Genomic DNA, 1,153,433 nt, shown 5'->3' on the forward strand with positions numbered 1-1,153,433 from the left:
TGATTCTGCCTCCTTCTGGAGTCCTGCCTGGTATAGGGCCTAGGGTCTAGGGTATGAGCATCTAGGGTATGAGACCGGCAAGGATGCCAAGGTAGGATGGCAAGGAGACACCTGACCTTGCTTAAGTCTGGCACACTCCAGAGACAACTCCCTGGTCCCTGAACAAGGAGCAGTATTAGAAACTGCTACCCTGGGGCACCTGGATGGTTCTATTGATTATGCATCTGCCTTTGGCTCAGGTCGTGATCCTGGGGTCCTGGGATCAAGTCCCGCATGGGGCTCGCTGCTCAGCAGGGAGTCTGCTCCTCCCTCTGCCTGCAGCTCTCCCTGCTTGTGCTTTTGTTCTCTCTCTCTGACAAACAATAATATCTTTTAAAAGACAAAAAAAAAAAAAAGAAAGAAAGAAAGAAAGAAAGAAACTGGTAGCTCATCTGGAGTGCTTAGGACTCTTTACAATCACAGGGAGTACAAAAGCCATAAAAATGACCCAAATTGAATTAATTACCTGACCCTGCTTTGTGACCTGTTTTGCTACTCAAGTGCCAAGGAGCAGGTGCACGCCTGCTCGAGTCCTTTCTAAAGCTTACTTTTAGCTCTGCCGTAGAAGTGGCAGTTGGAACAATGTGATCAGACTTTTTCTATGGGCAGCGGAGGTTTTGTCATTGGAGTTTCATTTACATTATTATATGTTATTATCCTGTGCGTTGTGATAGCTACTCTGAGCTTTTTGAAAGAGATCGTGTTGTGTGCAAAGGGTCTGGTTGTTAGAATGAGATCGGCCTAGCTTTCTATGAGGCTGTATGATTTGTACAATAGTGGAAGTGATACCAAACCCTTCAGGTTGTTTTGCCTAAAGCTGTCGGTAGGCAGTCAAAATGTTACTTCCCTTTCTCTTTATTGACATAGGCCCCTTCGTGCTGCACAGGAGTCATAAGAAAAGTCATAGGCTGTGACCAGATTCCCCTGAGGACTGACGGTGGACATTGTCTGGAGGGTGGGGTAATTGTGCTTCACGGGACTCGGAGAGTAAGAGTGTGCTCTCTCCTCCCAGGCACCAACCCGTCCTAATACCATGATACTTGCTTAGTTACAAAGCTGCCCCTTATTTTTCTTATCTGTAAAGTGGGGATAATAGTATTTATTTCATGGCATTACTGCAATGACTGAAAAAAAGTCAATACGTATAAAGAGCTTAGAACAGTACCCAGCTTACTAGGTGATCAATAACTATTAGCCCTGATTCTTATTTCTTATTATAATAGACTGGCTAGTTGGCAGTGAGAGACATGTCACATTCTGTCTCTGCCTGCGCACACTTGGCACATTGCTTGGCATCTGGTGGAGAGACAGTAAACGGATGTGGAAAGCATAATCTCTTGTTTGGAGATTTCCAGAAGAACTTGTTGAGAGTTGTTATATGAACAAGAGGGTATTTGATACAGCTATATGGATTCCTGTTTATTCTAGGGAGCCCCATCTTTTGCTGGTTCCTAGATATTTGAATACTCAGGGACCAGAACCTACAATAAGGCACAGTGGTGGATACTGTAGAATGAAGCCAATGAATACAGCTCCCTGAAAACTTGCTCTCTGAACATTCTCGTAGCATTTTCCAGACCAGTATTTTGTTCAGAGTTCCAATTCATTTTGACTATTTCAGTCCTTCTCTTTCTATACATAAGTAGATGGGAGTATCAATTGAGTAACTACCAAAACAGTATGCATCATAAATCCCAGTTGCGGTTCTGAGTTACAGGAGACTGCACAACTCCAGGACTGTATAGAAGCGATTTTAACTCAAGTTTCTGGGTGCAAGGTTGTCTTAGGGTACAGTGAGAACCTTCATAACCTCTGCTCTCTTGACTTACAGAAATGAGAAAGGCAAAGGCTATTTCCAGTCTTTAGAAATATATTCTGCCTACTAACAAATCTTTGCTTATGACAAGGGACAGTAGTTCTCGTTCAGGAGCCAGATGAAGATTAAGGTTCCGTAAAGTGATCTTATTTCTGTCATACACACAGTGGCCTTGTGGGGTATATGAGGCAGGCATTAACTGTATTTCACTGATAATAAAATGGAGGTCTTTGGGAAGCAAATGACTTGCCCGCGGAGGCACAGCAATTTTGAAAGAGCTTGAAAACCCAGGTTTCTGAATTCTGCAACCTCTGCTCCCCAACCCAAGATTTTTTCCAGCCCTCTACAAACATTTACCTTGCTGTGGCAACACATGATTTTTCGAAGAGGCAGATAGATTCCTTGTCCATCTGCTCCATAATGAGTTATGACCTCAGTTGTATAAATGAAAAATTAAAAAAAAAAAAAACTCTCAGGAACCTACACAAAATGAAATTGTATTCTATCCATAAATGTTGAGCACTCTGTACTTGGAAGGTGCTGTGCTAGACCTTAGCAGATATCAAGGTTGCCCTTAGTAAGTTTCCAGTCATCAGGAGAGAATGTTAAACCATATGAACCTTGCAAGAGGCCGAGAATATTTAGTTCTGTTATTGTCTTTTACTCTCGATTCTGTGCATTTGGAGGAAATTGTGGTAGCTCATGAATTGAACTTTAATGTATTGTACAATGTATTTCAGAGAATTTATGAAGAATTTATGAAAACCTATAATAATTAGATGGACAAAACACTGTTCTAAGGAAATACTTCATTATAGAAGCATTTACTGTAATGATATTTAATATAATGTGAAGCAAATCTCAACAGTCCTTTTACTTTTACCTACATATTTTACTTAAGAAAATTATATATAGCTCTAAAAATATTCATTTGGTCACTGCAAAAGGAGACTAGAAGGTATTTTAAAAAGTGATAATACCCAAATCCATATGAAAATAAAGTATACAGGGAAAAGAAAACTATATACGCATTAAGTTTTAAATCTAGGATATTCTCACTGGTTTCCAAAGAGGATTATCATTGCTGATAGGAGAAACACTGACCAATTGATTTCTGAGAAAGGACAAGCCATCACCTGTGGAACAGGATACACAAACTGTGACAACTTTGGGACTGTCTTCCCTGCTGACTGCTTTTTCAGTCTTCACATCTGTGTAATGAAAGAAAGAATCCATTTATCACTACGGACCAGGTAATATGTTGGGTGCCTTGCATATATGAATATTGGGTATACTGAATGTTTTCATACATGTACTCTCCCAATTTCATTTCCTCAGCAACCTATGAGTTTATCTGGGTAAGCATTATTGTCCCATTTTAGAGAGAAGCAAGTTGAGGTTCTAAGAATTTTAATTCTTCAAAGTCACAGAGCTTGTAAATGGAAAAGACAGAACCTATGTTTTCATTTTTTTTTTTTTGACAGTTACATTTTGAACTGAAAGCAGGCACTGTTTAAATAATTTGGGTCCCTTCATATCACTCATTGATGAATATAGATGTTTATAGCAATATGTGCAGAAACCTCTACAAGAAAATATGTTGATGTAGTAATACTTGGGAGCAATTGTTTAGGATCTAAATGTAGGGACTAGAAAAAAATAATAGCCGGTAAGGAGAAATGAAAGGGGTTGGATTTCCTGATCTGGTATTGGATGGGTAGAGAAATAATAAGAGAGAAAAGAGCCTCATTCCTCTCTGGGACTTCAGTCTTGAGACTCAGCCTTCTTCCAGCCATTCCCTGGTCAACAAGCAAAGAAACAAACACCTGGCTATCAAGAGGGCACAAAGGAGCCCATAGGCTTCCTGAAAGAAAATGGATGGTGTTTTGGTGGATGGTAATGAGGGCAGAGCAGCCAAGGGAGCTTTTGTGGAGAAGAGCTAGGAAAGCCTCCTGAGACACGTTCATCAGACTCCTAGCATACCAGATCTTTAGCAGCTTTTTGTCCCCATGGTCTGGCCCCCATCCAAGGTGGGGAGTCTACTCTGAGGTGCTTTACCCTGCCAGAGCAGCAGTGATGTGGCGGGTCTCCTGTTCGTTCTCTTGCAGGGGCTGAGAGCAGTGAGGGTCTGTCATCACAGTGATGTGGGAGCAGATAGCGAGCAGGAAAAGAAGAAAGAACAGTCTGGAGAAGTTTTCTCACTTGCTACCTATATTTTTGAGTCAGGAAAAGGAATTCGGAGACAGTGATCCTTTAGAGACGTTGTCATACTGTTGATCTGCATCTTGCCTCTATTCCTACACAAGATATTCTGGAAAACTACTTGTAGTGATCATTTATTTATTCACTAATTAAATTGCTGGCCACAAGATGGGCTTGCATGCAATCAGAACTCTTAGCTGTGTGCTGCAGAAATAATTCAAACCAAAGTAGCCTCTGTAAAAAATGGGACTTGCTGGCTTATATACCTGAAAACTAGAGGAGTGCTTCCAGCTTCAGACCTGGTTGTATCCAGGGGCTCACACAATGTCAGTTCTCTTTCCCCTACTCTCTTTTTCTCCGTGTCTTGATGCTTCATTCCTCTTTACATGGATCTCATTCTGAAGAAGTTTATTCTTTCTAATTGATGGGAAAGATGGCTGTTTGATGCTCTAAGTCTTCTAGCCCACAATTAGGAGAGAAGTTGGTTAAGCAGGGAATAGTTGAGAAGGTGTCTTGATAGTCAAGACTGCAAAGCCCCAGAGAGGACCCTGTTTGAACAGCTTCATGTCACACTCAATTCCAAATTTGTTTGTGTGGTTTGTCAGTGCTGGGTCACATGCCCACCCCCAGGAAGACCTGCTGGCTCAACAGCAGCGTTTGTCTGATGGAGCAGGGACTATGTGATTTGAGGAACTATGTACGTGAAATCAGAGAGATACTCTAATAATCCTATTGTGTACTTGCAATACTGATTCCCTTCTAGGTCGAGTTGACTCTGGAGTTGCTTTGTGACATAAATTGCCATTTCCTTTGCTTATCTTTCAAATTGGACCATTTTCTCTCTAAAGTATGGTTTAAGTGTAAATCGTGTGGGATTGAGACTGCAGAGGTCTTTGTGCAGAGGGTAAGCCTCTGCCCTTGATGGAAGCAGTCCCTGGCTGTCTTTCCAAAGAACAGAGTAACACCAAGAGTTCATTTTGCAGACCAGAGTTCTAGGCCAGGGAAAAGGGAAAAGGGAAATCGCTGTCCCCATAGAACTTAAAAAGTAGTGACTGACTATTTAATCAAGTAAGAATGTAAATATAGGACTTAAAATGTGCCAAGCTCTATTTTAAACACTTGATGTGTGTTAATTTATTGAACCCTCACCACAACCCTATGAAAGAAGTCCTGTTTTTATTTCTGTCTCATAATGAGAGAAAGGAAAGCATTAAGAAGTTAAGAAACTTGCCCAAGATCATATGTTTTGTCCAAGAATTGTGACTTGAACCCAGGTGTTTTTGTCTTGAGAGTTGATACTTTGAACTGATAGACTCTGAAATCTACAGAGCCAGGAAAGGTAGAAAGGAAGGTGGTAAGTCTTGGACTACCTACAGCTCCTTAGCACCCAGCAAAGTGGTTTTCAAATTCTTTTTTTTTCAGAAATCCATGTTTCACGGGCGTGATGAACCTCTTGTTTGAGTTTCATTTTTCAAATACAATGCAGTTTCCTCAAAAATGTTCTGAAAATAGGGAGACTTAAAATTGATACATCAAATTTTAGTACTTTAGAAACCTTCAGAGTATTAGCCAGTCTGGCAGATTACCTTGACATTGCCTAGACCTGGGAATGAAATAATTAAACTTCTTGTAACCATAAATTATTGAGCTTGTCTCTTTGCATGGTCTTTTAAAAACATTTGGTCTGTGTATATCTGAATGTATTAGTGTATGTTCACAATACTTAATTCAAAACAAAGCAAGGCTTAGGCATATTCACATTTGTTTGATATCTAATAGTCATTTATAACAGTTTCTCTTAGTAAAAATCAAGTAAGGGTCTCCCTGACACACATAAAACTTGGAAGTCAATGTCTACCTCCTCCCACTTTTTGGAATGCCACAAGAAAAAACAAAATAGGAGTATTAAGGGAGCAAGGTAGAAATTCCTGATGATAATATGGATATTATCCATAGAGGAGGACAGGGTTTGTACCATATACCACATAGAAAATAGCTTGGAATCCCTCCTCAATCTTTGACTTTTCAAATATCTCTTTTGACCCGACCCTGCTATGTATGAAGTATGGGGGGAGGCAGGGGAAATGAGTAGCATCTGTCCCAGCACCTTGGCATTGGTGTCTTTGCTTCTTGGATTCTCCTTGAATTTCTTTGGATTTCCTTAGAAAATCTTGCCATTCTTGCTGTAGAGAACAATTCAGTTACTGCTTATTGGCTTCCCCTAAATGGTCACATCCATCCTTGTGTTTACCAAAGAGCCTTTCAGTTAATAAGGCCCACCTTCCCTAGAAAGCTATATGGGCTTATAAAAAATGAATTAGATTTTTTTTCTCTTATATATCTTTCGATCTTAATTTATAACCAGTTCTTTTCTTATACCATAGAAATCCTTGGTTATGACTATGCCTTAAACTTTTAATTATGATTCTCTTTCCCAGAAAGAGAACTTTTCATAACATAACTTAAGAAAAATGTGAAAAATTCAAAACAAGACCTTTAGAAATAAGCACCGAATTCCATGAAAATACTGCACATACATTCTAATTATATAAAAAAGCATGCAAAGGAACACAAGTCAGGCTTCAAGTTTCTTTTAGGTAAGGAAAGGATCTAGACCCCATTTGTGTCTACTGTGGAAGACTGCCATTCTTCCATGGTCCACTAACGCCTCTCCGTATCAGAATCCTGCGGAACACACACACACCAACATGTGTAAAGTGAGACAGGGGACATCTGCGCCTGGGAGCCATCTGAATTTCCAATCCTTAGTTAATGCTGATGACATTTCTTTATGCTGAGTATTCTAATATTTCATTAGTATTTCACTGTATTACTAAAGAATACAATATTAAAACAATTTTAAATTACTTATCTCTATACATACTTGAAGATACTTTATTCAACTATATAGAGTGGTAAGCAGCAAAATAAATAAGTAGTTCCCAGATGGACCAGTTAAGAAAAGGAGATGAGGTCAGACCAACAGAATATTTTGTAATACTGGTTTGTGACCACTTCTTTGTAATGATCGTAGAAATGCAAGGCTAGAATTGTTTTTAATAACATTACCCCAGTAAATATTGATAATGCTTTTTATTGTAGGTATCCAACTATATAGCTATGGTTATTTTTTAAAAACCCATTGTATCCTAAACCCTGGAGCTAAAATATCTTTCAGTTATTATCATTAACTTAAAATGTTTAATAATGGCAGCTTTCCTTCTGAGGATCTTTGAAAATGGCCTTATTTTTCAGGTTCATCTCCTGATTTCGATTTGATTTTCCCTTTAATGTTAATCTTTTTCTCTCCAGTGTGCATGTGTGTGTATATGTGTGCATGCATATAGAAATCATAGATATTGAAATTTTTTTTCAGGTAAGTGAATTTGACAGTTTCAACAGGAGCACTTTAAAGATATCTTTGGGTTCAAGATACTGGGGTAAAAAGAGTACTGCAGAGTTAGCTTTAAGATGATTCCACAGAGATGTCTGGAATGGAAAAATGCTTCCAAGGAACTTAAAAAAAAAAAAACTTGTTTGTTACATTCTAATGGCATATATATTCTTCCCCTTTTTTTCCTCCCTGAACTATGATTACAATGAAAGGCACCTTAGGTTGTTTATTAGGATACTAAAAATCAGAGACTGGAAAACTTACCCTGAGTACCTTCTAGTGTTCTGCAACTTCTATTAAAAACCGTACTGAAAAATCCTATTCCTGGAATTTCTCCATTTTATATGCAGAGGTTACTTTGCTCATTCTGATTTATTCAACATTTTATGTATAGACTCACTCCTGCTTTAAATAAGGACCACAGCTTCTGTGCCAAGTAGTTCTAGGTCCTTTATTTATTATTTTTTTAAGATTTTATTTATTTATTTGACAGAGATCACAAGCAGGCAGAGAGGCAGGCAGAGAGAAGGGGGAAAGCAGGCTCCCCACTGAGCAGAGAGCCTGATATGGGGCTTGATCCCACGACCCTGGGACCATGACATGAGACGAAGGCAGAGGCTTTAACCCACTGAGACACCCAGGCGCCCCAGTTCTAGGCCCTTTAGATAGATGAATAAAACACAGTCCCAACCTCTGAGGATATGTGAGTCTGATGGGGAAGCTCACAGTGTAAGTGTTTACCGGAATAGCCAGTTCAGTGGCTGGTTTGGAAAGGAATTTAAAAATGGCAGGCATGATTGGGGAGCCATATCAGGCTCCCTGCTCAGCAGGGAGACTGCTTCTTCCTCTCTAGCTCCCCCATGCCTGTGTTCCCTCTCTCGCTCTCTCTCTTATAGATAAATAAAATCTTAAAAATAAAAATGGCATAATATCAGCAGGCAGTATTGAAAATGACCACCAGGATGTGCCTTGCTAAGCTTTAATTGGAGGAATTTTTCAGATTAAAAAAAAAAATAACATAAACAGTTTATTTGTGATTTGGATTAAAATCTGGGACATCTGTGTAGACCCAGCCAGTCAGATAATTACTAATTCCTGATCCTGTCCCAGTTTGCTCCATATTAGAGCCAAGGACAGCTTGTAGGCTGATCAGAGAGAGACCTTTGTGGAAGGTTTGTGCTAAGACGCCCGTGCTGCATTGCACTTCAAAGTTGGGTCAGAGTGTTCAATAAATTGATTTTTCTGTCCCTTCTATTTCTTGTTCTAGAACTCTGCCATAACCGGATACATGCAGCTTCCATTCTGTAGTGGGGAAACCGGTATCTTGAGTAACAGTGGCAGGCTTTTGAAGTTGCACGAAGGGACTGTGTTGATTTCCTCTTTGTTCAGTGTAGAGGGTAGGATGCATCTGGCTCATCCAATTTAGACACTTAAAAGTCAGATCCCGGTTCTACCTTTCAAAATCATAGGGGCTGCTTTTTATTCTCTGAACCTAGGCGCCCTCGGTGAAATCAGTGGGGTTGGCAGGAAATAACTGAAGAGGTGAGCTCAGCTTGTTTTTTGCAAGACATTTTTCTGAGGCCCGGGCAAGAGGAAAGCAGCTCCCTTGGGAGTTATTTTACAGATAGAAAGAAACATTTTGAGGGCCTTCATGGAACGATTGGGGATTTATTAGAAGATAGGGCCTGTTAAATACGCTTGTAAAAATGAGGAGAAAACTGACTTAACTGTTTCTTTCTTTCAGTTTTAATTGATCTCTAGAATTTGAACATGAATAATTGAAGACAGAGTTTCCATTTTTTCCCCCCTTCTTATAGAAGGGAGATTATTTTGGCGAGTGGAGGGTGCAAAATGGTGATACACAACTTTCCTTAATCTTTCAATTTCAGAAAATGGCAGTATGTTAGAGGCTTACACTGGTGAACTGCAAGCTCAAAAACTGTTTGATTAATGCTGTTTTTCTAAAATTTGAGACTGGTTACAGCCAGAGTGATTAGAATAGAATAATAAAATAGAATTCTATAAATAAATTATATAAATAAAATAATAAAATAGAATTTGAGACTGGTTACAGCTAGAAAAGAAATCTAGCTTCATGCCAGTCAATATATTGGGCAAGGTGATACTATGTATAAAGTTCAAGAACCCTTAAGTGAGCCACAGGCTGTTGCTCTTTCTTCTATACAAATGTAATAATTATCCAGCCAGTGTTGTGTAACTATTTTTAGACAGTGCAAAGTCCGGTAAATTCTATCGTGTGTTGGTAGTTCACTAAAGAGCAAGATGATTTCTGTTCATCTTTTTAGAAATTCTCCAGTGAAATCAGTGGTTATTTTATGTATGTTCCAGTTTCATATTTATGATGTCAAACTGAACCACAGGCGTACAGTTGATGTAGAGAACTATTAACTCTTTCATATATGATCACTTTCAGAAGATTTACTGTGTAGTCATGGAATCATGGCCCCTTCTAGTCTATAACTGGTCTTGAATTCCTAAAAACAAGGGATCTTGAGTTTTTATATGTTTCAGGCTCCACAAAACTTGAAACCACTTAGGACCAGTGGAGCCTAGTGGTTTTCCAAATCCTTGACCAGCAGCATCAGTGTCACCAAGGACCTTGTTAGAAATAAATACGTTCTTGGGCTCCACCTCTGAATTATGGAATCAGAAACTCTAAGGGGGGAAAAATGGCAATCTGAGTTTTAACAACGCTCCAGCTGATTCTGGTACAATCTAGTGCTAGAAAATGGTGGGGAAATGAAACTTGGCCGGATGTCTCAGTGCTCCTGCAAGACACCCTGGGCTCCTTGGACATGGAAATTGATGTAATACACTGATAGGGAGTGTTTGCTTCTGCTGCCTGTAGAAATATTTCACTCTTCACATTCCATGAAATTTAGACCTACAGGCATTTTTTAGATTAAATTGCTCTGATTGCAATAGCTCTCTTATCTCTCCAAAGGCTGAATGGTGACAGGCTGAACCAGGTCCCTGAGGTTCTGGGGAGCCCTAGGGTTCTTGGGAGACAGAAGGGCTAACTCCCTCTGTGTTTTTATTTCAAGAGGGGTGAAGCCTAGGCCTTGGAGACATCTTTAGGTCCCCAGAGCTGAGGCTCTTGGGAGTATATGGCACCTAGAGAGATTTTACTGACATATCAAAGGACGGGAGTAAGTTACTTAAGCTCCTTTTGTTTTCAAGGAGAACCATTCTGCCTCCTTCCCCTTTATATGCAGAGAAAAAAGGTGTTTTGTTTTGTTTGTTTATTTTCTCTCAACCCTCACCTGTGGAGTGTGTGGCTACCCATGTAGGGAAAATGACCTGGCTCTCAACAAATTCTGCTCTAGGCATGAGGGCTTGGGGGAAGTAGCAGGGGCACACTTAGTTATATTGACTGTGAGAAATTTTAGTAAGAAATTGGTCTGTTATCCAGAGCACATGATAAAATTAATAAAGATGAATGTTAACGTAACAGTCATGCATGATTTACTTAAGAGTGTTTACAGATTTCTTTATCTTATGAACCCTATTTTATGATTTAAAATTGTTTTTCCCCTGTTATTTCTAAATAAGTTTCATTGTGTTTTGAAGTAATAGTAAGTAGCAGTTGCTGGTTCTAGCATAGAACTTGGACCTTTTAGAAAAGATAACCTGACATATAACTTATAAACAAGGACGCATAAAATTCACAAATGGGACCAGAAATAAAAATAAAAAATGTATCTCCTGACATACTCAGTGATGTTTCTGACTGGTGTGGGCAGGCAGGTCCGAGGACCCAGGAGGTCCTGCAGAACCAGCAGGAGGGTCCTCAACTTCATGCAGCACAGAGATCGAACTCGAGCCAGTAGGAGGTCAAAGCAGCGTTTATTGAAGTGTAGAGGGAGCAGATACAGAGTGTCTGGGAGACCTGGAAAGGAAAAAAGGCAAGAGTCTCGTCTTTGCCTGGGGTCTGCGGTTTGTATTGGCCATTGCAGGCTGGTGCTCCTGTCTTCTCAGGCATCCAGTCACTGGTCAGAACAAGGACAGGGTCCAAGTGTCCTTTGTAAGTCCTTCAGTCCCTGAAGGCAAGGATCTTGGTGTCGAGATATCTAGCGCCGGTCATCTGGAATAGGTACATGACAGTTCTGTCTGGTTCATTCTTTAGAAATCATCTTTTGAGCTGGAAGAATCCAAAAATATCATTGCGTCGTTGTCCTTTGTGAGGAGGATATACATTAAGGCACGTATGAAGTGGCAGTGCAGGTCCTAGAAAGAACCAGAGTAGGAAGAGAAGCAAAGGGGGTGAGGAGCCCAAACACAGCTTTTTCTTTCATGGGGTCCCTTTGGTTTCCCTGTCTCCTGGCTATACTCAGCAGTGCTTCTCACTATATACTAGATGCACAATGTTCCCTGAGTAAGCTAAAGCATCTTATGTATTATCTTCTCATTGCTTCCAGAATTGTTTAGAAGTATCGCCCTTTTCGCACAATGTATTTATGGAGTTTGTTGCCCCCTCATTTGCTGCTATTGTTTTACAATGCTATATTGCTTTATATACTTTACTCTTGGGAGTGCAAAAAAAGAAATGACTCTGGCCTGATGCCAGGTCGGTGGGTTGCTCTGTTTTCCCCCGGGATTCAGAGCCCTTAATTCTGGTGTCTTTCACTTCAGGCCTTGGAACAGGGATAATCTCCCCGACTCAAGATTCTCACTTTAATCATATTTTCACATTCATTTTTGCCAGGTAACACATTCACATGTTTAAGGGATTAGGATGTAGATTTTTTTAGGGTTGGAGGAGGCATTATTCTGTTTACCATAGAGGTATTGGGGATATTGGATTCTGTTCTCCAAGTTCTAGGCAAAATCAATAGGGCTTTTGCAAAGGTTTTGCTGTTGACTTAAAATTTACTAAAGATAGTACATTAACTTGACCTTTTGCCTCTACTTTGATGTAAAGAGAAAAAGAAGCCTGAAGTGCCCCCTGGCTCTGTCCGATCTCACACATGTTTCAGAGCCAATATAGTCACAAAGGGTATTTTCTGTTCCCAGGAACAAACAGTATTTTCACAGACAATTCTATCTAAATTCATACTCAGAAAAAGGAGAATATCAGGTATATACCTTGCATGACTGGACAGAACGTACCTGAAATCTCAGTCTGAAACATCTATAGTTGGCCATTTGACTGGTTTAAATTCCCTTCAAATATTGAGTGAGGACTTCCTTGCCTATGCATACCTCAAAATGCTCAAATGATTGATCCCTCCCAGGAAAAAGGCAGGGCCAGTCCTTGAAAGAGAGTCAGTTCTACCTCTTGAATTTGAGGAGGGTTTAAGATCCTTCCCTCATACCCCATGGCAGTTTCCTGCTATTAAAAATTGAAGATGAAGTCTCTACCCCTTGTGGTAGGGAAACCCTGCTGCTGGCAGCTCTCACATAACAGGTAGGCTTTATTACAAGTACTTTTCTAGGATGCAGCCCCTTTCTGTACTCAGTCACTCCAGGATTTCCATAATCACACAAACAAGTCTAGAAATGAGGGGATTTTATAGAAGATATAATTCAATATCATAATTTTATAAAAGAAGAAATTGAGACATAAGGAAATTAAATAACTTGCCAAGGATCCTGAGTAGTAACTACAGAGTTAGTGCTAGAATCCGTTTGTTAGACTCTCCTTATAATCTCATTTTCAAGATATGAGCTGTATCGTTAGAAAATTTTTGTGAATTCTATATATTCAAAAAGTGTTTCTACCTATTTGATTTTTTCTGGGTTGGGGCTAGTAAATGAGACATCTTTCTAATAGGTGCTTTGGTCTAACAGTGACAAAACCAGCAGGAAGTAGGAGTGGTGAGGGTCCCTACCTATTTATACCTTTAAGATATTTCTAACCACACCTTCTTCTGGAGGCCTGTTCTAGAATTTCTGATTTCACATGTCAACATTGATTAAGCTTTGTGAGCCTCAAAAAAATCTCTGTTTTAACCCACTGAGCCATCCAAGTGCCCCCCAAAATCTCTTTTATAAAAACAGGGATAATATTTCTCAAGGTTTCGTAAGAATTGATAAAAGGGAATACATTTGAAACCAAAGAGGAGTTTAGTAAATTGGAATTCTCTAAGCCTTCTATAAAAGGTGGTAAAGACTTGAACACAGAACTAGATAAGCATGATTTTACAGTTGTCTTAAATCTTCTTTTTTTTTTTTAAAGATTTTTATTTATTTATTTGGCAGACAGAGATCACAAGTAGGCAGAGAGGCAGGCAGAGAAAGAGAGGAGGAAGCAGTCTCCCTGCTGAGCAGAGAGCCTGATGAAGGGCTTGATCCCAGGACCTTGAGACCATGACCTGTGCCAAAGGCAGAGGCTTAACCCACTGAGCCACCAGGGGTCCCTACAGTTGTCTTAAATAGCATATTGTGAATCTGCATAACACACAGAGGGAAAAACACAAAAGAAAACAAAAATTGAATAAAAGTGATACATGATTGAAAAAGGATGGTTAAAAAGAAAAAAAAGTTTGAATGGGGTCACCTGGGTGGCTCAATTGGTTAAACATCTGCTTCCAGCTTGGGTCATGATCCTGGGGTTCTGGGATCAAGCCCTGCTTCCTTGGGCTCCTTACTTGGCAGGGAGCCTGCTTTTCCCTCTGCCCCTCCCCCTGCTCTTGCTCTGTCTGTCTCTCTCTCTCTCAAATAAATAAAATCTTAAAAAAAATGATTGAGTGAAAATTAGACTGTTTAGGACCCATTTTTGTGTCCTTACATGGACCTGAAGCCCCTTAGGTGGTTTCTCATATTTTAAAATAATTTCCGTTCTCAGTACATCAGTAATCTCATCTAGCAGGGACCCTAGCAAGGACCCAAGATCCCCAAGTAGTTGAGGTGTAAAAACAAGATATAAAAGAAAAATGGAGTTACATGCAGCCCAAATCCCATGCTGTAGCACACCTAGGAAATATTATTCCCTTAGCTGTGGAGATTAGAAAGCAAACAAAGGCAGGCTTCTAAACCAAGTGGGTATAAATTTTTTATGATGCAAGAACTCTACATGAAATCAGAGATAAAGCCAGTGGAAGAAGGAGCCACTCATTTTTCTCTATTCTAATTATCTTCGTTTCAGTGGATTAGAAAGTGGTAAATGTAGAAGTCAAGTTGGAGATGGTCCTGAGCTCCATCGCCTGCCAAGTTAAGTCTGATAAATGGCAAGTGTGTATAATTAATACTGTCATTTTTCCCCAGACCAAAGGGCGACTGCCGTAACTATAGATTGTAATTGTCATCGTTGTCACATAAAATGTGCTATTATTAAGTTCAGGCTGAATTTTATTGCTGGGAATGCTCATAAATTGAGCGGTCAGTCATTTAAATTACCAAGTAGAGAGCTTTGTGGCTTGCTCTGAAACTACTTTCTAAGACAATGTATTTGACTTTGGACCTCCAAAAACTAATTGCATTTTTTGAACAGACGTGAGACAGGCTGTAACCTATAAGTGAGGATATTCTGACAGACATGCCATGTATGCTTACGAGTGTTCATAAGAATCCTACGTTTTTATTTCCAGTATTTGTGGTTGTAGGGAAAGAGAGGGATGAGCAAGTGATGTGAAATGACATATGAGCGGGAGAGATCATTTTGAAAACATACTTAGTGCTTTCTAGCAGGATGCCTACTTTCCAGAAAGTGATGTTGATTAAAAAAAGAGAGCGCAGAGTGAAAATTATGATGGATTTGTTGTTAGCATCTTAGTAGATGATTGTGGGAAGGAAATTCAAGTGGTGTAGCGAGAGAAGTGTTAAAAAATTACTATGATTAATAGGATGTTTGAGGATTCCGTTTATTATTAGTTCAGTGTGTGTGTGTGTGTGTGTGTGCGCACATTTAAGAACATCATAATTAAAACAACATGTATTAAACATATGTTTGCCTCAAATACCATGGCAGGCACTCTGATACGAAAAGCACTGATGAGATGCATGATCTACTCTTTGTGTGTTAAATTCTATTTACATTTCTGCATTTTTCACATGAATATAATACAGTTTTAAACTTAAAAAGAAAACCCAACAACACGGAAATAAAATGAAAAACACCCATACCCCCATCATATTAGTTCCACTACTATTGCTAAGTTTATGCATTTCTTCTACGTAAGAATGAACTGTTGAAGTTGCTTAAGTTACTCCCATGTTCCGTGTTTTTTGTTCTGTACATCTTTTCTCTAACTTTCCATGATCACATGGTGTTCTGTAGATTTGCTTGTAGCTGTCTGGTTCACTCTTGGAATTTAATTCTTCCATATCATCTCCCAGATGATTTCATCTATGTTAGCTGACTTTCTACCATACTGTGCTTCACAGAATTATCACATTCATACTGATTAGTGCTATAGTGACTAATTTTGCTTATTCAGTTGCTCATTTATTTTCTATTTTCTACTAAAATACAAGTTTCATGACTGCAGAGACTTGACTGTCTTCCTTAATACTCTCTCCCGAGCCCTTAAAATAGAGCCTGACATGTCAGTAAATACATCTCAAATGAATAATGAAACACTTACTATATCAATCTTTCTTTGCTGGACATAATTCATGTCCACTTTGGTGTTACTATAGTTTATGCATTGAAGGGTGTTTTTGTGAATATAACTGTTTTCAAATTTTAGAAATAAAACATTAGAAATGCTAAGAAAATAATTCCAAATGTTAGAGAATAGGTCAAAGAGTCTGAAGGTATTCATGTTTTATGCATTCAGCTTTTTTTTTTTTTAGAAGGCTTGACCAAATGCCAACAGCCTTGTGTTCCTGTATACTTTTTCTCATAGTTTCACCTACGCTGTGTTATAATTTTATTTTTTCAAGATTAATTTATGTATTTTAGAAAGAGCAGATGATGCGACACCTGGGTGGCTCAGTGGATGAAGCCTCTGCCTTCTGCTCAGGTCATGATCCCAGGGTCCTGGGATCCAGCCCCGCATCGGGCTCTCTGCTCATCGGAGAGCTTCTCCCTCTCTCTCTGCCTGTCTCTCTGCCTACTTGTGATCTCTCAGTCAAATAAATAAATAAATAAAAATCTTAAAAAAAAAAAAAAAGAAAGAAAGAAAGAAAGAGCAGATGAGCAGGAGAGGGAGAGAATCTCCAGCAGATTCCACCCTGAGCATTGATCTCATGAACTAAGAACGCAACCTGAGCTGAAACCAAGAGTCAGACACTGAGCTGATTGAGCCACCCAGATGCCCCATGTGTGTTTCAATTTCAGAAAAATTCTGATGAAACAAATGGGCAAGAATGATACATCCCTGCTTGTTTATTTTCCTTTTCTTTGGTTTTTGCACATTTGTACTTTAATTTTTTTTTTTTTTTTAGTATTATTGGTAAGTAGTATTTTTTCTTTTGTAAATTTGTATTCATTGTTCATTATGGTTTATCATGTATCTTAATCAGTGTAGCTCTTGTGTACTTTAACCCTTTGAGCTAACAGGCTTTGTTGTATTCAGAGAAACCGTTTAGAAAGGGGGCATGCTATGAGCTTAACTCTTGCATCAAAATGAGGTATCATCCTTTAATACCCCTGCATGACCTCAGGAGGGAGATTACAATTCTGACTCCCAGTACTGAGCACCTACTTACATCCAACATTCCGGTCACTACTACATATCACTTAATTCTCACAAGTCTGCGGAGCTGGTAGTTTATTCCTACTTAAAGATGTGAGACTACAGCTCAACGAGATCAAATAATTGCTCAAGATAACACAGTTCCTAGGTGTTGAACTTGTAGATGTCTAGCAGGGTAGAGTGACTCAAATGTCCCTGAGAAGGATACTAGAAATGGAACAGTCTGGAAACATGGATATCTGACCTTAATATGTATATTTTTCAATGTACTTGAATTGTCCCATGTTTCATACACATCAACGAATACATTAACCTCTTCATTTAATGTGCAAGTGCTAAATTCATCATAATGTGGTTTAAATTGCTAACTAAAATAGCTATATTTTGCTTTTTATGTAAAATACTAAAAAATGGTTTCAAGATCTACAAAAATATTCTCTGATTCCATCGTTTGGACAAATCTAGACTGTGCACTATTTATTTCCACTCCAGTTTACACGGTATTTAATACGTGATGTGAAAATTGTTGTTGCTAGGACATACTGACAATTAAGATCTTCACTGTAGAACCTCCAGTGAGGGTTACTTAATTTCTCACATTTTGTTTGTGACTAAAATCATTTAGAGAATATCTGATACCCTATGTTTATATTGGTGCGTGGGATTGTCTGAACATCTCTGACATCTCTGGCCTGGGTATTATCAGCATTATTATGGCAAACAGTTACTAACCAAAGACTCACATCGTGTAATCTTTATTTTTTAAGAGCACTTGCAAAGAAGGGATGTTGGAAGGAACAAAGTGAGGAAAAAACTTCTTTTAAAAATGATTGATCTGATGCCACCAGACAAAAAAATGTTTCCAGTAAGACAGACTGCCTGAGAGTTGCTCTAGATATCTTTGTGTTGATAAAGAGACATAATAGTATTTTATGTTTTATTGACTGTGGGAGAAGCAGAGGGGAGACTCTCAAAATAGCTGAACTGAAAATCTCTCCCTATGTCCTGTGTCCCTCCCTGTACTCCTGTGTATGTGTGGACAGGTGGTGGGTATCTGGGCAGAAACTTCCAGAGTTAAAGAAGATAATAACTTTCTCACATCCCATAGGTATCTCTCTTTTTATAATCCAAGTTAATAAATTTTTTATCATGATCCAAAAAAGTATGAGGAAAGAAAACCTGAAAGGCATCCATTGGCTAAAACTTACAGAGAAACCTTTTTTTGGAGCAGAGATTTTTGCTGTGTTTCTGAGATACAGGGCATTGGTACTTGTATTTTGATAAACTTTGAAAGTTCCCTTTAACCTCCTGCCTTTTTCTTTGGTACCTAAACTCCATACTTTCTTCTAATTTGTATATGTAGTTGATTTTATACCTGTGGATTGTATGACTTGACATAGGAATAGATTGTTTTTACACACATGACTCTCTATTCTTGAAATTAAGTGTGCTGGCATGCGATGCTGAGATGAGCCTTCTTAACCAGGCATTCATCTGGGCCTCAGATGATGGGGGTTTTGGTACCATTGTAGACCATTGTATCTCAGATAAAGAATTTACTCTCTCTGGGTCTCTGTTCTCTATCTGTGAAGAAAGTATGTTAAACTAGGTGTTCTTAAAGTTCTCACCGAATCCTCAGTTTCTGTGACACCATCACTTCTGTTTGAGGGGTGTATGTAGGAACTGGACTGAGCGTTCCCTAGAGTCCATCTCCTGTTTGCATAATGCCTTTGACCTTTTTTTTTTTTTAAGATTTTATTTATTTGACAGACAGAGATCACAAGTAGGCAGATAGGCAGAGAGGCAGGCAGAGAGAGGAGGAAGCAGGCTCTCTGCTGAGCAGAAAGCCTGTTGTGGGGCTCAATCCCAGGATCCTGGGATCATGACCTGAGCCAAAGGCAGAGGCTTTAAAAATTAACCCTCTGAGCCACCCAGTCGCCCCTGCCTTTGACCTTTTACAGAAGTTGTGCCTACCTTAGCTCAAGGCATCAGTACCACAATGCTGTAAGTAAAGCGGGAGATAGTATAGTCCCTAGGAAAAAGGTGCGGAAACTGAGATTTAGATCTGCGATGTGACCAGTCCAGGGCCCTTCAATGAATTCCCGCCGGAGCTGGATATCTGGAGGTACTCTAATAAAGGTTGGTTAAGTTATAATCTGTTGGTGTATCAGAATGCCTCCTAGCCTTTCACTGAATTTACTTCTGCCTGAGGCAAAACAAGTAAAAAATTAAAAAAAAAAAAATTCTCCGTAGTGTGGTTTGCATCCAGAACTCACTAACTAGCACTTGCTAAGTCCACCTAAAGAAAATAGCTATCAGTCAGGGATGATAAAGCAATAAGAACCAGACAGCGTCTTTGTCAACAGGATCTGCCTACATTCAGGTGATTGGTCTGTGATTGGGCCCACGGTTTCAGGCACAGGAGTCTGGGAGAAGTCCTCATGGCTCATGGCCAGCCCCTACAGTTCTTCTCTGTTAAGGCATATTGTTCCTTAGTTAACATGAATGAGTTGGAAGTACGTAACTCACCGTGGGTAGCATTTCTAAGGAATCTTTTACTGAAAAGAAAATTAAAATGAGGTAAATAAGGAAAATTACTAAGAAGTTTTCTTCAGGTCTGTACAGCTGACCTAGAATATATTCTTAGAGGTAGGGCCAGGACAATGAAAGAGCTCTGGTGGCTTTTGGTGAATAACACCAGAATATAACATCTCCTGGTGAATAGGGCATTTACCAGGCAATGAGTTATTAATATTGAAAGTGTAGCTTTAGTCCGTAGTTTTTGAAAACATGTTGATAGACCACCTTGAAAATGTTATTTTGCTTTCTTGAAACAAAACCAAATCCTGAATATAAACTAAGGCATTTGTCAGACCTGGATCATGTCAGAAAAAAAAAAAAAACAATGCTTCAAATAGTGGTTTGGTTTATCTGCTGTGCTGTGTGGGCCTGCCCGACAGGAGTTTATTTATATTTATGGTTCTCTTTGCCATGGTGCCCATATCCTTTTATTTAATGTTTTTGTTTGGGTTGTAAAGCTCTATGCAGAACTAAAATATTAGTATTAATTAGTGATATAGATTTCTCTTTCCTAGAGAGGATCATATAATCTCTTGAGTAAAAGAGATAATGTTATAGTGATGAGTACTTAGTATAAACTGGATGTTTTGGCTTAGGATCTCTACGTATTGAGACAAGAAGAGGATAATCTCAATTATAAAAATACTGATATATCCAAAATAATTTTGAAATTTGAGGGAGTTAAAACATTCCATGTATAATAGTTTCTCAGTGTATATAAATAAAATTTTACAAACCAACTCTTTTTTCCAGATTATTCTAAAAAAATCAGAAAAAATATTTATATTATTATTATTATTATTTTAAAAGTTTTTTAAAAAATTATTATTATTATTATTTTTAAAGTATTGAACCTGAGTTCTAAAGCTGTCTATTTGTCCTTGGGCAAATTTCATTCCACCCTGTGCTATCAAAGCACTTTGTCTGTAATTAGGAAACCAAAAACCAATAAAGTAAAGCCTATGGTATATTTGAAGAACTCAGAAGAAAAATGAAATAGAAATTAGATACCTTTTACAGGCATGAAAATAAGAGCTTTATTATGCCTGTAAGAAATTTAATGATCCAACTTTTTAATGCTCCCTTTTTTAACTTTGTAATAATGGTTAGAAATACGAGTTCAAGAGCAGCAGACACAAGTGTGGGGCATGATCAGGATGAGTAGAAGCCTAACTGGGACATCCTGAATCTTTATCTAAACATGCACAGCAGATCCATATATTCTGTCTGCCTTGATTAGGGAGAAGGAAATCAATCAGGTCAGCTAGGCAGTTCTGTGAAGTCATGGATTAGTCATATTGTTCTTACTGGACTGAATGGATTGGCTGATAAGTTTATTCAGTCAGCCAGCCAGATTTTTTGAGCATCAGTTCTCTGTCAAGCAATGTACTATGAACACGAAGATCAAAGAGACAGACTTTGCCTTTAAGGATTTTATAGATTATAGTTGGTTCAACTATACTCCAAGGTATTGACTTAAATGCCATCTAAATTGAACCTGATGTAGACAGATGTTTGGTTAATTTAGCAGGGTGAGATGAGGAACAGTGAGAATGTGTCTACAAGATGAGACACTTTGGGTCAAAACAAAGGTAATTCAGGAGAAAGCTTAACAGAAGGTTTTGGGATTTAGAGAATTTTTGGCCCATTTATCATTGCCATTCTTTAGTCTCAACTCAGATGACAGTCAGTCAGGACGGAGAATAAACTGTCTTGCTAATCTTTTTACATTTGCTAGTCGAAACTAACTGGCTCCCTTTCTGCCTGTTATCACCCAGAGACTCTTCCTTTCCTTTGTCTTTGATTAGACCAGAGCAGAAAGTCAGGTGAGTACATAAGATTGGTCATAGGTTAAGTAATATGACTGGGGAAAGGGAATAAGGAACCATTACTTCCTATGTTAACACAAGGTGCTTAATGAAGATATCACATAATATGCCAGAATGTCAATAATAACACTAAATCTGATCATGGCTAATTATAGTCAAAGATAAGTGAATGAAGCCCCCACAGGAGATAGAACAGTGATTTGAAGTTAGGCCTTGAGTTTAGCCTTTTGTACTTTAAACCATAGTATGGAAAGGAGATTTTTATGGTTTCTTTCTTTCTTTCTTTTTTTTTTTTTTTTTTTAATATTTTTCTTGGTAGGCCCCAGTTCGTGCTGGATAGGAATGTGAAGAAGACATTTGTATATTTTTGATAATTCTGCACTGGGAGGCATTAGTATTCACTATGGTTATCATTTAAAAACCATTCATCTTAAATGTCCGTGTCTAATGAGAGAGCAGAGACCATGCTGAAATACTCTGTGCTAAGAAATCCAGCTCTTCGAGAGGTATCAGATCACCCTGGCTTTTGGTCTTTGGATGGTGGCATTAGGGATTTGCAGAGACAGTACTTGAATCAAAAAACCAACTACTGAGTTGTGATAGCACAGGTGAGATGAACAGCACAGTGCTCTGGGAGGGTGAGGGATTTCTTCATATTGTTCGAAGGGGAGTAAAGGTTTTCTCTTGCCTCTAAAAGAAGAGGAGATGCTGAGATTCAATTTGAAAATTCTGCCTAGGTCCAAAGTTTCTTTTCAAATGCATGCCATATCTGATCTGTTAAGACTTTACTGCATTATTTTCTTCTATAAAATTAATTAGAATCTTTTATATACTCTTACATTCAAGCCTCTCAATCACACCTATATTCAGTATTATATTAGCTTAGCTACCTAGATACTAGAATGATCTAAATATTGATGTAAATGAATCAGTGATAGCCAAATGGTGGTCTAGCAATCGTGCGTTCTACTACTCTTATGTCACCCTTTCTGTCCAGATCCCAGTGTGGGTGACATCATGGAATCAAAGTAATCATGGGCTTTTTATTTAGTTACGCTGGTTTCATTATGTTTATTCACTGGTTTCACGGTTGCCAGCAGATTCTGCTTATATCGTCTTGCCTGCAATTTAATGGATAGATCTCCGAAAGGCAATGGGCAAGTTGTGCATTCAGCAAGCCCCAGGAAGCATAGCTTGAGTCTCAGTGAGGTAGGCAGGCTTAGTCTCTCAGAGCCCTTTTTTTAAAAAGACATTCTGGATTCATTGAAGGAAAGAGCTAGTAAGTGACAAATTGATACAAGTCATTGTGATACCTGATGATCTTACCATTGTATCTCAACCTGAGTATCTAAGGGAAAGAGGCTGATGGAGGTAGGAAGAGAAGAGGATGATTTTGAGAAGAGGTGGTTAATGAATTAAGGGTTCAGCTAGAGTGTAAGTGGCTTCAGAGGATACAGAACCAAAGGATGATAAGGGATTCCATTTTGCTTAATTTCTTCTTACAGAAGCATTAAGATATTGAAGCAGAAACCTCAAAAATTATAGTAGTAACGATTAAATACTTGCTAAGTAGCTTTTGCATTCAAAGTTCACTTAGGCATCTGTGTTGTGTCAGAAGCTTTGAAACGTGATAGTTAAAGGTGAGGGTCCATAAACTATAGTCTCTTGGCCAAATCTGGCCATTGCTTGTTTTTCTACTAGCTGGGGGCTAAGAAGGGTGGGATTTTTGCCTTTTTTTTTTTTTTTTTTAGTATATGTGCTGCCAAAGCGAGCATAGTTTTTTGCTATTTTTTTAATGGTTAAAAAAATTCAGAGGAATATTCAGTGACTTGTGCAAGTTACATAAAATTCAACTTTCACTGTCCATAAATGAAGTTTTATCCGAATACATCCACAGCCATTTTTCAAAACATTTTCTTAATGGCTGCTTTTTCTTTTCTTATCTTTTCTTTTCTTTTCTTTTCTTTTCTTTTCTTTTCTTTTCTTTTCTTTTCTTAGGACTTACTCATTTCAGAGAGAGTGGGGGGAGGGAAGGAGAGGGGAAGCAGAATCCCTGCTGAGCATGGAGCTCCAAAGCACAGGGCACCATCTCCCTGCATGGAGATCATGACCTGAGCCAAAACCAAGCATCAGACACCAAACACTGAGCCACCCAGGCAACTATTTACTGACTGCTTTTCTGCTACTGGGGTGGAGTTGAGTAGTTGAAACAGTGCATGATCTGCAGAGCCTAGCATATTTACTCTCTGGCCCTTGATACAAAAATTTCTGAGCCCTGCTCCAAGATAAATCCCAATTCTTCTGTTGCTTAATGTGGGATTCAGTGATCTCCCAAGCTAAGATTTATTGAGGACTCTTGTGTGTTAGAGCCTTTTTCACAAAACTTTTCTGTTCTCATTTGGCCCTCACAGCACTTCCATGAGCTAGCTGTCATTTTTAAATGCATACTTTAAAAGAAGAAACTTACAGAGAAATACTAAAAGATAGCCTCTAAACCACAAAGCTATTAAGTAATCAAATTGAGACTTGAACCCTGGCAATCCGACTTCAAAAACTGTGCTATACACTTTGTAATTTTCAGTTTCTCAGCTGTAAAATAAGGGTAGTAATACCCTTTTAAATAGAGTTATTATTAGGATTGAATTTGTTAGAATATATAAAGTTCTTATCATAAAGGTACCTAATACATTAGTGTGAGCCTCAATTCTTTCTACGCTGGACCCAGAGATTTTGGAAGGGAGGCTAAAAATAAACTTTATGGAAAGTAGCCCCAGGTTATTTGAATGCATGTGGTCAGGGTGGCACTTTGAGAAATTCTGGGTCATTGAGGTTGTGGAGAGAGAAAAGAGAGAAGATTCTGTCCCTTTATGAAGATCTAACTTGTATGCATCAAGACATAACCTTGGATTTGGCGTTTGTTTTAATGGTTATGAACAAGTCCCATAGATATTCAGAGGAGGGAAAGCTTATTATAGGAATCAGTTAAAATTATGAAATAAGAAATAGGAAAGGCCACAAAAAGATCATAAAGAAAGAGCAGAGAGAACTGGTTAAAGTCTAAGCTGCCCCAAATGAATGAATAAACCAGTGTGGTAACAACTTGAGGAAGAGGCGTTGGCAAGACACTTTGGAAAATGCAGGTTGTGTGGGTGTAGGTTAGGAGGAGACATGGAAACGCTGCCCAGAAAGGAGCCATGATTCCTGCTCTCAAGCGGTTTATAGTGGGTGTGGAGAAGCAACGAGGGGAGCAGTGGTTCGACTACACTCTTGAAAATTCAGTAGCAAAAATATGATCAACTTAGGTAATCACTAAGGAAGAGGCACCAACCCACTCTGTTTGAGAGAAAAAGGTTGGTTTCAATGAAGAGTCTAAATTTTTGGTGGGAAGACAAAAGTCTCATAAAGACCCTGAGAGGCAAAATAATAAGACTAACTAAGCAATCTTAATGGAGAAAAGTTCATGAGAACGTCAAAGAACAGTATCACTTTTCTACCAAAATGTGATATAGGGGCACCTGGGTGGCTCAGTGGGCTAAAGCCTCTGCCTTCAGCTCAGGTCATGGTCTCAGGGTCCTGGGATCGAGCCCCGCATCGGGCTCTCTGCTCAGTGGGGAGCCTGCTTCCCCCTCTCTCTCTGCCTGCCTCTCTGCCTACTTGTGATCTGTCAAATAAATAAATAAAATATTTAAAAAAATGTGATCTAAAGGCAGAGGCTTTAGGCCCAAGTACCTATGAAGAAACAGTTTTGATCTTAATGTGTATGTTAGTTAGGAGGGATCTTTTCAAACTCTGTCTCTCTGAGATCATCAAGGCTGGGTAGTTCATACCTGCCTTAGTCACTGGTTTTAGGGGATTTGGTAGTATAGGGTGGCAAGAGCCATAAAAGGTATACTGTCCATGCATATTGTTCAAAACCTTACTGTGGTGGTTCTCAAGGAGGATTCGTTCAAAATCAAATGTGAATTTCTTAAAGTTAAACTGACTTTCAGTGCAACTTTTGTAGTATAAATATCCTTTATCTTTGGCTTAATTTCTGAAGACTGGCCTCCTCCAAATATCTCCCTCCTTCCTCCCTGCCCCTTCCTCTTTCCTTCTGTTTTATAAATATTTCAAATACAGAATACAGCACCACTACCTTGTTCAGTCAACTCTCAACATTTTGCCACATTTGCAATCTTAGAGTCTGGACTTTAAATAACATTTTAAAGGTATGGTAGAGCTCAAAGCCCCCTTCATATGTCTCTCTAATTCTGTCCCCTTTGCTCTTCATCAGAATTAATCACTATTCTGTTGTACAACTTTGTTACTTTTCATTCCCCAAAAGTTTCTTTATGTTAAGTAGCTATAAAAATAGTACTAACCATGTATTTTTAAATTTCTAGTATTAGTACACATAAAATTTCAAATACATCTTTAGTTAAAACTGTGTTTTAGAGGTTATTCGTATTGAATTATACAAGACTAGTTTGTTAATTTTAGCTGCTCTGGAATATTCCAGTGTGACTATGTCACAAATTACTAATCCATTTTCCTGACGAAGGACATTGACTTTGTTTTCAGTTGTTAGCTATGACAGATCATATTGCAATGGGTATTCTTAAATGTGTCTCCTTGTGCACCTGTTTTCAGGGATATTGGTGTCAGCAACGGGTGGCAATTTCAGTGCCTCTCATCCTTGTTTGAGCCTCACCCTTAGAGATTCTTACTCATTCCTTCTGGGGCAGGTATTAGGTACTAGTACTAAAGCTAAAACAAACAAAAAGCACCTAAGGCAATTATAGTGTAGAGTAATAACTGAAAATCCATTTCTAAGCCAAGAGTGGTTGCTGGGTCATAGAATATGCATCTTTTCAAATTTGTTGTATTTATTGACAATTGGTTTTCCCTTTAACAATGTATATGCATTCCACTTAAGCTACATCCTCACTAAAGCTTGAATTTGTCTCTATTTTTGTCAAGGTGTGAATCTAATTTGCTGAAATGGTATACCATGTGGTTTTTAATTTTGTGTTTCCTAGATTACTAGTGAGATGAGTTTTATTATACACTTAAGTTTCTACTACTGCAAACTTTCCATTTATTTGTTTTGCTCATTTTTCAATTAGATTTTTAATCTTATTACTTCTTTAAGGGAGTTTTTAATATCATCTAAATATTGTTTTTATCCATTATACATGTTACTGATATTTTCCTCAAGTATATGACTTTTTTCACTTTGTTTATGGCCAATTTTCTCATACTAAAATATTTTATTTTGATGTAGTTAACTTTATTTATGATTTTCATTATGGCTTGTGTTATCTTTGACTTAGAAATTCCTCCCTTATACTGAGATGATAAAATATATTCTCTTTTATTTCTTCTAAAAGCTTAAAATTTTAGCTCTTTAGGTTTGGATTGTTAATCCACATGAATTTATATTTGTATATGTTATAAGAACATGATAGTAGCTAGAGTTTAAATGTGGAACAGACAGTAGCAAAGTAGGCTGCCTTCAGTGTACTTGTGGTATACAGACTATTGGAGGAGAAGCAGATTGCAAAGCAAGTGGTGCTGCATGGGGTCAGTTAGCAAGGTTTAGGATACGTCTTAATTTGCTTGGGCTGCCATAACCAAATACAACAGACTGGGTGGCTTGATCATCAAAAATTTATTTTTCCATACGTCTGCAGGCTGAAAGTCCCAAGATCCAGGTGTCAGCTGGTTTGGATTCTTCTGAGGCCTCTCTCTTGGCCTCTTTTCATCCTGTGTCCTCACGTGGTCCCACCTCCATAAGCACACTCTTAGTGTCTCTGTGCATCCATATTTCTTCTTCTTATAAGAATACTGGTCAAATTGGATTAGGGCCTACCCAAGAGCCCCATTTTAACTTTATTAGCTCTTTAAAGGCCATACCCCCCAAATCCAAGAGCATTCTGAGGTACTAGGGATTGGGCTTCAACAGAGAAACTGGGGCAGTGGGGAGGAAGACACATTTCAGCCCTTAACAGGATAGACTGAGTTTGCTTTATCTGTGTGATTATCTCTTGGGAAGCAGTCATGGTAGCTCTAGCCACTCAGAGAGTGGAAGCAGAAGCTACCAGGTTTCTGAAGGATGACTTCTGGAACTGACACAGTCCCATTTCTGCTTCATTCCACTGGTTAGTGTAAGTCACTGGGCCAGCACAAATTCTACCAGAAAGCGAAGAGAGTCCACCTCTAAGAACAGTGAGAATTCTCTGGCCTGAGTGTAGACAGTTATATCTAGAGACTGGCCACAGTCTCTAGATATAACTCTAGACCACAGAGTGTGGTCACAGAGGGAAGAAGAAAACAGTGAAAGAACTCAATCTCAGGTTCCAAGGAAGGACAGGGATCTGAGAAGCAAGCAACTCGAAGTTGTAAACATGGCAGAATGATCAAGCAGGGTATGGAACACAGGCAAGCCTCTGGATTTGGCAGTCAGGAAGGATTTGGGGAACTATGAGATTTTTGGGACACAGAAGGTCAGGAATTTGCATTTAAGGGCTTAAATGTAATAGAAACAGAAAGAGTAAAACAATGGGCAAAGAGCTTTAACTGCCTACCATTAAGTAAATTAAAGGGAAGAAGAGAGGAAATAGAAGATAAAAGGAGACAGGTTACTTTGGATAGTGTGGACATGAAAACAGAAGACCAGGAAATCAGAGATAGCTCCATCTCAGGGGGCACAAAAAAACCTGCTGCGAGACCCAAGATCTGCCTTTCCTTCAGTTGATATCTGCTTAGACCTCTTTCCTATGATGGTGTGACTATCCTATGAGACACAGGCTGGCCCTATTTTGGAAGATATTGAGGGGCAATTTATCCACTGATGATTTCTTTGACTAAACAGCAGATAACCTGGAGAGCTTATGTTCTAGTGGTATCTTTTGGTTGGATTGATTGCTTTCCGATGGGGAGCTCACCTCCCCAAGTCTGCCAGGAGAGTCTGTGGTAGGGATCAGTAACTCAGTGTTCATGGGTCAAATAGGAACAGCTGCCTATTACTATAAATAAAGTTTTATTGGAACGTAGCCACATTTGTTGGTTTATGTATTGTCTGTGGCTTTCCTGCTGTATTGGAAGAGTTGACTCATTGAGACAGAGACTGTATGACCCATAGCACCTGAAACTTATTATCTGGCCCTTTTCAGAAAAAGTTTCCCGAGCCCTGATCTATAATACTGAGAACTTTTGCCAAAACTTTGTCATAAAGCAGGCAGCTAATGCAGCCTGAGGTGATGGATTAGGAAAAAACTCAGCAATTGCCAAACCACTGATGAAGGCTGTGAGGATGATGTAGGGGAAGGGGTGTTACTCGGAAAAGTCAGTGTAAGTGACAGTCCCCAACTCGGTTGCCACATTCATCAAACAAAATACAGGTACCCAGTAATAGTTGAATATTAGCTTTAAAAAATGAATTTTAAGTATAAGGATGTTTCAGGCAATATATGAGACATATTTATACTAACAAAGGCTGGCTGTTTTATCTGATACGAAATGTTAACTGGGTGTCCTGTATATTTTCTGGACACCCTAGTGTCACTCGTCTCAAGGTTAAAAGAGTAGTGCTGAAGAGTGAGTTCTGAACACAGACTGCCTAAGTTGAAATACTGGCTACATTTCTCCCTGGCTGAGTGACTCATGGTAGCACACTTAGACCTTTGTGCCTCAGTTTCCTCCTCTGTAATGTGAAAGTAATAATAGTTTTCACCACAAAGGATTAAGTGAGCTCACAGATTCCAAGCATTCAGAATAGTGCCCGTCACAACATTGGTCTTCTGTGTGTGTTTACTCATATTAATCATGCGGTGAAATAAATCCAAATGAGAGAAGAACTTTGAATCTCCCTGGATACAAATGCTGTGAAGAAATGGGGAAAGTGAGGGCGTGCTCGGGGAAGCAGGTATGGAAGCAGGAAGAGGTGGACTTGGTGGCATCTTTTGAGAAGAAATCAGCATGGACTGCAGCATCTCCTTGAAAGGTGCGCTTCCAAAAGCCGTGCAGCTGGTCTGAAACGCAGAGTCCCTTGTTCTTGAAGTGTCCTGGGATCCTAGATTGCCATTCCCACTTCACATCACTAAGCAGAAGTCATACAGTTGTTGCATAACAAGACATTGGGTAGAAGACTTTTTCTTAGTCAACAAAATCTTAGGCAGCATTCCTTTCTCTTGTTGGAATGGTCCCAACTATTTACCACAAGAGACTATTTAAATTCCTTGAAGCAGATTGTGTTCTAAAAAAGCAAAAAGACTCATGGTTTATCTTGATTCAAATCATATTGGCTAATGAGTTTTTATGATTTCAAAAATTAGCTTCTATTTTATACTTACCACTGATTTGCCATAATGCCTTTAAATCTGGGGCATGATGGGATAACTTAGAAAGTGACAGTGATGTGGAAACTGAAGTCTACAGGTACACCTGCCCCAAAGAGTGAAACTCAGAGTTTCACTCTTTGGGGCAAAGAGTGGCGAGATTTTTATATTGGTCTCGTACCAAAGAGTGGTGAGATTTTTATATTGGTTAGCTGTGATAGATGAAAGCAGGTTTTAAAACGTTGGGCTTACCTTGTCAGGATGCACAACTGTTCTAAATGAAAAAGTGTTTTTATTTATTTATTTATTTATTTATTGAAAAGTTTTTAAGTACAGCTCTCTTTCTGTGTACATTCTCTTGTAAGGCAAGGATTGTATTTAAAACCATTATTAAAAGTTACTTGTTTCCTTATTTACTAGTTCTCTCCCTTTAACCCCCATTCATCTTTCCAATAATATGTTATTCCCATAAATAGAGCTCACTGTACAATGTCATCTGTACCCATGCTATTTCAGTGTTCGTCTGAAATAGTGCTATCTTGTGACCAGGTGCTGGGAATGGAGTCACCAGCTTTTGCTTGGTATGGATTTCTTGTACTTACGACAATATAAGGCTTTTATTTGTGCTCTGAGAATAACAAATGAATTTATGGAAATACTGGGTGGTTGAGCAGTAGGTGCTCTGAATGAATGGTCCAACAACAACGCAGCACGCTCTAAATTACAAAGCATTTTAGAAATGATGATGAGGGAAAATATTTCACAGCTATTTTCAGGATTCGTTAAGGATTTTAAGTGATTCGGAGTTTAGATTTATGTGTAACTGAGTCAATACTGATAAATCATCAGTCTGTCCGCCATCCATCCATCCATCCATCCATCCATCCATCCATATTAGGTAGAGAAATGCTAGGGGAGGAATAAAGTAAATGAATAAATATGAAAAATATTGTAGGGAATGCAGAATTGTGCAAAGATGTAATATGTCTCTAAGCCAACACAATTCGGTTTGATACATGATCCTTTTATTTTACAGTTTTAAAATGCATCTCACAGCCAAAACCATTCTTTACTTCTCTCCTTGGGGAAATATGCAAAGACATGCAGTTCCACAGAGGTCTGCCCCACTGGAAGGTTTTTATTTCAATGCTATCAACTTCTATTCTCTCCAATCATTTTTCTTTTATTCTCAGTATCCATTGTTTCCAGTAATTCACTTGAACGATCTGAGCACTGCTGAGAGCAGCTGGGAGAAATCTCTCTGCCTGCCTACTTTGTTGAGAATGGCTTTTTGTGAGGGAGGTTCTTTCTGAGTCTATAGACAATTAATAAATAAATAGACTGAAATTAAATTATCATTATCTCACACAATCACACTGATAAGAAAATACAGTTTTATTTTTTTGCTGTACAGAGAGGGCTTTAAATTGTATCTGCCATCCTTGATCCCCAGGACTGTGTGAGATAATGGTGTTTACTCCTTTTCAATGTTGGGGAGCCAAGGAGCCATTGGGCCAAGCACTCATCTCTCCACATACCCAGCCCACCTTCTTCTCAGCCAGTTATCCTGTGGTGACCTTATTTTCAATCTCTTTGTCACTGGTTTTCCTGCATAAAATAACATGGTAAATATAACATGTGTGTGTAAGTTCATAGGGAGAAAACCTCTGCCAAGCTGTACGGGTCATTGGGTTTACTAAGCAGTCACACCGAAATCTGTTAATGACATCTCTCTAATTGCTCCTGTCACCATCAGGATAATTAGTATTATAATCCTCATCATTATCACCGATGGTCATATTTTATTACTTCTAAAGGTCTAACTATATGGTATCATGGCTATAGATTAACCTAATCCACTTACCCTAAATAAATAGAAAATAAAAAATATAAATTAATACAGGTGACCCAATCAGTATGATTGTTCATAAATAGACAACCTGATGCCCTGTTATTCTCTTGCTCTTGGAATACTGTTCATTTGCTTGCAGCTGAACAATGTCTAAATAATTGTGAAACTCAGTGGTAGCATCTTTTTTCTTTTGTTAACATCAACTTTTTGTGTAAATGGTTTTAGAATAAACTATGGGCCTCTGGATTCTTGAAGTTGGGAGGGATTCTCTGTTTATGCCGTCTATCACTTAATAGTTTGTGAGGGTGGCCTTGTTTCATAGAAGTTGTCAGTGTATCTGCTAGTATAGGTTTTTTTTTTTTTTAAGATTTTATTTATTTATTTGACAGAGAGAGATCACAAGTAGGCAGAGAGAGAAGGAGAAACAGACTCCCTGCTGATCAGAGAGCCTGATGTGGGGCTTGATCCCAGGACCCTGAGACCATGACCTGAGCTGAAGGCAGAGGCTTAACTCACTGAACCACCCAGGTGCCCCTAGTCTAGAATTATTTTATCTGTTCACCTATTAAGAGATCACTTGCTTGGGCTTAAATCTTTCACTTCACTCAGGTCTTCCTTTTCAACATATAAGAAGTCAATTTTTGACATGCAAGTTTTTAAAACTGATTTCCAAAGAGTTTGATTTTCATCAGTGCAAATGGAGTAAAAGGACATGATCAGGTCAGTGTGATTTAATGGAATCAAACTGTTTTAAAAAAAGATTTTATTTATTTGTTAGAGAGAGTGAGCAAGAGAGAGCATGAGCCGGGGAAGGGGCAGAAGGAGAGGGAGAAGCAGGCTCCTCACTGAGCAGGGAACCTGACTCAACTTGGGGCTTGACCCAAGGATGCCAGGATCATGACCTGAGCAGAAGGCAGAGGCTCACCAACTGAGCCACCCAGGCACCCCAGAAATCAAACATTTAGTAAATATTACAATAGATATATTAAATTAATATTTCCTCTCTGGTAGGTATTAAGTTATTTATATGTACTGAGTCATTTAATCTTTTAACAACTCTGTTTCATTATTTTCCCTATTTTACAGAAGAGGTTGTGTGGACATGGAGCCTAAGGCACAAAGATAAAAAGTAGTAAAGCCAAAAGTTGAACACTGCTTGTCTTGTTACCAAGTTTGTGCTCATACACATTAAACACCCATTTCTACCCTTCCCTCCTTAAAAATCTGCTCAAATGCAACGTGATATTGCCTCATTGTGGGAAGAAATTTACATTTGTATCTAATAACTTTAGCATTGAAAATTATGGGATTTGCACGAGGGAGATGACATAAAGGGTAATATTAACAGAAGAGAACTCGCTACTTCCCCTTTACTTTATAGAGTCTGTCTTAAAGAGAATTGGAGAAGAAAGCAAGTAAGCCAGGGCTTTCTTTGTGGAAGAAAAAATGATAAATATAGAACAAGTGTTGGGAAGTGGACAGGAATCTCCAGATGCTGCTGAGGTATGGGAGAGGGGAAAAAGTTTTCTACTTTTAAAAAAATGTATTAATGTGATCTTATGTTTAGTATTTTCTTGAGCATAATCTCAAGAAAAGATTTAACTAATTCAACTGACTTTTAATTATTTTTAGGAAAGAGACCGAGGTTTCTTGGGATCTAATTGACCCTAAAGTTATGAAAACAGGGTCTAACTAATGTGTTTACACATCTTTTGCAATATTATTATAACTGCTATTAATAATCAGAGCCACTTTGTTTTTATCTAAAATTTAGCTCAAATTTAGAGTGCCTTACTTCTGTCTTCAAAGAAACTCCTCTTTTTCTGTCACTCCATTTCACCAAAGCCCTTGTTCAGACTGTGGTATATCCAATAACTGCCTTAGTCAGTTGCATCCATAATTACTGATATCAGAGTAAAAAACGTGGTATAATAATAGCTGTCTTTTTCACTTTTTAGAATGTTTTTTGTGTTTTTGTTTTGTTTTGTAACTAAAATGTCCCATGCTGCAGGATAACTTTTTTCAACACTAATTCATTTGTGCAACAAGTTCTCTCTCTCTTTTTTTTTTTTAAGATTTTATTTATTTATTTGACAGAGAGAGATGACAAGCAGGCAGAGAGGCAGGCAGAGAGAGAGGAGGAAGAAGGCTCCCTGCTGAGCAGAGAGCCTGATGCGGGGCTCGATCCCAAGACCCTGATATCATGACCTGAGCTGAAGGCAGCGGCTTAACCCACTGAGCCACCCAGGCGCCCCAACTATCTGCAACGTTCTCTTAGAAACACCGTCTATAGGTGTCTGCTTTAGAGAGTGTATAACATGGAGCTCAGAGGGGTGACCCTAGTGTGTCACAGAAATAACACTATACTGATTTTTTTCATAAAACCAGCACTTTCAATAACCTCTTTTACACAGTTGTCCTTGGGGAGTGTATGACATGCCAGGCTAACTTAAAAAAATATTAACAATTATTTCAACAACTCTGCAAGGTTGCTGTGATTATTACCATCGTATTGAACAAATTGAGACACAAGGAGGTCAAATATCTCACACAAAGCAAATCCTACTTCCACTCCTGGAAATATGCACCTTTCCCCCTCCCACTAAAAATAACTAGAAACCCTAGACATTATGTATCGAACAATGTAAGAAGACTCGGAAAGGTACAGAGAAGAAGGCAGAATACGCAGCTTTGAAATTCAAAGACTGCCGTGTTGGTGAGTGTCCTCGGTTTTTTGTTGGCTGCTACGTCTCAGATAGGAGGGAAGATGTAGGTAACTGGTAAATGCCAACAACCACAGACATAAATGGCCCAAATAAAAACCCGTGTTTTCAAGTCAGAGACCAAGAAAGGGGCAGCCTGTAAATCCGAAAAATTTTTGGCAGTAGCCACTCTGCTACCATCAGACCCCACAGGGAAAACTAAATGAAGCAAACAGAAAACATGGCCATCCATAAAGCAAAGGCCAAGTTGAGAAGCCTAGACTTCAACCCTTGCCCAGCTGTAATGGGGTTCTTCCACCTCCCCACCAAAGTTGTTTCACTATGCTGAGTAGTGAAACAGACTTTAATCCCCATATGGCAAGAATGAGACAGCCTTCCCTCTTTCCATTGGGATGGTGTGACAGAAGGCCCAATGGACAGCCAGGACTTGTACCACCACAGCAGTAACAAGGCCATTACCTACCTCTGGGCTGTTAGTGAAGGCCATGGGGGAGCAGTGATGAGACATTTCTACCTGTTACAGCTGAGGAGGTTGGTGGACACCTTGTGTGGAGCTGGAATTTTCACGTCCACCCAGTAGTAGTGAGGAATCCTCCCCCAGAGTGTCAACAGAGGCCAAATGGGAAATCCAGGCTTCTACTCTACTGGTCAGTAATGAAATGGTACCCCATGTATCCTACCATGATTTCAATAAAGTTGCATCTTCAAAATTTTTTGACTTTGAAATTTAGGAGTTTCAGTATGTTGTGTACCATACACCTTAAGCAGTGCTCTCTAAATCAGGGTAGGGTCACCCTGGACTGTGTATAAAATGATTTATTGGGATGTCAAATTAAAATTTAAGAACTTCTATTAATATTTGGCTATCACATTCTTTCAAATGTCTGTTTATATTGAAATAACATTGTTTATAATGGTACATGTATGTCATTAGTATATAAAAACATATTCTGGGGATGAATGCTCAGTTGTTTTTTTGTTTTTGTTTTTTACTGTTTAGATACATCATGTTTAGAGACAAGTATTTTAGACAATTAAGATTTAAAACCTTTATAACCTGAGATTGAGCCCTATAAAAATGGGTTGGTATGTTGGGACATGTACTCCGAAGAGTGACCAAAAGGAAGATTTGGAAGGTTCAGGAGATAAATATGATTTTGTGCTTGGTTATTTTGACTAGATACAGGGACATACCTAGGTAATCACATATTTTCTCCTACTTAATGCCATAGTTCCAACAATGACTTAAAAGTGTAATTATTTTAAGCCCTCAGGTAGAGAAGAACAATGCAGGCACGTCGCGAGCTTGCCTGTCTGCGGTAAAGTCAGGTGGGCTGAGGTGATGCGGAGCAGGACACGGACAGAGTTTGCTGTAGCCTTGAAACCTGACATCTAAAAGGATAGGATCTAGGCTCTAACAGTGCTTCTGAAACTCTGGCAGTTTGATTGATTCAATCAATATATAATGTCTCTAAGCCTCAAGGGTCTCACACTTGAATGAAATTTAATCAGTGATATTAACTCGTCTAAAGCAGAAATGGTTTTGATGGAGAAAAGTGGAAAGCCTGGAAAATTGAGATTCACAAAGTGAGGGTCTGCCTGATTTTTTAGTGAGTACTGCTCCATTAAGGAAGACCCTGGATTGGGGAGATAAAAACACACTTGTTAATTCAGCTTTTTTAGAAACTCAGTGACTCAGTGTATGAATGACTACCACTACCACCATTCTGCTGCTTTGGATCTTTCATTTCACACTTCCATTTCATACTTACTGCTGGAAAAATGTGGATTCTTAAAAATCTTGCTAGTAACCACTCAAAGTGGTTGATTGCTACTGTGTGTCAGACACCGTCCTTGAGCTTTATATGTATTTGCTTATTTAATTTTTATAATAGCACTCTGGAGCGGAAGCTGTTCTTGGTTCCACTGGTGAGGTGAAGGAACTTGATTCCATAGAGACTAAGAAACGTGCTCAGTGCCAAATTGTTAGTAAGTGGCAAAGCTGGGATTCATACTGGGGCACTCACAGCTCAAAGTCTGACTTCTTAATCATTCTGGCTGAATCTGGAATAAGAGAAGCTTTGGAAAGGAACGTTGGTACTTAATCGCTGGAATAATGTGACTGATGTTTTAAATTAATGAATGGTCTTTGAGGTATTGTGATCAGAAGTACATAGATCTGTCTTGTGTAAAGTCCATTAGCAGGAGTTTATCATGGAGAATGCATTCTCTAGTTTACTAAAGACTTCTGGTTTTTGGACTTGAAAGCCTGGAGGTTGACTCTGAACTTTAGAGATTATAAGGGGATTACCATTACAACCCCCTCCTGAATAAAATCACCACCAGGGTCATCCCATCAGCAATCCAGCCTCTGCTCTAGGAAGCTTCATTAGAAATGCTGATCCAAGTATGTCCTATAAATGTGGTTTCTGTAGCAGGTAATTGGGGACTTTTTAAAGACTTCATTGCATTTTTCTTTTACGTGAACTCGTATTTCTCCTCATTCATTCTGAGTTCTGCCCCAATCTTATATATGGTCTCTGAGAAATCAAGGTTATCTCTTAAATTGATCAAGTTACTCATAGAGTAATGTTGTAAAGAACAATTATAGGGGTTTTGCTATGTTTTGTCCATTTGTAGCACTCAAACATATTTTGAAAAGTCAAGTTGATTGGTAAACTCCCAGTTGTATTGGGCCAGTTCTTCTTTCTGGAAAAGTACTCCTGAGAGTTGGCTTGTGTCAATTCTTACAGGCAGGAACATCTGTTAAACTATTTTCTTCTTGTCATTTACAAAAATAGCTTTTGAGTTGTTGTTATGGTAGTTTTAAAAGTAGCATATTTTCTTCTTATTCTCTTCTTTCTCCAAAACCTGTCTCAGGTGATCCTGGCACCATGGGCTACGGCAGTATCATGGTGTTTATTTTTTGTTTGTTTGTTTGTTTTTAATACCTCTTCAGCTTTCTTCTGGCTGGGATGATCATGTGGAGGTCTGGAACCATCCATAGGCACATCGGTTTAAATAACTAATCAGGGCTGAAAGCTCACCTCCATCTCGTACTCTAATTGTCTCCTATTTTCCACTTACCTAGAAAGTTCTCATGTTGAACATAGCTCAGTCCAACAAGCTTTTCCTTGATACTTTCTATCGTCTGCATATTTTTAATCATTTCTTTCCTGGCAATACTGCTAGTTGATATTTGCCTTCCCAGACTGCCTTACCAATCAGACCAAGGAAGTTGATCTCCTGTTTCTGACCACTTCCACTAATTGCTTTTGGGTACCAGAGTGACTGCTTTTCTGTCTGTTGTATTATTAAAGAATTAATTTCCCACTGGCTTCTTGTACCCAATACAGTTAATGCAGTGGGATTTTTTTTTTTTTAAGAGGGGAGGGTAAAAAAAAATGATAATAAATAAATCTTTCTAATTCTAAAAAAAAAGGCAACAAGATTAAAGGAAGAGGAAATCAATTGATATCAGAAATTCTGCTGCTTTCCAAATATTTCTATCTTGTACTCACTTTGGCAGCACATGTGTTAAAATTGGAATGGTACAGAGATTGGCATGGCCCCTGCAAGAGGACGAAACATAGATTTGTGAAGCCTTCTGCATGTTTTTCTCTTCCCTACAGCATATGGTGAAAGGCCATTCTACCAAGGAGAATAGAGATAATTAAGTAAATAATACTTTGTTTAGTTTTCTAGTTGATTTTTATTGATGGATAATTTTAAGACCTAATATGTTGATTGCAAGTATATCTTGGCTCTGGAAGTATTGACCATTTCTTCATTGATACTATGAAGAAATAAAATATAATCATAGGGACTAAAACATTTGCATAGAGAAAAGAGGGGCTCAAATTAGTGGTAGAACCTTCGTTGAAATAAATGGCAAGCCTCAATGTTAGAAGGTTAGGTTGACATTAATTTATGAAGTTGCTATTTGTTCCTTTTATTGGGTGGTGATCTTACATAAAAATGCAGAAATAAAGTTAGAGCACCCTGGTCATATGGGCTCACCTTCTCCAGAATCTAGAGGCAATTTTAGGATAATAAAAGCTTTATCCTCACACTCTGAGTGGGTGGGAGAGGATGGGTAGAATGACTTTATTTTTCTAGAAATGAGTAAATTAAAATGGAAACACTCTGTGGTTTCCTGAAGTCTGAATACCACTGTAAGAAATTGCTCTTCTTTAAAATATAATTCTCATTATTAAAAATTGCCATAATTTAAAAGCCCAAATGGAGTAAAAATACTATTTTTGGTCAGAGAAAATTTATTAAAGTATATATGATGGCAAATTGGTAGGAGATGAGTTTATAGGAATTGAGTAAATTAAAGGTAAGGTTGCTTAAGGATTCCCTGCATTGGTACTTCAGCTCTGGGATTCAGTGAAAAAAACAAGTCTTCAAAGTTCGGTCCGTTCCTTATACCTGTTGACTTTCCAGAGACTTCTATGGTGGTATTAAGCCCAGATCTACCTTCTCAGAGCAGCAATCTCATCCAGAAAATAAGTCTCTCCCAGTCTTTCTCGTAAGAGCAAATGTCCTTATTTTAAAGGTAGCTTTAAGGGCTACTGGTCCCATTGGAAATTTTCTGATACATTATGTGGAGACTATTTCATGGGGATCTATGTTTTCTTATGAGGAACAGAATGATAACACAAATGATTCACTATCTAATGCTGAAACGTCAGACATCTGTAGCAGATTGATGAAGGGAAGACTTAGGGATATGAGAGCTTTGGGGTATTTTAAATCAAACAAATAAATAACCTCTTTGGACTTACTATGCATGCTTCCTAGACTGTGATCAGCTGAAAGTGTTACTGGTTCTAGAAAGCGATACTATGCTGAATCATATTCAGAACTGTGGCAAATTATGACATTATTAATTCCAAGTGAATCTTGCTTCATGTTATCCACGTCCCTGTATAGCCCTCTTCTGCATTCACTCTGGGTTTGATCACGTGACTTGATTGGGCCAGTGGTTCATCAGCAGATACAAACACAGGTAGGAGCTTGTACTTGCACATTGTGGTTTCTCTCTTGAAGCCCAGGATATCCAAGATAGCCTGCTTTATAAGCCAGGTAGAGGAAAACCAAGGCACTCGGATCAACAGCACCAGCCAACCGCCAGCATGTGGCCCAATGAAGTCAACCAGCCTTCTGCTGACTTGCCAGCTGATTGAATCTGCATAAATGAGTCTAGTAAGCACAGCATGAAGCCAAGACGACCCTCTCTGATTGAGTTTTGCCTAAACTGCCAGTCCAAACAACTGTAAACAGATAACTGGTTCTCGTTTTAATCTAGTAAATTATGGAGTGGGTTTGTTTCTCAGCTCTCGATAACCAGTTGGCATCTGCTAGAAAGTGCATTTGTGGGTTACCCCAAACTGGGTGACTTCTTATAATTATACACAGAACCATGCTGGGTAAACTACATTCTCTGAGAATCAGTTGGCAAATAAAAAATAGGAATAATGTTAGTATCCTTCTGTTTATATATTTTTAAATTTACAGAGGTCATTTAGTTTGTTCCTTTTCCAGTTACAGAGACAGATACTTGTGGGATTAAATGACTTGCTCAAAGTTGCAGAAATTACCAGGAGGCAGAAACTGAATTAGCTTTCTTTTATATAAGTAATAAATATTTTAATCTTAAATGATATGGGATAAAAGGAGAGTAATTTGCATTAAAAAGAGCAAAAACATAAAGTATCCAGGATTAAACTTGACAAACTTGACAACAAAGGACAACACTAATAACAGGCTTTATTGGAGGATATAAGAGAAGACTGGAAAAAGTAGACAGGCCTGCCAGTTTTCTAGAAAGATGTGATATTATTCAGATGCCACTTATGTCCAAACCCGTACACTGAATTTCATCCAGCACTCTGCTTTCTTCTTGTTGTGCTAGAGCCTGAAAGCTGATGAGGCAGCTCATCTGAAAGAAAAATGAATGAAAATGGCCCAGAACAGCGGTTAGAAAACAGAACAAGAAATTTATGAAAAAGATAAAAAACATTGGAAAAATAAACTGTGAAGCTATTGTAATTGAAATAGTATGGTCCTGACATCTTCACTCTTAGATAACATTGTTGCTTTCTAGTCCATTGAGGACAAATAGAAGCAATTAGAAAAGAATTTCCATATATTCTTTTTACTACATTTGTCACCTTTTCTACATCTGGATCTAGATGCTTTGTCTCTTCTGCTGTCACCATGGATAAACAGTTCTTGTTTATACCCAATACCAACCTCTTTATTTGATAGTTCATCCTATCTCCCTTTGCCTGTTATATTTTACTTTGCCAGTGATCTCTTGCAGCCATTTTTTCCTGCTTCACTGGATTATCTACCAGTATATAATAGTGCTGTTATTTTTCATGGTTTAAAAAAAAGGGGGGGGGGAGTCTCCCTTGACCTTCTTCTCCTCCAGTTTCTACTCTGTTTTTCTTTCAGCAAAACTTACCTCTTAAAGAAATGCCTGTAATTACTCATTTCACTTTTCTTCTCTTTCTCTAGAAATTGTCGCAGTCTCTGTATGTATCACTTGATCAAAATCACTCTTGTCAAACACAGGAAGGACTTCTCTGTTGGGAAAGATGATGTTCGATTATAGAGCTTCTGTTTACTCAGTGTACCAGCAGTCTTTAACACAGGTGATCACTCCTACCTTGTTGAAACACTTCATCTGAATTTTAGGACACCATGTCATTTTTCTAACCTGCATCCAGCCAGTCTCATAGCTTTAAATAATATTTATGTGTTTGTGAATTTTGGAGCATATTTCCAGCCCAGGTACCTCATCCAAGCTTGGAATTCACCCATCCATCCATCCGTTCAGTATACTTCATTGGATGTTTAATAGACATCTGAACGTAACAGCTCAGACCTAAGACTCCTGAATTTTGATACCCCAAACCTACTGCTCTTATAGCCCCTTGTATCTAAACAAATGTTGCTTAGATCCAGTGTTATGATGACCTCTCCATTGCCTTTATTCCTCATAGTGGCAAATACTGTTAAGTTGAGTTGGCAGATGCTTATAAAAGCTCTTCCATCACTATCATCCTCATTCAAATCATCCTTGTTTCTCTCCTGGATTATCATAGTAAGCTCTTGCTTGTCTTTCTTCTTAAGCCTTCCATGCAGGCAAACTATACCCCTACTAAATTAAAATATCCACACTAAAGGGGTCGTCTTGTATCAGTATGGCTTAAGTCCTTTTTCTTCAGGAAGTAACAGCAGATGTGGGTTCAGATGCACATTCCACTATCTACACTATGACTCAGTACATCATGGACATTTTGGGCCATTGCTCTTTTTTTATGAAAGATGCATGTTATTTGCTTTCTCTACCCTTTAATCTCCTCAAAATGTCTACTGAGATTTTGAGGAGATTAAACAAATACAAACACACATCTGTGTATGTGAAATTTATGAAGTGCTGCCCAAATAGAACATGATAATAATAAGTAGATAGCGTAATCATTGTGGCAACTGGATACATGAGTGTACAGTGTCTAATATTTCCTCAAGTGTCATAGAATACTAATAATTTCAGGTTAATAGAAATCATAACATAATAACCACATAGAATCTACTGCTCAAAATGAATGGAGGGTGGGAAGAGGAGTATAGCCCAGCCACTGGAGATGGATTTGTAAAGATTTATTGAGCCCAGGGAACAATCTGCAGTCTAGTAAATTGGCATTTGAGGGGTGTCACAAATAATAATGTGCTACACTTGACAATGCACAGGTGTCCAAAGGCTATTATAATCTAAGCATTGCTCTAAAATTGTATGAAAGTAATAGCATGGCTACTATGAGAAGGGTACTCCGAAAAGAGCTTTTTAAAAAACCCATTTAGTACAATCACGGCTGCCTTTCATCCAATAAAAACCACAGCTCAAGAAAAAAACTCGAGAAATTAAATTCTCTGCTCCCAGTTCAGCCACTACTCCTTTAAGTAATAACCACAGGATAAAATAATTATATATCAGAAAGGTGTCTGAAACTTACGGCTTGTTAGATTCAACGCATGTAACAAGGAATTGATGAAACCTGACAGAGGATCTAGAAGATACAGGCCCCCCCACCACCCCTGCCACCCCCCACCCCCACAATCAGGCTATTTTTAGAATGAATTAAATGAATGCTTTCCAGGAAGAATGTTGGTGTGAAATATTTTGGGGAATATTCTTTAGGTCTGTAGCAAAAGTGTGGGGCATTTGATGCATTCCCTGCTGTCAGCTGAGTCCTTGTGTCTGTTCTAGAGTGAAATTTCCATTATGTTCAACCGATTAATTGTTTAGCTGAAACTTCCCACAAGCACAGGTTCAGTTCTGAATACAAAGGAAATAGGAAAGCTGCTTTTTCTGTGCTACAGTCTTAAATCCAGCAGCATAATTTCTATCTTATGAAAAAGATGGAAGTTTAAAAATGTTACTCAGATACCAGGCTAGATCATTTCCTTTCAGGGCAGAAGTTAAGGGAGCCAGCGTACATTAAAGATTATTATAAAAGGGCATCGTAATTATAATTGTCATTCCTATAAACCATTTTAGTCTTTTTCTTTTCCAGTTTCCCTATCTGCTAGGAATTATGTTGGGCATTAGAGCCACAAGGATGAGCAGGAAAGATACGGTGCTTGATCTATTAGTTTTGTATAATGTTCAGATATATGGCCTCTTCATTTCTCACATCTGTAGACTCTGTTTCCCTCTACCACTTCTTTGGGATCCTCTCCTTTCTTCACACGTACTTTTGAGGTCATGCTCCATTTGAATTCTATTTCAAGCTCACTCTTTTTAATGTGGGAATTTAGTCTAGAGGGGATTTGCCGGCTGTCAGTTTTGAAAGCTCTCAGCATCCTGATGGCTCCAACCCCTGTAGACATTTCATTGAACCCCATGCAGTTACTCCTTAATAAGAGTTTGGTCCTCTCCCCAGCTGGTCCTTTCCTTGGAGTATCTGATGGCTGTTTGAGGTCTTCTCGCTCCCACCTCACTCCCCTCTGCCTCCTCCTACATTTCTGCCGATACCACACAGGTCTTCCAGGTGTCTTGGTTTGTCCATTCCTGCTCATATTTGGGGTCACAGGGTTACAGATGTATTTTCACCTCTTCTTCTTGTTGATATTTTCTGTGGGTTTTGGTTTTCTATTCTAGTTGCTTTTCCTATTTATGGAGGACACAGGGAGATTCAAAAACTCTGCCTCCGTTGCCCTCTTCCCAGAATTCAGAACATGTATTTTTGAACTTGTCTGGACAAGTAGAGAATCTCTGGGGATGGAATAAAGCTAAGATTTACACACATGCCAGAAGTTATAACAGCACAGCTGGTCTGCACACAGGACTGGAAACTGTGAATCAGGCAGTTGTTTATCAATATCAGAATGTTTTTATTCTTGGAAAGCTTTCTCTCAGGCTGTTAAATCTATACTCACTAGCATTCTATGAATATGTATACATACATATAGACTGCAGACAAAAAAAAATGCACACATAATATTTTGGAACTGGGAACCAGAAAGGGCTGCTACATGACCACCTGTGTCTAATTAAATATTTGTGGTAATTCAGTGTAATTAAAAATTAAACAACCATTTGGTACAGAGTAATACATCATATCTCCTCCATCAGTTGTGTGCTTCAATATGCTCTGTGTTGATTGTTTTAACTTGGATTTGGTGGTAATAGCTCTACTGTTGTTCTAGTTTGTTGAATTTTACATTTAATATCCCCCTGCTTGCATCTCTTTCCTCCACCCTTCACCCAATTAATTCTTCCTTATTGTGAGATCTTCACTTGAATGTCTTTTCCTTGAAATGCCTTTCCTGACCACGCCACACCTCAACCCCAGTTAAAATCTGTCTCTCCTTCTGTTCCTTGTGGTAATAATGGGTTCTTCCATAGCATCTCGTGAATATTGATGCTTGAATAAACAGCAGGACAGTCTCCTTACGACTTGCATGCTCTTTCTTTAATTGTGTCATTTTGAAGAATAGTCAGAACCTTTTCTAAAGAAGGTTTGAAGAGTATGTAACAGAGCGCCCCTCACTTCTTTGATGTCTGATGCTCTTGCTATTTGACTTCATTGAGGAGCTTGTCGTTGGATTAAGGATCATGGTCCCTAGCTTTTCTTTCTTTCTTTCTTTTTTAAAAAAGATTTTATTTATTTATTTGTCATAGAGAGAGCACAAGTAGGCAGAGTGGCAGGCAGAGGCAAAGAGAGAAGCAGGCTCCCCACTGGACAAGGAGCATGATGCGGGACTCTATCCCAGGACCCTGGGATCATGACCTGAGCTGAAGGAAGCGGCCCAACTGACTGAGCCACCCAGGCACCCTGGTCCCTAGCTTTTCTTGTGAAGGCTCAGCCAGAACAATGTCATGGAGTTTTTGTTGTTGTTTTATCATTATTTTGTCGGCACAGCTGCTCTCCTACTCTACTAAGAACTACTCCCTCCAAATAGTCATCTACTCTAGGCTTAGCATTGGACAACTAAACCAGGTTGGCCCATTCAGGATTCCCTTGCAGGGTTACAAAACCAGGATTAAGGATAGCTGCTCTTTTCAGCAGAGTATGTATAAACTCCAGAGATGCAGTGATCCATGTCCTCCCATGGGGACTTGTCATAAGGAAAAGTGGCATTCTTTGAGCTAGGATGATGAAGCCGTCTGGCAGAGATGGGAGAGGGGGTGTTGTGTTGGCATTTTGTGGCCCCAGCTAGAGTTTATCCTTGAGGCCTCACTGTATCTATACCTTTGGGTTCTATAAGAAATTTTCTGTGTTCTCTCTCTGTTTTTCTTTTTAAAAAAATGTTCGTGTTCTAAAATCACCTTTTCTTTCAGTTCAGTCTGGGTCTTTGCTAGTTGTCATCTGCAGAGACCTAAGAAAAATACTAATTCTTAACTATTAAATGAGCACAGGACACAACATGTAAGAGTTATACATACAGGTAGCTTTCAGTGGAGGTAACCAGCAGTGGCGGTGACAAGAGATGGTTCATTCTCCATACAGCACACGATTCTGTTAAATAGGGCACGCAGAACTATGCAGAATTCATTGTTCACTTGGCAGTGAATATCGGAAGTGGACTTGAGATTCATCTAAACTATTTAACCATGGCTTCAGCATCTTCCAGATGTATCATCCTTTTTTTTTTTTTTTTTTGCATCATCCTTCTTAAATAGAGCTCAGTCATCTTCGTCAGTAACAGCTCCAGAGCTATGTGAAGCTGTGACATATTCATATAACTTGACTGTCTGCAGCCCATCTTTCAATAGTTAATGCTGCTCTTTGACTTCCTCCTGGCCCATCAGGGCACCACTAAGGGACGGGGCTAGGAGGAAAACACTGGGTCTAAATATCAAAACGTTATCTCTGCCTCTGGCAAAGAAACCATCTAAGGCAAGAGATAAACCTAACCATCTGCATCTTCAAGGAGCTCTTTTGCTCTTGCTGCTATCACAGAAACTCCGTGTGGTTGCTTTCTCAAGCCCAAGCCACTGACAGCATGTTAGAGCCTAGCTATGTTAATGACTCTGTGATCCAGCATCCCCACAGGTGGCTTGTCACACCCCATGCCCTGAACCAGGCTGCATCTGAGTCCAAGACAGGAAAAGGTATTAAATCGTAGCTTATGGAACTAAGGAATAACTTCCCTTAGTGGCCAGCTTTAGGTGGAATGAGAGTGACAGACAAACAGAAAGCTCAGGGCCTTGGGACGTAGTAGCTGCTCAGCTAAGTCAGCCAGACTGACAGTATGGTAACTGATGTTCCTCTCTGACTACCAGAAATACTGAGACACGTGCCGAATGAACAGAAGATTTTCAGTGCAACTTGCACCTTTCTGCTGATGCGGAACAAATCACTGCTTCCAAGGACTGATCCGCTTCTTTTTGTTTGAATTGTTTGGTGTAATATAAGTGATATCTTCTTTTCCTCTTTTTGCATGTTCTTGGTGTTATGACATCAATAAAGTGGGGTGCCTGGGTGGCTCAGTGGGTTAAGCGTCTGTCTTCAGCTCAGGTCATGATCCCAGGGTCCAGGGATCAAGTCCTGCATCAGGCTCCCTGCTGAGCAGGGAGCTTGCTTCTCCGACTTCCTCTTCCTCTGCCTGCCGTTCCCTTTGCTTTGTGCTCTCTCTTTCTGTCTCTGTCAAATAAATAAATAAAATCTTTAAAAAAATAAATAAAATACAATAAGGAAAATAAGGAAGATGTTTAGGTTTACAAGAACATTGATAAGCTAAAAAAAATTGATAAGCGAATTACAAATAACTAATACTTGAACAAGGAACATGCCAAATTAATCTGCATCAGAACATTTGAAATAAGTTACTTTGGAAGAAAATTCCAAATTAACCTTTTCTAATAATTCCTGATATTTCATGTATTTGTTTGTATGTGCATATGTATGAACAGTCAAATATCTTTATACTGTTATGTTACTTTTACTATTCATTTTCATATTGTATATTTTATGCCTTCCTTGTGATGTTTAGAGTCAGTAAGCATGAAATCTACATGGTTAAAACTGGAACTGCTCTGAGTTTTCAAGTGTTGTCCCTAATTGCTATTACCATGGCTAATGACACCGTAGAAATTACGATGATCATACAAAAAAAGAGAAAATTAGATATTTTAAGCAGAATAGTGAAGATTAAAACAGGACTAACAAGCCTCATGTGGAAAGCCTATGTTTAAGAAATATCCCATTTTCTTGGAATGAGATTTCCCTTCCTCTTCCTTCCCTTGTTTGTGACTCTCTGTACTCGCTCAGTGCTTCTATATTATGGCATTCAGATTGCTAGAGCTTAGGGAAACTTTGTCATAATGAAATGTCATTCCTTTCTGAAAGTCTTGCACATTTAAATCTGTGGAAGTAATGAAGCTGATATCATCAAAATATCCCCAACTCCTTAAAATTAAATGTTTTTATTGATTTCTGCAAATCTATGCCAAAGTCAGCATTTTATCATAATTTCGTATGGATTTTTTTTCTATCCATGGAAATCTATTAACTCCAAGTCTGAGCTTTGGCTTTTTTATTCTTTTTTTTTACTTTGCTGAAATTTATATTTTAACATTGGGTTTCTTGCCAGGCACTAATTTTAAGCCCTTTTGAATACTTTGTTCCTCTTTTTAACTTAGGTGCCAATTGTTAGGGCCAGATGAGAATTACCATGGCATGTGCAGAATTAGAAAATACTTTTTGGAGTCCCTGTTCAGTTAGGAGGCCGAGGTCAGTGGGTCACTGTACTGTATTGGATACACTGGGCAGTTATGCATGCAATCTGTTTGACCAGCTCTAGCAGCTGAGAACCAAAGGTTTAGGTTTAGGAGAGAGTAACTCTCCCGAGCTTCTGTTTGTCCATGTAGAAAATGTGGACAATGAAGAGCCTGGGGAAACCCATCACTCAAAGAATGGAAGGGGAAAATAGAGTGATTTCTGGAAAGGAGCTCCATAAACTGTTGAAAACTAAACAAAAGTCAGAGGCTGTCAACTTTCCTGAGACTCTGGTCAGTGTTTTTATTTCTTCAACATCCTTAGGTAGGACAGGGTTGGGGTCATCCTGGGGTGTTCTCAAGCTCCACATGAGAAATTTTGTCTCAGGTTTCCCAGGAAAGTGGGAGTGGTATACATGGTTTGCTGAATGCCTTTTGGGCACCCAAGGGGGAAAAAAAAAAAAAAAGCTTATACAAGGGTGAGCCTTAGATACAACAAATCCTTTGTGTTGTTTCTGTTTTAATAACTAATGAATTTTGGAGTTATCGAGGTTATATAAAGATAATTTTTTGATTAAAGATAAAAGAAAATGGCATTTCTTAAGGAAAAGGGGAAATAAGGAAAAGTCCTATATTTTCTCTTTTATCATTCAAGTCTCTGAATTTCATATAGAAATTCTGGAATTGAAACAGACATGTGAATACCACAGCACTTAAAGATATGCAAGTGAAATTGTCGTATTTAAGAATGGCCACCTACACTGCCCATGCATATGTGGGATTTCACTATTCATATTTATGCATTAAGTATGTTGATGAGACACTGCTAATCCTATGGAGTCTGCATATGAAATGTGGAAGAAAAGGAGAAAATCTGATGTTATCCTAGAGATGTTATTTGATTAGCGAGATTATTGACATAAAATTCTTTTTTAATTGTTTATAATGGCAATTTCCCCTCTACATTTCTAAATTATTTTACTTGTGTTTTTTTCCTTTGAACCCACTTGCTTTTTGATGACCTTCAAATTTTTGGGACCATCGTCAAATGAGAGGATTAACTTTTGAAGGTAAAGAGTGAAGACGGTCATGAAAATAGACTCTCTAATTATAAGGTTGATATGGCAGTCTTATATAGAATTTATTAACTAATAATTCAGTTCCAAGTGCTGCCTTTATCTCATTGCCTCTTTTAGGGCACTGAAGGAAAGAGCTGTGGCAGGGGCCATAAGTCAGGTGTGGCTTCTCGTGGCCATTCTGCTACATACTATATGATGCTCATGTTTGAATCTGTTCCCCTCTTTCAAGAACAGCATCTTTCTGTTTGACATCTTCAGGTCACAGGGCACAATTCACCGTAAGAAATAACCTAGACCAGAATGCCTGGGTGGCTCAATTGGTTAAGCGTCTGCCTTTGGCTTGGGTCATGATCCCAGAGTCCTGGGATCGAGTCCCACATCGGACTCCTTGCTCAGTGGGGAGCCTGCTTCTCCCTCTGCCTCTGTATCCCCTGCTTGTATTCTCTTTCTCTCTCTGACAAATAAATGAAATATAAAAAATAAAAATAAAAAAGGATTAGCCCAGACCTACTGCAGAGAGCACCTTATTTTACTTATTTTGCCTCAGGAGTTCACTTCTAAATCTTGCTGGTATTCAAAGTACTAGTAGAGGATTCAGTATCAGAAAATGTTTTCCTGCCCAATTTGACTTTGAATCAGACTGTTGGTATTTACTTGGAAATCTTTCTTGGTGCCAGCAGTTTCTAATCTATAAGAAAGGATGGTGATAAACTCAGCCTCATAAACTCTGATATTTAAATTTAGTTCGATATAAACTCTGCATGTGATTATTAGACATGTCTAAACTAACCTATACAAAGCAGAACTTGCAGACAGTGCTAAAAAAATAAAAAGTGGTTTCCTCAGAGCCCAGGACAACAAGGCAGAGGCTTTGGCTTTATAAACCCTACTAGAAAAGACAAGCCTATTAAATCACAGAATTCACAGATTTTTCTGCAGAGTATAGACTTCCTTCTGTAGAGGATGTACTGACTATTATAGGAAATGCATTGAGACACCGGAAGAGTTTAAAATGGAAGATTGCATGAATGCTTTTGTGTTTGTGTGATGTGACCATCTGGTAAAGGAAGCATATAGAATAATACAGACTTGTATGTAAATTTGGTAGACTCTGAGTCTCCTTGCTATCCAAAAGTTCACTTCTACTTCCATGTTAAGTGCAGGTTAATTATAAATATGATCTTAAAGTGACTTCTAAATGATCCATTCTTAAGCTCAACACTTTGAATATATTTTTGTGCACGGAATGTCTTTTATCTATGGAAATTGGGTTTTGTTATTTCTCATTCATCAGCGATCACATTTCAGTCTTAGCCTGGTTTCTCCTGCACATTTATGGTAGATGGGGGTTACTGCTTTCCATTTGTTTTTGTTTTTGTTTATTTTTTCCCATTCTGGGCATGAGAGCACAGTCCCATTAGTAAGCATTGATGACATATCAACACTTCTTTTTTTTTTTTTTAAAGATTTTATTTATTTATGACAGAGAGAAAGCGAGAGAGGGAGCACAAGCATAGGGGAGCTGGGGAGGAAGAAGCAGACTTCACACTGAGCAGGGAGCCCCATATAGGGCTCCATCCCAGGACCCAGGGATCATAACCTGAGCCGAAGGCAGACGCTTAACCCTCTGAGTCACCCAGGTGCCCCGACATATTCACATTTCTACCTAGCTCCAATGAGAGGAGTATCAGAGTCCATAACATAAACTTCAGATTTTCTGTGTTTCTAAATCATCTTTGGTAGCACACCCAAGAGACATTTCCATAGAATTAGATATTTCTAGCTTCTTAGGTAGCATTTTTACTTTTTTTGTTTTTTGTTTTTTTTTCCTTGACCATCATTTTGGGAGACAGGAAAATGCCCCCAACCACCAAAACCAAAACCTGCTTTTGCCTCCTAACTACTCAGGTAAACCATAAGAAACCATAATCTAAGGCTGTCCTGAAAGTCAGTTTCTAAACTTAGCTCAAGAGAGAGTCCGTGTTTATGACCCAAGTGCAGCCATTGAATGAATCGACGTGTGTGTGCTGCAGAACTAGGCAGAAATAAGTCTTCCATAGCCGGTAGAGCGGACGCAGTAATAGCCTTCCGGGTAAAGATTGAAACTCTCTTCGTTCATTCTCCTGCTGCCCCACCCCATCTGAAAGAGTTACCTGACTGCCTGTGTTTTATGGGACTACCTATACATTACATATACTTTTGTAAGAAAAAATCACTGCTCAAAGTATTCAAGAAAATCTGGTGCCTGGTTTACATTCTGGATGCCTAATGCCCACGGAAGTTTGCCTTTTCGTATACCGCTTTTCAGGACTGTTTACATGGATACATAATTTTTAAGGAACACATACTTGCTTTTACACAACTTGACGTTTTGCTTTTTATTTTCAGCTTCACCTTACGTTCTACACATTTTCTTGATTGCTATCTGCATTCATACTATTTTTATGGAAGCGTAATTGACCATTTTATTCATATGTACATAAGTCATCTCTGGCTGATAGAACCCTCGGACTGAATCCAGTTTCCTGTATTATAGGTGGTGCTGCAGTGAAGATACATGCCTGCATAGGATTCTTGCGGTATCTTAGTTTTTATGTAGTAACAGGATCACATCCTGTTACTCTACATGTTGTTGGGCTTCTCCGGGGTTCTGGCTATTTATCCCTGTATTATAAACCCCTCTCCTTTCAGTGACTTAAGGCTACAACAGTTTTTGTTGTGCGTTTGGAATTGGCAGGCAGAAATTTGGATAGGATACTCTAGAGATAGAATGACATTTAGGACCTCTACTAGAAAGACTGAAATGGCTGGGTGGGGGGTGTTGGGGGGGTGGGTAATTGAATGACTGGAGCCTGGAATCATCTGGAGGTTTCTTTACTGCCATACTTCTAGCCTGGGGCAACTCAAAGACTGGGCTCCACTAGGACTGGTTACCAGAATGCTTACCCACAGGTTCTCCACGTGACTCGGACTTCTCACAGTATGGTATCTGGGTTTGGAAAGAGAGCATCCTTCAAGGGCACAACTGGCACACAGACCAAGATGATGCATGGGGAACTCAGTCATGGAGGGCTTTGTTGAGGGCAGGCTCCTTCAGACCTAATGTTAGATGTTACTAAAGTTCCTTCAGTTGCTTTCTCCTGGCTATAAGTGAGTTGGTAGAGTCAACTGAGATTCAAAGACATTAGACTCTCTCTCTTAATGGGGGACTGGTAAGATGCCCATTACAGGACAGATGGGATAGAAGATATTTTTGCAGCTGTCTGGGCCCCGCATGAGTTGCGATGGTATTATTTCTGGGGGGACAAGATTTTAAGTGTGTATGTTGTGTGGTTGAACTGTGGAATGGAAGCTTCATTTGGGTCAGAGGGTTTCTACAAACCACTTTCCCAACCCAGAGAGAGACCTGGCTTTCATATCTGCTTAGTAAACCACTAACAATGTGGATTCCTTTAGCCTTCGCCACTCAAACCTCAGAAACAACTTTTAGCAGAGCCATAGTGTTTCTGACTTGGAGCCTGATCTCTTCTCAATGTTCAGTTCTTTTTTTCCAATTATAAAAGTAAACATGCCCTGAGACATATGCTTATCATCTCGTCTTTCAACCTGAAAGCTGATGGCTAGGATTATGCAAAGTACCTGATTTCATTGATTAAGTAAGTAATCCATTTAGTTTTTCCTTGCATGAATGCACTGATACATATATTTATTCCTCTAACAAATGCTTATTGAGTAGTTTTTTGCTAAGTTAAGTCCATTGTGAATAAAGGTATGATCCCCACTCTCCCGGAGCTTAATGGATTTTAGGGCAGAGTAAGAAGATGTATTAAAAATGCATATCATAGTACACACACAATAGCATATTGTGATAAGTGCAGCAAAAGATAAGTGATGAGAGTGATGTGTGAAGAATAAGGAACTGAACTGATAAAGAGGTAGAAGTAAAGTGTTTGAGATGCGACACAGCATCTGGAAAGGAAATTTATCATGGAAAAATGGAAGGCAGGCAGTTTCATCTAGCTAGTATAGATGAAAACAAAGCAAAAGCTGAGTGAGGCGAGTGATGGTCTGGTCCTGCGGGTCGGTTGAACAGTCTGAATTCTGTTCTCAGCATAAAGTAAAATTACTAAATGGTTTAAAGGAGAGCTGACATAATTAAAAAAAAATTTTTATTGAAGTGTATTTCTATTCAAGTGAAGACATGCAGTGTTATGTTAGTTTCAGGTATGGAAACTAGTGACTGGACAACTCTGTTGCTTTTTGCTTGCGACGTGGATAGCTAGCATCTGAGAGGTGATGCTTTTTCTTTAAGGAGGTAGAGACTACTATGAGGAAGGTCAGAAGGATTCCTTAGAGATCAGTAAGGTACCAAGTCAACAATGCTGTTGTGAGGTGATCCTGGTTGGTTAGAGGAGGTAGAGAGAATTGGAAAGCTTTCAGGTATATCTTGATGTTTAAGAATATTGGTGATAAATGAGGTGTAGGGGATATGGATAAATCGCTCAGCTTGGCTCCTTTGGTGTAGCTGTCTATCCTAAATGGTAGGCAAAGCCATAGAATAATTCATCACACTCTCCTCCACACCAGTCAAGTGGCAGGTGGCAGGTAGTGACTGGAGGAGGCAGCTCTGTAGTATAGAAAGGAAGATCCCTTGTGGGCTAAAGTTAAAAAATTCTGCCAAATTCTTACATGCTCCCCAAAGCCCTAAGGCTGTTATGGCTGGAGGGAATAAAGTGTCGGTGAGTAGCAGAAGATGAGGTCAGAGAGATAACAGGGAACCAGATTGTGTCAGACTTCATAAGTCAAAATAAAGACTTAGAATTTCAGTAGGAGTAAGGTGGGAAGCCATGAAAAGTTTATATATGGAAAACAGGTATGATCTCATGATGTTTTAATATAATTAGTCTGTGTTGAAGTGAAATTGCAAAAGAGCAGCATCAGACTAAGGGAGACAGATGAGGAGGTAAATGCAATAATTCATGGAAGCAGAGGATCGTAGCTTGTACCAAGACGTTGGTCCTGGAGGTGGAAAGCGGTGGAGAAATTCTAGAAAATCTTCATAAGCTCTTTGCTTCAAAAATAAAGGCAAATAAACAGTTTGGTTTCCATAACTCCTTGCACTCTTCCAGAAAGCATAAGTTAAAAATGGCATTCTACATTTTACTGAAACAGCTTACCTGGCAGAAGAAGAATTGTCATACTTTGTGTTAATGTATCAAAGGATGATGTTATCACATCCATTTTGAGTATGAAAGTTAATTTCTTCATGAAAGCACTAAAAACAAGAAGCTGCAAATATTCCTTACTTGTGCTTTTTTTCTTTTGCATTACAAATTTCCCATATATGTCTGTTTCAAAGTAGGATGCGTGGATTATTGGAGATAAGACATCATTTGCACTGTCCTTCTTCAGGGCTTAACAAAGAACTTACAGTGTTCTTAGCTGAGATGCTCAGAAGTTCTCTGTGCAGTGTATATATCTTCTTGGATTCTGATTCAAACACATGAACTTAAAAGAGAAGAAAAGCTGATAGAGAAATATAAGGACCTCATGAATATTTGATCATTTTATGGTCATAATTTTAGGTATGATTAATGATATCATAGTTATATTTTCAAAATGTCCTTATCTTTTAGAGGTATATACTGAAAAAGCGACTAATGAAACTATAGAATGTCTAAGATTTGTTTGAAAACAAGCATTTATGTGGATGTGTGTGGCTATGTGTTGGAAGATGAAATGGATGGGGATATACAAAAAACAAGACTGGCCATGAGTTTCTAATTGGAAATACTGCAAAATGTATTTGTAAGGCTTTATTACACTATGTGGTCTACTTTGGGTATTTTGCATATTAAAAAGTTTTTAAAATGAGCTGTTAAATTTATAAAACAAGTGATGTGATAACGAAATCGCATGAGATTGATTAGCTGCCCAGGAGCATCTTGTAGGGTGATAATAATCAAAGATTATCAGTTCAGTCCAAGATACAGCCCATAGGTTGAGAAATTCCATTTTCTAAGGCATCCGGAATTAGTGGATCGTGCGTGACTGGTTCATATTAATCAAGTTAAGAGCGTTAATTTAAAATTGAAGCTACTTTTTTCTAGTGTTCAAAAGTCTTGGGCATTTTACTACATATCCCCATTGCACATATCAGAATAGAGGGGTGTAGATGTTCAAGGACCTAGAGGAAAAAGAGTTGCACTATTTTGAAGGGTATGTTATGCATATCATGGTGAGGCCTGGTGAGCCCTCTCTGATCTTCAGTTAAGGACAACTAACTCTCAGGGATCAGAGGCCAGTATTGTTTCTCCAAATCACTTGGTCTGTGCTTGACATACATATATTGTCAAATTCTATGTTTTTCTATCCCATGCTTTTAGGTCCTTTTGATCATATTCGACGGTAAAGTTATTTAAGTATTTTAGACAGATAATCTAATTTACTCACTGACTGCTGATCAGGAAGCACTCTAGCCATGTTTCCATGTCCATGGGTTTTTTCCTACAGATCTCATTCATGGATAGTTATTCCTAATATCATCCTGAGGTAGTTACCATGACATTTGGTCATACTTAGCTGTTGTCACAGAAGATGGATATCCAATATATAGGTACCCTTTCCTGTTTACAGATTTCATAGATGTGGGCTAGACATCTTTGAAAGACCATCTGTCTACCACACTAATCCTAGTCCACAGCCTTGCATTTGCATCTAAAATAACTACCCTTGAATTAAGTATGTGGTTACTTTATTGAATTTATAAAATCTCTATATCTTTATGAAAAACATGCTTCCCGAAGGAAATAGTCAACATTGTTAGGTTTGTAAGTCTGGGTCTGTGGCTCTAAACTTCAAGAATGTTAAGGTTATACTATTATTGTTTTCAAGGATACACATGATTTGCTATATACATTTTACTATAAAATTTACTGTATATATAATTTTAGTGTATAATTGGAAGGAAATTTTATACCAACTCTATTTGATATAGAAGTGTTCTAGATACAGTCATAACTTTCATATTCATCTCCAGTTCCCCTTTCTATTTCACTTTTATTATAAACTCAGTCTATGACCAAGCATATTACTATCAACCACCTCACATAGAATATTTAAGAAATGATACCAAGTCTACCTAGCATATGGTGTGTGTGTATCATCATTATATATGAGTTTGGGGGGGTGGCAAAGTAATACAATGTCTTTATAAAATTAAAGAAATAATAATTTAGAAATAGAACAAACTCTAATTCCAAACCTAGTGATAACCATTATTAAAATTGTGGATGAATTTTTCTGGCTTTCTTTTTTCCTATGAATACATGTTTATATGTAAATATAGTTACATATTTTTGAACAAGGGTGACATTTTTATTTATTGAGATGAAATTCATATGTAAAATTAACCATTGAAGATGAGCAATGTCAGTGACATTTAGTATACTCTCAGTGTTGTACAAAATCCACTTCTATCTAGTTCCAAAACCTTGGCATTTCCATCATTCCAAAATAAAGCCCTATATGCATTAAGCACATTCTCCCCAATTCCCTCTCCCCACCCCCGCCTCCTAGCTATCAGTAATATGCTTTCCATCTCAATGAGTTTGTGTATTTAGATAATTTATATCAAAAGAATAACATAATACCTAACTTGTGTGTGTTTTCTTTCACTTAGCATGTTTTCAAAGTTCCTTCACTATATAGCATATATTGTTATTTCATTCCCTTTTACAAGGCTGAATAATATTCTATTTCATGTTCATCCATTAGTTGATTGATGGACATTTTGTCTGTTGCTCCTTTTTTGGCTATTGTGAATAGTGCTATTATGAATATATGTACATACATGTCTTTGTTTAACACCTGCTTTCAGTTCTTTTTGGGTATATAAATTGGAGTAGAATATTTGGAGCATATGGTACTTCTGTGTTTAATTTTTTGTTAAGTAAAAGTGAGTTATTCATACATATAGTTGTGTAGTATGCTTTATCAACTTAATAAATGCTAAATGTCTTTTAATAACATTCTGTGCTTACTTCAAAATAAAATTCCTCAGTTTTGGCCACACGTGCTATGTAGTTTTTATCATGATTATAGTAAGGGAAAATATTGTTCTTTTTATAAGCCTGTGTTTCAGAGTATACCATATAGAACTTAATTGAAATCTGTCATAGAAAAAGAATCTTTAGAACAAGCCTTCAAAGAAATACAACTGTTACCTATTTGTTTAGATAAAAGAACTATTGAATTCCATTTAATGAATTTTTCAATTTTCATGTACTAAATTAATGAATATCAAGTATTTTTTGATAGCTACATCGTTTTCTTTTAATTCTTCAAAAATGGGTCAAAGGTTATAACATTATATAAAAATCTTAACAATTTACAGCAATGTAGATAGAACTGGAGGGGATTATGCCGAGTGAAATAAGTCAGTCAGAAAAAGACAATTATCATATGGTTTCACTCATAAGTAGAATATAAGAAACAGCACAGAAGATCATAGGGGAAGGGAGGGAAAACTGAATGGGAAGAAATCAGAGAGGGAGACAAACCATAAGAAACTATTAACTATAGGAAACAAACTGAGGGTCCCTGGAAGGGAGGTGGGGGGGTGGAGTAACTGGGTGATGACACGAAGGAAGGCACCTGATGTGATGAGCACTGGGTGTTATATGCAATTGATGAATTACTGAACTCTGCATCAGAAACTAATAATATGCTATATGTTGGCTAATTCAATTTAAATTAAAAAAAAATACATTAGTCAGTCAGATGAAAAGTCAGTTGAAAAAACTCAAGCTTGTGCCCATAATTAATGTATTCAGGCAGCACTATAAATCACCTCAAAGAGCGAGAGCACCATGTATATTTGTGTATGTGAAAGTACCTGTAAAATTCTTACTCATTTAAACCATCCAAACATTTATTGTCAGCTCTGTGCCACATATTTCTTTAGGCAGATGCGGTTCATCAGTGTTCAAGAGGCAAACATGGTCTCCCTCGGAGACTCTTTAACATGTTTACATTTTCCATTCTTTATATAAATATAATTATGAATATTGATATATGCTAAGGATATGGAGTTGGACTTTTCTTAGAAAACAATTCCCTTGACTAAAGCAAAAATTCCACCTAACTACAAATGCGTTACCTAAGAATCATTCAACATTTTGCTTCATTTGAGCCATCAGTAGTAAATCTGAATAATTTATAGAAATGACAGTTGTTATCATGAGTCCTATTTTTTGTCCATTATTTCTCGAAACCTTTAGTCTTTCTCTCCCTATTTCAAAGAATGGTTGTCTGTTCAAGTCAGTTTCACTCTTTTTTCAATATTCCTGGACTGCTTTTTTCTGCCTCCCTTGCAGTTAGGTTTGGCCAAGTGAATGAGGAAGTGGAATGTTGGCAAATGTGCTATGTACCAATTCAAGCCATGGCACTTGTAAATCTCCAATGAGAGATCTTCCTTGCTGTCTCCTGTCATGCTGGCTTGATGCAAATGAGCCCAGAAACTTGGAAGCCATGTTGAATATGGTGAAATCAAAATCTGGAAGGAGCATGAGGGCTGATTTTCCACTTGGAGGAGAGCCACTTGCTTAATAAGGATATCCATGTTAGACTTTTTAAGACATTCTTTGCATTACAGCAGCTAGAGGTACCTTCACTATTATACTTCCCTCCATAAATAACAAAGGAAAGCAAAAATGTCAATGCATTAGGAAGAGTTGTTTCATAGTTTAGAACTGAATATAAAAATGGGGTTGGTTTCTCTAAAAGTCTCTTCTTTTTTTTTAAATACATATATAAGTAGGGAGCAACCTTGCTTAACTCATTCCCTCAGAATGAAAGTTTAAAGAGAAAGAGGCAGAGGAATTTATGAATTTACTTTTTAAATTTTACTTTTTTTTTTCCCCAAGTCTTAGAATTTAACTGAAGTCAATCTAAAGGAAGAGAATGAGGACACAATGAGCAGAAAGTGAGACAAGTAAATTTTCTACTATATTTTCCCTAACTGTGCAAAACTCAGTCAAAAATACCTAGAGAAATACAATACGTGTAATCAGTATGAGCAAGAATTAGACTATGATTTGAACCCAGTGGCAAGCAGATATAACCAAGTTTTAACATAGTAATTTTAAAAAAAGAATGAAATGATGAGTTTTTAATTTTTTTTTTTTAAATTTTAGTGTCAGAGATGGTGTGAGTCAGCAGAAGTTTAAAAATTAAGTAGCAAAATAAATGAGTAATAGATCATATTGAGGGAGAAAAGCCCTAAAATTTAATTTTGGAGTTTTGGATTTTGCTAAGTAGTAATTGATAAAAATAAGTAACAGTGTAATTTATAAACAACAACAAAAATATACAGGACTTTCTTTATTATTGTTCTGATTCTTGGATAGATGGGCATTGTATCTATTACTGGAAATGTCTGAAAATGCACCATAAGAGTAAAGGTAGACAAGTACAAAGATTTTCCAGATGGGAGTAAATTCGATTTCAGAAGCTGGGAACTAGAGAGGTTGAGGTTGATTTATGCTAACACTTCAGAATGAATTATTAAGCAAATGGCTTGAGTGTTCTTAGAAAAGAAAATACTAACCATTAGCTAACATCTTCAGTAAGTTCAAGTCTTGCCAAATTAACCTGCTATTCTTTTTTAAAGGGTAATTAGGCTGACAGTTGAGGAAATTGACGGAGTCTTTATACATCTTAATGTAAGCCAGGCATCTCACAAAGATTGCTTATACACAGGAAAGAATCAAAGGCTGTATAATATCACCCTTAAGTGAAATTCTGGCCAATTTAATAAGTGGATGTGGAAGCAACTATTGCAAAGCTAACTAAAGTTGTGTGTGTGTGTGTGTGTGTGTGTGTGTATATTATACACACACATACATACCCACATACCAGCTTCAGCAGTAAGAAAATACATGACTCAAAAGTTAGCCATGATGCCTACGTATCTTATCTAACTGGAAAATCATGGACTAAAATATGTAAAAGATTGTACCACATATTGTAGAGATAGCAAACAATCCCACCCAATAATCTAATAACAATGATGTAAAATTAACTCTGCTTTAAAATGAGAAAGGAAGAATGATAGCAAGTGAAAATCCAGATGATACCTTGGGACAAGAGAGATAATGCCTAGTCACCAGTGTTCATTTTGAGCATTTCATAATTTCCAAATATCTACATGTGAATTGATCTGATAATCTACTGCTGTGTGACAAATCACCTCAAACTGAATGGCATAAAACAGCAGTCATTTTATTATGCTCATGGAGTCTGTGTCAGGAATTTGGACAGGGTCTATATTTGTTTCGTAAGGCTGCTATAACAAGTCATCACAAACATGGCCACTTAAAAGAGCTGAAAGTTATTCTCTTGTAGTCTGGAGGTCAGAGGTCTAACACAGAGGATTGTGTGGAGTGATGGTCTCTCAGAAGACTCGAGAAGAGAATGAATCTGTCCTTTAATTTCCAAATGGAAAGTCTAGAGATGAAAAGCAGAGTAATTGAATTGAAAATTTCACTAGATGAAATCAACAGCAAATGTGAGTTGGCAGACGAAAGAATCTATAACCTTGAAGATAGATCAATAGAAATGATCTAAACTGAAGAACAGAGAGAAAAAGACAAAAGGAAAATGAACAGAGCCTTAGATGTTCAGAAGGCATGTGGTTAAACCTAATCTTCATCTTATGTTAATGAGAGTTCCTGAAAAAGAGGAGAAAGTGAAAGGAAGAGAAACGAAGAAATAATGGCCCCAGAGTTCCCAAGTTTAATGAAAGTCATTAAATTAAAAGATGTTAAATTAACCCCAGGCAGAATAAATGCTAACATAAAATTGTAATAGCTTCTGGACATCAACTCATTCCTTCCTCTATAAAGGCTAGAGAGGTGCTGTGGAACATGACCTCATGAGTTTGACCTGTGTGTACCCAGTCTCAATGTACCACAATTTTTTTTTAAATATTTTTATTTATTTATTTGACAGACAGAGATCACAAGCAGGCAGAGAGGCAGGCAGAGAGAGAGAGAGGAAGGGAAGCAGGCTCCCTGGTGAGCAGAGAGCCCGATGCGGGACTCGATCCCAGGACCCTGGGATCATGACCTGAGCTGAAGGCAGAGGCTTTAACCCACTGAGCCACCCAGGTACCCCTCAATGTACCACAATTTTTAAAATTCTTTTATTTAAACCTCAGACCATGATGATAGTTTGTGTTTTCACTTGCAGTAAAATTATTACTTGCCCAAAATGAGTAAAGGGGAGCAGGAGGTACAGGCCTTCAGTTATGGAATGAATAAGCTACAAGGATGAAAGGTACAGTGTAGGGAATTTGTTCAATAACATTGTCATAGTCTTACATGTTATCAGATGGTGGCTACGCCTACAGCATAGGGCACAGTGCTGAATCACTGTGTTAAAACTGAAATTAACGTAACAGTGTGTGTCAACTATACTTCGCTGAAAAAAAGTGAATGTACAAGAGAGCAATAGTACTTACCCATTAATTCTATTTCTTTTCTTATTTATCTAGTGGCAAACTCTTTCTGTAAGGGGCCGGAGAGTAAATATTTTCAGCTTTGTAGGCTATATGGTCAGTCTCTGTTGTAACTACTTGATCATTTGCATGTGTAAACCACCACCGCCACCAACATGTAACCTGATGGACATGGTTTGTTTCAATTCAGCATTGATAAAAATAGAAAGTGGGCTAGATTTGGCATGCAGGCAGGCTGTAGTTTGCTGAACCCTCTCTGTGATAATAAAAGCTGTGCTCATTGGGTGGGAAGAAAAGTAGGAAATTTGAGCCCTGAAATGACATGCCCTTATCAGAAAAAAAGATTGGGAGGCACATAATTTTGAAAATGCTTATGTTACGTTTTTATACCTTTAGGAAAAGCATACTTTCCTCTTTAAAAGAAACATGATCAAATGTGAGAAACACCTAAAGGAAGATCTCTACTGGTGAATTACAAAATAACTTTTTTTTTTCAGCAATTTGTCTCAGTAATTTGGAGAAAGTTAGGAAAACCATCTTTCAAAATGGCGGAAGACACAAAAATAGTAAAGATACCTAATATTCTTGAGAGAACAATAATTCACAACAGTGAAGCTTTTAGAATGATCTCTTAAAAACAATTTAACATGATGAGGTATTTGTATAATATAACATTAAGTGAAAACAATAGGATAAAAAAAGTATAGTAGAATCTCAATTGTGTACAAAATGTATGGGAAAAAACACCAAATTATGAACACTCTAATATTATATCTGGTAATAACATTTAATCTTTGAGAATTTACTATTTGTCTTCCCTTTATTAAGCAATTTATAAAGTTCTCTCATTTAATGCTCATGACTAACATACAGAGGTTTATATCTTTCTCAAAATGAGAAAGCTTAGACAAATAAATGACTTGCTCAGTGTCCATATGTAGTAATTTATGAATCTGGATTCAAATTCAGTTTTTGTTCTGACTATAAAGGCAGTGCTTTAATTTGTTGGGCTTAAAAAGTGGAACTTTGGGGGCGCCTAGGTGGCTCAGTGGGTTAAAGCCTCTGCCTTCGGCTCAGGTCATGATCCCAGGGTCCTGGGATCAAGCCCCGCACTGGGCTCTCTGCTCGCTGCGGAGCTTGCTTCCTCCTCTCTCTCTTTCTGTCTGCCTCTTTGCCTACTTGTGATCTCTCTCTGTCAATAAATAAATAAATAAATAAATAAATAAATAAATAAGTAGAACTTTGGCAGGCTTTACTTTTATTCTGTGTATATTTTTGTATCTTTTATGTTACCTGCTTTCAAAGTGTATGATTTTAATAATAAAAATGTATAAGAAAATAAAGATAGGAATTGTTAATAATAGCAAATTGACATTACAGTCACTAATGTATTAAGATTACTGAATGTATATTCTCAAAAGAAATTCAGTAATACAGATCTGGATGGAATAATGTAGCTTAATAGGTAGTAATGTGAATTTGGTTGACAGAGTTCAGGGAAAGCATTTACTTTCAACGGTCACACAGGCATGGGCTATGTCAGCTTAAGTACAGCATCTATTACCTGGAACAGCCCACAGTAGTTCCTTACTAGTTTATGGTGAGATAAGGAAAGAAATTGAGAGAAAGCAATTGAGTAATTTTATATGAGATCAATATATTAATAAAAAACTGAGCTTTTAGTCTGTATCTTTTTTCACTCCTCTCCCCAAACTTTTTAAAGGAAATTTTGGTCCTTGATAAAGAGAGGGATAAAAGCCTAGTGTTTTTCACTAGAGCCAGTATGAGAATTACTGACCTGGGAGGTACTGTGTGGTACTGGATCTGCATGTCTTTGGTCCTTACTCATAACTGGGGTTCTGATACTTTCAGAGAGGAGAAATTAGGGTAATGGAGGACCTGGAAAGGACATGGCTCGGTAAGTGGTAGAATATGGAGAAGTAGCAACAGGTGGTCAACAAGTAGCAACAGGTGGTCTGATTTTTTTGCAATTTGAAGAGTTACCATAGGAAAAAAAGAACGAGTGCTTATGATGTGTAGAGAGAACTAGAACCAAAAAGTAGACGTTAGTAGAAGAAAGATTTTAGCTCAAATCAGGAAGACTAATTCTTAGAATAGTGGAAAAACAAGTGTATCCTCCTATAAGATAAAAATATTCTGCAACATTAGAGCTATTCAAATAATTTCAGGGGATAATTTGAAAGATCTTTTGTTTAGTAGTGATTCTTAAAAGTTCTTGGCCGCTTCCGAGAGCCCATGTCTCTCAAAATAGGATAAATAATCTGGTTTGGTAGTTTTTTACTGGCTTATGCTGACCGTGACTCTCACTGGGGTCTGAAACCGATAATGCTGCTGTTGTGTAACTCCACGACCGTACTAATTAATTGGGTCATTCTTTCTTTTGTGACATGTTTAGGTCCCTTTAGATGTAGCATTTGGGCTGCCCTCTTTAAAAAAAAATCCCTTATCCTGAAATGTTATTGTATAATCTCCATACATTTTATTCCTAAGTCTTGACTTTTGTTCAACAATATGCTTTTGGCCTTGAGCTAACCAGATATTTTCCTCCACATTGTATTTCTTACTTTTGCATGTGTATTCTAAAAGAACAAGCCAGTCTTGAAATAGACTCAGGAACGAACCGTGAATTTGACAGCCCTAGGTATAACTAAGATAAAATGAAATATTATTTTATATCCTGAAATAGCCTCCTCTCTTCTAAACTCTCGTAGGAACTTCTTTTCCTCACTGCATTCTATTTATCATTCTTCTGCCTTAAATACATGCCACAGCTTAGTCTTCTCTCTTCTCGGTCTCTCCTGAAATCAAAAGGCTTGTAACAATTTTCTTTTCACGTAAGAGGTGGAAAGCTCCCCTTGAATGGTAAATGCTGCTTCTCCTGCAATTTTTATTATTTTGGTACTCGTTGTGACCCTAAATAAGCAGGGAGTGTTTACTGAGCCATCACTACCTCGAGGCTTTGTGCTAAGCATAGCAATTGTATTTCACTATTTACCCTTAGTCATGATTTGGCTTTGCCTCTAACATGGATAAACCAGGTGATTAACTAGAATTTACTAAAATGAAATTTATTTTTGGTTTCTGTGTGCCAAAATAGGGAGTTTGATTATTTTGACTTGCCCTTGGAGAACCATGCATATATATCTTATAGCTGTAATGTCCTATAAGGCGGGGATTATGTTATATTGTTGTATTTTCTTAAAAGATTAAAAATCCCATACACAAGGATGACTCAGTAAACATGTATTTTATGACTTACTAATTTTAGCCTGACATACAGATGGGTTGTATAAGATTATCCAAGCCTACTGGAGAGTTGCACTTGATGGAGAAACCATACCTGCATGGGTAACTTATAAAATGGAGCAAGAACTACGGAGCCTCAGTGACCTTTTTATTTTTTTTTTTTTTTAAAGATTATTTATTTATTTGAGAGAGAGAGAGAGAGAGAGAGATCACAAGTAGGCAGAGAGGCAGGAAGAGGCGGAGGGGAAAGCAGGCTCCCTGATAAGCAGAGAACCCGATGCTGGACTCGATCCCAGGACCCTGAGATCATGACTTGAGCCGAAGGCAGCGGCTTAACCCACTGAGCCACCCAGGCACCCCTCTCAGTGACCATTTCTAAGAGTGGACCATTCATAAACAAACTGTTTGTAAGACTAGGGATGTTTGTAAAGCAATCCTGAAGCTGAGGTGGAAATTGGACTCTGCAATCGGTCTTCTCTTGTCTTACTGCCAGTGCCAAATTTAGAGCACAAGATTGAGACTCTCACCTGCCTGGGTTTCTGTTCCTTTTATGCTGCTTAATTTAAGGTACCACAGGCAAGTCATGTAATTTACCTGTTTCTCAGTTGCCTCACTGATAAAATGGAAGCAGTAATACCTCCTTTCAGAATTGTGGTGAGGATTAAATGAGGTAATCTGGGAGAATCAGAAACAGTATCTAGCACCAAGCAGGCATTCAGTAAATAACACCCCTCCCCCATTTTTTTCCTTCTTTCATAGCTGATTCTGGAATATTTATTTGACTCTGGCTCATTGTTCACCTATGATGATATTCCTGCTTATATAAGTCCTAACATTTATGTTTTATTTTTGACCATATTCTAACTTCTGGAATTCATCTCCACATCTCCACTTCTTGTCTTAGCTCTTTGTGGTGGTGGTGGTGGTGATGGCATTTGGTTTTGGGCATTCAGCTTCATAGCTGTCCATTTCTCACCACTTCATCTCACACAGTCCTCTCAAGAATGGAGAAAAAATACACACTAACACAAACATAATAACACAAAAGAGATCTGACTTTTCTTTAGAGAAAGATCTTTTATTCAATTGAGTATCTGATAAAGGCTGTTTTCTCTGTGTATAAATAATATTTTAATAAACCTTATGCTAGCTTCATAAAAGTTTCGTTACTTTTTCTTTTTTGCAAGACTGTTTTAGCTGATCCAAAAATGATACTAAATGAATATGTTGTAATATCTTTCTATTTATGCTGCTTTATCTCAATATTTTTCTGTTACAGAAGAGTGATAATGACTCAGTCAGGTAAAATTGCCTGTATGGGAACCTTGGATTTAATATAATCATTATAATCATTGTAACCTGAAGTTATGGTTTTGTAGACTTGAACTCTGCTTTAGATAAATACTGTCTTTTATAAATGAATAATTGTGTAACATATTCAGTAACATATCAAATTAAGGAACCTGAATGCTAAATAGGTTTTCTTTAAGAAAAAGAGGATTTACAAAGTGCTATAAAAATTGATTAGATAAGCCTATAAATCATTCTAGGTTTTCATAGATTTCATGCATATCCAAAGGTTATCTGGATTGAGATATTGCAATTTCTGTTAGTTATTAGTTTGTTTATTCTTATCACAAGGAGAGCCTTAAATATCAAGAATATTAAGCCTTTAAATGTAATATGCGTTTAAAACCTGAGAATAAAAAAGTATGGGGAGTAAATTATCAGTGATATACTTCTATACCTCAAACACTCATATAAGAGACCATGGTAAATGAAATATATATCTGTATTTCTAAAGTAAGAAAGTAAGAAATATTTATCAAAGAGCATCATAATAGAAAAATTTTATTTTTAAGAATTTACCCTATTTATAAGTTCAACCTTATTGAAGAACTTATAGGATAAAATTAATATTTTGTAAGGACTTGGACCTTTCTAAATGAGTTTAGCCCTTCATCACTTTGCTTAAGTATTCACAATTCACACAATACTGTTAAATTTTATATTTAGGCAAGTGATTTATCAGTAGTATAATCAATCTGTCTCTGAAAGAATCCTGTGATTATTCAAAAATAACAATTATCAGGAGATAAAAATACCAGACTAAATTACTCAGGTCTCAGGTGGTAATTTGAGCTGGACTTAGCTGAACACTTGTGCTATTAGCTAGGCTCCATTACACGTCTATAACTGTCTGGGATATGTTGGTCTAAGAGAGCCTTAATTCCATGGCCGAGTCCTTTAGGCTAATCCAGACTTGTTTACATGGAGACACATTTGCAGAGCAGCAGTATACTAACATTTTTCAAATCTCTGTCTGTATCATGTTGTATTCCATTATATATTATTCCATCCCATTGGCCAGAGCAAATCATATGACCAAGCACTTTAGTCAGTATGATAAGTTATCAACCAAAAGTGAGTACACTTGGAGGGGTGTGAATGAGTTTGGGACTGTAACTGTAATAATGTACTGTAACGAGGGCTAATGAGGCCATGCACTGTAAATAATCTTTTCACAATATAATAAAACACAAAATATAAACATACTTTTTTCAACTTGAATTTCATTTCAACTTGAATTTGCTTGATGCCACAAATATTTGGTTGTTTGGTAACTTACCCCTTAGTGATAAGCATTTCCTAATGACACATACATCTCCACATTGTTTGTATGTAGGAAACTCGAATCTCCTTCTTTTCTTCCTTCTATCCCTCTTCACTGAGCCCTCAAAAAATTAAGTCATGTCTAATGTATTTTTTCTGACATAAAATGAACTTCACACAGCAATACACCAAACTAAACAAAAAATTAAAACCTTCAAACTGTTACAAAAATTTGGGTAAGGTATTTCCAGGAAAAGTTTACAATATAACATACATTTTTGCATACCCACATTTCAAAAAAAAATTTTTTATTAGTTTTAGTGGGGGAGTTTAGTGATCAATCAGTTGCATACAACACCCAGTGCTCATTAATTCAAGTGCCCTCCTTATTGCCCATTACCCAGTTACCCCATTCCCCTACCCAAGAGTCTTTTATGGTTTGTCTCCCTCTCTGATTTTATCTTATTTTTCCCCTCCCTTCTCATATGTTCATCTATTTTGTTTCTTAAATTCCACATACTAGTGAAATCATATGATATTTGTCTGTCTTTGCCTAATTTTGCTTATCATGAATGGAACTCTCTAGTTCCATTCACATCACCGCAAATGACAAGATTTCATTCTTTTTGATGGTTGAGTAGTATTTCATTGTGTATATGAACCACATCTTCTTTATCCATTCATCTGTCGATGCACATCTGAGCTCTTTCCACAGAACTCATTGTGGCCATTGTGGACATTGCTGCTATAAATATTGGGGGGCATGTGCCCCTTCAAATCACTGTATTCGTATCCTTTTATAAATACCTAATATGAACCAGCAATTCACTACCAGGTATGGAGGTTCTCAAAATTAAGATTTCTAACATGAAATTAAGATGTGTACCAAACAAATTCCAGAATTTGGTGATTTTAGGTAAATGCTCATGTATGGTAACTGTGGAGTGATAACTCCTTATTAATGTTGGGGGTTTGGTGAGGAAGTAGAGTTCATTAAGTACCTTGCTATCCTTTATATTAATCGAACATTTTACTACCTTCTACCAGCACATTCCTTCTCTCATACTTGCAAAGCAGCTTCTCGGTATCTTCTTCACTTTCAGATCTTTACAAATAATTTTTATTTTTCCTGACCTGAAGATTTGGGAAAGTCTGTGAGTGAGGAGAGAACAAGAATTATAATTCAAGGGGATAATGTGGTCTCTCAAGATTTTTAGATTAAACTGAGTGTGTTTGTAGGCAAAAGAAATGAATCAGGAGATGAGTGAGGCTTTGTAAGAAAAAAGGGTGTAAATATGGGATGTGTTCCCAGGGAGCATAGAAATTATTCTTAAAAATAGGACAGGCTTCTTCCTCTATTGGAGAAAAAGAAGGTAATACAAGTGTAGACTGAAGAACAAGACTTTACAAGAGAGCCAAGCGTGATGTAAAAGATGTGTTACATTGGAAGGAAAGACATTTTCCTTCCTCATGCATCTTAGTAAGATCAGAGGTAGGATCACTTACTTAGATTGAAAGTCCAGTTTATTTCAGCTTACCTCACATTATTTGAGCTTCTCCTAGGTGACAAGAATCCTAATAGGGACCTGTGATCCAAAGAGAACAATGCACAATCCTTGTTGTGAAGGACGTTACAATCTAAGTGGAAAATGGTCACATAAACCCAGTCTAATGTTCATAGGGGCTCTCAGAGAAGATAATAACTAAACTTGTTGGGTTTTTAAAAAGATTTATTTATTTGAGAGGGAGGAGCAGGGTTAGAAGGAGAGAGAGGAAGAAGGAATACTCGAGCAGGGAATGGGCAGAGGGAGAGGGACAGAGAGAATCTCCAGCAGACTCCCACTGAGCGAGGACCCTGAGGTCAGCCTTGATCCCATAACCCTGAGATCATGATCTGAGTCCAAATCAAGAATCAGAGGCTTAACCCACTGAGCCACTCAAGTGCCCTAAGCTTGGTTTTAAAGGATGTCTAGATGTTGACTGTGAGAAAGTAGAGAAAAAATTCCAAGTGAAGAAGAGTAGTTGCCAAATCAGCCAAAATGGACAGATAAATGTTCATCATTGATAGAAATGTTTCTGTTGTTTTTCACCTATTATCCCATCGATGAACATGAAAAATGTTCACATCCCACTTCCGGAGATACTGAATGGCCTCCCACCAATGAAGAGTCAATTTTCCAGCATAAAACCTGGTGTTTCTTATTGGTTAGACTCTGCCTGAGCAGATTGAACTGACAATAGGAATAATGTGATGTCTTTTCATCAGCAGTTCTGCAGGAGGTGAATGCTGAGGGGACTAGAGTACTGGAATATAAATAGAGAGGGGGTAAAACTAAGGCTAGGAAGACCTCCTACTTTTGACTCAGAGGAGTGATAGATGACTAGAAATGGCTCTGAGGCAGTAAACCAAGGTGCTTAAAATTTTCTACCAATTGAATTCTAATATACCTCTAATAAAATACCCATTGATGAGAATAAATGAACACATAGGAACTGCATTATTTGTTACACATGTTTCAGAAAACTGTTTATACCAATATTCTTTTTATCTGCGCATAAGGAAAGCCCAACCAACACAGTTCACTTGTACTGAATTGATTTTTGGCTGTCAGACAAACAAAACCTCAGATTTCCAAGTTCCTGTTAATTAAATGATTTTAGAAGCTATTTGGGTAATCAATTTAGGCTTCTCTAAAAGCTCTCCTTTTCATGACAATCTCAGTAGGGGAATACTGTCCTTAAGCCAGTTTCAGTTAAACACATCTATGCATAATACCATAAAGTCATTCAAAAAGTTATTCAAATATTCCATAGTTTTATATTTTTACATTTAAAACCCATTCTTTATGCCTCTGGGTATATTTTACAGGAGTGAACATCTGGACTAAATGGTTCATGGAGCTTACCTGTCACACCTATTTGAGACCCCAAAGGTTATACAACATTGAAACTGGCAACCTGGTTAGGTTGAGAAATTTTCTTTTGATGGTTTTAATATTAATTTCTTTCACTCTCCTGCTTGAAAAACTATTTTTTTAGGATCTATATTGAGTGGAATCATCAAGTCACATTTGAATTTTGATAATCTGTCTTAATTTTCACCTACCCAATATTGCTTTCCTGTCTGGAAGTAATAGAAAATGCCGTTAGGAACTTGAACTTGGAAATCAGACAAACCTGGATTTCAGTTGTGTGAATTTAGGCAAATTTTAAATAATACTTTAAGCCTGGTTTGTTTTCTTCCCTTCCTCTCTCCCTCCCTTCCTTCTTTCCTTTGTTTTTTCCTTTTGTCTTTTTATATATGTCTATCCATCCATTTACTTATCTATCCTTATTTATAAAATTGATATACTAGTACCTACTTGGAGGCTTGCCATCATGATTTATGAGATCAGGCACAAAAAGTGGTTTTTTTTTTTTTTTTTTTTTTGGTTTTGTTTGTTTGTTTTGTCTTGGGAAGAATAGACTTTCCATGAATGCTAGCTATGACCATTATGCTAATAATGCTAGCTAATGACCGTTAATAAAATAATGCTGAACTTTCTTCCTCTCTTAGTCTTGAAGGTATCATGCTCTCTTGATCCCCACTTCCTTGTGCATGGTTGCTTCTTATTTCTATTTATATTAGAATCCCTTACTTCAGACCAAGCCCAAAGCCCACCTGTTCCATGAGGCTTTGTCCCACCAATGCAGAGCACACAAGTTTCTGAACATAGATGTCAATTTTGTATATACTCTTTGGTCTTAACTGGACTCATGGTTCTCTATTGTTTGTTGATTTGCCCTCATAGATACTCTTTTACTGAAGAAATTTTAAATCCTTAGACCATAAATTACATTAACAAAAGACAACACACAAAAATCCTAGATACCAAAATCGCCCTCCCCCACAAGATACTTCCAGAATGTATTTCAAGCTTTCAGACATTGACTGACTAAATATTTGAATGGCTGTCTTAGAATATTAGAAGTGACTCTCAAGTCAAAACAGTACTGAATATGCCTGAAATGCAACATATATATTTTTTCCTTTGAGGTTTTGTCAGTTAAACCTTTTATTGGTGTAGAAAGATCGGCTTTACATCACAGGGTAAAAGCAACTTTAACTTCCCCAAGTTGGGTGCCGCATTTTTGGGGAAAGATTTTATTTACTTGAGAGAGGGAGAGAGAGAGAGAATGAATGAGAGCACATGCAGGAGGAGGGGGAGAAGCTCTCAGGGAGCCCGATGTGGGGCTCGATCCCAGGACCCCAGGATGATGATCTGAGCTGAGCACAGACACTTAACTGACTGAGTCACCCAGGCGCTCATGGGTGCTGCATTTTAATGTGGGGCCTCCTACTAACTTAACTGTGGCAATATGGCTGATAATAAAGAGGGGCAGCGGCTGGTTTTCTTTCGCTGGCTGGCTTCAGACCTCCTTTTATTACCTTCCGTTGCCTGGTAACAGCTAAGGTTGCGCTAAGGCCAGATGATGCCATCAAGGCTCTTCCCTATGCTATAATTTTGAGTGTTGATTCATTAACCATATTTCTTTGATGTTCACATTAAAGACCCATATTAGTGGAAAATGGGAAAAGAGTGATTTGGCTAATGGAACAGCCACACATTATTTGAATAATACAGAGTAAGTTTGTTTAAAAAATGTGCTGAGTAAACTTCTTTGATAATTTGAAGAAAAATAATTTGGTGGTGACTTCCTATAATTTAAAAAGAAGTGGAAGTGATTTCTCTATAGGTGGCTTCTTTCAAATTGCAGGTTTAAAGGTGTCTGATCACAGTAAGGAACTAATTGCCTGGTCTTAACTAGGCTCACTGCTGTAAAAGATCTTGGAAACATTTCTTCTCCTGGTGTTTGTATCACCTTGAGCTTCATTTTAATGATGTCTTGCTCTTTTTGTATTGAACCTCATTTCAACAGGAAATGTGAGCTATTTTCACTTTTATTTTAAAGGAAAGTTGTATATAAAAAGTTTGAATTGGCAGAAAAGAGTTTCTCATTTGTTCTAAAAATTCTGCTCAGAGAGGTAGATTTGTTTTGTTAATTTTTTAACACTTAATAATACTTTGTGACAGCCACTATTTGTAATAGCTCTGTGATATTTTCCTTTTTTATCTCAGAAATATAATTACCAATGCCGTTGGAGTATTATTATATAACTGTATTGATGGAGAACCATGAGAATCTCAAATTTATGTAATTTAAATTCTAAAATTAAGTTTGAGGCGTTCCGTATAGTTTTAGAACTAATTCTTCCACCCACCCAAAATTTAAATTTAGAATGAAAAAAAGCAGCTGGCTTCTAATTCAATCCAACACCCCCTACTGTATGTTTGTTATGTTCATATGACTAAGCAAGGTATTTTAGTTCTTGCAAATATGACAAAAACATAGTCTTTGTTTTCAGGTGACTGATGATTTATGGAGGAGATGATAGTCTTACAAGTGAATATAAAGCCATGTAGAATGTAGTTACAAACAGAAACACGTGCAGATGTAGACCTATGTACCAGGTGTCTCTCCAGGAAGCAAAGAGGTTTAAACTGGTCTAGAACAGTGATTCTCAGACTTCTGCACTGGACCAACCAGCAGCACTGGTATTATTTGAGAACTTTTTAGAAATGCAAATTCTTGGGACTCATTCCAGACTACAAACTAAAAAAGTCAGGAGTGGAGTCTGACTGACTGTTTCCACAAGCCTTCTGGGTGAGTCTAATGCATGATAAAATTTGAGAACCAGTGTTGTGGAGCAGAGTTGTGCAGTATGGTGGCCACTAGCCACATGTTGCTACATAGTTTAAATTTAAATTAAATAAAATGTGGATTTCAATTCCTCAGTTGTAATTAGGCTCATTTCAAGTGCTCTGTAAGCATACGGAGCCAGCAACCAACATATTGGACAGAACAGATACAGAATATTTCTATCATTGTGGAAAATTTTATTGAACAGTATTGCTCTAGAACATGGAGACCTCATGGGAGATTATTGAGAAATGGAATAAAGTAAATTTAGCTCAGATTGTAGAGATTTTAAAATGTACCAGTGAGGAATTTGAGCCATATCCTGTTATCAAGAGAGAATGATGAATTCTTATTTTTTTGAAAAAAGGACGTAAGAAGCTAGGGGTGCCTGGGTGGCTCAGTTGGTTAAGTGTCTGCCTTCAGCTCCGGACATGATCCCCAGGTCCTGGGATCAAGCCCCACATTGGGGGGGAGGGGGGGCGTTTCCCTCTACCTCTTTCTCTACCGCTCCCCCTGCTTGTACTCTCTTGTTCACTTGCTGTCAAATAATTAAATAAAATCCTTAAAAAAAAAAAAAAAGAAAGAAAGAAAGAAAAGAAAAGAAAGAAAAGAGTACTTTGGTTACAGAGCATCACTCCTGCAGTCAGGTTCCTGATGCTTCCTCCTGAGGGAAAATGGAGGAAAGCAAACACCAGGTAGACTTGTACTGAGACTGTAATAGTGGGAAGGGAAAGGAGAAACTGTGTTGATAAAACATTGAGAAGATGGACTCAGTAGGAACTGATTATCTTTGAGTAGGAGTTTCTCAAAGAAATAGAGAACTTGAACAAGATTGGATTTTGAGTGAATAATTGGGATAAGGTGAATGATGAATGCCGTTACCAATGACCAGGAAATAGGAACAGCATTAGTTTATCAGATTATGTAAAAAAAAGATCATGGGTTTGCCATGAAATTGTTTTAATCCCACAGTTTTTATATTCATCCAGAAATGCTCTTCATTACTCTTTTTTTTTTTTTTAAAGATTTTATTTATTTATTTGAGAGAGAGACAGTGAGAGAGAGCATGAGCGAGGAGAAGGTCAGAGGGAGAAGCAGGCTCCCCAAGGAGCCAGGAGCCCGATGCGGGACTCGATCCCAGGACTCTGGGATCATGACCTGAGCTGAAGGCAGTTGTCCAACCAACTGAGCCACCCAGGCGTCCTACTTCATTACTCTTTTTTAAGAGGTTTATTTATTTTACAGAGAGCCCGAGCACACGAGAAGGGGTGGAGGGAGGGGCAGATGGAGGGGGAAGGGAGAGTCTTGAGCAGACTCCACACTCAATGCACAGCTGGATGAGCTGCATATGGGCTCCATGTCCTGCCGCTGAGGTCAGGATCTGACCTGAAACCAAGAGTCCAACACTTAACCAACTGCCCCACCCAGGTTCTCCCTTTTCATTACTCTTATAGCAGTTTCATCCTTTACTTTTCTTTGCTATCTCCTGATTTTTTTGGATAAGCACTTTTTTTTTTTTTAAGATTTTATTTATTTATCAGAGAGAGAGTGGGGGGGAGAGAGCAAGCACAGGCAGACAGAATGGCAGGCAGAGGCAGAGGGAGAAGCAGGCTCCCTGCCGAACAAGGAGCCTGATGTGGGACTCGATCCCAGGACACTGGGATCATGACCTGAGCCGAAGGCAGCTGCTTAACCAACTGAGCCACCCAGGCATCCCTGGATAAGCACTTTTAATGATGAAAATAAACATTTTGCCGTAGATTATTCTGAATGTTTTTCAAAAATGAAGGGGATGGAAAAAATTTTATATATCGATGCATTTGCTATATTATGTGAGAATGATTTCCCCTCCTTTTTTTTTTGTGGGGAGGGGGCTAGAAAATACTTCTGCTGAGGGAAAGAGTTGCAAGGAAAAAAAAAAAAAAACAACAAAACAAAACAGGTTATAATGTATTCTAGGAAAGTTCTAGGTTCCTGAACATTATGGTTGGATTCTGTAGCAAATTGAAGTGATTTTTAATTTTGTGTGAAATGAAATATTTATTTTCAGAAATAAAGTGCTTAGAGTGTCAAGTATTGTTCTAATTTTTTATTATCTTACAAATTTCATAGTAGTATACACCTTTATGCACACTTAACTCCCTGTGGATTAATTTTATTTTTATTTTGAAGATTTAAAAAAATGATGTTAGCTCCCTTCGCGTCAGAACATTTTGTTCATTTTAGACCAGTTCTTACAGAGCTAAATTAATTGGTATGATTTAAGGCATCCTAGTAGGGTAGAAAAGAATCATTCTGTTAGGTGTCTAGCATCATGTGTTCTTACATCTAGAATTTTAGGATGGTAAGTACAAAGTAAAATCTCATGGGCTAAAATTTCCTCATTTATGAAATGAAGGGCTTGAGGTGGATTGTCTTGCTTTTTCTGGCTTTAAATGGGGGCAAAGCATAAAAACATGATTTCTGGCAAATTGTTTATTAGCTGTTATTTATCAAAGAGCATGCCTCTTGGGTGACAACAAGGTACAGGGCAGGCAAACTGCTGAGAAGTCAAGGAAAATAATATTTGGGACAAATAATAAAGTTGATTGTGTCAGACTGGACAGTAGCAGTTAAAGACTTAACTCCAAGGACTCTGAGACCTGGGGTAATATTTTAAATAGGGGGTTCTCTTATGTAAATGTGATTCTAGTTGGTAATGGGTGGTATGATGGAAAATAAAGAGAAAAGTTACTTGGATATTGTTGGCAGGAAGTGGAATGAGAGAGTCTTTTGTAAAGATGAACCCTATTCATCAGACTTGCACTGGGTCTGCCTCTAGCTTCTGTTTATCCTGTTAAATGCATATAACTCTGAATCCGTATGATGTAGAAGTGATTGGGCAGATACATTCATTTGTGTATGTATCTGATGGGGTGGAAGAGCATTTGGTAGGACATTAGGAGGTCTTGCTCGTATACTCGCTCTTCTAAGTAATACCATTAGTGGCTTGTAGGAGTGCTTATTTTGACACCTAGTTCTATGCAACTACCTTCTCCATAGACTTGACACTTAAGGCATACCCACACATCAGGGAGAGCAATGTAAGCAGCAGGTGGCTAAATTGCTCTAATTTCCAGCCAGCCTACCTAGTTTACAAGTTCATGGAAATTGGCAGCTCCCCAGATCAAAACTTTTTCTGGTAACAAGTAGCCCTAGATGGTCCACATGGATTTGTGAGCAATTAAAATGTTGACATAGACTGTTTCCAAACTAGAAGAAACAGTAAGTTATGTGGAGTAGGAAGCAGTGATTGACCATTCAGATCAGCTTAATGCCTTTTATATAACACTGGATTTTTTTTTTTAATCTCATAATCTAGTCCTTCATCTGCAGCACTAACAACTTATTAAATTTCTCTCCAGGCCTTTCCAAATGGGGCTTGCTAATTGTAGTTTCTAAGCCTCTTAATTAACATTAACTGCATTTATGTAGAGTAATTTTGTGTTGACCCTAAGAAGGACATCTGTTATTAGGGAACCAGAGGAAGAGACAGGAGCGGTAAAATCTATACTGGAACCTGGTCACACACCACCTGTGTTTTTGCTTTTCCCACTCCTATGGCTCTAGATTGTACAGTGAAAATGCATTTGGTCTTGCCCTCTGTATTTCATTGACCAGAAATTTCTCAGTGATTAGCAGTTGTGCATTTTATTACTTCAGGAAAGAACTAGAAGTAGTTTTTCAAAATAATTTACAAGATTTTCCATAAAAAGGAGTTTGATAATTCTTAAAAAATAATAACTATACTGATGTATTTTCCTTAATCTTTATTCTAGTTTTAATCTAACACAAATCCTAATCCTCACTTCTTCCAGCAGCTTAATCTCTAGGCTGTATTTTTTTCCCCCTGCAGACAGAGTAGTTTGGATTTGGTGATCTCTGAGTCCCTACAAGCTCTGAGTATAAGTCTGAAATTTAAGGATGATAATAGAATTTTTCCAAGTTTCTCGAGATTAAAGTCATGAAAAGTGTCTACTGCACTGCTTTCTAAAATGTCCCTTAGATTCACTGAAGTGCATAGACCATCGCAATAGTCTGACACTGAATGCTGTTTATCTTCTGATATTCATCAAATGGTTGCCTCTCACTCTTCCATGAAATGATTTTGCAGGCATGCAGTCCTTGAAGCAAGTGGCATTTTTCTAATTTTAACTCAGGTCAGTCATTTGGGCAAGTATTGATGAACAAGCATTTGTTGAAACCATGTCTCAAGTAATGTCAATCTGGATTGAACATGTGCCATGCCTAAGAGATTTCTTCATTAACCTGCTGACACTGCCAATGAGAGTTCAATGTTGTTTCAAGAAAGAGTCCCAGGGGCACGTGCCCTTTGCTATTTTTACCATCTACTCTGGCAGTCCATGAATATCATGTCTTTGATTTTTCTTAGGAAAGCTAAATAATTTATGAAGACCATTTCAATACATGATTTTTCAATTCTTTACAATGCTGATGACTCTGTAACATTGAATTGCTGAACTATAGATGTATTGAGATAAAGGAATATGGAGGTCACCATATAGGACTCAATGAGCTGTTTCTATGATTTTAGTTGGTTACTTATTTATTCACTTACTGACTTTAGAAAGGTCTGTTTTGAAGCCACTTATCTAAAAAGCATTGCCTGAAAATCCTGTCCTGAGACCCTCTCCTAGGGACTAGATAATGTTCATCGTATCCTTTGTTTTTTATTGGCATATAATTGACATGCAATATCCTATTTCCAGTGAACATTGTAATGATTTGATATTTTTCTACATTACAGAATGAGCTCCATGATGTCTAGTTACCAAGTGTTGCTCTACAAAGTTATCCAGTATTTTCTACCATATTGCCTATGCTGTACATGACATTTCCACCACTTATTTTCTAACTGGAAGTTTGTGCCTCCTCATCCCCTTCATCTATTTCACCTGCCTTCCAACCCCTCCTCCCTCTGGTAACCAATAGTTTGTTTCTTGTGTCTGTTTCGTTTTTGTTTTGTTTGTTCATTTGTTTCATTATTTTGATTCCTTATATAAGCCACATCATGTGGCATTTGTTTTTATCTGTCTGACTTATTTCACTTAGCATAACATCTTCTAGGTCCGTCCATGTTCTCATAAATGGTGGGATTATGTTCTTTTTATGGCTGAGTACTATTCCACTAAATTTATCTTTACTACATCTTCTTCTTTTTTTTTTTTTTAAAGATTTTATTTATTTATTTGACAGAGAGAGATCACAAGTAGATGGAGAGAGAGGCAGGCAGAGAGAGAGAGAGGGAAGCAGGCTCCCTGCTGAGCAGAGAGCCCGATATGGGACTTGATCCCAGGACCCTGAGATCGTGACCTGAGCCGAAGGCAGCGGCTTAACCCACTGAGCCACCCAGGCGCCCTACTACATCTTCTTTATCCATTCCTTTATCTCTGGATACTTGGCTTGCTTCCCTAACTAGGGTATTGTAAATAATGCTGCAATGAACATGGGGTGCCTGTATCTCTTCAAGTTGGTGTTTTCATTTTCTTCAGATAAATACCCAAAGGGGAATTGCTAGATCAGACAATAAATTTATTTTTAATTTTTGAGGCGCCCCCATACTGCTTTCCATAGTGGATGCACCCATTTGCAATCTTGCAACATTGTGCAGTGATTCCTTTTTTCCCCCACATCCTTGCAAACATTTATTCCTTTTTGTCTTTCTGATATTAGCCAATCTGACAGGTGTGAGGTAATATCTCATTGTGGTTTTGATATGTATTTTCCTGATGGTTAGTAATGCTGAGCATCTTTTCATGTTCATCTTATCATGACCATCTGTTGGTCATTTGTAAGTCATCGTCTTGCCATTTTTGAAAACACTCCAACTGCTGCTGTGGCTTTCGCTCCAGAAAACCTAGTATGTGCCCATTTCGTTTTCTGTCAAATCTGCTTGAGTTAATCTAAAAAGAAACTGTAATAAAAAATCATATATTCCTCTAAAAAATAAAAGTGCTTCTCAGATTAATTCAATAGTATCTTTAAAAAGTGAATAATTAAAATACAAAAAAAATGCACGAAGTACACTGATCCTAAAGGCACAGCTTGATGATTACTGTATATATACTACCCAGATCAAGAGTGAGAATATTTTCAAACTCTGTAGGTTTTCCTGGTATCCCTTCCCAGTGTGATCTTCTTTCCTCCCCTATTGAGGTAACAACTGTTGTGATTTTTATCATTGTGACTGATTTTGCAAGAATTTTTTATTCAGATGCAGAGACATAAGATAGAAGCTATTTCTGGCTCACAGTAGGATATGGGGGCAGATAAGAGCCAGGAAGAAATTATGAGTACAAAAGTAATCCCAGAGTGCCATGCATTTGTAAGGGTAGTCATCCATCTCAGATTTTAAAGTATTTGCTTTTTATAAATATGTATATCCTTATAACAGACCCTCACAACCCTTCTGTACTATGAATACCATAATCTCCATTTTACAAATGAGACAACCTGTGGTCATAGAGGTTAACTAACATGCCTGTATTTGTTTTCTGTTGCAGTATAACAAACTAACACAAACTGAGCAGCTTAAAGTGACACAAATGTATTATCTTGCAATTTCTATGGGTCAGGATCTCAGGCTAGGAGGTGTACAACAGTGGGCAGGAGTCTTTGGGGTGCTGTGTCTACCGCAATGTCAGGAGTGGCACACAGGTGATGAGAAAGAAACTAAACCTGGCTCCAGGTCCTACCTACCTTTACACCATACACTCTCTGTGAATTCAGAGTGAAGTGATATTTAAGGAAAAGAAAAAAAAAAAAAGCTCTTCTGGCCAGCTAAATCTATCATTTATTGAATTCTTATGTTTCATGACCAGGTTTAAAGATATTGGCAATCTTATGAGTTAAAATTTCTGTCTCACTTTAAAGATATGGAAGCAGATGCTTGGAGAATTTAATTAACTTGCTTAAAGTCACACAGCTTGTCCATGAAGAAGGCAGGATTCTAACCTAGTTCTTTCTCACTCCATATGCTCTGCTCTTACTGACTATATGACATGCCTGACAGTAATATTTGAGCTAGCCTTTAAGGATATGTAGGTTTTCAGCAGAGATATAATTGGAAATTATCAGCAAGAATCAGAAAGAACAGTAAAAATAGGTGAAGAGTTGGGAAGTGTCAGATATGTTGTTTGGGATTTGATATTTTTTTTTTTTTTATATGTGTAAGCTATTTGTTTTTTTTGTTTTTTTGTTTTTTTTTTAACTTTTTTTTTTTTTTTTCCAGCATAACAGTATTCATTATTTTTGCACCACACCCCGTGCTCCATGCAATCCGTGTCCTCTGTAATACCCACCACCTGGTACCCCAACCTCCCACCCCCCGTCCCTTCAAAACCCTCAGATTGTTTTTCAGAGTCCACAGTCTCTCATGACTTAGAGTGGAGAAGGGAGTTGGGGGAAATTGGAAGGGGAGGGAGGGATTTGATATTTCTGATAGGAGACCTGGACCCTACCAACCAAATTTTCACTTCCCTTACAAGAGCATTTGATTGGCTCATGCTCTATTTTGATACCAATGACATTTATGAATACTGTCAATGTCCCTGTAGAAATATGTGGTATTGCATTTAAGGAGTGTTCATTTCCTATGCAGGATGTTTTTCTTCAGGACTTTTAGGAGAGATTTCTTTCTAGTTTTCAGATGAAGAAAGTTGAGCTCACTGAACTGAGATACAGTTGGTTTTCCTTAGAAACAGTTGACTTGCTTAGAAATCTTGGTGTGGTATTGATGGCCCCTCCTAATATGTATGACCTTTATGATCAGTGTGCTTTCCTTTTTGGTTTTACTCTTTTAATGTATTTCATCTCTGTAAGCTCCCTTAAATTCTTCTTGAAATGAGTCAAGGTATAGATAAACAAGTGTTTGAATACAATTTAGGTAAGCGGTGTATAGGCACCACTTCTGAATTTGCAGGTAGGCAGAATTCCTGATGCTCAGCTATCAGTCCTCCTAAGCGGAAGTGAACTGGGTGCCCTGGAAAGCTAAGTCATTAGCTGGGCCTTTATGCTATCATCAATAGATCCCAATGGCAGGCCCAGACGTTGCGTTACAAAGATTATGATTCGGACCTCCTGATAAAGATTCCACTCTGGTGTCTCTTTCCTTTAACTTAGACAGTAATTGGATTCACAGGATGTAAAATGGGAGTTGTAAGAAATTAAAGTCCTTCTACAATTACCTCAAAAGCTATGTCAGCTCAATTTAGATAAAAGTATGCTGGCATAGCCTCACAGAAAGTGGTACATCAGCAAAGTGGCGATTGTTACAAATAAAAGCTCACACCTCTCTCACATTTTCAGAAATGTAAACTGTATTAGAAAAATGTTGTGGTACAACTCTGTTGCAAATAGGCGGTAGGAACTTGGTGTCATGCTAAGCTATTTGAAAGAGTGCAGAGCAAAAGCTAAACACAAAAAACAACCCTCGTGAGTAATCATCAGCAAACAAGGTGAGCTGAAAAGTGTAGCCCTCCCACCAAAAAATATTGAAGGAAACTAGAAGGAGGTAGGTTACAAAGTGGTTAAAGGATCAAATAATATGAAAGCATGGAAAAGATGGGAATTACACAGTACGAGAGTTGAGAAGAGGTTAATGTCCTAGAGAGCTTTGAGGACAGAAGCACAATGAGAGGTGAATGGGAGTGACACACAAATCATACGGGTAAGGGAAAAGCAAACAAAATAGTCCAGAAGACACTAGGAGAGAGGTAGCATTCATACATTCCTTTGACAGAAATCATAGAACGAACACTGATGCAGCAGGAAATGGGGTTGGAACAATAGCAATGTCACCTGTTGTTAATGTTCTTTCTTGTGAAATCAAGGGGAAAATAAGAGGCTCTTCTATAAGGAATTCATAGAAATTCTAATGCACTAGATTTCATTGAACTCTTGGGACCTTAGATAGCAAGACACTCGGGGACACCCATGTTCATGTAATCACCATCATGAGGCTAATGAGTCCAGATGTAATAGACATTCAGTTCAGGCTTGAGTGACTTCACTGTGCCTGTGGTTAGAAATTGCCATAAATGTCATGGTTAAAAGAGCAGAAATTTATTTTCTCAACAGTTCTGGAGGCCCAAACTCCAGTTTTCCTGAGCCAAAATCAAGGTGTTGGCTAGGCCACAGTCTGTCTTAAGGCTCTAGGGGAAAATCTGTTTCTTGTGTCTTCCAGCTTCTGGTGGCTGCCAGCATTCCTTGGCTCATAGATGAAAAAAAAACCTTCAAATTTCCAAGCCAACACCTTCTAATCCCTGTTTGCTTCTTCGTCACTTTGCCTTTCCTTTGTGTGCATACAATCTCTCTCGTCTCTTTGTCTTTCTCTCTCTCTCGAGCATACATGTGATGAGAATTTAGGGCCCACCTGTATGGTCCATGATAAATCTCCCCATATCAAGATCCTTGACTTAATCACATTTACAAAGTCCTTTTATCCAAATAAGGTACATTCACATGTTCAAAAAGAGTAGGAAATGGTATCACTGGAAACCATTATTTAGCCTATGACAGTGCCGACTTCAAACATAAGGTGGTATCTTGGCATAAAATTAGGACTTTGATGGAAATTTGCTTATTCTGAGCTTTTCTAGGCCTTGGTTTTATTCATCCATCACCTGAATACGGTGTGACTTGCATCACTATCATTGTGAAAAGCAAATGAGGTCATGTTTGTAGATGTGTTGCCTAAGTGATAAGGCACTATTAAAATATAAAGCAGTGTAAATATTTTACTCTCAGTCTATTATAGTCTAATAAAATATTAGTAATATTTTACTGGATTAATAACTGTGATAACATAAGATAGGATTTGAGGGAATCTCAGAAGACTTATAGGATCAAAAACAATCTCCTCTTTTGTCCTCTGTTGTCTTCCTTTTTAAATGGGAATGATAATAGCACCTACATCCTGGGATTGTTTTCAGGATTTAATGAAATTAGCTGATGTGTATAAAATACTCAGAAAGTTAGGCATATAGTACAATTGATAATAATGATAATTTAAAAGCCCCCCCCACCAAAGCCTCTAGGTAACTGGTCTGGAATTTGGGAAAAAGGATGACCATGGAGATGCAACGGAGACTCTGGAAGACATGAGATTGTAAAAAAAAAATATTCTGATATGATATACCCCTCATGTAGTAAATACTGTTTTGAGCTAATCCCTGTCTTTAAAACTTTTTTTTTGTATTATTATTTAAAATGAGCACATCCTGTTTTTAACATTCAATATTTGTGTTAGTTACTTGCATAAAGAGAGAGAGAAGTGCCTTAAGTAGAACTCAGAGAATACCACTTGCGTTCTGTGCTGTCTATAAAACAGGCCATTGAGGAATTAGGAGGAATTAGGATGGAGAAAGTGTGAGGATTTTTGACCCTCATGTATCATGCATGAGCCTATGAATTCCTACATATAGTAGAAAAAAGTCACATGAAACAAATACATGTAAAAAAAATCGTTAGAGGACTATCAAATGAATGCTATAAAAAAGCATTATGGGAGTCCACATTTTGGTAGATGGGGCCAGGAAAGTTTTCATAAAATAGATGATATGGAACTGCATCTAGAAAGGAGAGCAGGAGCATACTTCTAAGGCAAAAGCAAAAGAACATGCTTCAGGCTTACTAGGCAAAATGTGGGGGCATGAAAGAACATGGTAGGTTCAGGGCACTATGACTAACTGCTAAAACGAAAGTTCCATGGGGCACCTGGGTGGCTCAGTGGGTTAAGCCTCTGCCTTCTGCTTGGGTCATGGTCTCAGGGTCCTGGGATCAAGCTGTGCATCGGGCTTTCTGCTCTGCAGGGAGCCTGCTTCTTCCTCTCTCTCTCTCTCTGCTTGCCTCTCTGCCCACTTGTGATCTCTCTCTGTCAAATAAATAAAATCTTTAAACAAACAAACAAACAAATGAAAGTTCCATGAGTATCTGTAGTATTCTAGAAAATGACTTCGAAAAGAGTGAGCTGTCAAGGAGCTTGCAATTCTAATGAGTTTGCCCCTTTTCATGAGCAGCATGGAGTAAGTTTATATAAAAAAAAAAAATTAGGAAATTCCAGTTTAGAAAGTATAGCCTGGCATTTGAATACACAGCTCAAGATGGTCTATGGAAGACATGATATTTTGTATTATATTTCTCTTTATTTTCTACTAAATGTGTTAGTGAATGTACCAAGAGTTCAGGCATTCTTTAATAGCTAGAAAATAGATGCCCCATTCATATACATGGTATTACCAAGCTTATTGTCAGTAAATGCTATGGTTGATATTTAAGGTTTTCCCCATCCCACCTTCTTCAGAACCCCAGTAACATCTTTTAATTCAAAGTGAACTGTGAGCAAAAAGATGGATTTTGAAGCAGTGGCAGGGAGTTGGGGAGATGGATTCCAGGCTTCAGACTAAGTGCTAGAAGCTTCAAGAATCCCAAGGATGTCATACACTTTGATTGGCATCTGACTCACACCAGTAAATTTCTCTGAAATTGTAGTTGTCTTTGCTTAAAACTCTATTCCATTTCCTGTGGCATTCACATTGGATCTTCAACTTTCAAAAAATACATATAAGCTTAATTTAAAAAAATTTAATGTATATTTTATTTCTTTTATAGTTTGTTTTTATTTTACCTGGGCCTAATAAAACTGAGATGTGACTTCAGTTAATGGTTATCAGTATTAAATAAGTTAGAATGAGTTATAGTCCACCCCGGAGTTCAACATTGTGGAAACATCTGAGCACTCAAAAAACTTTGAATAAGAAGGTTTTGAATTAAATATTACACTACATATTTCATTAAATTGTGAGAGTGCCATTTAGCATAAAACAATACTAGAATGTTCCAAATAGAAAATTAAAGGTTTTGGAAATTAAAAGAAGGATAATTAGAAGGATGCGTTCCATGTAAAATCTAGCATGTAGTGGTGGTAGATTAACTATTGATGATAGATGAATTTCATGATTAGAAGATGAGCTTGAGTGGGGCATGGGTGACTCAGCAGGTTAAGCATTGGACTCTTGATTTCAGCTCAGGTCATGATCTCAGGGTTGTGAGATCGAGTCCCATGTGGGGCTCCATGCTTAAGATTCTCTTTCCCTCTACCCGTTGCCCCACCCTGCTCCTGCTGTCTCTCAGAAAAAGAGATGAGCTTGAGAGAGGTTCATAAAATATAGAATAATTGAGTATGAAATTATAAGGGAGCATTAGGACAATAACTTTAAAAAATCTTGGATATTATTTATTTCTAGAAACTTCTTTTTCACATATACTCTGGAAACAGGGTGTGTCGAACAGTCTATGCTATATGATAATTCCTGCTGCCTGATTTGTTTTATGTTATAAAATCTGTGAAATTAAGTTAAATCTTACTGTGTATGGCATAGATGTGCTGAAAATGGGAAACAGCAGTTGCAGAAATGTTAAAAGCAGTTTCAAAGTGGAGGAGTGAGGAGGAGCAACAATAAAAACTGATGAGAAAACCACCTAAGAAAACGTGAGAATTAAAATTCGGGGCACCTGGGTGGCTAGTGGGTTAAGCCTCGGCCTTCAGCTCAGGTCATGATCTCAGGGTCTTGGGATCGAGCCCCGAGTGGGGCTCTTTGCTTGGCGGGGAGCCTGCTTCCCCCTCTCTCTCTGTCTGCTTTTCTGCCTACTTGTGATCTGTCTCTCTCTCTCTTTCTCTCTCTCTGTCAAAAAAATAAATAAAATCTTTAAAAAAAAATTCAAGGGACTCTGAAAAGTAGGAAGGATAAAAGAAAATAGACCCACAATTGGATGTATTTTGGTAAACTCTGTTAATTTCCATGATGAAGAGAAAATCATGCAAGCATAAAAGGAGAAAACAAAATACACCTCTACACAATACAAAAGCAAGAGTCACATTTTCATCAGACATCTCATCCCTCCTCTTCCCATCTGCCAGTGCTGGGAGCCATTAAAAAACACAACTCTGTACTTATATCTTGCCAAAATCTTCCTATAGGCTCTCTTTTTCTGTTTATCTTAAACTGCATCCTTTCTTTTCCTCATGTGATGTCTCATCAAATGATTGGAAGGAATACTGGACTGAAAATTAGAAGATTTGGATTCTGGTTTTTGCTCTGTTCTCACCAAACTTCCCCATTTTCATTTATATTTTGTCATTTGGGACTTCAGTATCCTTGCACTGTCAACGAGTTTGAACTAGTTAATTTGTAACAACTGTGCTACCTGTAACATTTTTCTTTCTTTTTGATAGTGAGGCAGCCCAAACATGTTTTACAATTGCTATAGAGTTTGAGGAGTAACTTTGTAATTTGGAACCAGGAACCAGAATGCCATGGAAATACAAGGTTGTTTTTTTTTTTTTTTTTCTTTCCTCCAATGACATTGTTGTTTTGTTCAAAAGTGTATTCTAGTAACCTTTTTTAAAAATTATTTTTTTAATTTATTTTCAGCATAACAGTATTCATTGTTTTTGTACCGCACCCAGTGCTCCAAGCAATCTGTGCACTCTCTAATACCCACCACCTGGTTCCCCCAACTTCCCACCCCCCCACCACTGCAAACCCCTCAGATTGTTTTTCAGAGTCCATAGTCTCTCATGGTTCACCTCCCCTTCCAATTTCCCCCCACTCCCTTCTCCTAACTCTCCATGTCCTCCATGTTATTTGTTATGCTCCACAAATAAGTGAAACCATATGATAATTGACTCTCTCTGCTTATTTCACTCAGCATAATCTCTTCCAGTCCTGTCCATGTTGCAGAGTGGCAGGCAGAGCGTCAGGCAGAAGGAGAGGGAGAAGCAGGCTCTATGATGAGCAGTGAGTCCAGCCCCGGGATTGATCCCAGGATACTGGGATCAAGACCCAAGCCAAAGGCAGACACTAAACTGACTACTCACCCAGGTGCCCCTCCCAGTAACCTTCTAATACTTTCTAGACCGGCCATAAGATACAGAAGCACTTATCATGCTTACCCAGAGTTTTGGCATTATTGCCATAATTTTAACTTGAATAGGAATTTCCTGAAAGTAATTACCATCGGCAGTTTTAACACCCATGACTGCTAGACCAATTAATGAGGAATTTTCTGATTAGTAATATTCTAAGTCAACAGAAAAAATGTTGAATAATTTAAAAGAAAAACTGAGAAATCAAAAATATCTTAAGCAAAGTAATTTTTATATATTAGGTGAAAATATTTGTGGTCTGCCTAATCAGAATGTTTTAGTACAGTGTTCACTATTCCTCAGTGAAATCAGGAATTTGATAACAACCAATGTGTTCATGAAGAAGTTCCTTTCTTTTTTTTTTTTAAGATTTTTTTCTATTTATATATTTTTTATTTTTTTTAATTTATTTTTTATTTATTTTCAGCATAACAGTATTCATTATTTTTTTTAAAGATTTTATGTATTTATTTGACAGAGAGAAATCACAAGTAGATGGAGAGGCAGGCAGAGAGAGAGAGAGGGAAGCAGGCTCCCTGCTGAGCAGAGAGCCCGATGCGGGACTCGATCCCAGGACCCTGAGACCATGACCTGAGCCGAAGGCAGTGGCTCAACCCACTGAGCCACCCAGGCGCCCCAGTATTCATTATTTTTGCACCACATCCAGTGCTCTGTGCAATCTGTGCCCTCTATAATACCCACCACTTGCTACCCCAACCTTCCACGCCCCCGGCACTTCAAACTCCTCAGATTGTTTTTCAGAGTCCATAGTCTCTCATGGTTCACCTCCCCTTCCAATTTCCCCCAATTCCCTTCTCCTCTCTAACACCCTTTGTCCTCCATGATATTTGTTATGCTCCACAGATAAGTGAAACCATATGATAATTGACTCTCTCTCTGCTTGACTTATTTCACTCAGCATAATCTCTTCCAGTCCCGTCCATGTTGCTACAAAAGTTGGGTATTTGTCCTTTCTGATGGAGACATAATACTCCATAGTGTATGTGGACCACATCTTGCTTATCCATTCGTCCATTGAAGGGCATCTTGGTTTTTTCCACAGTTTGGCGACTGTGGCCATTGCTGCTATAAACACTGGGGTACAGATGGCCCTTCTTTTGACTACATCTGTATCTTCGGGGTAAATACCCAGTAGTGCAATTGCAGGGTCATAGGGAAGCTCTATTTTTAATTTCTTGAGGAATCTCCACACTGTTCTCCAAAGAGGCTGCACCAACTTGCATTCCCACCAACAGTGTAAGAGGGTTCCCCTTTCTCCATATCCCCTCCAACACATGTTATTTCCTGTCTTGCTAATTTTGGCTATTCTAACTGGTGTAAGGTGGTATCTCAATGTGGTTTTAATTTGAATCTCCCTGATGGCTAGTGATGATGAACATTTTTTCATGTGTCTGATAGCCATTTGTATGTCTTTATTGGAGAAGTGTCTGTTCATATCTTCTGCCCATTTTTTGATATGCTTGTCTGTTTTGTGTGTGTTGAGTTTGAGGAGTTCTTTATAGATCCTGGATATCAACCTTTTGTCTGTAGTGTCATTTGCAAATATCTTCTCCCATTCCGTGGGTTGCCTCTGTTTTCTTGACTGTTTCCTTTGCTGTGCAGAAGCTTTTGATTTTGATGAAGTCCCAAAAGTTTATTTTTGCTTTTGTTTCCTTTGCCTTTGGAGACATATCTTGAAAGAAGTTGCTGTGGCTGATAAGAAGAGATTACTGCCTATGTTCTCCTCTAGGATTCTGATGGATTCCTGTCTCACGTTGAGGTCTTTTATCCATTTTGAGTTTATCTTTGTGTATGGTGTAAGAGAATGGTCAAGTTTCATTCTTCTACATATAGCTGTCCAGTTTTTCCAGCACCATTTATTGAAGAGACTGTCTTTTCTCCACTGTATATCTTTTCCTGTTTTGTCGAAGATTATTTGCCCACAGAGTTGAGGGTCCATACCTGGGCTCTCTACTCTGTTCCACTGGTCTGTTTGTCTGTTTTTATGCCAGTACCATGCTGTCTTGGTGATCACAGCTTTATAGTAAAGCTTGAAATCATGTAGCGTGATGCCCCCAGTTTTATTTTTGTTTTTCAACATTTCCTTAGCAATTCGGGGTCTCTTCTGATTCCATACAAATTTTTGGATTATTTGCTCCAGCTCGTTGAAGAATACTGGTGGAATTTTGATCTGAATGGCATTAAAAATATAGATTGCTCTAGGCAGTATAGACATTTTAACAATGTTTATTCTTCCGATCCAAGAGCATGGAATGGTCTCCATCTTTTTGAGTCTTCTTCAATTTCTTTCATGAGTTTTTTTTTTAAGATTTTATTTATTTATTTGATAGAGATCACAAGTAGGCAGAGAGAGAGAGAGGAAGGGAGGCATGTTCCCTGCTGAGCAGAGAGTCCGATGGAGAGCTTGATCCCAGGACCCTCGGATCATGACCTGAGCCAAAGGCAGAGGCTTTAACCCACTGAGCCACCCAGGAGCCCCTAGAAGTTCCTTTCTTAACTTGGTCTCTTTTCAAAGAATAATAGACTTAGCTGCTTTACAGAGCTTCAATGCTCCCTTCAAGATGAGTATGTTTAACAATGGACCAGTGTCAACATTGTGGATATAGTGATCTAGTTTGGCATAGAACGATCTTTCCTCAGTGACTAAATGCTGGAATAAAGGCTTTGATCATTAGATTTATAGATTATTTCAGAGTAGGCTAGGGGAAGAGGGCCTGATTCCAAAGTTATCTCCATTTATAAATGGGAGAGATCATCAGAACCAGGATTGAAGTTCATTAAGGTTACATGCACCCCAGACATATACAATTGCTGAGCTTGTGGTTAAGTGTGATGTTTTAGCCTGTGCAATGTACATTTCACAGACTAGTAGACACAACTGTAAAGGGCAATTTAGTCATCATAGTATGCCTCACTCTGATGCTATGGGAGGCAGTGTGGGGAAAGGACTTTGTTGTAGAATCATTGATTTTGAGGACTTTAAATGACCTCAGAATTCACTTTGGCCAATACCTCATGTACTTTTTACTGTTAGCCCAAAGGAAAATAAAAAGTGAGAATTTGTCATCTATAAAAATCAATCTGGAATTTTAATCCTCCCCAAATGGTTCTGGATGCACAAAGTACAAAGCAAGAATATATAACAGATAGCCGAATTGTATCCATACCCACATGCTGTAACTCAATAAATTCTTTATCTTTCAGATTGATAGAAACAAAATCACTGCTTTCATTCAGAGTGGTATTTATTAATGTTTAGCCATTTTAATTGTAGAAGAAAATAAAAAGCATGACATTATATATGTGTTACATATCATAGTGTCCTATTAAATTGTAGAAGATTATTAATTTATACCCCTATATCCTCAAAACAGTTTTCTTATTAAATATTTTTAATAATGTTTGTGTATTTGAAATGCAGTTTTGATGATAAATCCATAAAAAATTAAAAGAGATTCTTATATGACTTGCTTACTGATTTTCAGAGCTCTGCAAAAGTTAATAATATAATACTCTGAATTTGTGAAATAAAGCATGTAATAAGAATGTCACTGAGCCGCACTTACACATTTTAAGCAGTCATTAAAGTGACTTAATATGATGGTGATATACAGTAGGGAAAAAGAAAAATACAATTCTTAAAATCAGGCCATCTACCAAGAGTAATAGCTTTCATAAGAGGAATTTGAACACAGACAGACAAAATATAGATGCATATTAAAAACAACAATGCTGTAGAGCTCAGGAAAAGACCTACTAAACTAATAAAATATGATAATAGAACTCAGTTGGATTAGTAATGATGTTATAAGATGAGAGTTGCTGGTATCTTAATGTGATAGACCATATTGCATTGAGACCAGTATAAACCTTAAGTGCAATTATGCATTACTCCAAATGATAATGGAATAGCAGGGCTATTGGCTTATTTGGGGGGACAGTGCACCTCTTCTCAGTTTCCTGAAGCCATTGTTAAAGTTGCATTTCTATAGATAATTTTCAAACATCCTATAACTGTAGAAATAATAAAACAAACCATCTCTTCTGCTTTTGAGCTCCATACTCCAAGTTTTCATAGCAAATAAGTGTAGGTGATTTCCAAGTTACACCTCTGTTTCCATTCCCAGCTTTGGGATTTGTGTATGGCACATAATGAAGCTCTATTACTATTAAAGTAATGAATGATCTAGGTCCTCAAACATTGATCGGTGCTACATAAAGTAGCAGCATTGTTTTGGGATTTAACTGCTCAGTTTTAGTATTTCACTACTTCATAATATTGTCATTCAGGCCTCAGGGATTTCACAGCCTACTGGGAAAGTCAGGCTTAGAAAGAGATTATAACAATATGGTGTGATAATTAAAGTTTGTACGGAGTACTCAGCCAGTTTGGGATGTGCAACTCTTGCATTGGCAGGTTGAAAAAGACTTTCCAGGGAGATTCTTCTCGAATGTCTGTGTCTTAAATGAAAAGAAGCTTGATGAGTTCCTGGAGATTTAGTTTTATTGGGTATTAGAGTTAAATCATTGCCTACCTCTTAACTATTTATTCAAACTTAGATCCATTCATTTGTCCCCCAAATATTTTGTTACTATTTATGTATAGGTGCTTGAGATAGATAAATGAAACAACTCCCCCAGAAACTAGATATTAAAAAATACTAACCATGTTTCCTATGAAATATCTAAAGCAGAGGCTGGGGCATAAGTTAATGCTATAAGACATTATACGCTTATGCACAAGTTCCCATTGGGGAGTTAACTCAGTCTAGTTGTGGGGAAAGTGGTACAGAGTGGCTAAAGAGGATCGGCAGACGAGATAACAGCTAAAATGGAACTGAAAGGATGAACAGGACTCAGCTAACAAGATGGACCATGGAGAAAAAGCAAGGGATGTTTTATGCGAAGGGGCTCCTTAAAAAAACATATAAAGGTAGGAGAGGTTTCTGTGTTCACTTAGCTGCAGCGTGCTAATAATATATTTGGATAGCAAGTTGGGTTTTCTTTCTTTCTTTCTTTCTTCTTAAGATTTTATTTATTTATTTGACACAGAGGGAGAGATCACAAGTAGGCAGAGAGGCAGGCAGAAGGAAGCAGGCTCCCTACTGAGCAGAGAGTCCTGATGCAGGGCTCGATCTAGGACCCTGGGATCATGACCTGAGTGGAAGGCAGAGGTTTAACCCACTGAGCCACCTTGGTGCCTGCAAGTTGGGTTTCTATGTTCTTGGGCTACATTTATTCTGAAAGTAGCTAGCCAGCGAGGATTTTAAGTAGATCAGATTTTCAGGTTAAAGACACACTGAAAGAAGAGTGCAGAATCCACTGGAGAATAAGTAAGTAGGAAGTTAGAAGACGTGGTATTTTAAGAAATTCAGGGTGTCTCAACCAAGATGGTAGCAGGGGGGATGCAGACGTGATTCCATATATTAGGGCTACTAAGGAGAAAAAAAAAAAAAACTAGTATTTTTCTTGTTTCTATTCTTATTTCATGAAAGATTTAAGGGAGCTTATAGGGATATATAAAACACAACAGAAAAGCATATTAGCTCATAAGATTATACTACCATAAAGGGAATTAATGATTCATCAATTAGCAGTTGGGCTGAGGAAGAGGGATGAAGAAAGGATGACAGTGCCTTGGTTTTTTGCTTGGAAAATAGACAAACGCAATTCTTCTTTACTGAAATAAGTAGTAACATGGGAAAATTAGCCTACCTTGGGAAAACACAAGTTCGTTTTTGTATATGTTGAATTTGAGGTATGGTTGAATCATCCAGAGGAGAATGTTATAATGATAGTTGGATATTTTTGCTGAAAACTTAGAGGAGGATGGTTTGAGTGACATTAACAGAGACATGGTATAGTACCAAATACGTGCTTCAAAACCTCCAAATAAAAACTATCCCAAAGCTTAAGTAGTCTAGAACAGATACTTATTTTTTGCTCCTGGGCCTATAGATTAGATGTTGCTCTCCTGGAGTAAGCTAACACTCATCTTTGGGCTATACCATCTCAGTACTACTTCATATGTCTCCCTATCCTGGGACTAGACCTTCCGCAAGGGATGTTTCTTTCATGATGGATGGCAAAGATGCAAAAAGAGTTAGCAAAAGCCCATGATGTGTCTTGAGGCCTCAGTGTGCTATACACCTAGCAAATTACCTTAGGCCCACACTCCATGGAGCGAAACAAATCTCATGGCCCAGCCAGTCATCAGAAGGGCCAGAAAGTATATTCTCCCCAGAAGACACTATGAAAAAGATAGGGAGCATTCTGAACAAAAATGCAGTCTCCCAAATATAGTGTCTGGATTTATAGCGTTGGATGACTTCACTCAGTGAGAGGGGTAAGGGTAGAGGAGATGATGATAGCACACTCAAAAACACCAGTGTTTAAGGAATAAACCCAAGAATGAAAATAAAGGATGGAATAAAATTAGGGAAATAGTCTCTGAAGTCAAAGAAGGGAAACTTCAGTGAATAGGATGAAGAAGACATTGTCTCATCCTATGCAGCGTTCAAATCAGGACTAAAAGTGACTTGTGTTTAGTCATTTGGAGTTAATTAAGAAGATCAGTTTCTGGATAACAGAGGCAAATACAAATTGTAATAAATCAAGAAGTGGAAGGGAAATGAAGAGGGGTTCACTATAAACTACCCCTTCAAAAAATTTTTCAGCAAAGGAAAAGGGGGGGGGCCTGAAATGGATAGACTACCTATGTTGAGAAAGTGATACTCCTCTAAAACTGCTTACAACGTTAGACCAGCGTTGTAAGCAGTTGGAAACGTTGGAAAATAATTTATTTGAAAATGGTAATAAATCAAAAACTCTACCCTTTGATGACAATATCTTGAAATCCACTTAAGGTAGTTAACTATATATAAATGAATGGATTTATTGTGATTACTAAAAAATTTAGACTCAGAAGTTTTATACCTGTGTACTAGGTATTACATTATTAAGATGCAGGTGTAAAAATATAAATAAAACCTGATTCTGATGTCAAGGAAATTCATAGATGAAATATCCATGTGTCTGGAGTTACGGTTACAAAACCTGTGTGTGTGGCCATCAATTCACCTGAGAAATTCAGCTATTTATAAAAGGCTTAAAAATCATGTGATTTACTCCAAATACTCATTTTCCAGATTTATTCCAAGGAATGAAAATTTGATTGAATGGACCAATTTTGAACATTTCTATTGCTATAAATTTATTACTTCACATCTAATGTTTGTGGCTTTAAAATGTAGAAATGTCAACAAAGATTGCTGCTCTCTTTGGTTGAAACCATCAAGAAATCAGGGAAATGTGTGGAAAAAGTGAAAGAAAAAGAAAACTTTGTATTTTAAATCAGGTCTGAAAGGATGAGTTCAAAGTTAATTATGCATATATATGCATATGCATAAAAGCCAAGGCATTTGAAACCATTGCTTAGCTAGAAAGACTAACAGGTGATGGCATTTATAAAAACTACTGTTTTTAAATCGCTCAAACTCCCATTTATTGCTCCTCAGAAGCATCTAAACGGCTCTAGATCTTTGATACCAGTGTTGCCTACAATCACCCAATCATCAGATTCTTAGAGTGATAGGTAGTTGTAGCTTACGTTGCTCACTTTCTAACAATCTCTCTTTTTTACTAATGAGCTTCAGACCATCAGCAGAGCTTGTCCTGATTTTTTTTTTTTTTTAGTGTAGTTGACATACAATGTTACTTTGGTTTCAGATGTCCAAAATAGCAATTCAGCATCTCTATACTTTATGCTATGCTCTCCACAAATGTAGCTGTCATCTCTACTCTACAAGCCTATTATAATATCATTAACTATATGCCCCATCATGTGCCTTTTATTCCCATGACTTATTCATTCCATAACGGGAAGCCTGTATCTCTCACTGCCCTTCACCCATTTTGCCCACCTCCCCAATCTCCTCCCCTCTGTCAATCATCAAGTTTGTTTTCTTTATTTATCAGTCTTCTGGTTGGTTTTATTTTTTTTAGATTCCAAATATAAATGAAATCATATGGTATTGGTCTTTTTCTGTCTGATTTATTTCACTTGGCATAATACTCTCTAGGTCCATCTATGTTGTTGCAAATGGCAAGATCTCATTCCTTTTTATGGCTGAGTAATAATGCTCTGTGTGTGTGTGTACTTTATTCATCCATCTTTGATGGACATTTTAGGTTGGTCCATATGTTGGCTATTGTATTTAATGCAGCAGTAAACATAGGGGTGCATACAGCTTTTTGAATTAGTGGTTTTGTTTTCTTTAGGTACCAGTGGTGGAATTACTGAATTGTATGGTATTTCTTTTTTTTAAATATTTTGAGGACCTCCATATTGTTTTCTGCAGTGGCTGTACCAGTTTACAATCCAGTGAAGGAGGATTCCTTTTTCTCCATGTCTTTGCCAACACTTGTCATTTCCTTTCGAGTCTACTCTTTCTGACAGGTGTAAGGAGTTATCTCATTGTGGGTTTGATTTTCATTTCCCTGATGATGAGAAGACAAAGAAAAATGTGAATTAATCCAATTTCATCAATATTGAGAACTTAACATTTGGCCTTTCAAAAAGTGTTAAGGAAATAAAAGGACCAGTCAGACTGGGTGAAAATTGTGTGTGTGTGTGTGTGTGTGTGTGTGTGTGTGTGTGTGTGTGCTGACAAAAAGCTTGCATTCATACATATTATTTTTTAATATATGAAGAATTCTAACTAAAATAAAGACAACCCAATGGAAAATTTTGAGTAAAATCCTCATAAAAAATAATACTGGCAAATATGCATGTTAAAAGATATTCAGCATTATTATGAGGCATTTCAAAATAAAACAGTAAGATATCACCACACATCTACTTGAATGGCTAAAGTAAAAGATTGAGATAATGCCAGGCAACAGGAACTATCATATATGAGCTGGCAGGAGAGTAAAGTTTCTAACCATTTTTAGAATCGATTTGGTATTTTCTTGTACAACTTTGTGTGGTGACAAGTACACTTACCATGTGAGCATTTTGTACTGTATAATGAATATCAGATCATTGTATTGTTGAACCTGAAACAGATAAAGTATTGCATGCCAACTATACTTCAATTAAAAACAAACAAAGTTTTAAAAAAGTTAAATGTAGTCATGTTAAAAAAAAAAAAAAAAAAAAAAGCTCCAAACTAGAAAAAACCCAAAAGAAAATATATGAATTGATAGACACCTTTGGTATATTCACACAAGGTAAAACTACTCAGAATAAAAAGGAATGCTCTATGTATTAATATAGACAAACGTTACAATATGATACTAAGCAAAAGCATCCACATAAAGAGAGTACATATTAGGCATTTATAGAGTTTTAAAACAAGGAAACCAATCTACAGTTAAAGAAATCAGTTTTTTGTTTGAGAATATAAATAGAAAATATTTTTAAAGGGAAATTAGAACACTATTTGGGCAACAGAAACCTTCCATATCGCATGGTGCAACACTTAAATTGTATCGTTCAAATGGGTACATTTTATGTAAATAATGCTTCAGTACAGCTGAAATGAACATAAACAGAGTCAAAAGGCAAACCACAGCAAGGAAAATTTGTATTGTGTGTCTCAGGCCAAAGCTTAATTGTTTATAGGATAAAGACAATTACTAAAAAATTTAAATCCTTAAAAACCATAGAAAAATAGGCAGAGAATAGACATAAGAAAGATAATATATAAAGAGAAGGTGAATACACTGTTAATGAAAATGTAAATGACAAAGAGGAAACGTTTTTACCTAATTATTTATTGGACATCAAAATGTTTTATTATACTATTGGTAAAATTTAGGGAAATATCTTTTTATATATATTTTTTTTGTTGGTTGGCACTTTGACAAATTTGATCAAAAGAGCCATAATCTTGGAGTTGAACATTGTACATCTAGGACTATTATTACTAATGTAATGTAATTATTACTACGAATTAATTATTACAAAAACTAAACTCACATATGTCTGAGTTGATTTACATACAGGAATATTTGGTGTGGTGTTGTCTGTAATCTCATAGTAAGGGAAATAATGATGCCCACCGTCCATAGCAGACAAAATAAATTAGGGAAATTCAAGCTGTGGACGACTACAGAGCTATTACAAAGAACAAAACAACTCCTTATGGACTTATAAGAAGGAGCGGAGCTTCCAGGCCCTGATATAAACAGTTAAGGGGCAGAACTATACATGTACACATGTGCACAAATGCACACTTAACTCTGTGTGCTATTGGATAGTTTGTTCAGATAGAAAAGCTAAATGGTGCTTTTATTTTGGCACTCTTTGCTCAGATCGTAACGACAAAGTTGACTTTCTGAGTGTCTCCAGATTGAGGGAAAGTCCAGTTTTCTAGGAGAATTTATGCTTGGAATCTTAACTAATTTTTAACATTCAATAATTGAATGGTTTACCTGGAATCAAACCAGTTTGCCCTTCAGATACTCATGCTTATGAGAACAGGACAGAAATACTGTATCATTAGTCATCATACACCAGCATTATACAGTTCTCATTGAGTCTTTTGGTTAATTGAGAGGCCAGTCTTTGCCATGTCAAATCCCTGCTGCTACTTGCAGTGTCTTTCAATTAATAAGGGTTTTTGGTAGTTTAATATGGTAGCCCAATCAAATGATGTCTCTTGCGCAAGCCAAACCTTGTAATTTACCTGTAAAAAGAGCTTCTGATTGTGCCAAAGGAGGAAATGTACTGTTAAATTTTGACTGTATAGAATATTACCCTAACTCTAGGAACTGGTTTTTCTTCAGTGATTTGCTGATAGTATGAATGTGCAAAATTTTAGTGTATCCTGTTTGAAGTGTTTGTATTAAGAATAAAGGAAGGGGAAGTCCCATCAGGGAAAAAATAAAAATAGATTTGAGAGATTTAACACAACACAGGGCTATTTTTTTTACTTAATTTATTTCTGACTCCAAATAGTAGATACAAATTTCATAAATTACACAGAAAAGTGTTAAAACTGACAAAAGTCCACGTCCTCATTCTTGCTGTAAGATTTAAGTATGCCGAAGTATATTTTGCTAAGTGTACATTAAAGTGAGAAAAATTTTTCTATTGTAGGTCACTCAATATATCATGGTAGTGTAACAAAAGGGAAAGGCAAATTAATTTAGTTAGAATTCCTGCAAAGAAACCAGAGGTGATATTTTATTTATCTGAATTTTATAACAAAAAGAAACTAAAGTGTTACTCTAAAAAGTACAATCAATATTTAATATTCTCATTGACCTTTCACAATACAGTTCCTTAAGGTGGTTATAGACATAGTAAGAAAGAAAATACAAATTTGGCATTAATGTGAGAGAGGGACTCCAATGGCAGAGACAGACTCAGACAAATTAAGAAGTCAGGGAACAAAACTGTGGAAGCACATTCCCAGAATTAAAGAGAATGAATGGAGAGAGGGTGGATAAATGAGGGGAAGGGAAGGCAGAGAGATAATTATTAGATAGACTCCAGAGGTTCCAAAGTGTTAGGTAAATTACTCTTGTCAACTATTTCCCTGAGGCTGTGACTTCAGGGTGTCATTAATTCTTACTTCTTATCATTACTCCTGTTAAACACTCTGAGATTCCATTTGCTCTTTAGCTCAAGGAGTTCCCCTGGTGAAATGTTTTTTAATGACCTCTGGGTGTGACCACATCAATTCCAGCATAATGATGCCGGGCAGACCTCCAGACTAGAAACTCATGTACCTGCTCTCATTTTGCAGGTTTCTCTTTCACTTACTGAAATTTATGTTTGTTTGCTTTCTTTCTTCCTTCCTTTCTTTCTTTCTTTTTTTCTTTCTTTTGCATTATAAATGGAATACTGCATAAAAAGGACAGTATGGATTATAAAAGGGAAAAAACTAATCTTCTATTGCCCAGGATCTTTGAAACACAATGAACAAATATTTTCCTATCATAGATTCGATTATATTTTTGGCTTAAAACCACTTTCTATTGGCACGTGGCTGGCGTAGTCTGTTAAGCGTCTGACTCTTGGTTTACGCTCAGGTCATGCTCTCAGAGTCCTGAGATCCAGCCCTACTTTGGGCTCTGGGTGCTCCGTGTGGAAGTCTGCTTGAGATTCTCTCTCTCTTTGCACTTCCCGCTCATGCACATTCTCTCTCAAATAAATCAATCAATCTGGGTAAAACCACTTTCTGGGGAAAGCATTTGAGCCAAAAAACCAAAGCTATGTCTATTAAAGGGTGGGTGTAACATTGCCTTATTATGTGTTAAATTTCAAAATCACTTTCTATTATTCTTTATATAAACACTGTATATTAAGGTATAGTTAAAAATGAAGGACTCTATAATTGGAGGATTGTGACATTTGGCAATGAGTGAGAATGAAATGCTTATATTTCATATATGTATTGTCTAAGTGTTTCTTAATTAAAAATTACATTTTTGGAAAATGCCTTACTTGTACTAAATAGATTTCAAAATAATATTGTTGTCTAGACTCTCGACCAGACTTACACATTAACGTACTCCACCTCTGCCATTAAGCTTCCAAAAACCTAAAGGAAATTCCCTTTAAACATTTATTTGAGGGGTGCCTGGGTAGCTCAGTGGCTAAATGTTTATTTGATGTGAACTTTATGAAAGCTAGAGGATTTCTTTAGGTATCTTAAGTCCAGTCTGCCACTAGTTAGTGTAGTTTAATTTTACAGCTTGTATTTAGAAGTCTTTTTTGTTAAAAAAAAAAAAATAAAATAGACTGAACCATTTGAAAATGTAATTTCTGACTAAGAACATGTTTAGAAAATGGTAGCATCATATGGTTTAGTTGTCTATAAAGTTATATTTTCTGTTACATTCAGACATTCTCAAAGACAGTATTTATTCTTAATTAAAATTTTAATAAATGACAATATGATTTTGTAGAATAATAAATTTATTTATATTATTTACATTGCATCCAACTACCTGTGAACAACTTACCATCTGGTTTTGAATTAATTGATTTTGAAAAATTGTTTAAGGACAGAATTTAAAATTTGGAGACAGGCAAATTTTGTAACTGAGGAGAAGTGTTTGATTCTTGATTTTTTTTTTCTTTCCCACTCTTTCCCTTTCTTGATATATTCTTTGGTTTATTCAGCAAGTAAAATATTCCCAAACCAAATCACTAAACCTCATAAAATGCACAGAGTCATTTCAGGCTTCTCTCTGTTGGGTATCTTCCTTTATTTATACCATTAGTATTTACATAGGCAGGCAGTCCTATTGCTTCAAGAAAACATAAATTCAAAAGAATTATGATTTACAGAAAACTATGGCTTCTTAAATTGTGCCAATGCTTGAGGGAACTTAAGATTTTCTAATATATTATTAAAACCAAAGCAAATCAAGACAACTCGTTCACCAAATGTCTCTGTTAAAATGCTGCTTAACATGTTGGCCATAGAGTTTGGATACATGAATCAAATGCTAATCAGATTGCTTCTGAAGACAGCCGTTAAGAATCATCCTGATCTCTAGGATATAGCAGGTACCAATGAGTTTCAGTGAGAGGAACAAAGGGAACAAATTATTCTGGTCAGTTTCCATTAATTTTAATCCCTAGCACCATTCTCTCTTTCGTTTGAAATGTTAACTGTATATGAATTATCAACAAATCTACCTTAAATAATAGCATTTAGTCCTCTTTACAATATGTGCCCATTCTTTAACAACATGTTTCCACAATTAAAAAGATGATAAAAATAAGTGAAATGGTATGTTAAGTGAAGATTTTTAACATAATCTGAATTGACTATACCAACAGAGGTCAGATCTTGCTGGAAAGAAAACGTATTCATTTCTTTTTGATTGTGACCCAAAATAGTCATGCTGCGTGATTGTGGGATACAGTTTGATGCTGTAAGCCTTGAGTTTCTTCCTCATTCAGACATCAGCCCTTTCTTCACAAAACATTCTAACCATGACTTTGGGAAGATGGTGATAGGGAAAAAGAAGAAATTCTTTTTTTTTTTTTTAACATGGACAATGGAAGTTATTTAATTCATTAGAAGACACCATGACTGTGTGTGCATGAACATTTATGGTGTATTCAAATAAACTTTCAAAAAAAATGAGCTTTCATGAGATAAATGGCAGCCTCATATCTATAATGCTGTTACCCAGTGTCATTTTGTACAGTTGCTACTTTGTTCTGAAGAATCACAGGTAGTCTTAGTGTCATCCAGTCTAAGTAGGTTCTATTTCTTCTGTCAGTGTCAGTCAGCTGCTAGTGGGTAGTGGTTGTGTTGAGCAGGATCCTCAAAACCAGGCTAGCTTCTCTGTATTCCATGTGGTAATTACTTAGAAATATATGATAGATGTGTGAGAGTGGTGGAACTCTTCCCATCTTATTTGGTATTTCTGATCCAGTACAGTGTTTTATTTTATCTCTGAGGAACCATGCTGGGAAAGATGGTTGGCATTTATTGACACACTACTCTATTCCAGATCAGGTGCTCTGCTAATGAGCATGTTGTAGCTATTCATTTATTCCTGATAGGAACATTATGGTGGCATCATCTTCAGTTGACAGAGGAGATGATGGAGTCTTACAGAGATTAAGTTGCATGCTTAGGACATAGAGGTAAAGTCAAGACTTAAGTTCAATAAGGATAATTCCAGATCTCCTATCCTGAATTATTTCAATCTTCTTTCATTACTTATCTCAGGTCAGCAGTATCAGAATTAGAACCCTATTTCTGTATTAGAATCTACTGGGTTTTTTCCCCTACTAATTAATTTTTTTTTAGTGAACACAAATAATTGGTTGATAAAATATAGAGCAGGTCTTTGGAAAAATTAGAGCCAGGGATTTTCCCTGTTGAAAGGGACTTCAGCTGTTACCTACCCCAACCATTGTTTTTATGGTCAAGCCTTCCCTCCCCTATCATTAATAAAAAACTAGCCAATGACTGAACCACTGTACTAACTCAAAACCTGTTCAAAGAAACAATATTTTATATATGTATACATTATTTATTTTGAATTAAAGTCATTTGCCTTATTCTGCCAATAATTCTTAAGGATGCATAAATATATTCAGAAATGCTATTACATATATACATATATACATAAATATATTCAGAAATGCTATTCAGTGGAAAGAGTTTTACTCAGGGTATTGGTTAAGTAATTTCTAGTCCTGATTTTAATGCCTATCAAATTGGAATTTGTTAAGTAGATTACACACTTAACCTAGGATTCTAATTTCTAAAAGATATTTGATCTCTTTAACAACTATTTCAATATGTTCAATTCAGCAAATATTATTGGGGATCTTATGTATAATGGGTATCATAGAGATGTGATACCACCTGAATAAACCAGAATCCTTGTTGGTGTAGGACACAAACATGTAAATATAGACAACCATAAACCATGTTGATAAAGTTTTATTATATGAGAAAGATCTTTATTATTAGGGGACATGAAGTAAAAACAAAACCTTAAATATGTTTCTGAGCCTCAAGTAAGAATAAATGTTTATGTGCTTCACAGATAAAACTACACAAAGACAACTAAAACATTACAGTAATTATCATTACTCTGTATATACGTCTTAGTCTCTTAGCCCCCAGAAAATAGCAGAAATTCACGTTGTCTTGAGAATGAGATTATTTTAAAAACATGGAGGTGATTGCAGTAGGAGTCAAAATTAACATAATCACCTTTAAGAAATAGTCTGAAATGATTGTGCCTTATAAAATGATGGTGCTTTGGAGAGTGCAGGAGTCGGCCACCACTCTAGACTGGAGAATTCACAGTTTTCAGGAAGCAGGATCTTTACTAAAATGATACAATACCATAAAGTTGTCCCTGATATGAAATAACACAAACAAAAAGCCAATTGTGAATGCAAAAATATCATACAAATTTCATTAGTCCTTGAAAACATATTTAAGTGCAAAGTAGGAACCCACTGTAATACTTTAATCTCATTGGCCGCAAGTAATCTCTAAGATCAGAAGTCATATTTACTATTAGAGCATGAGGACAGTCTCATATCAATGTACTTCATTTTGTTTTCTTGAACCCAAAATGTTGATGTTTAAATGGAACTAATGCATGCTGACCTGCTTTTCCTCAGCTGTAATTCCTCTTTCAATCAGTACCTATTTACTGATCTATTTACATATCTATCCAGTGTTTCCATAATCTGGAATTAAAATGGACAGATCAGAATACTTACTATAAAGTATTAGATTTGTATTCATCAATTTGTGTTCACTTAACTGATTGTGACAAAAAAAGGTATGGCAACGTATCTGTCTCTGATTAGGAAACGTTGGCCATTAAGTTACATATATGTTCTTTAATGTACATATTACTCATTGAGTCAACCGTTCAACAAATATTTTTTGAGCACTGGCTTGGTGAACAGTCTTTGTAAGGTGTTAGGGACACAACAGTGAGGAAGAAAACTGACATGGCCTCTGTCTTTACAGATCTTAACTCCATGGGAGAGACCAAATAAAGAAGAAAATTATAAGTTGTGATTTAGAGGAAAAGAATAGGAGAGAAAATAGCAGGGATCTGCTTTAAATGGGGGGGCTCATAGAAGGTTTTTATGAAAATTGGTATTCATTGTGAGATCTGTTGAATAGAAAAGAGCTCACAGGGTGTGAAAGAGAAGGTTAAAATGGAGTTAGTCAACGGAGGTTGTATAATGGGCAGAGACATTTGCAAAATTACTAAGACAAGAACAAAGAATATTGACTCTGAGTAATTGCAAGATGGTTAGCATGCTGGAAAGCAGGGAAAGGAGCCAGGGAGAATGCAGTCGTGGCCAGACCCAGTTTACATAGGGTGCTGTTAACCCTGGTCAGGAGCTGGGATTTTTGTTGCCACAAAACATGTGAAAATCTAGAGGTCTGCACACAAATTGAATTTATTAAGTTATTTGTGTGCCCTATATTGTACTTAAAATACTCACACTCTTCTTTTTTTCATTTACTCATTGAGTCTTTTCTTGATTCTCCCATTCTTTTTCTGAATGCCAAACTTGAAATATCAAGAATCAAAAAGTTGTAAGATAGGTCTCTCCTCCTTCCATAAGGCCATAATCAAATAGGGATGGGCAGATTTTATACTATAAAATGTGTTAATAAAATTGAAAATTCAATAATATTTCATTAAAGTGTTTAGACCATCAGGGATGGAATCTGGAGTCAGCAACCTTTTAGAAAAGATGTTCACCCTTGACCTCTTGAAGTCCCTAGTAGATAATATGCCAAGTCAGGCATTCTAATCAATGGGCCTAGAACTGGTGAGTTTGTTCAGGGAATGCATCTGGCATGTATCATGCAAGAGAAGGAGATGTGGCTCAAAAAACAGATTGGAAACAAATTATTAACCTGTTTTAATACCGGTATCAGTGTTTTTAGTAGTAATCTATTAGGCCGAAGATTTTTCAGGTGGAAACATGACCTAATAAGGGGGTGGATTTTAGGATGAATGCTCTTGCCTTTATCTCAGGCCACCATTTAGCTCCTAGAGTTTATCTGCTTTTCCCTTTATGTGCATATCGTGATTTTATGGCACTCAGACTTTATCATGGATATCTTCCCCATAAGATCCCTAAACAGTCACAAACCTAAATTCATTATGGACACTTGACACATGATAATTGGTTTTTGTGTTAGTTTCCTGTGACTTCAGTAACAAGTGACCATAAACTCAGCATAAAAAAACACAAATTATATTCTTAGAGTTCTAAATTTAGAAATCTAAATTTAAAAGAGGTTGGCAGAACTGCATTCTTTCTGGAAGCTTCAGGAAAAAAAAAAAAAGATTTGTTTACCAGCTTCTATCAGACATTTGCATATATTTGCTCATGGTTCCTTCTGTTTCCAGAGCTCATCATTCTAACCTCTGGTTCCATGGTCACATCTCCTTTTTCTGAGTTGAACCTCTTTTTTGTTATTCTGTTAGTCACCGTACAGTAAATCTTGAACCTCTTTTGATGACTTTCGCCCATCTGAATAACACAGGTTAGTCTCTCCATCTCAAAATGGTTAACTTAATAACATCTGCAGTCACTTTTAACCTGGAAAGTAGCATATTCTCAGGGTCCAGGAATAAGGCTGTAGATATCTTGGGGGGCATAATTCAGCCTTCCATAGTTCTGCAAATGTCATTGTCAAATTGTGAGTTCTGAACTCTTGGGCCCCCAATACTTGGTTGAACATTTTTATCTTCTCAACAGAGGAGCAGGATGGCAGAGCTTCAGAGGTGCTGAGTAGGAGACAAAAAGCTGCATGATTTTGCTTTACTTTTCTACCTAGTTGCATTTTACTAAAGTGACATTGTCCCATTGAAGGGAATAAGGGGGCCTTTGAAATACTGCCATGTACAGGATCCTGTGATGCTGAGATCCAGAAGAGCTTTCATTCCCATCCTTCTTCCTCAGAAGGGAGTCTGTCACTCTGCTGGAAGCCTCTTTGAAGCAGCCACAGCTTTGGCATTGCTGAGTAGAGGGACTTCTCAGAAAGAAACTAAAAACAAAACAAAACAAAAAAACCACTGCTCTTTTTCATTTCCTGTCAACAGAAGAGTTCAAGTTTAAAAGAATGCTCTTTCCTTGGTTTTTCATATGTCTATTGATAGGACAGCAGCAGGCTGTGACCAGGAGTTGATAGTAGATTCATGAAGCTAATGAGAATGGAATTAGGGTACTAGCTATGTCTCATTTATGCAATTACGAGTAATAAAACAGAGGTAATGACCCCATGCCTTTTAGTAAGATGTTATTCTTGAGGACACCAAGAAGCTTTTGAAAGCATGAAGCCTCTAATCCTTACATTTTAACCGGCAAGAATGTTAAAAAAAAAAAAAAAAAAATATATATATATATATATATATATATATAGAGAGAGAGAGAGAGAGAGAGAGAGAGAGACTGCATCTGTACAAGTGGCCACATCAACCAGCCTGAAGGAAGATTTTTTTCCTCTTCATATTTTTTATAAGTTCAAATCATTTAGCACCATGTCTGAAACACATGTGAAACAAAGGAGTCATTGAGCAGGTTTAAGTGCAGTTATCAAGTCGCTGTGACTGAGGTATGAGGCCTTATGTGCCTGGACAAAGCAGTTGCTTTATTTGGAATAAATGAAGACTTGCTGAGTTTTGGAAGAGTTAAGGTCCAGAATCTAAGTACTTGAGTAAATAGCAAGTATTTAGGAACAGGAAAGTGCCTTAGACTTCGGGGCATAGACATGACCTTTCTAATTCTGTATTAAAGATAGATGGTTCTGAAAAAAAAATTTATAGGTGATTCTGGGCTTAATAGTTAATGATTGAGAAAGGGCCAGTTCTAAGTATGGTTTATTACGAGGCTAGTAAATTGATTTCCAAGTCTAGAGTCCTCTCGACCCATTGCTTTTCCTAAATTTTAAATTTCACTACCAACTTGTGAAAATTTGATCCATTGTCCACAATTCCGGGGACTATTATTATTAAAGAAGTGTCTGTTGATTTAAACCTGGTCCTGTCATAACCCGTGTCTTCCAGATCAAGTCAGGAGTTTCAGATTTTCAATTTCTGTGGCAAACCAAATGTATGTCCCTCATTCTCAGAATTGAATCATATATTTCCTCAAGTTAGGAAGTCTAATACTCTATTAGTAAAAGTGTTTTCTTTTTTAAAAACTTTTAACTTAGGGCAGTATGTTTGGAAATCAGAATTTTTTTTTTCCAGGAAAATAGTAAGTAATGATTAAGGTGATTGATAAGCTTTTTGAACTCACACCACGTGGCTTAGCTTGTAAGTCTTCTAAGTTCCTTTGAGGTTTTTAACGAGAGAAGAGATGAGGTATGAAGAGGTTCTAGTTTCTGGTGAAAGTGAAAATGGAGAAGGCACTGGAATGTGGAGGGTTTACAAGTCAACAGGGACCTAGAAATAATCTTCCATTCAGTATGACTTGTATTTCTCTAGGTAATAAGCTCTGAGAGTCCAACATAGGCTGTGATAATGGGTTTGCTCACCTTTGCTGGATGTTTTGTAGACTAAGGGGATGCTGTTGAACAACCTTAGTTCATTTTTCTCTTTTCCTTATGAACTGCTTATATTAAGGTAATGGGACTTAGGCATTCTACACTTTCCTAGAAGTATGTTTTATCACATTCTTTATATTCTTCTGGAGGGCATTTTGGAAAAATACGTCAAAAGGCTTAAAAAAGCACATAATTTTTAAAGTAGCAGTTCCTCCTCTAAGAATTTTCTCAAAAACAACAACAACAAAAAATCACAGACAAATGCAAAGATTTAGGATCAAAGATGTTCTGGGATACCTGGGTGGCTGAGTCAGTTAAGCATCTGCGATCGGCTCATGTCATGATCCCAGAGTCCTGGGATCAAGTCCTACACTGGGCTTCTTGCTCAGGAGGGAGCCTGCTTCTCCTTCTGCCTTCAGCTCCCCCGCCCCAACAAATAGATAAATACAACCAAAAAAACAAAAAGACATTCTTTGTTGTTCTCATAAAAATAATGGAAAAATTAGAAGCAACATATATGTTTACCCTATGAATTAAATACAGTGTACTTTTCTGGATCTAATCAGATAAAACACACAGCAGGTTAAATGGGGTAATTTGATATAAGGAAATATAAGGAGTAATTAAACTCTGATAAAGAGTAAATATTATATGTATATTATATATATGTAAATATAACTATATAATTACATATAAATATATACAACCGTATAACTAAATCACACACACACACATATGTATACAGAGATACAGAGACCAAGAAAAAGAGGGACACAAAGAAGAGGAGATGAAGAGATTGATTCAGATCTCATGGAAGAAGTGATAGTCCAGCTCACTGGATAGCAGACACAGGCTGGAAGTGATCTGTGATCACTGGACAAGCAAGAGGCAACCTGCTAAAATGCAGGCATGGAGTAGGAATTCAGTAACTAATGGTGGACGTGTACAGAGGGGTGGGAACACTTTGAGCTACAGGAGAGCTATTCAATAATAGTGGAGGCTCAGTGAGAATCTTGTGGGTCATAGGCAAGCTGTGTAAGGGACCGCAAAGAGAAAAACAACTCCCTGGGATTCCTCCAGGGAGGGAGGAACTTCTCAGGGAACTACAGAGGGAATCAGGGTACTCATGAGGGTGAAAGGACTTGAGGGCAACAGTTTTCTGGGTCAGGTGAGGCATAGAAAGTGTCTCCAGGCTATGGCTGTAAGATTGCCAAAAGCTCTCATTTTGGGAGCCAGTTGCTAATAGCAGAACTCTGTGTAATATCCTTTCAGCCACTTTTCTGACACGCCCACCCTGTGTTGCAGCTAGAAAATTCTGGAGAGCTCCTTCCTCTGCAGTTGTCTCCAGCATTCTCTGAGAGAGGTTAATATTGTGCTCACATTAAAGGAGATATATTTAAAGAAATTGCATCTGTTATCCAGACCATATATTGAAGGGTGAATTTAGAGGTCAGAATAACTATAACATACACATGATGGTGAAGCATAAGATGGTATTATGAAAACTACAACATTGCCATACATATAGTATATATATTATGTTGGAAGAAAGAGGTTTGCTTAAAATCCAGGATAAAAATTTTGATTTGCTAAAGCTGGGGATTCTTGTGGAATAGAAATCACTCTGTGTTCAGGTTTACCAGACCCTCCTTGAGTCACCCTAAGAAAAATGGAGTTTTCTCATGGTACTGCCGTGAATACTAATGTACTTTGTCTTTCATCCAGGAATCTCTTGTCTTCTGTGAGCAACTGTAAAGGTGTGACTTAAAGATGTTAAGTTGAAAGTAACTTCTTGTTCTTGACTCACATTAATTAGCTAACTAACTAAATGTACAAGAATATTTTCTAGAACCTGTCAGTACTATTAAAAGACAAAATAGAATAATAGCATGGAATAACTAGGGTACTGCCAGAGTGAAGTGGGTAAACAAAGGTGCTTTGAGGAGCTAACTCAGAGTTGAAACATGCATAGTGAGAAAGAAAATGCCACAGTAAAATTTCAGTAAGAAGAATTATGTGACAGGAAGAGCAAATGCAAAGCCCCTGAGTGGGCATCAGTGTTGGTCTGTTTGAAGGACAATTAGAAAGCTGATGTGCATGAGGGAGTGACAGGCATGGAGGTCAAAACCCTGAATATCTTGGAAGGTTTAGGCATTGGTAGAATGATCTGATTAAGGTTTTAAAAGGTGACTCTGACTGCTATAAACAAGTAGGAACAGAAGGATTAAGGGGTGTTCAGGAAGCTGTTAGGAGAAGACCAACATATGAAGAGTTTGGTGATTATGGCTTCGATCTTATGACAAAGAAAATAAAAGTCCAGTACAAAAAAAAATTATCAGCAGCATTTAAACATAACAGGTAGTGACTTCATGACATAAGGTCTGAAAAGTAATGGCCAAGGAGAAACAAAGATGTTGTCATGACTCTGCAGTGTTGGAAGGTGCTTAACTCCATACACAGAAATCAGAAATACTTTGGTGAAAGATGATGAATCAGCAAATCCTGTGAAGTCTTAGTGTGTTCATCCAGCATAGCAAATAGATATGAAATGTCCTGGAGAGCCTATGTATTTGTAGAAAATCTCAACAGGGATTGTTATATTTAGGATAAGACAAAGAAGGTATGTTACAACTGATAGCACAGAAATACAAAAAATCATAAGAGACTATTATGAACAGTATATGCCAAAGCACAGGATAGCCTAGAAGAAGTGGATAATACCCTGGAAGCCTATACCCTTTGCAAAGACTGTACCAGGAACAAACAGAAAATCTGATCAGACCAATAAGAGGATTGAATCAAATAAAAAATCTCCCAACAAAGAGAAGCCTAAAACCAGATGGCTTCCCTGGTAAACTTTATGAAACATTTAAGGAATAATTAACACCAATCCTTCTGAAACTCTTCCAAAACATCAAAGAAATGGGAACATCCCCAAACTCATTTTCTTGGGCAGGCAGTACTCTGATACCAAAGCCAAATAAGGACACCAGAAAATAATGCTACAATGCAATATACCTGATGAGTATAGATATGATATCCTCAATAAAATATAAGCAGATTGAATTCAGTATCATGGTAAAAGTCATACATCATGATCAAGAATTCATTCTTGCAATGGAAGGATGGTTTAACATAGCCAACCAATAAATGTGATACATTCAATTAATAGAATGAAAGATAAAAATCATATGATCTTTTTTCATGATTTTAATGGTTTTTTATGATCATCATAATAGAGAAAGAAATAGCATTTGACCAAATTCAGTATTCATTCATGATTAAAAACTCTCCAGAAATTACATATAATAGGGACATACTTCAGCTTAATAAAGTTCATAAGAGACAAGTCCAAAGTTACCATCAGACTTAATAGTGAATTACTATTTTTTAAAGATTTTATTTATTTGACACAGAGAGAGAAAGAGAGAGACGTTGAGAGAGGGAATACAAGAAGGGGGAATGGGAGAGAGAGAAACAGTCTTCCCACTGAGCAGGGAGCCTGATGCAGGGCTCCTTTCCAGGACTCCTGGATCATGACCTGAGCTGAAGGCAGATGCTCAACAACTGAGCCACCCAGATGCCCCAATAGTGAATTATTAAAAGCCTTTCTTTTAAGATCAGGAACAAGGTAAGAATGGCCACACTAACTACTTCTATTCAGTACAGTAGTACAAGTCCTAGCCAGAGCATTCAGGCAAGAAAATGAAACAAAAAGGCATCACATTTTCAGAGGAAGAAGTAAAATGGTCTCTGTTTATGGATGACATGATTGTATATACATAGAGAATCCAGAATAAAATAGGACAAAATTTAGCCAACAATGTTATAGAGCTGTACACTGAGACCTATAAAACATTGGTGAATGAAATTAATGATACAGATTAATGTAAAGATACCCTGTGTTTTTGTATTGGAAAAATCAATATTGTCAAAATGTCCATACTATCCAAAGCCCCCTACAGATGTATTGCAAACCTTATTAAGAATCTAATATTTTTTTAAAGATTTTATTCATTTATTTGACAGAGAGGTCACAAGCAGGCAGAGAGGCAGACAGAGAGAGGGGAAACAGGCTCCCTGCTGAGCAGAGAGCCCAGTGTGGGGCTCAATCCCAGGACCCTGGCATCATAACCTGAGCCAAGGGCAGAGGCTTAACGCACTGAGCCACCCAGGCACCCTAAGATTCTAATAATATTCTTCATAGATATTTTAAAAATCCTAAAATTCATATGGAACCACAAAAGTCTCTGAGTAGACACAGCAGTCTTGAGCAAGAAGACTGAAACTGGGACTATCACACCTCCTGATTTAAAGCTATAGTAATTTAAACAGAATGGTACTGGCATAAAAATAGACATGCAAACCAATGGACTAGAATATATGCCCGGAAATAAATTACATATATGTATTTAATTTTCAACAAAGTCTCCAAGAAAACGTACTGGGGAAAAGAATGTCTTAATAAATGATGTTGGGAAAACTGGATAGCCACATACAGAAGAATAAAATCTGACCTGTATCTTATAGTATAAACAAAAATCAACTCAAAATAGATGAAAAACTTGAATCTAAGACCTGAAACCCTAATCACATAGAATAAACAAAAGGAAGATCTCCTTGATATTGGCCTTGGCAGGGTGGTTTTGTTTTTTTGTTTTTGTTTTTTTGGTTAAATAATATGACACCAAAAGCAAAAGTGAAATTAAATAGGTGACTATGGACTCTGAAAAACAATCTGAGGGGTTTGAAGTGGTGGGGGGGTGGGAGGTTGGGGTACCAGGTGGTGGGTATTATAGAGGGCATGGATTGCATGGAGCACTGGGTGTGGTGAAAAAATATTGAATACTGTTTTTCTGAAAATAAATAAATTGAAAAAATTAAAAAACATAAATAGGTGGGGCTACAGCAATCTGAATGATTTCTGCACAGCAAAGGAAACAATCAACAAAATGAAAAAGGAACCTATTCAGGAGAAAATATTTGTAAAGCATTTATCTGCTAAGGGGTTAATTTCTAAAATATATAAGGAACTCTTCCAAATCAACAGTAAAAGTAACCCAAGTAAATAATTGGCAAATGTCCTGAATAGATACTTTTTTTTCAAAGAAGACATAGAAATGACCAACAAACACATGACAAGTGCTCAACATCACTTTCATCAGGGAAATGCAAACCAAAAACACCATAAGATATTATGTCACATTTGTTAAGATGACTGTCATCAAAAAGTAAAAAGATAAAAGAAAAAGTCTTGGTGAGAATGTGGAGAAAGGAAATTCTTTTGCACCATTGGCTGGAATTTAAATTGGTGCAGTCATTATGGAAAACAATATGAAAGCTCTTCAAAAAATTAAAAATAGAACTACTGTATGACCTAACAGTCCTACTTCTGGGTATATATCTGAAGGTAATAAAATTAATATCTCAAAGATAGATCTGCACTTCCTTGTTCAGTACAGCATTTTTCACAGTAGCCAAGACATGGAAACAACCTGAGTATCCATCAACAGATGAATGGATTAAAAAAGTAGAATTATCTATCTATTCACACATACAAACACAATGGAATATTGTTCAGCCTTAAAAAGGAATGAAATTCTGCCATTTGTGACAATATGAGTGAACCTGGAGGGCATTATATTAAATGTAATAAGGCAGACACAAATAATAATACCGTGTAATCTGACTTTTATGGGAAATGTAGGAAAAAAGCTCCAACTCAGTGTAACATAGAAGAGAATGGTAATTATGAGAGGCTAGGAGGTAGGGGGAAAAAGGAGGTACTGATGAAAGGGCACAAATGTTCAGTTATAAAATGAATAATTTTAGAAAACCTAATGTCTAGCAAGTGACTACAGTTAATAATAATATACCATATCTTGAAATTTCTTTAGAGGACCACAGGGGAAGGGAGGGAAAACTGAATGGGAAGAAATCAGAGAGGGAGACAAACCATGAGAGACTCTGGACTAGTAGAACTAAACGGAGGGAGGTGGGGGGATCGGGTAATCAGGTGATGGGTGTTAAGGAGGGCACCTGTCGTGATGAGCACTGGGTGTTATATGCAACTAAGGAATCATTGAACACTACATCAAAAACTGATGATATACTACATGTTGGCTAATTGAACATAAAAAAAGTACATCTCAGTTTTTTTTAGCACACACACACACACACAAAGGTAACTCTGTGAGGTGATAAATATATTAATAAGCTTGATTATGGTAATCATTCAACAGTGTATGCATTCGTCAAAACATCTCAAATGTATTTTTGTTTGTCACTCATACCTCAATAAGCCTGCACGTGGGGGTGGGTATGGGGGAAGAGTGAGGCATTAACTGTAGAGTTGTCTTTATATAGCTTACTACTCTCCTACAATCTGTACTTTGACAGTGACTTAAACTTCAGTTTTAGATACTGAATTTCTGCTTAAAATATGGAGAATTAGACATTTCTAATAGCTCTTGCCATTTTGTTTCAATTCCTAAATAGAATTTCATACATGGATGCAAGGCAAGAACTTTAGGTTGTGTAGTCCTCTGGGGGCAATGCCTTTCAGTTGTGCATTTTCTTTGCTTTGTTTGCTGTAGCTCTAGGGGCTGTAGTCAAATATTTAGGCATGTATGTAGGACAGTAAGGTGACTCTCCCATCTGAAGGATTCACCTCTGTGCTATAAAAGCATTTTAATTTATGGTTGTTCTCTGTATTTCATCGCAAATGTTTTTACTGCAGAGTTAATCACCTTGACTTATGAAGAAGGTATGGCCAAAAGAGTAAGACTTTATCATTTAAACTTTTCATAGTCATTGTAATATAGCATTGTCCTTATTTGGAAGAAAAAAGCAAAATAACAAGGTTTTTTGAATACAGTTTTGGATGGCGGAGAGGAAATAAAATTTTACACTTAATTTGACCTTTTCAACTTGTTTAACAATGATATTTTCAAAAGTTTCAAAAGATCCACCATCATGTTTAGTTTTTATATGATCTATCCATCTAAATATCTGGTACCCTTTGATTTATAAACTTTAGAGAAGATCATAAATCAGCAAAGGGTCAAATCACAAGGGTTGTAGAAGGAGAAGAACAAATCCAGAATATATTCATGAATACCACCCCCTGAAAAAAGTTAGAAACAAGTTTGTAATTTACAGCTGCCCTGAGGCAGCAATAACTAATACACTGAAAATTTACCCATTTTATGCATCTATTTTGCTTGTTTTACTACTTTGCTTTTCATAAAAAACACATTTATTTCAGCAACTGTCACTTCTTCTGGCATTTATGTGATCTCTGAGCTATGTGTGAAAATACACATATTTCTACATTACTATTTTTATTGGAAAATTATTTCTTTTACAGATTTATATCAATGTTTTTTTGTTCCATGGTAGAATTATTTTCATTGTTCTTTTTTTTCCTATCAGTCACCCCAGAAAATCAGTCTTAAAGCTTATTTAGTTTAACATCTGCTTTAAATTCTTTTTCAATTGCTGCTTGAATGACATTTTATCATTAACTATAAAGAGAAACAAGAGGAAATGTTAAGAACACAAATCATACCAAAAATTATTCAATAAGCATAACACTGTAAATATTTAAATGGACACTAGCCTCATAAATACGCCATGCGATTCACAGCTGTAACCTAATGAGTTCTCATATTGTTCCTGGGAGTCAGTGGAGTAGTGTGAACAGTGATTACTTTCAGATATATGATGATGGTATAAACTTGAGTAGGGTAAACAGAAGCACAGAAGCAGGTGGCCTCTGTACTTCCCAAAAGAATGGCCATGAAGAAGCCAAGGCTTGGATTTCATAATTTATTGAATAAAACTTTAGACATTAAAGAGAGAAATGGAGTGGATATTTACTACTTTCTCTGCTTAGCATTAATTCTGATGTCTTCTGGTAGAAGCGCCCACATTTGTATTTATTTTCGGATCATGTATTTCAAATGTGCCTGTCTGTATCCTACGTTTCAGAGATGGTGCCGTGATGCAGGGCTAGTCCTCTAGAAGCTTACTTCCTATTAGATACAATAACTGATTTGCTAATTTACAAGTAATCTCTCTCTTCACTGTTGTCTTCCATAGCCCTCTTGGTCTTTGTCGGTGGCATATTCCCTGAGTATGTCAATTGAAATTGAAATTCAATTTTCAGCAATTTAAAATTGCTGAAATCGGAAGGAGTCACCGAAAGGGATCTAGTTTTAGGGTAAAGGAGGGAATATAGCTACCCATCCTAGGCTGTCATGCTTTGTTTGCCCTTTCTGAGGTCCAGACTGAAGACATTAAGCTGAGTTCTTAACTGGGGAGCAGGGTAGTATGGTGACGAGTTGGCAGTAACACCAAGACCTGTTATTAACAAAAACAATTTCCACACTAATCTGTAGATAAAGGAATTGTGATTCCACAAAGCCTCTGGGATGGAACAAATACAAGTTGCTCTAAGTTTCCATAAACCTTGTAGGGAGTTGTATTGATAAGAAATTTGCATATAAAAAGCTGTGATTTTTTTCATACACTATAGCAATTTCTGCAAAGCAGTCCTCCATCCTTAACCTACATCAAAGTCAAGGAATTAGTAATTGGTAAATCTGATATCTACAATGGGTTATTGGATGCCAGAAATTGGGTTTTTAGCAAATCTTCAGATTATGTCACTAAGGCTGGGAAGCTCTTATTCATATACAATTTGCCACATGCAAAGAAAAATGATCCAAAATCTTGAGACTGAATTTAAATACAACTGTGGTCTGATACTGTATTGTCTGTCTTTTGGAAGTAAGTGAATATATTTTTAGTTACAAGTGGAAACTTTGCAAAAGTTTGAGAAATATATGCTTGTTAGGCTCATGCATTTTTAAAGTGAAGTTTTTGTTTCAGAGTAGTTTCATATTTACGGAAAAGTTGTGAAGGTAATAGAGTTCTGATACACTCCGTGACCAACTTCCCGTTAGTATCTTGCATTAGGGTAACACATTTATCCCAATCGGTAAAACAATATTTGTTCATTATTATACGCTAAAGTCAATACTTTATTAATATTTTCAAAGTTTTTACCTAGCTATGTTCCCCTATGATCTATCTAGGATATCACATTACGTTTAGTTGTAATGTTTCCTAAGGTTCCTTGGTTTTGACAGTTTCTCAGATTTTCCTTGTTTTGATGACCTTTATAGTTTTGATGAATATTGGCCAGATATTTTGTAGAATCTCTCTCAATTGGGATTTCTCTGATGTGTTTCTCATGAGTAGATTCGGGCTATGGGTTTTTGGGAGGAAGACCATGGAGATTATCATTCTGATCACATCAAGGATATACACTGTCAACATTATTAATAACTGTTGATGTGTTGAACTTATTACCAAGACTGAAGTAGGGTTTGTTGGGTTTGTCCTCTGTAAACTTACTCTTTTTTCCCCTTTGGGGAAATTCTTGAAGAAATTCACTCTTTAGAAGAAATTCATTATTACTCAGCACAAACTTAAGTACAAGAGTTATGCTCCACCTCGTTGAGAGTAGATTATCTACATAAATTCCGTAGAACTCTTCTGCAAGAGGGATTTATCTATTCTGTTAATTTACTCAATCATATGTCTGTATCAGTATGAACACATTAAGTATTACTTTTTAATTTCAGTTACAATTCAGTTTTACTTTTGTTTGTTTGTTTGTTTTCAAACTGTTCCAGCTTTGGCAATTGAGAGCTCTTTAAATTGACCCCTGTGTCCCTTGACATAGCTTCATCATTGCAGGGTTTTTTCAAGAGTACTTCTTCAATTTCTGGCATTATAAGATGCTACACACTCATAAGTTCCCTGCCCCAACCTCCAAATGAGCCATTTTTCAAAGGAGACTTAGGTCTTTGTATTAGAGAATGGTATTAGAAACAAAGGTCTGAGTACTATGTATGTTTGTTGCTACTGGGGTGCTTCAGTTGTCATACTAAAAAAAAATCATAGCCAAGACCCATATCAAGGTTTATTCCCATGTTTTCTTATAGGAGTTTCACGGTTTCAGGTCTTAATCCTTTAATTTTTATGTGTGAAGTAAGATAGGAGATCAGTTTCATTTTTTACATGTGAATATCCAGTTATCCCAGCACCACTGACAGAAGAGACTATCTTTTCTCAATTGAATATTCTTGTCTCCCTTTTCAAATATTAGTTGACTCATATGTGCTTGGGCTTATTTCTGGGCTCTTAATTCCGTTTCATTTGTTTATTTGTCTGTTTATGTGCTAGTACTATACTGTTTTGATGACTATAACTTGATAGCATATGTTTAAAATTGGCAAATGTGATGCTTCCTGCTTTGTTCATTTGCAAGGCTGCTGCTTCTATTCAGGGTCTTTTGAAGTTCCGTATAAATTTTAGGAGTTTTTTCTACTTCTGTAAAAAATGCCATTGGAATCTTGGTAGGGATTGCATTTAATCTATGGATTGCTTTTGGTAGTATTGACATTTTAATAGTATTTTTCCAACTCATGAACATCAATTCAGAGTCTTTTGTGGTTCTATAGAAATTTTAGGACTGTTCTAGTTCTGTGAAAAATGCGGTTGGTATTTTGATAGGGACTGCATTAAATCTATAGATTGCTTTGAATATTATGGACATTGTAACAATATTTGTTCTTCCAATCCATGAACAAGGAATATTTTTCTGTCTCTTTGGGTCATCATATGTTTCTTTAATTAGTATTTTATAGCTTTCAGAGTACAGGTCTTTCCTCATTGTAGTTAGGTTTATAGCTGGGTAGCTTACTGCTTTTGGTACAGTTGTAAACAGGGTGATTTTTTTAATTGCACTTTTTGCTGCTTCGTTATTGTATAGGAATGCAACAGATTTTGGTACATTGACTTTGTATCCTGTGACTTTAGTGAATTTATTATTAGTTCTAGTAGTTCTTTAGGGGGAGTTTAATAGGGTTTTCTGTACAGAGTATCATATCATCTGTGAATAGTGACAGTTTTACTTTTTCTTTACCAATTTAGATGCCTTTTATTTCTTTGTGTTGTCTGATTGCTTCTAATACAATAAAAGTGATGAGAATAGACATCCTTATGTTGTTCCTGATCATAAGGGTAAAGCTGTGTTTTTCACCATTTGGTATGATGTTGGCTAGGGTAATTTCTTATAAGGCCTGTATTATGTTGAGGTATGGTTCCTCTAGACCTACTTTGTGTTGAGGGTTTTTTTTTTTTATCATGAATGAACATTGTATTTTGTCAAATGATTTTTCTGCATCTTTTGAAATAGTCATGTTTTTTTTTAATTTTTTATTTTTTATAAACATATATTTTTATCCCCAGGGGTACAGGTCTGTGAATCACCAGGTTTACACACTTCACAGCACTCACCAAAGCACATACCCTCCCCAATGTCCATAATCCCACCCCCTTCTCCCAAACCCCCTCCCCCCCAGCAACCCTCAGTTTGTTTTGTGAGATTAAGAGTCACTTATGGTTTGTCTCCCTCCCAATCCCATCTTGTTTCATTGATTCTTCTCCTACCCACTTAAGCCCCCATGTTGCATCACCACTTCCTCATATCAGGGAGATCATATGATAGTTGTCTTTCTCTGCTTGACTTATTTCGCTAAGCATGATACGCTCTAGTTCCATCCATGTTGTCGCAAATGGCAAGATTTCATTTCTTTTGATAGCTGCATAGTATTCCATTGTGTATACATACCACATCTTCTTGATCCATTCATCTGTTGATGGACATGTAGGTTCTTTCCATAGTTTGGCTGTTGTGGACATTGCTGCTATAAACATTCGGGTGCACGTGCCCCTTTGGATCACTACGTTTGTATCTTTAGGGTAAATACCCAATAGTATTTAGGGCAATTGCTGGGTCATAGGGCAGTTCTATTTTCAACATTTTGAGGAACCTCCATGCTGTTTTCCAGAGTGGCTGCACCAGCTTGCATTCCCACCAACAGTGTAGGAGGGTTCCCCTTTCTCCGCATCCTCGCCAGCATCTGTCATTTCTTGACTTGTTGATTTTAGCCATTCTGACTGGTGTGAGGTGATATCTCATTGTGGTTTTGATTTGTATTTCCCTGATGCCGAGTGATATGGAGCACTTTTTCATGTGTCTGTTGGCCATCTGGATGTCTTCTTTGCAGAAATGTCTGTTCATGTCCTCTGCCCATTTCTTGATTGGATTATTTATTCTTTGGGTGTTGAGTTTGCTAAGTTCTTTATAGATTCTGGACACTAGTCCTTTATCTGATATGTCGTTTGCAAATATCTTCTCCCATTCTGTCAGTTGTCTCTTGATTTTGTTAACTGTTTCCTTTGCTGTGCAAAAGCTTTTGATCTTGATGAAATCCCAATAGTTCATTTTTGCCCTTGCTTCCCTTGCCTTTGGCGTTGTTCCTAGGAAGATGTTGCTGCGGCTGAGGTCGAAGAGGTTGCTGCCTGTGTTCTCCTCAAGGATTTTGATGGATTCCTTTCGCACATTGAGGTCCTTCATCCATTTTGAGTCTATTTTTGTGTGTGGTGTAAGGAAATGGTCCAATTTCATTTTTCTGCATGTGGCTGTCCAATTTTCCCAGCACCATTTATTGAAGAGGCTGTCTTTTTTCCATTGGACATTCTTTCCTGCTTTGTCGAAGATTAGTTGACTGTAGAGTTGAGGGTCTATTTCTGGGCTCTCTATTCTGTTCCATTGATCTATGTGTCTGTTTTTGTGCCAGTACCATGCTGTCTTGATGATGACAGCTTTGTAATAGAGCTTGAAGTCCAGAATTGTGATGCCACCAACGTTGACTTTCTTTTTCAATATCCCTTTGGCTATTCGAGGTCTTTTCTGGTTCCATATAAATTTTAGAATTATTTGTTCCATTTCTTTGAAAAAGATGGATGGTATTTTGATAGGAATTGCATTAAATATGTACATTGCTTTAGGTAGCATAGACATTTTCACAATATTTATTCTTCCAATCCAGGAGCATGGAACATTTTTCCATTTCTTTGTGTCTTCCTCAATTTCTTTCATGAGTACTTTATAGTTTTCTGAGTATAGATTCTGTGCCTCTTTAGTTAGGTTTATTCCTAGGTATCTTATGGTTTTGGGTGCAATTGTAAATGGGATTGACTCCTTAATTTCTCTTTCTTCTGTCTTGCTGTTGGTGTAGAGAAATGCAACTGATTTCTGTGCATTGATTTTATATCCTGACACTTTACTGAATTCCTGTATAAGTTCTAGCAGTTTTGGAGTGGAGTCTTTTGGGTCTTCCACATATAGTATCATATCATCTGCGAAGAGTGATAATTTGACTTCTTCTTTGCCGATTTGGATGCCTTTAATTTCCTTTTGTTGTCTTGATTGCTGAGACTAGGACCTCTAGTACTATGTTGAATAGCAGTGGTGATAATGGACATCCCTGCCGTGTTCCTGACCTTAGCGGAAAAGCTTTCAGTTTTTCTCCATTGAGAATGATATTTGCGGTGGGTTTTTCATAGATGGCTTTGATGATATTGAGGTATGTGCCCTCTATCCCTACACTTTGAAGAGTTTTGATCAGGAAGGGATGCTGTACTTTGTCAAATGCTTTTTCAGCATCTATTGAGAGTATCATATGGTTCTTGTTCTTTCTTTTATTGATGTGTTATATCACACTGACTGATTTGCGGATGTTGAACCAACCTTGCAGCCCTGGAATAAATCCCACTTGGTCATGGTGAATAATCCTTTTAATGTACTGTTGAATCCTATTGGCTAGTATTTTGTTGAGTATTTTCACATCTGTGTTCATCAAGGATATTGGTCTATAGCTCTCTCAACTACTCTTGCATCTAGGGAATGAATCTCAGTTGATTGTTGTGTAGGCTTTTTTAAAATGTATTGTTGGATTTGGTTTGCTAATACTTTGTTGAGAAATTTTGCTTCCATATTCATCAGATATATTGGCCTGTATTTCCCCTTTTCTGTGGGGCTTTCTCTGGTTTTGGCATCAGGGTGATTACTGGCTACATAGCATGAATTTGGAAGCTTTCTTCTCTCTTCTAATTTTGGAATGGTTTGAGAAGAATAGTTATTAACCCTTCTTTAACATTTGGCGAAGCCGTCTGGTACAGGACTTTTGTTGAGAGTTTTTTGATTACTGATTCATTTCATTGCTGGTAATTAGTCTGTCCAGATTTTATATTTCTCCCTGTTTTAGTTTCACAATCTCTAATAATTATTCCTATTTTTCTGGTGTTCTTTTTTCTCTTTATATTAGTAAGTTTATTTGGTTTTTCTCTCCTTTTTTTTGTGGGGGTGTCTGGCTAAAAGTTTATTAATTTTGTTGATTTTTTCAAAGAACCAGCTGTTGGTTTCAGTGATCTTTTCTATTGTTTTTCCTTAATTTCTTTTTTTTTAAATTTTATTTTATTTTTTTGGTGTTCCAAGATTTGTTTATGTACCACACCCAGTGCTCCATTCTATATGTGCCCTCCTTAATACCCACCACCATGCTCACCTAAGCCCCATTCCCCTCCCCTCCAAAACCCTGTTTGTTTCTCAGAGTCTACAGTCTCTGAGAAGGGACTCAGAGGGGGTTTCTCTCCCCCTCTGATTTTCCCCAATTCACTTTTCCTTTCCTTCTCCTAATGTCCTCCATGTTATTCCTTATGCTCCATAAGTAAGTGAAACCATTGACTTTCTCTGCTTGACTTTCTTCACTCAGCATAATCTCCTCCAGTCCCATCCAGGTAGATGCAAAAGTTGGGTATTCATCCTTTCTTTAGTTTCTGTATCATTTATATTTGCTCTAATCTTTATTATTTCTTCCTTTTGCAGAGTTTTGTTCTTTTTCTATCTCCTTTAGGTATTAGATTTTGTTTGTTTTTTTTGTTTTGTTACTGAGTTTTCTCTTGCTTTTTGCTATGAACTTCCCTCTTAGAACTGCTTTGCTTCATGGGAAAGATTTTGGACCATTTGTTTCATTGTCCTTTCTCTTTATTTTTTCTTTGATTTCTTGGTTGACCTATTCATTATTTAGTAGTATGTTATTTATTTAGTAGTTTCAAGTCCCTTTTATTGTATGAAAACTGCAGAGCTTTTTTAAAAAATATTTATTTGACAGAGAGATCACAAGTAGGCAGAGAGGCAGGCAGAGAGAGAGGGAGAAGTAGGCTCCCCACTGAGCAGAGAGCCTGATGTAGGGATCAATTCTAGGACCCTGAGGTCATGACCTGAGCCGAAGGCAGAGGCTTTAACACACTGGGCCACTCAGGTACCCCTATTTTCAAATTTTTGAGGAAACTTCATGCTGTTTACCAGAGTGGCTGCACCAGCTTGCATTCCCGACAACAGTGTAGGAGGGTTCCCCTTTCTCTGCAAGTCATTTCCTGACTTATTAATTTTAGCCATTCTGACTGGTATAAGGTGGTATTTCACTGTAGTTTTGACTTGTATTTCCCTGCTGCTGTGTGATGTGGAGCACTTTTTCCTGTGTCTATTGGCTATTTGGATGTCTTCTTTGCCAAAATCTTTGTTCATGTCTTCTGCTCGTTTCTTGATTGGATTATTTGTTCTTTGGGTGTTGAGTTTGATAAGTTCTTTATAGACTTTGGATACTAGCCCTCTATCTGATAATGTCATTGGCAAATATCTTCTCCCATTCCATCAGCTGTCTTTGTGTCTCTTGGCCATTTGGATGCTTTCTTTGCAGAAATGTCTGTTTGTATCTTCTGTCCATTTCATGGATTATTTGTTCTTTGGGTGTTGAGTTTGATAAGTTCTTTATAGATTTTGGGTACTAGCCCTTTATCTGATATGTTATCTGTGAATATCTTCTCCCATTCTGTCAGTTGTCTTTTGGTTTTGTTGACTATTTCCTTTGCTGTGCAAAAGCTTTTGAACTTGATCAAGTCCCAAGAGTTCATTTTTCTCTTGTTCCCCTTGCCTTCGCCAATCATTCTAGGAAGAAGTTGCTGCAGCTGAGGTTGAAGACGTTGCTGCCTGTGTTCTCCTCAAGAATTTTGAGGGATTCCTGTCACACTAAGGTCTTTCATCCATTTTGAGTCTTTTTGTGTGTGGTGTAAGGAAATCGACCAGTTTCATTCTTCTGCATGTGGCTGTCCAATTTTCCCAAAACCATTCGTTGAAGAGACTGTCTTTTTTCCATTGGACATTCTTTCCTGCTTTGTCAAAGATTAGTTGACAGTAGAGTTGAGGGTCTAATTCTGGGCTCTCCATTCTGTTCCACTGATCTACATTTCTGTTTTTGTGCCAGTACTATACAGTCTTGATGATTAGAGCTTTGTAATAGAGCTTGAAGTCTGAAATTCTGATGTCACCAACTTTGGTTTTCTTTTTCGACATTTGTCTGGATACTCAGGGTCTTTTTGGTTCCATATAAATTTTATTTGTTCCATTTCTTTGAAAAAATAGATGGTATTTTGATAGAGATTGCATTAAATGTATAAATTGCTTTAGGTAGCATAGACATTTTCACAATATTTATTCTTCCAGTCCATGAGCATGGAATGTTTTTCTGTTTCGTTATGTCGTCCTCAGTTTTCTTTCATGAGTACTTTATAGTTTTCTGAGTACCGATTCTTTGCTTATTTGATTAGGTTTATTCCTAGGTATCTTGTGCTTTGGGGTGCAATTGTAAATGGAATCAACTCCTTAATTTCTCTTTCTTCTGTCTTGCTGTTCATGTATAGAAATGCAATGGATTTCTGTGCATTGATTTCATAACCTGACCTTTACTAAATTCCTGTATAAGTTCTAGCAGTGTGGAGTAGAGTCTTTTGGGTTTTCCACATAAAGTATCATATCCTCTGCAAACAGTGAGAGTTTGACTTTGTCTTTGCCAATTCGGGTGCCTTTTATTTCTTTTTGTAGTCTGATTGCTGAGGCTAGGACTTCTAGTACTATGTTGAGTAGCAGTGGGGATAGTAGACAGCCCTTCTGTGTTCCTGACCTTAGAGGAAAATCTCTCAGTTTTTCCTCAATGAGAATGATATTCTCTGTGGGTTTTTCATAGATAGCTTTGATGATACTGAGGTATGTACCCTTTATGCCTACACTGTAAAGAGTACTGATCAAGAAAAGATGCTGTAGGAGTTCCTCAGTGTCTCAGTGGTTTAAGCCTCTGCCTTTGGCTCAGATCATGATCTCACGGTCCTGGGATCAAACCCCACATCAGGCTCTCTGGTCAGTGGAGAGCTTGCTTCCCCTCTCTCTCTCTGCCTGCCTCTCTGCCTACTTGTAATCTCTGTCAAATCAATAAATAAAATCTTAAAAAAAAGAAGGGGTGCTTTACTTTATCCAGTGCTTTTTCAGCATCTATTGAGAGTATCATATGGTTCTTGTTCTTTTATTAATGTATCACATTGACTGATTTGCGGATGTTGAACCAACCTTGGAGTCCTGGGATAAATCCCACTTAGATGTGGTGAATAATCCTTTTAATGTGCTGTTCGGTCCTCCTGGCTAGTATTTTGGGGAGAATTTTTGCATCTGTATTCATCAAGAATATTGGTCTGCAATTCTCCTTTTTGATGGAGCCTTTGTCTGGTTTTGGGATCCAGGTAATGCTGGCCTCATAAAATGAGTTTGGAAGTTTTCCTTCCATTTCTATTTTTTGGCACAGTTTCATGAGAATAAGTATTAATTCTTCTTTAAATGTGTGGTAGAATTCCCCTGGGAAGCCATCTGGCCCTGGGCTCTTGTTTGTTGGGAGATTTTTGATGACTGCTTCAATCTCCTTACTGGTTGTGGGTCTGTTCAGGTTTTCTCTTCCTGGTTCAGTTTTGGTAATTTATATGTCTCTAGGAATGCATCCATTTCTTCCAGATCGTCAAATTTGCTGGTGTATAGTTGCTCATAACATGTTCTTATTATTGTATTTCTTTGGTGTTGGCTGTGATCTCTCCTCTTTCATTCATGATTTTATTTATTTGGGTCCTTTCTCTTTTCTTTTTGATAAGTTTGGCCAGGGGTTTATCAATCTTATTAGTTCTTTCAAGGAACCAGCTCCTAGTTTTGTTGATTTGTTTTACTGTTGTCTTGGTTTCTATTTCATTGATTTCTGCTCTGATCTTTATTATTTCTCTTTTCCTGCTGGGTTTAAGCTTTCTTTGCTGTTCTTTCTCCAGGTCTGTTAGATGTAGGGTTAGGTTGTGTACTTGAGAAAGGCTCATATGGCTCTATATACTTTCCTCTCAGGACCACCTTTGCTATGTCCCAAAGATTTTGAACAGTTGTGTTTTCATTTTCATTTGTTTCCATGAATTTTTAAAATTCTTCTTTAATTTCCTGGTTGACCCATTCATTCTTTAGTAGGATGTTCTTTAGCTTTCGTGTATTTGAGTTCTTTCCAACTTTCCTCTTGTGATTGAGTTCTAGTTTTAGAGCATTGTGGTCTGAAAATATGCAGGGAATGATCCCAGTCTTTTGGTACCAGTTGAGACCTGATTTGTGACACAGGATGTGATCTATTCTAGAGCATTTTCCATGTGCCCTAGAGAAGAATGTGTATTCTCTATATATCTGTATATATCTGAATATATTCTGTATATATCTGTGATGTCCATCTGGTCCAGCTTGTCATTTAAAGACTTTATTTCCTTGATCTTTTGCTTAGATGATATGTCCATTTCAGTAAAGGAGTGTTAAAGTCCCCTACTATTATTATATTATTGTCAATGTGTTTCTTTGATTTTGTTATTAATTGGTTTATATAATTTTCTACTCCCATGATAGGGGCATAGAGATTTAAAATTGTTAGATCTCTTGTTGGGCAGACCGTTTAAGTATGATACAGTGTCCTTCCTCATCTCATTAAGTTTTTACCTTAAAATCTAATTGATCTGATATAAGAATTGCCACCCCAGCTTTCTTTTGATGTCTATTAGCATGGTACATTGTTTTCCACCCCCTCACTTTAAATCGGGAGGTGTCTTTGGGTCTAAAATGAGTTTCTTTTAGAGAGCATATTGAATGATCTTTTTTTTTAATGCATTCTGATACCCTATGTCTTTTGATTCGGGCATTTAGCCCATTTACATTCAGGGTAACTATTGAAAGATATGAATTTAGTGCCATTGTATCACCTGTAAGGTGACTGTTACTGTATATTATCTCTGTTCCTTTCAGGTCTGTTACTTTTAGGCTCCTTCTTTGCTTAGACGACCCCTTTCAATATTTCCTGTAGGTCTGGTTTGGTGTTTGCAAATTCTTTTAATTTTACTTTGTTCTGGAAGCTTTTTATCTTTTCTTCTATTTTCTGTGACAGCCTAGCTGGATATAGTATTCTTGGCTTCATATTTTTCTTGTTTAGTGCTGTGAATAGGTCATGACATTCCTTTCTGGCCTTCCAGGTGTCTGTGGATAGGTCTGTTGCCAATCTAACATTTTTACCATTATATATTACAGACCTCTTGTTCTGAACTGCTTTCAGGAGTTTCTCTTTGTCACTGAGACTTGTAAGTTTTAGTATTAGATGATGGGATATGGACCTATTTTTATTGATTTGGGGATGGTTTTCTGTGCCTCCTGGATTTTGATGCTTGTTCCCTTTGTCAAATTAGGAAAATGGTCTGCTGTTTGCTCCAATATACCTTCTGCCCCTCTCTTTTTCTTATTCTGGGATCCCAATTATTCTAATACTGTTTCATGTTATGATATCACTTATCTCTAGAATTCTCCCCTTGTGGTCCAGTAGTTGTCTCTCTTTTGCTCAGCTTCTTTATTCTCTATCTTTTGGTGTTCTATATCACAAATTTTTCTTGTGCCTCATTTATCCTAGCAGCAAGAGCCTCCATTTTTTATTCCACATCATTAATAGATTTTTAAATTTCAGCTTGGTTAGATTTTAGTTCTTTTATTTCTTTAGAAGGGGATTCTCTGATATATTCCATGCTTTTTTTTTTAGCCCAGCTAGCACCTTGATAATTGTCATTCTGAACTCTAGTTTTGATATATTACCAATGTCCATATTGATTAGATCCCTAGCCATCAGTACTGCTTCTTGTTCTTTTTTCTGTGGTGAGTTTTTCTGCCTTGTCACTTTATCCAGGTAAGAATAGGTGAATGAGATAACAAAATACTCAAAGGGTAGCAACAACCCCAGAAAAATATACACTAGCCAAATCAGAAGAGACCTGAAACCTGGGGGAGAAGGAAGGGAGGAAAAAAAGAAGAAAGAAAGAAACAAACAAACAAACAAATTATATGTATATATTAAACTGTTGAATAGAACAGAGCCACACATTCGATTTTGGGTGTATTTTGGTCCATTAGAAGAAACTACATTTCAAAGTTTTAAAGAACAAAAACATATATATGCAAAAATAAGGGTAAACATGATGAAGGGATGGAATATGACTGTAAAGATGAAAATTTAAAAAGATTCTGAAAATAATTGATAAGTTGTTTGAGAAAAAAATAAAAAGAAAGAATGTGATCAAGCTGCAGACTAAAACAAAACTATGTGCTAGATTTAGGGTATATTTTGATCTATTGGAGGAAATTGTATCTCAAAATTTTAAGGGGAAAAAAAAAAAACCCTGTATGTATACAAGAATTAAGTTTAAATACAATGAAAGGATAAAATGTGACTATAACAATGAAAATTTAAACAGATTTTTATTTTATTTTTATTATTTCTTAAAGATTTCAGTTATTTATTTGACAGAGATCACAAGTAGTCAGGCAGGCAGAGAGAAGGGGAAGCCAATTTCCTGCTGATCATAGAGTCTGATGCGGGGCTCAATCCCAGGATGCTGAGATTATGACCTGAGCTGAAGGTAGAGGCTTAACCCACTGAGCCGCCCAGGTGGTTCCTGGTTTGTAGGGCGATTGCTAGGTTGTAGGTCAGTTCTATTTTTCACTCTTTGAGGAACCTGGCATGTTTTTCAGAGTGGCCGCACCAGTTTGCATTCCCACCAACAGTGCAAGAGGGTTCCCATTTCTCTGCATCCTCACCAATGTCTGTTGTTTCCTGACTTGTTAATTTTAGCCATTCTGACTGGCGTGAGGTGGTATCTCATCATAGTTTTGTGTTTCCCTGATGATAAGTGATGTTGAGCATATTTTCATGTGTCTGTTAGCTATCTGAATGTCTTCTTAGGAAAAGCGTCTATTCATATCTTCTTCTCGTTTATGAACAGGATTGGTTTTTGGGTGTTGAGTTTGATAAGTTCTTGATAGATTTGGGGTACTAACCTTTATCTCATGTGTCATTTGGAAATATCTTCTCCCATTCTGTAGGTGGCCTTTTGGTTTTGTGGATTGTTTCCTTTGCTGTGCAAAAGCATTTTATCCTGATGAAGTCCCAATAGTTAATTTTTGCTTTTGTTTTCCTTGCCTCCAGAGACTTGTCGAGTAAAAAGCTGATGAAGTCAGTTTCCAAAAAGATAATACCTGTAGTTTCCTGTCTTATACTTAGGTATTTCATCCATTTTGAAATTATTTTTTGAATAATATAAGAAAATTGTGCAGTTCATTCTTCTGCATGTTGCTGTCCAGTTTTCCCAACACTGTTTATTGAGGAAACTTTTTCTTTTAATGAGATATTCTTTCCTGCTTTATTAAAGCTTAGTTGACCACATAGTGTTGGGTCCATTTCTGGGTTCTTTATTCTGTTCTGTTGATCTATGCATCTACTTTTGTGCTAATACCATACTGTCTTAAGGATTACTGCTTTGTACTACAGCTTGAAGTCTGGAATTTTGATGCCTCCTGCTTTGATTTTCTTTTTCAACATCTCCTTGGCTACTTGGAATCTTTATTGATTCTATACAAATTTTTTGTTTGTTCTAGGTATAAAAAATCCTGGTGTTATTTATTTTTTTTTAAGATTTTATTTATTTGACAGAGCGATCACAAGTAGGCAGAGAGGCAGGCAGAGAGAAAGGAGGAAGCGAGCTCCCCGCGGAGCAGAGAGCCCGATGCAGGGCTTGATCCCAGGACCCCGGGATCATGACCCAAGCCGAAAGCAGAGGCTTTAACCCACTGAGCCACCCAGGCGCCCCAATCCTGGTGTTATTTTGATAGGTATTACATTGAATGTGTATGTTGCTTTGTGTAGCATAGACATTTTAAAAATATTTGTTCTTCCAATCCATGGGCATGGAATGTTTTTCCATTTCTTTCTGTCTTCCTCTGTTTCTTTCATAAGTGTTCTCTAGTTTTCAGTATAGGGATCTTTTTCCTCCTTGGTTAAATTTATTCCTAGGTATCTTATTGTTTTGGTACAATGGGAAATGTGATCAATTCCTTGATGTCTCTTTCTGCTGCTTTATTATTGGTGTATAGAAGTGCAACAGATGTCTGTATGTTGTCCTTTTTTTATCCTCCAACTTTATAGAATTCCTGTATCATTAATAACAATTAGATTAGCTAGTCTTTGGGTTTTATTTATAGAGTATCATGTCATCTTTGAAGAGTAAATTTTTTACTTATTCCTTGTTGATTAAAATGCCTTTTAGGGGCACCTGGGTGGCTCAGTGGGTTAAAGCCTCTGCCTTCACCTCAGGTCATGATCCCAGAGTCCTGGGATTGAGCCCCATATGGGGCTCTCTGCTCAGCAGGGAGCCTGCTTCCTCCTCTCTCTCTCTTTCTGCCTGCCTCTCTGCCTAATCCCTGTCAAATAAATAAATAAATAAATAAAATCTTCTAAAAAAAAAAAAAATAAAATGCCTTTTATTTCTGTTTTCTGGTTGCCGAGGCTAGGACTTCTAATACTGTGTTGAACAACAGGGGTGAGCGTTGACATCACTGTTGTGTTCTTGACCTTAGGCGAAGAGCTCTTCCCCATTGAGAATATTAGTGGTGAGTCTTTGATCGATGACCTTTAGGATGTTGACTTATGTTCATTCTATCCCATTTTCTTTAGGGTTTTTATCAAGAAAGGATGCTGTATTATGTTAAATGCTCTTTCTGCATCTAATGGCAAGGTCATATGGTTCCTATCCTTTCTTTCATTAATATGGTGTATCACATGATTTGTTGATATAGAACCATACCTGCAGCTCAGGAACAAATCCCTCTTGGTCATGGTGAATAATCATTTTAATGTACTGTAGGATTAGATTAGCTAGTATCTTGTTGACAAGTTTTGCTTCTTTATCAGGGATATTGACTTATAGTTATTCTTTTTAGTGGAGTCTTTGTCTGGTTTAGGGATCTAGGTAATGCTGACCTCATAAAATGAATTTGGAAGTTTTAATTCCTTTTCTATTTTTTGAAGAGTTTCAGAAAAAATAGGTAGTAATTTTTCTTTGAATGCTTGGTAGAATTCCCTTGGGAAGTCACTGGCCTTGGACTCTTATTTGTTGGGAAATTCTTGATTACTGATTCAATGTCCTTGCTAGTTATAAGCCTATTCAGATTTTTCTATTTCTTCTGGTTTCGGTTTTGGTAGTTTAAATGTTTCCAGGAATTTATCCATTGGACTTGAATGCTTGTTTCCTTTCACAGATTAGGGAAACTCTCAGGTATAATTTGTTCAATAAACCTTTTTCCCCCTTTCCCCACTCTTCTTTTACTGGGACTCCTATGATATAGATATTCTTGTGCTTTATGGAGTCACTGGCTTTCTATATTCATTATTTAAGAGTTTTCCATCCCTTTTCTTTTCAGCTTATCTTCCATAATTCTATTTTCTATATCATGTAATTGTTCCTCTGCTTCTTCCATCCTCATTGTGATTCTATCCAGTTGTTTTGCATCTCAGTTATAGCACTTTTTATTTCAGCCTACTAGTTTTTAGGTCTTTTATATCTGCAGCAAAGGTTTCTCTGGTATCATCTATGTTTTTTTCAAGCCCAGCTACTATTTTTAAGACTGTTGGTTTACATTCTTGTTCATATACATTGCTTATATCTGTTTTAAGGAAGTGTCTGGCTGTGATTTCTTGATCTTTCTTTTGGGGAGAATTCATCCATCTTGTCATTCTAAGTTTCTATATTTTGCATTCTATGAAGACTTATTTTGTTTGCTGCTCCTGAGAGTAATGCTGTATTAAAAAGGCATCATACACTCTCCAGGGCCTGGCACCTCATAAAATGTTTCTTATGTATCCTGCATGCTCTACTGATATGTTTTTACTGCTATTTCCCACATGTCCATCATCTGCAGAGTCCTTCCTTGCTTACAGTAGGAAGTTTGGGGCCTTTTACTAGATGAGCTTTGATTTGTTAAGAGAAGTCTGATAAAAGAATAAACAAAACAATACCTGGTCCAAAATATGATTAAAGGGAACAAACAAAAAACTGTTAGCCTGATTCCGGTGAAAAAAAGAAAAAAAGGGAGGGGGAGCATGGTCCTGTTTCTACCAGGACTAAAGTTGATTCTATGATCAGTAGTCTTGGTACAAATAGGGGGCCTGTGTTGGTTCTCTGAAGGAGAGGCTGGCTGTGTGGGTTTATAGTCTTTCCCTAGTAAAGATACCCCTGTAGGGCATATCTTTCCAGCTTCCACTGGAAGTGCTGTGTTTTTCCCTCAAGTCTGACTATGCTCATGGGTAAGATAGTGGCGATTGGGGAGGAGGAAGATGGCTTCACATTCCTGCTCTCATCCTGGGGAAGGAGAACTCCCAGGTGCCACTGCTCAGGAAGTCCTCACAGAAAAGCCAACCATCTGTCCTCCTTCGGTTCAAGCTTCCATCTGATCTCTGTGCCTGGGCCATTTGCACATCCAGTGCCATAGTTCTGTGTTTTAAATCCCAGTTGCATGTCAGAGATAAAACTCCAAATCTTAAAAAGCCCAGCAAGGTGGGGATCTGTTCTCCTCCCCTGGAGGAGAGCCTCATAGTGTTGCTGGGCCTGGTGCTACTTAATAAAGCATGTTATTTAACTAACTTCATATATTTTTCATGTAATTTTTTTTGTACTTCCCAGGTTTTTTTCTTGTGGTGGATTTCTAGTTTCATAGCATTATGGTCAAGAATGATGGATTGTATGATTTCAGCTTTTTTGAATATGTTGAGCCTTGTTTTGTGGTCTCATATGTTCTATGTACACTTGAAAAGTATGTGTATTCTACTGTCTTAGGGTGGAATGTTCTGTATTTTCTGTTAAATCCATCTTGTCCAGTGTGTCATTCAAAGCCACTGTTTCCTTGTTGACTTTGTTTCAATGATCTGTCCCTCCAGCAGGGGCTTAAAATCCCCTGCTGTTATTGTGTCAGTCATCTCCTTTATGTTTGTTGTTAACTATTTCATTTATTTGGGTGTCCCCATTCGGTGCATAAATATTTACAATTGTATCTTGTTGGATTGTTCCCTTAACGATTATATCATGTCCTTCTTTACTTCAAGTTACAGTCTTTATTTTAAAGTGTACCTTGTGTGATAGAGGTTTGCTACCCCAATTTTCTTTTGACATCCATGTGCATGATAAATGTTTCATCATCCATTTACTTTAAACCTGCTGGTGCCTTTCAGTCTGAAATGAGTCTCTCATAGGCAGCATATAGATGGATCTGGGTTTTTTATCCACTCTGTCACCCTGTGTGTTTTGATTGGAACATTTAGTCCATGTACATTCAAAGTAATTATTGATAAGAATTTGCTATTTTGTTACTTGTGGTTTTTGCTCTTTCATGGTTTATTGACTTTCTTTAGTGATATAGATTCCCTGCTCTTTCTTCTTTGCATATCTATTAGTGGTTTTTTATTTGCGGTTACCATTAGGTTTGTATATAACATCTGCATATAGCAGTCTATGTTAAGTTGATGGTCACTTAAGTCTGAACCCATTTTTTTTTTACTCCTCTTCCCCCACATTTTAGAATGTAAAATATAATAGCCTGTTATCTTTTACTTTGTGAATCCTTTGACTAATTTTTACTGAAATACTTAGTTTTACTTCTTTTCTTTTATACTTTTCATACTCTCACTTAGAGTCTTTTTCTCTCCACTGAAAGAATACACTTTAATATTTCTTGTGGGACTGGTTTAGTTGTCATGAACGCTTTTAGTTTTTGTCTCAGAAATTCTTTATCTATCCTATTCTGAATGATAACCTTGCTGAATAGAGTATTCTTGGCTATAGGTTTTTCCCTTTCGGCCCTTTAAACATATCATGACATTTTCTGCTGAAAGCCTTATGGGGTTTCCCTTGTTTATAACTGCCTTCTTTTTCTGGTTTTGAGTTGTCTTCTCTATCTCTACTTCTTGCCATTTTAATTACTTATGTTTTGGTGTGGCCTTCCTTGGGTTGAATTTTTTTTAGAATCACTGCCTCTTGGATCTGGAAGTCTTCAGCTATTATTTCTTCAGATTTTCTTCCCCCTTTATAGCTCTTCTCCTAAGATCCTTATGATATGAATTCTGGTGTCACTCAGTTTCCTAAGACTACTGCCGTGTTGCGGATAGTGTTTGGCCCCCTGCAGGGGCCGAGTGCCTTTCCACAAGAGTGTGCAGTAGTCCACTCGCAAAATGTGACCTGATCATATTGCCACCAGAACTAAGGTCCTGCAAAATGCACAGGTCAGGGGATGCACTGTTGGGTGAACCTAACTTTTTTTGTTCATGTAAATCATCTCATGGACCACCTATTCTTATAGGAGTGGGAGAGACAGTGTTTATTCTCTCAGTGCTTTTACATATAGTGTTGTTAAGAGATAAATTATTTTCTTTTTTATGATTATAAAATGGAATAAAATGCAGCACTGTAGAACAAGCCTTCCCCGGAGTGCGTTTTGGTGAAGTGTGTAAGGTTTGCCATCACCTACTACTTGTGATACTGGTTTTGGTTTTAGCCATTCACAGTGATTTCTTGAGGGTTGATTTTACATTCTGGAGTAGTTCAAAGCATCCCATCATGATGGGATCACTCCTTTCTAGAGGCATTTCCATTCAGATCATCCTGTCTTGTCCTTTTTTATTTTCCTCTCTAAATTCCTAAAACATAAATTCTTCAACTTACCTTTATCCCTTCATGTATTCAAAATCATCTCTTTGCACTGCAGAATCTAAGCTAGCAATTTCTGGATAAAGAATAACTTTTGACTGCTCTGATAAAATGCCATAGACCAGAGGTCTTATAAACAGAACTTAATTCTCAAGTTCTGGAAGCTTGAATTCTGAGATCTGGTTGTCAGCATGCTGTGAGGGTTCTTTGTATCTGCAGAGTGCCAGGTTCTCCTTGTGGTCTCACATGGCAGAAAGAGATGGAGCTACTAGCTCTCTGACCTTTTCTACTAAGGTCACCTACAACTAGCATCACCATGAGAATTAGATTTCAACATAATGAATTTTAGAGAACATTCAATCCATAACAAACACCTGGGAACATTCTCAGTAGGAGCTAATTGATCTTTTCCCTCAGTTACTCCCACACCCCAAAGTCTACACAGTGAAACAGTGCTTTAGCAGAGTGCTTACCAAATATATAAAAGACTTAGGATTTGAAAGTCTGATTAGAATTTGAAAATGTTATTTCTTGTAAAATAACTTTTGCTTTTATTGAAGAGCTAAAAAGAATACATCATTATCAAAAACCTTATTAATAGAAGAAAATATTTCCCTAGTCTTCTATTCTGACCCCCATCACCTCCAACCTAGACTCAAAGTTTAAGCAAGTCTAAAACCTTCTTTCAGGAAGAATGAATTTCTATGTTTACCTGCAGCAGACTGAAGAAAATACTGGTATGCTAGGCACTGCTGCCTTTGGACTCCCAGACCCCAAAACATACAAATTCAGTGATCTTCTCTTTTTATGATATTGTTTCCCCCAAGCAGTTAAGTTAGCTCGTGCTTTAAACTTACTCTCACTTGTGACATGCACTGTGCTGCTTTGGCATCTTCTGATAAGAGGAGTACAACTGACAGGAGCACACCACGTGCCCCTTTCAGAGGATGCTGGTAGACTTTTTCCTCTTGCTAAACAAGTCCTCTTCTGTCTTTGAAGAAAGAAGGTGGTTCTCTCTGCCTGTTGAGCAAGTTCAATATAAAATCTTGTAGGGAGAATTTCACAGCATGCAAGCAGAAACAGTCTTATTGCCTCTATTTTCAGAATCTCTTCAAATTACAATAATATGCCCAAGAAGTGTACGAGAGAAGAAGCTTTTTGAGGTAAAACCAAGCTTTACCTTTTAAGCCCAAAATATAAGTAAATAAATCACTTTGCTCTTAAGAGTTTATTTTCCAATTTTAAATTCCACACTTCAGGAAATGTTACATTCTTGTCAGAACAGAGAAAGATCTATATAAAAGAAGTCTTCTCCATAAATATGTGATTCTTACAGAGTAAAAATTCCTAATTTACCACTTGCGTATCATTTCCCCCAAAATATTTTCAAGGGCTCCTGAGTGGCTGAGTAATACATCTGACTCTTGATCTCAGGGTCATGAGTTCAAGCCCTGCATTGGCCTTGAGCCTACTTAAAAAAAATTTTTTTTATTCATCATTCAGTTTCCATGTCTCATAATCCTCTATGAAGTTTTTCTTCATATTTTTGAGGGAAATCAAAACATTTTTATTTTGATTGACATGACTGAGGATTATTATAGTCTAAGTGAAGGTATACTGCTCCATATTGCTTTTCAAGGTGTGACTTATTTTTAGTTACATGTTTTAATAGTCATAATGAGAGGTAAGTCTAATAATTAAAGTTAGAGAAATCTGTATAGAAAATTCAAAAATAGGCAACATTGTAGACAACTACCTTTGGATATTTGGGAGTTGATACATTCATTAATAAATCAACCTATTTTGCACATCATCTGTTCCTAGAGGTCTTAGAGTATTATTAAAAATGTTTACATTTATATAATGATGAATCCAGGTACAGGAAAATTAGGTACTAATGGACCAGGCTATGAACTATTACCAAGTAGATATCCAGTTCTTCCTTCCTGTCAGTAGAGTCTATAAAACTTTGCTAGAGTGGGAAGGCTCTTGAGAATGAGGGTAAAAGCCAGTATGTAGAGCCCCAGCTAGGACTTAAAAAAGAAATTATTTAAGAGTAAATCCTTGGGACGCCTGGGTGGCTCAGTTGGTTGGACAACTGCCTTCGGCTCAGGTCATGATCTCGGAGTCCCGGGATCGAGTCCCGCATCGGGCTCCCAGCTCCACGGGGAGTCTGCTTCTCTCTCTGCCCTTCTCCTCGCTCATGCTCTCTCTCCCTGTCTCTCTCTCAAATAAATAAATAAAATCTAAAAAAAAAAAAAAGAGTAAATCCTTTATGTATGGGATAGATGAAACCAAATTTCTGATTAAGTACTTGCCCTTGCTTTTCTGAATAAAAAAAGGCATATTACAAATATAAAAAGATCATTCATAGCTTAGCAGAAATGTGAAAATAGATACAATTTCTACATTTTAAAGAAAAAATTTTTTTATAAATGGGATATTAGAATTATATCATACATAAACATTTTTAAATATTGCTTGACATATTAATCTTTATTAATCTTTTTAACATAGTACCCCTTTTAACCACTTACCCAGAGTTAAGTCACTGACATCATCACATCTCTAGCAAGTAGCTAAAACTCTGAAATAAGATGGGAAAAATCTTTCTAGCTATAATAGTCATCATACAGCTTGTCTGATAAAACCAATAAAAAATTAACTGACACAATCCCATGAACAAAAAGCCATATTCATTTGAGAGAGAGAGGCAGAGCAAAGCAGGGGGAGAAGGAGAAGCAGCCTCCCTGCCGAGCTGGGAACTGGACGATGGGACTTGATCCTAGAACCTGAGCCGAAGGCATTTAACAATCTGAGCCACTGAGGCACCCAACAAGGCATAGATGGAGGAGGCCTAATAACATAGAACCAGAGATGCAGTCCGTCCACATTTTAAAATAACAAGATGACACATGTTGTGATGTGTACTGGTTGTTATATGCAACTAATGAATCGTTGAACTCCAAATCAAAAACTTATGATGTACTATATTCTGGCTGAGCATAAGTATTGGTACTGACATGGAAAAAAAAAAAAGTAACAAGATTGTCTATTTCATTTCCTAGCTCACTGCCAAGGGGAAACCACCACTAAGAGGGTAGTGGCACCAGTAGGGGCACATACAATGATAAAAGGAGAGTCAGAAACCTGACCAAATGCTATTAAGAGAGAAGGAAAACTCGTTTGTCCCTGGGCTAAATGGTCTCAGGTTACCTTAAACAGCCTAGCAAGTCCCAGTTACCCCAACAACATCACGGAATGATGCTCAAGAGGAATATGCATACTAGTAAGATCTTTTTTCATAATAATACTTTTTAAAGGTTAATCTATTTTTAAAAAAACACATTATTTTGACAACACCCACCTTTTTTGCATATAAAAAGCTTGTAAATTTATTATATTTCATTCCTCTGGGATCTTATTTCAAATGGCCTACATGAGCAAAAATTAAAGTCTAAAATTACCAAGTGTCTTAACAATAGAGTATTATGCAAACTTATAAACCTGCTGGTGATAGTACTGAAAACAAGAATTAACTAGTAAACTTGAACATGTGTATTTGTAGCAATACAACTTCACATAGAGAAAAAAAATCACTCAAATGTACCAGGATTTATTAAAAAAAAGTTCTAAGGAGCATTATTATAACTGAAAGAAACTGGAGGAAAAACAACTGACCATTACAAATAGTGGTTAATAAATTATGGTACATATACTCAAGTATATAGCTTAAAGCAGGGAAAATAAACCATAGCTATATGTGGAAAACATGTATATATCATAAATAACATTGAATAAAAATTAAGCTTTTAGAAAACTAACTGTAATATGATTCTATGTACTTAGTAATATGGTGGATTAGTTTGTGGCAAAATATATAGTTGAAACATACTCTGTGAAGAGAGACCTAATTTCACTATATAGAGTTTGCTCAAAATATCATCTCCAATGTGGGTTACAGGTTATTTGTTTTTATTTGAAAATGTTTTGTTTCACAATAGAGTAAGTAAGAGTAATAGTAAGAGTAAGTAAGTAATGAGAATTACTTTTGTTCCACTCACAGTTGATAATTAGATGTTGGCTTCTATATTTTATATAGTTTATATTTATATAGCTAATAAATATATAAATTAATGTAATTTGGATGTGCTCACCAGTTTCATAGAGTAGTAGGAAGTTAAGCAAATGTTCTTAGCAATTACTTTACATATAGTAAGCTCAATTTTTACAAGCTATAACTTATATTCTAATATTATACAGTTCCTAATACTAATCAGACTCATAGACCTGAGGTGCATGGACTAGTAAGTAGCATTAGATATAAAAAGGGTTATTGGAGAATAAGGCAAGTTTTATCTATATTTATTTTTAAAAATTAAACCGTATATCTAATATAAAAGATTTTACAAACAGTAGTGCTGTCTCTTGATCCATAGATCAGATTGTTCAATGCCAAATGTAGCTCCTGAGCTGGTTTAAGGAAAAAGGAGGTTTATTATTATGCAGAAGGGCAGTTTTCTTTGCCATTCATTTTTTTATTATGTTAGTCATCATACAGTACATCATTAGTTTTTGATGTAATGTTCCATATTTCATTGTTTGTGTATAACACCCAGTGCTTCATGCAATCCATGCCCTCCTTAACTCCCATCACTAGGCTTACCCATCCCCTCACCCCCCCTCCCTTCTAAAATCCTCAGTTTGTTTCCCAGAGTCCAGGCTCTCATGGTTCATCTCCCACTCCAGCTCCCCCCCTTCAATTTTCCCTTCCTTCTCCAATGTCCTCTATGCTATTCATTACCATTTCTATCATCTAGTTTCATTAATTTATGGATTGTATTACAAACTGAATTTACCCTCACATTATTAGAGTCATATGTATATTGTGCAATATGTAATATTGACACTAGTGAATAAAACCTTGAGAGAAATGGTGACTCATTTAGCCCTACAACAGTCTGTCTTGTCTCTCTGTGAGATTGAAAGTTAAAAAATTTAAAAATATCAAGAAGTCTGTGTAAAATTACAAAGTTACAAAAAAAATTCTTTGGGTAGTCAGTGATTAATGAAGAACCTTGTTCTTCATTACAGCGCTGAGCTCATGACAATATGAAGTCGTCATGATTAGTGAAATTTTAAAAATCACCAGTGATGTAAGATGGAATTTGACAATTCATGACACTTGGGATTGCTGAAATTACGTCGCCACAAGAGATACACTTTAGGGTTCTTTCAGTAAACCTGATAATAAATGTTTAGCAAACTATTTACAAGTTTCTTAGGGAAAGGTAAAGTGCCGGATACCATTGTAGAAATATTCATTTTTCTAATTGAGTAAAAGTTCCTTAAAATAGATATTAAACACTTGGTTACCTAACTAGTTGTTAGAAAATGAAACATTTCTGAAATGTAAAGAAATAAATGTATTAACAAATGTACAAAACAATGTATTTTTTCAACCAACATATAGCAAAACTCCCAGACTGAGTAGCATGTTTTAATACAGATAGACTTTTTTGCCTCGTAAATTAAGGATGCTAAAATACCAGAAAAAATATTGCCAGTAACCATTTCATTTCAAAATCTATTTTTAGGTACAAATTTGCTAATGTCATCATCAGTGTTGGAACTGTCTTATCTGGGCTATAATGGTTTTTTTTAATATAAATTTCCAGCTGTAACTATATACCTGAAATGCATTCCTTACATCATTCAGAGAAACATTTCAGAAGCAAATACATGGAAGCACAAAGCGAACAAAATACTGCAGGATATGGCTAGTTTTACAAAAACAAGGCTTTGATAGTAAAATCTTTACAACACTCTGTAATGATTTGGGAAATAGCTTAGAAACCTTTGTTATCTTAAAAGAACTGGCAGAATTAAAGATAAGTTCAACATTTTCTTTTCCTGAAACCAGGTATTCTAAATGAGCTGACATTTTCTGTGATGTTGTAGTTGTCAGTAATGTGCTGCCTAGTAGATTTTCCCTTTAAATTTAGAACAGTTTAGTCAAGCAGAGAAAGACAATTATTATATGGTTTCATTTATCTGTGGAACATAAGCAATAGCACAGAGGACCATAGGGGAAGGGAGGGAAAACTGAAGGGGGAAAAATCAGAGAGGGAGTCAAACCACTGGAGACTCTGGACTCCAGGAAACAAACTGAGGGCTTTAGAGGGGATATGGGTCAGGGGATGGGGTGAGGAGGGCACATATGGTGTTGAGCACTGGGTGTTAAACACAACTAATGAATCAGTGAACACTCCATCAAAAACTACTGAACATAATAGAAAGAAACTTTAAAAAGAAAAATAAATTTAGAACAATTTATCCCTATTTAGTAGAACTTTTGGATAGGAAATTTATGTAGTTCAAAATGCAAATATATAACATATTATAGAGTAAATACTTTCTCTTATACTTCAACTAGACATTTTCTTACATAGTCTTCCAGACATTGATTATATAAATAAGCACTTTCATCTCCCCGTTTTATACAAAATGTAGTCTAGTCTTAGAGCTCCTTCCATATTACTATGTATACTACAACTTTACATGGATTCACCGTGATTAATTTATAATCCTCTACCAGAGAATATTTGTGGTAGGCTTTGTCAGTGTTCACCAATATCCATTTCCTATCCCTTGATACCACATTTCTCTAATCCTATGAAGAAAAGCTTGACCCCATGTCTCATTTTGGCCAATGAAATATGAGTGACAAAGATGTGCCCATTATGGAGACACTTTGAGAGTGAATGCTTTGCCATATTCTCTCCTCCCCCTCTCTTCCTTAATCAGAAAATGAAACCAGCATAATTACAGATGTTTTCTCCTTTTTTCAACCTGGAGTCTAGAAGGAGCACAATAGCTAGGGCCCCCATGGAATACCTGATGTGAATGATAAAATACACTTACCCATGAAGAAAATATTTTCATTTGTTAGCATTTCCTTGATAATCATGATTGATATGATACCAGAATTTGTGTGCTACCATAACATAGAATCTATGGGTCATTGGTGTCTTGGTTATAAAGTGAGTAGAAAGAAAGGTGCTAAATCTGGAAGGATAGAGGTCTACGTTTATGCTTTGGAGAAACTGATAAAACTGTCACCTTGAATACCTTGGGAAAATCAGGAATTTCTTATTTAATGGTTTGGTGAAAATGTTGGAAAACACAATACTAGTGTTGATAAAACCTGAAAAGAAATTACACGAAGAGATAAGCCCATAGTAGAAATTGCCAGTTTGAAAGGAGAAATGAAAAGTGTGAGAGGCAATCCTGAAAGTTAGAACTTGAGGCTTGCAAAGGAGACCGTCTCTTAACTTTTCCCGTTGGAAATTAAAAGACAGAGTCTCTGAAATCAGTCTTGTTGAGAAGATTGTGTAAAACAGATGAGCCATATAACAATTGCTAAAATACCTGAATAGGTTAAGTGGCAGGCAGTACATTCTATTCATTGCACAGATGATTTCTGTGAAAAAAGATTAAGAGTATGACTTTCTTCAAGTCTCAGCAGTTGAAAGTATCTGCAATTAAATATATGTAGAGAGAGGCATGTCTTGAGAGAAATTGTGAGTGTGGTTGTTTGTATATAATATTGACTGAAATTAAATGAGAGGCCCATAAATTATTTGGAAGAGTTACGCTATCAAGAGCAACACTAGGGCACCTGGGTGGCTCAGTGGGTTAAGCTGCTGCCTTCGGCTCAGGTCATGATCTCAGGGTCCTGGGATCGAGTCCCGCATTGGGCTCTCTGCTCAGCAGGGAGCCTGCTTCCTCCTCTCTCTCTCTGCCTGCCTCTCTGCCTACTTGTGATCTCTCTCTGTCAAATAAATAAATAAAATCTTTAAAAAAAAAAAAAAAGAGCAACACTAGGCTGGACTAAAATAGACTACTGTGCTTCCAGCTCTCTGTGGGTAGCAAACGGGCTGAGAAAGATTTTTCACCATTTAGAAAGTAATATTGTCACATATTTTCTTCAGTTGTAGTATAGGAAGATAATGGATAAAAAATTGGTTTGAGGAGCACCTGGGTGGCTCAGTGGGTTAAGCCTCTGCCTTCGGCTTGGGTCATGATCTCAGGGTCCTGGGATGGGCTCTTTGCTCAGCAGGGAGCCTGCTTCCCCCCCCCCCCCCCCGCTACCTGCTACCCTGCCTACTTGTGATCTCTCTCTCTGTGTTAAATAAATAAATAAAATTTCTAAAAAAAAAATTAGTTTGAAGCAAATGGATTCTAGGATCATGAGCAACAGTGGACTGGGATTACTGTTAGGAGGACAAATCAGAGACCTACCAAAAATTATCATCCCCCCCCCGCAACCAGGAAAGAAGCCCATTTCTGTTTATGGCTAATAGGAGTTTGCATTGCTAAATATGATCAATGAGTATATGTTTTCCCATCTGAATGGAAGTGTTCGTAGCAGGTATGTTTTCCTCGTTTGACTGCTCTGAATCTGAGTGATCTGGCAGAGAGTGTCTGCAGGTGATGAATTCCTAGAAAGAGAGGAAATGGGTGGAAGGGTTGCTTAATTTTTCTTGGGAGAAGGTGAGTATGTAAGCAAGAGAGGGAGGAAGCCTAAAACTTGCTGATCTGAAAGGAAGCCTGTGGTAAATCCTATTACAGATCATTAATGTTTAATTCTTTGGGAGAGAATTATGTTGAGATTTCTTCTCTCATTAGGAGAGTAAATTAAGGAATTAATTTGCTTCTCTTTCTTAATATCCAACCCATAATTTCAATCACATTCTCCTTTTTGCTCAGGAACAGGAAATGTTTATAGTTGTTGTATAGTATTTATTCCTGTGAACTTGCATTGAAATTATTTGTGAATATGTCTCTTTCCCTTCAGCAAGGATAGAATGAGATTCTGGACAGTGGTTATAGCTTCTTATTCCTCTTGGTCTGTCCAGTATGTGTGCACAAATTAAATACTTGTGGAACTTAATTTTAATAATCCAGATACCTATTCATCAGTGTTTAATTTTAAAAAGAAACTTATGTGTTTCTCAGGAATTAAGAGAACATTTTATAAACAAATATAAAAATCCAGGTGTGAAAAGGGTGAAGAAAATGTAATACATGTTAAGTGAAACTCACCTAAATTGAATCTTTTTGAATAGTATTAGTTACCTATTGTAAATGGATTTTGCTTATACATTGCTATAAACCATATGACCTAAGCTATATAGACTTGACTAAGAGGATGCAATAAGTATTTTAAAATTCTAGGTAGATGTACCTCAGTATATGAGTGATCTATACAAACTGTATACTTTCTGTGGTAATGAAAGAAAGAAAAGAACCTACTGGAATATACAGGAATGAATACGAATTTGCTTTTAAAGGGCTTAGCCCAGAAAAACTGTTAAGGCAGCTAGCTTCTTGGTGACTGACTATTACTTCACAAGTCAGAAGACTTTTGTAGATGCCAGAATTAGAGTTTGGAACAAACTTCTGCCTTTCTCCAGAACTTCTCAGCCTCTACACACAGACTCCCTTCCTTAATTAAGGAGTATATATAAAGAGCTCCAGCTCTTCCAGCCTGTGAGTATAGAGCATATCTTACTGCCAGAGATATGTTGTCCAGTATTTCTAATATGACATCCACTTTGCCCCTGACATTCAAACCTTTACAGCCTCTGCCCGGCACTGTAGTTGTCTGCCGTGCCTGAAGCCTCACATAGAACTCCAGCCTTATTGTTTGCAGCTCTGACATTTTAACAACCATCTAAGGACCTGGTTTCCAAGGTGATGAATCATTTCTTACACTTTCTAATACTAATGAATACCTTATAGTGATAAGCTTTTCACCCAAGACCTGTTTGTCTCTGTCACCTCCTTTCTAGGCTCTCTTGCCTATGAAATACATTCTGCTTTGGACCTCCACTCCCAACTTGAACAATTCCAAAAAGACACTGTCTCTTTGCCACTAAGCTTTGTTTAGCGTGATTCTCCCTTCCCATCCCTTTTCTTAAAGAGCTAATCTTATGAGTGTATCTGTTTCTGCAGCTTTCCCTTTTATATTATCTGCCTGTCTCACCCCGAGTTGAGAGGATCTCAGTCTAAGTTTCTGATCCAATTTTGGTCTTAGTTTCTACAGAATATTGTGGGTTTTATTTGCCACCATTCTCCTGTCTACAAGTTGACATAATTAGTCTCTGGATTCCTCTTAGACCAGTGACCCAGTGTTTCAGTTTGTGTATAATCATATTACCTTTTGCAGGCCTCTGTATAGCAGAGGGAGACATGTTTATGAGTTTCCATTCCTATTTCTGTAGCAGAGGTGAGCTTATCTATTATTCTCTGACATGGTTCATGTCTTATTAATTTGTAGCTACCTTCTTTTCTTCTCATCCCTTCTCCACACAGGCAGGGACAAGGTAGCAAGGTAGCTGGCATAAAGGAAGTATCACGATGATGAAGAGAGCAGACTATGTTTTATCATTGAACCCCCATTCAGAAACTAGCTTTGTTCCCTTAAGTATATGATCTGCCCTCTCAATCTCAGCTTCCTTATCTGTAAAATGGAAATAATACTATCTTTTGTTGTGGGAATTTTAAAGCAAAGTGAAGAACCTTTTAGAATATTCGGCATATATGAAAGGCTTAGTGTTTGTTAAAGAAGTAGCTGAGCTCAAGTAAGAAATCATTAGGTGGAAAATTGTTTCAAATGAAGTCTTTGTCTAGGGAATATAAACAGAGTAAGATCATGTGTGCCCATAAAATCCAGGAAGATGTCACGTACATGAGGTTGAGAGGTGGTATCAGAAAAACATTATTTGTTTTTGTTAGGAAGATATTAGAAGCACAACTAAAAATACCTATAGGAGAAAGGTTATGTAGTATAAAACATGGGAAAGTTGGTCATTAAATATAGGAATGATGTCAGCATCAAAGTGGTTTAAGACGTGGTGCCTTTTAATCCCCCATTTTTAACAAAGAATTGGACATTTATTCATGAGCAGAAGTACTTCTGTGGGAGTTGTAGGAGCCAGCACCATATGCTGAGGGACTTGAGAGGTGTCTTGCTCACCTGCACAGCCAGTGACAGACAGATAGATCAGTATGAACTGTGGAACCGGCAGAGCAGCCCACTTGCTCCAAACCCCTCTTGTTGGGGGAAAAGACCTGAGAGTCAACGTGGGCCGATAACCACAGACAAGAAAGAAATTCCAGCTTTTCTGAAGGGAGATTTCAGCACACCATTAGTGTGGATGCGTGCACACACACATTACAAATTTAGATGCAAAAGAGGTGATACACAGAACTTCACTAGGGCTACCCCCTACCCCAACCACTTGCAAAGGCAATATTACATAATGCTGAAGTGTCAAGTGGCAGCAGGGGTAAAGGAGAGCAGGAGTGAATTTCTGGCTACCTCAGTGACGCGGGACACAGCTGGAAAAAAGAAAGTACTGAGTTGGGACCTCCAGGTCAGGCTGAAGGGAAAGGTCAGGAAGAATGCAGATAAGAATAACAAAGACATTTTCTGCAGAACAGACTCTGCGGGAAGGCTACACCTAGCCTTTGAGAGTACCCTACATGGTGATAGCCCTACTCTATCTGCAGGCACCTCCTAACACCCATACCTCTGAAACTCCGTAGCTACCTTTTCTATGCTCCTGAGTGTATGGGTGTTTAGAAGCTGCAGTAGACAGAGAATACCCTAAGGAAACAGGCCAGGCTCTGTATGCAAGGGAGAAGCCAAAAGTTTGGCCCAAAATGCCACCTCTGGAAAACAAAAGGTTTATAGTAGTTTCTATGTAGTTGTGAGTTGTAGAACTAGAGTTCTCATCAAAGTTGAAGAGTTCTTCCTAAAAAATTAAAACTAATGAAAGCCTAAGAATGCCCCAAGAAGGAACAATAAAAGTCTTATAGGCGTATTCATACAAAAGCAGAGAAAACCCAAAAATAACACCACCACCAAAGACAGAATACCCCATTTGAAGGCAATGAACAAAGAGGTGGCTTCTACTTTAAATGCAAAAGCAATGATACAATGTTGAATAGCAGTGGTGATAATGGACATCCCTGCCGTGTTCCTGACCTTAGCGGAAAAGCTTTCAGTTTTTCTTCATTGAGAATGATATTTGCGGTGGGTTTTTCATAGATGGCTTTGATGATATTGAGGTAGGTGCCCTCTATCCCTACACTTTGAAGAGTTTTGATCAGGAAGGGATGCTGTACTTTGTCAAATGCTTTTTCAGCATCTATTGAGAGTATCATATGGTTCTTGTTCTTTCTTTTATTGATGTGTTGTATCACATTGACTGATTTGCGGATGTTGAACCAACCTTGCAGCCCTGGAATAAATCCCACTTGGTCGTGGTGAATAATCCTTTTAATGTACTGTTGAATCCTATTGGCTAGTATTTTGTTGAGTATTTTCGCATCTGTGTTCATCAAGAATATTGGTCTATAGCTCTCTTTTTTGGTGGGATCCTTGTCTGGTTTTGGGATCAAGGTGATGCTGGCCTCATAAAATGAGTTTGGAAGTTTTCCTTCCATTTCTATTTTTTGGAACAGTTTCAGGAGAATAGGAATTAGTTCTTCTTTAAATGTTTGGTAGAATTCCCCCGGGAAGCCGTCTGGCCCTGGGCTTTTGTTTGTTTGGAGATTTTTAATGACTGTTTCAATCTCCTTACTGGTTATGGGTCTGTTCAGGCTTTCTATTTCTTCCTGGTTCAGTTGTGGTAGTTTATATGTTTCTAGGAATGCATCCATTTCTTCCAGATTGTCAAATTTATTGGCGTAGAGTTGCTCATAGTATGTTCTTATAATAGTTTGTATTTCTTTGGTGTTAGTTGTGATCTCTCCTCTTTCATTCATGATTTTATTTATTTGGGTCCTTTCTCTTTTCTTTTTGATAAGTCAGGCCAGGGGTTTATCAATTTTATTAATTCTTTCAAAGAACCAGCTCCTAGTTTCGTTGATTTGTTCTATTGTTTTTTTGGTTTCTATTTCATTGATTTCTGCTGTGATCTTTATGATTTCTCTTCTCCTGCTGGGCTTAGGGTTTCTTTCTTGTTCTTTCTCCAGCTCCTTTAGCTGTAGGGTTAGGTTGTGTACCTGAGACCTTTCTTGTTTCTTGAGAAAGGCTTGAACCGCTATATATTTTCCTCTCAGGACTGCCTTTGTTGTGTCCCACAGATTTTGAACCGTTGTATTTTCATTATCATTTGTTTCCATGATTTTTTTCAATTCTTCTTTAATTTCCCGGTTGACCCATTCATTCTTTAGAAGGATGCTGTTTAGTCTCCATGTATTTGGGTTCTTTCCAAACTTCCTAATGTGGTTGAGTTCTAGCTTTAGAGCATTGTGGTCTGAAAATATGCAGGGAATGATCCCAATCTTTTGATACCGGTTGAGTCCTGATTTAGGACCGAGGATGTGATCTATTCTGGAGAATGTTCCATGTGCACTAGAGAAGAATGTATATTCTGTTGCTTTGGGATGAAATATTCTGAATATATCTGTGATGTCCATCTGGTCCAGTGTGTCGTTTAAGGCCTTTATTTCCTTGCTGATCTTTTGCTTGGATGATCTGTCCATTTCAGTGAGGGGAGTGTTAAAGTCCCCTACTATTATTGTATTATTGTTGATGTGTTTCTTTGATTTTGTTATTAATTGGTTTATATAGTTGGCTGCTCCCACGTTGGGGGCATAGATATTTAAAATTGTTAAATCTTCTTGTTGGACAGACCCTTTGAGTATGATATAGTGTCCTTCCTCATCTCTTATTATAGTCTTTGGCTTAAAATCTAATTGATCTGATATAAGGATTGCCACTCCTGCTTTCTTCTGATGTCCATTAGCATGGTAAATTCTTTTCCATCCCCTCACTTTAAATCTGGAGGTGTCTCGGGCTTAAAATGTGTTTCTTGGAGGCAACATATAGATGGGTTTTGTTTTTTTATCCATTCTGATACCCTGTGTCTTTTGACAGGGGCATTTAGCCCATTAACATTCAGGGTAACTATTGAGAGATATGAATTTAGTGCCATTGTATTGCCTGTAAGGTGACTGTTACTGTATATGGTCTCTGTTCCTTTCTGATCTACCACTTGTAGGCTCTCTCTTTGCTTAGAGGACCCCTTTCAATATTTCCTGTAGAGCTGGTTTGGTGTTTGCAAATTCTTTCAGTTTTTGTTTGTCCTGGAAGCTTTTAATCTCTCCTTCTATTTTCAATGATAGCCTAGCTGGATATAGTATTCTTGGCTGCATGTTTTTCTCGTTTAGTGCTCTGAAAATATCATGCCAGCTCTTTCTGGCCTGCCAGGTCTCTGTGGATAAGTCAGCTGCCAATCTAATATTTTTACCATTGTATGTTACAGACTTCTTTTCCCGGGCTGCTTTCAGGATGTCCATTATCACCACTGCTATTCAACATAGTACTAGAGGTCCTAGCCTCAGCAATCAGACAACAAAAGGAAATTAAAGGCATCCAAATCGGCAAAGAAGAAGTCAAATTATCACTCTTCGCAGATGATATGATACTATATGTGGAAAACCCAAAAGACTCCACTCCAAAACTGCTAGAACTTATACAGGAATTCAGTAAAGTGTCAGGATATAAAATCAATGCACAGAAATCAGTTGCATTTCTCTACATCAACAGCAAGACAGAAGAAAGAGAAATTAAGGAGTCAATCCCATTTACAATTGCACCCAAAACCATAAGATACCTAGGAATAAACCTAACCAAAGAGACACAGAATCTATACTCAGAAAACTATAAAGTACTCATGAAAGAAATTGAGGAAGACACAAAGAAATGGAAAAATGTTCCATGCTCCTGGATTGGAAGAATAAATATTGTGAAAATGTCTATGCTACCTAAAGCAATCTACACATTTAATGCAATTCCTATCAAAGTACCATCCATCTTTTTCAAAGAAATGGAACAAATAATTCTAAAATTTATATGGAACCAGAAAAGACCTCGAATAGCCAAAGGGATATTGAAAAAGAAAGCCAACGTTGGTGGCATCACAATTCCGGATTTCAAGCTCTATTACATAGCTGTCGTCATCAAGACAGCATGGTACTGGCACAAAAACAGACACATAGATCAATGGAACAGAATAGAGAGCCCAGAAATAGACCCTCAACTCTACAGTCAACTAATCTTCGACAAAGCAGGAAAGAATGTCCAATGGAAAAAAGACAGCCTCTTCAATAAATGGTGCTGGGAAAATTGGACAGCCACATGCAGAAAAATGAAATTGGACCATTTCCTTACACCACACACGAAAATAGACTCAAAATGGATGAAGGACCTCAATGTGCGAAAGGAATCCATCAAAATCCTTGAGGAGAACACAGGCAGCAACCTCTTCGACCTCTGCCGCAGCAACATCTTCCTAGGAACAACGCCAAAGGCAAGGGAAGCAAGGGCAAAAATGAACTATTGGGATTTCATCAAGATCAAAAGCTTTTGCACAGCAAAGGAAACAGTTAACAAAATCAAGAGACAACTGACAGAATGGGAGAAGATATTTGCAAACGACATATCAGATAAAGGACTAGTGTCCAGAATCTATAAAGAACTTAGCAAACTCAACACCCAAAGAACAAATAATCCAATCAAGAAATGGGCAGAGGACATGAACAGACATTTCTGCAAAGAAGACATCCAGATGGCCAACAGACACATGAAAACGTGCTCCATATCACTCGGCATCAGGGAAATACAAATCAAAACCACAATGAGATATCACCTCACACCAGTCAGAATGGCTAAAATCAACAAGTCAGGAAATGACAGATGCTGGCGAGGATGCGGAGAAAGGGGAACCCTCCTACACTGTTGGTGGGAATGCAAGCTGGTGCAGCCACTCTGGAAAACAGCATGGAGGTTCCTCAAAATGTTGAAAATAGAACTGCCCTATGACCCAGCAATTGCACTATTGGGTATTTACCCTAAGGATACAAACGTAGTGATCCAAAGGGGCACATGCACCCGAATGTTTATAGCAGCAATGTCCACAATAGCCAACCTATGGAAAGAACCTAGATGTCCATCAACAGATGAATGGATCAAGAAGATGTGGTATATATACACAATGGAATACTATGCAGCCATCAAAAGAAATGAAATCTTGCCATTTGCGACAACATGGATGGAACTAGAGCGTATCATGCTTAGCGAAATAAGTCAAGCAGAGAAAGACAACTATCATATGATCTCCCTGATATGAGGAAGTGGTGATGCAACATGGGGGCTTAAGTGGGTAGGAGAAGAATCAATGAAACAAGATGGGATTGGGAGGGAGACAAACCATAAGTGACTCTTAATCTCACAAAACAAACTGAGGGTTGCTGGGGGGAGGGTTTTTGGGAGAAGGGGGTGGGATTATGGACATTGGGGAGGGTATGTGCTTTGGTGAGTGCTGTGAAGTGTGTAAACCTGGTGATTCACAGACCTGTACCCCTGGGGATAAAAATATATGTTTATAAAAAATAAAAAATTATAAAAAAAATAAAAATAAAAATAAAAGAAAAAAAAAAGCAATGATACAAGTCTACAAGGAACACAGAAAAGAAACAAACAGGAAAATATGTTATCAGCAAAAGATAGTAATAGTTCTCCAATAACCAAGTTCAAAGGCATGGGATGTTACAATCTAGTTAAGAACTCAGAACAAATAAAATCCCAAGACCAGATAACTTGACAGATAAGGTATACCATACATTTAAATCCCTCTCTAAAAAAAAAGAAAAAGAAAGAGAAGAAGGATAGCTTCCCAACAAACAAAATCCCAAGACCAGATAACTTGACAGATAAGGTATACCAAACATTTAAATCCCTCTCTAAAAAAAAAGAAAAAGAAAGAGAAGAAGGATAGCTTCCAAATTCGTTGTATGAGACCAACATTACTCTGATATCAAAACCAAATAAAGACACTATACAAATAGTGAACTACAGTGAACTACAATAATCTGATGAACATAGATGCAAAAATCTACCCCATATATTAGCAAACCACATAGAATACATTTAAAAAGATCATTCACCATAATCAAGTGGGATTTATTTCAGGGATGCAAATGTAGTTTAACATTTGTACACCAATCAATGTGATACAACACATTAATAAAAGATTAAAAAAAAATCTCAGATGAAGAAAAAGCATTTGCCAAAATTCAACATCTGCTTATGAAAACTCTCAAGTAACTGGTGTTACACGGAACGTATCTCCACATAATCAAGGCTAGATATAAAAATACCACAGCTAGCACCATGCTAAATGGAAAAAACCTGAAAGATTTTCCTCTTTGCTCAGGAAAGAGAAGGATGTCCACTCTTAGTACTCTTAGTCAACATAGTACTGAAAGTTCTAGCTTCAGCAATCAGACAAGAATAAGAAATTAAGGGATCCAAGGAAGAAGTTTACCTGTCACTACCAGTATGATATGATGCTAGGTATATAGAAAATCCTAAAGACTTCACAAAAAAACTATTAGAAGTTATAAATGGATTCAGTAAACTTGCAGGATACATTAATACAAAGAAATCTGAATTTCTGTACAGTAATAACAAAGTAACTGGAAGAGGAATTAAGAAAACAATTCCATTTATAATTGCAACAACAACAACAACAGAACACCAAGGGATTATTTAACCAAGGAGGCAAGAGACCTATTCTCTGAAAACTCTAAGACACTGTGGAAAAAAAAAAAAAATTGAAGACAACAATATGGAAAGATAAATGATGTTCATGGATTGCAAGAATTAGTACTGTTGAAATGTCCATTTTATCCAAAGCAATCGACAGTTTCAATGCAATCCCTATCAAAATACCAACAACATTTTTCACAAAACTAGGACAATAATACTAAAATTTGTATGCAACTGCAAAGACCCCCAAGTACCCAAGGCAATCTTGATAGAAAATAACAAAACTGAAGATACACAAACCTAGATTTCAGAATATATAGTACAAGGTTATAATAATCAAAATAGTGTGGTACTGCCATAAAAATAGATCCATAGGGGTGCCTGGGTGGCTCAGTGGGTTAAAGCCTCTGCCTTCAGCTCAGGTCCTGATCCCAGGGTCCTGGGATCGAGCCCCGCATCAGGCTCTCTGTTCAGTGGGAAGCCTGCTTCCTCCTCTCTCTCTACTTGTGATTTCTGTCTGTCAAATAAATAAAATATTAAAAAAAAAATAGATCCATAGATGAATGAGACATGTTGGAGAGTCCAGAAATAGAACCATACCTATATGGTTAATGAATCTATGACAAAGGCGATGAGAATATGTAATGGGGAAAAGTTTTTCACTTCAATAAATACTGCTGGGAAAACTGGACAGCAAGATGCAAAATAATAAAATTAGTTCAATTTCTTATACTATATACAAACATAAACTAGAATTGGATTAAAGACCCAAATGTGAGATCTGAAACCATAAAGCTCTTGGAAGAAAATATAGGCAATAATCTCTTTGACATCAGTCATAGCAACATATTTATGAATTTGTCTCTTTAGACAAAAGCAACAATAAACAAATGAAACTTCATCAAAGTAAAAAGCTTTTGTAAAGCAAAGGAAACCAATGAAACTAAAAGGCAACCTAGTGAATGGGAAAAAATATTGCAAATGAAGTTTCTGGTAAGTTAATATTGAAATATAGAAACAATGTATACAACTCAACACCAAAAAAATCCTATTAAAAATGGGCAGAAGACCTGAATAGTTATTTTTCCAAATAAGTCATACAGATGGCCAATAGAAAAGATGGTCAAGAACACTAACGTTCAGTGAAATGCAAATCAAAATCACAGAGATATCATCTCACATCAATCAGAATGGCTAGTGTCAAAAAGACAAGAAGTAAGTGCTCACAAGGATGTGGAGGAAAAGGAACCTTTATGTACTATCAGTGAAAATCAGTATGGAGGTTCCTCAAAAACTTAGAAATACCATACAATTCAATAACTTCATTACTGGTTATTTACCCAAAGAAAATGAGAACACTAATTCAAAAACTATTTCCCCCACTGAGAATGCTATGAGCTGTGGGTTTTCCATAGACGACCTTTATAATGTTGAGATGTGCTTCCTAGAGACCCACTTTGTGGAGTATTTTTGTCATAAGTAGATGTTGTACTTTGTCAAATACTTTTCCTGCATCTATGTAGAGGATCACAGGGGTCTTATCCTTTCTTTTATTAATGTGGTATAGCATGTTAATTTGTGAATATTGAGCATCAAAATAAAGAGCTGCACAGATAAGGAAACACTCAACAAGCTAAAAAACAACCTATGGAATGGGAGAAGATATTTGGAAATGACATATTTCATAAGGGTTATTATACAGATTATTTAAAGAATTTATAAAAGTCAACAACCAAAAAATGAATAATCCAATTAAAATAGGCAGAAGATATGAATAGACATTTTTCCAAAGAAGACAAATGAATGGCCAACAGACACATGAAAAGATGCTCACTATTACTCATCATCAGGGAAATGCAAACTACAATGAGATCGCACCTCACACTAGCCAGAATGGCTAAAATTAACAACACAAGAAATGACAGGTGACAGGTGTTAACAAGAAAACAAGAATGTAGAGAAATGGGAGCACTCTTGCACTGTTGGGAGAATGCAAACTGGTGTATCACTGTGGAAAAGAATATGGAGGTTCCTCAAAAAGTTAAAGAGAACCACCCTATAATCCAGCAATTTCTGGTAGGTATTTACCCCCCAAAATACAAAAACAGTAATTCAAAGGGATACATCAACCTCAGTGTTTATAGCAGCATTATCTACAGTAGTCAAATTATGGAAACAGCCCAACTGTCCATTGAGCGATGAACAGATAAGGAAGATGTGGGGTGTGTGTGTGTGTGTGTGTGTGTGTGTGTGTGTGTGTGTTGGAATATTACTCAGCCATAAAAAAGAATAAAATCTTGCCTTTGCAACACTATGGATGGAGCTAGAGAATATCATTCTATGTGAAATAAGTCAGTCAGAGGAAGACAAATACTGTATGTCACTCATGTGGAATTTAAGAAAAAAATTAACAAAAGGTAGAAAAAGAGAGAGAGAGAGATAAACCAAGAAACAGACTCCTAACTACAGAGAACAAACTGGTAGTTACCAGAGGGGAGGTGGGTGCAGGGATGGGTTAAATACGTGATGGGTATTCAGGAGTTCACTTGTGATGAGCATTGGTTGTTGTAGGTAAGTGTTAAATCACTGTATTAGTATACCTGAAACCAATATTATACTGTGTGTTAAGTAACTGAAATTTTTTAATTTTTATTTTTTTTCACTAACTGGAATTTAAATAACTTACAAAACAATATATAATACACAACAAAAGAAAAAATATCCCCATTTAAAAAAAAAGATGTGCACTCCTGCATTTACTGCAAATGTGCACTCCTGCATTTACTGCATTATTTACAATAGCCAAGATACAGTAACAACCCAAGTGTCCATTGATAGATGTACAAAGAATATGTGATACACATAAACAAAACCAATTGATTTTTTCAGCTTTAATGCAAACTGTATTAATAATATTAAATTTAAGAAGACCTATTCATTCCAATTAAAATGAAGTTTTTCCGACTAGAAAAAAGCAAGTCCCAATTATGTGTTTAAATGTGAAGTAAATTTGAATTGAAAGACACAGCATGAAAGTAATAATATGAAAAATAATACGTCATGTAAAATTAAGCATAAGAAAGCTTGATTTAGTACATTAATGCCAACAAAGCTGACTTCAAGAAACAGTGTAACTGGAGATCTATATACAGACATTTTATTTCAAAGTACATAAAACAAGATCCTATTTTTTTAATAATTTTTCACTTCTCTGCTAAAATTCCTAATTTTTTCAACTATTAAAAACTATTGATTTTTACTCAATAATGAGAAGGATGAGATTTTGCCATTTGTAGTATCATGGATGGACCTAGAGAGTATTTTGCTAAGTGAGAAAAATCAAAGATAAAAACCATATGATTCCACTTATATATGGAATCTAAAAATCAACCAACTAAACAACCAACTGACTCGAATACAGAGAACTGATAGTTGCCAGAGGAGAGGCAGAGTAGGGATGAATAAATATTGATGAATCCTGGAGCTTGAGATCTAAATAAACAATAAAAAAATTTAAAGAGGTGTTCAGTAGAGTAGAGCAAATGGAAGAAATAAGTTAAAAGATGGCAATATTGAAATAAGCCAGTTAGAGGAGGAAAAAAAAATGAGGAAGAGTGAAGAAAGTCTATGTGAACTAGGAGATCCATCAAAAGAACACATATAAAAATGATCAAGATTCCAGAAGAAGAGAGGGAGACGCATAATATTTGTAAAGTAAAAAAAATCAGAGAAAGCCCCATATAAGAAGAGAGAATTGGACATACAAGTTCTAAACGCTACTAGAACACCCTATTATCTCAATACAAAAAAGGTCTTCTTCAAGACACATTATAAAGAAACTGCCAAAAATCAAATATAGAGAATTCTAAAAGCATCCAGGAAGGAGTGTCACCTGCAAAGGAAACCCTACTAGGCTATCAGAAGATTTCTCAGGAGAAACCCTTCATCCCCGTAGAGAATGCGGTATCATGTTCAGTGTATTGAAAGAAAAAAGAATTGTATCCAAGAGTATCTGCCCAGCAAGTTAGCCTCCAGATTTGAAAGAGAAATAAGAATTTTCCTAGACAAACAAAAGCTGAGGGAGTTCATCACCACTATACCTACTTTGCAAGAAATACTGAAAGGATTTCTTCAAGCTCAAATAAAAGATGCTAATCAGGGCCATAAAAGCAGGAAAGGATAAATATACCAGTATACAGCACACTGGTAAAAGTAAATACATTTGGACTAGGAAACTAATTTTGTAATAGCATGGTGTGTTATCTACTTAACTATAGTATAAAGGTGAAAGAAAAAGAATATTACACATAATAATAGCTACTATAATTTGTTAATGGACAAATAATAGAATAATGAAACAGTTATTTAATCAGATTAGAAGTGTGAAAGGTGGGAAGAAAGGGGTGAAACTTTTGTACATAATGCAAGTTAAGCTGCTATCAGGTTAAAATGGGCTATTTTATCCAAGATATATATTATGTAAGCTTCATGGTAACCATACAACAAGAACCTAGAGTAGCAGAATAAAATACAAAGGTGACACAGAGCCCAATGCCACAGAAAAACACCAGCTTACAAAGATATGCAGAAACATGGCAGGGGGGAAGCAATGGCAAAATTAATTTTAAAAACTAGTAAGAATAAGATAGCATTAGTAAGCACTTACCAATGGTAACAGCAGATATAATGGACTTAAATCACCAAAAGACACCGAGCGGCTGGATGGATAACAAAACAAGACTCAAATATATGTAGTATACAAGAAACACACTAAAGCTTCAAGGATACACAGAGGGTCAAAGTGAAGGGATGGAAAAAGATTTTTACGCAAATAGAAAAATAAAGTAGGGATAGGTATAAGGATATCAGATAAAGAGACTAAGCTGAAAGTAACGAGAAAAAGGTCATTTTATAATTATAGAGGGGTCAATTTATCAAGAAAATAATAACAATAGTGAATATTTGTGTACCCAACATTAGAGCATTCAAATTTATTAAGAAAATTCTAATAGAGCTGAAGGGAAAAGGGGACTTCAGTAGTCCACCCAGTAACAGACCATCCAGACAGAAAATCAACAAGGAAATGTTGAACCTGAACCCATATAATACACCAAATGAACCTCACAACAATACATTTCAACAAGGAAATGTTGAACCTGAACCCATATAATACACCAAATGAACCTCACAGATAATTATAGAATACTCTGTTCAACAGTAGCAGCATACACATCCTTCTCAAGTGCACATGGAACATTTTCTAGGACAGACCATATGATAAGACACAAAACAATTCTTAGCAAAGTTGAGTAGACTGAAATAATACCAATATCTTTTCTGACCACAGTGGTATGAAAATAGAAATTACTAACAAGAGAAAAACCAGAAAATCTGCAATCATGAAAAAATGGGAGAACAGTTCTGACCTAATAATGGGTCAAAGAAAAAAATAAAAAGGAATTCAAAAAATACATTAAGATAAATAAAAATGGGAACAAACCATACCAAAAATCTATGGACTGCTACAAAAGCAGTTCTGAGAGGGAAGTTTATAGTAATAAACACATGTATTTTTAAAAACAAATATTTCAAATAACTTCAATTTACCCCTCAAAGAACTGGAAAAGAGAAGAAGAAACTAAGCTTTAAGTTATCAGAAGGAAGGATATAATGAAGATCAGAGCAATAATAAATGAAATTGAGATCAGAAAAAAATAGAAAAATCAATAAACAGCTGGTTTAAAAAAAAATAAATTTGACAAACCTTTAGCTACATTAACAAAAAAAAAAAAAAAAGAAGAAGAAGAAGACAAATAAAACCAGAAATGAGAGAAGGCATTACAACATACAGCAGAGAAATACAAAGGTTCGTAAGAAACTACTATGAACAGTTATGTGATAACAAATTGGATAACCTAGAAGAAATGGATAAATTCCTAAAACCAAAGACCAAATTGGGGAGAAAGAAAATCTGAGTAGACCAGTATGAGCAAAAAGAGTGGATCAGTAATCAAAGACCTCCCAATACAGTAACCTTAGGACCAGATGGCTTCACTGACAAATTCCAACAAATATTTAAACAAGAATTGACACCAGTCCTTTTCACTCTTACATTTCCGAGCTCATTTTACAAGGCAAAATTAACCTGTTACCAAGCTAGATATAAGGATGCATTTCTTAAACTAAAGACCAATATCTCTAATGCAAAACATAGATGCAAAAATTCCCAACAAAATATTAGCAAACCAAATTCAACAGCACATTAAAAGGATGATTCACCAAAATCAAGTAGAATTAATCCCTGGGTTACAAAGATGTCTCAACATATGCAGATCACCACATTAATAGAGAGTAAAAAAATCTTATGATTATCTCAATAGATGTAAAAAATACAATATCGTTTCATAATAAAAATTCTCACCAGCTTCTGTATAAAGGGAATGTACCTCAACATAATACAGGCTATATTGAACAAACCAATACCTAGCATTGTATTCAATGGTGAAATATTGAAAGATTTTCCTCTAAGACAAAGAACAAGACAAGGATACCCACTCTCACTGTGCTTATTCACTCCAGTATTAGTAGTCTTAGCTGTAGTATTTAGGCAAGATGGGGGGTGGGGTGGGGGGGAGAGTATCCAAAGCAGAATAAAAGAACTTGAATGGTCTTTATTTATAGACACTATGATCTTACATAAGGAATATCCTAAAGATTCATCCAACAAATTGCTAGAATTAATCAACAAATTCAGTAAAGTTGCAACTATATGAAGTCAATATACAGAAAATCGGATGCATTTCATCCACAAGCAACAAAGCTTTTGAAAAATAAACGGTCTTATTCACAACAGTATCAACAATAATAATAAACTCAACCAAGTAAAAACCTGTACAATAAACACTTTGATGAAGAAACACACTTATGAAATATATGAATACACAAAGATATCCCCTGTTCATAGATTGGAAGAATTTTGTTAAAATGAAAACAATAAAAAAATAAATAAATAAAATGTCCATATTACACAAAACTATGTATAGATTCAATGAAATCCCTGCCATTCCAATGGGATTCTTTACCAAATTAGAAGTATGTATGGAAACACAGAAAATCCTGAAGCAGTGTTGAGAACTAAGAACATAGCTATACGCATCACACTTCTTGATATTAAACTAACACTAAAAAGCTATAATAACCAAACATGCATAAAATGACACATAGACCAAACAGAATTGTGATCTCAGAAAAAAACAATGACAACAACAGCCCTCCCTGCACATTTATGATCCACTAATATATGGCAAAGGAGCCAAGAATACTCAATGGGGAAATGATGGTCTCTTCAACAAATGGTGCTAGAAAAACTGGATAATCACAAGCAGAAAAATGAAAATGGACCTCTGTTTTACACAACTCACAAAAATAAACTCAAAATGTATAACAGACTTTAACATAAGATCTGATACCATAAAAGTGCTAGAAGAGTTCATAGAGAAGATGCTCCCTGATTTTGGTCTTGACAACAAATTTTTAGATACAGCACCAAAAGCACAAGTAACAAAAACAAAAATCAACAAATACGCTTATATCAAACTAAAAGCTTCTATACGGAAAAAAAAAACAGAAAATATCCAAAATATATAAAGAATTCATAAAATTCAATAGAAAAAAATGGGCAGAGGAGCTAAATACAACTTTTTTTTTTTCCAAAGAATACATGGAAATAGCAACAGGTATCTAAAAAGATGTTTGACATCATGAATCATCACAGAAGTAAAATCAAAACCAATATGAGATATCAACTCTCACATGCTAGAATGACTTTAATCAGGAAGAGAGATGTGTTGGCAAGGCTGTGGAGAAGAGGGGATCCCTTGCTCACTGTTGATGGCAATGTAAATTCATTCAACTACTCTGGAAAACAATATGGAATATCCTCAAAAAATTGAGAAATAGATCTTCCATATGATCTTTTAATTCCACTTCTGGTTATATAGACAGAAGAAATGAAAACAGGTTACTGAAGAAATACATGCACTCCTGTGTTTATTGTAGCATTATTTGTAGTAGCCAGTATATGGAAACAACCTAAGTGTCCATCAAAGGATGACCAGATAAAGATGTCATCATTCTCACTCCCTCCCTCCATCACACACACATACAGACACACACATTGGATTATTATTCAACCATGAGAAAGAAGAAGATCCTGCCATTTGTGACAACATGGATGAACCTTGAGCACGTTATGCTAAGTGAGATAAGTCAGACAGATGGACCAATACTGTATGGTATCACCTATATGTGGAATTTTTAAGAAGCCAGACTCATAAAAACAGTAGAAGTGTGTTACCAGGTGCAGGAGCGCAGGGGAACTAGAAAGACACACTCTTTAAAGTACAAATCTACAATGTAGATAAATAAGTCCTCAAGCTCTAATGCACAGCACAGTGATTATAGACAATAACACTATGTTACAAGCTTGAAAGTTGTTAAGAGACCAAATACTAATTTTTCCCACAAGAAATTTCTGTGTTATATAAAACTAGGATGGTAATCCTATTACAATATATAAATGTATCAGATCTACATGTTCTATACCTTAAATTTATATCATCATGTCAATTGTGTTACAGTTTACAAAATACAAAGGAAAACACCAGAAAAAAAACAACCAGTTATACAAACAATGTATACTAGACCAGCCTCCTTAATAAAACTTTGTGTTGATGAAAATGTCGTTGGCCTGCATTGGTAGCCACCAAGAAGAAATGAGTGTTTGAATTATGGCTAGTGGCACTAGAACAAAAATTTTTATTTTAGATTTTAATTATCTAGAAAAAGGTAGCGAGTAATAATAGAGAGTTGAGCTGTCTCGTTTCTAAAAGCGGATAGCTGTCACATTTAAAAATAGTGCAGAATCTTTTTTTTTTTAATTTAAAAAATTAATTTATTTTCAGCATGACAGTATTCATTATTTTTTCACCACACCCAGTGCTCTATGCAATCCATGCCCTCTATAATACCCACCACCTGGTACCCCAACCTCCCACCCCCCCACCACTTCAAACCCCTCAGATTGTTTTTCAGAGTCCATAGTCTCTCATGATTCACCTCCCCTTCCAATTTCCCCCAACTCCCTTCTCCTCTCTAACTCCCCATGTCCTCCATGCTATTTGTTATGCTCCACAAATAAGTGAAACCATATGATAATTGACTCTCTCTGCTTGACTTATTTCACTCAGCATAATCTCTTCCAGTCCCATTTGTGTTGCTACAAAAGTTGGGTATTCATCCTTTCTGATGGAGGCATAATACTCCATAGTGTATATGGACCACATTTTCCTTATCCATTCATCTGTTGAAGGGCATCTTGGTTCTTTCCACAGTTTGGCGACCGTGGCCATTGCTGCTATAAACATTGGGGTACAGATGGCCGTTCTTTTCACTACATCTGTATCTTTGGGGTAAATACCCAGTAGTGCAATGGCAGGGTCATAAAGAAGTTCTATTTTTAATTTCTTGAGGAATCTCCACACTGTTCTCCAAAGAGGCTGCACCAACTTGCATTCCCACCAACAGTGTAAGAGGGTTCCCCTTTCTCCATATCCCCTTCAACACATGTTGTTTCCTGTCTTGCTAATTTTGGCCATTCTAACTGGTGTAAGGTGGTATCTCAATGTGGTTTTAATTTGAATCTCCCTGAGGGCTAGTGATGATGAACATTTTTTCATGTGTCTGATAGCCATTTGTATGTCTTCATTGGGGAAGTGTCTGTTCATATCTTCTGCCCATTTTTTGATATGCTTGTCTGTTTTGTGTGTGTTGAGTTTGAAGAGTTCTTTATAGATCCTGGATATCAACCTTTTGTCTGTACTGTCATTTGCAAATATCTTCTCCCATTCCGTGGGTTGCCTCTTTGTTTTCTTGACTGTTTCCTTTGCTGTGCAGAAGCTTTTGATTTTGATGAAGTCCCAAAAGTTTATTTTCGCTTTTGTTTCCTTTGTCTTTGGAGACATATCTTGAAAGAAGTTGCTGTGGCTGATATCGAAGAGATTACTGCCTATGTTCTCCTCTAGGATTCTGATGGATTCCTGTCTCACATTGAGGTCTTTTATCCATTTTGAGTTTATCTTTGTGTATGGTGTAAGAGAATGGTCAAGTTTCATTCTTCTACATATAGCTGTCCAGTTTTTCCAGCACCATTTATTGAAGAGACTGTCTTTTTTCCACTCTATATTTTTTCCTGTTTTGTCGAAGATTAATTGACCATAGAGTTGAGGGTCCATATCTGGGCTCTCTACTCTGTTCCACTGGTCTATGTGTCTGTTTTTATGCCACCATGCTGTCTTGGTGATCACAGCTTTGTAGTAAAGCTTGAAATCAGGTAATGTGATGCCCCCACAGTTTTATTTTTGTTTTTCAACATTTCCTTAGTGATTCGGGGTCTCTTCTGATTCCATACAAATTTTTGGATTATTTGCTCCAGCTCTTTGAAGAATACCAGTGGAATTTTGATCGGAATGGCATTAAAGGAATATATTGCTCTAGGCAGTATAGACATTTTAACGATGTTTATTCTTCCGATCCAAGAGCATGGAATGGTCTTCCATCTTTTTGTGTCTTCTTCAATTTCTTTCATGAGTGTTCTGTAGTTCCTTGAGTACAGATCCTTTACCTCTTTGGTTAGGTTTATTCCCAGGTATCTTATGGTTCTTGGTGCTATAGTAAATGGAATTGATTCTCTAAATTCCCTTTCTGTATTTTCAGTGTTAGTGTATAAGAAAGCCACTGATTTCTGCAGAATCTTTTAATATAAAATCTGGGGTAAAAGACAACATGGTTTCTGAAGTAGAAACCGGACTTGGGGAATTTTTAAATTTTTTTTATTACAATCAATATATATGATGAGACCTTAATTTATATTTTGCTCTTTCTGACAAGTGCTGAAATGCTTTCACATCCAAAGACCAAACCTTTTTTAATTATCATTCAATTAGGGTAACTTTTTAATAATAATTCAGAGATTAATGATGTTTGAATATTTTTACTTTTTTAGGTGGTATTTCTTTTCACTTTTTTAGGCCTCTGTATTTACGTCCTGTTGACATGTATAGGGTGTTTACTGTCAGAAGATTTAAAAAAATTAAATCTATGCCCTCCCCCATTAGCACTTATAAATTCTATCCTGTCTATAAACACTGAATTCCTTACTGCCTAGTGTAAGTAAATAATATCCACAGAGTAAGATGTTCTCATCTTGTGTTTCAATCATCTACCCTCAAGTCCATTCCTCTTCTGATTCCTCCTCTACTACTTTCTTTCTTCCATGCCTTTGGGAATTTATCAAGCCTTTTACTTAAGTAATTAATACTTATATTCTTTTAATTTGTAGATGCCAGTAGAAAACAAAGTTACTCTGAGAGAAAATAATATTTGCAGATTCATCTGTTAGTACAGAATTATTTTTTGCATTCTTTTTTGTAAAGATTTTTTAAATTTATTTGACAGACAGAGATCACAAGTAGGCAGGGAGGCAGGCTCCCCGCCGAGTGGAGAGCCCGATGCAGGGCTCGATCCCAGGACCATGGGACCATGACCTGAACCAAAGGCAGAGGCTTTAACCCACTGAGCCACCCAGGTGCCCCTATTTTTTTTTTTTTTACATTCCTAAGCACATTAATGTAATAAAGGAGTTCTCGATCTCCATTTTCTGTACTCAGAATTTATAAACTATTGATGTACTAACAGCAAAGTTTTAACTTGTCAAAATTTCAAGTTAACAAAGTACTTCAGTTCTCTGTTGACACTGTAGCACAGAAACTTTCCACTTGTCATTGAAAATTTAATTTGATTTCTCACAAGAGCATTCTGTTGATATTTAGATTGTATCAACAGGATTAAAAATGTTAGATCTATAATGCATATATGGTTTATGACATTTCTCTAATTCATTTATTTTTCCATTAAATCATTTTTTTCTCTAGGCTATTATTTTTGTCAAAGGATCATGTTCTTTTTACTTTTCAAGCATTTATAAACTTTTTATATCTCATGCTTCAGAATGTTAGACTTTATTTTTACTTTGCAACTCTCTATAAGTTTTAGTTCTGAGAGCAACAAAAAAACCTAACCAGATGAAAGAAAAACTTGCAGCTACAATGAAGTATAAGTTTCAGATTTGCAGTAAGTCTGTCTTTTTAATATCAAGATCATGTACCAAATTTTCAGTGAGTTTATCATGAATATAAAAAATATCCCTTTGGCTCTTGGTTAAAAAAAATATCAAACTGTATGCATCCCTGTGTCTTTTCAATTTTTTAAAAAACAGCAGGTGATTTTCTTAAAGTTTGTATTATGTCTGTAGACCTGCCTACATTTCCGTAAAAATCTAAATATCTAACCCAGAAAGGCACAGATTGAGGCAGGCATAGATTTATTCAGCTGTATTACACAATCCCTTCTATTCAGTCAGATATAATGTTTTAAAAGAAGTATTTTAGTAAAACACACTATCAGATAACATTTTTTTCTAAAGATTTTATTTATTTGACAGAGATCACAAGTAGGCAGAGAAGCAGGCAGAGAGAGGAGGAAGCAGGCTCCCTGCTGTGCAGAAAGCCCGATGCGGGGCTCCATCCCAGGACCCTGGGATCATGACCTGAGCCAAAGGCAGAAGCTTTAACCCACTGAGCCACCAAGGCACCCCACAGATAACATTTTTAAACATTATTTCCTTAATATTGAAGTTATTTGTTGTGTCAGGTTCATTCATTTCACAGTACACACGTATGACTATTGAGATATCCATCCTTTCTTCTCTATAAACTCACAAACACTTGGATAATAGTATATCCCAGGAATGTCTTTCTGGGAAGTTGTCATCCTCATCTAATTATACAGAAATTCATCCATGAGGTTCCAACTTAGTGAAATAAATGAGAACCTATGGAATCACAGGTGTTTGGTTCTCCATGAATGAATTATAACTACATTGTGAATTAACTGTACAAAGCAACTTTTATACCACACTCAAGCCTAGGTTTAAAGCTTATATGAGAACTGTATCATATAGTTCTATGTTTTCCTCTACAGGAATTATCTTCCCTGGAAAAGTAGTATTGGAAGAAATTGTGGGGGAAAGCTCTCATAGAAAAACAATTTTATGTTGAAATGTAACAACTATACAAAATTTCCACGAAACAGCAGTATACATTTGTAAGTGACTCAAGATTTTTGTTCTGCTAGAGGGTAATACTAAAATAATTTCATTTAGACCCAAAAGAAATCAGTTATAGAAAAAATGGCAATGCAACAACCCAGCTTCTCCATCTCCCCACAAAGATCAGTGACTGGACAGCTATCTGTGAACAAAAAGTAGCTCTAAAACACTTTGAAAGCACATGTAGGAAAATTTTTTTTTTTTAAGATTTTATTCACTTGACAGATAGAGATCACAAGTAGGCAGAGAGGCAGGCAGAGAGAGGAGGAAGCAGGCTCCCTGCTGAGCAGACAGCTGGGTGTGGAGCTCGATCCCAGGACCCTGGGATTATGACCTGAGCCAAAGGCAGAGGCTTTAACCCACTGAGCCACCCAGGTGCCCCACATGTAGGAGATTTTAACCGCAGCATGAAAGAACAACAACAAAACCGAGAATAATAACACAAGAAGCAAAGGAAAACTTCATTTGAGCTGCATCATCACATTTCCCAAGTTGGCATTGTTCTCTGCCAAGAAGGACTTTCCCCGATAGAAAGAGTTCTCACCAGGAAAGGAAGAGTGGGGTGACCAACCAGCCTCTTCAGACATTATACAAAGATTCTGCTTTGGTTTTGTACCACTCAGACTGGCAAGGCTGATAAATATAAAGCAGATTAGGAACAAACAAGAAAAACAGACTATTATTGGCAGATAAGGGTAATGTTGATGGTTCACAGAGTTCTGCTCTGTAGGTAAAGTCAGCAGCTTCAGCCACTGACAAAGTCACCAGCCAATACAGCCAACTGTGGACCCCCCTCAGATCTTGCCCTTTAGTGTTCCTTAGGTGTTCAGTCCTTCCTTGACCTTCCCACTGTGCATCTGCATATTCTTAGCCGACCCTCATCACCAACCTCCATTGCAGTATGCATGCCCAGAGGGACAATGTTCAGACATAGGAGAACACATGGACAGCTTGGGCCCTCACAACTGCTTGCAGGCCCAGATCAGGTCCTTCCTTCTGTCACTGGCTGATAACACCATGACAATATACAGTTAGCCCCTCCCTCCATCTATGACCTATATACTCCCCAGTCTGACTCCTGTCCATGGCCTTCACTGCACTGTGCCACTCAGGGTTAGTCACAGTCATAGGAGAGTGCAGTGACAGGGCCCCCACAGATGCCAGTGAATCCATAATTGGTCCCAGACTTGCCCTGACCTCCATCACTATGGTTGTGTTTGTAACTGGCCTCTGCCACTACAAAGGTGCAAACAGCTGGCCTTCTCAGCTAAGGTGTGAAAACCACTGGCTCTGGCCACCATTGCTCCCTGTCCTGGTTCCTAGCTACTGGACTTGAGGGTACCACTTAAGACCAAACAGCCCTTGAAACCATTGTGGACTCTCCACAGTGATTGACAAGTACAACATAATTGTCAATATTGTGGACCCCAGTGGCTTGAGTTGAAGAGCCATAACACACCCCTTGAAATGACATGCTCCATAACTAGACCCAGGGTCACAACAAGATATAATATACCCCTGTCTTCAGGGGAAAGACTTCCATTACCAAAATAAATCCATAAATCTGGAAGAGGCTTCAGTTTTCTTCAAATGTACAGACATCTACACAGGGATACAGGGACCACAAAAAAATCAAGGAAACATTTCCCAAAGGAATACAATAAACTGCTAGTAACTGATTCCAAATAAATGGAAATCAAAAAAATTTCAAGTAATTGCTATACAGATGCTAAACCTATTATAAAAGAACACAACATAAAAAACACAAACATAAAACAGAAGGTCAATGAAAAGAAAGGAAACAGAAAAAAAAAATTTTACAGCTGAAGAATACAATGACTGAACTGAAGAATTCAATAGAGCACTTAATAGCAGTCTAAGCCAGCTAAGGAGAAGAATCATCAAAAGAAGTATTACATGCATTATTGGAATCCCAGAAAGAGAATAGAGAAGGATAGAAGTCTTATTTAAAAAAAGACTGGCTGAGAACTTCTCAAACCTGGAGAGATTTTTAGACATCTAACTTCATGAAGTTAATAAGCCACCTTAAGTTTGAATCCAAAACCTTCTCAAAGACACACAATTAAAAAAACTGTCTGAAACTAAAGACAGAACATTTTAAAAATAGCAAGAGGAAAAAAAAATCCTCAAGGAAGGGAACCCCAAAGAGGTTATCAGCAGATTTTTCAGCAGAGGCCTGGGGGAAAAAAAAAAAAAAAAAAAACGACATTATATATTTGAAGAACTAAAGAAATTGCACCCAAAAATATTTCACCGATGTTGTCCTTCAGAACTAAAAAAAATAGATAAAGACTTTCCCTAATAAACAAAAGCTAAGGGAATCCATCACCGCTAACCTGCCTTAAAATAAATGTTAAAAGAATTTCTTTAAACTGACACAGAGTATCACTAGTTAGTACCATGCAAATATATTAAAATATGCTACACTGGTAAAGGTAATAATACAGTCAGATTCAGAATACTTTAACTGTAATATGGTGATGTGCTAACTACTTAATTCTTTTATAAAAGCTAAAAAGCAAAGGTATTAAAAATAGATATATCTTAATTCGTTAATGGGTACATAGTAAAAACTATGTAAATGGTAACATCAAAAACAAAGTAAAAGGGCAGAGTTTTTGTTTGCAATAAAAACTAAATTATCTGCAAAAAATAGACATTTATATGATTATATGTAATATGTAAGGTTTTTTTTTTTTCTGCAAACCTCTTGGGAACTACAAAAAAATCTACAATACATAAACCAAAGATAAATTTTCCATCCACTATGGAAAATCATATTATAAAGAAAGGCAGGGTGCCTGGGTGGCTCAGTGGGTTAAGCCGCTGCCTTCGGCTCAGGTCGTGATCTCAGGGTCCTGGGATCGAGTCCCGCATCGGGCTCTCTGCTCAGCAGGGAGCCTGCTTCCTCCTCTCTCTCTGCCTGCCTCTCTGCCTACTTGTGATTTCTCTCTGTCAAATAAAATAAATAAAATCTTTAAAAAAAAAAAAAAAAAAGAAGAAAGGCAGCAGAGGACCAAGGGCAAGGAAGAACCACAAGACACCCAGGAATAATTAAAGAGATCCCTTCAGTAAATCTTCAAAAATACTCTAAATGTAAATGGATTGGAGATTTCAATCCATTTCAATCCAGGTACAGAGGGGCTGGATAGTTTTTAAAAAAAAAAAAAAAAAAAACACCCAACTATATGCTAGCTACAGGACTCACTTCAGCTTCAGGACATTTATAGGTTAAAAGTGAAGGAAGGGAATAAGGTAGTACATAAAAGTGGAAACTAAAACAAAGTGGGAGTAGTTAAACGTTTATCAGACAAATAGACTTTAAGTCAAAAACAGTGACAAGAGAAAAGAGAAGGTCATTATATAAAGGAGCCAATTCATGAAGAATATATAAAAATTACATATAAGTGCCCAAAATTGGGAGTACCTAAATTTATTAAGCAAATGCTAACAGATCTGAAGGGAGTAATAGCAATACAATAATAATAAGGGACTTCAATAACACACTTTCAGCAATGGATAGATCACACAGACAATCAACAAAGTAGCTCTGAACTTGAACTATGTATTGTTCCAAATGGACCTAATGGAAAATTGTAGAATATTCCATCCAGTAGTAGCAGCATACGTATTATCCTCAAGTGCACACCAGGCATTCTATAGGCTAGGTCACATGATAGGTCACAAAATACGTTGGCAAATTTTTAGACAGAAATAATACCAAATATTTTTTCTGACCACAATGATAGGAAACTAGAAGCCAATAACAGTAGGAAAGCTGGATAATTTACAAGTGTGTGGAGACCGAAGAACATACTCCTAAATAATCAATGGCTCAAAAAGAAGACCAAAAGGAAAATCAAGAAATACCTTTAGTCAAATGAAAATGGAAGCATAGCATAGCAACACTTATGGGATAGTGCAAAAGAGTAAGTTCTAATAAGGGAGTGTATAAACCCTTACATTAAGAAACCAGAAAGATCTCAAATAGACAACCTCTCTTTACACCTCAGTGAACTGGAAAATAAAGAACAAACTAAGCCCAAACTTAGTAGAAGGAAGGAAATAGAATTCAGAGCAGAAATAAATTAAATAGAGTCCAGGGGAAAAAAAAAAAAAGGATTGATAAAACTAAGACCTGGTGTTTTAGAAAAAAAAAAAGAAATCAACAAAAGTAACAAAACTTTAGCTAGAGTAAGAAAAAAGAGAGGCCTCAAAATCAGAATGCAAGAGGAGACATTACAACTGATAATACTGAAATACAGAGGATCATGAGATAGATTGTTATGAACATATATATACCAACAAAGTGGATAACCTAGAAGAAAAGGATATTCCTAGAAACAATCTACTAAGACTGAATCATAAAGACAGAAAATCTGAATCTGAATAAATCTGAATAGATCAATTACTATTAAGATTGATTCAGTAATCAAAAACCACGCCACACAGATTATTTCATTGATAGATTCTACCCAACTTTTGAGAAATAATCTATCCAGCCCTTTTCAAAATTTTCTAAAAACTGGAAGAACAAGAGACATTCCCAAAATTATTTCACATGGCTAGCATTACAATGATACCAATACCAGATAAAGATCCTATAAAGGAAAATAATTACAGATGTATTACTGATGAGTATCAATGAAAAATTTCAATAAAATATTAGCAAATCTAATTCAGTAGTCCATTAAATATAATTTACCACCAAGTGGGATTTGTGCCTAGGATACAAGGATAATTCAACACACACAAATCAATACATGGTAACAGCACATTAATGGAAGAGAGCTAAAAATCCTATGACCATACCAATAAAAAAGCATTTGATAAAATACATCCTTCCATGATAAAAACACCCAATAAATTGGTTATATAAAAAGTATACCTCATAAAAATAAAGACCATAGATGATAAGCCCACAACAAACATGATATTCAATGGCAAAAGATTAAAAATTTTTCCTCTAAGATCAGAAAAGTAACAAGAATGCCTACTCTTGCCACTGCTACTCAACATAGCACTGAAAGTCCTAGACAGGGCCATCAGGTAAGAAATAAAAGATATTTAAATAGGAAAATAAGAGTAAAATTGTCTTTGTTTTTAAATTATATGACCTCTATAAAGAAAATTCTAAATATGCCACCAAAAAACTGTTGGAACTAATCCATAAATTTAGCCAAGTTGTAGGATATAAAATTAATACACAGAAATCAGTTGTATTTCTGTACACTAACAGTACAACAACTGAAAAAGAAAATCATTCATTCACTATAGAATCAAACATCAATAAGATACCTAGGAATAAATGTAACCAAGAAAGTGAACTGTACAGTGAAAATGACAAGACACTGATGAAAGAAATTGAAGAATATACAAATAAAAAGATATCCTTTATTCATAATTTGGAAGAATTCATATTGTTAAAATGTTCATACAACACAAAGCTATCCATCTATGGACTCAATGCAGTCTTTATCAAGATTCCAGTGGCATTTTTTCACAGAACTAAAAAAAATCCTTGTATTTGTATGGAGCTAGAAATGACCCCTCCCTAATAGTCAAAGCAATGCTGAGAAAGACCATCCCCACCACCAAAGACACCATGCTTTCTGAATCCCAAATATGCCACAAAGCCATCATAATTAAAATAGTATAGTATTGACATTAATTAGATAATTTAATGAAACAAAATTAGAAGCCTGGGGGCTTGGGGCACCTGGGTGGCTCAGTTGGTTAAGCAGCTGCCTTCGGCTCAGGTCATGATCCCAGAGTCCTCGGATTGAGTCCCGCATCAGGCTTCTTGCTTGGCAGGGAGTCTGCTTCTTTTGCTGCCTCTGCCCGCCTCTCTGCCTTCTTGTGTGTACTCTCTCTCTCTCTCTGGCAAATAAATACAATCTTTTAAAAAAAAAAAAATTAGAAGCCCAGAAATAAACCCTCACATATAATGTCAGCTAATACTTGACAAGGCAGCCAAGAACCCTTGATGAGGAAAGGGTGGTCTTTTCAACAAATGGTATTGGGAAAACTGGCTAACCACATCCAAAGAATGAAATTGGATCTCTGTCTTACCGAGCTTGTAAGAATGAATTCAAAATAATTAAAGACTTAAATTTAAGTCCTTAAACTAGAAAACTTCTAGAAGAAAATATAGGGAAAATGTTCCTTGACATTGGTCTCAGTAGCAATTACCTGAATATGACACCAAAAGCACAAGCACCAAAGGCAAAATAAATGAGACTACATCAAACTAAAAAGCTTTTGAACAGCAAGAGAAACAGTCCACAAAATAGAAAGGTAACTTGTGGAATTGAACAATATATTGACAAATCATGTATTTGATAAGAGGTTAATATCCAAAATATAAAGAACTCATACACTTTAATAGCAAAGAAATCTAGTAATGTGTTTAAAAATGGGCAGAGGAGGGGCGCCTGGGTGGCTCAGTGGGTTAAGCCGCTGCCTTCGGCTCAGGTCATGATCTCAGTGTCCTGGGATCGAGTCTTGCATTGGGCTCTCCGCTCGGCAGGGAGCCTGCTTCCCTCTCTCTCTCTCTGCCTGCCTGTCTACTTGTGATTTCTCTCTGTCAAATAAATAAAGAAAATCTTTAAAAAAAAAATGGGCAGAGAAACTAAACATTTTTCTTAAGATAATATACAATGGCCAACAGCTACATGAAAAGATGCTTAATGTCACTAATCATCAGGGAAATCTAATCAAAACCACCATGTGGTATCACTTCAAATTGTTAGAATGACTTACCAAAGGGACTAGAAATAATAAGTGTTGGTGAGGGTATGAAGAAAAGGGAACCCTTTTGCATTGATGGTGAATGAAAATTGGTAGAGTCTCTTTGGAAGACAGGACGGAGTTCCTCAAAAAAAATAAAACAAGAACTACCATAGGGTCTAATGGTTTCCCTTTCCGGTATATACATGAAGGAAACAAAATTTGTATCTCAAAGAAATCTCCACACTCCCATGTTCATTGCAGTTTTATTTACAATAACCAAGATATGAAAATCTGTTTCTGTCAATGTATAAATACATAAATAAGAAGTGATATATTCATGTACGTACACACATACACAGTGGAATATTTTTCAGTCATGAGGAAGAAGGAAATTTTGCTGCTTGTGGCAAAATGGATGGACTTTGAGTCCAGAGAGAAAGCCAGAGAAAAAAAGATAAATACTGCATGGTATCACTTACATGTTGATTCTTTAAAAAGCCAAACTTAACAGAAAAAAAGATTAGAATGATGGTTGCCAGGGACTGAGGTCAGTCAAAGGATATAAATATCCAGCTCTAAGATGAATAGCTTCCGGGGAACTAATGTTTAGCACAATAATTACAGTTAATAATACTGTATTATATACTTGAATATTGCTAAGAAAATATGGTCTTACACATGAAAAGATTCTCACCATCACTCATGATCAGGAAAATGCTAATGCAAACCACAATGAGGTATCACCTCACACAAGTCAGAATGGCTAAAATTAACAACATAAGAAACAACAGATGTTGGTAAAGATGTAGAAAAAGGGGAACACTCCTATACAGAATGGAGAGTCCTCACAAAGTTAAAAAGAGAACTTCCCTATAATCCAGCATTTGCTCTACTAAGTAAGGACACAAAAATACTAATGTTGAAGGGATACATGCACCCCAGTGTTTATAGTAGCATTATCAACAATTGCCCACTTATGGAAAGAGCCTCAATGTCCATCAAATTATGAATGGATAAAGAAGATGTGGTATATAATACAATGGAATATCAGTCATAAGAAAAATGGCATCTTGTCTTTTGTAATGAAATGGGTAGAACTAGAGAGTATTACGCTAAGTGAAAAAGGCAGAGAAAAACATACCATATGAATTCACTCATAGGTGTAATTTAAGATCACAAAATAAGTGATTGTAGGGGGAAATATATAGGAAAAGGAAAGACTCTAAATATGGAGAACAAACATGGTTACCAGAGGGAGGCAGATGGGGGGATGTGTTAAACAGGTGATGGGGATTAAGGAGTGCAGTTATTATGAGGATCACCTGTTTTATGAACTGTGGAATGACTATATTGTACACATGAAACTAATATACACTGTATGTTAAATAAATGATTTACATAAAAACATTTTTTAAAGTTTTAAATGGATGAAATAATTTTATTTTATTTTTATTTTTATTTTTTTTAAGATTTTATTTATTTGACAGAGAGAAATCACAAGTAGACGGAGAGGCAGGCAGAGAGAGAGAGAGGGAAGCAGGCTCCCTGCTGAGCAGAGAGCTCGATGCAGGACTCAACCAAGGACCCTGAGATCATGACCCGAGCTGAAGGCAGCGGCCCAACCCACTGAGCCACCCAGGCGCCCCGGATGAAATAATTTTAAATGGAAAAAAAAGTATGATCTTAAATGTCCTCACTACAAAAAAAAAGTTTTTTTTTACAGAAAGAATTGTTGACTTTATGATGGAATGGGAGTCTTAGTTAATGCTATGCTGGTTTTACAATATAGACATGTATTACATCAACACTTTGTACACCTTAAACTTACAAAATATTTTGTGTTATTTTTATTAAGAAAGCTGGGGAAGACCAGCTTTGTCTACATCTGGAGAAGACCAGCTTTCTCTACATGTGGAGAAGACCGAAGGGGATGGGAAGACAAAAGGAAAGCAAAAGAAAACAGAAAGCATAATTTCTTAATGAGATCTACTACTCTCAGCTATTACATATCAGCATCTTTCCAAAGTAATTTTACATTTACAGAAAAGGCTGTGAAATTGTGTATAATTTTCAACTACATTACCAATCTGTTAATATTTTTCCCTATGTTTTATTTATCTTTCCACGTATAATTAAATGTTTTTCTCTGAACCACTGGAGAATAAGTTGCAGATAGGACATTTCATAACTCTAGTAAGTAATTATATACTTCATAGTAAAAAAATGTTATTCTATTTCATAACCATTATGCCATGATCAAAATCAGGAGATTATCATTGATAAGATAATACCATCTAAACTACAGACCTTATTGATATTAAACCAAACTATCCCAGTAACATCTAAATAGAGCAAAAAAATAAAAGTTATTGTGGTACAGGTCTATGATTCACTTATTGCCATGCCCCTTTAGACTTGTTTAATACAGAACAGTTCCTCAGGTTTTGTTTGTTTCATTTTTGGGGTGTGTGTGTGTGTGTGGTGTTTGTTTTTTGTTTGTGTGTTTTTGGTCTTTCACATCTGACAGCTTTGAAAAGGCAGTTAATTATTTTGGTAGGATGTCCAGTAACAGGATTTGTTTACTATTACTTATGATCAAAATGAGATGATTCATATTTGGCAAAATTGTCACAGAAGTAGTGTTGTGTCCTTTTCAGGGCATCTTGTCAAAAGGCACATATCTTGTCATAATCCTATTTATGACAACTTTAATCACATGGTTGAGGTGGTGTTTGCCAGCTGTTTCTATTTTTGCTTTTGTAATTTATAAACATTTCTCAGGGAGATATTTTCAGAATGTATCTGGTTCCTCATCAAACTTTTGCTGTTAGTTTTAGCATTAATTTAGGATCATTTTCTGAATAAATTAGTGTGTTGACTGCCAAAATGTGATTTTCTAACTGCATCATTTCTTCTACATTTATGAGTTATTATTCCACTGGAGGGAGCAAAAGAGGGAGGGAGAAGGAAAGAGAATTACACATACTAAATGGAATTCGAAATTTGTCTAGATACTTTTTAATTTTTGTTAGGATAAATAGTAAAAAACTGTATTCCAAATGTGCTTGTGTTCAAAGTTCTACTTTTAGTTAGGATGTAGAATGTTGTAAAAAATCCCACACCACTAAATGTAAAATCAGTAACCTATACAGTCAAATACTTTTAAAGCTCTTTAGTAAGCTGCTAATACAAAATGGTAAGCTGAACTAAATTTCAAAGAAAAGACTTCATGAGGAAAGAGAGAAAGCATATAAATGGTGTCTCTATTAAAAAGAAGGAAGAAGTAACATCTATAAAAGCAAGCAGGGGGAAAAAAGTAAAAGTTTAATAAATTCTTAAATGTCAACCGTGAGCCGGCCTGACAATTGAAAATCACTGGGAGTTCCAGACACAATAGGAGTTAGCACCTATTTGACAGTTTTTTAGAAGGCCTCACAAGGAAAATTAGGGAAAAGAGAATGAAGTGGCATGCCTAGTGACACAGACATGCACCTAGTGCTTGGGTGATGTTGAGTGATATGCCAACTTATTTGGTACCCTGAATCTTTCTCTCATATGAGGTAGGTGGAGAAAGTTATTGTAGAGGGAGTAACAACAAACCCTCCTTTCTTCTCTTTCCTCTTCCTCTCACTTGGGGATACATATAAGCAAACTTTTCACTGTGTAAAGGTCAGGAAACTTGTACCTAGGATTTTCTGATGATACAATGCAGAGTTCTGCTACCCCTGAAGAAAGAGCAGGAAACTCTTATCCCCAAATTCATCAAAGGGGAAAGCTAAGGAATGCTGAGCAAATCACTCCTAGGGCTCAGGTGCACAAGATATGAGGAAGCATATAGACGGTACAGGAGATTTTAGATTCTCACAGTGAAAATTTTCATGAGCCAAGTACTAAGCAATGGTAATCTACATCTGGAGAAGACCCACAAGGTTGTAGACTCTCTGTAGAGCATCAGAAAGATGGCAGGACAGGAAGATCCTGAGCCCACCTCATCCTATGGACACACCAAGCTAACAGCCACATTTGTACAACTAACACTGTAAACAACCTGAAGACCGCCAGAACAGACCTTCAGTAGTTAATCATAAAGAGGAAGCCACATTAAAAAGGTTAGGAAAGGCAGATACCTAGTTGGGAACAAACCCCTTGTGAGACTAATCACAAACGGGACACCACAAACATGGAGCAGCCAGAGGATCACTGCACTGGGATGACCACTCACTCCCCACATTAGATTTTGAAAACCAGTGGGGCTTAAATTCATGAGCTTTTAAAATCAGTGAAATTAACTCTGGGTACTTTAAAAGTCAGCAGGCTTAGTACCAGGGAAGCTGGAGGGCAATAGGAAACTGAGTTCTCACTCTTAAAGAGGCAGCATAATAACTCAACTGAGACACAGCATAGAAGCAGCAGTTTGAAAGGCACTTGAGTTCTATGTGAAGGAGAGTTATTTACTAATCTAATGAATTGCTTCAGAGGGGCAGGGAATTCAGAAGACTTCACCAAGAACAAAAGTAGTAACAGGCAACATTTTTTTTTTTTTTTAAATTCCCCTCAGCCTAGGTAGTGGGAGACTTGAGCGAACCAGCAGGAACACTCTCCACCTAGTGCTAGTACTGAGTGCCCTGTCCCCATGTTCCCCTTTGGATCTAACTCATCCAACCTGCCTGCCTCAGCATGTATCCTCCAAAGCAGCTCCTGCCTTGATACACCCTGCAAGCAGTCCAGGCTGAGACTAATACCACTCCAAAATCACCCCTGCCCAGAGGAGAGGGGAAGATAACCACACCCACGAGTGCACCAGCAGTCTCAGCAGCCTGGTTTCTTAGCTGGCCATTCAGGGAGAGTACTCTGCCATTCAGTCAGCCTGCAGCCCTCAATGCCTGGCTGAATACAGATACTTGGGCTGATTATCAACCCTATCCACTGATTAAAGTATCTGAGGGAGATTTAGAGGGAAAGTATACAGCCATTGAAGCAGATGCTCCTATAGCAGACAGACTGAGTGCACACAGCCAGCAGACTGCTCATACTGCCTACCGACAAGCCCCTAGAAGCCACAGGCCCCTTAATAGTGCAAGAACCAAACTCTGCCCAGTGCAACCACAATAGGTAAACTGCAGTGTACTGGACTGAAAACAAATGCAATTTAGTCACTAGAGTAGGCAGCCCACACAGGAGACTCTTGGGAGTACCTGGTTCTGGAGACTGGAAAGCACTACACTACAGGGCACCAGAGAAACCTTTTCTTCATAAGGCTACTAATTTTAGACCAGGGGCTGTAGGTAACTTTTAATACACAGAAACATACAGAGAGTTAGACAAAATGATTAGACAGAGGAGTATGTCCCAAATAAAAAAACCAAGACAAAATCACAGCAGAAGACCTAAATGAAACAGAGATCAACAATATGCTAGATAAAAAACTCAAAGTAGTGTTCATGAAGATACTCATTGAACTTAAGAGTGGATGATCTCACTGAGACCCTCAACAAACTGATAAAAAATATAAGAGAGGATGCAGAACTGAACTCAATAAGTGAAATAAAAAATACACTTGCGGGAATCAACAGCAGATTAGAGAATGCAGAAGAACACCAGTAACCTGGAAGATGGGGTAATGGTAAGCAACTAAGCTGAACAGAAAAAAGAATAAAAAATAGGAAGAGGTTAAGGTAACTCAGTGATATCATCAATCATAACATTTGCATTACAGAATTCCTTAAAAAAAGAAAAGTGAGAGAAGGGGGCAGAAAACTTATTTGAAATACTAATACTGAAATCTTTCCTAATTTGGGGAATGAAATCGACATACAGATTTAGGCCTCACAGAGAGCCCCAAACAAGATTAACCCATGGAGGGTCACACCAAGACCAAGAGTAGTGGTGGTTGGGAAGATGGATGAAACAGATGAAAGGGATTAAGAGGTACAAACTTCCTGTTATAAATTAAATGTCACAGAGATGAAAAATAAAGTATAGGAAATAAGTCAATAAGACTATAATAATGTTTGGTGACAGGTGGTAACTACACTTATCATGGTAAGCTTTGAGCAATATGTAGAATTATGGAATCATTAGGTTATACACCTGAAACTCATATAATGCTGTAGGTTAACTGTATTTCAGTAGAAGAAAAGGAGAGTATTAAGACTGTCTTTGGATCAAATATGCTGAGTCCATTGAAAGCTTGAGTTGTGAGCAGGAACAGAAAGGCAAAGCATTCCTATATCACAAAACTCAAACTAATCACAAAGTAGAAACTCTTGGAGAAATTTGAAGTGCATTATTCTAAAGGAAACTATAACAAAAGAAAACCTAAATCCAGACCAAGCAGTGACTAAATTAATTCAACCCTCCATACAAATAGCCTAAAGAAGAAGAGGTGGGCCTATTTTTGTATGTGAAAATTATTTAAATCAGCCTCTACTTTTAATTACAATTTCTAGATTTTATTCAAAAATTTGAGGCATAAAATGCAAGGGAGGGAAAAAAGGACCCATTATGAAGAGATAAACCAATCCATAAAGCCATACCCAGAAATTATCCAATGTTTAGTTAATTAGTTAGCAATAGAGAAGGGGGAAGAGGCAGAGAGAGGGGGAGAGAGAGAGAGAGAATAAAAGAGAGAACCTTAAGCAGACTCCACTCTCAATGTGGAGCCTAATGTGTTGCTCAATCTCAGAACCCTCAAAAAATGACCTGAGTCAAAGTCAAGAGTTGGTGGCTTAATTGACTGAGACATCGGACACCCCCCAAAACATCAGTAACTTTTAAGAACATGTGATTAAAATATTAAAGGTGCAGTAGTAAAAAACAAGGGACAACATGCATAAATAGATCAGAGAAATAAAAATGTTACGAAAACATATGGAACTTATAAAAAGGTTATTAAAGTGAAATATTCAACTTACAGGTTTTTAAGTAAAAATTAACATGTTTCAGTGACCTTGAAGACAGTTTAATTTTCCAAATTGAAAAGCACAAAGGAAAAAAAAAAAGACAACTAGATAGAGTATTCAAAACCAGTGGAATACTATTGATATTAGAAAGTAAAGAGAATAAGAAAAGGACAGATGGAATTTGATTTTAAGAATAAGATTTAAGAATAAGATTTTAAGAACTAAGAGCCCAACAGTTTTCAAAATCAATGAAAGATATTAAGTCAACAATAAAAGACTCAATAATAAAATCCAGAAAGGATAAACATAAAAGCAGTCATACCTAGGCATGTAACAAAATCTTGAATGTATACTGTGAACCAAAAACAAAGATAAGAATATAAACAGAAATTTTGTGAGACATAATGCCAGCCAGAAGACAATGGCATGACATCTTTAAATAAATAAATAAATAAATAAATAAATAAATAAATAAATATTGAGTTAATCCAGTATTATATACTAAGAGAAAATATCTTTCAAAAGTGAGAAGAAATTATAGTTTCAGATTAACAACTTCTGAGACAATTGTCCGGTTACCTGAATTATATATTGACGAAAGTTCTCCAGGAAGGAGCATTAGGACACCAGATAGAAATTGAATACACACACATACACACACACAAACCCACATGAGGTGGAGAAATAGACATGAATATACATGAAATATAATGCTTCCTATAATTAGATGGTATAAAAGGTGGTTGATTAAACAAAAATAGTAACAATGCACTATAGTGTTGTTTTACTTTGTCTTTTTTAGGTCAGAACAAATGCTTTCTCAGTTATCACTCTGGTGTTTCTCTTTACAGTAGTCTATAACAAATGTTATTAAATTATGATAAGGGACCAGTATGCAAATTTAATTTGCAAAATTAAAATGGAACAAGAGAAGTCCCCAAATAGCTAGAGGAATGTTGAAAAAGAAAACCAAAGTTGATGGCATCACAACTCCAGACTTCAAGCTACATTACAAAGTTGTAATCATCAAGATTGTATGGTATTGGCACAAAAACAGATACATAGATCAGTGGAACAGAATAGAGAGAGCCCAGAAATAGACCTTCAACTCTATGGTCAACTAATCTTTGGCAAAGCAGGAAGGAATTTCCAATGGAAAAAAGATAGTCTCTTCAACAAATGGTGTTGGGAAACTTGGACAGCCACATGCAGAAGAAGGAAACTGGTCCATTTCCTTACACCACATATGAAAATAGACTCAAAATGGATAAAAGACCTCAATGTGAGAAAGGAATCCATCAAAATCCTTGAGGAGAACACAGGCATCAACCTCTTCAACCTCAGCCTTCAGCAACTTCTTCCTAGAAACACTGCCAAAGGCAAGGGAAGCAAGAACAAAATGAACTCTTGGGACTTGATCAAGATAAAAACCTTCTCCACAGCAAAGGGAACAGTCAACAAAACCAAAAGACAACTGACAGAATGGGAGAAGATAATTTGCAAATGACATATCAGACAAAGGACTAGTATCCAAAATCTATAAAGAACTTATCAAACTCAACACCCAAAGAACAAATAATCCAATCAAGAAATGGGCAGAAGACATGAACAAACATTTTGGCAAAGAAGGCATCCAAATGGCCAACAGACACATGAAAAAGTGCTCCACGTCACTCGGCATCAAGGAAATGCAAATCAAAATCACAATGAGATACCACCTCACACAAGTCAGAATGGCTAACACACATATGTTGGCAAGGATGTGAAGAAACGGTAAACTATTGGTGGGAATGCAAGCTGGTGCAGCCACTCTGGAAAACAGCATAAAGGTTCCTCAAAAAGTTGAAAATAGAGCTACTGTATGACCCTGCAACCACACTACTGAGTATTTACTCTAAAGATACAAATGTAGTGATCTGAAGGGGCACAGGCACCCAAATGTTTATAGCAGCAATGTCCACAATAGCCAAACTATGGAAAGAACCTAGATGTCCATCAACAGATGAATGGATAAAGAAAATGTGAGATATATCTATATCTGTATCTATCTATATCTGTACACACACACACACGTACACACACACACACACACACACACACACAATGGAATACTATGCAGCCATCAAAAGAAATGAACTCTTATAAAACTCAACACCCAAATAGTCAAAAACCAAATAATCCAATTAAAAAATAGGCAGAAAACATGAACAGACATTTATCTAAAGAAGACATACAGATTGCCAAAAGACACATGAAAAGATGTTTAACATCACTCATCATCAGGGAAATTCAAATCAAAACCACAACAAGGTATCACCTCACATCTGTCAGATTGGCTAAAACCAGAAACTCAGAGTGCCTGTGTGGCTCAGGTATGATTACTATGGTCTAGTAATTGAACAAGTGAGTATTTACCCAAAGAATATGAAAACAGTATTCCAGCCAAATTATGGAAGTAGCTCAAGTATTTATTGTAGATGAATGGATAAAGAATATGTGGTGGTGGTGGTGATGGTGGTGGTGGGTATGTACGTGTATCTATCTCCCTAGCTATCCATCTATATACACACCCAATGGAATATTATTCAACCATAAAAAAGAATGGAATCTTGCCATTTGTAACAACATGGATAGATCTGGACTGCATGATGCTAAGCAAAACAAGCCAGTAAGAGAAAGACAAAAACAACATGATTTCACTTGTATGTGTAATTTTAGAAACAAATGAACAAACCAATTTTAAAAAAAGAAAGACTTTTAACTATAGAGAACAAACAGATGGCTACCAAAAGGTAGGTGGGTTGGGGGATGGGTAAAATAGGTGAAGGGTATTAAGAGTACACTTACCTTTGTGAGCACTGAGTAGTACATGGAATTGTTGAATCACTATATTGTACATCCAAAACTAATAAAATACTGTATGTTAACTACACTGGAATTAAAATTGAAAAAAAAAATCAAGAGAGATTGAGACTCTTCTAAGCTACACTAAGTTGGAGAAGTAGAATTCACACTCAGTTTCTACCTCTCTGACTTTGGTCTGAATGACAGAATTGCAGTTGAGAATCTCCCCCTTCCCAAATGCCTTTTATTCATGAATCTCTGTGATTTCCTAATATCTGATATTTTATTCTGTTCCTTCTTGGATTTTTTTTTCCCTTTAGTTGCCTAGGGCAACTAGGCAACTAGCTCCAACTATGATGGGGGATATTCAGTGTATTGTACAAGCAAGTCTTCAGAGTGAGGGAATGGAAATAACTAAGCCCAGATAGTTCTTCATCTTTTGCCCAGACAGTGCTTCTGAGCTATTTTATAAAGTCCAATTCTACACTTTTATAAGGGTACATGAGATTATGAGAATGCACTGAAATAATTATCAGGAATGCCAAACACGAATAGAAAACATTAGCAGTTTTTAGACTAAAGGCAAGGATTATGAATCTCTGCTTGATGGGAAATTAAAAGAAATAATAGTTAAATATTGATGCAGTAAATATTTGTATATCATATCAATATGTTAACATATTTCTATGATTTCATGTCACTTAAATGTTTTCTTATAAAACCTTTGAAAAGTGTTTTACAACAAACTATGAAATAGTAGTAGTATTAAGAACTCTACCTGAATTTCTAACTTTCTATTAATACTTCATATTAAAACATCCCTATCTGAAACTTTAACAGTTCATTAATCCAGGAGAAGACTGATTCATTGGGGGCTGCAGAAGCATCTATGGCCTTTTCAAAGCTCCAAATCCTTTAAACCTCTTTCTCCTTCATATTAGAAACATGAACAGGAAAACACAAATCTTACAGCCAGATTTTTGAAGGGTATTTTTTTCTCTCACAATTTGGGTAACATATTTCTTTTAACAGTCTTTACAATAAGCAAATGCTTGTGGAAAAGTCAAGTGTTAAAGAAGCCATGCAAATTAACCGTCTGGAGAGAACAAAATTGTCTTGCCTAATATTGAGCTCAACAGATTTATAGGCTTATAAAATATCCTCATCTTTTAGCCTTTGCAATATTTTGGGATATATGACCAATTGTTATGATTCATCAAATATAAATTAACCTCCAGAGATGGGGGAAATAGTTGACAAAGCCTTCCTGTTTCCATCTAAGTATCAAGACAGTTATTTTGGAAATCATGACTAAAATAATAGGCAATGACTAAAAATATATTTGAGAAAAATATTTTATTTATACTCAGTGAATTTTTTCCAGAAATGCCTAAAACCTACTATCATGCTTCCATTTGGTTGTGTGAACACACATATCTAAGAGCTCTGCTGATAGTAATTGTGAGGAAATTGGACAGGATATAAACAAATGAGTATTGTGACTTGATGGGAAGAAAGCTCATGTATACCAAGAGGCCAAAGAGATCCTAACCATTTAAGGAGGAATCATGGCATTCTTCCTCTCATGATTTGTTGGAGACCTATCTGTGTACTTGTTTGAGAATGTTACTCCAAAAGCTAAAAAGGGAACGGAAGGGTAAAGGGAATAAATTGAAACCCCATTTATTTGTTCACAAACACTTGTGATGTTTATTCTGATATTCATGACCTTGCATGTTCTGACTCTAATGTTCCAATTTGGGTAGCTACAGTTTCTGTTCATTTATCTTTTATTCGAGTCCTGACACCCAGCACTGGTCCATACCATTGATCATATGCTTTCTCCCTAGGTGCCTCTGCTCACAGGTTGACCTTTTCCTTGTGTATCCCCTCTGGCCAGCAACCAATCTATATCCAATATTTATTTATTTAGTTTATTTCATTTCAAAATTTTATTTAAATTCTAGTTAATATATAGTTAAAAACTGGTTTCAGGAGTAGAGTTTAGTGATTCATCACTTACATATTATACCCAGAGGTCATCACAAGTGCCCTGCTTAATACCCATCACCCATTTAGCCCATACCCCACCCAGCTCCCCTTCAGCAACCCTCAGTTTGTTCTCTATAATTGAGTCTCTTCTGGTTTGCTTCCCTCCTTTTTTTTCCCCTTCTATGTTCATCTGTTTTGTTCTTTAAATTCCACGTATGAGTGAAATCATATAGTATTTGTCGTTCTTTGACTGATTTATTTCGCTTAGCATAATATACTCCAGCTCCATCCATGATGAGATTTCATTCTATATTAAAATTAAATGGGACACCTCGGTGATTCAGTAGTTTAAGTATCTGCCTTCAGTTCAGGTCATGATCCCAGGGTCCTAGGATCAAATTGCACATCAGGCTCCTCGCTGAGCAAGGAGCCTTCTCCCTCTGCCTGCTTCTCCCCCTGCTTGTGGTTTCTCTCTCTCTCTCTCTGGCAGATAAACAATATCTCAAAATAAATTTAAAATGTATTGAAGTATGGTTTACAAATAAGAAAATATACCTGAAGTGTACATACAGTTCTGGGTTTTGGCCAATTATCCCTGTATTTGAAATATAGAAGATATTTGCTAAATTTTACACATAATTCTTACTATGAAACCTACTTTAATCCCACACCTCTTCACCCACAACCTGAACCCAGGATAAAAACTAATCTGCTTTCTGACATTATGAATCTGTTTTACCTTTTCTGGAGTTCCTCATAAATGAATTTTTCTTGTATATGCTGTTTTGTATCTGATGTCTAGTGTTTAGCATCATGTTTTTTTGAGATTGATCCTTGTGGCTACATGTATGAGTTTTGCATTTCTATTTATTCTACTACTCCATTCCTATTATTTATCCCATTATTTAAATATCACCAAAAATTATTTACCCCTGTATTAGTGGACATTTGGTTGTTTCCACTTTTTGAATATTCTGAATTAGAATTTTATGAGTATCATGTACATGTTCTTATGTGCATATATGCCTTTTATTTCTCTTCAGTAAATGCCTGGGAGTAGCATTGATGAGTCATAGGGTAAGTGTATCTTTAGGCTATTGAGAAATTGCAAAAATTGTTTCCCCAAGTGGCTGTACCACTTAAACTCCTATTAGAAATGTATAAGATTTTCATATCAGGGAGATCATATGAAGTGGTGATGCAACATGGGGGCTTAAGAGGGTAGGAGAAGAATAAATGAAACAAGATGGGACTAGGAGGGAGACAAACCAGAAGTGACTCTTAATCTCACAAAACAAACTGAGGGTTGCTGGGGGTAGAGGGGTTGGGAGAAGGGGGGTGGGATTATGGACACTGGGGAGGGTGTGTGCTTTGGTGAGTGCTGTGAAGTGTGTACACCGGGCCATTCACAGACCTGTACCCCTGGGGATAAAAATATATTATATGTTTATAAAAAATTAAAAATTAAAAAATTTAAAAAAAAAAGAAATGTATAAGATTTTCAATTACTACGCATATTCAGCTGTTGATATAATCAGTCTTTCTTATTTTAACCAAGCTAAGGGATGCCTACTAATACAACATTGTGGCTTTCAGTGTGCCTCTTCCTGTTGACTAATAATGCCAAACATTTTTTTCATGTGTTTTTAAAAGCAATTTATGTAACATTATCTTGAGTAAAGTTTCAGTTCAAATCACTTACACATTTTTCCAGAATTGTTTTTATTTTGACTTTGTTTCTTCTTTTGCATTCCTTGGAATTGGGTCATTTAGGAATAAAGACCATTTTCTGCTTCTTTCTACCTACAAGCCATGTATATTTTCTCTTGTATTATTTCACTGACTAGGGCTTCCAAAACAATATTGAGTAGAAGTACTGAGAGTAGCTAGACTTGGCTTTCCCTTGATCTTGGGTGAAAACATTTGGTGTTTCAACATTAAGCATAATAATAGCTAGTTTGCCACAAATTATTGTTTTGTGCTTGATGTTTATCATCACCAAGCTGTTTTATTTTGGTAAAATATTTTCTGCATATGTTGCAATAATTTTAAGGTTTTTAAAATTGTATTGATGCTTTGAGTTATACTAGTTGTACTGTTAAACTAACCTTGAATTCCTGGAATTGCTCATTTGTCAAAAATCTTTGAGCTGTACACTTGGTCATGTGTTATTTTTTTCATATATTGCTAGATTCAATTTGCTAAAATTTTGCTAAGAATTTTATTTTTATGTTCATAAAGGATATTGAACTGTGTTTTAAAGCTTGTTTTTCTAGCTTTATTAAAATATAATTGATATAACATTGTAAGATATTTAGAATATACATATGATTAATTGATATACATGGTAAGAGAATCTCCCCAGGCAATTAACACATCCATCACTCTCTCTCTCTCTCTCTCTATATATATATATATATATATTTTTTAAATCATGTCTGTTGGATTTTGTTATATGGTAACATTAGCTTCATAAAATTAGTTCTCCTATTTTTTGGTGAGCGTGCACAAGATAACTATTTCTTCTTTATTTTGTAGCATTAAACATTGGCTTCACATAGGTCTGGACTTTTCTTTGTTCAACGTGTCAAACTAAAAATTTAACTAACTTAATAGATAAAAACACTGCTACTAATTACTATAGTTATTATATAAATTAAATTAATTATTAATTATATAAATTAATAATATAATTTATATAATAATATTAATATAAATAATAATTATATAATATTAATTATATAAATTATTATAGTTATTATATAAATTATAGTTACTATAATTTCTAAGTGTTGGCAGTTTGGACCTTTTCCATTTTACTTACACTGTTGAATTTACTCATAGTAATTTATTCCTAATGATCTCTTATTATGCCTATAACATGCTAGGGTTCGTAGGATGTCTTTTTCTGAACTCTGGGTGTTTTTCAATTTTCCTGATATTTCAAAAAATATTACTTCAAATAATATTATATCAAATTTCAAACTCATTTTCCTTTAACTTTTATTTTACTAATGTCTGCTCATTTAAAAATTATTAACCCTTTCTACTAACTCGAGTTTGGTTTTTTTTAATCATTTTAAGGTTCAGATCATTTTTAGATTATTATCTTAAGAGTTTATTTTCCATATAATGTTACAAGTATTCTTCTAGGCATTAATTAAAATACATTCTTCAAAGTTGAATAGGTTATGTTTTAACTGGCATTTAGTTCAATATAGGTTCTCATTTTGTTTGTAATTTCTCTTTTGATCCATGGGCTATATGAAACAGTGAAAACAAAATAAATGTTGTTTGGAACTCTGAGTAATAAATGGGAGAGAAAATAAAGGAAGGTTGTCTTAAATTAGCCTACTTACAGCCTCATTGATAGGAAACCGCATTAAAAACTCCTGATTAAAGTCAGTAATTTTACTCAGTGTAAGTTTTACATATGTTTGTATCAGGATTTTCACTAGGTATTAGTATAGTAAGATAAGTAAAACAGAATTGCTCTTCTCAAAGTAGCTTTAGTAGGGTAAAAATGTCAAATATATGGGGCAGTTGCTATATGTGGAAATAGTTTTAATTTTTAACTTTCTTTTTTAACTTTCTAGTAATGATACTAATAAAAGTTTAATAGTACATCTTATTTAGCCCTCTATATCTAAATATCATTTCTTTCAACATGAAGTTAATATAAAATTAAGGAGATTTCTTCTTGTCACCAAGTCTTCAAATAGTTGAGAAGTATTTGATATTTCCAGCATATAATAATTCAGACTAGTCATATCTCAAGTGCTCAATAGCCACAAAAGGCTGGTAGCTACTGTACTGAACCTTAGTATGCTTGAAATATACAGACAGTTCTAATTTAGTTTGTACAGAAATGTATTGCCATTGGACAAATTCTGTGTCAAAGAAAAGAAGTAACTGGTCCATGATCTTTCAGCAAATAAGAGATGTGATTTGAACCAAAAACTTTTAACTCCACATCTTGTGTTATTTTTAAAACCCTCAGTACGTCTGCAGTTTCTGGTTTCCTTGCCTCCTGCAAACTCCTCATATTTATAAACCAAGACATCATATAATCAAAACTGATGTGCCTTAGAGCTTCCGGGCAGAGGGTTGCAGTGAAGAGCTCAGCTCACTGATGTGAATACAGGGTAAGGACAGGAAATTAATGACGCTTCTCTTCATATGGCTAGGGAATCAAGTCCTCATTGTTTTTATTTTCTTTGTACCTCAAAGAAGCATAAAAGTACATTGCAAAGGTATAACAGTGTTTTCTGGCTGTCCTAATGCTGAATCTGTTTTACTGCATGGGATTTTTAAGAATAATTGGGAAAATTCTGTTTGGACAAGCAGTTAATAAACTGGATTGTACTTGGTTAAAATCATTGAGGTGGGCTTTCCTATACACAATTGGATAAAAAGTTTTCTTCTTAACCAAGAAGCTCAGAACAATTGATAGATTTAAGGGTTTAAGGGCCTTAGACCTCAAGATGTCACTAGTATGATCTAGACTTATTTTTAAGTCACTAGATCTAGGTCATATTTTCGGGATAAACTTTATGGCCCATGAAAGAAGTTTTTACATATTGTAGATGTCTCATCTGCAAAATTCTATCCTAAAAATAAACTCACTTGTGAAATAAATTTAGACACATTAATTCAGCCATTGATAAATAAATTTAGACACATTAATTCAGCCATTGATATACCCAGTTGACTCTTGAACATGGTTGGAACCATGTAGATCCGGGTATGCAGATTTTTTTCAATAAATACAGTACAGTACTATGAAAAATACTTTCTCTTCCTTACAATTTTTCTAACATTTTATTCTCTCTAGCTTATTTTATTATAATAATATAATATATAATACATATAACACAAAATGTGTTACTCGATTGTTTCTGTTATTGGTAAGGCTACTTGGGCAACAGCAGCTATTAGTAGGTAAGTTTTTCAGAACTCAAAAATTATATGCAGATGGGGAGGGGGTCACTGCCCCTAACCTCCATCATTGTTCAATAGTTAAGTGTATACATATTTATTAAGCATGACTGACTCGAATGCTGGAATTGCTTAATGAAATTACAAGAGTTCTGATTTCTAACACTGCCTCTGGCTAAATGCCTGATTTTGACAAATCTCTTAACTTCTCAGGGCTGTCTTCAGTTACTACAGCCTGAAAACTATGAGCCTCTGGCTCATATTCCATTGAGCACTTTAGGAACAGACAAAAATGTTTCCACTATAGTCTGATTAGATGCATAGGTACAAATAATTGATTCCGCAAAAAACTCCAATGAGAGGTTAGTTTCTGAGATTTCTGTTTACTAGCCGTCAGATCTTGCCATACACCTAAACTATATGATTTTGGCACTTTTTAAAATCTTTATTGAAAAATATTTTAAAACAGCTAAATAAATGGACGGAAAATCCATATTCTTGATATATATACATATACATATATATATCTACACACACACAGCTTTATATACCTAGATTTACATAGTGTATATATATATTTGTATACACATGCACATGCACACACATATATGTTAATTTATATAAATATTATATATATTTTAATTTCTTTGAATTATAGTTTCAGTGAAATTCCAATACCTGCAAAAAGTTTTTTTGCTGCCTTTACTTTTTATAATATAATTATTTGTAGAACATTTTTTTCTAAGAATTCTGCTCGCATAATAAATTTGTTTTGAACTGGCCAATGTTGTGAGATTTGACTGCTAGATTTTACTTCAGGTCAGAATAAGAATTTTGGAGGAAAAAAGCTATATGAAAGCTGTCCAGTAGCCCTGCTTCCCAAAGTACGAGGTAAGGCAGCTGACTAGGAACATCAATTCATAGAACTACAATATATTGAAGTTAGTTTAATTCACTGCTGCTATGCTGTTTCTAAGCCAGTTTAAATTTGCTAAGAAAACCAAGTTGTGTGTTGGAGGGGATAGGTTTAAGGACTAGTCATTTATAGTCCATTTTGAGAGCTAAAGAACTTTGCTAAACTTTAAGAATGAACTTCAGCATATAAAATCCTTCATCAAAAACTGGTTCAAAATAAAGCAAACATATTGAAAATGGAGTCTTAAGAAAAGTACTGATAGATAATCCACATAGAAAACAGACATGATTTTACAAGTATTAAACAAAGCAGTATATAACCAGGTTCAGAGTGCTATTGTTTGAGGCAATGAAATAGTTACCTGTGCTTGGAAAAATATAGGTGAAATGAAGTGTAGAATGTGCTTTGTATGAAGTCATACCTAAGAAGAATAATTAAGATGTGAACATTGAAATGGAGACGAATAAGGAAGGCAAATCTTATCAGAGCTGCTGATTACAGATACAGGTCATGAAACTGCAAAATAGCTTTTATAGGTAGCACCAAAGGCAATTTCACATGGCAGTATTCATTCAGATACAACCAGAATCATGCAAGCTTTTATTTCTATTGCAAAGATCATCCCTCTGCTAGTACAAAAGTATGCTTGGAAATGACTGGATTTGCTAATATGATAAGTTGCCAGTCCCTTCACAAGTGAAGCACCTGTTCTTTTGGGGGAGGTTGGGAGCTTCTGTGAAGGAGTGATGGTGGTAACCATGGGAATCTCGTGGGTGGAGGATATGGTGACCAAGGGCTAAGTTTATTTGCCATTGATAGGAACCAGGGGAGACAAAGCTGCTTAATTAAAGCCGTCCGTCATAGTCATGTCTCACAATCAATATTCTTTCCTTTCTACCCACCTCACTGACTTTAAAAAAAAAGAAAAAAAACCTCCCTCCAACCCCCTCCAAAAGAACATAAAACACACAAAAAAACATTTTCTCTGTATTAGTCATTACTCTTTTCTTAGACAACAGTGGACAAACTAGATAGTATTTTCTCTCATAGAGCTTGTGTTTGAAACAGGGCAGGTATTATACTTAAAAATAGGTAAAATGCTCGCCAGAATCTGTCTTTTCCTGACTTGTTGATTTTAGCCATTCTGACTGGTGTGAGGTGATATCTCATTGTGGTTTTGATTTGTATTTCCCTGATGCCGAGTGATATGGAGCACTTTTTCATGTGTCTGTTGGCCATCTGGATGTCTTCTTTGCAGAAATGTCTGTTCATGTCCTCTGCCCATTTCTTGATTGGATTATTTGTTCTTTGGGTGTTGAGTTTGCTAAGTTCTTTATAGATTCTGGACACTAGTCTTTTATCTGATATGTCGTTTGCAAATATCTTCTCCCATTCTGTCAGTTCTCTTTTGATTTTGTTAACTGTTTCCTTTGCTGTGCAAAAGCTTTTGATCTTGATGAAATCCCAATAGTTCATTTTTGCCCTTGCTTCCCTTGCCTTTGGCGATGTCCCTAGGAAGATGTTGCTATGGCTGAGGTCGAAGAGGTTGCTGCCTGTGTTCTCCTCAAGGATTTTGATGGATTCCTTTTTCACATTAAGGTCCTTCATCCATTTTGAGTCTATTTTCGTGTGTGGTGTAAGGAAATGGTCCAATTTCATTTTTCTGCATGTGGCTGTCCAATTTTACCAACACCATTTATTGAAGAGACTGTCTTTTTTCCATTGGACATTCTTTCCTGCTTTGTCGAAGATTAGTTGACCATAGAGTTGAGGGTCTATTTCTGGGCTCTCTATTCTGTTCCATTGATCTATGTGTCTGTTTTTGTGCCAGTACCATGCTGTCTTGATGATGACAGCTTTGTAATAGAACTTGAAGTCCAGAATTGTGATGCCACCAACTTTGGCTTTCTTTTTCAATATCCCTTTGGCTATTTGAGGTCTTTTCTGGTTCCATATAAATTTTAGAATTATTTGTTCCATTTTCTTGAAAAAGATGGATGGTACTTTGATAGGAATTGCATTAAATGTGTAGATTGCTTTAGGTAGCATAGACATTTTCACAATATTTATTCTTCCAATCCAGGAGCATGGAATATTTTTCCATTTCTTTGTGTCTTCCTCAATTTCTTTCATGAGTACTTTATAGTTTTCTGAGTATAGATTCTGTGCCTCTTTGGTTAGGTTTATTCCTAGGTATCTTATGGTTTGGGGTGCAATTGTAAATGGGATTGACTCCTTAATTTCTCTTTCTTCTGTCTTGTTGTTGGTGTAGAGAAATGCAACTGATTTCTGTGCATTGATTCTATATCCTGACACTTTACTGAATTCCTGTACAAGTTCTAGCAGTTTTGGAGTCTTTTGGGTTTTCCAAATATAGTATCATATCATCTGCGAAGAGTGATAATTTGACTTCTTCTTTGCTGATTTGGATGCCTTTAATTTCCTTTTGTTGTCTGATTGCTGAGGCTAGGACTTCTATTACTATGTTGAATAGCAGTGGTGATAATGGACATCCCTGCCGTGTTCCTGACCTTAGCGGAAAAGCTTTCAGTTTTTCTCCATTGAGAATGATATTTGCGGTGGGTTTTTCATAGATGGCTTTGATGATATTGAGGTATGTGCCCTCTATCCCTACACTTTGAAGAGTTTTGATCAGGAAGGGATGCTGTACTTTGTCAAATGCTTTTTCAGCATCTATTGAGAGTATCATATGGTTGCGGAGAAAGGGGAATCCTCCTACACTGTTGGTGGGAATGCAAGCTGGTGCAACCACTCTGGAAAACAGCATGGAGGTTCCTCAAAATGTTGAAAATAGAACTGCCCTATGACCCAGCAATTGCACTATTGGGTATTTACCCTAAAGATGCAAACGTAGTGATCCAAAGGGGCACGTGCACCCGAATGTTTATAGCAGCAATGTCCACAATAGCCAACCTATGGAAAGAACCTAGATGTCCATCAACAGATGAATGGATCAAGAAGATGTGGTATATATACACAATGGAATACTATGCAGCCATCAAAAGAAATGAAATCTTGCCATTTGCGACAACATGGATGAAACTAGAGCATATCATGCTTAGCGAAATAAGTCAAGCAGAGAAAGACAACTATCATATGATCTCCCTGATATGAGGAAGTGGTGATGCAACATGGGGGCTTAAGTGGGTAGGAGAAGAATCAATGAAACAAGATGGGATTGGGAGGGAGACAAACCATAAGTGACTCTTAATCTCACAAAACAAACTGAGGGTTGCTGGGGGGAGGGGGGTTGGGGGAAGGGGGGTGGGGTTATGGACATTGGGGAGGGTATGTGCTTTGGTGAGTGCTGTGAAGTGTGTAAACCTGGCGATTCACAGACCTGTACCCCTGGGGATAAAAATATATATTTATGAAAAATTAAAAATTAAAAAAAAAATAGGTAAAATGTAGACATACATAAATTAGTAATAAGTAAATTTCTAAAAGAGGCAAGGAAAAGCATGGTAGAGAGCTACTCCCCAAACAGTCATCAAGGAAGGAGTCTCTCTCTAGTAGGGTAATATTTGACACCTGAATGAAGTGGGGAGCAAGACACCATGTCTGGGGGAAGAAAGCAGAGGTAGACAGAACTTGCACATATGACTCTGTTTATACTGTTTTTCGATTAGCTTTGCCAGGAATGTTCTTGTATCTTCTCTGCCTACCAGTATCATATCTTTTAAAGCTGAGGTTGAATATTATTTCTTCTTTGGAATTTTTCTTAATTTCAACCAATCAATAGTAGTTGTCACTTGCCAGGCTAATGCAGCCTTTTGCCCATCCATATGGTAGAATATTTGTTTAATCACCAAATAATAAAGTATGTGCTAAAGACTGGGAATGTGAAGAATAGTAGTTTTTGCCTTCCCGAAGCCATTGAAATCACACTCCCCTCAATAAACTTAAGCTGAATTTTAATTTGCTATGATCCTGTCCTCTTTTTTGAAATTGTAAGCACCTTGAAGAAAGAGACTAGATATAATTCATGACACTATTGCCATATAATTGTAGCATTTCATGTGTTGCAAAATAGCATGTAGTCTTAAAATATTGACAGACATTAACAGAGAATAACACTAATATTCATCTAGTAGTATCAAGAAGTTGCTGTCAGGGGGGAGGTTGGTGCTCAGTGGCTCAGTTGATTAAACATCTGCCTCTTGATTTCAGCTCAGGTCATGATCTCATGGTCAAGCGATTGAGCCTGGCATCATGCTCCATGCTGGGTGTGGAGCCTACTTAAGATTCTATCTTTCCGTCTCCCTGGCTCCCCTCCCCCAAGCCCCAGTGAAGTGCATGCTCTTTTTAAACAACAACAACAACAACAACAACAAAAAGGGTGCATGTCAGGATATAGTTTTAGCTGTGGCTCTAATTGGAAGGTTGTTCTTCCTGCTTACGGAAAGAAAAATAAAGTTTTCTCCTTTATAGTGAGAATATAAACTACATTTGTACAGCTGAGATTCTATATAAAAGACATAGGGCTTAGCATGTAGGAAGCATTTTGAAGAGAATATTGAGGGGATCAAAGCTGCTATGGAAATCAGTTGAAAAAATCTGTTCTTAAAGTCAGCTTTGAACAACTGCAAAAGTGTAGACCAAGAATACAATCAGAAAGAGCCAAATCCAGTGCAGAGGACTGCAGAAAAAGCTTTAAAAGAAAAGATCAGTGGCAAGATTGCCATTTTTTTCTATGCAGACTTCATTCACTGCACAACAGGGGGCAATGTTAACACACAACTCTCTGTGAATGGGGCATTCTGGAGTTGTGTAATTAGACAGTTACTACTCTTCTTGCCCCGGCACAACCCCAAAGCTTCAAAATCCAGAACAGAACGTGACTGGTTCTTTTGTCACCTAGACTAAAAATTTTCCCCATTGCTTTTGACAGAACATGCTGTAATTAGCATTAGAATTAAAAGATTTGGGGGCTCAGAAAGGGTAAAAAAATGCAGCAAGTTGCTATTTCAATAAGGATTCTTTCTGTCTAATGAGCTGCATATTATAGGCATTCAGTACAGATTGTCAAGTTATGATACTTCAACTTACTATTTTTTGACTTTACAATGGTGCAAAAGTGATACACATTCAAGGAGGCTGGTTAGGTCTTTTGGGAACTGTGGCAGAGGAGGAGACCCTAGGCTCACCTTCCTCCCATGGATACAATAAGAGAACACCATATCAGGGTAAGTAACCTATAAAGTGACCTAGTGACTGGCAGAATAAACTCCATAATGAAATGTACAGGAGGCCATAACAAAGAGGGTACAAAGGGCAGAGACATGGTCAGTAGGTAAATGGACTCCTAGGACCGTCCATGGAGGGGGTGGGATGCCACTGAGGCAGAAAGGGGAGAGAGACTTCCACACTACGGCACTTGTAAGAAGAGCATGAATTTTCCTAACATTCAGCTGTGAAACCCCTTAAAAGGGCTGAATTTCCTGAGTTTTTACAACCAGCAGGACCTCAAACCAGGAATTTTTTTAAAAAATCAGTAGACTCTGATTCCTATGAGAGTCAGGAAGGCAATAGGAAAATAAGGCTCTGCCCTTAAAGAGAGAGCACAAGAAACAGCCTGTGGAGATGCAGAATAGAAGCAGCAGTTGGAAAGGTGCCTGTAGCTTATGGGAGAGAGTTATTTAATAATTTCAGAGGCTGTTTCAGAAGGACAAAAATCTCTGGGGAATTCCTCCAGGAACAAAGTAAACAGCAGGTGCCATTTCCCACCCCCAATTCCTCAGAGTAAACACACAACCACCTGAGGGACTCATTACTTAACTGTCACCCTGCCCCACATACCCCGCACTTTGCTTCCCTGGATCCACCCTCTCTGATACCTTCTTGGCTGATCTCAAGGGGTTCTACAGGCCTTGCAGTGTACAAGCAGCCCCTAAAATGGCCAACACCACTCCCAAGCGACTCTTGCCCTAGGAAGAGGGAAAGATAATCGCTTACACCAGTCTGACTGTGGCCCCAGCAGGGGGCTGGAGACAGAAAACTGGTCTCACTGCAGACTATAGCTACCAATGAAAGCTTATTAGGTGATAACACAGAGAAAACACCCTGCGGTTTGATTCTGCTGCCTCTCTGGCAAACATGAGGTCTGACTCAACTTAAGCTCAAGGAAGCCTCAGACTGGCCCACTAACACCACAGGGACCAAGCAGTGCCGATAAGGGCAAGAGAGCAATTGCAGTCAACAGAAGGAAAAAGTGACTCATCACAGTAGCAGGGCACATACAACACACATAGGAAACACCCCAGAAGTGCCAGGTTCTGGTGAATGGGACATTACACAGCAGGGCATGACAGGACCTCTTCTTCATAAGGCCATTATTTTCCAGTCCAGAAGACATAGCTGTCTTTCCTCACACACAGAAACAGACACAAAGATTTACACAAAATAAGGAGACCAAGGAATATGTTCCAAATGAATGAAAAGGAGAAAATCACAGCAAGGGACCTAAGCCAAATGGATGTAAGTAATATGCCTGATAGAGAATTTAAAGTAATGATCATAAAGATACTTGTTGGACTTGAAAAAAAGAGTGGAGGCATCAGTGAGATCTGTAACAATGAGTTTAAAAAGAACAAAAAAATGAAATTAAAAATATATTAGATATTATAAGTAGTAAACTACATGAAACAGGAAAATGGATCAGTGACTTGGAGGACAGAGTAATGGAAAGTAATGAAGCTGAGCAGGTGAGAGAGAAAAATATGCAAAATGAAAAGAGACGAGGAAAACTCAGTGATACCACTCAGTGTAATAACATTCACATTTTAGGGACCCCTATAGGGAAGAAGAGAAAGAAAAGAGGATAGAAGATTTATTTGAAGAAACAATAGTTGGAAACCTCCCTAATCTGAGGAAGAAAACAGAAATATAGATCCAGGAAGCATAGGGATCCCCCAGCAAGATCATGTCCATGTCCTCAAGGAGGGCCACACTGAAAAACATGGTAATTAAGATGGCAAAAAGTAGTGATGAAGAGATAATTTTAAAGGAAACAAGAGAAGGGGTGCCTGGGAGGCTCTGTCTTTTAAGCATCTAACTCTTGACTTTGGCTCAGGTAATGATCTCAGGGTAATAGCATCAAGCCCTGGTCAGACTCTGTATGTGCTGGGTGTGCAACCTACCTAAGATTCTCTCCCCCTCTCACTGTGCCCCTCACTCTACCTCATGCTCTCTCCTCTCTCTATTAAAAAGACAGAGAGAGAGAAAGAGAGACAAGAGAAAAGAAAACAGTTTCATACAGGAGAAAACCCATAAGACTGTCAGCAGATTTTTCAGTGAAAACTTAGCAGGCCAGAAGGGAGTGGCTTGATATATTCAAAGGTTCAAAGTGCTGAAAGGAGAAAATTTGCAACCAAGAATATTCTATCCAGAAAGGCTATCATTCAGAATAGAAGGAGAGATGTAGAATTTCCCAGACATGCAAAAGTTATAGGAAGACATGACCACTAAACCAGTTCTACAAGAAATGTGAAATGGTACTGTTATAGTAGAAAGGAAAGACCATAAGAAAGATTAAGAAAAGTAGGAATCACAAAGGCAGTGAAAATAAATAAATCTTAAAAAAAAATCAGTCAAGGGACTCACAAAATAAAAGCAAGTAAGGTAGGATACCATATACCCAAAATGGAGAAGAAAAGAATGGGTTCAAACTCAAGTGACCACCAACTTAATATTGACTGCTATATAAAGTTATATATACATGACATGTTATACGCAATCAAAACCAGCAATCAAAAACCAGTAACAGGCAAAAAATAGAGAGAAAGGGATCCAACTATATCACTAAAGAAAAGCCAGCAAACCAAGAGAGAAAGAGAATAAAAGAAGAAATGAATGAAGAAAGATTATAAAAACAACCATAAAACAGGTAATAAAATGGCAATAAATATATACCCATAAATAGTTACTTTGAATATAAATGGACTAAACACTCCAATAAAAAGACATAGGGTGATGGAATGGATTTTTAAAAAGACCAATTTATATGCTACCTACAAGAGATTCGTTTCAGAGCTAAAGATACATGCAGACTGACAGTGATGGGATGGGAGTGGGCACCTGGGTGCCTCAGTCTGTTAGGCATCTGCCTTTGACTCAGGTCATGATCTCAGGGTCCTGGGATAGAACCCCACTTAAAGCTCCCTGCTCAGCTCAGCTCAGCTCCCTCTTCTTCTCCCCCCAACTCATTCCCTCTCCCTCTTTAATTCTTTATCTCAGATAAATAAATTCTTAACAACAAAAAAAAAAAGAAGTGAGGGGATGGAGAAATATGTGTGTGGGGGAGGAAGCTGGGATGGCAATATTTATACTGGCCAAAATAGACTTTGAACTAAGTTTAATAAGAGACAAAAAAAGAACACTATATAATCAGTAAGGAGACAATCTAACAAAAAGATATAGTAATTGTAAATATTTATGCATCCGATATGGGAGCACCCAAATACTTAGAGCAGTTAAAACAAACTAAAGGAAATAATCAATAGTAATACAATAGTCCTAGGAAACTCTAATGCTCAATTTACATTATAGATAGACCATCCACACACCAAATCAACAAGGAAGTAGTAGCTTTTTTTTTTTTTTAAAGATTTTATTTATTTATTTGACACAGAGAGATTACAAGTAGGCAGAGAGGCAGGCAGAGAGAGAGAGGAGGAAGCAGACTCCCTGCTGAGCAGAGAGCCCGATGCGGGACTCGATCCCAGGACCCTGAGATCATGACCCGAGCCGAAGGCAGCGGCCCAACCCACTGGAAGTAGTAGCTTTGAAGGACACACTGGAATAGATGGACTTAAGACATATATTCAAAACATTCCATTTAGAACAGCAAAAAAACCCATTCTTCTCAAGTGTACATAAAACATTCTCCAGAATACATCACATTAGGCCACAAAAGAAATATCAACAAATTCAGCAAGATCAAAGTCATTTCATGCATCTTTCCTGATGACAACACTATAAAACTAGTAATCAACCACAAGAAAAAATCTGGAAAGACCACAAATACATGGAGGTTAAATAGCATGCTACTAAATAATGAATGGGTCAATGAAAAAATTACAAGAAATGAAAAATACGTGGAGATAAGTGAAAATGAAAACAACACAGTCCAAAATCTTTGGGGTGCAGCAAAAGCTATTCTAAGAAGTTGATAGCAAGATAGGCGTAACTCAAGAAGCAAAAAGATCAAATAACCTAACCTTATACCAAAAGGATCTAGGAAAAAAAAGCAGCAGCAAAACCCCAAAACAGTAGAAGGAAGGAAATAATAAAGATTATAACAGAAATACATGAACTAGAACCTAAAACAAATAAGAGAACAGATCATTGAAACCAGGAGCTACTTCTTTGAGAAGATCAACAAGATTGTTAAGCCTTAAGCCAGAATCATCAAAAGATAGAGGACTCAAATAAGCAGAATCACAAATGAAAGAGATTAAGCAACACCAGAGAAACAGAAAGGATTGTAAGAGATTATGACAAATTATATAGCAACAAATTGGACAACCTAGAAAAAAATAAATGCCCAGAAACACGTGAAGCAGGAAAAAAATAGAAAATTTGAACACACTGATTACCAGCAATGATATTGAATCAGTAATCAAAAAACTCCCAACAAACACATGACTAGGACCAGATGGTTTCACAAGTGAATTTTACCAAACATTTAAAGAGGAGTAAATGCCTATTCTTCTAAAACTTTTCCAGCAGGTAGAAGAGGAAGGAACACTTCCAAATGCATCATATGAGGCATCATATCAGCATTACCCTGATAACAAAACCAGATAAAGACACTTAAAAAAACAAAACAAAACACAAAAGCCTTACAGGTCAGTATCTCTGATGGACATAGATTAAAAAAATCCTCAACAAAATACTAGCAAACTGAATCCAACAATATATTAGAGCAATTATTCACCACAGTCAAGTGGGATTTATTCATAGGATGCAAGGGTGGTTCAGTATTCACCAATCAATCAGTGTGCTACATCACATCAATAACAGAAAGGATAAAGACCATTTGAGCATTTCAATAGATACAGAAAAACCATTTGACAAAGTACAACATTCATGATAAAAGCCCTCAACAAAGGAGGTTTAGAGAGAATATAGTTCAATATAATAAAGATCCTATTTGAAAAATCCACAGCTAACATCATACTCAGTGGGGAAATCCCCCTAACATCACAAAGAAGACTAGGATGTCTACTCTCACCACTTTTATTCAACAGAGCACTGGAAGTTCTAGCCACACCAATCGGACAACAGAAAGGAATAAAAGACATCCAGATTGGTAAGGAAGGAGTAAAACTTTCACTATGTGCAGATAACCTGATACTATGCACATAAAACCATAAAGACCCCAAAAATCTGCTGGAACTGATAAATGAATTCTGTAAGATTACAGGATACAAAATCATTATGCAGAAATCCACTGCATTTCTATACACTAATAATGAAGCAACAGAAAGAGAAATTAAGAAAGCAGTCCCATTTATAATTTCACCCAAAAGAATAAAATAAATAGGAATAAACTGAACCAAGGAGTTAAAAGACCCACACTGAAAACTAAAACATTGACAAAAGAAATTGAAGAAGACACAAATGGAAATACAGTCCACATTCAAGGATTGGAACTACAAATGTTCTTAGAATGTCTATACTACCTAAAGCAATCTACACATTAATGCAGTCCCTATTGGAGTAACAACAGCATTTTTCACAGAATTAGAACAATCCTAAAATTTTTATAGAACCCCAAAGACACCAAATAGCAAAAACTGTCTTGGAAAACAAAAACAAAGCTGGAAACATTGGAATTCTGTACCTCAAGTTGTATAACAAAGCTGAAGTAATCAAAACAATATGATACTAGCACAGAAGTATACACATAGATCAATGGAATAGCATAGAAAGCCCACAGACAAACCCATGATTATGTGATCAATTCATCTTCAATAAAAGAGGCATGGATGGGAAACAATAGCAGTCACTTCAACTAATGGTGTGGGGAAACTGGACAGTTACATGCAAAAGAATGAAACTGGACCATTTTCTTACACTATATAAAAAATAATCTCAAAATGGATTAAAGACCTAAATGTGAGATGTAAAACCATGAAAATTCTAGAAAAGAGCACTGGCAGTAATTTTCCTGACATCAGCTATGGCAACATTTTTCTAGATATGTCTCCATGGGCAAGGGCAATAAAAGCAAAAATAAACTATTGGGACTTCATCAAAATAAAAAGCTTCTGCACAGTGAGGGAAACAATAAAACTATAGAATGGGAGGAAAAGTTTGCAAATGACATATCCAATAAAGGGTTAATAAACAAAATAAATGAAGAACCACTGGACCTCAACACCCCAAAACCAAATAATCCAATTAAAAAAGGGCAGAAGACATGAACATTCAAAAGAAGACATCCAGATTCCTAACAGATCCATGAAAAGATGTGAAACATCACTCACCATCAGGGAAATGCAAATCAAAACTTCGATGAGATGTCACTTTACACATGTCAGTATGGCAAAAACAACAACAACAACAACAACAAAAACCACAAGAATTAACAACAAAACAACAACAACAACAAAAACCACAAGAATTAACAACAAAACAACAACAACAACAAAAACCACAAGAAATAACAAGTGTTGGTGAGCATGTCGAGAAAAAGGAATACTCCTGCACTGTTGGGAATCCAAGCTGGTACAGCCATTGTGGAAGACAATATGGAGCTTCCTCCAAAAGTTAAAAATAAACTACCCTACAACCCAGTAGTCACACTACTGGGTATTTACCCTCAAAATACAAAGACACTAATTCAAAGGGTACATGCACCTCTTTGTTTATTGCAGCATTATTTATAATAGCCAAATGATGGAAGCAGCCCAAGTGTCCATCAATAGATGAATGAATAAAGATGGGTACACACACACACACACACACACACACACAAATATTATTTGCCACAACATGGATGGAACTAGAGAGCATAATGTTAAGTAAAAAAAAGTCCGAGAAGCCAAATACTATATGATTTCACTCTTACATGGATTTTAAGAAACAAAACAAATGAACTAAGGAAAAAAGAGATAAAGCAAGAACCAGACTGTTAACTATAGAGAACAAACTGATGGCTGGTTACCTGTGGTGTCTGGAGGGATGGCTGAAATGGGTGATGGGGATTAAAGCGTATGAGCACTGAATAACACACAGAATTGTTGAATCACTATATATTGTACACCTGAAATGAATATAACACCGTATGTTAACTCTACTGGTGTCAAAATAAAAAACATACAAGTGATACATGTTCAGTAAAAGTGGTCTTACAAATTTTGAGATTTGCTCTTTTCCTGAGCTACCCATATGCAGTACCATACTCTTGTGATGCTGGGCGGCAGCAGGTGAGCCCCAGTTCCTCATCAGCCACACGATCACAAGGGTAATCAACAGATATATTTACAACCATTCTGTACACATACAGCCATTCTGATTGTCAGTTTCTGTGTTCAATGAATTACATGAGCTATTCAATCATTTATTATAAAATAGGCTTTATATTAGATGAGTTTGCCCAACTGTAGGATAGAGTAAGTGTTCTGAACACACTTAAAGTAGTCTAAGAGTATTAAATGCTTTTTTTGACTCTTGATATTTTCAACTTACAGTGGGTTTATCAGGATATAACCCGGTAAAATCTATATTTGAAAATCATTGAGCTTCATAATAGTTATGGCTAGCATGTGGCCCCTGAAAATCAGCCTGTGTGCTGTGATATGCTCTAAGCTTCCTGCTGTTCAGGGCCTGATTTGCTTTTTTCTCTAGTCCCATCAAATGTGGCCATTTTCCTTTGCTGCACTCAGGTCTCATAAGCTGGTACTTGGTTCTTGCCTTCAAAAAATGCCTTTAAGTGAAGTAGAGTTTTAGAGCAGTATCCCAGGAGGGCAGACCGCCTTACTGCTGTTCAATCTCTTTGTCTTCATGACCCACTTTCCTGGGCTAGATTCTGTTCTCTTAATTGTTGAGTCCCTGAACCCTGCAGTGTTTCTTACTAGGCCTTTGAGATTAACGTATTCTTGCTAGTTCTGTCAGGCTACCCAACATTATTGACTTCTGGTATTTTAAGTATCTACTGTCACACTGAAGTTGTAATTCTTCTTGGGTAGTGGATCCTCAACTCAAAACTACCACCAACCTCCAGACGCAAAGACGGCCTTTCCCCCTTCTTCAGTTGCCTTTTCCTAACAGTGACTCTCCTGTTAACCACTGCTGCCTGATGAGTACATCAGCTGTTGTCCATGGCCTGGCACAGACAGGGCAATTGTACTATCAAATTGTTAAACATCCTGGTGCCATCAGGATTGACTCAGAATTGATTCTGAATGAGGCTGCTATAGAGTTCAAAAACAATAGCTTTGTATCTTGGAAAAGATGAATAACCAGTAAAGTTATAGAATTTTGGAAGTAAGTATAATCTAATCAGCTCTCTTCTATAATCAATCATAGTTGAAAAGATGTGTTTATGATGCAATTTCAGTAAAGAAAACCTTAATTTTTATTTAAATAAGAAAAAACAATGTTTTTCACTGTGAAAAAAATAAAGTCCTATGATTATATAGACATTGTGGGGTTTTTTGTTTTTTTTTTTTTTTTTTCTGTGTAGAACTAGACATGCTTGTCTGTGTACAGAGCCAAGCAAAATTGTTAGAGCCAAAGGCTGTTTTGGGGCTTCCACATGTATTATTTAGTCTGTGTAACTAACCTCGTAGGTAGACATGATTATCAGCCCAGTTGCAGAAATGAAGAAACAATTTCAAAGAGAAGTGTGAAACAATTTCACACTCACATGTGCAGAACTGCCAAACAGCAGAGAGATTTGAACTCAGGCTACATTATATGGTCTTATTTGCTCATTGTATTGTCATTCTCATGCTAGTAAATACAGGAAAAGGCCAAGAAAGATATGCTCCAAAGCACTGTGCACGTTACTAGAAAGTGGATTGGGAAGTAGAGGAAATATGGGAAGGACTTTACTTTTACTATATCTAATTCTATGTTATTTTCACTGATAATTTACTTAAAGAAAGATGTAAGAAAAGTCTTAAATTAGGAAGGTCCTTCCTTTATCTTCTTTAATAAAAAGCTTTATTTATGTATATATTTAACATATATTTAGTTATGCCACAGCATAATTCTTAAGTTATTTTACTTGAAATATTTCTGGTTTCTTTCCTACTTTTCTTATTAGACATTACTGTGAAATTTTACGTATTCAGCTTTTGAGTAACTTTGAACATGATACATCCAAATCATTAATTATATAAATTTATTTTTGTACATATTTGTATATCTACGTGACCACATATGGGACTTTCATACTTTGTATGATGAATGAACATTGAAGATGAATGATTGCATGCAGAAAACTGAAGTACATACACTGCTTTTATATACTGTGTCAGAAATTAATACAGTTGATACGAGGCTAAAAATGTATTTTTATCACAAAAACAGAAAATACTCACCTTCAATGAGATCCTCAAGGATTTAACTTATTAATGAAGTAGGCAATTAAAAAAAAACAGAATATGATTAAAAAATGTACATAGTGTCTAGAAATACCTTGTTGAAGATGATACCTAAAACATGAGGTGTAATTAAGGATATAACATACCTGAACTCTCTGAAAACAAAACAAACATTATTATGTGCAAATATTTCATCTGATGAGAGCCCAAAATTCCAGGAATGCAACAGATAGGTGAATTACCTCTATGAGTCCTTTAAAATAGAGCAAAGAGGGGGCTTACATTCCATATAATTATTATATTCTTTTGGTTGCAAATAATAGAAACTAAGCTTGAGAGGAAAGAAGAATTTCTTAGTAGAACAGGAGGTGATAATCCCCACTCATAATGCCAGGGAAGAAGGCTTTTGAGCAGGCTACTTAAAGTGTGGTCCATAGCCTAGGACACCCTGCTATGAGCTGAGCCTCACAGTACACCTTCTAAGGAGAAGCAGAGAGCTTTGACTTCTTGAAGAGTTGCTAGTAAGCCTCTGTGAGGTGGTAGTGAGGATTTAAATGGAATATCATATGCCAAGGGCTGGGCCCAGCTCTAGCTTGTAGAGAGCAGCCTATCCCTGCTATTATTATCCAAAGCAGGAATGACCAGTTAGAACCCAGGACTGGGATTTCTAGTGAAATTATGGAGCTCAGCTTTCTCTAAAGATGCTCATTCTAAAGATACAGCAGCTGCAGATGTGCACTGAGGGCCATCCACTTGCTTCTGTCTTAATTTTTTTTTAATTTATTTATTTGAGAGAGAGAGAGAGAGAGAATGAGAGAGGGAGAGAATGAGTGGAGAAAGGTCAGTAGGAGAAGAAGACTCCCCGCCGAGCAGGGAGCCGGATGTGGGACTGGATCCTGGGACTCCAGGATTATGACCTGAGCCGAAGGTAGTCGCCCAACCAATTGAGCCACCCAGGTGCCCCTTCTATCTTAATTCTTATCGACAATGATTTGGTTTTGATAGAGTGGATCCTGGATATCTGACAATCACAAAGATATAGAAAAGTTACACATGCACTGCAAAGACTTTCTCCGCATGTTATCTGAGAATTGTAGCAAAACTGATGCCATCATTATTTTAGTGTCTTTTTATAAAAAATATATTATCCTGGGGGAGGAGTCAAGATGGCGGAGAAGTAGCAGGCTGAGATTGCTTCAGCTAGCCGGAGATCAGCTAGATAGCTTATCTAAAGATTGCAAACACCTGAAAATCCATCGGCAGATCGAAGAGAAGAAGAACAGCAATTCTGGAAACAGAAAAACAACCACTTTCTGAAAGGTAGGACCGGCGGAGAAGTGAATCCAAAGCGACGGGAAGATAGAACCCGGGGGGAGGGGCCGGCTCCCGGCAAGCGGCGGAGCAACCGCGCACAAAATCAGGACTTTTAAAAGTCTGTTCCGCTGAGGGACATCGCTCCAGAGGCTAAACCGGGGCGAAGCCCACGCGGGTTCAGCGTGGCCTCAGGTCCCGCAGGGTCACAGAAGGATCGGGGGTGTCTGAGTGTCGCAGAGCTTGCGGGTATTGGAACGGGAAAGCCGGCTACAGAGACAGAGCCGACAGTAAGCTCACAGCTCGGTGTTACCTTGAACCGGTCGCAGGCTCGGTGAGCTCGGAGCGTGGCTGGAGGTCAGGCAGACGGGAGTAACTGGGCGCTGTTCTCTGAGGGCGCACTGAGGAGTGGGGCCCTGGGCTCTTGGCTCCTCCGGGCCGGAGACCAGGAGGCCGCCATTTGTATTCCCGTTCTCCGGAACTCTACGGAAAACGCTTAGGGAACAAAAGCTCCTGAAAACAAACCCGAGCGGATTACTCACCCCGGCCCCGGGTAAGGGCGGTGTAATTCCGCCTGGGGCAAAGACACTTGAGAATCACTACAACAGGCCCCTCCCCCAGAAGATCAACAAGAAATCCAGCCGAGACCAAGTTCGCCTACCAAGGAGTGCGGTTTCAATACCAAGGAGAGCAGCAGAATTCCAGAGGAGGAGAAAGCCAAGCACGGAACTCATGGCTTTTTCCCTGTGATTTTTTTTTTAGTCTTGCAGTTAATTTAATTTTTTTTTCTTTTTCATTTTTTTTTTTTTTTTCTCTCGCCTTCGGGTAAATTTTTTTTTTTTTAACTGTTACCTTTTTCTTTTTTTAACGATTTTTTACTAGTTTATCTAACATATATATTTTTCCTTTTTTACATTTTTCTTAGGTGTTTTCTTTTTTTTTAATTCTTTTCTTTTCTTTTTTTTTTTTCTCTTTTTCTTTTTTCTTTTTTTTTTTTTCTTTCTTCCTTTTTGAACCTCTTTTTATCCCCTTTCTCCCCCCTCACGATTTTGGATCTCTTCTAATTTGGTTAAAGCATATTTTCCTAGGGTTGTTGCCACCCTTTTAGTATTTTACTTGCCCCTTCATATACTCTTATCTGGACAAAATGACAAGACGGAAAAATTCAACACAAAAAAAAAGAACAAGAGGCAGTACCAAAGGCTAGGGACCTAATCAATACAGACATTGGTAATATGTCAGATCTAGAGTTCAGAATGACAATTCTCAAGGTTCTAGCCGGGCTCGAAAAAGGCATGGAAGATATTAGAGAAACCCTCTCGAGAGATATAGAAGCCCTTTCTGGAGAAATAAAAGAACTAAAATCTAACCAAGTTGAAATCAAAAAAGCTATTAATGAGGTGCAATCAAAAATGGAGGCTCTCACTGCTAGGATAAATGAGGCAGAAGAAAGAATTAGTGATATAGAAGACCAAATGACAGAGAATAAAGAAGCTGAGCAAAAGAGGGACAAACAGCTACTGGACCACGAGGGGAGAATTCGAGAGATAAGTGACACCATAAGATGAAACAACATTAGAATAATTGGGATTCCAGAAGAAGAAGGAAGAGAGAGGGGAGCAGAAGGTATACTGGAGAGAATTATTGGGGAGAATTTCCCCAATATGGCAAAGGGAACGAGCATCAAAATTCAGGAGGTTCAGAGAACGCCCCTCAAAATCAATAAGAATAGGCCCACACCCCGTCACCTAATAGTAAAATTTACAAGTCTCAGTGACAAAGAGAAAATCCTGAAAGCAGCCAGGGAAAAGAAGTCTGTAACATACAATGGTAAAAATATTAGATTGGCAGCTGACTTATCCACAGAGACCTGGCAGGCCAGAAAGAGCTGGCATGATATTTTCAGAGCACTAAACGAGAAAAACATGCAGCCAAGAATAATATATCCAGCTAGGCCATCATTGAAAATAGAAGGAGAGATTAAAAGCTTCCAGGACAAACAACAACTGAAAGAATTTTCAAACACCAAACCAGCTCTACAGGAAATATTGAAAGGGGTCCTCTAAGCAAAGAGAGAGCCTACAAGTGGTAGATCAGAAAGGAACAGAGACCATATACAGTAACAGTCACCTTACAGGCAATACAATGGCACTAAATTCATATCTCTCAATAGTTACCCTGAATGTTAATGGGCTAAATGCCCCTGTCAAAAGACACAGGGTATCAGAATGGATAAAAAAACAAAACCCATCTATATGTTGCCTCCAAGAAACTCATTTTAAGCCCGAAGACACCTCCAGATTTAAAGTGAGGGGGTGGAAAGGAATTTACCATGCTAATGGACATCAGAAGAAAGCAGGAGTGGCAATCCTTATATCAGATCAATTAGATTTTAAGCCAAAGACTAGAATAAGAGATGAGGAAGGACACTATATCATACTCAAAGGGTCTGTCCAACAAGAAGATTTAACAATTTTAAATATCTACGCCCCCAACGTGGGAGCAGCCAACTATATAAACCAATTAATAACAAAATCAAAGAAACACATCAACAATAATACAATAATAGTAGGGGACTTTAACACTCCCCTCACTGAAATGGACAGATCATCCAAGCAAAAGATCAGCAAGGAAATAAAGGCCTTAAACGACACACTGGACCAGATGGACATCACAGATATATTCAGAATATTTCATCCCAAAGCAACAGAATACACATTCTTCTCTAGTGCACATGGAACATTCTCCAGAATAGATCACATCCTTGGTCCTAAATCAGGACTCAACCGGTATCAAAAGATTGGGGTCATTCCCTGCATATTTTCAGACCACAATGCTCTAAAGCTAGAACTCAACCACAAAAGGAAGTTTGGAAAGAACCCAAATACATGGAGACTAAACAGCATCCTTCTAAAGAATGAATGGGTCAACCGGGAAATTAAAGAAGAATTGAAAAAAATCATGGAAACAAATGATAATGAAAATACAACGGTTCAAAATCTGTGGGACACAACAAAGGCAGTCCTGAGAGGAAAGTATATAGCGGTACAAACCTTTCTCAAGAAACAAGAAAGGTCTCAGGTACACAACCTAACCCGACACCTAAAGGAGCTGGAAAAAGAACAAGAAAGAAACCCTAAGCCCAGCAGAAGAGAAATCATAAAGATCAGAGCAGAAATCAATGAAATAGAAACCAAAAAACAATAGAACAAATCAACGAAACTAGGAGCTGGTTCTTTGAAAGAATTAATAAAATTGATAAACCCCTGGCCCGACTTATCAAAAAGAAAAGAGAAAGGACCCAAATAAATAAAATCATGAATGAAAGAGGAGAGATCACAACTAACACCAAAGAAATACAAACTATTATAAGAACATACTATGAGCAACTCTACGCCAATAAATTTGACAATCTGGAAGAAATGGATGCATTCCTAAAAACATATAAACTACCACAACTGAACCAGGAAGAAATAGAAAGCCTGAACAGACCCATAACCAGTAAGGAGATTGAAACAGTCATTAAAAATCTCCAAACAAACAAAAGCCCAGGGCCAGACGGCTTCCCGGGGGAATTCTACCAAACATTTAAAGAAGAACTGATTCCTATTCTCCTGAAACTGTGCCAAAAAATAGAAATGGAAGGAAAACTTCCAAACTCATTTTATGAGGCCAGCATCACCTTGATCCCAAAACCAGACAAGGATCCCACCAAAAAAGAGAGCTATAGACCGATATCCTTGATGAACACAGATGCGAAAATACTCAACAAAATACTAGCCAATAGGATTCAACAGTACATTAAAAGGATTATTCACCACGACCAAGTGGGATTTATTCCACGGCTACAAGGTTGGTTCAACATCCGCAAATCAGTCAATGTGATACAACACATCAATAAAAGAAAGAACAAGAACCATATGATACTCTCAATAGATGCTGAAAAAGCATTTGACAAAGTACAGCATCCCTTCCTGATCAAAACTCTTCAAAGTGTAGGGATAGAGGGTACATACCTCAATATCATCAAAGCCATCTATGAAAAACCCACCGCAAATATCATTCTCAATGAAGAAAAACTGAAAGCTTTTCCGCTAAGGTCAGGAACACGGCAGGGATGTCCATTATCACCACTGCTATTCAACATAGTACTAGAGGTCCTAGCCTCAGCAATCAGACAACAAAAGGAAATTAAAGGCATCCAAATTGGCAAAGAAGAAGTCAAATTATCACTCTTCGCAGATGATATGATACTATATGTGGAAAACCCAAAAGACTCCACTCCAAAACTGCTAGAACTTATACAGGAATTCAGTAAAGTGTCAGGATATAAAATCAATGCACAGAAATCAGTTGCATTTCTCTACACCAACAGCAAGACAGAAGAAAGAGAAATTAAGGAGTCAATCCCATTTACAATTGCACCCAAAACCATAAGATACCTAGGAATAAACCTAACCAAAGAGGCACAGAATCTATACTCAGAAAACTATAAAGTACTCATGAAAGAAATTGAGGAAGACACAAAGAAATGGAAAAATGTTCCATGCTCCTGGATTGGAAGAATAAATATTGTGAAAATGTCTATGCTACCTAAAGCAATCTACACATTTAATGCAATTCCTATCAAAGTACCATCCATCTTTTTCAAAGAAATGGAACAAATAATGCTAAAATTTATATGGAACCAGAAAAGACCTCGAATAGCCAAAGGGATATTGAAAAAGAAAGCCAACGTTGGTGGCATCACAATTCCGGATTTCAAGCTCTATTACATAGCTGTCGTCATCAAGACAGCATGGTACTGGCACAAAAACAGACACACAGATCAATGGAACAGAATAGAGAGCCCAGAAATAGACCCTCAACTCTATGGTCAACTAATCTTCGACAAAGCAGGAAAGAATGTCCAATGGAAAAAAGACAGCCTCTTCAATAAATGGTGCTGGGAAAATTGGACAGCCACATGCAGAAAAATGAAATTGGACCATTTCCTTACACCACACACAAAAATAGACTCAAAATGGATGAAGGACCTCAATGTGCAAAAGGAATCCATCAAAATCCTTGAGGAGAACACAGGCAGCAACCTCTTTGACCTCTGCCGCAGCAACATCTTCCTAGGAACAACGCAAAAGGCAAGGGAAGCAAGGGCAAAAATGAACTATTGGGATTTCATCAAGATCAAAAGCTTTTGCACAGCAAAGGAAACAGTTAACAAAATCAAAAGACAACTGACAGAATGGGAGAAGATATTTGCAAATGACATATCAGATAAAGGACTAGTGTCCAGAATCTATAAAGAACTTAGCAAACTCAACACCCAAAGAACAAATAATCCAATCAAGAAATGGGCAGAGGACATGAACAGACATTTCTGCAAAGAAGACATCCAGATGGCCAACAGACACATGAAAAAGTGCTCCATATCACTCGGCATCAGGGAAATACAAATCAAAACCACAATGAGATATCACCTCAAACCAGTCAGAATGGCTAAAATCAACAAGTCAAGAAATGACAGATGCTGGCGAGGATGCAGAGAAAGGGGAACCCTCCTACACTGTTGGTGGGAATGCAAGCTGGTGCAGCCACTCTGGAAAACAGCATGGAGGTTCCTCAAAATGTTGAAAATAGAACTGCCCTATGACCCAGCAATTGCACTATTGGGTATTTACCCTAAAGATACAAACGTAGTGATCCAAAGGGGCACATGCACCCGAATGTTTATAGCAGCAATGTCCACAATAGCCAAACTATGGAAAGAACCTAGATATCCATCAACAGATGAATGGATCAAGAAGATGTGGTATATATACAGAATGGAATACTATGCAGCCATCAAAAGAAATGAAATCTTGCCATTTGCGACAATGTGGATGGAACTAGAGCGTATCATGCTTAGCGAAATAAATCAATCGGAGAAAGATAACTATCATATGATCTCCCTGATATGAGGTAGTGGAGATGCAATATGGGCGGTTAAGGGGTAGGAGAAGAATAAATGAAACAAGATGGGATTGGGAGGGAGACAAACCATAAGTGACTCTTAATCTCACAAAACAAACTGAGGGTTGCTGGGGGGAGGGGGTTTGGGAGAAGGGGGTGGGATTATGGACATTGGGGAGGGTATGTGCTTTGGTGAGTGCTGTGAAGTGTGTAAACCTGGTGATTCACAGACCTGTACCCCTGGGGATAAAAATATATGTTTATAAAAAATAAAAAATTAATTTAAAAAAAATAAATTATCCTATGTAGCCACAATATAACTGTGCAAAGCAAGCAGTTAGCATTGGTAAATTGCTGCCAATTAAGCATCAAAAGTTACTCAGGTTAAAAAAAAAAAAAAAAGTTACTCAGGTTTCATTATCCAGTAATACCCTTCATAGAAGAAGAATCAAATCCAGAGTCATGTAATGCATCTAAATAGTATTTGTCTTCAGTTTCTTTCTGTACTGAACAGTCTCTCAGTCTTCCCTTGGCTTTTATGATTTTGATACTCTTGAAGATTACTGACCGGTTATTTTGTATTATTTTCTTCTGCTTGGAATTGGCTCACATTCCGCTAGAAGTACATGAGATAGAGGGGTTTTCTTACTGTATCTTTTAAAGAGACAAATTATTTCCATTTATCTTTTTATTGATGATGTTAACTTTGACCACTTGATTAAGATGGTGTCTTTCAGGCTTTTTCACTGTCAAGTTACTCTTTTTCTCCTTGGAATTAATTAGCATTTAGTGAGGAGCTGTTTTGAAACTATATAAATAACCCCATTTCTCATTAAACTTTCTATTTTTCCACTTATTTATAACATCATAGACATAGAAATTCTTATTCAGTGGGCTATAATTAATTTTAATACTTAACTTATTGATATTATTTTGATTACAAATTGTTCCATAGGTGACTTGTGGGAGATACCTCAGGGTAGCCCCTGTATCCTTTTGACACATCCCAATGATTTTTGGAGCACTTCTTTACTTTATAGCCCAAGATGTTCTGTTCGTCTTTTCTTTCCCTTACCACAGTAATGTTCCTTTCTATGAAGAAGTGCTATGTGCATTAATTCCTTTTGAGGTGAGAAAAATGGATTTTTCCTAATAAAATTGTGGAATGAACTTCTAGATGGATTTTAAAACTGAGGTGATATACCCATATAATTTTTCAAAGACAAATCTAAACAAGATTGACTACAATTAAATTTAGATTAATTCTAAAGTCCTTCTCAGGCACCCCTTTTGGTAAAGTTTTTTTTTTTTTTTCACCTTTGTCATCACCAAAACTTTTGGTGTCTGAGGGCTCTTGACCAATAGTAGCTACTATTTTAGATTTCAGGACCTTAGGGGAAACTGTTGGTCTAAGAGCCATAGATTAATACATAGATAAAATTAGGACCCACATGGGGCACCTGGGTGGCTCAGTGGGTTAAGCCGCTGCCTTCGGCTCAGGTCATGATCTCAGGGTCCTGGGATCGAGTCCCGCATCGGGCTTTCTGCTCAGCAGGGGGCCTGCTTCCCTTCCTCTCTCTCTGCCTGCCTCTCTGCCTACTTCTGACCTCTCTCTGTCAAATAAATAAATAAAATATTTAAAAAAAAAATTAGGACCCACAGAAGTGAGAAGATGGAGCACAGACCTATTTAGTCATTGCCCTATTGTTTGATACAAACAAAAGAAACCAGTTTTCTGTTGAGTCTTTAAATATGACCTTGAGGCAGAATTGAAGGCAATTGAAGGCAAGGTTGAAAAGTAGTATTTATTTTCCTTTCTTGTGAGTTGCTGCAAAATCAATAAATGGCATTGAGTAAAAATTCTCAGTTTAAAAAAGAATCTCAGCCTGAATTATGAATAGAGAAATGGTTATTGACTGGCTATCTAAAAATAGTGTTATCAAATCCCACCCACCCCACAAAATAAATGTCTCTTGGGTGTTAAGCAGCTGACTCTGATGTATAATAAGTTTGCTAGGTAGAACTATTATTTTATAAGCTATCCTATAATCAGATATATTTTATATAAAAATTTTGCAGTCTGGGGGTGCCTGGGTGGCATGTCAGTTAAGCATCTGATTCTTGATTTCAGCTCAGGTCATGGTCTAAGGGTCAGGAGATCAAGCCCTATATCAGGCTCCACAATGAGAGTGGAACCTGCATGAGAGTCTCTCTCTCCCTCTGCACTCTACCTCTCTCCCTACAAAAAAAAAAAAAAAAAATCTGCAGTCTTACTAATAGATAACATATAAAGGTTTCTGTAGCTAAAATATATACTCATGTATTCCATATTCTCCCTGAGCAACCTGGTGAGACAGATGTTATTTATCTCATATCCCAGATGTGGAAGTGAATCTCTAAGAGTTTAAGAGAATTGGCCATGATTACTACTGTTGGTAAAGCAGCATCTTCTACTTCCAATTTTTACTTCTCCTATATATACCTCCCTCTATACATTGCTTCCCAACTTTAACCTTTTCCCAGTCTACACCTGTTTTAAGATTTTTTTTTTCAGATAAGTATTAGGTTTACAACAAGATTGAAAGAGTACATAGATTACCCATATACTCCTTGCTGCTACCCATACATACATAGCCTCCTACATTATTAGAACACTCTGAAGAATTTTTTTTTTTTTTAACCAAGGGCACACCTACGTTGATAACAATAAAGTCACCCACAGTCCATAGCTTACCTCAGGATTCATTCTTGGTGTTGTACATTTAATAGGTTTGGCCTACCGCTCATCTTTTAAATTTTCTCCATAGTTTTGTTTTTTTCCAGAACCTCATACAACTGGAATCAAAGTAAAGTTGACCCTTGCTAGAGTTAGGGTCATTGACCTCCCATGCAGCTGAAAATCCATGTATAATATTTTAACTCCCCCCAAACATTACTAATAGAATACTGTTGATGAGAAGCCTTAGTTGAACACAAACCATTGTTTAACACATATTCGGCATGTTATATTATTATGTATTGTATTTTATAATAAGGCTAAAGAAAATATTCTGAAAATCTTAGGAGTCTATAAACAGTACTGTATTTGTTGAAAGAAATCCATGTGTAAGTGGACCCACAGAGTTCAATCCTGTGTTTTTCAAGAGTTAACTATACAGAGTGACTATAGAGTCACTTACTTTCTCAAATAAATAAAATTTTTTAAAAACAAGAGTCAACTATACATAGCCTTCTTAGATTTTCTTTCATTTAGTAATGTGCACTTAAAATTATTCTATGTATTTTCATGGCTTGTTAGATTTTTTTTTTTTTTTTTTTTTGTAGCACTGAATGATATTCCATTGGATATACCACAGTATATTCATCCTTTCATCCACTGAAGGACATTTTGTTTGCTTCCAGATTTTGTCAGGGATGAATTAAGCTGCTATTTTGGGTGCAGGTTTGGACACAAGTTTTCACTCCTTTGGTTAAGTACCAAGGAGTACAATGGTTGGATCATAAGGTAAAACAGGTTTACTTTTTCAAGAAACTCCCGAATGGCTTCCGAAGTGTCTGTGCCATTTTGCATTCTCACCAGCAATAAATGAGAATTTCTATTGTTTCACATCCTCGCCATCATTTGGTATTGTCAGTGTTCTGGATTTTAGCCATTCTAATAGATATATAATCACTTCTTAAGAAATAATTTTAGCTTGTTAGTAGGGTTCTTGACCAAATTTGGCAAGTTGACCAGATTTGGCAAGTCAGCTAAAAGTTATCATCCAAGTAATGTTAAAGCATTAAGAGGATTTTTAAAAAGAAAGTTTGTGACCTTTTCCCCCAAATAGGTAGAATCAATAGGTCCATGATCGTTTCATATGCAGTATCTCACGAGACTTTGTAATCCTAAGAAGTGGAAATCTCTGCTCTGTGAGCTTTTACTATGAAAGAGGGGTAAAAGCTGTAATATAGAGGACAAAAATGGAAAATTAAAAATATGATGATTTCTAGCAAGAGTCACTGTGGCAGACAAGATTCTACAGTTAGAGAATGCAGCTGAGATTTGGCTGATCATGAAATCAGATGTTGATAATTTGTTTATTCTAAGTATTGTTTTAGCCTCTGATATGTCAAGTGCAATTCCATTGGTTTTAAGAAAGCACTTTAACAGTTGAAAGTCAAGTACTAATGGAGAACCTAAAAGTCATATTTTGGTTTAGAATTTTTAACTAATTGGACAAATAATTTAAAATATCCATATCAACCAGTGAGTTAAAATGTCACATAGAACCTCTTTCATCACATTAGGCCTAACACAGGAGGGGAACAAGACTTTACAGCCTTTATTTAATTAAGTGTTATCTTCACAGCATTCCCAAATGCTCAGGAAGCTAAAAGATACGTTTCGACATTCACTCTTTCTCCAAATTGTCTTTTCTACAGAAGCAAGAAAAATGAAAGACATGTTTCTTAACTACCACATGCTGCTCAGAGCAGCACAGTTTGTGAATTTTTAAGTAAAAATGGAAATTGTTTTTATTTCTCTGATTTTTATTTCCAAGTCGTATGCCCCAAACCTGTGTGCCTTCTGATCAAAAGTGACAGCTAGAAGTAGCAACTTGTTTAAGAATGACATACTGTGTTACACTCAGCACATCTCCAGTTTAGGAAATTAAAGAACAAAAACTATGCAGACAGAGGTGGGTGGACTGCCAATTATCTTTTCTCTTTTTCTCTACATCCAAGTCTAAATAAAAGTAAACCTACATGCTGTGACAGCAAACATGATTCAAAATAAATAAATGAATGGGGTTAGGAACCCCTATATGCATTCCTTTTGCCCCTTTCTTGAGTATTCTATCTCACTCTTTCTAAATTCTCCCCCACCAAAAATAAAGAAAAAAAAGCCACAAACAAGATTGGAGAAAGTTGAAAAAAACTCTCAAAGGATTATCTGATTTGTGTTTTCATCTGTAAAAACCAAATTGCCTTTGAACTTAATTTCTTTACACAGAGCTACAGAGGCATCATTTAAGTAACTTGAAATTACATCAAATACTGCTGACATGCTCAGTTTACAGATTAGTTTGATTACATTTGATTTCCCAGTGTATACTGAAATACATCATCCCCTCATTCTTATGAGAAAGAAAGGGGATTCATCATTCCCTATTTTTTTTTTTGTATTTTAAATTATTTTTTAGGGGGATATTATGTTTCTTCATAAATAAATGCATGCAAGGGCGCCTGGATGGCTCAGTGGGTTAAAGCCTCTGCTGCTGGCTCAGGTCATGATCCCAGGGTCCTGGGATCGAGCCCCACATCAGGCTCCCTGCTCAGCAGGGAACCTGCTTACCTTCTTCTCTGCCTGCCTTTCTGCCTACATGTCTGTCTCTGCCTACTTGTCTACTGTCTGTCAAATAAATAAAATCTTTAAAATAAATAAATACAGAAAAAGAAATCCTTTATTTTTATCTTGGAACATTAGAATAATACAATTTTGTCTGGTGCATTTAACAGAGTGTCTAACACTGGATTCTCCTGAAAAAAGTCTCTGAATTATACATTTGAATAAGGTGGTGTTTGGAGGGAGGTAATCCCAAAAAGCCAAATTGATAGATGAGGAGAGTAAAATGCAGAAGGAAACGCGAATAAAAGGCTGTGTTAAATAGTTGGCCATCACTATGGCAACTAGTACTCTCTCATAGTTGCTCCCGGGAGGTCTTGTAGATCTCAAAACGGTCTACCCAGCTGAGGAAAACCAAACATATTTAACCATGAATTTTGTATCACTGGGTTGGCCCTGGAAGTGTTAAATACCCTGGACTTCCTGGGAACATCAGCTTGAGTGCTGATCAAGATGCTGTAGAATTCTATACACAGGGTGTCAAACATAGGATCACAGCATCAAACAAGAAGTATTCAAGATGTTCTGGGGTAAGGATCTGCTTACCAGCCTACGCAATAAATCCTTTATTGATGTTTGTCAGAAGTTCCACCTGCCATTTGATATACTGTAGAAAAAGCTAGAATCATCAGATGTTAGGCCACGTGGACTGAGTGACAGGGAAACTTTCATCATAGTTTGGATCTGGAAGTAATTATAAAATAGCTTCTTCCTCAGGACCCACTTAAACTAGAACTTTTCTGAGTCACCCATTAATAAGGATTCTGCAAACTACAGCCTGTAGGCCAAATCTAGTCTACTACATTTTTTAAAAAATCAAATTATATTACAACACAAATATACCTATTTGTATGTTGTCTATGACTGTTTTTTGTTTTTTGTTATTTTTTTGGTCCCAAAAGCAGACTTGTATAGTTCCAACAGAAACCATTTTGTCTGAAAATTCTGAAATATTTACTATCTTACTCTTTATAGAAAATGTTTGTTAACTTTTAGAATAAACTGAAAAGAGGAAGAATGTTCCTAAGTGTAGGATGTAGTGTTTCCAAAATTGGGGGGCTAAAATCAAATAAAGGGTCTCGTTAGGAAAGGTATGTGATACCAGATGCAACAGTTTGTCTTTTATCTTAAGGGAGCTATCTTGCTATGCCAGAGACACTGAAAGCCTTTAGCAATGTGGAAGCTGCCAGAATAAAGTTCACATTACTATTTTTATTAAATCCTTGACTTGACCTCAGTATATTCTTAAATGCAGACCTAAGAGAGTTTCCTTGCAAGATGGCATAGAGGCTACCTGAATCTTGAAATTCATGGAGCTGACTGATGGCGGACTTGATCACGACACTCCTCTACTCAGTGTTTCCATAATAACAAATCAAGCCAACTCCTAATAACACCTCTCCCATATTGTTGAAGGACTATAGCTACCACAACATTCCTTTGCATTACTTCACAGTCCACCATGGGTGGGAATCTTGGTAACTGTGATGCTCTTGCATGCCAGGGGATCTCACCATCCCAGTTATCAAGAACCATGTCACATTGCTGTGTAACCTGTGAGTGAGAGATCCAACTCTATAATCCCAACCTAAAGGTCTTATTATTAGGGCCAAGATGGGGGTGGGGTGGGCATAAACTGAATTATTCTAAGCTTGCATTCTCTGAAACCAGAACTGGAGACAAAATTATATGCGTATAATTAACTTCAAAGTATGATCCCAAGGAGGAGTGATCAACCAGGATACTGAAGCAGAGCATGGGGTAAAACAAATACAAAAGAGATATCATTAACCTGGCCACCGCTATGAAAATGGTGCTTAATTACATAGTCCAATGGGACCTTTTCCAGCTCCTTTTGAAATGTTTCTGGGGCATTACATTTTTAATATGTATCAGTCATAAGGCATCTTATAACTACAATCTCAGAGCAGAACATGTAAAGTTCATAACATGGGTCCAACCCAGAGAGACATTAAGTTGCAGCAGTGTGAATAAATAAGTAACCCCAACAATGGCTTGATGAAGAAAGGAAACAGATGTGCCTAATGGAAGATGTCTAATCCATTAGGTATGAATTTTGAATTTGTCTGTTTTGTTTTGATAAACATGGCTGAAACCAATACAACAGCTACACATTACATATCTTTAAAGTTCTAGCCAATCACCTTCTAGTATAGAGAAGTGATAACAATGCTATTACAAATAAACTGTAAAATATACAAAAAGTGAGCACAAGGAGTGGATTTAAAGAAGAGTCAAAATTACAGGAAGCAATGGAATGCTTTGTCCTTTGTAATTGGGCAAAGAGACTGAATACACATTTTTCTAAAGACACCGAATGGTCAACAGGTACACAAAAGTGCTCAACATCTGTAAGCATAAGGGAAATGCAAATTGAAAGCACAATGAGATATCACCTCATCCTTGTTAGAATGATAATCATCAAAAAGACAGGTAATGAATGTTGGCAAGGATGTGGAGAAAAAGGAACAGTCATGCCCTGTTGGATGGGAATGTAAATTGATACAGCTATGGAAACAAGTAGGGAGGTTACTCAAAAAATTAAAAATGTAAGTATCATATGATCCAGCAATTCCACTTTTAGGTATATTGCTAAAGAAATGTAAACAGGATCTCAATGAGATACCTACACTACTATGTATATTGTAGCATTATTCACAGTAAACAAGATATGAAAAAAAGTCCATCAACACATGAATGGATAAAGATGTGAGGTGGCACCTTATCAAGAGATCAATATAGATTATTCTTGACTTCAGTCCCCTTTACAACTAGACAAGTTAGCAACTAACTATAAGCAAGACACCAAAGTAAAAATTCTTGGCTCAGAGGGGTAAGGAAGCACCCCCATGGACCACAGAGACCAAGAAAGACCAAAATAAAGGGTAAGAGGACTGGCTATATTCTGGCCATGTTGCCCCTCCCCCAGGCTGACACCGTGCCACACCAAGAGGGCTCCCCTGGGTCCATGGTCTCCCAAGTGGGAAAAAGAGTTCAAGGTGGATATACAGGTCCCCCAGAGTTGTGGGTCACTTTCTGTGAGGCCCACTAGAGTCTTGCCTCACAGGGAAAGAGTAGGTAATCTGTGGGCTTGACTACTAGAGATCAGGTTTTGATGGAGAAGGGGGTGGAATTAGCTGTGACCAGAACTCAAATCTTGAATTGTGACAGAATGAATTTCTACTTTCAGAGGCACCCAAAGAAAAATCCCTAACAATGACTTTATGCCCCTCTGTAGAGCTAAGATGGTGAGCCCACTGAACAGGGAAATTGGTGTACAGCTTCTGCGGACCTTGGAGCCTGTTCCACCACTGCACCCAGGCAAGGAAGTTAATTACTAGCCCTGTCTGTTGCTGAGTGTCACCTGAACCCCACTTGACAAGGAAACCTGTGGCCACAGCACCTGGAAAGCTATATGGCCCAGAACTTGAACTGATAGACTGGCCAGTAGCACTGCCCTTTTGCAGAACCAAGCCAGACATCTTCTCTGACTGGGGAGCTTGGTGCACAATTCTGCCTGACTTGGGATCCTGAAGAATGAGCTTTGCCAGACTTCAGGAAGATATCTGTAGTGCCACGAAGTTATGGGAACAGCCTCCCCAAGCCCCACCTGACCAGAAAACCTAACAAGATCACCTGGATAGTTGTGTGGTCCATCCTTCTTCTCCAGAAGAGAACAAAGAAGCCAGCCCGCAGCTCTGCCAGTCTGTAGAACAAAGGCCAGTGGCTCTTTGACCAGAGAATACAGGGCAGAGTTCTGCATGATTTAGGTCCCCAAACAACAAGCCAGGTCAGTCTTAGGGTTCATCTTCTATCCTGTCTGGACAGTGAAGTTAATTCACAAGGCTGCCTTCTGTTGAGTATAGTACTCAGTCCCACCAGAGTAAGGAGCCTGACCTGACAATCCAGGCAACTTCAGATACCATTCTCAGGAAGCCATCCTCAGGCACAGAACCAAGCCAGCAGTAGTAGCCAATGGTTACCATTTAGTGGTACCATGCTCTGTGACCTCAGAGCTTCAGCAGTAGCCTCAACCAAATATAGACCCTGAAAGCAAGCTACACCTGACCAAGGTTGCTACCAGCTTATCCATCCAGAACCCCAAGCTGAGCTGACTGGTAAGATTCTGCAAAAGAAAACCTGTGAAGTATGGAAAAGCAGACCATTTACTCAAATGTTCAGATACTGATAAAAGGAATCAAATGAATCAAGGAACACGAAGAATCAGCTAAACATGATACCAGCAAAATTATTACAGCTTGCTGCAATAATTGGCCCTAAGGAAATGGACATCTATGAACTGTCTCACAGAAATCAAAATAATTCTCATAAAAAAGTTGAGTGAACTACAAGAACACAGACCAGGAGAGAATGGGATGATATATTAATAATAATGGGGGGGGGATCCTGTTAACCGAGAATATTATTCTTGGCAAAGCTAACTAACCTTCAGAAATGAAGAAGAGATACTTAAACAAACAAAAGCTGAGGGAGTTCATCACCACTAGACTTACCTTACCTGAAATGCTAAATGCAGTTCTTTGAGCATACATAATGTTCATTAACATCATAAAAACATAAGAAGTTATAAAACTTACATGTAATAGTAAATATATAATCAAAGTCAGAGTCTCTAGTTTTGTAATGGTGGTATGTGGTTCAATACAACTTTAAGTTAAAAAACAAATGTATTAGGGGCACCTGGGTGGCTCAGTAGGTTAAGCCTCTGCCTTCACCTCAGGTCATGATCCTGGGATCCGGGGATCGAGCCCCACATCAGGCTCCCTGCTCCACGGGGAGCCTGCTTCTCCCTTTCCCACTCCCCCTGCTTGTGTTCCCTCTCTCCCAGTCTCTGTCTCTGTCAAATAAATAAATAAATAAAATCTTTAAAAAAAACAAATGTATTAAAAATAACCATAACTATAATAATTTCTTAGTGGATATACAATATAAAAATAGGTAACAAGTGTTGCTGAGGATGTAGAGAAAAATAAAACCCTCATGCACTGTTGGTGGGAATGTAAATTGGTACAGCCATTATGGAAAACAGCATGGACATTCCTCACAAAACTAAAAATAGAAATAGATTTGATCTATTGGATAGATTGGATCTAAATATGATCCAATAATTCCACTACTGAGTAGATCTACCCAAATAAATTAAAAGACAAATGCTAAAACATATGCACCCCTATGTTTATTGCAGCACTGTTTACAAAAGCTAAAATATCTAAGCAACCTAAGTATCCATTACTAGACAAATGAGTAAGGAAAATGGGTAGTATATACAATGGAATATTACACAGCCATAAAAAGGAATGCATTTGCACCCACTTGAGACAATATGGATTGACATAGAATGTATGATGCTAAGTGAAATAAGTCATACTGAGAATGACAAATACCTTATTTTACTCGTAAGAGTAATAAAAAAAATAAAGCAGAATCATACTGATGAGTACAAACTGATATGCCAGAGAGGAGGCGTGGGTGGCTGCAAAAAATGTGGGAAGGAGAAAGGGAGATACAGGCTTCCAGTTATGGAATGATTAAGTGATTGGTATAAAAGTCACAGCATAAGGAATACAGTCAATGATATTCTAATAGTGATGTCATGGGACAGATTGTAGCTACACCTGTGGTGAACATAGCATAATGTATAAACTTGTCAAATCACTAAGTTGTACACCTGAAATTAATGTAATATTGTGTCTATTATACTAAAAAAATTAGGTAAATGGTAACATCAATAACTTAACAGGTGTGTGAAAGAAGAGAAGTAAAAGTGCGAAGTTTAGGAATGCTATTCAAGTTAAGTTGTTAACATCTAAAACAGAGTGTAATAAATATATTTCATGTAAGCCTCATGGTAACTACAAAAGAAAAATCTGTACTAGTTATGTGAAACATTATGATGAAGGAGTCAGAGCAAATTTCTACAAAACGCCATTAAATTGGGACGCCTGGGTGGCTCAGTTGGTTAAGCGACTGCCTTTGGTTCAGGTCATGATCCCAGCGTCCTGGGATCGAGTCCCACATCGGGCTCCTTGCTCAGCAGGGAGCCTGCTTTTCCCTCTGCCTCTGCCTGCCATTCTGTCTGCCTGCGCCTGCTCTCTCTCCCTCTCTCTGTCTGACAAATAAATAAAATCTTTAAAAAAAAAAAAAAGCCATTAAATTCACAAAAGAAGACAGCAAGATCCAAAGGAACATGCATCTACAAAACAGGGGGGAAAATGATAATAGTTAGCTGTTTCCTATCAATGACTTTAAACATAAATATATTCTGTAAAGACAGTGTGGCTGAATGGATTAAAAAATATTTCTAACAATACGTTGCCTATCAAAGACTTACTAGAACTTTAAAGACACATAGTAACAAGCAAGTGATACCCAAAAGAAATTTGGTGTAGCTATAATACATCAGACAAAGCATACTTTAACCTAAAAATTATCAAAAGAGACAAAGATGGTCATTATTAAGGGATTAATCCATCAAGAAAATGTAACAAATGTACATTTTTATGTACACAACATTGGATAACATACATGTATACAGCAAAAACTAACAACAAAAAGGAGAAAGATACAGCAAAGCAATAAGAGTTGGAGACTTCTTTTTTTTTAATTTTTAAAATATGACTTATTTACCTTAGAGAGAGAAAAAGCACACAAATGGGGGTGTGACAAAGGGAAAGGATGAGAGAGAGAGAGAGAGAGAGAGAATGAGAATCTTCAAGTAGACTCCCTCCTGAGTGAAGAGCCCAACTGGGGGGTTGATCCCAGGACCCCAAGATCATGTCCTGAGTTGAAATCAAGAGTAAGTGGCTTAACTGACTGAGCCACCCAAGTGCTCCAAGAACTGGGGAATTATAAACCTCATTTTTGACAATGGGTAGATTATCCAGTCAGAGAATTAATAACAAAAGAGTAGATGTGAACACCACTCAGGTCAAAAGGACCCAATTGACATATACAAAACATTTCACACAACAGCAGAGTTCATATAATTCTCAAGTGTACACATAACATTTTTAAGGCCAGATCATATGCTATCCCACAAAACAAGTATTAGCAGATTTCAAAAGACTGAAATCATACCAAGTAGGTTTTCTGACTATAATAGGAAACAAGAAATCAGTATCAGGAGGAAAGCTGAAAAATTCACAAGCACATGGAAGTTAAACAACATACCTCTGAATAACCACTGGGTCAAAAAAGAAATAAAAGGGGACATAAAGTTTCTTGAAACAAAAATGGAAACACAATATATCAAGTTAATGGTATGCAGTGAAAACAGCTCTAATAGTGGAGTTTATAGATATAAATGCTTACATCAAAAAATAGACCTTAAATAAATGACCTAACTTTATACCTAAAGGAAGTGGATAAAGAAGAGCAAATGAAGCCCATAGTTAGCAGAAAGAAGAAAGTAATAAAAACCAGAACAGGAATAAATGAAATAGGGTATAGGAAAATAATAAAAACATCAATGAAAACAAAGAACTGGTTGTTTGAAAAGATAAAGCTGACAAACCTTAGGTAGATTCACCAAGGGGGAAAAAAAAGACACAAAGTTAATAAATGAAAGAGGAAACATTACAACCAATACCACAGAAAGAGGATCATAAAAAACTATTGCAAACCACTATATGCCAACAAACTGAATAACCTAGAAGAAAGGGACAACAACCTACCAAGACTGAATCAAGAAGAAACAGAACATTTCAACAGGCCAATAAGTATCCCAACAAAGTAAATCCCTGGCTATAAATTTTCACTGGTCAATTCTACCAGACATTTGAAGAACTAACACCAATCCTTCTCAACCTTTCCTGAAAAATTCAATAAGAGAGAATACTTCCAAATCCATTTCACTGGGCCAGCATTATCCCAATACCAAAAATGTAAGAGGGCACTGCAAGAAAACCATAGGCCAATAACCTGATAAATACAAATGCAGAAATTCCCAAAAGAATAATAACAAACCAAATTCAGCAGAACATTGAAAGTATCGTACACCACGATCAAGTAGGGTTCATTCCTTGGATATAAGAATGGTTCAATATAGAGGCTCCTTGGTGGCTTAGTTTGTTGAGCACCTGCCTCGGCTCATGTCATGATCCCAGGGTCCTGGGATGGAGCTCTGTGTCAGGTTCTCTGTTCAGTGGGTCTGCTTCTCCCTTTCCCTGTACCCTTCTCACACACATTCATACTCACACACACTCTCTTTCTCTCAAAAAAAGAAAAAAAAAAAGATTCAACATAGGCAAATAAATCTGATAACCTATCTATCTCATATCCTACCATCTATCACCCAATCTATCTATCCAATACCTAATATATGTGATATATCATTTGGCAAAAAAAATCATGATCATCTCAAGAAATGCAGACAAACTATTAAATAAAATTCAAGATCCATTTAGGATAAAAACTTACAACAAATTAGGTATGTAGGAATGTACTTCAATATAACAAGGGCTTTTATTCTCACAAAAAAAAAAGTGAAGTGATAGATGTCTATGTATGAATTACCTAGAAAGTAGGAATCCCTATATAATGTATTAAAAAATTAAGAGGTATTAATGGAAAGTTTCAATTGGTGTAATTTTCCCTTAGGGTAAGCTCCAGTTGTTGTGGAGTTGCAGTATACAAAATTCTGAGAGGAAACTCACCACCTTTCAGGTTAGAAGACCATAAGAAAGCAGTTTGAGAAAATAAGATTGTTGAAAAGTGAAGAAAGAAGACAGAGCCAGAAAACTCCAAATGTAAAACCTACAATTACAAAACTTTTAGATGAAAATTTGATGGGATAAAATCTTTTTGATGTTGGTTTATACAAGGTTTCTTAACTACAACACTAAAAGTATGAACTTTAAAAGAAAAAAATAACATTTGACTTTACCAAAATAGAACTTTTGTTCTTTGAGTGATGGTGCTAAGAATAAAAACACAAGCTACAGACTGGGAGAAAATATTTAATTATATATCTGATGAAGGACTTGCATATAGAAAATATGAAGTCCCCCAAATTTAAGGACAATAGCTAATGGGGAAAAAAAGTCACAAGGATGTGAATATTCACCAAAGAATCTATATGAATGGCAAAAGTGAAATGATGTTCAACATTAGATATAAGAGATATTAAAACTATGATGATGCTTCATTATACACCAAATAGGATGCCTAGCATTTTTAAAAATGTCCTCTCCAACTATTTTCAGGAATGTGGTGAAGCTGGAACCCATATACAGTGTTGGTGGGAATGTTAAAATGAAACAGCTCTTGGGGTGCCTGGGTGGCTCAGTGGGTTAAGCCTCTGCTTTTGGCTCAGGTCATGATCCCAGGGTCCTGGGATCGAGTCCCACATTGGGCTCTCTGCTCTGCGGGGAGCCTGTTTCCTTCTCCCCCTCTGCCTGCCTCTCTGCTTACTTGTGATCTCTGCCTACTTGTGATCTCTCTCTCTCTGTGTCAAATAAATAAATAAAATCTTAAAAAAAAAAAAAAAAGCTCTTTGGAAAACAATTCTGCCATGTTTAAATATGTACCTAGCTTAGCACTTGCCATTCCAGTCCTAGGTACTTCCCAAGTGAAATTTTTAAAAAATCCGTACAAATTGTGCATGAATATTTACAGATTTGTAATAGACAAAATTGGAAAATATGTGAATGGATGAATAAGTTGTGGTATAGTCACATGATAAAATAGTAGTGGAAAGCAGTGGAAAAATGAACTATTAATACCAGCAACTGTATGGATGAATCTCAAAAGAATTAAGCTGAGTGAAAGTCCAGACAAAAGAGTACACATTGCATTAGTCTTCTGTAAAATTCTAGGAAGTGGAAATGAATGTTTATTAGCAAACAGAAGATCAGCAGTTGCCTTGAGATAACGGGGTAGAATGGAGAGATGCAGGAGGTAGGGCTTGCAAATGGACGTGAGGAAACTTTGCAGGGGTGTGTATATTTCTTAGTAGTGGAGATGATTTCAGAGTGTGTACAAATGTAAAACTTAGACAAAATTATTAATGTTTTACACGTTTAGTTTGTTCTATTTCTATATATTTCAATAAATATACTTAAAATGTCACAGGATATAAAAAGAAAAGCTGGAAAAATGCTATTTATGCAAACTTGAACTTCAAAATATTATTTCTAGTTTTCTTACTTTAAGAATCCTGTATGGAGGCTGGAAAGATAGCAGACTAGGTGGACCTAAACTCGCCTCATCCTGTGGATACAACTAGGTATCACTAACATCAATGTAAAGAGCCCCTCCTCCCCCCTAAAAAAGACCCAAAGACTGGCAGAACAAACTCCACTACTAAAGGTAGAGAAGATCACAATGAAGAAGTTAGGGAGGCCAAAGACTCAGTTTAAGAGCAAAACAGGCAGTGGTTTTCATGGTGGGGAGGGAACTGGGGACACAGAGAAGGGTGGAAAACAGATGAGCACACTGGGGAGCCTGCGTGGGGAAGACAAATTCTCCTAACACTGACCTTGAAAATAAGAGGGGCTGATCTCATTAGTTCTTACAACCAGCAAGACTTAAACCCTGGAATTTTAAATATCAGCCAGCTTGGCTCTGGGAGACCCTAGTGAGTGTCAGGAAGCTGAGTCATTACCCTTAAAGAGACAACAAGACAAGGCAAACAGAGATAGTGTGTGGAGGCAGGAGTTTGAAAAAAGCTTTGTGGGCAGATGGGAGGAAGAGTTATTTATTCATCTCAGAGCATGGCCTAGAGAGACAGAGATCAGGAGGAAACTTCTAAGAACAAAGGAGTTGGCAAATGCCATTTCCCTCCTCTGCTCCCCAGCATAAACACAGCATTACCTGTGCTGACAAGCATGGTGTGGACACTTGCTGCCTAACTTGCTTAGACCAAGCCCCCTCTCCTTAGGCTGCTTTGGTGGATCTGCCCTTCCCAGTCACATTTGCCTCAGTTCCAGGGCTGCAGGTCTCCTACCCCAGAAAACTGGTGCAAATCTCACTAGCACAACATCTCTGACCTGCACCATTTGCAGGGCCTCAGTTCCAGTGGTACTGGCGGCGGTCATATTTCACAAACAGGTCAGCACATACCTTGGTAAAATGTGCCATACTTAACCAAGGACCAAAGACTTCCTACAACAAGTCAAGAGAGCCTCTGTACAGAACTGGGCTGAGGAAAAAGAAGTCAGGACTCAACATCAGAGCACATGCAACATACATAGGAGACACTCCATGAAGCACTAGGTTCCTGGGAAACAAAGGACCCTGCACTGCAGGGCCCTACAGGCTTTCTTCTTCATAAGGCCATTACTTCAAGAGCAAGAGATGTAGCTGACTTTCCTAACACAGAGAAACAGACACAGAGAGTTAAACAAAATGAGGAGACAGAGAAATATATCCCAAATGAAGGAACATAGCAAGAGCCTTATGCAAAACAGATATAAGTAGTATGCTTAAAACACAGGGAGAGGAGTAAAGAATTAGTTCAAACTTAAGTGACCATCAACTTCGTACAGACTGCTTTTGGGGAATATGTTATATAGAAATCTAATGGTAACCACAAATCAAAAACCACTAATAGATATGCAAAAAATAAGGAGAAAGGAATCTATATCACTAAAGATAGCCAGCAAACCCTGAAAGTGAGCAGGAAATGATCAGAGAAAAACTACAAAAAGCCATAAAACAAGTAACAAAATAGCAACAATACTTATCAACAATTACTTTGAATATAAATGAAACAAATGTTCCAATCAAAAGACAAAGGGTGAGAGAGTGGATAAGAAAACAAGATCCAGGGGCACCTGGGTGGCTCAGTCAGTTAAGTGGCTGCCTTTGGCTCAGGTCCTGATCAGGGTCCTGCTTCTCCCTCTCCCTGCCACTCTGCCTACTTGTGCTATCTCTCTGTCAAATAAGTAAATAAAGTCTTAAACAAACAAACTAACAAACAAAACCAAAAAAAAATACAAAAAAAGAAGATCCATCTATATGCTGACTGTAAGAGACTCATTTCAGAACTAAATACATCTGCAGATTGAAAGTGAGGGGATGGGGAAACATTTATCATGCAAATGCATGTCAAAAGAAAGCTGAGGTAGCAATACCTTTGTTGGAGAAAATAGACTTTAAAACAAAGACTGTAGGGGCACCTAGGTGGCTCAGTTGGTTAAGCATCTACCTTTGGCTCCAGTCATGATCCCAGGGTCCTGGGATCAAGCCCTGCATGGGGCACTGAAACAAGAGACAAAGAAGGATTCTATATAATAATAAAGGGGGCAAAAAGAACAAAAAAAATGACAATTGTAAATATTTATGCACTCAACATAAGAGCCCCCAAATACATAAAATAGTTAATAACAAGCACAAAGGATCTAATTAATACAATTATAATATAATTATAGTTGGGGATTTTAACAGTGCAGTTACATCAATGGGCAGATCATTGAAATAGGAAATCAACAAAATCAGTGGCTTTGAATGACACACTGGATCACATGGATCTAACAGATATATTCAGAACATTCTACCCTAAAACAGCAGGAAACAGATTCTTTCCAAGTGCGTATGGAATATTTTCCAGAATAGGGCATATGTTAGACCACAAAACTAGTCTCAAAAAATTTGAAAAGATCAAAGTCGTGCCAGGAATATTATCTGACCACAAGGCTATGAAACCAGAAATCAATCACAAGAAGAAATCTGGAAAGAGTACAAATACACAGAGATTAAATGACATGCCACTAAACAATGGATGAGCCAACCAAGAAATCAAAGACAAAATCAAGAATAATGTGGAAAAAAATCAAAATGAAAGCAGAATGTTTCAGAATCTTTGGGATGCAGTAAAAGTGGTTCTAAGAAAGAAGTTCATAGCAATATAAGCCTATTGCAAGAAGCAAGGAAAATCTCACACAACCTAAGCTTACACCTGAAGGAGCTAGAAAAAGAATAGGCTGAAACCAAAACCAGCAGAAGGATGTAAACAGTAAAGATTAGAGCAGAAATAAATTGTATAGTCAATAGACTAGATCAATGAAACCAGGAGCTTGTTCTTTAAGAGCAGCAAAATTGTTAAACTTCTAGGAAGACACATGAAGAAAGATAAGACTAAAATTTTAAAAATCACAAATGAAAGAAGAGAAATACCACCACCACCATGTAAATACAAATAATTGTAGTATTATGAAAAATGATGTGCCAACAAATGGGATAACCTAGAAGAAATCAACAAATTCCTAGAAACATATAACCTCCCAAAACTGAAAAAGGAAGAAATAGACAATTTGAACACAGTGATTACCAGCAATGAAGTTGAATCAGTAATCAAAAACTCTCAGCAAACGAAGTCTAGGACCAGATGGCTTCACAGGTGAATTTTATCAAAAATTTAAAAAAGAGTTAATACCTATTCTTCCCAAACTACTCCAAAAAATAGAAGGGACACTTCCATATTCATTCTATGAGGGCAGCATTACCTGATTCCAAAACCAGAAAAAGACACCATAAAAAAAGAGAACTACTACAAATTCTGATGAACACAGATGCAAAAATCTTCTACAAAATATTAGTAAACTGAATGCAACAATATATTAAAAAAACTTTCCCCACAATCATGTGGGATTTATTCCCAGGATGCAAGGGTGATTCAGTATTCACACATCAAGCAACATGATATATCACATCAATCAGAGAAAGTATAAAAACCATACGAGCATTTCAATAGATGCAGAAAAAGCATCTGACAAAGTATAACTTCGATTATATCCATTCATGGTGAAAGCCTTCAATAAAGTAGGCTTAGAGGGAACTTACCTGAATGTAATAAAGACCCTATACAAAAAACCACAGCTAACATCATACTCAATGGGGAAAAACTGAGAGCTTTCCCCCTGACATCGCCCACACAAAAAAAACCCAAGGATGTCCACTCTCACCACTGTTACTTAACAGAATACTATAAGTTCTAGCCACAGCAATCAGACAACAAAAAAGAATAAAAGACATCCAGGTTGGTAAGGAAGGAATAAAACAGTCTCTATGTGCAGATGACATGATACTATGTATAGAAAGACTGCACCCAAAAACTGCTAGAACTGTTGAGTGAATTTAATACGGTCACAAGATACAAAATCATGGTAGAGAAATCTGTGGCATTGTAATGAATCAACCGAAAGAGAAATTAAGAAAACAATCCCATTTACAATTGCACCAAAACAAAAACAAAAACAAAATCTCTAGGAATAAACCCACAATTATATGTCAATCTTTGACAAAGTAGAGAAAAATAGATAATGGAAAAAGTCTCTTTAACAAATGGTGTGGGGGAAAAGTGGGCAGCCATGCACAAAAGAATGAAACCAAACCACTTTCCTACACCATACATAAAAATAAACTCAAAATGGATCAAAGACCTAACTGTAAGAATAAATTTCTCACATTTTTTGTGTGAAAACTCACAAAAATCCCAAACACACAAAAATCCCAGAAAAAACTACAGCAAGGGAAATAAAAACAAATTATCTATTGGATCTACACCAAAATAAGAAGGTTCTACATAGTAAAGGTAACAATCAACAAAACTAACAGGCAACCTATGAAATGGTAGAAGATTATCAAGAATTTACACAGCTCACCACCCCAAAATCAAATAATTCAATTAAAAAATAGGTAGAAAACATAATATATTTCTCCAAATAAGAAATCAAGATAGCCAACAGACCCATAAAGAGATGCTCAGGGTCACTCATCATCAAGGAAATGCAAATCAACATGAAAGTGAGATACCACCTCACACCTGTCAGAATCACTAAATTCAAAAACACAAGAAACAACAAGTGTTGGGACGCCTTGGTGGCTCAGTTGCTCTGCCTTCAGACCTAGGTCCTGATCCCAGAGTCCCAGGATCAAGTCCCACATCAGGCTCCTTGCTCAGCAGGGAGCCTACTTCCTCCTTTTCTGCTGCTCCCATCCTTAGTGAGCTCACTCTTAAATAAATAAATAAATAAATAAATAAAATCTTAAAAAAAAAAAAAAAAGAAGCAACAGTTGTTGGTGGGGATATGGAGAAAAAGGCATTCTCTTGTACTGTTGGTGGGAATGCAAAGTGGTACAGACACTGTGGAAAACAGTACAGAAGTTCCTCCAAAAATTAAAAATCGAACTGCCCTATGATCCAGTAATCACGCTACTAGGCATTTGCCCAAAGAATACAAAAACACTAATTCAAAGGGATAATTGCACCCCTATGTTTACTGCAGCATTATTTACAATAGACAAATTATGGAATTAGCCCAAGTGTCTATGGATAAATGAATGGATAAAGAAGATGTGGTACATACATACAATGGAATTTTACTTGGCCCTAAAAACAAATGAAATCTTGCCATTTGCATCAACATGGATGAAACTAGAGAGTATAATGCTAAGTGAAATAAGTCACTCAGAGAAAGACAAATATCATACCATCTCACTTATATGTGGTGTTTAAGAAACAAAACAAAGGAACAAAGAAAAAAAAGAGAGAGACTAACAAAGAAACAGACTGAACTACAGACAACAAACTGATGGTTCCCAGAGGGGAGGTAAGTGGGGATGGGTCGAATAGGTGAAGCAGATTATCATGATGAGTACAGAATAATGTATGGAATTGTTGAATCACTGTATGTTTCACCTGAAACTACTAGAACACTGAATGTTAAGTATACTGGAATTAAAATAAAAATCTTAATAAAAAAATCCAGTATATAAGACAATTTAAGAATAAAGAGTAAGAATAAAAACAAAATACGGTTTTGTAGCAACCAAAGGGCCATTCTTCCATTTTGGTAAGAGTATACGGAATTCTGTGTGGGTAATGGACTCTTCTCCATTATTGCAGTCCCACAGTCTCCCTTCCTTAGAGGGGAGGCATATAACCCAAACAAAGTAAGTGGATTCCTCAATTCTCTAGGTATTAAATATTAAGGAAATGTAAGAGGATGAAAACCATTAGAATTCATTAATCTTGGCAGTAGAGTCTTGAAAAACGAAGCAAAAACAAAAACAAAAACAAAAAATAATGAAACAAAACCAAAGTACAGATAAATTTCTGTAACTAGAACTCTGAAACTTTTCTCTTTCCTTTTGTTTCTGGTTCTATAGCTTTTTTTTTTTTTTTTTTTTTTTTTTTTTTTTTTTTTAATTCTGTGAGTTAGTTGCTAGTGTAATAGATTATTTTTATGGTAATTTACCCAAAGAAATTTTTGAAAAACAACAGAAAAACAACAAAAATTGTTAAAAGGAAAAAATGGGAGGAATGTGTTAATTTTAGTGTCTCCCATTCAATATGATTGAAACACCTCTTTGTTTCCCTTAGTATTTTGAAAAGTAAAACAAAACATTTCTAAGGGAAATAATGAAGACTGGTGTGGCGGAAAGGAAAAGAGCTTTCAGCCTTCCTTAAGTAAGTTAAGAGTTGGGTCAAGGGCATTTAAAAATTCTTCCAGAGGAGGAGTAAGGCTAATTCTATTACTACTTTTTTATTTTTCATTTGTATTTTTTGGTGATAATGACAGAAGTCAAGAGACTTCATGTCTGTTGACCAATTATTGCTCACTTTGGAGTACTTGCTTTGCTAGGCTCACCAGAAAAAAAAAGCTAGAGATTTATATGAAATCCATGACCTTTCCTTGGTGGTCTCCTTCATAATCATCTTCCCTCATTTATACCCTGTATGTTTATTTTTGTACAGAAATTTCATGTTCCCCTTAGTTATCAGTACACCTCTTACTTGTGTAACCTCTTCTGTCTCCGATCTTTGATAGCTATGTGTAACTTTGTGACCCCTAAGTCTGTTTCTTCCTCAGGTATCTCTCAGAGCTCCATTCTTGTTATGCCACCTGCTTGTTACACATCTTGCTTTAGGGGCACCATGATTATAACTCAACTTATCATCTATCCCTATCACGCAGCCTAGCATCTACTCCTAATATCATGCTTACTGAATCCACCAAGCTATTCAACCCTGTTTTTTCATACTGCAACCCAAATAATCACCGAGCATTATAAACACTCTTAATTTATATTTCTATTTCCTGTGGTGATTCACTATTGTATGCACAGTTTATTACCTATAAGATAATGACTCTTCAGTGAATATCTCCTGAATGTATTAATGAATGTTCCAGATGACTATTTCCTCTAGCTTACTTTCAACAACCTATCAACTTTCTTTCTGCCTGTTTCTAGTCTTATTCTATTATTTTAGATATTCCATATTTTTTCCAGAGTGATTTTATGAAAACAAAGTTGATCACTCCTTTTTACAAGGCTTGCCAATTCCCTGCCCATTCCTGGCAGAATGCTTAGTTGTTCCTAGATGAACATTATTTCCTTTCATGTCTTATCATCTTGAGACTTCTCCATTATGCCATCTGTACTTACTGAATCTAAGATTCTTAAATGATCCTGATTTTTTTTGTCTTAAAAAAATCACTGAATATGATATTTCTCTGCTGAAACAATTGTATTTCCTAGAAAACCTTTATCATAATTCACGTACCAGATTAAGTTTCTTTCTTTCCCATTCAGCCTTCTTAGATTTCATTATTTTAGTGAGGTCTCCTCACTAAACTTTTGTTCTATAGCCTTCTCTATTTCCTTGTGCTTAAATTAAATATCATTTCTATTTAAGAGCGAGTTCCATGAGGACAGGGGCTGTGCCCATCTTATTCACAGGTATATATATGCACCTAACAAAACATCCAGGGCATGGTAGACATTGTTTCAAGATTTTATTTTAGAGAGCAATAGAAAAAGCGTGAACAGGGAGGGGGAGAGGGAGAAAAAATCTGAAGCAGACTCCACACAGGGCCGATCCCATGACCTGAGCCAAAATGAAGAGTGGTACACTTAACTGGCCACCCACGTGCCTATATAATAAATATTTTTGTCTTTGTTTTATTAAATAGAAGAAATTATCCAAAATTATTTTAAATGTCTCTGTGTTGACAAAATTGAAAATTTAAATCATTTAAGATCTTTTACATTCTTCAATTTCATATGGTCAAAGTTGTAATTAGATAGGTTCCTGATTTTAATGGTGAAGGTTTATTTAGAAATTTGGGGACAAAGAAAATTACAAGAACCGTGAAAGCAATGTATTTATTTTGTCAGATACATTTCATCGTGCCTAGGGATATGATAAGTGTTAAATAGGAACACAATGGCATAAACTAATGGATATAGTAATACTCATTCCAGTAGCAACATGAATAGACTTTTAGTCCCAATAAACTGTTATTCTTAATATTTTCCCAGAGATACTTAGGTCAAGTGCAAAAAGATCTTAGTGAAAGTGATCCCAGAGGAAAGGGCTAAAAACTCAATTTCAGTTAACAAAGTAGTCAATAACTCAAAATCTTTTGATCGTTGAAACCCTCCAAATGAATTATCAAAGTTCTAAATATAGGTTTTAAGTGCATTTGGTGATTGGTTTTAAAAACCTGAAAAGTAGCACAATTTTAGATACCACCATCTTAGAAAAAATTTGCAACCCTCTTTTCAATAAACAAAAATGTTCAGTTTTATCTGTACAATATAGGCAAATGAACCTCTTCCCTATTGTATCACTGTGAGTTTTTTTAAAAGATCTATAATATAAATAATCACACCTAGAAGGATTTTTTCAGCATTAACATAAAATGAATTATTTCCATTTTTTTTAAGTAGTCTTATTCTGGGGAACAATATTGAGCTCACTTTGTACAATTCTGACCTGACAAAAATAATCCAAAACCATAATAAGTAAAATACATAATAAGTAAAAATCCTTGTTAGTTTTATTAGAGTTACAAATGTGGAAAAGATTCATAGTCATTCTAATTGAATTTTTATTGCTTTGAGCTATTTGACCTCATCTCCAGTGGACTTCTTCTCTATTATACCTCAACCATCCACTATTGTTTGTCCCCTTTATGTTGACATCAAAAATAACAGAACAACTTTAAAATTCCCATTCTAAGCCCTTACCTTATTTTTTTTCCCTCCTCTTCCTCCTCTCTTCCAGCTGGATTAATTCACTACTTTTTTTTCATGACTTAGCTTCCAAATTAACTGCCAAGTCCAGATTCTACATTTCATTATTAAAATCCTCTACTTGCAAAAATCCTTATCTCTTGATGTCTTCCCTTCTTTTGTTCACCTGCTTAAACAGTGAATCTAAATAATCTAACAATTTTCTTACATTACACCTGCAACCAGGAAGCGGAAATTTGCTATAGATCATTATACAATCATGTTAAATGGACTTTCAGTTCATAACCACAAGTCTCAAATTGGCACTCAACACTATCCAGACAATTCTATTTCCATAATAAGTGAGAATTCCCATTCCCATGGACAACCACTTTGTATTTTTTCTCTCCTCAAATCCATCATATCTTCTAGCGATTCTCAGATAGTGATCTCACCTGATGTTTATTTACCAAGACAGAAACAGAGAGGAATGACTTAATCTTTCTGTAAACAAACCTATACTTATTTAATTTGGTAGGTTTCTCTATTCCCTGTTTCTCCTCCTGACATTGTGAAGATGGGTCTGTAGTGTCTATGGTCCTACTAAAGGCCAATTCTGTACTTGTGACCTGGATCCTACCCTTTCCCTTTTTTTTTTTTTTTTAAGATTTTATTTATTTGACAGAGACCACAAGTTTGCAGAGAGGCAGACAGGAGAGAGAGGGGGAAGCAGGCTCCCCGTGAGCAGAGAGCCCGATGTGGGGCTCAATCCCAGGACCCTGGGATCATGACCTGAGCCAAAGGCAGAGGCCTAACCCACTGAGCCACCCAGGTGCCCCTACCCTTTCCCTTCTTAAGTATTTCAGTCTTCCTTTCTCTTTTCTTTTTCTCTCACATCAACAATTTCTTCTGCTTACTAAATAATTACACCACTGTGTTCTGGTAGTTCTACTTTTTAAGAGAGAGAGAATGCGGGAGAGCACAAGGGGTGGTTGGTGGTGAAATGGGGAGAGGCACAGAGGAAGTGGGAGAAAATCTTGGGCAGACTTCGCACCAAGCGTGGAGCCCCATGCAGGACTCCGTCTGAGGACTTGGAGATCACAACCTGATTCAAAATCCAGAGTCAGATTTGTCACTGACTGAGCCACCCAGGTTTCCCTGGTATTTCTAATCCTGAAGAAAGAAATGTATTTTCATTTAAAAACCCTCTTACGCTACAGTACAGCATTTGCCTCTTTTCTTTAACCTTTCACAGAATAAGGTAAAAGTAGCGATAGGTGCTATTTACCTACCCCCATTTTCCATTTTCTTTCAAATCCTTTTCTATCAAGCTTTTCTCTTCTCTGCTTTGCTGAATTGCTCTCATTAAATTCACTAGTGATCTCCATGCTTCTCAGCAGAACTGAATGCAACTGACAACTACCTCATTCCTGCTTTGATTTATTTTTTTGTGAAACTACACTTTTTTTTACTTTTTCCTTACTTTTTTGGATCATTTTCTTCTTCTACCCAATCTTCGAAAACCGAAGCTCTATCCTATTATTTCTCTTAAGAAGTCTTCCTGTAGAATCTCACCCAATTGCCTTGCTTAAAACGCCAGGAACTGGGCAGTGAGTGCCAAACGTATGTCCTCCTACCTAGCTTTTCTCCTAAGCTTCAAATTCATAAACTCAACTGTTAATGACTAATAGGCATTTCAAATTAAACATGTCTAAAAATGTAAGCTTGTGATATGTGCCTCCCTTCCCGTATGTGATTTTCCATCAATCTTCCCTATCCTAGTTAATAGTCTTTTTCAGTTCCTCAAACCAAAAGATTCCTGCAGTCAGTCTTAGTATCTTTTTTTAATCTTACCACCACTTCCCTACACACAGACACAGACACAGACACACACACACACACAGACACACACACACACAGAAATACACACAAATATACACACCGGTATGAAATCATGTCAGATCTACCTCTAACATCCACACCAAATTTGACTACTTCTTTACAGCCATCACGGTGGACTAAGACACCCATCATTACTCACTGGGCTCTAGCACTGGGATCTTAACTGAGTTTCCCACTTAAGTAAATAAACTTTGTTGGATAAAATTTAGTCATCGATAGCAACCAAATTAATCTTTTACAATGAAGGTAAGAATTAGATAATTGCTGCCCTTGCTGAAAACCTTTGGCACTTAAAAAATCCAGATTATTACTGTGGTTTACTCACGCCTTTGCTTGAAGACTTCACCCCTGCCAAGCTCTGCCACTTGCTCCTTTAACAACCACCTCCTCATTGCTTTAGGTATGCTGGTGTCTAATCAGTCCCTCTAAAGCCAATGTTCTTGCGCAGCATCAGACCTTTGCATTTGTTCTTCCTTCTGCCTAGAATACACTTTCTTTAGTTTGCTCCTTCTTGTCATTCGTGTCCCAGACTAACAAACATAAACAATGTGCCTTCTCTTGTCTTATTTTACTGCCTGGCTTTAGTTTCTTCATAGTGCTTTCTAAAATCTAAAAGCATCTTTTTGTGTATTTGTTCATTTGACATCTTTCTCCCTTCTTCCCCACCACTTCCTCCAAGATATAAACATCCCAAGAGCAAGGATCTTGCCTATTTTCTAATCCTATTTTGAGTTCTAACAACAGTAATAAAATTAGTTGGACTGTAGGAATTAGTACAAAATATGCAAAACTATGGAAAAAAGGGTTCTTATTAGGATGTTCATTTCAATAACCAAGTAATCATATTTTTGAAGCATTTCAAAATTTAATTTTGAGCTACCAGAGGTAACCATTTCAAAGAGATATTTTGTTGTTGGGATGTTCTGCTTACTCCTAAGTGTAATATTATTATTAGAAAGTATGGCACTTATGTAAAAATATCTTTGAGAAATTTTATACACATGGGTACTTGCATTTATATTATGTAACTATTCTTGATAGAATAGTTCCAAAAAAATCTTACTTGTAATTATTAAAAATATTACAGGTATTTCTCCCTTTATGATACATTTCCATAATATTTCAAGTAATTTCCTTTGCTACCACTCATGAATAAAAGTGAAAGGCTTAAAAACAGACTTTTGAGATTAGTACAAACAACTTAATGTTCGACTTCTGTTATCAAGCCATACCCAGTCGAAGGAAAAATGTAGAGGGGGAAAAAAGGGAAATTTTGCTTTGCTACTTTTGTTGAAGTATCTTGAGACATGCACAGACATGCTTGTTCAAGTCAAGTTTAAGGGAGGGAATCAAGAGCTGCCAATCATGCAACATAATGAAATGTAAATTTTTGAAATTTCTTAATGGCAAAGTTCCACAAATTAAGTCACAGTGACACTTAGAGATTCAAGATAACATCTAATATCCATACTATATGGCAGTAAGCAATTAATTTTAAAATAGTTTTCATTCCTTTTTAGCATACATTATACATACTCATGGATGTCCCCTTTTAAAATCCTACATGTCATGTCATCCATCTCTAGCATTTGAAAGTGCTCAACTCCTTATAGGGACTATAGGAATTATCAAGAGGATACAAAATTCCAACCTATGAGAAATATTTTTCTACAAATGGGATAAGGCATATTTGAGATACAAAGTTTTTAATTTTCTGAGCTTCAAAATTTGATATATGAAGTACTTTTTTTTAAAGACAGTAAATACACATTTAAAGATGTGTTTTTTGGTAACTTGCTCGATTTCTATTCTTTAGAACAATGAAGATAAAAATATTATTGCCATCCAAAGAGATGTGAACAAGTAGCATAGCCAATAAATCTTAGAAAGTTAGACTATTTCAAGAAAGTACTTCATTTTGTAAAAGACACTTGGACAGCTTCCTCACCAATATTTGTCTAACAATGCATGCAACTCTTCCTCTGCCAAGCCCTAGATTATACCTGTCATCTGGTTCCTTTGTTTATTAAATTATTTTTTTTCTATATTATTCATTTTAAACTAGGCACTGATATAGGCACTGGGGATAAACACACATAAATGAAAAATACTGTTCTACTGGAGAAGTAGTTTAAAATCTAGTAGTTTAAGATCTGGTAGAGAGTCACAAATGTACCAAACATTGCATGATAATACTATCATGTACATGCATATAGTATGTAGGTTATACAGCATATACATATATGTATGCACATGTACAAATTTGTACATGTATGCACACACATATGTATGTGTATGTGCATATGCATATTTACATGTGTACATATGTATAAATGTATACATGTGTATATACATATATGTGAATATATGTACACACACACGTGTGTGTGTGGATATATATATATATATAGTAGGAGCACAAGATAGGATCTCCTAATATACTCAGAGTAATCTGGGTAGTGTCCCAGAACTTGCTCACACCTGTACAGCCCAGCCCACATCCCTGAAAAGGAGTTTTTTCTGCTCCAGTGTGGGCCTCTTAGAAAGGACTGAAGATGGCTTAAAGCAAAAAAGCAAAAACTGGGTAGCAAGGACTTGCAGGAAAACTTAGGAACAAAACAGCAAGGACTAGAGATCAAAGCAAGTTGAGATTTCTATCATCATACCAGTAGGCAGCAATTATATAGTATGTATTAGTTTAAAGAGTAGAGTCAGAATGGTGGTCAATTGACTACAGATGAAGCGGTAGAAGGTGATGGGTTTAGGGCATAGTCTCAGCAGCCAGAGAGCTACCGTACTGGCTGGCAATTTGCTGCTTGATCCCATCTGCCTTGTATCTTTCATCCGTCTGACAACTAGCTCTGAAACAATGTGGTTAGGTTTGCTTTTGATCACTTCAAACAACTGGGGAATGATTGTGTAGAAAGAATCAAACGTCTTCCAAGCAAAAGTTCTAACAGCTGCAGTTGTACAGAAGTGAAATTTAAAATCAAAGGTGGTACATGCCACAATAATCAAGTTCCAGAGATGCTGACATTGATCCTTGTTCACTGTTAGATCCTATGAAATTCCCTGACCTTAGCCAGACTCTCTGTATTCTGCCATCTACCTTGTACAAAGATCCACTCTGTCTCATTTTGCTGTGCTATATTCTAGATGATGCTCAGAACCTGAAACTCATCTGAATGTGGTTATTGGTTCGTGCCTTCAAAAGAGTTTATCTCCCTTCTCTGTATCCCAGAGAAAGAGGACTCCTACCACTGAAATAACCCTGGTCTATGCCTGTTCTGCTTTCTACCCATTCCTCTATCTATCTGGAACCAGTTATTAGTGTTTCCTTGGACTCCCACTCTGACAATTTTACATTTTTTTTCTAATCCTGGATTTTTGCAATGAGTAAAAATGTCTAATGTCATATAAGGATTTCCGTTAAACCAGCTGCTTGATTTTACATATAGGTAAAATACCCTACACCAATACACACCAATATATAAACAAATGTGCCTACATACATGATCAAACATAAGGCTACCTACCCTTGCGCAGGCCATAGTATTAATTTTTCTTTTATTCTTCTGTAAAATAAGGCCTATATTGCTTACTCTGTACCAAGTACTACTTTTAACAATTCATGTATATTAACTCACAGAATTCCTCTAATAACCTTATTGAGTTAGCTAATGTTATTATTTCTATTTAATACACAGCGGGGGGAAAAAACCCTCAAATCTCTGGTAGGTTAAGTGACTTTGTCAAGATTCCAAAGCTGCTAGGTAAGGGAACTAGGATTCACATCCGCAGTCTGGCTCCGTGTTCAAAATTTTAAGAGAGATTCCATCAGATAGGAGTTTTAGAAAATCCTAATGAAAGCCCTAAAAATGGTCTGGTTTTGGGAGAGAGGGATTATGATATGGAAGGGAAGAATGAAAGTAGAGATAACAGTGAGACTACTTAAATCAAGGCAAAATTTTGAACTTAGGCAGTGTCATTAGAGGGGAGAGAAGCACTGAGATGAAATCAATAGGACACAATGACTGACTAGTAATATGGTCTTGACTTGTCCTGACATTCTTGATGGCACAAGAATAATAATACAAAAAAAAATCAAATGACTGACAAAATTTCTATCACATCAAGGAATAATACTTCACTTGGCTTCAAGAATTATTAAAAATTCCATCTCTCATGTCCTCTAAGAATAGGTTGATACCTCTTCCCCCAGGGCTTCATTTCTCCTGGTCTGATTAAACCCTTCAAAGATCACATCTAAAATAGTTTTTGCATTCCAGCTTTATGTTGAACTGATCTAAAATGAAACACATGAACAGTAAATGACATGGCATTTTGCAGTTGTCACTATTAATACATAGTAGATGCTATTTGAATACAAGGATTTAAATTTAATAAATATGTCATTTTCAAACATGTTTGCTCATTTGATCTTTTAGATTCTTATGATTTTAAAGGAAGAGAAGGTGTATTATAGGTTCTATTTCTTTATGTAGGATTATGACAAGATAATAAATTAGTCATGATTATCATGATTATGTATTCTATTATATGACATCATTCTTGTCACATTTCTGTAGTTAGGCATTTTGAAAAGAATTTTCTCTCAGTATCCATATATGACAACATTTATATGTTACTAGTAGTTAAAGAGTATCAGGGAAATACTTGATTATTGTTAAACCAGAAATATTCAAATATGTTGAAAAAATGAGGAAAGTATTCCTAGCTCACAACAATCACAGCACTATTATTATTTCTATTAAACTGTTTAATCTATGCATATTTTAGTTCTTAAAACTATATATGTCAATAGGTCTCACTGATTTTCAATGGTATGGAGCATAGATTCTCTTTTTACAATCCTCCTACCATTTTAAGATGCAAATTCTTTTTAAAATATATTTTGTCAAAATATTGCAGCAAAGCAGAATGTCATAAATTTAATAATTAAGCAGTAAAAGATGTTTTCCATTTTTCAATGCATTGTATGCAAATTTGTCATATTGCATATTTTTAAAAACAAATAAAACTTAATCATGAAAATAATGTAATAGGACCACAAAATAAGTATTACCAAAACCTGTGTTCCTGGTGGTATCACTTAATACTTTAGGACCTTAGGTAAGTTGCTTAAGCTTTCTATGCTTTAGTTTGATTACATTCAAAATGGAGATAGTACTGCCTGCTTCATGGGTTTATTTTAAGTGAGCTTCAATATGTAAATCACTTAAAATAGTTCTTGGGAGGGGGCGCCTGGGTGGCTCAGTGGATTAAGCCGCTGCCTTCGGCTCGGGTCATGATCTCAGGGTCCTGGGATCGAGTTCCACATCGGGCTCTCTGCTCAGTGGGGAGCCTGCTTCCCTCTATCTCCCTCTCTGCCTGCCTCTCCCTCTGCTTGTGATCTCTGTCAAATAAATAAATAAAATCTTTTAAAAAAAAATAGTTCTTGGGACATAATGGATATTAAAGAATAGTTAGCTACTGTTTGTATATTCTGGGGATAAATCTCATCTTGTAAATTGGTTTGCTAAATAAAAATGAACTGCGAGTGATATAAAAATATTTCCTTAAAATTTTATTTTAAGAACTAATTACACAAATACATATTCATGTACTTCATAGTTTCATGAGAAATCACTGTGTTGCTAAATCAAAAGGACTTTTCAGCTTTTTGGGACAGGATCCTAAAGAGGACACATAGAAAAAAATGCTCTGGGGTAAAGCGTAGTAATCAAGTATAAAAACAGTAATTTATCCAGGAAAATTTAAGATACTACAAAGTGTACTAAAAAATAAAAAGTGTGAGTAAACTGAGTAATATCTCTTTCTAACATGGGGAGTCGAGTAGGGAGGTAGATGTAAGGAAATGTGTGAAAGCAAAGCAAGGCAGAAGAAGGGAAATCAGTCATTTCCAGAACTTTCTCAGCCAAGATCAAACAGAGAATACTAGAAACAAAGTAACTCAGTTTAGAATAAAGAAGAGAAAAATATTTGTAATTTCCTTTCTGTTTCAAAAAGTGTAGATTCTTGTTTTTAATAGAGACCCTCTGTGACCAAGTCAGTTATGGACCAGTTATGAATCTAGAACCACTTCCTGAATGGGGAAGACAAATCTCTGAGAACGCATCAACCATAAAAATTACCTAAAAAGGATTCTAGGTGTGCCTGGGTGGCTCAGTGGGTTAGGCCTCTGCCTTAGGCTCAGGTCATGGTCTCAGGGTCATGGGATCAAGCTTTCTGCTCAGCAGGGAGCCTGCTTCCTCCTCTCTGCCTGCCTCTCTGCCTACTAGTGATCTCTCTGTCAAATAACAAATAAAAATCTTTAAAAAAAATAAAAAGGAGACATAGCAGCAATGGCCAGTTGCCAAACTGTGGAAAGAACCATGATGCCCTTCAACGGACGAATGGATAAGGAAGATGTGGTCCATATACACTATGGAGTATTATGCCTCCATCAGAAAGGATGAATCCCCAACTTTTGTAGCAACATGGGCGGGACTGGAAGAGATTATGCTGAGTGAAATAAGTCAAGCAGAGAGAGTCAGTTATCATATGGTTTCACTTATTTGTGGAGCATAACAAATAGCATGGAGGACATGGGGAGATGGAGAGGAGAAGGGAGTTGGGGGAAATTGGAAGGGGAGGTGAGCCATGAGAGACTATGGACCCTGAAAAACAACCTGAGGGTTTTGAAGGGGCGGGGGGGTGGGAAGTTGGGGGAACCAGGTGGTGGGTATTGGGGAGGGCACATATTGCATGGAGCACTGGGTGTGGTGCAAAAACAATGAATACTGTTGTGCTGAAAAGAAAGAAAAAAAATGTAAAAAATAAATAAAAAAATAAAAAGGATTCTAATAGGCAGAGTTCTTAAATTAGAATTTCATATAATTGATAAAATTCCTTTTGAAAGAAAAATAACATTTTGCAAGATCCATACATGTTCATTTTTAACTGTATAGGAATACTAGGAAGTATATATTTATTAGTAAACTTATACCACTTCTACTATCCATGAACAACTGAACTTTATGCAGACATCACTATGCATTTATGAAGATAAAATAGAGAAATATAGTTGACTATAGACTGGTAACAATTGATATATAGATAAAGGGAATATCTGAACTCTTGTTAAAAATATACAATATTTAAATTTTAAATTTAGTTCAAGTGCAGTTATATAACATAATGAGTCAACATTTATACACATTACAAAATGATCACAAGTGTGAATAGTGTGTCACAATACACAGTTTGTATGATACTCTGTTCCCTAAACTGTACTTTTCATTTCCATGACTTTTAACTGGAAGTTTATACCTCTTCATTTCTTTTTATTTTACATCATCACCCCTGGCAACCATCAGTTTATTTTCTGTATTTATGAATCTGTTCCTACTGTTTATTTTTAAATTCCAAATATAGGTGAAATCATATGACATTTGTCTTTCTCAGCCTTTTTCCACTTAATATAATACCTTCTAGATCCACATCCATGTTACCACATATATCAAGATCTCATTAGTTTTCATGACTGACTAATTTGCCATTATATATGTACATACCACATCTTTATCCACTTATGTTTAGGTAGTTTCCTTATCTTGGCTATTCAAAAGTTCTGCAGTAAACATAACAGGTGCCTATATCTTTTCAAATTAATATTTGCATGTTTTTCAGGTCAGATGGATTATTGGATAGGATATTCCCATTTTTAATTTTTTGAGAAACTTTCAAACTGTTTTCCATAGTGGCTGCACCAATTTCCATTCCCATGAACAGTGTGTTTAAGTGTTTCCTTTTCTCCACATCCTTGCCCACACTTGTTATTTCTTGTCTTTTTGATTCTAACTATACTGGAAGGTATAAAGTAATATCTCACTGTGGTTCTGATTTGCATTTTCCTAATGATTAACGATGTTGTGCATCTTTTCATGTATCTCTTGGCCACTATGGTCTTCTTTGGAAAAATATCTATTCAGGCCCGCTGTCCATTTTTTAATCAGATATTGTTGGTGTTGAGTTGTGTAGATTCTTTATACATTTTAGACATTAACCCCTTACTGGATATATTGTTTTCAAATATCTTTTCCCAGTTGGTCAGTTATCATTTTGTTTCGTTTATTGTTTCCTTTGCTGTGCAAAAGCTTGCTAGCTTGATGTAGTCCCACCTGTATTTGCTTTTGTTTCCGTTGTATGAAGACACACCAATCCACAAAAATATTGCTAAGATTCATGCCTAAAAGTTTACTGCCCAGGTTTTCTTTTAGGACTTTTATGATTTAGGTTTTTAATCCATTTTGAGTTTACTTTTGTAAATATCTTAAGAAAGTGGTCTATTCTTATGTGTGTTGCTGTCCATTTTTCCTGTCACCACTGACTGAAGAGACCATCTTTTCCCTATTGTATATTCTTTCCTCCTTTGTTGTAGGTTAATTGATCATATAAGCATGGATTTATTTCTGGAGCTATATTCTGTTCTGTTGATCTATCTGTCATGCCAATACCATACTGTTTTGAAGACTATAGCTTTGTAATATATCTTGAAATCTGGGATTATGATACCTCTAGCTTTTTTTTTTTTTTTTTTTTTTTCCTCAAAATTGCTTTGGCTGTTCATGAGCTTTTAAAATTCCACAGGAATTTTAGTATTGTTATAGTTGTTTGAAAAATGCTGTTGGTACTTTGACAGGGCTTGCATTTAATCTGTAGATTGCTTTGCATAATATAGGCATTTTAGTAATACTCTTGCAACCCATGAGCATGGTAGGTCTTTCCATTTGTTTCATCTTCAATTTCTTTTACCAATGTTGGAATTTTCTAAGTATAGGTCTTTTACCTTCTTGGTTAAGTTTATTCCTAGGTATTTTCTTCTTTTTAGTACAAGTATAAATGGAATTGTTTCCTCAATTTCTCTTTCTTTTAACTATTAGTGTGTAAAACTGCCAAACATTTCTGTATATCAAGTTTGTATCTTGCAACTTTACTGATTTTTCCTAATAGCTTTTTAATGGAGTCTTCATAAGTATTTATATATAGTATTATCTCATCTGCAAATAGTGAGTTTTTATTTTTTTATTTATTTTTTATTTTTTTAGATAGTATTTGAGGGGCGCCTGGGTGGCTCAGTGGGTTAAGCCACTGCCTTCGGCTCAGGTCATGATCTCAGGGTCCTGGGATCAAGTCCCGCATTGGGCTCTCTGCTCAGCAGGGAGCCTGCTTCCCTCTCTCTCTCTCTCTCTCTGCCTCTCCATCTACTTGTGATCTCTCTCTGTCAAATAAATAAATAAAATCTTAAAAAAAAAAAAAGATAGTATTTGAGATAGAATGTGAGAGAGAGAGAGCATGAGCAGGGTGGCAGGGCAGAGGGAGAGGGAGAAGCAGATTCCACACTGAGCAGAGAGCCCGATGTGGGGCTCAATCCCAAGACTCTGAAGTCATGATCTAAGGCAAAGGCAGTGGTTTAACCAACTGAGCCACCAAGACATCTCATGAGTTTTACTTCTTACCAGTTGGTAAGAAGTCCCCCACAGTCTGATGGCTGCAGTTAGTACTTACAGTACTACATTAATTAAAAGTGACAGGAATGGGCATTCTTGTCTTTTTCCGAAATTTAGAGAAAAAGCTTACAGCTCTTCACCATTGAGTATGATGTTATCTGTGGGTTTGTCATATATGGCTTTATTATATAGAAGTATGTTCCCGCTATACTCACTTTATTGAATTTTATATCATCAACAGATGTTGAATTGTCAATTTTTTTTCTGCATATACTTCAATGATTTTTAAACTTCATTTTGCTAACCTTTTATGTCATCCTGGTTGATTTGCGTACATTAGACCATCCTTGTATCCTTGGAATGAATCCCTTTTGAACATTCAAATGGTGTTTGACAGGGGAATGACCATTTTAGTGTATTCCTAAATTTGGTTAGCTAATGTTTTGTTAAGGATTTTTGCAACTATGTTTATCAAAGATATTGGCCTCCTTTTTTTATAGTAGTTTTTTTTGTTGTGGGTGTGATTTTGATATCAAGGTAATGCTACCCTTAAAGAATGAATTTCAAAGAATGACTTCTTCAGTTTTTTGGAATAGTTTGAGAAAAATATGTACTAACTTTTAAAAAATGTTTGGTAGAATTGGTAGAATTCGGTAGAATTTGGTAGAATTCACCCATGAAGCCATCTGGACTTACATTTATTGGGAATGTTTTGATCACCAATTTAATTTCATTACTACTAATCAGGCTGTTCAGATTTTCTATTTCTTTCTGATTTGGCCTTGGAAGTTTGTTTCTAGGAAATTACCCATTTCTTCTAGGTTGTCCAATTTGTTAGCATATAATTTTTTGTAATTATTTCTTAAAATACTTTATTTCTGTGAAGCTGATTGTAACCTTTCTTTCATTTCTGTTTTGAGGATTCTCAATCCTGAGGAGTCTGATGCAAGTCTTACTAATTTTGTTTCTTTTCAGAGAACAAGCTCTTGGTATTACTGATCTTTTCTGTTTTGTTAGTCTTTATTTTATTTATTTCTGCTCTTATATTTATAATTTCCTTTTTTCTACTAACTTTGGGGTTGGTTTGTTCTTCCTTTTTTAGTTCCTCTAAACATAAGGTTAGGTTGCTCAGGATTTTTCATGTTTCTTAATGTAGACTTGTATTGCTATAAAATTCCTTCTTAAAACTGCTTTTGCTGCACCCCCCGAATTTTAGACTGTTGTTTTTTTCATTTTAATACTTCTCTAGGTATTTTATTTTGTCTTTGATTTCATTAACTCACTGGATGTTTAGTAGTATGTTATTTAGCCTCCACCTGTTTGTTGTTTTTTTTCCCCTTTTTCTTGTAGTTGATTTCTAATATCATACCATTGTGGTTAGAAAAGACGCTTCAGTGATTTCAATCTTCTGAAGTTTATTGAGGCTTATTTTATGGCCTAATATGTGATCTATCCTAGAGAATTCTCCAAGTACCTTTGAAAAAATGTGTATTCTGTTGGTTTTGGGCAGAAGGTTTTATATATATAACTTTATCTGGTCTGAAGTATCATTCAAAGCCACTATTTCCTTATTGATTTTCTGTCTGATCTGTCTATTCATGTAAGTTGGGTGTTAAAGTCCCCTACAATCAAATTGTATTACTGTCAATCTCTCCCTTTATCTGTGGTAATATTTATGTATTTAGTCACTCCTCTGTTGCATGCATAGACATTTACACTTGTTATACACACTTATTTGAACAATCTCTATCACCATGCATGCCCGTTTGTCTTGTTAGATCACACAAAATAGGTTTTAAAACAAGCACCAAGCATTGCTACCCTACCAAGCTTTCTGTTTCCATTTTAATGGTATATGTTCTATTCCTTCACTTTTAGTCTGTATTTGTCTTCAGGTATGTAGTGTGTCTCTTATAAGAAACATATAAATAGGTTTTGTTTTTTTTTTTAATCTTTTCAGTCACCCTCTGTCTTTTGGATTGGAGCACTTAGTTTATTTACATTTAAAGAAGTAATTGATAAGTATGAATAATGCCATTTTGTCAATTATTTTTCTGGCTGTTTTTGTAGTTCTTCTCTGTTCCTTTCTGTTTCTCTTATTCTCTTACCCCTCTAAACTGATGACTTTTAGTGTTCTGCTTAGATTCCCTGGATTTTTTTTGGGGGGGGGGTCTATTACAGGTTTTTGGTTGATGGTTACCATGAGGTCCATAGAGAACAGCCTATGTTTATTGAGGATATATTTATCCTATTTTCAGTTGGTCACCTAAGTTTGAACATATTTCAAGGAACCTCATATCGCTCCAATTTTCCATGTGTGTTAGGTCTTATTTGTGTATCCTTTAATTTTTGTAGATATAACTGAGTTTGCTAATTTTGTCTTTTTATCTTCATATGCCAGCTTTAAGTAATTGCTTTACCACCTTTACTCTTTGTTTTTACCAGTGATAGTTTCTTCCATGTTTTTTTAAAGATTTTATTTATTTATTTATTAGCGAGACAGAGAGAGAGGTAATGAGAGGGAGAGTACAAGGAGGGAGGAGAGGGAGAAGCAGACTCAGGCCCCAACCCCCGACTCTGAGACCATGACCCAAGCTGAAGGCAGATGCTAACTGGTTGACCCACCCAGGCACCCTTCTTTCATAATTTTCTTACTGAGTTCCTTAGGTAAGCCCCACTAATTCTCAAAGGCAGATGTTTCGGGTGCTCATCTTCCCAATGAATATCCCCAGGACAGATGGTGCCCAGTGTGGGGCTTGATTCTCTCCCTCCTCAGGGAAGACCTCTGTACCTGTGAGATCCCTCATACAGGTGGATTGCCATACCCTGTTCCCAACTAGGTCTCTGCCTCTCCTATCATTCTCCATGTGGCTCTTCCCTTCTATCTTTAGCTGTGGTAGAGCTGTTCTGCAAGTTTTTAGGTCATTTTCAGAGGGAGTTATGCTATTTATTTAGTTGCAGCCTTGATGTGTCTGTGGGAGGATGTTATCTCAGGATTGTTCTACTCTGCCATATTCCCAAGCTCCCAGAATGACTCATTTTTCAATGTCTCCAAAATTAAGTACAGAAAATTTTGAAATATTGTAGTATTATTTTTAAACCTTCAGCTTTTAGAGAATTGACGGACTTCTTGCTATGAACTATGAAGAAATAAATAGTAAACACATGTTCTTAGACACTCCTCTATACCACCTCCCTCCAGGAATAAATAATTTTAGTGTAGTTTTTAAAATAACATTTGCAGTTTTTTATAGGTTCATATTATTCCATAATTTAATTGATTTAATGCTCAATAGATTTCTCTCAAAATGTAGTTCATAATTGCTACTACATTCCTTGGGTCCTTTCATGTTTGTGAATGCCTAATTATGTAGATACTTTAATACTTTTGATTGTATAATTTTAGTGGACATTGTTCAGTTATTTTTGGACATCATATGCTTATATAGAAAAGTCTGAGGTCAACTTTTTTTTTTTCCTTGTGAATAATGTCTGGGAGCCTCAAAAATTGTTTATCTTGAAACTGAAATAGTTAGTATACCAGTATTTTGATCAGAAATAACATCCAGTAATGTCAACCTATATTTAAAAATCCTAACTATCAATGGAGCATGTAAATATACTTTTCAGAGTCTAAGTTATTGGTCATACTTTCTTGAGCCCATCATGGGTTGTTCTGAATTTACTCAAGCAAATAAGTAATTTTTAAAGAACAAGATCCTCCAAGGAGAGACAGGGCAAATCCATTCTTTCACCCATGGCACAAAATGGGTGTAAGATATAAATTGTATACAGCAATTAAGGAATCAGTTGAATTTTAAGACAATCTTCTAGGCCACACATGGGCATTTATTAAATGTCAAGTTTGAAACACCTGAAGAACCCAGACAAAACGTCCTTCACATTGGATTGCAAGCTCTTCTTTAGTGGCCTCTATCAGGTACTGCTAAAACCTGGGAGAAGAGCAGGAGGTCAAAAAGTCATAGCAATGCAGGAGCAGTCATTAAGGGTGGCAAAGACAGACTCCAAGTTGTTCTTTTTTCCTAGACTTTCGTTTCAAAGCAAAATAACAAAAGAACTCTCACTCCACTGGAAAGCAGAACTTTTCACCATCAGAACGCAGGTAAAAATATTCATTATTCACAGAGACCTATGAAAGATCCTTTTGCAGAAAAGGTATGAAACCAGCCGTACCTTTGGAAGTTATATATACTCTACTGGAGTAGAGAGAGCAAACTCCTGTCCAAGAGTAAGCATAGATACAAAGCGCAGTTCCAGTTACAGCAGGAGACAGACCAAAAGTGTTTAAAATGTTTTCCCCCTGGAGTCCAGGTTCTTTGTTTCTCTGAGAGTCAGAAGGTAGAGTAAGATAATAGGAAGTAACTTGTTTAAAACAAGAATCTAGGAGTAAGAAACATCCCCAGTCTTCCCCTGGAGGAGAAGGAGTGTAGAGATCCTTATCTGTTGTCCCAAGTTTGAAGGATCTCCGAAAGCTCAAACACCATTATGCATGTTGAAACAAAATCCTCCAGCACCCCAAGCACACCCTCAGAACAAAGAAAGAGGCAGCATACCACTGAAGCAATTGGAATCACAATAAGTAATAATAGTTAAGCCAAACTCACCTGACTAGTTGGACTCAAATCTTATTCCAGATGCCTGACGGAAGAGCTGTGCCCATTGATGTGCAGAAATTATTTTCTTCACCCTTTTCTGTTCATTACAGAGTATCTGGCATTCCATTAGGAGTGGAGTCACATAATATAAGCAACAAAACTTAGCCCATTGCCAATAAATAAACAATCTCCAGGATCAAAATAAAAGTGGTCCACATGGTGAAGCTATTCATCTAGGATTTTGGAATAACTATCAATGTTAAAGGATTTCATGGAAAAATTGGAAAACATTAATGAACAGAGATGCAGTTTCAGCGAAGAGATTGAAACCATCGAAAAAAGGCAAATGAAAGTGCTTTAAATAAAGACATGGGATGATGAATGGCAAATTCCTTCAAAAGGATGAGAAGAATGAACAAAGTTAACAATCAGGAAACTTGAATTAAAGTAAAAGTGATCCAAAGTGAAACAAAGGAAAAGAGTGAAAATAAAGTGAGTATCCATGAGACATTATTCAAACCATTTAAATCTACCATATGTATAATTAGAAGAAGACAGAAGAATATACAACATTAGACTTCTCATCAGAAAGGATGCACAACAGGCATTAGGCACGAAAGAAAAGATAAAAACATCTGCTTTCATCCTAGAATTCTATTCTAGCAAAAATATCTTTAAGAATAAAAAGAATTGGTTAGATAAAGACAAAAACATAAAAACAAACACCTTTGAAAACGTGTTGTCAAAACTGTGGTACAAGATAAGTTAAAAGACATTTTTCCTTCACAAAGAGTAGGATCCTGGATTAAAAACTTGAATCTACACAATGAGAAAAGGAGTCCTCAGTAAAGATAAAAAGAAAGCAAATATAGAATATTATTTTCCCCCTACTTTTACTTACTTGAAAACATAATGGGCCATCTAAAACAAAAAGTATACTGTCTTCTGGAACTAGAGGGTATCATGCTTAGCGAAATAAGTCAAGCCGGAGAAAGACAACTATCATATGATCTCCCTGATATGAGGAAGTGGAGATGCAACATGGGAGGTTAAGGAAGTAGGAGAAGAATAAATGAAACAAGATGGGATCAGGAGGGAGACAAACCATAAGAGACTCTTAATCTCACAAAACAAACTGAGGGTTGCTGGGGGGAGGTGGGTAGAGAGAGGGGGGTGGGGTTATGGACATTGGGGAGGGAATGTGCTATGGTGAGTGCTGTGAAGTGTGTAAACCTGGAGATTCACAGACCTGTACCCCTGGGGATAAAAATTTATTATATGTTTATAAAAAAATTTTAAAAATTATACTGTCTTCTTGTACTTAAATGCAAAATTCAAATTTATGGCAGACATGGCATGAACAAGGACATGGAAGAGGTGAAGTATATTGTTCCAAGGCTTCAACACTAGGTGAAATGACGCAGTATTGTTTAAAAGTTGACTATGATATATGAATGTTTTAGGTTTGTGTTGATGATAGCATTAAAACTTAAAAAGATAAAACTAAAATCAATAGTGGAAATAACAGAATCATGATAATCATCGTTTTTCAAAACAAGACATAAAAGGAAAAAAAGGCAGATAAGACACCTAAAAACTAGCAAAATAAATATAAATTTGATTAAAAATCTGTAGTTTTAAACAAATTGTCCAATTAAATTAAAAAAAAAACAAAAAAATCCACTGTTTAAAATAAATCTACTTAATATATATGTAAAAATAGAGATGTTAAAATTGATGGGAAAGATTTTTTTAAGTTTTTATTTATTTATTTATTTGACAGAGAGAGAGAGGCACACACAGGCACGGGGAGCAGCACACAAAGGGAGAGGGAGCTACCCACTGAGCGGAGCCTGAAGCAGAGTTTGATCCAAAGACCCTGGGATCATGAACTGAGCCTAAGGAAGATGCTTAATTAACTGAGCCACCCAGGTGACCTTAAGAAAGATATTTAATATAAACAGTAATTAGAGAAAAGATGGGTTGGCTTTGTCCATATCAAACAATGCAGAAACTTCCAAACAAAATATACTATCAGAGATAAGGAGGGGAATTTCATAATGAAAAAGAGAAATCATTAGTAGAATTTAATTTTATTCTCTTTGTATAACTATGTATATTCACAGTTCCCTCAAACTTATGAAGAAACTCGTAGAAATGGAAAAGAAATTGTTTTACAATCACAGGTACAGACCCTAATCCCCTGCCGGAGACAGGAATACATGAAGAATATCATCAGTCAAAATGAGTTAATTGAACATTTCAAAGAGCAACAGAACACATATTCGAGCACTCATGAAACTCTCACCAGGTGACCATATTTTGCACCTTAAAATAAATAAATAGATTTAAAACACTGTAAGCAAAAAGCAAATTAACTAGTATAAGTAATAAACAGGTATCTTATCTGAGACATTCCCCAGACACTTGAATATTAGAAGCACCCTTCTAAATAAAGTTGGGTCAAAGAGAAAGTCACAAGAGACATTAGTTAACATTTGCAATAAATAAAAATAACAATTTTTTTTAATGTGTGCAATGGAGCTATAGCACCTACAGTTTATACATCATACGCTTAAATTAGAAAACCAGAAAAATCTCAAAGTAAATCCAATCCTGCACTTTAGTTAGAGGAATATTAAAGTCAAATGAAAATTAAATTTGGACCTAACATGAATATAAATGCAGCTATAAAAATAGACAAGTATAAGCCAAAGACATTGATAAGTGTCTTGTATACAAAAAAATAACTCCCATAATTTTCCAAAGAACATAAACCTCCAATTAAAACAAAAAAATTATAAAAGGACAAAGACTTGCGCAGACATGTGGCAAAAACATGGACAGCAAATAGGCTTATTGAATACCAAAGTACTCAGGATCTAAGTCATTACATACATGAAAAACAAAACCATAATGAGGTTATTACCACACATCTATTAGAATGGCTCTAAAACAAAAACAAAAACACACAAACAAACAAAAAACCTTGTCAATTCCAATTTCTGGTGAGGATGAGGTACAGTTAGGGCTCTCAGACATAGTTGTGAGGATGCAAAAAGACCACCTTAGAAAATATTTTTGCAGCATCATATGAAATGAAAGACGTACTAGTGTGTGATCCAGCAATCCCACTTGTAGGAATGTCCTGTTTCTCCAAGAGAAAATTTTTCCAAGAGAAATGAAGTGAGACTTGCAAACAAAAGCCTTTTGGTCAGTGTTTTTAGCAGCTTCATAATTGCCAAGAACAGGAGAGAATCCAAATTCTTACCAACTGATGAATGGAGAAACAAATTGCGGTATGGCTAAATAGTGACAGAACATTTTGCCAATGAAACAAAGTAACTACTAATACATGCGGTAACATTGATGAAGCTCCATGACATTATGTTAAATGAAAAAAAGGATATTCAAAAGTCTATGTACTTGGGGCACATGCACCCAAATGTTTATGGCAGCAATATCCACAACAGCCAAACTATGGAAAGAGCCTAGATGTCCATCAACAGAGGAATGGATAAAGAAGATGTGGTGTGCGTATACACACACACACACACACACACACACACACACACACACAATGGAATACCATGCAGCCATTGAAAAGCTGAAATCTTGCCATTTGCAATGACATGGATGGAACTAGAGGGTATTATGCTAAGTGAAGTAAGTCAGAGGAAGACAAATAGCATATGATCTCACTGATAGGAGGAATTTGAGAAACAAAACAGAGGGGAAGGGAGGGAAAAAGGAAACAAGACGAAACCAGAGAGGGAGAAAAACTATGAGAGACTCTTAATCTCAGGAAACAAACTGAGTGTGGCTGGAGGGGATGGGGTGGGAGAGATGGGGTGGCTGGGTGACAGACACTGGGCAGGTTATGTGCTACGGTAAGTGCTGTGAATTGTTTAAGACTGATGAATCACAGAACTGTACCCATGAAACAAATAATACATTAGATGTTAAAAAAATAAAGTGAGGTCAAATATACTAACCCACATAACTATGAAAAACTTACTCAATAGACCAGCTTTGTTTACAGTTCTTGTTGTCTTTAGACCGGATATACATAGCTGATCCTTGAATAAATGGGTTTGAACTATATGGATCCACTTTTTTTTTTTTTTTAAAGATTTTATTTAGTTGACAGAGATCTCAAGTAGGCAGAGAGGCAGGCAGAGAGAGAGAGAGGAGGAAGCAGGCTCCCCACTGAGCAGAGAGCCCGATGCGGGACTCGATCCTAGGACCCTGGGATCATGACCTAAGCCGAAGGCAGAGGCTTTAACCCACTGAGCGACCCAGGAGCCCCTGTATGGGTCCACTTATATGTGGATTTTTTTTTTCAATAAATATAGTATAGTGCTGTTAAAAAAAAAAAAAAAGTCTATGTACTTGAAGATTTCATTTACCTAACACTCTGTAAAAGGCAAAACTATAGATGCAGAATTCTTATCAGTGGTTGCCAGGGAATGTGAGTGGATGAAGGGAGTGACCACTGGCTGGAACTCAGGTACCTTTTGATGTAATGGAAATATTATTTTCATTATGGTGGTGGTTATGCAAAGTATTTGTCAACACTCAAAATTGTACACTTACAGGTCAGTTTTACTATGTAAATTATTAAAAAATAAGAGAACATGGGGAGAATGTAGATGGTAGATACACAGGTTTTATGGCACATTTTTTTACTTTGTTCTATGCTCAGAAGCTTTCATATAAAATAGTGAAAACCAAAGTTTTTCCCCCAAAAGAAAAATCCTTATGATGAGACCAGGAGAAAAAAAAAATGTTAAAAGGCAAAAGAATTAAAAATGACTTAGCATGAACAAGTTACAAAGTCTGTCATTTTCCACTTCAGGGTCACAGGAGCAATTAACAGACTCCAAATAAGATGCCATATTATGAAGCTTAGTATATTCATAAAAATTCCTATTTTTATTTCCTTTCAAGTTTATATACTATATTTTACTTATATGATCCCTTTTGATTGAAATAATTGTAAATAGCATTATGTTCCAGACCTGGAAAGTGATGTACAGAGCAATTCAGCAACACATATAAAACCAAGGCTTGTAGCTCCAAATCTTAATGACTTTTTCTTTTTTATATCTTTCTATATTGAAAAATATTCAGAAAGGTACACATAGTGAAACCAAGTATGTCCTCACAGAAATGCACAGATAAATGCACAGTTCAATGGATATTCACAAACACCCATGTAGCAGAACAGAGATCAAATAAAAGAACATCCCTGGCATACGAATGGTATTCAGCTTGTTAAGGGGCATCATTTTAGGAAATGAAGGTTTCGTAGAATTTTAATTCTGTAGTGCTGTTGTCAATATAAATATCCTTCCTTTTAAGTGTTCTTTAAATAGTCAACTATTTTACTATATTTCAACTTATTCCTTATAAATATTTGTTTGCATATAGGCTTTTAGGAACATAGATATAGGCAGAGCAACAGGAAAACAGGATACTATCCCAAATAGTATCTGTTAGTAGTCACCACTCACAAAATTACTAAGAGAGTATATTTAAAAAGTTATATTGATTGCTTTAACCATAAGCATGGTTAAAACACATTGACTACAGGATTCACTTCACTGGTCAAACACAATTTTTAAGATATTTATCAAGCATGACCAAGATGAGCTTAATGTACCTTTCATCTTGACTAGACTTTAGACAGCTGTCTTCCTTACTATGGAAAGCAGCCCAGAAATAAACTCATTCATGTAAGTTCAACTAATAGTTGCCAGAGGACCAAGAGTATTCAGTGGGGTTAAGACAGCAACTTCAATGTTTTGTGAAAACTGGACAGCCACATGTGAAAGAATGAAAGTAGACGTCTCTCTCATACCATCAACAAAAATTAACTCAAAATTAATCAAAGACTTAAACAGGAGACCTGAATCTATACAACTTCTAAAAGAAAAGAGGGGAAAACAAAACAAAACAAAACAAACTTTCTGACCTGTCTTGGCAATGATTTTGTTGTTGTTGTTGTTAGATAGGACACCTAAAACACAAGCTACAACATCCAAATTAAACAAGTGGGAGTGTACCAAACTAAAAAGCTTCTTCATAGCAAAAGAAATGATCAGCAAAATGAAAAAGCAACCTACAAAATGGGAGAAAATACTTGCAAACTGCATATTTGATAAGGTGTTAATATTTAAGATATAGAAAGAACTCCTACAACTCAATAGCCAAAAAAATTGATAAAAAATAAAGAAAACACAAAACCCACAAATTACCCAATTTAAAAAAGTGCAAAAGACCTGGATAGACAGTTCTCTGAATATACTCAAATGGCCAACAGGTACATAAAGGGACTCAACATCACTCCTCAGGGAAAGGCAAATTAAAACCATAAGGGGTGCTCTCCTCACACCTATTACAATGTCTAACATCAGAGAGATAAGAAGTAACAAATGCTAGTGAAGATGTGGAGTAAAGGGAACCATTCTGTAATATTGGTGGGAAGGTCAATTGGTGCAGCCACTCTTCTGGGTATATATCCGAAGGGAACAACAACAACAAAAATCACTATTTAAAAAGATATCTGCACCCCAGTGTTCACTGCCACATTTAAAATATCCAAGACCTGGAAACTACCCAAGTGTCCATCAATTGATGACAAGAAAATGTGATACAAACACACGCACGTGCACGCACACACACACACAGGAGAGTATTATTCAGCCTAAAGAAAGAAGTAACTCCTGCCATTTGTGACAAAACAAATGGACTTTGAGGGCATAATGGTAAGTGAAGGAAGTCAGATTGAGAGACATAGGAGAAACCAGGTCTTCTATGTGGAATCTAAAAAACAAAACCCAAGCTCCTAGATGCAGAGAATAAATTGGTGGCTAACACAGGTAGGGGAGGGGGATTGAGGCAATCAGTGAAATGGGTAAAGGTGATAAAAAGATACAAACTTGGAGTTAGAAGTAAGTTCTAGGGATCTCATATACAACATAGGACTATAGTTAACAAATTATATTTCAAAGTTGATGATAGTAGATCTTAAATGTTCTTATCCCAAGGAAAGAAAAATTATAGGAGGTGATAAATGTTGATTAAATTTGTAACCATTTCACAATATAGACATCTATCCAATCATTTTGTCATGAACTTTAAACTTACACATTATATATGTCAATTATATCTCAATAAAACTGGAAAAAATCTAAAAAGACCGGGAAACTATCTCTTGGAAACCTATTCATCGAAGACAGAGCCCCTGTATCCCAGTGTCTGTGGGAAGGTGGAGACCCAACTTTGATAACTTCCAATTAGCTAATGCAGGTGTCAGTCACCATGTCACCAACCCTGCTCCTCCCACCTGCTCCACTACTTTCCCCCTAGCTCACCCCAGGGTTCAAAAACACTCTAGCTTTTTGTTGCAGGGGAGTTGAGTTTTCTCTCTTCCTGCTACTTCAACAGTCTTGAGGAAAGTTTTTCTTGCCTGTTTAATTCCCTCTGGTGCAATTTTTCTTTGCTAAGCATCTCCTGTATTCTAGGTGATAAGCCATAACCTCAGACTTTGGATCTACTCTACTAGATAACTAAGCAAATAACGACTGTGCTAAGTGCTAAATATTCCCTCTTACAAATGTCCTGTAAAAAGCAGCTAAGACATGGTGTCCCTTCTACCCCCCATCCCCAGAGTATGAAAGGCTTTAAAGAAGTTACAGATTAGAAAACAAAGCTGAACCATGAAGGACTGAGGAAAAAAAGCTTGCCTCGTATACATCCTGGGAAGAGAATTCTAAGCAGACAATATACCATGAATGGCAACATGGGCACAGGGGTCATGCTGTTTGGGGGAGGAAGAGGTCAAGAGTTGCTATAATGTAGTGTTCCCATGTTGCTTGAACGAAAGAACGAGATTGGGGTAGGTTGTAGGCTGACCACGTTCAATCTATGAGAATTCTAAGTAATCCTGAGGAGTTAGGACTGTAGGAATTGCAAAGAGTAGAACTAGCTTAAAAGTGAGGACACAGAGGTATCTTCTCTGGTGTAAACACTATCACTCCAGCTGATGTCAAGCTGCCAATGGTTTAATAACCAGATTTCGGAATTCCTGAGTATGTGACAGTTGTGTTCTCATGAGCCAGTGCCCTTTGCGTTGGAATACCACTGGTGTCAGGGCAAGAGAATGACCTTTGTCCAGGTGGAACAGACAAGGATAGGAGCTCAAACATTACCCACAGGAGGGGGTCTCATCAGGGGCATTACAGAAGTAAAGCCAACAGTCCATGTGAAAGCTATTATTCATATTATAAACAGCCTTTTTTCTTAAGGGTCCTTTAAACAGTCAACTATTTAAAGGTCAAATAATGTGTGTCAGGGGTCAGGTAATGCACCCATGGCCACCAACTTCTGTCATCAGCAAAGCTTGGATTTAAACCCAGTTAAGCTTGATTCCAAAATCCCACATGTAGTATTAGGAGCTTAACACACATTCATTTGGAAAATGAGCCTAATACTGTTACTCTAACAATTAACATGATATATATCCAAAGTACATAAAACAACACCTGATACATGAAAACATGTAGGAAAGGACAGTTAGCATTATCAATATATTAATTACCATTACCCTTGTTTTGCCTCGTGTTCAGTTGCTTGTGTTAGGAGATAGAGGTAGCAGTAAGTCAGGAGATGTTAATACAGAAAGCAATTTTCTGTGCTTAAGAAGTTTACAAGCTGGGAAGAATAGTACACTTAAAATACTGTGGATTTTGAATTTTCTTTCATAATCCTTTCTCCTCCGAGTATAAGCTAAATCTTCTAAAACAAATCTATGTGAATTGGAACATCAGCTTCTTTTCTAGCATCACAGTGTGGGATAAGCTTGACTGGTTATGATAAGCTCACCAAACATTCCCTCAGGTTAACAGCTAAGATAATGGCCCTGTAAACAAACATCATTTTTTTCCATTGTCCTGCTAAAATCAGAAGTAGAACTGTAGTTTTGAATTATGCAGGTACTGATTCATAATCCTCAAATAACTCAAAATTCTTGTTTCCCATGGACTATCTCCCCAAGGGGAAAGACACCCAGGTCCAGCCCAGCTTTGACCACTGGCAATTATACAAGCTGCTGTCCATGTCACACACCATTGAGTTTGGCACCCGGGCAAAGAGTTAGCTGCACCTCAGGTGAGATAAACCTTTTAATCTACATACAAAGTAAGAATCTCTTTGGCCACAGCTTTATAACCTCTGGTGCTTTGGACCCACAAATAAATCACTCAGAAGATAGAAAATTTGGCAGAAAAATTTGGACTCGAAAATAGCCTGCAAATTATTTAATTTTAGAAATTCAATAACTGCTATCAAATGCACATGATGAAGATAAATGTATCTCCTTCAAGTTTCACAGTTTGGCACACCAGAGAATACCTGAGAGGCAAGGTCACCAGAGCTGGGACTGTGTTCACACTTTAGAATTTAAGTCCTTGATAAATAAAATATCTTCACTCAAAACCGAAACATCCATTTATGAACAAGAATCTGCAAATAAAGTATTGCTTCTGACCGAACAATTCCTAACAATCCTCAATGCAAATCAATGCCCAAGAACACACGTCACATTACTTATTGCTGGAAAATTGCCATGTTACATAATTGCATTCTCTGACATTCAGTGTTTTTGTTTAATGTTTATGATGCTTTATTGCCCTAAGTTTTAGCCTTGACATATACACTCTTACTGTGAAAACAGAGAGCTGTTATTTTGTTCTGACCAAAAATAAACGTACTACAGCTTTTGTAATAAAAATTAAAACTGTGTTTTGCATGTAAACATAAAAGGGATGTACAACCAAAGCGTGATGTCCCCCCCCCCCAAAAATTATTTAAATTCTGCCAAGAGGACAAGTTGAATTTCTTTTCTCAGCAATGCCTCAAGTGGAAAACAAATATTTGCCCTATCTCTGCAGTGAACTTAGATTCTGCTTGTTTAAGAGGAAAGGGGGTTCACATTATGCAAAGATTTTATACGGCATCTGTTTGAAATCTTTTTCCCCTTAACCACCTCAAATTGAAATTTTCGTTCAAATCAGTGGAGGTGAACTGCCAGGCCTTCTCACACACACTGAGGCAAGACTCTTTAATCTACTTTCTCAATCTTTTATGCCTCCCTCGTCCCGTGGAGTGGATTCTGAGGAAGAGGTTTTTTAAAATATGCATGTTCACAAAAATTTTGAGGTAGAGTCTGGCCAACAGATCAGGAAAACAACTGCCATTGAAATAATAATAAAATATTACTCACGGTTCCCCAAAGGTGGAGGCAGGATGCAGGACAGGAAGCCACACGTGTGGAAAGGGAGGTCTCTCAGCTGGTGGAGGGAAGGAGAGGAACTGTGGGTAGGGGTATTTATTGTGGTTTCCTCAGGTAGGAACAGGTGAGGCAGGGCAAGCAGATTTGGTATAGGCTAGTTTAAATAATTTCAGTGGGTTTTGGGGCAGAGGGGCTATCCCTGGTTGTCAGGTGCCTAGCTTTGGGGTTCAGTAGGGAGGTATGTAATGGCCTGGAGTATAAAAGCCCAAGTGGTTGGACACAGAACTCTGGATTGGTTGGTTTTATTTGAAAAATTCATCCATCCTCAGTAGGCCGACTCCTCCCTTGAGACGGGCGGGGCAGAGCAGGGCGGGGCGGGGTGGGGGCGGGACAGCAGGAGGACAAGGCAAAGTGATCGAAGCATATGATCCCATTTTCCAGAATGAGGCAAATCTAGCACATGCGTGCAAGGCAGCTCTTAAATGAGTACGTGTAGGAAAGCTACAAACAGGATACATACCAAGGGATGACTTCCTCTCCTACAAATGAAGCCTGGAACATGCCTAGTGCGGGCTGTTGGTAGACCAATCTGTTCCCTTGGCAAGGCTTGTTGAGCCGACACCACTGGGAGGATCAGCTGCTGAGGGCTCCCAGCTTTTTCCTCTGGAGATCTGCTCTCAGCCCGTGGTGCTCTGACTTGACTGTGTATCAGAATCACCTGAAGAGCTTGTTAAAAACTGGATCACTTGCCCCGCCCCCACACCCGAGTTTCTGATTCAGCAGTTCTGGGCTAAGGTCCAAGAAGCTGTCCTTTGTAACAAGTTTCCTGGTGATGCCCATGTGATGGTCTGGGAACCGTACCTGCCCAGAGAACTGCTCTAGACTGGCAGGAGTTCCCTCCCCCAGGGATGATACCTTTCCAGTCAAGGACGGATTGACAGCGGGTATATCTCAAATCAAGATCATTCTGTGCTGTGGTCCATTCGTCAGATCTCCACAAGACAACAGGCTGTGGAGGCTGACTCCACATTTCCCCCAAGCTTCTTGCCCTCCCCAGAGCTGCCTCCCTCAGTCCCTTGGGTCTCTCCTTAGTAAACCACGGACACAATACAGACCACCCAGTTTTTATCTTGAGGAAACCCAACTTAAAACAGACTTTTACTCTGGGCGCCTGGGTGGCTCAGTGGTTTAAGCCTCTGCCTTTGGCTCAGGTCATGATCTCGGGGTCCTGGGATTGAGCCCCACATTGGGCTCTCTGCTCAGCGGGGGGCCTGCTCCCCCCCCCCCCCCCCCCCGCCTGCCTGTCTGCCTACTTGTGATTTCTCTGTCTATCAAATAAATAAATAAAAATCTTAAAAAAAAAAAGACTTTTACTCAAAATATCTCTACTACCAAAACTTTGCAAATTATTTTAGCATTTTAAAGTTCATCTTCAGTATTCTTATTGATCCTTAAGCAGTGGTTTTTGAGGGTGGTTGATAGTAGTCAAAATAAACAGTGGAAAAATTGAAGGTCATTAGGGATATTTATTTGGAGAGTGGGAGGCAAAAGGGGAGATTAGTTAGCTATTCTTCTCAAGAGCATCCAGGGTCTACTTACTGATGGCATTTTTCTTATAAGGCAAGTTAAAAAGAAATGATTCTAACTTCTGGCACTTCACGCTATAAGGTATTGCCTGAAAATGAATTTACATTTTGGGAGGGGATGAATCCATGCATTGAGTATTGTGGGCAATATTTTGATATCTAAACTAACTCCCCACAGCTGATTTGTTTCAATTAATGAAATGTAATTAAATTATATGCATGAATGAATAAATGAATTAATATGCATTTAATAATCTAAATATATCAGATATCAAGCTAGCCACTTTTTCATATACTATTTATTTCATCCTTATGATTAAGGACTCTAAGCAAGTTTTCAGAAAACAAAGAAATTGGGTGTATTTTTAAAAGATAAAGTAGAGAAAGAGCACAAACCTATTTACTGTTGCTATTTTCCTGTCAATAATATAATACTGTTAATACTGTTAAGTGATTTTAATGAACTAATATATGATTAGTCTCATAATTAATGTTATGAATACATGAATAATTAATGTCATGCCTACCAATGATTTTGGCAGAACAGTGCAAAATATGGGACTACCTCTCCCTCACCCTATTTCAAGTTTTTTTTTTTTTAAGATTTTATTTATTTATTTATTTGACAGAGAGAGATCACAGTAGACAGAGAGGCAGGCAGAGAGAGAGAGAGAGAGGGAAGCAGGCTCTATTTCAAGTTTTTGAACAGAATTTATCACATTTAACTCCAACCCCAGAGGGAAAAGGGACAAGTATTTTTGATGTGCACTTTCCTATCAGAAGCCAGAACATGTGATAGATGAGGTGGAAGAAGAGTATGAAAAAATCTGAATCGATGCTTCTTAAATTACTACTAAGAACAATCCATGTAAGGAATTTATGCAACCCATGCTCCCAGGCTATGGTTTAAGAAAAATAGTTTTGGTCTCATCAGACCGTTTTAAGATGCAGGATATTGTAGTGGAATTCTTCCAATATCATGTGTTCAAATTCAGGTTTTTGTACTATTTCTGTTTGATCTAAACCAAGTTATAATTGGCCTGGGTCTCAACTTCTTTATCTCTAAATGGGTGATAATGATGCCCATCTTGGTCATATGTTGTGAAGACAAAGTAATATATGTAAATTTCTATATACCATAGCCAAAATATTACAAGTTCATAGCAAATATTCCTTTTCCCCACTTTTAATTCTATCTATATCTCCTTCTTTTAATCAGCACCTATTAAGTGCTCCAGTCAAGCTAAACTACTACCATATATAAATGTCTCCTGTATTATCTAGCCCTCCTACCTCTTTACCCCTCATGCCCTTGACCTTAATTGATTTTCTATTTTTTTCCAGCCTTTATGAACTAGCTTCCTTGATTCTCTAATGCACTGTGGTTTATTCCTCCTGTGAATATCCAAGGATACATCTCTCACGATATTTGGCCCATTTTGCCATGTATTATTCTTGTACACACATTATTTCTTAGATGTTATTGACTGCAGAGGCGCCTGGGCGGCTCAGGTCATGATGCCAGGGTCCTGGGATCGAGCCCCACATTGGGCTTTTTGCTTAGCTGGAACACTGCGTCTCTCTCTCGCACTCCCCCTGCTTGTGCACTCTCCCCCTGCCCCCCATGTGTCAAATAAATAAATAAATAAAATCAATCTTTAAAGGAAAAAAAATGTTATTGAGTGCAGTGTTTCATTTTACCTATAGTAGGTGCCCTTGGTATTTGTCTCAGTTGAAATTATGACATGAAATAACATGGTAACTGTACTAGTGGGTGTCTGTTTCTTTGCCTTCCACACTATATCATAAGCTCTTGGAAAGGCCTCTGCATTGCCTTTTTATATTTTTCACTCTGTTTTCTATTTTTCTCCATATTCCTCTATATAGTCTATTTCTCTGTATTTCACCTCAGCGCTGTGCTTTCATTGGTACCCCCACTTTTGCAACGATGTGGAAGTTCCATTGTGGAAGCATATATATACAAGTCCATGTTTTGTTGTGCCAAATTCAGTGGAAGTTTTAATACATTTAATAACTTAATGGCTAAAATCAGTGGCCAGTAACCTGAAAGAGAGCCATTTGACAGCAAACCTTCGGAAATGATGGGAGAGCTCTTATTGCATTCAGTGTTTTCTATGAGACAATCGTAGTTTTATGGGGCCATAAGCTATTAGATCCCAAGTGACCTGGACTCTCCAAGAAGCAAGGTGGAGATAAAGGTAGGTCATTGGGGTCAGAGCTCCTAGGCCCCCTTCTCTTAGCTGATGCCTGTCCTATCTTCCTCCTGATTTTCTTCAACCTTTGAAGCTATCCTTGCTGCCTTCTGCGTAGTGGATCTGAGTCTACTTCCCAGTGTTTCTCATTATTACATGTTATCCTCATTTGGCCCTCCTGATTGCTTTATGTTTTCTTCCAGAGTGAGATTGGTGTGATTTTGACCCCATATTGATGCCTAATGCCAGACTGTTTTCCATTTTTCTTTTTTAGTACTGATCATAGTCTCACTGCTCAATCCTTCTTAGCATTACAACCAAAAGTGATTTTTTTTTTCCTATAAAAATAACACTGTAAAACTGTGGACATAGAAGATTTCCCTTACTTTGCCAGACATAACAGAACTTGTGCTGACTTATTTGGGTCCTTGTCATCATGTTGCCACTTCAGATTATTAATTTTGTGTGTGATGTTGGGAAAGAGAAGTGTGCTTTTCTATAGCATCTTAGGGAATAGGGACTCTATAGATTCCTCCTCAGGTCCTCACAGCTTATAATTTTAGAAACTGATTCATAGGAAAAATCTGAATCTGAATCTGCTGTGTAGAAGCCATGAAGAAACATCTGGAAGAAATGTTTGAAGACGTGCAAACTGCAGCTATGTGTTTTAGGAATTACCCATAAAGAAGGCATGGGCAAAGTTGTCTCCAACAAGTAGGGTTTCCAAAACTATAATTATGGCACCTTTAATAACACTTAGAAGTAAGTGGTCAACATGTGTGGAGAAATAATAGAACCCACCTTTGGCAGAAACAAAGTCTGGAAGCAGAAACTATGTTTGTTTGATTTTTTTTTTGGAGAAATATGAAACATCAAGTTTTTCAATACAAATGTGGACTACAAAAGATTGTGTATTATACTTCTGGGGAATATGCTGAAGACAAATCTTCACAAGGGTAAGTGGAGAGGTGAGGGAAGCCAACTGTTTCAAGCAAAAGAACATCAGTCCACTCAGAGAGAATATGTTAGTAGGTTATGTTAACTTGAGGTATAAGAAGGCCAAGACCAAGACCATGCCCATGGCGGGTGGGGGAGGGGGAGGGGCGTACAAAACACCAGAGAAGGAAAGAGGGAATGAGCAGAAGGAGATGATGCTGTCCTGTTCAGTGCTTACTTGCATAACCTTTTCATAAACTAAATCTGGGCATGGAAGAAAACATCACCAAATCAAACAAAAACCCTCTTATATACCCTCAGACTCCAACTTCAACAAAGTGACCCATTTCTAATTTCGGGCATTGTATAAGCATGACTCCAAGAGTTTCGGATGGTTGTACTTGCATTGTCCTGCTGAGCTTTCTCTTTGTAGACAGATCGTCTGAGTCTCATTTGAACCTATAGCTCTTCTAATAAACAAGAACATTCCACTCTCTGAAATGCAAATCACCTTCATGATCACTGGGGAAACACAAACTACAAGCTATTTTTCTATATCATCTCATTAGCAAGAACTCATTTTCCCTTTAGATATAAATATGATGTTTGGGCAAAAAATAAAGGATTCTGTGGGATACATATTTTTAAGTTATATTTGCATTACAGTTATTTTTAAATTTAATTCCATTTTCAAAGGAAAATAAGGCAACCTGGTTCTTCATTGAAATATGTTTTAACTTGAAGAGTTTATGTGTCTTATAGACAAGGCTTGAATAATACATGAAAACTTGACTTCACCTTTTGTTTTAAAACTTGAAATCAAGATGCATTTTACTTTCATCTCAAGCATTAGCAGAGGAGGCGAGAAACGCCATTTTCTTAACTCTAAAATCCAACTGCATGGCCAATCAAGGTTGATTGATTGAAGATGTCTAAAGAGTGGCAGCCGATATCCTCAGTCTGCTGACCTTGCGTTTCAGAAGACAGATTGAAACAGGCTGTCTCTTTCTAAATTCAAATGGATTGGGGGGAAAAAAATCTTTGTGCCTTGATCCATTATGGGGTTTGTGCTTAATTGATCTTTGACTCATTACTGCAGCTGAACAACCTAGCGACACTGACATGAATACCTGTTTACAAAATGTTAAGTCAGAATAATAGTTCCTCTTCATCTTTAAAACAGAATAACAACTTAATAAGGTGATTAAAACAACCTATACAAAAATTATAAAACAGTTCCGATCAAGCAATACTCTATTTGATTACCACCATTTAAAAATTATCAGTAACAGTGATAGGCTGCATACATTGGGTACACTCCATATCCATACACCTGGCATATTTGCTGATGACTTTTTCCATATTTAACCTCGATATTATTTTCAATATTTAATATCAGTTTGCTAGACTACAAAAACAATTCCTGCATAGCTATTGTACAATGACTATATGCACTGTAACAACTCAATACTCTTTGGTAAAATAATGAGTTGTTTGCTCCTCCAAGTTACACAAGAACTTTGGATGGCTGTATAATTTGAAATAAACTTTGGTGTCAATTTTTACTATAAAAAGCAATTCTTGAGGCACCTGGTTGGCTCAGCCCATTAAGTGTCTGCTTTAGGCTTGGGTCATAATCCCAGGGTCCTGGGATGGAGCCTTGCATTAGGCTCCCTGCTCAGCGGGGTGGGGGCCTGCTTCTCCCTCTCTCTCTGCTGCCCCCCCTACTTGTGCTCTCTCTCTGTAAAATAAACAAATTCTTAAAAAAAATAAAAAGCAATTCTTAATTGCTAGCCGTCTTTCATGGCCACAATTTTCCTTTATTTATAGCAATTTGAAAGTATTCTATTGCTTTCTATCAAATTATTATTCATTGTGAAACTTACAAGAATATTTAAAATTCATTTGCTTGATGGATTGAGGAAATGAATTATCATTGGATGGATTTGTAACCTGAATGTAATATATTCATCATCAAATTATAGATTTGGGGGGCACCTGGGTGGCTCAGTGGGTTAAAGCCTCTGCCTTCGGCCCAGGTCATGATCCCGGGGTCCTGGGATTGAGCCCCACATCTGGCTCTCTGATCAGCAGGGAGTCTGCTTCCCTTCCTCTCTCTGCCTGCCTCTCTGCCTACTTGTGACCTCTGTCTGTCAAATAAATAAAGAAAATCTTTAAAAAAAAAATTATAGATTTGGCATGTAATAAGAAACATGTAAATAATACACAATGTGACTTCAGAGTATACTCCTTTTCAAATATCACATGTAGGGATCTACATGTGATATTTGAAAATGAATGATATCATTCATTTCCTATTATTTTATGTTAAGAAAATAGAATTCCCTTATTAGATCCTCAAGAATTGCCAGGAAAGAGTATTCAAATTCTTAATGTATTTAATGATGTGTGTGTGTGTGTGACAGAGAGGAGTTATATTAATTTCTCCATGTGTGTGCTCTGTTGTATAGTCATCAGAATAAATTTCATTAAATCTAAAACAGCATCAATTAATTGCAAGGTGCATTATTCTATTTATTGATACTAAAGATCAGATCAGCCAATTAAACTGTGACACAGTATGGAGCTGCCATCAATTATAAAATGTGTTTGATTTCAGAGATGTAAAATGTTCCCAAGAAAGTGCATTTTAGACTAGATGAACTACGGTAACTTCGTCCTGCCCATAACCCAGCTGTGTTCTTCCCCAGTAATTCCTGTGACTGACAAGAATATGAATAAGAAACACTATCCTAGTGCTCCTCCTACTTTATTTTGTCTCTCTCTGTCTCCTCTGGTATGTCATCTTCTTCATGGTCCTCATGGTTGGAGTTCTCCAAAGTTCAGGCCTCGGGCCTCTCTTCTACTGTCTTTCATTCCATAAGTGATCTTACCTAATCCCTTCCCCTTAAATATCACCTGTGTGGCAGAAGGATCAATCTTTCATTGTGAGATCATTCCCAGCATCTCTCTGACCAACTGCCAGTGTGATCCTTCCACCGGAGACCTAAAAGACAGCTCATAATTCTGAAGCTGACACAGAATTCCTGGCTGCCGCTCCTTCCAGTTCTCCTAATCTCAGAAAATGGCACCAGCCATCCAGCAGTTTAGACCAACAATTTAGGAGCCTTTCACAAGGCAATAACAAACCCGTTATTCGCTCCTCTCAGGTCTCGTTTCAAAATTGGTTCAGAATTGGTCAGCTTCCGGTCACCTCTGCCACTCTCACTTGAGCCCTAAGTACCCTCAGCTCTCTCAAACTCCCCATGGGTCTTTTTCTGCCTCTATGCTTTCCCTTTCTCCAGTGTGGCCAAAGGGATATTTCTGCAAAATCAGTGTAATGTTATACTTCTGCTCAAATCCCTTCATTAGCTCCCAAACTTAGAAAAGTCCAGACATTTCTCATCTATGGCATATAAAGCCCAACATTATCTGGCCCGTTGGGACCTATTAGTATCATTTTCAAACACTTTTATGTGCACAAACACACGCAGACGCACACACACTCACCAGGGTTCCACTAGACTGTAGGATTCCCAATTCTGTGACTGCTGCTGGAACTTGGTTTTATATTATTTGCCCCTTGATAGCCAGTGCTTGAGACACTGACATATCATAGAGGCTAAATAAATACTGAGGACTGAATGAAAAAAAAAAAAAAAAAGAATGAGGCAACAGGTGAATACAATAGGAAAAGGCTTAGTGAACACTGATTCATTGGCTCCCCTTCCCTGGGGTCTGGTGGGGTACAGTGTGCATGCCTATCCGACACTGAGTGTGCTGGGAGTGCTGGAGGTACAGACTTATGAAAGCCAAGGCTCTTGACTTTTGCCAGGGAATAGAGACATTTGGGTTAGAGAACTGACTTGAGGCTGTTGGTGTTTCTAGGTCAGCGCTCTTAACGTCTTAGTATCATGGTCAGTTCCAATAGTTGCTCTTAAAAGTCCCTAACTAAATTAAAAATACGCTATTCCAAATCTCAGGCAGTCCTCGGATGATCGTTCCCCGTGTTTGTCAGGCTGGCAAGTTAATGATCTGCCACCTATCAGCCACCAAGGCGGGGAAGATGTCTACGAGACATTCAACTAGATTGCTGTCCGGACTGCTGAACCCAAGGCTAGGAATTTGATGTCAAAGCTGCTCACCGCTGTCTGGCTATCAGCCTTGTGAGCTGCAAAATAACTATTGTGAAATTCATCACAGAATGCTCTGTCCGAAACTTAACACTAAGGCAGTCCATGAAATCTGTCTCTGTGGGCCAGAGGGTCATCTGTCACTTTGAAAGAAGCTTGTGTGAGCTCTGGGGCTCTGAAGGGGTTTCTCTAATATGAAATATTTATGTGAGAATGGGGATTGCGTGTGACTTTGGGGCCGTGGAGCAAATGATGGTACTCTTTCTGCTGAAAGTCAGAATGTCCTGGCAGTAGATAAAGCAGTCTGCGGTTCTGAATCTGTTCATATGATTTTCTGGCTTCACAGCTCGCACCCGATGCTGTTGACTTCTCCTGCATAGTTGCGAGCTTAGTAGCTTCTAACATTAAGGGCAACCACCAGCAACTCATGGAATTAAAGAGATGCCAATTATGAAGACTTTCTGTAATGAAAATTACCATCTTCATCCCTTGGTAGAAATTATGTCTCTTAATGGTTCGGCGATAATAAGTTATCCTTACGCTGGTAACTGTAATACACTCTAAAACCATTTACTTTAGGTGGGGTGTGAGGACCCTGAAGGTCTGGAGAGACGGGGAACTCGTGACCCTATCTAAAGGTCTCAGGATACTCCTCAAAGAAAGAGAAAACAAAAGGCATCTCGAGAATTTCATGGGTTATTACAAGGAAAACCAAATGGTAAATATTTGTGGAATAATCAGTCTGACAGAAATGACATAGCAAGTCAGAAAAAGTAATTGGAGAAGGAATTGTGTATCAGAAACACTTTCTCTTGTGAAACTCTGGCATTATAAGAGCTAATTCCAAAAGTTGTTGTGAGAACTGAAAAGGAAAAAAAAAAACATATAAATGCACCTGGTAAACTGTGAATGGCAAAACAATATTTCAAAGTATCTTTTTTTTGTTACTTGTGTTCAGTGGGAATGAACCTCAGTAATTGTCACAGCCTCCAGAGAAATGCTGAACTTCAGCTTAAGAAGGAAGCAGCTAGGGGCGCCTGGGTGGCTCAGTGGGTTAAAGCCTCTGCTTTCGGCTCAGGTCATGATCCCAGGGTCCTGGGATCGAGCCCCACATCGGGCTCAGCAGGAGCCTGCTTCTTCCTCTCTCTCTGCCTGCCTCTCTGCCTACTTGTGATCTCTGTCAAATAAATAAATAAAATCTTTAAAAAAAAAAAAAAAGGAAGCAGCTAATTGGACAGACTCAGGTTTAGAGCATCAAACTCAGTTTACGTCTGTTATCTACATCTCTCAGTTTCTCGCTCTCTTTTCCTGACAAATACATACATATATACACATTTTTCTCTGTTCTCTTCTGGAAAAGTAGTAAGAGATAATTGGTATGTGGTGTGAAGAAGGAATTTTACTTTGGGTGAGTCTACATGATAAGATTTAACAATTTAGTCTTAGAATGCATTTAGAAGAATATTTAAACTCTGCAGGTAAATGTTTCTAGGAAACATTGAGAGCCTGTAGCAATACTCTCCAGCTATCTTCCTAGCATGGGGCATATAAAAAGTGACAATATGTGTATCATCCACAGTTGTAAAGAATGGGGTTTCTCACAGCTGGAGGCAACTGGTTAGGTGATTAAGGGCCCCTAAACTCTGCCAGGCAGCCTAAAAGCTGAGGAGATCAAAATCCTGGAACACACTGTTTAGAGACCTCTGACTTTGGATCTACAAAGCATTAGATGCCGGCAGTATCACTTACGACCTTGGGAAAGTCACCTAATCTCTCTCAACCTGTATTGCCACATTTGTGAGACTTGAATGATAATCTCTTCCCCGGGGTACTCTACGTGAGGTTCAAATGACATGGTGTGTGTGAAAGATGAAAAAGCAAAGCAATGTATAAATTTTTGATATTAATACCAAAGATAATTTGAGTTCTTCACTTATTTATCAAGGTTTGGATGCAACTGAGCAACTGGGCACTGTAACTATACTTAAAAATAAAGAAGTTCTAGAATGGAAAGTGGTTAAAGCATATTGGGTAGGGTAGAAATGGAAGAAAAGGAACATGATTTTATTCACACAATTGGTTGCTGAAGTTGTCACCACTGAAATGAGGTGGAATTTTCTTTTGAAAATGAAAGAACAATATTTTCCCATATTTCTAAAACATGAATATTTTGCTTTTATTTACTACCTTATATTTAAATATTTAATTCTCTGTCAATTCAGAATATGCTAAGTTGAAATGTTGGGTCAGTGTCTGAACCCTCTTCTTTTTCCAAGAGGACAATTGCCAGATCTTTAAAAAAAAAAAAATGTAAACTTATTTTGTATTTCATACACTAAAAATCCCTCAATTAATTTTCCCGGTCAGTGACAGCACTGAAAGCTTGACTCTGGGAGTCAGTAGGTAGATTTGTTGAATAGAGGACCTATTATTTACATTCTATCCCCAATTTTTCTTACAATACCAGCAAAAATAATAAAGGGAGGAGGGAGAAAAAAGGGGAAAAATCTGTTTGACTTTCTCTCAAGCTGGCCCACCTGAGAACTCTAGCAGTGGATGGCCTCATGGTTAAGATTGATGAGCGCCATCTCCCTTGGCTGAAGATCAAGTCTTGTCTCATTTGTAATTTTCTCAGTATCCTTGGCTAAGGAAGAAGCATCCCGAGGTTGAACACACCTGCTTCCCCCTAGTCCCGGTGACAGCAACCTCTAACCAGGCAGACACTCTTGCCTGATGAGAAGAGAAAGCAAAATATACAGCAAAAACTAAAAGCCACACAGTGCAACAGTGGAGAGAGCTGAAGGGAGAGGACATGGTATTATTATTTCATTGCTAACTTCACAGTGACTCATATTTGGATAAATCAAATATGCACTGGCATTAAAATGTAGAAAGCCTTTTTGGAGGAAGCAGAGAACATTTTTACTAATAAAAGCAACGATAAATTAATCATGTCATCAACATGAAACTTTAAGTAAGTGTTTTATCATGTTCAGACTTGGTGTACTATTTTGAATTTGTAACAATGGGAAAAATAGCCATACAACCCATATCCCCAATATATGATACGGCATCACTCTTAGGTTCTATAATATAAGGTGTATCATTCTTTCATGTAACACAATTAGAATAGTGTATGTCTATTCACACGAAATAATCATAAGGAAGAAAACTATGGATTACAGAAAATGGACTAGGAAATGTTACAAGGACAGGATAGGAAACACATGTGTTGTCAATTACTCAGTCAGAGACCAGTGCAATTTTGTTTCTTTGGCAAACTCTCAGACCTTCTTTTTCAGGTTGCTCTTGCATCTCCCTTCCAAGTCACTACAGCATAAATCAAATTTTGTCATTTATACTTCTAACAAGTAGAGAGAAGATGAAGTTCTTGTTTGATAGAGAGGATGTCTTAGCACCTTGCTAAAGATGAGCACATCTATTTCCTCATGTGTGGGTATAAGTCCAAAGCAATACATCGTCCCTAGAGGTGTTATTTTACCAGTTGACATAATTACTGGGAAGGGTTATTTCTTGGTGACTTTATTAATTTCACATGATTCAAACTTTTTTTTTTAACGCCATATCTGTCTTCAAGATCTATGCACTGATGAAAACACCTATGATGATATAAACTAGAAAGACATTTCCAATGACTCTTCTTAATCTTCTTAGATCATTTCTTCTGAACTTCTGTTTCTTTCCTAATTCCACCATAAAACATACTTTTCAGAAGGATCCTAGAGGAAGTAGTTAGGAGAAGAGAAGATGAGGAGGAATGGGGAACAGGAAGGAGGAAAAACCAGGCACCCAGAATCAAAACAGTACAAACCAGCTTTCTCTGTCCCCTCGGGATTTTTGCTTAGGCAAGTACATTCAGAAAAAATGACTGTGATTATTTATTTAGCTTAACAAAATAGGTATTCACTCTGAGGAAACTGGTGACCCAAACTGATGGGAACCACACAGTTACCTGCCTTTGTGAGCAGCTGCATTGTCCAAAGATATGGCATAGAGGAAGATAAGCAAACCCAGGCTCCCTGAAGAGTCTAATCACATAACTGACTTAGAAGCAAGTTCAAAGCTGCCAGGGAAACAATTTGAAAAGCCTGCCAGTGAGTCAGATCCTGCTGCTAGCAAAAGGTCTTTCAAAGGCTGGCATCTGGGTCCTGTGATTGCCGTTCAGAAAGGGCGCGTGGGACCTCATGCTTAGTCTCGGGCGATCATGTGCTCTGGCCATTACTGGACTATTTGGACTGTGAAGACTGTTGTCTGGATTCACAATGAAAACCTATCTTGAGGTTTCACTTCTGAATAAGATTCTTTCACGCTGTCCTTTTAATTTACTTACCATTTTGCATCGACTTTAGCATATGTTTGCTCTGTGCTATGAATTAAGTAAAGTCTCTTCTTCACAAAACAGGGGTCAAGTTAAAAACCCAGGTTTTTGCACACATTTACGTCATAAATCTCATAAAAAATGAGCTTCACCTCCTCTCTTTTTAAACTACTATTTTGAGACAGTTCTTTCATTATGAAAAATCCTCACATTTGTTTTAGTCAGAAATTTCTTTTACTCATCTCCACATAGCAACTACTATCATGTAGCTATTACAGACATTTTTAGTCATGAAAAAGCCTGTTGCATCTCCTGTTCCCCTCCTGCCGTAATACTCCAATCCCTATCCTGTGTTGCTTTGGTCTCCCCTGAAGACAGTTACGTCAGTAACAGAAATACTCATGTCCGTGTTTGGTGGGTGGGTGGGGGGGCAATGTATTCTAATCTCTTTTAGGCTTGACTAAGGAGGGTACCCAAACTGCGGTCCTGTGGAAGTAGCTTGCAGACAACCCCATTCACTCCCTCGCTTTTCCCTGGTTCCCTACCACCATCCCCTTCCTTCAGCTCACTTCTAATGACTTGTCATACGACATCCTCCCCAACCCTACATAGTCCATTAGAATGACAATTCTATCCACTTGTCATTCCTTCACAGAAGGTGCTACAGTTCTCCTTCAATGCATGTACCATTAACTACCCAAAATTTCAATGGTCTTCTTCCTATGTCTCAGTTTTGTTCTTGGCTACAGACCAGCCTGTCTTTCCAAATATCAGTCCGTAGTTTTAACCACTAAACCAGTCCTGAGATGAGCTACTTCTTTATGAGTCTCACTACCTTGAGCTTCCAGCAATAATCTTCATGTAAGTACACACAGTTCAATAGAAATCTAACACATAATTGAAAAAACCCCACCTGAACACTGATACTTTCCTGAAGTCCATTCCTTTTTTAATTGAGAGAATAATTATTATGCACAAAACTGTAGAGAACTTCTGAACTGTAGAGAATTTTGAAAGTTTGACTGATTTCTAAGATATTTACCAACCAATGTTCAAAGTTCTAGAATTATAGCCACGGGACATGTATTATAGCTGTAGGCATTTGTTTATCCTTGAAAATTGTTTGTAATGTTAACTAAAGTTTCAACTCCAATTTTAAAGGGTTGTAGATGTGGTTTTTGAGACCCTTAACTAAAATAAAACCCTTGATATTCTGGCATCTGTGGCTTTCCAAATACTATCATGACCACTTAGACCTGAAGCAAAGCATAAAATGTTGATAGGCCACACTCATTTTCGTAGCATGTCCAGCCAAACTCTTAATTTTGGTGTGCAGCTGAATATGGAAACATATACATAACTGTACAGGAAATACGTACCTGTTATTTAGATTAGTCAAATTTTTAATTCTTAAAATATAACTAAATGGCCAAATATAATTAGACAAGTGGGAAAAATCAATAACATGGACCAGCCAGAACTGTTGACCCAAAAGACCAAAAATCTAAGAGGTAATTCAGGAAATAGAAGAGATTTGAAAAATCCCAACTCATATACACAGACAAATTTATAAGGTAAGGATCAAATGCTATCAAAAGGTAACAAGGTAACAGTCAGGGACCAGGAAAGAGTCCTTTGAAATTAAAACACACACACACACACACACACACACACACACACACACACTCACACATACATTGATGAGGGGGACAGAGGGAGAAATGTGGTAGAATGCAGAATGCAAAGATTGATGAAAGGGAATAAAGTCTTAGTTATAGAGATTAATGCAGGAAGTAGTATATCCAACTAATAATATCAGAAAAAAATGAGGGGAATATTGTCTAAGAAATAACTGAATTAATTGTTCATAGTTGAAGACAGACAAAAATCTTTAAATTGTACGGTCCTCCAGGGGTCTGTCGGGTAAATGAAGAAAATACCACATGTTGATAAAACACGGATTCTCAGAGTGCAAAGATAAGAAATAACAAAAGATTGTAAAAAATTTCCAGAGAAACAATCCATGTCTCTAATAAATGTACAAGTAATTTCGATTTGTACTACACTTTGTGATCACGAATGTGATACATTGGAAAACAGAGGAGTAATATCTTCTGACTTTTTTTTTTTTAAAGATTTTCTTTATTTATTTGAAAGACAGAGATTACAAGTAGGCAGAAAGGCAGGCAGAGAGAGGAAGGGAAGCAGGCTCCCTGCTGAGCAGAGAGCCAGATGCAGGGCTCGATCCCAGGACCCTGGGATCATGACCCAAGCTGAAGACAGAGGCTTTAACCCACTGAGCCACCCAGGCGCCCCTCTTCTGACTTTTAATAGAAAATTTTTGCTAAAACTTTAAAAAATTTCTAAAAAAAATTTGTTTACCAATACAATACAACCTGGGTTACTTCATTTTAAAGAGGTAGAGAAGGTGTTTGTATAATTATATGTAAAAATACATAATATAAACACTCAAGAGAATCTTGGTTGGTGTCACAGTATTACTATTTATTTTAAAGATTTGATTTCTTTATTTGAGACAGAGAGAGAGCAGGGGGAAGAGCAGAGGGAGAGGGCCAAGTAGACTTCATGCTGAGTGTGGAACCCACCTACAGCTCAATCTCAAGACCTTGAGATCATAACCTGAGCTAAAATCATGAGCGGTCACTGAACTGACTGAGCCACCCAGGTGCTCCTCACTGTATTACTTTTTTTTTTTTTAAGATTTTATTTATTTATTTGACAGAGATAAGATCACAAGTAGGCAGAGAGGCAGGCAGAGAGAGAGGAGAAAGCAGGCTCCCCACTGAGCAGAGAGCCTGATGCGGGGCTCGATCCCAGGACCCTGAGATCATGACCTGAGCCGAAGGCAGAGGCTTTAACCCAATGAGCCATCCAGACGCCCTGTATTACTATTTTTTAAAAAGGAGCCTTTGTTATTTCACTTATATTCACTGTCTTAGTTCCCTTGTTTTTGAAGTGGTGATGACACCTGTTTCACTAGCTCATGGCATAGTTATAAGGAAGAGATTTTTTAAATCTCTTCTATTTCCTGAATTACCTCTTAGATTTTTGGTCTTTGGGTCAGTAGTTCTGGCTAGTCTGTGTTGTTGACATAGTTATAAGGAAGTCATTAGTTTGAAAATGCTTTAATAACTGTTAAATATAATTTAAAAATAAGTTTCTCACCTCTTTTTCTTATAACTTTCACTCAGAAACAAGCCATTCACTCAATATCACTGTTTTATTTCTGGAGCATTCTTGGACATGAGGTTTCTTTTGAAATTCTGATCTTTAGATGGCAAGTCTTCTGATCCAACCCGAGGGGCTGGGCGCTATGGACTGAAGAGAGAATGCAGAGTGTTCTGTACTGCTCTGTTCATTATCCATTATCCAGGTTGTGCATCAGTGAAAAGTTTGATTTTTGTTAAAAATAGGTTAAAATGGACAAATACTACAGTTGCCTGCTCTCTTTTGAATCCATATTCCCCATGTTTCTGCAATGAAGTAAAGAAAATACAATACTTTCTTGGCTCCTGAGGTAATTCTGTGGCCTGAGAGAACTGGGTGGCTCACCTCGATGAAACATATGGGACAGTTTGGGAGCAGACACTAGATTCTGGAAGCAATGCAGGTTATTTAGTGGACAGTAAAATGTTTTTCCTTATTTTTTTTAAAGGTTTATTTTATTTATTTGACAGAGATCACAAGCAGGCAGAGAGAGAGGAAGGGAAACAGGTTCTCCAGTGAGCAGGGAGCTCTATGCGGGGCTTGATCCCAGGACCCTGAGACCATGACCTGAGCTGAAGGCAGAGGACTTAACCTATTGAGCCATCCAGGCATCCTTGTTTTTCCTTATCTTAAAATCTTGAAACATCCTAGTTCTTAGGGACAAGTGCCAGCCTGCTTTACTCAAGCCTGATGGGCAATTTCTCTCATTACATTTTCTTTCCTGTAAGAACACATGAATGTATCACTTTTATTGAAATTTTAATCCACTTCCTGTAAGTACTATCCTAGAAGCTGCCATTCTTATTCACTTGCAGGGACATTGGTGTGTTTCAGTACACATCCCTTTGGCCATGCCAGTTGCTTTTTGATTATGAATGGATGAGAGTTTCAGATGGATTTCTTTGACTGAAAGAGTGCCAGTGATATATTGCTTTGTCATCGGAACATAATTTCCTTATAGGAATAGTGAGTGGCCACTGAACATTTTTCCTTTGGATGTCTACAAGTACAATGCAGATTCCAGCAGGTGGCTGAGTAGAACATATAAATAAACTATTATGTGTTGACAAGTAATCAGAGTAGGGATTAGCTATTATAGATTGTCCATATCGATCTGTGGTTTCTGCATATAAGTGATTTTCTATATAATTATGACTACCTACATAATTTCTGCAATTAACTTTATTAAATTTCAATTGTCTTTTATGTTTCAGCAATCCCTGAGGGGGTGGGTAGATGGGTGTGTATAAGCGCCCTTCGAAAGAGGTATCATTTAATCTCTGCCTTCAAATACAGAAACAGGAATGTAATATTCTTTGCATTAAAAAATTCATCTAGGGACACCTGAGTGGCTCAGTCAAGTGTCTGCCTTTAGCTCAGGTCATGATCCTGGAGTTCTGAAGGGAGTCCTGTGTCAGGCTCTCTGCTCCACTGGAGTCTGCTTTTCCGTCTCCCCACTGCCCCCACCAGGGCTCATGCTCTCTCTCTTTTATTCACTCTGTCTCTCCAATGAATAAATAAAATATTTAAAAAAATGAGAGACTATGGACTCTGAAAAACAATCTGAGGGTTTTGAAGGGACGGGGGGTGGGAGGTTGGGGTACCAGGTGGTGGGTATTATAGAGGGCACGGATTGCATGGAGCACGGGGTGTGGTGCAAAAATAATGAATACTGTTATGCTGGAAATAAAAAATAAAAAAAAAATTAATCTATATTACAGCTATGTTCTTTTCATAAATGGACAGATGTGTCATATTCAAAGGGCTCTATTGCTATTCATTTAAGAGAGAATGTATTGCCCAGAAGAAGTTACTGTGTAGCGTCAGCAGCCATTCATTTTATCAGGTGCTTTTGAAATGTGTATCAATTCTATCTGCTTGTCTTTGTGCAGAGTGTGTGGACGCACTTGGGCTGCTCTGGTGGTCACTTTGGTTTGAAGATTACCATGTTTCTTTGTAAATATACTCTCCTGATCAGTTCCCCATTATCTTTGTGCGCCTGATAAGATATGTTACTTTTTTACCCTTAAGACCTTTGGAAATAATTTAATTCACATGAATATATTTCTTATGGGAATACATTAGATAAGCAACTCTCTAATTTAAAGGAAGGTGACTTGCACATTTAATTGAATCTGATAAAGTAATTGCAAAATACATTTTTCAACGGAATTCTTCTCAGGTATATATTATCAGTTCCCCGCGTCCTTACAAACTGGTCTGATGCAACTTTAAAATAAAAAACATACAAACAGGGGCACCTGGGTGGCTCAGTGGGTTAAGCCGCTGCCTTCAGCTCGGGTCACGATCTCGGGGTCCTGGGATAGAGTCCCGCATTGGGCTCTCTGCTCAGCAGGGAGTCTGCTTCCCTCTCTGTCTACTGTGATCTCTCTCTATCAAATAAATAAATAAAATCTTAAAAAACAAACAAACAAACAAACAAAAAACATACAAACAGATGCTAAGACATGGGCTAAAGAATAAACCAATATTATGTCCACTTCCTAAATTGCACAGATATATTCTTTTTGTTGTTATTGTTTGTTTCATTGAGAGAGAGCATACTCCTGCAAAGGACGGGGGGTGACAGAGAGAGAGGGACACAGAGATAGAATCTTAAAATGTAAGGTTCCATCTCATGACCCTGAGATCATGTCCTGAGTCAAAATCAAGTGTCAGACACTTAACTGATGGAGCCACCCAGGCGCCCCACACAGTAAGTTCTTAAAAAGCAACTTGGATAGAATACATGAAACTCTTCATAATAGTTACCTCTGAATCATAGTACTGTCAATAATTTAACTTTTCTTTTTCATGACTGCTGCCTTAAAAATGTGCAGCAAGGAACATCCAAGACTGCTAAGTTCCAGACACTATTTTAAAAATGAGTAATTTTTTATTTAAAATTTAAATAAGGAAATTATTTGAAAACAAGAAAGCTCACATAAGCACTACGAAAAGTATGGCTTTCAAGCCTTGGGGTCCTCTACTACTTAAATTACAGAAAACTTAGCATATTAAGATCAGACCATGAAACTAAATTTTTTTAAAAATTTTTTTTTAATTTTTTTTTCAGTTGATTAGAATGAATAGGTGATAAAAAAAAGTTACATTCTTTTTCCAATGGCTCAGTGGCTGGATGTAGGATTCCCAGCCTCTGACAAGAGGTTTTCCATAATTAAAGCACCCTCTTGTTGAGGGAAATACTTTCAAGAATATGATAACTGAAGTAAAGAAAAAATTCATATTTATGCCTGACCTGTTATTCCTTTATTCCTTATGCTTCCTCATTTTCATTCTCAAATAAAACTATCCATATTTGTCTCCATAACAGCAGATAATATAGGAAGTTGGGAAATCACACTTAATAAACCTTAACTTTTCCACATATTTTCATCCATTGACCTCTTTTGTTAAGTAATTTCCCAAGGGTCAATATAAGTAAAGTAATGGGTAATAATTAAATAATGCAGGATACTATGGGAAATAAAATGTGTGTTGATATGAGTCCTGGAAAAGAGAGGTTATTTAACTTTCCTTGCTGGCCAGAGCTCTGTGAAGGCTAGACTGGTGAGATCCCATCTTCTCTCTCATTTCTGCAGAACTTGCCAGGGAAGCGATCCGCACGGAAATGGCAGCACACTCCCCACAGCATCATTTAACTGACTGAATCAAGATGTTCTTGGGAACTGCACATTCCTGGACTTTTTATGTGCCTGATCGTATAGATTTCCTCCTTAGGTGTATGATAATAAGAGATTTTGTTTTGTGTGGACCACTTTTATTTAAAATATTCTTTGCTAAAAAAAAATAAATAAAACATTCTTGACAAATACATCAACCTTATTGGTAGCTTCTGTATTAGTTTTCCAGGGCTGCCAAAACAACGTACCATGACCTTCATGGCTTAAATGATAGAATCTCTGGCTCATGGTTCTGGAAATGAGAAGGGCAAGATCATGGTGTTGGCAGTTGTTTCTTTCTGAGGGCCGTGAGGAAGAATTTGCTCCAAGCTTCCTGCTTTATTTGCTGGTTTGCTGTCAATTGTTCATGTTCCTTGGCTTATAGAAATCTCCCTTGAATCTTTGCCTTCCTCTTCATTTAGAGTTCTCCCTGTGTGTGGATCTCTCTCCAACCCCCTTTTAAAAAAAAATCACAGATCTTCTATTTTTTTCTAATTTTTTATTAACATATAATGTATTATTAGCTCCAGGGGTACAGGTCTGTGAATCCCCAAGTTTACACACTTCACAGCACTCAGCATAGCACATACCCTCCATAATGTCCATAACCCAACCACCCTCTCCCTCCCCCCCTCCCCCCAGCAACCCTCAGTTTGATTTTTGAGATTAAGAGTCTCTTATGGTTTGTCTCCCTCCTGATCCCGTTTTATTTAATTAATTCTTTTCCTACCCCCCAGACCCTCCATGTTGCCTCGCACCTTCCTCATATCAGGGAGATCATATGATAATTGTCTTTCTCTGGTTGACTTATTTCGCTAAGATTAATACCTTCTAGTTCCATCCACGTCATTGCAAATGGCAAGATTTCATTTCTTTTGATGGCTGCATAGTATTCCACCATTTATTTATATATAATCCATCTTCTTTATCCATTCATCTGTTAATGGACATCTAGGTTTTTCCCATAGTTTGGCTATTGCGGACATTGCTGCTATAAACGTTCGGGTGCACATGCCCCTTCAGATTACTATATTTGTATCTTTAGGGTAAATACCCAGCAGTGTGACTGCTGGGTTGTAGGGTAGCTCTATTTTCAACTTTTTGAGGAACTTCATGCTGTTTTTTAGAGTGGTTGTACCAGCTTGCATTGCACCAGCTTCCACTGCAACCCTCAAACAGTGTAGGAGGGTTCCCCTTTCTCTGCATCCTCGCCAACACCTGTCGTTTCCTGAGTTGTTAATTTTAGCCATTCTGACTGGCATGAGGTGGTGTCCCATTGTGGTCTTGATTTGTATTTACCTGATGCCGAGTGATATGGAGCACTTTTTCATGTGTCTGTTGGCCATCTGGATGTCTTCTTTGCAGAAATGTCTGTTCATGTCCTCTGCCCATTTCTTGATTGGAGTATTTGTTCTTTGGGTGTTGAGTTTGATAAGTTCTTTATAGATTTTGGATACCAGCCCTTTATCTGATATGTCATTTGCAAATATCTTCTCCCATTCTGTCAGTTGTCTTTTGGTTTTGATGGCTGTTTCCTTTGCTGTGCAGAAGCTTTTGATCTTGATGAAGTCCCAATAGTTCATTTTTGCCCTTGCTTCCCTTGCCTTTGGCAATGTTCCTAGGAAGATGTTGCTGCGGCTGAGGTCAAAGAGGTTGCTGCCTGTGTTCTCAAGGATTTTGATGGGTTCCTTTCTCACATTGAGGTCCTTCATCCATTTTGAGTCTATTTTCATGTGTGGTGTAAGGAAATGGGCCAGTTTCATTTTTCTGCCTGTGGCTGTCCAATTTTCCCAACACCATTTGTTGAAGAGACTGTCTTTTTTTTCATTGGAAATTCTTTCCTTCTTTGTTGAAGATTAGTTGACCATAGAGTTGAGGTTCTGTTTCTGGTCTCTCTATTCTGTTCCATTGATCTATGTGTCTGTTTTTGTGCCAGTGCCATACTGTCTTGATGATGACACCTTCCGCTTTTTATCAGGACTCTGGTCATATTGGATGATGCATGGTCCGCGCTAATTTCCACTTGATTTCATTTCAACGTGATTACCTCTATAAGGACCATAACACATTCATGTTACACTGTGAGATCCTGGTGGGAGGGGGTGATAGGATTTCAATATATAAAATTTTGAAAGACGTGATTCAACCCGTAATATCTTCTGCCTTAAGATCCAACTGGGCTGTGCCTTTTGTACTTCTTACCTTTGGAGAAATGAAGTCCAGAGCCTCTCAAAATCTGGATGTCAGAGATGAATCTTTGTTGCTGGGATGCAGTTTTGAAAGTTGTTGACTATTCTCCTAAGGACTCCTTCCTTGGCTTTTCTTTCGCCTTCTCATTTCTCATTCTTGCCACAGAGATTCAGTTCTGACGTCTTCAGTTCCAGGGACCCATGTCACCTGCAGGACTCTTGGGCCCTGCTGCTCAGTGAACTTCAGCTGCTGGTCCTCCTCGGGCAGCTGCTCTGTGCTGGGACCCAGCAACCACCTTTCAATCAGGTGAGTATAGACTTTCTATGAAACCGATCCTACTTGCCAAGGAAGGCTTTTTATTTCAAACTCTCATTTCCCCTCCCTTGCGATCACCTTTGGGTACTCTGGGAGCAAAACCAAGTCTACCTGCTTTAATTGCCATTCACATCCTACTGACAGAAACCAACATATATTTGCTTGATGAAACAAACACTTTCTTTCCCTCAGTCTTCTGCTTTGAATTTCTCATCTTGCTGAAGCTCACACAAACTGACCCTGTGTACACTTAATTAAATAAACCCCTCTGTAAGTAATAGCAAGAAGTGCCAACTATATGCAAGAAATTCTGTGAGTCACACTTTATAAATATTACCTCTTTAATATTATAAAATATTACCCACATAAGATCCTTGTGAGGGATGCATTATTGTTTCTTGTTTACGTATTTCATATGGAGAAATCACTAACATTTGTTGAAGGTTTACTATAAGCAGGGGACACTTCCACACCTTTCATCTATCTTATTTAAACCTTACCAAAAAGCATAGGAAGCAGATTTTATTTGGTTGGTCAGGGTCTGTGCAGGAAAAGGATGGCTCAAACTGAGATATTTTAATGCGGAGCTCTGACAAAGAAAGAACATTGAGGTACCTATGTCATCTTAAGATGGTGAGATATCTCACCCCGAGAGCCAAAGGGACTAAGGAAGGAAGATAACTGATGGTACCAAAGCAGCTGGAGCCCCCATGGGAGCTGGAGCATGACAGAAGTGTCGACTGGCAGGTGCCAAAGTCTGGAAGGGATGAAGATGCTATTGAAGATAAGGGGAAATAATGAGCAAATCATCTCCTCTAAAGACTGATTCTTGACACCACACATTATTTCTGCTTCTACGCCATTGATCAGAACTTAGACTTGATCCCACATCTAGATGCAAGGGAACAGGGGAATTCAAATTCCAGTGTTAATTATGGACAGTCATGTACCTAAATCAAATCTGGAGAGAAAGGATATTTGAAGGCAAAAGGGACTCTTAGGCAATTTTGTTGTTGCCTTAATTTATTCCAATACATTATTGCTCTTAAGATGAATTAGTTTATTCCCTCTAACACTTACTTAGATAATTCTACTTTGTTCTCTTAAAAAAATTCTACTCTGCTCCCCTTCATGAAAGATTTTTCAATATATACACAACTCCCAGACTTGTTTACTTTTGATTAGCTTCTAAGCACCTCTCTCCAGTAACTTACGACTAAGGAAAGATACACTAAAGAAGAGAGACCTTAAATAATTATAAATAAAAATGCATGTCTGTGTTCATTCTAAGGGCTCAGAACCATCTTAAACCATTTTTTTAATCTACTTAGTTACCTTTCACGGGTAACAGGTAACTGTCAGTAGATATGAGCTTCTGGTGCTGAAGAAAATCCGGGTTTATGCCTACTTATAAAATACTTTCCTGAACCCTGAAAGCCAATTTAGCATTTCATGTCACTTTCAAAGTTTTTCTCACTTCAACAAGAGACACTCATGTTGTCTGGGATGTTTGGTAATTGAGTTTCTCAAGGAATATGTGACACATTGTGATGTAGTGTAAAAGGATTTTAGAGCTCTCCATTGCCAGACCCTTCATAATCGGCTAAAAATATATCTTAGTGTCCCTTGCCTGTGCCTCAGGAGCCCTACCAACCTCATATTTCTTAATCTGATCTTATTTTCTGGCCATCAATTTGATTTCTCAGCAACTGGTAGCACTTGGTCTTTTTTGAATAGCCTCATGTCATAAATCTTTTGCTCTACTTTTTTCCATTTTCCTCCCAGTCTCTGTTGATCTTAACCCCTAAATTTTTATCACTTGTAGCTTGAATTACAGGTGACCTTTTCATTGCTCTAGGTCAAGTTTCCACTTAATAAGGCTGGAATGGCCCTGGTCATTTAAAAAAGAATAATGAGTAGTCCTGAATGAAAGGTGCGGCATAGAAATACCCAGGGAGAAGGAAGGAGGGAAAGAAAAAAAGAGAGAGGAAATGAGAGAGAGAGAGAAGGAAAACAAAACAAAAAACAAAAAACAAAAAAACCACACAGGGCCTTAAAAGTTGAGGCCTTCACTGCCTGTGTTTTTTTCCTTCTTGTTTATATTCAATCTGCTCCACTCCCTGTTTTCTGGAGAAATAGCTGATAACTTGAATTTCTTACTGAGCCACGGTGAATAATCCAAATACTTTATATGGTGAATAAACTCTGATTTGAGGCAGAAAAAGACTAATACTTTTTCTGTTGACCTAACTGTACCTTTTTATAATAGCAAAAGGTAAATCACTTATAATTTTGTATTTCCTGTGTAATGTTTATGATACTTATGGAACGTTTTAAAAGTACTTTAAAGAGGTGACCGTCTCCTCATATAAATCAGTCTAGTCCTTTCCAGCCTACTTTGAACCTGACAGATTTAATTATGATGCTGGAGAGCATGTGGCAGACATCATCCTATGTAAGTTTTCTTTTTGTGTTCACCTTCTCTCCTCCTGATTCTCTGATAAATCTGTCAGATTTGTATTTCACTGTTCAGCATGCATGAAACAGGCATTTGAGTGAGTCCGTGATAACTGCTCTAAGAGTAAACCACAGACAGGTTTCACTGTCTGGGAATTTGGGCTCAAGGGAAATACACACGTGGTTAAGAGTTCACTGGAGGATGATACTTCAACTTACTTCTTTAGACAGCCTTTTTTTTTTTTTTTTAAGATTTATCCATTTAGGGGACAGAGAGAGAGAGAGAGAGAGAGGGAATGAGCAGGGGGAGGAGCAAAAGGAGAAGGAGATACGCAGTCTCCCCTCTGAGCAGGGAGCCCAACAGTGGCTGTGATCCGAGGACCCTGAGTTCATGACCTGAGTCCAAACCAAAAGTCAGCCAGTTAGGTCCTGAGCCAAAATCAAGGGTTGACCACTCAGTCGGCTGTGCCATCCAGATGCCCCTTTAGATATACTTCTTATTGCTTAATATATGAAGCAATAACAACAACACTGTCAAAAGAAAATAAATCTCCTACACGATTCAGAATATTTTGGCAACATGAAAGTAATGCTGGGTTGGGGCGTCTGGGTGGCTGAGGGTTAAGCATCTGACTTCAGCTCTGGTCATGATCCCTGGGTACTGGGATGGAGCCTTGGGTCCCAGTCCTGCTTTCTGCTCAGCTGGGAGTCTGTTTCTCCCTCTCTGGCTGCCCCTCTCCCGTGCTTGTGCACGGGCACTCTCTCTCTTAGATAAATAAATAAAATCTTTAAGAAAAAAAGAAAGAAAGAAAGAAAATCATGCTAGATTAAGATCATGACAATCAATACAATTGGTAAAAAAAAAAAAAGATTTTTGCCTGTGTGCAAAGATAAATGGAATAGGCAACTGAATCAGATAAGCACTTAAAGGGCCTCAATGTGAATTCTTGTTCTACTAGTTATTTTAGATAGAAGCATGGTATTTCACAGACTTCATGAAGTGATAAATCTAGAAGAGTGATTGATACGTATGTAGTGTCATATGTGTGTAACACCCCCAGAAATGACCACCCCTCCCCCTACAACACCGTTGTTGGGTTGCATCTCTTGAGCGTTGTAGAAATGAAGCTACCCTGTGGCTTCCATTCAATGAGGTTTATTAAACAACCACCATGTGTTTTGGCTTAGTTAGGTCTAACAGAGGAATAAAAATATATCTTGAAAACTTTCTAATTTATGTGACAATCTGTAATAGCTGTTGAGGAAAATGGCATACATCTATAAAACTATTAACAAATAATATGATCTCTGTCATCACATCAAATACTACAGTGGGTAGAAAATTAGAAAATACATCGGAGTGCTGTGACATGAAAGAAGCTAGAGAAATATTATCCAGACCATTTTCTAAGGAGTCTCAGTAAGAAAATCTAAAAAACAAAAATTCCAAGATCAAATACATATGGAAAATTGGAATGCTATAACACTGTTTTGGGAATTCAACACATGCCCTTGAGAATTGCTCCAAAGAGATAATCTTTTAATATTTGTGACTTGAATTGCTAGTATCTAAAATGGCATATGCTTGCATTATATTATATATATATAATATATATTATGTAAATAATATATCAGATATATATTACCTATATATCTTATAACATGTTTTATATATATGTATTAATGTATGTATATATGTATGTATATATATGTATATATATATTTATTTTATATATATTAGATTTTTATATAAATCCTAGATTTATTTTGCATTCCAGGCAATATGATATATATATGATATGATATATGGATCATATGATATGATATATGATAACATAAATATATATCATATTGCCTCAAATCAAAATAAATCTAGGACCCCAAACAAAGTGATCTATTGTTTTCTGGGAAGCCAATCATTAATCAAGATTCCATAAGCTCAAGATAGGGGTTTATATATATTTTTAAATGCTATCAAGGAAAATGTCTATTGTTAAGAACTATTAAAAAATCCATACTGTCAACTGAAATATAGCATGTTTTCTTATGACAAAATTTCACTTTATACTAATTGAAAGATATATATTTTATAGAATTTTATTACATATTACTTCTATACATGCATAAAAACATATGTGAAAAAAATTAAATTTTTTCTAAAAATTTTTTCATAGAGTTCGAAATTTGGATTCCTTTTCTATCTAGAGTCATGAATGTCCACGTTTTTCACAAAATACCGGCCTATGTTGCATTACAAGCATTGGTGACACACAACTTCTTAAAATAATCTAGAAGCACTAGAAGTCCTTAGAGATGATTCCTGAGGTGGCTTTGCCCCTGAATAAAGTTAGCCTGCTTGCTTTGGGAATAAAGCACAAGCCCTCTGCTTGGCCACATGTTCCACCTCAACTCACAGCCTTTTGAAGGTCATGGTAATATCTGGGAGATTCTCTTCTAAGGCACTGGACACCCAGCCTCCCCGGTCTGATCATGCACTGCACATGGCTGGCAGTAACACTCATCACCCAACCACAATGAAGACACATTTGATTTCAAAATGGTAATATGTGGGCTGAAATGCATGGCAAAAGTAGTCATGCCCCTCATTCCTTTTAAAGGTCAAGCATGGAATTTGAATGGGGAGGTTTCAGTCCTGGATGAAACATTCTGAAATCACATGTGCAAAGGAATGAAGGCAAATTTCTTTCAGTGAACTTGACCTCAACACTTCTATCCTTTACCCAATGACAGAGGAGTCCTCTGCGGGGAGTCAACATGAGAGCAAAACAAGAGATGCCTTGTAAGAAATATTGTAACTTCTTTCATGTATTTAAATGTGAGTGTTTGTTTAAGATATTCTCAATACTTATCTCCAGGACTTGCCAATAGCTTAAGGGGGGGGCTATTTTTTTTTTTTTAAAGACCTGATGTATTATTTGTTTAATAATGACACATTGTTTAACTTATACAGAATGCAAGTTATATTGGCAAAAAGTGGAATTAACATTTTGAATTTCCATATCCTTTCTGCATATAGTGGGTTAAACAAAAGGGACTCCAGAGAAAAAGTTAAAATTAGTCTCAACATTCAATAGATCTACTTCCCAGAAATAAAAATGTGCATAACTCTAGCCAACTTCTGTTTTCAAGAGGTTAGAGTAGATGTACTTTTTCCTATTCCTCTCATTAAATACAACAGAAAATGCTGGACATTATATATAAAACAACCATTCAAAGAGGCTAAAAGGTGGAAAAAACAAGGCAGATTGACTAGGAAACTTGCAACCTGAGGAATGAGGTGGTGATGTGTTCCCTGGATTTTCTTTTGGCTTCATATATCCCACAGTGGATGCAGAAGACACTGACAATCTGGAAATGCCAACAGTTGCATAGAAGAAACAAAACAAAAATGGACCAGAAAATTCTGCTTTGTTTAGCCAAAGGACAGGCTTTTAGAAAATAACCTCTCTACTCCAGCCATACACTACAGAAAAGAACTGGGGCTCCCCACGCTGGCTCACCCAACTTAGCAATGGCTAAGTGGTTAGCCTAGACTTCTACCCTCATTGAGTTGCAAAAGGTGGCCCAATAACCGCTGGGTTAGTATCAGAAAAGGTTAAGACAGGAGCCCTGGCTTCCATTCCTGTCAGCTGGTAAGAATGCTCCCCCCTACTTATGACATCAGTGTTGACCATGTGGATACCATAATGTCACCACCATCTGGCAGTAAGGAGGTGTCTGTCCCTCTCCTTTACACATGGGATGATGTGAAGAAGAGGCATGATGGACCCCTTTAACTTCTAAGTTAAAGGCGTCCATCTAAGGGATGGATTCTAAGGGATCCCTCCTCTCTCAAGAGGCCTTCATCGCCTGCATCTCTAGTCCTGCAAGCTCTCAACATTCTGCCTTCTGGCTCCTCAGCAGCCAGTGCTATGCTTTGTCAAGTTTCATGCAACACTAGTGTCAACTGTAACAGTAGTGGCTTTCTCTCTTGGCTGCCTACTGTTACCCGGCTTTTAGAAAGTTCTGTGACTGTAGAGCTTGCTGTGGCATTTTACTTTTTTCGAGAATGAGTCTTCTCAAATGTTGGTTGTGTTTCATTTAATGTAAATTTTTGAAAAAAACCTGAGGGGAAAACTTGAGAATGAGAGCCATTTACTAAGGAAGACTAAACAGAAAGCTTGAAGGAAACTGGATTTTGAAGGTTCCATAAGGACAACAGTGGCTTGCCAACTTCTTGTTGATGAGAAGAGAGTAAATTGATGAGTAACTTCAGCCACCATTGTAGAGATTGTCTGTCATGCTAAGAGAAATGCCATCCTGGTAGGTACACTTGCTATTCTGTGTTCTTCGCCTTTGAAGAAGTATGGCTTATTCCCAGTGTTTCCCTGAGATATTAAATTTAGGCGGTAAATTAGATTTGAAAGGACCCTGAAGGTATTTAGATACACAAAGGAACAGTATGAACCAGCTTTCTGGAGTGACCATGATTTTCCACACATGGACTAAGATGGGGTATAGTTAAATCAGAAGTGAGATGAAAGTCCTGAATCTGGGCTCCATTTTAGAAGAGTAACATGGATGTCTGACTTTAAAAGAAACAATTCTGTGATGGCTTAGGCTTCATCTCTTGAGATCAGATTGACAGACGAAGTTGATATTTGTCAGTCTGAACAAACCCCGAGTGTTCGGTGAAGAAGACATTGTATAGCCTAACTCTAATTCCCAGTCTTTCACTCAGAGCAGCATGGGGCGGAAAGACCTAAAAGTTCCTTTAAGTTTGAAAAATGAATAAAGGATTATTGTTGGATTGTCCATAAGATCAGAGGGCTGCAGAACTATAGAACCCAAGTTAAAGGAAATTATAAAGCATTCTATTCTGACTCTTAAATCTTGAAATGGTCTTTTGTTCTCTCATAGATTACTGCTATCATGAAATACCCCCATTTTCTTAGGAAATTCCTATTCATTAGGAAGACTTCTTAGAAGATAAATATCCACTCACTGTTTCATGTTTTACAACTTCCCTTAAAGGGATTGTTGGAATTGGATCCTCATTTATTGGGTGGTACTGGGTCCCATACCTGTCACATACTTTCATGACATATGTTCATTTCCTTCAAGGCCTTCATCATATTCTCAGGTCTTATTACATATATTTTTCTACCTGTTTATTATCTCCTGCTTCCAACTTGAATGTTAATTTTATCAAGGCAGAGATTACATCGGCTTTGTTCATCCTTGACTTTCCAAATCTTAACACGTAGTAGGTTCATGATGCATTTATTGAATAAGTGAAGGCATGGGTTATTAAACAAAGATGAAAGTCAGAATTTATGACAAGCTATTAATTTCAGGAATAAATGTATAACTTTGGAATTACTGTGAAATGACTTGAAAAATTACTTGAAAACCATGACCTACCTGGTATCATAGAAACTTGCAGAATCCTTAGTGGCGTAAGAAATGGAATGTTCCCGCCGAGTGACCACTGTAATCTCTGAATACACTTTTCAAAAAACGTTCTAAATGGCTTAATAATACTTTCAATTCTTGTATGTAGTTTTAAGAAACTTGTTAAGTTACCTGGACTTAGTCAAAAGAATGTTGTTACAATGGCCAAATCTATCTCAGCTGGAATACTTTACTGCAAAGCTACATACACAAAGAGACTTGAATGAAAAGTGACAAGGTAGCAGAAAACACTGGTTGATTGATCTTTTCCCCCAAATTCACCTGAAACCATGTATCTGTCCTTTGAATGTAGTCTTCAAATCCATCATACAACTTCATAGTAAAAGAGTTTTAGCCTTTTTTGAAAACTCATGGCACTTCTGACAAGTTCCAAAGGGGGAAAAATATATATCTATTCAAGCTAGAATTGTAAAAAAAATGCAATTCTTCGGTCTACATATAGCCACAGACACAAAAATATTAGCCCATGGAGAATCACTCTGTTGCTGGGGAGAAAATTACAATTTTTCTTCAAAGTTAGTTACCAGAAAATCATTCCTGTGTCCCTACATCCCATTGAGATGTATGGTTCATATGTAGATCTTCATGCAGATACTTCCAGGTAGACCATTTCTCCCCTCAGGCAACATGAATACTACAAGTGTGTATTAGAAAATAATTTTAATAATTTAAAATAATCTTTTAAATGGGAGGCTAAATAATTTACCAAGTTCTCGTATCTGACCATTATACACTTTCTGTTATTTTTTAAACATTTCTCAACTGACAAAAGTTTTGTTCTGGATGCTGAATGGCTTAACAATCTGACCTATGGTTCTATTAATGTCACATTAAAGCCCCACCTTTAAAACTTGAATTATAGCATTGCCCAGAAAGGTCTGTGTTAAAATCCCAACAGACCACTTTGGGAAGGATAATCCATTAAACATGTTCAGCAAATTCTGGCCCATCAGCCAAATGTATCCTACTGTCTATTTTCATACATAAAATTTTAATGGAACGCAGCCATGCCTGTTCATTTACAAGCCTTTGTGTCATGAGGACAGTGCTGAATATGTTCAACTGAGATCTTATGGCCTCAAAACTAAAAATATTTATAATCTGGCCCTCACAGAGAAAGTTGCTGACCCTGTTTTAAACCATTAGGGACAGCTAGCCTGACACTTAACTATGCTTCTGAGATTCCATATATTCTGCATCCTAGAGGACAAGTGAGAGTATATAACACAGTGCTGGGCGTGACAACTGGGAATCCTGGGGAGGCGCATGAGGTACAGGTGATCTCAGGGGGTTAATGAGGAAGGGTACTTGAAATCAATGGGAGTGCACCAAAAATCAGCTTCGGCCACAATCATTTTGCCAGTCAGGGTCTTGCAAAACAAAGGGGTAAAATTAACAACAACAATGACACAAGGTCTTTAGTAAGTGTCTAACTGAGTCACTTTTGACCACTATGGCTATTTAATGATACCTTGATGACACACATACACTTCCACATGAGAAATAACAACAACAGTGTAGCAAAAGAATGAAACCATTTGGTTCTCTGCTGAATGAAATACATTGCAAAATTAAAAAAAAAAAAAAGATTAAGAAAGTTAAACTACCATTGTTTTACATTTGGGCATCGCATCTTATTAGCTTACTCAGTGTCATAAAACTTCAAGTTAAAGAACAGCTTTAGTTTTATAGCATCTTAATAAGCCATCGGAAGCACTTTCTAGAGTTTTATCATAAAATTTAATAATCCAGGGGTGCCTGGGTGGCTCAGTGGGTTAAGCCTCTGCCTTCGGCTCAGGTCATGATCCCAGGGGCCTGGGATCGAGTGCCGCATAGGGCTCTCTGCTCAGCAGGGAGCCTGCTTCTCCTCATCTCTCTCTCTGTCTGTCTCTCTGCCTATTTGTGATCTCTCTCTCTGTCAAATAAATAAATAAAATCTTTTAAAATAATAAAAAAAATTAAAAAAAAATAAAATTTAATAATCCATAAGAATAGCATTTTCTGATGTCATCAACATGTAAAAACCTAAGGGAAGCAAGTTCAGATATGTAGTCTCCTTGTAAACCCCCAGACTAAAATCCAGTTAAGAGTTGGAAATTTCTATTTCCTTTCAGGGGAAATATAAGCCTGTGTCTATTTTTTACCAAAATTTTTTTGCCAAAATATTTTTTACCTGAGTTATTTTTTACCAAATACATAGAAGGAAAGCCTTCTTCATGTTCTTGTGCGCCTCCCAGAAAAAGAAAAGACAAAGCAAAAGTCAAAATAACAAACCAACTATGTATGGATTAGCAGTTTTAGATGATTGGCAAGAATTCCTAGAATTGAGACACATGTCATCCCCCAGGAGTGCCATTTGGGTGACAGCAGCTGCATGTGCTGTGACTCAGCAGGAAGATGGAAGGGCCACAGCAGTCAGTCAACAGAACGTGACATGCACCAGCTTTTAGCCAAGACGGATGAATGATACAGACCAGTTTAACCTCTGGCCATAAACAACTAAAAGCCAGCTAAATATTTGAAAACAGAGATTTTAAGGTATTGGACAGTAGGTGGCGCAGAACAGTTATTCCTAAGAGCGGGCGAACAAAAGAAATAAGCCCTAGGACTGCCTAGTTTATGGCCTTGAGAGACTTCCCTTTACATAATGCTGGGATCCTCAAAGATCTCTAGAGTGTGACTGGGCTAGCCAGGCTGCAGGGTATCGTAATTTGAGCTTCAATGTATACTGCAGAAAACAAATGTACAAATCTGTTTGTACAAATTCATACTCCCAGCAATACTGTCAGTGCATGACAGCATTTTTTTTCCTATCATGATTTGGATTTGCATTTCCCTAATGATTAATATCATTCAGATTTTTTTCAAATGTTTATTGGCTATTTGGTTATCTTTTTTTTTGTACAATATCTCTAACTCATATATATATATATATATATATATTTTTTTTTTTTTTCCCTATGGGTTTGAATGTTTCTTTTCCTAAGTGATTTGCAGGAATTTTTGTGTACTCTACATCTGAATGATGTGTTCCTTGTATTGCAAAGATCTTTTCCTGCTCTTTGGCTTGCTTTTTTACTCTTTCAGTGGTGTCTGCTGATCAACAGAAGTTGGTAATTTTAGTAACATCCAATTTGTCATGTATGTTTGTTGCTTTTTTTTTTTAGGTTCTGTTCAAGAAATATTTACTTATATGTACAGTGAGAGATGTTAAAATGATCATCTCGATAACAAAACTTAGTAAGGATACAGAAGCTTTCAACAATCCAACAAATAAGTGGATGTGATGGACATGTGCCAAAGAATGAAGGAAAAAAAATATTTTCAATACACATTCTTTGGGTCTCTTCCATGATGGCTGGCTAATACCAACTAATACATGTCAATAAATTTAGGTTTTCAATCACATCTCCTAGTGCTACACATCCACTGGAGACATGACTAAAATCCAAGTCCTAGCAGGTGATAATTTTATTAAGTGTTTTGCTAATGTAATTGCCACCTTCTCCACTGCCAGGATGCTACTAGTATCACCCCATATCTACGACATCGGATTTGAGTTATCATCCTACAGTAACAAAAAGAACCAAAAATCTCCATGGGTTAACACAACAAAAATGTTTTTCATGCTAGTGCTATGTAACAATGCAATTAAACATTGAGTCCTGGTCATCAAAGACACATGGGAACACAGTACAATATAAGCTTCATGCCAACTGGAAAGAACTGGAAATATTTTCTGAAATAGCTCTACTGACTACTGCATACTAAGGATACATGAAAAATTCATCAAGTAATAGATTACATAATGTATCATTAGAAATATCCAAGGATCTGAATCATATAGAATGGACCAAAAGTCACTTAAATTTAAAAGTAGGAGGTCAACAACAGAAAGCGGACATCAACTCACCCAAGAAATTTGGAATAAAGATAATCATGCACAATCTTCCAAATAAATAATGGACCAAAGAAGAAGGTGTAATAGAGACTGAAACATATTTAGAACTAAACAATGAAAATGCAGTGTGTCCAGACCTGTTATATGTGGATAAAGTGGCAGTTTCACAAAACTCTTTGGTCTTATAAATATATATCAGAAAATAATAAATATGAAAAAAAAGAAAATAATAAATATGAAGAATTAATCTTTTTTTAAAAAGATTTTACTTATTTATTTGAGAGAGAGTCCATGAGAAGAGGGAGGAACAGAGGCAGAGGGAAAAGCAGACTCCCTGATGAGCCGGGAGCCCCACGTGGGGCTTGACCCCAGGACCCTGAGATGGTGACCTGACCCCAAGGCAGCCATCCAACTGACTGAGCTACCCAGGCACCATGGAGGATTAATCTTAACCAAGAAATTAGGAAAAAGAAAATAGAGTAAACCTAAAGAAGGCAAATAAAACAAAATAAAAAATAAGAATAGAAAATAACGAAAAAACAATTTTATATAGAAAGAAGAATGAAGCAAGTTGCTAAAAGATACAGGGAATATATGATACCATGATACCATTTATGCACATTTACACTCTTTAAGCAGAAATTCATATTATTTATGGACACATACAAATGCAGTAAAACTCATAAGCTTGCCTGAGAATGATACACACCATTTATAGGGTAGAGCTCAAGGAAAGAGTAAGAAGATGGAGTGTTTGAAAGCATGAACCTAAGGTCTCTAACATTTTATTTTAAGAGAGAAAAGGATTTCTGAATTAAATATGCAAAATGTTATAATTTATTAAATAAAATATCAGTGATGTACATTAAGTATCTGTTTTATTATTTTCATACTTCTATATATTAAGTGATAATTAAAATATTAGTTTTAATAATGATAAAAATAAATATCAAAAGTTACTTAAATGTTCATATTATTAATCCAATAATTCCATTCTTGACAATGTGTTATATTTTCTTTTTAAGATTTTATTTATTTATTTGACAGACAGCAATCACAAGTAGGCAGAGAGGCAGGCAGAGAGAGAAGGGGAAGCAGGTTCTCTGCTGAGCAAAGAGCCCGATATGGGGCTCGATCCTAGGACCCTGGGATCATGACCTGAGCTGAAGGCAGAGGCTGTAACCCACTGGGCCACCCAGGTGCCCCTTGACAATGTATTCTAAGAAAATTTCTCATTAAAAGAAAAGGAACAAAATCTCTGAAGAGAATATATGTATTTCCTGAAAATCTCAATGTAACAGCATAGTTTATAAATCATCTGTATGTTCCAAAATAGAGGACTAGTCAAGTAAGTTATGATATAAAAAGTCAATGGACCATTGGGCACTTTGTTTTATTAAAGCAATGTAAAACACTGGAAAATATTTGACATACAATCTTAATAAGCGAAAAGCACAACATTGTTGATATTGTATTATTGCAATTATATGAGACTATAAATCCATGTAGGAAAAATGAAACAAAGATTGTGCTTTAATTAGGAAAAAATAAGGAGATAAAATATAAACATTAACACTGAAGGGAGTGGGGAAATTAGAATGTAGATACACATGGTAAAAGCAGATGAAAATATCAATATTACAAGGTAACATGGTCTTTGCTCTGAACATTGACAAACTTTAGAAATGAATGCTTTGCTTCTCTGAGTTTTGATTCTGTAAGGAAATAAATGACAATGCCAAAGCCCTCATCAGCTATGGTTTAATGAGGTAGGCTGTGACAAAGCGAAATGTTATTTTACAGCTATAAGAAATGTAATTATTACCTGAAAACACCCTAAAGCTATTAGTGAAGGAAAATGAATGGAATGTCAGTTGCAGGGCAATGATTGTGTAATGTTAATAGATATGAGGACAACTTTGGGCTGCAAACTGACTTGGTCCCAAGGTCTAGAGCAGACCAGAATTGGTGATAGACCCCATCATAGAATTTGCCAGAACTCTCCCAAACGGCTGTTGCACAGACAATACGTAAAGGCCTCCTTTCTGCTTCGCTCACCATCCTAAATACAAGCACCAAATTTTATAATCATCTTCACCTTCACACAGGAAGAACAAGTCCCTTGGTTTTCTGCCCACACTCGGCGTTAAATACCAAACGTTCAGAATACTCTTTAGTACAATGGTTTCTATTGCTATATTCAGAGTGTCTGAAATGGAAGCAAACTTTTTTCTTAAAGAAAAGAAATTAAGAAGATAAAAATTGAGCTTAAAATGGAGTTAAAATTGAGACATATCAAGGTTGTTTTTGTTATTTCAACTCTATGGCATATAAAAGCTGAAAAGACATCAATAAATTTAAAGGAACTATGAAATTGATTTGATTTGATACAATCCTAAGTGATAGCTTTAAGTAAGCCTTCCCCCTTTCTTGTAAAGTAACTTGAGCAGAGCTCTTTATGAAATAATGTGTCATTTGCCAAAATCCTATCTTCGTGTTCTGCTATGTTAGTGAATACCTTCCATTAAGGTTTGGCCAATTACAGAATACAGATGTTTAGTTGTGTTTTTTTTTTTTGTTTTGTTTTGTTTTTTTTCTTCTTCTTGTCAACACAAAGGCCAAATGTCTGACAATTCTTTGGGTTGAATGAATTTTCTTCTTGTTCCAAATGAGACTGTGTACCTGTATTTCTTGGGATGCTCCCAATTTTTTTTTTTTTTTTTTAAGATTTATTTATTTGTTTGTCAGAGAGACACAGAGAGAGAGAGAGAGAGAGCACAAGCAGGGGAGCAGCAGACAGAGGGAGAAACAGGCATCCCGCTGAGCTGGAGCTTGATGCTGGACTCCAGTCCAGGACCCTGGAATCATGACCTGAGCCGATGGCAAACGCTTAAACGACTGAGCCATCCAGGTGTTCCGGGATGCTCCCAATTCTTGAAGAAGGCTTCTAAAGCCCACGACATCATGGTGACATCCTTCTTCAGGCTATAGCTGAGCAAGGGGTGGATTAGCTACAAGGATTTTTTGCATGATGTAGCAACTCCTCTATCTAGTGGTACAGGGGGTAATAACAAAGGTATTTCCCAGCACAAATTGTTGGCTCTCCTTCAATTTGCAAAATCATTTGAATGGAAGCCGTAGCCAGCTAAGATCACTCTGTTAGTAAAGAGGTGATGGGTTAATTTTTATTAGTAGAATTTCATGAAGTTGTATACTTAACTTGCTTGAGATTCTATTGTGATTGATTATCTCCTTTAGAATCCTTCTGACCAGAATATTTTCTAGTATTCTGATCATATTTTTATGTGGTAATTTCATGCATTTCAGTGAACAGCAGATATATATTTCCTCTTTGGATACTGCAAAGAAAAAACTTAGATTTTTCCTTCCTATGTAAAGAAAAACCCAGTTCTTCCCTAGTAGGTCTTTCTTCCCTGAGAATCTCCTCTTCTCCTCACACAGAATACTTCTGACACTTCTGGTCACCAAATGTGTGGGTCTTTTTTCCCCTGCAATGAGCAACTCTCCAGTATAGGTGGGCATCCTAGTTTTTAATTCTGACACTACCTGAAGATACCATCAGATCTCATGAGTAGGGGCTCTGTTGCACAAGATCGGCCCCTACACCCATTTCACATGCCAGTTACCCCCAGGTTTCTGACCAACTGACTCTAGATTGGAGCCTCCAACCACCTATTCAGCTTTGATGACTTTGCCAGAGCAGCTCACAGAACTCAGGGAAGCACATGCTTAATGTTGATCAGTTCATTAAAGGAAATGATAATGGTTAGAGACAGAGAGCTACATAGGGTAAGGTCTGTAAGAGTCCTGAGTGCAGGAGCTTTTGTCCCTGTGGAGTTGGGGAGTAGCACCCTCCCAGTGCGGATGTGCTGGCCATGCTGGAAGCTTTCCAAACCCCTGACTTTTTTTATTTTATGAAGGCTTCTTTCTGTAGACACAATCAACCATGAGCTCCATTTCCAGCCTCTGTCACCTCCTTGGAGGATGGATGGCGAGGCTGAAAGTTCCAAGTTTCTAATCATGGCTTGGTCTTTCTGCAGACCACCCTCCTTCTAGGAGCCCACCAAGAGTTACCTCAATAGACAAAAAGATGCTCCTAGTGCTGTTAGGAATTTACAGGGGCTTAAGGAGCCCCATGTCAAGAATGGAGTCAGAAACAAATATTGGAAGAGCAGATGCACTGGGTGTTGTATCACTTAGGAAATTGCAAGGGCTTTAGGATCTCTGCCAGGATCTGGGGCAGAGACCAATAGAGACATATATTTTTCTATTATCTCACAGATACTAACTTCAACTACTTGAAATGATCAACCTTTTATAAATTGTATCTGAGAAGAGGTGAGGCAAATAATAAATAAAAGACACAATGTTTAATATGCTTGATGAGAGGTTACCATTTCTACTGGGATGTGATTCCCAATAGACCTTTCCATGTCCATAAAAACAAACTGGAACAGCAAAGCAAGTGTAGGGACACATGTAGTAAATTTCCGTAGCTGACTCTTTCCCATTACTGGTGTATTTCCTTATTAATTTGTGTACCTACAAATTCAATGTTTCTGTCAGCAACGGATAGTTAGATACTTAATTATTCAATGCAGTTTCACATTTGAAGGTCAATAAACATTCCTGTCAATTTCTGGAGATAACTTTGTGAAGGCCCTTGAGAAATGCGATGAAAACACTGTGTATGGGCAAGATGTGATTTCAGCGAACCCTCCCTTCCCATGGCTAATGGAGGATAGCGATAGTAGAGATAATCCAGGACACGGGGATAATCCGATGTCATATAGATTTGACTTGAAAAACATCATATTTTCTAAAGCAGATTTACTTTTCTGGTTCAGCTGGGTCGAGGCTAACAATCAGATGTGTTGGTTTTTCCTTGAAGAGTGAAAACTGAACTCTTGGGTGCCAGAGTAAATGAGCTTATTCCTGCTTTGTCTGTGGTTCCCTGTCCACAGAAGTGATGGGTTGTATTTGTTCACAAATGCCATTCAAGATATATTAGGGGATAATAATTTTCATTAACTTCATTGTTCTTAATTCATTTCAAGGCACTTCTAAAATGATCTCTTTTGAAACTTTCATTTAATTAGTGAGGATTTAAATTTTTCATTAAAAAAGAAATAATTAGAGAAAAATTTTAGCATATGTAATGGCCATAAGAAGATCACCTTTTTGTATGTAGTAATGCCACTTTTTTCTTCTAGAGAGTTATTCCAAGGATGATCCTAGTAATGATCACCAAATTACATGGCATTTTTAACATTTCATGTACTCTGAGAATTTGGTCATTTCTACTGCAGGACTGTCAACTTTCTGCTTGTCAGCACTCGGTCATTTTATTACACAAAAAGAGTAATATCCTTGTCAGATGCCCATTTGTCAAACTCCTAGGAACATCATGATTTAGTCTCCTATATGAAAAAGCATTATTGCTTACTTCAATAATCATGCCTCCCATGTTTCTCAGAGGTAACTTCTTCTCCCTGTGCTGTGCTGTGCCATCTGGAATCCCATCACCCATTAAGTACCTTGATTCCCCAGAAAAGTCTCTCATAGCCTCTGGGGGAATAGAGGACATCCATCACTGAACTTACCAAAGTTCATAGGCCTCCCTTATTAAAGCATTCCTTACCACCTTCTAGCAATTTAAGAGATTCTTCTAGGCAAGACTTTGTAAAAAGAGAAAGATTTGTCATTCTTTGGCATTACAAGGTAAATCCATTTTTACTTTCCCAGCTCCTGAAGGCTTCTGAGTCCTTCAATACATGTCAAAAAATGTACAACAAGTCTACCTCATTTGCTGTATGCTGTTTCCATGCTTAGGTTTCAAGAAATCGTTCCATGAAATGATTAGGTCTTGCTATACGTATATATGCCAACATTTTGAGTCCAGAATCATGGACAGATAATCTTATATGAACGAACTGTCTTCTATTTAGCTTTATCTTTTGTATCTTCTGCTCTAACACCTTCACAGTCCATGATCAAGCATATTCACTTGGAGCTGCTGGTTCATATCTTCCAGGTGTTCTCTTCCTTTCACACATTTATAGAATTGCTTTCCCACCCACTTGGGATATGCTAAAATCATCTGATTATTGGCCTGGAGCCAATAAATGATGAATTTCGGGAGTAAGGCAACATTTTACTAGATGCTGGAGGTCTTCTCTTGGTATTCATATTGAATTCAGAGAATCGATAGTCTTGGGCTCATCCACTCAATTTTTTTCATTCTTTTTTGTTTTTCTGTTTTCCTTATTTGTATTTTCATCTTATCATTTCCTTTTTTTTTAATTTAATTTTATTTTTTTCAGTGTTCCAAAATTCACTGTTTATGCACCAAACACAGTACTCCATGCAATACGTGTTCTTCATAATACCCACCACCAGGCTCACCTAACCCCCTACACCCCTTCCCCTCCAAAACCCTCAGTTTGTTTCTCAGAGTCCACAGTCATGGTTTGTCTCTCCCTCTGATTTCCCCCAACTCACTTCTCTCTGAATGTCTTCCATGTTATTCCTTATGTTCCACAAGTAAGTGAAACCGTATGATACTTGACTCTCTGCTTGACTTATTTCACTAAGCATAATCTCTTCCAGTGCCGTCCATGTTGATACAAAAGTTGGGTATTCATCCTTTCTGATAGAGGCATAATACTCCATTGTATATATGGACCATATCTTTTTTATCCATTCATCTGTTGAAGGGCATCTTGGTTCTTTCCACAGTTTGGTGACTGTGGCCATTGCTGCTATGAACATTGGGGTACAGATGGCCCTTCTCTTCACTACATCAGTATCTTTGGGGTAAATACCCAGTAGTGCAATTGCAGGGTCATAGGGAAGCTCTATTTTTAATTTTAATTTCTTAAGGAATCTCCACACTGTTCTCCAAAGTGGCTGCACCAACCTGCATTCCTGCCAGCAGTGTAAGAGGGTTCCCCTTTCCCCACATCCTCTCCAACACATGTTGTTTACTGTCTTGTTAATTTTGGCCATTCTAACTAGTGTAAGGTGGTATCTTAATGTGGTGTTGATTTGAATCTCCTTAATGGCTAATGATGAACATTTTTTCATGTGTCTGTTAGCCATTTGTATGTCTTCTTTGGAGAAGTGTCTGTTCATGTCTTCTGCCCATTTTTTGATGTGATTATATGTTTCATGTATGTTGAGTTTGAGGAGTTCTTTATAGATCTTAGACATCAGCCCTTTGTCTGTAGCGTCATTTGCAAATATCTTTTCCCATTCCATGGGTTGCCTCTTTGTTTTGTTGACTGTTTCCTTTGCTGTGCCAAAGCTTGTGATCTTGAGTTCATTTTCGTTTTTGTTTCCTTTGCCTTTGGAGACATGTCTTAAAAGAAGTTGCTGTGGCCAGTGTCAAAGAGGTTACTGCCTATGTTGTCCTCTAGGATTTTGATAGATTCCTTGAGGTCTTTTATTTGAGTTTATCTTTGTGTATGATGTAAGAGAATGGTTTCATTCTTCTACATGTAGCTGTCCAATATTCACAGCACCATTTATTGAAGATACTGTCTTTTTTCCACTGTATATTTTTCCCTGTGTTGTCAAAGATTTTTCTGAGCATGGAGTTGAGGGTCCATTTCTGGGCTCTCTACTCTGTTCCACTAGTCTATATGTCTGTTTTTGTGCCAGTACCATGCTGTCTTGGTGATCACAGCTTTGTAGTAAATCTTGAAATCAGGTGACATGATGCCCCCAGTTTTGTTTTTCTTTTTCAACACTTCCTTAGCAATTCAGGGTCTCTTCTGGTTCCATAGAAATTTTTAGGATTGTTTGTTCCAGCTCTTTGAAAAATGCCTGTGGAATTTTGATCAGGATGGTATTGAAAGTATAGATGGCTCTAGGAAGTATAGACATTTTTAAGATTTATTTTTCTTTTTATTTATTTGGCAGAGAGAGAGATCACAAGCAGGCAGAGAGGCAGGTGGGGATTGGGGGGCGGAAGCAGGCTTCCCGCTGAGCAGAGAGCCCAATATGGGGCTCAATCCCAGGACCTGAAATCATGACCTGAGCTGAAGACAGAGGCTTTAACCCACTGAGCCACCCAGGCAGCCCTAGACATTTTAACAATTTTTACTCTTCTGATCCATGAGCATGGAATGCTCTTCCATCTTTTTGTGTCTTCTTCAATTTCTTTCATGAGTGTTCTGTAGTTCTTCAAGTACAGATCCTTTACCTCTTTGGTTAGGCTTATTCCCAGGTATCTTATGGATCTTGGTCCTATAGTAAATGAATCAATTCTCTAAATTCCCTTTCTATATTTTCATTGTTAGTGTATAAGAAATCAACTGATTTCTGTGCATTGATTTTATATCCCACCACATTACTGAATTGCCATATAGTATTTTGGGGGTGGAGTCTTTTGGGTTTTCCATATAAAGTATCATGTCATCTGCAAAGAGAGAAAGTTTGACTTCTTCTTTGCCAATCTGAATAACTTTTATTTCTTTTTGTGGTCTCATTGCTGTTGCTAGGACTTCTAATACTATGTTGAACAAGAGTGGTGAGTGTGGACATCCTTGTCGTGTTCCTGATCTCAAAGGGAAGGCTGTCAGCTTTTCCCCATTGAGGATGATATTTGCTGTGGATTTTCATAGATAGATTTCATGAAGTTGAGGAATGTTCCTTCTATCCCTATACTTTGAATCATTTTAATCAGGAGTAGATACTGTATCTTGTCAAATGCTTTTTCTGCATCAATTGAGAGAACCATGTGGTTCTTCTCTCTTCTCTTATGGGTTTGTTCTATCATATTGATTGATTTGCAAATGTTGAACCACCCTTGGATCCCATGGATAAATCCCACCTGGTCATGGTGGATAATCTTTTTAATGTACTGTTGGATCCTATTAGCTAGGATCTTGTTGAGAATCTTGGTATCCATATTCATCAGGGATAGTGGTCTAAAATTCTCCTTTTTGGTGGATCTTTGCCTGGTTTGGGGATCAGGGTATTGCTGGCTTCATAAAAAGAGTATGGAAGTTTTCTTTCTGTTTCAATTTTTGGAAACAGCTTCAGGAGAATAGGTATTATTTCTTCTTTGAATGTTTGGTAGAATTCTCCAGGGAATCTGTCAGGTTCTGGGCTCTTGTTTTTTGGGAGATTTTTTATCACTGCTTCAATCTCATACTAGATATTGGTCTATTCAGGTTGTCAATTTCTTCCTGATTCAGTTTTGAAAGTTTTTAGGTTTCCAGGAATGCATCCATTTCATCTAAGCTGCTTAACTTACTGGCATATAACTGTTGACCATAATTTCTGATGTTTGTTTCTATTTCCTTGGTGTTAGTCATGATATCTCCCTTCTCATTCATAATTTTATAAATTTGAATATTCTTTCTTTTCTTTTGGATTAGTTTGGCCAGTGGTTTATCAATCTTATTGATTCTTAAAAAAAAACCCAGCTTCTAGTTTCATTGATGTGTTCTACTGTATCTCTAGTTTCTATTTCATTGATCTCTGCTCTAATCTTGATCATTTCCCTTCTTGTGTGTGGGGTTGGCTTAATCTGTTGCTGATTCTTGAGTTCTTTAAGGTGTAAAGAGAGCTGGTGTATTCTGGATTTTTCAATTTTTTTGAGGGAGGCTTGAATGGCTATGTATTTCCACCTTAGGACCTCCTTTGCCATACCCCATAGGTTTTGGACAGAAGTGTCTTCATTCTCACTGGTTTCCATGAATTGTTTATGTTCTTCTTTGATTTCCTGGTTAATCCAAACATTCCTTAGCAGGGTGGTCTTTAGTTTCCAAGTGTATGAATTCCTTCCAAACGTTTTCTCGTAGTTGAGTTCCAGTTTCAAAGCATTATGGTCTGAGAATATGCAGGGAATAATCTCAGTCTTTTGGTATTGGTTGAACCCTGATTTGTGAACCAGTATGTGGTCTATTCTGGAGAAAGTTCCATGTGCGCTTGAGAAGATTGAGTATTCTGTTGTTAGGGTGGAATGTTCTGTACATATCTATGAGGTCCATCTGGTCCAATGTGTCATTCAATGCTCTTGTTTCTTTATTGATTTTCTGCTTGAATGATCTGTCTGTTACTGAGAATGGTGTGTTAAAATCCCCTATTATTAATGCATTCATATCAATATGACTCTTTATCTTGATTAACAGTTGTCTTATGTAGTTATGTATGCCCCCATATTGGGGGCAAAAATATTTACAATTGTTAGATTTCCTTGGTGGATAGATAATGATTATCTGATATGAGAATCGCTACCCCAGCTTTGAGTCCCACCCCCATGAAAGACACTTCTCCATCCCTTCATTTTCAGTCTGGATATATCCTTAGGTTCAAGTGGGTCTCTTGTAGACAACATATGGACAGGTCCTGTCATTTTATCCAATCTGCAACCCTGTGCTGTTTTATGGGAACATTTAGATGGTTCATGTTGAGTGATTATTGAAAGAAACATTTTTATTGACGTCATGGTGCCTATGAAGTCCTTGTTTCTATAGATTGTCTCTGTAAATTTCTGTTCTATGACATTCTTGGGTTGTTTCTTCTTTTATGGAACCCCCCTTAGTATTTCTTGTAGTGCCATCTTGGTGGTCACATACTCTTTTAAACCTTGCCAGTCTTGGAAACTCTTTATCTCTCCATCCATTTTGAATGTCAACCCTGCTGGATAAAGTATTCTTGGCTGCATGTTATTCTCATTTAGTGCCCTGAAAATGCCTTGCCAGCCCTTTCTGGATTGCCCTATTTCTGTGGACAGGTCTGACGTTATTCTGATGGACCGTCCTCTGTATGTAAGGAATCTCTTCCCCTTAGCTGCTCTCAAAAGCTCTTGTCTAAAATTATGATTTGTCAGTCTTACAATCAACTGCCTAAAGGTCTTTCTAGATTCGTTGATCTTTGACGGGGGCGGGGGGGGGGGTGGTTCTTTCTACCTCCAGGACACAAACGCTGGCTCCATTCCCCAGATTGGGAAAAATTTCATGGAGAATTTCTTCAACTATATCTTCTAGTCTTCTTTCTTTCTCTACCACTCCCCACCCCCAGGGTTCCCAATAATTCTGACATTGGAACATTTCATTCATTTATTTCCCTAATTCTGTTTTCATGGCTTCTAAGCTATTTGTTCCAGACCTCCTCCTCATCCTTTATCTCTATCAGTTTGTCCTCTAGATCACTAATTCTGTCTTCTGCCTTGGTTAACAAAGCAGTTAGAGTGTTTAGATTACATTGGATCTCACTGATAGCATTTTTAACCTCTTCCCTGGGTGGCTTTCACTTCTGCCCTAATTGATTTTATGTTGTCAGTAATGGTTTTCTCCAACCTAGCCATTGCCTGGATAATTGTTATGCCGAATTCTCTATCTGACATACTGTTTATGTCCGCATCTGATAGCTCTGATGGAGAGGGCACAATCTCTAAATTTTTCCTCTGTTGGGTGTTCCTCCTCCTAATTTTAGTGAGAGGTGGTTGAGGGGATGTGTAGCTGAATATATCAACCATGATCCAGGCAAGGTGCACCCTGGAATGCTTCTAAGCAATCGGAAGTCACCCGCAAAAAGAATGAAAAAAGAAAAAAAGAGAGAGAAAGAGACAGGAAAAAAAAAAAAAAGAGAGAAGATTCAGCCAGAATGGGCCCCAAAGGTAAGATTTACAAGGTCTACAAACAAAAAATGGACTAATAAAAAGACTGACAAAAGTAAATGACAATAAATAAATAAATAAATAACCCAGCCAAAATGAACCCCAAGATTTATATAATACCAGAACAAAAACAAATACACAGAAACACTGACAGAAGAAAAAGATGGGAGGGTGGTTATAAATCCTCAATGTGGGCAAGGAAGGATATTTTGATTCTTCCTGGGTGCATCTTGATATCTTTGTTAAAGGACTCAGCTTCCTGGAGAGAAAGGAAAATTAAAACTAGTGTATATATAGAGTAGTACTGATTAGGGAAAGAGGATACCTTGAAGGTTATATCTATATGTGTATTTAAAAAAATAGAAAAGAAAAAGAAAAATACAGGCATATGTATGAAAAAAAAATCAAGTTAAAAAGTTATTATGGAATATATTGTATTAGACCTCTAGTTGTAATGGTAAGTAGGTTAAAAAAGATTAAAAAGAACAAGAATAGTGAGAATGAATTAAAAATAAAAGTTGTATCTATGAAATATACAGGTTTTAGGGCAACAGCAGGAGCTTAATATATTGTTTTCCCCTGATTTGGGGGTTTTACAGTTTTATGGGGATCCTGGGTGGTTGTCCTGTCGTTCTTTTGACTGGCTTTTGGGGGGAGGGGCCTGCTGCATTGTTTTTCAGGCAATCTTGCTTGGGTTGAGTCCTCCTGCCCCCTATCAAGGTTTCTACTCTGTGGAAACCGGTTTTTCAGGCTTTTGTTCTCTGGAGGTTTTTGTTCTTTGGTGGGTGTTTGTTTTGTTTGTTTTGTGGCTTTTCAGAGATTTAGTGGGAAGTAAACTGCACCCAGACCTCTGTGTCAGAGAGAAGCCTCAGTCTGCTCCCCTCTGGGTGGTCCAGAATACACAGACTCCCCTCTGCAAACTCATCTGAGCCATGCAAACTTCCACAGGCAGTGCACATCCCCAGCTACCATCTCAGGGATTGTCCAAAGTGCCCACTTCTCTCTGCAACCCCGTGCCAAAACCGTGAGCAATATTGGTCCAGGGAGACCACTTCCAGTGGCTGCCTTTGCCAGAACTGCTGCCTGGGATTGAGACCTCAGGGTTTTACAGGTCGCTGCCTGCTGATATCCCAACAGAGATCTCACTGAGTTCCTTCAGGCCTGGCTGGGAGTGTTCAGACTATTGGCCCATCCTAGAGGCCACAAGCTAGCACCACGCAGAGTTCTCTCAGGTATGGGTGGGGAGCACAGTTCAGACCCTGGTTGCACAGTGAGCACAGAGTGCAAATGGCTGTGGGTCTAGAGAGCGCCCACCAGACTCTCTCATGCAGGGGCAAGCCATGCAACCCTGGGGGCTCTGGGACCACGAACTGGAGGCTCTGCTACCACTCTTTCTCTGGCACAGGTGGTTGCCAGCAGTGACCATCCTGGGTCCATGGGCTTAGGCCTGTGCCCATGACCGCCTGATTCCACCAGTTGTCCCTTAAGATCTTTTGCTCTTTTTGAGTGCTCTTAACTAGACTCCAAGTTAACGCTGGTCCCTAATCACAGTGCACTTTTGTGTTGGGGTATTACTTTCCACTGGGTTCCTTCTGGTGGCTCGCTCCCCCTTCTGTTTATCCTACTATATCAGTCCGATCATTCCCACTCCACTTTACCTCTCCACTGGCGTCTTCTTCCCCTGTATGGATCCAGAAGTGTATAATCATACATCCCAGGCTTATTACATGGGTGTTCAGAGTGTTCTGGTAGATAATTAGTTCACTTTAGGGGACTGGGTGAAACAGGGTCTCCTTCTTCTCCACCATCGTGCCCTTCCTCTCCAAATTTTCTCATTCTAACCAACTTTGCTATTATGATGCTGGCATTGACATAAAATACCTTTTATGTCAAAAATACCTTTGGAGGCTGCTCTTTTATTATCTGTGGAGGCTCTGATCCACAGCCATATGATCATAACCTGGGCCTGACTTTAATCATGATCTGCTATGTGTCCACAATACATTGGAATCTCCTTTAAACCATAGAAGTTTTCTAGCTTTCATAGAATCCCTTATGTTAGCTGCATTGATCCTATAATTTTATTTTGCAAACTGTCTGATTTCATTAAAATGGATATCTGCAACCACAATCTTCACAATTAGCATTGTCTCCATAGTGATTAAATGATGTGCCTGTCTGATCTCCTTAAGCTTTAGATTCCACTTGCACCTCATCAAAATTGACCCACAGGTCAAAATTCCAGTAATTGTGGTGTCCCTTCATGTCAGGGGTTACAATCATCTCACTTTCCAAAGACAGGTGAGTAATCCAACACTAAAATCTCACTCTAATACTAATACTAGTACAAATTGTCTTAGCACAGATTCCTTAAAGAACAGAGCCTGCGGTTAAGATTGTGAGCTGTGGCTTTATTTGGAAAAGCAATCCTGGGGTTGCAAGAGCAAAGTGTAAGAGTGAGGAAATGAAAGAATGATTCAGGGAGGAAGAGAAACAAAAAACAAAAATGGTTGCATTACCCCCCACCCGCCATCACAGCTTGAAAAACACAGTTTTCTAGGCCATGAGGGTCATCTTCAAGATAGGATGTGTGAATGTAACTTGGCTTGAACAGTTTCCCAGGAAGAAGATAAGAGGAATTGATAATTCTGCCTTTGATTCCCCAAAATGGTTCATCTTTGCCAGACTTCTGGGTTATGTTACTCTAGCCTCTGGGAAACTGAGTTAGGAAAACTAGTTCCCATAAGCTGGTGGTTTTCAGTTAAGTCAGGAAGAGCTACAGGGAGCCAGAGATTGGATTATATGGCCAAGTTGTACTTTATAGTCACAGGTATTAGGAGATGAAGACAGTAATAACAAGGGAATTTCATTTATTCAAGATCTTGAAGAGACAGGGATGACCTATCTGGAGAGACATATAAATTTATTTGGGTTCATTAGTTTTTCCAAATCTCCTTACATTTTTTTTTAACTTCTTATACCATCTTCTATTATGCAAATCATTGAATCAGTTTTAATGAAACAACATATAGCACAAATTTGAGATGTTTAAAATTTGAAGCAAATTAATTATGAAGTACAGATAGAACATCTGGTTGAAGATTTCTGATATAAAAGATGAAAAATCAAAGCCTGAGATCAGAGCAGGAGATATAGACTTGAGAGTCAGAAGTTGAAGATGTGAATCTGAATGAAGTTGTTGAAAGAGATATCACAGAAAGAGAAGAAAACTGCCAAAGGCTGAAACTGTATATTTTAGTGTTTTTGGATATATGGATTTGCCTAAGTGCTTCTGCAAGCTTACATAGGTCTGAAGATTTGCTGTAAAACTAACTTGTGAATAATAGTTAAGGAAACATTAGCTCATGTATTATTTTATTACTTATTACCACATATCTAAAAAATAAGTTTTTTAGATAAGTACGTGTACTGCCTGTGAAAATATCCATTCCACTGCCTTCTAGGCAGAGAGGTTAGAAACCAAAAAACTAATTTTCAAGTTTTCCTTAATCTTGACTACTGGATATATACTACGTTTCACCAGTTAGTTATACTGACTTAAAGTTTAAAAGACACAGCTATGCTAGAGATGATTGTCCTGGTGATATGACTGTGAAGTCTAACATAAATGCTGAGATCTGGAGATTTGAAAATAATTATGGTGACTGAATTCATTGATTCAGTGTTTAGTGAGCCAAACTCATTACGGGAATCTCTCATTTTTCTTTTTCATAATTATACCCTTTTCTTTCACTCCCACTCATTCCTAAACTCTGCAACCACTGATGTGTTTTCCATTTCTGAATTTCCATCCTGAAATTTTTTTTCGTTTTGGTTATTCTGCTGTTGGCCAGGGCTACCATAACCAAGCATCACAGACTGGGTGGTTAAAAAACAACTTATTTTCTCATGTTTCTAGAGGCTAGAAGTCCAAGAACAGAGAGTTAGCAGGGTAGTTACTTCCGACATTTTCTCTTCTTGACTTGTAGATGGCCTCTTCTCCTTGTGCCTTAACATGTTCTTCCTTGTGTATTTGTGTCCTAATGTCCTCTTCCTGTCAGGATAGCAGTTATATTGGCCTAGGGTCCATTCTAATGACCTCACTTTACTTAAGTTACCTCTTTATAAACTCTTTTTCCAAATACATTGACATTCTAAGGTGCTAAGGGTCAGGACCTCAACAGACAGATTTTGGCTGGGAAACAATTCAGGCTGTAATAGTTATCTAAATAGAATCATACAGTATGTCACCTTTGGATTGGCTATTTTTTTATTTTTTCCTCAGCGTAATTCTCTGGAGATCTATTCAGGCTGTTGTGTGTTAAACAGTTTGTTCCTTTTATTGTTAAGCAATATCTCATGGTATGCATATACAAGTTTCTTTATTCATTCACGCCTTGAAGACCATCAGGGTTGCTACCTGTTTTTGACTATTTTGAACTAGGCTGTTATAAACAGTCATGTACATATTTTTGCATGAACATGAGTTTTCATTTCTGTGAGATAAATGCTCAAGAGTACAATTTCTGGGCTATATGGTAATCCCCTGTTTCTATTTTTAAGGAAATGGCAAAATGTTGTTTTAGAGTAGCTGGACCACTTATATGTTTATATAGGGATGAACTGGTTCTCTGTTACCTCACTAGCATTTGGTGTTGTCACATTTTTCTTTTAGCCATTCTGATTGATGTATAGTTTTTTCGATAAGTACTAATATCTAATATCTAATAATGATTTTAATTTGCATTTCTTTAATGACTAATGTTAACAAATGACTTTTTCATGCACTCATTTTATTTAGATCTTTGATTTCTTTTATTGGTGTTGTTTAGTTTTCAGCATGTAGGCACTGTAAATGCCTACACTTACACCAAAGTCTTTTCCTTTTGTAGATTGTACATGGTATTGCATTTTCAATTTTGGCATTCATCCATTTATTCCTCATATGTAAAAATATAATTGACTTTTGTAGTTTAACTTGTATCATGCGACCTTGCTAAACTTACTGATTTGTTCTAGGAATTCTTTTTTTTTTTTAAGATTCCTTTGGAATTTTTGCATAGCTAGTCATGTTATCTGCAAATAGAGATTATTTTTTTTCCTTATCAGCATGCCTTTAATTTTTTTCTTGCCATATTCTGCTAGCTACAATTTGTAGCACTTTATTGAATAAGAGTGAGGAAAACAAATATACTTGCCTTCAGATCTTAGCGGGAAAGGATTCAAACCAGAGAAAAATGTTAGCTGTAGGACTTCTGTGGATGCTTTTTACCAAACTGAGGAAGTGCCCCCATTCCTATTTTTCTGAGCATTCTTTATCAAGAATAGATGTTGAATTGTGTCAAGTGATTTTTCTACAATTGATATAATTATGTATTTCTTACTTAGCTAATGTAGTTGACTGATTATTGAATATCAACCTAGTCTTTATCCCCAGGTTGACTATTGACCTAGTCTTACATGCCTCATCTTACATTTCTAGCATCCCAAGTACTGGGTCAATTGATCATGGTATATAATTCTTTTTATATATCGCTGAATTCAATATACTACTATTTTGTTGAGGATTTTTGCATCTATATTCATGAGGCATATTGGTCTGTACTTTTATTTTTTATTTCATACAGTCTTCTTCTCGTTTTAGTTTTAGTATAATGCTAGCTTCATAAAATAAAATGGAATGCTTTACCTCTTTTATTTTCTGAAAGAGTACATACAATATTTGTATGGTAGGACTCATATTAAGCATTCTATGACAGTTCGGAATTCTTCAGCAAAACCATCTGGAGCCTAGAGATTGTTTTTGGTGGGGAGCTAAAGAAGAGTAGTTATATGAACTAGATTTACTTAACAGCTCTGGTCTATACAAATGATCTATTTTATATTAAGTGATTTGCAGTAACTTGTATTTTTCAAGAAAGGATCCATTTCATCTAAGTTGTCAGATTTGCCTTCTCTCTTTTGCTTAGTCTTACTAGAGGTTTGCCAATTTCATTGATCTTTCCCAAAGAGTCATATCTTTGCTTTATTGTTTATTCTCTATTGTTCTGGTTTTCAAATTCATTGATTAATACTCTTATCTATATTATTTTTCTCCTGCTACTTGGTTTAGATATATTTTGCTCTTCTTTTCTACATTTTTGAGATAAGAACTTAGAACACTTTCTCTTTTCTAATTTGTGTATTCAGTACTATAAATTTCCCTTTCAACACTACTTGTGATGTCATGTAGATTTTGATATATTGTATGTTCCTTTATATTCAGTTCAATGTATTTTTAATATTTTCCCTGAGAAGTTGTCTTTTGATCATGAGTTGTTTAGTATGTTGTTCAGCTAAAAGTGTTCATTAAATTAATGTATTAACCTGTAGCTACTGTGCTCTGTGCCTGATTATGGGACATCAAGTAATTATGCATGATATGATGACACTAGCTAGAATTTATCTGTTACTACATTACATTCCATTAAAGGGTTATTTTTTAAAAGAGTGTAAAGAAACATTCTTCCAGTGGCTAAATTCGTGAGCAGTACACTTGAATATCCACTTCATATGACGGGAGAAACCATAATAGATACATATTCACATACACTTGTGGGAAATAATGAACAGGCTAGGAGCCTGAAAAAACAATGAAATATTAAAGCAGGAAAAAGGAAGTGAACAGACGGACATAAATAGGCACAATGTCTTCTGCTCTTTACATCCTTTGTAGATGACTCCCAGAAGTCAGTCACCATAGAAGGAACTCTCAGCTGGGTAGACAGAATGACCTGTCCTCTGGAACTTGCTCCTTGGCAAGTTAGTGCCTTTGCAATGGCTCTATGAACAGAAGTATCATAGTGGCATGGTTGGAAGCTGTACAGGCGTGCCTCGTTTTATTGTGTTTCACTTATTGCACCGATATTCAGTATTTTCTTTTTAACAAATTGAAGATTTGTGATAATCCTGTGTGAGTAAGTCTATCAGGGCCACTTTTATGACAGCATATCCTCACATCATGACTCCCTGTGCCACATTTTCATAATTTTCATAATATTTCAAATATTTTCATTATTATTTGTTACAGTGATTTGTTACTATTTTAATTCTTCAGGGCACTTTGAAATGTGCCTATACAAGAAAGCAACCCTCAGGGCCTCTTGGTGGCTCAGTCGGTTGAGCCTCTGTCTTTGGTTCAGGTCATGATCCCAGGGTCCTGGGATTGAGCCCCACATCAGGCTCCTGCTCATCAGGAGCAAGCTTCTCCCCTCCCTCTGCCACTTATCCTGCTTATGCTGTCTCACCCTCTATCTCAAATAAATAAATAAAATCTTAAAAATGAAACAAAATAAAAAACCAGACAGCAAACCTCACTGATAAATACTGTGTGTGTCCTGACTATTCTATTACCTGACTATTCCCCTCTTTTTCTGTCTCCTCTGAGACCTCCCTATTCCCTGGGAGACACAACAATATTAAAGTCAGGCCAATCAATAGCCTGATAACAGCCTCTAAGTGTTTAAGTAAAAGGAAGAGTCACATGTCTTTTCTTTTCCTTTTTTTAAATTTTTTATTTATTTTTATTTATTTATTTATTTATTTATTTATTTATTTATTTATTTTGAGAGAGGGCATGCATGCACAAGTAGGGGGTGGGGAGGGGCAGAAGGGGAGTGAGAATCTAAAGCAGACTCCCTACTAAGTGCAGAGCCCAACATGGAACTCGATCCCACAATCCTGAGATCATGACCTGAGCCAAAATTAAGAGCCAGATACTTAACCAACTGAGCCACACAGGCCCCCCACTCTCCTTTTAAATAAAAAACTAGAAATGATTTATCTTAGAAGGAAAGCTAGGCCTCTTATGTCAATTAGCCAAGTTATGAATGCAAAAGAAAAGTTCTTGAAGGATATTAAAACTGCTACTCCAGTGAACACACAAATGACAAAATGCAAAACAGTCTTATGGCTGATATGGAAAAAGATTTAGGGGTCTGGAGAGAAGACCAAACTAGCCACAATAGTCCCTTAAGCCAAATACTAATCCAGAGCAAGACCCTCCTTCAATTCTATGAGGGCTGAGAGACATAAGGAAGCTGCAGAAGAAAAGCTGGAAGTTAGCAGAGGTTGGTTCACAAAATATAAAGAAAGAAGCCATTTCCATAACACAAAAATATATGGTAAAGAAGCAAATGCTGATTTAGAATATGCAGTGAGTTATCCAGAATGTCTAGCTAAGTAATGACAGTAGCTACACTAAACAACATTTTCAGTGAAAATAAAACAGCCTTTTACTGGAAGAAGATGCCATTTAGGACTTTCATAGCTAGAGAGTAAAAGTCAGTGCCTGGCTTCAAAACTTCAAAGGACAGGGTGACTCTCTTATTAAGGACTAATGCAGCTGGTGACTTTAAGTTGAAGCCAGTGCTCCTTTGCCAAAAACCTGAAGACCATTGAGAATTATTTGAAATCTAGTCTGTCTGTGCTCTGTAACTGGAATAACAACAGCCCATCTATTTTCAACATGGTTTACTGATTATTTTAAGCCCTCTGTGAGAACTACTACTCAGAAAATGAAGATTTCTTTCAAAATATTACTGTTCACTGATAATGCCCCTGGTCCTTCAAGAACTATGATGGAGATGTACAATGAGATTAATGTTGTTTTCTTGTCTCCTAACACAAGATTCATTCTGCCGCCCATGAATTGAAGAGTCATTTCACACTTCATGTCTTATTATTTAAGAAATACATTCTGTAAGTATATAGCTGCCATTGATAGTGACTCCCTCCACTGGACCTGGGCAAAATAAAAGATTCACCGTGTGAGATGCCATAAAGAACATCGTCATTCATGATTCATGAGAAGAGGTCAAAATACCAACATGAACAGGAGTTTGGAAGATGTTGATTCCAACCTTCATGGATGACTTTGAGGGATTCAAGACTTCAATGGAGGCAGTAACTGCAGATGTGGTAGAAATGGCAAGGGAACTAGAATGAGAAGTGGAGTCCTGAATTGCTGTAGTCTCATGACAAAACTTCAAAGGATGAATTTTTTGCTTCTTATGGATGAGCAAAGAAAGTGGTTTCTTGAAATGAAATCTTCTCCTGATGAAGATGTCAAGGTTGCTGAAAGGCCAACAAAGGATTTAGAATATTACATAAACTTAGACGTAAAGTATTGCAGAGTTTGACACGATTGGCTCCAAGATTGAAAGAAATCCTACTGCGGGTCAAATGCCATCAAATGGCATCACATGCTACAGAAAAATTATTCATAAAAGGAAGAATCCACTGATGTGCGAAACTTTACTGCTATCTTATTTTGAGAAGTTGACATGGTCACCCCATCATTCAACAACCAACACGCTGATTGGTCAGCAGCCATCAACATCAAGACAAGACCCTCTCCCAACAAAAAGATTATAATCCACTGAAAACTCAGGTGATGGTTACCAATTTTTAGCAACAAAGTATTTTGTAATTAAGGTATGTATATTTTTAGACTGCCATATAAGGAAAACATAAATTTTATATGCACTGGGGAACCAACAAATTCATTTGTCTCACTTTACCGTGATATTTACTTTACTTATGTACTCTGGAACCAAGCCTATAGTATATCCAAGGTATGCCTGTACATGGCCCAAGTGACATGAATTCCCATACTTCCACTGATCTAACTACTGCTACTGATGACTATCAGTAACCCAGACTGATACTTAATTTCTGATGTAATACAACTCCTCAATTCCTCTGGAGACCAAATAGCTCACAGGGTGGGAGGCTGATTGCCCTGGATCATTTCTACCATGGCAGAAGAGATACTTTTCCTTTACTGTAATTGGCACCTGCTCCATTATCAGTGCCTTTACCAGTACCAAAAATTAAGATTATGTAAAATACCAGATTTGTGGGGAAGTCATAATAGCCTATAACAATGCTTCAGCTCAAGGGCTCATTTCATGACCAAGTAGTTATATTGATACGTATATGACCAAAGGATTTATTGGAGAAGCAGCCATCTGGATAGATGCATAGAACTGCCTGTTGAAGACTCATATCTTGTATCAACTTAGCTTAAACACATTGGTTTTGAATATTATCTTCCAAGATGTGGGATAGGATCTAAACCAATGGTCAATACTATGTCCCATGTCTGGGCCAGTTAGAAAAGATGAGCTAAAAACCTATGGGTATATATAGGAATGATCTCATTATAATAGCTAGTGCCTTTCTCATGGAATTTAAACTTTCTTTCACCAAAGTTGTAATTTTTAAGGTCCAATAGAAGTTTGATTCTTTGTCAGACACAGGCGAACACTTTCACCATGGAACACAATAAAGGTTTCACTCTGCTGATACCTGAAATTATCACCCGATTACTTTTGAATTCACATGCCAGAAGAATAGCATGCTAAGAATGGAATTGCTTAACTGGACAGGGAAATTGACTCCAATCACTAGAAAGGCCTACAGTTACAACTATACAATGGAATTAAAGTCATCCTCATCCCAGATGATTCATTAGGATATCTTTTGGTGCTTCCATGACCAGTAAAAACTGTGAATAGATCTCTGTACAACTAAGAAACCAGACTCCTCTGAGTCTGAATTTAACATCTAGGTCATTCCAGAGAGCAAGCAATCCAGTCGAGAGAAAGTAATGGCTAGGAAGAGAGTAATCGTGAATGGTAGTGGAAGAGGGATTTGATAAGTCTAAGTGCTGGCTGTGGGGCTAGCTGCAGCATTAGACACCACAGTTTTAATTTTCTGAGATTTGTTAATACTTTTAAAGAAACAAGACCTGTGCATTCCCTGTTAGAGAAGATATGATGGTATCCTGTTCTCCTGTGAGATCTAGATATCATAAAAGTCTGCAGGCAGATCTGAAATGCACAAAGGTGGAGCTTACCAGACTCAGTATGTCTGCCTTTTCAATCTCAGTCTTGTGCCTAATGGAGAATACTGGATGCCATTGCCTTCATTTCCTCTTCTGACACTACCTGCTGGCAGCTTGACTTGGGAGAAGAACTGAAATTTAGTATTGCTCTGTTGCTATCAGGACAGAGTGGGCTGCAGCAATTCTAGTAGTAAGGCTCATGAACTGGACCCACAGAGACTCTGTTCCCTTCCATCTCTGTCTGACTTATCTGCAGGACTAAGACTCATGCTATAATATCTAGCTTGTCCAGCAATTGCTTGGACAGGCTGGGAAAGGCAACCCAGAAGGCCACGGAATTTAATGTCCATGGAGAGAATCTTTTTTAAAATAAGGGACAGTGGGGCGCCTGGGTGGCTCAGTGGGTTAAAGCCTCTGCCTTCAGCTCAGGTCATGACCTGAGGGTCCTGGGACTGAGCCAACATCTGGTTCTCTGCTCAGCAGGAAGCTTGCTTCCTCCTCTCTCTCTCTGCCTGCCTCTCTGCCTACTTGTGATCTCTGTCTGTCAAACAAATAAATAAAATTAAAAAAAAAATAAAATAAGGGACAAAAAATTACGAGGATCTGGCAGGTGAATATCTTTCCCTTCCTCCTCCCAGTGGACTTACTAAGGCAATGGGATTCCACATGGCTTTTCTGGATGGCACTTTTCATGACATGTTTGGTTTCCCACCTTCCCTCCTCAATTCCTTTCCCCTGCTAATCCTCTGCCTGGAACTGCCCCTTGCAATAAAACCTTAGCACACAAGCTTTTCTTTATGCCTTGTTTTCCAGAGAACACTTGATAAAAAGTAAAATGACAGAAATAAAGTCAATGTAAAGTATGCAAAAAACTAAAATAATGATTTTATCAAACAAAATACACATCTTACATTCCACAAAAACATTGAAAATATGCTTTCTAGAAGTCAACATAAAGAAACAAAATCCTTGCCTAATTCCAACATCATAAGGTAATAAAAAACACAGTAATCAGGAATTAACTTTAGTCTGGAAAGTGGGTAACATTGGACAATTCTAGGTACATTGTCTTCTTCTATTTGTTTAAATTTGTGAAAACTAATACCATTTAGTGGTATCCATGAGAGTTACCAGTTATTTTCATGGAGATTGGAAAATAATCCAGACAGCATTTTGTGTGTAAAAGAAAAAGAAATTTCAAAAAAAAAAAGTTTCCCCCTCAAATTTTTGTTTTGTATTAGGTGCTATAGTACATACTAGGTTCTGTTGAAACAAGTATTTCTGATTTCAAGAACTCTTATAAACTAATGGATATGTGTGTGTACCTGTATAAAGTAGAATACCATAGTTTCTAACTCAAGAATGCCAAGGAGTTTTGGGGGGGTACAGTGAATGGATTAGTTAGTTCTGCATGAGGATAGCAGGAAAAAAAAGAAAAACAAAAACAAAAAAACCTTCACAAATTATGTGAACTCTACAGTGAAATTTGAAAAAAAGAAATGTACACCCAGGGACATAAATTGTACACACACTTTTTATTTTCCTGGCAAAAGGATTAGTGTGAGGCATGAAGCCATGAAACATTCTGGGAGATCTGAGGAACTGAAAGATGGACAGTGGGGTCCCGGAATACCAGTTGAATGGCAGTGCGGAGAAAGAATGTTTAATAGGTTAACGTAGGGCAGATTGCCAGACAGCGAAAAACCATTGACACCACGTCAGAATTTAAACTTTCTCCTTGGGAAATGAGAGCAATGGGAGAGGATGTTTAACACGGAAAGATAGGGCAGACAGTACAGGATTGGTTTCACCATGAAAGGATCTGTACCTTCCTACTGGGAATCACTGAGGGGTCTTAAGGAAAGGGCTGTACCATAAATTTCATTTTAGAAAAATCCCAGTGACAGTAATGTGAAGAATGGAAACGGCTTTGGGAAGAGGTGGCAAAAGTAGGGGGAAGAAATCATTTGGACATTGTTATGATAATCAAGTCAAGAGAGATGATAGGAGCTTGAATTAAGGTTAGATGGAGTGTTGGAGAAAGGAGCCGCAGGGATGCTGGCAGGCAACAGAGAGAGAAGCAGAGCACTCCTTGGCCACACAGGGGAGCTCTGATAGGATGATGATCAGCATCATAAAAAAATGATGGAGAGCTCACTTTGTATTAGGTGTCACAATAAACACTCTGCATACGTTAATGTATTTATGTTTTTTCGTAGTTTGGTGACCAGACAGGTGGCAGTTTTGTAATTCAGCATACCTGGGAAAAACAAGTTTATAGGACAAACCACATGTCCTCCACTTAGTAACAAAGTCAACTTCTCTGAATCTCAGTGTGCCATCAGCTGAATGTAATTCCAACCTTGCAAAATCCCTGTGCTATTTAAAGGAGCTACCATACAGAACACCCTATAACACATAGTAGGCCCTCAAAAAATATTATTGTCTTCCCTCCCTTCTTACTACTTTCTAATTTAAAAATAGATCTACAACAGAAAATGCTTTTTTGACAAAAGAAAGAGACTTAATAATAATATTAAAAGGTTAGATTATGCTAATATTGTGCCATGGTTTTCAAATTCAGGTTCATGACAGTAATTCCAACTGTTACTACTACATATTTCAATTTGTTTTTGTTTGTTTGTTTTGATAAAAAGGAATAAGTTAAAAAACTTAATCCTATGCATTTTGAGTTTGAAGTGATAGCAAAGTTCCTGCAACGTTATATCCTAAAACGTGTACGACACAATTACTATGGTTATCGTATAGACTTATTTCCTTTTTTTTTTTTTTTTTTTTAGCCAAAGCATAGTTTGGATGAGTCTAAACGATTATGTAGTCTATATATCTTGTTGGAATTGTAATTTGTGTTTAAATAATTTTCTTTCTTTTTTCTTACTTCTTTACTTTCTTGCTTTAATTTAACATCTCATTAGTCAGGTCAGTCGCTGTTTTACCCACTAGGCCTTTCACTGAAATTTACGAAACAGTCAGGCTGTTATGAAAATATGAGATACTATAAAGCACCCTCATTGGGTGGGTAGCACAGCTTAATTGTCCAGAGCATGGAATCAATCTCCTTGAAAGTACCTCTGCCCCGTGATAGCTCGTTGTTATTGCCAAGTAAATTATGTCTGTTGTCTCTAGCACATGAAAATGTTAAGAATGCTGTACATCCATTGCATGCATTCGTTGCTGAAATGCTTATGACCTTGACTGAGGACAAACAGATAATTTCTACAAACAATACTCTTTGTTCGCCAGCAGTTCTCTGAAGGGAAAAGAAAACATCCTGAGAAGTCCCCAGGGATTATCAACTCACCACTGAGACCTCAACCACCCCCTTCTCTTTCTTTTTTTCCTCCCTCTTCATAGATGGCCAGGCTCTCCTATCATGGCAAGCATTCTTTGAGATTACAGTATCTATTTTGGGACCCATGGCCAAACTACCCATTAGCCCATTGTTATCGGCCATTTTTCAGAAAACAATCCACTCACTGTTGTCTCTGGAGGGCAAACCAAGTTAGTCACTCCATGTGCCTTGAGGCAGGCATTCCAGACCTAAGGCAGAGATTTCCTGGGGAAACAGGGCATTGTAAATGGTCAGGTAAGTCAAAGAAAAATAAAAGCTTGCAATCAATTATTCCTAGAGACTTCTGACCAACAAGGTTTTGTTGATACTAACTGGAAAGTGTCAAGTATGACCTATCATATCTATGTTAAAAAATACAGGCAGCCTGTCTATTTGATTAATATATTTACACAGCTAAGATAATTTACAGGTTTAGATGTAATTCAGAAAACAACTGTTACCTCTCCTGAGCAACCTGTTGTGCCCTAGTTTTCGCATCCAAGAGACCACCAAGGAGCCAAGCACCGATGCAATCACACGAGGGTTTATTTGACAAGTTTAAGATTGGGCCCAAGTGTACCCGACACAGCGGAGTAGGGACTTGGACCCCGAGCCAGATTATAGTCAGAGTTTTTAAAGGCAGAGTAGGGGTGGACTCAGCGGTGGGTGAGGACAAAGGGGGTGTTCAGAAGGGCCATCAGGGTAAAGAAGACTGTCAGGATATTGAAGGCCTGGTTACTATCAAGCCAAGGCTGTTTTTCCCTTTAATGAGGCACTAGCATGAAGACAATTGGGAGTTTCCTGGTGGAATGTCATATTCTTGCTATCAAGTGTCCTTGTTAGTGAGATTTGGGTTTAGAAGAAATTTAACTTTATTTAGGGCTTGAGGAACTGAGTTATTTGCCTCTGGAAATTGTGCTATTGTTAGATAGCTTCTTTGTAGATCTCTAGGACATTTGTAAACATAGGGAGACCCCTGTTTTGCAGGATTGTGATCTCTGCAAGTTAACTATTTGTTTTCCTTTTAGGGCAGTTAGAGGTGGCTGAGGAATGTCACACAGACTGCCGAGGGGAGAGGAGCCGGTGGAGAGGGAGTGCAAGGTGCCAGCTTTTGCTTTGCTAAGGTGGTTGTAATTATGTCAGGGCTAGACTCGAGATGGGTACAGCCCTGTTTTTCTTGGCCTCCACAACCTAACCTCTTTTAAGCATAACCCATTATAAGCATAGAATTAGCTTCATCTTGCTTTATTTCTGTATTGAAAATAGTTGATCCAATTTTTGTATGACTGTTCACACTTTTGAAGATTTTTTTTTTAAGATTTTATTTATTTATTTGACAGAGACACAGTGAAAGAGGGAACACAAGCAGGGAGAGCGAGAGAGGGAGAAGCAGGCTTCCTGCCAAGCAGGGAGCCAGATTTGGGGCTCCATCCTAGGACCCTGGGATTATGACCTGAGCTGAAGGCAGACGCTTAAGGACTGAGCCACCCAAGGGCTCAGTTTTAAAGATTTTATTTATTTGCCAGAGAGAGAGAGAGAGAAAGATTGAGAGAGAGCACAAGCAGGGAGAGCGGCAGGCTGGGGGAGAACCAGGCCCCCCAGTGAGCAAGAAACCCAATGTGGAGCTCAATTCCAGGACCCTGAGATTATGACCTGAGCCAAAGGCAGAAGTTAACCGACTGAGCCACCCAGGCGCCCCTGTTCACACTTTTTTTTTTTTTTAAAGAAAAACAGAACTCTATATACACTTTAGATATTATTATTATTATTGAATAATAATAATATTGTACTACACATTTCATCAAAAATTTTGTTTTGACCAAAAGTATCTGATTTGTTAAGAATGCTTTTGCTAAGGAACAACTAAGTCTTCTGTGAATTTTTAAGGATAGAGCAAAAGAAAAAAAGAACTAAAGCAATCTTTCTGTTAGTACCAGTGTTAAAATTAGAGTATCTATCGCATATGGATACAGCTTAAATAACTAATTGCATATGGTATTGAATGCGGACTAAGTTCTTATTTTAATCAATAAGAAGTTAGCCACAATAGCAAGAAGAATTCTGTGCTCCTGCTAAAGGAAAATCTATGTTTAGGGAAGTGACAACATGGAGTACCATGTTATATTGTCAGTAGTTTTTTTGTTTTGTTTTTTTCTTAAGGCTACCGCAATAATCGTGCCACAATGTGCCAGCATGAAACACCAGAGCCAATACTAACGAGGTACATTTGAGATACAAATTGAATGAGAACTAAATATTGAAATAAATAAAACAATCAACACACTTTTCCTTAAGTGAACTGTGAATAGGAGCGATTCAGGGTGCGGGAAGTGGAATCACTGTACATTTATTAATATTACCATCTTATAAAATGTTTACTTCTTCTAACTTCTCAGCATAGGAAAAGAAGAACTGCTCATAAATCTACCGAGCATTTAAATTGGTTTTCCGGGTTTCACAGACGAGTTCCTGGTTTTGTTACGTCAATTACATTTCCTATAATTTGTCCCTTGACATAATAGACTTTTCATATTGTAGCTCTATAATAAGTGCATGTTAATTGTATTTTACTCAGTTTTATAAAAGTGTAATTAAAATATATACTATAGAGTTTCAATTTTCAACATATCACTATTGGTTAAGATGTAAAGGAGCCTGAATCAGAAGCAGAATTGTATTCTGCATGTGTCCTGGGGTATGTTTCATAAAATTATCAAGTCTAAAAATAGGAGGCAAGGACACTTAGGGATAGGAATAATTGGGACCAATCAAAACAGTTACACCTATTGGCAAAATGCAGCTAGAAATTTTGCATCAAATATGCTTGAAAATTGGCCAAGGGTGTTGATGTATTATTTTCTGTTAAAGGTGTATTATTTCTTTTAACAGTATATTATTGTTTTCCTTTCAAGTTATATTATTACATTACCAATACTCTCATGTTAATAAGTTCATTTGAAACCCATATATCTTTGAAAGACCCCCCAAACATGTATTCTTTCAGCAGTCCAGGAAAATATAGGGTGTTTTTAAATTTTAGAGAGGTTATAATAAGAAAAATCCATTTCAGAACTAAGCTACAAAAACTTAAAGACAATTTTACGAAGTCTAAAGCAAGCAGTCCTATATGGATGGGCCATTATAAAACATATTATAGCTTTTTAGGTAGTGCGGGAAAGTGGTACATGACACAGTTTTATAGAAATTCTTCTTTATGGGTACCTTCATGATGCAAAGAATAGCACATCACAGTATAACGGGAAAAAAAGATTTAGCTTACTTGCTGGTGCAGAGAAAATATTCCCCTGATTTTGGAATTATGTCAAAATGTCTGGAAGTTTTGTCCCTGCATTAAGGCCGAATCCAGAAAGCCATCAACACAGATTACTGTCTGGATTCTGTGCCAAGGTCTCCTTTCCAAAAATCTCATCCAGGTATTTTCCTCATTGCAAGATTCTAAAGTATTTATAATGTCCATAGATCTGGGTCTCTGATGCTCATGAGCAAAGAATCGAAAGGTTTTACAGATAAAACAGGGTTATGCAAAAATTGCCGATATGCTGTATGTAAGATCATGTTACCAACTAGGAAGCTAAAGAAAATCCTGAGCATTACCTTCCTTGGTTTTGTGAAAGGGTTTGACTAGGTCTGATATGAATAATTGATGCTAGAGGTGCTACCATACACAATGTAAATGGAATAAGAGATGTGTAAACAGATTCAATGACAACTATATCGCCAACAGATAGAATATTGTAAACCTGAGCTAGAGCAGTGAACTCTGGGTCAACGTTCCTAATGATTGTAGCTTTACTCACTTAAAAAACTTTGATGCTTCAAAGTTTTTTTAATCAAATCAAATTTTAGCTATGAAAGTGATTTGTAAATTGCTAGGTCATTTATAAATTTTAGTTGTTGGTAAGCCATATAACATGGATAAGGACATAACACCCAATGGCTGACACGCTTAGCTCTACACATCACCAAGGAAGCTAAAATAAATATTGATATGTGGGGTCTACCCCCAGATGTTCTGATGAATTAGTCTGGAATGCAGCCGGACATCAGATCTCTCGATAATTCTAATATGTGCTCAAGATTAAAAACTTCATTTTGAGTGTATAATAGAGGCTATATAATTTGCCTATGTTATTTCTAATATCTTTAAAGACTAAAAGTCACAATTATTCCCATTTTTTACAATGAAGAAACTGAAAATCAGAGAAGTTAAGATACATTTCCAAGTCCACATGGATAGCAAATATAGAGACTGGATTTGAGCCCAAGTTTTCTTTGTCCTCACACTTAACCCTGCCATTTTGATTCTATCATACTACATATGCAATTATAAGACAAAATATATATGAGAAATATTTCCTGGATAAAACAAAGAATCAAGCATTTAAAAGGCAGGACTTTATTGTTATGCATTGCTAGTGCAGTGTGGATTGCTACAGTCATTTTGGAAAGTCGCTTGCAAAATCTGTGAAAATATTCATAGTTGTTTTTATAATAACTAACAATGATTGCATGCTTACTCTTCGATGATCCATTCCTAGGCACTGCATTTGGATTACCTCATTTACTTATCATAGGAACTTTATAATATAGATGCTATTATTATTCCTATTTTGCAAAAAAATAAAAGAAAATGTTTTACAAAAAATGCTTGAAAGGTTTAATCAGCTACCTGAAAATAATATAGGCAAACAATGACAGAACTTTATTCAAACCCACTAGCCTACAGTTTAACCCTATTTTCTTTTAACGAAGTAATTTTGTTATTTATGAATATGTCCTCAGGATATAATCCTGAATTTTAAAAAAAAAGAAGCTATGCACATAAATATTTGTATTGCAATATTCTTTCTTAAAGATAAAAAAAACAAGGAAAAATATTCAGCAACAGTGGAATAGTCAAGTATTTATGCTGAATATTTACAATGGAATATTACACACCTACTGAAGATAACATTTACAACTATTATAAATGGGACAAATGTTTATGAGCTCACTTCCATCCATCTGTGGGAAGTAGAAAACCGTAAAAATGTTCTCTTCTTCACTTGCAGTAAGAAAAATACAGATAATCTGTAGAATCATAACTTTCAAGGTTCAGATTCCAAAGATGGACAAGACTTTCCAAGGAGAGACAGGGCTTGCCAAATGTCTCACTTGCGGCAAAACAGGGTAGAAAGAAGTGGCTGCCGTACAAATGAGTAAGAAGAAATTAACATTTTAATGAATTTTTAAAGGCCAAGTATGTGCCAACTTGTTATTTGGACATCATGGGGCCCCAACACTCACTTCACATGCACTTGAAAGCACTTCTCTATGGGTATCTACCAGACATCATTTAGTGCAATGCTTAACACTAATAAAAGTTCACTAATTTTGGTTGTTGTTATTAGGTGGGTGGGAGACAAGAGATGGAAATAAATTTAAATGTTTAGTAGGCACATGTTTTAGCTATTAACAAACATTATTATCTATTATAACATTATGTAAACAGTATCATCCCATGATTTTGATGTTTGCTACTATTCCATCAACTTCATGTGGCAAAGTCAGAGGTATCTGCTTTACCAAGGAAAGAATATTATTCTTTTTTCAAAGATTATATTTTTAAGATTTAAAAAAAAAATGATTCATTTAAGAGAGAGAGAAACAACAATCAGGGAGGAGGGGCAGAAGGAAAGGAAGAAGCAGGCTCCCTGTCAAGCAGGGAGCCCAGGGTATTGTTGGATCCCAGGACTCTGAGATCATGACCTGAGCCAAAGGCAGTCGCTTAACCAACTGTGCCACCCAGGAACCCCAAATTCTAATTTGTTTAGCAAGGTTTTAGGTTCACGGCAAAATTGAGGGACAAGTATAGAGATTTTCCTTATATCTGAAGCCCCTACATATGCATAGCTTCCCCCATTATCAACATCAGTCACCAGAGTGGTATGTTATTATTTATTTTTTTAATCAAAAATAAGCCTGCCTTAGTACATGATAATTGCCCAAAGTTTATAGCTTACATTATAGTTCATTCTTGGTGTTGTATGTTCTGTGAGTTTGAACAAATATAAAAGGACACTGATCATTGATCCATCATCATAGTATCATACAGAGTATTTTTTTTTTTTTTTTTTTTTTTTTTTTTTTAAAGATTTTATTTATTTATTTGACAGAGATTACAAGTAGGCAGAGAGGCAGGCAGAGAGAGAGAGGAGGAAGCAGGCTCCCTGCTGAGCAGAGTGCCCGATGTGGGACTCGATCCCAGGACCCCGAGATCATGACCTGAGCCGAAGGCAGCGGCTTAACCCACTGAGCCACCCAGGCGCCCCATCATACAGAGTATTTTTAGTGCCTTAAAAATCCTCTGTGCTCCAGCCATTCATTCTTCATCTTTGCCACCTTGCCCCACAATCTCTGATCGTTTTACTGTCTTCACAGTTTTGCTCTTTCTAGAAAATCATGTGGCTGGGATCATACAGTATGTAGTTTATTCAGATTGGCTCCTTTCACTTAGTGATGTGCATTTAAGACTCTTCTGTGTCTTTTCATAATCTGATAGCTCATTTGTGTTCAGCGCTGGATAGCGTTCTATTGTCTGGGTGGATCGTCATTGATTTATTGATTCACCTACTGAGGGCATTTGGTTGTTTCCAAGTTTGGACGCTTATGAATAAAGCTGCTACAATCATCCATGTGTGGATTTTGTGTGGACAGAAGTTTTTAGCTCCATTGGGTAAATACCAAGGAGCATGATTTCTGGATCTTACAGTAACAGTACATTTGATTTTGTAAGAAATCACTGAATGTCTTCCAGAGTTTTGGATTTTGCATTTTGCATTCCCACCGGCAATGAATGAGAGTTCCTGTTGCTCCCCATGCCACAGGAATTTGGTGTTGCTGTCTTTTTACTGTTTTAATTTGCATTTCCCTGATGACATTTGTTGTGAAGCTTTTCTTTCTATATTTGTCATGCACATATTTTTTTTTTACCACCCCCCAGAGGGACATTGACATTTGTTTAAACTCAATTTATTCAAATCCGCCTTGAAAGGAATTAGAGGTACTATAAATATTTGTAAGTCTTTTGTTCTAAGTTCTCTAATTCCATATCCTACAAAGGATTTTTGTCAGTTCACAAGGAAAAGCCAGACAGCGAATAAAATGATTGTTTACTATTTTAATTGCAACATGCATGTTGTGATTTGGCTCCTTGAACAGTTAATTATCCATTGATTTAATTCTGGAACTACTTAGCGTAGTTTCAAAAGATGGCTATATTGTCTCTCAAACATGTCGCTTATCCTCTAGTGGTGAGTGAAATAATTTCACATAGCGTTTGGCAAGAATATCATCCTTTTAGGAAGGCTAAGATAATTTTTTCTCATTTTATTACATTGATGTGATAAAGAGGAGATGTATTTATACACAAATGGATCACCCAAAAGGAAAATCACACACATGCGCGTGCGCATGCTTGCACGCACACACACACACTCACACACACACAAACACACACACCCTAGCCACATATAATGCTATACCGGCATGATTTTTTTGAGCTAAAGCTTTCCTAACACAGATTTGGGGTTATGCCATCTCTGCCATTTGTATACAATATTTAGAGATGGTGAGATGTTGCAAATTCAGATGACAGTAGGTTCAAGTTCTTCACACTCATTGCATCTGGGAGACAGGTTTGAATTAATCTTGAGTTGCTTGACTGCTATGAAATAAATCTTCAGAATAAAACTGAACTGACTGTGTCTGTGTTTTTGCAAATGTCTTTTCAGAATAGAATTTGACACTCTTCCCTTCTCCCGTGGGTGGCGGTTTACTGCTGGTTATCATTGCTGTTTAATGAAAGGGCTTTCAAATAAAGAAACTAATTACTGTATAATTTCAAGAGGTTTTCATATTCCCCTCCCTTCCTTTCCTGCTCTCAACATCCCACCCCGTACATGTAATACCGGAGAAGAGAGTTACGGGTATTCATATTGAATAGAAACACGTTGTGACAATAAGTTGTTTTTATAAGGTATGAAGATAAGTAATTGAGAAGAGGTATGGTTTCAGTTTCTCAGGAACCTAAGCTTGGGTTTATCTCAGGGAAATGCGAATGACATGGGAGTCTGCCCCTCGGGGCTCCCTTATGACTCTTTAACTAGCAGAAACGAAATACACCCTGGGTTTCTTTGAGCTGACAATTTAAATTCTAATTCTGGCTATTCATCTTTGAAGAAACAGGAGGCACCCAGCTCAGGCCCAGCGTGTAATTGGACCTAAGTCACAGTTTCTGCCTGTAATTATGTCCCTGAAGTCTGATGGTTTAAACTGGGATCAGGGCCATGTTTTTAGCTTCTTAAGTGTAGGCTTATATTTTTGGAATAAAAAAAATTGCTTCATTAATTTCTAAGATATATACCCTTTGAATATTTAAAACTGGACTGTTAAATTATAATAATTGGTAAATTAGAGGTGAGGGGTGTGAAGAATAAACATAGAGAAATAAAAATGAAGCACACCAACAAAAACAAGACCTACTATCAGAATTTAGTTGTTGGAGAAAGAAATGGTGATGGACTTAGTCGATATTGAGGGCCTGTAGACCAGTAAGCCACGCTGAAAGTTTAAACTTGGAAGGATATAGGCTAGAGGCTTTGGATGTGGGCTGGAATGTACTCAAGCTTAGCAATTAGTTTTATTAATATTGGATTACACTGTGAAATTTGGACAGCTGATCCCCACGGGCAGAGATTCCAAACTCCAGTTTTAATCCATTCTGATAGTCTTAGAGAAAGATTTTGATGAAGCCCCAAAAGATGATTTCTCCATATCACTTAGAAAATTCCAAAGAAGAAATAAATCCTATAGTGCAATAAGGGAAAGTGCCAAGTTGAGTAAAACAAATGGGGGACTAGTCATGAGCACAGAGGTAAAAACCAAAAGACGTGAATACAGGTGGCAATCGTCTTAGGTTTGAATTAATCTTGAGTGTCTGCTGTGAAATAAATCTTCAGAATAAAACTAGATTGGCTATTTCTGTGTTTTTGCAAATGTCTTTTCAGACATTTAGATGATTCCTTAAGTTTAGACAGAAACAGAATCTAATCCCTTCTAAATACCGAGGACTGGGAGCATTTGACCTCTAAACCTCACCGTATCAGAGTGTACCCCAATATACAGTATACCAGTGCACCTACCGAAAGGAAAATGCCATGACCTACATTCTTATTCTGGAGGCTTCTAGGGCAATGGTATTTTTAACGGTCTTATTTTTATCTTTTACGAAACCTTACCCAAGGTTGTTATAACTCCTAAAAATACTGAATCTTCTCTATATCTGATTTCTCTTCCAAAAAAAATTAAAAAATTAAAAAAAAAAGAAATAGAATTCATTGTTGTCATATTGTAAATCAAGTTAGGGATACCAGTAAATTACTTAGACTTATTGCCTCTTTATACTTTTTTGCAATCCAATTCATGTAAAGTCTTTCTATTTGAAAGGTAAAATTTATGGGACTCCTGATGATTTCAGATGTTTATTTTACATGAGTAAAGAGAATGTCCTTACTTTTCAGCAATATCGGCTTCCAGTCATATTTGTATTTGATGTGTTTATACTGGAATTTGAGAGCTAAGCAAGAAGGGTTAAAATGTTTGTGAAGGGAAGTAACTGTCAGTCATCAAATCAAAAATATATTCTACTAACAAGAAAATTATGAAAGCAAAAGAGACAGAGCAAGGCTTATGAACCAACTTTTTTCTTTTGCCAGTCAGATAAAGAATATGTAAATGTTACTGTTGTGGCAAATATGTGTACCTTCCTCCCAAACGCTCGGGCTTTCAATCTAGGTTATATTCCCCATTAAAATGCTGAGCCGAGGTCATTCGTTTACTTCCTTGTCCCTCACATGTATCCATCAACAAGGGGGCTTAATGAAAGAGATGTGACTTTTATAGATATAAAAATAAGTGAGATAGTATATGAAAAGTTCTTTGCATTAAATGAATGAAAGAAACCGTAAAATTTTTGATATAAATCTCAGCAATATGGTTCATATCTCTATTTTAGAGGACTAGAAAATTTAATCAAGTTACAGATGAAATGAAGTGGTCTCAAGTCTGCTAACAAATTAGAGGAGAACTTAAGGCTTTGGTTGTGGACCATGAGCCTATGGCTAAACTAGACCCCAACCCAGGTTGTACTCCCACTTATATCACTGCTACCCCCTAAAAAAAGAAAGCAGATTATTCTTCCATGGAGTCCTTAGATATAGGGCCAGTATGAATCAAATTTTCCCTGGTTTCTGTTCCTCTTTTTGAAAAAAATCTTAGGTTAAATTCTTTATCCACTAAACACGTGGGGCTGGATCAAAGAGAAAGTTAAGATTAGGAAACAAGTGAGGGGCTACCCTTGGCATTCTCTCACTACACCTTCCAGGTGGAAGAGGGAAGGCACTGTTGAAACAGAAACCTCAGGTACCAGAAGATGTTCACCCTTCTACCAGATTTACAGCTGGAGTAATTCCGGGTCCAGATAGCTGTTCATTTACTACTTCTTACTGGCTAGGTTATTTTCCAGTGATGGGCTTAGCAGGCTTCAGAGAAGAGAGGAACTCTAAACACTGGACATGTCTAATGGTTATTTTGCAAGTACTTCCACTAATTAGTTTAGACATGTTATCTACAAAGCAACACATGCAATTTTTTAAAGATCCACAGTCATATGCAAGCTCTCTCTTCATGTACCTGAGATAGTTCTGCAGTATCTGGTCATTCCACATAAATCAGCCAAAATCATTGTTGCCCCTGTCTAAACAGGTCCTTCAGGAATGAAGACATGTTCTCTTTATCTCTACATACACATCCTTGGGAGATACTGCGGGTACAACCCACCTCTCTCTCTTTAGGGAAGTACCTGCTTCTCTCACTGCTGGGAGTGTTGACAGTGGACAGCATCCCCCTATCAGATCCTTCAGGGACTGTCTTAGCTGCAGAGAGCTGCCCTACCCAACGTCATGTCCCTTCTCAGGATGACCCATGTACAATGACTACACAACATGGATATGTCAAGCCTGGTCATCTTACGCCCCCTCAGGCCAACTCTGAGGGATCCTTGTAAGTCTAGAACTCCCCCAGTTGATCCTGTGATTGAAACCACATAGTACCTTCCCCTCTCTCACTGCTCAATTCTGCTTTTGTCCCTGCCCTTCCACAGGTGGTAGTGGATACTCAACTGCAAGGTCATCTCTCTCCAGATCCTCCTGGTGAACATACCTGTGACAGTATCTCACCATTTTTTGTCTACCTCAACGTCCTTCAGCTAGGATCTACTTTTAAAAGCAAATAGCATTTCTGGAAAAGAGAGCAACCTAAGCATGTCTGTCTAAGCATCTCTGCCCATCTCCTTAAAATGATTCAAACAATGTTCAGTAGAATAAAAAAGATAAGAATAAATATGCCTCATAGCTAGATTCCAAAGATCAGCAGCAAGCAAAAATTGCTAGCTTAATATAAAATAATAAAACAAGTAATTATGATTCAGAAATGCAAGAAAGATTCAGTATTAGAAAATGTAATACTACTAATATCCAGAGCTATATATTAATAAACATTATATGATTATACTACAGTTGCAGGAAAAAAAAGCAGTAAATATATTTCTACATTGTTTTTTTTTTTAAAGATTATTTATTTATTTATTTGACAGAGAGAGAGATCACAAGTAGGCAGAGAGGCAGGCAGAGAGAGAGAGAGGAAGAAGCAGGCTCCCCGCCGAGCAGAGAGCCCGATGTGGGACTCGATCCCAGGACCCGGAGATCATGACCGGAGCCGAAGGCAGCGGCTTAACCCACCGAGCCACCCAGGCACCCCTCTACATTGATTTTTAATTAACAATCATACATGAGAAACAGAAAAAGAAATTTCTATTTAATAAAATATATTTGCTAAGACCGTAAAGAAAACATCTTACACAATTGTAGAGTTTTAGACATATGTGCATTAAAGTTAAAAGTAAGTAATTGTATTAGTTTTCTGTTGCTGTATAACAAATTGTCATAACCTCAATGGCTTAAAAAATACCCCTTTCCTAGCTCACAGTTGTGTAACTCATCATATATATTAAAGATCTGTATTTTAAAATGAACATCATTCTACCCAACGGTAATACTCAATTAAAAATATAGTAAGTGAAAAAGTTATAATCTGTAAGAGTATACATATATTTTATATATCTATTTATAATATTCTATTTTTTAATGTTCATAAATAGCATTTTCATAATTTCTTCATGTTTTATTTCCCAGTAAATGTGTGTATAATTATTAATAATATGTAATATAATGATATATTATATATTACATTGAACATTATATATAATAAACACACAAATGTATATTAATATATACATATTAACAGAAATAAATAAAACATGGAGAAATATTCAAAATGGTATTTATAAACATGAAAAATCTATAACTTGGGGCATATATCATTTCTGTTGATAAGAAGACTAAACTGGTCTCAAATTATTGATATCTTTTATGAAAGTAGGATTAAATTCTTAGTTTCTCATGGAACATGAAAAAATTATTTTAAAATGCATTTAGAGAATTGGAGTTCAAACATCATTAAAGACCAGACTCAAACTAACAGATCCCTTCTTGGGAGAAAATAATATAAGCATACCTTTTAATGGCAAACTGTTCAATATTTCAACAGAAAAATAAGCAGGTAATGAAAAGAAGAGGAAAGAAGAATGGCCAATAAAGTTCTGAGTAATTACACGCACAAGGGGAAATAGAAACTAAACCATTAATGAGACAATATTTTACACCCATTGAAGTATCTAGAAAGTGTAAAAGCCTAATAATACTAAGTATTAGTCAAGGAGGTAGGGAAAGAGATAATTGCATGTATACTTGTATACAAACACTGAAGTCTATTCTGGAGAGTAACTCAACGTTAGCTAATATTTACATGTGCATAAATGATTACCTAACAATTACATTTTTGGGGGATGTACTGGCACTCTCTAAGATAGTAGCTACTAGTTCCATGTGACTACTTAAAATTATTTACATTTAAAATTGATAGGCATTAAGACGGGCACATGATGTGATGAGCACTGTGTGTTATATACAACTAATAAACTATTAAACACTACATCTGAAACCAATGAGTTGGCTAGCTGAATTTAAATTAAAAAAAAATTCAATAAAATTGAAAACTCCATTCCATAGGGGTGCCTGGATGGCTTAGTTCATTAAGCATCTGCCTTCTGCTCGGGTCATGATCCTGGGGTCCTGGGATCAAAACACCCTTGTCAGGCATCCTGCTCCGCGGGGAGTCTGTTTCTCCCTCTTCCTCTGTCCTTCCCACTCTGCTCCTGCTTGCACTCGCTCCCTCTCTCAAACACATAAATAAAAAAATCTTTACCAAAAAAATTCCATTCCATAGTCTCACTAGATATACTTCAAGTGCTAGTGGCCACCTTATCTGAAGCACGATTTATAGAATAGCTCGATTACACAGGAAGTTCTCATTGCACAGCCCCGGAAAGACCCTGAAGGAACTCTCATACATGTATATTGAGAGTATCAATATATAATGTTTTACACTGTGTCTCGGCTTGTAATTACACAAAAATAGATAAGAACGGAAAGAAAGGAGACAGAAGGTAAGAAGGGCAGAAGGAAGGAAGGAAGGAACCATGAACCAAAAAAGTGGTGAGGGTTCAAAGCAAAGTAAATTTGGGGAGGAAGAAGCTGATGGTCAGTAATTCCGGGCAGGGCATGTTAAAGTTTGACATCCCCATTCATCACCCCCATAGGCACACTGTGTAAGAATTACTCAAGGTTAGAACTCAGAGGAGATGTGACTTAAGGCTGCAGTTAACACAGTTCGATTTGTTCAATGGACCCTTGGAAACAAAGAAGTTTTCATGAATGGTTGTTATATCCCCTATGGTTTTTTTCCGTAAAATGAAAAAAAGGATTCAATATTTTATGACTTTTTTCTTCTGTCACTCTGAAAAGTTAAGGGTTTGTGAGTGTGTGTATGTGTGTAACTCACGTGTCCACGGAGGAGAACGGAAACAAAGTTAGTAATGAGACTTTTTTTTTTTAGTAGCTATATGGCGATGGGAATGCTCTGAACCCCATTTAAAGCATTTCTTTACACGTAGCAAATCTGTTCAAATGCCATATCTGCAAAATGACTCAAATGTCATATCCACAAAATGAAAAGGTCCACTGTACACACTTCCCAAACATCAAATAATTAGAAATATTTGTTCTTTCCCCTATGAACGTGAAGTGGATGAAAGTGATGGGATTATTCTCATGTTCAGTTATTTTTAAACACACAGGCGAAACACAGGAGTCCATTTCCATGAGGTATACATACTGGAATAAAACCTAAATCACTTTTAACCCCTTTTCAAAGGCAGCATAGAATTTTACATCTACTTTGTAAGGCAATCTTGAAAAGGCAGGCTCACCCTGTGTCTAAATAACATTATGAGAAATTCTGATAAAAGGCTTAAAGATGACTTATCCTTTGACTATGAACAATGGTTTATATTGAATAATGGGTGAACAAAATATAAACCGCCGATGTCTTACAATGTAGCTAGAATTTGTTAGTGCTTCTGCTGATGTATCCTTTGTAAACAGCTTCCAAAAAATGTGTTCCCTGAGGCTAGATACCATGGTTTCTACCCCTTCTTTTTTCCCCCTAATGAAAAATAAATAAACAAACAAACAAACAAATAAATAAATAAAACAGCAGGGACTGCGAAATTCCATATCCCTTATTCTTATCTACTTTTGGCCTGACGGAAGTTTTGGAAATTTTCATTAAAGCGAAGATTATTTTTGTCACTGTAGTCAAATACCTATTAGTACTTCCATTCCAAAGGGCTTATGCCTCTGGTTTGTAAATATAGGTCGACACATGTGGCACGTGCCTCATAAAAGACTCTCCTGGTTTTCTTCAGATGCTCCCATCTGTTGTACACTGTTCAATGCTAAATACAGTAAATAAGCTGTAATTATGTGTTATGCACAATTCACTACACATCTTCATTTTGCAACATTAGGCAACAAAACAATGCGCCTTCTCAAAGGAACTTGCCATCTGCGTTTTGCACTCCAAGTTGGGAACAGTGAGTGGAAGAGGTAATACGTTGCTAATGAAAATGTGAATTGTTATAGACCTCATAAATTACTGAAATTATCTAGCATTACTGTATTGCTGCTTGTATATACCATCCATAAGAGCCCTTGAGACCAGGAAAGAGACAGGTGCACGCAGGAAGAAGGGTGAAGCGGTTGCAGCCACAAAATGTGGCCTCCCACTCCCAGTTCCTTGTTTGTGCCCCAGTTCCTTTTCCTTTTTTCCTCTGTGGTCCTCTTTCTCTTTCTGGGACTTCCTTCCACCTTCCCATCTTCTTCCTCAAACTAAAGAATGTGTGTGTTATTGGGAGGTTGGGGGGACGATAATTATTTGCTCCATTCTCCAACCTGACTTGGAAGTTCTAGGTCGCTGCTGGGAGTGATTTTGCGACTATGTTTCTATCCTAAGAATGTTTACCATCCTGCTGCAGCAGGAAGCTCACATGTGGAAACAATACCCAGGGATGAGTTTCAGCAGGAGGAAACCCCATCTCTGGGTTAAAACTGCTTCTTGACAGGTGCCTGGGTGGCTCAGTCAGTTAGGCGTTTGTCTTTTGGTTTCAACTGGGGTCATGGTCTGCTGGGATGGAGCCCCTGGGTGGGCTCCCTTGCTTAGTGTGAGTCTGCTTGTTCCCCCACCTCTGCTCTTGCACTTGACCCTGCACTTGCACTCACTCTCTCATAAAAACTTTTTAAAAGTCAGAAGAAAAATTAAAAAACCCCACCTGCTTCTTGTCTGTCCTCTTGTTACCTAGTAGGCAGCCTGTCTCTCTTTGTTCAGTCTCTCCTTAGGAAAAGACGGTCTGAACTGGCATACATTACCAAAATAGTTGAGAAGTGATTTCTGTTTTTTTTTTCCCCCAGACTTGCAATGCTACTACCCAGAAAGTCATCTGTTAGGTCATTTTCTTATCTTTTTTAAAATTCAGTAATAATTTGATGAGTAAGAGGGGACGTTAGCCCATCAGCATAGGAGTCTGAACAAAGCTCTATTTTTAAACCTCATGTCTATTTGTTCTTAGAACAAGATTTTTGAAATTTATGATCTTTCATGGCATGCGATGCAGGTAGCTCTGTTTCCTCCACATTTTTGGAACATGAGCTTATAAACATTTTGTCACAGACAGAAGTGGGGGAAGCAAGTCGTGGTGAGGTCATTTCTCAAATTTTAAAATATAATCATTCACTCTCACTCATCGGCGCCCAGCTGTCTCTCATCCCGCCAATCAGTCTACTTCATAGTTTCGGAGGAAGGAGAGCCAGATTTTGTAACATTACACGTCTTTATTCTGTCATCTAAGCATTTCGTGATGGCCCACATCTTTTGATATTCCAAGCTAAGCTTTTTGAACTCCAGAAACTCTTTTTTGCCTTTCAAAAATGTATATGATGGAAAATTTTTTAAAAAAAGATTTTGAAAGTGATAACTTGCTATGAGTTATAAGAAATACACTTAGATTCTCCGCTAACTTTCTTATTTTTACTGGATTATTTTATATCTCCCTACCCCTGGGGCAAATACGTGCTTCCTAAAGTAATAAAAACTTCTAATTCAATAGGTGGTGGTTTGTGAGGCAACAGTAAAAATCCGTGAAGGAACAGCTTATGAAGTCGGTATTATATCCCCTGCCCCATTAACATTGTCATAACCCAGAGAACTAATGGAATCATCCTTCATGAAGGTCTCTTTGCTGTTCATCCCAAAGGACCAAGAATTCTACAAGTTAGGTAGAATGATCTCTAAGAAGTGTGGTGGCAAGTAAGTGCTTAACTTCCGCCCTACTTCTTTTTTTATATTATTTCTATACATAACAGTGTTTATCAAACAAAATTTTATTATTTTTATTACAAATAATCCACTGGGAAAAATAAAGACTCTATCTATAGTATATATAAGTAAGAAATACTTAATTGATTTATAAAGTAAAATTGTGTGTCATAAACATTAATATAATATTTAAAAATATATACATGCCTATGAATATTCTAGTATTTCTCTTTGAGATTTTCTTGAGTTTGGGACATAATTTTCAGGTGAGATTTACTACAAAGAGGCAGGCTTTAAAGAAGAATTTCACATTTTTACATGTATAAGAATTATATTGTTACAAGTACATAGATGAAAGATGACCATTTTCTAAGTTCTCATGTTTGTTAATGTTGACATTTTAAGTTCAAATGAATGAAAGTCTTGGTTGTGAACGTTTCCCAGGATCCAATACAGTAAGCCTCCTACTGGCATTCATCTCTGAATTATCTATTAATGGGGGGGGTATACCTAAAGCCCTATTTATAAAATTACTTATACCTTATTAACTTATTTTCGGAATTGTTGGGCCCCAAGAGGCTAAGATGGCGCCGGGTGGCCTTCTCTTCCGGATCAGGAACCCACATGGCCGACCACAAAGGCGCCAAAGTGGCGGTTTCGGTTTCCCATCAGTTTCGTTTCCCGCGAGTCTCCACCCCCTGCAGGGCGTGTCTCTCCCAACTCCCGCCGACACGGCACATCCCCATTGGCCCCCACTTTGCTGACCTCACTTCCCTTCCCTCACCCCATATAAGCTGCTGCCCTGCTCAATAAAGCGAGATCCTGCTTCGACAGACCTCCCGAGCCCGGTGTCTTCTGTGGGTGCGTTCCGGGTTCGCGACACTCGCCATCCCGCTCAGCCCCAAGGAGAGGCCTCCGGCTGGCCCGGGTGCCTCCTCCCCTCGGCGGGGAGCCCAACACGGAATATTGTTAGCAAGGTAACTAATTTTTCATTTTACTATTTTTTCTTTTTCCTTATGGTCGACATACTCATTATTAATTGAATTATTAAGATGCTGGCAGCAGGAGATGAATACTAGTAAACAATAATACATTAACGGAATTATATGGAATTTAATCATTGCAAACAAAACCCAAGAGATACAATTTATGAATTTTTTGAACTTTTGAGAAAGCTCTCTTTTATGATAATATTTCTAGCTGTCACCTAACAGATTACTGCATGGTAAACCATGATTTAATTTTTCTCAAAGACATAGGTATTTTGCCAAGACAAAAGAGCCTGGGAGATCTTTGGATTGACGTATACCTTTCTGATAAATTTTACCCCCTCCTTAGGAAATGGCCACCCATGATTTTTCTGTCTTCAAACCCCATTCATTCTACCTCTGTAATGTTCATATCCATTTCCTCTCTGTACTTTCACCACTACAAAGCTCATTCCTTTATCTTTCAGGGACAAATCAGTGTAGTGGCTTTTTAACTAAATACATTTCCTCTATTTTCTTATAGTCTAATCTTTTTCCTTTATCATGATCAACATAATCTTTCTACAATAGATGTCAGATGACTTCCCTACTTAAAAACAAAACAAAACAGACCTTTCTTCTCATCTTCCTCGTTAGCTATTGACTCAAGTCCAAACTTAGTAAAGTTTGACTCTTTGGAGTATCTCTTTCATAGGCAAACTTTTCCATAAAGACTTCTGCAGTCTCCATCTGTTATAGTAAGTTATTAATTTGATTGCTTATTTAATATTTTGATTCAATTTAGGATTTCCTTTTGTGAAATGCCATAGGAACCTGTATTGTAATCACTTCTGTTACTACATACCATGCCCACTAAATATAACCTATTCAGGGGCAGACCTGCTCAATCTGCCAAATTACATATTGAAGGCACTAATATACGCTTAAAATTGCGTGTGTGTGTGTGTGTGTGTGTGCACATGCACTCATGTATCCCAACTGATGAGGTGTGAAGTTTCATCTTTGTAACTTTCACTTTTGATACCATTTCCCAGAAATGTTCATGTTTTGTTTATATAACTGCCTAAAAATCTCTTCTTTTTTGGTTACTTATGATGAGTTGTTCCCCATAGTAACGTTATAATTTGTACAAGTAGGAACTGCCTACCAAAATGATATGATTTAATTTCTATATCTAGTTTTTAAGGCCCTACTATTTTTTTATGAATGTCTTTATTTTTCTAGATCAAGCACTGAGTTTCTAACATATACCAGTCATTTTATTAGATTATATATACATATATACATGCATTTATTTATAACTTTATTTATCCCAACAATCTCATAACAGGTATCATTCTCATTTGTAGATAGTGAAATTGAAGGGGTTGGTTTTTTGTTTTGATTTGTTTTGTTTTACAGGGAGAGAGAGAGAGAATGAGAAAAGGAAGAGGGAAAAGGAAAGGGAATCTTAAGCAGGGTTCATACTGAGCTTATTCTCATAATCCTGAGATCATGACCTGAACTGAAATCAAGGGTTTGATGCTTAACTGACTGAGCCCCCCAGGTACCTCACAACTGAAGTTTAGAAATAATTGCCCCTCATCACAGAAATGGAATTTGCACCTCCCTTTTTCTGGCTTCAAAGTTTTTATGTTTCTACACGATGCATAAATTCTCTTTTTGTGATTTTCTGCTACTTCTACTCTCCTCCTTCCCTTTTATTTTCAGTTTTCTACATTTTCCCATTCTGTTGCCACTACTTTGAATTATATTGCTAGCGGCTAAGTCGTTTATCAAGACCCATCTTTTACAGAAACTTTCTCTGATTCTCTCAGTGCACATAATGGTGGAAATGATGGCTACTGTGCCTTCACACTATTCGTTGAGTGCTTACTATGTGTTCAGAATTTTATACCCATTATATATTAACCATTATCTGTTATATTTTAACCATTTCTTAGGATTTGGGGGATAATGCAAATATTTCAATTTGCAGATAAGAAAACTGAGGCTGAAAATGACTTTTTTTAAAAGTGTTTGCTTCACCAACAGACACTATTTCTTGTCTGACTATAAAACCTATATCTAACTACTGTTCATTTTTTATCCCTCCTTTAAATTTGATTGCTAATTATTTTGTGTAATTTTACACAAATTGGTTGTGTAATTTGAGTTCCCAAAATGAACTACAAATTCTTTTGGAGTCTAGTTGCCCTAAGCAAATAACAAAAGGGATATTGCGCAGTTAAAAAAAAAAACAAAACAAACAAACAAAAAAACCTAGTTAAATTTTTACTTTTGGATACACAATCATTTACATTATGGACACACAACCATTTAAATACAGATGGTTAAAAGTTGTAATTGCTGGGGCACCTGGGTGGCTCAGTCAATTAAATGTTTGCCTTCAGCTTAGGCCATGGTTCCCAGGGTCCTGGGATCGAGTCCTGCATCTGACTCCTTGCTCAGTGGGAAACTTGCTTCCCCCTCGGCCTACTGCTCTCCCTGCTTGTACTCACTCTCTCTCTCTTTCTCTGACAAATAAATAAATAAAATCTTAAAAAAAAAAAAAAAAGAATCTAGTTTCCCTGGTTCCCAGTCTAAAAATGATTTATTAGCGCCAAGTATATTACCAGCACTTACATCATTTAAATATTATCAAGAACCTATTTCAGTTTCTTGTAAATAAGGTAGGTTATGATTTGGCAACAATTATACCCTAAAATGTCAGTGTCTTAATAAACACAGGTTTACTTCTTGCTCATGTTTTGTTTAATGTGGATCAAGCAGCCCTCCTAAAGGGTTCTCCTACAAGGCATTGTTCATGAAGCCAAGCCTCTCCCATCTGTAGCTACACTACCTGGAACAAGGGCCATAAAAATCAGAGCAACAGAGAAAGAGAGAGGTGGCAGAGGCCACGGGGTGTTTTAGATGGACAGATTTGGTAAGAGCTTATGTTACTTTCTCCCACATATCTTTGGTTATGACAAAGAAGTGTGGCCCCAAGAAATTTTATCTGATGAGGACTCTCTATGACACATTATATTAGTTTCTTACTACTTCTGTAATACATTATCATAAACTTAGTGGTTTAAATAATATGAATTTATTATTATATAATTCCAGATATCAAATCTCTGAAATGGGTTTCAATGGACTAGAATAAAGGTGTCAGTAGGATGGTATTCCTTCTAGATACCTTAGAGAAGAACCCGTATCCTTCCTTTCCCAGCTGATGGAGGCTACCCACAGTCATTGGATTGTGGGCTCTCTCCTCCATCCACATCGAGTCAAGGCCTCATGGTACCATCTCTCTCAACTGCCTCCCTCTTCTAGTTTTAAGGATTCTGTGGTTACAATGAGCTCACTCAGATACTAGGTTAACTTCCTTATTTTAAGATCAGTTAATTAAATCAACTAATTCCATCTGCAATCCTAATTTCCTATTCCATGTAACCTAACAGATTCACAAATCCTATGGATGAGGAGGTAGCCATCTTTGGAGCCCCCCCCCACCACACACATTATCATTTCATCTTAAATTTATATAGTATATATTCCAATTAAAGGGTAGAGACAGCCATATTGGATAAAAATAAGCAAGACTAAAGATATCCTATCTGAAAGGAGTCTATTTTAAGTATAAAAACATGGAAAGGTTCAAAGTAAAATAATACAAAATGATAAAACTTGCATGGACTAAATAAAAAAGAGCTAGAAGACTGTATTAGTATCAGGGAACGCATACTTCAAAATAGACTATTACTAGGGATAAGAAGAAATTTCATAATGATAAAAGGTATATTAAGAGAAGACATAAGAATATCAAATATGTATGCAATAACAGAGCTTCAAAGCGGAGCTGACCTTTGAGCAATGTCAGGGTTAGCGGTGCTGACCTCCTCCCAACAAAAATCTGTGTATAACTTCTGACTCCCAAAATGTAATTAACAGTAGCCTACTGTTGACTGAAGCCTTTGCCAATAACATAAACAATCAATTAACAAATATTTTATATGTTATATGTATTTTAAATTGTATTCTACACTAAAGAAAGATGGAAAAAAGAAATTTTTTTAAGAAAATCATAAGGAGGATAAAGTAGTTTTCCAGTAGCATACTATATTTATTGAAGTAAAGAACACATATAAGGGGACCCAGACAGTTTACACCCATGTTGTTCAAGGGTCAAATATATATTAAAAATCTGATGAAACTAAAAAGAGAAATTGGTAAACCTAGAGCTGTATTTGCAGAACTGAACACTCCTTTTTCAGTAATTGATAGCATAGAAAAAGTAAGCAAAAATCTGAGTGTAGAAGCCTTAAACAAGACTATCAACTAATGTGCTCAAATTGAGATTTACAGAAAATCCTATCCAAAAAAACAGAATATCCATCCTTCCCAAATGCACATGGAACATTCAAAAAGAAAGAGCATCTTCTGTGCCACTAAATAAATTTCAAAAAATATTAAAAATTGAAATCATTGCATGGAGCACTGGGTGTGGTGCAAAAATAATGAATACTGTTATGCTGAAAATAAAAAAAAAATTGAAATCGTACAAAGTATGCCCTATTAATACAATAGAATTTAACTATAAATAAAAACCAGAAAGATATCTGGAACATCTTCATATGTTTGACAAAGTTACAACATACATCACCAGAGAAACTATTTATCATAAATAAATGAAAATACATGTTTACATAAAGATGTTTACTGAGGTGTTGTACATAGTATTCATAGCAGCTTTATTATAGCAACAAATGAAGGAAAAAAAACAATCTTTATCAACCGGTAAATTATACAGATGTACAATGGAAACATGACTTAGCAATAAGGGGAAAGCTTCATACATGCAGTGACATGGAGAAAGAGATTGAGAGAGAATGTGGATATGTTTGTGTGCTTCTGGCAGAAGCAGAGCCTGGAAACTACCTGCTTTGGACACTATTTTATTGCACATATTACCATTAACTAGATGTTATGCAGTTTTCCCTATTCTCTGATACAGAATATTCTTTCCAAACGCTTGGTTGCCTTTTCTGCTTCTCCCAAAGGACCAAGAAGAAGTTACCTTTTAAAAATTTCTCTCAACCAGCCCTTAACAGTTTAATCTCTTTTTTAAAAAAAACTGTTTGTATACGGTGGGGTGGGGGGTTGGTTTGGTTTTCAACCTGCTAAGTCTACAGACATCAGCTTAATGGACTGGGAGGTCCAGCAACTTCTAGCTCAACTCACCCGTGGCAAATTGAAAGCCATTCTTGTCCCCATCAAATGATTGCTTACATTCATGAGAGCCCTCATGATGTTTGCTCAGAAAGGAAAATGATTGTTTCTTTTAGATGGAGGCTTGATTGTATGTGAAAACTGCAGGCATTCTGCAGACTATCTTTAGATTCCGTAGAGCTACTGGAGACACAAAGCATATGGAGACTGATGGAAGACTTAAAATTCCCCGCTGCCATTCCTTCACCTTTGTTTGGGTTGCCATGTGTTCACTTGGGGCTATTTTTAAGCCGCCTTAAACTTTTTATTCTTTGCAAAAGTTATAATTTCTCGTTATTTCTGTGTGGCCACAGTACCACTGAGAATCAAATAGTGGATTTATTTCATGATTTCCTTTTCTTGAGAGCCTGTGAAGTCTTCTTCCCCTCTCATTAGTCTTTCACACATAGACTAGGGGAACTCAACGTGAAAACACCACAGTTCCAATAATTAAGGAGCAAAGATTTCAGAGGCATTTATAATTTAACATACCCATGCATGTACCTGTAGACACACATCACCACCATCGGCACCCTCAAAAACAACAACCAAAAACTTGGGGTTTCAGCGCTGAAATGGATTTGCTTATTCAATATTTACAGTTTGTTTTTATGAAGATATTTTAAGCACACAGTTTTTTTTCCCCCCCTTTCCTGTTCTCAGTGTTTTATGAGTTTCTTTGGAATAAATAACACATTTAAAAACTCTTTCCAAACATTCACAAATTGCTGCCAACTTACGAAATAAACAAACTGGGGAAGCAGTATTATTTATTTTTCTGTTGAATTTTCTTTATATCTAATTTTGTAAGGATATCTGAAAACAAGTATTCAACAAAAAGATATCCTCTTATATAACCAAATGTAACAATGGCTATATTCTCAGTCTGCTTAGATCCCTATCATGTTCTATGAGAGGTCCCTAAGAGCCACAAGTTGGGACACACACACACACACACACACACATACAAACATACTGGATTTTTCTCTTCTGACTGATGCTTGACAACCATTACCTAGATATCCTTTAAGATATATCTATAGTGATATCCTTATCCTATTCCTTACATAATCCCTAACTGACAATTCCCTAATTAGAAATAAAACCTTAATATCAATATATCTGAGAATGGTAACATGTAAAGGCTAGCAATGTTTTTAAGAGAATAGAATTTGAGTGTAAAGACCCAAGATTTCTCAGAGTAGTAGAGAGGGTCTCAACTGTACTGAGAAATAGCACTAAGTAGAGTCTTAAGAAGTCTGAAAACAATTGTTACTTATTATCAAATTTGGTCAAGATACAGCCTTGCCAAGGCATGAATCAAAGTAAGAGAGGCTACTTACTCTCTCTTGAAAGGGTGCAAGTACTTAAATATAAATATAAATATAAAATATAAAATACTCTGGAGTAGAACCATCTTCATCTTCTCTTTGTTCTACTCTTTCTCATCCTCCTGATCTTTTTCTCTCTTTTTACTTTTATTCTAGGAGAAGGATTATGCTATCTAGAGGTATAAAATCAGTAATAAAGTAACAGATCTCTCTATCCATTTCAAATTGCAAGTTGTGATGGTTATTTCTCGGGGGAAAAAAAAAATGCCTGTGAGAAGATTTCAAAGTTTTAGTAATAATTGTAGTTATCACTTACTTGAATATTGCCATTCTACATTCTTTATATTGATGAATCAAATTAAATACCTCAACAGCCCTGCCAGTCAGATATTAGTAGATCCATTTTACAGGTAAGGCAACTGAGGCCCAGTGAGACTATATAACTAACTGAGGCCACCTAGCTAGTGCAATATTCAAATTCAGTCAGGTGCCTTTCAGTCAAAAGCCATGCTTTTCCACTTATGAATTTTAGTTACTTTTTCTCAATGAGGAGGAGACAAGTTTGGTTTTGTTTGGTTTTGTTTTATACTGAAAGTACACATTTTACCAGGAAATAAGGTGTTAGTACTTTCATTTTGTCATTCTGTTGGGATTAGCATGCACAAGTGATACTCTCTAGAAAATTCTCTCCCCATTCATAGGATACCCTAAAATTTTAATATTCACGACCACATTTTAGTGTTTTCTTTTATTATGCTTGAATGTCAATGGATTGTGTAACCCAGATAGAGGTAAATGAGGATACTGAAGCATTACAGATGAAAAACTCAGAGTTCTTCAAGAAATGAATGTTTTACTTAAGAGACCATTCTTCTCTGGTTGGAACAGGTGGTGTGTGAAACTTACTAAAATGATGAATAATGAGTCCTTTTTCCATCTGCCTATATTAAAATAAGTAACTTAACTGAGATTAATATGATCAATTTCATTTGGCCAGCTTTATATTTTAAAGTAGAAATAATTGTACTCTTGAAAAAATGTGTTACTATTATGTTTCCCTCTAATTATCCTAGGTTAGAAGAAAGCCTGACATGAAAAAGGAGAGAAAAAGGAGGAAGGAGCAAGGATCATGAAAAAGAAAAAGAAGTGCCTGGGCACCTGGGTGGCTCAGTCAGCTAAGCCTATGCCTTTGGCTTGAGTCATGATCCTAGAGTCCTGGGATCAAGTCCCACGCCGGGCTCCCTGCACGGCAGGAGTCTGCTTCTCTGCCCCTTCCCTGGCTGGTGCTTTCTCTATCTCTCATGCTCTCTCTGTGTCTCTCAAATAAATAAATAAAATCTTTTTTAAAAAAAGAAGGAGGGGGAGGGAAAGAAGCAGCCATGGTTATCTTCTTTAATAATATTGAGTATTTTCCCATTTTTCAGGTCTGAGGTTCATTGAGAAGGTGCTGACTCTGGCACCATATTAAGTTTGGCTTATTTGTAAGAATTGATACTACTTCTTTTTTTTTTTAAAGATTTATTTGAGATAGAGCATGCATGCATGAGAGAGTAAGCAAGCAGGGCTGGGGCAGAATGAGAGAGAGTATCTCAAGCTGACTCCACACTGAGCACAGAGTCTGAGAACCCTGAGCCGAAATCAAGGGTCAGACGCTTAACTGGCTGAGCCGCCTAGGAGCCCTGATACTACTCCTTACAGAGGGAAGAAATGTGTGCTGGGAGTGAGCGAAAGCCAAATTGTGAGTCATCTGGAGTCAACTCCAGACACTTCCACGATATGCACCTGATCATTCTTTTGTCCACCACACAGGGTGGAAAAAAAGAACAAGAAAAGAAAGCCTCGATACAACTTTCCCTCAGTTTGATCACAATATCTAAAAACGAATGACAGACCAATGATTATTACTTTCTCTTGTAGGAATATCAATGACAAACTATGTTTTCAACAGTCAACGGAATAAAAACAGAATAAGAGCTCTACTTCCAGTTTTGGTCCAAACATGTATAGAACTTATAATCTGTCACTCTTGTCCTTACAACAAGAAAGAGTTGACAGAACAAAATCATTGAATTTTCTTGGACTCATCGGAGACGATGTTGAAGGGAAAAGCATCACTGCCACATTCAGAAAGACAGACAATTCAGAATCACAGGAGAGAACTGCTTCCCAGGAGCAGAAGCCCCTGGTATCATAATGTGGTAGAAGTAAGTTAAGTGGTAATCCTGAGGGACTTTTGGAGCCTGAAGGTGGACTACCCTCAGAGTAAGAAACTCTTGAGGTCTGGGCTTAAGGGATATTAGCTCCAGGAAGCATAAATTCCTGCCAGGCTCTGGCAGTGGGGGAAGGAAAATTGATGATTGTAAAATATGCCCAACTGTTTCACTTCCTTTTTTTCCCTCTCACTTCTTTCCTCAGGCTCTGTTTTTGATGAAATCTTAGACTGTGGCCTCAGATAGCCCATACCCTTTAGGATGGGATTTTGGATTTGGATTCTCTACCTGTTTGAAGACAACAGTGACCGCAGAGCTCATGGTTAGTGGAAGAGGGTAATAACAATTGGTATTCAGAGGTAATATAATTACTAATGTTTTGACCTTCAGTTAATTGAAGTTGAGTACAAGTAGAAGATGAGGCATTGGAAGATTAAGGGGCTGCTTGCATTTATCATTACGGGGACAGTGATAACTGATCTTTTGGTAGTATTGGAAACTTTGAGACAAATAAAAATGACAAGCTTACAGCAGTTATTTCCCATGTGAACCAAAGTATCTTCATGGAAACTTTCAGAAAGTCTCCTGCAGATGGTCCTCCAGTGGAGTGTGCTGAAAATTAAGGCTAAGATCTGAATATAAACTGGCAGATCTGGAAAGCAGACCAAATGTGTCATCTTAATAAGTCTCACATGTTAAACCAGGGTGCTAGTTGGGAAAGAGTAGGCCCCTAAAAGCCGAGATGGTTCTATTTGGGTAAATGAGCCTGAGAAGATCAACTTGCTGAATTTCCCATAATATTCTTGGTCTGGAGAGACAATCCTAATAGACCTTGACAGAAAAGAACAATCCTGCCCTTTCCTAAGAACTATGTATAAACTTGACCTAAAGCAGAGGTCTCAAAAGATAATGTCTGTTTTCTATGAAAATCTGTCCCTAATATGCTTCACTGGCTCCATGCCAATCAAGTCTCATCACAGTCCAAACAGAGGAGAACAGGTCCTGCCCTGGGAAGAAAAGGCCTAAATGTCAAAGAAATGAAAGTCCAGGTTAATGCAAGCCAACAGAAGCCAGGGAACCAACTATGGGAGTGGATCCTAACTAAAGGCTACAGACCAGAAACGTAAGGATAGATATGCCTGAATTATACCATGGAGACAGAAGGGAGTATGTCTGCATCCTAGAAGAGTCACTGGGGTGTTATTATTATTATTTTTTAAGATTTTATTTATTTATTTGACAGAGATCACAAGCAGGCAGAGAGGCAGGCAGAGAGAGAAAGGAGGAAGCAGGCTCCCTGCTGAGCAGAGAGCCCGATGTGGGGCTCGATCTCAGAACCCTGGGATCATGACCTGAGCTGAAGGCAGAGGCTTTCACCCACCAAGCCACCCAGACACCCCACCCTGGGGTGTATTTTGATGCTTCTAAGCCCACCGAGAATTGTGAATGAACATTTTCAGCAACTATGACCCCAAAAAGGCAAGTGAAGATTTCAAACCCGTGAAAAACGAATGCTGTGTCACTTCCTGAGATAGGCAACACTGATGTGTGGAAGTGCTGAAAGAGGGTAAGGGCGAGATCAGAAAGTTTGGGTGAAGAAGCATGATGGGAAATACCAATTCTGTACCATCCACGGAAGTTTGAATGTGGCTTTGTTTTTCAAATCTCTTGAAGTCTTTTTGGGAGACTGCGCTCACCTTGCAGGATGAGATTTACCCTGCCCTTCCCAGGGAAGAACTACATGTAGTGTTCTCACGTGAAATCTGAAGATCATTAAAGTCTGTTTGACCTCACCTGACCCTCAAGTTTACTCTGCATTCTGGCCTGAATGGCTTAGGAATGACTTACGCTGTTAACTCAATCATAAAGCCAAGGTCATTGCCGCAGCCATCAGTACCACCACAAGCACCACAAACCAAGTAACCCTCATGCTCCAGACACACATATACACACACTCTTGGAAGAATCCATGGCACCAAGCACTGTCTGGGCTGGATCTTCTGGAAGCCCTCATTTTCTCATTCTTCCCCCAAAAGCCCATGTAACACAACCTAGAAATAGAGGAGAAAGAACTCGTGAGTCATGCTTTGGAAATAGGAAACAGATTCCAAAGAGGAGTCAGGAGTCAATTCACAAGCCTTTCCTTCCTGCTTCAACCCCCAACAGATCGACCCAAACCCTGAGTTCAACAACTCACGGAACAGAGCCATCAATGGTTCTGCTCTTGCCACTGTGGCTGGTATCCTAATAAGCAACTTGTATTTGCTTTACTTCCATTATGATCTCTCTTCCTTTTTTTCACTCACTTCCGTTACCAGAGATTGCCCCCTCAGCTACCCCAAATTAAATTGGAAGTGTTTCAGTATTTGCCTCGGGTTCTATTTTCTAGGAAACTTAGATTAACACAGTCTTCTTTCGGTCCTGGCCAAGCCAATAATAAATCAATGTCAGGTTTTTGGATTTTTTGTTTGTTTGTTTGTTTGTTTTAATGAAAATTGGTGATATAGCCGGAGCAATGCAAATTCACTCATAATACTTTTTTCCTTTTATTTCTTAAAAGTTAGGACTTCTTTATTTTATACTGTTTAGTACATTTTATAATTATAATATATGATATAAATATATTTTCATTCCAGGTTCTGGTCAGTGGTATGTCCTGATTTAGCTATCTCTGTAGATAGAGATGTACAGAACTATATCATTTCTATATATTTCTTGCTTATATACATATATAGGCATTTCTCTTAATTTTAAAGAAAGTTTTTATGATTTTTTTTCTGTCACTAGAGTGTAAGTGAGAAATTAATCCATGGTAGTTTTCAAATGTTTGTTTTTTAAGCTATAGTCAGGGGGATCATTAATAAAATTTTGAAAACTATAAAACTTCCAAAATGCAAGAAATGTTTTATTGTGCATACACAGGTGAGATGAAAGCATAATGAAAGACTTGTGAGATTTTATGACCAAAAAGGATTTTGGATATCATTTTAATCTAGTATTAAATTTATGTCACATAAATTTATCTTATTTTATATAAAAGGATAATGAGGTCCAGAAATAGGACTAGAAGTCAGGACAACAGCCCAACATTGCCAGTTTGTTTTCCTACTTATTGCCTGGCTCTGGCTTATACTCATACATTTCTGTTGCCATTTTTTAATTTAAAAAAGTGGGGGCACCTGGGCGGTTCAGTGGGTTAAGCCTCTGCCTTTGGCTCAGGTCATGATCTCAGGGTCCTGGGATCAAGAGCCCCACATCGGGCTCTCTGCTTAGCAGGGAGTCTGCTTCTCCTTCTCTCTCTGCCTGCCTCTCTGTCTACTTGTGATGTGTCTCTCTCTCTCTCTGTCAAATAAATAAATAAGATCTTTAATGTTAACTTATTTGGGGATGCCTGGGTGGCTCAGTCAGTTAAGCGTCTGCCTTCAGCTCAGTCATGATTCCAGGGTCCTGGATCGAGCTCCGCATCAGGCTCGCTGATCAGGGAGAAGGCTGCTGCTCTCTCTCCCTCTGCCGCTCTGCCTGCTTGTGCTCTCTCGCTCTCTCAGTCAAATAAATATAAAATCTTTTAAAAAAATAATAAAGTAGGAAAGACCAAAGGTTTATTTCACAGAAAGAAAGCTTCACAGAAGTCCGATACTGAGAAATTGTTCTGCTCCATTCTCTCTGGACAGCCGCCATTAGGGTAAAATAGAAAGATGAGCTTTTCTTTTGTGGCAGAGTTTATTAAGAATATTTAAATGAGAGAGAAATTCAAGGGGCAAGGTAATGGAGAATTCTTGGAAATACATGAAGTAAACAGTGCTTCTGTCTAATATCAAACAGAGTCCTCCCATCTACGGTGCACTAATGATTATTTGCTGAGTGGCATAAAGTTTTCAGCCCTTAGGGATATCAACGTGCTTCTCTCTGTTTATTAGACAGGAGCATTGCCCAATGTTAAAGCCAAGAATCTTTAGATCTTTCAAGTGTGTCGACTCTTTAAGCAGGCTTTTCACAACATGTTCTAGACTATTTCTTCAAGTTCTCTCTCTTTATCTTTTTTCCCCCAGAGTTTGTTTCTCAAAGTAGATCAGGGAATGAACAATAATGTCAAAGCACAGTGAGACGCTTTGGAATGTTTCACATCAGCTTCATTCTTTTCATGGGCACAGTTAACGTAATTCCCTTGAGTTCAGTGGTTCATGAATTTTGGATACTTTACATAACTCCTTAAAGCTGTTTATTCTAACTATGCCATCTCTGTCCAGGATAGGCAAGTTCATTTCACCTGGCCATGAAGCTGAAGAACCTTCTAACATTTTATCCTAATTTGAAAATGCATGTCGCATACACTGGGGCTTTTGACCAGCTTGGCAGCTTTCAAAATGCAGAAGGCATGATGATACAGGCCCCAAGAAAGGCAGGCAAAGTCATAATTCTAACAGTTGGCTTTCTACCCTTTCCTTGGCATCTAGACTGTGTTCTTCCCATGAGCAGTGTTATCTAAATGGCAATTTGTTATGAAATCTATCCATTTTGCAAAATGAACGAACTGAGATGATTACTTGAATATGTTTAGAAAACACCTTTAAAATGATTGCTTTGTGCTAGTTGGGTTGACAAAGCCAAATAGTGCTGCCCAGGCCTTTCCTATTTCTTCACCTAAGGCTGTTCTCAATTTCTTCCCCAGCAAAGGAATTCTACCACTATGGCACCAACCCTGGAAATGACAGTTATTTCTCCACTTTGGGGCAATAACACTTCAGGACAAAAGACTGTCTCATCTTGGGCCATTTGCAGCTACACAAAGAAATTTATTTTTTTTTCTTTTAAGATTTTATATATTTGACAGAGAGAGAGTACAAGCAGGAGAGAAGCAGAAGGAGAGCAGGCTCCCCGCAGAGCAGGACCCTGGATTCATGTCCTGAGCTGAAGGCAGACGCTCAACCGACTAAGCCACCCAGGCTCCCCAAGAAATTTCTTGTTGATGAAAAAGTAGAACTATTTAAAAAAATGTCTAAATGCCAGTAATCTTTCCAGTGCCAGAATACTGACTCTATTTTCACATCAAGAGTATTTGGGAGGTCCCATTGTTGCCTAGGTCTTGGCAAAATAAATTCCTTTCTTTCTCTTACTTTATTGGCTGTGAGCATTGATATCATCTTTACCAACTAGACTGTTCATGGTTCAGTTTTTACAGGGCTGCCACTCCTGCGGCACAGTCAATAAACTGGTGTGGAAGATATCCAGACTCACAGGTAGCCAAAAATCAAACATAAAATAAGCTTTCCCCCCAATGTCAGTCACCTTGGGCAGAAAAATATTGAATTCACTATATCAACTAAGAAGTGAAAAATTATTTCCTAGCATTTGATCAAGAGCAGAAAATGGGAGGCAGGTCTAACACTTGTGTTGTTCTCTCTGTTAGAGAGTATGTATTCAACAAATTTAAATCCCAAGAACATTGGTCAGTCTAGCACCTACTCTCAGTATGTGACCGCGGACCAAGAGGGAGCTTGATTGACTCAAATAGCACTCACAGTACTTATTCTAGAGAGAACTTGAGCTAGAGATAGGAAATGATAAAATCATACCATGCTCTGAGAAGCTGATGAAAAATTTGCAGACACTGCATATTTTAACACCACTATCCTTTAAATTCTCCAGAGGGAAACACTCCTCTGAACTTGACGTTTTTGAAACAATTCCTTTAACTGGGACTTGTTAAACCTCTGGGAAGAGCTTTAATGCCTAGAATAGGTCCTGAAATGTCTGGGCACTGGTAGGGAATTATGATACAAGATAGTATAAATCTGCTCATGGAGAACACAAATAATATTTACCTTCAAACTTGAAGGGAAATAATTTGAAACAAGAGATTAAAGTCTTACTCATTTCTTGAAGAAATATTAGTATCATCTTCTTTCTTTTGACTAAAGACCACATTCTTTTCCTATGCCTTACAAAATTGATATTCGTGAGGCTTCACGATCTAGTTAGAAGTAAAAACAGCTAATAATATGGTAATAGGTTACCTTCATCTTGAGTATCTTCCTTATTCCAGAAAAATGGACAGTAGAAACAAAATCATTTAACATTGTATATTATTTTGAAGTTTCAGAAAGAGATACAGAGGCATCTAAATTTAATTGCATGTGAGATTATGAACAGAGAAGTTCACATTGACTTTTAAAAAATCTCATTAACAAAATAGTAATACTAACAATGTTACTTTAAATACCTATTACATACCAAGAGATGTATTCATTGTTTCATATGTTCTATGAGATAGGAATTATTTTTTCCATTTAATAGCTGAAGAGTCTTTCCCTGAGGCTACACTAACAGTTAAGAGAAAGATGCAGAATTTGAAACTCTACATGTAATGATGTCAATATACTATAAATCCTGTCCTGCAACGTAAGCTCACTATTTATACTTTATTAACTTAGTGCAACACAAATTTGCTACACCGACTGAATACTTATATATGCATGGCCAAAGCCCACCACCAATAACTCCCTCATGCTGTGCTGTGCTAAGGAACTGCTTGTACTATTAGCCTTTTCAGTCCATTAATGAAATCCATGTCTTTCCCCCAAGTTTTTGTTGTGTTGGTAGTATTCTCCATGTGATGGGAAAAGCCTACTGATCACAGTATTTTATCCAACATCCCTTTTATTTATAGTCCCTCACATTTTTTCATATACTGCTGAAATGTTTTACATATTTGTCAGTGTTTTAGTGTGCAATTAAATTTTAACATTTCTGAAGGTGACCTCTTCTCTATAAATATCTTTGTGGATCCCTTCTATTCCTTATAATTGTGTCTTTATATAGGCTTCCAGTTGACTCCAGCCCTGGATGACAGAACATGTATCCAAATATGTAAATCCTAATTTGTTCTGGAGTGCTATGTGTTAGATTCTGAGCTTTTCCTTAGTAGTATTTTCCAAAAATTTACAACGTCTACTAAACTTACCTATCAATTGTATTAAAAACCATTATCTCAAGTTCATTCCCACACTACATTCAGGTGAAGGACATGTGTTGATTTGTTCCTATCAGCTTTTGTATCTCCAGGTGCTTTGGAGAGACGGGAAGCTCTGAGATGATGCCGAGTTCAACACACATTCAAAACCTATGGATTTTATCAACAGGCATGAAGCTCTCAAGATATATTATATTAGGGAAACTCACAAAAAGGTTTCTTATTAGGCAACTTTGTTTTTATTGTTACAGTTAAGATTAAATATTATTCTAAGCACCCTTTTCTCTAGCAGCTCTTGGGCTGTGCTATGAAACAAAAACTTAAAAATTTTTTAAAAATAAAATCAACTTATATAATTGGGTAATTTATGAAAATGCACTAATTTGTTCCTTAGAGGTAATGCCTAATTTAATATTTATAACAATTTTGTATCGTATGTTTTATTTTCTCTACTTTTACAGATAAGGGAATTAAGGGCTAAGCATTAAAGTATCTTTTTCATGGTCACGTGGGTAGTAGAGGGCAAAACAAAAGCTGAAACCATGTCTGAGAGATCTGAAATTTCATTGTCTTTCATGAAACACATTATTTTAAATAGAGGAGTGAATCTTTGTAAATGTCCAGTGAATTCAGATTTTTATTCACTCTTGTGATTGTACATTGCTTATCAGAGTAGATCTCAAATTTCGCTAAGCATTACCTAAATGCAAAAGATACTAACATGAAACCTGTACCAAAAGGAAGTTGGGAGACTTAACTCTAATGTCTACAAACTTAAACTATCTTTAGCACTTCCTGTAATAACTTTAAAAGTTATGCAAAATTTGCATCCTATGATATATCTCTTTATTTTAATGTTAATGTGTTTTAAAGTTCTACTAACTCATAAAGACACAAAAACCTAACTTTCTAACTTGTTACGTTGACTAACAGGCATTATGTTGTTAGATTTATCCTAAAGATTTTATAAAATGGGCTGAGCAAAGGCTCAAATAGCATCCCATATACTTGAGTCCTTAGTATGGTCTATAAACTCAGACGTGCCAGCCCCAGGCTATTCTTCAGACCTCATTTCCTCTAAATTTCTCTTGACTCAGTTCAGCCGCATTATGATTTTGCTCTTCTTCAAGTACTTTAAGCAACCTTCCAATGCCCCACCTCTGCGTGTATAGTTTCTCTGCTTAATATTCACACAGTTCACTTCTTCTCTTCCTAGATTTTACTTAGGTTTAAATGCTATCTTCTCTGGGATTTCTGCTATTATCATGCTTTATATAATAGTATCCTTTCTTTCTCTATCCATGCTTTTTTTTTTTTTTTTTTTTTAAAGAGCTACATACTACTGTTTATGTTGATCAGTTCATTAGTTTGTCTGTGTCCCCTCCTAGGAAGCCAGCCCCATGAAGTCAGGAATGTTTTTTCATTATTTATATAAATCATGGCTGTTAATTGCAAGAGAACCTAATCCATAGTTATTGTAAGAAATAATAAATTTAGGGGGTCCTGAGTGGCTCAGTCAGTTAAGCGACAGACTTCGGCTCAGGTCACGATCTCAGGGTCTTGGAAGATGTCCCGTGTTGGGCTCTACACTCTGGGAGGAATCTGCTTCTCCCATTCCCTCTGCCTTCCCCGGCCCTCACCTGCTTGTGCTAGCTCTCTCTCTTTCTCAAATAAATAAAATCTTCAAAAAAAAAAAATTAAGAAAAGAAAAAAGAAATAATACATTTATTAAAAGCTCATAGGTTGCTTATAAACTCTCCAGAAAACAAGATTATCAGGCTCAGAGGCTAAGCCACCAGGAACAATACTGCCACTATGTCACCCCGGGAATGTTCCAACACAGCCCCTTCTCCCCCTACTGCCTGAGTCAGTTTATAAACTGCCAGTTTCTAAGCCCATCACATTCTATTCCTGGAAGCCCAACTCCTCAGCTGTGTGCTCTGATTTAACAGGTAAGACATTCCCATAGGTTTCCCTTTGACTCTTGCTTCCTCTAGTCGTTCTTTCAATACCGAAGTTCTGAGCGAGCACAGCTGATTAGCACACTCCAGGTCATGTAGCTGAGCCCCAGATCAAGGGGGTTAAGAAAAGTGTCTCAGTTTTCTAAATGTTTTCTTAACATAAAGAATCCTTTCCATAGAAGAAAGCTGCTCAAAACAGTGGTATGGGCCAGAACAAGAGGCACATGCTACTCTTGCCAGCGCCTTCCCAGCACCTAGACGTGTGGGACACACTTGAAATTTTCCATCATGGTTGTGAAGTGAATGAAGGAACACATCATTTTGACGTTCCAGGTAATGTATTTTTCTCACAGTGGGGTCTAAATATTTTGAAAGCTGAATTTACACAGGTTTGTATCCGTATATAACACGTTTTGTTCAGTATTCTGGAGATCCTAGAGTACTGCCAAGTAAATAGAAAACTGAAGTTTTCAGGCTTCTTTTGGAACAGTTGTAGGCGCCACCTTGCTGAGTTCAAATGAACCGCACCTTCAGAATGGCTCAGGGGAGCCTGGGCTGGCCTGTGGGGGCTCCCTTATCCCCTTAGGGAAGCCCCGTCCAAAGATCTTCGCAGCATAGAACGATAGCTAATGATTCCTGCAACTTATTGTACATTAATCGTCGGAGCAGGTCAACAATTTCTTTTCTAAATTTGTGGCGCAGACACGCTTGGATATTCAGAATTTATAGATATCAGAATATTTTTGAGTACATACACCAGTGTATTCGGTAACGTTCTCAGCTGCGTGTAGGGCAGCAGCCTATAATCAAGCTGCTGTTATTTCTGCAGTGAAATAACATATCCTATGTAGTAAGATATGGACTCTAAATAGCCTTACATTTGTTCACATCAGGTTTTGTTCCCAAATAAGGGATATGACTGTTTTGATTTTCAGAAGACTTGGGATTTTGGAATTGAGCAAAGTATGCAGACCTACCTGTAAGTGTACCTGGTATGTCAGTGAATGAAGACACTCACATGCTCACTGTTGCTATGATCAACATTCTTCAACTATTCGACTTATTTTTAGTGCTCTGATTGGACATGGAAATTAAATACATTCTTTTTTTTTTCTTTTGACTGAGAATATTCACCTTAGAAAAAAACCATTAAATTTCTATTTCCAACATGCATTTTCCTCCCCTTGAATATTAAATTTAAGTCTTACTAAAGCTTCTAACTGCTTTCCGCAGTTTTCAGATTGGCTAATTCTGCTTTACTTCGCTAGCTCCTTTGAGTGCCTACTTGACACCATTATTAGCATTGGTTTTTTTTTTTTTTTTTTTCAGATCTACTTAGATTCTCCCTTACCTTACTCGATTTATCATCTTGAGATTATTTTGAATTTATTGTTTTTCAATACTTACTAAAGTTCCCAAATGACATCAAGAGATTGTTTAAAAAAGTAACATTTCCAAAACAAAATAAGGTTTATAGTGCAAGAATGAGCAATAAACCATTTTTGCACCTGTTATTGCCCATCTACCCAGAATCAACTCAAATAACACTGTTTAATGTTCTTAAAATCTCTTTAGTAGGATATTATTTGGCAAGAATTACGTACCACACCATAATTATTAATTCTGATTTTCTTCCCTCTACTTTTTTCCCCTCTACATTATTAACTGATAATGACTAGAAATATCTCTTGACCCTTGGTACCCAAGGTATATATCTTTTGTTTCCAGCAATTCTTGTCATTATGTATTAAACAATGTTCCCTGCTATTACTGATCTTTACAAGGTATAGTGCTGTTTGAATATGAAAAACCAATTTAATTGTAACAATAGCCTTGGCATCTAATATTTATAAAGTATAAGTAGTGCAACAGATATTAAAGTCTTTCCTATCATATGTAATTTCTAACTTTCACATTGAACAAAGCTTCTTTGGAAGAGCTTCCGAGGGAATGTTGCCTACGTGATATTTTTAGTTTTATTTATATTTTACTGAATTTGTTTATTTACAGTAGTTTTATAGAGGCCAGAAATTTTATAATTAACAATATACAATATAATTTATAATTGTAAATTATATTTTTAGAAGACAGATGAATTCCTTCATTATATAGATATAATTTATCTTTTTTGCCAAAAATCTCAAAGAATTCTCCTTCAAGAGTAATTAATTCTTTGACCACAGTCATGGGAAAGTGGTTAAGGGGAAATTGTCATAAATCCCACCTGGATTCTCAGAATTCTCTTGAATTCGTAATATCTCAACATAGACCAAAATATCTTATTTCGAATACCACCCATTGTCCTGAACATTAATATGTAAGCGGTATGGAGAGACACAAAACTGGCCATGGGTTTTTGATGTCTTGATTAAAGCCTCTCAACACTCATAATTGGAATTGTCACTTTGTTCCTTAGAAGTTTTTTTCACTCCACCACCATGCAGCATGGAAATGTTTTGACAGGCTGGGGGGAAAATACTTTTCTTTTGTAGACTAAGAGAAGAGAAATTGTGAAAGGAAAAAGGGGAAGAAAGAAACAAGAAGAGAACTAGATGGCAGTTACATTGTTTGTTAAGGAGGAGTAAATACGAGAAATTGAAAAAAAGGAATAAATGTGAAAAATAAATTTAACACTGTAAATGTTTTCTGTAACCCGCAGCATGCATATTCTAATTTGAAGACTATGCTCTAGGAGAAACCCTTATCCTGCATCTTTAATAATCTATTCTCTCCCCAACAAAAGCCAACTCTGAAGCTCCTTGATTTAAGAATCTTGGACTTAAGGGCATTTGGGTGGCACAGTTGGTTAAGCACTGGATTCTTGCTTCCAGTTCAGGTCATTATCTCAGGGTCATGAGATTGAGTCCTGGGCCCAGGTCCCTGCTCACCAGGGACTCTGCTCATGATTTACTCTTTCCCACCACCTCTGCCCCTCCCTTCACTCTTTCTTGCTTTCTAGAATAAATAAGTAAATCTTTTTTAAAAAAGAAAAAAAAGATCATATGATAGTTGTCTTTCTCCACTTGACTTATTTCGCTAAGCATGATACGCTCTAGTTCCATCCATGTTGTCGCAAATGGCAAGATTTCATTTCTTTTGATGGCTGCATAGTATTCCATTGTGTATATATACCACATCTTCTGGATCCATTCACCTGTTGATGGACATCTAGGTTCTTTCCATAGTTTGGCTATTGTGGACATTGCTGCTATAAACATTTGTGTACACATGCCCCTTTGGATCACTGCGTTTGTATCTTTAGGGTAAATACCCAGTAGTGCAATTGCTGGGTCATAGGGCAGTTCTATTTTCAACTATCATATGATCTCCATGATATGAGGAAGTGGTGATGCAACATGGGGGCTTAAGTGGGTAGGAGAAGAATCAATGAAACAAGATGGGATTGGGAGGGAGACAAACCATAAGTGACTCTTAATCTCACAAAACAAACTGAGGGTTGCTGGGGGGGGCGTTGAGAGAAGGGGGGTGGAGTTATGGACATTGGGGAGGGTATGTGCTTTGGTGAGTGCTGTGCAGTGTGTAAACCTGGTGATTCACAGACCTGTACCCCTGAGGATAAAAATATATGTTTATAAAAAATAAAAAATTATAAAAAAAAAAAAAAGAAAAAAAGAACCCTGGATTTAAATTGTTGACATTAGTGGAAATTCATTTCCAGAGTACCTAGCAGGGCTTGTCACGTGTGCAGAACCCAGAAGTCGTTTGCATAGAAAGCCCTAAGCGTTCCTGCCCAAATGTCAGTCACATTCTCTTTAAATATCAAAATGTAATAAAATAGATAAGGACTCCACACTGTAGGTTTGTGTAACTCCCACTCTTCCTTTCTATTGTGTGGTCATTCCCTTATTTTTCTTGCAAGGCAGATCACATCTTGTCAGCCTCCTTCCCTGGGCTCCTTCAGGCCTGCTACTATGGGGTTCTCCTCTCCATGATTCATTAAGTTGTCCCAAGAAACTAAAAATTCCTCAACTTTAATCATAGTAATTCAAAGATCTTTTAATCATCATTGTGGCTATGGAGAGGGGCACAGATCACATTTTACAGCCAAAAAAATTCTCCACAAATTTTCCTAAGGAAAAAAGAGTTGTCTTCCTAAGAGGAATTCTGACATATATATATTCTGTTATGCCTATGCTCAGTATGGGTCTGCTATTTTTTCTTTCTTTTCTCTTTCATGACTCTTATTTTGTTCTTATTTTGTTTTTTAGCTGAAATGATGCATACCCTATTCTCCAGAGGATCTTTCATTATCACAGTATTTTGAATAATATAAACTTGGCCTTATGTGGATTATATTAATGGGCTTTCTAAGAATTTGGATGTTTTTTAAATCATTAAGCGCTTGCAGAGTTGTCCTTTTATGGTGTCATTTGGAACACTTAGTTTTGTTACCCATTGTATACTAACAAGTGACTTTGGTTTACACATCCTCAAAATACTTCTCCTTTAAAAAGAATTGAAAATTAAAGTGATGTTAGGTTTGTACACACTTAAAGATCTCTTATGGGAAGTTAATATTGAAATATAATGTTTGATCTTTTAATTAGCTGTGAAATGTGGAAGATCTAAATCTGAGAATATATAAAAATTAAAGTCTGAGCCTTTGATATGTTAATTATCACCTTAGAGTTTTGCCCCTTAATAGGTTCTCTTAAGTGTCTTTGCTTTCCTGGATTGCGCTCTTCTAAAACAGTGTTATTTCAAGACTGGCTGCATATTAGAAACACTTAGGGGAATATTAAAAGAAACAAATACCTGAACGTACCCCCCAGAGATTCTGAGTTAATTGGTGTGGGATAAGGGCTGGTTTTTTGCAGGTTTTTAATTATTGTTTTTGTTTGTTGTTGTTTGCTTTTAACATATTAGGCATTTCTAATGTGCAGGAGGGTTGGAAATAACTGTTCTAAATTGAGGGTATTTTTCCATTTTTCCCCCAATCATGGCAGCTTTTAATCTTAAAAATGATCATTTCACAATAGCACTGACTATATAATGAGCTCAGGAAATAACAAAATGCGAGAACCTTATGCACAAAATCACAAAATGTTTTTGAAGGCAATTAAATAAGATCTAACAAATAATATTTGTGGAGAATAAGGCTCAATATTAAAGATTTCAGTTTCTTCCAAGTTGGTGTGCTGTTTAAACACCAACCTACCAAACAGGGTTTGTGTGTGTGTTTTCAAGTTTGGAAGGCTAATTCTCAAATGTATCTGGAAGATCACTCAAGTCTAACATACTCTAATGAAGACCAGGTAAAGGGATTGAGATATGAAATATCAATTGATTATAAAGAGTAACAAAGACAGTATGTATCACAATACTAACAGGCATGTAGACTATCAATTCAATGCAATCTAACACCTACTGAATTCTGATTTTGTTCTAAGGTTTGGTGATATCACAATAATAGAACAAACAAAACTCTGACCCTGTGGAGTTTAGGTGTATGTGAGGGGAAAGCAATACATGAGATGTTAAGTAAAACTTATATTAGCTGGAAGTAGGTGCTCTGGAGAGACACTGAGTAAGGAATGTGGTTAGAAAGTACATGTGTTTTTGTTGAAGGGGCAAGTGAGATTCAATTTTATTTATTTATTTATTTATTTATTTATTTATTTTTTAAGAGTTTATTTATTTATTTGACAGAGAGAGATCACAAGAGGGCAGAGAGGCAGGCAGAGACAGAGAGAGAGGGAAATAGGCTCCCCGCTGAGCAGAGAGCCTGATGTGGGGCTTGATCCCAGGACCCTGGGATCATGACCTGAGCCGAAGGCAGAGGCTTTAACCCACTGAGCCACCCAGGCACCCCGAGATTCAATTTTAGATAGGGAGACTAGTGAAGTCCTCACAGGGAAGGTGCCACTGGGATCAAAAACCAGTAGAAATGATCAATGACTGAGAGAAATCTGATGTATCTCAATGGACATCAGTAGGGAAATGATTATTAAATAAATGATTCTGAGACAATATTTTCATGTTTTTCTTTATATTTTTTATTAAGTTCAATTAGCCAACATATAGTACATTAGTTTCTGATGTACTGTTCAATGATTCATTAGTTGCCTTTAACATCCGGTGCTCATCTCCTTAATGCCCATCACCTAATTACCCCGTCACCCCAGACCCTCCCTTCTTCAACCCTCAGTTTTTTTTCCCCCAGAGTCCAGAGTCTCTCATAGTTTGTCTCCCTCTCTGATTTTTTTCCCATTCAATTTTCCCTCCCTTCCCCTACAGTTCTCTAGGCTGTTCCTTTTATTCCACATATAAGTGAGACCATATGAAAATTGTCTTTCTCTAATTGACTTATTTTACTTAGCATAATATCCTCCAGTTCCATCTATGCTGATGTAAATGGTAAGTTTTCATCCTTTCTGATGGTTGAGTAATATTCCATTGTATATATGAACCGTATCTTCTTTATCCATTCATCTGTTGGAGGACATCTCAGCCTTTTCCACAGTTTGGCTATTGTGGACATTGTTGCTATGAACACTGGGGTGCAGGTACCCCTTCTTTTCTAGTGAAAAGATACATTTCTATCTTTGGAGTAAATACAGAATAGTGCAATTGCTGGATTGTAGGGTAGTTCTACTTTTAACTTCTTGAGGAACCTCCATACTGTTTTCCAGAGTGGCTGTGCCAGTTTGCATTCCTACCAATATTTGCCTTTCTCAGCACCATCGCAAACATTTGTTGTCCTCTGTCTTGTTAGTTTTGGCCATTCAAACTGATGCAAAGTGGTATCTCATTGTGGTTTTGATTTACATTTCCCTGATGGCAAGTGATATGGAACATTTTTTTCACATATTTTTAAAAACACATAAAAGGTGAAATTTGTCTTCTGTCTCACATTTTTGGAAATTTAAATAAAAAAAAACCAATTGAATTGGCAAGTATGAAGGACAACACCTCAAAAGTACAAGAAAACAATATTAAAATATATACTTAGAAACTGGAATAGGGAAGGGTTTTTAAAATAAGACTCTAAAACCATCATATCATAAGGGTAATGATTCACATATTGCATGACTTTAAAATGACTCGAAGATACTATCAGGTAAAGGGGATTTAGAGATACAAACTTCCAGTTATTAAATAAATAAATCACAGGGATGGTAAGTACAGCAGAGGGAATATGGTCAATAGTACTCTAGTAACTTTGTACAGTGATGACAATTATGGTGACCCTTGCTTCATGTAGAGAATTGTCCAATCGCTATGTTATACGCCTAATCTAACACTGTATGCCAACTGTACTTCCATTTAAGAAAAAAGGTACTCTAGGGGTGCCTGGGTGACTCAGTGGGTTGGGCCACTGCCTTCGGCTCAGGTCATGATCTCAGGGTCCTGGGATCGAGCCCCATGTCGGGCTCTCTGCTCAGCAGGGAGCCTGCTTCCGTTCCTCTCTCTCTGCCTGCCTCTGTCTACTTGGGATCTCTCTCTGTCAAATAAATAAAATCTTAAAAAAAAAATTAAAAAAAAAAAAAGAAAAGAAAAAAGGTACTCTAAACTTGAAGAGTTTCAATCAAAACACTTTCAGTCAAAGAGGAATCAGTATCCAAAACATATAAAAAGTCTTACAAATTAATAAGGAACTAACACTAAACAGAAAGTGTAATAAGGAAAAGGTAAGCCACTCAAAGAGAGAAAGAAGAAAAAAACAGGCATGAACAGGCAGGAACAAGAAAAAGAATATGAATGGTTACTCAAAAAATGGAAAGATGCACGAGCTCAACTGTAATGAGAGAAAGTAAATTTAATTTATAATGAGATGCTCTGGGGTGCCTGGGTGGCTCAGTGGGTTAAAGCCTCTGCTTTCAGCCCAGGTCGTGATCCCAGGGTCCTTGGATCAAGCCCCCATCGGTCTCTCTGCTCAGCAGGAGCCTGCTTCCCCCTCTCTCTCTGTCTGCCTCTCTGCCTACTTGTGATCTCTTGTCTGTCAAATAAATAAAATCTTTTTAAAAACATTATAATGAGATGCCCTTCTATACTGACTAAAGTGGAAAACATAAGTAACTGTCTATACAACATTGTGGTCAGGTTATGAAATACTGGGAACTTTAAAGAGACTTTTAGTAGGAGTGAATATTGGTACAATCATTTTAGAAAACTATCTATGTCCTCTCTCAGATATATCATTTTTCAAAATGAAATATTAAATATTAGGCAGGGCTTCTAAGACATAAGGCAGCCTTTGGGGCTCCTGAGTGGCTCAGTCAGTTAGGCATCTGTCTTTGGCTCAGATCATGATCCCAGGTTCCTGGGATGGGGCCCTGCATCAGGCTCCATGCTCAGCGGGGAGTCTACTTCTCCCTTTCCCTCTGCTGCTCCCCTGGCTTGTTGTCTTTCTCTCTCTGTAAAATAAATAGATAAAACATTAAAAGAAGAAGAAGTGGAAGAGGAGGAGGAGAAGGAGGAGGAGAAGAAAGACACCAGGCAGACTTTAGCTTTACCCACTTGAAGATAGGAACCGAGGAGTGGTGTGATCTGGCACGTGCTTTATAGATAGGCACAGGCAGGCTGTCTACTCTTTAGACCGCATATTCTAGAAGAGTCAGGCAGAGATGCTACAATTAGCCGGGAGATGCCTGGCATTAATGTTGTAGCCATGGAAATAGTGAAGGAGGTCCAATGCTTAAACATCGAATCTGGTATTTAAGGCAAAGAGGAGTTAAGAATAACTCCACGGTTTTTGCTAGAACAACTAGAAGATAAACTGGCTACTTGATGCAAATCACACATTTTCCTTTAGCATTCTCTTCCATATTGTCTACTAGGCTGGTGAGAACCCATTTCCCTAGGTTTATTCAGTAAAGAGATCAGCACATCATTTTAATGCTCACTTTAATGACATTGGCAATTAAATTTTAACATTTCTCTAAATATGTGAGAGTATGTGGAATTATAGCTACCTACTACTAACGTTGCCACTAAAACTTTTCTGACCTTGAAGATACACCAAGCAGAGTTAGGCATGAAAAAAGAAATATGTCGTGTTCAGCTTTGCTTTGAGATCTCCCTTTAAAAGAAATGTCTTTTTTTTTTTTAATAAACATATAATGTATTATTAATCCCAGGGGTACAGGTCTGCAAATCACCAGGTTTTACACACTTCACAGCATTCACCATAACACATACCCTCTCCAATGTCCATAACCCCACCACCCTTTCCCTATCCCCACCCCGGCCATGCTCAGTTTGTTTTGTGAGATTAAGAGTCTCTTATGGTTTGTCTCCCTCCCGATCCCATCTTGTTTCATTTATTCCTTTCCGACCCCCAAGCCCCCCACATTGCGTCTCCACTTCCTCATATCAGGGAGATCATATGATAGTTGTCTTTCTCCGGTTGACTTATTTCACTAAGCATAATACCCTCTAGTTCCATCCACATCACATATGGCAAGATTTCATAAAGAAATGTGTCTTATTGAAAGGGAAGGACCAATCTCTGGGCATTGCTGGTGTCAGCTGCTTCAGGCAGCAATGATTTCCTTCACCTGTTTCAAAAAGGTCAAGAGACTACAGACAAGACACTGCATGGCAGCTAATATAAATAGGAGAGAAAGTGACTGTTCTGTAGAAAAGTCCATATTCCCATTGGGTATCTTGCTATCATTTTTATGCGAAAACATTAAGACCAGCATAGGGCATGAACTCAAGACAGAAGATGCAACTTGGGACAGTATTTTTTGTCTCTAAAGGGTTTGTTTCAGGGAAGAAAAGGATTAGAGTCAAGGATAAATGAGATAATGTGATTGAATTGTTTGAGGCTGTTTCACTATTTTTAATGTAGGCACTTTTTTCCTGATCCATGTACTAGCAAAGTGCATCAGAGTGGAGTGCCTGATATTTTCTTTCATAAAAATAGAATCTTTTGAATAAATGTGAAATCAATTTTTAGACATGGGACCGTACTGTGAGTGTAGCAGGTTTTGGCAGCAACACTTTCCCAAGTCATCACCACTGATTAAAGCTATTACATGGCTTATTTAAAAAAAAAAAAAAAAAAAGCTTTCAGGTCTTTTGTACTTGAAGTCTCTTTTTTTGCAGGGAGTGGAGGGTGGTGGCAGAGGGGGAGAGAGAATCTCAAGCAGACTCTACACCCAGCATCAAACCTGTCATGGGCTCGATCTCACCACCCTGAGATCCTGAGCCTGAGATCATGACCTGAGTAAGAACCAAGAGTCAGATGCTTTACTAAGCCACCCAGATCCCCCAGAGAAAGAATCTTAAGCAGGCTCCATGCCTAGTGCAAAGCTCAACACAGGGCTCCATCTCAGGACCCTGAGATCATGACCTGAGCCAAAATCAGAAGTTTGATGCTTAACTAACTGAATTACCCAGGCGCCCTTCTTCAAATCTGTTTTGGTTTTGGTTTTTGTTTTTTTACAAATCTCTGATGACTCTACTTTCCTGAAACTCCTTGATGGCTACCTGAGGCTCCTTACTTTTTTGCCCATCCATTTTCTACTATAGACTAGGGCTGTATTCATTTTCATTGTACTTGCACTGTGTGTGTGTCTGTGTGTGTGTGTGTGAGAGAGAGAGAGAGAGAGAGAGAGACTTTTCCCATCATATATCCTTCATGTGTAACCACTTATGCAAACTTTCTATTTTAACACTAATCCTTACTGACTAAAAGTGTCTTTCTTATTTTCTAAGCAAGAAGTAATCACTTTTCCCCATATAATATTAGATTTCCTCTCAATCTCTCCTGAGTAAAAATAATATAAATCCTGTTTCAGTGTAGTCAGACAAAACAAAAACACAGCAATGGTGATACAAGTCAATAAGTGGATTCCCTGGTAGGGGCAGGGATGAAGCTGTGGGGGTTGTCTGGAAAAGAGAATGAGAATTCTTTCTGAAATGATGGACATTTTCTCTCTCTGTTTTGGGTAGTGACTTCACAGATACATAGGATTGTAAGACTTACCTGAGCCTAACAATGAATACCTGCACATTTTAATGTAGGTAAAGAAAAGGAATAAAAAGAGTAAAAAGAATATAAAAATAAAATAAAAATAAATTTTAATTATTTTTCCTGTTCATTATTCTGCCTATTAACTCCTGGCTCTTTAGCTGATACAGGTACTTCTTCAGGTGTCTGTTATTTGAAACACATTTTTGGTCTCTGCTTCCTCCAGACACACACTTAATATGTGACAAATACAAAAAATAATAAGTAGATAATTAAAAGTAACTGGCAGGGATCAGACATCTGAAGACAAAACTTTATTACTGAAGAGTCAAAATGCATTTTATGATACCACAGGAGTATCGTTGTGTATGGAAGGTCAAATGCATTTTAAAAGTCAAAATGCATTTTATGATACCACAGGAGTATCGTTGTGTATGGAAAGTGGCACAGGGAAAACACTCTCGTTTGTTAGGTATGAAAAGCTAAATAAACATAACCACCCATCCCTGGAAATGCTCAATTTCCTTGATTATGGACTAGAGAGGAAGTCCTCAAAATGTTTCTTCTAAGTTTCTTTTGACCTATGTCTATGTGCATATCTCTATTTGTTTTGTTTATATAAAGTTGTATAAAGAAAGAGATTTCAGAGTTTAGAAAAATTATTAGGAATTAAATACCGAAGGTATAAACACAAAAATGAGCACCCGAGATGAACTGGAAGTCAAAGTACTTGGAGCAGAAAAGACCAAAGAACTGAGAGACCAGGTTATTAAAAAAAATATCTTCTAAATAAATGTGGAAAAGATTTGGATCAGAAGAGACCATTCTCTTTGATGATAGCGAGTTCAGATTCTAAAGAAGAAGGCATTCTTTGGAACTCATGCCATTCAAAAATTTGCTTGGTGAATAAATAGGACTTCTCATAGCCATGTGTATCTGTTGGCAACAACTAAACTCAGTTAATTATATTATATTGAGCCAAGAACTAAAGTCACCAAGAAATGAGTCATCAGAGGTTTTAGAAGACTGCCATGAGGAGGGTAGTCAGTATAGAGTTAACACGTTGCAGAGCAACAGGGGGGAAGAAGGCAGTGGGTAGCAAGGTAGACATCCGTCTTCATACTCAGTGACAAGAGATGTGAAAGACAAAATAACCTCCACGTGAAAGAACTCTCATGAAGTATTACTCTAAGAAGGAAACCAGGTTGCAGTTAAAACAAGATACTTTAAGAAATATTCAGAAAAAAAATATTGAACAAACACAGTATTGTGTAGATTATAATCTCTGAATCCTATGAGATAGAGTAGAGGAGTTAGGTACTTCCTGAGGGACAGGATAATATCAGGTAGCATCAGAGCTTTATGGGAAGGAGAGTCTGATTAGAGAAGCATGGCATGGCATTTTTTTTTTTTTTTCTTATTGCACTTCCTGTGACGCCATGATAAAATTCACCAAAGGTGACTGTTATGGAGAGACTCTGGGTTTGGAAGAAGGTTTGGTACTGGCAATGTTCCAACAGGAAGGATATGAATGAATGCTCAAGCCATCACAAAGATCAAATCAAATTAGACTGGTAAACAGCAGGTATTACCCAGAAACACAATTTGCTAATTAAATCAAGGATACATTCAGTAAAGACCCACAGGCAATGCAAGGGGCAGTTTGGACTATCTGTCAAGTACAGCGCCCCAAATCCTTCTCATAACAGACCTGTACTCTGGCCAAGAATAACAGATTTGATCTCTCATGGTGTGCACGAGTTATGTAATGGAGCAGGGAGTGTTTAAGTTATAAGACATACTTTCTATATCCAGGTAGCTATGTGAAATTTTCCATGGAGCCATGTCTCCAGATTGCAGATTTCAGATTTTTTAACTGTAAGGAATCCTGAACCAGGAGCAGCTCACTAAAAGCACTCATGGATGAGGACGCTCCTTTTAGCAAATAAAAGCTGTGGTATGTCAGGAAGTTCAGTTAACATCGAATTTAAAAGGGACTAGACTGGGACAACTTCTTGCCTTCCCCAGAGAGCTTATCTCCAGTGACAGGAAAGGAACTGATCATAAGCAGCTGCTTTAATGGCTTCCTCTAAGACAATTATTATTTAATGGGCACTTTTTCATTTTAACTTTCAAACCCAGTTGTTATTTTCCCCATGAAGAGAAATGGTGAACAAATAACTGAGAGTTTATTTCCTGATCTCAATATAATTCCCAAGTGAGAGCAACACGGAAGCTTCTGATTTGGAGTCAGAACGAATATGTCATCTCTGCTGACAGTGGAGTTATCAAGATTGATTTATTTGCATTGGAATCTTTGGAGGAAATAAAATTAATTTCCTATCAGTTAATAGCTCCATTTTAAGCCTTTGAGAGTTCATTTAAAATAGTTTTTATTTTTTAATTTATTTACTTTTTAAAGATTTTTTATTGAGAACGAGAAAGAGAGCAAGTAACAGAGAGAATATTAGTGTGTGGGGGGAAAGTGGACAGAGGCAGAAGCAGGTGGCCACTGAGCAGAAGTTCAATATGGGGCTCCATCCCAGGACCCTGTAATCATGTCCTGAACCAAAGGTAGATGTTTAACCAACTGAGCCATGCAGGTGCCCCTAAAATGCTTTTAAAGGCGAATGCTTACTGACTGATGTTTTATAGAAGTACTCATACAATCTGGGGGAATGACAATGTTATATATTGTTGAATATGTAAAACTGATACAAGATGGGCAGTATTACACAAAGTTGGTAAGTGTGGGTTGAAATACTGGAAACACTTCTCTAATGTTTGATCATGCTTTTATATTCTGATCTTGTTATAGCTACACAGCTGCTTTCTCGATTCTCTTTGGTCGAATGTGTATATATGTGTGTGTGTATCCATGCAAGCCTACTAGAGTAGCAGGTACCATTAAAACTTATATTTACCCAATCTTAATCATTTTGTTACCATATAAATAGCTCAGTAACACAAAGATGTCCACTTACTTCCATGACGTATCTACTACAGTCAGATAAATACTAATTTTTAAACAGAGCTTTACTTAAGAGCATAAATAAAACACATTTTGACCATCAGACATTAATTTACTGCTTTTACCAATACATGTACACACTCATCAAAATATTTTCCCCAAAATACTAAACTTTTGGATATCACAGGGCCAAAAGTGTCCTTTAAAAAAATCACATTCTCTGCTTTAAAATTCTCCACATGCAAAGAATATCCAGATACAAAGATACATAAGATATCAAAGAAGACTGATGAGGTGGGGAAATGGGCTCCAGAATACAAATAAGAAGACTTGAGTGTTCATTTTGGTTTTAACACTGGACTGTTGTGGTTTGTGCCCATCAAGTGCCTTTATCCATTTGATCCTCAGATTTTCAGTTGTTGCTGCTGTTCTGTTTCGCATTTTAATCCACAATCTGAGAGACTTGCCTAAATTGGTTTTGATCCCCTCCAGCACTAATATTCTGTACTTTTGTTAGGCAGAGGGTTAGGCATGAACGAGGAGGGGTAAGCAGATGCAGGCCACACCCTCAGAGACACTTCTAAGGGCTAACACAGCGGGGAAAGCCTGGCTACAGAAGGGGCTCACAAAACACAAGGGGACTTGCCAGAGCAGAGCATGCACAAAAAGATGCAAATTGCCCTTAAGGTCGCAGCAGAAGTTCATTAGAAACCTAAACACAAGACATAAACAAATTCAATGACAGCAATGCCTCGTGGGTAGGCACATGTGCAGAAGCCAAAATGTCTATAACCACCAACTGTCCATCAAAAATGTCATTCAGAGCCAAATTTGCATGCACACAAAGCAGGTCTAAAAAGATGCAGCTAGAGTTTCTTGGTGCCACTGCCACTCTTCCTCTGAGAGTGGTCCACTTTTTCGCTTGAAAGTGTACTTTACTTATCCCCCAATAAACTCTCTCTCCGCCTTCCAGTCTCAAATCTCCAGTTCTTTGGTTTATCTGGGACAAGAACAGAGCAACCCAGTAACTCCTGGATAATCTGGAAAATACCATAGCTGACACAGAAACACTAGCAGGGCTGATCTTAGGAATACCGCACAGTCTGTGTCCTAAAAAGGACCTAATGCGACTATTTGAGAGTCTGTTTGTATTCTTTAAGTCTTTGAGTGCTTTTAAAATATGGATATCCCTGGGCGCCTGGGTGGCTCAGTGGGTTAAGCCGCTGCCTTCGGCTCAGGTCATGATCTCAGGGTCCTGGGATTGAGTCCCGCATCGGGCTCCCTGCTCAGCAGAGAGCCTGCTTCCCTCTCTCTCTCTCTGCCTGCCTCTCTGCCTACTTGTGATCTCTCTCTGTCAAATAAATAAATAAAATCTTTAAAAAAATAAAAATAAATAAAATAAAATAAAATATGGATATCCCTGAGTACATTATTAGTATGTGTATGAATATGTCGGCTTTCTTCTCCAGAAAGATTCTGATATATGGAGAGTAGTAAAGAGATTTTCAAGATTCTGGATGCTAAAGGATTGTACAGGGGTAAGAACGAGAGATGAATCTAACTGGGAAGACAGGTGGGAGGAAATCTTTCTCCTCATGTGATTGGTGTCAGGATCTTCGTAGAGAGGAAGGGTGTGCTGAACCTTAGCCAGACTGGGCTATTGCCTCTGGCTATAGATCTGCTGCCCTTGACCCCTAAAGAGCCACAATACAGGCTATGACATTCTCTGATGAGGAGGCAGGAGAGCAAGCCTCCTGTTAGAATCATGAGTGGGAGCTACTAACTCATTCAAGGAAAAAAGATAGCGTCTTGTGACTCACTGAAATTTACTGAGCTATACTAGGCTATCTGGATATAGCAATTTCATCTTTCAAAAAGATATATCGGATCTGCTGTTTTTAGAACCGCTGCCATTCACTAGGTGATCGTGTATTTCCTTTGGTTCAAGTGAAATCTCATGTATCACCGGCTCTAAGCTCACGTAACTGTTGATTTTCTCATTAGATCTAAAATGAGTCTCCAGTGACAAGGTGGTACATGAATGATGTGACATCCTGACACCCTGAAGAAGTTCCTCAAGACAGAAGATTTCTAGTATCCTATGCAAAGCACCATTCACCAGCCAAAATTTAACCTGCCCAGCCCTGCTAATATAGAATGCTACATGTAGGTTCACTTCTCACTCTCTTTGAATGCTGGATAAAGAGTTGATGTATACTGGGGAGAACTAATCAAATGAAAATAGAACAATAAAAGCTATGTAAATTTTGGCAATATGCTACTGAGTTGTTTTTTTAAATTATTTACATAGCATCCATAAAAATGTAATTTAAGAAAAGAAAGCGTATTTTAAAAATTGCTTTCTGGAAACTTCTGAGAACTCATTTTCAGCTGGCTGAACCATCTGGACAAATGTCTCTCTGTAAGGTAAGAGACCATAGAGAGGCCAGAAATGTTACTGAAATTCAATGTTTCAGTTTAATGACACTGTGCAGAATGTTAAACTTCAAAAGCATCTTTGATTCCATCTTGTTTGATCTTCCTGTTTAGGAATTTCTTTTATGACATCCTGCTGGAATACCTCATGTGACAGAGGACTCATCACCTTGCAGGACAACCCAGTTTATTTTTAGACAGAATTCAGCAATTAAAACTTAAATTAGAGCCACTTTCTTTCCTTCAAAACTTTGCTTTTTGATCTTTTTTTCCTTCCTGGTTCTAGTTTTACCCATTACAAGTAGGCAGGATAAGTTTTATTCTGATATCTAATTCCACTGAATTTTTTTCTTCTCTTCCTAGATAAATTTGTCTATTTCTTTCAGTGGTGTGCCGTCTTTCCAGGTCCTTAACATTTCTACCTGGCTCTCTCTCTGGACACACGTGTTAGCCAACCCTCCCTTAAAAAGAAGAGCCCCTGGAAATAAGCCCAAAGAGATCACAATGGGTAGAGTATGATTTTCTTTTGAAATAAATTTAAGTTAAAAATGTATTAAATAATTATTATAAGATTATCTTAAACATTCACCAGGCTTTGTCTCTATTCCCCATACCACAGTATCTGGTATTTTTCCTTGATTTGCTTTCCCATTGCCTCTGGCTGAACCCCATCCACTGATCCACTGGGATCCCCGCTCTCATTTCCATGAGTGAATGACACTCCCACCACACAGGGCTTAGCTGACACATCCTAGCTGCATTTAGTGTTCCAGACCCTGCTTGCTGCAGGAGCAACAAGGCGCTGCCCCCAGAGAAAATGAACCATAACTGAACTTGGTATTTCCTTTTACTTGTTTGTTAGAGCTCTATAGTAGGCTCTTCTTAAGACTGCCACCTGCTTAATTGTATGCTATAGTGAAAGATAACTGTGTGGGAATCAAGAACTCAGTTCTGGTTTGACAGCAGTGTGGCCCTTCTTAATGCCGCTTGAAGTCTTATTTGCAGTGACATTATTCCCTCTCTTGGTCTTGCCACCCAAGCCCGGAGGTACAATGACTCTTCTCTGTCACTCATCTTGTACTTTGTTGCTTTGTGGGTTTCCTTCATCCTCCCCATGCCTCCATAAAGAGTTCATTCGGCTACCTCTTTCACTATTGTTAGTTTCCTAACAGGGTCCTGGCTGGTGACTTCTCTAAGCTGCAGTCTTCCCATCTGTAAAAATCACATAACAGCAGTACTTCTTTATAGCATCACCCTGAGGGATAGTGAAATAATATGAACATATACATAGAACCTACTGATTGCGTAATCCTTGTGAGATGCGTACAGTATTACTGTTGTTACATTAAGAAGCGTTTACAGGGAATAGTTTAGCTATGGGAAATTTTGTTGGGAAACCTGCATAGCCCTTTCAGTATGATAATTTATTAAATATCTCACTTGTGATCTTTGCCCAACAAATAAACTAAAAAACTCAATTCTCAGTATCAAAGGCAAATAGAGTACTTAGTGATGACTGTTCATGTTATTAGTGTCTTGTGAGAATGGGAGAGGAAAATTAAGATTTTTTGAGAAAGAAAAATGGCACTTTCTGTTTTTGAAAGATCAATAGGAAAGCCTAACTAGTTTCATAGTCTTGTTCCATGGGAAAGTGGGTGTGTATTGCCAGGTGCAGTATGATTCTACCAAGTTAATATGCATTTACAGTCTTCTTGAAATCCCGTCCATGCTTGGTCCGTGTTCCCAAATGGATAGCTCAGCTGGATTCCTGGTGTTACCATGACCATGATGTGCTCCTGTGTGGGCCAGGCAGTTATCCCTAACCAATAGAAAGATTAAGATCCAGGGGTCCTTTCTGTAAAGTTTTGTCTTTAACAATTTTTCATCAACTTATGTGAGAGTATGCTACCTGCTCATACTTGCTAAAAATCTTTGTCATATACATGGTCACCTGGAATTGCTTTCCTGCATTTTCTTCTTTCCATCTTCATTGTCTTCTGCTTTCAGTGCTTATACTGATGGCTGCATCCCCTCTCCCCACTCCATGTGTCCTGCTTCCTTTGGGAAGAGCCATTTGGGGGGCTCTATATTTCACTTGAATGCAGACAGTCCACTGCCCAGCACTGAACACTTCTGACATAGCGTCGGTAAGTGTTCCCTCAGCGAACAGTAGTCTAGACACATTTCTACTTAGCCATCGTGCCCATTATCATGTATTATATCGGATATTGAATGCATGTTCTCTGTGTTGCCACATGCATGTGTAGTTTTCAGAACTGGAAAAAAAAAAAAAGTAAGCCTTGAAAACAAAAGAACTAAGAAAAGTAAAATCTCTATTGACCTTTGAAATCCTGCTACATTGTTAACTCTCACCTAGCACTCAAGGCCATTGAAAAGACTGTTGCAAATATTGTAGTTTCCTGAAGCATCCTACATTAGACCTTCTAAATATAAAACACCAGCAGGAAAAGCTCTGGAGAATCTGTATTCCCTATTTGCAAAGCTACATGTGTACATTTCCTGCCTATCACATTTTTCCTAGAACAGCACCTGTTCATCATTTTGTGTGGTGTGAGAGGTGGTTAATGACTTACTCATTTGAAGCATGGACATCTTGGCTACAAGACTGAGTCCACCCAGACCCGAGATCTCTTTACCAGTATTTAGAAGGGTTGGCTTTATTGCTGTTGTTTTTAAAATTCAGAATTTTATAAAACAAAACAAAACAAAATGCTCGGCTACAGAAGAAATAAATGACCTATGGAAGTGAGAATTGTCTCCACGTAAACATACAGTCAGCTGGATGACCACAATGTACAACGCTATTGGGACACAAGCCATTGCCATTACAAAGTCATTGTCCTTTGCTCATAGCACTTTCTGAAGTAACCGCACAAAGTAATCTGAATCTCCCTCCGTGGTGGTCACTGCTATAAGAATTTGGATATACCCTGGATTCAGGGCAACCATTGCCTGAAATGGACTGAGTTACTATGATTCTTTCCCCTCTGAGATCCATAAATTAGACCACCTAGAATTTCAGCTGGGTTTCTATGGGCAGCAGGACTAAGCAACGAAGCTCATATAGACTCACTGCCTTGGCAATGGTTCCGTGGTGACCATGAGGACGCCCAGCGTGCTATATGTGACAGAAGGCAGGCTTGGACGGAAAAGAGAAGGGAAGAAAAATCAGAGAAGCTGTGAAAACAATCCTTCCGGAGTCAGTCAGAGAAGAACAGAATGCCAGCCCCATCCCTAAATTTATATATTTCATATTTCTTTTACCTCTTCTTTGCTTAATCAAGGGTTTGTAAGATTTTGTCCCTTGAATTTAAAAATCTTGTTTAAAAGAGACAAACTGAGTTGCTATTGGGAGGGAATGATATGATATCCTAGTATCTTTTTACGATGAAATAAAGTTTATTTGCCCGAGACAGGGGTCTGAAAGTCTCAGTTCCTCATCTTCTTGTCTGATGTGACTTCATTTTCTTCTAAGTGACCTATGTATAGCTCTTGTGTCATTCTTCTTTTTTTTTTTTAATCTATCTATCTACTTATCTATCATCTATTTAACAGAGAGAGAGAGCACAAGCAGGAGGAGGGACAAAAGGAGAGGGAGAATAAGGCTTCCAGCTGAGCAGGGAGGCCCATGCAGGACTCAATCCCAGGACCCTGAGATCATGATCTGAGCCAAAGGCAGATGCTTAACCAGCTGAGCCACCCCGGCGCCTTCTTGCATCATTCTTGTTTCTCATGAGAAGTAACACTCTTAGGCAAGCTGGGGTCCTTATCTATTCCTCCACGGCAACTTGCTTTAAATCCATTTAGGAAAAAATAACTAAAATAAAATAAATTCACTTAGGGATTATGATCTTAATTACTTGTGTATCCAAAGTCATTTATCATTTTCCAGTGTCCTGCAAAACATCTGAAATTGACTATTTATAAAAAAAAATTAATGTATGATATACACAGAAACAAATCTCAAAACCTATGAATCTATATAGCGTAAAAATAGTCTTTGTTCACACCTCTGTGCTATCCCCACTCACACCTTACTCCAGAGGCCACTACAGCTCTCAGATTCTTATCCACTGCCAAACTAACAATGTTTTCAGCTTTCATAGTTGGTTAATTTTAATATTTTGAGCAGGCACTGCACTGTGGTTCAAAAATGTAGTTACAAAAAATCCAGAACTTTTTTTTCTCTTACCCTTCCCCAGCAGTTACATAACTTTCTCTCCCTGGAGGGAATTAATCTTACCATTTTTTGTGTAATCTTTTGGAATTTTTATTTAACAATGTTTTACCAGTTTTGAGAAATAATTGATATACATCACTATATAAGTTTAAGGTGTACATACATATACTTTGATTTACATACACTATAAAATGGTTCCCCCAAAAGGTATAACTAACATCTACCTTCTCAAATAGATACAACAAAAAGAAAAAAGGAAACAGAAAGAAAGAAAAAAAAGGAAAAAAAATTCTTGCATGAGAACTCTTAAGGTTTACTTTCTTAACATCTTCCCTACACATCATATGTTGGAGGTAGCTATAGTCATCATGTATACTACAACCCTATTACTTATCTCATCACCAGAAATTTATACCTGTGGGCCACCTTCCAAGTCCCCTCTTCGAATAACCACATCTGATCTTTTTTTTCTATGTTTGGTGTTCTGTTTGTCTTGTTTTTCAGTTTCTACATATAAGTGAGATCATATAGTACTAGTCTTTCTCTTAAATTATTTCACTTAGTGTAATGCCTCCCAGGTACTGAGATGCCTAATTCCTTCCATGACTAATTTGTTATGAGTTTTTATCATGGATGGATGGGTCAATTTTGTCAAATACTTTTCCTACATCCATTAAGATTGTTATATAATTCTTTTGTTTCATTCTATTAATGTAATGTATCATGCTGGTTGATTTGCATATGTTGAACCCAAGGATATGCACGCCGGGGATCAATTCCACTTGATCATCGTGAATGATCCTTTTAATGTACTGCTGAATACAGATGGCTAGTTTTTTTGAGAATTTCTGCATCTATATCCATCAAAGATAATGTCCTATAATTTTTTTCTCTAGTAGTGTGCTTTCCTGGTTTTGGACTGGGATAATGCTGGTCTCATAAAATGTATTTGGGAGTATTCCTTCCTCTTCAGTTTTCTGGAAGAGTTTGAGAAGGATTGGTATTAATTCTTCATTAAATTTTTGGTTAAATTCACCTGGGAAGCCATCTGATCCATCGTGGGCTTTTCTTCACTGGGAAATTTTTGATCACTGATTCAATCTCCTTTCTAGTAATTGCTCTATACAGATGTTGTTCCTTATTCAGTCTTGGTAGGTGCTATGTTTCTAAGATGTTTCCCATTTCTTCTAGATGGTCCTGTTTGTGGGTTCATAGTAGGCTCTTAAAAACCTTTAAGATTCTCTGGCATTAGTTATAATGTCTCATTTTTCATTTTACAATTTTGATTTGCATCCTCTTTTTTTTTTTTCCTGGTTAGTCTAGCTAAGTGTTTGTCAATTTTGTAGATCTTTTCAAAGAACCAACTCTTAGTTTGGTTAAACTTTTCTATTGTTTTTGTTGTCTCTTCTACTTTTTTCTGCTCTAATTTTTATTATTTATTATCTTCTGCTAACTTTAGGCTTAGTTTGTTCTTTTTCCATTTCCTTAAGGTGAAGAGTTATGTTGTTTACTTGAGGCATTTTTTGCTTGTTAATGTAGGCATTTATTTCCACGGATGTCCTTCTTAGAACTGCTTCTGCTGCATTCCATATATTCTGGTATGTTGTATTTTCTTCTCAAGAAAACTTTTTTGATTTCCCCCTTTTCTCTTCTGCGATCTGTTGGTTGCTCAAGAGAGTACTGTTTACTTTCATGTGTTCATGAATTTTCCAGTTTTCTTTTGTTGTTGATTTCTATTGTGGCCACTGTAGTCAGAGAAGATACCTGCCATGATTTCAGTCTTCTTGACTTTACTAAGACTTGCTTTGTGGCCTAACGTATGGTCTACAGCCCTCGGAAAATGTTCCTTGTACTCTTGAGAAGAATGTGTATGCTGCTGTTGTTGGTTAGAATGTTCTTTTATATCTGTTAAGTCCATTTGGTCTATGGTTGTTCAAATCTGCTGTTTCCTTATGATTCTTTCTCTCAGTGATCTATCATTGAGAGTGAGGTATTAAAATCCCTAACTATCATTGCATTAGTTTATCTCTCCCTTTAACTCTGTTTTAGCTTTAAATATATACATTTTTTAAATTTAAAGGTGAATATGTTTATTTGTTCCAATGTTAGGTAGATACTTACAACGATTATCTTCTTGGTGGATTGACCCCTTTATCACTATATAATTATCTTTTCTATTTTTGTCATGTTTAGTTTTAAGGTTTTTTGTTTTTTTTCTAAGTGTAGCTACCCCTGCTTTTTTTCACTTATCATTTATTTATTTATTTTTTTCCATCCCTTCACTCTTGGTCTATGTGTGCCTTTAAGGCTAAAGTGATTTTCTTAGAGGCAGGAATGTATGGGGTTTAGCTATGTATATACAAACAGATTGTCTCTTAGCTTACCCTACCATTAACATGAAGTAGTGCTATATTATGCACATTTATGTGTCCTTTGCTTTTTCTACTTAATATATCTTTGGAGTTATTCCATGACGGCATATAAAGAGCTTCCCCATTCATTTTTATGGTTGGCGTTCCCATGTTATGGATTACTTAAATAGCCTGGTGACTGACTTTTAGATTTCTTTCATTCCTTGGGAATTATTAGTAGTGTTTCAAATGTTTACTTTACATTAATGTTATGGTCATTTGCAATATTGATAGATACTACTAAATTGCACTCTACAAAAGCTATACCAATTTGCTCTCTAACCGTGAGTGTGTTTGTTTCCTCATAGTCCTTAATGCAATACCACATTATTTTTCTATTTATGTACTATGTATTAATCATATTATATGTCATATAATTATATGTTCCTAAGATATATTATTAGACATGAAATTGATATATACTTCAATATTATATTACCTTTGGTCATCTGAGAGGTAAAATACATCTCTGAATTTTTGTTTTTTAATTGTCTTACTTTGTATATAGAAAAAGTGTCCAACTCAATGAATTTTTATATGTATATACCCATGTAAGCACCACTGAAATCATTACATACAACTTAACCAGTATCCCAGAATCTCTCTTGCTCATTTTCAATATCCAACCTCCCCAGAGAAAAACACATTCTGACTTTAACCACAATAGTTTTGTTTATTTTTTAATATAAATGATTGAATATAAACAAAATCATGTAATATGAAGATTTTTATTTCTGACTTTTTTATGCAACACAACATTCCTACAGATTTTGGAAATTCATTATTTTACATTGGGTATAGAATTCCATTTGTTAAATAGATCAAATCTGTATTTTTATATTTTTTTTGAAGTTTCAGAATAATTTCTATTTAAATGAGATTGAAATCTTGTTTTTTAAAAAAGACCATTTGCATTTTTAATCAACTTTTGATAAAAGTTATCTGCTTATTTTTCTATAAAGAATATCTACATATGATTAAATATTGTTACATATATAATATACAATCATATATATATTTAGACATTGTTTATGTCACAGCAATTTTTTTTCCTGTTTGACAATTTTCTTTTAATTTTCTGTGTGATGACCAAATATCTCACTTTTCTTAAATGACTCTCATCAATTTTTAACATTCTTGGAAACATTCCCCCTTATTCCAAGAATATTTTAAAAAATCAATGCTTTATTCAGTGATTTTTATGGTTTGTCTACATTTAAATACCTGACAAACTTAAGCAGTATCCTAGTGAAAAGTGTAAAGTATGAGTTCAACCCAAACTCCTAGCAATTTCCCTCCTTCAGAACTTGACTTTCAGATCTTGCCTTAGAAGAAAGTTGTGTGAATGTGATCTCTGAGTTGACTACTCATTACAACGAAAGCAAACTTCAGCCTCAGTGTGAGATTCAGGCAAGAAAAAGGTACCTCTTTTCCTCAAATGAATTTCAAAATTGTGTAACGCCATGTAATTAAACTACAAACTAGAACAAGATAATTGCTTCTGAATTTTTTTTTCACAAACTCCACCAAAATGAAACTAGAAAGAAAAAACAAAACAAAACAAAAAACAACCTTTCAGTAAAATACTACCTTTTTCCCTGCAAAAAATTCTGTGCTGGCTCTCAAATCACCTTCCTTACTGACAATGGGGACTTAAAGCAGCAAAATATCCCCGGTAATGAACACCAGTGAGTTTATCATCTATTATAACACTAGATTCATCAATCTGCATTCCAGCCAACCTCGTCCTAGTTATTTCAAAATAAAACCAAAGGCAAAAAATAACTAAGCAAAAGCTTCTTAGCGGTTGTGAAAAGCCTCACGTAATCAATACATTCGCCACAGAAACCAAGCAAGTGGAGGAAAGGAAAAGAGATGTTAAGTCTAAAATTGCAGATGTAAGTCTGAAATCACTCTGATGTGATTTATCTGGTATAAAATGGAATAAAAAAGACCCATTATTTTAACATTTAACTGCAGTATTACTCAATTTCTCCAAGCTGCTCTATCTCATATTTCAGTAAGATGTACTTTTGAGAAGGTAGATCATCCAGAATCCAACTGTGAGCATACTGGTCATTGGCCTGTGGCCAGTATTAGGCAGAATGCACAGTATTGAGAGAAAGAATGAGCTCAGAAACTTAGAGAATACATTGGCCTGAGCTAGAAGAACTACTTGACCTGGTCTGTAAAATATTACTGCAAGTTTCTCAAACTAGATTAACATTTTTCTTACCATATCATCTCTCTGTGGTTCAAACTAGAGGAAAGAACATTCTGCATATCGGAGGTATATTAATCATCTGCCCTTTGCTGAGGAAGCCCAATATGTAAAACTACTACGCCACTCAGACACTTGAAGAAAAGATTACCTTTCAACAAGGCTAACTTCAGGGTTCATCTCAAAGGCAAACTTCTCTGGTTTATCATCAGGACCAATCCTATTAGGAGGGTCAAAGTCCCTCCCAGAATTTAAGGATCAAGAGACCAGTCAAGTGCGATCAGCAGAAAAAGCACCGGGTTAGACTGGGTTTCCAAGCGTGGGCACGTATAACACTGCAGGTGATACCTCAGATACTATTAGAAGAGACTATTCCTCCCCTCTGCGAAGTAAATGCCAGTTTTGATTCGTAATATCTAATTGTGATTTTTGAAGAAGTCAATGAAAAAAGACATACTAAAAAGTTACCCATTTCTCAGTGTAAAGGACAGATGACTTGTGAAAACAGTAACAAATGAATGCTGGTTAAGGGCTTGCATATCACGGATGTAGAGGCTATGCCTGGAGTGTTGGACTATCCCTCACTAAAGTAAATAAAGGGCTTTGTTTCATTATAAGACTGAATCTGACCTGGAAATGAATAGTAATAAAGGAATGTCTGATTTTGAAAATGATGAATGTGATTAAGTATCAAGATCTATGCTTCTTTAATATAATTGTCTGAAACAATAAAGTTCAATTCATGGCAAAGGACATACAAGGAAGTTAATACATTTCATGCACCGTGTAGACCCTTTAAACCTAAAAACTTTTTTTTTTTTCATTATAAAAGTAATACAGTAATTTTGTATTTTGGGAAAGTAAACTCATGTTCCAATCTCCCTCAGCCTACATGCAACCTGAAAAATGACAGAAAATCTATGAAAATTAAGCTTAGTGATACAACCACAAACTCTTAAAAAATAAGGGATTTGATTCACAGGAGCTCACAGCCATAGGGCATGCCTGACCAGTGATACCGCAGGGTAGGCCCCGCCCTTGCCTTAGGCAAACCCTTCCTGTAGGTGGCAGGGTCCCAGGTCCCAGGTGCCAGGTCCCCGTCCCAGGTGGGAAGGCTTCCCATGAGATCACCCATTATAGTCACAGAGGAAATAGCCATAGCTCTGCAAGAGAGGATGTTAAGGATTCACAGAAACTGAGAAAAAAAAATCTAAAGAAGGCCAGTATTATCACAGAGGCACAACAATAAAGAGAGATCTTAAACTGAAAGAAATTAGAGCTATCAGATGAATCAGAAGGGGGATTTAAACTGACTACTTGAGGGGCACCTGGGTGGCTCAGTCGGTTTAGTATCTGCCTTCAGCTCAAGTCATGATCCCAGGGTTCTGAAATCAAGCCCCAAGTCTGGCTCCCTGATGAGGGGGGAGCCTGCTTCTGCCTCTCTCTCTGCCTGTTACTTCCCCAGCTTGTGCTCGCTCCTGCTGTCAAATAAGATCTTAAAAAATGACTATATGAGACCATGAAAGGAATCATCACTAAAATTAAAACAGGATGCTGTAAAGCACAAATGGGTGATAAGAAAAAAATCAAATGAGAGCTCTAATGAAGAATTTAATTGATATGAAGACAAAAACAAAAGGTAAAGAGCACAGTATACATAGTTGAAAAATTAATGAACCAAAGATCAAACCTAGAAATTCTTCCAGAATCAAACAAAAACCTAAAAAACAAACACATTAGATTTGATAAAAAACAAAAAAGCAGAAAATTATGGAGAAAATCAAAGGTTGTATTTGAAAAGAACAATAACTTAGAAATTTGCAGTTTAACCACTAAGGGAGAGAAAAGACACTAGGAGCAATTACAAAGAGGTAAAAAAAAAAAACCCAAAACAGTAATTAAGTACCCGTAGAAAAAAGAACTAAAAATTATAAAAGCAAAGTTGCTCAAGTCAAACCAGTAGAATTGAAAACCTAGTTAAGAAGATAAATACATTTCTAGAGAATACCAATATTAAAAACAAATTTGAAATATTAAAACATACACACATACACAAAATTACCCAAAGTGTAGGCATCTCTATGAAATTTTCAAAGAAAACATAATTATCACCTTACACAAATGGTTTTAGAACAAAGAACTAGCTCTATTTTACAAGGCCTGACTTAAGGCATATTACCAATATCAAAAAAAGACAAAAAACTGAATAAAAGAAAATATATAGCTTTTTCTACAAACATAAGTGAAATGAATCAACAAATTTAAAATTCAAAGAACTAATAAAATTCAACAATACTGCTGTATGCAAGTTCAACATACAAATTCAATTGTCTCTACACAAGAGCAACAACCACATAAAACTTACAGTAGAAAACGAAGTATGTCATCATAGCAACAAAATTAATGTATCATACATTTATAAAATGCAAATTAAAAATTTTATAATTTTTAGTAAGTTGTACATGCATTTTATGAAGACAATCCAGAAAATTTATAAAAAGACAAAAGAGTCTTCAATTCCAGAGTTATAGAATTATGGGGATATGTCATTTCTATGTAGATGTCAATCCTCTGTCACTAGCTCTATAATGCCAAATAAATACCTTTCAAATTCCCATCAGAGTTTTATGGAACCTCACAACCTAGTTATAAAATTAATTGAAAGAGTAATTATGGGGCACCTGGGTGGCTCAGTTGTTAAGCCTCTGCCTTCAGCTCAGGTCATGACCCCAGCATCCTGGGATCCAGCCCTGTATAGGGTTCCCTGCTCAGGGGGGATCCTGCTTCTCCCTCTCCCACTCCTCCTTCTTGTGTTCCCTCTCTCATTCTCTCTCTCTCTCTCTGTCAAATAAATAAAAAAAATCTTAAAAAAAAAAAAGAGCATGCAAAAAATGAATCAAGTATTTTTTTAAAGTAGGACGATGGGTTGATATGAAATCATTTAAAGAAAAAATCAAGATATGAAACTATACAAATTAAACCATAGCATTAGAACAAGAGGAAAAGAATAAATATTTCTGAGATTGCTATTAATATCCATATATGATATAGAATTGATGCATAGTCATAAACAATCACATGTGGGCATATTGGCAATCTATACGTATCTGTTTTATAGTTTGACAAGTAGTTGCCTTGTTTTACCCCTTTAAAAACATACTGCAGCACTTTTTTTTTTTTTTTAAAGATTTTATTTATTTGACGGTGAGAGAGAGACAGTGAGAGAGGGAACACAAGCAGGGGGAGTGGGAGAGGGAGAAGCAGGCTTCCTGCTGAGCAGGGAGCCTGATGTGGGGCTCCATCTCAGGACCCTGGGATCATGACCTGAGCCGAAGGCAGACACTTAACAACTGAGCTACCCAGGCATCCCTGCAGCACTCTTTTCTATAGCCACAACTCTACTGCATACCTTCTGATGACAGTATAATATTCTATTCCATGGATACAGCTTCACATTAAATAATCTCATTATCTGCTTACCATTACATTATTTTCGGTAAGCAGACTTCGTCCACAATCTTTCTACCTAATATTAGGATATAAACAAGGAATATCCCCCTGAGTGGAACCCCCCCGAAGTTCCACTTGGATAACAACGATACACAAATTTTAAGTTATACAAAAGACTATCCCATTTTCTTTGCTGAAGATCACATTTACGCTCCCACTGGCTGTGCCTAGAATGCCGTCTATTCAGCACAAGCCTTCATTTGGCTTCTCCGTGTTCAGCTACACTGAGAAACTCTTTCCCCACTCTAATGTTAGGTTCCTCCATATGTTTTATTTAAAATATCTACAATTTAATTCTTGAGGGTGATAAGAATATAGCCTTATATTATTTTTTCCCATACAGCTGGATAGTTCTTAAAAAGAAGTTTGTTGATTGGTGGTTCATTTTTCCACTAGCATGAAATATTACCAGTCTTCTAGCTAAAGAAGCTTGAAATTTTGAGCTATACCATATATCTGCCTAGTTTTCTGGTACAAACTCCTTTATATGGTGAGGTTTCATTTAATATATTTTAATAACAGGTAGGGCTACAATATCCTTTCCATTTCCACACTCATAATCAGATTTTTTTAGAGTATCTTTTGCATTTTAAAATACTTATAAATCCATAGTTTTATTTTCTAAAAAAGTGCTAATTTATAGATTATAAATAAATGTTATATCCATTGTTAAAAATATGCCTCAGAATAAACTGAACAAAAATTTCAAAACCTATATTAGAAAAAACTTAAAACTCTACTAAAGTACATTAAAGACAATGTAAGGAAATGCAAAGCCATGTTTTTCTTAGAACAATAGTACTGTGTCATTTATAAAGCTCTTGATAAATTCATTTCCACTTCCAATCAATGAGCTAATAGATAATTTTTACCTTGATAAAATGATTATAAAATAGTTCCAGAATAACACATACACACACACACACACACACACACCCCACTAACAACAAAGGAAAAGATGGAATAACTGGATTAAACAAATTAAAACACAATCATGCAGTCACAGCCGCAAGATGGCAGAAGAAAGACCCCCTCATTCGTATCCCCCCTCAGCCATAATAATTTGGCAGCTATTCATGGACAAAAGCACATTTGGGAGAGCTCTGGCATCCAGATTTCAGAGACGGCAGGCCCAGGCCAGGATGGCAGGCTCATAGATTAGGGTCCTAGTTGGAGACCTAGAAACAGGGCTGACCCCTGTTGGGTTCCGCTACAGTCTGTTCAACGTTGGTTCTGCCACCAGTGCCGTCTGCCAAGGACCTAGCTGGGAAGAGTCTTGTGTCCTTGTGCCTCAGCTAACAGGCCCTCCAACCTCTGTCCTTGGTTTTAGGCCCCGAGGCATCCAGGGACCTGGCCCTAGCTCCTCTCAGTCATTGTCCAGAAGCAGGACTGTCCTCACAGGGACAACACGGAAGATACAACACCCATACTCCTGAGGCAGGTCCGTCCTACTTTGCCTGACTACATGTCCTGAAACTGTTTTTAGACTCTGCTCTTGCCCCTCTCATCTGGAGTCTGGGGCTGGTGCTGACTCCTCAGGAGCTGTGCCCGACACACACACACCCACAGCCAGGGAAGCCGACCTGTTGATCTCATTAGACAAGCAGCATCCTGGAAAGGTCCTATGCATGCCTAGCCCATCTCAGCGGCTCTCGGCTCTCAGCCACCGTCTGGGAGGAACACTGTCTTTTTAGAGATAAGGTGGGAAGCCTGGCAGCAGGTGCTCTAATCCGTGCCTTGGAGGCAGACCTTCATGCCACAGTCCCAGCTGTGAACCCAGAAGCATCCCTGGGATTCTTCCCCAGCTGTTCTCAGCAGAGTTCTCCCATCATGGGTCTACCTGTGGGCCCACCCTTCCTCCAGGCCAGGCAGAAGCCACCTGCATTTGCACACCGAGTAACTGTAAGGGCCTATTTAGCCAGAGCGATTCCATCTTACATTAAACAGTCATTTTGTTGTTTATACAGTAAAACTTAAACTGATCCTGCCCCCCCCCCCCCGCCCTCGGGGAACTTACTCAAAAGCAAATCCGGGAAACCAGTAAAATATGGTCAACCAGTCCCTAATAACAGAGCCCAAATACAAGGGCAGCTCAGGTCAGGTGGAGATAACAGAGCCGGAATGCAGGGATGAGTCGGGTCAGGTAGAGACATCCAATCAGTGAAGTATGCATATTGTCTCCCTAGCTACCAAGGAGTGTGGGCCCCGCCTTTTGGGCACCAATTCTGACCAAGGAGACAGACTAGTTCAGATAGCTACTATGGGGTGAATTGTAATTCAACTGGCCATCCGTGTGTGACCTAGCATGACTGTGCAGCTTTCTCTGTGTGTTGCAACCTCATTGGCCACCTGTGTGTGGCCAGGCTCAACCACATGGCCTTTGCTCTATAAAAGTTAGTCTGTGAGGCTGGGGGTGGTCACCCCCTCTATAAGAGGAGGCCTAGAATGGTCCGGTTTGATTCTCTATGCTTGGCGCGAAAGAAAGCTTTGCTTGACCTTCATGTATCAGTCTCGCTCCTTTGACCACGAACCCATCAGTAACAGGTCCACTGTCTGTGGATCCAACAGTAGACAATGAAGCAGACCCTTGTCCCTGTGCCAGCTCTACTGGCCAAGGCCATAGATGCAGATCCAGAGACCAGACAGGATCGATGGCCCTGGAATCAGTTCTACAAACCCCAGACCCCACAAGAGACAAAGAAGATAACTATATAATGATATCATCAAGACAATATAAAAGTCGTGAACACATATGTTACCACCTTTAAACACTTCAGTATATAAAGCAAATACTCACACTGGAAAATGCAATCATAAAAAAATGAGAAAATAATCCTGAAAGTCTAAGTGAGAGTTTGAAGGTAACTAAAATACAATTCTACTCTCCTTATATTATTGCATACGTATGACATGGAAAAAAATTGTTCCACTATTTGCCATAGTTCTAAAAACATTTTTCCACAGTGTTTCCTTTAATTTCAAGCCCTGCTTAATCCTTTTCAGGGTTACTTTCTCAAAAAGGAAAAGTTGAAGGCAGGCCTTAAAAAAGACATCAAGAAAACAGCAATCAGTTCTGACATGAAGGAACAGAAAATGTACAGGCTCACAAAATAGTAGAACACATTTCCTTATTTAAAAATAAATTCTATGTATGTCCATCAATAGACTGGAAGCAAGGTATATATACAGATAAAACCCTAAGAGTACATGAAATGTTAAAAATACCACATAATCTTGTGATCCTTACAGGTATCATTTTTGGAGTAACTCTTTAGGGGAAAAAAAGTAACATTGCTATATACAAAAAGATGCTGCTTTATAAGCACTAATATAAACTAAGTTTTTCTCAAATTGTTTCTATTTTTAATGGTCAAATCTGAAGCTTCACCAATTTACTGAAAGGTTCAAGGAGATCATTTTGAAAGTGCTTTAAAATGCATTAAGGACAATGGGATTAATGAAATTTATTATCTAATATATTAAGAACAGCTCTATATATGTTATATATGATATATATAACATATATATGTGTGTGTGTATATTTATGTATATATCTATCCTATCGTTTGCTCTCATTTATGAACAAATAAAACCCATCAGTCCTGTAGACAGGGAACCTCAGACATAGCAGTGACAAGTTCATTTACTCTGGCACCCCACATTTCAGCTTTCAACTCTCCAAGGGGACTATGACACAGCTGACTGTTAGCCTCAGCCCAGCAGAACCAGAAAAGTAAGCCTGCTTTAGAAAATACAATGTTCTTCAAGTCAAATCTATAGGACATAGAATTATCTCCGTGCTCTGGATTATCTCTGCTATCACTGTCCTCCTTTGGCAATAGGAAGGGAGGGTTCGTTGAAACTGCATCTTGTCCGTAGACCCTATTTTCATGATCGTTTTTCAAGGGCTTTCACGAAGTTATCTTTAGAAATTGGCAGACATGTTATTTACACTCAAATGTAGAGCTGTATTGAATAATTAAGTATCTAACCACTGCTGGCAGAAACATTGAATTTGTATGTACACAAGTGAATAAAGGAACAGACAGTAAGGGGAAGTAGCCAGCAGGAGTAGCTTACTAAATGTTTCCCTATACTTTCTGTTCTAGCTTATTTTTACGTACATGGAAACGTTAACCTACTGGGGATCACATCCCAATATAAATGCTAACCTCTAATCACACATATTAAACGTATTGACTCTGTTATTCATTGTTTCCTTTGAATTCTCTCAGATAGGGTTATATAAAGAGTTGATCACTTCAGGATGTATCCAAATAGTCACAGAAATCTGGTATTCATTGGAATGAATAAAATCACCATGTAAAAATATTATCAGAATACTGTAATATATTCTGGTTGGAAAGCCTCTAGCTGAAGCGATGTCAATAGCAATAGAATCTTATGCACTGAAGTATAAAACTGCATGAATTTCTATTGATAAAATTAATGTGTCAGCTCTGTAATAAGATTAAAAAATAACCTTAACTAGCTATCCTTCTCCTCAATTAATTTTGCAAACTGAAGAAAACCAACAGTTTGTGTTGGGAAATCCCTCCTTTACTACCCACTGTACCACTAGGTAGAGGATTGCTGTACCACACAGAAATCCTTGTAGCTTAATCCATTACTTGTTCAATGGTAGCCTGAAGAGGACTGTAACAGTGATGTTATGAGCTCTAATACCCTTCTCCAAGAATTGGGAGCATATTAAGAAATACAGGTACAGAATCTCATTTGGAAAAAGAAGAAAACTCATTTCATGCAAACATAGATTTCTCAAACATTTGACCTTTGTGTTGGCAGAAAGGGAAAAAAAAATTAAACAGCATTTGTACTCTGTAATTGGCCCAACCTTAATGGAAAGCATTCGCTAACAAAGCAGAACACCAAGCAGGATTTTTGGTAAATGGCACGTTATTTCATAAAGAGCTCTACTCAAGGTAATTTACAAGAAAGGGGGAAGGCTTACTTAAAGCTACGACTTAGAACTGTATCAAATCATATCAAATCAAATCAATTTTAGAGCTCTCTTAAATTTTATTGATTTTTTTTCCAGCTTTTGTATACCATAGAGTTGAAATAACAAACATCTCTGAGATGTCTCAATTTTGATTCCATTTTAAACTCAATTTTTTTCTTCTTAATTTCCTTTTTAAAAGAAAAGGTTTGCTTCCATTTGGGTGACACTGAATACAGCAATAGAAACCATTGTACTAAAAAGTATTCTGAGAACGTTTGGTATTTAACTCAAGTGTGGGCAGAAAGCCAAAGGACTTGCTCTTCCTGTGTGAAAGTGAAGATGATTATACTATTTGGTGCTTATGTTTAGGATGGTGGGTGAATCAGAAAGGAGGCCTCTACACGTTGTCTGTGCAACAGCTATCTTTGGGAGAGTTCTGGCAAATTCTATGATGGGGTCTATCACCAATTCTGCTCTGCTCTGAACTTTAGGACCAGGTCAGTTGGCAGCCCGAAGCTATCCTCTTATCTGTTAACATTACACAATCATTGCCCTGCAATTGATATTCCATTCATTTTCCTTCATTTATAGCTTCAGGATAATTTGGGATAATTATTACCTTTCTTGTAGTTTTAAAATAAGAACATTTTGCTTTGTCACAGCCTACCTCATCAAATAGGGCTTTGACATCCTCATTCTTTCCCTGTTGAATCAAAACTCAGAGAAGCAAATCATCAGGGTTGTTTCCAAAATGTGATTATCACCGCTCACTATGCACAATACCACTACGCCGGAGAACCAGTGGCAGGCTCTGTACCTCAGGAGAGCCTGCAAGGGTCATAAAATTGATTTTAGCCCCTCCCAGGCAAAGTCCTGCTGGCCCAGGAGCCTGGTGGAAAACATTCACATCTGCACCTCAGGAAATCCTGAAAGGGTTCTATACTCAGTTTCAGTCACTCCATAATCTGTTAAGAGAGTCACAATATTTAAAGAAATAGATAAAATATGACCTCAATAGCATAATATGTGGGAAATAGAGAAGGAAAACTGTAGTTCTTGTATACAACTGAAAATAAGCTCTTGGCTTCAAATAGACTGTGAGATCCATGTTTCATGGAAACCTCATGATAATTACAAAGAAAAAAACCTGACAGTAATTACACAAAAGATTGAGAGAAAGGAATTAAAGTATATTCTACAAGACAGCAAGAGAGGAAAAAAGGAACAAAACAAGAATACAATCAAGAAAATGGAAACAAAATGGCAATTTAAAGTCCTTATGTATAAATGATTAATGTACATGTAAATGGCCTAAATTATCCAATCAAAAAACACAGAGTGGCTAAAGGGATTAAAAATAAGATCCAAGGATATTCTACCTATAAGAGAGACACTTTAACTTTAAAGACACACAAAGGCCAAAAGTGAAGGGATGAAAAAAGATAGTCCATGTAAATGGTAAGTAAGAGACCTGGGGTGGCTATACATATATATTTTAAAGTTTTTATTTATTTATTTGGCAGACAGAGATCACAAGTAGGCAGAGAAGCAGGCAGAGAGAGGGGGGAAGCAGACTCCCCGCTGAGCAGAGAGCCCGATGCGGGACTCGATCACTTGACCCTGAGATCATGACCTAAGCTGAAGGCAGAGGCTTTAACCAATTGAGCCACCCAGGTGCCCCTGGGGTAGCTATATTTATATCAGAAAAAAACAGACTTTCAGTCAAAATCAGTTACAAGAAACTGATTAGAACTCTACAGTGAAAAGGGTGAACAATTATAAATATGTATGTCCAACATTGGAGTAACTAAATATTTAAAGAAAATATTAAAAGAACTGAAGGGAAAACCAAACGGCAGTACAATAATAGTAGGTGACTTCAGTATTCCATTTCAACATTGGGTGGATCATCCAGAAAGAAACTTAATAAGGAAACAGCAAACCTGAATAATATAGACCAAATGAACCTAGAAGACATATACAGAACATTTTATCGAACAGCAGAATGAAATACATTCTTCTCAAGCACATATGTAACATTCTCCAGAGTAGATCACACCTTTGGTCATAAAGTAAGCCTTAACAACCACAACAACAACAGAAACTGAAAGCTTTTCCTCTAAAATCAGGAACAAGACAAGACGCCCATTCTTACCACTTCTACTCAGCACAGTACTGAAGTTCTAGACAGAGTCATCAGGCAAGACAAAGGCCACTCAAATCAGAAAATAAAATTGTCTCTGCAGATGAGATGGTGATTTGTATAGAAAACACTAGAGACTCCATCAAAACAGTGTCAGAACTAACAAATGAATTCAGTGAAGTGACAGGATACACAACATACAAAATAAATCACTTTTTTAAAAAAGATTTTATTTATTTATTTGACAGAGAGAGATCACAAGTAAGCAGAGAGGCAGGCGGTGGGTGGGTGGGGGGGAAGCAGGCTCCCCGCTGAGCAGAGAGCCTGATGAGGGGCTTGATCCCAAGACCCTGGGATCATGACTTGAGCTGAAGGCAGAGGCTTAACCCACTTAGCCACCCAGGTGCCCCATAAGTCACATTTCTATACAATAACAAATATTTGAAACAATCCTTTTTATAACAACATCAAAAACAAATACTTAGGAATAAATTCAACCAAGAGGTCAAAGATCTCTACACTAAAAACCATGGCACTAACGAAAGAAACCTGAGGATGCAAATAAAAGATATTTCTGCTTGTGGATTGGGAGAATTAATATTGTTTAAAAAATCCATAGCACCAAAGCCATCTATAAATTCAATGCAATCCCTTTAAAAATTTCAGTGGCATTTTTCACAGAAATACAAAGAATCTTAAAATTTGTATAGAACCCCTGAAGATGCTGAATATCCAAAACAATCTTGAGGAAGAAGAAGAAAGCTGAGGCCTCACACTTACTAAATTCAAAGTATACTACAAGGCACAAAACTTATAGTAATCAAAATAGTATGGTATTAGCCAAAACAAAATAAACAAACAAAAAAACCCAAAACAGAAAACCAGATATGTAGACCAGTTGAGTAAAGTAGAAAGCCCAGAACAAGGCCAGGTATATATAGTCAACTGATATTTGACAAGGGAGTCAAGAACACTCACTAGGGGTTAGAGAGTTTTTTCTGTAAATGGTGCTGGGAAAACTGGATAGTTACAGGCAAAAGAATTTAATTGGATCCATAGCATAAACCATTCATAAAATTTAGGGGCACCTGGGTGGCTCAGTGGGTTAAGCCGCTGCCTTCGGCTCAGGTCATGATCTCAGGGTCCTGGGATCGAGTCCCGCATCGGGCTCTCTGCTTAGCAGGGAGCCTGTTTCCCTCTCTCTCTCTGCCTGCCTCTCCGTCTACTTGTGATTTCTCTCTGTCAAATAAATAAATAAAATCTTAAAAACAAACAAACAAAAAAACAAAAAACTTAGTCTTGAAGGTTACGTAAGAATCAATTGAGGAAAAAAGAAGGTGCAGAAGGAGAGGTGGGCATGTAGGCAGCCCAAGCAGAGCAGGCTGGGATTCAAGCACTGGTGACGTGTCAAGTGTAGGGGTTGAGAAATAGAGCTGGAGAACTAGGTAAGGCGTCAATAATGGAGGACCTTACGTATCCCAAGTTTAGAGGGATGATCTTTTCTACTGATTCTGAATAGCTATTAAAAGGTTATAAGCAGAGAAGAGTCACGAGCAGATCTGCCTTTTATTTTTTTTTTATTTTTTTTTTAAAGATTTTATTTAATTTGACAGAGAGAAATCACAAGTAGTCAGAGAGGCAGGCATAGAGAGAGAGAGAGAGGGAAGCAGGCTCCCCGCTGAGCAGAGAGCCCGATGCGGGACTCGATCCCAGGACCCTGAGATCATGACCCGAGCCGAAGGCAGCGGCTTAACCCACTGAGCCACCCAGGCGCCCCAGATCTGCCTTTTAAATAAACACTACAGAATTAAAAGGGATGTGTGGGAGCCGTGGGATAAAAACAGAAAATGGGTATAAATTATTTTCTTTTTCTTAAGCTTTCTTACAAGCTGAAAGAGAGAAGTCATAAGAGACCAAGAGATACAAACAACATCTGGCTCTTGAATACCCAAAAAGATGGTTTTCTTTTTTTTTTCTAACACTGAGCAGTAGTTATGATGTTTGCAATAACTCACCCACACTTCATCCAGTTTCTCGTTTTGCCTGTGACATATATTTGCAAATAGCTTTAAACTATCAGCACTGAACACATTAGGTGCTCAATAATTACACTGTTGATTTGTTGTGGTTGCTACACAGGGTTGAGAATAAGGCATGGAGCCCTGTAATAGTTGTTTTTTGTTTCGTCTGTGTGAAGTTAATTGGACTATGTAGAAATTCAATTCTCAAACTTGGCCTTAAAAAAAAAAACAAAAAACCTCTTTTCATCGTCTCAGTAGGAAACTCATTTTAGGCTTTTTAAGCATACTTTCATGATTTTGATGAGATTATCATTATCATAATCATTATTATTATCCCTTATTAAGCTCCTGGAATACAAGGACATACCATCTCAAGACAGGAAGCTTTTTAAATAGCCTTCACCATTTTTTTTTTTTTTTTACTGCAATAATTACAGCAAATTCTGAATTCCAAGACTCTTTATATGGTCTGGGTTAAAATCCTTAGGTCCTTTGGTTAATAGTTGTCTTCATTTTTGCAGAGATGTGTTGATAGCCTTAAGCGACCAGATAGATAAGACTTTGTAAATGCACATGCACACACACATGTACAACTAATAGCTGCTGTAGAAATACGTATAATGTATGATGCTTAACAAGTTTCAAGGTATAGATTTCCTTTAGCTTAAAATCTGATTCCAGTCTAAGAAGCTACTATATTGTTTTCTCTCTCTCTATATATATATACAACTTAAACCTGTATTATTCACATCATACAGGAAAAAATGATCTAATGTTCTTATTGAACTCTGTGCCAGGATCTCTGCTTTCCAATCTAGACTGCACGTTGTCACCAATGAATGTAATTTTTCTGAAACACAATTCTGGACATGTACCCTCCCATAGCTGGAGCAGTTCCAATAGATCCCCTTCGTGCAGGTGAAAAAGTCTGGCATTCAAAGCCCTTTATTGTTAGGTGGCCACACAGTTACCATCTGCCAGGAACTATTCCAGGTGAAGTAGATATAGCAGTGAAGAAGGCTGCCCTGAAAGAGTGTGTATACCATGGCAGAAATGGATAGCAAACATGAAGAAACGTGAAATATTGTTCAGACCCTTGAAGACTATGAAACAGGATAATGGTATATAATGACGCAGGAGGTACCTTTGGTTAGGTAGTCAAGGAAAAATCTTGCGGAGAGGACATACGAGTTGTGTCTGAAGGTTGTGAAGGAAAAAATACATGAAATCATATAGATTGATAATAAATAAATGATATTTATCATTTATTCCAAATGGAAGTAGTTCCGAAGCTTTTGATACGGAACAACCTCACTAAAATTAAGGTAGAAAGAAAAGAGTGGTTTGGCCAAACCTATCCTTCCACATATCAATTCTTCCTTCACTGAAAACCCAAACCCAAAACTGAAATATGTTTCTCACTTTTCTTGAAAAGTTGACGAAAGGGGAAAAAGAAGCGTAGCCGTAGAGGAATACCAAAGTGGACTCTTCCAGGATCTTCCAAGGCTAGTCTTGAACCCAGTCCACTAGAGGGAGCTTAGGAAGCAGAGCACACAGAAGAGGAAGCGCCAAACCAAGTGTGGAGGAAGCGAGGGATTGAGCAGAGTTTAAAACGGTCACATCAGAAAGAAAAAAATACATCCTCATTGCCATGATTCTCAAGAGGCTGAGTGATGAGTACTGCCTTTTAGAGAATGTGGTGTGTCAAGAATCTTCATACTCATTCTTTTTCTTTTTTTCTTTAAAGATGTTATTTATTTATTTGACAGAGAGATCATAAATAGGCAGAGAGGCAGGCAGAGAGAGGGTGGAAGCAGGCTCCCGGCTGAGCAGAGAGCCTGATGCGGGGCTCGATCCCAGGACCCTGAGATCATGACCTGAGCGAAAAGCAGAGGCTTAACCCACTGAGCAACTCAGGTGCCCCTTCATATTCATATTCTGTTCATGATATGATGCTTCTTGTGCATTCCAGTACATTTATCTTGTGTAAATTTATCTTGGAAATACATAAAATAAGGGAGTGCTGGGTTGTGGTATTTCCCAGATGTGTTTGAAGGATATTAATTGAAGAGAGTTCACCCAACATGTCATCTATGGCTCTATGATTCAGGGCAGGCAACTATCCTAAGAAATGGATTTTTTTTCCTCTCAAGACATTTCATATACCATTTTCTAATATTATTTTTTTAATATCTTTATTTATTTATTTGAAAGACAGAGATCACAAGTAGGCAGAGAGGCAGGCAGAGAGAGAGGAGGAAGCAGGCTCCCTGCTGAGCAGAGAGCTCGATGCGGGGCTCCATCCCAGGACCCTGAGATCATGACCTAAGCGGAAGGCAGGGGATCTTAACCCACTGAGCCACCCAGGCGCCCCCATTTTCTAATATTATGATTCACTTATTTATTTATTTACTCATTAATTGCAATAAATATTGAGGATTCACCAGGTGCCACAATCTATAACATTGTCTGGGGATATGATGGTGAGCAAAAGAAATGGTGGCCTGTTGTCTTCCGGATGAAAAAGGCCTTAAGTTTAAGAATCCAATTTCATTCCTCATTATAATTCCCTGTATTACCTGTCCACACATTCGGTTGGCAAGAACCTAATAAATACTTGGAGAATACCTGAATTAAAAAAAAAAGGTGGTGGGTGAAAAGAACCAGAATGAATGTATACCTGGGCTCAAATGCTACCTAGAAATCCTAGGGAAAGCTGCAGGCTTAGAATCTGCTGTGGAAAAGTCCAGGCTTTTCTTTAACAAATGCAGTGGGATTTGGAAGGCAGGACAGGGACGGTGCTTCTAAACTTATTGCTCGGCAAGTCCACAGTAGTAGAGAAAACTAATCTCACTTTGAAACCAAGATTCTTAGATGCCTTACTGATACTCTTGCTGAGCTGGATATTCTGACTCTCCGAAAAAAATTTACTTAGGAAGAATGTGTTCATAATCAAAGAAAGAACCGTGGGTTCATGGGTCTTATTTGCAGAAAGATGCCTTCCAATCAAGTTATAGAGCCTTGCTCTTCCTCCAGGTTCCTAGTCCTGGGCAGTTAAAAGAGTTTCACTGTCATTTTAAGTAAAACCACGCCCCTCCCATGTTATACTGCCCCTAAACTAAAAAGCTAAATCTCACTATGACTGAACAGTTTGTGGTACACATTATCAACACAACTGAGATATTCCACATGACATACGTATATGTATGAATATGTATATATACATATATATATACATATATATATATATTAAAAGATTTTATTTATTTCACAAAGAGAGAGGAAGCAGGAGCAGGGGAGGGGCAAAGGAATGAGGGGGGAAGCAGGCTCCCCACCACTGGACACAGGGCTCAATCCCAGGAACCCAGATCATGACCTGGGCTGAAGGCAGATGCTTAACCAACTGAGCCACCCAGGAGCCCCTTTAATACTACTGACCCACTACATCAATTTGAACATGCAGAGAATGCTTTGCTAGAAAGGATAGTTCCCTGATCCCCGAGTAGAGAATTTTGTTCATGGGAAAAAAACAAAAACAAAAACAAAACAAAACAAACAAACAAAAAAATGTGCTAAAGCGTCAGGCTGAGCAGTGTCTTGAGGGCAAGGAGTGGAGGGAGTGGGAAAGCAGCCTGAGGCTGGTCCAGAGCAGCAGCAGAGCCTAGAGCCTGGCCCCAGGTGAAGAAGGGGTTCTTCTGGGCATCAGAGAGTGTGGATTTTGGTCTTACTCCCAGCCTCACGTGCTGGGAGTCCTGGAATCTCTATGTCAGGGTGCAGCCCAACGCAAACTAGGCCCTGGGGGAGGGGGTGTTTATTGCACAATTCACTACAAAATTATCCAGTTCTTGCATAACTTAGGCTTAGTTACCTACTTTGCTGATGGGAGATTCCAGTTGTCTTACCACTGATAAACTTGTTACAGTTAAGAGAGTAAATGTGTTATTTCAGATCATACATGTGACAACCCAGAAAAAAGAAGACACTTTTTCCATTTTGCCAATAAGAGGCTAAGGTTCACTCAGCAATAAGTCAAGCAGAGAGAGTCAATTATCATATGGTTTCACTTATTTGTGGAGCATAACAAATAGCATGGAGGAAAAGGGGTGTTAGAGAGGAGAAGGGAGCTGGGGGAAATTGGAAGAGGAGGTGAACTATGAGAGACTATGGACTCCGAAAAACAATCTGAGGGGTTTGAAGTGGCGGGGGGTGGTGGGAGGTTGGGGTACCAGGTGGTGGGTATTATAGAGGGCACGGATTGCATGGAGCACTGGGTGTGGTGAAAAAATAATACTGTTTTTCTGAAAATAAATAAATCAATTTAATTAAAAAAAAGAGAGGCTAAGGTTCAGGAATACTAGATGTTCACAAGAATACAATTAGAAATCGAAAAGGACTCAAATCCAGGCTAAGAGGGTTGGACGTCCCTCTTTTTACCTGTGCTAGACCTTCTTTGCGATATGGGTAGAGCCCCAGCAGACCCCTAATTATACTTTAACAAGCAGTGCACTTCTTCCTTTTAAGAGCAAAAGGGAGTCATCCAGGCTTATACCTATGACCACCCGCAGGAGTGCACCCGGCTTTCCTCTGGGACAGGAGGCACAGAAACAGCGGACATGTCATCTTGGAGCAGCCCTAGGTAAGGACAGACACTCAGGAAAGGTAGCTCCAGATCAAGACCTCTCCGAAGCAGCTGGAATGCAATTTCGGCAGAACCTTTTAGTTCTCTCTAAAAACCAAATACTGATGGCACACCTGCCATGTCCCAGAACTTGCTAGAGGCTCTGAATAAGAGGCTGTGGTCTTGGCCCTAGAGAAAACTATAATTTAAGAAACAAGACCAACATGTTAATTATGTCATGGTTTCCTAACATTCCTAACAGGGTGCAGCAGAGAGACAGGAAGAGGGGCAGAGTCAGGATTTCTCTGTTTGGATTTGCTACTTTGAGTACCGCCATCATGGTGCCATGTTCCATCCTGTCTGTGCCCTCTTTCCTGAGGACTTGAACGGGAGAATCAATTTTTTAAATTTTCATGTGAAGAAATAAAACTCACGGAAGCCAATATGACACAAACTTCAGATTCCCGAAAGACGTGATATAACCTAGCTTCTATGGCAGAACTGAGATTTTATGATAAAATTAGACTACCTAGAAAACAAATTCGGCATCAACTGAGTTCAAACGGGGAAAGTTCACAGCAACCTTCTGATTGATGTTAAAAGAAATGCCAACGGCCCAGGAAGTAGAAATGAAACTGAAGATGGAAATGCAACATTAGGCTTTACAACAAGAGCCTGGTGAGACTGGCCATGTTTCATCTCAAGCAGTAAGCACTGGCGACTGTACTCTAACTAGACCCTTCTTTCTGACTACTGTGTCCCCTGGGGCAGGGACCAAAGGGGCTGAGGGCTTCCTTACCCCCCTTATCACCAGACCTCGGTTTGCTCTCAAGTGCACACTTCTTGGCTCCCTTTTGGGCTTTCGGTCATGAAGGAGCCTCAGACCAGGGCACTGAGCAGGGGTCATGAAGGAACCTCAGACCAGGGCACTGAGCAGGGCTGGGGCATTCTTGAATCTGGTTGCAACTTGAACCAGAACAGTGGATTTCTCTGGAGCTCAGGTACCTGCCCATGAGTATTTTTCACATGGGGAGCTTTCCTTAAAAGCCCAACCTAGTGCTCGCTTCGGCAGCACATATACAAAAAAAAAAAAAAAAAGCCCAACCTATTGACATTAAGGGTTAAGGAGTTGTAGCAAAGGACCTATTAGAAGGGTCATGATTTGGAGGCACCTGGGTGGCTCAGCGGGTTAAGCTTCTGCCTTCGGCTCAGGTCATTATCTCAGTGTCCTGGGATCAAGCGCCGCAGCAGGCTCTCTGCTCAGTGGGGAGCCTGCTTCCCCCTCTTTCTCTCTGTCTGCCTCTCTGCCTACTCCATCTGTTAAATAAATAACTAAAATATTAAAAAAAAAAAAAAAGACGTGTCATGATTTTTATTCCATTGCCTTTCAGCCTCAGAATGTAGCATGAACATGGTCAGAGGTAAAGCCCAAAGTATCCAGGCTATTTCCCGAGGGCACAGATGCCTACAAAGTGGAACTTTCACTGTTAGCTTTCAGTTCCCAAGACACGTTTTTCTTATATTAAAATTTCAGAGTAAAAACCAGCATGTGTCTGTCTGGCTGCCCACTGACTGATCTTGGTATAAGGCAAGTACTCATTACTATTACTATGAAGGGGATAGCGCAGGAACTTTCCAATGCATGCGACGTCAGAGCAGCTCTGCCAATAGAGTCTGACCCTTCTGCCTGAAATTGTATGTGTGCTAAAACGTATGGAATTAAACAGGAGAAGCCTGACCAAGCAATACAGAGATCCAAAGCCAATGAGACCTCCGAGATGAAATTAAACCCAAGGGAGGGCGAGTCTGTACTTGGGTGCGGGACCCCACACCCGCTGAGCATTGGGGCAGAGGCAGTCTGAGCTCTGTATCCCAAGTGCCAGTTGACACCACCTTAGGAAAAATAACGGTTTGTGTGTGTGCGCGCGCGCGTGTGCCCTTGTGTGCCCTGTGTTGCAGTGGTGTGATAAGCTTAAAGGCAAAGAGGTATAAGAGTTGGGGCTCAAGATTGCACTAAGCTGGACCCCAGGGCCATTCTCCAAGTGCCGGGAGAATCAACAGAGACTTAATGTAAGCACCAGATGCGGCAAGAAGGTCCTGGGACAGCAGCGAAGCTATACCGCATACAGGCCATTGTTTCATGGTGATGCGTTTTAATCGGTAGTCTTAAGATCCTATTTTGGCTATGGTGGCCTTGGAAACAACCAAGACCAGCAGACCAGGACGTCACCTCTGTAGCAACTGGCTTTCAGGAACATTCCTGTAACCCCAGTTTCATAGCCTGGATGTTTCAGTGCAAAGAAGAAAGGAAATGCTGATCTCTGTACAGAACCTGGGGGAATCCATGGAAGAATCAGCGAAGAGTATGCAGAGGAAAAGAACATACTTGTGGCTACCCTGTAAGGTATTGGCATTCGACTGTGCTGTAAATTTAGGCTTTGTTATAGATTGACATCTGAGGATATAACAATTACTCCATGTTATGGACTGAAAGTTTGTGCCTCACTCCCCACCCCCAAATTCACATACCGCAGCCTTGACTTCCAGTGATGGTATTTAGAGATGGGGCCTTGGGAAGTATTAGGGTTGGATGAGGTCATGAGAATGGGTCCCCCCCCCCCCCGGCCCCCTGCCATGGGATTAGTGCTTTATAAGAAGAGACATCAAAGGGATTGTTCCTTTCCTCTCTCCACCTGTGCACAAAAAGAGGGTCTCTGAGCAGGATGGGATGGTGGTTACCTATGAGCACAAAAGCCATCACCTCAGAATGAAGCCCATTTTGCTGTCACATTGATGGCAGACTTCCTACCGTCTAGAATGCCGAGAAATTCCTGTTGTGTTCGTTCCACCCAATCCGTACTATTTTGTTATAGCGGCCTGTGCTAAGATGCTACAGAAAAAAAATTGTGATTCTTTACCTTATTTGGGCAAATAGAATTAATAACACTAATTGCAAAGCACTGTGAAATTAGCTCTGAATTTGTCTCTTTCTGCTTCTCTAGCCAGAGACTGATACAAATTCTTCTTTTCATACATCATTTACAATTTGCTACATAATTGTACCACATCGGAATGTTTTTAAAATGTTAAGGCAAAAAGTTTGGCCTATGCACATTTGGAAGCTTGGTAAATTGATTATTTTCACTGATTTAAAGTTTAATTCTCTTTTCCGTAAAGTCAGTGTTGTAATTGACTTTATTATCATCATTGTTCATCATTTCTCATCATTGCTTAAATTAGCAAACCTGACGAATATGAAAACAAAACGCAGGGGTAAGAGTACTGTTTACAGATTTGGAAAGACTTTGGGATATCTGAATGTTCATTCAGTTTTACAATCAGATCACAAGCAGCATAAATGAGCAAAGCACAAGAGTAAAACAGACTGTCGCCTACACCCTGTTTTCACACTTCCATCTGCCCTTCTGAGTCCTCAACGTTTCATGTGATTAGTCCTCTACTGTAATTTATCAGTCTTGGCAAAGACTAATGACAACCAGAGATCATGCTCGCCCTGGGAATTGTTATTTACATTCTATATCTCTAGTGTTTGGCTAATCGTTAGCCCTAACTGAAAAATAATTTAAACCTCACAGTTGTCTTTGGAGTTTATTGTGATACTTGCAATCAGGGTCATAAGAGTGTCGTGGGAATAATCTGAGATGAAAGAAAAGGCAAAGAGAGAGCAAAGCAGGGCAAGGGGGTGGAGACAAACAGGTGCCTAGGTAAAGGGGTGAGGGAATTCCAGAATTGCAGAGAGGAGGTTTGTAGAGGAAGATTTCAAGCCCCAAGTGATTTGATGGCCATGAACTATGGTCTCATATATCTTATGGCAGGAAGTACGATGGACCCATGGACCCAGGTGACATACTCAGAAATCCATTGATGTGTCTGCTTGGGGCCATGCTTCCCACCAGGTGCTCCCAGCCAGTGATAGGGCACTTAGCCAGGCCCTGTCTCCTCCTGGGAGTTGTGAGGCTCCTATGACTGGTGACTTTGGCTCAAGGGCTCCTTGTTGGCTTTGCTAAAACCATCTTTGAACTGCATTACGGTCTAAGACTTTTCCTACTCAAATTTCCTTACTTCTTTCTCTCTTACGTAGGAATTAGACCTCTATCTTCGTTTGACAATTCTCTCCATCTCTTCTGACTCCCTCCTGATTTTTCCTCATAGGTATTTTCTCCAATAAATTTCTTACACAGCTAACACCAGTATGATACATGCTGCTCAGAAGACCCTGTTTCACACAGGCGGGAAGCTGGAGATAATAAAATAGTGTTTCATAATAAGATTCTGTGATCCTCCCTGTTAGCAAGGATACCAGCTGCCCATATAGGAATTTTCTACTAGATAATTAAAGCTGAATCTCCAGCATGTGTTGGGATGCTATTTTGCATATTAACCCCAGTGTGATGCGGGTCTAAAGAAGCAGATATGTTTGGAGCCTGGGCAATCAAGGCAGTTGAGGAAAGCATATTGTAGGGTCCATTCTGACCCTACAGTAACATCCATAGATAAGCCAAGAGACAGGGAAGAAATGAGCAGCAGAGCCCATCTAAGAGGGAAGAGAGGCTCATTGCCTTTGTTTTTTCTTCTTAAGATTTATTTGAGAGAGAGAGAGCGCTTATGAGTGGGGGGAGGCAAAGAGGGAGAGAGAGAAAATCCTCAAGCAGACTCCCCATTGAGCTGAGCCGGGGGTAGGGGGTGCAGCTTGATCCCAGGACACTTAGATCATGACCTGAGCCAAAATCACGAGTCAGCCACTTAACTGACTGAGCCACCCAGGAGCCCCTCATTGTCATTTTTTTCAAATGCCAAACTCAAACTTAGGGTTTTTCTCTCCAGTCTCATTACCTTGGTAGAATATTTTGTTTTTATAAATGGAAGGTAAGCAGTCACATCAATAGTCAATACTTACTAAGCCCTTGTATTTGCCAGACACTTTCACTAAATGAGTTCAGCTACAACCTCATGAGGCAGAAATTATCCTTACTGCTCTCGGATAGGAACTGAGATGCACAGGGGTTGAACACTTTGGCAAGTTTCCATAGCTACTAAAATACAGAGATGAAATCCAAACTTAGTCAGTTGGAGCCCAAAGTTCTTGCTAACTTATCACTAAGGCATGCGTCTCAGAAGTTATACCTCCCAAATATAAATTGTGGGGGCAAACAAATTAGGATTTTCAACTACCACATACCAGTTTGTTGTAGTCCCACTACATATGAAATGTCCAAGATAATCATTATCTGGAACTTTCTGTAGTGCCTACAGTCCCAATGTTTCTAGAAATATTGCAGTGACACATTCCTGAAGACAAACACCTGCTTGGCCCAGACCACTCAGCCTTGAAATCAGCCAGGACTTGACCTGAATGTATCTTTTTAACTTACTTTTATGTTATTAACGTATTATGCAAATTTGCATGGTTTATGAACAGGTTTGTGTTTTTTTTTTTTTTCCCTCACAGGTAGTCCAACGTTATTTTTTGTTTTGTTTTTTTGAGTAATGCTCAAATTAACTAGAGTGAAGAGGAAGCAAAGTCATATGTTTTATGAAAGTGTGAGGTTGAGAAATGACAAAATATGAAAATATTCTCTCAAATGATCTGAATCTCTTCGGTTCAAATTTTTTAAAAAGAAAATCTCAGTTTTCCCCTCACTGGTCTTTAACTTTCCCTCCATCTTTATTTCTGCTTGAAAACAGGCTGTTATAAAAGAAAATACACTTTGGGGCGCCTGGGTGGCTCAGTGGGTTAAGCCGCTGCCTTCGGCTCAGGTCATGATCTCAGAGCCCTGGGATCGAGTCCCGCATCGGGCTCTCTGCTCAGCAGAGAGCCTGCTTCCCTCTCTCTCTCTCTGGCTGCCTCTCCGTCTACTTGTGATTTCTCTCTGTCAAATTAATAAATAAAATCTTTACAAAAAAAAAAAAAAGAAAATACACTTTATAGTATATCTTTGTGTATATATGTTTCTGTAGATAAAAAATCCTAATTGAGAAAGGAAACTAAATGGATAAGGAATAAAATAAATATTTGGGGGTTATTATTATTAACAGACCAAGACACTTAAAATGCATAGTTTTTCTTTGAGAAAAATTATCAATGTGAAATTTCATTGCCTTAAGTTCATACCATGTAATTGTATATTTATCTGCCCTTTTATTGATTTTTGTTTTAATGATAATTCTAAGACATTATTTAAAGTATATTCTGAAAAAGTGGTGGCAATGTCTACATTTATCATCTACAAATATACCACCTTCCTAGAAAGCACTGGCAGGAAACAACTCTCCCCCCTTCCTCCCAGCCTCCGGTCTTCACCTTTATTCCACATCAGTAGGCTTTGTCTTCAGGGATGAGATCAGAAATGATGATTCTGAGTACCATTCAGCCTCTAAGGTGCTTACTCCTAAGTCAGGTCGCATGCCACGAGGGGTCCAATGTAGCCATGACATCCTAAGTTCTCATTATGGTGATTCTTTCCTTCCACAATACAAGAGAGATGAAATTCTCATTGAAAGGGAACTTGGCCTGATCATATCCCTTCCTTTGCCAGGGACTTTATTTAAAATAAAAAGAAGTATTATAACCATAAGCAATGTTTGTCAATTATAAGTATGCAATCTCATAGGTCAATTGGACATCACCAGACAAATTCTTCCAGGTAAAAAATTTAATAAAGCCTATGTTATCTACTGCAGAGGCTCTTGAAGTAAATCTGAAAAACCCAGGAATTTTGTAGTGAAATACTATATTCCTTAATGAACCGGGAAATGTGGTATGGGTCATTTAGTAATGAGTGCAATGTTTAAGAAAATTCTATTCTGCAACAGAGCAAGGCTGGGTCTTCTAAGGAAAAAGAAACAATTTTTAAATAATATTTTGGAACTACAAAATGACAAATATGAGAAGAAAAGGTGGTGGGACTCAGAGGCCACCTCTCTGCCCTGCTATAAATTCGATGCCTCGATGGCATCACACTATTAGAATGGCACAGATTTCCATCCCCAACCCCAGGGCTTTGCAATTGTCTATTTCCATGAGATTTCCCATCCTTTTACCCTTTTCTTCTTGCCACAGGAACTGGCCCAAGGGAAGGAGAAAGAAAGAATCCCATGTATTTGGGTTTAGGAGCAAAAGTGAAAAAGACAAGAAAGGTCAAAGACAAGTGGAATCTTCGATCTTTTGGTTTTTATTCACTCAGAAGAAGTGAATATTTAAATTTGTCAGAATCAGAGCTACTATTTCACAGCCCTTTAAGAAGTCAAGTCATGATGGTCCATCTATTTGTAAAGGAGTCAGCTTGCTCTGTGAGGGAGCTTCTGTATTTGCTCAATTCACTTTGTGATCTGGCTACTTAGGTTTCTTCCCTCTCCCACCAGTGAAAATACTCATTTAATGGACTAGAAGTCCATTAAAGTATCCCACAAACTCATCTTTTCCAAGGTATAAATGGCTGTGGCAATTTTGTATTTTGATAGGGAATTAAGCCAGAAAAGCCTATCATGAATTTCTTCAGTGAATACCAACAGCTTGAAATTTATATGGTAGAATTTTAGGCAAAAGGGGCTTGTCAGTGAAGAAGAAAGTTTTCCTTTCCTTTTCTTTTTTTTTTTTTTAATGTAAAAAGAGGAAAAAAAGAAAGAAACAGAAAGTTGTCTTCCACCCCTGTCATGGTAGGCAAGAAGGAACTTTAATGAAATAATAATGGTCATTTAATTGTTATTGACTACTTTGTGCACAGCTTACTGGGCCTTCAAATAAAGTATATCAAAATTTAACAAACAAATACTTGCACTTTCTCTTTTATTCCACAGCTATGCTACACTTCACAGCCTCCCCTGAAGTTAGATGTGTCCACATGACTGAGATCAAGGCAATAGAATGTGAATTAAAATTACACCTAGGCCTAACCTGTAGTTTCGCCTCATCTTTTCTCCCCTCCCTATCCACTTGAACTGCAGATGATATCCAAGGAAGCATTGGGAGCCATCAGGTGAATACCAAATAGCCTTTATCAGCTTGGTTTCTTGAGTACCACAAGAAGACAACCCTATGATGTATTTACTCATTTAGTACTTCTATTAAAAGTAAAGTTTACCCCAAAGCAATCTACAGATTCAATGCAATGCCTATCAAAATACCAAGTGCTGGGGCACCTGGGTGGCTCAGTGGGTTCAAGCCTCTGTCTTTGGCTCAGGTCATGACGCCAGGGTTGTGGGATCGAGTCCCGCATCGGGCTCTCTGCTCAGCAGAGAGCCTGCTTCCTCCTCTCTCTCTCTGCCTGTCTCTCTGCCTACTTGTGATCTCTGTCAAATAAATAAATAAAATCTTAAAAAAAAAACACAAGTATTTTTTACAGAATAACAAAGAACCTGAAAATTTGTATTCAATCAAAAAAGACCCCAAATACCCAAAGCAATCTTGAGAAGAACAAAGCTGGAAGTATCATAGTCCCAGAGTTCAAGATATGCTGCAAAGCTATAATAATCAAAATAGTATGATATTAGCACAAAACAGACCCATTGATGGAAAAGAATAGAGAGCTCAGAAATAAAACTGTATTTATATGGTCAATTAATCAATGACAAAGGAAGCAAGAATATACAATAGAAAAAAGACAATCCTTTTAATAAATGGTGCTGGTAAAAATGGACAGCTATATGCAAAAGAATGAAACTAGATTAACTTTTTAAACAATACACAAACATTAAGGTCCTAAATTTGAGGCCTTAAACCATAACTCCTTAAAGAAAATATAGGCAATAGTCTCTTGGACATTGGCCTTACCAACATTTTTCTAGACATGTCTCTTCAGGCAAGGGTAGTAAGAGCAAACAAACAAAACAAAACAAAAACAGAAACACAAAAAACCCCAAACTCAAACAAAAGAAACAAACAAAAATTACTGAGACTACACCAAAATAAAAAGCTTTTGCACAGCAGAGGAAACCATCAACAAAACTAAAAGGCACTCTACTGAATGGGAGAAGATATTGATATTTGCAAATAATATATCCAAAAAAGGGTCAATATTCAAAATATAAAGAACTTATACAACCTAACACCAAAAATAATAAATCCAATTAACTAATGGATAGAGAACAGGAAAGACATACAGATGGCCAATGGATACATGAAAAAATCTTCAACATCATTAATCATCAAGGAAATGCAAATCAGAACCACAATGAGATATCGCCTCATACCAGACAAAATGGTTAGATCAAAAAAGACAGGAAATAACAAATGTTGGTGGGGATATGGAGAGAAGGAACCCTTATGCATTGTTAGTGGGAATGTGAATTGATGTAACCATTGTGGAAAGCAGTATATAAGTTCCTCAAAAAGTTAAAAACAGAAATACCATCCAATCCAATAATTCCACTACTGGCTATTTATCCAAAGACAATGACTACACTAATTGAGAAAGACATGTGTACCCGATGTTCATTGCAGAATTATTTAAAATAGCCAAGTTATGGAAGCAACCCAGTGTCCACTGGTATATGAATGATAAAGAAGATATGACATGTATAACAATGGAATATTATTCATCCCTAGAAAATAATGAGATCTTGCCATTTTTGACAACATGGATGGACATAGGGAGTATTATGCTAAGTGAAATAAATATGAAGAGAAAAACAAATGCCATGTGATTTCATTTATATGAAGCATTTAAAAAACAAAACAAATGAACAACAACAACAACAATAAAAACTAGTGCTGTGAAGTGTGTAAACCTGGTGATTCACAGACCTGTACCCCTGGGGATAAAAATATATGTTTATTAAAAAAAAATTATAAAAAAAAAAAGAAAAACAAACAAAAAATAGAAATAGAATAATAAATACAGAGAACAAACCAGTGTTGGCCACAGGGGAAAGGAGAAGGAGAGATAGGTGAAAAATGTGAAGAGCATTAAAAGGTACAAACTTCTAGTTTTAAATAAAGTCATGAGGCTGAAAAGTACAGCATAAGAAGTAGAGTCAGTAATATTGTAATAACTAGATGGTGACAGATATTGACTATACTTATTTTGGGGAGCATAGCACAGTGTCGAGAATTGCTGAAACTCTATATTGTATACCTGAAACTAATGTGACATTTCCTGTCAATTATACTTCATTAAAAAAGAAACTTCATAGTTTATTTAAAAAACTTCTGTTAAATTTGCATCATTGTAATTTCTGGAGTCTAATTGTTATGATAGCCCAGCATTCTGTGGAGTGTGGCACTGAGTCAGCACAATTATTATTATTTATTTATTTTGAGTCAGCTCAATTATAAAAAAAAAAACCTAGAAGTAAACTTTTTATTCCTCCTCTTTTACCAATAGAATGTCAGACCTATGTTTTAAGTGCCTATAGCTGTCAGTTTCTTCTGGAAAAAGAGTTTCCAGACTTAAGCTTATTGCATTATAGTTTGAGTGTGTCTATTTTACCATTTACTATATTTCCTTAAACAAACAATTTGGGAAAGTAAACTTATAAAAAGCATCATATGGAACAGGCTACTGCTTAAATAAAACATAGCTTGTAAACAAAAACTCGTCGTCATTAATCTTGCTAGTATATTTATGTCATGTAGAATGAGAACCTTTAGTAATTGCAAGTGTAGCTAACACTTGCAGAACATTTATTGCACACCAGTTACTTTGGAAGCATTTTTACTTATACCAAACCATTTAATTCTCATAATAATTTTGAGATATTGCAAAGACTTTTGACACCACCCACCTACAACGGCGAGAGATATCACAGAGGAAGGGCACAGTCCTCCCCAACACTGTCCTCCCTTCAGGCATCAGTCCCGGGGTTGGGGGGCGGGGGCTTAGACCATTCTTACTTCTGACCCACCACAAATTAAGAAATTCCCACTACCTCCTCAAGTTGAATAAATTGCAAGAATATGAGGAATACAATGGCAAGAGACAAGATTCTAGATGGTATTTGATTAATAGTCAGTTAATTAGACATTTGGGTAGGGTATAAAGTATAACTATGCAAGGCAACAATAAAAACATGAAGCATGATGACTAAGGCATGATGCTCTCCATAGCCTATAGAAGAAAAAGAACTATAGGCTCTCATAAATGTACTCATTTCATGTAAATTTCCAAATGTATAATACAACTGTATAGTCACATACAAAACGTAGGAACTATAGTTAAGAGAATTAAAAAAAAATATATGAGGTAAATGATAGTTCATTCCTGACTTTGCTCCCCAGCAGAAAAACTATTCAGGCACAACACACCACTAGGAGGACACAGAGTTGAGGCTGAAGCACACCCCCTGCTCCAGCAAGACCAAGACAAAGGCATTAGAAGGGTAAGACGAGGAGCTCCATTCTGATTCAACTGCCCTTCCTACAGTCAAGAAGAGTACCATGCATGGTTCTCCCCTCAGACTATGGTTCCTCCAGTGGAGAAAGAGAGCACAAGATAGACATTCAGCTCCTGGTCCCCACATTGTGGGTTGCTTCTTGGGAACACCCACTTTGGTCTCACCCCGTGGGGACTGCAGGAAAATAAATCCATGCGACTTGACCATAGGGAATCTGGCTGGGATAGAGAAGTCGGGGGAGAGACTTGAAATGACCAGTCCTCAGATTTGGGCAGACTGGGTTCCTACCTGCCGTGCTCACGTACAATTCCCAACCGGCAGCTTCTCATCTGCAGAACCAAGACGATGGTGCAATCTGACCAGGAAATGTGGTGGGGAACAGGCTTGCCTGAGTGAAGTCTTCAAACAAAGAACTCTGCCAGCTCTGGAGCCCTGTCAGCCATTTCCCTGCCCGGGCAGTGTTGCTGAGTCATAGTCTGGCCCAAGGCTAAGGGTAGCTTCTCAGAAAGCTGATGGGGAACAGCTGGAGGCTGAATAACCCAGCAGTGCTTGCGCAGAGGCAAGCAGAGCGGACCATCCACAGAAAAAAATGCAGTGGCACCATGCGGCCAGGGAACTTGGAGACTGGGTCAGGTTGAGTCAAGAGCACAATCTAAAAGCCTTGCTGGGCTTGGAGACCTCCCTAGCCGGCCTCAACGTGGCTAGGGAGCTAAATCTTAGCCTGGACTGCAACTGAAGAGCTCCCAGCCTCTCCTGACCAGAAAGCCTGACTGAAAACACCTGGGACGCTGCTCGGGGCTGACCTCCAAGTCCTGACCCCATCAAAACACTGTCAGATCTAATCAACAAATTCAGTCAGGTTGCAGGGTACAAAATTAGCATACAAAAATCAGCTGTGTTTCTATCCAACAATGAATTACCTGAAAAAGAAATAAAATGATCCCATTTGTAGTAGCATTAAAAATAATTATATACTTAGAATTTAATATTTAGAATAAAAAAAATCCCTGGAATTAATTTAACCAAGGATGTAAAAGATGTCTCTACTGAAAACCGTAGACATTGATGAAAGAAATCAAAGAAAACAAATAAATGGAAAGGTGTTCATGGATTGGGAAAATTAATATTGCTAAAATGTCCAGACTATGGGGTGTCGTTAAGCGTCTGCCTTTGGCTTAGGGCATGATCCCAGCCCCACATCCAGTTTCTTGCTCCTTGGGAAAACTGTTTCTCCCTCTCTCACTCCCCTTCCTTGTGTTCCTTCTCTCACTGTGTCTCTCTCTGTCAAATAAGTCAATAAAATCTTAAAAAAAAAAAAAGATGTCCATATTACACAGACCTCCATAGATTCAATTCAATTTTATCAAGATCTTAATGGCCTTTTTTAGGAAGGCCAGAAGTAGAAAAAAATCCTAAAAATTACATGGGTGCACAAGAGACCCTTAATAGCCAAAGCAAGCCTGAGAAAGTAGGAGGCATCACACTTACTGATTTCAAGCTATATTATGTAGCTGTAGTAACCAAACAGTATGGTAATAGCATCTAAAACATAAAAGCAGACACATTGATGGCACAGAGTCAAAAATTTAGAAATTAAACCATGCAAGTATGGTCGGCTAATATTTAACAAGGGATCCAAGAATACTCAGTGGAGAAAAGATGTCTTTTCAATACTTGGTCCTGGGAATATTGGATATTCTCATATAAAAGAATGAAACTATTCCCCTATCTTAAACCATTCACAAAAAAATAAACTCAAAATGGATTAACAAGGTCAATGTAAGACCGGAAAACTATAAAACTCTTAAAGGGAAACACAGGAAAAAATCTCCTTAACATGAATTTTGGCAATGATTTTTTAGATGATTCTTAAGCCACAAGCAGTAAAATAAAACATAAACAAGTGGGGCTAAGTGAAACTCAAAAGCTTCTGCATAACAAATGAAACTAAATAAAAAGACAACCCATGGAATGGGAAAAAAATATTTGCAACCCATGTATCTAATAAGGGGTTACTATCAAAAATATAAATAGAACTCCTATAACTCAATAGCAAAAAAACAAATTAATCCAGCTAAAAATATGTAAAGGACCCCGTAGGCATTGTTCCACAGAAGTTACACTAATCGCCAATAAACAAGGGAAAAGATGCTCAACAACACGAGTCACAAGGGAAGTGCAAATCAAAACCACAAGGAGATACCACCAGGAACCTGGTAGCATGGCCACCATCAAAAACACTAGAGGTAACAAGTGCTGGTGTGGATGTGGAGAAAAGGAGACCTTTGTGCACTATTATTTGGATTGCAAATTGGTACAGCTATTCTGGAAAACAGGAGGGAGATTCCTCAAAAAGTTAAAAATAGAATTACCATATGATCCAGCAATTCCAATTCTGGGAATATATCTGAAGGAAATGAAAACACTATGTCAAAAGGTATCTGTACTACCGTGTTTATTGCAGCATTATTTACAGAGTAGCCAAGACGTGGAAATAACCTGAGTTGTTTTTTTCAATATTTTTGATGTGGAATCTTAAAAGAAAAAATAAAAGAAAGAAAGAAAAAGAAAAACCAAACTCATAAAATAAGAGATCATATTTGTTCCCAGATGTCAGAGGTGGGAGGAGGAAGAATTAGATGGACCAAAGTTTCAATTATAAGATAAATACATACTAGGGATGTAATGTACAACAGAATGACTACATTTATGCCTGTTATATGAGGTACATGGAAGTTGAGATAATAAATCCTAAGAGTTCTCGTCACAAGGAAAAAAAAAACATTCTTTTTTTTTTTTTCTATCTACACAAGATAATGAATGTTGACTAAACTTATTGTGGTAATCATTTCAAAATATATGTAATTTAAATCATTATGCTATACACCTTAAGTTTATATGCTACTATAAGTCATTTATATCTCAATAAAAATGGAAAAAACAAAAATTAAAATAAAAAATTATAAGGAAAAATCTACACACCAACATTTATTAGTCTTAACTTACCATATCATTATGGCTTAATAATAATATAGGTGGAATAATGATAGTAATAGTAATAATAATAATTGGCAGAAGAAAGAGTTGAATAAATTATAGCACATTACTGTCAAAAATGTTAATGTGTTTCAGACCTTGATAAAACTTACTGGAATGAGATTAGGGTGTGTACAAAAACAAACAAACAAACAATCCAGTAGTATATGAGGGGTTTAATCCCCATTTCAAAGAACTGAACTTATATACGTAATGATGGGAGAAAAACTACATTTATGAAAATGTTCATTGAAATGCATCATTTACATTAGCATAAAGCTGGGGACAGTCTAAGTAACAGTAAAATGGAGCATGGCTGTACAAGTTATGGTATATTCACTCCATGCAATTTTCCGTGTAATTTACAATGCTGATTAAGAAACAACGTAGCATGAAAGAGTTATAATAGTAGGTCAAACAAAAAGTAGGATACAAAATCACAAGTTATACTATTATTGTAGAGCTTGACAATCTTGGCATTGCCAAGTAACGTTTTTATCATCCTCCTGGGTGTAAATGGGACAAATAGATTGTGACTATTGTCTTTTAACCTGCTGGTTGGCTATGGTTTGCTACACTCTTTCCTGCTACCTATCCACACATCCTGATTGAGGAAACGTGAGTAACGCTGGCAACTTTTGAATTAGCTAACTCTGTGAAAATATTTAAATTCTCTTCTCTCTAAAATCTTGATTAATGACAGGTTCCTCAAATTGCCGCCTGAGCTCATCCCCTTGTAATGAACCCTGTCCCAGGCACGGGATCTCACATCGAGACCCAAATGGACAAAGTCATAGCGTGGTCCCAAACACTCAATCTTTGAGAATTTTTCTCCCTGTCACAGTGGGTTACTGAATTCTAATGCAAATACCACCCCCGCAACCTCAGCAGGCAGATTAAATCCCCATCGGTCAGGGTTCGGAAATCATTTGCTTCTTCGAATTTGACACAATGATTGTGAAAACTCAACTCTGACAGGATTGGCATGTGAGGAAAATTGATGAGGGCAGAACATCTAAGAAACAGAAGGAGAAGAGGCATGCCCAGGATGGGTGCTTCAAGGACATGCCAGAACTCAGCCCGAAGCCCTGAAACATCTCTATCAGTAATGACAGAACCAACCCCTTGCTGCCTTCAAGGTAGGACGGCTCAATTTGAAACAAAGAAACCAAAGCTGGTGCTGCAATTCAAAGTATGACCTTCCAAGGAGAAACACTGGATATGGACCCAAAAGACACCTTTGCCTGTGAAACAAGGATGCCAAAACGTCTCATTTATCAGCTACCATTTATCGATAATAAATTCCTTGGGGCGGCTGGATAGCTCAAGTCAGTTGAGCATATGACTCTTGCTTTTGGCTCAGGTCATGATCTCAGGGTTGTGAGATCAAACCCTGCAATCAGGCTTTGCGCTGGGCATGGAGCCAGCTTAAGATGTTCTCTCTCTCCCTCTGCCCTCACCACCACACACTCTAATAAAGAAATCTTTAAAAAAAAAAAAAAAAAAAAAAAGCTGACTAACAGGTTGCCAGCTGTCACATATGTAAGAGAAGGGACTGCTCAGTAAGGGCATATGAAACAGTCATGCCTGCACAATAACAGAAGCTAGTTAAACTGAATAACAAAATCCTGGAACGTCTATCCTCTTAATGCAATGAAATTTCTCTGGAGAGTTTGCCAAAAGCCAGAAGTTTGCCTCACACAAAACCGCTTTTCTAAAACTGAGATCTCAACAGACCAACTTCAACTCTTTTCTCTGAAATCAGATTTCTTTTTTTTCCACCTTCTGGACCCCCATTGATTATTGTGAACAGCAGTAGGACTCTAACTGTAACTAGGTATCTCTGTATATATGTCATCAGACCATATGCCATTATTTTCTCTTCTGTGCATATCCATCACGTCTTAAATTATTCAATAGCAACAGACTTCGCACTAGTGTAGTCACAAGATTCCAGTCTCAAAGTCAAGATATGCTTAACGGGAGGGACACTCGAAAAACTTAAAAAGGTTCTCTGAAACCCGTTGAAAAGAGATGTGTTTTTCTCAACCCATCATCTTTTTTTGAAGGAACTAACCAAACAGGCAATTATCTTTAATTAACCAGACAATAATATCTTATCTTACACTGTTTCATGAAATAGACCAAATGTGGTTTTGGGAACAAGACTTCAGTACAAATACTAGCTCTCCCATTATGCACAGAGGGCCATTAACTTTAGCACTGAATAGTATTTATCCTAACACATAGTTTGGTTTTTATTTTTCTCTCCCTACTAAAATGTAAGCTCCATAACAACAGAGCTTTTTGTCTGTTTCTGCACTGGGGTATCTGTGTCTTACATCTAGTGGCTATTTTATGCACATTATGGAATGAGTAAGTCACTCTCCAGAGAATTCCAGCTTGCCCTACCATGTGGAGAGAGGGGTAGGAACATTATGTATGAGGAATTAGAAATACGCACCCAAAAGATATTGGTAATACGGCCCTTGACAGGATCAAACATAATTCTTGAATTTATAGAAGTTATATGGTAAGCACTTTTACAAATCAATGTAAAATTTAAAGAACATTTTAACACTTCATGCATGTCTGTAAATTTCACGTCTTTAAGGAAATACATCATGACCTATGGGTGATTTAAAAATTAAAATAACAAAATAACAACCTCTCAAGTTTGACAAGAATTTTGTCAATCAATCAAGAAGGTTTTTTTTTTCCACCTTTACCCTTTAGTTGAAACTATAGGCTTTAATTTTGAAATAATAACCTATTTAATAAATCACATCAAACTTGGCACACTAAATAACATTGTCTCAAATCAACCGGAAAGCTGAGAATCTTCTTCAAGTTCTGCATTCATTATATTACTCAATAATTATTTATTGAGTGCCTAGTATGTTCTCAGTATGAGTCTCAGAAGCAAATGAAAAAAAATATTGAACAAAAGAGGAAAATATCATTCTCCCATAAAATTTCTCCTTTCAAAATTTTATTTAAGATGAAATTTTAAAACATGTAAACAAAAACATACAGTAAATGCATAATAGATTAGTATGGTATTAATTGTAAGAAAGAATTCAAAGTGAATGGTATGAAAAAGTAAGGTAGATTTTTTTTTTTAATAGAGAGAGAGAGAGAGAGAGAGAGCATGCATGCACACACGTTTGAGGCGAGGGACAGAGAGAGAGAGAGAGAGAGAGAATCCCAAGCAGGCTCCATGAACAGGAAGGAGTTCGACAAGGGGCTTGATCTCACAACCTTGAGATCATGGCCCAAGCTAAAATCAAGAGTCAGAAGCTTAACTGAGCCACCCAGGTATGGTGATATTAGATATTCTTTTTAGATTGGATAAGAAAAGCCTCTTTGAGGAGGAGTTATTTTATTTTATTTTTTTTAACACCTAAATGAAAAAAGGGAAGGAGTTATGAAAGTAGCTTTGGAAAGAACATTCTTGTAAGAGAAGACAACAAATGCAAAGGCTCTGCGTGGGAACTGTTTCCTTTGTTTGAGGAACTACAAGATCAGAGACAGATAGAGGCAATGGGAGAAGATGAATATAGGTTTCAACATAGCATAATAGGTTTCAACAAAGAATACATCTAAAGAACTTTTAAAATGGGAGAAGATGAAGTTGTAGTGATTATCAGAGGTCAGATGAAATTGGATCTTCAAGGCTGTTGTCAAAACATTGGATTTTATTCTAAAAATAATGTAAAACTATTTAAGAGATTTTTTTTTTTCTTCAGGATAGCACTCCGTCTCTACTCTGTGGATTGGTTCCTAGAAACCAGAGATCCAGGGAGACCAAGCAGGAGGCTGTTGCTATATTACAGGTGGGAGAAGATGGAGTATATGGAGAAGGTAGCCATGGACATGATGAGGTCAGATTGGGGATATATTGTGTAGGTAACACTGACAGGTCATGCTGATAGGTTGGTAATAAGATGTGGGATGTGAGACAGATCCAAGAGGACGCTCAAGAGTTTAACATGAGCTCTTGGGAGACTGATAGAGCTCTTTACTGATATGTGGGGCCCTGAGGAAGGAAAGGATTTGAGGAAACAAAGAGATCCCTTTTGGACACCGAGCTCGTGACGACTAGTCAACATTCAGTGGAGGTTTTGAGTGAGTTATCAAATAAATAAATGCAGAAACTAAGGGAAAGTCATACCTGAAAATATAAAGTTGAGAATCATCAGGGTATAAAATGTTCTTTAAGGCCTGATACTAAATAGAATGTGTGTAATAGAAACAAGACAATGTCTAGAACTAAGCCTTGGGTTACTCCAACGTTTCAAGTTTGGGAGCCTAAGGAAGCTCTAGGAAGAAAACAGTCTGCAAAGACAAAACAAACAAAAAACAAACGAACAAAACCAAAAACAAACCAAAAAACAGATTCAAGGAAAAGCAAAGTACATAGTATCCTATAGTCAAATGAAGAAATTAACTTCAAATAGAAATAGTAACAAATACTACTGAGAATAGGTTAATTATTATGGGATTTGAAAGGGACCATTCTCAGGAATGTCCTCGCTGGTTAGATTATGATATATATTTTTGTCTCACGTTCTCAATACTTGAAATATAATGTATTTGAGCTCATTTCTTGAAATTCACTTATGGCAAACTTTCTAATATTACTTTACTTCAGCTATTTAGCACACTGAAACTTCAGTTCTGTCAATACTATTGGCTTTGGATTGGAATAATGGAAATCAATAGACTTTAAAGAATTTGTATAATCTGAAAATTCATTTATATACTTAAATCAAGATCATAATTAGGTCAAGTTATTTTTTTTTTTAAAAGATTTTACTTATCCATTTGAGAGAGAGCTCATGAGCAGGGGCAGAGGGAGAGGGAGAAGCAGATTTCCAGATGAACAGGAAGCCACAGGGGCTTGATCCCAGCCCCCTGAGATCATGACCTGAGCTGAAGGCAGATGCTTAACCCAGTGAACAACCCAGGTGCCCAAATTAGGTAGAGTTAATTACCTAATTAGGTAAGAGTTCAGTAGAATAAGTTAGGTAAAGGAACTTTGAGCTTTGACTGGATGAAATCAATTCATTGTCCTAAATTGAGAGTCTGGTACTCAACATTAGTGCATGAGATAAAGATACAATAAGGATAGAGGTCCAGATGAACAATCCCCCTAACTACCCAAGGAGTGAGTAATTTAAAGAGGGAAAAATCATATCCCAGTTATTTCCTAATGAACTATTTCTATGAAAAATTTTTCTCTTTTGAAGACTTGGAAATGTGGAAGAAATCTATTAACCTCCAAACAATAAGTAATGACAAAGGACAAGAGTTTACAAGAATGTCTTGATGATGAATGAAACAATCCATGATACCCTACTAACATCCAGTAAATGAGGTGAAACAACACATAATATTCTACTAAGATCTAGCAAATGAGGGCAACAGTAAAGAAAATAAAGTAAGAAGTTAAATCATGTTCCCACACTATTGGTCATGCATGATTAAAAAGATTTCCTAGTGAGTTGAGTCCTTTGGGAACAAGAACTTATTGGGGTTATTAATTAAGGTATTTTCAGAGTCTACATTAATATTGTAAGTGTGAAGAATACCATCATGTCTGTCTTATCACTTACAGAATGCATTTCAGAAACTAAATTTTGTTAGAGCGTTTCAAAATAGTTTGTTTTTGAAGCTACAAGAAACAGAAGAACTTCACATAGTATTTGCATAATAGGTTTCAACAAAGAATACATCTAAAGAACTTTTAAAATCATATTTATTTTTAGTTTGAGGAAACAGCTTTATTTTATAACACTAAAATTTTAAGAAATAGTCTAAGAAATCCCAGCCTTTAAATATATAATATAAATATATACAATAATAAATAAAATGTTAAATGCATTTTAAATTCAGTAGTGTAAAATACAGAATATTTCCATACCATTTTGCTTTTGATTTCGTTTTTATATTTGGTATATACGTTTTTGTTAGAAATGCATGACTAATACTCTTATACCATTAAGCATTTTATTGAAAAAATATTATTGCATTGAACTACAGTCCAAGTATTTATCTAATAACCTAAAAAAGCTACTTTGCATGTACAATAGTGCAATTTACTTAGCCACACTATAATTAAAAAAAAAAACATTTTGTACGGAGAATACAAAATAAAATTATTGGATTATGTTTCATATTGCCAGACTATCATCATTTAATTACAAAGTAAATACTTTAAATAGAATTGAATAAGGTAGGAATTTTTTTTAAATGGCTACATAACCAATTTACTTTATCAACTATTTTATAATCTCCCACAAATAGAAGAAACTGACAATTTTGAGCATGGTAGGAAGGAAATCTTTCTTGAAGCTTATTGTTTCCATAAGTGAATATGTTTTGAAACACACGATTTTGAACCCATCTTTTGAACAAAGATAAAGGTCTACAACTAACAATTAGAGTATAATCATTAAGAACACACAGTGGCATACACGTGTATACACATATACACACATGTATTTTGTATTTCCAATTTTCCTGCTTTGTGTTTCTGCCAAAATCATCTTGCTATTTAAGAAGGGCGGTGAGGTGCAAAAGGAAAGGAATTAAGAAAGTGGATTGGGAGGTTGCCCTCCAATACAAAGCTGCATAAAATCAAAAAAGGACCCTTTGGCTTATCTCTCCAATATTGGTTTATTCTAAACCCTACCGATTCAGCCACTGCTTCCATTTTAATATAGCTTAATCCAAAGCAATACAACAATCACCTTCAAATGTCTACCTAATAGAAGCAGTGGATAATATTTTTGCTGGAATGAAATGATAACCTTTGAAAATCCTCTAGACCCAGGTTTATTGGCTGGGAAACTCATATTTTAGTAGGAAACTCCTATCTTATTGAAGTAGTTTCAGTCTGAGACACAAAGGGAAGTAAACTCTTTTCTCTACTACTCTATGGAAGTGGTCACTCACTTGCTTTTTAATAATTTTTCTATTTTCCAGTGACAGCACATGTCTCTTCAGGAGTTCACTCATTTAAAGATTCAGCATTAAATCTCTTCATGAGTCCTGCTAAGCCAGAGATAAGCACTAGGCCAATTTTGCCCCTAAGTACATTAGCTACATACACTGATGTATGAGATTCGGGTTCTTTCTATTGTGCTTTTAGAAAATTGGATTTGACATTTACATAATTTTTCTTCAGACTGCTTAACCATCTTTCTGAAAACTTGTGGGGAAATTTTTAGGGAAAATTGAAAAATGTGCTACTTGTTCAAGATGACCAGCGATGTTATTTCACTAACAAGGAGTCAGCGAACTCCCCACACAGCCTGGAGGGCATGTGAATGTTTCCCTCGTATGTATCTAAAACACTGGGAGAACAAGCAGTCCCTGAAAGGCTGGACCATATTCATATCTCCCATTAGTGTTCCAAATGCTTGAAAAGCGTGATGTCTTTGGATCATTTAAAAGTATTATGGTCAAGGTTAGAAGGCACGTTGCTGCCTTCACTGGAAACCATGAGGTAAGCAGCAACTTCGTGCACTAATGAAATAAATAGCCCAATCCAGCAATGCGATTCCGAGTACTTTCATTGATTAAATACTCCATTCGATGCAAAAGCTTTATAGGATTAATTTCTTTGAAGATATTTCTATTCAGAGAGAACGGGGAGATTCTAAATCCTGGCAGAAACTGAGCGAAATATAAACTGTTAAATCCATGTTCTATAAATGAAATCAAAAGTTTAGGGGATCTCTCTGAGAAATGTCTGTCTAAGGAAAAAAAGAACAACCTTGGGGACTGGGAACTTTCCAATTGACTTCCTATATTCTAATCATTTCTTATGTTTTGTAACATAACATATATAAACATACATAGAACTTATGTATTATAAATATTAAAAAAACATACAAACTCATAGAGAATCCCACTGTCTTCTTGCTTGCTGAATTTGGTAGGGAATTAAGAACATGAACTTCCCTGAATTTCCTGTTCTTTGTACAAAGATTTGTTTTGTTTACCCATACCCCACATTCAGGAAGGCTATCTATCGGTGGACTGGTTCTTAGTGTCTCAGAAAAATATATAGTGTGCATGCGCATATGTGTCTATACATGTGTGTGTAAAGATCTCACAGAATCTTTTAAAACATTTTCAGTTTTTAATTAAGCATTTATCATTTAAGACAGATACCAAAAAGTACTTCAATGAGTCAAGGGTGGAAAAATAATCCCATAAAGGGAATTGCTCCATAAATATCAGACTATGGCCATAACAGCCATTGAATGCTGAAAATCAACTGCCAAATAATTGTGTAAATGAAAGGAAATAATCCTGAAAATATCATCCATCACAGTGACACTTTTTTAATAAAAGGATCCATTGTAGAATTTAATGTATATTTAGAATTCTATTTCATTTTCTTCTAGAGTGTGTTTCACTTAAGTAAAAAATAAATCGTTCAGGCCCATGCTCACTAATTGTAAGAAAGTAAGAGTCTGGCTCAGAATATTCTCCATAGCAGCAAAGGCATTTTGAGTATTATCAGAAGAAAAAAAAAAAAAAGTCCTAAACTAAGCACTATAAATCAGCCACCTGAAATTTGGAAATTATCCTAGAGGATAATTGAATAGGTCATTGTTCACAAGCAAAATTCTAGTAATCCTATTCCAAAAATCCTTAAGCATTTTACTCAACCAAATTCGCAAACGTTCTTGAATATTTCAGTGATGGAAATTTTACAACTTTATACAAATAATTTGTCAAGATTTTCTTCATGTTGAATCAAAAACTACCTATTTGTAGTGTGTACCTTCTCCACCCTAAAGAGAATAGAGATGATTTTCCATAAACACAGCTCCATGCTGCTATCTGGATATCTAAAATTAAGAAGGTTAATTCTCATTTTCTTCCCTCACCAAGTGTTCTTTTCCTTGGAAAATCCATATTAGTCTTTGTTTTTCACATGGCATCTACCAGGTTTTGTTCTATAGAACATTAGTTCCATGAGATGGTCCACAGGGGGTAAAAAAATGTCTCTGACATTATTATTTTTGGAAATTCAATATAGTCTATCCTCCTCCTGGAAAAGTCCAGTAAATATTGCCTGTCAAATGGTCTGAGATATGTTGAAGTAATAAAATAAGCCAAGTAACCCAACACAACCCTGAAATATATGAAAATGGATTTATGTCAGTTAATTTTTGTTTATTCACAAAAGTCATGTTATTTGTGAATCTAAAAACTTAACATTGATTTGGTGTTCTAATTAGTCAAAACTGCCATTTATAGACACAGTTCAGTTTACCAATAGCTCTCTTAAATTGTGGCCCAGAACAACACTGAGTTTTCCACAAGTGGTGTATTTTTTCCCCAAGTGCTGAAAGAACCCCTTTTCCAATTCTGTATAATTCCTTTAATGCAACCTAATGCCTCAGAACTTTTTCACCAGAGTTTCCACATCATTGGGTTATATGACATTTATAATCTACTATGCCCTTCATATTACTGATGAATTGGAATTAGGCTCTATGTATATAAGATTTTTTAAGTTGAAAATAAATGTAGGATCTAACATCTATTCAGGCTAAATTGAACCTTTCAAATTTTGCCCTATTTTATGTTTGTAAAATGTTTTCACATTGTATTTTGCCATTCACTACATTTGCTAGTCCTCTTGGGTTTGTGTTTTCCTCCTCTTTGGTGCATATTGTTCCATGATTTTGTCCATGTTTTATGAAAGTTTATATGACAGAGTATAAATACAAAGCCTTATAATCAATCCCTACAACCCTCTCTCCAGTTTGGAATCAATCTAAGTTTTACTCTCTCTGTATATAGTTGTTTAACTGTAGAACACATTTATCACACAGTGCTATTATCCGTAAGGATAGTTTTAAGAATCAGAAAATGTCTCTGTGTGAAACTTCCCATGTATTTTACTATTTTTTGCCCCAACCATTCCACCACAATGTCTCCAGTCAAGGCAACAGGGGAGAACTACATAATTGAAGAAATCCTTAATTTTTTGTCCTCTTCTTAAGTCAGCAACATGTGACAAAATCGATTATCCTTGCTTCTTTGAATCATTTTTGTAATTTGCCTTATGTAGTCCTGACATTTTCCTATGTAACTTGAAGTTTCACTACATGTCCTGATTTTTTCCAACATCACTTGAAATTTTATCATGTCCTCATTTCTTAGTTCTTTCTTCACATCCCTTCTTAGATGTAAATTCTAAGGGGCTCAGTCTGGAAAACTTCATCTACCCTACCTACCCCTGATGATAGTATGCAAGCCAATGGCTTCTGTATACTTTCTATATGTGGATGATTCCCAAAAGTGTATTTCATTTTCACACCTCTACTCAAACTTCACACCCATATTTCCAACTACCAACTCATATCTCCACTTCTGTAATTTTAGGAATCTCCAACAGAGTATTTAAACTGACCCTCTCCTACCCTGCCCCTCCCACATTGCCCCCCCCCCACTTCCATCCACAGTAAATCCATCCTGGTGCAAAGACAATTATGTCATTTCTAATTCCTCTCTTTGTCTTACACCCTATACTCAATATGAAGCACACTTTCCCAGGTCTAGTGTCATAATAAATCTAGAATCTCAGCACTTCTCAACATTCCCACCAGACTGTGGCTGAGCACATTACTTTGTTCTCTTGTCTGCGTCCAATCTACTAATCAGCCTCCCCATCCCCACCTCGACTCTCCTGGAGATTATTTACAGTGCAATAGCCGAATGACCCTGGTAAAAATCCAAGATGAAGCAATCATGTCTCCCCTGTGACAAAATTCTCCAGTAGCTTCTCATCTCTCAGTAAAAGCCAGTCATTCTAATGGTGGAAAAGATCCTACTAGATTATCTTCCCCAGCAGCAAGCAGCAAGCAGAAGCAAAATATTAACTTCTTTTGGTATTTCCCACAAATGAGATATTAAAAAGACCTTAACCTAATCTCTGTTCATTTTGACTCATGGATGTACGGCACTTTAAAAATTATTCTAATGTTTCCCCCATTCAGTTTATATCGGAATGTTTAAAGGACTGTTTTTCTCCTTATTGGAATATTTCCTAATTGTAGATTTCCACATGTGATGTCACAACTTATAATTTCTCACTCTGTGGTATAAGTTATCTCTTATTTAAATGGTGAAGTCTCTTTCCCAAAGCCCAAGATAGCATCGCTGGAGAACATTGTCATCACTGATAATACAAGACAGTCATTTCCATGCCATCAACTCATATCAATCTGTCCTTGTTAGTCAAAATGAAGTGCTCAATAGAGATTTTCTGGTCTAACCTTTGGAGAGATGAAATTGTCACAAAGACAATTACAAAAATTAATCAGGTACTTTCTTTTTCCTAATAAGACTTTTAGTGTGTTTCCATAATCACTCTGTCTTGGCTATGTCAACTTTATAATCTGTTTTAAGAAATTGTCATCCACATTATTATTTTTTAATCTGCTGGTCCAATTATTGTTTATTTTTTTATAATAAGTTTTCTATTTATTTTACTTCCATTACATTCATCCAATGTTTCTTAATGTTCTTTTATAATGATTTTTATGATGTTCCATGCAAATACAGAGGGCTTCTTTTGCTATTTGATGCCTTTCCTTTATTTTTTCAATTCTTTTCCGGTAAGTTAGACATTCCTACTGCCATATCTCAGTCAAAATCCCCATCCTGCAACTTTCTGATGATATCTAGGAAGCTACATAAATTCTTTACATTACAATTTCAAAATCACGTTATCTTCTTTTTCTATCTCTGCCTATCTGTCTCTCTCCCTCTCTCCCCCCAGGATCAAAGATATCTTTTCCTATCATTTACTAAGAATTTGTGCTTTCAACTTCATTTTCCTCATCCGTACAGAGGAATGATAACATTCATCTCAAAATACATTTGTGAAAATTAAGTGAAATAACAGAACAGATGTTTAGCCAGACTCTGCCTGATGCACTGGAGAATTTCAGTGAAGATGGCTGTCTTCCCTATGAAACAAGGCTGAAGAAGACACCCATCTCATGTAACAGAAACACTGCCATCATCCTACATGCAGTAGGGGGCCGATCACTCCATTTCTGTTTAGTTGATTTTCTCTGAAACTTGAATTATAGGAAATGTGCAGTCATACCAGTTTTTGTTTCATTTTATGAATATAAAATAATAACTCTAACTGGAGAGCCATTCAGAATACTGATGTAACAAATGTGATTCTGTGGACTAGGAAACATTTTGAATAAATATTTAAGATCACTTGCAAAACTATGCGAATGGTGATTTTATTCAGCACCATTCACTGTGTTTTCCTGATATCTACTATAATTGAGTAAAATACACAAAGTAATTTATAAGACTTTCTCGATAAAGATCATGTAAAAATTCTGACACTTCCAAATGTTCATCTCTCTACTTATACATAATTTTGGGTGAACACAGTAAGATTTGTTAAGTAGAAGAATAAAGAAAACTTAATATTTTAATCCCTGTAATGTTTGAAAGATTAAGCAATATATTCAAAATGGTATTGAGTGTATTTTATTTTTTATTTTGCATTATCAAATACTAGTGATAGCTTATGTATGTTTTCTTATACAAAAATTAAACATTCTTAATTTTAGATGTTGATGATTCTTACAGTTACAAAATTCTCTTAACACAGATGTATGTGAAAGGATGATAACCCAACTTTTCACAGAAACTCAATGATACAATCTGTGTAAAGATTGTTTTTCACTGAAGAGTAATTTTCAACTTGAATTAATCAGAAAATTTCTTGCCATCTCTTATTTCCTATGAAAATATAAATTATTTTAATTGAAACAGATTGTATTGATTGAAAGCTTGGTCAGTAGTTAACCATAGGAATTATTTTTGATAAACAGTTTAATTCACTGACCTTCTATTATTACCTGATGCATAAAACCAAACGTGTGATCCATTCATTCACTCGCGCAGCAAACACCTAGAGCATACAATATTATGTTCCAGTTTATTTTCTTTGTAATATCAATGACCTGCCTGAATGTTTTGTTATCATTTTATAATATTATGTGAGAATTCATCCAAACATACCTTTAACACATTTCCCTCTACCCTTCCACAGAGTTACTTTAAATTTGCTCTGTTATTTATTCAAGTTAAAATAAATTCTTAAAATGCTCCTGTTTTGATATTGGCAATTCAGTTCAGATTTGTATACTGGTCACATTTTGAATTGGCACCAATATTTAAAATCTTAATAATAATCAGATAGATAGATCACTTTAAATATACCATTTCTGTAGGTAGCGACAATGTGTTTTATTTATCCGCAAGAGGGGCTTGGACACCTGTTAGTTCAAGTGCGCTGATACATTTAAGGCCTCTTTCACTCCGTTTAACGGTTGCATCTGACTGGAGCAAGAATGATGGCAAAGATCTTGACCTTGAAACACCGGTTGGATTAAAGGGTTCAAGTGGATGATGGAAGCAGTGGCGGGGTTTAAGTGAGGGCCAAACAACGTGGGGATCAAAGCGGCCGAGGGCAGGGGCTGAAGTGTGATGTGGGGCGGGTGGAAGGGAGCAGCGGTGACCACATGTAGGGGGTGGCCCGCTAAGAAAGTGGGGTGTGCTGGGATGATCGTGGGAGTCAGAGGCGAAAATGCGAATGGAGTGAAATGTGGCTGGGAAAGAGGATGCAGATGAGCTATGGGGAGGGGGCCGCCATGGGAATTTAAGGAAGCAGAAACAGCAAAATGCTGCAGGAACGTGTGGTGGATAGTGGTGATGGAGGCGTGCTGGTGAACCGGGACCGTCTGGACGGCCGAGGCCGGGGAGAAGGCAGCCGGCCCTGAAGCGGGCAGAACTCGAAGATGCTTCGATAGGAGCTGTTTCTGCATGTGCTGCTGGGCTTGTAGCTGGAGGAGCTTGTATTTATCTATTTCTTCCGGAGAAAATGTGATTGGCTGTTGAATTAAAGGGGGCGAGCTGGATTTATGGCACGCTTCTGATTCATCTTCTACTTTGTCATGCTTCTGCATAGTTCTGTCACAGTAAGGGTTTATATTTCCCTCTCCATGATTCATAGGCAGGCTCACATCCTCCAAGCCTAGTTTAATCTGGTCCTCTTTGGTCTCTGTTGAATCTGTAACACCAGTATATCTGTTAGATGGAAAAGCACCAGGGAAATCATTTGGTACTGGGTCACGGCGCTGAATAAAATGTTGGACTTCACCAATTAAAGGTTTTACTTGTTCTTTTGTTGTTGGGTTCTTTTTCATGTTTGGTGACTGAGAATCTGCTACCACATGAATTAGACCTTTAGAAAGATGGTTATTACAATCAGGATCTCCTAAAACAGCGACATTATTTGTCGGTGAACTTCTGACTTGGTCTTTCTCTAGAGTCCTTTGAATCGCACTGCCTTGATCATTCGTTTTTTTCCTTGCGTTCTGTGTTTTTTCAGACAAAGGCAATGCTGGTGGGTGACAGCCCAGTGGTGTAAATTGAATTGTGCATTGAATTTGTGAATGAGTCTCTGATTCGTTTTTGTGATTCTTTGAAGAGACCTCAAAATTAGTTGATTGTTCCTGACATCGCTTGGCTTGCACTCTTTCTAAAAGACTTTTGGCTGTCAGGGGGGTCCTCTCTCCTTCCTTCAACTCTGTGGTTTCTGAAGGGCTGCTGGAACAGTTTCTTAGAAGGCAGCTGATGTTCCCAGAGTGACACTGCATGGAATTTACTTTTCCCAGGTCACAAATATGAGGGCTGTCCGAAGACTCTTGACTTCTCTTGCTTTTATTTAAGCAATAAACACTCTCTCCTGAGTGAGAGCCCCATCTGCCGTGCCGAGGTCCCTGGCAATGTGGTGGCTTTTCACTGTTCCCAGGACAGGACAGCTGTGAGCTAGAATCACAGTGGGGGATTCTCCTGGATTTGGTCCCTGAAAACTGCTGCTGATTTTTGCCTGGTTTAGGTCTTTGTCTACAGCGACCGTATTTATGTGTGGAGTATTTTTCATTCTTAGCCGATTCCCACGATCTGCAATTCCGATCTCTCTGTATTTCAGATGGCAGGCAGGTGCCCTTGACCATCTCCTCAGATGGGCAGAGGCAGCTGTGTTTTTGGTGTCTCCTTTTGCGCCTTTCAGAGGAGTTGTGTTCCCTTTTGCAAAAGAAGAACAAATTACCTTGGCCATTCCCCCTAGACTTAGGACTTGAACAACCACTTCTCAGGCTGGATATGCTGCGGGGGCACGTGTCTGAAGGGCTAGAAAGCCTAGTCAGAGACAGGTTTGGGGAATCTCTCCTGCAAGTTTGGTTTCTACATCCGGAAGTCCTGTGGGTCATGCCTGTGTGGTTACTATTCAAAATTACACTGAAGTCCTTCTCGTGACCACCGTGACCCCTCACTGGGTAAGAACTAGAATTCCGGGTGAACTGATTTGCATCTTCAAAATCTGAATGAAGATTGCGAGGAATCAGTTTTGGTTTCTTAGTCCTCGAGATATAAGGAGAAAAAGCTAGGCCCTCACTTGCTTCATTTAGGATGACCCTTTGACAGCTTTGCCAGTGGGCCCTGGAAGGTTCCTTAAGTTCCTTATCACTATTATTGTTGTTTTCTACACAGTTCTTCAGAGAGATATCAAGGTAAGCAGGCACTTCAGGATTTTTCATTTCCAAATCACTTGCGCTAAAATTATGTTGATTCATATTTGGCTTAGAATTGTTGCAGCTCAAATTATATTTTCTCTGGAAATTTTCCCAATCTGGATTAGCTATCATCATCTTTGGTTTCGGAGACCGATCATCTTCCTGGATCAATTTTTGTTGGTCTTCGGTTAAACCTGAGACTTGGCTCTGTATTGTTGTCTTCATTTCCGAGGGCTCCTTCATCAGTTCTGTTTTTAGGTCCTCTGAATCATGGTCACTCTTGGCGTTCCGAGAAAGCTTAAAATCAAAATACAAGGGGTTGCATCCGTAAGAGATGCAGGGCTCTGTTTTTGTGAAGAGCAGAAGTTCCGTGGGCCACTGGAGAGTGGTGTGGCCATCCTTACTTTGTACGTGGAGAAAAGGCAATGGTTTCGACTTCGTATCGTGGGGACACACGTCTCTTACAAGGCTAACTCCTTCTGTTTCATCTAAAGATGCGTCTCTCATCTCCATTCCGGAGTCGGGATTCAGATGCACTGTACTGTTTTGCTTACTCGGCTCCAGCGATGGAAACTCATCCAGACACTCAAATATCCTGGCATCACTGGGCTTGTAAATGTTTGGTGGGCTGGAGGAAGCTCTTGCTTGGCATGAGTGATGAATGCAGTTTTCTGAAGAGTTCTTCAGTGTACTTCTAGTTTCTTTTTCTCTGCTGCAAGGAGTCAAATCCACATCCGAAAGATGAACATCAGATTTAGAGAATGAAGCATGAATGCCAATCGAATCTTCTACCGTTTCATCAATAGAGTCATTTTTGTTTTGCAGGATTTGAGAGCTTATGGAGAAGGTATTGTGTAAGACACTCTCCAGATGGCGTGGTGTGATGTTTATATCTTTTTCCTTAGCGAGCTGCGTATTCTCATTTGCAAACCTGCGGCACTTGCATTTCTCTGCAGTTTGTTTTGCTTTGTAGGTGGGTGACTTGTTACAATCATGGCTTTCCTCTGTGTTCTCACTGAAAACAGAGGCTGAAGATTCTAATTTCAAATGCACTTTTTTGGAAAAAGAAAACGATACTCCTGTCCTGTGGTTTGCATTGCTGAGATCCAAAGAGGTTTGTGATACCCGATTTCCGAACAAATAACGTCTGTCCGTTTGCAACTGGTGTCGGTTTTGCATGGCAGACCGTTGTTTATCGGCAATGCTTCTGGGCAGATTCTTTCCTTTAAGGAGAAGAGTGCTTTTCATGCACGATACCTTCCTGCCATTCTTAACTGGGAAAATTCCTTGCTGGAGTTGCTTTTCTATGGCTATCCTGGGAGCTTTGTATGCTGGTCCATTTCCAGAAACACTGTAAATACAATAAATATTTACATGACTAAAACATTAGATTTGAAATTTTATCTATATATACATTTGTTAGCATTTTTATCATGAGTTACTTTCTTTACGAAAGATAACTATTTCACCGTGTTTATACAACTCACAACACCCATGTTTCATAGAGGCTGTTTCTAAAATGCGTCACTTAAGTGTGTTCTTTTGAAATTAGCAAGAAGCAATAGCAGGTGACTATCTTATGCTTGTGCTGCAGAAGAAAATAAAGTGCTACATTTACATCCCAATAGATGTTCTGCAGAACCTATGGGGTTTTGCTTTTTGTTTTTTGGAATATAGATTTAACATTGTTTCACAAAGAGTTTTTCCATCAGTGACTTCACATTAAATAAGAAATGAAAGGGAACGATATGATAAGTCACTTCCAAAGTGACTTTTGCCTTTTCGTGTAACGGCTACTCGTTTATAATTTTTTGTTGCCTCAGTTTTAAAATCCCTCCTGTTTGCTTCCCTTTGAAACAGTGTGGCTAGTTCTTCCTCCATGACTGCTCACTATTCTGACCAATTATACCGAATGCATAATAAAGTAACCCACGTCCACATGCCATCTCCATAGCTTCAATTATTTAGAAATCTTTTCTTTTGCATTTTCCTCATCTAAATATTTTCTACATTTTATGCATGTATCTGTTTTATCTTTTAACAGCTTTGTAGACATTATTCATTCCGCTGAGTTTAAATTAGTAATTTAGTCAGAAAACTGGAAACAACAGTAGCATAAGAGATGAAAGTCTTTAGGTTAAAATTGTCTCTTTAATGTTCTGCCTTAAAACTACAAACAAGGCCTTCCTGGGGGGAGGACAACACAAATCACATCTTTTTTCTTTGACTTGGCTTTGATGTATGTCTGTTTGCCTTTTCCTAGTTTAGGTTCTTATTTATTTATTTTTTATTCAGTCATTTGTTACCTGAATATACAATACTAAAACGAGTGATATCTTTTCCATATGTAGCTTTGATTCTAATGGAGAAGTGTTCTGAGCCTTTCTCTAAGAAACTATTTCTTGTTGCCTTCAGTTATGACTATTTGGCCAATTAGTATAAAACTCTGGAAGAACATTCCTTTTGTCCACCAAATTCCATATACTTTGCTTCCTCATATTTACATGTTTAATATTATAGAAAAATACTTAGCCTCCTTTTATTCACTTTTGAAATGAATCCACTGGGGCAGTTGTATGATTTTGCAATTTTCCTTTTCACTTATGTATATATATTTATTATATTTCCAATCTATAATGTATTTTTATCACATTTGCTATTGAGGGTCTATTTTTATTACTATTTATTATTATTATTTTAATTATATTTATATATATTGATATAAATATCATTTACTATTGAGGATCTATTTTTATTATTTATTATTATTATTATTTTACTGTGTATATATACCTATACATATATGTATGTGTATGTATATATATATATATCAATATCACATTTTGCCAGACCATAGTTACAGATTGATTTCTTTGGGTTAATATTTGCTAGTACTGCTGGGTACTTTCAATTCAACTTCTTCAGTCCGGTTTTATTTTCTTCTGATTTCTCTGATTACTGCTTCTTCCCTGCTTAGCTTTTCATCCTGGAATTTACATGTTAAGTGTATTGGCTCTCCTGATATATCTGTTAGGTCTTATTATTTATCTCAGTACTTTAGTGTCTTTAGTGTATTTCTCTTGTTCAGAAAGAACTTCTTGCTTTTAATTTCTATTTTACCAGTTCAATATTTTACAATATCCAATCTATCACTTACTACGCCCATATGGATTTTAATTTACAATAGTTTCGGCCACCATTCATTCTTTAATACTTTCAGATTGTTCCCTCTTCATAAACTAATGGCTGTAGCTTTCAAATTACAGTGTTCCCTTGACTCTGGTGGAAAATAAATTTTTGAAAATTTCCAGTAACTGTTTGATAACGAAAACTTTCTTCTTACTCATCACATTAATCTTCTTTTTTTGGATCATTTTAAAAATGCTTTTTTAGAGAGGGGGTTTAGGCATATTCAGCATGAGGAATGGAAAGGAACACCCTAACATAGGGCACCTGTTGTGATGTGTACTGCGTGTTGCATGCAAGTTGCTAAATTCTACTCCTGAAACCAACACTATATACAATATGTTAACTAACTAGAATTTAAGTAAAAACTTCAAAAAAGAAAGGAAAGGAACACTCTGAGATAGCGTATGGCTTGTTAAATATTTCTTTCAAACATAAAGGGAAATAGATAGCACAGAGATTAATCACAGTTATTGGTCTTCTAAAGTGCCTGCAGTCTGGGGCTTAGAAGGATGAGGACCGGAGAGAGCCACAGCTCCGGATTTTGCCTCAGGGCCGAAGAGACACTTCAGATTAAGTTGCAGCTATACTTCTGCTAAGTTACCTTCTCTAGGAATGTCAGTTAGTCTGATAACATCAGCATGTAGCACAAATTATTTCAAAGGTCTGGTGTATGAATATTGTCATTCCACCTCTCATGATTCCATCATGACTCAGATATTTTACTATTTTTATATTACTGCTATTTTTCCCTTAATAATATTTTTGCTTATTATTGTGGCACTTCTGCATGTTTTCTTGCTTTGATTTATGTAAGCCTAAATGTTCTTTGCTGTATTGCTGTTTTATTTTACCGTTTATCTCTCTAATGTGTAAGCTTCTTTTATATTCTTTTAAATATTTTTAGTCCTCTTATTGTTTTTGTATTATATTTTGTTCTTCTTGTCCCTACTTCTTGTTCTCACTTTATAATCCAATCTACATTTATGATTATATTTTTACAAGTGTTAGCATTTTACCCTCATTATCAATCTTTTCTACCCACTAAGGTATGTGCTTTAAATTCTTTATCTCATTGCTTTCTACAGTTTAAATTCCCTTATCTTAAATCTGGTTTATTTTTATTACTTTGGAATAACCCCACTTTTCTATCTTTGTGGTTTTCAATTCTATTATTTTAGTAGAAGTTTATGCCTTTTAACATAACTAATGGTTTAATTTTTATAGTCATATTCTTATTTATGATTTTACTTCCTTTCCTAGAACTTCCTCTAGTTTCTTTCTATATTTTTTACATAATTGTTTTTAATTATAATTAAAAAATGACTATACAGGTACCCCTTCATTCTTATTAACTGATTGTCCATTCTAATAGCTCTCCCAAAATTCTAACTCTTGGCAACTAAATACATGCACAATTTAATTATCTTCTGTGCAAAAGTGTGCTTTCCCATATCCATACAACACAATTTCTTTAAATTATATAATATCCTAATGTCCTACATTATCCAGCTCTTATATAAGGAATTCCATTTTTTTCAGAGTCAATGGTCCTATAATTTTTGAATTTTGGAACAATGTCCATATCAATATGCACTCTACTTAAATTTATACATAGTAGAATTTCACAAACAGAATGACTCTCCACCCCCATATGATAACGAGGTTGGCTGAGGAACCAGGTTGTGTTGAATTACACAGATATGGCCAAAGTTGACAGCCCTTCATAAGCTCCATTACCTTTCTGCCATCATTTTTTCCATCAGTCTGATTTGAATATTCTTACTACTAGTAAATTCTCCTCCCTCCTCTATAGGATCATAGAAGAATTTTCTTGTTATCTGCATCATCCTACTTAGAAGCCTTTGTTATGAGAATAATGGACAGAGAAATGTTGTTCATTGTTGGCAGATAGAAAGCTCAGTACCATTGTGTGTCCTGTTTCTAGGATTATAGAGGACCTCGGAACATGCATTTTTATACTAACCTCACCTCTGGACACATATTTTTTCAAACGTTATTTTTTTTAAAACCAAATTTCTCACTGAATTTTTTCATGATCATCTTTTATGGATTTTGATAAGTTAATTAAATTATTCTAAGATAGCAGTACAAATATAAGAATATATTTAAGGATACTGTGTTTTTACTCATAAATTGATCCTTCAAATAAATATTTTCTTAGAATCAAATTTGAGCTCTAATATTTTATAGTACTCAATAATTCGAGTCATTCATTCTCAAATTTCTCACATATTGTTTTTCATTTCAAAAACAGCAGTTTACATTGTGGCACGGAGCTATAAATTTCACAATTCACTAGGCTGCTGTCAACTGCATTAATTACCTACATTAGGTGTTCAACATTATGATTCATAGGAACACAAATCACAACCAGCAAATTTAATTGAGTTCCAGGTAACAATTGCCTCACTTTGAAACATTCGGCAGTTCCAAGCTTCTGCAAAACAGCTATTTTTAAGCTACAAGAATGTATTAGTATAACGTGTGTTATAATTATCAATTTAAATGTCACGGTGTGGTACTTTCAACCACATTAATTACATCTTCTTTTGTCATCTGGACAATGGTGGTGCTATTTATTCCAAGTTCAGGTGTGTACAGGGAAATGTACACACAGGGAAATGAAGATTTCTTTCCTCCCCAAAAGATGCATTGTCCTTTATGTTTTTTAAAAATTATTATTATAAAACTTAAAATAATTACTAAAGAGCTATATGGGCCCATTTAAATCAACTGGACAATAAAGGCCACTACATTAGAATCATCCTTAGATCATTTCCTTAAAGTGCACATAAAATTAATAATATTGGGAAAGAAAAAAGTCAGATACCGAAAGAACTAACTCATGAGCCTTTAACTACTAGAACTATTTGTCCCCAAATATATCTTTTGATTAATTACAATTTGTTCACGTTGTAACAGTGAATCAAGCAAATTTATCTTCGACATTTTCCTGATGATTGAAGGGAGTTTTGAACCATCCCATCCTGGACACCTCTAATTCTTACCATTCAGACTGTTGTCTTAACTCGGCCAGCTGGTGAAGCCTTTTAAGTGCTTTTTCTTGTTTCTTCTCATCTTTCCATGACTTAGAAGCTACGTTTCGAGCAAATTCCCGTTGCTTTAATTCCTTCAGTCTCTATGGACAGAGAAGCAAAAAGAAAGTGTGCTATAAGTAATATACTTTTCTTTTACATCCATAAGCCTCCTTCTTCAACTTTGTCCTGGGTGCAGAGGTGACTTTCTGGATAGACAGAGTAAAAAAGTGCCTTTTCCATCGATGTTATTCTCTTCTCCAAGATAAATGTAGTTGTCAGCTTATTTATCAAAGCTTGTCACAATCACTACAGAAGTGTGCTGCCAAGCTGAACCCCAGTTCTTGTTGGAACCACCCTGGCTACCTATCTGCAGTCATTTATGTGCCTGTGAAAACGTAAGTCAAAAAATGTGTCATATGGGAACGCGTGAAGGGAGACGAGGTTATAGGGTGCACTTTTCTCTCCACATTGACCCCGGCCCCCTCACTTGCAAAACATACCTACTCTTTTTCATGAAAATTGATGCTATTAAATACACTTGGTGAAATGAGCTTGTTTCATTTAAGAGCATCTGTTAAATTGTGAAAGACTTAGTTCAAAGCTCTAAATAAGATTCTCAACTCCTTTTTTCCTGGTGGAGATATTTATCCAATGCAGATTTCTACATCCTATCCAGGAGGATAAAAATGGGTCAGGGATTTACACTCAAGATAGATGCTTGGCCTTGCTTGATTTAAATTAACCTACCACTTCTTTTAATTAATCTTTTCTCAAAAACAATTGGCTTACATGCAAATTGGACGTTGCTCATTACCTGTTTGGATTTCCACTTCCGAACTGGCCACTAAGCACACCTAATGAAATTGAACAAATTGAGAAACAGCCACAATCAAACGAGCCTCTTGAAGTTTGGCACTTAATCCTGAATTGAGAAGATATTTGAAGATTAGTCTCTCTTAACCCATGCAAAGTGATTTTAAACTGTCTGAAATCTATATCCATTTAATTTGTTTTCATTTTCTGAATCAGGTAGAGAAGATAGCTCCCAGGAACGGCAAAAATCACATACCTCTCCAGTGAGGCCCTAATGCGGGAATGGGCTATTGCCCACCCCTAAACCGAGAGCCCCAAACTTCAATGACCATCAGCTCTTTCCTAAGAGGGGACATGCTTATGAGAAAAGGTGATCAGATAACCACATCTGGGCTAAATAGCTGAAGAAGGAGGCAAGACCAACCTTTCAAAGAGAGGATATTTCCAAGCACAAAGAACAAGGGGTGCCTGGGTGGCATAGTCTGTTAAGCGTCTGACTCTTGGCTCCAGCTCAGGTCATGATCTCGGGTTGTGAGATCGAGCCCTGTGTTGGGCTCTGCTTGAGTTTCTCTTTCCCTCTGCCTACCCTTCCCAGCCCTCTAGCTCTCTCTCTCAAATAAATAAATAAATAAATAAATAAATAAATAAATATTTAAAAAACATAAAAGAGTTTCACAGAACTAGAAAGAGACACAGAGGGAACATTGGAGGCTTTTAAATAAGAGAGAATTACAAGAAATAAAAGAATGGCCCGTATGTAGAAAAAAACAAGGCAAAGTAAAACAAAACAAAACAAAAAACCATCGACAATTCTCTAGAGCTGATAAATAGCAGAGTGTCTAAGCCTTAAGAGACAGCCATGGTCAGAAGGGAGAAAGGCTTTTAAAATCTCCAATCCTATCTGCCCTCCTGCTCACTCTTCCTTAGTCTCCCTATACATAATAATCTAGTTGTTGTTGTTCTTGTTGTTTTAAGATTTTATTTATTTATTTATTTGTCAAAGAGAGAAAGAGAGAGAGCATGCACAAGCAGGCAGAGTGGCAGGCAGAGGCGGAGAGAGAAGCAGGCTCCCCGCCAAGCAAGGACCCCAATGAGGGACTCAATCCCAGGACCCTGGGATCATGACCAAAGGCAGTGGCTGAACCAACTGAGCCACCCAGGCATCCTAATAATCTGGTTTTTGAAGTGAAAGCTTACCGTATGAACAAAGATCTTCTGGAAATTGTTCTACACAATTTCAAAGCCCACATAAATACGTTATATTTATTTAATATTTGATATTACCCATATGTAAAACCTGAATAGCCTAGAAGAGGAAATGTATTCATTTGCTCACAACAACTGACACTTTATTGGAATCTTGTTTGAAGCTTCCAGGTATGACTCTATTTCTTTCACAAGCATCTCAGATACCCGGATGCACTGTCTCAGAGTTACAGAAATGATTGAGAATTCTGTCTTATTTACCCAACAACACATACTGTCAACTACTACTATATAATAGGGACATCAAATTGTCAAATCAATAATTTTCCCTTCAAGGAAGACAGACAAGTAAATAGATATTTTTATAAGATGGTATTGAGTTTTTCAATGGGGGTAGACACAAAATGCATTCGAAGCACAGAGGAAAAGTTAAGACAGACTGGAGAGGTGGAGATTTGTTGTGTTAAGGAAATCAGCAAAGTTAAACTGTGTTTAAGGAACACAGAAAACTGAAAGAGATTTTGTTTAAAGACATCTAGCCACAGATTTGGCTTAGCAAATGCTGGGTGCTCAAGGCTGCACAGAGAAAAACCTTAGAGATCTATGGAGGGAACCCCTCAAATTTTCAGCAGTCTGAATTGCAGTGAAAAGACTACTCAGAGCCCGGAAAAGGGCCACCTGAAAGAATTGATGGCCCCAGTGCCTAGCATTCATACAGGATCAGGAACAGCACTTGTTCTCACCAATGAAACTGGAAAAATTCATGGAACAGTGAGTTTAGAACTCAGAGAAATCTTGGGGCATCTGGGTAACTCAGTCAGTTAAACATCTGACCCTTGATCTCAGATCAGGGTTTGATCTCAAGGTCGTTGAGTACAAGCTCTGTGTTGAGCTTCATGCAGGGCATGAAGCCTATGTAAAAAAAAAAAAAAAAAAAAAATTCAGGAAGACCTTGCTTTAGTAGACAATAATTTGCTATGGATTTGGATTTGCCTGGCAAATCATAAAAGCAAGAAATCCAAGTACAAATCTGACTACAAGTAACTTAGTTGCATTTCAGAACCAAATTTAAAGAAATTTAAAGAAATTTAAAGCAAGAGCAAGGAGAATTTAATAACATCTAATAGACTATCAGGCATGCAAAGATTATCATGAAAGCACAGCCTAAGATGTGGAAAATAATCAGTTGAGAACAATAAAGAACTGACACATGTTAGAACTGGCAAAAGCATACATTAGGACATATAACTATATCCTGGGAGCTCAAAAATTAGATAAATTAGATAAAAGATGGTGATCAACTGGACGATTGCACAACCTGAGTCTCTGAAAAAGGGAGAGGGAACATTTGCAAATATAATGGGTGAAAGTTTTCCAAATTTCCTGAAAACTAAAACCCACAGATTGTCCTCAAAATCTCAAGCACAAGAAAACTATACCAACACTTGTTATTATCAAATTTTTATTTTTATTTTTATTTTTAAGGGTCATTTATTTATTGATTGATTTTTACTGTGTTATGTTAGTCACCATATAGTACATCATTAGTTTTTGGTGTAGTGTTCCATGACTCACTGTTTGCATATAACACTCAGTGCTCCAGGTAATGCATGCATTCCTTAATACCCTTCACCAGGCTCACCCATTCCCTGTCCCGCCCCTTCTAAATCAGTAAAAAAGTGGAATTTTTTTTAAACATCTAAAGAGAAATGACATATTCTTACACAGCACAAAGAGTAGGATGGCAAAAGAGTTCTTATTGGAAACAATACAAGTGAGAAAGCGGTGGAGCAACATATTTAAATTTTGCGTAGAAAATTAAAAATTTCTCAAAATAAAATTTTATACTTAGTGAAGATATCTTTTTTTAGAGATTTTATTTATTTTATTTTAGAGATAGAGAGAGAGCGTGAGCAGGGGCAGAGATATGAGTGAGAGAATTTCAAGAAGACTCTGTGCTGAGTAGGGAGCCCGATGCAGGGCTCAATCTCATGACCCTGAGATCATGACCTGAACTGAAACCAAAAGTCCGATGCTTAGCCAACTGAGTCACACAGATGCCCCCCAAACTATCTTTTTTTTTAAAAAGGAAGATGAAATAATAATATTTTAAGACAAGAAAAACTGGAAAAATTCAGGAACACAACCACAGAGTATGTTAAAGAATATCACTGGGCAAAAGGAAAATAATATCAGATAGAAATGCACATCTACACTAAAGAATAAATACCAGAAATAGTAACTACAGGATAAATAAGACATATGTATTAGAATTTGAATGTATTTAGACAATGTAGGCCAAAATAATAGCTATGTTTTAGGGAATTTATAACAAATTTATAATTAAAATGTTTGACGACAATAGCACAAAACCCAAGGGGAAGAAATAACAAATGTGTTGAAAGATCTTATTAAATACATGAAATGGTGGAATAACAATTGAAAGTAGACTGTGATCAATAAAGAAGTGCACAATATGCTCTATGGCAACCATTAGTATTAAGAAAACAATGTGTTTTAGCCAATAGGATAACACAGAAGATAAAAGGAAATCACTACATTTATTCAGTCCAAAAGAAGGCAGAAAGAAAGTAAAAAGGAAGGTAAAATAGATGGGAGAGTTTCAAAACAAATAGCAGGGTAACAACTAAAATCTAAATATATCGCTAATCAAATTAAATGTAAATGGTCTAAACACTGGAATTAAAAGTATCAGTTTGGATTAAAAAGTAAGCTCCAACTATATGTTGACTACAAAAACAAACTTTTAAAATACAGATACAATGGGTTAAAAGAATATAAAAAGATATATTATGTCAACAGCAGTGAAAGAAAGATGGGAGGGCTCAATTACTCAAAAGCAGAGTAGATTTTAGAGCAGATTTATTCCCGGGAATAAAAAAGGGTTATTTCATAATTATATGGGATAAATAAATCAGAATGGCAAAATAAGCCTAAATGTTTCTATACCCAATAACAAAGCTTCCAAATACACAAAGCAAGAATGGATAAAACTGCAAAGAGAAAAAGTTAAATCCACAATTACTTAGGAGTTTTCAGTGACCTTCCACCAAACAACAGAATGTTAATCTCAAATACCATACTTCTGGAAATGGTTACACCAAGGTGATCATGCCTGTTACAAAAGACCCTTCCAACAGCTGACTTGTCTAATGAAAAGAGAACTGGACAGATAAGGAAAACTTCCAAGGATCAAGGGGTCACATTTTGCCAATCGCATAGTTTAGCTTGGGTTTTCCTAAGTTTCTACTTCTCTTCTCCCATTCTAATAAAAACCCACTTATTGAAACAATGGCAGGTACTAGAATTGTCAGTAATCTTACTCAGTTTAAACAGAAAACAAACCAGTTGGGAATAAATACAATTTCTTTGAGGGTATATAGTGGATCGGTACTTATCGAGAACGGCACAAGACAAACATATTTCAGAGAAAAAAAGTTGCTACCTCACACATTTATAAAGAACAGCAGAAAGCTCAGCAATTGTTGCTTATCAGCAGGGACTCTGGGTGAACAGGTTAGAGCAGGTGAGTCTGAACTTCACTGGGATGGAGAGTAAGGAAGATAGAGAGTAGCACCCAACAATAGGGAGACAATAAAACAAAGTGTCTCATGTCCAGAGGTGTTGATGGTGGACAGCACAGTACAGGGGTTAAGAGAAAGATTCTGAAATCAGTCAGACCTGACTTTGTATCTTGTCTCTGTCACTCACTAGCTTTGAGTCTCTAAGAAAGTTACTCAGTCTTCACACACTCAAGTTTACACACTTGTAACATGGGAAACTATCACTATTTGCCATGGCGGTTCTTGGAATTATTATTTGAATTGGGAAAGGTAAAAGTTAGTATCAGTTTGGATACTAGCGCAGCACCTGATACATACAAATGCTCAATGAGTATGAACTATGATCACTTCTAGAGGTCAGGAATGGCCAGATTTTATGGATCTTTGTGAAGCAACATAAATGAAAGCCCTTGATTTACCTGGCAAAGGGGAGCTATCGAGAAAGAACACCTGATTGATATTTTTACTGAAAACAGAGTGTTTGAGTGGTTTTCATCTGGGTTTTACAAAACTGGTAGGTATAGTCTTTTCTACAGAAGACAGGAAAAGGAAGCATCTTCCTTACTCTTGTCTTGAACAATTTATGTTTCATTGAACAAGCAACATGCAATTTCTGTAAGTCCATGATCTTTGTTACAGAAGAAAATTATAAATTTTGGATTCAAGTATGAGTTGTTGGGAGACTTTTCTTTGACAGATCTTATTTGAAGTTTGCTCTTGGGTATTATTATCTAAAATGAATCTCAGTCAGGAAAGAGGGTAAAAGTATTTCCTAGAGGGAAATAGAGACAACTATTTCATGTCCTTGTATTTTGCAAAGGAATTTAAAAGCGAAATTGCAGAACAGATGGTCTTCCTGGTCCTGAAGAGAGGCTACCCGCCATGGTCCTTGCCCAGATCAAAAGCAATTTAATAAAAGACAGATGCAGGGGTCAAGTTGAAGAAAGTAAAGCAGTCCTCACGTATGTTCTCCAGTTTCACAAGGTATTTCACTTGTTCTGAACAAAAAGTAGCATAAGGCTTATGGAGATACATAAGTCTGCTAAAACAAACTTATGAAATATTTGGAATTTAATTTTTTTCTCAGCTTCACTTTAAAAGCACAAACTAAGCAATCTTTATTTCCCTACCTGCCAACATGAATGCTTGGCACATGCGTTGCAAGTGGAATTCAGCCGTGAATAAATAAATGAAGAGGCAAATTGATCAGGTCAGTGAATCTCTGTGTGCTTGGAATGGTAATATCCCCAATATTACTGCGTACCAGTCAGAACACGCATGTGAGCCTCTGCCCACGCTGGGAACCACTCTCCATTCACCTTCACTGGAGCAGAACGGCACGTGTAAAATAGATTTACTCATGTGTATCTACCTTTTTTCCTCTCTTAAATAGAATAATTCCTTCCATCCCTGCACTTTCATCTGTAGACCTCAGGGTACTTTGCTGGCATTCATGATATTCTTCACAGAGGAGCAAAACCCCAATGCAAAAGGTCAAAATTTATTAACCTCAGTTTAGAGATGAAGAATCAAACATAGAAAGCTAAACGGCATGATGCACACCAAAGCAGAGACCCAGCCAACAACTGTGACTTGAAAACAGAAAGTCTGATCCTCACGAAAGAAAGGAAAAGTTAGAAAAGTTTATGTAAAATTCTAGACATTTCTAATAGTTTCATTTTGTGAAACTTAAAAGTCTATCCAGTTCTTAGATATTGTTCATTGTTTGGAAATGTTTTTATCAAAATGATGTGGGAGACATTTATAGATAATTAAGAATAATCTAAAACAGGAGAGGGCATAATTTGAACAATAACATGATCAAGACATAAGAATTAAATTATACAAAAAGTCTTTATTATTTCTCAGAAGAATTCTACATGTTGAAATGGGACTTCCCTTATTTTTTGCTTTTTTGCGTGTGTTGTCTTTTTTTCTTTTCTTTCTTTTTTTTATTTTTGAAGATTCATTTATTTATTTGACAGACAGAGATCACAAGTAGGCAGAAAGGCAGGCAGAGAGAGAGGGGAAAGCAGGCTCCCCGCTGAACAGAGAGCCCGATGCAGGGCTCGATCCCAGGATTCTGGGATCATGACCTGAGCCGAAGGCAGATGCTTTAACCCACTGAGCCACCCAGGCGCTCCTGTGTGTTGTCTTTTATGTTATCTGGTAGCTATACAAACACAGACAGTGAAATGAACTAAAATATTTGAAGGTCTCAGACCGATCTTCTTAGAAGATGCAGTCTGGGCTACTCACCAGGATGAGTTCTCTGCTGTGTTCCAGAAAGAATCCCCTGGTATAATTTATTCTGCTGAGGACCAACAGAGCCACAAGCAAGCCAGGAATAGGGGAGAAGAAATGAACCTGGAACTGATACTCCACCCCCATTCATTTCTTCACAAATGCGAAGTTAAATACTTTCCAGCAACATCTGGAGGATTCTTCATATAGTTGCTGAACTAGAAATTGCTGGACTTTAAATATAATTGTTGATGGTCAGCCCACTGTGCTGTGAGAGACAGGACCTAGAGATTCCTTGTTGGGTCATTTCTGGTCTGTTTCACTGGCTAAGCCCAATATTTAGGTGAGATATGTCCAGGAAGGAAGACACTCCTTATAAATGTGAGTTTGGGGATGTTTGTAGATTCTAAAATAACCTAAAAATGTGGCTACAAAAGGACATTTCTTTGTAACCCCAATATCCTGAGGCACCTCTGTGGCTTAAGGAGGGGAATATACTTGGTATGTAAAGTATATGCCCCTGACAAGACACCGTGCCACCCCTTCCAACGCTCAGCATCCCCCGAGAAGTCCTCAAACAGCAAACAGACAGCTCTGGTGTTCCCGTTTCTTCTGAGAAGTTCTGTTCATCCTCAAGCTATTAGAGTCAGGATTCAAATCAATTGTGATACAAGGTGCAAACATTTATTGCATTTTTAACGGTAGGATTTATTTATTTTCTGTACCATGGCATAAAGTTTGTAGTGCTTTTGTGAACCACATTATATCAGGCAAGAATATAGCCAATAAGGTAGCAACATCAATACGTCCAGTGATTATTGTGAAATGATTAGTAGCATTGCAAAGGAAGTGCTTTGGTGATGAGTGAATGGATTGTTTTTCAAACAGATTTAGTAGTAAAATGCAAGGAACTTTTAATCCCCACCCTTCTCCGTGAACACATATTAGAAAAGAATTAACTTCCAGTAAGTGTCTAGTTATGGAGAAAGCCAGCATTTCTGGAATGAACAAATAAAAATTCATTAATTAAAGGTTATGACTAGTATAAACATCTGATTAGATTAATGCTTAGTTAGTAAGACCTGAAAAAATAATTTTGCATTCCAAAATGTAGATTAAGAAAATCCAAAAAAAAAAAAAGAAAATCCAGACACTTTTTCCTCATGCCACAGTGTCTCAAAACTGCAACTATTTCTATGGATAAAAAGTAGAGTGTCAGAATGCTTCAGAAATGTTTTTAATAGTCTAGTATGTCAATTATTTGTAATTGAATTATTTATATTTAATTATTTGTAAAATTTGTCTTTAAAAAGTGTTATTTATGCCATAAAAACGTTCAAATAAAGTTTACAAATCTCTGTGGTTGAGAAACACCTCCAAGTGTCAAAATGTAGAGTCAGAATGTTTCTCAGAGGATAACGCGTTGAAGTATCAAATAGATAAGGATATTTTGGGGATCCCTAGTCACACGTGGACCAGAATGAGGCCTTAAGGGAATTTTTAAAAAATTTTTTATTAACATATAGTGTATTATTAGCCCCAAGGGTACATGTCCACGAATCGCCAGGTTTACACACTTCACAACACTCACCATAGCACATACCTTCCCCAATGTCCATAACCCAACCACCCTCTCCCTACCCGCCTCCCCCCAGCAACCCTCAGTTTGTTTTGTGAGATTAAGAGTCTCTTATGGTTTGTCTCCCTCCCAATCCCATCTTGTTTCATTTATTCTTTTCCTACCACCTGAATCCCCCACATTGCATCTCCACTTCCTCATAGCAGGGAGATCCTATGATAGTTGTCTTTCTCCGACTGACTTATTTCACTAAGCATAATACCCTCTAGTTCCATCCACATTGTCGCAAATGGCAAGATTTCATTTCTTTTGGTGGCTGCATGGTATATATATATATATATATATATATATATATATATATATATAATATATATATATATATGTCACATTTTCTTCATCTATTCATCTGTTGATGGACATCTAGGTTCTTTCCATAGTTTGGCTATTGTGGACATTGCTGCTATAAACATACGGGTGCATATTCCCTTTCAGATCCCTACATTTGTATCTTTAGGGTAAATACCCAGTAGTACAATTGCTGGGTCTTAAGGTAGCTCTATTTCCAACTTTTTGAGGAACCTCCATGCTGTTTTCCAGAGTGGTTGCACCAGCTTGCATTCCCACCAACGGTGTGGGAGGGTTCCCCTTTCTCCGCATCCTCGCCAGCATCTGCATTTCCTGACTTGTTGATTTTAGCCATTCTGACTGGTGTGAGGTGGTATCTCAATGTGGTTTTGATTTGCATTTCCTTAAGGGAATATTTTATCTGTTTATTTCTGAAGACCAAGAGAATTAAACACATTCTTTCTGGGAAAGTTTCAGGAAATAATTTATTTGCACTGAGCCCTAAAAGTCTAAAAAGGAAATCTTAGGAGAATCTCATGGCAAATCTCTCTCTTCCTGCAGACTGTGTGGTTGCTGTCACGATGCCATCTTTATTTAGCAGATTGTTATCTGCTCTGCAACAGTATTTCCCAGCTAGGTGCCTCCTTCATGGTTACCTGTTCCCCATTCAGATCCTAAGGAAAACCTGACCCACTGCCCTCTGACCCTGCCATCCTACTGCTTCTCCAAGAGCAACTCCTTATATTGTGGCATCTTGTACAACCTCACATTATATTGATTTTCAAAAGCTCTTTCAATTTCTACTGCATCCTCCTACTCTTTCATACCTAAGTTTGGGGTCAGTGACACCTGCTGCAGAATTAGTTAATTCTGAACATACCTGCTAATGAAGACTGTCTTAGGACAGGGAAAGTGTTTTCGAGAACTCTTCAATTTCCTAATCGAATGCTATTTTGAAATAGAACTGTCTTTGAGAAGACACTATTAAAACAGAGACAGAAACAGAAATGAGACATTGATGAAATTAGACTCTGGTGCAAAATTGAATTTTGGAGCATGTTACACAATAAATAGAGATGATATTTTGAAGGTAAAGATAACAGGGTTCAGTTGGGCTGTGTGTGTCAGACATTTGGCTGAAGTGGCTTTATAAGGTTAATTTTACTCTCATTCAAGAATCTATACTCAAGCATTTAGCACAGTCCTTACACTTTCTCTAGAAAGGCCACACCTCAATTTCCTTTCAGCTTGGAGTTCCCTCCAACCAAGACATATGGCTCTACCATCCCAGCTGTAATATACTCGAGAAATGTCAGACATGAAAACATCAAAAACATTCCAGGTAGGAAAAAAGAAGAGCGAAGGGCAAAAGCTGACTCCGTACATTTTTTTAAGTCCGATAAACAACAGCTTTTTGGAAGCTGCTCTGAGTAGACTTCCCTTGTTTATCATTTTGCTAGAAGAAAGCCACATGCTGTTAGCATTTATGTCAGGAATATGGCAAATCCTGGTTTTCAGCGAGGCAAACGGGCACCCCCTCGAATCAGCCCAGGCTCCGTTAGCAAGGAGAGAGCGTGGAAGGGAAAATGACTAGGTAAACACAGCGTCCCTTCTACTAAATTTGCTAAATGTTGGCACAAGGCATGGCCACAGTGAGTTTTCAGCTAAGGGCACTGCTTCTTTTCAGATATAAAATTCATCTCTACATGCTCTAAGCCACTGGGCTGAAAAACAGGATACGGAGAAGTTTCCAGACCATTTTACTCTCCATTCTCATGAAAGCCTAAATTTAAAGGCATCAATTCTCTTAAAAGATTTGAAATTGATTTACCACTTTAGTGTATTGAGTTAGAAGCAGAGGTCAGCAGGCTAAGACCCCTGGGTCAAACCTGGCTCGGCTCTCTGCCTATTCCTATAAATAAAGTGATATTGAAATGCAGCCATTCCCCTCTGTTTACATCTTGTCTCTGGCTAATTTCATGCTAAAATGGCAGAGTTAAGTTTTTGCAACAGAGACCAGATGATTTGCAAGGTCAAAACCATTTGCTGGGGGTGCCTGGGTGGCTCAATGGGTTAAGCCGCTGCCTTCGGCTCAGGTCATGATCTCAGGGTCCTGGGATCGAGCCCCGCATCGGGCTCTCTGCTCAGCAGGGAGCCTGCTTCCCTCTCTCTCTCTCTCTCTGCCTGCCTCTCTGCCTACTTGTGATCTCTCTCTGTCAAATAAATAAATAATATATTTAAAACAAACAAACAAACAAAAAACAACAACAAAAAAAACCATTTGCTGTGTGACCGTTTCCAGAAAGTTTGCCAACCCCTGTGAGAGAAACTACCCTCTTCCTGTTCAAGATGAAGAAGGTGGTTCGTTCCATATTTACACACCACATGGGATGTTCTCACAGAGAGAAACAATGAGATCCAGGGAAAACAGGAAAACAGGTACTACTGGGAGAAAAACAAATGGTATTTGGAGGAAAATACCAGTTTTATTTAATGGACAATAATAAACATACAACACTGAATGCAAAGCTACCACTGGTTCCGGGATAACTTCGAGCATTCCGATGAAGATATTGACTTAGCTTTAACATTCCCAGTTTCCTGTAGGAAGTCTCACTGAATAGAGCCTAACTTTGTTAACAAATCAAGTCCTGAATATTCTCACTGACTAGGATCCCGCAGAGCTATTAAATGCACAGCTAATTTTCTGAACTCAACAGATTGAGTAATTTTTTTTTTATTTCAAGTGTTTCCCTGATAGAACTCCCAGAAAACATTAGGCAGATAAGAGATTCGTGGTCTTTCCTACACTTTGCCTATCTTTGCATGGAGGTACTGCTGAGGAAAGAAATGAAGAAAATGTGGATAGTCCCGTCAAGAGTGTTTGGATTTTCCAAGAATAAAGAGCATCATATTTAAATAACACTGAAAAGACTCCCTGGTTCTAGGGCAGGGGAGTTTTGTAAGCGAAACTGAGAAGTAGTCTTTTAAAATTCTTTTATCCTGTTCCTGTTTTTCAAAAGTATAATGCCACTTATTAAGTGCATTGTGGGAAACTCACCGTAAATGCTGCATTGCTAACTGCAGAAGGCTTGGGAAACTAAGGAAGGTCTTAGCTGAGTATGTACTTAAGAAAAAAAAAGATTTTAGGCAAGACTGTGGAAGCATCTCCTTTGATGTGACTCTCGATTTCTTTATCTTCTTAAATAAAGTGTTCATTTATTTTTGGAGTACAACTTATCTTAAAACTTATCATTTCCTAGACTATAAAAAACAAGTATTTCTTTATTTTCACAATGATCAGTGACTCTTTGATAAGCAAATACTCTGACTAGAAATGTATTACTTTTAGAGATTTTATTTATTTACTGAGAGAGAGCGCACAAGGGTAGGGGAGGCAGAGGTCGGGGGAGGGAAAGGCAGAGGGAGAGGGAGAAGCAGACACACCGCTAACTCGGGGGCTCAGTCCTCCAGAGCCTAAGGTGGATTCTTAGACTGAGCCACCTAGGCGCCCCAGAAATGTAGTATTTTTAAAATTGAAATTATTTGAACAAAACTTGATCAACATCCATAGTTGCTACCACTGAAAAAAAGCATATCAGATGTTCTTTCTATTAGTGATTGCAAATGTTCTTGAAAAATACTCCACAGGAATGTATTATTACCACTAAGATCAAAATTATACTTTAATTTGAAGTGACAAGACACTTCACAAACTTCCAAAACACTGCAAGAGTTGCATTGTTTACAAATTGGCTACTCTCTGATATTTTAGTAAAGTATGACATTTAAGCAGAGCATAAGCATAAGTGCATTTAGGAAAATTTATAATAGTTGTGTAAAATTTGGCCAGGGTTCAACTGACTTAAAATTTGATGAATGTTATTCATGATTTCCAAAATATTACTACAACAGAGGAAATTTTTAGTTGTGTCAATGCTTTTTGTAGGACTGTAGGCATTATTCATTTTGTATTTTAAATCTTCAACTATATTTATTACACAAAACTTTGAGGTTGAATGTAGGCACACTAAGAAAGGCGGCTTAGATATACTTTGACTTTTAAAAGGAAAATAATCTCATCATAAAGAAATGTAATGTAACCATCAAAGAGACCACAGTTTTTCAATTATCAAACTAATGAAGTCATAAGGTTTTATAATATCTGGTAGCATTGGGTATGTGCGAAAACAAACACATCATCCGTTCACTCTCGGTGTGAGTTACAGACTGAAGCGATCCCTTTGGAAAGTAATTTGGCAATAGCGATTGCATTTCTACATGTACCATACTCCTGACTCAGCAATTCTCCCTAGAAATGCATCCCTCAGATATAATTACATATTTGAACAAAGGCTGTTTCTTGTAATATTGATGGAAGTATGCTTAGAAAAAAAGAAAGAAGCTGTATAATTCTTAAGTTCTTGTTCCTAACCACTACTCAAATCACCTGTGGTAGCTTCCTTTTGGGAATGATACACAGTTTTAACCATGTCTGTATGCAAGATTATTTTCTATTCTTTTTTATGGAAGTCTTTTCCTTATACTTGATCCTAAAATGAGTCAAATTAAAGTTTTAAAAGAAGTTAAAAAAAAAAAAAAGAGAAGTCTACCATATTACTTTTCTGTTGCCTTAAGAAATATTTGAGTATAGAAAAGAATTCATCCAATTCAGGGCCTAAAGAATCCGTGGCCTTGAATTCTACTTTCTTAAGACCAGAGTCAAATGATATCACAGTCTTTATTCTCGAGAAGCTTTTAACTTCTCTATAAAATAAAATAAAGCATCAGTTGAGATGAGGGTGTTTCAAGGAATTAAAAATTAAAATTTTCAACAGTGAGTGAAAGTAAAGTGGAAATAAGAATTGGGCAGAATAAGAGCAGGGAGAGAGACGGTAAGGTCAAGGGTAGGATTTTGGCCTTGGTCAAAATATCATGGGGTTCTTTCTATTCTCTTCCTTTGAAGTGTCTAACTGGCTGTTACATTCAGATCTCTAAAAAATATCACAAAGATACTATTTTAATGGAATAAAATATTTAATGTGATTATGCAATTAACTGACATATGTTATTCAGGTGAAAACCATCCACTTGACATCTGAATCAGTTGTTGATTGGGGACAAATTTTGCCTGGAGATGAACTCCGTTTGCATCATTCAGCTTTCAACAGCTATTTAATGATGCTGTTTCTTTAACCCTTGTTTCATTTAACCTAGTTTTAATTGAATTCCCTAAGCCTTATTAAACATAGTAATTTAAAATTTGGACAAAAATATTATTAAATTTACGAGAAGTGGTAATTTTAGAAGGCCTAAATTTTCCTAAACAAAGCCATCTAACCATTAGTTGTTCTACAAAGTACTAGAATAACAGAGAGATCACTAAAAAGCACACATTGTTATTGAGTACAAATAAATAGGTATGAAACCATGAATGCATAAATTTCACAGGAGCCTTCAAATAAATGCAAGTGGGCTAAAAAATAGCTCCCTTCAAAAATTAATACCATAAATAAAAAATGTGAATATATCAAATACTCTGCTGAAGACTGAAGCCTTATCAGCAAAGCCTTCATTTCCTTTGAGTTTAGATAATATTTATGTTTATCAAACTTATTATCATGTTGAAAAATTGAAAACAATCCAGAAGTGCAAGTATAGAAAATTGGTCAAATAAGTTATGATACCAACCATTGACAGAACACATGCCACCAAAAACATGTATGCTGAGGGAGAACACTTTAATTACCCTGGAAACGTAGATTGTGACAGATCGACCGTTTACTCAAATCAACATTCTGCTCCCTTCCTTCCTTGCTAACATTATTTTAAAAATTTTTGGAGGTATTACATAGAAATTTTTCTTTCTTTTTTATTTGAGAGAGAGACCAGAGCTTAAGAGAGAGAACATGAGCTGGGGGGAAGGGCAGAGGGAGAAGGAGAAGCTGACTCCCCACTGAGCAGGGAGCCCAATGCAGGGGCTCGATCTCAGGACCTTGGGATCTCGACCTGAGCTGAAGGCAGATGTTTAACTGACTGAGTCACCCAGACACCCCTGCAATTTCTTGACCTCAATTTCTCGATTCTGGTATTTCCATGATCATAAATTAACTCCTACGATTTGGCCATAAGAAACTCATAAAAGACTCACTTACCATGTTCAAATCAAGTTGCCTAGTGGCCGCTATATTCTTCCTTGCAGTGTTTTAATATATTAATAATATTATTGTTGCTTATTATTATATTATTATTTAATTATTAATAACATTATTTTAATATATTAAAGCAGGGCTGACATCAAAGTACTATGTATAAGACTCAGTTAAAAGTACAAGGGCTTTAAAAAAAAGCACAAATACTTTATGGATATTAATTCCTTTTATTGGCACAACAAATCTGTGCTGTAAATGTTGTTATTATCATGCCCATTTCACAGATGAGGTAAAGACAGCTAGAGGCAGACCAGTTTAGAGTGTGGCTTGAACCAGCCAAACTGACTCGTAATGCAAATCTCTCTTGCAAACCAATGAGGGAAATTCTTTCTAGGGGAAAATAGGTTCTTCTTTTTTGAATTTTTTTTTTTAAAGATTTTATTTATTTATCAGAGAGAGAGGGAGAGAGAGCCAGCACAGGCAGACAGAATGGCAGGCAGAGGCAGAGGGAGAAGCAGGCTCCCTGCTGAGCAAGGAGCCCGATGTGGGACGATGTGGGACGCTGGGATCATGACCTGAGCTGAAGGCAGCTGCTCAACCAACTGAGCCACCCAGGCGTCCCCTCTTTTGAATTTTTAATTCTGCCTTTCTTTTCAGAACTTTTTTCTCCTTTCCCTTCAGATGTAGGAACATGAGATCTAGGCAGGATGCAGACCATGTCTTTTGCCGAATGCTATTCTGCAAGTCAGTGGCCAATAAGGACTTGGACTTAGACTGGAGATCTATGCTTTAGAAACCGATCAGCTGCCGAGTCTCTGGGGTGGACACTTTAATGCATCCCCACAGCTGAGTTTTCGAAGGTGGCAGCTTTTGCTGAAATACAGTCATTATAATCTAGTAAGAAACAAGTTTGAGGGCAATGACTTTAAAGACACTGAACTTCAGTTCCTCTTTAGAATTTTTAGCTAACAAACATTCTTTTATGTCCACACACGTGCGCACGCACACACTCACACTCCAAAACATACCACCCTGTACTTTAATTCTTACCATAATTATGTTTGTGATATAGAAGACAAAAATTTTACAGCACAGGTTGCACAAAAAGGAAGATTTTATTCAGAACTATTGCAACAGGGAAGAGAAGCTGAACACAAGCCCACTGAAACAAAAGGGAGGAGGATTTGTCGTGGCTGGGGTAAGGTCATGGAGAAGACCCACAGGACATACCACGAGGTCTCTCCGTGTCATTAGGCCATCTGTGTCTGCTAATTATCCCTTGATATTCGGTTCCTACCCTCCCACAGAGACTGGGAGATAGGAGCTCTAGGCCCTTCAGTAAATACATTCCAAAGGTATGCTCCCATGGCCTGAGAGAGACATTTTGGATTGTGGAAGATTTACATTTCTAAGTGACAAAGAAGAAATTTTCTAAAGTAAGAGCTCTAAGAAAAGGAAAGTCAGGGCCCTATGGTCAGGAAAAACCAGTCTAAAGTTTAATCAAGCTGAGGAGAACCTGAAGGCCATCTTGGTCAGGAGAGAGTTTGGAAAATGCATGTAGGAAGAATTAAGGCTATGTATTACCCTTATTTCTTAATAGAGCTGTCTATTAATATTTTGGTGTTTGCCCTTTCAGGGATTATGCATTGCTTATTTATAAACATAAATTCTGTCATAAATGCAATTTTATATCTTTCCCACCCAATTCTTAGGAGAGCCGTGGCAAAAGGGAACCCAGGTGAAAATCTGTCTATAATGATTGCAACAAAACAGCAACAATACACCCACATGCATAATGAGATTTTTCACATGCCAGGCATTATGGTAGTAAATTCAGTACTTAAATAATCTGATTTAGTTTTCCCAAAAAGCTTTTAAGTACTATTCATACCCATATCCTACCTTTTTACATGAGGAAATTGAGTCTAAGAGATGCTGAGTAACTTGCTCAGAATTATGACTAATGATCAGTTTTACAGAACTTATTTAGTTTTATAGGATTTAGCTACCTCATTCCTAACCCCTAGCTGGTAACATCTATTCTCTATTTTCTCTGATAGATTTTTTTATCTACCTTGCAACTTTTCATTAACTCTTTCTTAGGATCATGACATTGCCATCTTCACAGGACTGGGACTTTTCAATTATATTTCAGAAGTTTTATTTTCCTACTCCACATAAACCATAGGTTATAAAACATACATCCATGAAAGTTTTGAAATATTCATTTGGGATTTAGCATCTGAAATTTAGAATGTTTCTGTGCCAGCAACATGGAAGCATCTGCTTTCTCCGTGGTTAATAAACAAGACCTCTGGAATACAAATCAGCTTCAGAAGAATTATTATTTACCAGAGTAAGATTACGATCCAGGTAGTATCCTTGTTATTTTTCCCACATGCATGTGACTTACTGTAAGAAAAACCAATTACGCTCTTTACCATAGTCCAGTTTAGTGATTCCCAACTCAGCTATACTGCGATCCAGGGGGCCTTAAGAGAAAGCTCTCGATGCTACCACATTTCTCAGAGGAAATGAGTTTGAATTCACTTTTAAATAAGTCTGATCCAGCACTGACAGCAATATGGTGTGAAATGCAAGATTATCAAGAAGTGGTAAAAATAACTGAGCACTATCTGGGTTGTTACTGCTATACCGTGTGAGGCAATGAACAAGGTGCTTTGGATGAGACAAGATGAAAATATAGCACACAGCAAAGAGCATGCAGAGGGAAAGGAGATCTGCACATGGTCTTCGGCAGGAATGGTTTATTTAGCAGCAAGGGAAGCTACTAAAACTAGGGATGATTTCTTGGAAAGGCACAGGGTATCTTACTCACAGACCTGGCAAGACGTGTAGGTAAGCTGAATTATGGACTGACAACATCAACAAGAAAGCAATGAGAAAGATGATTTTTATCTGTCAGTAAAGAATTGCATCCCTTCTGTGGGCACGCAAAGGACATTCTTCTGTCACTGTCCAGCATGCCTTTCTCTATTTCAGGTTGTATTAGACCTGAGAATGGCCCATCTCAACTGGCTCTACCAGTAGCCTGGTACTCTGTACTCGGACTCTGATTTCTAAGTCACAGAAGGCAAGAATGTACCTAAAAGAATGGGGGCCAAAGGTTCATCCAAATCCAATTACCTGTGACAGAGTGGGTGAGAGCTTTGGCTTAACTCTCATTTAGCAGGAGTTGCAGGTACAAACAATGTTATAAAAAAGGACATAAGCAAGTTCCCTAAGAATTGCATGTAAGGCAGAGGAGAAAATGTTCAGCACAGGAAATTACTGTGCGTTTGGTACATACACAATCTTAACAGACAACGCAGTTTGCTAAGAAGTATTCAAGAGACATAGATGCACTGTTCAGATAGTGAAAATGTAAAAGATTATTTGTGGTCATTTATATGTATACGTATATGTATGCATGTATATATATACACACATATATGTACAATTGTAACACATGACATCATATTCTGATAGTACAAACTGAGGTCATGAGTTTTTCAGATAGAGTTATAATATTTGAAGTGAGGGTTAATAAATGTATTGATACCTGTCATTAATTTAGTATCTAATTTATGTGAAACTCTGTTATGAAATACATTCATGTATTATATAATTTCATTTTTAGAGCAACACTATATTTCCCCATCCTAGAGGAAGAGCAATTAGCTCTTAAAGAAGATAAGAATTTTTGGAGATCACACATCTATTAAGTAATAGAGGCAAGATTATAGTATAACCCATGTTTCTTAAACAAATTCTCTTAATCACTATGCATTACCGTCACTGCAAGCCCTGATGATGGTAGGATGTTTTTGGAGAGATGGTATCCTAAAAATGTCATTTGGAAGACTACAAGAGCAAAGGAAAGAGGATGGTAAAATTCTGGAGTACTCAAGGAACACAGAGGATCTATTTTTAGCTGAAACATGAAATGTATAAAAAGAAAGAAACTAATCCTGGAAGATAAATCTGGTCCTGAGCATGATGGGTAATGAAAAACATGTTAGACAGCAGAAAAAATTAATTGAAATATTCTTGAGGAAAGTGTGTTTCCCCTAAAGTGTGAATAGGGTGGGTCAGGAGGAGAAAATAACGAGTCATGAGATCTGATGAAATTATTGTACTATCCTGTCAAAATCATCTACTACTGTCCACTTTGTTTAGTTGATGGAAATAATAAGCATCTTCCAGACATTCAGGAATGAATGAACTAGGTAGCCAAGAGATCAGCTAAACTAATAAGGTGAAAAACTGTCAAAATAAGTGAGCAGAAAGCTTAGGGTATCTATTACTGTTTCTTTTCTTTCAGTTATTTCAGAAAAAAAGAAAAAAAATACAGAAAAATACCATTCTCTGAAATTCTCTGCCTAAATGCCAGGCAATTTTTCTCAACTCCCTATCCATCACCAAGTCCTATTTGACTTCACTCCTAAATTATAGCCTATGTTAATAGCTTTTTTTGTCTCCAATACTTCCCCTTAACCCAGCCATCATCATATCCTCCCTGGATACCATAATAACTTTCTAGCTAGTCTCACAACTGCCAATTTCACCCCCTCTTATGTCTCTGGTTCACAAAGCAAACAGAGCAATCAGTTCAAAAAAATCTTTTAGATTAAGCCTCCTACCTTATTAAATTTCTCAGCAGTTTACAAGTGATCTCAGACTAAAATCCAAAATCACTGGACAGGTCTGTGATACTGTGATATAGTGATTTATAAGAAATACACATTTGATATTCATCCATAGTTTCTGGCTCATAGCTCCCAAAACTTTTGGAGTTTCCTAAGTGTTGAGAGCAGTAAAGATCTCTTTTGTTATGTAAAGGAAGTTACTTTTGGGCTTCACCTACGGATGGGGGCTGGTTGCCAGGAAAACTAAACACAAGATTGGAAGGTTGGAACTTTCAGACCCACCCACCTGACTTCTGGGGAGGGGAGAGGGACTGGAGATAGAATCAGTTACCAATGGTTAATTATTTAATCAATCATGCCTATGTAATGAAGCCTCCATAAAACCCCAAGAGAACAGGGTTCGAGAAAATTCTGAGTTGGTGAACATAAAGAGCTAAGGGAAAATGACACAGGAGGGAGCATGCAAGCTCTGCTCCCTTTCCCCATATGTTGCCCTATCTGCTCCTGAGTTATATCCCTTTTTTTAAAGGTTTATTTTATTTTTAATTTTAGAGAGGGAGGGAGAGAGAGAGAGATCAGGAGCAGGAGGGGTAGAGGGAGAGGGAGAGAATCCCAAGCAGACTCGCACTTAGCACAGAGCTTGATGTGGGACTGAATCCCATGACCCTGAGATAATGACCTGAGCCAAAATCAAGAGTCAGATGCCCTACTGACTGAGCCACCCAGACTCCCCCTGAGTTCTATCCTTTTATAATAAACTAGTTTTCTAGTAAGTTTCTGAGTTCTGTGAGCTACTCTAGCAAAGAAGTTATGGAAACTTTGATTTGTAGTCAGCTGGTCAGAAGAACAGGTAACAATATGGATTTGGGGTTAATGTCTAAAGTCTAAGGAAGGGGTCATGGGAAATTCCAATGTGTAGCTAGTTAGAAGTGTTTGTGGGGAGAGTCTTGTAGAACTGAACCCTTAACCTGAGATATCTGAGAGATACCACCTCCGGATAGATAGTGTCAGAATGGACGTGAAATGTAGATGTATGGAGCATTGATTATTGAAATGCTGGAAGTCCAAGAGCCTCCCTACCCCACACTGAATTTGGGTCAAAGAACACTAATAAAATACTTTACATGATTCAGACACTCTGTAATTTCCTAGCTCATTTTTTTCATTCTCCTTATCATGGTCCCCAATTCTATTGTTCTTCAGCTATACTGACTTTCTATTATCTAAATACTCCATAAACTTTCCCAAATCAGGAATTATGCCCTTGCTGGAGTCCTCTTGTTTCTTCTTAGTTGACCAATGTATTCTCATCTTTAAAATCAGGACCATGTTGTCAGAGAGGTTTAACCTAACCAATAATTTAAAACAACTTCCAAATTTCCAACTCCTTCCCCTAATTATTAATACATCACAGAGGAAGAGTATTCATTAACCTATAAAGAGCAAAAGCTGCTGCCCAGTGTTCAAGATCAAGGGAAGGACATGCACAAAGATCCACAGGTAAGAAAAGAATACCTATAAGGCTAGAAAATAGATTCAAGTTGAGTAGAGATAAAAAGTGGGAGAAAGTAAGAGATGAGATAGGAGTGATAACTGGGATATGCAGAGCTTTATAAACCATCAGAAGAAGTTAGGTTTTATTTTGAACCATATAGTGGTTTATGAGAAGGTAATGAAGTGTTTTAAGCAGAGGACTGTGGCCATGATTGAATTTTAGAAAGATGAAGGGTGCTAGTGTAAATAAAGGGCAAAGGGGTAAGAAAGACTGGAGACAAGGAAACTAATGAAGCAGGAGATGATAGTGTCCTGCTATAAAATAAGAGGCAGTATGGAGAGAGACTAGCAGAGGGAAATACTCTGGCTACAGAATGAATTGTTAGGAGATTACTCACCAATCAGAAATCTATTTGCACTCTTGACACTACTATTACCAAAACAAATCATTTATTTCAATGAGTTTTTTTGTTGTTGTTTTGGTTAAGACAATTATTGGTTTAATTAAATGAGTAGCTCTATTCTTATCATAATGAGAAGGAGATATTGTAAAGAGTTTGATACATTCATTTTCAAGGGCTAAAAGGGAGGAAGCAGTTAACTCTTATCTTAAACTTTAGGGAAGCTAAAAGAAAACATTATTTCAGGTACTGGGGACTTGAGAGCAGTGTGTTGGATCAGAGGTGTTTAATCCAAAATGGTAACTAGATAGTCCCCAGATGAGCAAATTGCTGAAAGTTACTCAAAATTATGCGGCTGAATCCTTTTGTTACTGTTGTTATTTTGGAATTTTTTTCACATTTGATTTTGAAGTTTCAAAAACATGCTATCTCACTTCTGAAAATGCTTCCAGTTAACATATATAAATAAAATTTAAAGCAGAGTCAGAAATTAGAATACTAGAAAGGAAGAAGAAGCAAGTATTTCCATTGTAAAGATCATTACAGATTTCAAGAGTGACATCACCCAGATGATAACAGGGAGACCTCAGCCTCTAACCCCCCTGCAAAGATCAACAATTAGATAGGTATCCAAGAACAAAAATAGCTCTGGGAGAGCTCTAGAGTTCACCCAAGAAACTTCAACATAGAGAACAAAATACTGGAGAAAAGCTGCATAAAAAAAGAAGGATAGACAGCTTCATTTTCTTTGCATTATCCAGCTGTCATTGCTCAGTGCCAAGAAGGAAATCCCCAGCTAGGAAGAGCCCCCACTCACTGGGAAAAGGAGAGCGTGGTAAATGAGTCACTTCCCCATCATAGCTGAGATGTATAGAACGAGCTAGGGATAAGGAAAAGAAAAAAAAAAAAAACAAAACAGGGGTTACCAATAATAGCCATGAAAGATTTAGACACCAAAAACTAAAGACAATCAGGAAAGAAGTGAAGAAGACTCAAATAAAGAGACAGATACTTTGTGTTCATAGATCAGAAGAGTTAATATCATTAAAAAGTCCATGCTAGCCAAAGCTATCTATAGAGTCAATGTGATCCTATAAAAAGCCTAGTGGGCATTTTTCACAGAAATAGAAAAAAAGTAGTTTTAAAGTTCATATGGAACCACAAAAAGACACACATAGTCAAAGCATTTTTGAAAATAAACAAAGTTGGAGATGTCATACTTCCTGATTTCAAACTGTATTATGACACTATAATAATAAAAAAATTATAGTACTGGCATAAAAACAGACTCATAGATGAATAGAAAAGAATCAAAACCCCACAAAAATGCATGCACACATGGTCAACTAGTATTTGACAAAGTAGCCAAAAGTACTCAGTGGGGAAAGAATAGTGTCTTTGACATACGGTGTTGGGAAAAGCATATATTCACATGCGAAATAATAAAATTGGATTCCTATCTTATGCCACTCACAAAAATTAACTTGAAATTGATTGAGGATACAACTTCTAGAGGAAAACACAGGGGAACATTCCTTAACATTGGTGTGGCAATGATCTTTTGGATCTGGCACCAAAAGCACAACCAACACAAGCAAAAATCAAGTGGGACCACATCAAGTAAAAAGCTTCTGGGTAGTAAAAGAAAAAAAAAATCAACAAAATGAAAAGACAATCTATAGAATGTCAGAAAATATTTGTAAACCATACATCTGATAAGGGGTTAATATCTAAAATATATAAAGAACACATACAACTCAGTAGATGCTAATCAGTAATTGTCAAGGAAATGTAAATCAAAACTTCAATGAGCTATCTCTTCACATCTGTTAGAATGGCTATTACGAAACAAAAAGAGAGAACAAGTGTTGGCTAGGATGTGGAGAAAAAGGAACTCTTGTGCATTGTTGGTGGGGATGTAAATTGGTGTAGCTGCTATGGAAAACAGTATGGAGATTCCTTTAAAAATTAAAAATAGAGGTCCCATATAATCCAGCAGTATCACTTCTTGATATATATCTGAAGGATATGAAATAATTACCTTGAAGAGATACCTGTACTCACATGTTCATTGCAGTAGTATTCATCATAGCCAAGACATGAAACTGACCTAAGTGTCTATTGATGAATGGGTGAATAAAGAAAATGTGGTGTATATCTACAATGGAATATTATTTATCCATAATGAAGAAGGAAATCCTGCCAATGATGACAATATGGATATACCCTGAGGGCATTATGCTAAGTATAATAAGTCAGAGAAAGACAAATAGTGTGTGTCCTACTTATATATGAAATCTAAAACTGTTAAACCTATAAAAACAATAGAATTATTGTTGCTGGGAGCTAAGGGGTAGAGAAACTAGAAAGTCACTGATCCAATCATACAAACTTTCAATTATAAGATGTTCCAGGAGAGCTAGTGTATAGCATGTTGATTAAAGTTAGTAATACTGTGTTGCATACTTGAAAGTTGCCATTGAGTACAGCTTTCATGTTCTCACTATAACAACAACAAACCAAAAATTATGTGAGGTGAAGACCATTAATGAACCTTATTGTGGTAAACATTCACTATAAATAAATAAGTAAATAAATACACACACATATGTATGTATCAGATTTACATTGTATGCCTTAAACTTACACAATGCTATATTTCAATTCTCTTTCAATAAAGCTAGATAAAAAAAGATCAATAAATTTTCAATCTTGAAACAACAAGAAGAAAAAAATAAGGGCTTAATTTTAAATTGCAGATGAAAAACCAAATCAATTTTATGGCAGTAAAGTAATATGTTCCAGATACCTGGTATTTGGGCTGTCTAACCGGATAATATAAAATAACAGAATCCCTAGAGTAAGACATGAATAGTTGGCCAAATAGACAATCTTTCTTGAATAGTAATTGTCTCAGTTAAGCTTGTCATGAAAACTGGAGAGCAGACAATTAACTCTTAAAGATCTTAGGCAAGGATGTAAAATGCCAGCAATTTATATAATTGGTAGGTCATAATCTTGGAAAAACAGAGAAGTAGAAAGAAGGGGTGAATGTTTATTATGAAATCTGGTAAATCTGACTAGTACTCTTATCAAGGTATAGGTGTGTTTTCTGTGAAAATGAGTCATTAGGATACCCAAGTCTAATCCCTCATTTTCTTAAGTAGTTGCTCTGGAATTACCCCAATTCTAAAACAAACCACTTCTGGAATTTCTTTTTTTAACCTGTTCTAGACCTGGCAACTCTCACACATAACTGGTAGGAATGTAAAATGAACCAACCATTTTGAAAACAGTGTTGTCAGGTTTTTGCAAATTAAGCACATATGTACTATATGATACAGCAATTCCATCCTTAAATATTTACTCAAAAGAAATAAAAATACATGTACATAAAATATGATACAATTTACACCAAAAGTTTCAAAGCAGCTTTATCATAAAAGGCCAAAGGGGCAGGGAGCAGACAGTTTCCAAACAGTTTAAACTGTACTCAACAGAAGAGAGGATAAATTGTGATATATACAGAAAATGAAATACTTTTCAGTAACATAAATTACAGACAATGAGTACTTGCAAAAACATAGATGCATTACAAAGTGGTTGCTCTGAGCTCAAGAAACCAAACACAAAATGATACATCCTGTATGTTTCCACTTATAAGGATAGTTGAGACGACAGAAATGTTCTCTATCTTTATAACAGTGTTGATTATAGATGTATGGGTATTTGTCAAACTCATTAAATATGTATATAAGAATGTAACCTTAAAAAAATAACTGAACAAATAGAGCATAGGTTATAGGTATTGCAGATCAGAGGAGATTAAAGAAGCGATGGGAAATTAGTGTTCATTTCTGACTTTATAACTAAAGTCTGACTTTATAACTCATGTTTATGTGAGATAATGTCTTTATTCTCAGAAAATGCACAATGAAGTATATAGAGCTAAAGGGGCATGGGAACTCGAAACTATTCTCAAATGATCAGAAAAAATTACATCTATATTTCTACAGAGAAAAAATAATAGAGAAAAGAGAAAAAGAAGGTGAATCTAGGACATATGGGAGATCTCTGTACTATTCTTGTAAATTTGAAATTATATTAAAATAAACTTCCCCCACACATCCCCCCAAGAAAATAAGTAATAAATATGCAATTGCAATTTCAAAGTTCTATATCGTATATGAAATATGGCAAAGTTAATGTAAACCTAAAGCCTTCTAGAAACTATTTTACGATTTTCCTATCATAGATACAGCAAAATCTCGGACAAGCTTCTGTGGATTGAGCTTAATTTTATGGTTAGGTTTCCAGAACTAACATATAACTGGAGTGAACAATTAATCTGGGAGAATAGATTTCAACAGTGATGACTATAACTCAGTATAATTAATAGGAAGTGACTCCCTTCTACTTAAATATGAAGACCAGTTGCCTCTGGAAGTAATTTGTAGTCTCTAAAGAGAAAGCATTTCATCAACACAACACAGAGAAACACATGTATTTCTAATTTTATTACTCCAGAATAGCATGTGTCCAATTAGTTGAACTTAGTATGAGGCCATTAAAAATGAGTTATAGAAAAAGGGAATTTAAACATAGTTCTAGTTTATACTATTTGAAATTGTGACTTGGTCAGGCAGAGCAACTGACTTCTATACTAATACAATAATATTAAAAGATTTAGATACATGAAAATATTAACAACTTAAGAGCTATGTTGAGTGTCTTTTGCTTGGATCTTAGCCCAATTCTACACAAATAGCTATTAGCTAATACAAAGTAATAAAAGCTATAAGTAGTCATATTTGACTCTTTTTTTTTTTTAATTTTTATTTATTTATTTGACAGACAGATCACAAGTAGGCAGAGAGGCAGGCAGAGAGAGAGGGAGGAGGAAGCAGGCTCCCTGCTGAGCAGAGAGCCCAATGCGGGACTCGATCCCAGGACCCTGAGATCATGACCTGAGCCGAAGGCAGAGGCTTTAACCCACTGAGCCACCCAGGTGCCCCTCATATTTGACTCTTAATTGAATTCTTAACAAAGTAAGTGTATAAAAAATCAATATTAAAATAGTTGAGGCAGAAACCCACATTTCTCCTCATTTAAGGTAGGAGAGAGGAGTCTTGGGATAACAGCTCATTAAGGACAAAGCTGTGTGGCTGTAAAAAGTGAAAGATAGTTCTGTGCATCCAAACATTCCCTAAAGATATCCCTTAAGCTGGAATATCTTAAAATAGGTCTCTTTCAGCCCTTGACTAGTACAAAGCATATAGCTTTTAACACTGAAAATTAGATGAAAAGAAAAAGATCAGGAAAAAAATAATGGAAATCTATTGAGATGACAGTAATATGACCAGAGTCCTGTTTGTTTTATCCCAAACAGTCTAATTTTAAAATATCACTTGATTTAATAAACAGGAAAGTTTAGTGTTCTAAAAAAGCCAATATTTACTATAAACAAAACATATATTTTAAAGACCTTGAAGGATGCCTGGGTGGCTCAGTCGTTAAGCAACTCCCTTCAGCTCAAGTCATGATCCCAGGGTCCTGGGATGGAGTCCCACATTGGGCTCCCTGCTCAGAGGGGAGTCTGCTTCTCTCTCTGCCCCTTCTCCCACTCATGCATTCTCTTTCTCTCTCTAACAAATAAATAAAATCTTAAAAAAAAATTTGAAATTGATTCAAATTTGTATACTGTTAACACAATCTGTTTTTCATTCTGCCCCAAATCCAATGAAATGAGAGAATTGTGATTTTATAAAACACTGTTATTGATAACAGTGGAAAACAAACAAAACATCTGGCCAACTCAGGAAGATGAGAAACAGAGAGAAATCATTCCACAGGTGATGGGAGCACAAAAAAATTGCAGAAAAAGATGACCTCCAAGGTGAGAAAATGTCTAGGTCATATGCAAAGTGAGAATCCACAGGAGAATTTCAAAAGTGAGTCACTGCCAAACTGCAGTTTCAGCAAATGTTCTACCCAACATCTTATACTGAATGGGGGGCAGGAGTGATATTTGTTCCTGCATCAAGAATGGGGTTCAGGCGCTGACCACAGAGATGTAAAAATGAGCCCAGAATGTTACTGGATCTGAGAAGAGGCAAGAAGCTCTCACTTCCCAAATAAAAATGATCAGAATTCTCAGATGGTAACACATTGTGATCTACAAAGTTGCCAGAGGCAGGCTAAGACACATTGAACTACAAACCATAGACCAGTCAGCAGGAATTCCCAAATACAGAAATTATATGCTGCCAAGAACAGTCAAATAGTTGAGGAAAATTAGCACCATGAAACTCTTCACACAGAAGAACCTGAGAAAACACACTTCTCATTATCAAAATTGGTTACTAGGCTACAATGGAGCAGCCTTATAAAAGGTCTGAGGAGAAATGATTTTAAATCTCAAATTTTGTACTTGGTTAAATTAGCATTCACTTGTGAGGGCAAAATTCAACTATTTTCAAAAGCATCTGAAATTAAAATCTAAAATGAATTTCCAGCTTCTGTTTAGAATGTAGAAATCTGGCAAAGTCATAAATTGTTCTTTTAAAATTCCGGCAGCAACAAGTCTGTAATCAGTTTCACTGGGTTGAAATCAAGGTGCTGACAGAGCCAAAATCCTTCCACAGGGCTGAAGGGAGAATGTGTTTCTTGCTTCTTCTAGCTTTTGGTGGCTGCCAGCATGCCTTGGTTTGTGGCCACATCACTCCAATCTCTGGCTCTATGATGACACAAGAGAGGAATCTTCCTCTCCTATGTCATTAAATCTCACTGTCTTCCCTTATATAATTCCCATACAATTATATGTATCAAGGACCAACCCTGACAATGCAGAATAATGTCCCCATTTCAAGATACTTAATCAAATCTGCAAAGTATTTTTGTTGTTGTTGTTGTTCTGTTTTGTTTTGTTTTTTTGTTTGTTTTATCCAAATAAGGTAACAATTACTGGACTTGGGGATGGGGACCTGATACAGACATTTTGGGATACCATCATTCAGTCTCCTACACTTATCATTTGATTTCTTCATTGTTTGGGTATTTTATCTTGAGGCTCACTGGGAGAGAAAAGTCTTTGTGTTTGTTGTTGTTGCTTTCTTCTTTGCTTTGTCAACTCTTCCTGTTCATCACTTCTTAAGTTACCTCTGCTGGGGTTTTCCATCCTAATCAGGTCTTGTGATGGTGACTGGCTTTTCAGTCTCACTGCAGTCTTTGCATTACTAAGTGCCCCTGCATAATTCCCAGTGAGTGGGTTGGTAGTCTCCCTGGCTAACAACTTGGTAAAAGCAATAGCCCCAGTTTGTGCTTTGCCACTGTTTGCATTATGCTTGTTCAGGTTCTTTATTTTCTTGTGTGTGGAGCCTACTCCAGCGCCATATTTCAAGAGGAGAGTTTCAGAATCTATCTGAGTGGACTGCATTCTCTTTAAAATTATGGAACTAATTTTACTTGCTTTAACATCCATGGCCTATCAGGACTATGTCATCCTTGTGTTTCTGGTCTATTTCCAGACTACAGAGATGTTTATTTCATTTAGAACCTTGTTACATCACATGTTATGTTGTCTATGTGAACATTGTGCTTGGCTTTGCCATATGTTTGAAGCAGAGTGTGGTGTCATAACCCAGACCTATGATGTCCTCTAGACAAAGGATTCTAGTTATTTTTATCACCTGTGGTCTTTAATAGTCTTAACTTGGGGGAAAAAATTAATATGGAGTTTTCACAAATTGTCCTAAATTATCCTGCTTGAAATACATTCATGTTGATGTTAGGTATGCATTTCCTTAAGTGTTTCATTATAACTTAGCATTAGTTATAGACATTTAAAATGTTATCATAGCATTTGAGAAAACAGTGGTAAAAATCCAGTTCTTCAGAAGTTGTTTAGGCTCTCATATAAAAAAGTTTAACATAGAGCTATTGCTTTCTCTCCCCTGGAAGCCAAATAAAAGATTATGAACTAACATTTGAAATTCAACTTGGATAATAAATTTATAATCATGCCAACCTCTCATAACATGCAGATCTTAAAGTATCCCTTAAACAAATATATTCTATAATACAAATCCATAGGCACTAAGATATATGATTAGCTACACAGTATACAATTCTGCCACTACCTTCTCAAGATCAATCATGAAGCGAAAGATGCAGATTGTCACAATATTTTTGAAATTTACTACAAGATAGTAATGGTTGAACAAAGGTTAGATATTATATCACAGATATTCAAATGTAAGCATGTTGAAAAAATTCTCCTGTGTATGTTTCTGATGTTGGGTCTTAGCTTCATATAGGACTGATAAGAAATGCATACATACGTACCATTCAAACACAAGTGCACACATTAGTACTACACTGAAAAAGTCAATTACATTTGTTGACCAACCAAAATTGTTTTACATTATTTGAGTATATATTTTTATGTTTCTATGCAAGCAAATTAAGGTTATCCATATATTTCAAATACACACACACACACACACAAATGCACGAAAATACATAATATTTTTCAGAAGGGAAATAAACAACTTACAAACACTGCTTTTGTGGCTTAGCAAATGCTATCTACATTGTTCAACAGAGTGAAGTGATAAAAAGACTCTGAGGGGTGTTGCAACATCCCGTAGTTCCATACCAAGTACAAATACACAATAAAGTTCAAAAGTAAGTTCTCCAAATATTTTAATACTAGTTTCAAAATGAATTTAAATATAGTCAAATGTCCTGTTAAAGGGGTACTATGTTATAATCAAGTTTTATTATAATTACAGGGTTAAATTCTTAAGATTTTATTTTGACTGTCAAAATGTATTTAAATCTTTTCTCTTGAAACATGCATAAAATAGCTTTTAAAATATATCTCAAATTTATCTCAGGGTTTTTGATTGTATCATACTCTCAAAAATAAACATACATTTTTTTGTGAACTTGAAATTAGCATTTATGTTTAGTGACTCTCCCCCATAAAAATACAACAGAGCTTTTGGAAATTAGTATTCTTGGCCAATGTAACACTCAACTTCTAATTACTAGATGTGAGTATATCAAAGTCTTTTATGTAAACAAGTGAGATATATATAGATATAGAGATATAGATATATAGAGATATATAGAGATATAGATATAGTTATAAAACTGCACATTGGGTAATTTATGCAAAGCCAATAGAGCACTTTTAGAATGTCTAGTAGGTACAGATAAGCCTTCTTAGATGGTGGGGAATACATTAGCAACAGGAATGAAGAATAATTTCTATCCTCATAGAGTCTACTTTCTGCAGAAAGAAGAGAAAAAAAGTGAAATCATTGAAATATGTAGCATAACGTGATAAAAACTGTAAAAAAAGCAATAATGTAGGAAACAAGAGATGTGAAGTAACAAAAGGGTAAATTGTGAAATTAACAGGCAGTAGAGAAAGGACCTATTGTGAAAGACAGAATTCAATCCAAAATCTGAAATAAATAAGGGAATTATCTATGTGGATACTGGGGCAAGAGCATTCCAGGCAGAGAGAACTACAAGTGCAAGAGTCCTGAGGGCAGTGAGCTAGAAGGGATGTGTCTAGAGATCAATGCCTGAGAAGAAAGTAGTAGGAGGGGGTGAATCCTTGTCAGCTTCAGCTTCTACTTTGAGAGCAATGCAAAAGAGCTAGAGGGGTTTGATCCAAATATTAAGTATGATTTTACTATTCTTTTGACAATAGCCAAAGTGGAGGATGGGCAAGAGCAGAAGTAGACAGACAGGTTATAATGCTACTGCAGATATTCAGACCAGAACAGGGTGGTAGCCAACAAGGTGGATGTGTTTTCCTGATTTCATGACCAGTGAGAGAAAAAGAGAGAACTCAGTTTTGGACCTTAAAAGTTGGAAGCAGAACTTTCTACTTTCTGAGAAGGGAATGACTCAAGGAAAAACAGGTTTCTGAGAAGAAAGAACAAAACAAAGCTTTTCATCTCTTTTAAGGACATTTTGAGGTGCCGCTTAGAGATCCAAGCACAGATACCAGTCGATTAATTCACATAGCAGTCTAGAATCAGAAGAGGAGCTCATTCTAGAAGCATCAGTTTGGGAGTTTTCTATTCCCTGTCTCAGGGAGACCAGGAAAAATCACCAAGGTACTACACATATAGATAAGAGAGAAGGGTCCATGGCTTGGGGGTCAGAACATTCCAACATTTAGAGGTTGGGAGATGAGTAGGAATCCATAAGTGAGACTGAAAAAAAGAACGGTCAGTGAGAATGGAGAGAAATTGGGGTAAAGCCCAGTGCTGGAAGGGAAACTCAAGTAAGTAAGTAAATAAGTAGATAAGTAGGAAAGAAAGGCGAATAGAGGAGTTAATAGAAAACTTTGGATGGAGGTACAGACTTATTCATGACTGGAGTGAAAACAGAAGTGATCACAGAAGAAGTGATCACCTACTCAACCTACCAGGTTGTGATGATGAAGTTCTTGAACCTAGGTGGGGTTCGGTGGGGTGAGGTTCAGAGCCAACGGCTAAAGAAAGAATTCTTAAGACGTCTCTGGTGCAAAAAGGTGGTTTATTAGAGCACGGGGACAGGACCCGTGGGCAGGCAGAGATGCGGCTGCCCCGGGTTGTGAGGGTAGGCATGTTATATACCCTGCTGTTGGGGGAAGGTGAGGGGAAGGGAGGTTTCAGTGGAGTTTTCATATGCTAAAGAGGGCCTACAAGGTGCCAGGATGTTCCAGGCCTGCCAGAGGCCTTGCCCTTGCTGCTGGATCAATGTTGTCTTTAGACCAGCCATTAACATTAAGATAGTTGGGAGACTTTTTGGTGGGGTGTCACAATCCTGCTATCAATCGTCTTTGTTAGTGAGATTTAGGACATTTGTAAGCCAAGGGAGACTCCTGTCTAGCAGGATTGTGAGCTCTGCAAGTTAACTCTTTGCTTATTGTTCATGGCAGTCAGGGCTGCCTGAGGGATGCTACACTTAGGGAGGGGAAAGGGTGAAGAGGGGGTGCAAGGCGCCAGCTTTTGCTTTGTCCTCAGCTTCCACTTGTAAATGTATCTATTTTCTTACTTCAGTAGAAAAAAATGTCATCAGCGGACAAGGAAGACTAAGGACGAGGTAGTGCTGACGAATTCAGCAGGGAGAGGTCATCTGTCGGAGAGGAACAGCGCATGAAGAATAGACTTCTTGTGTGACAGCTCTTTTTGACCAACACACAGATTTGAAAGATCCCCATTTGGGATATTAGGTATAGAATGTGGTGGAGAGCTTAAAAAAAGGAAAACCTTTTCTTGAGATTAATACAGAACCATAGCTGATATGGAAAAGAAACTGCCTCAAATTTGTAAAGGCATTTTTATCATTCTTCAGAGAGATGCCAATATTTTGTTTTGTTTCTTCTTCCATGTTTTGTTGGTTGGAAATACTGATGACCTAAGAAGTGAGAATTAAATGGGAGCCTGGGGAAAATGTGAATTTCCACCCAAGACAACCACCCTGCAACTGCAAATCAATAAAACATTAACTATTTGAGCTTTTAATATGTGGTAGATGTCAAGGTGAGATTTGCAAAGGGAGTTTCATGAATAAGAAAAATATTCCAGAATAGTAGATTAAGTTCCATTTATATTTTTCAGTTGTCAATTTCCCAATCATGTTACACTTGGCAAATGGGAAATATCAAACTGAGCAAACCGAGGGTTTCTGGGCGTAAATATTTGTAAATTGTCTAATGTGGATAAAATTCTAATACTGAATTAGAACCTGGCCACCTTAAATAATTTGAATTTGGAAATTAATTGTAACAAAGTAAAATATTTAATCAATAACCCCACCTAGCCATTTGCACTTGCCTTTCATCTGTAATCCAGGAGATATCATTAGAAATCCTGATGAAAGCATTCTTTTAAAGAAAGAAAAGAAACTTAGTGCCTTTCTTTCCTTAGACTTGGCATGATTTCCATTTTGATGGCTGTTTTGTCTCATGTTGCCTCTTTTGTAGTTAGTAGCATGAGGTCACTGCTTTAGTCTGTTCTTTGAAGTTGAATTTTTCTTTTAAACTCTAGTTTTAGTAAAATATCCTCAAAATTACTTTCAGAGCTTTGCTTACTTATGAAGACACAGTGCTTAGGGTTGTTTTAAAAACTGATTAATTACGTTTTTATAATTAGGTACATGTGAGAAGTTGTCTTTTAAACAGCCAAAACATTTTTTAGAATCATAAGAAAGGACTGTTTCATTTTTTAAACCTGATAGGTATACACGCCTTTGAGAGGCAATTTAACAGTATTTGTTTTTCTCTGCTTCACAAACAGTGTCAGAAAACATGAAAGCAGTGTAAATGCAACTTTTCTCAAAAACTGGGGAGTGGATAAGTGGAATTGGAGGTGGCCTTTCCAAAGTTCTCAGCTAATTAAATGCGTTTTTGTTTTTCTGGATCTGATGGTGAGGGGTATACATATATATTGTTCCTTTAAAAAACAACAACAACAACAACAACACCTTCCACCTATGACTTAAGAGAGACAGAGAAGGATGAAGATGAAAGAATTTTTCCTTGTACAATTCTCAAAGAGTTGTTGTGTTAAAAATAAAGTTCAAAGGATCATTTTAAGAGTGACTGGGAGATAGAGGGTTCGATGTAGAGGAACACAGAGCCACAAAACTAAAATAGTTATTTTGTGGAATATACTAAAAAATCATACTCTAAGAAGGTATCTGTTGTTTTGAACCCTGCCTTCAAACTCGATTACTTTTATTTGGAATTAAACACCACTCCAAGAATGAAACCATACATGTGTGCTTGTATTTTTTTGGCTCCTGCTTTATTTGTGTTATTTATACACATTATGTTTATAATTACATATAATTACATGTGGTAACATTAGGTTATCACATCATTAAAATGTACAGTAGTCCCTCCTTGTTCATGAAGAATACTGTTTCAGTATTTCCAGAGGATGCCAGAAACTGTGGATAGTGCTGAACCCTATATATATACATACATATACACAAAAACCATATATATATTTTTTGTATATGTATGTATATATACATATATGTATGTATATATACATATGTATGTATATACATATATAGTATATAATATGTATACATATACATATGGTTTTTTGTATATGTTTGTATATGTATGTATATATACATATGTATGTATGTATGTATGTGTATATACACATATATTGTATATAGTATGTATATATACATATATATGGTTTTTTTCCTACACATACGTAGCTATGATAAAGTTTAATTTATAAATTAGGTATATTGAGAGATTAATACCAGTAACTAAAAATTATAATTTTTATATTATAATTATAATAATAAACTGTATTAAAAGCTATGTGAATGTCTTCTCTTTCTCAAAAAATATGTTCTTCTTGCGATCATGTGAGAGGATAAAATGGGGAGGTGATGAGAGGAAGAAAAGTGAAGGATAGGCATTGTGACGTAGTGTTGGGCTACAATTGACCTACTGATGACACATCAGGAGGAGGATCATTTGCTTTCACACTGTGACTGACTCTGGGTGATTAAAACTGTGGAAAGCAAAAGCATGAATAAGGGGGTACTACTATACATTTTAGTTAATAAATGTTAATTGATTTTCAAAAAATAAAATAAAATAAAACCTTCTTCATTTTTCCTGTGAGGGACTCAAGGCATAAATTCTTATCCCATCCTAGAAAATATGAAATCGGGATGCCTGGGTGGCTCAGTCAGTTAAGCATCTGCCTTTGGCTCAGGTCAGGATCCCAGGGTTCTTGGATAGAGACCAGCGTAGGGCGCTCTGTTACACAGGGAGCCTGCTTCGCCCTCTGCCTGCCACTCCCCCAGCTTGTGCTCTCTCTCTGACAAATAAATAAATAAAATCTTAAAAAAAAAAAAAAGAAAATATGAAATGAAAGATAAATTACTATCTAATTCATTCATTCATATATGTACATGAGCATATACTCTATGTCAGGTACTTTCTAGGTCTTATGACCTAGGACTGAGCAGGAAATCAGTGGGAAACGATGTTCCTGGTAGAAGCAACAATATGAGCAAAGATAGGGAGATCTAAGGAGCGTGACATGTTGGAAAAATGGCAAATACCTCAAGGGTTAATGAAATATGAACATATGGTTGGAGAAAAAACAATTAATGAAGACAGTTAATTGAAGAACTAATGCTAAGGTGTTGAAACCTTATCCTATAAGCAAAAGGGACACACTGAAGTTTTTTTAAGGATCTTCAGTTTCCTAAAAGACAGCTTGGTCTGGCAGAAAACTAAATCAGGTAGCATCATGTCTGCTGCCTAGAATGGGGGAGACAGGAGACTACAGACACATCAGGAAGTTAATTGGAATAGTTGAAGGAAGTATGACGATAAAATTGTTACAATGTTGATCGAACATAGAGGATAGATTCTAGGGACATCTAAGATTTGCCAACATATTGCATGTGCACATGAGAAAGAGAGATGTCAGACTGGCTTTGTTCTTCCTAGGTGTTTTAAATGAAAATTTGGTAAAGTCATGAGATTAGACAGAAATATAAGAAGAGGAGGAGATTTAAAAGTAATTATAAAAAGTTTGATTTTTGATATACTGTTCTTTTTGATATACTGTTCTCCCTGCTGACAGGGAGGAGGAAATGCAGGTTTGTACTTTAGGATACTATTCTGGGCAAAAGATACAGAATTTGTTCTAATTGTCACTTAGATATATTTAAATCCACAGGAAATAAATCAAGCACAAAAGGAGATTGCACACTGGGATAAAATAATAGAAATCTGGAGAACACTTATTTAATGAAGAGATAACAGAAGAGCGAAGGAAATTAATTCAAAAGCAGGTATGAGTTACAAAGTTATGTAGGATAGATACGTGTTACAAAGACTAAAGAAGGAAACAGATCCAGGAAAGAAATAGTCTTGAAATAATGTCAAAGACATTATTGATTAGTGATCAAGTACTATGAAGAAAGAAAAGTGGCACTCATTTTAGAAAAGATGGTGTCTTTAATAAACATAGGAGGAAGACTTTCAGTAGACTGTTGAGCCAAAAGGTTCATGACGGCAAGATGGGTAGCAAAAGGTAGATGAAATGTAGGCCAGAAAAAGGAGGTCATCTGTAGAAAAGGAGATTAATTTCATAGGGAGAAATACAGAGAGGTTAAGAAACAGAGGTCTATAGAAGACTCCTTTGCTTGCATATCCTTTCTTCTCTTCCTGTAATAAAGAAACCTCCTTCTATTGGGAAATGAATTCCTTCTCACAACCATTCTGTTTGAATCTGGCAGCAGTTCTAACCCAGGGCACTTTGGCTGGCTCTAGCCACCCAAAGTCCTCTCCTGTCTGCAGTTTCTGGCTTGGAGCAAGGAGGCCGGAAGCCACACTGGCTCCCATGTGGGACAGACCATATGTGGTGGAAGTAAGTTTGGCCAACACATAGAAGGAAATAAAGATATAAAAGAAAGATGTTTTCATTGGAGCCCCTGGATACAGTTATGTCAAAGACTAGCTCTTTCTTTGGTCTTCAAATTTGTGAGCCAGTAAATTTCCACATGTATTTAAACTAGTTTGATTTGTCATTTGCAACCACCAGGATCCTGATACTCTAGCCGAATGTCAAATAGCTACCATAAATAAGGTAGAATACACAAATCAAGGAAATTCCAATGGATCGAGTAATTTCACAGAGGAGGAACATGGGAATCTAATCACTAGCAAGTGGGATATATAATCTTTTTTTTTTTTTAAAGATTTATTTATTTATTTGACAGAGAGACAGTGAGAGAGGGAACACAAACAAGTAGGGAGAGTGGGAGAGGGAGAAGCAGGCTTCCTGCTGAGCAGGGAGCCTGATGTAGGACTTGATCCCAGGACACTGGGATCTTGACCTGAGCCAAAGGCAGACGCTTAATGACCGAGCCACCCAGGCACCCATGGGAAATATATTTTTAAATAGAAGGGGGGACATTGCATAGTCTCAGGGGACAAAAAGATGAACAAAGTATCTTTGGCAACAAAAGGAAGGGACATAAAATAGGATTTAAAACACTTGAGGAATGATAATAAGTTGGCCAAATTATTCCTGGTAGCCAACACCTCAATTCTAAGAAAATTCCCTTTCAAATAAATAATATGCCCAATTTAGGAGCATACTTCCATTCCAATTGATTTTTAAGATATTGATGCAATATCTTAGTATAACACTTCAGTAAAATTATTTGCACCTCCCCCTCACACACACACACGTATTACCAAAGTTTTGAGCCATTTTCTCCTGAGAGAGAGATCTATATTTTTCAATAATATATCTGATGAAAACTCTGCTTTTCACAACAGTAATTTTGGAACCAAATAAACATAATGAGAAAGGATGTGTGGGTCAAGTGACAAATGAAGTACAAAATCTGATTCCCCATAGTGGAAACAGATCTCACCTTGAAATTAACTAAGAGATCAAGATTAGCAAGACATCTGTGGGATGGTGGTTCATGCAAGAGAGAACTTAGAATTACTTGGACTATACTTACCACTTCGATTTCATATGAATTCTCTGATTTGAGGAAATCTATGGAAACTCTATGTTAGAGGAAAGAATGCTATAATTGTTCTACCTGCATCTTTGTAACTATAAAGGATCAAAGATAAGTAGCCCTCCTTACTGAGGTATATTTGCAGTCAATGCTACTTTCAGACTTGGGCGTCATATTATTTATAATATACATTAACTTTCAGCAGTGCAAAGACTCAAAATTCTGAAATGAAAATATGACCTTTATCATGAGCTGTCTGAGGATGGGAAAAAGAGAAAAAAATAAGTCAACCTGGTTGCTGGACTGGTAATATCAGAAATAGCAACATAGAGGTGTTAGGCTAGCTACTCTGGTGGCTTGTTAAAGACAAATAGGCAAGTTGCCCAGCAGAGGGATAGAAATGGCCCTATTCCAGAGGTCAGTGAAAGCCCTGACTGATGTCTTCAAGAATCTATTTGGAAACCTCAAATCCTCTGACAAAGAGTGGGAAGAAAAGTATCTGAGCATAGACAATAGTATGACCCTTGCATCAATTACTTGTGCTCATGTCTGGAGAGAATCCATAAGACCCTCATTTCTTCCATTAGCCAAGACATGTGCAATAGAATGGAGTGACCAGAGGTCTTCTCCTAAATGGATGGCAACGTGGGCACTTAGTCTGAGTCCCTACTAGAAATTAATGTAGCTGCACCCACTGGAAGGCTGGTTTCCATCTCCACCTGAAACTATTGCTGGGAGTTGTGGTGGGGGGGGTGGTCAAGGAAAAAATAGATGGTGAGTGATTTTGCAGATGGAAGATATATTACTCCTCTTGTTTCTATTTCTTAATTAAAGTGGAAAAATAATTTGTATTTTCACAAAATGTTTCTGTTTTCTTAGCGCAATCATTAATGTTGTATCATTTTATCTTTTCAAATTACCTTATAAGAGAAGTTTCTGTTTCAAATAAATTTAAATGGGATAAAATATAAATTCTAGCAATACAAGAAAGGACAGGATTCTATCTGTTTGTGTTACTTGAAGTACAATCTGTATAGCTGGCATTACTAACCTTCGCTGATTAGGGTCCAACCTAAGCTTCTTCCAACAACTGTATTTGAACACGGGGCTTCAGCTTGACCGCATGGGAACCGGGGATTTGGCTCCTTCCTATCACCTTAGTTCCACCGCTCTCCTTTACGGTTTTCTTTCCACAGCTCGAAACATTCTTTTTGTCCTCATTTACTATAATAATTTATCAAAATTCACAAACATACAAATACACACTTGCCCTCTGACTTTTATTCTATGCTCCTGGAAAACAGATTCAGGCCAGATGCTGCCGTTCTCCTGCAGCCTGGCCATTTTGTCCCGCATCAATCACAGCAATCTTTCTTCTGACTGGAGGTGACCTCCCTATGCTTCCCAGTCCTATTCTTGAGGCAGCCCCTACAAATCACTAGGACATGGTGATTGAGATAAAAACTATTTATCATTCTAGATACGATTTACAACCCACACACAAGAATAAAATAATTGCTTAATCAGGTTCAATGATATGATATAGAAGGACACACAAATAACTTCTTGACACAGAAGATATTCTGTTCTTTTCATTGTTTGAATAGACAATGCGTTCACTAAAACAGGTAACACAGAGTAACAGGTTTAGAGTAGAGAGAAGTCAATGTCAAAGATAAAGGTCAAAGTGTGAGATGTCCTTGGATCATCCTAATACAGATATGTGGGGGGCAGTCAGACATTCCAGACTGAAGCCCCAAAATGAGTTCTTACTTAGGAGGATATGCTTCAGAATCCCCAGTGTGAAAACTTCAGAAAAATCATAGGTATGGATGAGGTCACCCAGAGATCAACAAAGATGGAACCTTAAATAACAGTCCTGATATTGAAGGAGGATCTGGGGGAAAGAAGCTTCTATGTGATCAAGAGAGGACAGTTAGCCAACCAGCAGAAACACGAGGGGAAACTGAATAGAAATTGAATCTCCACACCAGGGGCAGTGGTCAGAGTTTAATGCCAGAGCAATGTCAATTGAAATAAGAATCAAAAGTGAAAGCCAATTTAGGCTTTGGGAAAGTCAAGGGCATTGGCACTGTTAGCTTTGGAAGTGCATGGGGGTCCAGAGAGAGATTGCACCAAGTGGAGGTATATGATGCAGAAAGGACAGTGACTACAGGCTACTCTCTCTTGGAGATCGGCTTTGACACCAAGATGGAATAGAGGGCAGAAGTTGGAGGATGATGTATTCAGCCCGAAGGAAATTTTTTTATTTGGAGGATGCTTGGCCACGTTCATAGGCAAAAGGAAAATCTCTACTAGATTATAAGGCTGGGTCAGTTAGTAAAGCAGAAGCAGGAGTGAAAGAGGGTCACTAATACAAAGCTAGTTCCCCCTGTAAGAGGGACAAAGGAGGTAGGTGTGGCTATAAATAAAAATACACTTGTAAGGGATGAAGAAGAAATTGAGGGAAAAAAACAATTTTCTCTGTTAGGTAGGAGGCAATTTTTCTGGTGCTAGGGATGTTGTGGGTATTGATGGAGCATTGATAGAGGAGAGTATCTGTGTTAGTTTTCTGGTGCTTTCCGAACAAATTACCCCAAATTTGGTCCCTTTAAACAATGAATATTTATTCTCTCAAAGTCTGGTAGCCAGAAGTCTAAAACCGAGGTGTCAGTGGGGACTCTCTTTTTCTGACAGTTTAGGAAGATTCCTTCCTTACCTCTTCCAACTCCGGCAGTTCCCTGGCTTATGGCTGCAGAATTCTAATCTTTACCTTCATCTTTATGTGACCTTTTCTTCCTTCTCACTGTGTGCCTCTTACAAGGACATTAACCGGATTTAGAGCCCATTTACATAATCTAGGATGATCTGATCTCAAGATCCTTAATTTACTGACATCCACACAGAACTTTAATATATATATATATGTATATATATATATATATACACACACACATATGTGTGTGTGTGTGTGTGTGTGTATGTTTGTTTATGAGGGAGAGTCAGGGTGAGGGAGGGGTAAAGGGAGAAGGAGAGAGAGAGAATTCTAAGCAGGTTCCACGCTCAGTGGAGAGCCCTATGCAGGGCTAGATCTTAGAGATCCACTGAGATCATGACCCGACCAGAAATCAAGTCAGATGCCCAGCCTACCAGGCGACCTAGGTGCTTCCAAAACTTTTTATTATAAAATGTCTCAATCACAGGAAAGGGGTGTGGGGGGACATATCTTTTTGGGGGTCACCACTTCAACCCACTATAATATCTGCTGAATTCTGTTTCAAGAAGGAAGACTTGAATACATTTTATAATTTTCTCCTACTTCAAATGCATAGACATAATTTTATCATATATAAAAATAGAGTTCCATGCAAAAACTGAAAGGAGTCAGTCTAGATGAATTGGAAATTCTAGAAAATCCCCGAGAAATAAAAAAAAAGAAAAAAAGCCACAGAGTAAACCACAGTGGCAAACTATAAAAGCAACATCTTGATGATCTGTGCTGGGAGGACATGGAGCCTATGAACATGAGGGGAGCAAGGAGGGACAGCAGAATTATTACTTATGTTGTCATAAGCTGTCAGATATGTCACCCCCACCAATGGAAATTTCTCTGGGTAGAAACGGTAAGCAAAGGAGTTTAGGAAAAGAGAAGCAAGCACACACATATTCTGAACGGCTAACATTTTCTTGTGAGTGCCCCTTAGAAAATTAATTGCTAAGGGATGCTGCTCTCTTAGTCACTAAAAAGAGAAGAGGCACAAATTAGCTTATTTATATGTGTTTCTCTGAACAAAGAGGAGACTGTCATACAGGATATCTCAATTACACAGACAAGTGCACCAATAAGAAGCAAATACTGAATAGAATCCTGAAAGAGAGATGGACAAGCTAGTCAATGGAAAGCTTACATGTCATGCATGTCAAAAGAGTCAACAGCCATCAGAATAGAGTTCTAGAAAGTACATTTAATATATACTTAATATTAATATCTACAGGGAGATACAGGAAGATATCACACCCACTGCAAGAATAGGTAATTGTGAAATAAGAAATGGGTAGAGATTTTTGAGAAGTAGAAATACAGTTGTTGAAATCTAAAAAAAGAAAAAAAAAAAAAAAAGAACCCACCATGATTATCCAGACTAGAAAGGAAGATGAATATACCTGATAAACACCTAAATGCCCTGAAGCACAAAGCCAAGGCATAAGTGTCCAGGTAACTCCAAAGAATACATCGATGGAAGACATGAGACAGACATAGAGAATGAATGAAAAATTTGCACATGTCTATAAAAGTAATCTTAGTCATAATGAAATCAAGCACTTCTTTACTACTGAAAATGTGCCAAGCACTGATCTAAGCAATTGACATTATACTAATTTACTTAGTCCTCACAACTAGCCTTTGAGGAAGAGAAGTTAGTGACTTACCTAAGGTCACATGGCTACTAAATGGACAAGATGGGAAATGAACCTTTGCAACTAGGCTCCAGATGGCAGCCAGTCACCATCAGGTTAAGCTGCCAGACCATGAAAATAATAAACATTGACAGGAGACCTCAGTGAATAAGTGATAGTAGAATATCCTACAGAGCTTCTCTGAGGACAAAAACAATAGAAACAGAAGATAAAACAAACGACCACAATAAACCCATCTCTAGTCCATTTTCTTTTCTTCTCAGCATTCCAGACTAATCAACAAAGTTGACAGGGAGGGAAGAATACTGTGTGTTTGGGTAATTCATGAGTTATTTCCATGCTTTAAAAGATTTTCTAAAACCACCTTCTTTAAAGTCAGGGTTAATTAGCAGAGTATACCTAACTCCTAAAGTTGTATTTTCCAAAAATATTTCTAGTTACTCAACATGAAAACATAAATACAAGCAGTATAATGAGCCCAATGAGAGTGAGTCAGAAGAAAGATTCCAATGACTAAGGAATAAAACACTCTCCCTCACTATAAAGAAGTCTATAAATTTTATCTTTACCCATACTTGAATCTCCAATTACAAAGGGTATCATGTTGTCAATGGAATAGGTATTTATTCAATCCATTTGATGTTTCTGAGATTATTTTGTTTCAGTGCAACTACAGGCACATCTCTTTTTATGGTGCTTCACTTTCCTGCATTTCATAGATAAATTGCATTTTTTACAAATTGAAGGTTTGCAGCAACCTTGCATTGAGCAAGGTTGTTGGCCCCATTTATCCAGCATTCACTCACTTCATGTCTCTGTGTCACATTTTGGTAATCCGCACTGTATTTTAAACTTTGTCATTATTATTAAAGTTGTTCTGGTAAACCATGATTGTCTTGGGGCACCATGAACTCATAGAAGACTACAAATTTAATCAATAAAGATTGTGTATGTTCTGACTGTTCCAACTACCAGCCATTTTCCCATTTCTCTCCTTCTCCCCAGACTTCTCAACTCCATGAACCACAACAATATTGAAGTAGGCCAACTATTAACCCTACAATGGCCCCTAAGTGTTCAAGTGAAAGGAAGAGTCACACATCTCCCATGCTAAATCAAAAGCTACAGATGATTAAGCTTAATGAGGAAAGCGTGTCTGAAGCCAAAATAAGCTGAAAGATAGGCCTCTTGCACCAAACAGTAAGCCCAATCATGAATGCAAAGGAAAAATTCTTGAAGGAAACTGAAAGCGCTAACCCAGTGAACACACAATGATAAGAAAGTGAGACAGACTTATTGCTGATATAGAGACAGGGTGTGTGGACTGGAAAGAAGATCAAAGCAGCCACAATATTTCCTTAAGCCAAAAACTAACCCAGAGCAAGACCCCAAGTCTCTTCGATTCCATGAAAGTAAAGGGAGACGAAAAAGATGCAGAAGAAAAGCTGGAAGTTAGCAGAGTTTGGTTCATGAGGTTAGGTTTAAGGAAAGAGGCTGTCTTGTTAACACCAAAGTGTAAGGTGAAGCAGCAAGTATTGAAGTATACACTGCAACAAGTTATCTAGAAGGTTTATCTAGACAAATAATGAAGGTAGCTACACGAAACAACAGATGTTCTGTGGACACACACTCTTCTATTGGAAGAAGATGCCATCTAAGACTCTTAGCTACAGGGGAGAAGTCAATGCCCGGCCTTACACTTCTTGTGTAGGGGGTAATAATACAGCTGGTGACTTGAAGCTCAGTTACTATTGCTCAGTTACTATTCCCCAAATCCTAGGATTCTTAAGAATTATGCTAAATCTATTCCGCCTGTGCTCTATACATAGAACAAAATCCCTGAAAAATAGCGTATCCACTCAACAGGTTTACTGAATGTCTTAAGCCCACTGTTGAGATGTACTGCTCAGAAAATAAGATTCTTTCAAACTGCTATTGCTCCTTGACAATCCACCTGGTCACACAGAGCTCTGATGGAGGCAGACAATGTCATGAATGTTGTTTTCTTGCCTCTTGACATAACATACATTCTGCCAACAAAGTCATCCACCCATGAATCAAGGAGCCCTTTTGAGGTTCCAGTCTTATTATTTAAGAAATACACCTCATAAGGCTACAGCTGCTATGGGTAATGACTTCTCTGATGGATCTGGGCAAAGTAAATTGAAAACCTTCTGGAAAATATTCACCATTCTAGATGCCATGGAGAACATTTGTGATTTGTGGGAAGAGGCCAACATATCAACATGAACCAGAATGTGGGAGAAGTTGAGTCCAACCATGAGACATGACTTTGAGGGGATCAAGGTTTCAGTAGAGTAAATAAACACACATGTGGTGGAAATAGCCAGAGGAAAAGAATGGGGGTTGGAGCCGATTGTGACCCAACTGCAATGTCATGATCAAACTTCACCAGATGAGCAAAGAAAGCAGTTTCTTGAGATGAAATCTCCTTATGAAGATGCTGTGAAGACTGTTGAAATGACAGCAAAGGTTTCAAAATATGACATAAACTTAGCTGATCAAGCAGTGGCAGGGCTTGTGAGGATAGACTCCGATTTTGAAAGAAGCTCTACTTTGGGTCAGACGCTATCAAACAGCATCTCATGGTACAGAGAAATCGTTCATGAAAGGAAGAGTCAGGCAATTAGAGAAAGAAACTTCCCTGTTGTCTTATTTTGAGAAACAGCCACTCCAAAGTTCAGCAAGGGTCAGCCCAATCAGTCAGCAGCCATCAACATGGAGGCCAGATCTTCCACCAGCAAAAAAGATGACGGCTCACTGAAAGCTCAGATGATGGCTCTCATTTTTTAGCACTAAACTACTTTTTAATTAAGGTATGTCCTTTTTTTAGACATAAAGCTATTGCACATTTAACAGACTATAGAGTAGTGCAAACGTAATTTTCATATGCAATGGGAAAGCAAAAATTATTTTGACTCACTTCGTTGCATTATTTGCTTTCTTACATTGGTCTGGAACTGACCCTGGGGTATCTCTGAGGTATGTGTGTATGTAGCCAAAATTAATTATACTCTCATGTCATTATTATACAGAGCATCAGTGCCATGAGCAAATGTTCATTTTCTGTTAGCCCAAGAGAGCAGGATCCTGAACAATTATGGGGGAAAAAAGATATATTCTGATACGGTATATATATTCTGATGTGATATATTCTGATTATTCAAGGTTGACATATTTGGACATGCAGGGCTTCTCAATAAAAAAAAAAGTGCTTAAAAATGAATATAGTATTTTTTTCACGTATAAAGGAAATTGCTGTTAGCATCATTACATGTGACTGTTTACACAACAAGCTATGGGCATTAGACACATGATGAAATTAGAATTGAGAGATTAGGTTTACAAAAACTAGTAGGAACTGGAATTAGGCTTCCTGCCCCCATGTTCTTGCCACTCCACCATGAGATACAGCATTTTACTTCGGAACAACCATGCAGAACTTTACATGCAACATGCTAATTTTGAAGCAAATTTTAAAAGACTTGATAGAACAATATTTGATAATTTCCTTTAGGAATTAATTCCAGTATTTAACGCCACTCTGTAATTGAGGGAAATTTCTCCTGCTACAGGAGAGAATCCAGCCTCTTAGTTCAGGTTATTATGTGTGTTTTTAATTAAACTCAGCACAGTTGATGAGAAGAAAACATCCTAAAATTTGTTCTTTAATGAGCCATGTTATGGAGCGCTAACTCCCTCGGAGCTATAGCAACTTCTCTAACTCAACCACCTCGCCCACAATGGCATCTGAAATTTCATATACGTTATTTTTTTAAGTCTGATATCTAACCAATTAAAAGTAAGCTAAAATTAAATGTACACAGTTCAGAGAATATTAATTTTAAAACATTTATGAAATTACCACTGGATTTATTTTAAAGTTTTTTATTATGTTATATTAGTCACCATACAGTATTAGTTTTAGATGTAGTTTTCCATGATTCGCAAAATTATCACTGGATTTAAGCAAGTGAATACTACCTATCAGCTGCCAGCCACCTAAAGCCTCTGTTTGAATGAACTATGCTACTGTCCTAAAAAGTGTGTAAACCGTCCACTTGACTTTCATTATTACTTGACCATCTACATCTGTAAGCCCAGATAATATGTGGTTGCCTCACAGGATTCGGATATTTATGTGAATGGAATTCATACTGTGTGCATTCTCCCATAAGTTGGCTTTATTTGCTTATTCTGATGGTTTTGAGGCTGTAGTAAAGATAGGATGTTTATTTTCAATGCTTTATAGCACGTCACAGTGTAAATGGACCCTCAGTACATTTTGCCAGCCACTTTTAAAAAAGATTTATTTATTTATTTATTTGACAGATAGAGATCACAAGTAGTCAGAGAGGCAGGCAGAGAAAGAGAGAGGAAGGGAAGCAGGCTCCCTGCTGAGCAGAGAGCCCGATGTGGGACTCGATTCCAGGACCCTGAGATCATGACCTGAGCTGAAGGTGGAGGCTTTAACCCACTGAGCCACCCAGGCACCCCTTGCCAGCCACTTTTGATAGCATATTTGGGTTGTTTGCAATTTCTTGCTATTAAAAATAATTTTATAAGAATTTATCCTGATGCATATCTCTGGAGGCAAATATAATGAGAATTACTCTAGTCTGTATGCATGGGGATGGATTTGCTTGGTCACAAACATACCTATGCCAAATGACTGGTAGTAAAAATCACCAAAGGATTTTTTATAGTTTATATTTATCCTCTCATTAATATTGAGTGTGTTTTTAACTTTTGAAATTTGGGTTTGATTTGGAATTGGGTTGTGATTTAATGTCAAGTTCCCCACTTTTGAAAGCTTTTAGAAAACAAAGTTATGAAATATTTATATTTCCTCCTCTGCATAATGCCTATTTATGTCTTACTCATTTTTTTTATGAATTACCTATTCTGTTTATATTTTGAATACTAATTATGTGCCATTCATAAATACAAGAAATCTTTTACACATTATTACTTCTATTTTCCTTCTCTGTGTCGTTGTCTTTTGATAAACATAGGTTCTTTTCTTTTTTTTCTGTCATGAACATTACCAATCATCTTTTAGGCCATGTACTTTCTATTATTTGGTTAAACGTTTTTCTTCCACCACAATCATAAATATATTTTCTTATAGCTATACAGATTAAGTCTTCATTTTTTTAAAGGATTTATTTATTTATTTATTTATTTATTTGAAACAGAGAGATACAGAAAAAGAGAGCATGAGCAGGGGGGCAGGCAGAGGGAGAGGGAGAAGCAGACTCCTGCTGAGCCAGGAGCCTGACATGGGACTTGATCCCAGGACCATAGGATAATGACCTGAGCTGAAGGTAGACGCTTAACCATCTGAGCCACCCAGGCGCCCCACAGATAAGTCTTGAATTCATCTAATATTTATTGGGTACAATGTGAGGTAGGAATCAATTTCATTTAGCTATTCTAATACATGACTAATTTTTCCAATATTATTTATTGAATGGTCTCTCTTTTCTCCATTGACTTGCAACACCTACTCTTCTATAAATCAAATTTGCATTCATGGATAGAAGGCTTCCTGGGCTTGCAATGTTAGTCATTCATTTATTTGTCTCTCTCTTCATCTACTCTACTATGTCTTTTATTTTATTTTTTTTAAGATTCTATTTATTTATTTGACAGACAAAGGTCACAAGTAGGCAGAGAGGCAGGCAGAGAGAGAGAGAGAGAGAGAAAGGAGGAAGCAGGCTCCCCGCCAAGCAGAGAGCCAGATGCGGGGCTCGATCCCAGGACCCTCGGATCACAGCTCGAGCCGAAGGCAGAGGCTTTAACCCACTGAGCCACCCAGGCGCTCCTCATCTAATTTTTAAATATATAATTAGATTTCATCTAATTTTAAAATCTGATTTAATCTAATTTTTAAATGTATAAAGTTTTTATAATATTCTTTTATTAGTTGCATAGTGTTAATAGCATCTTTTGTTGGATCTATTTTGTTTTCTAAAGTGGTATATTTTGGGTATCCTTTTTATCAATCATACAGAGATGATAGATTTCATTAATGTATTCAAATAGCACTCTTGGTTATGTTGATCTTCTCTGTTGTATTTTTATTAATTTCTACATTTTATGTTTCCATTTTTTGAATTCTCTTTTAAAATTATCTAGCTTTTAATTCAAGTTGGATACCTGGCTTATTAACTTTTAGCTTTATTTCTGTTCTAAATTAAATCCTTAACAGGTGCCTGGGTGGCTCAGTCAGTTAAGCAGCCCACTCTTGATTTCAGTTCAGGTCATGATCTCAGTGTCCTGGAATAGAGCCTCAGGTTGGGCCCTGTGCTAAGCACAGTGTCTGCTTAAAGATTCTGTTTCTTCTTCTCCCTCTCCCCCTCCCCCAACTCATGCTTTTACTCTCACTCTCTATAATAAATTAGTAAAATTAAAAAAAAAAAAAAAAAAAAAAAAAACCTCTTGGGACGCCTGCATGGCTCAGTTGGTTAAGCAGCTGCCTTCGGCTCAGGTCATGATCCCAGCGTCCTGCGATTGAGTCCCACATCGGGCTCCTTGCTCAGCGGGGAGCCTGCTTCTCCCTCTGCCTCGGCCTGCCATTCTGTCTGCCTGTGCTCGCTCTCTCCCTCCCCCTCTCTCTGATAAATAAATTAGAAAAATCTTAAAAAAAAAAAAAACTCTTTAAACTATACATTTTCCTTAAGTACATTCCAGAAGTTTTGAAATGTAATTATTTTATGTTTATTTAATTACAACTAAATACTTAATATTTCTTTTTGAATTTTGATGTTTTGATTTGTGAGATCTTAGATATAATTTTTTAATCTCCAAATATGTGAAGTTTTCTAGTTGAAACTTATTATTGATTCCTAATTTAATTCCATTGTGATTGAAGACTGGCCATTTTAATTCCTTCTGTTGTTTAAACAGTTCCAGTCTTTACATCTTATTGTTTTAGTGATTACCTTAACTATTTTAACATGCCCTCTAAACTAATGAAACGTTACAATGAGTGTATTTACTTTTCTACTGAACAAAACACTTTATATATTTTAACTCTAATCATACCCTCCTACCTTACATGTTACCTTTGCCTTGTATTTTAGTTCTATCATTTTATTCCCACATTTGGAAGGTATTATTACACTTTTAGATATTGATTTTTTTTAGAATTTATGCACATATTTCAACACCTTTTCTCCCTAATTTGTTGTTATATTTCAGACTTTACTTTTTTTTACCACTTTTCTTACATCTAAAATTCATTCATTGGAATTTAAATTTAATGTAGTAAAAATCTATAGGTAGTAAATTCTCTCAATGTTTATTTTTTTCCCTTGAAAATTGCCTTCATTTGTCCATTATTCATCTTTTCTTTTTTAAAGATTTATTACTGATTTGAGAGAGAGAAAAAAAGTGAACAGGGTGGGGTAGGGGCAGAGGGAGCGAATCTCAATCAGACTCCCCACTAAGAACTGAATCCACCATGGGCTCCATTCCGGGACCCCAAGATCATGACCTGAGCCAGAATCAAGAGTCAGCTACTTAACCAACTGAGTCACCCAGACATCCCATTTGTCCTTTATTTCTGAAAGATATGACATTTATATTTTTTCAATAAGGCAGTAATATTTCATTGCCTTTTGTCTTTTATTCTTGTTTCTGAGAACCAGATATTAGTCAAATAGCTGTTCCCTTCTCAGTAAATTGTATTTTTTCTCTGCTTGCTTTTATGATTTCTCTATCTCTGATCATTTTGATGACTTTAAATGTGAATTTCATTTTATTATTTGCTTGGGTTGTTTTATTTCTAATACTGAGAAATGTCTTCTTCAATAATGTTGAGAAATTCTTATTTATCATTTCTTTGTATATAGATTTTTTTCCCCTATTACCTATGGTATTCTTTCTAAAATTCCAATTAGATACACCTTACATTGTCTCAATCTCCTCATTGTCTTGCATTCTTTTTTCTTTTTTCATATTTTCTTTTTCTTTAAAGATTTTATTTATTATTTGATAGAGATCACAAGTAGGCAGAGAGCAGGCAGAGACAGGGAGAAGCAGGCTCCCCACTGAGCAGAGAGCCCGATGTGGATCCCAGAGGACCCTGGGATCATGACCTGAGCCGAAGGCAGAGGCTTTAACTTACTGGGCCACCCAGGTGCCCTGCTTTTTTCATATTTTCCAGATAGAAGTCTCTATGATAAATTCTGAGTATTTTTTTTCAAGTTCATTTTTCTACATCTGTTCATCTTTCCAAATCTAGCCAGATCATGGCTAATAATAATAATAATTATTATTATTTCTAGAAGTTTATTTTCCAACTATTCCTGAATCTCTTTTTACTTGTTTGTATTTTCAAACTTTTCCTTCATTACAAAAATCTTAGCCATAATTAAGTGCATAATTTGGTGTGCGGTATTTCCAATTATGTCTTGATGGGTATGATCCTAATGTTTGTTTAACTCTCATTCATGGCAACCTTTTGCTATAGTAATAAGGACTTTTGTCCATGACATTTTCATTCTCCTCAGACTTTTATCTTGGGTACTATGTGAGACCAAAGTTTAAAGTTGCCATTCCTCTAGGAAAGAGAGTCATTACCTATGTAAGTTGCCTAGCATGATGTTAAAATAAGTAAATGTGAGATTCTTCATATCATAAAACTGTGAATTACAATCCAAGAAGGACTTTTTTTTTTTCCCTCTCCCTACTCTTAGTACCACGGTGTGATGGACAAGTTTCTTTGGACTGTTTTTGGCCCATACTTTACAATATACTTGAATTTTGCCCCCTTCCCTCAGGCTGCCTTCCCCTCACCACCACCAGAGGATGGGAATGTTAAATTCCACATTATCTTCTGAATTCCATGCCTTAGGCACTCCCCAGTCTTTATCTTTTGTCCCCAGGTCCCACAAAGCCATTTTTAAAAAGGTCAGTTCTCCAGAAGTCCACAAAATTCTTCAGAGGAAGACTAGCTTGATCCTCACTTTCCACTCAAGAGTTCTAGCTTTCTTCACATGCTGGCCTTTGTGGATTTCCCATTTTGTCAGTGCTGACTTTCCTTCTTTCAATTATATTATATACAAATGAAAATAATGAAATAATTTTAAAAAGTGTAGTAAAAGAGGAGTTGTAATCTCTTTCCCTCTGAGTTTACTATGCAACAGATGTGTTAAAACTAGTTAAAATATAAACACTTTCTAATTGATACCTTATGTATTTGGAAGTATAAAAACCTGCCCAGACATTTTACACTAGATAAATTTGCCTTGAAGCATTGTTCCTTAGTTTGCCTCTCCAGTTTTTATTTAGCAAGTGAATTTTTTTCTAACTTAGGTATAACTGACATACAACATTACAACAATTTCATATGTACAATTACCACATGGATTTCTGGTTCCAGAATAAATTGACATTGTATGTCCAATAGCAATAGGAAGTTGAAGTTAGAAAAAAGCCAAATTACTATTTTTTTCCTGTTAAGCTTAACATAATGGCTAAGATTGCATTCCAAATTTCCCTTGAAAATATCTCAGAGATATTTCTTCCTTTATGTTTCCTTAATTGCAAATTAATAAAATTCTTAGAATAATCAGCTTCTTGAAAATCCATACAATATCATTTCCCAAAATGTAGGGTTCCCTGGCAAAACAGAATGCCCAATTACATTTGAATTTTAGATGAAAAATGAGCTTTTTTATTTTTTACTGTAATTATGAACCATGTGATATTTTGGGCATTCTATATGAAAAAGTATTTATTATTTCTATGATATTTAAATATAGCTAAGCATTCTATCTTTGTTGTTGTTGTTATTATTTGCTAAAAATAACAACTCTACCAGTATAGCACTATCCTATACTTACATAATATATATGTACACTTTTTCTACTGTACCAATAAATTATGTTCCCATATCCTTTCTTAAATGTTGAGCTGGCCCCAAGTGATTAATTTTCTTATTTATAACAGCTTGACCTCATTTATGTTTTAGTCATAAATTTAAGTTTATTCACAGAGGCCAATTTCTGCAATATCAAGAGTAATGTGAGGGCTTCTTTTAATTAATTAACAAGAATTTTACAAAAGGCCAGGTGTTTACATTAGAAGATTAATGATTACATTAATCGGATTGCATTTTGTAATTCTGCAGAGTCAGTAAGTAGGATTCTCAAGCACTCAATTCACACCTATTAAAAAGAAAACAAAAACTTCTCTCATGTGTGTCATCTCAAATATATATGATATAGACTATATGTACCACATATATCCACTATATATATCGCATATCATATAAGACATCTGTACACCATGTAATCAGATATACCATATATTTCATCTTATATATATCCTTGCGATAGCCAAGTCTCCTAATGTATATGAAAAGTTTGATTTTTTCACACAATTCTTGTTATATTCTTAATACAAAAATATATAGCTGGCAGATTTCACCTATGATCTTCATCATACCTACACAAGTAGGTTCAATAAAGATCCAAGAATATATCATCCAAGAAATAAAATATATGATAGCAGGAATATCATCTACAAGCATGGGTAACCTGAATTTCATACTATGTGTCTCTTCTCAACATTCAGATTATGCCTAAATATCAAAATCACACGCCGAGAACCATTGAAAAGTCTCGCAAGCATTTTATGGGTGTGTGTATATATGTATGTGCATGTGTGTGTGAATACAATGACGACCCTTTATTTCTCTAAGACAGGCTTGAGCAGATCAATCCATTGTTCAGGCATCAGGAAAACAGCTAATTTGTCCTTGGTATGCAATTATGAATGTATTTATGGAACCTAAATCTGAGTGCCACTTAAAAAGTAAAGATTGTTATTAGAAGGGGATTCAGAAATCTAGCACAGCCTCCTCACTGTTCTGAGGAGGACTGAAGCCCTGGGATGTTACCAGTCTCCTGGTGCTCGTTCCCTATTCCCCCAAGCCTGGGCTGCTGGCAGTCGCCCAGGTGTTGTCTTCCTCTTATAAAACTTTTTGACATTTCCTACTAGTTCACTTAAAATAGAAAGGTTTGTGAGATAAGAAGAAAATATACTTTTCAAATTATTTCATTCATATGAAAAGACTGTCTTTTAGTTTCCAGTTTGGTTCACTGCATTCACTTGAGAACAAAATAAGTATTATCAGGCTGTTAAAAGGTACCTCGACATTTCACAGACTGGAAAGATTTTAAATGTTAGCGAACCAGGTTACAGCACTGAGTGCCAGATTAAAAACCACTGGATTTATTTTTAGGGTTTGTTTTTTGGGTGTTTTTTGCTTGATTGTTTTGTTTTACATATATGCATTTAGTGAGGGTTAGTATGGTTTTCTTAAGAGCATATAGAACTTTGTATGGACAGAACAGGGTTTGAATCCCAGCTCTCTCTTTTTCAGTATTTGGCACTACTGACATTTCCCTTTGTGTAGAATAGCTCTCTGCCTTCATACACTGCTGGCATTTCTTCATTCACTCTGGGGGCTCTATATAAAAATGCTAATGCTTCCTTCTTTAGCTAAACTTAAACTGTTGGGAGTGCCTCAGGGCTGGGTGCTATGCTCTTTTTTTGATTCAGTAGTTTCTCCCAGGTGATCTTCTGACTTAAACTATATTTAAATGCTGGTGACTTCCCGGAATCCTGACCTCTCATTCTTTTTTTTTTTTTTTAATTTATTTATTTTTAGCATAACAGTATGCATTATTTTTTCACCACACCCAGTACTCCATGCAATCCGTGCCCTCTATAATACCCACCACCTGGCACCCCAACCTCCCACGCCCCCGCCACTTCAAACCCCTCAGATTGTTTTTCAGAGTCCATAGTCTCTCATGACCTCTCATTCTAAGAGCCATCGCACACATCTGCACAGACACTGAGCTGCACAGCTTGCTGCCTTTGGTCTATAATGTACAACCTACGCAACTGTACATGGAAGCCCTTTCTGAGATCTGGAATTCCCTATATAAGTGCAAATTTAGTAGAACCACTTGAAATGACTCACCGGCACTTGATTGGTACTTAGATCTTTAGATCTTTACCTCAGAGTGAGAGTCATGTTGGTGAAAGTTTACAAATACAGCCCCCTACTCACATACTCTCTGTAGTTACCTTGGTGAATTACAACCATGTTCTGCATATACTTAGTTTTCAAGGACAAAACCTAGTTTCAATACACTGTGATTGCTCAGTATGTAAGTTCTGTCAGTTATCAGTGTAAGGTAGGTTTTCTCTCTGGGAATTATAGGGAAGACCAAAAGTATCTAACCCTAACCCTCTTACACTGTTGGTGGGAATGCAAGCTGGTGCATCCTCTTTGGAGAACAGTGTGGAGATTCCTCAAGAAATTAAAAATAGAACTTCCCCATGACCCTGCCATTGCACTACTGGGTATTTACCCCAAAGATACAGGTGTAGTGAAAAGAAGGGCCATCTGTACCACAATGTTTATAGCAGCAATGGCCACGGTCGCCAAACTGTGGAAAGAACCAAGATGCCCTTCAACGGATGAATGGATAAGGAAGATGTGGTCCATATACACTATGGAGTATTATGCCTCCATCAGAAAGGATGAATACCCAACTTTTGTAGCAACATGGACAGGACTAGAAGAGATTATGCTGAGTGAAATAAGTCAAGCAGAGAGAGTCAATTATCATATGGTTTCACTTATTTGTGGAGCATAACAAATAGCATGGAAGACATGGGGAGGTAGAGAGGAGAAGGGAGTTGGGGGAAATTGGAAGGGGAGGTGAACCATGAGAGACTATGGACTCTGAAAAACAATCTGAGGGGTTTGAAGTGGCGGGGGGGTGGGAGGTTGGGGTACCAGGTGGTGAGTATTATAGAGGGCACAGATTGCATAGAGCACTGGGTGTGGTGAAAAAATAATGAATACTGTTATGCTGAAAATTAAAAAAAAAGTATCTGGAATATTCCAAGTGCTTAATAAGTATGTGTTGAAAGAAATAGCCAATAGATGAAAAAAAAACTGACACAGTGGGGTTCTTGAACCAGCAATATAGACACATCAAGACCTGAGAGACAGACTGACATGGTGGACCTGGCTGACATCTCAGATCTTCTAGCTTTTTCTAGTACTAAAAATGTGATGCTGGCCAACATCGGAACATCAAAAGGCTTTGTTAATAAATGCAAAAACTCAAAAGGTCAAGGCACAGTGCAGGCCTATCTTTTGGACTAGAACAGGATCTGGGTCAAAATCTCAGTGCTTTAGGTAAACTCTGTTACCTGAATTTACCCCAAATCTTAGCAGTTCACTGGGATAATGATGAACAATATTTCCACAGCCCTTGCTCTGGTACCACTTTCCCAACTAACACATATTCATGGTTTTCAGAGCCGGATGTTTTTGTTTTGACTCTTCTGGAAGAATGAAAACGTAAGTATATGAACAAAATAAATTATTCTCTGCTAGTAACTGGGTTGTCATTCATTCTAAGTACAAAATTCTGATAGTATGTCTTTGTAATTTCTTATACAATGAAATACAAAGAATCATCTTACAATAATTTGGCCATTACTAACAACTATGAAATTAACTATCCCAAGGGCTTTTCCAATTTAAAGAGGGTTAAATTGCTCATTTGCATGTTGATTGGCATTCACTTTAAAAGTGCAATTCCTCTGCATCCAACATTTAATGATAAATTTAGCATATCTAGCCATTAAATTTAAAGGGATCACTACTTGGTTTATTACATATTTTTGGATAATAAGCTCATTATTTCATATTATCTCCAAATATTAAAACTACTGATGTATTTCCTTTCCTTGACATAAAGTTTTTTTTCCCCCCAGGATGGCAGGTACAAAATTTCACAATAAAACCCAACTGTCTTTACAAATGTGTAGGTTTAAAATAAAGAATAATGCAAGCTGACATTTACAACTGGAATTTGTTTCTGTAATGCAAAAGCAATCATTGGCCTATGTTCAGTGGCATTTGATGATTTAAGTTTTTCTCCTGCAGCACCGCTGTAATACATAGTTATTTAATGAGAAAATAAAGAACATTATTTAACCCTTCATCAAACTCTTAAACTCTACATTTCAACATTTAGAATATCAATGCATAATTAAGTAATAACTTATTACAAACATAACAAAAATAATTAAATGGAATTTTCATGTTATATATGCTTTAGAAACAGTAAGCACCTTGATAACTAGGGGTTTGGGCTTTTACTTAAGCAGAGATTAAATTCAAATATTGTATAATTTTAAATTATCTAATTTTATTTTATTTTATTATAGTGCAAGAGATGAGCTAAAGGCTTCTTGTATTTAGAGTAAAAAATATTCATCGCTTACCACCAGCAAGTTCTATATTGGTCATATATTGGAAACGAGGGAAATATGATTAATTGCTTAGTGACATAAAAGGGATGATAAAGGAGAAGGTAGGTAATATCTGTATCCATTTGAAGCAGTGGCAGAGCCAAATATTCTGTAACTGTACAGATTCATTCAAACCACTTGAAGATCCAGCGATAACTTAGTTATTTCCAGCAATACACATAAATGTAGCCATTATCTTACAGTTCAGTGTCTATATGTACTCAATACTCTTCTAGGTGCTGATAATGCAATAATAAATAATCTAATCCCACCAATTTTGGATAAAAACAAAGTTAAGAGTTAAGTAGAGGGGTGCCTGGGTGGCTCAGGGGGTTAAAGCCTCTGCCTTCGGCTCAGGTCATGATCTCGGGGTCCTGGGATAGAGCCCCGCATCGGGCTTTCTGCTCAGCAGGGAGCCTGCTTCCCCCCTCTCTCTCTGCCTGCCTCTCTGCCTACTTGTGATCTCTCTCTGTCAAATAAATAAATAAAATCTTAAAAAAAAAAAAGAGTTAAGTAGATTATATGCTCTGAGAGGAATAAGTATTGGGCGCCATGACAGTTTCTAGTAAAGGGATTCAGAATGCTTTGATCAATCAGGACAAGCTTTGTAGGGGACCTACAAGATGAGGAGGGAACATCCTGGTGAAAAGAATTTGGTGGAAAGTGTGAACTATCACAGTGAATCACTCTTCTAGGGGGAAAGTTTAAAATAAAAAGAGAAAGATGGGTTCTTCCACAGCCTTTCCCTGAATATCATCCTTCTTCTCTGCAGTGTTTGTAGTGATTCAAAAGAACTGTGGGAGAAAGAGACTTCTACTGGAGGAATACAAATGACTGGTGATAGAATCATAGACAGTGACATCAGAGAAATAAGTGAACTCTTCATAAGCAACCCTCACGTTTTGTCACACTGAGGACCTCTCATATGGCTCTGTCCATTTAGTGTGAAATAACTCCTCTTACTGAACTACAGAGGAGACAAAATTATATCTGGGAGAGAGTACTTAGCAGTAAAAGGTAACATTTCTTTTTCTTTCTTTCTTTCTTTTTTTTTGGGGTAACATTTCTTTTAATTAGATGCAATGTTAATGGAGTATACACTGTAAGCCAGGCTCTGTAGTTATTCAATTCTCTCCAAATCTAGGTGTTTTTGCTCCTTAATACATGAGAGACCTATACTTGCAAGAATATTTGTGAAACAGACTCTGTGATAGGAGCTGGAAGGCAAAGAGCATATTTGGGAGCGCTGGGAAAAGCTGGCGGGGAGCGGGGGCACTGGTGCAGAGAAGGGACGAAGGCCAGTAAAGGGTAGGCTAAGAAACTACCCTCATGAACAAGTGAAGCTTCATTGCATAAAAGATCCTCTGGAAGGGAGGACTCCCATGTCTCCAGAATTCTCCTGTTAACAGAGACAGGGACTGGGATATTTAACTTCAGGAGAGTCCTTCATTTGGGATCCCTGGGTCTGGGATGGTGTTAGTCCAGCCTCTTACCTCTTAGACATAAAAGCCCCAGAGCCTTCTGTGGTTTCAGGTGGAAAAATGAAAACAAACAACTCAGGCACAAAGATGCAGTCACTGAGGGCTGGGAGAAACACTGAGAACACTGAAAGCTCTGAGTCATGGGGACGGGGCACTGATTTCATCTGCTACAGATATGGTACAGTGTGGAATAGCCATTAAAAACTAAATAAGCAGAGGGGTGCCTGGGTGGCTCAGTGGGTTAAGCCTCTGCCTTTGGCTCAGACCATGATCTCAGGGTCCTGGGATAGAGCCCCACATCTACATCTGGCTCTCTGCTCAGCAGGGAGCCTGTTTCCCCCTCTCCCTCTGCCTGCCTCTCTGCCTACTTGTGATCTCTGCCAAATAAACAAGCAAACTCTTAAAAAAAAAAACCCAAAAACTAAATAATAAAGAAAGCATGACTAGGAACGAGTTAAAAGGAGGTGAATCTATAGTGCCTTTAAAACAATATGCCAAGCACATTTTGAAACACTAAAGACCCATCTTCTTAAAACCAGTGGCTAAAGCAATTACACGTTACAATGAAATAGGAAAATTTTGAAGTGCTGAGCAAGAAATTACGCTCTGCCCCCAAGGTTTGAGATTGTGGTCTAATATTAATAACTTGAAGTAGAGAGTTGAATAAGATGAATGTGAAATTAGAAAAGAAGTCTAAGTTTAGAAAAAAAAGTAAAAGCAGTTGAGTTGTACCAAATATAAAATGAATGGTATATGCAGAAAGTATAAGAACTATTTCAGTTATAAATCAAGCAAGAGGTCAGTTAGGAAAAAATTCACTTCTAAATTATAGATAGTAGACATTATTTATTTGTTTATTTATTTAATTAAAAAAATTAGCAGGCTTTATTTAAAGAGAGACAAAATATATGGCCAATGTATAATTATTTTTCACTTAAAAAAAATTTACCCATAAGACTTAATGCCAGTGGCACAAAACACACACTTTTTACAGAAAAAGAGCAGAGGGAAAAGGCCTTTTGGCTGGCCATGGGCTTTGTATAAATAATCATAGGCAAAGCTCACATAACCATAAGGGAATTTATAGACATATCTCTTCTAAAAATAGACTTCAGAACTAACTCATAAAAATTGGAGGGAAATAAAGTGTGTGTGTGTGTGTACTTTATATATATATTTACACTAAATATAAATTCTTTATATATATATATATAAAGATTCATGTATAAATCTTTATATATACTTTATATATATATACACACTAAATATATATATCTTATATATATATATTTTTCAAACTAGAAAAAAAGGCTAGGTTCTGTCAGTACTAACTAGAAAAATGACTTTGGAAAATTCTTGCACATCTATAGACCCTAGTTTCCTATTTACAAAATGATAGCTTGCATGTGGTAATTTGTAGGGTAATGTTTAAGAGGGAAGCCTTCTAAACATACTAGTAATTAGAACCGGAACATTTATTCAATATATTTGTAATTAATGAATTGTTACTTCACCTCTATTAAATAAAAAGTTTATGGTAAAAAGATGGAGAAGTATATATCTTAACTTAGAATTTAGATATGTTCTATAAATGTGATACTGTCCTCCCTCAAATTAAACACTCAGTGAATATGAAGAGAACATGTGTCTTGAAAATGGTCTCAATAAAGCAAATATTTTCAATACAATTTTCAAAACCACTAGAATAAAAACCATTCTGCTACGTTCTACATATATCAAGAAACTCCATGCTGTCAGAAGGTTAGTAAAAATATAAGTAAAACTTGTATTCTCTATGTCAGTGTATCTCTATAGCATAAATAAACTGATCTGTGCGTCGGAGCCCCTCTGGTCTATCTTAATTACCAACCCCAGAATCGGTGATTCAAAAGCAGCAGCTTACCTAGCAGAATGCTTTTAAAGAGCTTAATTTGAAATTCAAGTGATACATACCTTACTGTATTCACAAGCACCATAAACCAGCCAGCCCCATACATCTGAGGCATTTTAAAAAGAACAGGATTGAGAACAGGACTTTAAAAAGTTCAAGTGTTATGCTCCTCTGAAGACAAGGGAAGGGCAGAAAAACCACAATTTGCCAAAAAGCTGAAGAAAAAGGAGGAATAAGGATATAAACCAGTCCTGCCCCGAACCCTGGCAGACCAGCCCTCTCCCAAGGCAGAGAGCCTCTTCGACGAGAAAAGGTAGTTTTATAACAAATAGTATTGTGGTTTCCACTTTGTGGCATGATCTCCAGCACTTGTGTTTGTCCTCTGGTGATCTACATATACCCACTGCCTAGACTTCAGGCATCCCCAAACTCACTTAATTCTGTCCCGCACAAACCAGCCCCTCACCACGCTTAGAGCTTCTGCTCATTTCTTGTCCCTACCTCTACCAGCATCTTGGTTTTGAAGGCTATCAGATGACCTTCATGTACAAGCTCCATCTTCTACATTTAGACCCAAATAGATCCAAGCAGCAACAGCTGTTTTCAGATACATAAAAATCCTAATTGTACAGAAGTGAGTAGATCCATAGTGTGGCAGCAGAAGAGAGAACCACAGATATTACAGGTAGACATTCACAGAAGGTAAACATAAGGCTCAGTGAAAAAGATCTTTTCTAACAGCCACAGCTGCTTGAAAAATAGACGGTTACCCTGCACCAGTCTGGAAACTCAGGTGTGTCTCCTTAGTCCCAGCCTCAACCACTGCCAGGGCATCTTCACTTCCCTAACACTGTTGCCTCCACTGGGTCCCATTTCTCACCTTTGATCAACATCACTAGCTCCTTTCTCTGTCTGTGCTTCGAGCTTCCTGGGAGCCACTGGAGAAAGACAGGGCATTGACAGGGCAGTGACTAACCCAATACAAATCTCAGTCAGCAAACTGTATTCCAGCTCTATTTGCCTCCTGGCAACATTTTTATTCAGTTCACAGAGATTCTCTAGTTCAGTGGCTTTTGGAATTTTTTTTTAATTATACTCCACAGAAAGAAATCCATTTTATGTCATGACCCAGGATCTTCACATCTATTAACTGCAACAAAATTTTATGAGATAAAGTTTACCCCTATAAAATGTATTACATTCTAATATTTTCTGTTGTATTTGATTTCATTTTTGAATATACTAATTGCAACCCACTGAAGTGATTATATGACCCAATAATGAATCACGACCCACTAATGGATCATATAATTTTGTTTGGAAAAGTACTAGCTTCATGACTTTGGCATGTACGTTCAGTCAATGACTCCTACTAAAGTCAAGATAACTTATAAGTGTGTTCATCTTTTTCTTCTACATTTCAAAATATGTATTTTAATGAACACACTTTTTGTTCATTCGATGAACATACTTTTACTGATGCTCTTGTTCTCAAGGTTCTGCCCCACTCCCTCCTCTCCAAATCTGCTCTGCTCTGTTTTGATCTAATCCCACTTTGCCTACTGAAAACATCTTGTTCTTTCCTTCCCATTCTCCCTGTCTCCAGCTGCCCTCGTATTTTGAATCTCTTTTCCCCACTTTGTTCTCCCCCCTAAAGAAAGATTTGCTCAGGTCATGTCTATTATATTTTGACAAATAATGAAAACAGCAACAAAAACTTTCTTTGAGTCAGCCTTCTGTGAAAAGAACCTATTTTCTTAACTCATCAGTTCTCCGTTAATTACTCTTGCTGAAACTTGGTAAGTGGTTTTAAACCCTTTATTCTTGCTATAGCTTTTTGTGCTTATGATTTCCGTGCCTGGATTGGAAATGCCTTGAGAGCAGCAGTAGGATATTATAGCTCTTTGGTGGTAACTTCCATGAATCATAAGGGGGAGTGTGGGCAACAATTAGCAGGCCCCAGATGACTGGAATAGCTGGAAAATGTCATGACAGGCAGTTTTCACGGCCCCAGATTCTCTGGAACATATGCAACTCTGAACCCAAGATTCTATAGGTCTTGGGCATGAAAGCCAATGACTACCTCACTCCAGTTTTTCTGGACTGTTCTCATCCCTGTACCTCCTGACCAGAACTAGGATACAACACAGAGATTTGTTTAGAAAGTCAAGGTGAGAAAAATAACATTTTGTTTGGAAATGTGTAAAGTAGTTTAGCATGAATCATCTCGACATCATCATGACATCAGGCTTGCTAGTGAAGGGGTCATATCTATGAGCCCCACTTCACATCTGAGGAAACAGAAGGGATTCATTGAGCTAGAAAGATATGGCTCAAGATAAAAGATGCAAAGTGATTGAGTCAGGACTCCAGTGGAATTCTGAGTGTGAAAGTTTGGTCTCTGTCCTACATCTGGGTTTTTCCACAATGAAGTGGAATCGAGTACAAGCAGATTTTCTTCTAATCAACTATGTATATAAGTATGTGTTTTGAAAGTGATAGTTTCCACATAAATAATGAACTATAAATGTTCTGGCTACTCTTGTTCACGAATACTTATATTTTGAGATCTCTCCTAAGTTTCTTCACCATTACTCTTTCCCTGTGGGTCTTATTATAGTTTTCAGATAAAGAACTGAAACTAAAAGAAATTATGTGACTTCTCCAAATTTTCACTGTTCACTAGTGGTGGGGTCATAGTATTAGATTCACATCTGGCATTCCACCCACTTTCCCACATCACCTTTATGTCCTTTACAATGTTAAAATCCTTCTTAATGTTTGGGCTATGAAGTCTGAAAAGTAGATTAGAATTTTAAAAATTAATTAAAGAAAAACATTCTAACCCTAAAAACAAGACTGCAAGATTCTAAAATCTAATCAGAACATTTTAATGGAACTGCAGGAAATATACTACAATATGGAATTTACTAATATAAGCCTCATTCATTTTCTTACAGCACCAACTCTAAAATCAAAGAAAATTATTTTATAAAACTAAAACAACATATGGTTATATATATATTTTATTTTCATATACATGAATATAATTTTACTTATGTTTTAAAGATTTATTTATTGGAGAGAGAGAGAACATGAGTGGGAGAGGCAGAGGGAGAGAGAGAGAAACTTAAACAGTGTTTCCACTGAGCACAGGGCCCAACATGAGGCTCCATCTTAAGACCCTCAGTTCATGACGTAAGCTGAAATTAAGAGTTGGACACTTAACCAACCAAGTCACACATGCACCCCTATACATAAATGTAATTTTATTATTATTATTATTATTATTTGCTTTTTAAAATATTTTATTTATTTGACAGAGATAGAGAGAAGGAGAGAGCAGAAGCAGGGCAAGCAGTTGGCAGAAGGAGGGTTGCGGTGGAAGAGGAAGGCTCCGAGCTGAGTAGGGAGCCAGATGTAGGGCTTGATCCCAGGACACTGGGATCATGACTTGAATCAAAGCAGATGCTTAAGCAATTGATCCACCCAGGTGCCCATGAATGGAATTTTAAATCTCATTGCAATTTAGAACCCTGAAAGCCTTATAGTTCACCAAGAAATGAACATAATAAAGTGTATATTTCTAATAATATTAAGTGGCCAGTTGAACATCATATATACTTCAGATAGACTGAAAAGTTATCTCGAGAAATAACCAATTTTTCTATCTGTATGAATGGAACTTTTCTCTATATTCATGAATTGCATATGGATCCTGTTCTCCTTCCTTTCAACCTCCATGGAAAATTTTGTAACTCTCATAACATTTGGCTTAATATATTAGAATTATGTGTATAGTTGTCTTCTCCTGCTCTTCTCACCTCACTTCTCTAGGCCTCTCCACATGACCCCAAAACTTGATCAGTTTCAAAAATGAAACCAGAACAGTTGGTCGTTGTGTATATACAAGCTTCCTGAAGACCAGAGACACACTTTACTCCAATTTTCCTCTTGAACCACACTCGGCAGATCTCTGTAAATGATAGGGGCTAAATAAACATTGGTTGAATTTAATGAAATTTGAAGGCTGAACTATAATTATTTACTCATGGTCTTTAGCAAATGTAATTAAACTCACTACACACTATAACTTGATTTGTATTTGAGAAGATACAAAAACTTAGAAGTCAGCTGTAAGAGTAGACATGTGGTTATAGAATGAATAAATCATGGGAATAAAAGGCATGGCATAAGGAATATAGTCAATGATATTGTAATAGTGTCGTATGGTAACAGATGGGAGCTACACCTGTGGTGAGCACAGCGTATGTATGAACTTGTCAAATCACTATGTTGTTTACCTGAAACTAATGTAATACTGTGTGTCATCTATATTCAAATCCAAATATTTCTAAAAATAGATATGTGATTCCCAATTAAAGATTCAGAAAGTGGTTTTACAGAGTGGTTTCAATAGCAGATATTTAACATTTCTATTTTTTAAATAAATATTTAACTAGTACCTATTACTAAACATTTGTTCTGAGTGCAAAGACATTGTGGAAAGTGTTAAAAGAAAACCATTTCATTTTAGTTCAGCCAATAGTTTAACTCCTCAAAATACTTATTTTGGCCCAAGTTAAAATTCCATCAGGATTTTCCTGCACAAGAAGAATACATTTGATAGCCATAATTGCTTTTTAAAAGACTGTTGTAAAGAACAGGTAGCTGTCACTGTTGGTATTATGGCCAATTAAGTGATTTTTCAATTATATGTCTTGATCCAGAATGTCTTTGTAAAGGGCAGCTTTTACAGAGCTCATATTATGCACATCAGCTTATTCAGAATTGAATCTCAAATGCATTTCAGTTTCCTTAATGATGCATAGAACATATGGACTTCCATAAGGTCTGAGGATCATTCAAAATTTCAATACAGATTAACCCATATTTATCACCATTACTTTATGGGAAAAATCTCTTTTTGTTTATGTTCCCTTAGCTTGAATCCACAAAGACTTAGGCTATGAGGGAAGAATGAAAGCAGAGTATACTGCTCTGCTAGTACTCATTCGAGTTTTATATCTCAAGAGTCTTTCAGATTCAGACTTTTCTGTATTTCTCTAGACAGATCAGGTGCCAATTTATAGTATAGTGAAGGAAGTTTTGATTATCTTTTTAATTTTTAGTTTTGTCATTTGATGATACTTGGTAAGCCAGAAAACTGAAACCACTCATTGAAAATAGGAAGATAAGGATTCTATTATACATATATTTTGAAAAACTTTGTTTTAAAGGTAGTATTTGTTGGGTCAAACAGTGCTCTGAGCGACTTTAAGATGCTAATTAATTCTATGGAAATCCTATGAAGTAGGTATCATTTACTGGTCAAAGAGGTTATGTAGATTATTAGATCTAGGGTTAGGACCTACTCTGATTATAAGATCCTTAATTACTCTAGGCAGAGGTCATAGTAAATTTAATATACTTCCTCTCATTAGGCTGATTGTAATAAAACAAAAGTGATTTACCCAAATTAAAGAAGAAAGAAGAAGAAAAAGAACTATCACCAAACAATAATTCCAAACAAAAAGAGTAATTTTAAGTTTATATACTTCCACTATTAATGAGCTTATATAGGCAGACCCCTGAATATATTACCAGTGGTTCCAGGTCAGGGCAATAAAGTGAACATTGTCATAAAGTGTGTCAAATGGATTTTTTGGTTTCTCAGTGCACGTAAGAGTTATGTTTACAGTATATCACAATTAAAAAAATGCTTCAGTGCTAAAAATGATAGCCATCAACTGAGCTTTCAGTGAGTCATACTCTCTTTTTTGCTGGTGGAGGGTCTGGCCTTCATGTTGATGGCTGCTGACTGCTCAGGCTGACGGTTGCTGAACATGGGAGTGGCTGTGGCAATTTCTCAGAATAAGACAGCAGAAAATTTCCCCTATTGCCTGACTCTTCCTTTCATGAACGATTTCTCTGTACCATGAGATGCTGTTTGATAGCGTCTGACCCAAAGTAGAGCTTCTTTCAAAGTCGGAGTCGATCCTCACAAACTCTGCCACTGCTTGATCAGCTAAGTTTATGTCATATTCTGAAACCTTTGCTGTCATTTCAACAGTCTGCACAGCATCTTCACGAGGAGGAGATTTCATCTCAAGAAACTGCTTTCTTTGCTCATCTGGTAAAGTTTGATCCTGACATTGCAGTTCGGTCACAATCGGCTCCACTCCCCCATTCTTTTCCTCTGGCTATTTCCACCACACATGTGATTACTTCCTCCAAGGAAGCCTTGATCCCCTCAAAGTCGTGCCTTATGGTTGCACTCAACATCTCCCACATTCCTGTTCATGTTGATATGTTGATATGTTGACCTCTTCCCATAAATCACAAATGTTCTCCATGGCATCTAGAATCACCACTCAAAACCCTTTCCAGAAGGTTTTCAATTTACTTTGTCTGGGTCCGTCAGATAAATTAAGCTTTGGCTTAATATTTGAGAATGTTGTGGCTGGTTCAGTCTCCTATTCACACCACTAAGTCTTTCTTCATACCAGCAATTAGGCTTTTGGTTTCTCATCATTTGTGTGTTCACTGAAGTAGTATTTTTAATTTCCTTCAAGGACTTTTCCTTTGCATCCATAACTTGGCTTACTATTTGATGTAGTTTTCAGCCCATCTTGGCTTTGGACATGCCTTCCTTACAGAGCTTAATCATTTCTAGCTTTTGATTTAAAATGAAAGATGTGCGACTCTTTCTTTCACTTGAACACTTAGAGGCCATTGTAGTGTTATTAATTGCCCAACATCAATATTGTTGTGTCTCAGGGAATAAAGGAGGCCTGAGAAGAGATGGGGAAATGGCCAGTCGCTGGAGCAGTCAGAGCACACACACAACATTTCTTGGTTAAGTTCACTGTCTTAGGTGTGGTTCATGGTGCTCCAATACAGTGACAGTGATAACCTCAACGATGACTGATCACCAGTCACCACAACAAATACATTAATAATGGAAAAACTTGAACTATTGCAAGAATTACCAACATGTGACACAGATACACAAGGTATGCATATGCTGTTGGAAAAATGATACCAGTAAACTTTTCAACACAGGGTAGCCACAAATCTTCATTTTTTAAAAAAAAAAAAAAAAAAAAAAAAAAACAGCCTCTGTGAAGGAAGATAAAGAGAAGCACAATAAAACATATTATGCCTATCTTTAATAATTCCATTTGGGGAACAAGCTCTTTATGTTATCTAAATATGTATTTTGTAGTTTATTTGGGGATATAAGTCGGAACATTATATCACTTGTTTTAAAAATTTTAAGATTATTTACTGAGATGACTTTATGGCTACATCAAAGATACAGCTGCCTTTCCCCAAACAGATATGAACTCATTTTTAACAGTTCTCTGTCTAAAATTAATAGAGTCACATTCTAGGATAAAATATTAATGTTTTTATTCTCTGCACTGGAGTAGATACAAAACTACTTGTGAAAAATGTTAGCCCTCTTTTTCAAGTGTTCTTCCAACCTACCCTTCCACAGAATCCCATCTCCACAATGCAACAGGCTTACTTCAGCTTTGCTTCTTTCATAATAAGAATAAAGCACAGAGGTATGTCTTTGCTCCGCTTATTAAATGGCTATATTCATACTTAATGAGAAATCCTGAGATTCCTGGATGTGCAATACTTACCAAAAGAGGATTTCACTCTGCATTTATTTTTCTGCCCAGAGTTACTTTGTAAATCATACAACTACATGTATTTGTACTCTGGCACAATTTTATCAGTCATCCCATAGAATTAACCTTAAGAAAGCCGTCAGTATAGTTGGTCTAAGCATTCTGGATTAGTGAAAAATCTTTTAGAAAAGAGATTATCAAATTTGTGAGCTTAGCTTTTTTCATAAACTCCTTTTTATGCTTTTTTTAAATAAATATTTTATTTACTTATTTGAGAGAGAGAGAGAGAGAGAGCATGAGTTCGGGGGAGTGGGAGCAGATTCTGAACCTGAGCCAAAGGCAGAAGTTTTAACTGACTAAGCAACTCAGGCACTCTTTTTTTATATCCTTTTAATATCCATGGAATCAGTAGTAATGGGTGTTTTTCATTTTTAGTATTAGTAATTTGTGTCTTCACTCTTTTTTTCTTAGTTAGCCTATCTAAAATTCTATCAATTTATTGATCTTTCTCCAGAACCAGTTTTAGATTTTAGTGACTTTCTCTACTCTCTCCCTGTTTTCAATTTCATTTATTTTTGCTCTAACTTTTATTTCTTCTCTTCTGCTTGCTTTGGACTTAATTTGTTCTTTTCTCTATAGCTTCCTGGGGTGGAAGCTTGGGTTATTAATTTCAAGTCTTTCTTCTCTTCTAATATAACATTCAACAACATAAAAATGTTTTGTAAGCTCCACTTTGGTTGCATCTCACAAATTTTGATAAACTGTATTATATTTTAATTTAGCTCAAAATATTTTAAAATTTCTTTTTGAACCGTTCTTCTTTGACTCATATAATTTAAAAGTGTGTTGTTTAATCTCCTGTTATGCGGACATTCCCAACTATCTTTCCATTATTAAATTCTGGTTTAATTCCATTTGATCTGAGAACAAATTTTGTATGACTCCTATTTTTAAAATGTGGATGTTTTTAATGACCAGAATATGGTCTATTTAGGTAAATGCTTCACATGAGCTTGAAAAGAATATCAACTGATCAAATTGGTTGATGGCACTTTTCAGTTCAACTATCTTTTTTTTTTTTCCTAACATATAATGTATTATTAGCCCCAGGGGTACAGGTCTGTGAATTGCCAGGTTTACACACTTCACAGACCTCACCAGTTCAACTATCTTTTTAATTGATTTTTCTGCCTGCTGGATGCATCAATTACTGATAGAGAAGTGTTGGCCTCTTCAAGTTAGTAGAAGATTTACCTATTTCTCCTTGCATTTCATTCAAATTTGTCTCACATCTTTTGATGCTCTACTGTTGAACACATACACATGAGGTATTTCTATGTCTTCTTGAGATTTAACCTCTTTGTCATTATGTAATGCTGTCTTTATCCCTGATAATTTCCCTCTCTTTGAAGTCAGCTTTGTCTAAAATAAATATACCTACTCCAGGTTTTTTTTTTTTGATTAACATTAGCATAAGATATATTTCTCCATTACTTTACTTTTAAACTATATGTCTCTTCATATATAAAGTAGGGTGGGAGGCATGGGGTGGCTGGGTGATAGACATTGGGGAGGGTACTACTATGGTGAGTGTTGTGAACTGTATAAGACTGATGAATCACAGACTTGTACCCCTGAAACAAATAATACATTGTATGTTAATAAAAATAAATTTAAAAAGTGAGTCTTCTGAACAACACGTAACTGGGTCTCTCTTCCTTTTTAAATGAACTCTGACAATCTGTTTTGTTTCTAATTGGCAAGTTTAGACCATTAACATTTAAAGTGATTATTGATATAGTTGGATTAATATCTGCCATACTTGTCACTGTTTTCTAGCCATTGTTCTTGCTCTTTGCTTATGCTTTGCTTTTGTCTCCATTCTTTTCTGCCTTCACTGATTTCAGTTGGGTATTCAACAGGATTCTATTTGTTTCTTCTCTTTTTGCATATCAATTATACTTTGTTTTGCTTTTGCTCCTTTTAGCAGTTGCCCTTGATTTTGGGGAAAAAAAAAACAAACATTCACAACTAATCCAAGTCTTCTTTCACACAACACTCTTAACACTGTATGGAGAGTACACATATCCTATAACGCAGTGTTTCAAATCCCTCCTTCTTGCTTCGTAGAGAATTGCTGGCATTTATGTCCCTTATCCATAAGCTATAACCACTGAATACATTGTTGACAGTATTTGAAACAAATGGTTATCTGTTACATCAATTAAAAACTATATATATATATATATATATATAGATAGATAGATAGATAGATATGACTTTATTTCACCTTCATTATTCCTTCTCTAATACTCTCCCTTTCTTGATGTAGATGGAGATTCTGACAAACATATTTTCTTTCCTTCTGTAGAGTATCTTTTTTTAAAATTTATTTATTTATTTATTTGACAGAGAGAGACATAGTGAGAGAGGGAACATAAGCAGGGGGAGTGGGAGAGGGAGAAGCAGGCTTCCCACAGAGCAGAAAGCCTGATGCGGGGCTCACCTGAGTGGAAAGCAGATGCTTAATGACTGAGCCACCAAGGCGCCCCTGTAGAATATCTCTTAACAGCTTCTTTAAGGCAGGTCTACTGGTAACAAATTACCTCAATTTGTATTTGTCTGAGAAAGTCTTTCTTCATTTATTTTCTCTTTGTCTGATTTTCTGCAGTGTGAATATGATACACCTAGGTGTAGATTTTTATATTTTCTCTAGGATTCTGATTAGTGTCTCAGAGCTTCCTTGATCTGTAGTTTATTGCCTATTGTTAATTTTGAGAAATTCTCAGTGATGATTACTTCAAATATTTCTTCTGCTTGCTTGATTGCTTTCTCTCTCTGTCTGTCTGTCTCTCTCTCTTCTCATTTAGGTAATACCATTATAAGTATTTTATATCCTTTATAACTTTCCCGCAATTTGGGGGTTATCTGTCTTTTTCATTATTTTTTCCCTTTGTCTTCCAGTTTTGGAAGTTTTAATAGGCATTTTTTTTTCAAGTTCATTGATTCTCTCCTTAGCTCTGTCCAATCTATTGATGAGTTCCTCAAAGGCATTCTTTTCTGCTGCAGGTTTTAAATTTATTACTATTTATAATATTTCCTTTGTTGTTTTATTAGTTTCCATCTCTTGCTTACATTACCTACCTGTTCTGGTATGTTGTTCACTTTTTCCATTAGAGCTATAAGCATAGTAATCATAGTTGTTTTAAATTCTCAGTCTGATAATGCCGACATCTCTGCCACATTTGAGTCTTACTTGAATTCTTTTCCTGTCTCTTCAAACTATGTTTCTTTGTGGTGTAATAGGTCTTGCAATTATTTTCTTGAAAGCCAGACAGGCTGTATTGGGTATGTGAAACTGAGGCAAATATGCTGTTAGTGTGAGGTTTTATGTATATCCAGTTACGGATTTGGCTATTTTCTTTTCTTGAAGTTATAATTTCATCTTTCACTAAAATTTCACCTGATGTCTATATATTTATCTCCCCTATTGACTTTGGTTTTCTCTAGAGACTTCTTAAATAAGGTTGGAGATACACCATTCTTTCCGCTATATTCCTCCACTACTCTGCAGGTGCTCTACTGATGTGGTGATAAGATGTTGGCAGGAGGAGGTGAAGTGTTCTATACTCCTGTGACTATCTCTCAGCCTTTTGTGACCTGTTGGGCTATAACTTTCTCAAGTGCTTCTCAGAGCTGGCCTCCTCCTTCTCCACCATCCTTAGTGGAGACAGGAAGACAGAAGGAGCAGATGGGTATTTCTCTCCCCTGAGGCTGGCAAACAGATTTTTTTTTTTAAAGATTTTATTTATTTATTTGACAGACAGAGATCACAAGTAGGCAGGCAGAGAGAGGGCGTGGGGGGGGAGCAGGCTTCCTGCTCAGCAGAGAGCCAGATGTGGGGCTCGATCCCAGGACCCTGAGATCATGACCTGAGCTGAAGGCAGAGGCTTTAACCCACTGAGCCAACCAGGCACCCTGATTTTTTTGTTTTTTAACTTGAAGGAAATTCTTGTTAAGAAGCCCGGAATGCTCTGACCCATTTTTAAATGGCTACTTTTCCTCCCCCCCTACCTGAAGCAGAAAGGGATTTTTTTTTCTCTCTTTAAGAACAAAATAGACTTCCCAGAGGTAAAATTTATAAAAGCCTAGTGGCCTGTTTAAGACGGCCGTTCCCCACATGAATTTTACCTCAAAGTTATCCACACTGAGTCTCGAGCAATTTCCTGATTATAGATTAGGTTTCTGGGCACTCCTAATTGTTCCCTCAAAATTCTCACATTTCATTCTTGCTAAATTGTAATTCCCTATATCCACCTGCTCCATTTTGGGGGACACAATTTGCCCTGTAAACCTCAGTTTTCTGGTGGATCCAAGAAGAGCTGCTGATTTTTCAGTTTGTTTAATTTTTGTCTGGTTGTGTGCATGGGAATGACAACTTCGAAATTCTGTACCTAATGGTCAGAAACTAGGAATGTGTACTTATTTTTACATGTATAAGATACACAGTACTTAGTATAAATGATTTTTGAACAAATGACTGAAAGAGTGAATTACTGAATGAATGCCATATCCAATAGAATTACACGGAAATAAGAAAGAAATAATTATAACTAATTAATACATCATGCTTTCCCTTCTAGTCTCTGGCCTTATCAACATTTGTGGGCAGTGAGTTCCAGCCTAACCTACAGCTGTGCATTGTTTTAGCTATTTGATTTTAATGGGATTTTAATTTTATCATTTAAATTATCAGATTAATTTATATATTTATATATTAATTTAGATATTTATCACTTACATTATCAGATTAATTTATATTTATACATACACACACACACACACACATATTACCACATAATTTGTATGTATTTCCATCTTGTGCCAGATACTTAACAGATAATATTTAATGGATAAGGAGAATAATATTGCCACTTGTAAATCTTGAACCATGTGATAATAGAAGCTACCATTAAATTCACTCATTATGGTGTTGTCGTAATATGCTGAAATATTATGTCAAGAAGCTAGAATCTAAGTTGAAAAAAACTAAAAAAAAGGTATTTATTGGGGGAGGAGTCAAGATGGCGGAGAAGTAGCAGGCTGAGACTACTTCAGCTAGCCGGAGATAAGCTAGATAGCTTATGTAAAGATTGCAAACACCTGAAAATCCATCGGCAGATCGAAGAGAAGAAGAACAGCAATTCTGGAAACAGAAAAACAACCACTTTCTGAAAGGTAGGACCGGCGGAGAAGTGAATCCAAAGCGACGGGAAGATAGACCCCGGGGGGAGGGGCCGGCTCCAGCAAGCGGCGGAGCAACGGTGCACAAAATCAGGACTTTTAAAAGTCTGTTCCGCTGAGGGACATCGCTCCAGAGGCTAAACCGGGGCGAAGCCCACGCGGGGTCAGCGTGGCCTCAGGTCCCGCAGGGTCACAGAAGGATCGGGGGTGTCTGAGTGTCGCAGAGCTTGCGGGTATTGGAATGGGAAAGCCGGCTGCAGAGACAGAGCGGACAGTAAGCTCACAGCTCGGTGTTACCTTGAACCGGTCGCAGGCTCGGTGAGCTCGGAGCGCAGCCGGAGGTCAGGCAGACGAGAGTAACTGGGCGCTGTTCTCTGAGGGCGCACTGAGGAGTGGGGCCCTGGGCTATCCGCTCCTCCGGGCTGGAGACCAGGAGGCCGCCATTTGTATTCCCGTCCTCCGGAACTCTACGGAAAGCGCTCAGGGAACAAAAGCTCCTGAAAGCAAACCCGAGCGGATTACTCACCCTGGCCCCTGATAAGGGCGGTGCAATTACGCCTGGGGCAAAGACACTTGAGAATCACTACAACAGGCCCCTCCCCCAGAAGACCTACAAGAAATCCAGCCGAGACCAAGTTCACCTACCAAGGAGTGCGGTTTCAATACCAAGGAGAGCAGCAGAATTCCAGAGGAGGAGAAAGCAAAGCACGGAACTCATGGCTTTTTCCCTGTGATTTTTTTTAGTCTTGCAGTTAATTTAATTTTTTTCTTTTTCATTTTTTGTTTTTTTTCTCGCCTTCTGGTTAAATTTTTTTTTTAACTTTTACCTTTTTCTTTTTTAACGTTTTTTAACTAGTTTATCTAATATATATATTTTTTCTTTTTTACATTTTTCTTATTTGTTTTCTTTTTCTTAATTCTTTTCTTTTCTTTTTTCTTTTTTCTTTCTTTCTTCCTTTTTGAACCTCTTTTTATCCCCTTTCACTCCCCTCACGATTTGGGATCTCTTCTAATTTGGTTAAAGCATATTTTCCTGGGGTTGTTGCCACCCTTTTAGTATTTTCCTTGCTCCTTCATATACTCTTATCTGGACAAAATGACAAGACGGAAAAATTCAACACAAAAAAAAGAACAAGAGGCAGTACCGAAGGCTAGGGACCTAATCAATACAGACATTGGTAATATGTCAGATCTAGAGTTCAGAATGACAATTCTCAAGGTTCTAGCCGGGCTCAAAAAAGGCATGGAAGATATTAGAGAAACCCTCTTGAGAGATATAAAAGCCCTTTCTGGAGAAATAAAAGAACTAAAATCTAGCCAAGTTGAAATCAAAAAAGCTATTAATGAGGTGCAATCAAAAATGGAGGCTCTCACTGCTATGATAAATGAGGCAGAAGAAAGAATTAGTGATATAGAAGACCAAATGACAGAGAATAAAGAAGCTGAGCAAAATGGGACAAACAGCTACTGGACCACGACGGGAGAATTCGAGAGATAAGTGACACCATAAGACGAAACAACATTAGAATAATTGGGATTCCAGAAGAAGAAGAAAGAGAGAGGGGAGCAGAAGGTATACTGGAGAGAATTATTGGGGAGAATTTCCCCAATATGGCAAAGGGAACGAGCATCAAAATTCAGGAGGTTCAGAGAATGCCCCTCAAAATCAATAAGAATAGGCCCACACCCCGTCACCTAATAGTAAAATTTACAAGTCTCAGTGACAAAGAGAAAATCCTGAAAGCAGTCCGGGAAAAGAAGTCTGTAACATACAATGGTAAAAATATTAGATTGGCAGCTGACTTATCCACAGAGACCTGGCAGGCCAGAAAGAGCTGGCATGATATTTTCAGAGCACTAAACGAGAAAAACATGCAGCCAAGAATACTATATCCAGCTAGGCTATCATTGAAAATAGAAGGAGAGATTAAAAGCTTCCAGGACAAACAACAACTGAAAGAATTTGCAAACACCAAACCAGCTCTACAGGAAATCTTGAAAGGGGTCCTCTAAGCAAAGAGAGAGCCTACAAGTGGTAGATCAGAAAGGAACAGAGACCATATACAGTAACAGTCACCTTACAGGCAATACAATGGCACTAAATTCATATCTCTCAATAGTTACCCTGAATGTTAATGGGCTAAATGCCCTTGTCAAAAGACACAGGGTATCAGAATGGATATGTTGCCTCCAAGAAACTCATTTTAAGCCCGAAGACACCTCCAGATTTAAAGTGAGGGGGTGGAAAAGAATTTACCATGCTAATGGACATCAGAAGAAAGCAGGAGTGGCAATCCTTATATCAGATCAATTAGATTTTAAGCCAAAGACTAGAATAAGAGATGAGGAAGGACACTATATCATACTCAAAGGGTCTGTCCAACAAGAAGATTTAACAATTTTAAATATCTATGCCCCCAACGTGGGAGCAGCCAACTATATAAACCAATTAATAACAAAATCAAAGAAACACATCAACAATAATACAATAATAGTAGGGGACTTTAACACTCCCCTCACTGAAATGGACAGATCATCCAAGCAAAAGATCAGCAAGGAAATAAAGGCCTTAAACGGCACACTGGACCAGATGGACATCACAGCTATATTCAGAACATTTCATCCCAAAGCAACAGAATACACATTCTTCTCTAGTGCACATGGAACATTCTCCAGAATAGATCACATCCTCGGTCCTAAATCAGGACTCAACCGGTATCAAAAGATTGGGATCATTCCCTGCATATTTTCAGACCACAATGCTCTAAAGCTAGAACTCAACCACAAAAGGAAGTTTGGAAAGAACATAAATACATGGAGACTAAACAGCATCCTTCTAAAGAATGAATGGGTCAACCGGGAAATTAAAGAAGAATTGAAAAAAATCATGGAAACAAATGATAATGAAAATACAACGGTTCAAAATCTGTGGGACACAACAAAGGCAGTCCTGAGAGGAAAATATATAGCGGTTCAAGCCTTTCTCAAGAAACAAGAAAGGTCTCAGGTACACAACATAACCCTACACCTAAAGGAGCTGGAGAAAGAACAAGAAAGAAACCCTAAGCCCAGCAGGAGAAGAGAAATCATAAAGATCAGAGCAGAAATCAATGAAATAGAAACCAAAAAAACAATAGAACAAATCAACAAAACTAGGAGCTGGTTCTTTGAAAGAATTAATAAAATTGATAAACCCCTGGCCCGACTTATCAAAAAGAAAAGAGAAAGGACCCAAATAAATAAAATCATGAATGAAAGAGGAGAGATCACAACTAACACCAAAGAAATACAAACTATTATAAGAACATACTATGAGCAACTCTACGCCAATAAATTTGACAATCTGGAAGAAATGGATGCATTCCTAGAAACATATAAACTACCACAACTGAACCAGGAAGAAATAGAAAGCCTGAACAGACCCATAACCAGTAAGGAGATTGAAACAGTCATTAAAAATCTCCAAACAAACAAAAGCCCGGGGCCAGACGGCTTCCCGGGGGAATTCTACCAAACATTTAAAGAAGAACTAATTCCTATTCTCCTGAAACTGTTCCAAAAAATAGAAATGGAAGGAAAACTTCCAAACTCTTTTTATGAGGCCAGCATCACCTTGATCCCAAAACCAGACAAGGATCCCATCAAAAAAGAGAGCTATAGACCAATATCCTTGATGAACACAGATGCGAAAATACTCAACAAAATCCTAGCCAATAGGATTCAACAGTACATTAAAAGGATTATTCACCACGACCAAGTGGGATTTATTCCAGGGCTGCAAGGTTGGTTCAACATCCGCAAATCAGTCAATGTGATACAACACATCAATAAAAGAAAGAACAAGAACCATATGATACTCTCAATAGATGCTGAAAAAGCATTTGACAAAGTACAGCATCCCTTCCTGATCAAAACTCTTCAAAATGTAGGGACAGAGGGCACATACCTCAATATCATCAAAGCCATCTATGAAAAACCCACCGCAAATATCATTCTCAATGGAGAAAAACTGAAAGCTTTTCCGCTAAGGTCAGGAACACGGCAGGGATGTCCATTATCACCACTGCTATTCAACATAGTACTAGAGGTCCTAGCCTCAGCAGTCAGACAACAAAAGGAAATTAAAGGCATCCAAATCGGCAAAGAAGAAGCCAAATTATCACTCTTCGCAGATGATATGATACTATATGTGGAAAACCCAAAAGACTCCACTCCAAAACTGCTAGAACTTATACAGGAATTCAGTAAAGTGTCAGGATATAAAATCAATGCACAGAAATCAGTTGCATTTCTCTACACCAACAGCAAGACAGAAGAAAGAGAAATTAAGGAGTCAATCCCATTTACAATTGCACCCAAAGCCATAAGATACCTAGGAATAAATCTAACCAAAGAGGCACAGAATCTATACTCAGAAAACTATAAAGTACTCATGAAAGAAATTGAGGAAGACACAAAGAAATGGAAAAATATTCCATGCTCCTGGATTGGAAGAATAATTATTGTGAAAATGTCTATGCTACCTAAAGCAATCTACACATTTAATGCAATTCCTATCAAAGTACCATCCATCTTTTTCAAAGAAATGGAACAAATAATTCTAAAATTTATATGGAACCAGAAAAGACCTCAAATAGCCAAAGGGATATTGAAAAAGAAAGCCAACGTTGGTGGCATCACAATTCCGGACTTCAAGCTCTATTACAAAGCTGTCATCATCAAGACAGCATGGTACTGGCACAAAAACAGACACATAGATCAATGGAACAGAATAGAGAGCCCAGAAATAGACCCTCAACTCTACAGTCAACTACTCTTCGACAAAGCAGGAAAGAATGTCCAATGGAAAAAAGACAGCATCTTCAATAAATGGTGCTGGGAAAATTGGACAGCCACATGCAGAAAAATGAAATTGGACCATTTCCTTACACCACACACAAAAATAGACTCAAAATGGATGAAGGACCTCAATGTGCGAAAGGAATCCATCAAAATCCTTGAGGAGAACACAGGCAGCAACCTCTTCGACCTCAGCCGCAGCAACATCTTCCTAGGAACAACGCCAAAGGCAAGGGAAGCAAGGGCAAAAATGAACTATTGGGATTTCATCAAGATCAAAAGCTTTTGCACAGCAAAGGAAACAGTTAACAAAATCAAAAGACAACTGACAGAATGGGAGAAGATATTTGCAAACGACATATCAGATAAAGGACTAGTGTCCAGAATCTATAAAGAACTTAGCAAACTCAACACCCAAAGAACAAATAATCCAATCAAGAAATGGGCAGAGGACATGAACAGACATTTCTGCAAAGAAGACATCCAGATGGCCAACAGACACATGAAAAAGTGCTCCATATCACTCGGCATCAGGGAAATACAAATCAAAACCACAATGAGATATCACCTCACACCAGTCAGAATGGCTAAAATCATCAAGTCAGGAAATGACAGATGCTGGCGAGGATGCAGAGGAAGGGGAACCCTCCTACACTGTTGGTGGGAATGCAAGCTGGTGCAGCCACTCTGGAAAACAGCATGGAGGTTCCTCAAAATGTTGAAAATAGAACTGCCCTATGACCCAGCAATTGCACTATTGGGTATTTACCCTAAAGATACAAACGTACTGATCCAAAGGGGCACGTGCACCCGAATGTTTATAGCAGCAATGTCCACAATAGCCAAACTATGGAAAGAACCTAGATGTCCACCAACAGATGAATGGATAAAGAAGATGTGGTATATATACACAATGGAATACTATGCAGCCATCAAAAGAAATGAAATCTTGCCATTTGCGACAGTATGGATGGAACTAGAGCGTATCATGCTTAGCGAAATAAGTCAAGCAGAGAAAGACAACTATCATATGATCTCCCTGATATGAGGTAGTGGTGATGCAACATGGGGGTTTAAGTGGGTAGGAGAAGATCAATGAAACAAGATGGTATTGGGAGGGAGACAAACCATAAGTGACTCTTAATCTTACAAAACAAACTGAGGGTTGCTGGGGGGAGGGGTTTTGGGAGAAGGGGGTGGGCTTATGGACATTGGGGAGGGTATGTGCTTTGGTGAGTGCTGTGAAGTGTGTAAACCTGGTGATTCACAGAACTGTACCCTTGGGGATAAAAATATATGTTTATAAAAAATAAAAAATTAAAAAAAAAAACTAAAAAAAAAAAAAGGCTAGGAAAAGTAAACCTATAGATCTGCAAATGCAAAAAGCATATATGTGGTAAAGAACCAAGATCTGCTGTATGGTTTTTCATGATATCTGACATCTGAAATATATCAAGTGAAGTTGCTGAATTGTGTTCAGAAAGTAAAAAAAGCCCAATCGGTATTGTGGCTCTAAGGATCCATTATTAGCAGCAAATTATTATTATTTCTTTTCTCACTGGCAAGTCTCAGCCTGAGATTAAATCAAATGACAGAAAGTTGTATTTAACTACAAATTTATACAATCATAATTGCAGAGATATAAGATTTATTATTAAAAAAAGTTTTGGGGTGCCTGGGTGGTTCAGTTCATTGAGCATCTGACTCTTGATTTTTAGCTCAGGTCATGGTCTCAGGGCCATGAGTGTCCAGCCCTTTATCAGGATCCATACTCAGAGGGGAGTCAGCTTGAGAGTCTCTCTCTCTCTCTCTCCTTCTCCCTCTGCCCCCTCAAAAACTCTCTCTCTTAAATAAATGAAATATTTTTTTAAAAAAGGATTTATTGGGGCTCCTCGGTGGCTCAGTTGGTTAAGAGACTGCCTTCGGCTCAGGTCATAATACTAGAGACCTGGGATCAAGTCCCACATTGGATTCCCTGCTCAGCCAGGAATCTGTTCTCCTGCTGACCTCTCTCCTCTCATGCTCTCTCTCTCTCTCATCCTCTATCTCAAATAAATAATATCTTTAAAAAAAAATAAAAAAGATTTATTGTTAGAGGTCCTCCAGGTTAGCCTCCATTTGAAGAAATTATCTCTCAAATAATATTCTTAAGAAATGAGCCTTTACCTTCTCTTAGAAAGCAGACCTTCTACAATATGCCTCAATCTGCCTTACTGAGCACTTAATGCATGCTAGGTCCTGGGTTAAGATTTTCATGTATTTTTTCATTAATTGTCACTTTGAAAAATAGAGTTTGGTTCTATATTACTAAGAATCAAAAACATATTGGACTACAGAGGAAGGAAGGAAGGGAGGAAAGAAGGGATGTAGGGAGGAAGGATGGATAGAAGGGAGGAGTAGGGAGGAAGGAAGAGAGAGGGAGAGAGGGAGGGAGGATATGCAATGGAGCAGACAAGGCAGACCAACTGCCAAGGGGAGGGCAGCTGACAATAATCCACCAAACTTTTGCTAGAGAAGTAAAACTGGAGAAGTGGAGGTTGGGACTTGAAATAAGAAAACCAGTTAAAATTTACAAAAGAGCAGACAGGGCAGGATATCCCCTAGCCTAGTCTGGCAGAAAATTGAGGCTTGCTCTCTGGAGATACTGAACCAGGTAGGATTTAGTCTTAGGAACATCTGATACAGCTTAGGGCTAAGCTATAAAACCATTTAGAATAAGAAGATTAGGTGGAAATTTGCATATAAGTGAGATTTCAAACTTCTTTTCTGTCCATGACTTCCAGAAGCTTCATAGATATTGACACTTGGAGGTCACTCAATGAAAAAAAAATAATTTAAAAAAAACCCTGCCCTGTCACATCATATTGAAGGTTGCCATCTGCCATACTCAGCCCATACACATACATTTTCCAATCAAATTTTTGGTCCCTCAGTTATAAACAGGAATGTCAGGTAAATAGGCAAGTATTACAAAATATTTGAGGAATGCCTCTAGCATGTGAACTGTAGATCAAACCAGATGTTCACTTGTTTGCTTTCTCTCTCATTCTCTCTGTCTCTATTTCCCCACACACATACACACAAATACAATAAGAAATAATATTCATTAGAAAAATTAGAAGATGGGGGAGGAGTCAAGATGGCAGAGAAGTAGCAGGCTGAGATGACATCAGGCAGCAGGAGATCAGCTAGATAGCTTATCAAACCATTCCCAACACCTACAAATCCAACAGGAGAGTGAAGAGAAGAAGAGAAACATTCCTAGAAACAGAAAATCGACCACTTTCTAAAAGGTAGGACTGGTGGAGAAGTGAATCCAAAGCAATAGGAAGATAGACTATGGGGGGAGAGATTGACTCCAGGCAAGCGGTGGAGCAACAGAGCACAGAATCAGAACTTTTAAAAGTCTGCTCCATTGAGGGACATCGCTCTAAAGGCTAAAGTGGGGTGAAGCCCACACAGGGACAGCGTGGCCTCAGGTCCCGCAGGGTCACAGAAGGATGGGGGGGTGTCTGAGTGTCACAGAGCTCGCAGGTTATTAGAGCGGGGAAGCCGGCTACAGAGACAGAGCCGAGGAGTGAGCTCTCAGCTTGGGGTCACCTTGAACCATAATTCATGGCATAGGTCACTGCTCTGTGAGTGGGGTCCACACAAGATCTGGGGAGACCCCCCGGAAGAGCTTAGGGATCTGTGGGGTTCAGAGACTCCAGGCGGAGCTGCAAGCCAGAGACAGAGACGCTTGGTCACAGGCTGGGTGAGCTCAGAGCACAGCTGGAGGCCAGGGAGACAGGAGTGATTGAGCGCTTTTCTCTGAGGGCACACTGAGGAGTGGGACCCCGAGCTCTCAGCTCCTCCAGGCCAGAGACTGGGAGGCCACCATTTTCATTCCCATCCTCTGGAACTCTTCAGAAAGCATTCAGGGAATGAAAGCTCCCAAAAGTGAACCCAAGCGGATTACTTAGCCTGGCCCCTGGTAAGGGCGGTGCAATTCCATCTCAGGCAAAGACACTTCAGAATCACTACAACAAGCCCCTCCCCCAGAATATCAACAAGAAATCTAGCCAAGACCAAGTTCACTTACCAAAGAGAACAGTGGAATTCCAGAGGAAGAGAAAGCATAGCATGGGATTCATGGTTTTCTCCCCATGATTCTTTAGTCTTGCAAAGTTAATTAATTATTTTTAATTTTATTCTTTTTCTACTGCTAATTTTTTTTAACTTTTACCCTTTCCTCTTTTAATGATTTTTAACTAGTTTATCTTAAAAATACCTTTCATAAAAAAATATCTTTTTTGAGCCTTCATTATTATAGTCATATTTTATCCTTCATTGTATCTAATTTTATTTTTTGTATACACATAGGGTTTTTTCTTCTAAAAAATTTGGGGTATGACTCCTTCTAATAGATCAAAATACACCCTAAATCTAGCAACAGCTTGTTCTAGTCTCCAGTCCAAGCAAATTCTCTCCACCTTCTTCTTCTTTATTCTTCCAACTAACTTACTTTATTAACTCCTATTTTTAGAAATTAAAAAAAAATTTTTTCATCTTAGTCATATTCCATCCCTTCATTGTGTTTAGCTTATAGATGTTTTTCATTCTTTAAAATTTTGGGCCATTTCCTTACACCACACATGAAAATAGACTCAAAATGGATGAAGGACCTCAATGTGAGAAAAGGAATCCATCAAAATCCTTGAGGAGAACACAGGCAGCAACCTCTTCGACCTCAGCCCCAGCACGTCTTCCTAGGAACATCGCCAAAGGAAGGGAAGGAAGGGCAAAAATGAATTTTTGGGGGGTGCCTGGGTGGCTCAGTGGGTTGGGCCGCTGCCTTCGGCTCAGGTCATGATCTCAGGGTCCTGGGATCGAGTCCCACGTCCGGCTCTCTGCTTGGCAGGGAGCCTGTTTCCCCCTCTCTCTGCCTGCTTCTCTGCCTACTTGTGATCTTTCTCTCTGTCAAATAAATAAATAAAATCTTTAAAGAAAAAAAAATGAATTTTTGGGACTTCATCAAGATCAAAAGCTTTTGCACAGCAAAGGAAACAGTCATCAAAACCAAAAGACAACTGGCAGAATGGGAGAAGATATTTGTAAATGACATATCAGATAAAGGGCTATATCCAAAATCTATAAAGAGCTTAGCAAACTCAACAACCGAAGAACAAATAATCCGATCAAGAAATGGGCAGAAGACATGAACAGACATTTCTGCAAAGAAGACATCCAGATGGCCAACGGACACATGAAAAAGTGTTTCACATCACTTGGCATCAAGGAAATACAAATCAAAACCACAATGATTTACCACTTCACACCAGTCAGAATGGCTAAAATTAGTAAGTCAGGAAATGACAGATGCTGGCGGGGATGTGGAGAAAGGGGAACCCTCCTACACTGTTGGTGGGAATGCAAGCTGGTGCAACCACTCTGGAAAACAGCATGGAGGTTCCTCAAAAAGTTGAAAATAGAGCTACCTTACAACCCAGCAATTGCACTACTGGCTATTTACCCTAAAGATACAAATGTAGTGATCTGAAGGGCCATGTGCACCTGAATGTTTATAGCAGCAACATCCACAATAGCCAAACTGTGGAAAAAACCTAGATGTCCATTAACAGATGAATGGATAAAGAAGATGTGGTGTGTGTGTATATATATACACACACACACATATATACACAATGGAATAATATGCAGCCAGCAAAAGAAATGAAATCTTGCCATTTGTGATGACGTGGATGGAACTAGAGGGTATTATGCTTAGCGAAATAAGTCAATCAGAGAAAGACAACTGTCATATGATGTCCCTGATATGAGGAAATGGAGATGCAATATGGGGGGTTCGGGGGGTAGGAAAAGAATAAATGAAACAAGATAGGATCGGGAGGTAGACAAACCATAAGAGACTCTTAATGTCACAAAACAAACTGACGGTGACTGCGGGGAGAGGGTCAGGGAAAGGGTGTTGGGATTATGGACATTAGGGAGGGTATGTAATATGTTGAGTGCTGTGAAGTGTGTAAACCTGGTGATTCACAGACCTGTACCCCTGGAGCTAATAATACATTATATGTTTATAAAAAAAAAATTAGATGGGGCGCCTGGGTGGCTCAGTGGGTTAAAGCCCCTGCCTTCAGCTCAGGTCACGATCCCAGAGTCCTGGGATCGAGTCCTCCATCGGGCTCTCTGCTCAGCAGGAAGTCTGCTTCTCCGTCTCTCTCTGCCTGCCTCTCTACCTACTTGTGATCTCTGTCTGTCAAATAAATAAATAAAATCTTAACAAAAAAATTAGAAGACAGAATTCTGCAAATTTCCCAGAATGTTGACATAAACACCAAGGCACTGAAAATAGTAAGAAAAATAAGGAATTTAGAAGATTCATTAGGGAATTCTAATATCCAAACAAGAGAATTTGAACAAGAAGAAAGAGAACACATGAGGAAATTATCAAATATAGCACATGAGTAAATTATCAAATATACTACTAAAAAATTCCCAAAACAAATGATATGACTTTTTTTTTTTAAAAGATTTTATTTATTTATTTGACAGAGAGAGATCACAAGTAGGCATAGAGGCAGGCAGAGAGAGAGAGAGGAGGAAGCAGGCTCCCTGCTGAGCAGAGAGCCCGATGCGGGACTCGATCCCAGGACCCTGGGATCATGACCTGAGCCGAAGGCAGCGGCTTAACCCACTGAGCCACCCAGGCACCCAATGATATGACTTTCTTAACTGAAATATTCCATGGAATGTCCTGCACAGTAATTGAAAAGTGACTCACACCAAAGTCACTGTAGGATGTTAGCATATTAGGAGTCTTTGGAACACTGTGTATGACCCTAATTCCCAGACTTCACATGTGGCATTCCCTCTGCCTAGAATAGTCTCCCTCAGATAAATCAGTGGCTCCCTACATCTTCTAAGTTTTGCTTATTATTGTCTTTTCTTTAAGGTCTTCGCTGAAATCAGGAATCACTGAATTCCTGATTTGTGAAATGACAAATCAGGAATGAGAGTAGAATAAACACCTTTATTCTAATTAAAATTCTATGTGCCCAGAGCACTCCTTACACACTACATTCTTTAATTTTCCTCCAGAGCACATAGGTCTATTCAGTGCTTTATATATCTTATTATTTCTATCTCTCTTTTCCGTTTTTCTGCACTCACTACAATGTCAGCTCCACTGGGATGGAGATGATTGCATGGTTTTTTACTCCCGGTATATGGAATAGTGTCTGGCCCACAGCTGGCGGTAAATACGTGTTTGCTATGAGAAGAAATGATGAAGAGACATGTCTGAAAGTTTTCAGAAAGAAAGGGTTGGGACTGAAAATGACACATCACTTTCAACTATAACATTAAAAGCTGAAACCTGGTTGAAAAATAAATCAGGAATGAGAGTAGAATAAACACATTTACATTTACTGATAGACATGGGCCCCCAATTTCTACCTTGTGTGTGTAGAAACCTTGTAGAGACTAGGCTCTACCAAAAGGAGGAAATAAGATATGGGAAGTCATGAGATCAAGGAAATGAGAAATACAATCTTGGAAAGAAGCAAAAGCGGTCACAGGATGAAGATAAAAAACACAATAGCTGTGCAGCAGGAGTGGAGTGCAATCTACTTGGACAGCAGCCAAAAGACAGAGGAGTCTACCACACATTTCTCTAAAATAAGAAGGAAAAAAAAAAACCTGATCTATTGCCCCATGTATCTAATGTTTTTTAAATCAAGACTTTGTTATTACATATGGTAGATAGTTCAGAGATAAATTAGTAATAGCCATTGACATAAAACTGAGCAAATTTAAGACTTAGGCAATTTCTAACTCCAGGAGGAAAGAGCTGTATAAGAAAGAAAACATAATCATAAGGTAATCATAGCACCTATGAAGCTCCAATGAAAAAACAATTTACATGTCACAATGATATAAATTCTGGGTATTGACTTAACAACACAATAAAATATAAATCTTTATGGAATGACAAAATATAAGTGACAATTTGTGAAGGCAGAATAATATGTATAATACAATCACATTTTAAGTTTACATTATATACAAAAGTTTATGATTCGATGTAAATGTTTAGAAACTTATCTAAAAAGATAGGGACCAAATTGTATATACTTTTACTTATTGTTTTCTACTTGTGTGATCTTTAATTTTTGTTGTTTTTTTGTTTGTTTGGGTTTTTTGTTTATTTATTTTAGAGAGAGTGTGTGGGGGAGGGACAGAGACAAAGGGAGAGAGAGTCTTATGTAAACTCCATGTTGACTGTCGAACCTGACATGGGGCTTGATCTTATGACCCTGCAATCACGAGCTGAGCCAAAACCAAAAGTCAGGTGCTTAACCAATTGTACTACCCAGACCCCCATTTTTAATTTTTTTTTAAAGATTTTATTTATTTATTTGACAGAGAGATCACAAGTAGGCAGAGAGGCAGGCAGAGAGAGAGAGGGAGGAAGCAGGCTCCCCACTAAGCAAAGAGCCCAAGGCGGGGCTCGATCCCAGGACCCTGGGATCATGACCCGAGCCGAAGGCAGAGGCTTTAACCCACTGAGCCACCCAGGCACCCCTTCATTTTTAATTTTTGATATAAATAAATATTCATGGATACCTGTGAGACTCAATTGGTTAAATGCCTGCCTTTGGCTCAGGTCATGATCTCAGGGTCCTGAGATTGAGTCCTGTTGCAGGCTTCCTGCTCAGTAGGGAGTCTGCTCTTTCCTCTTCCTCTGCCCCTCCTCCCTGCTTGTGCTCTCTCTCTCTTTCTCAAATAAATAAGTAAAATTAAAAAAAAATTCTTAAAAAAAAAACAAGTATTCAAGCATTCCCTTTAGTAATTAAATTTTGTGTGAAATACAAATTCAAAACACAATTTTAATTTTTACATAGTAGTCCACTCTGTATATATCATAATTTAGTCATTTTTTTCATTGTATGTTTAGAATGCTTCCAGTATTTTTCTATTTTAAACATCCTCATGCATAAATCTTGAAATTCACTTGATTATTTTTCTAGAATACATGCCAGATGGAATTGTTGATAGAAAATTCCCATTTTAAAGCTTTTGATAAATAATCCGAACTGAACATCAAAAGACTAAAACACTCTATATCCTCACAAGGATTGTTTGACAGTATTTATTTTCTCACATCTTGTCAACAGAGGGTAGTAACATTCTTTTATCATATTTGACAACCTTAAAAAAAAACTCTCCAAGTTTGTGTTTAGTTGATTATTAGTGATGTAGACCATGTGTTCATGTGTTTCAAGGCACTGACAATCTTTTGAAAGCACCCTTTCTCACACTTTCTCTCATTGTCACTGGTACAGTGGGTCTGATCATCTCTCGTGGGTCTTAGCCTCATATCTGATCACAGAGCTAAGCTCTCTCCTTCTGTACCATCCCTTAAACTGCTTCTAGGTTTATTTTGCTAAATCACAAATCTGATCGTTTCATTTGCTTGCTTAGAAGCCCTTGAAGACTAGCAATTTTCTACATAATAACATCTAAAATTTTTAAAGGGGCACACCACATCAGCATTTATATGAGCTCAAATATTTTCTAAATTATAAAAAGGGTTTTTCATGACAACATTTTTTCAGTAATTACAAATAACTTGGGACTTGGGGGGGGGTTCCCATCTTGTTTACTACAACATTTACTTTTCTCTATTTAATAAGTGATTAAGGAGTGACATCACCAAGATGGTAATTAAAGTTGTTCCTGATTTTCCTCCCCTTTACAAGAAGAACAGTTAGTAACTATTTAAAAACAAGATACCACAAAGAGAATCCTGGAAAATGGGAGTGAGGATGAAGCACCCTCCACACCTCAGAGACCAAGCCGACCACATTAGAAGAGGAAGAGAAGCAGCTACACCTTGACTATATGCCCCTCCCCCAGTCCAGTGTAGCACCACGTGGAGAGATCTCCCCTGAGCCGCTGGTTCCTCCAAGGGGGAAGGAGAACCTGGGAGGGACAACCAGCAAGCACCCACAGCATTACTGGTCACTAATGAGAGCCCCAAATCTGGCCCTGCAGGTACTGCAGGGGAATGCGTGGGGTCAGCTACTGGGAATGTGGGAGGGGCTTGCAACAACCAGCACATAAGTCTTGGCGGACCCAGTTGAAACACCCAAAACTAGAGGCTTTGATCATTTATAGAACGAGCTCAGGGGTATAATGTGGCCAGGGAACTCTGTGGGGTGCAAGTCTCCCTGATGTGCATCCTCAAAATGCAGAATTTTGCTGGTCCTAGACCTGGTTTGCCCAATTCAGGCAGGGAACTGAGTCACATCCTCACTGTTTGTACAGAGTGTCTCCAGGCTCCACCCGACCACAGGGAATGGCCACAACTCCCTGACACTGTACAGATGGCCCAGTCATGCTTGAGCAGAGGTGCGTGGCGAGAGTGGATAGCCCCCAGATCAGGACATACAGGCAGAGGGATTAATTCATAGCCAAGGCTGAGGATGCTCCCTGCTCTTCTCATTGGGAAAGCTTGTTCAAGAAATTTAGAGTTGCCTGAAGCAAGCCCTTCCCTGCCCACCCAGGGAAGGGAGCTGAGACACAATTCTACTGCTAGAAGAAAACAGGAGGAAAGCTCCTTGACACGGCTTTTGGCAATGATTTCTTTGATATGACACCAAAAATACACGCAGCAAAATAAATGAATAAATAAATATGTAAGTAAATAAGTAAGTGGGACTAAATGACACTAAAGTACTTCTGCACAGCAAAAGAAACCATCAACAAAGTGAATAGACAACCTATGGAATGGTAAAAAATATTTGCAAACCGTATATCTGATAAAAGGCTAATATCCAAAATATATAAAGAACTGATACAACTCAATAGCAAAAGAATCCAAATAACTCAATTTAAAAGTGCACCAATGGGCACCCTAGTGGCTCCGTTGGTTGAGTGTCTGCCTTCAGCTCAGGTCATGATCTCTGGGTCCTGGGATCAAGTCCCACGTCAGGTTTCCTGCCCAGCAGGGAGCCTGCTTCTCTTTCTCTCCCTCTGCCCCTCCCCTACTCATTCTCTTTCTTTCTCTCTCTCTCTCTAATAAATAAATTAAAAAAATAATGCACCAAGGACCTGACTAGACCTTTTTCCAAAGAACGTATGCAAAAGTCTCAACATCCTTAGATAGTAGGGAAATGTAGATTAAAACCACAGTGAGATACCATCTTATGCCTGTTAAAATGTCCATCATCAAAAAGACAAGAGGTAACAAATGCTGGTGTGGATGTAGAGAAAAGCAAACCTTTGTACACAGTTGGTGGAATTGTAAATTGTTATAGCCACTAAGGAAAACAGTGAGGAGGATCCTTAAAACGTTAAAAATAACACTACCATATGACCCAGCAATGCCAGGTCAGGAACACTATATACAAAAACACAAAATCAAAAGATAACTGCACTCCCAAGATCATAGAAGTATTATTTATAATAGTCAAGACACAAATACAACTTAAATATCCATGGACATTGCATAATGGAATATTATTTTGGCACAAAAAAGAGAAAATCCTACCACTTCTGATGTGGATGAAACTTGAAGGTATTACACTAAGTGAAATAAGTCAGAAAAAGACAAATATTGTATGATCTCACTTATATGTTAAATCTGGAAGCTAGAAAGATAGAAGAAAGGAAGGAAGTTAAGAAAGATCAGAGTTGCAGTTACCAGATGTGGAACAGGGGGAGAGGAGATTGGAGGAAGATGGTCAAGAGGTATAAAAGTTATAAGATAAATAGGTACTAGAGATGTAATGTACATGATAACTATAGCTAACGCTGCTATACAATACATAGAAAAGCTTTTAATAGGGACATCTGCGTGGCTCAGCGGGTTAAAGACTCTGCCTTCAACTCAGGTCATGATCCCAGGGTCCTGGGATTGAGCCCTGCATCGGGGCGGGGGGGGGGTCTCTGCTCAGCAGGGAGCCTGCTTCCGGCCTCTCAGCCTACTTGTGATCTCTGTCAAATAAATAAATAAAATCTTAAAAAAGAAGAAAGAAAGAAAAACTGCTAAAAGAGTAAATACTAGTTCTCATCATAAAGAGAAATTTTTTCCTCTTGCAATCATTTCACAATATATGTAAATCAAACCGTCATGCTATATACCATAAATTTACATATTAATATATGTCAATTATTTCTCAATAAGACTGGAAAAAAGGAAGTAATTAATCAATGGTGGATGAATATACTAACGTAGGTGAGGGGGCATGGTCAATTACAGGAACTTATTCTGTTACTCATTCTTTTTAAAACATATTTATAAAATCATTACTATTGGGGTGCCTGGGTGGCTCTACCTTTAATTGTCTGCCTTTGGCTCAAGTCATGATCCCAGGGTCCTTGGGGTCCTTGGATTGAGCCCCACGTCGGGCTCCCTGTTCAGTGAGAAGCCTGTTTCTCCCTCTCTCACTCCTTCTACTTGTGCTCCCTCTCTCACTGTGTCTCTTTTGGTCAAATAAATAAAATCTTAAAAAAAAATCATTACTATGTGCCAGGCACAGCTCTACATTTGAAAGAGACAGGTATGTGGCCAATAGAACCAACAGTCCTCTGTTAATCTCTTTGTGGAATTAATGGCAGGGAAGAGGGGAGAGGGTTAAAAAAGTCAAAAGGAAAAAAAATTGTTTTTACAGAGTAATAAGCAATGGTGTGCTGATATACCAACACTCTGGAAAAATGAAACAAAACCTAACAAGCACTGTTTGTAGTGCCTGGAGATTTCCCATCACACACCATGGCTGATTTCAAGTTACTAAGCTTTAAGGACCACCTCACAGACTTCTTATATGTGGAACAAGTGGCTCTGGAGAGCCAGCCTAAGTCCAGCCCGACCACCACTGAGTGCCGACAAGGTATTAAGACTTGGAGAACTGACAACTGGCCACTTGAGGTAGGGCACCAAGGAGAGATCCCTCAGAGAAGGGGACACTGAGATACCAACAAACACAGGAGAAGAACCAGGAAGTTGAGGGTCAGATGAAAGAGCACTGCAGAGAGATATATGCCAAATGCCTTAAGGCAGGAAAGTACTTGGCACACCTAGGATACAGAAAGAGCCAGAATATAGATTTTTAATTTATGTTTCCGTCAAGAGACAACCTTAACATCAAAAAGCCTCTTAGCCAGGGTAAGAGCAGCATTTTAGCAACACTGACTGATGAGTCGGAACCTAAGATCAGCTCTGGGTCTTTTGTAATTTTTTTGCTGATGGAGTTTCCAGTTGCTGCTGGCTGATTTCCAGGGGGTGGGCAGTGGGGACGGTGAGGAATATATAGACCAGAAACCTGGGTTTATAGAATGCAAAATATAAATGGAAGTAAATAGTATTTAATTTTACCAACAAATATGTTTCTGAGAATTTCCATTCTAGTTGGTTGAGTTTATATTTCTTCAATCTTGCCAATCCTACAAATTAACCAGACCTTGAAGTTTTGTGGATACATTAAGAGGGCTAGTAACTTAAACATACTATGCTGAAATATATTATCAGGCCAATTTGGGCAGTATCTGGAGAAAATAGAAATCTTATTGTAGGAACAAAGCAAGATATAATTGGACTGAATTTCTCTAGCAGTTTTGGGTGTTTTTTCCTCTTGGAGACAAGATAGCAAGGATGACTCTCTTCTGTTATTTTATCCTGTGCAGGTAGAGCTGGGGAGAATCCAAAACAATATTTTAAGAATGAATCAGTTGGAGTTCACATTCAGGTTTGACAAGTGAACAGCTCCTCCTGAGTGAAAATAAATCCAATTGTGAAGCAAACGAAGATTAGGAGGATTAAATGTCACATGTGGAGGATCTAAAGTAGATTTGTTTTTTATTATTGAAGATATTTTTATGGGTTATTTGTATGGGGATCAGGCTCCTTTGTTTTTTTTTTTTTCTAAATTGAGATGGGCCAGGATGTCTCTGGGGCAGGAGAGATTTTTGCTGCATGTGAAGACATGTGGTTTTCATATCCATATTACACACTTGCAGCTCACCATCTTGAGAAAGGAATTATGACTTGTAGATAGTCTCACAAGGAATTAGTTGTTATTAACATGTTAGTTATATTAATAGTTACACCACTGTCTTCCTGCAAGTGAGTGTAATTTGTATATATATATTCAAATTGTTTAGTGGCAATGTTCAATATTTACATGGAATTATAAGAAGTTCAAAGCAATAGTGAACACAACTGAGTTATTTCCAAAAATGTGAGTTCTATGAGAGTTGGGTTGTCAAAGCTAGAAACTAAATTTTCCCCTTGTTGAATAAATAATAAAAAATCAGCTTTTTTACTGATGAACTATCCTTCTCTACCAATAATACCAAGAAATATCTTAATTTTTGATCACATTATAAAAAAATAATATAAGATGCCCAATGGGATTAATGAAAAGCTATGAATCTCAGACTATTTTACTTTATTCTTTAAAATTATGTATTGACTTACTTCTCTAGACTTACAATATATCTCTGAATAATAATAATCTTTATAATAAAATAACACATGATACTGCTATTTAGATATAAGACAATATAAAAGCTTTAGAAATCACTTACTAAACTGAAAAATCCTAAATAATTATAAGAATTCAGATTCCCCTGTTTCCAGCTCTCTGCTGTTCTATTAATGAATGACAGAATTAATTTCATGTGAATTTAGATTCACTTCAGAGTATACCCAAAAGACCTTCTTGTTGGAAGTTCAACAGAAGAGGCCAGATATTTTGTCTGAATCCACATGGAAAATAAAATTATAGAAGCTATTCATATTACTCAGGCCAAAAAATACTCTCAGCCAAATCCTCACCACTATCATTATAATCATCCTCACAATCAAGAGGAGCCCTTACTGAAGCAAGAAGCAAATAGACATATTTAGCTTTGGAATTAAAAAAAAAAAAAGAGAGAGAGAGAGAGACTTGCATGTTTTACTTTAGTGCATACTTCCTTTTTCTGTACATAAAATTCAGTTTCATTTAAAAGGGAAATTGTAAACTCAGCTTCATTTAAAATTCAAGTTATTGTCAAAATTTTGGGCTAAAAGAAATCTTCAGATAAAAGTGTTTCAACATTACCCAAGAAAGCAGTCTTCTAAGGTCTACCACAAATTTAATTATTCCATTGTTTTCCAAAGTGGGCAGCTTGGACAAAATTCTGCACAATGTTAATAGATTTTGATCAAAGAGAATTTGGAAAATGCTGTTAAATCCGCTTACCATGAGACTTCAGCTCTTTGAATATCCAGATATAAATTGTCAATCTATTCATTAAATACGCAGGAGCATATGTTGAAATACAGCCACGAAATGGGAGGGCATCCCAGGCAGAGGGAAGATTATGAGCCAAGATGAGCAGGTGGGAAAGCATAAGGCATCTTTTGAGAAACTGTAGGGAAATTCTGGAGTTGCAGGAGATAAATCTGGAAATGGAAGGAAGAGCCAGACTATGGACGTTTTGAATTGACAGACTAAGTAGCTCAGACTTTTGAAAAAGTCAATCATCACACATTGAATGTGGTAGTTTAGGAAGATTAATTCAGCCATTAAGTGGATAGCCTGGTTTGGAGGAAGGGAAAATACTGGAGGTGGGGAGTCCAGTTCAAAGGTCCTAGCAGATTCAACAGTGAGATTAATCATGAATGGTGAAAAGAGATTGCAAAATGAAGAATGAGAGCAAGATCTATTGCAAAAGAAGAAGGAGAGAAATGAAATGCAGTTTCAAAGGTTTTTAAAGAGCTCCTCATGATAATGACGGTGACTTTAGTGGCCATAGTGAATCTTTGTCAGTTTGTCTGTGCTCGGGTCATGCTTTATAACTGCCATATGTCCTGATAGAGGTTTTCTATCAGAGAGGCCCTACCATCCTTGACTGTGTGGTTGATTTCTATACATTCTTTAAAAATTCCAGCTCACTTGTCTTCTCTTCTTTCTTAAATCAGTTTTGTAGGTTTTCTTGGTATCTTAGGTATGTAATTTCTAGAACACTTAAATCAATGTATTTTAAAGATGGGTTGACAGGTCTGTCTCCCCAGTTAGAATGCAGGCTCCCGGAAGAGACCAAATTGGTCCATTTTTCCCAAGTAGCACAACAGCACATATATGAAACTCAGTCCCTGTTTGGAGGAACATACCAAGGAATATTAAAATGCTGGTAAACCTACAGAAAAAGCAAGCAAACAAGCAAGCAAGCAAGCAGGCAGGCAGGCACAGATAAAATAAAAGAATTGAGGAAGGTGGTTTTTTCAATACGTTGAAAGTCAATGGAAATAAGACTGAAGAAATTAATAAAAAGGGAAAGTGATCAGGCAGAATTTCAGAGTATAAGGGAGTCTATGGCACATCGGTCAGATGTGGAGAATTCATGCCCTTTATAGGCCAAATACTTTCGACAGTTTGAAAAGATGCCCTGTGCTCTTCTATTTCCTTGCCTTCAATTCTTGTGTTTCCACATGAAGGATGCCATCCTATCCTATCCCATCCAACGACTTAAGCATGTTTATGTACAGATCACCTGTAGCTCTCCCATGAGAACCTTCTCTGGTTATTTATATCCTTTATCTACATATATGGAGAATTTGTATTGATGTGGCCTAAGACCACCTACATAAAATCCTCTGGGAGTGATTCTTATAGGGAATTATAGGGATTTCTCTTTATAGATATAGTTCATCTAATAGATGACAAGAAGGTGATAGAATTAGAATCATCATTTTACAACTCCAAATGAAGTAAGGGATTTAAACAAATGATCATCTATGACTACAGAAACCATTAGTGGAAAAATGTAAGTGATGTACTTGATGGGTGGATCACACTGGTAGCATCTAAACCCATTTCCCAAACTTACAGTCCTAAAAATAGAGACAACTAGACATCATATGCCTCTTTATGGAAGGATACAAAATGCCTTGTGATATATTTTTGCCAAGGAAAAAAATATGAACTGGAATTTGTTCAGATCTCTCTGTGTAACAATCAGTTTAAAAGAAATACAGAAGACAGAGAAAATGAAAAAAGACAACACCGGTTTACATTCAGCAAAACCCAGTTTTTTCAGCAGATAAATTGCAAGAGGTCAAATGTAAAGAGGGACTAGAAAACCTATAGTTTAAATATATATTAAAAGAAACTTAAAGACGTATCAGCCAAAAGTGTGGATGTTTTTGGAGCCTGATTTTAAGAAACCCAAATTTAAAAATCATTTATGAGACAACTAAAGAAACACGATCACCAACTGATATGAAGATACTACTGTTACTTTTTAGGTCTGATAGCGGATATGTTGTGTAAGCACCATTGTCCATCTTGAAACAAGTTTAGGCAAAATAACATGACGTCTGGAATTTACTTCAAAATAATACATGGTGGTGGTGGGGGGTGCAGGGTGGGGGCAGAAAAGAGATCGGAGTTGGAGTTGGATCATAGCCTCATACGTCAGTTTTAAACATCCTTGGAAAATTCCATGTTGTATGATTTTAAAATGCAAGTTCTTGGGCCCCCACAGAACTATTGAATTACAATTCCCAAATGAGAGTCTGGGCATCTGTGTTATTAAGTTTCAAAGTGATTATGATCCACAGTAAGAGTTAGGAATCACAGTCCTAAAACAGTTTATCCCATGTCCTTGCTCTTGTCTGTGAAATATGACCAATTACAGATACACGCTATGTCTTTAAAGATAGAAACCGATTTCTTGCATCTCTCAAGGCCAAATATTTTGGATGCAGTCATAAATACTGGCAATGTTCGTCAAAATATTTATTGTTGTTTACTCTGAATAAATATTTTAGGTCTAGATTATACAAGACTTACCCACACATTCCAAGATATTAGGTCCGTTCAGCATCAGGAGTGTGCACCTCCTCATAGCTGTTAGCAATAATCCTCTGACCAGGTGGGATTTCTGTCTTAGGGGTATTTAACACTCCCAATTCATAAGTGGCCAATATCTCCACACCTCATGCAACAAGGTTAAAAATCTAACAGGATAAGATTAACAGCCTCCTCTTTCATGGCGAGTTGGAAATAGAGAATATTAGCAGCCATGTATAAAATATCTAAACTGATTATGTATATATATAATCTCTTTAGAAGAAGGAATGAAGCATTGCTATCTGAATTACCTCTCAACTTAGCCTCTCTGAAATTTTGTTCATTTGTTCATTTGCAGTGGTTCATCTATAAAGTAACCATTCTGATTCTCTTAAAAGAGTATGCTTAATTACTTTTCCCACAGTCCTTGGATTCCCTAAATCTCAGAAGTTTTGAAAGAGTCCTGTAATCGATTCTGCTCAGTGTTCTGGTTCTGCCACTGACTACTAAGTTGGTTTTAAATAGGACACTCTTTTCACTGGGTTCAGTTTTCCCCATATGTATAATTCTCAAATAAGTATCAGTCTACTTTTAGATCATCTTTAAATTCACCTACGGGTTTATGATACTTCTAGGAAAAAATATTTCACCTAACCTTTAAACTGAAAACAACCTTTCAAGAAAAATAATAAATAAACAAACAAATAAATAAATAAATAGTTTCACCTCTGTATCTTAGAAGACAGTAAATAAGGCCAAATACATACATTCTATTCTGCAGGTAGAAATCTAGGAATGGGAAGGATTTCCCCCACTTTGGCTTACCTGCTTATGAGCGTGATCGTAAGAATTAATATGATTGTCAAACTCCTGGTGCTTGTGATACTGCTTGTCACATAATTCACAGTAAAAGTTTGCCTTTACATCTTCCAAGGCTTTTGCTGTAGACTTCTCCTTTTCTGGAAAATCCTTTAAAGAAGGCAAACAGGTTGGTTATATTTCTCTGTAATAGCATAACCAGATCTCATATTCATCAAGTTGTTATTTAATTTTTCTGTGACTAAAAGAATACGGTGAGGCTCATCAGTGTTTGGAAATTCATGGCACTCTGGAAATAACTTTCAGTTCAGCCTTATTCCTAACTTATCAACAAACACATAATGAATTCTCTCAAAGAAGCAGAACACTGGGGCATCTGCATAGCTGTTGCTGATGCGACTGCTGTTTTGGGCTCAGGTCATGATCTCATGAGTCATGGGATCGAGCCCCAGGTTTGGGCTCCCCATTCAGGGACAGTGTGCTTGAAAATTCTCTCCTTCTGCCACTCTCCCAACTTGCATGCTTGTACACTCTCCCCACCTCTCTCTCAAATAAATAAATAAATCTTAAAAAAAAAAAAAAAGACAAAAAACCCAAAAAACCCCACAACTGCAGTCTGATCATTCTCTTTCATCCCATCCATTTTCAGGTTGTGGTTCTGCTGACTCACCACCATTTCCTCTGCCAGTCCAATAACCAATCTCAAACACAAGCTGCCACTATATCCTTGGAACACCTATTACTATGAGGTCTCTTTACTGTAATATTTAGTAGTGACATTGACTACATTATTTTATATCCTTCCTCTACTGCTTCATGTATTTTAGCCTCACTGAAATTTTCAGTGTTGGGACTTGCTATTCTCAGCACACAAAGTCTATTCCCCCTAGTTAAATTAGTGAGCTCTTACTTCTTTGCCAATACCAGCTCTTTGTTCCCTCTGGAACGCTTTCCCATGATTTTACCAGGAGGACGAAGCTTCCTTAAGCTTTTTGCTTGTTACCAAATACATCTATGACCATTCATAAACATTTCTTCTTCTAATAATACCCCACATATTTCTGTATTCCGCACAATGCCTTCTTCAGCCAACTGATCTATCTACTGCATACAGTCTCCATGGGTGACCCTCATTCACACTACAGCTAGGTTCTTATTTATCTGTGGACTCTAACTCTAGGATAAGCTTCTTCTATAAGCTTCAGTTCATGCTAAATGCTGCCAATGGGTTTACCACATATTTTTCAAAACTATTACCCTTACAATTATGACTACGCTCTATCTCAAAGAGAGTTTTGGCCACATCATTCCTCTGCTTAAACTCCTCCTAAGCAGGAGAGAATATAATCACAGGTATTATAATAGCATTGTATGGTGGCAGATAGCAGCTATACTTGTGGTGAGCACATATGTAGAGATGTTGAATCGCTATGTTGTACGCCTGAAACTAACCTAACATTGGGCGTCAGTTATACTTCAATTAAAAAATAAATAATAATATAATCCTCTTGAATTCTCTCATTGCTTATAGAATAATAGTGATGAACTACTAAGCATAAACTATGTGTCAGGTATTAAGTATGTGATGAACTGTTTCATTTATTATTTCATTTATTCATTTTTTATAAATTATTTCATTTATTATTCATTTATTCCTCACATGAAACTTATAAAATAAGTTCTTTCTTTAAAAAACTTATAAGTTCTTCATTGGGGAGGGTATGTGCTTTGGTGAGTGCTGTGAAGTGTGTAAACCTGGTGATTCACAGACCTGTACCCCTGGGGATAAAAATATATGTTTATAAAAAATAAAAAATGAATTAAAAAAAAACTTATAAGTTCTTTAAAAAGAGTTCTTTTTTAATTTAACAAGTTACAGATCTACTAATCAGCACTTAGAATCACACAGTTGTGGTCACTGAGTTAATAAGAGAGGGAATTTGAACTCAAATAACCTATGCCTAGCTCCCTTGTTAAGAAATAGCTGTGCTTTACCATCTGCTTTAAGGTCAGTCTTCCTGATGCACTATACAAACTCCCTCCTACCTCATCACTGTCATATTGTATCAATCCATGCTTCCACATTATCTCCTCTACTTCTATCACTAGACATGTTTCATGATATTAACTCATCTGTTTTCATGTCTATAGATCCTCTAAGGGCAGGAATTGTTTTATCCATTTTTGTGTCCACAGCGTCAAAATACTGTCGAGCACAGTATTTACAAATATGTATTACAAAAATTAATGGCTAACAGTAGCTCACATGTTCCTGTCTCCCATCATTCTGCAAGTTCTCCATTATCCCCATACCTAAATATAAGAATGACTGGCACATAGAGGATATTAAGTAAATATACATAAAAAATGAATGGACAAAATAAAGGATAGATTTTAGCTCTGTTTCTCTAAAATGACTAACCCTCTACAGAAAGAAATCAGGCCATAAACTTAAATGTCAGGGCCACTGCAGACCAGATAAGAAAGCAAGCACAGGGAAGAGGGGCAGATTATCACAGGCCTGGGTGAAATGATGCAGCAATTAATTTGGACATGGGAACATGATGATTCAAGCCCAAATATAAGATGCTAACACACATGGCATCAAGGCAGAAAGGACATGAGTACCATTAGCAAACAACAAAACTATACCAAACATCTACATTGCCTATCTAAGAGAATTAAAGCAGGAATTTGGTAATATTATTGGCTGATGGTGGAATCAAAAACTACTGACAGGATATAATCAGTAATGAGAATGTGGGCTTCAATATAAGGACAAAAACACAGTTGCTCAAATCTGAAATAATGGCTTGTCAATGTCGTCACTTAAGAGTTGAGGCAGAAGTACAACATCAAGATGGAGCTAAAGCTTTGGAACTACAAGCTTACAATCAGAAGAAAATATTAGTTCTCTTCCCATCTTACTCACTAGGCATTTTTTTTAACATGTCCTTTACATATTGTGTGCAATTTCAAAGACTGGATTGGAACTCGGGACTACTCGTCTTAACCCATAGTTTTTCTTCCTTTATTATAACACTAGAATAACAGCCTTAGAAAAGCGACCACGTGCCTTGGACATTGAGCACCTGTGCCTCAAGGTTCAAAAGTGCCTCAGCTTCATTAACTGGAGGTGGGGTGGCAATTAAGAATTCAGTGTGTCTAAAAATATACTTTCATATTATTACAGATTATGTAGAGGATTTTATAACAACAGCTCACTGACCAGGGGTGAGGCTCCTTCAGTTACTCTTGGTATCTTCATTTAAACAGCATTTATCTCTAAAACACCCTTTAATTATGACATTAAATGAATTTCAGTATAAAATTTTGTAATTATAACAGAGTTCTACCAACTTCTTTGCCATCTCCCGTGAATGTTCACATTTTACAGTCATCAGACTAAATTATATACCCCATTTCTTACTTCATTTTTCTTGCCAGGAAATGGTGCTGCTATTTCCATTTTCCTTCCTTCTAAGGGATTAATGATATTCCCCAGGAAATATTCTAGTCCCCTTATTAAGAGAGGAGGAATACACACATGGGATATAAACGCCATTAGCAAAGCATACATACAGAATTCACAATCCAGTGTCTACCAAATCCAGAAGTTAAAAGCATAAATTTAATAGCAGGTGACTGGGGGTCAGAAATGGGGTAGCTGAGACCTGAGAAGAGAGATCTCGGGCACAGGAGAATATAAGCTACAAGTTGGGTAGGGCTAAGAGGAATCAAAGAGGAAAGAAAGAAAGAAAAAAAAAAAGCTTCCTTAAGCATCTTTGGCAAAATTGAAAACTGAGGTTGGAGCTATAGTTGATTTTCACTAAATGAACCATGACCCAGTGGGCCAGAATATCACCCAGTGTGAGGTGGGCCTGTTCTCAAGTGTGAAGTTGGAGCTGAGTTGGTCTGTATATACCAGAAGGCTGGAAGGTAAGGGCTCAGTCTAGTAGACTAGTAAGGATGGTATCACATAGTCTAAGTCTACCATTTAGAAGAGGCAATTTATGTTTAGCAATTTTGTGAGTTCTATCAAATCAAGCAATGGTAAAGCAGGGCACACTTTCCACTGTGTCATGCTGCTTCAACCATCCATCTAACCATATACTCATCCAACTAACCATTAAGTACTGATACATTCAAGAATTGCTAAAAATAGAACTACCTTACAATCTAGTAATCACACAACTTGGTATTTATCCCCAAAATATGGAAGTACTAATTCAAAAGGATATATGCACCCCTATGATTATTGCAGCATTATCTACAATAGCCAAAATATGGAAGCAGCCCAGGTTTCCATCAGCAGATGAGGATAAAGAAGAAGTGGTACATATATACAATGGAATATTACTTGGCCCTAAAAAATGAAATCTTGACATTTGCAACAACATGGAATGGAGCTAGAGAGAATAATGTTAAGCAAAATAAGTCAGTCAGAGAAAAACAAATGCCATATGATTTCACTCATATGTGGAATTTAAGAAACAAAACAAGTGAACAAAGAAAAAAAGAGAGAGAGAGAGATTCACAAACCAAGAAACAGACTCAAGTACAAACTGATAGTTACCAAAGGAGAGGTGGAGGAGGGATGGGTAAAAGAGGTGAAGGGGATTAAGAGTACACTTATCATGATGAACACTAAGTAACATATAGAATTGTTGAATCACTATATTGTACACCTGAAACTAATATAACATTGAATGTTAACTATACTGGAATTAAAACTAAAAACTTAATAAAAAATAAAAAGCTTTTGCACAGCAAAGGAAACAGTCAACAAAACCAAGAGATAACTGACAGAATGGAAAAAGGTATTTGTAAATGATGTATCAAATAAAGGGCTAGTATCCAAAATCTATAAAGAATTTATCAATATCAACACCCAAAGAACAAATAATCTAATCACGAAATGGGTAGAGAACATGAACAGACATTTCTGAAAAGAAGACATCCAAATGGCCAACAGACACAAGAAAAAGTGCTCAACATCACTTGGCATCAGGGAAATACAAATCAAAACCACAATGAGATACTGCCTTATACCAGTTAGAATGGCTAAAATTAACCAGTCAGGAAATGACAGATGTTGCTGAGGACACAGAGAAAGGTGACCCTCCTACACTGTTGGTAGGAATGCAACCTGGGGCAGCCATTCTGAACAACAGTATGGAGGTTCCTCAGAAAGTTGAAAACAGAGCTACCCTACGACTCAGCAATTCCACTACTGGGTATTTACCCTAAAGATACATATGTAGTGATCCGAAGGGACTTGTGCACCCCAATGTTTATAGCAGCAATGTCCACAATAGCCAAACTATGGAAAAGAGCCTAGATGTCCATCAACAGATGAATGGATAAAGAGGATGCGACACACACACACACACACACACACACACACACACACACACACACAATGGCATACTAAGCAAAATCTTGCCATTTGCAATGTGGATGGAACTAGAGGGTATTATGCTGAGTGAAATAAAATCAATCAGAGAAAGACAATTATCATGTGATCTCTCTGATATGAGGAATTTGAAAGGCAGGGTGGGGGGGGTCATGGGGGGAAGGGAGGGAGAAAATGAAATAAGATAGGATCTGGAGGGAGCCAAACCATAAGAGACTCTTAATCTCAGGAAACAAACTGAGGGTTGCTGGGGGATGATGAGGAGGGATAGGGTGACTGGGTGATGGACACTGGGGAGGGTATGTGCTATGGTGAGTGCTGTGACTTCTGTAAGCCTGATGATTCACAGACCTGTACCCCTGAAGCATATAATACATCATATGTTAATAAAAAAATTAACTCACTAAATAAATGAATGAAGGTTTGTTATTTAACAACAAAAAGAGAAACTCTTCTAAATGTCAATTTCTTAAAGGGTCTTGACCTCAGAAATTAACAGTTTAAGAGGGGACAACTGCATGTAAAATGTTAAACAACTATAAAAGTGCAATACAGTGATAATCACAAACTGCTACGGAGCATTACCTAGTTTGGACTGGTTAAGAATGAGAGAAAAAAGTCAAGGTGGTTTTTTTTTTCTCTTTATCACTTAGCATTAGATACATTGTCAGCACTCAGAATACCTTGCCTTTTCCTTAAATGACAGGACACTTGCACTGCTCAAATAACTTGGAAGGCAACTTAAGATGACATTCGCTCTCTGAAATAATTACCCAATCTTTACATATAGAGAGACACAGAATAAATATGAAAGAAGTAAAAATACCTACCTATCCTCAGTCTCAATAAATTTCAAAAAATGAAAAAATGAATAAAATTCACGATAATACACTTGACACACAAGACTTAACATACAGTTCTATCATTGACTTGCTAGTTATTCAAAGTTCTTTTCTCATACTTTCTCTAAAAGAGGGGGTTTTAGAACTTATTTAATAGAAAAAATAGCATTTATAAAGTGAAAGAAAGCTTCATGTTAACTATTCTCAATGATTCATTAAAAGGTTGAAAATGAATTATAAATTGAATATGACAGTTATCTTAACAAGAGTCATCTTTAAGACATTAGGTATTGCCAGTGGGCATTTTATGTTTCAGTTCAGTAAGAATTTTATAGCAATTAGTTATTTTTAATAATTAATATTTTGGGTGCAGGGAGAGAAAAATGTACTTTCTTACACCAAGAATTTTACCTTCATGCAAATAACAGGAATGTCTTTAATGTGGCAAGAATGCTGCCTAGAGTAAGGCATTTAATTAGAAATATGGGTGTTCTGCTCCCAAATTATTTTATTATTGTAATGATGATTACACAGTAACACCCACTGAGCTTTCACTGTAAACCAGAAATCTGCTGAGCACTTCACACTTGTTAACTCCCTTAATCTTCACAATAACCTTATGAAGTATTACCTATTATTATTCCATACAAAGATATGGAAGGCAAGGCACAAGCTTGTCTAGAAACTCGCTCAACATTGAAAGGCAGACACTGGATTAAGAATCAGATTTGCCTGACTTCAGAGCTATTAATCACCATGCTAAAGGCTGCCCCAATTACTTAGCCTTCATCCAGATGCCACAAAATTTCAAGCTGCCACTGTTAACTTTTTGTAGATTTGGGATGATGCAGAGGCCCTAGTTCCCAGAGAGAGTAAGGGGAGCAATTACAATTTAAAAAATCTATTAAGATCTTGAAGCTGAGAGATAGGCACTAGGAAAATACAAGGTGGTCGTCTTGTTTCGAGTGGTTGTGAATATGTGTCCTGATTATTAAAAAGGAAGAGAAAAAAAAATCAATTGCTGTTCTTCATATCTCCTTGAGGGTAATACCAGCTCAGAGCTTTGAGGATTGAATTCATATTCTTTGTATGAAAACTCACATTTGACCTTTCACTGTTGTGTGTAAGAGATTGCTTTAAGAATTCTAATATTCCCCAACCTGTTCTATTATAGTGTCCCAAATAAAATCCTGCTTCAAAGAGAATGCTTTCCCACCCCTGATTAAGTGGCAGTGAAGCCAGAAAAGTCTTTTTGGTCCCCATTGTCTTCCCGAATCTCTGCCATAGACTGGGTAATGGAAAACTCACTTTAGAGGGCTTCATTCACTTATTTATTCCATTTTTGTGATAGGGAAAAATTATTCCTTGGAGACTGATTAGCTTGAATCTCAGCCTCTCTCTTCTAGCAGTTTCAGTTAGTCCAATATAAATTAAGAGGAATAATGAGTGGCTTGCAGGATTGTTGTGAGTATAAAATGAGTTTATTTTTATGGAAACAGTACAGTGCATGGTAAAAGTAGGAACTTGATGTCCAGAGACTCTGTGTGCGTATGTGTGAGTATATGTGTGCATCTGTGCATTACTATACATATGTGACACCAAAAAATTATTTAGAAAACAGTACCATTCTCCCATGAGTCTTCAAAGCAAGTTTAATTTTCTGATGGAAATTTGAGCAAGTGAGAGGAGTGCTTCTCATTCTCACCCCACCATCTCATATGAGCAGTCAATCCCTGCTCATAAATGCAAATTTGGTTGACATAATTAGGATTTTCAGATGTCTTTACCTCATGATAATTGCTTAATTTTTAGACTTTTTTGGAATAACACACACTGCCAAGAGATTCTCATATGTGCTCAGTTAATATTAATATCACTAATATTGATTTTCCTAGAGACATGACTGGCTTCTTTTCTAGAAAGAATGGTCTTTGCGTTATATAGCCTCTACCATGGTACTTGTTACATCGAGAAAATCAATAAGGGGCACCTGGGTGGCTCAGTTGTTAAGCGGCTGCCTTCGGCTCGGGTCATGATCCCAGGGTCCTGGGATCGAGCCCTGCATCAGGCTCCCTGCTCAGCGGGAAGCCTGCTTCTCCCTCTCCTGCTCCCCCTGCTTGTGTTCCCTCTCTTGCTGTCTCTGTCAAATAAATTAAAAAAAAAAAAAAGAAAAAAGAAAAACTCAATAAATACTTGTTGAATAAGTAAAACGAATGAATTAAGAAGCGTGGCCTGCCCAAGCAATGTACGTCTATCATGAATTAAACTATTGAGAACATAGTAGAATAAGCAGATAAGTATGATCCTAAACACATGAAATTTAAAGATTTTGGAACTTTTTAAAAAAATGTAGATACTGAGGTCTAAGGAGCTTATTAAAGAACTACCTAAACAAGGAAGGGGAGCTCTGCACACAGAGTCACAAAAAGAGCTACAGATTCTTGACTTGTAGTACTCTCCCCATTTTGCCATCATCCACTCTCCTCATTACAGCTCATTAAGAATCAAGTGTTGGTTTCCCAAACTTGAAATGGAACATGACCAAAGTTATACCATTCCATCAATGCCCAGGGAGGTGTGATGCCAGCCACTTCCTAGATTGGAAAGAGAGCTTCCCCCCTCTTTTTAACAATTCATTGAAGGTGCTCAGATTAGAAAATAAATACAACCACCTTAAATATATGAATTTGCCTCTGGGTAGCATAGTTTGGAGACAATGCGGCATCATTTCTAATTTGGACAGAAATGACAAATTTCTGACTTACTGGCAAGATGGCAGAGCGATGATTGCATTTCTGCTCATGAAGTAATAATTAAATACTTAAAGTTTGCTTGTATAACTGCTTATTTTGGAAAAGCTTCCTAATTGGCTGCATTTGAACAGAGACTATTTTTGAAAAACACATGTATTTCCACTAGAACCACTGTTCATCAGCATTCTACACCACCACCAACGTCTTCCTCAGCATAAATTAGTATACAGTTCTTCCACCAGAAAAACAATTTAGAAAGAGAATAAGGCAGTTCCAGATGCACCCTGAGATAATCATAACAGTAGCTTTTGCTTCATTGCTTACGTGTGCTTGTCTGCCATGGAGGCAAAAAGGGGCAGGTATAATTTTCAGATTGCTTATTGATCGGATAGAAATGCTACAATGCACATGTTTTAAAGGTCATGAATTGGTTCGTGGAAATTTGTAACAACCAATGAAACAGCAAAATGCACATAAACTGATGAACCTTGCTGGGTCCAGTGTAATACGAGCTCATCGAGGTTCAAGGACCACCAATCTCTAGTGGAGAACATTCCAGCCCTCATCAATAAAACCAAACAGTACACTAGGGTTGGAGAGAAAAAGGATGCATGAAAAGATATGTAAATTAATCCAGGGTCAGGGAAGTGGTCGAATCCATTAAATAGCAGTTCTTGGCCTGCTAACACCCATTAGTGAAAACATGAGTGACTAAATATAGCAAGTGAAAGAATAAATACATTAGATTTCTTTCTCACTTTTTGCCTCTTTATTTACAGTGCTAATGGGGAGAGAATTGGAATGCCTGAGATAGGCATGGTGTCTCAAAACCCACATAACTGTACAACTCAAGAGTGAACCCCAGCATAAACTATAGACTTTGGCCAATAACAACATATCAATATCAGTTCAGCAGCTAGAACACACTAACCCACCACACAAATGCAAAGTGTCAATAACAAGGGAGATGAGGTTTAAGAGTTGAGGTTACATGGGAATTCTCTGTGCTTCCTGCCCAATTTTCTATAAACCTAAACTGCTCATGAAAAAATAGTCCTTCTTTAGGGAAAAACAACAACAACAACAACAACAACAACAACAAAAACACAACTAAGTCACAATTTAATAGTCCTACCTTCACTGAACTCAAAGACAAATAATGGATGGTGTGAGAATATTCAAATCCATGTTACGTTATGCATATTCCTGAGTTTGAGGAAGGCCAAATGACAAACATGAGCTTCTTTGTAGGGAGAGATCTTGAGACCCTCAGTGCGCCTCTGTCAATTTCCAAGCAACAAAGAGCAGCCCTTTCCACCCTCCCAGAAAAGCATAACCTACAATCATTAAATCCTCTAGAAATTCAAGGGCAAAATTTCTACATTTGAAGGAAAGATTCTCGGACGTATCTATTGTGTGGGTGTGTAAAATATGATAAGGAAAGGAATTTTCTTCCTCCAGACTGACAATACTGTCCCATTTATAAAGGTAGTAATTACCACCCCATCCATTCAGCCCACAGATATGTATAACTGTAATGAATATAGACATATTGCATTCATCTAAATTGAATACATTTAAATGAATACATCCATTGTGCATTAGACAGAAAGTACCTTCATTTAGCCATTACTCCTGCTGTAAGTACTTATTGTAAAAATGCAATTAATAGTGTCTGACATTTCATTTTCCAATATAAGAGAAATCGATGAAAAATGTCAGGTAACTAAGTTTTCTAGAAAGTTGCAAGTGACACCTGCTCAATTACAAGCCATTTTTTAAAATTCAATATTTCTAACCATTATTGAGGGGAGAGATGGTCATTCAGAGATGCTGATCTACACATTCTTTCACCTTTGCTTGGGAACGGACTGCAAGTGTGTTCCCTTAAATAGATTCAGGTGATTGTCAAGTAAGTTTTCGTTCCCCAGCCTTCTCTATCAGTTCTGAGGCTAATCTGTATGGTTCTAAAAAATTGTGGTTACACTCTATATGTACCAAAACCAGGCCTGGAAACTCCTGAAGTGGTGGACTGAAATAATATAATGTAAATGGATTTAAGGACATGCAAGCCAGATAAATGCCAAAATTCCAAGGGCATTTGTCTCTGTTTTCCCGAATGTCTGCTATCATGTCTGATTAAGAAGTCTACGGCATTTGGTTTACTTGTTTTATAATCCAGAGATGTTTAAAAAGTGACTGTGCTCACAAAGACACTTCATTATTTCAAACTGGCTTCTCCAAGCTTCTATCTATTGCAATTCTAATAAGTAATTTACTTTCAAACTTTGAGAAAACTATCAATTGTGAAAGAAGGATGCTGGACAGAAGCTTTGTACTCAAATCTTGAAATATTAACTGCAACCTGGGAAAATGTGTCAAAGAAAGGAAAATCTATTAAAGTGCTAGTTTGGGAAAAAGACATTCGCATGGGCTCAAGGAAATGCTATAAACTAGATTATGTTCATTTCCAGATCATGAAGTGATGTACAAGTGCCTGGCTCCATTGTCATATAATTTGGAAGGAATATTGTCACTTACATTTTGTCCATTCATTATTATTCTCATAGAACTTTGCAAAGTGTGGTTTAGCGACTTCAGAAATCCCTAAAAAGAAAGTCTGTACACCAGTTTTATGGGTATACACTTGCTTTAAAAACAAAACAAAACCAAACAAATACCTAAAAACACTTGTCAGTTGAAGTCAGAAAGACTGATGAACTGGAAAGTGTGGCCACAGTCAGTCTGCGTCATAATGGTGGTACCAATGGTACATCCCACCCAGATGTGGTCAACGGACTATAGTTATTAGATATTTTCACAGCTGCTTGAGCATGTAGATGATCCATATGTACTGCTCACACCAGGATCAATTTAATAAGCCATACAGAAGTGCTCCCATCGTGTATGTGTTTGTGTGTATGTGTACATGCTTTGGACAAAGCTGGTCTAAAGACAGAGCAAGTTACAGTAAGACAGAAGTTGTGGGTCCATTATAAGTCTTGGAATACAAAAGTGAGAATCATTATAGAAGCATGTAATTGGAAAGGACTTGAGAATTTCTTCTCTAGATAAAGAAATTGAATCCAGAGATTTTTATGGTTTGACCAGTCTGGTATAGCACAAGCAGCTGACCTAGGATGAATATCGTTCTTGGCTTCTATCTTTGAGACCAGTGGTAAGGCAATTAATACTATCTCTTCATTTGGAAAATGAGATAGAACTAAGGGACTAGATTTTTGTGTCTCTGAAACTCAAGAAGTATAAATGAATATTCAGAGTCTTTAAGCTGATATAGATGTAGACATAGATATAGGTATTCCCTTTCTTAAACCACACAATCAAAATCTATTTAGCAATATAGTTAGAAAATAATATTCTTGCTCTTGTAATGCCAGAAATAGAAAATTTTCAGTTTTAAATCATCTTCTACAGAAAGAGAATCACCTGAAATACAGGACCCCCTCATTATCTTATTCCCCTAGGCTTCAAGAAAAGCATTTAGTGCTTTATTAGTTTATAGATTCTTAGTTACAGAGAGTTATTGGGAATGAGCACTGAATTTAGCAAGTGCTAAAGACTGACTCTAGAAAGGAAGAAGCTACCTTCTTTTCTGATATTGGAGCAGTATCTGAGATGGAAAGGAAGAAAAAGCAAAAAATAGAAGAATTCATACCTCAGATTTTTTTTTTAACTCTTCTATGCTACCGTTGAAGGAGTTTGGTGTAGGGTAAGGATTTAGTTGTGTTATGAAGCTTTGTATTGGTTTCTGTGCTATTCCACTGTACAAGATAATGTAACACACAATTCCTGTTTGTAACACACAGTTCTTGTCTTCAAAGACTTTCAGACCACCTGAGGGGATAGAATTAATTCATAAATTGCAAGTCACAACACAAAGGGATATATAATCATTTGGTGGGGATTTAAAGTGCTATGTGTATTTAGAGAAGGGAACTATCCATGCTGTTCTGTAATACGCTTACATACCTAAGCAGAATAAGCCTATTATGATAGAATTTTATAATGAGTCTAAATTGATAATCTTGGATTTGACTTTTACATATAAAAATGAATAATGCTCGATGGGCTCTTTAATTCTAAAGTTTAAAAAAGTACATAAAGTATTGCTGAGAATGAATGAACCTACATTTTGTGATGTGAAAAATGCAGATTTTACTCTATATACTAATGAACAAGAAGCCTCCCAAACTTTAAGGAGGATGTGGCTCCTACCCCCCATTTCCTCTTCTTTTCCAACTGGTATTATTTCTGATCAGTAGCTACAATCAGAATGATGTTCCTGTTTATGTTGTTCCTCTGTACACTCCTTGTGATTATTTTCCTAAAAGCATCTCTCTTGGACTTTCTGCTTCTTGTTTCAGAGTGTTCACCCAAAGTCTGAGTTCACCGAACTTCTAAAGCAGGGCACATTTTTTTAATGATTTAAAAAAAGAAAAATGGATTCCTATAGACTGTTTCCCCTCCATCCATTATGCTACAGAAAAGTCTGACTGACTGCTATCTGCTTAAACACTCTGGCTGGAATCTTCATCCTTATTCATGACTGCATTTCAGCAAATGTCTATTTTTTATTAGCTGCGGTGATGGCGGGGGACATTTATATCCCTTTTAGCAGAAACAAGTCTTCTCTATAATACAAAGAGAAAACGAAACCTTCCTTGATTAAAAAAAAATGATGCTCTTAAACTTCGAAATAACTACAACATTAGGTATTCTCTAGGAACAGCAGCAAAGACTCAGACAGGAGCATTCCTTGTCATTTACCGAATGTCCAAATATCACAATGGCTTTACTTTGGATTTCTGTTTAGGGAAGAATGCCAAGAGACAGGAAAAAAAGAGGTAAAACCTAGATGAGGAATATGGACAAAGACAAGGAAGAAGAAAGAGAAAAGAGATACACGGGGTAAATAGAAGAACCCATGTTCTCCCATGGAAGAGTGAGACAGAAGACTAATGAGAAGGAATGAATTAAGTTTGTGGCAATGCAAAGTAGAATTTTAAAATAATATACTGAAGGGGAGTAAAGTGGTAAGTCATAAATGTTTTCCCTAGTCCTAGGCAATTTTTTCTTTTAGCTAAAGGCTTTTGTGGGGGTGGGGAGTAAAAAGGAATATAGTCCTTTAGGATTGTCTATGATTTGAAGTTTATTTGTGGAGACTTGAAAGTATAAAAAGGTCAACAATATTTACATTGCATATGAATCACCTTGACCTTGACATTTCCTACTGACGGAGTTCTTCTCAGTGCTCCTCTATGGGAAATCTTTTGTCATGCGATATTTTTCAGGAGTCCACACATTTTGTAGTAAATTTGTCTCAGCTGGAGATTTAAAGACCAGGACAGGAATTCAAAGATTAGAAATAAATATTTATTAAGTTCTTACTGTGTGGCTGCTGGTGCATTAGGTGTCACAGGAACTGCAAAAGACCCAAAAGGTATTATCCTTAGACTAAAAGAATGTATAGTTAGCCACTGGAGGTAAAACACGAGGGAAAGAAGGGAGCACTTCACATAATGAAGAGTAAAAGCATTTAGGAGGTAAAGAGGTTGGGGTTAGGAATGTGAATCCTAACTCAACCTTTTGTAAACTCCAGGGCCCTTCACTGCATCACTTCACTTCTGTAAAACAAGCCTAAAAATGTCATTCTCGTAGGATAATTGTAATAATTAAATAAGTTCAAACATTAAAAGCACCTCATACAGCTCCAGGCACCACACAGCAGTCATCTAAGTATAGATAGAGACAGAGAAAGATGTATGGGAATGTATAAAATAAATATAGTCTAATGGTTTGCCCACTAATGAAATGGGCAAAATGGAATGGCAAAGCAGGAATGGTGTCTAGGAAGGCCTCCGTTTTGAAACTAATTATTAAAAATGGGGGAGTCGATATGATCTTGTGATTAGGAGCATAGTTCCATGTCAGGCAGCCTGAGTATAAACCCAAGCTCTGTTCCTCCTGTACATAGGGCACTCGGCAACTCCAAACAGCTGTGTGCCTTCAACTATAAGACAGGAGCAAAAGACAACAGCCACTAACCCAGAGGGCCACTGTACTCATTATGGAAACACACCCAACGAAATACCTGGCATAACACCAGCCTCATATTGCTTTTCGTTTGGTAGCTTTGGGTCTATTTTCTAGGTTAGGGAGTTTGTTTTTCATTTTGTTTTTTACAGAGTTTAACAGCAAATCGAAGAACACAGCACTGGATTTGAATGTGATATATTGTGACAGTTAAGGACAAACAACAGGCTGGTTAGAGTAGACCTGTCTGGGCTGTATGGAGAAGAAGACTGGGAGAGAGTTCTTGAGGACTGCACCAAAAAAACGTTGGCTCTGATAGAGAAGGGGGAGCCACGCTTCCCATAACTGCCACCCAAACAATGTCAGGAAATAAAGAATGGGCCCACAAAGTCCAATAAAGAGAATTTCTTCCCACAGGGAAGAGATGTAGTTATCTGTACCCGACTGAGTGATGTACTGTGTAGATGACAGGTTTTTCTTTCTCAGGGACCTGTCTTTGTGTTGCAAACTAAAGGGAAAAAACTCAATGCAGAAACAAGTGGAAGCTTTGGTCAGACACTTAATCATACTCCTATGAGGATACTGGTACCCTTTATTGCTGACTCTTTTATTTCCAAACTCCCCACGGTGCCATATTCCAGATAAGTTACTTGTTGGAAATAATGTTCTTTGCATTAAACATACATTTTCTTTTCTGTAAATAGGCTCTGCTTTCTGCTACAGATGGTGAGCTGAGCTGGCTTCCTGACCTGGCCTTTTGCTACCCTGGCTTTTGGATTTCTGCCTTTGGCACAAGTACAGATGGACTAATGTTTTATGTACTTTTTTTTGTTATTGAAAAAAAGTTTTAGATGTTTTCTGTTACATTTCTATTACTCTATAAAAAATGTAATTTGAAAGTTTATCAATTTTTAACATATAGGGATTGACCTATCAGATAAATAATAGTCTTTACGAATGAGTAAATTAAATTAAATTCCACTACAGTTATATGAAAATATTCCTTAGGCATCATGACAAATAGTCTCAAGGTCACTTTATTTTTTATTTAATATAAAACACGTGCTACCTCCTAGTGCCTTTCACTAATTGCAATGTGACCTTATTTATTCTATAATGTTTCATTGAAAAAATATTCTTACAAATGGTATTAATATGGACAGAAAAAATCATTCACTCAAAGTAACCACAAACCTGGAATGTGATTAGGAGTGATTTTGAACATTATACATTTTATTAATAACGAAATGGCAAGGATCAGTTTTTATGGGTTCTAAACTAAAAAGGCCATCCAGACTCACACCAACTATTTTGGTTCTTTAACAAAACTTCTAAAAGATTTATGTGTATATATGTTTGTGCAATAGCATTTCCAGAAAATATTCCTTTTTAACCTATCTGCCTTAAATTAATTCATTATTTGATCAAGCCAGTCATATAATCAAACATGAATTTGTAAAGGTTTAATTATTTGTTGATTATGTCAGTTCTTCTGTTGTCCATTTAGTTAATATTTTCATAAAAACCTGGATAGTGTAAGGTCAGTGCTCTAGTCATCTGCCTTTAATGACCAAATCTGTATGTTGAAACACACGAGTAAGATATCATTATTTTCAGGATGTTTAGCAATGTCTAAGCATTCAGTTTGCTCATCAATGAAGAACAATTGATTCAGAAAGAAACCAGGTCATGTTTCTTCAATACTCAAAATTTAAATGTAGGAAATTTTCTACTTTCTTGTGTCCCCATTTAACTAAATCAAATTTAATTTCACCAACTTATGCATAAATTGTCTTTTTTAATATGAAGGAAAAAAAATCAAGAACCTAAGTGTGTTCTTAAGAGCTAACTATGAATTCCAATGAGTAATCAAGTGACAAGTATATTAAATTATTAAATTAAGAGCTAAGATTCCTGTTTCCTTAAAAGTAAATTTTTGAAAACATTTCTCCCTTTTTATTTTACTGCAGAAGTTAGAAACAGGAGAAACAACATGAAAACTCATGCCATATGCAAAATATTGTAATTATATAGCCAATGGGAGAAAAAAGGGAAAAGAAATGAAAGAGCTATGATGCAGATATGTTCTTTGGTAGAAGACAGATTTGCAGAAAGAAGCCATCAACAAATGGAGAGCCGGTGTGTGACTAAAACTTGCACATATGTTCATCTGATTTTATCTTCTCCCTGTCAGATTTTTGTAAGAACCTATATTATCTCTAAAAGAATTATTAAACTTGCTATAGTCAGGTACTAAGGGCTTTTCATTCTGTTTTATTTTGTTTTGTCTGGACTAGGAATGGAGGAATTTGAAGCTGAATTCTTAAACACCTCACAAACCTTACCAAAAAAGCTAATTAAATATTATCATTTCATTTTTTGTCCCTATAGAAGGGTTTTCATTTCTTAAGATTTTATATAAGTGGAATCATACAGCATGTACTCTTTTTGTTTGAATTTTCACTCTGCATAACTGTTTTGAGTTTAATCCATGTGTCTATCACTTGTTCATTTTTATCATAGGATGGCATTCTATTGTATGGTTATCATAATTGTTTATTCATTCCTGTTGATGGGCATTTGGATTCTTCCTGGTTGTACTCTCAACTGGGAAAGGGGTGAAAGGGTTGTAGGGATAGAAGGAACAATAAAGGGGCACTAAAAAAATTTAGTGATATATATATAATATAAATAACTGAATATATATGAGATGATCTTAATTGTAGTGATGAATTCATGGGCAAGTACGTATGTCATAACTGATTACACTGTACACTTTAAATATGTGCAGTGTTAAAATATCAATGATTGGTCTTTCTATTTTAATTTCCATACTCCTAATAAGAATTCTTCATTCTCCCATTGTTAAGATCTGAGTAGATATTATCTCAAAGATGACAGTAATGTTTTCTCCCAGTATATAATTATTTCTTTATCCCATTCTAAAAATAAAACTTATTTTTATAGGTTTGTATAAATGTCAAAAATAATTTTGTTGCCAGGTAAAATTTCATTTATACATTTACCTTTCCATGAGTAAGGTATAACTTACTATGGAAAGTATGCTTAGAGGATGGATGTACTTCTAAAAATCCGGTCCAGATATCTCTCCCTGCCACTTGGCTACAACATTTTTATTCTGCTCCTTCACATAATGTTCTCAGGCAATTATTTTGTCTTCTTTCCATGTATCCTGTTTGTCCTGGTGATGTATTTTACCTCCATGGTAAATAACTACATATACCTTATGGATGTGTTGGAGAATGCTTAATTTAAGCTCATGATGTGAATACTGCCAAATGTCATTCAAATAATTTTTTAAAATATAGATTTCATGATTCATTACAGAGATTAAAATATTACTGAAGTGGTGACAAGTGGTTCAGTTGAGGAGACAGTTAATTCATATATCTTGTAGGCATAGCCATGCAGCTGATGAGTTATTCAGCATTTGGTTGAAAGCAAATTCAATAACCTGATAGGCAATTCTTTTGTATTCTAATAGTGTTTATGAGGCATTAACACCATTCAGTGGTTAAAAAAACACAATTTTTTGTGTGATACAAGATAACTTCCTGTACTTTATGGCCCCTTGAGTGCAAATGCTGAACATCATGGCAAAGCAGCAATGAATTATATATTGAAATTACCTTCTCATTTGAATACTTTGTGGATTCATAAAGAATACTAAAAATTAAAATATTGGCAAATATTGATATTAAAATTTCCCTAAACTGACTTTTGTGAAATATATATAATTTTTTGGTATTGAAAATGAACACTTGGGTCGCTTGGGTGGCTCAGTTGGTTAAACATCTGCCTTTGGCTCAGGTCATGGGTCATGTTCCTGGATTCCTGGGATCAAGCCTGGCATTGGGCTTCCTGCTCAGCAGGGAGTCTGCTTCTCCCTCTCCCTCTGCCCCTCCCTGCTGGTATTCTCTCTCTCACTTACTCTCTCAAAAAAATAAATAAAACAATAAATTAAAAAATCTTAAAGAAGAAAATGAACATTTTAGGGACACTTGGGTGGCTCAGCCAGTAGAGCATCTGACTCTTGATTTCAGCTCAAGTCATGATCTTGGGGTCACGGGATTGAGCCTCATATCAGGTTCCATGTTCAGAGTGCAGTCTGTTTGTCCCTCTCCCTCGGCCCCCCCTCCCCCCAACTCTCTCAGTCTGTCTCAAATAAATAAATTAACTCTTAAAAAAAAAGAAAACAAACATTTTCCAGGTTTCATGTACATTTTAATTGTTACTCTTGAGAACTTGGTTCTATTTAGGTTGATTTAAAAAAAAATCTGTCTTTAGCAAATATTTATCTTACCTAAACTGGACATAAAATTTTTAAAAGTTATTCATATGAAGAAAATGCAATAAATGGTATGTGAGCCTGGTTTTGAGGTAGGGAACAAGGGGGACCTAAGGTCTGTATCGAGCCTAACCTTCAACCTAGATGTGTCAGACTTCTCTCATTCTCAGTTTTCCTACTTTGGTGGGGAGGGATAGGGTGGCTGGGTGATGGACACTGGGGAGGGTATGTGCTATGGTAAGTGCTGTGAATTGTGTAAGGCCGATGATTCACAGACCTGTACCCCGGGGCAAATAATACATTATCTGTTAATTAAAAAATAACTAAATAGATAGATAGATAAAAGGGGTTTGGTTAATTGACAAGTTTCTTTTGAACTCTGAGATTATACCATTAGTTTTTGTCTTTTTAGAATAGACTTCTTAAATACCAAGGTGTAAGTTTGAGGAGAAAAAGATTCAGTTAATAGAATATTTCTGACAATAAAATGTGAAGAAGATGAGGAAAGTCTTTTGGGGGAGAGGAGGCAGAACTATTCAGGCTTGCAGGTTTCTGCAGTGATTTACTCATTGATAGAACTCATGAATGCTTACTTCTCCAGCCTTCTGCCACTGTAGACAAAACCCAGGGCACAAGAAGGCATTATACCATATGCCACCTGTCACACATTCTTAAGAGTTAATAACATACCAAAACCTTCCAAATATCTTGTCTGGTTATTCATGCCAAAATAAGGCATCTGATTATATAATTACAGTTTAAATGTATTGACATCCACTTATTTAACCTGTTTTTTTTTTCTTTTCTTTACTTTGTTTTTGTTTTCAATTTTTTTGGAACTGCCTTAGTATCTACTCCATCAAGGTAAATGACTGAAATAAATTAATTTAACATTTTTATTCATCTACCTTCACGTTTGCAATCCGCTAGTGAGAAAGAATATGATGGACTGAAATGTGTAAGTTGGAAAATATTCTTTCAGTTAAATGAGCTTCTAAGTCAGAAAGCAAAAGGAAAAGATTTAGAAATTGAAAGGATCAATCCCAACCACTAAGAGCTCAAGCTAATTCCCTGCCAATGGTGGTAAAGGCAGTGATTAGAGGAGATACGCCTTTGCATATCCAAGTGGAGCTCCACAGAACAAATGTTCCAAGTCTAGAGTGAAGAATTCAGCCACTTTCCAAAAAAATCAAAAGTCTCTGAAATTTGTGCTTTTGTAAATAAAATGCTGAGAGTAACTTTGGAGTTATATTCCAAGACAGTCATCAAGATTGACAGAATCTATCAGATCTTGACAGAAAGATTTAGATTAAAAAGGAGGGGGTTAGAGATGTTGGTTTGTCCATCAAGGTCCTCAGAATGATTGTTTCCTTGGAGTTTAAATTGCAAAGGGCTCTTATTATTTCTAAAGTGAACGGAAGAAAAGTGATTTTCTCAGTTGCCAAAAGATGTATTTATAGATGCAACACAACTACTAAGCCATATCACTCGAGGCTCATGTAGGTGAACAAATCTATCATTTTCTTCTTCTAAACATCTTTTTTAATCAAGAAAAGATTACTATGGGGAAGAGTTATTTATTTAAAAATCAGATGGCTGGCATAGGGCTTACCAGGAACTACTGCTCAGATATGGACAAAGTTGTGTGCCCTTTTCCATATAAGAAAAAAAAAAAAAAGAGTTGGGGCAAGGAATGTAACCTTTAAAAGGAATACAAATAGAGGAAAACAATGAATTCCGAAAATTTTTATACTCAGGTGTTTGGTTTTAGGCATGTGGCTACATGATAAGAATAGTTTAATTTTTTTCTGTTTTTACTTTATTTATTTATTTATTTTGCTACTGATTCTGGGGCTAGTTCTTATAAAAGAGAATGATACAAATCTTATTATATCAAAAAAGCAGACTTTTTCTATACAAGACTAAAAATGTTATTTACAGTGAGACATCTTCTTATGCACTCAAACACTAACTTTAAAGTAGCACAGAGTAAACTTGCTTTTAAAAAGTTCATCCTTTAGATGTCTGAGTGTCTCAGTAGGTAAAGTGTCTGCCTTTGGCTCAGGTCATGATCCCAGGGTCCTGGGATGGAGTCCCATATTGGGCTCCCTGCTCAGTGGGAGGTCTGCCCCTCCCTTTGCCTGCCTTTCCCCTACTTGTGGGTGCTCTCTCCTTCTCTCTCTCTCCGGGCAAATAAATAAATAAAATATTTTTAAAAATAAATTAAAAAATAAATGTTCATCCTTTAAAAAAGCAAACAAACAGAAATTAGTACTTTAATTGTACTGTGTATAATGACATTTCTAAGAAAACTCCACTTCCATTTCTAAGATATTTCTAGATAAGCATCTAGATTAACAGATATGTTTTGGATTGTCTCCTATGATTCTCTAGAGCAACTTGAGTCTTAGACTCTAAACATGGTAACAAGTGGGTGGAGGAGGTTGCACGGAAAAGGATAACAGAGTCACGCAAGCTAAGGCCCCTGATGGTGAAATCCATGTCTGTAGCAAAGGAAGAGTTTGGAGTGTTGTTTAAATATGGGGGTGGGGGGTTGTGGGGGGAGAACAAACACCAAAAGAGAATTATTTGTAAATATAGAAGTCGTGAGATAACACGAACACAGAATTCAAAGAGAATACAACAAGAGAAAGGAACTGACATTTAAAGTTGACATAGCCTATGCTAAATGTCTTATAAAAAATATGTACCTTATAAAGACCATTACATCACCCATGAAATGAATCTATGAACTGGATTCAGTAAGTTGCTCTACTAGGTCTGCACTTTCCATTCCTATTAGAGGAAAATTCGGTGTATTAAAAGCAGACCAAAGGGTATTGCTTTAAATGACGTGTGTGGGTGTGCGCAGGCATGCGCGCACATGTGGGTATCTGTGCATCTGTGCAGAAAGGGTTGGAGTCCTGCAACCCCTGGGCTTGTCCAGAGCACTCCTGAGCATCTCTGCTCAGTGTGGATGCTCAGCTAGGCCACCTCTAAGGGTCCTTTGCCTCACAAACCCAATGATTCCATCATCCCATTCTGATCTTATCCCAAACTACTTTTCCGCATCTAATCTTAAACCAGATCAGCCTTTTCAGGATTGGAGTGCCAGGCAGTAGTTTGCCTGTTTATTGGAATTTGCTGGATTTCACAGATATAGCAGTTTATAAAAAGGCTAACTGTATGAAAGGTTGGAATGAAGGGCCCACAAAAAATTTGTCTTTGCCTGTCACTCCTGCTGGCTTCCAAGTGACTCAGGCCTCCCAATAAGATCCCGAATTTGGAAGCTGCATTTTCAAATACCAGAAGGATTTAGACACGAATGTGCAGATGGCTATATAAATAAAATGACTGTCACTGACTTATTTTTCTTCATAAAATGAATGCTATGATTCTGGCTAATCTTGTCACAGCCATTTTACCATTAAGGCAGGCATTATTTGAAAATTAAAAGCATTTCATTTTTCATTCACATCTGAAATTTGCTCTCTCTGAACTTGCAGATGTACTTAGAAATACAAGATTAGGAGCTAAAGAAAAAAAATGAGCGAGCAAGGGGAAAACCTGCTCTATCCTTCCTTCCTTAGAGGAAAAAAACCCCAAATTTTTAACAGGGAATTAATTTTATAGATATCTTTCTACCAGTATCATCCAGACTTTTCTCCTACATGGATGGACTGACCAAGCTAGATTATTCCTTTGGGATTTTCAGGAGTGCTGTGTGTGCTCTAATTTATCTTATGTAGGGTTGCCCAATAAATAAGGTCATTTGGGTCACTTGCTTCATGAACCAAACACTAAGTCCTCCATGACTGATTCTGGTACCTCCTGCAGTCTTGTTCCTCATGGTGCTTCTATACATATTCCTATTAAGGTAAATAACTCACTATTTAACACTCGATATCCATTCTTTCCTTTCCTCTGAAACTTTGCTCCAACTCTTCTTCCTCGAATGCCAGTCTTAATGCCTCTTTATGTTTATAATCAGCCAACATTCAAGACTGAAATCATTGGATTGCTAAAATCAATTCCACAAAGTCTATTATGGTCATACTTGCTAAAAGCAATCCTTTGCCATGAGCCCCATTGCCCTTATATTCTTTTCAAATGATCTGTGTCAATTCTTCATTGCATACATACCTGGCGTTTAAGGTTTATTTCTTGCAAACACAGATCATATCTATGTTTGGTAGGATTTAATACTTTTCCTAGCACAGAGTAGACCTTCAAAGTATATGCTTTTGAACAAATGTGGGCAGAGAGACTCTACCGATAGCCAAAATACAATCCTGAGCAGAATCAGATAACTGGTAGATCAAATCAAAGAATATGGACCAGCAATGCAAATATTGCATTCAACTCTGATTATTTCTACTGAATGGTAGTTTCCATAATCATGACATAACTCTCTCTGCTACTATCCTTTATGGAAACAGAGGCAGGGAAGGACTCAGGCTCCTTCTAAGACTAAGAGAGATTTTGCCTCTCTTAGTTCTCAGGAGGAAGAGGCAAGCTTGTTTATTTACAAAGTAAGTGATTTCAAGAAAGAGTGGATTTAACATTCCCTCTTTTATATTAAACAGTGTGTTTCCAAGAGCTAACTGTAAAACATTCCTCCAGGAGTATTGGCCAACAATAAGAAGAAATTATTTCTTGGGTTTTTACCTGGCCCGTGTTTACCATGGACAGTAGTTACAACTACACTAGCCTCTCTTACCACATCTTGACTTCTATTACACTAAATTCTTCTACAGCCACATGTTAATTCTCATGAACATTATAGTATGTCGTACTTGTTGAATTTGGATTGCTGATAAGGTCAAGCTCAAATTAGCTTAGCCTTTCTTTGGAGAATGTGTTTTAACAATACCTCTAAGTAAGTGTCTCTTCACATGTTATCACAAGTTTTGATTCATGAATGCCACCCACACTACTATGCTTCTTAAAAATAGAATGAATAAAAGTGAGTGATTTAGTACCTATAATTAGGCAGCACACCAGTGTAATAGCATCTTTAAGAAAGGGCAATTTCCTATTTGATCTTGTTTGAATTAAATGTCATCTGCTCAAAGTTAATTTGTTGGCATTTCTATTTGAATTTATCCTCAATTCAGAAAGCCTACAGGTTGAAATATTAAGAATGTATTCTATTGATTTGGTGGCTTCTAGAGAATAAACTGGCATATAACATGTCTCTTAGGAAGTTGCTCCTAACAAGAACATGTATTAAAGTGTACCTTATTAAAACATAACTTGCATACAGTCAGAAAACAAATCATCAACTTGGTTTTTACAAAGTGGACCCAACCTTTTAGCGGGCATACAGACCCAAAGCAGAATACCATCTATGCTGCAGGATATCCATCAAGCCCTCCCACGGCCCCTCTCCTGCAAAGATCACCAATCTACCTCTAGTACAGTCCAGCTTTGCCAGTGATAGATACCATCTTAGTGCATTTGAGCTGCTATAACAAGTATCATTCACTGAGTGATGTAAACGCATTTATTTCTCATACTTCTGGAGGGTGGGAAGTCCAAGATCAAGGCAGCAACAAATTCAGCATCTGGTGACAGCCCACTTCCTGGCTCAAGGAAGGCAATCCACTTCAGAAGATATGTGTAAACACGTGACACGGTTAATGAGCAGTTCTTGCTGGGTCCTCCCATGGGGAAAAGAGCAAGAGAATTGTCTGCGTTAGAGCCCTCTTTCATTAGGGCTCTAATCCCATTCATGAAGGCTCTAAGCACTCATGATCTAATCACCTCCCAAAGGACCTACTTCCAAATACCATCACACTAGGAATTTTAACATATGAATTTTGGGGGGATGCAAATATTCAGTCCAAAACAGATAGACAGATGATAGACAGATAGATAGATAGGTAGGCAGAAAGACAGACAGACAGACTCATTGCCATATGTGCTTTTGTACCTGGTTTCTTCTGCTCAAAATTATGGTTATCACATTCATGTATACTATTGCCTGTGATGATCTCTCACTTGTTTTCATTACTGTATGATATCCCATTACAGGAATATACCATCATTTATTTATCCATTCCATTTTTTTAAGATTATTTATTTATTTGACAGAGAAAAATCACAAGTAGGCAGAGAGGTAGGCAGAGAGAGAGAGGAGGAAGCAGGCTCCCTGCCGAGCAGAGAGCCCCATACAGGACTCGATCCTGTATTATCTTCTGAGGCAAAATTATTGAGTCTTAGGGTACAAATATGTTCAGCTTCATGAAATATTTTATGTATAGGTTTAATGTAACTATTATAATACATAATATTTAGTAGCCTATAACTTACATTAAATTACTCAAATATTAGAATTTGGGTAAATATCAGTGATAGCTTTATTGGAATTAATAAATACAGTAAAGAGAGATTACTGTTGATTTGTTGGGGATGGGTTGCAAAGTAAAATTCTGTAACTTTGAATCACCATTTACAGAGAGCCAGACACATGTTTCACCCAGTCAGGGATTAGCTTTTTGAGTAAAGGAAGTAATACCATTAATTTCATGTCCTTTGTTAAATAATACGGAACAGAAAGAATTTGGGGATTAATTGATGCCCCAGGAGGACTTATGCAGGAGCCTCCAATTGTAATCAGTGCCTTGAATTGTTTCTAGAAACCCTGGGTCTCCGTGGCACCACTGGAATCACTTATTACCTTCTGTTTAATGCATTTTCATCAAATACTGTGATAGGATTAGCTCTACCTTTCAACGTTTATTCATTTTGAGGACATATGAGGATGAAATATACAGTAGTCATACATCAAAATGTTTTCTAAAACTTTCATTCCAGTCAAAGGCCAATTCCAAAGCTAAGATTGTTATTTTATGACTTCAAAATTGGATGGAGGGGCAGGGGTGAGGATGGGGAGAAGCCTGCTTTAAATGTTAAATTATGAGTGAGATACCCTCCCCTGAGTTTTGCTTAATCACAATGAATTCTATTTATAAACACCCATATTTCAAATACCATGTTCTATAAATGTAAATAAAGTACATTAAATTTGGTACACTGCTATGAAACATACCTGGTAGAAGGTCTCTAAGTTTACTCTCTTTAGATGGCAAAATAATAAAATAAAAAGTGGGGGTGCCTGGGTGGCTCAATGGGTTGAGTCACTGCCTTCGGCTCAGGTCATGATCTCAGGGTCCTGGGATCCAGCCCTGCATTGGGCTCTCTGCTCAGCGGGGAGCCTGCTTCCCCCTCTCTCTCTGCCTGCCTCTCTGCCTACTTGTGATCTCTCTCTCTCTCTCTCTCTCTCTCTCTCTGCCAAATAAATAAATAAATAAATAAAATCTTAAAAAAAAAAGTGACTCTAGTTAATAAAACAGCTGATAAGGTGAAAGAAAAAAAGATACATTAGCGGGAAATAAATCAACAAGGAGTATGCTAGGGGACCTTCTATTTACAGACTGAATTGACTGACGCTGGTACAAGCACTCTAGACATACTTTTTGCTTAACTTTTTTTTTTTTAAGATTTTATTTATTTATTTGACCGAGAGAGATCACAAGTAGGCAGAGAGGCAGGCGGGGGGGGGGGGGGGGGGGGCGGGAAGCAGGCTCCCTGCTGAGCAGAGAGCCCAACACGGGGCTCGATCTCAGGACCCCAAGATCATGACCTAAACTGAAGGCAGAGGCTTAACCCACTGAGCCACCCAGGCACCCCACTTTTTGCTTAAGAGTTTGATTAGGATATCTACCTAGACATTTTGAAAGACTGACTATACCAACTGCTATCACTTTCTCACTTCCTGCATACTCTTGTTGCAAAGTGGTACCCTTTTCTATTTTCTGCTGTAAGGATTCTCTCAAAAGACATCAAAAAATTATATTTTCCAAACCAAAATCATCTTCCAAATCCTCATTCAGATATTCTCGTGTCCTCCATTTCTTCATTTGGTCTGTGAGCATCTTGGTTACCCGTTTCTAACCTATCATGCTTCCATCCTTTGACTAGTTTTATTTAAAATACAGCACCACAAAATCAAAGTGCCCCTTCAGCTACAGGGTTTGATGAGGCCATGAAGTCTTTTGACAATTATCCCACACCATAAGTCAATTGCACAAGTCCAGTTTTGAAAATGCCAGGTTTTAATCCTCTAAATAGTCATTCCTGTGATGCCAAAACCCGACTGCATGACATCCCAGAATTCCTTCAAGTCTGAAATAACTCAATTTTTAACTGGGGGGAGCAGTGTATTTTAGGATTAGGATCTAGACTTTGAAATCAGATGACCCAAGTTCAAATCCCATTTTTACCAGTACTACCTATTTTACTTAGAGCAAATTAATCCTGATGAGACCTACTTCTCCATCCATGAATTATGGTGCTATTAATAACTTTTACCACACAGAGTTATTAGAAGGAACAAATAAGATAATGGATATAAAAGCCCCACATGACTCATACTCTTTAACCCCCAAATAATCTATTATTTTTGTTATTTTTACTATTTTTTGTTTTGATGTTTTGTTTGTTTTTAGGTAGAAATGGGGAGAGTATAAATACATTTAGTAAACTAACCAGAAACCAGAGTTCAATGCAGGCTAGAATCAGAACTTATTGATCATTCATATAAACACCTTTTCTGGTATGTCCTGTAGTGTTAACCTTATTATGAATAAACCCAGAATTTGATCATGTCAGATTTTCCAGGCTAAGTAAAAAAGACACCCTAGACCAACCTGTGCTCAGGGGGGTGGCTAGAGGTAAAGTTACCTGACATTTTTGTTCACTACTACAAAGAACAAAGACAAAGACATTTAGACATTGGAAAAGCCTAGTTTCTGCAAGATGTCTATTACCGAAGGAAATTGATGAACATGTTCCTCAATTAGGCAAATCATTCTTGGCCATCACATCAAATTAAAGGTATCACTACAACCTGAAAAAGATAAAATATCCATTTCCCCCCACTTTGAAATGAAGAGTAAAATTCTGTTACTAATCATACCTATTTCAACTTCAAATGTGTTTTCATACGACACTTAACACGAAGAAAATAAAAAACTTTGTGACTTCATTTCAAAGTCAGTAAACATGATGTCTTCCAACTAACTATGTCACAGATTTTTTCAGTCTGGGTTCTAAGTGTACATACAGAAAGTTGAAGGACATGTATTTGAAGGTCACTGAAATTTGGCTTCTCATTTTATCCTGAGGCCTTTAAAGTTGCTCAGCAAAAACACCCTTAAAAACAGAGATCTTTAAAGAACCAACTTGAAGGCTTGCCAGTAGCTTCTTGTCCCTTCCAGACCACAGGTTCTGAAGCCTAGGATGTGTGGTCCTACCACACCATCCTCTGGCATTTGAATACTTGACCTCTCACTACCCAAGCCATATGCTTACATAAATTATTCACATTTCTTCTCAACCTGTGTTTGCACTTATTCTTGCTCTGTAATTACATTGTTTAATCGAATATGTTATATTGACAAAATATAGTTTGACATGAAGGAGCTATTTCCAGGAAAACTAGGTTTAATGTTTTGGAAATGTTCAGTAATTGATGTTCTTGAATTACATGTGAGGAAAATGACATTAAAATACTGGAGAGGAACTGCACAAATCTAGAAAGATTTGTCATTCATATTGCTTCACTAGTAGCAATGAAATTCTTCCTCTACTTTGGAGAACCTAGAGAAACTGAGGATGATGAATTAGGATTTATGTTTTGTATAAGAAAATATGCAAATATACTCCATTAAATAGATCCTTGCTCAAAGGAAAGTATTTAGCTCTACTATACAAGGTGGAGGAATATTCTGAATTAAAAATCCTCACCTCCATATGTGTCATGTCTCACAATTTCTGGATTTAATGGATAACTTTTTATTAACTAACCAACTAACCACAAGTCCCAATGGCATTAGCTAAGATGGCTGCCCTTTAGAACTCTTGAAGCACAGAGCAAACAACATCAAACTCCCTCTTAAATGCATAAAATTAAAAAATAATTTAGAGATATTAGCACAACTATAACTCAATCCTTTCTATTTTTTTCCTCCCTCAATTTAGTTTTCAAATTTGCTAAAATAATGTGGTAGAACAGTTTGCTCCATGTCTAAAAATAACCACTCAGGAATTTCATTTAACTTCAGAAGGTCTGTGAACAAATACTTATTTTCATGCCATTGGTTGTGTTTTCTTAACAGGATTTACTACTGAAAAAGCATATGGTAACCCGTGCATAAAGTCTATGAAGACAGCAGGCTGGCAAAATAAAAGAAAAATGTCCATCTTGTGAGAAGGTAATGGGATAGTTATTTTCTCATTGTATAAGCCTGTTTCTGTTAATAAGACCATTAATTTCCTTAATCGTTTCATTGAATACTATGTGAAATATGGACTTTTGGTGCTCAAAGTTAAGCATAACATACATGTTTTTTTTGAATATGTAGTATATTATTATCAAATCTTTGTATCTGTGTTTTAATGACCATTTTATTTTACCAGTATTGCTAGAAAAGGTCTTTTTTGGTGGCTTTTTTAGTTTGTATTTAAGATGCAATAAAACATGAGACTACTTAGAATAATAAGAGATTTTATGACAAGTTGTATAATTTAATGCTCACCACTTGGGCCCCTCATTTTTCTGTTTGAGATTCAAGCCTATTTTAATAATGAATACCATAATTTGCCTTCTACCTGAGCTGAAATATGCAGAGTTCGATGAACTCTAAAGCATTTTTATAGCAGGACTTTTCTTTTATCCTCCTCATAAAAGTCATCCTTTAATTTTGGCAACTCTTATCCCAACTGCTCACAATCTTTTAAAAGCATTGTAGAAGCAAGTACACTCTGCATATGTTTGAACTTCCTTTGTTGGGAGTGAGTTGCTTTGTTTAAAATACAGCTTGGTGATTAAGTTTCATGCTTTCTTGATGCATAGAAACTCATTTCACATTGGAATCCCAATATACAAAAATGAATATTCAATGAAAAAAAATGGCATACTAGGCAGTATAACCTGAAAGCTTTGCAATTATGGGAACCAGAGGATAGGCTATTCATCCAGCACTTCTCCTTTTTTTTTTTTTAAGATTTTATTTAAATTTAAATTAATTCACATATAGCGTACTATTAGTTTCATGGGTAAAATTTAGTGATTCATCAGTTACATATAACACCCAGTGCATATTACAACAAGTGCCCTCCTTAATGCATATCACATACTTACCCCATTCCCCCACTCCCTTCCTCTTCAGCAAACCTCACTTTGTTTCCTCTGGTTAAGAGTCTCTTATGGTTTATCTCCCTCTGTGATTTCATCCTATTTTATTTTTTCCTCCATCTCCCTATGCTCTCTATGCTTTGTTCATTTCCTAAATTCTACGTGAGTGAAATCATATGACAATTGTCTTTCTCTGATTGGCTTATTTCGCTTAGCATAATACCCTCCATTTCTATCCACATTGTTGCAAATGGCAAGATGTCATTTTTTGGATAGCTGAGTATTGTTTGTTTGTGTGTGTGTTCATGTGTGTATCACATCTTCTTTAACCATTCATCCACCAACGAACATCTGGGCTCTTCCCATAGTTTGGCTATTGTGGACATTCAGTACCTCTTCTGAAGAATTATGCAAACTATGATGGAATTATGAAATCACTTCTTTGACAGAAAATAGCCACCAATAACCTAAGTTATTTTATAAACAAACACAATGTAATTGTGCAACACTACCCAGAACATAGTCTGATAAATACATGGGATGATCTGTCATAGGTTGACACTGACTTACAGTGATTCTATTTAGGAACTCACTTGTTGCTCCTCTAAAAGCATCTAACAACATTATTGTATATTTGGGTTGTTTTACCTCATAGCTCCTTAGAAAAGGTTAATCAAGTTCTTTCTAAATCTACTTTCACAAACAATTCTCTAAAAAGAATCTGCTGTTTGGAGTGCACAATGTCTTTAGAGGCTATACATAGAAAAAAATGATTACACTTACAGTCTTTGTATTAATTTCAACTGGACATAGGTTGACACATAAAGTATTTGAACATGTCTCTGGACGTGTTTCCAGATGTATTTTTGAATCTTCATTCAGTCCTAGTTAAATTACTTCTTTTTTGGCTTTTTAAAATATGAAAACAAATCTTCCTGAATCATTCCACCTTTCTGAATTCCAAAAATATTATTAAAATCTCCATCATTAGACAACTGTGCCAAAGAAGACTCTCGTTTCTTTTCATTATTTTCCCTATTTTCCTTTGCAACTTTTTGTTCTTGTGAAATACAGCTTTATTTATTTATTTATTTGTTTGTTTTCAGCATAACAGTATCATTTTTTCACCACACCCAGTGCTCCATGCAATCCGTGTCCACCACCTGGTACCCCGACCTCCCACCCCCCCGCCACTTCAAACCCCTCAGATTGTTTTTCAGAGTCCAGAGTCTCTCATGATTCACCTCCCCTTATAATTATTTTATCAATTCAATTTAACACTTTCTCAAATTATTTCCTATTTATCCCTCATGCTCTGTACAGACCTCAGACGTTTCATTATCTGTATAGCCCATGTTACATTAGTATAACACATAAAATTCAGATGTAGCTCAGTGGCAAAAGGACTGGCCTACTTATGCATACAATTCCATACTGGAGAAAAGGCAGAAAAGCACTATAAAAATCAAACTACTTTTTCTTTCTTTCTTTCTTTTTTTTTTTTAATTTTCCAGTTATAGTATAGGCGGAATAATCTGTTTGAAACACAAGTTTGAATCTGGGAGACCAGAATTTAAGTCCTGATTATTCTACCCATTAGGTATATAAAAACAGGTAGGTTATCTGATTGTAATAACTACCATTTCCTCATATTTTCAAAGATTTATTTGTTTGAGAGAGAGAGAATGCATGAGCACAGAGGGAGAGGGGCAGAGGGAGAGAAAGTCTTAAGCAAATCCCACGCTGGGCCTGGAGCCCCATGTGGGGCTGAATCCCACAACCCTGCGATTAGGACCTGAGCCAAAACCAAGAGTCAGAGGCCTAATTGAGTAGGCCACCCAGGCACCCTTCATTTCCTCATATTTAAAAGTAAGATAGAAATACATGTTCAATGGGTGCTATGAGGCTTAAATGACATAACTTATATAAACTCGGTGGTATAGAGACTGACACATTGAAAACACTTTATAAACTGTCACTATTAAATTTTTCTTCTCATTATTTAGCAAAGAGACAAACGGTCCTAAATACCTACAGGCTATAGACATATCAATTCCAATACGGTAAAAGAGGTTCGTGCTGTGTATCTAAACCATCCAAATCATATTCTTACCGTCTTTAAGAAAAGAGAGATGCTGTTAGAAACTTTAGGAAGTTTGTCATCAAAATAATAAAGATAAGGCTAAGTTCAGAATTGAATAAACACATAAAGAGAGTATCTTTTCAGTATGGTTTAAAAACATGATGAAGATTGTTACCAGGAACATGAACACCCAGAACGACAAAAAACACCAGCCACGTACCTACTGTGGCCCTGTGGACACATCACTCAAAGAGCATCACCTAAGGTCCGAAGTCCTCTCCCTGAAACCATACCTTTCAGTCTATGACAACAGAAATGGGATTGATTTAGCATTTTGCTAGTTTATAAAATATCTAATCTATCATAGTTTATATGTTCATATTTTTTCCTAATTCCCAATGATACTTTCCTCAGAAATGCAAAGAGGTAGGGCACTTGTGAGATCACATGAATCCTGGCATATAACTACAATCAGATCTGTGTAGAATTTCTCAAATTGCTGACATTGGGAACAAAGGGCCGCATGGTAGTAATGGGCAAGGAAAAAAGGTCTTTTTTGCAGTTATTCTTAGCTAATGTCAATGAGACTCTGTAGAAGAGTTTCTATAGTAGATTATGCAATATTCTCAAAACTCCTTTGATAACAAAATGAGAATTTTGAGTATTTAATTTTTTAAAATTTAGGGGTTTTTTTTCCATTTTATTGAGGCATAAATTGACAAAAAATATTGTATTAGTTTTAGGCATACAACATGACTATGTCTATCTATATCTCTAGATAAATAAATTTATAAGTAAATAAATAAATGAGCCCTACAATAAGTTACCATCCATCACCTCACATAGTTACAATTTTTTCCTTGTGATGAGAACTTTTAAGATCTACTCTATTTAGCAATTTTCAAATATATAATAGAGTATTACTGCCTTTGAGTGATCTATTTTAATGTTCTTGAAGAATTCTTGAGGAAGCATTGAAAGATACTAGTTTGGTTATTAAAAAAAAAATCCTTTCAAACTAAAGAAAAAGAAATTTGTTATTTTCTTGTGTAAAAATATCAGCTGATGTTTGCCAAGATATCCAGGAAGAAGAAAGGCGGGGGGGGGAAGGAAAGGAGGAAGAAAGAGAAGAGGGAATGGAGGAAGGGGGAAGGAAAAGAGAAAGGCAGGAAGACAGGAGGAAGGAAGGAGAGAGAGAGAGAAGGCAAGTTAGGAAAGAAGGGAAGAAGGAAAGAAGGGCAAGGACAAAGAAAGGAGTGGATGGGGTATCTTGGTGGCTCAGCCCTTTGAGTGTCAGGCTCAGGGCATGATCTCAGGACGGTGAGATACAACATTTCACTGAGTTCTGAGCTCAGTGCGGAATCTGCTTGAAGATACTCTCCCTCTGTCTTTCCCCCTGCTCATGCTCTCTCTCTCTCTCTCTCTCAAACAAATAAATAAATAAATAGAATCTTCAAACAAACAAACGAACAAACAAAAAGGAAGGAATGGAAGAAGAAACTGGTTTTAAGTGATTAAAAAGACCCTGTCTGCATTTAGGATAATCTTTTTTTTTTCTTCTTATTTGAAGGTCTCTGTGGAAAAGGTTTATGAAGCAGTTATAGATTCAACCATCTGCTCTACTGGCTACCCGAACTCTAGATTGTACATAGAAAATCCATAAATATTTCATAGAAATATCTTTATTCTTACAACTGGATGACACTTTCAGTTATAGCTGCTTTTTAAATTAGATTTACCACTGATAGCTCAGGAGTGATGGAAATAAAATAAATAAGCAAAGGAAAGAAAGATGACACTAAGCGATATAGAACTCACTTTTTAAAATCTTAGCCAGAAAGGTATATCATCATTGTATTAGCTGATTCTTTACCATTTGCTGTGCCTTACTGAAAATACCGCTCCCCACACCCACAAGAAAGGAATAAAGGAAAAAAAAAAAAGGAAAAATGAGTTTCTCAATTTAAAAAGTGACATATGTTAATCAAAACTCTTAAGTTAAATACTGAGCTCCTATGTCCATCTTCAACTGCAAAAGTTCTTAAAACCACCAGTGGTTTCTGCTGGCTGCTGTGATTTCACTATAGGAAAAAATAAAGGGGTAGTAAGTACAAAGCATTAAGTAGGACTTTTTTCCCCCAAACTTCAGGGAAATTTAACTTAAGATCCATTTAAATTGGATCATTACATTGATTCATTACACTCAATCAACAATTGCGCTATATTTTCCTAGAATCTATATTTGACTCAAAAGCTACTGAGGACCTTGACTTGAGTCATAGAGCTAAAATGCATTTGAAAAACTATTGGGTTAAATGATATCTCTGCACCCACCTCAGATCCCAAATTTGAAGTGCTGCCTATGTTTATAAAATAAATCCATAATAAAGCTTCAGAACTAATTGCAGAGTTAAATGTCTGAAAAAAATAGGAAAAGGAAAATGTCTGAAAAAAAAAGAAAAAATGGACTAGGGAGATATATATCTATATTTCTTATTTCAAAATGGGGACCAGTTGTAGCAAATTACATTCACATTCAATAAAATGTCTCTCTTTTCCCCTGATAGAGATGTTGTTCAGACTACAGTACACAGACACTAAGCTGATTCCATAATAATAGATACTATTAGAATGTCAAAAATAATATATCATGTAACAAATCTTAAATATGTTCTTTTTATCCATTGCATTATGCAGTTGTTATCTACATAGGCCATTATCAACAGGCTATCTATCAGAAATTTTATTACATGTAATACGTGTGGATAAAATTCACAATCTCATATTGGTATAGACATTAACCATTTGCATATTACTAGTCTAATGCATTTCCTAGATCAGAAAAGGGTCTGAAATGTGATAAATATATGACTGAATGCTTTCATAAGTTAATATCTCTTCAAACTGGAATTAATAATGTTCACTTTTACCCAGATATTGAGATATTTTACCAGTTTTTCACAAAAAGGCAAGAAATTCTTTATAAAAAAAAAAACCCAAAACAAAAAACAACTCGAGTTTCCTATTCATCTTCCTATTCATCCTAATGACACTTTTAAGCAAAAGCAATAAAACTTCCATTTCTTCAACAATTATAATTCTGCTTTTACCATCTCTAAATTAAATACTAATAAAATCATGCATGCTTTTTACTGTGCTAGCCATTGTTTCATGTACATTGGTTAATTCCAATAGAATTGTTTTTAATATAAAACTGCAAAGCATTGAGTTCATGTCACCTAGGGAATGTTCTGTGGGCTTCCATTTCAAAGCTTAGCACCAAATTTAGTATGTATAGGTTCAAGAAGTGTTGACAGGCCTTTCTCTAGATGAATCCTGCTGGGTTTTAGAAACTGCTTGATTTCAGAAGTCATGCTGTGCTACTAATCAGAGCAGAATTGCACAATATGTTTTCACATGCTACAAAGGTCTCTCCACACAGCTGTGACAGCCAGGCTCGGCTCTCAGGCAGAAGCCACCAGTCCTTCCCCTCCTGCTGACTGCAATCCTCACCATGGGACAGTCTCTCTAGGAAAAGTGATTTGAATACGGCAGAATAAGTGTCCTGGCAGGATGGTCAGCTTTGTCTAAGGGGAACGAGTGAAGAGCAGGGCCTGAAAACTGCAGTGTTTGTAAATAACACCCCATATTGAGATTTTAGTCTTAGTTCTGCTACTAAGCCACATTGCTTCCAGCTCTGTGACTTTGGGTCTGTCATTTCTACTCCCTCGGCCTCAGTTTCTTTAACCAGCAAAAGGGAATAATCACACAGGATGGCAGCAAGGACTCTGTACTAAAATGTCTTAGGATGAAGAGGACATTCAGGGATGCCTGGGTGGCTCAGTTGGTTGGACGACTGCCTTCGGCTCAGGTCATGATCCCGGAGTCCCAGGATCGAATCCCACATCGGGCTCCCAGCTCCATGGGGAGTCTGCTTCTCCCTCTGACCTTCTCCTCATTCATGCTCTCTCTCACTGTCTCTCTCTCTCAAATAAATAAAATCTTTAAAAAAAAAAAAAAAAGAGGACATTCAGTTCAGAACTCAGTTTAATAGCTATATAAATAACGACTATTTCAGGAGAAAGGGTAACCAAAAAGTCAACCCTTTCCCCTCCCCCCAAAAAAATCCCATACAAACTAAGGTGATCTTTTTAAAAATTTTTTTTAAAGATTTTATTTATTTATTTGACAGACAGAGATCACAAGTGGGTGAGCCACCCAGGCGTCCCCAAACTAAGGTGTTCTAATCTCTGATAAATGTCTTTATTCTTTCTGATCAGTGTGTCACAGCTCTGGTGTGCTCATTCATGTAAAATAGGCTCATCTTGTTTGCAATATTAAGTTCCATTTTGCAACCCTGTGTTATTTAATGGCTACTGATAAGTTTAATGTGAATTTCTCTCAGTGATTTTGGTACTAAAGTTCTAAATTGTTTTTTTCATGGCTGGAGAATTTTATTTTGCAAGGTTTACTTCAACAATGGGGAAGTACACATAAGGTTTTGGAATCACTGCAGAGCATAATTTTTAAGCATTCTCCAAGATGTCACCACATATGGTTATTCATCACCACATCCCAGAGCATGTCAAATTTTATTAGTGTGACATGATGGAATGTGACAGGAGAGATACTATTGAGCCTGATTTATTGCACAAATGCACACATACAAAGTGTAAACAAAGATGTCACACGAAGAGCTGTCTCAAGGTGCAGTTGCCAAAATTACCGATTTTTCTAAGCTAAATTACACTAGAATAACTAATTATCAGTTAAAAACTCCTTCAGAAATATGTTTAACAATGAAATCCCCTAAAGGATAGCATCCGCCCTGGAAATACCACTGCTTAATGGTATCAAGGAGAAGAGAGAGTGATGAGTAGGTATGAATGTCACGGCATCATTCGGCCACACACTCTTATGTCATCACTCAGCTGAGTAGCTAAGTCTTTATATCAGACACTAGCTTGATTGGGACTTTTTTTTTGTTTTGGGTGCTCAGAAAATGTTCCATGGCCCTGTAGAAAAACTGGCTATCTGGGAACTTTCAAATATTTCATATTCCTTAAGTTGGTTCTCATTTTAAGCCTTCCCTAAAATCATGCAGGATTATAAACCATGAATGGAAAGTTCCTATTCTTCCTTGAATTCTATCCTCTTAAAGAATTATTGAGCAGGAGATATGTAAATACTTTATTTCAAGTCAGTGAGCATATTCTATGCCATAATTAAAGGTTTCATGAATTAAATACTACAGGTAAGGAAGTATTCACTTACGGAATATTACCAGATATTAACTCATGAAGTTAGTGAAGATCACTAAGGGTCTGTAATAATAGTAGCCACTACTTAATAAAAATCCACTACATTCTGTGCTTTACTATCACCATCGCCTTTAATTCTCCCAGCTCTCTATGGCAATGTAATCTAATAAGCACTAATATGTGTGAAGAAACTAGGGCTTAAGCTGATCATGTAATATGCTCAAGATCACAGAACTAGAAAATGGGAATGTCAGGCTCTACCAAGCTCCAAGGCCCTTGTGCAATCCAATTTGTAGCATGGGCTCTTTGATACCCTAAAGATCTGTAGGTCATGGGATTTCCAACTGCTCATCTACTCTTGGCTTCAAGATAGCCCAAGCTGTCTCTAGATTTAGGATATGAAGATTGTGTCAGAGTGAGCTTGTGGACATGAGTGAAGAATTGAAAGATTAATGGGGTTCAACTTTTATTTGGTCAACACTCACTAATGCTTGTGTAAGCCACCACCTTGAAGATTGGGAAAAAGAGATGACAAAGCAAATCTATGACACTCAAAGTTACTGGGAACTTCTGGGACCCTATCCCCAGGATAATAACTTAGACATTTATAGTGAGTTATGAAATGCATTTTTGTTTAGAAGTTATAAGTGATGCTGGTAATTAGTAACTTTAAGGATGAGCTATATATTATATGATAAGATAAATATTTTCTGAAAGCACTGATGTAGTTCACAGCAGCAGGTGGTTGATCTTTGTTTTTTGTTTTTGTTTTTTAGGAAATGCATCGCAGAAAAAGGACTTGTGAACAGGATCTTGAAAAATGATTAATCATTTTCTTGGTGGAGAAAGACATATGTAAGAACATAAGGGAAAATTTTTACTAGAGAGAAATCTTTTTCGAAGACATGGAGGATGATAAGTTGAACTTCAGAAAACAAGTGTAGGAGATGAACTTAGGAAAGTAGTTTGGGTTATATTATAAGATGATTTATATGTTTTACTGAGTAGAAACTATAATTCATTGAGGAACAGGTAAGCATTTTAAGCAAGGGGAGAAGGTTGTTATTTTGGTAGCAGTTAGAAGGAGAATCTGAGTAGGGGAGAGCAGGACAAAGACACCAATGAGGTCATAGCAATAATCAAACTTTGAGAAGATGAGAGCAGACACTGACATGATGGTCCTGAGAAGAGCAAAGAGAAAAATTCTCAGAGGTGTTTCAAAGATGAACCTGACAGAACTTGGCAATAGAATGAGTGTGGAGGGCTTAAGAGGGAATCAGGAGGAAAAGCAACTGAGAGTTTTAGCTGAGGAGGTTATATGGAGGGCAGTCCCTTTAAAAAGGATACTGTGTGATGATTTGTTTTAGGAAGATAAAATTCAGTGACAAACATTTTGAATTGAAGTACTCTGTGGAACATTTAGTAGATGTTTGTATCAGAGTCTGGAGCTCAGAAGAGTTTGAGGCTTGAGGCCAGAAACTAATTTAAACTAGATTCATACTCTGAGTTTGTTGAGACATGCTCCTTTGTTAAGCCCCAGAAGTTAAGATAAGGTTAAGTTAGGCTTGTCATCATAAGAAGAACATCCCTACGATGTTTCTGAAATGAACACTATATTCTAAAAGAGTAGAAGAGCAGGTTATTAATTTCTATTAATTATATTTTATGCTATTAGTCATGAAGCTAAGTATATTTGGCAAGTTCATCCAACTCACAGTATCAACCTGCAGTACATTTTCCACTTCAATTTCCATCATTTATTCTCAGCCTTTTTTGAAAGGAATTTTTCAAGTCAAACCTGCTTTCTGGGTCAGAGTCAAGTTCACACCTGACCGGTCTTTCACTTTCTCTATATAAGCATGCACAAACAAAAGAGAAGATGAACATTTGAACCAGACACTAGAGAAACATTCAGACTGATGTGCCTCCGATCGACTTAGTTTTTAAGTTTATTTTCAAAGTGAGGCACACCTGGGGTGTTGAGTGACGCACAGTATGGTTAAGTCTAGGAAATCATGATGTTCATCTGTTTGTGATCTGTTGTGTGACACTATGACACTTGTTCATGATGAAAGGTCAGTGTTAATTCAGTACCAGATCCAGGATTAAACTTTGGAGGTTGTAACATGAGTATAAGACTATACTTTTTTCACTACAAGGACAGCTTTTTGTATTTCAAAATCTTTCTTCCCCCAACATCATGGATTCCCCTTAACTTTATAATCACATTCGTTTTTGGATTGGCTTTTGGTGACTCAGAGAAAGATGACTGCCAAAGATAATTACTCCATTGTGATTAATGAATCCTTTTTAAGATTGTAGTCACCAGATTGGAAGTCAGATAACTTTCATAACATCAAAGAATACTATTATCAAAAGACTTTATTCTTTTTCATTTTGTTGAGAAAAAAACGATGTCCCATTACATTTTAGGAGGTGACAATATGTTCATCAAAGAAGTGTTTTAGTACATGTTTTACAGCTTATAAAAAGAAAAATGACAGCTACAAAAATCAAAAGCTTTTCTCACTAATTGTGGAAGAAAAGTGATAGTTGAGAAAGATGAATCACTAATTAGCTTAGGAAATCTTGACATTTCCTTTTTATTAAAGAGGATGTGTTAATTAATTTGTATTTCAGATACCATAATTGTGGTTGAAAATGATGTGAAAGATTAAGGGAAATTTTGATCCTAACTATGCCCAACCTCAGCAAATCCCATCTTTATAGGGAGCTACCCCAGGTACTTGTTTTCAGCAAATCATATTTTATTTGCATCTTTGGCCTAAATATAAACAGCAGGACTAGCAGACAGCCTATCCCACTGAAGTTTTGCTTCTGCCTCTCCTCTTGCATCTGTGCTAGTCAGTTTCAAGTAATGAGCGTGGTTGGAGAGCCAGGTTTGTGAGACTGAAAGGGACAAGGGGACAGGAAATCCCACGATGGGTTCTCCCTCCCCCTACCTCCCTCCTCCATCCCTAGGTATCATGTTCTGAATGGTTCTCACTGTAACAATTAAATGCCCAGCAATGACTGCCCTTGGAAAAGAAAGGTAAGACACAATTACTTGAGCCTATTTTATCTTTGACAGGTGTAAAACTTCAGTCTTTATGTATGCAGGTACCATTTCCAACTCTCATATTCTAGACACTTAGAGAAACTTTAAGGGGAAATATGTTTTTATGTTGTCTAAGATAAGCAGCACAAAAGCAATCCTTTGATTAAAGAAATTCATCATCATCGTCATCATCATCGCCATTATCCCTCCTGCAGAGGCTGGCTTCTACAAAGATACAGACATAAGGAAAAAGAGTCAATGCTTTTTGAATGCCTACTACGTTCCCAGCATTTTCACATACCTCATCTTGAGTCACTCTTAACAGAAATGTTCAGAGGTCTGTCCTATTATTCCCATTTTATGGCTGTGAAATAGATTATCACAGAGGATTGTAATATGGTAAGTTTGCACAAACAACTGGAAAACGCCTGACAAGATTTCAAAGTCTTCTTCTACAGATCCTGTACTACATCTTATGAAAGAAATATCACTGCTCATTTATTCTCTTTTATTTTGGGTGGGGAGCTGTGCTGGGCAGCTGAGAGTTAGTCATTCACTTGGTCCATCCCTGGCATGAAGAGGGGGAACTGATGAGCCCTGAAGATGGGGTTTGCTTTGCTAGTTCTGTTTTTCTTTGCCCAGCCAAAACACTACCTTTTTCCAGTCTCCTTTGCAGTAAGGTGTGGCCAGCGAAACAAGAACTAACCATTATGCTGGGTGGTCAGGAAAGCAATTTAAGCCTGAAAGAAATACTTCTTTTGCCTCTTAGTTTTTTCTTACTGCCCATTAACATGTCTGGCTTACAACAGGTCCTCAAATGCTGCTTAGAAATTACAAAAATCATGCTGCTTGAATCCACTGTAAATTCAAGGAATTTTACTCAATATTTTAAGCTAATATTTTTTCCATTTTCCTAGATCATCTAAGTGTTTTCATTATGAGTTCAAATTTTCAAATATAATGTATTTCATGTAAAATCACCAAGTATTGATCTAACTTTATTAATTCCAGAGAATTCTTTGGAAAACAAAAAATGTACTTTCTCCATATAGGTATTTTCTTTCTTTTTTAAATTCTGAAAAAAATATAGTATTAACAGTATACATTCCATTCATTATTTTTTAGTAATGTGTTTATTTTTTGGCCCTGTCAGAGAATTACACAATAACCAAGTGATTTTATGATAATTTATTAAAAATAGAGAAAGATAATTGAAAAAAATTGTATTTCAACTGCTGAATATCAAAACTGATCTTGTACTCAAAAGAAAAATGTAGAAAGAATTTATAATTCTCTCTCAATATGTCTAGCTTCATGTTTGTTCATTCATAAGTTATATGTGTACAATTTGATAAAGTACTTGCACAATATGATAAAATACCACCAATAGATGAATGGATAAGTAAATTTGTGATACACACACAGTGGAATATTATTCACACATAAAAAAGAATGCAATCTTGCTATCTGGAAGAACATGGAGGGAGCTCAAGGACATTATGTGAAGTGAAATAAATCATATGGAGAAAGATAAATATTGTATGAACTCTCTTATTCATGGAATCTAAAAAACAAACATAAAACCAAAGTCATAGATACAGAAATTGATTGGTGGTTGCTGGATCATTTGGCAGTTCCAATTTGAGGAATCTCCATACTGTTTTCCACAATGGCTACACAGATTTACATTCCCACCAACAAAGCTCAAGGACTCTCTTGGCAAGGCACAGGCTTTAACCCACTGAGCCACCCAGGTGCCTCAATTTGTTTTGTTCTGCTTTTAGATTCGGTATCAGTTTCAAAAGAACCAAGGTGTTTATTGCCTATATTATCTTCCAGGAGTTTCATGGTTTATGGTCTTATATTCAAGTCATTAATCCATTTGGAGTAGATTTTTGTTCATGGTATAAGATAGTGGTCCAGTGAAGTGACAATCTGTTCAATAAATGGTACTGGGAAAACATTGTTGATTCCTTCATCTTAAGTTAAATGGGCAGTATATTTATGTGTTTATTTCTGGCCTCCATTCTGTTCTAGTCTTTGTGTCTATTTTTATGCCAATTCCATACTGTTTAAATTACTACAGCTTTGTAATAGTGTTTGAAATGAGGGAGTGTGATGCCTTCAGCTTTGTTCTTCTTGTCAAGACTGCTTTGCCAATCTCTTTTATTCATTTACTCATTCTGGAAAAATATTTTAAATACCTCCTGCATGAGGGCAAACGAGGGTTTACAGAAATGAAAAAACTCAATTTCTGTCTATAAGGGACTGGAATCTAGGAGAGGGCATCAGGCATTGAATGAGCAAACAAGTGAGTAACATCATAACTGCCACAAAGGAAGTAACACTAGCACACAGAGGGGGAACACATACTGGAAAATAAATTCCTCCAAAGAAACAGAAGGTCAGGAAACGTCTTAGAAAAGGGGATGTTTAAAGGGAAGTGCTGGGAGGAAAAGCAAGTTTTGGTATTCAGAGGCAGGCCTTCTAGGCAAAGATGATAGAATAAGAGATGACATAAAGACAGGAGATTGGTATGTTCAGCAACTGTGAGACGTTCAGGGTGATTGAAGCAACAACTGCACAGCGGGGCTGAGGGGGAGAAGGCTGGTAAGTAAAGCAGTCACATAATGAAGGGCCGCCTGTGCTGCGAGACAGACTCGGTCAGCAGAACATGCATGCAAAACATGCAAAAATCGGGCAGAGAACCAAATAATCAGGTTTGCATTTTTGAAGCCTTGCTGACAGCAGAATGGAAGACAGTTCTAGGATGTGAGATTGGAAGCTGGGAGACCAGGTAGGCATCTATTGTGAATACCCAAGTGAGACATGGCAAGATGTTCAGCAAAGACAGCAGCATGAGTTTTGAGGTGAGACGTGATATTTTAGGGAAGTCGGTGGTAGCATTTACAGAACTAGCAGCTATTTGAACACAGGGCATTCAGCAAAGGGGGAAATCTGGGCTTACTCTCTACTTTCTGGTTGGAGGATCAAATGGATGTGGTGGATTTAACCAGTGTGAAAAAACACGGACCAGCCAGCTGGAGATAGCAAACCTAATGAATGTGATCCCTGTTGATATCAAAGCTTCTGGAAGTCCAGCCTCCCACCCTCACTCTTCTGTCCTCACCTCTCAAGTCCTCATTCCATGAAGCTGGTGAGGCAGGGCATCTGACTGGCGTCCTCCCCAAGTTTCACAAACCCAACGATGAACAAACTTTTTGAGCACATGTTATTTTTATGTTGATGGTAAATTATAAAAAGAGATGAAATTTACAAAATAATATGCTTTTGAGTCTTCGTTTCTAAAATTTTTCTCTTATCCCATCTTTTTCTATCGTGGTAAATAAACACAAACTAAAATTTATGACCTTAATCATTTTTAAGGGTACAGTTCAGTGGTATTAAGTTCATTCGTATTGTTGTGCAACTCTCACCATCTATCTTCAGAACTCTTTTCATCTTGCAGAACTCTGTATCCATTAAACAATAACTCCCCATCACCCCTGGTAACACCAACCTTCCTTCTTTCCTCCCTTCCTTTTCCTTCACTTCCTTCCTTTTCCTTTCCTTTCCCTTTTTCTTTCTTTCCTTCTTTCCTTCCTCTCTTCTTTCTCTCCCCTTCTTCCTTCCTTCCTTCCTCTCTTTCATTCTCTCTCTTTCTTTCATCCCCTTTTTCTTCCATACCTCAGTCTCTAGGAATCATCATTGAACCTGGAGGACATTATACTAAGTGAAATAAGCCAAACAAAGAAAGACAAATACTGCATGATCTAATTTATATGTGGGAGATATAGAAAAACATAAAGTCAAACTCATAATACTATAACAGAATGGCAGTTGCCTAATACTAAAAATAGTTCATAATCTTCACTTAGAAAAAGAGATATGATATCCTACTTTTTGTTGTTAAAATCTATGCATACACTCATGGATGATATGCAAAAGGTTTAAAAACTAAGGGACATGGACGAAGGCCAGTCAGAACATATGGCCAATGACCTAGAACAGACTCTAGGCTTCATATTCTACAGGTGTTTGCCACCTGGACGTCAGCAGGCAAAAACTCAGAATTTACACAAAAATGTCAATCAACAACAGTAGTGATTTAGACTACATTTGGAATAAGAAAATTTCAAGGCAAATTTAGTTTAGTTACTATTAGCAGCAAGAAAATGAATAATCATGCCTTGTATTTTTTATAAATAGTGACATTTTTGGTGAAAGAATGATGCATATTTATGAAAAAATTCAAGCAACAGAGAAGACTGAGATACCAGAATTCTAAATCACCTAAAACTGAGAAATTAACTATAATTTAAAATTGTGTGAACATTATTTTGAAGAGTTCTTTATGCATGCGTACAGATAGAGTATTCAAGGGATTGAAAAATAGGATCATAACCATATACAATTTTTAAACAAAAAAATATTTTAATTTTATTTGAATATAGCAGAAGAAAGGAAAGAAATGTGAAAAGCAAATTGGTAGTTTGAAGAAAAATGTGCTGTAGTTTGGATCAGCATTAATTGACTCCTTACTATGAAAGATAATTAGCTCCTTTATGTTACTTAAAAATATCCAGCAAAACTCTAAACAAAATATGGCAGGCCAAATCCATAAAAATATAAAGGATATAAAGTATTTGTAAGTCAATATAAATAATAATGCATACTGTCCAAGTTGAGTGAATCCAGAACCACCAAGGTTTAACATTAATACTTCTACTAGTGTAATCATATGCTAATAATTTAAAAAAGAGAAAACAGCAAAGGATTATCAAAATTGAAACACAAATTTTAAGTCAACACCGTTATATGACAAAAAGGCAACTTAATCAATGAACAAATCCAAATCTGTGTCCTGGGGTATGATCCTTACACAGTATTCCTCCCAAAGGGTAGATCTTTAACAATAAAGATGGCCCTCGCATCTCCCTCTTATACCAGTGCCCCAGGGGTTCAGGTGGGGTGGGTTTAGAGCTCTATTCACAGGCTCTTCAGATAGGTTCTTGGGACTATTTTCAGGGAAACTGCTTTTCACGGAAGGTCAGAATAGTTTTACTTAAATGTTTATTCTCTAGCACATCTTGTTCTATATTCCTGAATATGTAATAGTTTTACGTTTCATAGTAAGTTCATTTACCATCTCTGGTCAGAAACTCATTATAGATGATAAAACTTAATACTCATGAAAAACACCTGTCATCTCTCTACTCAATAGAATAAATTATTTTCCATGAGTTCAACTTTACATTGGTGATTAAATTATTTTTTGAGGAGAGACTACAAGTGCTTTTAATGTGTACAACTGTATTTCTAAATGAGAGTATGTATAAATGCAATCACATGGGAACAGATGGATGATAGCACTAGTGACAGATCAGATTAAGTAAACTAATTAATTAATTGGATCAAGGAGTTTCTAATAAAATAAAAGCAGGAAAAGCCCAGTGCAGCCTTTACTAGTAATGAAGAAATTTCAAGGGTCATTGGATTGACAAACAAAATAGCACATTTTGTTGTCCTCTAATTCTCACCTGAACATCAAATGTCATATTCCAAATTTCAGATTTGGTGGTGACTGAGAAGGGAGAGGTTCATTCAAGTCTTCTACTTTTTAATTACTTTGAAAAATTGATCAAAATAAAGGTAAATTTTTTCCACAATGTAATATTTGATTTTCTGATCTTTCATGTAAACTTTTCTTCCTCTCTAAAATGTCTATTCTAATGTACTTTATAACAGTTATACTAGTTCTGACATACCCATTTCAACTGAATATTTAATAACTTGACCTTTCTTTAGACTAACACACCCTAAGCATATATCCTAATTTTTCAAAAACTTAGAGTGTATACTAGCTTCACAAGTAGAAAATCACCAAATAATATTTAAGGGTCTCACAATATTCAGACACCATCCAAAGAGGATACTATGTACCCTAATAAAGATCATTCCCCTCAGAAAGCTTGAGCCAGGCACTCCTTCCTGCTCCTTCTCTAAAACACCGATCTAGTTTTATCTTTTTTAAGCTTTCCCATTTTGTCTGTGGAGGAAACACTTAATATCCCAACTCCATCTTTTTTTTTTCTTTTCTTTTTGAAAGAGAGAGATCACAAGTAGGCAGAGAAGCAAGCAGAGAGAGAGGGGGAAGCAGGCTCCCTGCTGTGCAGAGAGCCTGGTGTGGGGCTCGATCCCAGGACCCCGAGATCACGACCTGAGCTGAAGGCAGAGACTTAACCCACTGAGCCACCCAGGCACCCCCCAACTCCATTTCTTGACTGATAACAATGAGCAAATAGAAAAATATAACTTGAGAAATGAAAGGGATATTAGAAGGATCTATGACCTCTCTAGTTCTCCTAAATCTTCTAAACAAACACTTCTAAATCCCCACACTTTGCAAATAATGTGACACATGGAGAGCAAGCATTGAGTGACCTACCTAAGGACAAAGATTCATCTAATGCAAAAATAGGACTGGAGTTCAGGCCAGCAGATTCCTAGCCCTTTAACAAAACAGTTGCTTTCTATGCTCACTGGATCATCTTAATTAGAACCAATGCATGTGCTTATATACTTATAACTTCCTGGTCTCACCACACAAAGAATTGGGTTTTTCAGTAAGAGAGCCATCCATAGTATTCAAAGTATTTAATAATAATTATGGTACAGATAGGGACCATTCAGAATGGAATCAAATCTAGTCATAAAGGATACCAGCTGTCAACCACAGATGTTTGGTAGTAATATTTACCAGACAAGGATCATGGCTGACTTCATACAATACTGAGAACCCTGAAGAAGCCCCTTATTCCTGCTGATTTGGTGCTCCAAAATGGGGATCTACGATTTGCTCCCTTATGCCAGGATTGCATGAATTTTTGGATGTATGAAATCTCTGAGATTAAGCACTTACAATGAAAACAGATTTGAAGTTTTTTCCCCCCACGTGTTAAGTGATAAAACTCATATGTCCAGTTTTAGATAATGACCATTTGACATTAAGATTTGAAAAGTGCCTTGACATTTCTACAACAGAACAGTTGAGAAACTACATAAAGTACTGCCTCTGAATATTCATTCACTGGGCATTTATTTACCATGAAAAATAATAACTCCATTGTCACTACTGATTTATTACCAATACTAACCATCACAGGATAACTGTAGGAATTAAAAGTAACTATAATTACTTTTAATGGAATGACAGATTTTGACTTTATTTATACAGTATTCTAAAAAACTGAAATCCTTCATCAAGCTTTTATAACTTTATTTTGAAGGGATTCCATTTGCAAAGGTAAGCCATGTAAGTTCATGACTGGAGCTCAAATTTTGTCCTTTTGGGCTTGTTTTCCTAGGAAACCCTTGGGAAATTGATTTGAAATACTGAATGGGAATTCAGTGAATGGACACTAAAAATTTACGATGGACAAATAAGATGTGACCTAGCCCAAAGAACAAAATGAAAGGTTCGTGCAGTAGGGTCAGTAGCTCTGACTTCAATTTCAGCTCAGTGGTAACCTTCTAATACCTTCTTCCACTGAGTGACAGGATAAGAAGCCAAAAGCAGAAAATCAGCCTAGATCTCCCAGGCAGAAAGTCAGAAGTTTCCAAAGAAGCCCCGGGAGTGACTCAAAAAGGCAACATAATTCTCATAGGCATCTGTCGCCTTGATTGTTTATGGCTAGCTTGTTCCTTTTTTTAAGGCAGAAAGGAAAACAGAGAAACTCGAAACTTCTTTAAACAGGGTTATTCATCAGAGAATAGAAAAGATCGAAGAGTTCACATAAGGGACATTTCAAGAGATGTAGTCAATATATCATTTACTCGATTCTTCCAGGTATTACCTATCTGACACGATGGTCTATGGTATGTGATTATTAAAAGTTCTATTTACAAAACTCTTAAAACCTGCATTTCAAAGGCAGAAATTTTCTTAGGAAAATCAGAGTCTTTCGATTTCTTTGGAGAAAATACTGATTTAATTTTCACATTAGTGTTTATTTCATTTAGCAGACTACTGACATTAATATTTTAAAATAGATCCCATTGTTTTGGAATTGCTTCAGTAATATAATTTACATTTTTCTTTGTTTATAGGAGAGAAAGGTAAAAGTAAAATACAAATAAGATTGAATTTTACAGGAGAATGAACAACTTTCCTATTTCGGTTCTCTTTCTTCTCATATACTCTTATTGGCTGAATGTTAGAAGCATCTGGAAGCCACACTGTATTTAGTTATACATACACATTGGGAACACTTCTATTAGCTACTGATATGATTGAATAATAATCAGTAACAATAGCTAACATTTGCTGGAAAAGTATTACGTGTGAGGTGCCCTATAAAGCGTTTCAAAATAAGTTACTTAACCATTTATCACAATACTAAGATATAGGTCTTTTTTCCGCAAGTTTTAGTTTAAATTCCAGTTAGTGAGCATACAGTGTAAGATTAGTTTCAGGTGTGGAATTTAGTGATTCATCACTTACACACAAAACCCAGCGTTCAGCACAAGGGCCTTCCCTAATCCTCAACACCCATTTGAACCATGCCCCTGCCCACCCCCACTCCAGCAACCTTCACTTTGCTCTCTCTAGTTAAAGATACAGATCTTATATCAGGTGCAGCCAGGAAAATTAAAATTTACAGAGATTAAATAATTTGTCCAAGATTACAGGCATCAAAGATAGCAGGGCTGGACTATGCATCTATGTGAGCTTGACTGCTGAGCATATCCTCTGGTTGTATGTATGTATACATTTCCTCTGGTTGTATGTATGTAAAATTATGTAATAATCACTACTGTATTCAAGAAGTTAAAAAGTGAAGCTATTTAATTCATATGACTAAAATTTTGACATTTCCTCCCTGAGTATTAGCACTTTTTATATCATCTGCTAGTACTTGCTAATAGGAAAACAAACATAGGTGCAAGATAAGGATGGGATCCTTGTCATCATCTCATTGACAATGAAACTGTTAGGAATCTGGGCTTTGCTCTCCAATATGTGGGTTAGAAATTCAAATGATGATTGATCAGTGGTTGGAAACATACATACATATGGCATTCCTTTAATTTGAATTTTTTTTTTCAGGGCCGCACGTAGAACCACTTTGTGGTCATTTTTTTTTTTCAATTATTTTCATGTATAAATAATTTAATTATACTATTTATATTTAACACTTTTAACTTAATTTATAGAGTTCATTTTATCTTCTTTCAACTGAGCTCCAGAATGCACAATGGGACATGTCTCTCCCCATTAGTTACCTTGACTATTCTGATTTCCTTAATTCCAAAAATATGCAGAATTATTTCAGAAATATTTCAAGATGTACCATTTTGAGGATGGTCTATTTATATGGCAAACTTTAGGAAGAAAAACTGTCAATGTCTGCATGGCTTTACTTTATTTCTAGGAGTCTACAAGACATCTATAGGGAAACTACCTCCAGTTTACAATTCACACCCGTTGTTGCATTTTAAATGTATTGTAATTTAGATGCCTCCTAATTTCAACACAAGCACTCTTAGAAGTACTTGACTGGCAGTTTCTATTGTCATGTTCATTATCCCCACATTTAGATTGTCACATCCTAATATGTTTATAAGTAATTCTGTAGTTTTATGGCTACATTATTGCCTCCTACAAAATGGGCTTACGATACAAGATCTTCTTTCATTACTGATAAATGTTCATTGATTTTCTTCATCATCTTTTGAGTATGTTTAAATTTACCAAAAAAGTGGATCCCATCAATATCCCTGACCACGTACTGATGTTTACAGATGTTCCATGGTAATAATGTTTCTAGGGGATGATAGTTTAATGGTTCCCTGTTGGAGGATAATGAGTTTAAACATCATTTGGAAGCTCAATGATCTCTTTATTTGGAGACTGATTCAGAGTATGCTGAAGATCCTAGTTCATTTTGATTTCATGCCAAAAACTTTCTGAGTGGTAAATGCAGCACAGAATTCAGGAAGTTAATGGAAAATATGTCTAATTTTTGTGACTTTAAATTTAAAGGTGAAGGAACAGATTTTATTTCTTTAAATTCCTTAAGCTTCACAGAACTGAAAATGAAAAAAAAAAGAAAAAAAAAAAGAGGATTTATTCTCTGAGTTAGTGCACTCATCCCAAATCAGTTATAATGAATGTCTCTGAACAATCTAGGGAAGGAAACACATTGTATTCATCATTTCTGCTCACTAATATGGAGCACAGGGTCTGGTCCACAGTAGGAAATAAGTATACCTTTGTGGAATTAATCAGTTAATATATTAAGTTGACTTTATGATTTTATTTATGATTATAATCAGTTTGTAGGGTATAAACCACTTTTTAAATCAAAACCTGATGGTTTTAAAGGCTGAACAATACTACAATTAGAAAAACCAAAGAATTGGTTATATGTGCTTACCTTATTCCATACTGGACACACCATATGTGTAAAGTAAATACTTAATGTATGAATGCATTAGTGAAGTCATCAAAGCAAATATAACTCAGTGGTTAAACTATCATATCACACTTTTTGGTCAAAATATCACATCTCTATTGTTCAAATGATTCTTATCAAGGAATAACTATAGTTTCACTCCTGAATCCTGAAAGATATTCATTTATTACATATGAATACTAGCTCTTTTTTGTTTTTTCAGTTCTCTGTGAAACATTGTTTTTTGGTGGATTTTTTTGAAATATGAAATATTTAATCATGTAAAATTTGGTTTGATTTTTTGAAGGTCTATTGTTGTTTTAGATTTCAGAGTCTTCTTGGAAAATAAAATGTAAGGCTGATAGCAGCCTAAAGAAAGAAATAGTTCTTTTTTAGACCAACAGAATAGCAAACATCTTACTAGATATTATTCACTTTGATCTATTCATTATTTAAAAAGAAAAGAATGCATATTAGCCCAGATCCTAAAGCTTACCACTATTTGTATGACATTTTTTCCACAAAATAAAATGACATGCATTTATTCATGGAAAATACGGAAAAACATAAAGACAAAATTAAGTTCATGTGACATCTCTGAATCAAATCAAAGTTTTTGTGTTTCTCTAAACTAATTCAAATTCATTTTCCCTGTTCTTGAGAAATTGTGAAGTTTTCATAAACCCTACTAAGACTTTAGGAAGATAATTATCTATACTTTTTTTTCATTTACCAGGAGTAATTACAAATAGATATTCTTCATACAAGAGGATGAGTTGAATAGACTGTGTCTATCTAGTGTTATTAGAGAGACTATTTCTACATGGTATGACTTCTATACTTGAATTAATTTAAGGCAACTGCTACCAGCTCATATTAGAATAATGGAAAGAAATGACATAAATTCACTGGGTTAAAATTTATAGGAAAAAATTGCTCTGGCAAATCTCTCAAAAATTATTTTGATACTTAAAATCTTTGATTTCAAAACCAAAGGAAAACTTTATTCTCATAAAGATAGCTGTTATGTAAAAAGAAAAAGAAAGGAAGGAAGAGAGGAAGAAGGAAGGAAGAAAGGAAGAAAAGAAATAAAAACCAAGAAACTAACAAGTGATAGAATGTGGAGAAACTGGAGCCCTCATGCATTCCACAAATAAGTTCAAAGTTCATATATTTTAGACAATTTTTCAAAGTGAAAAATAATTCTAAGACAAAAATGCACTTGATATTTCTCAGTTGTATTTTTACTGTGATATGATCAATAAAAAAATTAAACCAAATGAGAGCTTCATATTGTTAATTTATGCCAGTTTTAAACGTGTTTAGAACATACATAACACTGATCAGTGATTTTTTTTATCACTGATTTTTTTTCTTTTCTCTTGTGGTAAACACATTTGAGCTAGGGAGGGGCCCATTCACATTTCCTGTCAGACAAAAAAAAGTAGAAAGATATAGATAGGAGATACCTGATACCTTTTCTCATAACTAAAATATACATATATATTATATACATATTTAGAGAGAGAGAGAGGAGGGGCAGAGAAAGAGGGACAGAGAGAATCTTAAGAAAAACCCCACGCTCCATATGAAGCCTGACATGGCTCAATTGCATGACCCTGAGATCATGACCTGAGCTGAAACCAAGAGTGGGAGGTATAACCAACTGAGCCACACAGGCACCCCCAGTGAAATAACTGAGCCATCCAGATGCCCCCACAAAAATAGATTTTAAAATATCAAGTTTGGTAATGAGAGTAAAATGGCAATGAACTAATAAAAGGCCTTTATCTTAATGCCATCTCTCTGTGCATAGATGGAGTACATGTTTTGCGGAATGTATCAAAAAGATGTAATAATATCTACGTATATAATGATTTGTATATTTAAAGACTTTACAACTAACACTTTTGTGATGTGAGTTCTGATAGGAAAGAGCTAGATGAGCTAAAGCAAATGTTAATTATAAGGTTTTAAACTTAAAAGGTATCAAATCAAATTAAACTCTAATAAAGACAGAAGAAAATTTAACTCTCAAGGATGCTGAGGGGGAGTACAGGAACAGACTAGCTGAGTGCTCACTTAGAGAAAAAGCACTTGCACAAGCACCTTTACGCAATATTTGAACAAAATCCAAGATCAGCAAATACCTCAGCTACTTTCTTGGCTTATATATGGCTCCACATCTCACATAAATATATACCAGAATGCCCAACTTTCTCAGACTTTTCAAGTTGGAAAAAGTACCTTGTAGATTAACACATGCAGATATTTATTGAAGGTCAGACATGAAAAAGAATGATGATAAATAATTTGGCCCTTATTTATTTATTAGACTTTATTTTTTCAGTGTTGCAAGATTCATTGTTTATGCATCACACCCAGTGCTTTTTTTTTTTTTTTAAAGACTATATTGATTTATTAGAGAGAGAGAGTGAGCACAAGCAGGGGCAGTGGCAGGCAGAGGAAGAGGGAGGGCTCCACTGCAGGACCCTGGGATCAGGACTTGAGATGAAGGCAGATGCTTGACGGAGCCACCCAGGTGTCGGGGTCCTTATTTACTTTAGAACAGTTTGTTAATTAGCAGTTATAATCAGTGTTTCCTAATCACTCTGTGACTGAAAACAAGGGTTCATGTTGAATGATTTAACAGACCATAAATGCAGGATTTATACTCCAAATGTCATTTCCTAACATTGAAATACGTATTTAAAGAAATAAGGTCAAGGTAATGAAACTGTTCGAAAATAACAGATCTCGGGGCACGTGGGTGACTCAGCCTCTTAAGTGTCTGACTTCATTTTGGCTGAGGTCATGATCTCAGGGTCCTGAGACCAAAACTTGTGTAAGGCTCTGTATTGAGCATGGAGTCTGATTAAATTCTCCCTCTCCCTCTGCCCCCACCCTTGCCCCACACCCCCACTTGTGCACGCTCTCTCTCTCAATCTCTCTATTAAAAAATTAAATAAAAACTCAAAAAATTTATAACAAATCTTAATCATTGGCCAGAGATCTGTATCCATAAAGAAGGCCACTATCAGTAGTTAAAAAACACATTTTCCTCCATGAGTGAATTAACAGGAGGATAGGATGTTTAGCAACACACAATGAAGAGCAACAAAATGTGGGATATTACATGTAGGAGTGAAAAAACCAAACATACTGAGCTAAGTTGCTCTATGCAACCTTACCCAAAACGATCATCAAGGAAGACAAGCATTAGAATCTTCCAGAACTGTATTCTGGCTTGAGTGATTTCTAAATCTATACACCTAAGGTGAGACAGGGAGTTGGAGGATTATGGGAAAGGTGCACCGAGAAGCAGTTAGGTCACACTCTATTGTTGTGCAGTAGTGGTAGGTACTCTGTGGAGCAGCATGCCTAAAAAGTTAGGGGGCTCCGTTGCAATTTCCTCTGAAATACTAAGGAAGTGATCGATCTTTATTTGTCATTTCTGGGTGCAGAGATCATGCTCTGGTGAGCACGTCCATTTGTCATTTAGGTTGGCCTGAGATGGCAAAGAGCAACAAGGGCAGTGACAAGGGCGGCTCTATTTCCACTATGTCATACGCTTGCCTAGAAGCTGCACATTTCTTACAGTTTCCCTTAAAAATTTGATCTTTCCGATCAAAAACTTTCAAATAAATATGTGATGAGTTATTCTAATGGATAAAGTGTATAAAAGCTATTCTGATTCTAGTTGCATTACTTAGGTTCAAACAAGTCCAGAGGGTTCCTAAAATAGGTAATGAAATCTGCTAAAGGGTATTTTGCTTGCTTATTTTCTGGGGGGGCTTCAGTGGTGTTTTTTCCCCTCAGGTTGAGTGACTCATTTCATGAGAAAATCAGCCCATTCCCTGAGACAATCCTTTCCATGGAAATGAGTAATCCACTTCCGTATAATGATAAGCCACATCAATTCCCTGTGACTTAGGTTCTTCTACAAAAATTGAAGAAAATGATGCTTTTTGCATATTTCTCAGAGGTATGCCAGGTAGTAATGAGATAGTGTCTTTAGAGCATTAGGAATTCCCTGAGGAGATGTACAATACAAACTCAAATTACCACTCCATTATGATTTATCTTTGCTTTATATAAACTGTTTACTGTTAGCAGCGTTTTCCTTGTAGAAACCTTTTATATTGCTGAAGTGCATTAGCCATGATGTTTATTTCTACTCTTTGCTCGTAAAGGGTCTGAGGCTACAAAACAGAGAACTCTCAACTGCATTAGGAGCAACTCTTGTCTTCCCGGACTAATTTGTCCTTCCTTAAATGACGTCTCTACAACAAGCAACTTAGAAAATGTGAACAAGAGCTCCCAAGGGACAAGTGAAATGCAACCCAGTAACAAGAAAGCTAATTTCCAATCTCATGAAGGGACTGGAAGATGGGCCCAGCTATCATCGCAAAACACACGGAGACAAAGAGACTCTCTTAACCCTGGCCTTGAATGCAAGGAACCAAGGTCCTTTTTGCACCCTCTCTCCAAGCCAGCCCTCCTGAAGCTACCATTCTCCTAGTCATTTGGGCTCCATTACCAAGAGCCAAAATTACTGTCTCTCACTTTCAGGGCCCAGGATAAAGTCTTTTCCATTTTTTTTTTTTTCTTTTTTCCTTCTCAGGTCTCAGGGCTGCCATCCTAAAAGTTTATTTACCTCACCTTTCCTAGAGTACTTCAGCTGCCACCAGCTACCACCAGGCTGATTTTCTTGAATCTGAACTCTTTCCTACTTTCAACCTATCTAGTAAACTTGTGTCTGACTCCTACCTCAATCTCAAGATCCTCTATCATTTATAAATTCAGGCATCATAATGCCGCAGTTTCAAACATGGGAGTGATGGCCAGAAGATGGCTCTTCCAACTCTTGGTTTTTCTTTACTAGCTGCAGAATGCTTGAGAAAATTGCTTCTGTAATTCTTAGCTTCCTCAGCTGTAAAGTGAGAGAAATAATACTTATGTCTCCTTTTCTCCAAGAGCTGGCTGTTAGGAATAAGAAAAAAATGTAGGCCAAATGTAGCGGATGGTGTCCATCACTCTATCTGTAACAAGTGGTAGTTGCTGTTGTTGTATAATCTGGCTTCATTCTATGCATGAAAATCACATCCTTTAACAGTGTTCAACGACCTGATAATAGTAATAGTAGCTAACATTTGTTGAATACCTCCTAGGTCTTGGGTCCCAGTAGAAGGGCTTTATATATGTAAATTCATTAATTCTCAAAATCTCTTCAAATAAATACAAGAGTTACTTCCATTTTACTGATGATGGGAGTGAGGTACAGAAGGATCACATCACACTTAGGTTACACCAGTTAAGTCAGGGAGCTAGGACTCCATTCTAGTAAATCTGGCTCCACTGCACTGGTTCCCTAATCCAATCTCTTGGCCATTCCCTCCCTTGAACCTGTGGGCTGCTGTTTCTTTCTTGAAATTTCTTCCCTTTCAACCTCTAGATTCCCATACTTATGGATTTTTCAAGCCCCACTTTAAGTTTCCCCCATTCTAAAAACCCCTGCAAGTTTTCACTGCATTAATTTTTTTCCTGTACTTAATAATCCTGTATTATATAACATGGTACTTAATTACAAACTGCATCATATTATTTTTAAAAATTTTATCATGCATGTTATTTTTTTTCTCTTAGTACCTTCTATTACCTCCCTAATAGCCTAGCCACAACTCCTTTGTCCTTCCTATGCACAGTACAGTACTGAGTACATTTCACTATGTTCTCAATGAATATGTACCAATTGTTACATAACAAAATTGTAGGCACAATATCACCTTGTCTGTCTAGGGCTGTATTATGCATTTTATATATGCTATCTTAGTTGAAATTGCATGTAATTATTCACATACAAAATTCCTCAATAAGTATTTAGTTATTAGTTAGTTGGGGGTCTTAGTTTCACCTTAATGTTATCAAACTTGTATGGAAAGCAAGTTGAGTATCTCTCTGGATCCCCTACGCAAATCCAAACTCACACAGTTCCTGAGTCTTCCTCAGAAAAATGAAGACCTGTGACAAGTAAAAACAATTTCTCTGAAGTCTGAGAATACCAAGCTTGATCTCCAGAATGCTTAGATAGGTTCATTTTTTTTTATTTAAGACATTTTGAGAACTTATAATTTTCTAAGAAGACAATTTCCTTCAGAGTCATACATAAGTAGAGCTCTTACCACCAGGCAATTTCCTCTGACATTTTCTTAAAAATTTCCCATCTTTTCCCCTTCATCAGATGATGACTCCTTGCAGCTTTTGGTGGTGTGCTGGGTACTTCCTTCCCCCTCCTCTGTGATTACAGACTCAAACATGGCCAGGCAGTTATGAAGTCCACCCTTTAATCAACATTTGTCCATGTGAGGCGTAATTGGTCTTTTCAAGTTACTAGTGATGACGAGCTGCCTATGCAGGCTGGCAATATTTTATTACTTCTCAGTAATATCTGCCCTCTAAAACTGAAATAATTGAATGTTTGGACCATTTTGGCAGCCTTTCTGATTTTCAAATAAATTGTGCTAAATATAAATCCATGTTTACTGAGAGACCTCCCACAGTGTTGAAGATATTATGATTATCTTTTAAATTAGAACAAAGCAGACTTACATATTGGGCTTTTTAATCTAATTCTCTGTAAAAAGCGATGCATAAAGTCAATTTCAGGTCTATGTTCTCTCAAATCAAAGATCTTTACAGATAGGTGAACTTGCCTTTATCCTTTTTAAGGAGGGAAGACATGATTCCAAAGCCATACCACTTCCGGCTTCTGGACAGAGTTTATAACAGTCCAAAGAAGGGGAACTTTATGAAATGTGTTCTTATGCTTCTATATAGAAAATATAAATGAGTCAGATTAAAAGTAGTTGATGTAACAGTTCTTTAAAACTATAGGCTTTATCAGAGTTTATACTTGGGCTCAAAAAGGATTTTATAATGCTTAATCCCTCCTTTCTGAAAATATAGGAAACTGGCATAACAAAATCTTTCATTTTTTTCTCTACTAATAAAACACCCTATTTCCTAAGGGAAAAGACAAACTATTCATGAATGCTTTGGTGCCAAGCAGTGAGCTCCACATTTTTCACAGATATTAACTAATTTTACCTTAGATAGTTCTGGAGACATTTTAAGCCTATTCCATGGGTTAGTGAAATAGGTGATTGTCTTCCCCTGTGACATCACTGGAATCACAATTTTTAATATCAGTTTTCCCCAAAGGGCCTTTAAAAAATAGATACATTTTCACTGTGAAACATCAGGTTCACTCAGTTGCTGTAGTTGTTGAACTAGGTCAGGGAAGCTCAGAAAGGGGCCTGTCTTCTCACTGCCCCATTCTACCTGCTCTATAGATGGAGATCTCCTGCCCACTCCCCCAAAACTGGGATGAAAATCTCCTCAGGTTTCCCAGTTTTTCCCATTACTCTGGGGAAATAAATAAATATTCCTTTAGGATTTACTTAAAAAAGAGAGAGAGAGAAAGAAAGAATCTGCTTCTTTGTTATTAAAAATATTCAATGTTTAAAGTATCCGCCACCCTCTCAGCTTGGGCCAGTCCCAGTCTATAAACCTGTAGATGAAGATGCGTCTTCTCTGCGACTCATTTCACCTCCTTCCTCCCTCACAGTGTTATCGCTGACAGGTCTCAAGGTCAGACCTGGTGAAGAGAAGATTCATGAAGAACAGCAAAGCCTGACACAGCTGGGGTAGTTAGGAGCTGCATCTGAGCATTCTTCATGGCAGGTGCCAAGTCTCTACTTTCTTCTCGGATACATTTGTGATTTTCTTAGAGATACTTTCTCTAAGTCTTCTGTATTACAGTCCCCTTGATGCAGCCACTGCCTCCTCCAGCCTAGCTGCTTTGTTCCACCTGGACTGCCGCCTCCTCTCCTGAGGCGCTTGCATTCAGGTCATCCTCCTGGGACATGTCCCTTTGGAATGGCAGATAGGCCACAGCTTTCTAACACAAGTCCCTCAGGCTTCTCCCAGGATAAAGGGCCCTTCAGCTGCCTTTCCAGTGAGATGCAACCTCACTCTCTTTAGTCTATGGGCAGGTACACCGTTCCAGTATATCTTTTGCTTTTTGAGTTCTCTTAGTGACAATGAGATACCATGCCACCAGAACTGATTTTATAACATTTCAAGATATATGGTACTTAGTATATTTTATTTCTTCATACTTTGTTAATATATCAAAAAATCAGAAATCTTAATTCCAAGATGCTTATGTTCTACTGAATGAAAAGGAAATTTCCAGTGTCCAGTCCATTGTATATGCTCTTCACATTGCCAACGCTCACCGTAAGCCCTTTGTTATAATTGCTGGAGATACTAATGGAGAATCTCTGAGAATGCTCATTTTGAATAGGCTGAAAGTTGGTCTTGAAGTTGTAGCAGTCAAAGCTCCAGATTTTGGTGACAACAGGACCAGCTTAAACATAGCTATTGCTACTGGTGCACCAGTACAGTGGTTGGAGGAGGACTGATTCTAAATCTTGAAGATGTTCAGCCTTATGACTTAAGAAAAAGTTGGAGAGGTCCTTGTGACTAAAGATGATGCCATGCTCTTAAAAGGAAAAGGTGACAAGGCTCAAACTGAAAAACATATTCAAGAAATCACTGAGCAGTTAGACAACACAATTAGTGGATATGAAAAGGAGAAGTTGAATGACTATCTGGCACATCTCTCAGATGAAGTAGCTGTGGGGCAGCAGTTAGTGGGGCAGGTGATTTGAATGAATGAAAAGAAAGACAGAGTTGGGAGATGCCCTCAGGGCTATGTGAGCTGCTGTTAAAGAAGGCATTTTTCTGGGAGGGAGTTGAGCCCTGCTTTGGTGCATTTCAGCCTTGGATTCAATGAATCCAGCTAATGAAGGTCCAAAAAATTGGTATAGCAATTATGAAGAGAACACTCAAAATTCCTGCAGTGACCATTGCTAAGAATGCAGGTGTTGAGGGATCAGTGATAGTTGAAAAAAATTATGTCAAGGTCCTCAGAAGCTGCTAATGACACTATGCTTGGAGATTTTGTGAATATGGTGGAAAAAGGAATCTGTGATCCAACTAAGACTGTAAGAACTGCTTTATTGGATGCTACCGGAGTGGGCTCTCTGTTAACTACTGCAGAAGTTGTAGCCACTAGAATTCCTAAAGAAGAGAAGGACCCTGGAACAGGTGGAATGGGAGGGGGGAAGGGGAGGTGTTATAGGATGTAGCAGGTTCTGATTTCTAGAAGAGTGTTTTACTATTATTAATGAACTATGAGAGGAAAGTCAAGGCAAAGTTTCTCAATAATAACATCAGAGAAGCCAGCTGAAGGAAATGACTGAAAAGGCCAGCTGGTGTTTAAGAAAATCACTACAGCCATGCGGCATCTAGGTGGCTCAGTCAGTTGAGCATCTGACTCTTGTTTCAGCTCAGGTTGTGATTTGGGGGCTATGGGATTGAGCTTCATGTCCAGCTCCACTCTCCATGAGGAGTCTGCTTGAAATTCTCTTTCTCCCTCTCCCTCTGCCCCTCCCCATTGCTCATGGGCACTGCCCCCCCAAAATAAATAAATATTTTTTTTAAAAAAAGGAAAGAAAATCACTGCTCTGTCACCGACCTGTTAAGTAACCACGAGGAAGTTAATCTCTCTTTACCTGTTATCCTAATCTGTGAAAGGGGGTACTAATAAGTACTAGTATTTAACCTCACCAAATAATATGGGAGTTTAATAAATATAACTGTCTTATCACAGTTCCTAGCATATGATAGGCACTCAAAAAGTGTTAACTGTCACTTACATAAGAGTCTGGCACCTACTATATTATTCTCTGCCTTGGAGACCTCAAGGCCAATTGGAAAGAAATGTTTCTAATCTGTTCCTGAAAAGATACTGTTACATTTGTTTTCTTGAAGATAGCACATTTATTTTCATTCTCCCCCTGCTTCCCAGATGATTTGTGGCAGTTTTTAATAAATAATAAATATGCAATAACAACATCAAAATAAGGATAAAGGCCATAATGTCATGTATCTCAATAAGCTAGATAATTATAACAGCAATGTCAACCAATGGAGTTTTCTAAAATTGAGTATTTAACTTCAGACATAATGGAAGCCATAATGACCAAAGAAAATACGATACTCATCTAACAAAGTAATAGCACTTTGTTGAGTTACCTGAACTTCTTAAAGTTTTGAATATGTAGGAGAGTCTTTTTCTATAATGCTTCATGTATAAAGGAAGGAGCACTAAGGATAAAAATAATAGCCTTTAAAAAGTCATTTTTGAGACTACTATCTTGAATATATGTAGGGATTAATATTCTAATATTAATGAAACCAAGGGTTCTCAAACTTCAGCACATAAAAAAAATCAGCTAGAGATTAAATGCAGGTTCCTAGGTCGGCCCCTGGAAGTAGCCGGGGTACAGAGTGACCAAGAATCAGCTGTAGTTTCTTGCAAGGAGGGCTCAGACCACACCCAAAAACACTCAGACAAATGTGGGTAGAGTTTCTCTCACCTGGCACCAACCACTCAAGAACCACAGGTAAGACATGGTTATGAAGTTCTATTTGAGTACACCAGGCTCTCTTTGGAAGGATCAGATACCATGCCCATAGGCTCTCCTGTTAGTTTCAGAATGAAATGGGAACTGTTTAAAGATGCATCAAATGCAAAGACAACAATTTAGTTATTTAGAATAGAAAATACAGATAATGAGAAAATATCTTTAATTACAAAATGCTAATGTCCATTAGAAAAATATAAACAAAGTACAGAAGAGAGGGAGCATTAACGTATTCCACAAGAGAGAAGGGATGGTCAATATACATATGAAAAGATGTTTGACCTCATTATTAATAAAATAAATTCAGACAGAAATAAGGAAACATCACTTTTTATCTAACAGACTGGGAAAGGACAAAAGATTTCTGCTAACACTTTCATAATGACAGGAAGATGGGCAAAAGGACATTTCTGTACACTTAGTTGGAGAGAAAACTGCTACATTTTCTTTTTTTTTTAATTTTATTTATTTATTTGACAGAGAGAGATACTGCTATATTTTCTTAAAGGAGATCTAGAAATATGTTTAAAATTTTATAAGTGCTAAATTTTGACAAAGCTTAACATTTACACATCTAAGGGCTTGAACCTGAAAAAATAATTGTCTACTGTACAAAAATGTTAGTTTAGCAATGTACATCAAAGTACTTTTTATCCTAGGAAAAAATATTAAAGATCTTAAATGCCCAACAATTGGAAATGGTTAAAAATTATAATATTCACACTGGGTGTTGCATGCAACTAATGAATCATTGAACACTATTTCAAAAACTAATGATGTACTATATGTTGACTAACTGAACATAATAAAAAATTTAAAAATTTAAAAAATCTTAAAAATTATAATATTCATTATAATCCAATACAAGGAAAATACTAAATACTAAATGTGTGATTATGATGTCCACAAAAACACCCATGAAAATATTTAAGTGCCAAAACATTATGAAAGATCATGCATAGTATGATGAATTTTTCTAAAGAAAGAATGATTGCATGTGGTAGCAAAAATCCTGAGGGTTCCACATCACAGGAGTAAACTACAAATACTTTTAGATAAAGTAAAAATACATTTCAGATGATTTTTGTTTTATCTTTAACTTCTAATAGCCTGAATTGACCAATGGAAGGTACAATTAGATATTTTTCTTTAAAATATGTTAATTATATTTAAAAATATGTGATTTGATCACATAAAATATGTGATTTATATGAACCTCAAAATATATTATTCAGTAGCATACCACTATGGCTTTTTCCTGGCACCAAAAAGAATGGCATCTTAGCTAGGTTTACATTTTCTTCTCTGAACTACTTCCTTAGATATCTAGCTGTTGTAGAAATATCTGGGAGTTGTATAAAAATAAAAATTGAGTGCAAAGACACATTCTGACCTGTACTTTTAAAAGAACTATAGAACTTTCCCCAGAAAGAAACATTCTGATCATTGAGACACTTTCAATATTTTTCCTTCAGTGCCTCAGAGATGTTCACTCAAAATAACTCTACCTTGAACAATACCATAACTTGGGGGGAAAAAACTGTTTTGGGAATTGTGCTCTTCCAATGTTGTGAGAAGAAAAATAGTCCAAAAAAATAAACCCAAGACAAAACAAAAAACAAAAAACAAAACTCAATTGTTTTACTCTCATAGTTTCTTGAAGAGTTCATTTCTGAATTTTTAAAGAGCTCCTGAAAATCAGTATCAAAATTTGTTTATCTCTGCTAGTGTTTTCCCAAAATGAATAAAGCTCTGAAGTAAACACTTGCCTTGACACAATTTGTATTTGAGCCAGAGAATGTATTGTCTTTGGTTAACTTATAAGCTGCTCTATTTTTCAGAATCCATCAGGTACAGTTGGGACCTAAGATCATTATCATTATTGAAGCTCCTTGTCTTTATAGACTATTTTGCAACTTACAAAACATTTTCATACACAATGCATTACTTTCATTTTTATTTTCTGACATCCTTGTGAGGTAGGCAGAACAGGTAGCATTTTCTTCAGAGAAATGTGAGTTACAAAAGTAAAGCTATTTATGTAAGATCTATGTACCATGTCACTATCTCAGTATACTAGTGGTGCCTTACTGACCTAAAGGTCTTCATGGGGGATCACATGGTATATCATTTACAGAAGAGAAGAAGATCTAGTAATCTTGGTAAGTAAAAAAATCCATGAACTTCGAAACTGTAGAAGGAGATGAAAAACTGAGCCTCTATGTGTTCTAAAAACTAGAGGATCCCCAAAAGGAAATCAAACTTATTATTTTAAGAAGTAAAAGCCTTTAAATTCTAACAATGAGATATAAAATTTTGATGCTTCTTTTATAATAACTAATGATATACTCTTGACTGATATTCTTGTTTCTAGACATGAATAAGTTCCAAAACTTATTTACAAAATGAGTAGAGATTATTAATTAAGCAGAAGTTCAGCAATCTGTGTAGGGATTACTTTGTGTATTAACTAGAGATTGGTTTCAATCCAAAACTAGCATTGCCTGAACCTCTAAGAAGCTTCAAGAGCATCTAATCGAATATTCCCCAAAGCATATTTTATGACCATGGAACCATCAAGAAGTTCCTCTTGAAAAGAGATTTAGAGTCGAATATTTTTAGAAAATCCAGTATATGACACTACCCTTTTAGATTCTCATAAGGAAAACTGGTATATTGTAGACTACATATAAAGAAGCTTATGCAGTATGCTCTGTCCCAACTGTTTCAATTCCTTCTCATAAAATCTATTTTCTTAAATAATACCTATTAAAATTTCATGGACCCAGAATACCAATATGTTATGTGAGTCCTTTTAGCCAAGAAACAAACCAATTTTGAAACAATAATCAGAGAAAAATATGTGCTGTAAAAATACATTTTGGTCTCTCATAAGCATTGTATGATACTCATTTTAAATCATCTTATTGGAATTTCAGCATAGTGCTCTAAAATTACCAGTTGCAGTTACTTGGGAACAAAGGAAGAATACACATATACTGATTGTTGTCATTTACTGACTCTGTTTTTTAGCAAATATATCAAGACCTAGAGACATGCACTGTAGGAAAAATAGGTATCACTCATTATTCTAGAAATAACAAAAATTTAGTCTTAAATCATTCAAAAAACAGTGTGCTCAATTTTTAAATTTTATTTTGTAATAAAAAAAAATTAAACTAAAACCTATGGCCAGGTTTCTTCTCCCCTTAATGAAACACTTGTGAATACTTGGTAATAACCACTATTGATTAACTAAGACTATTAAGATTTTTTTTTAATAAGACCGAGAAAAAACAGAGATTTACCTTAGTAGAAATTGGTTTCTTTGAACTAAAGGATTAAGGGGAATGACAAAAACAAGAGGTTTAGAAGTCAATGCAAGTACAACTTCTTTTGGTAATTTCTATTTCTCTCTATATAAAATTGTGGTTCATGAGTTTGAATGTATATACAAATATCATACATATATATTCACATCAATATGTACATCTGTATGATGCAGTAGAGTATATTCATATGGCCACTTCATGAAATTGATTACTTCTGTTTACAATGATTTTATTAGTATACCATTAAGTTCCAAACATCTATTTAGCTCTTCTCCTTGGTGCTATTCACAGATGTGACAGCCAGCTCATCACCGGAATCAGCCTGCTGTTAGACAGCCCCTAAGCCTAAGAGATTAAGAAGAAAGCCAAGTAGTTTCCCTGACATCTGTCATATTGACAGGCCAAAATTAAGTACAGCTGAAAAGAACGAGGCAATCTTGTCTCTAGAGTTTTCTTCTTGAGAAGAGTGAAGGTCAATCATGATGCCAAGTATTGATCATGGGAGTAATTTATTTATATATATATATATATATATATATATATATATATATATATACACACACACACATATATATATATATATAATACTACCCAACTAGTCCTGGAATTCCCTACAAATGTGGACCAAGTGGGGAAGGGGGCTTAAATGAAAACAAGTCTTTCTGGGTTGAGATCACTCCTCACATTTTTTTCAAGGACCTTGAAATTATCAAAACCCAGAAAACTGTACTTCAGAATTACCAACCAGATCCCTTTGTGCATTTGGTCTTAAATAAAAACACAAATCTCTACTGACCTTTGCCTATAGACTGCGCTGTAGAATTATAATCACTGACTTTTGAGATAGGCCGATGGAACTTCATTATTTTCTTTTTATCTAACCTTACACAAATGGCTTATTCTCACTAAGGTTCAGTCTTCTCAACTATAAATGAGGGACCACTGTCTTTCACAGAGTTTTTATGTGGTTAAAGGTTATATATATGAAGTGCTTACCACAATTACTGATTTATAGCAAGTGCTTCATAGTGACTAATATTACTGTATTACAGGCATTCGAGTCTACCTGTTGCCCATGCAGAGTTCTAGGAAAACATCTCTCACTCCTGTTACTTTGCTATGTGGTTCACCTGTGGTTCATCAGTATCCTTCCCCTCAAGTCTTCCAACCAAAACTCCTTTCCTATGTCCTCATCACCATGGCCAACCTGTCTTTCTGTGCAGACAGAGTTAATTTACAGCTATATTGGGAAGGTGTCTCCTTATTTCTGGGGATGCTTGTATACCTGGCTTTGACTGTTTAAGAGAAAAACAACAGTGGGACTTGTGATGTACTACTTAACTCCCAGAACCAATGTGTTTACTGATGCTTTTCACCCAGCATAACCTGTTAAAGAGCCTGGCTTGATTGGTGGTAAGAGGAGCAAATGCACCCGGTTGGTAACTTCTACCTTAGCTCTCCCCAACCCAAGATCTGCTGTACTTCATAGTGGCAAATTGTAGGTGTTAAATGAACACTAACTCTCATTATCATCACAGTTATCTTTCATTTTTTGTGTGCTTTGTTCCTAACAAACTTATCTTTTAAGTGCAGATAAAATGTCTTAGTCATCTTACTATCCTCTATTTCAAGCATGTGCTTAACACAAAGCAAGACCTTTCATCTACTTTTTACACTGAACTGAATAGAGCCATGAAGAGTTTTGGGTATCAATTTCTAAGAGATCAAACATCTGCAATTATCTAAGCATTAGAATAATTTACTTGCTGTAGTAATACATCTTCTTAAGTGCTCTGTAGTCTTGAACATGTAACTGACATGCATACACTTCATCTTAATTGCTGGTCCTCTTGCCCCTACTCCTAACTCGCAACTAAGTTATTCAAAATCATAGTAAAACTCTCTCTCTTCTTCTCTTCTTTCTTCCACAGATATTTAGTTAGTGACTACTCACAAGCACTGAACTGAGTCCAGGGGGCTCAGAATTGAATAAGATATTTCCAGTATCTTCTAGGAGTTTATATTCTCTTGAGCACAGGAGAAAAGCAAATCTACCTCTCACACTACGTGAATAGTGTGAACACAGTATACACCGGCTGCTATAGGAGCACAGAGGTGGGTCAGGGATGACTCCTGTAGACGTTGGGTGGCTAGGACCAGAGCAGATTTTGTGTAAGAGATATTGCAATGGAATGAAGAATGGCTGAGAGACAAATAGGACCATGGAATACTATTCTAGGAAAGTAGAATGTGACACAAAATGTAATGCTTTGCAGTTGACTAGAGATGTAAGACAAAGCCAAGGTACAAGAATGGGAATTTTCATAAGGGTCAGACACGGGTTTGCTCAGGTTTATGATGAATTGCCAGTAATAGAGAAAAATGGATAACGGTTGATGAAGCATGTTCCCTGAGGGGGTAGGAGAACCTGCCATCCAAACCACACTAATCATGATAAAGCCTGATGGATGGGGTAAAGAAACTTTATATCCCACCACCCACATGGAAGCGATTAGATGAGAGCTATAGAAGTATTAATGGATTCTTGGAGCAGAGGCAAACCCAGGGCAGCCCAGTGGGAATAACTGTTCCCACGATGGCAATAAGGGGTGCATTGTCTAAAGAGAATTTTTATATAATAACGATAGCTACTAAAAGTTAGTCTGATTTTTATGAGTTTCTTGCACTGTCAATTCTAACCAATGTTAGTAATAAAGAAGTTCTCCTCAATAAAACTTTGGCCCAAAGTTTCAAATCAATGCTGCCCAACAAAATGTTATGAAATGATGTCAATTTTCTATATCCGTGTTATCGAACACTGGAGTCATTAGCTACCTATGGCTATTCAGAATTGTAAATGTGGTTAATGTGGCTAAGGAACTAAAATTTTATTTTCTTTAACTTTAATAAATTTAAATTTAATATAAATAACTGTGTGGCCAGTGGACATCACAGTTCTAAAAACTACTATGGTTACTGCTGTTTCAATGACATAAATAAATAAATATACCTCTATTTAACAGATAATAAAATAATTTAGGATATATTTAATATGTAATATTAATATATTAAATACAAACTTATAATTAATATATAATAAATATATTAAAATTTTTATAATAAAATACTTTATACATATGCATATATATATCATTTTATTACTTACATTTTAATAAACACTATGGTGCATGGAAGTTAATTCAGACAATTCCTAGTTCTACCCAAACACAGAGAGACCCAGGCATGTACTATCTGTTTTGCAAATAAGTTCATAGCAGTTTAGGATCATTAAAGTTTGTTCCTAAGCAATTCATGTCTCTGTGGCACTATCTAGATCTGAATTCAAACAGCGATTTATAAAAAGACATCAATAGCATAATGACTATAGAAATAAAGGATGAGAAGTTGATTTACTCTAATTTTATCTTTGTAGACTTTTTGGAGTCTATGTATGAAAACTTTAGACATTTGCGGAAGACTGGAGAAAGAACATGTAGGGTTATAATCCACTATGATGATAGATCAATATGCAATTCTTTTTTTTTTAACATAAAAACACATTAATATAATTTAAAAATAAAATACATTACTCTTTGACTAAAACACTTATTTCTTTATCATATACATTTATGTAAAAGTTCAATAACAATTCTTAATTGCATTACTTTTCTGGCCATTTTCACCATTTGTTTCATCTCATGATTATTACTAAAAATAATTCTGTAATAAAGAGGAAACTGTTTAAAATGACTTGTCAAGTCTGCTAGGTACACCATCTATACTGGGGTCTTCCTCACAACTTACACATAGAAGAGAAGAGAAGTCTTGACAGAAGAGAAGTCTTGACAGAAGAGAAGTCTGACCAGGTAAAATTATAGGAAGAACTCATATTATCCCTACATATGAATCTGAGGCCTAGGGGAAACTGGAGACTTCCATGACTTCTAACCTAAAAAGCAAATTCTTGCCCTAAGCACAAACCAGTTAACTCTCAACTGGTCTGTCATTGTCTTGAGAAACACATGGCATACTGGTATGACATAGAGCACACACTGAGAATTCACACTGGGCTTTGCCACCTCTTAGGCAAGTTCCTTAAACTTTCTGGATCTCAGCTGCTGCCCTCTTAAGATGGGAAAATAACAAGCATGTTTTGTGATGACTAAATCAGATTATATGCACAATATCTTAGACAGTAGGTGCCACATAAGTGGTGGCTCTATTCTTATTAGAAAAAGCAATGCAGATTCCCAATATAAGCAATTCAACACACTGATCATTAATATACTCAAACATCTTCCTTTATTGAGAAGTCTATTTTAAAATTGTAATCTTTAATACTATTATTATTAATATTTTCCTTCGCAAAATATTTGAAGTGTTATAAAAAAAATGCAATCTTTGGACATAGCAAAAAAAATGGAAGTTAAAAAAAAAAGGTGGGGGGCGCCTGGGTGGCTCAGTGGGTTAAGCCTCTGCCTTCGGCTCAGGTCATGATCTCAGGGTCCTGGGATCAAGTCCTGCATCAGGCTCTCTGCTCAGCGGGGAACCTGCTTCCTCCTCTCTCTTTCTCTGTCTGCCTCTCTGCCTACTTGTGATCTCTTTGTCTGTTGAATAAATAAATAAAATCATTAAAAATTTTTTTTAAATCCCTAAATTAAAATTCAACTCATTGAACTTAGGCTAAGATTAAAGGTAGTTTGGAAGTTTGCTTTTGTTTTCGTTTTTTAATTTGGGGAAGAGTTTTTTTTTTTTTTTTTTTAATCTTTGTTTTTAAAAGAATAGAAAAAGGTGCACCTGAAACAGTATTATTTTAAGAAAGTAATTCTCTGTGCTATCTCTTATGTGTCTCATGGGGGCCATTAGCTGAATTTAACTAGTATCTGTATACCTGTTCCAACTCTGTTTTCAGTCCATTAGACAGGAAAAGTTGCTAGCAGGTCAAAGCAACCCAACTCATGTGGGAATAAACTTTGGAGGCAAAATTGAACATGGTAAGTGAATAAATAAAAAATAAAGAGAGAAGATCAAAAACTACCAAAATTTTTTTAAACTATTAAATTTTTAAATTATGCAATTTTATTGGTTTTTATGCCTCAGTAGTTTCCCATGTTGGGATTATCAAATAGGGTGGGTCCTGAGGAATTAGCTTGCATGATGGGAGTTAGTATGCATGGCCAGGTGCTATGTATGTTTCATGTTTCTTATTCTAACTTCTAACTCTCTTCACTGGAATTCCCTAGATCAGATACATGCTTTTGACTTACAGAAGGGAATAGTAAATTGAGTACAGAGAAAAAAAGTGTATAAGAATTAGGTGAGAGTCTTTTGGGTTAAGTAGTTTTATGATTATTGATTTATTTTGATTATGAGGAAGAATGAGGAAAAGCACACTGAGTTAATATTTCAATACCTCATATTCATAGATGTATTTTTAGCTAAAAAGGTGGTTCAGCAAAAAAAAAAAAACTCCTCCTGATTTTTATAAACTGACCAAACAGAGATAAACAAAACAACATTTTTACCTTAAGGCTGATGATCCTTCCCTACACTAGCTTCATATTTTAATCCACTTGGGAGACTTAGAAAAAAAAAAAGAAAATATATCAATATCTGCTTCAGGGCTCTTGAGAGATTCTGATGTGATTTTTCTGGGGGCAGGGGTGGGTAGGCTAAGCATCGCTAATTTTCAGTGTCTCTGGATAATCCTGTTGTGTAGTCAGGATGGAATAACTGTCAGTGACACTAATGACTGCAATGGCCACATGAGATCATATATGCCAAGAACTCAGTCCGGTGCCTGGAACATGGGAAGTACTCAAAATGTTAGATTCCTTTACTCTTTCATTGAAGTGAGCCTAAAGATAATGTCTTCATTGGGGCAGTAGCTTATAAAATTTAAGAAGAGTGTGTATGTTGAAAGAATTCTGACTTTGACATAGACGTGACTGAACCATAGAATTCCCCACAGCTGGACTCCCTTTTGGGTCAGATTTGTCATTGTCATCATCATCGTCATCAGCATTACCACAGATCTTATCTAACCTCTGTGGACTCCTTCCTGCAACAAAACTCTAGAGTGATGACTGGGGAGAGGGTGGGACTTGGACTAAAGTATGACAAAGAAACATGTTAATGAGGACTTGGGATTTTACCATGTTCTGCCCAAACAAGTTCAAGCCTGCTTACATTTTAGTTAACAACGAAAATAAGCAAAAGATAATAAATAGCTTGTTCTTGCACTTGAAGACGGAACTTAATTTCATCACATTAAAAGTATGAGAATCAGAGGCACTTTAGGTAATGGCTTTTTTTTTTCTTTCTTTCTTTTGAAGAACTCATTACACCGCACTGTAAATCTGAGGAGGTAACATTTTGCTTTTATTTCCTCAATGCAGGGCCCTATTTCATTATTTGCCACATGACATTTTTTCCTGTAATTTCAGAGAAGATAGATTTAACAAAATGTAAAAATATTCAAAACCTTATTTCCTTTATACAAAGTTAAACTATGAGATTATTGCAGTAATGAAATGACTGTATTATTAAGGCAGTCCTGAACAGAGGTAGGAAGGACCCAGCTGGACCTGCCTCCCAGTTCTGACTTACTAGTCCATGCTCTGAACCTTTAAATAGTTATTTTAGTTATAGTAGTTATAGCTAGTTATTTTAGCTATAAAGTGGGAATATGATGCTTCATAAAATAATTGTAAGATTGAGAGCTGAGTATGTGGCAGTACTTTGAAGTAAATACTTACATCAAACTTAAAAAAAAAAAAAAGTTTTTACTTTACATGTGAAAGAAAGTACATCCAGTTCCTTTCTGGGCTAAGATTAGTTGTTCCTTGATTGCACTTTGCTATTCTCAAATGCAAAACCTTTCTTCCAGGCACAAAAGGATTTCTCCTATTGTACATCAAGTCTACAACACAATCAAAGTCTGCTGACAAATAGTACATTTTCCATCACTTTTAAAGGTAGTTGAAAAGAAGAAAAAGTATTCATGAACAATCCTGAGAATATGTCACAAAACTCAAACTCCAAAAACTTTACTGGAATATTTTTTTAAATTTCAAAGTATGATTATATATTTATGTGCAAACTATGAAAGAAAGCATCATGATTACAACCTTTCAAAGCTTGTTTTTCAATAGTCACATGGTTTACAATTATGGGAATTTGAATATGAAATTTTCTCACTACCAAAAATACCATAAGTTTAATATACCTACAATTCAGTCAAGACAGCATCAACAATATGGCTGAAAATCATCACAATTTGAACCTTTTCAGACTTCACCCCATTGAGCAAATTACTTGGACTTATCCAACTGGGTATCATACTGAGTAATGGCTAAATTTTGAGTCATGATTGGAGAAAGTCTTCTTTCTTGTTTCTTACAATACAATCGCAATTATTTTATTTATTTATTTATTTGACAGACAGAGATCACAAGTAGGCAGAGAGGCAGGCAGAGAGAAAGAGAAAAGGGGAAGTGGCCTCCTCGCTGAGCAGAGAGGCCGATGTGGGGCTTGATCCCAGGACGCTCAGTGGCTTTAACCCACTGAGCCACCCAGGCTCCCCAATCTTAATTATTTTAAAAGGCAGCTAGGGACTTCATCAGTTGTGGTAAATAAGCTATAAGAACACAGAATGTAGTTTTTAAAGAAAGATAAACTTGGAAAATTTCCTTATCTGGTTAATATTTTAGTTGAAAGAAACAGGGATTCATTCTAGCATAACATAACCCAGTAGCTGTCATACATATTGTCTGTAGATGATGCATGGGGCCTTTGTGAGATTCTTATGGTTTCTATAAACCATCACTACAAACATGTAGCTTAGAACAACAGAAACTTACTCTGCCACACTTTCTGGGGTTAGAGGTCTGAAATCAGTATCACTGGGCCAAAATCAAGTCGTCAACGGGAACACACTCCCTCTAGTGGAGAATCTGCACCTTGCCTCTCCCAGCTTCTGATGGCTACCAGAATTCCTCCATTTGTGGCACATTTTCCAATCTTCAGGGCCAGCATCTCTACATCTCTCTCACTCTCACCTTCACATCATCTTATCCTCTCTGTGTAGTCCCATTTGACTCTTTCTCCCTCTTAAAAAGACACATGTGATTACATTTAGGGTCTCTCATGATAACCTAGGATATAACTCTCTCAATATCTTAATTATATCTGTAAAGTCTTGGCCACCTATGGCAACGTTCACAAATTCTAGGCTTGAGGATACGATATCTTTGGAGCCATTATTCAACCTAGTACCATGCTCTAGTAGAATCCAGTCCATTTAAAAGTCTGCTCTTGTTAAAAGAGAGAGAGAAAGAGAGATCTTCCAAATACTAGCTTTTAATTTTGTCATTACAAGGACATGTAAAGAACTATGCTAGTAAGTAAAATAGGAGTGAAGATCATGGGTGTAAGTTGCTTTCACAAAAATGAAGTCACTGCACTGTTAACCAGAGTAATTGGTAAGGAGGCTTTATTACCTCTAGAAATGAAGCTTAATCTTTGAACACTTAAACATAATTTTAGGTCCAATTTACTTCACTTTTCTTCAAAGTTATACAAGAAATAGTTATAGGTAATTTTATTTTAATCGCAGAGTATATAAAGACTCAAAATACCCCATTTGGGCTTTGAGGACCAAATATAGAAATGGAGACTCATTCTTCTGAGGACTTTCCATGTGGAGCAGAAGAGGCAACACACAGTTAAAATGAAACTACTGTTGCCCAATAAGTAAGTAAGACAGAAATATAAGGTTTTTAATAACCATGCTTGTCATAAATCATATACATATTAAACCCACAGATAGCACAAATGCTTTATTTAGAAGTCTGGTCTATTTTCAATTTAAAAAATCCTTTTTGTTGACCTTTTAATAATTGCTTAATTAATACTCACTAATAAGGATGACTGCAATTAGCCAAAAGCTTGATTGTCCATTTAGAAATTGACAAGGTTACAAAAGGTAACACCCTGCAAAGAACTATTATTTCTTAAGGTCACAATACAATTTTCTTAGGGTTCTATCATTATTTAAATGTGCATAATTTCTTAATGTAATCAAATGCCTGTCTTATCAGAGAACTATGAAAAAGCTAAGGGAGAAAAATCACAAATATTCTAGTATACATTAATACCATCAAGTCTACTGGGCTTGGAACAGTGACAACACTAGTAGTTTATAAAAATAAAGAAACATATTTCAGAAATTCTTTACCTATTACTCCCTAGGATAAAAATCATATTAGAACAGTTGAAAACCTCTAATAGAGAAAGAAAATTTGGCCATGATAAGAATATATCACTGTTGGTAGCTATTAACCTAAATGGAGGGGGAATTGTACGTACACTCAAAAATGGAGATTTATTCTTTTAATCCATTTTAAGTACACAGTTGTAGTTCTGGACAGGGGTCAAATGGGAATAGAGCAGTTCAGGTTAAATAGAAATGCTGTTTCTAGAATATTCCTGAGAATTTGAACAATGCATCCATATTAATGGTAAGGCTTTCTATAGCCTTAGGATTTGTGCATGTCTGTCTTCATGTTACACTTCAATAAATAAGTTTATTGAAAACATCTCTATCAAAAAATTATAACATATAATGCCTTCCAGATCATTTAGTTTCTCCTTGTCATTATGTCCATTGAGTACTTAACAAATTTATAACAGTAGTTTAATGCAATTTTACACTTGCAATATAATTTATTTTCTCAAATAGCATAATTTATTTTATGGATGTTTGACCTTAGGTAAAGTAAAATGGTGCTATTTGGAAAGCCAATTATGTGAAAAATATGTGTGTCCATTCTGCCCGTAAAGCAAATGTAAAGATAATAATGTTTTTGAGACAGTATGTTTTTCACTAGTTGACTGGATGTTTTATCCACTGAACACATGGCATTAAAATTTCAGGAATAAAATGCATTAAGGCTAGGACAAAAGGATCAATGCTTGTTTTGAGCTTCAAATTAATTTATTAATAAATTATCATTAAATGTGATTATTAAGAATTGATACTAGGAGTGAGACCAAACTACCTCTCATTTATGGACCTAAGCCTAGCGAGAGGTACAGAATTTAAGGAGAGAAGGATGGTGCCCTGTCTATCTCCCACTGGTGCATTTGGAGAGACAGTGCCCTCCACTCCTGTGACGGGGCCATTAGAGTGTGGCAGGGTGGGGCAGAGAGAAGGTTTAAGATAGTGCTTGCACTTACTTGCTCTTGGCTTGCGCCAAATAATGCCTTAATTTACCAGCAGCTTCTAGCTAGAGACACAGAAGAGAGGATCTGAAACTTGGAAAAAGACCAGAGGTTGAGAGGAGCAGACCTCAGGTACAAGGCATGCCCAGAAGAGAAAACCGTCCCAACTTGAGCAGTTTGGAACCTGCCTGAAGACACGACTAGTGATAAGAAAACTCCAGGACACCCTCGGATAGGAGGATGGACTTCTTAAGGGAAGCTGGCCATAGATCTGAGGACAGCCACTGAACACCTATCTTCACCATAGCACCCATGGAAGGAGGAGTGTGATACGAAACGTTGCAAGAGAAAGACCTCATTAAAACTGAATTAAATTTGATCACTTCAAATTTCAAGCTGATGATCTGTAAATCCAGCACTTCAGCTCCAAGCTACCCACGCTGACATTAATATGAATTCATAGAGGAATTCAGAGCAGAATGAAAACAGGAAAGATAATTCCTTTTCCCTCGTTTTCCTGCTTTCGAGTATAACTTTTCACTTCCTTATGCACGTTTTTTTAAAAAGTTATCTATAGGAGCAATCTGCAAGGTGAAGCTTGCACACGTGTAGAAGTTCAGTAAGACTTCCCAAGAGATAGAAGGTTATGATATTTTACAGGAATCAAGTTTCAGGTGCCAATCTTTCTAAAATGTATCTCCTTGACCATATATCTGGGGTTAAGATGTCTTGCTCTTTTCTCCCACACTGCCTTGTTTCCTACTGCGTAATTACACTCATAAACTCACCTATGTGTTATCTTAACGTGGTGCATCTCCCTGGGGTGGGAAAATCTCCAGGACAAGAGACAGCGGGCCAGCTCAAAACATCAATCTCTTCAAATCTTCCCAAGAATGTAAGTTTGTGGTAGATGCCTTCCTTAGCTTTCTGTTAAGAGTAAAAACTCTAGCATTAGAAATCAGATCTTTGGGTTCCTGTTTGGAATGTCCTGAATTCAAGTGTACTGTTGAGTGGATGTCAGATCTTTTATTTAAAACCCTCTTTTATCCTAGAATCTTTTCAAAGAATGGTCTTAGTGGAAAGTTCATTTTGCCAGTCATCATTTTGTTTGCCCATAGCTGACTTTCCTATTCCTTTGTGTTCAGCTGTGCATCTTAAGGGGGGCAGCTGTCCCCCAACCCCACAAACCATATTTTCCAAATTTCTTAGCCAAATTCCTTTCATTAGAGGAACTCACAGGAAAAAGGAAGAGGGGAAGATAGGAAAATAGAGTCCCTTGCTACCAACCTCTAGAGACACAAGAAAGCTGCTGAGACACGAGAAAACAGCCTGCTGAGAAATATGAATTTATGACAATATCTGACATCACTGCATTGTCATTACTCACAGTAAGGGGAAAAAGCTTGGTGAGATGCCTCACTGACCATGTCTCAATTTTACCTGCACATATTTTGCATGATTTCAGGGAGAAGGACTTACAAATTTCCATACTTTTCCTCCAATAAATCAGGGCTAAGTTTGAAAGTAAAATATTGGAAATAAGCTAGTCGAATATTTTCTTGAACATTTATTCAGGATCAGAGCAGAAATATTTGTATTAAGTTTTGTTAGATATTTATTAGATACTAAGAATTTATATTCATTTTTTAAAACCAGAGCCCAAATACCAAGCTTGCTGTTATTTTTCGACAAGTTCTCTATTCATTTATTAATGGCGTGGGAGAAATTTTGTCCAGGTTAATTCTTTGTACTTGTGCTTGGACTCACATCCCTTACATGACTCTGGGAAAACACCTCTGTTTCTCTCTTTCAATCCTTCTACTTATTCTTTGCCCTTAATGTATAAACAGACTCCAATTTATTACAGTTAAGTAATGATGATCATAATGATGATAATGACAATTATTCTAATGGTGGCAATTGTAATGATAATGTGAAAACTCTCCATAACCCCTCTATCATTTCTCTTTAATTATACTGTCCCCTCTCCCAAGGTAAGCATTTTTTTAATGAGTTGTCTACATTCTGGCTTTACCAATTCCATGAATGTCCATGAATTACTATTTTCCTTTGCACTTTTACCCTTCATATTATTTTACTACATTTGGCACTGCTGATAAATTTCCTTCTTGACATTCTTTTCCTTTGTGGCTTCCAAAATAATTTTCTAACACTTCGAGGCAGCCTCCGTAAGCAGGCTCCCTCCCTGCCACTACACCCACTGCTATGTCTCCTCCAAGTGAACCTCTGCACCTTTTACCTTCCAAAAGGTGGTCACTTTTCTACTTGTAGACCACAGTTTTTGTTCTTTTAGACCTCCAACTGACTTCCTGGGTGTTCAGAATAACTTGATAACTATGTAGGCGTGTTCGAGGGATAAGACAAGTTCAAGGTCCTCCTACTTCTCCGCCATCTTAACTCCCAACTCCTCTACTGTTTATTTCTCTATTTTTATTTCACCTCTGCCATTTTCACTATGGTTCCTTCCTGGGCAACTTTTCCAGTATCTACCTGAAATTTTTATATTTTCTAACATCTTGTCATATCATATGTTCTCCCTAAGCAACATCTTATATACCCAGAGACTCAATTATATATTTATAATATTTATATTATAAATATTTATATCCTGCCTAGTTCCCTATATTTCTGATCCATTTATTTAATTGTATGTTGGTTGTAATTATCTGGTTTCCATGTGGAAATCAAATTGTAAATATCCAGTATCTAATTTATCACTATCACTTCAAAACCTTATGCCCAACTGAGTGACAATACCCTTCTAGTTGCCCTTGTCAGAGATCTAGAAGTAATCCCTAGTTCCTGTGTCTTTACTGCCCATTTAAAATAAGCATTGAGCAATGCATATCACTGTAACTAATACTTGTAATGTTAATAACAACCAACAAAACTGTTAATACTGTCAGGATGTCCATGCTTTCCACCTTGATGTATTCAGCACAATCTCAGTCAAAATTAAAAACCTCTACTCTGAGAAAGACAAGTGTTTTACACACACACACACACTGGGGAAATATTTTGCAAAACACCTATCTGCAGGAAGACTTCTATCCAAAGTATCTAAATTAAACAAACAAAGTATCTTCAAATTAAACAATACAAAACAAACAGTGCAATTAAAAAGTGAGCAAAGATCTGAACAAACACCTTCTCAAAGAGGACATACAGGGCACCTGGGTGGCTCAGTGGGTTAAGCCGCTGCCTTCGGCTCAGGTCATGATCCCAGGGTCCTGGGATAGAGCCCCACATCGGGCTCTCTGCTCAGCAGGGAGCCTGCTTCCTCCTCTCTCTCTGCATGCCTCTCTGCCTGCTTGTGATCTCTCTCTGTCAAATAAATAAATAAAATCTTAAAAAAAAATACAGACAGCAAATAAACACATGAAGAAATGTTCAACATTGTATAGCCAGAGGGATTTGCAATGAAAACAATGAGATGCCGCATTTATCAGAACAGCTCAAATCCAGAACACTGATGACCCCAAAAGCTGGCGAGTTTGTGGAGTAGCAAGAACTCTCACTTACTGCCAGTGGGAAGGGAAATTGGTGCAGCCACTTTGGAAGGCACTTGGTGGCTTTTTTTTTTTTTTTTTACAAAGCTAAATCTATTCTTACCAAACAATCCAGCAATCAAACTTCTTAGTGCTTACCAAAACCATTAAAAACCTACATGCCCACAAAAACTGCACATAGATGTTTATAGCAGCTTTGTTTTTAAATGTCAAAATTTGGAAGCAACCAGGATGACCTTTAGTAGGTGAAGAGATAACCTGTGGTATATCCAGACAATGGACTATCATTCAAAAGTAACAAGAAAAGGACTCTCAAACCATTAAAAGACACGAGGAAACTTTAAAAGCGCATTGCTACGTGAAAGAAGGCCACCTAAAAAGACCACAAGCTGTATGAATCCAACTGCATAACAAAAGGCAAAACTGTAGAGACAATAAAAGAGCAACAATTTCGTTTGACTCAGAGAGATGGGGGGATGAAACTATAAAGCACAGCGTGCATTAGGGCAGAGAAACTCTCCTGTATGATACTATATTGGTGGATACATTACACTGTACATTCCTGTGGATCCACAGCCCATAAATCTATACAAGACAAGGAATGAACCCAAATGTAAATCCAAATGTGGATTCTTGTTAATAATAGTGTATCATTTTGGGTTTGGGTTCCTCAACAGTAACAAGCGTCCACCCTAATGCAGGACGTTTATAATACAGAAAACCAAGATAGCAGTTGAGAAGGCATAGAGAATGCTCAGTACTCTCTATTCAATTTCTTTTTTTTTTTTCTTTAAGATTTTATTTATTTGTTTGAGAGATAGAATGGGCAGTGGGGAGGGGCAGAGGGAGAGAGAGAAACAGACTCCCAGCTGAGCGAGTAGGGAGCCTGATGCAGGTCTGGATCCCAGGACCTGGAGATCAGGACCTGAGCTGAAGATAAATGCTTAGGGGTGCCTGGGAGGCTCAGTGGGTTAAGCCTCTGGCTTCAGCTCGGGTCATGATCTCAGAGTCCTGGGATCGAGCCCTACATTGGGCTCTCTGCTCAGCATGGAGCCTGCTTCTCCCTCTCTCTCTGCCTGCCTCTCTGCCTACTTGTGATCTCTCTCTGTCCAATAAATATATAAAATCTTTTTTAAAAAAAAGCTTAACTGACTAAGCCACCCTGGTGCCCCACTTTCTGTTCAATTTCTCTGTAAACCGACAACTACTCTAAAATATACAAAGTCTATTAATTTAACACACATACACACATAGAGACACACACACACAGAGGTGTTACTTAAATCTGTTCCCTTCACTCCATCATGCTGGCACTCCCTTTGTTCAGACTCAGAGTAGCTCCCTTCTACCACTGTAATAGCCCTCTAGCTAGTGAATTTGCCTTTAGTTCCTTCAACTTAAATCCATCTTCCACAATGCTTCCAAACTGTTTCCTTCTCGGCTGAAAGTGTTAATATGGTACTACCCTGTTTCAAATCTTGTAGGACCTCTCCATCTGCTCACTATTTAACCAGCACGCTCTTTCTTCAATCATTTGACATAAGCAAACTAATTGCAGTTGTGCTGTGCTATCCTATTTGTTTGTGAGACTCCCCCAAAGCTCAACCACCCACCTGTGCCTCATACCCTACCTACCAGATAAATTTTTCTAAAACATTAACTTGTCCTCTCATCTCTGTCCTCTTCTTCTGAATTCTAAGTTGAAATCACTAGTTTTCTCATCTGCTTACACACCAGACTGGTGTAGTCAAGGGCAAAGGCCATGGGTTTTCACCCTTTTACTACTGCACTTGCGTCTTTATACCAGTAAGACCCAGAGCAGAGTTTAGCCGAAGAATGCATGTAATACACTCAGTTTTGACATGTGAATGTATTCAATATATACCACATGAGACAAGCAACTTCAAGTAATATATATAGATTCCCTTTATGGGCAGAGAGGCAAAATGTTGTTTTTCCTTTGGTCGAAGGAAAATAAAAAACAATGAGGGATAACAAAGGAGATGCTCAGAGGTGCTAGGGATTTTCGGAAAATGAAGAAAGGTGTGCTTGAAGAAGAGGAGCTAAGTGTTGGAGTAAAAGGGAGGAGGATAAGAGAAAGACACAGGATGGAAGACACGTTCCCTGACTTTGGCAATAATGCAGAAGGGAGCAACAGAGTCTGTGGAAGAGAAGTGACAAAGAACATGAAATCAGAAGGTCAAAGACTGAGAAGTTCAGTGGTTCCCGGTGACTGGGCCCAGGGACTGAGTCATATGGTCCAGATTCTGCCAGGGAGACAGCAGTCAGCACTGGGACTGTGGACAGCAATTCCATTTAGAGCAAGTGATTTAATTTAATTTAATTTAAAAGAAATTAACGTCATCAAAGAAAATTTAATGTAAAGTTAGGAGGTCTGGCCTATTCTTACAACTCTAGGAGAGTTCTCTTCTTTACTACCCGACAGGATTCTTATTTTTCCTTCAATGTGCTGATACAATAAGCAGACAATAAAATACATCACAAGCATCATGTTTGCATTTAAAATAAGGAGGTACATTAAATAGAATCATGTTGTCAAATTATTTGCAATGATCCAAGTATTCTCCCAGTAATTACACCTAATGCATGATTTATTCCAGGTCTATTAGTAGATTAAAAATATTTTTCTCCTTTATTGATGTTCTCCTACTAATTATACCCAAACGTGATTCACTTCATGCTTATGAATAGATTATAACTATTCGTTGGACATTTTTTCTCCAATACCAATGACACGACTCTGCAGGAAAGCCTTTATTTATTAAATATAACTGTGGTTTAACTTAACAGCAATTCCTAAACTATTTTTCTCCTCTCCCTCTAGGATTTTCAAGGAATCTCTCTCTAGTGGCTTCTTCCTTTCTAGCCTACATTTTAAGTAGGTTATTCTTTCTAACTCTTGCCCTTTTGCTAACCACTTCTTTTTGGGGCACATTTTTTTTTTCTTTTTAGCCATTTCTTACTCTCCTTCCTCATTTATTTTTACTTAACCCCTTACAATTTGTCTTCTGCAGGCTCTCCATGGAAATGGTTCTCTAAAAGGTCATCACTGACTGATGACTGATCTTGCCACATCCCATAGAATCATTCTCCTTGAGCTTCTGTGGCATCAAACAGCATTCAAAGTGTCTGCTGTGTTACTGTTTTCAAATAAATATTATCCTCTTTCCAGAGATGAACTGTGAGATTGCTTAAAGAGAGTGAAATTATTCTAGAATGGGGAAAGGTTTCTAAAAGTGAGGCCCTTGTAAGCCAAGATGTAGAAATAATGATATAATATTCAAAGTGCTTAAGATATCTCTTTCTTGAAATTCTTTCCTTATTCTCTTACCTCATAGCTCATACTTCTTTTAGAAGCCACTGACCCCATTACAATTTTTCTTTCTCCTCTCTCTGGGAATCTCCTGAACGATCGGCATTTAAGCCTGTGATTTTCCTCTGTGTGTATTTTCTGAAAGATAAGCCACCCATCCTGGCTCTCTACAGGCAGGAAGCAAAGGAAAAACACAACTACTTAATTTCATAATATCATAACTAACGCCCACTAATAGGTGAAGGAGAGGAAATATTCAAGAATTTTTAATCTTGAATTCTCTATGTCTACCTTCCCTATTTTTCATATAGCAATGCTGCATTCTATTATCAATTATGTGTATCAGTTCACTTGTATTATGACTGTCTTCTCTTCCCTCTGCTGACTCAGCCCTCTCTTTGACTTCCTCGCTGTGACGGTTGGTGGAAATTGGGAGGTCTCAATCTCTAGCTCCAGACATGTGACCCATTCTACAAGCATCCCTTGCTTGCTCTCCAGTCTCATCGGGACACCTGCTGGGAAGGGACCACTCTCTTCTATCTGATTTGCTATCCCATATGGGGCTCACAGAAAATTTACAAATTAAGTCCCATGCCACTTAATAGTAGTTGAGAGCTTTGAGAAGTTGTCTCTGGCCCTCTCTGCTTCTTCCTTTTGCATAAATCAAGTCTGAGACATAGAATGCACCTCTACCATTCTCTCACCCTTCCAAGAGAGTTTAAATGTGTTCCAATCACCCAGATTCACAGCAAGGGGAACAGAATGTTTGTGACCACAGTGCATCTTTCTTCTTTCTCCACACTACCCCCTCACCCCTCACTCTTCTCCAGTTCAGAGGGTCAACCATCTTGTGTGAGAGCAAGGAAAATGATGATTTTTGTGTCTTCAAATGCATCCCCTAATCATTTTGTAACTTGTGCCTTTTAAACTTAGAATCCTAAAAATGTGAAGTGTTTCTTCCCAGCTATGGATACTTCCTAAGGCACTAGGAGTTCCTTGGTAGAGGGAGCATCAGTAACTGTAACAGGAAAACTAGAATAAATCTAACCAGCTTATATTTTCTAGAACATTCCATCATAGACGACTCACACATATGAAAAATATTACCAATGTATTTAATGTCAGGGACTAATATAAATTCATTTAAGAGGATCACTTAACCTTTACACCTCAATAGTATAGTCTCAAATAAACACACATGAAGACAACAATCATAAAAAAGAGAATAATCATCATTATGTTAAAAAGTGATTCTTGATATCAAAAGGATTGGAAATCATTGTGCTAGTGAGTACATACTTATGATATCAATTATTAATAAAAAAGTGGTTTTCTTACTAACATTTAAAACTAGCAGGTTCATTTCCATTTGGATTGCGTTCTTGAAAAACACCATTTTCTTCATTTTATTTTCCTTTTAATAAGTAGGCCTTGAACAACTAGAGCTCCATGTCCACTTTAGTTCTTGGTCTGAATTCCATTACTGCATTTACAACTTCTGCTGAACAGTTCCAGTAGGAATCAGTCACACGGTCATCAAATTCATGCAGCTTCAAACCAAAGTAATCATCTTCCTTCCATAAAAATCCTGATGTCTCCACTATAGTCAATGATACCACCTATCTCCTGTTTGAAAACCCAAGGCATCCTTCATTCCCCTACTGTAACTTTCTACTTTGTCTTCCTACCCCCCAGTCCCTCTTGGTGGATGTAATGGACTTTCACAATATATATATATTTTTTTTTCTAATTTTATTTCCCTTCACTGGGATTTAAAACAGCTTTCAACTGTATTACCCATTACTCTTTCAGAAGTCTGATAGTTTCAGCTTCTCAAGAATGAGGACCCGCTTCTCTCTTCTAATTCTCCAGTTCCTCTCTGTAGGAACCCTCCAGCTCTGACTAGCCTCCAGAAGCACCCATGATCATTTCCCAACCCCCAGCCCCTAGCATGTTATATATCTTGCATATATATATATATATATATATAAAGAGAGAGAGAGAGAACTTTCATTTTTCTTCATTATATTCCTATGTATTCTGAGAGACTGAATATCACTTCTTTGAATTCTAAATGCTAAACTGAGTTATACAGAGCCTATACACTGTGTCTTGCTGTATCATCTGACTAAAACACTGAGGATGTAGCACATAACACTAAAGATCACAAGTAATGCTGTAGTATAACAAACAATAGTTCTTAATACTTTTTCAAAGAATGCCTCAGGATAAATGGTTTTGTTTCTAACATGTGTTCACTGAGGAAACAAAAATATGTAACATTAAATTGTATATCTTAAGTATTTTTGAATTCATGCATTCAGCAAGCTTTTCTTGAGCACCTATATATTCCATCTCCACACTAGGAACTAGGTGAGTAAGACCATCACTCTCTCTGCCCTCTTGGAACTTATATTTCCTTTAGAAAGCCTTTTAAGTAAATTTGAAATATTATATACAATCAACATGTGAAAAGCAAAATAATTTTCACATTGGTTTTATACTAGCTACTTAAAATTAATTCCTTCTGGTTTTACATTCAAAACTTGGAAATTTTTATATATCTTTTTCTGTTGTGGGAAAGTGAACCTTCACTCCTTATAAAAAGGTGACTTAAACTTCTTTATAGTCTTAAAAGTGAAAAATAAGATATTTGATTATCGTAAATAAATCAAATTTTATAATTTCAGGGAAATGGTTATTTATGTTCACCCTTAAAACCACATGAAGTTTATCAAATAAAGAATATCATGAAGAGAGTTTTAAAAGTAGAGTAATATTAGGATGCTTGGATGGCTCAGTTGGTTAAGCATCTGCCTTTGGCTCGGGTCATGACCCCAGGGTCCTGGGATTGGGTCCCTCATCAGGCTCCCTGCTCAACAGAGAGCTTGCTTCTCCCTCTGCCTGCTGCTCCCTCTGCTTGTGAGCTCTCTCTCTCTCGCTCTGACAAAATAAATAAAATCTTTTAAAAAAATAAAAAACAAAAGTAGAGGAATACTGTCAAAAATGCAATATATCTGATAATAATGCAAAATATTCACTTCTGACATGTCTGTTTGAATGCCAGCCTTGCCAAATTGGTGATACACACACCATGCAAATAGCTCAGAGCTAAGAATGCCTGCTAGAGGAGCTGGTGTATATAATGAATACAGATTATTGAGTTTTTCTATAGTGACTGCGAGGAAATGAAATGCTTTTGAATCAGTTTGTGTGTACTAAAACTGCTACATTAAGGGATTTCATTCTGAAATTGCATTGCTTTTTGTATTCCATTAATGAATTCTGGTTTGAAGAAAAATCATTAAAATAGAAAGAACACAGTCATTTATTTCTGGGGGTGGTTTGATATGAATTATATTTAAAGTTTTCTGATGGAACAGAGGTAAAATATGTATCTAATATCAATATAAATCTGATATATGCACCATAGCTATGATATAGACCCTTGAAACTACCTTGATAATATGGCTTCTTGTCATTTTCCTAAGGGAAAAATCTATTAATAAAATATCTGTTTTGAAACATTGGTTTAATTAATCTGAGGTTATCTAAATGTGCATTGTTCACCTCTACCTGGATTTCAGCCTTCAGAATTTACCCCTTCTTTCAGACCAACTGTAGGAACCAGCACTTAAAGACTGCAGCCTTTTCCAGATGAAGGGGGTAAAGATGGTTTTGTGTAACCCTCTGGGGATCAGCAAGAGATCATCCTTGCAGTTAGTCCAGTCTGGATGTCACAGCTACGCAGTTAACATATCCATGCTACTTCCACTTTGCATCTCCAACCCTGACCTTTGTCTTTATAACTTGTCTAACACTTCTAAAACTAAGAGTCTGCCTTATTTCTGACTATTCCCCTGGGGGAGATGATGTCTTACCTCAAAATCCCAGCTCAAACCCCAGTGAGACTTTCCCCCATGCAGAGATCTTTCAATCAGAAAATCATGGGCGTATCTTTTGCCTGAGCCACTGAAAGCCATGTCCACCCATCAATTGCAAACTTTCTGTTGTAATAGTTTGATACCCATGATGCCTATTGTCTACCCAAACTGCCAGCTCCTCTTGACTGCCACATCTGAACACCATTTTCCTTTCACGGAACTGTACCTTTCCCCAGTCCTTAGACCTGGGTGTGTTTCCTACTGGCTGCTATTTCCCCGTGAGCAGGTGGGTTTCAAAACATGTCTGCACACATGTAAGACATGCTTGAAATGTAATTTAACATTTTTTGGAAAATGTTTTGCATTTTCTCTTCTCTTTTTACAATTTGTTTTTTTAATTAGCAGTATTTTGATCATCATTTCAAAGAAAGTGTTCTAGGTTGTAAGTTATGACACAGCACCAGAGTGGTCAGTTAACAGGTCTTAGCTCTATGATCTCACCTTTTGGGGGTATCCTCAAGGAGGAACTGTCACAACCAAAATGAGCCTTTTCACTAGCCTGTCGATTTTTCTTAAATAGGATTCCTCCATGGCACCTTTAACAGGAGGTTACGTGATATAAATATTCAAATATATATAATGGTACTGAACTTTTGAATTATATTTTTTAATCAAGACTTCAGTTAAGTTTGCTTATTAAAACATCACAAGTTTGGGAGAAGGGGAGGTGGGGTTATGGACATTGGGGAGGGTATGTGCTTTGGTGAGTGCTGTGAAGTGTGTAAGCCTGGCGATTCACAGACCTGTACCCCTGGGGATAAAAATACATGTTTATAAAAAAATAAAAAATTAATAAAAACAAAACAAAACAAAACATCACAAGTTAACAAAGTTTCCTTATAAAATAAATAACCCATGGGGATGAAAGTATAGCAAAGGGAATATAGTGACTAATACCATACTAGGTAATAGACTGTAACTACACTTAACATGGTGAACATTTCACAACGTATATAATTATCAAGTCACTATGTTGTGCACCTGAAACTAATATGTCAACTATCCTTCAATCAAAAGGTTTTAACTTTTTTTTAAAAAATCTCAAGTTTTAATACAAATTATAGCACAATCTATTGCTCTGTTCTTAGGACATTTCTGAACAAAGTACTCAGTTGAGAAAATATTTTAATGAAATCACAGGCTGTTTATTATTAAATGATCTTAGGATCTATTCTCCCTCACTTGTTCCTAAATATGCTGATAGAATTAAGGCAGCTCACTTGACTGAGTCAGCTACATCTATGTCTTACTGTAATGAAAAGTTGATTGATCTATGACAAAAGATTTTGGAGAGATTGATTTGTCAATGTTCATTACGACAAGGTATAAAAATACAGTCTTCATTGGAGTTTGGGCAGGTATCTGAGCTAGCAAACAAATGCACATTAAATTATTTATTCTAGCAGTTTACAGGCTAGAATCATTGATTCGTCTCCATTCCATTTTGCACACAAAGGGAGAAAGGTAAGAGTTTGGGGATCATATGAGATACATGTCGTATAGAAAGAACAGGAGTTTCAAGTTTGACAAACTAGAATTAGAATCTGAAGCCATTTGATAACCATCCATTTAACATTAATATGTTATTTACCTGCTCTGTTCCTCATTTTCTTTATTAGTAAGAGTTATATTTTTTTGCTCTGCACAGAATTTGTAAGAATTACATGGTAATAAAGAACATGGATTCTGAAGGTAACCCAAAGTTTGAGTCTCGGCTTCATTTCCTACTGTGTGTGACCTTAGACAAGTTAATGTCACAGTTCCTCTCTCTCCCCTTTAAAACTGAAATATAAATTGTTCCTTTTCCCTCCCTCAAAGGATTTTTTATAAAAGTTTGAATTAAATAATATTAGTGCTTGCATCAGTGTCCAAGCTACTGCCTAAATGCATTTGTTATGATTATTACAGTGTTATATAACTGCCGAATGTGTCTTGAATGCTAAGTACATGGCAGCTCAGTGATATGAGGAAGCACAATCTTATCAAAGTAGGTAATTTTACTGGAAGTTTTCATGAACAGTTGACACAAAAATCGGGTGGTGGGTTTGTAGTAAAACAAAACAAATTTCCTTCAAGAAGATGCATAAAATAAATAAGAGTTTGCACCTTTGTGGGAATTTCAGTTCAATAAACCTCTTACAAATTTAAGAAAATGAGACTATTTCTGCAGTGATATTATCTGGGTTCTGTGTTGCAATTTTTTCCCTGTTGTGATATGTATGCTCTTTCAACATACAGACCTGTCCTTATGTTTCTATTGATTTTTGGTTAGGTTCTATCTGAGTTGATAGCTTTTGTGATTTTCTATGATAACTTTCAAACCATATGCTGATTAGTCTGCTGATTCATGATTCTGTTTAGCAGACATCTTTATGTTGGCTCTCTGCTCCTAAATAATTTAATATTTGTCTTCGTTTACGTTGATTGGGTGTTTGTTGGCACTCTTACTCAAACCCTCTTCTTGAATTGGGTTTCATTGCCCTTCGTTATTTTCTGTGCTTCCAGTTCCAGCTTCATTTGCAGACTCAGAAATTTTGTTTCAATGCCTTCATCCAACTCATTTATGTATATTACAAACATCCATGCTGTTGAAATTAATCTATGGCCCACATACAAGAATATTCAGCCTTGGAGCGAAATGAGCCAGCAAGAGTCACAGAAACAGGGCGTCTGCTTTTCTCTGAAGCAAGCACAACAGTCTTCAAAGTGCTTAAAAGGCAAGTGGGGAGAACTGAAGGAAGCCAGGGAAGGGAAGGTCCACCCAGAGATGCAGCAGCACACTTCCCATTAATTTCACCTGGGGACTTGGCATGAACCTGAATACAGGATTTAGCCTGAAGCAATCTGCAAGGCTTTCTGAAAGTTAGTCCTTGCAAATGAATGACTTTCATGACAAGCAAAGATTAAGGATCAACAATGCGAGGGATGAAATCTAGGGAGTGAATAATTCAACATTGCAGGTGTGAGGATGATCGGAGGATGAGAGCGGCGTCTGCTGGGAAGCTCTCCAGCCGACCGAAGTACTAGCTTCATGGCATAATTTCAACTTAATTTCATTTCATATATAGGCATTGTTCCCTGGAAAGGACCTGTCAGCCATTTTGAGTAAATTAACTAATAAATTTATCAACTTTAAAAAAAGTAAACATTGGGGCACCTGGGTGGCTCAGTGGGTTAAAGCCTCTGCCTTCGGCTAGGGTCATGATCCCATGGTCCTGGGATCGAGCCCCACATCCGGCTCTCTGCTCAGCGGGGAGCCTGCTTTCTCCTCTCTCTCTGCCTGCCTGTCTGCCTACCTGTGATCTTTGTCAAATAAATAAATAAAATCTCTTAAAAAAAAAAAAGTAAACATTCAAATAAAATAATGAAAGCTATTTTGAAGAGGAGTGCAACAGGAAGCCTGTATTCAAAAATATAAATAGAACGGATCATCTCAATTTTTTAAAGGATAAAGAAAAGAATAAGACGTCTTTCTGAAATTCCACTCTTTCTTTGAAACTGCATTATCTTAAAATCTGGAACTGGAAAAAATACCCATTTAAGGAATAATTAGGGAAGTCATGTCAGGGAATACAGGATTCTCATTACATAATACAGAGATCATGATGGGGCCAAAAAGAATCCAAAAGACAACCAAAGAAAAATCTAAGAAAGGCCAGCATAAAGAGCATTTCATAAAAAGCTCTGTGTGACATCTACCTCCGGATCAGTATCTACCTTGGGATCCGTTCTCCCACCAAGTGCCTCTCCAGTCTTTAGATAATTGTTACCTTCATGAATCTTTTCTGCCTAGCAGACTTCCTCTCCTGTCTCATCCTGGCCTGGTGACACTATGCATTTCCCAACATAAATTCTATTCCTTCCTGTATCACCAGACCCATCATACTTCTTTCCAGGGTTCAGTTTTGACACTTACTGGTTAAGCCTTAGCTGAATCCATTTGTTATTTGCTGAGATACTGATTTTTCAAACGGGGCTCTGCAGACATGAGTTCGTTTAAGTCCTACAGAGAAGCTCTAAGGCATAGCTGTCGAGTTTCGGCCAAAGAATATTTTTGTATATAGTTTCAAAGATTTCAACATTTTGAAAGGAAGCAAATGGAAATGTTTTGGTTACCAAATTTTTAACATGTCAGTATTCTCATTTGTTAACTTTTGCAGTTACCTGATACTTCAATTTCATGAAAAACTCGTAACAGAGTTTTTCCTGCTTTCTCATCACATAGTTTGAAGCTTTTGTAAATTAGTCATTAAGAAGACTGATGATTTACACTGATCTTTGTTTTCTTTCACACTTGTGCATGCCTATAGAATTCTTTATCTAATACCAGGCAAGGTGAGATATATCTTTGAACACAGTCTCATTTCGGAACAATTATCTCTTGTACGAGTATGTACAACAGAACACAACGGTACTGTGACAGTAGTACATTGTAAGAATTTTAAAGTTTATGTTTTGGGGGGAAACAAATTTTTTAACTTTTACATTTATGAAAAATATTGGTCCATGATAGATATCACTAGAGACTTAACTTTGAAACAAATATTATTTATTGTTGTTCCCCTTTAAAGCTACTCTATCAGCTTAACTCGAATCATATCCTGAGATGTCAAGGCAAACTATCTTTTTAGATCTGTTACCATATGCAATGACTTTTTAATGTGAATATTATTATCAATACTTGATAAGAAAAACGAAGAACTCAACTGATACTAAAACTGATACAAACGTCCAATCATCCCTTGTGTCTTGGAAAAGGAGCACAGACTCAAAATGGATAAGCAAAGCTTTGCTATTAACAAGGACTACCTTGTAGGAAGGGAGGTGGGTTCACAAGTCAGGGTCGGAAAACGTTTGCACCTCAATTACAAAAGCATTAAAATTTCAGGCTTTATCAAAAAATATCTGGGCATACCCAAAATATCCTGCAAGAGTTGTTTTATGGACAGCAGGACAGCAGTGGAAGTATGGTCTCTGAGGACACTAACACAGGAGAAAAAGGGCCCCTCAATCCTCAGAAAAGATCCAAAAGGTTGATCTAATCATTAGAAAACTTGAAAGAAGTCATTGGAAAGAGGGACTGAAGGACATACTTTAAATGAGGCCAAACATCTAAATGACACAAAATACTGTGTAAGTTTAAGGTATTCAACATGATAACTTGATACAAGTGTGTTCTGTGAAAGGATTACCACATTGGTTAATTAACCCATGCATTACTTCACATAATTACAACTATTCTGTGTGGTGAGAACACTAAAGATCTACTCTCTTAACTTTCAAGTATTTGGCAGAGTTAACTATAGTCACCATGTTGTGCATTAGATCACCAGAACTTATTTATCTTATTCACCTGTAAGTTTGTACCCTTTGACCAACATCTCCCCATTTCCCTTACCCTCCCACTTCTGGTAGCTATCATTCTACTTCTTCTGTGAGTTTGCCTTTTTTTTTAGATTGCACATAAAAGTGAAATAACACAGTGTTTGTCTTTCTCTGACTGATTTGTTTCACTTAGTATAATGCCCTGAAGGTCTATCCATGTTGCCAGAAACGGCAAGATTTCCTTCTTTTTTATGAGTGAATAATATTCCATTGGATATATACCACATTTTCTTCATCCATTTGTCTGGGGACACTCTGGTAGTTTCCATGCCTTGGCTATTGTAAATGATGTTTCAATGAATATGGGGGTACAGATAACTCTTTAAGATAGTGATTACATTTCCTTCAGATACATACCCAGAAGTGAGATTACCATACCATATGGTAGCTCTACTTTTAGTTATTTTAAGGAACTTCCATACTGTGTTCTGTAGTGGCTACACCAGTTTACATGCTCAACCATAATGCATAGAGATTTGCAGAGAATCACAGCTTTCCTGGGTTGGACCCAGTTATAAGGATGTTGCTCAGTCTGCAGGTGGCCAGCTTGCTACCAGACGCTCAGGCAGGTGTGGATCTTGTCCACCCCCCGGATGGACAGGGATGCCACCAGTTTCCTGCTCAGAAGGGTAGCACCGAGATAGTGATCTGCTTTAAGCCCCACAGTTGAGGCCTCAGACGGCAGGCATACAACCAGATGTTTAGTGAGTGTGGCTCCTGCTAGATCCATGGGAAGGCTGCTGCCTGCCACAGCATGGGTTCCTGGATGGGCAGGACTGGCCCTGGATCACGGTTGAGAGGGAACAGAACTAAGTCTAGGGCGCTTTAAGAATATACAGTTGTAGCACGTATGGTAGGTTCTCCCTTTGGGATCCTGGACCCCCAGTGCTGCTGGCTAGTTGGAGATTGTTGCTGTAAGGAAGTTGGAGCTGGGTATAGAGCTCTTTGAGGATCTCTAAGGGCACAGACAGGAACATCTCCTACAGGGCCCCTATGCCAACAGAACCCTGCAGACTTGGCTGGGACAGGCTGGAGTCCACTTACAAGGCCTTTTCCAAATCTACATTCTGACTCCATTTGGCAGGCTTACCAGGGCCTCACAAACCATGAAAGGAGAGGAGTTAGAGTAGGTTCACAGACCATTTCAGGGTGTCACAGCCAGAAATGAGGTCGGTATGTTACTCTGTACATGGATACTTGTGATTCTTCCTGGGTTTATTAACCTATGGTGCCGGTGCCAGACCCAAAGCCAGACGGAACCGTAACCTGATTCTTCAGGGGTACAGAACTGTTTCCACTTCTGTAGTCAAGACCACAGTTGGTGAGTCAGCTGCCCAAGTGCCAATCTGCCTTCTCAAAACAGCACTCTTCAATCGTGAACTGCAGCATGGTTTCACAATCCCCTACCTAGATCCCAAAGTTCCAGAGAAGCACTTTGGCTATAGATGGATGCCAAATTGTTGTTGTTGACGGAAGGGGTACTTGTGGGAAATACTTAATTTGGCCACTTTGTCAATGTCATCATACATATATTTGACAGGATGTAAAATAAACTTTTGAAAACAAATGAAGTCACAGTATTTCTTCAGAAGAAAAGAAGAAATTTTGGGAATTGACAATTTGCATCTGTGTCATGATGTTGATTCAACAAAATAAAATTTTGTTAGTTGAAATTTTAGAACTTTTAGAATTTTAATCTGAAAGACCTAAATGATATCTGCAATGTAATAGTTCTTAATAAACACTGGCCTTATCTTCGTTTCCTTTTTCTACTCTTCCAAATGTGGTTGACAGTATCACAGGTTGCATGTAATGTCCTTAACTAAAATATGCCCATATATTTATGGCATTAGCTAGCAAATAGTAAGCCATCTATCAGGAGGGCTTCTGAGCCCTCTGCACTAGAGGAAGCTGCCAACAGTAATGAATGGAGCTGCCCCACAATAATTTGAGTGGTTTCTCAAAGATCTAACTCAGTGCTAGACAAAGTGAGACCATTTTGGTTGAGTGCTCAGGTCCTGAACTAAAAGATGTTTTGGTACCTGAAATACTGAAAGGCCAACTTTGGACAGGGTGGACTTTCTCTATCCACTGATGAGTATCCTCCCCAGGAGACCAGTTAAACAATTCAGTGGCTCCTTCAGATACATGTTACTCCTATGCATACAAGTATAGAGGTCAAATTCCCCTTCTGTCTCTCAAGAAAGAACATGTTCTTGGCCAATAATGGGGTCCAATTACCAAATACCAGTCCCTAAGGCAGGACAATGTGAATATAAACAGGAAATTTTTTAGGGCAGTGCAACTATTCTGACATTGTGGTGGTGGATACATGAAGCTATACATTTGTCAATGCTCACAGACCCTTAAAACACAAAAAGTCAATTTTAATGTATACAAATTTTTAAAAAATCACTTAGAAATTTCAGGGAATCCAAGAAAAGACAAAAGAAACCCACTTTATTACAAATCATGGAACAATTTCACTAATGAGTAGAAGAAAAGTGTGCTACCTAATTAACTTGGGAAATAAGAGGAGACTTCAAGATTAAAGGCAAAAAGAATGGACATAGCACTGTACTCAAGCTGATGCTGTTTCCCACAGAGGCAATGATAACAGTTCTGGAACCATTTTTTGTGTATACTACAATTTAAAAATTAAATAAATGGATGGAAGCTGGTGAGAGCTAGTTTTCTCACAATTGGAATGGGAGTTCATACATAAGTAAGGGTGGGGGAAGGCTGGAATGATCCATGTGGTAATGAGTTAACAGAGATAACAGAATGGACTCATTGTTAGTCTAATAGAGCTTTGGATGGTTACATACAGATTTATAGATATATGTATATGGTATGAGTTAGCATACACATATATATTCCTTTGTACTTTCAGTTGAACTGGCAATTAGTACACCAAACAGTAACAATGAGGACACCTAACACTCAGATCTTCACTTCTAATGTCATTTCTATAACAGAAATAAGGAAAATATGGGAATATAAAAAAATGACCTGAAATATGTTGTAATGCAAGCAAGTAAGGAAGTGCTTAAAATATAATAATGGCATAAACAACAATGGGTGGGCCCAAGAGCCAACTAAAAGGTCTCCAACAGTCAAAGTTGCAATAATTGGAGGAACAAAATGAACATAGTAAATACATTCCCAAAGTAGACAATATCTATCATAAGTCTGTATAGATATAAATAAAAAGAAGAGAAAATTTTCCAGTACTTAAGAATTGCACACACTTTATACAGATACTATGCCCTCCAGGAAGTGGAACATAAGACTAAACAGGAATAGACTGATGAAGAAAAGCAAAGAAAAAAATGTCTAAACTCATAGTTTCATTCAGTTAATGAAACCCTAAAGGGAAGGCCCAACCAGACAATGTGCCACTAGGCAATGGATCCTTATAGATGGTTTTGGTGAATATAGTGGGTCCCAGAGGGAGGTGAAAAGATAAAAGCAAGCCCATCAGCGCTATGTATCATCTGTCCTTGCAAAATAAATTCAAAATTCCCATGAATCACATGCTTATTTACTCTTTCAATTAGGACCAAGATTGTACTATATTTTCTTTTTTTTTTTTTTTTAAACATACCTTAGTTTGAGGGAGGCTAGTTATCTACACTCCACTGTTTACTGTGAAAACTAGTCTAAACTCCAATATGTACTCAAAGCTCTCAGATTGCTCAACCCAAGAAGCAGGCAAATCCTGTAAACAGCACTATAAAATAAACCATTTTCTTGTACAGAAAGATGACAACTATCATTACACAGTTGCTTCTGTTGCTGTTCTAGCTAGCTCTTATCATGTTTTAAAGGAAATTTTTCATCACTCTTTAAAATTGTGTGTGATTTACATCTAATTTATATTAAGCTAGCTCATTTGAAAGACTTTAATTACTTTTTTCTAATTGATATTATTCTTAGGTGATTGGCATCCCTAATTCCATAAGACATGCTACAAATTGCTAACATCAATTCTTTATATTACCTAATGATAAAGCTATCATCAAATTGTTCTGGTAAAAACAACGTAGAATTCAAAAGAAGAGGAAATGAGAGAGAGAATAAAAATAAGACAAAGTAATATGTAAGATCTTGTAGGGTGAAAATTTGCCACTCCAAAATATGTTCCTTGGTGTGTGGATTGTTTTAGGCTGATTATTTTTAAGAAGAAGATTAAAGACTCAATAAAAAGACTCAAGAAGTTTTGTTGTTGTTTTTCTTTTTTATCTTCCCTCTAACTGCTTAAGAGAATTTAGATAGAGGCCCTGTTCCCAGAAGTGAGTTATCACTACAGCTATGTACTATTATACTATAGTTATAACATGAACTAGCTGTGGTAGGGAGGAACCCAGCAAAGTCTATTGTTAAAATTCATCTCTATGTCCCATTGTTTCTGTGTGGTCCATAAAACATTTGTTTACTAGATATTTTCTCTTTTTTCATATTCCTATGAACTGAATTCCTTCCAAATTCCACACTCCTATTTCCTTCTTCTTAGCTCTAGGTGGCTATATAAGCCTCAACTTCCTGCCCTTGGGCTTCATATTTTATGGAGCCACTGCACATATGTAGTTAAATTTGATTTTCTCCTGTTAATGTCTTATGTCAATTTAATTCTTAAATCAGCCAGAAGAACTTTAAAGAGTAGAGTAAAATTTTTCCTCCTCGGCAGTAAAATTTTTCTTCTCTCTTTCCCCAAATTTGTGTTACCTGCTGCCTAATTTTGATCACCCCTTTAGTTTGAATTATATACGGGATCCCTCTCCATTTTTGCATTTGACTCAGTCTGTATCAGTCTGTGTTTCTTAATTGCTTTTTAAATGTTTTTGGTCCATTTATACTTTGTGTATGTGTTTGTGTGTATGTGTACAAAAAGGCATGCGGGTGTATTTGTATTCATTCTACCAAAACAGATTACAAAATTCTCAAGACCAGAATAGCATCTTTGATTTTTTTTTGAGGGGGGTATGAGGTAAGAAAAAGTCTTTTGAATGCTGTATACTTATATTATGGGGGACTGTGCAACCTAAAGTACTCAAATTACCAATCAGGTAATTCTCATCTTGATAGAGTAGACAGCTATGTTAGTTTTCTATTTTCCACCTCTGTAATCTAATAATCATCACAAGGCAAGTGAATATTTAGACCAGTCAAGAACTAAAACTCTACCTATATACAGTATTTTGGCTTAAAGATATTTTATCAAATATCAAAAATTACATTGGTAATGTTGTTTTCCTATGGGCTAAGTACTGTACAATTCATTTAGGAAATAAACTAAGTAATCATATCCTGAAAAATCCTGAGTATCTGGCATTCTCTCCTGACACCTCTTCTCTCTTCTTATATTTCTTTTTCAACATTTAAAAATTTCTCATATTTATTCAGACTACAAATACTTATTGAACATCTACTATATGCCAGGAACTCTTCTATAAGCTGGAGAATTAGCAATGAACAAATCAAAAATTCTGTTCACATGGATCTATCATTCTCTTCCCATTTCAATATTGAAATTATGATGAGAAAAGTTAAGTAAAGTAAAATTGTAATCACTCACCCATTACTAATTAACAATAGTAAGAAGAGAAAGCCCAAATGCCCACTATATGTTGAAATCTCAGAATATTCTTTGTGTTTAATTTCTTTTTATGTTTCACAGTTGTGATGATCAGGTACATTTGTTTTGCATTCTCTAAATTTAACAGCTACTTTTTAAAATCTGAGAAAGAATTCAGGCTTTAATTTTCTTTTTCTAAACAATTTACATACACAGAACTCTGGAAGTTTCTCCCACTAAATTTCAGACAGCACAGGCTAGAATTCATTCTTAAGTAAATACTATCTGGCTGAGGATTATTCAGTATAAATTTCCATAAAAATCAGTATATGCAACATCTTTAGAAAGTACTGTTAGCAGAAAATACATCTGCACTTTGAATATTCACTCGCCACCTGCACATTTGCAAGTAGTATCAAATTAAAATAACATTGACCTGAGAATGAATTTAATTCCATTTTAATTATGTTTGAATATTTATATTCTAACATATTTAGATGTTTTTTGGAAAGTGCTTCTGCCTTGGAGATAGGTGAGTGTACTAGGGTGTGTGTGTGTATGTGTGTGTACTGGTACATGTGTACATGTGTATTATGTATGTCTGTATACAAAACATATTTTCCTCTATCACTTATGAATCATTTTAAAATAAAAATACTTAATTTAGACTACCCTTCATTTTCACTTCACAAAAAAAGTTATCAGGAAATTTTCCAGGCCTTATTTGCTGTCACAGCAGAATTCAAGTAAGAACATTATATACTTAGATGCATGATTCTATATATGCCTATTTAGAGAAATGGAAAATGTTTCCCAAAACACAGCAATCTATATCTAAACACAGAACATTTTTAGGCAACAAATATAAGCCATCATGTGTTGTTATAAGAGGACAGTAACCTGAACAGTATAGAAATTCTTGTTCAAGAATTAGCACTAAGCTGAGAAACATAGTTTACTATATACAGTACCAATAAAAAATCAGTTATTAACGACAATTCTTGAAGGTCACTGCACGTAATCTTTGTAGGACTCAAAGTGTATTCAGCTATCATGTTATGCTTTAACTTTATTTTCCCTAGGAAAGAGAAGATGAGACCAATGCTTATGTGACAACACTTTGTGCAGGAGCATAGGGAAGGAAGATCTAGAACAGAGGGGAGTGAGGAGGCAGCCAGGGGCAAGGGACAGCCAGTATAAAGGAGAGCATTTCTGACACGACCACAGCTCTGTAAGGGGCTGGTGGACCCGTCTCACTACACATCTTCAGAGAAGCATTATATAGCGACTGCATCTCTGAAAAGTCTAGCCAGGGGAAGAAGAAGAAAGAAGAGAGGTGCTCATTCTCATGCGTCATTGTGCAAACTTTGCCTCCACAAGGTGTTAATTTCCCCTGTGTTCAGGTGACATGGAGCTGATCCAAAGCAACAAGGAGAGATGAGGTAGAAGTCGTGGGCCACTGTTGAGTTTTGCTCCCCCCCCCCCAAAAAAAACATTAGAGGCAGCAACCATGACCTTTCTCCAGGATGCAGGGATGGTGTAAGTTATTACCAAGGATAATATGAGCAGAGAGTAAGGCAAGTACAAGGACCCGGGGGTGCAGAAAGTATAAGCTGAGTCCAGTGTGCATGATATGGGGTCTCTGCCTGTAGATCTAATTCATAATACCTCTCACCTCTCTTCAATCTTCTTGGGAGTTAACTACAAAGCATTCTTAAAAGCAAGTAAAAGCATGTCAGTAGATAAGCAATAGTTTATATTTATTTATTTAATATTTTATTTTTATTTTTAAGTGATCATCCTATATTTAAACTTCTTAGTGGTCTAAGATCCATTAATGTCTCCTATTTCTACGGCCTTTATTTCCCAGGTCTTCATGGATAGGGATTTATTTATTTGTCATTTCCCTTCCAGTGTTTTTTGATTGTCTGCTCTTGTTTCTAGATATTTTCCCCTGCCTATATGACCTTCTTTCTCATGCCTTAACATTAATAATCACCAAACTATAGAACTTAAAGTAGAGAATCAGCCCAGAACACTGGTAGGAATGCAAATTCTCAAGTCATCCTGACTGACTTGGAATGCTGGCTCCATCTCTTGAAAGTCATATAATCCTGAGGAAAATTATTCTTCCTTGTCTATAATATCAAACTTGTCGATCTTGAAGACTCATGGTTGGAACTCAATACATTCACACACAAAAAGCACTTAGGGCAGAACTGGACACAATGTATTTGCTGTATCAATCTCTACTTCATATTTGCTGAGAGCCCTGTACTGCTGAAGATTCTCTAATCAAACATGACCATCTCCTCTACAATCTCTTTTAATTTGGGTTTAGTCAAGGAGAGAGGACTCTGCCCAGCATACAATATTTATTTCTGGCATTGGTAAGAAGAAAGCAATAAAAGATTTAGAAAAGGAAACACATGGAAAGTGGAACTGATCACAAAGTTGTGTGTGTTGCATATGAAAGGCCAATCTAAATGGAAGCCTTGAGAGGAAATGCCCACAATTTACAGGGCTTGCATCTTAACACAATCGTAGTGAAGTTTAGTTTAACATTTGAAGATCAGGAGATACTAAAATTTTGTGGTGAAACCTATGAATAAAAACCATTTAAATACATATCAGAACTAGTTCAGTGATACTGTACTTATATATTCAACTAATATTTATTTGACTTTGATATTGTGGAGGTTTTATTTATGTTGACATATTTGTTTCTTCTCTACTTAATTAATCAAAGGATTTGGGGATTTTGACTTTTGGGATTTTGAAACCTTATAGTCATATTTATTTAAAATATGGACCCTTTTAAAAATAACATTTATTTATTTATTTGAGAGAGCAGGGAGAGAGGGACATGGAGAGGGAGAAAGGGAATTTTAAGCAGGCTCCACACCCAGCGCAGAGCCTTCTGCTTGGTTGGATCCCACAACCCTGAATCATGACCTGAGCTGAAATCAAGAGCTGGATGCTTAACCGACTGAGTCACCCAGGCATCTCGGACCCATTTTTATAAGCAAAAAATATAGAATAATTGAGGTTAGTGTCATAATGTCATTTTGGCACAATTACAATTTAAATAAGGGCAAATCAAGAACTGAAAATGATCACTGTTTGTGTTATCCATTTTCATACTTCTACTTTAAGCCTCTTACTTACACTACCGAAGATGAAATCCATTTAAACTTCTGAGTATACATCAATTTTGTCTTGCCACTTCACTAGTGCATTCTAAAAATCAATATACACTAAGTTCTTTTCAAAATTGGGCTTCCTTTCATTTTTGAGAATCTATGCTATGAACTAAAAAGAGTAATTTGGCATGGATTCCATTTTACACAAAGACATATTTCTATTATAACAATATTGACAAATTACTTACATACAAGCTTCCAGGCAGAATTAACTTGTAATAAAAGCCCTGTACTAGATCTCACTTTATCAAACTTTGAAAAATCACCCATAAAATTTTGCATCCTGGAATTCCACCATCTGCTGCATGATTCAATATTATATAACCTTTGCCAGATAGGATTATCAAATGACTCAGTTGTATTTGCAACTAAGATAGGGGAATTTAATCCTAATTTATTAAATATAAAAAGTTCCAGAAACTCTATTTTCTCTCTATCCCCCCTATATTTTTGCATCCTTATATTTTTGATATAGTTTTTCCATCAATACATTATTCTCAGCATCCATACACCTTGGTTGGCATAATTTAGTAATTACATTACATCTTATAAAAGAGCTGTTTGGTAAATGCAGAAACTATAGAGGAATGAGATATGATCTCAGGATATACATTTGTATGTAAATTGTCATCTTCCCATGTAGAAGAGCATATGCAAGATCTAAAATTACTCTCTTATAGAATAAATAATGGCTGAACATTACCTTTCTACATCATGAAATGTGTAATAAACCATTTTTATAAATTCACTTTCGTGCTATCAGCAGACCCTAAAAAGCCTTACTTTGTCAGTACCTGAATCATCTCTTTAGGAAACTGCACAGAGAAAGCCTATTGCTTGTAAATTAAAAAAAAAAAAAAAAAAAAAAATCAAATCGCAGCAGGCAAGCAGAACAGGAAATGATAACAGACTCTTTCCTCACTGCCTCACCAACTATCTCATATTTAGTCAGTAGATTAAGTCATGGAAGATTAAAGCAGAAGCTTGCTCAGGGCATGTAGGAAATGCAAAATACTTGATTTGCAAAAATGTAAAGTATAAAAGAGGAAAAATGGGTTGGAAAAGCAATCAAGTTTAAAAAGTCCCCGAAGAATCTAAATATCACTCTATTATATTTTTGCGGGACTGCCACAGTTTGAAGATAACCCAGGAAATCTATCAAAGTAACCGACAGGAGGGCAATCCAAATGATAGAGCCATTCTAATGAAATGCAGACAAAGATGAAAAAGAATTAAAAGTGACAAGTAAAATCCATTAAAGAACAGCCTTTAACTACTGTAATCAGAAGACGATTACTTACCTTGTCAATTAACAGCTGTGTGCCTCCTTTGCACATAGACAAAAGATCCTGCAAAGTGTCACAGAGACACTTGTAAAATATACAAAATGCAGTCATTTGAGTGGTAGGCAGGGTATGCATACTTCCAAGTGAAACATCCAAACATCATTGAATCTACTAAGCCCACAATTAACTATGCTTCAATGGGTTAACAGTCACTCTTACGGAGTGAACATAGCAGATTTGGGAAGTAATTAAAAGCTGCAAAATAATTACATTTCAATTCATCAACTCTAAGAATGTTTCTCACCAGCTAGAAAAGCTCTACTTAAGTGGAGGAGAAAACGTTCCTGCCCAAAACTATTCAGAAACTTGCACTACGTATCCAAGAGAAAGAATAAATGATATCCCCTATTTGGTGTGCTCAGAAACTAAAAATCCAATCATCTTCTTTGGCAAACTACTATAAACCTTAAAGAAGAAAGGGGAAGAAAGTGGAACTCCTTGAACACAGAAAACAGCTCAATTTGTAAATGTTCCCCGCTTTTTCCAGAGAACTTTGATTTGGGCGAGCATATCCTAAACCCGAAGAATAAAAGCTGAACAGGGTTACTTGATTTGGGAAGATTAACCTAAGGAGAGTTCAAGGAGAATGAAATCAAGGACAAAATCAGTTCAGCCACCTGAAATGAAAAATTAAAAAAAAAAAAAAGCCATAGTAAATTTTTTCCAAAGCCCATATTTGTCTTTTCCACTATAATAAATTGATAGTATAAATGATTATTTACAGAAATTGGCATACTCCAGGTTTCACTATGGGATTTTTATTTTAAATCACTAGCAAACAGTAGTTTATTGAAGAAGTTTTTAAAATCTGATTTGACAAAGAAAAATAAGAATATGTAAAATGGAAGTCAGAAAAATGAGTCATTCTATTAGACAACTCATTTAATTTAGAAAAATGACTTTGTTAAATATAACTACTTGTGATTATCGAAGCATTTCAAGGCATTTATGGAGACTTCATGAAGTCAGTCTCAGTCATGCCTTCTGCTTATCTGACCTTTTTGATACAAAAATTTCTGTCAGTTGCAGCAGTGCAAGAATAAAGGGTTAGAGTCCCAATTCTGATGGAATAAAGCCTATGTGCTAGTGTCACTGAGACTAAGTTCTCGTACTCAGCACTGTTAACCCTTGCTATGCCAGGAAATACAATGAGGAGCTGTCACTTGGGAGACGTAGCAGTCTGGTATCCCACGTGCCCAAGGGGAGGGCCCGCATTCTCAGGATCCTGCTGACCCCTAGAGAACTGTTTACGCTGTATCTCTCAGTATCTCAGTTTCACAACTGTTGATTCTCTGGGGGCCTGAGCTTTCTCTTGAAATCTAATCAGCATCCTAGGCTTCCATCATTCTGTCTCCCACTCCTCAACCCTGTCCATGCATCCACTCCCACTTTGGAGACTGGCAATAAGAGGTTCTCCCCTGGCTGTGAAAATCTCCTACAATCGCGTTCCTTACGTAATTTAGGGCATTGCCACAATGGAGTTACTCCGTCTTCTGAGCTCTACCTTTATATCAAGTTTCTCTATGTGCCCACCCAGGTTTTGAATACTTGCACAGTTCACCCAGACCAACGAGCCTACAGATGATGTAGGTATCCTTGTTTCAGTCCATCCATCCCCAGCTTCTGCCGTTTTCCCAGCTGTTCTCACAAGGCTTTATAATCAGACCTACTGAACACACAGTATGGCAGCAATCATGGTCCTATACTGACTCTGAGCCTTAAGCACCACTGCATAGGCTCTACCCACCTATGAAATACATTTTGAGCTCTTCCACCCCCATACTTTCCCTTTCTCTGAGATTCAAAACAGAGACAAATAAGAAAAGTCAGTTCCTCTCTGAGGTATCAACTTAATCCATAGGTTACTGCTTTGAATTTCTGAAAACAAAAATACCTTCAATGATTAAATCTCTCCACACGTGTCATTTCATTATTATGCTTAGATTAAGCTAGAGGAAATTTAGTATTTACATTGGTTGCACTTCTTTGCAAGGTGTATGGGTTTTGCTAAGCTTGGAATGCGAACAGATCTTATTCAGCCATACAAAGTTAGACACATTTAGCCTCAAATACATTTCTGAGTAAGTATTATAATGACCAATTTGGGAAGAAGTGGAAAATAGTAAGTGTATAGTAACAAGCAGTACCTTTTGTTCTTAGTTGGGTCTTTTATTACTTTATAACACTGCTGAGTCTATAACATTATAGTGTTCTCCCCCACATAATTAGAAATCCAGAGAGCTCCTTTGGAAAGGAAGACACAGTCAGCGAACTAAATTTCTTAACAAATTTGATGATGAACACCTACTATTTCTTACAGAGTTCACACTCCTTCACTAGGTCAAAATAATTGTACATATTCATTCAGGAAAACTTCATGATATTATATATATTTTTTTATTGTGGAGTGAGTGTGTATACTGCCCTTTTTGCCCTTGCAAGGCCAATTAGCAGAATTTCCAATTATGGAGTAGGCTAAAAAAGTTTCTCATTAAAATCTTTTTTGTTGTAAAGAGGATCTTCATGTCAAGAGTTTCCAAAAACACAATCCCCTCGGAAACTCCTGACTCTAAATAACGCTGAACAGGAACATTTCCAACAGACCACAGTTGCTATGAAAACACTTCTCCTGTTAATGGTAGATATTAGTCCTTAAACTGCCAATAAACATGGTTACCTACAAATGGAAAAGCAAGGGAGTTGTCAGGGGCTGCTCCTTTAGTGGCAGAAGTGAGGATGGTACTGCTGGGAGAGTCTGCATTGTTCTTTGGATTCCCCAGGAAAGATTTACAAAAGGGTCATAAGGATTGGAGCTCTAAATAAAGACAGCCAGGAGGAAAGGAACAAGTACAGAGCAGTTCACAAAGGAGAGTAGCTCAAGGTGGAAGAGCACACAGAGAGGTCGTACCTGCCCTGAGGCTACAGGGGCCCTTTCCTTTTGTGTCACTGAGATCTTGTATCAGGGAAAGAGTGGTCTAATGGAAGCTGCCTCCAAACAGTTGGGGGACTCCTCCTACAGGTTTTATACCTTAACCTTCATGGTAGCCTTTCTCCCTGGAGGGTGGAGTAGAGGGGAGGGAGCAGGTTGTAACTGCAATGCAAATGCATTATAAGGACTGTAGGGGTTACCCCACAGTAAAAGTGGAAAAGGAGAGCACATGCTCTGCACCTGTGGCTCTTGCTCTATGAGCCCCAGGGTTTAGAAGTACTAGGCTTCTAACATGTACCTATGTATCACCAGCTCATGTCTACCTAATTGTCTACTCTATCATTCCCCCATCAAGGACTTGGGACTCTGTAATCTTTCAGGTCAAGCGAGGATGTCTCCTTAGGGCATTCCTTCCACTGCCCAAATCTAGCTTCTCCCTAATGAAATTACCTTTAGGGAGTTAAATTTCCTTTAAACCCTATGGGGATTTTGTTTTTATATTTAGAGCTCTATGATCTCTATGACTATTCTCCATTAAATAGTGCAAGATCCTTAGGTATCACATTTTTCCAAATAAGAATTGCATATGAATTATGATTAATTTTCTTTTTAATCACTTTAGCTCAGCCCTACAGGTTAACTTCATGAGAAGGAAAGTAATCATGTGATTCCAGATCTAGGAACTTGAACCCCTCTCTCTCCTGCCTCCAGCCACAACCTGATGATGAAGGCATTTCAGACGAAGAGAGGTTTTTCTTCTTTTGTTACTGCACATGGGTCATACAACAAACTGTGTAACAGTCATCCACTCTTAGTGCAAAAAGATTAAAAGTATTTTATCTTGAATTCTGGGTTTGAATGAAAAAAAAAGTATGAAGAGAACTTGAGAATAATAGGTGGTTGTGAGAAAAATAAAGGAATGCTTGAGACCAACTTTGCCTGCTTCACAATTCTCACTGAGAAAGCCTAACCAAGAAACATGTGGACAAAAGAAGAGGCACTCTGGATCTTTCATTATTTAAATGATCTCTCTTGCATTTGAACATGCATTTATATTTAAGTCTTAAAACAATTTGGAGGACTTGACAGTTGTCAGTTTGTACTCATTCCATTTCACCAGCTCAATATTTTTAGTTAGCATTTATTAATAATCTACAGGGAGTATTTATCAATATCCCTTCATGTGACATGGGGGTAAGATCTTGATTGCTTGTGGAGAAAGAGGCGCTGTACAGTTCTTCAATGACTGGTGCATTTTATGTCCTCAAATTGACTGACAGAAAGATAGAGGAGAGGTTCACTCCACATTCCATTAAGAAACAATTCTTAGAATTGGATAATGTTAAAGTTTTCAGGAAACTTAGAAATCATTCAGGTAAATTCATGGAATTTGGAGGAAGTGAAAACAGTCTTTCAGATGTGGAAAAAGGAAGAAAGAGATTCAGGTATGAGGTATGTATCAGGGAAAACACTGAAGTATAGTAAGTTGAGCGTTGTGTCATTTGCTTTTGAAAAGTCATTGACAGAATGACCCATAACACTAAAATAAAGTGAGATGAAAAATTTGCTCAGTAGAGATAGGAGAGTGAAAAGAATGAATGTAGTTAGATATTTTTAAGTGGTGAAGGGATATAAGAAGAATCCATTTTCCAAAGATGTCCATGTGAGACATCATCCAAATCTGTAGCTATACCTTAGAATGGTCTGCATTTAATTTAAACTAAATCAAATCTTGATCCTCTAATGACCTATTTTCCTTCATTGCTGCCTCATTTCCTTCAACCATTGATTAAGTTCATATATATACTGTGTGCTGCACTTCTATATAATGTGCATAATGGTGAAGAAAACCAACCTTAGAGGAACTTATAAATGTATAGTGGGTTGGAAGTAAGCAATACAGATCAAATAACTAGATAAATGTAAATGCCTTACTCTAATAAGGAAACATATAACAAGTAATGAAAAGAGCCAATGGAAGGAGGTATACCAAGTAGCAGGGGCTGGGAAGGCATTTCTGAAGCTCACCTGATCCTGCTGGGTTCCTTCCCTGCCTAATTGCTAACTGGACTCAACACTACCTTCAATTTTGGTTTGTTTTTGTTTTGTTTTGTTTTGTTTTGTTTCTGTTTTCCTGACACTAAGTATCAAATTTCTGACCTGAAATTGACTAGCATCCTTGAGGAAGGCTGATTTTTTTCCCCAGAGGTGAAGAACAATCTTAGCTCTATTAGATATACAAGAGCAAATCCCAGCTCATCTCCATGGATCCAACATTTATTGGTTGACTGTTCCCCACCTCGGAAACTCTAACTTTGCTCTAAGCGATTGTCCATCTCCTTGCTAAACTTGATGTATCAAACAAAAACACTCAGGATACAGCAAACTCTTCATGTTACATTGCACTGAAAAATACCAGTTTGTTAATTTTTGACAGATTTCTACCTGTGGATGGATTTTAATACAGCCTTTGAATTTAGACACTTTTGCCCCAAGAAGTCTAGGGTATATACGTGGGAATTCTTCATTATAAAAAACAAAAATAAAATAACCCAACAGCATGATTTAGACATGTTACACAACTCACTTAAAATGTATAGGAAGAAAACAGCTCTTCCTCAGCGATCCCCTCTCCTATTCCTGAAGATTTCTAGATAATACATGCTGAATAGAGGTGAACTGGCCCGCTTGTCAAGGAAATCTTCCCAGGACACATGACCAACTGCCAAGTAGCTAAATGTCATGACGTCCACAGATGAAGGATCTGACCATGAAGTGTTATGGTCACTTCATAGGACTTGGATCTCTGCAGATCATTTTACTTATTAATCAAAATCCTAACAAATATAAATGAAAGAACTGCTCTTTGGACATAAAAAGCTTATTATAAGTTTGCCTATACCTGAAAAGGAAGGATTATGTTCTAAAAGTGATGTAATCCTGCACATTTGGTCTTTGATATGGTATGATTTTAGCTAGATAGACTACACAATCCAAATAACAATAACTGGTATTGATTTGATTCTTACAACATGCATTTCACAGAAATCCCACAAGGCAACAGAGCGAATGAGATGCTCATTTTTCCACCTGGAAAATGGAAAAATGAGTGGAAACAGCAGGATTCTTCTTTGCTCACGTTCTGCAATAATTCTTTTTGAAAATTAGTTAATTTCAGTAGTATTTGATTAAAGTCCCTTCAAAATACACCCACATTTTGACTACTTCTCACCACCACCACTGCCACCACAAAGATCTGAGCCACCTTATTTCTCCTCGATTGTCACAATATTCCGTAAGTGTCTTCCCTGGTTCTGGAAATGTTGACCTTCAATTTAGCCTCAACCCAGCAGCCAGAGCAATCCTGTAAAAACAGGAGTCAAATTTTTTCATGCCAATGCTCAAAGCCTTCACTGGTTTCCTACAACTTGGAAAGTACTCCATAATCTAGCACCCAGAATGATCCGTTCCATCTTCTCATCTGCTACCACCCCTAACCTTGTTCACCCTACATCGGCTGAAGTGAGCTCTTAGGGCCTCTTGTACACACTACCATCGATCTCCATGATCTCATCTCAAAGCTGGTGGATAGGACTTTTCCTCTTTTGGAAAGCTTTCCCCCTACATACCTGCATGGTTAGTTCACTCAAACATCACTTTACAAAGGGGTCTTCACTGGTCACACTACCTAAAACATTTGCTCTTCTACATCAGTTCTTGTCCCCTTTCTATGTGTTTTTCCCTTGCATTCTAATATCCAAATGTTATATATTTTACTGCTTCACTTTTAAAAGTTACCTATATGCTCCAACTAGAATGTAAGTCCCATAAGGGCGGGGACTTTATCCATTGAACTCACTACAGTATCCACCCACCTACTGAGTGTGGGGCAGAGAGGGAGCAGTACATCAGTATCTGTTGAGTAAGTAAGGGAAACTCACACATGTTAAACAACTGAGGAAGGCCCTATGGCTAACAGTGGAGGACACTGCATTCAAATTAGGTCTTTCTTATTTACTGGTGTTTTATTTATTAATTTGTGGCATCTGCTTAACTTTCTTAAGTGGCACTTGCAGTCTTCTAAATATAGGACTTCAGAGGGAATGTTCAAATACAAAACATTTACCCTGGGGCCTGATGGTGGGTAGAGAAATGACAGGATAACATTTAATCCTCGGTTCCAGTGAGAACATCTAACAACTCTCTTCAAGAAGCAACACCAGGCTTGCACCTTGATCCCTTTCTCCTGCACTCCCAAATGGGGTCTCTACATCTTCTGGGACTTGATGCAAATGTGTTCTTAGCTCAACAAGTATGCAGAGTTTGGAAAAATCAATGGAGATTTGATACACTTTAACATGAAAGTGGCAGTTAGGCTTTGAGGCTTTCAAAGCTTGGAAGAGTTATGGATAAAACAGATACAAATAAATAATTCAAGCAGAGGAAAAGTCACAAGAGCCACAATCACTAGTCCAAAATAGCCTTAATAAACTGTTGGTCCCATATCCCATCTCCTTCCATCTCCTGAATGTATCAAGGAGCACTAGCTCACAAAATCCAATTGGTTTAAATCCAATGGACATTTTGAAAAGTTAAAAATTTTTTTTTCCGTAGGCGTACAATGGTGGAAGGGAAATGAAAGTGGTTAAGGACCAATTTTATATCTTAGACTCCCTCACTCCCTCTTCTTCCTCTTTCAGTTGTCATTTTATCGCTTATTGAAGAACGAATAAAACTGGGCATAGCTTCTGTGCCAACTGAAAAAGTTCTAGTTAGAAAGAAAATATCTAAGATAAGTAATGAAATGTTAAAACATAGCTTTAGCTAAACTACAGTAATTTTGTTTTATATTATACTCACACTTTCTTTCACTCATATGATGACAAAATATTTAGATAATATTATAAGAAGGAAGAAAACCCTTAGGTTCTCCTGTCATACTAAATATCCCTCATTGATGGGAATAAAATATCAGGAAAACTTGTGTACTGCCCGAGTATAAGAGAACAAATAGAACACATTTCTCGCCAAGATTTTTTTAAAAAAAGATCGCATTTTCTCAACAATTAATTTCAAAGACTGTGTGTACTGGTCTTCAGAGGATAGAGCAAGTTAGAAGCAAGACCAACAATTTCTAAAATTCTTAATTGAGTATTTCCAGTGAGTTGATGCTACACTAAAGGGAGATAAAACTTGTGATTTGTTTTTCTTAGTACACAATGTACTGATTAAACTTCATTCCCCTCAGCACTCAAGTCAGTGAAGCAATAATACCTAGTGAGGTACCGTGGAAGTCTGGGAAAGTTGGTTTGTCTTCATGGAAAGATCCACCTTACTAATGAGAGATTATTTGGACACCTAAGAGGTTCTAGTTCATTCTCTCATTAGTAAGTTTGTAAACAGTGGTAACTGATAAAATCATGTCCTCAAGACTCCAATAACTACAGAAAGCTTCTATTAAAGAATAACACCTTCTGTTCGTGTCTTCTGCCCATTTTTTTATGTGATTATCTGTTTTTTGGGTATTGAGTTTGAGGAGTTCTTTACATATCTGGGACATCAGCCCTTTGTCTGTAGTGTCACTTGCGAATATGTTCTCCCATTCCGTGGGTTGCCTCTTTGTTTTGCTGACTATTTCCTTTGCTGTGCAGAAGCTTTTGATCTTGATGAGGTCCTAAAAGTTCATTTTCACTTTTGTTTCCTTTGCTTTTGGAGAGGCAGTGAAAAGAACGGCCATCTGTACCCCAATGTTCATAGCAGCAATGGCCATAATCGCCAAACTGTGGAGAGAGCCAAGATGCCCTTCAAAGGATGAATGGATAAAGATGTGGTCCATATGTACAATGGAATATTATGCCTCCATCAGGAAGGATGAACACCCAACTTTTGTATCAACATGGACTAGACTGGAGGAGATTACGCTGAGTGAAATAAGTTAAGCAGAGAGAGTCAAGTATCATATGGTTTTACTTACTCATGGAGCATAAGGAATAACATGGAGGACATTAGGAGAAGGGAAGAAAAAGTGAATTGGGGGAAATCAGAGGCAGAGATGAAGCATGAGAGACTGTGGACTCTGAAAAACCGAGGGTTTTGGAAGGGAGGGTGGTGGGAGAATGGGGGAGCCTGGTGGTGGGTTTTAAGGAGGGCACATATTGCATGGAGCACTGGGTGTGGTGCATAAATAATGAATCTTGGAACACTGAAAACATAAAATTAAATTAAAAAAACCTCATTAGTCATTAGAAAAAAAATAATGCCTTCTGAATAATATCCTACTAACCTTATTTATTTGATAGAGAAACCATTTTGATACAAAAATCATTCTCAGAATCTCTACTTAATTAGCCTTAATAAATGTGAGAACAACAGTTCAACTAGATGTCATATAATAAAGCTTCCCCAATGGATTTTCTATAAATATCTTTAAGGCAAATAGCACTCTAATTCCTTTTATTTATATTGATATGGTTAAATATTTTTCAGTGTTTATTTACCTAATTTCACTTGAATCCCCTTGATGAACTTAAGGAAAAGAAAACATTGGGAATGCTAATATAACATCTGTCATTAAAAAAAAATACATGTTTTTTGGAAGAAGCATCATTTCTAATATAATTAAAAAATTTAAAAAAATTTTAAGTACCACACAGTATTTTCAAATTCATGATTTTTAAGATTATTTTTTGACCTTAAGCAAAACATAAATTGTTATAGTATCATATAGTACTTTCTGCAAAACATTACTGAGATTAATCCATTTCATCAAATCACCTTTCTCAAGATAATACCCAATTAAAATATAGGTTGATCTAATTATTAAATGTGTAATTTTCTAAGAGATGTTATATCTTACAAATTGTATAAGCTTCTACATTAAACAAAATCAAAACAGAATGAGAGATCAACTCACTTCTATTGAGATGGCTATCATCAAAAAGACAAGAGATAAGTGCTCACAAGAATGTGGAGAAAAGGGAACCCTTCCTCATGCACTGCTGGTGGGAATGTAAACCGGTACAGTCACTATGGAAAACAGTATGGAAATAGTATTTTTCAAGAAATTAAAAATAGAACTGTAATATGCTTCAGCAATCCCATTTCTGGATATATATGCAAAGGAAACCAAATTATCATCTCAAACAGATATCTGCAATCCCATGAACATTGCAGCATTATTCACAATAGCTAAGACATGAAAATAACCATCAACAGATACACGGATCAAGAAAATATGATACACATTTATATCCACATGTAAATAATGGAACACTCTTCAACCTCAAAAGAAAGCAAATCCTGCCACTTAAGACAACAGGAATGAACTTGGAAAGTGTTGTGCTAAGGGAAATAAGTCAGACAGAAAGAGGCAAATACCACATGGCATCACTTCCATGTGGGGGAAAAAAGTTGGAACTCATAGAAACAGAGTAGAATAGTTATTGCCAGGAGCTATAGAATGCCAGAATGGGGGGAAATGAGGAAAGATTGATAAAAGGGTACAAACTTTCAGTTATATAATGTAGATGTTCTGAGGATCTAACCTACAGCATGGTTGACTATATATGTATTAAACCTTAAAATAATTGGAATTTATTGGCTCACATAAATAAACATGGTTATATCCATGCACTTAAATAATACCATCAATCCTTTCTCTCTTTCTCATCTTTACTTCCTTCAGTGTTTTGTGTTGTGTGTTTCCTAAAGACTGGTATCTGCTCTGTGGTGTCCACTGGCAGTCCTACAAACTGAATAATACTGTTAATACCAGCAGAAGAGCCGATTCTAAGTGCTTGAAGGAGATTATGTGATCATCTCAGAATCAGTCTCTGTAATCGGAGAGAAGGAATTCTAAGAATGGCACCAGATTTGATATTATTTGAACCTCTGCCAATAAAGTCAAAAATTCAGGGAGAAGAAGATTTTCTAACAACAACTACTTGACAAATAACTAATGATAAACCAACTGATCAAAAGTATTCAAAGATCTAAGGCAATGGTTAATTTATAGCTGAGCTCTATATACTTTCTAATGAGAAGTATTCCCGACACTATCCAAATACTCAATTTTATTATGAGTCCAACCAAATTAATACAACAAAACTGAAGATGAGAGTGTAAAACAAAAAAAATGAATTGCTAATTATGAATATAGCAAAAATTCTAAAAAAATTAGGAATCTAGCACATATCAAATGCAGAAATGCAAGAATGGTTGAATAGAAAATGTAGCAAAATGAAGAGAATGATCATATAATGATGTCAGCATATTCAGAAAACACATTAGAAATGGATAAAAAAGATATATATAGATAGATATCTATAGATATCTATCTATCTATCTATCTATATATAATAAGTTTATAGGAACTTATAACCCTTTTATAGGAACCCTATAAAAGGCTTCCCTTTTCTCCACATTCTTGCCAGCATTTATCTATCTATCTATCTCTCTCTCTCTCTATATATATATATATATATATAAAATCTATATATATATATCTCATATGATACACACACACACAAACACACAATGGAATACTACTCAGCCACCAAAAGAATGAAAATACCCATTTACAACAATGTGGATGGAACTAGAGGGTATTATGCTAAGCAAAGCCAGTCAGTCAGAGAAAGACAATTATCATATGATTTCACTCACATGTGGCATTTAAGAAACAAAACAGGATCAGGGAGAAGCAAGGGAAAAATAAAACAAGAGGAAATCAGACAGGGAGACAAACCATAAGAGGCTCTTCTTAATCATAAGAAACAAACTGAGGGTTGCTGGAGGGGAGGGAGGGGAGGGGATGGGGTAACTGGGTGACGGGCATTAAGGAGGGCATGTGATATAATGAGCACTGGGTGTTATATAAGACTTATGAATCACTGACCTCTACCTCTGAAACTAATAATATAATACATGCTAATTAATTGGATTTAAATTTTAAAAATTACAAGAAAGGTAGTTCCAAGTTCAGTCTGAACATATGGGGGACAGAGACGTTATGGGGAGATTAGTTGGAGGCTCTTGTAGTTTAGGCGAGAGATGACATTGGCTTGGAGTAAGAAGGTGATTCAGACAACCCCTTTCTCTTCATTTTGTTACATGTCACCGTGTTTATGTGTGTCCTGGACTCTTTCATAAACCTGACCGTCAATAAGACCTAAAATAATGAGGGCTTAGGGGGGAAAAAAAGGAAAAGGAAAAGAAAACCCATCAGATAAAAATAAGAAGTCTATTACTATAAAAACTTTAGGTAAAAGAGAACAGAATAAATTTTTTTTCCTACTGGAAATCTATTATAGTAAGCATCTTTCTGGTAATCATGTGAACACACTTTCCCTACATAGGAAATGACTCCTCTTAAGAAGTCATGCCTCTCTCCAAGGTGTAAGCTGAAGACAGTAAGCTTTACTTACTAAGGGTATTTTGCAGAATATATACATGCATGATTTTCACAAATCAATAAAGAATTCAATCAAAAGTGCTCTTGAGTTCCTTTTTTTTCCTTCCTGATTTCTCATGGTCACTCTTTTATTGTAGTTAACAGTTAATCTTTTAAAAATTCATTCAGTGTGTTTTGACAAATTATTATAAAATTTTCTGCAATTAATTATTTTATCAATTTTTAAGAGTGTGTCAGTAGACATGACTTCTAACTTTGACTCTTCATGATCTCTGATCAAAGATTTTTAACTGCCTCCTAATTTCTTTAACAAGATCTCTGAACACCTTTGAAGAATCAGTCACCCAAGGGCACTTCTGAGGCTCAAGTATCCTCTTCAGGATACATATAAGAAGAAGATAAAAATAAAAGAGCTCATGCCTGTGGTTCCCAAGCAGTGCTTTGAATTTTCTGAATATAGTTGAGACAACAAAAAATAAATAAAACAAAAAAGAATTTCTAGATTTCTTCCTAAATAACAGATGATTATGTATTGTCTTTCTGCTTCTATGCATATAGGCTCAGGCTATTCTTCTGAACTTATCCTTTTCATTCATTTTGTGTAGAGTCTACTCATACTGGTATAATAAATCACTTACCCAGACTCCTGAAGAGAGAGTATATGATCCAGTCCCCTATAAGACAGTGACCCAAATTTCAGGTATCAGCCCTGAAGAGAGGCTCAGTTTGAATGAGTTAATACAGGTTCACATTCTATCAGATACCCACATGTTTAAACATTACTGAAAGAGTATTTCAAGGATAGTCCAGGACTCAATCTTTTAATGAAAATGCATTTGTTGAGTAGTTATACAATATGTTGGGCAGGAGAAATTTTAAAAGGAACAGGAAAGTCATGGTAGTACTTTCTACTCCTCTTGACTCCTGAAGTTTGAATGATAGCAACCCAAGTCATTCTAACCATGGAAAAGGAAATGTTACCAGGGCCTCTGAAAAAACTGGAATAGAGAATGTAAGATGCCCCTTATCCTTCTATCCTTCTATCATTTATCCTCGTGGACTTTCTCTCTGCTTATGATCTCATCTCTTCCTATTTCAGACAGAAGCATTTTAAAGGCTGGGCCATGGAAACCATTTCTTTCAAGTCTCAGATCCACCTACAGAGGAGCTGAAATGCCACCCTTCTCTTTTCCAAGTTCAAACTCTGGAGGAAGGTCTTTGATCTGCCCAGCCTATGTCAACTTCTCTTGACTATTCTCATCACCTGCAGCCGAAGGATTATGGTCTTTGACCCAAAATGGGACAAGTCTCAACACCGATGAACTGGCCCAAACAAATAGGCCTTATAAGAAAATCACCACAGTAACAAGGACTACACGATTAGGTGAAAGTAAGAAGCTTTTCAAAGGATGTTTTTGGCAGAGAAATTAAATGTATGTGTGTGAGTATGGATTCTCTTTGGCATACTTGATACCCTCTATTTAAAAAGAATTGAAAATATTTCTGTTGATAGAGAAGCATATTTCCTTTTGTTAAAATGCAGTAATGTCAAACATTTTAAATTGGAACTGTAACAAAATGAACCTGAATTTGCGAATGAGAAAATTGTGATCTAATGAGACAGAAAACAGGCTACAAGCTAGTGACTGAATTGGCCATTTACTGATTATTGCTGTGACTAATGTTCGGTGCGAAGTACTGCTTTCTGACAGCAGAGTTTCCTTTATATGTTTCCTTAGATAATTATGTCTTTGCCTGAGTCCCCTGACCCTATCATCACGTGACACGACCCTGTACAAGCATTCTTAACTTAAAAACCTGTATAAGTCAACGACAAAAATGTAATAATTAACATTTTTCTTAAAGCATTATTTATGTACTATAGTTTCCTGACTAAACCAGTATTCGCATTATTTTGAAATCTTGATGAGTAGGAATTGGGATAATGCTATGAAAGACAGTGAGCAGTTTTTTCTCTCTCTACAAGTAGAGACATAAAGACCCATTTGGGAGCACCATCTTCTTTAGTTTGAGAAAAAAACAAACAAACAAAAAAACCCAAAATCATTCACAGGCTATTTGGCTTTATAAAAGTTGCCTCTACAATTAGCCATACAGGTTAAATTTTACTAAATTCTTACTAGAGGCCATACGCACGCTAAGAATTGTCACATGTTGTATCTCATTTAGGTCTCACAACAAAGAAGGAGGGAGATCCTCTCATCAATTTATAGATGAAGAAACCATGGAGGAGAGAAGTTAACTTGTTCCCAACTCACACAGCTAAGAAGTTATTTAGATGGGATTAGTAGTCAAAAGCCTAATTCTAATATATAACTAGCCTCACTTCAGCCCTCCAATGATACTACACAGCACTCAGGACCAGATGTGAAGATCATTATCAGACCTGGCATGAGGTTGGGGGGGGGCACCTCAGTTGAGGTCTGTCAGGGGTTCTTCTGTCCCACACTGGATCAATTGCACTTAGTGTGTCCCAACCACTCACTGACTCACTCTCAAATTTGCCGAGGTCTTTCACGAATGAGAGATTTTTGCACTGCTTCTTCCCTCAGAATAATATTTTTCCTCAATATTTGGGACCATAGTACTAAAATAGCTCTACCTTCATCCATTCCCACAACTCAGGTTAATCTCCAGTACACTTCATCATTTTACTTTCTTCGTAACACAAAACACGATCTAAAAGATCTTGGTCACCTTTAATTATCTGCGTGTTTGGAAACATACTTAGGCAGTAGGTACCGAGAAATGAAACATTCATACTCTATAGAAGCAACTTTTTGCTTCCACCCTAGGGAAACACATTCAGTAATAATAGTTAACATTTATCAAACCCTGAGTTGGTGGTAGGCATCCTGCTTATGGTTTTAAGCCTGTCCTTTCATTTACCTCCCACTCCACCCAGCCAGCAGGAACTATTATTACCCTCATTTTCAGAGGCTACTGAAACTCTGTGAGAGAAATAATGTCCAATAATGTCCAAGGTCATTCAAAAAATAAGCTGGCTCAAAATGGAGTTTATCCAATCCTACTATCTGTGCCTTTAAACATAATGCTAAATACTGAAGAAAATGCTATAAAAAAGATATATATAGAAATTATTTCCAATAGCGGAAAGATAGACCACAGCATACAGATCCAAATATAATCACAAAATGGAATATTGTGCAGTCATTAAAATAATGTTTATAAAGATCCCAAAATAATACTCAAAATGCTTATTGAATACCAATGTTTAAAAGGTACAGAATCTTATATGTGCTGCAATTACATAAATGAAAAAAAATTAATTCTGCATTAAAAAATATTGAAGGAAATGAATCAAATAGTGATTGTGTTTGGGTGGCTGGATTATGCATGGTATTTCTTTTTTCTACTTTTTAAAATTCTCTAATTATCATTAATGAGCTCATAATAGTAATGGAGTGAATTTTTAATTTCACATACACAGTCTCATCGGAGACATTTAGATTTTAATGATACAGGAGTTTTTCTCCCTGTGGGAGAGCCCAGCCCTTCAAGCCTTTGAGGGGCTTCAAACTCTATTTAAAAGAATCCTTCTGGATAAAGAGGCCTAAGAGGTTTTCTCTTTTAAATTGCCCACAGACATGACAGGCAGGTTCCATACACCTTTCCTTCTTGCAAAAACAGGGTCTCATGATTAATCAGCAGGCCAACCCTGGAGACCTGCTTTCTTTTGTCTTCTACCTACTGGGTTCTGACACCATCCCAGGACCCCAGGACCTGAGCCAAAGGCAGACCCTTAACTGACTGAGCCACCCAGGTGCCCAAGTCACCGTGGTTTTGTTGGTGTCCGAAAGCGCCTACCTATCCACTGTATTGTCCCGTCACAATTATGCTCAGTGAATTCGAATCCAGTCACCAGCCTTGAGCAGCAGATTTTGGTCCTTTATTTCAGAGGTACGAGTCTCTCTCAAAACTCAGCTCAGCTTCCAGGCCAGGCCACATCTTCTCAGTGTCTCTAAATATCTCCGTCCTCACAAGGTTTCTAGACTAGTTGGATACAATATTGACTCTTTTCTCAATGATACTTTCTTGGATGACTGTGAAATTACTCTATTTATATAGAGTTTAATAGTGAGACTCTTAGTCACCTAGCAGACATTTAAATGGACAATCACAAAATTTTAAAGATCCCAGATCCACCCTTTAACCCCCAATATTCTAACACATCTAGTCCATGCCTTTATTTTGTCCTCGTCCAATACTTTCCTTCTAGTCTCCCTCCAGTGCACCTCAAGCTTCACATAACACAGCATTTAGAAAAATGTAAGGGTAAGTTTTTTTTTTTTCTTTTAACCCAAGTGTTTCCTTTTAGTAATATACTAAAGCTTCTGATCACATTCACTCTCCTTGCAGAGAGATCAGTGAATAGAAGTATCTATAAATCAGTAATAACCTCAGGCAAACATTTGGGTTTTAGTGACATTGTTTCTACTTCATAAAATATTCATATAACACAACAGGGTACTTCATTAGGTAGAGTATAATATAAATAGTATCAGGCTGAAGTAATATATAAAGTATGCTAGGTGTCATATTTCTGTAATATACAGAAAGTTACAAAATTGGGCATGTTGCTACAACTTTAAAAGGATAAAGATCACAGCGTTGTTCCCATTCACCCCAACCGGTCACAATTTTCCAACAATTATAAAAATTAATTAAATAGTATGAATTTTTTTTAATGCTATCTGGTTCAAAACAGTTGATATTTAAAATGCTTTGAAGGGGCTCCTGGCTGGCTCACTTGGTTAAGTTCTGCCTTTGGCTCAGGTCATGATCTCAGGTCCTGGGGTGGAGGCAGCATCAGGCTTCCTGCTCAGCAGGGAGTCTGCTTCTCCCCCTCTCTTGCCCCTCCCCTGCTCATGTGCACACTCTCTCTCAAATAAATAAAATCTTTTTTTTTTTTAATATTTTGAAGGACTGACATTTAAGTACTTTGCCATCCATACCCTGTTAAATATTTTGCACAGATTATCTCAGTTAAGCTTTTTGATTTTTAACATAAACTCAGTAAGGAGTTACCATGTTTCGTACCGTGTCTAAGGTCACAGGGACGTGATATGATGTAGCCCAGCTGAGGATCCAGACTGTGTGACTTCAGAGCCCCTGTGGTTAACCACTGCTATTAAACTTCTTAAATTTGTAAGAATTTAGTGGTTAGGATACACATGAAGCTATGAGTTGTTAGGTAATAAGCATGAATTACGAGGATAGCAGTCTTTCTTATTGTTTCCAAAAGGGATGATTGTAGCCACTAACACCAGGAATAGTACTATGGATTTCTGATGTGTGGACTTGACTAAGCTATGAAGAAGGAAGGGAGGCTGGCAGTCAGTTTGTAGTATACACAATCTTTAATTCAGTTATTCAATCTAACACTAATATAGGTGCTGCTGAAGGGATTTCTGCAGATATAATTAAAATCCCTGAGCAACTGATTTTAAACAGAGTTTTTCCTGGATGGGATTGACCTAGGTAAGCCCTTAGAAGGGGTGAGACTCTTCCTGGTGATAGAGACCCAAACAACAGCTTGGTCTAGAACTGCTGCCCCTTCCCTGTATCTTCCCTATAGATTTCATTTGTTTAACCTGTCTCCCCACCACCCCCTGGCACATGCTTATATAAGCTAATTGCTTGTAATACATATCTCCCGAAATGCATTAGGTAGGTAGATAAATAGAAAGATAATTTGCTTCTCTAATTGAAGCCTGACTGATACAAGTTTTGTCAGTGTCCTATCTTGATTCTGTGGGGCCTGAAGCTTATGTTTAGTGCATGGGTGGATCTTCTTTGAGAAAAAAGAAATTATTACAAAAAATTAGACATTTAGGTATGAAAGTATTTATGATAAAAGATTCATAAATTCTTAAAAGCTGACAAATATCACAAACAACACAGAATAATAATATTTTTATGATGAACTGCTTGGTATACTTTAACATACTTCGTGTACAATTTTTAACTGCACATGACTTAACTGACTTCCATATGACAAACACTCAGTACCACCCTTTCCTATAAAGAGAATTAAAAAAAATTCTATCCTCTAGCGTGGTTGATTGAAATCTTTTATTAATGATATATTTTTTTCTCTTTTTTCTTCTTTTTTTCCTCCCCCAATCATTTTCTACCAAATGGCTTCAGGCTTCATGTATTTCAAGCCCAGATTCTCTTCCACTGTCTGTATACATAGAGTTCTGGGCAGGATAGGACGTATTTTTACCGCAATATGACCTTTGGCACAGAACCTTCAAGGCACAGTGTTGAGTGAGTTGGCACAAGAGGCAACAGGACTACTCCTGGAAGTCATTCCCACACCCAGCAGTCAGTAACACCTTATAAATACATGGTTGTCACTGTAAACAACATAGATGCACCTCATTAAAACAAAACCAAATGTACCTTCAAGTGAAATTCCCCTTTAAAACCAAAATGTCTGAAGCTACTCCAACATGTCCCTTCAAGGTGAAGTATAAAAGCAGTAGATCAAAGAGATGGTCATCTTAACTGTGTATCTTACTTCTAATAAACATACATAAACATATGATCGTTCTGTGGTACACTGAGAAATGGCTGCCCAAGATGTTCACCACTTAATTCCCCAGGCCGTGCATCTTGGCCTGGGGAGATCGACAGATGCGATTAGACTTTTGAGATAAGGAGATTCTCCTGCTTAACAGAGGTGGGCACAATGAAGTTGTAATTGTCCTCATAAAAGTGAGGCAGAAGATCCAAGGGACTGAAAGTAGCGTGAAGATGAAAGCCAAAGGTTATAATGATGGGAGGGGAAAAAATGAGCCAAGGGACACAAGCAGCCTTTAGAGGTTAGACAAAGCAAAGAAACAGAGTCCACTAAGAGTTCTCTAGAAGGAACACAACCCTGACCACAGTTGTTTTAGGCTCTTAAACGCCAGAACCCTAAAGAAAATAAATTTATGCTCTAGCCATTTTGGTCTGTGGTAACTTGGTATAGCAGCAACAGGAAACTAATACACATGTATACATTGTTGGATGCCTTCCAAGGCTTTCCAAGGATACTGTGCTGGTGAGGTGTTCTCAGCTTTATAGATGATCCACATACAAAACAAAACAAAACCAAAATGAAACAAAACCTATAGATAATCCCATGGAGAATCCCACTGAGAGACAGTCAAGGTGGAAGAGTGCTCTGAGCCATCTGGAAACATGGGACCCCTTTAAATCATACATTTTTTTTCAATATTCCTGTGAGAAGAAAGCTCAGTGCTGGCCCGAGCAGGCTCCCTTCATCCAACATCATGCTCTTCTGAAGCATACAGTATCCAGTGACTGGTAGAGGCATGCATATAAAAGCTCAGCCATTTGGACCCAATGTAGGACAACTCCGAGTGATCACTCAAGAGCCAGAGTTCCCTGCAGGAACTCTGAGGGACATAAGCAGCCTTTAGAAGTTAGAAAAAGCAAAGAAACAGAGTCCACTATGAATTCTCTAGAAGGAACACAATTCTGCCAATTGTTTCAGGCTCTTAACCTCCAGAACTCTAAAGAGAATAAATTTGCATTCTAGCCATTTCTGTCTGTGGCAACTGCACACCATGAGCTGTTCTTTGGGCCCTCAATGCAGCTCAATCCTGCTTTCCCTCCTTCCCTAACACTCTGAACACTAAACTCTCTCTCAGGGTTTATTTCCTGAAGGACCCAATCTGTATTACTGATACATTACCAGCTCTATAAACTGTTCCATAAATATTAGTTGGTAGTTTACTGAGAGTAACACATGGTGCTAACCATCCTAAAATATCATCTTCCTGAGGGCAGAGACTTTGGTTTGTTTATTAGCTATAACCAGCACCAAGAAGAGTATCTCACTCCTCACACTCATTCAGTCAGTTGTGATGCGAAGCCATTTACATGCCTGGGTACTTTGGACATACTAAGTGAGTGAATAACCAAATGAATGGATGGCTTCACGAAATACTGAGACCACAGATGTGAAAAATTTTAGTCAAATCATATGAAAGCAAATATAATATTTTAAACTTCATCATGGCCCTCCCCTTTCTCCACTTGAGGGTTTCTCTTTTCTTTACATTTTCTATAAATTGTAGAGTTTAGAGTGCTCTACATAAACTCTCCAGACTGCCCACCTTATTCACTACCAGTGTTCCTCCATAATAATTATCTGAATAGTATGAAACATCCCCTTGTAAGTCCCATATGGTGTGATACCTAGTAAGTATTTGTTGATTGATCATTTGTTCTGCTGACATTTCGGTTCAATTTATATGCATGGTTGTTCTCTATTTTCCTTTTGCTTCCAATCTTCATTCCAGGATGAACGTTTGAAGAGGACTAAACTATCAACTATGAGTTCCTGGACTAGGGATTCAGTCTTTACATATCTTTATACTCTCAGAGTCTAGCACAGCACCTGACACAAAATAGATTCCCCAAATGTCCCCAGATTCAATCCTTCTTATGATGGTAGGGAATAGAGAATGTTACTTTGTTTGAATGGGCACTTTTGAATTGTTTGTTCCTGGTAGGGAGGAGCATGTCTCCTGCAGTTAAGCAAATAATATTAATTGCTAACAGTTACAAATTCATTGTATTTGCATCCAACACTGTACTAAGTACCATAAATAGATTACCTTCTCACAATGACCATATGAAATAAAGTTTACTATCATGTTCACATTTCAGATGTATCTTAGAAAGTTAAAGCATCTTGCCTAAAATCAAGTAGCTAGTCAGAGCAAAGTAAAGGTTCAAAATAGTCTGTCTTCAGGCCATCCTTAATTTTCAATCATAGCAAGTTTCTTTAGATGATGTAAATGTACTACTGTTCAATAAGTGAATCCTTAGACTATCAAAAAGTAGGAAAAAAATATAAATTTTGACCTTTGGATAACACAGTCTTGAACTACACTGGCCCACTTACAGGTGGATTTTTTCTCAATAATGCAACACAGCATGGTAAACTTTTTTTTTTTCCTTAAGATTTTCTTCACGATGTCTTTTCTCTAGCTTACTTTATAAGACTATAACATATAATACATATAACATATAAATTATGTGTTAATTGACAGTTTGTTATTAGTAAGACTTCCAGTCAGAAGGATATTAGTTAAACTAATATCTATTAGTTAAACTAGAACTATGTTCCAGAACTTTGGGAAAGTCAAAAGTTATACACAGATTTTCAACTGTGTGGGAGGCTGGTGACCCTAACCCCATGTTGCTCAAGGGTCAATTGCATTAGGAATTACATGTCAGGTTGAATTATTATTGATTTTACTCACTTCAGTTAATCTGGAAAATAAAGAGTTGGCTTCATTATGTCTACCCAGTAGGAGATACTGTTCAATCAGGTGATGATGATTTTTTTTAACCATCTTAATTATCACCAATCAATTGCCCTTCCTTATCACAGGTTCTTTTATTCACCAATTCAACAGACATTTATGAATGCCTACTGTGTTCAGCTCTACTCTATGTACCAGGAAACAAAATAAGACATGACTTCACCCTCAAGGAGTGTGTATTCAGTTAGAGACTAAAATCAACACATAAATAAGAAATAACAAAAAAAAATAGGGCAAATGCCAGATTCTAAGCCTTGACTGATACAAAAGCACATCTAAGTCTATTTGGGGATGGAAGGTGGATTGAAGTCAGGGAACCCTTCAGATAGGGCTCCGCTTTAATTATGTCTGAGGAATAAATAGGAAATAGGTGGGTATGGGAAGAGCGAGAAAGTGGATTCTGGGAGTGGAATGCTAGAGACAAAGACACAGAAGCTTGATGCAGCACAACATTTTTAGTAATATAAGTATTCATTTAAATAGTGCTTAAGGGGCGCCTGGGTGGCTCAGTGGGTTAAGCCGCTGCCTTCGGCTCAGGTCATGATCTCAGGGTCCTGGGATCGAGTCCCGCATCGGGCTCTCTGCTCAGCAGGGAGCCTGCTTCCCTTCCTCTCTCTCTGCCTGCCTCTCTGTCTACTGGTGATTTCTCTCTGTCAAATAAATAAATAAAATCTTTAAAAAAAAATAAATAAATAAATAAATAAATAAATAGTGCTTAAGGAAAGGGTGCATGGAGGGGAGATGACAGGGTCTGGCAGGAGGTAAGGGGCCAAAGGCAAGAGGGTGTTGGACGAGTAGTTCTAGGGTTGACCATGAATGCCTTGCGGTTGACATTAAGAAGTTCAAACACTCTTGTCAAGAATGGAGACCCAGCAAAGGATTTCTAAGTAGGCAACTGAAGACAGGATTGATTTTTTTCTGGTAAGAATTTCTGAAAGATTGCTCTGTGACATCAAGAAGCATGGAACAGAAGGGCCCTCAGGTGGGAAGCAGAGTTCATCTGGAGGTTATTACAGTGGCCCAGCTTGGACAGGGCATGTGTCCAGCTTGGGCCTTGGCAGCTGGGCTAACAGAAGGCAGAGCTGCTGGACTCTGGAAGAACTAAGTGGGTGGGTGGGTATTTAGAGGTAGAGAGGTTCCTGACATGGTGAGCAGTTGACACTTGGTATAGAGAGGAAAGGGGAAATGATGATGCAGGATGTGTTTAGGTGTTTGTGGAACAGCCCAATGGAGAACTAATATTAATGATAGCTGTAATCATTTATGTAGCATTGTTCCCAGCATTTCAGATATATTAATCCTTCTAATCCTCACACAACCTGTAGGGACCTGAAGCACAAAGAAGGAAGTGACTCACAGGTGCTGGCCCATTTGTAATGTGGGGGCTAGAGCTATGTTCCAGAACTTACACTGCATGAAGGGCTTTGGGAGATCTGGAACCATTTTCGGTAGGGGTATCAGATTCAGATTGTTTTCAGGAAAGATCTCTCTGCCCGCTGTGTAAGGATATGGCTACATGGGCAATACTGAAAGGAGTAGCTGTGCATCTTCATCTAAAAGTTAACACAACTATAAATCTGCAGGACTGGCCTGACGCACATCTCGTATGATTTGGCACAAGGGGAAACACAATGTCTGGCTCCATGTATACACACAACACATCTTAGTTTCTCCCCATCCATTTCCAATTTCCTTCTTTTCTCTTGCCTTGTTTAAAAGAAGAAGGAAAAAAAAGTCCCTGTTTGTAAGCTGTAGAGTGCCAGCTCTCAGAAATGTTTGGCTCAGGAAAGAGGATGGACTCATTTGGCTACGTACATTTCAGATTTTAAAAGACATAGGTAGCCGGTGAACCTTAGAACACTAAGGAGCTTAAATTCACATTCTCTGATGTGACCTTTCCCCTGAAAGTCACACACACACACACACACACACACACACACACACACGGAAAGTTTCATAGCACAATCTCAATATATTTGCATGGAGCAAAACAATTTGCCCAAAATGGAATTAGTTGGCCAGAAAAACAAAATAAAACAAAAACTAAAAACAAAACATTCTCTCTAAGAGTTCTGAGGGAGAATTCTGACTTCTCCCAGGGGAGCACACTCTTCCTGTGTTCCTTGATCCTGCCAAACCTCCTTTTTGTCATTTTGCATCCTCAAGGTAAACCTAGTAAACACCAAGACCTTAAAATGCTTCCTTTAAATACAAGCAGAATGCTTATTTAGCAGGAATGCTGTAACATACTACTGAGTGGATAATATATTGTAGCAGAAATACTAATCAGATGTGTAGAAAGTAAAATCCATTGAGATGCTTTTTTTGTGAATCATTTTATAGTGATAATATCAATATAAAATTATGTTATACTATAAAGGATCTTTCTCAAGCTTGTGCTAAATTTGCTGTTTTATGATCTTGAAACAATTAAAAAGCTATAAAGGTAGAAACCTGATGACAGTAATTATTAAGATATAACTGGAATCATTAACCTCTACCATACCTAAGCAGTTTCAAAATGTCCCCATATTTCAACACATTATTTTATTTGCAGATCTTTAATATAAAGGTTGTTTCTCTAGTAAATAGAAGGAAACCATCTTATGACCAGTTCATAAGGGTCAGTAAGCATCCTGAAGAATGCAATCAAGTCCGTGATATGGATAGTAATGAACGCTGTTTAGAAAATATAAAGCCTGAATATTGACCTCCTTCCAGAAACTCTGCAATACTTCTCTCCTTTCCTGGACTGAGTATTGATAAATGTCTCTATTTATAAATTCAATTATTGATAAAAGTTATTCACCTGCACATGCACACTTAGTTTACATCACGTACGAGATTACTTTTTGTAACGATGTACTTCTCTACCCAATCTTGGCATTTCTTTTACTTGAAATGAGGATCCCATGGCCTCATTCTCCAAGTACAGTTTTCTCTCAAAGGCAGGCACTAAACTCTTCAGTCTGGGGAGGGAATCAAGAAGTTTCAGACTCATGAGTCAACAGCACAAGATCAAATCACAGAATCACTCATTCATTTGATAAGAAATCATCACTGCCCCCATCCCAAGCTCCCTCCACAGACACAATCACACAGTTTCCCTCAGTGGCTATTTATTATCTGACTCCTTTCTGTCTCCATCCAAGTTCACTGGTCCATCCCTCAACCCCCTATTTCAATGCCCTATTATTAAACCGGATGTACATGAATTCAGGGACACAATTGTAACTTACATAATAACACAAATTCTATTTATACTTCTCTGTGACCAAAAGCAGACCTGGCAGGAAATATTTTTGATTAATAATTAAAAAAAAAAATTAGGATGCCTGGCTGGCTCAGTCAGTTAAGCATCCGCCTTCAGCTCCAGTCATGATCCCAGGATTCTTGGATGCAGCCAGCCCGGTGTTGGGCTCTCTGCTCATCAGAGAACCTGCTTCTCTCTCTCCTCCCTACTGTACTTTATCTATGTCTCTCTCAAATAAGTAAATAAAATATTTAAACAAGCAAACAAAAATTAATTAAATGAAGAGGATTCTGCATGACCATCTTAGTCCTTGAAGAAAATGACCCTCATTCTGGCCCATCCTTGGTTAGGTCTGTACAACCTTTCTTGGACTTTTTTTTTTTCTTTTTTTTTTTTAAATTTACTCTTCTCCCTATTACCCTCTGCTTAGGTGCCTGGTTGGGTTCAGGGAATTAGGCAAATCTGGTCAGACCCAGCCTCTTCTTGACAGCTAATTAAACTTCCATGCCATTTCAGTTAAAGAAAAGTTATTTTATTTTATTGATCGATTCTCTGATATTTGGATGGTGTTGTGCTCCTCCTGCTGAGGGTCAGTCCTATCAATTCCTGTGTTACAACAACAAAGATGTCACACGAAACACATCTGGGACTGGAAGTGAGAGGAACTTTTTTAGCTGTCTAAATGGGCTACTAATTTTTATCATAGCATCCCCCTGGCCTAATGTACATATACATGTTGACATAGACCTAATGTCTCCATCATAAACTCTAGGAAGACACATGCTATCTATTTTCCTCAAATGCCCCACTCCCACCATTCTGGCTTTACTTTCAAAACATGTACAGTACCTCTCTACTTTCTCTGTATTTCATGTTAACATCAGCAATTCTCTTATAGCTGAGCAACCAGGGTGCCAGGGTCTGGGCTTCCAGCTTAACTGGGTCCACTTCTGTCCACCTTCATCTTCACCCTTTTTTACAAGACAGGGAATCTGTGGGACCAAGTAATCCTACCACCACCACCACCACCACCACCACGATGACCACCACCTACCACCACCCTGTAGATTTCTTGCCCAGATGGCTGGATTGTTCACTGGCATGTGTGAGGTTCTTCATACAGGGGACAAAACACAAGGCAAAGGAGGTTCATCAGCCAGAATCCTCCCTTTCTCACTTGCTTCAGGCCCAAATACAGGAGAGGAGGACCTGATCAGCTTAATCTCAGCTTAATCTCATGCATTCACCCCAAGCCCTCATTGATCCCTCTGCTTCCACTGCTTCTCCACAGCAGCCCTTCTCCACACAGCAGCCAACCTGCACAACAGATCTTAGCAATTGGCTGCTTATAATAATCTATTTTCTTCCCAATGAACTCACGGTGGCCTCCAAGATCTGCAAGATCTGCCTGCCCACTGCTCATCGTCCACCCCTCTCTCCTTTAACTCTCCAGGCTCCATCCCCAAGGCCTTTCTCCCCCAGCTCAGTCCTTCATCAGAAATATTCCTCCCTCTGACCTAGATCTTTACACAAGTGGTTCCTCAGTCTTGTTTAAGTCCTGACTCAGGGAGGCCTTCCTTGGCCATACAACATCAACAACACCTCCATCACTCTATGACTCATCACCCTTATATTTTATACAACAATCAATCACTGTATTAATTTTTCACATTTAAGTGTTCATTTTAATTTTCTGTCTCCGTACTTTCAGAGGGAAGGCTGGCTGCACAGCGATGACAGCCTTACCCGTTGTGGTTATTGCTTTGAATGAAGGCTGAAGCATGGTAGCAATTCAATACATAAGTGAAATGAAAGAGGAGACAAGAAGAAAGAGAAGATAGAAGGGGTGGAAGAAGGATAGGCACTGGCAGGGAGGGCTCTTGGAGGGTCTCCAATCTCAGAGAGGTAAAGATTATCCTCTAGAAACAACTGACTGCCTCCTCATTCTCCACTGCAACGATCAATGAATAAAATCGGCTAAACTGTTCGAGGCAGGACATTTGTCCCTTGGAAGACTGGAACATCTGGAAACAAGAGTTGCCTTTTCCTAGTAAACTATGTTAACTGAGAAATAACAAACACGAAAAAGGATTTACTCAGTGCTTGCTCATCCTTGCCTGCTTCTCATTCTCATTCCCATCATTTCGTTTCCTTGTCACAGCCACTTCCTTAGCAGCAATACGGTACAGGAATTTCTCCCCAAAACACTAGCCTTTAAAAGAAAACTCACATTTTAAGATTTTATTTATTTATTTATTGACACAGAGAGAGAGAGAGAGCACAAGGTGGGCAGAAGAGGGAGAGGGAGAAGCAGCCTCCCCAGTGAGTAGGGAGCCCAATGCCGGACTCCATCCTAGGACCCTAGGATCATGACCTGAGCCCAAGGCAGAAGCATAAGCAACTGAGCCACCGAGGTGCTCCAAAATAAAACTAATCTTTCCATGACTTGTGCATTCATCAAAGATTTATCAACCTTGTACTCTATACTACGTACTGTACTGGTATTTGTTGTTTTTTTTTTCTTTTTTTTTTTTTATTTCCAAGGTCTAGATGGTTGTATTGTTACATAGTAAACATATACAAGGTAGCAATTAATTTACTAAAAAACAACATACATGAGAGGGAGGAGGAAAAACATTAAGAGGACCAGGCTAATAAGGACTGCTTCCTAAGGAAGCCTCCAACTCCCAGGCGAGCCTGATCTTTTAGGAGACAGAGCTCAGAATTCTACATGAAATTTGGTGAAAAGAATAGTTTTAGGACTAACACCTCATGGGTAGCAGCAAGGGCTACAGTTGTAAACATGTAACTGAACAAGGTAAAAAGAGGTTATACCACACAAGTGCTGAAATTGGGACAGTAAGTGACAAGTAACACTTCAACATAGATCCTCGTCCCTATGTTCCCCCCACCTACAACAGTGCCATCGAGAGAGGACCAGGAACCAGCAACATCCAATTATCTTGGAGCTCCAATTCCTGACATCAATTCTCATATTACTCTCATATTACTCTGTTTAATACAACAGGTTCTGTTCATAGGTCTTGGTATTTCTTCCTGAATCAACAAGAATGTCAGATTTGTTATATTCAACAAAAGAAAGAAAAAGAGTAAGGGAAAACTGGAAGAAAGGGAAGGGAGAAAGGGAGGAAGGAAATTTAAAGCAATGATTGTTCTAAGAGGGGAAAAAAATGACAATGAATACAGAGGGAAAAAAAATCCAAAAGGTATAAGCCTCTGTCAAAAATAATAACATCCACACAAAACTCTTCCTTGATCCCTGTTGGAAAGTTCAAATACAAATTAGTTTACTTTTCATATTAATATTATTCTTAATATTGACTTCTTCTGTAGAAGTTCAAACTGAATATATCAAGAAAAAAATTCACCCAAACCAACTTTATTATTCAACATAAGTCACCATTACATCTTGTCTTCTAAACTCTGGAGTTAAACACAGAACCAAGAGCATCTGAGGGAAAGGAAAAATGACAAGAAACACCTCCAAGTTCAGCAACAGGACTCCAAGTGTCTGTCAAAGTAGAATTTATGACTATATGCTCTAAAGACAATGAGGAAGTAAATGCAGGAAGGGCATGGTTTTGAGTAAGTAATGTCACTTATCCATTCATTCATTTGACAGGATTCCCTTTTGACAGCTAGCATTGTAGATATCACAATCCAAAATGTCTTTTACACAATTTTCTCTCAAGGAACAGATTCTATTCAAATTTATAAAACCAATATATTATAATGCTGTTATATTTATACCAAAATTTAATGGTTTGTATAAATAGACATAAATTTTTCCTTTTGGGAATTTAAAAAATATGTTTTAATGCTATAATAAAACCCCACAATTTTGTTAAGTACAGTTGATTTTAATGAAAATATACTTGAAAAACAACTTGGTAATATCTTTTTTTAAGATTTTATTTATTTATTTGACGGAGAAAGAGAACACAAGCAGGGAGAGCAGGAGAGGGAGAAGCAGGCTCCTCATTGAGCAGGGAGGCCAATGCAGAGCTTAATCTGAGAACTCTGGGATTGTCACCTAAGCCAAAGGCAGACACTTAACTCACTGAGCCACCCAGGTGCCCACAACTTGGCAATATCTATTATAGTTTAAATTTAGTAGCAGTAACTCTCTTGGAATTTTTTTTTCATTAAAAACACATACATACGTGTGTGAGTACACACACATGCACACACATATCAACACACACAAAAGCAGCATTGCTCAAAGAGGAGAAAAAAAACACAAAAACAATCTGAGGGTCTATGCGTACATGAATGGTTGAAAAAAATTGATACATCTATGTTATGGACCACTATGGAGCCATCAGGAAGAGTGAGGAGAATCTGTGTCTACTGACCAGGAGTGATCCTCATACTTCTAAGTAAAAAACTGAAGTTGGAGAATAAAGTGTATGCTCTTCTTCCGCTTTAAGAAAGCCTCAAACAAAATAATAAAATGTATCTATTTGTGTACTTATTTATGAGCTTGGGAGAATGATGTAAAGTGATATATGCTCTGTCAAAAGTTGTTCCCACAGAAAGAATTAAGAGAGGCTGGAGTAGGGAATTAATAATTCTTCTTCTATTATAATAAACAAGTCTTTTAAAATGATAAACAAACCCTATTTTGAAAAAGAGAAAAGGGAAAAGGTATCTTATTGCAAGATTCTTTTGATAAGTAATATCTGGATAGGCAAAGATAGTACCTTTATTTATTTATTTATATATAAAAGATGGTACCTTTAAAACATCAGCACTGTATTCACTATTAAACTTGAAATCAGGGATACCTGGGTAGCTCAGTCTAATGGGTATAGGACTCTTGGTTTTGGTTCAGGTCATGATCTCAGGGTCCTGGGATTGAGCCCAGCGCTAGAGGAGTCTCTCCCTCTGCCCCTCACCCAATCCATGCACTCAGACATCTGCTCTCTCTCTCTCTCCCAAATAAATAAATCTTTTCTCTTTTTTACAAATAAATAAATCTTTAAAAAACGCCTTAGGCCTCTCTGCCTACTTGTGATCTCTGTCTGTCAAATAAATAAATAAAATCTTAAAAAAAAAAAAAAAAAGAAAATCACAAGGAAGAACACGGTGTCAAAATGAGTCCTGATAGATTAATAAAGTGACTCTCTCTGATCATCAGAGACATGACTCTAAGGCTTATCCTTATAAGGATATAAGGAATTAGTTGTAAAACCATTATCCATAGAGCAGGCACTAGAATCTTGCCAGTTTCCCATTCGAAATTGAAAATGGTCTGACTGTGTTTTACAGGAGCAATTATTTTAGACCACATGAGTATTGATTTAAGACTCTGATTCTATGATTTCTTATGCAATAATAAACTATAACCCCAATTTCAACCAGGATGGGAAAGGAAGTTTTACAGAAAGTTCAGATGCTGCATTAATGGATAAAATTTCATATGTGAGTCATTTAGTAATGACTATAAAACTTTTTTGGTCATCTCCATTAAATTATTTTTTCTAAAATTTTAATCCGTCTTTTAAAATATCATTTTAAATTCAAAGTATCATCACTCTGAACCAGAACAGTCAAGTTGTGGCAGCATTGTTCATTACTGGAAAACACTATTTTTCCATAATATACTTATTTCTGGATTTAGTGGGAACCTGTCAACTGCTCAAAAGGAATTCTATCCAGAATAGTGTAGTTTCTGTAGTACATTTTAAAATTTCTTGAAAATTGATACTGAAGAAAGAATACATTCATCAGCATTCTTACTTCTTCCAGTAATATTTAAATGAAACAGAAGCCAGATTTTCTCAATCAACTCCTGATGTCTGTATCCCCACCTCACAGTGATTAAATTTAGGGTTAAGTAACAATCACCTTGTGGTAGTGAAGGTGTGAAAATGAGTCAGATATAGTATCAGCTAATAAATGCTGAAAAATAAGCAATTTGGGGGATAAGGGACAGAAAGATTTTCTAATTTGTTTGGTATATATGCACACCTTGGCCAAGTTCAAGCTACCAAATATTTAAAGACCAGGAGGCAAATTCCCTCCAAATTTAAGTCAGCTTTTAGAAACCAATACAGGCCAGTTCCAGCGTATCACTGAAGTGAGTTGTAAAATAATCCCCACATTTCAACTGAATCATGCTAATAAGAAGCAAAATGGCCATCTCCGTTTGGTGAATCATTGAGCTGAGTGAGAAAACTGGATTCTTACCAGTGTGTCCCGCAGAACCTGCTCATTTACTTATACTAACCAAGGTGACTGCACATTCTTATTGTATATATGGTACCTCAAAGAGTCCCAGAAGAACATGGTTAATTATTAAGTGTTTATAAACATAATTATTAATGACATGATAATGAATACTTTTACGATCCATAGAAGTGATTCCCATTGGGAAATTTGACTACAAGTACATTTGACTATTTACTGATAAACTAAAAATGCATTTCTACTTTGTCAGCAAGTATCTTATACAGAAGCATACCCCTGAAACCGAAACAAAGAGCAAGGCAATTCATCATACAAATTCCTTATTTAAGACCCTACTTTGCTATCATTCCAGCTTGAACCTGGCCTTGATTTATCTGATGAAATCCACAAGAAGAGGTCAAGCAAAACCATTAGCTAATCCAAAGAAAGGATGTAATTAAAAGCAGTTGTTAGGGAATGGTGAGAAAGGTACTATAACCAGTTAAGTAAAGGAGATTTCTGGAATTAAAAAAGAAACTTAGAATTTTGTCCATCATTTTACATAATCTCTTATTTCTTGATCACCTTTCAATCTAAGTAATGGGCTTATATTCTAACACTACTTGGGCTTATATTCTAATTAAGTTACCTTATGAAATTAAATTAAGAACACAAATTAAGGGCTTTTATTATATTATCATTCATTTTAACAACAATAACAACAATAGTATATTACAAGTGTCAATTACTATTCTTGTTCTTTTAATATACATTATCTCTAATATTTATGGTAAACCTACTAGGATATTATTATTTCCCTGCAGAATAAGTGGAAGATATCTCAATTTGGAGAATCAAGTAACATTTAAAATCACACAACTAACAAGTATCACTGCTGGGATCTAAATTCGGGTCTGCCTTTTTCGATAGCCTATGCTATCTTGTCCATAATTTTTTAACAAGAGAACTTCTTTTCTGCATTATGGAAATATGCCTTTGCTTAATGGCATTTGCTTGTCTAAATCACCCAAAGGTCACACTTCCAAAGCACCATAATGTCCAAGACATGAAATTCTAGAACAATGATGTTTACTGTTGTCATGGAATGATCTGGGGAGGCCGATGCTTGTCTGCATAAAGGAGTGAAGTCAGTAATGTGAGTATAATCTAAAACTTGGAGTTAACCACAGAAATTTAACACAACTTTAAATCCCCAAATAAAGGATAAAATTAGCTGTGTATCAAAGTTACCTGCCCTAAGGAATAGTTGGAAAGTAGGCAAGTAAAAGTGCAAATTTAAATTCATTAAGTTATTCAGGGTATAGTCTCAAGAATATGTGACTATGTTTGAATATATGAAACTACTGAAGCAAGTCAGGAATAAAAGTTATAGTAAGTGTATTATAATTGATCATAATAACCAGACTATAGTGCTGTTCTAATCAATCACATTCTAACTTGCGGACATATTTGCATTACAATCACTCCTTATGGAGACTAAAAAAAATGTAGCAGGATATTTCCAACATCTGGGGGACTAAGAAGTATATAGGCTACTTCAAATGATCTCAAACATCCTAGTCTTTTTTAGTTGGTCAAAACACAAAGTCCAAACTGAAATTTACAAGATCAAGAACATAACTTGATAACAATACTTTATGATTCTAACAAATCTGAACACTTTAGGGAGATACATTTATCTAGCCACCTATCCATACCAATATCCACTTATCTAGATATTGTTTCCAACAACCACAGGAGAGAGGCCTTTATTCAGTTATGAAAAACCTATTATTTAGGGGTACCTGGGTGGCTCAGCCAGTTGAGCATCTGCCTTCAGCTTAGGTCATGATCTCAGGGTTCTAGGATCAAGCCCCGTGTCGGGCTCCCTGATGAGCATTGAACCTGATTCTCTCTCTGCTTCTCCCTCTCCCTCTCTCTCTCTCCCTTTCTCTCTCTCTCATGCTTGCTCTCCCTTCTCTCTCTCAAATAAATAAAATATTTAAAAAAAAACATTGTTCAGCTTTTTACCATGAAGCATGATATTAGCAGCATGTGTATCCCATATAAAATTTATTGCATTGAGTACCTTCTTCTATATCTAATCTGTTGAGAGCTTTATCATGCAAGGATGTCTAATTTTGACAAATGCTTTTTCTTCATGTATTGAGGTCATCATACGGTTTTCATCCTTCATTCTGTTAATGTGGTGTTTCACATTATCAATTTGCATATGTTGAACTATTCTTGCATCCTAGGGATAAATCCCACTTAATCATGGTATATGATTCTTTAAATGTGCTATTGAATTCAGTTTGCTAATATTTCACTGAAGATTTTTTATTTAAATTGATTAGGGGTATTGACCTATAACTTTATTTTCTTGTAATGTCTTTGTCTGGCTTTGGTATCATCAGCATACTAATGCTGGCTTCCTAAAATGAATTTCAAATTGTTCCTTCCTCTTTGATTTCTCAAAGAATTTGATGAGGATTGGTGTTCCTTCCTGTTTGGTAGAATTCAACAGCAAAGCTATCTGGTCCTGATAGTTTCTTTGTTGGGAAGTTTTTGATTATTGATTCAATTTCTTTTGGTCTATTCAAGTTTTCTATTTCTTCTATTTCTATTTCTTCATATTTCAGTTTTGGTAGATAAATTCCCAAGAATTTCTCCATTTCTTGTACATTATAATTTTAGAATATAATTGTTCAATGTATTCTTTTATGATCATTCTATTTCTGTGTTATATGTTGTACTGTCCCCTCTTTCATTTTGCTTTTGATTCTTCTTTTTTCCTTAGTTAGCTTAGCTAAAGGTTGGTCGAATTTTTATCTTTTCAAAAGCCCAGCTCATAGTTTCATATATCTTTTCATTTGTTACTTTAGTCCCCATTTCAATTACTTCTACTCTAATCATCATTATTTCCTTACTTCTGCTATCTTTGGGCTTAGTTCATTGTTTCTCTAGGTTCTTAAAATGTAAAGTTAAGTTGTTTATTTGATACCTTCCTGTTGATGCTTTAGTTAATTTGGTTTTAAATATGTATGTGTCATCTATATCTTGTAAAATTTGCTCAGATAATCATTCTTCAGAAAGCAAAAGTAAACATGTTTTTAAGGTAATGCAGTAGTTAGGCAAAAGTTTTAGGGGGCCAACCTTCAATAACTAAACCTTTCATTTCATAGCAGTGGATGTAACCATAACTTTTTAATTTTCCTATGGAAGGTGACAAGCAATTAAATTACAAGTGGGGTTATTTTAAGAACTCAGACAAAATTATTTTGTTGAATTATTCTGTTTTCCAAAATATACCAGAACTCACTCTCAGAAACAAAATATTTAAAAACCTATTTATATTGATCACAGTTAGTATAAAATAGATTGCAACATGTTGGCTTCCCAATTAGACCCTGATCTTACTCATCCTCAATCCTTGAAATGAAAGGAGATGGGATTAAGCAATAAGACATTCAAACTTTGCAGAAAACCCACTCAATTGCCACTGTCCTTAATATGAGTCATTATAATAAGGCTTAGATTCTCTTTGCACACTGCTTTTAGGCTGTGTTAAAGACCTCAAGTTCAAGAGTCACTTGTCTTGCCACACCATTCATCCTAAAGATACTTAAAACTGAGGGTCGTGTTTAGATTCCAGTAGTAAATTAGCAAAAATTCAGAATTAAAATCTAGGCCTCCCAATTGCCAGTTAATCTCTCAATCAATAAATATGGGTTAAACAGGACAAAGTCAGAGTTAGCCTATGAAATACAAACTTGAATACTTTTTTTGTTTGAATATAGGAGAGTCAGAAGGGCAAATCATTAGGTGATAATATAGTGCAATAATTAATACAAACCTGTTACATAAAAGGAGGTACAAAATATAGAGAAGAGGCCAAGTAAGTCTTTAAATAGCTGAAGACAAGAAGTATCATCTGAGGTAAATTAAATTATGGATATATTATCAAGCAGCGAAGACAGGGGACATTCAGGATGTACAAAGATCAGAGAACAAGATTAAGAGGTAGCTGAGATACGACAAGAACATCAGAAAAGGGTCTATGAGAGACAAGTTACGGGGCTAGAACAAATATTCAAGAATGCTCTCTATGGAACCTTAAATGCTCTTTAAGGAACAGACACTTAAGAATGCCAAGGGACTTGGACTTAATTCAGTGAAAGGGGAAAATGATCAAATGCTTCAGGAAACACATCGGAGTCTGTGGTTTGAAAATTCACTCTGGCTATAGTGTGGAAGATGGGCTGAAGAGAGAGACAGGAGTTGAAGGCAGAAAAAGCACGAGGAGGACAAGAGCAGAAAGGACAAAACAAATTCAAGATTGAGATTTGTCTGGGTCTGGAAGAAGGCAGATGAGAGTGGACTTCAGGATGACTCTGAAGCCTGGACGGCTGGACACCAGGTAATACCATGAACACACACAGCATAAGAAAAAGAAGAAATAACCTGCAGAGTTATAGAGGGGTGACACATGTGTTTCTTCTAAGTTGGAGGCACCGGTAAGAAATATCCGGGAGATACAGGCAAAAGGCATCCTTGCTACCCACTTTTGATGTCTTCTTTTCTATTAGCTTATTTTAGCTCCTAATAGTCCCTTTATAAGTATTCAGTGAAGCTGGTCTTATTACAAGGAGGTCGCTGACCCAGTTTGGAGGGTGGTTAATGTCCTGAATTTAAACAACAATCCTTCCCGTTCTTAAATGTTGTAGCTTTGTGTTCAGTGAGCACCTTCCCCTTAGCCGGATCAGCAGAGAGACGGAATCATAATTGCTTTTAACTATAAACCGCACAGTGCTTTTAAATATAAACCACAGTACATTTGTTAAAATGTGTTCCCATAAAGATTTATGGATTTAAAGAGTGCATTTGCAAAAGTTAATACAGAAATCTTCTGAACGGCTTTCAGTGAGTTTCTTACCAACCATGACACTTTATGGCTGATGCTATATTATGTTTCTCAATGAAATCATTTTGGGCACTTTCATAACTAAATGTACTCTGTAACCCACTCCGAAATTATTCCTTAAAATTTAATTAAACATAAAAATAATTCAGTATTTGTAATTAAAAGTAGAAGTCAGTTTTATTTTGTTGTATTTGAAACAATAAAAGTTGATGATGTACAATGACATAAACACTATAGTGAGTAACTGTAAAATTCACACTGAAGGAATTTCCACCTCAGGCTACAAAGTATTTGTGATTAAACAATAAAGTTGGAGCACACAGATCTTTAAAATGACCCTCGTTGTATGTCAAGAAATTAACATTTTTTTTCTTGTTTATCCTGTTAATATGCCTCAGAAACTCTGGCATTAACTGAGAGGAATGTCAGACAACTATGAGTTGACTTAGAAGTAATTTTGTTGTTGTTGTTGTTGAAGAAGAATCGCAAGTTTCTTCCTTCAGCATTCTGACTTGAATTTATTTTACAGCTACCTTGGTTTTTCATGTTAGTTTCACACATCCAATTTCTGCGTGAAAAAGTTTATTTAAAGGGCACATTTTATATAATGGAGTATAGAAGTGAATATGCTATCACATTTTTTAGAAACAATTGAATTGAAACTGTCTTGTGTATATATTGTATGCAGTAGTTTGCTACCTCTTATTAAGATTTTAAAAACCAGCTCCCATCTCATATCCAATACAAATATATTTCCATCTAAGAAACAGTGGTTTTGAGCTATTTTTCGCCTGAGAACCAGGAGATGATTAAACTCATTCAGAAACTCTAGATTTCAATGTCATCATTGATTCAATTGGGGAATCTGTGAGGGACTGAAGAGAACACATTCCTATCCTATCCCTAGGAGTAGGGCCAGCTCTGCACGGGTCCCAAATTATTATCACTGAAATCAGAGCTCATTTCATTTCAGAGTCTTTCTTCTCCCTAAGGCTGAGAGATTGCAACTTATAAATGTAGGAAAACAAAGTTTATAAATCATTAACAAATCAAACCCTTAAATATCGCTCAGTGTCAGTAGTGAAAAATCTCATTTGGTAAACACTTTAAGACAAATTATTCTCACCATCTGAATCAATATCAAGTAGGTATGTCCTACACCTTCTCCTAAGTGAGAAAACCTTAGCAATCTTCTCTATTAAAAAATCTTTCCAGGGCGCCTGGGTGGCTCAGTGGGTTAAGCCGCTGCCTTCGGCTCAGGTCATGATCTCAGGGTCCTGGGACTGAGTCCCACATCGGGCTCTCTGCTCAGCAGGAGCCTGCTTCCTCCTCTCTCTCTCTGCCTGCCTCTCTGCCTACTCGTGATCTCTGTCAAATAAATAAATAAAATCTTTAAAAAAAAAAAAAATCTTTCCAGAAACTCCTCAAACAGATTTCTTCCATCTCCCAAAGTTAGAGGTTTTCAGAGAGAACTTTAAGAAATGTAATATTACTCTACTCAGCAAGCACAAGCAAGTACATATTACAGCTGAGCCTAACGTCCCGCTCCTACTTTTCCTGAATCTAGGGCCAAAATCTGTGTTCTTTGCCTAAACTGGCTATTATCTATAGCTGAGAGCTAAACTAGAAAAAGTGTAATACCTTTCGCAGCCTACTGTGATCTTTTATCACACTTTGACTCCGCTGGCAGGAAATGTTTATTGAAAAAATAACTTTGGCCACTGGATGGCTCAGTCCATTAAGCATTGGCCTCTTTGTTGAGGCTCAGGTCCTGATCTAAGGGCCTCGGAGATTGAGCCCCAGGACAGTCTCCTTGCTCAGTGGGGGTTGCATGGCTCTTCTCTCCTTCTGCCCCTTTCTCCACTCGGGCTCTCTCTCTCTCTCTCTAAAATAACCAAGTAAATTGGAGGAGGAGATGAATCATGAGAGACTGTGGACTCTGAGAAACAAACTGAGGGTTTTGGAGGGGAGGGGGGTGGGGAGGGTGAGCCTAGTGGTGGGTATTATGGAGGACACGTACTGCATGGGGCACTGGGTGTGGTGCATAAACAATGAAATCTGGAACACTAAAGAGAAATAAATAAAACACTAATAATAATAAGAGAAATAAATAAGGAAGTTTTTGAATTTAAAGTCTTAAATAACAATATTATAAAATTCATATTTAAATAATTTGATACATGCATTAAAATGATTTGGTTCAAATACAAAAGAGATCAGAATCAACAGCTTTCTCTAGTGTGATGACATTTATTATGTGCTGGTAAAACACAAATGAAAGGAAAAATCTAGCATCATAGGACAATGTCAACATACTGGGGGGGTCTGTACTAGGAATATTAAATGGGCAGTTTATTTTATTCCTACTGTTATTTTTAGGAGCAAATGCTGGCAGGCCAGTTTAAACGTAATTCTATTGAAATTTGGACCTTGTCCATAGGACTGACATAGATATTGTTTCTTTTTCTTTTGGGTGGGTGGTGTTAGGATGATTTATTGATACCATCTGTCCTTAAATTTTCTTGAGGTTAAAATCTTCTCATCCATGTCATACGGTAAATAATTAAATATGTTTAAAGCTCATTTTTTGGGAAAACACCAACTATACCCACAGGCATTTCAGAGACTGACTGATGTGAGAATGTAGATGAAGCCTCGTAGCAGGAAAACGATTTTGGTCTCCACGTCTTTGCAATAGAAAGCCAACTCTGACTAATTCATGTCTGATAACAAAGCATACTGAGGTCATGGTAGTCAACAAACAGTATAATACCTCTTCATTTAATAGCTTGGAAGTGACTCCAGTAGGGCCAGACAGAGGCTACGTCAGACTCAGTGATGGGAAGGGGCAGCATAACGCACTCGGCACAGCCAAGTTCTCACGGCTTCCTCTTCTTACACCTACTGCAGGAGATTAACAGACAATCCAGTGTCTTTGGTGGCAGTCAGGTGCCAACATGTTGCCATGGAAAAGGCTTTTCTGTGGTATGTATGTCTAAATGCTAAGGGTCTCAATTTCTGTAGAGAGTTGGTAAAAGAAACATACTTAGGTAGAATATATTCATGTGCCTTTTTTGAATGTCACACTTAAATAAGGAACATGTTACAGTAAAAGAGTTCCCTTCAATTTTCCCTGGCCATAAATCCTTTTTCAAATTCTGCTGTTAGGGGAGGGAGAGGGACAAAGAAACTCACTATATAAATGACTGCACATTCCTTGTCGGACAATATTGTTATGATTATTATGCATTGCTCATAGTCACTGAGCTTATAATGAGTATTTAGAATGTGTGCAGTACTTAAATGTCTTACATGCAGTAAAACCTGCAATTCTCACAGTGGTCCCATGATATTATGGAATTGTTAAATATATCATATACTATAAAACCATATTATTTAACATTCTATTCCAGTATATAAACTACATGACTAAATATTAAATTTATTTAAATTATATATAAATATTAAAAAGGGATCTTGTTATCCCTTCTTACACTTGAGCGTTCAAGAAGAATAGAAGTGGACAAGTCAAAATTTCAGTCCAGGAAATCTAAGAACTATACATCCCAATATAGGTCTCATTTTGCTTTGATTTCCAGGAAATTCAAAGTTAAAATCCAGTGTTCAACAGTAGTGAGCATCGCGGGTGCCTCATACCATGTTTTGTTCTGTTGCTTTTAACTGAAATCCTGTATTTAGTTTTACGTTCCGCACCAACAATTGTGGAGAAGAGACCAGTTTCAAACACTAAATAACAAGTGAGTCATACACATTTGGAATGACTGCAAAGATCTCAGCCTATCGTTTTTTTCCATATACTAATGGAAAGGCCTAATGTACTAACAAAATACAGTATTTGAATGTGTCCAGTATGATGGAATCATATATTCATAGATTCTGGAATCTGCCAAAACTTCTTTTTCACTCATTGCATTTTGAAATAGGACCACGCCAACTAAGCAATGTCTAGAAGCCTAATTGATTGCTAATTGATCAAGAAACTGCCTCGGGATAAGAAACACTCATCAGAAGCTTGTCACTTAAAACCTCACCCAGAACACACACTTTGCTCCTAGGCTTTAATTCTAAAGATTTATGTCTCACTCAAATCCTCTATTCCGTAACGTGTGATACATACACACGCAAATTCTCTACTATCGTCAAGATAAAAAGCCAATGAAGGTGATTAAAAAAAATACACCATCTTGTTATTCTAATAACACAATTGGCTCCCATGGCAAGAAATCAGAATTATACCCTGGGGAGGCTTTTGAACTATAATGAAATGAAATTAAACTCTATTCATTACTAGTGATGGAACCTACCAGAAGTTCTTTATTGAATTGCTTGTGATATTCCTGCTCACATAACATCCCCTCTGAATGGATAATTACAACAGCAATCATGTTTGCTTTTTCTTTCTGAGCAGGTGGGTCTTTTCCAAATAGACTGTGCAATAAAAAATAAGAAATATCTGGTTTAGAACACTTGTTGAAAATCTGGCTAAAATCTTGTCTTCTAAAATACTGCTTTCATCATCCTATTTCCCTAGAATACTCATGCACATATAATCTCACCCTCAAAATATGATAATTATCTATGGTGATTCTGTGAATGGACAAGGTGCTGTTGGTGAGATTCAGTCCTTACAGTTCTCTGAATTGAAAATGTATAAGGGATAAATTATCAGATCAGAATTTTGTATATCATGAGAGCAGGTAGGTGGTTGAATCATCAGTAATTTATGCAAGGGTTTCTTAATTTCATTTTTCTGATAAATGATATAGAACAGGAGAAGAAACGATGCATTCAAGGATGTTGCATTATATTCAGTGGATATGATTTGATGTAGTTGTTTAACAGTATTTTTCTACAAAATTTTCTATCTGATTATGGGGCAGAAACTGCATGCTACTAATCTATTATTTCCAATCTCCACCAAACTTAGTGCATGTGGTACTGAATAAATACTTCTTAAATCTATTAAGCAAAAAATAATTTTGAAATTATTTGGCTGGGAGCCAATGTCAAATACCAGAGATATGAATATGTAGGAAGAGATCAATCATACTTCAAAAATTATGCATTTTAACATATTTTATGTATTTTGTATGTGGTTTAAAAAGAATAATAAACATGTATTTGCAGCTGTTGATGCTATACTAGTGATCAGTAATACTTAAAATGATGCAATCGATGTTCATAATTAATTCCTTATCTAGCTAATGGTTAATGTCATAACTGATATTACTGAAAACTTTGGAGGCTCAGAACAGAAGGGCTTCTCACCATTCACTAATAAATTTCTCTTTACTTCCTCAATCTATATTTTTAACCTTAATCCTAACTACTTTTTGGAACAGTATTTCTTTTTTTAGATCTCTTTCATTATGTCATTCAGCTAAAAAGGCCAAGGCAGTTGTTTTTGTTTTTGTTTTTTTTTCCACTGAGAAAATACTCAGATACATTTTTCAAAAATTTATTTTTTTTTAAATTCATGTTTTAAGTTTCATCATAAACCTAAAGGGAAATATATTTGTTTTCTACTAAGGAAAAGGATTCTGCATCGCCAGGTAGGTCACGTTGGAGAATTCTAACAATTTCATGTCTTTCTTCTCTTCTACCATCCTGTTTTCAAGCTGACTTTTCTCCTAATGTTTCAAAGCTAAGATAAAGAAACGAAAGCAAGTAAATCTATATTGTCTGCCTTATATAAAAAGAAACTCATTACTATTATTTCCCATTAGTTCCTGACATACAATATTTACTTTCAAACCTAGTGGATTATTTCCAGAAATATTTCAAAATTTATACATTTATTGAGTCTGAGATTTTTTTTTCCTTAATACATTCTTTCTATTCTCTCTCTCTCCCTGTCTCTCTCTCTCCTCCCCCCTCACTCACACTCACACAAATACATACACTCAAAAACATGATCTTCAGTTCTCCAGAATAGATTATTTAAAACAAAACTAAAAAAAAAAAATCAGGATATAAAATCCTCACAACCGAGGCCACAAAGATCTGAAGTCCTTTCTGGCCTTCTTTGAAATACTTACATCACTAGGACATAAAAACTTAGGGGGAAAAAAAAAATCAGTCTCCTAAAAATGTTGCAGAAGATTAGCTAGTCCTATAATATTTAATAAGATAGGGTTTATTTCTACTTAAAATAAAATGCCTTGTGTGATCTTGGCCTGATACTTAGCTAATATATTATTCATACTCTAGAAAAGAAAGCTTGCAAACAAATGAGGGACACAGTGTTTGCCTCCTAGCCACTGAATAGGTTGTACCAGGGAAAAAAACAAAACCAAAACAAACAAACAAAAAGCTAGTATAGAAATATTATAAGCATTTGTTAATATGAAGTAAAATCTACCTATGCCAGACAAACCCATTCCCTTTATGTATCTCAGCCTTGGAACCACATTGATTTTTACAAAGGTTGCTTTTTACCGAAAGATACAAATTCACCTTCAATAGTCCTTCTAGGAAGTAACTGACTAGTCTGAAATCTGAAATTTGCATGACAGGATATAAATTTGAAAAAAGATCATGCCTCTATTTTAAGAGACATAAAAAGCTTATTCAGTTTATTCCAGTGGTCTCAATATAGTCTTAAAATTAAAAGATATTTTTGCTGAAAAGGGACTTAGATATTATCTAATTCAGTCTTCCTGTAAATCTGGGGAAAACGGAAGCCCGCAGAGAATATTGGCCTTTTCCATACCCTATAAATTTTAACAGCAGAGCAAAGTAAGAAATTGTATGTATTATTTATGCTCCCATTTATACGACTATGTTGATAAAGTTTTTCATTATTGTTTTGTATAATTTGTAAATTCAGTTTAACAAAATTATATTTATCTTCTACCCTGGGTCAAGTCTTTCGGAAATGAAAGAGAGGGAGTTCAAGGTACTGTGGTTTTAAGCAGCTCAAGGTCCATTGGTGAAGGTGGTTACATTAATACTTGATGGTAAGAGAGGGCGACTCCTCTAACAGAACTGTGCATGGTGGCACATGGGGGACAAGAATGAGTAACTGGGTCTGAGGACACAAAGTCAGGGAGCATTTCACAGTGGAGGAAATGTGTAAGCAGCGTTCTGAAGACTAAACAGCATTTGACAAGTGATGAAGGCCAAAGGAAGGGCATTGCAGGAAAGGCTCACAGTATACACAAAGGAACATCAGCAGGAAACGGAATGATACATTTAACAGCTACAACTGTAGCTGAGCAAAGTGTTGGAAGCAGAAACCACAAGCCAATAAGACCAGAGTCAAGGTCTGATCCCAAATGGCCCTTTATTAAGGGTCATTAATGTTTAGTGAGTGAGCTTGGGAGTCCCCAGGAGCAACTGAACAGGACTGGTGTGACTAATTTGGGCTTGAGAATGATATCTTTCCTATATTGTTTAAAATAATTTAGGGAAAAGACAAGAGAAATGGAAGCCACTTTTTTCCCCCTAAAATTTAATTGCAAAATGAGGCAGGACCAGATGGGCTGGCATATTTAAGGTGAGACTCATAGAACCCAAGACTGATGAATGAGGGGAAGCAGAAAAATGAGATCAAGGCAGGAAACCACGACGCTAAAAAGTAAGTATTCATGGATCTACTATATTTCATTTTGTTTTCTTTGTTACAACCACCTGGACACATTAATTAATAAATCAAAATATTCTCTCATCTAATAATTTGATACAGGATGGATAAAGTTAAACAGGAAATTCCAAATTGCTTAAGTATTCAAGAGGCCTAAGAGAGCAGTCAGCTGTTTTTCTCTGGGCTTCCTACTGGTCCAAGGGTTTTGAGAGAGGCTGGTCTTGCAGGTAACATCCAACCAGGAGTCAGAAGGTTTTTTCAACCTTTCTGCTGTCTGCTGATATGATCACAGTGACTCACCTCCTCAGAAGACTGTGCTTGACTTCCTTCTGCGCCTCCTTCACCCAAAGAACTTAATTAACTCTTTTGAAGCAGTCATGACTAATGCTTGCAGCTGGGAACTTAAGCATAACCCAGATATTTTTAGTTGTTTTGTTCCCAAAATAAGTCTCTTTATCGAGCTGATTTTTCTATCAAAATCAAGCCTGGTGTTTTTGTACAGAATTCCTGCTCCTGTTACTCGGGCAAAAATCAGAGTATTACTAGCATCCTACCACATGAAATTGCTAAGCAGGACGATTTACTCTAATGTCTACTGCTCAGAATAATTGCATTATTGGATGGAGAATCTAATTAAAATGAAAGTTACATTTTAGGAAGTAGAAGGATTGCTGTTCCTGAGGTGCTCTGTCTTCTTTTAAGTCTAATCAATGAAAGGGAAAAAGTGACCGTGAGGGTGACAACAGTGGCCTGTGTGATAGAGCTGGTGGCAGTGGAGAGAGTCATCACCAAACACCTACCTCTTCAGTGAAAAATATATGCCATGGTCACCACAACTCCATGAGCTAAGTGCCCTCATAACTGGTTTCCAAACAACTGGAAGCTCAGGGAAATTCAGCAACTTGCTCAGATCGGCCAGCTAGAAACTCAGTCTGAATCCAAAGCCTGTGTGTTTATTTCTCTTTTTCCCCATTTTATTCCACATTACATCTCAAAGTGTCACTCACCTATTAATATTAATTTTATACACACACACACAGTAGCTTACCCACACTGTCATTCATTTGTTCAACACTTAACAAGTGTGACAGTTCTGTACCCAACCCACACTAAGCTCTTGAAAATATGAAGACAGCCTTGATAAGTAATATGCAGTCTTGTAGGAGATCGATTCATGTAAATAAATGATGGAAATACAATTAAGTGTAACAATTATAACAATAACACTGATAATCTTAATTATTATGACAAATTTTAACTGAGCACTTAAATGGCACCAGGCACTACTTTAGGTTCTTTATGTGTGATCTCATTTAATCCACAAAACAGCCCTATGAAATAAGCCCTATGTTATTTTCCATGTTTGACAGGTAGGGAAATTGAAGCACAAAGAACGTAAGAAAATCAGTGTGAAAGTGTCAGCACAAGGGAAGCAGTTTTAATCCTTTCAACAAACATTTATAGCATGCCTCCTCGGTGGCAAACCTTGTTTGATAATTAAAAAGGCTTCACGATAAATAAAGCATATGAGTTGATTATTAAGAGATCACATTTCAGGTAATGAATAAGATGACTCAGTAAAGGGCATTCGGAGCCATGCGGATACCACTAAAAATACACCAACAGCATTGCACATTTAACAATGCATGCAACCAGTCAGTCTATCACACTGGTTTCCAAGCTCCACTGGCTTTTCAAGGTGCCCAGCAATCCTATTTCCCTTGCCCATGCTTTCTTCCTTGTGTCATTTCATGCTTTCCCCTCACCTGCAGACCTCCAAATCCCCTACCGTCAGCTCACTCTTAGGACGCAATTTTGTTTTCCATGTCACAGGAGCTAGGCTATTGTTTGTAAGCACCTCATTTTCCTGCAAATAAATGGGGTAAGGTTATTGCATAAAATACTCACTTCCAGGCATTCTTTACTACCATGTATGTGTTATTTATGCTATACATCAGTATATTCTAAATAAATCACATATCGTACTGAACCATTGTACAATTTTGTGCCTCCTACGAATTTCAAAAGTCCCATGCTAGATAAATATGATGAACCCAGTAATCATGGGTTGAGTAAATGTTTTTAAAGATTTTATTTATTTATTTTAGAGAGAGAGCATGAGCAGGAGGAGGGGCAAAGGAAGAGGGAAAGACAGAATCTCAAGGGGACTCCCCACTGAGCACAGAGCCCGACTGGTGGACTTGATCTCACGACCCTGAGATCATGACCTGAGCCAAAATCAAACCCAGTGCTTAACCAACTGAGCCACCCAGGCACTCTGATATTTTTGTTTGTTTTTTAAAAGAAGAGCTTTGTTAGACACCCAAGAACAAACAAATTTGAAATACAAGGTTGGAGGATTAACAATTTCACCAAGTTGGAATAGACGTCTATGTCTGCAGAGAAGCCAGACAAGGAGCCAACTGATGGGTCTTCCCCAGTACAGAGCACATGGGATACAAACACTTATGCCAAGTAAGGCAAGTAAGGCCATGGGCGGGTGAATAATTGGACTCTCCCAGAGAGGAGACCAACATTTGCATCTGCCTTGAACTGATCTCTATAAAAATGATTTTAGGGTCTTGTCACACACAAAAAAAACTGCCTCGTCAAAAACAGATTCTTTCAGGATATTCTCTCTTTTTTGCTCTCAAAGTCCATACACACCAATACAGACCCATCTGGGTCCTCCTAAATCCAACCAAAAAGGGGAAGAAAAATCCATACATATAATATTCTGTATTTTGGCCACTATGTCCAGTTAATGGGTCTGTAGTTCTAGTGACTGGATGTCATCATTACAAAATTTAATTAGCTTTATGCAGGTCAGGAAAAAGTGGTGGGAAATCTAAGTTTTCAGTGTTTTTTTTCTTCCCCCCTCTAATTATAGACTCTGAACCTACAACCCTAACTGCATCTTTACTTCTCTTTTGCTCTACTATGATGGATGAAATCTCTCTCCTATTTTTAGGTCAGTCTTTCTCCTTTTTGCAGAAGTTGTCCCATCCAGCATCTTGAGAGTGCTAACACTAAAGACTCCTCTTAATTTTCCAAATATTCCTTCTCTTTTGGCTTCCTTCCTCCAGCCTTTAGACATGTTAATTCTATCATCAGCTTACTAGCTAACAGTGATTTGCTTTTTATATAAGCCAGTGGACACTTTTCAGTCAATGTTTTCATCACCTTACTTGATCTCTTGCTCTTTGAAACTCTGTCCCATGGACTTTGTTGATTTCTTATCACCTTCTTCCTGCCTTTATAGTGACCCTTTATATGTGAACTCTTTACTCCATATTGATGCCTAAATAATAATATTTTGGATGGCATAATCCTATACCTAGGAATTAGAATATCCTGTTAGGATATAGAACTATTAGAATAAACAAATACAGTAAAATTGAAGGATACAAAATTGTGTTTTTATACACTAACAATGGACTATCTGAGAAAGAAATTAAGAAAACAGTCCCATTTACAATAATATCAAAAGATATTATGCTTAGGAATAAACTTAACCAAGGAGGTGAAACAATGGTACACTGAAAACTATAAATTACAGATAAGGAAATTTAAAAAGATATCTCCTACTCATAGTCCACATGACCCAAAGTGATATTCAGGTTCAATGTAATCCAATCGAAATCTCAATGACATTGTTCCCAGAAATAGCTAAAACAATCCTAAAATTCAAATGGAACCACAAAAGACCCTGAATAGCTAAAGAAATCTTAAGAAAGAAAAACAAAGCCAAAGGCATTAGGCTTCCTGATTTTAAAACATATTTCAAGCAACAGTAATGAAAATAGCATTGTATTGGCATAAAAACAGATATATAGTTGAATGGAATAGAATAGAGAACCCCAAAACAAACCCATGCATATATAGTCAACTGATTTATCATGATTAAGAGTGCCAAGAATACACAATAGGAAAGAGAAGACAGTTCTCATCAAGAAATGGTCCTGGTGTGGGGGCAGGGGGGCACCTGGCTGGCTCATTTGGAAGAACACAGGACTCTTGATCTTGGGGTCATGGGTTCGAGCCCCACTTGGGTGTAGAGATTAAATAAATAAAATTAAAAAAAATATAACAACAAAAAATGGTTCTGGGAAAACTAGATATCCACAGGCAAAAGAAAAAAAAAATTTTGATTTTTATGCTATACTATCTACAAGAATAAATTCAAAAGTGATTAACAATTTAAATATAAGACCTGGAATTATAAAACTCTTACAAAACATAGGTGAAAGTCTTTATGACCTTGGACTTGGCAACTATTTTTCTTGGATATGACATCAAAAGCCCAAACAACAAATGTAAAAGTAGACAAATGGGACAATATCAAGCCAAAAGGGAAATAATCAACAGAATGAAAAGGAAATACTAGCAAAGGAAATAATCAACAGAATGAAAAGATAACCTAATGAATGGGGAAAAAATTTGTAAACCATATATCTGATAAATAATTAATAATAGAAATATACACAAAACTCCTCTAACTCATAGCAAAAAAAAAAAAAAAAACAAATAATTTGACTTTAAAATGGGCCAAGGACTTTAACAGACATTTCTCCAAAGAAGATATACAAATGGCCAATAGATATAAGAAACCTTATTCAGAATCACTAATCATCAGGGAGATGCAAATCAAACCACAGTGTGTTATTGCCTCACACATTAGGAGAGCCACAACAACAACAACAAAAACAACAACACACACACACAAACAAACACCGAAAACAGAAAGTAAACCATGTTGATCAAGATGTGGAGAAACCAGGTCCCTTGTGTTGGTGGGAATGCAAATCATACAGCCTCTAGGAAAAAACAGTATGGAGGTTCCTCAAAAAAATTAAAAACAGAACTACCCTATCATTCAGTAACCATGCTTCTAGGTACACATCCACAAGAATTTAGTTCAGGATCTCTAAGAAATACCTGCCCTTCCATGCTCATTGCACATTATTCGTAACGGCTAAGCTATGGAAACTATCTAAATGTTAATCAACAGATGAAAGAAGAAAATGGGGTATGTATACAATTGCTTTTGAAGGATAAAAAATAATGAGTTTCATTTTGATTAAAAGTGAGGAAAGAGTAATCCCTCTTTCCAACCTTGTAACAGTAGTTTGAAATTGCTCCAAGAGAGAACACATGTAACTTAAAAAAAGAAAAACGTGTCTTATTAAAGACACAATAATGTGAATCAAGTCAGTGCAGCTTGATTTGACACATAATGCATTAAAGAAAACTATATTCAATTCTGGAACAGTCCCCTCTATGTGGTATCTTGAATATCTTGAAAATCCAAGGACTAACACAAGTACCTGTAGTATAATATAAACTAGTAGAGTTTGCTTTAACTGCTTTGTAGCCTGTCAGTTTCCAAGTAGATAATAGTTTCATAGCAAATAACAAGCTAAGAGCTCAAATTAAAACATGCTTAATTTATATTTAGACTTTAACTAATTATAATCAACCAGGCCTATGCCACTCAGTGAGTACAACACTCACGCACTTAAATTCCCTTTGAAATCAAAAAGTTGCCATGACTGAGTTGACTTTGTAGGTTTAAAACATCTCTCGGTTCTAGTAGTTCAAACACGATTTATGAGTCCTTGAGAGTCAATAAAAAGGTTTAAGACTAATCATTAGATCACTTTTTCAAATTGTATAGTAAGCACTGAGAAGAAAATTGAAGAGTTGAGAAGTAGTTAAGTGGGCAAATCACATACTATTAGAGTGGGCTGTGTGACTACCTCAAGAGGCATGGTGTAACTTGCTACTTGAAAGCCTTCATCTTTTCATCTGGCCTTTCTTATAGGCCAGAAATGGGGAACGGAACTGGAGGTTTCTGTTAAGTTGCACTTCTTAATTGGTAAGGCTAACACGGGTACATACTTTTATGACCTCTTAGCATTAATCACCAAAGCATTTTGGTGTTGGATAGCAATACCTGGGGATGGGGCAGGATCTGAAATACCACCCCCCCACCAAGAGCTAGTTGCAAAGATAACCTCAGAACCTAAGTCCCCCTGCCACCAATCTTTTAGGGCTTTCTTTGAATGAGAACTCCAAAAGACTGTGCAGGGCAGAGACCAGAGAAACATAAAGATGAGTGGATATTTGAAGATTCAAGCTAAAACAATTGTACTGTTTTCATAATTCTGCCTAGGGCCACCCTTCTGGTTCTTAGTGCTTGTCAGGGTGTTCCAATTCTCTCAGCATTTCTCTGGGACTGGTTTTGTATTTATAAGAAGCAGTAACAATTTCAGACGTCATTCAGTAGGTTTCTGTTTCTTTTCCCAAGGTTGATAATAACCAGAATGCAAAAAAAAGGCTATGCTAAAAACTGACTTGAAAAGGTACTAACACTGCATATTTGAATCAGAAACTAGAAAGAAATTTCAGTTAGTATGAATTAATTTGGGGCGGGGGGATAACCATTGTATCTTTCGCGGAAATCCATTTGGCCATGCCATCATTCTCCAAGCTACTATTAAAGGGATGGCACCAGGCTCCTTCTTGTGCTCTCACAAACGCATAGTTATCTCTGAACTCCTGCTGTGAACTTGATGGGGAGATTAGTTTGAAAGGGAAAACAAGGAAGAAGATAGAGTAGGATAGAATAGGATGAGTCCTTTTCCTAGTCTACTTGCTACTTTGGGTTTTCTTTGTTCTATTCCGGAGTAATTATGATTGTGATGGAGGAGTAGCTCCGAAGATACTCCCCATAAATATTAACATGGGAGACTGTTTAATATCAGGACATCTAACTGGAATGAGGGGGAGTTGATGGCTGTGTAGGTCATACAGCTTTATGGAAGGTGTTCTCAGTCAGGACTTCAGACCACTGGAAGGATTGGACACCCTGCCTGGAAAAAAAGACACTCCTAGACACTCTTTAAGAGGGAGACTTCTGTGAGAAGACCCTGGAAACTGTAAAGAGGTTAATAGCTTTCTTAGTGAGTCCCAGAGAAGAGGTGTTACTGAGCCTTCCAAGGGCTATGCCACTGGTTATAAATGAACAGCCAAGGCTGTGTGGAGGTAGTGATTGTCCAGACAGTGGAAGGGACAGAGCCCTACTGGCAGTCGCATTTTTACTGCAATGTGTCAAACAAGTATCATTTGCATGCGTCATGAAACGTAAAAGGAAGAGAAGCCCTGAGTTAGTGGGCTGAATTGTTAGTTCAATAGACAAATGCTATCACAGTCTGTAATAATAAATTGGCAAGAGCTAAGCAAGGAAACATACTCCTCTCTGAAATATTAGCCTGAAAAATAAATGGTCCTCTAATATTATAAATAAGGATATGGGGTAAAGTCCACCAAGAGGAGAAATCATGTCTGCTTTCTTTCAACCACAAATAAATGGTTATTCATAGTCTAGTTTCATGGGGTCTAAGTTCCATCTCATCAATTCAATAGGATATTATTAGACTTGAGAGCTCTGCAAAATCACAGCTGCTTGGCAAAGAAGTCCTCACTATTTTAATGTAAAATGTGAAGCATCTACAGGCGGAGTCATGGGGCGTGAGAAGACATACGGTGCGGGTCAAAGTGCAGCTCCAAACACCTTCCGCTTGGCAGGCTGCTGCCCACAGTTTGGCAGTTAGGAATCCTATGGCAACTTGGTTTCATTACAATTTATTCTCAGTTTAAAACGTCCTATTCCACAGGGGAAAAGAAAGTGATAGGAAAAAGGAGGCAAGAATGGTGCTGTGCTACAGCCGAGAGAACCCTGTGTACATGAGCTGAGATCTGAAAGGAAGGGGCAGCTAAAATGGCAATCAGATGTGGTCAGACAAGAGATTTCATGGAAAAGCAGTGCACAGGACATTACCTCTTCATGGATTTCCTGTGTATTTCTCATGCAAATCTATGTGAATTTTGAATGTTTTGTGTAAGAACTGTTGGATTTAGTAAACTGGGAAGACTTAGACTAGAGCGCATTGCATGCCTTGTAGGAAACTACTGAATTTTGGTCAACTGTTCAAGTGCATTAAAATGGTTCATAGAAATGTATCAATCAATGTTAAAGATCAAAATGTTATTTCTCAATAAGTATTTATTTAGTTGAACTTCGTGAATGATATTATTTTATATCCACATCCTCAATAGAGCAGAATTTTCAAGGTATTTTACTCTGAGGTGGAGGAAGGGTAATCTGCAAGTGTGCGTTCAGGGAGGAAATGACATCTATCATCTTACCACATTTTCTCACTAGGGACTTAAATACAAGGCTTTAGTTTCTTCAGTTGGGTATTTGAACAAATTGAGCCAATCAAGCTCACTGGTGAGAAAGAACCACAGGAAAGACTCATACTACATTGTTCAGTGTTGAGATTGCATTTGCAACAGTATCTAAGGGGCCACCCCTCACCTATACAAATATTCAAGATCCACTTAGGTGGTAGCATCAGCAGAGGAGTTGCAGTAACTGAAGGAACAAATATTCCCATCAAATTATTATAGGGCTTTGTTTCATGATACCCATTTAATATTTATGGAATTGGAAGTGAGATGTGCAGATAAGGCTAACTTCTCTCAAGGTCACTGATGACAAAATTCTGGGGACGTCAATTCTTTGAGTGTGTATGTTTACTTATCTGTCTAGTTATTTTTTCTCTTAGAGTATGTGAGATTTGTCTTAGCATTAACATGGATTAAGGTGGGCTATTATTTAAAACACTAGGTTCCCTTTCCAGTTTCTTTCTCCAACTACTGTTTACTTCTTCTTATTTTGTCTTCCTTTACCTACATGCGGTATCCCAGGTTCTTTGTCACTGACAAGCAAAAAAAGAAAAGAAAAGAAAAGAAAAGGTGAAGACAAGAGTTAAGTATTTCTTTGATATCTTGCCTTTACCCAAGAATTAAGAAAAGCAACCTATAAGCTTCCTTCCAAAGGAGACACTTTTGATCCAGCAACCTTCCCTTTAGGAAAGTAGAGAAAATACTGATTTACAGATCCATGTGCCCTTCAGAAATCATTCAGAAGAAAAGTAAGCAGACATATTTAAATTTGATTTTCATAAACAATTTGGAATTTCTAGGGGAAAAAAAAAAACAATCTAAAGTATGGCCTGACAATTGAGAGTCTCAGATATCTCAATTTCAGTACAGAAGGAAAAGTATTTTCTACATCAATGGGTCCCTCATACTGTACAGATGCTAGCTGTCCACCATCATGCAAAAATCAAAAATCACACTGGTAGATTCAATGCTTCATATTCAAGCATACTATTCACCAGAGACTTTTTTTTTTTTTTTTTTTTTGGTACTGAATATTAGCTTTCTAATTCCCATGTTTCTTCTCTCTTAATTGCTCTCAGGAGCACGACTAATTTAAAATTACCTTTCTTTGATAAAATCTTATTACTCCCAGGATGAAATACTGAAATAACTACATTTTTATCAAAATTTTGTGCAATAATAAATTATTCCTATACAACAGAACATCCTGTGCAGAAGCATAGCAATCAAAATCTAACATTTTATGGAAGAAACATGTTCCAAAATGGAATTTAAAAAGCTCTACGTTTTACATGACCTTTCCACAATCTTAGACTCTAGTTTGGAACACATAATAATTTTAGCTCCCTAATGGTGGACAAGAAATGCAGCCCTTAAAAGAGAGAGTGTTATAAGATGTAACTCTTCACGGCCGAGAGATCTGCTCTGTTTTGGGTGAAAAAAATAAAGTAATACTAATGAAAATTTTGTTTTTCAGGAGCATAGTGAGAAATGCTATTGTGGATATTATTAAATTAAATGCTTTAAATGCTAGTAAATGGTTTTGTGGAGACTAAATTTTCAGTAAGCAAGTATTTCCCAGTCAATGTAGAAATTTCTTAAGCTATCAGATTTTTCTTATCTTTTATCTTTTTCTTAGCTCTAAGAATCCTTTTGTTTCCCTCAGGAATTTTTCTGTTGCCTGAATACTACAAAAAGAGAGAGAGAGGTCCCATACTAAGGAAGAATTAGTGACTACCAGTTTTGGCTCAGCATTAAAATATGGGTTTACATTTTTTTTGCAGGTAATAACATCATGATGACTGAGCAGTTGATGAGTACTATAATGAAGCATTAAATACGAAGTCCAACAACAGTCTCCTGTTCTGTTTGTTAAAAGCTATATAACCTTGAGCAATGTCCCTTAACCTCTCTGAGCTTCAATTATGAGATTCAGTTAGAAATTAATTTTACTCAGGTGGCCTATAATCTAGTTGGGGAGAAAAACATATATCCACAGAAAATAAATTTAAAACAATAACTATAATCCCAATCTAAGGATTTGGTGATGACGTTGAAAACAAATTTGGGAAATGAAACTCAAGAAATTGTATATGGGAAATTAAATGAAAGTCTTCCTTCCCCTGAGATATGGAAAAATGTGTTAACATCGACTGAAACTAGACTGACCCAAAAGGAACTCTGCATTTGTAAAGAGATACAGTGTTTTTGGTTTGAGGTTTATCAAGTTTGCCATAAGAAAATATTTATCATGTGAGCAACCGGAATTACGTAACTGGAATTTGAGAGGTTCACCCTGGAGACAAATTTTTGGTTCAAGATTTGGAACAATGCAATTGAGTATGGCTTATGTTTAAAGAATAATCAAGAAACAAGAGTAAAGGCTTTAAGATAAATGCTATATTAATTAACGGGATGAAGGGAGTTGTAAAGAGAAGACTGTACTTCAGACAGAGAAAAGAAAACCAAAAACCAAAATGCCAATACTGTTAAGAGTTGGGAAAAAAATTTTGACACTAAAGGACAATGTTTGAGAAAGGAATTTGGGTAACACAGCAAACCTTTCAAAGGGGAAACATCATCAAACTTCTGACTTATTTAATAATAAGCGTATACCTTGTAGAAGCAGCAGGATCGGTTCTCGTAATCCAGGAATTCAGCAGATAAATGAAGGGAAAACAAATCTTCATAGTGAGAAACGTAGCTGAGCGAAGTAAAAATGGGCAATGAGAGAAATTTGACCAGGTTCAAAAGTAAAAAGGAAACAGTCTTTGGGAGACAAACCTGAGGCGTACTCAGTGAGGTGGGAATGGAGAAAGCAGAGGGTTTTACATGAAAGAGAAGAAAATCTTTTCCTCTCAGGCTGCATAGAATTCTGTGAGGAGCGGTCTGAACGCATGGTGGGAATATAAGAGGGAAATCAAACTAGTTGGTTCCAGTATTTCTCAGCTAAGGATTATGTCATTAGGTACAGGTGAGAATGGGGTAAACAAGAGAGACTGCAAGTTAATAACAGAGACTCAAGTCCCACCCATCAGCTGCACAGGTTCTGCTGTAATCAATAAATGATGAAAACAAACAAACAAACAAAATTATGAACATCAGTGAAGACTTGGTGAGAAATACATGTCAATGATGTGTTTTTTTCAGGTTAGCACAGCTCTTTGTTTTTCTTAGGGTTGATCTGAGATTAACATGAGCAGATAGAGTCTGTTGCTTGCAGAATCACTAACATACTGTATTTTGTCACTTTTGAGCTCTCATAGGTGGATTTTATACTGATTTAGGGGTGGTCTATCAAGATCCTTTTTTTTTTTTTTGCCAAAATAAAGAATTATATAGAATAACTTTATGTATAAAAACACCATGGTTCATTCTTTTTCTTTCTTTTTTAGTGACTGGTCGTTTGATGTAGTACATGCAATCAGGAACAATTGCCCATGATGTGTAATTTAGCAAAAGAGATCACTGGGTATCACTTTAGTGGAGTGGTAGAAGTTGTCCAGTGGATTTTCTGGGGGTTATTTCATTCAATAGAAGTGAGTACCTTTAATTCATTTTCTTTCTTTCCTTCTCTTTCTTTTTTAAAAGATTTATTTATTAAAAAGAGAAAGAGACCCCTTACAAGTGTGTGTGTGTGTGTGTATGTGTGTGTGTGTGTGTGTGGCACGGGGAGGCAGAGTTAGAGAATCTTTAGGCAGACTCCCCACGGGCACAGAAGGAGCCCCACCCAGGGGCTCAATCTCAAGATCCATGAGATCTCTACCTGAGCAGAAACCAGTCTCACATTTAACATAATGAGCCACCCAGGTGCTCCTAGTTCATATTCTATTAACCAGACTATTCCAGAAGTTGAAGTCAACTTGTACAAAGCTGATTGTCATGTAAATAATTCTCGTCCTTAAAAATGCAAATATATTTGTCTGATACAATTGATTTCTGGGTTGTAGAAAACATGATATTTTATTGCTTTATAGCTTATTAATTAGTTTCACATTTATTAGCGGGCTTATTTTAGCATTTTCAGCTACTTTAACTTTTTCCTTTGAGTTATTTTAACATCTTATTGAGTCTCTCATTAATGTATTTGTTACTATCAGTCACACTTTCTAAATATTACAATGCTTTAAAATATTTAAAAATTGCAGAGATATATATTGAAGACATAATTGTACATACATATAATTGTACCATGGAATAGCTTTTATGTAGGAACTAAGGTAACTTACATGGCTTGAAGTCTTATGAACATGTGCCTCCTTTCATTGTCAATGTTAACAGTACTAGCCAGTCAGAGAAGTGTTTATTAAAACTGAGGCCTCTTAGCTCACTTTTTTCTCATACAAGATGTACAGACATTGACAGTAATTATTTGGAAACTTTGATACGACCATGGCATTCAGCCCCATATAATTTTATTACATTGTTTTTAAATAATATAAATAATCAGTTATAATGTTTATAAAAATTAATTGATTTTTGTCCTATTTTTCAAAGTGTCATTCCATACAAGATTGAAAATCAGATAAAGTACTGGTCCTTCACAACCCTGGAGATGAATGAGGTTTCAACCTGATTTATCTTCCATAAGGTTTTCATATATTCTTCTGGACAACTTTTTATGTGTGGCTGGATAAAATATAAGGAGTTTTAGGAATGACCTGTATGATTCTCCCGTCAATGGTAAAAGGCATTTTACCATTTTATGCCAAAAGGCATTACCATTTTATACTGCAGTTATATCTCAAATATAAGGAATTAAGCAAAAGAGAAATATTGGTTCAATAGATGAAAAAAGAAGAGAAGAAAGAAATTGAGACCTACCTGGACTATACAGTGCTCCGCTCTACCAACTGAGCTATCGAAGGAATCATACCCTACCTGGACTATAATCTGGGAGATTAGGGAAAGACCATATAGTAATAAAAATCATTATTTTATCTGGAACCAAGTGCTCTTGGCTGGAGTTACCCTTAAATCCAAAGGATTTACTGCCAAATTTCAGCACTGTCTGTTCTACTATGGCATGATATATATGTTCTTCTAAAATCATCTGTTTTCAGAACTCTACGTATAAAACCAGTTATCTAATGGCTGAAAACAACTCAAGATTGCTCATTGTTGTCCCCTTCCTCCATCCTGCCAAAGAGAATATCTAGTCCAATTTTCTCTTTCCTTCCCTAAATAAAAGAAGAAGAATTATGCCTCTGGAGAACTGCCAGGTACGTTTACATAATAAAGAATCTGGAGCAGAGAAGAATACAAACCAAAAACAAAAACTCAGAGCTGATGGAGCAAGTTTCTGAGGACTACTGTAGGTCTGCTGTGTTGGAAGAAGAATTTTCTTAGTGTTGTCTCTAGAAACAATTCACTCTTTTTGAAGACATGTAAGTAAAGATTTTAACCTATTTGATGCAACCTGATTTTTGGATTCTATTCCTTTGATCATAATGCTGCTTTCAGATAGAACCGGTGGCTCTAGGATTTATAAGAGTAGTGTTCATATAAGGAGTATTTTAACATCTGCAATAACTCAGTAGATTTTCCTCAACATGAAGTGTCACTAATGAAGGTTTTATTTATTAAACCTTGAGTATTTTCTTAATGTTACCAGCGAATAAATTGGCTCACCCAAATGAATGTCAATAATTTATTTGCACTTCAATCTCTACTTTTAGAAGCATTTCAACTGTACTGTCACCTTTGACTTTGACTTTGGAATTTTCCTTACAGCAGAGTTCATAACTATCAAAAGACAGAAACAAAATCTGTGATGTACACTATAAAGCCTCTGCATATCCTGTCACTCAGCACCTGGCATGCAGGCAGTGGGAGTCCCCAGAAAGCCAATAATGCTCCCAACGTAAGAAGTAAATCATTTAAGATTTACATTGGGTCCTACAATATCTGGCATGAGGAGAAATGCCTAGTTTTAGAAAAGATTCTGTGATATTCAACAAAAATGTTTGCCTTGAGAATGGAGTCAGGCCAAAAGGGTTACTAAGAAGACATGAAGTTGAGAAAAGGCCTTATTATGCTGAGCGAAATAAGTCAATCAGAGAAAGACAATTGTTATAGGATCTCACTGCTATGAGGAATTTGAAAAACAAGAGAGAGGATCATAGGGGAAGGGAGGGAAAAATGAAACAAGATGAGACCAGGGAGGCAGACAAACCATAAGAGACTCTTAATCTCAGGAAACAAACTGAGTGTGGCTGGAGCGGAGGGGGTGGGAGGGATGGGGTGGCTGGTTATGGACACTGGGGAGGGTATGTGCTATGGTGAGCGCTGTGAAGTGTGTAAGACTGACGAATCACAGACCTGTACCCCTGAAACAAATAATACATTATATGTTAATTTAAAAAAAGAAAGACAGACAGACAGACATGAATGCCAATCAGGTTATTTCAATAATCCAGACACGAGAGGTCAAGACCTCTGTAAGAATGGCGTTTGTGTAAATGGGCTAGAAGGGGAAGTTTTTAGAAATCGCATGGTGAAGATTAGCAAGCAACTGATGATTACAGTGAAAGTCTAAAAAAAAATTAAGAAATGCAAATATTATAGCTTGAAAAGTGAGGAAAATGGCAGTCCATTGAGAGACATTTTTTGTTTAAATCAGAAAACTCTTGCCACAAGCTTCCTTTTTGGTTTTCCATATCTAAATCTCCAAAAGGAGGAACACTATAAAATTATGCAACTCTTTTTTTAATAGACATGACTTATAATTTCAGTTCCAAATTTTAAAAGAGCAAATAATAGAACAACTAAAAATATTCACTACTGCATAAAGAAGCAAAAATTGATTGAACAATAGTAGTAGTCATGGTTACCTGCATCCCATCACCACACTATGATTATAAAATTCATTTCTAAGGATAACACAATTATATTCTAACATAATACAAAATAATTTTGCAACAAAGGTACAAAAAAAAAAACCAGAAACTATTTAAATCAACAAGGCCCACAGCTTCTTAATATAAACTTGCATTCTCTGTGTGAGTAATTCAACTGTTCTATATGCATCCCCTTAATTTTATGATCACAGTTCATATAAATAATGACTACATTATTTATGGGAGCCCAAGGTAGAGAAAGTATTTTTTCTGAAAGATAAACAAATTCAGAAGAGAAACAAAAAATTCCCCCTTTCCTAAATAGATCAGTGTTATAACACCAATTGTTTTCATTAATGATGGGTAAGTGTTATTTATGGATCATTTCATTTTTATTGATTTCCTTTCCCTCATACATTTTAAAATCTCTAAACATTTACCAACACCAAGTCAACCAATCCTTGCCTACCATGAAAATAAATTTTGATTTGTTTTAATGTCCTTTATTTTAGGTTATTCAGTAGCACATTTTTATATCATATCAATATATCATATTTATATCATGTCATTTATATCATATCAAAACCTCTCATGGTTTTAGTTACTTGACAAGCTGAACATATACATTTCTGCACAATGGCTCCTCCTGAGACTATGGTGTTCACAGGCAGTCAGAGTGGACTCCCTTACATCTTTAAACATAACTGATATAATTGAATTGGTACCATAAAGAAATGGTTTTCATCTACTTGATTGATACCATACCTATGAAAACAGAACACTATTTATAAGGTGAATAATTGTATTGAATTTGTGATGCTTTAATATAAGAGGCAGCAGGAGGTACTCAATAGAGTACTGGGCTATGAATTTGAAAATTGGGATTCCATTCTGAGTCTGACACTCATGTAACTTCAGGCAAGTCACTTAACTTATTTGAGCCTAGTTTCTTCATCAGTAAATTGAGTAGTTGATGTTCCATGACTCCTTCTGGCACTAAAACATGATGATTGAACGTAGTTCTGGCTACTAGTTATATAGCTCTTCGGTTTCTAGGCATTGCCTGTAAAAGTTGTGTGACTTTTTTCTCTCGGCCAATTTATCTCCGCTCTCACATGTATCAGGCGAGTTTCAGATCACAAATGATCCCATTTGTGAGCCTGGAAAAGGGCAGCATACTTTTCAAAGTATCTGGACAGAGTCCCGCAAAACAACGAAGAGGTATTGTTTGGGCTTTCCACCATCAGACCTCTGGAGTCAGTCTACGGACACTTAATCCCATCTTCAACCATAGCTCTTTCCCCTTTGGAGAACTACATGACATTGCCGCTTCCTAAAAAAGCTAACCAACTGATGATTCAAACATATACACCCTTTCCGAGCTTTTTATGGTTTAGGAAAACGTTCCGATTGAAAAAAGTTAACCATCAATCTGCAAATGAAACTGAAATGCGTGTCATGGTGTATCTGCTTCCCATCACCCTGGTCTCTGAAAACTGGTAAGGATTCAGAAGACGGTGCTGCTGGCCACGTGAGAACAGTTCTCACCGGTGACCTTGCACAATAACCACCTCAGATCGCTACCGCAGACTCCTTCAGAGTTCTGCTGAATTCTCGTTCAAGAACCGAGTTGACTTCTGCACCAGCAAGGACTTATGCTGTGCCTCTGGAAAGCAGTTTGATCAGTTTTTAATCTCTACCTTTTTTAGTTACCTTTACCTTTTTTATTATATTGTTCCCAATAACACATTTGGATTTTTTTTTTAACTTCAGCCAAATATTTGTATCTAGCCTGACAATATCTTTCAACATGAGATGAGAAGCCTAGAACTGAGTCAATCCAGGTTAAGAAAATGGTATTTGAAGATAAATAACCCTGGATTCCAGCCCTCTCTGTAGTGGGTTATAGAAAAGGACTTCATTTTTGGTATTATCACTTTTTCTCATCTACAAAGTGTTTCCACAAAACCTGTTTCTACTCTATCAGTTTATGTTATAACCAAATGAGATAATTTACAACACATGTAAAGTGCTTAACATAGGACCTAAACATAGTAAGTTCTCAATAATAAAGAAAGAGAAATGCATACACATCCCTGAGGGAAAAATTGAGTTATAGTGTGTATATGAATTTCAGAAGATTTGTAAACTTGTTCACCGTGAAGCTCATTAAAATTTTCCTGTTTGCTTTATAGCTTAACTAAAGTAAGCACCACACTCAAACATCACAACCCTATCTATACATCACACTCAAAATGCTCGTATATGTGAGTGGCTTAAAAGCACTTTAAATTTAAATATATGATTAAATTTGTACATTTCAAATGTACATTTGTACATTTCAAATTTGTACATTGTACAAATGCTAGTTTGAATTCAGAGAATTTGGCTATTGTGCCCAGTGACATAACAACCCCTTTATCTATAACAGGACAGTTTGCAACATTACTTTTGGGTAGAAAGCTTTCATTGTCTCTTGGTCTGCAAATGGAATCACTTGTTCCCGAACTGCCACTACTTCATGTCAGTGTAGATATGGTCTCCTGACATTTGATGGTATACCCTGCTAATCTTTGCTGAAATTAGCAGGCAAATGGAATTCACAAGGGTAGCAATGTGTTTCCTGGGACATCATGCATATTGTATCATTATGTGAAGACACTTGTGAGAACCTACAGAGTCCAAGGGAAGAGAAATGACTTGGCCAAGGCCACAGTGGGCTCTGCTAGAACTGAGATCATCTGGGTCCTGGACCAGCCATGCTTCCCATCACATTAGCCTCTTGCTGCTCCCTTCACACTTAGTGGAAAGTGGAAAATGATGCATCCTTGCAGAGTATGAAGTAGTAATGATGTTCCCTTTCCATTTCATCTAAATGAGCCTGGATAAAACAGAGAAGTAAGCAATTATCTCTTCTTTTCTGTCTTGGGTGTCTCTAGAATGTATGAGGTTCTGTTAGAAGGACATGTCTTTCCTGTTCCCTCCCTTCCCAGGACTGTTATAGAGCTAGATTGAAGTAGTTAACTCAGTTCACAGACAGGGTCTTCAGAGGACTAGAAGAGAACAGAATTGGCCATAAGGTCCTGTAAAGTCTTCCAGGAGCTAGTATCTATGGAGCCTTGCTTTCCACTCATTTGCCTTCCACTCACTCAGTTACTATGTCAGTAGAAGATCACTCCCTCCATAGGACTTAATAACTAAAAATTAGGAAAGGTCTTTTACAAGATATATGTGTAGCTTTCTCCAATGTATATTGTATATTTTAGAGCTGTTTTAGGTTCTCAGTAAATACTTGTCGAATGACTGAGTAAATGTGTTTGTACTCTTAGCATTACAGGGCTAACAGCCTGCTCTGAATAGGAAGTCGTAGTCCCCTATATGGTGACAACCATATTTCCACTAAAGTTTTCTTTATTGAGACATAACCATTTGTTATGATATATGGAACTAATATAACACCAAGTGGTATACTCAGTTTATGTTACAAATAGTAGAAAAAAAGGTAACTGGGGGGTACCTGGGTGGCTCAGCCGATTCAGTGTCTGACTGTTGATTTCAGCACAGGTCATGAGATAGCCCCACGTTGGGCTCCATACTGGGCATGAAGCCTGCATAAGATTCTCTCCCCACTCTCCTTCTGCACCCCCCAATCTCCCCAAATAGGTAACTGTGACTAAACATGAGGAAATCTGATGTAACCACGATTGATATAAAGACTTTGAAAAATCAGTGAATCTCAAAATTAGCAAATGATAGTCTTGCCTAAAGGTAAAATACATGTTAACAGTGCATCTTTCCTCAAGTCAGATACTGATAATCATGGTATATTTTAAAACAAGTATATTTTAAATCCAGATAACCACTACCCAGAAAACTCTCCTACCTTTTTATTTGTGTCATATATATGAAAATATTTTGAATTAGGACAGAAGCAGTGAAAGGATGTGTAGCAACAATTGTTGCAGACCCTGATGCCCTTTGGGGTCCTCTTGGGACAACCAGATTGTGTTAAATAGACAATGTCATGACAAGAGAGTTTCAGAACCTTGGATTCTCTCTTAGCAAATAACCTATTTCTCACCCCTACTCAAGGAAATGATGAGAATATTAAATAAACAGGGATTTCTCATTTATGCATTGAGTAAAAAAGATATTTTAATGTTACAAATCACTGAGAGATGAAACAAAGAATCTAGTTGTTAACAAATTTTCAAAGGGACTGGATTAAGTAGAATATTAATTATGTGCCTACAGAAAATATCTGGAAATAAATGTTTTATTTAGTAAGTGACTATCAGAATATACACAGCCAAACTTCTCCTCTGCTTATCCCTTTGTAATTTTTTAATTGAATGTTAAAAATTAAATAAGCTTTTTATGAAAAGGAAAAACATTTTGATACACTGATTCATTCATTCCCTGTTCTCTATAATGTGCTATTTTTCGTTCCAAACAGCTATTCATTTTTTACTTATGGAAAATATCAACTATATGAGGCATAAGGCAATAAAAATGCTTTGATTACAATTAATTGTTGTGTGCAATGAATGAGAACTAGAATTCTCTATTAGGAAAATAATAATCAAAGCAGTAGATAATACAAAACAGGTTATGAAAAGTTCTTTAAACATGAATTGCCCATCTCCACAGTTTTCTTTTTCAATAGTCCAGGTTATAAATCCAATTGAAAAAAGAAAAACAATCAAAAGTAATGAATAAATGAATTATATTATTTCCCTCAAGTTCTAACATTCCCATTAAATATGCTAGTCTTTAGACTAAAATAGGGACAGCAACTTTGCATACCACGGACATGGGACATTTTAGTACTGATACAGAATATGTATTATTTTTATAAGACTGTTAGTTAAAGGCCCTGGGGGGCTGAGTCTGTTAAGCGTCTGCTTTCAGCTCAGATCATGATCTCAGGGTCCTTGGATGGAGCCCAGGGTGTGGGTCTTCTGCCCAGCAGGGAGTCTGATTCTCCCTCTCCCTCTCCCACTCCCTCTATTTGTGCTCTCTCTCTCTCTCTCTCAAATAAAAAGAATGTTAGTTAAGTTATATTGTGTTTAAATGTTATCTGGTATGCTGTAGTCTGATTCTCTAAAAATAAATTGCAAGTCCCTAAAACATAAGCTATCTGCTTTCTTGTACAACTAATTGCAGTCTTATGATTTTTGCATTTCACATTACTCAAATGCTATTTTCAAGGCCTCTGTGGTAGGTTGAAACACTAAGAACAGAAGAGAGAATAAAGTAAACGGACAGCTAAGTACTAATAACAAATGATTGCTTCGGAAGAAAACATCTCACAGTTTCCAATGTGTTTTCCTTAATGGTTAAACATATTTAACCAAATCTTGGTAATCTCACTGTAAAAGCCTTTTTACTCTGACTGAGAAGTATTTGCAGCTAGCAGAGTTAATGCAGGCTCATTAAAGAAGCCACAGTGCTTCCTGCATTAGGGCTCTTCTCCGGGCCCTGGCTTTTAGCCCAATTATCCCATATTGGGTGATGACGAAGGACATTGTTCCCAGCCCCTGATTCTCTTGATTTTTTTTTTTTTCATGTCTCTGTGACATTACCATCAATCTATCCAGGGATTCTCAAAAATTAACCAACCATAAGGGTCATTCTGGAGCTTCCTAAAATCAGATTTCTAGTCTCCTTCCTCAGGGTACTATGACTGAAATGGTTAGGGTAGGTCTCCTAAGTCTAAATTTTAACAAGTTGGTGAGGTTCATTTTATGATCAGGTGAATTTGGAAATAATATCCACTCATCTGCTTTTATCTCCTGAGGATGATCTCTTAGCCCTTTGTGATTCCAGTCCACTGAGAATTCTTTCCTGGGCCATCCCCATGCAATTTTTCTTCCATCATTCTTTCCCCTCCTGCTGGCTTGGGTCTGCACCTCCATGCTTTTCTGCAGGGCAATCTCACTTCTCCACTTTCTTTCAGACCCTGTGGGATTTGAGTATCTTCCCCCAAAGCTATGAGGATTGTGGATAGGAAATGAGGGGAGGACTGGCTAAGATTATATAGACAAGAAGCATACTAGAAATAATAGATGCTCAAAGCAGGACAAGAGGACAAAACAGGGAATAGAGCGGGGACCTGAGCAGGAAGACACAAGTTTACAAAACAGGTGGAGACATAAGGTGGTGGCCAGTGACATTACATGGACAGCACAGTGCCCTGTGCCAGGTAAGGATGATAAAGGGCAGACAGTCTGGTCCAAGAGGGATAGGCTAACAGGGCACTAAGACAGGTACACAAACAACTGTCATTCAAAGCAGAACATAAGAAAATCTCAAAAAAAAAAAAAAAAGTTAAGGTACTACCATTCTGAAGAGGGAGAGATCACAAATATTTGAGAGGGTAAGAATCAAATTAATGGCCAAGTGACATTTAATCTGAGATGTGTCAAATTATGAAAGGTGCAATAGGGGAGCAAATTGTTTTGTGAGAGGGAATTAATTAATCAATGGCTGCATGAATTAATCAGTGAACAAATGAAAGGAATTAAAGCAAAAATTAGTAACACAAATAGAGTCTATCATTTCTAGATAAGTGATTTTTTTTTCAGGTTTCTGGGTGGCTGCTCCTACCCATGAAAATGACACTTCTGAAGGCAATACAGATGCTGGCATCACCCAGAGATTTTCCACAAAATTTTTAGGAATATATGTCACATGTGAGCATTTGGAAACATCATTCTGATTAGAAATAAAACTTTAGTTCCTATCTACAAACAGGGAATAACTTCCAGCAACCTCTTCAATAAGATTCTGTGGTTCTATCATTAAAAAATAAAAGGTTATAGTAGTTTAAATAAAACTCCTTGTCTTTTAAAGAAATACTATCATTTTCTTTGAAGCCCTAAATGAGGCTGAGCCGCAGCTAGGAAAATAAGACTTGGGAAATTAACCTAGTTGTGAAATCAATCACATCCCTTATGAACTGAATGTAATGATAACTACAAAATAAGGTGACCACTTTAAACATGTACACGATGATAAACAGTAAAAAAAAAAAAAAAAGCATATATATATGTATACACACACACACACACACACACATATATATATATATCAGTTTAATGGTTGATTAGATTATCCTTCAAGCGCATTCCAAATCTAGTTCTAGTTCTTGGTGAAGCAACTATATTATTAATCATTTTGGATAGTGGCCCCCAGCTCACACTTTAAGCATTCCAAATGTGTATGTGTATCAATAAAACACATTGCTTTTAAAAAGTAATGCAGGTACAATATAGGAAATACAGCCAGTGGTACTGAATTAGTGTTATATGTTGAGATGGTAGCTATACTTTTGGTGAGCACAGTGGAATAGACTTGTTGAATCACAATGTTACACACTTGAAACTAATGTCACATTATGTGTCAACTATACTTCAATTTTTTAAAAACATTTTAAAAAGAGTTGGGGTGCCTGGATGAGTCATTTGGTTAAGCCTCTGACTCTTGATTTTGGTTCAGGTGATGATCTCAGGGTCATGAGATCAAGCTCCACATCAGGCTCCACCCTCAGTGGGGAGTCTGCTTGAGATTCTCTGTCTCCTTCTCCCTCTGGCCCTTCTCCCCTCCACGCACTAGCTTGCTCTCTCTCTCTCTCTCTCTTTCTCTTCCCCTCTCATAACTAAATAAATCCTTTAAAAAACTATAAATAAAACAATTTTTTTAAAAGAGTAAAGAAAAGTTATGCAGAAGATTTTTTTGGCTAAAGTTTCTACTTTAGTTCCAGTTTGTTAACATACAGTGTAATATTAGTTTTAGGTGTGCCAAATAGTGATTCAACACTTCCGTACATCACCTGATGCTCTTCACAAGTGCCCTCCTTTTTCACCCATCCCCGTCCCCCTTGTCCTCTGGTAACCATCCATTTGTTCTCTCAAGTTAAGAGTCTGTTTCTTAATTTGTCTCTCTTTGCTCGTTTATTTTTGTTTCTCGAATTTCACAGATGATTGAAAGCATATGGTATTTGTCTTTCTCTGACTAATTTTGCTTAGCATTATACTCTCTAGCTCTATCCATATCTTTGCAAATGGTGAGATTTCATTCTTTTTTATGGCTAAGTAATATTCCTCATGCAGACCATTTTAAAGAAAGAATTGTATTCAGTGTGCTATAGCATGTTCAGTTTACACACACACACACACACACACACACACACACACAGTCTACCATACCTATCTGTTAAGTCAGAAGGAAGGGAGCTACAGATGTGGGTGTCTTCCATCCCAAATGTCATGGTGGCAAGGGCCTTCGATCTGGCTAAGTCTCAATCCCCTCTGTGCTTCATATCTCACTATGTCAAGATTTTCAAATTCCTCTTGAGGTCCTTCACATGTCTGCTACCTACTAGAGTGCTGATGCATTTTATTCCTTGTCATTCTATGTGGTGAATATTTAAAATCATTTAATAAAAAATTTACTTTATAGTTATAAAGTAAATAAAAAATGTGATAGCGGGACTCTTTGCATAGAGCCCAGAGTTTTAGATGCTGCCATATGTAAATTGGTATATTTAAATGGTATACTTCAAAACTTCCTATCCAGAGTTATCATCCACAAATACAACAGAGTGGTTCAAGTAGGCATGGTAAAGGTGATGTTAACAGATGATTCAGGAAAAAAGTGCACTTGAGGGGAATGGATGACTGTGTTCACTAAATTGTGTCGGAAGAATATTCGAGGAGGATTATATATGAGGAGGGATTGCAATCAGGAGCCAGTAAACAAGAACAACAGAAGAGAACACTCTGGGTATGAACACTAGTAACAGAGAGGCTGTTGGTCTGGTTTCTGGACTGTAAAGTGACTCTTCTTTCCTCTTGTCCATGTTTTCTATTCTTTGGAAGGAAGCCACTATGCACAGCCCAGACTCCAGGAGTGGATAGGTGTGTCTCCCCTCTCAGGGGGCTGAATATCTGCATTATTTGGGATTCTCCTGCACAAGGAGATATGTCTATTCTCTCATTTATTTCTTCATTCAGTCATTGATTTGTATCATTATGGACTCATGGATGTTTACTTTGGGTTAGAATCCAATACTATTGGATACATTTTGTTTCTCAAATTATTTCAGTTTTAAAACTTGGGAGCCATTTCAACTGACTCCTGTGTCTCTTTGACATACACCTGCCAATGTGGTATTTTGGGACACTTCCTTTCTGGCATAACAAGGCAGGCACCCCAGGATAATCTCATATATTCCCTCACCAGCCCTAGAATGAGGCAATCATGCATTTCTCTAATGAGCCTTGGTTTCTTTTATTGGGGAATGATATTAGAAATCAAGATACAGGTGCAAAGTGTGCTCATTGCCACAGCTCTCTAAGCCCCTTCAACTGAAAAAACAAAATAATATGTGTGTATGCTAATATGTGAATGTAGGATATATATATATATATATATATATATATATATATATATATATATATATATATATATATACACACACATACTTCTTTCCTTGCTCACCTGGAGTTTCCTACTCTAACAGTAAGAGACCTGGCTCCACCATTTGCCACCCATTATTTACTTAATTATTCAATTCTCCAATGATTCGCTTTTAAGTTTAGAGCCAGACCCTATTGTTTCTCAAAGTTTTATTATGTTTAAATAACATTAACCTATAATTTAAGAAGCTAAATAGAGATATATCTCCTTCATTCTCTCAAGTCCATATCACCAGCAACAGGTGTTTTAAAAACCAAGCAAGTTCTGCTCTGGAGTTTGCTATTGCCCTCATTTAGTTATATAATCAGTGGGTCCAAAATCACAAACAGGTTGTGTTCTAAGTGTTTGCCTTCCAGTTAGTCATTTAGAACTTGTGGCTTTTCTTTTAGTTGAAACAACTTTATATAATGGTAAGGTTTCTAGGCTCGGCCACGAAGGCCTATTTAGCCCAGAAGACGGTTGTAATAGTATATATTTTCAAATAAAAATAATAGAAAGTAATATTAGTAAGTAAAAAAGATAACACATTAAAACATTTAAGTAAGAAGTAGTGTTGTATTAATCTTAGATATAGATGCTTAGGCAAAGTTGAGAGAGGCTGAAAGTAGCAAGTATATTAGATGCAGAGAAACATCAGTAAAGGGGAGAAGCAGCATGGTGACTTCTGAAATTGCTGGAACACACAGGGTGTGTTGTGGTGGATTTTAATGAGCCTGGACAGGCAAGCAGCGACTTAATTATTGGAGGCTTTATATGCCATGGGAAGAAGATTGGCTTCATGTTTAGAAGAATGAGAAGCTAATGAACAATTGTGTGCAAAGGAATGGAATGATCTAGTTTGTGTCTTAAGAACATCACTCTGGGGCACCTGGGTGGCTCTGTGGGTTAAGCCGCTGCCTTCAGCTCAGGTCATGATCTCAGGGTCCTGGGATCGAGTCCCACATCGGGCTCTCTGCTCAGTGGGGGGCCTGCTTCCTCCTCTCTCTCTCTGCCTGCCTCTCTGCCTACTTGTGATCTCTCTCTGTCAAATAAGTAAATAAATAAAAATCTTAAAAAAAAAAGAAAATAAAAGAAAATTAAAAAGAACATTACTCTGATGATAATCTTGAGGTAGAGAGGAGAAGGGTGGAAATGGAGGAAGGATAAATTAGGAAAATACTGAAATGATGAAAACCCTGGATGAAAGCCTCAAATAATTCAAAAATCCAAGGGCCTTGAGGAAGAGTGGTTAGACATGAGAGATGACAGACACTTGGACTAATGACTAGTTGCTGTTACTACAGGGAAGGAGGAATGAACCTTTATGGCTTCCCTTTCACTGATTTGAGAGATGAAGAAGTTGGTGTGGGCAACAGTTGGTGCCATTAATCAAGAAGGAGAATATGGCTGGCAGAGCAGTTTGGAGGGAAATGGAACAAGTACTTTAAAAACATGATTTCCACCAAAAGTAATCTTACCTTTCAGTCATAACTCAAGTATTTTTGTGGTAATTACTAGTGGCAGTGATTTCCTAAGATATCTGAAGGAAAATGGAAAGGAGAGAAGAGTATAGAAGTATTATGGAGAATTCATATGTATTTATAAGAAAAGATTATCAAAGATTTACCTTTATAACTATAAGCAGTGCTACACAGAAGAAGTGAGGTAAAGATAGCAGACACTGGATATCCTTGAAAGGGAATAAGAAGGTGGGACAGACACCCGATGAGTCAGCAGACCAGGCTCTAGGCAGGAGGTGGTACCTTCAGTACAAGTAGACCATAGTGGGATTTAGAGAGAGAATTGCCCAGGGGAAGAAATGTACAGGGGATTGTTGCCTCATACAAAATCAAACTTGAGTCAGCGGCATAGTGTTAGCATCGTAGAATAACACCGTGGATCATTTTAGTTGTGATTTCTACTCATAAGGGTTTCCTAGGAATCTCCTTGTGTTATAATTTGATGAAATTAAAATCTTCCTCACTAGGTAGATAGTATGTCTATTATATGCTCTCTCCTGCAGTGTATTCGATTTGTGATTCAGACTTCATCATGATGTGTAATAATTATTTTTGTAACAATGGTTCAATTGTCTAACCACTTAATCTCATCTTTGATCCATCTATTTTCCTACTTGGCAATCAAAGATGTTTATGACATCTCCACCCTCCCTCTCTATTTCATTCTCCTATTGCTTCCCACACCTGTGGGTATAGAGTGAATGGAACCAAGCAATAGAAAAACAAGTAATGTGCCAAGATCTCTGTAAATCTGCATCTCTTAAAGGACTAGTCATCACTTAGTACCTATTTTTCTGCCAAGAAACAAAATAAAACAAATGACATTATCAGCAACAAAATCAAACCATCAAGTTCAAACCATCAGTTGTTTCTTCATGTTTATGTTGATTGGTTCGAGTCCAGAAGGTGACATAGAGCCTGAAAATAACTTTCATACTTTGTTTCTTCTCTGTGCAAAAGGGATCCACAGGAAATTGATGAATAGGGTAAGTTTTTATACACGTCTCCTATGTTAACTTTATTACTCTTGTGAATATGATAAAAATGAATGTGATTACAGAAAGAAAAAAAAAAAACCTCAACTTAATGGAATGAGTGTTTTCAAGAAACTGTGATGGCATGAAGGCCAGAGAGAGCCCGACATGGGTGGGACTAGTGAGAAAAGTACTAAAGAGCAGGCACAGGATACAGGTGAGACAGAATGGCAGAAAATGAGTCCAGTAATGTGGGTTGAGATGGACTGTACAAGATCCTGAACATCAAATTAAGGAGTATAGTCTTTGCCCAAGCTCTAAGCACTTGGGAAATGATTTTATACATAATTATTTCACAAGGTCACTTTTTTGGGGGTAGGTAACTGTGTGATTAATGTGGGAAATGAACTAATACTAAATATGGAGAAATGCGTGGGAAAGAGAAGAATTTTAAAAAAGGAAAGGATGCAGCCAGAGCCAATGACCTGTTTCTCTGAGGCTGGAACAAGCAGGAAGACTGAGGAGATCAGACGTTCCCAACAGTGCGAGAAATTGGCAGGGCCCTGTCCTGTCGGGTTAAACAGTGCACACACTTGGGTGTTGAAACTTCCATCAGATTGGTGGAATTGAACGTAGAGCAAAACATTATGTGTTTTGAAAAATTGTAACTCTCTGACCAACTGAGGCATGTGAAGACTTAGAAAGAAATATTTCCATGGCTAAAAAACAACTTTGAGGGGAGCCTGGGTGGCTCAGTTGGTTAAGCAACTGCCTTTGGTTCAGGTCATGATCCTAGGGGGCTGGGATGGAGCCCTGTGTCAGGCTCTTTGGTCAGTGGAGAGCCTGCTTCTCCCTCTCCCTCTGCCTGCTGTTGTGTCTGCTTGTGCTCTCTCTCTCTCTGTCAAATAAATAAAGTTAAAAAAAAAAAAAGGCATTGAAAGTCAATGGTGTACAAGTCCCCTGTTTTCCAAAGCTGATTTTTTAAAAAATTTCCTTTATATGTAATTCCTAGAGCATTCTTGATCCAAAGATATTCATTTATTATTATCTAAAGTAGCTTTTGGAAACACTTGTGAATTGTCTTCAGTTTTCTCATTTTACCATGAAGATTTTTCCATAAACCATAACAGGTCTGTGGACAACCACTCAAACGAGAGCTTTAGGATAAGCAAAACATATAGAATCCCCAATGTGATATTTACGGCACGTCCCAACAGTGAAGATCAGATGTCTGGAGTACACTGCCTTCAATGTCAAGGTGTTTTCAGGAGCTTTTTTGGGAAATAGTGTTCTCAGGTTAAAACTGTGGCTTTGCCTTTCTCCTGGCAAAATTTTGGGATACGTTAATTTATCTCTGTGTCACTGCAGTTGTCCTACCTCCAAAATGTGGGTAATAATAGTATCTCCTACTTAGAGTGAGAGCTGGAACTGACTATTGGGAGCAGTACATCTTCTGGGTAGGAGCTATGTTATTGTTTGCTATTATTATGGGCATTAATATAAGCCTTGGGTCTTATTAGGAAATAGAGCCAGTTTTTGGACTTTCTTTATCAGCATCTGCTCAGACTAGTATGCCATCTGGCAAGTTGTTTATTTGCTTATTGCTTGTCTCTCCCTACTGTAATGTATGCTCCCCGAGAGTAGAGTTTCATCTGTTTTGTTTGTTGCAGTATTTCCAGCATTTAAAAGAGTGCCTGGAAAATAATAGGTACTCAGTGAACATTTGTTGAATGAATGAATGAATGAATGAATGAATGAATTCTTATTCTAGGGGAACTGAAATTAATTCAAGTGTCCTTTCAATGTACTGTGTATTGATACTCCTGGAACTTGAAAATAAATTACAAAGTCTGGGAAAGCAAGGAGACAGGTCTTTGTTGTTGCTGTTGTTGTTGTTGTTTTAAATTTATTATTATTTTCTCAGGGGCTTGGGGACAGTGGGAGAGAGTACCTCAGGCAGACTCCCTGCTGAGTATGGAGCCCAAAGCTGGCTCAATCTCAAAACCATGAGATTGTGACCTGAGCTGAAATCATGTGTTAGACACCTAACCAGCTGAGCCACTCAGGCTCTCAGGGGACAGACTTAAAAGAGGAGACCAGGCAATTGCCTAGATGAATGGAAATTTGGGGCCAAAATCTAGAGGGTTTTTGAAAAGCATGGCTGTGTACAATATGGTGGAATGCTCCCTTTCCTAGTTTTTCAAGACACTTTGGTAAAACTCAAATTATTTTTAAAAACACTTTATTTAATTCAATTAGCCAACAAATAGTACATCATTAGTTTCAGATGTAGTGCTCAATAATTTATCAGTTGGTTATAACACTTAGTGCTCATCACATCACGTGCCCTCCTTAATGTCCCTCATCCAGTTACCCCACCACTCCAGCCACCTCCCCTCCAGCAACCTTGTTTGTTTCCTACAGTTAAGAGTCTCTCATGGTTTTTCTCCCTCTCTGATGACTTAAATTATTTTAAAAGATTTTGGAAATCCTGCTACATAGTATCTTTGGAGACATGCCCTTGCAGTGCAGGTCATCATGTAACAGTAACATACCTGCTTTTTAATTTTTTTTCTCTGCTGTAGTGTATGATGGGTTTACATTCAAATTCTGCTTTGAAATATTCTGTACCATCACTAAATTAAGTATTTAGAAACAGTAACTTTGGATAGGAAGACAGAAGGTCTGTGAGCTTTTAGCCACTTCATAATTTTCTAAGGTTTTGAAAATGTTAGCAAAATTGCTATCCTAAATTTTCTTAAAAATTGGTCAATTTTTGGAATTAAGTATTTAGAATCAAAATGATTGTAAATGTCATGAAATCATTTAAAAAACAATTTCACTTGCATGTTTTCATGTGTCAAAAGTCATAAAATAAATGCATAACCATCATCTTTGCACATTTAGTGAATATGAAAGAGCTGCTATGAAAATAGGGAAAAATTATAATAGTACTGCCTTTTCATTTTATATAAATACCCTGTGTCATATTATATTTCAAATTTTTCTGGAATTGAGTTCATTTGGCAGAAGACAGTTAAATAAAATAAATTAATCAGGAAGAGTTAGCATCTGATGAAAGAATTAAATCACTCAGATTTAAAGACATTAACTCAAGCATAGCAAAAATTAAGTGTGAGATAATATTATTTATGATGAATTTCATGTAAGATGAATCAATGAGGCACAACTGATTTTATGAAGAAACCATAATAGCATAGAAAAATGCTTGTTATAATATTAAGTGAATAAATCAGCTTATACATATATTATATAATCAAAACTGAAAAATCTGCTGAGAGAAAAAAGCCTAGAATAAACACATCTAATATTATATTGACAGTGAAAGCTTTTGAAAGAGAGCAAGATCACTATTTCCTTACAAATTTTTTTATCTTCATTGCTCAGAATAAATCCTAATTCATTTCATAATAAGAACGAGATAAGTAAATGAATTTTTTAAATGAATAAAAAAGAGCTTTGCTCTTATAATGCCACTGCTTTTCTCAAAACCTTCCATAAGACCTTATATTTCTATTTATACATTACAGAGATGTTCCAGCATGTACGTGAATTTCCATATGTTTGAAAGGAGCAGATGCTTGTTCTGGTTGCTTTATTAGCACTTTTTGGGGAAGCTGGATGGTAAGCTTTGTGTGAATAGTTGGGAGGTGACAGCAATTCCACATTATCTTTAGTGCAGGAAGGAATAACTCTTTTTGGATCACTGACCTTTTTCTTGCTCATTGAATTATGCAGGCCAAGTAGCTAATACAAAGGTAATATTTCATTTTACTAGTTCTGAATTTAATCAACTGTTCTTTTCTTCTTCTTAACTTTTTTACTCTGTTGTTGTCAAAGGTCAGCCTAGCTTCATCCTGACTTTCCCAAACACTAATCTGATCTTTAAGGATTTGGTAAGGTTAGCAATCTGGCTCAAAATTTTCTTCACTTCAACATTCTTAGGAGGGAAAGCAGATTCAAACGATCTGTAGACTAAGGAATAAACAAATTTACACAAAGAAGCTAGTGTAGTTATGTCATACCTTCTTCCTCGTGGTAATAAAAACATTTAGAAAAACTAAAAGCAATGTTTTCTGTGTTTTGAAAGCATTGGAATTAAATGTCAGATTTCATAATGCAAAAACCATGTGTAAAGAACACCAAAACCCTAAATATTTATAAACTAGCATTTTGTAAGTAATTCAGGCATTCCTTATGCTGTGCTATTTCTTTTTAGGAAAATCATGGGTCCTTTATAACAATACCAACAATTAAATACAATAAAGAAAATTATCTTCATTTTCACTCTAGAAGTTTAAGAAGTTATTATTTTATGACTAGAATAATCTCTTCACAAATTTCTATGAACTCTGAGAAGTACTCTATGGCTTATTATAAACAAAACAGTTATACAAGCCCCAGTGGTTGGTTTTCTGATTAAAAATAAGAATTGTTGGAGCACCTGGGTGGCTCCTTGGTTAAGCGGTCAGATCTTGATTTCGGCTCAGGTCATGATCTCAGCGTCATGATCTCACAGTTGTAAGACTGAGCGCTGCACAGGGCTCTGTGGTAAGTGGGAGTCTGAGATTCTCTCTTTCCCTCTGCCTCTGCCCCTCCCCGCACCGTGCTCATGTTCTCTCAAGCTTTCTCTCTCAAATAAATAAATAAATAAACCTTTTAAAAACAATGTACTTGGGGCGCCTGGGTGGCTCAGTGGGTTAAAGCCTCTGCCTTCAGCTCAGGTCATGATCCTGGGGTCCTGGGATCAAGCCCCGCATCGGGCTCTCTGCTCAGCAGGGAGCCTGCTTTCCTTCCTCTCTCTCTGCCTGCCTCTCTGCCTACTTGTTCTGTCAAATAAATAAATAAAATCTTTTAAAAAAAATAAAACAATATACTAATCAATTGACTTTGAGTTAGTGAAAAAGAAGATTACACAGCTGTGCCTGAAATAACCACATATGCCATCTCAAAAAAGAGAGTTCCTCTCCTAGTGGTGGCAGAAGAGGGAGTCAGAAACTTACCCACTGCTGAGACAGGTGGGACCACAAGCTAGAGGTCTGAGAGCAGCTCCTAGACAGCAGGTAGCAACCACAAAGAACTGAATGCTGTCAACAACTTAATGAGCAATTTAAATGAGCCTAGAAGCAGATTCTCTCCCTGAGCCTCTCGCTAAGAGTCCAGCCAGGATGACACTTTGTGAGACCCTGAGCAGAGTACCCAGGAGAGCTCACCCTGATTTCTCATGTACAAACTTAAGAGATAATTAGATGTTGCTTTATGTCACTAAACTTCTGTTAACCTGTTAAGACACCATAGGAAGGTAATACAGACATTTAAATTATTTAAACCCAGGATGGGACCTTAAACAAACACGTGATTCTCTCCTCCATCTAAAAGGTAAGGAAAGACTGGTAGGTGGGTCACTGCGTAGCTCAGTTGGTTAAGTGTCCAACTTGGGCTCAGGTCACAATCTAAGATCCTGGGATAGAGTCCAACATCAAGCTCCCTGCTCAGCAGGGAATCAGCTTGTCCTCTCCCTCTGCCCCTCCAGTTTAATATAAAAGACTTTATTTTTTAAAAATTTATTTATTTAACAGACAGAGATCACAAGCAGGCAGAGAGGCAGGCAGAGAGAGAGGGGGAAGCAGGCTCCCTGCCCAGCAGAGAGCCTGACACAGGGCTCGATTCCAGGACCCTGGGACCACGACCTGAGCGGAAGACAGAGGCTCAACCCACTGAGCCACCCAGGCGCCCCCAAAAGACTTTATTTATTTGAGAGAAAGAATGAGCATGGGGGGATGTGGTGGGAGAGTGAGAGAGAATCTCAAGCAGACTCCGTGCTAAGCTCAAAGCCCCATGCAGAGCTGGATCCCACAACTCTAAGATCATTACCTGAGATGAAACCAAGAGTTGCAGGCTTAATTGACTGCACCACCGAAGCACTCCAATAAATAAAATCTTTAAAAAAAGAAAAAAAGGAAGAGAAGAGGAAAGAAAGAAAAGTAAAAAGAAAAACTGGTAGGAGGGAGGTGACCTCTGATTAGGACAGTTAACAGAGCATTGTAAAGTGAGGGAAAAAAGTTATTATTTAGCCACTGATATGAAAAATACTGTTTTAAAGTAATATATGTAAAACCAAGTTTTTGGAAGAAGGAAAGGAATTGAGGATTTACTATGATTCTTTAGTATCATTTAACTCATCAATGGCTAGGTATTTTTTTTATTATTATTAAGATTTTATTTATTTATCTGACAGAAAGATAGAGAGCGCAAGTAGGCAGAGTGGCAGGCAAAGGGAGAGGGAAAAGCAGGCTCTCCACCAAGAAGGGAGCCTGATGCGGGACTCGATCCCACTTTGGGATCATGACCTGAGCCGAAGGCAGCAATCCAACTGACTGAGCCACCCAGGTGCCCCAATGGCTAGGTCTTATGTTGAACTTTTCCACATAGAGTCTGTTCCTAAAATTGGAATCAGAAAGAAGGAGGAGCCTAAAATAGAGAAAGTAAGAGAATAGCCACGGTTTTATGATCCCTGAGGATTATGGGAGAATGAAGCAGAAGTGGGAGATAAACATTAGGATTCTCATTTTCTTTCTCATTTTAGAGACCTCACTTCAAGGATTCTTTACGCCTAGCTCTTTATTTCATGCTATTAGATGATAGACCCTCATGGGTTGTGGTCAAATCATATGTGAACTTGTAAGTGTAAAATGTTAAAGCAAAAAGCCCTGATATTTAGCACTCTTGACCCATTCTTGATTCCCACATGGTAGAATGGGATCCTAGATCCTCGGAGAGGTTGGCTGAAGATTGTGGCTTAGGCACCTTCCAGATAGACTGCCAGGGCAGAGCCAGGTACCCCAGCACCGAGGCTGTGGGATGGATTTCCTACCAAAGGTCATAGAGTCATGCCCATGGGAGCATCGACATCATCCATTGAGTCTGCTCAAGGAAGCTCCCAGAAGATCACTAACTTCAGTAACAATGGTTGTATACTGCACAAGGAGACCACATCCAAGGGGATCCATTCACATGATAAATCTGTACATTTACTATGATGATTTTCTGACAGAACAGAAATCAAGTGTCTTAAGGAAGAGATACTTTTATGAACACATATAAAATCATCATAATTTGCTTCCAAACAAAATTTGGAAAGGAACATAGCATACTTTTTTCAAAAATATATGAAAATAATTCACAATAATTATTGAATGAAATCTTATGGTTCCCATGATGTATTCAAGGAGCTCATACTTCTACAAGAGATATTCTAATAAATATCAAGACTTGGTAACATTGAAATTATTGGCTACATATTTGTTAAATGAAAAGAATATCTTATATATCTATATACAAAATACCATACTAATATTCTTTTTAAATACTAGAAAGGTGAACAACCAAATAATATCAATTATAACTGGCTGGAACCATTACAGATAATTTATATTCTTTCCATTTCTCTGAATTTTCCAAATTTGCTATTAATTCATAATAAATATTATAAATAGAAGAGAGATATATATAGAGAGAGAGATAGAAGTAATTATAAAATTTCTTGTATTATCATCCCAAGATCAGGGAGAGGGAAGAATGAGGAAGAATGAAGGTTGAAGTGACCAGTTTTAGGTTTTCCAGAGATTCCTTTATCAGGCCTCCATTCTGAAAATATCCGTGCTGAAAATATCCATGCTGCTACTTTATTAAACTATTACAGTTTTTCTCCAATGGTTGTTAGCTCTTCTTTGATTTCTCCCCACAAAAGAGCAAAATATAGATTATTTTTAGATATCACTAGGTATCACTCATCAAATGACCACTAGAGACATCTGACTCCAGTTATGTCCATGTTCTAAAAACATCAGGTTAGAGGTCAAACCATATTCTTGATCGTCTTTCTTTCATAGCCTTTCTAAGCCTGCATATACTGTGGCTCTTGAGTGAAACAACAAGAGCTACAGCTCAGACTATTACCTGAGAGTTTAGCTTTGGGAGAATTTTCACAGTTTTCTGTGTCCCTAATGGAGGGACACTAATGTAAAAAGGCCATAATGAGTCCAATGGTTAGTGCTCTTATTTACAGGCAATTCAGGTGGAGGTTGACTCACTCTTGATATGGTCAAAGTCATGTTTCCTTTGAAATTACTGGGTGCAATGATTGGCTACCCTAGAGATACAGTACAACCTAGGGAACTTAAAACTGACTCAGAATCTCTGAAGGCAAGACCTACACATTAGTATTTTGTAAAAGTCCCCCAGGATATTTTAAGATACACCTAAAGTTGGAAACCAATAACTTAATGGGAGCTCAGCTCACATGTATATACAGAGAGAGCAGTCTTAATTCTTGTTGTATGAACCAATGTTAAAAGATTTCTTCTCTCTCCTCCCCAGGTTTCCTTTAGTCATACCCATATCAATTTTCCTTCTTCCTACAGAGATACCTCCTTTATCTCATGCCATTCCTATTTTCTACAGTTGCAAAAATAACATTTTCAAGGAGATTTCATCAATAGTCAATCAAATTCTAAAGCTCCACATCATCTTGTTGTGGTTTATCAAGAATACTGAAAGTAGTATTAAAATAATTCCTTGTAATTGACGTAATTCCTTTTAGCAGATTAGCTGTGGACTTCCTACTCCCTTTTTCTGATCTCTGCTTCTTTTGTTATTCTAATAAAGCTCAGCAGTAGCTATTGTTATAATTAAGTATTTATGCTGTATACACATCCGTGAGTGCAGAATGCTCTTTGCCTATTTGACAATGGTGTTTAAACTGTGTGCTCCCATATCAAGTATCATTATATGCAAAAGAGAGTAGCAAATCTCTCTCTTGTTGACAAACAATTCAGACAATGACTCTGAACCAAGTCTCCACATTTTCAAAGGAACAAACAAAGCTTTGATCTATCCCTGGTGATATTTTATTTTCATTCCTCATCTCATTTGTTTTTCATTAGAATCCATCCTCTCATGATACAGTGATCTTTTCTGTTCCTTTTTTATGAATGATAAGGTTTTTGGTATGTCGTTACTCTTTAGGCTACAAACGAATTTTGTTTGACAAAGTAATAAAAAATGTGTCTCATAATGAAATTTAAGCATGAAAAGGGAGACTAATGATTCTTTACAAAGCTAGACTGTTGATGTTTACTATATTCATATCAGGGGGCATCCAGAAATGTTAGGTTTTTTAAGCAACACAAAGACATATGGACATAGTTGTTTTATTTATGTGCTTGGAGTCCAGTTCAGGAAATTACATTTGAAAATTGTACACTTGAACATTCTAAGAACAATGTAATATAAATTCTACACGAATCAGGCTTTTAGCATGTTCACTCTAAAATAGTGGCTGTTGTCATCAGGGTGTGCTTTGATTGCTCTATGAAGGGAGCCAGAGCTGAAGGATACTTGGGAGGAATTATAAAATGTACCGGTAAGGAAGAAAATGTCATACAAGTTTAACAGTCAAGCAGTTGAAGTCATGTAAGTAACCACCTTAGAGGAAAAGCATGGTGGGGGGGGGGGATTATATTACCTAGAGCTTTTTGAAAAAAAATTTTGAATAATAGACCCAAAGAAAGGAATGACTTAAGTTTCTTCAAGTTAAGGTATTATCACTATAATTTCAAAAATTGATTTACTTGGAAATGAGACAATTTTTTTTAAAGATTTTATTCATTTGAGAAAGACAGAGAGAGAGAAAGTGAGCAGGAGGGAAAATCTGAAGCAGACTCCACCCTGAGCTCAGAGCCCGACAAGGGGCTCAATCCACGATTGCAGTATTATGACCTGAGACGAAACCAAGAGTCAGATGCTGAACCGAAGGAACCACCCGGGTGCCCTATTTCTTTTTTAGGTCTAACTATTCAGTAAGTATTCCACTTTGTCCAACTCTGTTCTGCTCTGGGTCCACTTTTCTTTGGGGGGAGGAAATGGGCCTGATGGAATTCCCCAAGATCCAGAATAAGGTTGGGGGTAGAAGAAATGAGAGATAATTTAAGATCCAGATACTGATTGTGATGAGGGCAAAAACAGATTGGTATCTATGGTGAGTCAGAAATGAATACTAGAGGATGTACAGCAAGTTAAAGGGAATCTAGGGGCAGGGGGCAGCCAAAACAGAAACTGATATGGAAGATAACAATAGGGAAGAAAGCAAGCTACAGAACAAAGGAAGGTGAAAGATGGACTCTGTTTATGTATTAAGATCCCTGGAATCTTCTCTTATTGGATACATGGTTCTCCAGCATATTAGGTGGAAGGAAATGTCCAGCATTCGTGTAGGCAGTGAGCATTCAGCACTTTGGGAAGGTGTTCCATTTAACTTCCTTGTATGAAAAGCTACACACAGCAAAAGCAAGAAAATAAACCAACAATTACTTGTTTTGGTGGGCAGGAAGGAAGTTTCAGAATTACTAAAAAGAAGGGGAAGCACAAATCATCAGTAGTGACTAGCTCCATTTTGCTCTAAAGAGGTTTGGAGGTATGAGAAGGAATAAATTGACTGAGGGTGTTAGAAAGTAATTACTGTTGCAGTAAGACTAGTAAAGGCAGAAGGAATTTAAGCAATTAGGCAGTCTGTCTTGGCTCTGTCGCTTTGAATATTGCATTAATGTATTTTATGACTATCAGAGCCTTTATGTTTGCCAGAACTTGCATATGCCCTGCCACATTTTATAAATGGAGGACTCAGCCAAAGAAATAAATTATTGGAAATTATATTACCAGTTACGTGTGAATATTTGAGGCACAGGATGCATCATTTTGAAGGAATATGTAGGTTTATTGGCTCCTATTAGAAGAAAGTGTAAGCTCCCATAATGATATGGTTTACATCTGAATTTACTTCTACTTCCACTCTCTTAATCTTGGCAAGTAGGCAATCAGTTTGTCAATGAGGAAGAATCAATAGATCACCCATGGAGCTCAGAATATTTTTTTACTGCCAGAAGCTATGTGGTCTCCACGCCCATAAAAATCCTGTAGCTCTTCTGATTCTTGCCCCATGGGGAAGGCATATCAATTCATATTTTTCCATTAAAGGAGGTTCTAACTTTTTAGTTTGCATTCTGTGCTTCTTCCTTTTCTGTATAGGTAATTTTCCTAAACCAAAGAGGTAAGGATAACTACCTTCTACACATGAACTAACCATGAAGGAGTTTCTGCTATGTGTTATATGCTGAAAGCCCCGTGAGCAATGGGGGGTCATCAGGTCACCTCTCTGCCCTTCATGTCCTCTGTGCTGTGGCCTGGCATCTCAGGCAAGCAATTCTCTCCTCTAGGCCACAGACTGCTGCCAAGGAGAGTCCAGGGGGAGAAAACGTATGGTGAGGGGGTATCTTGAATTTTTAAATAAAAAATAAATTTCTATTTTGAAAAGTTGGTGTTTATTCTGAGATGACATCCTTTCTACACTTTATTTGAAAAATAATCCTTCATAAAATGACAGAACTATTGGATGCCCCTCCTTTTATTTTTGCTGGTTAAACAAATAAAAATATTGAATGACCTTACATAGTGACACAAAAATATCCAATTTCCAATATTTTTTGGAAACATGTTAGTCCACTAATCCATATACCAGTAAAACACTACTGCAGACTATAGGACTTATAGAGATATTCAGACATCTCAAAGAACGGTAAAATATAAACATAAGTAATAATAATAAATGTAAATACATACATAAAAGTAAACATAAAATATTATAAACTTAAAGTTCTCATCTTGACAGTCAAATGAATACTGAATGAAGGCAAAGAGTGCCTCTGATAAATTTAAGACCATTTCAACATTAGGGTTAAGTTCAAAGCAGACCATTTATGCATGCTTAAATAATCCTGAGAATATACATATATTCCCTGTCCTCAAAAGGGTCACCTTCTAACCAGAGAGATGGACAGGAAATGGATAATTACAATAAAGTTCAAGTGATATATTTAGAAGCATTTCTTAAAGGTTCATAGGAATTTAGAAGAGGAAAATACTGCCTACTTGTATATGGGAAGCATCACAGAAAGCTTGAGTCATTTAGCTCCAGAGAGATGATTTGGAATGTAATAGTCAAGGATTTTTTTCTTTCCATTGACATTATCTATTGCTTTGTACCATTACGTGCATTTTGGCCACTAAGGAAGTCAGAGGGGAAAAGAGCGACTCAGAAGTCTGGTACAAATGTAGAAGAAGGAGCCAAAGTTAGAGTCCTGATAGGAAGAATGAATGTGTCTCTACTAAATATTAACCATAAAAATAATAATGATACAACATAGCCAATTATATCCCAGGTCTGAGAACACAACTGAGTTGGCATATCAGGAAAGGACAATCATAGTATTACAGTGCATTTAAAAATACTAATATTTGCAGCATGAAGTATTAGACTTCTCCATTAAGAAGAAATGACTGCTTTGTTAATAAATAAATAAATAAATAAATAAATAAGGGGCACCTGGGTGGCTCAGTGGATTAAAGCCTCTGCCTTTGGCTCAGGTCATGATCCCAGGATCCTGGGATCGAGCCCCACGTTGGGCTCTCTGCTCCGCAGGGAGCCTGCTTCCTCTTCTCTCTCTGCCTGCCTCTCTGCCTGCTTATGATCTTGGTCTGTCAAATAAATAAAATCTAAAAAATTCGAGCAGACAGTTTCCAAATAATCAGTAAGAACAAATTCTGCACATCATCGTGCTAGAGGGGAGGCTACATAGTGAGGTGGAAAAACGTGGACTTGAAAGTCAGACAAAGTTGTCCCTGCATTTAGCTTGCTAGTTACAGCACTTGGGTAAGCTATTTCTCTTTATGTTTCTCATTTGGAAAATATAGATAATAATACCCACTTCACAGTATTTTTGTGATCAAACAAGCCAGTGTATGTGTAACCCAGAACGATAAAATTGCAATTTTCCCTGAGGTGCCAAGATCTGTGAGATTCAGCACACCAAAATAAGATGCATGACGGAAGAATAAATTTGCAAGGTAGGTGACCAAGAATCAGCTTGAGAAGCCCCTCAGAACTCTCTGAGCCAGATGGAGATTAAAATAAAAAGAGTGTTGGCTTGTGATCCCTGGTGGATCTCTTGGTTAAGCATCTGCCTCCTGATTTCAACTCAGGTCATGATCTCAGGGTTGTGAGATCAAGCCCCACATTGGGCTCTGCACTCACCAGGGAGTCTGCTTGAGATTCTCTCCCTCTCCCTCTGCCCCTCCCTGTCCCCCACTCTCTCTGAAACAAAAAAACAAATCTTAAGAAAAAAAAAAAAAAAAGCATGCTGGCCGATAAAAACATAGTATGAGCCATATATATAATTTTAAATTTTCTAGTAGTCACATTAAAAATAGAAAAAATAGGGCACCTGGGTGGCTGAGTGGGTTAAGCTTTTGCCTTGGGCTCAGATCATGATCTCAGGATCCTGGGATCGAGGACCACATGGGACTCTCTGCTCAGCAGGGAGCCTGCTTCCCCCTCTCTCTGACTGCCTGCCTCTCTGCCTACCTGTGGTCTCTCTCTGTCAAATAAATAAATAAAAATCTTTTAAAAATAAATAAATAAAAATAAAAATAGTAAAAACAAAAAAGTGAAAGTATTCTTAATATATCTTAACTCTATTATAGTAAGATACTAGTATTTCAATATACAATGAACATAAACATTGTAAATGTAATATGCTGTGTTTTTTTATACTATGTCTTTGGAATCTGGTGTGTATTCTATAGTTACACAGCATATCTCAGTGCAGGGCACAGTTCAAGTGTTTGAGAACACCATGTGACTACGGCTGGAGTATCAGACAGCGTAGGTGTAGCACTTGATTCTCAAGTGGGATTCCTGGACTAGCAGCATAAGCATCGTCACAGAATGGGTAGAAGTGCAAATTCTCAGACTTCATCTCAGAACTGCCGAATCAGAAAGTCTGGAGCTGGGGCCTAGACTTTTGTGTTTTAACAAGCTCTCTAGATGATGACGATGCCCACTAAAGTTGGAACACCACTAGTTTAGAAGAGCACACGTTTCCCAAATGTTAATTTGGACACACCTCATTTGAGGATCTTGTTAAGTGTGGAATTTGATTCAGTGGGTCTCCTATGGGACCAGAGCGACTCCATCTCTAACAAGCTTCCAATAATGTGACTTCTGTTGACCCAGATGACAGCCAGAAAGGTAAGGGATTGAACAGTGGTGTTCAACTCTGGTGCAACCCCCAAGGTTGAGAACCACAGGTCTAGAAATAGGGTGGGGAGAGATTTATGAGACAGGCTACTAGAGTGGAGAGCTACAAATCCCATCCTTTCCCTGAAGGCAGGTGAGCGTGTTACTTCTTTTACCTAAAGCCTGTCAAGAGAGACTTTAAAGGGGACGCCTGGGTGGCTCAGTTGGTTAAGTGGCTGCCTTCAGCTAGGGTCATGATCCCAGCATCCTGGGATTGAGTCCCGTGTCGGGCTCCTTGCTCAGCAGGAAGCCTGCTTCTGCTTCTGCCTGCCACTCTGTCTACCTGTGCTCACTCTCTCTGACAAAAGAAAAAAAAAATGTTAAAAAAAAAAAAAGAGAGAGAGACTTTAAAGAACACATGAAGACTTTGGGATACTCCACTTAGAGTTTGGAAGACCCACCAATCTGGCATCAGATTCCCATTCTAGACAGTAGAAGTAATGGCAAGGAGTTACTCTGGTAGGAAAGCCAAGGTAGATTGTGTTGTGCTTGGGAATAAGCTTTCTCTTAAGAAAAAGATGGTCGGTGGATGCCTGTGTGTTTCCTGTGGTCCAGTGTGAACCCAGAGGAAAGAAGCCCAACCTCCAAACTTTTTAAGTCCTCCCCCAAAGGGGAAATATAAAAAATGCAAGAGGATTTCACAGCAGAGCCTGGTTTCCATGGAGCAGCCAAAACTATAGGCTACTGAAGGGTGGCTGGTCCATGAGGAGACCCAGCCCAGCTCTGGGAGTTGCAACTGGAAGGCCCTGCAGGGGGCCTCCAAGAAGTCCATAATAGCACATATGAGAGAAAGAATCAGCTTGAATATCTTACTTTATTCATATAGGACATATGTATTATGTAATATGTATTATTATACATTTGTTTAGTATTTTTAATATTTTTTACAGGCCCAGGGAGTTCAATGAAGAAAAACCCTGAACCCTTTCCCTTCAGCCCCTGCAATGCATACTGGGAAGGGTCTATCATGGCAGTTAGCCAGTGGGGACAAAGAACAGGAAGAAAGAACCATGTACTCACTCCCACTGCAGGAAGCCCTGGATGGGAGGGAAGACTATGTGATGTTAATCCTTTGTCTTTGAATTATTGTTAGAAATTAGACATTTGAACTCAGAATAGTCCCACAGTTATGATTTAAAATAAATTCAGGGCTTTATAATTTCTAAGAAATTCCAGAAAAGTCATACACTTGACAGTATTTTCTTACACGAACCAGAGAAGGGGCAATGAGGAATGAAATAATTGTGTCCATATCTTGATGACGTTTTGTGAGTCTTGCTTGTTTGATATAAAGACTATGTATTGTATATGCACTATCTTCACATTCCTTTCCCTCAAATAAGCAAATGCTAGATGAAAAAGGAAGCCGATGATCATTAAGTCAATTACAAACACAAGTCAGATCCTAGAAGTAACATTGAGCTTTATCATGGCATCATGAATAGTCAATAAAATGCGCATTTTCTCCCAAGATCAAGAGAGTAGGTCACTATAGCATGAAAGGCTGTGCAAATTATTTCCTTTGAAGTCTCCTGTTAATAGTACATCTACATTTTGTAGCTTTGAGTCAATAACTACTTCCTTAAAAAAGAAAAAAAAAAGCCATTTCAGAGTGCTTTAGTAGAAAACATTGTCTGCTAGGAAATTAATAGCACAATTAAAAAGGTTTGCAGGTCTTACAGATGAATGCTGGTTTTTGATCATAACACATCACCCTCCAGATTAAAAAAAAAAAAAAAGATACACAAGTAAATATATCAGGAATGACCTGTTTTCCCCGAACATATTTCTTGTGGTTTTTAATTGCTACTATTCCATGTCTTGGAAGCTCTGAAGCAAGCCTGTGTGGTGTCATCTATCATGTACTAAACTTTATTCACAAGGCTCCAAGGTCCCTCCCTAGAGAAGATAACTTTACTTTGCTAAAAGACATGATGGATTACAATATGTATAGAAAAACCCGCCACACTATTTCAGTGAATACTTGAAACTGACACCATCTGAGAAACAAGTACTCTGGGAGTACAGAATGGCAGAATGTTCTTCAGGAGAAAAACCTTCAAATACTGATAACTATTTCAATATTCAATCAATAATTTGCATTAATCTCTTGTAGAGGATATTTATATGTCAGGCATTGTCTTTGGAAGGTATGAATATTTACCTTTTAGAAGTTATTAAGTAAGTCTAGTAAGACCATCTTATATTCCATAATAAGGTCTGGTTATCCTAGCAGTTTACAGAAATCAATCTATAAGTCTATCACTCATAACACTATATTTACTGAAATAATCTCCTATCTCCAACATATCTTCCCTTTTTGGTTTAAGATAGGTATATTAGTAGTAAAGTGAATAACAGAAGTCTCAGCATCAAATATTATTGACATTATCAATCTTAACCAAATATTTTTAAAATTACAATAAATTCCAAAGATGATTAAATTTGAACTAAAAGCATACTCTTGGATTGGTATCTTATTTTTCAGAAGGATGCTGTATTTTCTGGTTGAATGTGTATTTATGAAAAACTGATAATGAACAGCAGATGTTTTTCTCAATCATACTCTTCCATTAGTATTTCCTAAGTGCCTATGCTATGCCAGACAGGCACTATGTTGGAGTATAGTGGGGTGGGAAGGGAAAGGGTTGAAAAACAAAGAGTGAGGTGCAGCTTCCTTGACTCAAAAAGCCAACAATCTAGGAAAGGAGTCTGACAAGTAAATATATATTTCACAATAAAGTAAGTTAGATATTGCTACCAAGAGATGAATAATGGGCTACTTTAATGCAGAGACTGGAACAATTAGCACTGTCTGGAGAAGGTGGAAATAGTTTTTTAAAAAAGCATTTTTAAAAAAGTTGGGGAGAAAAGAGGCTGTACAGGCAAATGAGAGCACATTTATGGTGTAGAATGACTGAAAAATGGAGCAAAGACACACAATTCAAACTCTTTGTTTACTGAAGCTCCAGGCTTGGTGTTGTCACTCAGCACAGTCCTAGACATAGAAGAGCTTCTCAATAAATACTGGATGAGGACATGAGTCGAGGGGCAGGAGGATAAGGAAACACTGATTCCTCATCCTGTACTTCGATCTGTTCACCAAATTTGACCTCTGTTAGAAAAACGTACAGCTCTGAATCCACAGCCCTGGTGAACTGGGAAAAAGGTAAAAAAACAAAATAAATATTAATTAATTAATTAATTAATTAATTAAACAAAAAATCCATGAGAGAGTGAAAAGACTTTTATTTAATCACTTTCCAGGCCCTAGAGTATCCCTTTATTTTAATTAATGCCCAGTGGGTCCTCACAGAGTCAAAGCTCATGCTAAAAAAAAAAATTAAAAATAAATTAAAAATAAATTCTAGTACAACAGAATTCTGTTTAGAGCAGAATAAGTCCTCCCTAGCGGCTCAGCTGGTTAAGCCTGGAACTCTTGATCTTGATTTTGGCTCTGGTCATGATCTCGAGATTGTGAGATCAAGCCTCATATTGGGCTCCACACTCAGCATGGACTTTGCTGGAGAGTCTCCTTCTGTCCCTCCCCTATTCATGCAAGTGCACATGTACTCTCTTTCTCAAAGAATGCATGAATGAATGAATGAAATCTTTTTTTTTTTATATTTTTAATGAAATCTTTAAAAAAAAGCAGATTAAAAGGGTAAGTTTTTTAAACAAGAGAAGCATTTATCTTGAGTTTAATTCTAAAAATAGGTGTGAAAAAATATAGGTAGAGAATGCAAAGACAAAAATGAGAATAATTATTCTAATAAAGTCAGTAACGCTCTTCTTAACTTACAGCTGTATGTCCCAGTAGCTATGCATTTTCTCTACATATCTCAAAAGGTTTAAAGAACAGTGATAAAGTTCAAGTCTATTGCTTCACTCTTCAGAGAATTATTACTTTGAAGAGCCAGAAGACTGAAGGGTACAAGTCTGACTTTCATAGTATACCTTGCAAACTGTATGAGTGACAGAACGGTCAAATCTCTATTAGAGTTTGGCATATTATATTAGAATTCATATCCATACACTTCTTTATCATCAAGGGCTATCTTACCAAGTTTAGTTTTCTCATCACCTGGATAAGTACCTGGCACACTGGAAATATCTAAGAATGGCTAATAAAGGAAAAATTGCGTAAATAATGAACTATCATATATTATGAGATACTAACCTTCCGACTAACAATATATGATAGTTCAGTATTTGAGGAGAAAGCCAAAATATCAAGACAAATGTATGGTCTACTACAGTGACTGGCAAACTTCTGCTATTATGAGCTAGGTAGTCAACATTATAGGCTTTTAAAGCCAAACAGTAACCATTACAACCACCCGACTCTGCCACTAGAGTGCGATAAGAGCCACAAGCAATGGCTAAAGAAATAGATGGGTCTGTGTTTCAATAAAACTTTATTTACAAAAACAGGCAGTGAAAAGGATTCACACTCCAACTCATCTGGTCATTTTTTTAAGGATATGGGTAAGAAATAAAGCTTTAAAATACTCGTCTTTGTATCCCTAAAATCTGTTCTGATTTTGAAAGAACAAAACAGTCCCGTTTAGATCTATAAAATCACAGAAGAAAATTTCAGAAAAACTAATTTGATTAGTATGAGATGTTTGGAGCATAAACTTTTTATTCTCCTGCTTCCTTGATGTAGAGGCATACATAAGAAAAGCATGATGCAACCTAGCACTGAAAAATGTTGCTTCGATTATCTATTTTCACTGAAGACAAACGCAGGCTCTGCACCATGAATTGCTGCACTCTGGAAGAAAGCTGGAAGAAACACAGCAACAAGGAAGGAAAGGGGGCGGGGAGAGGGCCATGGGAGCAAAAAGAGGAAAGAACAAGAGGAAGACGAGACCCGTTGAATGGTAATCACATCAGGTTTTATATCTGCACTCCACTGTATTGGCCTGTCGAGATTCACATTTTCAGAAATAACTCTATTTAATGTTCTATGACAATAGTAAAGCTAGAAGATTTTTACAACCCTGATATTTATGCAATTTATACAGGAAGTTTCTATCTTGTTTCAAAAATTGGAAGAAAGTTACTAATGCTATGATACAAAATGCAGCTTTCCCTTCTCTCGGAGCAATCATGTCTATGGCATATAATTTTAACTAATAAACGCAAAGTGTTACAGGTGCAGAGTACCGGCTGTGAAAATTTATTGGTTGCTTCAGCTACATAAGCCTAATGAGCTTGACTCACAGGCACTGCAATTGAATGTTAGAAGTAAACAGTTTGTCCTCTTTTCTTCCTGCTTCTTGTTTTTCTTAGATTTGACTAGGGATAGAAGGAAAAAATGGCGCTCTAATGACACTAATTGTTGCCTAATGGCAAGCATGCTGTCAAATTAGCCTAAGTGTCCATTTAAAAAGCAAACTTTTATGCGGTTTGCTAAACTATTAAGGCTATTAGTCGAGACATGGAATTGATTTATTTTACCCATTGCATTAACCTCATCTTGCATACTCATCAGTTTCTAATACAGGGCAAAGTAAATGTACCTTGATGCTTTATAAAACTGAATTTAACATCAAGGCATTCACTTTTAAAAGCTGCACATGCTGTAATACTAAGAGGCTGATGAAGACTACCAGAATCTTCAGAGCCAGAAACTAAATGAAGCTTCGGCAATAGCATCCTCATGGAAAATGAATTTCATGCCGCTGTATACCAGATGTAATTAGTAGCAAATAGGCTTTATTTTGAGGGGGTTATAGGCTCTGATCCATAAAACCCAGAGATAGGGACTGTTAAACCTAACTAAAGAAAGTTAGAGAAAGATCAGCTGCTTTAACAAAAACCCTCCTTTCATGGGACAATGAGAAAGAAAACACTTGATCTGATAAAGGGTTAATATAAACATAGTGTATGTAAGACAATACATTGGATAACTATATAATATCATTGTAAAACTTAAAGTATAAAAAGATACATGTCCAAGAAAAATTCTGTATACTCAAATAAAATCTAACCCATGTGATATGGATTGAGCATGCATACAGGAACTAGTCAACCACCCAAGGTAGCACAGCGCTTCTTCTGATTATCACCCTTGAGTAGGGAACAGTTTAACCTTTATTAGTCCAGTCCTACTGCTATGATTAAATGTTATGGAGCAACATTTCCTATTTGAAGAATCTTCTTACATGTTTCCTTTCTTTAAATTCATTCATTCATTCATAACATAGTTCCTTTTGTGGAACCCCATTCACCCTAGGCACCATGTTTCAGGCATTTAGCATATCAGTCTAAACTAAACAAGTTTGTAAATAAGCAAAGATCAAAAATGACAATATATCAAATTACATGAAAATGTGAACGTGAGTAAAACAAGCTGGATAATAGGAGAGCAAGGAGTTGAAAATAATGGGAATCACTCACACTTACGGAAATGAAAAAAGAATACAAATTAGTGACAGGATCAGGATACAACTACAAACAGAGATTATGAATCAATTGCATCATGGAAGGTACAGTTCTGGCACAGACTTCCAACCATTCAGAGCCTCATTGCTGCTTTACCAAAGTGTACTGCTTAACAAAGCTTAACGCTGTTAGTAAATTTCAACATAATGCATGGTCTCTGACAATTTAACTATTGCCTTATTAAATATCATTAGCATGAATAAAATCTAACATTATTTTTTGGTAATTATTACTGGTAGAAAAAAAATTGTTAACATTGGCCTAATTTTTATTCTGAAGTTTCCGATGTCTCTAGAGAGGACACTCCAATGAACTTGTCTTCGAAAGGGTAGAAGACTAAGGTCATATTATTATTTTGAAAATGTTTTTCTTAATGCTAAAAAAGTTAGTATTAGAGGAGGGCTACAAACTTCTGCCACACTCTCCCCCAGCTTCAGAAACATTCTAGAATGAAAGTGGTTGAAGAACAATTCAAAACTTCTACTGTTAACCAAAAACAGTAAGATATCAAGGAATAAACCTAACCAGAGGTGAAAAATCTATATACTGAAAACCATACAACACTGATGAAAAAAACTGAAGATAAAACAAAGAAATGGAAAGACGTTTCATGTTCATAACTGGAAGAACAACTATTGCTCAAATGTCTGTATTACCCAAAGCAGTCTATACATTTAATGTAATCCCTATCAAAATACCAATAACATTTTTTTTCAGTGAGAACAAACAATCCTAATACTTGTATGGAGCCAGAAAAGACCCTGAATAGCCAAAACAACATTATAAAAGAAAAGAAAAGCTTAAAGCTTTACAATTTCAGACTTCAAGCTCTATTACAAAGCTGTCATTATCAAGACAGTATGGTACTGGCACAAAGACACATAGATCAATGGAACAGAATAGAGAGCCCAGAAATAGACCCACAACTACATGATCAATTAATCTTCAACAAAGCAGAAAAGAGTATCCAGTGGGAAAAAGACAGTCTCTTCAACAAATGGTGCTGAGAAAACGGGACAGCCACATGCAAAAGAATGAAACTGGACCACTTTCTTACACCACACACAAAAATAAATTCAAACTCGATTGAAGACCTAAATGTGACATCTGAAATCATAAAAATCCTAGAAGAGCATATAGGCAGTTACTTCTATGACATCAGCCAGAGCAATTTCTTACTGGGTACATTTTCTAAGGCAAAGAAAACAAAAGCAAAAATAAACTATCAGAACTTCATCAAGATAAAAAGCTACTGCACAACAAAAGAAACAATCAGCATACCTAAAAGGCAAACTTCTGAATGGGACAAGATATTTGCAAATGACATATGTGATAAAACACTAATCTCTAAAATACAGAAAAGATTTACAGGGGTGTCTGGGTGGCTCAGTCAGTTAAGTGTCAGCCTTTGGCTCAGGTCATGATCCTGTGTCCTGATCAAGCCCAGAATTGGGTTCCCTGCTCAGTGGGGAGCCTGCTTCTTCCTCTCCCTCTGCTTCTCCCCCTGCTTGTGCCCTCTATCTCTCTGTCAAATAAATGGATAAATAAAATCTTAAAAAAATAAAAAAAGACTTCTAAAACTCAACATTCCAAAATGAATAATCCAATTAAAAAATGGGCAGAAGACATGAATAGACATTTTTCAAAAGAGTGCATACATATGGCCAATAGACACACGAAAAGATGTTCAAGAACACGGGTCAGCAGGGAAATGCAAATCAAAACTGCAAAGAGATATTACCTGACACCTGTTAGAATAGCTAAAATCAGCAACACAAAGAATCAGGTGTTGGTGAGGATATGAAGGAAGGGGAACCTTCTTGCACTTACACTGGGAATGCAAACCAGTACAGCCACTCTGGAAAACAGTATGGAGGTTTCTCAAAAAGCTAAAAATAAAACTACCCTATGATCCAGCAACTATACTACTAGGTATTTACCAAAGTCATACAAAAATGCAATTCAAAAGTATACATGCACCCAATGTTTATGGCAGCATTATCTACTACAGCCAAAACATAGAAACAGCCCAAATGTCCATTATCTGATGAATGGATAAAGAATGGAATATGGAATATTACTTAGCCATAAAAAAGAAATATCTTGACATTTGCAATGACATGGATAGATCTAGGGACTATTATGCTAAGCAAAATAATTCAGTCAGAGAAAAACAAATACTATGTGATTTCACTCACATGTGGAATTTAAGAAACAAAACAAATCAGCAAATGGAAAAAAAAAAAAGAGAGAGAGAGAGAAAGAGGCAAAGAAACAGACTGTGAATCCTACCAAAATGGAGGTGGGTGGGGGGATGCTGTTGTTAACTTGTCTATCTATAATCCTATTTTTACACATAGTTCTTTTGGCTTAACAATTCTACATATCATTGATGAATCCCCACCCTGAAAGATAAAAACACATTCCATTTACATCACTCATCAACAGCTTTCTCCTGACTTCTCATTGTTTTTATTATCCTTTCATTGGCAATACTATTAGGTACAATTTAAATTATATCTTTAAATCTCTGTTTCTTATATCACCAGCCTCAGACATTAACATGAAGTCGTTTTGCCTAGTCAACCAGCTTCTTAATTCTGTCCCCAAATCTATTTGTTATGCTTTTCCTTTTACATTATTGAAGCTGAAAATTTTACATTTTAATCTCTAAATTATATGTCAGTCAAATTGAAGAGGGTCTAAAGTGACCACTTAGAAGCTTGTTAAGTGTCCCCTAGACTTTAAAGGACACCATGAACTGCTGTCTGATCCATACCTGAAAAATCTAGAATGCTGGATTCTGTGGACAGCAACCTTCTCTGATACGCAGCAACCATTCAGTCTTTAAACCTGTGTTGTGGCAAGGGGAGCTTGAACTTTGGCCAAAGCCGACTCAGAGATATTTACAATATTATGCTTGTCTGGAAATATTAATAAAAATATTCTGTGTAGGGGGGCACCTGGGTTGCTTAGTTGGTTAAACACTCCAACTTCTGATTTCAGCTCAGATCATGATCTCTGGTCGTGAGATCAAGTCCCGCGTCAGGCTGTGCACTGGGCATAGATCCTGTTTAAGATCTCTCTTTCCCTCTCACTTTGCCCCTCCCGACTCCCCGGCGTTCATACTCATTGTTCTCGCTCTCGCTCTCTCTAAACAAAGAGAAAAAAAGAATATTCTGGGTTTAAGTGTATGTGTGTGTATGTAACCAGATGATTTTTATTATTTGAAAATGACTCAGAGTCACCGAGACTACCCAAAACTCACACCAAGGAAAGAACAGCCCCTCGGTGAGAAAAGAAATAACGAAACCTATTTTGTCTCATTTATTCTACCTATAGTTACAATAGTAACACATATTTTAGTAGTAATTATCTAATACAGAAATGCTGAAGTATCACTTGTATGTAAATAAATATTAACTGAAGAAAGAAAAAGAAAATTTCTAAGAAATCTTTTTAAAACCACAGATGATACTTACCTTCACCTCAAACCTACTTAACCAGCTTTAAAAAGTAAAGTCTGGGGACACCTGGGTCTTTCAGTCTGTTAAGCATCTGTCTTTGACTCAGGCCGTGGGTTCTGGGATCAAGTCCTGACTGAATCAGACTCCTTGCTCAGCAGGGAGCTTGCTTCTTCCTTTGCCTGCTGTTCCCCCTGCTTGTTCTCTCGCTCTCTCTCTCTCCCTTTTTCTCTCTCTCACACACACACATAAACATACACGCACACATACACGCAAATAAATAAATAAAATCGTTGGGAAAAAAAATGTAAAGTCTGGCTTCTTGGACTTTGAGAAACCATGCTTGTGATTTTTGTTTTAAAGATTGATTGATTGATTTCAGAGAAAGAGAGAGAGAGATGGGGCAGAGGGAGAGAAAGAATCCCAAGCAGACTCTGCACCTAGAATGGATCCTAGTGTGGGGCTCAATCTTACGACAATGAGCTCAAGACCCAAGTGGAAACCAAGGGTCTGACACTTAACCAACAGCACCACCCAGGCACCACCACCCCCTTTTGATTCTAATATACTTGGTTTGCAAAAATTATAAATGAACCTTAGAATCACTTTAGTTAATAACTCTTTCAGAATTGTGCTTCATTAGGGATTATGCACTTATTATGGACATTTGAAAAAGGTCAAAGGATTCTGGTTGATGGCCATATCAAAGCGATCACTGTTTGCTTTGTATTACCTGAAGATAAATAAACACTCTTAGATCTTAAAATTATCCTAATAAAGTAGCAAACACTCTCAATTCACTTCAATAAGGGAAAGCTGTGGCAGCAATTCACAAATGGCTTATAAGGACAAAAGTTACGGAATGGTAGAGTGCTCTTAGATTTCAATTTACATGATTGACGCTTCTTTCAAATGTTCCACAATTCATACAGACAGAAACAGATGGGCCATCTGTTTTCAAGTTTTTCATCTCTTTATAGCTCAGACATATTTGTGATAGCCAAACATAAACGGGGAAAATGGCAATCCCCATATATGGTTTGCCATCTCTTATTGTCTCCCTTTCAAGGTCAAACTTTTTTATGAAAGAATATTCCAATTTCTAAGAGCAGAGCAGAGCTCCTATCTATACTTTCTACTCTACGTGTGGATTTATGCAGATTTACGTTGGGCTATTTCACACAAGAGTGTTAGGAAATTCCATTGATTCAAACTTCCACAACAGAGAAACCGTAGAGAATGCCATTTGTCTCTAATGTCTCCAAGTCCTCTGAACACATTTTGTCCATTACAATACAGGTTGGGACGCAGCAGCGGTTGAGTTATTCTTGTAAAGACAAAAGTGCTAAGTCGGGGGAAAACTGTGATGACACCACGATGAAATAAAGGTATGACAATGTGGTCTCATCAAGAAAATCATCTCTATTAGTTAAATTGTTTCCGTCCTTAAACAGTTAAAAGTTCGTGTTTAAATTCCTCCTTAGGTTATTAAGACAAGATTCTATTGAGATATTGACACTCTGCAGATTACAAATCTTCATATCCTATAAAATCATTTCTCAAACAGAAAAATCTTACCCAAGAGTTCTTTTTGAACTGCAATGAATTCTTGGGCAAATCCCAGTGGTAAATTTGTTAAGAAGCTTTATACAAGTGTCTGTTCTATATGCAGAATTTTCTTGCATCTATGGAGCTCTGCCCTCAACTTCCGAAGAAACATTCTGAGAACCTTTATCTTCCCGACAGTGGTACAGAAAGCAGAGAGCCATCCCTCAAAGATGAGAGGTCACAGCACTGGCTGTGTTAATACCAGAGATGTTGTTTCAGACATGTCTCTTTTGTTTTTTGCCTCGTAGTTTTTTTTTTTTTTTTTTCCCCTGTGGTAAAGTATGCATAAAATTTACCATTTTAAGCATGCGTATGTGTACAATTCAATGGAATTAAGTACATTCACATTTTTGGGCAACTATCACCACTAGCCATCTCCAGAAACTTTTCCTTTTTCCTAAACAAAAGCAATGAAATATCCAACATTTACTCTCCTTTCGCTCTTTCCCTGTCCAGCACCTGATCACCACTGCCCTTCTTTCTGTCTCATGAATTTGCCAATGCTGAGTACTTCATTTAATTTAAGGCAGATAATATTTCTCATTTTGTGTTTTTTTTCACTTAGTGTGACGTTTTTACATTTTATTCATGTTGTAGCATGTATCAAAATTGCATTCCTTTTTAAGAGTGAATAATATTCCATTGTTTGTATACCTACATTTTGTTTACCTAATCTGTGGAAAGACATCTGGGCTATTTCCACCTTCTGGTTATTACATATAATGTGCCTGTGAACATGGGTGTACAAATATCTGTTCAAGTTCCCGGTTTTTCACATTTGGGGTATATCCTTATAAAAGTGGACTCAATGAGTCATATGGTATTTATATCTTTAAGTTTTTAAGAAACTGCCCTGCTGTCTTCCGCAGTGGCTGCACAAATTTACACTCCTGCCAGCAATGCACAAGTATTTCAATTTTTCCACATTTTCATGATACTTATTTTTTGTTTGGTTTTAGTATATACTACCCGTCCTATTAGGTGTGGCATGGTATCTCACTGTGGTTTGGGGTCCCATTTTTCTAAAAATGATGCTGAATGTCTTTTCATGTTTTTAGTGGCCATTTCTTTCTTTGGAGAAAATCTTTTCAAGTTCTTTGTCCATATTTTAACTAAGGTACTTTTGTTTTGTTTTGAGTTATAAGAGTCCATTATATAATCTGAATATTAGTCCCTTGTCAGATAGATGATGTATAAACATTTCTCCCTCTCCAGAGGTTGTATTTCCAATCCCTTAATGGTGTCCTTTTTTTTTTCTTTTTTCCATAAAGACTAATTTATTTATCTGAGAGTGTGTACAGTGGAGCAGGAGGGGCAGAGGCAGAGAGAGAGAGAATCTCAGCTGACTCCTCACCAAGCAGAGAATGGAATCCGACAACAGTTCGATCCCAGAACCCTGAGATCCTAACCTGAGCCGAAATCAAGAGGGACGCCTCACTGACCAGGCACCCAGCCTCCCACAGCTGACCAGTCTGTTAAAGGAGGTGATAAAGGAAAGACACGAGCACCAGACAGAGAGGCACACATGGTGAGGTGGTGGAGGGTCACTTTCCTGGGGCAGACTGTGAACATGTTCACCAACCTCGAAGCCGGGTTTTCCTGGAGGCCTCAGTATATAGGCCTGATTAATGAAACCAGTGGCCATTAATGGTGTCCTTTGATGCAAAAAACTTTCTAGTTTTGCTGAAACCCAACTTACTCATTTTTTCCCTTTGGCTGTGTTTTGGTGTCAAATCCAAGAAATCACTGGCAAATCCAGTGTCATGCAGACTTCTCCTAAGCTCCGTTCTAAGAGTTTTATTGTTTTCATTTTTGTATTTAGGTTTTTCATCCACTTTGAGTTAATTTATGTATGTGGTGTAAGCTAAGGGCCTAACTTGATTCTTCTGCGTGTGCAGATCTATTTTCCCAGCACCATTTGTCAAAAAGATGACTTTTCCTCTTTGAGTGGTCTTGACACTTCTCAAAAATCATCTGACCGTATTTATGACAGAGGTTATTTCTGGATGCTCTATTCATCTGTACACGTGTCTTTATGCCAGTCCCACAGTGTCTGAACCACTGTATCCTGGTAATAAGCTTTACAATCAGAAAGTAATAAGTCCCTCCAACTTTGTTCTTTTCCAAGATTGCATTGGCCATTCAGAGTCCACTGAGATTTCCTATGACCTTTAGGATGGTTTTTTCTAGTCCTGAAAGAAAGGACCTTGGGAATTTTGATAAAGATTACATTGGATTGGTACATGTCTTTGGGAGGCACTGACATCTTAATATTAAGTCTTCTGATCCATGATAATGGGATGTTTCCAACTAGCTCTCTTCGTTTTGAGACCAGACATTACCTTTTTAGTTGAAATATATTCCAGTAATTTCCCAAACCCAACATGATCATGTTTTTTGTTGCTTTTTCCTGTGACATTAAAAAAAATGATCATAGTAATAGCTATACTTGCTGGGTGCATACTTTTATATTAGCACTCCACAATTTTTTTCTGGTTCAGAGAAAACTACTTAGTGAATGCTCAGATGGCATGCTTTCTCTCTATTTAAGACACTGGGATATTGATATATGTAATAAATGACAATAAAATTCTGCAGAAAAATTGATGTATTATCAAGACAAGCTGAGATTTCTCTGTGTGAACTACTCACATGTATGTGATATTGTATAACATATATATGTAAATGCAAGTTTAAACAAAAAAGGAAGACAATAGGCCCCAAATGGAATCACGTGTGCTAAGCCCCACATCAAAAAACCATGACTTATGATCTAACCTTATTGTAATTTCAGCCTCTCCCAGGAATGTGATCTTTAACCAAATAAACTGGAATTACCTGACCAGCCCAGTGAAGTCATCTGCCTAATAGACATCCCCTACCCAACCCCTACCCTTCCCTCAAAGGAAGGTGACCTTGCCTGAAACAATCCACTCTATTAGAAATTTTCTTTGGCCACCCCTTTCTGCCTACAAAAGCCTTCCATTTTTGTACAGCTATTTGGAGCTCCTTTCTATTTGCTAGATGGGATGCTGCCTGATTCATAAATCATTGAATAAAGCCAAATTTATCTTTAAATCTACTCAGCTGAACTTTGTTTTTTAACTATATGTAGCTATATAAATACTATATATGTATTTTTAACTATATATAGATATATAAATTATATCTATATCTATATCTCAATTTCATATTTGAAGGGGTTTAGGAGTACCCCCCACCCCGCAATGTGCCACTTTGGCATGTGAATTATTTTGAGCTCAAGTCACTTGAGACCCTGCAGGCTAAAGAGAAACTTTTGTCCTGTCTTTAGTCACTTTAGAAGAATCTAAATTGGGGGTCTTTCCCAGATAAAGAGTTATTAACAGAGATAAATTTTTCTTAGTGACCCATTTCTATAGTAGGGCAATTATCTAATTACCAAACATCTGTTTTTCTTATTGTCCTGCGAAGTGCATTCCTTTCCTCTGAAATCCCAGACCCCTTCTCTTTAGTTCAGAATGACATATATACTTCATTTGCCCGACTGTCTTTGGAATCTCCATGTCTATGTGGGCTTCTCATATGGACATCAATTAAATTTTATTTTCTCCTGTTAATCTGTCTCATGTCAATTTGATGCTTACTCAAGCTAGAAGGACTTTAATGGGATAGGAATTCCTGTTCTGTGATATATTTTTAAAGTTTTATGTATTTAGGACTGCTTGTTTCAGCTCTTCATCAAGATCAAAAGCTTCCGCACAGCAAAGGAAGCAGTCAACAAAACAAAGAGAAAACCTACAGAATGGGAGAAGATATTCATAAATGACACTATAGACAAAGGGCTGATATCAAAGCTCTATAAAGAACTCCTCAAACTCCACACACACAAAACAGATAATCACATCAAAAAATGGGCAGAAGACATGAACAGACACTTCTCCAAAGAAAACATACAAATGGCTAATAGACACATGAAAAAATGTCCATCATCATTAGCCATCAGGGAGATTCAAATCAAAACCACATTGAGATATCACCTTTCACCAGTGTGAAACAAGTGTTGGAGAGGATGTGGAGAAAGGGGAAGTCTCTTACACTGTTGGTGGGAATGCAAGTTGGTGCAGCCACTTTGGAAAACAGTGTGGAGATTCCTTAAGAAGTCAAAATTAAAACTAGAGCTACCCTATGACCCTGCAATTACACTACTGGGTATTTACCCCAAAGATAAAGATGTAGTAAAAAGATGGGCCATCTGTACCCCCAATGTTCATAGCAGCAATGGCCACAGCTGTCAAACTGTGGAAAGAACCAAGGTGCCCTTCAACAGACGAATGGATAAAGAAGATGGTCCATTACAACAGAGTATTATGCCTCCATCAGAAAGGATGAATACCCAACGTTTTTATCAGCATGGATGGGACTGTAAGAGATTATGCTGAGTGAAATAAGTCAAGCAGAGAGAGTCAATTATCGTATGGTTTCACTTAATTGTGGAGCATAAGGAGTAACACAGAAGACACTGGGAGATGGAGAGGAGAAGTGAGTTGGGAGAAACAAACCATGAGAGACTGTGGACTCTGAGAAACAAACTGAGGGTTTTGGAGGTGGTGGGGGAGTGGGGTGAAGCTGGTGGTGGGTATTATGGAGGTCATGTATTGCATGGAGCACTTGGTTTGGTGCATAAATAATGAATTTTGGAACACTGAAAAAATTTAAATTAAATTTAAAAATAAGTTTTATGTATTTAATCATATGTGTCATTTATATATAAAATTAAATATTAAAATATATTTTCAGGAGCACCCAACTCAATCTCTGAAAAGCAGGTAAGGCCACAGAGGCACTTTTCCTAACTGCACACATCTACAAAAGAAAGAAAATTTCAAAAAAATAGTTTATATATATATATATATAAACGTGAATTTATATACTCAGGCATACTTCTTACATGAATAATGCTTCCTCCTAAATATTAATTCATGGCCTCTCTCCCAGGCATTGTTCCTTCTGAGCCTTTTGAAAACCGACCTAAAATGGAGCCAATACTGAGTTTGGTGATGAGGAAGTTCAAAGCTGATCACAGCCCACACTAAGTATTCCTTTGCAGGAGCCTGGATAGTGATATATGACTGTTCTCTTCATACAGCTCCATTTCCTCATCAGACCTTCAGCCTGCTACATAAACTGAAATAGTGGAAGGTATACTGAGCAGAGAGAAGAGCTCTATAGATGCTGTATGCAGAAGAAATACAACGTTCCATCCAAACCATGTTCTATATAAATGTTACAAAAGGCAACTTCCTGGTCCTTAAGGAAGTGAATAGAGAGACAATGTATCTCAGGTCTATAAAAATGAATTGTAACTACAAGTTTCTTCAATGCAATTAAAGATATTGCAGTCAGATACCGTTCTGACAATAAAACCAGACAGCTTTTACTAGGAGAAGCTTTTCCAGGCAACAGAGTATGTCTTAATCAAATTCCCCACTAAAAGCTTATGTACTATAAAAAAAATCTGAAGTAAAATTTAAAAGCCAAGTTCTTTCGAACAATTTACTGTTTGGTATTCCCCAAGTGACAGCAATGTCGCCTTTCCATAGGAGAGAGTACTCAGAAAAGACTGATGACATGTGGCAGGGCAACATCAAGGCTTTGGGAGCTTTAATTTAAAAATGCCTTTCTCTCACATCCTCTGGTGTAAATTGCTGAGCAATCATCATTTTTCTTTACCTTTTGCGTTTGGTAATATAGTTGGTGTCATGCCAGGATCATAGTTCCCTGACATTAATTACGAACCACCGAGATCTACGTTTTTACCTTATGCCCATGCAGGCAAATATTGTGAGGAGATATGGGATACACTGAATACTTGTGCTCTTTGTGAACAATTTTATTTCAGCTCAGTATTTTACAAACCTGTGCTTGATTTTTTTCCCCCATTGTAAAAGCTGTGAAGAGGTCACTGCTCCACTCAGGGGTACCTATTGTTGAAAACTTCAAAAACAGAATAGTCATATAGAAGAAGAAGGGAAAAAAAAGACATCCCAAAGGTGCTTCACTTGTGGGTACCTTAAAGTTAAGTTCAGGGACAAAATCAATTTTCATTTAGCATATAAACATTCATAGACCATGCAATCCATGAGACACAACTGGAGAAGACCAGCAACCATCCATCCACCTTATAAATCAGAGAAGGATGTTCTCACACATCAAAGAAGATATGACTAAGCATTCTAACAGTAATTTTTAAGTATGTGGATAAATATTTAAACATAATCATTCTGCATGTAGAAAACTTCTCTTTGAACTGAAATAAATATGTTCAATTTCCTACAAAAATGTCTGGGTCTTTTCTCATTATTTAAGCATGTCTCAGAGCATATGTGATAGAACTGTTTGAAGGGGGACATGGTAGACTCACACTTGTGGAGGCCAAGAAAAACAAAGCTGAACCCATTTCAGGTCTAGCCAGGTCTAGCCTTGACATATCTAGCCAGGTCTAGCCTTGACATAAGTGCAGCCATCTTGGCCCTGACAGCCATCTTAGGTCTCCATGACCAGTAAATGACCCCTGGTTCCAGGAAGACTAACCAAAGGTTTTGAAAACAAAATGCCATACCAAAAACCAATTAAGAATAGGATAGCTTAACAAGGTAATGATAATGTCAGGAGTAGGATAGCTTCACTTTGTAATAAATCATGTCAGAAATAGGATAGCTTAACACTGTAATAAATCACAGGGACATAGGGATGCGATCATGGCCCAATCACCTACTGCCAAATCCACCCCTATTCTGTCTTTAAAAGCTCTGACTGTACTCTGGTTTGGGGTCCAAGTCCCTACTCCGCTGTGTTGGGTACACTTGGGTCCAAGCTTAAGCTTGTCAAATAAACCCTCGTGCGATTACATCAGTGTTGGCTCCTTGGTGGTCTCTTAGACATGAAAACTTGGGCATAACAACACTCAGTTATTTAAAGTCTAAAATATATTTCAATATATTGAAAACTAAAACTCTAAACTACACTAAAACTCTCATAAGTAACTATTCAGAGTTATTATATTGAATAAATCTTAATCTTTTTAGGCCATTTGTAAATGACAAAATTATTGGTGCATTCAAAAGGAAAAAAAAGTATCAAACTATTTGTTTGCTCTTTTCCAAGCAGAAAACAATGAATTTTTTTTTGATGAACATTTTTTTTCTGATGTATATTTATTGTTAAAAATCAACTACACCCTGTTGGAGGGATAAATTTCTGCACAGAAATAAAAAATTATATTGTACAGATAACTCAACTGAATATACTTTCACAAACTTTGTAGGATTCAATACTCCATTGTGGAAAGGACAATGACATCTTGACTTCATGAGAGAAATAGAAGAAATTCAACTTTAAAAAAATCACAAAGATAGTATGTAAGTACAACGATCTCTAAAGGCTAATGAGGCTTTATATGTTTTTTGACAGAGTATTTACCTAAATGTCACCTAAGAGAGTGCTTCATCTCATTTCTCGTCATTCTCCATTTCTACACTCCTTCCTTGTATCCTTCTCTTATTTTCATTCTCTTTCATGTCCCAATATCTCAGATAATCTCCTTCTCTAAGAAGTTTCTGGGACCCCTCCCTCCACTTCCTTCCCAAGTGAGATAACCCACTGGCACTCACACACTATCTTTTGGTATATATTGCTCATATCGCTCAAGTATAGTACATCATGTCAGTTGGCTGCTTCCTGCCCCATGGTAGACTGTGCTCATTTTGAGAGTGTGGTTGAGTCTTATTGTTGGTGCTGTCTTCCAGAACCTAGCTGATCACCCCCACAAATCCTACGGACAACCAACAAATATATTTTTAACGTAATCAATGAACAAATAAACGACTACAAGAATGACTGTGTAACAACAAGAACTAAACACAAGAGGATTATATAAAAATTTGTACAAAGGACACTCTTTAAAAAAGAGAATAAATGGCCCTTTGTTCAAGAAACTACTTCCATTTTTTTGTTTTATTTTGAACTAATAAGTTAAAAGTCAAGTTTTCCATTATAGAGGAGGGGTTGAGCTAATTTTTGCATACAATAAGCTATCAGGAAGTTTGGGGCTAGAACTTGGAACTAGAGAAGAAAGAAGAAAAGAAGGCTGGAGGGGGAGCCTGCCTAGAAGAGGTTTGCCCCAGCATGAAAAGGATGAATTTTTAAGTGATAGTTAGTATTAAATTCTGAGTTGCTGCCCAGACTGTGTAGGGTTGAAAACCACTCACTTTACCCCAAATATTGAATAAAATTTTGACTATATACACTTCGCATGAGGTGTGTTATGGGAGGTGAGAGGAGATTAATGCATCTGTGAGTGAGATGTGGCTTAAAATGATCAGAGAAGTGGAGGAAAAAGAGACTCAGTGTGAGTTCTGAGAGACTGGGGGTAGGGTATCAGAGCAAGAGCTGAAGAAGAGAAATGACAGCTCTCAGTGAACATGTGAAGAAATTCTTAAAGTATTATCAACAAGCAGGATAGAGATCTAATGTTTTAAAAAATTAATAGTAGAAATAAGAGTTTCCAGAAGGCTAAAAGATTTGAAGACAGCAAGGCTGACTTGTAAGTACATAGAAGCTTGGAGCCCGAGAGAACTTTAAATGTCTTAGAGGGTACTTTCCGATTAACAAAACATTCCTATAAACAATTGAACCCATATATTTGTTAAAGTAGTAGCTAAACTGATATATAAAATGTATTTATAACAAAGTAGTAGCTAAACTGATATATAAAATGTATTTGTAACAAAGTTGAATTGTCCTTTTCTTAAAGCACACTTGAAAGGGTAAACTTGCCGTGAACAGTGACAATACATGAAACATTGTGTGCCAGGTAACAAGAAAAATATAGGACTCTTACTCGGATTGAAGGAAAATACTTCAGAGAGAACGATCTTGGTATGCAAATGAGAAGTCAGGGACCAGGCAACCTCTAGAGTGATGGAGTACATGAAACAGTGAACAAAGCTGAACACATCAGGCAGGTGAACAACTCTCAGTACAAAAGAGATTGAACTCTCTTTTTTTTGGAGTCATAGATGAATTGGGCCCTGAGAGGATACTGCATCTCTATCTAGGAACCACGATTTCACTTTCAGGGATTTGGTTGGAATCATAATTCCTCTGTGAGCAGACAATATAAAAGAGAAAACATGTCTGCCTCTCCATTTTTTAAGATTAAGGCAGAATGGAAGAGGTGCAACGAAATTCCTTCCAACACCATCTTTAATCTGTATTTGTCTTAGGCAAGGGAATGATAATGAATAACACTGGCATCTTACATCATGAGAACCTGCATCTGAAATGCAAAAAGTTACTGTTGAGTGTGACATTAAATCTGAAAGTCTTCAGAGGTGAACTGAAGGCCATTCTGTGTCTCAGAGTCAAAACTATGATTAGATATATGGTAAGCTACAAGGTAGCCATCCATTTGAAGAGTATTACACATACATTACAATGACCAGAGTCAACAGAAGAGAGCAAATGCTATGAAGCCAGCAATATTTCATGGTGACATCTGTGGATGACTCTGTGTATCTCATACCTGGCTATTTTTTCTTACAAAAGCCAAAATAATAGTTGTATAAATAAAATCAGATATATGAAAAGTTTTGGTCTTTGAATAAAAGATATTCCATGAGCATTGGAATTATCATTTAAATGTATATTTTGTCCTATCTATGAGGAAGTATTCATTTTTATGAATAAGTTTCAAGATGATAAACCTTTTGGTTATATTTCTATGCATTTGATCTATTCAATTTACAAAATAAAATATTCATTTGAAAGAAATGAAAACATATGAAGACAAATTACCAACTGTCATCATCAATTGAACTTGCCAGGAAAATTCTAGATCCAACGGGCTTCAGTTGTTTAGCTGGTGTTTTCCATGATAAATATTCATGTTCTGTACCTCCGAGTTGGTCACTTACTTTTGTTACTAAGAAATCTACAATGGAATGAACTATTGTCAGATTCACTGTTGTGGGATATCATCTGCCTTTAAGAAAATATTGTCAGTTGTTTTTCTATGTGAAGTTGAGTACATCTATAGCTACAGAAATATAAGTAGTACTCTATCTCAGGATATGGTCTAAAAATCTTGAAAAATTTAAGCACAACTCTCTTTCATATATTATGTTAGAATACAAGAAAATAAATTTTTTTAGTTGCTACAAACCTTGAATACTTCTTTACTTAATTCATATTGTTCGTAACTTCTGCATGAAAGAAACACACACACACAAATATTACCCCCTAGGTAATATTTCTACAATAATATTATATGAGTGCATAATTGTGCTTGAGGTAATGTACATTAATTTACTTTAGCCTCTTTATTCTGCTTATAAATATGTACACACTGATACAGAAAGTATTGTTCTTACAGAAAATCATAATGCAGTGGTTGTTAATCAAAATTTCTTAGCTATTAAATTGGCAAGAGAGCAAAGTTGAAGATATCCCATTGAATACAAGCTTTGAGTACACACTCTTATTAAACCACAGACTAGGTCCTCTGACAGACACCATCCTCACTGAAGAGAAAGGAAACATGTTCCAAAGAAGCCAGAAGCTTCCTACTTGAAGTGGGCTTTCTTCCACACACTGGCAATATTAATGCTGGGTCACAGCCTGAGAAGAGACAACGTAACATGTTCGAAGTCCAATTACTGACCTTTCCACTCCCTGACAATTCAAAGTGTTTCAAAGGAATTTATTCATCAACATGGGAGAGTATTAAAACTCTCATTTTTTAGGCAATAAGCATCTGCTAAGAAAGAAAGAAGGTGTCCAGGTAACACAGCATGAGTAAGACAATGGGGGTAGTTGGCTGCATCCGAAATTGAACTTTTACACCAGGAGAGGAGCAGGTACAACAAAGGGAATACAGTGTCATTAGCATTTATAGTTATTTAAGAAACTCTGCATGGCATAGAGTCTCACTGTGTGATTTGCGTAGTATGAGATAACTTGTAGAGAGTCACAATAATTTTAGACTACACACTCATAATGAATTCCAGAGGAAGTGAAATCAACTACATTGAATATTTCTCCTCGTCCTCTATCACATTAAAAAACTATATTCAAGTTAGAGGTAGACCACTTGAGAGCCATTTTCTTGGCTTTCAGATTGAACTTAGGAAGTTAAAAAAATTGGGTGTTAGGAATTTCTCTAAAACTTAAGATATTATCACTTTTTAAACTTTGAAATATAAAGTTAAAAATTCTATAATACAGAAATAAAAAATATCCTGTAATTATTATTGTTTCATTACTAATTTAAAAGTTATAGGCAAGATGATAACACCTAAGTTATAATTTGATTGATATGGAAGATATCTAGAACACCGACTTACAAACATTCCTATTATTTTTCCCTTAAAGGTTGGATCAAATAATACAGACTATCAAGCACTGTAGGACCTAAAAACATGAAAGAATCTAAAAACTCAACATGCTCTCTATCATTTTCCAGACAGGACAATAACCAGTGTAGCTTTGCCACAGAAATAGAAGTCCAAACTAACAAACAAACAAAAATATTGACTCAGACAATCATTTCGGCACTCTAATCCAGGGTTCCAGAACACCAAGAAACAGCTTCACAATGAGAGAATGACTGACTGATACAATCGTCTACTTGAGAAAGTCAATGTCAGAAGATTTGTAATATCACAGTGATGAAATTGTTTTATTTGGACCAAAAAATGATTAGGAATAGCCTGTCATCAGTACTAAACAGATAGATATAAGAGGAAAATGACACATTTGATTCCTTGTGTATTTTTCTAATTAAAAGACTTTCTTTTTTTATTATTTTTTAAGATTTTTATTTATTTATTTGTTTGAGGGTGAGAACGAAAGAGAGAGCTGGGGGAGGGGTGGTAGGAGAGGGAGAAGCAGACTCCTGCCTGAGCGGAGAGCCTGACACAGGGAGCCCAACTAGGGGCCCCACACGGGGCTCCACCCCAGGACCCTGATATCACGACCTGAGCCGAAGGCAGATGCCTAACCTACTGAACCACCTACATGCCCCAGACTTTGTCTTTTTAGAACAGCTATAGATTTGCAGGCATATGGCTCAGGGGCGCACTGAAAGTTCCCCAAAAGATGTTTCTCCTGCACATGGTTTCCCCTGTTAGTAACATAACTGCTTTAGTGCAATACGTTTGTTACAATTAACAAACCAATACTGAGCACTTATTATAACTAAAGTCCACAGCTCACATTAAGGCTCATTCTTTGTCTCCCACAGTTCCATGGGTTTTGGCGGAGTACTACTCCCATTTTCTGGTTGCAACACAGTTTGTTAATGCATTCACCTCTTGAAGGGCATCTTGATTATTTCCATGTTTTGACAATTATGATAAAACTGCTATTAACATTCTTGTGCAAATTTCTGTGTGTACACAAGATTTCAACTCAATTGGATAAATACCTAGGAGCGTGATTGCTGGATTGTACAGTAAGACTATGATCACAAAGGCCAAACATTTTAAACCTTCCTTCTTTTTTAACTTAGACATTTCTATCGTACAATAGGATTGAGGTTTTTGCCGGGCAGGAAATGCATTAAGGTTCTTTGTTCATGACAAAAGGTTAAGAAACACACACACAAAACCTTGCTTTAGAAAGGTATCATGGAATAGCCATCCTTTTCAGAGAAAACAAAGTTTAACTTTGAAGAAAAGAGATGTACATCTCTAAGTAAGCTTCAAGTATTAAATTCATCGAATTTATGAGCAACATGGATATTGTTCTTTAGTGGTCTGTTGTGAACCTAGTTTTTACTGAATTTCATTTATTTTAAGAGTAACATAGCAAACAAGAACAAGAAAGAGTGACAACTTGAAGCAATTCACATCCCTATTTTGGCTGAAATGGCTATAATGTTAAGACAGACAAATTACTTTTCTCTGGCTCTTCTTCTGGAAAAAAAATCAATCTTTATTCACTTTAATAATGCAGTTAAATCGAAATTAAAACAGCAGATCCAAAACTTCTAACCTTTTCTTTAGAGACTTTTTTTATAAGTGTCTAAAACATAGGTATTTTGGCAGTCTGACTTTCAAATAATAATATGCAAAATATTCAAAAAGGGGCATATATTATAACATAGAAATTTTATTCGAAGGAATATAGCCTAAGATAATATTCAGAATTGTACACAAGATATGTGTACAAAAATATCCACCGAGGTACACTCACAAATACAGACGAGATAGAAAAATCCAAATGATATCAAAAATAAGGGGTTGGTGATTAAAATAGGTTATATCCATGCCATCATTAAAAATCAGGTTGAGATGAAAATCATTGTTCCTTATTCTCTAGGGAACGTGGGCAGTCTTTCTGTTTGTCAGGGTTAGGATTCTCTCAGTGTTCCAAGGAGGTATAAAAGGACTCCTGAGGCTCTTTGATCTGGAATTTGGCAAATAATCACATTCTAATGGATAACCAAGTGCTATTATCCAACATTCATTTAGCATTTACTTACCAGGCACTTTCTCTGTGCTGGATTCATCTAAACAATAAAAACAACACACAAGTGAGTGAAGAAAACAAACAAGCTCCCTACTTATAGGGAGCTTAAGTTAGAGTGTAAAATAAGGGAGTGGTGAGAGAGAATCAAGACAGACAATAAATACATAAGTAAAACCCCAAGACACTTTTCAACAGCTTGTGCCGTTTGAAAGAAAAATGAAGTCAAAGAAAGGGAAGGTGTGGACTAGACAGCTATTCAAAGGGAGTAGTCAGGGAAAACCACTTGAGGGATGACATTTGGGTTGAGAACTGGTAAAGATCAAAGAAATGAGCATTCCAGAGATGTTAACACAGTCAATAAGCCCTGAGTCAATAATGAGGTGGACATGTTCAAGAACAAAACAGAAAGAAGGAATATATAACCGACTCTTACTGAGCAGAAAGGTAAAATGATAGGAGGCGAATTTGGAGTGGAAGCTTGGGGCCAAATCATGTAGGGTCTTATAAGTTATTTAAGGTGCAAGAAAAGAAAACAAAAGAGAGGAAAGATCAGAAAAGTTCTACGTCGAGGAGACGGGGAATGCGGTTCAATCCTGCCCCCAGTGTAGCACTGATGTATATCAGGGGCAAGGTATGGACCAGGGGTCCAGGAAAACAAGGGACAAGTGTTGCCAGGAACATCAGAAGCATGCAGAAGCAAGAAGATCCATCCAGGACCCAAGGTCCGGGGGTGATGTACCAATGCAGATGATTTTAGAGCAGAATTCCTTTCTTCGCCTATATTCAAAGCTATCACCTACAAAATGATATTCTTAATGTATCTGCCATTCTTTCATTTATCCAATCAGGATGTGAGGACTCAATCCAACAAAAGCTTAGAGATAGGGTCCCAGGCCTTATACTTTACAGACCCCACTTTATTGCCACCATGTTACTTAGGCTGGGAAAACAAACAGATACAAAGTATCAAAAATATGGAATGAGTAGTGATAGGCAGTTCTGATATTATATCGCTCTAGTGTTTTCTGACATGACGTTTTATTTTGGTAATTATGGGTAAAAGCTATTCAAAAATCAATCAATAAAGGAAGCCTTTCTACTTCTTTAACCTGGTCTATTATTATAAAAGCCTGGACATGCCATTATAATCAGTTGTATCAAAATACTGAAACACAGAAGAGATGTTAACAAATAAGGTAAAGAACATCATAAACCAAGACTGCACATGCAAAAACCAAATCCATTGTGTTCTGAACCACAACATTATAATATGTCCTTCCTAGTTCTCTAACTTGGTCCCAAGTGTGGTTACTAATAAAATACTTGTCTTAAAAACAAAAATGGACATGGTCGTCAGTTTGAACCCTTACCAATCGTCTGCTCCTCTAAAACCTCCAAATGAATCCAGAGAACAAGGAGAATACATACATATTAATGATACATGACGATCATTCCCTCAGTGTGGCTATGGCACAAGCCCAGCCAAATTATGCGGAGAGCCTGGTCAACAAAACCGTCAGGACTTTATAAGACCCATTAATTTGAGAACTGAGCTTTACAAAGTCTGCCAAATCATAGTCACATTTCTCTGCCCTGCACTCAGGGACTCCTCAAAATGACATTTCCGAGCTGGAAACGCCATTGCTCGTAGCTAAATGAATATTCCCCTAAGCATTTGCTTTTCAAGATATGAGTTTCCAGGAATGAGACACCACCCACTGCCAGCTGGGTACGGATATAAATAAAAAGGATAAGGAACCAAATTTTTTTTTGTGTTTATGTATTTTAAACTTGGAGTTTCATCATTTGTTTTTTTTTTTTAAGTTGTCCTTTTAGAAGTTATTCAGAAATATGTTAAAGAGTGAATGACTTGCCTATGTTTGCATTAATTAGGATTTTTTAAAAATGTTTAAGATCAGTGAAGTTGATGAGTGGCCATTGGTCAATCAGCTCATCTCGAAATGCCGATCTCTTGTGTCCCTGTATATATTGTTCCATATTTTCGCAGAAAACTTTTGTAATAAAGAAGATATGTTGCATTTTATGTAAAAATATTTTCAGTCACACGAAGTAAGTGCATCTTAAAATTTTCAAATGTTTTTAACAAGATGGTCAATAAAAGGTACTATTGCTATCATGAGAGAATCAATGACAAAGACAATAAGAGATGCTATACATATATACAATGTCAGTATAGAGATACAGATAGTGTGTTTATGTTTATAAAATCTAATGTCCTGTGAAGCAGTGCTGTAATAGGTGGGCACCACATTCATTTTCCAGTTCACATCAAAATTAGCTTGTTATTAACATAAGTTTCCATCTTAATAGTAAATGCTGAAACAACTACAAGTACACACCTGTACATTTTTTCTTTAATTTTCTTTTCAAAAAGGTTTGAGAGGAGACAGAGGAAGGATTAAATCTGTCAGAGCAAAGACAGAGCACTAACAGAGGAAAGAAGCATCATCCTTCCTGGATATGGTCCTAGACACTTTGGGCCCACTGCAGTCTTTTTGCTCGTTAGACTCCTCTGAATGTTTCTTATTCAACAAAACTTGCACAGGTTCCTACAAAGCATAAACATTCCTTAAGCATTATATACATTTGGATGAATGGCGTTTAAAAGATGACACTCTTAATCTCCTAGGAGCAACACTTCCATAATTGCTTGGTAATATTTTCAAAGGTACTTTATGTAACAGTAACTAGAATGAAATCATAGCAGCATAGCTATGTGAGCAGCATAGCTCACTTTCCTTTCTTCCTGAAGCTTTGAAGGTTCTATGGAAATTTTCCGCATCCCTAGAAGCACTGCCAATTCAAAAAGTATTTATGGAGTATATACTGCATACATAAACCATATTACTAGCATTTGTCTCTCATCTTACAGCTCAAAATATGATTTCATATACATAATCCAATTTGACCCTTGTAAGAAATATAAGGCTTCAAATATGGCTGGAATTTCTTGAAAACTGTAAAGACATAAAGAGGAAAAAAATGTGTTTATTCACACACATATAACACAATTCTCTTACTACTTAGGTTGAACGTCTGTTGCTGTATAAAGACTGACAAATAGCACGGAGATTTACAAATGGGAGGAGAATGCATTGAGTCCTACATGTTCTAAGAGCTACAGTCTATGCATAAGCCACTGAAAAGAGCTGAAGAGCCCAGCCTGGGTTTTCACAGACTCAAAGTTAAGTAATTGTTACTTAGACTCCCAATACCAAATGAGATAATAAATGGTTGGACAGAAAACATTTTAAACCTCATAACTTAAAAGAGACTTAAGTTAGCTTTCTTACTGGATGACATATTTTTCAAAATGCCTTATTGCAAGTTACTTGATGGAGGAGATAATTCATAGTCAAGGATTCAACAGACAGTATGGAAATATTTCTATGACAGTAGATACAACGTAAGTCCACTCCATGGAAAATTATTCCCCACTAGTTATAGACAGATGTATTTTCTCCAGTTATAGAAATATGTCTTTTGGTAATTATTTTATTTTTAAAGATTTTATTTATTTGACAGAGAGAGAGATCACAAGTAGGCAGAGAGGGAGGCAGAGAGAGAGAGGGAAGGAAGCATGCTCCCTGCAGAGCAGAGAGCCTGATGCGAGGCTCGATCCCAGGACCCTGGGATCATGACCTGAGCTGAAGGCAGAGGCTTTAAACCCACTGAGCCACCCAGGCGCCCCTATTGGTAATTATTTTAAAAATGTGTGAGGACTTCTGCTTATGAGTGAGAAAACCTTCTATCCTAAAAGCTTGGTAATTTGCAACATCATGATTATTCTTGAGCTCCTAAGAAAGCTAAGCTTACTAAACAATTTAAAATAATTACAATTACATGAAGTATGTTTCCTCATACTGGAAATAAATTAATTTAGCTATCAATAACACAGTTCTAAATAGCCATAAGTCAAAATGGAAGTCAAAGGTGAAATTGGAACATCTTTAATTGAATGAACATTAAAGTACAACCTATCAAAACTTGTGAGATGCAGTTCTTAGAGAAACATTTATAGCATTAAATTTTTATCTTGGAAAAATAAATCAGTGTCAAATTAATAATCAAAGGATTCCAACTTAAGAACATAGACCAAAGGAAGAAAGAGAAAGAAATTAGACAAAGAGGAAATTAAATCCAAAGCAAACAGAAGGAAGGCAACAATAAAGATATGGGTAGAAATCAGTGAAACTGTAATAGAGAAAAATCAATGAAACAAAAACCTTGTTCTTTAAAAATTATCAATAAAATTGACAAATTTATAGTCACACTGAACAAAAAATTACCAATATCAAGAATAAGAGATTCATTACTAATGATAAGGAAAATGATAATAAAAACATATCATAAGTAAACTGATACCAATAATTTTGACAACTTAAGCGAAATGAACAAATCATTTGAAAAACAAAATGAAAAAAGCTCATCTAGGAACAAATAAATAAGCTGAAAATCTCCATAGAAAATTTTAAAAGTTGATAGTCTTCTCATAAAGAAAGCTTTGATGTAGAGATCAATAGAACAGAACAAAAAAATCCAAAAACTAATCCATGTATATGACTAATTAATTTTTGGAAAGGGTACCAAGGCCTCAAGGCCTTCTTGACTTACACTTCACATGATTTACAAAATAAACTTTAAACAGATCTTAGATCAAAATATAAATTCTAAATCTATAAAATTCTAAAGAAAAGATAGGAAAAAAACCTCTGTGATCTTCATTTAGGCAAAACTTCTAAAATAGGATTCAGAAAGCACAAACCTAAAATAAAAATTAATAAATACAACTTCACCAAAATTAAAAAGAAAATGAAAAAATAACCTATGCTCTTTGTAAGACACTCTCAAGAAAACAAAGACTAGCTATAAACAGTAACAAAATATACATAAACACCTATGTGATTTATCATTTATCACTTGTATCCAAAGTAGATAAATTAATCTTATAACTTAATACAAGACAAAAAATATAATAAAAATAGGCAAAATATTCGAACATTTCATAAATAAAGATATATATGTCAAATAAACATATAAAAAGATACTCGACATAACTAGTAACATTAGAGAAATACAAACAAAATTTTGTATTTTGTGGCAGGGAAGGGATTAAGAACACAGGGGCCCATAGAACCATTTTGGGGTCATGGGAATATTCTATATATTCATTGTGATGGGGACCCTGTATACATTTGTCAAAACTCATTGAAATGTACTCTAAAAAGGGTTAATTTTATGTTAACTGAGTAACCTAGACTAACGAAGCAAACAAAAAAGAAGTGTTGGTTTTAGAATCCAGATGTAGGAGAAATTAAAGCTCAAAATATTTTCAGTTCATCTCCATTGTGCTGTTTACAGCTTGGGGTCATACACAGTTGGGAGTTACAAAGAAAAGGATCTCAATATAAGGAAGTATTTGCTAACACCCCAAATGGAGCACATTTCCTGAAGAGGATTTAGTGATGTGTTTCTTAACAAGTATTTTAATAACTATAACAAAGAAAAAAAAAATCCCACGGTCAAAAAGCCTTGGTTTAAACAGTACTAAATATATGTATATATTTTGCAGATTCTACTAGAGAGTTTAATATGTACAACGAGGGATCCCTGAAAGGAATTGTAATATTGCCATGTAGTGCCAAGGTGATGTTCTGGATGGCTGTGAGATTAAATGTCCTTTAAGGTTCTCTTCTTTTTTTTTTTTTTTTTTTTAAAGATTTTATTTATTTATTTGACAGAGAGAAATCACAAGTAGATGGCGAGGCAGGCAGAGAGAGAGAGAGAGGGAAGCAGGCTCCCCGCCGAGCAGAGAGCCCGATGTGGGACTCGATCCCAGGACCCTGAGATCATGACCTGAGCCGAAGGCAGTGGCTTAACCCACTGAGCCACCCAGGCGCCCCCTAAGGTTCTCTTCTAATGCTAAGACTCTTCACGTTAAAAAAAAAAGAAAGTATTCAACATCTGAGGCTGTGCTTATAAATAACCATCAGAAATATAAATTCTTAATAGCAAGGACTTGTAGCATCCACAATGGCAGGGACGAAAGGTTCTATTTCTTTTCTGTTCCTTATGACACAATGAAAAGCAGTAAATATTGACTGACTTAGAAATGAATAAAAGTTCCATCAATATGTAAACAAACGAAACACTGAAACAAAGTTGTATTGAAAGATCGTGTGGTATAGAATGCACTGTTCTTGCTAGCTTTCCCAAAACATGCTTGCTGTTATATAAACTGTCTGCGTTCTCAGCACTGTTTGACTTTGAAAACATGGAAATGAATCCACTTGACTCAGTGTGAAGAGACACATTTCAGGGAGGAAATCTCATTATTTCTTGCTCCCCCAATACCTGTGCTGGTAATCACACTCCTGTAGTTTCTACACCACCACTTTCGGGGCTGGGGACGAGTGGAGGGACTGCTGCTGGGTAATGAGCTCCAACAGAGATAAGATTCCAACTTCAATTATATAACATAGAGAAACATCTTTTCTGAAATAGCAAAGATCTATTAAATCCTGATAAATTGTTTTTGATATTCAGCATTTAATAAAGCTAAGTGAAAGCAGAAAGAAAGACGCTCTTTCCTGTTTATAACTTGCGCTAGGGGAATTATTGGGTAGCGTCTGTGATTCTGTCTACCGCTGGCAAACATGATGGTAGAATTCATCAGTATGCAGGACAAGTCACACCCATACATTTATGTACACAACTGTCATTCTGGTCTTGGGGAAAGAATGCCATTAATGAACCTTATTGCATTTAAATGTTATAGGATTACAAATCAATTCAGGGAGATATTGCCCCTAAAAATAAGGTCTGCTGTAGTCCCTGCCGTAAGATTCTTGGTAGTGAATATAAAAGAGGCAGTGGAAAACACACCTGAAGGATAATGGAAATACTTAAGAAAGACGTGTCAAGAAGATCCAATACACATAGTATATAAGAACTCAAGACTAGAAAAGACCTCTTAATGTTTATCTTTACTTGATGATAACACATTGTCTGATCTAAATACCTTTGGTATTTTGTCTCATGTAATTCTTTGTTGTTTCATATATTTATTTAAAATTGTTAAATGGGCATCTAGAATATGTAAGGCTTTTTTTTTTTTTAACCCTAGGATGAAGAGAAATATCAAAGACAAAGACCCTATAATAGTTCAATGCAAAAACAAAAAGCCAAAGCAGAGTACTATCCCAAAACACGATCTCTTTCCATTCTACCCACTCGGCTTCAGTTTCTACTAAACACACCCTTTTCATTCACACACATTCTAGAATGAAATCCAGTTACTAATTTTAAAGGAGACTCCTATGTGGTCTTACATATACCAGGAAAGACACGTCAGAGCACCATTGGTTAATTTGTGCCACTTTTTACCAAGCACCAAGGTTGTTTTAACAGTAGTGTTCTAGGAGACCTGTGTACTTTGTTATGAAGGATGGATGGATGGATGGATGGATGGATGGATGGATAGAAGGAAAGTAGGAAGGAGGAAGGAGGGTAGGCAAGAAAGAGGGAGAAAGGGATTAAATACTCCAAATCCCAGGGAGGATTGAAATTCTGAAACCATTATTAGTATAACTTCCAAATACAATGAAAAGAATAAATTTTACTTATTTTTTTCCAATTATTGTTATTTTAATTGAACTATAGCTTACACACATTGTAACATTAGTTTCAGGTGCTCATCACAAGGGTAACTACCATCTGTTGTCACCGCACAACACTGTTATAACACCATTGACAATACTGTCTATGCTGTACCTTTTATTCCTGTGACTTATTCATTCTCTAACTAGAATGAATTTTAAGATAATTTTCTTAAAAACAGACAGCACCTATTAAAAAATGGAGTGTAAGAGCAAACATACATATATTTAATTTTTTTCTTTTCCATCTAGAAAGCACCAATGGTTCTGGGAATAAAGTTTATCGCAACCTAATGATCTCTTAACATGTTTCCATTGATCAAATATAGTCAATATAGTGTTTTGAAGTTGTTTAAATATTGGATTACTCTTTCTTTTATTCACTCACTAATTCTTTTGACAAATATTTACTGAACATTTTACTAGATTACAGACAAGTTGGTAGGGTCAGGGAGGACGATGTGCAAAATTCAACTCAACTCTTGATTATGTGGGGCTTATAATCAGATGTAGAAGATAGACAAACATAATAAATACATGTAAGATTGTAATTGCAATCAGAGCTATTAAAAAGTTTATGCCAGATTACATGAGAGAGACCTGTCCTTTCTTTTATCATTTTTTCAAGAAGAAAAAATACATTGGCAATTAACAGAATATTAGAAACTCATAAAATTTCTTTCTATGATGGTGAAACTATCTTCCTTACACCCCCTAGATAATCATCTAAATAATAAAGTAAGCAGCCTTCACACTTCAGTTAAACTGCAGACTCTGGTGAGTTCAAGAAACAGTAACAGCAATCCCACTGTTTTAGAGACACAGGCATAAAATCTCTGTGCTGAAACACTGAACTTGTCTCAAATATAAATGCCAATTATTTACCTCTCTGAATTATCAGGCATGAATTAGCCATAGATTTGATTTTATGGTTTCCTTCCTAAACTTAGATGTTCCGTGCTAACTAAAACACACATTATTTTATGAATAATTCTAAGTCTTATGGCAAAGAAGCAGCTTTTCCCAGGAAAGTTTATACTGTATATGCAACTCCTACAGCAAGCACATCAATAAAACTGACTCACTGAGGCAAAACACGCACATCAAATTCCCCTGAGCTGGTGACAAAGTAGACAGGTATGCGGAAACTACTGAATTATAAATGCTATAGTTCAATTCCTAAGCTATTGACCAAAAGGAGAAGGCCAGTGTACTGGCTAGTGACGGCTGAATTGTATTACCTACTGATGGTAGGAAGGACATTTTCTCGTAGGGGAAAAGCCTCTGATAACCCTCTCTATTATCTCAACACTTGTAGCATCATATCATAGGTATGGTTACAACATAAAGGAGCACCTCTATGATGTTCGGTGGTTATAAGAGGAAGATTACCTAGAGTCCTTAACTTATTTGATGAATCATAATGCCAGAACCATCAAAAGTTTTTCTCTTTCCTAGCGAATGTTCCCTTGAATAATCCACGAAAGGTCAGCATGCTAGACCATTAACTCTCCCTTTCTCCCTTATCAATTATCACAAAACATAAGTGTCTTAACTCACCGTGCATACACATCCAATAATTCTCTTTAATGGTAATGAAAGTTCAATACATTAATCATAAAGATAATTCAAGAGACATGAGTCGAAGCACTTTTTAAATCAATCTGGGACATTTTTTGCAACATAAGTCTAGATTTACATTCAGATACCTGTTCAACTAGAAAATGTGGCAGATATTTAAAAATGTGTTTTTCTTGCCAACTATCTCTCTGTATTACAGATCAGCCGGCAAGTTGCCTTTTAAATTGTCAAAGGGTTAGTTGGCTATTTGTGATGAAATCTGACATAGAAACACTTTCCATCTCTCCTCAAAGATGTTACAGAACACTTACCAAATATTAATATTCCTAAGATCTTAACTGCTGCAACTGTATCCAGCAGGCAATCAAGTAAATTTCTCCTACTAATGCATTTTTAAACATTGGTTAAAACTTGAGACGTGTGTCACAAAATATCAAAGTGAAAACTAAGAAAGGTATGTAATATTAAATGTTGCTACAACCACAATTCATGTCGTAGTGACTTCTGAAACCTGACCCTTTGGTTTTATGAACCTTTCAATAAGTTCTGTAGAGAATATTAAATACATAAAATTTTAAAGATTTCTGCACATTTTTACATGGACATTCCACAGCTACACTGTGTATAAGCCAGACATACATTTTCCTGAGTCATCTTTTTTTAAAGAGAGTCTAAACTAAATCCATTTGGGGAAATTAGAACAAATCTCAGATCATCAAAAGCTTGAAATAATTTTGGACTCATTAACATAATAAGAATAGATCTTTGTATACTTAAATCACTAGAAAAGACAAATCACAAAATTGCAATCTCTTGAAAATACTTTAAAATCACCATTACAGTTCTGTTAGAATTGCAACAGAATCCATCATATTGTTGCCAAAACAGAAATATTTTTTGTTGTCAAATCACACCCTCTCCTTAAAAAACAAACAAACAAACAGACAAACAAACAAAAAACAACTCTCTCTTGCCAGCTAGAATCAGGAAATGTTTACAGCAATCTAGCACTATCACGGGAAAGGAACACAGATTTCATGCACATAAAGAGAGAGAAGTAGATTCCTCAAGGAAGTCCTAGATGTCAGTTGTCCTACCACAAACTGTAAAAGATATGGCATGGAGCTGCCATGAATACATTGGTTTCATAATCCATGGTACCATCGGAAGTCACAGGTGATAACATACCAAGATCTGTTGATGATTAATACTTACCTTTTAGCTGGAAATCTCTATTAATGAATAAACCTTTGGTAAATGTGTAAGTCTGAGATTCTTCCTGAGCTATAAGTTAATTTTGGGGGGGAAACCCTAAGGATAGAGTCAAAAGTAGAATTCACTAAGATTTCTTGACTGGTTACTTCATCTTTATACAGGAGCACACTCCCATCCACCTCAAAACCACCCCTGTTTCCACATCTCAGGGGAGGATTAATTTCTACAAGGGCCACTGATAATTTTCAGCCTAAGCTTTGCGTATGATAAAGGGACATTATCTAGGAGCTCAGTACTACATTCTAGTTTAGTACAAAAATCAGGAAACATTCTGAGAATTGGTAATATCAAGACGAGCACCAAATGAAAAACATATTACAACATCTTAACTCTCCTCGTTTTTCATTCTTTACTCACTGAACTACTTAAGACAAGAATGTAAGTGAATATACTACACAAAAAAAGTGTGTCAGATAGGAGCCAGACAAAAGAATTTGCCAGAAGGTTGGCAATGATCATCCAATAAAAATAATCGGAAAACAACAATGGCGGCAATCCCACTCAGAGCTGTAACCAGGAAACAAAACATTTTAATGTTACGATCTGTGTTTTATCATTCATTCTTGGATGCTATATCTTACTTCTCTTCCAAAGGTTTCCAACGATCTGTGATTCAAAACTAATGTCAGGCCTGCTGACAATTTTAATTTGCAGGGCAGAGGGAAGGGAGAGAGAAAACTTCAGAGATTACCTTGTTCACTAAAAGCATCTCTGTCATTTCGCTTCTTTTTTAGGGAAACACCCCTGGATCTCTACAGAAATCAAAATACAGACTAAAAATAGGACATCCTAAAAATGTGTGCCAGATGTATCATATCTAGGGCTTTTCTCACCCCGGGGTATTTGCCAACTCCTACTTGACACATCCCAAATATTTTTAGCACTTCAAAGTCTCTTACTTATTGCTGGCACAGCTGGAAGCTAAAAATACTCACACTGTATAATGCTACTTAAAAAGTCAAAGATTATTTTTCTAAGTATCATTTATGCAGAATATGTTCTCATAATGGGAGCTCAGGTAGAAGCAGTTTAGCTGAGAATGGAGAGGGTCAGAACAAGGGGGCCAAGTACAGTAGAGACCATTCTACAGGAATGATTAGGTGGACAGGAGTCATTTAGCTACCTTTTCAAATGAATCCTAATGACTGGGCAGCCGAGTGCAGCTAGAGCCGACCCAGCAGCTTGGAGATCTACAGAGGGGTAATGGTGATAGGGATGAGGTTTGGTAGGAGCTATGCGGGACACAGTAATGGATTAAAGCAGGGCTCGGGGAGGGGAAATACAAGCTCGTGGGAGACTGGTCCCTGACATAATTCCATTATGAGAAGAATAACACAAGTACGGCAAAATCGTAAATGCATGGTCATTTAAGGACAACGTTGGGACAAGGTACCATTTCTAATACTATAAATGTGGAGGTAATGAAGGTCTGATTGTGAAGCCATCAAAGGGGGCAAAAGTCACCAGGAAATATATGTGTTTGAAAGAGAAATGGTGATCACTTGGGAAAAGACTAGAAACCAATTACGGGAAACTGTAATATCCAGATCACAGAAACAACCAGGGAAAGAAGAGGAGATGGAGAAATTCTGCAGTCAGGGAACTTGCATTCTATAACAGGACTTGTGTCAAGGCCAGGGACAAGGTAAGTCTGATTATCAGGCTGCCTATGAGATGAGAAAGATTCCCGCAGTTCTCCGCATATACTTTGCATAAGACTCCAGTGAGCATGGTGCCTTGGCCCATCAAAAAGGTGATGCTCCTCTCCACGTATAGGAAGGATTGAACAAAATCCTCTCTGGGTTTAAACCACAATATCATTTTCTAGTACAAGCACTGCCATTTGTTCCTTTAATAAGGTGAGTCAGATTTTCTCAGAAAATCTGAGAAAATTTGAGTTTCACAACCCTGTTTTGACCAAATATGTTTATTTCTATATGGAATTTAATCAAAGTCATTAACAGCACTTGAATCTACAGAACGAGTATTCACTGGCAGCTGTCGGATGTTTGCTTTGAATAGGACAGTTTTGAAAGCTGGCTCTGACTGACCACATCCAGATGATAAATTCTCAAAATTCTGAATAACAAATCTGTCAATGTGGACATAGCTTTCATGATTGGGGCACACCTGGGAATACAGGAACATATCCAACAGGATCTTGAAGGACCTAGTTCCTCTTCAGTCAGCCGCCAGGATATGTGAGCTGCCACTTGCCTTTTCATTCTTTTGGGGAGACCTGCACTTGGGTAACAAACCACAAAGCAGCTGTTTCTTCCCTTTTATTTTTTTCTTGGCAGCCATCAAGCTGGATCTGTAATTCCGTAGAAACTAAGACATGAGAATAAAACCGAATGTATTTTCATTTTTTCTTTTTAATGAAATCAGAGACAGAAATGTTTAGCAACAATGCAAGTTCTATATAAATGCGAATTTGTGTTATCTTTGATTGGTGCCACAGGGAATTCTGAAGCAGAAATAAGAAAATCACCTAGTAGTGGTATCATGGACATTTCAGTGTTGGACAGGCAGGGAGCTGAATGAGGAAATGTCAGCTAACGGAGAATGGGGCACACGATTACTGTCCTCCCACCTCCAATGAGGACTTTGTAAAGAACTCACTCATAGGATGTGGATAATTTCTTTGGCTTTGAATAAAAGAATGGAGCAAATACATCTGCCTCAGTTTCCCCTGAACTTGGTGACTGAAATCCCAGATGGTCTCTACCCTTTTCCTCAAGCCATGCCTTCATCAGCTTAAGAGGGACTTCCGCTAGCTCTCAGGGATGCAGTGAAGAGTTTGACACCGTCCCAGGCTGCCACTGTCACAGTAATTCCCACTTGCTCTCTCTATAGAACGGGGTTTCTGCTTTAAGTTTTTGGCCCAGGAAACCCCTTTCTTGCCAGGATCTGACTCCAGTCTATAAGGCAGGTCACTTCACCTGCTTCGATTTCCCGTATCATGCTTTCTCTTTCACTCTGCCTGATAGGGATCCTGCCACGATTGTGAAGGTCACTTAACAATCACGGTCTTATTCTGATTTTAGTCTTTTCTATATGCAAGGCTTTCCCTTCTCTATACCATACTTTGCCTTGCCTGCTGGATCGGAATCCTTGCCGTTGACACAGGACCGTTCTCAGCTCACGTAGCCCGTCCCTTCTTCTCTGGGCGTTCAATGGCACAGCTGCTCCTGTAGGACTACTTGCTGCAGCCAGATGGAATTCCTCAGCTCTGAGAAGGGCATCCAGCAATGATTTTTTTTTTTCTCTTTTCTATTATCCTTGTGGGTTTTAATTAATTATTTTATTTATTTTTACGTTCTGAGTACCTCTTGTCTCCAATGATAATAACATAGAGGCCATTCTTAACTCGAATATGGGTTGTTCGTAGAACGGTCAGGAATGCATTTTTCTCTCAGAAACAATGCTTTAATTGGTAGTTATATCATATTTTCAATTTATTATGTACTAACCAAAACATTTAACCCCTCAGGAAACTAAACTGTAGGTATCAAGGAATACTGCAGAAGATTCCTGGTTGTATCATTAGTGTCCCAAGCGGCCATATACTTTTGCTTTTATTCATAACCCCTTGGAAGCTATGCTGTGCTCAGGTGCTAAAGCTGCCCCCACAACATGGTATGTGTAAGAGTGACAAAGCCTCCTTGGCCATCCATGAGAGAAAAATCGGAGTCACCGAGAATGAGGTTCATATAGAGCTGCAGGCTCGTGGTTTACATGCAACATAAGAGCAGGCATGTGGTAGTGTATCAGTCTGCCCACGCAGCTATAACAGAATGGCACAGCCCGAGTGGTTGGAGCTACAGAAATTCACGTTCTTATAGTTCCGGAGGCTAGAGGTCCCAAGATCAAGGTGCCAACAGGTTTGATTTTTCCCGAAGCCCCTCTCCTAGGCTTGTGGAGGGTCATTTTCTTGTTGTGTCCTCACATGGTCTTTCCTCTGTGAGCACAATTCCCTGGTGTCCTTTCATATGTACAAATTTCCTCTTCTTAGAAGGTCACCAGTCAGGCTGGAATAGGGCACAACCTTGTGACCTCCTTTTAATGTAATCACCTGCTTAAAGATTTTATCTCTAAATAGGGTTACGTGCTGAGGTGCTGGGGGTTAGGACTTGAACACATGGATTTAGGGGGACATAATTCAGCCCACCACAGATAGGATGCACCAGTCTCCTCACAGATAGCACAGACCCTGGTATGGCAGGATCCATGTGTGAGTCACATGTAAGTGATGATGATGTCATAAAAGAGCAGTGACCAAGTTACTCGTGCTTACCTATTTATTGCTAAAAACGTTACTTATGTGAAACCTAAGAAACACAAATAAACAATAATTCACAGGCAGAACATAGGTAGCTAATGCTAAGTAGTACCTATATCACAATACACAGGATTTGAGGAAAAGAAGTGTTTTAACCAAAGGCAGACCTAAAGCATAGTCTCAGATCAGTTTTATTACAAGTTACTTGAAAGATTCAGTGACTCCTAGACATTTTTTAAAATCATAGGGATCATCAATCAAGATAAAAAAAAATAATTTACTCATCAAATCCAAAGTATTTATTGTGCAAGTCGGGGTTTCCGATGCTGGTTGCATAGCAGTGGACAAAACAAAGACATTCTTGTTCTCAGGGAGATTGTTGGGTAACAGAAGAGATCATGAGCAGAAAGGTAGGTATGATTTCAAAGTAATGAGAAATATTATTTCTATGAATAAAAATAAAGCTGAATGTGAAGATAGAGTTACAACAGTTTTACTTTTGTCCCGAATAAATGAGGGAGCACTGTGCACCTCTATAGAAGAGTCTTCTGGGTAGAGGGTTTAGTGGGTGCCAAGGCTTGGTTGTTTGAGGAACAGCCAGGAAATGACACAAGTGTGACCTGGAAGTTGGGAAGACACAACCAAGCAGAGGTAGATGATGCCTTATGATGTAAGGATATACAGGGGGAAAAGATCTTTGCCAAACATGTAACAAGTAAATGGTTGGTGTTTATAGTACCTAAAGAGCCCCTATAAGATGATGAGAAAAACACAAACAAAGGCATAAGAATAGGGCAAGTCAGAGACAGGGAAATCTCATAGGTCAATGAAAATATCTCTAAGATATCAAGCAGATAAAAAACTGCAAATTCAAACAGTAACTGGATATGATAGTTTTTCGCAAATCAGATTATTTTAGAAAATGAGGAGGGAAGAACAGATAAGAAAGGGCGATATTCAGAATGGCAAGAATGCATGTAATAGACAATCTCATGAATGACTGCTGGGTTTACAAATCACTTTAGCCATTTTTGAAGACAATCCAGCAATCAATTCTTGCGAATTTATGCTAGAGGAAAAAGCGTACGATACTTCCATTTTATATTTGTCTATTTTATTTCTGTATGCTTGTATGAGGATAGACTAAGGTTGAAGGACGCACACCATACTGATAATACTTATTGCCTCAGAAGGAAAATGAGGAAGATGATAAAATTTATCACTCTTATTTTTTTAAGTTTTTATTTAAATTCCAGCTAGCTAACATATAGTGTTATATTAGTTTCAGGAGTATGATGTAGTGATTCAGCATTTCCTTATCCAACCCTGTGTTCATCACAAGTGCCCTCCTTGTTCCCCATCACCTATTTAGCTCAGCTCTCATCCATCTCCCCTCCATCAGTTCGTTCTCTATACTTAAGAGTTTGTTTCTCTATTTGCCTCTCTCTTTTATCCCCCGCTATGCTCATATGTTTCGGTTCTTAAATGTCGCATGAGTGAAATCATATGGTATTTGTCTTTCTTTGACTGACTTATTTCACTTCGCATAAAACTCAACACCAAAAAATGAATAATCCAATTTAAAAATGGGCAGAAGACATGACTAGACATTTTTCCAAAGAAGACATACAGTTGGCCAACAGACGCATGAAAAGATGCTCAACATCACTGGTCATCAGGGAAATGCAAATCAGAAGTGCAATGAGAGATCTCTTCACACCTGTCAGAAAGGCTAAAATCAGCATCAGAAGAAACAGGTGTTGGTGAGGATGCAGAGAAAGGGGCACCCTCTTCCAGTCTTACTGGGAAAGCAAACTAGCGCAGCCACTCTGGAAAACAGTATGCAGGTTTCTCAAAAAGTTAAAGATAGTACTACACTATGATCCAACAATTGAACTACTAAGTATTTGCCCAAAGAATACGAAAGTACTAATTCAAAGGGATACATGCACCCCGAAGTTTATAGCAACACTGTCTATAATAGCCAATATATGAAAACAGTCCAAGTGTCCATAGACTGATGAATGGATAAAGAAGATATGGTATGTTTACACAAAAGAATACTACTCAGCCACAAAAAAGAATGAAAGCTTGCCATAGTCAATGACTTGGATGGAGCTACAGAGTATTATGATAATCACTATTATTTTTATATAAAAGAAAAATACATATTCCCAAGACATTTGCACTAAATCGTACCCTTTAAAGACACTTAAGAAAGGAAACATTTCAACTGCATTTTTGTCTCCATAGCACCATATAACTGATTGAACTTTGCAGCAAATTGATCCTTTTGAACAAGTTAAATGAGCTATTTTGTCTTAGACAAATGCAACCATAATTATGTAAATATAAAAGAGGGTTACATGGAAGATTTTTCTACTTATTCTGACAGCAGAAAAATTACAAGGCAATTGTCCCTAATGGACCACTGTGAATCTAGTTTTTTAAATAAAATCCATCAATAAGCAGAGTTTAACATGAAAATGGACTTAATGGTATCTCGATCCACTAGTGGGAAATTATTATCAGGCAGTCCTGTGGCATAGAGCCAAGGCAGCATTATAGAAGTCTATATGGTCTCTTACACACAAACATAGTAATGAACACATTCTCTCTCTCAGATCTCTGTATGATGTAAGTCAACTCATGTCATCCATGATCCTTTAACAGAAAGTCTACATCCATCTTATCTTTGTTTTCAGATAACAGTAATGAGATTTCTAATATGCTGAACCTTGTAATTAAATGAGAATATAGGGGCACGTGGTGGCTCAGTCAGTTGAGCATCTGCCTTCGGCTCAGGTCATGATCTCCAGGTCCTGGGATAGAGCCCCAGGCTCTCTTTTCTCTCTTAAATAAATAAATAGAATCTTTCTAAATAAATGAGAGTATAAGATGATGATGGACAGGAAAACTATGAAATGTAAAGTGCATCTCTGTTCGTTATTTTGTCTTCAGTAAGTACTTTATCTATTAGAGTTGGATGTGGTTTAAAATCATGCAATTTTATATGTCCTTTATTGATACTCAAATATTTTTTCTTTCTAATTTCAGAACCATAAGATGGATAATTTACATCTTATTTATTAGAAGGCCATAAATTGAAATATTTTTTTCCTCAAAATATAATTGAAAACAAAAGAAATGCAGCATTTAATTTTGGCCTTTTTAATCAATCCACTCCTACATGAAAATCACAATTGTGTAACACTGATTGATGTCACATTGGTGGTCATAAGGATCACATTGTGCATCCTTCACAAACTATAAAATATATTTACCTATGAGGCAAATCAGAAAAAAATATTAATCAAAATTAAAATAAGGGCTAATTTTTTGCAAGATTTAAGAAATACTACTTTTGGTACCTAAATGTCATTTTATAAATGTGTATGTATATGTATACCTATGAATTACACAGCTAACTCTCTCAGCATCTTCTCATAATAATTCTAGAAATGCGACAGTCTAGTAAACACTGACCCTGACTGTCCTTATAAAAAGTAAAGTTTTGAGGGCTAGACTGACTTCAGAATTGAAAGTTGTGATGACCACAGCATGAAGTGAAAGGAAAGGGTTTCTCGTAGCTAAAATCCAAGGGAGAACCACTTTCAGATCATCCTATCTAACTGAGAAATAGGACAGTCTCTAGGAACAAGTGCTGATAAAGTCTTCCAGGGGCAAAAAAATAATAATGAGTTCTAAATGCACGTCTCGTGCTATGCTTCCAATACTAATCTTAACATCCAAACAGACAGTCACAGGTTAGGAAGAACAGACAGGGTGAATAGAATGACAGAAGGCAGGTTGACCTGGTCTAATTCTCTAGTAAACAGGCTGGTAACCATCCTCACCAGAAACAAACAAATAACCTGTGTTAGAGATTCTTGATCCATTAAAGTCTTTTTGTATGTGGTCCATGGTTTGGGATATCTAGATTCCTTCTAGGAAACAAACCTAGTATCTATGGATTTATGGAGTAGGGTTCCTTATAAATGTCACACAAGCTATACAATTATTTACATATAAAAGTGAGATATTTCATTGTTTAAAAGGTTCTCTGATGAATGAAGTAACCTACATGCCTTGCATAGATAGATCTTCTATTATTATGGGCTCAAAGGTGCATCTCATGGGAGAAGGAAGAACCTTAAGAGCTAATCAAGGAGTCTTAGCTCCAGAATTTGCCCATTTCTCTTCGTTGTTTATATCATATAAATTATTAGTAAACCTTAATATTTGACTTGACCATCCAGTTCTGTGTTAAATTATTCCTCCTCTTCCAGCAGCTTTATATTTCTGTCTCCATCTATCCTTACCTTATCTATCTACCAGGTCTTAAGCATCACTTATCCCCTATCCCTCCATCACCCCACCTCATACTCACCCTTCTCCAATATAAGAGATTCTTAACATTGTATAGCCAAAATGGTCTTGTTGACAATCCCATGCAGTTTCCTTTTTTTTTATTGATGAGGATACTGATCCCCAGAAAAGTTATGTGAACTATGATGATAATTTCAAGTTCAGGGCTTCTCAGGTGATACTATAGCTCTTGCTAACCACGAACTGTGAGGATTTATTCTCTGTTGATTTGGTTGGTATCCAAATAGTTACATGTCTCATGTCTTTACGCTATGGAGTCTTATCATATGAGGACTACATCTATTTTATTTTAATTGTTCTCACAATTACATATCTATAATAAAATGCTCAATAAACAGACATGAATGAATAAGTAATTTGCTGTATCTATGAGTTTTGTGCTAGACTATTGCCTATATATTTAAATCATCATCAAAATCCCCTAGTAATTTCAATTAAAGTTCAGCTTTCCAGTTTTTCCTTTCGAGATTCCTTCTCCTACTTGCAACATCCATACCCACGTCCTCCAAGTAGATACAAATTCAACAGATTTACGGTAGAGCCTGAAACTCTTTAATCTTACAATACCTCAGGATATTCTGATGCTGAACTAGGTTTAAAAGCAAATGAATGGGATGATTCAATAAGTTGACTTCTAAGTCTAAATTTAAGATTTAACTAATCTACTTATAGAAGAAAGTATTCTCTAATGTAGGCTTTATTCTACACTACATGTATTTGTAAAATGTGTTTCACTCATGGGGCTCTCAGACAAGTTGGTATAAAAATTTTTGATTACAAATGAAACTTAAATGTGCATGTCCCACTGGAAATGGATTAGAGGCCTCATCTATATATAAGATATTTGCTTTAGGATTTATAGTAAGAGATGTAATATAAATCACTGTTACATTGTATTCAGGGGAAGAATTAAGTGTTTTTCCTAAAGGATGTATGTTATGTTTCTTTCCTCTTACTTAATCAGCTGTATGTAGGGTCGGAGGGGGTCGGATCTTTGGCCTATCAGGACTTACGAAGTATATTTCCTGTAAGAATGTTGTTCAACATTTATTAAAATTATAGTTTCCTCTTTATTAGGCCCATAAGAGAAATATTTCTTATGTTTCAGTATTTCTGGATAACTGGTTTGTTTTTATCTAGTGAGTAGAGTAAAACACCTCTTGTTTCTTATTCACATTGCTCCCTAGAGAGCTGAAAGTCAAATTTAAGGCTCACCTCCAGCAAAAGTAAGCTCTTTACAACATGCATTTCTTTTGCTCACTTCCCTCCTTGCTTCAGTTTTAATTCTTGTAACCACATCCTTGTCTCCCCTAGATTTCCTCATGTACTTTTCTCATTTAGTAGATATAGTTTTGCATACTGCCTTGAATACTTTTTAGAACAGTACAAGGACAAATAATTTCATAGTTACCTGGATGCATTTATTGCAAGAGGCTATTGGATACCGTATCTGAAAACAAACGTGTGGTTCAGTGGTCACAGTGGACTGCAGTCTGGCTCATTTGTATGTCAGAACACTGATCTCCCTTACCAGATCAAAATGAGGCTATAGCCGTATGGCACACAATCTTGAAAGTTACTAGGTGAATATCAGTAGTAATGTTACATTGCAGTAACAATCCTTAATGTGATTCCAGTACATACAATTAATACCATAAAACCAGGAGCTAATTTCCACCCAAATTACTATTATTCCTTCTGAAGTATCATTAATACACTTTTATAGATGGTACTTTCTAAATTCCAGAACAATGATTAAGGAAGGTCTTGATGTATGATTATTTTTTAAATAGTTCTATATTTTAAAGTACTTTTAAAAGCCTTCCATGTTAACTTCAGTACTCATATGATAGTTGTCTTTTAGTGTTAAGAAGTAATGCTATCCTTTATGATGCTTGGACTGTATTTATCTAAAGTTCTTTCTACATCTGTCAGGCTTCCCTCATAACGTGCAGGCTCAGAGCTCTTGGATGTTTTCTTTTTTGAACTGCTTTGAAGGATAGACCTTCACCTCTGGTGGGTTCTGTACTTAACACATGTCTGAGTACAGATTCAACTACTTTTCTTCTCTACTGATCTGTATAATGATTAGGATATAGGAGGTCATGACTCACATTTAGAATCAGGCTTGTCTCAGAATTTAGGCTGTTAATCAGAATTATTACACTAGGGAAATCTATTACTTTTACAGTTTAAGTAATGCCACGGTAGAAATGTATCTGGATCACAGATTTTGAGTCAGTTTAGGACCAGATTTACGTGACACAAGAGGCAGACTATCCTAAAACCACTTTCATTCAATTTTCAAATTTTGGAGTCACAGGAACAAAATAGAGCTACTTGTGAGCCAATATAACTAGTATTTAAAAAATGTAACTCATTCTCCTGCCTTGTATAAACTTAACATATTCTTAAATTTTAGACTAACAGAGAGTGTTGTGTTTGAAGGGAACCAAATGGGTGCTAACACATCCTGCTTTAAGAATACTGTCCTTTTCAGTATATAAGATATCAGCACTCCTTTGTTCCAGAGTACAACATTCTTCTCTGGTTAACGACTGAACCTAACTTCCATTTTCTTTCTTTCTTTTTTTTTTTTTTTAAGATTTTATTTATTTATTTGACAGACAGAGATTACAAGTGGGCAGAGAGGCAGGAAGAGAGAGAGGAGGAAGCAGGCTCCCTGCTGAGCAGAGAGCCCGACATGGGGCTCGATCCCAGGACCCTGGGATTATGCCCTGAGCTGAAGGCAGAGGCTTTAACCCACTGAGCCACCCAGGCACCCCTAACTTCCATTTTCTCATGCATCATTAAAATGTCTTTTCCTCTCTATTTCAATGAATGAATCTGTTTCATATTACCAATAAGTAAATCCTAATTGTTTAAAGATTTTTATTTCATTACACTTCTTTATGAGCAATTATGGTTTAAAAATATCAACAGTTTGTAAGAATAATATCTTTTCCAAGACTCTTAAAGCACAGAAAGAAGGATCTAGAAATACCCTTACGATGATAACGCCACAGTTTAATTCAACATGAAGCACTAAAGTGAAAGATAACACATCCACCCATAGATCATAGATATTACTGAGATTTGAAAGCTGAGCAATATTAAGTACCCCCCCAACATTAAGCATTATTTTAACTAACTTGATTTTCACAGCCCAAGTCAACTGAAAATTTCCATTCCTATGTTTGCCTTTTGCTGAGTCTCATATATTCCTTTGATGTGTTTCAATTGCTTTCCATAAGAAATATAGTCAGAGCATTCACTATAAAAATAGTTGTATATCATCCAAGCTCATGGAGAAACACTTGTTTTACTACTGAATCAGGAGGAATCTATATTTTCTCGTTAGACCTTAGACACTGAAGCCATGAAGCATTTTACTGAAATAAAAATTCATCTTGATTTATCAATAAATGTATAACCAGTCTAACTCCCACTCTGGAAACGCAATGTCAGGAGCATGATCTCATTAATTACATTGACTTTTGGATGTGAAGAGACAGGAATGACACTGTACAATTCATTTTTCATAATGAGTTTTTAAATCTTATTGTACCATTTTACTGCAATGTAAACATTTTCTTTAATTGCTGAAAACTGAACTAAGACTCCAGTGAAACCAAACACTCCTATTTCTCAACTCTGCTCAGCAAATACAGCAATAACTCATTGAAAGAATCATTATGAAATGTAATGTAACAGATACCCCTTGAATGATTGAGCCAGTGGTGCTCCCGAATTTTGACTGATAGTAAGAGATTCTGAAATCTCCTCATCATAACATAACAGAGCCAAAAAAAAAAAAAAACCACAAATACAATTGCTTATATAATTCAAACACTGCCAGTAATTCTAATATTCTATACTTCTTTAAAAGCACACGCCAATGGATTCTCACGTTTCTTTAAAAGGATTTACTGGACTATGAAACCCGAACTAAGGTTCCCTAAACGCTTATCTTGTCCTTTCTGCACCACATTATTACCACAGCTGATGGCTTATCTTGCTGAGTTTCAAAATGCACTAAGTGAAGAGAAATTCTATTATCTTTCCAAGAGAAATTATTCTCTTTTATTACTCAAGTTTCATTACCACGGTAGTTTTTGCTGATAATAATGCCAATGTATTTCTTACCTTAATTTATTTTTATTATTTTGAGGTAAATCTCAAATTAATCATTCCTTTCCTTAAATGGTACTTTCCTCTCAATCAGATATTGACTCATTTTGAATTCTCCTACCCATTTCCTGACCCATGCATTCTGAACAAGTCTCTTTAAATTTAAACAAGTCTTTAAATCATCTCTGGATTTCTTTCAATTTGCTTATGAATTTCTTCCAATTAAAAAATAAAAGAGGGCGGAAGAACTGGCAGCAGGTTTTCAGAGCAATATCCCCAAATCCTGTGGCAAGGATTTACCCACCACCCACATTTTTCATGTGTGTTCTCTCATCAAAAGTTAGTACTTCGTGATTATAGTTAGCTTGGCAATCTTGATGCAATTTATGAGATCCTCAGAAAATATCATATAATCGTCATTTTACTAAAGAAATAGTTGAGTATTTATGAGAGTTGTCACTCTCATGGGTGTTACTCTATTCTGAGAACACAACCTTGGTCTCCTGAATTCCAAGATACCCTTAAAAAGAGCAAGCTGTTCAATCGCTTATTCCCACTTGAATCACGTATTATACCAGACCAAAGTGCCGTACACAACTGTGGAAGAACTATAATGTTCAGCTGAAGAACCAGAAATGTCCAGCTGTATTTTCTGCTAGAATCATTATATTCCTCATTAGTTTGAACACAGGCAGTTGTGGTCTTTGTACAAATACTAGCATTTTAACATGTTCCAACATCAATGTCACTATGATATTCAAAGATTTTTTTTTTTTAATTTGACAGAGAGAGAGATCACAAGTAGGCAGAGAGGCAGGCAGAGAGATGGGGGGAAGCAGGCTCCATGCTGAGCAGAGAGCCTGATGTGGGGCTCGATCCTAGGACACTGAGATCATGACCTGAGCCAAAGGCAGAGGCTTAACCTACTGAGCCACCCAGGTGCCCCATCACTATGAATTCAATGTGCTCAGATCATTTAAATATTAATTTCTTTAAAGCACATAGTATTTCAGCTAGTTTTTCAAGGCAAAGAATCGCCCACTAAAAACACTAAAAACAATACAATGAAACTCATAAATATACATATACCCATAATATGAGTCATACCATATTTCTTCCAAAACGATACTGCATCATTTTCTTAAATTTTGAGAAGTTGGTGATTCATAATATAACATGTGTCTTAAAATATAAAGTACTCTGTTTTATGATGTAACAGACTAAAGTGTTACAGATAAAGGACTTTATAACATTCCAATGTTATTAGGGCAAAAATAAAAGGCACAGAATAATATATCATCTAATATATATATTAGATATATTAGATGATGTATATATTAGATGATATATATATCATCTTAATATATATATTAAGTAGGTATTCCTCTAGATTTCTAAATAGCAAGAGAGAATCAGTAGCACACGAGATTTACATTTTGTTCTATGGAGTCAAAGACATGAATACCACCGAACTTTAGTTTTGCTTTGTCAAAGGAAAGGCTCACAAGGTGCATGGGTTCTCCAAAGCAGTTCAGTAAAAACAAAGCACAGTGCGACAGAGATAGTCAACTGGGCCCCAGGCATTGCTTTCACTACTGATATCATTAAGACACATTATAATGTACAAGATGCTCAGGAAATACTTTATACCTGTCACTTACTTGAGAAATCCTTGAGTATTTGTAAGAGTTAATGATTATAATTCATTCATAGTTACAATTCATTCATTCATAATATATTATATTATGAATATTATATATTCATATAATTCATTCATAGTTACATAGGTGAGGTTTGATTGTTCAAATCTGAGCTGTATCCTGACTCAATTATTTGATAAAACCTACTCAGGAGAATCTGGGATCTAGTTCTATACATTAATTTTGATATAAATAACAAAACACACAAACTCAAATCGCCTCTCATATATATATTTCATACCAAAGTCAAAAGGGTTTTTGAAGTTAATATAGGTCATTAGCTCTTCCCAAAAAAGGCCTCTCATTTTAAATGACCCATCTATTTTTTAAGCCAAGAAAAATATTTTTCACTCATTATAAAATACGTTTAAGATGATTTATAAGCTTAAATACATGTATTCCAAACATATGCTATTGGAGCCATGTGAATTATTTTGATACCAGTAATCAACTTTTTTTTTTTTCACACTATAGGACCCAAATTTCTTTACAACATTTTTGGACATATTATTTTAAATACAGTATATCATAGCCTTGTTGCAATACTCACATTTCTGTGATGAACCTATAATTTCAACAAATGTCTATTTAATTTTGGTAATGCACTTAGCTACCACCATTGAATAAGTAACTAGATTCCCATTCTTTTACCTCTTCTGTATTTTCAATATAACACTATTTAAATTTTTTCCAGATTTTCTTTTCTAGATCGTGTCACTAAGTCCCAGCTATTGAAAATAATTCAGACTCCATTATCTTACACTTCATGATTCAACTTCTGCAAGTTCCTAAAACATAAAGGGTAAATTTGAAACAAAAATCTATTTCTGGAAATTGGATAATTCATAAATAGACACCTAATATAATTTTCTTCCATTACTCTTCCTTTATTTATAAAAGCATAGGCCATCTCAGCCATTAAATTCAGCTATGTAATTTGCTCATAATGTGTACTCATTTTTAATTTTCTGGTCAGGGTAGAATAGAATCTCTACTGGGAACATTAGTCCAAGAGCATTTCATGCATAACCAAGAGAGTATTAATATGTCACTGATTCTGTTTGTGACAATATGCACTGTGGGAATTTAGAATTCACAAACCAACATTGCTAATCAGAGCAGGTATATTGGCAGTATCTAACCTAAGGACATGTATCTGGAAAATGTTTGTATTGTCAAGAAGTTATGCTATTAAAAGAAATATCAGTGGTAATAGAAACTTCCATTAAAGATAAGCAAGTTATTTTCTCTTAATACTTGGTTGATATAATCAAAATGGTACCCAGCTACCTAAAACTATGCATAGAGATTTTCTAATTCAACTCTTGTTAGTAGATCAATAAAAAATAATTGCTTGCTAGAAGAAGATGGGGAGAGATCATGTGCTATAGTTCTAGTTTTTAAAATATAGATTGGGTTAAATCTAAATCAACATACGATCAAAAATAAGGTTCCAGTTGGGAACATTTTAAATTCTAACTTAAGAGTACAGAATTTTTAGTATGAGAATGTATTATTATACACTCTAATATTAAAGTTCCTAGATTTATAGTTTTTTCCTCAAATTGCTTAATAAACCAAAGACACAAACCAAAATAAAAATCGCATTTAAGGGGCACCTGGGTGGCTCAGTGGGTTAAAGCCTCTGCCTTCGGCTCAGGTCACGATCCCAGCGTCCTGGGATCGAGCCCCGCATCGGGCTCTCTGCTCTGAGGGGAGCCTGCTTCCTCCTCTCTCTCTGTCTGCCTCTCTGCCTACTTGTGATCTCTGTCTGTCAAATAAATAAAATCTTAAAAAAAAAAATCGCATTTAAGTTAAAACACAATCCATTTGTCAACAAAGTCTTCTGAAAAAATTAACCATACATTTGATTTATAAAGTGTGCATTTCCATTTTTTATGTATTAATGAATCTCAGAAGGTTCTACATAATTTAAATAGGAGACATAATCATTAACACATATGTTAGTGAATTGTGCAAAAAAACCAGAACAGCATTTTCTGATGACTAGTTATGTGTAAGACTTTCCTAATTACTATTTTGGTGTTCAGCCTCCAGAAGGGTTGCTCAGTATCTGAGACTGATCAAGCACTGATTAGGATAAAAGGCTCTTGCACCACATCTGACCTTGGTCATTTGTTCCCAGCAAAGAAAACCCTCTAGGGCCATATTCATCTCATTTGTAACTAGAGTGGTTAGCGTAGGGGGTGGGGAAGGAGGGGGGTGGTTAGCAAGGGTATTACTGAAAAAGAGGGAGAAAAAAAGAGAGAGAGAGAATGCTGAGGTTGTGCCTTTTCAGTAGTCAAAATGTCCAATAAAGTCCTCTCTCTAAGAGATTTTAGATTGTCCTTGAATGGAATACAATGAAAGATAAAGTTTGCGTGAGAGGAGCTTCATTTCCATTTTCAAACTTCTGTTGAATTTGTCACCCACAGTTAGCTGAAGTTCTGAATTTAAAGAGGAACTGGTGTAAGAGAAATGGTAGAAAGAGAAACAGGGCAGAACACCTGCCCACAAAGCCACCCAGTATCTAGCAAGCCCTTAGGCACTTTCAGTGGGAGTGGGTAAGTCTTCTTCCTAGAACCCAGATTTCAAATACAATCAGTGTTTTTGGTTTAGTTTCTCTTTTGGGAAAAGTCTGCAAGTTTCCCATGGCAACTTTGCTCAGTCAGCTCTATGTACAGCCTGCCCCTTTAGCAATACTATAATGTCATAGCCTCTTAGAAATCCTCAGGCACTCACAAAGTGAAGTTGAGCTTCTTGGAAAGCGGGTTATCTTTAACTATTTTTGTTAGAATTAATTACCATTTTGACAGTTAGCTAAATGATTTCATCAGTAAATCCATTTGTGGCATATAGACAGCAGGATAATGGACTTCTTAAGAGCGCAGATCATGCTTAAAATTCCATCGGATTCTAAGCTCCTTAGGAATAAAAATGATACTGTTCTTTGTGCCATTTCCAGAAACTGGCGGAAGAAATGAATTCAAGTAATGAATTTTCCTAAATACATTATATCTGCACTTTTTTTTTCCCATAAAAGAGGTATAGTGTTTTTAAAATATTTCAATGATTTCATTAACTCTTTACATTCCAATTTCACCTTTCCAGGAATCATATAGCAAAGTCAACGTTAATTAAATGAAAATGCATGCCATCAAAGCCCTCAGATAACCCCACCAGATACCAATGTCTTGCTTCTTAACCTACTTCTCTTGTGTTACTAGAGGAGGATTGCGTCTTCACTGACAACAAAACCACCTTAGTTGATACTGCAAACAGCATGATCTAATGTTTTGAAAACATCAATGCCAACCCAAATCCTGGGGGTCACTTCTGGCCACTTCAAGTAAATACTAAGCTTTCCTCTTATAATTTTCTTCTTTTGTGCCATCTACAACTCTATTAAAATATATGACTCGTGTTAACAAATAAATCAAGATAAGTAAAATCTAGGTGAGTAAAACTAAGCACTTTAAGACTGGGAGTAATAATAATAATATTAATGCACATAGCATTTGGAATCATCATTTTAAATACAACATTCATAAAAACATAAAGGAAAATATTTCTACATAAATCTACACCATGAAGATACAAATAAATATGAAAATCCAGCCCTGGTCCTCGACAGACTTACAACTATGTTGAGAAGATAAGGCTGCATATGAAAAGTTGACTAAGACAAAGAATAAAGCAAATTAACAAATATGCTTAAAAAAAAACCCACAAGGCTTTCAATGAAGACAAATAAACTTTGATCTTTATCTCATCCCATATATAAAAATTAATTTGAGATGGTCATAGACAAAACAGGAGGTTCAAAACTGTAAAGCTTCCAGAAGAATACATAGAAGAATGTATTTGTGCTCTTAGTGTCAGCAAAGTTCCCTTAAACAGGACACATAAAGCACTAGCCCATAAAAGGGAAAACATAAATTATATTTTGTCAACATTAAAAATTTCTATTTACCAAAGAACATTAAGAAACTTGAGGAAGTAATAAAATGAAGAGGCATGCCCCAGATGGGAAAAAATATATTCAGTACATATCTAACATTCTGGGTCATATACTGAATGTACAGAAAGCTTTTAAAAATGATGAAAAAACAACAACTTGCTTGAAGATACACTTAAAATTTATTTTAAAGATTCATTTGTTTATTTGAGAGAGAGAGTGAGCGAGCAGGGGGAGGGGTAGAGGGGACGGAGAACCTCAAGCAGATTTCCCGCTGAGATCATGCCCTGACTTGAAATCAAGAGTTGGACGCTGAACTAACTGAGCCACTCAGGCACCCCTAGACTTAAGATTTGAATAGACACCCCACAAAAGAAGATACACCAATGACAGGAAGCACATGTGGAAGTATTCAACATTTCACAACCATTAATTTGGCTAAAATGAAAAAGCCTAGCAACAGTAAATATTAGCAAAGATGTAGAGCAACTATAATTCTCATACATTTCTGGTGGAAGTGCAAAATAGTACAACCACTTTGGAGAACTATTTTTGTGGTTTCTTTTTGTGTGTTTGCTTGTTTCAAGTTTTTATTTAAATTTTAGTTAATTAACATAGAGTATAATACTGGTTTTAGGAGTAGAACTTAGTGAATCATCACTTTACATGTAACATTTTTATGGTTTCTAATAAAGTTAACACACATACACCATTTTGTCACTGGAAACAACACAAACACATGACAGGAAAATGAATAAGTAAATTTTTGTATATTCACACTAGAGAATACTACTTGGTAAGAGAAAGGAACAAATTATGAAACACAACAACAAAGATGAACATCAAAAATATAAAGTGTTCAAGCACTAATTAGAAAACTATATGCACCCCTATGTTAATTGCAGCATTATTTATAATAGCCAAGATATGGAAGCAACTTAAATGTCCATCAGTAGATGAACAGAAAGAAGATAGAGTATGTGTATTTATATACACACATATATACATATACATAATATTCCATTATATGATATATATTATATAATTCTATTATATAATATATGTTATATATTAAATATAACTCAGCCATAAAAAAAGAATGAAATATTGCCATTTACAACACCATGGATCGATCTAGAGAATATAATGCTGAGCAAAATAAGTCAGAGAAGGGCAAATACCATATGACTTCACTCAGAAACAAAATAAGTGCACAATTTAAAAAAGAGACAAGCCAAAAAGAACACTATTTTTTTTAAAGCAATTTTTTTTTTTAAAGATTTTATTTATTCATTTGACAGAGAGAGATCACAAGTAGGCAGAGAGGCAGGCAGAGAGAGAGGAGGAAACAGGCTCCTGGCCAAGCAGAGAGTTGGATGTGGGGCTTGATCCCAGGACCTGGGATCATGACCTGAGCTAAAGGCAGAGGCTTTAACCCACTGAGCCACCCAGGTGCCCCCTCAAAAAACACTATTAACTGCAGAGAACAAACACATGGTTACCAAAGGGGAATTGGGTGGAGGGATGGGTGAAATAGGTGAAGGGGATTAAGAGTGACTTACCATGATGAGCACTGAGTGATGTATGGGATTGATGAATTACTACTATATGGTACACCTGAAACTAATATAACATTGTATGGTAACTACCGGAATTAAAATTTTTAAAAATTCATATCATGTGCTTTAAGACAGGCACACAAAATACATGTACATATAATGAAATATTTATGACACACAATGTACACTTACAACCAGAAAAATCTAATCTATAGCACTAGAATTCAGAAAAAGTGAAGAATTCTCTAGGAAAGGGTACTTCCTAGGCCCTTTCTAGGACTGGGTGCGTTTTTTTTTTGTTTTTGTTTTTTTTTTTTTTTTGTTTTTTTTTTTAAAGATTTTATTTATTTATTTTAAAGAGAGAAATCACAAGTAGATGGAGAGGCAGGCAGAGAGAGAGAGAGAGAGAGAGGGAAGCAGGCTCCCTGCCGAGCAGAGAGCCCGATGCGGGACTCGATCCCAGGACCCTGAGATCATGACCTGAGCCGAAGGCAGCGGCCTAATCCACTGAGCCACCCAGGCGCCCCCTGGGTGCGTTTTCATGGATATGTGCATAATTGTCAAAAGTAATCAAACTGAACATTTAAGACATTTTTTTCTTTCGTATGTAAATCATACTTTAATTGAAAATAGCAGCAAAAACAAAAGTCTGCCTCAAAATATTACAGGATTAATTGTTAAACGAGTGGATCAGAAGAGAGATACACTGGGGGTAGTGTAGACTTATAATTTATTAAGTTAAAAAAACCCAAATATATAACGAAATATAGATAATGATATATGTATATATGTATATATAACAAAGCATTTATATAATGAGATATATATATATAAAATGAGATATACATTTGTGTTGGATCTTAAAGAACAAATAGAATTTGAATGGTAGGACACAGACAGAAGGCCTTCTTTCAAAGAAGAAATATCAAAAACGTAAAAGCCTAATTGTGCCATTAAAAAAAAACAAAAAGGGGCGCCTGGGTGGTTCAGTGGGTTAAAGCCGCTGCCTTCGGCTCAGGTCATGATCCCAGGGTGCTGGGATTGAGCCCCACATCGGGCTCTCTGCTCAGCGGGGAGCCTGCTTCCTCCTCTCTCTCTGCCTGCCTCTGCCTACTTGTAATCTCTGTCAAATAAATAAATAAAATATTAAAAAAAAAAAAAAAACCAACCAAAAACTTCTTATTGCCTTTTAAGTAAAATTCCACTTAGGCTGATTCTGAACCCTCCTGCAAGTGTCCTTTCACACTGATGTATATATTCCTCTGTTTTAGGCTCTAGTACCCATTTTAACCTTTCTGCTTCCGGATAAATGGCTTACCAGACATGATTTTGCTGGTTCCTTCTTTTATACCAAGGCCTCCATACATTTCTTCAAGACCAGGAATAAGACCACAAATTACATCCTCTAAATTTCCCGTAATTATATGAGCTGCATGCTGACTACTCTCCTATCTTGTCATAAAAATACCAGCTAAAATATGGCTTCTATTCCAGAGTTATTTCAGTGACACCAGTATTTATTACTCTTTCAGATTTGAAATTTTTTACTGCTTATGGCACCTGGAACAAACACTCAAGCAAGAAGAAACGATGCTGCAGAGGGAAAACTGTGAGTTTTCATGGTGGATGAGATTACCAAATGGAGAAAGACACTAATCTCATTTTGTAGAACATCTTCGGATTCTTTGATCACACTTTCATTGGATCTAGTCTCCATAAATATTGAGCAAAAGGGAGGATTATAGGACAGTCTGCTTAAGGTAGTGAGCAGCTGAAGCATACTCTCACCTAAATTCAGAGAAGGAAAAGTGTAAAGACTCACAGTTTGAGTCTTTTAAACTGTAAAATAGATCCAAGGACAGTTTACCTACATTGAAAGAGCATCTATTATTTACCAGCCACGGAATGAGACCCTTTGAAGAATTAATTTTCCATGTTTTTTAAATATTGTAGGGTTATTTGACTGTTAAAATATTTATTAAAGCATGACAGTTTACGGAATTAAGCAAAGCTTTCCTTTAATCTAATAGACAGATATCCAATCAAATTCCTCGGAGAACTACTAGGAATATGATATTCCAAAGAAGCTTCTACTTCACCTTGATGCAATTTAAATTGAGGGACCCTTCAGACGCTCTGAAATATGAAGAGTTTATTCAGTTTATCAGTGCTGTCTGAAATTACTTTCAGAAATAGAGAACAGTTTTAGTGACCTAGTTTTATTAAAAAAGAAAGAAAGAAAGAAAATTCACAATGGTGAGAGATAAACCTGATGTGCTGTTTCCGCCTGCTGTGTTCTAAAACCGCCTCAGGCTGTCTCCACAGTCATCTGTATCTACCAACTCAGGCCTTCCTTTGCTTATGTTTTTAATCTGACGGGGATTTTTTTTCCCCATAAATTATAATGTATCTTACAATAATATATTTTTACATCCCACGTTAGAAATAAACAAAGATGGGGTGCCTGGGTGGCTCCATGGATTAGGCCTCTGCCTTCAGCTCAGGTCATGATCTCCGGGTCCTGGGATTGAGCCCCTCATGGGGCTCTCTGCTCAGCGGGGAGCCTGCTTCCCTCCTCTCTCTGCCTGCCTCTCTGCCAACTTGTGATCTGTCAAATAAACAAAATCTTAAAAAATAAAAATAAAGAAATAAGCAAAGATAAATTCAAACTATTGTGTACACTGACAGCAAATCTATAAATCTATAAAAACTGTATTAAAGTTATTTATCTGAAGTCATTTAACAGTAGAAATGTGAAATACGTGAATGAATCCAAACTTGCATGTGGCCATGGAGGTAATTAACACACTTACGCAATCTTGCAATATCAACAGGTCAGGAAGTAAATAGCAATCAAGTCAAATTGATTGCTAGGAAGTGGAGAAAAAAAGAACTCTAAATGAAATTCAAGTGAAGAGAACTTACTAGGCTACATAACAAATATCAATCAAACTAAATTGATTGCTAGGGAATAAGAGCATTAACAAGGCAATCAAGCGAACTCCAAGCCGGTACAACATTAAATCTCCTGAATTAGAGAAAGTTGAACAAGAGAATTGGTGAATGACTGGAGTTAATAACAAAATACGAACTAACTGTGGCATTAGAATATTTACTTGGAAGTAAAATGAAGTCTATTCTGTAATTTTAGGAGAGAGAGGAAGAAGAGGGGGGCGCAAAAAAATTACCTACTTCATCGCCTGCCCTGCCATTTTCTGCCTTTTCAGTGCTTACTGAAGCAAAATGAAATACACTCTAGTAATTCAGGATGTTACCAATATCCTTTTCATCAGGTTTGGAAAACAATTTCCAATTTGACTATAATAATCCACAAAGGGCAAAGAAATAGGATTCTTGACCCTTGTTAATCTTCTCATGCAGAGGAGGAAAGATACTTTCTCATTCAATGAGCATTTTTTTCTTTCTTTCTTTTTTTTTTTTTTTTAAGATTTCGTTTATTTGACAGAGAGATCACAAGTTGGCAGAGAGGCAGGTGGCGGGGGGGGGGAGGGGGGGGGAGGAAGCAGGCTCCCCGCTGAGCAGAGAGCCCAATGTGGGGCTCAATCCCAGGACCCTGAGATCACGACCTGAGCTGAAGGCAGAAGTTTAACCCACTGAGCCGCCCAGGCACCCCTCAATGAGCATGTTTTAAATCACGGTCATCTTCCTAACTAAGAGCAAAAACTCCAACTGAAGAACTGTAGTTTAGTTTGAAAGTCTCTGTTTTAGAAGGGTCTGGCTTTATTTTGCAACCAATATCTGCCGTGGACTTGGCCATCTAATTTCTTTCAATTAGTAACTTCTCAAAAATAAATGCTGATTATTTTTTCTCATCTACTTTCACTGAATGGTTATCCTTTCGAGGTCAGGATACTTTTATAAATCTTTGAATTTCCTGTCTCAGTAGTAGTATAAATCTGGTCAGGGAGCAAGAATTCCCTGTCCTCTTCTAGATCCTTCTACCCAGACTAAGAATCAAATTGACATAAGAAAGATTAGCAGGAGAAAATCAAATTTACTTCTGCACATGCAGGACATCCACACAGACATGGTAATTCTTAAGACAGGCAAAATGAAGTATATACATCATTGTGAACCAAGGGGAAGTATGTAGGGTCTGAGATTTTCAAAAGGAAAGAATGCAATTCACGGAGCACTAAGAAGAAAAATAGATATTTGGTAATTAGGTGTTTGCTCTGGATAACCTTTATTCTGGGGAAGACCCCCTATGAGATTATTCTATATAGTTGAAGGAGGGGTAAAACTTCCTCTTGAACCTGCAGGGTCTTGACCGCCTTCAGCTCAAAATAGTTCCACACAACATAGTGGGCCATCCTGGGGCTGCCTGCGTTTGGCCCCTACAATCTTAATAAATAGTTCAAAGAACAATAACATTTTATACTTTATCTGCTCCCTCCAATCACTTATTAGATAGATAAATTGAAGTGTTCAGGGAGAAGCAGAATTGCTCCTTATCCAAGTATAAGAGAGTGGCAGATGGAAGATGGGACGGATTCCCTATTTCCAAGGCCGTATTATTCTCATTCTGCTATTCCAGTTTCAGTGAGTGAATGGTAAATAAATTTTTTACAAGTAATCACATATTTATAGTAAGTGAAAATGCTTCCCTTCTTAGAAGTCTTCTGTAAAGTCACTGGGTTGGTGGCAGAGGGTTGAAGGGATAATTGGTGAAGACAGCATTTAAACAAAACATTGTTCAACAGAAAACATTTAAAAAATAAAGATAAAAGTCTGGAAAAACTTTCTTGATTTCTAATAGATAGCTCTTTGAAAACTAATGGCCGAATACATGAACAAGGGTAGAAATGGTTTTCGTCAGTTTGACACACATTTCAATAAGCCTGATTCTGTGACAATAAAGGAAACCTCATTTAAAATGGAGTCACTTAGGTGCCTCGTTAGCGCAGTAGGTAGCGCGTCAGTCTCATAAAATGGAGTCACTTAAAACGAAAGGGGGAGCTCTCTCAGGACGTCTCACAGCAGCCTATGTAACCAGGGGGATGAAGGAAAATAGTTACTTTGACAAAACTGGACACTTTTCATGAGGGGATTTATATCCCACCTTTAAGAAAAGGAAGAAAGGCCCTGTCAGCCCCAGCAACAACTAACCACCACCCACAGCCAATGAGAGAGGTTCCTAACCTCAAACTCCTGTTGTCCAGAAAAATCCTCTCCTATTTCCTCCTAAAACTTAATATAAACTGATCTTCCCTTTGTCTCTTTGGACTTGCCTATCATTCCCCTAGCTTGTTTGTCCTGATTTATAATGTGTCTGCTATTCCAAATAAACTCATTTTGTTTTACTTCAGTAAAATTGCTCTTTGCTTTGTATAAAGTTAACATTATAGATAATAATAGATGTGCTTGCCTAAGCTTAATTTTACAGTTTTTAGCCAGATGTGAAGGAAAAGCTGTGATATGTATGTTGTTGTTTTCAAGTGATAACATGCGGGCATCAATTATTTTCCTTGAGGTATCATTCATAAGAATAATAGGAAACAAAAATTTAGAACATGAACCAGAGTCTATCACATGTATCAATTATTATTAGAATATGCAAACTATTTTGAAAAATATAGTTTAGGTACCATAAAATTCTCAGAATAATATCATCAATTAAGCATCAGTTTCAAAGTTTGGAGATGAAGATTTTAAGTTTCCCACTGGATTACAATTACTTTAGCATGCAAGACCAAATGTCTTATATACTTTCTTTTACCTTTCCAGCCTCTCTGCAGGAGCAAAGTATACTACCCCAAAATATGCCCTTTTAGGCATACTGCTTAATTTAAGCTGCTTATTTTTAAGGAAGCAGACACCGGAGAAGCTGTGAAAACTAAGTAGTAGTTACACTTTTGTAAGATATATTTATATATACAAGGGAAATCTCCTTTTGTGTGGGTGTCTCCTTCTCTGTACCAAGAAGAGGCAGATAACTCAATCCCTAGAAATTCTTTACCAGTGGAGAGCACAAGACTCAAACCCACATAACAACCTCACTGTGCTTTCTTAGTAACCACCTACAACGGACTCCATACCTGCAACATCTTTTGTCTTTAGCTGCAGATGGTAGGCAGGAGGTATATATGTTATCATACTAGTTTATTTTCCTCCTGTTAATCCTTTTATGCCAACTTAATTACAAGGCAGCCAAAGAACCTAGAAAGGAACAAGGGAAAATTTTCTGCACCTACACCTCAGAGGGCACTCAGGTAAATATTATTGATTGGCCGATAAAGGAATCTTACCAAGATAGCTTGTTTCCAAGTTTCTAATTCATAATAAAACTGGTTTTGCATGTAGTAGTCCCAGCCAGTGTAGTCAAATGGTCAATACATTTAAAAACAAACAAACAAACAAACAAAACCCTAAAGTTAAAACAGCTCTTTAATTGAACAGACCGATTTTTCTGACTTCATCAATGAAGTCAGTTAACAAGGACTTATTTAATAGGTGAACAAAATTTACCTGTTTGTTAGTGCATGGGTTTGACAGAGGATAAATGAAGGCTAAGACTGAAGCACATGGGATTTGGTTTCAAGTTTTGTTAGGGAAAAAAAAAAAAAGAAATGTGGTATAGGTATTGGCTTAGAGCATGAACTCTGAGGCTAGACTGCCTAGTTTTATCTATCTATTTATTTATTTATTTATTTTAAGATTTTTTTATCTATTTATTTGACAGACAGAGATTAGAAGTAGGCAGAGAGAGAGAGAGGAGGAAGCAGGCTCCCCGCGGAGCAGAGAGCCAGATGCTGGGCTCAATCCCAGGACCCTGGGATCTAGAGGCTTTAACCCACTGAGCCATCCAGGCGCCCCTTGACTGCCTAGTTTTAAATGCTAAAATTTACAAGGCTAAAGGCCTTACCACCTCAGGCTAAATTAGTTAATCTGCCTGTGCCTCAACTTCATCCTCTAGAAAATGGAAATCAGGAATAGCACCTCACTCACAGAGTGATTTTCAGATGTAAATGATTCCCTAGGTCATTATAATTCTACAGTAGTGTTAACTTATGTTGTTATTCCTTTTATAATAGTAGTATCACTAGTTTATTAATATACAAAAAATAAAAGACTCTTAAAAATCACAAATTGACATTCCACATTTGGAACAGAAGATTCACATTGTACTATTTGTGTGGAAAGATAGCAAATGTCACCTTAGAATTTACTGCTGTTGTTTTTCCTTTTGACTGAGACTCAGAAATGAAAACATACCCATATTTTAAAAGAATGTAGCCACACTCTTATGCATTAAAACACATTTTCATTTACAACATGGAGTATTTAAATTTACTTTCAAAACAGTTGACATTTAAAGTAAAAAAGAAGTAGGAAATTATTTTTCTCTAATAAATAGAAATTTTAAAAAAAATTAAGCTCTTGAAAATATTAATCACCCTCCCCTTAATGGACTCACCACATTAACTTCTACTCAACATCAGAATGTCTTTATTTAAGGCAATTTACTGAAAAAAGACAAAACTGTATTTTTATTGACTAATGCCATCACTTCTGCTCTGTGTGAGTTACGTACATCCAGAATCAGTAGCCTCTGTTTCTCCAAGTAACTTATCTTTTATCCTATTATTGTCCTACTATAGTTAAATTAAAAAGTAAAAATTTGTGCTTGATTAAGAAAAGGACTTCTTAAGAAAAGGTATGGTATTAATTTGAATGCTTTGGGAAGACTCTATAAAGGTGAGTTGCTTTATAAAATTTTTGTCAAAAGAGATGTGGGTGTGACAATTATAAAATTCTTTTAGAAAATAAAAACTTAGATCTTAAAGTTGCTTCTCAAAGACCTTTATCCCTCCCCACTTTAAATAAATCAATACTAAAAACTTACATATAACAAATAATGTATGAGGAATGTGGCCAACCATGAGAGTCTATGTAGCCCTCCCAAAGTCAAGAGAAAGATCTTAGACCCTAGATCTAAATCAAAAGAATGATGGATATACTCAGTCATACTCTTATCAGAATGATAGAAATAGTCAGTTATGATTGATATGAAAATATCTAAGTAATGCATATATCTTTCTATGATCCTCTGCTTTGGGTGGTTTGGCCCATTGGTTAAATGATTTTGTGTTTTAACCACATTTTATAAGTCTTCCTCCTGAACTGCAATAAGGACATAAGCTCAAAAACATTAGGCATATTTTGGGCATTAGTATCATTTTAACCTGTCATTATTTAGGATAGATGGGAAAAGTTTAGCAGAATAAAACATATCTCTACGTATTCATTATTATTACTACATCAATACTTGACACACTATGTGAATTCAGTTTAAATCTTTACGAACTAACTCAACAAGCATATACTGAGGGGCCAATTTACTGAAGACCCATAATTTCTGGCTTCAACTCCTAAAAATTTGCTTTTGAACCAAATCTTATCCAGAACAGCTGCCTCTCCTATCCACTCACCCCCACCCAGGCTATATAACCACTTTAAACACCAAATAAATATCTGGATGGGTGATAGTACAGGAAATGCTATTATCAAGGGAATTGCAAAGATCTTCTAGTTGGGCTTAAAGCTGTGTATAAGGAGAGTGGAATGTGAACAGGGAGGTATCTCTTATTTGTAGGCTTGCTTTATGCTGGTAATGTTATATATTCTACAGGATAAAGAACAAATAGTCATTCTCAGATCCGGTGAATTCTTTAAGAACTGATTGTTTTAAAATTGTGGAAATTTGGGGCGCCTGGGTGGCTCAGTGGGTTAAGCCGCTGCCTTCGGCTCAGGTCATGATCTCAGGGTCCTGGGATCGAGTCCCACATCGGGCCCTTTGCTCAGCAGGGAGCCTGCTTCCTCCTCTCTCTCTCTCTGCCTGCCTCTCTGTCTACTTGTGATCTCTCTCTGTCAAATAAATAAATAAAATCTTTAAAAAAAAAATTGTGGAAATTTATCAGTAATTAAATGAAATAAGGAAATGAATCATTAATACACTGAGTGAAAAATAAATCTGTTAAAGCCTTGGGTTTACACAACTTCATTTCAGACTAGTAAAATGGGATTAATGTACTTGGTCCTAAATGATCAGTTCTTTTACTTCAGATTGAAATGCTAAGTTTGGACAAAGAAAATTGAAAAGGTATAAAAATGCTGACCTCTGATTCTAATAAATTACTTTAAAAAATAGCTCACTCATAAAATTTCAATTTTTTCCTGTTGAAAAAAAATTCATTAAATCAATATAATTACATGTTTTAAGTACTAGAGACCAGTCTGGAAAAAGCCTTAAAAAGCCACTAACAAATTGAAAGAAGCAACTGAAAATGGAGTATATAGATGCTATATTAAAAATACGAGGTCATAGACCACTACAAATATTTATCATTAAATGAGTGATCTTTTAGAATGGCTGTTTTAAACAACTATTTAACTTTGTTTGCCATGAACATAAATACAAAGTGGAACACTTTTATTTTATTGTTTTATTTTTTTTTAAGATTTTATTTATTCATTTGACAGACAGAGATCACAAATAGGCAGAGAGGCAGGCAGAGAGAAAGGGGGAAGCAGGCTCCCTGCTGAGCAGAGAGCCCCATGTGGGGCTGGATTCCAGGACTCTGGGATCATGACCTGAGCCGAAGGCAGAGGCTTTAACCCACTGAGCCACCCAGGCACCCCCAAAGTAGAACAATTTTATATGAAGTTTTTTTCTCCATGGGCCAATCTGATAACACAGCTAATCTCAGTAAAATCTAATAGAAATGCAATATCTACATCTTTACTCATTTCCATTTAAATATATTTTAAGGTATCAGAATGATTCATCATGTATAATGACTTTTAACCTAACCATCAAATAAAACAATCTTAATTAAAATGTAGACAAAACTAAAGGTAAGGAAAGTTATCAAGTTGCCTGAGTATTTATCACTGTGTAAGTTTCAAACATATCATGGATCATTTTGCAAATATTTCATTATGACTAAATGTACTAGTTTAATGTCAGTGAAAGGCCTTTTTTTTATAGTTAAGCTTTAAGAAACATTGCCCTATGTGTTGTAAGTTTGTACATTCATGGTGATTGGATGGACATAAATATTTATAGCATACAGATGAGCCTTATGTCTTCAAAGGAAGCATGAAAAATAGAAATCTAGAACACCACGCTCACTCTTTCATTCATTCCAACTATTACCCAATATTTATGAAATTCCTACTGTGTGCTGGGCCTCTTCTAAATGACATGTACACAGCCCTGAACAAAACAGAGCTTACTTACTTTACATTCTAGCAGGAACACGCAGGAAGGTATAGTGCATGTCAGAGGAGAAACGCTATGGAAATGAAAGCTATGAGAATGAATAAAGCAAAGGGAGTTTCTATTGACATTGCTTCTTCAGGGATCACCTCACTGAAGCACAGACAGGTAGGAGATGAAAATGTGCGCCGTGAGAATATATGGCGGGAGGGCATTTCAGGTAAGAGACATAGCAAAGAGACAGGATTGGGTCTGGTGTGTGTCTCCAAAATCCTGGAAAAGCCAGAGTGGCAGAAGCAGAGTGAAGGAAGGGGATGGAAAATTAAGGTGGAGGGATCATAAGGGCCAGACTGCATCAGTCCTGGCAAAACAACAGAAACATGTGCACTTTTCCTCTCAGAGAAATGATAGGCCCCCAAGGAGAGACAGGAGTTGACATTCATTTTTAGGGGCTAATCGGCTTCCGTGTGAATAGACTACAGTGGAACCAACAGCAGAGTCACACATGGATGCTATTAGCATCTTAAATGTTTGTTTTTCCTACATTCTCATCCCTTGTAAATTTTGTTTGCCACATGCAAGTTTTCTTTATCAAATCCCTATATGATGCAATGTAATAATTATTAATCTCTCTTATTCTAGAATTTAGATTACGTATATTTCACAGACAGTTGACCCTTGAATAACACGGTATGAAGTGAGCAGCTCTACATACACATGAATATATTTTATAAATACTATGCAGTATGGTAAACATAGTCTCCTTTTAATTTTAATACTGTTTTCTTTTCTCTAGCTTACTTTATTGTAACAATACCACATATAATACACATAACATACAGAATATGGGTTGACTGTTTATATTCTTGGTAAGGCTTGCAGTCAACAGTAGCCTAATATTCAAGTTTATGGAGAACCAAATTCAAGTTTATGGAGAATCAAAAGTTCTACATGAAATTTTTACTGTGGCTGGAGTATGGGGAATTGACATCCCTAATCCCCATGTTGCTCAAGGGTCAACTGTATATGAAATACATAGAGATTACATATATATTTCATTTGTGAAATAGACACTCATTATTGGAGTGGTATATTTTTATCAATAAACCATACTTCTTTAAATTTGTCTCAATGACACAATACCCCCCAACTCCCATCAAGTCTCCCTGTTCAGCACGATTTTCCTCTCTTAGTCGTACCTGGTCCTACTAGGGCTCTACCTTCTTACCCTCTTACTATTTCACCTTTGGGCTTGGCTCTTACAAAGGCATTGAGCGTTATTGACCTTTACTCTGAGGAGTAAATGACTGATATGATTTAAAATGCTACTTTCCCACAGGACATTTTTTTGTTTACCTTATTTATATCATGGACAAAATCCATTTGTGACATAAGAAAAAAACAGTTTCAGCACACAAAGTGGAATGGATGTTCTGGCTGAATAGGAGAAATGGAGGAAATATGAGGTCAAAACTGTTTGAAGGAATTTAACTCTTCCAGGATCTTTTTTTTTTTTTTTTTTTAAATCCTTCTCCTGCCAATCCCAGATATCACTGCCTTCTCCATATACACATCCTCCTAGTTACACAGTATTAAGTTGAACAAAAGTCTCCCGGTTCTGTATAAACCTACAGTCAGGAGTGCAGACCCTGCAGTTCCATGTCTACTTTACAGTTTTCAAGAACTTACAAAATTATATTATTGCCAGCTAGCAGGTTGTCTGATAGCAAATTTCACTCCATGCACCAAAGCAGCAATACAATACTTTTCAGCTCAGAAGAGGAAGAGTTAAAAGGTTAACCAATAATAATTAAGAAGAAAATTACTCTGTTCTTATTTAGTTTTGAATTTTAAAAGAATTCTAACCAACTTACAAAACTATGCTCTATTGGGGTAAAAATAAGTACTCAAGGTTGAGCCCATAATTGAGACAACTGCTGTGTACCCGTGTTATCCAAGTAACATTTAACTAGAAAATTCCATCAGCCATACATATCGGAATGAGTTCTATTATCAGGCTATAAAAGTGGTAATTTATGAGTCCATTTCAGTATGCCAGGAAATTTAATAAAATTCCCCCAAAAGGAAGAGGGGGACTCCTTATGAGGGCGTGGTATACCAAGTGATATATATCTGCATGGAATCTGCATCAAAGTCACAAGCTGAGTATTTTTAACCTCTCCTTACATGAGCCTACTGTAATTCAGAATTCCTTAACTTACTTCAGGTTACACCTCTAGATCCAATTTCAAGACTATTACTAACTCCAGGACAGTTTCCTCTGCATCCCAAGGGGAGCCAATTTGCACAAGAATTTCTAGAATGTGAATAGATTTTGCTCAAATACTTTAATTGCTTTGAAATTCTAAGGCAAATGCCCTTTTTGTTTTCTGCCTTCTGTGTCTCAACTTACACCATCTATCATTCTGCTTTTCCCCATTTGGTTTCTTGCTTCCCATGGGTCTTTTTCCTCTCTATCCAAAAGTTCCCTTTTACTTTTCCCTTTCCTTCCTACAGATAAAAAAGCACTAGCTGAGTGTCCAAAATCTATAAAGAACTTAGCAAACTCAACACCCAAAGAACAAATAATCCAATCGAGAAATGGGCAGAAGACATGAACAGACGTTTCTGCAAAGAAGACATCCAGATGGCCAACAGACGCATGAAAAAGTGCTCCACAGCACTTGGCATCAGGGAAATACAAATCAAAACCACAATGAGATATCACCTCACACCAGTCAGAATGTCTAAGATTAACAAGTCAGGAAATGACAGATGCTGGTGAGTATGTGGAGAAAGGGAAACCCTCCTACACTGTTGGTGGGAATGCAAGCTGGTGCAACCACTCTGGAAAACAGCTTGGAGGTTCCTCAAAATGTTGAAAATAGAACTACCCTACGACCCAGCAATTGCACTACTGGGTATTTACCCTAAAGATACAAATGGGGTGCTCCAAAGGGGCACGTGCACCTGAATGTTTATAGCAGCAATGTCCACAATAGCCAAACTATGGAAAGAACCTAGATGTCCATCAACAAATGAATGGATAAAGAAGATGTGGTATATATACACAATGGAATACTATGCAGCCATCAAAAGAAATGAAATCTTGCCATTTGCAATGATGTGGATGGAACTAGAGGGTATCATGCTTAGCGAAATAAGTCAATTGGAGAAAGACAACTATCATATGATTTCCCTGATATAAGGAAGTGGAGATGCAACATGGGGGGTTAAGGGGATAGGAGAAGAATGAATGAAACAAGATGGGATTGGGAGGGAGACAAGTGACTCTTAATCTCACAAAACAAACTGAGGTTTGCTGGGGGGAGGTGGTTTGGGAGAGGGGGGTGGGGTTACGGACATTGGGGAGGGTATGTGCTATGGTGAGTGCTGTGAAGTGTGTAAACCTGGCGATTCACAGACCTGTACCCCTGCGGATAAAAATACATTATGTTTATTAAAAAAAAAATTAAAAAATATAAAAAGCACTAGCTGGCTCAACCAGTAACAGCAAACCTCTCAAAGAGCAAGCAGAGAGAGTCAATTATCATATGGTTTCACTTATTTGTGGAGCATAAGAAATAACATGGAAGACATTGGGAGATGGAGAGGAGAAGTGAGTTGAGGGAAACTGGAGGGGGAGATGAACCATGAGAGACTATGGACTCTGAAAAACAATCTGAGGATTTTGAAGGGTCGGGGGTGGGAGGTTGGGGGAGCCTGGTGGTGGGTATTATGGAGGGCACATATTGCATGGAGCACTGGGTGTGGTACATAAACAATGAATTCTGTTACACTGAAAAGAAATTAAATTTTTTAAAAAAAAGAAACTCAAAAAATAAAAAAAAAAATAGAATTTTTTTAAAAAGAGCAAGAAATTCTAGATGGCCCTCAGAACCAGAAAACCTTTCTAAATTCTTTTCTCTCCCCTCCTTCCACCTGTTCTTAATCTCTGTCTTTGATGTCCTCTTGCAGATAATACATTGCCTTCCAGGTTTCTCTCCTTTTACGTGTTTTTTTAAAAAAAGTTTTAGGGCCACCTGGGTGGTTTGGTCAGTTAAGCTCCTGACTCTTAGTTTCTGCTCAGCTCATGGTCTCATGGGTCATGAGATTGTGCCTACATGGGACTCCAGGCTCAGCAGAGAATCTGCTTGCTTGAGATTCTCTCCCTGTGACCCTCTCCGTCATCCCGCCTGCTTGTCCATGCATGTCCATGCCCTCCCTCTCTCTCTCTCTCTCTCAAATAAATAAATAAATCTTTAAAAAAGCAACAACAATTTTTCAGTTCTTTACTGTTAAGATAAAATCTCTCTTATTCTCCAGGTAGAGGTACACATTAGTCATACCAATTCCTAAACAGGGGTGTAAGAGTAATTGCTTGCCAATACCTACAAATGTGGAGAAAATTTATCAGATTTCTTGATGGAGAAGAATTTTTCTTATCTGTAGATCTAAGTGAGCTTAGTCATTAGACTAGGATAACTGAGGCTATATCTATTACTTCAAATCAAGTTGTAACAATTGAAACCTATGTGTAAAATCAACCAGACTTCAAACATGAATGGTCTCATAATAAAATTAATTTCGAGAATGTTTAATACATGTGTTAATTTGGTTTTTTTTACTGAATATATGGGTATTTGCTGAACCAAGTCCTAGTTAAAACACAAAGACACAATTAACATAATAAACAGGTTCAATATCATTTAATTCTTTCCAGTTCACTTATTATTAAATGAACATATTGTAAAAGGGGAGAAATAACTGCCTTTAATTAATTTCTTAAAAAACTGAGTAGCAAGGTGTAGTATTTCCATTTTAATGCACTGTTGTTTTTTTTTAAAAACTATAATCCATCACCTACTAGAAGGTTACAAAATCAATTTAGTGGCTCATAATAAGTATTTTTAATTATTTAAATTGGTATATTTTCTAGATTGTAGTTAAATGGTAATAAAACATTTTTATATTAAGTTTGACTTGATCTTATTATACATAAATTAAATACTACTTGAAAGTCATTTCAGTTACATTGTATATATATTATACATAAAGGTAGGAATATGCATCATTTGAAATAGAAAATGTAGTCTTACTAGAAGTCTCAAACAAAGTAAACTATACACTATATACTATATTATACTATACTATATATTATGCACTAAATATGTAGTGAACTTATATGAATTTATTTAATTTCTTACAGAATATGTTAATAATTCTTTGTAGTTTACCACAAAATCACCAAATTAGAGAAAGCATTAAATTTTGAGGATTAAACCCACATGTGGGAGACAGTAATATGTAGGACTAAAAAAATAATTGAAATACTTTCTTAAGCTAATATGTGTAAGAATGGACCTGGCAAGAGGTGCTCTGTTTTCATGGTTGTTACTAACTAGTGTGTTTATTTTTGTGTTTTGTTGGCAGAAAGATAGGGCCCTGAGCCCATAAAACGAGATAGCTTTCAGAGCTATTTGTTTACCAGAAGGGAAAAGAGAGTGGAGTTTGGGAAGAACTTCTAGAAAAAGCAATAATTAGGATTCTGTGGGGAAGGCCTGCACGGAGCCTTGAGTTTCTGCACTACTTGGTTTGTCATTTCTCCTGCGACACAGTGATGACTACAGTGAATAAACCAGGGGCTCACAGATCCACATCAATGGCACTGTCCTTGTCCAGACACCTGTGTCAAGAAACCCCTGGGCTGAGAGACAGCAAGGTTCATTCCAGATGGTTTCTGTCTGCTGGTTTGTGTTGCTCATGATGGTGGCCGCAATCTGTCATTCTTCCTGCTTCCTGCGGCCCCCGGGGAGTACCCTGCCTGCTCAGAGGGTGTGATACACGGAGTGAAACCCTTTTTCTCCTATGCCCGATAAGCTTCTTCATGTCCGTCTTGGAATGCCACTAAGAGCACACGTTTTCTCTCCTTGTTTAAATCTGTAAGAATATTCATTGAATCCTGCATTCACTGATCCGACAAATCCTTAACACATTTCTTGAAAGTTTCAATGTCCAGACTGTATAAAAGGCAGTAGGGATCTAAAGATGAGCTCAAAAATCCAACAGGATAGGTTAAGTTACGCACTAGTGAGCTAACAACTGCACGTAGAAAATTCCAAACAGGCTTTGCTGGGGTGTGCTGGGGAGATGGGAGGCAGGACGAGTATTTTAGCAATAGAGGAGCAGAATTGGACCAAAGCAAGCAGATAAGAGGAGAGCAAAGGCACAAAACATACACAAATGACCTGAGAATGTAAAAACCACAAGGTCCTCACTACTGGTTCTATTTTCCCCACACATACTATTTTAACTGATCAAATTCCACAGTATTTTCCATAACTATACCAGTTTTCTTGGCTGTAGTCCTCAAATAAAACTGAAATATCAAAATTCCATATTCTTCACATATTTATTTGCATTTTTATTGGGCATCCCAGCCTACCATAACTAGAGTTCAGGTTTGATTATCCAGCCAGCTTCTTTGCTTCTGGTTTTCCTTCTCACTATTGCCAATTACTTGGCTGTTTCCTGTCTATGAATACCGCCATCAGAAGGTAAGCAAGGCAGCCTAGATGGATAAATTGTCATTTGTGGTTGGATAATTTTCTACTTCTTTGTTGGTCACCTAAAAAGTCTGGGGAAGAGGGAATGACCAGAAGCTTAAAGTTAAAAGAGTTTTGGTGTATCTCAATTTTTCACTTAAGAATAATAATTTCGGGGCACCCGGGTGGCTCAGTGGGTTAAGCTGCTGCCTTCGGCTCAGGTCATGATCTCAGGGTCCTGGGATCGAGCCCCGCACCGGGCTCTCTGCTCAGCAGGGAGCCTGCTTCCTTCTCTCTCTGCCTGCCTCTCTGCCTACTTGTGGTCTCTGTCTGTCAAATAAATAAATAAAATCTTTAAAAAAAAAAAAAAAGAAGAAGAATTTCTAGGATTCCCGGGTGTCTCAGTTAAGCATCTGCTTCATCTCAGGTCATGGTCCCAGCGTCCTGGGATTGAGTCAGGCATAGGGCATAGCTTTTTGCTCAGCAGAGAGTCTACTTCTCCCTCTGCCTGGTGCTCTCTCTCTAACAAATAAAGACTTTAAAAAGAAAAAAAAATACTAATTTCTGATCTTATTCCTGCTGGCATCAAAAGTATTAATACCTATAATTTCCCACTGGTTATCCCAACAAAGCCTCCTCCACATTAATCAACACAATACTTTTTCACTACACGTAAGTAAGTCTACACATTCGCTAATCTTAGCACGAATGATTTTATCTATTTTTCTTATTTAAGTCACTGGCATTTAAATAGCTTACATTTTACAGGAAAACAAAGTTTTCTGTCTGAGATATTTAGAGTTTATAATGGACATAAATGTTTCATAAGAGAGACAAAGCTCAATTAATTAGTGCCACATTTACTCTGAGAATATATTTTATTTTAAGCTATTTTTAATGAATGCTTTGGATAAATTCTCTTCTCAATGAAGAATAGAACAACCAGTTCTTTAAAGTCCATGTATTATTATTTGAATGAATAAATCCACAGGGAAGACACTCTGCATTATTTCCTAAACTACCTTCTATCGTATAATAAATCTATTTAGCATACAGCTTTGTTTACTCACAATCTTGTTGTTTTATCTCATATATCAAGAAGGAATCCAAACCTTTATACGTAAAGTGAGTGCACCAGCTAATCGTGTTGCTCTCAAATCGATTTTTAAGACCTGTATCTTGTTGTGATCTCAAAAGAAATTGGAATGCCCAACCTACAATGTTAAAAACTGCTTTAGAAAATAAGCTTGTTGCTTCATTCAACTATTCATGAAATTTGAATTTTTGAGAAAAACCAGATTCATAATTCTTTTTGCCCCAGAAAACTCAGTGTTTCATTCCAAGTCCATTTTATTCTACATATGAAAGCCATATGTTAATTAAATCACATAAACTATGCAAGCTAGTGATGTAAAAGGTGAGGACTTGCATGTTTTCCCTTTTTAAATAAATAGATGTTTATTAGAATGCACATGCTTTGGACCAATATAGCTTATATGTATATATAGAAGTAGATTTGAATAAATAGGCTGTTAGTACTGAGAATGCACACTGGAAAGCAGCTTGTAGCCCATTTCTAGAGGACTTTATATTTGTTGAATTACATGAAATTGATCCCATTAGTAATGAAACATTTTTTAAAAATTAAAGCAAGGGACACCTGCATGGCTCAATTGGTTAGACGTCTGCCTTTGGCTGAGGCCATGATTCTGGGGTCCTGGGATCCAGTCCTGTGTCAGGCTCCCTGCTCAGCTGCTTCTCTGTCTCCCTATGCCTGCTGCTCCCCCTGCTTGTGCTCTCTCTCTCTCTGTGTCAAATAAATAAATAAAATATTTTTAAAAAATTAAAGTGTAGGGGCATCTGGGTGGCTCAGTGTGTTAAAGCCTCTGCCTTCAGCTCAGGTCATGATCCCAGGGTCCTGGGATTGAGCCCCACATCGGACTCTCTGCTCAACAGCCTTCTTCCTCCTCTCTCTCTGCCTGCCTCTATGCCTACTTGTGATCTCTGTCTGTCAAATAAATAAATAAAATCTTTAAAAACAAAAATAAAAATAAAAATTAAAGTTTAGGCAAAAGAGTCAGTGTTCTTTCTGTTTGTTTTAAAAGAGAACCGTCAAAGTAGTGGACTGATAGAAAAAGAGGAAAAAGAGGAGAGTTGAGAGGCAAGAAGACTGGTTATCAGCTGAAGCAATGTCTTAGATGAAAGGCAGTGTAGACTTGGGTGAAACCCCACACTGAAGAGCCACAGTGGAAGTTAGCTGAGAGAGAGAGAGGTCTAAGTAATTTATGTGATCTATAATAATCTAGTAATCTATATAAACAAGACACAAGGTAAGATAGGATGCCACGTAAAGTACAGTTTTAGAAATCATGTCACCTGTCTTGTCCATATATGGATATGAATGTAACCTGGAAGCAGATTTTTCTTACTCTCAGAAGTTATATATGGTGTAAGATAATCCTTGTCCCCAGAAAGTTCTACTAGGATCCATTACTTGATCTATTTTAGCTGCTCCTTTCCAGTGTTTCTTGGTATACATGGAAGTGTGTAAAAACATTTATGATACTATATGTGAAGAACCTGAACTTCCCAGGAATAAAACTTTCAATGTTTTCAGAACAAAATATTGATCTCTTCCTCTCACACTGCTCAAATATCAGAAGCTATGTCACTGTGGACCAGGTTGGTGTCTGAAGAAAAGAAAGAGGCCCCAAAATAGAATTCACCACGAGCTGGGGTAGTAGGTACGGATGTGTATCTGAGTTGCGATCTACGGCCATACCACCCTGAACGCGCCCGATCTCGTCTGAGTTGCGGACTTGGGGTCAGAACTGGAACTTGAGAGTTGGGGTTTCCTTGTTTCTGGAAAAGACTGGTTAAGATTGTATGCATTCAGAACTCAGCACCTTAACCTGTGTGTACAGTTCTAGGAAACAACATCTAAGCAAAATGAGTGAACCAAGGGAGCTACAATCATGGAACAGGAACCCATGGACACCTTTGTGGCCTTGTGCGGAGACCTGGATGAGCAGTGCCATGAATATAAACAAGCACAGAGTAGCCAAGTCAACAAGCACCCAGCCTCTCTTAGCAGCATTATCACAGGCAGTGAGAAGTCACATCTAGCATTTATAAGAAAAAGGGACTGTCTTTGAACTGAATCAGTTTTCAGAGTTTGGGGGTTTTTTTGTTTGTTTTTTGTTTTTTTTTAAACAATTTCTAAGGAAAGGGGAAAGTCTGAAGAAGGAGATCATTGCAAAGAGTTTTAATAATAGTAGAAGCAGCTTCTAGATTGTGAGAGAAGGGAGTGGGGCAGTGAAGGGACAATATAAAGGAGATGGGATGCCTGTATTTGGATTCCGAGTGAAGAATTTTACATGGGAATAATCAGATTTCCAGGATACATGCTCAACAGAAGGGGAAGTCATGAACAACAAGGTTTCTGGCTGGGGGTTGAAGGTGCAGAGAATATAAGTGGATGCTGAAGCTCTAAGGATACAGGCCGTATAGGAGGTGGGGGAGATTTGAGAGTTTGGAGAACACATTAAATTTGAATTCAAAAGTACAGTTGAGGGGTGCCTGGGTGGCTCAATGGGTTTAAAGCCTCTGCCTTCAGCTCAGATAATGATCCTAGGGTCCTGGGATAGAGCCCCGCATTGGGTTCTCTGCTCTGCAGAGAGCCTGCTTCCTCCTCTCTCTCTGCCTACTTGTGATCTCTATCAAAAAAATAAATATTTAAAAAAAAAAAGTTCAATTGAAGTTGAGTTCAAAATTTTAAACATTTTTTGTTTTCTTTAAAAGGCCTGTAGGCTACTGAGGTGGATATGAAGATGTATTGCCAAAAACTTAAATTATTTCACTTACTTCCCAAGATGAAACTATAGGTTAAGTACTATTACTCTATCCCTTTTGTGTGTAGGAATCCTAGGCAAAATGGAATATGATTCCTTCCCAAGATGTTAAGTAACTTTGTCTAAGAAGTGATAAAGGAGGATTACAGTGGAGGCAGCTTAGCTCCAGGGCCACTGGCTACACTAGAGAAAGATGGTAGAGCTGGATGAGTCTAGACTTCAGAGGAAGGAGGACCAGGATTCAACTTCAGCTTCAACACTCACTAGCTAAGAGAAACCTAGCACATTCTTTAATTTTGCTACGACTCTATATCTAAATCTATAAATTGAGGAATCCGAGTCCCAATTTAAAGAATTCTTTCACCTCCTTAGTTAAATTTTTCCTTAGGTATTTTATTCTTTTTGATGCAACTGCAAATGGGATTTGTTTTTTAATTTCTTTTTCTGTACACTGAAAGCTATAAGATGTTGATAAAAGAAATTGGAGAAGACACAAAAAATGGAAAGAGACTCCATATCAGTGGAGTCAAGAAATTAAGAGCCTGCTTCCCCCTTTCTCTCTTGACCTGCCTCTCTGCCTACTTGTGATCTCTGTCAAATAAATAAATAAAATTGTAAAAAAAAAAAAAAAGAAATTAATATTGTTACAATGTCCATACTACTGAAAGTCATCTACAAATTCAATGTAATACCTATCAAAATCTCAATAGCATTTTTCATAGAAATAGAAAATACAACCCTAAAATTTGTATGGAACCACAAAAGACCCCTATAGCCTAACTGGTCTTGACAAAGAAGAACAAAGCTGGAGGCATCATACTCCCTGACTTCAAATTATATTACAAAGGTGCAGTAATCAAAACAGTATGGTGTGAGCATAGATATAAATGCACAGATGAAAGGAACAGAATAGAGAGCCCAGAAATAAACCCACATATATATGGTCAATTAATTTATAACATATGAAAAGGCAATTTACTGAATGGGAGATAATATTTGCAAATCATATACCCAATAAGAAGATAATATTCAAAGTATATAAAGAACTCATACAATTCAATAACAACAACAAAAAATCTGATTAAAAAATAGGCAGAAAAAAAATAAGCAGCAACTCTGAGCAACCATCTTTTGAGAGAGGACATTCAGGGGGTCAACAGGTATATAAAAAGATGCTCAACATCATTAATTACCAGGGAGATGAAAAACAAAGTTACAATATCACCTTACACAAGTCAGGATGGCTATTATCAAAAAGACAAGAGATAACAAGTGTTGGCAAGGATGTGAAATAAAGAACTCTCGCTTACTGTTTGTGAAATGTAAACTGATCCAGCTACTGTAAAAAGCAATATGGAGATTCCTCAAAAAAAAATTAAAAATAGAACTACCACATGATCCATCAATTCTTCATAGGAATAGTTATTTACAAAAATGGAAATACTGATTTGAAATGATACAGGCATCTCCATGTTCACTGCACCATTTTTTACAAGAGCCAAGATATGGAAACAACCTAAGTGTCCACCAGTGGATGAATAAAAAAGATGTGACACACACACACACACACACACAGAAATATTACCCAGACATAAAAGAGGATGAAATCTTGTCACTTCCAACAACATGGATAGATCTAGATGGACTTATGCCAAGTGAAATGAGTCAGTCAGAGAAAGACAAATACCATATAATTTCATTCATATGTTGAATTTAAGAAACAAAACAAATGAACGAAGAAAGAAAAAAACAAACAAAAAAAAAGACTCTTAAATACAGAGAACAAATGGGTAGTTGCCAAAAGGGAGGTGAGGGAGGATGAGCAAAGTAGATGAGGGGGATTAAGAGTACACTCACTTTGATGAGTACTGAGAAATGTATAGAATTGTTGAATCATTATGTTGTATATAGAGCATTACATTATTTTCTATATTTATATTATATTTATTCATTTATATATTATTTTATCTATCTATATAAACATACACATACACGTACACATGCAATGGAATAGTACTCAACCAATTAAATAATGTGGGATGGCCCTTGAGGGTATTATGCGAAGTGAAATAAGTCAGAGAAAGACAAATACCGTGTGATCTCACTTACATGCAGAATCTAACAAAACAAACCAAGAAGTACAACACAAAAATATGTATGGATATGGAGAACACAGTCGTGGTTGCCTGAGTAGGAGGAGGAGGAGTGGGTGAAGGGGGTCAGGAGGCACAAACTTCCAGCAGGGAAGTGAATAGGTTCTGGGGGAGGTGCGGTGCAGTACGGTGACTACAGTCAACAGTACTGTGTGTTTTTGAAGGTGACCAGGGTAGTGGATCTTGAAAGTTCTCAGCACAAGAAAAAATTGGGGGGTAACTTTTTACAAGATAGATGGTAACTTGATTTTTTTTTTTAAGATTTTATTTATTTATTTGACAGACAGAGATCACAAGTAGGCAGAGAGGCAGGCAGAGAGAGGTGGAAGCAGGCTCCCTGTGGAGGAGAGAGCCCAATGTGGGGCTCAATCCCAGGACCTTGGGATCAATTGTAACTAGATTTATTGCGAAGATCATATTGCAGGGTATATAAGCGTCAAATCATTATGATCTACACCTGAAACTAATATAATGTATGTCACTTATATCTCAATACATAAATACATACAAAAATAATTACATAGAAAATAAAATAAAGTTTAGAAACTAGAGAACTCTGGTGGGGATTCATGACATAATGTATCATTTCCTTATTGTCCTTGTAACAAATTACCAGAAACTTACTGATATAAAACAACACAAATATATTCCCTTAAATTTCTCTATGTCAGAAGCCCCAAATCAGTGTCAGCAGAGTTGTGTTCCTTCAGGAAGCTGTAGGAGATAATCAGTTACCTTGTCTTTTTCACCTTATAGAAGCTGCCTATATCCCTGAATTCACAGACCCTTTGTCAATCTTCAAAGCACGTCATTTTAACCTCTGATTCTATTGTCACCTCTTTCATCTTCTGACTTGGTCTCATTACACATCCCTCCTATGAGAACCCAGCTGATTACATTTGGCCCACCCATATAATCCTGGACAATGTATGCATTTTATGATCCTGAAGTTTATCTCATCTGCGAAGTCCCCTATGCCATATAAGGCTCTGAGAATCAGTACTGGAAAACCTTCAAGGGGGCACTGTCCAGCCTACCACAACATATGTACGGTGGCTGAGCACATATAAGAGTACTAATGATACTACGATAGCAATGAGAGTTTATTGAACATCTCCCTTGATTATCAATTCTCTATGCTTGGCCTTTGACAAGAGTGGGGAAACAGTCAACTTGTGACTAAACTGATAATAGGAATAAATAAAATGTAGCTATTATAAGCATTGTTAGGCATTATTTGATTTTATGAAGTGAATAAATATGCATAATTCTCAGAGTGTACCATTTTAAATGCCTTGCCAAATAAATTTCTCATATCTGAAGGCTGACCTTTCTAACTTTCCCTTAGAAAGTACTGGGCAAAACACACAATTCCAGTTTTATACCTACCTTCAAATCCAAATTGATTACAGCTTTAGCGTTCGAGTTAAATGTATTGGCCAACTGAGTAAGTGTTCCCTTCCAGAAAAACCTCTCTGACTAAACTACCCCTTGAAAATTCTTCAATCTCTGTGCCATTTCTCTTCAGATAATAGTGACTTTAAAAAAAAAAAAAAAAAAAAAAGGTGTAAGATACACATACAGGGAGCCTGGTGGCTCAGTTGGTTAAGCAGCTGCCTTTGGTTCAGGTCATGATCCCGGGGTCCTGGGATCAAATCCCGCTTCTGGCTTCTTGCTCAACAGGGAGCCTACATCTCCCTTTCCCTCTCTCTCTCAAAGAAATAAAAAAATCTTTAAAAAATAAAAAAATAATAAAAAGCAATATACGCATACATATGGTATGTGAAGTATATGTGAATATTAAAAAATAATAAAAATATAAATATCATCCACAAAACAAAATACTGCTGATCTTTGTGAGGTTCCCAAGGTGTCACATTCCTCAGGGAATCCCTAACCTGGATTGTGGTTTCTATATTTCTTTGATTTTTATGTGCAGTTTTAATAAGCTTTTTAGTTTAGGATAGTTTTTGTTTGTTTCTTTTGCTAGAGAGCTAGCACATGAGAGAGCACAAGCACAGTGAGGGAGGCACAGAGGAAGAGAGGGAATCTTAAGTGGTGCAGGGCTGGATCTCACCACCCTGACATCCTGACCTGAGCGGAAATCAAAAGTGGAACATTTAACCAACTGAACCACCCAGGAGCCTCACTGAATAGTTTAAATTTACAGAAAAGTTGCAGAGCTATTAAGCACACTGTTCCCATACATCCCTCACCCACTTTCTCATACTATCAGCATCGTACATTAGAATAATCTATTAGACACAACTAAGAAATCGATCTTGATAATTATGTTAAACTAAACTCCATATTGTAATTGGATCTCCTCAGGTGTTTTTCTCACAGTGAGACCAGCGTAGTGGATTTTGGGTAAGAAGACCACAGCAACAGTACCATCTCAGCACTTTATAAGGAAGATACATTCTTTCAACATGACCTAGCTCTCTGACATTATTAACCACCTGTCTGAGGCCGAGTCTGTCAGCTTTCTCCACTGCATTTACTCTCTCTACCCTCTGCTCTTCAAATACTCAACTATTTAGAATGGAATTGCTAAGTGCAGCCCACATATGAGGAGTTATGATCCATCTTTTCAACAGAAAAGTGTCTACCAAAATTATCTGGAATTGTGCAGCATGGGAAACTTGTCTGTTCTCCCCATTTATTTATTCAATCATTTATTTGTATTAGTATAGAATCAAGATAATCTTTATAATTTTTGTTATAATGCAACATATTTAATTGCTCAAATTATTTCCGATTTAACCCCAGTTGGTTCCTGTATCTCTTTAACACACCCCATTGTTTTGTTCCTTGAGCACTTCCTTACTTTCTGGCACTTACAAGATGCTCCAGGCTCATCTTGTACATTCCCAGCCCTAGTCCTAGAATCAGGCGTTTCTTCAAGGAACTCTAGTTTCTTTAACTGGAGAATGATATTAGAAAACAGGATTTTGGTGCTGAATATGTTCTTTACTAACGGGATATCATTGCTTCTAGGTCATTTCAGAGGACAGAGCTAGAAAATTATGTACGCTAACCCAGGTGTACACTAACGCATATCTACAAATATTTCCATAAATACGCATCTGTAACGATATTAAGCTAAACATGACGTCATACGGTTGTCTCCAACTCTAATCCATTAGCAGTGTTCATTCTAGCCTTCCGCCTTTCTCATCTGGGACTTCACACCTCACTTTCCCTAGTGAGGAATCTGGCTCCCACCATCTGCTATTCATTTATTTAACTGTGGATCCCCACACAAAAGTAGAGTGGTTCCAGAATTGTTAATCTAAACTCCCTCAGGAAACAACTTCATCGACTATAGTATAGTATTTTCTGTATAGTTTTTTTTTAATCTTTAGTATTAAATCTTCACCAATTTAACTGTAAGTAATCTATATTACTTAAATGAATTTTTAAAAAGTTAAAGAAACCGTAACACCACAACTCCCATTTCAATGAAGTTGTTTTACAAATTTTAATACCATTAGATTCTTTTGTTATTCTATAGTCCATCACTGGTACCGCGATCTCTAATTAATTTTTTAAGAAATTTTATTTATAAAATGTTATACAAAATTTATAAAATTTATATAAAAATTTCTTTATATAGTGAGAAACATAGCAAGAAAGGGAAGACAAGCAGGGGGATTGGGAGAGGGAGAAGCAGGCTCGCTGCTAAGCGGGGAGCCTGATGTGGGGCTTGATCCCAGGACTCTGGGATCATGATCTGAGCCAAAGGCAGATGCTTAACAGACTGAGACACACAGGTACCCTCCTAATTGATTTTTAAACATGCACACATTAAGGGTCACTGTGCTCCATAGCTTTAGAGGTTTTGAAAAATGTATCAGTGGTCCCACATAGCAGTTCAGTATCATACAGAACAGTTTCCCAGTCCTTAAAAAGCTTCCTTGTACTTCACTTAGTCATCTCTCTCCTCTTCCCAAATCTTGACAACCCCTGATCTGTTTCTCATCTCTACAATTTTGCCTTTTCCAGAATGTCAGAGAGTGGGATCACATAGTGGGAAGCCTCACTAGACGGGCCACTTCCACTTAGCAATGTGCATTTAAGGTTTCTCCATGGCTTTTTGTGGCTTGATAGCTCATTTCTTGTTATCACTGAATAATATCTTATTATATGGATATACCATAGTTTGCTTATTCATTTACTTTTTCAAAGATATCTTGGATGCCTCCAGTTTGGGGTAATTATTTTAAAAAAAATTGCCATAAGTATCTGCCTGTAGATTTTGTATGAACCAAAGTTTTCGATTCATTCAGGTGACATTTTAGGAACATGGTAGTTGTTCATATGGTCAGACTATGTTTAAAGTTGTAAGAAAATGCCAAACTATCTTCCAAATCGGCTTTAGCATTTTTTTTTTTTGTATTTCCACCAGCTGTGAACATCAGTTCATACTATTCCATATCCTCACTAGCAAGCAGTATTGCCACATTCTTCGATTTCAATATTTCTAATAGGAATATAGTTAATTTTTGTACCATTTTGCAAAATGTAAGTGTATACATTTGCAGGATTTATAATTAATGGTTTTTGTTTACTTGCTTCTTTTAAAATTTTATAAATGGTACCATGATTTATATAACCTCTGTAACTTTATTTTTATTTGAATATATTTTGCGAGTCATCTAAGTTGCTACACTCAATTAGAGGTCCATCCCTTTCATTACTCTCTACTATCCTGTTACCATGCATAAGATTTATCTATTCCTATTGTTATTGAGGAGACTGGTGTTGTTTCTAGTTCTCCACTTACAACACATAATATTTCCATACAAGTCCTGCCTAGGTATTCTAAACAAAGGTAGATTTATTTCTGGATAGAATGACCTTTTGAAGTCACGGTGCATTGTGACTTCAACTTTTCAATTCTCATTAACAAAGGTATTTCTTTATCTCCCCACCCCTGGATAGAATACAGGCTACTCAAAGTCAGGCACTGTGGTCTATGAGATTTGCCATTGTATCCCTACCACCTACAATGGCACCTTCAATACCTACTATTTAATATTGACTGGTATAAAAATGTAAATGGCTTTTTCATGTTGTCCTTCCATGTAATAACCTAGATAATATTTATTAATTCTATTCTTCCCACTGATGATGACTATATCTATCTTGCTTTACTCTGTTGAGGCTGCTTTATAAGGTATGCACATTTGTAATTGTCTCTTCTCAGTGAAATGAAATTTTAATCACTACATATTTATTCCAAACAAAGGTTTTAGTTGAAGCCGATTTTGCCCGATATTAATAATAGCTGTACCATTTGATTTTGTTGATTATTTGTCTATCATATCATTTTCCACATGTTGATTCAACTGTACACGTCCTTATGCATTATTTGGGGTCTATTATGACATTCATTTGTCTTTTTAATCCAATCTGTTACCCTCTGACTTTTACTTGAAAAATGCATTACTTTCACCTTTCTTGAAATCCCTGATCTAGTTGAGGGCAATTGTGTTATCATCATGAGCTTTATATTTGTCCTCATTTATCTATGTATTCTTTGTTTTTGTTTTATTTAACTTTTGGCCTATTTTGGTTAGTTGAGGTTTTAATCTTCTTTCTATTCCATTTCTTCCTTCAACTAGTTTTTTAGTTATTCAGTCATTTACTGTTTTTGGTATTTACCCTGAGTATTTTAATATGTAAATTTAACACATCAAAGTCTAACTCATATCTTTACCATCTTTCCTAACAACAAAACATCCTGACGTGTTACATCCAACCATCTTATTATTATAATTTCAATGCTCTCAGAGTTGTTATTGTTTGATACAGTTAGTGTTTATTTAGACTTTACTTTTTTTTTTACAAAATTTCTTTGATCTCTATTTTTTTCTAGCATCTTAATGCTTTCTTCACAAGTAATTTTCTTCATTCTTAAAGTACAGACATTCATGTGGTGCTTTAGCAAATGCTGTTTTTTTAGATTTATTTATAGTTTGCACCTGTATCCAAAGATCTTAATTGTACTTTCATTCATGAAAAAATAGTTTTGTGGGGAGTAATACCTCTAGCGTACTAGCAATTTTTCCACCTTCTATTATCTTCTGCCCTCAAATATTTTTGTTAGAAAGTCACTGTCATTCTAAGTGTCAATCATTTATATGTAACATCTTTTTTCCCTGGTTCCTTTTATAAGCTCTATAGCTTCATTCCCTTTTGTCTTGCTGTATACTTCTTTAAAAAATTTATCCTTGTCGGAGTTCACTGGACTTCCTGTGAATGTAAATTAGCACCATTCATCAATTCCATGAAGTTCAAGCCATTATTTTTTTCAGTATTAACTTTTTAATCTAGTCTCCCTCTGAAATGTTAGTCTCTTTAACTTTCATATCTTCTATCTCTCTGTCACTTTGTTCCTGGCAACACACATTAGTGGGAACATGAATTTGGGATCAACTAAAATAGAACAGTTTCTTTGAATATGTAGGTATTGTTACTTTTAGCCCCAAACTTGTTTAGATATAGGATTATGATCAGAAAGTCTTAAAGGAAACTTTTTCTACTTCTCTCATTATTTTCTTCATCAGAGCAGTTTTTAAAAACTAGTTTGTTTGCAGATATGTTGCCCTTTATATGAGGTTTTGGTGGTGATTTCAGTTTGACCTATTTGCTCAGGTTCCAGGTTTTACTTCATATTTCTCGAGCACTTTGGTCATTACATTCCAGAATCGAGGTCAGTAACTAGCAAAAGTTAAGCTTCAGGGTAAATGCTAGTGCCAGCACTTGCTTACCATATGGATTACTATTTTATGATAGTGTCTGACCTCTGAGGAATATAACTGCTTTCCTACCACCTAAGCCAAGAATTTAAAAGGCTGTTTCAAAATATAGCCTCTACCATTTCAGGATATGTTTATAGGAAATGGATTAACCCGGCATTCGTCATCCATATTGCCTTATTATTTTCTCCTTAAATTTAATTTTTGAAATGAAGAATATGCTATTGTATAAAAATCTGTTTAAAACTAATTTTTAAATAATTTGATGTCTGTATTTGTTAAATACATACTTTCCTGCTATTAGTTTTCAAAAAAGTATATAAACTATAGGATTCTTAAAATAGCTCTAAAATATCAAAACCACCTACTAGAAGGTAAATTAACACACTAGCAACTGACACAAAGAATATAAGTTAAATGTGTTCAAATTAAAAGGACCCAACTTAAAAGAACCCAACTCATAGAATATAAGTTAAATACTGTTAGCATCTGGCCTGAAAACCTGTGTATATTATGGATCTTTATGTGATGAGACCCTTTGGAGAACAATGGACAAGAGTTTCCAATAGCCTTCTTAAATGGCAGAAACAGTAATACATGGCTAATTCTAATTTACATTCTCCATGTCCATCATATCTTTAAAATTGACATTCATTGAAGGTATTCTTACAAGGAGTTAACTCAGTGTGGACAAGGGATGGAACCTTCTGATAACGGCCTTAAAATAAGGAAAGAACATAAAAAATTAGAATACATTCATTGTTAGCAAGTCCTTAAAATAAGCAGGATCTATATTGATCGATCTATCTACCTACCTACCTTTTTACCTATTCTTCAAGTGGACCTTTCACAGGTATTGAAATACTGTTAATTTTAAATTGAATATTACAGTGAGTTTCTCAATTGTGTACATATAAGTTAAATGGAAAACTTTCAGCAGTAAAATGTTATTAATGTCCTTATTGTAATTGGAAAACATTAAGAGAAATCTTCAAATAACACTATTTTTTGTGACTTTTCTTGTGTAAGTTCTTTTCTCCCCTTCTGGATTATAAGATTCTATAAATCAGACACTTGTTCTCAGGAGTTCCTTTAAGTTCTCCAAAGCTTCTTCGTATTTGTGAAATATTCAACTAAAAAACTATGCTAAATTATCCATTTTGTACAGATCACTGAAATATTTAACACATTTCCAAATTATTAGAAGGTAAAATCTATTAGTTGACAAAGAGCTGTCATAAACCTAAGAAAGTTCATTCCCTCAATTAATTGTGCTTATTGTAACATAAAAAATGAAAGACAGTCATGTACATTTTACTTGCAAATGTTATTACTTGAGAAATACAGAATTTAAACTTGTCAGTTATAAAACTACAAAAAATAATTTACTTACTATCATACACACCAGTGATTTTATAATTTTATGTTAAAATTAAGAAAATAATACTGAGAAAAGTTGAGACAAAAATATATAATTATTTCTGAAGAGTATCTTTCTATCAGTACAAGTGTTATTGCAAAATTTCTAAAATAACTCTTAATTCAAAATATATTACAAAATAACCTATTGTCACTGTAAAATTTGATTTTTTTGGATGGTTCATAATAAAAAGTTATAAGGAATAGTTTCTTTTATGAGTAGCATTCTTTTTCTCTATTTAAAGGAAGGAACAGGAATCAATACCCAACCTCTCCATAACAGTTATTCACAAGTAAAAAAATGTAGTATGGCCAAAAAATAAAACGTTATTTATGTAATATGGTATTCTTCAAAAGGGCTGCGATCAAACTGATAAAGAAAATGTGACAATGAGTACACATCAGTACCAAAATTTTCCTAATTATGTTAATATAGCATATCTCGGATATATATGTTTCTGTGTATAATATTTTCCTGTGCTTTTTAAATAGATGCATATATAAAACAACAATATCAGTGTTGTAAGTGTGTGTAGACTGGATAGATTATAGTGAGGAGAAAGAAGAGGATATGTATATGGTAAAAAATAAATTTGTACCTTTTTTTTTGCAATGAATATATACAGAGTTTATTTTAATATTCTTTAAAATATGAACTGGGCATGATAGAAGTATGATCACTATTCACCACTGGGGTTTTCAGCAAGAGCTCATGTTTCCTAAGAAGCAGTATCATGGCAGTGCTTCATTTTAGTGACAAGAAACAAAAATAGGGGTCCAAGGAACAAGGTGGGGCCCAGAGCTGATTCTGTGTGCAAGAAGATATGAGGGCGAGACAGATTTAGGATCTGTGTATGGGCTGACCTTTTATATATTTTAGTTTCAGTGTCTAGGTGGGAAGCGAAATGGCAACAGTAAGGAAAGTTGGCATCATAATATTTAGATACTATCAGCAATATTATTTATAAACCACTCAAAAGAGTAGTTGGGTTTAAAGGCTGATTGGGTACTATCAGTGGTTGGATCTTTCAATTACATGGCATGTGGGTGTATATATAATACAGAAATACATTAAACTTTGAGTGTCTTTCATTTTGTGGGACATAATTAGAGATGTTTCTTTCCCAATGAGCCCAGACGAGCAGGAGCTTTCAGCGCTGCCTGGGGTGGGAAAGCGGTGACCAGAGGGAATTCGAGTCACCAGAAATAGGATTATCATTAATATCAAACCTGTGCTGTAGAGGGAATCAAGGGTCCCCCCGGGAATTCCTATCAGCAATATTATTAAATCATGGTTTACTTTTTGTCCCAGGTTATAATAATAGTGACAATAATAATAATATAATAACAGTGACACTAGTATATTTTTCAACCAGGTTCAATGCTAAGGTAAAGGGATGACTAAGACATATTTCATGGCTTAGCATAGATGGTACGGAAAGAGCTCATGTAGAAAGACAGACAGCCATGCAAATAATAAGCCAAGATGGTTAAGGGCTATAAGGAAAGACATATTCTGGAAACCCAGCTAAAGAACCAATTAAAACCCTCCTGGGCATTAAGGAAAGCTAGTTGGAAAGTGCCATTCTTGGTGACAAGTAGGTAACTGAGGGAAAAGGCAAGAAAGGCATGAACAGCAGCCCGTGGCCACAAGAATGAGTAACACCTTGCCAGCACTGCTGAGTACATTGCGGCTACACAGTAAGTTGCATGAAGGGGAAGAGAAAAGGCAAAGAGGTAAATAAAACAGAATCTATGTCTGAGAGATTTTCAAGTCCATACTAAGAAATTTAGACAACATATTTGTAAGTAATCAGTGGAGATTCATAGGCAAAGAGGCAAAACATGATCGCGTATAACATCTGTGCTTTCATGAGTCAGAGAACCACGTGAAAACTCCACTTAGCAGCTAAATGGGCGCCAGGGGTGGAAAGCAGAGAAGCAGAAGGCAGAGAAGTCACTTACTTAAGGATAAAGGGAAGGAAACTCATGTAAACCCTGCTTATGTGCCAGGGACTGTGGAGGCTTTGTTTGAGTATATGCTCTTCGAACCTGCACAATAAAACCATGGGCACAGATATAATGTCCATTTTATATATTAGTTTACATTTCAGGAAATAGAACTGAAAGCCATACCTGGGTAATTCACAGGCTGCTACTGGGCACAACTAATGAAAGTGACTCCTTCCGCTAAGGGATAGGCAATATTTCTTTCCAGAGCAGCCGATCGACTTCTGCCCAGCAAACTATCTTTAACTCAGTTCAAAGGTTATGGATCATAGAATAGAGTTTGAAGGAAAATAAAGAGCTAACATCTCTGATTGCTAGGTGACCAAGTGCAGCAAGGCAAAAGAAAGGGGAAGGGGTGACTTCAAAGGCATATGTTGGGGAAGGAAGGCAATTGATGCTAAAAAAGCAAAAACAAAACAAAACAAAAAAATAATCGTTGAAAAGATGATGGTGGCCCCCAAATCTAAAAACAAGAATAATTAATAAATTGCCATACAAAAGCATGTCTTATGTGAGTCACAGTCATATTCTTTTCCTGAATGTACATGGAGTAGAAATAAGCAAAGAGTCATAGAAGAAGCAAGGTAGATGAGAGAAGGATAAGGAGAAAGTTCCAGTCAGAGATGTGGAGGAATTTGAGATTTTCAAGAGCTCTCAGGGATAGCAGGAGGGCGGGGGGACCTCCACTAAATGTAGTTTGAGCAGGGTTTTTTCAACGATCAAAGTAGAAGGGAATTCCCATTAACGTCTGGGTTTTTATAAGGAAAACAATGGCGAATATCCTGGTTAATTTACCAAATGGACCAGAGCACCAGACACTTGTTAAAAGCAGGGCCTTTGAATAACATGGACAGCTATTCAGGCTAACAAATCCCGTTTCCCTCAAAACACGGAAACTCCATAGGAAAACGTCATCCCTGATCTTTCTACCTTTGCCACAAAACCCACCAAATCTTACCTACACTTTTGAAATAAATGCATGCTCTATCTGTTCCTTGATTTGTGTTAACAGTCCTATAAATACACATCCTAGTGTTTTGGACTAACCCAGCCTCTAAATTCATTTAATACTTTGCGGTTAAATCTAAGATCTGCATATATTTGTGGTTAATGGAAAGTTAACGAAGTGCCTCAAACTCCTGAAAAGGAAAGATAGATACAAGGCCATTACATTTAAACTTTCCATTTAAATATTTTCTCCAGCAAATAAATTCCAGAGCAAAAGGTTAACTTGATAATTCAATAAAGAACATTCTATTTTCTCAGTGACCTGAGTGTTAATATAATTAATAATGCATCATTTTATTTCACACAATATATGGGAATTAACTCCCAATTTCATTATAATGTTTCATCAGGTGTAAACAGATGCAGATTAGATGGCTTTTAGATGTTACAGATTTAACTATGAAAAAATAATTTAGGTATTCTGGTAAGTAATCTTATTGAAAGCTTATGGAAAGTAAAAATTTAATTTCTGAAAGAGGCAGACAAGAGACATGATTTTTAATAGACTTATTCTTTTCAATAGGTTGCCCATATCTGGTATGTTATAAAACTGCTCACATTTGCCTTTTACAGTTGCATTTGTAATATAATACTGCTTAGGAAAGATAGACTATTTCAGACTAAATCTCTAATAGGAAATGGTACACAGTTGTAACAAAGTATCTGCTATGATTCTCCTTTTAACCAGATTTTAGCAATATTGTATTGTTCAACCAAAATCAGATCAATACCTCACTAAAAGATCTGCAGTCACAGAGAAACACCTATATTATTTTATGAGAAAAGACGAATTAGTATATAAATACAAGCATTCTCATTTATAGATCTGGACTTTAAGCTTTAAGCAGTTCAATACTTCATTGAAGAAAAACAAAAGACAATTTCTATCCCACATCGAAAATTCTGGCCCTGAAAAAGACGGCAGGTACTGTATCGTGATCCCCAGCTATTTTCACATTGATGGTAGGAGCCTAAGTACATAAACATAAACTCTGGATTTCACTCAAAAATAAGAATTACCAAATATGGGGTAACTAGAAATGAAACACTGCTTTTGATGTTGGGATGCAATTATATATGCACTGAAATGCCTTCTCTTCTGTATTGGTTGACGGGAGGATTTGGTGTGGTAATGTATTCAGGAACACTTTGAGCTCAAAATGGAAAAGCATTAAGAGAAAATTATTAGTAGTAACCTTCTAGAAAGGAAATGTACACACCCTGATTCAAGGGCTAAGACTAATTCACATAATTGTAGATTGCCACCAACAGCAACTTCCACTCCACGGCGGTAGCATTCTGATGAAAATTCATTCCACAGTAAAATAAGTATCTATAGAACACTGTTAATTATAAATGACTTTCTCACAAGCTTTAATATTTTATAGACAAAAGAATATGGAAGAATTCTAAATTGCAATGCAGTTTACTGGGTGAATGATACTGGGCAAGTAGGTTATTACATCCAAACACCTTCACTTCATCTGTCATATGGTATGGAACATAAATGGCCATTTCAAATATTGAATTTCCATAAAATACCAAGCTATTTGCCTGAATATATAATAACTCCTCAACATGCAAAGAGGAAACTGCTAGGGGAAATCAAGGTCAGAGAATTGTATATAATATTGTGCCTTTTTTTAAACTTTAAAGAGAAAAAAACTGGAAGGTTATTTTTTAAAAGATGCAAAACTAACTCACTTAAGTCAGGAATGGAAATGAATAAGGTACATGCATTTCACATTTGAAAGTCTGATATGTTTAGGAAGTTGAATAGTAAGTTCTGTGTTTAAATATATAAATAAAGTATATCTCTGGAAATAAAAGCCAGGAATTATTTTTCCATAATACTCTGGACTGTTAACATTTACCAGGGTTGTATTTTGTTCTCTTTGATTTTTAAAGGAGATAAAAAAAATAGGGAGAAGACTCAGAAAAAAAAAATCAAAAAAATTCTTTAGAGATATAAAATGGTACCTTAAGGAATGGCTGGTATTATTTGAGCTTGAGATAAAGTAGCTAAATAAAAGTAAGATTAGACATCTGTTTTCTTTAGGATCTGAACTGAACTAGATGATTTCTTGAGATCCAGTTTCCTTTTTCTGTGATCTCTAAAGCTACTTCCTTCTAAAGTAAATATAAGTAAGTATGTGTGTGTGTGTGTGTGTGTATACACACACACACACACACACATATATATATATATAAGTATGTATTATATATGTGGACACACATATTTATAGTTTGATAGGTGATATATAATTGATAATAAACATTAGCATTAATAACATTGCATATCACTTACACACATACACACATTCACTGTTTCTCAAAGTGTAGACCCACGATCACACAAATCAGAATCATCTGGTTACTTTTTAAAATACAGATTCCTGAATACTTCCCTTCAATCTAATGAATCAGAATCTTTGGTAGTAAGATTTGAGAATCTGGTATAATAAGCATACAAGATAATGGATATATGTACTGAAACTGGAGAACCACTAACTTATAGGAAGATATCTGCATATTTTTTGTTGACTTTTAAAAAGGTCACAGTACTCATCACTAGCCTGAAAAGAAAAAAGAACTTGGACAAGTGCGTGGAACAGTTATGAACCAGGATTGATAATTGCCTTCTGCTCACACTCTATTGGCTACAGTTCTGGTCCTATGGCCACGCCCTACTTAAGGGTGTCTGGGAAATCTAGTTAGTTGTATACTCAAGAAGAGGAGATGGCAAGTCTCTGCGTAATTCTAACTACATGGAAGATAGAGAAAAAAGTTCTTTTCCAATGTTTCACGGAACGTGGTTGATGTAATTCCTGGCGTTTCCTCAATCCACCCTGACTGGAACAGAACCCGTAGCAGTGGGCTGTATCATCAGCTTTCTCATGCGGCACCTGGGTGCCTTAGTCAGTTAAGTGTCTAACTCTTGATCTCAGCTCAGGTTTTGATGTCGGGGTCATGAGTTCAATCCCTGTGTTGGACTCCATGTTGGGCATGGAGCCAACTTAAAAAAAAACAATAACACATACATAAAACAAACTTTGTCATGATATTCTCAGACATTCTACAATTTGACAGTGGCCCTTAGGCAACGCTTCTTTTTCACTCTCTCTCTAACTCTTATTGTCTCCCATGTTTTCTCCCAAGGGTGATTTTTAAAAAATTTCCTTCTGCTTTTCTAGAAAAAAAAAAAAAAAACAGCTATTTTAAACATTATTTTGAGTACACTTTTAATGAAGAGTTGTACCAGTATTCATTCAAATGCTAATGTTCTTTTGTTTGTTTTTGTTTTTGTTTTTTGCTGAGGGATAGTTCTATGACTCTCTCTTTCTAAGATAAGGTACCTCACAATTGTTTAGAACTTGGCCATTCCACAGACTTTTGGTAAGCAGATAGTTCCTACAATGTAAGATGGATACAGAGTCTAATAATTTCAGTTACCTCTCATCAAGACCAGTATCTTCAAAAATGACTAGATCAAACATATAATGAAAAATTACAAATCTCAGATGACATTTTTGGAAAAAGAAATCTCCAAGCTCACTAATTCTTCTCCCTTCTTCAACCTGATATGAAGTGCAGTGTAAGCAGGTTATGCAAGCAATACCGTGAATTAATTAGGAAAGCATTTGTAACCTAAATCATTTCAATATGTTTCAATAATCCATGAATGCTCAGAAACATGTTCAGGTGCCTTAAACTCCAAAATTTCTTTGTGAAAGCAGTAAGATAAACTAAATTCAAGTTCTAAAAATATTGATGGAGAATCTACTAGTTGCCAGGTACCTGTCAGAGAAAATATGCAGGTCCATAGCTCCCATGGGCCTAAATAAGCAATATATTTCTATGGCGCATTCATAATTACAGGCTGAAACCCTTATTTGGATCTAGTTTTGTTTAAAAAATATTATTTGTATGACAAAAGCAATTGTATGAAAAATATCATATTCTAAATTTTCTTCCAAACATAATCCATTTATACCCTTTTATAAATTACCTATATTCCATTAAGAATCATTTTCTTGCCAGCTGTCATAATTTAAAGTATATCTACAATACTTTAATAACTATAAATATATTTTTATTTTATCTTTAAAACACTATTTGAAAAGTGGGGAGATCAATACACTAAATATATAATGCGAGAAAAAAGTTATGGGATGTTCTTTGTTCAGTGGCTAAATAATGATGATACAATTCTTTAACCAAATAGTATTAATTTGCTTCTATTAATCTATCTCACTAAGTGCTTTAATGTTCAAGGAATTTTTAATTAAAGTAATGCTCACTGGCCATTAATTCATGCAATTAATACTGGAACACTACAAGTATTAATACATGTAAGGATCACAAAAGAAGCAAACTTCTAATTACCATATTAAAAATGGAAAGCCATCCATTTTTATTCAAGGTTCTCCATCACATATAACAAAAATTTAATTAAAATTGCCCTCCTTTATTTGGCCCATTGTATGTAAGTTGCTCCTACCTGGTGTCTACTCCTAGGTTATTCTATCACATTTGGTAAATTTGGCTGCATAATATTTTAAATTTCAAAATGGCAAAAACAAAAATAACATAAAATTAAAGGAAACAAAATGAAAATAATGAAACTAATTGTTCAAAACAGTTTGAAATACATATTAGACCAAGTGATGCTTTCTTTGTTTACACGTGCTTTTACCTTTCAAGAAAATGACAATCCAACAGATGTTGTCAGGAAAAGAATTATGCTACAGTATTTCAGGAAAAAAAATACAAATCAGACAACTTATACAGAATAAAATGCTCAACCTCTCTCAAAGTTAATTTAAAACAAAACAAAAAATTATCTAATGTATTTGCACATATAAAAATCTCCCTAATATTTAGGTTTGCTTAGCATATTAAAATGTGATAGTCTCATAAAATATTGGTGAGTGTGAAAATACATACAATTATCTTGAAAGACAACTAAAAACATCTACCAAAAGTTCACATTTACCTTCATATTTGTAATTCCATTCTGGGATATACTTTTTGCATTTAGTCAAGGAATCTCACTAAATCTTGTCTTCCTGGGTCTGTTTGCTTGTTTTTCCTTCTTCTTCTTCTTCTTTTCTTTTTTTTTTTTCTTTCTCTCTTTCCTTACTCTGCCAGGGTACATTTCCAAATAGCTTTCTTGAAATAGGTGTGTGGGAAAAAATTTCCTAGTTCCTAGCATATGTGGAAACATCTTTGTTTTGTCCTTCTAAGGGAAAAATTGTATCACTAAGATACATTCAAGGGTGAGATCATGTTCCTAAGTAGATGTAGATGATCAATCCAGTGGAATTACAGCAACTTCTACAGTGATTTTACTTCCTCATGGGGTTTGGAGGTACTTCTGATATGCAAAAATATTTGAGGAAAAGCTATTTTTATAACAAAGGTTGAGAAAGACTTTACTGCTTAGCCCATCACTGAGATTTGGTCATTAACTTTAATGGAACTTAGGCAGATACTACCTACTGAAGGATAGCCATGGGCTCATAGGAAGAGATCATGGCTCTGGAATCTACATCTTTATTTTCATTTTCTTCTAAAGTATGTTAACCCTTTGGCTCCTCAGGGCCCCTCCTCTTCCAAAGTCCCACCTCTTCCTGTATTATATTCTTTGAGGTATTAAAGGGTGTATCAGTCAATCACTTCCCTTGCTGTCTAGGAGTGGACATCTAGAAGGTGTAAGAGAGGAAAAACAGAGCTTTCCTAATGGTGCTGCCTAAAGCTAAGTAAACGTGAATCTTCTATTCAGACATTCTCTATAATTTATTACTTTACAAAGAATATCTCAATTCACAAGTGTTGCCTAAATTCATTGTCTCCAGTTTTTAAGTTCAATTTCCTCCTCAATAGACTCTAATCTGTTTTCAACAACCCCCCCCCCATTTGCTTCACCAAAACGGCTTTATGGAAAACTAATGATTTCTATTTTATTAAATACAATGAATGTTATGATATTCTTCAACTTCTCAGCATAATCAGTAACTATAAAATTCAGCCTCTAATTGGAATTTTTTTCTTGTGTCTGCCAGGAAAACATCCTGTGTGCTGGTGTTCTGAATTATCTTCTATACCAGTTTCTTTGGGAGCTAATTCCACACAGCTTAGTCACAGAATCCTTGTTCATTATATATCTCTCTCTCCCCAGGTCAGTAGATTTTAACCCTAGCTGCCCTTTAGATTTAACTTGGGAAAATTTAAAAATGAGACTTCCAGAGAATGGTACCCAGCAAGTGTTTTAAATTTCCCCAAATGATCTTAATGTACAGCAAGATTTGGAAATCACAGGAGCTGGTGAACTCATCTATATGTATGACTTCAATTTCTATTTTACACCGACTCCTAGAGGATAGGTAATTGATAGAAACATAGATAGAAAGAAAGATAGATGATGAAAGAAAGAGAGAAAGGAAGAGAGAAAGAGAGAGAGAGTGATTGAGAGAGAGGGAGAGAGAGACAGACAAAATCTGAGGAGAGTGTATCCTGACAGATATGTATCCTGACAGATACACTTTCCTCAGATTATCTTGCCCCATTGGGTTAATGAAGTTAAAATTAGCAGCGAATTTAAAGTTTATTTTTCAGAGAAGTATTTCACCCTAATCAACTACTGTGTCTCTTCAAGCCCTACTAAAAAAACCCACTAGCTGTCCCCACACAAGCATGGACTCAAGGTCAACTGATAGGGCTGATTGGGTTCCAGCCCAAGAACAAGCAAGGCTCTGCATTCCTTATCAGAGATAATGAGCCCAAGACCCCATCCAGTTTGTACTGACTCTCAGAGCAAGCCCACAGCCCCTTCTCCCTGTCCTAAGATAACCTCCTGACGTCAGGGGATGAATTTTGCCTGGTTCTGATGTTTAAGCCTCCATGCAAAATGAATATGAGATATACGTTACATATGTTTGCTCAGTGCACATGCTCTGTCTCTCCTCATGAATAGTCATCAGTTTTCCCATCCTTTTCATCAATATGTATTCAATCTCAAGCCCTACAATTATAAGAATAAAAAATAAAAAAAAATAACAAACAAAACCCCTTGATCCCTCCCTCTTTGGGGAGGCAGAGGCAGATCTGAGGCTTGACCTCCTGTCTCTTACTTTGGCTGACTCACCAATAAATTTTTTCCTAGCTGTACTCCTGAGGTCTCAGTCATTGGCTTTGTGGTATGTTGGGCAAATAACATGGGTTTAGTTACATCTCTGGATCTAGATTATCTATCCCAGACCCATTCTCAGAGCTCTGTCCTCTTTAAGACCTTCACTCTTTTATTTTATTTTTTTCCATTACCCATCTTTCCCAAGGAGCCTCATAGAAATTTTTTTCCTATTTGCCTCCCTGAAATTTTAGTACTATATATCCTATTTATGCACTATATGCATTTCTGTGTTTTGCATATAAAAAGAGTAAGATATTCTTCACTACCTAAGAAATAGTTTTCTCCTTTGGGGTTGATATCACCCCCACTGAGACTCTATGGGTAAAATGGATCATGGGAATCTTAAATTGTGCAAACATCACTGTTTCTTCTCAAATAAGATACCTCTAAGAATTTTTACATATCAGTAAATGTCACTAACATCCAATTAGCTACAAAAGCCAAACATCTTGCCATCTTGTCTGGCTGCTTGCCATCTCCTGCTCCCCAGATTCTTATGCCAAACCACATAATCCTTTCTGTCCTATTTCCTGAATCTTGGGCATCTGCCAACATTTCATCACCTCTCTTTCCACCATCCTAACATACCACTGCCTGCGTACAGTCAACAGGGTGATTTTTGGTCTTGATATATTGAAGAAAGAGTATGATTTGGACTGGCAGAGAAGCGTATAGTATTTGGATACAACTGCACATGTTCAAATATAGAAACAGGAATTTAAGTGGTCTATTAGGAGATGGTGCAGACAAAAGATAAGTGAGAAAGAGGGTAAATTAAGTCACCACATTTAGATAACATTTAAGTTTTTCTAATTCTTATCAGTCTATATCTACATACAATCCTATTAGTCATTTTGTTTTGTTTGACTATTATATTTTCTCAAATATTCTCTTTATAATTCTCTGTACTACCTCAGATGATGTTTTCAAGGCAAAACTCACTACGTTATTTTCTGTGTAAATTATTTATTTTTTTAATTCATATTGCTAACATTCCAGTGTAATCAACATTTATTCCACATATCATTTCAAATACTTTGAAAGTGTTGTATCTTTTACTACCAATTCTAGATTACTTATATAAAGATATCATTTTAGCTAAAGTGCCATATTGACATCTCCTGGAAGTTGGTTTATGTGCTAGACATTGCATGTAATTAACAAAAAAAGACACCATGGTCCATATTTTCAAGGAGTTTATAGCCTCTTGCAGAAGAGATGATTAAAAACATAGACTTAACAGCAAACAATATAAGATAGAATTCTAAGTACAACAAGAGAGTAGAACAGTGAGGAAGCCAGTAGATTATAAGGGAACTGGTGATCAGAAACAAGATGATAGAGAAGATAAGGCTTGGCTTGGGATCACCAAAAATGCCTAGGATTTGGGCGCTGGATAAATGACAGAGAGACAGACATTTTGGTTAAAGGATAATTGTAAACAAAGGCATAGATGTTAGAATGAGCATCATTATTTCATCTGAATTTCAGAATCTTAGGCTCATTAGCGGGAACAGGAGTGCATTTAGAGGAAAAGAAATAAATTCAGCTAAACTAGATGCAACCATATTGTAGAGGGTTTGGAAAGAGAAGTTTAGATCTGATAATACAGAAAAGAGTCACTCAGGAGACATGTACAAGAGAAAGCAGTAATCTGGCAGGCTCAAAAGACTGAACAGAGTAAGAAAGTCTTGAGTCCAAGATGTTGTTATGATAAACCATAGCTAGGTCATTGTAGCTAGGAAAGAAGAAAAAGAAATGGACTTGAGAAAAATAAGAAGTAATTTTCATCCGCAAACATGCAAATCAATTCTTGCTAATAGGAATTAGAGGTTAGCATGGTAGAAAAGTCATAGATTCTAAAGCACTGTTGAACCTTTCCTAGATCTACTACTTGTTATCTGGATAATACTTGCCTCTGCCATTTAAACTCCCTGAATCTTAAATAAATGTGTTTACCTATTTTATAGTATTCCAGTAAAAATAAAATAGGATGTAAAATTTCTAGTTGAGTTTCCATAAGACACAAGAAATGTTTTGTTTTCCTAATTTAAAAAATTATTTTTTTAAAGATTTTTTATTTATTTATTTGACAGACAGAGATCACAAGTAGGCAGAGAGGCAGGCAGAGAGAGAGGAGGAAGCAGGCTCCCTGCTGAGCAGAGAGCCCGATGCGGGACTCTATTCCAGGACCCTGGGACCATGACCTGAGCCAAAGGCAGAGGCTTTAACCCACTGAGCCACCCAGGCCCCCCCAAAAAATTATTTTTGACTATGAACATTTTTCACCATGGAAATCAATTACATACCTTCTGTAAACTGCAAAATTCCCTACATATTATTTACTTTACTTTAGTTTTCACTTTCATCATAGTTCTCAATCAGATAGGGCATTCTCAGATGGTAATTTTGAAACTGAAAAATGAAAAATCCTTAAAGTAGGATCATATTGTTTAATGAAGACTAAACATGTGTTTTACTTACTTGTTTCTTATTGTGTTTGTATTTTCCTCAGATTCTCTAGAGTTTAGTGTAATTTTTCTGTTACATATAATTCACACATTTCGTATTACCTTTTAATTGTTACTGATTAATTGGAAATTTTAATTAATTGTTTAATTAATTGTTGAAAACAAAGCCCTTGTTTTCAGGGCTTTGATACTGCCTTCTATTCCTTAGGTAAATTGCACTTAATTTTTTACTAATATAATAACAATATGCTTCCTCACCCTTTCCCCAATAGTTATACTGGATGTAAGAGGCTTTTCATATGCCTGCCTTAGGCCTCAGTTAAGATTGTGTTGAATTTGCATTAGAGCTCACAGAAATGGTCCAAATTACTCTACTTGATTTTACTTAATCAACTCAGTGAGAATGAAAGACAGCATGTTTTGTTTTCCAAGTATCTATACTTCACTGCAGAAGCCAATTCCATATATCAATTAGTTATTGCTCAATGGCTCCTGAGTTTATTTAAAAATCAGTTTATATTATTCTCCCAATCTTAAGATCTGATCTAGAATTATCAATCCTCTCATCAGAAATTATTTGAAATTAATATGGAATTTAATAAAATAAGAAGCGAATGACATTAAATCATGATCTCATCACTAAAACTTACTAACAGTTAATATCCTTCCTTATGGCAAATGTATTAATATCTAGTCACCATCATAAGTAACAATTATAAACAGAAAAAATGTTAAAAAGAAACAAGGTAAATGTCTAAAAATAATGTTTTACTTAGTATATAACACTTCCTTTTGCAATGTATAACTGCTTAGATCAAGAAGATAAAAATGGTTCTTGATCACTTGCACTTTGAACAAAACATCAAATTTAACTCCTTCTGGCATCTCATCCAATACTTTTGTGTACTATAGGATACAAAAGGCTAAAATCTACACCGTCGAGACTCCCTTGCAGATACATCTCTGAGAATGACTTAGGATCTGACAGTCATTTGCAACATTTTTATTTGGATTTGAATTAAGGTTAGAGATGGAGGCAATGGCTTGGACACAGATATTTTCAGCTGATATAGTTCGAAAAGTATGACAGGACAGTTTCCTGATCTCTGAATCTCAGCTAAGTCCAATAGGAAGTGACCATTTTCCAGTTTCTTAGCTTTCCTATGATCATTGACAGAATACTTGGAGAACCCGCTCTATACTAATGACTCCAGTACCAACCCAGAACCTAGTCCTTCAGCCCTTCCAGATACTTTATAATTGTGTATTTCCTTATTTCAAAAACCATTTCTTCTTAAAATTGCTAGGCTAGTTTCAATGATCTGAAGTTGACTTACACCTGATGAATTCACCAAACCCAGGAGGAGCCTAGATAACAAGACAAGCATTGGCTGACCCTGTAACTAGCTTCTTCTCCTCAAAAAAGCATGGAGAGATCTTGCCTTCTCCACAACACCCCTCTGGTCACCACATCAGTGTTATCTTCAGACCTGTCTTTGGATTATATGTGCAATTTCAGGGGTCCTTTATCTTCAAAACCCGTCACTACACACTTTCTAATACCAAAAAATATATTTAAGAGAGGCTAAAACTTCACATTGCCACAATTAAAACTTAAAAACCGAACTTGGTAAAGTATGTATTTGGTTTATAAGCTATTTGTTTTGGCTTATGATTACATGAAGGAAAAACAAATGATTGTCAATATTTATTTTCCTTCCTTTATGGGGTGAGAAGAGGTATTCAAAAAAAAAGGGGGGGGAGGAGGTTCTCTAAAACCCAAAGGAAGAAGTCACTAGAGATGCAGGATGTTGAAAAGTGCCATAAAGATCAATGGAGGGCTGATTAATAACTTGTTAGTTTTGCCTACAGGAAATATCATTCAGTTTAAAAGTGATGGGTTATTGCTGTAAGCTGAAAGACTGAGGAATGAGTCCCAGGATGGGCTTGCCTGGTAGGAAATAAAAGGGACTGAAGGAAAGGTGGAAAAGCATCAAAAATTAATGTCCTATTTTACTGTTGGGCTGATGCCAGCACTACTCTCCAAGGAATTACAGTGAAACCTCAAAAATATTCATAAGCCTGTTTGAGTACCTTCATAAGTTTTTGTCCCATAATTCTGATTAAGAATTATTTTGTTATCAAGATGTTCTTTAAGATGAAAGCATATGATTTCTACAAACATCGTGTTTCTATAGTATATTATAGGTTTGAACTTGAAGAAAAACAGACTAAAGATGTATATATAGCAAAGCATCTTCAATAAGTGATTCTTCTCACTTCACTAAGAAAATAAATGTGTTGTACTTGTGATATACCTAGACTTAAATCATTAAAATGAGGCTTCTTTCTTTTTTTTCTCCCACAAGGAATTGACATGTAAGAAAGCTTTGAGTTCTTTTTCAAACCAGTATTTCAAAAGCTACTTTGCTAGCTGAAATCCAGATTTGGCTTCACAGATTCAACCACTGACATCAAAGATAGCTCTAAATTTGACCCAATATGTTTTCCTGTCTTTAGATAAGCTGTAAAGCATCTAAGATTAGTGGGAAACATGAATAAAAAGGTCTTGGGTCCTGAAAACATCAATAAGGGCAGTCAGCCAATTGAAGCTGGCAGTGGTTGGCCATGGTGTTAGTCAAATAAATTGCCAATGGCAAAGAGCTGATGGAATATGTTTGGCATATGGGTATGTGCCTGAATGGTTAAGATCCACTTCTCCAACCCCTCCTATTCTTCTCTCTGCATATCTTCTAAAAAATGATAAGAAAAGATATAAAAAGAATTTCTCCTACTTAGAAAACTGGGAGATAATAATTACTAGCTGACATAGTAGCAGTGAACAAATAATAGATTTCACTGCACTCAAAATGCCCTTATTCTATCCTAACACCAATTCTTGCTTTCCACTGATAGATAATACATGGCCCAAATTGGTTCATGGGCTGATCAATGAGCAGTGAGGGGGACTGGACAAGTTCATTATAATTAGAGTGCCCAGATAAGGGATGGAAGAAGGAGACGGTAGATGTAGTCAGGCTGTCAGGAGAGGGATGCCATTTACAAAAGCTAATTACCACCTCAACATCCCAAACACCCTGGAATGGCAGCTATACACTGCTGAGGCGGGGGGGAAGGGGGGTCTCATATATATTTACATGTATATAGATAAATTCATGGATTTCATGTATACATTATATATATATATATGTTATATATAGTATAGGTTACATATACAAACAAAAAGTATATATTGTACAGCTAGTAGTTAACAGTAAGGGCTCTGAAAACTTAGTTTCAGTCAGACTGTACCTCTTGCTATGTGGCTTGGTATGGGTTAGTTAACTTGTCTATACTTCAATTTGATTGACCATAAAGTCGATTTAATAATAGTAACTATCTCATATGATCGTTCTAAGAATTAAATGAGATGCAATTAGTTAGGCACATACAAAGACAATACAAATGTGTTTTCTTATGGTTGTCATCTTTGCTATTATTGCATTGTACAACTTATTAGAGTTATATGATTTCAGATTAGAGTAAATTTATTCTTCATTATGTCAATGTTATTCCTTTACTTAGAGCCTCTTCAACCAGTTGCTCTTTTCTCATATTTCTTCTGTACTCATTATTCAACTCATGGAGGTCTCCTTTGTGTATGTAACACCCTTGGGAAAGTACACAGTTCTGCTATGCTCATCTCACAGTGCACTCTCTCATGTTCTACTCACAGAAACACTCCAGAGTCTCTTATAGACAGAATGAACATGCCTTGCTGTAATCAAAACTAAGTCCATTATCAGAAACCAACTTAGCCAACAAACCAACTTTTTTGCTAAGTTGTAAAGTTAAGATAGATTTCTAAAGGAAAGTTAAAGCTAAATATGGTAATTCAGTAATTCATTAATGTGCAACAAAACACCCCAAACTCTGTGAATTAAAGCAATGATTTGTTATTTCCTATGGTTCTGTGCATTAGGTGAGTTCAGCTGAGGGGCTGTTCTATGCCAGGTGGCACTGGCTGGAATTACACACTTGGATGCATTTTACTTGGCTGCAGGGATGGGCTGAAAAGCATAAAAGGGCTTCATGCACATATCTGGGTCCACCTAATTCCTTCATGTGGCCTCTTTTTCTCCACATGACTAGTTCGGTCTTCTGACAGCATGGTGGTATCAGGGTTGAGATACCACTTATGTTGCAGCCAAATGCCCACATGATGAAACTGAAAGCTTCTTTCTTGCAGGCACCTCATCCACACTTTGTTGACCAAAATGAGTCAAAAGCCCATCGTAAACTTAAGAGAAGGGTAAACAGACACCACCTCTTGCTGGGAAAGCAACATAGACAGGAAGGAAAATCATTGATTGGGCTCATCTTTAAAGACTCTATCATAGGGCGCCTGGGTGGCTCAGTGGGTTAAGCCGCTGCCTTCGGCTCAGGTCATGATCTCAGGGTCCTGGGATCGAGTCCCGCATCGGGCTCTCTGCTCACAGGGAGCCTGCTTCCCTCTCTCTCTGCCTGCCTCTCCGTCTACTTGTGATTTCTCTCTGTCAAAATAAATAAATAAAAAATCTTTAAAAAAAAAAAAAAATTAAAAAAAAAAAAAAAAGACTCTATCATAGACAGTCTTTGCTTTAATAGAGTTTTAGAATATTATTTTTAATTATAACAATTAAAGCTAGAGTTTACTTTATGAGTGATATGGTGCAATTAGAAATATTTCCAGGTTAAAAGCAGATAAGATAAAAAGACTCATCAGCAAGATTTGTGAACCATTCAGTCTAACTAGTAGAACTTTGTTTAACCAACTGCTCATTACAAACCAGACACTGAACCGAATCATTGGCATATAAAGGTGAATGAAAGAAGTGAGAGAATTCACTCTTATAATGTTTTTAGGGAAATGTATAAAACATTTCATTTTGGAACAATGCATTAAGGACAAAACACCACCATAACTGAGAGGGGAAGCACAGCACCCAGACTGAGCTGGAAAAAGGGCCAGTGAAGGTTCTCTACCCTAGATGCCATTTGGACTGTGTCATGAAGACAGAAAGAAGAAGAAAAGATCCTTCAAGATAGTGGTGATAGCAAAATCAAAGACTAAAACTCTGTGAGAGCAGAGGGGCCACAAGGCTCTAGAAGGTGCCCAGGGTGAGGCCTGCATGGGGGGGTTGGGGGGGACAGTGTCAAATCTGAGACACAGAGAAGCTAGACCTAAGTTCTGGCAAAAAAAGAGAAAAACAGGGTAGAAAATGGAAGAATTTAAGGTCCCAGAAGTTTCTTATTTTTATTTTTGTTCCTGCTGGTGGTTAGTGGTAGTGATTTTTTTTTTTTTTTTTTTTTTTTTTAGTTGAATTAAATATTCTGCTGGGCTGAGAAGAAGGAAGCCAGAAGGAAATAAAGTTTGAGGATTTTCATTAATCCCTTCTTAGGCACCTTCTGAACTCCTCAGCCTCATCTGTATCTTAGGCCCTTGGTCCCCTGCTTGGGGACCAATGCAATGACTGACCCCAAGTGGGCTCACAGAGGCCTTGTGCCTGAGACCTACACCAGATCCCTGGGTACTCCCACTGCATCTCAGATGAAGCCCAAGCATGGGATTTCACTTCCCCGGAGGCTACCTAAAAGAACAGGTGACCCAGGTGTGTTAATATCAGTACACTGATGGGAACTGGGAGGAAGGAAGACACCAACAGGTAAGTTCTCTCTGCATGCTCTGTGATGAATATTCCCCAGGTCTATATTTTCTGTATATCCTCTCTGGAGAGGTCTCATTTGGCTATGATCTAGCGTGTCGGTCTGGGAGCCAACTGTGTAATATCATCTCATTCTGCCTGGCCTCACTTTCCACTTCCTTGGTTCTGAGATTGCACATCTCTATAACCACACTACCACAAAAGTCTAACTTAAGGGTCTGTTTCCTAGTAAACCTCAACTAAGACAAAAACAGAATCCATAGCAGAGATAAGGCATGTACACATTCCTTGTCTCATTCGTTGCAACAAATGTTTATTTAATGCTGATTAGCTATTAGGTCAGGCTTTTAAGGAGCCATTTGAATTACGTAAATGAATCAGAAAGAGTCCCTACCCTCAAGACACTGTTAGAAGGGAGACAGGAATAAAAGCAAGTAGGAAAAAAAGAGTATTCTTCATGTTAAGAAAAAAATATGAATGCAGGAGCATGGACTTGCAAAGGTAGAGTGGTCAGTTCAATTCAGGGGGTGTGCGGGGGTGTGTATGTGGTGGGGAAGGTCAGAAAACAAGAGGACAGATATCAATATTTGCCTAAACAAGATAACTGCTGAGCCAAGTTTTAAAATGTGATTCAGGAGTGGGGTGTGTGTGTGTGTGTGTGTGTGTGCCAAAAACTAAAGGAGTTTGTGACCATTCCAACAGTCATACAAGAGTTTACTAAAGGGGACTCTTTGAGCACAGAGGAGAGACCAAATCTGACAAAGAAAGGATCAGAGAAAATCTCCAGAAATAATGACAAAACAAGGAATAAAAAGGCAATGAATGCCTATCTACAATAATTACTTTGAATGTAAATGAACTAAACATTCCAATCAAAAGATGCAGGGTATCAGAATGGGTTTAAAGCAAAAACAAAACAAAAACAAAAAGCAACCAAGACCTATCTGTAAACTGCCTACAGGAGACTCATTTTAGGCCTAAAGCCACCTGCAGATTGAAAGTGAGGGGGTGGAGAAACATTATCATGCAGATGGACGTCAGAAGAGAGAGTAACAATACTTAATGTTGGACAAACTAGATATTTTTGTTTTTATCCTGCTTTGTATCAGGGTAGTGTTGGCTTCATGAAATGATTTTGAATGTATTCTCTCTCTTCCATTATTTGTAAAATTTTGATTAAGATTGTCATTAATTATTTATTTAAATGTTTGGTAGAAGTCACCAATGATACCAGGTGGTCTTGGGCTTTTCTGTGCTGGGGGAGTTTTGATTCCTAATTCAACTTACACTCTTGTTACTCTTCTAAGATTTCCTATCTCTTGAATTCAGGATTCATGATTCAACCTTGGTGAGTTGTGAGCTTTTAGGAATTTATCTGTTTTGGGTTTTTTCTAAATTGTCTGATTTGTCAGTATATAATTATTTACATATCTGTTATCACACTGTCTACTTCTGTGGTATCTGTTGTACTGTTTTCTCTTCCATTTCTCATTTTGGTTTTTGAGTCTTCCCTCTTTTTTCTTGGTGTAGTTAAAGCACTGCCAAGTTTATTTATAATTGTTTATTCTGGTCTCTATTTTATTTCTGACTTTCTTTATAATTTCCTTCCTCTACTGAATTTCAGCTAAGTTTCCTGTGGTGTAATGTTAAGTTTTTTATTTGAACTTTTTGTCTTAATACAAGCATTTATAGTATAAATTTCACTCTATAGCGTAAATGTTACTCTAACATCTCGGAGGCAGTATAATGCATTCCAGAATGTGAAAGAAGATAGGTTTTGGAATATTGTGTTTTACCTTTTGAGACATATTTTGATTTGCCATTTGATTTCCTCTTTGGTCCATTGCTTGTGCAGTAGTATTTTTTTTAATATTTATATATTAAATATGTAATATTTACATGGTAGATTTTCTAGCTTGCTTTCATTGTTGATCTTTAGTTTTCTATTGTTGTCATTGGAAAATATAGTTGGTATGATTTCAGTCTTCTTAAATTTATATTTGTTATGTCTCTTTTTATGTGATTTAACCAGAAGATTCCTCTGTGTGTACTTGAAGATAATTTGTATTCTATTTTTCTTTATGGAATGTTTTATGTATCTGTTAGAACTATGTATTATGAAGTATACTTCAAGTAAAAAATGTTCTCTTAAAAACAATAATAATAATAACAATATTAACTGCGGGTACTCATTTAAAATAAAGCATATCAGAGGAGAGGTGGTGAGGAAGGTTGTATGAAATTGGTGATGGGAATTAAGAGTATGCTTATCATTATGAGCATGGAGTAACATATAGAATCGTGAAATCACTACATCACCTAAAACTAACATAACACTGTATGTTAACTATACTGGAATTAAGATTAAAAAAAAAAAAAAAAACCTTGAAAAAAAAATAAGAGAGGCACCTGGGTGGCTCAGTTAGTTAAGCACCTGCCTTTGGCTCAGTTCATGAACTGAGATCTGTCCAAGAATAAAGGATCCAGGGACCGTGTTTTGGTATTTGTTTTTTGGGTTTTTTTTTCTCTCTCTCTAATAAATGAATTAAATCTTTAAAAAAAAGAAAAAAAGGGCAAAAAAAAAAAAACCCCAAACCCACAATTCAATCATTATGTTGTACACCTGAAACTAATGCAACACTATGTGTCAACTATACTCTAGTTGGAAAAAAAAAGAAAAAGAAAAAGAAAATGTGATTCAGTACAAGAAGCCTCAGAGATAAAGGAGATGTAGTCTTACCCTTCAGACACTTGTAGTCTAGTGATGGAGACAGGCAGATGGTGGTAATTTTTCATGAACCCTGCAACACTGGTCTTCCTCTTCTTCCAACCGCCAAGCCTGAGGCTGCCACCAGATGTGCACTGGCTTTTCCCTCTGCTTGCAAATTCTCGAGCCTAATCCCAGTATGATTTGCTCCCTAAGCTACCTCAACTCACTTTCTAGCAAATCACCTTGTTTTATTGTTGTAGAGCTATATAGCAACAACGACAATGTGAAATTGCCTTTTTTATTATTTGACTTATTTCCTGTTTCCAACCATTAAAATATAAGCTCCATGAAAAATGAGAACTTGTTCTCCTTACTCCTCAATATAACTCCAGTGCTTGACACATAGTGGTCAGTAATTACCTGCTGAATGAATGAAAGTCTTTTGAAATGACAAAATTTAATTACAAATTGAGATTCAAGCTATGAATGGGCACAGCAAAAGCTAGAAAGACAATAATGTTTTCTGAAACACAAGGGAAGGATTCTCTGAGGAAGGGTTCTTTGAGCTAAGATCAGGAAAAATAAGCATTAATGAAGCCAAGAAGTGGAGAGTGGAGGGGCAGGAGTATCAGAGCATTCTAAGGAGAGGGAACAACATGCAAAAAAAGCCACAGCTGGGAGGTAGCATAATGCATTCCAGAATGTGAAAGAAGATAGGTTTGGTAGGGGTACAATAAGCAAGGGAGAGGTAGGGTGAGATGAATCTGGAGGGAGAGATAGGGATCAGGCTGCTGAAGGATCTTGTAAGATGTTACAGATTTTTTTCCTATGAAGTCATACTCTGACTGCCATGAGTTGTAGGGTGATGAGTGAGAGCACTCCATTGGTTCAGGTATGAGATGGTCAGAATGATACAGGAGCGACCACAAAGTGAAAAGTGGTGTGGGGTAGTGATGATACAATTAGCAGTATTAAGGAGGAAAGGATAAGAAAAATATATGCTAGTGTATACATCCAGGAATAAAGAACATCACAGTCTCATTTTGTAGTTGGCATCTGCTGAGTATGAGGGGAGAGGTTAGGCCAGTTTACAACAATAAATGGATAAAGACTAAAACAAAAATTTCTCTGACTAGGAAATTATTATTTTGTCCTACCCAATGCCACAAGGAGATTACAAGGTGATTATGTAGTTTATAAAAATAATACAAGTAATATAATGAGAAATGTAGGAGAAAGGACTTTCAGACCCATGGAGCAACTTGTCATCCAGAACATTTCATGACCTTCAGTTTCTGCATATCTACCATTCATAGTGTTGGTTTCTGTGTTTGCTGGGCTTAAGTTTCCATTCTATCTTCTGTGTTTTCCATCATTATTCTTGGGTCTTTGGCCTTGTCGTGAGTAATTAGATGCTCTATCTAATCAGTGGGACAATTGTATCCCTGGCTCAATGGTGAGGTCCTCAAGGGCCTTTCATTTTTTGCATACTTTGCATTACTAATGTCAGACATGGTGCCTTGAATCTATGAAGACTTTTGGGTTTTGTAGTTTTCAAATTTATGAAGATCTGGAGGGACTGGGTAATACTGAAGAAGATTATGAATGACCAAAAATATTTAAAATACCACATAATTTTTTATTACACGTCTTTTTATCCATTTCTCTGAAAGTGCATAATTCAATATAAATGTTATATGAAACAGAATATTTGATTCTGTAAAACACTCCATTTGCCAATTATGCCAGATAGAAGTCTACTATAAAATCAACAGTATAAGTGTGTGAGTGAGGTTGGCTAAGGAGATGGGGAAGTGATGGGACACAGTTGTTTCTTAACATTTCTCCTCCCCAGCACACCGCTGGCTGTCCCCCAAATCACCATGCTGTGTCTTTTTCTTGTACCCCTGATTCTAGTCTTTCCTACTGAAAATACCTAGGGGACATCATGTTGGCCACCGGGACACTTGCTTCTGTTCTGCACTTTATGAAATGGTAATAAAATATACTCTACCCAACTCAGATTCTGCTGAGAATAAAATGAGATTTTTTTTATTCCAAAGCATACTGAATATGTAAAGAATGAGTAAAGAGTTAAGATATAAGAAGGATTGCTATTGTAGTGAAAATATCCTAGAGACTATGGATATCAAAGATTTTAGGAACACTGTAAGAAATTTGACAGATACACACGAGAGATTGACAACACCCATACAAAGAAAAATATGTAGTGGCTTCCCATCTCTGTTAAGAATAAAGTGTAATATTCTTAGCATCATATACTAAGTGCTTTACAGTTTGATATTAACTGGTATCTGCACTATTCAGCTTCCGGTCTCCACGCCCTTCTGCAATCTGGCTTAAATGACTTTACTAAGTAAAACACACACACACACACACACACACACACACACACACAAAACAACAACAAAACAAAAACACATCTTCAGCAGCCAATTCCTCCGTCAAGTGCACTCTTTTTTTTTTTTTTTTTAAGCCTTCTGGTCGCACCTTTTTCTTTAATTTCAGGGGGTTTCTGTATCCAACCCCCACACACTATGAGAATATTAAAGTTCATGAGATTATTTACTAGTGTCTGTCCTATAACTAGTGCTTAACACAGAAACTACCCATGTTAAAATCTGTTGTTTTTCATGGACAGAATTTATCCTTCAGTAGACTGAGATTCCCATAGGGATGGGTGGCATCTCGCTCATCTGTGTGTTCCCTGACACGTAAAACAGTGTCTGCAACACTCTTGTGCTTTAATAATTTTTTTTTTTTTAAGAAAGAAGCTGTAAATAAGGTAAAGACTCATACTTTAAACCAAGGCAGTCAGCATTCTAGACAGGGAATTAGTGTGAATGACTAGTGTGACTCTATGAGCAACTCTGACCAACTTTTATTTCTGCCTGGAATAAACAACTTACTTTGAATATGAAATGAGAAGCATAAACGTGTGTAGCCCAAAACAACATTTTATAATCAGTATTCCGATGCTATTTTTTTAAGCTGGCAGTTGGGAAAATGTCAACTAAAGACCAGGAAATTTTCTGAAGGCCCATTGTTTTATACAAATTAAATATTCTGATTCCTTTACATCTCCTATTAGCTAATACAGTCACTCAGATATTTCTTCATTTGTGTCTTCCTATTTATATGCATCAGGTTTCTTTTCTCCCTCCCTTTTCATTTTTCTTTTGTTAACATAATTCTTTCCAAAAGCAATCCAATTATTTCAGACACAGGCCTATAAATATGAAACGTAGATTCTCATAACTCAATAATTCTACTGAGAAAGGGTTCACATGAACTTTGGGTAATTTTCTCTTATCCAGTTAAGGAGATTATTTATTTCTGAACATGGAAAATAAAAAAAATTTGAAGCCAAGGAATTCCAAACATGGTTTTGCTACTCATCGTGGTATGCATAAATATATTGAAATAAAGTTCACTTTAATTTACTTTTTATAAAGCAATAAATATATCACTTGCAGTACTTTATGGGAAGTAGGAAGTATTCCAGTATTCCAGTATTAAGCAAATAAAAAAAATTAAAACATTAAATCTGCTGAATTCACATATACACATTGCGAGCTCAATTCTACATCTACTGCTGTATTTGTTCAAAGCTAAAATTGTCAAATGTACAATTATCCTCCAGAATATTTTATATTGTAACAATCTAAAGCCAAATCTCACTGAGCAAGAGAATTTTCTGTCAGATCAAATCTGACAAACTTTAATTTTCCAAATAATAACAAAGTAGAATAAATAAATATCTGAAGAAATCAGTGTAATCAGATTTTTTTTTAAAAATATGGACATAACACTATAGAGAGTTTGTATGTAAAACATCAAACATTAATCTTACTTCTTCTATAGTTCTACATATTTATAAGCTACTGATTTTTTCAATAGAGAAATTTACACACCTATAACTTTATTTTTTTGAGGTAGACTAGGAAATTTAGTTTGCTATTTAAAAATGAATGCAATAAAAAATAAATAAATATGTATGCAATTAATTCTAGAAAATATTCTTTTGACTGTAAGCACATTTTTATCTGATCATTCAAATATCTTATGTAATATTATTTACTTACTACATATTATTTCAAATCTAAATAAAACCATATTTGCACATGCACATATGGATACACATGTAAATGTCTCCTTGGGATCTTAGTCGCATACAGCTGCTTATAAAGATATTTGTGTCTTAGTGGATCTGATGATTTATAAACCATTTTATAAACTGTTACATCAAAATTATCAAATGCAAATGAAAACATATTATTTATACATCTATAAATCATGGTGCCAACATGTTATTCAAACTAATGAGAGAGAACATTAAAGGAAAGAGTATGTTTATTTTTATTCCTCAACCAAAATTTTGGTAGGTCATGTCCTCTCACAAAAGTGGACTCTACTAACTACAATATTAATGCCAGATAATATCACCAGTTAGATAACCCTAACCCTAACCCTTTTATTTAAAATATGCCTATACTAACTTAAAGTTAGTGTAAAGTATAAAGATGGTCTGACCCAGTTTTTTGTGCTTAATTCATTGATTTTGGTAAATCATCGCGTTGTTTTGCAATATGTACAGATAAAACACCACTCTTAAATATGACCTAAACAGAAACATATCACACAGGTATATACGCATGCACGCGAGCAAGTGAGCTCCTGATAGAACATCCCCACATTCCCCTACATCTTACTGACAGAAGAGAGCTGGCTGAAAATAAACCCAATCAAGTTTATCTGCTCACTGGACAAAGTGGCCCAAAATAAGTAAATATATACTAATGTGACAATATTTAATGCTTTCACAAAGCTGTTCATTTATATATCTATCCCTAGACATTCGGGAAATATTTTTAAGTCTCCCATTAATAATCTCTGTCTCAAGTTGTTTTATTCCCCTAAAGCACCATTGACAGAATGTCTACCTTACAGATGTAGAACCAGAAGAACAAAATAGATCTGGAAAATACTGGCACCGTGAAGTCCACTGTCACTATTATTGTGTTATCCCAAAATGAGTGACGCTAACGGTTATTTCCAAAATCATTCTTCTTTGGAGTATCACTGTATTTTTCTATGCTGTAACATTTCTAAAGACTTTCAGAGGACACATTGTGTATTTTATTTCAGTATAAATAGAATTCATTACGGTCTTATGGTTAAATTTTTCTCGATCACGTCTATAACTGCCTCAAAGTCCTTCATTGTGTTCTCGGCATCCTAGGACTCCACTTTTCTCTCTTTTTCTTCTACTATAAAATACTCAGCAAGATATTTGCATGTCTTATTCTCTCTGTCCCATCTGAAGTATCACCAACTGTACAAAAAGTGGGCAACTTTTCCCAGAGAAGGAATTATAACCTCACCCTCATCTCTGTTCCTTGACTTCTAATTATGCGAGTGCTTTATTTTACTTTTTTAAAAAGTAACTTTCGGGCGCCTGGGTGGCTCAGTGGGTTAAGCCGCTGCCTTCGGCTCAGGTCATGATCTCAGGGTCCTGGGATCGAGTCCCGCATCGGGCTCTCTGCTCAGCAGGGAGCCTGCTTCCCTCTCTCTCTCTGCCTGCCTCTCCATCTACTTGTGATTTCTCTCTGTCAAATAAATAAATAAAATCTTTAAAAAAAAAAAAAATAAATAAAAAGTAACTTTCTATCCTTTGCAAGAAAGGATACAAAGTTTATCAAATTTAACTCCTACCCCCAGAAGAGGCTTTATGCTTCTGACTTTTTTAAATAAAGATTTTTATTTATTTATTTGAGAGAGAGACAGTGAGAGAGAGCACAAGAGGCGAGAAGGTCAAAGGGAGAAGCAGACTCCCCGTGGAGCTGGGAGCCTGATGCGGGACTCGATCCCAAAACTCTGGGACCGTGACCTGAGCCAAAGGCAGTTGCTTAATCAACTGAGCCACCCAGGTGCCCCAAGAGGCTTTATGCTTAAGGAGGAACTTTGAAGAAGGAAACTGAAGTGGGTAATACCCACCTAGAAAAGGCCAGAGATCAGTGAATGGGAGGAAGAAGGTGTATTTAGTTCTCCTTGCTATTTATGAATTAGAGATATTAGAGGTCAGGAAAAAGAGATTAGTTACATTTAGAGAAATGCAGTACTTAAGAGCAGAGTCTCTTAAATCTCTTAAGTCTCAAACTTCCTGATTTTAAGCTTAGTTCCCAGTATTTTGTAAATGTAGAAAGCTGTGGGGGCCCCTAGGTGGCTCAGTTAGTTAATCCTCTCCCTTCCGCTCAGGTCCTGATCCCAGGGTCCTAGGATCCAGCCAGGCACCCAGCTCCCTGCTCAGCAGGGAGCCTGCTTCTCCTTCTCCCATTCCCCCTGCTTGTGTTCCCCCTCTCCTTGTGTCTCTCTCTGTCAGATAAATAAGTAAAATCTTTTTTTAAAAAAATTAAGACCTCGTTCCCAGTATAGTACATTTCTAAGTGGACAAATGACAACTTCGCTTAAATATCTATTTTGCTTATATAAAAATGGAGATAAAATATTTAATTCATCATAGAATTAGTTGAGGCTTATATAAGATAACTCTTGCTATGTGTCAAGCACATTGCCTCACTTATAGGAAACATAAATATTAGCTACTCTTATTATTAGGTTGGAGGACCCATGAATTGTAGAAACCATAAATTTCTTGCACAATTAAAAAATTTTTCTCCTGCAACTTTAGCTGCCCATGTATGGGATCAAATTCTGTGGTTGAAAATTTGCAAGGCTTATCAAGATGCTCAAAAATTAAATCCCACATTTAGTTTAAAAATAAAAGCAATTGAATAAAATAAATTATTATTATTAGCTATGTGCCCTAAATATTTTTCATGGGATTTTATGTTTTAAAAAAGTGTGCTAGGTCTAATTGCAATAGCCTTCAAAAAAACTTTAATCTCTTAATCATGATCATCATTAAGCACACATTAAGTCCCCATGTAGGTTTCAAGTTCTGAAAGTTAAAATCCTGAAAGTTAAAATTAAATTAAATATACACCATGTATTTTCAAGGAAGTCATACCATCTTAACATCTTTGTCTGTTACTTTACACTGGTGAAATTCTTGGCCAAAAATTACATTAAAAAATAGCATGGAGGACATGGGGACTTAGAGTGGAGAAGGGAGTTGGGGGAAATTGGAAGGGGAGGTGAACCATGAGAGACTATGGACTCTGAAAAACAATCTGAGGGTTTTGAAGGGACGGGGGGTGGGAGGTTGGGGTACCAGGTGGTGGGTATTATAGAGGGCACGGATTGCATGGAGCACGGGGTGTGGTGCAAAAATAATGAATACTGTTATGCTGGAAATAAAAATAAAAAAAAAATGTGAAGTTCTTGATGTATTGCTAGTTTATTAAAAGCACATGTACATGTTTATAAAATATTTGAAAGTATTAAATTTCTATATCTTTTGGGTTATTGCATTTCAATCTGATATAATACCACTTATCCTATGTTTTAAATTAAGTGTTTTAGAAATAGATACTAACTCTGTTCAGCACAGTAAATGTTTAGATAGAATGTGAAAATTAATGTTAACATAACCCAAATATCTCTCAGCCACCAATTCTTTGAAACTGGCACTTCTTCATTCCCCAGAATAAATCGACTTTACCAAGAACTCTTGGAGAGCAATGCAGATTTTACTTAAGATTCTATAAAGACTTGACATCACACAACCCTCCCCACGTAACAAAGTCAATTTTTTATGTATCTTTTCTGCCAGCTCTGTTGGCTCTGCTTCTAATTGCATTCCTTCTTGTTCATCCTTCTCTTGTTTTAGTGAATCTAAAAGAGTCTCAGGGGCAACTATTTTAGCTTGTTCTAGTCTGTGTTGGTCTGAATGATGAAAAACTAATTTCTTAATTCTGGCAGAGGGTAAAGCAGGTTATCTTTATCCTGATAACAGAGTCTCTTGAGAGATACCAATTCACAGAGTATGTGAATTGGTAAAACACGCACACACACACACACATATGTGTGTACATGTACACACACACCTTTTCAATGTTGTTTCATTCCTGCTGAGATTCAGTTACAGAGGGGCAGGGTGCAGCCTCTTACCATTCCAGCAGGCTATGGTAACACCTATGGCCCAGAAGAGGGTTGGAGGAGAAGGGAACCATTGTTCAATGATAGCCATGGGTTCTAAAAAACTGTATCCCTTCTATTCCAGTGAGAAATGACAACATTTGGATCTGTGCAGATAAGATGTATAGTGTAAGGCTGAAGAGGATAACCTTGAAACCCAACTGCCTGGTTTGAATCCAAGAGCCATCAGTTGCCAGCTCAGGGGATCTACACAGACACTTAATCATTTCAGTCATCTCAGCTGTAAAATAATGACATTTGGCCTCACGCAGATTATTTAGTGTGTGAGAGAGAATTAAGTGATGTACTATATGCAAACTGATTACTCTTGGGATGGAACAGAGCAAACGATAAGTGTTAGCCTTTGCTATCAGAAGCTGCCTGTGGCTCCCAATGAGAACATGGCGCACATCAGGTGTGCCACCTGGAGAGTCAGTCAGGGAGCCCTATTTTTACAGACGATTTTCTGGGTTTAATCTGTATTTCCCTAGCAGTGGAAAGTTAACTCCTGGGAGTGGGAAGGTAACAAGAGTCGGGCAGAATTGCAGTGTGAGTGTTGAGGTCAGGCTACCTGAGCCAAATACAGGTAGTTAGCCATTCAGGAATATCAATGGAGGCAAAAATTTCCCTCGGCTTGCCTTGAGACACACAGCAAATGAGTATAATATCTCCTAAAGAATACATTTAAAACGTTTTATTGGTCACTTGTAGGAAGGGAAATTAAAAGTCAAGGGGAAAGAAATGAGAGAAAACATCTTTACTGTACATCCTTCGGAATTCCAATTTTTAGACCTTGAGAATTTGCTGCCAACACAGGACATAAGTTAAAAACATTAAAAGATAGCTATAAGTTGATTGCCAACTTGTTTTCAAACAGTTTAAGTTTTTTTTTAAGGATTTCAAATAGCTTAAGTCGCCTAAATTCAAACAGCTAGGCTGCAATGACTTTGCATCATTCTATTTTTAATAGCCGAGATCAAGGACTTGACCTCTCCTCCCTGTGGTGGCCTTCAAACTCGTGACCATGACTCACAATGAGGAATATATTTTATATTACAGCAAGGATATATGTGCTAGGTGGAAGGCCAGAGATCAAATGGCACTTTCCTGGTCTCCAGATCTTATTACATCATATGCACGCTCTTGGGGATGTCGTGCCTCACTGCTGCCTTTGCAAGGAGAGCCACGCATGGAGTTGATAGTTTGAGTTTTGAGTTCCTTCCTTAAGATAGAATTTTTCAAATGTCTCTTTCACCTTGGGTCTCCTATCTCCCACAATGTTTACCATGATGAACTCCCTGCCCTCCCTCCACCAGCACATGCTAATTAGACTTGAAGACACTCATCAGTGGAAAACAGAGAGGATCCTTTATTTAGAGCAGCCATGTGCATCTCTGAGGACTTTCCTACTGGATGGCGCTCATTCTGAAGAATGTGATGACACAGGACTGGTCACTTGGGGATGCTGCCTCTCTGGTTGTGTTCTCCTTTCTTCCATGTTTTTAATATAACCCAATTCCTAGAGAGAATGGAATACTGACTCCTTAAAAAGACACAAGTAGCTCGTCCTTCTTTCAATACTTAAGGGTGAGAAAGAAGATACCTCAGGCATGTTTTTTCCTATCATTTGACCTCTGTGTCCTTCCTTTCACATTTTGTAGAGTCAAATGTGTTCTGAAAAGGTATGAAAAAGAATCTTTCTTTCTAGACTTTTAATCCCTGTATTCTTCACTGTTACCCAGTTTCTAAGGCAAAGGGGACATAAAGTTATGCAGAAATGACGTGGTGGCTTCTGTACCCTGGTCTCGCTCCTCCCTGAATATGCCTCTCTTTGGCACTTCGGCAACTATTGAAAGATGCACTGTGATGAGATGGGGAATCCAGGCCGGTTACGAGATTTGGACAAGGAGAGCCCATAGGAGCTCCAGGCCTTCCCACAGCCCACACACCCCACGGAGCTTCATGTAAATTATTATGAAACATAATACACTTATTACCATCCTTTTACTTTTTTATTCATCCTTTCCTTTCAACCTATTTGTGCCTTTACTTTTAAAGTGGGTTTTCTATAAACAAGATTTAATTCTTTTTTATCTAACCTGACATCACATGCCTTATATCTTTTTAACTTAATATTTAATATGATAATGAATATAATGAGTTTGAAAATACCATCTTGATATATCTTTTCTACTTGTCCCAACTTTCCTTCATTCCTTTTTTCCTTTTCTCCCTTTTGGATGGAGTATTTCTTCTAATTTCATTTTATCTTCCTAGTAACAATTCTTTGCTCTGTCATTCTACTGGTTACTTTGAGTTTTATAGGATAGATCCTTCCTTTTACACAGTGTACCATCAACTGGCATTATAGTACTTCACAGATGGTGTAAGAACCTGACCATGCTATGTCTGCCCCCATTTTTTCCCTGCAAAGCTTTGCACTATGCTTTTCACACATTTTACTTCTACGTATGCAATGAACTCCATGATGTGTTACCATCAGTATTTTCTTAAACAATTATTTCTTTTTCTAAGATCTACTTATTTTTAGAAAGAGAAAGAGAGGGAGAGAGCAAGTGCTTACGTGGGTGCAGGGCCAGAATGGAGGGAGGGGCGGAGGGAGAGAATCTTCAAGCAGACATCCTGCTGGGCATGGAGCCTGACATGGGGCTCAATCCCACTACCCATGAGAGCACCACCTGAGCTGAAACCAAGTCAGACACTCAACCAGCTAAGCCACCCAAATACCTCAACAACTATTTCTGTTTTTATTAATTTTTTAATTTTTTAAAAGATTTTATTTATTTACTTGACAGAGAGAGAGAGATTACAAGTAGGCAGAGAGGCAGACAGAGAGAGAAGAAGAAGCAGGCTCCCTGCTGAGCAGAGAGCCTGATGTGGGGCTCGATCCCAGGACCCTGAGATCATGACCTGAGCCGAAGGCAGAGCTTAAACCACTGAGCCACCCTCAACAACTATTTCTAGTAAGTTATAAATGATTAAAAAAAATTCTTTATACTTACTCACCACGTTACCATTCCAGGGATTTTAACTTCTTCATGGAGATGCAGATTTCCCTTTGGTAATATTTTCCATTCTTGCAGTGTGGGTCTGCGGGTGATGAATTCTTTCTATATCTGAAAGTCTTTGTTTCACCTTTGTTTTTAAAAGATATTTTTGCCAGGTGAAGAATTCTAGGTTATGACTTCATGATTTTGATATTTTAAAGATGTTGCTCTGGTGTGTTTCAGCCTGTATTGTTTCCAAAGAAATCTGCTGTGCACATTACCTTTGTTGCTCTCTTTCATAATGTGTCTTTTTTTCTTTTTAGAGAAAAGAAAAGATATTTTCTTTTTTAGTTTTTTAGGCACTTTTAAGATTTTCCTTTTTATTGTGGGTTTTAAGCAGTTGGACTGTAATATGCTTTAGTGTAATATTCTTCATGGTTCTTGTGTTTGTTGAGGTTCCTGTGTATGGAGAGGTCTATAGTTTTCACCAAACTTAGAAAATATTCAGCCACTATTTCCTGAAATATTTTTATGGCCATGCCCCAACTTTGGGAACTTCAATTAGGCATATATTAGGATACTTCAAGTGGTATCACAATTTATTAATACTATATTTACATTTTTTCCCTTTTTTTCCTCCTCTCTGTGTTTCCCACAGGATATTTTCTATTGCTGCTTTCAAGTTCACTAACCTTTCCTGCAATGTTTAATCTGCTGCTAATTTCAACTTTTTAAAAAATCTCAGACATTGAAGTTTTTTATCTCTAAAAGTTCAGTTTGTATCTTTCATGACTCTACTTAGCATGCTCAACTTTTCCTCTAGCTTTTTGAACATATGGAATAAAGTTATAATAAGTTTTTAAATAACATTTTACTAATTCTATCATCTGTGCCATTTCTGGGTTAGTTTTGATTGATTGATTTTTCTCCTATTTTCCTGCTTTTTTATATGCTTTACAGTTTTTGCTTGGATGCTGTTCATTGTGAATTTTAATTTACTGAACACAGTTTTTATTCCTATAAATATTCTTGATCCTTGTTCTGTGGCATAGCTGAGTTTCTTAGAAACAGTTTGATTTGTTGGGGTCTTGCTTTTAGACTTAGACTTTTGTCTTGGGTAAATTGTGACTGAGGCAAAAAGTCTCATGGGAAATACAGAATTTTTCACTCTGGCTGGTGCAAATAAGCACTATTACCAAATGTTCTTTGTCATCATTTTGGGCGATTCTTTCCTGCATCTCTGGTTGTTTCCACACACACAAACTAATCAGAACTCCACTAAAAAACCACAAGGGACCCTATGCAGAAATCCAAAGCTGTCTATGTCTATGTCCAAAAGCTCTCTTTTCTCTGGTACTTTCTCTCTTATAAAGTTTCATTAGCCACCTTGGGTTTCCTGAACATCCAGCTCTATCTCCTTAAGTCAGGAAAACTGCCAGGCTCTTCTTGGGCTCCCTCTTCTTGGGCTACGCCTAGAAACTTTCTCCAGATGGTACTGAGGCACTCATGGGGCACATACTAATCTTGTTTGCTTCCTATTTCTTAGGGACCTTTGTCTTCATTTCCTGACATAAAATATCTTGGAAGTAATTGTTTTAAATATTAAACAATTTGTACTATTGGACAACTGGACTATTCTTTTAAGAAACTTGTTTCAGGGGTGCCCAGGTGGCTCAATGGGTTAAGCCTCTGCCTTCAGCTCAGGTCATGATCCCAGGGTCCTGGGATTGAGCCCCAAATCAGGCTCTCTGCTCAGCAGGGAGCCTGCTTTCCCTTACCTCTCCCCTGCTTCTCTGCCTACTTGTGATCTCTCTCTGTGTCAAATAAATAAATAAAAATTTTTAAAAAATTTAAAAAATTTTTAAAAATACACCTTGTTTCTGACAGGAGAGTAAATCTAGTCTAGACTCTGAAGAGCAAGTCTCTTCCTTTCTTTATAATTTAATCTGCCTTGGGCTTAGGAAGAAAATTAGCATTGGTTCACACTCAGGTATTTTGCTGATGCATTTTTATTATACTTGTGACAGAAGGCAAGAGGATGTCCAATTTTTTTATTAGGTAAAATATGAGAACTTGACACCACAAGTATAAAATAAAGTTGCTTAATTCTAATTATCATTTCAAAATATTTTGATAGATTTAAGTGAGACTTTAGCTGAAATGGCTTTGAACCTTACATTTTTAAGATAAGATTTTTAACGTAATATTTTTCTTGTTCTCTTATTCGTTAATTAGTCATATCTTGTTACCTACCTGTTCAGTATTTGTGATAATAATATAAAATGTTAGATTAAATCTACTCTTATTTTTTTAAATCTTGAATTCCCTACAAAATTGGAATTGTATCAAATGTTCTTATTAAATAGACAATATCCCTTCTTGTTGATGAGTTCAATCTGAGCTTTATTAGAAGACAGGCATACCTTGTTTGATTGCACTTTACAGATAAGATATTTTTCACAAATTGCTGATTTGTGGCAACACTGTGTTGAGCACAGTTATCTGTGCCATTTTTCCAAAAAGCATTTGATCACTTCATGTTTCTGTGTCACATTTTGGTAATTCTCACAATGTTTCAAAGCTTTCATTATTATTATGTTTGTTATGGTGGTCTGTAACAGTGATCATTCACGGTGCTATTATAATTGCTTTAGGACACCATGACTGTGCTCATATAAGATGGCAAACTTAAATGTTAAATGTTTGTGTGTGCTCTTACTGCTCTATCAACCAGCCATTCCTCCATCTCTCTCCCTCTCCTCAGGCCTCTCTCTTCTCTGAGATACAACAATATTTAAATTAGGCCAGTTAATAATGCTCCAATGGGGGTGCCCGGCTGTCCCAGTCCATTGAGCTTCCTACTGCTCAGGTTACGATCTCAGGGTTCTGAGATCAAGCCTCACTTCAGGCTCTCCACTCGTCAGAGTCTGCTTGTCCCTTTCCCTTCTCTACGACCCCTCTCCATACATGTATGCTCTATCAAATGTATAAAAATATTTTTAAAAATAATGCTCCAATGATCTCTAATTGTTCAGCTAAAAGTCACACATCTCGTTTAAAAACAAAACTAGAAATGATTAAGTTTAGTAAAGAAGGCATGTCAAAAGCTGAGAAAACCTGAAAGCTGGGTCTCTTTTACCAAGCAGTGAGCCAAATTATGAATGCAAAAAAAAAAAAACTACTTGAAGAAAATCAAAGTTATTATTCCAGTGAATACACAAATGATAAGAAAGTGAAACAGCATTACTGCTGATATGGAAAACATTTTAGTGATCTGGGTAGATCAAACCAGCCATAACTTTCCCTTAAGCTAAAGCCAATCCAGAGCAAGGCGCCAACTCTCTTCAACTCTATGAAGGCTAAGGGTGGTGAAGAAGATGCAGAAGAAAAGTCTGAAGCTGCCAGTGGTTGGTTCACGACGTTTAAGAAGCCATCTCCATAACATAGAAGTACAAGGTGAGACAGCAAATGCTAATGCAGAAGTTACAGTCAGTTTTCCAGAAAATCTAGCTAGGATAATGAATGAATGTGGCTAAACTAACAATGGATTTTAAATGTAAATGAAACAACCTTATATTGGAAGAAGATGTCATCTATCATTTTTATGGCTAAAGAGAAGTCAATGCCTGGCTTCAAAGCTTTAAAAGATGGGTTGCTTCTCTTGTTAGGAGCTACTGTAGCTGGTGACTTTAGGTTGAAGCTAGTGTTCAGTTACCATTCTGAAAATCTTAGGACCCTTAAAAATTATGCTAAATGCATTCTGCCTGTGCTCCTTACAATAAAACCTGGATGACAACACATCTGTTTAACACATGGTTCACTAAATATTTTAAACCCATGGATGGGACATTCTGCCCCAAAATAAGATTCCTTTCAAAATATTACTGTTCATTGATAATTCACCTAGTCACCCAAGGGCTCTGATGGAAATTTACAGTGGGATTAATGTTGCTTTCATGACCACTAACACAATGTCCATTCTGTAACCCATCAATCAAGGAGTCCTTTTGATTTTTAGTCCTATTAATTAAGAAATACATTTCTTAAGCCTGTAGCTGTCCTAAACAGTGATTTTTCTGAAGGATCTGGGCAAAGTAAATTGAAAACCTTCTGGAAAGGAGTCACCATTCTAGATACCTGAGAGGACATCAAAATATCAACATGAACAGGAGTTTGGAAGGTGTTGATTCTAACCGTCATGCATGACTTTGAAAGGATCAAGCCTTAAGTGGAGGAAGTAACTGCAGATGTGCTGGAAATAGTCAAAAACTAGAAGGAGAAGTAGAGCCTGAAGAGGTAACTGAATTGCTACAATCTCACAATAAAACTTTAAGACATAAGGACTTCCTTCTCATGAATGAACACAGAAAGTGGTTTCTTGAGATGAAATCTACTCATGCTGTAGATGCTATGAAGTTTGCTGCAATGACAACAAAGGAATTAGAATCTTACATAAACTTAGTTGATAAAGCAGTGGCAGGGTTTGAAAGGAATGACTCCAATTTTGAAAGAAGTTATACTGTGAGTCAAATGTTATCAAATAGCGTTGGACATTACAGAGAAATTGCTTATGAAAGGAGAAGTCACTCAATGTGGCAAACTTCAATTTTGTCTTTATTGATGATTTTAAGAACTCTCACAACTACCCCAACATTCAGCAACCACCACTCTGATGAGGCAACAGCCAACAACACAGAGGCAAGACCCTCCACCAGCAAAAAGATTACAACTCACTGAAAACCTCAGAGGACAGTTAGCATTTTTTAGCAATATGGAATTCTTTAAGTAAGGAATATACACTGGATTTTTTAGACATAATGCTATTGCACAATTCATAGACTAGGATATAGTGTAAATATAATTTTTATATGCACTGAGACAACATAAATTCATTTGATTCACTTTATCGTGGCAGTCTGGAACCAAAACGCAGTTTCTCCAAGGTATCCCTATACTTAGGTCAATCTGAACCAGGGTAAATGAAGTGAGATATGAAACAACAAAGTTGGAGAGAGTACAGAGCCAAGAGCAAAATAAATCACTGAAGTGTCAGGAAATGTGTCCAATGAGGAAAGGCCAAACAACTAAGTATATGCACCTAAGAAAATTGAAAGGAAACTTAATAGCACGTTTCATGGATATAAAGGAATATTTTATGGGTGGCAGTGAGCAGCTATTTTGTTTGTAAATCGAGGGCAGAACTTCAATAGTCTCCTGGATGATCGCCCTGTCACATGCCTCATTTTCTTCATGCTATGATCTATCTAACACAAGGCTGGAAACACAGTATTACTCGAAGGCTATTTCCATTCATTTCTCCCCTATTCAGGAACTTACAACGACTCCTTCTAACTCACTACGTCAAATCTAAACTTCTAAAAATTAGCATCCAAAGCCTTCCATCAAGTACTGCTACCTCCTTCTCTACCTCCTGCCTCAACACTTCCCACACCAGCCCCTCCGTTTAAGCCAGACATTGCAATGGCCTTACTCTTGACCTCTCTTGTCTCAGGATTATTTCCCAATTTTTATCTATCTATCTGCCCTTCCCAATCCTTTCTGGTAATCATGCCTATAATCTCCAAATTAGACACAATCTTCTTTTATTTAAACTTTTTTTCACATTAAATATCATATCATTTCAGCTTGTGATTTCTTTAGCGTCTTCATACTTCATAGCTGTGAACAGATTTCTTTACTGCAACTGGTTGTGGAGGTCACCGCCTTGTACAAGTAACTCCAGGCGAGACTGCGTGCACTGTGACCTGGGTGGATGCCCTCCCGAGACTTGGGCCATGTGCACTGCACACTGGAGCCATTGCACCTTTGTGCCTCCCTCCTTCTTTTAACCTTACATCGCGGATGATACTCATGCATTCATTTGTTCCTGAGGCTGGTATGCAGAGCCACTCCAGTGCTCTATAATGTGGACCCCTCCCTTTTTATTTCTCCCTCTCTTATCACCTTGGCTTCCTGGCTTCAGATGAGACCTTCCCAAGCTTAGCATTACTGACATTTTGCGTTCTGGTAATTCTTTGATGTGGGAGATGTTCTGCGTGGATTTTAGGGTGTTGAGTAGCATCCCTGACCTCTACCCCACAAGATGCTTTAGCACCCCTTTTTCAGAGCCAAAAATGTCTCCAGCCACTGCCAGTGGGGAAAAATCACTTCTGATTGCTATCCATACCAAATGAGTAATAATTCCCCAAACACTATACCCTGATTCACGTGTCTGCGCCCCTGTCCGCATGAATCCTTCTCCCTTTTATGTTCCTCCTGACCATGAAAACTCAGAACTTTATTCACACTTAGAAGATAAGCCAACAATAAACAAAGCAGCAATCAGGAGAAAAAATACACAACTGCCCTAGTAACAATACTTTGGGTGTCACCACCTTGAGGAAACATAACCAGGTTCCTAGGTAGAATTTATCTTCCTCTTCTCCTTGCTATTATACATTTAGCACACAAGCATTTTCCTACTGCTACATTCATCACATTTCCTCATAATTTAATGAAAATCCATCTCACCTAATAGAATATAAGCCCTGTAAAATAACATGAACCCAGACCCTATGTGGCCCCATGTCAAGCACATATGTAAGAGTTATTGAAGAAAACACCAAATATTACCTTTCACACTGTTTATCCTAATCAAGCCATTATACACACATTATTCCAAGCTTATTAAAAACCCTCACTATTTATAATTTTAATTTAATTTAATAATTAAGCTTCAAAAGTCAGTATCTCTAAGAAGAGTAATGGTTTAATAACTAATTGTCAAATGTTAAATACATTTTCTTAAAACCTTTATGAAGGAAGGAATCTTGTTATTTCTTTTTTCTTTTTTTTTTTAATTTTTTATTTTTTATAAACATATATTTTTATCCCCAGGGGTACAGGTCTGTGAATCACCAGGTTTACACACTTCATAGCACTCACCAAAGCACATACCCTCCCCAATGTCCATAATCCCACCCCCTTCTCCCAACCCCCCTCCCCCCAGCAACCCTCAGTTTGTTTTGTGTTGTATTGACCAATTTAAAGAAAATAAGTAAGCAAATGAATAATTGATGTAAAAAGTAAGTCTTCACAATTTTTTTTCATTTTCTCAGGGTATATGGTATAAATTTTAAATAACATAAACGCTCTCTCTGAAAATAGATATTTGCAAGTTGCTTATAGACTTTTGTTTGTATCTGTCAACATAATTAGATTTTACCTCATATCCTCAAATGCTTAGAATCTTGTTATTTCTTAACACAAAATTGTAAGCCCAGTTTTGGTTCACAGTTTTTGGTTGGATACTGACATAATTGAGAAAAAATATTATACTAATAATAATTAGATTGAATAATATTGAAGTGAATATAATTTTCCTGAAGAGTTTTCTATGCTTCATTTTTTTACTTCACTTATGTATATCAATACCATTTTATTATATTTTCTAAAATACAGGTCACTTTGCTAAATCAGATAAGCTACTTTAGGCTAAAGGCATCTTAAAGTATTCCAGATCTACTGTCAAACTGAAAATGTTACTTTTGTTACAATCTTTGCCAAAAACCAAAGCATTGTTTTCAGTTTCTTTGTTGTCATTTTCTATTTTCTTCTAAGTGTCTGGGGCAATATTTATTAGCTGTTGTCCTCACATAATTTTTTTTAATATTTATTTATTTACTGAGAGAGAGAGAGTCTTCAGGAGCAGAGAGGAGGGCAAAGGACTCCCCGCTGAGCATGGAGTCCCACTTGGGGCTTGATCCCACAACCCTGAGGTCACGACCTGAGCCAAAATCACAAGTCAGACGCTCAACTGACTGTGCCACCCAGGGGCCCCCTTACATAATGATACGAGTATGTGTGTGTGTGTGTGTGTGTGTGTGTGTGTGTGTGTAGTAGTAGTAGTAGTTCCACATATAGACTACTGCTTATTCTTTGTCATCATCCCGCTGAAAAGAATGTGAAGCCAAGGAAGACATGATCTCTATCCTTCCTGTTCCTCCTTATGCCTTGGAATAGAAGTGTTGTGAGTAGCTGAGCTCTAACCCTGGTCATCTTGCCACGAGTTCGTACCAGATAATGCCAAGTCCCAAGGAATCCCAAGTGAGAAATGCCTACTTACAGATTCTGACCAGCACATCCCTAAACACCCTGAGGGAATACCAGACAACATTTGTCTTTTGGAGCCTCGCATTCTTCACTCTTGGTCCCTCTTCTTCGTAGGAGCTCCGTAAATTTTCAGAAAGCTGGAGACTTTCTGGTCTCTCCTTGAAATCTTTCATAAATATGATTTTGGCAAACAGTTATTTCTGCTCAGCTCATTAAGCATATCCAGTACTTACTAGTGACTCTGGGAGGTTTTATGAATACAAAATACCTTAGACTCAGCTCCAGTATATCACACCCCAAAGGCTGCTTGTTTGAGAATTTAAAACAATAAGATATTTCTTAGACTTCAAGAGTTATGGGCATTATGAATTTTATGTCATAAATTGTTAAATTACGTTGTTCAACTTCATGGAAAATGTGATGCCAGGGTCAGTGGCATCTTTGACTACCAGGGCACTTAAACACCAGAAATCGGTGACATTCCAAAGCCAGAGGCTTAAATCTGATCTCAGACCCCTATATCGATTATGTCTCTCCATTTTCCCTCTTTTCTCCTCCTCACCTCTTTTCCAATGTTGCAGAGGCTTACAACTTTTTTTAATGCATGCATGACACATATATTCATTGCTTACAGGATTCTAAGAACTAACTAACAGAGATGAAAAAAACATGATACTTGACTCTGAGGGCCTCTCAGTTTAGAGGGAAAACAGTTACACCCAAGGTCAACTGTGAACTGGTAAGCTCTACAGTAAGAAGACAAAAGAAGTCTCAGGGAAGCCTTTCAAAATAAGATGACTTGTGTACTGGTTTTGAAGGATAATTAAGACATTTCCTGGCAGAAAAAGGAAGAAGAGAAGTCCCGAGAGAGATAAGCAAAAGCCTGAGCAAAAGCCAGGAAGCTGAAATCACCAGTCCATTTGAAAAAGTGATGAAAACATTTTGTGGACCAGGGCTGGAGCTTACACTAGCGAACTTCCCATGGCTGCCTATCGCCCCTCATTTTGAGAGAGTTGCCGTGAGCAGGACTGCCAGCTTCCTCCTCAGGGGCGATGTCATCCAAGTCATTCCCTGGCTCCTACACCATGTACCAAATCCACACGGATAAAAGGTGACACGTCTTCTGTGAGCACACATAGTTATTTGTGACTCATGAATCTGTGTGCATTTATTCTGTCACTATCATTCAATATTTTAAATAAAATTTTACATAGAATTACAAGTTTGACATAAAACAGAGCTGAGTGTAATAAAACAGGAAAGGACGCTAGATGCTTCTCCATGATCCACCACTTGCCTCATCAAAGCACTGACATCTCCCCTTGTAAGTTTTCCAGAAGCAAACCCAGATCTGCCTGCTCTCTGGAATTAGAAAAAAAAAAAAAAAAAAAAAGGGGAGAAACTAAGTTCACAAAAATAAACCTACAGAAAAGGATTTCTATGATGCTCGTGCTTTATGGAAGGAACGTGCAGCTTGCAAGCCACAAACATTATGAGCAGTTTTGCATTTTTTAGAAGTCTAAATTAGAATATGGCCAAAAACAATCGAGAATTAACTTCCATGTCTCCTGTTATAAATCTCAGAATTATGCATCGTCAAGCTAGGGGAAATATAAATAGAATGAATACAGTGTGACTGGCAGAGATTAGCCTGAAACTCAAAGTTAAAAATGTATAGCCTCTAGTTGCATTTTCCACAGCAAGATCCAGATAGGAAAGGGAAAACACACTCTACCATGGAGAATCCAAGCTTGTCACCATCTGAATCCACAGATCGCTCAGGAAAAGGAATAATGGAATGATTAGACTTTGTGTATATCCAGATGGCATCACTTCTAAGGGACTCTTCCCAAGATCCTTTAACCTGATTTAAACCAAGCTGCTAAATCTAACTTCTCATTTCTCAGTAAGTAATAAAGGGAGTAGAGTCACATGATACTATGAGACAGAGGAAGCCATTAAACATGCAGTTACTAGGACCAGCTTTCAACAAGTCAATGTTAAAAAAAAGAAAATAGATGAGTCAGGGTAAGGAAGGGAGGTACGGGAACTAAAGAAATCAAAGAAACATACAAACTAAAAAGAGTCTCTTACCTTAATTGGATCTTTGGTTTAAACAAATGAGCTTTAAAAGATATTTTTTGTTTCATTGGCAAAATTTTAAAATACAATTGATATTAAGGAACTTTGGTTAATTTGTTGGCTGCAATAATGATACTACCCAGGACTATCATGGCAAGAAAAAAAAAAAATCTCATTTTGGAGTTAGTATAAAAATACTTAGGTTTGAGATGTCATATCTGCAATTTACTGGAAAATTATCTGGCAGGAAAAAAATGAAGAAAATCCATGTGGCAAAACATCAGCATTTGTTGAATCTAGCTAATGAATGTATAAGAAGCATTTTACAAACTGTATTTTCCCACGTATTTGAAAGCTTTCATAAAAACGAAGTTTTTTAGCTGATGCAATAATAAATGTGATATTAACTTCTGATGTTAACTTTTATTCTTAAACACTTTCTTTTGCTTTTTTTAAACCTAAATGAACAAATAGCATCAGTAGCATGCTTTTCATATATAAGTGTTTCTAAGATAGCTAAAACAGAATTTTATCATTGCTTATTGTGATTCAGATAAATGACAAGATAATGAGTTTGACATTTGACCTCATTGGTTCATTCATTTTCTCATTTATCCTCCTTACTTAAGTGAGTTACAGTGGTGTCCCAGAAAAAGCATTCTCCAGCACTCACTGGATTTTTCATTTTGATGCCCCATAGACCTACTGAGTTAAATTATCAAAAACATCTGAGGTTCAATTTTGGTCATCTGTAAAATAAGAACACTGATGAACTTCTCATAATTATGGGAGGGATAAATAAGATAATAAGGATTAGGTGCTAGAATTCAATGTCATCTAAGGGGTTGGTGGAATCACAGAGTGTCACTAACATTAGTGATATAAAGGGTTTCTTACTACTTTCCAAAACATTCTTTCTGCTTCAGAGCCTTCCCTAATGCCTGTTCAAACAGCTTCCCATTGAAGAATCACAGCAAACTTTACAGCATATGCTAGATTACTTATTTCATAGAAAGCAGACACAAAAACCTTAATTTCTCCTTATAATTTAAGTTTATAGAATTTAGGAGTATGGGCAGATTTCAATGAAAGTTCTTTTTTCTATATTATAGAAGTCTTAAGATTATTTATGTTACTGAGCTTGTATAATAAAAATTATAAAGTGCTCAGGAGTTTGTAGAAGTAATTTGCAAAAATTTTATTACATTTTCAAAGGGTACCTGATGAGTTCCCACAACAAGCTTGGGTTAATCAGTACAACACAATGCAATTATTTCTTACATGTAGTCTTTTAAATAACGGGGCCCAAGAAATCTCTATACTTTCTAAGTAAAATGCCATGCTGTTTTTAGAAAGTCTCAGTTTCCAGAAACATTTGATTTCAGAAACAGACTACCTAATTAAACAGATTATGTGCAGGGAGATCAGGCGGCAACCTTTCTCAATTGATTTTTAACAATTCTGTGACTCTATCCCTGCCATTTGTGCAGCTTTAATTAAAGGCCTAGTATTTCAATTTCTACTCTTCATTTCCTGACCTGTTCATAAATATCTGCTGTAGGCGGAGGCCCACAGCACAAGGTTTTATTAATAATGGATTTGAGATATAACTGTCATAGAATTTATGTTCCCCCAACAGAGTTGGCAGTGTTCCACTTCACAGGAGAACTAGTCTTTGTAAGCTCCCTTCCCCACAAATGACAACAGCTGCTGTGGAATGAGTGGGAACTAATCAGATGGAACCCACTTACTTGACTGGTTCAATTCATTTGTACAACTGATGAGGACACAACAAAATAATTAGTCTTGCTATTCTCTGGTCATTAAGACAACCTTAGGGAAATTGAGACAGAGCAAAATTTCCAAAAATGATAAAAATCTTAAAAATTGAGATGGATTTAGAATAGGACATGACTATTCTACCAAAATATTTCTATGTTGTCACTTACTGAAAAAGCGAGTTATTGCTATCGTATAGTCTAATTGGAATGCAGAGCATGACTAAAACTATGACATATTCCTATCAGTGAAATATCTGGAGTAATAAAATAATCATATTTCAGCTAGATATGTATTGTAGGTAATCAATTAAGAAATTTTACTTGAGTCTTTGATTGTCTTTTCCTGAGAAACTAGAGACACCCCAAACCTTTACTAACTATAATTTAGGCTGAGAAAATTCAGAAGTCAATTCAGAATTTAAAAATGCTTATAATGTTTACTAAAAGTACCCAGAGTTAATCAAACTGTTTGACGTCAGAGGAAAGGGTCCCCAGTGACGCCCTAACTTCTAACACCAACTGCAAATTCAAGGGCATTTCTAAAACCACATTCCATTTCTAGAAGGACTCACAAAACTTTCTGAAAACTGTTATACTTGTAGTTACTGTTTATTATAGGGAAAGAATACAAAGTAAAATAAGCCCAAACAAGAGATACATGGGGCAGAGTCTAGGATTCCAAACATGAAGCTTCCATAGTCCACTCCTGCTGTTGATGGGTAAAATTTGCACAGAGTATTGCCAAAACAGAAAACTCAGCCAAGTTTCTGCATCCAGAGTTTCTCCTGAGACTTCATTATGTAGGCGTGATTGACTGACTTTGACTGATTGGTTACCGACATGGTTGATCTCTGTTTTTAGGTCAACTTACACCACTTGACTCAAACCCCCGTGCTACATCACACTGTTGGACTTTCTGGTGGGATCAGCCCCCACCCTAAACTACTGAGTGTGGTTGACCCCATCCTAAGATCCAGTGTAGTCACCCCTATACCCTAAACAAAGACACTCCTATCAAGTACGAAAGATATTACCTTCCAGAAGGCTATGGCAAAGACCAAATCTTTCTTTGGATAAGGCCAAATGCTTTATCACACGGTGAATATTAATGATCATTTTACATCTAAGAGTGCATTAAAGAAAATATGTAATAAATAAGTGTATTGTGATAGCTACAGTTTTATCTTCTGTGATTTTTTTTAAAACTAAGACAGCATAATCTTTCACTATTAAATATTCTATTCCCTAGCTGTCGATGACTATTTTGCTTATGTAGTCTGATGCATAATCCTTCCATATTTGGGATTCATGAATCTTAATCTCAAGGCATTTTATTTTAGTCAATAAATTTTGTTTATACATCCATGTCTTTTCTGAGCTGTTTTTTAATTCACTAAGAAAGCTTTTCATCACTCCACAAACCATTCCTCTCCACCTCCCCAAACACAAATTGTAACAATTCAAACTCTTGGTTTTCGCTCTGTCCAATCAAGTGACTTCTCAGTTAATTTATTTGGTTCGGTCTCATTTCAATTTAAAACTATCCCTAGGAAGATAATTTAATCTGATGGAAAATAAGTTAATGTCCATCAAATAAAAATGAGCTAAGTATTTTAATAATCCTGGTTACTGAATCTGATCAGTTCGAACAGATGATTACTTACTCTCCCCTTTTTAAGAAGCATGTTTAAAAAGGATTAACATTTTCAAAACTAATAAGATTATCTAGAGCTGCTTTGAAAAGGAATACAATACAAAGCAATATGATGTTATAAGTGTTGCATAAATAAACCTGTATATTATTACTCTTCCATGAAAAGTTCCATTTAGAATATATTTATCCAGATGCAGAATACTCAGCAGAGGACCCAGCAACAGGAAGAAATAAGCTGCTAATCAGGACAAGGATCAGAGGAAGAAAGTGCTGTGGATGACCAACTGATTGCAGGATTGGGACTAGAGTCTAGCTTTGCCATGAAGGGGGCTGAGAAACACTTGGAGTCTGCGGAAGACTGCAAGGATACTGCTTCCATGACCAAACTTAGGACTCGCCTGTAGGTGTATTTTTCTCTTAAGTGCATCTCCTAAGTGGATATCAATTCATATTATACTTCCCTATAGGATAACCTAAAATGCTTTGGTATTCACCACAGAGGGGCAACACATGAAGGAATGAGCGCTTTCAGAAAACTTGAGGACAAATGGCTTCTTTGGGAACTCTCTCTTAATGGGGAACAGCTATGACCCAAGGAGCCAGACTCAAGTCCCACTCTAAGGGGTAAGATGACAAAGGTTGAACATTCATTGTATGCTGTGTGCTATGTAAATACTGCTTAACTCAATCCTCCTGACTATCCTATAAATTGGAGATTATTATATTGATTTTTACTTTTCAGTTGAAGAAATGAGGTGTGCAAAGGTTGAAGAGCCTAACTCAGATTCATCTGCTCAAGCGGCAGGTAAAGGATTCAATTCCACTTTATAAGAATCCAAAGACTGTGCTCGGTCCCATACTCTCATCTCAGCTGTTGCAGAACCATCCTAGATGTCCCAGCTGCATTGCTTCTAGAACGGTGGACAGCCTTATTGATGGAACTCATTATTTCAATATCTTTTCCTTGAGGCTAAGAAAGGTAAAGATGCTCATAGCTTTGAGGGATTGATATGATCAGCCCCTCATTCAAGGATGAGATGGTTCAAGCTTCTGATTTGCCACTTACTAGCTCCACAACCTTAAATATCACTCAACATTGAGAACTACAGTTTTCCTGTTAAGTGAACCAGGCATAACGTAACCAGCTTCAGAGGTTTACTCAACAGATTTCATAAGAAAACATAAGCAAAGCTCTTAGAACAATACCTGATGTTATGGTATGGGACAGCATAGCAGGCTTTCAGGGTGCCAAATATGGGAGGATCTTCTTACTAAAATTGATCAGAAAGTTGGTCAGTTGCTAGGAACTCAAGGTTTTCTATAAAAGTGCTTAAATAACAGTCAAACAAAATGGGCACCGTTCTGCTAAAAAGAGTGAAGATAAGCCATGTTAGTTTCATCATCTATCTGTTCGACTTTTTTTTTTTTAATTTTGTATTTATTTGAGAGAGAGTGAGAGATAGAGACAGAGAGAGAGAGCTGAGCAAATGAAAGAGAACGCAAGTGGAGAGGAGAGACAGAGAGAGAGAAGCAGTCTCCCTGCTGAGCAGGTAGCCCAATGCCAGACTCAATCCCAGGACCCTGGGATCATGACCTGAGCTAAGGGCAAGCACTTAACCAACTGAGCCACCCAGGTGCCCCAGCTTTTTTAAGGCTAACAAGAAAGTTGAGAGTATAATTGCAACAACTTTAGAATCACCCAAACATCAGATATTGAAGATGGAAGACACAGTTGACTGCACACTTGAAATGGCACTAGACCTAGTTACATTCAACTGAAATACTGAACTCAAGATATGTAAGGTCTGGTTCTAAGACCTTTCAGCTCTGATTGCCTAACACTATTTGGATGCTATAATAAAATAGCTAATATGTACTGAAGGCTTACCATACTACCAACAGGCTTCTAAGAATGTTCTGTGTGTCATTCAAGGAGTTCTCACAAATTTCTTAAAAGGTAGCTTCTATTATTATTCTAGTTTTATAAATTAGGAAATAGGCACATAGAGTGTAGATGACTTGCCCAAGGATCTACAACAACAGAACCAAGGAAATTTGCAACCTTGCTGTTAACTACTACATCATATTGTCTCCCTAAGTTAGGAGTGGCTGAAAAATGTAAAACAAGAGACACTTACGTCTATTAACCTACTTAATAGTAGTATTGGTAACAAATACCTATTTCAAGCTTGAGAAGTAAATATAAACTTTTTATTTAGAAAAAAATGACTTTCAATGCCTTTCCAAGGAAACATAAAATTAATATTAAAAATCACTGGGACAAGGAGTTCCCACATGTCTCAGTCTAGCCTTGCACATTTAAGAAACCGAAAAAATTGCTAACACAAGCAAGCGAAATTCAAAATCTACATCTGCTTTATTTTTAATCCTATTTTTCACAGGGTCCTTTTTATTGTCTGCAAACTTTTATTGTGAAAAACTTTACACATTCAGAAAAGCATATTGAAAAGTATATTGAAATGATAGTACCATAAGTATGGGTATATCCATACATAATGAATCTAGATTCATCAATGGCAGCATTTGGCCATTTTTACTACATTTCTATTTTTCTGTGCACACACACACGTACACACACATAAGGGTGGACTGGTGTTTTCTTTTTTGTTTGATCTCTACCATCTGAAGCTAAGTTGTTGACAGTGCTATTTCACTTCAAAATACTTGCTCATGAATCCCTAAAGAATAAAAAAAAAATCATTCCATACTTCATTGGAAATATTGTTAATTTGATTTTCTGTATCTCAGTTTTATGAGTCTGAATCAAGAGATACCCCAGTCGTATAAATCTCCACTGATTCAGAAAGTTAGAAGACAAAGAGAATGGCCCTTGCACGCAGTTGCTAGCCGAAGTGTCTGTGAGTCTTTAGTGAGTCCTCCTGTCACAGTCAAGTGCTATCATTATCCTCAAATAAAAAAGATGTACAAATCACAGGGTTGGTGTCTGCTCAATTCAAGTACAGCTCGAAGCTTTCATGTGATTTGCCATCATTTCTACAATTATGTCTGGTATCCAGATGGTACTCGTCCTCAGTATTTCAGCTTTTGTGTAAGGAGAAGAACACTCACCACTCCCTCCACTTTGATATTCAATGTGTTAGTCTTCAAACTGCACTAACAGTGTTCCTTAAGCATTGAACTATCAATACCCCTCAATACGTATTCACTAAAGAAAAATATAGACATGTGAATTGGACACATATTCAAAAATTGACTATAAACTTCACAAAACACCATAGATAAGAGATTTAAAGTAATTCTAAGAGAATTTTTTTTTTTTTTTGGACTATTGAAACCACTGTAAGATTTAGACCCAACAGCACAGAAATCTAGAATGGGGTTTCAGAATGCAGCCTATGCAGCCGTCCTATACTGCCCATGTTCCAAATTCTGACTTTTTTCTCTTAATAACTGTGTGGCTTTGGGGGAATTGTGCCTCATTTTCTATATCTATAAAGAAGGCTATAAGATTTACCTTATTATTCTATTGTGAGAATGCGATCATTGAGAATAACAGAGTCTGATAATGCCAGGCATATGGAAGTGCTTGAAAATGTTGGCTATACCCATAAAGCCACAATGACTAGAAAAGTAATTCTCTCACTTCCCAGCCTCTGAATCTCTTTACTGAGAATTTCACAGAACTTTTGTTTTATGTTGGTTATATTTGTCAATATTTGCCATGTAAGAATTTTTTACCACGTAAGAAATTAAAGTTGAAGAAAATAAAACATCAACCCATTTAAAACTGACAATAACTACATTTCACGTTAGTAATTACATTGTATGTTAAAGTAAATAATATATTTTAGAAGGAAACGGGCTGTATTCTGCCCCCCCCCCAGTGAAATAATGAAAAGAGTGGTGTTATTTTACATTTCTTTTTTTTTTTTTTTAAGATTTTATTTATTTATTTATTTGACAGACAGAGATCACAGGTAGGCAGAGAGGCAGGCTGAGAGAGAAGAAGGGAAGCAGGCTCCCTCCTGAGCAGAGAGCCTGTTGTGGGGCTCCATCTCAGGACCCTGGGATCATGACCTGAGCCAAAGGCAGAGGCTTTAAATCCACTGAGCCACCCAGGCGCCCCCTATTTTACATTTCTGCACATCTTTTGAGTGCCTGGTTTCATAGAAGACAGAAATTCTTGTATTTGCTTCTGAATTCAATGTAATGCAACATGCTCCTTTGTTTAAAGTATGTGAAAAGGCCAGACTCACATGGATATATAGTTGGAAGTAAGAGGAGTATTTTAATAGGCTTTCCATAAAATATTTTTCTTGATATTACACCAAAACTCAGTAAGTGGTAGTCTACGAAAGCTTTGTTGGATTGTGTAATCTAATCAAATCAGTGAACACTGCTTAACTGTTTGTTACCTTTTACTGTTACGTTAAATGCTCTCTTTTGTGCTTTATTGTCTTACTCTTATATTGATCTCTTGAAAATATTGGTTCACTGAGTTGTGCATTTATTTCAAATATTAATATATTTTATTAAACCAAGTCAAAATACATATGTTGATACCACCACCATCTTTATCAGAAAAATTTGTAATGATTGGGAAGCTTTCAAGCTCATAGTAGCTGCCACAAGTTTTCCAAAATTTGAATTTTCACTTAAAAGTTGAACTGTTATCATTGGCAAAAAGTATCAGATGATTTCCTTTGAAGTTACAAGACTGCTTCTTTCATTTTTAAGTATTTGCTAATGCCTAAGTATTTTTAAAAATGTAGTTTGTCAGTTCATCTTTCAGAGAAAAACTGTGTTTCATGAAAAGAAGGTGACTGTTCAGCTCTCAAGTCAAGTGGACAAATGCTTTTTCTTAAGAAAACCATCATATCTCAGTATACAGCAGAAATGCTGCTTGTGTACTTCTTTTTGGCCCCACGAAATATTAAGCAGACAGGTGCTCTTCTGCTTGTGGAAAAACTGGACCAGTGGGGCAGGATTTATCTTCCCCCATGTAACAACAGCAGCAACAACAACAAAAAACACAACAGACAAAATACAGGAATCAAAAGTTTTCAAGACCACTGGAGATCAGCCAATAAAGACCATTCATCCCTGACAGATGGAAAACAAGTGAAACCAGCCCTACAAGTGCCCTACTTCATTCTTTTTTTTTTTTTTTTAAGATTTTATTTATTGGACAGACAGAGATCACACGTAGGCAGAGAGGCAGGCAGAGAGAGAAGGAAGCAGGCTCCCTGCCCAGCAGAGAGCCCAATGCCTGCGATCCCAGGACCCTGAGATCATGACCTGAGCTGAAGGCAGAGGCTTTAACCCACTTAGCCACCCAGGTGCCCCAACTCTACTTCATTCTTCAGAGAATGTCCAGGTCATGAAATGAGGCAGGGCTGATAGACTCCCTGAGCTGAGGTGTCTGAGACTCCAAGTAGCTAATGTTCACAGGAAAGAAGCACTAACTGCACAAAGAAACAGCCCTGGAAATATTCAGAGGGACTCCCTCCAATGTTCAATAGAGTATTGATCAGCAATTTATTTTTTCATTTGTTTATGTATTTATCCACTCATATTGTTATTATGTTATTATTCCTAGTCTTAAGCTGTCTGGAGGGTTAGCATTTTAACTAAAAAATTTTGTGGAAACTTCCTAGAATAACAGTAATACCTCCTTTTAAAAAGAGGAAGAACCCTACCTCGCTCAGATTTTAATGTCCTTTCAGGTTCTGGCTTAAGGACCAAGTGATTCTTCTCCTAACTCAGATGATTTGGTTTGCTACATCATGGGACTAGTCTAATCTTTTCACATCATTACCAGAAAGAATGTGTTATTTACTTTTCAAGTGGCCAGTACCACCTAAGTCATTATCCTTGTTCAATTATCTATACAAGATTTTATTATGATTAAAAATTTCTGTTGGCTGTATCTATAACTCAAAACCATTAGAAAGTCTAGCCATTTTATCTTCTAGCAAATGAAGGTTCAAATCTAACCAGTAATTCTTCCCTTTGGAACAGTTGCCTAAATTCTCCCAAAGTGTGATGTTAATCAGTTAATTTATTGGACTACCAGAGTTGATCAACTAGTTGACAATTTTTCTACCTCATTATATGCTGGAATTATTTTGTAATTACACATCTGCTAATGTCTTGTCTTGCAGAGTTCTCAGAAGAATTATTACCTTTACAGAAAATATTTGGCTTACTCAAAATTAGTCCTCTTCACTCTGTCATATATATAGATGATGACTACACACAGATGCATACATATATAACCTCCACATGCACGAAAGAAACAGGATCATAGTATTTGGAGTCCCTTCCTTTTTTAGGCCTGTGTTGTCATCTTGCTTATCTTATCAGTCATAACCCTCTATAGACACTTAAACACTGAAACAAAGATATATGTGTATTAAAAAACACATACAAGGGGCGCCTGGGGGTCAGTGGGTTAAAGCCTTTGCTTTCAGTCCAGATCATGATCTTAGGGTCCTGGGATGGAGCCCCGCATCGGGCTCTCTGCTCAGCAGGGAGCCTGCTTCTGCCTCTCTCTTTGCCTACTTGTGATCTGTCTCTGTCAAATAAATAAATAAAACCTTTAAAAAGAAAAAAAAAACACGTACGTATGCATTCTGTTTTACTAATTAAAATCAGTAATGAGAATACTAGTCAGCTACTTTCAAAGTTACCCTTTTTTTCATATCACAACTACCTCACTGTACTTGTTATTGCATTTTTTTCTTTGAGTTTCATTTTGAACTCACGGCCATCTCTAAACTCGAATTATTTCCATTACTTACAATTTCAAGCTTACATTTTCATCTCTTAGCCAGCGACAGCCTCCTTCAGCTGGATTATTTATCCATTTAGTAATAGTCCTGATATTTTTAAAAAGCTTTCTTGCTTTTTGGTAATAATAGAAAGCTTTATGCCCATTCTGAATTATCTCTATCCCAGAATATAATCACATCTTCTCTAGGAAGTTCTGATTCTTTTTTTGTAACTGAGATTAAAACTAAAATTCTTCGCCTAAGGGGGCACGCATGAGTACTAGAGGTCTGCTTCTGTCATCTCCCATTTTAAAGTAATAGAAAAATTAGTTGCTTTAAAAAAATGAGTTTTGTTTTGTTTTTAAACAGAACCTACAGTTCCATTCAGGAGTGAGGGTACAGCTAAGAGTCCAGGGCTATTTCTACATGGGCAGTCTTTCTTTCTCTCTCTCTCTGTTTTTTTGTTTTGTTTTGTTTTTTAATAACTGTTTACCTTCTACCAACTTGGTTTCCGTTTCCTGCTTGAGAGCCTATGGAAGAAGAGTGTAAAACCATGCAATGGTTGCTCTTACCCATTCAGTGGCCTGAGCAGCGGTTGCTGCTGACTAGTCCCTTGTGGCAGGCTGGGTGTGCCCGTCTGCAGAGAGAACGACTGAATAAGCACAGGGGACACCCATCCCCCTCACAGACTGAGGTCACACCAGTCTGTGACCTCAGGCTGAGCAGAAGCAAATTTGGGAGCAGGAATTGTCTATCCACTCTGAAATATTCCTGGTCACAGCCTTTTCAGCAGCAGCCTGCTGTTCTCTTTCAATCTCTTCAGGATCTCTGGGGAAGGAGAGATCCCCCGTGAACACCCACTGGCCTTTACTTGGTGCCAGGCCTGGGGACAACCTCCTAAGCCAACATCCATATCAGATCCTCACAAGAGTGAGCTCTTGTAGCGCTAGAAGGCAGTGTCTCCACAGCGCAGAGGAGTCTGCTGTGGCAAGCCCGGGAAGAGAAGCCAGCGCTGGGAGAGGCTGGTGGTCTGCGGGGGGATCAGGAATCACAACAAGTCGAGGCTCACTGAGGGCCGCCTGGGATCTGGTTAGTGAGGGTTCCGGGAGCAAAGTGGCCTGTGACAGGAGTGACTCCAGCGGCAAGAGTGAACTCCAGCACCGCTTGCTGGCCAGTAGTGGTAGAGGGCAGAACAGGGCTATGGGCCAGGTTTGCCAAGAGACTGAGGACACGAGCTACCAGCAGAAGCTCCTCCCAGATTCTCTTCAGATTTATCGTGTCCATATCATTTTCCCTATGTAGCTGTACTGTTCCATCTGAAAGTCGAGGCTGTATGCCAGCCAAGTGAACTCCTGCTGCAAAGACTTTGAGGACATCCTCTCCCCCTGGAGGACATCAAGGACTCCGAACAATGTGGTAGTTTCCCTTTAAGTGATGACAGGAACCCAGAGCAGGGTCATACAGGCCCCTCTCTGGGCAGCACCTTGTCCAAAACACTGCTGCTGAACTCTGTGGAGAGCTGGTGCCTTCCACAGATACCAAACGTTATCACATGGTATTCTAAGATACACTGCTAGTATTGCATCATCCTCTTTATGAAGAATTTATTATTTGTATTTATTTCCTAAAGGCTGTATTTCTTGAAACCAAAGTATCAGGAGCTCGGAGACTGAATGAGGAACAATAAATTATTTGGTAACCAGAACATCTGACATCAATACCACGTCAAATTTCAACTTAAACTAACATTTAAATCTACTTAAGTTATAACTTACATAAATACATACAGAAGTTATAACTTACATAAAACGCATACATTTTCGATGTACAGTTCAATAAGTTTTGACAAATAAGAAAACCCATAATACTACAATTACAATCATGAGAATCTATCCACCTACCATTATAAAGTAAATGTCACTATGGGGATTATAATTCTCTTTAAGAACTTTCTATTATTTTAACTCTACTGTCATGTATCTTCTCAATGCTACATTCTTAAGATTATTAGAATTACTTGTCTCTTAATCAACTAAGAACTAGTTCATTTCCTTATGTATAAACATTGGGATTCTAGAACATCAAGTTAAGTGTGTGTTCATTTGTGTTGACTTATTGTCTGAATATAGTTTTCCTCTTTAGCTAAGTCATCAGGTATAATAGCTATAATAGTCAAACTCAAAAGTAATTCACAATATAGCCTATATTCCTCCATTGTTTTTATATTATTATTTTTATATTACTATTAACAGTTGGTTAAAATAATAGCATTTATAAAGAGATTTTTATATACATTTTTTCTTAGAAATACATTTTTTTTACATAGAACTACCACTTACCCTCAAAGTATCTTTAATTTATGGAATTCAAATTATTTCTGATTATAGCCTTCCAATTGAACCTATACTTCAGAGTGGCTAGAACTGACTGCTTTGTATTCAAAACTAAATAGATGCTAAAACCAGCCCCATTTTGAAGGAGAGCTCTTTCTCTGTAATTTTTTAAGATTGTATCATTTACCTGAAAATCTTCTGATCTCATTTTCTTAATAGTGTTTCTGAGGGAAAAAAATCAGTGATTTTGGCTTTCGTTTGGAAATGTATAATAAATAGTACATAAAACAACTAGGAACTTACATCTAGCCCTGTTCCTGTCACTAAAACCCTAAGGAAATCACCTCACATCTCTGGTTCTCAATTTTCACCCTAGTGATGTTTTACAAATACAGAATCAATCACCCTTAAACGTTTTTTTTTTCCATTTTGGTTTTGTTTTACAAATAGCACAGACAATTCCAGGACCTTGGCCTTCTCACACTAGGTCAATAGAATTAAGGCATGCCATTAACCTAACAGTGAAACAAACATTCAAATAGGACGACAATGGATTTTCTTTTCCATTATATTATTAGCAGAAATAATGAAATTGACTCTGATGAGGGGCTAGACGCAGAAACATGTTCACCTTTAGCCCAGAAGGCTGAGCTATAGTCTGCATAGTTTGGATAAGGATCAAATGCGTGCTGGTTGCAACATTGTTTTAGCATCTCAAGACTGCTTGTGTACCCCACTTATCGTTCTATCCAACTGAACAAGAAGCATCAGAGAATTCTTGGGAAAGTAGTTTTACAAGGAGAAATTAGAAGAAAACATTTATGATCTAATACTCCCTGCATGTCCCCACCTCCTTGAGCACTAAGCATATAACCACCAGCTTCATAGAGCAAAAGTGCAGCTCTTTCTGCCCACGGGTCCCGTCCCCATGCTACTTGAAAAAAACTTAACTAAGTTGCTTCATACAACATCTCAAGAAATCTTAGTTCATTCTAGGCTATTGTACTCAATGACCCTGCAACAGAATTATAATGCTTTCCTAGAACCAGTCTTTTTCAAACCCTCAGATTCTAAATTTCCTATCTTTTATTGGTCCTGAAATTTCTTGAGCACGGAGTTCCTACCTTCTTCATCTTAATACTGTAGTACCCTAGCAACAGGCAAGGCACATGTAATCACCTAATTTTTCATACTCGAACTCAAATACCTCCTTTAATCTCCATTACCACCTTAAAAGACAAGCTGTTTCCAACCCATTTTATTGATTAGGAGAAAAGGATAAGAAATGTTAAGTAATTTCCTCAGAATCCATGGAATGTAAATGACAGAGGTAAGATTGCCTCCTCAAATCTTCTAAAGTTAGAAAAGGTGGGTAATTACAGAGGCAAACTGACTTATGTAGTATTACCATTAAAATATGTTTTTAAAAAAGAGGAAGATAGAGCAAAAGAAAGCAGAAAGGAAACACTGAAAGAGGATAGGAATTTTAAATTTGCCAGTTTGTGTTTCTTGAGTATAAATTCACATCAGGTCAAAAAATAACCTGACATTAGTACTAAATTATTTGAATTGGTCCAGTCTCACCATATTAATAACACTGATACATTTTCAAACTGACAGTACAGCCTTAATCCCTCAGAGTTTACGGTTGTACAGTTAAAAATTTCTTAAGATGGTAATCTCATGGGAAGTGTTCTTATTAGGACACATGTATATATTTTTAAAGGAAAAGAAATGGTTTAACAAGTTATAGAGCAGTTCTGCCTCTTCGTTCTGGCTACCAGATCTATTCCCAAGGAAAACATGTTAAAGGCAGTCTATCGTAAGAAAAATACAAATATCCAATAAATGTGGAAAAGAAAAATTTAGAACCCCTATTATTCAAAGAGTTGGAAGCACCTTTCAAACAAAATACTACTTTTCTATATTTCTAATTCCAGTTTTTGGTCAAAGCTCAAATTAGAAACACCTTTAAAATTTGTTTTGGCAACATGAGACAAAAGTTTTAAAAATGTGCCTACACTACAAATAATTTAATTTCTTAAAATTTATCTTTCAGACGTGAACAGAAATTCATTAGAATGTTAATCAACTATAGCACTCACAATGTGAAAATCTGCATATAATCGTAATATTTAATGAACTCTTATTGCTTAAATAAATATTGAAGCATTAAAACCATACAGTACTATGTAGACATTGCAAAATACACTATATAAGACCAATTAAAGATATGAAGAGAAACTTCCAGAATAGACAAATCTTTGTGACAGAAAATAGGTTTGTGTTTTCTAAAATTTTAACTTGATTATTTTTTAAGTAGGCTCTACCACCAACATGGGGCCCAAACTCATAATCCCAAGATCAAGAGTCCCAGGCACCACCAACTGAACCAGCCAGGTACTACCTTGACTGTTTCTATAATGGGGGAAATTTCTATTAAAATAACATTTTAAATTATCTAGTAAGTTCTCTGGCTGTAAGTTAACCCGCATGAGAACAGTAAGTGAACTGGACAAGATCTTTGCATTTATCCTACTTATATTTCCACAATTCCATAATGAATCAACTGATACATCTTACTTTCTAGACAAATCAGAGTTTGTAGTTGCTGTTAGGATTTCCAGAAGGATATTATATTTACATATAAAATAACATAACCGACTTTGACATTTTACGTCCAACACACTACTTCAGAGAAAACCTGTTATGCATCATTCAATTTGACAAGCTTTTATAAAAATATAACTTTTCAGCCCTATGATAGATCACTCCATGCTCTGGTTAATTTGATCAGCATCAACACTTTAATTACATAATCTGAGTTCCCCGATGCCCTTTGGCAACACAAACCTCAGCCTAATTTCTTTTTAGTAAGCGAATCTGATTTGGTCTCTAAGAAAGGCTTCAGAAGGACCTGTAGCATTTTTTTCCTCCCCATCAGCTGCATTAGAGCACACTCAAAGCATGCCAGTGCAGCACTGAACCCACATGTCAGTGGGCACATGAGAAATGACAAAATCGTAATTCAGTGATGAAATAGCAGCTTACCTAACTTTTTTCAATAACTGAAATATATGGTTTACCAATGCATTTAAATATGTGAAAAAAACTTCAATATGTAAGACCAATTAAGATGGTTAGAATCAGGGGAGTAATTGACGATACTATTAAAATCGTTCATGCCATAACAAATTCAGAATAAAATATTATAGCTCAATTTATGATTAAAATAACTAACACAACTTTTTATCTCCATCTCAAAGAGGATTTTCTATAAAACAATAAACATCTTAATTATTCAGCATTTTAATAAACAAATGACTGTTTCCAGAATATGCAAGATCTTTGGGGAGTTTATGAGTAAGTCATGTAAGCCATTGTAATAACACATGACCAACTTCTCTTTATTTTTACTGACTTAAAAGCAATTGTGGGATCTTAGCTATTTTTATTACATGAAACTTTCTTAGGTTTCCTCAGAAAAGGAAGTTATTTAAATGATCAACTGCAAAATTGAATCTCAAATTCAGGTTCAATGATTTTATTTTTTACTTTCCCTTTAATAGGATCATACTGGTTGACTAGTTACTCCTTCAACTGTCTTCTTTGAGCTTTAGGATTCATTACCACCAGAAGGGATGTCTCACCAAGGAAGCATTCCTGAAATGATTGATATTTAATTAGAGAAGAGGTTTAAATCCCTGTTCCTGTGACTTCGGCAGAATGGATTCTGTACTTGGGTCTGGCAGACCTAACCCTCACAATGACCTCAGAGACTGTTTAAAAAAAAAAAAGAATGGACGTCTAATCTCAACAATAGATTGCTGATAAATGATAATGGATAATGGATAAGCTCCAGTAAAATAATTACCACCCCTTTCTCTTCTCCCTATCCTCAGGACAGTTTAGTAGCTGAGTAAAGAAAGACGTAGGACAGTAATGGGGACACAGGCCCCCCTACAACTACTAATGATTTTACCTGTCAGATAATCTAATTCGCTTTTTTTCCTAAATCCTACCTTTGACAACATCTTGGGAAATTCACTGATGAACAATAAACTCAAAGGAAAGAAACAAACATAAACGAACTATAGCTTTTTTGTGTGGTTTCAGGAAATGGTTAGAATGAACATCTTCAAAACTGTCTCATGCTGGATTGATATTTTTTAAATCAGGCCAGAGCTCTTGATCTACTTTCTATGATTTTGTTAACAAAAGTCCTATCCTTCAAACAAACTTACTATTCATTAAAATAATAACTAATATTAATCAGTAGCTACCTGGCTAGGCATACTTTTAAATGACTAAAGAAATGGTGTTTGAACTAAAAATGGATGTGTGCGCACCTGGGCGGCTCAGTCAATTAAGCGTCAGACTCTTGATTTTGGCTCAGGTCATGATCTCAGGATCCTGAGATGGAGGCCTGCATCGGGCTCTCTGCTCAGCACAGAGTCTGCTTGGGTTTCTCTCCTTCAACCCTTCCTCCTGTTCTCTCTCTCTCTCTCTCTCTCTCTCTCACTCAGGTAAGTAAATAAATCTTTAAAAATGGATGGGTGAATAAGAGTTGGCAAGCATTTGGGGTTTTGGGTGAGGAAGAGTGTCACAGGCAGAGGAAACGACACTGAGGAACATCCTGCATCTTCATAAATAGGTCAGGGAATCTTCCACTGAACTGAAAAACACTCTGAATCATGGAAATAGAAAGGAGTGGGGTGGTGTTTGAGGTTGTCTGGGAGGGTGCTCATAGGAATTTTGAGAGTGATAGAAAATCAGCTATATTCTGATTAGGCAGATACATAAATTTGTCAAAATTTAGTAAAATGTGCCTTTAAAATGGCTGTATTTTACTGTGTGTTGATTATATACCAATAAAATTGATTTAAAAATAAAAATGGAATTTGACACCTGAAAAGCCTAGCGTGCTAAGGCTTTAAGGAGTTTTAGGCCATATTAAGGATTATGTTATTTTCCTTTTAAGGATAAAGCTATGAGAGGGTACTGAGTGATGAAGAGATATGATAGCATTTTTGTTTTTAATTTCCGATGTGACAAGGAGTAAAATACCTTGGAAAAGTACGCTTGAGAGAGGATTAGGAGACTCTTACAATAAGGCATAGGTAGAAGGTCACTAACTTAACCTATGTTTGTTGGCAGCAGAGATGGAAAGAAAGGGGCGGATTCAAGAGACACTTAGAAGGTAAAATCAGCAGGATGTATTAATTATTTGGCAATAATCAGTGGGAAGAATAGTCCCCAATTTTCTAACATGAAGAGTAAGATACTTTGTGTTTGCTGAAATGAGGCAGACTAAAGAAGGAGCAAACCTAGGTCTTGGACATTTTGAGAGTGGAATGGAGAAGGTGGGCCATGGATAAAGAAGTTAGAGGGGGTCACATTCATTTTTAGATAGTGACACAGGTTAAAAATGGGGGTCGCTCAGTCAGTTAAGCATCTGCCTTCAACTCAGGTCATGATCCCACAAGCCCTGCATCAGGCTCCCTGCTCAGCAGGGAGTCTGCTTCTCCCTTTTCCTCTCCACTCCCCCTACTTGTGCTCCCTCGCTCTCTCTCAAACAAAATCTTAAAAAAATATAAAACATAAAAAAATGAAAAATGGATTTAGAGAGACAAACCAGAACATCAAAGGTTAATAGCATCATCACCAAAGTTCTTCTATTTTCCCAAATGATTGTTAATACATAAACACACACACACACACACACACACACACACGCACACACACACGCACAAGCAACTCAAATCACAAATATATTTAAACCAAAAGTCGTTTTATAAGATAACATAGACCAGAATTTTAAAATGTATGTTAACATTCTTTCTTTATAATTACTAAATGATATTTTAATCTGATCAAATTTCTTTAAGTTTCCCTGGTCAGTAATTTTATTTTAAAAACTGTGTGCTTTATTCCTCTCTTGGCGACTAACAGTTCAGTATCTACCATATACTAGAATATGGCTCCTAAAAGTTCTCTATGTAAAATATGACAATTTTATTGAAATCAGTGTTCCTCAAATTTATTTGAAAACAATGCCCATTTTTGAGCAACACGTTTGTGCAGATCTAAGTTGACAGAATATAATTTTTAAAATAGTAATCTATACAATTTTCAAATTGCCTTCTGTTTTGCTGCTTATTTCTCTTCATGCTATCTGGCAGGAATAATGGGAACAACTCTTTTGTCCTGAAAATAGATTCAGTTTTATTATTTAATCCCCAAGTATTTCTTTCTGCCAGAAATTCTTCATGTAAAATCCTCCAATTAATGAATCAGGTCCTTATATTGCTGTATTTTTAGCATTGTTCCTGTACCAGTAAGTCTGCATAAATTTTCCAGGATCCCCTCTGGCTTTAAAATTATGTAACCTCATGCAAAATACATTCATCTTTCTCCCTTTTAAAAAATTCCTCATTGCCAGAGTCCTTCTATACTATGAACTTATAACAATAAATTGGTATGACTCTATTGTAAAGCAAAAATATTGGAGCCATGAAATAAAGATGCTTCGGAATTCACCCAAGCTTGATAATGTTCCTTAAAGCCACCATCCAACTAAGACTCATGAGAAAGACCTTAGCATAAATTCAATTTATATCTAAAAGCCCTAATTAGACCCCTGTTGAAGCCATTATCATTAGGCTTTCTATTGTGCTTGGCCGCTAGAAGAGTTGTTCTCACTGTGTACAATAAATGAGGAAAACATCTAAACATAACATTTTTGGACTAGAAGGTTCCTTTGAGATTAGCTGTTTCAAACTCTTCAATTTATAGGCGAGAAAAAGGAGGTGCAATGAGGTTAAGTGAATTGCTTAAAAGCAGATTTCAAAATCAAAATTTGTTACATGAATTTAGAGTATATTGTGTGAACCATCAGAAGGTTTTCAAATGCTACAAAATATTTCCCCTAACCAAATACATAAAATCAGCTGTACAAAAGAAAAAGAAGAAACAAGTACCACACTTGTTAGATATAAGTATTTCGGCTGGGACGACTATGTTCATTCCCAGTATTTTCTTTTTCCGCAAAGTTCATTTGTCATGACTTTAAGTGCACAGCACACTAAATCTTGCAAGAAAGTGGAATCACTTTGAGATATCTTCCTGTTTTATTAAAAAGCAATCTGGCCTGTCCTCAACAAACTATTTGCTGAGTTTGCAGTTCAAAACTGAGTTTTCAAAAAGGAGATAAGCAAATAAAATAAGTGCTCTTCATTCTATGTTGCTTTGCTTTAGATGAAGCAGGAATGGGCCAGGGCAGTGCTGATTCAAAAGGAAAATGAGTCAAACAGAATTTGGTGGATATTGGTTGAGACACAGGAAGGCCTTAACTGAGAGGCATCATTGTATTGGTACAAAATGGGACTGAGCAAGATTTGTTCAAAAATCCATAAAGTCAATGATGCACAGTATTAGAAGAAATGGGAAAAATCATTTAGACTTGACTTATTTTAAAAATGATGAGAAGAGTGTGTAAACCTGGCGATTCACAGACCTGTACCCCTGGGGATAAAAATATATGTTTATAAACATGTTTAAATAAAAAAAAAAAAAATGATGAGAAGACCGTGGTGCAGAGAGGAAAAATGGCTTACTTGGGTTTTGGGCTAGTCAGTAGACAAGTTCGAACTAGAGGTCAAGTCTCCCAGGTTCTAATAGTTTGACCTCACCACACAGTGGTGACTAGGGAACACAGGTATCTGCAAATTAATACTTGTGTAGAGAAGTCAAGGATAAAGTAGAAGCCAGGGAGGATCTGGGCTGCCATCTGAGAGGGTCCCTGGGGTCCCAGAGTATCTGGTTGGTACGTCTGGTTCTCTGTATATTAGATGCCCAGAAGCTAGTGCCTTGTGATTTTTCTATTCCAGAAGTTAAATTCATTTCTTTCTCTCTCAATCTTGTCTTCCTTAGTCGATTGTTGAAGATGACCGAGAGAGGGTTCACACTGCATAAGCTGTGGTATTATCTCTGTCTCCTGTGCCAGGACATGTAGCTCTGCCTGAAAAGTACCTGACATCCTGAGAATTGTGATTCTACCAAATGAGATCACAGTCTTTGCTTCTATGCCATGATCATCTCTCACAGGACTCTACTCAGCTCATCCCACTCTCCCGAGTCCAACCTTCCATCTGCCTTTTCAAAATGGTGATCCTTTGAACACAAAACTAGATGAGGACAAAAATTTACCAGAAAAAAACTCTGTTGTTGCTTTTGGGCTTGGGCATTTCTAAAGCATTTGTCAAAACCACAACCATTGGACATTCTTTCAGGGATATTGCTATACATGATTGATCTTGCCTTGTCCTCTAAGAACGGGCCATTTGTCCTAAACTTCCTTCCTAGATTTATTTGAACATTACTGCTGATTGTAAATCTCAGCTTTTATTATTTTGGCAAATCCACTCACCTAAAGAAGGGATAAACCTCACTCAAATTGTGGGATAGGGTTCCAGGGTCTGGGAGAGGTCAGATGGGTTAGGGTTCCAGGGTCTGAGGGAGGTATCTTTGTGTTACCCCCAAAGATAACACGAAGCAGGGTGTGTTCAGCATCCAGCTTATACAGGAGAGCAAAGAGGCAGACAAAAGATAAAGCAAGAGGCCAGGAAGGGACCAAGAAGTGACCAAACAATACTAATTTGAAAGTGTATTAATAGGTAAGATGAGGTTCCTACATCCCCTGAATTAGTAGTCTTCATGTACTGGATATTCAACCTTCCCATTGTCTTTTCAAATCCTCTCAGAAAATGGGGTTTGTGGAGAAATTTACCATGCATAAACTGAACTAGAGTCAGAGTCAGCACAATGGTCCCCCAACTGTAGCTCTATCTCTCTCCTCTCCTTTCAAGACTGCTCATTTTTTTTGAAGTCAGCACTGTGGGAACCCTGTGTGCTTCTGTTGCCACTGGGGACTTGCGACCTCTATCAGTAGTTTTCTTGTCTACCAAACTTCTCTTCTCAGCTTTATTTCAAACCAGAAGGGGAACACCTTCCTCTACCTGTGTCCAGCCACCAACAAGTGTATCAGCCCCAATACCAGAAACTATTCTTGTCCACTTAGCTCTTTTCAATTTGCCACAAGATTATGGTTTCTAAGGGGCTGAGGGGGTCATGGCCAAGTGTATTCAGCTCGCTGCATTGGAAACCACTGCCATTCCTTTGAGAATCTCCTCCCTGGCCCCTTCCCACCCATCATTCAGGCCTTGACCCTGAGTCTGGTGCCTCTTTCCAAACTTCAGACATGATCATAGAGACCTTTTGTTCTTAAAAATGTCTTCGTTCCATCTTAACTTTTGGGTTTAGTCAGGAAATAATGATTTGGACACATTAACAGTATCTGAACCCCAAGTGTGAAGAGACTTCATATTCCTCTAGGTTCCAGGAAGGACCACTGAGCAGGGTAACAGTCATGGCGACGGCTCGGAGTGTTTCATTTTGAATATTTTGCACTCAGAGTCCACCTCCAATGTGCTCATGCACTATGTCTTTATTAAACTTTGATGATTACACTGACATAGGCGATTCTGTACCTTCCCATCTCTTACACAATTCTTTCTATCAAGTAAATGCTCGATTAAATACCTCTACAGACAGAACCAATGCTGTGACTAAACCAAAATGGAAAATCATTTATACTGTGTTTGCTTATTTTATATTTACAAGTGGCCATGGACAGAGCTCTTCTTTGAATCCATGCCACTTCAAAATTGTGGTGCTACTGTCAAGCCTCATCGAATCATATCATTTTCCACCCCGCTTCTCTGTAGGATTACCTCTTTTTCTCTCCACCGTATTGATTAAGAAGATCAATTTTACAATTGACAGAAAGTATCAGACTAAATAGAAGTGTGTTCAATTTTTCCTAAGCTAAAGCTCACTATTTTTTTGCCCATAATTTTCCAGGCTGAAAGAGGTAATTAAACATTCTAGAATAAGAGGTCTTCACTTTGAGCACCAGCTGGCCTGTGGGCTGCCTTTAGCTATAACTACAACCAGGGTGGCAACAATGTTAATGAACTTTAAGCAGAGAAAATGACTCGATAAACAAATAAGGATTGCTTATAGACACACTATCAACAGGCTATTGAAGCCAGGTTTAGAGTCTTTTTTGTTGTCGTTCCCATAAAAATAAAGATTGTTCTTACTGTTTTACATTTGTTAAAAAAAAAAAATTCTTCATAAAACTGAGGATTTTTCAAAAGTCTCTAATAATACCAGTAAAAGACCTTTCTGCATGGTTCCATTGCCTTGAGAACTCGGATTAAAATATCACCATAGTAAAACAAAATGAATAAAAATAGTACCTTTAGTCAGTCTTATACTCACATAGTCTTGCTAAGTAGTATTGCAGCTTGATTTGGACATGAGTCAATGACAGTTCATACCAACAATATACCATGGGGATAATTTTGGAATTCCATCTAGAACAAACTATTGCATTATAATAACAGAATAGAGGGACACCTGGGTGGCTGGGTCAGTTAAGTGGCTGCCTTCGGCTCCGATTATGATCTTAGGGTCCTGGGATTGAGCCCTCATTGGGCTCCTTCCTCAGCAAGGAGCCCGCTTCTCTCTCTGCCTCTGCCTGCCACTCTGCTTGCTTGTGCTCTCTCTCTCTCTGACAAATAAGTAAATAAAATCTTAAAAAAAAGAACAGAATGTTTCCAAAACCCAATGGTACTCCAGCATTTCTTCTTATAATAAAAAGAGCCTAAATAAAGCCAATTAGTATAAATTTATGGCAGACTAAACTCAGTAGAAGAGCCGTTTCCCCAAGTGGCCAAAAAAAAAAAAAAAAAAAAAAGTTTTCTTTAAGAATTGTAGTATTTTTTCTTGATTTTTATAAAAATAATATTACTGGTTAGAAATAAAATTTTGAAAGAAAAGAAACCAACATTTTCCAGGAAGAATGGCTTTCTATTTGGCTTTGGCACTTCTCCTTCAGAATCACCTGTGAGGTTTGGTTATGAGGCTATATTTCTAAATTTGTGCAAGCACAGTAACCCAAGGATATTGTTTAGAGACGAATTACTACTAATTGAGTCATTGTCATTGTGTTTGGAACTGCAGCCTCTTAACAGGATCAGCTTTGCCAACACTGTATTTTTCTCACTCCACAGTGCTACATATACAAGAGACACATTTGAAAATTTAAAGTTGGAAACATCGGGGATTTATGAATACCATTTGTGGTTGTTGAAAACACACAGAAAAACAACTGAGAATACTGCAGGCAGTCACAGAGATCCTTTTTATCTGGTCATTTCTTTAAATAATTCTTTCATGTGAAGTAAGATTTCAGCAAATATAAAATGTAGCCTTGGAATTACTATGAGCACCAACCAGGCCCACTGGAGCTGGACTTACTGGCGATCTGACTTGGCTAGGAGCTATTGTAACCAGGGAATTATGGTTTGCTGTAGTTTCTTTATAAACTCATAATGCAAAGGTGGTTCTTGACATTTACAAAATAGACATTTTCTGTGTGTATTATAAATCCATGTCCTAAACCACCTTTCAGGGGCCAAATTCAGAATTTCACACTAGCACTGACTGAGAGTGATTTAGGGAAATCCACGGAGATTCGGGCAAGGGAAGGGAGGTCAGCCTCCATGATGTGACTGTGGCATTTGTGGACTATTATTTGCAGCACCAGCAAAGCCATAAAATTAGAATGCTCTCTGACCATGTTCATGAAAGCATGCCCACAGTCTCTTCTAAGCTAATGGGTCCTCTGCAGATTCTTAGGACTCCAGGATACCCCATGTATCAGCACATGCTAGTGTCCTCTTAGCCTACTTATCTTCCCTTCCTTTCCAAACCTCATCTTCCCCCTCCATGTTAACTCAACCCTGGGCTACGAGAGCAGCAATAAGAAAAGAAGGCAACTGACAGTGCTCCTGTCTGGGCAGTTGGGGCATCTTCTCATCCAGGTGGCCCCACATGCATGTGTGGGACACATGCCCAACTTTCTTCTGCCGTCACCATGCTCCAGAACACTATATGCATCAAGCATAGGTAATTTAAAGACTGAAAGCCACTCAATGTTCAGATCAAGGCTCTGAGGAAGAGATCAGACAGAGGCAGGAGTCATGTGAGATGGAGGTTCATAGCTTGATGTCTCTGATTCCCAGAAGGGAGCTGACAGATTCTACCTGCAGTCGCCTCCCCATGTGCCTGCAGAGATTCACACCCATGCACCTAATGCCTGCAGGGATGGTGAGGAACAATATAGTACTAATTTTTAGCCTTCCAGAAGTGGAACACCACAGCTACTCCATTAAAAAAAAAAAAAAAAAAAATCAAGGGGCACCTGGGTGGCTCAGTGGGTTAAGCCTCTGCCTTCAGCTCAGGTCATGATCTCAGGGTCCTGGGATTGAGCCCCGCCTAGGGCTCTCTGCTGGGCGGAGAGCCTGCTTCCCCCTCTCTCTCTGCCTGCCTCTCTGCCTGCTTGTGATCTCTGTCTATCAAATAAATAAATAAAATCTAAAAAAAAAAATCAAGTATTTCATTTGTTTTTCAGTCTCTGGATTTCTCAAAAATATATACGATTTTATTTATTTATTTGAGAGGGGAGAGAGAGAGAGCACATAAGTTCCAGGGAGGGGTGGCGAGGGGATGCTGCCTCCCTGCTGACCAGGAAGCCCAGTGCAGAACTCCAACCCACTACCCTGAAATCATGACCGGAGCTGCAGGCAGATGCTTAACTGACTGAGCCAACCAGATGCCCCTCAGGAATGTATCATATAATGATGTATGGACTGCTATACTGCAAAAGTTGTCACCAACTATCAATCTCTATGGTCACCTTAGAGTTCTTAAATCATTTGGTAACTAAAAACTTCTTTCACTTCAGGTCTTACCTATACTGCTAAAAAAATAATTAGAAAAAATCTGTTTATGTATTACTCTGCCCTTCCATACATTCAGGAGAGCTTTCATTACAACTTCAAATAGCACTAAGGTCAGAAAGCTGATTAAAAACATCCGGAGAACCTTCAAAGGTTACCTTTAAAAAGCTAAACAGGACAAACTACTTCCTGAACAAAACTCTTACCGGTTTCTTGAACTTGCCAGATCATATGAGTTAACCATTTCGAGCAATCATAAATAAATGGACTGTCAGTTAAGCAGGAGAATCCCAGTTTCTTCTAGTATTCAGAACAACTTTGCTAAACTTATTGGAGGACAGAACTTTTTTTTAAATTTATTTATGGATTTTTATAATGACTTTCTATCTAGAATCTCATGTTCGTCATATAATTGTTCAGGGGGAAATTTCTTTAAAGGGGTTTTTTTTTCCATCTTTATAGATTTTTAAAACTTATGGGAAAGTGTATAGACAAAGCACTTTCGTGTCTCTGGGACAAGCTAGTAAGGATGTAATATTCTAGCTGTGCGTAACTTCTAATATAGGAGCAGAATTTGGTGGGATCTATCATACAGGGTCAGCCCTAAAATGTCTCAGGTGCCCCAGTCTTTAGGGGAACCAGGAATAAACAAAGGAGACATAGAAAGTTGGGACACACTTTCATAGGCTACCACAGGGGGCAGTAGAGAGAATATAGCCAAGCCCTCTAATACCCCCTGCCGCTCTTTACTTACATCGCTTTATTTTTGTAAGTACTAATATTTAAAACTCTATGAGGTGCCTGAAGTGTTCGATTATGTCAACCTCATTGTTTCTGACATATACCTAAATAAATAACATGTTGGTACCAACAACAGTGTAATGATTGGCAATTTTATTTAAAATGTTATAGCTCTAACAATCACTAAATGATTTCCCAAGCATTACTCTAATGCAGGTGACAAATACAATAACTATTTCCATTTTACAGATGATGCAGTAGAAAGTCGGAGACAGAGCACACTATGTAGATACTTAGGAGAAACAAACTCACTGAGAAGAAAGTCAGCCAATGTTTCTGACTAAAAGTCCAGATTTCTTCTCTATCCTGTACTGCAGCATCCCATCAAAATGAATGAAAATCACTTAATCACCTGTTAGAATTTGCCAACAAGTGTATTTTCTACATTATCAACCCATTGCAAAATATCTGTTCAAATATGAAGAAGGAAAGAGAAGTAATATTGGCCAATCACTAACTACATGCTAGGGGGGAAATTTTTATGGTTGTCATAGGTATCCTAATGAGTGCATTAAAATTCTTTCCCATCCCACATGAAAATAATTTTGGCTGGGAAAAAAAGACCTAATTACTGTTATTACTTTGCTTTTGAAATGATTGGCTATAACTTATTCCTTTAATTAGGATGAGATCTGATTTCTCAGCAATCATTTTGTAGAAAATCTAACCTACAGATTGTTGTCAAATATAATGACATTTTTATGAATACCAAATTTACAACTCATGAAGTTGACATAATATTATGCTTCCTAGATATTTAATAAAACATTTATTCATTTGAATTTTGCCATTTTCTTTTCATAGTTTCCAGAGAATGATTCTTTTCTTGGTCTCCACTTTTTTTTTTTTTGTTTTGTTTCAGCCCACTGAAAACCTCAAAGCCCTCTCGAACTGTGCCTCTGGTGCCTGATAGATAAAGTAGTGTGGGCTCTGTGCCAGGCACTTTACAGACCTTATCTCATTTGATTACCTTATGTAAAAAAGTAAGTTAAAACAGCATGCTGGGTACAGATAATAGGTTGCTACAGTAAAACACCAGAAAATCTATAAATAAGGAGGATGATCTTCAAGGGAATTCCTAACACATCAGCAATTTTAGTGTTCTTCTAGTTGAATAACAATTGAATCCTGTGGGAGAAATTGCAGTGAAGATATAGGGTAAATTGAAGATACATGGGTAAAATCCTTTTCTCCCCTTTAAAAATGTTACTAGAAATGTTAATCAAGGGTGGGCTTTATTAGATAAAAGTGTGTCAAAGTTGGCTCATTAGGTGTGACAGACATCATACTCATGCAACATCTTAGCAACAGGTAAATTGGGTGTGGGATATACCAGAACTCTCTGCACTACCTCTGTAATTTTTCTGTAAACCTCTAAAACAAAGGTTTCTTTTTGAAAAAGCAATTATAATTTAAAAAAGTGTTTTTAACAACAACAACAAAAATGTCCCTAATAATCTTCTCCTCACACTCCCTTTATGGAGACAATTCAGTCATCAAGACATAAGGTGGGGTAGCACTAGTCACCTATGAAGAAGGTAGCTCTGTAGGGAATAATGAAACTCAAGCATTTGTGAAGAAGTGATCTGCATGGAAGAAGGCACCAGGTTTCTTGCTGTTAAATGGGTTACAAACATGGAAAGAGAAAAAAGCTAAATACTTTTAGCTAGAACTGGAGGTATCAGCAGGAACTGATGGTTTTTAGTTTACAGAAATACAGAGATATCACGGCATGTATGTGTGTATGTATGTTGTATAAATTGTCCACTGAGAAGGAACTTGGATCAGATCCACCTTAACAGCAACCCAGTAGCCAGATACTAACTTCTAAATATCATTCTCAACTAAAAGAAATTAGGGCTCTTTGGAGAAAGAACATATAGCGGGGCTGGGACAGGCAAAGCACAAGATGAAACATCTATTTTGCCAGAAAGCAAGAAAGTGTACAAAGAAGGAGGGGAAAATGTCAAAAGTATCCAATAGCCAGCTTGCAAGGTTCCTATAGTCAAATGTAGGATGGTAACAGATAATAAAGTAATAAAGAATAAAAGAGGAATCTAAGAGTCCATACTGAGATAAATCAAAAAAATGAATAAACTAAAATTTGATGAAGATTTAAGACATTTTAAAAAGCTTTAAATTATCTTCCAGGATAGGCAAAATGAGCCTCTTCCCAACACTCCTCGCCAAATGACCATGCCCTTATGACTTGTGTCATATTTGTGTCTATGTTACACTGTATGGCAAAAGGAACTTCATAGATGTAATTATTTTTTTAAAAAATAGTTTATTTTGAGAGAGCAAGTGAGTGAGTGTAAGTGGGGTAAGAGGCAGAGGGAGGGACAGAATCTCAAGAAGACCTCATGCTGAGCATGGAGCCTAACCACAGGGCTCAATCTCATGAGCCCGAGATCATGACCTGAGCTGAAATCAAGAGTCAGAAGCCTAACCAACTGAGCCACCCAGGTGCTCCACAGATGTAATTAAATTTACCCATTAATAGACCTTAAAATAGATTATCTTGGATTCCCTGGATGACAAAGTCAGGGAAATTCTAAATATGTAAAAGATGTAACTCACAGTTGCTAGCTCTAGATGCAGAAGCTCACATTCTCATGTACTGAGCAGTGGCCTCTAGGAGTTATCTGTAAATTTCAGATTGTTAAAAAAAAAAAAAAATATATATATATATATATACACACACACACAAATATAAATACATTATATTTGTATGGTTATATATTTTTATATAATTTAATGAATATAACTGGGTATAACATACAATATATGTGTTGTGTATAATATATACCATGTATGACATAAAATATATATAACATGTAATATGATAATACACTGTTATACAGTATAAATACCAGTAATTTACATATTTACATATAAATTATAAATGTATGACCATATAATGAATCAATTTTATTAATATCTATATTAATAATGTATCCTGACAATATTTTTCACTTATAGTCTAAAAAGGAAAGAGTTTGTACTGTACTCTTTCCTGTACTGGGTTTTCTGGTATTTAATACAGTAAATGAATTTTCTATGCTTAGATTTTATCCAAGTTATATTCTGTTATGCTGAATTTATACAGAATAATGTGGTAGCATAAACTGCTAAAGAAAAATGAGTTTATATTAAAACAGGAAGAAATTGCCCTGTGTAAAAATGGCTACATTAAGGGATTTTATTTAGGTAAGGGAATACAGTAAAATAACATTTTAAATGTTACATGTATGTTTGTATGTATATATTTATTTATATTTATATTTATATATTTAACCCAGAAACTTTCAGGACAAGTTTAATTTCCAACTAGATAACCAGAATGCATTCCGCTAAAAGTAGAGGCTGAAAAAACAGGTAATTACCCAAATTTTTTCCTCATCTTTCTACATTTAAGAACCAGACAGTCTTGTTTTGCAACATGAAGGAAAGCAAGGGGAAATAAAACTGAAATCTGTAACTCTCCAACAAAAACATAGCTTTTATTGGATATCCAACATAACACTAGGCACTTAACATTATGTCTTGCTCCATACAACAATTCTAAGCAGACATGGCCACCCATTGCCATTTTAAAAAGTGGAAAATTGTCTAAGAGATTTAACTCATAGCTTAAGGATCTAGTTTTAATAAAAAATAGAGACAAGATCTGAATCCAAAATTGTATTCACATAAAATCCTTTCACTTTCAATGAATGAAGCTGCTTGGATTTCACCTTGTCATAATCTCATAGGGAGGAAAGAAGCAAGTGCTATTGTCATTAACGTGTATGTGAGAGAGAGAGCAATAAAAGACTGATTACCTCTACAAACATAAAAATACATACAAAAACAAACACATTATACACACAGACACACACTTACACATATAGAAACATTAAAAAACATGCATAACCAGGAAGGTCACACAACAAACTCGGTACTTCAGAATAAAATTTCTTCTGTAACAGAGTCATGAAAGAATTAAAATAACATATTGTTCTATGAGTTCTATATTCTTCCATGTATTATTCAATCTGGTTAGATAATAACTTAGTGTATATTTTATATAAAAACTGATTTTAGTAAACCTCTCTAAGAGTATAGACACTATTTTTTAAAAGAAACATGACATACTCTTTTGACAAAGTTTCCCAAATACAAAACTTAGCTCTATGGTATTAGCCAATATCCAAGAGCAGAGTATGTAAAATATTAGTACCAAAAGCAAGTACTACAAATATCAATCTGCACACCTTTCCATCAAATGAAAATCATCACAGATCCAAAAAGGTCTCCTATCTTTCTTTTTTTTTCTCTTCTTTTTTAGTATTATCCACCCATTAGCCATGCATGTCAAGGAGTATACAGTGTAAAACCCGTGCCAGTTTTATGTTTGTATTCGGCATATAGAAACCCACATAAGGATACATGTAGGACTTTTGCTTAGGGTCTTAAAGAACATAGTCATAAAAATTATACAACTCTTATAGCATCTTTTAAAGATGAAGTGTTGTGTAGACAAGAAAGTGCATAAGTTCATGTGGTTCCTGAGAATATGTCTAATTTGTAGTCTAAAAAAGGAAAGCTTTTCACTTAGAAAACTGTATTGGGTTTCTGGTATTTAACACAATAAGCTTATTTCCTATGCGTACCTTTTGTCCAAGATATATTTTGGGTGTATTGAATTTCTACAAAGTAATATAGAAGGCGTTGATAAAGGGGAAAAATTTTATATCAAGGGTATGTGCTTTGGTGAGTGCTGTGAAGTGTGTAAACCTGGTGATTCACAGACCTGTACCCCTGGGGATAAAAATATATGTTTATAAAAAATAAAAAATTAATTTAAAACAACAACAACAACAAAAAAAAACAATTTAAAAACTGACCTTGTGTAAAAGGCTGTGTTAGGGACTTTACTTAGTCTAGTTCAGGAAATACAATAAATTTTTAAAATGACATTTAAAAAATATTTTTAAACTTTGCACATGGGGAATTAGATACACTTTAAAAATTTCTCCATGATAACAGTTGTGGGAGACTTATGTTCAGGTTTTTAAAATTGAGATATAATTCACATTACCTATAATTCACCATTCCTTGTATTGTGTTAAGAAACACATAACATAAAATTTATCATTCTAACCATTTTTCATTATTACTTATATTCCCATTGTTGTGCAACCAATCTCCAGGACTTTCATCCTGCAAAATTGAAGTGCTATACCCATTAAACAACAACTCCCCTTCAGCTCCTCCCTCCCCTGAGCCCTTGGTAACTGACATTCTATTTCTCTGAATTTACTACTTTAGATAAGTCACAAGTCGAATCATAGTCTATGTCCTTTGTGACCAGCTTCTTTCACTTAGCATAAAGCCCTCAAGACTCATCCCGGTTGCCACACTGTCAGGATTGTCTTCTTTTTCAAGACTCAGTAACATTCCATTATATGTATAAACCACATTTTCTTTATCATTTCATCTGTATATGTACATTTGTATTGCTTTTACATCTTGAGTGTTGTGAATAATGCTATTATGAACATGGGTGGGCAAATATCTCTTTGAGAACTTGCTTTCAGTTATTTTGGGTATATATATATATACCCCAGGAGTGGGATTGCTGGTTCATATGACAGTTGTATTTTTAATTTTGAGGAACCTCCATACAGTTTTCTATAATGGTTGCATCATTTTACGATTCCAGAAACAGTACACAAGTGTTCAAGTTTCTCTACATCTTTGCCAAATACGTTGCTGCTTTTTTTGTTTGTTGGTTATTCTAACTTTTTACAAATTTTTTACAAACAATTTTATTTGTAGGTGACATATAATAATAGTTTCAGGTGTACAACAAAGTGCCTCAATATTTATATGTTATTACAAAATGTTTACCACTAAGTCTAGTTACCAACTGTTAGCAAAGTTATTATAATATTATTGGCTATATTCTCTATGCTGTACTTTATATCTCCATGACTTATTTATTTTATAACTGGAAGTTTGTACCTCTTAATTCCCCTTCACTCTTTTACTCATTCTCCTAAACTCCTCTTCACTGAGAATACTCAGAAATGGAATTACTGGATCATACGGTATTTCTATTTTTAATTTTAGCTCTATACTGCTTTCCATAAGGGTTGCCCCAGTTTACATTCCCACCAACAGTGCACAAGGGTTCCCTTTTCGCTATATCCTTGCCAATACTTCTTATTTATTGTCTTTTTGATACTAGTTATTGTGACAAGTAGGAAGTGACATCTTATTGTGGTTTTGGTTTGATGATTAATGTTGTTCAACACCTTTTTAAGAATCTGTTTGCCATCTGTATGTATTCTTTGGAAAGATATCCAAAGCAATCTACATATTAATTGCAATCCCACAATTTTATACAGAAGTGAAGCAAATAATTCCAAAATTTGTATTCAACCCCAAAAGATTCCAATTCCAAATAACCAAAGCAATTTTAAGAAATAAGACAGGGGCGCCTGGGTGGCTCAGTGGTTAAAGCCTCTGCCTTCGGCTCAGGTCATGATCCCAGGGTCCTGGGATCGAGCCCCGCGTTGGACTCTCTGCTCAGTGGGGAACCTGCTTCCTCCTCTCTCTCTGCCTGCCTCTCTGTCTACTTGTGATCTCTATCTGTCAAATAAATAAATAAAATCTTTAAAAAAAAAAAAGAAAGAAGACAAAAGCTGGAAATATCACACTCTCAGATTTCAAACTAAACCACAAAGCTACAGTAATCAAAACAGGATGGTACAGGCACAAAAACAGAAACATATATCAATAAAAGAGAATAAAAAGTCCAGAAATAAACTCACCACTTATATTAACCCAATTAATCTAGGACAGAAGAGGGGAAAATATACATTAAGGAAAATACAACCTCTTCAATAAGTATTGCTGAAAAAACCAGACAGCTCCATGAAAAAGAATGAAACTAGACAACTTTCTTGGACCATACACAAAAGTAAACTCAAGATAGATAAAAGAGCTGAATGTAAGACCTGAAACCATAAACTCCTTCAAAAGTTACAGACAGTAAACTCTTGGACATCTTAGCACCATTTTGGGGAGGAGGAATCTGTCTTCTCATGCAAAGACAACACAAAGGAAAACTGAACAACTGAATAACTACATCGAACTGAAAAACTTTTGCACAGCAAAGGAAACCATTAACAAAACAGGAAACAAAAAAGGCAACCTTCTAGATGGAAGAAGATATTTGGAAATTATATATCCAATAAAGGGTTAATATCCAAAATATATAAAGAACTCCTACAACTCAACATGAAAACAGCAAACAATCTGATTTTAAAAATGAGTATCTGAATAGGTTGTTTGTTTTTTCGCTTTTTTTTTAAATAGTAGCCATCCTAATGGGTGTGAGGTACACAATTATTTTTAATGTAGGCAGTGGATACAATATTACTGGAAATTGTGTAGGAAAAACTAAAATTTTGGAATGTATAAATTTCATTCATTCCTTGAAATGAATGAAAGTCATTTTTTTCCTTAGATTCATAGGGATAGATTATTGGCTATGAAATCTATTTTCATTAAGGAAATCACTCCTTATCTGTATCACTCCTACCTGATTTCAGTTACTCTGGAAGAGGCTACTATAATGGCAGCAGTGAAGAACGAGTGAGACATCTTCCCGGGATACGAGAATGGATCACCAAAAGATATTGTTCCCTGATACAGTCATCAAAAATTTTCAGCCTGGTATTTCTGACAACCCCAATGCAAAGCCCTTACCTAATGTCAGGGCCTGTGCTGAATTTGCTCAGAATTTAATACAGAAGCATCTTACACCTTCTGTTTCTGGTAATAAATTAATACTAGTTTTTTTTTTTTAATCTTCTGAGATGTGGCATTCTAATTTTGATAGGTTTGTCGTTTATCTCAAAAGTTACTGATTTCTTTCTTATATTTGGTTTTGAGTCAATTCAAAATTTAACTACTAAGGAACTCCTGGTCATCAACTGAGGCACACTTGACAATATGTGTCTCACCCCTTACAAAACACATAATCAGTTTGCTCGATATTTCACACCTAGAATTATCTTAATGAAAATGTGCAATAAATTAATACAAATGGAGATTCAAAAATGTTTAAGGACGCTCAAGAGTAGGGACTGGTTAAAAAATGCATCTGGGGGCACCTGGGTGGCTCAGTGGGTTAAGCTTCTGCCTTCAGCTCAGGTCATGATCTCAGGGTCCTGGGATCAAGCCCCATATCGGGCTCTCTTCTCGGCAGGGGGCCTGCTTCTCCCTTCTCTCTGCCTGCCTCTCTGTCTACTTGTGATCTCTCTGTCAAATAAATAAATAAATAAAAATTAAAAATTTTTTTTAAATGCATCTGAACATTAGAATCTATGCAGCCATTAAACATACTTCTGTAGCTTTATGTTTTATTTACACTATTTTATGGTTTTTATATACTTTTATACAAAATTTGTGGTATACATTTCATGCACTTTTAGTACTTATGTGTTTAGTACTTATATGTTATTAACACCAAAAGATTTTCATAAAATATCATTAAGATGTAAAATCAAGGTGGAAAGTACAAGGTGAAAAAAGTGTGTGTGTGTATGAGGGTATGTGAACACCATCATTGAGGTATATTAAATAAAACTCATTACATGTTAAACTAAGCACATACCTACATGCAACTGCAATTACAGAAGAGAATCACAAATATACATCACTATTAATTTTTCTGGATTAACGTTGAAGTTATTTTTGCCTTCTAAATTTTCTATTAAAAAATGTATACACCTGCATTATATAAAATAATAAAAGGAGTGGATACCTGGGCTGCATGCAAGCCATTTCTCAGGTTGATCCAGACTGGTTTAGCCTTGGTCTCTGAGATGTGGGGCTGACCACCACTATTAAAGACCGCAACCTTCCACTGCCAGAGGGAGCAATGGGCTGAGAGGCTGAGAAACCTGTATAGGAGGCATTTGTTCTCAACTGAGTGTTGACTGCTATCTCCTCACATTCAGATAAGGGGCGAGAATCAATGTCACTAAAAAGTATTTCTGTGTCCTTGAGAGAGAAGCTTTTACACATTGAAAAGACCATTCATAGGTTTACTTTGGTTTGTTTGGGTTTTTTTTTAAGATTTTTTATTTATTTATTTGACAGAGAGACACCACAAGTAGGCAGAGAGGCAGGCAGACAGAGAGAGAAGAGGAAGCAGGCTCCCCGCTGAGCAGAGAGCCCGATGCGGGACTTGATCCCAGGACCCTGAGATCATGACCTGAGCCGAAGGCAGCGGCTTAACCCACTGAGCCACCCAGGCACCCAGGTTTACTTTGGTTTTAAAGCTTAGTATTAAATTAATGAAGTTGCAAATTCAAGAAACCTAACCCAGCCTTAAGTTCTTATCACCAGTTTATAAATTATTAGTCTAGGGTATTTTAATAGTACCTTGGGGGGAGATTTTAACTGATCACTGGACCAATTTAAAAATTCTTTCTTTTAAAGGCAGTTCCTTGAAAAAATGCTTATCCAACAAACTGAATTATGTTGGGTAGATAGGTAGAAAGATAATAATAGATTGCTGATGCTTGCATAAAATCTTAATGTTCCTGTATTATACACAACTTGGTAAGACTTTATCTTAAAGTAAATCAATCTAGAAATCTAAATTAATTACTCAATTATACATCTTAAGATGGAATTAAAAGGCCATCATATGTTAGGACATATTCTCTTAGATATTAGAAATCCTTAAAATCCCAAGTATGCACAGATCCCTTAACACCAAAAGTATTACTACTAAACATTTAATTTTCTTAAACATTTTCACTGTAAATTATAAATCTCCCAAGGTTAAAAGATTTTTATCCATGAAGAGTTCAAAGATAGCCCTACAAACAGCTTTGATGTTCCCTTCTCAGGCAGTTGAAGTTATATAGGCTGATCAAGGATTTCAACCAAGTTGCTGACTGGATTTTTTTCGGTGCCACTAAGGGTCACCATAAGCCCCACTCATACTCTATAACAGAGACTTCATAACTTAATGAGGGTTGAATTCAAAACCTTTGAAAGTCCATAGCCTATATTCCAAATTTATTTGTATCCTTACCTAATTTTTAAGTTGAGTAACTTTCATCCCACTACCTAGATCCCATAATGATAAATCCAACATGTTCAGTCACTGTTTCATTCAGTCCTGAATTTTTTTTTTTTTTTTTACTTTCTTTCCTTCCATTAGGGCCACAATTCTTATTTATATTACACAACATTTGATTGAGTTTTGCGTCTCTCACAGCTAGTGGTGACAATGTCCGAAGTCTTTCTTCTGACAACTGTGTGCGAATGCACATGTGTCTTGGAGACACAAAGCAGGAATGAAAAAATGGTTAAATTATTGGTAAACCATTCAGTTCTGGGACACAGAGACCTCATCATCTTCTTGCAACTCTACCTTCTACCCCAGGCAAGTTGTTAATATAACATTTACTGATAAAACCTAGGAAATGAGTTCTACTTTAAGAATGTTATATTTATATATTTTTTCTTTCTTTCTTTTTTTTAAATATTTTATTTATTTATTTGACAGAGAGAGATCACAAGGAGACAGAGAGGCAGGCAGAGAGAGAGAGAGGAGGAAGCAGGCTCCCTGCTGAGCAGAGAGCCCGATGTGGGACTCGATCCCAGGACCCTGAGATCATGACCCGAGCCGAAGGCAGCGGCTTAACCCACTGAGCCACACAGGCGTCCCTATATTTTTTCTTTCTTTATTTCTCTTTCTTTCTTTCTTTGCTTCCTTTTCTTTCTTTCTTCCCCTCCTCCTTCCCTTCCTTCCATTCTTCCATTCATTCACCTTTTAGAATAAAATTAAGAGCGTGTATTTAAGCACAAGCTCAGTTGCTCAGTCTGCAACGTGGTGTCATGGGCATCTGGGGTCAGCTCCATCAAAGCTGTGATGGTGCCCTTCACCTTGTCGCTTGCCTTGACGGCAGGGTCCCAACACTCAGAGAGTTGAGCACTTTCACAGAGCCTTTTTCATTTAAGTTATTGGAACTCTATTGATGAGAGAATATAATAGTGAAGGAGCAAAAAAAAAAAATGTTGCCTAATAATTAGCATGCCTTACTTTTCCCCAGCCAAGAACAAAATAAGGGGAAATAGACTTAAATGTGGTCAAGGATTTATTTTAAAAACAAGTATTTACTGTTTCTTCATCCCAAAATAATGCTGAAATATCTAAAAAGCAGTCCATCATCCTACCAAAGAGTTGCAGCTGGAGAGCATTCACATCATAGAGCTCTCACCGATCTAGGAGGGCTCTGGTTTTATCTGAGCCATGAATAACAAGACACTGGCATCCAGCACTGGGATTATCATCTACCCACTCAGAAGAATGATTAATTTAAGATGAATAGATGCTGGCTTCAGAAGCACTGAATGCATTTCCCAGATACTATTGCAGCAACACTCACTCACCTCAGATGTGATGAAGTATTCAGAGGGATCCCTCTGTTCTATTCATGTAACACAGAGCCTTCAAGATGTAGTCCAGCTCCCTGGATTGTTGTGTTGAATTTTATTCCACTTTACCATCACCCTGCCAACAGAAATCTCTTCTTCCTTTACTTTTCATAAGATAAACTTCTTTTTGTTCCTTTCATTGCCTGCCTTTATATTTCATTAAATAGAAATGGCTTGGGGCACCTGGGTGGCTCAGTGGGTTAAGCCTCTGCCTTTGGCTCGGGTCAGGATCTTGGGGTCCTGGGATTGAGCCCTGCATCGGGCTCTCTCCTTGGCGGGGAGCCTGCTTCTCCCTCTCTCTCTCTCTACCTGCCTCTCTGCCTACTTGTGATCTCTCTCTCTCTCTCTCTCTCTCTGTGTCAAATAAATAAATAAATAAATAAATAAAAATCTTTATAAAAAAATAAATGGCTTAACTGTAAAATATAATAGTAAATTTATGCCACTTAAGACAAATTTAAGTAGTAAAAGAGTCTTGCAATCACAACCTGATAATTCTTTAAATGTTGCACAGCATGACTATGCTTTAGTTTTCCCTGAAAAGATTTTATTCATTCTAGAGATCAGCTTTTTCAAGTACAGGTTATAAGTGTAAAGTTGTCTTCAAAAAAAACCTACAGATTTTTAATTTTCTAATGCACAAAGAAAACACTCATTGAAGGCAAAGAGGATATGCACTAAGCCATAGACCAGCACTTGGGTTCTAATAACATCATGACCAAGAAGAATTTTCCTCCTTTAATGAGGCATAGGTCTTAGAGAATGACCTTATAAAACATGTAAGACTAGCCTGGTTCTCAAATACATCACTGGAAGCAAATTTCTAACAACCAAAAATGAGTTATTGAGCCCAAGTCACACCATTGGCCTCCACCTCTGGTAAACCCCTGTGAGCCTGGACTCAAAATAAGTCTTTAATCAAGAGCTGAAGCTTCTAAGTATGCCCACCTCCCCTTTTTTTTTAACTGCTGCACGTCTTATCATTGAAAAGTTACACATACATAGACACATGCACACAGGAACACAAATGAGAGATTCTGAATATGGGTACATGGTAGTTAAGTACAATATTTTGTGCAGTATATTAGAGATTTTAACCATCAAGCAATGGTTAGGCCATGCCATTTCTCTACCTTATAAAAAGATTTCCTAAAATTTCTTTCCAAAAAAGATATGAAAGCTATATTATACTTTCTGCTCTGTTTATGATAAAAACAAGATTATCCTTCCCATCAAACCATAACTAAAAAAAGTGTGGCCTCTCTCAGCTTGTCCTTATAAAAAATTATAATAACAAATGAATGTATTACAACAAATATAATCAATACTCAAGTTGTTTGGCTAAAAGTTGATAATTCTAAGGAATGGGTGATCCAAATGACCTTAATTTTTGACCCCAAAGCTTTCTATTTGTGTTGGAGAATTTTGCCTTTATAGTTATGCTTTTATTCACCTTGTGTTATCAGTAATTGAATTTTTCTGAGTATAACACAACTAAAGAATAGAAATGGTTTAGCCCATGGAAAAGTGAAAAGTTTTACATGAATATAAAATATTCAGACAGAAATCATAATTCTACTAACTAGATCATTGGGTTAGAAGTTAAGACCTTCTTTCTTCAGCTGTAATCTCATCAAATGTGATGCATAGAACCTCTCAAGTTTTAAAGAGGGACAAAATGATCATTTATCCATATTTCAGCACATGAAGGCACAGAGTCCAAGATAGCTTTGCCTAGGAACTCTCCTGGAATAAGTATTCATGGCAAAAAGATTTTTCAATGAGGCTGACAGTAGTAGGTATGTAGCAGCTGAGAGGTGCCTGTCAAAGAGACAAGGAACTAGGGTGATAGATGAGGCATGGACCAGAAAGGCATTCATGCATCTCCAGCAGATGCCAGCACTGAAGACTGATGCAGGAGGACCAGATGTCAACACTTCCCCACTGTGATGCTACTGTAGACCCTGGAAATTTATCCTCCCAAATGACACAGGTACCCCAATATATGCTCATTCTCTATAATTCACTTCACAAAAAAGTGACATATATTCCAACAATGGTATTTAGAATCACATGTGCACAACTACTACTGTTAGTGGGTATGGCTTCTGAAGACATATGGAATTGCCCTGAATGAAAATGGGCAAAGGGGCTTTAAATTTAATATAGTCTGGAAAGGTTGCAGGATAATAAAGACTTGGATAAATAAAGGAAAATCTGTTTTAGATACTTAGGACATAGCCAATCTTTAAAAAAACTTCACTATCTTGTTCTTACCTATTGCGGCTCTGGATATATGAAGTAACAATGATATAGTTACTTACACTTGGATTAACATTACTCTTGATTCAAAAAGAAATAAAAGTTCCAAAGTTTTAAATTCTAACCTAAATCTTCATTGCATATATGGAATGCAACCATATTTTAGTCAGCACTTCTGACTCTAAAATTGTGCCTTCCCAAACATCCTGAATATAGTTATTAAAACCACTCAACCTGGCACCCATCCTATTACTTCCCTGTGTAAAAATAGCTCAAGCATCCCCAAATTCAGGTTCCTGTAACTGTTTTTTACATCCAACACCTTTCCTGAAAAGTAATCTCATAAGAAATATCATCTCATTGTTTCAGTATTTCATGGACGTGTTTTTATCAACCTTGATATCAGGTAAGCAACTTGAGGGCTGCAACAGAAACTGGCCTCTTGGTGCCAGGTTCTCCTTAACCGAAAAAGGAGTATGTTATGTTTGTCAGTAGCGTCCAGTTTCCTTCCAACTCTAAACTTCCTTGAGTGCAATTTTCTCCATTCCGTACAGCACACTGATCAAAATTAAACCAAAAGCAAGCACTCAAATAGATCCTAGCTTACTGATGTGTTTTAGCACAACAGATTATGTGAACCAAAGCAGACGCCTGCACTGACATTAGGAAGCTACTACTCTAACCGTAATCACTGGCGTATGTGTAAGGCAACTTTGCTATTATAACTCAAAAACGTTTAAAGTCATGAAAAACTAAATTAAGATTGAGTTGTGTTTGTATCACATGACATAATGTGTAAGCAGGGCATTCGTAACTAATGTGTCTTTAGAGCTCCTCTGTGTGCCAAGGCAGCACAAAATACATCTGATACAAGAGGAAAAATAAACACAACTCAGACTTCAGTGTTATTTGTTGTCTCCAAAATCTCTGTTGAGAACTGACGATCTTAAAAATATTTTCAAAGCTTATAATAGAGCATTCCATTTTCAGACTTCACCTTCCTGGTTGGACACAATGGCAGTTGAGAGAAAACAACAAAAACAACAACAAGAACGACAACAACAACAACATAGTATGCTAGTTTTTAATAGAGAAAAACCTAGGATCGCTATAGGATAATTGCCCTATAATCTTCCTCCTCTATAATTTACTATCAGAGTGCTTTCATTCTTCTTACTGCCAAATGTTTTGGAGGAGGGAGTCTACTCCTTAACCACTTATTCCATATTGACTCAACTCAATGAATGCTCCCTGGCTTCCCTCGATCATTTTCCCGAATCTTTTTTTTTTTTTTTAAGTCTCTGGGAAACTTGTAATTGCCAATACTAGAACGTCAGCTCTGTTCTCAAAGGGATTTTTTTGTTTGTTTGTTTGTTTGTTTGTTAGTTTAAGATTTATTTATTTGTTTATTTATTTGACAGACAGGGTTCACGAGTAGGCAGAGAAGCAGGGGGAGAGAGAGAGAGAAAGAGAGAGAGAGAAGCAGGTTCCCTGCTGAGCAGAGACTCCAAAGTGGGGCTTGATCCCAGGACCCTGAGACCATGACCTGAGCCGAAGGCAGAGGCTTAACCCATTGAGCCACCCAGGCGCCCCTGTCTCGTTTTTCTTTCCAAATCTGGGCTTTTCCCTCCATCCTCCATCTGTAGTTTAAAAATCTAAGTCCTCCCAGGTAGTGACGTTCAAATCCACAAGTCATCTTTCAGTCTTTCCACAGCTCACCTTATACATCCAGTTAACCAAATTCTATCTACCTTCGTGATGACTGGCATATATTTCTCGGTCTTAGCAACTGCCAGACTCTTCAAAGACCCACCTTTTTCTCAGTGGTAGGATTTAGGCTAGTCATGCAAAGATGGTCTTACATCATGAAGGATTTTTCTGAACTGAAGCTCCTAAACCGTGTCTCGATAACAGCTCCATTTTCCAACCCTAGGTCTTCCTATTCTTGCTCTCAATCACTAAGCCTAGACATCCCTGATCCTCCTTTGTTCACCTTGGTCCAACAGCTGCCATTTTATAAGTTCTACCCATCGGGAGGCTCGCAAACTAGACTAGCCCAGACCACAAACAGAGCAACACATGTATTACCTTTTACCAAACCCAAAACCTGTTGGGTTTTTTATTTTTTTTTTTTCTGAATAGAAAAATAATGTAGACATGCTTAGAAATGTTTTAAAAAGGCAAAATGAGTATCAACACCAAATTCTACCATTTTTTTTTTGAAAGAAAGAGAAAAAGAGAGCATTAGTGGGGTGGGGGGTGGTTGTGCAGGGTGGAGAAGATGGAGAGGGAGAGAATCTTAAGTAAGCTCCATGCCTGGCACAAAGCCTAATTTGGGGCTCAATCTCACAATCCTGAGGTCATGACCTGAGCAGAAACCAGGAGTCTAATGCTTAACTGACTGAACCACTCAAAGCACTCCCTAAATTCCACCAATTTTAACATTTGGCTAGATTTCTCTCTGGTTTGTATTATCGTTTTTAAAGTAAAATGGGAGCCACATATTATACATAACTTTGTTTATTATATTACTTACTTTGAGAATAACTGTTTTCTGTGCATTTAAAATATCCTTCAGAAATGATTTTAGGACATCACAGTATTCCATAATTAATATACCTATTCAATTTTTCCAAATTCTCCTTTAATCCCTATAATAACGATCTTAATAATAAAACATTTGTCAATTATTTTGTTTCTTTATTTCTTCTTTTATTTCTTTCATTTCTAATACCCAGAAGAGGTATTGCTTACAGTATGAAATTTGTAAGCTCGTGATCCAGATCACCAAATTACTTTCTAGAAAAGCTGAATCAGTTTGCTCCTCAACCAGTGGAAGATAAAAGCACTCATTCCCCAGTGGCAGAATTCTTCAAAGTGTTCTGGTTGCCTCCAGGATTGTCCATCCCTAACTCCTCTGCCCATCACAGGCAACTTTCGAAAACACAGTTATGATTACAGGCACTCAGACAATCCCAGTGATTCCCTACCACCCACAGAGTAAAACTCATACCTCTGAGCACAGCATCCAAGTCCTCCACAAACTAGCTCCACCTTCCTGTTTCTCCTTCCTCTTGTCTCTTCCGGGCTCACCCTCCAGCCTGAGCCATCACCACTACTCTGGGCTATACTTATAATCACCTGGAGAGGCTTTCACAAACACATAGGCTAGAGTCCTTTTCTAATTAATTAAGAACCAGGGGTTGACTTCATCTCCACCAGATGATCCTAATAGACAGCCAGCGTTTGAATCACCACCGCCAGCCCGTTCTTCCTTAAAATGAAATGGGCGGTGGGGCGTCTGGGTGGCTCAGTGGGTTAGGGCCTCTGCCTTCGGCTCGGGTCATGGTCTCGGGGTCCTGGGATCGAGCCCCGTGTCGGGCTCTCTGTGCAGCGGGGAGCCTGCTTCCTCCTCTCTGCCTGCCTGTCTGCCTACTTGTGGTCTCTATCTGTCAAATAGATAAATAAAAATCTTAAAAAAAAAAAAAATGAAATGGGTGGAGACATTGGAAGACCAGTTGTCAAAAATGCAAATTCTTGGACCACACTTGAAGCATAGTAACTCAGACTTTGTGGGGCTAGAGACCAGGAATCTCTAATTTAACAAACCTGTGGATTCTATAGTTTGAGAACTATATCTACTTCAACAAGACCACTGCTATTTCCTCAAGTGCATGTATCCCAGCCCTGCCATATATGCCTTCTGCTCTTTATGCTTCTTGTTTACAAAGTCTGTTATGTATCTTCCCTAATCCCCATCTCTTCCGTGGCCCACCTCAAATCATAGCTTTTGTTATGCCCAACTTAAATGCCAACTTAAAAATGCCCAATTCTTTCATCAGGTTTAATTGTTCCAGCAATTTTTGTTTTCCTTGTTCATTGTTTGTGCCCTTATATTTCTGCTCTCCAGCTCTGTACTAAACATAATTGTATAGACATTATGATTTACTAATAGAATTTACTTTTTCACATGTAGGTACAATATCTGATTTATAAGAGTATCTCCACAGTGTCTGGCACGTTTTTCTACAAATAGTCGACATATGTTAAATGTTTGAATTGAATAAGAAGTATTTTTAGCCTGTGCTCTCCTTGATAAATAATTATCTAACACTGCTCCATAATGTTTCTGACAAAGAGAAGCAGTGCTGAAGAAGGTAATCTAGTTTTCTTTTTTTAAATAAATCATTAAATATCTAGTGATTTGACAACTAACCATTTTTTTCTCTCTGCTAAATCAAGTATATTTTCTCTACCTAATAGTTTAAGCATGTGATCCTAGTAAAAGTCTCTACCCTAGTTGTCATTTATTTAGAACATGAATTCTCTTACACAAATTATTTAGATATATCAAATCACAGAAAAAGTTAGTGGAAACGATTTAGAGTTAGAATTCTGTCTTTCCAACATATAAGCACAAATGGAATATTAAAGTGGGATCTGGTATTCCAAGTAGAAAATAGTCAGTTAGTGTACATCCTCCCATTCTAGAGAAATTAATTCAAGAAACATTCATAAAACCACTTCCTAGCTCTGTTCCCCTAAAGACCATGCCCAAATAAAAGCTCTTTCATTAAGCTTCCCAAAAAAGCCACCCTTTCCACCTCAGGGCTTCTAAAGCACTGATCATCATTCACATTATATTTATGAAGTTTTCCCCTGCCCTGTAGTCTTTCATGGACATCTCAACACCCGTCACTGGACCCTAAACTCCTGAAATTAGAGACCATCTGTTTTTCATTTTGTGTTTCATACAATGCCCCTGATATTACCTGGCACACCAAAGGTGTAGATAAACCTGAGAAGAATGAGAGAATAAAGACAGTAAATCAATTTTGTTGAATTATAGGTATGAGGTAAGACTTTTCAATTTTCTTTATCCAAACCACAAGGTAGCCTCTATTTTCAGAAAAATTGTCCTGTCATAGAGAAGCAAGGAATGGCCCTGTGGGCATGGATACTGAGAGGGAATAATTTATCTCTTCTTTACCCTAGGTAAACAGAGTAGGAAGGTTGCTGAGAGCATGTACCGTGTAAAGCACTTATATACCTTGTGCCTTAGTTTCCCCTTCCATAATCATGCCCAAACCTCTGTCAACTTTATAGGGCTGTGGTGAATCTTAAATTAATTAATATGTGTATAAGCATCTAGTGTAGGGCACATGGTAAATAATCAATTAATGGTATTTAATCTTTTTAATCCTTTCTTTTTGCCTTACAAAGACAAAGGACGCTGGGAGTTCGTTTTTTAGAAACATTTGATTCCAGAAAATCAAACCAGGGCAGGAAGTATGCGGTAAATATTAAGGTGCATGTTTGACACAAGTTCCAAATACATGTTGTGTACTCACGTGAGGTGAGTTGGATAATAAGAGCAGATAGGTAGAATATAGGGAAGAAGACTTATTAGCATTATAGGTTTCCACTTGGGTTCTGCCACTTGTCAGTTGTTGGAACTTAGATATCTACTCTAATGGATCACTCATGGAGAACAAACCCCAGTCTTTTTATCCGTTGGACAGATAGAGGAGGTCTGTTTGAGTTGACACCTGAAGATAAATAACTAGCCCATAATCAATGGAACACTGGACTGGGGCATCTGAGAACTCAAATGCCGAATGTCCATGGAAAGGAGCTCACACAATTATAATTATATACATCAGCCAATAAAAAAAAATTGTCCAAACTCTGCATTGTTTCTATTCCTATCTGCTTGAAACTTGACTCCTGACTTAAGAGCCTGGTTGATAAAAGGCAAGAAAAAAAAGTAAGTTGCTTTTAAATGTGATGTGACAATGCAACGAAAATGTGGAAGCAAGAATCCAACAACAAAACATGCATCAAGAGATGGAAAGATAGTGGGGAAGATAGAGGTCGAACTATTATCTACGGTGGTAGAAACTACTGATTTTAAATGTAGTCAGTGGGACCGCATGAAACTGCGAAACGTATAGAATTGTTGAAACATTATGTTATACACCTGAAACTAGTTTAACAGTGTAAATTATACTTGAATAAAAAAATTAAAACATAAAAATTCTCAATATCAGTTTTTAACTTACAGAAATGACAATTTCAAATCTTTCAAGGCAATGCCAATTAAGAGATCATTAAAAAAAAAGAGAGATAATCACTCTTTTGAAAAAGAAATGACTCAGTGATTTTTGCACAGTTTACATGGGGAATTACAATGATGAAAGACTGCCATTTTTCTATTAGGTTTATATTGGAGAAACCAAGATATATGAAAGAGAAGGAAAATAAGTGCACATGCAGCGAAAAATCACAGCTGAGCTCCCCTTTGTAGGGGCAAAAACATAGAAAAATTGTACTCTAGGTAAGAATGGTTTCATAAAGGAGAAAATCTTAGCCTTGTATAAAAGGTTAATTTAATTTTGCATTTAAAAAAGACTTCTGTATATGCCCTATAAAGTCTTCTACTAACTTTGAGCAAAGCCCTTGTTAGGTTACCAAACCTTACAGCTGCATGTCCCCATTTTCTCTGTTACAATCCATCATTGTGCCCTGGAAGTAAGTTCCAGGAATCTTGTGGACTTGGGAAGGAAAGAAGAGCCTTCCCCTAGCATTCTATGGAGGGGAAGTAAACAGGAAAGACTTCATAAAATAAGTATCTCCTAAACTTTATGAAACAGACGCGTCACAGGTCCTACGGTTTCCTGCTCTCAGCTGAACAGGTGAGGTGGAAAAACACTGAAGATAGAAGATTCTGATTATAATCCAAATAAAGAGCAAGGACTAAAATGAAATGAAGAACCTATGCTACATTTCGAAGGAAAAAGACTTAGTAACAGAATACAGTTGGCAGATAACATGAAAAGATAAGACCAAGGGTGTTGGCCTACGAGATGAGCAAAAAATGTGTAACTGAGATACAAACGGAGTTTTTGTAAAGGGAAATATACAGAAAATAATAGTTAAAGTGGTGGCATTTTAAATTGAAAAGGGTAGAGGTACATCCAAGGAGAAGAGTTATAAACAGGATTACAATTATAACAGGAAGTCTTCTGTACAGAAAAAATAATAAGCTGGAATGTTAATCTTTTTCTTCTTTGTCAACACCAACAAACTGATGGTATCCACCTTGAGCCTTAGATTGAGAAGGAGTCCAAGTCCATGGCTGGCATCAACATGGAGGTCTCCATGGCCAATTGACACCAAGGACCACCACCTGCCCTCACAGAAGATGGCACTAAGCTACCTGGGCACAGAGACAGAATGAGCAATCTGCACAATGAGCACAGAGCCTCAGCTTTGAGAGGGAACTGACCAAGGCCATCAAGATGAAATTCAGGCAGATCCAGAGTCACAGAAAGCAAGGGAGAAGAGAATGCCATCGAAGTATGGTCAACACTATCACGGTCTGCAAAGCAGTAAGGAGAATGAGGCAAGAACAACCACTGGACTGGGCAGGGACAAGTTCCTGTGTGCCTTGGGAAGGACCATATCATTTCAGGGAGTGATGAAGTGAATCCCTGAGGAATTAGTCAGTTTTTATGTACCACAGAATTAAGGAATCATTAAGTCACCTCTCAGCCTCCACTTTTTGGGATAACTCATCAATGTATATAATTAAAACCACATCATAAGTTCAGATAACACAAACCTTGGTGGGGGGGGGAAGTACTGTAAGGTTTACTTTTTAAAAAATTGAATAAGAGTGTTTTCTTATCTTGTTTTTAAGTGATGGTTACAACTCATATGAATGCAATTTTAAGATATGGTATTATTAATTTTTATTGTAAAAACTAACTTAAATTCACATTAAATTAGGAAAACCTTATAAAAGAATTTTCTTAAAACAGTCCTCATTACACAGAATCTGACATGTGTTCTTAAAGTATTTATTTATTTATTTAAAAGATTTTATTTATTTGACAGAGAGAGACACAGTGAGAAAGGCAACACTAGCAGGAGGAGTGGGAAAGGGAGAAGCAGGCTCCCCGCTGAGTAAGGAGCTAGACGGGGGACTCAATCCCAGGACCCTGGGACCATGACCTGAGCCAGAGGCAGACACCCAATGACTGAGCCACCCAGGCACCCCTTAAAGTATTTAATTAATGCATCAATACCCCTCTACCCTAGGTGGACAGAGTAGGGATTGCTGAAAGCATGTTTGAATTGTGTGCATGCTTTGGTTTCCTCTTCCATAAATTATAGACAAAAATATATAAATAAATAAAAGATGTCTAGGAAGATATCCAGGTCCATGGTCTGACTGACTTACAATGGCACCTGGCTAAGAAGAAGCCATTCCAGAAAAGAAACCCTCATTTCCTCTACCAAGAGTTTGAGATGGCTGTTGAGATATCCTCATTAAATGAAGAAATGACACTTGCCAGTGCACTCTGGCCCTTTAAGACCACAGACAGCCTGATTCACTAGGCACCATGGAAACGAGAAGAGAATACTCAGGACAGCTGGCAGCACCCAAGACACTGGCAGTTGGAAAAGTGATGGAGGACAAATGGGACTTCAAGGACAGCTAAAAAAGCAAGAAGCACTTGAAGAAGAAAAGAAAGGTTAAGATGACCTGGAGAAAAGAAAAAGAGATTCATAAGAAGAGTAAGTGCAAAGTAACAGAATTTATTATTTGATACCCACAATGACAACAAAAGGAAGGCAAAGGGTCATTTCTGATATTTGTTGATAGGAAAAAAACTCAAAGAATCAAAATTAGGTACTCCAAAATTGACTGTTACTAGACAAGCCACAGTATTAACATCTAGTATCCTGAGTAAAGATGAAGGAAGCCAATTAGGACGTAAGAATTCCCCAGATTTTTTTTTTTTTTTACTAACAGTTAAACTAAAAAAAAAAATTACCATAAAATATCACTTTTTTTAAATTGACAAATCAAGGACAATCTGTAATTACCATTACATATATGAAAATACATTTTAATGTGAAACCAAAACTAGGGTACGTGACTGTCAGCGATTCACTCCTGTGTGCATGTGCACGTATGTGCATAAGAGCACATGTGTGATTCAGAAAAAGGGGGCTGAGAAAAGATTTTGCATAAGTTGAAGGAGAAAATAATAATGCAAACAAAAACAGAGTTAACTTTCTCTAGAATACGTGCTTCCTTCTCCTCATCACCAGTGTATTAGAGTTTTTTCCTACGGTGCAAATGTTATTTCATTGTAAACTTTTAAACAATCTCTATAATTTGCATCTGGTTTTAACGTTATCTTTTATTTCAAAGATGGTATTGTTGATAATACTGGGAAGGGATTCTGCTATTCGCTAGCATTTGACAAATAATAAGACTTTTTTTTTTTTTTTTTTTTGGTAAGAAGAAATAAAACAGTTCACCTCTTCACTGAAGAGGTATCCTGATAATGTAAACATCGTGGTAGGCTGAAACCTGGAATCATCTGGAAGAACAAATAGGGTCCATCATGACTTTCCCAGGCCATATCAGAAAGCCCAATAAAAGGGCTTTTCCAGTAGAATCTCCTCTAATGCCACAAATTCCACGTGGCAATTTCTTACATCTTCAGGAGGAGAAACAAAGACTACAGCTAAAGAAATTCCTTCTTCATAGGATGTTTCTAGTGGCCGAGCTAACAGCAAACACAGAAAAAAAAGATATTGCTGACTACTACGAACAAGTGTTTCAGTCAATTTTAAAACATCACCTAGGAGAAACAGTGACAGGGTTTTTGCTGGTATATCCTACTTCTATTCTGCATATCCTTGAGAGCTCCAGCAGTACACTTTATCGAATTCTTTTAGATTATCTGAGTCATCAAAAGAGTGAAACTGAATTCTTTATCCGAGGGATGAGAATTATCGTTGTGTCCCATAACATCCCAACCAGACTCTTCATGCAATGGCATATTTCAGTAATAAAAGTTCCAGTCATGTATCTCGATGATGTGACACAGACACAATCCGTGGAAGAGGTCATCACAGAATTTCTCACTCAGACTCATAAACTGGCACTCCATCTTTTAAAGACGGTTAAAGTGGGTGCTAAAGGACCAGGAGATAATCTGCACCAACTTGCACCTGAACTGCTCATCCCAGAACAAATAATAAAGTACTTATACAAATCTGAAGAATTCATGGATCCAGAAACTTTCATAAACACATATAACAAACCCATACATGTCACTTTGGATTCCGAGGTGATATGGCCTGCTCCGACTTATTTCTAGGACTGAGAGAGATGTGGTGGATGGGGTCTGATCTCTCAAGGAATTGATGCTACTTAAATAAAAGGAAGGAATTTCTAAAGTTACTCTCCTCTTAAAAAAGAAAGGACCAGAATGCCAAAATATACACAAAAGTAATATATTAATCTTCGCAGAGCATGTTGAGCTGAACTTTAAAATTAATGTTTGTTCTGATATTAAGTTCAACATGTTATTTTAATAGGTGGAGAGTTTTAATAAGCTCATAATTTTTCAAATGTTAACATCATTTTGATGAAATGGCTTAATTTTTTAAGAAAAGTGTAGATAATAAAGGACAAATTCAGATTCTCATTCATTCTTTGAGATTTTACTAATTTATTTGACAGAGAGAGAGTGCACGCACAAGCAGGGGAGTAGGAGAGGGAGAAGCAGGCTCCCCTCTAAGCAGGGAGTCAATTCAGGGCTCCATCCCAGGACCCTGGGATCATGACCTGAGCTGAAGGCAGACACCTAACCAACTGAGCCACCCAGGCACCCTCATTCATTCTTTCCACAGTAAATGATCATCAGCCACCACATAGAATAAAATTTCAGGAAAAACCATTTTGTTCTCAGAATATAAAATTTGGGGGGAAAATACCATCATTGAGTTGCTTGCAACCTAAGTTTAGAGGCAAGTATATGTAAAAGTAAATATGATATGGTATGATCATTATTATAGTTAGCAGTATGTAGGAAAGACTTGAAGGAATAATCTCTACGTGATTCCAGAATTCAGAACACAAAACCTAAACTTTGAAAAGAGAAAAGCCCATATATTCTGAGCTATATAATTAAGAATTTTGAGGCTATTATAAAAGCTGAAGAACACAGTAGCTTTCTGAAACAGCCAGAAAATATGTTGTCAGAAGGCACCGTATTCTTTCAATGCAAAATCATTTTTTGAGCACCCTTCCCATGACAGATATTTGCCAGATGTTAGGGATACAGTAGGGTACCCAGAAAACGTGATTCTTGCTCACTTGTAAAATATTTATAAATGCTCCCGCATAAGATATACAGATTGTTTTTTTTTTTTTTTCAATTTACTTCCTATAAAACAATGACCTGCAATTTCTGCATGACCTATTTCAAGTTGTTCTCTCCCTTCTTTCATGGGATCAATTACCTTTTGAATTATTTAGAATAATGTAATTTGTTTAAACTATTAAATGGTATTAATATCTTGATGACTTCAGCGATATTTATCCAAAATTATTTCAATATCTCATGAAACAGATTTCCTAGAAGAAACACTGTGTATTATTTTACATTTTTTTATTATTATTATTTGATTTTCAGTCTCTTTGGGAGAAAAAAAAGCAATATCAGTATACAACTCAAATTTATTACATGCTGATAATTTGTCATCACTTGTTCCATATCAGAATCAAATTTTGGGAAAGATGGCTTCTATTTTTAAATTTTGTAATATAGATTTAGAGACAGAACGGCATTTTTCACTCTTAGCTGCACTTGAAGTTCTGTTCATTTAAATTTAGTAACAGAAAGGGTACAATTTTAGATTAAACATGAAGTAATTCTTCTGGTTAAGAAAGAGTATATAACTTACAAATGTTTTTATCAATTTAGCAAATACTAAATACCTCATATTCATCAGCAATGTGCTATTTACTATTTACTCTGAAATGTGAAAAGACACAGGCATCCACCCATTGAGAATAAACGTTCAACAACAAAATGAGTAGAAGTAAAAGTAAATGCTTTCCAGGCCAAAGTGGGGGGCGGGGAAAGCCCTAGAGAAAAGACTTGAGAAAATAAGCCTTGATCTAGGCTTGTGGATGTGAAGAGAGGCTGGGGAGGGCAGATGACCAAATTTAGGAGAACAGAGAACAAGCAGAAACAGGAAAAAGAAAATGAACCATAAATGGTCATTGAATCAGATAGAATCCCTTTAGCAAGGTAAATTTTGTTGTTTTGGAAGAGTATTTTCTAAAGTTAGCAAATGAAGAGAAGTGAAGTCTACAAATAAAATTGTACATTTATCTGTATAAAAGTACTGCATATTTTCCAAAAATGGCCATGGCAATATAATGCATCCCACATGCTCTTCTTAAAATGTGGCCTTAATATTCCTACATGTCATGGTGGCTTCTAAATCCCCACCCCTTGAAATCAAGCAGAACTTTGTAATTTCTTTAATCAAGAGAGTACAACATAAGTGATCCCATGTGACCCTCCCCAAGGCTAGGTCATAATATATGATCATTTCAATGCTAGTTCTTGGAACCTAAAAATACACTGTGAGCCATCTATCATGGTTTTCCAGAGGACATCTCCAACAGAGGTCCAGGCAAGAGCCACAAGCACCATTAGACATGTGAGTGGGTGAACCTTCAGGTGTTTCCAGACTTTAGTCTTCCAGTCAACCCTGGATTTCAAGCCAGGACAACCAACACTGTGTGGAGTAGCAAAGATGGTGTGTTCCCCCTGAGCCCTGTCCAAATTGCATATCTGTGAATGAGATAAATGACTGTCATGGATTTAATCTCCTGTGTTTTGGATGAATGATTATGTAACAATCTGGAACAATAATATATATGTATTGGGAATAACTTTATATGCAGATATATAAAGTTATATATATTATATTTATTATATAAAGTTGTATATATATATATAAAACACATACATATATATGTGTATGTGCATATAATTTCATATCATTTAGTTTTCATTCATCTATGCCATTAATATTTACTAAATATCTACCGGTAAATATTTACTAGGGGGCCAAGCACCATGCTTGTCACTGGAAATACAAGTAGCGGTAGAAAGGTATCTTCCTAGCATAGACCTAGCACACTGCTTATGGTCCATCTTTTATTGGTCTATAATACTTTCAGATATGAAAAGTACTGATTGAAAATTAATTCACTAAGCCAAAGAAAAACATTAAAAAATCAGAATCATTTTTGGAGGAAGATATAGAAAAGATCTCAATGCTAATATTACTGATTTACATAGTATACTGTTAATTTACATTTGAAGGATTCTTGAAGTGTCCATTATGAAAATAACTGGAAGAGAAGCTCAAAGAGACTCTAAATAAATTAAACTACTTATATAGTTATTTATCTATTTTAGTGAGCACAGGAGAATGAGTTTATTCAAATGAAAGTTAGCCTTCCTAGAAGTCATGTTGGGCAGGTTTGTACTTATTTTTCAGATACACCATCACTGCTGAAAACATTTTGTGACTTTTATGACAGATGAATGAAGGTTTATAAATCAAAAGGAGTTTAAATATTTTGGCCACATCTAGTTTTTTGATTCCCAGATAATATATACTCCAACTTGATTGGTGACCTTGAATATTCACTCTACATTCATAAAAATATCTGTTGTTATTTTTTTTTACTATTGCAGTCACTCTCAAAGGAGTATCTGCTGTCATCAAACATATTAAAAGAATGTGACACTGTCTCTAAGGGGGAACAGCAATATGTTTTCAGTAGTGGTTGCATTATTGAGGTTCCTATAAAGCTCACTAATATCATGTCTTTAAAAAGGAAGACACGTGGTATATGTTTAGGTATATTTGAAAAAATACAGAAATGTTATATATAGACCTTACAAGTGTAATTTAATTTGATTAAGTCAAAAACTGTGACTTCTTAAACCTTAGGAAGCCTCATCAGGTAGTTCTCAACCCAATGAGAGTTAGTTTCCTTACAGTAAAACTTTCCATTAAGCTAAAGTACAGACGTTAACCCAAGCAGAAAATGAGTATTTTAATACTGAACATGTAACATTCAATGTTTGAACATGGAACATATAACACATACAAATCCAATGAACATGTAACATTTAAACAGGTGAGGCCAGTGCCATGCTAATTCTTTTATTTCGATATGGATATCTTCGCAGTAGACTGACATGCCAAGGCTCTTCTGTTCATTTCAGAGTAACCAAGGGCTTTCAGGAAGGTTATAGTTTTCATGAAGGTTAACTAAAATAATGTTATCTGGAGGGAAAAATCCTCCCAGGGTGAATTTAAAATCTTTACTGTCTTCATTTTAATTAAAGAGGCATCTGGATTCCTTCATGGAAAATTACTACTTAATACAAATAGATTTTTACATTCAGTGATTTTATCACAACTTTAGCGACACAAAACCACATTTCAATTCAGTTAAACCTATCTCCAGCAGTAGAATTCCCCCAGCTTCCACGAGGAAGTAGGAATGAGACAGCCTATCACCAACTTTGAAACTATTTCATACTGTAGAAAATGATTTAATGTAGAATTAGAGTTCTCCCCCTTGTGGTCAACTATGTAAATTTCCAGATTACCTGCTGATAGGACCTACACACTAAATACAGTGCATAGTTTTTAAGAGAATATAAAGAGAACCCCCAAAGGTACTTTTCAAATGTCTGCTCTAATCTCCCTGTTTGGCAGATAAAGATTCTGAGACCCAAAGACCTGAAATGTTTTTGCCAACAGTGAAAGCAGGAATTGATAACGGAAGTTTCCTATTGCAACCTATTTTACGTAATTAGTTGTGGTCATGGGTAAGGAGTCTGGATATAATTCTGGGTGGTCTCTTCACTGTGGCACTATATCCCTCCCGCACTCCAGCCCTTGATCAGTGCCTTCTCCTGAAGTCCCCCTGTATTTCCACAGGCATCTCCCTAGGCTTGAGAGAATGCATCCTGTACCAGTTGACACTCTTCCATTGATCTGCTCCCCGACCTGCACTCCCTGGTGCTAGAAAACAGACCACCCTCCACCCAGTTGCCAAGTCAGAAATCTGAATATTGCCCCAGTTTCCCTTCTTCCTTGCTATCACTGACAGCCAATCGGTCCAAGCTCCACCCATTTTGGGCAGACAGGATTTCTAGTTGTCTGGCTTTGTTATAGTGTTCTCTTTAGGGATCTCCCTCACTCCAATCTCCTCTTCCTCCTGCTAATCTATATGGTATTTCTATCAGTGTTAAAAGTACTGTAGCACAAGCGTTAAGAGCCCCGCCTCTGGGGACCCCCTGGGTGGTGCAGTGAATTAAGCTGCTGACTAGTGGTTTCCACTCAGGTCTTGATCTCAGGGTCTTCAGATCAATCCCAGCCCTGGGCTCTGTGTGCTCAGCTGGAGCCCACTTGGGACTCTCTCTCCTCTCCCTTTGCAACCTCCCTCACTTGCTCTCTCTCTCTCAAATAAATAAATCTTTAATTTATTTTATTTTTTTTTAAGATTTTATTTATTTATTTGACAGAGATCACAAGTAGGCAGAGAGGCAGGCAGAGAGAGAGAGGAGGAAGCAGGCTCCCTGCTGAGCAGAGAGCCTGATGCGGGACTCGATCCCAAGACCCTGAGATCATGACCTGAGCCAAAGGCAGCAGCTTAACCCACTGAGCCACCCAGGCACCCAATAAATCTTTAATTTAAAAAGAGAATCACCTCTGGTATCCAACTCTTGTGTTGGATACCAGGCTCAAGAACCTGGAGAGCCATATTTCATTTCTTCACCTCTCAACACCTCAGACTCCTCACCTACAAAGGGAGTGTGATAACAGTATCTACATTATAAGATTGATTAGGGGTGTGCTGCATGAAATAATGGTATAATAATCCTGGCATATAGTAAGAACTCAATAAATGTCATTCCTCCCATCAAAATTCTTTAACGGCTTCCATTCCACCTCCAGGATAAAAAAAAGAAAAATCTATCATGATCTGCAAAGCTTTGATTCCCAATATTCCTCCTCTCTGTCTCTATTCTCTTTCCTCACTTCTCTTACCAAAATTCTGCTTATCAATCAAATCCTATTTCCTCTTTGAAGCCTGGCAAACTCGAGAAACCCACACTGTACATGGTACTCAACCACATTCTAGCAATTCTCCTGTCGCAGGGATGTTGTCTATTTTCACACTCTTCTCCCCACCAGTGACTTGTAAGCTATTACCCTGGGATTTGGGGGTATTCAGATCTTTAGTGTATCGTGTTTAAAAAGAGGCTATTAAAATATCTGTAAGAATTTTCCCATAAAGTTAACTTTACTTTCACCAAAATGATTGTGAAATATCAATATATTAAAATGTTCCTATGTAATTGATTGGGTTTTGTCATTGTCCAGGAAGCTTTTTAAAATAGCAAGTGAAAAATATAGTAGTTGTGCCTTATCTGAAGTTTTCAGTTTTACCCACATATTAATTTCTTCCACTTTAATTTGGAAGGATACTAAGAATACCTTCTGGAAGTGATTCAGCAGAACTTTAGTATTTATGTATTACTATTCACTGAGCCAAGTATAGAAACTCATTCCAAATTCACTGGATTAAAAATAAAAATCCCCTTTCCTATTGGAGCGTCTGAGCAAGCTACTAGTAAAGTATACAACCTTTATTCCATATATTAAAGATGTTTCCTTTATTTTCTTTGAATTTTTTTTTTACCGGCCACACTTACCTGTTCTTTGAGAGATATGTGCTCAGTAAGGCTAATATTATGTATCTTTTCTTAGGTTATTATAAAAGTGAAAATTTGTTTCCATTTTAATTTGCAGTTCATACTTCTAATCTCGTTCTAAAATACTAAGCCATTTTTAAAAATACTATTTATAAGAGAGTGCATTAAATGTAAAGCCTTGATTTATTGAGGAAGAAATAAATGTCTGAATACCGAACACATTTACATTTTACCAAAATGCGTTCCAGAGTAATGACCTCCTCAGGGATCTCTCTCAATCACATCTCACCTTCCTCCTCTCTCTATTGTTTTTACTAAACTCAGTTTATACTAGACTTCGCTTTTTGAAAAGACAAATCATAAACTACTCTACAACAAGGTTTATTTCATCATAGATAAAACTACACACCTTGTAGTATTTTGATTCATCAATTCCTCACTTTCAGTCCTCTATAGGGACAATTCCTGAGCACATACTCTGTTCCAGCCAAAATCAGAATGACAAAATGAAAGACCACGGAAGTGAGATGACTGACTTTTGTTATGTACTCCATTACCAACTCATTATGTGGCCCAAAGCAAGTAATTTTTTTCTTTTGGAGTCTCCATTCATCTACATCATAGAACCTCTGAGCGTTATAAAGTCCACGAAGCTCTTGAACTGTATCCAAAAATGTGTCTCAAAAGAATGACTTGTCTTAGAATCAGGCATGAGGATAGGATTCAGATGTATGTATTAAAATGTTGAGAGGTGCCTGGGTGGGTCAGTAGCTTGAGTGTCTGCCTTCGGCTCAGGTCATGATTCCAGGGTTCTGGGATCAATCCCCACATCGGGCTCTCTGCTCAGTGGCAAGCCTTCTTCTCCCTCTCCCTATGCCTGCCACTCTGCCTACTTGTGCTCTCTCTCTCTCTCTCCTCCCCTACCAAATACATAAATAAAATCTTTTAAAACAAATAAAATGTTGAAGCCTGATGTCTGAATGAATGAATGTCTGAATTCATCCACCCTATCTGTGGGCAATATCAATATTTCCCTTTAAAAAGTCCACCATGGATGCATTCATTTTAGTGCAAAGATGAATGGGAAACTGAAAAGCCAGAAATCTGTATATTAGATTATGACATCTAAATAGCATGTTTGGTAGCCATGTAAAGTCAGGGGAAACAGAGAAGAGAGGGACATTTTTCTTTAAGGCTGATGGGAAGCTGTTGACAATTTTAAGTAGGGCATAATCAGACTGGTTTGCTACTGAGTGTAGAATGGACTGGCAGGGGACATGTTGGTGCAGATAGGCTCCTTAGGAAGTTGTTACAAGTCTCCTGGCAAAGGATGATAATGGATAGAACCAGATTAAAGACTGCAGAAATGGATCTAAGGGGACTGATCTGAAAGATAATCAGGAGGTAAATAAACATAGGTTCTGAAGGGGAGAAAAGTGTCAAATATTTTAAATTTCTCGTTTTTACAACAAGAGGTTACCATTCCTGAGGTAGGGAATATATAAGGAGTATAGAGTTTGTAAAGGAAACTGGGCTTTTAATTACTGACATATGACAGCTACATCAGTTTGGAATAATTTTTTATACTTCTGTTACTAACATCTTTTGATGAGATAGAGAGAACATGCATCATATTAAATCTCATACTTTGTTGAAGTGGCTAAGTACTAATATGCATTTTCTACCTTTTTTTAAAAAAAGATTTTATTTATTCATTTGACAGACAGAGATCACAAGTAGGCAGAGAGGCAGGCAGAGAGAGAGGAAGGGAAGCAGGCTCCCTGCGGAGCAGAGAGCCCAATGCGGAGCTCGATCCCAGGACCCTGGGATCATGACCTGAGCTGAAGGCAGAGGCTTTAACCCACTGAGCCACCCAGGCGCCCCCTAATATGCATTTTCTGATATAAGTAAATAACTTCCAAGAAAGTCAAAACACTGTGATAAGTTAAAATAAATTAAGCTAAAGGAAAAATTGTCCCAACAATAGTCGAGTCTGATACTCACCATCACAGCTATCCTTATTATTGTATCTGCATTCAGTGGAGCCAAATATAATACCAGTAGCACTTATTGAGCTCCATTCCTTCCCTTAGCCAAATAAAAGTCATTCAAAACATTACTAATTGTTTATTGATTACCACATACATTTATTGAAGGCCATGCCGTTGTCATTTATTGATTCATAGTTATGTGTGAAGGGCACAAACACATAAAAGCCTCCATAGAGTCTTTCCCAAATTAATCGGTATAGTATTTATTTCATTTGCAAGAAAAATTGAGGTCAAAAGGAGTCCTTTGGCATTCTATGAAAATGTTTTGCCCTCTGTTTCTCTCAGGTGGTTGTAGGACAACATGACACACACCAAATTTTATTCTCTCTCTGAATTCAATCATTCAGCAGGTGTGAACTGAAAAACTGTGGCCAACACTTTATCAGGCATGGGGGTTTGGAGGTATAAGGCAATCATGAGCAAATAAGCATAATTTCTACCTTAGAGAGTATGCAGTCTCTATCTCCCTCTACCCTAGACACACACAAAACTAAACAGTTATAACTATAGTGATTATATTAATTAATATATAATATATATTTATAATTACTGTTTTCATCTTGGCAATGGTTTCTTAACTTTCCCTAGTGTAGAGGATTAGGGGATGCCTCTGAAGGAAGAAAGATACAAGGATTTCTGGAAGTTGCATAGAAGTGAGCCAAATAAAAGGCAGGGAGTAGGAGGGAGTGTTCCTGGTGGAGGATATATTTATGTACACTTGATCAGAGGGATGTGCTAGCACCCAAAGACAAGAAGAACCATACTGTGCTGAGAGATGTGAGAGAATATCAATAAGGCAGGACTTGAAATACAAATGGAATCATGAGAGATGAGATTGGATAGCGAGGCATGGGACCAGATTACGTGGACACTTGGAGCTACATAAGTACCATGACTTCATCCCAAGTGAATTGGGACACAGCGTTGTTTTAATCAGAGAAATGCCATGATTAGCTATGCACTATAGAAGAAAAAGTAGATCGAATGACAGAAAGATCATTGGTGACTTGGAAAGACTGACCTATGTAATATAATGGAGACAGAGCAGGATATAGTATGTTGAGGAGTGAGGGCTGAGTGAGGAAAGAGAACACAGTATAAACACTCTGAATTGGGAGAAGAGATGAGAAGTATACTTGGTAACAAGGCCGGATAGACACACCAGTTAGGAAGTTATTACAATAATCAGGGAATGAGATGATAGGATGTCCGTACAAAGATAATAAGAATAGGCATGTGCCATTCCTGAAGACTGGCAGTACTGGAAGAACAGTAGCTTGGGGATGTGCAGGGAGTAAGAGGTAGTTTTCCATTTTGAACATGAGGAATCTGAGGTGTCTTCAAAGCATCAATGTGAAACCATCCAGTAGAGTTTGGGACATATTCTCTGAAGCACTGGAGATGGGTCTGGTAGAGATAGAGACTGGGCATCATCAGAGATGATGACTGAGGATCATCTGATGACAGGAGTAATCCTGTCACCCAGCACAGGACAATAGTGAAGAGAGAAGATAGTCTACTACCCTGAGAGATGCTTAGGGAAGAACAGGGGCCCTCAAAGCAGTCAAAGAAGACATTATTTAAATTGCCCAGAAGCAGAGAAGGAGAAGCAGATCAGGCAGTGACATGAAAGCCAAAGGAAAGGAACATTTTTAAAATTTTTTTTAAAAAATTTTTTAAAGATTTTATTTATTTATTCAATAGACAGAGATCACAAGTAGGCAGAGAGGCAGACAGAAAGGAGGAAGCAGGCACTCTGCTGAGCAGAGAGCCCGATGTGGGGCTTGATCCCTGGACCATGGGATCATAACCCGAGCCGAAGGCAGAGGCTTAACCCACTGAGCCACCCAGGTGCCCCAGAACATTTGTTTTAAAAGAGAGTACTCAACGGTATCAATTGTTGTCTCAAAGTCAGGTAAGAAGAAGAATAAAAAGTAGACCGAATGACAAAAAGATCATTGGTGACTTGGAAAGAGGGACCTATGTAACATACTGGAGAAAGAAGCAGGATACAGTAGATTGAGGAGAAAGGGCTGAGCGAGGAAAGAGAACATAGTATAAACTTTTCAACAAGCTCGGCTGAGTTATTTGTTAGTGAATTTTCAGACTGTTTGGGAATGCAAAGGGCCCTCTGGAGATGTTAGAATTTTTACTAAGAGGAAGACCAGTAGTTTATTCTGATTTCAAGAAAGGAATTTATTCTCTTATGTGAGATTAACATCCAATGACAGCCCAAGGGGAAAAGAGCTCTACCCAGTTTTGAATGGCAAAGATCTGGTCTTGGACCTGAAAGGTCCTCAAGTGACAATTTGTACCGTTCTAGAAAAGAATGATTGCTCAATAAACATTTGTTTAGATAAATGCACTAATCTCTGGGAGAAACCTAGCTTTGCAGAAAGTAACTTTAGAATATCCATGAGCTCTGGGGCACCTGGGTGGCTCAGCTGGCTGAGAGGCTGGCTCTTGATTTCAGCTCAGGTCATGATCTCGGGGTCCTGGCATTAAGCCCTGCATTAGGCTCCAACCTCAGTGGGGAGTCTGCTTCAAGAGTCTCTCTCCATCTCTTCACCCTGCACATGCTCTCTCTCCCTCCCTCCCTAAAATAAATAAATCCTTAAAAATATTTATTTATTTATTTTTTATTTATTTATTTGACAGAGAGATAGAGAGCAGAAGTAGGCAGAGAGGCAGGCAGAGGGGGAAGGAGAAGCAGACTTCCCGGTGAGCAGAGAGGCTGACGCGGGGCTCAATCCCAGGACCCTGAGATCGTGACCTGAGCTGAAGGCTTACTCTTAACCATCTGACTCGGAGCCACCCAAATCTTTAAAAGAATATCTAGGAACTCTGATGTTACACCTCAAACTTTGGGTTATTCCATTGGTATTTCCCATGATCAAACTTTTATAGTTGATGGCAAATTATGCTGTGTCTTTTATATACTTTATGGATCAACCCCATCACATTTGTAAATTTTGCTCTGGCTGTTATCCAGACAGACTGCTTCTTCCTTTGCCCAGTCAGGGCACGCTAGGAAATTGCAAATTGGAATCAAATCTCAATTTTCCAAAGTAATGATTTTAAAGAGCAATAATGCATAATCCAAAATGATAGTGAATTCATGAACCATTTATCTCTGTAATGTATATTCATTAAATTTGACTATAAGTACATCTTATATGTCATTCATACCGAAATGATAAAGCACTTCAACTGAAATGGCTCAAGGAACTTGCAAGCTTTTCTAGTTCCTCTAGTCCTGCTTCCTACTACAGCCTGTTGTTTCTATCACCTTTCATGTTTAGGTGACTCATTAAAATAATCTAACATACCATTTTTTTTTTTTAGATTGGAGGAGATAATCTAGTAGCAGCATTTCCTTATTGTTGCGATCATTCTTTTTTTTAAGATTTTATTTATTTATTTGGCAGAGATCACAAGTAGGCAGAGAGGTGGGCAGTGGGGGAAAGAGCAGGCTCCCCACTGAGCAGAGAGCCCGATGCGGGGCTCAATCCCAAGACCTGAGACACGACCTGAGCCGCTTAACCCACTGAGCCACCCAGGCACCCAGTTGCCATCACTCTGTATAGCTATATTTCTCTGTCTCTGTCTCTCTGAAAAGTTTCACTCACAAAAATAAAGAGACTAGCATAATGAACCTGGATATCCATCACCTAACCTAAAACAAAGATTAGCATCTCTTTTTAAAATTTGTTCTTTGTTAAGTGACATGACTATGATCTCTCTGAGATATTACAGATCAAGAAAGGACACAAATATGAGACTAGAAGGAGTTTCAGACATTGTCTACTGCAGTCTTGTCCCTTGGACAAGTTGAGGCTCAGAGCACAGCACTGAATGATGGTTAGGCAAGAACTAGACATCATCCATGTCTTGCTTATCCCCTCAGATGAAATCAAGACTACATCTCTACTGCCGGATTCTTGGTACAGAATATTTCCAAAAATCCACACATTACTAAATCCTATTTTCCACCATCCTACAGTACACAAACTATAAGCAAGAACTTAAAGTGTTTTAAAGTCTGGCGTATTAGACACATGGTTATTGGGTTTTTTGTAGGGCTAAACAGATGACTGATGGGTTGTAAGAAGCAAAGAAAGTTCTCACCTTGGTTGTTTTTCAACCAGGACGTCATCTGTGAATGTGCTCCATATTTATCTTTTTTATGAGATGATTTCAGGAATTCCTGTATTCCTTTCACTACACACAAGGGGAGGTAATTACCAGTTTGACATTTTCACTTTTGATCTTCTTGCACAAGCAGCAAATGTTTTTGGAGACCGAAAGATGTTCAGGGCTTTCAGATAATATTAAGTGGAAATGTGTGTAATGTTTTCCTGAAGAGTCCTCTTGCCTGTGAAAACTGCTTTATGGGATCATTCTTCTGAGGGCCGCTAACTCGTGTCTGCTGCTAAAGATGTTGGCTCAGGGTAGTGTACCATGTCAGAGAAATTAGAAACCCATAGCTTCTGGGCAGGCACATTCTACTAAGAGAACTGCCATTTCTTCTCTCTGGCACTACCTGGTTCTTTTTGCTAATATTAATCAAATGATAGTTGTGTAAGCACAAACAACTGGTTTACAAATGACAAGAAGACAACGTTTCCCCTTTCTTATCATAGGAGAGATAATAAAATACCTCTTTGATGACAATAACTTCCAGATGGTTAACAGGAACAAAGTGCTTGCATAAATAGAACTACATGTGCATATCTAGAATAGAATTATAGGCTAGACATATTAGTATACACACACACAAACACACGTACATGAGTACATAAACAACTCTCTTAACCCAAATTAGAGAAACCAGTTAAAATTCATAAAACTGGGGCACCTGGGTGGCTCAGTGGGTTAAGCCTCTGCCTTCGGCTCAGGTCGTGAACTCAGGGTCCTGAGATGGAGCCCTGCATCGGGCTCTCTGCTCAACAGGGAGCCTGCCTCCCCCTCTCTCTCTGCCTACCTCTCTGCCTACTTGTGATCTCTGTCAAATAAATAAATATAATCTTTTAAAAAATAAATAAATAAATAAAATTCATAAAACTGCTCCCAGTCAAGTAGGAGAACCAGGGATTTAACTATCAAGGTTTAGCAGTGCAATACAAGGAAATCCTTCTGGCTGAAAAATTAGATCATTTTTCTACCAGTTATGTCCTCCCCACCTCCTCTTTTGACTCCCATCTGAGAAGCTGCCCATGAATCTCTCCCAGAGTGTCTCCTCCCATAGCTTTTGGTGTGGGCCACAGACTGAGCGGTCCTGTTGCCCTCTCTCCTACCCAATCTCTCTCTCTCCACCCATTCCATTACATGTGTGCACATGTGTACATACACACACACACACACACACACACACACATTGGGTGGACTAGTCATTATCACTACCCAGAGGCAGTGAGAGCCCATTTGTAAGGCAGCAAATATTCAGTGAAGCTGAAATAAGAAACAGAGATAACTATCTGGAAATACAAGAGATAGTCACCTCAACCCCAGATTGCATTTCTCAGCCCTGACTGAGGTCCTAACGTTTTCCATGCATGAATCCTTCCGCTAACCAATGTTTCTCTTTTGCTTAAGTCAGTGAGAGTGCTTTTGGGTTTTTTGTTTTGTTTTGTTTCCCTTGACGCAAACAATTTCTTAGCAGCCTGAAAACTGGTTTTCAAAGTTACCTACTCACACGTAGTACAGAGTTCTAGATTTCTATTAGAAGAGTCATGTTCCAATCTCTTACTTTCTGCTAGCTGTGACATTAGTGAAGTTATAAACCTCTCTGAGCCCCAGTTTCATTGCCTGTAAACTGAAGGAACATCCAATACGAAATGAGATAAATCATACATGAAAATAACCAGTAACTCAGTAAGCGCTTACTGAATTCCTCGGAGTTTAGAGTATGCGCTGCAAGTTTGCAGTTGTCATAATGCAGTTATGACAAGAAGCTTTGCAACAAGGACATAAGATGGTTTGAATTCTGACCAGCAGCCTAGGGAGACCTCAGGGATGTCAGGCCAATTAGTCAAGCTGCTGATATTCTGTAGCAAGGATCCAGCAGTCCAGAGATCTTCTAGAAAATCCCCCAGCAGGATACAATATGGGGAAAGTCCTTTAGCTGGCTCTTGCTCCTGCTCTTAATATTCTCTGGAAGAATCTGAGCTATACTTTGATAAATACTTAAACGCTGATTCAGACAACTGGACTCCAATCACTTAATTAACTTTTATTAATATGTGTTATGAATACCCTGCTTATATTCCTCAATAATAATGTGAACATTAGAAAATCACTCACCACTGTAATTAAATGGTTTAATATACTTATGAAGGGATTTATTATTATTATTTTTTAAAACTCCAATTCTAATAAGATGAAAATGGACTATGCTGGTTTTATGAGTTTTCTTTCGATTATATGTTTCTAAGAAGAAGTTGGTTGCTTAATCACACGTACCTGAAGGAATAAAGTAATAACACCATTATGCCTTGTCACCTGACATACATAAATTGATTTTAATATTCATACTTACGAGCAGAATTAGTGTAAGATAAAATAAGAAAAAGTACATAATAATAAAGGAAGCAAATAAACATTTTTATTTCCTCCTATGAAGAGAGATAATTTGGGGTTTTCACCTTGAAGAATTACATTATTTACCATTTGCATGAAATAAAAAAAATATTTAAATTACCTGCTTCACTTTGGAGGTGTTATGCATTTGTAGCATCTTTGGGCTCTTGGAAAAATCCCTTTACAGTTTTGCATAATTGCCAATAACAAGAGTTTTCACCATTAGTTTTTTACTAAAATCTGAACATTGATTGTACCTATACATCGGCTGCTGTACACATGAATATTTTGCCAAACTTCTACCTGTTAATCACATCGTGTGTGCAGAAACACACATTTTATGTTTACTTGAACTTTATATTTTTGTTTTGACCCATGTAAGTAACTAAGATTCAGTGAATGAATAAAAGAATGACCAAGGGGACTGAGTTTGAGTGTCTACCACACTACAGACCCAGACAGCACCCAGGTGATATCGTTTACCTGGATGAAGAAGACACAGAGCCTATGGCCAGGAGACTCAAAGAAGGAGAAACAGATACGTGAACCAACAAATGAAATGCCATTAGGTTGTAATAAAGGAATGTGATCATCTTGGTGGCACAGAGAGAGTATCATCAATTCTCTATGAAGTGGTCTCACACCTGAGCCCTAGAATCTGAAGGTCCTGGATCCAAGCCCAAGGATCCAAGGATCCAAGGATCCTTGGTCTAAGGATCCAAGCCCATCTCTGCAACTCACTGGTTGTGAAATGGGGAGCCTCATCCCACCTGCAAAGTGGAAGACAGCAGTGCCTACTCTTACAATTGTTCTAAAGATTAAATAAGACAATGTATGAAAGGCTTGTTTCGGCCTAGGATGTCTGACATAAAATGAGTGCTTTTAACCTGTTACTATGACTGCGAATTAGGGGGGTATTTAGAACAGCAGGGAAGCATCATGGAAGGTAGCTACAGCAGTGATCAGGGGAAAAAGGAGAGGACAGCGTGCAAATCACAAAACCTTCCTCAGCCTCTGGCCTCTGAGGGACAAATCAAGGCAGTATTGGTGAGTGGCCATTGGTTCAACAATTTCACACTGTTAATGTGTACAACACACTCACGGGCACCATGTTCAATTAAAGGGCATCCCCGCCTTCCCACCCACCAGCCAGCATTCTGATTCCGTCAAGTCTAGTCCGGGGACCTCAAAATCTGTAGCATAACCCTATTTAGAAATAACTGATGAAGATGAGCTCTCCGGGCCATTCTAGTTCAATTTTACTACACGTAAGTGAACTGCCATATTTGACTTAGAATTTCACAGTCTTACTGTTCATCTTTATATTCTGGAATCAAGAGAAAGTGACACATACACACACACAAAAGTACTTTGTACTGATTGCTTTGAAATGAGCCACGTTGATGGCCTTTTCTAATACACTCACAATTCTGAACCCCAATTTTTAAAAAAAATGAACCATAATCACAAAGATCTGAACTGTCCTCTTCTAGGACATTTGTCATGCACATTTATTTGTACAGTGTGTGTCTCCATTCTAGACAACATGGGCCCCTTATTTGCATTGGTAGCTTCACCAGCTCCAACACCAGACACAGTTAATCAAGAAGTATTTTGTTTTCAGAAAAATGGAAAATGCTTGCCTTCCTGGGCAAAAGGCAAAGGTGGCGAAAGAGGTGTAGCACAGGGGTAGACTGGAGAAATATTTAGGAAGTAAAATGAGCGGAAGTACCAGTCTGTTGAGGGATTAATGGAAAACACTCAAGTTTGAAGCCTCCAGGGTTGGGTGAAGATGATGTCCTTAACCAAGGAAGAACCCCCTGGATGGAAGATTAATTTAGTTTTACAGATTATGGGTTTGAGAGGTCTCTGAGAGAGAAGAACCAGTGAGTAACTACAGGTGTGTAAGAACGTAACATTCCAGAAGCAGAATAATGGCTCCCGTGGATGCCTGTGAGCAAATTCTCAGAACCTAAACTCTATCTTACATGACAAAAGGGTCTTCTCAGATATGATTAAAACTAAGAACCTTGAGGGGAGGAAAGGGTCTGGGATAGATAGGCCCAATCTAACCATAGGAATCCTTTAAAACAAAGAGTTTTTTTTTTTTTTTTTTTAAAAAAAAAAAACAAAAAAAAAAACAAAGAGTTTTTCCCCAGCTCTGGAGAATCAGAGAAAGAGTGAGAGGAGAGGAGCTTGCTGGCTTTAGAAATGAAAACGGGTAGCCTCGAGCCAAGGAACACAGGCAAATTGTAAAAGGTGGAGGAGGCAAGGAAGTGGATTTTGCCTTAAAGCCTCCAGATACGAAGGTGGCCCTGCCTATACCTTGATTTTAGTCCCATGAGATCCCTATGGGACTTACAGAACTGAAGATTAATAAATGTATTATTTTAAACCATTAAGTTTATGGTAATTTGTTAGGGTGATAGGAAACTACATATCTGAGATCTGGGTGGAACACAACCTTTGGACCCATTCTTCAGATTTCTGTATAACAGATATAAAATAATTTCCTTCACGAGTTAATGCTCCTCCCTCCTAGTTTCTACAGTCTCAGGGCATGTGGTGTAAATGCAGTGCTGGGTATTTCTCTGTTGTTGATCAGTTCTACTCTCACCACTCCTTCTCTTTTCTGGGACCGGAAGCTGAAAGCTACAGCGGACCCTTGCACAACGCAGGGCTTAAGGGTGCCAACCCCAAGCAGTTGACTGTGGAAGGAGCCGAGATGCCCTTCAACAGATGAACGATAGAGACAATGTGGTAATGTGGTACATAAATACAATGGAACATTATTCAGCCATCAGAAACAGTGAATACCCAACATTTGCATTGACATGACATGGATGGAACTGGAGGAGATTATGTTAAGTGAAGTTAGCCAAGCAGAGAAAGACCAATTATTATATGGTTTCACTCATCTGTGGAACATAATAGCAAGAGCATGGAGGGCAATAGGGGAAGGGACAGAAATCCAAAGGCAGAGAAATCAGAGAGGGAGATGAACCATGAAAGGCTATGCACCTGAGAAACAATCTGGGGGTTTCAGAGGGGAGTGGGGGCGGGGGGAGAGGTGATAACAGGGTTATGGGATTAAGTAGGGCACACATGTGATGAGCACTGGGTGTTACATTTAACTAATGAATCCTTGAACACACATCAAAAACTAATTATGTACTATACAGTGGCTAACTGAACATAATAAATAAATAAAGAGAAAATCTATATAACTTTTGACTCCCTCAAACCATAATGACTCAATCTACTGTTGAGCAGAAGCCTTACTGATAACAGAAAGTCAATTAACACATATTTTGTATACATATTATATACTGTATTCTCACAATAAAGTAATCCAGAGAGAAGAAAATATTAGGAAAATCATAAGGAAGAGAATGGACATTTATAGCACTGTATTGCACTTAGCAAAGCAAATCTGTGTATACGTGGACCAGGCAATTCAAACCCGTGCTTTCTGAGGGTCACTAGTACTCTCTGGAGATGTGTCAATGGCATATCCACAGAGTTCCTCGCCGGCCAGTTTCTGGTTCAGTCTGCCAAGGGAAAGCACTGGCAGCAAAATGGAAGTTAGAATAAGGAAAGAAGCTATGATTCTCTTTCTTCTGCTTCTGCCTGAAGCCGCATGGGCATCTTGGCACTCCTAGGTTCCGGTGGCGGTGGCAACAGGCACCAGTCAGCTGCTGGCCAGGGCAGGCACCGGCCACATGGGCAGGGAGGCCTGCAGAGAGAGGGCCTGCAAACTCTTAGATGACCATAGTGTAGACCCCTCCGATGCCTTCAGAAGCAGCAATGGTGTCAGGACCAGCAGAGTAAGGTCTCCAGGTTTAGGGAATACCATTTCCCCTTTGCTCCTCTAGCCCCAGGGGCGAGAGTGACTTGCTACAATTACTAATCTCTAAGTAAACAGCGCCTTCCCCTATTCTCTTCCACAGGCTATTCAACACATTTGTAAAGAATTCCTTGCATTGTGCACACTCTGAAAAGCTACAAATGGTTTCTGTTATCCTGACTAGACACTGACACAAACGCTTTTTGCAACAATGATATACATGGACTGAATATTTTCTATGTGTGCCAAAAGCAGAATGTATGTGTATAAGAATTTGTTCTACACACGGGCCTTAATATTTGCCCATAATGTGAATCTATCATGCCATCCTTAGTCACACAGTATTTCCTCTTTCAGATATTTCACTGTAGTAGGTTTTTATTGGAAAGAGAAGGTGATGGACGAAAAAACACCTGATTGGTTCATTAGAATTTCCAAAGTCAGAGACAGATATTTAAACTCAATAATGAGGCTGGATGCTAATCAGCACAGAGACAGCAGCTTTAGATTAAATACCTGTCCCTAACAGAAAAGAGGAGAAAAAAATTCCTTCCACAAGGCAGCAAGATCATAACAACAAGTCATCTACTTAACTCGATTTGCTTTGACAAAAACAACAGGAAAATGTATCATTGTCATGAATTAAAGTCGCATCAGGAAAGTAGGGCACACTGAGCATTTTCATTACGGAAGTTGTGAAAACATGGGGCTGCTACTTGCAATGGCTTTGTTAACCACAAAGCTATCTGGCCTCCATGCCCATGCTTCCTTTCCCACGAAGACACAACTTGAGTAAAGAGCCATCTGACAGAGTCATTCAAAAGGACAACAGTTTCGACAAGGTGGTATGAAAGTGCTAAGTTCCCAGTCAGTGTGGAGACATGCTAAGAGGTCAAGGACACCTGTCTATGACAGAACAAGCCAAGGGCTCCAGGAGTAACCATCAGCTGCCTTTCACCATGCACCTGCTAAGTGTCAAACACTGTGCTAAGCAGGTAATATTCCTTGGCTCGCTCACATCTTACAATGGCCCTAGAAGACCAGTAATATCCCCAGTGAGCAAGCTGAGCATCAAAGTGGCAGAGCAGTCACGCAGCTAGTTAAAGCCAGAGAGGAAGGTCAAACCAATGTGGCTTAGCTACTCCTCTACACTGAATACAAGAAGGGGAAAATGTCCTTAAAACTGCAAGAGTGGGAGGATTAAATGCATAAAATAAGACAAAATACAAGCATAAAGAACACAACAAAACCCTATACACAACACAGTTTCTATCTTAAAATGTGAAATAAATAAAAACATGCAACTTTTGTCACCAACCAGCACTGGGAGGGACTTATCCTCTAGCGAGCACAGATGCATTTCAGAGGTCTAAAGTGATCATCATTGCATTGGGTCTTCAAAGTTATCATATGAATTGTCTCTAATACCTTTGACCAAACTTCCTTGACAGGAGTTTCTACAATTGGTTCAAAATATTCTGTTTTTTTAAATAATTTTTTAAAAATGTTTTATTTATTTATTTGACAGAAAGAGGGATCACAGTAGGCATAGCAACAAGCAGAGGAAGAGGGAGAAGCAGGCTCCTAGCTGAGCAGAGAGCCCGATGTGGGGCTCAATCTCAGGACCCTGGGTTCAGGACCTGAGCCAAAGACAGATACTCAACCAACTGAGCCATCCAGGTGCCCCTGATTCAAAACATTCTTTAAAACTTCCATTTTCTTTGTTTTCTCGATGGAACTGTTATATACCCTTAAAGCAACAAAGCTCTCATTTGGCCAGACTACCCCAAATTACCCTAAGAGAGCAAAGAGGAATATTTGGGGTGAACTTTAAATCGTATCATTCCTGTCCATACATCTATGAAGTTAATTCTCAGTTCTTCTCTCCATATAAGAAAGGGCCTAATTATAATGCATTTACTCCACAAGTAACTGAATTAATGATGACTCAAATTTGGTACTCTTATTTTCTTGTTTATAAACCATTTCTGGTTTTGTGTGTAACAAAAACAACAAAAGCGATGGTCACCTATCTCGTCTGGCACAACCCATAGAAAGTAGGTATAAGTTCTCAGGACAGAAACTACTCCAGAGGATTTAATTCTGTAGTGAGATTAAAAGTCACATTCTTACCTCAGATGTTTTCCTTGTTACATGGCGCATGGGATCCTACCCGGTTGGCCCTTATCTGCATCATCTTACACCCCCACCAGCTCCTCTGCCCAGATCCAGAGGAAAAGGCAGGGACTTTAACCATCCAACACTCACTCCCCACCTTCCCAGAAGCAGTCCTAGTTGTGTGGATTGTGCCTTGCTCCTACGATTTTGTTTGAACAGAGCATATACATCAGCACTTAAAACAAACAAACAAACAAACAAACAAAACCACCTGAAAGCCTCTGGTCAAACATTAATGAGTTGTTTCCAACAGGGAGGGAGGCAAGATATTTGGAGGTTGCAGCTTCTTTCCCCGTTTCACCCAGCACGGCCCTCATCGAGATCAGAAACGGAATCCTAGGGTTGGCCCTGTATTCACAACTGAGGGAAGAATTTAAAACTTTACATGCCTATATTTGGGTCGTGGAAGCCAATCACACACTATATTCGAGTTAGTGTGTACTGAGTCTAATTCTAAGATTTTCAGATTAAGTGATGCTTATCTACTACATAAATTCACCCAAGGCCTCTCTCTCTAAGTATCTTTGTACCAATTATGATTTCTCAGTAGTTATACCTTCTCACCTCCCAGGAAACAGAAGTTCCCTGGGAAGAACGGGTTTCCTCTATCACTTTCAGGGGTAGAGTCCACCCTGATGATCCCAGAGTATGGAACTGAGTATGACTTAAAAAAAAAAAAAAAAATCACAGCAAAGTGATGTACAATTGGAAGGAACACATAAGGAAGGCTTATCACTCTTTACAACTTTTCCTTTATAACACAGTCCACAGATCTCCCTTCTTTGATGATAAACAAATCATCAGTGGCTATCACCAAAGATTTTCTAGCAACATCAGACAACTCTTGATCTCATACCATATAGCATAGGGGTATTGGAGGAGGAGTATAAATTTTATTGAAAATATATAGTCAGTTCTTTAAATATATTTAAATCCACTTAAATTAGGATTGATTAATATAAATAAGCATTGTTTGGGTATTATCTGTAATCCTCTTGGCAATAATCCTGTTTCCATGGTTACACAAACTTATATTTTATCCTCATGCATGCATGTGAAATTATAACAACTTTTGTAATAAAGTTTACACATCATTTGCACATAAATTTCATTTTTTATGAGAAGTCCAAGCTAGAGGTTTCTTTCCTTGAATCATTTATTATTATCTTGCCACTAAATACATAATTCACGTCTCCTCTCAAATAATGAAAACTCAACAGAGCCATTCCTAACCATTTGCAAGAGATTACTAAATCTATATGATGGTTGGATCTTTGAATTCCAACATGTAATATTAAGGAAAAGATAATGAAATGCTTCACAGATGTCACCCTGGATATAATCCATGTGTTTTATTAGCATAAATCCATTCATTCTTACCTAATCAGGATTCTTTTGTTCACTTATTTCAAGTAGTTAACAAGTTTGCTTCCATCACTTGTAGTAGACAAATGAAGTAGCTGAAATACTCTGCCGTTACCTACCCCGACCCAAAAAGTGGGACTTCATTCAACACTTGCTGGCAGCTGAGCTGCAAACATATGCATTCTTTACTAAAGCTCACTTTGCCATCATTTCAAAAAATAAGGCAGTTTATAATCTGATATAAGGACATTTCACTGCCTTTGGGGTAGGTGATACTTGGTAAGGGGCATATCTGGGGCTCCTAGGGAACTGTAGTGTTCTCTATCCACATCTGAGGCATTAAAAATCTGTATGCTTTTAATTTGTAACAACTTACAATCTATGTTACTCGTCAACACTAAAGTTAAAAAATAACTTTCCCTTTAACTACCACTACTTCTAGCATAGAAAATGTTGGCGACTTCATGAAATTATAATCATTAGTTTAATTGGTCCCATCACTTTTTATTTAAAAGTAATGCTTCCCCTCCCCCAGAAATTTGCAAATGTCTAAATAAAAGACTAAAGAAATGAAGAAAGAGAGCCTTAAGATGTGCCTTTGAAATAATATGATTTTTGTGTTCTTAAATTCATCTTTCGTAAAGATGATGGATATAGTATAAAAGGGAACTATCTGGGGGAAGTAGTTGAAAGTGTGGATAGTATTTTTCTAAATGTATGATAACGTTTTACTGAGTTTACCATCTTTCAAGAATATAAAAACTACAAGTATCTTTCAAAACTTGATTTACATAAAAAGTGTAATAAATAAGCCACTTTGAGTTGCAGAAAATTCAATTAATGTATAAGAAAACAATGCAAGTGTTGTACAGAGAAGATGAGTTCTCACAAATTTTTCAGTTCTTCATATGATTTAACAATGAAAATCCATCCACCAGCTGTCTCTGAATAGTTGAAGGGGTGTCATGTCCTAGGGGTAGATCTATCCTCTTTTTCTAAAGGGCAGAATGAGGAACAGTGAGTAGAAGCTAGAGGGATGCAGAGACATCTGGGCAGGGGCAGGAGACTCAGCCTTAATTACATTATTTTCTCAAGAGGATCAGTTACTTTGGGGGAACAGAGGCTTCCCACCCCTGGGAATGTTCACACAGATTAAGAGTGGTTGTATTCATTTCCTCTGGCTGCTCTAACAAATTAACACAAATAGACTGGCTTCCAGGGACACAAATGTGTCATCTTTCAATCAATTAAGTCAAATCAAGGTACTAATAGGGCTGTGATTTTTTGGGATGCTTCATGGGAGAATCCATTTACTTGCCTTATTGAACTTCAAGAGGTTGCCAACATTCCTTGACTTGTGGCCACTTCCTCTGTCTTTGACACCGGCAGCATAGCATTTCCAAAGCTCTCTCTCTGACTCTGACACTTCTGTCTCCCTCTTACAGGGCCCTTGTGATTATACTTGACCCACCTGCATAATCCAGGACAATCTTCTCAACATTCTTAATTTAGTCACATCTGCAAAGTCCCTTTACCATGTGTGTAAAGATTAGAAGGTTTTGAGGATTATAACATGAACATCTTTGAGGAGTTGTTATTGTCTATCATAGTGATATATTTTAAAAATAGATAGTGGGAGCCTGAACTAGATTGCTAAGCACTCTTTCAATATTTATATCCTATGAATAAGGCAAAGTAATCAAATATCTGTTAGCAATTGCTAAAAAAAGTTTATTTGGGGGCACCTGGGTGGCTCAGTGAGTTAAAACCTCTGCCTTCGGCTCAGGTCATGATTCCAGGGTCCTGGGATCGAGCCCCACATCCATCAGGCTCTCTGCTCAGCAGGGAGCCTGCTTACTGCCCCCGTCCCCAGCCTGCCTCCCTGCAAACTTGTGATCCCTGTCTGTCAAATAAATAAATAAAATCTTTTAAAAAAAGAAAAGTGGGAGGAGTCAAGATGGCGGAGAAGTAGCAGGCTGAGACTACTTCAGCTAGCCGGAGATCAGCTAGATAGCTTATCTAAAGATTGCAAACACCTGAAAATCCATCGGCAGATCGAAGAGAAGAAGAACAGCAATTCTGGAAACAGAAAAACAACCACTTTCTGAAAGGTAGGACTGGCGGAGAAGTGAATCCAAAGCGACGGGAAGATAGACCCCGGGGGGAGGGGCCGGCTCCCGGCAAGCGGCGGAGCAACAGCGCACAAAATCAGGACTTTTAAAAGTCTGTTCCGCTGAGGGACATCGCTCCAGAGGCTAAACCGGGGCGAAGCCCACGCGGGGTCAGCGTGGCCTCAGGTCCCGCAGGGTCACAGAAGGATCGGGGGTGTCTGAGTGTCGCAGACCTTGCGGGTATTGGAACGGGAAAGCCGGCTACAGAGACAGAGCCGACAGTAAGCTCACAGCTCGGTGTTACCTTGAACCGGTCGCAGGCTCGGTGAGCTCGGAGCGCTGCCGGAGGTCAGGCAGACGGGAGTGACTGGCGCTGTTCTCTGAGGGCGCACTGAGGAGTGCAGCCCTGGGCTCTCGGCTCCTCCGGGCCGGAGACCAGGAGGCCGCCATTTGTATTCCAGTCCTCCGGAACTCTACGGAAAGCGCTCAGGGAACAAAAGCTCCTGAAAGCAAACCCGAGCGGATTACTCACCCCGGCTCCGGGTAAGGGCGGTGTCATTCCGCCTGGGGCAAAGACACTTGAGAATCACTACAACAGGCCCCTCCCCCAGAAGATCAACAAGAAATCCAGCCGAGACCAAGTTCACCTACCAAGGAGTGTGGTTTCAATACCAAGGAGAGCAGCAGAATTCCAGAGGAGAAGAAAGCCAAGCACGGAACTCATGGCTTTTTCCCTGTGATTTTTTTTTTAGTCTTGCAGTTAATTTAATTTTTTTTCTTTTTCATTTTTTGTTTTTTTTTTTCTCGCCTTCGGGTAAAATTTTTTTTTTTTTAACTGTTACCTTTTTCTTTTTTTAACGATTTTTTACTAGTTTATCTAATATATATATTTTTTCTTTTTTACATTTTTCTTAGGTGTTTTCTTTTTTTAAAATTCTTTTCTTTTCTTTTCTTTTTTTCTTTTTTCTTTTTTTTTCTTTCTTCCTTTTTGAACCTCTTTTTTTGTCCCCTTTCTCCCCCCTCACGATTTTGGATCTCTTCTAAATTGGTTAAAGCATTTTTTCCTGGGGTTGTTGCCACCCTTTTAGTATTTTACTAGCCCCTTCATATACTCTTATCTGGACAAAATGACAAGACGGAAAAATTCAACAAAAAAAAAAGAACAAGAGGCAGTACCGAAGGCTAGCGACCTAATCAATAGAGACATTGGTAATATGTCAGATCTAGAGTTCAGAATGACAATTCTCAAGGTTCTAGCCGGGCTCGAAAAAGGCATGGAAGATATTAGAGAAACCCTCTCGAGAGATATAAAAGCCCTTTCTGGAGAAATAAAAGAACTAAAATCTAACCAAGTTGAAATCAAAAAAGCTATTAATGAGGTGCAATCAAAAATGGAGGCTCTCACTGCTAGGATAAATGAGGCAGAAGAAAGAATTAGTGATATAGAAGACCAAATGACAGAGAATAAAGAAGCTGAGCAAAAGAGGGACAAACAGCTACTGGACCACGAGGGGAGAATTCGAGAGATAAGTGACACCATAAGACGAAACAACATTAGAATAATTGGGATTCCAGAAGAAGAAGAAAGAGAGAGGGGAGCAGAAGGTATACTGGAGAGAATTATTGGGGAGAATTTCCCCAATATGGCAAAGGAAACGAGCATCAAAATTCAGGAGGTTCAGAGAACGCCCCTCAAAATCAATAAGAATAGGCCCACACCCCGTCACCTAATAGTAAAATTTACAAGTCTCAGTGACAAAGAGAAAATCCTGAAAGCAGCCCGGGAAAAGAAGTCTGTAACATACAATGGTAAAAATATTAGATTGGCAGCTGACTTATCCACAGAGACCTGGCAGGCCAGAAAGAGCTGGCATGATATTTTCAGAGCACTAAATGAGAAAAACATGCAGCCAAGAATACTATATCCAGCTAGGCTATCATTGAAAATAGAAGGAGAGATTAAAAGCTTCCAGGACAAACAAAAACTGAAAGAATTTGCAAATACCAAACCAGCTCTACAGGAAATCTTGAAAGGGGTCCTCTAAGCAAAGAGAGAGCCTACAAGTGGTAGATCAGAAAGGAACAGAGACCATATACAGTAACAGTCACCTTATAGGCAATACAATGGCACTAAATTCATATCTCTCAATAGTTACCCTGAATGTTAATGGGCTAAATGCCCCTGTCAAAAGACACAGGGTATCAGAATGGATATGTTGCCTCCAAGAAACTCATTTTAAGCCCGAAGACACCTCCAGATTTAAAGTGAGGGGGTGGAAAAGAATTTACCATGCTAATGGACATCAGAAGAAAGCAGGAGTGGCAATCCTTATATCAGATCAATTAGATTTTAAGCCAAAGACTAGAATAAGAGATGAGGAAGGACACTATATCATACTCAAAGGGTCTGTCCAACAAGAAGATTTAACAATTTTAAATATCTATGCCCCCAATGTGGGAGCAGCCAACTATATAAACCAATTAATAACAAAATCAAAGAAACACATCAACAATAATACAATAATAGTAGGGGACTTTAACACTCCCCTCACTGAAATGGACAGATCATCCAAGCAAAAGATCAGCAAGGAAATAAAGGCCTTAAACGACACACTGGACCAGATGGACATCACAGATATATTCAGAACATTTCATCCCAAAGCAACAGAATACACATTCTTCTCTAGTGCACATGGAACATTCTCCAGAATAGATCACATCCTCGGTCCTAAATCAGGACTCAACCGGTATCAAAAGATTGGGATCATTCCCTGCATATTTTCAGACCACAATGCTCTAAAGCTAGAACTCAACCACAAAAGGAAGTTTGGAAAGAACCCAAATACATGGAGACTAAACAGCATCCTTCTAAAGAATGAATGGGTCAACCGGGAAATTAAAGAAGAATTGAAAAAAATCATGGAAACAAATGATAATGAAAACACAACGGTTCAAAATCTGTGGGACACAACAAAGGCAGTCCTGAGAGGAAAATATATAGCGGTACAAGCCTTTCTCAAGAAACAAGAAAGGTCTCAGGTACACAACCTAACCCTACACCTAAACGAGCTGGAGAAAGAACAAGAAAGAAACCCTAAGCCCAGCAGGAGAAGAGAAATCATAAAGATCAGAGCAGAAATCAATGAAATAGAAACCAAAAAAACAATAGAACAAATCAACGAAACTCGGAGCTGGTTCTTTGAAAGAATTAATAAAATTGATAAACCCCTGGCCGGACTTATCAAAAAGAAAAGAGAAAGGACCCAAATAAATAAAATCATGAATGAAAGAGGAGAGATCACAACTAACACCAAAGAAATACAAACTATTATAAGAACATACTATGAGCAACTCTACGCCAATAAATTTGACAATCTGGAAGAAATGGATGCATTCCTAGAAACATATAAACTACCACAACTGAACCAGGAAGAAATAGAAAGCCTGAACAGACCCATAACCAGTAAGGAGATTGAAACAGTCATTAAAAATCTCCAAACAAACAAAAGCCCAGGACCAGACGGCTTCCCGGGGGAATTCTACCAAACATTTAAAGAAGAACTAATTCCTATTCTCCTGAAACTGTTCCAAAAAATAGAAATGGAAGGAAAACTTCCAAACTCATTTTATGAGGCCAGCATCACCTTGATCCTAAAACCAGACAAGGATGCCACCAAAAAAGAGAGCCATAGACCGATATCCTTGATGAACACAGATGCGAAAATACTCAACAAAATACTAGCCAATAGGATTCAACAGTACATTAAAAAGATTATTCACCACGACCAAGTGGGATTTATTCCAGGGCTGCAAGGTTGGTTCAACATCCGCAAATCAGTCAATGTGATACAACAGATCAATAAAAGAAAGAACAAGAACCATATGATACTCTCAATAGATGCTGAAAAAGCATTTGACAAAGTACAGCATCCCTTCCTGATCAAAACTCTTCAAAGTGTAGGGATAGAGGGCACATACCTCAATATCATCAAAGCCATCTATGAAAAACCCACCGCAAATATCATTCTCAATGGAGAAAAACTGAAAGCTTTTCCGCTAAGGTCAGGAACACGGCAGGGATGTCCATTATCACCACTGCTATTCAACATAGTACTTGAGGTCCTAGCCTCAGCAATCAGACAACAAAAGGAAATTAAAGGCATCCAAATCGGCAAAGAAGAAGTCAAATTATCACTCTTCGCAGATGATATGATACTATATGTGGAAAACCCAAAAGACTCCACTCCAAAACTACTAGAACTTATACAGGAATTCAGTAAAGTGTCAGGATATAAAATCAATGCACAGAAATCAGTTGCATTTCTCTACACCAACAGCAAGACAGAAGAAAGAGAAATTAAGGAGTCAATCCCATTTACAATTGCACCCAAAACCATAAGATACCTAGGAATAAACCTAACCAAAGAGACACAGAATCTATACTCAGAAAACTATAAAGTACTCATGAAAGAAATTGAGGAAGACACAAAGAAATGGAAAAATGTTCCATGCTCCTGGATTGGAAGAATAAATATTGTGAAAATGTCTATGCTACCTAAAGCAATCTACACATTTAATGCAATTCCTATCAAAGTACCATCCATCTTTTTCAAAGAAATGGAACAAATAATGCTAAAATTTATATGGAACCAGAAAAGACCTCGAATAGCCAAAGGGATATTGAAAAAGAAAGCCAACGTTGGTGGCATCACAATTCCGGACTTCAAGCTCTATTACAAAGCTGTCGTCATCAAGACAGCATGGTACTGGCACAAAAACAGACACATAGATCAATGGAACAGAATAGAGAGCCCAGAAATAGACCCTCAACTCTATGGTCAACTAATCTTCGACAAAGCAGGAAAGAATGTCCAATGGCAAAAAGACAGCCTCTTCAAAAAATGGTGTTGGGAAAATTGGACAGCCACATGCAGAAAAATGAAATTGGACCATTTCCTTACACCACACACAAAAATAGACTCAAAATGGATGAAGGACCTCAATGTGAGAAAGGAATCCATCAAAATCCTTGAGGAGAACACAGGCAGCAACCTCTTTGACCTCTGCCGCAGCAACATCTTCCTAGGAACAACGCAAAAGGCAAGGGAAGCAAGGGCAAAAATGAACTATTGGGATTTCATCAAGATCAAAAGCTTTTGCACAGCAAAGGAAACAGTGAACAAAATCAAAAGACAACTGACAGAATGGGAGAAGATATTTGCAAACGACATATCAGATAAAGGACTAGTGTCCAGAATCTATAAAGAACTTAGCAAACTCAACACCCAAAGAACAAATAATCCAATCAAGAAATGGGCAGAGGACATGAACAGACATTTCTGCAAAGAAGACATCCAGAAGGCCAACAGACACATGAAAAAGTGCTCCATATCACTCGGCATCAGGGAAATACAAATCAAAACCACAATGAGATATCACCTCACACCAGTCAGAATAGCTAAAATCAACAAGTCAGGAAATGACAGATGCTGGCGAGGATGTGGAGAAAGGGGAACCCTCCTACACTGTTGGTGGGAATGCAAGCTGGTGCAGCCACTCTGGAAAACAGCATGGAGGTTCCTCAAAATGTTGAAAATAGAACTGCCCTATGACCCAGCAATTGCACTATTGGGTATTTACCCTAAGGATACAAACGTAGTGATCCAAAGGGGCACATGCACCCGAATGTTTATAGCAGCAATGTCCACAATAGCCACACTATGGAAAGAACCTAGATGTCCATCAACAGATGAATGGATCAAGAAGATGTGGTATATATACACAATGGAATACTATGCAGCCATCAAAAGAAATGAAATCTTGCCATTTGCGACAACATGGATGGAACTAGAGCGTATCATGCTTAGCGAAATAAGTCAAGCAGAGAAAGACAACTATCATATGATCTCCCTGATATGAGGAAGTGGTGATGCAACATGGGGGCTTAAGTGGGTAGGAGAAGAATAAATGAAACAAGATGGGATTGGGAGGGAGACAAACCATTAAGTGACTCTTAATCTCACAAAACAAACTGAGGATTGCTGGGGGGAGGGGGTTTGGGAGAAGGGGGTGGGATTATGGACATTGGGGAGGGTATGTGCTTTGGTGAGTGCTGTGAAGTGTGTAAACCTGGTGATTCACAGACCTGTACCCCTGGGGATAAAAATATATGTTTATAAAAAATAAAAAATTAATTAAAAAAAAATAGATAAATCTTTAACAAAAAATTTCTAAAATAAAAAGTTAGTTAAAAATTAAAAAAAAAAGAAAAGAAAAGTTTATTTGTATTAAGAAATTGGCCATACAATATACCTGATTTCTCCATCCCAGATAATATTACTATCTCTCTTTATCTCTACCTTAGAGGGCTGGTTATTTTAGCTAAAATTCATTGTTTATTCTGATTCAGAATCTGCAAGTTGACAGGAGCCCTAGGTAATTCTTACATGCATTAAAAAGTCTGAAAAAAAGTTTGAGAGGCACTGAAGATAAGTATGTATAAGGTTTTTTGTTTTTTTACTTTTATCTTTTTTTTAATTTTATTTTTTTATTTGACAGAGAAAGAGAGAGATCACAAGTAGGCAGAGAGGCAGGCAGAGGGGGAGGGGGAAGCAGGTTCCCCGCTGAGCAGAGATCCTGATGCAGGGCTCTATCCCAGGACCCTGAGATCATGACCTGAGTGGAAGGCAGAGGCTTAACCCACCTAGCCACCCAGGGGCCACTACTTTTATCCTATTAATGTCATAAATTACAAGACCAAATTTCCCAAATTTTTACTACTCTTGCACTCTTAAAATAAAACTGGCTTGATGTGTTGATGAAAAAAAAATTCATTTTTTAGAAGGAGACCAAGCTGCTTTTATCTACAGTGGCCAATCTTGACTGATCCAAGAAAGAACAAGTGCTAACAAAATGTTGTGGGAATGTATGTAACTAATTAAAGTTTAAGCAACGGAGAAGTATTGGCAATTATGCAAAAACCACCCCATGGCTGCTCTAGGATGGTGTTGTCTCAAGGACTATAGTGACCACTGATCAGGGAATTACTCTCTCTTTCAAAGGAAAGAAAAAAAAATGACAGAGAGAGGATGAGGAGGAGGGAAAAATGGAGGAGGCAGACAAGAAGGAAGGAAGGAGGAAGAGTGAGAGACAGAGAAATAGAGAAAAGGTAGAAGAACCACTGTTTTTTCTTATTATTATACACTCCTAAATAGGAAGGGAATAATCAAATTCCTAACTTATAATTCATTTCTCAGAAGCTATTAAATATGTGCCAATGAAAAAAAAGTATGGCTTAATCAACTTCTGTACAAATTTCATCTATTCATACATAGCCAATCTTCAGTCTCTTGTGGCCTTAACAAAAATATTCTGAAATGGTTACATGGGATAAAGCACTCTGCAATTTGGGTTAATAGGAAGTATTAAATTATACTTGAAGCAATTGACCAGATGATCTTGGTAGATATTAAAGCAAGAAGCATTACTATGAAAACAGTGACCACTTAATCCATCTGTAGAACAGTATACTTTCTCAAAGATTCTGGTGAACTAAATTGGGAAAACAGTCTCTAAGGAAAAGATGTCTTCATGGAGATACTGGCGGGACCAAAGGGAACACATTTATGCCAGTTAAATTCCATCAAAGCCCTTTTCCCCCCCCTCCCTGTTGAAATCAATAATGAACCACAAGTTGTGCTCAGCTCTGGGGACATAAAAAGTAAAAGCAGACAGGACCTCAAGGATCTCACATCCTATGACTGAAATGGAGACCAAGAAACTACTCCAGTTCAGCAATAATCAAGGTAAGCAATGGGTGTGGTGGCAGCCTACAAGAGAAGGGCCTGACTTACGATAGGGAACTCAAGGTCAAATCACATGAGGACTCAACTCTTCAGTGAGGTCAGAAAGAATATATAAAACACGATGCAAGCAATGAAGACAGTGAGAGGATTTGCGCCAGAGGAACAGCATGTGCAATGGAATAAAGGTCTAGAAATACCCATCATAGTCAAGAACTTTAAGTAGTTTGGACTGGCTACAGCATAGGATCAGGTGGAAAAACAGAGTTAAAGGCACCGATAGGAGCTGGACCATGAAGACTCTTGATACCACCCAGGGACTCTGATCATTTTAAAGATAATGTGAATGGAATTCATATGGCCATCAGGGTATCTCTTGACTTCATGTTTAGATGAAGCCAATTAATAGGAAGGACAGAACTCAGTGGAGCTTCCATCCCTTCCATCCACGTTCCAAAAAAAGGGGCCCAGGGGTTATTTTCTGTTTAGAATATGATATTTATTTCATTCACAAAGAGGAAACGCATCTAGCCTTTGCTTGCCAAGAAAAATGTTAGGGAATATAATTATTCATTGCAAAATGGAGTTCTGGAAAGGACATCTGTGTGTGTGGGGAGGTACTGACTGGATCTGTTGCTCAGGAGGTAGATGGGACAAGTGAAGTGCTGAGTCATAGCTGTGGGAAGGTGGGCAGGGGAAGAACACTGGTAGGTAGGTTCTGAATGGAGATATGGGGGAAGCACTAAATTCCGAGCTGGAGATGAACGTTAAATGTGGATGGTGAACAGAGAAGAAACTTGTACGCTTCGGTTGGAAAGCAGACAGAACAGCGTGGTTCTCACCATTTGTGGGGGTCTGTACCTCTAGAGCTAGACATACATGCCAAGCTTTACACATAAGGCAAAAAAAGATATGGAAAAAAAATGATGATCATTCTAATGAAAGGATTAACGGCAAGAAGAATAACAAACAGGGAGGGAAAGGATTGTTTAGAAAAAAACAAAACTGGCAGTATCCGTTTCAAAATAAACTATATCCTGCCACCCACACCCACACTGAAGTGAAGTAAAATTTGCCAAAAGGAATTTGCCAATTGTCAAAGCAAAAAATTGGCAGCCCTAATTATACTTGAGACAAATGAACAAAATGAATACTCCCAATTCCATGAATCATTGTCAAAGCTGTCCAGTACAATCCTGAGTGGCATCCTTATATTTAGATAGTCCATATTTCATTATTTATTTATAGCCTGACTTACAAGTTCACAACAGAACTAAGTCATCTGAAAGAAATATTATACATTGAAACAATAAAACATACATTTAAGAGAATGAGAGCAGTGGAAAATAAAATTAAAATAAAAGCTAAACTGGGAATAGGAGATGAATAGGGGTGGGGACATCGTGTTGTTTGGGATGCCAACATCAATCCCTCCGGCTTTGCTAAGCCACACATTTGTCTCTGAGTTTCCTACCCGCCAAGGAAGGAAAGAAAAAAAAAATATAGCTAATTCAATAGCTCTCTTTATCTATGAGGAAAGTCTTTTAACAGTTTTTCAGAGTATACATTTAGATTTTAGGTATCAAATTTGAATGAAAGAAGGGATTAGTTCAATACGTGTTATCAGGGGAATGAAACATCATACATGGGTAAATATTTCTAAAAGTCCTTTTTCATTTTGTACGCTATATAATATTCTTTTGCATTTTCTTCTCTTCAGTAACCCAACAAGGTCTTAGTAACAAGTGAGAATATTGTCTAAGATATAATGTGATTCATCTTCCCAGAATTTCTTCTGAGGTTCGGTAAATACTTCCAAAGTAAGAGAGACTGTGGAACTTGGTGACTGGTCTATTCCTACCATCACCATAACTACACTTTGTCATGAAAACATATCAAATATTTAATTTCTCACTCCACACCTTATCCACTAAGTAAACCTGACTCACAAAATCTGTCTACCAAAGGCTGTCACCTGTCAGTTTATAAGGATTACCTGAAAAACTGTACTTTTTAAAACCAAGATATTTTCAAGCAAAGTAGCACTTTTACTTCAATTTTGATTCGAATTACTTTCTACAGAATATGTATGCGTGTATTAAAGAATTTTTCTGACGATGTGTATTTTGAGCAAACCAAATTCACACTGAAAGACACTTCCTATAGTTATTTGAAATATGTATTACTCTTCCTGCTCCTTGCTTCCTACATAGCCTAAAACCTACTGATACTTCAAGCTCTGTCAATACCACATGAAAAGTATGTATCACAGTGCATATGCATTAGACAACAAAGATACCATAGCTACTCGTTCAACTACAAATGATCAAGTTATATGTCAAATGCCATCGTCATTTAATCTCCATGATGCCAATATGTTTTATTTTTAGTTAGTTTCCAAATTATGGAGCAGAAATTTAAAATATAGGTTATCTTCACTGTATGTCTAAAAGAAACAAATCAAAGGATTTTATCTATCAAATTTTAATCATGAAATAAGTGTAGGACAACCTAACAAAAGTCATAAACTATACCACTCAAATACTCATTTGATTCCTCTTACCACAGGAACCTTCCAAAGGCACAGAAACAAATTTAAGACCTAAAAACTTGACAATTCTTTTTGAAAGCATAAATGCCAACTACAAGTTTCTGAAATCAGTTAGTTGGGGAAAAGAAGAAAGGGTTTGAAAAGTGAGAAGAAAGGGGGTTGCTTAATTCGATATTTGTCATAACAAAGAAAACATGTATTATAAGAATCATACCTCAGTCATCTTTATTGGAAATATCTACAAGTTTCAGCATAAAAGGCAGTATTAGCCTATTCATGAATTCCAAAAGAGGACACAGGTGACTTCTCTATGGGAGACTACATCTTCATAATTATATTTGGCACATGAAAAGCATAACAGTTTGAGATCATTTTTAGATGTGTTTAACATGTACTTAGTGAACATAATGAAAACGCACATAGAAGAGTATAGGCATAAGAAACAACAAGGTTGGGGCTGCACTCATTGCTTCATAAGGAGTTCTCTGAAGAGATGTACCTCAAGGCAATTTGTTTCTACTGCTTAAATGAAATGCATTTTTAATTTTTAAAAGGGAACTTTCTATGATTTTTTAGTCCATTTAAAATGCTGGTATCATTGTATGCCACCTCCTTCCACTAGGCAGTTTAGTCAGATACATAATTCAGAATAAGATCACTGAACAGAACAAAATAAAAACAACAACAAAATCCAAGGATCCTGATCTGTTGCTCAGGTGAAACTCCCCCCAGATTTCTTCATATCCAATGTTTTGGGGCGGTGGTAAGAGGCAAATCCAGAAACAGATAGTTCTAGATGTCTAACTATGACACTTTCAGAATAAGCACTTCTTAAGCTGTACCCCTATACATAAGCTTCAAAAACTGGTAATAAGCTAAACATGCACCATGGATAAAATATACAACTATGATTATTATTAATATTTCATCAATTGGAAACTGAATGATAGTCATATTATTAACCACACACAAATTAAGTAACAAACCATACATGAATCCAAATTTGAAACAGTATTTGTCATCACAAAAAATAACTAAATAAATTCAAACTTATTTTTGGCACTATGTAGAGGATATTATTTGTTTTACTGAAGTCAAACATGGTTATAGAAGAACTTAGAAGTCCACACACACACAAATGAATGCACCTATAGACTATTCTCTTAACGAATACTTCAATTATGGTAACAAAGTTTCGTGGTTAACATATTTGATGGTAAAAGCTGAATGTAATACATAGGTAACTTCTCAGGTTTGAGCACTGATAACTTTGTATCTGTATGCGTAAGTGTAGGTACTGAGAATGGGTACATGTGTATGTTCACATGATACGGATTTCTAAAGTCATCACTCAGTCATTTTATTTCAGAGCTGTGATAGGGTGGGAGATAAATATCCTAACATGTGAGAGGGTGCAAATTTACTTTCTAAAATTAGAGACTTTTACCATTAAGTACTATGTAGTACTCAGTGGTGTACAAAGTACAATGTAATTTACTCTGTCACTTTTCGTTTTTTTTCTTTTATCTATTCCCGGATTTAAAGTAACATAAACTAACTCATCAATTATTCATATTCTAATTAGGATGAAAAGCAGTATGTTATTTTGTTCATATAAAGTCCCCAAAAGAAAAGAGATCCCATAGACAAGACACTTGCACATGTTCACTTTGAAGACAGGAGCTGAATTTGACTCCAGGATTTCCAGTTTGCTGATCTGTGAAAATTGTTTGGGGGGTAAAAGGCTCTCTTTATTTCTCAAGTATCCCACTAAGTATCTATTAGAAGAACTCCATGCAATGATTCAATGTTTTCTAAATGAAATCCTTTGAAATAAAAATGTATATATAACCATTTCCTTTGTGCTATCAGTTTAATACCACGTGTCCAGACTCTAGAAACTACAGGCATGTAATTGGAACATGGTAAATATATATAACTACTTTCAATATATAAGTGAAGAATTATATCCAGGAGATACTGAAATACTAAATTCATATTACCCAGATAGATATCAGAAGATATATATTTCTTGTAAGGATATGTATACATATATATATAAAATGGAAGGGGCTATATATATGTATATATGTATATGTATGTATGTATGTATACATATACATATATGTGTGTGTGTGTGTATATAAAGAAATTCTCCTTACATCAAAATGGAATTGTAGCTTGTCTCCTTTCTATAATGAAGTTACAAAATAGTCTTATTCGATAATTGTGTTAAGTGCTACCTTTATACAGCTCTATTAAAATAGGAAAGTATGGATTAAAATAGAAGAACATTTGGATTAAAAGAGTAAGAACCAAAGTTGAAGTATTGCAGACCTTAATAAGACTGAGTTAAATCAACTAATGACTGTATCCCACTTCAGAGTCCCAGATAAACTGAGTCTCAGTGAGTGGAAATAATCCAAGTCAATGATGTAGAGGTTGATTTGAGACACTCTGAGCACAAAATTTGGGAAAACATAATAAAAAGGTATTGCCAGAGTAGATATGTGCTTTAAGAAAAAAATACATGACTATCTTATGGATCTGTGAGTTTAATATTTATGTTGATGAAAAAAATCAATAAATGTCTATAAACCTGAAATTAACGAGGGGTGTGTATTGCTCAATATAAAAAAGAAATGATACATCACCCCCGTTTTTAGCTCCATGCTTTACAACCCATTAATAAAGAAGGTAAACATACAGTCATCTAGGAAACTATTATTTAGGAAACTATTATTTAAAAACTAGGAAACTATTATTTAAATGCTCAAGAGTCTAGGCTCCAGAAGGTAGAGACCTAATCTAATCTAGGAAGAAAGACCAAGTGTCATGTAACGTGAAGGCCATGACTTGTCTCAAAAACCTACCTGTGACAGAGAATGAATGATCATCAATTTTTCACACACTGCCTATCTCATGTGAGAAACTACTGAAACCTTGAAAAAGTCATTCAAATTTCATAGTAAAATGTAAAGGAAGACAAAATAAATCAGGTGTAGGAAGTCCACATACAGACGAACTAGGCTATTTTTTGAATGCTGCCAATGTAATTTAAGTACACTCAAATGTGTAAATATTGGAGAGAACAATCCCATGAGTCAAAGTATAACAACTAGGTAAAAGTAAATGAATTAGTATTTTATAAAAATGAGCCCAACAGTGAATGGGAATAGTGTCCTGTGTGTGTGAGCCCCTGCTCAGCCCACAGAGCCATATGGATTACGGGCTGTCCTGTCATAACCATGTTCATGTGTCCTTCCCTGGGGAACCCGTCAGGCTTCTGGGAGATGAGTGACCACAGTGGAGAAGGAAGGACCCCTTCTGACCATGTGACAGAAATTGCCTCTACAAACCCTTTAGATTTTGGAAGATTAATTCCATATTCTAACAAACTTAAATAGAACTGAACAATATAGGAACTATGAAGTAATTCTTCCTTTATCCGGTGAATGATTAAGGCATATAGGCTATAACACCTTGCCCAGTTCAGATTTCCATAACGAAAGAGATGGTTTCGGAACACAGCCACAGAGATTATCAAAGTGTTGAACATTAATACCTTGGAGAAAGGAGGAATATTCTAGATTTTCAAGATGAAATGAGCTCAAGGAAAAACTCGATAGATTTAAGTTGGCTAGAAGGAAGATTCTGACACTGTGGGTTCTTAAACATTGAGGTGGTTTGCTGAGACTGCAGAAACTCCAATCCTGAGAATCTTTAAAAATAGAAAGGATTCAGACCAGCTGCTCAGAAGGATTGAATGTGGGCTTTCTTCAACTAAAACTCTCCAAGACCCCTCTAGCCCTCAGAGTCTAATTGTAAGTGCCAACATAAACAGTATATTCCATTCTAACACTTCTGCTTCAGTACCATGTAGTTGAGGGGGTGGGAGGGATCGCGGCGACCCACATTCACAGCGCATAACAACATGTGAGGCACTAGCTTATCATAATTAGGAGTCCTAGTGGTATCTCTGGATACTTGGACTTTCTGATTTAAAATTTCTCTTGCAAATCACATATAGCACTTAATCAAAAGTTTTAAGGATATATTGCAGTTTTGAATAATTCATGCTAATGAAGCATTAAAACATGATGAAAAGTGCAAAAATAAATAAAAATCAGGCAACTTAATTTCTCCTTCTTTATATCATCCAGACGTAAAATATTGGTTTTTCTATTAAACTAGAAAACTTGTCCCTAGTCACTTAATAATCCAAAACTTTTCCCCTAATATATCATGACATTTTTTTGAAAGATATTTGAATCTGTACATTAGCCCACAGCATGAACCAACTAATAAATTAATAATATATCGAAGTCCTAGAGTGTGGTCAAAATTATTTTACAAAAAAAAAATACTTGAATAAATCAAATAGTAAACTAATTTGAATAGTGCACTAAATTGAGTGATCACTCCAATTGTATGTAAATACATTTGTACCTAATACCACAAACCATCCGCTTCATATTTCCACAAAAGACTCTGGCATTCTTTAAAGAACATGCACAGTTAAGCATTAGGTTTAATCAAGAGTTGGTGTCCAACACCTTTTCATCTGCCAGTACCTTGATGCAAAATCTTGAAGAAGTTTATTTTCTTATAAAGTAACGGCAGCATTTTTTAACTAATCTCAACTGATGACTTCCCAAAGCATGGCTATAAAGTGCCACTCAAACTTTCTACACTGCCCAAATCAGTAGATTCATAACTTGACATAGCACACAGGAGCTACCCTCACAGCCCTGCAGTTAACTGCATTCGGTAAATATTTGCATCCATGGTACTACAGATGCTAATGACTGTGTTGAACATACACATGTAAACACACACCCCTCGCTGTGTAACAGCCTGTCAATAAATTGTAAAAACAGACACAATATACTCATGGGTAAGGTGGATATCCATCACCCACTCATTGTAACAGGACAATATCTCTTTTTGTTTATCTTGATTTTGAACGTGTATGTGTGTGCGCGCAGGTTACCGGAGAGGGAGATCCGTTCTTGCAGAGGGGCCCTCTGAAGACTCCTTTAATGCCCCGATAGTGCCCATTGCTGAGATGTCTCGAACTGATGACCAGGTAACAAGCCATGTGGGTCCAAGCAGGAGGCGCAGAGTCTCAACTCCTCACCAGACGACCAGGCGCGGAAAAGCGGGCTGGTTTCTCAGCAGCGACAGTGACTGCCACCTCCCGAGAAGAAGCGGCCAGCGGCAAGCAGGGGACGCGGCGGCGGCGGCGCGTCCCCGCTCCTCGCCCCGCGCGGGGCTCCTGCTGCCGGCAGCAGCGGCTGCTCTGACGGCGGCGGCGGCGGCAGCGGCAGCCACACAGCACTTAGGGGACCCGGCGAGCCAGTCCACATGCTGCTCTGACGAGGTGGCTGCTCAACCGCGGGCCGGCGATATAATTTTTTTTTCCTAAGGACAACTTCCTGGGTCCGCCGGGGAATCAGGAACTCCTCCGCCCCCTTTCCTCCCGCCCCTCGCTTTCGCACCCAGCGCACGCCCCGGGATGCTCAGGCGCGGGTCCCCGTCACCTGGCCGGGGGCGTCCGCGGGCTGGGCTGCGGGCTGCGGCGCTGGGCGGCCGCCGCAGCAGCAGCGGTGTGCCCGGGAAAGTGGCCGACGGTCCTGGGGAGCGCCACTCCGCTGCCCCCGCTGCAGTGGCGGGGGCGGGGGCGCAGGAGGCAGCGCGTGGGCTGGGGTGAGGACCGGGACTTGGGGACGCGGCGACCTGGGAGCGGGAGCGGTTAGCCCCGCCGTTCCGAGCTGTCGGCTGAAGGCGAGGGGCGCGCCGGGCGGCCGCGCGAGGAGGTGACAGCTGCGGCGGCGGCGGCCGGAGGCTCTGGCGGCTGCGGGACGCACCGCGCCGGCATCCTGCCTTCCGCCTCCCGGGGCCCCTGGTCCCTCTGCCCCGTCTCCGGGCCAACTTTGCGCGGGGTTTGGGGGCGGGGGCCCGGGGCGACTGGGGCGGCGGTGGAGGAGCGGAGCGGGAGGAGAGCGTTTTCTTCACTCTTTCGCTGCCTGCTCGCCTTCAGCATGTTTCAGCGCTCGGGCTGCCGGCGGGGTTCGCAGAAGCAACAGCTCCCCAGCCGGCTGGACCGACGAGCTGTGCACCCCAAATAAGGCAGACGGGTTAGATGCGCTATGATCGGTAACGGATGCAGGAGGAAAGAAGTTTTAGATAGGAAACTTGCATAAGGAATAGAAACGAAACATGCATACGTGTGTGTGTGTGTGTGTGTGTGTGTGTGTGTGTGTCCAGAGTTAGAAACGGTCACTTACGAGTCTTTAAGTACCTATAAAGAGGCAGGTTTGGGGGGTTTGTAGAGGACGTTTGTGTCTCCACAACCCTCAACAATCATCCCTCAATGGTGCTTCTTGACCGACGCTAGATCATTTACCGTAAATAAAGCCACCAGGGAGCGAGCCGCACCAAGAATAAATGACCTGTGCAGCAATGTGTTCGGAAAAGAGAAGGAAGGCTTTCTGGAGTCCGGAGACAAGTGGGCGCTCTCCACCCCGCGCTGACCTGGCGGGGTTCTGCGACCCCTCTGGTCCCACCTGGCAAGGTCTGTGCTGGGGAGAACAGGAAGGATGGCCTCCTTCCCCTCTTGCCTTACCACTGGACTTAATGCCAGGTTAAAGCTAGTGCTCCCTGTCTCCTCCCCAGTTTTCTCCCCTTCTGTCCCCCACAATGCTCCATGGCATCCTGGTTGACCCTGAGGACCTTCACAAATGATAGAAACAGGTCAAAGAAAACAGGTCATTTGGTTTTTCCTCTTCAGGCAACTCATAAAACTCTTCAAAAAAAAAAAAAAAATCCGGTTAACATAATTTTTAAAACTATCCGATAAAGCCCTGACTTTTTATTTACATGATTACAATAGTTTATATCCTTAATATTTTATTAAACACATAAGATGTAGTTCTCACTTTAAAGGTTTCAGATAGTCTTTTTAGAGTGTTTATATAAGGCAAAATGCCAACTACTTGAAAACTTTGAATTCAAAACTGCTTAAACTGACTTGCGAGTATGTAAATCTTTTTTTTTTTTAAGATTTTATTTATTTTTTGACACACAGAGAAAGATCACAAGTAGGCAGAGAGGCAGGCAGAGAGGAGGAAGCAGGCTCCCTGCTGAGCAGAGAGCCTGAGGTGGGGCTCCATCCTACACCCTGAGATCATGACCTGAGCGGAAGGCAGAGGCTGACTTTAACCCACTGAGCCACCAAGGCACCCAGGGGATGCGAATCTTGTAGGATGGTTTATTTTGTAATTATCTTGTTGGTTAAGAACTTCTGCAATAAAAAAATTATAGAACAGTGACAATAGATACAACACATCCATGTTCTGCTTTCTATTAAGACTGATATGGTTAACAATGTTATGTTTATTGAACTTAGAACTGTGAAATATTTCCCAAAGCCGAGAGTAAGTAATATTACCCATGTATAGACATTAGATATATTCTATACAAAAAAAGGGGGGGGGCATCTGGGTGGCTTAGTGGGTTAAGCCTCTGCCTTTGGCTCGGGTTATGATCCCAGAGTCCTGGGATCGAGCCCCATGTCAGGCTCTCTGCTCAGCAGGGAGCCTGCTTCCCCACCCCCCCTTTGCCTGCTGCTCTGCCTACTTGTGATCTCTGTCAAATAAATAAATAAGATCTTAAAAAAAAAAAGGTATTTACAAGCAGTGAAATTTCAAAATCAGGAAAAAGCTTTGTCAAAAAAATGAAGTAGAATTTTTTTTTAAGATTTTATTTATTTATTTGACAGAGAGAGATCACAAGCAGGCAGAGAGGCAGGCAGAGAGAGAGGAGGAAGCAGGCTCCCTGCTGAGCAGAGAGCCCCATGCGGGACTCAATCCCAGGACCCCGAGATCATGACTTGAGCTGAAGGCAGCGGCTTAACCCACTGAGCCACCCAGGCGCCCTGAAGTAGAATTTTTAAAAGGAGATAGTGCACCTCAGCCTAGACTGTTTCGCTCTTCATAAATGTAAGCATCAAGGACCTAAGTGTAAATACCATCGGATGGACTGGAAAAATCAATAATGTCACATATTGTGACTAACAGCCTCAAGGACACTATCCCTTATTAGGCAAACGTAATTCCTAATAATGTTTAATTATTAAGAATCAAGTATACTCTTCTAAAATGAAAAAACTGACAAGTAATCAAAAAGTGTACAATTCACACATACCATCCTATTGTATTATTTTCTTATTCAAAGTATTACATGTATTCAAAGTATGACATTCTTGTTCATTTGACTATTATCCTATGTGCATTTGAGTTTCCCCACAGGAAACAAATAATCCCTTTTTATGGTAATGTTTCAAAGACTGTAGTAGTATTTCTAAATTTCTTTAAAATCATTTAATTTTTGTGGTCTTTCTTCTTTAAAATGAACAATACCAATTCTTCTGCTAACTTGCCATATTTTAAGTCAGTTTTGGTTGTCCTTTGCTTTCTTTGTCATCCGTCTTAAAATATCAAGGCAAAAACTGACACATTTGTACTCTCAGCCAATTTTAAGAATAGTTTTTAAAATACATAACAATAACAGAAACAATTCTTTTCTTCTCCTGGCCAAGGGTGATTTCATCATAGTCAACAACTTCTCATCATTGTTGGCCTATATTTCACATGTTGTGTACCCAACCTAAATAACAGAAACCTAAGTGTTTTTATTTGCAGAGTTGCTATAGAGACAAAGTTGCTCAGTTGTATTAACTCCTCTCTTTGCTAAACAAGACACTTTCTAACTTCAGTAATTAAAAATTTTTAGAGAAAGTGAAAGGAAAGCAAAACACTTTAAGCCTATATTAAATGAATCTTAGCTACAGGTCAAATTCTATTACAACAAACATTATGAAAAGCAAACATCATGTGCAATTTTGCAAGGCCCTTTTATATTAAAGTAATATTTGATCTGATGAGTTTTCATTCCATGGAAGGAGATGTGGATGGCAAAGGGCATGGATTGCAGCCTATAACAAAATTAATATTTCCACGTATTTCCAGATTCATGGCTATGTCATGGATGATTGACAGAGTGAGACATCCTCTCGTCCATTACCTTTCTCAAACACATCCTAGGTCAATCCCCTTATTTTCACATCTGCTGCCCAATCTTAGTCCAAACCATCATCACCTCCTGCTTGGACTACTGCAGTATCCTCCTAACCCATCTCACTGCTTCTAGAGTTGCCTCCATACGTGACATATTTTCTCCACCCAACAGTCAGGGTAATAATTTTTATATTTTTACACATAGTGTGTGTGTGTGTGTGTGTGTACTTTTAGAGAGAGAGTGAGAAGGAGGAGGAGAGAGACTCTCAACAGCCTCCACGCCCAGCAAGGAGCTGCTTAGAGCTCCATCTCATGACCCGAGATCACGACCTCAGCAAAAATCAAGAGTCAGCACTTAAGCAACTGAGCCACCTAGGCACCCCCAGAGTGATATTTTGGAAACACAGGATCATATCCTAATACTTTCCTATTAAACCTTATCATACCCAGAATAAAGTCCAAATGATACTCTGTTTAAAAAGCCCTTCTTACTCCAGTCCCTGCTCATTTTCTCCTACTGTGTGCCTGTCTCCCTCTGCTCCTCATGGTGCTCAGAGAGACCCTTTGTGACCACCCAAGCTAAGAGATATCTGGATTTTTCTACCACAGAAAATGGTGTGTGTGGCTTTTTTTTTTTTAAGTATTAATAAAATTTAATTTTTAGAGAAGTTTTAGGTTTACAGAAAACTTGAGCAAAAAGTATAGAGAATTCCCATATGTCTCTCAGAACCCCCAGCACACACAGTTTTTCCCATTATTAACATCTTGCTTTTGTTGTGGTACATGTGTTAGAATCGACAAGCCAATATTGATACAATATTATTAACGAAAGTCCATAGTTTACATTAGGGATCACTCTTTGGGTTCTATATTCTGTGGGTTTTTAACAAATGCAGAATGAGGTGTATCAGCCATTGAAGTGTCATTCAGAATAGTTTCGCTGCTCTAAAAACCACCTGTGCTCCACTTAGTCATCCTTCCATCCCCTTGAATCCCTGGAAACCCACCAATCTTTTTACTCTCTCCCCATTTTTGCCTTTTCAAGAATGTCATAGAGCTGGAATTATATGGTGTATAGCTTTTTCAGATTGGCCTCTTTCATTTAGAAATACACATTTTAAGTTTCTTTCACATCTTTCAGTGGCTTAATATCACCTTTCTTTGTATTGCTGGACTAATGGAATATTTGAACAATATTCCATTATATTCTGAGTCGAATGGTACATCTCCCCCCAAATATTGAAGTCCCGATGCCCTGTGAACATGACCTTATGTGGCAAGAGGGTCTTCACTGATGATCAAGTTAACATGAGATCATTAGGGTGGGTCCTACTACAATATGACTGTGCTCTTTTTTTTTTTTTTTTTTTTTTAAAGGTACAATTTGGACACGGAGATGGAGGCACAGGGAGATGGCCACGTGAAGACTGGAATTATCCTTCCACAGGCCAAAAAATGAAGATCACCAGCAAGGAGAGTGACATGAAACAGATTTCCCCTCATGGCACTCAGAAGGAACCAATCCAGCCAGCATCTTGATTTCAAACCTCTAGCTTCAGAAGTGCGTGACACTCCATGTTATTGAAGCAACCCCACCTGTTGTACTCTGATCGAGCAGCTTTAGGAAACTAACACGCATTGTAGAGATGTGCCTCAGTTTGTTTATCCATTCACCTGTTGAAAGACATCGTGGGGGATCCCAAGTTTGGGCAAGTATGAATAAAGCTGCCGTAAACCTTCATGAGAAGGTTTTTGTGTGGACCTAAGCTTTCAGCTCCTTTGGGTATATGCCAAGAAATGCAACCACTGGATCTTATATTGAGTTTTGTAAGAAATTTCCAAACTGTCTTATATTGAGTTTTGTAAGAAACTGCCAAACTGTACCCCTGGCATTGCTGCCAACAATGGGTGATGGTTTCTGGTGCGCCGTGTCATCACCAACATCTGGTGTGGTCAAGTGTTTTGGATTTTTAGCCACTCTAATAGGTGTATAGTGGCATCTCACTGCTGTTTTAATTTGCAGTTCTCTAATGACATATGGTGTTGAAGGTCTTTTCATTATGCTCCTTTGCCATCTCTGTATCTTCTTTGGTTAGGTGTCAGTTCACATCATTTGCTCATTTTTTAATTGGTTTACTTATTTTCCTTTTCTTAAGCTTTAAGAGCTCTTTGTATATTTTGGGTACCACTCTGTTATCATTTAAGATATCTGCAAATGTTTTCCCCCAATATGTGGCACATCTTGTCATTTCTTACCAGTTTCTTTGGCAGAGCAGAAGCTTTTAATTTTAATATTGCCCAATTTATTTATTTATTTTTCTTTCATGGATTGTGCTTCCAGTGTTGTACCTAAAACGTCACCACCAAACCTGAAGTCACCTAGATTTTTCTCCATGTTATCTTCCAGGAGTGTTACAGTTTTAGACTTTCATTTAGGTCCATGGTCCATTTTAAGTGAATTTTTGTGGAAGAGGTAAGGTCTTTGTCTAGATTCATTTTTTCTCTTTTTTGGATGTCAATGTCCAGTTGTTCCAGCACCAGTTATTGAAAAGAACTGAATTATTTTTGCTCCTTTGTCAAAGATTATTTGGCTGTTCTTGTACGGGTCTATTTCTGGGTTTTCTAGTCTGTTCCACTGACTGATCTATTTGTCTACCCTTTCACCAATACCACACTGTTTTGATTACTGTAAGAGGCTATTTTCAACATGTTAAGCTTTTATATATTTTAATACTTTATTGTGTATCTAGGTATTGATTATTTCTCATTCTTGAATGACAACTATGAAAGCAGGGAACTCCTCTATTTTGTCTGCTCTGTGGTTCTAACACTTAAAGCAATGCCTTGAGAATACAGAAGCTCTTAACTGGTATGTGGGAAGTAAATGAATAAGTGTTTTCTATTTTAGCCTACTAATTACCACAGTTATTTCTATAATGGTGTATTGTGTGTGTGTACACACACACATACATATACATGAGAAATTCTGAAATTTGGTTGCAGTATTTTTGGGTTTTTTTAGGTCTAAGACACATTTGGCAAAATTCCACTAATTTTTCTACATAAACTAAAATAATGCCACTATTATTAAATACTATTTAAACTCAGAGCTTCTCCCAAATTCCATGCATTGTATTCTGATTTTCAAAAAACTAATGATTATAGAAACTATGGACTTAATTGCACTAAAGTATTTATTATTTGGTGGCCAGAGATTTGGCGTTCTTAAGGATGGGACCCTCAAAAGACATTTGTTACCTCACACTGATAAAATCTATCAAGCCAAAAGAGGTCTGGTTAGCAGAACTCAGGCTTTGAAAATGAAGAATGTATTAGAGCACAATCCCATATTGGGTGCCTATAGGACCAGGCTGGTAATGTGAAATGGTGAATTGTGTTGGTGAAGAATAAAACAACAGGGACCATGGCAGGTATCTCATATGGGCAGCTCCTATAGAGCCTTAGGTATATGAAATCTGAAGCAGGATGCTGTAGAATCATTGTAGTTTGTTTTTTGTGTTTGTTTATGTTTTTAATTTTTATTGTGTTAGTCACCAAACAATACATTAGTTTTTGATGTAGTGTCCCAAGATTCATTGTTTACATATAACACTCAGTGCTCCATGCAATACATGCCCTCCTTAATACCCACCACCCAGGCTCCTCCAACCCCCCACCCCTCTCCCGTCTAAAACCCTTAGTTTGTGTCTTGCAGTCCACAGTTTCTCATGGTTCTTCTCCCCCTCTGACTTACCCCCCTCACTTAATCCTTGTAGTATTTTAAAAGAAATCTGAATCTCTATTATTATATAAAATCTCCTAGTATTTAAATATTGGCAACTAAGAGAATGTATTTTTTAATTTGAATCTCCCTGAGGGCTAGTGATGATGAACATTTTTTCAAGTGTCTGATAGCCATTTGTATGTCTTCATTGGAGAAGTCTCTCTTCATATCTTCTGCACATTTTTTTTCTTTTTATTTTATTTTCTTTTATTATTAATTTATTTATTTTCAGAAAAACAGTATTCATTATTTTTTCACCACACCCAGTGCTCCATGCAATCCGTGCCCTCTATAATACCCACCACCTGGTAACCCAACCTCCCATCCCTCCACCACTTCAAACCCCTCAGATTGTTTTTCAGAGTCCATAGTCTCTCATGATTCACCTCCCCTTCCAATTTCCCCCAACTCCCTTCTCCTCTCTAACACCCCTTGTCCTCCATGATATTTGTTATGCTCCACAAATAAGTGAAACCATATGATAATTGACTCTCTCTGCTTGACTTATTTCACTCAGCATAATCTCTTCCAGTCCCGTCCATGTTGCTACAAAAGTTGGGTATTCATCCTTTCTGATGGAGGCATAATACTCCGTAGTGTATATGGACCACATCTTCCTTATCCATTCATCCGTTGAAGGGCATCTTGGTTCTTTCCATAGTTTGGCGACCATGGCCATTGCTGCTATAAACATTGGGGTACAGATGACCCTTCTTTTCACTACGGTAAATACCCAGGAGTGCAATTGCAGGGTCATAGGGAAGTTCTATTTTTAATTTCTCTTTTTTTTTTAAAGATTTTATTTATTTATCAGAGAGAGAGGCGGGGAGAGAGCGAGCACAGGCAGACAGAATGGGAGGCAGAGGCAGAGGGAGAAGCAGGCTCCCCGCCGAGCAAGGAGCCTGATGTGGGACTCGATCCCAGGACGCCGGGATCATGACCTGAGCTGAAGGCAGCTGCTTAACCAACTGAGCCACCCAGGCGTCCCTATTTTTAATTTCTTGAGGAATCTCCACACTGTTCTCCAAAGAGGCTGCACCAACTTGCATTCCCACCAACAGTGGAAGAGGGTTCCCCTTTCTCCACATCCTCTCCAACACATCTTGTTTCCTGTCTTGATAATTTTGGCCATTCTAACTGGTGTAAGGTGATATCTCAATGTGGTTTTAATTTGAATCTCCCTGAGGGCTAGTGATGATGAACATTTTTTCATGTGTCTGATAGCCATTTGGATGTCTTCATTGGAGAAGTATCTGTTCATATCTTCTTCCCATTTTTTGATATGTTTGCCTGTTTCGTGTGTGTTGAGTTTGAGGAGTTCATTATAGATCCTGGATATCAACCTTTTCTCTGTACTATCATTTGCAAATATCTTCTCCCATTCCATGGGTTGCCTCTTTGTTTTTTTGACTGTTTCCTTTGCTGTGCAGAAGCTTTTGATTTTGATGAAATCCCAAAAGTTTGTTTTCGCTTTTGTTTCCTTTGCCTTTGGAGACATATCTTGAAAGAAGTTGCTGGGGCTGATATAGAAGAGATTACTGCCTATGTTCTCCTCTAGGATTCTGATGGATTCCTGTCTCACGTTGAGGTCTTTTATCCATTTTGAGTTTATCTTTGTGTACGGTGTAAGAGAATGGTTGAGTTTCATTCTTCTACATATAGCTGCCCAGTTTTCCCAGCACCATTTATTGAAGAGACTGTCTTTTTTCCACTGTATATTTTTTCCTGCTTTGTCGAACATTATTTGTCCATAGAGTTGAGGGTCCATATCTGGGCTCTCTACTCTGTTCCACCGGTCTGTGTGTCTGTTTTTATGCCAGTACCATGCTGTCTTGGTGATCACAGCTTTATAATTAAGCTTGAAATCAGGTAACGTGATGCCCCAGTTTTATTTTTGTTTTTCAACATTTCCTTAGTGATTCGGGGTCTCTTCTGATTCCATACAAATTTAAGGATTATTTGCTCCAGCTCTTTGAAGAATACCGGTGGAATTTTGATCAGAATGGCATTAAAAGTATAGATTGCTCTAGGCAGTATAGACATTTTAACAATGTTTATTCTTCCGATTCAAGAGCATGGAATGGTCTTCCATCTTTTTGTGTCTTCAATTTCTTTCATGAGTGTTCTGTAGTTCTTCAAGTAGGTTTATTAGGTTTATTCTCAGGTATCTTATGGTTCTTGGTGCTATAGTAAATGGAATCGATTCTCTAATTTCCCTTTCTGTATTTTCATTGTTAGTGTATAAGAAAGCCACGGATTTCTGTACATTGACTTTGTATCCTGCCACGTTGTTGAATTGCTGTATGAGTTCTAGTAGTTTGGGGGTGGAGTCTTTTGGGTTTTCCATAAAAAGAATCATGTCTTCTGCAAAAAGAGAGAGTTTGACTTCTTCATTGCCAATTTGGATACCTTTTATTTCTCTTTGTTGTCTGATTGCTGTTGCTAGGACTTCTAATACTATGTTGAACAAGAGTGGTGAGGGTGGGCATCCTTGTCATGTTCCTGATCTCAACGGGAAGGCTTCAAGCTTTTTCCCATTGAGGATGATATTTTCTGTGGGTCTTTCATAGATAGATTTTATGAAGTTCAGGAATGTTCCCTCTATCCCTATACTTTGAAGCATTTTAATCAAGAATGGATGCTGGATTTTGTCAAATGCTTTTTCTGCATCGATTGAGAGGACCATGTGTTTCTTCTCTCTTCTCATATGAATTTGTTCTATCACATTGAGATATCACCTTACACCAGTTAGAATGGCCAAAATTAACAAGACAGGAAACAAGATGTGTTGGAGAGGATGTGGAGAAAGGGGAACCCTCTTCCACTGTTGGTGGGAATGCAAGTTGGTGCAGCCTCTTTGGAGAACAGTGTGGAGATTCCTCAAGAAATTAAAAACAGAACTTCCCTATGACCCTGCAATTGCACTCCTGGGTATTTACCCCAAAGATACCCCCAAAGTTGTAGTGAAAAGAAGGGCCATCTGTACCTCAACGTTTATAGCAGCAATGGCCATGGTTGCCAAACTATGGAAAGAACCAAGATGCCCTTCAGCGGATGAATGGATAAGGAAGATGTGGTCCACATACACTATGGAATATTATGCCTCCATCAGAAAGGATGAATACCCAACTTTTGTAGCAACATGGACAGGACTGGAAGAGATTATGCTGAGTGAAATAAGTCAAGCAGAGAGAGTCAATTATCATATGGTTTCACTTATTTGTGGAGTATAACAAATAGCATGGAGGACATGGGGAGTTAGAGAGGAAAAGGGAGTTGGGGGAAATTGGAAGGGGAGGTGAATCATGAGAGACCATGGACTCTAAAAAACAATCTGAGGGGTTTGAAAGTGGCAGGGGGGTGGGAGGTTGGGGTACCAGGTGGTGGGTATTATAGAGGGCACGGATTGCATGGAGCACTGGGTGTGGTGAAAAAATAATGAATACTGTTATGCTGAAAATAAAGAAAAAATAAATTTAAAAAAAGAGAGTGTATTTTTTCCTATACTATGAGAATTTTCAACAAGAGCACCATATTATGAGTGAATAGCAAATAGGAGAAGATATAGATAATAAAGAGATATAATGAAGAACTCCCATCTACAGTATATAAATAACTCATATAAATCAATAATAAGGAATTAAAAAGTAAGAGAGGGACTTCAGAGACATTTCACCAAAAAAGGTATTGATACAGGCAGTAAACATAAGAAAAAAATGCATGGTATAATTACTCATCAGAGAAATTCAAATTAAAATAGCAATGACATATCACTATAAACCCTCCAGAATGACTAAAATTTAACAAATCTAAAGCATACAATGGTGGCAAGGATCTGGAGTTCTGTTACATTCCTGGTAGGAGTTAAAATTGGAAAAACCCATGTGGGAAACAATTTGGAAATATTTACTAAAGCTAAACTTATTCTATGGGACCCATCAATCTTATTCCTAGGTAATCATCAAAGACAAATGAGTACTTACATTCACTGAAGACACATACAGGAATATTTACAGCTGCTTTATTCCTAATAGCCAAAAAAAAAAAAAAAAGAACAATGCAAATATTCATCAGTAAGAGAACAGATTAAAAAAGAAACAGATTCATTAAAAGGAGTACTACACTGCAACATAAAGGAAAAGTGATTGCTCTCAGTAAGAATACCAATTAGTATTACAAGCATAAAAAGTGAGCAAATGATTTGAGAGACAAATGACTAGAAATTGTATGATTCTATTTACATAAAATCAGGAACTGGCAGAAATAGTCTATCATGAAAATTAGATAGTGGTCGTTTCTTGGATGGACTGTATTCACTGAGAATGGATACGAAAGAGCCTTCTTGAGTCTTGCCAATGTTGTCTTGATCTGGGAAGTGATTATGTGTGTGTAAATGTGTGTGTAAAAAAGCTTTGAGTTGTATACTGAAGATTCAGTGAGATACTAGAACACATCCACCCGAATGGCTAAAATTAAAGAGACTCCCCTTACTAAGAATTGGCAAGGATAAGGAATAAGTATAACTTTAACATAGTATATGCTAAAATAATGTAACAACTCTGGAAAACTGTTGGTAACATCTCCTAGAGTTGAGTGTTCATATAACCTATGACTAGCAAAATTCCGTGGCACGTATACGTATATCACCAAAATACACAATCAAAGATGTTTACTGAAGAATTATTCAGTATAGTTCCTAAAGGAAACAACCCAAGGGTTCACCAACAGTGGAATAGATAAAAATTGCAGTATGTTCATACCGTAGAATATAACATAGGAGTAAAAACAAGCAAACTGCTAGACAAAAGAATATAAGTGAAGCTCATGGACCTCCAGTTGAACAAAAGCAGTCAAACCAAAGAAGTATCTAACATTTGATGCTGTTTATATAAGTTCAAAAACTAGCAAAAACTAATTTATAATGTTGGAAGTCAGCTTAGTGGTTACCTTTGGGGATTCATAAGGGAAGGGGAACAAAGGTGGATCCTGGGGGGCAGCTAATGTTTATCATGTGATTTGCCACTGTCTCAATGTACGTTACAAGTCAATCTTTAAAATGTATCTAAAAAATTAACCCCCTCATTGTACAGATGAAGATACTAGGGCCCAGGGAAACTTAAAAATAGCCAAGTCACACAAATTAGAAAGAGTCTCCCACTGCCTGGCTGTCTGGTGGGTTTTTTGCTTGTTTCTTGGGGTTCCCTCTCCTGTGACTAATTTAGTTAGCTAGTCTATTTATTTCTGCATTCTTCTGCCACAAGCAAAGGAATGGAAGATCAGCACACTGGTCATGGTTTGATATGAGAAACACAGGTGAGCTTCAAGTCCCATGTGCTTTCACGATCCACGTGCAGACCAGTGCTGTGGTCGCTGTGCCTGGGCCCCCATCCCAGGTTTTCTCTCTTCACCTTCATTGCCAATGGGAAGTGGATTCACATGAGGGTTATGAATGGAATATGGTTACCATCTCCCCAGCAAAGGGGCTAGATCTGATGTGAAAAGGTTGGAGAGGTGATGAACTTGGATGTCTCGTGCTCTTCAGGGAAGCATTCTTTATGCTCAGTCCCTGCCTGAGAAGCATGATGTAGTAGGTGAAGGCTTTCCACCTGAGAGCTGAGCCCTCCTCCTCACTGTGGGCACCACTCAATAGGGGCTGTCTCCGCTGTGACCAGACCAAGCGAGCAGCCCAGAAACCCGGGATCGAGGCACTGGCGCCATGCTGACCCCGGACCATCACAGAGCCAAAAAGTAGAGCAGTTCTACATTTTTTTATTTCATCCTATGTGTACGTTGAAGAGACTACAGCTATATTGTGATTCTGTCTTTTCATTAAAATAAATGATCATGGTACTAGGACTATGAGAAGCTATAAATCTTTGAAATAAATTCCTCAAGCAAAACACTTTTTGAGAAAGTCTTCAGGAAGTACAAATTGTAATATAGCCTTTTGTTTCCCAAACGTGTCCTCGACTTATTTCTTTCATTCTAAATTGCCTTATTTGGTTTGCTAATTGCATCACTTCTCTCACACTGGTCTTTTTTCACTTTTATAGGTCTGTTCGATTTTACCCTAATATTTAGCTTAATGGAGGTTTAGAGTTTTGAAATGTAAAAAAGAGAAAAGCAACATTTTTCAACCAGCTACTATCTAACTCAGCTTATGTGTCCAAATACAGCTAGTTATTCTTTGTGTTTGCCTCTGATAAGTACGGAATTCTAATTCCAACCACAAGCACAGGGAACTGGCTTAGCCATGGCCCAGCCAAGCTCGCTGAAGAGCTCCAATGAGAAGTTTGAGAATCACCGAGTGCCTAACTCTAAGCTACCCCAACTACAAGGACCTCTTTTATCAGTCTCTCTTTTCCTAGGTCTTACCTGTTAGTGACATTTTCTACTAAGGGTAACTGTTTCAAACTAGTTTCTTGCAAAGCATAGTTTACCTGCACAGCCATAGGGAGTCACAGTAAACAGAAGATGACATTTAGTATTTTCATAGTGGTAAATCTGACAGTAAATACAAACAAATGTTCAGATGTGAAGTTCTATTTGTGTTTAAAGCATACCAAAAAAGAAAGATTAGAAGGAAAGGGAAGAGGAGAGGAAGGGAGAGGAAGAAAGCATTCTTTCCCTAGCAGCATCTTGAAAATCCTTATGACGGTGCTAAGCCCCCACTTAAAATGAACCCAACAGGGTAAAGGATCTTATGGTCCCTGAAACAGAAGGTGTACCATTTTTAGGACTGCCTCCTAGCAGATCAAATAACACAGACAAATCAAAGTCAAGAAAACAATTTAGAGGAAGCTTCCCTCAGACTTAGATTCGATAACTAATTTTGCAAAAAGACACCAGTAAGTCAGAGAGCTAAATTTATCCTGTGAACTATGAGAATACAGGGCAAATGATAAGAAATCAAAGTAACCCCACAGATTTATTTAAAAAGCATTGCCAAGATATCCCTTCAGATGGGAAAAAAAAAAAGTGTCAGTCCAGTAGCTTGGATTAATGAATACTACAGCATAGAGAAACCACTGATATTGACTTTTGTGGTCCCGAGTCATCAAAAGAAAGACACAGCATTCCCATGATAATTCTGAAATTCATAACCAATGGAAGGAGACCTACCCATACATCTCTCATTATAAAGTCTCCAGTTCCTGTTCAACACTCATCTTCAAGGAAGAATCCCAGAAGCCCAGGAGGTAGAGAAAGACTTCAGATGATAAAATCCAAAAGAAAGGGAAATCAGAGTCCCTGCTGTTTCCATAGCATTTGGGTGTCCTCATTTCCCTAGTTCCAAAACTATGTTCCAGTTTGACAAAGCTTAGGAGAGAGAGGAGAACCATTGCCATTTTCCATTTGCCATTTGTTGCAAGCAAATGGCAAGAAATATTGGTCATCATCATGTCTGTTGACATTCAGAATCCCAGAAGAGTCTGGAAGGATGTTAGGGCAATTCATTGTAGCTGAGACCCTCTTCCAGCTTTTTCTGGAATTTTGCCATGTCACATTCAAGGGCAGGAACCATTTATTTAAACATAAGGTGCCTTTTCTAAACTTTGTTCTTTCTGATTTCTAAGTGCCACACTTTTAAAATACAATCTTATTGTGTGTAACCCTTCAAATTGAAAATGAATCTCAGTACACTTGAAATGCTATAAAATCTGTTCTTATCACTTTGGAGATGATACTAGACAAAAAGGTTCTTAAGACTAGCAGACAAAACTTTTCCCTTTTTTTTTTCTTCCTCTCAATTTCATTCTGCATCTTGAAAAAAAAATTGCAAAAACTCACTATCAGCACAAATTGAAGGGTGGATGGAAAGAGAAAATATTTGTGGAGTGCCATCCACATGCCAGGTACTTTACGCTTGTTCTATCATTTCACCTCTACAACAATTGCTTAAATGTAGGTAATATAGTTTTGGTTTTTGTTTTTTTTAAGAGAAAAGGAAAGTGAGGCTCAGAAAATTTAAAGAGAATATTTAAGGTCACAGAATGAAGTGGTAGAGCTGGGATTCACGCACATGACTCTAAGTCTAGACTCTTTACACCACATTGCCTTTTATCCTGTATCACTCGGCCTCCTTGGAGGATCAAAGAAGGATAAGCCACAGGGGCTCCTGCTTTCATCAAGCTTGAAATCCTCTGGAGGAAAAATAGCAAATACAGATGTTTTTGCTAAATTAGAAGCATGAGAACCAAATGTAATGCATGATTCTGGACTGGACGCTATGTTTTTAAAAATCTGTAAAATGCCCTCCAGAATACTTAGAGAAATTTCAATTGGAATAATATCAGATAATATTATTGTATCAAGTTAAAATATCTTGGATGGTACCCAGGTTATACAGGGCAATGTTTTTAGGACCCTCGAGCTGAATCATTTCAGGCTTAAATGACAAAATATCTGTGACTTATTTTCAAATAATTCATAAGAAAAATGTATGTGCATGTATAATATATAGAGACAAAGCAAATGGTGTAAAATGGTAATGGTCACTAAATCTAGGTGAAGTCTATAAGAGTACTTACTGTATTCTTTTCTGTTCGTGGGGTAATATGAGATTATGTAATATGAGATTATGCTTGCAGTTGCAACAGCATTCATATAGTTTCTAAAAGGAAAAAAGTTGCACGAATTTAATCTAAAATAAGTTATGGGGATGCATTAAGGAATGCACTAGTTGTAATGAGGAGCTGGTGTTGTATTTAAGTGTGGAATTGCTAAACTGTACACCTGAAATCAATATTACACTGTATGTTAACTAACTGGAGTTTATTTTCTTTCTTTCTCTCTTTTTTTAAAAGATTTTATTTATTTGAGAGAGAGAGAGCACAGAGGGAGAGTGAGAGGCTTCCCGCTGAGAGGGGAGTCCAATGTGGGGCTCGATCCCAGGACCCTGAGATCACGACCTGAGCTGAAGGCAGACGCTTAACTGACTGAGCCAACCAAATGCCTCTAACGGGAGTTCAAATAAAAACCTGTAAAAAAAATTGTATTTCACCAAGAAAAGAAAATTAAATTAAAAGTTATAGGACCCATAGAAAACAAAGCCAGTCTCACCTTTAATCTTTTCTGTTTGTGAGGCTTAAGGATAAGAAAGGAGAGAAGGAAAAATAAATCATATATTTTTGCAGAGGACTGAAGCTTTTGTATTAAAGGTAACTGATAATCTTAATACAAGAGAGTTTTGGATACAGTATTTGATTACAGGCAGGACAGCTCCATCATTTGCAGCGCCGAGGGCAAAATGAAAATAAGGGAAATATCTCTTGTTGAAATACCATTGATATTCTGGGATTACTAATACCAGAACATTAAACCAAGTGTGGGGCACTTCACAGTGGGGAATCCTGTGTGACCACACAGGTCTCTTGTCCATGAAGCCCACCCTTATTATCAGTAAAAAAATATTATATATGTCACAGCTTTCTTTCCATAATTATAAAAAATCCATAGTCACTCAACCCAGAATAAAGGTTGTATTGAACCACTATACATTGTGTCAAGAACTATAGTTGAAATAAATCAGCTCTACAATGCATTCCTCCCACATATAGGTTCCATATTTTATTAATATTATTTTGCATTAATAGTATTTTGTATATTTTGTGTTCCAAGTATAAACTCACATGTTATCATTCATATTACATGACCTGGGGCTTCTGTGTCCTACATGGAGGCTATATGAATGCAGTTACATAACATAAGCCACATAAAAACTCCACTGTTAGGGTGCCTGAGTGGCTCAGTCAGTTAATCATCTGCTTTTGGCTCGGGTCATGATCTCAGGGTCCTGGGATCAAGCCCCACTCTCTGTTCATCAGGGAGTCTGCTTCTTGTTCTTATTCTCCTGTGTTTTTTCTCTCTCTCTCAAATAAATAAATAAAAATCTTAAAAAAAAAGAAAAGAAAAACTCCTGTGAGAGTTGTAAAATGGTTCTGGTCTTCTCAAATGTGTCCATCAAAATGTAATCTAGCAACTGAATAATAAATATACTAGAAGATATAAGTTTTTACTATGTTTATTTTCACATTATCAGTTATTCAGAGATGAACTGGTTAATAATGTTTGCACTTGTGCTGTAAAATTGTGCTGAACTGGTTAATGGCCTGTGATTTTGTGCAGTTTTTAGAAAGAAACAGAACTACAAGTTTTTGTCTTAGAAAACTCATGCCAGAGGTAAACAAATCAAACTAATGAACACTGGCTAATAAGTTTAGCTTATTACCATTTCACATAGTTATGCCATGTCACAGACTTCCAGTGAATTGGAGTTTCTGATGTTGAAATGCTTACCCCATAAAATGTTCTTTCATTAGGATAATTTTTCATCTTCTTCTACCTGTTAGACTGTTTTTTTAGTTATCATTAATCATGCTTTATGCAAATCAACGGCACAGGCAAACTGCCAACACAAAAAGATCTTAATGAAAATTTTAATCTTTATTTTTCATAAAATACTTTCATTATGAATTAGACCATATTGGTTATAAGGCATAATATCTAATTAACTTCCAGATATAAATATAGTTTCACTCCTCCAAAAAAAAAGCTGCGTTTCCTGACTTCTTACAATATCAAACATTTCATGTTAACCCTGGAGCTTTGTAAGACATTGTATCAAATCTTGACGGTTTCTGGACTTCCATATTAAAGGAACTGCAGAATATAAGAAAATGCAGTTATCAGGGATAATGGGCACATATCTGGTGATATTTCAAGTAAGAGTGTATATTTGAATTTAAAAATAAAGGAGAGCCTTTCCTATAGTACTATTTATTTTCATTTTATTTAAAGAAATAAATAATCATGTTTCTTAGTTTTCTTTGAAAATACCTATTTTTCAAAAACAAAACAAAGAATATCAAGCTCATGGGTACAGAGAACAAATTGGTGGTTGCTTGAAGTGGAGGATGGAAGGGTGGGCAAAATGGGAGAAGGGGGTTAAAAGTACAAATTTTCAGTTATAAAATAAGTTATGCGGAGGGACTATAGTTAATAATACTATATTGCATATTTGAAAGTAGTAAGGGGAGCAGATCTTGAAAGTTCTCATGACAAAAAAATAATTTTTAACTATGTATGTTTATGGATGTTAACTGGACTTACTGGGATCATTTTGCAATATGTACAAATATAAAATCATTGGGTTGTACATCTGAAACATATAATGTCATGTCAATTATATGTCAGTAAAAAATACTGTTTTTAAGCAAAATATTCCTTGAATAATTTGGAAATATAATTTCTTTTTAATGGAGTCCTTTATAATGGAAATAGTGATCTATTGGCTAATATTTTTTAAAAAGTGCTTTTACAGAAGTTTTTCTGTGGAGTTGGTACAATGCTCACTAAATAAAATAGTACCCAATTGTTTTCTTGCCATTTAACAAAAATTTTTTAAATGAAAAAAAAGAGAGAGTATCAGAAATATTTCTAGTAGAAAAACTGTGAGGCAGAACTGCCAACCCCATCAAGTACCAAGTCACATTTTAAAACAGTCATAATCAAAACAGCATGCTACTAGAACAAAAATAAATATGAAGATAAACAGAACATAGTGAAAATGTCTGAAAAAAGCTTTAACAAACAGTTGTATTTGACATAGGCAACATCTGGAAATTACAGAGAAGAGAATATTCATTAATAAATAAGTGAGAATAATTAGAATTTGTGGAAAAATTATCTAGATACACAGCTCACACAGTCTACATCAATCTCACTCCTGATGGATTGTTGAATTAAGTAAAAACAAATCTTGGAAAATTTAATTACGTACAGATCACTAGAAGGATGATCTGCCTATAATATATACAATTTATTCAAATCAAGACCCTGACAGATAAGTGAACAAAGATAATAAATAATTTACATTAAAGGAATTTGAAACCACTTAGATGCTCATATAAACTTCAATTCTGATACAGAAGAAATGCAATTAAATTAAAATTAAGGTAAGATCTTATTTTCTTTATAATGAAAAAAACTAATGTTAATATCAAACTAATGAAAAAAACTAATGTTAATTAAAAAAATAATGATAGTGACTTTGGGGTGAAACTGGCTTATTCTGATGAGATGATCTATACAAATTCTTTACAAGAAGCAAACTATAGTCTGTAAGAACAACTATAGATTTATTCCTCTGAATTCCCACATTTCCAAGAAATTCTTGTAAGAAAATAATTTAACTTAGGAAATCTCAATGTACAAAACATTGTTTATAACAGCAACATAAATAAACATAAAATAGATACATAATGAGAAGTATACATAAGGTTTAATGATAAAAGAATGCTACAATTAGTCATTTTACATCAGCTGCAGCCTTAACCATCTCCCTTAAAACTTTTTAGGAAATCGGCAACATGATTGAAACGGTCATGTAGGAGAATCTCTGGGAAGTATTTTCTAGTAAATATCAAAACTGACTGTAAACATTTGAGTATAGTTTTGTTTAGAAAGCATATGTGGACTCTAAAACAAATAAGAACTCACAAATAAACAAACACACAAAAAGCAGAATCAGTCCTGTAAATACAAACAAATGGTTGCCAGGAAGAGGTGTGTGGTGGACAACATGGGTGAAGGGCAGTGGGAGATACAGGCTTCCCGTAATAGAATGAATAAGTCATGGGGAAAAAAGGCCCAGCGTAAGGAACACAGTCAGCGATACCGTAATAGGGTCTCATGGTGACAGATAGTAGCTACATTTGTGGTGAGCATAGCATGATGCAAAAACTTGTCAAATCACGATGCTATACACCTGAAACTAACGTAACATTGTATGTCAACTACACTCAAACAAAAAATGTTCTCTAAAAACAAAAGAGAAAGAAAGCATCAGGGATAACCTCATTGCTTAGACTCTGAGAAACGTGCTTTAACAGTATGTATCAATGCTTCTAAAAACAAGTGTATTACTTAGCATAAAACTGCATTTATTAAAAGATCCTAAAATACATCATTGCTTAAAACCAGTATTTTCCCCTCTACTAATGTCTGCGATGATCATTCCTGGTCCAGTCAATGGACAGGGTGGCTCAGGGGCATCAGTTTCCTCTGTCCTCCAGACCTCCTCCTCTCTGGGAGCCCAGAGGAAAGAGGATCTGGACGACTTAGATTTGCCTGTTACAGATCTTATCCCAGAGATGGCACAAATGAGTCACACTCTTCTATGCCACAGCTAGAGCTCAGTTCCATGGCCACATCCAGCAGCAGGTGTGGCCGGGAAATGAGCTTCCTGGCTCCTAGGGCACAGGGAACAGAGATCTAGGCGATGACTGGCAGTCTCTGCCACAGCATATACATTTCATAAGCCTGCAAAATTCCCCCTTGAGAATTAATCCTGAAGAAATAATGATACACACATTTATAATGATGGATGACAAAGTATGTTCATTAGCGGTGCTCATTTTAATAGTGAAAATAATCTCCAGTAATAATTTATAGATCATCAACACAATGATGGACTAGACACATGTAGTATATACAATAATGACTCTAGTATAAAGTAATGGAAAATGACAAGTGCAACATAATATTAATTGGAGAAATGAAAAAGTCAAGTATAGAGCAGTATGTACGGCTCAAGATTTATTATAATCAAAACTAGAAATAAATGTGGATGTAGTTACAGGAATATGGATTCAAAGATATATATAGACAGTCACATGCGAAAAAGAAGAATGTGTCCTCAAACTGGTTTGTGTTTTTTTTTGGTCTGTAAAATCAGGCAATTAATTTTTCTTTTTGTAAAAAAAAGTTTGTGTTTCTACAATGATGAAGCATTTCTTAAATAATTAAAATAAAAACCAAAAAATTATAAATTTAAAAATTATGCTATAAAATTAAACAGGTTTATTAGATGTTAAGACTAAGCACAGTATAGGGACACCTGGGTGGTTCAGTTGGTTAAGTGGCTGCCTTTGGCTCAGGTCATGATCCCAACATCCTGGGATTGAATCCCATATCGGGCTCTTGCTCGGCAGGGAGCCTGTTTCTCCCTCTGCCTCTGCCCGCCATTCTGTCTGCCTGTGCTCGCTCTCGCTCTCTCTCTCTTTCTGACAAATAAATAAATAAAATCTTTAAAAAAACAAAGACTAAGCACAGTATAGACAGTTGTAAATCCATCATGATTATAAGTAAGTAGTTTTACACAGTCACATATATACACCAAGACATAAAGGCATTCATATAAATGGATACAAGTTTAATTTAAATTTCTGTTATAATTTTCATTTATTTATTTATATTTTATTTATTGATATATTTATTTATTTTTAAATATTGTATTTATTTATTTGAGAGAGAGAGCAAGGGGGCAGGGGCACAGAGGCAGGAGGAGAAGCAGACTCTCCACTGAGCAGGGAGCTGTATCCCAGGACCTGAGATCAGGACGTGAGCCAAAGTCAGAAATTTAACCGATTGAGTCACCCAGATGCCCCTAATTTTCCCATATTTAAAATGTTACGTCATTTTAACCATTTTTAATGGATTGGGTCTCTTAATAAGAAGAAAAATATCACTTAAAAACCAACTATTAGGGGTGTCTGCGTGGCTCAGTGGGTTAAGCCTCTGCCTTTGGCTCAGGTCATGATCTCAGGGTCCCGGGATCCAGTACCCCATTGGGCTCTCTGCTCAGCAGGGAGCCTGCTCCCCACCCTCTCTCTGCCTGCCTCTCTGCCTACTTGTGATCTCTGTCTGTTTGCTCTAAAGGCCCTAGAAGTACTACAGAATTAATTTAGGGGGACAGAATTACCTTTGTCCTTTAAACTAAATTGGGAAAATACTTTCATTGTTTCTCACTGTGAAAGTAAAGAAAACCAGGAGTTTGCTTATATAGAGCCTGTGCATCTGGGTGAATGACAGACCCACCCCTGCAAAATAATAATAACAATAATAATAAGACTGTATCTTAATTCCTGGAAGCTCTGAATGTTCCTTTTTGGAAGCATCTCTGCAGATGTAATTAAGTTAAGAATCTTGAGATGAGTTCATCATCCCGGATCACCTAGTGAGTCCCATGACAGACTCCTTATAAGAGACAGAAGATGCAGAGAAGAGACAGCTGCATGACGGAGGAGGCAGAGATTACAGTGCTGCAGCACTAACCAAGAAACACCCAGAACCATCAGAAGCCCGGGAGAGGCAAGGAGAGGAATTTCCCCTGGCACCTTGGAGGGAGCGGGACCTTGCTGACACCCTGATTTCAGACTACGGGTCTCAAGACCCGTGAGAGAACAAATTTCTGTTGCTTCAAGCCACACAGTTTATGGCATTATTAGAGCAGCTATGGGGAGCTAATTCAGAGTTAGACAAAATGACATCAACCACTCTGTGTAATAAAGTAGCAAGAACATAGAATATTCTCCTGATCCTGGGAGAACTTGGGAGTCCCTGGGTGGGGAGAGGAGGAGAATATGGGGAAATATGGGAGAAAATCTCCAGGTAGAAAATAATCTGGCACAAAGCAGCCAGCAGGACTGAGGTGGGTACGACCACGAAGCTGTCAAACTAAATAATTTCATTTCACTGTGATGTTATTATCTATACTGCGCTGTTCTCTAGCTTAATCTCTATCCTTCATCCTCCCTCCTTCTTCAGTGAAAGTGTTCTCTTAAAAGAATGGTGCTTTGGGGACTGAGCGAGCAGGGCTTGTCTTGTATGCCATGGAGAGGCAGGGTGAGGAGAGAGCAGTGCAAGGAAGGGGAGAAACAAAGAAAAACCCCAGAATTCAGCAGCAGCATGGGGTGATAATGAGTAGTGCGCGGGGACACAAAAACTCGACAACCTGCAGGGACCTCAAGGAGGCAGGGGACCATTCATAGCAAGGCACTGGACCCAGGGAGTGTATTTAGACAGTGAAGTAGAAATGACCGCGGAACTGCTGAGAGCTGGAGGAGTACAGAACAGCCACATATAGACAGAAGGCAAGGTCGAGGTCAGTTTCAGCCAGAGTTCATTTCCAAGTTTCTTTCAAAACCAACCACTTGGCAGCCCCCGATCTAACCTTCTCTTTCTCTCTCTTCCTCCTCCGTCTCTTCCCATGTTATGATATAGATTTTTCTTACTATGGTGTATGGTAGGAATAGTCAGGTTCAATTCAATAGAGTCAACAGCAAAGATGTGCTTCCCCACCATGGACTGATACCGTGAACAAAGCACAGAGAGATTGTGAGGACTCCACATGAGGAAGAGTGATGAGTTGAAATGGTGGTCTTCAAAACAGCAAAGAGAAGAGGAAAACATGAAAAAGGAAAGACAGGCAAGCGGAAGAGAACAGTTAAGTAACAGAAGCTTCTGGAAATGGGCGAAGGGATGAAAAAGTAGTAGGATTCAGGAGTAGAACAGTAAATAGAAGTGTGGTAAAAATCAAACCAACAATGAGGTAAGGAAAAGTCATAAGAGACAGGGAAAGGAGCTCAGCAGGAATAAGAAGTAGGAGTGAAGAAGCAGAAAGAGAGCTTTGAATACAGAACACCATATCATCATAATAAAGCAGTTTATATTAAACAGGAATATTTTTAGAGCCTATATAAAATCATTTCAACTTTCTGGCTTTTAATGAGAGGTGTAGTCAATTTAAATTTTAATTTAAATAACACTTTCCAAAGACCATAAAATTTTGGACTCCATCAGGATTTATTACCCTGTCAGAGAAGTTAGGTACTTTAGAAATGCATTAATTCCCTTACGACATTTGGCTTTTGCCACAGAACCAGTTGCTGGCTAAATGACTCTGTGACCTAAAAGAGCTCATTTATTTCTCACAGTGAATATTCACTCTTAGGGAGCATCTTTCATATTAGGAAGCTCCAGCTCAGGTTTGGGGAGGAAGGCTAATGATGAAACAGGACTTGGTTGCTCCTATCTTGAATAAATTATTAGTCTTTTCTAGTTTCAGCATTAATTTTGTTATTTATGAGAATTAATATAAACTCTGAAAAACAAACTATTCCATGTTATAAAGTTTGAAAAATGTGACTTTGGAAAACTTATACTCATCCATTTTAGTTTTATAGGAAAGAAGTTCTTTTCAAAATGATGAGATGTGAAGGTGATAAATATGTAATAATGTTTTCATACACTTGCCAATTTAATGTGTTTGCATAAATATTTAATACATCAATCTTTTCAAGAAGAACATGTTCTGCATTTCAATGTGTCTTTTCTTTTTCATTAGATTGACCTATTTCTAAAGTCCCCAGAGAAAAGTCTATTATTTGGTGGACATTTCCAAGACAATGATCAATTCTCCCGTTTTGTGATTATGCAGGAAAATTTGATTTTGGTTTAGACTTGAAGCGAAATCATTATATAGATATATATACACATATATATATATATACACACACACACACACACATAATATATATATGCATATGTGATTTATAAGAGTAAAATCTGCTTCCGTGGATTTATATTATAAAAAGTATGAAGAACACAATTTGAATCAAGTATTTAAAATGAAGAAAATATGTTGAAATTATTTTAATTCTGAGTCTGAAGTAAGAAAGTTTCTGGTAAATGCTGATACCACAATTGTGTCCAAGTTCGAGATACCTGTATAAAACACACAAACTTTTCTCATGAAATTTAGTATAACTCCATTCAAATTATTATCTTTTTAAGGTCTGTTCAGCTACACACAATTCCTCATTAAGCCAATCTCTCTAAATCTCATTCACATTCAGTTCTTTTCCGGTGTGCCTTCTCTAATCATATATATGCCTGATTACCACAAGATAGGTCCCCTCGACCAACACCTCGCATGCATTAGTTTATTTCTTTACATGTACTCTTTGAGACCATATAGCTGCTGTTTCATAAGACTCCATACTTTATTCCATGGTGCTGCTATTCTTGTTTCTTTTTTCTCCACACATATTCTACTGGGGTATATAATTTTGAAACAATACTAAAAAGGTGTGTACCACAAAACTACAGACCAGATAACAACTACTGAGCATCTGTCCAGGTGTTCTTCAGTTTAAGAGGCAGCTCGCTCTCAGCGTTCAAGTTTTCTTCAAGTCCTAAAGGTCAGCAAGACACAGCCAACCCTCCCAGGACTCTACCGTTCCTCTGGGGAATTAATTCACTGGTCTATAAGGCTGAGACCTTCCTAGTGACAGAGCATCCTTGCTGTCTCTTTCAACAAAGAAACAACTGAGAGGTGGAGAACTGAAGAACATTCAGGCTGCCGTTTTGCTCAGAATCCCCTAGTTAAGCTTAGTCACTGTAATATTTGAAGATATGAACAGGGGAGGCAAGAACGAAGGAAGGGAGAGAGAAAACTGACAAGAATATCTACATTGGAATGTAGAACATAAGCTTCTCTGGAGACAAAGATTTTTGTCTAGTTTACTATTCCTCTGTGATTAGAAATGAGCCTCGGACATGCTAAATGTTTAGTAGTTAATGGTAAAATAAATGAATTAGAGGAAGATGATCATTATTTTTAAAGGGGGAAAAAAGAACAGTTCTGTAATGTACCATTTTTAAGATCCAATAATAAAATGCATCACTAATGGTTAAAGTAGATCGGAATTCAACAAGCCTAACTCCAAGGCAGGTTTGGTAAAACTCCAGAGGCTTGGTCTTCTCTGTGAATATGCTACCAAGCAACAACAATCTCCTTTTCCTTGTAGTCAGGGAGCTTTGGTTTCCTGTCAGTCTATTCACCAAACACTTCAAATGTGAGATCACAAGAAAACACTCAATTAAATTAATTAAAGTTTATAAAATGCCTATTTCTGACAGACTTTCTGTTAAGAAATATGTGTGATATGCCTTTGAACTATTGTGGCTGGAGGGGGAACAATTCATAAAAATAATAGACTTTTAAAGCAAGTGCACAACCTAAACGATGTGTTATGCATGTGGTCTTCTGTAAATCACTTGGGCCTCTTTCACAGGAAGATTCTATAATTTCAATTAAGTCATGTATTTTTTTAGTAAACTCAGTAGTTCTATTTCTAGAACTTAAATGAGCACTGTATTGCAGAGACAGGTAAGACCTTCTCCAAAACTAGGTAAGCAACCTGGTCACCATGAATTCTACGTATATTTATAGAAATGGGCAGCAGCAAAATACTTTTTATCTTACTTTTTTACATCTTATGTTACTTCTAGAGAATCAGGAGATGAAAGCCCCAAGCACTCAAACATAGCTTTGTAAACAAGGTCAACTTACTGAATAGAAAAATCTCAACTCTTTAGTTGAAAGGCTGATAACTTTCCCATGGGTTTCTTGCAAATCACACAAAAATGCTATAATATGAGAACTAAGAATTGATCAATGACTTTCATTAAATATGACAGAAAATGCTAGTGACCAAAATAACCATTAGTATAATTCAACAATTGAGTAAGGTAATTCAACCCAATAGGAAATAATTGTTCTCAAATACAATTAAAATATTCTAATACTTACAGCAGAAGTCCATAAACTTTTTCTATAAATAATTAGATAGTTAATATTTTAGGCTTTTTGCATCTTATATCTTCTGTTGTTAACTTTGTCCTTGTCAGGTGAAAACAGCCACAGCCATGCATAAAACAATGAGTGTAGCCGCGTTTCCAATAAAACTTTATCTACAAAGGCAATCAACAGTCCAGATTTGGCCAATATATCACTATGTGCCCAAATTCCATAATCTGGCATATAAGATTCTTCAAAATAGAGCAAAAACTTACACTAAGATTCCACATTTGAAACACATGGGGTCACTGCCAAATATACTACTTGTTCATATTCTCTCTTCCTCTTCCTGTTCCTTCCCCCTTTCTTAGTTTTCATTCCCCTCACCTTCTGCTGTAGTTAATCAAGGGCAGGGGTCATGGTGTGCAAAGGTTTCTCCCTTTGTACCTCCTTACTCGAAGGGTAGGAGTATTTTTTGATTGCTACTGTTTAAACAGCCAGCCCATGGTAATAATAAAAAGCAGACTGTTAGTTGATTTTATTTTTTAAATTCATTTTATTTAAATTAAATTAATTAACATATAGTGTATTATTAGTTTCAGAGGTAGAGTTCAGTGATTCATCATTTGCATAGAACACCCACTGCTCATTACATGATGTGCCCTCCTTAATGCTCATCACCCAATTACCCCATCCCCCCACCTCCCCTCTAGCAACCCTTGGTTTGTTTCCTATAGGTAAGAGTTTCTTAGTTGATTTTACTATTGCACTGAAATTCTCTATCATTTTTACTACCCATGTTGCCTGTACTCGAGGAAGTCTGCTGCCACCATACCCAGTGTTCTTCTGTATCTTTTTTTTTTTTTTTTAAGATTTTATTTATTTTTCAGAGACAGAGGGAGAGAGCGCGAGCGAGCACAGGCAGACAGAGAGGCAGGCAGAGGCAGAGGGAGAAGCAGGCTCCCTGCCGAGCAAGGAGCCCGATGTGGGACTCGATCCCAGGACCCTGGGATCATGACCTGAGCCGAAGGCAGCTGCTTAACCAACTGAGCCACCCAGGCGTCCCGTTCTTCTGTATCTTAAATGAAAAATACAACTGCTTATGTTGGACTTCTTTCTGAATTAATAAATATTCCTTAACTCTTGTCTTGAGGTAATAGGATGCATCATAACTTACTTAATAAAGCCTATATTGACACATATTTAAGCTATTTCCAATGTTCCCTGGTACAAATAATGTTTCACTGCATATATCTGAACACTCATCTTTGCACACTTGTGAGAATGTTTGGTTTGAATAAATTCCCAGTAAGTAAGTTAATGACACATTTAAAACTTTAACATAATTGTCACATCACTCTTCAAAAATTCTGTCAATTTAAACTTTATCCAAGAATAGTGGAATACTATGAATAAATCCATACCCTCTCCAATACAGAATAAAATCAGCGTTTGCAATTTTTACCAATTTTTAACACAAATGTGATTATCTCATTTTATTTCAAATTGTATTACTTCATAAATTATCAAGCATTTAAAAAATTTTTTTTCTCTGAAAATGCTCTTCAGTATATAATGCTGTGTAATTCATGTTCAGTTAAAGGGAATGCTCATAAAGACAGTCTTATAAACACAAATAAAGTTTAATATATTCAAGTAGAGTGTTAAAATCGCACAGCTTGCTGAATTGGATCAGTCCTGCTAAGACTGATTATTTAGCCTCATTATTTAAATGTGTTTGGACATTTCTGTCTTGTTACATTTTAAAATCTTTCACAGGCTTCTCAATAAATTATTTCTATTCTTGTCAATAAGAAATACTCATCAATATTTTTGTTTGGAAAAAATATTTTTGTTTGGCTTGTAATGTCAATAATTTTAGTCTAATATGGATATGAAATTTTCCAAAGACATATGTCCTTTCCAGGAAGCCATACTTCTTTTCTTTGACTTGTGAATGAGGATAGGGTAGACCCATGCATGAACATCCATAAGGCTTAATAATAAGATAGAAAATTTCTAATCTAATTTCATAGGTGTATAGTTTATTAGGAAATGACAACCTTCAACAAATATACGATAATCTTGAAACCCTTTTAGACATTTGACTTTTATGGGGAGAGTTTTGAGCTGTTTTTAAGTTTTAAAATACTACCTAAACTACCTTCCTACTTTTGGGCAGTGGTACAGCCCTCACCCTGGTTTCTTCCCCCATGACCCTCCCCCTTAGATTCTAGCCAGGGCTCAGCCCTCTCCACTCAAAGAGAAAGCTTTGTATTTCCTCCCTATTTCTGTCAAAAAATAGGGGCCTATTATTTCCTAATTATTATATGCATAAAAAGATATGATTTTTACACTAGAAAAAAGTTCTCTGTCCATATTATACCAACTCAGGCAAACCTCTTACACCCAAATATTATACTCTGCCTTCTCTCTTGTTAGAATGAGTGAACTGTCCATGCTCTTACCTAAAATCAGGTGTTGCACACTTTCCCTGGAGGCCAGTTACTGTTGTCTACTCAAAGAAATAACTTCTGTAGTCATGCCCTTTCTCTCCTGATTGTATCACTGTAAGCAATGTTACCATGCCCAGGGCTCTGCCTTTATAATCTCAGCATGATGATCTACATCCGATCCCTAAATGTTTTCATACAAACTCATGACTTCAAATTCTCTTAACCTCTTGAAAGATTCCTTACTTATGTCTCAAAGCCAAACCACACTCCTAAACTCTAAATATATTCAGGTTGCTTACTTAACATCTCCAGCCACATAACGAAGAGGCATCTTTAACATATTTTAAAACTGAGCCTTTGACCTCCCGTTTGTCTTCCCCTCTCATGGTTCCACATCATTGAAAATGGCAATTCCATTGTTCCTAGGTGCTCAGATCAAAACACTGAAGGCAAAACTGAGTTTTCCCTTTTCCTTGTAAGTATATATAACCAACAACAAATAGTCTCAACTTTTTCTTCAAAATATATCCATATCTAATAATTCTGGAAACGTAATTCTCATTATTGCCAAGGCTACAACTCTAGTTGAAACCACTCTTGCCATTCACTTCAACTATATAAACTCTGTCCTTCCATCTTTGTTTCCATGCAGTTTGTTCTTCACACAAGTAGCCACGGACAGGCCATGGCATGCCTCCCCTTAGGAATATCCCTTGGCTTTCCAGCCTTCTTGGAGTAAAAGCCAAAGTCCTTGCCATGGTTTACAAGGCCCTATGTGATCTAGACCAATAAACTCTCTCTCCAATCTCATTTCTTGCCATTCTCTACCTTGTTTGCTTCTGTTCACATTGGCATATTTCTATTTTCTAGAACATATCTGGTCCTCACTTGTGCTAAGAGCCTATGTTCCCTTCACCTGTGAAACTCCTTTCCACGTAGATCAACAATGCAGGTTACCTCACTTTCTTCAATTTTCTGTTAATTTATCATAGGGGTCTGATATAAAAATAGAACATTAATAAAGACTAGACCATGCATAATACTAAATGCTTGCTAAATCCATCACTAGATATTCTATGGAATCAGATGTTATATATAACTAGAGAAATATAGTTTCAACGCATGATTGAAATCAAGAAGATTTAAAACAGAATAAATATCTACCATGTAACAGTGAGAGAAATATTAATAGTTAACACTTACTGAATGCTCTTCTTCGCAGCATCGTGTTCATTATGCATATCAAATCACTTAATCATTAAAACTGCCCTGGAGAATGGGTAATATTATTTCCATTTTACAGATGAGACACAGCAGAAAGAAGTAACTTGTCCCAAATCACATAGTTGATCACATAGAACAGGAGCTTTGGGTTCTAAGTGGTGCCTTCAGAACTAGCCTTTCACCACCACAGTCTCAGCCATTTTCCAAACCTCTTCCATAATTTCAGGTTTCTTTACAAAGTAAAATTCCTTAGGTGCATCCTTGGTCAAACAAACAAACAAATAAAAAGTACCATCCAGAGCAGTGATGTTATAATAAGGGAGGCCATACTTGTGTGGGGGTAGGGGTTTTATGAGAAGTCACTATACCTTCCCCTCAATTTTGCTGCAAATCTCAAACTGCTCTAAAATAACTCTTTTAGAAATTCTTTAGAAAAAAAAGTTAAAAAGCCTAAATAAATTGTAAAATAAGATTATAAAAGTAAAAAAAAAAAGTATGATAGACATAATTCTAATACAGCACCAAGATCTCTGCCCCTCGATGTACACTTCTGCAGAACCCTCTCTGTTGAGGGTAGGTAAACTTTGTGAATATGATGAGATAGTCACTCCCAGGACTGGGTAATGCTACTTTGCAAAGATGACCTTAAGAAAGAAAGATGATCCTCAATGGGCCTGAGCATAAGTGAGAATAAGTCAGGTGAGCCCTCTCGCTAGAAATGAGATTCAAATTCTGGAGCACAGACTTGATGTGTAGGAAGTTTTCCATTGTGGTTTTGAAGATGGAGAGGATTACGTGGCATGGATCTGAGAGTATGAGACTGACCCTCCAGCAGGTTTCTACCAAGGACCTGAATTCTGCCGACAACTTGAATCATCTTGGAGGCGAACTCTGAGCTTCACATGAAAGCACAAGGGAGAGCCTAGGCTCTCTGTGCTTAGATTTATGACCTACAGAATTGCAAGATCATATATTGGTATTATTTGAAGCCATCATGTTTGCAGTATCTATATAGAAAACTAACACAACAGGCATCTCAGTTATATCAGTGAATATAATTCATTCAAATTCAATCAGAAAAAGAAACTAATTTCTCCAATTCAGTTTAAAGAAATAAAGAGGGCAAGTGATATGATGAGTGCCAAATGTTATACACAACTGATGAATTATTGAACACTACATCTGAAACTAATGATATGTTGGCTAATAGAATTTAAATTAAAAAAAAAGAAAAGAAAAAAAGGAAATATATTTTTGCTTCAAAGAAATACATCTAAAACAAAATGCTATAAAAATTTTAAAAATAAAACAAAAAATAAAAATGTCCCAAATTAAAGAAATAATTAAAAAGTGCCAACATTAACAGAATAATAGAAAAAAAAATTCAGAGTTAATAGGACCGTTTATAATGACCAAAGGGTTATAATCTCCATTAATAATTATAACAGCCATATACTTCAATGTATTTCTACGTAAAATACCAAAATGAAGCATGAGAAGTACAAGATGAATTTGACAGAAAGATGTTTGTGAGAGTTTTCAATACTTCTTTGTCAAGCTCAGACAAGGTTCATAAAATTTGTGTGCTTAAAGGATCATGGAGGTTGGTGGCAGTAAGAACAGATGAGAAGCAGCATGGATAGGGATTACTGCTGATAATTTTTGCTTAATTACAGTCATGCCCTTCGGTTAAGGCCAACCTTGGGGTGAGAGCCTGAAGGGACACCAACTTCTTGACCTTTTTCCCCATGTCTAGTTAAAATACATTGAAAAACTTTTTTAAACTATATTCAGAATCTTACATTTCTTTGACTTAATTGTATACTTTTCCTGGCTAACATACAGCTTTGTCAGTGTTTGGAGGAAAAACATGACTGACAAAATATTGAAAGAAAAATACATACAGTGTGATCACTATTAATATGAAATGGTGGGGCGCCTGGGTGGCTCAGTGGGTTAAGCCACTGCCTTCAGCTCGGGTCATGATCTCAGGGTCCTGGGATCGAGCCCTGCATCGGGCTCTCTGCTCAGCGGGGAGCCTGCTTCCTCCTCTCTCTCTGCCTGCCTCTCTGCCTACTTGTGATCTCTCTCTGTCATATAAATAAATAAAATCTTTAAAAAAATATATGAAATGGTCTTGTGACACTTGGTTTATTTTGGACTTGAACTACTTTTATTAAAATTTGTATTCTTGTCCTGAAGTTAAGTACCTCACCTGTTAACTCATTTTAACTGGACTTCAGATTCCACAGTGTGGCATGGAGCTGTGATCTCCACACTAGGCTGAGTATAAATACAGCAGAGAGTGCACAAAGACGTTCCAAAGGGTTAAAGTTTCCAAAAGACACTGCTGCTTTCTAGACCCTTAATTTCTATGTGGCTTCTTTTCTAACACTTATCTGAGAAAGAATAGGTTTTGCTGATTCTTTATTCCCAACTCCCCTTTCATAACCCTTCGGCCTACTTCACAAAGGAAATTATTCTCTCTCATTATCCAGAATCATGCTATGCAGTGTGTCCCTAGCCAGTAAAACTATCCCAGGCATCAGTGAAGACTCAGTTTGATAGAAACAGTGCTGTGGATGTTGAAAACAGGAAGGACTTTAGTGACTGTTTAAACTTGTTTTGAAAGTCAGTTGGATTTAAATTCTTTGTTTTCAACAAAATGGATGGAATACCGAATAAAATTAATAACATATTATTAAAAATAATTTTTGTGATTTTTTTGGCATATTTCTGTAAAAACTTCAGGGAAATTGAGTAATACTAATACTCCCATTCCCATGCACTTAAAAATGTGGAAAGAATTTTACATTCATGAAAACAAAACCCAAGAGACTTGACTGAACTCTAATTCTCTAACAATTCTTATTATTTACCCAGAGATGAATTAAAAGTTTAATCTCTTATTTAGAAATGTAAGATCGATCAATTTTGTCATATTTAATGATTATTTATCAGCCTCTTAACATATTTATATTGTTCTGATCACATAAGAATAAAAATTGCATTGACAAATTAATTATGAAGATATGCCCTAGTACTTAGAGCCTTTTTCTAGGAAATATAAAAATTAATTTTGAATTATATACACATTTGTTGTAGAGAACTATAATAGGGTGATCAATAAAAGATATCAAATATAAAAATATTATAATAAGATAAAATTTTACAAAAGTTGTATAGTAAAGCTCAGAGATCTAGGATAAAAAATGTGTTATATACAATTCCTAAACATAACAAGAATGTCTAAGTACTTTTTAAAAAATAAATGATTGTGAGCATCAAATCACTGTGATCTTTAGGTTCTACTGAGCATTTTTAAGAGAGTTATGGAATATTCATTATTTAATGAAAACATTTGTAGTATATCAAATTACATCTTTATGACTATTTAAAATTTTGATTAAAAATTTTAGCTATCAAAAGAAATTAGTCATCAGCTTAAACATGAATGATGAGGAGCATATTTTTCACAATTCAGTAAAAAGAATAGAGCAAAGAAGTTTGAAAGCATTATCATAGAGCAAGAGATTTTGCATTTGGTCATTCTTGGGATATAATAATTTTTTGTACTGCTTTCTAATCAGGAGTCTATTTCATCAGTAATAAAAAAAAGGATTAATATCCCTTTCAATATTGCTGGTAATAAATAAAATAATATTTATAACTGACTAACTCAGTACCAGTACCTCCCTCGTATCTTCTACTACAGATAACATGGTATCTAACCTATGATACTATTCTGCAAATGTGTTGATTTAATTTCAAATAATCACTTTTAGCCACAACAATATCCATAGAGAAAGCCTCCTGTGATTAAAAAGAACTCTGGTCTCTGACCAACAGCTGAAGAGATGGGTGCCATTAAAACAGACTTCTTCTGTTTTTAACTAGATTGATCAGCTAGATTTTCAGCTTTTCTGTTTTTGACTAGATTATGTACAACCTAGATGAATTCAAATATGATAAAGAGAATCTCTCAACTTTATACATATTATCCATAAACTATAAAATATGCTTATCATTAAAAATAATAAAAACTAATATTTTCAAGGAAAGAAATAATGATGTTTTCTTCAGGAAATACTAGACTTTCCATTAAAAAAATAGTCCATGAAAACACTTATTCCCTCAGGTTAGTATATTCTATTATAGCTACCAGAGATTTCAATACAGAATATTTTTTTGTGTGTCTAATGGGGAAATGAAAATTATCAATGTTTCTTTGTATTTCACAAATTATAAGGCTGTGGTTTGTCTGATAAATAGAGTGTATCAGTGATCTTTAAACAGATGTGAGTAAAGCAAGATATTGCAAATTTCAGAATCATGGCTAAAATTTTAAATTAAGGGTTTCAGTAGGTCTTTCCAATCCAAGAATGGCAACGAGAGACAGACCACATGTTTCCTTGTACCTTATCTCTCATGTTAGGAAGAAGAATAAAGAAATTAGTAACCCTGAGGAATGAATTAGTAGGAGTCAAATCTGAGGCAAAAAGGACTAAAATCATAAACATAAACTGGCAGATTTATCCAATAATGATTTTGGTCATAACAATCAACTCTAATTAGCTTCTGTAAATTAGGGCCTTTGGTAAATCAATCAAGCTAAAACATAACCTCTGTAAAGTGGTTCATATATTAGATTTCTGATTCAATATGACAACTGAATGCCTGGATCTGTTTTTGATTCTCATAGAATCCTTAAATATTTCTGGTTAAATAAACTCTTGGCAAATAGAAATGAAAGATTTCTAAGTACAATTATGGCTTAAACAGACAAAAGACAAAAGAAGACTATCTCTATAGCTACCCCCACACAAATAGAACTTTAATAAAAAATAATTTCCACCATCCTCCTGAAGTTTTTCTTTAATGTAGACAAGTAAAATTGTCCTAGGACTGTGGAGTTAAATATTTGGAAACAGATACATATTTCCTTGATGAATCTGATTAATTATGATTCAATCTTAGTAAGGAGATTTATACTCTGCTTATGTCTAATTTTATTTAATCACTTTTATTCATGAATACATCTCTTTATTATTCTTTGTTTTTAGTATTCTTATGAGAACTACCTGCTTATGCAAAAATATAAAACTTTTTTGAAAGCAGTCATTTAAAACTAAGCACTGGAAATCGAAAGAGTCAAGCGAACCATTCAGTACAGGCAAAGGTTTATGCCCAAAGATTTTACAGCATTCATTTCTATGAAAATAAGTAAAATACATGTTAGAATATATATTCAGACTTGATTTTATGCACATGATGTGTTCTAATTATAACAATCTGATTTATAAACAATACATATTGTGATTCTGACAGTAAGACTGTGATGAAACACAGAGTACAAATTTTAATTACATACAGTTCTAATACAGTGAGCACTGCAGCATTTCTGTCATCTTTGAAATGGTAACAGAATGAAAAAAAGTTTTTGAAATATGAGCATGAAGGTAATGAGATCAATAAATGTCAGCTAGAAAAAGTAATCACAACTCCTGAGACTCACTGACCTTTCTACAAATTCCAGAAATAATAGAGTAGCTTGGGATGAGGAATTCTTTAACAATGAGAAACTGATACAATTATAAGAAGAAAGGGAAGCATAGATTGCCCTATGACAGCAAAAACATTGCCTATAAAGGTAATTTTGACACAATAATTTATTCCCTTGATTTTTCTTCTAAGGTCACCACCAGCATCGATCACAAATCTTTGGTCTTTACAAAGACAAAATTCCCATTGAGGTCTTCTGAATAGTGATATACCTGCTTCATAAAATTTTAGTTTGCTTTGTAATATTTAGCATCATAATAGAGGTTAATCATACAGTTAGTTCATTTAAATGCCCAAAGTGAAAAACTTTCTATTTTGGTAGTTGTAAAATCACTCTATCAGTATCTGAATATAATTTGGAAAAATCCCATTTTGGAAAGTGTTTGAAGGAGTTTTTGGAAAGACTAATCATCATTAAATACTCAGCATTTGAATACAAAATGAAATGATATTATAAAATTCTGAACTATGATATTAAAATATTTTTAAAGTTCTGCAAATTTTAGATCACACATTAAAATAAGGCTTCCAGAGTGGCTAAGTTTCTACAGAAAAAAGAAGGGACTAGAAAGGAGTAAATTTTCATTTATTATGGCTTTTTTTCTGAGTGCAGACTAGAGATGGCATCATAAAAGTGGCTAATATATCAAGAGAAAACCCACAGTCTTTCTACACTAGGAGATCAGAGAAAGTTCAAGAAAACCACAGATATTTAAAAGTGAAGATGAAATCAAGTAAATAAGGATGCCAGAGATATGAGCCATAGAATCTGCTCATATACCTTGTCCTTATGTTTTGCTGACCCCTTGAACTACACATGCACTGGGAAAACTCAAAGAGGTGTGCTAAATACAAATGAACTAAACTGCCAGCCAAGAGGCAGACTTTGCAACTTGACTCCAACCAAATTAATTATCTGCTAAAAACAAGTCATCCACACACTTCCAAGAAATATAACAAAATCCAGAGATTCTGTAACATGAAATTCATGATGTTCAGGACAAAATTAAAACTTAATTGACTCATAAAAAATCAGGAATCCAAAAGCAAACAAAATCACCTGAGACTCAACTCAAAAAAGTACCTGGTCTTGAAATTATCAGAAAGGATTTTAAAATAGCTGTTATAATTATACTCAATAAAAATATGATCACAATGAAAAAAAGAAATCACATCTTGAAGATGAAATAAAAAGCTATAAAAGAGAACTAAGTGGAACAAGATTCTGCAAAGAAGGTTAAAAAGGAAGTACCAGGAATATGTCTTCCCCAATTAGACAAATTTTAAACTGGCAGAATATATCTAATATTACTACTTAGGAACTTTAGAGGTTGCAACTTTCAAAAGGCTAGAATACTAAATTTCAATTGATTTTAGTTCTTTGAACAATAGCAGGTACCCATTCCACACCCTTAGCCTCATGGAAGGAAGACACGTTCCTAAAGCAGCCAGCACACAGCTTATAGGATCCAGAGTGAGTATATACATGGGATCTTTAGTGAGTTTATCACCAGATTTCTCATCAGCAACTTTGGAGACTGAAATCACTGGACAATTAAATTGCTAAAAGAAAAGAAAAACGCAACCAAGAATTCTATATCCAACAAAACTGTCCTTCAAGAGAGAGGGAGACATTAAGACATTCCCAGATAAACAAAAGCCGAGGGAATCCATTACCAGTAAATCTGACCTACTAGAAATATTCAAGGAAGTCCTCCAGGGTGACATGAAAGGACAGTAACTCAAAGTTATATGAAAAAATAAAGATATAAATAAAAGCAAGTAAGCAGGCAATTATAAAAGCTAGTATTATTATAACAATGGTTTGTAGCTCTACTTTTTGTTTTCTACATGATTTAAGAGATGAAAATATTTTTAATTACTAAGTTTGAAAAGGTAGTATTATTGTTAACTTTGGTTTGCAATTCCACATGTAGTTTTCTACATACTTTAAAAGACTAATGCACTTAAAGGAATTATTAGTTTTGTTTTGGGATACACAATATATAAAGATGCAATTTTGTGACATAAACAGCTGCAAAAGGTAGGGATAGAGCTGGAAAGGAAGAGAGGTTTTGTATGTTATCGAAATCTAGATAATATAATTCAATTTAAGATGTTATAACTTTAGACTGTTAAATGTAATTCCCACAATAATCGCAAAAAGAACAGCTATAGAATATACACAAAAGGAAATGAGAAAGTTATTTAAACATTCAACCACAGAAAAAAATCAACTAAACACACAAAAATACAGTAATACAAGAAATGAGAAACAAAAATATGAGGCATATAGAGGCCAACTAGAAAAATGACATATATCTCTCCATATCAGTAATTACTTTAAATGAAATGGAGTACACTCTCCAGTCAAAAGATAGAGACTGGCAGAATGGATAAAATCATGATACAACTATATGCTATCACTCTACATCTAAAGACACAAATAGATTGAAAGTAGAAAGATGGAAAATGGTATTGCATGAAAATAATAACCAAAGGGGAGTGGGGTAGTCATACTAATATCAGACAAAATAGACTTTAAATCAAAAAAGTTTACAAGAGACAAAGAAGGACATTATATACTAATAAAATGTTAAATATAACAAAAAAGTTATAACAGTTATAAACATTTACACACCTATTAACAGGCCAATAAAATATATAAAGCAAAAACTGACAGAATTGAAGGAAGGATTAGAAAATTTTATGAGGATAATTGGAGATGTCAATAACTTAATCTCAAAAATGGGTATAACAACCAGACATAACACAGGAAACAAAGGACTTAAAAATACAATAAGCCAACTAGATCTAATAGACTATAGTGAACTCTACCAAACAAATGCATACACATTCTTCCCAAGTACACATGGGACATTTTCCAGGACAGTCCATATGTTAGGCCACAAATTAAATCTCAATAGATTTTAAAAGATATATATATCATAGAAACTATCTCCTCTGAATATAGTGGGATTAATTTAGAAATCAGTAACAAAAGTAAAACTGGAAAATACACAAATTCTAGAAATTATATGGCATACTATTAAACAACCAGTGGATCAAAGAAGAAATCACAAGAGAAATTAGAAAATACTTAGAGAAAAATGAAAATGAAAACACAACATACCAAAACGCAAGGGATGCAGTGAAAATGGTGTAAGGGAGACGTTTAAAGCTTTAAATGCAGACATTAAGAGAGTTCCAGGTTAAGATGTTAATATAGGAAGATCCTGAAAGTTCCTCTTCACATGGACATACAGCATCTACAGTTATATATGCACCAGCTTCTGCTGGGGTGGGTGGGTGGGGAACTAAACTAAAAGCTTGTGAAGAAACCCCTTTATATCAAACAAACAAGAAAGAAACCACATCAAAGTGGGTAGGAAAAGCTATGACACAATCTCACTAGAAACCCTACTCACAGTGCAGCAGCTCACAATCAGGAGAGAACACAAAGCCTTGAGCTTCTCCCTGAGGAGTGAAGGACTCATACCCCACACTGGGCACCCCAACTTATAAGACCAGAATATGAGAGACAAGCCCCAAAACAATTGCTTTTGAGGACCAATGGAACCCACACTCATGAGACACGGAGGACTGTGGTAAACTGAGAAATACCTCTTGAAGGACTCGTCCACAGTTTCAGCACCTTAGAGCCCAGCACATAAGCAGCTTTTGAAAACTGCCCAGACTTAATAGGAAAGGCTCATTTGCTAATTTTAAAACATGGGCCTGAGGGGAAGAGGCCTGCTGGGATACTCTCCAGGGACAGAGGCTGGTGGACACTATATTCCTGTTCTCAGCTTGCTAAAGCCAGCAGGGGCCCCATCTTTTTTCCTTTTCATTTTATTACTATTATTATTATTATTAGTAGTAGTAGTAGTAGTACATTTTTATTTTTATTTTTGGGGGCAGCGTCATCTTTGTATTCCCCTTCTGCCTTACTCCAGCCAGTGGATACCACCCTCACATCCTCCCTCTGTCACATCCTAGAGTGCCAGTATCTCCTGGTGGGGGTGGGGGGAGCTTCTACACATGCCTGACTTTCTATTTTTATTTCTAGTAACATAAAGCCAGTATTTGTGGATTCCATTCAGGGGATACCTCTTAATTGTCTGGTTACAAAGACAAGGGGGGGACCTGTGTTCCTAGGTCCCATGGGACTATAACAATTGCAGAGGTAGTTCTTGGAAGACTGCAGGTTCCAGGTATTGCACAGAAAGCAGACTGAAACATACCCCTGTCTTTCTGGGAAAAGGATCTATTTTCTTGTGCAGAAGCTTTAGCTTCTGAGGGGCAGAATTCTGCTTTGGCACACTTACAGGGGCTAATGGAGATGCTCTCAGGGAATGAAGGTGGCCCACACTATATTTTTATTGTTCCTATGCCTTTTTCTAACTCACTGGTATCTTCCAAGAGGAGCTTATACTCTTAACTCGTGCCATGATTTTTATGGCTGCATCCAGGAGATGCATCTACATTGTCTGGTTCTGGTGGAAAACAGGGCTTACACTCACTGGTCCCACAGTAATGCAACCAATGAAAAAAGATCTTTTGAACAGCTATAACCCCGAGGACACAGCAAAAAGCAACAGATCCTGGAGCTCAGTCTTTATGTAAAAGAGGCATATTAGCTTATCATCATAGGTACCACCTGAGGGGCAGGCTTCTAATTAAATATACATCTAAGAACTGACTGTAAATCCTTCCTGAGACCTCAGAGGGCAAGTGCTATTTTGCCTTTTCCCTCCAGTGCACTACAGAACACCAGCATCTCTTGGAAGACACCTCTTACAGATGTCTGGTGCACCAGTCTTTACATCTGGTGCCTTGATTTTTGAAGTTGCCACCCAAGAGATACCTTTGACACCTGGATCTGGTGGCCAAAAGGGTTTGTGTTACTGGAACCCATGGAATTATAACAATTAGAAAGAGTTGTCACAGACTACCAACCTCAGGGTACTGCACAGACAGCAGACTAAAACACATCTTCAGCCTTTCTATAAAAGCCATCTACCTGATAGTCCTAGAGCTTTAGCTACAGAGACAGGCTTCAGGGTTGGCACACATTAGGGGTTATGGAGGTGCCCTAAGGGACCACAGGTTAAGGGATGCCATCATTGTACTCTACCTTTGCCTCTCTTTTGCTACAAGTATCTCCCACAGAAAAGCTTATGCACTCATCTGGAGTTCTGATTTTGCAACTGGTGTTCAGGGGATACTTGCAGATTGCTTTGCTCTGATGTCTGGTGGGGCTTACACTGTGATCTCACAGGACAAAATATATTTTCATTCTTTAGATTATTTATTTATTTGACAGAGAAAGACATAGGGAGAGAGGGAACACAAACAGGAGGAGTGGGAGAAGGAAAAGCAGGCTTTCCCCCAAGCAGAGAGCCCAATACAGGGCTCCATCCCAGGACCCCAGGATCATGACCTGAGCTGAAGGCAGATGCTTAATGACTGAGCCACCCAGGTGCCCCTATTATCATTCTTTAAAAGCTCTTGCCATGTTTGGCCTCCAATCAGCCTGCATCTAGGTGCTGACAGAAATCTACCACTTTGGAACAATGACTGGCCTTGCAGACCCTCAGCTACTGGGAGCTATTAAAAATAAAACAGGCTGCCTGGACAATCAAAAAGGTTAGAAAGGCAATCAAGATCCAAGACAGGGTTGAACAATAAGTTTCATCTCCTACACGAGGCTGTACCACCAAGACTCAGAGACGGGTGCTTCATGTAATACATAGAAACCAAAAAGAATCAAGAAAGATGATGAAAACAGAGGAATACATTCCAAATGAAAGAAAAAAACAAAAGCTCAGGAAAAAAAATCTCAATGAAACAGAGATGAGTTATTTACCTATTAAAGTGTTCAAAATATGGTCATAAAGATGCTCACCAAACTCAGAAAAATAGGTGAACATAATGAGAATGTCAACAATGAGATGTAAAATATAAGTAAGTATCAAACGGAAGTCACAGAGCTGAATACAACATATGAACTGAAAAACACACTAGACCATTTCGGCAGCAGACTAGATGAAGCAGAAGAAAGAATCAGTGAACTCAAAGACAAGGCAGAGGAACTCAACCAATCAGAGCAAGAAAAACAAAAAAGAATGAAAACAGTGAAGCTATTTTAAGGGACTTGTAGCACAACATTAAGGGGAATAATATTCATATTATAAGAATCCCAAAAAGAAAAAAGAGAGTGAAAGGATAAAAAAATTTATTTGAGGAAAAAATGGCTAAAACTTTTCCTAAGTTAGGGAAGGAAACAGACACCCAGATCCAGAAAACACAGAGAGTTCCAAAAAAGATGAATCCCAAGAGACCTGCATTAAGACACACTATAATTAAATGCCAAAACTTAAAAACAAGGAAAGAGTCTTAAAAGCAATGAGAAAAAAAACAAGCATGCTATGTAGAAGGGAACCCCTATAAAACTAACATCAAAAGGAGAAATTTTGCAGGCCGAGTACAGTGGCATGATATAGTTAAAGTACTGAAAAAAACTTCCAATCAAGAATATTTCTACCTACCAAAGTTATCATTCAGACTTGAAAAACGAGAAAGTTTTCCAGACAAGCAAAAGCTAAAGGAGTTCATGGAGAGCCCCATAAGAAATGCTAAAGGGACTTCTCAGGCTGACAAATAAGGGTGATAATTAGTAACAAGAAAATATGTGAAAGTATAAATCTGATTGGTAGATATATATATATATATATATATATATATATTAAAGTTAGTAGATTAATCACCTACAAAGCAATTCTGAAGTTTAAAGATAGAAGTGATAAAAAAAAATAACTGTAACTACAAAATTGAAGGATGTGCAAGGTAAAGTTACCCAAAATGTGATATAAAAAACCTAAAACACAGGAAGAGGGTAAAAATGTAGAGCTTTAGAATGTGTGCAAACTTAAGCTGTTATCAAATAAAATAATCTATCATAAATATAAGTTATTATATGTAAGCCTCATGTAACCACAAAGCAAAAATCTATAGTAGTTACATGAAAGATAACAAGAAAGGAATCTAAGCATACCACTAAAGAAACCCATCAAACCACAAAAGAATTGAGCAAGAGGGCGCCTGGGTGGCTCAGTGGGTTAAGCCGCTGCCTTCGGCTCAGGTCATGATCTCAGGGTCATGGGATCGAGTCCCGCATCGGGCTCTCCGCTCAGCGGGGAGCCTGCTTCCCTCTTTCTCTCTCTCTCTCTCTGCCTACTTGTGATCTTTCTCTGTCAAATAAATAAATAAAATCTTTTTTAAAAAAAAAAAAAAAAAAAAAAGAATTGAGCAAGATAAATATAAAAAAGAAAAGAGAAACAGGAGAATACAAAGAGCAAGAAAACAATTAACAAAATGGCAATCAGTACATACCTGTTAAAAATTACTTTAAATGTAAATGAACTAAATTATCCAATCAAAAGACACAGAGTGGCTGAATAGATTAAAAAAAAACCAAGATACATCTACATGCTGCCTACAAGAGACTCACTTCAGACAGAAGAAATCATTTCAGCATCTTTTCTAACCATAAAGGTATGAAACTAGAAGTCAATTTAAAAAAGAAAATGGTAAAAAATCACAAGGAGGTGGAGATTAAACAACATGCTATTAAACAACCAAAAGGTTGACAAATCCAAACCAGAAATCAAAAAATATGATCAGACAATGAGAATAAAAATAAAACATACCAGAAGTCATGGGATGCATCAAAAGCAGTTCTAAGAGGAAAGTTCATAGTGATAAATGTCTATCTCAAGAAAAAACAAAACAAAACAAAATCTCAAATAAAAACCTAACTTTGCACTATCAGGAAATAGAAAAAGAAGAAGTGAAGTGAAGTCCAAACTTAGTAGGAGTAAAGAAATAACAAAAATCATAGCAGAAATAAATGAAATAAAGACTACAAAGACAATAGAAAAGACCGATAAAACCAAGAGCTGATTTTTAAAAGATAAACAAAATTACAAACTTTAATTAGATTCATGAAAAAAGAAAGAAAAAGATAAAGAAAGAAAGAGGACATTAACCAATCAAATCAGAAATGAAAGAGGAATTGTTACAACTAAAACTACAAAAATACAAAGTATCATAAAAGACTAATATGAACAGTTATAAATCAGCAAACTGGACGACCTAGAAGAAATGGATAAATTCCTACATAATACTTCCTTCCAAGACCAAACCATGAAGATACAGAAAATCTAAACAGACTGACTAAAGATCTAAGGAGATAGAACCAACTTCCCTCAGCAGAACATACACTTGATCTCAGGGTTTTAAGTTCAAACCCCAAGTTGGGTATAGAGATTACTTAAAAATAAAATCATTAGGGGTGTCTGGGTGGCTTAGTAGGTTATGCACTCAACTCTTAATTTTGGCTCAGGTCATGATCTCGGGGTCGTGAGATGGAGCCCCCATCATGTTTGTCACTCAGCACAGAGTCTGTTTGAGTTTCTCTCTCTCCCCCTCTCCTTCTCTCTCTATCTAAAATAAATAAATGAATTTTTTTTTAAATCAAAAACTTCCCAACAAATAAAGGTAGAAGAATACAAAATTAACAATATATACAAATATCAAGTTGTTATGTTGTATACCCAAAGTAATATAATTTTGTATGTGAATTGATCTCAAAAAATATGAAAAAAGGTAGACATTACAAAACAAGAAAAATCTCAAATCAACAACCTGACTTTACAACTTAAGAAACTAGGTAAAGAAGAAAAACTAAACCCAAAGCTATCATAATTAAGGAAATAATAAGAACTAAAGCAGAATTAAACAAAATAGAGAATAGAAAAATAGGGAAAATCAATGGAACCAGAAGTTTTATCTTTAAAAAGATCAGTAAAATTGACAAACCTTTAGCTAGATAGACCAAGGGAAAAAGAAGAGAGAAGATTCAAATTACTAAAATCAGAATTGAAAGTGTATATTTTTACTGATTCTACAGAAATGAAAAGAATTATGAGAGAGTATTATGAACACATATATGCCCAAAAAATTAGATAAATGTGATGTGATAGACAAATTCTTAGGAACATAAAACTTATCAAGACCAAATCATGGGGAAATAGAATATATGAATAGACCTATAATTAGCAAGGAGCTTAATCAGCAATTGAAATCTTCTGACCAAGAAAAGCCCTCAGCTAGATAGCTGCACTGGTGAATTCTATCAAACTTTAAAATAATAATAATAATAATAATAATACCAGTTCTTTTAAAACTTCTTCCAAAAACTGAAAATGAGGGAACACTTTCTAACTCATTCTATGAGGGCTAGCATTACTCTGATATCAAAGCCAGATAAAGACAATCCAAGAAAACTACAGACCAATATTCCTTCTGAACATTGATATGAAAATCTTAAACAATATAGTATGGAAAACCAAATTCAGCAGCATAATAAAAAGATTATACACAACAATCAAGTAGACTGTGTTCTGGAATATTAAGAATGGTTCAACAAATGAAAATCTATCAGTGTAATATACCACATTAACAGGATGAAGGTGAGACAACACATAATCATCTGATGCAGAAAAAGAATTTGACAAAGTTCAATCCCCTTTCATGATAGAAACACTCAACGACCCAAAGAAAGAAAGGAACTATTCCTACATAAAAAGCAATATATTTAAAATCCACAGCAAATATCATACTAAATGGTGAAAGACTGAAACTTTACCTCTAATATCAGGAAAAGGCAAGAATGCCCAATTTTATCACTTCTATTCAACACAGCACTGGAAGTTCTGGCCCAAATAATTAGGCAAGAAAGAGAAAGAAAAGGCATCTAAATTGAAAAGGAAGAGGTAAAATTACCTCTATTCACAGATAATACAATCTTATATGCAGAAAACCCTAAAAATTCCATACATAAACAAAAACTGTTAGAACTAATAAATAAATTCAGCAAAGGCGCAGGATACAAGTTAACACAAAAATATCAGTTGCATTTCTATGCACTAACAATAAAAAATCTGAAAAGGAGATTACAAAAACAATTCCATTTACATAGCAACAAAAAGAGTAAAATGCTTAGTAATTAATCAAGGAGGTGAAAGACTTGTACAATGAAAACTATAAAACACTGATTAAAGAAATTAAAGAAGACATAAATAAGTGAAAATATACTCCACATTCATGGATTGGAAGACAATATTGTTAAGATGTGCATACCACCCAAAGCAATCTACAGATTCAGTGCAACTGCTATCAAAATCCCAATGACATTTTTTGCAGAAATAGAAAAACCCATCCTAAAATTCATATGGAATCTCAAGGGATCCCAAATAGACAAAACAATTTTGGAAAAGACAAACAAAGCTGGGTGACTCATACTTTCTGATTTAAAATCTTACTACAAGGCTGTAGTAATCAAGAGTGTGGTAGCGACATAAAGACAGATAAATACACTAATGAAATAGAACAGAGAACCCAGAAATAAACTACATATATGTTCAAACGATTTTTGTCAAGTTTGCCAAGCCCAGTCAGTGAAGAAAGCATAGTCTTTTCAAAAATGGTGCTGGAAAAAACTAGAAATCTACATGCAAAATAATGAAAGTGGACCCTTATCTAATACCACATACAAAAATTGACTAAAAATGGATCAGACTTAAATGTAAGACCTAAAACTATAAAATTCTTAGGAGAAAACTGGGCAAAATCTTCATAACACCGGATTTGGCACCGATTTGTTTTGGGTGTGACACCAAAGGCAACAAAAGAAAAAACAAGCAAATTGGACTTCGTGTAAACTTTTTTTTTTTTTTTAAGATTTTATATTTATTTGAGAAAGAAAGAGCAAACACATGAGTGGTAGGCAGAGGGGCAGAGGGAGAGGGAGAAGCAGACTCCTCGCTGATGCAGGGCTCAGTCCCAGGACCCTAAGATCATGACCTGAGTTGAAGGCAGATGATTAACCAAGCCACCCAGCTGCCCCCAAACTTTTGAAATTTGTACATCCAAAGACATGATCAACAAAGTAAATTTTGGCAATCCACAGAATGGGAGAAATTATTTGCAAATCGTATACCTGATAAAGGATTAATATCCAGAATATATAGATAATTCCTAAAACTCAATAACAATAACAACAAAAAAACCCAATTCAAATATAGGAAAAGGAACTGAATAGACATTTCTTAAAAGATACGCAAATGGGCCAGTGAATACACTAATCATTCAGGAAATGCAAATCTGAATTACAATGAAGTACCACCTCATACCAGTTAGGATGGCTATTATCAAAACAAACAAACAAACAAAAACTAAAACAACAAATGTTGGCAATTAGATCCCCTGTTGGTAGGAATGTAAAATGATACAGATGCTGTGGAAAACAATATAGTAATTCCTCAAAAAAGTAAAAATAGAATTGCCATATGATGCAGCAATTCTACTTCAGGACATATATTCAAAAGAAATGAAAGTAGGGTCTCAAAGATATATTTGTACACTCATGTTCATAGCAGCATTATTCATAACAGCTAAACATGGAAGTAACCCAGATGTCACTGACAGATAAAAATAAATAATTGCAGTATATACATACAATGCAATATCTTTCAGCCTTAAAAATTCTGGCATGTTGTAACATGGATGAACCTTGAGAAAATAATGCTGAGTGAAATAAGCCAGTCATAAAAAGACAAATATATGATTCCATTCATATGAATTTCTTAGAGTAGTTAAAATCACAGAGATAGAAAGTAGAACTGTAGTTGCCAGGAGCAAGTGGCGGAAGGGAATGGTAAGGTATTATTTAATGGGTACAGAGTTTCACTTTTACCAGATAAAAAGAGATGTAGATGGATGGTGATTGTTGGTGACTCTTGCTCAACATTATGAATGTATTATTATACACTTAAAAATGATTATGATAATAGATTTCATGTTAGGTATATTTTACCATACCAAAAAAAAAAAAAAATTAAAGAATCAAATGAAAATTCTAGAACTGAGAAGTACAACATCTGAGATTTTCTTAAGAACTGGATTTGCCTAAAAGCAGAGTAGAAAGGACATAAAAATCATTGAACTTATAGACAAGCTACATCAGTGATTATGGTCTAATTATCAAATGTGAAGAACAGAAATAAAAAGTATTTTTAAAAATGAACAGTAACTTAAGGAACTTTTTAAAAAATGTATTAACATATAATGTATTATTTGTTTCAGGGGTACAGGTCTGTGACTCATCAGTCTTACACAATTCACAGCACTCACCATAGCACATACCCTCCCTAAAGTCCATAACCCAGCCACCCCATCCCTCCTACTCCCCTCCCCTATAGCAACCCTGTTTGTTTCCTGAGATTAAGAGACTCTTATGGTTTGTCTCCCTCCCCAGTCCCACCTTGTTTCCCCTTGCTTCCCCTCCCCCCTCCCCCACCGTGCCTCTCAAATTCAATTGTCCAATTCTGGGACAAAAGCTAAGGGTAAACCATACATGTAATTGCATCCTAGAAGAAAAGGTGATAAAAAATGAAGCAATATTTAAAGAAATAATTGCTAACAATTTCCCAAATTTAGTAAAAGATAAATTTACAGCTTCAAAAAGTTCAGTGAAGCATAAGTAGCATAAATATGAAGAGAACCATGCCCAAGCACCTCATAGCCAAACTTCTGAAAGAGAAAGGCTTAAAAGCAGTCAGAAAAAGCTTACAGATTATCAACAACTCAGAATGGCCAATAATTCATCAGAAACCATTGAGGCCAAAAAAACTTTAAAAAGTACTGAAAGAGTAAACTACCAACCCAGAATTCTATGTTCAGTAAAAATATTCTTCAAGAATATAAAAGTACAATAAAAATAATCAAAGATAAAATAAAACTAAGATAATTCATTGTCAAGAGAAATTCACTACTATCAGAAATATTAAAGAGATTCCTTCAGGCTGAATCAAAACAACACTAAATGAAAACTCAGATCTTTGAGAAGGAATGTAAAACCTTGAATTTTAAGAAAAAGCAAAGGAAGCAAACATAAAAGGCTGTATTTCCTCTTAATTTCATTAAAATCCAAAAAATGGTATAAAGCAAATATTACCTTATCTTGTGGGGTTATCATGAGTGTAAATGTAATACATGTAATAGATATAGCACAGTTGATGGACAGGAAAGGGAGACCTACACAGTTACAAGTTCACTACATTTGACATTAAATAATACATTATTTACCAAAAAAAAAAAAATGTGTATGTTAACCTCTAGAGAGACTTCAGAAAAATAATGCAAGAAGGATAGCTAAAAAGTCAATAGTCAAATTAAAATAGTATGCAAAAATTGTCCAAATAATCTAAGAGAAGTCAGGAAACAGAATAGAGAAACAAAAAAGTGAGGGACAAAAAAAGAAATAAATGGACTAAATATGCCATTAAAAGGTAGCAGAATAAATTTTTTAGAAGAGCAAGACTAAAGTGTTCACTATCTCTAAGAGATCCACTTTAATATAAAAACATAGATAAGCTGAAGATAAATAGGTAGAAAAGACATAGAGTGTAAAAAATAAACATAAGAAAGCTGATGTGGCTATATTAATACCAGACAAAATAAACCACAATAGTATTACCAGACACAGAATCACATTTCATAACAATGGAAAGATAACTCATCGTGAAGACATAACAATCAAAAATATGTATGTGCCTAAAAACAAAGCTTCAAAATACATGATGAAAAAGCCAAAAAACAAGTCTCATGTTTTGCGAAATAATGTACCATTAAACAGTCAAGACACCAGAATTTAGCCATGTATTAGATGACTGACCTTGGGCAATTCATATTATCTCTCTGAGATGTTGTTTAATCATCTTAGAGATAATAATAACACCTATCCTCAAGATTTGTTTGGGGGCTTAAAAATAATGTAAGTGAATGACCTAGGATAGCATCTGGCAATCAACTGGAAACTACGAAATGCTTATCACATGTCTTGAATCAGAATCAGAATTACTTTCTATCCACACCACTGCCTTAATCAAGGTAAGAAATGAAGACTGAATAAGGAGTTAGTAACATATTAAACAGTAACACTGCTGAAACACTTTTTCCAGGGTAGAGAGATAATGGGCTTTAATAGTATTATTGTGGATGCAACAGGACCTATTTCTCAGCTATCCTAACCCGAAAGGGACTTTTCCCAAGAAAAGATTTCCCTTGTCACATCCATCTGTCAGAAGCTAACTAAAGAGTGCACATTTCAAATAAAGTGAAAGCTGCAGGGCCTGACAGAAGACAGTCAGGAGGTTAATAAACAAACAAGGGGGTTAATAAACCAGCAGCCAGCATTTTCTAGAGCATATTATCAGGAACCAAAATCACTTTAGAATTTATCAAAGTTACAGTATTTGGAGTCAATTTTGAGTACTTGTTAATAAAAAATGAGAATTTTTGATAACTAACAATATAAATAATGATAATCGTAGCATTGAAATGGAGTACAAGAATGACATGAGACACACATAAGTGGAAGGTAAAGACAATTTCACAATGAGAAATGCCACTTAAAAAAATAAAGTTTAAAAAAAAAAAGTTGCCACTCTAGCAGTAATGTATTTAAAAGCTAAGAGGATACATGGGTACTGATGTCAGAAAGTGCCTCATATTTTCAGTTTATTGCATATGTTTTCATATATATCAATGAAATGAAAGATTATATGGGTTTATTCCTAAATACATGTTCACTCTCAACCACTGTTTTTGTTTTCTTAATAAATTCCCAAGATCTACACAATGGAATACTATGCAGCCATCAAAAAAAACCCTGAAATCTTGCCACTTACAATGATGTAGACGGAACTAGAGGGTATTATGCTAAGTGAAATAAATCAATCAGAGAAAGACAATTATCATATGATCTCTCTGATATGGGGACTTTGAGAGGCAGGACAGGGGGTTATGAGGGGAAAGGAAGGGGAATAAATGAAACAAATGGGACCAGGGAGGGAGATAAACTATGAGACTCTTAATCTCAGGATACAAACTGAGGGTTCCTGGGGAGCTGGTGGGAGGAAGGATAGGGTGGCTGGGTTATGAACACTGGGAAAGATATGTGCTATGGTGAGTGCTGTGAATTGTGTAAGACTGATGATTTACAGACCTGTAACTCTGAAACAAATAATACCTTGTATGTTGCTTTGAAATTTAAAAAAAGTAAAAAATAAATAAATTCCCAAGATAGGTAACTGAGTCTATTATTGATGTATCTGGAAAACCCGCTACCTGAAAACAGTAGGTAGAAGTCTGATGCTCAGTGTGATCACAGTGCTTGCTTTTTCTGGGGTTACTACACATGAATTCCCCCCTAAAAGGATCTTTTTAACACAAGATAGTATATTCCTCTTCCACAGTCATGTGGGATAGTTCTTATACTGGTAAATGATGAAAATTCAGCATTCATGACAAGACACTAAGGCTTACGCATTAACCAAGTGTTCCTAGTGTTTCCAGAAACTTAAAAGTTGTTATAAGGCAATCTCTACTTTTCTGTAGAAAAGATAATTACCTGACATAGATGTAACCTCTGAAAGACCTTGGGGAAAAAAACACATACATCAACCTGTCTTACTATGATTTCTTGATAGGTCAAATTTCACTCCCAATGGCTTGACAAGTGCTGAGCATATTACCACTTGATATATAAGTGTAAAATAACATTAGCTTCAGTAATAACTCAGGCTCTACCTATGACTTTATAGGAAATAAAGCTCATGACAACTTCTTCATGAATCTGAGTTACTAATTCAATGGGAAAATTATAATTCTGCCATAATAATTTATATACAGTATATATTAATATTAATGATTCGTTTCCTGGTAGTTAAGAAAAACATGCTTTAAGTGAATAGTGAACCATGTAATTCTGTCATTCATGTTGGTACTGTGTATCTTCTATATGTCAGTAAATTAAAATTGTCTGAAAATAGTGTATTTCTGTCTAATACACACATAGGCCACTGTGATTTTCTAAATCAGATACAGATCCAAAATTACAAAATCCTTTAGAGACATTAATGTAAGACAAAAGGAACATAATATGATGGCACTCACCTGCTGAGTGATGAACGAAAAAGGATATCCTAAATGCAGCCAACAAAGAAAATTTGTATTTTTCCTTGAGCCTAAAGCCCAAAAATGAATCATCCAATCTCATTAACATGGTTGCTAGACATTTTGTAAAAGTGGTACTAATAGACTATACTGGCAAATAAGAACCACAGACATGGTGGTTCTGTTTGAGTCTAAATATCAGGCAACCTAAGGAGCAGAATCAGTAGCATGTTAGTAGGAACTCCACAGGTGTGAGTGAGAGTCGGTAAGCAATGTGCTAGATGATAACGTAACTTACTGAATACTTTAGGCCAACCTGCAGGAAGCATCAACAACAGGGGCATTTCCATATGGCCTAGCAGAGTGTATGTATAGTTAAAATGCTTCAGAGTTTTATAACTGCCCTTTACCACATGGAGGAATAAGGTCAACAAGAATTAAATGACTGTCCAATTTCACAGAGCAAGGCAGTTATGAAGTTGAATCTAGCCAACAGGAGAGAAAATTTACAGCTTTCAAACACCTAAAATATATCTGATGTGGCATATAAATTATATAACATATATACATGTAAATACATAACAACTAGATAAGTTGTTGCTTCATGCTGAGCTACTATTGGTTCTTTACCATAGGAGAGTAAAAAAATAAATAAAAATTTAAAAAGCAAAACAAAACAAAACATCTCACAAACCTCCAGCAAATGCATGATCACCTTCGGATTTTCTTAAGGCATAACCATTGGAAATATTTATTTTAGCAATAAAAGTGCTACTTTTCTTCCATGTTCCCACTGTTTTTGTTTTGCTAAAGCTCTACATTTTATCATAGACAAACTCTTAAATGAAGGAAATGCACACATTTTCCTTCGATATTTTAGTTCAAGTAGCATTAGGTACATAATTCTTGTTTTTGCACATATTCCAGGAAATGTTCTCTTAAAATCTTCCTGAAAAAAATCTATGTAGCATCCATGTAGCATTTCATATTTCAAAAATGAAAGGTTTTTTTGTTTGTTTGTTTGTTTTTAAGAAGTCAACTAATAGTCTTTTACCTACAATGGCAGTGGGAAAATTACTTAGATTTAGAACTGAATTATGGTACTCTGACACTCTGAACTCATTTTTTATGTTGCTTTAATTCACTACATTTTAAAAATCGGTAGAGTTGGGGCACCTGAGTGGCTCAGTGGGTTAAGCCTCTGCCTTCAGCTCAGGTCATGATCTCAGAGTCTTGGGATCGAGCCCTGCATTGGGCTCTTTGCTCAGCGGAGAGTCTGCTTCCTCTTCTCTCTCTCTCTCTGCCTGCCTCTTTGCCTACTTGTGATCTATGTCTGTCAAATAAATAAATAAAATCTTTTAAAAAATATTGGTAGAGTAGACAAAAGAAATATAGTTAGAAAATAAAGGGAAACAGGTGCCTGAGTGGTTCAGTGGGTTAAGCCTCAGGTCATGATCTCAGGATCCTGGGATGGAGCTCCACATCCGGGTCTTTGCTCAGCAGGGCGCCTGCTTCTCCCCCCACCCTGTCTGCCTCTCTGCCTACTTGTGATTTCTCTCTCTGTTAAATAAATAAAAAATCTAAAAAAAAAAAAGAAAGAAAGAAAGAAAAGAAAGGGAAAAAGCAACTTTCTTATTATACTAGCAGCATTGTGTTTAGTGATTAGATGATTTTAGGCATAAAAATGAGACTTTATAACCTTTACCTTCCATCTAAACTATAAACATTACATATCATTTTATATATATATATAGTTTATATATATATAAACTATATATATAGTTTATATATTTATATATATACTATTTTATATATTTATATATACTATTTTATATATTTAATATATATATTAAAGAATAGCAACTGTTTTATATATATATAGTTTATATATATATAGTTTATATATATATATATATATATAAAAAACAGTTGCTATTCTTTAATTCATTAGCCAGTAGAGCATCCTATTATACTATTTCTTCCTTAAACTAGTACCTTAATGAAAATTATTTCCAATTTTTTGTCCTACCTGATGGAGCAAGGAACTACATTTATATATATGCAAAATGGAAATCAACGGACTGTTTTCAAAGAAAATAATTTTGATAAAGGGGCATAATATAAGCAGTCATTAGTTTTTTTTAATTTCTGACTAGCCACTTAAAATAAGTTTTCACAATTATCAGGAATTATTTATTATATATCTATATTTGTAATTATAATTTCCAGGTTGAACATGTAACCCAGATTCTTTTTTTTTTTTTTTTTGGTATTGGTAACCCAGATTCTTGAAAAATTTGTCCTTAACTTGATATCTCTATGAATTATGTTTAAATCTTGAAAAATAAACAGCAAATAATTATTGATGAAGACATTATTTTACACACAAAGATGATGGACATATGCTTAGCACTTTGCAAACCATTAGTAGTAAAGTTAGACCTACTAAGAAATCAAAATCTGACAGTTCAATGTATATCATCATTTCTTGAGTCATGTGGTATTTATTTCATTTCAAATTAGGTAAATGCTATTCATGACTGATCTACATAGTATACCTATTTTTTCCTTTCTTGCACAATATATTATTTTTTGGCCTAGTAATCTATGTACTTATCACCCTTAATTCCTAAACAATGCTCAGTTTTATAAATCTTTACCCAATATATCTAAATACGTCAGGAATCCTAACACTCCCGTCTTCATGGAGCCATCTCTGCCAGACACCACTGACTTGCTCCAATTGGTAAAATGCTTGGCAGTTTTCTCCTCATATATTTCTTCTCTCCCATCCTGAGATTCCCTTCACTTTTCCTTTACTTAGGTCCCCCATTTACTGGGTCCTGCATATTCTCTTTTCCTTAGTTTACTCCCTGTTTGAGGCTGAGCACATACTTCAGTAGTTTTCTAGAAAATGATGAATGTAAGATATTTTTTAACATATCTTGTATGTCTGAAATGTCCTATGTTTACCTTTACATCTGATTGATAATATAGAATTCTAGCTTGGAAATAATTTTTATTGTAAATTTCCAAGACTGTCTTCTAGCTTCCAGCATTGTGGAGAAGTCTAATACCACTCAGCTCCTTAAACTCTTAAAAAAACACATATTCTTTCTCTCTCTGAAAATTTGTACAGTTCTCTTCATGGATCAGGTGCTTTCCCTTGAACAGAAAAAACAAAAAGCATATTGTGATCAGTTGTCTCTCTAGCCTATGATTTATCTGTTTTGGCTCTCTCAAATTGCTTGTGTACTTAAAGGGAGAAGACAAAGGAGTTAATTCATGTCTTAAATATCTCCTAAATCAAAAAAGAAATGATCTCAGAAGGAACACATCCTGGCTAAGGCTCTAACTAGTGTTTGTCCCAATTCTCAACATCAAAACCAGGGACTATTCTGCATGGGGCAGGAAAACCCCCACTAGGTTGTTACTTTAGGGCTTCAAACTCATTGGCTTATTTAATCCTAAAATCCAATCAGAGGAACAGAGGTCTATTTCGGGAGTAATGAACATTTCACTGTGCTTAGAAGCACAAAGCTTAATAACACAGAAAGTCAACATTTTATTTCAGTGGCCAGGTCATAGTGACCAACTAAAAATAATCTCTAAATCACTCTAATAACCATACGCTGATAAAGACTTGCAGGGCCCCTTTTCTCACAGAGAAAAATTCAGAAAGATTTTTCTTTCATTTTGCACATTATGTTTCATTGAAGAGTCATTGACATACAATATTATATTAGTTTCAAGTGTACAACATGGTGATTCAACATTTATAAACATTATGAAGTGATCCCCATGATAAATCTAGCTACCATCTGTTACCGTACAAAGTTGTTACGTATCATTACATATTATCAAAAAGATTTTTAAAAACACATACATAGAGGAATTATAAAGAAGAACACCTAGATGAAGGCCCAGGATATTAGTTTATATTAGCCTTTTCTCCATTTTATTTCCAAACTTATGGATTTTTTACACGGTTTCAGAAACTGCAAAAAATAAATCAATGTTCAGGATAATGAATCAGAAGATAAACCAGGCATGCCTTTGGGAGTCAATATGTTTCATTTGCTTTATTGATAATATTCTTTTTAAAAATTCAAGATGAGAGGTCTGAGATACATACCTCAGAACTCTTAATCCAGTGTTTTGATTATTTAGCATAATTTAAAGATATTAAACCATTTTATCTTCTGTACATATTATCATGTCGATCTTGAGAGCAAGACAATGAACCTTGCTCGTTTCACACTGTTTTGCAGAACTTTCTATATACTTGGTTTTCCTTATGCTTCACTGCAGTCTTTATGTTCATGATGTAACAGTAAAGGAACTAATTTGGGGAGTTTTTCTAATTATCCGAAGAAAGAAGAGCTTTTTTCTCTTTTTTTTAAGTTGAACAAATAATAAACAGTTGGCATACAAGAGAAGTCATCTTCATTTGTCCAACTCATAATATTTAGTTCTCACTTGACCACTACACAGCAAATATTTTTATTCACATTTTGACAAATTCAAAAAACTGAAGCTCAGGGAGATTAGGTAACATGACCCACATTCCAAAGTTATAAGTGGTAACATTAAAATTTGCATGCAAGTTTTCTTTTAACTCAAATTCTTATGCTTTTCCAGTTTTGATGAGTAGATTTAAATTGAGTATGATGATGTTTCCTTTGCTTTCACTAATAGAGAGTTCAAATATTCAAGACACTCTCCCTCTAATGGGAAAAAAGGTGAAAGTTTTAAAAATTGCTTGAAAAACTTTAAAACTATTGTTAAAGTGTAGAAAGGTCCTTAATAATATTAAATGGCCAGATATATCACTTTTGTGATAGAATGCATTTGTTTCAACTTCTGCTTCTAAAACTGGTGAACCAGATAATTCAGATAAGACCCTGGCTAAAGATCCAGATGGAGAACAAGCATCTTCTCCAGAGAGTCTAATGAAATGTAATTATGGATATAGTAATCAGGAATATGGCTATGGGGTATCACCAGTAGGTCAAGAAATTTAACACTTTTCTGGGAGATAGAAAGCACACTGAAGCATTTCTCTAGATAAAAACAGGAGAGAGAATACACTATATAGTGACCACAGGCTAGAGTTGCGTCCTTTTTCTGGTGAAACCGCAAAGGCTACAGATGCAGTGGATGGGTGGGGAGAGATACGGGTCTGAAAACAGTGAAATAAAGTGGAGGTATACGCACAGAACAGCTGGGGCGGATAGCCCCTCATCCTTCTCCTCTATCTCAACTCAAGACACAAGCATCTGATAAGCATTCCTGTCTTATCTTAATCCTAAATGGCTCCTCATTAAAGAAATAAGCATAAAAGCTAATGTATGTGTCAGCTCCCTAGAATAATATTCTCCTCATTCTGACATCTGAGAGCCTAAAGTCTGTCACTTGTTCATTCTGTCTGTCTGGAGTCAGTATGAGTCAGTATAGGAAACAGAAAGCATTCTGGATTGGCTTTTCTTTGGGAGGGGGGAGTCAATTAAAGAAATTTGGTGATTATAAAATCTATGGAAATGATGAAGGAGCAAGATCTACAATCGGTTTTCAAATAGAACTCTCAGAACAGTGCAGAACTGATATATAAGAACAGCTGCTCCTCCTCAAAAAGCAGAACTATGAAAACTATTGAGCTCCTCAATGTACAGATCAGAAAACAGAAATCAGGGGGCACCTTGGGAGAGGTTAAGCATCTGCCTTCAGCTCAGGTCACAATCCCAGGGTCCTGGGACAGAGCCCCACAACCAGCTCCCTGCACAATGGGAAGCCTGCTTCTCCCTCTCCCACTCCCCCTGCTTCTATTCCCTCTCTCATTGTCTCTCTGTCAAATAAATAAATAAAGTCTTTAAGAGGAAGGAAGGAAGGAGAGAAGGAAGGAGGGTAGGAAAGAAGGAAGGGGAGGGAGGGAGGAAGGAAGCAGGAATCAGGAAAGAGCTGCTGCCTATTCCGACAAACTCCAAAAAGCTGCAGATGAGAGCCTGGACCATTCCTGCAGAGGTGCTCCTCCAGCACCTCTACTACTTGCAGAAAATAGCTAAAAACAGCAGGAAGGTTTTTTTTTTTTTAATTTTTTTTTTAATATTTTATTTATTTATTTGACAGACAGAGATCACAAGTAGGCAGAGAGGCAGGCAGAGAGAGAAAGAGGAGGAAGCAGGCTCCCTGTTGAGCAGAGAGCCCGATGCGGGACTCGATCCCAGGACCCTGAGATCATGACCTGAGCCGAAGGCAGAGGCTTAACCCACTGAGCCACCCAGGCACCCAGGAAGGTTTTTTATATAATGTGCAGAACCAACTTTGCTCTCAGAATCCTGGCCACTGGGGAGTCTCAGGGAAGAGACAGTTTCTTGTTTTCCAGAGCTAAGACTCCCTAGAAGAAGGTACAACTAGACATATCCCCTAAACTCACCCCCAGGAAGAACTTGTGAACATTGACACTCCATGCCTTATCCCACCGTGAGCTCCCAGTCATAATATCAATCACAGCAGAGAAGTGAAAGGAAACCACACCTACTGACACAATGCTAAAGAAACCCCCCAACACCCACCCCTACCTTCATGGAATCAGCGTTCAGGAGAACCAAAGTTCATGAGACCTAAGAGGAGAACCAACACTGTAAAGGAGAATGATGACCAAAATAAGAAAATAGGAAATTTAACATCAGTCAGGAAGAATGAAACAGCTCTAGCACAATCAGGGAGATTAACTAAAGCTAGGATTCTTGAGAAAAGTGTCAAGCAGAGAACATGAACCCATTCTTAGAGATTTATGTCAAAACTGCTAAAAGTAAACAGAAAATATTTTAAAGTGTACAGAGGAAAATATGGACAAAAAATATAAAAGAAAAGAGGTAAATAAAAGGCCAATCCGAAAGATACAGCCTCCAAGGAGGGGTTCCAGAATTAGAGAACACCCTCAAATGTAACCTACCCAGAAAGCAGATAGGCCAGACTATATAGCAAGATGATAGACTGTCTTTGGGAGGAGAAAATTCTGGAAAAGGAGAACTCCTCACGCGAGATAGTATAATGTAAAACTAGAGAAGCTAGAAACACTTGTAAGAGCAATACGATTTTAGTAACATTGTTCCTATAGAAATAGAAATCTCATCCCAGCATACTATTCAACAATAAACAACAATATAAATGTTGCTCACTGATACCTCACTTTAAGAGTCAACCCCAAATTACCCAGTTTTTAAATGTCCCCTCAGATGTATAAAATAGTATACACATGGGCCAGATGAAACACACATAGGAGATGATTCTGGGTCCCAGGTCCCAGCCAGCAACCATTATAGCCATCAGCCAAGAGAACCTTCAAAATGGTGGTCTTTAGCCAAAAGTTTTTTGAAGTTTTATTTCAGAAGTTTGTAGCCATTACTATGTTTGATCCAGAAAGTAAGGTGAGGGAGGAAAAGCATAGAAAATATGGTTGTGGTTCCAGAAAAAAAAAAAATGTGATTATCAACACATTGAACAAAATAAAAGTAAACCTATATTTGATTGATCATGGAAGAGAGAAGCTGGGAAAGGTGAAAGAAAGGGTAGGAACACTGGTGTCCTTGTCTTGTGAGTGGAAAGCCAGGAGATGCTGTTGGTAAGTTGAGAGCATACACACAAAAAAATGCAAGCATAAACATAGCTTTAGAATTGCAGAAAAGATCAACAGAAGAATTTAAAATAATTAAACTATAAATATTTGAAAGGAAGAGGACAAAATGTGAGCCAAATCCTCATTTTTCAGAAAAGGTGTCAACAGATGCATATTAAATACCTACTCTGTCGGGCTTCTGGAGGACTCAGTCAAAAGAGCATATGACTCTTGGGGCACCTGGGTGGCTCAGTTGGTTAAGCAGCTGCCTTCAGCTCAGGTCATGATCCCAAGGTCCTGGGACCGAGCCCCATATGGGGCTCCGTGTTTGGCAGAGAGCCTACTCCTTCCTCTCCCTCTGCCTGCCACTCTGCTTACTTGTGCACTCTCTGTCTCTCCGTCAAATAAATAAAATCTTAAAATTTAAAAAAAGAGCATATGACTCCTGATCTTGGGGCTCATTGAGTTTGAGCCCCATGTTGGGTGTAGAAACTACTAAAAATAAACTTGAAAAAAATACCATTCTGTGTCAGGCAGTAGGCCAGGTGCTGAGGAGACAGTAATGCACACAGGAGCAGGAAAAGGGACTGTGACCATGACTGAAGAAATGGAGGTAAAAATATATTATCTAGGGCTACAGAAGTAACCATTAAGAAATACCAAAACAAGCGTAGTAGAATGAAGTTGACTATGGGTCACGGTATTAACAACTGAGGTGGGGGGTGTGTGGAGAAGGAGGCTTCTTCTTTCCCCGAAATGCTCTGTGTACCATCTAAGAGGCTACTGTATCTGAAACTGCCATGTGGCCCCTTCAGTGACAGATGTGTGCCCTGACTGCTGGGAGTGCTGCTCACGGACTGCCTTCTGCCATCAGCCCCTTCAGTAACTGTCTCAGCTGCAAAAAGCCAATCTTCCCAGAGTAATACAGCTTCCCAGATAGCCACACTCAATGACCAACTGATCCTGAAGTTTTGCTTGGCCATCTCATCCCAGCTTGGAACTGATAACAATTCAGAGCCTCTCTAGCTCCTGAGAGTCGGGGATACTGTCATTGGGCCTTCGCTTCTACATGTTTCTGCTTCCCTTCATTCCCTTCCACAAGGATTAATCCCAACGGGGTTCAGTGATAATCTATACACTACCCCCTGTCTCAGAACCTGCTTCCCAGGAAACCCATCTCTATGACAACCATTTGGTAGAGGTATTATATTAATAAATACAACTTTAGATACCAGCAGGCTACCAGTGATGGCTTATTCACTGTATTGTACAACAAATGAATAATTAACCACTAAAACAGATTATTTGTGACAATAGAATTTGCCTTCACTTTAATTAATGTAAGTTTCTCTTTGTTTTATTTCACTTTGTTCTCTTTTGTATTTTTGTAAAGGATGGACTACTTTTTACCTAATATCTAACCCCAAATATAAAACTGGAGTATTACTTTGGATACACTGTAAATATTACTAGTTTTTTTTTATTACTGTGCATTTCCTTTCTATTATGCACTTTAATTTCATCAATACTTTTCCTCATGACAAGATATTATTTCTGATTGGGCAAAAAACACATTTCAGTTATGAAATCTATTAATTCATATGTATGTATGTAGCTTTACCACCAAATGATAGTAAATCCTTTTTTGCAGTGTCTCTCTCTGCAAGGCAAAGATTGTAGCTCCATTATTTATGTATCTGATTCCTAAATATTTCATATAAGGCAGATGACCAATAAATTTTTAAAGCATGAGTGAAAGAATGAATGGACTTGCTTCATATAATATTTCATCCAGAAATCATTATATAACTATTAGCATATACTGACTTCTTGCTATGTTACTCATGACATTCTGAGTTCTAGGTATGTCAATCTCCTTGCAGCTCCTACACACTACAGATCTCGGCTTCTCCATCATTAAATCCATAAGTACTTATTAAATAGCTACTCTGGGCCAGGCGGTATATCAGGTGCTGGTGTTGAGGATATAATAATGTTTGTGCGGTAGAAGGAGCAATGCTTGAAAAGCATCTCATTTTTCACTCTCTCCCTTCTGCCTGAAATACTTTATGGTTTGATTTTCTGGCAAAATTTTATTCTTCCAACATAAAGTGGTCATTAAAAGCATGGATTCAGACCATGCTTTGAAGCATGGCATTCAAAGCCTTGTTCCACAGTTACTAGTTATGTGATTTTGAGCAAGTTCCATAACCTCTAAGTCTGCAATTTTTTTGTATTTAAAACATGAGTAGTAATTCTATCTACTTCATCCATATTATATTTACTTCTTATAGTTGCTGAAAGGATTAAGTGATGTAATGTATGTAAAGGTCTCAGGTTAGTTCCTAGTTCCTAACTGTTTAATAGGTGTTAGCCATTATTGCCAATATTACTGTGTCCTACTGCTAGAAAAAGTTGAACACTTATAGCAAATTCTAAGATATATCAGCAGCTGCCAAAGTACAGTGACCTTTAGATCACCAACAAATCTTTAACTATTTTTTACAAAAAATTTGTTTTATAATGAAAAAATAAAAAATTATCTAGTATGTACAACAGATCATTAATAATCAAGCTAGCCTACCATATTATCCAGGAATCACTACAATGTTATGGAAACAGTGGGAAAAACAGCAAAATTTGGAAAGGAGCAAAGGAAGAGAACCCACATTGTTCTAGATTTAAGGAAGCAAGTCTTTCAAAGCATATCCATGTTGCTTTAATTTCTTCTTTCATCACTTCTGCAAAGCAAGCAAAGCAAGCAGAGTTCCTCATTGGAACTCTGAAGACCCAAGAGTTGGAGACATTACACTGGTCTCATAGTTTCCTTTTACTATGGATATAAACCAGTACTAGAAACCAGAATGTATAGCTTCTCGTCAAATATTCTACTATCCAAAGTTCTTATGCACATGCTGGATTTTAAATCAAAGCTTTAAAAGGTCCTTTCCTGGGTCAAACTTAGATGATCTAGTTGGTGGGATACTTGGGTGGGTCAGTCAGTTAAGCGTCTGCCTTCAGCTCAGGTCATGATTCCAGTCCTGGGATAGAGTCCGGCATCAAGCTCCTTGCTCTGCAGGGAGCCTGCTTCTCCCTCTGCCTGCCATTCCCCCTGCTTGTGCTCTCTCTTTCTCTGACAAATAAATGAATGAAATCTACAAAAATGATCTAGATATTGGTCACTGTGGTACCACTTACATGAGTGCACAGATGTACAGCCTCTCCATCAACACAACACAGAGTTCCACAGGAGGGGATGATGTGGGAACTGATCCACATCACCCACAAAGGATGATGTACTACTCCTTTCTGACTCCTTTTCCAATCAGGCAATCAATCAGCAGCATGTATTAAGCACCAAAAATATACTCATTCTGTAGGTAACCCAGGATATTGAACCTGATCTTAATTTACCTGCAATTTAACTGAATACCAAAACTCTTCCTATGGAACAATGAGTATTATTTGGATGAAAAATAGTTTTTCTACTTGGTGGTTTTGGATTCAAGTTCCTTATCTGTAGTAATATCATAACTTGTTATGAGGATCAGTAGAGTTACTATAGGAAAGTCACTACAGCATTGTCTAACACATAACAGGAGCTTAGGAAATAGTAGCTAGTGCTATGGGTAATGGGGGTACCTGTAATAATGGGCAGTTAAATTTTGAATAGTTTAAGCCTGTGGGTTCGAATTCTACTGACATGCTCATGGAAGATTAATGTGCATTAGTATGATGTAGATTTTCAGAGGAAGAGCTAGTATCAGATTTTTATTTTCCTGAAAGAACCTTCTGTATTCCTTTTTAGGGCCACCATAACAAAATACCAGAGACTGAGTGGTTTAAACAATAGAAATCTACTTTGTCGCAGTTCTGGGGACTGGAAGTCAAAGTTTTGATTTGATTTCTTCTGAGGCCTCTTGGTTGTCTCTCTGTGCATGCATGCTTCTGATGTCTCTGTGTGTCCAAATTTCTTCTTATAAGGAGTATTGGATTATGGCTCACCCTCAAGACCTCACTGAAATCTAATCACCTCTTGAAAGAATTTACTTTCAAATATGGTTACATTCTGAGGTACTAGGGGAAAGGTCTTCAATACATGAATGTGGGGAGGACAAAATTCAGACCATAACACCTTTGCAAGGTAGAACAGCTTCGCAGAGATGGCTTATGCACAACAAACATTATTATTGCCTTATCAAAGAACCCCAGTGGAAAAGAAAGCGTAAGGGAGATATGGGGAAAGTCTCTGACCATTGTCAAAAGAATGTGGCACACACCTAAAGTAAGGAAAAGAACACTGACATTGTGTGGATGGATCTTAGATTTAGTCCCATTCTACAGAGGAAGGAGGAATGGAATTTCCCTCGTAAGGTCTCAGTAGGTGTAACTGCAGGGCACAGAATGAGAACATGTCCTCATACCACAGTGTCTGGAGAGATGATCATTGGAACAAGCCATCTCCTTCTTAAAGGCCAGCATTGCTTTCTTTCAGAGCCACCAGGCAACAGAGAAGAGGGTGCCAAATGGCATTTGTGGTGTCCATGCTCTAGTGTCTAGAAATGCCCAAGGCATTTAGAGTATGCCAAGACTTTTAAAATATACTTATGTTTCTAAGAATGTACAATTATGAGAGCTTGTTTGGAGGTTCTCGCAGGGGAGCGCAGCTACTCGTATACCCTTGACCGAAGAACGGTCCTCTCCTCTATTGGGGAAGGTCGTCCTCTTCGACCGAGCGCGCAGCTTCGGGAGGGACGCACATGGAGCGGTGAGGGAGGAAGAGGACACCCGCCTAGCCAGCCAGATCAGCCGAATCAACCCTGGCGATCAATGGGGTGACAGATGTCGCAGCCAGATCGCCCTCACATCCTGTACAATTATGAAAGTGTCACTGCAGGTGTCACCATCAAGTGCTATTTTCCGGAGTAACCTTAGGCACCAGCAACATGGTGGTCTTACACAGATGCTGTAATATGTAATGGTTAACACTCCAGGCTCTTGCTCAGAAACTGCTGGCGCAGCATAGAAATGATACTTACTACTGGGTGGCTTTGGGCAAATTCCTTGACCACCGCTTCCCAACACCTTCATATCTTAAATGGGAATAATACTGATTCTTTCATCACTGGGTCTAGCCTCAGAATTACGTAAGTTAAAATGTGCAAAGTGCTAAGAATATTTCATTACCAAGAAATGCAGAGTGAAGAACCTCATCTCACTAAAGGAGGGAAGAGCTCCAAAATGTTCATTATTGGATACAGCAAATAAAAATACTGGATGCCCAGTGAAAGTTTATTGTCACATAATAATGACTATTTTTAGAATAAGCATGTCCCAAATATTGCAGGGACACTCTTAAAACCATTTGCTTGTTGTTTACCTGAAATTCCAACTAACTGGGCATCTTGTATTTTTTATCAGGCAACCCTAAAGGAAACATAGTGAGTGACAATGGAAAAGGACATCAAAAAGCACAATACCTTGAATGTCATAGTTGTTTAAAACACACTTGCCTTAGGGCTGCCTGAATGATTTAGTAGAGCCAAGGGGCTGTCATTTAGAGAAGCTGTGATAGAAACAGAGCATTTGGATTGATGATGCATCAGGAAAACTCAGTAATTACTTAAGAGTCGAGGGGAAAAATGAATTAACTAAGCATCATGAAAGTAGCCACTGAATTATTATTTCAGTTCTCCAGTAGAAGTTATGCATTTAGAAGACATTCATTAAAAGCATGAAATATTAGTGAATGATTAAACAAATAAAGAGCAAATACTTGAATGAGTGAAATATACGAGGAGACTGAATTAGAAAGTGTAGAGTAAGTGAAAGGAACCATGGATTCAGTGAGATAAGTCAGGAGTGGGAATCTAGCTGGAGAGCATGAAGAACAATCTAGAATAGGTGGAGTTGAAATGGAGAAAAAAGATGCTAAAAACATTTCAAGATAAAAGTCACAGGACAGGAGAACTATGCACAAGCTTTATTATCGTCATCCAGTGGTGAATACTCTCCTCAGAAATGTGTTGGTTCAGTTTCCTCAGACTGTGTATAAGATACATTCTAGTGGGAAAAAATATCCCACAAGATTTTTCATTCCAAGGATTCTGGGAGGAGAACAATAACAAATCAAAACAAAACAAACAAAAGTTGTTGCTGTTGTTGTTGTTTGCTTTTTTTAAGCAGAAGAGAAGTTTAATCATAACCAAAAGTAAATATTCATCAGACACTGAAGAGTCACACTGTCTCTAAGAAAACTTCTAAAAGTAAAGGTAGATGTGTGTACCCTCGCATTTGAGTCCCGATGTAAATAAGCTTCATCTAAGACCGTTGTTCCACTATTCTGATCTGTACCCATACCAGACACTTCCAAACACTCTCTTCTCTTGAATATAATACAGTAGAAAAATATAATTTAACCTACACAAAATGGCAAATCACAAAGGATTTTCTCTTCTTTTTTTTTTTTTTTTGAAGATTTTTATTTATTTATTTGACAGACAGAGATCACAAGTAGGCAGAGAGGCAGGCAGAGAGAGGGGGAGGGGAAGCAAACTCCCTGATGAACCGAGAGCCCTATGTGGGGCATGATCCCAGGACTCTGTGATCATGACCTGAGCTGAAGGCAGAGGTTTTAACCCATTGAGCCACCCAGGCGCCCCAAGGGTTTTCTCTTCTAACATGCCCACACTTAGTGCTTATTGATGCTGTATCATCACAACTGCTGATGCACAAACCAACAAAGGAATAAAAAGAATTGAAAGAAAGTAAAGTCATTATAAGGCTTCTTTATATAAGCGAAGTATGTCTCTCCTTAGCAGAGAGGTGTTGAATTCTTCAGATTGGTCAGAAATTAGTTGACATTTTTCTTCAAACTTGACAGCTATGGAAATTGTGCAGCAGGAATAATTTTTATATTTAATAAAAATAAGTATTATCATTAATAGGATTGAGTTTTTTAGAATTTATAAAGAAATTACAGTGGTTTTTAAAAAATATTTGATGGTTTTTGGTATATCACAAAACAGTTCTTAAAAGCATTGTTCTATACTCTTCAAATTCATTTATTTAAAAAAATGTAATCATATTTCTGATGCAATTAACCCTAGCTCAAATTTTTGAACACTAATTGGTCTCATTAGAGCAGATTCTTTACTTTTAACTCAGAGGGGGACAAAAGCCTTTCCAAAAACCCCCAAATAGTTATAGGGTTGAACTTTGAAATTTTCTCTGTGGAACTTCTAACAGAAAAGCAGGTTGTCTGATACCACACATTTAGTTGGATGGCGTGAAAGTATTGCTACAATCCTCAAAATGATCAGGCTTGACATTCACACTGTCCCACTTTCATCCCCCTCACAGTTTTGCCAAAGGATGTTGTTCTCTCACTGTCACATATTTAGAAATCCAGTTTCATATTTTCTGAGTATTTTATAATCCAGCAATTTAGGAGTACAAGTGCAGCAAGGACAGAACAGAATTAGAGCAGAGAACCAAATGGAAACACCGACAAGAGTATTTCCACCACTATTTCTCCCTCAAAAGCAGGGACCAATTAAGTCTCTAGCAGTGACAAGAAAGTGGAACGTTCGAGTTCAGCCCATATTCTATGATGACATTAAGTAGTGGATGCTAATATCAGCCACCTAACATTAGCAATACTCAAAATGAGGAGCTAATCAAAAGAATGCAAAGAAAATAATTTCTTTCAAGTCCTTAGTCTTACAATCTCACACTTAATTAGACCCCACAAAACGCTGAGTTCCCTCAAAAGGGACTGATAATATTCTTACAAGAGTCAGGAAGCAGTAATAATAATAAACCAAACTTTGTTTTTATTAACTCAATATTTATTAAACCATATTTCAATGTGTTAAGAATATATTAAGTATATAAATAGAAGTATATTAATTAATATATTACATTAAGTCTGGTGCATAAATAAGTCTTAATGTGGTTTCAAGAAGCTATTAACATAAAAAACTAGTTAGAAATACACACATGAGAGGTGCCTGGGTGCCTCAGTTGCTTAAGCGACTGACTCTTGATTTCGGCTCAGGTCATGATCTCAGGGTTGTGAGATGGAGCCCCAGGTCAGGCTACATGCTTGGCATGGATTCTCTTTGGAATTCTCTCTTTCCCTCTCCTTCTGCCCCTCTCCCCTTTTCTATCCCTTTCTTAAAAAAATTAAAAAAATAAGAAGTACACACACAATGGTGTTCATGGGTCTGACATCATGAGTGCAGACGCTACGTACTTAACAAAGGTCAATTCTTAGCCTGTGAAAACATTAGTTACCTAAGTTAATGTATCTTCCCAAATTGAACAATTTATTTTCCAATTTCTATCAGGTTCTTATGATTTGAAGGACAAACATAATAAGTCACAGGAAAAAATAAATTAAAAAATGAGACATTTCAGTTTGAAAAGGGGAAAAAGCTAATATTCCATATACCTGAAATCAGAATCATAGGTCTTGCTTTAAATGACTGTACAGTTCACCAGGGTAAATGACTGGTATCTAAAAACCTATAATACAATCTAGAACATGATTAAATGCCATAAAAGTGGACCAGAGTATGAGATGGTAGTTCAAAGAAGGGAGCGGAGGTATCCAGTTAGGAAATGTGTCATATTGCATGGAGAGAAAGTATCTGAGTATATGTTGAAGTCTTCGGGAGGGTTAGGATCCACTGGGCTGAGGGAGTCCTACATACAGGGGATGCTGTAAGCAAAGCTGCAGAAGTGAGAAATTCTGAGATCCAGGTCCAGAGAAGTGTCCTATTGGCAAAACATGCTATTTATAAAGGGGAAATAAGACTACAAATAGTAGGGAAATAGAACATCTAGGAAAATAAAATTTCCCTTATTTCTCAGTGTTTCTATAAAAAGCCTACCCTCCTGAGACATAGAAATTTAAAAAAAAAAAAGTTTGTTTTCACTTTCCCTAGAAACATGTTACATTCCATATACCATTAAGATTATATCAGCAGTTACTTGTACAGTTAATTGCTCTGATCCATAATTATGATAGAACTTCAAATGGTAACACTGTGGATTAGGACCCTACATTAAATAATCGAGGTATCAAGAAGACTGCTTCCCTAGGAATTTATAATTCAAAAGGGATGAAGCTCAGAATTTGCATACATCTTTAGGTCATAAAAGCTGTGGAGTCCAGCACTTACATTTTCCTTAGAAAGATGTATTTGGTTTCTAAAAGGTTGTGACAATCCAGAATACTTTCCATCCTATATAAAGAACAAGGGTTTGTTATTTGTTACGCTCCATGAATAAGTGAAACGATATGATAATTGACTCTCTCTGCTTGACTTATTTCACTCAGCATAATCTCTTCCAGTCCCGTCCATGTTGCTACAAAAGTTGGGTATTCATCCTTTCTGATGGAGGCATAATACTCCATAGTGTATATGGACCACATCTTCCTTATCCATTCATCCGCTGAAGGGCATCTTGGTTCTTTCCACAGTTTGGCAACCGTGGCCATTGCTGCTATGAACATTGGGGTACAGATGGCCCTTCTTTTCACTACAACTTTGGGGGTATCTTTGGGGTAAAGACCCAGTAGGGCAGTTGCAGGGTCATAGGGAAGCTCTATTTTAATTTCTTAAGGAATCTCCACACTGTTCTACAAATTGGCTGCACCAACTTGCATTCCCACCAACAGTGTAAGAGTGTTCCCCTTTCTCCAAATCCCCTCCATCACATGTTGTTTCCTGTCTTGCTAATTTTGGCCATTCTAACTGGTGTAATGTGGTATCTCAATGTGGTTTTAATTTGAATCTCCCTGATGGCTAGTGATGATGAACATTTTTTCATGTGTCTGTTAACTGTTTGTATGTCTTCATTGGAGAAGTGTCTGTTCATGTCTTCTGCCCATTTTTTGACGTGATTATCTGTTTTGTGTATATTGAGTTTGAGTTCTTTATAAATCCTGGATATCAGCCTTCTGTCTATACTGTCATTTGCAAGTATCTTCTCCCATTCCGCGGGTTGCCTCTTTGTTTTGTTGACTCCTTCCTTTGCTGTCCAGAAGCTTTTGATCTTGATGAAGTCCCAAAAGTTCATTTTTGTTTTTGTTTCCTTTGCCTTTGGAGACATTTCTTGAAAGAAGTTGCTGTGGCTGATATTGAAGAGGTTACTGCCTATGTTCTTCTCTAGGATTCTGATGGATTCCTGCCTCATGTTGAGGTCTTTTATCTATTTCAAGTTTATCTTTGTGTATGGTGTAAGAGAATGGTCGAGTTTCATTCATGGGGAGATGGAGAGGTGAAGGGAGTTGAGGGAAATTGGAGGGGGAGATGAACCATGAAAGACTATGGACTCTGAAAAACAATCTGAGGGTTTTGAAGGGGTGGGGGTGGGAGGGTGGGGGAGTCTGGTGGTGGGTATTATGGAGGGCACGTATTGTATGGAGCTCTGGGTGTGGTACATAAACAATGATTTCTGTTACACTGAAAAGAAATTAAATTTTTTAAAAAAATAAAGGAAGAAAAAAAAAATAACTCCAAGTCAACCAATGAATGACATCCTTGACACAAATTCAAACTGTGGAAGCATATAATACCTTCCTCAAGATATGTGAAAACAAGTAAGCAAAAGTACAATAAATAAACATATAAATGGATATGTAAGCAAAGTACAATAAGCAAAAAGTACAAGTAAGCAAAAAGTACAATAAATAAACATATAAATGGACAGGTAATTCCATAATAACTTGAAATGTATTTTTCTTTCATTTAATTATTTCCTTTCCATTGCAGTTTCCACCAGTCTAGTTAAGGGTCCAAGAAGTATAAAATTATTGAATAAAATAATCTTCAGTTGTTCAAAAAAAAAAAAAAGAATAAGGGTTTTTTTGCTTGTTTTCCCCTCCTTTCAGAAAGGGGGAAGGAGAAGCTGTCTTTCCCCAGAATAAATCCATTTTTCTCTATCTCTCCTCTAGAGCGTGAAACATCACTTGCCTTGTAAAGTATCCAGAGGAGCTTAAGTTGCCTACAGTCTAGCCGGGGGGGAAGCAATGTCACAATGTTGCTGTTGATCTGGTTGAGAGTATCAATACAGAACTCTCTTCCCTCACCCAGAGGCCTTGTGTTTCTGTAATAACATATATATCCACATGCATACATGTATATATGTCTACACACACACACATATACACAGATATGCAGTACTCATGTAGACACACACACAAGGGAGAATATCTCAGAACCTTCATAGGTTTTTGTGCAAAACAAAGTCAGATCATGAAGAGCATTCACTGGCAAGCCAAAAGTTTTAATTTTAAAATGCTTCCTTTTGAACTGCAGGGAACACCTTCCAGAAACTGTAGGAAAGTGGTGCCTTATCCCCACAGACATTACGACTGCTTCCGGCATAACATCATTTCAGTGATGTTATAAAAGGTCGCTTCAGCTCACAACAGAGAATGTGGAGACAGGTGAAAATCAAAACAGCAGTTGCAGCCTAAAACAATTTAGTTCAACAAAACTCATTTCTATTTAGTTAACTCTCCTCTTGGGAATTTGAAGGTACTAAAAAAAGATATTTTTCAAGATGGCTTCCTTCAAAGAACTGACTTTTTTTCTTGTGAGACAAGACAAATACACACTTGAACTAGACCAGTGCTAAGATTTTTAGTTTAGACAGTAGCTGCTAAAAATATTTAGGAAAGGAGAACTCAATGCAGTTAGGAGACCATATTTCTGAAGGAGGTGTATTCAGAAAGACTCTTCCTTCCCTACTTCATAATGAGTCATTTCCTTATATTGTGGTTCCCCAAATGGAACTGATAATTCTATACCTACCTGCCTGCAAGCCTCCATATTCTCCCAAAGCACCAGATGTCAATGAACATAAGGATAGGAAACCCTGGGTTGACCATATTCAGATATCATTTATAAGAGCATCTAGAAATCACTTAAGTTTTCTCATTCAAGATCTTTGTACCTCTTGGCTTGGGTGTGAGATAAGTTTGAGTTTGATCTTGGACAGTTTATTTAATCTCTCCAAGATACAGAGTTTCTCTTCTGTAAAATAAAGAGGCCATGTAGATAAAATGAGATGCCAAGTACAAAATGATCATCATATCATCTGACACATAGACACTCAATAAAAATTGTTCTCTGCTGTCCAGAAGCCACTCCTCCCAGATATCCTTGTTTCTAGAAATGGCTTTCAGGTGAAATGTGAGACAACAGGGTTGTCATTGTGTTGGGCAGAGGTGACAGTCAGCAGTATATAAGGACATAAACTTACTTATGATTTTCAACTTTAGTCATAAATATGAAAGGTAACAGACATAGGAAAAATATTAAGAGCGAGTTCCCTATGGTATTGCAAGCTGTAAAATCAGGGAATACATGAAAAGCAAGTATTAGAATTTCTTCTGCTCAATGAAAAAACAATAGCAATGACAAACATACAAGTGGGGAAAAACATGGATCCAAATGAATTTTTAAATTATGTAAACAAACAGGATTGTATTCAGTTATAGGAAAAGTACATCATCACAGTGTGTGATCAAAAATGTTTCTAAGTTAAAGGACAAAAAAAAATTGGGAATAAATTCATAATCTATTTTTGAAATTTTTAATAATGTAATTGGCTCAGATTTGTAATAAGTTGCAAGGTTTTTCTCAGGGGGAAAGAACAAAGAATAGAAATTAATCAGATATCAAAAAGTGAAAATTACATTTAGTTGAATAATAGCAATGAATCTGAAAATGTGTTGGAAACTCAGGGAAGTTGACCCACTGTCTAGTTTCTTGAATGACTACTTCTGGGCCAATAATATTTTCTGATAATATTCCTTTGTGTCTTTTACTTTTCAGTGTGTGATCATTGCCATCATTTGATAAAGAGCATTTTTAACTGGAGTAAGTGAGTGTGTTTTTGTGGTGCTACCTGGCTGCAAATCTGAGATGATGTCAGGCACAGGCTCAGTTTACTAATCTTAAAGTTTGGAGAAGGCAAATATCTAATTTGTCCTGAATATGTGCTTTTGTTTTTCAAGAGAGACTATTGCTGTCTGAGTTTGTTTTATATAGGTTTCTTCTAAAAATACGTTGATTTTCCTAATTTAATGCCAAGATTTTGCTTTCTAAATAGGGAATTCTGAAGCTTCTTTTTTCTCATCTGATGACAGCTTCACCCATTGAGGACAGGAATTTCATGGCTCACAATTTTCCCCTATGTACCATACATTTCAATTCAATAAGATTCTTGGTCAATTTCCCTTCTAGGACTTCAAGTCCCCTTAATATCTGGAATGCATCCATTCCTTCCCTCTATCTTGAAAAAATAGAAATAATAAATTCATTGTGTTAATTACTTTCTCAAGTATATTTACCAGTTTGCATAAATTTCTCAAAAAAAATAAATTTTGCATTTTTTAATAAGCTTGCAAAGTTCTACTTAGAAACAATTTGCCACAAATGGCACTAGGACGCTTTTAAATGCTGTGATTAAAGAGCAGAGGAGGACCTGTCCATTGAACCTGCTTCAAATGAAGTAATAAAATTATGTAATTATAATAAAACTATGATCAGATGAAATCAATGTCAAGGGAAGCTATGAGAGATCTTAGAACATCTGCTCCCACATCAGGCATTTTTTTTTTACATTTTTATTGAAATATAACATGTATACAGAGAAATACACAAATTATTAGTATATCAAAGAAATGTCATAAATTTAATCTGCCTGTGCAATAAATAGCCTCTTGTGAATTACTGTTCTGGTCACTACTCCCCCCAAAAGAAGAACCACTCTTCAAACTTTTAAACCACAGATTTTGCTGTTTTGAAGTTTATATAAATGGAATTGCAGAGTATATGTTCTTGTGTGTCATTTACTTTGCTCCATATTAGGCTTATGAGATTTATCCATGTCATTGAATATGGCCAACCCACCTTTTAGGCATGAGACTAGATGTGGACAAATCTGTATATTCTGCCTCCCAGTTGGTGGATATTCCTAACCTGCCATGTTCACATAGAATTCTTAAACCCGTAGTAATAGTTTTAAATTCTGTTGACTTACATGAAAATTATAAAGCATATACAAAAATAGAACAAAATGAAGCCACATGTAGCAATCATCTAGTGTCAACCACTTCATCAACTCAAGAATTCTTTTTTTTTTTTTTTTAAGATTTATTTATTTATTTGAGAGAGAGAAGAAGAGCATGGAGGAGGAAGGTCAGAGGAAGCAGCTGAGAAAGCCTTATACAAACTCCATGCTGAGCGCTGAGCTGCACTGGGGGCTGCATGCAGGGCTTAATCTCGCAACCTGAGCTGATGAAACCTAGAGATGGTGGCTTAATCAACTGTGCCACCCAGGTGTCCCTAGGAATTCTTGTTTCTTCTGCAATTCCACTTGCTCCCCCTCTTCAATTCACAATATACCCAGTATCACTTCATCTATAAATATTGAAATGTACAACTCAGAAAGCCAGGACTCATTTTAATATTTAGTTTAAATACTATTATCATACCTAAAATAATTTCTTCCTCATTTTTCTGGTTAGCATTCATCCAATTTTCTCATTTTCCCCATTTTTCTCATTTGTTTGTCTGGTTGGTTGCTTAAAGCAGCATCCAAGCAAAGTCCATGTGTTTTTAAATGGTTAATATGTCCCATTGGATCTCCAGTCACCCCATCCTGTTTTTTCATTTTTTTCCTTGAAACTCATTTTTTAAAAAATTTTAGAAATGGAGTGGTCTTAAAAATTTTACCACAGTATGAATTTTAATGCTTGCCTTCCCTTGGTGTCTCCCCCCGCCCCCCGCCGCCCCCGGATTAGCTAGTGGTTTATTTTGTATATTTTTCTCTCAAGGAAATTAGCTTTTACCTTTATTCATTAGTTCCATTGTTTTTATGTTTTTCAACTCATTAACTTCTGTTTTATCTTTGTTAATTCTACTCTCTTTTAGTTTACTCTTTTTCTAGTTTATTGAGCTGAGTTTAATCTATTTCCTTTTCAGTTTATTTATACAGGCATTTGTACTCTACTTTTTCCTTTGACAGTTACTGTACTGTTGTCCCATAGATTTTTGTATGTTACAGTCCATCTCTGTGAAAAAGTTTGTAATTTTATTTTTTAAATTTGACCCAGAAGTTTCTTCACAATCTTTTTCCTTTCCTTTCGAAGTTGAAAAACCTACTTGGTTTTCATTTTCTGGATGGGTTATTTTTTGCCATTAGTCTTTTGTTTTATAAGTGTGTCCCTGTATATTCTTCTTTGAATCTCTTGCATTCTATGCTTTTTGAGTTATTGCTGTGTTAGTGTACATATAAATATTAATAACTCTTAAATTTATTGTGATCTATAACCTTTAAGATTATAAAATGCATTTATCTATCTCTGATGATTTTGGTTTGACTTCTGCCACAAAAAGTATGAGATCGTGAGTTCTGCTTTCTTTTGATTTGTATTCACCTAGTATATCTTTGCCCATCTATTATTATTTTTAAGGTTTGCTGAAAGATAATTTACATAGAGTAAAATCCATCCTTTTAGGTGTACAGTTCTATGAATTTGAACAACCATAAATAGTCGTGTTGCTACCACCATAATGCAAACATAAAATAGTTCTATCACCACAAAAAGTTGCTGTTTTTAGTTAATTTTTAAACCACCTCCATCTTCTGCCCATTACTGACCTGATTTTACCCCTACCAAGTTTTCTTTAACTTTTTTTTTTTTTTTTAGTTTTTATTTAAATTCTGGTTAGTTAGTATGTTAGTTAATATACAGTGTTACGTTAGTTCCAGGAGTATAATATAGTGATTCAACACATCCACACATCACCCTGTGCTCATCATAGCAAGTGCAGTTCTGAATCCCCATCACCTACCGCACCCAACCCCCGGCCCACCTCCCCTATGGTAACCATCAGTTTGTTCTCGAGAGTTAAGACTCTGTTTCTTGCTTTGCCTCTGCCTCTCTCTCTTTTTCCCACCTTTATACCCATTTGTTTTGCTTCTTAAATTCCACATATGAGTGAAATCATATGGTATGTATCTTTCTATGACTGACTTATTTCACTTAGCTTTACCCTTGCTTCTATAATATCTCATAAAGCTTTTGAAGGCCATCCATGTTGTTATATGGATCACGAGTTCATTCATTTCTGGTGTTGTTATCTGTTTTATGGCATATACATTCACCAGTGGAAGGACATTAGTGCTGTTTCCATAATTGGGCAAATAGTGAATAAAGCCTCTATAAATATTCACACAAAAGTTTTTGTGTTAATATCTTCATTTTCCTTTAGTAATTACCCAGGAGTGAAATAACTGGATCATATGGTAAGTGTATATTCAGTTGTAGAGAAACTGCCAGACTGTTTTGTAGAGTCACTGCATTACTTTGCATTCTTATTAGCAATGTATCAGAGTCTCAGCTGCTCTCAGTTGTATTTTTTCCCTCTTTTTCTTTGCTTCTCTTTATTTCCCTTCCTTGCCCTTTCCTCCTTCCTTTCCTTTCACAATAGGTGAATAGTGTTATTATAGAAATGGGTGTATGGTGTTATTGAATGATGGCTTTAATTGGCATTTCCTATTGATTAATAATGTTGCTGATCTTTTCATGTACTGATTGGCCATCTGTAATTCTTCTCTGGTAAATATATGTTCAAATTTGAGGTCCTGTGTCATTTACTTTATATAGAATTGTGAGAGTTCTTCATGTATTTCAGGTATCAGATCTTAGATGTGTGTTTTGCAAATATTTTCTTCCAGTCTGTGGCTTGTCTTAATTTCTTAAAAAAGAAATTAGAACAGTAGATGTTTTTAATTTTGTTGTCCAATTTGTCATTTTATGGTTTTGCGCATGTGTGTTCTATCTAAAAACTCTTTGCCAAATCTAAAATCACAAAGTTTTTCTCATATTTTCTTCTGGAAATTTTAAATCTTAATGTTTACATATAGTTTTTGATTCATTTTGAATTACTTTTTGTGTATGGGTGTGAAGCATAGGTCAAGGTTCGATTTTTTTGCATATGGATGTCAGGTTGCTACAGCACAACTTATTAAAAAGACCATTCCTTCTCCACAGAATTGTCTTAGAAATCTGTCAAAGGTAATTGACCATATTTGTGTGAGTCTATTTCTGGATACTCTAATCTCTTCCATTGTGTCTATCTTTTCACTAATATCACATTCTCTTGATTACTGTTGTTTTCTACCAAGTAGTGAAATCAAGTGGTTTGCATCCTCCAAATTTGTTCTTCTTTGGGATTGGGATTACACTGAATCTACAGAGCAGTTTGGGGACAATTGATATATTAATAATAACGAATTTTTGAATCCAGGAGCACAATAATGTGTTCATTTATTCAAGTTTTCTTTAATAGCTATGATCAAAGCTTTATACCTATTAGTATAAAATATTTCACATATTTTGACAGATTTATCCCTACTTTATGTTTTTGGTGCAGTTATAAATTGTACTTTTTGAAAAATTAACATGTAGTATATTATTTGTTTCAGGGGTACAGGTCTGTGACTCATCAGTCTTACACAAATCACAGAATCCACATAGCACATACCCTCCCCAGTGTCCATCCCCCGCCATCCCATCCATACCACTCTCTTCCCCTCCAGCAACCCTCAGTTTTGTTTCCTGACATTAAGAGTCTCTTATGGCTTGTATCCCTCTCTGGTTTCATCTTGTTTCATTTTTCCCTCCCTTCCTCCATGACCTCCCCCTCCCTACCTCTCAAATTCCTCATATCAGTGGGATCATATAATTGTCTTTCTCTGATTGACTTACACTTGGTACTTTCTATTTCATTTTTTCATTGTTCATTGCTAGTATATAGATCTGATTTTTGCATATTGTGCTTTTATCCTGTGACCCTGCCCAAGTCACTAACTAGTTGTAGCATCTTTTTTCAACATCCTTTGGAGTTTTCATACTCAATGATCACATTGTCTGCAAAGATAGTTTGATTTTTTCCTTTCCAATTGGTATGTACTTTATTTCTCCTTCTTGCTTTATGACACTGCTAAGAGCATTATGGGATCTGAATAGAAATTGTGAAAGAAGATCTTTCTGCTTTATTCTCAATCTTGGGTGTAAAGCACCCACAACCAAATATGATGTTAGCTATAAGGTTTTGTAGAGGCTCTTTCTCAGGTTGAAAAAGTTCTCCTTTTCTCCCAGGATAATTCCATTATGGTCACAGGTTATATTTTGTAGGATTATAATCCCTTCATAACTATTTTTAGCAGTTCATAATATGGTCCATCTTGTTTAAGATTCCATCATGTATTTGAAAAGAGTCTATGTTCTGTTGATACTTGTTATTCTATAAATACTGACTAGGTTAAGTTGATTCATAGTATTTTTCTACATTCTTAATGATTTTCTGTCTATTTGGTCTACTGATTACAGGTAAAGAAATAGTACATCCAGGGCGCCTGGGTGGCTCAGTGGGTTAAGCCTCTGCCTTCGGCTCGGGTCATGATCTCAGGGTCCTGGGATTGAGCCCCGTGTCGGGCTCTCTGCTCGGCGGGGAGCCTGCTTCCCTCATTCTCTCTCTCTCTCTCTCTCTCTCTGCCTGCCTCTCTGCCTACTTGTGATCTCTGTCTGTCAAATAAATAAATAAAATCTTTTAAAAAAAAAAGAAAAAGAAAGAAATAGTACATCCTCCAAGTATAATTGTGGATTTGTTTTTCCTGGTCAGTGCTATCAGTTGTTGCTTTCATATAGTTTGAAGCATTATTGTTAGGTAAAAACATATGTAATGTTATTATGTGTTTTTGGTGAATTAGTCCACTTGGTGAATTATTCCTCCTTTATCTCTAGTAATATTCCTTATTTTGAAGTCTACTTAGTCTTATATAAATACAGCCCCCAGCTTTCTTTTTATTAGAGTTTGCATAGTACATCTTTTCCATACCTTTCAAAATTTTTATTTTGAAATATTTTCAGATTTACAGGAAACAAATGTAAAAAGAGGGCAGTTTCTTTCCCCATCCATAACGTTAATACTATGTAAAACCATAGAATATTTATGAAAGAACAAGAAATTAATGTTAGACTAAACTAACACACAAACTAACTACACAGCTCTTTCATTTTTCTTACTAATGTTCTTTTTTGTGGCATAGGATTCAATTCAGGATCTCAGATTTCAGTTAAATGCTGCTTCATTATTCATCAGTTGTGGCCTTGCTTAGCTTTTCTTTTTTCTGTGTGACACTGACCCTATTGCAAAATACTGACCACTTATTTTGTAAAATTCATCTCAATTTTATGTAATATTTTCTCATGATTAGAATGGAGCCATCTGTTTTTTCCAAAAACAAAACACACAGAAATCATGTAAGGTCCTACCTTACTTCACTATGCCCTCATCCTAACTTAAGTAGTTATATCTGCAAAGTCTTCATTTTCAAAGAAGTTCACATTCTGAGGTATAGAGGGTTAAGACTTCAACATATGAAGTGAGGTGTAGGGGAGGAGGCACCACTGAACAAATGACGAGGGAATCTTTTGTTTCAGATGCAGTCCATTTTTGAAGTTTTACCAAATATATTACTTTCAGGGTGATTGCTAAGTGATGGCTATAAATTTGAGGAGCTGATTTAGTTCTTTATTAAGCACCAATTTCATCTTGAGATGCAGTCTGCTATCTTTTTTTTTTTTTCAAAAATAGTCAAATCCTAAAATTAAAGGATGAAGCTGATCACTAACTTCATAATGCAATGTTGATTTGTACTCATGACCTTGGAGATACTGATATAAAGCTTAAGGAAGTTTTGCCTAAAGTATAGCCTAAGAAACAATATGCATAATACTTGACCAGGCATCCAGAGTTAAAAATAAATATTAAATAAATTATATTAAATACATTTAAATTAATTGAAATATAAATATGAATTTTATATAAATATTAAGCAAATCATTGTACATACAATTAAATCAAATTAATTTAAATTTTTGGTAAGTACTTAAATACTAATTAACAGGTTATAAATTAATATTAGAAATATTTATACAACTCTATATTGCCCATAAATAGAGAGGGGGTCTGGGAATCAATAGGATTATCTGAGGTTTCTCCAAGTGATTGATGAAAAATGTAGGTAGAAATGTCCAAAATGCATTCCTCTGTCAAGGAAGAGTCAACTTCTGTCATGAAATATAATATTCTGTCTTAGTTCTCTGTAATATATATTTCTCCAGGCCACTGTTTCTAGTGTAGGTGAAGATTCAGGGCGCAAATTAATTACCTTATGGTCATTATATATTTCACTTTCTCCAAAATACCCTCCTGCTGTCTCAAAAGTTACATATGTGTGTAAGCATTGGTTCTGAGGTTCCTTCCAATTGAAGTGGTTGATTACTATATGGAAGTAACAGAAGTAAGGAAGGATAGAGTGGGGTCTTTTAGTCATTTTATTATGCTTCTTCTATCTATGAAGCAAGTCCTGGTACAAACAGAACATGTGGCCTCTCCGGTTATAAGCAACCCCACTTAATTGCCAAAGAAACACACTTGCGTGTACTCTGAGTCTTGCTGAACTCCCATGAATCATTTCTCCAATGCAATTATGTATTCATGGGGCATAGTGAACACTATATGAGAATGGAGAAGCAAGGAACCCTGCACAGATATTATCTTGTGTGCATGCTCCCATCATTCTCTTAAAAATCACAAATTCAAAGATAAAATTAAGAATGTCAGGATGGCAACAGTAAAGCATTAAGCCAAGCATACGGTCCTTCTAACTGTGGAGTTCTGTGCAGCTGCTTAGGTCATATGCCCAAAAAATCAGCTCTATACTCAAGCTGGTGGTGATATACCCCTGACATAAAGTGATGAAAAAGGCACATCATCTGTGTATTTTCTAAAAGCTCATAATCCCAGTCTAATGGTGAAAAATATATCAGACAAACTCACATTGAAGGAAACTCACAAAATACTTGACTCGCACTGTCAAAACTGTCAGGGTCATTGAATACAAGAAAAAGCTGAAAAACTATCAAAGATCACATGATATTTGACAAGATGATAAGAGATAAGATGACTAAATGGGATATGACAGATTAGATTAAATTGTGGAAGAGAAAAAAAGACATTCATCAAAAAACTGGTAAAATCCAAATAAAGTGAAATATTTAATTAAAAATAATGTCCCAATGCTAGTTTCTTAGTTTTGACAAATACAGGTGACAATGAAAGCTGATAACACTGGGGAAAGCTGAAACTAGGTGACAGTTTTTAACAACTCTCTATAAATCTTAAATTATCCCCAAAGAAGAAGTTTATTTTTAAAAGTTACTTTATCCCAACTTCCTTGCTAGCCATTATCCTTCCTCTTCCTCTGACAAATAAATAATGATGATGATAATATTATGTTTTAAAATGAACTTTTCTCAGAAGAATTTTAATGGCAACTAAGCTACCAAATAGGAATATAAATTATAAATGTTTAAAGACACTATTAAATTATGCAGAAAAGATAATATACCACTGAAAAAAAATATCCAAAATTTTAGTTTCCATGACCCCTTAAATAAAGTCTAACAAATTCCTGATTATAGGAAAAAATAGCATTCATACAAGAAGCAACAGGTTCTGTTTAGGTAAATTCAACTCTGTACCACGTACAGGAAATTCACATTACTTAACATTCTCCTTCTTTAAAATGGCAAATATCCTGCTAATATCAAAATGTAGGAACAGTTCCTTAGACCATTTTCATCTATATTTCAACAAAAGCTGTTGAGATAACTATAATACACAAAGAAGTACTGTTCAAGGTTAAGAAGAAAAAAATGTGGGATGAGGATAAAACCTTTGTGTCACCAAGTTTTATAGCTGATAGCAGATAGAAAAATACTGTGCAGACCTTCTCCAACTGGCATCTCGGAAATCCTTTGTGTATGACTAACTGCCCTGATAAACTGCAATTACATTTGTAGCAAAAGGTCCTGGAGAGGAAAGGTATTGACCCAGGGAAAATGAAAAAAATCCCAAGGCACTCTTTGAAGGCCATTTGTAGCCATACTTAAATAATTACAGTATGAGCCTAGGCTTTTTAACCATGTACCTCTCGAATTAGTGAGTCAAACCACAGGTGTGTAACATAGGTTAATACATCTTTTACTTGAGTATAGCAAACAATTAAGGAAATGAAAATGAAACTGTTATGTAAAGATACTGTACTCGTGCAAATTTTAAGGTCAGTATAATTATTTAGATAATGCAATATAGTTTCCCTTCTAGTGAGAAAACGGCATTTACAGATGATCATTTAAAATTTTAATTCAAAGTTTATCAATATCAACCTTACACATGCACATAGTTTCAAGAGCCAAACAGATTATCTAAGCCTGCTTATAAGAAAAACAGGTTCCTGCTTGACTCCAATCCAATCTTGGAATAACCAAAATAATTTTTTTTTCAGATGATTCATTAGTATATAATCTGGTAAGGTTTTATATCTTTTTGCATTTATTTTATCTTAACGGTAACATTAGGTTTCTTTATCAGAGGCAGGTTTCTTTATCTGTTTGCTCACAGAATACCCTGCCTCAGCTCTCCACGCTCCGTTTTATCTATAGACCAATCATTTCCCAAGTTTTTATTGCAGGCTGTTTTGAGGAAACCTAGTATAAAATATGGTATCCTTCACTTCACATGCAAGGGGTCTGTATTTCTCATTTCAGAAATTATGAATTTGGGAGATAATACAGGAGATGTCACATCTGTCCCTCCCCCTGCAGTAAGACAGAGATAGAGACAGGAAGCCTTTCTTAGAGGAATAAAGAAAGGCATCTACCCTCAAGTATAAGTACTGATTCCAGGGAAGATAAGAAAGGTTTTATTAACCTTTGAATGGGAGCAGATGGCTCCTTAAAGTACGTCCAATAGACTTAGGGGTATAAAAAACAAATGAGCCTGGCTGGGGGGAAGAAGAGATATTCTCTCTCTTTATAGTGTATTGATTTCCATTATTCCCAGCAACTGCCCTACTGGGCTTTTACTCCAAAGATACAGATGTAGTGAAAAGAAGAGCCATATGCACCCAAGTATTCATAGCAACAATGTCCACAATAGCCAAATTGTGGAAAGAGCTGAGATGCCCTTCAACAGAAGAATGAATGGATAAAGAAGATGTGGTCCATACATACAATGGAATATTATCAACCATCAGAAAATATGAATACCTACCATTTATATTAACATGGATGGCATTGGAGGAGATTATGGTAAATGAAATAAGTCACGCAGAGAAAAATAATTATCATATGGTTTCACTTATTTGTGGAACATAAGGACTAGCATGGAGGACATTACAAGAAGGAAGGGAAAAAATCATTACCAAATTCTTACTCTGAAGGAACCCAATATAAAACAGGGTCTCCCTTTACCATCCCGGGAATTTTCTCCTCCTTTCCCTTGGGTTGGCATTCCAGCTCTATGGATCCTTCTCTTTCTCTTACCCTCTTTTTTTGTCCTTCAATCTTCTCCTGAGAAAGTATTTTCCTGAGAATTTTGAAGACATTCTCCAGAGTTTTCTGGCTTCAAATCACGCTACCAACACATTGAGTACTTTATATTGGTTATTGTGTTAAATTTATTTTCCTCTCTGGAAAGTTGCAGCCTCTTCCTTTTCTTATTTTTTCCCCCTCTAGGTGCTGGAATGTCAATTATGTGGTTGTGGCTGTCATTCATTCAATTACTAAACTAATAGGAAATTCTGCAATCTCATATTCCTATTCTAGAAAATTTACTTGCATTTGTTAATGATTTCCTTTCCTCCATTTCTTTTTCCCCCTTTCTAGAAACCCAGTCTCACAAATGGTGGGCTTCCTGGAATAGTCTTCTAGTTTCTTTACAGTTCTCTTTACAGTGCTCTTCTATTTTTCATATCTTTAAAAAAAAATTACGTCCTGGAGAATTCTTCAACTTTTCCAATTCCTTCATTGAAGTTTTAGTTTTTACTGCATATTTAAATTTTCTAGAGCTCTTTTCGCTCCCTGAAGTATCCTTTTTTATTTCTCCATGAATAAATGTCTTATTTATGGGCTCCATGTCATCTTTTAATCATTGCATGAAATAAGAATGGGGGCAGAATGGTTTATTTTCCTCCCTGATAGAGCTTGCTTAAAGCTACTGTTTTTTACTTTCTCTCTCTTTCATATGCAATTTTGAAGCCCTGGAAAGCTTCAACTTCAGACAATGCAGAATTTCTTTGTTTTACTATCTCAAGAGACTAAAACTACTCCGTTCTCCCAGAACCGGAGAGGAGTAGTGAGCCTGTCAATGGAATGGGAGAAGGGATCTTGTTTACCCAACTGTTACAGAATCTTTCCCCTAATCATTTTAGCTCCTCCTTTATCTCCAACTCTATCAGTAACAAGAAATAACCAAAGCCTGAGCCTCTTGAAAAACTTTAGTTTTAAGTTAGTGACCTCATCACTGCTGAAATAGAATTCAGCATTCTTGCACCTGCTACGTCATTTGCCACTTTATCTGCTTTCCAGTTAATACGCTTTTAATACTTCCTCCTCTCTCCTCTCCAAATTCTTTGTCTATGTATCACCTCACACCATTTTAAAAGTCGTATTACTGCCATTTTAGCGGTGCTTTAGGACGCGGTGATATGCAATTGTGTGCAAAATGTTAGTTTCAATCGGACAGGCTATAGGTTCTTGAAATTAATAAAATGTTCTTATACAGAAATATCTATTCTCTTTTTTTTTGTTTTCTTAAACAGGGTTAATGGTAAATAATGTTACCTTTTCTGCTAATTTCTGGCAATGTGATTTGTCAAGTATATGATTTTGGCACAATAAATGAGATCCTCAAGATTGTATTTTATAATATATGAGACCACTTAAATTAAGAAGCCCCAAATTTTTCTATTTTTTCTTAAGTTTTATACTTTTATTCTATAATTCTCTGGTTTATTTTTAACCAATCTTTGTATCTCAGTATTGACAGGATGAAATAATAATTTCTATTCTACTTCTTTTACACACAATACAGACAGCTAGAGTGGTTCTACTTTACAAAGGCATAAAGTATTTTTTAAAAAAGTTTTTGACAGGTACTTTGTTGCAGATCCTAGCCCTCAATTTTTCCTCTCTTGCTTACATTTTTAATATGACTGGTACTATTATGGAGTCTTTGAATAAATGAGGCCTTGTTGTACCTTAGTAACAATAATGAAGATGATGATGATGACAATGCTAGTAATAATAATAATTTCTAATACTTATCAAGGACTTATTTTCAAGTACTATTTTAAATGCCTTACATACATGTCTCATTACAATCTTACAAAGCATTGCTATGATCTGCACTATTGTACTGAAAAGAAAACAAAGGACTGGAGAAATGATACTACCCATTCCTAAAGTGAAAAAAATGTCAATCTGGGATTTTACTTCCAGTCTGACTGATTCCGAGTTCTCTGTTTTCCCATTACCATGCTATACCAACTCGGCAAAGCAACATAAAAGACGTCACAAATGGACAATAGATATCACAAAGGCATTTTTATATAATTTATCAAGTTTACATTGCAGGCTAATCAAGGACATTAAGGACAAGCAGCTCAATAAAGCAGACATTGTAGGCACAGGTGAATGCATATGTAGTGGCTGAGAGTCCCCAACCCTGGAAGTCACGTCACAAAGTGGCTCCCGAGTGTTATGTAGAACTTGTTATAGAGGTTACTCCTTTCTGCCTGTGGACGCTGCCGAGTAAGCATCGTTAAAGTCTCCCCTCCCACCGCCGTCATGTCTAAGTCAGAGTCTCTCAAAGAGCCTGAACAGCTGCGGAAGCTCTTCATCGGAGGTCTGAGCTTTGAAACAACCGATGAGAGTCTGAGGAGCCATTTTGAGCAATGGGGAACACTTACGGACTGTGTGGTAATGAGAGATCCGAACACCAAGCGCTCCAGAGGCTTTGGGTTTGTCACCTATGCCACTGTGGAGGAGGTGGATGCAGCCATGAATGCAAGGCCACACAAGGTGGATGGAAGAGTTGTGGAACCAAAGAGGGCTGTCTCAAGAGAAGATTCTCAAAGACCTGGTGCCCACTTAACTGTGAAAAAGATTTTTGTTGGTGGCATTAAAGAAGACACTGAAGAACATCATCTAAGACATTATTTTGAACAGTATGGGAAAATCGAAGTGATTGAGATCATGACTGACCGAGGCAGTGGCAAAAAGAGGGGTTTTGCTTTTGTAACATTTGATGACCATGATTCTGTAGACAAGATTGTCATTCAAAAATACCATACTGTGAATGGCCACAACTGTGAAGTAAGGAAAGTGCTCTCTAAGCAAGAGATGACTAGTGGTTCATCCAGCCAAAGAGGTCGAAGTGGTTCTGGAAACTTTGGTGGTGGTCGTGAAGGTGGTTTTGGTGGGAATGACAACTTTGGTCGCAGAGGAAACTTCAGTGGTCGAGGTGGCTTTGGTGGCAGTCGAGGTGGTGGTGGATATGGTGGCAGTGGGGATGGTTATAACGGATTTGGTAATGATGGAAGCAACTTTGGAGGTGGCGGAAGCTATAATGATTTTGGCAATTACAACAATCAATCCTCAAATTTTGGACCCATGAAAGGAGGCAGTTTTGGAGGCAGAAGCTCTGGCCCTTATGGTGGTGGAGGCCAATACTTCGCCAAACCACGAAACCAAGGTGGCTATGGTGGTTCCAGCAGCAGCAGCAGCTATGGCAGTGGCAGAAGGTTTTAATTAATGCCAGGAAACAAAGCTTAGCAGGAGAGGAGAGCCAGAGAAGTGACAGGGAAGCTACAGGTTACAACAGATTTGTGAACTCAGCCAAGCACAGTGGTGGCAGGGCCTAGCTGCTACAAAGAAGACATGTTTTAGACAATACTCATGTGTATGGGCAAAAAAACTCGAGGACTGTATTTGTGACTAATTGTATAACAGGTTATTTTAGTTTCTGTTCTTTGGAAAGTGTAAAGCATTCCAACAAAGGGTTTTAATGTAGATTTTTTTTTTTTTTTGCACCCATGCTGTTGATTGCTAAATGTAATAGTCTGATCATGACACTGAATAAATGTGTTTAAAAAAAAAAAAAGAATTTGTTATAAAAGATGTATGGGGCACCTGGGTGACTCAGTCGGGTAAGCGTCCACCTTTGACTCAAGTCATGATCAAGGATCAGGTCCTGGGATTAAGCCCAGCATTGCATCAGGATCCCTGCTCAATGGGGAGTCTGCTTCTCTCTCCCCCTCAGCCCGTCCCCCACACTCCTGCTCTCTCTCAAATAAAATCTTTTAAAAAAATATTAAAAAATTTTTTTAAAAAGATGTTTAACATCCACCATGATACTTCTTAGATCAAGGCAATATGCACTTAGTAACAGTTCACAGATAACTGAAAAATTAGGGATATAAAGAAAATAAGATATATACACTCTCTGCCTACAAGGGCATTACAGTCTAGCTGGAAATATAAAATTCATATGCAAATGTGAAGAATTTTGCAAGAAGACTTCTTAAAGAAAGACTTGAAAAGCATGCAGTATAGTGTTACTTCAGAAAAGAGCGCTCAGCGGGGAACAGCTGGAGCTGACGCGGCATGCAGGAGGCAGTTCTCAGGTAGGGATGGGTGGGTCATGCAGCTTTCCCATGGACAATAAGGAGTTACAAGGTTTGCTCATCATCAGATGAAAGGCAGAAATGAGAATTATATAGAGAGTTGCAGTGCGACTGCAGGAAATAGCACAGAGAATTCATTACCTAGGGAGGGGAGTGCGAGCAATACAATGGGAGAAGAGAGGCAAGGTGATATAGTGTCATGTCTCGCACAGGGGGCCATTCCATAAATACCAGTCAGAATGGAAGACACCTGGCAAATGGGGCAGAGGAATCTGGGCAGTAGCTTTTGGCTAAAGGGGAGATTTCTTAAGTTCTTTCTAAGAAGAATGACATAATGAATCCTTAGGAAGAAACATCAAAGTCATAAATAAGATGGAAAGAGGAAGAAGGGCAGGAGCCTCTCATGGCTGATAAGATTATCAGTTCGAAGGAAACCACAGAAATCTGGGCTTGAGGTTATAAATGCTTAGACACACGAGAGTGAAGAAATGCAAAGTGGGGGCCTACTTATCTATAAAGGAAGAATTATCAGGTGTCATGGCTGGTCTGGTGACCAGCTTAATAATTACATGTTGATTAGAATATATAATTTATGAAAACAACTTGAAAAATGAAACCCAAGACTGTCTGGAATAAAAGAAACCTTATTACATACAAAAACACATTTAATTTATTAATTTTATTCTACCCTGAATAGGAAAGAGAGTAAACTGTCATGACTACACAGAAAATCCAATAATTATTTACTCGTTTAATTAATCATTCAATTAAGCAAATAATCTATCCATTCAACAAATATACGTGGAGCACCTTCAACATGCCAGGCACCATACTAGGTATTGGAAACAGAAATAGTAGGATAATATCCTTCCCCAAGAGTCTCACAGATTGGCCAAAAGAATAACTCAGGTTGTTGGGGAATCACAAAGGGGTGGCCGTTTCCCATGTCACATCAGAAAATGGCAGGACTAAAAATGGGCAGGACTGCTGTGTAAGGGCAAGAAGTGTTGCATCTTTTAAGTGAAATTAGCTTTTGTCTTTTACTTGAAGAGTCTTTATTTTTTTCTCCTAAGGTCATTCTTGAAAGGGTCCCTCTTTCTTTATACTCAACATCCAAACCATTGGCAAATTTTATTAGGTCTACCTTCACAACATATCCCAAGTTTGATTGTTCTACATACAATCCACTGCTATGTACCGAACTAGTTCAGGTTCCAGCTCTCTCTCATTGGTCTTCGTGCCTCTGTCTTGGCCCCTAGCATCTCTTCCCACAACATTCACAGTGAGCCTTTTGAAGTTAAGTCAGATCATGTCACTCCATTGGTTAAACCTACATTCATTTAGAGTATAATACAAAGTTCCAACAGGGCCCCATAGAGCCCTACACAGATTGCATTTGTCTTCAACCTCCTCCCCATTCTCCAGCTCTACTTCCCATGTGTTATATGGCCTCTTTGCTGCTCTCCAGCAAACCAAGTGCACTCCCAGCCTCTAATGCTAACGATTCCCTCTGCACAAAATGCTCTTCCTTAGATAACTTCTTCTTGTACTTCTTTTTGTCTTTGCATAAATACCACTTAATGTAGCATCTTCCATAAATCTTTAGTGCTATTACTGTTTCATTCTTCTTGTTTATCACATATTTATTGTTCATCCCTCCCTGGTGAAATGAAAATGCCACAAGCAGAATAGTTGATATATTTTTGTTTGCTGCAGTATCCCTAAAATAACGTATAGCATGAAGAATACCCACAGACAGTATTTGTGGAATTAGTGAGTCAAATGTAACTGACATGCCTTAGGGCTTTTTCCTATTTTCAGACTACTTAAGTGGCCAAATAAATGAAGGATAAGTATTGAAGGGCTAACCCTCTTTTATAGTCAGTGAATCTTTAACCTGTAACCCCTATAAGGTTTAAGGAGTCCAGAGGTTACTATTTTTTTTTTAATTTTAACATTTAGATAGGATTTTACAGAGATTTTGGACTAAAAGGTTATACAAGTCATTTTAGGAAATTTTTAAAAATAGAAAAGTATGCTTTAAAAAAAAATCACCTAGAAACTCATTTCCCTGTGTTACCGATGACTGACATCTTCATGTGGGTCTCATATGGAATGGACAATTTTATGCTCTGATTTTCATTATCTGATATTTAGGTTTTTCATAGTATTAAGCAATTAAAGTTCTTTGAAACTATGATATGTGTGTTTACACACAAATTGCTCTCCAAAAAGGATGTATCAGTATACACCTCAATGAGCACGCTTGATGTCTATCTCTCCTTACCCAGCTGGAGAACTCAGAGGAAATGCAATAGCATGGGTGAGAACTCAAAAGCCAGGGGCATCTGGGTAACTCAGTCAGTTGAGGACCCAACTCTTGATTTTGGCGCAGGTCACGATCTCAGAGTACCAGGATGGAGCCCCACCTTGGAGTCCATGCTTAAAGTCTGCTTGAGATTCTTTCTCTCCCTCTGCCCCTCCCCACCTCTTCCTCTACAGTTAAGTAAATAAAATCTGGGAAAAAAATAAAAAACAAAGCCAGACTACCCAAGTTTCAATGCCAGCTTCACCATATGCTAGCTTTGTGACTTTGGGAAACCTGTATCACCTCTCACTGTCACAGTTTTCCTATCCATAAAGAGGAGATAACAATGATACCAAGCGCATAGGTTTATCATGAGAATTAAGTTGAATAAACATATGCAAAGAGATTAAAAGAGTTATCTAGCAAATACTTAGCATATATATATGTTAGCAGCAATGTGAAGAAAGAAAAATTCAATATTGTATATTAACATTTTAAATGTTAGGGAAAAGTGATAATATCCCATGTATCTTTGGTTACAAATACATTGACTAATTTTTGACTTCTTCATTTTCTTTCTTTTTGTAATTCATCTACTTGTCCTTTTCTCATAATTTATTCATTTGTAAGGGCTATTTACATATTGAGATTAAGTCTTCACATATTTACTGAAAATATTCCTCTAATGAGTTTTATCACTGGTTCATTAATATTGTGCATTATATTTGTAATGTATAGAAAATCTTTCATTTATATTGTCAAGCCTATCAGTTTATGCTTTAAATCTTTTTTTTAAGATTTTATTTATTTATTTGTGAGAGAGAGAGAGCACACAAGGAGGCAGAGTGGCAGGCAGAGGCAGAGAGAGAAGCAGGCTCCCCACTGAGCAAGAAGCCTGATGTGGGACTTGATCCCAGGACCCTGGGATCATGACCTGAGTTGAAGGCAGTGGCTAAACCAACTGAGCCACCCAGATGTCCCAATGCTTTAAATTTTTATTTATGCTTCTATAAATAAAGAAATATTTCATGACAAAATCTTATATTTAACTCTTTAATTTATCTGGAACTTAGTGTATGGTAGAATATGAGAATTTACCTTAAAGTTTCTATGGAGCAAATTTTCTCAATATGATTTATTAAAAAATTCATCTATATTCACTCTTTTATAATACTTCTTTCATATTAAGTTTATATGTATGATATATACACACACATACACACCTAAATACATACATCATCTCAAAATTAAATTCTATATCCTTGAGATTATTCTACATTTTATGTCAGTATTTATAGAATAAATAAATGAAGGTGAGTTGAGTGGCTAGTAAGGACAAAAATTGCATTGGCAGAGTTTTCTTTTGTCTGTCCAAGGAGGGCTAAATATTTCCTTCACAGGGAACTTTTCATAAAGGTACAAAGCAACGTGTGAAAACGTAAGACTCTTAATCTCACAAAACGAACTGAGGGTTGCTGGGAGGAGGGGGGTAGAGAGAGGGTGGTGGGGTTATGGACATTGGGGAGGGTATGTGCTACGGTGAGTGCCGTGAGGTGTGTAAACCTGGCGATTCACAGACCTGTACCCCTGGGACTAATAATACACTATATGTTTATTAAAAAATTAAACAATTTTTAAAAATCCATATGGGCAGGACTAAACTATGGGGTTTAGGGGTACACAGTTGAGTGATAAAACCATAAATAAATGCAAGGAAGTGGTTATTATAAATGTCACAATGGTGAGCCTTGGGAGGTAGAAAGGGACTGTGTTAGGATGAGGCATGTGGAAGGGTTATAGGGCTGGCTGGCAATTCTATTTCTTGATTTTGGTGGCAGTTATAAGGGTGTTCACTGTATAATAATTCACTAAGCCACATATTTGTTTGGTTTGGTTTCCTATGTCTGTGTTTAATTTTACAATAAAAATATTAAAAAAAAAAAAAAGCAATGTGTGAGAACCTCCTGCAACATTTGCTGTATGCAGATACCTGTGTAACGCGAATAGCTTCCTATACTCAATGTGACTGTGCATGAGCCTGTTACTAATAAGCCCACTCAAATAAGCTGGCTAATGTATAACACAATAAATAGAACAATTAGAAATGTCACAGTGTCAACCGAAGCATTTTTTGAAATTCTAATCTTTGTTTCTAACCATTTGGGCTTGTTTCCCTGCTGTTGTTTCTAAAGCTCACACTCTCATTAACACTGAAAAGAACAGAGGCTTTCAAGAGTTATGTAGAAGGCCTGCTGCTGTTCACTGGCCCTCATATTTTTAACGAGCTTGAGCATCTGAGACTAAATGAAGTTTAAGTGCAGTGTTTGACCTCATTTCAAAATGAGTATGCAGATCTCATTTCTAGTCCTTCAGTTATTAGAAACAGATAAACGAATGACTGAATGGATTAATCCATCCATCAATCAGTCAATTAAAAAGCCTTCCATTGCCTGCCTTCTGCTGTCAGACTAGATGATTGCGAGTAACTGTTTGAGGCCCCTCCACTTGGAAGGAGGTACAGCCTTCCTCAGGGTACACAGAAGGACAGATGCTAGGACGAAGGCTACAATGCTTTGGGATCACAATGGAGACCTCAGTGAGATAAACGATAAAGTTAAGAACACTGGCATCCAAATCACTTTATCCTTTTCGATTTATTTTTGGCCAGTCTTTCCTGGTCAGTGTGGCTATAGTAAGATAAGCCTGGCTCCTGCATGACTTTTTAAGTATAAAGGCCAACCTAACGCTAGTTTTTATTTTGTGGCAAAATGTCCTTAATGTTTTCAGTAGATTTAAGCATGTTGATAGGCCTTAATGTTCGGTTGGTTAGTTTCACTTGTTTATTTGCAAAGGTTTGTGACCAATTTGTCCAAAAGAAATGTTGTAACAATAAAGGACTTTACTTTGTTAAAATCTTCTTGGGCTATATTTTTTGTTTAATTCAACATAACATCATCTGATTAGGGAAAAACAGAGATTTGGTTTTAGAAAATAAGCATATACTGTATAAACCAATGCTAACATCTAACTTGCTAATCAGGAATACAGAGTCTCAATAGTCAACTTAGAGAAACACCTGTCATTCAAAACTCCCTACAAAATAAAGAAACTGCCATAGCATTGTACCACATTTAATCATCAGATGATGAAGTCTATAGACAACAGAGGGAGGTCTGTAATATTGCTGCATCATATTCAAAGGGTCCATAGCAAGTTATGATGGAAAACTGGGACATTAGCAAATGTGTCAAATGGCTAGGAGTAAAAGATCAAAGTCTTTCAAGGTTGTGGAGACTTCCAATCCTGTTTTCCTTCCAAGTACAATCATATAGCTACAATGTGAGAATATTGGGAAGGCTTGGAGTGAACTTCAGGTAAGGCTCTTACATATGAATCACGTCCACAGGCTATAATCAATCAAGTATTCCATTTTCCCAGGAGAAATGTATTTAAATTATTAATCATGCCCAACCTATGAAGGACTGGTCATCAGGAGAGCTTATACAGATACTAAATTATCTCTCACCAAGGAATATTCCAAATTTAAATACCTCACATCTGAGTATCTGTTATCTTTTGCATGTTCTGATTTGTCATCAAGGCTTTCTAGGATTCTGAATATGATTGATTGTTTTAGTGGTGCTAATCATCAGGGTAACAAAAATAAGGAATGTAAGAGAGCATCATTCACAGAATCTTTTTCACTTTACTATATTAGAAATCCAAGTGAGGAAAGAGAAAGAGGAAATCAGACCTTTCAAGAGAATCTTTTTAATTAACCTCATCAGTGCTGCTGTGGTTCAGAAATGTGGAATATACACAGTTTCTTTAACATGTTTTCCATATTAAATATTTAAAACAATGATGAAGAGACTTCTAGGACCAGCTATGACATGCAAAGAGGTTAAAAGTTATCACACTCATCCTTAACAAGATAAAGCTGGGCAAACTGAAAATCAATGACTTATTTTGGACCCATCAGAGAACTCATATCACAATAAACTAAAACCCCATCTTCTAAAGAGATATATATACCTAGAGACACATGCTAAATCTGCTTAATTTAAGCAGAAGCCTCTGGAGCCATATGTCAGTAAATCTGATGGCTCTCTAGAGGTTTAATCGTCTTAACTTGTTAACTAATACATATATTACTAACAACACATAGGGTTAGCTGTCAAAAAATTCACTACCAACTCAAGATCACACACAAGGATCCCCTGTCCTTCACTCATATTCCTTAGAGAGAGGTGCTTGGACTACAGAGATGGACTTGCTGGTGGAAGGAACACAGCTCTATTCCACTTTTCATGTTAATAGGCTAGGTCAGGATTGGGAAGGGAACATCCAATTTTCTATGTAACAGGAGAGCTCTTATCTCCTGACACAGGAGGTGGCTTTAAGGTACTCAAGATCTCATGGATGTCTGCACTGCTAACATTAGTCATAAGCCTTGCTTTCCTTCCTAAACACTACTGTTAAGCCAATCCGATGAAATGATGGGAAGGGGACTCATGGCCAATGAGATCAAGAATGACTCTCACCACAGGAACTTAAAAATGCATATCCATAACTTTCCTATCCCAATTAAAACAAATACACACACACACACACACACACACACACACACACAAACATACACAGTGCTCAGGATCCTCAGTTCCAACAATGATGCATTTCTTTAATGACCTCCCCAAAAGTTATTTCTTGATATTGGTCTCTCATAAAGAAAAACATTTTTTCAGAATGCCAAGAGGTTAGGGCACCAGGGTAGGTTAGTCGGTTAAGTGTCTGCCTCCAGCTCAGGTCATAATCCCAGGTTCCTGGCATTGAGCCCCGGGTAGGACACATTGCTCAGCAGGAAGTTGGCTTCTCCCTCTGCCGCTCCCCCCTGTTCATACTCTGGCTTTCTCACAAATAAATAAAAATCCTTAAAAAAAAAATACCAAGAGGTTATGAACTTTTCAGTCTTTGCATACTACAATATATAACAACCACAAACAATTTTGCTTTGTGACACACAGAGAAAATCATAATACATATACATAATACAGTATACACTAGACCAAATTGGAATAAATTTTGGAATAAGTAGAGGGAGCTTGGTCTAAGAAAATAATTATATGTTCTTTATATTATATAATTATAACAAAAATACATTATAAAGAATTAACAAAGAAGTTAAGCTTTGAATTAATATAAAACTTGCAAAGAAAATCTTAAATTCAAATTTAATGAGAAATGTGAGGTTGTTTTCATGTTAATAACTATTTTAATGCTTGGAATGCCTACATGCAATTCCTAATTAAATATTTTAATAACAATACCTTTAAATCCTTGGTAGTAAGGACTGGTGAGAAACTTTTTTGCATACATGATACAAACTGCAGAAGTATATTTATTGCTTTACTGTTTTGTTGCTGTATACTTCTTTTTTTCCATTAACATGATTTTGGATAATCCCAATTCTTATTTTACTTTAGAGTATGACCATTCTTCAACTTTAAGAGTTCTTCCTTTTGGGACTCAGCGCAAGATGGTGGGTAAGTAGGAGACCCTGTTTCAACCGGTCCCCTAAAGTGAGCTAATTATCTACCAGAATGTGCTGCACACCCATGAAATCAGCCTGAGATGTACAATTATACACTTCTGGATCTCTACGGGGGCAGAAGATGCCATTTGAGAGGTAAAGCAAGTCGGAATTGGACTGATATAGTAGGATAAACAGAAGGGAGAGGGAGCCACCAGAAATGACCCATTGGAAAGCACTACCCCAATACGAGAGCGCCCTGTGATTAGGGACCAGCATTAACTTGCAGTCTGGTTTAAAGCTCTCAAAAAGAGCAAAAGAGCTTAAGGGGTAACTGGTGGAATCGGGTAGTCACAGGCATGGGTTTAAGTGCACGGACCCAGGACAGCCACCGCCGGAGACCATCCATGCCAGAGAGAGTGCGGCAAAGTGTCCAGGACCTAGTCCCTGAGAGGCCAGCTTTCTGCTGCTTGCACCAGCGCGGGGCCAGGCGCCCTCCGCACATAAGGGAGTCTGATGTGTGGGCCAGCCGGCGCTCTCTAAAACCACAGCCTTTTGCACTCTGCACATGCACTGCACAACCTGGGACTGAACCATGCTTGCTCCCTGCCAGCGCCTGAGAGTGCTGTGTGTGCGCTCTAGCAGGTAGGCACTAGGACGGACTGAGAGTCTGAACACTCCCAGCTCTGGCTTGAAAATTTCAGCGCACTAGCTCTGGTCTACCGTAGTCCCAGCAAAGGCAGCCACCGGAGGCGGGCTCCCTGGAAAAATGTCGCTCCCGGTTTTAGTAGCACAGGGTACAGAGACAATTGGAGGAGCTTTGTGCGACCCCTGAGTTGGTGGCTGGGGGTGCACACTGCTTGTGGGAGTCTCAGCAGATTTTGCAGAGTCTGTGTGCTCTGGACCACCCAGAGAGAAGCAGACTGAGGCTTGTCTCTGAGATGGAGGTCTGGGCGCAGTTTGCTTCCCACTAAATCTCCAAAAAGTTGCAAAAAGCCACCAAAGAACAAAAACCTCCAGAGAACAAAAGCTTGAGAAACCAGTTTCCACAGAGCCCAGCCCCTTGATAGGGGGCAGGAGGACTCAATCCAAGCAAGATTGCCTGAAAACACTGCAGCAGGCTCCTCCCCCAGAAAGCCAGGCAAAAGAATGAGAAGACAACCACCCCAGGATTCCCATAAAAATGTAAAACCCCATTATCAGGGGAAAGCACTATATTAAGCTCCTAGTATTGGCCTAAAACCTGTATATTTCATAGATACAACTTTTATTTTTAATTCGTTCTCACTTTCTTGTTGTTTTTAATCATTTTTAACCTACTTACCATTACAACTAGAGGTTTAATACAACATATTCCATAATTACCTTTTAACTTGATTTTTTTCCATACATATGCCTGTATTTTTTCTTTTCTATTTTTTTAATATACATATAGATATAAGCTTCAAGGTAATCCTCTTTCCCTAATCAATACTACCCCTATATATACCAGTTTCAATCTCCCTTTATCTCCAGAAAGTTGAGTCCTTTAACAAAGATATCAAGATACACCCAGAAAGAATCAAAATAACCTGCCTCGCCCACACTAAGGATTTATAACCACCCTCCCATCTTTTTCTTCTGTCAGTGTTTCTGTGTATTTGTTTTTGTTCTTGTAGTATATAAATCTTATCCTTGGGGTTCATTTTGGCTGGGTTCTTTTTTTTTTTTTTTTTCTTGTCATTTACTTTTGTCAGTCTTTTTGTTTGTCCATTTTTGTTTGTACACCTTATAAATCTTACCTTTGAGGCCCATTATGGCTGGGTCTTCTCTTTCTTTCCTATCCCTTTCTCTCTCTCTCTTTTTTTTCTTTTTTCATTCTTTTTGCTGGTGACTTCTGATTGCTTAGAAGCATTCCAAGGTGCACCTTGCCCGGATCACGGCTGATATATTCAGCTACACATCCCCTCAACCACCTCTCATCAAAATGACTAGGAGGAGGAACACTCAACAGAGGAAAAATTCAGAGACTGTGCCCTCTCCATCAGAGCTATGGATATGGACATAAACAGTATGTTGGAAAGAGAATTCAGCATAACAATTTTCCAGGCAATGCCTAGATTGGAGAAAACCATTAGTGACGACATGGGATCAATTAGGGCAAAAGTGAAAGCCGCCCAGGGAAGAATCTAAAAATGCTATCAATGAGATCCAATTTAATCTAAATACTCTAACAGCTAGGGTAACTGAGGCAGAAGATAGAATTAGTGATCTAGAGGACAAACTGATAGAGAAAAAGAATCAGAAGGAGGCCTGGAACAAATAGCTTAGAAGCCATTAGGAAATTAGGGAAATAAATGGATGAAATGTTCCAAAGTCAGAATTATTAGCATCCCTGAGGGGGAGGAGGAAGAAAGAAGACTAGAAGATATAGCTGAACAAATTCTCCATGAAAATTTTCCCAATCCGGGGAATAGATCCAAGGTTTGTGTCCTAGAGGTAGAAAGAACACCTCCCCCAAATCAACGAATCTAGAAAGACCTTAAGGCAGTTGATTGTAAGACTAAAGAATCATAATTTTAGACAAAAGCTTTTGAGAGCAGCTGGGGGAAGAGATTCCTGACGTACAGAGGAAGGTCCATCAGAATAATGTCAGACCTGTCCACAGAAAGCTGGCAAGCCAGAAAGGGCTGACAAGACATTTTCAGGGCACTAAATGAGAAGAAAATACAGCCAAGAATACTTCATCCAGCAAGGTTGACTTTCCAAATGGGTGGAGAGATAAAGAGCTTCTAAGACCGGCAAGGTTTAAAAAAGTATGTTACCACCAAGCTGGCACTAAAAGAAATACTAAGGGTTGGGGCAGTTATAGAACCCCAAAGTGTCATTGAACAGAAATTTACAGAAACAATCTATAGAAACAAGGACTTCACAGGAAACATGATGTCAATAAAAACGTTTCTTTCAATAATCACTCTCAATGTGAATGGCCTAAATGCTCCCATAAAATGGCACAGGGTTGCAGATTGGATAAAACCACAGGACCCATATACACAAGACACATTTGAACCTAGGGATACATCCAGACTGAAAGTGAAGGGATGGAGAAGCATCTTTCATGCCAATGGGACTCAAAAGAAAGCTAGGGTAGTGATTCTCATATCAGATAAACTGGACTTTATTTTTTTAAGATTTCATTTATTTCTTTGACAGAGAAAGAGAGAGGACACAAGTAGGCAGAGAGGCAGGCAGAGAAAGAGGGGGAAGCAGGCTCCCTGCTGAGCAGAGAGCCTGATATGGGGCTCAATCCCAGGACCCTGTGATCATGACCTGAAATGAAGGCAGAGGCTTTAACCCACTGAGCCTCCCATAAATTAGACTTTAATCTAAAGAGTGTAGTCAGAGATAAAGAAGGACACTACAGGGAATAATCTTAGTCTTTTGGTATCAGTTGAGCCATCATTTGTGACCTAGTATGTGGTCTATTCTGGAGAAGGTTCCATGTGCACTTGAGAAGAATGAGTATTCTGTTGTTTTAGGGTGGAATGTTCTGTATATATCTATGAGGTCCATCTGGTCCAAAGTGTTATTCAATGCTCTTGTTTCTTTATTGATTTTCTGCTTGGGTGATCTGTCTATTACTGAGAGGAGTGTGTTAAGATCTCCTGCTATTAATGTATTCATATCAATATGACTCTTTATCTTGATTAATAGTTTTCTTATGTAATTGGCTCCTCCAATATTGGGTGCATAGATATTTACAACTGTTAGATCATCTTGGTGGATAGTCCCTTTAAGAATTATGTAGTGTCCTTCTGTATCTCTGACTACAGTCTTTAGTTTAAAATCTAATTTATCTGATATGAGATTTGCTACCCTGGCCTTCTTTTGAGGCCCATTGGCATGAAAGATGCTTCTCCATCCCTTCACTTTGTCTGAGTGTATCCTTATGTTCAAAATGGGTCTCTTTTAGACAACATAGCATGGGTCCTGTCGTTTTATCCAATCTGCAACCCTGTGTCGTTTTATGGGCGCATTTAGGCCATTCACATTGAGAGTGATTATTGATAAACTTGAAATGGATAACAGACCTCAACGTGAGGCAGGAATCCATCAGAATCCTAGAGGAGAACATAGGCAATAACCTCTTCGATATCAGCCACAGCAACTTCTTTCAAGATATGTCCCCAAAGGCAAAGGAAACAAGAGCAAAAATGAACTTTTGGGACTTCATCAAGATCAAAAGCTTCTGCACAGCAAAGGAAACAGTCAACAAAACAAAGAGGCAACCCACAGAATGCGAGAAGATACCTGCAAATGATAGTACAGATGAAGAGCTGGTATCTAAGATCTGTAAAGAACTCCTCAAACTCAACACACACAAAACACATAATCACGTCAAAAATGGGCAGAAGACATGAACAGACACTTCTCCAATGAAGACATACAAATGGCCATCAGACACATGAAAAAATGTTCACCATCATTAGCCATCAGGGAGATTCAAATCAAAACCACATTGAGATACCACCTTACACCAATTAGAACGGCCAAAATTAGCAAGACAGGAAACAACATGTGTTGGAGGGGATGTGGAGAAAGGGGAACCCTCTTACACTGTTGGTGGGAATGCAAACCAATTTGTAGAACGGTGTGGAGATTCCTTAAGAAATTAAAAATAGAGCTTCCCTATGACCCTGCAATTGCACTACTGGGTATTTACCCCAAAGATACAGCTGTAATGAAAAGAAGAGCCATCTGTACCCCAATGTTTATAGCAGCTATGGCCATGGTCGCCAAACTGTGGAAAAAACCAAGATGCCCTTCAACGGATAAATGGATAAGGAAGATATGTTCCATATAAACTATGGAGTATTATGCCTCCATCAGAAAGGATAAATACCCAACTTTTGTATCAACATGGACGGGACTGGAAGAGATTATGCTGAGTGAAATAAGTTAAGCAGAGAGAGTCAATTATCATATGGTTTCACTTATTTGTGGAGCATAACAAATAACATGGAGGACATAGGGAGATGGAGAGGAGAAGGGAGTTGAAGGAAACTGGAAGGGGAGATGAACCATGAGAGACTATGGACTCTGAAAAACAATCTGAGGGTTTTGAAAGGATGGGGGGTGGGAGGTTGGGGGAGTCAGGTGGTGGGTATTATGGAGGGCACATATTGCATGGAGCACTGGGTGTGGTGCATAAACAATGAATTCTGTTATGCTAAAAATAAATAAATAAATAAATAAAAATTTTTTTAAAAAAAGGACACTACATCATTCTTAAATGGTCTATCCACTAAGAAGATCTAACAACTGTAAATATTTATGCCCCCAATATGGGAGCAGCCAACTACATAATACAACTGTTAATCAAGATAAAGAGTTATATTGATATGAATACATTAATAGTAGGGGATCTTAACACACCACTCTCAGTAACAGACAGATCATCCAAACAGAAAATCAAAAAAGAAACAAGAGCATTGAATGACACTTTGGACCAGATGGACCTCATAGATATATACAGAACATTCCACCCTAAAATAACAGAATACTCATTCTTCTCGAGCACACGTGGAACTTTCTCCAGAACAGACCACATACTGGGTCACAAATCAGGGCTCAACTGATACCAAAAGATTGAGATTATTCCCTGCATATTCTCAGACCACAATGCTTTGAAACTGGAACTCAACCACAAGAAAAAGTTTGGAAGGAATTCAAACACTTGAAAACTAAAGACCACCCTGCTAAGGAATGTTTTGATTAACCAGGAAATCAAAGAAAAACTTAAACAACTCATGGAAACCAGTGAGAATGAAGACACTTCGGTTCAAAACCTATGAGATATGGCAAAGGCGGTCCTAAGGGAGAAATGCATAGCCATCCAAGTCTCCCTCAAAAAATTGAAAAATCCATGAAACAGCAGCTCTCTTTACACCTTAAAGAATGGAAGAATCAACAACAAATTAGGCCAACCCCACACACAAGAAAGGAAATAATCAAGATTAGAGCAGAGATCAATGAAATAGAAACTAGAGATACAGTAGAACATGTCAATAAAAATATAAATTGGTTTTTTGAAAGAATCAATAAAATGGATAAACCATTGGCCAAACTAATCTAAAATTAAAATAGAGGACCCAAATTAATAAAGTTATGAATGAAAAGGGGGAGATCACGACTAACACAAAGGAAATAGAAACAATCATCAGAAATTATTATCAACAGTTATATGCCAATAGGTTAAGCAACCTAGATGAAATGTATGCATTCCTGGAAACCTATACACTTCCAAAACTGAATCAGGAGGAAACTGACAACCTGAATAAACCAATATCTAGTAACAAGATTGAAGCAGTGATCAAAAACCTCCCAAAAAACAAGAGCCCAGGACCTGATGGATTCCCTGGAAAATTCTACCAAACATTCAAAGAAGAAATAATATCTATTCTCCTGAAGCTCTTTAAAAAAATAGGAACATAAGGGAAACTTCCAGACTCTTTCTATGAAGCCAGCATCATCCTGATTCCCAAACCAGGCAAAGATCCCACCAAAAAGCATTTCAGACCAATATCCTTGATGAATATGGATGCTAAGATTCTCAACAAGATCCTAGCTAATAGGATCCAACAGTATCCAATGTACATTAAAAAGACTATCCACCATGACCAGGTGGGATTTATCCTTGGGATGCAAGGGTGGTTCAACATTTGCAAATCAATCAATGTGATAGAACAAATTAATAAGAGAAGAGAGAAGAAACACATGGTCCTCTTGATTGATGCAGAAAAAGCCTTTCAAAAGATATAACATCCGTTCCTGATTAAAATGATTCAAAGTAAAATCTATCTATGAAAAACCCACAGCAAATATCATTCTCAATGGAGAAAAACTGAGAGCTTTTCCTCTAAGGTCAGGAACACAACAAGGATGTCCACTCTCATGACTGTTATTCAACATAGTACTAGAAGTCCTAGCAACAGCAATCAGACAACAAAAAGAAATAAAAATATTCAAATTGGGAAAGAAGAAGTCAGACTCTCTCTCTTTGCAGATGACATGATACTTTACATGGAAAACCCAAAAGACTCCACCCCCAAAATACTCGAACTCCTTAGCAATTTAGTAATGTGGCAATCAATGTACAGAAATCAGTTGATTTCTTATACACTAACAATGAAAATATAGAAAGGGAAATTAGAGAATCAATTCCATTTACTATAGCACCAAGAATGATAAGATACCTGGGAATAAACCTAACCAAACAGGTAAAGGATCTGTACTCACAGAACTACAGAACACTCATGGAAGAAATTAAAAAGACCCAAAAAGGTGGAAGAGCATTCCATGGTCATGGATTGTAAGAATAAACATTGTTAAAATGTCTGTACTGCCTGAAGTCATCTATACTTTCAATGCCATCCTGATCAAAATTCCACTGGCATTTTTCAAAGAGCAGGAACAAACAATCCTAAAATTTGTATGCAGCCAGAAGAGACCTCGAATTGCTAAGGAAATGTTGAAAAAGATAAACAAAACTGGGGGCATCACATTGCCTGATTTCAAACTTTACTACAAAGCTGTGATCACCAAGACAGCATGGTACTGGCACAAAAACAGACACATAGACCAGTGGAACAGAGTAGAGAGCCCAGATATGGACCCTCAACTCTATGGTCAACTAATCTTCGACAAAGCAGGAAAAAATATACAATGGAGAAAAGACAGTCTCTTCAATAAATGGTGCTGGGAAAAATTGGACAGCTATATGTAGAAGAGTGAAACTCAACCATTCTCTTACACCATACACAAAGATAAACTCAAAATGGATAAAAGACCTCAATGTGAGGCGGGAATCCATCAGAATCCTAGAGGAGAACATAGGCAGTAACCTCTTTGACATTGGCCCTGGCAAATTCTTTGTCTCCAAAGGCAAAGGAAACAAAAACAAAAATGAACTTTTGGGACTTCATCAAGATCAAAAGCTTCTGCACAGCAAAGGAAACAGTCAACAAAACAAAGAGGCAACCCACGGAATGGGAGAAGATACTTGTAAATGACAGTATAGACGAAGGGTTGGTATCCAAGATCTGTAAAGAACTCCTCAAATTCAACACACACAAAACAGATAATCATGTCAAAAAATGGGCAGAAGACATGAACAGACACTTCTCCAAAGAAGACATACAAATGGCTAACAGACACATGAAAAAATGTTCAACATCATTAGCCATCAGGGAGATTCAAATCAAAACCACATTGAGATACCACATTACACCAATTAGAATGGCCAAAATTAACAAGACAGTAAACAACATGTGTTGGAGAGGATGTGGAAAAAAGGAAACCCTCTTACACTGTTGGTGGGAATGCAAATTGGTGCAGCCACTTTGGAAAACAGTCTGGAGATTCCTTAAGAAATTAAAATAGAGCTTCCCTATGACCCTGCAATTTCACCACTGGGTATTTATCCAAAAGATACTGATGTAGTGAAAAGAAGGGCCATCTGTACCCCAATGTTTATAGCAGCAATGGCCACAGTCGCCAAACTGGAAAGAACCAAGATGCCCTTCAATGGACGAATGGTTAAAAAAAGATATGGTCCATATATACAATGGAATACTATGCATCCATCAGGAAGGACGACTACCCAACTTTCGTATCAACATGGATGGGACTCGAGGAGATTATGCTGAGTGAAATAAGTTAAGCAGAGAGAGTCAATTATCCTATGGTTTCACTTACTTGTAGAACATAAGGAATAACACGGAAGACATTGCGAGATGGAGAAGAGAAGTGAGTTGGGGGAAATTGGAGGGGGACATGAACCATGAGAGATTGTGGACTCTGAGAAACAAACTGAGGGTTTTAGAGGGGAGGAGGGTGGGTGGTTGCATCAGCCTGGTGGTTGGTATTATGGAGGGCACGTATTGCATGGAGCACTGGGTGTGGTGCACAGACAATGAATGCTGGAACACTGAAAAGAAACAAAATAAAATAAAATGGGGGGAGAAAAGGAGTTCTTTCTTTTTTTTATTTATATATAAATGTTAAAAAAAAAACCTTGAGACAATTAAAAGGATTTAAATTTCAAAAGAAGTTTTCTATATTAAATATTTAAAACAACGATGAAGAGGATCAGCTATGACATGCAAAGAGATTAGAAGTTATCACTCTCATCCTTAATAAGAAAAAGCTGGGAAAACTGAAAATCACAATACAAACAAAAACCCCATCATGTCAAGAGATATAAACACTCAGAGCCACAAACTACATCTGTTTAAATCAAGCACAAGCCACTGGAGACTTATCTCAATAATTTTGATGACTCGCTAGAGGCCAAATAGTCCTCGTTTGCTCATTATCCTAGTTTGTCCATTAAGATAACAGTAAAAACTAAAATAAAATTATACAGTTTGGAAATGAAGAAATAAACCCATTTTTATTCAAAGACACTGTGATAATCTATGTAGAACATCCCAAAAATCCCCAAAGAAACTCCTGGAACTAATAAGCAAGAATGCAAAGAATCCAAAGTCAAAATACATAAGTCAGTTGCTTTCCTATATATCAGGATTAAACAACTGTAAGTTGAAAAGTGATCTGTTTTATGATAGCATCCAAAAACTGAAGTACTTCAGTATAAATCTAATATCGTATATACAGGATATATAGAGGAAACTAAAACAAATAAAACAAAGAAACAACAACAAAAAAAAAACTTAAGAAATTGAAATGTCTAGAATAACCAACACAAAAATGAAGAACAGAGTTGGAAAACTTACACTACTTGATTTCAATACTTACTATAAAGCTATAGGAATCAAGATAGAACATAACTGGAGAAACAATAGATATACATCAATGGAAGAGAAGAAAAGCCCAGAAATAAAACAGCAATTCAATAGAGAAAAGACAGTCTCTCTAACAAAGTTGCTGGAACAACTGGACATTCATAAATAACCAAATAATTTTTAAGAATGTATAAATCCCTAGACCTAGACCTTACATCTTATACACACACACACACACACACACACACACACACACACAAACAGTAACTCAAAATAACTTTTAAAACTAAAAGTCAAACCAAAATTATAAAAATTCTAGGAGTAACATAAGAGAAAATCTATTACCTCAGGTTTGATAATGAATTTTTTTAAAGATTTTATTGATTTATTTGAGAGAGAGTGAGAGAGAGAGGTCACAAGTGGGGGATAGGAGTAGACAGAGAAGCAGACTCCCCACTGACCAGACAGCCAAATGCAGGACTCAATCCCAAGACCCTGGGATCAGATCCCAAGCCAAAGACAGATGCTTAACTGACTGAGCAATCCAGGCGTCATGGTAGTGGGTTTGTAGATAAAATACCAAAAGCACAATCCAATTAAGTAAAACTTGATAAGCTGGACTTTATTAAAACTAAAGTATCTGGACTATGAAAGACACTAGTCAGACAATGAAAAAGAAACTCATAGATTCAACAAGTTAAAAATAGAGATATCCTATGACCCAGCAATTATACTACTGGGTATTTACCCCAAAGATACAGATGTAGTGAAAAGAAAGGCCACATGCACCCCAGTGTTCATAGCAGCAATGGCCACAGTCGCCAAACTATGAAAAGGGCCAAGATGCCCTTCAACAGACAAATGCATAAAGCAGATGTGGTCCATATACACAAAAGAATATTACTCAGCCATTAGAAAAGATGAATACTGCATCGACATGGATGGAGCTGGAGGGGATTATACTGAGTGAAATATGTCAAGCAAAGAAAGACAATTATCATATGGTTTCACTTATTTGTGGAATATAAGGAATAGTGGGGAGGGGAGGACATTAGAAGGAAGGGAAAAATGAAGGGGAGGAAATTGGAGGGACAGACAAGCCATGAGAGACTGTGGACTCCAGGAAACAAACTGAGGGTTTCAGAAGGGAAGGGACTGGGGGGCGGATGGGTTAGCCTGGTGATGGGTATTAAGGAGGGCACAGATTGCACGGAGCACTGGGTGTTATACACAAACAATGAATCATGGAACACTACATCAAAAACTAATGATGTACTCTATGGTAACTAACTTAGCATAACAAAAAAAAAAAGAAAGAAAAGAAAAAGCAACTCACAGACAGAGAAAATACCTGCAAAACACATATTTGATAAAAGATTTTTATGCAAAATACAAAAGAACACCTAAAACTCGACAATAAGAAAGCAAGCTACTCAATTAAAAAAAAGCCAGAGATCTGAACAGACACATCATCAAAGAAGAAACACAACAACAAAAGATCATTTGTCATTAAAGAAATGCAAATCAAAATAGCAAGAGGTCACTGAACAACTATTCAACTAGCTAAAATATGTATTTTGACAATACCAATTGCTGAAGAGAATGTAGAGAAACAAGAACTCTTATTCCTTGTTGGTGGAATGCAAAATGGTACAGCTACTTTGTAAGACCATTTAAGAGCTTCCTACCAAATTAAATATACTGTTTACCATACAGTCAAGCAGTTGTGCTCCTACTTATTTACCCAAATAGTTTGAAAAAGTTTTTTTCCACATAAAAATCTGTACTAGAATATTTATAGCCGCTTTATTCGCAGTTGTCAAAAATTAGGAACAGTCAAGATATTCTTCAATAGATGAATGGATAAATAACTGTTACATCCATATAATGGAATATTAGTCAGTGTTAAAATAAATGAACTCTTAAGCAATGTAAATAACAAGGATGAACCTTATCTGCATATTTCTAGTACAAAAAGCCAGTCTGAAAAGGCTATACTCTGTAAGATTTCATTTACACAATGTTCTTAAAAAGACAAAACAATGGCATTGGTAAATCACTGTTTGCAAAGGTTTAGTGGACAGGGATGCTGAATAGGTGGAACACAGGAGATCTCTTAGGATGATGAAACTCTTCTGTGTTTTTTCTAGTAGTAGCTACATGACACTATGGATTCGTCAAAACTCATAGAATTTCAGTCTGAAGACTGACCCCTAACAAGTATATATCTTTTTAAAAGTCATTTAAAAGGGATATCGGGATGGAATGCATCTGCTGACAAAATAATCTAACTGTATCCCAAGTGTGTGAAATAATGTCCCTGAAGTTGATGGCAAAAAAGGATGTCCACTGAAGTAATTCTGGAAATAAGTGAAGACTGAAAGACTAAAATCAAAAGAGATAGTACATAAGTATTGTGCTATAATTGATAGGTTTTTTTTTTCCCTCCACCGGAATATAGAGTAACAATTTTAAAACTACTATAAATATAAACTTCACTTTAATAATAATGTAAATAAATGGCAGGTGGTGGGAGACAGGTTTCTCAAGGCTGAAATGGACCATTACAAATAAGCAGAATGAAGACTAGAATGATCCAAGTTATAATGGATTAGAGTTGGAGACATCAGTAAAACTCATGTCTAACTTCATAAAGATACAGATAAGATACACATAGAAATACAGAAATGTAGATACTTGTAAATACATGGGCTAGGAAGAAAAATACAATACAATACAATAATGTAAATACATGGGCTAGGAAGAAAAATACAATGAAGGCAAGTCAATGTACATGGGAGCCAAGTAAAAGAGCTCCTCATAACCAAAGAGGGAATATTTCTTTCTTTTTTTTTTTTTTTCTGACAGAGAGAGAGAGAAAGAGAGAGAGGGAATACAAGCAGGGAGAGTGGGAGAGAGAGAAGCAGGCTTCCCGCTGAGCAGGGAGCGTGCGGGACTCAATTCCAAGACCCTGGGATCATGATCTGAACAGAAGGCAGATGCTTAACTGACTGAGCCACCTGGGCACCCCAAGGGAACATTTTTTGCTACAAATAAATAACGTGATATTCATACTGTTAAATTGTAACTCTTAACTATAAAATAAGTATCTATAAGCCCATACTAATAAAAATAAACTATTGACTAAAAAACTAAAATGGGAAGAATAAGGTGCTTCTCCTTCTGCCTGCTGCTGCCCCTGCTTGTATTCTCTCACTCTCTCTGTCAAATAAATAAATAAAATCTTAAAAAAAAAAAAAAGGAAAGAATGGTTTCTATAGATAAATCCAAATAACTTGTGTTATATCCAAGAAGCTGGAGCTTAACTTCCTAATCCTTAAGTGTGGGTGGTACAGTGACTTCTTTCCAAAGACTGAAGTATGAAAAAGGAGGGAAATATTTACTGCAGAGAAATTTGACAACCACCACCTCAACGGGGTGATCAAAGGTAATACTAAGAGTAAAAAATCATCATGATTGTATGTATCCTTGAAATGATGTAATGGCAACAGCGCTTTACCTCTGTGGTCTTCCTCCTAAAAGCCCATACCCCAGTCTAATCAATGTTGATTAAGAAAGTTTCTATAAACTTTCTTAAATTTTTAGAATCCTTGGAACTGGCTAGTAATCCTTAGAACTGTCAAGGTCTTCAAAAATAAGTCAAGCTTAAGAAATTGTTGCAGCCAAAAGGCACTAAGGAGACATAACCCAATATAATGTGGTATTCTGGCTGAGATCCTGGAACAGAAAGAGGATATGAAATAAAAGGTAAGGAAATGTGAATAAGTGTGGACTTTAGTCAATAATAATGTACAATATGGTGACAGATGGTAACTACATTTATTGTGGTGAGCATAGCGTAATATACAAAATTGTCAAATCTCTATGTTGTACATCTAAAACTAGTGTAACAATGTATGCCAACTATATTTCAATTAAAAAACTCAAATATATTTAAAATAGAAAAACACATATGAATGTACAACAAAAATTAATGAATTTCTAAAAAATAATAAGGTACAATCCTGGTTCATTAACTGTGGTAAATATACCATACTAACTAAAGATGTTATTAACAGAGGAACCAGGTATGAGGTATATGAGAATTCTCTATGCTATTTAACAAGTTTTCTATAAATCTATAGCTCTTTTAAAATTTATAAAGTATTAAAATATTTTAGATATAAGATTAAGCTCTTACTCAATTTACGATTTGCAAATATTTTCTCCCATTCCATACACTGCCTTTTTTTTTTTTTTGGTTTTTTGTTGACTGGTTTTTCTTTCTGTGTAGAAGATTCTCAGTTTAATGTAATGCCATTTGCTGATTTTTGCCTTTGTGGCTTGTGCTCTTGGTGTCATATCCAAAAAAATCATTGCCAAGACCAATATCAAGGAGTTTCTTCCCTATGTTTTCTTCTAGGAGTTTTACAGTATAAGGTCATATATTTAAGTCATAAAAAGATTTCATGCAACTCAATAATAGAAAAATAAACAATGTGATTATAAAGTGAATAGAGGAAGTGAATAGATAGTTTTCAAAGAATATATTTAAATGCCCAGCAGATATATGAAAAGATGCTCCACATTACTAATCATCAGGGAAATGCAGATCAAAACCACAATACCATGTCATACCTGTTAGAATGGCTATCATCAAGAAGACAAAAGATAACAAATGTTGGCAAGAATGTGGAAATAGGGGGCACCTGGGTGGCTCAGTGGGTCAAAGCTTCTGCCTTTGGCTCAGGTCATGATCTCACATGGAGATCATGCCCCACATCGGGCTCTCTGCTTGGCAGGGAGCTTGCTTCCTCCTCTCTCTCTCTGCCTGCCTCTCTGCCTACTTGTGATCTTGGTCAAATAAATAAATAAAATCTTTAAAAAAAAAAAAAAAGAAAGAAAAGAAAAGAATGTGGAAATAGGGGGTGCCTGGGTGGCTCAGTGGGTTAAGGCCTCTGCCTAAAGTTCGGGTCATGATCCCAGGGTCCTGGGATCCAGCCCAGCATCATATCAGGCTCTCTGGTCGGCAGGGAGCCTGCTTCCCTTCCTCTCTCTCTGCCTGCCTCTCTGCCTACTTGTGATCTCTGTCTGTCAAATAAATAAATAAAATCTTTAAAAAAAAAAAAAAGACACATTAAAAAAAAAAAAAAAGAATGTGGAAATAGGAAACCCTCATGCACTTCTGGTGGGAATGTAAATTGATGTAGCCACCAAGGAAGACAGTATGTAGGTTTCTCAAAAAATTTTAAATGGAACTATTGAAGGCTTTCATGGTTTGAAAGCCTGGTTTCATGGTATGAAAGCCTTTATATTGAAGGCTTTCAAGGTTTCATATGGTTTGGAGGCAACAATGGCCTAAGTACCAAACCCCAGCCGGTCCCTGTGTTTTAAATGGGTTTCTCGACTCTCTCAGTTTCTAACTTAAGTCTAGAACAGCAGCTACTTCATTGGTGTTGAATAGAAGCACGTGAGTCTTGTCCCATGCTTGGTATTGGCCATCCCTCTCAGCAAGAAATATAGTGCTAACAATGCAGATTACAAAATGAGAGAATCCAAAACAAAAGCACATGTACAGATCTCCCAGGTGTATAAAGTGGGAGGACATTAAATGGATCAGAAACATTACAAACAAAGATTCAAAACCTACATGAATGACATGTTCTGGAGGTTTAAAAGTCAAAGATTAAGGTGCCTACAGACTGATATGTTCAGTGAAGGCCACTTTCTGGTTCACAGACATTTCTTTGGTCACTTCCTTTTCTTCTTATGGATTACAGACATGGTGATGGTCATGATCAGAAGGAAAACTCAACTATTTTTCTCTGAATTTGAAGAAATCATCTATCAAGTTCTCTGTTATCTCCTCTAAACATAGTTCATGAATGAATACAACTCTCTACCCCTCAGAAATTGAGAATAGGAATATTATTATTTTTATGAGTAATCCCTCCTTTAATTCTGTAAGTTGATTACTGCCAATGGCTTAGACTATAATCTATACACAGTTTAAAATCATTCCATATGAAGCAATAATCACTCTCTGATACTAAGAAAGCTCGTAGAAGCAATCCTATTTTAAAATAAGGCTTAATGGGGGAAAAAAAAAAACCCACCATTGATTTCAGAATCTTGTTTCTGGTATATATCCAAAAGAAATAAAAACTGAATTATTAAAAAAAAAAACTGCACTCCCATGTTCACTGCAACATTACTTGCAATAGGCAGGATATGGAAACAACCTAATTATCCATCAACAAATGCATACATCAAGAAGATGCATGATATTGTGATATATATTGTGATACACAGGTATATCACATGAAAAAGAAGTAAATCCTACCATTTGTAATAACAGAGGTGGATCTTGAGGACGTTATGCTCAGTAAAATAAGTCAAACAGAGAAAGACAAATACTGTACAAAATCACTTACATGAGGAATCTAAAAAATCTGAACTCGTAGAAACTGAGATTAGAATGGTGGTTACCAGGGATTGGGGGAATAAGGAGTTGAGAAGATGTTGATTCAAGATTATAAACTTGCAAGTAGTAAATGAATCAGTTCTAGAGAGCTAAGGCATAGCAAGCACAGTGATTATAGTCAATAATACTGTATTATTTACTTCAAATTTGCTAAGAGATCTAAATGTTCTAATCACAAAAATTAAGTGATATTTATGTGACATGATCGAGGTGTAAGCTAATGCAATGGTGGTAATCGCACTGCAATCAACACATCACACACCTTAAATTTATACAATTCTATGTCAGTAAAAAGGTATTAATAAAATGCAGACAATACTGAAACTTTCCATGTAGCTTACATAGGGTTTTTTTTCCTATAAATTTTCATAATTAGTCTTCAGGATTCAAATTCCAACTCAAATATTATTAGAAATCATTTTAACTTTATTTTTCTATAGTTTAATTTTGGCTATGAAAACACAAACCTTTTCAGTATGTGTGTGTGTGTTTCCATTAGGTCAGTCATTTTTAGAAGCCAATAGATCCCTTTCACTAATACCTCTTAAAGTGAGAATCACATAGATACATTTGCTCCCTGCCCCCCAACACACACTCACAACAGTTCTTCTTCTAATTTACAAACTCTTGATGAATTTCTTTCTTTTTTATAATCAGCAATATTTCAGTAGGAAACAATAGAGTATGGTGTTCTGATCCCATTTCTTTAAATAATGCTGAAAATAGAATTGGAATATTGAAGCTTGAATTTTAATAGATTTATCATTTTGACAACATTATTAATGTGGATTCCAGAACTCCACGTAAACCTTTACATATAAGAGATTCTGTGTGAATAGAAAAATATATTACTTCATTTCAGAGTTTTCAAATTGAACTTAATGTGCGAAGCTTTTACACCTTCCTATCATTGCTGCAACACCATCAATATATAAACCTCTACTGTGTTTCAATATGATTTTATTTTTTACAAAGGGTTCATCTCCCATGTGAATATGCCATCTCCGAAGTTTGTTTTGTTCTCTCTTTCAAATCACTTAACGTTTATCAGCATTTCTCTTAGGAGAGTCTAAATGAGAGGTAAGAAGAGTTTAACTTTTTCAAGGCTGATCTACTCCAGACTGGGCTTTCTGACAGGGTGGTGGCTGCCAACAGAGGGACAGATTGGAATGTAAACCACTCCACAGAAAAGAGACAGAAACAAGTACTAAGATATTTAATTCTGTAAGAATGCTAAGTCAGTAGTGGAGCAGGGTTGGAAGACAAGGATTTGTTTGATCACAGATCTACAAGGGCAAGGCCTGGACCCATGTTCCTGATCATAGCAGAGAGGCTTGTACTCTCCTAACTAAATATACTATAGCAAATCAGCGCTGATGGCTAAAGTTCTATCACATCATCAAATTGTGATTACAATACTTGCCCACAGTCTAGCTCATGTGATGGTGCTTCTTCTGCTAGGGGGCTAGCACTTAGAGCCTGGTATCTAGCTGTCTTATATTCCTGTGGGCTTCTCTAGAGCGCCCTTCCAAGAGAAACTGCAAATCTACTAAGCCTCCTATATCAGAAATTTCTGTCTATAAACATCATCCAGGTCTGATGTGTATGCTATTGGGTCATTTATCCTCATTCGTTTGACAACCTGGTGGAGAAAGCTAGACATCATTAGAGATCAAGAACATACCCAAGGAAGGGTAAGAAAGTAGAGTTCTAGGGATAATGGAGTCCATCAATGAAAGGGATTTGAATTGCAGGTTACTAATTTGTTACTTATCTCCTGTACTGACTGTATCACAAACCAGGGATCAAAGATAACATTCTTTTGTTATTATTAATGATCTTGAAGGGATTTTCCAAGAAAGGAAGAAGCTCTATGAAGGGGAGAGAGAGATTAGAGATACAATTTGCTAACCCACTGCGAGAAATTATCCTCTTCTGATTTCATCCTTCATTTTCTTCTAAAACTAAGTACATTAATCCAAGACAGGATAGAACTGCTCGGGCGCTACATGTTCTGTGTAAGTAGAAATGAAAATTTAAAAGGCCTAACACACACAGCCTGCATATCTCTCTCACTTGCAAAATAGGTACTACCCAAAGGTACCAAGTAAACCTGACAGAGTCTCTAGATACACTTTCTTAAGGAGTTTCCCAGTTGTGAGGGTGTACAATAACTTGCAGATAAAGAAACAAAATATAATGAGACTGATGTTTGATGTTCCCAACATCAGGATTTTACATAAAATTAAATAATGGGAGGTGAGAATAGAGGCTTCCTGCAACTGACAAGAGAACTGTTGGAACTACACTAACGGCTTAACCCCTAAGATGCAGGATATCTAAAGAGAGGACTCAAAACCTCCCAAAAATGGAGACAAAAGAGACTACAAAAACTGTAGCCTCTCTCTATGAGATTAAGCTTATACAATGGTTGGTCCAACAGAGTGTTGCCTGAAGTCACTAGTCAGGGCCTCGGATCTGCAAAAGCATTGCCTGTCCAACTGTGGATACACCCATATAGTTCAAGCACTTGAGATACTGTTCTATTTAACATTGGCCTAGCCAGATATCATCAAACAAACAACAAAACCCTCTTCAATGACCAGGAAACAGAAGAGTCTAGTTCTAGCATGGGATCTAGTATCATGCTCTATTTTAGTAAGAGTGCAGCACACAGGAGGAACTTACTCCAAAATCCTAGAAGTCTGTATTATGTTCTCTTTGGGATTAAAGAGAGGCTCCACGCAGCATTCCCTTCTACCCTTTAAGTGCTGTTAGATCTACTCAGTCAAAGCTCTGAAGCCTCGACCCATTGCAGTTCCCTTATTCTAGGCCCCTTCCAAAATTTGCAATTTACACAGTAAATGAATTGAAAGAGCATCTCCAAATATGAAGTACGCTGACTCTGATGTTCAAGGAAGTGCACCAACTGTGATTCTTTCTTTTTATGGGGAACTACTGGGTAGAACAACCTCTTTCACTTAAGGAACTATCCTGACATTTCTGAGACCATTCAATGCTCACAGACCTTACCAATGTGGCTGCCTCTGCAGTTTTATTTCCCATCCTCTGGCTTAGATATTTCTTACTGAGACATCTAGGTACTTGCTCATTTCCTAGTCACCAAATCTCATTGGCATAATTCATACATGTAATGGACCATAGTGAAGATCTAAAGGATGATTAAGGTCCCTTTATGATTATATTATGACCAAAATTAGGAGCAGTGGTTACTTGGGGCCAAAATAATAAATGTATACTATTGATTTCGGTTGACAAAAGCAAATTGTTCCTGATTATCCTCACTAGTTGGTATGAAAGAGTGCAAAAAAAAAAAATTTTTTTTTACTAAGATAATCTTTGTGTAAATCTGCCTTGGGCTGTATTAATTTGATACAATAAATATAAGAAACTATAATTGTGATTGGAGTCACCACTGGATCGATAAAATACAGACATTCTATAGGACATATGTGGCTTTTCAACAACCAAAGAGACATAAATACAGATGTTTTAAAAATGACCATATCTGCATCTTTCAAGTATTAAGCCCATTATCCCTACTGAAATCAGGGAACTCAATTCATGGTAGTATGTTTCACCATATTTTTATTTACCCCCTGTGGTGAGTAATCAGTACAAAATATTTCAAGGATTATGGTGCTCCATTCACCAATATATTTTTTAATTCCTTAGTGAAGGGCATGTCTGCCAGACCTTCCCAGATACGTAGTTAGGGAATGACTGAACAAGTTGTATACAAATATGTGTACCCCAATATTTCTATTTCACTAATCTCTGGGACTTGGTCCTCTAAAATATATAAAGGAAGCCCTTTCATTTCATGTCACTCAACTGTGGGCAAAAATTGTGTTCAAGCTTCAGTTAACCAACCCAGTACCCCTAACTCCTCTCCCAATTGCTAGGTCAAACAAATCCCAAATTCCAGGGAGTATATTCACTGATAAATTCAACCTGATACAAGTGCATGTTTTATACTCATTAGTCTTTGTATAAGACTATTAAAATCTGTCTCCATATGTGTTCCTGAGTTACAATATTGTTGGCAGGAATCTATAATTCCATTGGTATGCAGGACACATAGGAGTGGGCTTTATAATTATTCCTGTGAGATACAGTGGTATCAAATACTTGCTATTGGCCCAGTAATGAATGAAATTTAAAAAACAAAATAAGGAACAAATAACTTTTTGTTAAATCAAATAACTATTTGACTGTAAAATTGTACTAAATGTAAATAGGGCTAATATTTTAGAAATAAATAAGAAAAAGGAAATGGCTTACTGAAAAATTAAAGTATATATAAATTCTCATTTTCTTGGGGGGAATGGTGATATTGTAGGCAAATGAAGAACTTAAGAGAAGAAATTATTTTTAAATCTGAGTGTTAAAAGAATGTAAGGATGGCTACCAAAAAATACAATCTATAGCATCTAAACCAGCAGAGGAAACAAAGAGTTTAAATAAGGAAAAGATCACTAGATTCACGTAACAGAATTTAGGAAAGATGAAAATAAGAGAGAGCATGGTAAACGAAAAAAAAAAATCATGGTAGATATAAGTCCATGTATGTAAGTATAGTCATCTCTTGGAGATACTGTTAGTTCAGTTCCAAACCACCATAATAAAGCTAGTATTGCAATAAACAAAGTCAAATGATTTCTTTGGTTTCTCTGAGCATATAAAAGTTACGTTTACATTATACTGTTATCTATTAAGTATGCAATAGTATTTTGTCAAAAAAGCTATTGCTAAAAAAATGTTAACCAGCATTTGAGCTTTCAAGTCATAATCACAGTTGACATATGACCATAACAAATAAAATAAAGGCATTTTAAATAGTCCAAGAATTTTTAAATGTGGCATACACATGAAGTGAGCAAATGCTGTTGGAAAAACAGTGCTGACAGAGTTGCATGACACAGGGTTGCCACAACCTTCAATCTGTAAAAAACACAGTATCTGCCAAGCACAATGAAATGGGGTATGACTATAATAAAGATAAATATAAATGAACTAATACTAGTTATGAAAGAACAAAAATCAGTAGAGTAGAAAATTATTTGGTAATTGAATTAATGAAATCTATTCTTTCGTGACATCTCTACCAGGAGATCTTAAAGCAGAGACATGACACTCATTTAAATTATATCAGCTGGGAGGGAGAGGCTATGTGCTGTTCATGTCATTGCCATTAGGGTTAAATATAAATAACAAATATAAGCTGCAATGTTCAAAGTTAGGTTTGTCTAGAAAAACATTTTTGGGAAGTAAAAGAAGAGGAGAGGAAGGGAGGAAGAGGAGAACCATTAATCAAAGGCTCATTATGTCCTTCCCAATTAGTGGCAGCCAATATAATTCATAATTAAATTATTAAATTGAAATGCTATTTAATGGCAGTTACTACTAAATTTGGTGTTTTACTAATTTGATTACAAATCTTAGCAAATAATAATTTCCTGAATCCAGTTATAGTGTTTGTTTTTTCTTTAAACCATCCACCCATTCTTTATCTTTCATACCTCACCAGTTGTTAAGCCTTGTGGTTGGCTGTCTGTGTTTTAATGTTTACCAACATCTACACATTAGCCTCTTTTACCCATTATATGTTATATTTCTTGGAGTCATAAAACGTACACTGTTGTGTGTGTGTGTGTGTGTGTTTTTTCTTTCTAGTGCAGAGCTTTGTTCATAATGGATGCCTTTTTGCTGCTTCTAGAGGTGAGTAATAGGAGCAAAACTAACATTTGTGGTGGGTGTCCACTAGAAAGCTTCATGTTCTGTAAAAATTGCCTTACTTTTATGAGCAAGTATTACCACCCTAATGATTTACTTACCTTGCCTCTACATGGGATTATACCCTGTGGGAATAAATATGCATTTAAAATCCTAAATAATGGCAGCAAATTTGCCTAGAAATTATGCATGTGGGTTGTATAATGTTTTGGTATGCCTCAAATTCATCATAATAGGTTTGGATACCTTTTCACAATAATTTACTTAGAAAAATACATTCAAATTTTCACATTCTTGGATAATGCGATTTGTGTCAAGAAAAGGATTACTAATTCCCTTAATGATTCTTTCTATACTCAACTCCAGAGAATGCAGAAGTCTAGAAGGTATCATTTTGCAATAAATGTCAAAAACATGTTTTATCTAAATAGCTCAACATACAGTACTGACAAAATTTAGTTAGAGATAATTTATACCCTTCAGTGGCCAGAGTAATCTATGGGTCTCTTCAAATTGCTTTTGTCTATAAAATAAACTCAATTTGCTTTACCACATGAAGCACAAATTTAAAGCAATATTTCATAAATCTCTGTCACTGAAGATTAAAGTAATCTTTAATTTACAAATACTGCCATCAGCCTATGAGCTTTATGTTGCTGGGTTTTGAAAATTGAGTTAGACAACATAAAACTGATTTTCAACCTCACCTGCTAGTAAAGGCAAGATATCTAATAAAATAAGAAGAGATAAGCCACTATTAATTGTCCCTAAAGATACCATATGTGCACTAATATGGTTTTAAACTCTCATTTGTCTGAACAGGATTGTTTTAATAGAGCACTAGGGATAAGGCATTTAAGATGTGTCCACAGTTATCTGTCATAGTAATTCCACATGGTAAATTCCACATAATGTTTACATCTGCTGCATAAAGTCAAGGACTTACATAAGGTCTTTTACACATATTATCAAAAGACTCTCTCATCTAAAATGTTGGTTCAACAATATATATTAGTTACAAGCCCGGTGTAAAATATAATTAAAAATAATATCAAATTTCCAGCAAGCTAGGATCTAGCTACATCAAAAACTTTCATTTCAATAACAAATGCAGAAAAATAGTTCAAGATGACAGCATAGGAAGATCCTGAACTCATCTCCTACCACAGACATATCAATTCCATAGATACTCATGAAATAATTTTCTCTAAAATAGACCTAAAAAGTAGTTGAACAGCTCCTTCACAATAAATAGTAAAAGGCCCATATCAAAAGGGCTAGGAGCCTTTTGGTATGGTCTCACCAAAAATCCAATTCCTGGCATGGTAACTCTAATCAAGGAGGAATCTCACAAATCTGGAGCTTCTCCCTGAAGAATAAGGGGTTGTGTCCCATATCAAGGACCTACCCAACCTTTAGGACCTATATCAGAGAGATGAGTCCCCAAAATGTCTGGCTTTGAAAACCAATGGGGATCACAACCAGGAAACCCAAAAGACTGTAAGAAACTGAGACACTTCTCTTGAAGATCTTATCTACAAATGCACTTGCCCCAAGGACCAGCACAAAAGCAACAGCTTTAAAGTATTTAGATTCTGGGGCACCTGGGTGGCTCAGTGGGTTAAAGCCTCTGCCTTCGGCTTGGGTCATGATCCTGGGGTCCTGGGATCGAGCTCCACATCAGGCTCTCTGCTCAGCAGGGAGCCAGCTTCCTCCTCTCTCTCTCTGCCTGCCTCTCTGCCTAATTGTGATCTCTGTCTGTCAAATAAATAAATAAAATCTTTTAAAAAATAAAAAATAAAAAAATAAAGTATCTAGATTCTGGGGCACCTGGGTGGCTCAGTTGGTTAAACGACTGCCTTGGCCTAGGTCATGATCCTGGAGTCCTGCGATCAAGTCCCACATCAGGCTCCCTGCTCGGAAGGGAGTCTGCTTCTCACTCTAACCCTTCCCTTCTCATGCTCCCTCTCTCTCAAATAAATAAATAAAATCTTTGAGAAAAAAAAAAAAAAAAGCACCCAGATTCTATGTGGAGATTCATTTGCTAACCTCAAAGCACCTGTGGAGGGGAAAGAGCAGGGATTTGTTGAGAGATTGTAGAGATGGATGTGGGGGGAGAATCATTTCTGCATTCTTGTCCTACCTTGATGGTGCTGGCGGGAACATACTGGCCCTGTATGAGCTCTACACTGACACATTAAAGCTGGCAGGCACACCTCAGGCCTATGCTCTTCCACTACTTTGCTAAAACCAGCAGCCATATGCAATCCGCACAAAAGATGCTCCTTAATCATCTGGCTTTAATGGACAGAAGGACTTGAATTCCTGGGTCCCCAAGGGCTATAACAATTACAGACAGTTATTGGTAGTCAATCTCCAACAGGGAAATGCACAAACTACAGAATAAAACACATCTTGTTTTTTCAGTGGAAAAGAAAGGCCCATTTACTTTTTTCCTAGATCTTCAGCCTGAGGGTCATATTTCACATCTGCCACACATCTAAAGAGAAACTCTCATGGAATACAGAGAGGGAGACATTATCTTTGTACTCTCTTAGTCCCACTGTAGCTCACTAGTACCTCCCAGAAAGGAGCTTATACTCTCTTTCAAAGCTCTAATTATTGCTATATCACCCAGTGGTACCTCCAGATAACACCTGGGTTATGACGTGGTCCCACAGGAACATATATATTTGCATACTTTAAAAGCTGCTGCTTGAGGGTCTGCTTTCCAATCAGCCTAAAACTAGGAACTGACTGAGAACCTCCTTTTGTAACACTGACAGATCTCAGCACACTATCAACAACTGGGACCTGTCCAGAATAAATCAGAATGCCTAGATAATCACAAAGGTTTGAGTGACAACCAGAACTACAGAAAAGGTGAAAGATAAGTCTCATCTCCGACACAAGGCCACTCCTTCAAGACTAGGAGAGAAAGCTATTTTGCCCAATATATAGAAACACACAGAGTCAAGCAAAATGAAAAAACCAAGGAATACATCCCAAACAAAAGAACAAGATAAAACCTCAGAAAAAAACCTCAAAGAAACAGAGGTAAGTAACTTACCTGATAAAGAGTTCAAAGTAATTGTTATGAAGATGCTTACAGAACTTGGGAGAAGAATGGATGAACATAGTGGGAACTTCAGTGAAGAGCTGAAAAATCAAAGTACCAAGCAGAAGTTACAGACCTTAAGAGTACAGTAACTGAACTGAATTGGAAAAAAGGGGGTGGGGGGGTTCAACAGCAGACTAGATAAAGTAGAAAAAAGGATTAGTGACCTAGAATACAAGGCAGTGAACCTTACCCAAACAGAGTAGCAAAAAGAAAAAAGAATTAAATTTGTAAAGGTAGGTTAAGGGACTTATGGGACAACATGAAGCAGAATAATACTTGCATTATAGGGGTCATGCAAGGAGAACAGAGAGAAAAGGAGAAAAGAAACTTATTTAAAAAAAAATACTGCCTGAAAACTTCTCTAATTTGGGGAAGGAAACAGATACCCAGATCCAAGAATTTCAGGGAGTTCCAAATAAAATGAACCTAAGAGTGAGCCACACCATGACACATTAGAATTAAAATGTCAAAAGTTAAAACAAAGAGAATTTTTAAAGTAACAAGAGAAAAACAATGTGTTACCTATGAGAAAACACCGTAAGATAATGAAGAGAGTTTTTAGAAGAAACTTTGCAGGCCAGAAGAGAGTGGAATGATATATTCAAAGTGCTGCAAGAAAAAACAAAACAAAACAAAACTTCTAACTAAGAATACTATACCTAGCACATTATCATTCAGAATTGAAAGAGACATAGAATTCTCCAGACAAGCAAAAACTAAAGCAGCTCATCACCTCTAACCTAGCCTTACAAGAAATATTAAAGGACCTTCTTTGGGCTGAAAAGGCATTAATTAATAATAAACATATTAAAGTGTAGATCTCACTGGTCAAGAAAGTAAAGGTAGTAGATAAGAACTTATAAGGCTAGGATAAAGGTTAAAAGTCAAAAGTAAAAACAAATGTAACTACAATACTCAGTTAAAAATATCCAAAATTTTTTAAAAAATGTAAAATGTGATGTCAAAAACAGATGAAGCAGGAGTAAAATACTGAGTTTAGAATGTGTTCAAACTTAAGTTGCTATCAACTTTAAAAAGACTGTTTTATTCATATATATACATGCGAGCTTCATTATATTTACATGGCAAAAACCTATAATAACTAAACAAAAGATAGTAAGAAAGTAATCTAAGCAGAACACTAAAGAAAGCCATCATATCACAAAGGGAGAGAGCAAGAAAATAAGGAACACAGAACTGCAAAACAGCCAGAAAACAATTAACAAATGGTAACAAGTACATAACTATTAACAATTATTTTAAATGTAAAAGAACTGATTTCTCTAATCAAAAGATACAGAATGGGCTCTCTATAGAACCTCAACTCTATGGTCAACTAATCTTCGACAAAGCAGTAAAGAATGTCCAGTGGAAAAAAGACAGCCTCTTTAATAAATGGTGTTGGGAAAATTGGACAGCCACATGCAGAAAAATGAAATTGGACCATTTCCTTACACCACACACGAAAATAGACTCAAAATGGATGAAGGATCTCAATGTGTGAAAGGAATCCATCAAAATCCTTGAGGAGAACACAGGCAGCAACCTCTTCGACCTCAGCCACAGCAACATCTTCCTAGGAACATCGCCAAAGGCAAGGGAAGCAAGGGCAAAAATGAACTATTGGGATTTCATCAAGATGAAAAGCTTTTGCACAGCAAAGGAAACAGTTAACAAAATCAAAAGACAACCGACAGAATGGGAGAAGATATTTGCAAACGACATATCAGATAAAGGACTAGTGTCCAGAATCTATAAAGAACTTAGCAAACTCAACTCCCAAAGAACAAATAATCCAATCAAGAAATGGGCAGAGGACATGAACAGACATTTCTGCAAAGAAGATATCCAGATGGCCAACAGACACATGAAAAAGTGCTCCATATCACTCGGCATCAGGGAAATACAAATCAAAACCACAATGAGATACCACCTCACACCAGTCAGAATGGCTAAAATCAACAAGTCAGGAAATGACAGACGCTGGCGAGGATGCAGAGAAAGGGGAACCCTCCTACACTGTTGGTGGGAATGCAAGCTGGTGCAGCCACTCTGGAAAACAGTATGGAGGTTCCTCAAAATATTGAAAATAGAACTGCCCTATGACCCAGCAATTGCACTATTGGGTATTTACCCTAAAGATACAAACGTAGTGATCCAAAGGGGCACGTGCACCCGAATGTTTATAGCAGCAATGTCCACAATAGCCAAACTATGGAAAAAAAACAGTATTTTAAAAACTGGGCAGCCACATGCAAAAGAATAAAATTAGACTAACATCTTACACCACACACAAAAATTAATTCAAAATGGATCACACACTTGAATTTAAGACCTGAAACTGAAAGAATCCTAAAAGAAAACATAAGCAGTAAGTTTCCTGACATCAATATTGGCAATTTTTTAATAATCTGACTCCAAAATTAAAGACAATCAAAGCAAAAATGAACAAATTGGGACTACATCAAACTAAAACTTTCTACATAACAAAGTAAGCCATCACTAAAGTTAAAAAGCAATCTACTTGAATGGGAGAAAATATTTGCAAATCATATATCTGATGAAGGGTTAATATCCAAAATATATAAAGAACTCATACAACTCAACACCAAAACAATCTCTTTTTTAAATGGCCAGAGAATCTGAATAGACATTTTTCCAAAGAAACCATACAGATGACAACAAAAAAATCTCAGTTTCACTAATTATTACCAGAAAAATATAAATTAAAGCACAATGAGGTTCTATCCCACACCTACTAAAATGTCTATCATTAAGAAGAGAAGATATAACAAGTGTTTGTGAGGATGTGGAAAAAGGGGAAACTTCATGCACTATGGGTGGGAATGTAAATTGGTGCAGTCACTATGAAAAACAGTATGGATTACTTCAAAAAATTAAAAATAGCACTACCATATGATCCAGCAATTCTACTTCTGGATATTTATCCAAAGCAATTGAAAACGCAAATTCAAAAAGATTGGCACTCCTATTTTCATTGTAACATTATTTACAATATACAAGATATGGAAACAATGTAATTGTCCATAAATGGATGAATGGATAAAGACGTGAGATATATATGTGTGTGCGTGCGTGTGTGTGTGTGTATCATATATATATGTATAATGGAAAATAAAGATGTGATATATAGGGGTGTGTGTGTGTGTGTGTGTGTGTGTGTGTGTGTGAAAAAAATATATATATATAATGGAAAACAACTCAGCCATAAAAAATGATGGAGTCCTGTCATTTGCTACCACATGGATGGAACCTGAGGGTACATGAAGTTATGCTAAGTGTAATAAGTTAGACAGAAAAAGATAAACATGATTTCACTCATATGTGGAATTTAAGACACAAAACAGATGAGTAAAGTGAAAAAAGAGAGAGAGAGAAGCAAACCAGGAAACTGACTCTTAAGCAAAGAAAACAAACTGATTACCAGAGCGGAGGGGAGGATGGGTTAAATAATGATGGGGATTAAGGAGTGCACTTGTGATGAACACTGGATGTCATATGGAAGTAATGAATCACTATATTGTACACGAAACTAATATTACAATGTGTGTTAACTAACTGGAATTTAAATAAAAACTATTTAAAAAATGACTGTACCATTTTTTATTCCCACTAGCAAAGAATTAGAGGTTCTTTTGTTCCACATACTCACCAGCATTTGGTGTTGTCTTAGATTTCATTCATTCTATTAGGTGTATCATAGAATCTTATTGCTGTTTTAATTTGCAATTTCCCGATGAAATATGAAGTTGAGCACCTCTTTTTTTTTAGATTTTATTCATTTATTTGAGAGACAGAGTGAGCAAGACAGAGAGTTAAGGATCGGGGCAGAGGGACAGGGAGAAGCAGACTCCCCTGCCGAGCAGGGAGCCTGATGTGGGGCTCAATCCCAGAACCCTGGAATCATGACCTGAGCTGAGGGCAGATGTTTAAACAACTGAGCCACCCAGGGACCCACTGAGCATCTCTTTATAAGCTTATTTGCCATCTGTATATCTTCTTTGCTGAGGTGTCTGTTCACGTGGTTTGCCAGTTTTATTTTGGGTTGTTCATTTCTTAATATTGAGTTTTTAAGTGTTTCTGATATACTTTGGAGACAACTCCTTTATTACCTATGAGTATTGTGAAGATTTTCTCCATATCTGTGGCTTATATTCTCATTTTCTTAAGAGGGTCTTTCACAGAGGAGAAGATTTTAATTTTAATGAACTCCAACTTACCATTTTTTTCTTTCTTGACTTTGGTTTGTATATAAAAAGGCATTACTAAACCCAAGGTCACTTTCTTTGTATTTTCTTTAAGTGTTATAGTTTGCATTGTATATCTAGATTTATGATTAATTTTTAGTAAACTGTATGAAAGTCTAAGATTCTGCTGTGCTTGCTTACATGAGAATGTCCAGTAGTTCCAGCACCACTTACTAAAGACTAACATTTCTCCATCAGATTTTTGTCATGAATTGTCTTAGTTCATTGTCTTAGTTCCTCTGTCAAAAATAAGTTGACTAATTTCTGTGGCTGTCTATTCTGTTTCATTATTCTATTTGTTCTTCCACCAGTACCATATGACCTCATTGACAATGGCTCTACAATAAGTCTTGAAGTCACGTAGTGTCAGTCTCTTTGACTTAATTCTTCTTCAATATTGTCTGGCTATTCTAGGTTTTTACATTTATATACTAACTTTCAAATCAATTTGTCAATATCCATAAAATAATTTGCTGGGGTTTTAATTGGGATTGTATTGAATCTTTACATAAAGTTAGGAAGAACTGATAACAGTACTGAATTTTCTACCTATGAACATAGAGTATCTTTACATTTCCTTAGATATTCTTTGATTTTCTATGTCAGAGTTTTCTAGTTTTCTCTTATAAATCTGGTATATATTTTGTTAGATTTATATCTAAGTATTTCATTTTTGAACTACAATTAGTGTTTATTTTTCATTTCCATATAAACAATTTTTTCTTTTTAATTTCAAATACAGTTTGTTCATTGCTGATATACAGGAAAGCAAATGACTTTTTTATATTAACCTTGTGTCCTGCAACTTTAATCACTTATTAGGTCTAGGGTTTGTTTTTTTTGATTCTCTGGGATTTTATACATAACCAATTATGTCATTTATGAACAAAGATAATTTTATTTCCTCTCTCCCAATCTGTATACTTTTTATTTCATTTTCTTGTCTTATTGCATTAATTAGAACTTCCTAGTTAATGTTGAATAGGAGTAGTGAGAGGAAACATCTTGCCTTTTCCTATTCTTGGGGAGGAAGTTTCTAGTTTCTAGTCATTAAATGTGGTGCTAGCTATAGGTTTTTTGGAGATGTTGTTTATCAAGTTGGAAAATTTCCTCCATCTTCCTAGTTTGCTCAGTTTTCATCATAAAGTGATGTTATATTTTTCAAATACTTTCTCTGCATCTATTGATATAATTATATGATTTTTCTCTTCTAGCTTATTGTAAGTTAATATTAATCAATTTTGGAATTTTGTATACCTATGATAAATCCTACTTGATCATATTAAATAATTCTTTTTATACATTATTGGGTTTAATTTGCTAATATTTTGTTCAGAATATTTGCACATAAAGTTCATAAAACATATTGGTCTAGAGTGTTCCTCCCTTTTAATATGTTTGTTTGGTTTTGGTACTGAAGTGTATCTTAAAATCATAATCTGATTTCAGAATCCATGGTTTTAACTACTATATTCTACACCTAAATGGGGCTGATACTATATTCTACTATCCCACTAAGGAAATGGATTTTAATTGCATTTAATTTTAATCAATTCAAATGTAAGTACTATACTCTACCATCTGAATGGGTTGAGTTTTTTTTATTTTTTATTTTTATTTTTTGTAAACATATAATGTATTTTTAGCCCTAGGGGTACAGTTCTGTGAATTGCCAGGTTTACACACTTCACAGCACTCACCATAGCACATACCCTCCTCAATGTCTATAACCTCACCACCCTCTCCCTTCCCCCCTCCTCCTGAACCCCCTCAGTTTGTTTTGTAAGATTAAGAGTCTCTTATGGTTTGTCTCCCTCCCGATCCCATCTTGTTTCATTTATTCTTTTCCCAAACCCCCCACGTTGCATCTCCACTTCCTCATATCAGGGAGATCATATGATAGTTGTCTTTCTCCGATTGACTTATTTTGCTAAGCATAATACCCTCTAGTTCCATCCACATCATTGCAAATGGCAAGATTTTATTTCTTTTGATGGCTGCATAGTATTCCATTGTATATATATATATATATATATATATATATATATATATATATATATATATATATATACCACATCTTCTTTATCCATTCATCTGTTGATGGATATCTAGGTTCTTTCCAGAGTTTGGTCATTGTGGACATTGCTGCTATAAACATTCGGGTGCACGTGCCCCTTCAGATCACTACGTTTGTATCTTTAGGGTAAATACCCAGTAGTACAGTTGCTGGGTCATAGGGTAGCTCTATTTTCAACGTTTTGAGGAACCTCCATGCTGTTTTCCAGAGTGGTTGCACCAGCTTGCATTCCCACCAACAGTGTAGGAGGGTTCCCCTTTCTCTGCATCCTAGCCAGCATCTGTCATTTCCTGATTTGTTAATTTTAGCCATTCTGACTGGTGTGAGGTGGTATCTCATTGTGGTTTTGATTTGTATTTCCCTGATGCTGTGTGATGTGGAGCATTTCTTCATGTGTCTGTTGGCCGTCTGGATGTCTTCTTTGCAGAAATGTCTGTTCATGTCCTCTGCCCATTTCTTGATTGGATTATTTGTTCTTTGGGTGTTGAGTTTGCTAAACTCTTTATAGATTTTGGATACTAGTCCTTTATCTGATAAGTAGTTTGCAAATATGGGTTGAGTTTTAACACAACTTTCTATCACGAACAAGGCATTATTAAGTATTTTCACATATATTGTCACATTTTGTTGAATCACATAGGAGGAGAAAAGATAATCCCAAAAGAAATAAGCAAATTTATCTTAATTCTAAAATGAGTATAATAATAATAATATCCATCTCATGAGTTTTTTATGAGGAATAAACTATGTGATGAATGATAAACACTTAAAGTACTTAAACACTTCACATAAATGTGTTTTAAGGTGATTGTAATATCACAATTGAATTATTTTGTGCTCTAAATCAGTATCTATACTATTAGATATTTCTGCTTAGATGATGGATTAATTCTTCAGAATCTGTCTTTTCCAAAGTTAAATCTCTATTTCCATTCCTAAAACCTTGATACCTTTTTCTTCCATATTACCATTCTCTTTTAAAAGTTTATAAGCTGACCTAGACATCAATCTATAAGGAAAGTAACTATGGAGTTACTTTCTTTATTTCTCCTTTACTCAAAACCAATTGAGGAAATCCTGCCTTAGTTTCTTCCCCAATTTTCTAGAACCCTACTCATATGCTCTATTGTGGTGCCATTTGTTTTAATTAATTTGCTTTATTTATTTTGATTTAATTAAATTTTAATTCTCCACACTGTTTTCCTTAACTATGGAAATAGCTACCTAGGGCATCTCATTACTTTCATTTTTTCACTCAACCGATATTATACACTGCTGCCAGAATTGTATTTCTGACTAAGGTCAAGACTCTACTTCAGTAGTATATTAATTTGATAGGTCATCTCATCATCTATTTTAATTATAGCATTCAACAGCTTTAGCAAGCTACACAGCCTGGCCACATATCTAGCCACTTATCTTCTCCCCTTCATACCTTCTACTCAAACCAAACTATAATATCCAACTTTCTCATTCCTAGTATATACTCCATATATATATTCATGCTACTTATTTTATACAGCATGGCTTTGCTTTCTGTCTCGCTTTTAAAATAGCCTATTCAGGGGCACCTGGGTCATGGAATTGGTTCAGCTTCCAACTCTTGATTTCAGCTCAGGTTGTGAACTCAGCATCATAGGATCAAGCCCCATGCCAAGCCCTGAGCTCAGTACAGATTCTGCTTAAGACTCTCTCTCCCTGTCTCTCTGACCCTCCCCTCCTTCTCTAAAATAAAGAAATATATCTTCATAAATAAATAAATTAATTAAATAATGCCATTCATCTATAAAAGCCTGAAAGAGATGTCTCTTCTTTCTTAAAGATTTAATAGACATTACTCTAATACAGCTCTTCGCTCTTTTGCTATATTTTTTCTTGAACAATATAGCATTTAATACTCTGCTTTATAGGTTTATGTGCCTATCTTCCTGTTACACATGAGTTCCTTGATATCAGGAATTACATAAACGATTTTTGTATCCACAGAGCTTAGCATAGCTCTTGGCACATAGATGAGACTCAACAAATCTTGTTAAATTGAATGCATAAATATTATAAATAATACTCTTAAATTTTATTTTCCTGTTTTTAGAGGAAGTTGAGATTTAAAAATTAACTATCACTATTATAAATGGAGATGGCCAAAAGAGAAATAAAAAATCAATTATATTAAAGAAAGAGATGATCACATTTTCATGAAGCAAAGTATGTACATGAATTTCAACTGTCACTGTTAAACATCAAATAAGATACCTTTTTAAAGGAAGATAAAGACCCTATAATTGATTCTACTTTACCACATCAAAGGTGTTGAGGATGACTCTTCAGATTAATTACAGTGAGACTGTAACAGAGCATAGAAACTTTTCATTCATACATATTTTCAGTAATATATTGATAAATGTTATGGATGAAAAAATTTATGCTTACAGAGCAGTCATATTATATTACAATACATTTTTCTCAAGTTCTGCCATCACTGAAATAAAGGATATGGCACTGCTCACCAGTGCACTGTAGAGGAAACTCTACAGACCAAATCACATTCTTTAGTAGAAGCAGAAGAAGACCATGCCTCTCATTGTTCTTCCTGAAGTTTCAACATGAGACATAAGTACCTATTTTAGGACCAAACAAAAAATTTTACCCTTAAACTAATTCTAACCTCCAGTCTTGCCATTCAGCAGAAAAAAAGGAATGAGATACTCTAGATCAGTGAGAGCAGAGGGAAACCAACTATGTCCAGCCCGTAGCCTATTACTGTATAAGAATGCATAAGCTAAGAATGCTTCTACCTTTTTAAAAGTTTGTAAAACAAAGAAAAAAAAAAACAGTAAGAGGAAAAGGAGGAAAGGAGGGAGAGGAGGAGAGTTTAAGACATAGACCGCACATGGTCCTCTGAGCCTTGAATATTTACTATGTGGCCCTATGAAAAAAGTTCCAACCCTTCCTTTTGAACAACAGTGTCTAATAAAACTTCCTGTGATGGTGGTTATGCTCTATATGTTTGCTCTCCCAATATGGTAGTCACAAAACTCATAGAGCTAATGAATACTTGAAATGTTATTAGAGCCGTATCTGTCTGGGGGTTACCTCAATGGACAGCATAGCTCTAGAGCACACATCTTCTTGTTCCAATAGTTTTGAGCCTTCCATGCCATGAACAATGAATGGAATAGAGAAAATCTTTTTTTTTTTTAAGATTTTATTTATTTATTTGACAGATCACAAGTAGACAAAGAGGCAGACAGAGAGAGAGGTGGAAGCAGGCTCCCTGCCGAGCTCTCTGCCGAGCAGAGAGCCCAACACGGGGTCCATCCCAGGACTCTGGGATCATGACCCGAGCCGAAGGCAGAGGCTCAACCCACTGAGCCACCCAGGTGCCCCAATGAATGGAATAGAATCCAAGCCACTATTACATGATTAGATGATCAGTATGTAGTTATTTAGATAATCTCACCCCTCCCAAAACATATTCCTTTCCTTCCATTTCATAACTTTGATTATTGCATTTCACCTAATTCCTTCCAGTGCATCTCTGGCCACCTTGCTATCCCATTTTCTTCTTTTAAATTGGAAAACAGAACAAAAGAACCACCCAGGATCCTACTTCAAAAGCCATATATACTTCTATAAGTCTAAGTCAAAACTCAAAATCATTGCCCTTAAAAGTGTATAGTAGATGAAGGTTAGTTTTTTGTTTTTGTTTTTGTTTTTTTATACTTGGCTGAATGATACAGATTTGACAGACACAATGTTAACTGGCCTAAAGACCCAACCACCACATATAATGTAATTCCTTTGGAAAATCTGATTCTGAGTTCTAAATACCTGATCTGGAAATTTACTGCAAACTTTATGACAAATCAGGAATAAATTGTGTATAATGTAACAATAAAAATCACTTACCAGTTACACATTTCTATGAGTCATGAAGAGTATTTACTTAAATCCTATGGAATTTTTACACAACTTCATATATAATACATATACTCTGCATTTAGAACTACTTAGTGCCTTAGTACTTGACAATCACCTCTATACCAGGCAGTTTTATTCTATCAGAGTGACATTTCCAAAATCAAACAAATCCTCCTCAGCCCAACAGGTAAAAACATTTATTTCAAAAAGAACTGGAACATAATAGTACCCTTAAAACATTTTCCAAAGCTGAATTCTTCTTAATATTTTACTTTATTAATTACAAGGTCCAGGACAAGATTCTCTGTGTAATAAATGTGCATTAGTTCTTAGATTTTATGAGACTAATGCACTGCCTACTGTGCTAAGGAGGCACCTTAGTTCTTAGATTTTAGAATTATAGTTCCAGTTTGCTGATTCCCAAATCAATTAATTCAGAAAGTGAAAATTAATTCTTGTGTCGGAGTAAGTGTTTTTGTTAGATTTTATTTTGAATTGTAAGTTAGCCTATCTACAGTGCACTTCTTTGTTAGGCAAAACATAAAGTGGGCAACAGACAAATTTTGAGAATATCATTCAATCTTTTTTTAAGTAGCTGTCAAATGCTCTCTTTAGAAAGCTTCTCAAGGGGACATGGCTGTGTCTATGATAGCAAGCATCATAAAAATACACCAAATGATTTTTATCTGTCAAAAATGGCTAGTAAAGGGAAAGAATAATTTCTGTTGGAGGTGAGAAGACCTATTCCACATAATCCTTTATTTTATTTTTTTTAAAGATTTTATTTATTTATTTGACAGAGAGAGAGATCTCAAGTAGGCACAGAGACAGGCAGAGAGAGAGGGGGAAGCAGGCTCCATGATGAGCAGAGAACCCATGCGGGGCTTGATCCCAGGACCTTGGACCTTGAGATCATGACCTGAGCCAAAGGCAGAGGCTTAACCTACTGAGCTACCCAGGTGCCCCCCACATAATCCTTTAAATGAGAGGTTTTCGTGCAGTCCAATTATATGAGAAAATGAAGTGTGTACTTACATGAATGGGAACTCCAGAGTCTTTTTCATTAGAAAAACAATGTACCGGGGCACCTGGGTGGCTCAGTGGGTTAAAGCCTCTGCCTTCAGCTCAGGTCATGATCTCAGGGTCTTGGGATGGAACCCCACATAGGGCTCTCTGCTCAGCGGGGAGCCTGCTTTCTCCTCTCTCTCTCTCTGCCTGCCTCTCTGCCTACTTGTGATCTCTGTCAAATAAATAAATAAAATCTTAAAAAAAAAAAAAAGAAAATCAATGTACCCAGACAATTGGCTGATTTTTTACTTTTTCAGGATATTAAACTATCATTAGTATTTAGCCAAAGTGTCTAAAAAATGCTTAACAAAAGAAAATATTAAAAAGCCAACACAAAATCTTCTGAAAGATATAAAAACTACTAATCACTGGCAAAATTATTGGGGAAAACAAGGTATATAGAAACATATCAATGATATTTTTGAGTTTAATATTTTCTTAAAGTCATGATCCTAGATTCCTGGGATTAAGCCCTGCTCCCTGCTCAGCCCAGAGTCTGCTTCTCCCTCTCCCTTTGCTATGTGCTCTCTCTCTGTCAAGTAAATAAACAAAATCTTTAAATTAAATTAAATTTTCTTGAGGAACCTAAGGTCCTTCAAAGTTCCCATGGTTTTACATTACCTGACATTTAAGAGATTTCATTAAACTGTTTATTATTTGGGTGAATAGAAGAATTCTTATTTTTGTTTTGCATGTGCTCTGGACAAGGAAATTCAAGGCATAATACTTCATTTAATATTCTCTCACAGATTTTGTTCTATAAAAATGAGAAATTCAAATGAATTATAACTAGCATTCAAGGAATAATAACTGAGTGGGAAAGCTATAATAACTTTGGTTGGACAGATGGCAAATCTAAATACTCTGAGATTAAGAAGAGAATTAAAAAGGACCTCAGAGATCAAATAGTCTGTTTTTGTTTTACACAAGTACATTCATTTCTTCCATTATATCTTACATACAAATTCACTTTCTACCTTCTAAGGAATTCTCTACCTCCTAAGTTAGTCAGTTCTACCTTTGGAATTTTCTAAATGTTAGAAAAGTCTTTTTGGCAAAATTATAAACTATCCATAGTTTTCTCCTGATGTTTCTCTCTTTAAATTCTGGTTCAGCTCTATCAGGTGGCAGTAGTAATTCAAAGAACTAACCTGAAGGCTGAAATGGAGTGTCATATAGGTCTACTAAGAGGCCTAAAAGTCCACCATGAAAATGATGGGTTCTGAGGACTGGGGATACAAATACGGTCCATTTCATGATAGATTAACCCATTAAAGAGTATGAAAACACATTCAATGGATAAAATTTCTTCTGTGTCTATAATTTTGGTTTTGACTTTAATTTTCATTTACAAAGTTTTCTGAGGAAGATTTTCTCTTCCTTCACAACATACTATTATATGAATTTGAGAAAATTAAATTATTTTGAAAATAGGTACTATAAACCCAATGACATTGCTATTCACTAAGTTATAGTGGTAGTGGCAGTGATGGGTTTGCTTTTTAAAATGAAGGTTTTCAGAGGAATAGGAAATGCATTAATCAAGATGAGGGGTTGGAAGAATAAAAAACCTAGGACCAGTGCATCTTAAATCATAAAGTACACAGAATTATTGGGGACCTTCTTTTGTAAGGACCTATTTAGCCAGAGGCTTCCATCTGGTTAAACAATAACTTTGTTGTTTAACCCTTAAACTGTCCCTGCCCCTCTTCCCCCAGGGGACTTACTTAAAAACAAGTCCCGGAAACCAGTCCCAGGTAACAAAGCCCAAATACAAGTGTGGGTCAGGCCAGGTGGAGACATCCAATCAGTGTGGGGGGGTGCATATTTGTCTCCCTAGTTACCAAGGAGTATGGGCCCCACCCTTTGGGAGCCTTTTGGGTGCCAATTCTGACCAAAGTGATAGGCTAGTTCAAATATCTACTAGGGTAAATTGTAATTCAGTTGGTCACTTATGTGTGACCTAGCATGACTGTGCAGCTTTCTCTGTGTGTTACAATTTCACTGGCCACCTGTGCATGGCCAGGCCCAACCACATGGCCTTTGCCCTTAAAAGCTAATCTGTGAAGCAGAGAGAGGTCACCCTTTCTGTAAGAGGCGTGGCCCCAAATGTTCGGTTTGTTTCTTGATGCTTGGTGTGAAATAAAGCTTTGCTTGACCTTCGCTTTGTATCAGTCTCACTCCTTTAATCACAGACCCATTATTGGGGCAGCTAACACTTTAAATGCACATTCTTTGCAACCCCCACCCCTGACTGACCCTCATTCATTAATATGTATTTCTATATTTTATTCGCAGTAAAAGTCCACATTTTGGGAATCATAGGTTTGGCTCCAAAATAAGAGTCTAAGTCTAACATAAAACAAAAATGTTAATACTGAAATGTTAATGATGAATATTATTTTGTAAACACTAGAAATAGAGGAGGAAGGGATGCCCGGGTGGTTCAGTCAGTTGTATACGACTCTTACTTTTAGCTCATGTCATGATACTGAGATTGAGCCCTGGTCGGCTCCAAGCTCAGTGGGGAGTCTGCTTAAAGATTCTTGTCCTCTGCCCCTCCTGCCACTTGTTCATACTTTCTCCCCCTCCCCCAAATAAATAAATAGATCTTTTTTTAAAAGAGAGAAGCAATTTGGGAAACATAAAAGTCTGTTGATAAGAATAAATTTACACATATGGATGTACAAGAATATAAAGAAATATAAGATTGTCTATCCATTTAGATTATAAAAATACATAAAGAGATCAAATGTCCCTTTAATTATCTTAACACTTGACAGGGATTTGAAAAGCCAAGTACACAGCAATTAGGAGGAACATCCAAAGAGAGGAAGAAGGCTAATGCTGGCTCACTTACTTGGACAGTATTACTTCAATAATACGACAGATTTTTCTCAAATGCCCTCAAAAAACAAAAACAATCCATGTGCTTCAAAAATCACACTTTGGCTAAATTACAAGTAGTACTACTTGGGAAAATTTTATATCAAAGTCTGGATGTAGTAGAAGTTAGTACTACTATTTGCTATCTATGTGACCGTGGGCAAGTTGCTTAGATCCCAGGAACCTCAATTTTCTAGTCTTGTAAAAAGAGAATCATAGTTTCTGTCCTTTTCTGCTTCAAGATGCTGTTGTATGGATCAAATGAAAAATGAGTGTACTTCGGAAATGTAGAAACACTACCATGTAGATGGTATATGGGTATATTCAGATTTAACAACAGTTAAATCCACAGAAAGGCAATGGCTTTGGGAGAAATAATGGCAGGTTTTGGAGACACCTTTAATCTCGAACATTTCTGTAAGAGGGGTGGGAACCATTGAGAAGTATGACTTAAGATATACAGGCACAAAATAAATTTTCACCTTCTGGGTTTTGTTATGACTTCTCAAGTGCAGTTAATGAGTCTATCACAATAACCATAACTGACTCTGGGAACAAACACTGGGATACCTTGGCTGCTAAATTCTGAAATGTATCCTAACCATCTGCCATTATTATGAGGTTCTCATTATTCTTATTCCATGTCCTGGGGGGGGGTGGGGTCAGCCGCTGCTCTGTACAGAACCACAGGGACTGATGTGTATATAACTATTTAATGTGGGGTATATTCCCCTAGTCCTGTATTTCCCTTAATTCCTCATTCCAACCTTACCCCCTAGTTGGAGTATTTAACTGGGCTGGGTAGGGTTGCTCTGTCTTGGGGGAGGCTAGGGATTCATCCTGTGCTTGTAAATAAATACAGTCATTGGGCACCTGGGTGGCTCAGTGGGTTAAGCCGCTGCCTTAGGCTCAGGTCATGATCTCAGGGTCCTGGGATCAAGCCCCGCATCGGGCTCTCTGCTCAGCAGGGAGCCTGCTTCCTCCTCTCTCTCTGCCTGCCTCTCTGCTTACTTGTGATCTCTCTCTGTCAAATAAATAAATAAAATCTTAAAAAAAAAAAAAATACGGTCATGACTACCCCCAAAAAAAAAAAAAAAAAAACTCTTGTCACCACAGAGTCCTAGTAATTCAGGTGGTGAACACAGCCTTAAAGTTCTCAGCTTAATTCAACTTTAGACAGGCTTATTCCTGACCCTAATATCTAGCTAGATCTTCCTTTTCTTGGAGCATTTACTTTAAAAACTTTGAAACTGCAAATTCCTTCTCTGCCCCCTTTGAAATGTAAATTTACAAAAAAAAAAAAAAAAAAGCTACTGTCAGTGTTATAAACCAGACTACCTGTCTAGGGGATCTGACAGCCATCCCTCTTGACATTTCAACATCAAGGAAACAGAGTTCTCCTATCTCCCAATCTCTGTGGGAGGACAGGAGCCGAACTTCAGTGTAAATTTTACTCCAGCTTGTAAAATTACCTCCCATTCACAAAAACTGGAGAAAATTTACGTTTCTTTGGGAAAAAAGCAAATTAGCAAACACAGATGGCCTGTGTTTTCTCTCACCCCAGTGCCTTACAAATCTCCTTACCCTTTGTTTCAGAGGAAATGAGTGTCACAGTTTAGTCTGATCTCCCTCTTGACTACAATAAATAAAACCTTGAATAAAAACTTCCTTACCTCTTTAACTTCGTCAGAGGCAGTTTTTGCTTCGACACTCAAGAACCTGTTTAGGACAGAAAAGAAAGACTTGCAATTTGCAATCACGGAAACAGCAGACCAGGAATGGTAGCACTTGATAAAGATATAATGTAAACAAACTCTATGAGAAGGTTGCTGTCAGTCGTAGGAATTTGCACGAAGCTTGGAATCAATACATTTAAACAAGGTCTAAAGATAATTGGTCTTGGGCAAGGAAAATTTTTGTGCAAAATTACAACACTGTCTAATACAACCCGGACTGTGTATTCCAGATTGCCGAAACTCATTCAAACACTGGCTGATAGCTGGGGCTTTGGCAAACACGAAAGAATGCTAAAGAAAATGTTGCCATCTGGTAAAAGATGAGAAAGGTGGTGGGCTGCAGTCTTTTTCTATTTTTTTTTTTTATGAGACTTTACATATTCTGTTAGACCAAATGAGCATATCCAGATAGAAAAAAAAATCTTATTTTTTTATTTTAATAAATTTAAATATGAAGGCTTCATTAGGGTTACTACGCTCTTACCACTCTTCCATTACTATTTTTAACAAGTTACATTTCCATGTGATATGTTAATGAAGACATGATTTGGCATATGCACTGGTCTGTGTGAGCACAGAGTGTAGCTGTAACTGTTTCTTGTAGCATGTTGCCTTTCCATTAAGGCAATTGTAGATGATCCTTCAATGAATGTATTCATGTATTACATGGCTGATGAGTTTTAAGCAAGCCTAAATATAAATCTCAAGTCATTTTTAAATTACCCTGTAAAGCATCTATCCTGTTTTTTAAATTAGTGCCATACTGTTCAATCTCATTACTAAGTAATGGCAGTTGTCCACTTGAAAGTCATTTAACTTTGCCTCCTTCTGTCATGTCTGACTGCTACAGAGAGTCCTAGTTTGCCATTAAGGACTGTGTGTGATTAATATCCATAATTATAAGATATGACTGAATTAAAATCAATAACCCCTTTATTTACAGTAGATATCTCTTAAGCCTTAATTGCTGATTTAGTAGTTAATTGAGAAAATCCTTGTTAATGATCTGATGTAGCTCTGAGGGAATGTTGAATGAGTGAGAAATTCTTCTCCAGTAGGCATAATTTTCCCAACTGCGTATGGCTGACCAGGAGAGAGAGGAACAGAATGGGTCATGGAATCAGTGGTTCAATTTCTCTCAGTCATACAGTCACGCATGACCCACACGCTGAAAATAATTAGGAATTATTCATCTTTGTGAGAATCCTGATCAGTAACCCTCATAATATACAGCAAAAAAAACCTATAAAGAATAATATTCCCTAGAATTTATTTTTTTTAGGAGCCCACGGGATATACTTTACTACAGAACGCCTCTTAGTTTGTATTTTCTAAATTCATCTGTCTTTTGCCTTGCTACTTCTTGCATGTGTGTCCCTCAGTGCTTTACTTTGCTGCTGAGATAATTGCTCCTGGAAAGGAGATTGTTAATGGTTTCTGGCGACATAAATTCTCCAGAATTAAACAATCTTCATCTCATCTGCATTAGCCTCCTTCTGCTAATTTAAAAGTCATTGCCCTTCACAGCCTTTACAGAAGGCTCTCTCATTTCAAGTATGTGTTATTCAGAAAAGAAGTACAGTCAATTCCATGAGATAGTCTCTCTTCAGAGAGGAAAGAGGAAAAAAAAAAAAAAACAATATTAGATGAAGCCCCAAAGGCACCAACTGTTGTCCTACGTAGTTCCAATACAACATTTACACTAATTCTGACAGGCACCATAAGAAGTGCTTATGACTATTTCCACGGAACAGATTAAAAAACAGGAAGACACTAAGGCTCACAGATGTTGGGTAACTTGCCCAGAGGACCAATTGCCAGTGAATAATGAAACAAGGATTTAAACATGACTTCAAATCAGCATCAGGATGCATCTATTAAAATCATCTGTATTTGGAATAAAAACATCAGAGTTGAAAAAACATGTTTTGAATTAAATATGACTTGGATGCAAATTGTAATGTGTCTAGGTCAAAACTCTTGGTATGTGTCAAATAATGTATATGCATGTTTCCCAAACTAGTCACCAGGCACTAGGGAATACCTTAAATTTTTAAGAGAAACACAGTGATTGTCAGATTGCCGCAAACTACTAGTTTGAAGTAGTTGAGTTTCGGGGGTACATTGTGCTAAAATCCTTTCAATGGCATCTCTTGGTCCAGCATAGCTGGATTTTCAGTGACCGATCAGAAGAAAACCAAGTACTAAGCAAAAAACCCGATGTGCAATACAGGTGAAATAAGGGTCCCGGTGATGCCTCGGGCAGTGCTAATATCTTAGAGGTGTGCCATACTCAAATCCTATTGGTAATTGTGCTTACATAAAAATTAACTTATTTTTAAGTAATTTATTCATATTATTTTCTTCAGACATCTAATAAGTTGTTAGGATATAAGTACTGACTGAGTTATTTGGACTTCTCTGTGTAATAAATGGAACTTTTAAGTATTTCTTTTGGTCTGAGGACTGTGACAACATGAGTGAGGATGAAGGACCCCAGGAAACAAGAAAGTCAGGAATCTCAGAAAACATTTAATATCTTCTTCCTCTGTAATAAAGAGGTCTGGTACATGTCACTTAATGATGTGAATAAGACAGAAATCAATAAAGATTTTTCTACTCATGCTCATCTGTCTTACTTTAGAGCTAACGTCAAGGTAATCTCAGAGAAGACTGCATTTCACAGGAGTATTTAGGGGCGCCTGGGTGGCTCGGTGGGTTAAGCCTCTGCCTTTGACTCAGATCATGATCTCAGGATCCTGTGATCAAGCCCCACATCAGGCTCTCTACTCAGCAGGGAGCCTACTTCCTCCTCTCTCTCTGCCTATCTCTCTACCTACTTGTGATCTCTCTCTCTCTCTGTCAATTAAATAAGTAAAATCTTAAAAAATAAATAAATAAAGGAATGTTTATTTCAAAACAGGTCTCAAGTTGTGCATGTAGCCACATATTCTGAGGCTTTGTGACTGGCCAACTTGCCTTGTGAACTGGTAATGGGTACTGCTATCGGTGCTGTGTAGTGTAAGGACAGAAAGGACTCTGAAACCCAATTCCAGTTCTGTCATTTGCTGACAAAACTAGTCAAAAATTAGTCATGCTGCCTTCATCTGAGAATGAATAGAATTCAGTGAGAAGCCCTACTTCCCATACTTCTGTTGTGAGAATTAAAAATCATACGAGCCCATGTTAGCTCTAGGCACAAACTAGATGCTTCATAAACGTTACCGCCTTCCTTCTGAGTTAACCTTGCCATTGCAGAGAGGATCAATAATTAATATTTACCTCTCATATTAAAGGATTGCCAATATTTCTTTCAATTTTATTCTACCCTGAATAGGCACTACAGATTAGAAAAAACTTGTCTCAGAAAGTCCTCCCCAACACTTCATTCATTATTCAGTAAAGGTTTATGTTGATTCTTGTTGGGTCATTTCTAGCATCTCCCAAATGACACCCCATTCTTAGTCTATTTAATTATGTCCATCCCACAAATATTAAACCAATATCCCCAAAACACAAATTCAAATATATCATCTACCTCTACTCCAAAGTCTTTTAGTAGCTCCCCATTGTCTATAGAATTAAGTCCAAATTATTGGTACAACATCATTGGCCCTCCTTTAGAGATCTCCCTATTTAAAGCAATATAGTTCCAACTGTTAAGAGCAGACTCAGAGTTACACTGCCTAAAATCAGAGCTTTGTGAATTTAAGCAAGTTATCTATCCTTTCCATGCCTCAAATTCCTCATTGAAAATGGGGAAGAAAACAACAGAATGTACCTGAGATTGTGATTGTGGAGAGTAAATGAGTAAAGGCAAGTACTTAAAACAGTGCTTGGCACAGAATAAATTTTGTCTAAGTGTTAGATTATTCATTTTACTGCTCATACACACTTAATTTCAACAAACAAAACTGCATGATGGCCTCTGAACAAAGCCCACATTTTTGGATGTCTGTGATGCTTATGTTTTCCCTGTATTTAAATTCCCTTTCTAAGCTTATCTCCAGCCCAAATCTTTGCAAATTATATCCGCTTATCAAAAGGCTCTCCATGAAGCTTTCCCATATTTCTTTCTTTTGCCTCTTAGGGGGAATTAATTTCTACCAATCATTTTACTGATCATTTTCCCCTTGTAGTGTTATGTTTATTTTCTTCAGCTCTAATTATAATTTTATAAGCAAATATTTCCTTGTTGGCTAACTATAAGTGTATTATTGGTATATTATTAAAATTCCAGAAATCTTTGGGTGTGTTTTGTTCCCCTTGCACATACTTGCACATAGCTATCTTACAACAATACCAAAGTAGTCTTGTGCCTTCTGGTCAATGGAATGTGAACAGAATCAAGTGTAACGCTTCTAGAACATGCCCTTTCTGCTGGCTGAAATGGGGATGCAGTATTAGAACTGGAGCAATCATCTCCTTCCATGAGATTATTCTGGGAATTGAGGTTATCATGTGGTTTTCAGATTCTGTGGAGTATCATAGTATGTTTCAAGTGACTACTTCCAGACTTCAAGAAAGAAAGAAATTTCTTATTATTAAAACCAAGGCTATGGGGCACCTGGGTGGCTCAGTTGGTTAAGTGACTGCCTTTGGCTTAGGTCATGATCCCAGAGTCCTAGGCTGCTTACTCAGTAAGGGGCCTGCTTCTCCCTCTCCCTTTATCTGCTGCTCTGCCTGCTTGTGCACTCTCCCTCTTATTCTGTCAAATAAATAAATAAAAATTCAAAAATAAAATAAATAAAAATAAACCCAGGCTATTTAAGGAGAACACGTGATGTGATGAGCACTGTGTGTTATAAGCAACTGAGGAATCATTGAACACTACATCTGAAACTAAGGATCAACTATATGTGGGCTAATTGAATTTAAATTAAAAAAAGAAAAAAGAAAACCAAGGCTCTGTGGGACCTTCTGCTACTTGTAATCAAACCTAATTCAGTTAACGCACATTTAATTCATAATCAATCATTATTTTATTTTACTTAGAGCTTTGTAAATCTAAGATCAAGAGAGATTTAAAAGTCCCCTAAATTCTTACTCATGATGCAGTTATTACACAAAATCCCAAAATATAATACAGTTGACCCTTAAAAAATGTGGAGATTCAAGGTGCCAACTCCTTGCATAGTTGAAAAATCTGCATATAACTTTCTGACCCTTCCAAAATAGCCTAGTGTTGATTGGAAGCCTTACCATAACATAGAGTCAATTAACACAAATCTTCTGAGTTAAATGCATTTTTTACTGTGTTCTTACAATAAAATAAAGAAAATATTAAGGAAGAGAACATACATTTAGAAGACTATACTGAATTTATCTAAAACAAACAAACAAACAAACAAAAACCACATATCAGTGGTCCCATGCAGTTCAAATACATGCTATTCAAGGTCCACTGTATTTTAAGATTCCATTTGTTTTATTTTTTATTTATATATTTATTTTTTCATTTTTAAGATTCCATTTTTTTTTTTTTTAAGATTTTACTTATTTATTTGACAGAGAGATCACAAGTAGGCAGAGAGACCGGCAGAGAGAGAGGAGGAAGCATGTTCCCCACTGAGCAGAGAGTCCAACGCGGGGCTCAATCCCAGGACCCTGGGATCATGACCTGAGCCAAAGGCAGAGGCTTTAACCCACTGAGCCAGCCAGGGCCCCAAGATTCCATTTGTTTTAAACATGGAATATATTACCAACCTTTGGAATTAAAATGAGATTACTTTGCATTTTATTTAGCATACATTAAACGTATTTTGCCTATTTCAGTGGCATTTAGCAATTTTATTTGGAAGAAATATTGACTCCTGGTGATCTAAGCTGGATCAGTCATAGTCTTTTCCCAGCAACCAGAAGGCTGAGCAAAGGTGCATAAGTTAGAAAGTGGTAGCTGAGTCATGCCAGGTCAGCACTGCAGCAAATGACCCCAAGTTCCTGCTGCTGAGATCCCAGGATACTGATGCTCCTGCTGGCAGCAGAAATTTTTAGTAGCCTTTCTAGATTCAATCTTCCCTTCCCAGGTGCTAACAGTATCTTAATGCCCCATTCATATAATTGGGATGCTATTATCCGATCTCTAGTTCAAGATATATCCTAATTTGCTGAAGCCAACAACATAATTCATCCCCATGCACAGTTTCAGAATTAGGGGTGGGTATGTAACCTAGACCCCAGGCTAGGTGGGCTAGATCTAGCTCACAGCAACTCTCTGGAGCCAACTGCTAAATTTCTTCAAAGTCTGCAAGTTAGTAGTCAGGACTAATACAAAGAGTTGAGTCATTATTAAAAACTAAATTATGAACTCATACGTAAGTTATATGAAAATACTTAAAATACACCAATTCCTAATCATTTTATATTACCTTACTGTACTTTATTAGAATTGATGTTCTTCAGATTTTGACACTTATTGAATCTGTATGGTGGGAATCCTATGTAATGTTGTGCTACTACATACCTTTTCTCAACTCTGGTCAGCGACATCATGCTGATAGCTAAATAATATATATTTTTCCAATACTGTAAAACTATTGTCCAATGAGCAAGTAATTCACTCCCATCACCAATGAATGAATTGGTGGTTTCCCAACAGCTAGGATGTTTTCAAATCATTACTGGATTGCAATCATAGGTTGGCTACAGATATGAGAGTTTGGCAAAAGTTAGTAATTCGGAGAATAAATTGGTCATATGGAATTTACATTGAAGAGTGCTGTGTATTTTTTTATTTGTGAATTGTGGGCCAGACATCTTTTCCATGAGCAAAATTCATAATGATCTTACATACATAGTTACATGGTTATATGTTTTTAGAGAGCTGATTTTAATCATTTAGCAGCAAACCAATGCCTAAGCCAAGTAGTTAGTGTATGATTTTCCATGAATGAACAAGTGCTAAAATTAGTCCAATCACAGGGAAGCTTGGGACTTTTATTCAGTGATTAAAATAGACAAGTATCTCTCTCTCCCTCTCTCTTTCTCTGCCTCCCTCCGTCCCTCCCTCAAACACACACACACACACACACACACACACTCTTAATATAAGCCAGGAAGAACGAACCTCAGAAGCCCATGGCTGCAGTCCTATGACACAACAGAAAGAGTCAACTTTAGAGTAGTACAAAGGCAGGAGAAAAACAGAAAGAAGCTAATTTCTTAGTGAAAGTTTTGAAGTGCTGGATCAAACCAACACTGTAGCAGCTATATTAGTCAATGAGTTTCCTCTTGGTTTACAGCAGTTTGAGTTGGAATTTATCCTTCCTGGGACCTAATTATCTAGCTATTTAACTTTGTAAATGATCTCATTTTCCTTTCAAGAAACATTCCTATTTTTCCTTCTTTTTTTTTTTTTTTTTTAACGAAAAAAGAAATTTTTAACCGAAGTTTGTGACTCAATCTTCTAAAAGAGTAGGCAGGAGTTTTAGAGAAGGAAAGAATTGTGATATATTGTTCTCATAAAAGGTACAAACTATCCTGAAATACACAGAAGTACACTCTCAAGAGAATGGACTGGGAGGCACAAGGGTCAAGGATTTGGAGCAAGTCCTGCTTTTCAAGAGTCTCCAGGTTCTTGTGGACAATATACTTAAGTTGGTAGAGATTGTATTCTTGTACTGAGGCCCTAGATCCCAATAGGAAGGCTTCCTAGCCTTCCTAGCCTTTTATACCATCAACTTTATGTCTCTGAAATTATAGCATAATAATATTTTATGATTGTGAAGTCACGTAGCAAGGCAGGTCACCTGTATCTAACACCTATGTTTCATATACAATTTTTAATTATGTCACTATCTGCAGATTATAAAATAACTAAAATGCATATTATTGTGTTTACATTATACACAGCAGAGCCACCTCATGATGGCCAGTGTGTGGGAATGTAGTAGCATCAGAAGGTCTAGTCAGGTACCATCAGAACTGTGTCAACTGCTTTCATCCATAGACACCTTAACAAACACAGAATTAAATAATAGGAGTAGGGCAAGGGCCACAGATCCTTAGAGAAATTTATCTTTTTTTCAATGTGTTACATGGTTAACATGCAACAAAAGTAGTAGGATACTTTCCCATCTGCCAAGGACAGAAAAGTTCTAGCCTATGATGGTACAGAACAGTGAATTAGTCAATCAAGTTACTGATTTTATTTACTAGAAAAACCACAAAGGATGAAAAATTCTAGGAATATGACAGTATCTTTACTATATCTAATGGTACAGAGTAATTTAAAGTAAGACAACCCTAAAAACAACCCTAGCCTACCACAAGATTTAGATGTGATCCTCAGTTCCTACATTTTACCAAGCGGAAACAAAGAAAATCTTATCTTTCATCACCACATAGCTGAAGCTAACTAAATATCAAATATAGAAATTGATTCTAGGGGGGGCACCTGTGTGGCTGAGTGGGTTAAGCTTCTGCCTTTGGCTCAGGTCATGATCCCAGGACTGGAATCCAGCCCACATCAGACTCTCTGCTCAGCAGGGAGCCTACTACCCCCCTGCTCTCTCTCTGCCTGCCACTCTGCCTACTTGTGATCTCTGTCTGCCAAATAAACAAATAAAATCTTTAAAAAAAAGAAAAAAAAAAAGAAATTGATTCTAAGGGAGCTTAACTAAAATAGCAGTTAAATTCACAACCTCACTAATTCTTTTATATGGAAGATATACTGAGAGGAAATTAAGGAACCCTGATCATTAAAATAAGGGTATCCAGGAGCATTCAAAGGATCTGGAGCCTCCCAATTCCTCAAACTACTCTGTAATGTTTCTGCTGTGTCTTTCTTGCTGTACAGATCTAAAAATTTACCCAATTCAATAACATTTATAGCCTCTCAACTGCTCCAATTAGTGAAGTACAAAATCAGAATAAAGAATAAAAGCACTACAACCAAAGTAAATTTTGTAGATTTAAAATCTTTTATTATAAAAAATAAGAATTTGTAGAGGATTACTTTGCATACACTCAATCATGAAGAGCAGAATGTGATTTTGGATCAGGCTTAAGTCTTTGCTACAGGTGAACACACAACAATTTGGAATTCAATAGCTTGCAGAAACTGTAATTCTAACAATTTATTGGTTTAGTCAAAGCAGACCTAGATCAAAATGTGACTTATGCTAAGTAATATCAAAAAGCCAGAACCCTGATATAAAAGAAGGAAGTCAAAGACTATAGGAGAAAGAAATGTTAGATTATATCATTTATCATATATACTTTTCACCCACGTATCTCCTCCCTATTTTCATTGCCAGGGTCCAGACAACTCTTAGCCATTCTTTCCAATTAGGAAATAACTAATGATGGAAGTCTAGTTTCTCTGAAAAGTGCTTTACCGCGCTGAGAATTCTAGGGAACGAGGATAGAATAAAACTGTGATCCATAATCTCATGAGGGATGAAATAAGCCATGCCCAGCAGGGCTAAGTCTGTGTTATTTCCCTCCAGAAACAAGATATCACCTGCCATAAGATTACACTGTTCCTATGACCTCCAATCTTCCAGATGTCTCAGCTTAAATTAAATCCCAGTGACAGTAAATTTGATTATTCAAATGTGGCCCTTGTATCTGCCTGAGAATTTATCATTCAGTCATGGCTAGCAACAGGGCTTGATTACAGTCACTGGGGCGTCACTTTGAACATGATGGATCACTGTACTTTGATCTATTTTGTTCTTCTTTACTTGATTCTTAACCCCCCCCCACACACACACACCCTTGTTCCCTTAATCCAAAAATGTCCCCACCTAATAAGATTTAAACTGTCCCATGCATATGTACTTCCTTCCCACCAGAGAACAATTTCCAGTTACATCATGCAACCCAACCAGAATTCTTTGCCCTGGAGAAATAACCCAAAATTTCCACTTTGCCTTCCCAGTGTAATAACTTGTACTAAAAACTAAAGGGAGCCAGTATAGGCATTTGTCATTTTCCTGTGCTGGTAGATTATTAACAACAGTGCTCTGGGGGAAAATATATCTTGATTTGTAGTGTTTGTTGATTTCCATAAACACTTCCACCGTGGCCACCTCCGAGCTACCAAAGCCAAGTCACTGAACTGCAGAAAGGGATGTACACCATCAACTCTGTAAGGAAATACAAAATGGGTCCAGCACACCTCTATAACTTTACAATCAGGAATTGAGGAGATCCTGGAGTTTGATATCCTATTGATTCTTGTCTTAGGCATATTTAGCTCATTTTCATTTACCCCCTTACCATCAAAATCTCCCTCACTGGTAGAATTCACTGAGGTTCTGTAACAACAGGAATTAGTGCAAGTATCAAGCCAGGATCAAAGAGTCTCCCCCAAACTTTTTTATCTCTCCTTCCCTATAATATTTACTAAATTAACCCACTCCATTTGAAGAAATATAGGAATGATTTTCATAGTATAAACATTTATTGTTATAATAGCATCATTTTCTTAATCTTCCTCTTCTTTAAGAAGGGGGTAGCTCTGTTCAGAAACATAGGTGATATAGGAGTATCTGGTTGAGTCTCAGATCTCTCTGTCAGACTATAATTCTTAAGGGCTTTTCTGAAAATCCAGTAGAACTTAATTAATTTAATCAAGTAGGGAGAGTCAATTTTATTTCCTTTGACTATATGACTAACTGACTGCAGCAGACATCTTTTGTCAGACCACGCACTACTCTGGGAGTATTGTCCTGATCTTATTCTCCATCCCTGTTATGTAACCATACACCCTTATGCTTCAGCTTATGATCAATATAACATAAGCCACATAAAGGCAGAGGTGTTGTATGTTTTGTTCCAAGAATAGTTTCTGGCATCAAAAGGGAGGAGCAAAGTAAAAAGAAAGGGAAAAGAGAGGGAAAAGTGTAAAAAGAAGATCTAACGTGATAGAATCATTTAAACCTTAAAAGCTTCTGATGTTATCTAATCCAACAGCTTCATTTAGAGATTAAGAAATGCAATCCTGGAGAGATCAAAATATTTGTTCGTGGATGGTCCATCTATAGTTGCCAAGTCAGAATATAAGGCCTAGAACATAGGTATCATTATTATAAAAGGCAGAAAATTCTGCCTTTTACAAGGCTATAAAATTGAGATTTAAAAATGGACAACTGCCATGGAGATATACAGATAGGTACAGACAGGACAAGGAGAAGCCGAAGAGATTATTTTCTTACACATCCCAATTGGATAAAAGTCATGTTATTTTTCAAAATTCTTGGATTATTGCTTTCAGCTTCCTTATTCTGAACAGACCTTAAAGTGAAGAAGTTGACATAAAGATTCTTTTATCAAAAACACAAATGACGTCCCTCCATGTGGCTTCCAGCACATTCTGTGGGGAATGGCCACTCCAAACTGTGTTATTTTGGTATTGCCCGTTTGGAGGGTCACAAACCATTCACAGAAGCAGGCTGATTCTACATATGTGAAAGGCAAATTTTTTTATTCTGTTACCGCCTACACTGCTCTTACATGATCCAAACTTAAACCCCACAATGGAAAGAAGAATGAATCACCTAATTTTATTCAGCAAGATCATTTTTTGAAATATGAATAATCTAATACTAAAACATCACTAATAATGATAATAATAACAAAATAAAATGAATTTTTTCTTATATTTTGATCTATGAGTCAAATTCTTTGTCTCAGTGTATGAACTGATCTAGAAGTATAAATCTTGCTTTATCAAAATGCTAAATTAAAGGGAAACAACCAAGTAACTTTGAATATCAGAAAAGACTCAACTCTCTCGATCTCATCTGATCATGAAGTGAACCATATTATCATTGCCGAGTAGAACATCCAATTAAGCTTTCTTAGAATTTGGAAGCTTCTGTTCTGGGGCATAGTTCTGTAATGACACTCAGTAGATGAAGCTTTCACTTTCCCTAGCTGAAAGCTGCTTTTTCTTGGAGAGGAAAATCGTGCCAATCAAATTTGAATTTTTCTAGAACAAGTAGGTGATTTAGGAAAAGACCAATGCGTATCATTTGTAGCACTTAAAAAAATTATGTTATTTCAGTCGTCTTCTCAATATAACTTTAGCTGTAAATGTACACAAAGGGTCTAAAAAAAAAGTTATAAAAAGGGGTGGTTGGATAAGCCCAGGGAAGGAGTAAGTTATGGCTAACAAACTGACACATTGGAAAGAGTTTGAAAATTTGGATAATAACTCACCCAGTCTACTATGATCGAAGTAATCCAGTTTTTAATTTATGGAATGATGATGAAGAGAAGGAATGAGAAAGAATTATTAACCAAGCACGTACTCTGCAAGGCACTGGGTAAGTTACAAATCTCTCTGACATTAATACAATATTATTGAGAAGATATGTCAGAAAGATAAGATGCTAACAAAGAAGGAGCTCTGTAGGATGAAGTCTTTAGAAAAATATTAACAAGATATATAAGACTGAATTAATCCTTGAAAGTTCAGCAGGATATTTAAAACCAGTGAAGCAAAGGGAAAGGGTCATAATATTACAGCTTGGAGAAAAATAAAAAGGATACTATAGATCACACTTTCATGGATTTGGAATCAGATGCAACTAATTTTGCCCTAAAATACAGGAACCTAGGCACTTAACCTCAGTGTAAAATCATAACAATAATAATACTGGTTAATAAATACTAAGTGCTCTTTACCTGCCAGTGATTGTTTTAAAGGTATTTACATGCATGAATCATGAAATCTGTGAAGCTCTAGTTATAATTACCCCTTTTGTGCAGATGCTGGAATTGCAACATACAGACATTAAAAGTTTCTCCCCAAAGCCCATTTGGCTAGTAAGTGGTGCATCAGGGACTCCAACACTCAATAAATTCAAAGTTTTTTTTACTTAAAATACTTGAAAATAGACTAAAAAGCTCTGTAAAACACTGGGTACAACAGCTTTTCAAATCAAACAAACTTTGTAAACTCATCATGTTTTTATTGCACTTTTCCCATTTTCTTCACTGAGATTAGTGTATTATACATCTCTTATATAATGACTATTCAAAGGTAGAGCAGGTTACATAGAAATGGAAATCAGCCGAAAATATTTGTTAGGCAGGAATCATTGTTCTACTTGAAATTACTGGATATAGTAAATTAACCCACAGCAGTATTGTACTGCTGTATCAAAATGGTAAAAAAAAAAAAAAAAGTGAGTAATTTCATGAGTCATTTATCAAATGCAGCTGAATAAATTACTGAGAGTTCAAACAAACTATAGGCAACACATGTTAGGAAAAAATTAACAAAGGCATAAGAAAGAACACATTTAATATTACATGTACATGTATACAATATTATATATACATGGGTAAGTACATGTGTGTGTAAATTCACAGCAATCTCTATGTCCATTATAGTCTGTAAACTTTCATATTTTAAATTCACTATAATACACAGTGTTTTGCGTGCTTGCCTCTGAAGTGCTATTTTGTTATTTTCCACCACATAAACTAAGAGCATTAAGAGAAAGCAACTTAATGATATAACTCAATTAAATAAAAGTATGCAGAAAATATTCATGAATACCCTGGCTATCTTCATCAGTTCTGAACAAGAGCTCCAAAAGGAGTAGTCTGCTCTTTTAACTTTCAAGTTTTATTCTTAACAAAGCTAAAATTTGTCTCTTCATTTAGGATACTTTTCATATTTAAGGCAAGGAATATAGTAATTTCCTAGGCACACCAACTATTATAGAACAGAAGAGAGGTTATCTCTTTACTTGATGAGTTCTAAAAAGGAATTCACTGTCTCGCTATAGCCTTCAAGATAAATTGTGTAATCCTTATAACTAATACCCCTCCAAGATTTGGTCTTCTAATGACCTCTCTTAGTTGCAGCTTCCAATATTCTCCCACAGTCACTTAGGGCACCTGCTTTGGTGTATTATTTATACCTTCAAGTGTGCATGATGAGTACTGGTAAATGTTCTAGGACATTCAAAAAATTCTAAACTTCTCCCTTATTAATATAGCTAAGTCATTCTCATCCCTTTACCAGAGTCACCTTTTCCCAAAGGTCTTTCTTCATCAGTACAGAAGGATTCTGTCTATGGTTTTAAACAGTCTTATGTATCATACCTCTTGTACTATGTAGCACCATAACAGTCGATTTTTGGCGTGGGGTTGGGGGGGGGTGGTCCTCCTTTGCAGAACTAAACTATCCAAGGACTTATATCAAGGGCTTGCATCTTACTTTACTTTGCCCTATGGGGCAACAGGCTGTTGCAGAATGACGTCTTGACCTATTTTGATGATTCATTGTTTTGTTTAGCTCTTTATAACCAATCTACAGGGTTCAAGTTATCTAAGCATTTTTTTTAATGGCGGCTTAGAGGTCCATTAACTGGGTATGTGCATGAAAAGAGAAAGAGAGAAATGGTACCACATCAATTCCTCAGTCCTTGCTTTTCCCCCATAACTCCATTTCACCCTCTTTCATCCTTGGTCTCTAATGAGCCTGAGCATGCTCTCAGGAAAAACTGTAACTACGAGTGGAAGTGACTTCAGTGGCTCATTCTTGGTGCAAGGACCCACCTTCCTAACTGTGAAGAAAGTAAAGTTCTTTCATGAAATATTACCATAATGGAATACTTGTAATGCCAAAGGCAGCTGACTTTTCTTAGGACCCCTCAGAATTCTTACACATAAAAGTAGAATCTCGGGGCACCTGGGTGGCTCAGTGGGTTAAAGCCTCTGCCTTCGGCTCGGGTCATGATCTCAGGGTCCTGGGATCGAGCCCCGCATCGGGCTCTCTGCTCAGCAGGCAGCCAGCTTCCTCCTCTCTCTCTGCCTACTTGTGATCTCTCTTTGTCAAATAAATAAAATCTTTAAAAAAAAAAAAAAAGTAGAATCTCAACCAGCCTCCTGACCGATAGTTACCCCAGAAGTAGCAGCTGAGATGCTTATTACTTTTTAAAGCATTTCCTTTTAAGATCTATTGGTTCAAAAACTTTATCAGTGACTTTGAGAGGCAGATTTGGGAAAAAAAAAAAAAAATGGGAACATTCTTCCAGCTGCGATCTTTTGAAACAGCACAGCTATATTTAGTTTCTGAACACATTTAGTCAAAGTATTCTTATTACTTAAATGTTAATATCTTTTCTTCTGTCTTGCCTTTCTATCTTCTACCTTCTTATCTTTCAGAAAGAAATGCCTTACACAGGCTGATCACTGTCAACTTTTTCTCTGTAACCCCCAGAGTAGGATCATCAAAAACAAAATACACAGAAATATTATTTTCCCTACACATATTAGATACTATTACTTTCCTAGATAATTTCTTCAGCTGTGGATAGAATCTTAATACCTTCTGGAAAATAGTATAAATTTGGCATCCAGACGATTCTTGAATCAGTGCTTAATCCCACACCCTAAGAAAACCATTCTGAACAATTGTTAAAACAAGTCTCACCACAACTCCCTGTCAATAATTTTGATATGGTTAGTATTAAATTATGCCTCTCCAAATAGAAGAAGTGTATTTGCTCAAAAGGTATATTATGAAAGATGCACTCAATAAATTTTCTTGAGTAAAACCTGAGTAAATTACCAGATAGATTATAAAGGAATTGCACTATAATTCCAAACCTAATATATACCATTTAATATATTAGTTCTTAAAAATGCCTACAATTAAATTTAATCATGTATGTTAAAGAAAATAAGGGCTTTTCAAAATTAAATTAATGTTTTTATGAAGCCAATAACTAACTACTCTCCAATCTGTTTCTTTTATATAACTTCTAGTCTCCATTCTTACATTGATGATTGCTCATTCCCTCTGTTCAACACTAGGGGATAAGTATAACCACAGGGGAAACAATTTCTGTTTGTCTGGTATAATTAGGTCAAGGATAGAATAGTCATAAAGTTTAGGAGACGGCTAAGAAATATATATTAACATGAGCACTGCTCTTCTTTAGTGCTTGAGGACATGAAAATGGAATTTATGGTATTTGGGTTGTGGATCAGGACATCTTTTTTCTGAGTAGGTCAATATGCATCTTTGAAAGAGTTATAAAATGCGGGGATTTGAATGTCTCCCAAATGTCAGAATATTATCAGCTGTTTCAAGCTTTATATACTATAATACTTTTTCTTTTACATAATTTTACAAGATAAAACTCTGTTACATCGCTGTCAATCATTTTAAATTCCAGTGATTATCATTCAGTCTCAGATTCTTACATGAAATTTAAGCAAAGATTAACTCTTGCCTGTCTAGAAATTTGTTATTCAGAAATGCCATAAAGCACACATAATGCTTTAAACAATTTACTCCAGAATAAGAGAAGAAAGGACCTCACTAATTAAAAGCTAACAAATCACTTTGTTACATTGCTTAGTGTAAATACTACTAGTGGCTCCCCAGGGAAAAAAAACCTAGGAATAACTTTTATTTTTTATTTTTTTTATTTTTGTCATTTTCTTTAATCAAAATTACATCATTTTTATTATTCCTCCTCTTTAATAAATTATTTCATTTCATTCTTTAATGAAAATTTGAAAATGTATGTTTTAAACAATGATCTCTTGCATTTAGATGATGAAAAGCAAACACAGGGTTACTGCCTAATTTTTATAAGAGAGATGACATATTTCAAATCTGTAATAGGAATATTGGCAGGGTCTTTATCATGACTTTGACTGACACTATATACACTGAGACACTAGAAACCATGTGGCAGACACTTGTACTAAAAAACCATCTACTGGTAAAAAAAAAAAATAGCAATATTCAAGAATATTCAAGTGCAAAGTGAGTGTCCTTTGCAAATGTGTCAAGGTGACAATTAAGTGGCCAAAATGCTAGGTCATTTTGAGTTTAGAGAAATGTTGGGATCATTATGGCCACTTTAATCATTTTAACTCATATAAACTATAAAGAGTTACTGCAGCAATTGTAACTTTTTTTAATTGTTCATATTACCAATTCCTCACTCTTGGGTATCAGTGGCTTTACGTAAATGTACATAGTTAAGGATTTAAAGATATTACTAAGAAAGGAAAGTAACATTTTAAGGGAAGTCCATGGGTCTTGGTTTCTAAACAGAAAAATCAAAAGCAAGCATGGAGTTCAGAAAAATTGGTGAAGCTAAAAAACATTAAAAGCAATCAACTCTGGAAAGAACATAAAGAATCCCGAGGGGTATGAAAACTATGTTTTTAAAAGAGAATAGAAAGTTGGAGGGAAAAAAAAAAGTCCTAAACAAAAATTAAACATTTTCTCTTGTAAACAGAGAGTATAAGATACTCCAAAATTATTTATTCATATAATAATGGAATACAATGATGAAATTAATTTTCCCCAACATGTTCAAATGGAGTGAAAGATGAAAGATCGTAACATTAGCTTGTTTTACAGCAAGTACAGGTTTCCAAGGGGGTTGAGTTATGGCTCTAGTCCACAAAAATGTCTATCTATTAAACTTGTACTGTCAAAGTTGTTTTATCACCTTTTTCTTTCCAAAATTAAACTCTTCTGGCACAACTAAACCCAAATGGCACACATAGAAAGTGATTGATTTTAGTGTCAGTTCACATCTAAATATATAAAGCTATGAAAATAGATGAAGAAACAACATATAGAGGGTGGCCTGATAGGTATAATAATGCTAATTATCACCTCCCACTAAAAATAAATAGCACCTAGAAACCTCCTACAATTCCCCTATTAAGTAATATGTGAGATAAACATAATAGATTTTCTCTCTTCAGACCCCACTTAGCATGATGTAGGCTTAATCTAACATAATCAGTGGGATCCTTGAATGTTTAATTCGTGCTGTCAGAAATTTATTAGAAAATAAATGAAGTGTGATAATAGTTTCTAAAGTAAATTTGACAGGTATCAAAGAGAAAAGGTAAGATCATTTAATTAGTGAATTAAACATCTCAAAATTATAGAATCATGAGTTTTAGAGCTCAGGAGGACTTTAAAAATCACTTGGAGTTAGTCCCTATTTTCTCAATGAGATAAAAACCAGAGAGGTAAATTCACTTCAGCCGGAACACACAGTAACATTTTGTGCTTCCTGTATACTAAGACACAGTGATAATCAAGAAGAAACTAGTCATATGGAAGAGTCCCTTCTGATGTATCACATTTGTTAGTTTATCTCTTTTTTAAGTTGAAGTCATATTTATAAACACCTACTTGATGGTTGATATCACACAGATCATGATCAGAAAATTCAGAATGACCTAAGAGTAGATCTTGCGAGAATGAACCTCTAACAGGAAAATCAATGTGATCTAAGATCAAGATGCTTCTAATCCGAAGGCATCCTTTTTCATGTTAGCTGTCTCTTCTGTTTATTCAAGAGGACCAAAGCTAATTGTTGTAGGATGTACTATGCACTGCTTTAAAATATCAAGTCCCACCAACAAGTATTTGTGAAAGTACAAAGAGAAGCCTGTGTACTGGGGTCCAAGCTAAGATTGTTTTTGTGAAGTCAACCACCTCTCAGGAATCTAGAAACACTAACAATTTGCTGAAGAGGAAAAAGGATCAGTGAGAAGGTTACTGCACAGGTTCTGTGTCCAGAGAAGAAAAAAGGGAAATGGAGACGGCATCCCAGCCTCTATCCAGAGTTCAGTCCTATGGACTGAGTCTGAAGTCTCAGGAGGAAAAGGCATTTATAAACTAGTTCTGATGCAGGAACTTGCAGGAAACACAGCACAATTTTTGCATATCAAAGGTCTACAGCTTGGGAGCTCTGGAGTTGCAGGAGACAGTAGGTGGGGGGAGGCAGCTGGTCATCAGCAATAGCAAAAACTCTGTTGCATATGGTACAGCTGAGTGTCTGTGAGAGAGGTGTGGTGAGGAGCTCTGGTCATGGGGAAGACCCAGGAACTTCCAGAAATACATAGGTAAAATCTTCAAAGAGCTGAGATCTGTTATGGAAAACCAGAAGAAATATGTTCAGTGAAATCTGGTAGAAATGCTAAAACAACCTCATCTGGTAAGGCTGGTGAAGGAGTCAAATCCAAGTAAAGTAAAAAATACAGGTTTATGACCAGGTTTTGAGAGCTGCAACAGGATTTACCTGTCACATAGTCCAGCCCTATCTGACTTCAGCTGAGGGAACTGGGGTGTGGAGACATTACTCCCTTCTCAAGTTCACACAACTTAACAGAGCCAGAACTTCGTATGGCTGCTTCCAGTGAATCACGCAGCAGCTTTCTTTCACTGTTGGTCTGTTTCCTTTATTTAAAATAGCTTTGCATTTAGCATCTAGGGGTTCTTTAAATTTCTGAGAAGTGAGAATTTTTTTAATAGAATGTGAGCTTTGCAGTTTTAGAAATACTAGTTATTGTAAATACCAAATGTTTCCCCGAACTAGCTCTTTGAAAGAGCTTTGATATAAAAAGTTCTTTCTAAAATAACTCCTTTGTAATACCACAAAGGGCGTCTGAGGACAATTTATCTTTTCTATGCCATTCATCTAATATCTTTACATTTAAAGTGCCGGTACAGAGTTTTGATTATAAGACAAAAATGTTAAAATCGAATGCATCATTGAGTTGAAAATGCGTCCAGTTCAATCTTGCTGCTGCCTTGGGCCTTTTTTTATACTTTCAGAATGAAATGGTTTAAAGTTAGAAAGAGGAATGCCACATGCCGACTGGGAAGTTAATGATAATTTCAAATTAAGTATCGTATGCTAATGTGTAGTTAAATATTGAACTGAGAAAGATGTGGCCACCACTTATATATAGAAGCTCAGACTTCCTCTGTAATATAAAATTAGAAGAGACCATCTTCTTTATCACTATTAGAATAAAAGAAAGAATTTTGAGATTTAATTTTAGCTCACTTTCTAACTGCTTGGTTTTCTAGAAGAGTATGCATGTAGAATTTCTTATCTAATCTAAAATACAGTGCTGCCGATACTGGTCCTGATGTACAAAGGCAAAAGATGAGTGACTGACATCCAATATACTAGGGACTGGTATCATCTCAAGCTAATTAAGTGCTGTTTTGGGTAACCAGGCCATAAGTAGTAGGTGTACTTTTCTTACCATATATATTTACTTCACAGCTCAAGAGATGTGTTAACCATCAAATTAAATAATATATATGGAAGCTCACTTTAAATTTTAAAGTTCCATTGAGATGTAAGTTGTTACTGTTATTCTTCTTAGGAGCTACTGAATAAATGTTCCCATAGAGCTTTTGAGGCTACTCTGCCAGCAATCCCTTCCTTCGGTGTGCTGTGGTTCGCAGGTGGATAGCATTGCTCTGAGGGTAAAGGAAAGTATACGTTATTTCTATTTCATACTCAGTTTATGGGTTGCTGATAACAACCAATTTTATCTTGTCTGAGAGACGCCTCCACTCTCCTTGGATCAATTCTGTGGTCACTTTTTTCTCCAAATCCTAAAATCGGCAGCAGGGTTTGAATTTTTTAAATTCTTTTTTGCAGCACTCAGGCACCATAGGGGAAGGGAGGGAAAACTTAATGGGAAGAAATCAGAGAGGAAGACAAGCCATGAGAGATTCTGGACTCCAGGAACCAAACTGAGGGTTACAGAAGGGAGGTGGGTGTGAGGTGTGGGGCAACTGGGTGATGGGTATTAAGGAGGGCATGTGTTGTGATGAGCACTGGGTGTTATACACAACTAATGAATCGTTGAACACTACCTCAAAAACTAATGCTGTCTATATACTGGCTAATTGAACATAATTTTAAAAATCTGTAAAAGCCAAAAAATTCCATTTTTGGATAAATAGCTAATAATTTTATACAAAAACTACTTAAACACCGAGCAAAGGCAAAGATGGGCCCCTCTAAAAGGAATGCATCACACCCTGTTGAGCAGAACAACCATACCCCAACACAACACAGAAGGCTATAAGGAGAGAGAGAAGATATACCATCTATTGTTTTATAATTCCTGGTTCAGAGGAAAGATGGTCCATCCTAACTCCCAACACACACACATACACACAATATGGTAAATCCAAAAAATCAACAACCTATGGCCCCGAGAGAGCTGACCACAGAAGTTCAGAACTCTCCTGACAGAATTCCAAACTGACTAGGATCCATGTTTCTCCTCCATTTTGGAGTTGTCAGCATCCTTCACATCTCCCACCTCAAGTACTGGGGTAAAGTCCTCTTTGGGGATGCTCCTAGAGCTGCTAAAGCTGGTGGGCTATTTTTTCCAATAACATATAATGAACAGACAGCATTATATTAATTTCAGGTATACAATATAGTGGTTCAACAATTCCATACATTACTCAGTGTTCATCAAAATAGTATACTCTTAATCCCTTTCATCTATTTCATCCATCTCCCCCCCCACCTCCTCTTCCGTAACTACCAGTTTGTTCTCCGTATTTATGAACCCTTTCTTGTCTTTTCCTTTGTTTGTTCATTTGTTTTGTTTCTTAAATTGAACATTTGAGTGACATTATATGGTCACTCCTTCCCTTTCCCTGACTGATATTACATACATGCATGTATACCTATACATGTGCACATATATGTATATATATACACATGTACCTACGTATGTGTGTATATACATGCATATACATATACACATACACATACATATACAACACAAACACACCACATCTTCTTTACCCATTCATCTATGGACAGACATTTGGGTCTTAGCTATTGTAAATAATGCAGCAATAAGCATAAGGATGCATATATCTTTTCAACTTAGTGTTTTCATTTTCATTGGGTAAATACCCACTAGTAGAATTACAGGATTATATGGTAATTGTATTTTTAATTTTTTTGAGGAAACTCCATACTATTTTCTACAGTGGCTACACCAATTTACATTCTCAGAAGAAAGCACAAGAGTTCCTTTTTCTCCACATCCTCACCAACACTTGTTACTTCTTGTGGTTTTTTAAAAAAATTTTGTTTTAGCCATTCTATCAAGTGCAAGTGATATTTTATTGTTCTTTTAATTTGTATCAGCCTATGACACAAATACATGAAGGATAAATAACATGCTACTTAGCAATGAATTGGTGAGTGAAGAAATCAAAGGGAAAATCAAAAATTATAAGGAGATAAATGAAAATGAAAACACAATGGTCCAAAGTCTTTGGAATGCAGCAAAGGCAGTTTTAAGAGGGAAGATTATAGCAATTAAGGCTTACTTCAAGAAACAAGAAAAATGTCAAAGTTGTTCAACCTAAACTTATATCTCAAGGAGCTAGGAAAAACAAATAAACAAAGCTTCAAGCTTTGTTCTGAAGATTGTAGAAGAAATGAAATAATAAAGACTAGAGCTGAAAAAAATAAAATAGTGACTTAAAAAAAAATAGGAGAGATCAATGAAACCAAGAGCTCATTCTTTGAAAAGATAAACAAAAGTGATAAACTTCCAATCAGACTCATCATCAAAAAACAGAGAAAGGACTCAAAATCAGAAACAAAGGAGAGGAGATAACAACACCACAAATACAACAGATTATAAGAGAACATTATGAAAACTTATATGTCAGCAAATTGGACAACCTAGAAGAAATGGATCAATTCCTAATAACATAACTCTCCCAAACTGAATCAGGAAGAAACAGAGACTTTGAATGGATGAATTATTAGCAATGGAATTGAATCAGTAATCAAAAGATTCCCAACCAACTAAAGTCCCAGACCAGATTCACTTGCAAAGTGAATTCTATAAAGAGGAATTAATACCTGCTCTTCTCAAACTACTCCAAAAAACAGAGAAGAAAGAAAGCTTCCAAATTCATTCTGTAAGAACAGCATTACCCTGATACAAAGACACTACAAATAAATCTGCAAGCCAATTCCTCTGTTGAACACAGATGCAAAAATCCTCAATTATTAGCAAATGGAATCTAAGAACACATTTTAAAATATCATTCACGGGCGCCTAGGTGGCTCAGTGGGTTAAGCCGCTGCCTTCGGCTCAGGTCATGATCTCAGGGCCCTGGGATCGAGTCCCGCATCGGGCTCTCTGCTCAGCAGGGAGCCTGCTTCCCTTCCTCTCTCTCTGCCTGCCTCTCTACCTACTTGTGATCTCTCTCTGTCAAATAAATAAATAAAATCTTTAAAAAAAAAATAAAAAAATAAAAAAATAAAAAATAAAATAAAATAAAATATCATTCACGAAGATCAAACGAGATTAATTCCTGGGATGCAAGTGTGGTTCAGTCTTCGCAAAATAATGTGATATGTGACAATACCAAAAAAAAGGATAGAAAACATATGATCATCTCAAGAGATCGATAAAAAGCTTTTGACAAAAATACAATATCCATTCTGGGACACCTGGGTGGCTCAGTCAATTAAACATCTGCCTTCAGCTCAGGTCATGCTCTCAGGATCCTGGGATCAGGTCCTGCACTGGGCTCCCTGCTCAGCAGGGAGTCTGCTTCTCCCTCTGCCTGCTGCTCTCCTGTTCATGGTATCTCTTACTCTCTCCCTCTGACAAACAAATGAATAAATCTTTAAAAAAAAAAAAACACAATATCCATTCATAACAAAAACTCTCAACAAAGTTTGTTTCAAGAAAATAAACCTCAATATAATAAAAGTCATATATACTCAAAGGTGAGTGAGCATCATACTCAAAGGTGAAAAACTGAGAGCTTTCCCTCCAAAATCAGGAAAAAGACAAAGATGTCCACTCTCACCACTTTTAGCCATAGCAATCAGAAAAGAAAAAGAAATAAAAAGCAACCGGATTGGTAAGGAAGAAGTAAAGCTTTAACTATTTGCAGATGACATGATCCTATAGACAAAAAACCCCAATGATTCTACCAAAAACTACAAGAACTATTAAATGAATTCAATATGGTTGCAGGATACAAAATCAATCCACAGAAATCTGTTGCATTTCTATTCACTAATAAGGTGGCAGAAAGAGAAATTAAGAAAACAGTGTCATTTACAATTGCACCAAAAATAATAAAAACCTAGGAATAAATTTAACCAAAGACGTGAAAGACATGTACTCTGAAAACCATAAAACAGTGATGAAAGAAGTTGAAGATGACACACAAAAATAGAAAGATATTCCATCCTCATGGGTTGAAGGAAGAAATACTGTTAAAAGGTCCATACAAATCAAAGCAATTTTTCAAAGAACAAGAACAAATGATCCTAAATTTGTATGGAACTACCAAAGACCCTGAATAGCCAAGGTAACTTTGAGAAAGATAAACAAAGCTAGAAGAATCACAATCCCAGATTTCAAGATATACTACAAAGCTAGAGTAGCTTTATATATAGTTGTATAGTATGGAGAAAACAGGCAAACTGAAGTTCTCTAAAACAGGTATTAGGTATTAGGGTAGAGCTTGAATTCAACCTCTGAACTCTCTTGACACTCATTCTACCATCCACTGTATTCTTATAAGGCTCAGTTCCTTGTATACTTACTTTGTCTCATTTACCAGCCTCGTAGACAGAGAGCAGGCATCTATCATCTGGGTACGCCTGGACAGCAACCAGCAGGCCAGGGCGCACAGTAATTATTTGATAGTTACAAATTTAACCCTTTGTACTTACAGTGAGTTCATGGATAAACAACTCTTTATATTAGATTTATAACAAGGTCACATGTAAAATTATCCAGCAAACTCTCTTTCTTAAATAAACAATATATAATAACTCAGGTTAGCCATATTTCCATCTGAAATGGCCATTTTATATATTTCCAACTGTGACGTTCAGCCAAGGATACCTCAGCACTGAGAAGGAGATAATCCGCATTCAACAAGAGAGCCATTCTACCCCCTTCTCATCCATACAATCAGTGGCAATGGAATATCCAAGGGGGGAAAACATAAAGTGTGTTTGGATCCTGCCATAAATTCGATTACATTACCACCAAATTAAGCCTATTTTCATTTTGATATTATAAAAAAGCAGCAGGAGGTTTGACTAGAGAACTCGCTTTTACTTTATTAAATTCCTTATGTTACAGTCAGCTGGATTGAGTGTTCCCTAAGAGTGAATTAAGAACATTGGGGCCTTGTCTTATTCAAAACAGTGTGGCTCCAAGTCAGGATTTTACAATTCACTTTCCCCGGGGGGCTGCCAGGGGGAAGTTAAGGAGAGCCCCCTATTTCCTTGGCTGTTCATTGCCTTCTTTATGCAGGAGGGGTTTCCTCCTCCTTCAGAGCATGAAATATCACGTGTCAGCATTAGGCAAAGAGAACGCTGACTTGTCCCAACAGGGCCATCTTGGTTGTCCAAGATGAATGTTAAACAAGCATGAGTTGTCCGCACCTCTGGCCATGTCAGAGGGTCCTAAAACCTGGTAGCCCTTCCTCCTCCCTCCATTCAACACATATTTATGGCTGTTTCACTCCACCTCAACAGTGTTAATTAATTAAATGTTTGCTTAGTGGCCTAGAAGGTTTGGTGTACTTTCCAAAGCTTCAGACCAACACTAAGAGGATTTAGAGTCTGGCTATAAAGGAAAAAGTCATTTCTAAAATGTCAGAATCCTTATTTACAATGCAATACTGGTAAAAGGGCGGGGGGAGGGGGCACCTAAATAAAACCAAGTCAACTTGAACAGTCGTTAAACGGTTCATCCAGCTAACATCAAGTGTATCTCTATCGTCAGCCAAGTCTAATGAAAGCTCAAATGTGCAGCTTTTGAATGATTCTGCCACTTTCCCTTCTTGGCTTCTTGTTTCTCCTCACATTGTGGCGTTCAAAATCTATTTCTGTAGTTGGTTTGGGACATTTCATTTCAGAGCAGTTGGCACATTCTGCCTGAATGCAACCATGTTATGAAGTCAGCCACACATTATTCTGTCGTCAATTGCCAGGGACGTGAATCTTCTCGTCTATTGTTAAGGATTTGATTTCCTCTAGTAAAATGCACTTTCCTGTGGCAGCTGTGAGGGAGCATTCAATGCAGCTGAAAAGGGAAGGCTGGGAGGCAGGCCCACCTACCAGCCAGAAAGCAAAGGGAACACTGGTGAGTCCAATGGGACACCCGTCATCCTTACTAAGGCACAAAAGACATTTTTCTCCATGTGTTCCCTCTCAGTGCATGCCTTCTAGATTGTCTGCAGGGCCAAACTCTGGCCTGAAGAAGAGGGAGAATTACCTTTCTGTTCAAGAACAAAGCGAGAACAAATTTCTAAAATCATTGGTCAAATTGCAGAGAAAAGTCTCCTGAAACCTAGTTTAAGATAGTCCATAAACTTAATTGGAAGAAGCACAGAAAAAGCAACCCTCAATTCTTCACAGCATATTTTATACGTTTGCAGGTGGGACGCATTTAACCAGGAAAAGGAGACATCACTGATTTCAATACACATCAAAAAATGATTATGCATTGATGGGATACTTTGGATATATTACGAACTGTGTCGTGTAAGAATATTGATTGACATCCACATTTTCACATTACACAAGAAAGTAAAATGTTCACTGTAATTGCTAATCACTCCTTTTCATGCCCCCTCTACTCTCTTGTTCTCTGTCACACCCACTTGACATGATGTTAGCTCTGCTTACATCCACCTGTCCACTAACCCATGCCTGTCCCAGGGCATCAGAGAATTGCTAATAAGAAGCATTCAACCCAGCTGACAGATTTCCTCTAATATTTTTAAGCACAAATCTCAAGTAAACCCTCAACGTGTCTCCAGTCATTTGGTTCTCTTACAAACCAGATGTTACTTCAGATTTCTTTATTCAAATTGCCAATATTCTTTCCCCATTCCTTCCTCCCTCTCAATTAAAGCCATCTTTCCAGGGCTAAGTCTGTTAAGTGTCTGACTTCGGCTCAGGTCACAATCTCATGGTCCTGGGATGGAGCCCCCCCCCCCCCCCCCCCCCCCCCGCATCAGGCTCTCTGCTCAGCAGGGAGCCTGCTTCCTCCCTCTTGCCCGGCTCACCTCTCTCTTCCTCTCTCAAAAACAAAACAAAACAAAACAAAAACATAAAACCATCTTCCCATCAGATTCTCCCTGTGGGCCTCTCTGCAGGTGTATGCAAACGCTCTCCTTTCTGATTCTAATAAAACATACTGTCATTCATCTTGTGTAAGTCCAAGCACACTTCACCTGCCCCATGCTCACCTCTCTTCCCTCTTTCATTCCAGGACTTCGCTGCAGCATTTGACCTCTCCTCTGCCATCATCCTTCTCTCTTTCTCCATCTCTGTATTACCCAGCCCATGGTTTCAGTGTGTCTATTCAATGAGGATACAAAACACAATTACACAACTTCTTTTCTCCAGCTCTGATTTCTCTCCTCAACTACATAGAGTTGTCTAAAATAAGGAAGAGTCATATTAACTGTATTAACTAAGCATCTTTTGTACACAATGGGCAACTCTCAAGTATTATAATCAAAAAAGAATTATGTATTCTCCACTTCTCCCCAGACATCCTCCCCACTACTATTTCTTCTTGTCAGAAGATGGTACTGCCAATGTTCCTGGGATTCACATTAAAAAACCTGGAGTCATTCTTTACAATCCTCTTTTCCTCAAAGCCTAAGTCCAATTTGCAAGCCAGAACTGTGCAGTTATGCAAAATACGGTCTAACAGCAGCTGCTCCTTACCTACCACTTAAGTTCCATTTATCATCATTTTCATCTAGAATAACTTTCTAACTGGTCGAGCTTTTCTGCTTTTGTTCCCAAAGGTCACTTCTGCACAGTAGCCAAAGGGATCTTTCTGTACAATGTAATTCAAGTTCTGTCGCTCGTATGGCCATATTGTCCGATGACTTCATACTTGTAGAAATGTTAACCATTTAGTTGTATTTTTTTCTTTTTATAGTCATGGTCCTATGATACATATTGCTCTTCAGTGGTTTTTCAGATTAATTAATTCATTCATTCAGCAAGTATTTGTTGAATGCCTACAATATTCCAAACATTATTCTGGCCTCTGGAGATACGGGGATGGGGAAGAAAAGAATCCTGTAGGAAGTTACCCTGTTTCCTTGGATGTCCCACAGCACATGAACATTTAATTTTCCTGTTGCCACAAATAGTACATGTTCACCATAAAAAATTTGACAAATACAGAAAAACAAACAGAAGAAATGTGCTACACTACAAGCTTCTTTTAATATTTTGTTCATTTTCCTCTCTTGCTTTTCTGTATTTTACTTCCTGTATTATTCCTGTGGGCAGAGCCTATGTTCTCTTTATTCATTAGTATCCTGGTCAGGACACTTCATCCCTTTTGCATTTTGGAATTTATTTCATCCCTAAGCTGGCTTCTCAATATTTAGATCATTCTTTCCTCATCAAGGTCTCCTACTCAGAAGGCCAAGCACATGTTTCTGCCTGCCTTTCTCGAGAACCTTCCCCTGAGGTCTGAATCACATCAAGTACCCAGCGGCCACACCAGATGTATCTCTACGTCTCCCTCAGAAAAGCAAAAGCATCTCCAAACTTTACGCATGTATCTTATAGTTATATTCAAGGAAACTCCAGAGTAAGCAAACGGAAGGACTTGGTAGTAGTTGTTCTTTAAAGGGAAAACAAACTAACAAACAAAGAGCCAAATCAGAGCTCCTGGGGAATTTTTCAGTTGATTCTAGAAGTCAGCGCTTTGTGGTGCCATTCATAAATAGGAAGAAATTGAAAACTCAGGCAAAAGCATGAAAACTTCAAATACAATCAAAAGCCCTGTGAGCATGTAGTTTTACCACAGAAGTACTGCGCAGCCTGGAATCACAAAGAGAAGCACCAGGGAGCTGATTAACTAGGACCATGGTGATAGTAAGCTAGAAAATACGTTTTCCCTTCAAATGCAGAGCACTTGATGTTCTGCATGACACAGCGCGATGCCACACACCTCAGGGATACCAAGTGAAATCCAAGCAAGGTCATTTGTCAAAGCAAAAGTCACTTGTGCCTAATAGCATTTTATTAGCCCATGTGAGATGTTTCAAAGTTCTGAACCTCTTTCTTAGGGGATATGACTACATTATCAAGCGTATTACTCAGTTTGCTCCCACCTGCTACCTCCAGTGATAAACCATGTCCACGCAACACAAGAGAATACACGAGCACATAACGGGTATAATAATTATCACAGCAACAGCAACACGAACACCTGGTATTTGGATAGCACTGTACATTTCACAAAGCACTTTTATGTGTACCATTCAACTCTTTTTTTTTTTAAGGTTTTATTTATTTATTTGACAGACAAGAGATTACAAGTAGGCAGAGAGGCAGGCAGAGACAGAGAGGAGGAAGCAGGCTCCCTGCTTAGCAGAGAGCACGATGCGGGGCTCTATCCAGGGACACTGGGGGATCATGACCTGAGCCAAGGCAGAGGCTTTAACCCACTGAGCCACCCAGGTGCCCCTACTGTTCATCTCTTTTAACAACTTTATGAAATTAACTAATTTACAAGGTATCACCACTTTGGGCAGAAAACTGAAGTTCTGATTTGCTAAGTAACTTGAAACCTTGATTTATCACTGGAACTCAAATCCTAACCATCCATAGAAGTGAACAAGGACTCTAAGCCAGACTTGGATTTCAGGTCTACCATCGTCTCTCCAACAACATCTGGTCTCTTTTTAAGAGGCTCCATAACAACTAAATTCTTTAGAATAAAGTAATTTTATTTCAGTGATCAATTTAGAAAATTAATGGTGGTCCAGATGTTTTTTGCTGGTGTAGAAATATATTATTTCATAGTAGAGCAATTATGTGGTACTTTTAGAATAATCAGTTGAGCATGCTAAGATTATTCACCGTGGAAGACTCTTCGCTCTTCAAGTTATTAATAAAGCTAATAATTTAACAGCAGCCAACAATTATTGATTACCTGACATGTGACAATCTTTTTTCTTAAATCTCATACCAACTTAACAAAATGAACATTAACCCCTATTTTTTTTTAAGATTATATTTATTTGTTTGACAGAGATCACAAGTAGGCAGAGAAGCAGGCAGAGAGAGGAGGAAGCAGGCTCCCCGATGAGCAGAGAGCCCGATGCAGGGCTCCATCCCAGGATCCTGGAATCATGACCTGAGCTGAAGGCAGAGGCTTTAACCCACTTAGCCACCCAGGCGCTCCAACCCCTATTTTTCAAATAGAAACTCAGGTATAAAAAGGTTAAGAAATGAGAACAAACCCAGAGAAAGAGTGGAACCCCTGGGATACAATTCCTACCAATCTGGCCTCAAAGCATGCACTCAAATTACACTTTTGCCAAGAGGACAAGAAGCACACAGCAGAATCATTAAGGAACCTTTATCAGAGGAAGGTACAAGACAAACCAGACATCAAAAACCTGCATGACTGGGGTGCCTGGATGGCTCAGTGGTTTAAAGCCTCTGCCTTCAGCTCAGGTCGCGATCCCAGGGGCCTGAGATCAAGCCTCGAGTCCGGCTCTCTGCTCAGTGGGGAGCCTGCTGCCTCCTTGCTCTCTCTCTCTGCCTGCCTCTCTGCCTACTTGTGATCTCCGTTTGTCAAATAAATAAATAAAATCTTAAAAAAAAAACAACCTGCATGACTTTTTTAGGGTTTATTTGATCTAGAAATACTACACAATACTGTTTTCTCAAGTATTATACTATCGTTCCAGGAAAATTATCAAAGGGTATATATTTTACAAACACAATTACCATGATATACTAACACAGAGAACAAATACAAGCATGATACCCATTTAACAGCAAACATTCAATGAGTTAGTATTGACTGCAAAATACTCTGAACTCTGTGGTCTTAGCCGTACAAGGAATTCAGGATTTTTTAAAAAGCTTTTATTTATTTATCTGCTGGGAAGAGGGAGAGGACACAAGCAGGGGGAGCAGCAGGCAGAGGGAGAGGGAGAAGCAGGCTCCCGGCTGAGCAGAGAGCCCGAAGCCAGACTAAATCCCAGGACCCTGGGTTCATGACCGGAGCCGAAGGCAGACACCTAACCGACTGAGCCAGCCAAGCATCCCAGAATCCAGGAATTTAAAAATAGGAAGAATAGACACACCTGCAGTCTTAGAAAGCCCTCGATGGAATCATTGCAACTTACAACAAGCTGCAAATCAAATACAAGTAGTGAGAGCCACGGTTCTCAAACTTCAGTGGGCACTGGAACCCCCGGGAGAACTTATTACCAAGTAGAGTCTTGGACCCCACCCCTCTGAGTTTCTGATTCTCTGGTTCAGAAGGCCTGGGAGGGGTGTGAGTATTTGCATTTCTAACAAAGTTCCAGGTGATGCTGATGTTGCTGGTGTAGTGACCACACTCTGAGAACCACTGTGACTGAGCTTCAGCAGAATTCTGAGAGCATAGAGAAAGATGTAATAAGTCTTACAAAGCAGGGGGAAAAAAATCGTGGAGAGCTTAGTCTTTGTTTTTGTTTTCAAGACTTATTTATTTATTTATTTGCGAGAAGAGAATGCGTGCACATGCACATGCTTGTGGGGGGCGGGGGTAGACAGAAGGAAAAAGGGAGAGAATCTCAGGCAAACTCTGCACTGAGGGCAGAGCCGGACCCCGGGCTCAGTTTCACAACCTTGGGATCATGACCCTGAGATCACAACGTGAGCCCAGACCGAGAGTCCAGTTCTTAACTGACTGAACCACCCAGGTGCCTAGAGAGCTTAGCCTTTGTACTGAGCTTTGACAAAGGAGGAGAATGTCAGGTATTGAAGGATAATGTGTTTCTATCTCAAAAGGAGGCATAATCCTTCAGACTTATCCTTCTCTCATTTTAGTGATTTGGTGGCCTCACTCTACTTTTGCAGAATGGAATGAAAATGATGACTCCATCTCTCTTCATCCAACAACTCAACAATGATATTTTCTTGCCTTTCTGACATTTCAGAAAGGAATGAAAGAATAATTTTAACACATTTTAAGCCTTATTAAATTCCTTCTTTGTTCCATTTCAAATGATTTCAATTTCCCCTGAAATCTTCTCCTAAACCTGACTTTCACATCGTAGGGATGATCAAGAATGTGAATGAGATGTTGGTCAAGTTTTCCTTTGCAGATTTGTTTGATTGATTGCAATGGCTGAAATAAGTCACAACTTCCTGAGTAAGTATCCTTCCTATTCTTATCCCAAAAGGCAAAAGAATAAATGGAAACAATTCTAAAAGCATTTTAACTGTATGCTGGAGTTGGAGAACATCCAAAGGGATAATGTACTGACTCATGAGAATAGTTTCATTCCCCATTCCTCGATCAATTTACCACACGACCCTAGAGAAGTCATTTAAATTCTCACTGCTTTAATTTTTGCATTTGTAAAATGGAGATAATATTTGCCATGAGGTTTAGTTAATGCTTGAAAATGCTTTTGAGATCCCTGGAAAAGGAGAGAATAAAATACTATTACTCTACATTGGACTTTGGAACCCAAACTATAAAATTAAAAAGAATCTACACTCCGGTAGAAACCAGCCTGTGGAGAAGGAATTTTCCTACAACTGAGCTTTTTGCTGTCATGACAAGTGTATATTGGACTCCAATATTGTCAAGTGCTTTACAGTCATTCCTTCTAATGGTTTTTATTCCATTGCTCTTGCAGATGGAACAACTAATGGGAAGATAATTCAAATGCTATCTGTCAGTCTAAGAGTGAGGAAAACCTTTTCCATAAGAACCAGGTAGTAAATATTGTAGACTGCAGACCACATATGTGCATCCAATCACATATGATCATGATTATGAGTCATGCTTAAAACTGGGACAAATAATCATTGCTAATCATTATCATTTTAAAATTTCCCGTTAAAAGCATCAGCCTTCCTACCCTCTTTCATTTGAGTTTATTATTTATTCAGATTGGGTCAGTAATACAGAGTTAGGGAAAATCTGCTACCTGAATATTTGGGTTTTCAGTTTGAAAATGGACCATCTTTTCAAATAATACTGTTCATTTCAAGTTCTATTTTCCCCAAAATAATTTATTAAATCAAGCTAGTTGATTTTAGGACCCCCAAACACAAGCCATTCTGTCTCATTCACATTTTCTATTTTGTTTTGCCTGCTGCTTCATTACTTGTGTTTCCTCATGAGCCTTTAGAGAAAATAATGTTATTCCTTCAGTCGTGCAAATTGAAAACCTATTTTTAAAGAGCTGTGCTTCAGCCATTTTGATTATCCTACATTCCATTCTCCTCTTCACTTATTTAAAAAAGAAAGAGACTATCTATAAGCCCCATGTCTCTCCTGGGAGTTGTAGAAGCCTGTTTTGTTCTTATTAACGCACACATTTACACACATTTTGTTTTCTTATTGCAATGACAGTTTACCTTCCTGTTTACTTTTCTGTTTACATCTCCATTAAGAAGTTTTGTCTAAAGTGTTCTATATAAAGATTCCTAATCAGGTCTCCTTTTAAAACTATATAAAGTAGAAACAATGAGTTTCCCAATTTAAAGTTACCAGAGTTTACAAAATGGGAAGTAGTTTAAAGATTTTTGCTTTCTTGTGGTTATAATTAATTTTTTTAATATTAGGAGCTTCTCTTTTAACTGAGGTGAACTTGCACATAAAGTTCCTCATAATCCATGTTAAGTCAACCAAATGTTTCATATTATAGGTTACTATGGTTTCTTCTTACAGGTTAATAAAGCAATTATATTTAGTTTTCTGTGATAGAAAATGAGAACGGCAGTTATTTTTTATGTAGAACTATAATCTCACAACTTAATATATTTAAAGCCATTCTTTTCTGGTTTTCTTTCCCTGTGGTATGCCCTTCTGAAATAAGCCTATTAGTCTTGACACATGGAAGTTGCACTATTCTGTTTTCCTCAGATTCATGCCATAATTAGAAATCAATCCATCATAGAAATGTCTTTATAGCACTATGATTTAGCATTATGTCCTCAGTTTTTATTGAGGGCTGATATAATAAAGGGCTCTATGAAATAATTCTCTGTAGTTTTGATAAAACTGCTACTAAAGACACCGCCCATTATATTATTCAATACCCCAAAATGAACACCCCCATTTTATGTTTTTCTCAAGATTCCAAGCAAGGAAAAAAAGGTTTCCTCTTGATTCTATTTGCTCTTTTATAATTTTAAAATAGTTTTAAACTAATAAATTCAGCACTAAGTCACAGGATACAAAATCAATATAAAAATTAGTTGTATTTCTCTACACTAACAATAAATAATCTGGGGAAAAAACAAGAAAACATCCACAGGGAAATACAATTCAAAACCACAATGAAATATCACCTCACACCCGTTATGACTTCTACTACCCCCCAAAAGGCAGAAAATTGCAAATATTGGTAAGGATGGGGAGAAATGGAAATATGTGCACTGTTGATAGGAATGTGAAATGGTGCAGGAACTATGGAAAACAGTATGAAGTTTCCTCCAAAACTTAACAATAGAACTTAACTACCACATTATCTAGCAATCCCACTTCTGAATAGAGAGCTAAAAGAATTGAAAATAGGACTTTGAAGAGATATTTGCACTCCCATGTTCAGTGAGGCGTTATTCACAATAGCCAAAATGTAAATGACCTAAATATCCATCAACAGATGAGTGGATGATAAAAATGTGGAGTACACAAACAATGGAATATTATCAAGCCCTAAAAAAAAAAGGAAACCCTATCATATGCGTAAACATGGAAGAACCTTCAGGACATTATGTTAAGTGAAATAAATTAGTCAAAGGAGGACAAATACTGCATGACTCCACTTATACAAGTTACCTGTAAGAGTCAAATTCATAGAAGCAGAGCAGAATGATGGTCATCAGAGACTAAAGGGAGGAGAAACAAGGTGTTGTTAAATAGGTATGGATTTTTAGTCAAGCAAGATGGAAAATTTCTAGACACTAGCTATACAACACTGTGCTCATAGTTAACAATACTGTATTGGACATTCAAAGATTTGAGAGGTGAGATCTCATGTGTTTTTTACCACAATAAAAAAATTGAACTACAAAACTTCTAGAGGAAAAGCATAACAGAAAATCTTTGTGACCAAGAATTAAGAAAATATTTCTTAGATACAACACTAAAAGTATGATCCATAAAACAAAAAATTGATCATTGAATTCCATCAAAATTATGTACTTTGACTCTTTCAGAGACAGTTAAGGGGATTAATAGACAGGCTGCCAACTGAGAGAAAGTATTTGCAAATCTAATATAAGACTTGTATCTTGAATATATAAGGGATTCTGAAAACATAAGAAAAAATGAGGGAATGGTTTGAACAGACAGTGTACTAAACAAAATACACAGGTTTAAATGGAAAGTGCATCATATATACATACACACACACATATATACACATAACCATATACACACACATATATACACATAACCATATATATATATACACACATATATATATGGTTATATATATGTTGTTATATATATATTTTATATATATATATATATATATATCCTTCTGTGTGTGGATATATGTACACACACACAGGCAAAATAAGCACATAAATAAATACTCCAAAGCCATGAAACAACACTATATACTTACTAGAATTTCTTAAATTAAAAATTCCCACTCTATAAAGTAACAGTGAGGCTGTATAGTAACTAGAGAAGTAACTAGAACTCTCATAGGCTGCTGGTGAGGATGTAAAATGTCACAAACACTTTTGAAAACAGTTAGTTTCTTAAACCATTAAATATATACACACACCACATGACTTAGCTATTCCAGTCCTTGTATCACCTAAGAGAAATGAAAAAAAAAATGTTCATATAAAGATTTGTATCTATTCAAATGTAGTGATCCGAAGGGGCATGTGCGCCCAAATGTTTAAAGCAGCAATGTCTACAATAGCCAAACTATGGAACGAACCTAGATGTCCATCAACAGATGAATGGATAATGATGATGTGGTGTGTGTGTGTGTGTGTCTATATATATACATTGTGTATATCTATATCTATATCTAGATATAGATATAGATATAGATATACACAATGGAATACTATGCAGCTATCAAAAGAAATGAAATCTTGGGGCGCCTGGGGGGTTGGGCCGCTGCCTTCGGCTCGGGTCATGATCTCAGGGTCCTGGGATCGAGTCCCGCATCGGGCTCTCTGCTCGGCGGGGAGCCTGCTTCCCTCTCTCTCTCTCTCTACCTGCCTCTCCATCTACTTGTGATCTCTCTCTGTCAAATAAATAAATAAAATCTAAAAAAAAAAAAAGAAATGAAATCTTGCCATTTGCGACGATGTGGATGGAACTAGAGGGTATTATGCTGAGCAAAATAAGTCAATTAGAGAAAGACAACTATCATATAATCTCCCTGATATGAGGAAGGAAGATGCAACATGGGAGGTTTAGGGGGTAGGAAAAGAATAAATGAAACAAGATGGGATCAGGAGGGAGACAAACCATAAGTGACTCTTAATCTCACAAAACAAACTGAGGGTTGCTGGGGGGAGGGGTTTGGGAGAGGAGGGGTGGGATTATGGACATTGGGGAGGGTATGTGCTATGGTGAGTGCTGTGAAGTGTGTAAACCTGACGATTCACAGACCTGTACCCCTGGGGATAAAAACACATTATATGTTTATTAAAAAAATTTAAAAATTTAATAAAGGTTAAAAAAAAATTAGTATCTTCTCATTCAGAGAAGTTTTATTAAGTCAAAACTTAAAACACCCCAAATGTCCATCATCAGGTCAATGGATAAACAAAACTGGGTATATTCATAGAATGGAATATTACTCAGCGATAATAAAGAATAGACTCCTGGATGAATCTTGATAAAATTACGGTGACTGAAAGAAGTCAGAATAAAAAAGACTATATACTGTATGATTCCATTTGTATAAAACTCTACAGGAATGCCAGCTAATCTAGGAAGCAGAGCAGTGGTTGCCTGGGAACGGGAGTGGTGTGCACTGGGGTAATAAGGGCTAGAATAAGTGATGATAAGGGGGGACATAGGGGAATGCTTTGTCAAAGGGTTACTGGAGGTAGTGGTTATGTTCATTGTCCACATTCTAGAAGAATTTTCAGAAGTATACATATGTCAAAACTCATCAAATCTCACACTTCAAGTATGTTTAGTGTGTTGTTTATCAATTACAATTTACAAAGCTGTTAAAAATGTTCCTTGTGCAGCTCTGAAGTGATCTGAGTTGCACTTTGAAAGGTTGACTATAAGGCAACATTCTCTAAGATGAAAGAAAGGCTTAGGTTAGGACTTCCACAAGGAGATATCTGTAATAGTGATAATGAGAGTTATTAAGAGACGGTTGAATAAATTGTGTGGAAATGGAGAAGAATGAATGATTCAGTACTGTTGGCTCATCTGTGATGGTATTCCCTTACTCCAAAAACAGAAGCTGAAAATTATTTGGCCTCCAAAAGCCCACTGTAGTCTTATGAAGCATAACGATTTCTCTCCTTCAAGTTCAGTCTCAAGATTAAGACTGTTTTCAGAGTCCAGAAAGGCAGAGGAATACTACATAAGCTTCACCATATTAATTAGATTTGCTACCATGTATTCAAGCAACAAGTATCTTTTGATCACCTTCTAAGTCTGTGCAAGGCTCTTGATTAGTCACCAAGATACAGGGAGCTCCACACATACAACTGGGATTGCCAATATATTTAGCAAGATGAATGACAATTAAATGATTGCCTTTCAGAGCCAGAAGTGACTTACTGGCCTGGTGTTAATACCCAAGGTTTCCAGGTTTGGCTTTTAATTTGTGCCCTATATAATTATACATATAATTTTTAGGGTATCATGCATGTACCAATTACTGTGTTGACAGGTATAGTCCAAAAGTCCAACATCTATCTTGAGAGAAAACTTTGTGCCCTACATCAACCTTTGTTTCTCATAGTCAGGCTGGCCTCAGGACAAATAAAATTACATATAAATGCACCCTGACTTTTATTTCCCCCCATAGGTTCTAAATAATTTGGCTGTAACTCTTTGGGGATGACATTCATGAAAAACCCTATAATCTTTGTTATTGTGTTTCTCAGCTGCAGGTACTTCCAAAGCTGTGATTTATCTAAATTGTATTTTTGTGAAAGGGTTATAAAGGGGATAATGTGAAAAGTCTATTGGGATATTGTTAGTAAATTTATAAAATTACTTTCTGTATCCAGTTAGAGCAAGTAATTTTTTCACTCGCTGCTTTTAGGGCAGGCTTATGTATCATCGAAGACGTCAAGGGAATAAAAGTTAAGCACCCAAACTAAAGATTCTTTGTCTAAAACCATGTCTGTTAGGACAAGTTCATCATTTATGAAGCTCAAACATAGTCTTCAGATGAGTGAGCCACCTGAGCTCAAAGCTACAAAACTGTACACAGATATTTCCAGAATTCTTCCTCTTGCCCACTTTGTACTGCTCCTTCAGATGTAGGAGTGAGTTACTGGTCTCAGTGCCATATACCTACCACAGGAGCACATTCTCATGGCTGCTTGATGCAACCAAGGCAGCAGTCCCTACACAGGGCTTGACTCCAAAGAGAAGTCTGTCTTATATAATGGGTTCTCCTGAGCACTGCTATGCCCTTCTGTGGCTGAAAGGAGCTGACGGTACAAAATGCTAAGGAGGGTCTGACCTCCTCTGCTCTTGTGAAGATGAAGTCCTACTCTATTCACAATGCCACAGCGCCAAAGAATTTTGGAATCTCACCTGACTTCTTGGTGTTAGGTTGAGCAGTCAGTGAGTATGGAACATTTCAGTTCCTTGGTTCTGTAACCTTTAATCATATGTCTGGAACCTTTCCATCTTAACCATCTAGTTAATTTCTATGGATCCAAGAGAAATGCAAAGAGCCTATGAGCCAGAAGTAGCTAGCATGAAGTCCAAAGTGAAAGTTAGCTGGGATTAGCGGCCGATAACAGTGCTCTGTAAGGAAACAAAGTTTTAGCAACAATTAGAACATCCAGCTGGGAAAATAGCAAAGTGTGGGATCAGAACTATCAAAGCCCAATTAATTCATTGCCTAATTTCTAAGCTATGTCAAATGTAGTGCATTTAGTTGCTGGGTCACAAAACTGCATAAGGAAAACTGATAACTTGTCCCAGCTCAGCAGAGACTAAGGAGACAAAGAACTAAATGCAATGTGGTATCTTGGGTTGGATTCTGGAACAGAAGGAAATTCATGGGAAAATTGGCGAAATCTGAATGAAGTTTGAAGTTTAGTTCACAGTAATGCATCAGTGTTGGTTTCTTAGCTCTGACAAATACACTGTAGTAATGGAAGATGGTACCATTAGGGAGACTAAAATGGGCAGGAGCTTGGGAACTTTACAGGGATTCTTATGTTGTGTGCAACTTTTCTGTAAATCTAAAATTATTTCAAAATAAAAAGTTTAAAAATGAGTAAGACAAGATTCTTATCCTGCAGTAGAGCATAATGGGAAAGATATTATAGTAAAGAGAACAACTCCATTCTAACACTAAATGATTTAACAACAACAAAAAAAAATTCCTAAGGCTCAATGGTGCATCGGACCCGCAGAGCTCCTCATCCACACTAGAGTTTAATGAGAGTACCTGAGATCGATTCTAAAGGCCTGGCAGGAAAAGGAAATGTTGGCCAGAATTACAGGTAGGAGGAAAGGCATGAGATGTATGGCGAACCAACAGATAATTTGGAAGGGCAAAGGGTAATACTAGAGATGGGACCAGATCCAACTGTGCCAGGCTCACGTGCTGGGCTAAGGACCGGGAACTCCACCTGGGGGTGATGGTGAGTAATATCATCAGATCTGCAACAGCATGCATTTTTGGAGGCAGAGCTGAAAGTAGGGAGAAAAATTAGGAACCTTTTGCAATGCTGTGAATGAGGCAGAAATAGTACATAGGGAGAAAGGAACATAAATTTGAGAATTACAAAGGAAGTAAAATAAGTAGTATTTAGTGAACCTGACTTGAGGCCATTGAGTGCAGAGGGAAATAATCTAGCAGACAAAAAAAAATCTTTGGATTATCACTCTACTATGACATGATACAATAATTAATTTTCAAACACTAATAGCTGACTTGTGAAAAACAGTTGAAACTCTGCTTAGTTCCTCTGCTGTGGATATGACACAAAAACTTGCAGTCAACAAGGCACCATAAATTCATGCTTTTAAAACCCATATGCTTAAAACAATATAGTAATTGATAAAATATTAAAAGTGAAACCAGAAGCACATAGCTAACTTGAATATAAGTTAAGATGTCTGTGAAGCAGAATGAAGACCTAAAAAGTTTTCTTTAAAAAAATTTTTTCTAAAATACAAAATTTATATTTTAAAAAAAGGATATAGGAAAATGAACCTAAGAGAAAACAATAAATCAGAACATGGGAACCAAAATCACAAGATGCATTTTTAAAAATAAGAAATGAAAGAAGACATTTTCAAATTTCATTTTAAAATAGTTGTTTCTGTTCTTAAAAAAGCAATGAGGTAGGTAAGAAAAGCAAATCCAGTTACGAAATTGGCATTTTCAAATTTCGAACAACACAACACTTGACAAAAGCAAATAGAACACCCGGGTAGAAAATGCTAGCCACATATGTGAGTGGTCATATTCTGTCTGTTTATTTCTTTGGGAAAGTGGCCGTTTCCATATGTGATCATTCTTTTAAGAAACCACTGGTACCAGGATATCTAGCCGATCATAAATAAATGACTTCAGCAATAAGTCTCCTATCCCTTCTCTTGAAGAAAGTTTAGTTCCATGAACATAATAATGCTGTTATAGGGTCATTTAAAATATTCCATTGTGTCTGGCATACAGTAAGCCCTCAGTAAGTCCATTATTATTCCCCAAAGCATCAATGATGTAATTTATTACTAGTATTGTTATCATCATTATTAGGCACTCTCAGATAGTGTTAGAGATGATACAAGTTGTAAACTATTTCCCCTTTCTCTCCTTTCAATGAAGACCTACCAGCTCTTCCTTTGTTCTGATTTCCAAAGACCTCTGAATAGTTCCTTATTCATTATTTAGTTTTCCTTTCCAAAAACACTTTCCTTTTTTTCCCTTTATCTCTTATTTTCTCAATCATGGAAACCTCTTTGATTACTCTGTTTCTGTAAATAGTATCACCATTATTCCAGGCTTAAAACCTCAAACTAATCTTTCAATATTCTATCTTCTTATTCAATTCAATTAGCTATCATCTGGAAAAAGAAGAAGAAGAAGAAGAAATGTATCCTTTAATTCTCGCTCACATCTGTCCATTTCTTTGCATCATCATCACCAGCTTTAAGGTTTTAGATCATAGCTAGCTAGGTATTATTACATCGCATCTGATTTGATTCCCCATGTCTCCTCATAGTAAGCGTTCCCCTTTGCACACCAATATGTAAATACTGTATTCAGCGAGTGGGACTCAATAGGGTGCAAGTGGTAAACAGCATTATTCTTTCTTCTATATTCAAACGTGCTCGTGCACTAATTCTCTCCCTGCATCTGCCACGAGTCACAGGCAGATATACAATGGAATGAAAGAACAAAATCTTTCCATTTGCAAGAATGTGGATGGAGCTAGAGTATATTATGCCAAGCAAAATAAGTCAGTCAGAGAAAGACAAACACCAAATGACTTCACTCATACGTGGGATTTATGAAACAAATGAACATAGGGGGAAAAAAGAGAGAGAGGCAGACCATAAACCAGACTCTTAACTACAGAGAACCGAGGGTGATGGGGGTAAGGTGGGGGGTTTATATGGGGGATGGGTATTAAGAGGGGCACTTGTGATGAGCACTGGGTGTTGTCTGTAAGTGATAAATCACCAAATTCTACTCCTGAAACTAATATTACACTATATACTAACTACCTAGAATTTAAATAAAAACTGGAAAAAGAAAGAAAATTTTCTAGGCCCTTTTGGTCACAGTCTCAATCTGGTCCAAAACAATTTAAAAGTCTTCCCCTCCCTTCTCCAACCTCCTACTAGCCCTGACAGAGTCTGTATCGGATGTAAGCCTGCAATGAACAGTGGGGACTTATTTTATTTCTCCTCTGTTCCTCTGTCACGTTCTCCTCCACTATTGGCTGTTCTAACAGACACCTCAAGAGCCAGGACACAGGAAAAAGGTGATGAGAGATAAACAGAGTTGTGACAGGTGGTTAACTAAAGGCATTCATCCGGATGTGACGAAGGCACAAATACTGCTTCATTTCCATTCATTTCTCATTTGGGGAGCACTTTTTTTTTTCCTAAGACAGAGCATGCAAGCAGCAAGGGACAGAGAGAGAAGGCGAGAGAGAATCTTAAGCAGGCTTCACGTCCTGCATGGATCTCAATGCAGGGCTCGCTCTCACAACCCTGAAATCATGACCTGAGCCTAAATCAAGAGTCTGACACTTAGCTGACAGAGCCACCCAGGCACCCCTCATTTGGGGAGCATTTTCGTGGGCTTTCCAAAGTGTGTCTCTTAGGACTGCTGACTGCAGTTATCAGGACACGGTCCATAGTGATCCCCTGCAAGGGCGATATAGACCTAAAGGTGCCCCTGTCCAGAGAAGCTCCCTCTGATCTGTTCACCCCCCACACATTTAAGATAGAAGTGAGCATTCACGACTCTAAAAACAAAGTTTTCCAATCTGCTAGCATGCTTTCCATAGTCCTACAGGATTCAACATACATATTCAACCCCTATTATTCTCAATTTCTACTAAAATTTGGTAAGAAGAATTCTCTTTTACTGTTAAAACTGATGTTTTCGGGATGCCTGAGTGGTTCAGTCAGTTAAGTAGGTTAAGTATCTGCCTTCGGCTCGGGTCGTGATCCCAGGGTCCTGGGGTTGAGCCCCACATTGGGGGGGTCTCTGCTCAGCAGGGAGTCTGCTTCTCCCTCTCCCTCTGCTCTTCTACCTGCTTGTGCTCGCTCTCACTCTCTCTCTTTCAAATAAATAAATAATATTAAAAAAAAAAACTAATGTTTTCAACTCACACTTCTATGAAAAGTCATCATATGGTCATAAGGCCCATAAGGCTATTTTCTTAGGCTAAGATTCTTAAACTAAAGCTCTCTCTAATCTTCTCTGACTGGTCATTCTAATCTATTCCCTACAACTAAGCCAATCCAGAAATCCTGCGCTGCTCCAGATCTAATCACTGCTTTCTGAATTCTGGCCTTTTTGTACCTCCAGCCTTTCCTCCACTCTCCACCCACAGACAGGACTCTTTTCCAATCTTTATTTTCAATGAAACTGAATTTGATTAATTCACACAGTAAAGGAACTAATTGAAGGGATAGTAGAGAGTTCACATAATCACCTGGAAAGCCAGAGAACTCTATGTGGAAGGAAACTGAGAAAGGAAGAAATCTATCCCTTAAACTTATCAGTAAGGAAAATAACAATTTGAGGTGATGCCAGAATCTTCACTGCTAATGCGAGATGAATTTGTGACTGGATACAGGTTGCCCCTAAGCTGATCTGCCTACTTGGTATCATGCCTGGAGTCACGATCTGCATGTCCCCCTTTAACACTAAAAGAGTAGACTGGTACAAGCTAATAATCAAGACTGAGAAGGTGCTTGTTTCCTCCAAGTAATAAACACGGTTAATCCAAGGAAGGAAGGGAGGGGCGGAAGGAGGGAGGGAGGGATGAAGGGAGAGAAGGAAAGAACCCAAGATCATTTCATAGGAATGATCTGTTGGGGAGACCCTCAACGTTATCAGTCATCATTACACCACTGGGCCCTCCAGTCTTCTGCAATCACAGCAAATGATCTCTCTCCCTGGCCTTTCCCTTTTCTTTATTTCCAAAAGGTTTAAAGTTCCAAGCAAGAACACACAGTTAGTCATGGCTGACTCACACGTCCACAACTCAAAAACCACAGGGCAAGGGAAAGTTACTTAGCATGGAAGATTAGTCAAATATATGATGTAGGGCACATATCATTGTTTTTATAAAATCCCAAGAGAATATATTAAAAATAATTTGAATTCAAGGGAGATATCCACAAAGCAATTAGGCACATACATATACGCAAAAACTCAATGTCTCCCTTATACAAAAACAAAGAAAACCGCAATGCCAAAGACATCAAACACTTAAAAGGGAAAAACAAAATATAGACCCTTATGAAGAAAACTTAGGGGTACCTGAGTGGTTCAGTCAGCTAAGCATTCAACTCTTGATTTTGGTTTAGGTCATGATATCAGGGTCCTGGAATTGAGCCCTGCGTAGGGCTCCATGCTCAGTGGGGAGTCACCATGAGGGTTCCCTTTCTCTCTCCGAACCCCCCGACTCATGCACATTATATCTCTCTCTCAAATTAAAAAAAAATCTTTTTAAATTTAAATTCAATTAGCCAATATACAGTACATCATTAGTTTTAGATGTAGTGTTCAATAAATCTCTAAAAAAAAAAGAAACAATAAACACTAATTCAGATGTAGAATGGAAGAATTGAATAAATAAAAACATTCATTATTTTTGGGTGGAGAGACTGAGTATTTTAAGGTAGCTTTATTTATAATCCAAGATGAATTTGGATTAAGATTTGTAGCCATACCCCTCCTTACTGAACAATAGGAATTTAGTGTTAAATTTAGTGTTAGATTTAATTAATTTGATTGAACCTATTTACTTTTATGTGGGGAAGGAGTGGTGTGTGTGTGTGGGTGTGTTGGGTGTGTGGGTGTGTTTGTGTGTGTGTTCTGGAAATGATTTTAAATTGGCCTATAGATAATTTATAGATACTTAGGTTAATATGTTTGATATTAAACATGAATAATTAAACAGAAAAAAGTGTCTAAGTTCAAGGTAGAGTCACAGCATCCACATTTCTACCCAAAGAAGTGTTCATATTTCAAATCTGAAATCCCACTAAGGAAATCATGTTAACTTTTAGCTTATCTTCCAACCTGTCAAGCATTAAACATGGTCACTTATTCATGGACAGATTCCATTGTATCCTCCATCTAGTTCAGAAACTAGAAGGTTAGATTATTCTTAGTTATTTTTTATATTCCTTTGTCCTGCTATTAGGAGTCTGAACAGATGAGTAGATAGGATCTAAGATTGTTAAAACTCATTTTACAGAGTCTCCTGTCTAATTATCAGGTTATACTCCAGACACAATGTCATTACTGATGGAGATTTGATGAGGGTTGGAAATTAGAGAAAAAATAAATAAAGCTGAGAACACTCCGGGAACTATCATCAAATTGTTGGCCAATACAGAGTATTCTATTCAGTGGATATCTAGAACAAGACTTGTTTTTTACTCCCCTGATCTTAACAGCTTCCTTTACCAACTCCTATGACTGGAGAATATCAGAAGGTCAGAAGTCCTGTGTAACAAAATAAAATGCTGAAGCCCTTCCTGGTATCAATATTCCTGTTGTCAAGTGCCTTTGCTGTACCTCCAAATCTCCACCCATTGTCCACTTGGTCTAGAGCCACTGGGGGAGGCTACCTAACTTGTTCCACCTCAGTTGTCCCCAGTCCTCGTGTGTTCTGAAGAAGAATATGTCAGTGTGCTCTCACTAGTCACTTTTTATCTTGAAGAAGTGAGGTGTGGATTTATTTACAAAAAAAAAAAAAAGAAAGAAAGAAAGAAAGAAAAGAAGGAAGGAAGGAAGAAAGAAAAAGACAAACAAATAAAATGGGAATATTATTCACCCAAACATCTTCCCCTCAGATACAGAAAGACTCAAGTGGATCCATTGGTTACTTACCAGGTCCTTCCTGGTAAATCCCACTTGACTGAAACGATATTACCTACATTAACTAAGAACATTAAAGCTCCTTTGGTTTGGAAAGAGAATATAATGTAAAAAGTTACCAGAGCCAAGTCCCTTTCCAGTATTTCATGGTGGTCAAAGCAGGCCCTCATATAGAAAGAACATGCTGCCACCCACTCACCCATTCAGAAAGAGAAGGCACTCATTCACTCATCCAACAAGTATGTACTAAAAAAGTACTAATGCCAAACACTGTGGACTCAGGAGTGATAAAAAAAAATAAAAGACAAAAATTCATGCCCATGGACTTTTATATCCCAGTGGGGAGAGACAGCCAATAAACAAAATAAGTAATAGCCCCCTTTCAGGCTCAATATTAGCCTGTTTCAACCACATTGTTCCTTGAGGCCACAAAGATTGTGGTGTCAACTGACTTTTGGCTGGTTGGAATCTTGTTTCTAGTCATTTCTCTGTTACTTTTCTTTCTTGCTGGTTATTTCCACTCCAAGGGTTTTCCTTTGCTACTACCTCCAATCCAATGCCTGCAATTTAATGAGTTTCTGCTAAAAACAGTACTACCCCCAGCAACGCCCATTACACAGAGATGCAGTGACTGGAAAAGAACCACTGTTTATTACATTTCAAGAAGAAAAAAGCTGGGGTCGCACATTATTTATGAAATGTTTATGTCATCCAACAAACACAGCAGCTCTTCCCTCAGCCACTTACTTCACTGTTCAAGTCTTTTTTTTTTTTTTTAAGATTTTATTTATTTATTTGAGAAAGGGAGAGAATGAGAAAGAGAGAATATGGCGGGGGAGGGTCAGAGGGAAAAGCAGACTCCCTACTGAGCAGGGAACCCAACAAGGGACTGAGTCCTGGGACTCCAGGATCATGACCTGAGCCAAAGGCAGTCGCTCAACCAACTGAGCCACCCAGGCACCCCTGTTCAAGTCTTATAATTGAGAGTTCAGGTTTTCAGGTTTTCATTCTTTTATTTTTTTTTAAAGATATTTTTTTTTTTATTTTACAGACAGAGATCACAAGTAGGCAGAGAGGCAGGCAGAGAGAGAGGAGGAAGCAGGCTCCCCACTGAGCAGAGAGCTCAATGCGGGGCTCAAACCCAGAACCCTGGGATCATGACCCGAGTGAGCTGAAGGTAGAGGCTTTAACCCACTGAGCCACCCAGGTGCCCACAGTTTTTCACTCTTTAACCTTTTATGATACTGCTTGACCTAGTAATATGCTAGTCAATCTTCATGCCAGATCTCATTATATAGCTAGTTAAATACAAAAAATCATACATTCAAGATATAAAAAAAATAACACCTATTTTTGAAACAACTTTGTTAGGAAGGCAAGTTAAAAAACTTTATTGGGCTCTGCAAATAAATTTGGTAGGGGTGAAGGCTCTAAGCTCTGAACTCCAAAGTTAAATTTCTAATTTGGCTTTTTTTGAAGTGATGGAGCTCCTGTCTATTTTAACACGTCTGGTGTGAAGATAAGTCTTCACAGATTTAGAGACAAGTGAACGTGCTTTGGAAGTATTTGCACTTTATCTCTCTGATGAGTGTCTTTTAAGAACAATAAAGAGATTTATTTCTTTCAGGTAGTAGTGAAAATATTATGAAGGCCGTTACTGCTTTGATATTTCATGAAAGGCATGGAGCTATGGCAGCTGAAGCCTGAAAAAAGAGGAACTGGACAATGTCTATTGAGTTGAGAAACAGAGAGTACGGCAAGGAGGGAGCAGAAGGGAGATGACATGTCCTCCATTTAGCTTTTCCTAATAGATGACATATTTAGGGAAATCAAAATAACCATACATGTAAGAGAATGTCTATTTAAAAGATTCATTGATTATGGTACTTTTTATAGTTCTAGCATGAAGGGCAACAATTTTTCAGATTATAATTCTGTACTAAGAACTCTGCTTTACTGAAAATATGAACTTGTCATAAAATGTTAACTGTAAATTTATCCTGACTATAAAATTAAGCACGTTACTGATTTATGATAGAGAAGCTACCAATAACCAATAAACTATTTAGGAGTTGGAAATGGGAGAGTAAATGTCATTCTAAAGAATGAGTTTGGGGGCACCTGGGTGACTCAGTCGGTTGAGTGTGTGCCTTTGGCTCAGGTCATGATTTCAGGGTCCTGGGATGGAGCCCCAAGTTGGGCTCCCTGCTCAGTGAGGAGTCTGTTTCTCCCTCTGCCCTACTCCCCTGCTCATGATCTCTCTCTTTCCCTCTCTAACAAATAAATACAATCTTTAAAAAAAAAAAAAAAAGGAAGAAGAAGAAGAATGCATTTGTTCAAAATTATCTTTCTCTTCTGGGACACAAACTTTCAAAACACATTAAGAGTTGGTGTAAGTCAGCACTCCCCCCCTACTGCCCATGACTAAGAGCTACAGGTCCATAACAGGATAGAAGAGGAACTGAGATGATGTGTTTCTAAGCTTCTAAAGTTATTTGGGAGAGTAATGTTATATCCGTTTAACCTAATAAAATCTATGGATTTGTATTATTTATTTTGTGCATTTCATTTTTCTATTAATTTATTTTACAAAAATATCTCTCTGAAACATACAGAAATTAAAAATAAAGAAAATGAAGAGAAAGGACACACCTTCACTGCAGTTAGAAAACAAACAGAAAAACAGCAAAGAAACAAAAAGAGTAACTGAGATAATGGAATGGAATTTTGGCTTTGTTTCCTTTAATTTGTAAGGGGAATTATTTTTTTAACATAAGAGAATGCTTATTTCCTCTGCCACTACCTGCAATGACTAGTATCTTTCTTTTTCAAAAATGTTTTATTTATTTATTTATTTATTTGACAGAGAGAGAGAAAGAGTGAGCACAAGCAGGGAAAGCTGTAGGCAGAGGGAGAAGTAGACTCCCCGCTAAGCAGGGAGCCTGATGCAGGACTGGATCCCAGGACCCTGGGATCATGACTCAAGTCAAAGGCAGATGCTCAACAGACAGAGCCACCCAGGTGCCCCTATAAAGGAAACTTTTTTTTTTTTACAAAAATTCTGCCACATAGGTTAAGACAACTTCTTGGAGGGCTTTTTTTTTTTTTAATTTTTTATTTTTTTTTTTAATTTCCTCCTCTCAAGTCCCTGATTTCCTTTAGAGTATGGGCAACTTGCTCTGGCATTGATTTGACTGGGTCAAATATATTGCTTCCATCAGCTTCAATAAAGCAGATTTTTTTTTCATTTTATTTCATTTGTTAATAATCTCAACAACTTCCCTTTAATTTTTTTCACACAGCCACATATTTCTAATAGAAGTTTCAGACTTAACTAGAGCCAATTTCATATCCTTGGTATTACAGTAGGTAATTGGTTGCTTATCTCTCTTTTTCACTCCTGCCATAGATTTATCCCTACTCAGTGAGTGTCAGTTCCAAAATATGGCTGCTCTTTGTCAAGCTTTCTTTTCATAGGCTTTCTGTGGATTAGCATTGGAACTAATGGAAAAAGTCTTACAGTTAAGGGACCATCCTCCCACCATGATCACATCGGCTTCATGACAGAGGCAGACAGTCATACATGTTGTTCCCACCTCTTCTCCATTGTGTGTACTGCCGCAGCTGTCTGGACGTGGTCAGCATATTCAGGGAGCAAAGGAAAATAACAAGTAGGGACAGCTAAATATTTTCCACCACATGAAATAATCAAGTTCTTTACCTAATGAGCAAATTCCTGTTGTAGAGAGGACAAGCAGAAATTAAGCTTCTGAAGAACAACTAAGAAAAACACCCCGAGACAGCAGATTCTAATAGATGAAAACTCAGGGGAAAAAAATCCACCTATAATTTTTTCCCACTTTGTCTAAAACATGCTCTAGGTTGGCTTTACACTTTTTTTTCCTGTTTTATGACCTATTTTTGTTTTTTATTTTTTACGTATTTTTTCAAGTTTTTGTTTTAATTCCAGTTAGTTAACATACAGTATAATGTTAGTCCAGCTGTGCAATATAGTGATTCAAAAATTCCATATATTACCCAGTGCTCATCACAACAAGGGCCCTCCTTAATCCCATCACCTGCCCCACCTCCCTCTGGGAACCATAAGTTTGTTCTCTACAATTCTTGAGTTGGCTCTCTTTTTTTTCCCCCTTTCTTTTTTTGTTTTGTTTCTTAAATTGTTGGCTTTGCTCTTGAGCAGAGAAAAATTACAGGTGCTTTCAAAAGGCAATTCTTTAGTATTGGCAATAAAGAGTGAACTACTGATACAACAACACGGATGAATTTCAGAAACAATACATCAATGAAGGAAGGAGACACAAAAGAGCATACATAGACTGAATTCATTTATATGAAGATCTACCCAAACAAAAACAAAAACAAAAACAAAACTGATCTCAGTAGTGAAACATATCACCATAATGAGTACATCCTGAATGTGAGGGGTAGAAGTAGGTACTGACTTAGAACAGAACTCTCTGGAATCACGGTAATATTCAATATCTTCCCAGGAGTTTGGATCACACATGTGTATGCATTTGTCAAACCTCATCAAATGGTATGCTTGAGATGTATGCATTTCCCTGTGTACAAAATGTACCTTAAAAATAGAAACAGAACAACTAAGAACCCTTTAATTATATGCATGTTGAAGTGTCTAGAATTAAGTATACGAATATCTCCCTTTGAAATTTCATTCAAAAGCTGAGATAGACTGATGGCAAGACAGAGATAGGTACAGATGGATAGATAATATCATTAAGCAAATATAGAAAATATCAATCATAACATCAATGAGAACTATGGGTATTCACCATACAATCCTTTCAACCCTTCTGTATGTTTGAATTTTTTTCATAATAAAATATTTGTTGGGAGAAAAATAGTTTTTTCCTCTCTGAGTCCAAATGTATCAGCAGCAGACAAAATTCTGTCAGGTCCTCTGAAATGGTCCCCATTAAGTACTATAAGACTTGTTAGATCATTTTCCCAGATCTTGAAATGAAAACTCAAATGGGATGTAAAAAAAAAAAAAAAAGAACTACTGAGAAGAAGAAACCCCACAATTAAACAACTATTCATATGCCTGGTACTGGCAATATCTCATTTAATTCTTGAGAGAACTTAAATTAGGTATTGTTTTGGGTGCCAAGATCATGTTTTTTTGTGACAATGGCCACTTAAGTTCTACAGTCACTTAAAAGAAAACAGAAATTAGTGTTTCACACAGCACTCTAGATTTTATTAATGTCTTGATGGCTTTGGGGGCAAAGGAGGCAAAAAAAAAAAAATTTTAAATCTCCCAAACAGACATTCTAAAGAACCATTTTAAAAAGAGTAAAACACCTCCCCCATCTTTCCATCATGATCAATCCCTTCTCTTTGATAGGGAACATAGTAAGGAGACAATTTTCTGCCTTTTGATGAGCCTCAGCAGTGTATAACATTTAAGCCAACATCTTGGTGCTTGATGACCCTAGTCAAGTCAAGTACTGATCTTTAAGATACAAGAATTGCAATTGTACAATGTCTTTCCACTGTCCCAAACTTAGACACTGGAGAATCACAACTGGCTCCAAGCAAAGTAGAAAAGGGAATGGAAGAAGTGATGTTCTGTGAAAAAAACAATTTGGTTTGGGAGGTAAAATGTCACATTCTTGGCTTAAGCTACTAAATCTGGGGTAGAGGATAGATCCTGAAGTTCAGAGCTCTCCAAGCTGGGTCTCTAGAAGGGTTTACCCTCTTCCACCATAAGCCCATAAACAGGTTTCACACAAAAATTTACAAAGAAATCGTAGTTTAGAGAGCTTATGATCTTGCCTAGAGACACACAGCTAGCGTAGGGAACTGCAGGTCAAATACTGAATGGTTTTCCTCTACACCAAGTCAGGAGCTATATCGTGTGAACTGGTTTACTAGAGCAGTTTCTAGATACGTTGCTGAAAATGAGCCCTGAGGTGAAGAGCAGCCTTCCTCTGAAAAAAAAAACAACATTGGAACGGGAAGCCCTGCCTGGAGATGGCAGGACCGGATGGAGTGTCGGGAGAGCTGGGAGAACAATGAGAGAGAAAACATCAGAAAAGGTCTCAAGACCATAAACAGGAAAAGAGAAAGGCATCAAAAATCTACATCACCCATTCACCAGTTACACATTATTCTAACTGGTTATTTCCACAGCAGAGATGGGGGTTACCATATTTCACGGTTTGTCTGGGTTTGTCCTGATTTGTTCCTTTTGTTCTGTGAATTATAAATTTCAGACACCTTCTTTAGAAAGCAGAGATTTATACTGAGAAGTGATTCATTAGGAGGGAGAAAAAAAAAAAGTGTCTTATGAGAAGGGGCCTTTTTTTTTTTTTTTTAGAAAGGGGACTTTTTTAAGTTGAATGTGATTATAATTAAATTATAGCTGAAAGTATTTTGTGTAGCTACCTTTTTAGTAACCCCACTGTTGACTCACGGGCTTATTACCTCTTAGAGAATCAATCCAATTCGGATGACGTTTTATGCAGAAGCTTTGAGTTCACAGAAATTCTGTTATTCTTCTTTCAAAAAGTGGTCTCTCTGGTCTAGGCATATTGCCCAGATTCCCAGGTAATCTTTCCCATCTATCATACTTATATTATTACATAAATGTCTATTTCATGTTCAATATGAATTTTCATTTACGCTTTCAAATATGATATGAAATCTGCTTAAAGAATGGGAAACCATCATCTCTGGTTCTTAAGTTTTAGTCCCCAATTTACTTTGTACTTAGTCTTATTTTATATATGTGGTGAAATAAATAGTCATGATGTGTCAAAGATGAAATGGACTGAAGGAAATCTCATTTAACTCCCTGCAAAAGCTAGATAACATTTCTAAGTTTGTTGAGCTATTACATAGTGAGAGTTTATTACAAGCCTTTTATACTTTGTCCAGTTGCTTGCTGCAAAGATGTGTGTTATCTGCAGCATGCAAAAGGATTCCTCTGGCAGAGTTCAAAATAAATTTGGATTGTGCATGCTGTGTCACTGATAAGATTGATAGATGAAGGAAGGAAACATGGGTGTGTCTCCTCCTAAGGAATCTTAGTAGGAGCTGGGGCCCCTCTCCTGTATACATCACAGCATCAACTAACTATGTAACCATGAACATATCATCTCATGTCTCTAGACCTCAGTTCCCTTATTTGTAGAATTAAGAGGCTGGGGTTAAGACCTTCCCAGCTGTGAAACAATATAATATTTGGATCACAATTTGAAAAAAGACTTTTGAATCTTAAACAACAAAAAAAGTAAATATAACTTTAAGACATACTGAATGCTCCGTGTGACCAAACACTATGTAAGTATTTTCCTTATGTTGCAGCATTTGATGTTTAAATTAATCCTGTGAAGAAGCTGAGGGGGAATGGCATACCAAAGGATAAGATGCTGAAGAACAAAATAGAACAAAGATATTTAAAAAATCATCCAAGACCATATAATTAGGAAGCAGGAGAACCAAGGGTCAAGGCCAGGTCTCTCAATTCCACAGCACATATTACTAATCAATATGATATCCTGCTCCCCAACCCCCAGTTGGGATTCCAAAGAACAGCTGCTTTGACACTAAGTAATTAAATAAACGATAAGACTTTTCCACTGGGGCCCCAGTTTTCTAATGTTTAAGTGATGGACTCAGCGAGATGGCTTAGAAGATTTCTTATTCCATGGCAATCATTTTCCTACCATGTCTAATTTCAAGTCCTTCTTTGATGCCCATAAAAACATTACTTAAGAAGTTTCATAAATCAGGGCACATGGGTGACTCCATCAGTTAAGCTTCCAACTCTTGATTTCAGCTCGGGTCATAACCTCAGGGTTATAGGATCAAACCTCATGTAGGGCTCCACACTGAGCTTGTCCCTCTCCCTCCCCCTGCTTGTTCTCTCTTTCTCTCTCAAATAAATAAATAAAATCTTTTAAAAAAGAAGCTGCATAAATCACTTCCTTATGGCAATGACCCAAGCAAATAAGTAATAGTAGTTCAAAACCGATTGTTTATAGGGGAGATAGAGAAGAGTAAAGAAATTTGAAAGATATTCAGGAAAAACAAAGTCTACAGATTTCAGTTACAGATGGCTATAATATAGCAGGAGAGAAATGGGAGGAAGACCCGTGGGTTTCTTACTTTTATAAAAGGCTGATGTAGTGTGATTCATAGTTGGCCAAGAGTATTTGGTAAAGGGACAAGAGTATTTAGTATAGACCTACTTTTCAATTTCATAGTTAAAATTTTGCATCTAATACAAATACTGCTCCTTCACAGTGAGAGAAGAGCAGGCCTCATGAGAAAATAAACTTGCACAAAAATCTGCAGGAATAGAGCAGTAAAGGGGACTTATGAAATAAGAAAGAAAAGGTGTCTTCGTCCTTTCTGCTCTATCTATAGACATGATTATACAGATAAGTACAGATCACATATACATGTCAAAGATCCATCATCAGAACCCTAGTCACATGGTTCCTGATCTCAATCTAGATTCTCTCTACACCTCAGCCATCCTCCCGTGCTGAGTACGTTCTTTGAATCTGACACAGCCTCACTCCCAGCCTGTCATGAAAGAAACGGGATTAAAATTTCACTAACGACAGGCACTTACTGGTGCTTGCATTTTTTTCCACACACCTCAGCCTACATGTTTCAGATGTCAGTTCATAATCTCAAATCTGTTTTCATGGGATGATGTTCTGTTGAGGAATAGGCAAGAGGAATAAGAAGGTTGGCCCTCTGAGACTCAAAAAATAGGAAAAATCTCACAATAGTGATAATACTGCCAAAAGCCCTAAGTTTCTATTTTAGACTTTCTCCATAAAATTCCTCATGAACATTTTTCTTCAATTCCATTCTCTTACTACATCCTTTATTTGGGCCATGCATAATATGATAATTAATATTCAAACTTTCCAGCTGCTGTGGAAGGAAGGATGATTTTACTCTATAATTCGACAGCTGTTATAATTGCTGCTACAGCAGTTTACTATTCCCGATTTTCAGCAAAATAAAGATTCAATACATAGATCATTGTCTCTTAGTTTTCAAATGTCCCTTTTGATGGTATCTAGAGAATATTTTTGAATTATACTTTTTAGAAGTTGTTAACAGGCAGAACCTGGTGGCTTATGATTCTCTTTTCTGTAACAGCCAAGAGAGCATTAATACCAGTAGTGGAAAACAGGACATAATGTTAACACACACAGCATCATTGATACAGACTCATTATTTTCCAAGTGTATATAATTTATACCACTGTCTTGTTTTTTTGCAATATTCATGTATACCTTTCTTATTAATGTTTCTTTGACTTAAGATATCTAGTTCAATATATTTATTTATAAAGAAAATTATATCACTATAGCTTAAATGAAAACATGAGTTTTTTTCAAATATGTACTAAAATAAATTTATACTTACTTGTGTTAGACTGCCTTTAAAGATGGCCCTGGGGAGCCTGGGTGGCTCTGTCTTCGTCTCAGGTCATGATCTCAGGGTCCATGGATCAAGCCCCACATCGGGCTCTCTGCTAGTGGGAAGCCTGCTTCCTCCCCTCTCTCTCTGCCTCTCTTCCTATTTGTGATCACTCTGTCTCTCTCTCTCTGTCAAATAAATAAATAAAATCTTTAAAAAAAAAAAAAAAAAAAGATGGCCCTCATTGATCCCTAGCTCCTGACGTGCAAGCCCTTGTATAATCCCCTCCTCTTGAGTATGGATTGGACCTAGTGATTTGCCACTAATGAACAGAATACAGCAAAGTGATATGATATCATTTCCATGACACCCAGGCTGAACCTTGACTGGCACAGTTAAACCTGAACCTTTAGGGGTGGGACCCAGGCATGAATACTTCTTTTTAAGGTTTCTCGGTAATTCTACTTGCAGCCAAAGTTGAGAAACACTACCTGAAATTTAGGACTGTGCCAAGGAATGGCCCCTGAGCCTTGTCTTTTCTCAATCAACCATTATTCCTTTGGTGATCTCACTACTTCAAGAACCACATAGGTGCCTAAAACTCATATTCTATACATCTATATCCAACATGGATTTCTCCCTTGAAATCAAGACTCCTATACTCAGCTACCAACTCAATTGAATACCATTCTAAATAAGCATTTTAAAACTGTGCTCTTGGGGCGCCTGGGTGGCTCAGTGGTTTAAGCCTCTGCCTTCGGCTCGGGTCATGATCTCAGGGTCCTGGGATCGAGCCCCACGTTGGGCTCTCTGCTCAGCGGGGAGCCTGCTTCCCCCTCTCTCTCTACCTGCCTCTCTGCCTACTTGTGATCTCTCTCTATCAAATAAATAAATAAAAATCTTAAAAAAAAATAATAAAACTGCGCTCTTGACTTCACCTCCAAATTTGTTCCTCCATTTTCCTCCTCTCAATAATCAACAATCCCACCCTTCAAATACTCAGGGGGGAAAATATGTGTACCTCAAATGTAATCAGCAAATCCTGTAGGTTTTTTTTTGTTGTTTTTTTGTTTTTTGTTTTTTTTAGGGAGAGAGGAAGTAAGAGAGAGGGCACAGAGAGAGAATCTTAAATCTTAAGCAGGTCCCATGCCCAGCACAGTGCCCAACACATAGCTTATTCTCACAACCCTGAGACCCTCACCTGAGCTGAAATCAAGAGTTAAAGTCTTCACTGACTGAGCCACCCAGGGACTCCAGTATAGGTTCTATTTTTTTTTTTTAAAGATTTTATTTATTTATTTGACAGAGAGAGATCACAAGTAGGCAGAGAGGCAGGCAGAGAGAGAGGAGGAAGCAGGCTCCCCGCTGAGCAAAGAGCCTGATGCGGGACTTGATCCCAGGACCCTGAGATCATGACCTGAGCCGAAGGCAGCGGTTTAACCCACTGAGCCACCCAGGCGCCCTAGGTTCTATTTTTTAAATATATCCAGAATTCAACCTTCTCCTGTCACCTCTGCTACTACCACCCAGGTCCAAGCCATTATTATATATCATTTGATATACAGCAAAAGCCTCTTAAATGCCTCCATTGTTTCCTTTATTTCTCTTTACATTCTATGATCCATTCTACAACCAGAGAAATCTTTTTACAATATGTTAAATCATTTAACTTATGAGATCAATGGTTTCCACTCTCACTAAGAATAAGTCAAACTCATTACAGTGAGGTATAAGAAACTATGATATCTATAATATCTACTCTTTCCAACTGTGACCTCCCTGACCTCATGTTCTATTACATAACTCCAGCCACAGTGGTCAACTTGACATTTACCACACATTCCAGGGTTACTGCCACCTCATAGCCTTTGCATTCTATAGTTAAACTGCCTGAAACTCATCCTTCAGAACTCTGTGTGGGCATTTCCTTATTGTCTTCTAATCTTTGCTCAAGTGTCCTCTTCTCGGTGACGCCTTCACAAACCCTATTTAAAACTGCAAAACCCGCCCATATGATCGTTTCTTATTTGCTTCTTCTTAATAGTTCTTATCACTATTTAAACATGCACACACACATATAAACCCACACACTTGTGTGCATATATATGTATAAACACTGTTGGGGAGAAATAATTTTCTTTACCCTTGAAGGTTCTTTTGTCTGGAATAAAACTTAAACTGACACAAGACAGATTAACTGGAGAAAATCACATTTAATTACATACAAATGGGGAATCCACATAAACAGGAGAAATTTCAAATACATGCAAAATGAGGTATGTATGTTATTCTGGACTAAGGGGTACGGTGGGGGGTGTCTAGGGCTTCAAAGAGAAGAAAGGAAATTCACAGGAAGATGAAAGTAAACATTTGGGAAGAAAAATGTTCATTGGGTCATCCAGAAACAAGGGAACACAGGACTTTGATCAAACAGGTCTTGCCGCATTCCTTCCTGTCTATCACAACTAGATCACATTGTACTGTTGTAATCTATGGTGAGCTCCTGCCTTGAAGCATTTTCTCTGTGTAAATACTTTTAGGCAGTTAGGTGGGAGGTATCCAAAAAAAAAAAAAATTCTTGAGTCTTCTGTTTCTTAAAAATAATCAGCCCAAAATAAGCCACAAGCCAAAGAGGGACATTTTGGGGTAGCAGATTTTGCTCCCTTACAACACACATATAGACACATACATCAATATTGTCTGCCTCTGTCCACGAGAATGTAAAGTCCTTAAGATAAGAGATTTCTGTCTGCTTTTTCACTGTCTGTTTTGCTCACCTGAATAGTCCTTGACATACACTAAGTACTTTATTAGTATTTGCTGTATTTTTAGTGATAAATCTTGTTTGCTTCAGGAAAAAAAATGTGATAAACATAATTTTACCATCCCCCTAAAGAATGATAATTATACAAACTTTAGGGGTAAAGGTATTTTAGAATTTAGAGATAGATTTTATTACATTTTACTCAAAATCATTCATGAATTTTTTTTTTAAGATTTTTTTTTTTTTTAATTTATTTGTCAGAGAGAGAGCGAGCGAGAGTGAGCACAGGCAGATAGAGTGGAAGACAGAGTCAGAGGGAGAAGCAGGCTCCCCGCGGAGCAAGGAGCCCGATGCGGGACTCGATCCCAGGACGCTGGGATCATGACCTGAGCCGAAGGCAGCTGCTTAACCAACTGAGCCACCCAGGCGTCCCCATTCATGAATTTTTATTAAGCTTTTCATTTGAGACTGTGGTCATAGATTTTATGGACAACTTCTCATTCTCAAAGGTGTTCTTTATAATAGTCTTCTGCCACAATTTACATTGCTAGGGTCATCCATGGAGATGGGCATTAAAATAAATCTATATAAATGTGTAATTACAACCAGCTTCCCATTCCTGTCTTGTGATTTCATACAGTAAAGAAAAACGGTAACCGCCACATACTTTATTATTAATCACCATTGATTCTTTTGGGTTCCTTACTTGTCAGTAACATCATTTTTCAACCTGATATGGTTGTACTCCAAGTAACTAAGCCATCACCTAGAAATCCACTGCTATTTTTCAAGGTTATAATCTTTAAAAATTAACTAATTAAACTTCTACCAACTATCAGCTAAGTCAGGTGGATCTGTTTCTTATTCATTTAAATGGTATTTCTCATTCTGTAGATTAATGTTTAATAAGAACATAAGACCTTTTTCATCTGAAAAGCAAATTTTGTGATATAATGTTATTGTCAAAGATCTATTTTAACACACAGTTAAGTGGTAGTTTGCAATGATAGGTTAGAGAAAATTTTCCCAAGATAAATTATTCTGAATAAAAGAGGTTGATAGAATGATTGCATCTTTGCAAACAAAGAGAACTCTCATTTATAATATTATAATGGTTACAATTCAGGTAATGCTACATATATATCAGGAACTTCATATATATTTACTCATATATCCCACACAATATTCTATGAGATGGGTCTCATTATCCTCCCTTATAACCACAACAAAACAAAACAAAATAAAACAAAAGGCTTGCCAAGATCACACAACCTATATGAAGTCAAAATTCCAACAAGTTTTCTTTCCCAACTGCTTATCTTTAGACGTTATGTTAATTTCATTGTCAAAATACAAATATTTCAAAAACAGCTAATGAAAGACTTGTTTACTCAAAATAAAATGTATGACTGTGCTGTTATTAGAATGATTTATACCAAAAAGTTCCCCACTAATTAAGAGATTTTGAGTCTCTGCATAATTGAAGGTGCCACAATCCAAGCAAAATCAGCCTTGAACTTGGGAACTGTTTCAAATCTACTAGTTTGGTATTTTCAAAATACAGAGAGGCTCTTCGCTTGTATTGACAATGTCCTTACCATGAGGCTTTCAGATCCTCTATCTGAATTCTCCCATTGATCCTGAATTCCATCTGAATCTCCCATTTATTCAACTTCCTAGTAGTATCTTCCTTGGTACTTTTCTCATCTATTTCTTTCTCATTTTAATGTTTATGAAGCCAGAGTCAGTTGGAATAGCAACAAAGAATTGCAGTTTTGAAAGCATATTTAAAGTGGGACTAATTTTTCCCATCATGTGGTTATTAGTTGAAAGTAACAGAATGACAGAATGAAGCAGGTGGTCATTTTGTTTGGCACTACAAATCTCACCTGCATGTGGGCCCATAAATTAAAGACCCAGTTCTTACTAACAACACAGGTTTGGGAGAGTAAGAATTTATACCAGAAAGACAAAACACAAAAAAACCCCACAGTTCCTTCTTAAGGATTTCTATCAACCACAGAGATTGCTATATGATTGTCACTGAGCTCTGGGAAGCTTTAATCACAAAGAATGCTGAGGTCTTGAAGGAGGAAGCCAGATTCAAAACAGAAAGAACTGTGACCTGGCTAAAGAGTTGGACCCCAAGGTGGTGGCCAGGAACCCAGTATTCTGATAGTGTTCAAAGAAGCATAGTGTCTCCAATCAAAGAAGCATAGTGTCTCCAATCAAATTCATGGGTACAAGGTGAAGCATCCCAAGAAGGTTTAGCTGGTCTTGTCTCATGGTTTTTATAGAAGGAAGTTCTTCCTCATCACAGAAAGTATTACAGTCTAACAACAACAACAACATGAAATACAATGTGCCAGATACTTGACATGAATTCTCTCACTAGAGGGTCACAACAGAGCTCTGAGCTAAATATGGGTAACATCTCATTTTACAGATAAAGAAACCAAAAGAGCTTGTCTAAGTTTATAAAGCGAGGAAGTAATAGAGGCAGACTTTGAAATGAGGCTATCTGACTCCAGAGCTGAATAATATACTACATGAGAGTATACTATCCTTATTCATTCCCATCACTAGATTCACAGCATCTGACAACAAGCCTAGTAAGGATTCAAGAACAACCAACTGAACACATAAATGACAGAGGTAATATCTGGACCATAATAACATGTAAAGTGTTAAACCTTCGTTCCCTTAAACAACTTAACTCCACTAACAAGCAAGAAGAAGGCAGCTAAACATATACTAACATAATATACCCAGGGACCACCTCTAGACCAGGGGCTGGCAAACTTTTTCCATAAAAGGCCAAAGAGTAAGTGCTATAGGTTTGCAGGCAATACAGATCTCTGTAGCACTCAATTCTGACACTGTAAGGAGAAGCCAGCGAGGAACAATACATAAATTAACGAGACTGTATGCCACAATAAAATTTTATTTATGGACACTAAAATTTGAATTTCATATAACTTCCACAGGTCATGAAATATTCTCCTGCTTTTGATTTTTTTTCCACCATTAAGTCATGGAAAATTCATCCTCAGCTCATGGGCCCTGTATACAAAAGCCAGGCAGCAGTCTGGAGTTAGCACACGGGCTAGAGTTGGCTGGCCCCTACTTTAAATAACTTTTGCAGTCTTCTTATAAATAGTGAGATTTTGAAAGACAAGGGAGTTGTGATTCCGAATACAATGAGACTCACCCAAACATGGGGTGCTGTTGCGGGGTTTTTTGGGAAGATATGCAGAACCTCAGAGCCATTTAAACCTCCGAGTTGTGACAGATGAACAAGGCAAAGAGCAATGAAGTAGTAAAAATGAAAGGAAGAATTCCGGTATCCAGTTAACTAGCAGAAATTATGTCATTTATAAGATAATGAGAGAGACAAAAGGACACTTATTTTAAGCACCAGACACATTCAGAAACAGACAAGTCAGAAAGATAACATCAGTCACCTAAAACCTAACTAGATCTCCTTCAGTCAAGATGGCAGTTAAAGAATCCTTTTTAAATGAGCTAATTCCAATTTTTCATGCTTGGTTGTTAAAATGTACCTCAGTAGTTAAAATGTATACAAAAAGAAAGACTAAATCTGGGTCTATGTTCCATCTACGTCAGAAGACTGCAGAGGCCTCCATTTCTGTCAAGCCAGATTTTTCTCCCCATCCTTTCAAAAGAATTTCTGCACTCAGCCCCAATGGCTGACTGGGATGAGGAAACCGCCCTTGCCCTAACCCCACCACAAGTATGACAAGGCAAAACCTTTTATTCTATCCCACCCCTCAACCCTTCACCCACCCTGGGGGCCCACCCCAGCAGATCCTTCTTCCTGTCCTCACAAAAGCTAACTGAGTTCTTCACCTTTCTCAAGTGCTAACCAACCCTCTCCTTCCCTCCAGCTTTCCTGTCTGCTGATAACCTTAATTGCTGTTTCACAGAGAAACTAAAGGTGTCAGGAGCAAGAGCCTTCAACCTCAGGATCTAATGCTCACTCCTCCTTTCAAGTATCAGAAGCTGAAAGAAGCTGAAATGTTCCTTTGCCTTGTTTCCCTGGGACCTCCACCCACCCACCTCTCCCACCCCCTTCTCATCTGGAAGGAGAACTTTGTTCCATCTCTCTTACCCTGTCTTCTGTATTTGCAAATGTCCCCTCTTTCCCTGCTCCTTCTGCACAGTCTATAAACACACCTGGCTCTCTTCTCAGGTTGTAAACAAATTCATGAACCCGGATCCTCTCCACCTGGTGTTGGCCTCCAGCTCCTCTCTTACCTCACGTAGCTTTCACATCCAGTCCCTCAGAACATTCAACCTTCTGTCCACATCCTCACCTCCCATTCCCTCACCAAACCCCTACAGTCCACTATTGCATGGAAACATCTTGGGTAAATATCTCCAAGAACCTTTCCTCCATCACATTAAATGTGTAATTTCATATCTATGTTCAAGGAAAACTGTTAACATAATCCCCTGCATTTTTAATTCTTAGGTTTAGTTATGCTACTTTTAGGTTCTCATGAAATAATTTCTAACTGAAAATTTCATTTTCAGGGGGTCCTTATAAAACCTCTCATAAAATGTTATCCAGTGAGAATGCAGGAAGTCCATTTCCATGTGTTTAAGAGAAGTTGGGATCTAAGTTGACCCAAACTTGGACCGCATTAGTTTTACCATAAGAGTCAGTCACTCATAACACCAATGTTTCAAACACAAAGCAAACAAAACATACTGGTTTATTTTCTCCTTTTTTGAATTCTTCATTTTTCTGGTTTTTTTTCAGTAATAATTACAATTCATAAATGCCGGAAGTAAAAGCCTTTCCATACTCTTACCTCCCCAAAACAGCCCTTATTATAGCTGCCACTAAGCCACCTAGACCTTCATCTATAAAGAATACATGTATATGTAGGCACGCATAACCTGATTAAAAATTTTAATTCTTGGGGCGCCTGGGTGGCTCAGTGGGTTACGCCGCTGCCTTCAGCTCAGGTCATGATCTCAGGGTCCTGGGATCAAGTCCCACATCGGGCTCTCTGCTCTGCAGGGAGCCTGCTTCCTCCTCTCTCTCTGCCTGCCTCTCTGCCTACTTGTGATTTCTCTCTGTCAAATAAATAAATAAAATCTTTAAAAAAAAATTTAATTCTTTTCGGGTCTCATTTTATTCAACATCTTCTTAACACCTGACACAATTGATTCCTTCTCTTTTCTGGCCACACTCACTTCTCTTATTCAATGGAATTGATTTTAAACTCTTAAACTCCTTCTTTCCTTTAGCCCCATATTTCAAACACTGACCAAAATCTGCCAATGCCACCACTGACTACTCCTCTTACACATCGTATTCTAAGAGGTTAGTTCAGGCAGTCACGGTATCTCAGCTGGACAGCTACTTTCAACTTCTCACTCGTCTCCCTGCCTCTATTCCTGTCCCTCTCTAATATATACTTCATACTGCCACGAACACAATATTTTTCCAATGAAACAGGATCATGTCACTTCTCCAACTGAAGTGTTCCACTGACTTCCCAGTACCTGCAGGATGAAGTTCATACTTCCCAACACAAAATGTCAGATCATATGCGATCCAGCCTCCAACCAGCTTGTCATCCTTAGCTTTCCCCAAGCCATCCTCTCATAACTCATGATCCAGAAGATGAAACTATAGTTCTTTGAACTTGTTCCTTCTACCTGGACGGCCACGATCATATCTTCCCTTAGCTCTACAGCCTGTGCGAGACAACATATCTTTCAACAATCGGTTTAAGCATCACCATGTTGAGGAATGCTTCCTCTTCCCCAAGCCCTCAAGGAAAACTAGCCGTTCTTGTTTTGCAGTTTCTTATATTTTTCAAACATTTTTAAGCCTATCCATACCTAATGAATTATAAGCTCCTTAAAGGAAAAGACTGAGGCTGAGTTGTTGCTGTATCCCTAATAAATTGTTTTAGGGATACTGTGTTCATCTTTCTCATAATGGAGACTATTTATTGGGCATCTAGAATGGTTTAGATATTATTCTAGACATTTTATATTCATTATCCCTTCTAATATTCACAATAACCCCATCTCTATAGAATTTAAAGCTGAGGGATTATATAATCTATATAACTCCACCGAAGTTACACAGCTAGCAAAAGGGGAGCCAGAGTTCAAGTATGACAGCACCAGCACCGTTTCTTCTCCCACAAAATAGCTCTGACTTAGCATTTGATACTATTACTATTTATTCTGTCCTATGGGATGCAGAGTAACTGAAACCATAGAAACCTCTCTTGACAACCTTCTTCATCATTTACTGATGTTTACTCAGTATAATTTTTCTAAAATTATATATTATCTCATCCTTCTTTTTATGCCATTTAAATCATTCATACTATTGTCTATACATGCATACGTCCACATTGGACTGTGATATTCCAGCATGGACACTGAATGTATTTACATTTATGCTACCAAAAAAAAAAAAAATGAAGAAAGTATTTTTCGGGGCACCTGGGTTAAACATCTGACTCTTGATTTCAGCTCGGGTCATGATCTCAGGTTCGTGAGATCAAGACCTAAGTTCAGCTCCATGCTTGGCTCTGCATTCAGCGTGGAGTCTGCTTGAGATTATCTCTCTCCCTCTTCACCTCCCCTGATTCTGTCTAAAAATAAATAAATACATAAATAAATAATAAATTATTTTTTAAAGAGAAAGTATTTTTATTTGCAAATGGGAATTACAAAAGAATCGCCCATTTCCAATAATGCATAACATCAGTGTGCAAAGAGAACACCAATTAATATCTAAGTGGAAAATATACTGAGTTGGGCATGAAAACAATCCACTTTATTAATAAATATAAAATGAAGTACTTTTCTTTAAAATATAAAATTAAAAAGAAATTAACAACTCTTCTTTTATTCATAAGAGAAGTTAACTAGGTTGTGTGTGAAGACAGTGGTTCTGGTCAATCCTTACACAACAATCGTTGTTTATATGTTACATATGTTACATGTAACAATAAGTTGTTTATATGTAACCTCTTAGCCTCAGGCTCTGGAGAGACAATAGACACTGCCAGAATAATCTGTTTTCCATCACTGGATCTAAAGAAATCATTAAAAATTCCTTATCCTTAAAAAAAATGGCTTCCACATTCACTGAATAGTTTCTTATATACGTTTGACTTATCATTCAATACATTACCCACAACAATGACTACTGAATGCCTAAGTGTCTGGAATATCTAAACCAATGTTTCTGTGTATTTCCAATGACTTGACGTCAACTTCTAATTTTCTTTGATGCTAATGGAATGTCATCTCAATAGAATGTTGTCTCCATAGAATGTCATCTCATAGCCAAAAGCCCCTTGCAGCTAAAACACTGGGGTCAAATTATCCTGCTTTGATCAACCCCTTGCATGGACTAAAGGCACTAAATATTATAAACCTACTATCCCAGAGCCTTTAGTGTTGTGGGCATGGAGAAATAAGGGATAATGGAAGTTGACTTTTACACAAAGAAGCAATCCAGATGCTGCTGGGGTCCTCTAGAATCATCAGTCATCAATTTAACTGAGCAAGAAATTCTGAACTGTAATAAGAAAAATAAGAGGGACGCCTGGGTAGCTCAGTTGGTTAAGCAGCTGCTTTCGGCTCAGGTCATGATCCCAGTGTCCTGGGATCGAGTCTCACATCGGGCTCCTTGCTTGGCAGGGAGCCTGCTTCTCCCTCTGCCTCTGCCTGCCATTCTGTCTGCCTGTGCTCGCTCTCTCTCTCTCTTTTTTCTGACAAATAAATAAAATCTTTTTAAAAAAAAAAGTAAAAGAAAAGGAAAAATGTGAAATAAAATAATTTTAAAAGTCACAATTATAGTCTTTTTATAGTAGTCTATTTCATGAGTTTCATTCAGCATCTACCATCAAATCATTTACAGATCAAGAATTCTAGAAGAACTTTCTTAGTGCATGGTATTAAAAAATTCTACTTTTTTAGTGATCTAATTTAAGAAAGTATCTTTCATGCTGAGTAGAAAACATTTACTTCTCCTATGTGTTGCTCTTTTTCTTTCAAACTATGAACACACTCAAAACACTTCTGACACCAGATGCGTGGGGTTTTTCCCCCCATTCTCTGTGACAGCTTCTGATTTGGCTCCGTCTTTCCAGGGATGAACTCACATCCAGGAGCCCACCAAAAGTTACCTCATTAGAACAAAAGACACTGCTACCACCCAGGAAGTTTGGTCTTTCTGGGAATGAACTGACAATCAGGAGCCCACCAAAAGTTACCTCATTAGAACAAAAGACACTGCTATCACCCAGGAAATTTGGTCTTTCTGGGGATGAACTCACATCCAGGAACCCACCAAAAGTTTCCTCATTAGAACAAAAGACACTGCTATCACCCAGGAAATTTGGTCTTTCTGGGGATGAACTCACAACCAGGAACCCACCAAAAGTTTCCTTATCAGAACAAAAGACACTGCTATCATCCAGGAAATTCCAAGGGATATCACCCAGGAAATTCCAAGGGATGTAGGAGCTCTGTGTCAGGAACCAGGGGCAAGGATCACCATGTACACCTATTTCTTATTATTTCACACATGCCTAACAAATTATTTTTAAGTCTCAAATCCATCAACTAACATACATACAGTTCATACAAATTCTTTTTTTAATGGGCTTTATTTTTAAAGTCACTTGGGACACACAGCAATATTGAGCAATGTATAGAAATTTCCCATATACTCTCTGCTCCCACACATGCACTATCCCACACTACCTCCTATTATCAATATGTCCCACCAAAATAGGACACTTGTTATGACTTGTAAACATAACTTGGCCCATCATAATCAACCAACCCATAGTTTATATTAGGGTCTACACTTAGTGTTGTACATTCAATAGGTTTGGGCAAATATAAAATGATATGTATCTACCATAACAGTACCATACAGAATATTTTCATTTCCCTACAATTTTTCTGTGCTCTGCCTATTCATGCCTCCCTCCCTTGTAACTCTTGGCGGTCACAGGTTTTTTGTTTTTGTTTTTACCATCTCCATGGCTTTGCTTTTTCTAGAATGTCATACATTTGGAATCATATAATATGTAGCCTTTTCATATTGGCTTCTTTCACTTTGTAATATTCATTTAAGTTTCCTCCATGTCTTTTTCTGACTTAATAGATCATTTCTCTTTATTTTTTAAATTCAATTTATTTTCAGTGTTCCAAAATTCATTGTTTATGCACCACACCCAGTGCATACAAATTCTTAACCACAACTTTAAAAAAATGTAAAGAATATTTATTCTGTTCCCAGCTCTATGCTATGAGCTTTAGCTGTAACTGCATCTTTGAAACCCTATAAGAACCATATGAATTGATACAAGTACAACACCAATTTTACAGATAAGGAAACTGAATCAAATGGCACAAAAATGGTTTAAAATTTGAACACAAGAAATCTCAAAATTCTTTTGAAAATTTGAGGGAAACTCAAAGCCCATGCTGTTAATCAATATATTATTCTAAGAGCAATTCAACAGCCAAATGAAGAATATATAGAATGAATGAGTTATATGATAGACAGATAGATAGATAGACAGACAAACAGACAAACATGACTTCCAGGCCTTTAAATTTATTTATAAATTTCTACCTTATACACTGAGTTGCCAAGACATCCAAAGATGTTTTGTTCCATGTATTGTTCCCCTGACTGAAATTAATATTGCGAATTGAAATGTTAGTAAATGTGAGTTTTGACTCGCTCTTACAATGCCCCAAATTTCTTTAAGAACCTACTAGAACAACTGAAATTTTGTTCTATTTCTTAGAGTCCTGTTTCAAAACCCTGTTGCCATTGCTGAAATTAACGATAGCCCTTCTAAACCTCACAGCCATCATCTAAAACAGCAGCTCTCAAAGTATGCCCTTGAGACTCCCATGACTCTATATGGCGGTCTGAGAGCTCAAAACTACTTTCAAAATAATACTAAGACATTTTTTGCATTTTTCATTCTCATTTTCTTCCAAGTCTATAATGGAGCTTTCCAAAGGGCGACACAATGTGTGTTACCACGACAAACTAGTGCAGAAGGTAATGTGAAAATTCAACTATCTTCTGTTAGCCAGAGACATTAAGCAGAGCTACAAAAATCTAAAACAATACCTCCATTACCACTGTTTCTTATTTTGAAAGATATACTTCTTTTTAATAAAAATGTTATTGACGTTAACAAGCAATGAATATATTATCATTGTAAAATTAATGAACAGGGGCTCCTGGGTGGTTTAGTCAGTTCAGGATCCAACTCTTGATTTTGGCTCAGGTCAAGATCTCAGGGTTGTGAGATTGAGCCCACATCCTGTTCCATGCTGGGCATGGAGCCTGCTTCAGATTCGTTCTCTACCTCTCCCTCAGTACCTACCTCCCCCCGCTAGCATGCTAGCTCACTCTTTCTCTCTCTCTCTCTCTCATAAATAAATAAGTAAATAAATAAATATTAAATCAATGAACATATAAATATATGTGAAATTCTGTTTCCATTACAATACAGCAAACATAGTTTATAAATAAAAACTCTTTGAGGTCTTCAATAATTGTTAAAGGGGGTCTGAGAACCACTGATCTAAAGTACCCATAAAGCACCCATCATTTGCCCTATTCTAATTTCTTACTCTTTATATTCTCTGAGTTTAGCTTATTGACGATGATCATCCCTGGTGTGTTGCCTATTTTTTTGTTGTTGTTGTCTGTTACCTTACAAAATCTAAGATAGTACAAAGTCTTCTGATTCCACCTGCTGAACAGACAAATTAGTCTCAGTCAGTAACTCCATCTGACGCTACGATACATCAGATGGTGCTATTCAATAGATAGACTTGACAGAATCTGTTCTGAACAACGACATGCTTTATCTGGAACATACCACAACATCATGGAAGTCTGGGAACTTATTGTTTAAGAGAAACTGATTAAACTTTATTGCTAAACTTCTTGATGTCTGAGATTTTTCATGTTGCTATTGTGTAAGGTGATAAAATCTGTTAAAATTATAATTGTAGACCCTCAGCATATCATAACATACTGGGTCTTCCACAGGTCCAATAGGGGCTAAGGACAATCCTAGACCATCCATATGCTCTACTTGGAACCTGGCCTGAGAGGCTCAGATCTGTAAAGTAACACCTCTCCGCAGCTCTGAATACTTTTTGCCAGTCTCTCCATCTTGAAACATTCTCTCCCTTTATGATTACCCCCCTGGTTCTACTCCTGTCACAAATTATAATTGTCCATGCTCTAAACAAAAGTCTTTCATGGTGATTTCTCCTTAGCTTTTTCACCTCATCTCACAGGATGAGAACTTCCATACTCAAGTGTGCAGGTATCAGCTATATACAAGTGACCCTCAAATCACAAGTCTAACCTTGACTTTGCTCATGACTGCCAGGCCTCAGTTCCTACAGACTATGAAATAACTCCAGATGGATGTTTTGCTAGCTTCCCTCTTAACATGCAAAACCCAACTCATTATTTTCCCCAGCAAACAACAATGCTTAAAATTGCTCCTCTCCCTCTGTTTTACTAGTTCACAGCCACTAGTTCATGATTTTCCCCTCTAAGAATCATTTATAGATGTCCAGAGACATTTTTTGGTTGTCACAACTGGGGAAGGGATCCTACTTGCATCTAGTGGATAGGGTCACGGACATTACTACATTAGCACCTTATAATGCACAGGACAGCACCCACGAAAAGGACTTTCTGGCCCCAAATGTTAATAGAGCTTAAGTTGAGATATACTGCTCTATATCCATCACTTGTCCATCTTCCCTCCAGCCAAGCAAGTCGACCCGTGGCTCTGGCACAGATGTGGCCACCAGGAGCCTCATAGCTCAATTTGAAACTGAAGCAGCTAGAGGTCATGGGGCAAAAAAGGGCCTGAAGACAGCAGGATGGTCCCTAAGGTGAAGCTGGGCTCAAATATGGAGCCAACGGTAACTGAAAGCAGGGTTAAGTTGGAAAGTTCATCTGAAATAGCAACATCTAATAAATGCTGCATTGGAAACGGGATGCTAGACTATATGACATTTTTCCAGAAATGAGTTAATTATTGATCCCATGATTCTTTCAAAATATCTCAGCCATTCTGAAGGTTAAAAATAAGCATGAGAGTGAAAATAGCATTTTGGTGTGGAAGATACCTTAGGGTGCTATGTTTTTACCTGGGTCCCACTCTTGAGGAGCAAGTGAAGGTGGGTTCAAATCCAATGGTGAGAAGGGAGTTCACAGGGATGACACAGAGTTCAATATGTCTTCTGCATTTGTGGAGATGCAGGAGCTTACTCTTTGACTCCTACTTGGGCAATCAAGAGGCTGCAATGGGCTGGATAATAAATAAATAAATAAATTTGTTCTCCCAGAGCCTTTCTGGGCCAAGAATGGGTTCATGTTTCCCAGTGACCAGATGAAGGTCAGCCAGCTCTAGTACAGCCTGTCCTGTAAAGACTTCCTATGATGAGCTCTCAGCAGACACATGCTCAAGATGCACTAAGGAATTGCTAAGAGTTGTAGACAAAGGAAGACCTAGCTGGAATAGAGAAACTTGTATCTGCATAAGGGGAATTATAGGTGAGACACTCTAAGACATGCAATGGTCTCCAAAGACCCCATAAAAGTGTTTACAAGAGAATCAACCTTAATCAACTGACAGGCTGAAAAGGCAGAGTCATATTATAATGATAGCAAGAAGCAACAACTTTTGCATCTCTCTTATATCGCCTCCCTCTCCATGGGTCTAACAAATTGAAGGAAGGGAAAGAAATGCCAGGGGTGAAGCTACCAGCAGCCATTGCAAAGCAGGCCCCCAGCTTGGCAAGGGATAGTGGAAGGTTTTCACTGTAAATCATGTTCTGAGTTTCATCATCATTTTATTGCACATGCTCCATATTGAATTGAGACAAATTATTTAAAGGAACTATAATTGTTTCCTCTTACCTAAGAATGAACAGAGAAGTTATGCTATCTGCCCATGTTTGTATCCAGAGACAGGGAGAATACTATCCCTACTGAACAATCAAAAATATCAGTGGGACATTCTTTTAGTGGGGTTACTTTTATGATCACAGTTTCTACATGTAAATCAGTTCTGAGGTGTGGACAGTAAGAGAAAATCTAGATTTACCTGAAGTATCCGGCACCAGTCAGTTCAACAATATGGATGCATTTGCAAGGAGAAAACTAAAGAAGAGATCAGGGACATTCCCTGTATTTATGGAGGTCAGTGAACAACTACTAGATGAGTGAGTGTAGCCTTAAAATGCAAAGATTTAGACATCACCCAAGTTAAATCACCCAGTCTCCCCCTCCCACTCCATCTGTATCACCCACCAATCAAATCTACCTCCCCCAATATTCGACAACCACTTTTCTCCATTTCCACTATGCTCATTTCACTTCTCAAGTTCTCATTCCTGGATCTCCCAGCTGTTCTCTCTTCCACAGGCTCTAACCACAGTCATTCTTGAGTCAGATTCAAAAGAGTAGAAATATGGTTACCAGGGAGGATGGGAGACAGAGGAAATGGGAAAATGCCAAAGTATCCACAGTTGCCGTTATGTAGGATGAGTAAGTCTAGAGATCTAATATACAGTATGATGACTACAGCATATAATACGGATTGCACTGGAAATTTGCTAATAGAGTAGATTTCAGGTGCTCTCACCACACACATTCAAAAATGTGAACAAATGAAATGCTAATTAGTGAGGCACCTGGGTGGCTCAGTCAGTTAAGCTTCTGCCCGCAGCTCAGGTCATGATTTCCAGGTCTTACTCTTTCTCTCTTTCTCAAATAAATAAATAAAATCTTTAAAAAAAAATGCTAATCAGCTTGACTGTAGAGCCATTTCACTATGTATATCAAAACATCATGTACACCTTACATACATACAATTTTACTAAAAAAAAAAATAAAAGAGCTATACTTTTTTTTTTAAGATTTATTTATTTATTTGACTGAGAGATCACAAGTGGACAGAGAGGCAGACAGAGAGAGAGAGAGAAGCAGGCTCCCTGCTGAGCAGAGAGCCCGAAAAAGAGCTATACTCTTAAAGCACAAGTCTGAACATACCATTTTCCAATTTGACAACTTTTGGGGGCATTTATTTTGGAGAAAAAAAAATCTAAACACCTAAGCATGACATTCAGGGCTCTCCATCATGTAGCCTCAATCTCCTTTGCTATACTCATCACCTATTTTACACACACACAAACACACACACACACACACACACACACACACACACATATTGTGATGCCCTATCATTCTGGACTGTTTACCATATTCACAGATAGTTCACAGATATTCCTGTCACTATCCTTCTTTTCACATTTTGATTTCAATCCCAAATACTCTTTCCCCAGCCCCACCTTCCCCTCTCTTCCTCTCCAGCTTGTGGAACCATACCCATTGTTCTGGGTCCAGCTTATAGTAGGGCTAGTGAAGCATTATCTGGCCTCCCGGTCAGAATGAGCCCTCCTTCTACGGTGCCCAAGCTATTTTTTTTTAACTACACTTATTTGCGCCACTTGTTTTTACTCTAGCTTATAATATAGATCTTTTTGTCTGTCTCCCCCACCATTTAGTAAATCTCTTGAGGGCTTACATACAACAATTAGTAAATATTTGGTGAACTGAATTAAATGCCACAGACCAAAGTAGTTTCCTCTACACTTTTAATTTTTCTAGAATATATCATTCTCAGATTTTATTATCTACTGGTCCTTCCTGTTCCAGCAAAAATGACCTAGAAGAAGCAATACATTCTTTTTGTAAAAAACTCAGGACTAGTTTTGTTTGTTTGTTTGTGTTTTGTTTTGTTTTGTTTTGTTTTAACACATGGAGGTGAAACAGAATTTTTTTAAATGTACCTATTTTAAATCAAGTACTGCTAACAGTAAATAGATGACTTTCTAAGAACAGCAACATGCCTCTCTATTTGAAACAAAGGTCTGTTCTTAGGAAAAAGCACCTTCAAAATAAATTATCTAAACTTGGTTTTAAAGAATCCCATAGGGGCACCTGGGTGGCTTAGTGGGTTAGGGCTCTGCCTTCGGCTCAGGTCACGATCTCAGGGTCCTGGAATCGAGCCTGTCATCGGGCTCTCTGCTCAGCAAGGAGCCTGCTTCCCCCTCTCTCTCTGCCTGCCTCTCTGCCTACTTGTGATCTCTCTCACTGTCAAATAAATAAAATCTTTAAAAAAATCCCATAATTCTAATTGCACAGCAAAACAATTTCTTTCCCTTAACAGAATCAACACATAGCCTTCTTTCATTTCTTCTTTTTTTAATGGCTGACATTGATGTTACCTGTTAAGTGAATGAGGCAAAGGTTTTGTGATTAAAAAACCAATGACTTTAGAACTCCCAAATCCTCATGATCTACAGCCCATTTCATATGTGCCATTTTCATTCTATCCCAGCCCTATCTTCTGTCACAAGCATAGAACTGATCTCATCACAGTAGAGTTGTCTGTTCTTTTTTTCTACTGAATTTTGGATGCCTTGAGGACAAAGATATCCCTATTCACATTTGCACCCTAGCTCAGTGATTAGCATTTTATAAGCACTCAACAAATATAAGTGCTAATTAAATGGAAGAACAAAACGATGACAATGAGGTTGAACAGCAATCTGACATCATGGATAAAAAAGGGTCACTTGAATATAAATATTACTTCATAGTTTACAAAGCATTTTTATATACAAAGCCCAAGAATCTTATGAAGTGAGAAGCATAACCATTAGTACTGTTGGTAAGGTATTTCTCTCTCCTGTATTTATAATAGAATTGCATATCCTGGCAACCACTGGGTTGGGTGGGACCATATGATGGGCCAATGAGTTGAGTACACAAGTGACATTTGTCATCTCCACACTAGAGCACTTAGTTCACAATGCAAGATACCTGAACCCTCCTTTTTTCTTCTGGCAGAGAAACAGGTAGCATTCCATGTGCTCTGTCAGCTCAGGTCCCTGAGTGATTATGACAAAAACAACCCCATCCTCTCCTGCCAGTCTTTAAAGAACATGTTGCTTAGGTGAGCAAAAATTTTAAAAAGGTTCTCAAAAGCTACTGAGATTTTTAGGTCATTTCTTGGCACAACAAAACATGCGCTATCTGACTGATCCAGGCACACAAAACAATCACTGGTCTCCACATGTAATAAACAACAAAACTGAGTTGCAGAGAAACCAAGGGACATTTTTTAATTGCATTAGTTAATAGCTAGAAGGGTAGTAATTAACAGAAATAGAATTCATTACGAGCACAAATAGAATTCATTACCTATAAATGTAGGTAGGGCATTTGTATACCAGTTTTAAGGGAAAAAATGTTCAATGTATTTATTTAATTGAACATAATTGTGTATGTATGTGTGTGTGTGTGTGTGTGTATTACATATATAAACACTCATGTATATACTTTTAGAACAAATGTAAGATAAGATAGAAGGAATCGGGGCACCTGGGTGGCTCAGTCATTAAGCCTCTGACTTTGGCTCCCATCATGATCTCAGGATCTCAGCCCCCAGTCAGGCTCCCTGATCAACTGGGAACCTGCTTCTCCCTCTCCTCCCTGTTCATGCTCTCTCTCAGTATCTCTGTCTCTATCTCCTCCTCTCTCTCTCAAATAAATAAAAATTTAAAAAGTAATCAAAAATAAAATTTAAAAAAAAATTTTAAATTTAAATAAAATTTAAAAAGTAATCAAAAATAAAAATTTAAAAAGTAATCAAAATAATAAATTCTAGAATAATTACATGAAAATATTGTTTAATTTTAGTCTTCTTCAGTGAAAACTTATAAATTTATTTTTAAACTTAAAATTGTTTATAATTTTAATTTACAAAAAAGACTGAAATTTTAGAATTGTGGGTACATACCAACTCTCTTGAGTTTAAAAAAAAAGATTTTTTTGCTTGAAAAATAAACTTGATTTCTAATTAAGCTATCTTCAGATACTTTCAGTAGATACATTATAATTATATATTCTTGTCAACATTGCTTGCATCTTTTAGAATTATTACCAGGATTAAAAAAAAACATTTTATAGATTTATAATTATTAAAGTGAGTATTATATGGATTATGAACTAAAATATACTTTCTGGTTTTAATACATAATCTCAGAATTTGCATTTCTGTTGCTAAAATTCATTATGATTTTCTTACTCATTAACTGTGATAAATAGTACATAAACAAACTAATCTCTCTCTTGAATAATAAAAAGTATTTTTCAAGAATGCTAATTAAATATCATTAGTATTGTGCTGCATAGGCTACCATGAATGTCCTTCCTTTTTCCACCAGCAATTTCTATGTTTAGGCAACTTAAAACATTTCCTCTAGTTTTCATCTTACTCTTCAAGTACATTATACAAATCGACTGGGGAGCAATGACCATCATTGAGAAACCATTTCAATTCAAATATATCCATACACAAAACCTGAACTCCTGAATGGTGATTGCACTGAAAAATCTCACCACTTACTGACCTAGGATCAACTGACAAAGTACCTGTTCAGGTACTTGAGAGAGAAAAAATCTACAAAACAGTAATTAACAAGTAAGTAATTTATACTCCCTCCTACAATAATCATCCCCAGATATACCAATGTCAGAATGCTAGAAAAGTATAAAGGATGGCAGGCTGAATCAGTTAAGGATCTGTGACTGAATGTAACAGAAAACAACCCTTGTTAACTTAAGCAAACTGAATGCATTGGAAAGATACAGAGTATCTCACAGAATCCCAAGGACAAGTTAAGGTCTCAGGAAAAACAAGAACTGGTGGTCTGGGGTGCTTCTAGCCCATAACAAAAGGAGTTTGTGAATGAATTGGTTCAAAATGTTTGCTTCTTTGTGACAAGGTCAAGATTCTTACAAGGAAAAATCTAATTCTTCTAGCCTCAATCACATGCACAAACTCTGGTCAGGGAATGGAGTATGCCTCCTCCACTGACTGTCCTACCAAGACCAAGCAGGATGATATGGGAGTCAGGGGGTGCAGGCGATCCTTTTTCAGGGGACAATTGGCATGTTATTAGCAAAATAAGATGGGATGGATGCTGAGTATTCAAAAATCAGATGTCCAGCTGTTTTAGAGTTAAAAGCTGAAAGATGGGGGCTCTATTTATGTTCCCATCTAAATCCCTCTGAGATAGCGCAAAGTTTTGAAAAATAAGACGGGATAACAGATAGGGTTCAAGTACAGAGCAGGCTCATTTTCACACATACCTGCCCAATAAGGTTCCACCTTTAGAATTCCTTAAAATGTGAACAAAAGATGTGATGGGTAATAAAGGTTTCTTTTCATTGGGTCTGTTTATCTAGTAGACTCTGGGATCCCAGCTGAGGAAGCACCTTAGTTTACTGGTAATGATCCTATTCCCAAGCAAGATCACATTCTAAAAACCTGAGAGTTAGGGGCACCTGAGTGGTTCAGTCCATTAAGCACCCAACTCTTGATTTTGGTACGGGTCATGACCTCAGGATCATGGAATGAGGCCCCAAGTCGGGCTCCATGCTCAGCAGGGAGTCTGCTTGAGATTCTCTCTCTTCCTCACCTTCTGCCTCTCCCTTCCTCAAACAATAAATAAAGAGATCACTAAGATAAATAAGAAAAAAACCCAGTAGTTAGGACTTCAACATATGAAGTTGGGGGGGGGGTCACATTTGAACCCAGAACAGCAAGATACTGGCCTCATGATGTACCAGAACTTATTTTGCTCATTATCCAACATGTAGCAACTAACCTATTCTGACAGCAGATAATCTGTGGCATCCTATTCCCTGTATTTTTGACTGGGCAGGAGCCACGTATAAACATTTTACTCCTTCTAGCATTCCCACATTGCAAATTAACGAGTCTCCCACAATGCTTTGTTGGTGCATATACACTGGTACCCTTTAACTGCACCAGTTAAAAGCAAATAGAAGGGTTAGGACTAGACTCAGGGAAAAGTATTCAAATGCTTAAGTGATGCTAAGAGAGATCTGACGTCTTGCATACAAAAAATGTCTAATTCTCCACAGTCTCACACACATAGACATCAGGTGTTCACTCCTCTATT

At 36.9% G+C, this 1,153,433-nt stretch overlaps 3 protein-coding genes, 2 non-coding genes and 1 pseudogene across 6 annotated transcripts; 5 read left to right on the forward strand and 1 right to left on the reverse strand.

Annotated features, from left to right (window-relative positions):
• Positions 1-37,868: 37,868 nt before the first annotated feature.
• On the forward strand, positions 37,869-37,972 carry LOC116569739. The gene has a single exon (XR_004277170.1). It is a non-coding gene; the product is annotated as a U6 spliceosomal RNA (small nuclear RNA).
• A 386,883-nt stretch (positions 37,973-424,855) lies between these two features.
• On the reverse strand, positions 424,856-951,617 carry ZNF804B (zinc finger protein 804B). The gene is made up of 5 exons (XM_032305502.1): positions 951,570-951,617; positions 939,716-940,872; positions 533,818-533,961; positions 436,209-436,339; positions 424,856-431,341 (listed from the first exon to the last, which is right to left on the reverse strand). Exons 2-5 carry the CDS (start codon positions 939,821-939,823, stop codon positions 427,693-427,695), a joined length of 4,032 nt encoding a protein of 1,343 aa, XP_032161393.1. The 5' UTR covers positions 939,824-940,872; positions 951,570-951,617; the 3' UTR covers positions 424,856-427,692.
• On the forward strand, positions 593,350-594,462 carry LOC116569496 (annotated as a pseudogene).
• On the forward strand, positions 898,039-899,937 carry TEX47 (testis expressed 47). 2 transcript variants are annotated; one of them, XM_032305504.1, is made up of 2 exons: positions 898,039-898,187; positions 898,922-899,937. In XM_032305504.1, exon 2 carries the CDS (start codon positions 899,027-899,029, stop codon positions 899,786-899,788), a length of 762 nt encoding a protein of 253 aa, XP_032161395.1. In that variant the 5' UTR covers positions 898,039-898,187; positions 898,922-899,026; the 3' UTR covers positions 899,789-899,937. The 2 variants fall into 2 exon arrangements, with proteins under 2 accessions (XP_032161395.1, XP_032161394.1); XM_032305503.1 differs by having other exon boundaries at positions 898,925-899,937.
• Positions 951,618-1,025,701: 74,084 nt separating the features above from the next.
• LOC116568884 (heterogeneous nuclear ribonucleoprotein A1-like) lies at positions 1,025,702-1,026,724 on the forward strand. The gene has a single exon (XM_032304635.1). It carries the CDS (start codon positions 1,025,748-1,025,750, stop codon positions 1,026,708-1,026,710), a length of 963 nt encoding a protein of 320 aa, XP_032160526.1. The 5' UTR covers positions 1,025,702-1,025,747; the 3' UTR covers positions 1,026,711-1,026,724.
• Positions 1,026,725-1,119,744: 93,020 nt separating this feature from the next.
• LOC116569797 lies at positions 1,119,745-1,119,897 on the forward strand. The gene has a single exon (XR_004277204.1). It is a non-coding gene; the product is annotated as a U12 minor spliceosomal RNA (small nuclear RNA).
• Positions 1,119,898-1,153,433: the final 33,536 nt, after the last annotated feature.

The sequence above is a fragment of the Mustela erminea genome, chromosome 11 (genome assembly GCF_009829155.1).
Source record: "Mustela erminea isolate mMusErm1 chromosome 11, mMusErm1.Pri, whole genome shotgun sequence".
Lineage (NCBI taxonomy): Eukaryota > Metazoa > Chordata > Mammalia > Carnivora > Mustelidae > Mustela > Mustela erminea.

What these genes read in the sequence shown, in the direction of transcription:
- TEX47 (XM_032305504.1), top strand. Translation starts at nt 899,027, where the DNA reads ATGACTTTCCCAGGCCATATCAGAAAGCCCAATAAAAGGGCTTTTCCA.
- ZNF804B (XM_032305502.1), bottom strand. Translation starts at nt 939,823, where the DNA reads ATGGCTTGTTACCTGGTCATCAGTTCGAGACATCTCAGCAATGGGCAC. An exon ending in ACGATCACGCTCATAAGCAG is followed by an intron (nt 436,340 to 533,817) that starts GTAAGCCAAAGT and finishes CTCTGTCCATAG; the next exon opens with AGACTGAAGGAATTAAAGCA. An exon ending in TTAAGACAACAGTCTGAATG is followed by an intron (nt 431,342 to 436,208) that starts GTAAGAATTAGA and finishes TTGTATTTACAG; the next exon opens with TGTTTCTGGAAATGGACCAG.
- LOC116568884 (XM_032304635.1), top strand. Translation starts at nt 1,025,748, where the DNA reads ATGTCTAAGTCAGAGTCTCTCAAAGAGCCTGAACAGCTGCGGAAGCTC.